Source organism: Cylas formicarius, unplaced genomic scaffold, assembly GCF_029955315.1.
Source record: "Cylas formicarius isolate icCylForm1 unplaced genomic scaffold, icCylForm1.1 PGA_scaffold_2__14_contigs__length_35257938, whole genome shotgun sequence".
In the NCBI taxonomy this organism is placed as follows: domain Eukaryota; kingdom Metazoa; phylum Arthropoda; class Insecta; order Coleoptera; family Brentidae; genus Cylas; species Cylas formicarius.
In genome coordinates, this window is record NW_026844319.1 from 20,211,402 (window position 1) to 21,274,198 (window position 1,062,797).

General features: G+C 35.6%; 69 protein-coding genes, 1 long non-coding RNA gene and 2 other non-coding genes across 143 annotated transcripts; 36 read left to right on the plus strand and 36 right to left on the minus strand.

The window, feature by feature from the left end:
- The first annotated feature begins 66,336 nt into the window (after positions 1-66,336).
- LOC132698648 (zinc finger protein 761-like) lies at positions 66,337-71,291 on the plus strand. The gene is made up of 3 exons (XM_060664842.1): positions 66,337-66,414; positions 66,467-66,856; positions 70,671-71,291. The coding sequence occupies exons 1-3, from the start codon at positions 66,337-66,339 to the stop codon at positions 71,289-71,291; spliced, it is 1,089 nt and encodes a 362-aa protein (XP_060520825.1).
- Positions 71,292-97,549: 26,258 nt separating this feature from the next.
- On the minus strand, positions 97,550-100,081 carry LOC132698257 (uncharacterized). The gene is made up of 2 exons (XM_060664226.1): positions 99,968-100,081; positions 97,550-98,567 (listed from the first exon to the last, which is right to left on the minus strand). The coding sequence occupies exons 1-2, from the start codon at positions 99,983-99,985 to the stop codon at positions 97,629-97,631; spliced, it is 957 nt and encodes a 318-aa protein (XP_060520209.1). The 5' UTR covers positions 99,986-100,081; the 3' UTR covers positions 97,550-97,628.
- Positions 100,082-102,042: 1,961 nt separating this feature from the next.
- LOC132698407 (uncharacterized) lies at positions 102,043-107,418 on the plus strand. The gene is made up of 3 exons (XM_060664446.1): positions 102,043-102,071; positions 103,797-104,196; positions 106,722-107,418. The coding sequence occupies exons 1-3, from the start codon at positions 102,069-102,071 to the stop codon at positions 107,102-107,104; spliced, it is 786 nt and encodes a 261-aa protein (XP_060520429.1). The 5' UTR covers positions 102,043-102,068; the 3' UTR covers positions 107,105-107,418.
- A 1,710-nt stretch (positions 107,419-109,128) lies between these two features.
- Positions 109,129-117,387, plus strand: LOC132698567 (uncharacterized). Of its 2 annotated transcripts, none has more exons than XM_060664743.1 (3): positions 109,129-109,245; positions 115,666-116,385; positions 116,440-117,386. In XM_060664743.1, exons 1-3 carry the CDS (start codon positions 109,240-109,242, stop codon positions 116,683-116,685), a joined length of 972 nt encoding a protein of 323 aa, XP_060520726.1. In that variant the 5' UTR covers positions 109,129-109,239; the 3' UTR covers positions 116,686-117,386. The 2 variants fall into 2 exon arrangements, with proteins under 2 accessions (XP_060520726.1, XP_060520724.1); XM_060664741.1 differs by having other exon boundaries at positions 109,226-109,245; positions 115,651-116,385; positions 116,440-117,387.
- Positions 117,388-118,992: 1,605 nt separating this feature from the next.
- LOC132698807 (regulator of nonsense transcripts 2) lies at positions 118,993-124,283 on the plus strand. 2 transcript variants are annotated; one of them, XM_060665102.1, is made up of 7 exons: positions 118,993-120,056; positions 120,223-120,445; positions 120,497-120,716; positions 121,041-121,869; positions 122,645-122,762; positions 122,818-123,045; positions 123,106-124,279. In XM_060665102.1, exons 1-7 carry the CDS (start codon positions 119,049-119,051, stop codon positions 123,855-123,857), a joined length of 3,378 nt encoding a protein of 1,125 aa, XP_060521085.1. In that variant the 5' UTR covers positions 118,993-119,048; the 3' UTR covers positions 123,858-124,279. The 2 variants fall into 2 exon arrangements, with proteins under 2 accessions (XP_060521085.1, XP_060521084.1); XM_060665101.1 differs by having other exon boundaries at positions 122,818-124,283.
- Positions 124,284-124,548: 265 nt separating this feature from the next.
- Positions 124,549-139,186, plus strand: LOC132698808 (jouberin-like). 3 transcript variants are annotated; one of them, XM_060665104.1, is made up of 6 exons: positions 124,555-126,202; positions 127,533-127,682; positions 127,735-127,994; positions 128,050-128,211; positions 130,177-130,518; positions 138,577-139,186. In XM_060665104.1, the coding sequence occupies exons 1-6, from the start codon at positions 124,718-124,720 to the stop codon at positions 138,596-138,598; spliced, it is 2,421 nt and encodes an 806-aa protein (XP_060521087.1). In that variant the 5' UTR covers positions 124,555-124,717; the 3' UTR covers positions 138,599-139,186. The 3 variants fall into 3 exon arrangements, with proteins under 3 accessions (XP_060521089.1, XP_060521087.1, XP_060521086.1); XM_060665103.1 differs by lacking the exon at positions 138,577-139,186 and adding an exon at positions 134,807-136,809; XM_060665106.1 differs by lacking the exons at positions 128,050-128,211; positions 138,577-139,186 and adding an exon at positions 134,807-136,810 and having other exon boundaries at positions 124,549-126,202.
- LOC132698805 (titin homolog) lies at positions 130,531-141,246 on the minus strand. Of its 2 annotated transcripts, none has more exons than XM_060665100.1 (12): positions 141,071-141,246; positions 140,020-141,021; positions 139,805-139,968; positions 139,292-139,754; positions 137,771-137,937; positions 137,424-137,708; positions 137,079-137,367; positions 136,817-136,989; positions 132,962-133,659; positions 132,695-132,905; positions 131,557-131,700; positions 130,531-131,495 (listed from the first exon to the last, which is right to left on the minus strand). In XM_060665100.1, the coding sequence occupies exons 2-12, from the start codon at positions 140,963-140,965 to the stop codon at positions 131,358-131,360; spliced, it is 3,678 nt and encodes a 1,225-aa protein (XP_060521083.1). In that variant the 5' UTR covers positions 140,966-141,021; positions 141,071-141,246; the 3' UTR covers positions 130,531-131,357. The 2 variants fall into 2 exon arrangements, with proteins under 2 accessions (XP_060521083.1, XP_060521082.1); XM_060665099.1 differs by having other exon boundaries at positions 137,424-137,720.
- Positions 141,247-141,406: 160 nt separating this feature from the next.
- Positions 141,407-142,305, plus strand: LOC132698334 (EKC/KEOPS complex subunit TP53RK). Its single transcript, XM_060664335.1, has one exon. It carries the CDS (start codon positions 141,507-141,509, stop codon positions 142,182-142,184), a length of 678 nt encoding a protein of 225 aa, XP_060520318.1. The 5' UTR covers positions 141,407-141,506; the 3' UTR covers positions 142,185-142,305.
- Positions 142,306-142,377: 72 nt separating this feature from the next.
- Positions 142,378-143,830, plus strand: LOC132698771 (magnesium-dependent phosphatase 1-like). The gene is made up of 4 exons (XM_060665013.1): positions 142,378-142,540; positions 142,590-142,644; positions 143,373-143,594; positions 143,645-143,830. Exons 1-4 carry the CDS (start codon positions 142,501-142,503, stop codon positions 143,814-143,816), a joined length of 489 nt encoding a protein of 162 aa, XP_060520996.1. The 5' UTR covers positions 142,378-142,500; the 3' UTR covers positions 143,817-143,830.
- A 312-nt stretch (positions 143,831-144,142) lies between these two features.
- Positions 144,143-187,337, minus strand: LOC132698770 (F-actin-monooxygenase Mical). Of its 2 annotated transcripts, XM_060665011.1 has the most exons (25): positions 187,200-187,337; positions 170,725-170,930; positions 170,431-170,668; positions 169,660-169,903; positions 168,557-168,915; positions 166,094-166,351; positions 164,714-165,059; positions 163,530-163,751; positions 163,343-163,470; positions 159,007-159,213; positions 157,854-158,096; positions 157,339-157,672; positions 157,127-157,284; positions 156,948-157,075; positions 156,671-156,894; positions 156,451-156,616; positions 155,444-155,622; positions 153,816-153,934; positions 147,326-150,214; positions 147,113-147,142; positions 146,210-146,330; positions 145,993-146,149; positions 145,636-145,919; positions 145,461-145,575; positions 144,143-144,281 (listed from the first exon to the last, which is right to left on the minus strand). In XM_060665011.1, exons 2-25 carry the CDS (start codon positions 170,868-170,870, stop codon positions 144,194-144,196), a joined length of 7,383 nt encoding a protein of 2,460 aa, XP_060520994.1. In that variant the 5' UTR covers positions 170,871-170,930; positions 187,200-187,337; the 3' UTR covers positions 144,143-144,193. The 2 variants fall into 2 exon arrangements, with proteins under 2 accessions (XP_060520994.1, XP_060520995.1); XM_060665012.1 differs by lacking the exon at positions 157,854-158,096.
- LOC132698157 (uncharacterized) lies at positions 183,171-185,418 on the plus strand. Its single transcript, XM_060664078.1, has 2 exons — positions 183,171-183,520; positions 185,084-185,418. Exons 1-2 carry the CDS (start codon positions 183,224-183,226, stop codon positions 185,330-185,332), a joined length of 546 nt encoding a protein of 181 aa, XP_060520061.1. The 5' UTR covers positions 183,171-183,223; the 3' UTR covers positions 185,333-185,418.
- A 461-nt stretch (positions 187,338-187,798) lies between the features above and the next one.
- Positions 187,799-191,041, plus strand: LOC132697803 (ER membrane protein complex subunit 1). The gene has a single exon (XM_060663459.1). The coding sequence runs from the start codon at positions 187,841-187,843 to the stop codon at positions 190,499-190,501; it is 2,661 nt and encodes an 886-aa protein (XP_060519442.1). The 5' UTR covers positions 187,799-187,840; the 3' UTR covers positions 190,502-191,041.
- Positions 191,042-191,148: 107 nt separating this feature from the next.
- LOC132697805 (3-hydroxyacyl-CoA dehydrogenase type-2) lies at positions 191,149-192,384 on the minus strand. Its single transcript, XM_060663461.1, has one exon. It carries the CDS (start codon positions 192,008-192,010, stop codon positions 191,240-191,242), a length of 771 nt encoding a protein of 256 aa, XP_060519444.1. The 5' UTR covers positions 192,011-192,384; the 3' UTR covers positions 191,149-191,239.
- A 589-nt stretch (positions 192,385-192,973) lies between these two features.
- Positions 192,974-198,898, minus strand: LOC132697804 (PAN2-PAN3 deadenylation complex subunit Pan3). The gene is made up of 7 exons (XM_060663460.1): positions 198,594-198,898; positions 198,275-198,489; positions 198,115-198,223; positions 198,033-198,059; positions 197,258-197,984; positions 194,479-194,769; positions 192,974-194,425 (listed from the first exon to the last, which is right to left on the minus strand). The coding sequence occupies exons 1-7, from the start codon at positions 198,646-198,648 to the stop codon at positions 193,990-193,992; spliced, it is 1,860 nt and encodes a 619-aa protein (XP_060519443.1). The 5' UTR covers positions 198,649-198,898; the 3' UTR covers positions 192,974-193,989.
- A 271-nt stretch (positions 198,899-199,169) lies between these two features.
- Positions 199,170-207,975, plus strand: LOC132697863 (DENN domain-containing protein 1A-like). 2 transcript variants are annotated; one of them, XM_060663575.1, is made up of 14 exons: positions 199,170-199,354; positions 199,434-199,589; positions 199,646-199,783; positions 199,833-199,968; positions 200,023-200,076; positions 200,177-200,434; positions 200,488-200,589; positions 202,259-202,486; positions 202,657-202,833; positions 202,891-202,923; positions 202,983-203,221; positions 204,745-204,904; positions 205,039-205,422; positions 207,188-207,972. In XM_060663575.1, exons 1-14 carry the CDS (start codon positions 199,338-199,340, stop codon positions 207,515-207,517), a joined length of 2,412 nt encoding a protein of 803 aa, XP_060519558.1. In that variant the 5' UTR covers positions 199,170-199,337; the 3' UTR covers positions 207,518-207,972. The 2 variants fall into 2 exon arrangements, with proteins under 2 accessions (XP_060519558.1, XP_060519559.1); XM_060663576.1 differs by lacking the exon at positions 205,039-205,422 and having other exon boundaries at positions 207,188-207,975.
- Positions 207,976-208,816: 841 nt separating this feature from the next.
- Positions 208,817-214,017, minus strand: LOC132697862 (valine--tRNA ligase). The gene is made up of 12 exons (XM_060663574.1): positions 213,668-214,017; positions 213,445-213,618; positions 213,274-213,395; positions 212,992-213,156; positions 212,741-212,942; positions 212,474-212,686; positions 212,214-212,414; positions 211,799-212,152; positions 211,445-211,740; positions 210,277-210,814; positions 209,383-209,707; positions 208,817-209,330 (listed from the first exon to the last, which is right to left on the minus strand). Exons 1-12 carry the CDS (start codon positions 213,821-213,823, stop codon positions 208,945-208,947), a joined length of 3,132 nt encoding a protein of 1,043 aa, XP_060519557.1. The 5' UTR covers positions 213,824-214,017; the 3' UTR covers positions 208,817-208,944.
- Positions 214,018-216,041: 2,024 nt separating this feature from the next.
- Positions 216,042-224,390, plus strand: LOC132698336 (F-box/WD repeat-containing protein 7). Its single transcript, XM_060664337.1, has 9 exons — positions 216,042-216,180; positions 216,572-216,974; positions 217,026-217,136; positions 217,327-217,586; positions 218,664-219,120; positions 220,617-220,712; positions 220,772-221,083; positions 223,265-223,475; positions 223,531-224,390. Exons 2-9 carry the CDS (start codon positions 216,633-216,635, stop codon positions 223,821-223,823), a joined length of 2,082 nt encoding a protein of 693 aa, XP_060520320.1. The 5' UTR covers positions 216,042-216,180; positions 216,572-216,632; the 3' UTR covers positions 223,824-224,390.
- A 3,633-nt stretch (positions 224,391-228,023) lies between these two features.
- On the plus strand, positions 228,024-273,858 carry LOC132698481 (glucose transporter type 1). Of its 14 annotated transcripts, none has more exons than XM_060664564.1 (16): positions 228,024-228,385; positions 232,244-232,360; positions 240,278-240,320; positions 241,814-241,981; positions 242,953-243,181; positions 247,724-248,027; positions 250,305-250,561; positions 250,625-250,749; positions 252,136-252,602; positions 253,462-253,674; positions 257,150-257,374; positions 260,943-261,082; positions 263,637-263,666; positions 266,659-266,756; positions 266,888-266,968; positions 267,986-273,858. In XM_060664564.1, the coding sequence occupies exons 4-16, from the start codon at positions 241,864-241,866 to the stop codon at positions 268,081-268,083; spliced, it is 2,385 nt and encodes a 794-aa protein (XP_060520547.1). In that variant the 5' UTR covers positions 228,024-228,385; positions 232,244-232,360; positions 240,278-240,320; positions 241,814-241,863; the 3' UTR covers positions 268,084-273,858. The 14 variants fall into 14 exon arrangements, with proteins under 14 accessions (XP_060520547.1, XP_060520558.1, XP_060520549.1 ...); XM_060664566.1 differs by lacking the exon at positions 228,024-228,385 and adding an exon at positions 231,966-232,155; XM_060664565.1 differs by lacking the exons at positions 228,024-228,385; positions 232,244-232,360 and adding an exon at positions 238,439-238,709.
- LOC132698483 (uncharacterized) lies at positions 229,300-232,935 on the minus strand. 6 transcript variants are annotated; one of them, XM_060664582.1, is made up of 7 exons: positions 232,652-232,715; positions 232,447-232,560; positions 230,497-231,525; positions 230,290-230,447; positions 229,990-230,235; positions 229,588-229,933; positions 229,300-229,531 (listed from the first exon to the last, which is right to left on the minus strand). In XM_060664582.1, exons 3-7 carry the CDS (start codon positions 230,978-230,980, stop codon positions 229,320-229,322), a joined length of 1,446 nt encoding a protein of 481 aa, XP_060520565.1. In that variant the 5' UTR covers positions 230,981-231,525; positions 232,447-232,560; positions 232,652-232,715; the 3' UTR covers positions 229,300-229,319. The 6 variants fall into 6 exon arrangements, with proteins under 6 accessions (XP_060520565.1, XP_060520562.1, XP_060520559.1 ...); XM_060664579.1 differs by lacking the exon at positions 232,652-232,715 and adding an exon at positions 232,859-232,935 and having other exon boundaries at positions 229,990-230,447; XM_060664576.1 differs by having other exon boundaries at positions 229,990-230,447.
- LOC132698484 (larval cuticle protein A2B-like) lies at positions 258,111-259,748 on the minus strand. Of its 2 annotated transcripts, none has more exons than XM_060664584.1 (3): positions 259,715-259,748; positions 259,102-259,260; positions 258,111-258,353 (listed from the first exon to the last, which is right to left on the minus strand). In XM_060664584.1, the coding sequence occupies exons 1-3, from the start codon at positions 259,730-259,732 to the stop codon at positions 258,135-258,137; spliced, it is 396 nt and encodes a 131-aa protein (XP_060520567.1). In that variant the 5' UTR covers positions 259,733-259,748; the 3' UTR covers positions 258,111-258,134. The 2 variants fall into 2 exon arrangements, with proteins under 2 accessions (XP_060520567.1, XP_060520566.1); XM_060664583.1 differs by having other exon boundaries at positions 258,111-258,356.
- A 283-nt stretch (positions 273,859-274,141) lies between the features above and the next one.
- LOC132697719 (ubiquitin-conjugating enzyme E2 W) lies at positions 274,142-275,115 on the plus strand. Its single transcript, XM_060663307.1, has 4 exons — positions 274,142-274,348; positions 274,431-274,522; positions 274,588-274,922; positions 274,975-275,115. Exons 1-4 carry the CDS (start codon positions 274,325-274,327, stop codon positions 274,986-274,988), a joined length of 465 nt encoding a protein of 154 aa, XP_060519290.1. The 5' UTR covers positions 274,142-274,324; the 3' UTR covers positions 274,989-275,115.
- Positions 275,015-287,605, plus strand: LOC132697716 (brefeldin A-inhibited guanine nucleotide-exchange protein 1). 2 transcript variants are annotated; one of them, XM_060663304.1, is made up of 8 exons: positions 275,015-275,123; positions 275,662-275,877; positions 276,567-277,356; positions 278,505-279,387; positions 279,672-279,967; positions 281,866-284,367; positions 286,772-287,084; positions 287,141-287,605. In XM_060663304.1, exons 2-8 carry the CDS (start codon positions 275,754-275,756, stop codon positions 287,270-287,272), a joined length of 5,040 nt encoding a protein of 1,679 aa, XP_060519287.1. In that variant the 5' UTR covers positions 275,015-275,123; positions 275,662-275,753; the 3' UTR covers positions 287,273-287,605. The 2 variants fall into 2 exon arrangements, with proteins under 2 accessions (XP_060519287.1, XP_060519286.1); XM_060663303.1 differs by lacking the exon at positions 275,015-275,123 and adding an exon at positions 275,480-275,554.
- On the minus strand, positions 284,416-290,985 carry LOC132697717 (centriolar coiled-coil protein of 110 kDa). Of its 2 annotated transcripts, XM_060663306.1 has the most exons (5): positions 290,658-290,985; positions 289,460-290,605; positions 288,968-289,153; positions 288,015-288,290; positions 284,416-284,435 (listed from the first exon to the last, which is right to left on the minus strand). In XM_060663306.1, exons 1-4 carry the CDS (start codon positions 290,718-290,720, stop codon positions 288,054-288,056), a joined length of 1,632 nt encoding a protein of 543 aa, XP_060519289.1. In that variant the 5' UTR covers positions 290,721-290,985; the 3' UTR covers positions 284,416-284,435; positions 288,015-288,053. The 2 variants fall into 2 exon arrangements, with proteins under 2 accessions (XP_060519289.1, XP_060519288.1); XM_060663305.1 differs by lacking the exon at positions 284,416-284,435 and having other exon boundaries at positions 287,747-288,290.
- Positions 290,986-291,482: 497 nt separating this feature from the next.
- On the plus strand, positions 291,483-295,197 carry LOC132698649 (membrane protein BRI3-like; the record flags this gene model as incomplete). Its single annotated transcript, XM_060664843.1, has 5 exons — positions 291,483-291,586; positions 291,676-291,719; positions 291,778-291,822; positions 291,982-292,014; positions 294,777-295,197. Coding segments are annotated over 5 exons (438 nt in total), but the record flags the coding sequence as incomplete, so codon positions are not given.
- A 121-nt stretch (positions 295,198-295,318) lies between these two features.
- Positions 295,319-306,162, plus strand: LOC132697845 (bromodomain-containing protein DDB_G0270170-like). Of its 4 annotated transcripts, none has more exons than XM_060663537.1 (12): positions 295,319-297,429; positions 297,485-297,538; positions 297,625-297,681; positions 297,796-297,840; positions 298,243-298,287; positions 304,253-304,297; positions 304,351-304,395; positions 304,451-304,498; positions 304,613-304,651; positions 305,273-305,326; positions 305,854-305,907; positions 305,978-306,162. In XM_060663537.1, the coding sequence occupies exons 1-12, from the start codon at positions 297,402-297,404 to the stop codon at positions 306,154-306,156; spliced, it is 693 nt and encodes a 230-aa protein (XP_060519520.1). In that variant the 5' UTR covers positions 295,319-297,401; the 3' UTR covers positions 306,157-306,162. The 4 variants fall into 4 exon arrangements, with proteins under 4 accessions (XP_060519520.1, XP_060519522.1, XP_060519521.1 ...); XM_060663539.1 differs by having other exon boundaries at positions 304,259-304,297; XM_060663538.1 differs by having other exon boundaries at positions 298,246-298,287.
- A 420-nt stretch (positions 306,163-306,582) lies between these two features.
- Positions 306,583-338,916, minus strand: LOC132697844 (uncharacterized). Its single transcript, XM_060663535.1, has 5 exons — positions 338,638-338,916; positions 316,134-316,334; positions 312,341-312,525; positions 310,871-311,134; positions 306,583-306,867 (listed from the first exon to the last, which is right to left on the minus strand). Exons 2-5 carry the CDS (start codon positions 316,293-316,295, stop codon positions 306,594-306,596), a joined length of 885 nt encoding a protein of 294 aa, XP_060519518.1. The 5' UTR covers positions 316,296-316,334; positions 338,638-338,916; the 3' UTR covers positions 306,583-306,593.
- Positions 338,917-338,958: 42 nt separating this feature from the next.
- On the plus strand, positions 338,959-340,084 carry LOC132697846 (uncharacterized). Of its 2 annotated transcripts, XR_009618307.1 has the most exons (4): positions 338,959-339,100; positions 339,220-339,507; positions 339,573-339,710; positions 339,766-340,084. It is a non-coding gene; the product is annotated as an uncharacterized LOC132697846 (long non-coding RNA). The 2 variants fall into 2 exon arrangements; XR_009618308.1 differs by having other exon boundaries at positions 339,220-339,710.
- Positions 340,085-340,318: 234 nt separating this feature from the next.
- Positions 340,319-340,481, minus strand: LOC132698860 (U1 spliceosomal RNA). Its single transcript, XR_009618433.1, has one exon. It is a non-coding gene; the product is annotated as a U1 spliceosomal RNA (small nuclear RNA).
- Positions 340,482-342,665: 2,184 nt separating this feature from the next.
- Positions 342,666-388,357, minus strand: LOC132698650 (uncharacterized). The gene is made up of 18 exons (XM_060664844.1): positions 388,275-388,357; positions 365,234-365,383; positions 363,172-363,444; positions 362,633-362,993; positions 362,125-362,303; positions 361,898-362,073; positions 360,779-361,041; positions 352,433-352,483; positions 352,308-352,388; positions 351,458-351,588; positions 351,261-351,296; positions 348,452-348,526; positions 347,165-347,315; positions 346,991-347,112; positions 344,881-345,244; positions 343,694-343,872; positions 343,449-343,630; positions 342,666-343,292 (listed from the first exon to the last, which is right to left on the minus strand). Exons 1-18 carry the CDS (start codon positions 388,340-388,342, stop codon positions 343,039-343,041), a joined length of 3,096 nt encoding a protein of 1,031 aa, XP_060520827.1. The 5' UTR covers positions 388,343-388,357; the 3' UTR covers positions 342,666-343,038.
- On the plus strand, positions 351,967-352,038 carry Trnaa-ugc (transfer RNA alanine (anticodon UGC)). The gene has a single exon. It is a non-coding gene; the product is annotated as a tRNA-Ala (tRNA).
- Positions 388,358-394,039: 5,682 nt separating the features above from the next.
- On the plus strand, positions 394,040-431,509 carry LOC132698123 (proton-coupled amino acid transporter-like protein pathetic). 6 transcript variants are annotated; one of them, XM_060664018.1, is made up of 6 exons: positions 407,098-407,463; positions 422,694-422,755; positions 423,853-424,002; positions 425,160-425,306; positions 427,793-428,611; positions 429,611-431,509. In XM_060664018.1, exons 5-6 carry the CDS (start codon positions 427,797-427,799, stop codon positions 430,026-430,028), a joined length of 1,233 nt encoding a protein of 410 aa, XP_060520001.1. In that variant the 5' UTR covers positions 407,098-407,463; positions 422,694-422,755; positions 423,853-424,002; positions 425,160-425,306; positions 427,793-427,796; the 3' UTR covers positions 430,029-431,509. The 6 variants fall into 6 exon arrangements, with proteins under 6 accessions (XP_060520000.1, XP_060519998.1, XP_060520001.1 ...); XM_060664019.1 differs by having other exon boundaries at positions 423,862-424,002; XM_060664020.1 differs by lacking the exon at positions 407,098-407,463 and adding an exon at positions 418,110-418,366 and having other exon boundaries at positions 423,862-424,002.
- Positions 431,500-442,749, minus strand: LOC132698121 (sensory neuron membrane protein 2-like). Of its 7 annotated transcripts, none has more exons than XM_060664010.1 (10): positions 442,519-442,749; positions 441,232-441,430; positions 440,162-440,322; positions 439,659-439,800; positions 438,882-439,163; positions 437,728-437,972; positions 434,359-434,558; positions 434,186-434,304; positions 433,785-433,913; positions 431,500-433,524 (listed from the first exon to the last, which is right to left on the minus strand). In XM_060664010.1, the coding sequence occupies exons 2-10, from the start codon at positions 441,358-441,360 to the stop codon at positions 433,342-433,344; spliced, it is 1,590 nt and encodes a 529-aa protein (XP_060519993.1). In that variant the 5' UTR covers positions 441,361-441,430; positions 442,519-442,749; the 3' UTR covers positions 431,500-433,341. The 7 variants fall into 7 exon arrangements, with proteins under 7 accessions (XP_060519993.1, XP_060519994.1, XP_060519992.1 ...); XM_060664011.1 differs by having other exon boundaries at positions 441,232-441,597; XM_060664009.1 differs by having other exon boundaries at positions 442,435-442,749.
- On the minus strand, positions 434,999-435,830 carry LOC132698127 (uncharacterized). Its single transcript, XM_060664026.1, has one exon. It carries the CDS (start codon positions 435,806-435,808, stop codon positions 435,110-435,112), a length of 699 nt encoding a protein of 232 aa, XP_060520009.1. The 5' UTR covers positions 435,809-435,830; the 3' UTR covers positions 434,999-435,109.
- LOC132698128 (uncharacterized) lies at positions 436,152-436,966 on the plus strand. Its single transcript, XM_060664027.1, has one exon. It carries the CDS (start codon positions 436,171-436,173, stop codon positions 436,807-436,809), a length of 639 nt encoding a protein of 212 aa, XP_060520010.1. The 5' UTR covers positions 436,152-436,170; the 3' UTR covers positions 436,810-436,966.
- Positions 442,750-444,249: 1,500 nt separating the features above from the next.
- On the minus strand, positions 444,250-473,949 carry LOC132698122 (sensory neuron membrane protein 2-like). Its single transcript, XM_060664013.1, has 11 exons — positions 473,887-473,949; positions 469,726-469,931; positions 469,517-469,674; positions 468,472-468,619; positions 467,751-468,017; positions 466,487-466,701; positions 461,524-461,717; positions 448,196-448,314; positions 446,133-446,258; positions 444,362-444,507; positions 444,250-444,291 (listed from the first exon to the last, which is right to left on the minus strand). The coding sequence occupies exons 2-11, from the start codon at positions 469,861-469,863 to the stop codon at positions 444,261-444,263; spliced, it is 1,542 nt and encodes a 513-aa protein (XP_060519996.1). The 5' UTR covers positions 469,864-469,931; positions 473,887-473,949; the 3' UTR covers positions 444,250-444,260.
- On the minus strand, positions 448,523-454,221 carry LOC132698126 (uncharacterized). The gene is made up of 2 exons (XM_060664025.1): positions 453,970-454,221; positions 448,523-449,590 (listed from the first exon to the last, which is right to left on the minus strand). Exons 1-2 carry the CDS (start codon positions 454,188-454,190, stop codon positions 448,642-448,644), a joined length of 1,170 nt encoding a protein of 389 aa, XP_060520008.1. The 5' UTR covers positions 454,191-454,221; the 3' UTR covers positions 448,523-448,641.
- On the minus strand, positions 473,594-480,289 carry LOC132698120 (protein HBS1). The gene is made up of 8 exons (XM_060664004.1): positions 480,119-480,289; positions 479,705-480,058; positions 479,550-479,615; positions 477,926-478,147; positions 475,899-476,439; positions 474,686-474,926; positions 474,049-474,354; positions 473,594-473,995 (listed from the first exon to the last, which is right to left on the minus strand). Exons 1-8 carry the CDS (start codon positions 480,159-480,161, stop codon positions 473,738-473,740), a joined length of 2,031 nt encoding a protein of 676 aa, XP_060519987.1. The 5' UTR covers positions 480,162-480,289; the 3' UTR covers positions 473,594-473,737.
- A 97-nt stretch (positions 480,290-480,386) lies between these two features.
- LOC132698125 (tRNA dimethylallyltransferase) lies at positions 480,387-556,388 on the plus strand. 9 transcript variants are annotated; one of them, XR_009618337.1, is made up of 12 exons: positions 480,387-480,519; positions 480,632-480,765; positions 487,074-487,232; positions 487,335-487,714; positions 487,767-487,905; positions 487,959-488,285; positions 489,596-489,893; positions 515,491-515,577; positions 516,277-516,422; positions 545,493-545,726; positions 545,905-546,052; positions 555,347-556,388. XR_009618337.1 is itself a non-coding variant. In XM_060664024.1 (7 exons), exons 2-7 carry the CDS (start codon positions 480,742-480,744, stop codon positions 489,884-489,886), a joined length of 1,320 nt encoding a protein of 439 aa, XP_060520007.1. In that variant the 5' UTR covers positions 480,387-480,519; positions 480,632-480,741; the 3' UTR covers positions 489,887-490,056. The 9 variants fall into 9 exon arrangements, 1 of the variants encoding a protein (XP_060520007.1); XR_009618339.1 differs by lacking the exon at positions 516,277-516,422 and having other exon boundaries at positions 555,347-556,387; XR_009618341.1 differs by lacking the exons at positions 515,491-515,577; positions 516,277-516,422 and having other exon boundaries at positions 555,347-556,387.
- On the minus strand, positions 480,813-486,555 carry LOC132698119 (pyruvate dehydrogenase phosphatase regulatory subunit, mitochondrial). Of its 3 annotated transcripts, XM_060664003.1 has the most exons (14): positions 486,383-486,554; positions 485,962-486,330; positions 485,742-485,905; positions 485,454-485,690; positions 485,284-485,394; positions 484,002-484,171; positions 483,755-483,941; positions 483,543-483,704; positions 483,336-483,490; positions 483,135-483,283; positions 481,928-482,399; positions 481,675-481,875; positions 481,228-481,334; positions 480,814-481,175 (listed from the first exon to the last, which is right to left on the minus strand). In XM_060664003.1, the coding sequence occupies exons 1-14, from the start codon at positions 486,427-486,429 to the stop codon at positions 481,040-481,042; spliced, it is 2,667 nt and encodes an 888-aa protein (XP_060519986.1). In that variant the 5' UTR covers positions 486,430-486,554; the 3' UTR covers positions 480,814-481,039. The 3 variants fall into 3 exon arrangements, with proteins under 3 accessions (XP_060519985.1, XP_060519986.1, XP_060519984.1); XM_060664002.1 differs by having other exon boundaries at positions 480,813-481,175; positions 483,336-483,487; positions 485,962-486,555; XM_060664001.1 differs by having other exon boundaries at positions 485,962-486,554.
- Positions 500,918-568,308, minus strand: LOC132698124 (N-myc proto-oncogene protein). Of its 2 annotated transcripts, none has more exons than XM_060664022.1 (3): positions 567,850-568,308; positions 562,693-563,696; positions 500,918-504,385 (listed from the first exon to the last, which is right to left on the minus strand). In XM_060664022.1, the coding sequence occupies exons 2-3, from the start codon at positions 563,549-563,551 to the stop codon at positions 503,775-503,777; spliced, it is 1,470 nt and encodes a 489-aa protein (XP_060520005.1). In that variant the 5' UTR covers positions 563,552-563,696; positions 567,850-568,308; the 3' UTR covers positions 500,918-503,774. The 2 variants fall into 2 exon arrangements, with proteins under 2 accessions (XP_060520005.1, XP_060520004.1); XM_060664021.1 differs by having other exon boundaries at positions 562,693-563,699.
- A 48,437-nt stretch (positions 568,309-616,745) lies between these two features.
- LOC132698651 (paramyosin-like) lies at positions 616,746-627,562 on the minus strand. The gene is made up of 5 exons (XM_060664845.1): positions 627,488-627,562; positions 624,346-624,998; positions 621,764-622,046; positions 619,511-620,173; positions 616,746-616,953 (listed from the first exon to the last, which is right to left on the minus strand). Exons 1-5 carry the CDS (start codon positions 627,560-627,562, stop codon positions 616,912-616,914), a joined length of 1,716 nt encoding a protein of 571 aa, XP_060520828.1. The 3' UTR covers positions 616,746-616,911.
- Positions 627,563-628,311: 749 nt separating this feature from the next.
- On the minus strand, positions 628,312-631,178 carry LOC132698031 (G patch domain-containing protein 1 homolog). The gene is made up of 3 exons (XM_060663867.1): positions 630,971-631,178; positions 629,576-630,902; positions 628,312-629,278 (listed from the first exon to the last, which is right to left on the minus strand). The coding sequence occupies exons 1-3, from the start codon at positions 631,038-631,040 to the stop codon at positions 628,537-628,539; spliced, it is 2,139 nt and encodes a 712-aa protein (XP_060519850.1). The 5' UTR covers positions 631,041-631,178; the 3' UTR covers positions 628,312-628,536.
- Positions 631,179-631,385: 207 nt separating this feature from the next.
- On the minus strand, positions 631,386-632,366 carry LOC132698035 (thioredoxin, mitochondrial-like). Its single transcript, XM_060663870.1, has 3 exons — positions 632,005-632,366; positions 631,827-631,950; positions 631,386-631,769 (listed from the first exon to the last, which is right to left on the minus strand). The coding sequence occupies exons 1-3, from the start codon at positions 632,175-632,177 to the stop codon at positions 631,653-631,655; spliced, it is 414 nt and encodes a 137-aa protein (XP_060519853.1). The 5' UTR covers positions 632,178-632,366; the 3' UTR covers positions 631,386-631,652.
- A 100-nt stretch (positions 632,367-632,466) lies between these two features.
- Positions 632,467-635,186, plus strand: LOC132698034 (arf-GAP with dual PH domain-containing protein 1-like). Its single transcript, XM_060663869.1, has 5 exons — positions 632,467-632,722; positions 632,941-633,166; positions 633,442-633,718; positions 633,771-634,272; positions 634,336-635,186. Exons 1-5 carry the CDS (start codon positions 632,641-632,643, stop codon positions 634,398-634,400), a joined length of 1,152 nt encoding a protein of 383 aa, XP_060519852.1. The 5' UTR covers positions 632,467-632,640; the 3' UTR covers positions 634,401-635,186.
- A 5-nt stretch (positions 635,187-635,191) lies between these two features.
- Positions 635,192-636,920, minus strand: LOC132698032 (WW domain-binding protein 11). Its single transcript, XM_060663868.1, has 3 exons — positions 636,652-636,920; positions 635,537-636,602; positions 635,192-635,482 (listed from the first exon to the last, which is right to left on the minus strand). Exons 1-3 carry the CDS (start codon positions 636,713-636,715, stop codon positions 635,230-635,232), a joined length of 1,383 nt encoding a protein of 460 aa, XP_060519851.1. The 5' UTR covers positions 636,716-636,920; the 3' UTR covers positions 635,192-635,229.
- A 602-nt stretch (positions 636,921-637,522) lies between these two features.
- Positions 637,523-638,575, plus strand: LOC132698250 (alpha/beta-tubulin-N-acetyltransferase 9). Of its 2 annotated transcripts, none has more exons than XM_060664214.1 (4): positions 637,523-637,885; positions 637,940-638,049; positions 638,099-638,151; positions 638,212-638,354. In XM_060664214.1, the coding sequence occupies exons 1-4, from the start codon at positions 637,809-637,811 to the stop codon at positions 638,218-638,220; spliced, it is 249 nt and encodes an 82-aa protein (XP_060520197.1). In that variant the 5' UTR covers positions 637,523-637,808; the 3' UTR covers positions 638,221-638,354. The 2 variants fall into 2 exon arrangements, with proteins under 2 accessions (XP_060520197.1, XP_060520196.1); XM_060664213.1 differs by having other exon boundaries at positions 637,530-637,885; positions 638,099-638,155; positions 638,212-638,575.
- Positions 638,576-638,878: 303 nt separating this feature from the next.
- LOC132697772 (activating transcription factor of chaperone) lies at positions 638,879-669,156 on the plus strand. Of its 2 annotated transcripts, XM_060663399.1 has the most exons (3): positions 638,879-639,038; positions 640,161-640,475; positions 667,946-669,156. In XM_060663399.1, exons 2-3 carry the CDS (start codon positions 640,265-640,267, stop codon positions 668,767-668,769), a joined length of 1,035 nt encoding a protein of 344 aa, XP_060519382.1. In that variant the 5' UTR covers positions 638,879-639,038; positions 640,161-640,264; the 3' UTR covers positions 668,770-669,156. The 2 variants fall into 2 exon arrangements, with proteins under 2 accessions (XP_060519382.1, XP_060519383.1); XM_060663400.1 differs by lacking the exons at positions 638,879-639,038; positions 640,161-640,475 and adding an exon at positions 643,942-644,378.
- LOC132698439 (uncharacterized) lies at positions 649,394-650,287 on the minus strand. Its single transcript, XM_060664487.1, has 2 exons — positions 650,135-650,287; positions 649,394-650,083 (listed from the first exon to the last, which is right to left on the minus strand). Exons 1-2 carry the CDS (start codon positions 650,185-650,187, stop codon positions 649,471-649,473), a joined length of 666 nt encoding a protein of 221 aa, XP_060520470.1. The 5' UTR covers positions 650,188-650,287; the 3' UTR covers positions 649,394-649,470.
- Positions 669,157-669,798: 642 nt separating the features above from the next.
- On the minus strand, positions 669,799-682,054 carry LOC132697771 (mitogen-activated protein kinase kinase kinase kinase 5). Of its 5 annotated transcripts, none has more exons than XM_060663394.1 (17): positions 681,836-682,054; positions 681,721-681,778; positions 681,513-681,668; positions 681,223-681,455; positions 680,986-681,167; positions 680,798-680,879; positions 680,638-680,745; positions 680,070-680,187; positions 679,874-680,012; positions 679,048-679,098; positions 678,768-678,806; positions 678,514-678,552; positions 677,216-677,427; positions 675,215-675,855; positions 672,124-672,493; positions 671,164-671,290; positions 669,799-671,110 (listed from the first exon to the last, which is right to left on the minus strand). In XM_060663394.1, the coding sequence occupies exons 1-17, from the start codon at positions 681,938-681,940 to the stop codon at positions 671,011-671,013; spliced, it is 2,760 nt and encodes a 919-aa protein (XP_060519377.1). In that variant the 5' UTR covers positions 681,941-682,054; the 3' UTR covers positions 669,799-671,010. The 5 variants fall into 5 exon arrangements, with proteins under 5 accessions (XP_060519377.1, XP_060519376.1, XP_060519379.1 ...); XM_060663393.1 differs by having other exon boundaries at positions 679,874-680,021; XM_060663396.1 differs by lacking the exon at positions 679,048-679,098 and having other exon boundaries at positions 679,874-680,021.
- A 308-nt stretch (positions 682,055-682,362) lies between these two features.
- On the plus strand, positions 682,363-683,036 carry LOC132698303 (PAXIP1-associated glutamate-rich protein 1). The gene is made up of 2 exons (XM_060664294.1): positions 682,363-682,669; positions 682,720-683,036. The coding sequence occupies exons 1-2, from the start codon at positions 682,461-682,463 to the stop codon at positions 682,889-682,891; spliced, it is 381 nt and encodes a 126-aa protein (XP_060520277.1). The 5' UTR covers positions 682,363-682,460; the 3' UTR covers positions 682,892-683,036.
- Positions 683,037-683,100: 64 nt separating this feature from the next.
- LOC132698299 (cyclin-C) lies at positions 683,101-684,205 on the minus strand. 2 transcript variants are annotated; one of them, XM_060664291.1, is made up of 6 exons: positions 684,185-684,205; positions 684,028-684,102; positions 683,873-683,979; positions 683,611-683,817; positions 683,303-683,555; positions 683,107-683,246 (listed from the first exon to the last, which is right to left on the minus strand). In XM_060664291.1, exons 2-6 carry the CDS (start codon positions 684,057-684,059, stop codon positions 683,207-683,209), a joined length of 639 nt encoding a protein of 212 aa, XP_060520274.1. In that variant the 5' UTR covers positions 684,060-684,102; positions 684,185-684,205; the 3' UTR covers positions 683,107-683,206. The 2 variants fall into 2 exon arrangements, with proteins under 2 accessions (XP_060520273.1, XP_060520274.1); XM_060664290.1 differs by having other exon boundaries at positions 683,101-683,555; positions 684,185-684,204.
- A 93-nt stretch (positions 684,206-684,298) lies between these two features.
- Positions 684,299-685,336, plus strand: LOC132698302 (uncharacterized). Its single transcript, XM_060664293.1, has 3 exons — positions 684,299-684,774; positions 684,880-685,079; positions 685,137-685,336. The coding sequence occupies exons 1-3, from the start codon at positions 684,587-684,589 to the stop codon at positions 685,304-685,306; spliced, it is 558 nt and encodes a 185-aa protein (XP_060520276.1). The 5' UTR covers positions 684,299-684,586; the 3' UTR covers positions 685,307-685,336.
- A 121-nt stretch (positions 685,337-685,457) lies between these two features.
- LOC132698300 (pyrimidodiazepine synthase-like) lies at positions 685,458-686,657 on the plus strand. Its single transcript, XM_060664292.1, has 4 exons — positions 685,458-685,632; positions 685,708-685,878; positions 685,932-686,236; positions 686,287-686,657. The coding sequence occupies exons 1-4, from the start codon at positions 685,608-685,610 to the stop codon at positions 686,521-686,523; spliced, it is 738 nt and encodes a 245-aa protein (XP_060520275.1). The 5' UTR covers positions 685,458-685,607; the 3' UTR covers positions 686,524-686,657.
- A 1,925-nt stretch (positions 686,658-688,582) lies between these two features.
- LOC132698337 (uncharacterized) lies at positions 688,583-698,373 on the plus strand. The gene is made up of 3 exons (XM_060664338.1): positions 688,583-688,648; positions 692,997-694,061; positions 697,844-698,373. The coding sequence occupies exons 1-3, from the start codon at positions 688,631-688,633 to the stop codon at positions 698,075-698,077; spliced, it is 1,317 nt and encodes a 438-aa protein (XP_060520321.1). The 5' UTR covers positions 688,583-688,630; the 3' UTR covers positions 698,078-698,373.
- Positions 698,374-699,841: 1,468 nt separating this feature from the next.
- On the minus strand, positions 699,842-712,487 carry LOC132698154 (uncharacterized). 2 transcript variants are annotated; one of them, XM_060664067.1, is made up of 5 exons: positions 712,370-712,487; positions 706,138-706,224; positions 703,458-703,552; positions 703,244-703,403; positions 699,842-701,923 (listed from the first exon to the last, which is right to left on the minus strand). In XM_060664067.1, the coding sequence occupies exons 1-5, from the start codon at positions 712,391-712,393 to the stop codon at positions 700,181-700,183; spliced, it is 2,109 nt and encodes a 702-aa protein (XP_060520050.1). In that variant the 5' UTR covers positions 712,394-712,487; the 3' UTR covers positions 699,842-700,180. The 2 variants fall into 2 exon arrangements, with proteins under 2 accessions (XP_060520050.1, XP_060520051.1); XM_060664068.1 differs by lacking the exon at positions 712,370-712,487 and adding an exon at positions 711,392-711,425.
- A 10,834-nt stretch (positions 712,488-723,321) lies between these two features.
- LOC132698385 (pro-resilin-like) lies at positions 723,322-727,068 on the plus strand. The gene is made up of 4 exons (XM_060664406.1): positions 723,322-723,479; positions 725,354-725,533; positions 726,443-726,689; positions 726,745-727,068. Exons 1-4 carry the CDS (start codon positions 723,471-723,473, stop codon positions 726,804-726,806), a joined length of 498 nt encoding a protein of 165 aa, XP_060520389.1. The 5' UTR covers positions 723,322-723,470; the 3' UTR covers positions 726,807-727,068.
- Positions 727,069-732,536: 5,468 nt separating this feature from the next.
- Positions 732,537-747,845, minus strand: LOC132697996 (uncharacterized). The gene is made up of 6 exons (XM_060663811.1): positions 747,704-747,845; positions 734,418-734,802; positions 734,140-734,367; positions 733,345-733,451; positions 733,088-733,291; positions 732,537-733,034 (listed from the first exon to the last, which is right to left on the minus strand). Exons 1-6 carry the CDS (start codon positions 747,713-747,715, stop codon positions 732,861-732,863), a joined length of 1,110 nt encoding a protein of 369 aa, XP_060519794.1. The 5' UTR covers positions 747,716-747,845; the 3' UTR covers positions 732,537-732,860.
- Positions 747,846-770,889: 23,044 nt separating this feature from the next.
- On the minus strand, positions 770,890-771,824 carry LOC132698509 (ankyrin repeat domain-containing protein 49-like). The gene is made up of 4 exons (XM_060664627.1): positions 771,663-771,824; positions 771,290-771,595; positions 771,041-771,236; positions 770,890-770,981 (listed from the first exon to the last, which is right to left on the minus strand). The coding sequence occupies exons 1-4, from the start codon at positions 771,736-771,738 to the stop codon at positions 770,969-770,971; spliced, it is 591 nt and encodes a 196-aa protein (XP_060520610.1). The 5' UTR covers positions 771,739-771,824; the 3' UTR covers positions 770,890-770,968.
- Positions 771,825-773,278: 1,454 nt separating this feature from the next.
- Positions 773,279-774,684, minus strand: LOC132698510 (cold shock domain-containing protein CG9705). Its single transcript, XM_060664628.1, has 3 exons — positions 774,333-774,684; positions 774,105-774,227; positions 773,279-774,045 (listed from the first exon to the last, which is right to left on the minus strand). The coding sequence occupies exons 1-3, from the start codon at positions 774,437-774,439 to the stop codon at positions 773,892-773,894; spliced, it is 384 nt and encodes a 127-aa protein (XP_060520611.1). The 5' UTR covers positions 774,440-774,684; the 3' UTR covers positions 773,279-773,891.
- A 194-nt stretch (positions 774,685-774,878) lies between these two features.
- Positions 774,879-776,349, plus strand: LOC132698249 (E3 ubiquitin-protein ligase RNF25). Its single transcript, XM_060664212.1, has 6 exons — positions 774,879-775,012; positions 775,072-775,140; positions 775,195-775,435; positions 775,486-775,701; positions 775,756-776,004; positions 776,060-776,349. Exons 1-6 carry the CDS (start codon positions 774,996-774,998, stop codon positions 776,162-776,164), a joined length of 897 nt encoding a protein of 298 aa, XP_060520195.1. The 5' UTR covers positions 774,879-774,995; the 3' UTR covers positions 776,165-776,349.
- A 1,224-nt stretch (positions 776,350-777,573) lies between these two features.
- LOC132698416 (cystathionine beta-synthase-like) lies at positions 777,574-790,664 on the minus strand. Of its 2 annotated transcripts, XM_060664456.1 has the most exons (11): positions 790,480-790,664; positions 784,844-785,294; positions 784,688-784,794; positions 781,770-781,937; positions 781,532-781,713; positions 780,017-780,103; positions 779,670-779,955; positions 778,257-778,434; positions 778,069-778,203; positions 777,822-778,009; positions 777,574-777,766 (listed from the first exon to the last, which is right to left on the minus strand). In XM_060664456.1, the coding sequence occupies exons 2-11, from the start codon at positions 785,008-785,010 to the stop codon at positions 777,672-777,674; spliced, it is 1,593 nt and encodes a 530-aa protein (XP_060520439.1). In that variant the 5' UTR covers positions 785,011-785,294; positions 790,480-790,664; the 3' UTR covers positions 777,574-777,671. The 2 variants fall into 2 exon arrangements, with proteins under 2 accessions (XP_060520439.1, XP_060520440.1); XM_060664457.1 differs by lacking the exon at positions 790,480-790,664 and having other exon boundaries at positions 784,844-785,339.
- A 165-nt stretch (positions 790,665-790,829) lies between these two features.
- LOC132698355 (lectin-like) lies at positions 790,830-833,049 on the plus strand. The gene is made up of 5 exons (XM_060664363.1): positions 790,830-791,023; positions 806,361-806,621; positions 819,226-819,329; positions 824,734-824,842; positions 830,457-833,049. Exons 1-5 carry the CDS (start codon positions 790,924-790,926, stop codon positions 830,702-830,704), a joined length of 822 nt encoding a protein of 273 aa, XP_060520346.1. The 5' UTR covers positions 790,830-790,923; the 3' UTR covers positions 830,705-833,049.
- A 2,295-nt stretch (positions 833,050-835,344) lies between these two features.
- On the plus strand, positions 835,345-863,135 carry LOC132698116 (protein FAM135A). The gene is made up of 14 exons (XM_060663998.1): positions 835,345-835,614; positions 840,591-840,693; positions 840,749-840,934; positions 847,747-848,004; positions 848,063-848,092; positions 849,738-850,014; positions 850,074-850,333; positions 855,039-855,193; positions 857,140-858,031; positions 859,641-859,876; positions 860,571-861,159; positions 862,326-862,537; positions 862,590-862,749; positions 862,809-863,135. Exons 2-14 carry the CDS (start codon positions 840,617-840,619, stop codon positions 863,080-863,082), a joined length of 3,606 nt encoding a protein of 1,201 aa, XP_060519981.1. The 5' UTR covers positions 835,345-835,614; positions 840,591-840,616; the 3' UTR covers positions 863,083-863,135.
- Positions 863,136-863,445: 310 nt separating this feature from the next.
- LOC132698057 (regulation of nuclear pre-mRNA domain-containing protein 1B) lies at positions 863,446-865,298 on the plus strand. Its single transcript, XM_060663906.1, has 5 exons — positions 863,446-863,694; positions 863,748-863,981; positions 864,034-864,309; positions 864,365-864,540; positions 864,597-865,298. Exons 1-5 carry the CDS (start codon positions 863,541-863,543, stop codon positions 864,744-864,746), a joined length of 990 nt encoding a protein of 329 aa, XP_060519889.1. The 5' UTR covers positions 863,446-863,540; the 3' UTR covers positions 864,747-865,298.
- Positions 865,299-870,841: 5,543 nt separating this feature from the next.
- On the minus strand, positions 870,842-901,857 carry LOC132698053 (intraflagellar transport protein 172 homolog). The gene is made up of 18 exons (XM_060663899.1): positions 901,526-901,857; positions 901,012-901,468; positions 900,691-900,959; positions 897,815-898,001; positions 897,538-897,761; positions 894,404-894,876; positions 892,396-892,547; positions 889,891-890,269; positions 885,792-886,214; positions 885,576-885,738; positions 882,792-883,210; positions 881,035-881,254; positions 878,943-879,550; positions 875,953-876,167; positions 875,593-875,897; positions 871,502-871,703; positions 871,179-871,423; positions 870,842-871,128 (listed from the first exon to the last, which is right to left on the minus strand). Exons 1-18 carry the CDS (start codon positions 901,562-901,564, stop codon positions 870,892-870,894), a joined length of 5,217 nt encoding a protein of 1,738 aa, XP_060519882.1. The 5' UTR covers positions 901,565-901,857; the 3' UTR covers positions 870,842-870,891.
- A 2,445-nt stretch (positions 901,858-904,302) lies between these two features.
- Positions 904,303-904,807, minus strand: LOC132698443 (transmembrane protein 258). Its single transcript, XM_060664493.1, has 2 exons — positions 904,682-904,807; positions 904,303-904,621 (listed from the first exon to the last, which is right to left on the minus strand). The coding sequence occupies exons 1-2, from the start codon at positions 904,703-904,705 to the stop codon at positions 904,388-904,390; spliced, it is 258 nt and encodes an 85-aa protein (XP_060520476.1). The 5' UTR covers positions 904,706-904,807; the 3' UTR covers positions 904,303-904,387.
- Positions 904,808-904,999: 192 nt separating this feature from the next.
- Positions 905,000-911,450, plus strand: LOC132698148 (poly(A) polymerase type 3). Of its 4 annotated transcripts, XM_060664059.1 has the most exons (11): positions 905,000-905,093; positions 905,152-905,275; positions 905,403-905,755; positions 905,815-905,937; positions 905,991-906,246; positions 906,297-906,508; positions 906,703-907,000; positions 907,056-907,315; positions 907,371-907,538; positions 909,879-910,048; positions 910,783-911,450. In XM_060664059.1, exons 3-10 carry the CDS (start codon positions 905,420-905,422, stop codon positions 910,017-910,019), a joined length of 1,794 nt encoding a protein of 597 aa, XP_060520042.1. In that variant the 5' UTR covers positions 905,000-905,093; positions 905,152-905,275; positions 905,403-905,419; the 3' UTR covers positions 910,020-910,048; positions 910,783-911,450. The 4 variants fall into 4 exon arrangements, with proteins under 4 accessions (XP_060520042.1, XP_060520041.1, XP_060520043.1 ...); XM_060664058.1 differs by having other exon boundaries at positions 905,047-905,275; XM_060664060.1 differs by having other exon boundaries at positions 905,047-905,275; positions 910,864-911,450.
- Positions 911,451-912,663: 1,213 nt separating this feature from the next.
- LOC132698149 (uncharacterized) lies at positions 912,664-916,945 on the plus strand. Its single transcript, XM_060664062.1, has 5 exons — positions 912,664-912,790; positions 912,842-913,299; positions 913,358-913,552; positions 915,920-916,348; positions 916,398-916,945. Exons 1-5 carry the CDS (start codon positions 912,736-912,738, stop codon positions 916,638-916,640), a joined length of 1,380 nt encoding a protein of 459 aa, XP_060520045.1. The 5' UTR covers positions 912,664-912,735; the 3' UTR covers positions 916,641-916,945.
- Positions 916,946-917,433: 488 nt separating this feature from the next.
- Positions 917,434-947,160, minus strand: LOC132698824 (ryanodine receptor). 2 transcript variants are annotated; one of them, XM_060665151.1, is made up of 59 exons: positions 946,820-947,160; positions 946,451-946,526; positions 945,140-945,244; positions 944,983-945,081; positions 944,546-944,560; positions 943,048-943,125; positions 942,176-942,294; positions 942,052-942,121; positions 941,798-941,997; positions 941,221-941,745; positions 941,044-941,168; positions 940,795-940,986; positions 940,574-940,743; positions 940,333-940,523; positions 939,982-940,274; positions 939,778-939,919; positions 939,152-939,571; positions 938,697-938,937; positions 938,277-938,639; positions 937,374-937,473; positions 935,368-935,566; positions 935,085-935,309; positions 934,892-935,031; positions 934,408-934,578; positions 934,222-934,354; positions 933,869-934,046; positions 933,528-933,817; positions 932,905-933,079; positions 932,654-932,851; positions 932,170-932,528; positions 931,974-932,111; positions 931,768-931,920; positions 931,067-931,461; positions 929,634-929,982; positions 929,223-929,580; positions 928,681-929,175; positions 928,429-928,629; positions 928,091-928,369; positions 926,292-928,031; positions 926,105-926,240; positions 925,614-926,049; positions 925,267-925,540; positions 924,908-925,210; positions 924,470-924,853; positions 924,144-924,256; positions 923,504-923,846; positions 923,352-923,378; positions 922,965-923,286; positions 922,827-922,916; positions 922,152-922,773; positions 921,578-922,096; positions 921,385-921,524; positions 920,944-921,331; positions 919,980-920,229; positions 919,549-919,919; positions 919,334-919,495; positions 918,713-919,052; positions 918,332-918,654; positions 917,434-917,839 (listed from the first exon to the last, which is right to left on the minus strand). In XM_060665151.1, the coding sequence occupies exons 2-59, from the start codon at positions 946,505-946,507 to the stop codon at positions 917,680-917,682; spliced, it is 15,384 nt and encodes a 5,127-aa protein (XP_060521134.1). In that variant the 5' UTR covers positions 946,508-946,526; positions 946,820-947,160; the 3' UTR covers positions 917,434-917,679. The 2 variants fall into 2 exon arrangements, with proteins under 2 accessions (XP_060521134.1, XP_060521135.1); XM_060665152.1 differs by lacking the exons at positions 923,352-923,378; positions 944,546-944,560 and having other exon boundaries at positions 931,049-931,461; positions 946,820-947,159.
- Positions 947,161-950,541: 3,381 nt separating this feature from the next.
- On the minus strand, positions 950,542-955,476 carry LOC132698375 (uncharacterized). Its single transcript, XM_060664392.1, has 4 exons — positions 955,148-955,476; positions 951,484-951,632; positions 951,313-951,427; positions 950,542-951,111 (listed from the first exon to the last, which is right to left on the minus strand). Exons 1-4 carry the CDS (start codon positions 955,428-955,430, stop codon positions 950,633-950,635), a joined length of 1,026 nt encoding a protein of 341 aa, XP_060520375.1. The 5' UTR covers positions 955,431-955,476; the 3' UTR covers positions 950,542-950,632.
- A 1,436-nt stretch (positions 955,477-956,912) lies between these two features.
- LOC132698275 (caspase-6-like) lies at positions 956,913-959,990 on the minus strand. Its single transcript, XM_060664258.1, has 5 exons — positions 959,816-959,990; positions 959,497-959,763; positions 958,531-958,709; positions 958,333-958,477; positions 956,913-957,304 (listed from the first exon to the last, which is right to left on the minus strand). Exons 1-5 carry the CDS (start codon positions 959,925-959,927, stop codon positions 956,967-956,969), a joined length of 1,041 nt encoding a protein of 346 aa, XP_060520241.1. The 5' UTR covers positions 959,928-959,990; the 3' UTR covers positions 956,913-956,966.
- Positions 959,991-961,336: 1,346 nt separating this feature from the next.
- LOC132697769 (serine/threonine-protein phosphatase 2B catalytic subunit 2-like) lies at positions 961,337-1,058,966 on the plus strand. Of its 5 annotated transcripts, XM_060663388.1 has the most exons (14): positions 961,337-961,518; positions 979,870-980,073; positions 1,014,461-1,014,585; positions 1,015,395-1,015,506; positions 1,026,362-1,026,507; positions 1,048,647-1,048,786; positions 1,048,853-1,048,930; positions 1,049,565-1,049,658; positions 1,051,150-1,051,357; positions 1,053,101-1,053,133; positions 1,055,414-1,055,489; positions 1,055,869-1,055,966; positions 1,056,024-1,056,246; positions 1,056,700-1,058,966. In XM_060663388.1, exons 1-13 carry the CDS (start codon positions 961,470-961,472, stop codon positions 1,056,206-1,056,208), a joined length of 1,548 nt encoding a protein of 515 aa, XP_060519371.1. In that variant the 5' UTR covers positions 961,337-961,469; the 3' UTR covers positions 1,056,209-1,056,246; positions 1,056,700-1,058,966. The 5 variants fall into 5 exon arrangements, 4 of the variants coding, with proteins under 4 accessions (XP_060519371.1, XP_060519372.1, XP_060519374.1 ...); XM_060663389.1 differs by lacking the exon at positions 1,053,101-1,053,133 and having other exon boundaries at positions 1,055,405-1,055,489; XM_060663391.1 differs by lacking the exon at positions 1,053,101-1,053,133 and having other exon boundaries at positions 1,055,411-1,055,489.
- The last annotated feature ends 3,831 nt before the right edge of the window (positions 1,058,967-1,062,797 follow it).

Here is a 1,062,797-nt window from a genome sequence, read left to right on the forward strand (position 1 = left end):
AGGTATATCGTTTCTTAAATATCCAACTTTATTTTTTTGAGAAAATAAAGTACTCATCGAATTAATATAAATAAAATATAGAAATATGTTGTTATACAAATGTAACTCTGTATATTATTGCGCTTATCATTTAAATTAAAAAATAATAGAAAAATTTTAAATTTTTCCGTTCACAGAACGTCTTCCATATTTGGGTTGATGCGTGTATTTTTATTTTTTACTCCTGAAAAAACATACTGATATCTTTTGACCAATGAATTTCTTTTAAACCATATTTTGAATTTATAAGTATATCAATTTGTATTCGTTTTTTTCGAAGGTAAGGAAAGTTACCTTTTTAAAAATTTTATTTTGTATAAAAAATTAAAGAATATACTGCCTGATTATCAACTCATAATGTGTTAATAAGTAATCAGCAAGCGAAGCACTTTGCTTTACTTTTCAGTGACGCCTTTGCTATTTCAGTTTGGATCGAGTTACGAGGGCAGCGCCAAAATTTCCCGGCCTGAATATGAAAGAAACAAAGTAGAGTAACAATTTTTTATTATTTTTCAATATAATCCCCTTTAACTTGAATATACTTATTACATCTCTTTATTAACAACTCAATCCCTTTAAAAAAATATTCTTTTGGTTTGTCTGCAAAATGAGCTAAAACAGCCTCTTCTAACTCAACTTTGTCGTTAAACCGCCGTCCACGTAAGACCTTTTTCCAATATCCAAACAAATAATAGTCGCTGAGGGCCATATTTGGACTATAGGGAGGATGATCTATCTGTTGGAACCCACACTCTAAAATGGCAGCTTATGCAACACCAGCATTATAGTGCAAAAGACGCACGCCTTTGGTCAGTTTTCCTCGACGTTTTACACGTATGCAGTCTCGCAGTTTATGTAATGATGTTGCGTAATATTTACCATTGACAGTGGTATTAGTTTCTTTAAAATTTTTCAAAAGAATTCCTTCGCAATCTCAAAAGACCGTGGCCATCACTTTTTTTGTTGACTGGCAGACTCTGAATTTTCTTGGAGGAGCTCCACCCTTACGACGCCACTCCATTGATTCTTTTTTCGATAGAGGGTCATAATAGAGAACCATAGTTTTATCTCCCGTCACAATAGTTTCTATCACAGGCTTCGGTTCCGACCCACAGAGTTCCAAAAAAGACCGCGCACACTCGACACGGCGTTGTTTTTGAATAGCCGAAAATTTTTTATTAACCCATATTGCACTAACTTTATGCATACCTAAATGATCATGCAGGATTCGACGAACACTTGTATCAGAAAGCTTAGTAATATCTGAGATTTCCTTGACCTTTAATCGTCGATCATTCAATGCCACCTCTTCCACAATGGCAACAATATCTTCCGTTATCACTTCCACTGGTCGACCAGTTCTTGAATCATCTTCAAGGGAGTCCTGCCCCATTCGAAAATGTTTTGTCCATTCTTTCATTCTTAATTCTTATACAATACAAAGGAGAACTTTGGCCGTACACACACACACACACACACACACACACACACACACACACACACACACACACACCATCCAGCCTTTCTGTAATAATTTTAGGTGCTAACCCTTCTTTTGTCAAAAAGTTTATGATTTTTGGATTTGTCTTGTTTAAAATGCTGTTATTAAAATACTATTTGACTCAAGACTTCAATTTTTTTTCGCAGCCTACAGAAACCAGAGTTTTATCGTGATACTGGAGCTGCATCTATGTTAGGCCGGGAAATTTTAGCGCTAACCTCGTAATTGATGAAAACTTCACAACGCACCATGTACATGTCGAAATATTAAAAAAAAACACTCTAGCATATTTCTCTCACTAACATTATTTTTTACACTTTCAATGGATAATCGCATTTTGGCACATCTACATAGATGATTGCGCATCCCATGCATTTAGCGCCTTTTGTAAACGGACTCGGTTGTGTATCCTCATGCTCAGGAAGCGTTTCGGATCTTAATGTTTACCTGGCGAAGTTGCAGCAGCCTTAAATAAAAATTTCACATCAATGTTGAGACGGAAGCAAGAAAACCTCCGCTGTGTGTTATGTGGAGTCGGTAATTACACCGACAATTCATATACAGTCTTTGAACTTTCAGTTTTTCAACACGAATTAGTTAAGTATTAGTACAATTTTAGGAGTGAATCTTGGAATCGAGATAGCAATGATAAAAATACTTGAGACAAAGTCTTCAAACCTCCAAACATAGTCGATTTCCAGTTTTGTGCATAACTTATAATAATATTCATAACATTACTTACAATAATGATCATAACAATGGCATTACCAAAGGCTCAAAATAAACTTGATTCTTTAATTTACATTTATTTTATTTCTTATTTTTAAAAACATACTGACACATAATTTGGAAATAAACTTATATTCAACGATCCTCAAAAAGTATTCGGCAGTGTACCTCTGAAGTAGAAATTTAGGGGGAGGTTTATCAGAAAAGTTTACAGTGACAAGGGATCTAAAATGTAGTTAGTTGGTGTATGGCACCCACATTATTCAAAATATGAAGTTGTGAAAGTATGAAGAGCGAAGAGGATTCGCATTATATGCTTCGGACACTTCACGAAGAATACTCAAAGTGAGGGGGTTACAAATAAATGCAAACAAGACAAAAAACATGGTTGTAGGTGGAGACCTCTAGATGTTTCATGGAACTTTCAGAAAACTTAACAGAAAACAATTGGTGTGAACTTTTAAACCGCATGCCCGAATACAGGTGGTCAAAAGAGATGCGGAAAAGAAATAATATGACCAGTGATCAAGATTAACAATTATGGAGACTGGAAAAATCCTAAATATACGATATAATTACTGCGCCGAAATCAAATTATAGTGCAATTATCTTTCGTACTTTATTTAATTCGCCATATTAACTGTAATACACTAATAACTGTAAAAGTAATACAAAAACGTTTTATCAATATCCTGGGCTCTACCATACAACGACGCCCTGTATACAATCGAGTGATATTGCGGTTCCAATTTAATTCCGCCAGACTCTATTAGCTATGCGCTGATTATGCCGAAATTGGTTGCGTATCTATTGCAAATCGGTAAACCTCCGAACCGTAATTCGTCGATAATCTTTGGTGCGTTGTTTATCCTGTTCTGTGTACATGTTCACGCACACTCATATCGAAGGGCCGCTGCTAAATCAACCTTGTAAAAGTAGTCCGTGTCTTTGTCAGCGCTCGACCTTGGCTTCTTGAAATGACGAGAAAAATGATGTTATAAACAAGGGAAGTTTAAGCTGAAGAGTCATCGACTTAACCGAAAACTTGAAAGGAAAAAGTCGCGACGAGAAAATTATAAGGGGATTTCCGCTTTATTATTTGCCCTGCCGTCAGTGGTTGGATAGAATTTACAGTTATCGAATCTTTTCGGTACTTTAACCGCGAGTTTGCGAGCGATCGGATGTTTTCTGTAGGTTTTAGTGTTTTAATGTTTTATTTTATTTCATATTTATTTTAATAGTTTTCTAATTTCTTTTTCCGGTGCTGCTATGATCATTTGCTAGGATAATAGCGATCATGTTTACCACACAGGGTAACAAAATAAAAAAAAAGTTGGTGCCGGAAATACAACTTACTTCAGACGTGCAGATTCCAAAAATGGCACCAGATTTTTTCAATCAGCTCTAGTTTTGGAGATACAAGTTGATTGATATTAGTTCTGATAAAGAAATAAACATATAATTAAGGGACGTAATAGAAGTTTCCTAAATTCTAATTAGAAAAACGTATACCTGGAATTGTCACATGGCACAACCGTCAATCTATATTTCTATATATTCAATATTTATTATTATATATGAAATAAGTCGAATTTAGAGTTAATTTTATGGCTTCCACGAATTCGTCTAGTGGAATGTCTGTGTGAAGTTTGATCATCTCCCATTTTTTATTTATTATGTCTATAGCTAAATCGATAGGAATGTTTGTGTAGAGGGACACTACATCTAGAGATGCTAAAATGTGGTCATGCGGTAGAGTGATTCTGTCAATTTTTTCTTTAAACTGCCACGAATCTTTAATATAGTATTCATTATCATTCACTAAGTTTTTTAAGAATTTTGATAATTTTTCGAAAGAGGACTGAGTGCAAGAGACTAATATATATATATATATATATATATATATATATATATATATATATATATATATATATATATATATATATATATGATGACACTATATTCCGGGATATCATCCGTTCGCTCGTTGAACTCCGACTGGAATCCTGCATCCGACTGGAATCCTGCAAATCTTGCATCCGACTGGAATCCTGCAGACGTTTCGCCAAAATCTCACTTGGCATCTTCAATGCTCGCGCTCCGAAAACACTTCGAACATATAGTGTCATCATATATATATATATATATATATATATATATATATATATATATATATATATATATATATATATATATATATATATATATATATATATATATATATATATATATATATATATATGCCTACCACAGGAATTTGTAATATAATATCACACACTTGACTACCATATATTCTTTCGTAATGCTTAATCTATGGGAGAAAGAAAGTGTAGAGTATCCCAATTGTTTTGACTCGTGTTTAGTGGTTAGACAAATAGATGGCGCTGGTGTGCAGCTCACCGTTGGAAGCCCGGATAGTCCGTTATAAAGTGTAACAAAAAGACGTATGAACGCGCTTGGTTACTCTCATGGTTATTCGCTCTTGGAACCGACCAGCTTCCAAGAATTTTTTATTAGTTTTTTTCCTGCGGCACAGAAAGAGTTATCGTTATTATTGTAACCGAACCTTCGCTTTCGACGCAGTAGTTCACGATTCAAAAGTGCAACAAAATAAATTATATAAAATACAGTCTCGTTAGGAAAATTCTAAAGTTCCGTTCTATTTTTTCTAAAGTATATGCAGTCGGCACTTCCGACGCAAATTGCAATTCCTTTGCGAAACTGCGAAGTCGCGATTCACAGAAGATTGCTTTGACGTCCATCAGGAACGGCTTCCAAGAAAGTTAAATTATTTCTGCGTTTTTATTTCGTTTCTTTCGCGTGAAAATTTCGATTGCCGTCGGTGCACTCTCAGTTTGTTGCTGCACGCCTGGCCGAAATAATCAGTTGCTCGATACTTGTAAGGGGTGTTTTAGACGCGAGTGAATCAAACTCAGCCTATCGATAGATCATAATATATATGTACGAACTTTTATGTAATATATTTTGATAAATTAGTGGAGCTTCCAATTCCTGTTCATTTTTCTCGTAAACTTATTCACATTTTCGCTTTTACTTTACTTGCGAGATTACTACGATTATTTAAATGTGGACTTGCATTTTTGTTTTTTTCTAAACAAATGTTCTACTGTGCTTTTTTAAAAACTGATGATAAAAGGATACAAACGAAACGTGGAACTTCACATTTAATGCTGCCATCTGCTAGAGGAGAAAAAGTTGCTATATTACTTTTAAGACATCTCTCTAAATAAAGTCGGAATAGAAATAAAAAGTACGACAAATCCACGTCTTGCTAAATTAATTTTAAAATTGCCATGTCAAAACAATAAAAAGGGAGCCGTAATGAGTTGACAACAATAATATTTCCATTTTTGTAATCTCAATTTAAGTGTATAATTTCAAAAATTTGTTTACTAATTTAAAAAAACGGATGGTATGATACCGTCCTAAGACTGCTTATAAAAAAACATTTTGTGGCGTTTCATGTTTTTTGTTTTTAAAATCAAACCATATTTATTAGGAAGCATTAAATTGCATTACTTTTTGCAATAATTTATCGTCATCTAATGCTTAGAAATTAGTTAGGCATATAGATGACGGTGGCGCTGGTGAATGCGGTTCCGAAATTTTCACGTTTTTAAGTTTTTGAGATTATGTTGTTGCAGAAGCCCCTTTGTTTATCTACTCAATCGGCAACTGTCTTTTTTATTTGTTTTCTGTATGGTCATAACGTGTATAAAAAAAATTATTCGGTCTTTAGCGGGAGCATAATCCTGCGAAACATATTAATAATAAATTCAGTGGAAAATAACCGGAAATGACCTAAAAACATCCGCCACGAAGAATCGCCTTCATTAAATTTATCAGCGCCGGCTTTTGTCATTTAGCCGAGTTGCCGTTATTAACTTTAAACCCGCATATAAACTGCAAAAACGGCCGTAAATAATTTGCAGTATTACTTTTTGTGCGCCCGCGTTCAATCACTGCCAGCTTAAACTCGGATCGAAATATAAAATGGAGAGGTTTAAAACTGAGAAATTGTCTCACGAGACGCTCCGCTATAATTTAATATTCTCCGAGTGCGACACGGAGTCGTTTTCAGACGCGATTTTTTTCATATCAACGTGTTACGTTTAGAGACAGGTTTTTCGGGCTCTAAGAAAAGCCAGATTTCCTGCAACCTTAATCTTCAGGTGTTTTAATAGCTCAACTTTTGGAGCTGCTACTGAGGCAATTTGTCAGCCTGATACTTATGAGGGTTGTTTCCAAAAATCTGCGAATTTATCTACAAATTTAATTATTTTGTGATCTTACCATATATAATCTCCATTTAAATGAATAAACTTGTCCCAAAAATATATATTTTTTTAATCCCGTAAAGGTTCTTTTCAAATGTGTGGACAGATGATAATATCAATGTTAGCAAGATCCAAGAAATAAGGTCGGCGCGGACGCAATTTCCATCGGAAATCCTTCAAAACGTCCTTCGTTTTTTCTACAGTGTGGGATCTTGCATTATCCTGGTCCACTAACGTACACTTATGCAACTTTCCAGGCCGTTTTTTTGACAAGTGCCTTTAGCAGTGATCCACATAATAAAGTCGAATAATATTTTGCATTAGTAGTAGTTCCTGTCATCAGATAATACATAATACAGAATTGTGCCATTGTTTTGGTTTGTCTTTTGGTCTCCGGATTGAAATAAGGAATCCCCAATTCATCAGTCGTCCACGGGCTAGCGGCTCTTGAAGTTAACGAGTATCAGAACTATTGAGTTTCTGTTTTGGTCCAATATCCTTGGCACCCAAGGCGCCTAAACCTTGCTAACGTCCAAACAATTTTGCAAGACGCCATAAACTTATCGTGCACATATTCCAGGACGCACGCTAACTTGGTAAACAGTCGTTCGCTTGTCCTCTTTTAGTAGGTCGTCGACTGCAACAATATTTCTTTCATTTACCGACGTGTTTCACCGGTTTTAACATGATCCATCCACCACTAAACAGTAGTTTGAATTCTGCAGACCCACTCAATACTCTTCGCAGACCCTGAATAATTTATTCTTTCCACAAAACAAACTATAACATTTAGCTGCGTTTTCCGTGGGTACAAAAATAGTGTTATCAATACACGTCAATATCAGTCGAACACTTAAATACAACCGAACAATATTAAACGAGACAGTTGCAGCCTCCCTTTGAGGGTAGTGTCAAACTCGCACTTGAAGTGTTTATTATTATCGAAGATAACTTGGACGGGATTCCTCAAATATTCTGCCAATAGAATGGATAGAAATAAATAAAAACTATTGCCTTGCAGATCAAGGCCATGACAGTTAATTTTCATATGGTCTTAAAAGAAAAGGCAACGGTAGCAATTTTCAGCAGGAAATGGGGTATTTTCATCAAATCATTCAGCTGTAAGTAGTTTCCGTTGAGATCCAAACTTAACATCCAAAGCAACACAATAAAGGAAACACAAACTCTAATAATTTCCTCTTTTGTCGTCATTTCGGTGGGGTATTTGTTACTTCTGCTATTGATTACGAGCAGCTTATAAGAGTGACATCGAAAATGAGGAAGCTCGAGCAAAATAATAAACTTTCCCGGATGCGTAAGGACAGATGCGAAATATTTCTGGGTTGCTGTAATGCGGGAAGAAAGCTTTTGAAATGAAATATTCTTAAGTTTTGAATTAACTACAAAATTTATTTCATCCAAAAAATAAAGCCACCAAGTATTAACTATTTACAGACTACTATTCAGTACAGACACTACTAATAATTTATATTATTTGTAGCAGTTGATTGTTCATATTTCTTTCAGAGCTGCACGGTTTCATTTTTCCACTGACTCCCCCTAAGAGCGGTGCTTGCCTTCTCGGCATAAGGATCAAATGTTCCAGTCATCTTCCGATATACTCAAAATTATTAGTTTTGTTTGCAGTGGCAGCTAACTGTATAGAATGCAACAGAAAGCATTGACAGATACATTTTGAATTTCTGCAGTGTGTTAAATAAACCCCATTTCAAAAGTACAACTAATTTTTAGATAACCTGCATATTATAAAAGTAACTTTAAAAATAACAATAGACCTCCACGAATATAGCTCCAATAAATCTGTACAAGTGGCACCCTAATCTCAGGCAAATTCCTTCCCCAGTTCTAACCTGACGTTAATAGTCTTTTGAAGGGAGAGGCAGATGATTTCAATCTCGAATTTTTTTCCGGTTTTTAATCGAGTCCATTATCCCAAAGTAAACGATTTTTTCCCGCCAGAGGTAATTTTAAATTCGCGACGAGTTTAATTATGAGGTGGATGTGAATGCTTAATCCAGGGACGCTCGGCGGCCTCGGCCAGAATTTTCCCTAGTCAGATAATAAATATAACGTTTCCGGAAACGAATTTAATTCCGCACCTTTGTGACCCGAACGAAATGTCAAAATTGATGACGGGGATAGTGGCATCAGGACAAATTTTTATTGACACAAAACCAATTCAATTACGTCAATTGGAAAGAATTTAAACAAATAACACTGCCCTGTCAAAAATAAACTTTCAAATGAGAACAGGCAATGAAGAAGTGTCTAAAAACCGACAATTAACATAAAAAAAGATTAGTGTTTTCTATTAGACATGCTGCATCCAAAACAAAACCCGCTGCAGGTCGCTAACCAGAAAATTGGCCCTGTTGCCAAATTGTGAGGAAAATACGAAAATTAAGGTTAATCTGAATTTTTTAATGATTTATTTTTGTGTGAATCTAAAAATTAGATAATTTTAACTGATTTTGCCATTTGTCTGTTTAACGCTTTTGGAATTTTTACTTTCACAATCACAAAAAAAACAGTTTACATCGTCATTTGTACAAGATCTCTAGACTTAATTTTTAATATTTTGTATGTTAATACGTAAAGATACATTAAGCAAAAAAAAAAAAGAAATACTTTCGTATTTTAAAACCAATGCAAAGGTGATAATGGCGCTTATTTTAAAAAACCCTTTGTTCAACTGCATAAACTGAATGCCCTTTTTCCAAAAACTAAAAATAAAATCAAGTATAGCCAAATTCAGTGATTTTGATTATTAGAAAATAAACTAAAACCAAAAAATTCGTAATTTAAATAATACAAATTGTTACATAATAATAATAATAATAATAATAATAATAAATATAATAATAATAATAATAATTCCAATTGTAGCAAATTTTATGGATGGGAATTTGAAGCAAAATATTGCACCTCGTACGTGCGAAGTAGAACGAATGCCTCGCGCTTGTATGGGGAGCGTGAAACGATAATTGCTGTAGAAGAAATGTATGCTTAAGAGTTAACGAGATTTTTGAGAAACGATAATGTCACGACGCAGAGTCAAATCTCCACACCTAGACCTCTCAGAGGAGTAATTTAATAGTTTAAAAGTGCATATATTAAGGAAATGTTTACAATTTATCAAAAAAAATCTCAAGGTTCTAGAAGCAATGGCCATCAACTATCAATATGAGGGATAAACATGACCCTCTCATTACAGACAACTCCAAGGTCTCTTACTCTAGAAAATCTGTTCAAGGTGGCTCCGTTTACAGAGTAATTAAAGTCAACTGGATTTGATAAACATTAAAACATTATATTTAGTAATGTTGAGATTGGAGATTCACGATTAGCGTCAATACGGTATAATATCTTGAGATCATGAGCGTGGTGCTGGTATAACTTTGTTTAGTATCATGTAGAAGAATTATTTTTATTCGTAGGATTCATGAGGGTAAAAAAATTTGTAAATAAAATGACTTCTAGCCCATCATTTTTGTTTTAATATTACATATTATAATTATACCACTTGGTGACCATTTTAGGAACTCGAAAATAATTTTCTCTTGGCCGATTTTCTTCTTTTTTTTATAATTCTACGGCCGTCCGTTATATACAATTTTAAATAAATTCAGTGGCTGTAATTCTGGGAATAGGATTTTAGCAAATCGTTGGGGAGTTCGTTTACATCAACATACATGGCAGAGAATAGTAATATAACATGACGACAGCACACGGGAATATAATGGAGCAATAAAAATATGTATTACTTCGCGATTTTTGACTAGAGTGTAAGTGAAGGCTGACAACGAAAACGCTATCCAGGACGTCAGGAAAGTCGCGACGCGTTATGAAACTTTTAACGGAGATTGAAATCGTATCCACACTACGGGGCGCTCTTCTGACTTAGACTTTTGACGTGTAAAAAAGAAAAGTATAGAGCTCTATTTAATTATTATATTTTAAATTATCATCTTCCTCCGTCATTTTTTTTTTCAATTATACTTCGTCCCACAAGCAATCTTAAAGACGTCATTTTAATGTCCGTATTATGTCGTAAATCCAACGGTCATAAAAGCATATTCTAGAGGCGTCGTTCCTGTAAAGTTAGACCATTAAATTTTAAGATTTTTCTTTTTTTCATTTCAATTAATTTTAAATCAACTTTATTAAGGCAACATTAAAATTAAGATAATTAATCTCCCTAAAGGTCAACAAGAAAAATAGCGAATGCTAACAAAATTTCTACTAATTTTTAACCATAAGAATGGAAGAAGAAGAAGAAGTTGAAAATTATAATTGAGTACTAAAGCCTATTAAAAGAAAAAGAGAAAAAATGCATCAAAACTTAATATATTTACTTATCCCATTTGGTGTAATAACAACATAAATTGTTGTATTACTTTATAATTTCATTATTGATAAAAAATAATATTCACAAAATTAAAAAAATAGTATTTAAAATATAACAATTAACAAATACATTAAGCTACTACTTCTTATCCTTTTTTATACTTTCTCCTTCCTGTTCAAAACTTTTCCTAATAAACAGACAACACAACAGACTTACAGTTTTTTTCCTACCTTGATTTTCATTTCAACTTATTTAAATTTAAGAAATATTTTGTATTTGTATTTCAATTTATTAAATTCATCAAGCAATGAGTTACCTAATTTAATAGCGTTAAATGTGAAAATTCTATGAACCAAATCAGTGCGATGTTTGGGAATAGTGGACTGCAGTTTACGTCTCGAATTAATGGAATGTAATGCAGGCCTGCTCACTTTAAATGTAAATTTAATTGCCTCATTATTATTGAGAAATTAAATTATGCACAAAAGCGCGCACATGAAGTATGCGTCTATTTTCCGCTTCGAACCAGCCAAGCTTTTCGTGAGAAATGTGATCAGTTCTCATTAACCCAAATATAATTATATTATTCCTAGCTATTTATATTATCAAGAAAACTAAACTCCAATAGCTTGAATAGGTCTTAATTGTAAGTAATTATACAAAAATCTTAGATTTCGTTATAAAACTTTAACTAACCTGCCATGATGTTGAATCTCAGATCAGCTTTCTGGCAGAATCAACGAAAGTCAAAGCGGGTGTCTAAAAATTAAACCAAAAAAGAATTCATTGCTTATCAAACAATAAATTTTTTGGTACATATGGTAATTAGCAACAACTAAAGATTTGCTAAAATAATTACCATCCACGTATAAAAAATAACAACTAAAAATTAAAAATTTAGGGTTGGTATTAAAATTTAGAGTGCAAATAAACCGGGGTGAGCGTGGGAAACGTTTTAAAATGATTGGAATCGCGTAGTAAATCGAACGTATTTATTATTTAGCAAACCCTGTGGACCACAGCAGCATTAGTCCGATCCTTATCGGTGAATTGGGTTCCCGCTAAAATCAAATTCAGATACGGGCACAATATAACCAAATCGGAAATTGCCTGTTGGGACTCGCCATGGCGACGACTTACAGTGTTCCGCTTTTACGTTTCACGTTCAGTTGAATGTCGGACAAACTTAATCATGTCGCCAAGCGATCACGAGGGTCGTTTTGCAGTATTAATGACAATGAGCGTATGTTAAATTTTTTGTTTTTTCGAATATGGGAATCCAATGTGCAGACTCGGTAGAGTTTTTTATACTTCGCCTCATTAAAAAACAAGTTAGTCATGAAAACTTACGCTGCCCTTCCAAACAAAATGGTTAAAAAAAAACTTATGTCGTCTTAAGCGTAAGCGTAACTCTTCGGTGAAGTGTTTCTTCTATGGATTTACTAATAAATTAAGTATTCATTTATTACCTTAATACTCTATTTACCATAATACCCGGTGTATCAAAAAAAACTTCATTAATTAGAATATACAAAAATAACATAACATTGAAACTCCTTGAGATGCTTAAATGAAATTTAGGCGACAAATACTTTTGATTAAGTAATAAAAGTTGTTGCTGACAAAATTTTAATATTTTGTACAGCAACGGCGCTTACTTTTCCAATTACTATTCTATTTACTTTAGATATTATCCGAACGTTTTTCAAAAACCCAGTTATTAAGTGCTCTGTAAAAATTTTAAGTAATAAAAGTGAGCACACTGTAGCGAAGGACTATTTTGTTAACTATTATTAATTTTTAATAACGTAATGAGGAAAGCCATATTTTCACGAATTTTTAAACATATATTTTAAAAAGTGTGCTTTTAAAATTTTTGAAAAAACTGGATTGCTTTGAAGCATGCCACACCATTTTTCGGTAGAAAATTATTGGATAAATCACTGAAATTTTTAACAATTTTTGTTGATTTATTAAAAGCCTGAAAACATTTGCTCTTTTAGAAAATTGTAACAGATCAGTGTTAATGTTCAATGTTCGCGTTTTATTTCCAACCCTCTATATTGGGGTATCCGTTTACAATTTTTACGGCACACGTTTTGCTCGCGATCATAAATTACGAGACGCAATTTAAGACCCCTTAATAATAACCGGGAATTTATGATTTTAGCAGCGGCGTTGCACTCACTTTTACCTTTTACGTTTTTCTCACCTCTTGCGCGTTCGAAAAAGTATTGATTTAGTTCTAACCCCACACCTGACACCGTAGGCTGTACTCACTGGGCAAATGATTCATCAACTTCCGGGCATCAACTGATGCTTGTTAAATGGTAAATTTCATTAGGGTAATTTAGGGTACAAAGTCGCTATAATTAATGTAAAATTTAGGGTAAATGATTACATTAAATCACTGGTCATTAGTGGTGTTCGAGTGGCAATATTACGAGTTCCTAAGAAATTTAGTGGCGAATTTATGATTAATAAGTAGTTTAAAGCACGTCGAATTCCGAACATTGGTAGATAAATATCTGGAACTTAGGATTTGTAGAAATATTAACGAAACCCTGTACTAAAAATGATGATGATGATATACCGTTAAAGCCCATAAGTAAATTAATAATGCAATTTCTATGTTTTTTAAAATATTGGTTTATTTTCACTATCACACTTCAGGATGACTTAAATTTGGGCTAGGGTATTATGCTAATTTGTTGTCAAGATTCGTTTAGATTGCTTGTTTGTTTTTTTTTTGTAGATTAAGTGTTTTAAAAAATAACATTTTATCAAATCCTGAATGAGTTGCAGATTTTTTATTTTTTCTTTGAAAGTCCTATTGAAAGAAATCATGTGAGTTTTGTTTCGATTCCACTAATTTTGTGCACTAAGTGCAATTGTTATATGATTATTGAAACTATTTTTCCTCTTGTTAATGTTATTTTGATTACTATTCTCTTAAACAGAATATTTAAAAAAATTCTTTACTTACGAGTCCTTAGTAATTTAATACGAGCAACATCATTGCAATGGTAATGGCAGTGGTGGTAAAAGTAACTTGGTGTGTTCTACTGAAGTCCTACTACAGAATACAGATAGTGAGGAGTCAGCAGGATCATCCGGAAGCCACTTGACAACTATCTCGCAGGGAGAAAGGAACCGACACAAAGAAAAGAATTGATTGTTGGCAAAATAACCATGAATCAACTAGGCGCTTGGTGGTAGTCACCTAGTCAAACAGTTCTCCATTTTCCGCAGTTCACGAACCCAGCCTTTTGTTTAATTCATTTTTTGCAAAATCCCAATCGAGGGTCCACTCTACGCCAGTGGTGCATTTAATAATATCATATCGGATTTACGTTGAAAAATAAGCCGGCTTTGTCAATGTTTATGACCTTGATAATATTGATGGAGCCACCCTTTTCCCGTTGGCGGTTTACGGTCGAGTTTTATGGCATTATTTATGTACACGTCTTCGCTTAGATAATTGATGCAATCTCGTTGAATCCACTCTCGCGGGACTTTTTTTTATTTATATTTCCTCTCTCTCTTTTTCTCTTCCTATCTCGTCAATTTATTTGATTGCGTCAGATTAAAAGGTTTGGGTTACATTCAAACCAGCGTTGAATGCTGAGCCAGTAAGTAGGTACGACAGAAGAAGGGCTTGGCCGTTTCTTCATTCAAGAAAGGTCACCTCCCGTCTATAATCAAAATGGAATATGCCGCACAGAAGCAGAACGTTGCTGGCTGTAAGCTGGTACCACTTATTTCATCTTCCTAATGAAATATCATCAAGATTTTTTTCCTTTTATATTGTTATTATTATTCATTTGTGTACGATCTTTTCAGCCTTTGATATATTTTCTCCTTAAAAAATAAATTGTAGGAAAGAAATAAGCGAGAAACTCTTGGTAGCACTAAAAGAAAAGCAGCAAACATTGCAATTCACTTTTTTTCGCAATTGAGATGGATTAAATAGTGTCCAAATATGGTAATTGATAATAAGTATTCTGGGTGCAGCAAAAATTAGTGACAGGACCAGTATTTTATACGGATATTCCTATCGTGTGCTCTAGAGCCTGTGATTCACTCGGCCAATTATGTGGTTTCAATTCGACATCGCCCTGTATATAGAAGCGAATCCTCATCAATTTGGGTTTTATATTGACGATTTTCCGTCTTTTCTGGGGCATTAATATAGCGATAGGCACTCCACCAGCGTTGCCAATGGAAGGAAAATTCATTGTCTTCTAAAGCTTCTAAATATCGGTGCAATATAAACATGTTTTAATTAAAATTCTCCTAAAATAAACTTGATTACCAAGAGAAACGTCTGTTAATTAAAAACTATATACACAATCTATTAAATGAAGGGCACCTGAATCCTTAAATGTCAGAAAGTCAAATAAACTCCATTTTTCAAATATTGCTTTATAGAATTGCTACGTGTAAAAAAACTATATATCAAGTATGTAATTTGTAGAAAGTACACTTTTTCTGTCCTTCTTCTTTATCTAGTGACCTCGATCCTAGAATGAAACGGGTAGTAATGGGTATACTTTTAATTTTTCAAAGAAACTTCCACAGGCTACTGCAATACTTTTTACAAAACTTCTGGATTCCTCATGCGTCGGAACTTGCAAGCATAGGTGGTAATACTTTCATATATGGCTCCCAAGCTTTTTAGCTCTGAATTACCTCACGGCTTTTTGAACTTTACATGTGAAACCTTCAAAAAAACAGATATAAAGATTATATCATGCATACTAGATGAGATTTGGACTTTCTTGATTAACTGATTGATTTATTATGTCAGTTCTATTATATTACCCACATTTAGCTATTGCTTCCTTAAAATATTTTGGGTTTGTTATTTGATTATAGGTTTAATTGTTAAATATTGATTCTTTCGACGTTGCGCTGTGATTAATGGAATATTTTCAACGTTTTTACTTTATGGGTCATTAAGTTTGGTTTTCTAAATTATGAGTGCTTAGGTAAACAAAAGCTGCGTATTCTTCTTCAAGTTAAAACTAATGGCATTTTTTTCTATTCTATTCTGTTCTGCTAGCGACACACAAGTGTAAGCTCTAAAAAGTCCAACAGGATGTTTGGCGAAACGTCAGTTAGTTCGAGTCAACAAAAATCGACGCAGGAGGAATCCAGAAGTTTTATAAACAGTATTTAAGTATCCTGTGGAAGTTTCTTTGAAAAAAGGGATAATTAGTAGTAGTGATTGAAATAGGTATGTGTGTTAGTACCAACATAAACTCAGTTAAAGATTTTATGCCATGACAATATATATCTGTTATCATGTGTTTTCTGGTAATATTAGGTAATGTAAGTTTGTTTTATTATTTTTAATAATCTTGTGGTACTCAGGTTATTTTCACCTTTCGTTTTGAGCAAAATATTTAATAATTATTTATTTAAAAATAAATAAATATATATATTATACATTTTCAAATTAAATTTTTATTGTCATAGTTCCTCACTCTGACAGCAGTTGTGATAGATAGGGTGGAGTCGTAGAAAGAACACACAAATGGTATCATTGCGCTTCGCAATACAGTGAACAGCGGTAAACTCCGATACAATGAACAGCGACGCACGTCATGAAATACATAATTAGAGGATTCCCCCTGCGCCTAGGGAATTTTGCGCGTTTCACGTTGTCGATTTTATTTGCGTCTATTTTTCATACAAGGTTCAATGCGGAGTAGTACGTTTGTTCAGGTCATATAAAAAAGTATGTAACAATAATATCTAACACAATTTTCATTTTTAGATAAAGGCATTTTTAATGAGTCGCATATTACCCGTTAATACGTTATTATTAACATCTGCTTGAAGGTGGTAGACACTGATTCAGTAGATATACTAAAAGGATGTCGACCTTCCATTATCTTTATTTTTGACTTACACAACGTTTCGGACAGTTGTATTCCTACCCGTTATCAAGTGTAAACTAAACTTAATTCTAAGGCTACAAGGTTTATATACTAGGCGACGGCGCACATCTATGACGGAGTCGAGTGTAGGGAAGCGTGAAGTTGTTCAACTAGAACGCCTTATTAAAAGTTGCCAAATTGTTGGTATATCCACGCTTGGATTGTTGAAGATGTTTTCATTGTTTATAATGGAAATTGCTTCTTTAAATTTTCGCTTTCTCCAATGCTGCTCTCTGTGAACAACCCGCGCTCTGGACCATTGGATGTTGTGTTGTTTGGTCTACATTCATTGTATATTTCTTATGTTCTTCAACTCTTATATTTTTAGAAGTCGTTTGGTTTCGCCAATATATGCCTCTCCGCATTCACAGGGTATCTGGTAGATACACCCTTCCTCTTGAGTCGACGTTTTAGGCTTTGTTTTTGTGAGTACACTTCTTAATGTTGATCCAGATTTAAATACTTGATATTGTTTAGCTATTCGCCTAATCTTTTCTGATATTCCTTTCACGTATGGGATTGTCAAGAGAGAAAAAGTATCTACCTCACATGGTTCCGGTGCTGTTTCCCGATTACAGTTTGTTATTATTTAGTTTATAGATTTTTGGGAGTAACCGTTCTGAAGCAAATCCTTTTTAATATTATTCAATTCGACATCGAGAGATGCTTGGTCGCTACATATTGTGATTGCTCTTTTGCACAGTGTTTTAATTATTCCTAGTTTGATTGCTTCAGAATGGTTAGACTCAAAATTTGGATACTGTCCTGTTGGGTAGGTTTCCTATATACAGACGTGTTAATAGAACCTTTATTTCTACTTACTAGGACGTCTAGAAACTGTAGACAGCCGTTCTTTTCTTTCTCAATAGTAAATTTAATTGATGTTCGCAAAGATTAAGATGATTGAGAAAAGAATCTAGCTGTCTATCGGTTCCACTCCAGATAATGAAGGTATCGCCAACATATCAAAGCCAGATCTTAGGTATAATGGTTGCAGTGTTTATGGCATGAGTCTCCAACCACTGCATGTATATGTTCGCTATCACTGGAGAGAGAGGCCATCATCTTGTGCGTACAACTTATCTTTGACTCGAAAATAAGAATTATGCAGAGAGCACCTCAGAAGCTCCAACACTCTCTCAAGTGGCAGCAAAGTTTTCTCTGATAGGGTTGTATCATTCCTTAGTCTAGCCTCGACAATAGTTGACGATTCCTCCAAGGGTACGTCGGTATATAGACTTTAAACGTCAAAGCTAATAAACTTGTCTGAAGGATCTAGTTTCACGTTTTATAGAATATCTACCAAGTGCATTATTATTGTTGGATAATGCGCCAAGTCATCCACCTGAAGCTGATTTAAAAGTCCTGACGGTCTTATTACTGTAATTTTTGTGCCACCAAATGTGACACCTTTAATACATCACTAAGTCAGTTATTGTCAAAAGGCTCAGTAAGTGCAATGTTGCAAACATACACTACTTTAAGGGATTTTGGTTAGTTGTAAAATGTTAAAACCAATTGTTATACATAAATGTTGGCGAAATATTTTAACAATCAACTTGGATAATGAAAAGGATAATCCCCTTAAGTGTTTTAAGAGTATGATTACTCAATGATGAAGCACACAATGCTAACCACAGTATTATAGACCTCTTATAAAATAATAATCTAAATGTGAGTAAAATACAAACCTCTATAATTCGAACTTGAAGGAACTGTGAAAAAAGTTCGAGTTATAGAGGTTAAGTTAAAGAGAAAATGCATACTTACTTAAAATATGATATTATTTTTATTTAAAAAAAAATCTAAACAACCGAACAGAAATAATTATTAAACTTAAAGTACAGGACAAAAAAAATAGCGAGTTAATAAATTCTGCCAGCCAGGCTGTACGTGCTTGTAAATGTTCATTTTCCAGCCTGTCATATCATGTGATTGACATTTTTTTTTCTTGGATACCAGTCTTTACTTTTTTAAAATCTCCGAATTTGTATTGTATGTTTACGTTGATTTTGTATATAACCAGCAAACTTAAATCAGTTGGAGAATGAATTAACAATTGATTCTGATTCGGAAAAAGATGACGATGACAATACTATGTCAAATACAAGCCAAGCTATGCGATCTTGATGACCTTATCTAATGGGCTGAAGAAAATGGTGATGTAGTAGAATATAACAGTTTGATTGTGTTGCATGATTTAAGACAGAAAATTGTAAATTAAATTAAATTAAAATTAAAAATTTTATTTACGCATTTAGCATTTACATTATCATTACAATATAGTTTAACCTAAGAAAAATAGTAACACCAACACTTACAAACAACAGTTACATTTGCTGAACTACCAAGTTTTGATTAAAAACAGTCTTCTTTACTTTGCAATTAAAACTAAATGCTCAATATGGTCGTTATTTGTGAGTAAAATATTTGTCAGCTTGGACATTCGATTCATAGGCGAGTTAATGCAATAGTTGGTCCTATGAAACTCAATGTTAAAAAGAGCCTTATTTCTTGCATTAATAGGAGAAATATGAAAACCAACAGATGCCAGAAGATCTGGTGAATCCATCAAGTTACTAAGGATTTTGTACAATGTAGCGATGTCAAAAAATATGCGCCTACTCTCCAGAGATGTCAGATTCAAAAGCTTCATAATCTCCTCGCAGTTTATTTCCTCAAATGACATTCCCAATTTAAAACTTATCCCTCTAAGGAACTTACGCTGCACACGCTCTATTATTTCCTTGTGAATTGCATAGTATGGTTGCCAGACACAGCTAGCATACCCCAATATTGAACACACAAGCGCACAGCACAGCTCCCTATACGTAAAGATCTTCTCAAAACCCTTCAAAGTCCGAAAAACCAACCCGAGCAATCGAATAGCTCTGTTAGTCATAAAATCAATGTGATATGTAAATGTGAACTCCGAATCGAGCCAAACCCCAGGATCTTCAACTAGGTTCTGTCTCTCGAGCGACCCAGAGTTCAAATGATAAGTGAAAGTTACTGGATTTTTGGATCTGCTAAAGCTTACAATTTTGCACTTGTTTGTATTAAGAGTTAAATTGTTCTGTCTGCACCACAAAGAAAACCTATCAAGATCCTTCTGTAGAAATCAACCTAAAGAAACAGTTTAAACAGCCTTAAGTAGCGCCATTTTTCACGCATGTTCCATAAAAATATTACATAAACCTATTTTAAATATTTTTTCGTTTAATATTTTTTTCATAAACCTTGGCATGCATTTAAATATAATAGCACTTTTTGTTGTTTTTTACTTTTAACAGAATATATATGTATTATCTCTGTGGTCGTGTCTTTAATCTCAAACCCCGACAATGTGAACACCCCCGAAATTAATTTCACTAAATTGCGACTTCACTGTAGATATATAAAAGTATTTTATTATAATTTTTTATTTTGAATTCGGTAAACGGTTTGCTCTAGAACGGTGTATTTGTTGAGTGAATGGACGCATATATAAATAATAAAATTCAATAAATATAGATCTTCTAATATCTTTTATTTCACTGTCCATTTCCTAACAGCGTTAATAAATAAACTAATATTGTCTTGGCAACGCCGCACCCCGCGTCGTCAATTTATCACGGAGATCGGGCGTCGAAAATTTTAATGCAAACTTCCTAACCAGTTTAATTTAGTTTAGTCGTAACGAAAATGGATAGCAGTTTATGTCGGGCGCTTTTGATTAAAACGAGACGGCGCGGCGTTGCATTTCGCGACCGAAAAATTTGCCTCGCCCTCCTCTGGCGTAAGGTGTTTGCACTAACAATTACAAACCGTACGAAATACCGACAAATAAACAAGGCGGTCGCGATTTCGGCAGCGGGGCGGCAAGTTCGTGAATAAACCTGATGGTGTACAGTCGAAAGTTCCCCGAAACGGCATTGTGGCGTATAGAACTAGACGTAATCGCGCTAGCGCAGCCTCTCGCATGCTCGTCTATTGACGCGCCTTCAAAGTTTAACGAGATCTCGGAAATGAAAATTGTCGGGGATTGGTTAAACAACTATGCCGTTTGAGGCCCGGTTTATCAGTGCACGCCGTGTTAGTTCCGATTAGCTGACGGTTAAATATCGAAATTCGACTTTAGCTTTAACCGTCAGCTATTCTCAACTAATCAAGTGCCGTTAAATTGTAACTTTGGAAAGGGTGGGTAAATTTCGTTTTTTTATAGGAGGTTTCGGTAAATATAAGCTATGGAAAGTATGATTGGCTTATTTTGTAATTTTATTTTAAAGAGTAAAAATCTAGAAAAAAACACTAAGTAAGGTCTTTTGGGTGATTTACAAAAAGCTGGTTCCTTCCTCCCTTTAACAATACCAATTATTACCAAAATGGTGCAAACAATACCGCGAAATTTTCACGACGGTGGCGAAGGGAAGTGACCGCCAGTTAATTTGTTTAAATATGTGTTAATAGTAACAACAAGTGCGGTAAACGGCATTTGACTCACGAGTTTATTTGACACGAGCGGAGCGAATGTTTAATAAACGTGTAGAAAAACAACCAATACTTCAATAAGATTTAGCGGGAAGCGTCACTTTACCACGTCAGTTTCGTTTCCCACTGATCCGAGTCACTTCGGAGCAATCGGATGTTTTCGGAGATTTTACCGCACGGCATGAATTGTGACGTTTTTCAATTTTGACGGTCATGTCAGTAAATGTATTCCTGTTGTTTTGTGAAAATGTACCCGAAAACTAATGGTCGTAGAAAAAGTATTGAATGCAACACGTTCGGTAAACTTTCGTTAATTAAACACTCGTGAGTCAAATGCTGTTTACCGCACTTGTTGCATAATATACTATTTTGGTACAGTTATTAAGATCCTCCGAGGTACATTCTCGTTTAGATTTTTACGATAAGTATTCATGTCGATATCTTTGTGGTTTTTCAACTTCAAAATATTTACAGATATTTGAGAAACTTCTTTAAGTAGATGTTGAATTTCTTTAGTTTTTTTTTAACATAAACATAACAAAGTTTTCATTTTTTATGTCAAACTCATATTATAATATGAAAAGTTACATTTTTAGAAATAAAGTGAGTTTATTGTAGTTGCCTGACATTTTATAGTTAACGAGACTTAATTGTTAGTCTTGGAAAGTAAATATTTGGTTTATGAAAAATTTGCATAGTTGTGCAATACGTCATTCAAAATAGCAATTTTGTTAGAGATTTAATATAAAAAAAATGAATTTCCACTTTTTAAATTAAAAGGTGTTTTCGCAAAGGAAGACATCATAAAAAGCCTGAGCAATGTGTAGATCTTTTTAAAAAACAAAAACGACATTAATTCAAAATTAGGGTCCTCTTAAAAATAGAAATTGAGACTGTGCCATCTACTTTTCAAAACTTCGTATGGATGCAGAGGTCTACAACAATATCCACCCTGCCCAACTCATACACCACATTTCTAATTCTACTTTCAACAATTTTATCAATTTCCATTACCATAATTCCCTATTGATGTATTTTCTTTCCTTCATCTCTCATCCATTTAACACTAATTGACGAAATGGTTCTCTGTTATTAGAGTTTTAAAATTTTAGGCAGTTTTAAATCAAAAACTTCAACATTTGCTACTAGCCTGCCTGAAATTCGTTGCGAGAAGAAAGGCAATTTTCGAAAATTACGTTAATTGAAAAGCAAATTTTGCGTGTCATTTCGTTCCAATTAAAATTATAATCGTCGTTGCGGAGACCAAATTTAATTTTCGATGGCAGGGTTATATTTTTAATTGTTTCAACTGGAAAATAAGCCCCGGCGGATATTTAAATTAAAAGGGCGTAGCTAGTATTGGATTGCTTGCATCTTCAATATGTCGGCAACGAGGCAAATACTTCGAAGTTGCTGACGCGTGCGAACAAAGATTTTGAATTACCCGGTACGTCGCGAAAATACACGAATCGTGGGAAAATCGAATATTCCCTTTGCCGTTGTCGGGCACATAGTTCCCGTGTAATTGGGAAATTGGCAATTATTTAATCAAAACGAATTACCCAGGTTTATAATTAAGAATAAATAGCCAGCGGTGCAATTACGTTAACTGTTTTTCAAGCAGATTAAATTTAACTGTGTGCCGGTAAACGTTGAGGTATAAACGGGAGTTTTTCCTATCAATCCGATATACATACTGGGTGTTCGAGTTATAAAGTGTGCGTTTTAAAAACTGCAGTTTGTGGTATCCATTTTGTTAATTTGTGTTTTTGTGTAGGAAGTTATACACCTGAGCCGGTTTCTCACTTGGCAACTTTTCATAAAATTGTTCCAATTTTTGTTTCGGGCATGCGCATAAACATTGCATCGCTTGATGCAACGCTTTGCTCAATTGGAGTGCTAATTTTATTGCGTGGCGGACGCAATTCCTTAATAGAGTTCTCCAAATGATATACCGTTTATACGACATAAAGGGGTATTTAACTTCGGTAAATTTTCATGAAAGTTTAATCTCTTGGCTTTCTCTTTGTAACCCCCAATAAATAGAGTCACAATTCCACAATGACATCCCAGAACTGTACTTCGGTACTTCGTGCATACAACTCCTGAAAGCTGACAGATTTGTGTAGAGTTTCATCAGTGAGATTATTCGATTATTATTAGTCCATGCGGTGAAAAATCCTTACTTTGAATGTTCATTATAAATATAAATATAAATGAAGGAGTAAATTTAGCTATATACAATGTTAGATTATTTATAAAAATAAGTTATTCTGCATCAAAATAATCACAATCTGCATCTGCATCACCATAATTCTGGCACAAGTTGACTTCTGTAAGCATTTTCTTCTTCAATGACATGTTCAACATATTTTTTCCATCTTTCTAATGTGTTTCTAATGTAGGAGATCAACCCATCTAATGGGCAAAGTCAAGTTGAAATCGAGCTACCTCAAGTAGGAACTGGAAAGAATGGTCCCTTGCGATTTACAACAGGAGAGAATAAAACTCATTCCCAAGTCAAAGCCATAAATGGTTGTAAAAACGGTATATCGTGTTAAGAACTCTAATTTACCGGTTTTCAATATTTAGAAATGTTTTTGCGATTATTTTTCTTATTATTTTCATCACTCCACGCGTAATGTATGTGAAATGTAAATCCAAAACTAGGTCTTAAAAAATGATTGTTATATTCAAAGTTGAATAGCCTGCTTCGATGTGTTTTAATTGCATGAATGACCGTCGCTGTATTAAATTTTCCAAAGTTGCCAAGTGAGAAACGGGCTTTATATTTTTAGCTAAAGATTTTATCTTTTTCACAGCCTTTTGTCTCGGTGTGTATTAAACGATCAAGTTAAATTTTACCTATGGGGACATAAAAACAACGAGAGAGAAAATTTGTGGCCATACTACAATCTTCTTTGGCGTTACATACAAACCCATCAAATTGCACTGAATATCGACATACGCATTATGGGTAAATGTGTACATCAGAGAACATTAATATACTCGGTATGATTTGCGATGGCGTAGTGGGTCATAAAAGGAAGAAGGTGCCTCAATATTTTACCTGGTTCCACTAAGAATGGCAAAACCCACCCTTTTACCTGGCAGTCTTCTTTGTCTGTACACTCGACAGATATAGTACTAATTTCCGGATAATTACAGTAGTTTCCACTACAAAACGGGGTCGTATTTTTGAAAAATTCTGTCGAAACTCGAAAAGCAGTCTTTAGTTATTATGGATAATGCACGATCCCATTCTAGACTTAGTGAAAGTGTACCAAATGGATCGATAAGAAAAGAAAAAATTATAAATTGGCTGCGCAGTAAACGGGTTAATTAACTAGAAAATGGTATAAAATGGGAGTTATTCAAAATTGTCAAAAATTACAAAATAGACTTACCGTATGCTATAGACGATATAATTACTGAATGAGTATATTTGCTGGCATGGAATTGGTGTGGGCTCAGTGCAAAATATTTTTTAATAAAAATATTATAAGTGAGGGCAGGCACGATGATGCTGCAGTAGTATCTGTTTGGAAGGCAGCTCTCCAGACAGTTACCAATGAAAATGAGTATAACACATACAGAAAATATAATGAAAGAATACTGGGAAAAGAGAATACATTCCATATATATTGGTACCACTACTTATTGTACACGAAGGATCATTTTCTGGTAATAGCAGTTCCAATTTTGGCACTGATGATGATCTTTCATCGTAAATACAAATTAAATATCGTTTACTTGTATATTTACTCTTTGCAAATTATATTTTTTACAGTATGATTTTTCGACTTTTTGGAATTGTTTCAATTTTTATTGCATGGACAGAGTTTTCAGACAATGTTTTCTTCAATATTCTCTTATCCTTAAGGAACACCCTGATCTATTATTACATAGAAAATACAAGAAACCATCTCTGAGTATAGTCGTACTAGTTAAATTAATAAATGCCAACTACAATTGATTCTGTCTCTCTTACTCCCAAGTAAAATAATCGTGATCGTTAGTGACGATTTCAACAATCAATTGTTAACCCCGTTGCGTGAGTGTTTTATTCCATTGTCAGGAAAAGCCTTGCAAATGTTGAAGTTGAAGTATGAGGTAGTCGAGGATAATTTCAACTCTTCACATCTGCTTTATTTTTCTTACGAATTCTATGCAATTACTTTTTTCAAATAAAACTTCGGGAATATAGTGACCGCAATGTAGAAATCGCAGGCAAATGAGATTGAAAAATTAAAAAAGATTGATCCAGCGGTCACCCGAGACAGTGTTGTGAAAAAAAGGTCGCAGTCGGAGAAAAATCTGCACAAATCTTCAGATTGCACATGCACTTGAAACCGGCGAACACCAATTCAATTCGTTTGTACAAATTTACATGCACAAATCGACTTTCTCAAATCGAACGAGTGTATAAACCCGACATTACTTAAAATCCAAATTAATAAAAATGTTAATTCTATCCGTGGCTTCTCTCAGCGGTGAGAGAGATACAGCCAGTGTTAAGCGAATTCTACATAGGGCGGTCAGCCATGGTCACGGTGACTGGGGCGCACTCTAAGTTTCTCCTCTATATCCATATATTCCGTCACCTTGCATGGGAAAAGTCGTATCTCAAAAGTATTATTAAGAAGCTTTTATGACTGTAGTATGTTTTTTTTAATATACCTTTAAAATAGACAGAAAACAGGAAAAATTAAAAAGAAATTCAGATACGTTCAGTTCGTATGCTGTTTTATGATGCAAAAATTTATTTGTAGTTCAAAAAATTAATTGAAACATTCAAAAAAATGTTACCTTACGGATTATAGAAAAATACATACCAAATAATTTTTTCATTCAAAAACTTAACATAAACATTCGAAACACTCTAAGCTAAGTAATAAAGTTAAAGATAAAACTATTTCTATATTGACAAAATTGACATTTTACTCATATGGAAGTTCTTTGTAGAAGAAAATGTGGCAAACACAGTGATAAGCTTTCAAAGTCCAGTTTTCATATTTAAGAGCTGAAATTTTACGTCTTTCCTTCTTAAGCTTTTGAACCGCTAATTTTAATGCATTGTTCTGTGTTCTTTTTAAGTAATACTTATGTGGAGTTCATCATAATGTTATGTCGAGTTCACTTTGTTTTTGTTCTCGTCTAAGAAATCTGTAAATTCTAGGTTGTTTACAATGTATGGTTATTTTCTTCTTGACAATTTCAATGTAGATCTGTCTGCTTTTTTTTCTTTCTTGCTTTGTGTGCTTTATATCTTTCTTCCAATCCCAATTTCTTTGTAGCGTCGTCCTTGTTATAGGTAATGCTAAGGCTGGATACATCCTTTTTGTGTGTTTCTCAGTTTTATTTCACGACTGAAAGTAAACACTATACATTAGAGGAATTGTTAAATCTGGGCTAAGATTTTCTCTAGAACAGTTCTTGCGACAGTAACGAGATTCAATCTATTTATATGGTTTCGCATTGTTTGTCTCACAATTATATCTTTAATTTTCATGGATTCTTACAGTCCTTACTGTCCTTTTCAACTATTCCGGTTGACTGGAGCTTTTTCATTGCGCTACACAATTTTATTACTAGTAGAGAGTGTTTTTATGGAGACAGTCATGGGCGCAATGCACGATTTTTACATGCAAAGGATGATTATAAATGACAATAACAGAAAGTAGGTAATTATGTTAATAATGCATTCTATGAAATTAGTAAACATTGCTGTAATTTAATGCTAACAGTTGATTATATTTTCACCAAATTTGGTTTATTTAATCCTGGTCCAGACAGAAACGGGATATTTAACCTAAATATTTTTTATAAAGAGTCATAACTCAATGATTTCTATTAAAATATGTAACTCAGCAACAATTAACTAAATATAGCTAGCAAACAGGCATAATTGAGATCCGCTTTTTGTTTGCTTTTACAAATTACTGTATGGAGTTTCGCACAATTTTATTTCCAGTCTAAGTCATTTTAGGATTGTGATAAAGATTTGCCCTTTTCACTTCTTTTAAGTCTTTGAGATAGGCTCGTATGTAAGGCGACGATTTGACACTTATCAACAGTAACCTCCCCCATAATTATTATCTAATTCCGTTACTGACTGAAAAGCATATAAAGAAGTAGGAAATTTATTCATTCAGCCCGTTCGGAGTGAAAAAGGCCTATATCGAAAGTGTGGTTCAGACGAAGCCACCAAAATTTGTCTCTAAAACTCTTACTGAAAAGAATATATATCACAAATCAGAAACTAATTACAAAATGCCAAAATCATCCCACATCAAATAAATAACTTTATTAATCAATCGCATACCTGTAAATACATTTTTGTTGTATGAGGTCTAGGACGCCGATACTGTGGAAGTAATTAACACATATTTACATATTTTTAATTATTGTATAGTTAATTCTGTTTTTCTCAAACAAGCGGAAGAGTGCTATAGCTTTGCTCCTTCCGCAGATAGCTTAATTGTCATATCGGGCATTGTAATTACACAGTCTAATTCTCTCACATTTGTTATCACGCAGTCTAACGAAAGATTGCAAAAGATTTAAGAAACCACAGTATACCAACATTATTTCAACGATTTTTTTTCTTATGGGGGTCCCAAACTGTTTTACTCTGAGTTCCGTAACGGCTTTTAATGTGAAACCTGCACAGGGAAATTTAAATATTATCTGATAGTTAAGAGCTGAGATATGGGCCTTCTTGGTTACTGATTAATGATTTACCAATTATGTTATATAGTTTTGGAGGCGATATTAATTATTTAAATACTTTCATTTGATAATCGATTTGCTATATTGTTTTTTAGCTTTTTAATAATAGCTAAAATTCCTTCAGTCGCAGGCTCAATGGTTATATTATCTTCTGGTTCCATTGAAATGTCCTCCAATGCCAGCGCCTCTATTCCGATACTTACGTTATCCTTAAAAAAATATTTTCACCTTTCTGGTATAATTTCTTCTTCGCCGATTAAGGCACCATCCTTACTCCTGATATAGGGTGGCAAGCTTTAAAATAATTTAATTAGATTTTTTATATCTCTGTAAAGAATTTTAGTTTCTAATTTATTTCGTTGTTCATGTGAGCTCTCTTCTTTTTCATTAAAATTGTTTTTACTTTTCTTCTTTGGTTAGTTTGTTTTGCTCAGACGCATTCCGTAACATATGCATTCTAACCTTTTGCTTAAGATGTATCTGTTTATCGCACTCTCTGTCCCAATACGTCTTGTTCTGAAACATTCTTTTTTAGGATATATTTCTTTTCGTAGCTTCTATTACGCCTTCTTTTATATTATTCCATATTTCTTCAATTGTACTGTCCATGTTTCATGCTTGTTGCATCGTTGTTCTACGTCCGTCCTGAGATCATGCACTATTCGATCAAATGACAAATGCGCCTCAGCTTATACAGGGTGTCCCAAATATGTGGTGCCGTTTTGGTGAATTCAGTTAACAAAATCTCAAGATTCTCAAATGGGACACCCTATATTTTTATTCAGATATCAATTCCAGGACAAAAATAAGGTAAGTTTGTAATTTATCTTATATTAAAATTTTACTTACTTTTTGAGATATTCATGGTTTAAGATAACACCCGTATAAATTTATTTATTTTTTAAATAGCAAAGACATGATACTACTTCTTTTAACGGTAAAATACTATAAAATATACGTATAATTATTAATACGTCTAAATTTTGAAAAAAATTACCCTATACTACACACATTAACAGATCTGATAAAACTTCACAATTCATATATAGCTTCATTGATAATACTTAATAACAAAAATAAATAATTAGAGTTTATTGGCTGAATAACCAAGGTAAAAAAGAACAATAACTTATTTAAAATACAAATAAAATATATATTAACAAAAAACTTGACGACTATGAACTTTTTGAATAAAAATATGAAAAACAACAAAAACAAACAGATATAACATAGTTTTAGTCCAAGAGCCAGTGGGCGGTTACCTGCATGTATTTGACCAGACCTGGGTTTTTGTACGTTGAGGCCCCTATACCTACTATACATGATGTGGGGACCCACTAAGCCCAAAGCGGTGGACCCAAGTACTGCGCAGGTAAGACAGGTATTGATTTTTGTCGAATTTTAAATATGTTTGACCACGGCTGCCGTTTTGAAATCTTAAAATATATTGTTATTATTAGCGAAAAATAATAATGGCAGACCATTAGCATGCGGTTAACATTTTGGCAGACAGTTTTTAAATGCTCAAAAAATTAAAATTCTGAAAGTATTTGACCAGATCTGCCATTGAGATATATTATTCGTTATAGTCTTAAAAACTTATATTAATAACGGCAGACGTTTTTATTGAGGACACTCCTCAGTAGATAACAAAACTGCATATAGCTATTTTTTTTCTTTCTCCTATGTACTATTCTAGTCGTTCCAGCTTATAGCATTTTCTTTTATAGCTACTACCACTTAAATAATTTAAGGTTTGTACCTGAGATGGCTCTGTTATAATCCCAGCCTAACGGTGTTTGTCAGATGTTCCAGTATGTTTGTGAATCTCGATACAGATGCCTCGTGTTTAGTGAATTTAATAAAATACATAGTGTTGCTTTATGATATTTTTCTTTTATTAAACTTTTATTCGTTAAATATCTCTGACATTATGTCGGGTGAAGTGTGTTTTTTGTGCCACAGCAAAGACTGAGAAATTATTGACATTTTCAAGAGAAACGATGGAAAAATGACGAGAAATTTTGAGGTTAAGAAAACATTATAAATTAAAATACAATGAAATAATTCTATCGGACGAAATTTTTGATTCTGTATATCACAGTAGTTGTTACAAAGCGTTTACGGCTTAAAAAAAAATTGCAACCGATCTCAACAAAGAAGGTGTATTACAACCCACTACGTCATCGTCTGCAACTGAGCAATCATCAACATTAGCTGATAGCTCAATAACTGATGATACAATAGTACTTGATCATTTTGTTAAAGACGTAAACGTCTCTGCGACAGATGAAGTCGTACAAAAAGATATTGGCGCTGAATTAGATCAGTCGTTGGAGGAAGAACCCTCTGAAGATTCAGCAGAATCATCGACTCCAGCAGAGATAAAAGTGTGTTTTTTTGTAATAAAAAGAAAAAACAGTATCGCTCTAAGTATGAGCCATTACGTGTTTCAGAAAAAGATCAATTCAAAAACAGTATGTTATTGAACTTCAAGCCACTTGTGAAAAGTCCTGTCCGTACTTCATGGCATATTTCGCGGAAAATACGTGAAACCGTTTATAACGAAATCTCCAAGTTAATCGAAGACAATGTCATAAATCGAGGACGTTGTTATTTTCTAACATATTTACATAAAGGGTATCTCAATATGTTTAAAGAATTAAGTGAAGCCTCAACTGCAACATCAATATTCTCCGCACACTATTTAGAAGAAAAGATTGGCAAGAAATTTAATGATCAAATTCAAATTATAATATCGAACAAAAAAAAAGTTGTTGCTCCTAAGAGCGTTTCGACTATTGATGGCTCGTTATTTGCGCACTTAAAAGACCAAGATACCTTCCAAGCAGCCGCTGCCATTTTGAGACAAGACAGCGATCGTAATACATAAACATCTGACCTCAATAAAAATGTCTGCCGTTATTAATATAAGTTTTTAAGATTATAACGAATAATATATCTCAATGGCAAATCTGGTCAAATACGTTCAGAATTTTAATTTTTTGAGCATTTTTAAAACTGTTTGCCATAATGTTAACCGCATGCTAATGGTCTGCTATTATTATTTTTCGCTAATAATGACAATATATTTTAAGATTTCAAAACGGCTGCCGTGTTCAAATATATTTAAAATTCGCCAAAAATCAATACCTGTCTCACCTGCGCAGTACCTGGGTCCACCGCTTTGGGCTTAGTGGGTCCCCACATCACGTATAGTAGGTATAGGGGCCTCAATGTACAAAAACCCAGATCTGGTCAAATACATGCAAGTAGCCGCCCACTGGCTCTTAGACTATTTGTTTATACCTTAATGCGTCAAAAAAAAAAGATTGTGATGTCACATTTTTAAATATTTTGATATTTTCTTGTTGTTTTGATGGAACGAATATTTTATTATTATTATTTATTTATTTATTATTTTATTTTTACCTAGATAATTAACTATTAAATGTTTCTTTATATATGCAGCCTGAAGTTTTCTTAAATCTGTATTGTTAGCAATAGGTTTTATTCATACATCTTTAAAAGAAGTAGTATCATTTTTTCGCTATTTAAAAAATAAATACATTTCTTAAACATTGAATATTTAAAAAAGTAAGTAAAATTTTAACATAACATAAATTACAAACTTAACACCCTTAAGGCGCATCTGTGAAATTCATTGAGTAGTGCATCATCTCCTTAGACTGTTGTCAAATTTGCGTTGCAATACCGGTATCTGTAGGTTCACAATACAATTTTATATGGGGCAATCAAAATATGAAAAAAAAAAAACCTCAATTTCTGCCTAAACTACACAAAGTTCTGATAGGAACTTCCAAAGATGGACAGGGTGTTTCATTTAAAATAACAAAAATTATGTCGCGGGGGTACTTTTGAGACACACTGTATCAACAACATTATAATATTTTAAATATTCAGGAGGGTTCAAGAAACTTTTGCACGAAACTTTGTTTCGTATTTCCTATGGGTTTCCAGATCGTATAGCGAACCGTTTTATTTGGTACACGGTGTATGTGCTCATTATTTTTGTGTCTTTTTCTATGGCTAGTGTGATTAGCCTTATCCCGTTAACCTTTGGTAGATGCCTTCATTTCGAACTTTCGCATTAGTATCTCCGATCATTATCAGTATGTTTTTGCTCAGGGTGCTACCAACTTTGTTCTCCAGTAATTCATAGAATACATCTTTCTGCTCCTCGTCTTCCTTTCCCTCAGTTGTATGTATTGTATGTATTGCAAATTAGGTTGCCATATGACGTCAGTGCTACGTCAAAGTGCTTATCGTCTAGTCTATTCAATATTCTATTATTAATATTTGAAGATAATATTTTAAAATTCAACCGATGTCGAAGCTATTCCCAAGTCCGTCGATTGAGCTCTGGCAAATTTTTTATAAACTCAACTACCATCTTTTATGCACAAACTTCTTAACGGCGCAAATAACTTCCAACAGTTGTAAACTCGGGGCGTCAAATCGACTGAGGGTTTCATCCGCGAAAGCGGCAAGGCGGCAGATCCGCCATCAAAATTAATAAATCCTTCCGAGCCTGGCGCTCACCGTGCGGAAAATAAAAATTTCAGTATAAAACGCAGACGCACATCAACATTATTAACCCGAAACAATAAAAACAACGAAAGGACGTCGTAACGGCCGCGATTATGTCGCCTCTTCATTGATGCATGGAATAATTAGCAATCCAACTTTGGTCGTCGGTTCCGCGCGAATGTAAACTGCCAATTAAGAAAGTTTTTCGTCCCAAAATTTGTTTAATTTGATAAATCCGTCTGCTGCCGATCTCTCATCGCTCCTAATGGATTCTGTAAATTTAAATGGACGAAAACCGCACCCAGATTTTCGCAAATGGAGGTTCAGTTAAACGGAAACAGATTTATTTTCTAATGGCCTTTGAAATAATCGTCGGGGGCGCGGTGAGGTTAATTCCCGGTCAATAGTTTCGAGAGGAACCCAACGGAAATTTTAATTTCCCCCTCCATTAAATAAGAATGAAAATATTACAATTTATATATCATTCTGGTTAATGATTTTTAATTATTCACATCCATTTTGTGCCGTAATTCTTTAAATAAATGAAACTGTTAGACTTTTCATTTAAAGCTTTTGTCAGAATCGTACTTTTGGATTTATTTTCTAAAAATTTTCTGTAATGGTAATATTATTATCATCATTTTCCAAAATAGAACCTTTGAATTTGATACTTTTAGCATTTCGATAATACCAACAAGAATCGATGATTATGTAAAACACTTCAAGACTACGCATTTTTTTTTAACGATTGTTTATAAAAGATTTATTTTATTTAGTACAACAAAACAGGAAAAATCAAATTGAACTCGTGAAATTAAACAGTTCGCTTGAAGCTTACCGAAACTAAAAAATAACTGCGAACACAGATCGGCAATCATAACAATCATCATAATGTAGCGTCTATTATTTATAGCAATTAATTATTAGCATTTCCGTGTTGTGTGGTTCCACTTTTCGCTTGACTTCCGCGGAAGAAGCGTGTCCTCTCTTATAGAGCGCAATGGGTGTCGAATATTCCAGTCGTCTACTGGACATGCACGCCTTGATTCCCTCAAGACCGGCCCCAGGCCATCCGGCTCGGTCGTTCTAGCATTTTTGAGACAACTTCAAAGTGGCGACAGCGCGCTGCAACGTTAACTAAAACACTTAAATTTATCGCCAATCTAAAAAAGAGTGTTTTCTGGGCGTAGCTGATTTTCGCGTTCGCACCGTTTTTCCTAGCGTGAAAAATCGAAAATTGGCTTCGTTAAGAGACTCTGATAAAAGATCATCGTCAGAGAGAAATATGATTTTAAGCGAAACACGCTACACAAATTGGGCGATCCGCTAACATTTGATAGCATTGCGATTTTATTGCGCCTGGGGAATTATTTCGATTGAAAAGGTCAACTTGAGAATTATTTTTGAAAGCACCGAGACACGTCAAAAGGCACTTTCGACTACATAGCCATTCATTCCATTTTTATCGAGATTTTTAATAAAAAGAAATGTTTGTCGGGGAACGGAAGTATACTTTCGGTCGACTCCAGTCGCACGATTCGTTTGTACAGGAACGGTTTTAATTATTTTTTTGTGGAAAAATTCGAACCCAGTTCGGCAAAAAAATGTCTATGAACTGCAAAATTCAAAGTTCATTGACATGTTTCGTAAAAATGTATCGGCAGAATAGACATTTTCGATATTATCAATTACATTTTTACTGTCTTCTATCTGAGAGTTGTAAGGTCAATGTACACCTAATAATTAAATCAATTGTGAAAATAATAATGTAAATGTGATAATCATAGGAACGAAAAGATCGAAGGTCGCCGAAAAAAAAAATTGGTTGGTTATATTCAAATAGGTCAAAAATTAAATAGAAAAATAAAAACGTAAATGAAATATAAACCTGAAAAAAATTACTTAAGATAAATTAAATTGGAGTGATCATACAGGAAAGATTACAGATAAAGTCTGTTCATAGATATAAGAAAGTGACTAACTGATAGGAATTAAGGAAAGACCCGGACAAGCTGTTAAAATGAAATATGGCCGAACAGGTCCGTACTTTGCTTACAATTTAATTATTTGGGGTTTTGTTAGGAAAGATACTAAACAATATTTATTTATTTATGTATGTATTTATGTTTAACTCTAAAATAAAATTACAAATTATTTTTATTACCTACTTAAATTACCTAAAATTATTCACATAATATATCAATATCACTATCGCTATCATTGCCTGTTCTAATTATTATTTGTTCTATATTATTTGCAATATGGATATACGATTGTTCTGCTTTTTCTATATGTTTAACAGAATTTTCCCAACTTTGTGGAGGGATGTTAAAAACTTGGGTTTCTATAAGTTTCAGGACATTGGAGTTAATACGGGGAAAAACATTGTTACGACGAATGGCAGATTTCAGTTGGTGCCAAACATGTTCAATGGGAATAAATATACAGTGGTAAGGTGGAAGCCTTGAAACTGTATGCCCTAGATTTTTTGCATAATTATCACAGACGTATTCCGTTTGTAGGTTCAAGCTGTGTAGAACCTCAATTAATTGCTTTTTGGTATAATCTTCGTGAAAAATAAATGTCGTTATTATACATGTAGTTTTGGATTGTTGCTTTTGTGTCACATGTGGAAGGGGTTTTAGTCAACTGTCTACTGTGATAACTTGCATTGTCCATTACAATTACGCTACTAGGAGGAGTGTTTGGAACTAGTTTGTTTTTAAACCAACTTTCATATAAATCAGCGGTGGTGTCTTCATGGTAATCCAGAGAAGAATCTTTAATATTTTTCGCAGACAGAAACAGTCCATTTGGAATCCAACCATCTTTAGAGCCAGCATGCAAAATAGTTATTCTTTTACCTCTTTTTGATGGCGCGTTTGTTTTACACTTATCAGTTGAGTCAACCCAAGCCTTCTCCGGGGTATTATAAGTGTTGAACCAGGTTTCGTCCAAGTAAATAATTGGCCTTTGTCGTTCTCTGTAAATCCTATTTTTTTCTAGATATTCCAGTCGCCATTTCCGAATTACTAAAAGATTCCATTAAAACTTGCCTTTTGTCAATTTTTTTTAATCTAAAACCCATGTATTGAATACACTTCCATAAGGCAGTTCTACCACATTTAACACCGGTTTCATCTTTTTCAAGCCTCCTAATTAAGATATCTAATGTAAGTACGCTTTGTTCCTCGTATAACTGGCAAATTTTACGACGTATTATATCTTGATCACTTTCATCTACAGTCGAGAAAATGTCAGCATCGCTTCTTTTTTTCCTCACTGAAATGGGATTATTCACAATTTTGCATACAGTTGATGTTGGAATTTTCGTCAATATGGCCGTTTCTTCTAAAGATGCTTGCTGGCACCACGTTCAATGAGAGTCAAATAAATATTGTTTATAACTTCCTTAGTTCCAATAGAATAGTGTTTTATACATTTGCATAATTCGCACACGATTCAACAACACACGAAATAAGAATGATTACTAATAAACTTAAACTAAGTAGTATACCAAATCAAAGAATATTAAACACAGGTAGGTATAAAACTATTTTCTATTACGGACCACGATTTTACCTGAATTTAAATTCCGAAACTTTAGGTAATAATGTTGTCGCATTGTATGTTAATGACCACCCTTGGATAATCCCATTCAAAAGCAATTTGTCACTTTCTTATATCTATGAAGAGACCATAACATTTTACCTATAATGATAAACTTAACAAAACAAATGAAACAAAGTTACTGACTTACAGTTATGTTTTTCTGTCTCTTTTAGATATTTAATGCATATACAAGGAATGTACACTAAAACAAATGATATTAATTAATTATCCTCCAGATTTGTCCTTTGTCGGTTGTTGATAAATCCAACCAGCCCTGAAGAAACCAACAGGATAACCGACGAGACGTCAGCAAGTTTGATTTATCAACAACCGACCGATATAGGAAGAATCTAGAAAAAATATAAATAATAAATTGTATTGAAATGGAAATATTACAATACAAACTATTACATAATATATTCTATAATAATGATAAACTTACTGATACAGAAACTTTCTATATAGAATTACATATGCATCAAATGTGAAACAAGAGTAATAAATAATTTAGAATTTAGATTTAGGTGTATTGAAAGAGGTCAGTAAAGCACTGAAATCTTTAATAATACTATTTTAAAACAAAAGTCAAAAGGGTTATTATTTTTGTTAACAAACTAAAAAGTTATTGTTTCTACTTCCTGCTCTAAAATACCCAAAATGTCATAGTCAATGTGCAACTGTCTGTTTTCGGTAGATTTAAAACACGCTATTCTTGCTATTCTCTTGCTGTTTTCGAAAATGCAACACGTTTATATAGTTCTTCGTTTATCGTATATTTTGTAAGATTTACGAGTCCCTATTTGGAAAATTTATTAAAAAAATTTAATTATTGAGTTGAAGAAATAAAGTTTTGGTAAAAAAAAATGACCTCGGACAACGAAGAATTTAAGAATATACTTTATCGCCCAACTTGTAAATTAAAATTCGAGGAACACTTTTTAACAACTCTAAACGAATGAGTTCGAACTTTAATTTCCGTGTCTGAAAAAGCACAATAACGTTGCCCGGCCCCAAGTGTACAATAATACCTTAGGGTTTTGTAAAGTCACGGAAACTTTTCGAAGACAAAGCTTCGACATGAAAAAAAAAAGTTTTTCCAAGTCTCTGCGTGTAAATACCCGGGACTGCCACCGGATCGATGTTTTTTCTGTCTGCCTTCAACGTGCAAAAAAATGAAAGGTACGTTTTCCGAATGGAAAAAAACGCAAAACGATTGTAACAAACAATTTTTTTTTTCAGATTTAAAACAAAATCCAGTTATTTTTGCAGGTTTTTATTAACGAAAACGCGAAATTCAGTTGCAAATTTTTCCGCGATTGTCTATACACGCCACGGACCATCCAATCAAATCGATTTGGTACAGCGTTTCATGTTCCGATAGAATTACCCACCGCAGAATTTACGCTTTATTGGAAGCGAAATAAATTTTCGCGGAATGTGCCTACGTTCTGTCTGGCGGGGGTTTTTTGAATATCCCCCCGTGCATTTATATAATATAATTCAAGCGTACATATCGAAAGTTGGTCGGTAAAAACCGCACGCCAAAGAGTACAAGGCGGACCAAAATGAATTCGGTTATATGGAACATTAAATGTTATGGAGTATAAGTATATAAAAACGCCCTTGGTTTCACCCACAGTTCGTCCTCAGGATAACGTTTTGATAACGAATGTGACAAGTTACAATATTATTTTATACATCTGAATGACTGTGAATTAAAAATAAGCAGCGAACTCTCTCTACATTTTGAGATAAAAAAACACGAGCAGTAATGCGGATTGTTGTTTATCTGTTGCTTGTTCTCGTCGATTAATCACCTTATTTACCGATATGATTCCGAGAGGAAGTAAATATACTTAGAGATTCAAAATGTTTAAAATTATTTTAAAGTTTTAAAAAAATGGAAATTTTCTTTTTAAATTTTAATGACAATCAATAGGTAGGTAACGAATACCAAAATCATGCTGTTGTTTTTCTTTGAATTTTTGTCTAATATGCATAAAATATATATTATCGTGTCACTTATTTTTGTCTCTTTTAATCTATTTTGGAATGCATTCTTTACTTTTCTTTACCTATTTTATAAAAATTTCTTAGGACTTTGTTTACGCATTTGGTCTAAGAACTTTTCGTTGTTTTCGTTTGTCTTCCCGAATTTTGCCATCTTCATATACTATATAAACTAAGTTGTTGGAACTACTTTTATAACGACATTATTTATTTATTTATTATTTATTTATAAAACAAAATGTTATGTTACACTAGAATTGAGCATTTAAAAAGTTAAACCTAGCATGAAATTATTTGTATAGGTATTCTACATAAACAAGATTGTCGCCTTCAAAAGTAGTGAAAATACAACAGAAAACTTAGTTCAAAGCAAAATATAAACATTTCAAATGATTTCACAAAGTATCCGTTAACATATTTAACGACAAAAACCCAAGCAGATAGAGAAACTGATAAATGCTATAAAATAATCCCTAATTACACTTATCACATTAGTGTTAACGTTTATGAAAAAGAAACGAACACCCAATTACTGCCCGTCTTCCTAAACAAAATTTGCACCAAAGGTCGCTCGTCAATTGAGCGTTTACCTAATTGAATCGGATCCTCAGCTTAGCGTAAGAACATTTTGAATATTGACATCAGGTTCTTTCCAACCTCAAATCAAATGTTAAACACTCTTATTTTAATTCCGACATGTCCAATAATTATTATATCATCATTGAACTTTCCAATGAATTGAGAAATTCATTACTTTCAGATTTTTGTTAAATGCAGGCAACACCAGAAACACCCAAAATCTACAGTATCATTTGATCCAATGTTACTATAAATTTCCTCTGTTTCTTACATTGTCTGTACTTTTCAATAAAGACAGCAATAAAATGTTTTATTAAATTTTTGAACACCTCATTATTATGTAGATAGTCTTAGTGTAAAGATCGAATCGAATTTGAATTGAAATAAACAATAAATCTCGCAAATACTTAACAAGCAGAAAATCGCAAGACCAAGACTACTACAACTTCTCTACTAACATCCAAGCAAGGTAAAATTTTAAGAATTCACAAGGTTTTTTTTTTCTGTTTATAAAAGAAAACAAGGTCTCTCAACATATGTATGCAATAAAAATATTTCTCAAGAATCACATTTTTAAAAGTAACACAATTAATTTCGTTTATTTTTTGTTATAGTGACTATATGGAAAAATAAAAGAAAAAGCTATGTTAACCATTCATGTAAGTTTTACAAAAAAACAAATGGTCAGTTAGCAGATAATATCACAAGCGGATTGACAGTAAATTATAGAATTTTACCAAAGTTATAAATACAGCTTCAGTATCCTCTTAAACTTGCCGTGTGGTAAAGATTGAATATTATTTGGTAGGGCATTAAAAAAAATACATTTATCTCATTATTCTGAGTTGACGTCAGGATGGAAAAGATAGAGCGAACGAAGATTTTGTATTTAAAAAAAAGCATGGAACTGAACTGAAGTTGGGGAAACAAAAATATATACAAGGGCAAAACGTTGGCAATTTTTGAGTGTTGGATACTAATATTATTTTTTAAGTTTGGTATTGATTAACAATTTTCTGCTCGTTACTACAATCACTTTGATTGCTAGTTAATTGCCTTGTGAATGAGATATTGGCTTCAAGAAATAATGTTTATTCTTCGTCATTCATCGAAAGTCTGAAAAGCGAAAAGGAATAAAGCCGCCTAATTATTTAATTTGACGGGCGGGCTAGATTGAGTTTATTCGGGACAAAGGTATCCCATAGAACCTTTTTTATCGTATACCCTCCGCGTCATTTGCCAAATCTCTAGCTTTCTTTTCGGCGGATTATTGGACCGTTTCTAGTTGGGCGAATCCCATTTGGTGGTGCCTAATTTTCCACCCCCTCACTCATTTATCCTCGTTAAGGTTAGATTCGGTTTCGCGCCCCGGCCATCTTTAACAAACATTTGCAACGGCGCCATTCGACACGATCGAATGCGAAAAAACGCTAAAACAACCTTAACCCAATTTCAATAAGCTTTCGTGGATAAATTGAATTCTCTTTTCTTTAATGGATCCATTAAGGCAAGCCTTTAATGTACCTGAGCTTAAGAATGCTTAACTCCTAGGGCAAATCTCCATTAACTGTCAGCTCCTCAGAGAGATTGAGATAATTACTGGCTTCGGTACATCATAGGCGCGCGACATGGATAGGATTGTTCGTTGGTTCGATTTTTTGCTCAATGGCTTCATTAATGTCAATGTCAGGAACATCTCGGGTAAACTTTGTAACCACTTTAAAAAATATGTATTTTCTGCTGTACTGCCGTAAATACTTGAGCAGCATAAAGCAGTATAGAAGAGAGTAGAAAAAAAAAATTGAACTTGATAATTAGGATGTGGTATGGATTACCAAGGTTATAGTAACCAAAATGTAGGAAGACCAAAATATAACCAGTGATCGTCAATTTTTCATGGAAGGCATGTCAATGGGTCCATGAAGAAGCAAAGGAGTATTAAGTGCCATATGGCAGAGTACCACTACATGAATCAGAGCTACCACTAACCAAATCGCAAGTTTAGGCTGTCTTTTCTTTGATTAACGCCGAAACTATAAGAAAGAACACGTATACCTCTCAAATTAAAGATAACATGTAAACACAAATACCATTAAATCTATATTTTTTAAAACTATCTAAAGAAATAGTAATGTAATAAAATTGCAAGAAATTTTCTTCACAATTTTTTTTCAGAGCATCGATTATAAAAAACTTATCTATTTCTGTATCAGTTTACATATTATGTAAACATGTTATATGTCTACGAAACACGACAATTCATTTAGAAAATCAGACGCACAGCGCATTACATTCGGCGTCCAAATAGGAAATGTCAAAAATCCCAAAGCATGTGATGTCATACATAAAAAACTTGTGGGATATGATCAGTGTACAAAACTATAACGATTCAATCAAACTCCAAAGGCGATGTCTCAAGAATTATTATTTGTAACATGTAACAGGTGTATCGCCCACACGGGCATCATCAGACATACAGGGACGTCAACTCAAAGGCACAGCGATGAGCGGCTGAGCGGCTGAGCGATTTTATCAGGTATCCTGAATATATAGTTTTTTGATATATTCTTCGCTAAATCATCCAAAAAACTGCCCAGATTATAGGAAACTGATAATAATAATAAAGGTCTTCATTTCCAATAATCAACAAGTCAATAATAAACAAAAACAAATAAATAAATTTAGAAAAAGTCGAGGTTCAGTTCAGTGATGTATCCTGTTGTTCCACCTAACCTGAAAACTTAAAGCCTTAAAAATGCAGAAGGCACATGTGAGAGATATGAAAAAGTATCATCTTTAATATTACTGGGAGGAACACTAACCGTTAGACAATATTGTTTATTTGAAATTTAACAATTTTTGTCTATTATTAACAAGCGAACACTATTTTTCAAAAAGATATAGAAAAGTGGCTTATTAGTAGATATTTAATTTACTTAATAATTTTTTAAGAAATTTGGTTATTACATAAGAAATTGACTGTTTGAAAAGCTCGGTCGAGTGAAATAGTGGTGTCTCCTTATACCTAATATTGATACTGTGCAGGTCACTTCTAAATTTTGGTTTTTCATATCAGTAAGGAGGAAAAGAGAAAATAAGCAAACAGGGTGCATATATCTTCGATTTTGCATGTTTGACCATCCCACCGTTTCCAGAGGGTGAATTATATGCTGAAATTTTTTTACGCATACGATAAATTTCAATGTAATTCAAACATGTATGAAAGATAACATCTCAGAAATTGAGTTGTGATAACACTACTGAGTCACACAACAAATACTTTTCTTTTTTTATTTAAATAATCCTTGTTTAGGTAAATAATCTTTAAATTGAAGTAAGCTTTTTGAAGGCATTTAGATAAATGATTTGAAAACCGACCTAATAAACCTAAATTTTTTACAGTGTCATTATAATGAATTACTTTGTCATTTATAACAATTGAATGTGAGTAGAAATGAACTTTTATGTTTCGTAAGTTCAAATAATGTAAAAACGGACTTGTCAGAATTTAGTTGCAGACAGTGCTTCTGGCCTGTGCCGATTCCTCTTTATAAAATCACAAATAAATTTGTGTGTCATTTGCATAATATTGACTTAGGACACGAAAGACCTGACCTGAGAAAAAATTGAAATATATATAGAGAAAAGGATCGGCCCTGTGGAATGCCTTTATTTAGATATAAAAAAAAGATAATTTGAAGTTGTATGTCACTGCTTGAACCCTATTGCTGAGCTAACTAGAAAGTAGATTTACTGCCTTTACAGAAAAATCTTTCTAATGTAAAACTGTGGTTAGTAAAAAGTGATTGAGCGTATCAAAAGCTTTTGAAGAATCCAAGAGAGTCAGAACAGTAAGTTTACCTTCATCTAGCGCTTTAAAAAATCATCGGTAATTTTCAATAGGACAGTTGTGCAACTGTGTTCAGCATTAAAACCTGATTGATTTACCGGTAGAAAAGAGTTGTTATACAAATACTTTTGAAGCCGTGAGTTAATAACATTTTCAAAGATTTTAGAGAATGTTGGGAGACAGGCCAAAACTTTTTTCCATTTCGAGATGTGTTTTAATTTATGAACCTTTTTAAATTACTTTTGTAGGTTGTTTTTTTAGACGATATTTCTCTTGATCCGATGTCCTGATTTTTAAAAATTAAAGTCTAGCGGCTGCGTAAGTGTCGTTGGAGGTTAATAAAAAATTAATTTGCATGCGTCTGGTCATGTTGGTTTACACCCACGCGGGTATCTGTAAACCTTTGAAAGCAATTTACGGTAAATGTTGCGTCGTGGGCCATTCGAGTCTCCACATCAATCAAGTAGTAACGGGTCTGCACTAATATGACGTGCTCGGCTCCAATACCTCCGTGATAATTACAGTACGGGGTAATTTGCTATTCCTACTATTCTGCAGGGGGTGGTCAACGGGAGGTCCGTCAAACCCTCGCGTATATGATACATACCAATTTTTTCTAATTGATAATTGACAATGGAGAATATTTGGGGCGGTGTTTCCTTTGTGACGTCGTAGTTGTTTAATATGTTTGAAATATACAATAAAATGGTAGTAGATTAAGAACGTCACCGCTATGTTAGAAATAGTTATTTTTAGAAAAAATCCCGCAAGTTTTGAAAAACGCTTCATTGTTTTAGGATTTGTCTTACATTCGGTCTACCATTTCACAAAAAATTCATTTTAAAATATGGACTGAAATAGAAAGAAGATATTATTGTGTGTTATGTTTGGTTCAAAATACTATCTATACTAAATATATCTTGAAAATAAGGAAATTTATACGCGTTACATTTTTACTTGGACTTGGCAACATGGACTCAGTTCTTCTGTAAGAGAAACAATTTAAAAACGATTTAAATTTATGAAAATAAATTGTTAGTATTGTTTTTATCTTTACGTAAAGTATACGAAAACTTATTTCATTTTAAAATTTTCAAGCTTTGTTTCATTCTGATGTGCAACGCAAAATTCAAGTAAATTAATTTTTATAAAAGTTAAAGCCCCTACGTGTTTCGTATAAGGCTGTAAGGTTATTTGTTATTAAAATATTTTTTTTTTATTTTATTTAATTTCGAATATATCGAGCCTAATTAAATCAGATATATCAGAAGGGGAAAAGAATTTGAACTCATTGCCAGCAGGGTCTATTTTTACGGCAGTACCAGTTTGTCCAATTATGGCCAAAATCGACTAAAATTCGAATATCCATGGTACGATTTAAATTTTCTTGAGAAAATATGTTCAAAAATTTGTAATTTTGAATTGGACGCTCTATCCAATTTATTTGAAACTATCGGGTACTACTGGTATTTGAAAACACCTACAGGTACTCCCATTAATATGAGAAAGCATAATATAATTGCGGATTTTTTCAGTCGTTCCTATAATTTTATAAAAGTTATAGCTTTTTTGCGAATTTTTGGAGAAATAATAATAATAATAATATTAATAATAACAGATCTTTATTTATATATCTATAAACAATAATAAATATTACAGTATAAGATAGGAGGGTGGCAAGAACTAGCAAAGCTACTACCCTAACCACCCTGAATGAAGAGATTTCATGAAATAATCTACAATAACTTGATTGTATCGCTATGAAAGAGAGGCTATAAAAATACATGTATACACCTTTAAACAAAAAAAACTCAAATATATTTTTGTAGTTACTCACTTGGAACAGAGGTGCTGCAATGAACTACAGAAATAAGCAAAATAAAAGAGAAAAAATAGTATTAATTGGACAGTAGTTTAGTTTTAAGACGCTTTTTAAAGTCGGAAGCAGTCAAGCAGCACTCGATATCATCTGGAATGGAGTTGAAACATTTAGTGACGTTATAACTCAAAGAACATTGATAAGAGGGCAGTACAGTACCGCGTATACCGAGAATTATGACGAGCGGTGGGCTAATGAATATCTGATCCCTTGACAAGTTTTTCAGAAATATACTTTGACTGTTCGGACAACTGTTTTGTAGCCTTTGTAGTCTTATCTGATCTTTGTTGAAGAGAGCAGGCTAGTATACTACATTACAGTATGATGATGAAAGAATAAATGGGTCGCGCAACCTTAGTTTGATGTATGTATTTACAATATCTTTGAATATATAGAGAGTTCTCAGTTTCCCATAATTTCTATGAAGTAAATAAGACGTGCGATTCGAACTATTAAAAAACACACGCAAATTCTTGCAAGAATCGGTAATATTAATGTTCACAGCCTTAAAACAAATATTCTTGAACGATGTAGCGTTTTTTTCAAAAAATAATACCTTCGTTGTCTTTTCATTTGTGAGAAGAGAAACAACTCGCAAATCAGAATTAATTTGGCTGTTGGCCAGCAGTGAGTTTGTCAAACAAACTGAAAATATAACTGCATATCACCAACAAACTAATGCGATTTCAAATATTTGAAATGGTCAGCAAGATCCGCAATGTAGACAAAAAACAATAAATGGCTCAATATACTCGCCTGTGGAAAAAAAATGAATCTCATAAAGATATTCTCTGATTTCGTTCATTCAAATAGCTTTAAATGAGGCAAATGGTCAATTTCCTAAGACAGAAGTAATGGAGTTTAGCTCAAAGAACCTCGTGATTAAGGGTGTCAAATGTCTTGCTGTAGTCCAGAAGTAGAGGGAAAGTTCCCATCGTCGCTACTCTTAAAAATATAATCGTTCCCCTGTCTTTCATAATACATTTGGTCAATTTCGTGCACTCGCAGTGAAATACAGAGCTTAAAAACAGTTTCCAGAATATTCTCATGTGCATTTTTGACTCACGTCGTATACAAATCTGATAATAATGAGACTGTAGATCGGCGTAGTTCTCGGCGACAAACCCTGAATATTTACACGCCATATTTTTTAGAACTGCAAATAATGAACCGGGCCTCGATTCCATAAGACGTCGGATTTTTATATCAGGCACGTCGAATTTTGTCCGGAGGCGAGGAAAACACGATTCCATCTACGCGAAAACAAAATAAATTAATCGGAAATTTGAGAGAGGGCGCGTCCAAAAAAAGAGCCCCTCTCCTCTTACAACGACGAACAAAAAAAATTATAAAGCTTTATTGATTGACAAACGGATTTTAATTATTTTCGCCCAGATGAAGTTTTAATAGGTTCGCATTAAACTTTAAGCGTGCGTTTACAAGTTTAGCGGCAGATTTTTCAATTACTGATAAACCTCCTATTAAAAGATAATCGCAAATTTTTGTTGTTTATCAACACACTACGTCACATATTTTGAAAAAATGAGTATCAAAAATCGTCCAATTTTGTTTTTTATTTTGAAAAAAAGTGTTTTTTTCTGCTTGAAATTTGCGATAAAATCCAGTGCCTGGTTAATATACCTAATTTTTAAAGAAAAAATAAATGATAATCTTGCTTCTTCGAAGGTCTGCGACAAAAGCAATAAATAAAAAACTACCTAAATAATTAATAACAACAACAGCTTATACAAATGGTGACCTTACTAGGGTAAAAATTGACGCCCCTCAGGTGGCTGTAATAGCCCCTAATGACGTCCACTAACATACATTTTGCGCAATTTTCTTACTAAATACATTACCTCCTTTGCTAACACCCTATTGCTAATATACAAAAATTTTACAAGAAATTAGTTTTAAAAACCCAAATGGCAATTACGTCCCCTCATGACCATTTCAAAATTCGAGAATATTTTACAGCATTTTGTCTTCATCAATTTACTTAACGATTCTTTTGTCAAAGAAGATTTAAAAATTTGCCGTGATTGCAATAGTTTGCGAGACTGGAGCTGCATAAAAATTATCAGATTCTAAAAATGCAAGTCTCGAGAAAAAATCTCGAGCATAAGTAACAAATTTAATCCGAAGCCCTTTGAGCCGTCATTTGATTTGTGAATTTACCCTCGATTTATTTCTTTAAAAAGTACCCTTACTAAATCCGAAACTACAAAATACACGCGGAGACTTTGACTTAAAATTCCCTTTACTGCAAATCTAATCGACAGACCTCTTTGAGGATAATAGACGATATTTTCCAGGCATGAGATCGAAACGTGCATATTCGCAAAAATGCAAATTGCTTTTTAAAATTCACAAATTTAAATTGATAAAATTTAAATCACGTCTTTTTCCCTAGTCTATGTTAGCTATTCTATTTAGCTGTTTTATTAGTTTAACCCTCAAACCAAAAATCAGATAATAGGAAGTAAAGAGCTAAGACACGAAAATTATGTAATTATGTAAATATCAATTATTTGTTTTAATCTATAGCAAATTATTTTTATATTCTTGCAATTAGGAAGTAGTCTTCATTGGTGTTAGTAACGTTGAAATCAAATTTTAAATACTAAACAACCCACTTCTTTACGTCAAGAGATATTTTTTCTATTTTTGACAGTTGTGTAAAAAACATATTAAATATAATTTCCGGCTTAGAAGTGATATCAAGTTCACCTTGGAGTGTAATAGGAGAGGTCTTCTTTTATTCCTTAAAAACATTTGTTTGATATTTTTTGTTATTTTGGATCGCCTGGATAACTTGATTCGGATAAACCGAAAATCTATTGGTATTGCAGAAAAACTATTTTTAGTTTCTTAGCTCAAAACCGTACGTTGCAAACAAAAAAGTTAATGTGCCAAATTAGCCCCAAATTGGAATATTAAGCAGGATATTTACTTGCAAGCCCAAAACCAATAGCGTGCCATTTTTTCTTGAAAAATGTTATATATAGATCTAGACGAGAATTCTTCACTACCTTTAGTATGGGGCAATGACTTGACGAGCGAAATACATAAGTCAAGTTGTGCAAATACACTGTCTAAAAGATCCATCCAATTTATTGTGACTTGCTACATCGTTTAATGCTTTATGACAATCGAAAACTAACTTGTAGCGGCGCAATACTTTGGTGTAATGCTGTCACTAGGCAGCCCTTTATATCAATGTAAAGCTGCCATATCTACCAATTATACAGGTCTACAGTGATTTTGATGTTTGAAAGCTTAGTTGTATATTTTGGGGGCCCCTTTCCCAACAAACGCCATATTTTTGCTCTATCACGTCGTTTTTTTTAAGGCGCTCTATACCTATGACGTGATTAAATGTGATTAGGCAACACTGGATAATAAGAGATTTCCCTGCAAAGCAACAGTGTTGGCGCAGAAGCGTCAATATAGCGTTCTAACCTGCTTATGCGCAGTTTGGTTGTATTGGGCGTCGTGCTACTGTGTTCGCGGCTGTTGTCTTCATTGTTGCGTATTGAACAATCTAAATAACAAGCAAAGCACATAAGCAAAGGCAAACTATAACTTCTTTTGTGAAAAATGTATGCGACGCTTATGTTGGTGTAAAAATTGGCGACCAAGACAAGTCCTGGGCTCTTCATACTGTTTGTTTCGTTTGCGTTGAAGCATTAAGAAACTGGCAAAAAATAGGAATGCTTAAGCTTTGGTATTCCTGTTGTATGACGAGAGCCTAGGAATCACAGTGATGATTGTTATTTCTGTGCGTGTAATGTTCAAGGATTAAACAGAAAAAATGAGAAACAAATTGTTTATTCCAATCTTGACTCTGCTATTCGACCGGTTCCTCATGGACCATATGTACCGATACCTACCGCCCCAAAAGAATCTAATCTAATTCCGACCCAGATGACACCAGATTTCAAACCAGATATCAGAAAGCTCGAAGTGTTTAACCAAAGCGAATTCAATGAATTAATTAGATGCATCCGAATTGTTAGCGTACAGACTTTGTAGCAAGCGTTTACTGGCACCTGGCGTCACATCAAGCTTTTACCGGGTTCACGAAAACGTGTTATGTCAATATTTTACTCAGGAAGCACCGCTAGTGTATTGCAGCAATATTCCTGACTTAGTGCATCTAGGATTCCACTTTTTTACTGAAATATCGTTTTTTTTCATTAATATTTGTAAAAAAATCTTAAGTGATACAAATCAATGCATATTTTTTTTTAAATCAGCCTACCAAAATCATATAAAATCTTTGAATACTGATTTAAACAAAATATCTGTCAAAAGTTTAATTTTCTAGACCTGTGTTATTGGTGACAGGCCTTGTGCAGGACCTCCAGCGTTGGACTATGACTTGTTCATAGCTGCCGTAACGCACAGACTCGCTAGCTAGCCTTTTTAAGCTACTTAGCTGCCTTATCGCATGGTTCTTGTCCACCAAACAACGGCTCTATTAATGCAGCGTCGTGACTATATAATTGGATTGATTCAAATTTTCGGTTCCAAGACGAACTTATCTTTCGCTTCTCTTTCTTGTATATTCCAGCTCCGTAAAATCTCCATGAAAGCGATTTAATTTAAGTAACTTTAATTGAGTCATAAGTCGCGTACAAAGTCGCTCGAATTTATTTGCGAAAATCGGAAATTTAATATAAATTTTTGTGCGTCTCCCGCTTAGGGGGGATTTTTAATCGGCGATGCCGAATTTTCGCAGTTGCTGACATAATTTTCCGGCATTTAAGTTTTACCGTTTTAATATCCACCCGATTGCCTCGGAAAAGTCACGGTAAACGGGGCCGTATGCAAACTTTGCATTCGATGCAAAATATATTACCTTAAAAGGGTTACGTTTACCTGGGAATCTTTGCCTTTATATCAGAAATTGTCGACAACTTCGACGGTAGTTTTCTACTTTGTCAGGCCGCGCTTCTGCTTTTCAAATTTTATTTCGGGTTATTGCCTGCGTACCTTAGAGCTTTTTCCACGGAAGATTTGCTAGTTTGGCAGAAAAACAGATATTTAATTTTATTAATTATCAGATTTCTCAAACTTGCTTCTGCGCTAAATAAAGGTATATATATAAGTAAATGTTTTTATTTTTAGGACTTTAAGGGATTTCGCGTTCTCGTTTTTGCGTGTTTTGAAAACGTCAAATTTCACGAGTTCAAGTTGTCTTGTTAAAATACTACGTTAATTAAATTAAATACAAATGCGGTAAGAACAGAATTGCAGGATGAATCTTTGCTTTTCTGTAAAAAAAAGTGAATTCACATACTTTTCATGAAATTCACGCTATTCTTACATTTCAGAAAATAAGTGTGATTGGCAAATAAGAAATTCACATTCTTTAACAAAGTTTTATTTTGGTTAGTTTTGAGAATTTACACATTTTTTTAAATAATAATGAAAAAATCAAATTCATTTTATAAAAGTGAATAAAACCTAAGATGTATGTCTTTTACAATATTTGTAGAATTAGTTCAAAATTCAAGCCGAATTTTGTTGCTATAATAGGGAATAAAACTATATAATGATAGCGCAATAATAAACGCACAATACGAATAACAAAAATTAATTAATCAGCTGTGCTATGAAAGCTCTTATCTTATTACCATAACAAATTATATCTATGCAAATTAATAATGTTATTATATGTTCGAATTTCGTAGCCATTCAATTCAATTCATTTACAGTAATCATAGTAATTGTATTAACGAGTGTAAATTATTACTTAATGCCAAACTTATCGTTTTATCGCCCTTGTAGGTATTTTTATTTTCTTAAACTGCTATGTTAGCTGAAATTCCAAGTTTTTTTTATTAAACGGGCCCAGCGGATTAAATTTGTTCGCCTTTTTATAGAGGGATCTGCGATCCTAAGATAGAAACGACCAATCTTAACTACTTACAATCTTAATAATAGTTATTATAATGCAAGAACTTTGCATATCAAAACTCGTTTTCAACGAATAAGTCCTTTCATGTCAAAACTCCGATTCCACCAATAAACTAGCAAAAACCAACATGGCCGCCGACAATTCAACAGTTTTCACTTTGTATGTGCCATTTTATTTCAGTATTTTATACTATTATATATTACGGTTATTAAATTATTATCTAATAGCAATATGGTGCAAAATCAAAAACGATGTGAAAATTTAAAATGCGAAACTGTGGATCGTATTGGTCCGCTTTTAAGTCGACACAATCACTTCTCATATTTGCCAGGTGACGTGACGCATTAAGTTTATTCTGTATTACGCATTACCTCACTCTGCAGTGTGTGTAAAATGTGTTATCGGGTATCAAAAAAATTCTTCTCGCCGTCCAATTTTCAACCAAATAAAAAAAAATGTATGGTCTGTTCATAGATATAAGAAAGTGACTAACTGATACGAATTAAGGAAAGACCCGGGCAAGCTGAAAGAATGAAATATAGCCGAACAGGTCCGTACTTTGCTTAGAGTTATTGGGGGTTTTGTTAGGAAAGATACTAAACAATATTTACTTATTTATGTATGTTTTTATGTTTAAATCTAAAATAAAATTACAAATTATTTTTATTACCTACTTAAATTACCTAAAATTATTCACATAATATATCGATATCACTATCGCTATCACCGCCTGTTCTAATTATTATTTGTTCTATATTATTTGCAATATGGATATACGATTGTTCTGCTTTCTCTATATGTTTAACAGAATTTGTCCAGGAGGGATGTTAAAAACTTCGGGTTCTATAAGTTTGAGGACATTGGAGTTAACGCGGGGAAAAACGACGACGACGACGAATGGCAGATTTCAGTTGATGCCAAACATGTTCAATGGGAATAAATATACAGTGGTAAGGTGGAAGCCTTAAAACTGTATGCCCTAGATTTTTTGCATAATTATCACAGACGTATTCCGTTTGTAGGTTCAAGCTTTGTAGAACCTCAATTAATTGCTTTTTGGTATAATCTTAGTGAAAATAAATGGCGTTATTATATGTGTCACATGAGGAAGGGGTTTTAGTCAACTGTCTACTGTGATAACTTGCATTGTCCATTACAATTACGCTACTAGGAGGAATGTTTGGAACTAGTTTGTTTTTAAACCAACTTTCAAATAAATCAGCGGTGGTGTCCTTATGGTAATCCAGAGAAGAATCTTTAATATTTTTCGCAGACATAAAAAGTCCATTTGGAATCCAACTATTACCTCTTTTTGATGGCGCGTTTGTTTTAAACTTATCAGTTGAGTCAACCCAACTCTTTTCCGGGAATCATAAGCGTCGAACCAGGTTTCATCCAAGTAAATAATTGACCTTTGTTGTTCTCTGTAAATCCTATTTTTTTCTAGATGTTCCAGTCACCATTTCCGAATTCTAAAAGATTCCATTAAAACTTGCCTTTTGTCAATTTTTTTAAATTTAAAACCCATGTGTTGAATACACTTCCACAAGGTAGTTCTGCCACATTTAACACCGGTTTCATCCTTTTCAAGCCTCCTAATTAAGATATCTAATGTAGGCACGTTATGTTCCTCGTTAACTGGTAACTTTTACGCCGTATTATATCTTGATCACTTTCGTCTACACTCGAGAAAATGTCAGCATCGCATCTTTTTTTCCTCGCTGAAATGGGATTATTCACAATTTTCCATACAGTTGATGTCGGAATTTTCGTCAATGTGGCTGTTTCTTCTAAAGATGCTCACTTGCTGGCACCACGTTCAATGAGAGTCAAATAAATATTGTTTATAACTTCCTTACTCTCAATAGAATAGTGTTTTCTAAATTTGGGCGGGAGCTTCTCCTGAGATACACTAGACTCGCACATATTTTGCTTAATTCGCACACGATTCAACACACGCTATATTAAACAAGAAATAAGAATAATTACGAATAAACTTAAACTAAGTAGTACACCAAACCAAAGAATATTAAACACAGGTAGGTATAAACTTATTTTCTATTAGGGACCACAATTTTACCTGAATTTAAATGCCGGAACTTTATTTAATAATCTTGTTGCATTGTATGTTAATGACCACCCTTGGATAGTCCCATTCAAAAGCAATTAATCACTTTCTTATATCCATGAACATTTTCAACCAAATAAAAAAAATGTTCTTACATAGAGATAAAAGCAATAAAAGTTTAAGAGGGGGATTAGCAAATGCGTTATACTCGTATACAAAACCATAGTAAATCTTGTCCTCGCCATCGAAGCCCATTGCGCGCCTGCATCCTTTACAATGTTTGTGGCTCAAGGCTTAACATTGCCCGACCCACATGGTGGAATTACATTCGGTATGCGTTTCATAATCGGTAATGGGGTGTTAATTTTGCCGGTATCCACCGTTACGGGCTTAAGCTCTCCCCATACAATCGGAAGTGATTAATTTCGGATATAAATTCGGCCCTGAGCGCAAGTAATAGAGACGAGCATTGTCAGGTTGATTCTCTCGTGAGTAAACGTAAAACCAAGGCAACATAAACCCGCTCGACCGGAAGACAAAGCTCAAAACACCATATCATTGTGTACAGGCCAGATCATATAGGCATTATATACCACCCGGGCCGGAAAGGCTGTAAAATTGATGCACTACGGGTGGCTATGGCATTTTGCTACAGGAGGGATCTTCCGCGCAAGTCCCTAAATTTTATACTTACCGCTATACTTTTGCAAAGATAAAATTTGAAATAATCTTTAAAAACTCCCGAAAAAGGACCACAAAATTGATATATTTATAAATTCAAAATATTTAACAGTATGTATAAATATGTTTAAAATACGCAGTTATTTATATATTATATATATATATATATATATATATATATATATATATATATATATATATATATATATATATATATATATATATATATATATATATATATATATATATATATATATATATATATATATATATATATATATATATATATATATATATATATAATATTTTTTTGCTAGAAAGAACTATTGTTTTTTTTTAAACATATAGGTCACCTAATGTGAGACACCAATAGAAAAAATTATGAAAAAATAATTGTCAATAGCTTAGGAACCCATATTGATCGATGCCGAGAACAAAACTTAAAGATGTTCGAAATGCACCCACCCAGTTTGTATTTTCGAGAATGTCTTTGACGATTAATAGGACGCCAGAATTTTGCAGCAAAATAATTAGCCGAGTTACAGGCAATTTGTTAGGACGGGGATAATTAAATTTGAAATTATGCTTCGGCCGTAAAATTCTCAGAGAAGGAAAGTTCGATCGAAACTTCGGCGACTTGCTTGTTCTTGAGCAACAAGATTTTTTTGTACAAGGAGTCTGGTCGTAAGTTGACGCCCGATTTGTAGGGTGTGTCACAAGTTATGTAAAAAAGTGGTAGGGGTTGTGTTGAACGGATGGCAATTCATATTAATATTAGGAAATAGAGATAACAGAAGATGACAAATGAAATACTTTAATAGGATTATTTAGCTTAGTTACGTGTAAAAATGTGTTTAAATGTTTAGTAATAAAAGTTATATATTTTTTATTTTTATTAAATACAAATAATTGACCTAACAGTATTGTCTTCCAAAAAACGAAAATTCATGCCTTGAAAAGTCGTGATTAGAAACCTAAAAATCAGCCTTTTTTTCAAAAAATAACGCAAGCGCATACTTCTGAAGAATATTCAAAAGTGCCTAATAGACTATAAACACAGCATAATGTATATGACTCTTAAATTTATTTATTTACTGTATTATAACGATATTTGAATTTCAATATATGTAACATACTTTAAAAATTAGGATTATAATTATTTTTATAGTTATTACTTTTTTTCCACCTTTGCCCACACCCTGTGCATTACGTGCTACAAAAGCGAATATCGCCGAGAATAATTCGATCGCATTCGGCAAACACGGACCGCGTTTTTAATATAAACGAATTTATAAATCTTGCTGTCTAATATTTGCGCGAGATAATACTAATAGGAGCCTCTAATATACCGCGGCGTGTTATTATCATCATTATTAAATGTTGCGCTTTATCTATATGAGAAACTGATAAAAAAAACGATAGCATCGTAAAAAGATGAATCCAGGTTAACATGTCAAATCTATTCGAAACGTTTTACTGAAGCTCCGCCACAAATATTTTATCTAGTAAAGCTTTAGTAGGTATACTGGGTGCCCCAGTAAGTGCATATAAGGTCCGTATTAAGAAAACAAAATTGCTTTCGAAAAATCGTAGCTAGGCGGGGAAGTTCGTAGCGCGAAGTAGCTTCATATTTTGAAAAGAAGAAGAGAGACCCATTGTTTTTCTATCGTGCTCCTGCGGACCACTATAGAACATTAGCAAAATCGATGTAATTTAATTGTGCATACCCCCTGTATGAACCGTCTTGCATGTCTCGCTGAACGTCCAAGTTACGGCAAACTTTGATAAATATTAAAATTTCTTACAAATAATAGCGATTTTCAATGATATTTTTTCAAATATCTCGCGCACCCTGTATGCTGGAAATTTGTCTATACACGGTTTACGATACTGTTCAAATTAAATTTACGCATCTTTAACAGTTTTTCATTTATCCCCAATAATTTACCGACAAAAACGGAAATTTTTAGGATAATTTAGATTTTTTTGCCCATAAACGACACAATAATAGACAAATAGCGGTTATAGCCCTGGATCTCCCACGTTTCCTGATATATAATTTTTTCCAAAAGACTAAGAGGTTTTCAAGAAAATAATTGTTTTCTGTACGTGGTAATAGTAAATGAGGTCATCGCGCCTAGATTGCGGCCAGAAATGATGATTTTTATTTGGATTTTTTTAAATTTCGCGTATGTGATAGACGAAAACCGTAAATACAAAAATTGTAGACCTTGATGCGACCTATAATACCGTTTAAACCAATTAGCCATATATTCTACAAATATTGATTTACGGTAAATAATTTACTCTGGAAAAATACAAATTTCAGGGTCTTTTATATTTTTGTCTATAATTGAGAAACCCTGTAAATTATCGAAAAAATGCTTCAAATTAAAATTATAATACCGCATATTCCGTTTATTTTGGTTAAAGAATTGTGTCGATCGGGTTAACAGTTTTTGAAGAAATATTTTTTTTCTGTACGCCAAAATAACCAAAATTACTTCTTGAAATTTGATTGCACCCAATTTCTACCGTTTAAATGAGGACCTTTACTTCGATTCGAGACTTAACACAATTCTTATATAGCACGGAATATCGTTAACACCCTGTACAATAGGTGAAAATCTTAAATACAAAAGTTTTAGCTGTCTATACGGGCTATATAACAATGTTAAAGAAAATGACATCTTTCAGTTAAAGCCAATTTTCAATAATATAAACATTTTTCGGTTTTCTGAATTTTCGGCGCACCCTGTCTATTTTTGAAAAATTGTAAAGAATAAAAGTTCATGAAGCCGTATCTTTTGCGTCTTCTGGTTCAAGATTTTTTTCAGTTGCATAAATGGTTTTAGAGAAATGATTTTTTTGTTGGACCCTTGCAAACGCGATTTTTTTTAAAATACTTCCCGACACCTCACCCCCCTCCAGGAAAAACCAAAAGACGAGAACGGAGAACGCACAGAAAAAACATTTTTTTTTCGACGCTGATCATTTCTGTACCAATGGCTATTCGATTCGATAATTCGATCAAAATGTTTTAAATAACATCTTGCAATTGTAGGCTGTTATATATCCTTATTTAATAATAATAATATATTTTTATAATAGATTATTACGTGTTTAATAATACGATACATAGTGACCCACTCCATTTAGTTTTCAGAACGACGCAATGGCACAATATAAATAAATATGAATAAATAAATATAAATTTCATTGAATATATAAAATTATAATCAACTGGTCAATTGGCACAAACACATTTGGCCGGTCCATTCCACGCTAAGAGGGGAGAGGGTACTAAAAAAAACGTTTATTACGTAAATAGGAAAAGAGAAAATCCTGGAAATTATTTTTGAGTTTCGGAAATGGCCACCAAGAGGCGCAAATGCCATCTTGGGTGTTAAAAATTAGTTAAAGTCAGTGCGCCTAAGAAAGACAGAGTTCCTTCCAGTTAGATTTTGACAAAGTTTGATATGCTTTTGGTTTCATTTACTTTAAAGGAGATTTTGAAACCGACCACTTAGATCACCGGATTCGAGGCCTTTAGATTTTCACCTCTAGATCAGTAAATTTTGAATGATGTAACAATATTTCTATCACAGCAGCGTCCTTCCATAATTTTTAACTGTTGATAAAAAAAGCATTTTAGCAAAATAAAATCTGGCGGCCTAAATAAAACATTACAATTTTATTAGGTAAAATAGGGATAACAAGACAGGCGCCCCCAGATGTACTCCCCCAAAATTCAATTTTTTTTTGGAGTTTGGAGCTCTAACTAACTAACCAAATACAAATATTATACTTTGATAGTTTTCAAATTTTCATTTAGTGAAGTAAGATAATATTATGAGTTACAAGAAAACTTGACGCATAGAATACTTCCACTACCATTTTTTTTCTTTTTTTTATCGGAAGTAAAATTTTCGAAATAAACTACAGTTTTAATATTATAATAATAATACTTATTTGATACAATGCATAAAATTCATAATAATAAATGCAGCAGAATTTGTGTTTCATTTTACATATCATGAGAAGGCAGTAAAAGCTTTTTAATGAATTTTTTATACTCTCTACTGCAAATTACCCAGTTATACATCAATCAAGCTTGCCATAATTGTCACCCTAAGCCTTTTTAATCACGGTGGCGAGCTACTTCGAACGTTTCCGGCACATGAATGACGGGTTTGGGAACGATCGTATGGTTTCGGTAAATTTTAATCACAGGTGGTATTTTGACATCTATCACTCCTGACTCCTTGACTCACGTTACACGCCACTCAGTGCTTCTTTGTAGAAAGTCACTGTTTTATTAAGCACTCGCTCCACTAAATGAAACTGACTACTAAAGTGGCGTTTATCAAACTTATTGCATAATGTACTATATTCGTCTATTATTGTCCATTTCAAAACTTCAAATAGGCAGAGAATATTGCCCAAATAATTGCGAGAGCGTTTTAGAGTACCACATTTTAAAAATCTCGTTACAGAACAGGTTGCATTTTCACAACAAAAAGAAACAAACGACTCTTTATAGACGAAGAGAACAAAAGTTGGTTTGTCGCAGTACCAAATTGATTATGAACGCGTCACGGTCAGGGCGCAGCTAATTAAAAGCCTAATGGTTTGAAAGTTCCCATCTCCGATTTTAATCGGTTTAAAACTTGGAACGCGTCTTAGCTTTACTTTTTGACGCAAATCATCGGCGACGCCGTCACATAATTCATCTTTAACCGGCTTAACGTCGGCCATTTTATAACGCGGCAAAACACTATACATTGGGAATCATCAAGTTTGGGCATGTATCAACATTAGGTCATTCGAAAATATCAAGAGTTAAAACAGGTTTATGAAACAAAGAACAACCTGATACTAAAGCCACAAACGAAAAATAAATATGGACGAATTTTGAGCACATATCGAAGAGTTGCTTGTGATATATTGAAATGAAAAAAAAAACAAAGATGGTTCTGGATTTATTTTTAGAATTCGGTGAAGCATTTGAGGCAATCGCAAGAGAACGACTTTCACAAAAGTTTTGATTATTTCCACGTTATTTATTATTAAGCATTAGAAAACCAGGGCAAAAGAAAAATAAACAACGTATCTGCAATTATTTTCAGTGTTATTATGAAATTCTCAAAGGAAAATTGCGCCTGTATCTGTGAAAATATGGAGAACATCATTAAAAAAACTCGTTTGAAATGACATTCCCAATCCGCAAAACGAAAGCCAAAGAATTTTAAGTAAGTTTGTAGAAACCCTAGTGAAAAATTTTTTGGAAGCAATACAATAATAATCATATAATAAAATAAAATATAAAAAATTTTTCATTTTTTCTCATCAAATCATAAGTTATTCTAAATAGTTAATTGTTAAAAATCATAATGGGTTTACTATAATATTGTACTGGAAGGGCATCAAAGGGTTCGTTTATTAAATATTGTATAATATAATATTAGAGGTGACGCACATTTAATGTGCATAGATTTGACTAATTACACAGGTCTACAGTGATTTCGATGTTTAAAAGCTGTTTGTTTATTTGTATATTTTTGGACTCTGCTATTCGACCAATTCCTCATGGACCAGATGTACTGATACATACAGTCTCAAAAGAACTAGAAAACGTCAGATGAATCTAATTCCAACCCGGATAACCCAGATTTCACACCAGATTTCAGATAGCCCGAACTGTTTAATCAGAGTGAATTAAATGATTTAAAGAATGCATCCGAATTGTTAGCGTCGAGAATTCGTGACAAGCATTTACTGGCACCTGGCGTCACATCAAGCTTTTTCCGGGATCGCGAAAAGGAGTTATGTCAATATTTTACTCATTCTAGTGTATCGCAACAATATTCCTAACCCAGTTTCAAAATTAGGAAATGTAGTTTAAAGGGCGTTTTATTGCACACTGGTAACGAACTGGCCTTGGTTCCCGTTGCACATGAGGGACATTTAAAGAAACGTATGAACATATGAACGTAGTCTTATGACTTCTTTTGAAGAAAATAAACTACTAAGAACATCAGTGGATGCTTTGTGGTGACCTTAAAGTGATGTGCGTGCTCCTAGGACAACAGGGGGATTATACATAATTTCCATGTTTTTTTGTGAGTGGGATAGTCGGGCAAGAGATTGGACTCAAATAGAATGGCCCTACAGAACAAGCCTTACACCTGGTAGCAAAAATGTATTAAGAGATAGTTTAGTTGACTCCAAAAAAGTTTTACTGCCTCTTATTCATATCAAATTTGACTTGATGAAGCAGTTTTTTAAAGCCCTAGACAAAAAAATATTTGTGCGAGAAATTTCCGGCCATATCTGATGCCAAGAAAAAAGAAGGTATTTTTGTTTTGACACAGATAAGAACATTATGCAAAACGCGTGATTCAAATTTTTGAAATCAGCCTTCCAAAATTATATAAAATCAGTTTTCAAAATAAAAACTGTCTGTCAAAAAGTTTAGTAGACCTTGTTATTTTTGTATACCTGTGTCATCATTTCGTATTAGTTTAATATACAGTGCGACTCTCTAACTTGAAATAAATTCAGAAAATCAATTTTTTTTGGAACAATGCCCAGACACGTCGATTAGTATTTGAAATCCCCCTTTTTTGACGTAAAAAAAATCATATATATGAAACGTGATAGGCTATTTTTTAAATGGAAATACTACGTTTTTTATAATTATTTTTAAAGGGTTATAAAAAAACGCTACTGATGCCTAACACATTTTAAATTTGTATTCCTTGTCATTTAAAAGATATTTTACAAAGCTGATTCGAATTCAAAAAATTAATTGAACTTAATCATTGTTTTTACATTGACTGTATATTATGTGAATTTACTATGGATTATTTTGTTGTTTCCTTAAATCCTCATCCTAATATTTCTGATCGAAGCGACGATTCATCGTACAAATAAAATGGGTAAGGGAACTTCCGCAATAAGTTACAAAACTTCGGAGACTCCGGAACATTCGTTTTCTCGCGCGAGATGCATTTTTAGAATTTATGTATCGGCGAAAATTTAAAGGCGGATTCGTGACAAATCCCCGCGTCAACCGTTGGTCACCGATCTCGTATTTGCCATAGTAATATTTACATAGAAATACAAACAAATCGAATTTTGGGCGTAGTATTATTTCGCAAAATTAAACGACCTTCAACAGATCGGGCAACTCGAGAGGATTGCGACGTTTTATACCATTCCTATAGGAAAAGGCAACTTGACGTCGAAACTTGGTAAAGAAGTTAATTCCGGGAAAGTCCTGGATGATTAATTACATGTTGCCAGTAGGAGATAATAATTGACAAGCGGATTCTGTCAGAAATATCTCTTCCAAAAAATTAGATTTATCGATATACTTTTGCTAGGAAAAATAATTTCTTATAACGCATATATTTCGAAATTGCGTATTCCTGTTTAAAAAATTAAATGTTATTTCTCGTATTACTACAACAAAACAAAGAAAAATTCATAAACATCAGTGGTTTCCGCAACATAGTCAATATCGATTTTGTGAAATGAATTTTGATTTTAATGAGGCGGATAGTAATGGGGATTGTTTTTTTCGTCATACACCTTTCAGGTTATTATATACATAGAATATTAAATATGATTAGTATAAATTACTTCAATGGTTTTCTTAATCATGTGCTAAAATATATTATTTGTCGATATTATTTAAAAATAAATATCTATTTTGGCATTATATAATTTAAAAGGAAATTAATAATTTTAATTTTTCTTTCTTTCAAGAAATAAAAAATATTTGGCACATATTTGGAGAAGACACATTAAGATATCTACAATGTGCTAAACTTTCTGCAAAATGACGGTATTTCAACGTTTATATTAGGTAAAAAAAATAAAAATTAAGTTTTATTTCAAAGGCAGTAAAGGGTAGGTCTATGGAAACTTGAACAAAATTCGGGCAGTTTACTTTCCTAGAATTCGAAAATGAATATATAGGGTATCTGGGTCCTTCCAGGACTATATGAAAAAATTGGGCTTTCCATTTAATTAAAGCATGGGACTATCAAAATTTCTTCAAGGGTCCTAATTGCATAAAAATCTAGAAAATTATTTTTTATTTCGACATAGCTGTAGGGCAACCTAAACAAATTCTACTTTATTTCTTGAGAAGAACCTAAAACTGCAATGATATACAGGGGGTGACATATAAACTAAGTGTGAACAATGTCAATGTGAATACACTAGTGTTTATATAGAAGAGGCAACACTGCATACTATAATATTTTACAGCGATAGAGCACCTTCCTCTTGCATCACCCTGTAGAATTTAAAGTAAATCCGTTGGTTAGTTTTGATTAGTTAGTGTGCCACCCTGAATCAAACTAAAATTACCTAAACCATGTGGTCTAGCGTTTCTAATGCATCATTGGACACAGTTTTGTTTTTTTTTTTCACATTTTCGTTGGCTCATCGCATCCCAAAACAATATTAATTTTTGTTTCGTTAGTGAATATCATATTTTCTAAAGCTACGTAACAAACGTTTTGGCAAAATCCAATTGTCTCTTGCGACTTCCTCGATTAAACTTTTTTGGGTCATCAGACGCGAATTTACTTGGTATGAACCAAGTAAGTAAGTTAGGTTATTGTTGCATGTATTTAACCAATATTTGTAGGAAAGCCGTAAGATTTTCCTCTGTCCCATAATAATTTTGTATTGTCACGATTTCTCTCACTTATTTTTAATAAAACTTGACGCTATTATCATCTAGATTCCCATGAGCTGTAACAAACGGAAAACTGAAACTGAAAACTGAAAAAGTGACAGGCTAAATAAGCTCGATTCTCGATAAATCGTACGAGATTATTTCATATAGTTCGCTAATAAACTTTCAGGGGGCGGTACTTTATTTTTGGTTATGAACCGAAACTCGTAGTAAAAACTCCTCGCTGTTAAATCGCTGGATGTTGTTGATCGTGGTACACATTCGGGAATTTATGTTAAGCGATCCTCCGGGCTGTTTTAAAAGAACGGATTCTTGTTTGTCATATTGAGAGTGTTATTCCAATCTCGGGTGCATTTTTACGTTTTCGCGGAACAAATGAAAACGGTTTCGTTGTTTATTGGATTTTTCTCACATCTCGACGGAATCACAAGAATATCAGTTCCAACGATTTATAAGCCCGCGTTTGAGGACTCTTCTCGTGTTACGCGCGTCAGCTTTTTTAACAGCTCGTTCGATCAATGCTCCAAAAATGTACTACCGTAATACATGATACAGGGTGTTCACAATACTCCAACGAAACTTTTAATATTCCTTAAGAGAAGCAGAAAGTTCGTACATATGATATTGTGGCGCTTAATTAATTTAATTAATTAAGAAACTAAAATTACATTTTTTGATTGTATTTTTTTACGCAAATCGTTGTGTCATTTTATTTTTTAGAATTATTTCTGCATCTATTTTTGTTAGATAAAAATTGCTATTAAATATACCTGGATTTTTAATTTGTTTCCGGTATAAAGTATGCAAAATTTTCGAGCACAATATGACTATTTACTTTTGAAATGCTGCATAAAATTTAATATTTAAATTTATTTAATATTTAAAGCAAAGGTTTGAACCGATTTTTTTTAACAAATTTTTAATTGGCATGTATTATAAAAAATGTTTTTTTCATTTCTGGTTAAATTCCAATACCTAGAAATTATTTATAATATTTTGTTAAGACAACAATCTGAATTCCCTATGTAGATTGAGCGGTCTGTCTTTGATCGTGGGTAATACAACAAGTTCATGAAAACAGACACCCTGCGCTGATTTTCGCTAGCAAATTCTAAATTATTTAATAACTAATACTGAAAAAAAGTTAGCGGCTGCAAAGATCAAAGACATATTTCTACAGAAAAATATTTAAAATGAGAGTTTAGAGACGCTGTATTTCGAATGCCATTAAAAAGTGATGACTTTTCTCTTTTTTCCGACAACGCTCAAAGTTAATTAGTGTTATTCTTAAATAATTAACATTAATTTTGAGCACGAGCGGTTAGAAGTTGCACAACAGTGAATTCGATCTAATGCAACCAATATCGATTTTGTGTGGTAAATTTTATTTATAGGGAGACTGGTAGTAATGGGTATTCTTTTCTTTGTCCTACATGCTAACACAAATGGGGAGATAAATGTTATAAGAGATTATTTTATACTATTACTCAATTTTTTTCGCTTTTCAGTGTAAATCTTTTGCTAGAGGGTACCATGTGAAATCATTTCAATCCCTTATCGTTCCAATTGCTTGTGGTTTTGATTATTTTTGACGGTAACAATCCCATGTATGTAAACGCGTAAATTGTGCATTTGATGTTACCATTTGTATCACATGATAATATATTTTTGTGCGTTATTTAGAAATCAAAAATACATCGGTATTTTCGTATTCTTATTAAATTTTCCTATAACATTCGAAAAGAGTTAAAACATTAAACATTTCTTGTTTTTTAAATCTACTAATAATATCATGCTAGTGTTGATCAACAGGCCTTTAAAACAAAGGAAAGTATATTTTTTGGGGTAAGTATGGATATCATATATGACATGATTGCTTTCGAAATAAATAATAACTTAGCAAGTTATTGTATAAATAAAATGCAATCTACATAAATAAATTATTTCCAGCAAATTGTTAATTTTATTTTAACATTTGCATGACGTGATAATACATTTTTGCGCGTATTATTTGAAAATCAAAAATACATAAAACATTAAAACTTTTCTGTTTTCATATTTTATATCTACAAATAATTTCAATGTAGTGTTGATCAACAGTCCCTTAAAATAGTAAATTTGCATATTTGCATAGTAAGGTTGCATATATCTGACAAAAAAAGCATATTTTTTGGGGTAAGTATGAATATTGCGCGTGTGGCATATTACACGATTTATGAGTTATGATGTAAATAAGATACAAAAGTATCATTATATAAATAAAGTATTTCCATGTAAACGCAGCAAATTGTTATTTTATCATATGTATGAAGTGATAATATATTTTTAAACGTATTATTTAGAAATCAATAATAAATAAAATATTAAAAATTTCTTGTTTTTATATTTTATATTTACTAATAATTTCGTGCTAGGGTTGATCAACAATCTTTTACGTATTGCATAGATCCGACAAATAGAAGCATATTTTTTGAGGTAAGTATGCATATTGCACGTGTGGGATATTACATGATTGTTTTCTAAATAAAAATACAAATTATTATGTATGACATGATAATATATTTTTAGGCGTATTATTCGGAAATCAAAAATACATCAGAAAGGATTTAAAACATTAAAAATTTCTTTTTTATATATTTTTATACTTTTTTATAATACCATAAAATTTACTTTTAACAAATATTGAAAAAATAATTGTTTGGACATAAAAAAATAATATTAGATAACAGACAACAACATACATTATACATAAATGAGCAAGACAAAGACAACAATCCCCATGACTATTTCCAAGTATTTTCTAGTGTAAAATTTGCCTCATGCCGGCCACATTTCAGTTTAGATCGAGTTCGCTGGCCGTTAAAAACCGCAATTAAAAAATAAGATAAAAACGTAACTTAAAAAAAAATAACGCACCTCTTTGCGAGTGGCGAACTGGAAATCCCGGAAAACCTACCGTGGACGAAAAAAAAAAAAAAAGAAAAACATCGAACACCAAATTACGTGTACCTTGTCGTCGGGACGCCGACACCGAGAGACAAATTCGCACGGGGTCGCGTGCGACGTGATACGCGAGAGAGATGAGGACGTCGCGACGCGCTCCGGCGTCGTCCTGGGTTCGCGCTCGAATGAATCTCCTCTTGGTCGGGGGACCCGGAGAGACCCACGGCGCCGACAAACAGGTGGAAATTGTCGCGCATCTGGACTCTGGCACCGCCGCCGCCCGTCCGCCCGCAGCAGCAGTTACCCTTCGTGATGTTTTGCCAACGATGCCGTTACAGCCTCCCGGATTTTGACCGCCCGCGTGGAGGCATTTCACTCGACCGTTTAGGGATCGATCTTCCACCTACGGATACACAAAACACAGTAATTAAATTTTGCTACACGCGAAACGGGAGCGCGCCGGATGTCAAAAACAACGAACCAGAGTAACTTCAAGAGTTTCGGTTAATTTCGGATAGATAAAAACGCACAGTTGTATAATGTATAACGGAGTTTCCCACCGACATGTTTAGGGACCACCTAGCGCTAATTAAGTTTAGGAAAGACTTTCGTTTAGAGTTCTCCAACGATATGCCGTTTCTACGACATAACCCGGTATTTAACTTTGGTAAATTTTTATGAAGGTCGCCTAACTCGCTTGAGTTTCTCTTTGTGACCCCCAATAAATAGATTCGCACTTCCACAATGACGTTCATCGGTGAGATTCCTGGATTATTACGTAAGGAGTAAATTTAGCAATAAAACAATGTTAGAATATTTATAAATAAGGTTATTGAACATCAAAATAATCACTATCGTCACTGGACTCGTCCCCCAAATTAATTCTGGCCCTAGTTAAAAAACAATTATAAAAAATCCTTGGAATCTACCAAAAGAGCTGCGTATGATAGTTTTCTATGAAATTCAAAAAACAGAGTTAAGGATAGCTGGCGATTAGTTAATTTCGAACTAAACAGAAATAATCGACACAGGCACTGTGTGGTGGCAACTTTATTACCAGGTCACTTTAATAAGTATTTTAGTGGAATTGCAAATAATATATATATATATATATATATATATATATATATATATATATATATATATATATATATATATATATATATATATATATATATATATATATATATATATATATATATATATATATATATATATATATATATATATATATATATATGATGACACTATATTCCGGAATATTATCCGTTCGCTCGTTGAACTCCGACTGGAATCCTGCAGACGTTCCGCCAAAATCTCACTTGGCATCTTCAATGCTCGCGCTCCGAAAACACTTCGAACACAATCTCTTAATGGATAGAAATGTAGAGGAAGTAGCAAATATGGAATACCGATGGGACAGAATAAAAAAATCAGCATGGTATGCTACATCGATATAGCTATTATCGCGGAAACGGAGGACGATCTACAGAGACAACTACACAAATTCTGTCAGGTAAAGCATGACCTTTGCTAAAGAGCCCATAAGATGTAAGCTAGTAGTTCAGGACAAAATCATTGAGCAAGTTTCACGACTGACATATATGGGTATGGATCTGCCTAGTTATCACAACCCTGTGAACAACCTAAGAAGTCAGATCAACAAAGCTACTGCCATAGCGGGTTGCTTAAGGCAGATGATATGGGCGAACCAACACATGCGAAAGGTTAGGATCTATAAGACCTGTATCAGGCCAATCATGACATACGGAATAGAAACCAGAGAAGAAACCAACAAAACGAAAAGCATGCTTCGAGTAGCCGAAATGAAAATGCTCAGAGCTATAGCGAGAAAAACAAGAAGAGACCGAATTAGAAACGCTGAAATCAGGCAACAATGTGGGGTGCAAGACATCCTGGCATGGGGGAGACAAACAATAAGATATTGGTACGCTCACGTGAGAAGAATGGAAGAGAGAAGACTGCCACGCATTGCACTTGAAGGAAAGCCAATATGGAAAAGAGCACCCGAAGACCAGGACAGCTGGCAGTCCACCTTCCAGGAACTAATACAGAGAAACCTACAAAACTACAGACCACGAGATTTTAAATAAGAATAAGAAGAAGAAGAAGAAGACTTTTATTTCTGCAGATTTTTTATTGTCTTTTAAATATATTTGATAAGTGATTTCATGTTCAATTTCCGCAATGAATAAAGCGTTTTGGTGGGCTTATAAAAACTACTTTCCGCACTTGCTACAGTTAGTGTACAGTCAAAAATTGTTGAATATACACTTGCAATTGTTTTACGGCAACACCTACGATTGGGGCAAAATTTAACGAAAAAGCCTGCAGAACTACCCACTTTAATTACACCCTTTTATTTAATTTATTAAATATTTATAAAATACATATATAGCCTTAGATTTATTTGGAATAAGCCAAGCCAAGTAACCTTTATTAACGTTTTGCCTAATACTATTGGTTTTTTTAAAAGCAGCACGAATACATTCACAGAGTGGAGTGGCCGTTAGAACTGAGAAATTCGTGGTCAACGTACAACTTGGCAACAATGGACATGGCATTTACCCCTTTTTCGGGACTGTGGTTAACGACGCTGACGCTTTAGAGTGCACACCCAATCAGTGCATAATACAATATAGAGTTTAATAAATCAATTGACGCCAAGAGAAATCGTAAAAAAATAATTCAGCAAATATTTTTACAATATACAACATCCTAATTAAGCGTTACAACCGAACGTAAACAAAATTAGACGAAACGACCGCACCAAATCATAAAAGGCGTTATAAAAATTTATTTTCGCCACGAATGCAGTCGTTAACACGCCATTTGGGCGACGAGTCCTCCAAAAAACACGTGCAGAACTGACGCGACACATATGCTTTCGAACTCCGGAAGAAACGTATGAGTAAACTCCTCCATTATTTCGACAGCATGTTTATGCATATCGATGAGCTTTTACCGACGCGCTAGCAGCTTTGGCATCCTTGGAGCAAGTAAAATATTGTCGTTGTCTAAGATTATAAGGTTCGTTCCAAGCGCAGTGAGGAATATATCCAAATCCTAAGCTTCGAGCTACTAAGCTCAAATACACGAAATGGGAAAATAAGTACATTTGTTTAATATATATATAATGTTAAATTTGTAATGTTGGTTATGTTTAATAAATTGTATTCTGTGTATATTGTATGTATCAAATCGGATATTTTCTTTGATTATACATTACCTACATATACATACAATAAAAATAAAGCTATATACAGTATTACTCGTAACCTTATGCGGTCTAGCGCGACAACTATGACCGCAACCGGACAGCCCATAATCAGACTGACAATCGCGAAACCTATCCATAACCCAACATTGCCAAATGATCAGTAAATATGTCATGTCAAAATTTACAAAACTAACCAGCAATACAGTTTATGTATATTGTTATTAATCGGGTTTTATTTTAGGATATTATTACTTATTACTAGATTGGATGACAAACAAGAGGTGCTGGTTCCATAGCTGCGCATTCTACAAATTACCGAATGTAATTTTCTAATGTATCCGAATCAAATGTTACTTAAAATTGTCTGCAATTTTTGGCTTTACGCTTATAACACATTGAACCATAAAGACTATAACAAATGAACAGTGATTGTTTATTCAATAGCAACAAAAGTATGAAATAAGCGTATGACAGAATTAATTAATTAAATCTATTATCGCCAATAATTTACCCACAAAAACGAAGGAAACTTTTTAACGAATTTTAGATTTTTTGCAACACACCCTGTATATAATTCAAACAATGTTCGAATTAGAGGTTAGGCCCTGGATCTCCCACATATACTGGTGTATGAATTTTTCAATGGAGAAAATACTTGTTTTCAGGAACCGTGCAGTACGTCGTAATAGGAAATGACGTCATCGCGTGGTGATTTTTGTTCGATTTTTTTCAAATATCTCGAACAGTGTATGTGGTGATAGACGAAAACTGTAAATACGAAAATTGTAGCCCTTAATGCGGCCTATAACATTCTTTAAACCAATTAGCCATATTTTTTACAAATTTTGATTTAAGGCTGATACTTTTCTCCCGAAAATAGTATATTATTTATTTATTTTTATTAAAAACTCGCTCCGCTGCGCGCGACTCGTGTCAAATAAACTCGTGAGTCAAATGCCGTTTTACCGCACTTGTTGCATACTATACTTTTTCTACGACCGTTAGTTTTTGGATATATTTCCGCAAAACAACACAAATACATTCACTGACATGACCGTCAGAAATGACAAACGTGAAAATTCAAAGCTTGGGAAATATCTCCAAAAACATCCAATTGCTCCCAAATCCGTGTGGTAAAATCCCGGAAATGTCCGAAGTGGCTCGGATTTATGGGAAACGAAACTGACGTGGCAAAGTGACGCTTCCCGCACGCTAGGTGGGTGGGTATTTAGGTATTTTACAGACGAGAGTAGAAAAATACAATTTTCAGGGTCTTTTAGATTCTTTTCCATAATTGACAAACCCTGTATATAAGTTATAGTGATGAATGTTCCGCGTCTGGTGGTTAGAGAATTTTGCCGATGGAATTCACAGTTTTGGAGAAAACAATTTTTTTCTGGAAACCAAAATAACCAAAAAAAATCAATTTTTTTTTTAAAAACACTTTGCGTTATTTGAATGTACCCAACTTGTGTAAAACAAATTAGCATCTGAATCACAGTCTTCTAGTTATGCTACACCCTGTACATTTTCAAAAATTGTCAAGAATAAATATTTGAGGATCTTTTGGCATACATTTTTTTTTCAAAAATAGTGATAAAGCCAAGCTTCCTGGCAATGATGTGAACGTAGAAACCACCAATAGATCCATAGCCGACGTTGGCCATATCACGCCAATCGGCAACAATTACAATCAAAGCCTGGTTAGCAAAGGAAACTCAAACATAATGGCGGAGATTACCCTTCAAAGATACAGTGACCCGCGAAGAAACGCATAACCGACAGTCTACTAGCATTAAGCAGACCAAATCTAAAAATTCTCTTAGAGATGTACACCAGACACTGCAGCTTCTAACAGCGTATGCACAAGATTAACCTCAAAAACAATGAGGAATACCGGTTGTGCATGATGAATGAGGAAACGGCAGAGCCCATATTGTGCAGTTGCTCGGTAGTCCTCAAAACTGGGGGCCGAAAACCTCAAACTTAAAGTTGGAACAAAATATTTCCGGACAGTATAGTGGACTTTCTACGAAGACTGAATCTAATGGGAGTGAATACTTGCGTCGCAATGGATCACCGGAGCATAGCAAAAGGCTGGGACATCGACCACACACAATAAATCCTAGTTAATAACAGCAGGGCATGCATGAATATTTTTATCGAAACTTCTGACAATGTTACGTAAGGAACGCAGTCGAATCTAGAATTGGAAGTTTCTGCAGTCGATGTAGTGAAGAAAATTACTATCAAACATTTAAGTGGAAATGTTATTCGATACGAGTGAGGAATTACTAATTACAGAAACTGAGACATCAACAATAATTTCGCTCATATGTTCAAATGGCAATGCAAAACGTGTCAGTTTAAGTTCCCGCTCCTGAAACAGCTCTTGGATCATATGAAAACGTGCGGTGTCGTTGAAAAACACCCGGAGCCTCCGCCGACCGGAAAAAGCAATTAAAAAAACAAGTCACAAACGCGACCCCAAATCGGACAAATCTTTCTGGGTTTGCGACGAATGTCCTCAGGTGTTCGCGTCGTCGGAGCTCCTCGAGGAGCACAAAACTACCCACCAACGACAAAAATCCTTGCAACCCAATAAAAAGCTTAAAGCTGACTTCAGATACGATAAAAATCTAAACTTGTATTTGTGCCTCAAGTGTTTAATTTACGTGAACGACAAGTCCGAGCTCACCGATCACCTGGACAACCACCCGGAGTTCGCTTGCGGGCAGTGTCTGGAGAAGTTTCCAAGCGTGGTCGCTTTGGGGATGCATTCGGCCGAGCACGATGCGAATAACCGCATTACCTGTCCCCTTTGTACGTTCAGTTGCGACAGCAAAAATTCCTTGCTCGGCCATATTCATTTAACGCATTCCAACGGACACGAGTGCGTCGTGTGCTTCAAAACTTTTCCGAGCTCCGGCCACTTGCTCGTTCACCAAGTGCACAAACACAAAGCGCAAACGAAAGAGAGCATCCTGATGGGAGAGCACTTGACGCGTCCGTCGACCAGCGAAAGCAAGATATACTTATGCGATAGCTGCGGCAAAGAGTTCTCATCGAAGTATCGCCTGGAGTGTCATATTAGGGCCACGCACGAGGGTGTCAAGCCTGCCGCTGGTCATTTACCGGGAAAGATACGATGAAGAAACACGAACAAATTCACACGGGTGAGAAGCCGTACTCCTGCGAGTACTGCAGGAATAGGTTCCGCCTGAACGGACCTTTCAAAGTACACCTGAGGATTCACACGGGCGAGAGGCCGTACGTATGTCACTTCTGCAACAAGGGTTTTTATCACGAACCAGTGTCTCAAGCAGCATCGTAACACATGTACACACAGTATATTTGTTTTCTAATGATGAATTAAATAGTCTCGAATGTACGCTGAGCTGTGGGGGTCACTCAAACTCTTTGAGGAGACTTTTTCACCTGTTCGCCACTCTGTAATGCATTGTAAGTTTGAACGGATACTAATTTGTATTTCGGTTTTGTGGCCATAAATACTCATTTCATTGAAATAGAGCGACTCTGTTACTAACAATGGAAATTTTCTGGTCCCTCATGGACCGAATTTAATGTTTCTTCATAATTTTATTTCATGAAGTTCTATACTGTTCTGCTTCGTGTTTACATTGCTAATAGATTTCAGGTATAATGTTTTTACCTTTGTTTTCGTGGTTTGGGTCATTTAATCTCAGGATGAGATTAACAAAACAGGTTAAGTAGGTTAAAGGTTATCGTATTGCCTTTGTTGCTTGAAAACGCGGACTACAAACTACTACAAAAGGGCCAATATCTTCGGTAAAGGTTATTATTAAAAGCTAAGAATTGAATAAAAGAAACAAACGTAGTGGTGTTCAGTCCATGATGAGGACCTATCAAGACCGAAGTTATGCCTATCTTGTATACAGGGTGTTCGTACTCGTTGACTCGTCAGCCTCTTTCTTCTCTTGCAGCGGTTCTTGGTCCCCTTTTATTCATATTATCAGGTTTGATCCTCTTTTACCAAGTCTTCTGTGTATGTGTTGATGAATGCCTTAGCAGATGGACCGTTTCTATTGGGATAAACCTAGATATAAAGCCGTCTTGCTTGATCTGCACTTCCATTTGCTCTTCCGTAGCCAAAATGCGTATCGCGATATTCAGTATTTGAATATGCCTGATGGACCATCACAGTAGCAATGACTTTTTCAAATTTCCTGTAGTACTGTAGTACACTTATCGACTCAAAACGAGAGTAACAATTTTTGAGGATTTGTGATTCTGCTTAAGGCAATCTGGTCTATTTTGCAATAACAGTCTAAATAAATAAAATACAGGGACAATAAAAAAATGTTCTAGGCAAAGTGCCCTCTACTGACAGATTTCTGAAACGTTTTCATTTTGTAACGATCACTTTTTGACAATTTTGACAAAATTTAAATGGGAAAATATTACAATTTGTTACATGATTTACTATATTTATTATATTTAATGTTACTGTTAACGTTATTTTATCGTAAAGTAAACAACCTCAATAAACAATAAATTATCCCTTAAGAATCCGTGCGTAATTCCTTTAAGCATCCTACCAAATGCAAGCTAAAGTCAACAAGATACACAGTGAATCAGGTCGTAGTACACTTTGGATCAACAAATTGAATGCATTGACGTTTCTTCTGTTGCAAAGTAGGACCAACGCTACTGGTTGTGCTAGTGGAAATAGATTTGCCATTTTTGGCAATTTTTTTGGAATACCGGGCGCCAGGTATACCAGCAACCGTTATAATGAGTATTTTTTAATTTTAGCCCTCGACCATGAGATTGATTTATTAAACTACATTATTTCGTTGCAATAACACCCTGTATAACTACGGTCCGACGAAATTCAGATGTTTCCAATTGTCTCGTTTGTCCTTGCCAACCAGAACAAAACGACGAAAGGGGAAATTAGAGGCCGATCGATTGTCTGCGGGTTTCACTCTAGGACCGTAAATACCGAAGATGCCGACATCCACGTGGGGGAAATGCAGTTTCATCCCAGTCCCCGTGTTTCGATAAGTGCCATTAGATCTCCGCCTCTTGGCCGATATTGTTTTTCGATATCCGGTCGCCGCCGTTTAACTTCGTTAAAAACATCTCCACAAAACACATCTATACATCGCGAGCGTTCGGATAACAAGAAAACCCAATTCCCGAAATCGACGCTAACTGACTTTGAAAAACACAATCGCGGATATTACGAGATTGGACCAGACTTCAACCTTACTAAAAATTGGATCTGTATGGATAACGTTGCTCGCTCACATAAAATTTCATTAGGCGAACGAAGGCAAGATACCGTACCGGGAAACAATTTTGGACAATAAATCTTATCAAAATGATAGCATTAACGGCCGCAAACGAGTTTCTTGCTATAGATAGCGACTCGCGAAAAATAAACCGCCTGAACCTAAACTGAAAAATAGATTCTTGAGGTATACACCCGACCGAACAGAATAAAAACAATATAAAATAAGTTTATTCATATTCATGAATATCCATAAACTCCATACCTAACATCATGGAGAAAAAATAAAGAGAGACGCAGTTTGTGGCAACATCTGACAAAACGTTTGTTTAGTTTAGTTTAGAAACTTATTATTAGAAACTTATTAATTCATTGATGATGCAGATTGGGCGAGTTAGCATTTAACCTGACCACCATTGCAACCCAAAAGATATATTTATGACACACTCAACTTTTACCTTCTTTCTGCATATGGCTGAAGTTTGCAAATATTTCAGTGGACCAGTTCGTTACTTATCATAATTAAAAAAATGTATTCCATTGGACATTCTGCGTACGTAATCAAAAAACCCATATCGAATGTTGCTATCAAGAAAATATCCCTTTTTTTAATTGAATGTTAATTTAATTAATCAATCTCGAAGAAATCTAACGTTGTCCTGGAGATTCAACCAAACCACTAAAGAGCTACTTAGGAGAGCTGCAACTACCTTGAAACCGTCGAGAATATATAAAACTACCCCCAATTATAAAATATCCAAAAGTTCGTTATATTTATTTCGCAATCTCAAAAAAATCAGACGATGTGTCAGATGGATTAGGCTCGAAACCTCGAAACGGTCGGGAAGCTATAAAACTACACTCAATAATGAAATAACAAAATATTCGTTTTATTTATTTCGGAATCTCAAAAAAACCTGACGTTGTCCCAGATATTTAATTAAGGGTCCCGTAGGAGAGCTTCAAAATGATGCATTACTCAACCACCTTGAAACAGTCGGGAAGAAATAAAACCACCCCTAATTATGAAATACCCAAATTTCGTCATATTTATTCTCCAAAAAATCAGACGTTGTCCCAGATATTGAATTAGACCATTGAAAAGCCACTTGGGAGAGCTTCAAAATGATGTATTACGTAACCATCTCGAAACGGTTGGGAAGATATACCCCCAATAATGATATACCCCAAAATTTTGAAGCTCTCTTAAGGGGCTCTTTAATGGTTCCCTTACAATATTTCCATGCTTACGTACCCAGCACGTCAACAGGAATATGTTTTTTTTTTAATTATGATAAGTAACGAACTGGTCCACTGTCATACTTGCAAATCCGAATCCAAATCCAAATCTAACTTCAGCCACATCTGCTTAGACTTAATTACTTCGATTGTGGCTCCTTCGAGTAGTTCGTTGCTTATGGTTTGGTTCAGGTTAAGCCAGGACCATCAGCTGACCTATCAGCCTTCCTTTTGAAGCTTATCAGGTCTGTTGTAAATTTAGATCATAGGCCTCTGAGGAATTCCACTGCCGAGATAATTTCTCCATCCAATTTTTGAGGGCAGATTTTGCAATGGGCTTGGCCATCCTATGAAAGCCTTATGACAATCCAAAACTAACTGGCATGTTATTTGGGTCGATTGCATAGATTTTATTGTCGCTCGGCTGTTGGCATGGATCCGAATTGTTTTATTATGAAAATTGTTGGGTCTTCATTTCTCTTACCCATTATTCTAGTGCTGGATTCATATATTCCAACTTCTACTACTTCTTGAGTTTTTAAGCAGTCGGTGTACCAAATTATTTCTGCCTTTCCAGGTAGGCCACTTTTCCAATCTTGGATGGGATTTCAGTCTTGTAATGTTTGACAAAGCAGCATTTGAACAAACTTTGTTTGTTGTGAAATAGTATATTATACAAGTGCGGTAAACGGCATTTGACTCACGAGTTTATTTGACACGAGCGGAGCGCAGCGGAGCGATTGTTTAATAAACGAGTGACTTTAAAAGTTTACCGAACGTGTTGCATATTACACTTTTTCTACGACCGTTAGTTTTTGCGTACATTTTCGCACACGAATACATTCACTGACATGACAGTCAGAATTGACAAACGTCAATATTGAAGGCGTGGGAAATATCTCCGAAAACATCCGAATGCTCCCAAACCAGTGCGGTAAAATCCCGGAAATGACAGGAGTGGCTCAGATCCCTGGAAAACGAAACTCACGTGGTAAAGTGAAAATCTTTTCCTTCTACACTTTTAAAATAAAATACTAAAGATCGAATACGCTATCTGGATTTTGTAAATAAATGATGAAAATTTAATTGAAAAAAGACATTATTAAAACCTGAATGTAAAAAGGCCTCGCAATTTAATTAATAATTTAATTAATTTTAGTATTTTTAAGTCTCCAATTTTAAATATTTCTTTCCGACCTGACTTCTGTCTTTGAATCATTCTTTCGCTCATACTGAAAATGTGTTTCTCTCATTAAATCGAGATTCTCTTGTTCCTAAGTGTTCCCAGTTGAAAATACTAGGCCTAGTAAAGCAGCAGTATTCACTTGTTTTTCTAATAAGAAGTTACAGAAGCTAAGTCTTACTGGTGGGTCAAAAGGTAACAAATTCTAGACCGAATTGTCCTAGAATCAATGTTGACATTAAGGGATGCATTTTTTTAAACTAAAGAACAATGCGATTGCCAGAATGACCTCAAATATTTTCCAAAATCGACAGCATGGATATAGGTCTATAGTTGTACACCTCATTTCTTGGGCCTCATTTTTGAATTGATGCTTTTGCTTTACCAAGGTAGACGGTGTAAACGAAAGCATCAAGATATTGAAAACGCAAAAAAGGACAAAAGAGGAAAGAAAAGGAAAAATTAGGATTTCAAAAAATTTCATTTTATGTCGGCAAAAAAAACATCTTCGGGAGGTATAAAGTATAAAGGTTAATACCCGCTTGAATTTATGGCGTTACGAATGCAACCCGGAAGGCAAAGTAATGTTATTTAGGATTAACCGGAACGAGCCTACGGGTTTCGCTTTTGACCAGCGTGAAAAAACAATAAAACCATGATGGGAAAGCGAGCGACAAACACTTTCCGTACGGCAGCTTTAATTAGGCGTCTTCCTTTTTTTGATTACAAAGGGGTCGTTAGTTAGGAGGCGTGATTAAAAAAAAAATCGATTCGAAAGAGTACGTTAATTAACTCGGGTGTTTTTGTGCCCGACGCCTTTTAAAGTCGATTAACTTTCCATTAAGGGCGTCCGTCGACGCTCGTGAAACGGAAGTCGTGTGTTTTAGTTTCTAGTGATTTTAGCCCGATCGCAGTGAATGTTTAATATTGTCTTTGCGATTTTTGTTCGTGAAAATTAGTAATTATCGAGATGTTGATTTTGAAATATATGAAATTAAACAGGGTGCTAAAAACTTTATGTGCAAGAATTTATTTTTTCACTATCCTTTCTGCGGCTAACAGAACGGAGAAAACACTTAAAGAATTTCGAAAACATTTTTAAAATTAACATTCATTTGAAAATTTTGAATTTGTTTAACTCACTTCATGCTTCTTCAACAAAAATGTTTTATGTTGGTGTATCGATTATTCTGTTTCAATTTCAATCTCAATTTATTGCAAAAAAAAGATGTAGTATTGGTTAGTTCAAATCAGCAATATAAAACTATTACTATACTTGAATTAAATCCACTTATTAGTTTTAAATTTCTGGAATTTTGAAAAAATTTAGAATGCAAAGCGAAGAAAATAAAGCACCTATTTTAAGTCGATAATACTATTTCAAATTCGCTCTACTCATAAATAAATGTAATATAAATTTGTAATATAAATTTTTAAAGAAATATATTTGTTTATTGTTTAAGACCTTTTTCCAAATGGCGTTTTTATCAAAACTAAACTAATTCAGCTCAATGAAAAATTTCCAGGTTTTCAGAGGCCTTAGAGTTGAAGTGCAGTTTGCCGCTAATTTTTGTGAGTTTTCGACCGGAGTATTTACATCAAAGTTTTAATTGACGTAGGACCCAGTTATGCGAATTGGTGATTGATATGTTCGGGGTGAAGTTGTTGATTAAATAGTCTAACGATTTGTCTCAATTTGACCCGTCAGTGATTATTTCGAATTATTTATCCAACTGTCACAACGTTGTCGCGTGCGCCAAACTGGAAAGTTTTGATTGCGTACGGCACGAACGCTTAATTAATCAATTCAATGCACAGGATGTCTCGAAATAAAACGTCAATATTTTAGTCACGTATTCCTCTCCGAAAAATAGAGATTATATTATATCATGCAAAACGTGAGATTAAGACCACTTTAGTCGCGAGTTTGAGTTGGTATAAGCGGCGCGAGTGTCTAAGTTTATTGAGCATTCATCATAATTTTTTTATGCATTTTTCAAGATGAATTAGAGTAAGGAATAGAATGCTGGACTCTTAATGTCAATCACCTTAATTTATACTCCTAGTGTCTTCAAAAGGCATCTTCCTGGTGGGGTGAAGGATTGCTACCTCACTAAAAACTCTGTCTTCTTCTTCTGGCAGGTGCTTTTTAAACCAACTAAACTTATAACAAAGATATAGTACATATAAATACTACAATAACTGAAGTTTATCTTATGTAGAGAACGGTATAGAAGAATGAGAGGATACAAAGAAAAAGAAAGAAAAGGAGAAAAAAAACAGGACTACAGGAGAACAAAAAAGAAGATTTTTCTTCATTTAAGCAAAATGCTTCGCTAATTAGTGAACCATCGTTAAAATGCCGTTCTAGTTATCAACGTGTCAAAAATTTGCATTATGCGTCTTTTGAGTGAACAAATAGATTGGGTAAAATTTACATTTATTTTTTTAAAAATCTTTTTTTACTATAGTATAGTCTTCGAATATCTATGTTGTGATCATCCGTGCAATATGTTAGTTTTTCATGAAGATAGGGACTACATTTTAACTTAATTATTTTATAATATAGTCATACTGAATGCAAAGCATGTCGCTGAACCATGGAAAGCCATCCCAACTCTTCAAGCTTGTAGGAAACTCTTTTCCTCATCCGAATTCCGAATTTTGGACTTTTTGTATCCTTTTAATGTCAGCAGAATCCAGAAATGATCCATATATTGTATCAACGAAATTAAAATGTGGAAGTATTAACGTTTCACACAGAAGTGACTTAGTTTGTGGAGATAATTCAAGTCGGTGCGAATATTATTATATTATTATTACCTTAACGCTGAAAATGCTCTCTTTATACATAAAGTTATGTGTTCTTTAAATTTTAAATTCACGTCAATACCTAAGTTTTTTGAATGATTTTTTAAATGAGATTGTATTATTCCCCAATCTAAGTTTTATACGTTCCGTTAACTCTTCTCGAATGTTATCATTACAGAATAACCGGGCTACATTTCAAGGCGGTGTCAATCACAATTTTTTAAGAGATTGTCCAAGTCAGAGTTTAGAAGGTAGTTAACAGCATTAACCTACGCCGGGGAAAACGACGTGAATCATACAATGCTGAACGGAATTGCAGCTGTTTCACATTAGCACTAGCACTATAGCAATTAGCACGCGTAGGTAATACGTTCTTCTTTCTGTATATCTACGTTTCCTCTATTATTGCAAGTTTTTTCCTGGACCTGCAGGTCCACACGTATCAGCCCGGCAATGAGTGGGACTGCCCCAGCCGACGCGGTCCATAAAGCACAGCAGTGCTGGCTACCACTTCATGATTGACTAAATTGAACTGACGGTTGAACAGCTTATACTAGTGTATATTCTAATATAGACTTTTTACCACACTGCACTCTCAATTGGCGATATTATAACGCTTTAGTTTGATAAATTTATTAAAAAAGAATTAAATGGAAACGTGGTATTTTGTTTCATCATAGAAAATATTTAACACTTATTTCCAAAACTGAGAGAACGATTTATTTTCTGATTGTGGTACTTCAGTAGCAGCAAATTCTTGAAGAAAAAAATCCGTTTTCCGAGTCTAATTTACGAAGCCCCGCAAACAAACTAAAATAGGGGGCAGGTAATCGCTTATAGACCACGGCGAAGCAATTATTCGAGATACATCTTGGCCGAACCGCTGTCACTCTGTTTTCCCTTTAATGAAGTATCACTTTCAGAACTTGTCGCGGAAGTAAGCATTATAGTTGCCGTAAATTAAGCTGCCTGCCGGTTGCCTAACTAAAACTTCGCTCGGAAGTTTTCGGGAACGAGGGAACTCCGACTGATTATCCTAATGGGGACGGATCAAGGCAAAGTGAACCGATTTGCGTTTTACTTTTTAGCGTTCCTTTGTGCGAGGATAATTGCCTCCCGTCGGTTCTGTCTTGGGTTTGTTATTTTGTTATTTTCGGGGTTGGCGTAAGTGGATTCGCTTCGGTAGTGCTTTCGTCGGTTTAAGGGAGCCAATCAATTCCCCTGACCGTCTCCCGAGTTCTGGGGGTATTTAATATTTCCGGGGTAATATAATAGTTCGTTACACCGTTGATAAAATTTTCGTAGAGGGGGGTTAATTGACGAAAGAAGGGATGCAGGGACACCCATTCTTCGTCGCGTTCCTGTAGGGAATTACGCAACAAACTTTGTTATGAAAACTTGTGGAAATGGATTAAGCTTTGCTCGATACGAGAGAAACGGAGTGTATTTAACGAGCTTCCAAAAACGAAGGGCTTAAAGTAAGTGAACAAGTTAATTTAGTAGAAAGATGTATGTTCCTAGCAATGTTCAAAATCTATCATTATATAATATAAAATTCCTATGTATTGGATAGAATGCGGATTTGACAGTCACCAAAAATAGTATATTATGCAACAAGTGCGGTAAACGGTATTTGACTCACTAACATTTTACATTTCATAATATTTCAGCATACAGAAGTCAGCGTACTGACTAAAGGATTTATTTATTTATTTAACCCGTCGAAGAGATCGTTTCCAGCGTCGAAGCAAGTCTTTGCACCATAGACGAACAAGATGCGGGGTTAATACGGCAAGATGTCGCCAGAGTTTTAAGACAGTCAAAACCACCACAACCAAACTTAAGCAGAGAAGAAATGCATGCACTGAGAAATCTAAACAAAAACGAAAATATCATAATACTGCCAGCAGACAAAGGAAATGCCACTGTCGTCATGAATGCATCGGATTATAATGCAAAATTGTAGGATGTTTTAAACGACCCAATATACAAACTAGTCACCAGAGATCTCACGGCATATTTGGAAAAAACAACTAAATCGAAAATTCTCGGTTCATCAATAAACGGATACAAAGAAGAAACTTAAAATCGAGTCGTTGTCCAAAATTCTACGGGCTCCCAAAAATACACTAGGACGAGGTTCCCCTGCGTATAATCGTGAGCGCCTTTAACTCATCAGTATACAAGCTGGAAAACATCTAGCCAGTGCACTATAGCCCATAGTGGAAAAGGCAGATTCCTATGTCAAGAATTCAGAACATTTCACTCAGATTTTAGGTTCTCTCAGGATAGATAAAGACTACATTATAGCAAGCTTCGATGTCAAATCTCTATACCCGAGCATTCCAGGAGAGAAGGCACTCCTGCTTATAGAAGAAAACGAAGATCTTCCGCCGTACATAATGGATCTGTCAAGACACTGCCTGAAAAATGCTTACTTCATGCATAACGAGAAAATATACCGACAAGTAGATGGAGCAGCAATGGGATCATCTCTCTCACCTGTGATTGCCAACCCCTTCATGATATACTTCGAAAAGAAAGCAATAGAGAATGGAAATCTGAAGCCAAAACTATGGTCAAGATACGTAGATGACGTATTTTTTTTATGGCCTTTTGGCGAGGAGGAGCTTTTGAAATTCCTAGAACATCTGAATTCCAGTCATCCAAGGATTCAATTCACAATAGAACTTGAAGAGGATAACAGTCTGCTTTTCTAGATGTGTACATCACAAGAACTGAAGAGGGACACCTGGAACACACTGTCTATAGAAAACCAACACACACCAACAAATATCTGAACGCTAAATCTCATCACCACCCATCACAGATACAGGCAGTGGCAAATACATTAATTGCTCGGTCCTTCAGACTCACGAACGAGAAGAACAGAAATGACGAACTGAAGAAAATTAGTATCTGTCTTCGACAAAACGGATACCAAAACCGCAGCATCAGCAAGGCAATCAACGAAGATCGATTGCTGTCCTGCCATACATCAAGAATCGACAGAACAGACAGAATCGGTCGAATATTGCGGAGGCACGAGATATCAACGGCATACACGCCTGATCATACCATTGGAGCAATACTAAGAAACCCAAAGCAAAAAATTACTCTGGAAAACCAATGAGTATAGAGTGGCTGAGTCGAAATTGCTGACGTTTTGCCAATCATCCTGAAGAAGAAGAAGCCAACAGCAAAAACCGACGCAGGAGGAATCCAGAAGTTTTGTAAAAAGTAGGAATTTGCTATTTATTATAACTGGGAAATAAAAGCTGTTTTCTAACAAAATCTAATTATTTTGTCCTATTTAAGTGTAACGTCGTAGTAAAGTAATGACTGATTTAAAATCTCTGTTTTCGGTTTAAGTTTTTGTAACTGTTTTTATATTTTCAAATATATTATTAGTCCGATGTTTACAATTTTGATACAAACTAAGGGTCGTATTCTGGATTTTTGGTAATAATTTTCCTCTGTTTTGAGGAAGCCACGCTTCCTCTCCAAACGAATCAAATTTCAATTCCATTTACGCCCCACGCGTGCTTTGAAACGTATTCACTACTAGTTTCTTTGTTTCGCAACACAATTAACTAGGCAGCATAGTATTAATTATACATTTACCTTTAATTATTCTAAGCTTCGTGGGTAACGAATTGGCATGAATTGCGGTACATAAAAGCAAAATATAAACTCTACGTATGTTAAAATGAACCAAAAATTATGGAAACGTTCTGGCGCAATATTTATTTCTACTTTCGAAAACAAAGTTATATTATAATTGTATTGTAATTAGAAAATAACACCCTTCATTGGTGACGTTCTGGGAAAGTAAATAAATAACAGATGTCTATCAGTTGCTTTAATGTTTACATGTTTATGTTACAATTCTATCAGATATAAATATTAATTTTCATTTATGTACTATGATCTAGCTAATAATCTAGCTAATTTTATTATATTTACAACTGTTTTTTATAGAATAATTTTCGCTTACTGAAAAGCAAAGTTTTTCAGATTGACGGCAAATTGTTGATCAAAATAAGCAGTTACTTTATAATCAAATTAACATAAATCAGTCATGCCTATAATCTCTAAGGATATTAGTAGATATAAAATTGTTTTCCGCTCTTTCCACGAATCTGCTATTTTAATTTAATAACTATTTCTGCATAAAACGAAAATTAATGCTACCCAATTTGTTCTTAGTACCAGAATAATATCCGTAATTTTAAAACCATCCACCCATTAAAATTTTTTGGGTATTAAACCAATTTTCAATATTAAGTTTCGCACAACAACAATCAAAATTTTAATTTATGAAAGTATTTCCAAAATTGTGGACTAATATCACTCCCGGTTAGCTGTAATATTACTATAGTATTGTACGCAAATGCAATTAAATGTAAGGACAGTCTTATACAAGATAATAACAGAAGAAATAATCAGTATTACTGAGTGAGTGACTGAACTTTTTTTATTAGTTATTGCTTTCTTGCATTCTTTTTCTTTTTCTTAGCGATTGACCTTTTTTCGTAGTTACCGTAATATCAACATGAATTTAGAAATCTCGTCGGACATTTATTTCTGCCAATTTAATTGAAAAATTCAACAACTCAACTCCCGTGGAGAAATAAATATGAATAATTCCTAAAACGTATTTATAATTACGTCCATTTTCTACAAATCGCTTTTGCGCCATTTTCATTACTTAAAAGCGTGATAGTAGATCTTGCTTATAAAAACTGCCAAACTAACCATAAAGCAACAAAAAACTTAGCCACAGCACCATAAAACAATATTTCTCTTAAAGTGAAGCGTTGGTCCCAGTTCATTGTTCTTTTAAAAGTGTCAATTTTACTAAAACGCCAGCATTGAACAATTTAAATTAAATTAATTTTAAACCAACCAATATTCGGAAATTAAATAAAGAATTACTTTAATGACATTTTACATTTTCCCAACCAGGAATAAATATATAAATTCTACAATGGGACTAAACAATTGTGTCACCCAACATTATCCTAAGATCTTCACTAAGAAAAGCATGGAGCTTTTGTAATACGGTTACTTGTATGCCGAGTCACAATTCATCAATAGACCCAAATGTTTTGCTGAAATCTACTAAGAATCTCATTATTGAAATTTATTTGTAGTAAATCAATAGTGACCGTCCGAAAAGAAGGTCCTAGGATTTCGAAACATTAATCTGACGTTCTCACAGGCGCTGTTAGACAAGAATTAATCTGGGAGCAACACTTGATAGAACTGTTCGGAGACGAAAGATCTCAGAGAAGAGGAACAACCTTACAATTCTCACTGCAGAAATGAAATCGCAAAAATTAAAAGCAATAAATCACCAGGTGAAGATTCTACGCTGGCAGAACAATTTAAACACCTTAGCGACGACGTTATAAATAGACTGACTCACATACTCAATGCAATTTACGAAAGCGGACATATACCCGAGGACTGGCTAACATCCACATAAATACGTCTGCCTAAAAAGCACAAAGCGAGGCAGTGCGAGGATCACAGAACAATCTGCCTGATGAGCCACGCGGCAAAGATTCTGTTGTGAATCATTTTTAACCGAATCCGCTCCAAATAACACGATTACCTAGCCCGATCTCAGTACGGGTTCAGAAGAGAAATAGGAACTAGAGAGGCCACCCTTTGTCTAACCTTAATGGCCGAAAGACATTTGGAAATGAAACGGGAACTCTATGTCTGTTTTGTGGATTATAAGAAAGCCTTTGATCGCAAACAACATCAAAAAGTAATAGAAATTCTGCAAGAGGTCGGGTTGGATAGTCACGATATAATTATGATATGCAACATAGTCTGGAACCAAAAGGGATGCGTTCGAACAGTAGACGGTAACACTTCCTATATAAAGATCGAAAGAGATGTCCGCCAACGGCATGGTGATCAATAACCTCAGATACGCAGGCGATACCGTAGTCATAGGAATCGAAAGAACAGCTGCAAACGATGTCCCACCCTTGAAAATGTAGAGAGCTGCATGTACTTGGACAGAGAAATCAATAATCATCTCGACTATTCGAGAGAAATCAAGAGACGCATTGAAATAGCTAGGGCGGGTTTCGTGAAGATGCGTAGTGTGCTCTGTAAACCACGTCTGTCCATTGGAGTAAGACTAAGAACACTCAAGGATATGCGACATTAAAGCGGAAGGATCTCAGAAGGCAGGAAGCGTTTGAAATGTGGGAATATAGACGAATGCTACGCATATGCTGCACTACTAGAAGGACCAATCTAGAAGTACTAGCTAGAATGGATACCCTCCCCCAGATAACGAACACAACAAAAATCAGAAAAATATCTCGGTCATATAATGCGACACATAGAATATGAAGAGCTGTAACTAATACTGCAATTAATGATTGAGGGAAGACGGCGTATAGGAAGAAAAAATAAAAATCGTAGTTGAGAAACATACGAGACTAGACAGACACATCTATCAAGCCCAATATAGATATGAATTTGCTGTGACAGCCACCCTCAACAGAGACGTTGTCAGTTGAGAAGTAGGGGGTGTTTTTTTTCGATGTATAGAACTTTAAATTGCAATAAAACAACGATGGATTATTCGATTGACATGAATTTTATTTATCCGAAAGATAATCTTGTGGCATTACATTTTATATGTGATTTCTGGCATATGACCGAAACGGCTGGGGCGGATTTAGTCCAATCTGGACGTCCAATTTTCGATGACTTTTTCTTCCAACATTTGTGGCCGTACATCGGCAATAACACGGCGAATGTTGTCTTCCAAATGGTCAAGCGTTTGTGGCTTATCCGCATAGACCAATGACGTTACATAGCCCCACAAAAAGTAGTCTAGCGGTGTTAAATCACAAAATCATGGAGGCCAATTCACAGGTCCAAAACGTGAAATTAGATGGTCACCAAACGTGTCTCAATAAATCGATTGTGGCACGAGCTGTGTGACATGTTGCGCCGTCTTGTTGAAACCACATCTCCTGGATATCATGGTTATTCAATTCAGGAATGAAAGAGTTAGAAATCATAGCTCTATACCGATCACCATTAACTGTAACGTTCTGGCCATCATCGTTTTTGAAGAAGTACGGACCAATGATTCCACCAGCTCATAAAGCGCACCAAACAGTCAGTTTTTCTGGATGTAACGGTGTTTCGACATACACTTGACGATTAGTTTCGCTCCAAATGCGGCAGTTTTGTTTGTTGACGTAGCCATTCAACGAGAAGTGCGCTTCATCGCTAAACAAAATTTGTTTATGAAAATCGGGAACAACGACAATCTCGTTTTGAGTCCATTCGACGAATCTACGCCTTACTTGATGATCGTTTGGCTTCAATTGTTGCACTAGTTGGATTTTGTAAGCACGTAAACCAAGATCCTTAAGTGGATGGACACAGATCCACTTCCTGTGCTCGATGTCGGATGGACTCATTCGGGTCTTCCTCAATGCTACGCTCTACAGCAGCAATAGCTTCTTCTGTATGCACCGTACGGCGTTTCTGGGGATGCTAGTTATCAATAAGAGTAAACGTGGTGCGAAAACGTTCCATGGTTAATCGAATTAACTGCTGTGATTGACGATTTTGTCGACGATAAAATGGACGTAGAGCGCGATACGTATTCCGCACAGAACCATTATTTTCGAAACATTGCACTATTTGCAAGCGTTGTTCAGGCGTGAGTCTATTCATGACGAATTGCCAAACCAAAGTGAGCTGTTAAATCGATCGCCATCTTGAACAGTAATGCCAACTTAAAGTTCTATACATCGACACCTTATACAAAAGGAAATGGTCCTATTATTGAACACTGAGGCACCCCAATAAGTAAGAATTAATAAGAAGTTCCTAATGATGGAGCCGATATTACAATCCAGACAGCTCAGCGTAAATGAAAGTTGATTATAAATATTCAGTTTTATTTGTTCTTAAACGAGTTAGAAAAGTTCTTGTTTTCTTGCGTTTATGTTAGCGGTTTACTTAGCGAACGAAAAGCACATTCTTGTAAAGGAGAGAAATAAGCAGTAATATCGGAAAAAACGGCAAAATGGGTTTTTGCCTTTTTTTCGCGTGGTATTTCCACGTCCTTGTTTATTTTACCGTAATTACTTTCGGAAACGATTTATCTTGCGTTAGAGAATTTTATTGTGTGCAAAGGCGACATCGCACACGGCCTGGGATGAAAATGGATCGCTAGGTGCGACCATATTGTTTTAATTGTCGTAAATTTTCCCGTCCTTTCAACCAAAAAAAATAATAATAATAAAACGTAACATTTTTGTAAGGGTAAATCTGTTTGCCCCCATTGTTTATTTTTCAGAGAAATCCGCGCAATGGGGAAAACGGCGTTCACAAAATTAAACAAAGCAAACGGGATTGCGATTTTAAAATCTACTTTGGAAATGTGGGGCTTTTCATATTTACCGGATAATCCGGTCTAAGGAGATAATGGATTTTTTCACGAATAAATCAGCAAAAGCCGAGTCCGCAAAAAGCCACGTTGCAGCTCTCTAAAAACAAAAACAAATCGAACAACCTACTCGATCGAGGCTATTGACGCTGCTACCTATTAGGTATCAACAATGAAACGCTAGAGGATACAGAGCATTTTAGAAATGCACTTTATTAAATAACTGGTTTTAAAAAAGTAACTGCAATATACAAAACGTTCAAATATTACGCTGCCAATCTTTATGGCTGGTGTCATTCTATCCAAGAAGTTCATATAATATTATTGAAATTGAACCTTGGAACTTATGAAAGCAAGTGGCTTTAGTTTGGCTGTAACACGTTACGAAATATTCTCGTCACTCAGTTTCCTACAGCGAATTTTTTGATTGTTAAACAATTAATTTATTTTTCTACTCCCGTCTGTAAAATACCTAATTACCCATCGATCTAGCGTGCGGGAAGCGTCGCTTTACCACGCCAGTTTCCTTTCCCACGCCACTTCGGACATTTCCGAGATTTTACCGCACGGATTTGGAAGCAATCGGATGTTTTCGGAGATATTTCCCACGCTTTGAATTTTGACGTTTGTCAATTCTGACGGTCATGTCAGTGAATGTCTTCGTGTTGTTTTACGAAAATGTACCTAAAAATTAACTGTCGTAAAAAAAGTATAGTATTCGACACGTTTGGTAAACTTTTTAAGTCGTTTGTTTATCAAACGCTCGCTCCGGTGCGCTCCGCTCGTGCCAAATAAACTCGTGAGTCAAATGCCGTTTACCGCACTTGTTGCATAATATGCTATTACCATGTTTTTAAAAAATGATTTTGCGGCTTTTAGTCTCAACAAAAATCGCGACAAGAAAATAAACCGAGAAGTCAAACAAATGGTATTTTTTGTTGCGAGAAAAAAGAAAAAATTAGTATTGCTATTTTTTCTTGTTGTACATATTTCTTTAAGTTAAATTATTATCTCAATATCAATTGTTGAAATCTGGACATGTACTTAAGAAACACCATGTACGGTAAGGTAAATCAAATATACACGCTAGGTAAGCTAAGTGAGAATCTAAAAATGTAATTGATGCTATTCAAGTAAACGATATTGACATATATATTATATTTAATACTATTTACAAAACTTCTAGATTTCTCATCGGGGATTGTTATTGAATCGAATTTGATGATACTTCGCCAATCATCCTGTTGGCTTCTTCACAACTTAACTGAAACTGGCTCGCATTCTATTAAATACCTGCTTATATATTGTTCGGGGGTAACAACCTAGAGGAGGGGCATGAAGATTGTCTCGGATGATTTATTCCGATATTAGTGACACTTACAGACCGGAGTCGCGATTAAGATTGTTTGGTTGCTTATAGATTTCTATAGATTCTCGGATTTTTCGTTAGCAGAAGAATTGAATACAGACAATAATTTCAGTTTAATCGAATAAAATTTTATGTGGAATTTTGTGATTGTGTTCTCATGCTGGCGAGTTTATTTGACTTAAAGCTCTTTGAACCTAGTTGTCCCGTTCTGTCTCTCCAATGTATTCTTTACCGCATATGCATCGAATGCTGTAAAATACTGGTATCTGAAACGGAATTTTGACTTTGACGGATCGAAGATGTTGAAAGAGTTTTAGCCAAATCTGGTTTTGACTATATATTTCTTAGGAACTATTGGTCAGTGATATTTTGAGTGTAAGTGTGGTGTTGCTTTAGGAGTCACTGTCTTTGGATGATTGTGATGAAGTATATTTTGTGATGGAACACTAATATGTGTTTTAATTCAAGGTTCATTGACTCGGGTTGAGATAGTTTTACGGCTCTGTAAACGAGAGAGTTGATAACCAATGATTTTTGGATCGGCAGGTGTAGACGAAAGTGGGCGCAGGTATATATTCTGACGTACGTAAAATGATTCAATGTTAGGTCTCATTTTGTATTGATAGGAACATCTAAGAATGGAAGATTGATGTTAGTTTCTAATTCAATGGGTCAAAACGTATGTTAGGCTGTATAGAGCTTAAGTCGCTAAGAAAGTCTAGTAGGGATTCTTTACCATGAGACCAAATAAGAAAAGTATTAGCAATATAGCGTTTCCATAATTTTGGTTTTTGATGGAAGGTGTCGAGAGCTATCTTCTCAAAGGCTTCCTAAATTCGCGATGACTGCTGATAATGGAGAACCCATAATTGTTCCGACGTTTGTTGTTGTTATAAGAAAAATATGTTCCAGACAAGCAGATGAAAAATGTTTCGGATTTTAATATATCTGAAGAAGTTTTGTAAATAGTATTACAGTAGCCTGTGGAAGTTTCTTTGAAAAATTAAACCACATGTACTTGTTGGACTTGGTAACGTTATACGTAGTCCAAAATTTTTTAGTTGGAAAGAGCAGTTTCGAAAACCTAAGAAAGGAAATTTAAAAAAAAATCCATTTTCTGTTTTCCGCAAACCTACGAATAAGGGAGAATGTTAACCTCAGTGAACTACACTGCTTTATACAAAAGTGGCAGATAGTAACGGAAATTCTTGTCTTTCTCATGCTCATTTAAATAAATTGAAAAATCGGCTGTTCTCGTTGCTACAAATACGCTCAGCAAATTGATATAATTAAGGGTTCAAAATATTTTTGCAGGATTATTATTTCATATAATAATTATTAGTAGGTCTTTTACATACACAAGATTGTCATCGTCAAAAATAATCAATGTATGATGACAACCACTTAGTTCAAAGCACTAATATATAACAATTTATTACTACATTTATCCGGCAATTTGGATAAATGTGTATGACATTACTACCCGTCTACCTTTAAATAAAATTTTCCTCATAAACCTACGTTTAAGTGAAATTCGCATTTTTCATCTACAATTTTTTTTTTCAAAAATCAAGGCATTCATTGGTATTCGTATTGGTACATAACGTAACTCGTCGTGGCTGAGAAAGAGAAGGGAACAAGCGATAACACAAACTGGCGAGACGGCACGGGTCAGTCCTAAACTAGCCGCCAACAGCATGATGGACGCCATTTAAGGGTCAAGACGTACTTTTAAACTACGAATTTGAAAGCATTTACGAAAAACGAATATTGATAATTTAGGACACGTTATGATTTGCCGGCCTATCGTAAACAGAAAGCCCTTCACCCTTAATAAACCGAGCAATAAATCAATAACAATCCTGTTTCCAAAGGTCTATCACTACAGTGAGGTAATTTTATTTTAGTAGTATCGATAAATTAGAAATTTTAAAATCAATTAATTTGCCATTAGTGGTCTTACATTCGTTAGGTTTAGACTGTGGGTTGGAGAAAATTTCTACTACCGAATGGAGGAAAGTAACGAACCAAAAAGTGTCATTTGAATATGTGAATCCTTTTACTACTTTAGGAAGCTAAATTTTATATAGTACAATTGCACATCTGACGACGTTTACTGTAACTTCCGTGAAACTCTAACTAAGCAAGTAAAAAAAACTGCTAATAATCTATATTTTTTAATGTAAAATTTGTCTACAGGTCTTCAGTGGGCGTGGAAGCTGCCAATGGGAGGACAGTGGAATTAACTGGCATTCAGTGTGTACCTTACGTCGATTCCTTGATAATAATTCACTAGAAAGGAAGGCACGATATGACAGAGGCATAATGGGGATGGTGATACAAAGTGAACTCACAGGAAAGTATGCCAGATGTATAAGAGTAATCAGACTCCGTCACTTGAATCTTTGCAGCAGAAATTAAAATAAAATGGTCGATTTACTGGCAATAGTGAAACATTGCGGCTATTTCTGCACAAAATCGGATTTAGACTTAAAATTGTTGATAACGGTTGGTGACATGGTGACAAGACTGGTATCGACACCTATGACACTATAAAAAAAGGTAGCAAAATTCTTCGTCCTATTACATTTTAAATGTACCTCCATGTAGAGGATCCATTTTACGCCCACGCTTTGCTACTTTCAACAAAAAAACATTAAAAAGTGCTCATTAGACTACCATGAGTGGACAACTAAACTTTTTGGAACTTTTTGGAAATTGGGTGAAAAATTCTCTTCTTCCAAATATCCCACCAGTTGGCGTAATCGTTTATCGCAGCACTTTAGCCAAAAAAGTACCAACGATCAGCAGCTAAAAAGAGGTATTGCAAGAGTTCCTTAATCAAAATGAAGATACTGACACAAAAACACTAGTTGAAGTTTTAAGAACCAAATCGTAGGATAAATTATTTCGTGGACGCGGTCATATAATATAAGTAATATAAACTCCAAAATGCCCGCCTATGTAATTGATGCAATTAAAACTCAGTGTGAATTAATACCAGAGAGCAGTTAGAGAAAATGTGTTAATTAAGTAAATACGGTAAATAAACCTATTCACTAATTCGATCCCTAGACAACATAAGAAAACCCTACATTTATATAAACTCTTTTTTTTGTTTCATTGTAAAAGTACTACAATTTAATAATACACCGTGTATATTCTTCATCAACAGAACTTTGCATCCGAATCTGACAAAATTAATCGACTAAAAATTTACGCCCAGGTGTAATAAAGCGACGCAGCGGTATATTTAACCACACTTTAACGTGTAATTGCTGAAGTTTGCTCGATACCAACCGGGCCGTAATACACTGGTACAACACGTGTATTATTAAACTTCCCCGTTTAAATTTGGGGCTCGTCTCGTATATATACCCGCTCGTTGCCGAGTTAAACCCACCGACTTTTGATAAACGTACAACCCTTTGTGCCCTTAAAATTTCCAATTTTGCTTTCGGCGGCTTTTTGTTGGGTTGCCGGTCTGCCATTGTCTGCAAAATGGTTGAACTGTTTCGTTTGTGTTTGGCCGTGACTTTTTTTATACCGTAGAATGCGGCAAAGAGATTTTTTAAATCGATTTGGAACGGGAACCGTTAAAACTCTTTATGGTTTTATTCAAAACAAATTTTAACGGGTTCTGTAATCTAAAACGGCGATTCTTCTGTGTCGGTCAGGATTGCGCGCGATACGCGCTATCCAACCCGAACAACTGACAGTTAGTTAGTTAGTTTGTTTTCTGTTCCGTCCCAATTTGAAACGCGTTTGTGATTTGTCGATTTTTTTTGCTTACCGATAGTTTGGCGGATGAGCATTGTAAATTAGTGGGCGGAGTCACGTTTATTATTCGTGTGTTCATATCGCTCACTGGGTACATCCACAAAACAATAGTTCCGAGAAAATCGGTGATTTAGGAAAATAAAAAGAGAAATATTGACATGACTCATATCAATTCTCCTATTTATAACAACATTTATAGTGATATGTCTTTATAAATTATATATTGATTTGTATTATTCTCTCCTTAAAAGAAAAAATATTTTTTGAGGTTGTTTTTTAAATTTTTTTAAATTTTGCGCCGTTATTGATTTGATTTGATTTGATAAAACAGTTTTATTATAACATTTTATTATAAACATATAATACAACAGGCACATAGTAACTTTAAAAAAACGCAAACTGGAAATTAATAAAACACTAAAAAATGTGCCTTTATAAACTTTGGCACGGAAACAATAACTACAAAAAACACCGAAAATCTGTAACTAAAAAACAACCGACCTATAGTTTTTGATACATGTCGATAAGTCAGTTAAGTAGTCTTTTAACATGTAAACAATAAAAAATAACGGACCTATTGTTTTTGGTAAAGAGCTACTGTTCAAATTATAAGAAACAAAAATTATGGCACTTAAACAAAAGCTAAGCTATTCTACAGTAAAAGCAACAACCAACAGACCTGATTTATGCAAAATAAAAAGTACTGTTTTCAAAGTAACTAAAAAACCGTGACATTTCAGTCTTTGGCACCGTTCAGGCTATTACAAAAGTGACTGTGACATTTTTTAATAGCATTTCTTTTTAGCAAATCCGCTAAGTCATTAAACTTTTTCTTTGGAATTGGTGCAAAAGATGTAAAAGTCGCGCCTGCTCGCATTTTTCTTTGCGCAATGTTTATGCTTCTGTAATCAGTTTCACTAAAAGATCTTTTATAGAAAAATGTGTCAGGAGCATCGTTTTCTACTTAGAAAACACCAGTTATTTATTTTGACAATATCGCCCGAACTGTCCCAATGAAAGTTAAAAGAAGTTTAAGCTTATTTAGTTTTGTTCATGTCGATTACTTGTGACTTGAATGGAATCAAAAGTGGCTGAAATTTGAAGCTATCGAGTTATGGAAACAAACTTATTTGTCGATGATGTACAAAAAATTTAAATAGTCTGAGGGTTATGAGCAAAAACTGAAAATTGAGTCTCCCTTACAAAGAAAATTGGCCGTGACTAAAGCACTATGATTTCATTGCCTGTTTCTTTCATCATCATCGGGGGCTCCAACTTTTGTTTAAAATATAAATGCCATATAATTGCAGTTTTGCACATTTTTTTTTCTCGAAAACCATTTTTTCTACTCCCTTCTGTAAAATACTTAATTACCCACCAATCTAGCGTGCGGGAAGCGTCACTTTACCACGTCAGTTTCGTTTCACATGAATCCGAGCCACTTCGGACATTTCCGGGATTTTACCGCACGAATTTGGGAGCAAACGGATATTTCGGAGATATTTCCGACGCTTTGAAATTTGACGTTTGTCAATTCTGACGGTCATGTCAGTGAATGTATTGGTGGTTTTTTGCGAAAATGTACCCAAAAACTAACGGTCGTGGAAAAAGTATAGTATGCAACCCGTTCGGTAAACTTGTTAACTCACTCGTTTATTAAAAACTCGCTCCGCTCGTGTCAAATAAACTCGTGAGTCAAATGTATACGTATATGTTGCATAATATACTATTTCTGAGGGTCGTCCCGAATGTTAAGAACGTGGCAATTTGCTATGGGCAGTGATGTAGGCCATATGGAGGGCAAAATTTTTTTTACCTACGATTGGAAATCGCTATAGCTGGAAAAAAACATTGAGTGAATATTTGAGAGCTACTTTCTACAGCGTGTCCGCAAAAACAATTTATTGATTATGCTAAAGTTACCTAGTGGTCCTCAAGGTTCATCAATGTTTTCATTGGAAAATTCTGTTGAAGATAACAAAATCATTAGTAGATCAGCCAAGATGAAAACCACAATTATACTCATATTACGTCCATGGCAATGTATATACTTCAATTCAGACATTGTGAAATTAGCTTAAAACAGAAATAAATATACAGAAACCATAAAACACAAGCTGTCACGAGGAATTTTGAATTAAGATCATAGATCATTGATATTCTACCAACGGTATGAATCATTTTTTCCAACACAGAAAGTCACAAACTTTGAATTTAAGAACGCAAAGTTTATTGACATAGATTTCATTGAATATTTTTGAAAATGTATTTGCCTCATCTGTAGATTTTAACACATGCAGAGATTCTTCAATTCTTCAATTACAGCCATAGTAAAGAAGCTGGTTTGACATTAAAATGACATCGATATTAGTAGATAAAAACACTAAAAGTGTGGCAGTACCTGAAAAGCTCTTCAACGACGACAACTATCCAACGTAAAGAACTAATTTCATGAAATCAATAGTCTGGACTACTTTAAACGAAAATTAAGCAACCTGTTTTACCTTTCAAAATGGAAATAACAAACAAATAAAATACGCATAGAAAATGTCTCCTAAATTATCACGATGGGTTGGAAAAAATTATCCTAAGAGAGCCCGAGAAGGGCGAACAATGCAAAATGTCTCGTCAGTGGGATATTGTCCGCTTCATTCGTCACGGACGTTGAAGGATCATTTAATAGAGCGTCGTAATCCGGTGATAAATGCGGTTAGAAGATGACCTTCCCCGGGAAACACTCGCTCAACAACATCGGGACACGACCGGAGAATATTTGGACCAGATCCGAGAATCAGTTTTCCAGGTAATTGTAGACAAAATAAAAACTATAGAAAAAAAATGACACAATGATAAAACATATTTATTTTCCAAAAAATTAAGGAGTTCCCTTAAATTTAGCTATTAGAGGCAGTAAATATCGCAAAATTGATGAGCCTCAGGCAGCTACACATTTTCTTTCTGAAAAGCGAACTCCACACACTTGACTCATTTCCTTGAAACTGTTAATGTAATCTAAGTATACTTTGGCAAAATGTTGCGCAAAAACTGCCATATCTACCCTGTTGACTTAAGTTTTTAGCCAAGTCGATTGTTGAACTCTGCAAGATCATATTGGTTGATTTAGAATCTCAACATTTTTCTATGGCGGCTTCAAAAGTTCCAGTTTTATTAGCATTAGCAACTATCCATAGAAAACACTCACTTGAAAAAATGTCAGTAGCCTATCATCTTTTTCTTCAATAAATAGAGGACAGACGCCACTAATGAAAATAAAAAATATATATCTAGAAACATCTCTTATAAAATATTAAAAAATATGTATTTATTATAAAAATTATCTTCTCCACACAATATTGAGGAGCACCCTGTATATCTAGTAGCTAGGAGAATATGATATGATATGAATGGACATTTGACGGATTCAAACCTATAATAAATATTTTTATTATTTATTTTGATAATTTAGTTATAATATGTCAATGCTAATAGTATAATATACAACAAGTGCGGAAAGCGGCATTTGACTCACGAGTTTATTTGACACGAACGGAGCGAGTTTTTAATAAACGAGTGAGTTAACAAGTTTACCGAACGAGTTGCATACTATACTTTTTCTACGACCGTTAGTTTTTGGTTACATTTTCACAAAACACGAATATATTCACTGACATGATCGCCATTCGGGGAGGGAAATATCCCCGAAAACATCCGATTGCTTCCAAACCCATGCGGTAAAATCCCAGAAACGTCCAAAGTGGCTCGGATGGGAAATGAAACGACGTGGTAAAGTGGCGCTTCCCGCACGCTATATCAGTGTGTAATAAGGCATTTTACAGACGGGAGTAGAAAAAAATAATTTAAAATATATTTCGTAAGTTTATTAGTTCAGTTTTTGAGTTAGAATTTCGATTTTCTTTCGTAGATCAATGATTCAATCCTAAGTGTTAATTTTATATTTTTGTTCTATGTGCATCTCAAAGCGTTCTTAAAGTAGACACAAATAAATTCAAAAATTCAAATGAATTCAAAAATCATCTTAATTTCTTCTTTCCCGAATCCTACGCAGGCAAATTAGACCCCACCCGCAAGCATCTTTTGTTGTTTTATAAATTTCTATTAAACGCTTCCATTAAATAATGTTCCCGACTGCGTGATAACCTTGTCCCAGTGTCTTCTTCATTATGGCGAAAATCTAACGCAAACACAACCGAAATGAAATTAATTTCGCCGAAATCTTACAGTAATCCTCTTTAAGTTTCGCGATGTGAAAATCTAAAATACGTCCCCATGGGCAAATATTTATCCTTTGACGGAGTGTTAATGCGTTCCGGGGGTGGTTTAATATGGCTTCCCTCAAAGCACCGAATCGCTTTGAAAATTTCCCAAATTATTCCTAAATAAACTCGGATCATTAAACCGCGTTTGTTAATAATATAGTTATTGTTTATTGTTCGGCGACAACACGAACAGGAGATAAAGGTCGGCCATGTTTATGCAACAGCCCCAGACAAATACGTCATAATTATGTGCTCTCTATATAAAAAGATTTTGATATTTCCATAGTTTAAACGGGTTAGTTTTGGTTAGTCTATTTTACATCAAACATAACCAACATAATTTAAAAAACGGAAATTCAGTTTCGTTGAAGTTGCCAATGGGGCGTTTATTCGACATCGACATTGATCTGGCTCTACACTACTAAACAAGGACATTCAACATTTTTTTGGAATAAACATCAACAATATAGATAGGGTTGCGCTAATTTGATTTGATTCGATCATAAAAGTTATTGCTCAAAAAATTTAAATTAAGCGTTTGAAAAATAATTGAAAAAGAAAACAATATTTGGGGCCCCTTCTGAAGGATATAGTTTGGGACACAAATTTATTAACAGAATTAAGGTTATTTTTTAATATTCAATTTACCACAGAAATTACCGGAAGATTTTTGGAATCATCCAGTATATTTGCGTAATTTTTTTTCTGATAAAGATTAAGAGAGCTCATTATGCACACATCAAACCTTCTAGGCCAACAAAAGCGGATTATCAAAATAAATAAATAGAAAGTTTGTTTTTTACGGTAGGTATTATGTTCGATAAGCATTTAAATAAATATTTCTAATTTTCAGAGTTCGATCTTGATTGGAGCATAAGTCCTTTTTCTAAACAGCATGTGAGTATTCTAGTTTTAGTTTAAATATTTTGAATTTTTTCCACGGATCAACCATCTTTGGGAAGGGTTCCCGATCCTAGTGACTCCCAACTATGTTGATGCAAATAGCGATAAACAAAATAAAAAAGCTACGGAGATGTACATTTTTAAAACCTTTATAACAAAACTAACTGAACTAAATTGACAGTACCGCGAAAAGCCGCATTTCTCCGTTAAACGAAGCCGCCTTGATCAGCGTACGGCTGCGCTTGCGCCATGGAACCTCCGCCCCCAAACGCCCAAGGCCAACTCAGTCGGCCGAGAAGGTCGGATCCGAAATTTTGCCTAAAACAGCCTCCACAGCTGGCGAAGGTGGAATAGTCGTTGTAGAATTCATTTGGACAGTGAGAACAATCAACGGGAATCTTGCGGCAGTGGTCCCTGCCAAAGCACCACGTCTGGTAAGAACTATCCATTCGCTGACACCCTGTCTGACAGGGGTTGCTGGGTTGAAACATCACAGGACTGCGACAAGAGGAACCGCATTGGGTGGTATGCCACTGACACCCTTGTGGTACGCACGGTTGTACCACGTGACAGCAACCTGTCGTAGGTCGAGGATAATACTGTACCGGATAAGGGTATGGTACGCGTACGGGTACGAAATTGGTGGTATTTTGACAGGTCGGAACAGGTACTGGAACCGGTGGAGTTGGAGACGGTGACGGTACAACCCCCGATGATTCAGACTGGATGTGGACTTGATTGGAAGTTTGCACAGTGATGTTAATCGGAACGGATATGTTATTATGGTTGCTGATTACGTTTTCTATCCGTACTTCCACCGGCACGGTGAAGTTGTTATTATTTACGTTTGTGGAGTTGATAGACGTTGAGGATTCGGGAACGACGTAAGGCGAGGGAGCCGGTGTTATTATTATACGGTCTGGGGTAGGCGACGATGGCACCGTAACGGTAGAGGAACACTGCTGGCAGCACCTGGCTCTACAACTACTGCAACAGTTATTTCCAGTAGCGCAACCTATGTTGCAGCTGTTGGTACACGAGGATCTACAGCTCTCACAGCTGGCACTGCTGCAGCATGAACTGTCCTCGCAGGCACTGACCACATTTACCAAAAATACTGCGAGTAGCACTGTCGATAGCGCCATCTGAAATTTAACTTGGAATAGGTGCGTCGCTAGCGAAAGAAAATGAAACTACTTGGAACCGCCCAATTCTTTCTGACCTTACTTCAAGGGATGTTTTTAAATAAATTATATCATGTTGAAGCAATTTATTATGCTATTCTATAAGAATTTTACAGAAATGACGAATTTGACATTCCGGAGATTGTCAACGTTTAAAAATAAGATATAATATAAATAATATGCAGAATCAGAACAAGACGCAGATCTTGCGAACCCACAATTATGTGACAATTTCACCTTAAAATTAACTAGGCCGTGGCTTGAAGTTAAGCTACCTAATTAATTAATTAATTATAAGTTTAGCTTGGCCCAACATCTAAAAATATTTTATTATTTATTTTAATTTTAAGATTGGACATTTCTTAGACAGTGACCGGCAAAGCGTTACAATATATTTGGGAAAAACAGGGAAAACATATTTTGGGGCAATCAATTGTGCATGTCTCACAACCTGAAAATTGATTTTGGCAAGAAAGTTCAACAAACGGATATAAAATCCTGAAAAATCAAGTTAATTTATTTTTGTGTTTAGTTGTTGTAGTTTTGTCAAGATATCGCACAAAATCCAAAAAGTGTTTAGACATTCATTTTAACATTAACATATGGCTGAAAAAATATAAAACGTATTTTTTGTAAATATTTTCTTACCCAATTTTGTTTTGTTCGATTCGGTTTAGTTATACCAAATGGCCTATTGCAATAGTAAACCTAATGTAAAGCAATTTAATGAATTATTGCTTCTAGTTGTTGTACAAGTGAAATTTGTGCAAATATAGCTAATTAAAATGATATTTTTCTACTTCCCACTCTAAAATACAGAAAGTTTCACTTTAAATGGTCAGCTTCTTTAAACACTGTCCCGAGCCATTAAACTCTGGCTTCGCTGAGCTCCGCTTGTACTATAAACTCGTAACTAAAGTATGCACTTTGTGCACTATTAAAAAAACTGTTATTACCCAAATGGCGATTAATTTGTTGATACTGACTTTTAAGATTACAAGTAATTATTCTAACGAATAAGAAATAAGTCAACATAGAGATATTAAAAATAGTAGATTAGAGAGTATTAGTTATGTTCAAAGAAAGTCAATTTTACTTCAGGGGAGCTATCGGAAAGGAAAAGAATCTAAATTTTTAATTCAGTAAAAATTATTTCCTAAAAAATAACAATATTTCAATTGGGTACTGTGTATTTGTGTATGTATATCTGACGATTTCATATCCATTTATTCAACCTTCCCGCCATACCAGTAATCTCAAGGTATATATCAAAATCGATTTTCCGATTATCACACACCACAAAAAAATTTTTCATAATTTAATGTGAAGTGTGCGATACTAATAAAAAAAACTAGTCTCACCCGGGTCCAGCTGGTCATTGTAAAGACGATTTCAGTTCAGACTTTTACTTGTGCAGCTAGTCGACAGGTCACACGCGTCAAACAATCGTAATTTCAAGTTCGTTTCAGTTTTATCGTGGTTTCCAAATGACGGAACCCCTTTTTTTGGATTGGATTTGCCTATTCGGCTACGAAATAACGCGTATACACAGTGTATCGCAAATAACGACTGCAACATCTTTCTCGGCATCCTTAGAGCCGCCAGGAACTTTGGTTTAAACAGGTATAAGGGTACCGCAGGGAACTGTATGTTTTAATGATGCCTAGTCTAGCAGTCTGCAAGAATCAGTGAAGATAGATTTAAACGTAGAAATTTCAGTAGCAAACTCCGTGAAGTCTCAACTGATAATTACTATTGGTCGTCGATGGGATTTGCAAATACAAAGACGACTTCCACATGATATAACCAGTACAAAACCAATAACAAAAATTAGCTGAATACTAGATAGTGCTAGACAACCATACAACGTATGTTCTAAACGATATAATTTTGAACATACATCATGGTGAAATTTTAAAAATCTTTTTTTAACTATTTTAGGTATCTTCGTGAAATTTAGTAAATGGATTCTGTGAAGAGGCTACGCATATTTTTGTAGATAAAAATGGTATGCAGCTAACATTCTTTCATAGTCTACTTATTTCTAACATAAAAGCCACCCCCTGAGTTTTTCATGCCTGATGTCCCTTTATTCAAATTAATTAAATTAATATTTCGCTAAACTGCCTAATAATGTTTGCAGATACAAATACTCATTCGGTTAATTTAATTTTTTGCACTTAACAGTTAATCTCTGGCGATATAGTGAATTGCACAAATGCAGGAATTGCAATGGGACATAAGATCACCTTACTTCGGCATAGATTTTTTTGGGCTACCGCGTGCATGTATTTTGTTGCATCCGCAACAAAACGCAGCAAAACCTTAAAAAAATAGGCTTTTATCGCGGTCTTGAACCTCGCTGACCCACGTTCGCGTCCTTTTTCGAGTTCAAAACAATAATTATTATTAACTGCTCTTTATTTCGAGCAAACGACCCGCTTCATAAAATTACCAAGAAACGATTTGTTTGGAAATATTGTAGGCCTAAAAACGAACAACAATTATTGATAGGTTTGTTTTATATAACTTAAGAAAATCGTTAAATAATTAGCCTGCGCACTAAACTTTCACCAACCAAATTTTCAAAATTTCCACTAGCATATTGCTTGTTAAGGAAGCCAGTTTTCCACCTACGCTGCTGCGTGAGAACATTTTGCGTATGCTATATACAGCGTTTTCCTACGAGGATAGTTCTAGAGCTCATTTTAGGAACAAAACTTGTCTTAACTTAACTGGTGGGTGGCAAAAATTATCTATATTATCCAAAAAAATATTCTTTCTGGATATCATTGTCAAATTTGATAAAAGAAATGCAACAGTATATATCGTTTTGACAGATTTTTTTTAAATTATAAACACATTATAAAGTCAGGATGGTTCTGACGGCCAACCACTTGGTTTAAGTCAACAAAGAGTGATTTGACAATAAGGTTTTAAAACTGAAATTTATTTTTTCAAAAATTATTATTCAGTGTTGCAAAATTTTATTATTTTTCATCCTTCAAAAATGTCCAATACAAATCGCGGACGAACGCCACTGGTAAAAGAAAGTTGTGCGCATGAAAATTCGTCTTGATGCACAGAATGTGTTTGCCAAATTCCACAAAGATACCTAGAAATGTTGTTTAGATGACATAAACAAAAATATGTTTTCCAGAAAACTTGCTCTGCGTATTCTCCCCAAATTAAGCTTTAAATTAATATTTTAAAATAAACTTGGCGACATTGATTGGAGAGCAGAACACTTTTTTTAAATTGTGTCATTAGTTATTTTAGGCCGCTTCGATTTTAGTACTACGCGTACATTGGTGGCTGAGATTTCTTGGAATAAGCGACTGTCCATAAAAAAGAGATTATACAAAAATATCTCGCCAATATTTGCTATAAATAATGTCCCTTTATTTTTCATTTTTATTATTGTTATTTAAGCTGTGGTGTCGCGAGTGTGGCCCGAGAATTATGGTAGGTGGATAAAGAAATAATAAAACATTTTCTGAAATTTTTGATCAGTTGTAAGTACGTACAGGATCGCCCGTTTAAGAGAGGCCTTAAAGACCTTATCTCGAAACCTGCGGGCGTTACAAAAAAAAATAAATATAAAAGTTGTTTCCATTAAAACGATCTTTTTTTTAATTTCCTAATCGTCACTTTTTTATATACAGGGTGGTAAAACAAAGTTACATTTTTTTAAATAGAACACCCTACATTTTATTCCATTTTGGAGAGTCATTTTAAAGACAAGTTCAACGATATATATGAGTATGAGTATGAAACTATTCAACAACTAATTCAATATGTATGCCGTTTTAAAGAATACAAGTAGTATATGCTATTTGTAAATGATATATGGCATCTGAGAAGTAATTCGTTTCATTCAGGTAGTGTATTGTCGCGCGAACTCGTTTTTGCACTTCCAAAACTGTTTGCGGTATCTTTGTAAACCAAATCGAGGTCAAATCTGGACTTCTCGCTGGCGAGGAGATGGTAATCTCAAGTTAAAATCTGCTTCTTGTAGTTTTTGCACTGGTGTGAATTTAAATGGCTTATAACTGTTTTTAAACATGTTTGAAGTGTGGTTCGTCTTAGGTCTACATTTAAAGCGGCAAGGCGAGTGGAGGTCTCTGGAGTACTTTCAAAATGCAGAAGAATTCTAGCTCCATATTATCATCCAAAAAAGGTTGACTCCTACTTTTAAACACCAAAATAATGTCATTTGTTCGAAATTGCTGGTATATCATGGCAAATATTTTTTTCCTGGCAATCGCCTATGGGGGAAATTGGCTCTATATTGTATGAAAGCAATAGCCGGATTTTGGTTATTGGCGATGTAACATTCTAATAGGTCAACTTTTTCCTGCTTCGTTTACATAAAACAAAATTATAATACACTGATACCTGTCAAAAAATCAGTAATATTACCACAACAGAGAACTACAAACGGGCAGGTTTCTATATATTTTTATAGACATGTGGTCTTTATTATTAAGAATATGAACATTTTTTAAAAGTTTTTTTTTCCATTTAAGCAGCTTATTTACAAGATTCTTAAATTATGAATGTAAAATGTATTAATTAAGCCAAAACGAAATTGCTATTAAAGTGGCTATTCGAAAATCCAATATACAGGGTGTCTCATATTGAGAAAAGTATCATTTTGCGAAACGTGGCAACACCGCGTATTTTAAGAGAATATTTTAAATTTGATCATTGCCTAAAGAAAAGCATTATTTTCGTAAAAATAATAAATCGAAACAAGTTGAAAAAGTTAATAAGCAAACCAACAATGATGGTTTAAACATAACCCGAATTCGGCATAAGTTCGAAGCGGTGCATCACAGACTATCCAAAAATACAATAAAATGTCGCGTGTTCCATTAAAAAAATGTAAATTTGTTTTACCACCGTGTAACGATTAGGAACTTAAAAAAAAGTTATTTTAATTGAAACAACTTTTGTATTTAATTTTTTTTAACCTCTGCATGTTTCGAGATAAGGTATACGTCTCTCTTAAACGAGCCACCCTGTACATATTAACATACATTTTTTTATTTTAATTTTCCATAGTTCCCACCATGGTATTGTTTGATATTACAAATAAAATTTTCAGCTGCTTGTTATCAGCATGCAAATATTATTTTCTATTTCTCAAGTACAACTTTACTAAAAAATGTTTGCAAAAATTTGCAGAATCCCGCGGTTTTGGTACTCGTGGCGGCTCTCATGTCGGAAGCGGCTGTCGCTTGTCGGGGATCATCGTGCTGTCAAAACCGCGGCAGCTGTAGCCCCTGCGACTCTTGCGAAAATCCCTGCGGCTCGTGCCCTACCACTCCCGCGCCGGCACCTAAAGAATCCCCACCCATAATTGTTAACTCCACCAACGTTAACAACAACAACTTCACGTTACCGACCGTTGTCCACATCGAAAATATCGTCAGGACTCAAAATACCTTAACCATACCGATCAACGTAACCGTAGAGAACACCAACTTGGTTAACGTGAACTCAGAATCTCCAACTCCTAACTGCAACTCAACCACTAGCATTCCAATACCGTATCCGGTACCGATCTTCTTACCAGTACGCACAGGTAAGAAAGTTAACAGTGTAACCGATGTACTATCAGGATACCGATTGTATCTGTGAAGGTCATCCTACTGACTGCGCGATACCTTAATATCTCCAATTATTGCAAAACAAAATCAAAATGTGACATTGTTTACATTTTCCGCTATAAACTTCCCACTAAGATTGAAATATTTTTCTCTCTTTTTAGAAATTAACCAATTTCTTATTCTTCACAAAGGTCGCGCAGTCTTGCAGCCATTTCAAGAACTTGAAAATATTTCAAGTAAAGCTGCTACAACTTATTTTAGATGTTGGTGCATGTGAAAACACGAAAAAATACTCGCTTTAAATCAATATGAATTTACAAATCTAATAGCCTCAACTTCACTACCGTCAAAAACTTACAAATCTGACCATCCGCAGGTCAATGATTTGATAAATAATAAATTTGCTTTTTGCTTTTCTCTTTGTAAATTCGTATTTTTCACATCCGTTTTTATTTGATATTTTTGCTCTATCTGCATCGAAATATAAAGTTTCATTTCTGCTTTGTTTAGATATGGGGCAAAATAGCATTTAAACTTAAATTATCAATTGTTAATAAAAGTTCCCTTGTTGTGGGATCCCTGATTCCCATTATCTATCTATTTATATATCTTCAGATTGGTTAGGCTTAACGTTATTGTTCCACGTTTCTATTAGGTGCCTGTATTCCGTATGAAGGTGGTTTTCTTTGCCTTTCAGAAAAAATGTTGCCCTTTCAAACACAGTTTTTTTTTGGGTGGATATAATTCTCTATTTCCGGTAACGTAATATAATAAGTATCCAAATACAGTGAATTGATTTTGAATGTTGAAAAATGTTTAATCCAAATGTGTTTTCCTATCGATTGAGTAAGATTTGTATGATTTGTTCATAGATATAAGAAAACGACCAATTGCTTTTGAATGGGATTATCCAAGGATGGTCATTAACATACAATGCAACAAAATTATTAAAATAAGTTTCGGAATTTAAATTCAGGTAAAATTGTGGTCCGTGTTAAAAAATAATTTTATACCTACCTGTGTTTAATATTCTTTGGTTTGGTATACTACTTAGTTTAAGTTTATTAGTAATCATTCTTATTTCGTGTGTAATACAGCGTGTGTTCAATCGTGTGCGAATTATGCAAAATATACGCGAGTCTAGTGTATCTCAAGAGGTGCTCCCGCCCAAATGTGGAAAACACTATTCTATTGCGACTAAGGAAGTTATAAACAACGTTTATTTCACTCTCATTGAACGTGGTGCCAGCAACCAAGCATCTTTAGAAGAAACGGCCATATTGACGAAAATTCCAACATCAACTCCATGGAAAATTGTGAACAATCCCGTTTCAGCTAGGAAAAAAAGAAGCGATGATGACATTTTCTCGAGTATAGATGAAAGTGAGTAAAATTTACCAGTTATACGAGGAACAAAGAGTGCCTAAATTAGATATCTTAATTAGGAGGCTTGAAAAAGATGAAACCGGTGTTAAATGTGGCAGAACTACCTTATGGAAGTGTATTCAACACATGGATTTTAGATTCAAAAAAATTGACAAAAGGCAAGTTTTAATGGATTCTTTTAGAATTCGGATATGGCGACGGGAATATCTAGAAAAAAATAGGATTTACACAGAACAACAAATTCCAATTATTTACTTGGATGAAACCTGGTTCGACACTTATGATACCCTGGAAAAGGGTTGGGTTGACTCAACTAATAAGTGTAAAACAAACGCGCCATCAAAATGAGGTAAAAGAATAACTATTTTGCATGCTGGCTCTAAAGATGGTTGGTTGGATTCCAAATGGACTTTCTCTGTCTGCGATATATATTAAAGATTCTTCTCTGGATTACCATGAAGACACCATCGCTGATTTATTTGAAAGTTGGTTTGAAAACAAACTAGCAATTAATTGAGGTTCTACAAAACTTGAAAAAAAAATCTAGGCATATAGTTTAAAAGCTTCCACCTTACCACTGTATATTTAATCCCATTGAACATGTTTGGCGCCAACTGAAATCTGCCATTCGTCGTAATAATGTTTTCCCCGTGTCAACTCCAATGCCCTCAAACTTATAGAAACTGAAGTTTTTAACATCCCTCCACAAAGTTGGGAAAATTCTGTTAAACATATAGAAAAACTAGAACAATTGTATATCCATATTGCAAATAATATAGAACAAATAATAATAAGAACAGGCGATGATAGCGATAGTAATACTGATATATTATATGAATAATTTTATTTTAAGTAATTTAAGTAGGTAATAAAAATAATTTGTAGTTTTGGTTATAAATAAATAAATATTGTTTAGTATCTTTCCTAACAAAACCCCAAATAATTAAATTCTAAGCAAAGTACGGACCTGTACGGCCATATTTCATTCTTACAGCTTGCCCGGATCTTCCCTTACTTCGTATCAGTTAGTCACTTTCTTATATCTATGAACAGACTTTACCCCATCATAAGGCTTTGCCATTTCATCAACTACGGTATTCTTTTTATGTTTAAGGATGCTGCAATGTGATACATCCTTGCGTACCATACGGATGTCCCTGGTTAGGTCAGACCCAGTGCGGAAGTACCTGCAGGAGTCGCTTCATGTTCCAACCTATCGATCCGTGTCAAGGAGCGTGTTCTAGGCTGGAACGCTCGTACCAATCGTGGTGTCTAGGTCCGAATTTTTGTCGTCAGTTACCCGTAGACTGTTCCACTTGCCCAGAAAATTTCTACAGCGACTATTCCACGTTCGCCAGATGCGGAGGCTGCTTCAGGCCCGATTTGCTCGGAAGCAACATGGTTCCAAGCGCTACCGAGGTCGCTGTTTGGCCGAATCTGATCCAGTTACTAGGTGGAGCCTCGGATAAGAACGCCAAAGTTCAATCGACGGAATAGCCTGTTTTCCACTTCTCTTAGATATGACGAACGGCGGTTCCGAATCGAAGCTATTTATTAATATTGCACTTGTATGTGCAGTCACGAACGAAGCAGCGCTTTCTTCTTTTTTTAATTAATTAGGGTCTCCCGAAATTTGTCACGTAAAACGTAACGAAATGAATCGTATGTAATCCGTCTACGGCGTTTTGCAACTTGCAATCAAATGAAACTTTTCGACGATAAAAATATCGATCCTAAGTTTTAAAAAATACGATGGTCGGCTCGACTTTGACGATATATGCATTAACATATTGTACTGATCTTGTGAATAAACTACCTATATGCATATGTATTGGTTATTACTTCAGTAAAATTTATTGGCAGAGAAAGCGATTTTCATCATCCATGTTTTTTCTATTTTTTTTTGATAAAGATAATTCACATTATTCACCATTTTTACGATCTTATTACAAACACAACGAAAATTTACTTGTTCGAAGTTTTGGATGATTTAAGTTGTTGACTATTTATTTGTTTTTCTTTTATTGATTATTTAAATACCTTAATATCTGAAACTTGCTTCTTTCTTCTAATTACAATTTTTTCTTGGTATTTTTTGACTAAAATTCAAATAAAACACTTAATACAGTATTAAACTTCAAGTTTCAACGAGGAAGATTAAGAATGCTTTCATTGAAAACGAAAATAGATAGAAAAATAAAATATTACTATTGCAAAAACTAGACTTCTCCTATAAATTCTTCTTCACTAAACTTTTGATAGAAAGCCATCTTTGGTTCCAAATCTCTTTGTTAAAGAGTTTGAACCCTCTGTACGTGATATGAACATAACTGTTGTTGTTTTGCTACAGCTGCAATTTTCCTGGTACTTGTCTCCGGACCTCCAGCTAAACATGCTAAGCTGAGGAAATCTACGATTAGGATACGCTTGTGTATAAAAACGACAAGATTCAACAGAATTTCCGTTGGCACACGCGTACATAAAATGCATATCTGCCATTTCCGCATTATTGAATTAAAACTCCTATTATTGAACAATTTCATGATTAGGTAATGAATTTGTGATTCAATTGGTTGTATTTTGTATTCAAACTAACTGAGCAATGTCAAATAAACCTATAATAAGAAACACCTTAAGAAGTAACACAAATTCAATAGTTTTTTTATCTCATTAAGAGTTAGATTTGTTTTTATTTGTAAACGGTAAGTATTTCGCAAAATTTCAAGAGACAAAAGTCTCCAAATAAAATACAAAATTAAACAAATGTTGTTGCATTAATTTTTCCCTAAATAAGAAGAATAGGAGGGGTCAAATTCAATGCCCTCCACATATAAAAAAAAATAAAAAAATATGCAGAAAGTGTGTTATTATAATAATAATACGTCCGTCATATTTTATTATTTTATTTATTTTCGTTTTTCAGATAAAAAAATAAAAACATTTTTTTGCCTCCGTATTTGTAGCGCGATGTGTCCTTTATGGTTGGCGTTTATATAATAAAATTTAATTTTAACAAGAAATTACCCCCTTATTTGTTTTTGATAAATGTTCTATATATAAAAATACTTTATTAATACTATCTTTACCTACTAGTCTGGCAAAGTAAAAAAAAAATCGTCGACAAAAGAAAACGAGTAGGCTCTCGCGAAACTTTTTGAGTTTGTGTTTTGTTTCTGTTTGGTTCAATAAGTGGGAAACCGGTATTAAACTGTTATGAAGTGTAAAAGGTGGAATTTGATTTCCTCCAAAATAAAGTGCATCAAACATTCCAATAATGTACGAAAAGCTGTTTTGTCTAAAATTTTGCTTAGTCCAACATGGTCCACAGCAATTCTACTACCCATCAAAATAAATGTGCGGTTTTGGCTTGTGCACAGGGAGCGAAATATTTGGAGAAATTGTTGGGGAAAAATTGTGCCGAAACTGATTGCAAAATTAAACTATTTGGGTCGTAAACAAAACGAAAAACAATAGGTAAATTTTATACGAGTGCGTATTTTACATTGTACTTTAAACCAATACAACGTGCTTGGATTCTCTTGTGAATACAAATGACTCCAGCGAAGTAGTTTATAAATTTCACGCGACGATACTCGTCCATTCAGTATGCCACAAAACTACTTATAACTATAATGAAGGTAAGAGTGTTTTTTAATGTTGTATTTATTTGAAAATTAAACTGGCTGCCGTGATACATCATCAATCGGGTTGGTGCACACTTGCCGAATTCAAAACTAACCTGTTAACTTGGGAACACCCTTTCTATAATTTTTAATCTTTTCATCTTATTCATATCGATTGCTATTAACACACGTAAGCAAATTACGGTATATAGGATCATTTAAAAAACACTCCAAATTTAAATCTAATTCTGCTTTTTAGATTAAATTCTTGTCATTTCAGATGTTACATTTTCCTGAATCAATTTATTTTTGATAAAACTTTATTCGTTTTTCGCCTTTATCATTGTCTTTCACGTTATGACAGGAATATTTCTTCAATAGCGGCAGCTTTCAAATTGTTTTTAATAAAGTACTATTAGTAGCAATATTATCAAAACCATACAAGCAGGTAAAGTCTGTTCATAGATATAACAAAGTGACTAACTGATACGAATTAAGGAAAGACCCGTGCAAGAATGAAATATGGCCGAACAGGTCCGTACTTTGCTTAGAATTTAATTATTTAGGGTTTTGTTAGGATAGATTCTAAACAATATTTATTTATTTATGTATGTATTTATGTTTAAATCTAAAATAAAATTACAAATTATTTTTATTACCTACTTAAATTGCTTAAAATTATTCACATAATATATCAGTATCACTATCGCTACCATTGCCTGTTCAAATTATTATTTGTAATAATTCTATAAGTTTAAAGACATTGGAGTTAACACGGAGAAAAATATTGTTACGACGAATGGCAGATTTCTGTTGGTGCCAAACATGTTCAATGGGATTAAATATACAGTGGTAAGGTGGAAGCCTTAACACTGTATGCCCTAGATATTTTGCGTAACTATCACAGACGTATTCCTTTTGTAGGTTCAAGCTTTGTAGAACCTCAATTAATTGCTTTTTGGTATAATCTTCGTGAACATAAATGTCGTTTTTATACATGTAGTTTTGGATTATGGCTTTTGTGTCACATGAGGAAGGGGTTTTAGTCAACTGTCTACTGTGATAACTTGCATTGTCCATTACACTGACGCTATTAGGAGGAATGTCTGGAACTAATTTGTTTTTAAACGAACTTTAAAATAAATCAGCGGTGGTATCTTCATGGTAATCCAGAGAAGAATCTTTAATATTTTTCGCAGACAGAGATATTCCATTTGGAATCCAACCATCTTTAGAGCCAGCATGCAAAATAGTTATTCTTTTACCTCTTTTTGATGGCGCGTTTGTTTTACACTTATCAGTTGAGTCAACCCAACCCTTTTCAGGGGTATCATAAGTGTCGGACCAGGTTTCATCCAAGTAAGTAATTGGCCTTTGTTGTTCTCTGTGAATCCTAATTTTTTCTAGATATTCCAGTCGCCATTTCCGAATTCTAAAAGATTCCATTAAAACTTGCCTTTTGTCAATTTTTTTAAATGTAAAACCCATGTGCTGAATACACTTCCATAAGGTAGTTCTGCCACATTTAACACCGGTTTCAAGCCTCCTAATTAAGATATCTAATATAGGCACGCTTTGTTCCTCGTATAACTGATAAATTTTACGCCGTATTATATCTTGATCACTTTCATCTACACTCGAGAAAATGTCAGCATCGCTTCTTTTATTTTTTATTCACAATTTTCCATACAGTTGATGTTGGAATTTTCGTCAATGTGGCCGTTTCTTCTAAAGATGCTTGCTTGCTGGCACCACGTTCAATGAGAGAGTCAAGTAAACATTGTTTATAACTTCCTTAGTCTTAATAGAATAGTGTTTTCTACATTTGGGTGGGAGCATCTCCTGAGATACACTAGACTCGCACATATTTTGCATAATTCGCACACGATTCAACACACGCTGTATTACATACGAAATAAAAATGACTACTAATAAACTTAAACTAAGTAGTATACGAAACCAAAGAATATTAAACACAGGTAGGTATAAAATTATTTTCTATTACGCACCACAATTTTACCTGAATTTAAATTCCCAAACTTTAGGTAATAAGCTGGTTGCATTGTATGTTAATGACCACCCTTGGATAATCCCATTCAAAAGCAATTGGTCACTTTCTTATATCTATGAACAGACCATACAAATGTTAACTTCATTTTTAATCATTAGTATTTTGAAAATGGTACAACAATTTATATCTGTTTATATCTGAATTTGCGTGCTGATAAAAAAAATTAATGTCACAGAGTTACTTTTTGTTCTGAAAGTAGTTGCTTAGTTTTGTTTAGACATTCTGTGATAACCTTGACCTAACTGTACTGAATTTAGCAAGGTTAAAATTGACGGTGTTACAAGACAGTGCAGGTTTCAACCTAGCCGTTAGGATAGTGAAAACTGAGTCACAGGAGGCTATTATATTTTCGTAGAGAAGGAAATGATCTTCGCGTGGCTTTAAATTTCAAATATGAACCTGCACTTTGCGCCATTTTCTTTCTAAACATCGATCTCCAAACACTTCACTCGGTTTTTCGTTGAACATTTAACGAGATCTGTGCATATTTTCATAAATTACTGCCGAAAAAAGTTGGTTTATAGTGGAGGTGTTATTGTTTGAAAATGATATATTATAAAACCGCAAAATACAGTAAAATTGGTGCACCTAAGCGGCTATGAAATTTTCGTACAAACGAGAATAATCTTCCGCGCGTGCCTTAAAATTTCATAGAAAAACAGGCACTTTGCGCCATTTTCTCCTAAGCAGCAATCTCCACACAGTTACTCATTTTTTCCTGAAAATTTATTTTCATCTGGGCAAATTTTACGAAAATATTGCCAAAAAAATGCTCCATCCGAGGTTAAAACTGTCAACGGCCATGTTAATTGTTGAAAGCCGAAAGATCATATTGGTTCAAAGCGTCTTAGAGGAGTGTATGAAATGTTTTAAGTTTCTTTTCCCGCTTAGCGTATACCGCGTATATACGTAATAAATAACTGCAAATGTTAAGCAGAAAATGTCGATAATAGAGTAGAAAAAAGGGACAATAGAGATTTGAACATTTTACTGCATGTGGAGGAAAGCAAAATGGTTATTACGAGGATCCTTCAACCAGCTGGAAATAAACATCAAAACAGTTTTGCGCCCATTAAAAAAACACAAATATTTTTCCTATAGATAAGAAAAGTACCAAGAGCTTCGGGAAAGCGATGAAAAAGGAAAAGTAGCATTTTGTTTTGAACTAACGGAAAAAGCAAATAATGGTATGGATTTTTCAAAAAAATATTTGTTTTACTGATGGATGTACATTCACACTAAACAGCGTACTGTCGGTATTGGAGCCAACAATCCTCAAGAAATAAATGTTATGGTGGGAATTTGCGGACATCATATTATTAGCTATTTTTTATGGACTATAACCTTATGGCAGAAACCTATTTGGATTTATTACAAAATCAAATTAAACCTGCACTAGAAGGAGTTGTTCGAGAAGATCAGGAGCTCTGGTACCAGATGTATGGTTAGGAAGTATTTGGGAAGCCCTTTTAACGGGAATATTATTGGCCCAAGGTGCCGAATCCATTGGCCACCCAGGTCTCTGAACGACTTCTTAATGTGAGGTCAAAATGTTAAATTTCAAAATCTTAACCAGTTACAAAACGCTATTTCCTTAGACTGTGACAGGATTTCACAACACCAACTAAGCAATGTTAGAAATGAATTTTATGATGTGATTTTACCGTTAATGGAGGGTTGTTTGGGCATTTATTTAAAAAATGTTTATATATAAGAAACGACGTGATTTGAAATTTATAGTTGTTCCTTGTTCCTGTTGCTTAAAACGTTCTTTAAATGAAACTCATTCCAAGAATGGTTTGAGGTTTGATCCTAAGAAAGACATAATAATGACACTTAGTTTATATTGAATGTGTAAAACCAAATGTGCATATCTTTATCGTAAACCAACCTTTATTTGATATGTCATTGTCCGGTTTGACGTCGTCAAGTTTTGGATATAACGTCACGGAACATATTTGCTGGTGTTTGTTGTATTGACCTGTATTGAACTGAAGATTGGCTTATTAAAATTCCATAATCATACCGGGCCCTTCAAAAAGTTATATTACAACTTTGCTGTACAATGTACAAGGGAGCCAATATTTGGGCACCTAAAAATTTCCGTTAGGCAATGCATCACACGGTACATGTATTATGTGCTTTGGTGTAAGGCTCACGACAAGCGACAACCAAAGTACTATTTGATTGGTTCAATTTTTAGAAGTCTCAACATCGCCTACTCCATATCTTTCTTATATTAAAATTGTCGTTAAATCGTGTCATATTTGTTATAATTAACTTTAAAACCTTCGTGCCTTATACAAATTAAGTCAGAATGCTTTATTTAGGAATTTGCAACGTTTTCTTTTGTGTCATCCACTGTTCGGCAGGATATCAAATATTTAAAATCCTTTACCAATCAAACAAAAAAAATGTTTTCCACCAATAATATTAAGCTCAAATCGAGCGTTTCGACGTAAATACCAACGACACTCGTCGTGGTACAATAAACGAGCAGAATATCGACGAAAGCATAAACATGTAAATTTAATGAGCCTGGTCGGGAGATTTTATGTTAGGTGATGTGTAATGGCGCGATCACGAAGCGAAATAACAACAATAAGAACCCGGAATGTGTTTGTTTTGCTGGATAATTATTTCGACATAAGTGAAGAGCGTAGCACATACGAGGACCGCTCAAATTATTATTATATTATTATTAAGATCGTTCATTGATACGCTGCAGGTGGCATTGATATTTTCGCAGAGAAGAATGATTTTCCGCAGATACATTTCATTTACTAACCTGCACTTTGTGCCATTTTCTTTCTAAAACTTGACGACCTGTCAGCGACCATGTTGATTGTTGAATGCCGCAGGGTTGTTGGTTAAAAAGGATATTTTAAATCTCGCGCATGCACCTGTTGAATAGACTTTCCCAAAAATGTCTTCGTAGTTGTTTCATAAGTTTATTATCGGCATAGACAGGGCCTCTATATTTCTAGTGCCTATATGCATAAACTATATCCAGCTCTACCAAACAGATTCTCTCCATATTCAATATGTGCATGCACGAGTGAAAAACCAAAGAGACCGACAAGTCCGATAATAGCGCATTTTACTACAATAGGTAAACATTTTGACCTATCAGAAGGCATCAGATGCTTTCAGACTTTTGAAATTTAGAAATTGGACGTCATATTTAATTGTCTAGCTGTTTAGCGTGTTTAATAACGAGCGACGATCAACAGAGCGTCAATTCTCATAGATAAGCTACACCTATGGTGACATCGCACAGCTTGAAGATTTCCAACGGTAGAACGTGACTGAACCACACATTGCATTGCATTGCATTGCATCGATTATATCACCAGTTGATGTCGGCTGTCGGCTTATACTGATTTTATGAATGAATTGTCGTGTTTCCAATTTTACGGTATTTACATTCCCTGTTTTAAGCGTCGTCTTTCATGTTGAAACTTAAGTTTATAATGCGTGGGTATATAGGAATTGTCCCATTACGTTTACGAAAATGTTGTGGCGCCTGGGCTGCCCAGTGAAAACATAAAAAATATATGAATCACTCTTTCTTCATACTGCGTGACGGGAACTGAATACAAATCCCCTTTTTTAAATGTTACTTCAATATAAAACCTTTTTTAGAATATAATATAATTTTTGTATTTCGCTACACTGCCTAAATTATTTCTTAAGTATCTAATGCAGCAAGTAGTACAAGTTTAAATTTGACGTGGTCTCCAGATTCACCATTTTATTAAAACACTTAATGCCGACAATTCATGGGTTTTGGTTACTTGAGATTTGTTGAACTACGTTTGATTTACCTATTGTAATAATTGTGTTATTTTGTTTTGTGAAAGAATGTAAATCGATGATGGTAATTTCAGTAAAGCTTAAAGATACAAAACAATTTCTGCATGAGATTTTTTAGTGCTAACTAAAAAACTTTCCTAGATAGTTTTGTTTTTTACACAAAATTGTAAAATTTGTGATTTGGTTGCATTTAATATCCATTATCACCACACCATTCGCTCATAATTGAAACGCACTCGATTGCGGCTTATATGACTTCTGATTTGGACTTTTTTGTTACAATTATATTTGAATCGTTAATGTAATTTGCTGGTGGCCCTGTTGCTCCCAATTTGGTAGTTAAATCACTTAAATATTAAATATTACATATACATCAACGCAGGTGCTTCTGACACCCTCTATCACCGTAATTATTATAACCATTTATGAAGAGTTCTTCAAAATCTGACATTCTGGAGCTGTGGAACTCCCTTGTTTCTTGATCAGCAAATTCGATCCAGAAGTCAACGATTGAAAAATTCTTTAAAACCTAGGGCGGTCGTTTACAGATCATCTTAAGCGTTCTTCTGGCGTGCAGTTTGGCGGCAGCCGAAATACCACCCCCTCAGTCACCGAGAGCTTTCAATCCGAGCCCACAACTGTTTCGGTTTTCGCAACCCCAACAACTCAGTAGTTCATTGGCGGTAGATCTCCCTCCCAAAGTTACGATCGAGCAACTCATCCGCCTCACCGAGCAACTGCAAGGTTCAAAATTAAAGCTACCGAGCACCTCTTACGGAACACCTCCGCGAACAAGCTACGGGGTACCCAGCAAGCAAATATCGACGTATCCTTCCCAATATAGACCACCAGCAACCGAACTCGTTCCAAACAAGCAAATATTGCCGGTCCACAACATACCTGGCACGCTCAACAGCCAACAACCCCAATCTCAGTATGGACCACCTCAAAATAGGCCTTCGAATCAGTACGGATTGCCAAACAACAAAAATTTGGAAACTTTTGATAAAGTACAAAACAACCCTGGACAAGGGAACCTTTTGAATGGATTTACCACCCAACACTTACCCATTCAAGGACCCGCCGATTTTTATTCCGACTTTGGGGGTTTGGGCCAGTTACAGTCGAACCCGCAACAAATCGCGAGCCAACCTGGTCAAAATTATATTCCACCTACGACAGCTAGAACTCCGTATTTCGCTACCCAGGCTCCGTTGCCCATTTCCACCGTCGCATCATCCGTTCCCGATGGTGGAAACGACAACCAGGTGAGTATAAATCAGCTTCAAAAATTCAACGACAAAAACGTTATTTTTTAATAGGCTACGGAATCTACAGATGCAGACGGTATCGATGATCCAAACGTATCGGTAGCTACAGCGGTCGCAGGAGGTAGCGGATTGTTTTACGTTCAGCAGCCTGACGGTCGGCTGCAGAGGGTGGTCTTCCAGAAGACAAAAGATATTAACAGCAAACCAGAGGAATATACGGCCAATTATTACTTTCAAAATATCCACGCGTTACCGAATACCGTCTACAGTCCACTTATAACTTTGGGACGAAAATAATGTACACCATTAGTTTGTAGTTAATAAAAAGTTCACTTATTTTTGTTCGAGCAATCAATCGATGTGACTTAGCGATGCTGTAAAACTTTTTGATTAATAAAAGCGAATGGATTCAGGGAACGAAAGAGAAAGAACATTAACAAATGAACTGGTTTGTATGGTGTGTAGGTACTAACGAACCGTATCTAATCATTCGTTCACCTGCGCAAGCGTTTACTAGGCAGTACATCAAAAGAGAATTTCGAGCTATTTGTTCAGTCTGTTTCAGTCTGTGCGTATGTAAGGTGGTACGGAATGTTATTCGTTGAATTTTTAATTTAGATTTAGCTCCTAGAAGAACTGGTGTTTCGAAACAGTAAACACATTGGAATCTCAGAGACTAAAAGAATTATAGAGTTGATCAACTTTTTCGTCGATTTTACCGACTCTTTATTTCATTGTAGTTTCCGACATTTCAATGATAGTATATACACAATACGACTCAGTAACTAGTCACAAAATTACGAAAATGACGTTATATATGACGTCAGCAAGACGTTAATTTAACCTACTAATATCTTTACATCAATTAGTGTCGTCAATTTTTATCATTCAAGTCTCGGCTTTTTTACGTCAACTTGAATTGTCAACTTTTGTCATTTAAGTGACGTCAATTTAAAGTCATTGGTCATTGGTCATTACTGCCGAAATATATATCGATTTTTAAATTGCTTTTTTCTTTTTGGTAGTAAGTAGTAAGCAAAGTGAGTAAAGTAAATGAAATTACATAGAACGTCTTTTGCAGTTGCAGAAAATTGAGAATTGTTAATGCATAAATCATTTTATAAAATGGTGGGCATAATAAAATTGCAGCTATCGGAAACCGCGTCAAAAATATAAGGTATTAAACACAGAGCAGAAAAACATTCGGTATAGACCATAAGAACCCTATATTGGGTGATTGACTATAAAGGAGAGTATCTAATAATGCCATAATATACAGGATGTGCAATTAAAAAAAAAATAGGTTTGATTTTCCCCACATTTATTATTCACCCTGTACATTTGAACATAATTATAAATTATTTCTTTTAATCTCATCTAGTAAAAAAATGAGATATATTACTTTGACACACTATTTCGACACCCTCTAGATATATTCTTTTACGTCATGAGGTGCATATCTGGAATTAATCAAGTCATTTTATGACGACATTCCAAGGTCATTTTTAAGATGTTAATAAGACTTTTTTTACGGGTCTTTCGGGCCACTGACGACTAGCGACCACTTATAACTCGAAAATGACATTACTTTGACGAGCCTCTGCTACCAGGACACTTATCTTCAATAATGGTAAAACAAAATTTTGGTATTATGTTGACATAAGTTGTTCAATAATTTAAAAATTGTATGAATCTCTTATAGCTAGGTTGTGTAAAGCAAGCATTACCTTTCCTTTTGCTGGTAGTGCTTCTTTAAATGAAGTATCTTGCTTTGGTATTTTCAGGCCAATTAGATTTAATAGAAATTCAAAGTCTTCAAACTCCATTCTGCAAAAATTTTGAAAAAGTTCACATTTCATTTCTGCGGTTAAATCATTTATTAGATGCGTTTCTCGCTATCGGCTTGTATTTCTGAAAAGGAAAGTCATGAACTAACGCCCTCTTATTTGCCTCAGAATTTTTTTTTTGCTGCCTCAACCTCAAAAGATGCACTTGCAATGATTCTTGCGAATTTGTGCGCCTACGAAATTTACTAAAGCAGGCGCTGACGTTATCAACTCAGTGAAACACAACAAATTGTTGTTGTTCCTGTCACGTCTCGTGGCCAAATTGCTAGGATCATTAAGCCAGTTAATAAACCTATTTAGCTAAGAGATCATATAGTGGCCCTACTACGGCAAAAAGTGACGCGTCGCAAGCGCCATTGATTTCGTAGAAAAGGTAATAATTTTCGACGCATGCCTCTATATTTCACCCACTAACCAGCACTTTGCGCCATTTTCTTTCTAAGCAGCGATATCCACGCACTTTTTTTCATAATGGTTTCATAAGTTCCTGCATTGTTAGTATAGACACTACCTCTATATCGCTAGTATTTATATAAATGAAGCAATAGAATTTTTGCAGCTTCTTTTTAATATTAATTCAAACAATAAACATTTTCGAGTGGTCTATGTTATTATAGATCGGTCTCTGGCTTATCGAGCTGATTTAAGCAGATTTAAGCTGATTTAAGCAACCACCCTTTTTTTGAATAGAAAATCCAACCTCCCATTCACTTTGAAGACTGTTTTGGCCCATTGAAATAAAAAGAAGAACCTAACCTCAAGTACCAAAACGAAACGTTCCTCTTGTCATTTAAATTAAGATAATTCAAAACGATGAGTCTGGCTGACAACATGGAACCAGAAAACGAGAACAGCGAGCAAGCTCCGAATGCAGAAGATATGGAGTTACTGGACTCGTTCAAACGGGAAATGGAAGAGAAATTTCAGCTGAAACAAGCACTAAGGGCAGCCAACCAAAATGCTGCGGCCACCAGACCAAATGATTCCCATTTCACGAAACTAGACTCAAGTTTAAAGAAAAACACTGCTTTTGTTAAAAAAATCAAGAATTTCTCTTCTTCGCAGGTTGAAATATACCTAAAGGACATGACGGGTTTGAACTTATCAAAATATATTTCGGAAATAGCTGCAGCTATAGTTGATTCCAAGCTGAAGATGAACGATGTGCCTGCCGCTGTTAGAATGTGTTCAGTGTTGCACCAAACTTATTCTGAATTCTCACAGCATTTGTTTGAAAATTGGCAGAAAGCCCTGCCTGTTAAAGCTGGGGAAAAAATACAAAATCCAAGCAAATTAAGAGTGGATCTCAGGTTTTATGCCGAACTTCTGCTTGCTGGAATATTTAGCAATAAAAACGCCTTTTCACTTTTGGGTTCAGTACTTACAACTTTGATAAATATGGATAAGGAAGACCATTTTAACATATCTATAATCTTAAGTTTTTGCAAGCACTGTGGAGATGATTATGCCGGCTTAGTACCAAGAAAAATAAGGCAACTGTCTTCAAAGTATGACCTCCCTGTTCCGACAAGCAGCTTTTTACTCCCAGAGAAACAGCAGAATGTAAAAGGTCTTCTTAAGGACTATTATGCCTCTTTAAGTAAACACCTGTTAAAGGATCATCAAGAAATGCAAAATTTTGAAAGACAGAACATGAAAATACTACAAAATAAAGGCGAACTGAGCCAAGAACGGAAAGAAAAATTAGAATTGATGCAGTCCTCTTATGAAAAGCTGCTAGGAAACACTCAAAGTTTTGCTGAAATTTTAGATGAAGATATGCCTGTCCTGAAAGTTCAGTCATTGCCAAAAAGTAATGATGTAAGTAATATTGGCAGTAATGAGGGATAAGGGGTCACTTTTTTAGAGAAATCATATTAAGTAATATACAGAAGGTACTAACACTATACAGTATCTGTTATTAATTTGACTGTTAAAGTCAATAACAAAGCAATGTTGTAGATTGATATGCGATAAACATTTTTAGAGCATGGTTGTAACAGGATCAGGAGCAGATTTTGAAGATAGCTGTACAAGTATAGACAATATTTGGTGTGATATTGAAACACAGAAGTTTTATTGTGACCTACCTGAACTATCTGTGTTCCTTCCCACTTCGTACCTTAAAAATCAACCTCCACCACCCACCGAGGTTGTAACTGAAGAAGTTCTTGATTCTGAATTGCCCAATGAAGATGTGGACGATGATAGTAAGTTACAAGGTTTACAAAAGGTTTGGTAAATGTTTATGTGTATGGTAGGCAGATCAGATGATCAACCTGTGCCGGAAGAAGAGCAAGATGATGCAGCTACCACTAACGCGAGCAATAAAATTGTGTTGGAAGCATTCCTGAACAATCTGCCCAATTGTGTAAACAGGGAAATGATAGATAATGCTGCCATTGATTTTTTGGTGACATTGAATAATAAGCACAATAGAAGGAAACTTTTTAAAGCACTCTTTGGAGTGAATAGAACAAGGTATGTTTATGGTATTATGATTGTCTTCAACATAAAAATGTAGCTTCAACTAAAGAGGAATGAACTTTATGTTGCTTTTAAAAATGAACGAGGGAATATTAAAATTGATTCACTGTTAAATAAAATTTACACTCAAAAAGTAAAAATGGTGACCAAAGATTAATTTGTGGGATACTTTATAACCTAAAATTATCAGTCTCAAGGCCAGCGAACAAAAATACAATAAAATGATTTTTTCCCCCGTCAGCCTGTTAAAGCATATGTAGGATTATATTAAACATATGTAAACATTATTAAAAATGATCTCTAATCCAAAAATGTTAGGTTAGATCTACTGCCTTTTTACGCGCGTTTCGTCGCCATCTTGTACCCTGCTTTGCCCGAAGTCGGCAACGAGCTATGCCAAATGTTGCGTCAAGATTTCAAGTACCACGTGCGGAAAAAAGATCAAATCAACATTGAATCGAAAATCAAAGTGGTAAGATTCATCGGCGAACTGGTGAAATTCAAGCTCTACTCTAAAATAGAGGCTCTCTACTGCCTGAAAATCCTCCTCAACGATTTCTCGCATCACCACATCGAAATGGTGTGTAATTTGCTAGAGGTGTGTGGTCGGTTTTTGTACTGCAGCCCCGAATCACATCCGAGGACCAAAGTGTACCTGGAACAAATGATGCGCAAGAAGGCCGTCATGGCGCTAGATTCGCGATATGTCACTCAAATCGAAAACGCTTACTATTACGTTAACCCACCAGAAGCAGTGGCCATAGTTAAAAAGGAGCGTCCCGCGATGCATCAGTTTATCCGGAAACTACTCTACCAGGACTTGCAGAAAAACAACACGGATAAAATAATGAGGCTGATGCGCAAATTAGACTGGACGAGCGAGGAAGTCTCGGCGTATACCATCAAATGCTTGACTGGCTCGTACAATACCAAGTACTTTAACATCCGGTGCTTAGCCAACCTTTTAGCCGGCCTGGTAACGTATCAGGAAGAGGTCGGCCCCAAAGTCGTCGATGGTGTGCTCGAGGACATCAGACTTGGAATGGAAGTAAACTTGCCCAAGTTCAATCAGAGGCGGGTCGCTCAAATCAAGTATCTCGGCGAGTTGTACAACTACAGAATGGTTGAAAGCTCTGACGTCTTTAAGGTGAACAAGCTTTAGTTGCCTACGTTCATTTAGTAACTATTTAAAAACCAAACTAACATATATAAACAAAGCGCTAAAAATAGTAATAATAATAATAATATAAAAAAATGTGTCTAGTTTTCTGGGACACTTTTCCTGAATCGCTATGTCAATGTTTCTGCTGTATAATCTTCTCTCCTCTCTCTAACAAACACTCTCTCTCTCTTTCTCTCTCTCTCTTTCTCTCTCTCTCTTTCTCTCTCTCTCTTTCTCTCTCTCTCTTTCTCTCTCTCGCTTTGCGTATCTAAATCTCATAATCAACTTTCTTTCCTTCTTTGTTTCCTAACTAAAGTGTTTGGTATCTTAAGTTATTTTTGCAACTTTGTTTTACCAAGCTTTGTCCCAATACTTAACTTTTCCTTTCATTCCATTTTTGTGTTGATGTCATTTCCATTCCTTAGCCTTAGTGACTCTTAACTTTTCTTTCTCTTTCTTTCTCTATAGTGCCTTTTGCCGTTTGTCTCTCAAATTCTAACTCTTCTAAATACTTTTCATGCACCCGTTCAACTAGATAATCAACATAATATAATTCTTCTTTGGAACACTACTCATTATTTGGATCGCATTTTTCACTATCTGTTTCAGTCGGGAGTGTCGATGTTGTTAAGGGATTATATACTATAACACGTTTTCTGTAGATATCTTACTGAATTTTGCTAGTTCTAACAACTGGATAAAGATTATATCCAACAAATATCAGTTTTTTGTCTAAGAAGTTGTGCTCTATAATTTCCAGGTTTTGTATTCGTTGATATCCTTTGGGGTGTCGATGGATCCTAACGAGCCGTCGCCTTTAGATCCGGTCAACCATCTCTTCAGGATACGACTGGCTTGCGTGCTGTTGGAAACTTGTGGTAATTTCCGCCTTTGATACCTTGCAGCCAATGATTCCTCTATTTCTCATTTCAGGCACCTACTTCAGCAGTGGCAGCAGCAAACGTAAACTCGACTACTACCTGGTCTTCTTGCAGATGTACTACTGGCACAAAAAGGAAGCATTAAAGGAGGTGTTCCCGCCGACGCTGGAGCACATCTTCAAAGAGACACTGTCGACGCTCCGGCCGAAACTTAAACTGTGTCAAAGTTATGAGGAAGCCCAAGTGGAGGTTAATAACATTAGGATCACCCTGGGAGTGGGTAGGGTGATACATCATCTTCCAGTAGATAACATAAGATTGGTAATCTATCATTTTGCAGAAAGCTTGTTGAATGAAACCACAGGCAAAGGTGAGGATGGCGCACTGGACGTCATTGCGGAAACTGACAACGAAGACGTAGCCGACGAGGACGTGTCTGAAGGGGCCGCAGGCCCAGTTACCGACGATACCGCGACTGAAGACGAAACAGTGGAAAATACACAGGGATCTGATGAAGAAGGCGACTTGGAAACGAGCGAGGCGGAAGCGGAGCCCGTTTCTGAATCGCTGGCAATCCCAAAGGGGCCCCGCAAAGTGGAATGTCCTGAAGATGACGAGTTTCTGAGCGCGCTCGACAAAATGGTATCGGAAAACATACAGGAAAGGATGCGCGAACCGGTTAAAACTGGAAACGTGGATATATCGGTGCCGGTGGTTTTGAAGAGCAACGTCAAGAAAAGTTATGAGCAACTACAAGAGAGGACAGAAGATAGCGGCGTCGCAAAGATCGGTTTTGTTTTGATGGTACGCAAGGGAAACAAGCAGCAGTATAAACAGTTCGAGGCGGACGCCGACTCGGAGCTGGCTCAGAACCTTAAAGATCAGGAGCAGGCTCAGAAAGAGGAAAAGGAACGCGTCAAACGGCTTACGCTGAACATTACGGAACGGTTCGAGGAGGAGGATTATCAGGAGTCAATGTCCCAACAGAACAGACCTGTCACACAGAACTTGAACCGCGAAAGGAAGAAGTATCAGCATCCAAGAGGCGCCCCAGACGCAGATCTAATATTTGGCCCCAAGAAAGTGCGATAGCATGCGGAGACAACGGGTTGGCCAAATGGAACTGTCTATTCGCGTTTAAGGATGGAGAATTGAGGCAGGACGATTTTTTTTGAGGAAATCTGCACGTCCAGTTAGGGAGAATTTTCTGAAACGTTAAAATGTATTTGAAGCAAATAAAGTTGTTTTTGAGGAGCGTTTTATTTTCTTTGGTGTCGGCGGTCAAGTTTTCACACCCAGTACTGCAAATGGATGGTTCTGTTAAATGGGTAATACAACTGATTGACTTTTGAAAGAAAACCACATGTGCTTGTTGTAACTAACGGCAATTTCTATCACTTGGAAATGTCAGCACTTTTATAACATAGCATAAGGACACTTATTGACACGTATTCCATGTAACCCATCTAGGATAGCAAAAATTATATTTTGGTATCGGGCAAAACAAAAACATTTAACGAGATCTAGGCATGTTTTGAGAAAATACTGCTTAAACCTATTAGCGCTCTGTCAGCGGCCATGTTGGTTGTTGAAAGTCATTATTTAAAAACTTGAATAAACCTCTTTTTTTATAATTGCTTCATAAATTTCTGTATTATCGGCATAGGCAGGGTCCTCGTTCAACCGACTAGTTCACGATTCGTAAGTATTTGTTAATGTTAACTGTTGATTTCTATATTTTGTTTTTTTATTATTGACTTATTCGGTCTCGTTTTATGTCATTTATTAGATGAGAAAGATCAATTATCTTCAACTTTCGCGAAGGTTCGAGAGGCCTACACAGATAATCTTAGAAAAAAGAGTAGTTCTCGCATCCTTCACGCTTCACCACATCCATTCGGTGACCATGGCAACAACTACAAACATTTCGCTACCGAATCGAGGATCCTATTATGAGTTCCAGCGTTTCAATTCAAAGTTTGAGTTTGGCAAAAAGTATCAAACAGGAAGCAAAAGAAAAGTTAGGAGCGGTCTTGAGCGCCGTTTTGAAGAAAAAATCACTCGCATCGAAATCGTCGGTAGAAAATGCATCTACTTCCACGAGTAGCAGGAACCTGCTGGATAACCACGAGAGGGATGCGGATTACGGCGACGACGAGAAAGTCAACAAGCAGTATATGTTGGATAAGTTCTTGCAAGATACGTCGTGCGTGGGAAACAATGAAATTGACGCCAAACGTCCCGTTCCTAAACCCAGAAAAAACTTGCCCGTAGTGGCCGGTCGTGAGTCCCAATCTAGTGCAAAACAAGAAGCAGTGGGAGATGTGATTCTTCACAACAGCCCAAGCGCTTCAAAGATAACAATAGTCGCCTGCGAACAGGATGAAGTTGAAAAAGAAACCGCAAGTAGTAGTGGTGATGAGAGTAGCTGCAGTCGCCACACATTCGTGGTTAGCAAAGAGGACAAAAAAATTGAAGCGCGTAAGGAAGTCAGCGAAGTAATTGAAGCGACCGTAGTGGAAAAACCCAACCCGACTGTACGTAAAAGCAAAATACCAGCGAAAAATACCAAAACGGCAAAAACCGAATATTTGACAGAGATTTTTATACACAAGACCGATAAGCTGGTGCCGAATCCAATAGTGATTCATCCCGTGGTGAAAATTCACGTGGTCGACATCAAGGCTGGTTGTTATTTCAAGAAAAGCGAGAAGGGTAGGTCTGTAGTGTTTTATTACGAAAACGAATCCAATGATTACATCATGCCGATTATGAGCCGACACTACAACTTGCAAGAAAACAGATCGTTCTTCCCCAAATGGGAGGAGGCGATTTTGTTAAATGAAGATTTCGATTATCTCGTCAATGAGAACGTTGTGCTCTTCTTCGAGGTGTTGGACTTTATTTCCTTCAATGTGCACCAATTTAAAGCGTCTGACAAAGGATGGTTCAAGATTGCGTTCGCTTTCTTGAAGGTGGTGGGGAAAAACAATAACAACGTCAACCGTAAAGTAAGGCTGCAACTGTACCATCATCCGACTGTGTCTATCCAATACTCGGAACCCAATAGATGTCCCGTTTGGGACTACTGGAAGAACCACAAGCTGAAAAAGTATCCATCCACCTTATATGTGACTATCAAACAAGTCATCTCCCCTAGTAAAGTTGTGGATGCGTTTAGGTCTAGAACGCCACTCCAAAAGGAAGCGATACCGAATATCGAAAGAGAAAACGATGACTGCGAAAAGGAAAACGCAGAAGATTTCAAAATTCTGTGGCCCAAGTTTCGGAGGAACGCGAAGAAGCTTCCCGACGAGTGCGTCGAGCGGCTTGAGACATTCGACGAGGGCTGCTTCGTTTTGAAGTTTAGCCACCAGGGCGCATATCTAGCCTGCGCGCTCAAAGCCGGCGAAGATTTTTTGGTCGTCATTTATAAGGTATACGTCCGTTGCCACCAACATTTTTAGTAGCCATTTAACATTTCAAGCCACACGGCTTCGTATCTAAATTTGGGTTACACGAACTAACCAAAACTAAGATTCTGTCAAAAATGTGTAAAAAACAGCTTGTTGCTTGTTCTGAAAAATTTACATTTAGTTCCCAGAACGCTTTACCACTTCAATGAAGAGATCAATTACACTATGGTTTATAAATCCAATGAGTCCATATATTAAATCCAATAATACTTAGTTCTTATCACTATGCAATCTAGATCCAAGAACATAGAACATATTGGTACCAGAATTATTATATTCCCATTAAGTGCATTCTTCTTAACCTTGTGCATTCTTCGTTTGAGGTCAAAGATAAAATAAATTTTATTGATCTCTGAAAAAATTACAACTATAAAAGAAAGTGACTTAAACAAGTCAAGAAAAAAATACTCAACTCACTAGACAGACTATACGAATACAGCATAAAAAATACTCTTCCCCCCACTTACAGGAATTCGACAGTAGACTAAAATAATTTTTTTAGAATTAGCCTTTGCAAATTATAAAGCGCCGTGAATAATATCTCCGAAAACATTGGATCGCTGCCAAACCCGTGAATAATATCTCGGAAGTGGCCGAAGTGGCTTAGAGCGGAAGGTAACGAAACTGACGTCGTAAAATGATATTTTCCGTAAATTCGCTCGGTGCATAATTAGGTATTTTAGGGTATATATTTTTCTACTCCGTACTCTAAAATATCCTAAAAACACATTGGAGACTACAAGGGTTGTTTCGTCGGCGTACATGAAAAAATTTCTCGTATAATGAATTGTTTATTTCTACAGAGAAGCTTCTCCCTGAAAGTAGAGAATTTTTTGGAAATAAAGGCAATATTTAAAGTGAAAGTCGAACTTGATCGAAAAAATAACAATCGTTCATTCACTTTTGTCACCCACATTGTGTATGTGTTCTATAAGTTCAAAGGTGGCTGATTCAGTTGATAAACCTGATAGTGTCTCTTATCTTGGTATTAACATCCGAGTGGAGTTTTAGTAGCTTCAATTAATTGCAGTCAGGCACTTTCGTTTCCATTCACTTAAGAAATGTCGAATGTTTCATAATCGCAAATTTGATTGCAATTAAATGGCCTCATTCGCTCAGTTATCTTCCTGTCTTCCTTTCAGAGGTGGTGAGAGCACCTTTGTTTCTAATCACTCAGAACTGTTAAATATAGACTTTCATGAGCGGAAGTTCTGTTCAATCTCTGACCTCACTTGTTATCTTTCTGTCTTGTCTACTAATCGCCTAATTAATGTCGGGTCTTCTTTCGTAGGTGGAGAATTTCAAAGTGAAAACAAAATTTAAAAACCACCAATGTCTCATATACGCTTTAGTTTGGTCGATAGATGACAAAATGCTTCTGACGGCATCCGCGGACCACACGGTGGCGGTATGGGACGTGGAAAAACGTATCTTTCTACAGGTAAGACTCGAAAATTTTTCAAAAATTTCCATGCAAAATGTCTGCTTGTAAGATATTGCCCCATCCGAGTTTCGTCTACTCGTGCGATATGAACAGCAACAACACAGTGGCGACAGGGTGTTACGACCGGACAGTTAGGTTGTGGAATTTTGAGGGAGCTGAGTTCAGGCTGCACCAAGAACTGGAAGAACATAAGGGATACATAACTTCCGTCTGTTTCTCTAAAAAATCCGACGAACTGCTGTATTCCGCAGACTCTAACGGCGACATTTTGGAATTTCGAATGGAAGAAAAAGACTGGCGTTTGATTAGGTAAAGCACGAAGTGATGTTCGCTAGTCACTTACCGATTCTCCGATCATTGTTAGAAAACTGGAGATTGTGGACCTTAAAGACACGATAATCAACCAAATTGTTCTGTTCCCCAATGAGAAACGAATGCTGGTGCATTCTAGAGATTCGGCCATGCGGGTCGTTTCGATCGCTCATTCCTGTGTCGTCCATTGGCTTTACGGAGCGCTCAACACTCGGTAGATACGTCGTAGTAGGTCAAATGTACAGGATAGGCATTTTAAAACGCGAATATATTTTCGCAGAATTAGGCGCCAGGAAAACTTGTTCCATTGAAAAAGTCAATACCGACAGATGACAGAATAAACGAGATGTTATTGAAATGGCCTCATTTACGAAACTTTGTGATGTGCCAAAAATTTTCCGCCCTTAAAAAACCTCGCTTTTTTAGTTGGTGTACGGTTATGGTTTTTATTAATATACTGCCCCTGAAGGTGTCTTAATTTGATACCCATTAATGGAATTGACTATTGATTATATATCCGGTGATGCATTGCCGAACGGAAGATAGGAAATCCCATGTAGTTTTTTTAGGTGCCCAAATATTGGCTCCCCTGTATATTTTATAGCAAAGTTGTAATATCACTTTTTGAAAATTGCAAAAGGTCAATACAACAAACAGCAGCGAATATTTTCCATGACGCTATTTTCAAGACTTGACGACTTCCAGCTGCACAATGAAATATCAAATAAATGTTGGTTTCAGTAGAGATATGCACATTTGGTTTCACACATTCAAAATAAACTAAGAATGTATTATTTTTTTTAATTATTAATTTATTTAATTTAATATTAATATTTAATTATTTATTATTATTTTTTAATTTTTTAATTGAAACAAACAACCCTCTATTAACAGTTAAACAATAGTCTAAGTGATCATAAAATTCATTTCTAACATTGCTTAGTTGAATATTGTGAATTTTTTTCACATTCTAAGGAAATAACGTTTCGTAAGGGGTTAAGATTTTCAAATTGAACATTTTTATAGATAACACTTTTCAAGATACTCCACAGAAAAAAGTTGTTCAGCGAGAGGTCGGGTGTAATTTTATTCCAGTTGAAAATATTTCCCAAATACTCCATAACCATACGGAAATTATGGGACCAACAATCAGATCTCCAGATCTTCGCGAATAACTTCTTCTAGTGCAGATTCATTATGATTTTGTAATAAGTCCAAATAATATGCAGTAAAATGTTCAAATGCAGTTATTTATTATGGTGCCTTTAGACTCGAATTGGATAATATGTTCAATTGTTGAAATCACGAAAATAAACTGAAAACACACATCGAAGTCTGTTTCCTGCAATATCACTTAATTATGGTTACTTGCAAAATGTATTTTACTGGTTGATCCAATATGTGGCCTATTTACAAAGAATATACTTATGGTGAAATCTTTTTTTTCTAAAAGCTAGCGGCCAATAAGACGTCTATAATGTTCAGCGCGCGTATAATTACAGATTAGTAAATTTTTTTCTTAATATATATTTCACACCAAAATCAGAGTTTTAAGCATATGTTAACAAAAAAATTAAGTTTATATCCTGGTTCAGTTTTAAGCCTAAGCAACCAGTGAATGTCTTCGTCTTCCAGCAGTGGCGTGTTTCTATTTTGAGTTTTGTTTCCTGCTTGTTTATTTGGTTATACTCTGTTGGTTGATTGTTATTATTTTGTAATTGACTATTCTTATATCTCCAGGGAATTTGTACAACAAATTATGAATTATGCACCGGGCAGTGGCAGTGCGTGCGGGCCCGCAGGCACTCGATCGCTATCCAATCGGTCACGTTATAGTGTCCCATTCTGAAATTACATTCACTCTGTGTTTCTGGAGTAGGTATTTCTTATGGCGTCCACTGATCTAACGTTTTACCACAAAATTTGCTTTTAGTAACTATTTTTCTTTAGGCTGCAACCGTTATACCAAGTATTTTTGCTATTTGTGCTGTGATCTCACTCATTAAATAATATGATGTCATTTCAATAACACTCTGTATATGAAAATAAAATAAATTAAATTTTTGATCTAATTCACTTTATTTTCTTGAAGTATTTAGTTTCCGATAAAAGTTATAGCCCGATAGTAAATTTCCTATCCTGAACTTTGAGGGAATCCATTTTACTGATTAAATCGTAGGGTGCAGACCTTTTGCGACCTATCGCCGTGCGGCGTCTACGCGGTGTGCGGCAGTGAGAACGGCCTCGTTATTATGTGGAATACGAAAACCGGGAACGACGAGAAAACTTTGGGAGCCTTCCCACAAAAAGTCGTTCACTGCGTTCAGTTTCACCCCAAACTAAACATGCTAGCCGTTGCTCATTACGGGTCCGACGAGCCTGTCTTGGTTTACTCATCGATGAGCGATTTACCGACGGAAGATCTCAAAGAAAGTGAAGAGAGAAAGGATGTCGCGGACGATGGCGATGCCAAGTGGGATTTCAAACGGATACTTAGGAAAATGGACGAACTGTTGGTGGAGTAAGTTAAGCTTTTGCGTGTTTCAACAATTTTTTAATAAAATATTTTGCATATTAGTGTTTCCATAAGAAAAGGCCTTCCATTTTATTAAACATTTATAATTATACGAAACAATAAAATTACAAACTAAATAAGGTCCAAATTAGTACTCTGATATGCAAACAATACCTACAAAATTCAATTCAATAACATGTACAGGTGATCACTTCGACGCACAATAAGCGGGAGTACCATCACCAGTAGTAGTTCATTTGTACCATCACGACACTAGGTCCACGAGGTATCATTGGTGCCCCACGAATGATTCATGATTATTCATTCATGATTTTTTGAAACTTTTAAAAAAACAATTATTAATAAGTAAACCACTTCTGAGGCAAATCATACAACACCATAACACTTTGTGGACCTGTCAATATAACGCATAAATTTCTTAAATTTCGGGCGAGTACACAAAGTAACCCGCTGGACCGAAACGAACAAAGAACAAAATTACTACGTGTAAAACAGATCGTGGTAGTATGTACATGCGATTCGATAATAATGGCGGTCAGCTTTCAGAAATCTTTGACGTTTTGGAAAATTGCACCGATCTTTGGATCTTCATTACATTCCTAACAGTCAAGTGAAATATAACTCTCCTTAGCCTAACTCTAACTATAGTGCGTCGCTCGCGACGTACCCCTAAGTCTACATTATGAAAATATAAAAAAATATTTTTCAAACCCACAATTTTGATTCAAATCCGTTTTACTCTATCCCCATTTCACTCGAAATTACACTATGGAAACTATTACTTGTTTTAATTTTCTGTTGTATATCGTCGCTTCCCAGGCGCGCTACTCGATTTTGCTAAAGTTTCTCTGGCACTCGTTACTGGACCAGTGCTCGATCAGCTGCTTAGTCATCGCGTCCACAGCGGCCTCCGAGCTTTTCAAGATGCCGCCACGCAGCTGCTTTTTGGTCGCCTCGAGGCTCTGTAACACCATAAAAATCATTGAAATGTACACATTGTTCAGCCATTTTTTGCAATCTTACCTGCTTCGACCCTTTGGCAATTGACTGCATCGCGTGTTTGACGGTCTCTTGATACTTTTCGGGCCAACATAGCTTCGAAATCAACCCTCTACGGAAAACCTCATCCGCTTTTAATTTTTGATTGGTGTACAACAATTCGGCTGCCTATAAATAAGGTTTGAGTAACACCGCGACACATTTATCAACTGAGAATGCATAACAAACAGTCCAATCTCTTTCAACAATCATAAGATCTATATGAATAAAGAAAAAATGTAAAGGTATGATGGAATTAAACATGCCAGAAGGTGAAATCTCGTTCAAAATACCTAAGATTTGCGTAATAAAAGAAGAAAAGGGAAACATGAAATACTTCAAGGTACATGTGCAATTGAATACAAATTATATTTGCGCATCAACTTCCTTCCTAGCTTCACCCTTTGAGGTTATGTCAGCAAATAGTAATATAAGAGTTACTAATTAAGACTTGCAGTGCTATCCATACCAAAAGGTCCAATCGCTTTCAACAAACATACAATTTATATAAAAAAAAAGAAAGTAAATAATTAATTAAAAGAAGCTTACGCTCCTGTTTTAGAAGCGACCCGGTAAAGTGTTGTACAGACATAAAATCTTAAGAAAATCCTGGAGATGAAAAAATGCGAAAAAAACACAACCCTTTTATCTAGAAATGAATTTCTGAAGAGCTGCAATTGAAACTATGAAACTTATTGACATTATGAATGGCAATAACTAGAGTGTGGAAAAGTTGTTTGATGATTCTTAATGGTCTAACGTTGCACAGATAAATCAAGCTAAAGCAAAACAGCTAAATGCAAGTCAGGAACCAGAGGTGTCTCAATAACAATTTCGGAAGAATGCTTGTTATACTCAGATGAATATTGAATATACACATTATTAATGTTTTATAATTAGTATTCAGGAATAAAAACAGCGAAAATACATCCAAACCGCCGCAAAACACAAAGAATAATAACGTAAGTCAAACTAAATAGAAAGTGTCGTTTTACTGTAGCCTCTAGCGTGTACTGCGACCATATACTAAATGTTTGTTATAAAAGGAATACATCCAAAATAACAAATGGCATGAAATACCGTATAATTTTAAAGGGTCAAATTTTAACAAAACAAAACTTACCAAACCATGATTGGCGACATAGGGAACGGTCAAGAGGAATCCGGCCTCGGCGACGCAGCCCAAAGAGCTGTACGGGGTGCTGAACATGGCCGAATCACTGGACACGACGAGATCGAACAGCGCTAACATCGTCACGGAGAGTCCCGCGCACTCGCCCTGCACTCCTGCGACCAGCACTTTCGGAAAGTGAAGCAGGCACTTGACGAACTCGCTACAACGAAAAACAAAACCGAACGTTCACGGACATCTCTTCGTTCGATGCATTACCTGACTTTTTCCGCCAAATCGGAGGCCAAAGCTTTCCGTTCCGAATCCTTCTCGGCAACCAACGTTCTGTAATCGAGCCCCAAGCCGAACACGTCGACTTGGCTCGATCGCAGCAGCACCCCGTTGCAGTCCTTCTCTTTGGAGATGCGATTCAGCGCTACGGTCAGCTCTGCCAATACCTCCACGGTGAAGTAACCGAATGTGTCCTCCAATTGCAAATCGATAGTTACGTGTTTGCCGGTCTTTTTCGCCGTTAACCACTGAAAATTGCCCAGCCTGCTGTCCGCTTTTGTCGTCTTCTGACCGGACGTCGATTGTTCCTCCTTCGCTTGTCCCTGCGGCTGCGGTTCCTCCTCTTTGACTTCCGCCGGTTTCTTTACCCTTGACTTCCGTTTCGGCTGCTTTTCTTTCGCGCCGTCTTCGTCCCAGTCGTCTTGCACGTTATCGGAACTCGACAGGGAACTGCTCGACCTTCTTCTGATCAGGTACGACGTCTCATTGGGAAAAGGGAACGCGGGTGACGCGGGCGGCGTATGAACCGAACTTCGATTCGAATCTTTCGACTTTTGGCGGCCGAGTACGGCGGCGGCGACCGGCACTTTGACCGCCGAATTCGGCGACACGCCATCTTTCTTTCTGAGCGATTTCGGCTGTTCCGAACCGCTGGTGTTCACCAGGTCGGATTTGATCTCGTTCGCCTAGAAACGAGCCCTAATACAGAAAATTGTTTTCCATTATTAACGGAAAAATAATTAAATCGCCCCACCGGAACTTGCAGGGCTGCCTTGCGGGATCACTGAAAGACCACAGAACTAGCGATGATTTTCAAAGAAACTTTCGAAGGTTGTGGAACTTGTAGGTACTGGGTAATTTTGAAAGATAGAAAATAAATGTAAAAAATTTGAAGATTTTTGCTCTGTTATCTTATGCAAATGTCAGAAAAAACAAACGACGATCGCAAGTTGTCAGAATGACAGCAACATCATTTTTTTTAACCCCTTAATGCACATTTTTTTAATCAATTTAGGTACAAAAAAATACATTATTTTTTTTAGCAAATTATTATTTATGCTTATTTTAAATTGTGTACGGTAAATTTTAAAACAAGGTACTACGCAGAGTCCCACGTCACATTCACTGCACCAATAACTTGTTATTTTTCTGATTTTTTGTCCGTGCTGTCTTTTCTTGAAAAACACTGCACAATTTCTATAAGGTACAGTCTTTTTTTCAGTTGGAGGAATAAAGTTAGGAAAATGTCATTCTTTTAGTCGGAATGGTCTCATATGTCTTTGTCGCCCTGCCTTGTTAACGTTTGTACTGAAGTGATATTTTTCTCTCATTTTGTACAAAATAAAAGAGTTAAAAATAGCAAAATCAAATAAATGCATCAATATTTTTTTTATATTATCCCCCGTTTTTTAGTTAGTTGGTAGTCATGTAAGCGTTGATCTACTCTATCGACGCCTCCCATGGTGTTATTGTAGTCCTCAACTAATTTAGGTTTCTTTATGGGTTGCTATCTAGGCAGCCTTGGCTATTTTTAAACAATATGGCTATTGTCCAGAAATCAAATGATAATTATTTTTAAACTGAAATAACTCAAAAAATGAAATGTCAATAAAATGATAATATATAGGGCATTCCATTAAAAAAAAAAGATGTTGCATAAGATAATAGAGCAAGAATCTTTTGTATTTACACTTTTTCTCCTATCTTTCAAAATTAACCCTGTAGATGGGTGTCAAAATATAATGAATAACCCTGTACATACTGGAGAGAGCTTATCAAAACTTTCAAAATGCTAAGCCGAAATTTAAGAGGTCTCATCAAAAAACTTTCCAGAATTCCTCTGAGCTTGGAAAAACCAAAGAATCGAGAACGTTATCCATACACACAGTAAGCTAGGGGAGAGACAACCAATAATAGGATTTCTACACCCCTTCAAGCAGCCTTGGACAGGGGCCGTAATACCATTCAACGGTAGGAGCTCTTTCCTTATAGGAGTTACCTTTAATGTATCACTCAACTGGAATGCTCATCTAGAGAGGACAACCAGCAAAGCGTATAGATCGTTCTGGACATGGCGAAAGGTTTATCGCAAGATGCCATCCCATTTACGACGAATACTAATGAAACACTTATATCATTTGCGAATGATACAGTCCTAATGATGGAAGCCGACACTAGGAGTAATGTTGAATTGCAAATTAAGGTAGATCTTTGCGTAATAACGAACTGGTTTGACGAACACTTAATTACCATAAATTTGAACAAAAAAAAACTGGGTACCCTTTTCTAATAACGCCTTAACATTAGCAAGTAACAATATTGAGGTTTAACTGACAGAGATCTAAATTTTGGCAAGTAGAAATAAAAAACATTGACAAATATCTTGGCATACTATTGGACAGCCAACTGAAATGGGATATTCATATTCAAAGACTATTCTTTCATTAAAAGAAAATCTTTCCTTATACCTTGCAAGAGTGCTAAAAGTTATATTTCAACTTGACCGACAGTATCACTCCTATGCGGAAAAACTCATTATGCACTTTACTAGAGAAAAAATCAAAGAAAACTTAACACAACTATTTGCAAAGAAAAGGATAGGACAGAGAACATTTCTATATGTTGGAAATAAATTATATAACAAAATTCCTGCTGAAATAAAAAATATAACATCTAAAGGGTTCGGCCATAAATTGTCTAACTGGTTAGTGAAAAATTGTCCCACAGTCATTCACTAAGTTTAAAGCTTTGGCTAAAAGCAATTTCAATTAATGCAATCCATTATTTTGGTTTCTCTTCTCTTCTTTTGGTCGGTTTATTTTTGTAGGCTAGGATTATACATTTTACTTTGTCTGGTTTATTTGTAAAATAAAATTAAGCTTGAGTTGAGGAACTCGTCTGCTACCTGTTATGAATTCTATCAAAAATGTTATTCTGATGTCTTATATTCTTGTTTATCCCAAATTCAAATTTAAATTTAATACAATAATAATAATTTATTTGCTTTAAGTATTTATATAATGAGTATCTAAATCCAATAACCAATTTTACAAGGAAAAAGGAGACCAATTTAAAAAAGATTCTAGTTCAGCTCCCAAGGTAAACTATATATAATGCCTATTAATGTTTGACAATGCCAATTACACTAAACTTCTAAAATCCTCTACAAAAAGCACACTGTACGAAAAGGAAGGAAAAAAGACAGAAAAAGAGTCAAACTCCTACGAGGTCCACTTAAAAAGAACTGTATATAAAAAACAAAAAAAGTAACTCATATAATATTAACTTAAAAGAAACTGTTTATATTGATATTTAAATGCGCCCACTGATAATGTTTTTAAATTGTGTGGAATATGTTTAAACGAAATATAAATGTTATAAGTGAAACAGAGAAACAGAATTTTATTTGTTTTTTATTTTACTTGTCCCTCCTAGACAAAAGATGTCAATGAGGGAAAATACCTTTTAGATTGGAATATGCCATTTGGATACATTTGTTGACTTGAGATTTAAATCTTAACTCAGAATCAAAAATTAGCCCAAGATTCCTGCTCACTAATTTTCATTTTAATGTTTTGACACAATCTATCATTATCTATCTGTTCCCAATAACAAAAAAAAATTGATTTCATTATTAACACTATTATTAAACTAAAGCATCCTGTACTCAGTAGAATCTAGCGTTATCTTGAGGTAAAAGCTTGTATCTTATGGGCAATAAACAATGTATTATTATTATTATTATCTCTGGGGTATATCCACTTGCTGTGCACTTTATTATACCATCTGTTGGAAAAAAAGATTATGCGCGTAGCATAAAAACCATTTAAGTGCAAATATTACCTTCTTGACCAGGTCCTTGAATGTTTTCTCGACCGATATTACCGACTTTGCCTTCCGCCTATCGTCTGTGTCGTCGGTATTTTTCAAATCGTACAGCATTTTGATGGCCCCTTCATCACCTAGCAGTTTGTCCACCTCAGACCTTGATTTTTTGGGCTTCACCGTCGCCTTGGCTGCAAATCATAAAGCATAAAAATTCAAATCGTGGCGCTTTTCGCAATTCAAATTCTTCAAGTGTTTGTTTTGCATTTTTCATACACACCTCCAGGAGATTTTATGACCTGGGCGGGTGATAACGACCGCTTCTTGGTAGCTAGCTTCTCCTTTTCTACTTCTCTTTTTTCTGGTTTCTCCTTAGGAGATACTTTTTCCAGCTTTTTTTCAACCAACCTGGACAGTGCAGCCGATCTATCCGCCGATCTGTCTGCCTTCTCGTAAGTCCTCACGGGCTTGGACACGGGTATAAATTTCGTTGGTGGCGGAGACTCCGTCTTTACAGTAGTCGGTTTCGATGGTCGTGCCGGAGCCGCCTCGTCCGGATCCCAAATCACCTGCAGACGCAAAGGACAATAAAAAGCTAATCCACAAAAGCCAATAAACGCGCTACCTTTTTCTTGATGACTCTGGAACTTTTGGTGACGTAGACGGTATCAGAAACAGGTGTCTCTACTTTTGGCTTCAATGCCAGAGGGGAAGTGTTGAGCGGGACGACCTTCTTTTCTGGGCTAGCCTCCGCTGGTTCACTGGTTTTCCGTTTCCGCGAGTAAGTCTTCAGGGCCATATTAACCTTGATTTGCGGCTCCACGTCCAGCAGCAGGGGCGCCGCGGGTTTTTCGTCGGCCAAATTTATCGATTTACCGGGCGAGGGCGGCTCCTCTTCGACCGGAAGCTCCTTGAGATATAACTTTAATAGAATTAGGTCATTCACCTGGAAGAAACAAACTCGGCGTTTACCTTTAAATGACGATTGGTCATGAACTTTTTCCGGGGACTCATACGGGGCAATTCTTGCAGTTGACGCAACGCGATTTCCCGTTCCAAATTTTTTAAATTTGTTTCGTCGGTGGCCGGAGTCACTTTCAACACGGGTTTCGGTAAAACTATACTGTCGTCTCCGTCTCCTAAAAAAATTTCGCGCTCACGGAAAACAGGTATCTGGGGTAATTGAAATGCGTAATTTGGTAAACTAGAAAAATTTGGGGGCAAAAACTCTAAAAATTCCGAGTATTTGCGTGAATTCTATTTCATTTACTTCTGGCGTAATTTGACCAGACAGACCCAAATCGAGAGCAGTCTTTCTTCCTAAAAAACTCCCGACTATCTTTAAATGTACAAATGAATTTTGTTCTGATTTCATTGAGTTGACATATCAACAACATATCATCTTAGATGGTTTTAAAGTTAAAACATGGCAGTGTTCGATAGACTAAATCAATCTGGACAGAGTATAAAAGAAAAATGAAATGAAATGAAAACAACCCATTATTTAACAATAAAAATTATCTCATATTCAGCGTCAAAGCAAAGAAAAATTGACGTCATCCCCAAGACATACTTTCGTTGATCACCTGCGCACTGTTGTTAGCGGCGTAATGCATAAATAGTGTTGGGGCTGATCAATTGACCACTTCATAATTGGCTAGTCAAAAAATGTTTTAAATAACATCTTGTAGTTGTAGAGCGTAATCTATCATAATATGTATTTTATAATATATTATTATTCGTTTGTGATGTCTAATTTTCCTTTAACCCTCTTTAAGGAATATTGGAATACAATACTGAATGCGATACTTAGAGATTCGGAGGATCCCAATAATGATATCGCCAAAATTTGGTTTCCCAAACGATGCGACGGCGACGTAACGCCCAATATAAATAAATATAAATTTCATGGTATTATTATTTTGGTCAATTGACACAACAAAATTTGACCGTGTGTGTGTGCTGTGCAACTGACTAGACGTTGGCAAATCAGATTTATATAGGCCTATGTTTTAAATAAATATTAAATTGAGAGAACCCACGATACAACTCTTGAAACAATTATTTTTGTAATGGTATGCCTTATAACCTTTCCAAATTAAAAGAACTTTGTGTAAGATTTTCTATCTCTCTATAATTTTCCTCCAACTCACGGTATCAAATCGAATCTTAACAAGTTCGTTAATAAACAAATAAGATCTGGATATGAGTTATATTTTTGTTCAACATTGACAAAAACTCATATCCACAGTGTTCTTGTAACAAATCAAAAATCGTCTAAACAAATTTATATTTTGAGAAACCTTTTGTTTTTGCTTTAGAATTTAGAATTAAAAGCGATTGTAATATGAACCTCTTTTGCGGTATTTTGATCTATTGCAGTACACTGCTTGCACTTACGATAATTAACATGTTCAAAATGATGAAATCAACACTTATTTTCAAATAAATTCAATATACATATATACATACATACATTCAATATACTCTTACCCTCTAAAATCGCCAATAAGTCCAAGTTATCCTGGTCAGTTTTTTCACTTTCCACTCTTTTCAGAGCTTCCTTGGGTTTTGGTGTGGTATTAACCTGTGTTGGTGTTGACCCTGTTGCCTTGGCACTGGTGTCTGGAACTTCATCATTACCAGCGAAGCCAGTCAATTTTCTGGCTAATTTTGAAGACAATCTCTTGGCAAATGTTTGCTGACTTTTGTACTGCTCCTGCCTTTTACGGCCCCTCTCTACAATCTCCTTCTCAATTTCTTCTTTGGATACAATTTGACTGGTGAGATTTCGATAAGGAACTTTGACCCCAAGTCTTGGTTTGGGTGATTTGCCATTGAGCACATTCTCAACTGGTTTTGATATATCATGACCCAACACATGCATAGGTATGTCTTGTTTCGGCTTGCGACCCCTTCTACGCTTGGGCTGCAGAACGTCATTTGATTTTGATTCCTGAAAAACATCACTTTGTCACTTTGCCAAGAGATAAAACAACTAAGTACTGTATCAGTTGGGCCTGTAGAGTTTTGAGAAGACTCTCCATCTTGAGAACTTGAATCTTCATACATTACATATAAAGTTTCCTCAGGATTGTCTTCATTCTCTTCTTCAATAGAGTCAAAAGTGTCCGTGTGGGTTGGCAACACCTCTTCACCTTGGATGAGGACTAAAACTTTCCTGACTGTGGGAAAAAACAAGATTGGTAACAAAACATTACCTTCTGTCACTGCTTGTTGCTGCTCTTCTTGACATGGCTGTATTTCCATTGCACTTGGTTCCGATTTTACAGGTTCATCAATTTCTTCCACATATTCAATGTTGTTTTCACTCTCAGCTGGCCTGTCTACCATTTCCTCTTCAGCAATTGGTACACTTGTGACAACAACTTCATCAGTTTCTTCAACAGAACTTCCTTCTGCTGAATGGTCAGGATGGTCCAGAGGCGATTCAGTTTTCTCAACATGAAGCACAGTTTGCCCAACATGGGCTGATACATCTTCGACAACTTCTGCTTCTCCATCAATTTCACTAATTTCAAAGGATTCATCCACTACCTGGACATCTTCACAGATATCATCAGGAGTTGTCACAGTAATGCTAACATCTGTGGATTCTAACACAACTCCTTCTTCCACAGCTTCACCTTCACTGATTTCCTCTATCTGCAAACTACTGGAGGCCTCATCTGGTTGAGGTGGCTCCAAAATATTTTGCTCAACTTCAACATTATCTTGATTGGAAAAGACCTCTTGTTCCCTACTTTGACTTACTGTAGAAGTCTCAGTGACATAATTAGATTCTGAACTTTGAAGCACAAAATCTACATTTTCCTGAGAATGATGGTCAACTATGGTTTGTTGATATTGCTCATTAGTATCTTGAATTTCCTGTATAGTTTCAGTATATTCTTGCTGAACTATCAAATGTTCTGGATTTGGCTGGTATTGTAAAACTTGGGCTTCTGTAACAGTTGGTATTATTTCAGCATTCTCTATCCACTGAGTGTTAAGTTCCATGGGCTCAGGCTGCTGCTGAGTAACAAAAGAACCTTCCGTGGTGTATATATAGGGCGTATCCACACCTTTCTCATTTAAATTGGTGTCAGCATAAGCTTGTATCTGAGGCTCCACACATGAAAGCCTATTGCCCTCCTGTGTATCCATTTTTCTTATTTGGTAATAACTAAAAATTCTTATTCACAAATTAAGCGTTCCTGAAACTAAAATTGAAATGTAAACACCATTACATTTTTTAAATAGATATATTACCTCCCCGTCCGGGAACTATTAAAATCTTTAGGACATCTATTCGAATATTCATCGCACTCTCTACAAAAATCAGATAACTCTATGATTAAATCAACTTCTTAAAACTGTAAAAACTCATATAACTTCATACTGACTCTCAATTATAGTTGTAGTACGCTGTTAATACGTCACCCGCCGCCATAAATCAATGGCGCCATAATAAAACTCAAAAATAACTGAATCAATGTTACCAAAACCACAAATTAAAGCTAAGAAACTAACCAATGTAATGTAATGTAATATATGGCCGAATCATCCCTGCAGTTTTTCCCAAATGTTAATATATAAAATGAACATAGCCTTTATCGGCCTTGCTGTGATAAACATCAAGTTCCAGTATATATTGTCACTATTATCTATGAAAATTAAATTATCTTGGTGGACTGAAAATTAATCAATGGAGGGTTTTCAATTAATAAAACAAGGTGCTGAAGCCAAGCTCTATCAGGGCATGTATTTAGGAAAAAATGCTATCGCGAAAGAACGATTCGTAAAAAAATACAGACATTCTCATTTGGATACTGCCCTAACTAAAGAACGCATGAAGGCAGAAACGCGAGCGATAGTCCGTTGCAAGGCTGCAGGAATTCGCACACCCACAATTTATCTAGTTGACTTTGATAGGCGAACAATATTCATGGAGTACTTCATTCATAATGTTACATTAAAAGACTTTATTGAAATGGCATTAATGGATCAGTTATTAGAAGTTTGTTATAATGTAGGTACTATTATAGGCCAAATGCACGAAAGTAATATTATTCATGGAGACCTAACATCATCAAACATACTGCTTTATAATAAATTTAATAATGATACCTTCTCCAATATAAAAGACTTAAATTTGGTATTTATTGATTTTGGTTTGGCGCATATGGATCCTAGTACTGAAGACAAAGGTGTTGATTTGTACGTGTTGGAACGAGCTCTACTTAGCACACATAAGGTGGCAGACATTATATTTTCCAAAATAATTGAAGGATACAAAAAAAGTTATAACAAGGGTTTTAAGGAGGTGCTCTCTAAATTTGAAGAAGTGAGAGCTCGTGGAAGGAAAAGGACAATGGTGGGCTGATTTGTTGGAAGATTGCCGATATTTTCGGTAGATTTCTACTAAGTTTCGAATTGTTTTCTATTAAAATAAACATTTTTGCAAGTATTTGTTTTGATATTTAAGATGGTTTAAATGATGGAACATTTTGACATCAGAGATGGATGGAATTTGATTATAGCGCACTTTTTATTCAATATTCTGTACCTTAAATCATTTCACGGTCTGTGATTATGATGTAACAAAAAATTTCAAAAATTATAGGAATGAATGAATGTTTTACCGAGAGCCCGAGAGCTGTCTGTGAGGCTAGTTGTGGTTGTTATCGCTTACATGAGATATGACTTCTTCGACACTTAAAATAATAGTGTTTGACCTGGGTAAAAAAAAGCAATTGCCGTGACATTTCCATTACATTTTCCATTTTAGATTACACACTGTGGCCGTTTTGGGTAGACACGCATGTCAACCCTCCGTTCAGAAAGTAGGTAAATGCAAAAGGAATAAACCAGATAGGCTCAATAATTTTTATGGAACTCCGGAGTTTAGCTAAACTTTGTCTACGGGGAAAGAGCACCTCTTAAATAATGACAAAAATGCAGATTCATAAATTGTCCTTATCTTTGCAATAAAGATTCAACCCGTTTTCTTATCGCAAAAAATTCTCGTTCCAAGAATGTGAAATTGGTATGTTATGTATAGCCCTATTGAGTTATAAAATCTATGCAAAGTTACCTGCCTAAATTCTCTTTAAAAAGCCAATGATAGATAAATACATGCATTTGAATATTGAAGCAAGAGATAGTAATGCAAATCGAGTGGCATATTATTACACTATTTCTCATATCCCTCTTAGAGGGTCGCTTTATGATGAAATGTTGAAAACAGCTTTGTATGATTTAAATGTGAGTATTAGCCAGTTGTAAGTTTTAACTAAGGGTGAAAAAAAATATGTTTTTCAGTTTCACCCTATAACAACTCTTATGCGAGAGTGCCAGCAAATATTTTTGCTGGAAAAGATTATCCCCTGTGAACACATTTACATCACGAATAAAAGTTTGTAAATTTCAATTACATTCTAATTTAACATTTGATCATACTGGGATGTGAGAAACAGCTGCTAACTCAACACTGCTCGTAATAAAAATGCTACTTCGAGGATGCCCTTTTCCAGTGGTGTACAGAAAACTTTCAATTTCTGTATCTTCACAGACAAAATGGCAAAATCTTCGACTCATACGGCTCCCAAGTGCAGTGTTATCCCGAGGTGCCTAGTGTGCTCCAAGATCTGAAGGAACAAGGCTACGAGTTGGGAATCGCCTCCCGCACGGGTGAAATCAAAGGAGCCAGACAGCTCATTGAATTGTTTGGCTGGGACCGATATTTTAAATATAAAGAGATTTTTCCTGGTTGTAAAGTAACACATTTTCGAAAGTAAGGCTGCCGACGGGACGTGGTTCGATTTAACCGGAACGTGGTTTCAGCATACAAAAAGCTTCAGGAAAGAGTTTTAGCGAGATGCTCTTTTTCGACGACGAACACCGCAACATTAGCGACCTTAGTAATTTGGGAGTGACCTCAATCCTAGTTCATAATGGAGTTAATAAAAAGGTAGTCGACGACGGAATACGGCAATTCGCTACAGAGCGAAACTAATTTTTAATGAAAAAAAAACCGACTAAACGGTAAAAAAGCAATATATTCACACAGAAATGATATTACACGTATGCGTTTACAAAATAATATATCTTCTGTACACTGTCTATACAATTCCTTAGTTCAAAAATACAATTCACATCACAATCGTTACAATTCCCAATAAAACTGCAAGCTCCAGCTGTAAAAATCATCATTAACGGAGGACTAGTACTAGTAATTACATAGTAATACATCACTGGAGGTGTAAAAAAATAGGCACGTCACAATGTATATACAGCGATCTTTTAATATCACTTGCTTGGTTGCGGTCAATGTTGGTCTCTAGGCCCGGCTAATCGTGAATGAAATCTTTAAAAAGTATATTAAGTAAATATTTATTTATCTGAAGTCTTCGCAATAGGAGTCAGCATTAACCCCTTGGTGAGCATTTGCTCCTCCAAGTCTTTGTCCTCGGTGGAATATCTGGAAAAATCAAATTGTAGAAACAACTACGTAATTTCCCAATGCAAAGTTAATTTACAACAAATGTAAACGGTAAAGACAGCGGTTCAATTTTCGTTTGATTAACAGACACGACTTTTAAAAGAAGCTTGATCAGAAACTTAGTTCAAATTCTACCCTACTACTATTATTTGATGTCGATTTTCTATTATGTTTTTTGTAGTTACTTTTTAACGCCGTGTTTAATGATAAAATATCAAGGTAATATCAAGCCCGCAACTTTCAACTATGCTTTCGAATAAATAATAATATATATATTTTATATTCTCTACAAATTTGGATCTTACTTTGAATAAAAAATGAACTCAACTAATAAAAACGTTGTGCTTTGTGATTCTTTGATGTTACCACATGCTATCAAATATATGACCAGTTTCTTTAATAAATGAAGAATATATAAAATCTAAAACTCATGCTTGAGATCTACTTTTGAAATCCGTAGTACAACTTGCAATAGCTCAACGTGGAACAGGAGAATACTGCATTTATTAAGCCTTATTTATAAAATAATTAAAACTGCATTTGTATTTCCTTATGAACAATAAATAATAATAATAAAGTAACTAAAACAAAAAACTGGCTTTTCATACTTAAACGAAACGAAACTGCTTAGAATTGCGAAAATTAATAAACAATCATTAAGCATTCGTTTTGCTGCCTGATTTTGATCATTCAATTCTTACACTTAAGAAAAAAATTAAAACACCTGCTCTTAGAGTCTCAATAAATTCTGTGCGCAGCATTCTTGTTTCTCTCTTGTCTGTACCTTACAAGGTTATTAATAAACATTATGGACTTGTACCAGTTATAACAGGCTTACGTTTTTCTTTTAAAACAATGAGTCGTCTAGTTAACACCCCAACTGCGCTATGTTTTTATATAATATAGATGTGCGTAATTTGGCGGCGCTTGTTAGACCTAGATTCGACGGTCCTACACAACCTCAAACTCTTCATAAGTAGGGATGACCTAGATTTTTAAACAGCTCTCAATATGACTTAATTTGGGGTTGAAAACCATTTCATCAATTGATGAACGATGAGAAGAAGCGCTGAAACGCGCGTGGTATTTACCAAATTGAAAAGACATTATCGGTTTTTTTAATGTTATAAGAGCATGCGACACGGGTTAGAACCTAACCTCACTCTGTCCTCTTCGAGAACCGCGATCAGCGAGTCGCGTTTCGCGACAATATCCAACATTTCGTTTATGATACCCTGTTCCGTTTGGGTGTCTTGCTCTGTCTTGCTTGTGCCTGCAACCAAACCTGGTTACCCTGAAACCCTTTGTGATCTGCCGTCCCGGTACCACTCACCGGCCTCGAGCCTTTCCCGCAGCTCGGCCTGCAATCGAGCGTGACGATCCTCCAGTTCCAGTTCCTGCGCCCGTATCATCAGCTCTTTCTCGTAACGTCTCAGTTCCGTTCGGTCCTTCATCAGATCGAACCACTCTTGTAACAATTCAGATTCGTCCTTCATGCACTCATTTGCACCTTCGCCTCTCAAAGCCTTCTCCACTAAAACCCCTCGTTGTTCCAACTCTCTGGTCTTTACCTCAGTCTCTTCCAGTTTCCGTTGAATCTCTTGAGCCATCCGATGTCTAAATTGTTAGTACAGTTAGTGAAGTTATTAGATCACGTACTGGTGCTAGAGAGACACGTGTAGAAGAATACCTTTTGAGCTGTGCTTGTCTCGATTGCCGACGGTGTTTGCCGCCCTTGCGGCCTGTCAAACTGGACGTCGACGTTTCCAGAATGCCCGATTTGTCCAGGGTGTCGCATGAACTCTGATCCAGCCTGCGCCATTCCGGTTCAGCGTCGGAGCTTTCATCTTGGGACAAAACCAATTGAGTGTCACTTTAACAACGACCTACAGTTGCGTGTTCCTTACCAGTTCCTTTGACGGTGTAATTACTGGGTAAAGGTGGCACCGGTGGTGGTGTTGACTCCCTCTTGGGGGCGATTTTCTCGGAAACGCTGTTCCTCCTCTGAGGATCCTCGCTTGCAATTTCCTACGTAGATTAAGTTTGTCAAACAGAGTCACATTCTATGCATCCAGTACCCACACAAGGTATAGAAAGGCCAACACAAAATTTAGTTGATCCAATGATAACCCACATTCACCAGTTAGTTGAGACAATGTGTATATAATCTACTATTTTCAATGAAGAAAGATTTTACTGCGACCTCAGCAATATCGAGAGAAGTTCAATCACTAGACATGCCTAGTCTAACGAATACCAATGGAATTTGATACTTTTTTGAACTTTTGCCAAAATCAGTTTTTATCAAGCACATAATAAAATTCGCAGTTTTAATTTTATTCCAGGTAGTCCTTGGCCGTCTAGAAACTTAAAGAAAAAAAGTAAAAAACATTTCCAGACAGATATTTACAATAGCAAAATTGCTCCAACTAAAACCCCCAACTCTTTAGTATATTTTTTTAAAACTAAATATTCTTTTGCTACTTGTTCTACTTATTCTAGCTTCTGTAACCACGTGCTTAGATAGGAAGACAGGCACAAACAAAAAACATTTACAGTCATGTTCACCGGTCTGTATCAACAGTGACATGGTGGTTTTCGACGTATTGTTCCCACTCTATCCGGTGCTCAGATAATTTAACTAAATTTAACAGACACAAACACAAACACAGATCATGCTAAAAGTTAAATAGCAGATGATTGTTCTGTATTTGAAATGTTCTTCAGACGAATCACCTTTTATTTAACAGGAGTATATCAGGCCAAAACGTAAACAAAAACACAACGAGCGGCTAAAAATTATGTCTTACGCGTAATATCATGTCCAACTCCGTGCAAGACTGAAAAATATTGATTAAAAATTAAAATTTAACTGATTCAATAAATGCTTAAAAAATGCATCATTTTTTCTTCTTTCGAATCGATATCCCTCGGTTCTTTATTTCAAAACAAATTCTCTCTAAACTGAAGAAGGGGATCGGCCCAAATGAAAAAAAAAAGTAATGCGACGCCGTCACTCTTACCTTCGAAACCGATTTTGTTTTCGGCGATAATCTCGCGAAGAGTCCCTTATTCCCGTTGCCGGTGGGACTCTTTTTGGTGAATATGTTGGCAATGAGTTTGGTGATGCTCTTCCGCCTCTCCCTGTCTTTGCATTTTTTTCTTAATTGGGGCGCTGCATCCAACAGATTGGGATCCGACTTGCAAATCTTCTTTTCACCGTCTTTTTGCTCGCCGCACCTAACGGCCTTGGGAAACTCCGACACGGACTTTGTCCTAGTCGGGTATTCGTCGTAATCGGCTTTCGTGTACTCCGCAGCTTTGCCCTCTTCGTCGCGGCTTTTGGACCGCCTAAAAGAGCCGTTGCGTTTCTTGCTTAGGGTGTCCTTCGCGTACAACAAGGAATTCCGCCGCTCCGTGTTGATTACCAGCGACTCTATGCTTTCCTGTATCAGAGGAATAACGTTTTCGTCTTTATTTTTCCGGCTGAACTTGTCCCGCAACTTGTTAAGCTTGTCTTCGGGACTCAGTCCGAGATCCTCGTTCGACAACAGCTTGGCCCGAGCTTTAGCGCTCTCTTTTAATTTTTCGGCCGTTCTGCTAGGATCCGACGGCCTGTTGTATCTGGGCGGGGCCTTCGGCGCTTCGGCAAACAAGTTCTTGCGTATATCCGGCAGGCTACCTTTTTCGACACTCATGTCTTGGACCCGCTTAACATCCGTGAACGTAGAGAACACACTCAGCGGCCTGGTGTTGTTCAGCGTTTTATTAACTGTTTGAGAATTTTGTAAAGGGATGGAATTTGACAGCAAGTCTGGAGTGGATTTCAAACTTTTCTCCAAATTGCTCCTGTTGATCTGGGAAACGATATCCGTCTTTTGCTCTTGCGATCTGGACGGGCTCATGTTGTTTACTCCTAAGCGGTTTCTTTTCTTTCGTTCCAGACTCTTGTTTTCTGCCTTCATTTTATTCATCACCATCTCCTGGATCAACCTCTGGTTGTCGTCGCGCTCCTTCTTAATGTTCTCTTTCTTGTACAACAAGTCAGGTGTTTGGACGGCCGATTTCAGGTCCAAAGTTATTTCCTTCGATGGTACCGGTCTGTTCTCCTCCTCTTGTATCAAGTCTGGTTTGACTGCGGCGATCGACGGCAACTCGGTGCGACTCTTCCGCCGCGATTTTCTGATGTCGATGGAATCCCTCGCGTTACCGAACTCGATCTTCGACTGCAGCCTCTGGCAGTGCTCGTTAAACTCCAAGTTCTCTTTCATCTTCTGCTCCTTCAGCAGGGCCTGTTCGGCCTTGACCATAGCCAATTTCTCCTCGAGCCTCTGCTTCTGGAAGTTCTCGAGCTTCAAAGGCTGCGGTTTATCCTTGTTCGCCGATATTTCTGTCAGATTTTTAACCGTCGAATCACTGCAAGTATTCTCTTCCGTCGTGTTGCCGGTCTCGATGATTAAAAGACTGTCGTCTTCTGGTTCCGTGCGCGGTTGCCGTTTCATCTTTTCCAAATCGGTCGGTTTCAAGTCGATTACCTCGCCGCCATACCGCTGGTCTGTCATTTGGGTCAAGTAAACGTTCTTGGCTTCCAAAATCTCACACACGTTCGGCGCCAGACTATCTTCCGCCAGCTCGTCCTCGTCCTTGAAAAGAACGTAGCCATTCTGACTGTCGACCACGGCGTCATCACTGCTCGTCTCTGTGCCGTAGTCCATAAATTCAATACTATCTAGGTTCGCGTCCAGGACGCCCGTCGACGTCACGCCGCCGGGTTTCGTAGTCTCCTGCAGTTTGTTCTTACCTATGCCGTGACTGAAATCAAACTCCATGTCGTCGGAGACGTTCCCGTCCCGAGCCCAGTCGGACAGTTCGGTTTCCGTCAGTGCGGTCGGGGAACTCTTGCCGCTCGCGTTCTTCAAGCTTCTGTTTTCCTCGGGCGAGTCTTCCTTGTCGGATTTTTTCACATGGAGCGCCTGGTGAATCTCGGGCAGGGCGCCCTCGAGATCGGGAAGGGATTTGGGCCCATTCAACGATTTCTTATCGCTTCCGACAGACTTGCCGTGCTCCTGGCTCGGTTCCTCTTTTCGGACAACTTCTGAGAGGGAATCGAGCAGGGTTTCTTCTTTATGGTCGGCATGGTGAACTTCCACGCGAGGGATGTTGTCGAACTGGAATGGCGCTTTAGCTTCCTCGTTATCGCTGCTGGACACAGACAAGCTATCCGAAGAGTGTTCCTCTCGATCAGTTTTCTCCACGGTGGTGGTGATCGTGATGTCTGGTGGCGGTAGTGATTCTTCTTTTTTGTTGGCGAAAAACACCGAAGATTGGGGCGAGGCGAGGGGCGAGTGTCTCTCGTCCAACTTGCTGCAAAACATCTGCATGCTCGCGCTCACTTCGGTCGCTGGTTTGAGCAACTTCTGGCAGTCGGAAATGGTGGTTTGGAACGACTTGAACTTGGTATCGAGCGTGGACGCGCTTCCGGATTTCTGGATGCTGCCGGCGCCGTTCTCCCCTAATAAGTACTTCTTTTTCAGTTCCAAGGAAACTTTGGCGGCGATACCTCCCGTGCTTTGAGTCCGATTTAACGCGTAACCTTCGGTCCGGGGTAACAGGGCAGGTTTTTTGAAGACGGACGTCGACGGCACCAGAGGAGTCAATTTGAGTTCGATGTTGGGCTTGGATTTCTCTTTGGTGGGTCTTTGGAGGTATCCGCTGGTCACTTGGATTTTTTTGGGGTAGTTGCGCGCACCGGAACCTCTCGTTTTTGTTACATAGAAGTCGTTGAATACGATGGAAGGTATCTCCCTTGTCGGAGTGGGGTCGTCCTGCGCGAATTCCGAATCGGTCGAAATTTCCGTAGCAGAATTGCGTATTTCGCTGGACGAGTCCGAGCTAGATTCGTCGGTCACGATCTGGAACGAGAGAGAAAGAGGGTACAAGTCAACTATTGGAGCGCTCGTCGTTTGGAGGCGGGGCGTATTTGCGAAAAGCTTTGCGTTGGGGGTTAGGATATCAAGCTGTGTATAGGTTACGAAATAACGACGTATAAAAAACAGCAACGAAAATAACGAAACATGGAGTTAGACGTAGCAGCGTTGGCACTGACTGTGGTCCGCCTCTTATTGTTATAGTACAAAAACGCCCGACAGAAGACATTTTACTTCTGGACTGATAATTTAAAACTGAAATCTTTAAGCTTTAGCGCACATAAATGATTTAAAAAAATCATTTGGTGAAATACAGTTCAATTTTTGCAAGTAGTTTTGAATCGCAGCGCGGCCGTGACTGTGTACTTGTCCTTCGATAACAATTCCACTAGATTCGGAAAGGTTCGTCTCCGCGCTTGACGTCACTTATAATATCGTCAATGCGCAAGATATGCTTTGATCGTTGTTTCGAATCGGCCGAAGTAAAATGAAAGCAGGTGCGTCGCTTATTATTTGGAGAAGAAAAATGTAAAAAAAAAGAGTAAAATTGCTTTGTTGATCTTGTTTACTTTTTCTAGTAGATGTAATTGATTACTTTATCACCCACCGTTCGCGGGTAGAAAGTCCACTAGAGTTGGTGTTCCTAAAAAAACTCAAACTTAAAACAATTTATTAAAATGCTCCCAGAAGAATAAATCATTTACTTTTTAATCCCAAATTCAGAGGCGGAAAATCCACTGTTGCGTAGATTTTCACAACGTTAAGTGTAATCGCATTGGCGACATTTTAAATTTTTATAGTATAGTGTATAGTAAATTTTATATAGTACTAAAGTTAAATAAGTAATGGAGAATCAACTCATGATTGAATTTAACAGGTTCCGAAACTGGAACACTTTGTGGGACTTAAAATTGAAAACATATTAGGATTCACCCAACAGTTCAACCAAATCCCTATGGCGCATGCGTTTTGGGGTAGGACATTAATAAAAAAAAGAACAACGCGGATGAGTGAGTTAGCAACACTCACGTGAGCAATGGATTAACTGCACCGATCAACAACATAAAAAAAAACAAAAATTCACCGCACACTCCGTGTCATAATTACCTTTGGTCGTATATACCATTGCTTTAACGTGATTGTTGAATGGGGGGGAGGAAGCCAAACTCATTTCCCGTTAACTACAACATTCTCGTCCCGAAGGAATCATTTTGCAAAACGCAACGTGAACAAAATACAACAACGATAAACTCTGTGAATGTGGCTCAACGTGGCATATAAACTATATGACAGAAGCGAAAACGATCAATCCGAAGCCGGTTGCAGAATATTTCTACTCGCGCGCGTACAAAAATCGACTAGAAACGTAAAAAAGGGGACTCTATTGTAAACGACAGTCTTTGTCCTTGTCCTTCCTGCCGTACTTGGCGGGAAACTTGGACGAATACTCTGGCCTGCCACCGCTAACACTTACAGCTTGCGGTTTAGGCAACTCAAACGACGTCACTACCTCTTTTCTGACTGCCACGTTCTCGCTCGATGTGCTCCTCGTCTCCAACGGCTTGCATTGCTCCTGCGAAATCTTCCTTCGTGGCTTTGGCGACATGGTAGCGCACCTTTTCCTCTGCGGTACTACCGGCAAAGTGATCTGCTCCATCGATTTTTGTCTCGCCGGTCTCGCGGGTGGCGACAACGTTTGAGACTCGTCCTTTGAGTGCTTACGCCTTCTGGGCACCGGTGGCGAGCACGGCACCGACTTTGCCGTCTTGTTGACCGTCGCGTACATCTGCTCTATCTCATTGGCACCTTTATCATCTGCGACGGTTACTGGCTGCCTGTCCATCGATTTTTTAGAATCAGTGCGGCCTTTTCCGCTACTGCCCTGAATGACTACGTCGTGTTCCGTTAGAGACGCGTCCGTGGATTCTACCGCTTTGGAAAAGTCGTGGGGTAAGCTCTCGCTGACGCTGCTCTCGTCGTTCAACGCGGAGAGGGTATCCTCGAAACCCTTGAGTTCCAGGGCAAAGTCCAGCTTGGCGTTTTCAATGTCGATATTTTCCTGATCTTCCGTCTCTCGCGGAATAAATTCCGGATTGATTCTCGAGGATACCGTTATGTTGACCAACCAGTCGCTTTTGCTCTTGACGATGCCGCCGTTGCTCGGACGTACGTCGACTCCGATACTGCCTATGGTGTCGTCCACGAATTTTTCCAGGTCTTTCAGGGCGTCCGCCTCGTCGTACCTGGTGGACAACACTTTGGTCGGTTGGCGCGTTTTGTATTTTGACTGCTTGAACTCTTTAGGTGCGCGTTCAAATTGTTGAATGGTGCTTTTTATGGGTTTCGGCTTCGCAAGCGGCGGTTTCTTTTCCAAATCCGGCGTAGACGATCTAAAGTTGCCCAACGACAATCTCTTGGTCGCCGGTTTCTCGAGTTTCGGCTTGTCGTCGCGCTCCATCGATTCGAACTTTTTCAGCACCGATTTAATGTTGACTTTGCTCACAGAGTCCAAGTCGACGGAGGTGCGCTGTTTCAGCTGGCCGCGGTTGAACCGGATCTCTGTTTTCGATCGACTTAGTCCGAAGCGGGGAACGCCCTCTTCCGTCGACAACTTCTTACCCTTTAAATAGTTCTCGAACTGCTCGAGGTTGCGCTGCGGCAGTTTTCCGATAATTTTGTCCGTTTCCGAGTCCGCCTTCAGCAATTTTTCGAGATTTTTGTATTTTACGTCGCTGACGGATCGGTACACCTTCCTCTCGGGCGTGTCGTGATCCAGCTCCTCCATCCACTTCAACAGATCGTCAATTTTCTCCTCGGACTCTTTGCACGCGACCACCTCCTCCGCGACGTCCGTTTCCTTTTCCAGTGCCGCGAACAGATCCTCGATGCTGCTCGACACCGGCTCGTCTTCGTGTTCCTTCTCATCAACGCCCAGATCGATCGGCTTCTGCAGCTCGCTTTCTTTCGACAAAAGATCTTCGATGTAATGGTCGATGTCGTTCAGGTCCTCGTCTTCCGGTTCAAAATTGAACGTTTTCTTTTCGAGTTCGCTCTGCGTTTCCGGCAGGCTGCTCTGTTTGATAAGCGCGGGTCGCTTCTGCGCAGCGACCGTGCCGGTTCGTTTAATTTTCGGACTCGCGTTGCCGAAATACTTCGTCGCGTCCAATTTTTTAGTGTTGACGGCCACCTTGGGCTTGCCCACCTCTTTAGGTAAATTGATTTTGCTCGGCGTGCGTTTGATCACTAGCAGAGGCTCTTCCGTTTTAAATTTCGGCACGAACTCGGTGCCGAAACTTTTTCGTTTCTCTTTCGACGGCACGACAAAGTTACGTTTCGGCGCCGCGGTCACGTGGCCCGCCGTCGCGCTCCTCGCCAGTGGGGCGGGGCTCGGTCGCGCCTCCGGCGCTAACGTCAGTTTTCCCACGACGACGTCGCCGGTTTTGTTCATGTTCAAGTCCAAATCGGACTCCGCGCTATTGAACTCTAAAGAATTGGCAGAAACGTTACTTGAGGATTTATTTTTCGTCAAACTAAGGTTATGGTGCGAGATAATGTCGGGAATATGAGTGTCGGAATAGTGCTTCACCTCGGTATCCGTGCCGGTGTCGGTCTGCGGCACCGGCGGGTCGACGCAAACCTCCTTCTTGCGCAGCTCCCTCGCGCGGATCTCTTCCTCGCCCTCCGTCGCCGTCTCTGAGTCTGAGTCTGCAACAGCAATGAAGTGTCGGATTTAGTTGCTGCTTAATCATAACAAAAATAAATATACTTTTGCTTGAAATAAAAATCATGCTATATGGGATTTAGAAGCACGTGTGTCGATGTGTTGGTCTCGAAAATTTCCAAATTCTAGTGGTTTAAAGTAAGTGATTTGTCGTTGGATTTTTCATACTACTAATGTAAGGTGACTCAAGAAATTAGAGAATGTATTGGTTTTCAAGTAAGTGACCGCTGTTAAGGTTATCTACGAAACTGAGCTGTAGCCGGAATATCATTAAATGAGCTCCGTTACGTCCTCCAGGCGGAAAGAAAAAATGAAACTTAAACAAAAAATTGCATTTCAAGATGAAATATTAAAGAGAAAAAATATTCTTGTGTTTGGACTTTCTGAGGAAGAAAGTGTACCATCGAGAAAAGTTTTGGTTAGCTGGATGTTTTCAATAATAGGCTAGAAGTTAGCATAAACATTGGCGATCTGGATAATTTTTTTAGAAATGGTGAAAAGAAACATGGGAAATGCAGACTAATTTTAGTAAAGTTTATTATGTACTTTAAAATGCCAGAAATTTGAAAAATTCTGGCATAAGTGTGACACAAGAAAAGAAAGCGGTAAATAAAATTCTATATGAATTTTTAAACAGTTCAGTGACAATATGCGAAAGAACAAACTATTGGTGAATAAAAAGGAATTTACATTTGAGATACTAAAAACATTAAACAAGGCAGAGTTCTTGGAACCAATCGTTAACAGATAATCCCTTTTTTTTATTCAAGCCCATCCCCTACTCCAACGACAAAGTACTCGAAGGAATATTCTTTTGAAGACAATGTGGACGACGAATTTATAGCGTTTGAGGACGAATCTGGAATAGATACCCTAAAGCAGCAAGTTGTAGAGGTGTCAGAGCAGGGTGGACTATCGACTAGGGACAGAAAAATAAGAGAAAGACAGGGGAACAGAGATCAACCTTTGGCATTGAACCCCTCAATTGGGAGAGTTACTAGACTGACTTCTGCCAACAATCCCCAATAGAGGAAAGTTCCTTCACAAAAAGATTAATTCCCTTCCCTCCTGGCACCTTTTATTGCTCGTTTATTTATTTATTTTTTTGTTGTCATGAAGCTCGGTTGCTTAAATATTCGATCAAAAATTTTAAAAAGAGACTCAAGAATCAGTTGTTATCTGAGAGTAACATTCCGTATTTATATAACAATGTTGTTTTTCTTTAGGATTATCGATAGGGTTTAGTATAAATTATTATTGCTTAGGTTAGGTTAAGCTTAAAAATGTCCATTAGGGCGACACTTCACCTTTTCACCATGTCATGCAATTGTTATAGTTACTATCGTTTCTTTTTTTTCCTTTGTAATTTATGGTGAATAGAGACGTTAATAAATAATAATACATAATAAATGTTAGCCTTAGGGCGAAGTCCTAGCTAATACTATTCATACTCAGTCAAATATTTAGGCAAATAAAATTAGGTTAAAACTCACCGTCGCTGGTGTTTTCGTAGTAACTCGAGTGATCCGAGCTACTGTAGCCGTCTGAATAAGAACCGCGCCCTTTCCTGTAGCTGTTCTTCAGTCGCTCCGCCCACTTCATCGTGCCCTCTTTAGTAGCGGGTTCCTCCAACGCGTCGTCGTACGCGTCCTCGTCATCGCTGTCGGTGTCGCTGTAACAACGCGGTGAAAATTAAGGTCCAATCTACCGGGTATCACACTAAGAATAACTTTCGGCTGCATCTGCGAAAAAAAAATATTAACGTCCGTCCGCTAGGCGGCGCAACGGTTTGACAGTTGACCCTACAGTGCACGAAGTTAAAATTTAAATGTCATGTTAAATTCAAAAGATCAGATTGATCACTATATTCTTTTGCGTAAACTTAATGTTAAGCGGTTTTCCAATATATTGATAACATAGCATAACAGTGGAGTTCCGCAAGGCTCTTGTTTGGATCCATTACTGTTTTTTTTGTTTACATTAATAAATATAATTATTTATTAATTCATTTATTTTAATATTGAGAACAATATTAATATTTGGATGTCAGAGCATGTAAGCTTTGGAAAAACGTTACATTTGAAATAATTACTGCTACCTATATCAAATATGTCTATATCATCTCTTTCTTTGAAAAAAGATAGATATAAAGACGAGGTTTTCTTTGTAAATTTCCCATTAAATTTTGTTCGACTTGACACTCCTTAGCGTCTAGCGTAGAATACAGAGTAAACATCGATCTTTTAAACATGACCTAGCTCTTGTTAAAGTAAAAAAAAAAACACAAATTTTCTGAAGATTATGATGCCATTATTTGCAATATCTCTTCCCTAGACCATTTTCTTCTTCCTCACAGGGCTCACGTCGTCTGGCGTCCGTTCTAGGAACTTGTAAATATTTTCTAACAATTTATCCTGACCTCTTTGCAGGTAATACTTCCCACGATACAGCCGAGAGTTATTGTTAGTGGAATACCCAATACACCGAGACGATTTACAACCTCAAGCTCGACGATGAGTCGTCACTATCGTCCAGTTCGGCGCACGATGCGCCAAAATTTTTATCCGTCCATTCGTCTTCGTCCATTTGACTTAACGGCTCCTCATGGTCCGACGATATGTTGCCCGTCGACAAGTTGGAAAACTCGATTCGCTCGGGAGTTTTGACTGAAACAAACCCACTAAATCCCTCTATCGATACGAATCGCCACGCCTACTGACCTCTGTCCAGCAAATCTACACCGGACACACCCGACAGCTGTTTGTCGTTGGCGCGTTTCTCTTCGGGAAGGCCTCGTTGGGACGGCTTCCTCGCGACGCGAATGGGTTGCGGCAGTTCCCCCTGCATGCCGTAATGGTGGATGCAAAAGAACCTATGACCGTATTGCCCGTCCCTGTCGAACGTGTAGGAACCGAGGCGCAGCTGCGTGTGGCAGTACTGGCACCTAGACGACCCAGTTGATGACGTAACTCGCGACGAAATCGTGAAAATACTCACTTGAAGCATCCGTGGTGGAAGAACCTTCCTTCGGCGGATAGACGTTCCATCAGGTATACGCGTTTGCTGCAAAAGTGGCAAAACTCTGACGCCTTCTGCGGCGGCAAATTAAATGGGGCCTTCGGGGACTAAATCATCGGACTTAAAGCAAACCAACCGAAAATAAACACGCAACTTACTGGTTTTTCTACCGCAGGTTTGGTTTCGTCGACAGGCACCCTGCTCACCAGCTTTTGAGTGATGGAGGCCACCTTGTTTTGCCCGAGTTCCCTAGTGGTGCCCTCTTTGAGTTTGAGATCAAGCTGCTTTATGTTCTTGTCGATGTCGGCATATTTGGCTGGAAGAAACGCGCATTGTGAAACTCTTCAGCTCTCTCCCATTAGGAGCTCACCTTCGTTACTGTCCTGCCTGTCCAAGTGCTTCTTCTCCATCTTAGTCTGCCTGGCTCGGAACTCCTCGCGGCTCCACTTGGGCACCCTCTCCTTGTCTTTGTTTGCGGACGACGGTTTGCCGATTTTGTTTTCCAAGATCTTCTTTTCGATTTCCTTTATGTTCCAGTCGGACGTTTCGATTTTTCCGATGGCTCTCAACAGGTCTTTGGGTTTCTTCTCAGTCGGCTGCGGGTTCGTCCACTTGTCCTCCAAACTTCGGATCTTCGACGCGATATCTTCGTCGGCGTTGGTGTTAGTTTGAGGTTTTAACCCGGTAACACGGTTTTCATGGTCCTGCGGGAAGTGTGCAAAAAGTAAGAAATCAACAAAGAGGCGAGCGAGTAATTGAACAGGGATATCAATTCGACAGTATCACCGTGGAGTAATCCCGAAACAGGAAATGCAGAGACGGAGGAATGTTAGTAGCCACCCTGGAAGCAACGTTAAACGTCAACACGAACGCCACACCCCTTACGGGAACGTATGTGAACTGTTTCTCCAGGTCTTTGACGCGGTCCTCGAACTTGGGCGCGGTTTGCCGGTACAAGAATATAGAGTAGTCCTCGAACGGTTGCGAGTGGTCCGGTTTCGCGTTCGCCTGCAGCATCTGCATACTTTTTAGGAACTGCTCGGTCTGTCTCCGCCTTTGCTGCTTACGCTTGCTCTGCCTGTCGGCACGGTTCGACGCTATTTCCTCCAACACCTTCTGCCTCTCAACCTTGGTTCGGGATAAATTTTATAGGTTTACTTGCCAGGAATATTATTATAGTTGTGGGGTTAAGTGCAAAGTACCTACTCCTTAGGGTAAAATTGTTGTTTGGGCGCGGTTCATTTGAACTACTCTGACGCCCGGTCAAGGTTACCTCTGTCGGTGGAAAATAAAAACAATGGTGGGTTTGTTACCGTTTTATTACCCTTTTTTTTTCAAAAAATACCCCACTCTTCAAATACGGACGCAGGCGTTTTAACGTACTCTTCGGGATTTACAAAAAAGTCGAAAAGTATTATAAAAAACCCCACCACGAGGGCTTCCTTAAATCCGTCGAGGAATCGGGAAATTATCTGGAACAGGAAAGGGGACGGGAAAATTAAGTTAAACCACACGGTACAGTGGCGTCCCAATTATGTCCGCCTCGCCGTAGAAAATTAGCAAGTAGCAACAAAAAAATAAATTAAGTTTTGTTGGAAGGGCCCGTAAAAACACTGAAACCTTTTCGGCTTTTACGGCTTCCTGTATAATACGTCAACAAAGGAGCTAAGAATGGTTCAGTGTTTTTACTGACCCTTTCCATCAAACCAAAATCTTTGTGAAAAAAACAAATTGGGTTGAGAAACATCACGCTAAAAAATAAATGTTAGAAAAGTGTAGTACTATATATTATTTACAATAAAAAAAACGGTATACAAGTTAACTGATACACACAACATGCACTAATGTAATGTTAAAATAACAGAACGGAAATAATACAAATGTTAAAATGTTAAAACCAAACTACTCAATAAAGCAAAAAGTAGCAGATACAACAGATGAAAAGTGTCGACAAGAGATCGGCAACGTGGCAAGGCAACAGTCCGACTAACCAGTGCGCCGCCCAAAAAACCGACAACACCGTGAGCGATTTACTTACAATGCTGGGACCGACACGTTCGAGGGTCCGACGCTTTCTTTGCTTTTTTTCCAAACTGCCCACTTTGGTGGTCATAACGTCCGCGTGGCGCTTATGCCGGCTGGACGGCCTGGACGTTACCGGTGCTACCGTCGGCAGAGACGGTTGGTACGTTCTGATCGACTTGAAACTAAAATCTGACCGCTTGTGGCTCTCAGGCGGCAGCTCCTACAGAATTTACCCCGAATCAAGTTTGTTGCGCTACGACGTTTTAAACAGTCTGTGATCCTCCGGCAAAGGCTAAATCACTGTTGTATTTTAGTGTATAAGGGTGCTGAATTTCAGACGAAATCAAGTTATTTTAAAATATTTTAGGGTATTTCAATAAATTCCAAGGTATTTGTGAACATTTTACGGTATTTTCGAGGAATTTCGTAGAAATACGGTTTTCAAAAGCATTTTAGAATATTTTTAGGATATTTCGAAAATGGGGGGAATTCTAGAGTATTTTGGGAAATTTTGAGGGTTCAATCGGGAGCAGAATGAAAATATGTGACAAAATTCTGGGAAATTTCTTTTTTAACTTTCAACTTTGGTATACAACCTCAGTGGTAGTAAAAATATGCTAATTTAAGAATAAGCTATCAAAACGCTGTTCTGGTAGAAATTATTTTAGTACTATAGGCGTATGAAACTGGGGTTTAGTTTTTTTATCATGAACTGGGAGCAAGCCTCCGGTAAACAGAGGATTATTAAGTAACACACCCATGGTCGTTTAAAACACGTTGATGAGCTTCTTCAGTCATTCGTTTGCATTTTGTACCAGCTCCCAAAAAAATAAAGCAATGACAAAATATATATATTTTTGTTGCTTGAAATTTAAAATTTTAAAAGAAATTGAGTATTTTTCGGGAAATTTTGGGGTAAAAACGCCCCAGGAATTTTGGGGAATTTTCCAGTGTAGATAGTGATTTTTTCTGCAATTTACCCTTAGTCGTTGGAATTACGCGGAACAACCTAAACGCGCCCCACCAATCACTTGTAATACTTGTAATACTAATCAGTAACAAATTTTTCGGACTTTGTTGTAGGGGTAATAGGGATGGGAAAAAAGCCTGGCAAAAGTTCGGCAAGCGAAGGATTGTAACCAAGTAGTGGCAACCTACAGATTCGGTGTTCTCGACGATAACGGAAAACGACGTGGGAGCCAACACATTGCGCGCAAACTCAGATGTCTGCCGCACGGGAATTTGGCGTTTTATAACGTTTCGCGCGAGACTGGAGATGCTATCGTCAGAGGCAACCGGATTTTCACACTTTACCACGTCCGTCCTCTCCTCGATTTTAATGTCGTCATACTCTCCCTTTCTATTAACTCTTCGAGTGACCGAGGTTAAATCGGTTCCCAGGTCGCACATCAATACCTGAAGTAAAATTAACAACAGATCGATTGTATTTTTCAATAAGTTGCCACCAAAAATGGCTTACTCTGTTACTATGTCTATAACTGTGTTGATCGTGTAACAAAATTTTAAAAGATCAGAAATATTCTTTGTTGTTGCCATTGAATCATTCAACTACCTTTTCAATTCCCCCAAATTTAAATAGGTAGGGCTATGTACCGGGTGTCCCCATAGGCAATACATTGGGAATTATGTTAGACTTTATAAATTCGTATATTAAGCAGTTTTGTTAATTTTAATTTATCAAAATTGCACTATTTTGCTTAACTTCACCCAAAATCATCTTACGCAGGTCAAAGTATTGCTTTTTTTTAAACTCCTTTTCGTACTCATTGTAAGCCACTGTTTTTGCGACACAGATAGTCTCTTTGCCACTTTAATTGAAATTCACACTAATAAAGACACTTTATCATCTTCATCTAAAAACCACGATTATAACGTTAGACCTGACCGGCTCACTATACCTCAGCATAAACTTTGCAAATCAACGACTAATTCATTGAATTTAAATTCACATAACAAACCCCAAACCGAGGTAAAAGAAGTAAGAATTAATAATTTAAAAAAAAATCATAAAAATTGCTTTTGTGTGAATACATGTTGAATACATTTATAATAACCCAATTCATGTGTAAATGCTCTTATTGTTTGTATATCTGTTGGTGAATTTTGCTTTCTATAGAATGCCCATTTCATTTTTTGCTTGATCTGCTATGATTTACAGTTGTGCTAAAAAATACTGCTACACGATACGGGAAACGTCACTAACCGTATCGATTTCCACATCGTTTTTAGCATCCGCCCCTTTAAAATCATGCTGACTGATCCAGTCTGACACTCTGCAGTACATGGAAGATTCGTCGACCGACGCCATGTTCCAATGAATTTTGGTATCCGCTATCCGTTTCCCGCAAACTTTCTTCGACTTTTTGACACTGACACCGGGACATTTGATCAGTTGCCATTTTATTGCCGGGCGGCTATTATTGACGGACCTCCGTTGCGCCGCATACCTCAGCCGATGGACAGAACTACGCAGATTCGTCGCTCGTAACTTTGAGCTGCCCATGGTGGCTGACCCGTTGGAGCTGTCGTTCCGTAGAAAACTTTTATCGTTCATATAAATCTGTCGAATTCTTTTGCCGCTCGAAAATCCGCCGCAAATCCTCGGAGTGATTTTAACGACGTTCAAGGACGATTTAAATTCGACGCTACTGAACTTGACATCCTGGTCGCTCGACTTTTCGACGAGGCTTATTTTAACAGACGCGTCGCGGGAACAAACCGCCGTCGCTGGGGCAATTCCGGCCTCGAAAATGTGTCGGGACCCGTCATCTTTATGCGTTCGATCAAGTAGTTCAAATTTATCGGCATATTCGGGCGGTTGATTGTTGACTTCCGCACATAATCCGGACTCTTTTGGTTTAGGTTGATTGACGGTCTGTGAAATTACGGCCAACGGACTCGTTGCTTTCACCAACCTCTTTTTTTTATGCAAGATAATTTTTCTTTTTAGGTGTTTTATTGATATCTTGCGACAATCTTGAGATTGAGCTACAATTCATAATTCTTAGTTAATTAACGATGAACAGATCTGGACTTTGAAAGTGAAAGGGTGTTTTTGCAATTTTATATTACTAAGACTGATGCAATGGACGTTTTCAGGAGCCAAACAGTGTTATTCCAAGTATATGTAAACAAACCAAAGCATGAGTGGCACTTATTTCAAAAAATGCAAAGGCATAGTAAGTCTTTCGAAAAACTATAATTTCAGTATCAAAAGCAGATGTTTGTAAATTTTTACAATTAATATAAAACTAATGAAAGGTAATACATGAAGCTATAAAATTGTGGATGTGTGGAGACATTAAAGGATGTAAAGAAATCGGGTTATCTGTAGAATGACACAAGTTGTGATAATTATAACAATTTGAATATGAATTGTATATTTAGTAAAGTTATATTAGTATCCTAGCAGCTTAAATACCAGATATAGGAAACAAGAATTTAATCATTGTACAAACTACTATGAAAAACAAAGAGAACAAAGTACAGTATTAAAAACCTACTACTTATTCTTACTTACTGTTTATTACTATTACTCTTATCCCCAAATTGCCTGACTTTGGAATTACTGTTTTTTTTTACTTTACTCCTATTATTTGCCTCAAAAAAAGTTCGAAGTGATCTAGTGAAAGTTTGTAATTTCAATTCCTTGAAAAAACTTGATTTGGTAAACACCAAACCATATCATAAACATGTTATGTTAAAATAAAATTAAAAAAGGATTGTCATTGATATTCTTGCTTTTCCAAGTCCAATAAAAAACTGAGAAACGCTGTTTGAGGAACAACTTTGAAATAAGAATTTTCAGTAATGTACATATTTCCATATATTAAAAAAAAAAGAAATCCAACTTGAATTTTTTATAGTTCCATTAATATAATGTATTATCAATTGGCAGTTAAGATTCTTTGTTTAATATTTCAAAGTCACTACTTATTCCTTCATTGCTCCTCGCAGCAATGTTATATGGTTATCATAGCAAGCATTCATATTTAGGAAACACCCCACATCCCTGTTGTCCCTTGCCTAAATTCCTATATGTCCATCACAACGAAGGCAATTTTATGAGTGACTCATGTGGCCCCTTTTAGTTGGTTTACCATTTTTATGATAGTCTCCACAATTTTCGGCATATGTAACATCCAAAAAATCAATTCTTCCGCTTTTCGTCTTGGACGGTACAATTTCTTGACTATAATCCTTCCGCAAGGATGGTCTGGGATCGGGATCCGGGAAAACGGATACAGGAAATTTCCGTCTACGACGCTGCACGGTAGGGAAATATGGGAAAACATTGCACACCCGCAACCAAAACGGACACTACCTACCAGTTTGGGATGCTTGATGTGAGGTATCTCGCCCCTGAACGTATCGTACACCTGCGTCAAGTACGAAGCGAGAGCCAGGTAGTCTTCAGTGTTGGTGATTTCTTCCCCAGTCATTATCGGCGGTATACCTTCGCAGAGATAACGCACAAGCGTTACAAAAATTCCCGCCGTGTGCGCGGCAACTCACCCAGGTCCTTTTCCAATATATCCATGGCCAATTGATTCCTCTGCGCAGGCTCGCTGTCCTTTAACGCGCCATAGTCTAGGAGATCGGGTCGGTAGTGGTGTATCAACGCGCACAGCACTTTGCCGTCCTTGAACACCGACTCCAAGTCAGTCACGCCCACCCCTTCCAGCTCTCGCAGCTGCTCCGTCAGCCAATTGAGCAATATGTCCCGGTCCACGTTTCCTGCAACGCGATGTGTTTGACGGCGCGCTCTCATTTGTCGAACATGTTTTTAGCAGTTAAATTCTGCTCTGAGTATGTCGTGGATATATTACTCAGTGAGCATCTATAGTATGACATCCAATTTATAAAGTTAACATTGACGCAATAGAGAAAGTACAGCGTAAGTTGCTGGCATTTAAAGACTGATTTTCATATATATCGCAGCGAGAACCGTTCTTATGAACCAATTAATTGCGTGCAACCGGTCTGCATCAAATTGGAATTTGTTCTAATTTTAGGTAAGAAGCTGCGGCGATTTGGTAATTTTTTTAGTAGGTTCATTCGACTAAAAATTTATGTTAGCATTTCAACTTAATGAAATTTGGTTAGAAAATTTGTTTTTTTAGAATTACGTAAAGGTAAGTTAATTTCTTCGCATTTTATGAGCTTCATTTCAAAAAAGTCTTCAGTCTACAACCGTGTTCTTTATTTGTGAAGAACTTCCGCTTGTAAGTAGTCATGCAGCAAATCACAGCAACTAGAAAAAGCAGCAAATCGCACCTTCAAATTGCAGCAACTTGTGGGGTTTTAGAATGGAGGATAGTTATCCGGAATGCGCAATTGAGGATGAACAATTGCTTAGTAAGTTTAATGTTTGGTCGCTGGAACACAGAATATTCACATCCACTATACAATATCCTCCATAGCAAGATGGACTAGATCAATCTGTTCCAGCAGCTTATTAATCCCATGATTTAAAATTCCAAAATCCCCAAGAGTAATTTATGTAAAAAATCGACAATTTTATATACTAAGTACAAATTATAACAAAGTTATTCAGAAATGTGATATATTGAACATATGGGTAAGTCAGATGAAAAACGTTTTTGTTTCTCTTGTTGCTTCTAGCCAGTAATTAAGTCTTTATTATCATTTCTCCTTGTTGAACAATAAATCTATTTATTTTAATTTAAATCAATTACCGCGACGTCGTTTTTTGGGCAACTCGCTCCTCGCATCCAAGGAACTCCTCTTCATCTTGTCAATGTTCTGAGGATTATCTGTGTCGTAGAGACAGACGGTTTGGTGGGGCAGCACTACGGTCTTGTTGAGGTTCGGGTAACGCGTGGCGGGATCCAGCGTGTACGATTTCCAATCTTTGTTCAGGTTGTCAGGGGTGGTCTGCGCCAGCAGCCGGTAAATCGATTCCCGCTCGGCCAACACGTCCAATGGGGTGATCGTACCCATCGACCAGCTACGAATGGCCCAGGCGGCGTCAAGGGACGAGAGGAAGCCGCGAGCGCAACCCGAACCCGTTGGCCAAAAGGGCTGCAACACAACAGAGCAGATTATTACAAGGTGCAAACGTTAGAATTTACCTTTATGGGACTCTTATGGTGAATATTTAATACTCGAGCTTACTTTTTATAAAATAAAAAGAAAAAAGCAGAAATATTTGCCGATTTTAGATAAAGAGTGATGTTGAAAGAAACTCTGTGGTTCAATTTTCCAATAATTTATCGAAAAGGTGAAAACTGACGGGGTTTTTTATACGTATGATCAGTGGCGTAATCAGTTTTCTTCTAAAAATGACAAATTTTGATATATGTGTAATACATAATATTTCAATTTCAATTTTCTAGTTTACGCATAAACAAGCAGCAAAGATACAAGATCGCTAAGAAATGCTTCATTTCATGAAAAACTAGCCTTCGATCATCAAAACTGCAACACGCTAGCTGTATTAATAAGTGACTCCGTAAAATCATAAAAAATGGGACACACAATAGAGGTGTAAAAGAAGACAGTGACAAAATTTTAAAAATGTATTAGACAAACTACTGTTCCTTCTCACCATCTCACAGGAATCCAGGCGGTCAAAGAATTCAGCAATAGAGTAAAAACAATTATCTATAGTTAACTTTTGACTTTTGAAACTATTTTGATCCGGTTGGTTGTTCGTATGACCAGGCAGCAGATTTTAAAGGTTTATAAATTTCACGTTTAGGCTTAGATAGGCAAATTTTGTCCTAGGATGCATTTTTATTAATTAAATTTCTATTATTTTGTTTGACTTATTTAAAATTAATATAGTTCCTTCTGTATTTATAACGAACCTGAATTTTGTTGGACAATACACAATGTGGGCAAAAGCGTTTAATCATTTTTTTAAATAATTAATTTTCGAGTCTTTTTTTTGATTTTGCAAAAAGCTTTTGCTGAAGTAAGTAGAAAAATGCATAAGAACAATTTTTTATAACTTCTTTCAAGAACTCTGACACACGCGGGGGACAGAGACCTAGGAGGCGCTGCGTTTTATAAAAGCGGAATGCCGTGCTCGCTTGGAGTTACACATCGCTTACCTCTAGTAAACTGTCCCCCACCAATATCATAAGCAGTCTGTGACCGTTCCTTTCCAACACTTTGGACGCGTATTCGGCCGCGTACATCGACGTAAAATCGAACATGGCCACGTCCGGTTGTCCGTAGTGGTTCACGGCGAATTCCAGGTCGGGCATCTGGTAATTAGTACTGAAATCGGCCGCCTCGCGCGCATAATTTTGCAACGCGTCACGGTCTACGTTGTCGGGGGCCAGCAGCTTCTCGGTATCGGCCAAATCCTAAGAAGAGACACTAAAAATTAGAGCCGAAACGTGAAGCACGGAGCGCAATTTTAATTTCTGTCTTTATCCAGAAAACACGTTCGACGCTATGAAAACGTGAGTAATTTTTTTAATTAGGCTAGTCCATTTTTGCCTTCCCGAGGAGAAGATTGAATTAGCTGTATCATTGAAGCATAAAAATCTACGCTAAACAACTAATAGTCATTTTAATTTTACAATGTCTTTGGACTGTAAAATATTATCACTTGCATAATTCCTTTTTTTATAACCCATGTTGTAAGCTATCAAAATGTGAGCAACTGATTTAATGATACCAGGCCATTTGTGACTTCCCAAAGATGGGAATAAGTTGTGTATTTTTAACCATTAAGAAAAAAAACTAATATAAAGTCTGTTCATAGATATAAGAAAGTGACTAACTGATACGAATTAAGGAAAGACCAGGGCAAGCTGTAAGAATGAAATATGGCAGAACAGGTCAGTACTTTGCTTGGAATTTAATTATTTGTGGTTTTGTTAGGAAAGATACTAAACAATATTTATTTATTTATTTATTTACGCCTGTTCTAATTATTATTTGTTCTATATTATTTGCAATATGCATTGATCTGCTTTTTCTATATGTTTAACAGAATTTGCCCAACTTTGTGGAGGGATGTTAAAAACCTCGGTTTCTATAAGTCTGAGGACATTGGAGTTAACACGAGGAAAACATTATTACGACGAATGGCAGATTTCAGTTGGTGCCAAACATGTTCAATGGGATTAAATATGCAGTGGTAAGGTGGAAGCCTTAAAACTGTATGCCCTAGATTTTTTGCATAATTATCACAGACGTATTCCTTTTGTAGATTCAAGCTTTGTAGAATCTTGATTAACTGCTTCATGAAAATAAATGTCGTTATTATACATGTAGTTTTGGATTGTTGCTTTTGTGTCACATGAGGAAGGGGTTTTAGTCAACTGTCTACTGCATAACTTGCATTATCCATTACAATCACGCCATTAGGAGGAATCTTTGGAACTAGTTTGTTTTTAAACCAACTTTCACATAAATCAGCGGTGGTGTCTTCAAGGTAGTCCAGAGAAGAATCTTTAATATTTTTCGCAGACAAAGTCCATTTGGAATCCAACCATCTTTAGAGCCAGCATGCAAAATAGTTTACCTCCTTTTGATGGCGCGTTTGTTTTACACTTATCAGTTGAATCAACCCAACCCTTTTCCGGGGTATCATAGTTGTCGAACCAGGTTTCATCCAAGTAAATAATTGGCCTTTGTTGTTCTCTGTAAATCCTAATTTTTTCTAAATATTCCAGTCGCTATTTCCGAATTCTAAAAGATTCCGTTAAAACTTGCCTTTTGTCAACTTTTTGAAATATAAAACCCATGTGTTGAATAAACTTCCATAAGGTAGTTCTGCCACATTTAACACCGGTTTCATCTTTTTCAAGCCTCCTAATTAAGATACCTAATGTAGGCACGCTTTATTCCTCGTCTAACTGGTAAATTTTACGCCATATTATATCTTGATCACTTTCACCTACACTCGAGAAAATGCCAGCATCGCTTCTTTTTTTCCTCGCTGAAATGGGATTATTCACAATTTTCCATACAGTTGATGTTGGAATTTTCGTCAATGTGGCCGTTTCTTCTAAAGATGCTTGCTTGCTGGCACCACTTGCAATGAGACTTATATAAACATTGTTTATAACCTCCTTAGTCTCAATAGAATAGCGTTTTCTACATTCGGGCGGGAGCATCTCCTGAGATACACTAGACTCGCATATATTTTGCATAATTCGCACACGATTCAACACACGCTGTATTACACACGAAATAAGAATGATTACTAATAAACTTAAACTAAGTAGTATACCAAACCAAAGAATATTAAACACAGGCAGGTATAAAATTATTTTCTATTGCGAACCACAATTTTACCTGAATTTAAATTCCGAAATTTTAAGTAATAATCTTGTTGTATTGTATGTTAGTGACCACCCTTGGATAATCCCATTCAAAAGCAATTGGTCATTTTCTTATATCTATGAACAGACCATACCATTGTGACAGCTCTTGAAGGATTTCAAGAACACATTAAATCCAAAAATTCATTTTTTTTTAATTTTCACATGGTTATATATCGTGGTGTATATACAACACAATTTAGCGCAAATGAAAATTTGAGAAAGCCTAGATACCTGCTTTATGACTCCTTTCTCGAGCAGACTGGACTTTTTTGCGGTCATCACGAAGTAATGCGTGTCGTCCTTGTAGTAAACTATATTTTCCAGATCGATCCTGGTGACCTCATACAGGTCCTTAAAGAATTTCTGGTTGAAAATGAAGGCAACCCCACTGATCTCTTCGACCCGCGCCTCCGCCTCTGTTTTCTTATTGATAAAATTGGCGGTTATAGCTATGGCCAGTTTGCCTCGAAACTCTTTCCGTTTGAAACCCTGCAGCGTGTTACGTTTGCCGTCTGCGCCGATTATGACGTCAAACTCATACTGCGACACAGGGTGGTTTTCCGGTTTGAATTCCGCCCTCCATCCGGTCTCTAAAAGATAAACCAAATAAAACAAGCTTTGTTACCATTTCTAACAGTAGAGAACGGTGGTTGCCTGTTACAGCAGTGGACGCGTTAATTCCTCATTCTCTAAGTTTTTGAATTTTGAATTCAATACCAATCCCTAAACTTCCGTAACAATTCGGTTTTTTGAACCCATGTTAAGAATGGAGACAAATTATTATCTCAATCATATTCAATACTCAATTCCTAAACTTATGAACCGTGCCAAATAAAATAGCTGAAGACGAATTTTTAATTGTATTTTGTTTTAAGGAACTAGATACCATTTTCTGTAGAAGCTGTCAAAGCCCTGTACTAAGGTGTTAAGGGTTACATCTGGAATTTGTGTGGCCTCGTTATCACATAGTAATTAATAATTTCTTCTTCGAAAAAGATTCAGCAAAAATTCGTGCTTGCTTATGCATTTCAAACAGAAGTGCTAATGCAAACTCATAGAAACGTGTCTCCAATATCTCTCTCTATCTCTCTTTCTCTGAAGTTGAATACTCTAAGATTATTAGTAATCGTGTGAGATTTTTAATATTCCCGCCAAAATATGAAAGGCATTCGGGTTACCTCGAATTAAATAACGTCACTACTAGTCGACAGGACCGTTGTGAAAATCATATTCTCAGTGAAGATATCTGAATCCGATATGCGCTAATCAAAAAATCCATTCCCGCATCCTTCGGGGATCTAAATCAGAACCTAAGTTATTTATTTGGAACTCACTTTCGGTAGCATTGGGTTCGACGAGTTTTTCGAAACTGACTTCAGTGTGCACCTCAACGCCGAGGAGGAGCGCGATCTTAAGCAGAATGCACTGCAGCTGCCTAATACTGATGTGGTCTATTGAGCCGGCGCAGAATTTGCCGAAGAACTTTTTCGCTCCCAACATCCGCAAGTCTTCTATAACGAACGGCCACAGATGGAGCACGTTGTTGCGCGACAGCCTGTCCCTTTTTTCGATCACGACCTGAGCAAAATCACGTTAAAATACGAGATTTTTTAGCAATTACAAATACATATTAATAATACAAATGCAGCTGCTCGAAAAAGTTGAGCTTCGTGAATCGTTGAGATAAACAGTAGTATTTCAAAATACCTATTAATAAATATTAGTATCGACTGTACCAAAGACTAAGTAGATCTAGACTAAAAGCGTGTCACCGAGTAAACCGGGAGACAGATTATTAAGTTATTTGAGGAAATTTGGTCGCATAGATTTTTGACTCTGTTCTATCGGTGGGTGCAACCACGTAAAAAGTTTTTATTCGTACAAATTCGTGCTTGGTAAATCTGGATACGTCTGATTAATCCATGTGATAAGCGGCGACATTGAAAATACTTTTAATCGATAGACGATAGAGAAGACCAAATAATTGCAAAGCAATGTTAAAGCAGACAATATGTGACCATTCTCTAAAACATATTTTTATTAATTTTAATTTGGCAATTTGGCAACATTATTTTATATAAACATAACAAAACCGATATACTCACCACTTTGGCGCCGAGCAACTGGAGTTCTATGGCAGTCCTTAGGCCGCACGGCCCCGCCCCGATGACAAGTACCTTGGTGCCCGTGCAAAATTTACCCTTGCCATAGCACTTATGAGCCGCCCTAGCGTCGAACCGCTTCCATAGTGCCTTGGCGCGCCACGACGTCAAATTGGCCCTCAGTTTGGGGTAGAAATGAGTGAACACGTTTGGTTTAAGATGCAAGAATTCGCACATGCTCCTGAAAAATGCGAACGCATTGTGACATCAGCGGTACCATGTGCTGCGACTTGGTACCTGTGGTATCCGAGGATGTTTTTGAGAGTGGTAGCGTTGAGAAATGGTTCGAAGTACTCGCTGGCGTGCGCCGCCTCCAGACCGGAGACGGGCCTACCTCGAAAATGGGGCGGCTGGTTGCCGCCCCCTGCGCCGAGGCGATCCATTGCACAGTTCTATCGGCCTATCGCGGGTGGTTAGACATCGGACATGGGTCGGTTACGATCCTGAAACAAAAACGACAACATTGCATAACGATTTATGGAGGAAGGTAATTAGTGATAACTTCGTATAGAAGAGTTCTCACGTCATAAATTACCAAACAATATTGTCAGACAATTTGATGCTTCGCTTAGCGGCCATAAGTGCCTGAATATCTAGGACACATAAGCAGTAACGCTATGTTCCAAGGATACCCCAAAAAGCCGTTATATCTAAAGTAGACCGCTAAAATGCTTAAATGTCGGTACGCTACAAAACTGTCGACGACTGCCATAAAAAATATAAATCGAAAAACCATTTGTCCCTCACTCTAGATTATGTTTCACAATGTGGAGAGAATAGATATCGGTATCGCAGCCAATGTTATAAGCAAAATTTTATTTAGAGTGAGAAGGGTGGTAATGGATTTTTTTTCATACACGCTACTACTAATGGTAGACAACTGTAGTAAGAGATTGTTTATGGTATTTCTTAATTCTTCTACATATATTTAAATAAAATATATACAAAGTTTGTTGGTTCCATATTTGATATTGCTGGAAAAATACATACTTTTTTCTGAACAATACATTTTTTATATCATTAGAACGACCTAAATACTTTGTATTTCTATATTGCTACGTTTTTGATTCGATTAAAATCGTTCGGGTTCGAGAAATTAAACCACGTACTCCGCGTAAACCTAAACAGAACTGAAAATTTATTCCGTAAAAAATAAGCAAGTCAGTATCTATTTTCACACTGCTATAAGCTATGCACACTACTCATTATTTATATTTCATATATTTATATCAGTTTTATTCATATTTCCGCGATGTATAGTTTTGCTATTCGACTGACTGGTCAGGGAGCGACACTAAGCTTTTATATAATGGAGGTTGAAGATTCCAGCTGACTTATCTAGAGGTGACTTCTGTGATCACGCTCCGATTTCCGCGTATTGTACGACCAAAAATATTGTGCATTTATGGCTTTGACGTTTTAAGTATTTTACAGTACCTTAACCGCAGACCTTCGAAGGACCATGGTAAAACCCATCCCATTAAATAGGTCTTGCTTGAGATGGACCGTAACGAATATTTGTAGAAACTTGAAGTTTTATTTGAAACGTAAATGGAATGTTTTAAATTTGATTAAGCATTGATGCGGCGGGGTATTTTCGAATACGGAGAAGCGTTTATTTTGACATCAGGTAATATGTACCTATCGTTCTTAAGAGTTTAATCTAAAGTGCAAAATGTTCGTATATATTACGGAGGTATTTGAATGTGATCCTTCCAGTAAGCACGTATTTATGTATCTGATTCTCGAGCTTTGACCTTGCGAGGCTGTTTTCACTGGATAGTTCAAAGGGTAAGGGTAAGTAAATGTACTCTATTTATCTTACAGGTAAGTTTGAAAATAATCATTTTTAATTTGTGTGCCTGTCGATTTCGTATTTTTGTGTCTTCTACATAGTTCTTCGATTTGTAAACAACAGCCTTTTTAAGACTATAGATTATATTCGCGGTTCGATGGCACAACAAACCGGAAATGAAATCTTGCCATTACCCCCGTATCATTGTATATATAATCCGATTGAGATGATTTGGTCTGAGTTGAAAGCGCATGTAAGAAGAAATAAAACTGCACCAAAATTTAGTGCTGATTCCATAAACGTAATTCGGCAAGAGGTAGCTAAGATATCAGTACAAAGCTCCAAATCTGAAAAAAGACTACAGTAGCGATAATGACGATTTTTTAAGTAACTGATACTTGATTGTTATTATATTTAATATTTTGTATATTAATAATGGTACTATGTAGAAATGTAATGAAATTGAACGCAATAAATTTTTACTTGGTACTAATTTTTTTATGTTCATGTTTCAAGAATTGCTTGGCGAAAAAATTTAATTTTTTTCGAAGGATTTTAAGAAATTAGATTAACTATAAAGTTTGACAATTTTTTAATAATTTTTAAATTTATTAATAATGTAATACAAATATTTCAGAAATATATTGTTCGATGATCAAATAATTAGTAAGAAATGTCAATGAACAAAATAATCAAACAGTGAGAACACCAAATTCTCCCATTTATAAAAATGAGCTGTTTTAATCTATGCTCCTCTGTTCTATCGCACCGTTGCCACTTAGATTCGGAAAGAAACTAACGAATTGTATTCAATTGTGTCAAAATCTTAACCACGCGGCCCACCAAAAAGAAAAAAGAAAACGGCGACATGGCGAAAACCTTTTTAATTACCGGGATGGTTATTAAAAGCACAATCGATTGTTATAGCAAGGCAAACGAACTCTGTCCGGCTCGCGGCCGTATATTACAAATGTATTGGGCTACACGGCTTCGGTCAACTAACGCCAATTTCTAGTTTTTGTCTCCATTGTTGTAGTCGTGTGCATGTTGTGTCATGTATTTATGACGTATTAACCATATGCACAAAGTCGTCTTTTAACAAATACCGGTTAAAAAATTTTGATCAAAAAAAGTGCAAATACCAATTCTGTTTGACGAATTAATAAATTTCAAAACATAATATACTTTTTCTATGGCCATGAGTTTTTGCATTTACACTAACGTTTTACAGACATCTGACGTGGCCATAAGACCTGACAATCTTCAAAATATCATCGGGGACTGAAATTTATCGAAACCATCCAATCGCTCCCAAAGCAGCGACTAAAGTACGGGAAATGTCCAAAGTGACCTGCGACCCTGGGTAAGGAAGCTGACGTTTCAAAGTGACACTTTCCGCTCGCTTGATTAATTTTTGGGTACATTTTCGCAAAACACGAATACATTCACTGACATGACTGTCAGAATTGACAAACGTCAAAATTCCGGAAATGTCCGAAGTTCGAAGAATTCGTGGGAAACGAAACTGACGTCGTAAAGCGACGCTTCCCGCACGTTAGATCGGTGCGTAATTACGTATTTTACAGACGGGAGTAGAAAAAATGAATAACATTGCCAAGAATAGCGGTGCAAACTGTCCTTATTTTCTTGGCCGAGTGAAAAAAATAACGAAAAACAAACAACCAAAACACTGCTTCAGAAGCGGTCGATATTTACAAAGAAAAAGCAGACAGACAAAGCCGCTAGCGCAATTGTTAATTATAGTTAATTAAAACAACATTTTCGGGAAAGTATTAACCGATGACTCATCCTGGCGTGGTATTCGAGTCGAACGTAATGTAATCCACAACGTAGGTAATTTTAATTCATTATTCAGCGGCGATAGTGAATAAAGAAAGGATTCGCGGAATATTTGCTTAATTACGAAAGTTAATTGTTTACTGCGAAAGAATTAGTTGTTTTAATTACTTGCCTTCTAATCCACTTAAGTATAGTTGATTTTTTTTCGAGTTCCGCACAGAATTTCCGAACGGGGTTTTTGCATGAGCATGCTCACATACAGGGTAACTCACGAGTGTCTCGTTAAAAGTTCTACAAAATTAAGATATATTTATTTTCTTGGTACTTTTGAAAAATCGAATTTTTCAAAAGTATCAACGCTCGTATAAAAATTTTATATCTCGGTGACGGTTGGTCCTATGGGATTGCCATTGGTACAGAAACGATCAGCGTCGAAAAAAAATATTTTTTTTGTCTGTTTATCCGTTCTCCGTTCCTGTCTTTTGGTTTGGTTTTAAATAACTGTTGAAAATTAAAAATCGCGTGTGCAAGGGTCGACACTAAAGACCATTTTTCAAAAACCGTTTACAAGTCCGCAAAAATTCTTGCTCCAGAAGACGCAGAGGATACAGCTCCATAAACTTTTATTTTTGACAATTAGCCAAAAATATACAGGGTGCGCCGCAAATTCAAAAAAATTGAAAATTGGCTTTAATAAAATTTGTTTTAGATGTCAGTTTCTTTTACAGGAGGATATAGCCCATATAGACAGCTAAAACTTTTGTATTTAAGGTTTTTAGGTATTATACAGGGTGTTCGCGATATTACGTGCAATATTAAAAAAAGTAATAAGTGCCCCATATTTGCAACTACCGACTTCAGACTTAGGAGAGAAGTAGAAGTCCGGACCTGCATTTATACTGTTTAAATTGCGAGCAATAAAATAACGCGAAGTATTTTTATTTAATTTTTTTTTTAGTTATCTCGACTTCCAGAAAAATATCTTTTCCTCCAAAACCATTCATACGATTGGAAAAATTTTACAACCGTAATACGTGAGAGATCCGACGCTATAACTTTTGTTTCACGCAATGTGTTTTAGTTATGAACAAAAACCCTAAACTCTGAAAATTGTTCTTTTAGGGAGTAAATTATTAACAGTAAATCAAATTTTGTACAAAACATAGCTAATCCGCAGTGTTATAGGCCGTATCGAGGGCTACAATTTTTGTATTTACGATTTTCGCCTGTCGCTTACGCTGCTCGAGATATTTGAAAAAATCCATTTGAGTGAAAATCGCGATATTTCGCACTCAATCTAGACGCGATGACGTTATTTACTATTAAGGTGTACTGCATGCTTTAGGCATGGCATGGCATTGTTTCAGAAAAGAGGTATTTTCTCGGGCGATAGCTTTTACTTGTGGCATTTTTTGGATTATGTACAGGGTGTGTCGATTATTTGCAAAAAAACAAAGAAATCCTAAAAACTGCCGTTTGCATGGATAAATTATTAGCCCTAAATGAAAAACTATTAAACATGGGATAATTTGGTTTAAACAATGTCGAGTGAGAGTTTCAAGTTTCGTGTATCATACAGAGTGCGCCTGAAATTTGAAAAAATATAATTGGGAATCGGTATTATTTGTAAAAAAAAATAATTTACCAAAGTTTGCAGTAACTTTGAAGTTCGTCCAGATGTGAAAGACACTTCATCCAGGGTGTATGTACAATATAATTACATCGATTTTGCGAATAGTGGTCCGCAGGAGCACGAGAGAAAGATAATGCGTCCCTCAAGACAAAAACCCCGAATCAGCTTCTTTTTGAAATAAAAATCTGGTCCGTACTACACGCTATGAAGTTGCCCCGCCCAGCTACGATTTTTCGAAAGCAATCTTGTTGATTAATTAATAAATTCATTTACAATTTAATATATTTTATAATTTCTGAAACAAACACTTAGGTACCACTCAGATGATCAAAACACTAACCATTAAACTTGAAGGTCAAAATTCGTTCCGAACGAAAAATCCATGCATAGATTCTAGAATTTGTTGAATACGTTCCAACGTATTAAGCTTCCTCCCAACAAATACATTTTTTAATACGGAATGGTAATTTTTTACATACTAAACAGCAAATTTATTAATGCGCATGAGCTAGTATTCAGAATGCGCTTTGCTCCCTTAAAATTGGCTGCGGATTCTCTAAAATCTTGTGCTCGAGATATGCAACCCACTATACGCTTGCACATTTACTTTGCTCACTGGCTGATTGAATAACTATATATTTTACTTAATTTTAAACGATTTGTATGAAGATCGAGGAAAACGATAGTTTTTTAGATATACTTCCATTTTTATTATTTGAATTATCAAGCAAATAAAATTATTTTATCACAAATAATGGTGACGGGACCGCTACGGACTTATAACTTTCTAGGTTACAAGTCCTCGAATGGAACTGACATCTGGCGTCACGAGACGCCATCTCGAACTTAAATTGACGTGAACGCAAATTGGCAAAAAGCGGCCTGACATTGACGTCGGATCCGTCAATCGAAAAGAGAAAAGGAAATAACGCGGAAAGTGACACGTTAAATCGCTAAATGCGTCGACGGCGATAGAAATCGTCCCACAAAATAGTCCATACGAGGCACGGAGAAACGACATTTCGCTGATGTCGCGTCACATATATGCACAAAACGTTTTAAATTTAGAAATCCGAATGTAAAACGTGGAAACACAAACGTCGCGTGGACATAGCGGCAACAATGTAGAAAATAATATTCGATAGTTTCCCACGAAAATCCGTTTTTAAATATGTCGCGTGCCAAAAAAACTTTTCGTTTTCCTTCCTGAATCGCAGTCTATTTCTGACACGCTGATTCGGGTTCGATTTGTTTATAAACGAGCTGAAATGGATGCCGGTGTTTGTTTAGGACTGCGATATGAACAACCCGATAACAAAAGAAGCCATATTATCGTGAAAATTATGGCATATCATTTGCAGTTTGCTAGAATACTCGATAGCCTAGCGTATTAAATGTACAAAATATCGGGATTTTAATTTTTAAGGGAGGGAGAAATTCTCAACAAATAGCGAGCAGTAACAACATCTACGTTTATTATTTTATTGTTTTTTTAAGTTTTCCCAATACCGGAACACCCCCCACCCCGCCGGTATATGACCCACGCCATTTATATAAACGTGGACAATCATTGTTATTAGATTAAAGATCAAAATTGGTCTTTAATTTGCGTGAGTCACCCTTTCACATATTCATTGTACAGATAAGAATACAAAGTGATGTATTTCGAATACTAATAATTGTATACAGACTTGTAGTAAAAATGGTAGCAGTTTTCCTGTCAAGGAGAGTAACTTATTTTTGTAGAAATTCAAAACATTGCGCAATAATATCGACGGCTCCATTATCTGTAAAAGGTTCTAGGGTTTTACTTGTGTCTACAAAAATCTAGATAGCTGGTTTTTCCCACACGTGCACATTTTACACTTTTATGATTTTTATCATTGAATCTCGAACAAAGACAGATAAAGAAGAAAAAAAATCATAGCATTGCATTTAACTTTTTTTAAAAATTCTGCAATGTTCTGTTAGTGTATCAAAGAACACACACTAGCAACGTCACTAAGAATTAGACATACCTACCTTGCAGTTCTTTCCACCACTTCATTTTATTGGATACCTACATCTAAAAGTATTGAACATTTTTTTTTTCGTAAATTTTTACTGGGTAGATTTCAGAAAAGTCACTTGAAGAGTTTAAGATGATGGTTACTTGGCCTGACGTCTAGGAAATCTGAAAATAATTTCCACAGTCTTCTTTTGGTTAATTTTTGCTGCAAGTCTCCCCAGCGGATACGTTCCGAGATACGGTTACACTTTGCATTCTTATCTTGTCATCACCCTGAACATTGCTAAACAACAGATATTAGAAAAATGCCGAATTCGGTGATCCGAATACTGTTAAAGTCTTGATTTAGTTAGTGTTTTTGATGTTACGGGCATGTAAACAATGTTCAATGTCACAGTGATATTGAACATTGACAATATTTTGAATTTAACCACACTGCCAAACTAATCAAAACTAACCAATATAAATCGTAATTATAAATATTATTAGGGAATTTAAAAAATGTATTAGAAAATTACGTTAAACTATGTCAAAAGAATCAAGAAGGAATACTTTTTGAATAAGTAAAACAAATGTTTTAAAGACCTTAATAACAGTTATCTACCAAAGTATAGTACCACCAATAAAAAAACTATTATTAAAACAAAACAAGTTAAATCAGTTCATAGAAAACTCCGATGAAGGATGAACATTAGGAAAACCCGATCTACATTCCAGGAAGAAAATCACTCACCAGGGCTCAAGAATCATAGACACGAAAATAAAACGTCACAAAACGCGTGCACTCGGGCATGCACTAGGTATGCCTCTGGGCATACCCGATCGAATTTAACACGGTTCGATGCGAAATCCGAAACGTTTTCTGTGTCGCGTTGAAAAGCCCATTTACCTACTTCGGATGCGTTCATTATTATCAAACGACGACGATGCCCAGCCCATCGTGATTGAAATACAGGGCGTTCGCGAACTACGTGACCGCGTCGGAAGTAACATGAGGGTCATGGCGATCGGTGGTAGTGGCCGAGATCTGGAATACCCAAAATGAAACCGGATATAAAACGAATATCCGGCGTTTGCGAATACAATACTCACGTAACGACGTTATTTGATAGTTTTGGTTAGCTTAAATGATTTGATTTTCATTTCGCCTGCCATAAATAATATTTGATTCCGTACAAACAATAATAAAACAAAATACGAGACCAAATTAACAGCAGCATAGTCTAGCAGAATAGCGCGGCAAAGTTAAAATAGCAAGATCGGCCTAAGATAAATCTGTGGGTCTGCATGATCTTCCACAGGTATAAAAACCGCCTTTAACCGCCGCAAAATGCAATCCTGACAGAAAGTTATAACTATATATATACAATTTTAGAAACTATAATTTAAACTATGTAATTTTGATACTTAAAAGCGTGATTTTTCATCAAGTCAAAAGTTTTAATGTCGGTTTTAAGATTTACGATATTTTTACTTCATATAGTTGTCTCTACAACACTCATTATTGGCTGACATACTTCATTCTCACGTATCAAAAGTTTTTTTTTTAATTTTAAACAAGATTACCTTTCCTATGACAAATTATTTAAAAAATATAATTTTTGCCAAAAAAAAAATCAAAAACAGGCTGGACGCAAAATAAAACGAACCGCTCGTTAGCGACGCTCCTGTAAGAAAAATTATAACCAAATCATAGGTACTTGTGGTCAAAATTTAATTTACGCCTCTTAGTATAAATATATAATAACTCCGTATAGATAATATAATTTTAGGAAACATATATTTTTTTATATTTAATCGCACATTTAAGTTTTGCACGAATTTAAGATTGCTACGTATTATACGTATAGTCAGCGTTACGTAGCCGGCCAAATAAATCGTTCGTGTCAAAATATTGACCGTGCATCATCGCACCGAAAAAACTATGATAAGGAGCATAAAAATGGCAACGTTTAACAATGGTTATAAATGTCGCAGCGTAAACACTTGGAGCGGTATTTAATAGCCAATTCCCGTTATCGTTTCTGAGTGATCCGGACGGGTAACCGATAAGCAATGAAAATCGATAAGTATCAACCGATTTCGTAATCATGCGATACGGCATTAGACCAATGACCGATTGAGCAAGATTTTTTCAGCGCGAAATATATTTTGATTGGATGTAACACCGCATTTCGAAGTAAAAGAAAGAAGAAGTAAAGAAGTAAAAAAAAAAGGCGTCAAATATTTGGGGAACCATATAGCCATATAACCCACATAGCTGCAGTTAATACTTAAAATTGAAGAGTCTCAGACGGCAATGACATTAGCATAAAGGAAATAATCTTTTTCTACTCCCGTCTGTAAAATACCTAATTACGCACCGATCTAGCTTGGGGGAAGCGTCACTTTACCATGTGAGTTTCGTTTCCCACGAATCAGAGCCACTTCGGACATTTCCGGGATATTACCGCATGGGTTTCGGAACAGTCGGATGTTTTGCATGTTTCAATATATTGGTTTCAAAAGTCGTCATGTATTTCACCGAAGTTAAAACGATGTGATTGGTTACTGATCCCCTTTACTGATTCGTAGCAGAACGAAGCGCAAAAATCAAAAATTTTGGTCACAGCTTGTAGTAATATCAGATTTTGGTCATACCATAAGGGGTCAAAAGCATAGCTTCAATTAAAAGTATTACCTTTATTTAAAGTTCAATTAGCTCCTGTAATTATTTTTTATTCCATGACTGTTAAACAACAACGTTTATAGAATATATAAAGAGTGATTTGAGTGTTCATTTCTTGCAAACCGTTGGTAATTAAAAAAATTGAAAGTTACACATGCAACGAATGTGACGTATGAGATTAGATGCGTAAAATTAATTTCATGTATACAGGATGTACCATAAATGTGTAAAAAAGTTATGTTTTTTCTATATACTTTTCACATTTGTATAATATAACTAAATTTCCAAGGTCTTTTCAAAATGTTGTATTTTTACCTTAAAACATCGAACCTTGAATAAAGAGACATATTTGATTAAAAAGTCGCCTTTATCATCCCCTGTAACTATGAAAAACAGCATCTGCGGCTACACAAAAAGGCGGCGCTCTTTAAAGTGACGAGTATAATAATCCTAGAAATTTTAATTTCTCAGTGTTTGCATCGTTGCATTTCGTAAGATTTTCAAGCCAGAAACCAGCTATACGAGGTGCGCTTAAAAAGTAATGTGACTTTAAGTTTTATCAAAATTAATGTTGTTCCCTTCAAAGTAAACATTCCCTCTCCCCCAGATATAATACACTTGTGTCAACGTTTTTTCCAATCCTCGAAGCTGTTCTGGTAAGCCCTTTCTGTTATATCCTTGAGTTCTTCCAGCGATTTTGTGTTTATCTCTTCCTTCCTTTTTTGCGTTTCTTGAGTTTTGGGAAAATGAACAAGTCGCAGTGGGTAATATCTGGTGAAGATGGTGGCTGAGGCATGAGTGTGGTTTTCTTTTTGAGTAAAAAGTTAGACACAAGCAACGATGAGTAAGCAGGTGCAGTATCGTGATGCAAAATCCATGAATTCCGGACGTTTTCTTCGCATTGCTTCTTGCAAACGGCGCGTAATTTCAATGTAATACTCTTTATGGACCATACGACTTTGTGGTAAGATCTCTTGATGTACTACGCCATGGTAATAAAAAAAAACAGTAAGAAAAACCTTGACATTTGATCGAACTTGACGTGCTTTTTTCGGATTTGGCAATTCTAGGTCCTTCCATTTGGACGACTGGACTTTGGTTTCGACTCATGATTCGTCACCTTTTTGAGCATATCAGGATCATCATTGGCGTCGTTTAACAGTTGTTGAGCGATGCTCCTTCGACGGTCCTTTTGTTCAAATTTTGCTGCTACACGTTTCATGCATTTCAAACTTCGGAAATAATTGCATGGCACAAGCCAATAGAGATGCCGACGTCTTCAGCGACTTCTCCAATAGTGAGTCGACGATTTTTCAACACTATTTGTTTCACTTCTTCAACGCTTTCATGGGGCCTTCAGAGCGAGGTTCGTCATCGGCGTCTTCTCGGCCGTCTTGGAACAGCTTGTACCACTTATAAAGTCCCTCTGGGTCAGTACTGCACTGTGTTTCAGGCGGATATTTTCGCTTTATTGATGGCGGCCAGAGAGGTGCTTCGGCTCAACCACGGAAGCAGGAGAGTCTTCTTCTGCTCGGATAGTAGGGCTGCATTTATGGCGCTGAAGTCAGTGCGTACGCGCTCCTTGTTGATAAAGGAGTGCAAAGGGGTACTGAGGAGGGTGGCTGAGAAGAGGAAGGTCACGTTGGTCTGGGTCCCGGGTCAAACCGGTATCCGGTACAATGAGGCAGCGGACGCCTTAGCCAGAGAGGGCTCCTCGCATAGGCATATAGGGCCAGAGCCCCGCTTGGGGATCGCCCCGTGTGTGAGGCGGGGAGCTCTCGAAGCCTGGGCGAGAGACCGGGCCACGGGGGGTTGGAGAGTTGCTCCGGGAATGAGGCAGGAGCTGCTTAGACTGACCAGAAGGGAGTGTAGAGCACTAACAGGGGCCTACACAGGACATTGCAGGCTTAGGAGGCATCTTTGCTTGCTAGGCATTGGAGACGACCCGGAGTGTAGGTGGTGCATGGAAGGGGAGGAGACCCCGTATCATCTGCTCACCGAGTGCCCTGCCTTGACATGGGCAAGATTGGGAGTCTTCGGAACGGCCCTGATCGATCCGGACTCAGTGCACGGTAGTGGGCTAAAGGAGTTGCTGACCTTCTATAGGAGGGGCGGCATTCTGGACGCCCTCTAGAGCGGCCTGGGGGCACAACGGGCCCATCTGGTGGCCTAAGTGATTGGACGCCCGCGAGGGCGCCCCCTTTAATACCAATACCAATATCAATACCAATACCACTTATAAACATTTTTGCAGCAGTGTATTCCGTTTTTTACACAGAATATAATGCAAATTCTTTGTTCTATTTTTTTTAGAGTAGAACATCGCCATATAACGCTTCTGGTTCACAATAAAAACCGTGCAAATTTGATAGGGACATGTTGTTCCAACCTAACAAAAAAAATCGAAGATCGAATGAACGTAGCCCGCCCAATTACAAGAGTCGTCTTACTTTTTGAACACACCTCGTACATATTATAATTAGAGCAAACACCGGGCCCACGCATAGCTGGTCGCCAGTCCAGACGATAGATCCACGCCTTCCGCCGTACGTCTTGACAGTGCCACGCCCGCTGTCTCGCGCAGATACGAGCGAACGACGTGGGCGGCACCTACAGAATTTCGAGTGTAGTGATTGGTCCAAACAAATTCGTATTTCGCAGAGCGCCCCATAACTTTAGTTAGTTCCTTGTTTGTTTATTTTCACATCATCTGACATCAACGTCTCAAAGCATATTTACCGACGCTCCTTATCTCCCGAATCGGTCACATTTGTTTGAACTGAAGCGACTATAAGACGGCGTGCCGGATGCCGCGCAGCGAAGTTTACGAAAATGAAAGAGTTTTGCGCGATCGTCGTTCTCGCTGCCGTTTTGACGCCGCTGCGCGGACAAATTCACTACGTTCCCGCCCAAGTGCTCATCCCGACGATAAACGGGACGTATGTTCTGGCAAATTCGTCGGCGACAGGGACCGGTTACAGACCCCCAGCCAGCTACGTAGACAATCAGAGGTATAATAACAGCTTGAACACCAGGAACAACACCTCGGGAGGTGTCTACAACGGTACTCAGGATGGACATTTGTTCGTTGGGGATGTCCAGCTCTACGATAGATTGCTTTTCAGTCAGGTACCTAACGTACAAAAATATTACGAATCGGGATACAGTCTGGGAATCCGAATACCAAAACATGTGAAAATGAGGTACTCTATATGAGGTGCAAGTTGCAATATATTCGCACTGTAGATTTCCGTCAAAAAAGTGTCACGTCTTGCTGAAAAACAGGGAATCATCAAAATTTCATAGACGAAGTTTATTCATTATTATATAATGATATATATAATTCAATCCTTAAAATAAACTAAAAGTACTAATATCCAAACAGAAAACTTACCTTAAGAAATATATCACAAAAGCCCACAAACGCACAATGTCTTTTGCGGGAAGCTATTAGTGCCTCCAGTACGTATAAATAATTACATTATTAGAATGTTATGCTTCTTATTTAAATTATTTTTTCTACTCCCTACTCTAAAACACCCAATTATGCACGGATCAAGTTTCACTTTAAAACTTTCGTCATGGACCATTTTAAGATACTTCCGGCACTTTAGTCACGAGTTTGGAAGCGATCTAATGTTAGGTTTTAGACGCGAGTGATATTTTGACGTTTGTCCATTCTGAAAATTAAGCCACACGTCACTCAATGAAAGTGGTTGTGACATATTTCAAATAATTAATTTTTGTAATGGATATGGTTGCAAATTGCATTTAAGGCAAACGAACGTTTTTTTGAAATATTTATGCGTATTCCATATTACATGATCTGATTTTGTTTTATAAATAAATAATAACTCATTGATTTATTATATAAATATAAAACGTATTTATATAATAAATACATATAATTATATAAAACGTTTCGATGTGTAATAACGATAATTGTTAATTTGATTGTATCATTTGTATGTATATTTGTGCGTATTATTAAAAAAACGAGAGTTTCCCTTTTTTCGGAAAATAAAAATGTACATATTTACTCAAATTTATTTTAATTTTTTTTTAAACAACATTGGTAGTCAAATTAACGTTGTGGAATTGACGGGCCAATTTTTTTTTGACCAATCAATTGAAATAATTTTAAAAACACAAGGAAATTCATAATATTTTATTTATATTTATTTATATTGTGCGTTGCGTCGCCGTCGCGTCGTTCTAAGAACTAAATGGAGTGGAACATTTTATTGGGATTCCCCGAATCGTATTCGGGTATTCCTTGAAGAGGGTTATAAGTAAATTTGATATCACAAACGCATAATAATTTATTGTAAAATACATATTATTATTAAATAATAATAGGTAGGATAACACATCAAATTTGTCAATTAAGAAGTGGTCAATTGACGGTTAATTGACCAGCATCAACACTAACTGAAATATTTAGAATTTATAAGTACACCAACTTACATGCAATTATTATAAATGTTGTTTTTTAGAAATATCTATTTATAAATAATAAATAAATGATAACATAAATGATTTCAGTAAGAATTATATTGGTAAATAAAGTAATCAAACATCGAGAACACCCGATTCTCCCATAAATAAATGATCAACTGAAAGACAATAATTCAATTGGAATAGCGAATACATATCGGCATGTGATTTTTACCAATAAATATTTCCCATCAGGTGTTCCGCAAAGAGGGCCGATGGTGGGGCAACAGGGAGAAAACCATAGAATACCCGCAGGCATCTCCCGCGGGATACACGCGCCAGGAAAGAATTTCCTCGATTCGGATCTACAATCAGTTTTTGGATGGGAATTCCGCACGCGCCTCGATAATCAAGGGCGGCGTCGGCTTCCAGTACGTCAAAATCAGGTTGGAGTCTAAATGGGGCAAGGGGTTCCAGTATTTGGTCCAAATTTACGGACATTGAGTTGGAAACGTTAATGTGACTCGGGTTTAGAAATAAATAAAATAGCCCTGAACCAAAAAGAAACAGAAAAATTTCATTACCAAAAAGTGTTTTTTTTTAATGCAAATTTCCTAAAAACGCTCTATAAAACTGTAATAGATATCGATGTGCGGTTTTTGTCTTCAATTAAAATGGCAGCGACATTTGTTCCAATACTTATTCGTCTCAAAACTATACTACATTTCTAATTACGATAAACAACTTTTTTTTAATAATGAAAAGCAAAGTTACTGAACCTTTGAAGGTAACGTCGACAACACCAGAGTAAAACAGCATGCAAAAATTAAAAATATGGGGTTCCAAATAACGTCAAATGAAGTTATAACTCGTTTATAGCCAATGAAATTTCAACAGAGATGCAAAAGGACCCTTATCGTCTACAACGTCACTCTAAGGCGGTCGGTTATTAGGAAAGCGCAATTTGCTTTTGTACGCTAGGCGTCTTTTTTTTTTTCACAAAAATAGGTCCCGGCCTGCAAACGTTGGACCAAAGCCAGCAAAACGCTCAAAAATAATGATTTTTGCGCAAGCTTTTCGGTTTTTATAAACCCGGAATACGCATATTCGTGAATCACGTTTGGAAAAGGTGGCATCGACCTATTTGAATTTAAAACGTCGTTCGCTGGTCATTATTCGGTCGCGTCCGTTCTAATCGTCAGGCACAGTTTACTAACGGACGATTTCGATTTTGCACCCGTAAATTGAACAATCAATTCGGTGTCTGCTTCTACTTAAACGGCAAAGTTAATTAAACTAAGCGAAAACACACGTCACTGAACGTAAATGGTAACTGTTGTTCTTTACTTATTACTTATGAATAATTTATAACGTAGAGTGCAGGAAAAAAACGTTGCTATACGAGACACGCGGAAAATGCGACAAAATACAAATACCTTATTAATTAACGCGAGCAATTCCTAAAAAGGAAAAACACGTGTATTTGTATACCAATCTCTGATGTACAAATAAAAGTAAACACCTATTTTACGCTACTCCCCCCCCCCCCTTCAGGATTAAAAAACAAAAGACTTTCGTCAGCTAACCAAAAACGTAATCATCATCGGATTTCATCCCCACTCTCATTGCAAGGTCGATGCAGTGCACTAGCATTTTTTTTGCATGCTCGTTTGCGATAGAAAGGGAGGATAAAACCATTAATAATCGGCGAAAGCGAGCACACGGAGGGGGCGGTCATCCGTTATTAATCTTTCTCCCGCTTGGCAGACGTTTGCCGTAAAACGCCGGGGTGGTTGGCTCTTGTTTGACCACAAAAATAAATTCATAAAAAAATGGACAATGTGGTTTCGTTGCTCCCTTACGCGCTTGAGATTGATACCAAACTTACAACTCCTACCATTCAATCAAGCTTTCACAGTGAAAAAAAACGTCCTACTTTAATTTGATTACATTTTTTAATGACTGTCTAATAGCGTCAGTTACTTGTGTTGCGCTCGAAACGATCAAAATTTTTCTTATTAACAACGAAATCAATTGTGTAATTCTTGGTATAACAAAACAAATACCTGTTCATGAAATATCTTATTCGATTTTCAATTCGGGATCCACTAAATAACAATAATATAGCGCGATAAGGCAGACGTGGAATCTATATACGGCTGCAGCGTTGCAAGTCTACCCCGCCTACGGACCCGCTGTAGTCAGTTGCATTTTAAAAATGAGTTAAAATTAACTTGGCAAATCGTCTATTTATATTAAGAACCAGTTGATATGATACTGGAAGATGTGCATCGGACGGAGGTGTGCGTTGATAATTATACGCCACAATACTCTTAACTCAGTACTTAAGGTTGCTGTTTCAGGAACTAACCTTGGGAATTAATTGAGGGCTGATGCGGGGACGGGACACCTTGAGTGGCACGTATTTTTCCTAAATTTTGGCGGACCCACGAAACAAATCCTATTAATCCCGCAAAAAAACGCGCCACTACACACTCCTACAAAAGTCAAATCGCTACTGCTTGAATTTGACGTTTGTTTTCGATTTTTTGGATATTGCGCAACGTTGCCACGTTATTGAAAACTCTTGTGCCATCTGAATTTGGTCTTATTAAAATACAAATATATTGTAAACTAAAAAGAAACTCTTTTTTGCTAAAAAAAAGTTAATAGATATTACCCTCCTATATCCACCGTTTTCAAAACTGCAACTTTAAGTCGAAGATTAGTGTACCTTTCTTTCAATAAAGTAAGCTGATTTTATTCTAAACAAAGTTTAACCACCTATTTAAGCCCAAATAAAAAACTTTTCCGAATTTCGAAATTTATTAACGTTATATCTGTTTTCATTTTTGTGTTGGAATATATTTTCTTTTCGAATTGTGAGTAAATCTGGCAATGGAGTGTTAACATAATTTTAAAAAATTGTCATGTCAAAAGCCATCTTTTCAAATTGAGGTTACATTTTAATTGTGAGGTTATGTTTGACGAGTTAAATTTTTGTTTGTAATAATGGCCAATTTCCGATCAATATATAAAGTACAAGTATTCTTGACGATATTAATTCATCTAACAGTCGCCTTGTACGAAGACCAAGTGGGAAAGTTCGATTGGAAGCGGTCGTTCGTAGGTAAAGTGAAATACGTTAGTTTTGAAGCTAAGAAGATAATCGTTGCCACAGAGGAAAACGTCCTAGCGAGTTTAAATTTAAAAAACGGCAATATTCAGTGGAGACAACTGCTCGAAGATCCCAAAGAGTGCCAAATTGAGCTGTTACATGTCACCAGGGATGTAATTACTGTTTCTGGAACAAAAAACGCGTGGCTTGTAAGGTACTGGGACCTAAACACAGGCACTCTATTGAATGAGTGGTCCATAAATGTAGATAAAATTGTTTCATCGTCCTTTGCAATGGTTAATGATAGTCTTTTGCACATTGTCCCTGTTACTTCGTCTTATTTGGAGGTTACTAAATATGAGCTGAGAGGAATAGAGCCTGGCACCATAGGAAGTTTTAAAAAAATCGCAGCCCCTTGGATTGCGGAAAATACTGAATGTGTTACTGCTAGTTCATTTTATGTATGTTTATGGGGAAACCAAATTTATTATGTCAATTTGCTTGCAAAAGATGCTAGGTTTACTTCAAATTCAATAAATGACTTATTGGGAAACAATGTCAGACACCCAGTCCTTATCGAATACACAGATGAACAACCATCAGTCTTGTTGTCAAGCAATAATGTTGCAAAACTGCTCATTATTACAGATGAAACTCTCGAATTGAAGCCATTTGACTTAATGCCAAATGCTGTAAGTATTAGTAATGACGAAAATGTTATATATCAGCTGGAAGCAAATGACAATAAGTATAAACTTATTAGGGTCAAGTCCAAGAATAGAGAGACTGGCAGTGATCAGTTTTCGGTTGATTTGGAGTACCCTCTAGGTCTAGGTGCGCCAATCATATTAGGGGGTCAAAAAAAAGGGTCATTTGCAGATTTACTATTGAGTACTACAGACAATGCTCTTTTGCTTGTTCAACTTCCTGAAGGCAAGATTTCATGGACGAGGGAAGAAGCCTTGAGCAATATAGTAGCGACTGAGTTTTTTGAGTTACCAGTATCTGAATTGGATGCCTCGATAGAACACGAATTTGATTCCGCTAGCGATATTCTGACAATGTTCTGGCATCGGATTGCAACTCAATTTAATCAATTTTACAACTTGCTGTTTGGCAATAAACTGCTCACCAACAACAATTTAGTTCGAGATGAGTTTGGTTTGCACAAAATCATTGTTGTCGCTACAAGAGTTGGAAAACTATTTGCGCTTGACACATTGACCGGTTCCATAGCATGGAGTTATCGTTTACCCAACATAATCCCGTTCATTGACTTTGATAAAGACAAAATGGTTTTGTTTGTTCAAAGGACTGCCCAGCATGCCCCTTTGCCAGCTCAATGCACCTTGTTGGCCCGAGATTCTATTACTGGAAATGGGGTGTACTTTGAATTTGACCCTATTACTGGTTATTCATCTCAAAATATCCAGCATTTGAATTACCCCATTGCTCAAGCTCTTCTCTTGCCTCACGCAGATAGGAACTTAATTAAACCCCTAGTAATAGTGTCAGATAAAAACGAGGTTCACCTGTATCCAAATAAATCAATGGATTTTGTGAAAGATTTCATTTCTACTACATTTTTGTATACAACTGATAGCAGGTTGAGTATTCTGCAAGGATACTCCATAAAATACAGTAAGGAAGATCATTTGAAATTAATACCGACATGGAACTTGGATTTAGCGCCTTCAACATTAGTCGCGTTAAGTGCCAAACCAGCAAATGAACGAGTTCATTCGCAAGGTAAAGTGTTGTATGACCGGTCGGTGTATTACAAGTACGTAAATCCTAATCTATTAGCAGTGGCAACCGTGAGTGACGATTTAGTGCACCGCAGCGTACTTACTGTTTATCTCATAGATGGCGTTACGGGTTTGGTGCTATATTCAACTTCTCACAAAAAAGCCAAAGGTCCAGTATATCTGGTTCACTCGGAAAATTGGCTAGTGTACTCATTTTTCAACGAAAGATTTCGACGCACAGAACTTGCGGCCATAGAACTATATGAAGGTCATCTTCAGAGCAACAGCAGCATATTCAGTTCATTTGCAATTAGCCAGTTACCCGACGTTCAATCACAGTCCTACATATTACCGGCCCAACCTGTTAATATGGCTGTGACGTTAACAGAGAGGGGTATTACAAATAAGTTTCTTCTAGTTGCTCTATCCACAGGCGCTGTGGTAGAAATACCATGGCTGCTCGTTCAACCCAGGTTCGGGGACATGCCTTGTGGTCCGGAGGAAAGTTGTATACCTTATATGCCGCAAATTCCCTTACCATCGGAAGCTACACTGAATTATAATCAATCTTTAGCTAGAATACGAGGCATCGAAGTTGCTCCAGCCAGGTTGGAGAGCACTAGTCATATCTTGGTGCATGGGCTTGATATGTTTTATACAAGGGTAGCCCCGTCAAAAACTTTTGATGTGCTGAAAGATGATTTCGATCATCGGCTCATAGTATTAGTATTATCTGGACTAATTGTAGCGTCGCTTATTACCAAACACCTCGCGTCGCGCAAAGCGTTGAAACAGGCGTGGAAATAGTGTTTTTTAAATTATTTAGGTAATTGTTATTGTTTTTGTTTGTATATGTAGGGATGTACATTGAAAACATTTATTTATGACTTATTGCCATTATAAAATCGCACTTAGTGAATTCGTCACCTGTCCGCGCGGGTGGACTCGTCATTCTAAAACCAATTTTATAATCTGTAGTGGAGGTGACTGAATTTCTATTTTTTTTGTTTTTTTTTTGTATAGGGTAAGCCGAAGAATTCGGTGATGTACAAATAAATAAATTTAGGCTGCAACAGTCTCATTTGAGTTTTTACTTTTGTTTTCAATTAGTTTTGCTTAAGCTGAATTTCGTGCTGCTTATGGGTAATGCCGGCATTCGCAGTTCGTTTTTTTTTTTGTTCAGTTGTTTTGGCCATTCTAAAATTAGTAAACCGAATGTAACCTTTGTCGAACTTGCTCTTCAATTTGTAAATTTATGTATGAATGAGATGGAGCGATTTATAAATTTTGAGTAATATGAACAATGTAAAAGTGCCATAATAAATATAAACTAACCAAAATTTTCACACTGAAGTGAATTGTTAATTGTCAATTTCGCGCGGACTCCCATGCCAAGGCTCCACTTCACATTGTAAAGGTAAGTAAATAAGAGTAAAACTTGTAAAATTTGGTTCTTAATATAATTACATTACAAACTACAAAAAAATGATTAACAAAGTATAAAATAAAAATGCAAAAAACAAATATTGGAACGCATTTCGGAACCTAAGGTTGCATCCTTAAAGCCCCATCCAATCTGATTGTCTCGCCATTGAGCATGGGGTTTTGAATTACACTTTCGACCATCTGCGCGAATTCCGTGGGATCTCCCAGCCTCGACGGGAATGGCACGGAATTCTCCAAGAATGCTATTACCTTTTCAGGCAGAGCAGCCAACAAAGGTGTTCTAAATAATCCCGGAGCAATAGTCACTACCCGAATTCCTTGTGAAGCCAAATCTCTGGCTAAAGGTAAGGTCATGCTAACCACCGCGCCCTTACTCGCAGCGTAAGCCACCTGTCCCATTTGACCATCATAAGCTGCTATGCTCGCGGTATTAATAACAACACCCCTCTCGCCATTTTTGTCCGGCTCATTTTCTCCAATTAATCCTACGGATAACCGAATCACATTGAACGTCCCGATGGTGTTCACTTGCACTACTTTGGCGAAGTCATCCAATAAATGTGGCTGCTTCTTTTTAAAATTGTACAATTTGAACGCGCAGCCTATACCGGCGCAGTTTACAAGGTAGTTTAACTTTCCGAATTTTTCTTTGGCTAAGGTTAAAGCATTAGTCACGTCAGATTCGTTTACTATATTTACCGGGGCGAAAAGGACTTGGTCATCCGAGAAACTTTTTGCCACTTCGCTGCCTTTGGACGCGGGCAAATCGCACAGGATAACGCGCGAACCTTGCTGAACAAATCGTTCGACTGCAGCTTTACCTAAGCCCGAGCCGCCGCCCGTCACCAACGCCACAGCCCCTTTCAACATCTTAGCTTAAACTGTAACGGGTTCTTATGGAATTAAACTTTTTGATTTGATTTTTCACCCGTTGTTTACTATCGCTTTAAGATAAGAAAATGACATATAACCTTTTAAAGCTCCCACAAACGCATGATCGCTACATAATCAGTTTGTTTTTGAGGTTAATCATAGAAAATATTTTGAGGTTAACGTCGCGATGTGATTTTTGCGCATTCACCGATGTATCAAGAAAATCAATTTCTAAAGGAACAATCACTCATTGATACAATATGTTTAAAATAAAATGATATGTGATTTATCGCAAAGTTTCGTTAACTGTTACAACTTGTTAACTTTATCGTATCATTTTTCGTGACAGTCTAGCCTGGTTTATCTGTCGTGTGGAGGCAAGTAATTGATTTTAACAAGGAAGAAAGCATATAGCTACTATACATATAGAGGCCCTGTCTATGCTGACAGTACAGAAAGTACAGAAGCAAGTATGTAATTTTTTTTTGAAAAGGTCCATTCAACATGTGCACGCGCGCGATCTAAAATTTCGTTTTTAACCAATGACAGCTCTAATGACCAATTCTGACATAGGACCCATAAGACCTTGCGGCTTTCAACAAACAACATCGTCGCTGTTTGAATGCGGCATTTTCCGGCAGTATTTTCTCAAAATATGCCGAAAATTTTAAGGCAAAAAAGGAGTTAAGATCTGGACAAGCAGTGCAGTATTGCAACATCCAAGTCGGTGTCTGTATAATTCTGTAATTAATTTGGCGTTTTTGTTCTTCAAGCCCTGTAGATACGATGCAATTTCTACATGTGTTTTTTTCATATAAACTGTTTTTTTTTAAACAGCGCAAAGCGTTAGTTTTCATAAACTCATAGGTTTAACCTCCATCAAAATAACTTTAAGATGCTAGATATCGCACATGCAACATCTAAGTGAAAAAATGTCCAAGAAGCACTTCCTACAGACAGTAATTGTAATTATGCTTGTTCTAGTAAAAATTGAACTTGTAGCTTAATTTATTTTATTTACTGTAGTTCTTGTGCACTAAAACATATTACTCAAACATCCTTTGTAGCTATGTAAGTGCGCCTAAAAATCTACGGAATGTTGTTTAGTAAATTCACATGTAAACATTTATGCAAGACTATTTTCCAGCTTGTTAAGTGTCAAATATATTGGTATCACTCTTTCTTTAATATCCTATTAGGTTCTTATATTTGCCACATTTGCTGTAATTTCGTGAAAGAACAAAGTATTGAAATCACAAATTATACTAGTCTGTGAATACGGGTAGGATATATTAACACCAAAAATTAAAACACACAGGGCACAGACTGTTCTGCGATAATAGTAATTACTTAGCTCGGAGTTGCAATTATGTTCATATTTCAGAGATTGATGTTGTCTTCTTATAAAAATTAGTCAATTTTCCAGAAAAATTAACAGTGTAGCAACTCAGTCAGTTGGGGGGGTGACGCATGCGCAAAAAATCCATACCTTCTCTACGAAAATAGCATAGCCTCCTGCGGCACATCAATTTTTACCGTAGTAGGGTCACTATATTATCTTTGCTATATGGGAGAAAATAAAACCACTTTTTTTTTATTTAATATTTATGAAGAAAAATATAACTTATGCAAAAAATATCTATTTTTCAATCAAAACAATGGAATTTTTCTTATGTTTTCATTAATATTTTCATCGTCATAAATAAAAAAAGGTCATAAATTAAAAAAAAAACAAACAGCGAGCACTGCGTCGAAATATTACTGAAAACACAACCTATCGGCAAAATCACTATTTTTTTTTTCGTCACGAGAAATTACAACTTCCGTCGCCATGTTTTAAAACCGAAAAATTGAAAGTTCAAAAGGCAAAATAAAACCAAACATTGCCGCGACAATTGTGACCTGTGCGGCGTCAAAACTGTACCCTGACTTCGGAAAACTATGATTTCTCGGAAATATTACCGTACGCTTCGACTCTACAGCTTTTCTTCCAGGGTGGTCAGATCGCCGTGGAGCATGGATGCACTGGACACCTCCTGAAATGATTGTTCCAGGCAGTGTTTCAATTCGGCGTAGGACACCACCAGGATGCTCTGTTCGTCGCGGGACATCAAACAGATTTTCTCGGCCACGCCCACGTCCAACTTATTGAGACACTGGATAATGTGCGCCATATCGAGCCACGGTTGTCCGTCCTCGGACACTTGGTGGAACACGTAATCCCGAAACAGCTTCAGCATGTACCTGTCACCGGTCTCGGACCACGTGCTCTCCATGTTGAACTCGGGTCGTTCGTTGATGGTCGCCAATTTCGTCATCAGTCTGAAAAGGCGACCGTTTTGTACCTCCCTGCACAGTTCCGAGTCAAGAACGTCGACGTGATTATGCAGGTTGTCGAGCTGAGTGTAAAACCTATAATTGACGTACTGCAGAGGAGGCGGACCATCTTAGCGTGGCAGCTTTACCTGGCGCCGATCATTGGCATCAGGTCCGTGACGCTCCTTCGTTGACTCGTTAGAAGGTACATGATCAAGTTCCGCAGATCAAGCGTGTAACTGCGACTGACGATATCGAGGGCGGTGGATATGTTTTCGCGTTGTACTGCCATTGTGGACTTGCACGCCAGCGCCAGTACCAACTTGCCGAGAGCAGTCAGGTCTTCCTGCTGGTAATGGTGCACCAGGGCGAGATGGTTGATCGACGAGTTACTGTCGTGAAGCAGGACGTCCATCACGCCCAGACAACTCAGTCTTAACCTTGCGGGGGATAAAGGATGCGAATTTCTACACACGGTATGGTAAAATCGTGCTCTGTGAGAGCATTTTGATACCCAGTTTAGAATATGGGTGGTCGAAAATAATAAAATTAAACTGCGCTTCTCTGCCTACGTGTAACTATGATTTCGTTAAATTCTATATTTTTAAATAAGCAAGAAAACCTTTTAATTTTGGTATTTGATGTTCCATAAATAACTAGAAATCTGTCTCTGTTCGGATTGAAATAGGCAACTTGAAAAAAATTTTAAATTTAAAAATATTGATTATAAAATTAAGTTTATACTATTAAAAGAACCACAGTTCAAAAAAAAAATGTAGTAGTTCTATGTAGGCTGGGGAGGTCTCTACAGTTTTTCGTTTGACCCGTTGGATCGGCTTCAAAAGCGGATTCTTAAAATTATTAGAATAAAGGAACAAGATGCTGAGTATCAAACAAGCTTTTGTGGTGAATTCCATAGTGTATCAATATAGTGAATTAAAAAATGAAAATATACAAAATCAAATGAACACTCGTAATAAAAGTATTATTTTACCCCCACACCAACTGGCTATTGGACAAAGAAGCTATGTGTATTATGCAGTAAAATATTTTAATTCATTATCTAATGAACTGAAAAATCTCAATGTTGACAAAAAAGTACTTAAAAAAAAGTTATAGAAAACATTAGAAGTGTTACAATCGAATAAATAAAATGTAAAATAAAATTCTAAATATCTAAAAGTTTTTTTTCAATTTGTAAAATAATAAAAAGTAAAACATATTTGTGTATAATTGGCGAGGTGCAACTCACAACCAATATTAAGTAGTTATTAAGTTATAGAAAGTAGTTGTAGTTGTAAGTTATGTTAGAGTCAACCTTTGTACGGGCAGTATTTCCCTGCTATAGGTCCTTTACTATAAAAATATTTTTTATGTAAAAGGAATTTTTGGCAATAAATATTATTATTATTATATAACAAACATAAGCAATTAAAAATTGTAAAACTTAAATCCTCTTTGAAACGCGGTGTCATTGGCTGTGATGTCAATTCGCTCGCAAGACTATGCGCCAACCGAAAGATAGCATAAAGAAACCATTAGCGAAAGACAACCCGTTCGTCTTGGTGGTTTTAATTTTAATTTTAGTCTTGATCCTGTCGCGTGCTTTTGTGATATTGTGATTAGTTTCAAAAAGAAAGTTTTGATAATGACCGAAGCCGATTTTTTAAAAGGTCAATCTGTTTGTGGTGACATCTTACATAGAAAACACCGAAAGTTTTTCTTCTGTTGAGGTTCGCGGTGTTAAAGCTAAAAGGTATGTTCATAGAAACTTTAGCCACTAGTTTTAAATCAATGTAATACTTTAATCAGCTTAAAATTTTCTAATTTTTGAAATTCAAATGGTGTATCAAATAAAATGGAAATTATTCAACAAAAAAAAAAAAACAAAAAGGATTTTTTTAAATAGTAGAAACCTAAATACTGATTTTAAAGCATATTGGCAAGTCTGAAGAGTTAAAAACGTTTGCAGGGTCAAGGCTAAAGTGATACCTGAGTATAATGTTAACAAAAAAAAAACGGGTTTTATTTTCTTATAGACGAATAAGAAGTTTATCTGGCCTTTTACGGATTGAACTCAAACACCATGTCATGATTTATAACATTGATTTTGTGTTGTTTCCATTATTATCATGTAAAGCATACTAAACACAAATACAAACTGGCGTAGATTAATTACAAACACACCTTTACACGAGTCAAAAATAAATGTAAATAATATAACCTGAGAATAACACCATAACACGTCGTCGCATCAATTGAAAAGCAGCGGTATGACCTCACAATCATTCCCGCGGGTTTAATGTCGTTTAAAAGGAATAGCTAGATGTCACAACTGGAGTTATTTATTGCAACTTAAATATTGGGTTTTGAGTTTTGATATTTGCTATGCGTTATTTCTGTACATTAACAAATGTATTAAAGAAATAAAAAAAAATGGTCCCCATTAGACTTATAGCCCCCATACACATGCAGGCAAAATTCAAGGCGCGTTCAGTTCCAAGAGCGGCTCGAAGCGAATCAGATTGGGTCTGATTTTTAGAGCAAGTTCGAAGACCAACTTCATTTTTCGCACAGCAGCAGGCCCCACCAACTGGTGAACCTCGAGGTTTACCTGAATAGTGTGTGGCCGCAATTCGGTTCGCACTTGCTCGCGGTCTTACCTGGACACACTTGCGCGCGGACTTGTCTGCATGTGTATAGCCCCCATTAGACTAGGAGAGCTCCCAACAAAAAAAAAACGCTTAAAGTTTGTTTCCAATTTCGCTGCCAATTTTTTGTTTAAGATGCCTCATGACCTTGGTTGATTATTCTGTGATTTTTGAGTAAATGACATACTTATACTTATAAGACACACAGACTCACAAATGTTGTGAGTACATGGACCAAACTGCTGACATTTTTACGGATGGATGAGTTATGGCATACCTATTTTTCGAAGTAATAATAATCTTCGTTGGATCAAGGCTCCTGCAGGCCAACGCCGACGAATGGATCAGCCTGAGAGCAGACGTCAACTGGATAATATAATTCCAGATAAGCGGTTCGGGCAGTTTGTTGGTCTGCTGATGCCGCAAGATGTTGTTTTTCTGGTAGCTATAGGGGCGGGGCGTGGATACGTCGTTCGTGAATGGATCAGGCTGGTCTGGGGAGAAATGCTTCGTCAAAAGGGTCTCCGAGCCGGGATGGTAATAGTAGACAAAGATTAAGGAGGTGTCGCCAAACGCTTTTGTAGTGAACACCTCCTTCAGCTGTACGATACTGGAATGGCTGAGCTTTTTCCACATTTCCACCAAAGCCATGCATTTGGTGTTTTGCAAACGGAATCCGTGTATCCGCCTTAAGCAGTAATGGACGCCAGTTTTAGTGTGGGTTGCTTTGTACATTGATGTCTGGTAACCTAAGTGAGCTTTGTGCAGCGCCTGATTAGTGATAGGCTCCAATGGAAAGAGCTCGTGATAACTGTCCACTTCGGCGGGCAAATCCTGGTACTGCTGAGGATCAGGCTGAAGCAGAGTGAGCATATTGCGGTTAAGTATGTCGTTCCGGAGCTCTTCGCTAATAAAAAACGAGGGTTCCGGCTTGGTAGCAAATGTTGCATAATCATTACTGGTAGTACTACTGGCGCCAGTAGTCTCGGATGTCAAACAGCCATCTAAAACAGATTTTGGGCTATTTTCGTAGACACTCAGGAGAAGTTTACCTTCTCTAGAGGCCCTTGTCCTAGATGCTGAAAAGCAAAAACAAATTAAAAGCAATTTAAAATTATAAACAAGATTTCTCACAGAGGTTACTCTCTGGGGTGGTGGGGTAATGATAAAAATAAGTTGTCCCTCCCACATTCTCCTGGTACGCGGGGACCGTCACGGCGCCGTTCGAAGACACCAACTTATCCTGGAATTGAATGGGATTATGCCGAACTAGTTAGACTTCATTCTGTGTTACCTGCAATATTGGCGATGTGGTAATAGAATGACTGGGCGAGTGAGAATCGGGAGTCACACGTGAGGAGATACTTAGGTCCGAATCGTCATGCTTTTTCGGCAAAGGATGAAACGGCGACGAGCTTGATACCGAGCTGAACGAGTTCAAAAAGTTAGGAGACGCCGAAGCGCTGGCGCTAGAATTCAGCACCCGGGGGATGAACTCATTCGCGATTGCTGCAATCCGACAAGTAATGAGAACACAAGCGGTTCCGCGATAGCTTGTGATAGTTCCAGAAATTGACCAAAAGCTCGATTTTTTATTGCCCATCAGCTCATACCTAATTGCGGTAAAGCTGTGTGAGTGGGCCGACCGCTGCTCGACATCCAATCCATTATGGGACACAATGGAAATCGAGAACTACTGCAAATAAAATTAGTGGGGCTCCGCTACATATGTTACTAAAACTGTTGAGTTCACGTCGAGCGATTTTTTCCGAAACATTCGAGCAGCGAAATTCGCATCCGTGCTCTACATCCCCAATTTCTTTATGAAATCACGACCACCGTATGACAGCGATTGTGACAGAACAGCCGTAAACATAAAAAATCCGTATAAAAAATCGAAACTGCTTGCAGCTGCGGCGTTGCCACTGCGACAAAATTAATGACAATGGCACAGTTAAACTCAAAGACGTCCAAGGTGACGTGCATAGGATATTGTCTCTGGCCATAGCCAGTTGTCGAATTTAAATCATTCGCAAAGGAATTTGTCCCGACTAAATTGTGGTAAAATTTGTTCCTGGTGGTTTCAGAACCTCTCCGGATTGGATAGTTACGATTACATTAGGGCCATGAAAACTAAAAGAAGAATCACTGACATTTAGCCCTCATTTATTTATTATTTATCCATTGTGCTATGGGTGTCTGTCATAAATACGCGCACCTAATAGAAATATATTTTTTGCACCAAAAAGGTAGTGCTTTCCGATAGTTGCGTTGATTGAATTAAAAAAATGAGGCCGAGGGTGACCTAAGCCATGATACGGTTTTAAATCGTCTTAAGGTTTAAAATATTGGGCGTCATGAGCTCACGTATCAGGTAGGTGTGGGATTTTCTGATCCACTATGAACGGAAGTGATTTAGATTTTTAATTATGCACTAATTCTGCTTGTTGAAGGGAAAATGTACAGCATTTGTTCGAATGCTTCTGCGAAATTGTACCGCCTAGCGCAGGAAAGCAAGCCTGGATAATTCAGCAGTATCCAGATAAATATAAGGACCAGGAAGTGCTTAAATCTGTACCCAAATTTGCCTATCCCTACAAATTTGAAAAGTATTCTGGTTTTGTCAAGCCGCAATAATCTTTATTTTTAATGAATATCGTTTCAGCACTGTCATCCAACACTATTCTTTTGTATTGACTGATCTGGAATCCAAATGGACATTTGGGTTCTGCAGACACGACCCCAAAACAGAGACTGCAATCGTCGTCCTGAGTTACCTACCCTGGCATCAAACCTTTTACAAGTACTGTTAATATTCAAGGTTTAGAAAAGAAAATTATTGTTTTGTTTAGATTTTTAGACACCACAGCAGTATTAATGCATAGCTCACGCACTGAGGATCTGAGTCAGTTTTTGTCAGCTGTGTATGGTACAAAAATTGCGGAACCTGGCAAAAAAATTTTTGTTACGTTTAACAGGGGCCAAAGTGTAAGCATCCCCTCTTTAATTGCACTTTTAGTTAAAGTTTTCTCTGTTTTTTAGACTTTTGTAGCTGATATTCCTAGACCATTCCAATTGCCAAGCATACCTGAAAATGTATGTATCGCAAATCAGTACCAATTAAATATTAATATCCTGTTGAATATCTCATTGCACTTCCGGCAAACAAGTTTCGAATAATCCATTATAATTGCAGCGTAACCTGACCGAATACTACAATGCAGTAGACACAAACAATATGATGACGGTTTTTGCTTCCATGTTATATGAGCGGCGCATAATATTTACTTCAAAACAACTCAAGAGACTGAGCGCTTGTGTGCAATCTGCCAACGACATTATCTACCCAATGATCTGGCAGCACATCTTCATTCCAGTGCTACCAGAGAGCCTTATTGATTACTTACTGGCCCCCATGCCTTTCCTGATTGGAGTTCCCGAGGAGGTGTTAAAAGTAATAATTTCATGAGTCGGTTCATGCACCAATTTTGATGTTGTTTCTTTCAGAGGGTGCAAAAAAATGAAATTGGAGATGTAGTTGTGTTAGATGCCGATACAAACACTGTTAACACTCCCTTTGATGATTTAAGTAACCTACCGCAAGATGTTGTAAGTGGAAAAACCCAATATTATAAAATGTCTATTATGCAACATGAAATGAAATGACAATATATAATTTGTTGCATAAATGTCATGTTCAATGAAGATCTGCTTACAAATCCTATAAATTCAAACCTCAAAAATAATTTGTTTCAGTATTAGGTTTAACAAATTTCAGCTCCAAAAAAACTTTTAACCAACTGATTCCTGTTACTAAACAACAAATTTGAACACCACTATTTCAAGTTAAATCAATTCAAATTACAAAAGAAAGTGACTCACCAGTGCAACTATTTTTTCTTTCATCGCGGCAAAAGGTTTTTGCTTTAAATAAAATCACTAAACTCGCCTGAGAATTCGCTAATTTCAAAAAACGACATCATTAATCAACATTAATCAACAGGTAACCTTCCATTATTTAGTCATTTTGCGGTGTGTAATATCTCTAGTTTAATGTTTGGTCTTGTATTTCTTTACCACAGTAGCAAAAAAAACTTTTCTACTCCCGTCTGTAAAATACCTAATTACGCACCGATCTAGCGTGCGGAAAGCGTCGCTTTACCACGTCAGTTTCGTTTCCCACGAATCCGAACCCCTTCGGACATTTCCGGGATTTTACCGCACGGGTTTGGGAGCAATCGGATGTTTTCGGAGATATTTCCCACGCTTTGAATTTTGACGTTTGTCAATTCTGACAGTCATGTCAGTGAATGTATTCGTGTTTTGCGAAAATATACCCAAAAACTAACGGTCTTAGGAAAAGTATAGTATGCATCAGGTTCGATAAACTTTTTAAGTCACTCGTTTATCAAACACTCGCTCCGCTCGTGTCAAATAAACTCGTGAGTCAAATGCTGTTTACCGCACTTGTTGCATAATATACTATTTGATCAAAATAATAGTACATCCGATGGATTTATAAAATTTTTTATTTCTTGGGTCCCCACAAACTTTTATTTGGCACCAAAATTGTATTTTGTGGAACAAGTTTGATAAACGCCATTTGAGTTGGCACAAGTAACCGAAGAAGCTTGTCAACTTGTTGCATACTATACTCTTTTCTTTGATCCTTAATTTTTAGGTACAATGACGTCAGACCTGACAAACGTAAAGAATACCATGGTTATAATATATCGAAAACATCATACTCAAATCTGTGACTAAAGTACTGGAGTTGTCCGAAGTGACTGGCGACTCTGGCAAAGTTGATGTCCCGATTATGCACTCTTACCCCATACTTTGTAAACTATAATGGGTATTGAAACAAGTATTTCTAAGCCGGTGTGTTTCGCGGCTCGCCTGTATTTTAATTTTACTTCATGATGATTCGCACTTTGCAACTGTACTTATTCACGGACACACTGTTATTATCCATAAACTTAGCATAATCCAAGTCAGAATAACCCAAATAAACGGTATTATTGGTTAGTTTTCTACGGTAACATGTATCAGAAAAATAATATGTTTTGCACCTACTTTAACGATATTAATATTAAATAGTTTAGCAAACCTGCTCCCACTATTTGGTAACCTTGATTGGTATTGGGTCAGATAAAGTTAGAAATAACAGTTTTTTTTTCTGATTTTCCGTCAGGGAGGGGTCCATATTCACTTATTAGTTTATATAATGTCATTTCGAAAACACCCTTTATATTTATATTTTTTAAAAAATTTTCAGGTGCAATCGTTAAGGAAACAGTTGAGAAACAAATCCGCGGTTCTGGGGGACGGAGTGTCTCGAGCCTTCCTCAGGGCTCTGGTGCAGCTAATAGGCGGTTACAGGGACGCATTAAAGTTTCAACCGGGTCAAAGGGTGATTTTTGACGAAGAAAAATTTATCGAAACGCGGCCTTTATCGCTGCAACCGTTTCTGAAGGAGATGCTGCACTTGCAAATATTTCAGCAGGCGAGTTCGTTTCTTATTTTTGTTCCAAGCGTAAGCAATGGAGCAAATGAACCCTCGTGAACTGTTTTTCTTTTGTTTTGTGACTGTTTACCCACACGTTTAATTCTAAGGCCAATATTTGATTTGTTCTTTGTTTTTGTAAAAACGTGTCTTGTATTGTCCGCTCACAGTTTATTGAAGAGCGTCTGACGATGCTCAACACCGGCCGCGGCTTCTCAGACGAGTTTGAGTTCGAGTTGGAAAACTATTCGGCCAAGTCGGGTTCTAAACTGAAACAGCAATACAAAGAGTGGACGTCGACGATGAAAAAAGAGGGTTCCGCCTTTTTTAAAACCGTAAAGGAAAAGGTAGAGACGTTTTTTAGTAATTTGTCTCGCTTTGAACCTCGTTTTATTTTCTTTTAGGCCAATCCTGCGATGAAGTCGGCTGTGAAAACGGTAAGTTCTATTTTCTACTCGTATCTAGTTATGCTTGGTTAGAACAGATCTTTTTATAGGTGAAAGACGGCGGGAAAGGTATGAAAAGCGCCTACAAAGGTCTAAGGTCGAAGTTAAAAGAAGTGCCGCCGACGGGGAGCAGTCCGCACCCTCTTCAGAACGGCATGGGCGACCCAAAGCCTCGTTCAGCGCCTAACTCGCCCACCGGCAAGCGAAGACCGCTGACCGGCTTCAGCGTGCCCGTGGCCAGTTACAGAAAAGACGCCTCGCTTGCGTTCAAAAACGCTAACCTGCAAAGGTAATTGATTCAGCCTTGTTTTCTATGCCTATTTATTTATTTAGCAATTATTGAATTCATGTTTATATTATTTATTATTTTTATAAGTCATAAAATATCACCTAAACAAACTGTGAGTACATTAAGAAATAATAGTCACAATCTTCTTAATGTAATAAAAAATAATTTATCAGTAGTCAGTAGCATGAAATTCTTGATGTTAACTAATTAAATAATATTTGCCAACAGTTGCTCTAAGGTTAGAAGATCAATTTGAACCTTTTGTAGAATATTTGTGAAAACAGTACCTAAAAAAACTTTGTTCTGAATCCTTTTGACACAAGCAATGTTGACTCTAGACTATTGAGCGCCATTGCAGAATCGTTCCAAGAAGACGATACAATGTTTTTAAATTATACCTTTCAATATTCAATACTTTTGTGTCACAGCAGAAATACAGTTTTCACTGATGAGTCTACTATTTTATTTTTCACCCTGTTATCTTTATCTGTTTTTTTTTTTTTGTAAGGGCATTAGTGATAAAGTGTTTTCTTTGAAGAAGAGTGACTTTTTGTCTTTGTTATTTGGTTTAATGCTTCGTAATAATTAACATGCACCATATTAAATGGCCTAACGGGTTATTTTTTTTTCATAGCTTTGATGGTTTTCCTTAAATATGACTGATTTTGTTGACATAACCGTTTGACTTTAAATACCCAACCGCATTAAAGTAGGAAATCATTTTTAAATTTTAAATTTTTAGTATCCCTGGACTGGCAGCTTTTTTTATTGTGTTTATAACTTCTTATCTCTACCGTCTTTCAGGGAGATGGTAAATTGAATATTTTTAATCGATCGTAAATATTCATTCGAAGAAAAATTAGAATTAATAGCAAAAGGTAACGACCTAACCAGATATTACCTTTGAATGAGCTGGTGTAAGGAGAGGAAAAAGTTATACATGAAAATTTAATAAAGACATTTACTCAAGAAATTAATGGATTTGTGGATTTGACGAAAAAATGCTCTATATTGTTTTTCCTGGTCTTTTTTGGTGACGATAAAGCTTGGACATCAGATGAAAATTCTAAAAGCTACATTCATAATTGTACGGGAATTTACGTTGTTAGGGTCAATCAATATTAGGACTCAATTATATTCAATAAGCCGAGGGTAAATATACAGAAACCCAATAAAAATGTGTCAAAGAAAGGTTTTATCAAAAATTGTTAATTGTACTAAATTTTGCGGGGCTTTTGAATTGGCTCTCCGCGGACATGATGAGAACAAAACTTCTGAGAATCGCGCTATATTTCCTGGTCTTATTAATTTTTCGGCTGAATTATATGAGTGAGCGCCTAAAATTTTTTTCGATATTTAAGGCACTTCCAAAGAAATTCAGAAAGATCTTTTAAAGTTTGTTATGAACAAATAATCGAGGAAATTAATAATTCTCCGTTTTTGGTTAAAGTGAGTGTGGTTTTGCAAGAATAGCAACCCCAAGATTATGGCCTCGTATGGTTCAACTTAACTTTGTTAACCAGGTCTTACAGTCCCCTGAGTCCGGGATCGCAACCCGCGTCCCCAGACGTACTCGACACACCTAGGAGCGGCAGTCCCATCGAAATACCGCGCATCGACTTAATGGACGAGATGCAGGACTTGCTGAAGTTTCGGTTGGATACGCCTCCCGTCGACCGATCCGTAAGTTGATTATTCCTCTCGGGGTTGGTTTTTGTGTGTTCGGGCGGCGCTTACGGTGGTAGAACACTCCCCAATCGCGCCCACGATTCCGCTAACCCACGCTTGGCATTCGTATGTTGCCGCTTTTTTTGCAGCTTAAACCGGTCCGCAGCTTGGAAAATTTTAAGAACGCACCGAACCCGTTGACGAGTCCCGAACGGTGGCCACAGCCAGCGGCGGTGCCGCGGCCCTCGCTACCCCACTTCCTTTCCTCCCCTAACCGTTACTTCCCCTCGACGAAAGAGACCCAGAACCTGCTCCAGTCGCCTCTCGAGGAGGCGTTTCTTTCCCCGCCCCTCGTTCCGCCGAGACAAACGAAACCGAGTCGGGAGGGACCGTTCTTCTGCGGCGCTTCAACGTTCGTCGTTGGCGGCGGACAGAACGAAAACGGCGACCCTGTGTTTTTCGTCGCTGACCAGAATAACGTCGATATCGTTAAATTGTCGCCGCCAAAACAGTGTGCGCCTGGCAGGCGGAAGGTATACGCTTTTTTCTTGAGGTTACATGCAGCCTTTTCTTAATTCACTTCGATGAAAATTGATTTGAGACTTTGTGTATGTTGGTCACGTAGTAATAACAATTCTACATAAAGGGGTTCCGCTTGCCATTTCACATATTTACAAATTTACAAAAGTTACAAGCACAAGGAACAAAAATACACCGCTTGAGAATCTTTAATTTTGTTACCTCCGGAAGACGGAAGTTCTACAAATGACCACGATACTCTACTTGATTTCGATTAGAAGGCCAAATATCCAACATGAAAAATTAATGCCGTAATTAACCAAATTGGGCCGATATTTTTGTTGTAGGCGGATAAACAGGTAAAAATAATTACTATAAGTTCTCGTTATAGCCCATTGGATATAAAGTATTGCAATTTTTGTAATAAACGTTTGTCATAAATTCCAATTTAGTTCACCGCCAGTCGGTAGGGTATTTTGGTTACAAAGGGCAGAGGATGCAGAAGCAACAAAAGTAAAGTTGTCCAAACAATATACCGTTTTTACGACATAATCCAGTATTTAAATTTTTATGAAGGTCTCTCCGCAGGCCTACCTAGCTTGGGTTTCTCGTTGTGACCCTCCAATAAATAGATTCGATGCCGTTCGGTAGTTCGTTCTGGTTTTGTAATAAAAACCAAATCTTCGTATGAACGCACGCAAAGTCTCCTCTCCATATTTAAAATTACAATTTTGGCAGCAACCAGCAAATGTGTTCCAGTCTTTGATCCATTTGATTTTGACGAATGTTAATCATCAACGATTATTACAACTCGACCACAATAATGTAATAAAATGTATATTGTACCTCAATAAAAATGGTCTTGAAAAACAATTGAATACCAGTAAGTTATTAATTACTAATTACAAACACAAGACGGAATAGAAATAACTGCAATGCTTCAACGGCTACGAAAAGTATGCTGTCAATGAAATGAAAATGAAAGAGTTGTTTCATAAAATTGGCAGCATACTCCGATTTCACCAACCTCCACAAATGAACCAAAACTGCGAAAACATCCATTGTAAATCAATTATCTACATAAGATTTTGTATTGCTTTTCCAGACGTTATGTTAAATCCTTAAATTGGAAATCAGTTTAAGCTTTCTAATGTGTTTTTATATAGGAGATCAACCTATCTAATGGACAAATTCAATTTGAAATCGAGCTACCTCAAGTAGTGACTGTTTTAGGAGGATTTATAAAAAGGACAATAATATAATTCATGTAAGAGTTTAATCAAAGAAAATTTCCCTACTCTTAAAATACAACAGTCCGCACGGCGTAGTTATTGTCTGCTAACATCTTAAATACGGCCCTGGCTTGTTGTGCACGTGCCGAAAAGAATGGTCCCTTCCGCTTTACAACAGACGGGTCTTAAACTCATTCCGCAGTCAAACCCATAAAAGGTTGTAAAAAAACGGTATATCGTTCGGAGAACTCTACAACAATTACAAAGGTGTAATGTTGTTATCTAAGTATCACCTCGGGATGACGGACTTGTTAGAGAAAAAAGAAATTTATAATTTTTCATTTTTAATATTACCAGTTTCACTAAGTTTCAATACAAACAATATTTAAAAGAGTTTCTTTAAAATTATCTACCCTTCTTGCTCTTTAGTCGTGCGGTATTTTCAAGATTTTCGTTTTTAACGTTTCGAAATGTCCATTTCTTTAGAAACGTTTAGAACGACCGTTCATTAATTTGCATAAATTCCTTTTTTTGACGTTGACCTTAGGGGACCGACGATAGCGAGGACCTCATCCGGTTGGATTCTGCGTCGGACTTGGACGATTTCGATCCGTTGAAATCCTCGTCGTCGACATCATCGTATTCAACGCCGACGCACGGACAACCGCCACTAAGCGTGTCGAACCCGCTGTATAATTCCTCATACGAAGACCACGCCCTTCCGACCGCAGTCGCCGGCCTAAGAAGTGACTGTCGGCCGTTCAACAGGAACGATCAGGACCTGTTGCAGGAGTACGGCCTCGATTTTAACTTTTCCGATATGCAGGCTGGGTCGAAGAAGGTGAATACCCAAAGTCAGTGGACCAAGTTCGAATAGTGGCGGAAACCGAGTCCTTTGATTTTTTTGTTACGATAGAGTTTTATTTATACACGTTTTTTTAATTATTATTTTGTTATGAAAATTGTATCGTAATTTTTTTCGTACGCATCTTTCAAGTCGGCCACTCTTGGATAAATGAATAAGATCACTCAGAACCCGTGACGTAACTATTTTTAATATTAACGTTTTTAGAAGAATTTTTTATAGATAACAATCCCAGTTAAGCACAAGGTGTAAACAGAGAGGGCGTGATGGACAACAAAAAAGATCAAAGAGACGTATAAATTTATAAGTAAACGTGTTACTCGATTGTCGGATGTATAGCCTTAGCTGTGATATGAATATTATGAAATTTTTAATATGCATTTGTTTTGTTTTACAATATTTAATAAATCGATTGATATTAAGGTCGTTTTCTGTTTTTGTTCGAACCCCGACTACCACGATTAGGTCAAATGTCCCATACGATTCACAAATTGCATTATTATTGCCAAAAAATACCCAAATTAAAATCGGGAAACGGTTTAAAGCTAAAACACTTCGCTATTGCCCTGCAGGAAGTATTGCATGCAGCATAAATCTGTTGTGAAATGTTTAATGTTTAAAACATAACGTGAAATTTTGTTGTAAAGGGAAAACCAGTTAAATATAAAGTATTGTGAATTTTTTAATAATACAGTTGCCTCGCGTCAGTAGTGTATATTCCTGTAATTTCGTTATCTCAAGATCTCCGGAGGATGGAGCTGTTAGGAGTAACGAAAATACACCAGTTGAATTCGACGAGTAGGTCAAATAAATTACGATATCAACTAAATTGAAGCCACAACAAAGATTAATAAGTGTTGTTTTTATTTTAAATAAATTCCATTTCAGTTACCGCGCATTAGTAGCGTTTTTTGGCTACGGAGGACGCAGCACCCACAAAAACGCACTACTTGAGAATTTTGCTATCTCACGATCCCCTCTGGAGGGAGGAGGTTCTACAAGCAACCAAAATGTACTCAAATTGGAGGAGTAGATGTCCCACATAAAAAATGAATGACATTAACTAAATTGGAGCGAAATTAAATAAAATATCGTTAAATTTTGTTTTAGCGGGATAAACAGGTAAAAATGACGGTAACTGAGAAAGATTAATAAAGGAGAATCTTTTAAGCTTTGGTTCACCGCGGTAGGGTATTTTGACGAAGGAGGACAGAGGATGCGGAAGCAACAAAATACACTACTTACAACTTGACATTCTAGAAGTAACCAAAAACACAGTCTTCGAAGTCGACGAGTAGTTCAAACGTAACATAAGAAATAAACTGCTATATTGCCTTAACTGTTACAAGATGTAACAAAACTAAGCCAATGTAAATAAATTAAAATTGTAAAAATTTCTTTAAGTGGGCCGAGAACATTTGACTAAGTTCGCGCGTCAGCTACTTCATGAGCGTCAGTGTGCGCAGCGCAGATTCCAATCTTGAGAGCTCAATGTTCGTCTGCTTAAGCTTCTCGTCGTTCGCCTGCTGCACTTCGGTCGGCACTTTGCTAGCGTAATCGGCCACGTTAATTGCCTGTTCGAGCTTCTTTCTAGTCGCGTCCAAAAACTCAAGCTTCTTCTGAACTTTGCAAATCTCTTTGGTTGGATCGATCAGACCCTTCAGCAGCAAATGTACCTCGCACTTATCGGAAACGGTAATTATCGTGCATCCGTCGGGAGACGGCTCGTTTACGCTCGTTTTAGAGCAGTAAGCGAGCGTCTGAAGCGCCGCGGCATATTTCCAAACCATTTCCCTCGTAGCATCATCATTCGAATGCAAATACGCTGAAAAGTTTAAGGTTCCGCGTCACTTTCAACGGAAAAAATGATCCTTTACCTTCAGTTTTCGTTTTATTCGGCAAATTATAATCACTCCTTGTCGATCTAATCGCCCTCGCTACTTTTTGAACGAAATCCACCTCCTTTTCAATCTTCTCGTTCCTGAATCGTACCTCGATGTCGGGAAAAGATTCGACACAGATACTGGGTACTTTAGCCACCAATTCCGCGGGTCTGGGTAACCTCTGGTATAATTCCTCCGTTATGAAGGGCATCAGGGGAGACAGCAGCCGCAGACCGATGTGCAGGGCGCGGTACAGGGTCACCATGGACGCGTTTTTCGATTTTTCGTTGTCGCCCGCGAACACTGGTTTCAAATATTCCTAAAATTTTTTTTAATAAAAATTGGGTGCATAGAATAATTGCTTCTCGTGGATAAGTTATGTAATAACTTTTTTGAGACATACTTTCGGTGAAACTGAAAAGAACAATAGATTTTTTTTACAGTTACAGAACAAGTTATTTTTCATAATGTACACGGAAAGCGGAGTGTGATCATAGATGTTGCCTCTACAGAAAACTTGACCCTCATCGCGAGACGATGCTGCGTACTATACAGGTCAAGCGCAACTCCCTTGCAAGTCAGTCGGGAAACTGTACAGCAAAGAAATATAATAAATGAATGAATAGTGAATGTGTGTTGGTAAATAGTTGGACGAAATAAATTTCCAGTTTCGATAGGTTGTACGCGGAGTGACTCTCGTAGAATCAAATTGTCGGAAATTTGGGGTAGCATTTTTTTTTGCATCATTCAAATAGTTTTGGGAAAATCATTCTTTAATTTTATAGGTAAAAAAATAAAGAGGCTATATAAAGTTCTAAATTCTTCCACCACTATTTGAGCCAAACTTGTTTTTTGTCACACAAAAGTTTTATAGAGCACCAAACTTACCAAATAAACATCACACAAATCGTACAACCACAAGTTGTACACGGCGGTGGTGACCGAAACAAAGTCGTAACTCTCGAATCCGGTTATCACCTCTTTAACAGCCGAGCCGGCCCTGCTTAGCATCCATAGATCCATCGGGCTTTCGTCGCCAATAAGATCCTGACCGCGCGGTCCTTCAAAACTATCTGAGAAATAACTAAGAGCGAACTTTGTGGCGTTCCAAATCTTGTTGCAGAAAAACCGGTATCCCTGGATCCGCAAGATGTCCAGATTGATGTCTCGACCGGAACACATGGCGCACAGAGCGAATCTGAGGGCGTCGGTGCCACATTCCGGTATTCCCTCGGGATAGTCGCGTTTCTGTCCCGCGGTAGCTTTCTCTATCTCTTTTGGGTCCAGGTTTCCGTCGGCCAACTGCTTGTGGAGGTTCTCCAGGGAAATTCCAGATATCACATCCATGGGATCTATCACGTTGCCCAGCGATTTCGACATTTTGCGGCCGTGCGCGTCGCGAACAATCGGATGCAGATATATGTCCCTGAAAGAGAATCATCTTCGTTTTCAATGTCGTAATTTCACTCCGCCCCTGACGCAGTTTGTCAAAAAACAACAATATGTCTAGAGAAACAATTTTATTTACTCCGGAAAAAGGCCATTTCCACGAATTTTCGTTTTTTTTTTTTGGAGCTTGTTGCCCCAATTGTCGCGCGTCTTCTTGTTCAAAAATTTTTTTGTTCAGACAAACCAATTTCAAGCAAAAAAATTTTTGAAGGTACTTCGAGACTCTCGATCCCCGATAGTTTCAATAAATTTCATCTAGGGATGTAACTAACTCTCTATCAAATTTCAACTCCGCTGCTCAAGATTTTGAAGCTTACCATATGCATACTGATTTTTCAACTAGGGACATTTTTTCCAGAACGCGGACCAGTCTTTTTACAGACCACAGAAAAAAAAAAATTTCTACCTATTCTAAACTAATTTCTACTGTCATTTCGTGCTGTCCTGCAATTGGATGGTAGTATAATACTCTAAATAAAGAAACAAATAAATTATTGATATTAGTTGAAGTAAATATTTTAATTTTTTAACTTTCTTAACTTTTCAATTGGAAGTAATTTTAAAGTATTTTTTCTCAAGTTACAAATAAAGTTAATAATAATCTCACTTGAAGGGTAATTTTCCAAGCAACTTTTGCCCCATGAACACCATTCTGGCGACCCAAAAGAACAAAATATCGTGGCCTGTTTCGAGAAGGGAAGTGGGATAAAAGACGTTCAGCTCTTCGGTTTGATCGGGCCAGCCGAAAATCGAAAACGGGAACAAGGCGGACGAAAACCAAGTGTCCAGCACATCGTCGTCTTGTCTTACACTGATTTCTTCAGTTTTCAAGTTGAACTTCTTCCCCGCTTTGGCGATGGCTTCAGATTCGGAATGCGCCGAAACCCAATTGTCCTCTTCTACCTAAAATCAAGCAATGAACATGGATGGTGAGACACACTGCCAGATCTAATGAACTTACGTTCGAAATTGGAGCACCGGTACTTTTTAAACTAACAAAATAAGCAGGAATCCTGTGGCCCCACCACAACTGACGCGATATACACCAATCTCGTATGCCGTCCATCCAATGGTGCCAAGTTTTCACATGCTGTTCTGGTATGATCCTCAGTTCTTTATCCTCCACCGCTTTGCTTGCTTTCTGAGCCATTTCCGAACAATCGACATACCACTGAGGTTTGAGCATTGGTTCGATAATATCTTTGCTTCTGTTACAAATGGGTACTACCATAGGGTTGTCTTTGGTTTCCACATACAACCCGAGCTGTTTCAGGTCCTCCAGAATTTGCTTTCGGGCATTAAACCGCTTCATTCCCTGATTTGCAAATAAATTACTGCCGCTGTGGACGTAAATAAAAAAGGCACAAAGAACTTACCACGAATTTTGAGCAATTCCCGACTACATTGCCTTCGTCATCGAAAATGGTGATGAAATCAAGGTTGTGTCGTTTACCGACTTCATAATCATTGGGATCGTGGGCGGGGGTTATTTTTACCACGCCTGTACCAAAATCGAGTTCGACAAAGTCATCCACGATTATGGGAAGTTTACGGTCGCAAAACGGATGAATAACAAACTAAGACATATACATTTAATTATTAAAAATCATTCAAAAACCTACTCTATAGCGGTTACTTTTCCGTGCAAATGTTTATACCGATCGTCTTTGGGGTGAACTGCGACAGCAGTATCGCCAAGCATTGTTTCCACGCGGGTCGTCGCCACTACTAATTTTTCATTGGACCCCTCCACTTGGTATGCAAAATGTACCAAGACCCCAAACTCCACTTTCTCATTGTACCCGGGAACCGACAGCAAAGTTCTTCCAGGCAGTTCCACTTTATCAACCTAACATTTCTCTCATGTGATTCAATTACTACACAAAACAATATATTTTTTAACCTCAATGTCTGATATGGCCGACTTCAATGAGCAGGACCAATTAACCAGACGGTTTGATCTATAAATGGTTCCATTCTCATGTAACCTGATAAATGCCTCCATAACAGCCCTAGACATTTTAGGATCCATGGTAAAGGCAGCTCTATCCCAATCGTAGGAGGAGCCCATCATTTTCAGCTGATGATATATGCGAACACCCTTTCTACAAACAGAGATCAGAAAAAAATTGAAACTCAAACTTAAGTACTAACTCTTCCTTCCACTGCCACACTTTTTTAACAAATTGTTCCCGTCCTATGTCATGCCGAGTTTTTTTTTCTTCACGCCATAATTTCTTTTCTACAACTACTTGGGTCGCTATACCAGCATGGTCACATCCTGGGTTCCACAATGTCATATAACCGCTCATACGTCGCCTAATTATTAAAATTATTATTTATTTTTTAGTTGCTAATTATGCTCATCAAGTTTGAGCAAAAAACTAAAATATGTGAATTGGCCAGCTGGCGCAAGTCTACATCAAATGCACTTACCACCTAACAATTGCATCTTGAATAGCATTAGTTAGAGCATGACCCAAATGCAAAGATCCTGTTACATTTGGTGGTGGAATCACTATTACAAACTTTTTTGAAACATCTGAAATTGATTTCTTCTAAAAAGAAAACCATAATTCACTACATCACTATAAAATTTACACGTACATTATATTCCGGTTTAAAAAATCCCTGTTTTTCCCACCAAGAGTACCAAGCCTGTTCCACATATTTGGGGCTGTAAGAGTCTGGTAAAGAACAACTCACAACTTTCTTTTCACCTTCTGGGGTATCTTGTTCATATACAGCAGCTCCCTTTACTTCCTTTTTTTTCTCTTTCTTCTGTAAAAACAACGTCCATATATCGAACATCTGCTAGAACTATGCCTACCTCAACATCTTTTTTAGGAGCCGCGATTTGTTGTTTTTCCAATTTCTGCTTCAATTTGTCTAGTTTTGCCTGCTTTTTGGCTTCTTTTTCTAACTGCTTCGCAGTTTTTGGAGGTGCGACATCTCCGTTTTGAATATTCCCTGTTTCGTGTTCCATTATCTCTTTAACTTAAACTTTTTAAATGTGGCACACAAATATTGACGTTACAATAGGTTGCATCATTTGAATGTTAACCTCAAAAATTATCCTCTGTATTCTTCTTAAAGTTATGGGTTATTACTTCCTAAGTAGTACCACAATGGTGGCACTGACCACTAGCACAGTAGTGCTAGTGGTAAGTGCGTTTGGCAGTCAGATGCTAGCAATATGGGCTAATTGTTATGAAGAAGATGAGTAAGCTAAAAAAGTAAAGACGAAAAAGAACATGAGAAGATGGGAAAAGCATTGCAGTATCTCATATTCAGAGGATTGACGCATTGATAATAATTGATATGTTATAATCTCAGCTTTGTTCTTATTTTTAAAAAAAGAAGAGTATTCTCCGAAGTTAAGATTTTTATTCTTTTTTGAGTTGTTAAAGAAGAGAAGAGAGAGCAATACTCTCTAATGACTATTATTTGCGTATTTGAAAATATGTGTATGGGAAAATGAATACAACTCGGCAACAATGTACAACAGTCAAACATTTAACACCTTCCTAAAAACCGTGAAATGCAAAAAATGCAAAAATTGAAGTTACAAAAAAATGAACGCTAAATATTCACTATTTCCTTTTTTAAACAGCTCCGGTTGTATTAGAGGATCATTGACGGTTAATATTGTTGTGTGCAATTAAAATCAAGTCGAGACTAAGAAAGTTACACCCAGATTATGCTGACGAAACGTATATCCGCAGGGTTTTTCATAAAAGTTAGGCAATAAAAAAACATATTATGGATTTTCCCGCAAAAGTTTATTAACATTGCTTAATTTTATTGCAGCATTAAATAAATACTTTAAAAATCAAATAACTTACCACAGGTGTGCTATTTTAAAAAAATACCTACTTTGGCCAGTTGGTCCGTACCGACTAGTAAAGTCCTAATTTAAAATTTTTGCTAGTTATGGTTTATGTACAACAGATCGACGAAGTTCTCGATGAAATGCGCTGAATATTAAGTACTATAAATTAATTAGCACAGACTTAGCTAGATAGCTTTTAAATTTTTTTAATATTTTAAACAAAAAGCAATTTAAAATCAGATATCCTATAGAATAGAATAATTCTATAACATTAACCGGGGATAAAGTATTATATAGTTCAGTTATTAGCAATAATAATTATTAAATAAACAGTTCAAAAATTACAAATATTCATTTCAGTACTTAAATTTAAATGAAGTTTTCTTAAGTAACTTCAATACTCTCTAATGAGTATTATTTGCCACATTGGTTTGTAGTATTACTGGTCGAAAAATTGTGGGACACTCCGTGTTACAGTGGATAAACCATAGAAAACAGGAAATCAACAAGTGTCACTGAATTAAATCACGGAATACATATACTAATCAACAGTGTGCCAAAACTCAAAAGATTAATTAAAATTAAATATCAATATCAATATATTTATTAAGCCGCAGTAATCCTGCAATTTACGTAGATGAAGAAATTTTAATTGTGGTCACCAGTTGATTTCTACCTGCACAGTGTTGCCACACTACTATATTTATTCGATGTAAATATGAAATTGTCAAAATCGCAAACTTGAGGTTATATAAAATTGCCCATTTCATTTCAAATTCTTCTTCTTCAAAATCTTCAATCCAAATAAATTCGCATTTATTTCAAAATATACCGTAATAAAATTTACATCCTCTTTTTCACTTTGACCTTAACAAATGAATATTATGTGTCAAAAATAAGATCGAATTTTAATAAGTGTTAGCGGGATATTTTTACCCTAGCAAAAATTGAAGGGATTAAAAAACAGCTTTTTTTTTAGTGGTGATGTTTTATTTAATTATTGTAACAAGGTAACAGCAATGGCAATTTTATATTCCAAAACAATGTGTTTATAAAAAGTATAGCAAATTATCAGCAGAAATTCTATTATGACAGATTCAAAAATCAAATTCTTAAAAAAAAAATCGTAAATTCTAAATACTAAAATTTAATTTTTTTTATTTGTCAAAATCATAGAAAGCACGTTTTAATTCCAAAAATCAAAAATAAACTGAAGGAATACAAAAAATTACACCACAAAGAAATGAAAATACGTTGCTGTCAGCTTTATGTCTAATTCTTAGTTTCGTCAACTAACAATTTTAATATCCCTGACTCCCATCTATTACAAACTGCAGTATTACCAATCTTTGATTTTATGTTCGCTCCGTGCAGCAGTGTTTACAACGTCCGACCTTGGAATACTGAAATCTGCTGATTATTATTCTTTTTCTTCATTTTGTGTGCAAATCATAATGGTGCCAATAATTAATTCTTATATCGAAGTCATGATTTTCTAGGGAAAGGCGTAGGTAAATACATTGCGTTTTGGGTTGTTTTAATGTACTGGTAGGATTTCTTTCCTTTTAATTGGATTTTTTTACGTTTTATGTCGTCGCGTTCTGAAGGTTTTTATAAGGGCTTGGTTTTTGTAAAAAAAACTTTGTTTAAGCTAATTAACGCTCTGCAATTCGCTTTTCCGCACTGAAAAGCTTCTACTTCTGATAAAAATTTTATAACATGAAGGTTTATTTTTGGGGTTAACAATGCTGCATGCCAATAGGTATGTGGGCAGTATTTCTAACTAAAGACTTTATGGGGCCATTTCCGAATATTTTTAATTTTAAATTTTCGATCACACGTTGCTCTGTATTGAGACAAAAAGCATATTATGTCGTTCAATATAGGCATGCTTTGTTCCAGATTCAAGCAAAGCAAATTATGCTTGAAGTAGACGGGGATCCGCGAATCGCATTTAATTAGAATGGCAGAATCATGTCCTTTAAAAGGCAACCAGTTTGATGATTTGTGTTCCATCAGTCGTGATTTGGAACTTTCAAAGCAAGACTGTACCAGCCCAAGTCCCACAGAGACCGTATGTATCGTCGATGCTCTCTATTCAGAAAATACAGCAGGAACGTCGCAAAACCAGCTTGATCAACCGCTAGAACTGTTCAACAAAATTGTAATCCGTGATGAAAATTTGGACAAGAACATATTTCTAAATGAACTTGGCCTAGTGGAAGAGTGTGAAGATGACAACAGCATAGGCAAGGAAGAAGCTTGGGGAGATTGTGTTGAGGAAATACAAGATGACGTCGAGAATGTAAGGGTAAGCTGGGTTACTGTACTGTAAATCCTATTGGTATAATTTTAGGATGAGGACGAGAGCAGTTACGAGGATCTAATTCCAAACGTCAGCCATTCAACCACTCCCAAAAGCTCTTTGATAAAGCGAAATGATCCTGATTATATAGAAAGAAGTCTGGTAAGTCTTGCATTCACAATAGACCAAAGTGTTATTGTTGGGTGTTACATGATGACAAGTTATTTTTTGCGGACACAGTATCAGGCTTGCGGATGACGCATTGTCTAATCTTCTCGCTGAGTTTTCCTTTTGATCATATAAGTTAGACGTGATTGCGTTTTTTGGAGTAACCCCCTCCAAATTGTTACAGAGAAAGAGAAAGCTGGACATCCAGAATGGTTTTCCTAGCAAGAAGGCGACCTCAGAACGCAAGGCGGACGAAGGGTTTGCCACTAATACTCAAAGTGCCTCTGGAACGCCCCGCGGCGGTGCGGTAACACCCGGCGGCCGTTCCCGGTCCACAATACCGACCAAAGACAATCCCCCACCTGAAATGTCCAACTGGTTGGCCCAGTTCAGCGTGTGGTCCAACGCTGAAAGAATCATGGCTATAACTGAGCTTATTGCGAGGTAAATAAGACTTCCAATAGCTGTTAGATTAGTAAACCTGAACTTTTTCCCATTTGCTTTCTCAAAGGTGATCTCCATACAACTCGAAAATTGAATGGGGAAATCTTTAACTTGATACTAGCCATGTGGGTTGACACGGTGAGTCCAAAAGATGGATATACCTGTAAATTGACAGTTTCTCTATATGAATTATCCCTTTTTAATTTTCGCTCTCGATTTTTATTTAAAAAATAATATATTTTATTTATGTTAGACAGATTTTCACATATATCGTTGAAATTTGGTATCTAGTAGATAAAAACATCATATTTGCACAAAAAAGAGGTGCCCTGTACTCATTTCTTTCTCCCCAAATTCAACTACCTGTCCTCTAATTTTTTCATTGTACATCCATGGTATTGAAGTTTGTCTTCATTAATAAACTTGCATAATTTTTTGCCTCTCTTGTTTATTTTTACTAACAATTGCAGTTTTTGAGGTGTTTTCATCATGAAAATGAAATAATAAAGAAATACTCATACATATATGCATACTGTAATTAATAATATTAATAAATGCAACATTCGTAGCGATCCTATTGGACCAAAAAATGAAAACGAAACAAGGTTTTTTTTTGTAGATATTTTAAGTTCTCTTTGTTCTGGGTTTAGAATTTAATGAACCAATTTTAATACTTCAGGATTTTTTAATGGGTTAATTAATAATGGCAATGTTAAAATTTAGTAATCAATCAGTGTACAATATTTCCAAAAAGGATATTTTCTATTGAAAATAAAATAGAAAATACCGCTAAGAAATTTGGAGGGTATGCAGCAGTATGTATTTAATGCCGGTTTGACAGTCCTAAAAGTGTAACCAACAGGACAATTATACAGAGATTTATAAATAAAAATGTTTCAGACCCGAAGCGAAAATGAAAAGTACCATAACAAAAGTTCCATTATTTCAACACAAAGAATCTGTCATTAACGGGTCGGCCACCTTTTTGTCTCACCCTGTATATCAAGTACCTATATAAGAATTGCTTTGAAGGCCCACTGTGACTTTTCATGTTTGGCCATTTATTTTTGTTGCCAGATGTGAGCCAACCCAAGTGCGTCACATGATGCAGGTGATCGAGCCGCAGTTCCAAAGAGATTTCATATCGTTGTTACCGAAGGAGCTGGCGCTGAAGGTGTTGTCGTTCTTGGAACCAAAAGATCTGCTGCGGGCTGCTCAGACGTGCCAGAGTTGGCGGGTCCTTGCGGAAGACAACCTTCTGTGGAAGGAAAAATGCAAAAGGGCGGGCATGGAGGAGATACCGAAACGGCGGTCCAGTCCCAGGTCGCCCCGGACGCACCTGTCGCCGTGGAAGGCCGCTTACATGAGGCAGCATGCGATAGAGACCAACTGGCGTTCCAAACCCATACGGACGGCCAAGACGCTAAAGGGACACGACGATCATGTCATCACTTGCCTACAGTTTTCCGACAACAAAATAGTGAGCGGCTCCGATGATAATACCTTGAAGGTGTGGTCTGCAGTAACCGGAAAGGTCAGCAGCAGTTTTTTTTTTCAAGTTTATATCAGATGCAGAGACTTGTCGCCAACAATTTCAAATTTTAAAATTGTTTATATGGGCCCCTTTGCATGTTGTTTGTCCTTTGAGCGCCATTAAGCAGTCATTAGCGTAGAGCACCATCCTATTAACATTTTTCCCTGAAATTCCAATCTGCAGCAAATAGATAATTTTTTATGTGAATTTTGAATAATCAATCAATTTTTCTAATTTCCAGCTTTACCACATATATACAGGGTGTTTGAAAGTTGTAGGCAAGTCGTTAGAACTACTGGTATGGACTTCTATTGCCATGTTTCCATTAATGTGCATCTCCAACCATTATTAAGAGAGTCCATTGCTTGGAAAAATAGAAAATATTTTAAAAAAACATGCTTTCCTATTATCTCCTGTATTTATCCATGGGCAACCTTTATAACAATAACAATAATTTAAAATTTGTAATTAACCGCTTCGAGGTTTTCAGCCATTGCTTGAATTTGTTATCCTCTACCCCATGCTTATTGATTCCCGTATTTAATTTATTTATTATTAATTTACTGTAATCATCTACAAAAATACCTTAACCTATCCCTGTCCCGCCATAAAAAAGTAATACATTTACATTTTAAATCATCGATTTAATTCGTTGGTTGTCTAAAACTATTATTTGTTGAATAAGTGCAAACCTTCCCTATACAACAGGAAAAAATGAGAATAAAAAACTTTTTAATGATCTGGGTGAATACGAAATTTCACTGTGTATTAAAGAAGGTAGGATTATTAAAAATAATTTAGTCGGATTTTTGAAATAATTTTTTTTTAATATGTATCTTTACTTGATTAATGTATTAAATTTCCAGTTTTGGTTGACCAAAACTATTTAATAGTAACCAAAATATATTTTTAACTAAGCAGAGTATCAAATTGATTACGTAAATTTGAAACGTAAAATTTTAAATTCAAATTGCATATAAATTAACTTGTTTTTGTAAATGATTATTATAAACGAGTGTTACGGAAAAGCCTGAATTGATAAGAATAATAATGAAACCTTACCCAGAGTGATAGATAGTGATAGCAAAAATGATGAAGTAGTTAGATGATTCATTTTTAAAAAATCAGAAAAATTGGGATAAAATGCAAGGGGACAAGAGTTTGTTAAGTATGGTCAATCAATTATTTACGTGCTTTACTAAACTCTTTATAAAACATTTGACTTCCTTAAGTTCCATTTTTGATAGGGTGCGAATGGATAGAAATAGGATGTTTAAAACTGAGTCAGTGAGTTGGCAACATCGCAATAAAATTCAAAAATAATAATTACTGTGTCGTATAAAACTTTCTGGGAGTACTCAATATACATTTTTGTATTGTCATGCTTTGTCATGATTCAAAGTACTTTTAAAATGTCGGCTTTATGCAACACTCGTTAAAACATATGAACAAGTATAGCCGAGCAACACCAAAAATATACCTTTTTGTTAACGCAGTGTCTGAGGACATTGGTCGGTCACACGGGCGGCGTATGGTCGTCCCAAATGTCGGGCAACATCATCATTAGCGGCAGCACCGATCGCACCCTGAAGGTTTGGGATGCGGACACGGGTGTGTGTCGTCACACCCTGTATGGGCATACGTCCTGAAGGTTTGGGATGCGGACACGGGTGTGTGTCGTCACACCCTGTATGGGCATACGTCGACGGTCCGCTGCATGCACCTGCACGGTAACAAAGTGGTGAGCGGTTCCAGGGATGCGACGCTCCGGGTATGGAACATAGAGAACGGCGAATTTTTACATGTGCTCGTCGGACACATGGCTGCCGTCAGGTGCGTACAGTATGACGGTAAACTGGTCGTTTCGGGCGCCTACGACTGCATGGTCAAAGTTTGGAAACCTGAGACTGAAGAGTGCTTGCATACGCTTCAGGGCCACACCAATCGCGTGTACTCCCTCCAGGTATGTTATGTTGGTTTTGGTTAATGACGCGATGATGTGATGCACACAAGATCCAGATTTAAAGAGTGGATGGATAATATCAAAGTTCGCTGAATAATAAACGCATAAATATAGTTTGGATGATAAAATAAAATATTAACGTTTGACGGAAACGAATTGTTGACAGGATTACTTGGTTCGCTTTGTGTTCAATAAAATACAGGGTGCGGCAAAATGATAGTTACTATTTGGGATGTTAATAAAAATCAAACTCCATAAAGCAAACATTTTTTATTAATTATTTTTGAAATGTACATTTTATGCCATTTAGGAACGTTATTTTAGCATATCAAAATATCGATCTCCATTGACTGTTACCGTTATTCCATCTTCTTCGAAAAAGTGACGACCCCACACGCCGAACCCCGAGATTGCAGATCAGACGGTGACTTTTGGACTGTGAAGAGGTCGCTCATGAAGTACCATTTGCTAACCAATTACGAAAATTTTGCTTATTTACGGTACCCGAGAGGTGAAAGTGAGCTTCATCGCTAGACATGAATACGGCGCCTCTGGAAATGTTTTGAAGAATATCCCGGCATAAAATTGTACGGGTTTCAAAATCTCTTGCGCTTAATTCCTGCACTACAATCATTTTGTACGGATGCATTTGGAGTGAGTTGTGTAAAATTCTTCGAACACTTCTATCGGGAATTCCCAAAGCAGCTGCATGCTGACGAGTTGAACGCCTTGGAGACTGTTTGCATTCACAGGTCGGCCAGTAGATTTTCGGTTAAGCGCAGAACCTGTTTCCCTGAAGTGTAAAACCCACCGACGAATTGTTCTTCCATACTGATTACGAAAGGCGCGCTGCGTCGCTATTACAGATTCCCCATTTATAATAAACTAACGCGAGTGCTTACACAGTGTTGCCGGTTTTACAAACCGAACAACCACTATTTGAAATCCTAAATACCTTTTTGCCGCACCCTGTATGAACCATTTTCCTCTTGTAAACTGTAGCAGGTTCGGGTTGGTAGTCGCGATTGTAGCTTGGGGTTAAGCAACCTTCATATTATTCTGTAAACTTTGGTAATATGTACAAAGTGTCAGCATAGATCGTTTTTATAAAAATTTTAATATAAAGAGCCTTAAGTGCTTAACTTTAAAATACAGCTCGTCAAAATTTTACTATTAAACAGCGCAGCTATTTAAAATTACGTAACAGGGGAATTTTTTATGTGAGAAATGCAAATTCATTCGCATTTTGGATATCACTAGCCGAGGGGGCACATTTTTCAAATTTATTGCTTGAATGTGAATAATAAAAAAAAATATATCTTCCATCCTTTTTTATGTCAAACGTATTACATTGAAACAATAGAGAGCAAGATAATAAAAACGAATTCTTAAAACCAAGCAAAAAATTGGAAATTTTGTATCCAAGCAAACACTCCCGAGAAATTAAAAATAATAACATAACTTAATCTAAACAGGCTCGAATGTGCATCGGATTAGGCCTTACGTTATATAATGCGGATATTGTTGGCATTACCCTATGATTACTTAGTAAAAGGTTTGAGGTGATTGTCGAGTCCCGGTTCCTTAAGGAATTGGAGAATTCCGATCGCCAAGTGAGACGAACCGCACGATGAGGGTTACAAAATAACCATGAAACATACATCTTGGAGTTGTTATCGAAAACCTTGTAATTATCTAGTGAGTTTTTTTAACGAAGGTTAGGTTTGTCAAGACAATCTCAGACAATTTCCTAAAATTTTCAATACTCTAACCTTTTTGCCCTGATGGAGACATATTAATAACAGAAACAGTCCAAAAATAGTCGCAAATTCAAAATTATTTGCATATTGGCTGAAAAATTTAGAAGAAGAAACGTTAATATCTTAAAAGTTTAGTTGTCCAAACTATAGGAAGGAAATGTGTAAGCCCACCAACGTCGCTCAAACAACCGCCACAGCTTATATCATCGAAGAGTGCGAAAAAGTAAGGACAGAGATAGACTATGATTCGCCACGGGCGGAGAGTGTTCTTTTTTCTTTTTGTTAGGGTTTCGTTCCTTTAGGCGATTTGCTAAATATAAGGTATGATTTAAGTTGTCAACAATAATTTTAAGACGGCGTTACATAATGTGCGATCAAATTAGGCAGAGCAATTTAGCGGGTGGTTTGTGTTTCCTTTAAGTTCGACGGCGTGCACGTGGTCAGCGGTTCGCTGGACACGAGCATCCGAGTGTGGGACGTCGAGACCGGCGCCTGCAAACATACGCTTATGGGTCACCAGTCCCTCACCTCGGGCATGGAACTACGCAACAACATCCTGGTGTCGGGCAACGCCGATTCCACGGTCAAGGTGTGGGACATTGTGACCGGCCAGTGCCTCCAGACTCTTTCAGGTAGCTTTCGATTAGTTCATTCAAAAATCAGGTGGTTTTCATTAGCCGTTTTTAGGACCGTACAAGCACCAGTCAGCCGTAACTTGCCTCCAGTTCAACAACCGGTTTGTGATAACGTCATCGGATGACGGGACGGTAAAACTGTGGGACGTCCGTACGGGCGAGTTCATTAGGAACCTAGTGGCGTTGGCCAGTGGCGGTTCGGGCGGGGTCGTGTGGCGTATACGGGCAAACGAGACTAAACTGGTGTGCGCGGTGGGCAGCCGTAACGGCACAGAAGAAACCAAACTGTTAGTGCTGGACTTTGACGTGGACCAGTCGAATTGCGGCACCATCGCCTGTAGGTAATCGAAGTAAACGAAACTAAAGACTTAAACAATTTTTTATGTGTACAAGTGCGGGTGAATGTGTTTTTTTCTTTCTCTACTTTTCGTCATATAAACGCTGCAGTGGCGGGTATAAACTAGATCGAGTAAGGAATCAAGACATTTTTAGTAACGACAGAGGAATGTTCACGTTCCGCGGTTTTCACCATCTTGGTCTGGCGTAGCCCCTAAACTGCGCGATGTTAAAGTTTTCGTTGACAAAATTGTTTTAGCGAATTTTTCGTACGTTAAATTCTTTTTCGACCTCTCCCTCTTAAATAGTGCAATAAAGCAGGAGGTTTGTCCAGTGGGTGTATATATATATTTTTTTCATTTTTATCGTGGGAGCCCAAAGTTTCAGACCACACTTTTACGGTGTAAAGAGAAGCATAGTGCCATTTATGATTATATGAACGTTTTGTTCGTTAGGTTGGTGTATTAGGCGGAGTAACGCGACCCATATTTTCTTCATTTATTTATTTTTTTTTTTTGTAATTTAAAAAGTCAAATGTATTTTGATGTAAAAACTTACCGAATATACTCATCTTGTTTTATTTTACCTGCTCGTTTTATTTCGGAGGGGTGCGTAATTTGAATGGAGTTGGGTTTTGCGTGGGTAAAAAAATTCCATGTTTGCTTTTTTGCTTTTGCTCAACTTGGAACAGCTGGGAAGTCCAAAATGAAAAAAAATACTTTAACGCTATAATAAAGATAAAGTAACTGCCCTGTCACTATTACAGTACCTAAACAAGTACTAAAGACTTACAATACTACCACGCAAGTTGACTAGACTGTTCCTACTCCTATTCTATCTGCGCTGCATCCTTGTCCTTTATGGCCTAAGAGCTCTAAGAGTGTTTAACGAAAACTGGGTTAGACTAATATGACATAAATTCTTCGGTTGGACATAGTGCGCACGCCCGTCTTTGGATTAAAAACAATTCGTGTTTGCCTCCAGGAGAGTGGTATGCATGCCAGGCCCCGCGAAGGAAGGGTAGTTTGGTACAGCAGTCCCATTATGATATCTCCTGCCACCTAAAGCACTGGGAGAATGGAGGAGTCTACTACTACAGATTTTTCCCTTTTCTCTTTTTAATGAGGCTTTTGAACCTTCTTTGGGAATCTTTGCAGAGCTTCCAATCCCTCGGTTCGTTGGAGTTAAAAGTGCAGTTTAACTTGCTTCGAGTTTTCCGGCGTAACTCTTCCGGTTCACCATTCCACCATGGTATTGGGTTCTCCCGCTTGACAAAGTTAAGAAGACACTGCTCTCGATTGTTAGGCTTAAAGTCAGCAAGTTTTCTTGACCAGCTGCAATACTAAATAGTATTTCTTTCTAACGAGGATATGGCTCCTGAACTTTGCGAATGAGCCGAATATTTCCCTTATGCTCTCTTAGTGAGCGATTCTGGCTTGTGTTCGTTAAGATATTCAATATTACCCAAAATTCCTAGCTTAGAATATGAAAATGAGCTTGGGCAAGATGTATTTTTAGTAGCGACTGATTTGACGAGACCCAAGTTTCGCTTTACCCACCGCTTGTGAAAACCAGAAAACAGTTCTGACAAAAACGAAGTTGGTTAAGGCTTTCGCGGCCCGTTGATAAGCTATTATCTTCATTCGGGTTTAAAGGCCGTCGTCGATTGGAATTACTTCCTAACGTTTCGCTAGCACGAGTGGCGAGCTTCTTCAGAGGTCCTTCCATCTCCGATGTTGGACGTAGACACTACATCGGAGATGGAAGGACCTCTGAAGAAGCTCGCCACTCGTGCTAGCGAAACGTTAGGAAGTAATTCCAATCGACGACGGCCTTTAAACCCGAATGAAGATAATAGCTTAAAAACGAAGTTGCTCAGTGCACTTCTCAGATACTAGTTGTGCCATTTTTGATTCAACTTTCACACATTTTATGAGAACAGTCGCTTGAGAAGATAATTGTGTACCTTAGTAAAACCATAAAGTTAATAGAGCTAGCTAATCGGGTACATCACTCTCATCGTGAATCGTACTGAACACTGACAAATTCGGAATTCGTCACGCTTAAATACAATTGGATACAAATTTCTCTGTTAGGTGTCAATCCTAACATCAAAGAGTACAATTCTGATAATCTTGACCACAGACGTCTAATTAAAAGAGACCCTATAAACCATTCATAAAATTCTCTTTGTTGTGATGCCAATGTAGGAATTATGCCATAGAACGAGTGGGATGAGGAGTGTTGCCTAAAAACAATGGCAGCTATGGTAACCACGCAAGGTGGGAGAAAAAATGTATAGCATCACGTTAAAATAAAAATAATACCATTATTAGTATATTATGCAACAACTGCGGTGATAGTATATTATGCAACAAGTGAGGTAATAGTATATTATATAACAAGTGCGGTAAACGCCATTTGACTCAGGAGTTTTTAATAAACGAGTGAGTTAAAAAGTTTTTCTACTCCCGTCCGTAAAATACCTAATTACCCACCGATCTAGCGTGCGGGAAGCATCACTTGACCACGTTAATTTCGTTTTCTATGAATCGCAGCCACTTCGGACATTTCCGGGATTTTACCGCACGGATTTTGGAGCAATCGGATGTTTTCGAAGATATTTCCCACGCTTTGAATTTTGACGTTTGTCAATTCTGACGGTCATGTTAGTGAATGTATTCGTGTTTTTTTGCGAAAATGGACCCAAAAACTAACGGTCGTAGAAAAAATATAGTATGCAACACGTTCGGTAAACTTTTTAACTCACTCGTTTATTAAAACTCGCTCCGCTACGCTCCGCTCGTGTAAAAAACATCGAGAGTCAAATGCCGTTTAACGCACTTGTTGCATAATATACTATTACCGAACGTGTTGCATGCTATACTTTTTCTACGACCGTTAGTTTTTGGGTACATTTTCGCAAAACAACACGAATACATTCACTGTCAGAATTGACAAACGTCAAAATTCAAAGCGTGGGAAATATCTCCGAAAACATCCGGTTGCTCCCAAATCCGTGCGGTAAAATCCCTGAAATGTCCGAAGTGGCTCGGATTCATGCGAAATGAAACTGACGTGGTAAAGTGACGCTTCCCGCATGCTAGATCGGTGGGCAATTAGGTATTTTATAGACGGCAGTAGAAAAACGGCATTTGACTCACGAATTTATTTGACACGAACGGAGCGAGTGTTTAATAAACGAGTGACTTATAAAATTTACCGAACGTCTTGCATACTATACTTTTTCTATGACCGTTAGTTTTTGGAAACATTTTCGCAAAGCGACACGAATACATTCACTGACATGACCGTCAGAATTGACAAACGTCAAAATTCAAGGCGTGGGAAATATCTCCAAAAACATCCGATTACTCCCAAATCCGTGCGGTAAAATCCCGGAAATGTCCGAAGTGACTCGGATCCGTGGGAAACGAAGCAGACGTGCTACAGTGGACCCTAAATTTTACACACTAATCAGCACTTTGCGCAATCTTCTTTCTAAACATCGACCTCCACATGCTTAACTCGCTGACGTAAAAATGCCACTTCCAACTGAAAACTTTCAAATTGATTAGCGTGGGTTATTGAACACTACTAGGTCTTATTGGTTCAAAACAAGATTTGAAATGACAGATTGATGAAAAATAGATTTGAAATGAATGAATAGCCTTTATCACTTTTTTTCACAGTGCCTTCAAAACTTCCTATTTTGCATTTTACATATTACATATTATACGCTAACTATGATTGAACAATAATATTCTAGGGGCAGTTTGGCAGCCTGCTGTTTGTTGGTAGGTTTCTGATACCACAAACGATGTTGATCGATGGGGATACACGGAAACTGCCCATTTTAAGCGCGCTGGAACAGCGCCTTCTAGTTGCTACTAACTGAACTATGTGCCTCGTGCGAAAGGCCCCGAATTTGACCGCATCGCGCCGCGACGATGGCGGGAACCCGGATAACCGGATTGCCAAAGTCCCGGCGACCCGTCGTCTCCGTATTGATTCCGGGCCACGTTGCCAAACGGCCTCTCACGCAATACGCTTTGCCCGGCCATTAGAAACCAGGACAACAACAGTAACATCATTTGCGTTGCTCTACTGCCGCTCAATGTTATGAAACTTTCGGTGTTTTCACCCCAGAACATCTTATAAAAATTCGCACCATCTTAGGCTGCGACAACCAGGTAAAGCATGGTGCGAAAGCAACCCTCGTTGATGTGGCAACGTTGTTCGTGCGCGCTCCCGCGAGCCACAGCCCGTGGGATTGACAAGTAACCAGCCTACCGCTTGCTGCCTGCTTGGGCCCCGCTGCTCGTCGTGCTGCATGTGCGTCCATCACTTGGGGCGTCGCCACATCCGAGATCCTCCAAGTGCCAGTAAGGGGGTAGAGAATCGGTGTGACAAAGTGTGATGTGGTGCGCGAGAGAAATGACGATTGCCGTGTAACAATTATATCGCGGTGTGCCAGTTGTCGCAGTGTCACGGGCATTTAGAAATCCCTTTAATTATCCGCGTCGTACCTTCCGCGATACCGCGTCGGTTGCTTCGATATTTTTTTGCAGGTACGTAAATGATTGTACAGCCGAATACGCCGAATCGGAAATAAATTGTCTGATCCGAGTTCGTATTGCGGTCATTAAACAAAGCGACGAATTGTTTTCTCTTCAGGTATCACATAGTCAACGTAGTCTCTTTCCCATTTTTTTGTATAGTCGTTGCGCTGAGCCGAAAAATATCTTATTAGTTGGGATCGTTTTGGTTTTTGGTGAAGTAATACCTGACCTTATTTCCAGTGCCTCGCAGATTTAATTGCGTCAGGGTAGGAAGAAATTGTCGGATTTTTTTGTTGAGTTGTAACCGGAAGTTGATCGAAATTGTGCATGTGCATGTTTAGAATCACCAGTGAATTTATGGTAATTTAAAGCAATTTCATAAAAAAATACTCATTAGAGCCACTACTGCTTTGACCCAGAAATTTTTGACTACGGCAGTTGTTACATGAAAAAGCTGACTTTGGTCAAAATTTGGTTCAAAAGGTGCTGTTTCGCACTATTTCTTTGTGGTAATAATTTATTCGAATTGCAAACTAACCAAAAGCATACCTTGAAATTAGCTATAGAAAGTTTGAAACCGTTTTTATTACCAAAAATGAAGAGAAAAGTGATTACGAAAAAGGGAATGTTCCAGTAGGAAAATTCACTTTTTGTGGTGAATTTTACTGAAAGTACCCTTTTAGGGCTAGTGTTTGATCCAGAAAGTGAGATGTTAGCAGGATTGATGTTTGATTAAAAAAATGCTCACCGAGTTTTTTTCTTAACAATAAACCTGTTCATTGTTCTATTACTGTGAGTGATTAATTATATACCAGTTTCGTTGTATACAAGAAGCCGTTTATAATTAAAACTAATTACAGTATAAAAAATTTTTTTAATAAAAAAAATATACAACATTAATGGAATAAAATTGTAATCCTCTGTGTTAAAAAAATCAGAAAACTCATCCCTTTGTTCCGGTAGGGTTCATTAGGGCGTCCGCTTGTTTCTTATATTCGTTGAACATGTCCCTTATATTAACCATGGTCTCAGACCCAAACTTGCGCCCTCTATATTGTTGGGTATCTCCCGATTGCATATCTCTTCCATCTTCTCCATGTATGCTAGATATGGAATCCATTTCCATATTTTCCTTATTTGTTTCGCCATTCCAAGCTGAAAACAGAACCGATTAAACCCTATAGCCACATTAGCAAATACTAAAATCCTACCGACTGCACCATCTCTTGGCGCCATCGCCGTGGCGTTGCTGTTGACTTCTACCAGCAAATCATTGACCACTTCCTGAAGCTGGGTCATTTCGCTTCTGATTTCACCGATTTGCCGATTTCTGATGGTCAAAATAGCCGCGTACTTCTCCTTTTCCAAAGAGCACAGACGCAGCTGGTGCTTAACTTTCGTTATCTCTTGTTCCAAACACGTTTTAGACTGTTTCAGCCCTTCCAAGAGAGAAGTAGTTGATTTGACACCCTCTAACTCAGATCTAAGGGATGTTGCTTCAACCTGAAGCGTTCTTAACTCCTCGTCCCTCTTTGAGACTTTTTGCAGAAGGTTCCGCTAGGTTCCATTAATTTTTTTTAAATGAACTCAAAGTGAACTGCAATTTAACTTACGTTTAGATCCTCCAAGTCCTCAACCCTTTGTTTAAAAAATTCCAAGCTCGCACGTTCATTTTGCAGTTGAGTTTCCAAGTAAATCTTATCATTTTTCAGTTGGCAGCCAATTTGCTCCAAATGACGGCAGCTCGCTTCGAGTTTTATAGTGTTTTCTCTCATCAGTGTTCTATACAATTCCTCTTCTTCATGGTCGTACCAATCGGTTTGGACACTTTTTTCTATCATGGGTTTCGAAAGCTTCTCCTTTAAAATTGATGTCCAGTTTTGTAATGTTATTATATAGCCACCCCAACTTACTGGTATGTCACTTTCAAGTGTGTACAAACTGGCACTCTTTCTAACATTAGGAAGCAACTCAATGGTCTGTTGTAGATGTATTGTCGAGGCCACTTCAGGTGGCACTCTTTTCAAAGCACCTTGTATAGCTGTCACTATTTCTTGAACATTTCTTTCATCTAAAACTTATTTGGTTAGCCTGAATCGCACGTGGGTGGGCGAGCTTACTAGGTAGCAAAGCTTGCAAATGAATTTGAAGCTCTTTGGCCAAAAAGTGTAAAGTCCTCAAAGGATCAAAATTACTAAAAACAGACTGGTTGCCGCCTGTTTTTTGATTTTTTAACAGGTGCGCCCAAGGTTCACGTCCGCTCACCGTCGACTTTGAACGTTGTTTTGGCATATTTGAATGTTTAACCGTTACTTCCACAAGTGGCGAATCGTTGGACGCACTATATTGAATTACATCAATAGGACTGCCTGGAGAGGGAATATTTTGTTGCTTGGCAGTAGCGTTGCCTCTAATCAGATGGTTGTTAGAATATTCTGATTTCGCGCTTCCAGAAACATAACGCTCTCTATGTCTATGCTGGGAAGGTGTCGCTGTGGAAGGTACCGACAAATTTGGTTTGCCTCTTTTCGAATGCTTTGTAGCGTGCAATTCTGGTGTCAGGTTTGGCAAATTCATATTAGACCCTTTGGGTCTTTGAGTCATCGTTAACACAAAATTTATACTAAAAACAATTCCGTTTTTTTTTGAAATATAAGGTTAGGTTGTACAATACGGTCTCTACGTGATTTTGGCCCACTTTGTAACAGCTGTTCGACAATGATTGTTTAGAAAAATTGAAAAACGTGCCCTATGACGGCATCAATGTCATTTTATAATGACATAATCAATGTAATATTGTGAAGTCAAGACAGAGAATGATAGTGGAAATTCCTCTACTTTACATTTTTTTGGCTAGTTTGTAAGGTTGAGATGATCGAAAACAAATACATTTTTTTCTGCTTGGACACCACATCCTATTTCGTCGAAACACGTGTTTTTTAAACTTCTAAACTTCTCTTTAAGTCGATTGGCGTATGAAGTCGAAACGAACAGCAACAGCAGTTAGAGGCTGACGTACTACGTGACAACGTCGTTGCCATAGTGACCTCGTTTTAGATGACGTCAAAACGGCCCGGCGCGGCGTTTTTCCAGGCGACGTTGGGCGTCGGTGTGCTCGTTGACATCGTCGACGCGCCTTATAAATTTACCTAAGATGGAAATAAGTTTGTTGACTAAGCTTGTTCGAGAGGTCTTCGCGATAATTACGCACCGCTATATTTAGGACGGTTGCTCTTAAATTGCACACAAATTGCTTTTTCCAATGCATATGTTAATTTATAATTAATATATATACAATATATTAAGCTAAAACTTTGTATAATTAATTAAATATGAATTAAAGTTTATTATTTGAATTAAGTCGGAGCCCATTTTATTTCATTAGAAAAAAAGTGCCGCGCACGTATTCTGCTCCGAGAATTTTGATGTGTCAATCTGGGAAATGCAAAAGTGTCTTCTTAGGAAAACAAAAAGCGTAAGACAGGAATGCCGTAACACATTTCCACGACGCGACTCTATTCAAAGGTTGCTCGTTATTTAAAAGCAAAACATAGGCGCGATTCAATTCTTCTATCATTTTGTGGTATTCTCTCTTCCACTTCGCAAACGTCAACATATAGCTCTGAAATACGCATTGTGTCGAAGTTCACGAACCGCGCTAAAATAAATGAATACTTTTATACTTCGCTGTTGCAAAGGGAGTTGAAAAAAACACAATACAAGTCCTGCTGCACGTTGGACGAGATTACACTGGCAAAGTACAACGAAAATATATTTAGGTTAGGTACAAGTAGTCGCAAAATTTCCAAGAATCTGTACCGATCATAAATTTTTTCATTCGTTAATTATTACTTTCATTTGTTTCAGTATTACTCGGGCAGACGACTCTTCCAAATGCATACATAATTCATAGAAAGAGCGGCGATGAACGGCGAGTTATTACGGATTTAGATTTTTCCACTACACGTTTATTGTTAGTTTCAGGTGAGTTTGGCGCCGCAGCTACTAACGACCGCCCTGTATATCGGCGTGTGCGTAATTATTCCGTAAATAATTTTAAAATGGCGTACTTAATTATTTTTGCGATGAACGTTTTATAGTCCATACATCTTCGATGATAATACTTCGCGGCAACGTTAATCATTTGTTATTGTTGATTTTAACTTAATTGCAGTCGTAGCGTCCTAAAAATAAGTAAATATAGGACAAAGAAAATAAAATTTACATTGTTTTTCTTGAACTCGACAACTACGCTGATTGGAATTTTTCGAATACCTTTCGATAAGCAATGCGTTGGTCTGATTAAGCTATACCGGAGCTAAAATTAACAACGTTCTTGTGTAGGTACATATCGTGATTTGTTACGGTAAGAAATACAACTGCCGGATATTTTTCGTCTTTTTTTATAGAGCAAAATTGGCGGTGATGAATGTGATGAAATTAAAACTTTTATAAACACTAATCGAATAGACGATCACTTACGTGTGTTATCTAAATCTTTGAATGGAATTCAATTAGAATCTCGATTTAGATTTCATTGTTTTAAGAGAGTTCCAAGTCGTTTTTCGTGTTCGACACTCAACCGACTGCGTTTATTAAAATCCAAAATTAAACATTACAGGTTTATTTGTCAATGGAGCCGATGTATCATTTTATATTTATAATACGACCAAAAATATAGTGCACGTTTTAAATATCTTACAGTACCTTAACCGCAGATCTTCGCAGGACCGTGGTAAAACCCATCCCAGCAGATGTTTATTCTGCATTAGTAGGTCTTGCCTGAGATGAACCGTAACCAATATTTGTAGAAACTTGAAATTTTTATTTGAAACGTAAATCGACCATTTTAAATTTAATTAAGCATTGATGCTGCGGGATATTTTCGAATAAGTAGAACCGTTTATTTTAACATCAGGTTATATGTATCTTTCTTAAGAGTTTAATCTCAATTGCAATATGTTCGTATATATTACGGAGGTATTTGACTGTGATCCTTTCAGTAAGTGCGTATTTATGTATCTGATTCTCGAGCTTTGACCCTGCCAGGCTGTTTTCATTGGATAGTTCAAAGGGTAAGGGTAAATACCTGTACACAGGTAAGTATGAATATAATCATTTTTGTCCTGTGTGCCTGTCGATTAACAACATTCTTCCACTTTTATTTTTGTGTCTTCTACATAGTTCTTCGATTTGTAAATAACAACAGTCTTTTTTAAGACTATAGATTATATTTACCGTGGATAAAGATAAGTTATAAGAATGCAGATAAATATTTATTAGAATCTTACAATTAAACATTTTTTTAAGGTTCCTGTTTTTTAATTTATTTATATTTAAAATGTGTAGACCGTGGAATGAAGCAGAAGTTCCCCAGTTAGAAGAAGACATGAAAAACAACGCAGAATTTGAAGATGAAGTGAAGATGGTAGTCGAACCTAATGACAATTTAGAAGACGAACTTCGAAAATTATCGCCAAATACTGGTATTGTGTTGGGTAATGCCTCTTATCATTCAGCCCAAATTAGAAAAATTCCAAATACTTCTTCAAATAAAGAAGAAATTAAAGAAATTTGAAGAGATCTACACGAAAAAACAACTTCTGGAATTATTAAAAATAAAACATTTTAATAAAGACTACAAAATCGATTCGATACCACAACATAAGGGACATGAAATCTTGAGACTACCACCGTATCATTGTTTATTTAACCCGATTGACAATGGACCAAAAATTAGTGATAGTATCATAAACGTAATTCGGTAAGATATCGGTATAAAGCTGGTATAACTGTGAAAAACGAGTAATAAAAGAAGAAAATATTTATTGCGAACGATTAGTGACGAAGTTGATCATTGAACTAGCTGACGACAGTAGCGATAGTGACGATTTTTTAAGTGACTGATACATTATTATTAGTATATTTAATATTTTGTATATTAATAAATTGTTACTTTGTACTAATTTTTTTATGTACAGGTTTCAAGAATTGCTCAGTGAAAAAGATTGAAAACATACTTATATCCCGCTTGTTAGTGTAGGTAGGTAGATAAATTCGTAGGACGGTCCTGGAATAGTTACGGGAAGGGTCTGCTCGGCGGGGTGTTCTATAAGGGAATGCGGTTTTGGAGTAATAAACAGTGGGCAAAGAGATTCACGGGGTCAGTTGTAACAGGACTATATTTCTGGTCTAAGTATACGTATATACAGAACGACTGATTCATGTACGCATAATAATATATTGATAGTTGCTTCATACTCGTAAGTTCCTGTATTATCGGCGTAGGCAGGGTCTCTATATCTCTATTAGCTATATGGGTTGAGGACTAAAAAACAGCTGTTCTAACTTTTCACACAATGATAGTCAAAACGATTTCCGAATTTTTGCCCAGCAAGTTGTTGGCACAAGTGCAGTGGCATTTGTTTTTTTTAATTTTCCGTTTCTATAACGCAACCTGAGTCTAATCGTTTGTGTGTTATGTTCGATTTTACAATATTATTAATCGAGTTTTTATTTTTAGTTTTGGTTGAGCAGCTTTAAAATTTTACTGTAAATCTTCGCCAAAGGATTTTTAGAATAATGTTTGATAACGTTGATAATGTTGATTTCTTACTATGATATTTTATTTGAAGAAATACTTGTAGCGAGAGTGTAAAAATTATTTAGCAGAGTCCTCCAGTTTGAAACGAGTGCCCAAAAACATACATTTTTGTGGCTTGCTGGGCGCCAAACAGCAAGTTTGTGTGAAGTTGTAGCCATTATATAACTAAATAGCCCTTATAAGAAATATATGCATATACGCTGTGATTACACGAATAGGGAACTTGAACAAAATTTTAATTTGAAAATTATTGATTATAAAAGTAAGTTTATGCTATTAAAAGAATCACAGTTCACAAAAAAAATCGTAGTTGAAGTCGATTTTTTAAAAGATCAATCTGATAATTTACATACAAAACACCGAAAGTTTTTCTTTTTCTAAGGTTAGCGGTGTTGTAGCCACTAGTTTTAAACCAATATAATATTGTAATCAGCAAATTATTGAACAAAAAAAAACAAAAAGGATTTTTTTTTAAACCAGTGATTTTAAAGTATATTGGCAGTATATTGGCATTGATAACTTTCGTGCAAGTTCGAAGAGTTAAAAATGTGTGTGCACCGCTAAGACTAAAGTGACACCTGAACATAATCTTAATAAAACAACGACGGCTTTTATTTTCTAGTAGACGAATAAAAAGTTTATCTGGTGTTTGACGGGCCCGATTTGTAATATTGTTTTTCTGTTGCATCTATTATTATCAGGTAAAGCATCCTAAGTACAAATTCAAACTGGCGTAGATAAAAACACTCCTTTAGACGAGCCAAAAATAAACGTAAATATTATAAGTCTCTTGAGAATAACACGTATCGAACGAAAAGCAGCGGTATGACGTCATGATCATTCCCGCACGTTTAGTGTCGTTTGAGAAGGAATAGCCGTGTGTCACAACTTGGATTATTTATTGTAACTTAAATGTTGGCTTTTGAGTGTTGATATTTGCGTTATTTCTATATATAAACAAATGTATTAAAACAATTGCAAAAATTCTAATAATAAGTAAGTTTCTGCTCGATCATTTAGAAATTGTGCAGTAAAACTACTTGTGGTCTGTCTGGGACTAATCCGTGATTTCTTTGTGGGAACAAACCTATTAGAAACGTTTATTAAAGTCAATACCTACTATAGATTTGTCCCAACCTAATGATTTAGAACCGTTCCATCGGCATCGTAGTTTTAAAATCGGTTGAATTAGTTTTATGCGCTATCGCGAATTTTGCATCGCTTCCAAACTATTTATTGTTTCGATAATCTGTTGGAACTCTTTCAGATACAGTATCACTGTTTCGTGATGAAAACAAAGCAACCTCCACACTAACGTCATTCAGTTAAATAGAATCATTTTGGAATTGATAGCGATCACGGTTGGAACGCTTTTATTTATTTAGATAAAGATAGCTTTATTTCCATAACACTTGATTTACAAGTGTGGGATATTGTCAGCATAATACTAATATAAAAGTATAAAATTATGTTAGTATAATTAGTAAATTAATAATAGTAACACTGATAGGTAAATAAGAAATATATAAAGAATAACAAACAACGAATACGTATTTAAAGGTATCACAAGAAAGAAAATCCTTAATATTGTAATAGGCGGCGAGGCTTAGCAATTTGTCTTTAATAGTGCATTTGAATTTTGTTTGACTAGTTATCTCCTTCAGTTCGATAGGCAATTTATTATAAATTTTTACAGTCAAAACAAAGGGACTATTTGCTGTAAGAGACAGTCGATGTCTAGGTATTTTTATTTTAAGATTCGGTCTTAGACTGTACTGAATATCTGAGTTTCTTGAGGGCATATAAAGATTAGAGTTACTTTTTACATACGTGGCACAATTTAGTATGTACATACTAGGAAGTGTCAATAAAGAGTGTTGTGGAAATAGGTCCCGACATGAAAAATTCCGTGGCTTAAAAAAAAAGTATAGTCCGTAAAATGCGTTTCTGCATCCTGAAGACTTGCTCCGCACGTGGGGAACCTCAACAAACCAAGGCGTAGTTGAGACAGGAATAGACATACGAAAAATAGTACATTTTTAACAAGGGGAAAGAAACCTGATGGCGGAGCCTCCATATGACAAAGCAGTAAACAGAAAGTTTTTTTGAGAATGTGGTCCACTTGTTCGAACCAGGAGAGTCTCGAGTCTACATAAACTCCGAGGAATTTTACAACACTTTTCTGTTGTTTTGTGCTTTTCATTAAAGCGTGCTAATAAACTCTTATTTAAATCCCGTGTTGAAAAGGCAGTCTTCTCAGTTTTACTTTCATTCAATATCAATTTGTTAATTTGTGCCTAATGTTTCATTTGCTCAACAGTTGTCTGCAGAAAGGGTAGAAACTGCATCATCCGCAAAAAGGGAAAAGTAAGAATGGGGGAAAGATGAAAATATATCATTTATAAACACTATAAACAATAAACTGACCTGGAATCAGATACGTATTCAAATCCTAAGGTATTTTGACCAACTGCGTACGACCCCCAAGAAAAGATCTTAACCAACTTAAGCCGTTACCTCTAATACCATACGAACAAAGCTTGTCCACTAAAATATCAACATCGACCAAGTCAAATGCTCTTTGTAGATCGAACAAAACAAATGCTGTCTGCTGCCTTTCTCCTAACAAAGAAGATCCAGCAGACCATCAGGTCAGCGAAGGACAAGAGGGGCTCACTTTCAGCTGCAGGAGTCTACCGCATTCCGTGTTCATGCGGAAAGGTCTACATCGGGACTACCAAGAGATCAATGGGAACGAGACTTAAGGAGCATAAAGCAAGCTGCAGGCTAGGACATACAGAGAAGTCTGCAGTAGCTGAACACGCACTGGGCAGCGGGGAACACAGGATACACTTTGAGAGCTGTAAGTTACTAGCATCGGTCAACGGCTATCACAACAGACTAGTCAGGGAAGCCATTGAGATACAAAAACACCCACACAATTTCAACCGAAAGGAGGAGACCCTTAGACTCAACCAAATCTGGAACCGGATCCTTAGGAACGCCCGAGCAGTACCGATCGATATCCCGAGACCAACCGAAGCGGAACAAGCCCCGCCCACCACCAATCGGCATAAATACAACCTGCGCAGGAGAAATCGTCAGTCTACGTCCAACATCGGAGATGGAAGGACCTCTGAAGAAGCTCGCCACTCGTGCTAGCGAAACGTTAGGAAGTAATTCCAATCGACGACGGCCTTTAAACCCGAATCAAGATAATAGCTTATCAACGGGCCGCGAAAGCCTTAACCAATTTATCAGTTTAGGAACTGTTGTCGGATTTGTTGGAACAGACCAAGAACTAGACCGCTCAAATCTACCATCTGAACGGCCCTCGTATCTTTCGCGCGGTCGACAGCCTACTTTCTATTCCGGCGGAGCCGCAAATAATTATCAGAGGCGCACTTGATTTCGAAACCTTGAAAAACGTGCACGACAAATAAACTTTTTAAAAGGAATGTATCGAAATAATAGCCGAACGTGTATCGATAATGATGCGAAGAAATTTACCATAGGTGAATTCAGATAACGAAGCGATTGAGATGTTAATCTCTGTATCATTTGGATTCGAGCTTGCGGATCGCGAGGATGTCGACGATAGTGACGGATTTCGGTCGGTGATTGTTTCGGAATAGAATTTAGACGGGACGTTGTTCGTGTTGTGTTCTCGCGCGGGTGTGAACGGAACTATAGAACCATCCTAGCGGAATATAGACGCAATAACCAGAGGTTAGTGATGTTACCGAAATTTGCGGGTCCGACATCTGGGCATCGTTGCGTGTTAAAACTCGAAAATTCCTCGCCCGTATTCTATATACCGAGCTGTATATACAGTCGCCACCCTGAAATTTTGTCTGACGTTTTATAATAATTTTTTTATCTGGTTTTCATGATTTCCTTATCAGTTATGTTTTTCTTTAATTATTTTATAAAGTAACATTTTTGCGACTAGGCTCTATTATCCGGGAGTGAATCAAACTGGTGTTTTTTGTCTTAACTTTAATACACCCTGTAGGAAAATGGAGATAATTTTATTTACATTAGTGTCTTTTGTAATCTGTGATGCATTCTTTTCTTTTTTGTTTTATTCCATGATGCCATTTCTCTGACAGTCTTGACCTCTTCAGCTGTTCACTTTGTTCTCGCAGTAGAAATCAGATAAGTGTAACAGTATAACAGTGCAAGAATGGTATAATATTTAGGTTTATTTTTATGGGGGTACATAATAGTTGGCGCTTTTTAATTCACTAGTCAAAATGTTTTAAATAACATCTTGTAATTGTAGAGTGTTATCTATCGTTATTTAATAATACTTGTGATGTCCAATTTATCTGTAACCCCGTTCAATACAATAATACGATACTTGGCGATTCGGGGAATCCCAATAAAAATATCGATTCCATTTAGTTCTCAGAATGACGCAACAGCGACGTAACGCGCATTATAAATAGATATAAATAAATAAATATAAATTTCATTGTATTTTTAAAATTATTTCGGTTAATTGACTAGTCAACGACCGGGTTCTCTTAACACTGTATGAGCACCAATAAGCTCAAGTGTCTCGAATTAGACCGAAAATTTATTGTACATTCCCGTGTTTTTTCATTTTTATTTTACCTTTAGTTAATTTTCTTTAGACGGTTGGCTTTACAGCCTGATAATAAATTACTCTTCAAGTTTCATAAATTTTTTAAAAATCTTATACATTCTACTCAAATTATTTATACTTCCACTTACAATTATTTTGGTAGTGCAATCCAAAAATATTGTAATTTCTAATAGGTAGCTAAATAAAACAATACAACTTGGATACTTTCAATAATTTTGGGACAATCAGTTATTAACATAATAGGACTTCAATATTCCTTGGCTTATGGCGCGAATATCCCTGCCTTTACTGATAATATAGGAACTTTTGAAGCGACAATGAAAAAAAAATGTTGAGCAATTATATTGTCTAATAGCTATATGCTTTTAATCCTGACGAGATAAGCTTTACGGCGGTTGATGAATTGCGGAGGTAGTATATAGAGTGGTCACTTTTAACCATTTTTATTCCTTTATTTTACATCATTTTTTGTTCTTGGGGTTGTATTTGAATATGTATTTTTTGTTAGCGAAAATGTATTAAATACAAATTGAATTTGTACAGTTAAGCTTAACTTACTTATGTCGAGCCTTAATTGTAGGAGGTGACTTATTATAAATGACGTCGATTTTGTCGAACTTTGACTTTAAAAACGCTTTTAAACTAACTAAAAAATACTCATAAATTGTTTATTTCTTTCTTGTAGGTCCCAATATCGATATCGGAAGATGGCGTTAACAACATTTAAGGCAAGTATTTACTTATTAACTTATTCATTAGTCTTGCGTCGAAATCTAAACTAGGCAATCTGTCCTTTTATTAATACCAATTGTACTTTTGGTAAGAAGGACTGCGATGAATGTCGCGATGAAATATGCAAGTAGCAGTATGCAAACTAAGGGTCGAAACGGTATTTTTTCAAATGGAACGCCCTGTATGTTATTTAAAATTATATGAGAGTGGTATACCGATGGTATAATTTCCGATAATTCTAAGAAATAAAATTATCTAGATATATTTTTTTAGTTAACCATGGCACGTAAAATTGTATAACAGTTCTACCACTGTTGTTTTCACGTGGTGATTCACGGGGGTGTAGAAAAGTCAATTCAATTCAATTCATTTGCAACAAAATAATGATAGAAAGTTTGTGCAAATTAACGTTTTGGAATACTTCTTAGCATATCCCAATGATTTAGGCATCAAACTTTGAAATATGTCAAACACTTGAAACGAGAATTGAGGAACTATTGTTAAACAACACAGCGTTCCAATAAACTAAGTATACCACTATTCTAAGTCATTAAAAGGAAATTTAACTTTTGAAATTTTAACTAATGCACAGAGTGTCACATTTAAACAAATATTGTTTATCTATATACATCTTTGCAATTGTTAACTTGAAGTTTTAGTGATATCACATGGTGATGAAAAATAAAAATGAAAAATAATTAATATTTCGAATAGGAAGAAAATAATGTGGGGAAAGCAGTGAATAAAAATGTATTAAATTTTACGGAATGTCATTTACAGTGTTGCCATGTGTTATTGTTAGAATTGGCATCCATACATCAGCCGGTGTTTAAAAACTACACACGGCATGCTACAATATCAATAACAAGCGCTGATGCTAGATCCGCGTCACCATCCATATCCGTGCCCAACCGGTGAGGTCCGCTTTAATTTTGTGGTTAGTGACGTTTAGTAAATTGCGAACGTTATTTCGCAGCAAATCGCAGCAACTTTTTGCAACCTGAAAATCGATCGTTTCGATTTAGACGCAACTATTTCAAGCGAGTAAACCACGGACAATACAAATTGGTTAGTCTGTCGAACGGTGTTGCCAGCGCGACAACTCTTGCGCTGTTTCCGGCGGATTTAATGTTACCGAAATACCTACTTTTATAAAACGTGTTTCGTCAAGCGTATGATGCATTGAAATCGCGGGAAATTATATTTCCTCGTGATATCATTTTATTTGATGACGCATATGAAGGTCGAACTTGTTTTCGTGGCCAGCCGGGATCATACCGTATTCACTTTCCGCGAAAACTGATGCGGCGACGTTAATTTCGTGTTTGACCATAGAAAGTAGAGGTAGGTTAATTGCATTAAGAAGAACCCTCTTTTTACCAATCGAAGGAGTGATAAATCGAATTCGGTGTTAGAGAGTTGCGTAGTGCAGTGTCCTAAATGGCAAACAAAAAAAAAACGCGTATTGACGGCGTCGCTTTGGTCGCAGTTCCTCAGATCGACATTCGCCGATCGACTCTGGGGCGATGCTCGATTCCGATGAGACAGGGCAACACTCGCAAGTCGTCATCATCGGATCAGCAGCAGCTCGTCTCTTATCCTCCGCCATTCGCCAGTGATTCCGTCGACACTCTCAATACAGGCTCTCTACATACAGGTAAGACGTGTCGATGACATCATGACAGATTTCGCAGAAAGGTTTTACACCACCGGAAAGAGTGCTTTATTGCTGTTTTGAAAAAATGTTTGCGAAATATTTTGAATTATGCAGGATGCAATTAAATGGTACACCTCCCAATATTCCCATTAAAATTGGCAAGTTCGCATTAAATTTCAAATCAAATTGTCAAGACCTACTGGTAATCACCGGGTGCGTAGTTTACAGTAGTTTCAAAAAACTTTAGTTATCTACATCTCGACAACAATACTCGTAAGTGCAAACACTACCAGCATGACTGGCACTGGCCGAGACTCCAAAGACAAGTCGACTCGGGAGTCAAGTCAGGGTCAGAGACAAGCCGACTATGCAGGGTTAGCGTTGAATGCTCGAAGGCAAGCCAGTTTTAAAAGATGGGAGTCCTAAGAGACGCCGTCAGCCAAGTCATACCAGAGGATATCCGCCACTCTAGGTTGTTAATCAGAAGAAGGCTTGACTGCTTGAATGAATGTGGCATCTTTAAATACTCGAATTTTTGCTGACTAGGCGGTTGTTCGGCAAAGCCTAGTTAATCGCGATCCAATATGTAGATAAGGATATTTTACCGCACCCTAGGCTAATCCTTCTACGTTACAAGGATATTGGAATCCAAGAGAGGCACGGGAAATTTTACTCTGTTGTATGTTTTTAATTTAATTGAATTCATTTAAATTAATTTAATTTTTAATAATGGAATCATTTACAAAAAAAAATAAAAAGGGTAAGGCCACAGTGCGGCACTTTGGGAATCTTCTAGTTAAGTCACATGCTAGTCGACTGTATTCAGCTTAAAACGCATAGTAAAAAGTTTTGATTTAATGTAGAACGTGCTCTTTCCGGTGTGAAAAAGTGAAATCTGCGGGTCGTCTCATTTTCGTAACGCCCTGTACAGGAGAGGTCGCGTAGGCAGTTTTGAAACGCGCGATTTTCAGTTTCGACCGAATTAGTCGAGGTGGAGGAGCATGACACCGCCGGCGACGTTTCGGATGGCGAGTCCTCAACCTGGGACACCCTCAAGCTGACCTCCCGGGGCGGCCGGGGCACGCACACACCCCCGAAGCGAACGTCGGCAAGGGGCGGCGGCAGGGGTGCCCCACGTGATGAGACGCCGAAAGAAATACAAGAAGACGATGAAGCAACTCTCAGAGAGCTGCTTATTAGGTACCCCCGAAGCCCGCTGACGAACGGGGGTGCAATTTTTGCCCTTGTCGCGTGGATGGTTGCGCCCCCTGTCGGAGAGTTATATCTATATACTTATTCGATGCGAGATTTTTGCGCGAATTTCACCGCTTTCGTAGAAATTTCTTTAGTCCATGACTCTGTTCTTAATTTCGATTTTGTTCGTTTAACACGTTTGACTGCAACAAGAAACACGTGTGCTCCACCAACTTTTAAATATACCCAGGCGGTGTGAAGCATTGTTGCATCTCATACCATACCGTGGAATATATACAACGGTGTCGGCGCATGTTAACTGGGGCAAATTACAGTAACAAACGAGAAAAACTCGCCCTGTTTTGCCCGAATTTTCGCCCAATTTCAGAGGATAATCATCAATCAATCAATCAAGGTCTGACTGAACTCCTCTCTGTAGGAAAGGATAGACACTTTTTGCGGGGGGTGGGGGTGATCCGAAATATCTGCGAAACCTTTGCTTTTATGTAGTCAACATTCTCAGATGGATTTCGTACTATACCTCGTTTGGTATTTAGCATCAGCACATCTCATTTGTTTTTCTATCATATCAGTGTTACCTTCCTATTCAATTACCTTCATTTTTTAGTTTTACTTCTGTTATTTCTTTTGGATTATGCCTCCGGTACTGTGTGTCTTTTTTTTCCTGTTGTACTTTAAGATACCTCCCGCGACAGCACTGGACTTTACATTTTTATTCTAGTTAGTCGTTTCAAATTTCAACAATCTGGAAAAATGTTACACACACTGTGTTCCAAATACCCTGTATATTTATATTATACGCAAATCTTCCATTCAAAACAAATCGGATGACAAACTTGTTTTTTTTTTATTTTTTATGCACTGCATGAACGACAGACATCCTCTAGCTGGAGGGAACAAGAATCTCCGATGCACAAACTTACATCCGATAGTATCACTTTTTGCACTTTCTCCAAAAGTGTCCAGTTTCATCTTTTTATCACTGGTTTCGTTAACAGTCAAGTGTAAGTTCGCTAGTAATATATCAGCTATGCTGCGCGACATAAGACCAATAAACACTTAGCCTCGGTATGTTCTTTAGTCGCATCCGTATAAGTAAAGGAGATGTTGTTTAGATTGGTCCGCTTATTTATTCTTGTAATAAATAAGAACTAAAAGTTCAGATTTTCACGAAGATATATATTATGACATGACAATTGTTTCGACAACACCGTGTCTTTATCAAACATTGATAAAGACACGGTGTTGTCGAAACAATTGTCATGTCATAATATATAATTTCGTGAAAATCTGAACTTTTAGTTCTTATTTATTTTGATAAATGGATTTTCATCAAGTAAAAGCCACCTCAGTTCAATATTCTTGTCGTGTCCACCTTTACTAAATTTTTGATGTTTATTTATCGATTAATTTCGAAATTGAATCTTCGAAGCAGGAAAGAAATCGTCGCATCGAGCATGTCAAAATATTAATTTTTGAAAGCTGCATCTTGAATATTACAGGGAGGTCTCTGAACTCTTCTAAAATTGCGGCCTCGTCTATAATAGAACTGTTGACTGCATTTTTTGTCGGTGAGGACCTATCAGCTCCTGTGTCTCTTGTTGATAAATCAAATCTGCTGACGTTTCACCAATCATCCTGTTGGCTTCTTTAGAGCTTAACTGTAACATTTAGATTTATCCTCCAGGAGGAATCCAGAAGATTTGTAAATAGTAAGATATACCCTCCTCGTCAAAAAATGCGGTCTATTGGCTTCTCCGCAGAAGTTTTTACCCTGAATACTATCCTCACCTTCTAAATACTAAACACTAAAAAAATAGAAACCACGTGCTTCGCCTCTAAAAAAAAACAAAAAATAGTGTTTATCAAATTTAATGGTTGCAGTCATCGTGTAATTTTTGTAACGTTTTTGTTTTTAATTTTTAAGTTGGCCTTTGTTTTGTACTTATAAATTTTGTTTTTGTTTCCAAATAAACGTTTTTTTTTTTCATTTGATTCGTTTTCGTTCGTTGCCGATCTATTTTCGAAACTTTGGTCCAATCAAACTGCCGTCTGTTTGTCAGTTGTTTCGATACCCACACCCCTATGACGTGTATGGTCGAAACATCTCTTAAAGTGCCGATCACAAAGGATTTTTACAAGTCAAACCATTCCATTGTCTTTGTTTATTAGTAATTGCATCCGTCACCAGTAGGTCATCTTGTTAATAGTCATTTGCTTGCGCGCCGCCCGTTCCTGAAACAGGGCTGTTGTTGGTACGCTGTGCCTAAAACGGCGAGAAAAACAATTACAGTCTGTGATGAGTGTGAAGCAAAAATCTTGCGGTGCCTCAATTATGAGTAAAGGAACGGATATAGTAAATGTAAATTGGCACGTTTGGTTTTTGTAATGATTTGTGTCATTTTAAATAACAAAAAAATAAAGATACGAATTTTTGCATATCATGCCGCATGATCGACTAAAATCAACGTTGCCAGGTTAAAAAAGTAATTAAATCAGCTGACGCTTTAAAAATTGCAAGATTTTCCAAAAAAAATTAACCTCTAAAAACTAAAAAAGTTTTTTATAGTGAAAAAAAAATCCAGCCCTGGCACATGGTATTATGTGCTTATCAATAATATCTGTAGTTCTGGGATCATTGTGCAAAAGAAATATTGACTGTGGAAATTCCTCTAACCATCTTTGAAGCCTATTCTATGGCATTTGCGTTTTTGTTTTGTTTAAAGTAATCTCGAATGGTAAATTTATTCGGGAAAGTTATTTTATCCAAAGAAAAACCCTTGTTTGCAACATGTTATTATATTAATAAAGCCCCGTAGCTAAATTGCAGACTGTTTGTTTAAAAAAGTTACCAGATGTAGAAGTTTTCTAAAAAATCTGGTTAATTTTAACCAGACCCGGCAAAAGTGATGAAAATATATGTGCCAGGATTTTCGTTATTTTCAGGCAGTAAATTCAATCTAAAGTGGAATGACAAAGGTGATAGAAAAGTGAGGCGAGTTGTATAATAAAAAAGACGGGTAGTAATGGAGATTCTTCTTTTTCTCTTGCGCAATGGGCGTTCTCGTTGTTTAATTACTTTATTTTCCGATGTAGTTCTTACAGAAATCGTTTATTTGATGATCAAACAATATTTTCTTTAAATGTTTAAAAAAATTATAATCATCTAATTTGATTGATCCACTTAGAAATTAAAAGTAAATAAGTCAATTCTAGAATTTAGAAAAATGTTAGAAAGTTCAGGTGTGTATTTTTTCAGGAGCATTGTTTAAAAAACACTTTAAAATACTAAATATGTGCGTTTAACTATTTTTCCTTTTAAACTAAATGGTGTGAGAATGTCAAAATACCAATTTTCGTAATTACATGACATTACTTAATATTTATCATTCATTCATATTTATATATTTTATTTATACAAAAACTCAAACAGTTATTAGAAACAAACCACCATGTGGCGGATGTAATATGCTACTGCAACCTTTTAGTACACAAGAATTTACCATTTTGGAAAACGTTTAAGTATCCTACATATACAAGATTGTCAAAAATAGTCAAAATATATCACAACCACTTAGTTTAGAGTAGGATAAACGATTGAAATAATTTCACGAAGTACCTGTAAAACAATCTAACCAATAATCTATTCCAATGTATTATTATAGTTACTTGCCATTAGTATTAACTAAAATGAAGTTTGCCTCACATTTCAGGGGGCTGGTTTTAGTTGGTTTATCCCGCCCTGTCAATCTTAGTACGGTTAGTACGGTTCTGTTTTACACCGCAAGGTTTTTTATTTATACGAAATAAAGGCATTGGAATGCGGCAGGAGAAAAAAAGCGAGACACTTTCTTTGTGACTGGCGGCCTTTGTTAGTGCACACAAAAAAAAATTGAAACTAAATTAGTAGCACGCACCTTGACAGGCTGTGTTTCCAAACTATAGGAGGAAGACTGTCGAACAGTGCCGTCGATGCGGTGATGCCACACCGGAGCACCGCGTGTCCGCGCACGTTTTGAATACAGGGGGCCAAATAGAAGTCGCTAACAGGAAATCATACGTTACGTGCGGAAGGTTGAAGGATACCAGCGGATAGGTGTCCACTGTAGTTTGGAACACAGCCATGGTATCCTTGCCGCCTCCCAGGTATACGACTAGTCGGGCGCGTAGCTATACCGGACATGCTTCTCCGGTTTTGCGGTCCAGCTACGCTTCCGTGCTCATGCGCTTGCGCCAAGTAGAGATTTTTGCACGTAGACTCCGGTAGCGTTGATTGAGTGTTAGGTGTTCGTATATCGTTTTGAACGCGGAAGAAGCATGCCGATTTCACTACCAAATTACCCCAGCACGCCCGGCAGAACTAGAATGAGATTGTAGGCATCCTACGAGAAGTCTAGACGCCACTATGTAGCTCTGTGGTTCGGCCCCAAACTCAGTCTAGCAACCTCGAATGCATGATCCGACTCCCGCATGATTTTGTGTCGTCACGAATCGGCAACGTTTCATTAACCGTCCGCTCCTGCGCAGCTTGCAGAAGCAGGTGAGCGTGATGAGCATGAATCTGAGCGCCAAGCTGGACGAGTTGCAACGCGGCGACCGCCACTTGGAGACGACGGTGGCTCTCTGCGAGATACGTACGCAGCTCCAGGAGCTCACCAAGTCTGTGGAGTCGTGTCAGTCGGAGGTGTCGGAGGTCAAACGCGACATGGTTGCGATCAAGCACGAGCTAGACACCGTGCAACAGGTCAAAGAGGAGATCGAGGAGTTGAGGGAGTACGTCGATCGCCTGGAGGAACACACGCACCGTCGAAAGTTGCGTTTGCTCGAACAGGTGAGCGGGCGATGCGTTAAACACCGTACCCACCGTGATAACATCAAGCAGATATACAGTTTCGTTGGTAAAACGGAAGACTAAAGAATCGTAACGAGCGCGTCGGTGGTGGGGTTACGATCTAAGTTTTGCTTCAAGCGTAGGGGATCGTCATCATTGAACAAACCCCGCAAAAATAACCAAAGTTTTGGTTTACTTATCTAAGTGATTAAAAATTTATTATTATAATATGATCATAATAATATGGTATCTGACATATCTATGATATATGTGATAGTACAGGGACTTTTAAGGCCAGCATCAAAAAATGGTGAGAAGGGGCAGTCACACGCTCCCTTGTATTTTTTCATTAAAATATTGTAATGTTTATATTTCCAAGTTGCAAGAAATTTCACAGATCAAACTAACAGTTTTACTGCAAAATAATTGAGATGACTTTTGAAAATGTAATTATGTACTATAATAATAAGAACCACCTAGTTTCACTGTTTTCAAAACTATGTTATGATATTAAATAGTTGGAAGGAAAAAATTAAGTAGAAAAAATTCAACTGGCCCTTGCCATGAGGAAATCCAATTTCAATCTGATTTTGATTTTTGACTTATTGACTTTTTTTGAATTCGTGCAGAACTACACGTAGAAACCACGTCGTGTCTACCACAGCATATACAAAAACATTCAGCAAGCTTACACAGCTGTTGTTTTTGTATATGCTGTGGTGTTTACAGGCCTTTAAAACTCAATTAACATCCATCAATACAGCCTTGCGACGTCCAACAATGAACATGGTCGCTGACAGTTGGTCAAAATATGCCAGTAGTTTGTGAAATTTATGAGCATGCGCAACAAATCATTCCTTTCTTTACGAAAATGTAATAACGGTCTTTGCGGCCCCTATAATAGCTTATAGCTTTATGAGTATTAATAAAATATTAGCCACACAATTTTATGAATGGCGGTTGGGTGCAACTCCTGAGTTTCCGAGGAAGCATGTTATCTTCCAGTGGGTTATTTTAGTCTGGTTCGGATCTTTTATTTTTATTTTTATTTATTTTTTTTGGGTTGAAGAATGGCAAGTAGGCGCTTGCTCGAATTGAGGGCCGTGACTCGTTGAATTTACGTTATTATTATTGTTATTATTTTTTTATTTATTTATACGAAAACTTCGTTGACTTTTCTTTTGTGGGCGCCAGGTAGTTTGCTAAGGCCCGATGATACTACAAATTAAGCTACCTCCAGAATAAAACTACCAAACTCTAAAGATTGTCACTTACGTTTATTAATCAACAGTTACTACCCGCAAGATCGTTTCGACAACTACAAGTTTATTTGCTGGAAAAATGTAATTGAAAGGCGGTAGTATGGCAACAAAAAAAAACAATAACACTAAATAGTAGGCACCAGCGCTGGGCAACCAGTAAATAAATAAATAAATACAAGAAGGAGCAGAATATCACAAATTATTATCACTAGTGGATACAACCATAGTTATCGCGCTAGCCCAGTGTTGGCTAAATGAAGAGCAGTAACCCGGTAATCCGGTAGTAATAGCAAAACCACTACGTGGTACTTATCCGAAATCCTTCCGGCGTGGACGGGCGGTTTTAGTATGGATGCCGCGAATAGCGGACTTGCGTCGACGTGGAGGGACGACTAACCCAGTAACTCGGCCGACGGCAGGAATCAAACTTATTCCCCGAACTGGTGTACCCTAGTTGTGCTCAACCACTACTCCCTTACACTCAACCTAGGCGTCTAAGAGGAAGCAATAATCAGGAGGATCACGCACGGGCCTCCAGCTGGGCCCTATAATACAACAAGATGGTGCCTTACCTCCACAGCAGTTTCCCGAACGGATAGAGACGCCGCGAACCAGCAAGACAATGGCTAAACTAATGGCCAATTCTAGACGTTATTTACGCAACTAAAATTTCCGGACCAATTTAGATAACGTCTTTTAACCTCGAGAGGCACTAAGCCGGAATATACAAACGAAACATCGATTTGCCCACTAAATTATCAGCGAGGGTCTGTCTTGCTTGTGGAGTTGCTACTGAACCCTAAAACGATCAGCAGGAGATGCGCGCAGAAATATCGCGATCCTTTACACTCGTTGGCACTCTTCCGCGTGCGTATTTTGTCGAACGATATTTTATACCTACAGGTAGTCGACCCATTATACCCTATTAATAGTAAAGCTAATCCTATTCGAAGTATATATAAAAAAAATCGTAACAAGCAATAATTACGACTAAGTTCATTTCTATATATTGTAGGGTTTGACGGCTTTCCTCTCCTACGCCATATTCGCCGCAGTGCTGGGCATGTTCCAGTTCGGTTTCAACACTGGGGTGATAAACGCGCCTCAGAGCAACATCGAGTGGTTCATGAAGAATGTGTACAAGTCCCGATACGGCGACGACCTGGGCGACGAATGGGCCAAAACGTTGTACTCGGTGGTGGTATCGATTTTCGCTATTGGCGGTATGGTCGGTGGTTTCAGCGGCGGAATGGTCGCCGACAAATTCGGAAGGTGACCCATTCTATAGGCAGAGGTAGCGCACAACGCCACTGAATAATTGACTCGTTATTCCAGGAAAGGCGGTCTACTCCTCAACAACGTCCTCGGGATAACCGGGGGTAGTTTAATGTGGTGCGCCAAAGTGGCCAACTCATACGAAATGCTCTTCTTCGGGAGGTTTATCATTGGAGTCAATTGCGGTGAGCGCTACCAATATCCTTGCAGTCGGTTTTAAAAAAAAATCATTGCAAGTTCGCGATGATTCCTTCATCCAGAAACTGGAAAAAATTCCGAAATTCCACTCTCGCAGTCAAATAATGCAGGGCGGCACAAAAGTGTGGCAAAATGTTTTGCATAAACGTTTAAAAATATTTTCGATAAGAGAATTCCATAATAGTAATGCGCATTCCAGAGAAAATCATGCCTCCAACTCCCTGGCCAGGAGGGCTGCCTGACTAAACTTCACAGGTCGGTTTGGAAACAATAGGATGAAAAATAAAACTGTTGGCTAGCTAGGACGCTATTCAGCTATTCAAATTAAACAGTAGTCAAACAATACTTGTCTAAGAAAAAGCTACGCATGACCACGAGTATTCTTACAGGTCATTGCTTACCTAACAAACATCAATTCAGATTGGGTTTGCAGGGTGTGTGAATGGTAAAACGAGAACACATTCTGCGCGATTGTCCTAACCTCTCGAGTTTGTCGTATTTGTTAAATAGATGTAACTTCACTATTTGAAGGCGTATCTTTACTTCATTCCGAATAATATCGATCTTTAACGGCTTATTATCAACAAATTAAAGCAAGGATTAATCAAATTTCCTTTTTTGGTTTACCAAACCACTTCAGTAGTAACAAAAACGTATTTTAAGTAACCTATTATATAACGATAACATATAAATATAATTATTTTATATCCGGGGCTCACTAACTATAGCGATGGTGATAGAGTTATAAATGAAGTAGTTATATAGAGGGTGTTTTATTTAAAATATCATAAAAAAGTTAGCTTAAGGTTTCTTCAAGTTGGCTAAATATTGAAAATGCTTCGTGAAATAATGAAATAATAATTACTTAGACGCTTATTTGACTATATTAGGGTCCATTTTTAATAATATAAGGGTAGTAGGTTCACGTAGGTTCATAGGAAAACACTAAATATTTTTTATTTTTTGCCCATGGCAAAGTCTCATTAAAATTTGAAAACAATCACTATGTTATATAAGCATTCCTTGGAGGAATTGTATCATGCCTAAAATATACATATAGGATATTCCAATCAATTATTATTTCTGTATTGCAACGCCTTGTGAAACAACCTGTATAATTGAAAACAAATTTTTAAATGTTTATCTTTTGATTTTATGCAACATTTGTTAAAAAAAATCAAAACAGTGGTAAAAAAACTTGGTTGTGTACAAGGGTCAGTACCGGGGCCACTTCCTTTTCTAATATACGTTACCGTTACACACAACTGGAAAGTTAGCCTTATCGCGCTTACCAAGTTTTGTGTATGTGTTTGTGTGTCCGTATGTAGCGTTATTAAGGGCAATACATCTAAGCTCGTCTCGTGTATTTATAGGGCTGAACACATCCCTCGTTCCCATGTATATATCCGAAATATCCCCCCTGAACCTTCGCGGCGGATTGGGTACCGTGAACCAGCTCGCCGTCACTTTGGGTCTGTTACTGTCGCAAGTCCTCGGCATCGAGCAAATCCTGGGCACGAACGACGGCTGGCCACTGCTCCTCGGTCTGGCGGTCGTTCCCGCCTTGCTGCAGTTGGTACTGCTGCCCGTGTGCCCGGAGAGTCCCCGTTACCTACTGATCACTAAACAGTGGGAGGAAGAGGCGAGGAGAGCACTGAGCCGCCTAAGAGCCAGCAATCGGGTGGAGGAGGATATCGACGAGATGCGCGCTGAGCAGCATGCGCAGCAAGCGGAGGCCTCGATCAGCATGGTTGAGCTGATTTGCTCGCCCACGCTGCGCACGCCTCTGATCATCGGCATCGTGATGCAGCTCTCGCAGCAGTTGTCCGGGATCAACGCGGTAAGTTAGAGAGACACGAATGTTGTAGTCCGAAAATGCCACCTTCAGAACATACCGCTTTGTATAAGGAGCCTCAAAATTCAATTTCTTAAAAAAAAGATACCTCAATAGAACAAATATATGGACATTCATCCTACTTTGCTTCGTTTAATTCTTATTAATATTTATTTAAAAGTTTTCATGCTCTCGAACAAATAATTACTGACAATGAACGGTAAAGTCTATAATTGGTACCATTCCAGAGAGACAAGGCAAAAATATAAATAGCGCTACGAATTTCAACCCTCCACGTTTAAAAATAAGCGAGATATAAAATTTCAAAATTCATTATAAAATTTTGAGTTTTTTTATATTAGTTTTCAAGGTAATTTATCAACAACCCCCTAAAATTTGTTTTTGGAAATATCAACAAATTATTGACAATTAAGCCATATTTCATGCCCTACAAAATTTCCAATTAAAGAAATAACCATATCTTGAAGATACCTCCCTTGGCCCCTGCCTCCACGGTCAATTTTATGGTAGTCATTTTGCTCAAAAATTTACATTTTTATTTATTTTTTTAAATACCCACGTTGATCAGGAAGCCAATTAGGTCTGTAGATACCTAAGACTGTCTCTCTGCATTTCGGTATGTTTTCTGCCATTTTGAACTTTCCCTGACGACGAACCTAAAAATCGTTTTTTTAAATATTATAATTATTTAATATTATATTATTTCTGAAACTGTTTGAATCAAATTTAGAACATCAATTGATTGGGTGGTAAAATTTATTGGCGACTATATAATTTTTAAAAAACAGTGTAGTACGTAAATGAGTTTGAAAATGGGAGGCCTCATTCCATTAAACATTTTCAGGTGTTTTACTACTCAACCGACCTGTTTGAGTCGTCGGGCCTGACCCCGGAGAGTGCCAAGTTCGCGACGATCGGTATCGGGGTGATTATGACCGTGATGACGTTGTTCTCCATCCCGCTGATGGACCGGATGGGTCGGAGGACGCTCCACCTCTACGGATTGGGGGGGATGTTTATATTTTCGATATTTATCACCATTTCGTTTCTGATAAAGGTTCGTTGGTATTTTCCCGAGGCAACCAATCCCCTGTGTAGATAATACGGTATAGTGTATCTCAAAGTACATCTTGTTGCCCTTTGAAGGATCCTACCCCCATAATCTTTTAACGATGTTATTACTTATTGCTATTGGGCAAACCCAGCAATAAACAATCATTTCTAATTATACTAACCAAAACAGATTTAATTTAGTAGTTAATCAGCCTTATTAAACAAGAAGCTATAAGAGAAAGAGATAAGGGATATTATTTATAGTGAAGAACGAAATAATAGAAGGGAAGGTTGATTTATTAATCTCATCGTATAAGTAATGGGGAACAAGAAGTAATATATTGCATTTGTCAAAGCGAAATTCTTGCTTCCTTGGATCAACTAAAAAAAAATCTATTAGACGAAGATATATATTCAATTGTGTCCGTTCCCTAGCATTGTTTGGAAATGAGACTTGAATGCTTAAAAATACCGCGAATATTGGTCCGGAGTTTTATTGGTGTCGGCAGCCAACACAGTGTACTTTTGAGACAAACTATACACTAAAAATTTGGTGGGGGAAAGTCCACATGTGGTGATGGACAGTGAACCCAGTACGTTTTTTTTTAATATATTTATTTCAAATTACCGCCAATACAATACCATATAGCTACTAGATGTATGGCGGCCCTGACTATGCTGATAATACACTAATTTTTGAAGCGACGAAAAAAATGGTTGAAAAGAACCATTCAATATACGCACGCGCGATCATTTTAAATCTCGTTTTCAACTAATAGCATCTTTCATTTCAAACAACCAATACTTAGCGCCGTTTAAGAACCAACATAGACGTTGACAGTTCATCAATTCGGCAGGCTAAGGTTAAAAGGTTAAGAGTAAAGTTTGTAGAAATCGTGGTTTAGAAAGAAAATGGTACAAATTGTAGGTTAGTGTGTGAAATTTAGAGGCACGCGCGGAAAATCTAGTGTCATCTCTACGAAAATTTCATTAGCACATCAATTTTTACCATCCTCAATCCGCTATATTTTCTAATAGCTATGTGGTCAGTACGAACAGTTGGAACAAAAAAAAACAAAAGTTTAATTTCAAGCTTTTCTTCGATGTTGTATATATATATATATATATATATATATATATATATATATATATATATATATATATATATATATATATATATATATATATATATATATATATATATTTTAAACTGGAATTGTGCTTGCTATAAAATATTAAATCGTGCAAACGTCTTTACAAGAAAAAATGAATGAACTTTCACAAATTATATTTTCGCTTTGTAAAAATCCCAACAAAATTACTAAATTAAAAAATTTAAAACAATTTGTAATAGGAGTTGCTTGCAAATATTGTTTGGATCATTTTTGTTAAATAGTAGTTATTAAAGGGGTCTAATTTTTCGTTTAAAAACAACAACTACAACAAATTCTTAAATATTTGTGGCAATTTTCCCAGCAGCATTATTTTATAAACATGTAAATATTCTGTTGCTATATTTCGTTTTTCCATTGGAAACTGACAAATCTAATATTTTAGAATGACTTTATTTATACAAAAAACGTATCTTGAGAAACTATTAGGCGCATTTAAGGGAAATTATGAATGATGAGAAACCAATAATCAAATGTATTAATAAATTAGTGTCAGGTGTGGGATAAAACTGTAAGGCATGTCTTTATTTTAAGTTGCCTTCACATCGCAGCCTGCTTTTATGATTTTTCCTTGAAGTTGGCAATTAATTCATCTACTCGCATGTCCCTGTCGCCATTATATATATATATATATATATATATATATATATATATATATATATATATATATATATATATATATATATATATATATATATATATATATATATATATATATATATATATATATGTATATATATATATCAGCTTCACACTCATATCGCCCGCTTCTTAGCTGCACCCCTTGTTAGTGATCGACTTTCTTGACATGGTGGAGGAGAGACGCTGTATATATCCGTACGCCAAGTCCAAAGACATTTAACCACACATGGGACCACTTAATCTTTGCAACAAAAGAATCAAGAGAACAGAAAAAATATGCTTATTTTAACAAAATTAATTTTAAGTAAATGTAAAAAACAAATAACAGATAATATTTTACCGATCACGCACCCCGAGTATAGTTAAATATATAAATACGAAGGTTTGGGTCTCCTCCGTGGTTCAGTATCTCTGGCAATGATTCATTCACATATCTGCACGCATTTGATTCTCCGTCGTCGCTGCTCACTAAAAAGCTAACATATTGACCCCGCAGTATTCTTCATTGGAGGTTGTGGTGCTAATAACTTCGAAGGCGTTCGGAAATTGATGGTGATACCGAAAGGTTTAAGACACCCTTCAGTGAGACCTCTGGCGGAAAAATATTACTCCACTTGGGAAGTAAAAAGTGGCCTGTGTTTCCATGCGAGGTTGATGTTTGCGTTGTATGGTTTATGTTAGGAGAAAAATAGTTCGCGATTTAGTGACTTGGATTCATGATTTCATGCGAATCTTCAACATTAAAGAAAAGCTTACAACAAACGATTACAACAAATATTACCAATAACAAACCTACTTAGCTAGGAGCAATATACTTTCAACTTCCCCACAAGTCAACTGCAAGCGATGCGATATGCAAATCGGTATTCTAAAATATTTAGTTGGCCTTTAATTTCATGGAGAGTGCTTTTAATTGTGTTAATTTGAAGGCACAATGCAAAACTGTCCTTTGCATTATCTGTGCAGTAGACACAATTATTTTTTTTAACGAACCATACACCGCAAAAATGACTAACGGAGCCACGAATAATGCTTAATTGGTTGCTTCTGTAGGTGAAAAAAACGATGTTTAATGTCAGCAGCACCATCGTCGGAGAATAAATTCTCGAATATAATATTCACACTAAGCACATGGTAGCTATTTCGACACCATCGACATTATATCCAAGAGACCTGACAAGCCCTTAATATATTTGGGAAATATCCGAAGTGGCTCGCAGCCGTGGAAAACAAAATTGGCGGGGTAAAGTGACAGTTTCCGCACTCTAGATCGGTGTGTAATTGGGTATTTTACAGACGTCAAACGTCAAATGCTTTGACATTTTTGAGTTTCAATTGTTGAATTTTAAATATCAAATAAACAACTTTTTAAAATCATTTCGCACTATTTCATGTGTAAATTAACACACCATATCTTCATTTTTATGGGTAAGTCACACATTGAGCAGCATAAACTGATGAACGTTTTCACATTTCCAAGCGTTCTATTGCCACTACATAGGAACAAAATGAATGAGTTTCCTCGTGCCTCATTTGGATATAATGTTTTATGTCGACACACATACACACACACACATAAACACAAGCGCATGTTACACTTCCATAGTATTTACGTCACTCCTCTCCGGGGTCGGGAAAGGGACACGATCGCTACGCCCCTGATAGGAGTTTTTCGGGTATGTGCAGGAAATGATCGATTGGATGTCGTACTTGTCGGTCGTGTCGACGCTCTTCTTCGTGATGTTCTTCGCGATGGGCCCCGGCTCCATACCCTGGATGATCACTGCCGAATTATTCTCCCAAGGACCCAGACCCGCGGCCATGTCTATCGCCGTCCTCATCAACTGGCTAGCCAACTTCCTCGTCGGTATCGTTTTCCCTAGCATGAAGGTGAGTAAGCTTCGCTCTCTGTTTCCGTTTACCGTGGCCTTAGTAATTTGTACACGACGACTTTTACCGGGATGCATTTCGATATACTATGTGAAAACGAAATATTTAGATTGAAACTGCGGGAACATGAGATAGAAAATTCTGAAATATTGAAATATTTTCTTAAATTCACACAAAAAAATATAATTAAAAAATGTACATGCATTGCGCACTACTAATATTCCCTGAGTCTCTGAAATAGAGCTGGTTGATAACCGGGGACGCGATAAAAACCATATTGTATTAAATGGCTACGCTACCAGATTTAAGTAGCTTAAGAATAATATGATATGGACGTTTATTTTCAGCAAATTCAGACAAAATACGAATTTTATCTGTCCAGAATTCTTCAAACTATTGTCGATATGGGATCACATTTGCGCAATCCATAGCAGTCATAACGTATATTATTCATTATAGCTGTAGCTTAATTTGTTGCTGTAATATTTACTTTTTTCTACCAAAAAACGAAGCTTACGATATTTCAAAAAATGAAACGAATAAAAAATAAATATCTCGAATTAAATTCGGTTGACGGGTGTGAAACAAGTTTCAACGTCTTTCCAAGAATACACACGACGAAACATGATTTCTAGCCCTCCTTATATGGTCTATTTTTTCATTTTTAGGGATGATACGCATACAGTCCGAATGTTTGCATTTTTATATCTATTTTATTTATCAACAAAAAAACTAGCACTAAATACATAGTTTGAAAAAATCAGTCTTGTTCACCCAGACCGTTGGGTATTATAGTGACGACGGCTTGGAAACCCGTGTGCTTATCGGCCGTGTACTTCACCACTCGTTTGGACCCGTCCGGCTGGACGACTATATATTCCCCCTCCACTTTATCACCGTTACGCGTTTCCCACTGACTTTTGATGTCGTGAGTGTGAAGTTCGTTCACCGAGTAATCGTAGTGATACCTAGCCTTGTCCTGCTAAGTGAAAGAACTCAATCGATATGATAGTAGACTTACAATAATGGTGGATGGTGGAATAAATCAAACAAAAGAGGGGTGATTGAATATTATAAATTTTGTGTAGAAAGACTTCCTCTTTTGTTTCATTATGTCACTCAAAAACAACTCAAGAAATCTCTTAGGCTTTAAACTGAATGTTGATTATAAAAATAACAACTCGCGAAAAAACTAAACCATTTTTTTTCTTTTCAAAATTTTGCTTTGCCGTTAACTAATTTTCCTTTTTTTTTTCAAAATTTTAACAATCGGTATTTGGCGCCTATATAATAACGTGTTTGCAATGAATGTAATCCGAAGATTGTAGCCCCGATAAGATTTGCATATAATTATTATTTTTTGGTTGCACGGAGAAAGTGTTCATTACTTTTTACAAAACTTGTGGATTACTCCTGCGTTGATTTTTGCTGAGTCGAACCTGCTAACGTTTCGCCAATCATCCTTCTTCAGAGCTTGACTGAAACTGTTTCAGTTCGTAGCAGGAATAAAGATGTTTTGTAAAAAGTATTACAGTAGCCTGTGAAAGTTTCTTGGAAAAAAAAAGTGTTCATTGTTCTAAACTCCTAGCAACAACGCGTAAGAAATATAATTACTTCAATTAATTGGGAAGGCTAAACGATGAAATTTAATTTAGAAATTTAACTTCGCGCGATGCGTTGGGCCACGAGAAGTAAAAAGAAAAAGGTTAAGTTGGCGCCTCGCTTACGGAATAATCCATGACTTTTTCTTCGTTGTGGTCTTCGAACGCTGCGTCATCGTTGTGATCACCAAAATCATAATGGGCGTTCTGGAAATCGCCACGGTCATAATCTTGACCACTCTCTGGTCGACCCCGCGTTGCAGCGATGACCGTGGACGCAAATATCTTTTAAAAAAGGCTTAATTATCTTTTAATTTTGCCAGGGAAATTCTACTTTAATTTTTAGCAATAAAAATTTAATAACTTTTATAAACTTAGCAATTTACTTCCATATATTTCCATAATCGTCCATATATCTCCATAACTTCCATAATATCTCGAAAACTGATATTTGTTTTTTTCTTTTTTAGTTTAATGCGTAGACTTTAGCCATGTATCGAGTACCACGAGATGTAATTACCCCCTACTTTTTTCTACAGCTTCAAACATGTGGATTTAATTTTTTAGTATAGTGCCGGTTCATAAAAGTTATAAAAATAAAAAACGTCTCCGCATAGTCCGAAATACTTCTCCAAATAAGTTTTGAATTTTGAAGATTTGTGTCCCGTAGAAATGTTGGATCTAACATCATCAGAAAAAAAAAACCCAAGCGCTCGAAAAATAGCATTTGCCCACTTACTATGATCGCGATCTCCATCGTACCGTTGCGAGGGACGCACAACTCGACTACCGACAGAAGTCAATCGGTCAGTTTTATATCGGCGCGGCCTGGGAGGCCTCCCCCAATATTTCTGATCTCCAGTCGAGATTTGCATTTTTATATAGTCCGCCGGCGGATGTACTCGCATTCGTCTCTCGATTGGAAATATTAAAATACATGGGGTTATTGAAACGACGTCGTATAATGTAATAAGTGAACGTGGACCCCACCCTGATGCCGAATCGATATTTTGTTTCATCCGGTCCTTACGACTATGGGCGCAACCTTACATCTGACGATCAGACTGTCAGTCGCTATACCTATCAAAAACAGTTCAACTTTGCCAACATTGCGGCAAATACTGTCCTACTATTTTGATCGAAATTTCATATAATGTAATAATTCTACTTTTTTAATAAAACATATACCAAAATATTGGGAGTCATTTTTCTCGGGAATACCCGGCATCAACTGTTATAACGAGTATTTCTGTAGTTTATACATTATCTATAAGATCCACTTATTAAATTATATGATGTCATTTCAATAACACCCCGTATATAAGCGCGCGAAGATAATTACTTTGAATTATCGTCATCGAGGGAACAATTAAATCTTTGGGGTCATTTTTCTGGAATAAAAGGCAGTAATCGTTATAACGAATATTTTTGTAGTTTATACCTCAACTATAAGATCCACGTCTTAAATTATATGATGTTATTTCAGTAATACCCTGTATACAAAATAAATAAGAACTAAAAGTTCAGATTTTCACGACATTATATGTTTTCACAAGACAATTGTTTCGACAACAGCGTGTCTTTATCAATCAACATTTGATAAAAACACGGTGTTGTCGAAACAATTGTCTTGTGAAAATATATAATTTCTTGAAAATCTGAACTTTTAGTTCTTATTTATTTTGTTAAATGGATTTTCATCAAGTAAAACCCACCTCAGTTCAACCCTGTATACAAGCGCGTAGCGATAATTGCATTGAATTATCATTACTTGAGGCCGTCTAGCGTATAATTAAATTTTTATAATAAAACATATCGGCCAGATGGCTTACGGAAAAAAAAAGTACAATCATCGGAAGTGAGAATGTGGCGGAACTAATTATCGGGAGAGATATACTCGTGATTCCTTTTACGGGTTGTCAACTGTGCCATGTTAGGAAATGAACTGTTGCTTTGTCCGTTTGCAGAACTTCCTCGAAAACTACACGTTCCTGCCGTTTAGCTTCTTCCTGGCGCTGTTCTGGATATTCACGTACAAGAAGGTACCCGAAACCAAAAACAAGACCTTCGAAGAGATCCTCGCGCTGTTCCGACACGGAGACGTCGGGTAAGTTTTACGCCTTTTGCCGCTCATTTTCAAATTTTACCCTTATTGGTTAAGGAATTATTATAATTTTTGCTAGGTTATTTTCAGTTTCTTTGCTCTCCTTTCTTTATCTTTTTTTTGAAAAAAAGTAAATTTATAGCAATGAAATCGTAAATCATATAGTTCTAAGAAGCAGAGGAGCACTTGGCATAATTCACAACCAAGGGGGATTTCATTGTGGTAATTTAGTGTACACCGTGTGCAAATAAAACGATCCACTATACGATCTGGAAGCCCATAGAAAAAGTTTCGTACAAAGGTTTCTTTGACTCTCCTGAAGATTTAAAGTATTATAATTTTGTTGATACAGGGTGCCCCAAAAGTGTCCGCCCCTACATCAATTTTGTTATTTTAGATGAAACGCCCTATATATTACGGCATTTCTGGAATCCCTGCTTAAAATAAAGGTTACTTTCTTAAGAAATTCCTATTCGAATATTGCAATATGTATAGTTTAGTCAGGAATTGAGGTTATAAAATTGTGTTGTTACGCTACTGATCCAGGTATTGCAACCAAAATTTAACCACAGACTAAGGAGATGATGAATTACTGAATCAGTTTGACGTTCGCGTCTCCGCTTATACAGGGTGTCCCAAATAGGTGGTGTCGTTTTGGCGAATTCATTTAACAAAACCTCGAGATTTTTTGAAATGGAACACATTATATTTTTATTCAGATATCAATTCTAGAACAAGAAATAAGGTATGTTTGTAATTTATCTTATATTTAAATTTTATTTACTTTTTGGGATATTCAAGGTTTAAGATAACATCCGTATAAATTCCCGTTGAATTTAAAGCTGCCCACATTAGGTCACTCGTTAGCAATATTAGGTATTTTTTTGAATAGCAAAGGCAAAGGTATAATGCTCCAGCTAAGAATAGAGGGTGCCCATTAATACGTGGAAATTTTGAAAAAAATCGACTCTATACTACACACTTTACAGGTTTAAGAAATCTTTAAAATTCATATTTAAAGAAACATTTAATAGTTAATTATCTAGCTTCAATGAAAATGAAAAATGAAAAATGAAAAAACAAGGTAAGAAATTTGAATAAATAAATCTATAAAACAAAAAGTGAACTAAAAAGAGTTCGTTAATTCGATACATAAAGTTTAGTTAAAAATGTTCCTCTTAAAATGCTCCTTTAATCTGGCATCAAAACAACAAAAAAATATCAAAATATTTAAAAATGTAGTTGGCTATGATCTCACAATCTTTTTTTTTTGACGCATCAAGGTATAAACAAACTTTGACATTTCCGTTTGTTTTGTTAGTATCATGTCTTTGGTATTAAAAAATACATAATATTGCCAACAAGTGACCATCTTTAAATTCAACAAGAAATTATACGGGCCTTATCTTAAACCTCGAATATCACAAAAAGTATGTAAAATTCAAATATAAGATAAATTACAAACTTACCTTATTTTTTGTCCTAGAATTGATGTCTGAATAAAAATGTGTTCCATTTGAAAATCTTGAGATATTCTTTCGCCAAAACGGCACCACCTATTTGGGACGCCCTATATAATCTGAGGCGCAGCTGTCAAGAAACCTTTATTTTAACCAAGGATTCCAAAAATGCCGAAATATATAGGGTGTTTCCTTTAAAATAAAATTGTAATATTTTAAATTTTCAGGAGAATCCAGGAAACTTTTGTACGAAACTTTTTTTTTTGATATCCCTATGGGTTTCCAGATCGTATAATTTTTTTGGCACACGGCGTACATAGTCGTGGTAATTAGTAAAAAACTAACCAAATATTAATTTAGAATGCTGAATATGTCCCATGCTGTATAAAAAAAATGTTTTTAATTTTTGCATATTTTAATATTGCAACACAGAAATGATGTCAGTTTTATTACAATTGCACTTATTTTTAACGTGCTTAATCTTTGATATTGTTTTTTCTCTTGTTGATGTTATTTTTGTAATTTTCTTAATAAATAAAAATATTTAAATACATTTCTTTACTTACTGTCGTTATTTAATTAATAAAAGCAAGACTGAAATCCTTCTCGATCACAACTTTGAAAGAAACATTATTTTCCGAGATATTTTTAATGTTCAAGCAACTAATGAAGTTTCAGGCAGGCCTCCTTTTAATTAAAAATGAATGGGCCCATTGAATCTTCATTTTCTTGTTGCCAGACCAAGATATATTCAGAGGAATAAGAGTCGAAATATACAAATTAAGAACAAAAAATAATAATATTCAATTAAAAGCATCATTATGGAATTTGTCATGTAACAAGCCACTTTGCATTGTTGTTATATGCTCTTAAAACAAGTTTAACTCATTAAACAGGGTCACTCGTATAAAACAGCGTTTTCCGTAAATCCTAACCTCAGTTTTTCCACGTCTTAAAACATATCAGAGACTTTTTATCCTCCTTCGATATATCAACAGAGAATATGAGTGAGGAATGTTATATGTATTTTGCAAAAGATATTTTATATATCGCACAGTGCAGGTTTTATTTTTAAGTGTATATCCGCAACTTTTCAGTTACAGTTTTCGAGACAGTCGATTGTACGGGTAAGTTCCGGTCAGTTTTTTACGCACGCGCATGCAGATTCACCCCCGTTACCGCTTGTTTGGCGCGGCAAATGTCATTAATCGCTTTTTATATGAAAACGTGTGATTCAGTCGCACCTGTGAAGGCATTTCTTAGTTCTTTGGTTTAAACTATACCGTTTTTACGATAAGTTTAAAGTGACTTCGATATATCGTAATGCCCAAATGTTTAAGACTTCGTGAATAATAACATGTTGTGCTTGCTATAACTTAATATTTTGCCGATAAGAAACTGACGGCTACATTGTTTATCACGGTTTGCCTGTAGCATGCATTTTTCGCAAATCTTACGGGACCAACGGTCGCCTGTGGACTCTACCCAAAATGCATTCGGCGCAACCAAAATGTCGAATTCGGAAGGTTAGACGACGCCCTGTTGGTTCCACTTCTTGCTCCTTCCGAACCATTCTTATTATTCGATTATTAAGGTTCTTTTTCCTTTCTTGCTTCGAATTTTTTTTATTAAGGACTTTGTGTACAGGGTATCCCATAACTTATCCGTCATACAGGTGATACTGTAAATCGCAATTAAACAATTTGTTCAATAAATGTGGTGGCAGATGTAGGTTGTTAATTTTAAAACCCAGTTTCGTTGAACTATTTGATAATTCTTGAAAAATTTTGTAGCCTTGAGATTTTTCTAGCTGAGTAGAGTTCTGCATACCTGCAGCGCTCCTATTAAAATTTAATTTCGCCGACACAGAGCATATCTGTTAATAAACGTTTATTATTCATGAATATACGTTTTTATAAAAAAATTTGAATCTTTTTTAACTTAAGCGGTAAAACATAAAAAAATAAAAAAAAAACCTTTTCCCCAGTTTCCTTTCAGAGATAGAGCAAACGACATTAGACAAAAAAGATATAAATTTGTCTCAGCCTCAAAATGATACTCACATTGACTATGGTTAATAATGGAAATGTTTGTAGGGTTTTAAAAATCGAGATAGCAATACGCCACTGGTGGTCATTTGAGAAATTCTAATATGATTTGCAGTATTAGTTTGAAGTCGATTTATAAACCACCTTGAGTATTGGAAAGTTCTTCAGTATTCAGTGGAAACGTAGCCGAAATTTAATGTTCTCATAACATGTTATTTCCAAAACAAATTTTCCTCATAAATGTTTTAGACGTCGGTACACAATACGTGTATGCGTTGTTTATAAGTACTTGAAATCAGTATTGATAGAGGATCAGAAAAAGAATGACAGCAACATTCATGGCACACAAAGTACGTTGTAACACGCATAGAGAATACATTTTTTCTGGTATCGAATTAAAACAGTCTCAGCTTTACAGGGTAGAAAAAAATCATCATTGTCGGGTGTGAAAACGCCCCCAGATGTTAATCTGACACCCCGCTTATAAACAAATATTTCTATTTTGATTTATAGTATCTTGCTTTGGATATAAGTTCCGAGACATCCTGTATAGTCAGTTTCTTTTTTAAATTCACAGCCGCGTACCTATCGCTGGGCCGCCAACAAAAACATGTGAATTTAGATGAGAAGTTCAGTTGTTTTGAGCTCGTGGGCCGGGTCCACTTTACGTTCCCGCGATCCAGGCAGCGCGAGACTCGGTTGTTTTGTATCCGGTGTAGCAAATGCATGCTTTACACGGGGCGGCCATCTTGGCGATACGTCCTAACCGCGATTCGATTTTGACAACCGAAAAAAAAATTCCCCATTTTTTTCGCGATTCGGTAAAATTGCGTATTACGTCCTCTACATGTAACGGAAAAGGCAACGCGATCTGCCACGCGTTTCGCTTCGATCGCAAGATGTCGCCCGTGTAGACCATCGCTGACCGTTGCTCCAGGACAGTCTTCGGGCCAGCCATCATCAGTAAACAAAAAAAAATTACATAAAAATAAAATTGACGCTCATGGGCGACGCGCGTGTATTCGCGTGTGTGTGCCGCAGGGGCGCGGTCGGCGCTCCGGACGAGAGGGCGGCGTCGGTGTCGGGACGCGGGCAAGAGCAGCAAATGACGACGGCGCCCCTCAACTCTCTCAGCTGGACCTGGCCCAAGGACTCGCAACCCTGATGGTGGGTGGAAACTTACGTTGCGACCAATTTTTTTACTAGGGTCGCCGCGAAACACCCGCATCCAAATATACAGGGCGTCCCGACATAATTCGTATTTGAAAATAGGAAAATGTGGTTTACGCGATAACTTTTTGACACATTAGCTTATCGATAAGTAAGTTATCAAATCGACTGAAATTCCGTCCGCACCATCTTTCATTTCACAAAACGCTATAGCGAAAACCGCATGTTTCTATCTTTAAAGATAAGCGAGATACCCCGCCAGAACTACCTAAAATGGAATACCCCGTACAGGGTGACCACCATTCAAAAAACGCTTACTACGCCAGCTCTGTTCGAAAGCTGTTCAACGGCGTCTAAACATGAGAATCGCACTGATCGCTATAGATATTATCGAGCTTTTTAAAATATTATTTTGCTTTGCGTCACGTTTTTTGTTTTGCATTTTTTTGTTCGCAGCGCAACCACGAATTCGGAGACCACAAAGTCGAGCAATCGCGGCACGCCAGACTCATCGACCACCAATTTGTAATATTCCGTTCGCTTGTAAAAACACGCATACCTCTGATCGTTACGTCAACCAGATTCTTTTCGATTAAGAGACGACGTGTGATGATTTATTCGTCTAGGAAAGAGTGCCGTTGTATTTTTTAAACGTTCAACTGCATTTATTCGACGATATACCAAGTTTTATTGTTCGTATTTTCTTGCCTATTTTTGTCTGTTTTCTCTAATTTCTGTTCTGTGACCGAAAATATGCGCGAACTGGTCTGTACCATACCGTTAACCGTGAATTTTAAATAAATATTTTTAGTTTATTTTCGTTTTGTTTTATTTTCCCGATTTCGTTGCATGATGAAAAAAAAACACGTCGCCCAAATAGCGAGTAAACTGTGTGTTTCAGGAGTATGTTAAATTGCGTGAACGCCCTTGAGCAACACCTGCCCGTTACGGAACAGTCGGGACTTGTCGTGACCGAGGAAAAAACCCAGCAGGAATCATGTAAGTATCCGCTTGAAGTATACACGCAAAACTGACGCCGTAGGATAAAGAAGTTCTTCTTCTTTACTCGTCCGGCCTTTTGTCTCATGCAAATGCCAGCAACCCCACTGACAAATATTGTTTTAATACAGTTTATAATCCGTTTGAGAGACGCACACATAAAACAACATACAATCCCAGAAGACACTCGTCTTATTACGGCTCAATATCAGGTATATCAAAGACAAAAAAGCACCAACATGCACCGTTGTAAAAACAGCACCCAAAACGGCAACACCGCGAATAAATTAACCGAAAAATGTCTGTTTTCCACAATCGTTTGCAAAATTGTTTAAAACTGTGGTCGCATTGATCAAGTGCGGTAAAAAGAATGATAAAATAGCTTTTCCTAAAAAATAATTTATTTTGTTGTTAAATGGTGTAAGGAAACATGTATATAGTTTCATCATACTCGCAGTTCGCAAACCAACGCTTGCGTAATTGGCTCACAAATTAAGTACTCCGGTTCAACCTCACCTTTGATTAAAGGGACCGCTTTGCACAGTATGTGTAATTTTAATCCATTTTGCTAACGACTGCGGGAGGAGAAAGTATTACATTTGATAAGTGATGTTAAATCACGGATGTTATTAGTCCCCCGCCCTGCCGTCTCTTCCTTAGATTCCGTAATAAAAAATTTAAATAAATTCTATTGCGAAAAATAAACCAACATGGCTGCTTTGTGAAGAACAATCCCTGATCCCTAAGGTAATTCTACAAACCAGACTCCTAGGCCGAGATTTTGAAAACAAATAATGTCGACATATAGTAGGAATAATAAAATGTAAGCAGTGAGTCACTCGAACCACGCGAAAGAAGTTTCTTGCGTTATACGAGGATATCATAATCTCATTTTGACGTTGATGTTTTGACAAGAAGTTCCCGAAAAGTAACCATCCGTCTCACCGTCTTCGATATAACATAAATCAAGCGATATACGGCAATTAGTAGATAAGCAAAGCTGGATCCAGGTCACAAAACCATGCGCGGTGGTCATCTGCGAGTGTTTTCTCAACATTTGCATTACAAATAGTACGAGGGCGAGGGGCTTAACAACTTCCGTGGTCGCCTAGTATATTCCACATTTCCGTAGGCAAAGGCTTTTATCGAGACGCTTCCGCAGCTTTTCGAGTATTTCCATATTGCGCCGCTTCAAAACTTAACGTTTTTTTTTTTTCAAAATTTTGCAGCGGGTTCGGAGCGGTCTTCCCGCGCGGGGGACACGACGACGTCGTCGCAGCCCCCGCCGCCCCTGCCACCGCCACGGTTCCCGAACAGCGCCGTTTGACAATGGGAAAGTCTCAACATCGCCTCGTTCAGCTTGTTACCCCTTCCGACACCCCTGTTAGCCATCGAAGACCACCTAGTGGAGATCATCTTGGAACGGAGCAAGGCGTGCGCCACCTATCTCCGTCACAGTTTTAAAAGACCGCAGAGACACTGATAACGGGATACGCGGCGTGGCCGCACCCTTCGGTCCGAGTGCGTTTAGATAGACCTTTCGACCCGAGGTTTCGTATGGCCTTAATATGCTCAGTTTACTTTATAAAAAAATACGATGTTAATACGCCACTAGTGCCGTAGTTACCGTTTGAAGAGTTAACGCACTGACTTTACACACGTTAAGACGCTAATTAAACAAAAGTGGCCCGAAGTATGCCTAAAAACGACGGATTATCAATAAACTGCATCGTCCGCTCGTATTCCGGACGTATTTATTACGGTTCGCTTACTTTTTTTATTCCTATAAGCTCTTGCATGCATGCACCCGAAACTGTCGCCGTAGTAGCTATTTTGGTTTTTTCTTAAATGAGAGGCGGAAGACCCAATAAGATTCAGTATTTCCCATCTCACTATGTTACCGTTTACGAAGCACTCAGCTACCTATACTTACGCTACGTCTTTTCGTTGTTCTACCACACTAACTTGTGTTTGAACGCGTGTCATTATAAACAGTAAATCTAAAAGAAAATACTTTTTTAAGAAAAGTCGCAAGTTTTACGCGCCTCTAGTTTTGCAATGTCACTATCAAGTTATCTTGCGTATTGTATATGTTATCTTAGGTTAGGTACCTAATAGACTGACAAGTACATATTTATTTTCGTTTACAAGGCAGCAATTCATTTTTATTTGGTCTTTAATTTCCTGTTGGGAAGGAATAAACTCTAGTCCGTATATACAATTTGATAACCAGTTTTACCGGAAATTCTACACAAAGTTGCTGACAATTTGTATACAATACTTGAAAATAAAAATTATGTTGGCAAATTGCAACATAAAAAATAAAATTTACATTTCCATAACTTTTTAAACTGGTATTAAAATATACATATGAATGATCGTCCACATTTTTGGATAGAGAGCTGATTGTTTGGTAAGCTTTCAAATTTTCTAATCGAATCTAGGGTGTTTCCTAGCAGCCTCTCTGTATGCGTGGATCTACGGTGCATGTATACCCGAAAATTTATTAATTCGTTTCGCTAATCCAGCTTGCCCTTCAGTCCGTTTAATTTACGAACTATGGACATTTGAAAAGATAAACGCAAAATATAATATTTGTTCGTTGCTTCCTTTTTTTCACGTATAAAATTACCACGAACCAACTCACAAATGTTCCATGGGCATTATTTTTCTTTTCGTATCTAAGCTTTGGACAGAACGGTGTCTAAAGTTTCGTTCGTAAATTAAACTGGCCTTGGACCATGTCTGTTCGTATGCCGTGGTTTATATTCTAAAAATGACACTGCCAACCCGATTTACCATGCGGACAGACATGCGCGAAGATTCCGTATAAATATATGTATTTAGTAATTAAAAAAAACCTTTGGAAGAACGTTTCTTCGAACGAACACTCGTAACAAATGTTCGCTTTGATTCAGAAGCCAAACACGGACTGTTAAACGGATTTTGTTAGATACTAGGTATAACGATTATGATTGTTAATTTTTAAAACGCTCAATTTTGATATATTTTAAATCACGCACGATCACGAATTCGCCTGGTGTAGGAATTGAGCAAAGAATCGCGGATCCTTAAAATTTGACGCGTCCATGTTTAAAATCAAATGACGTGTGGTTTTGTTTTCGGACGTTTTGATGTAGTTCTGCCAGGCCCGTCGTAAGTGAAACATGGAAGTTACCCCGCGAGACATCTTTAATTAATATGGACTCGTTTAGGTAGTGTTTTTTTCAGTTTTTATGAAAAATCGCTATTCGACTTATTGTATTTATTATTATATACACTGAGGACGGAGGTATGTAAATAACATGCGAAAAAAAATCGGATTGGGATTTGCGAAGTTGCCTATAACGAGAAAGCGACAATATCATTGTTAAAAATTCACTGCCATGCGTTGGATAACACACTTGTATTCCGTCTTCAAAGCTTCTACGCTTTTTTCCGGCATAAATTAAGGTCGTCCGTTTATAACTATTCCAAATTATTTCTTTTTTCCTTGTGATGATCACAACAGGGGTCTGGAAAATTAGGGTATTTTTGGACAGTTAGACGTAAACTACCGGTAAATATTTGAGGTTATAATCTTGGTTGTTCTTTACGACTCCAAACTAAACTAAAACCACCACGGGAACAATTAACTTTGATGCATTATTTTTGCTGTCTAAGAATTTTTATAAAGATCCCACTGTTAAAATAAACTTTCCAATTAAATTGAAGCACTTACCTGATTGACATTTATAAGTCCGCAAAGAACGGTTTATCGTCGGAAAGGGTCTTTTAATAACCGGTAGTTCGCATTTAATCTCTTAATTAATTAGGGTGACCAAATGTACTCCTTCTAGAAGTATACGGTGCGTGTTCTTTGTAAATTCAAGCTCAAAAACTGGCTACGTCGTCTTATTTACCATAAGTTAAAATTACAATATTGATTTTAATTTCTATTTCAAGTTTTATGTTATGGTTTTAGTTTAACGCGTTCTCACTTCTGGAGAATATCAAAAAGAAGCCTGATAATTTAACCTGTTGTGTTGTGATCGTTATCATTATTTCATCGAAATTTTAAAACCTGGTTGTAAGCTGTAAGCAAAACTTCGAGTTTAGGGAAACATTGCATATGGCGTACGTTTGTTCCTGCCCGGTTCCATTAAAGTTAATTTTGGTTAGTTCGGTTAAAATATTGATTAGTATATTGGTTAATTGAATTGCGAAATGCTTTGAAATTGATTTCACTGTATATGTTAACATATTCCGATGATGATATGGATTAGGCCAGTCTCTTTCATTACGAAGGTATCCTTCAGGAATTTTGGATTATAGTGTTTGTATATTTGCAAGATATTTAGCAGTCGTGGCCATTAGAAGGAAAAGTAACCAAAACTTTGCCAATAGCAGTAAAAAAACCTACAAAACTTTATCATTGCGCGTTTTATGCTTAGACCTTTATTGGATTTATGGTTTCAGTTTATCCAATCTTTGTGGTATAAAATTAACAACCATATATTATAGTCGTAATTATACCCATTTGTAATGTCATGCTGGTTGGGAAAAACGTATGTTGGGCAAAAATATCATGTTACCTTGAGAATATTAATTTCATTTTTAAAGTTAGTAATACATTTAAAATTCTATCTCATCTCATTATACGTCTTGTTATCCTTCTCTCGGCGTTATTCAAAACTCTTTGAAAAATTGTCATGGATATTTCACATAAACTTCAATAAATGTATATAAAAAATGAATAACATTTCGACATTCATTTTTTTCACCGCTATTTGGATTATATTAAAAAAGATAAACAAAAATGACGTCATTACAAATGGGAATAATACCGTCTTTAATTACATACATATTTACGTTTCGTTTTAGATTTTTGTTGTGCTATGGACAGAAGTTGTGTTCAAGCAAACCAAGTTTTGCAACAGGAGTTGTTGTCCAACACTATTTCCTAAAAAAAGTTGTATAGTTTCTAGAGTTCTACTTTATATAAGACATTTGGTCACCCTATATTAATTCCAAATATGAAAAACGATGTCGGTTGGCTTTAAAAATATGGCTGTACATATAAGCTATATATTTACTAATAATAATTATCTACTGATGTGCATGGCATTTTCGCAAACGCCCGCGGATCCACGATTATTCTAAAATGTAATGGGTACAACTATTTGTTTCGATTAGGTAATGAAAGCTCAAAGTATTTTGGGTGATGTCTCTATATAAAGTTAACCTAAGTATAGTTAACGGTTATTATTACTCCCACGTATTTTGTAATGATACAAAATGTAAATAACACAATATGTTGCTTATAATGACGATTTTCAAGTTTCGTTCGTTATGTAGTTTCCGTTGACAAAGTGTTTAGAGGCATATTTATCCCCTTTTGCATATTTGTCCGCGTCGGTGCACCAAAAAAGCATATGCATAATAAACAAATCTTCAAATTAAAAAAGGCTTTCTGACGCACCAAGACGTTTAATTTTACACCAACGTGCTAACAAATGGCGCCATTGAAACCGTTTTCTGTTCAACCAGATTCGTCAAACACTTTTCTGCTTGCGCTTCAGCGACAATAAATAGTTGGTTTACTGACGTACTCAACGATGAAAAATACAATGGTCTGTGGCGGTCGCCAACGAGCAAAACTTGAAGCTTCTGTGAGAGGGATTCGAAATTATTTACGGTGTGATTGTATGTGATCCGATAAATATGCCTTATGATTGACTGTTTTTATAATTAAATCTTTATTGTTAAGTTACGACATGAATTATTAATACTGTGTTTAAAAAAAAAAAAACTTAACCGTAAGTGAATCAACATAGGAGCAGTAGAGCGGTATACATATTATATGTTTACGACAATTACTAAAGAAAACTAAACAGTATCGAATAAATTAAATGAGAAACTACTAGCACCAATTGAGGTTGGGCCCTGTTGGTGTGGCGTTTCATAGAAAAAGTTATCGTTAGTGTTCGTTTCTCGGATTGTTTTAACGTTCCGTTATGTAATTTCACCCTAGATTCGCTACGGTCGGCACACGTGTAAGATATATAGCGTAATACGTTATTTTGTGTTTTAGACTTCGAAATAAATAATAAAATTCGTAGTTCAATATTAGTGGAAAACTAACCACATAAAGGAATAACCCCATCGAATTTTAGTTGTATACCATATATGTATGACACGTTTTCACAATTGAAGCACTTTTATTATCCTCATGTTGAAATCCCCGTGCACTCAAATACCTAGAACCATTATTATCGGCTCGAAGGGCGTTAATAATAAGTACTAAGTTGTTTTTTTTTGTTTGGACTTCTTATAATTAGGCGTCACAAATCGATAATAGTATGTATCAGCAAAAACTTTATAGTCAATTAGATATGTCGTAGACAGTAAAGATTATAGCTGTAATTTTGCGAACTGTACGATTATAGTAATAATGGGCCTAAAGATGGCGCCACGTACTAAACAGGGCGAACTTCAAAGCAAACGGAGCAAAAATGATTATTCTAAATGTACATATTGTTAAATAATTTAAACTACAAAGTAAGCGTACTAAATAATTCTAAGTTGATTTCGTTCGAAAATCGTTTATTTGTGTAAAAATATTATGAATCGCGAATATGTATGTTTATAATTTTGGGATAAAAATTTATGTGACATTCTCTGTAGATATATTGTTTCGGGTTATTCAAAATTATTGAGAGTACGGGGTTACGTTCCTCTCTAGCAAATGAAAATTTGGCATGTATTTTGCGTCAAATGGTCAATAATTTCTTATGTTTAAGGTCCTGTTTGCACTCTGATTATTGCGTCACCACAATTGCATAAACGAATATATAGTGACAGTCAATTCTTAACTTCTACCGGCTTTCAATTTTTCGTTTAAATTTCCGCGTTTTTTTTAATTCTAATATAGGGTTTTCTAAAGCGCCAACAGGACTGGTGTAGGTACTTTTTATTTGGTAAAAGTGATGAAAACACGAGCGACTCGAGATGTAAGAACCTGTTTGAAAGTTTTATTGATTAGTTAGGTTTAGAACTATGTTAATTAATGACTATGAAAAATTACGAAACATGTAAAGTTTCCTGAATGCAATAAAATTCTATCTCTATGCGAATTGACATTATTTAACCCATTACGTGCGTGTGTACCTGAAAATTAAATTCAGATACAAAAACGGTTGCCGACGAATATTTGTTTAATTCTATTAATTTTTGTTATTTCGCTCGTTGAGTTGAGAGGCTAGAGTACGTACAATATGAGCATATCAGAAATTAACCTTAACCAACCAAATATTTGCCAACAAATAGAACCGGCAACATCGGAACACTGTCAAACATTTAATGCCTTCACGCTATGTCGTTTCTTGTCATATGTAACCAAAAATACAAACGCAAACGTCACTTTTTGACAAGGGTTTCGCCAAAACGAATTTCAGGGCTATTTGCCTTGAAATCTCACGTTCGAAGCCTTTGTTGTACGCCGACATGAAGTCGAACGGCTTTTAGAACAGTTTCGGCGAATATATACCTAGATATTATGATTTCAAAAGAGAGAAAATAAAATAGTTATGACAGAAATGTCGCCATCAGAGGTAAGGATTGTTTACTTGTTTTTTCTGCTTGCATTTTAGACACAAAAACTTGATATTTTTTCGCAATAAATCGATGTTTTAGAGACGTTTGCAAAAAGAGTTAATGTCTCTTATAAAAGATCCACCGCCGGGGGTTTCGGTAGATGCTGATCAAGCTGGACAAAATTTGTTGCAGTGAGTACAACAAGAATGTGTCGTTGATTTATAATACAAAATTGCCATATTTACTTTGGTATTAGATGGATTATTCGTATGGAGGGAGCCACAGGTACTTTATATGAGGGCGAGAGTTTCCAGTTGCAATTTAAGTTCAGTTACAAGTACCCATTTGATTCGCCTGAAGTTATTTTTGTGGGTAACAACATTCCCGTGCACCCTCATGTGTACAGTAACGGCCACATATGCCTATCAATTTTGACTGACGATTGGTCCCCTGCGCTTAGTGTTCAGTCAGTATGCCTTTCAATTATATCTATGCTCAGTAGCTGCAAAGAGAAGCAAAGGCCGCCAGATAATGCCTTTTATGTTAAAACTTGTAATAAAAATCCAAAGAAAACCAAATGGTGGTATCATGGTAAGACAGTATTGGGCCTACCAAGTGTAAAAAGTAACTTTGTTTTTTGCAGATGATTCAGTCTAGTTCATTCGGAGATCAAAATTTAAAGTACTTTCATTTATTTTTGCTCTTAGTTCTTTATGTTATTATATTTTATAAAATTAATATTATATTGGATTGGATAATTAAATCAGTTATAATGATGTCTGTAGCTTCCTAGTAAGTAAGAAAAATGTTTACTTTTTAATTACGGGATTTTATTTCCAATCCACCATCTCCTTGGGAATAGAATTTGATTTGAATTATTATTTTTGAGTTCATATTGTTAAACCTGATTACCGGACTGACTTCTGTGGTCTTCCTTTTTACCACTATGTAAATTGCTTATAAATAATAGTCTTTAAGTGGAACGTCACTCATTATCCTTCATTCCTTGCCTTTCCACAATTATTACCTTGTGTTTTGATCATATTGGCCGATTAATCCTTGCGGTGTTTTACTAGAAATGGTAGGAAGAGACAGATTTCATATCAATTTACATGTTTTTAATAGTCTGTGTAACAGATGACAGATTTCAGATACGTCGCGTCAAAATGATGTCAAATGTCAATAATTCGATGATGGCAGTAATATACTTTTGATGTTTAAATGTAGGATTTTCTAAAGACAAATTTAAATTAACTGCATTTTACTCGTGAACACTACAATCCAGCACCCTAAACGGCTCCCCGCACCTAAAGGCGCTTATTCATTGTAGAAATTGCGATTGCCGACTGTTGCAAAATCTACACGTCACAAAAATGAAATCCAATTCGAAAAATTCGTCTGGTTAAGGTGCATAACCGAAAGATGCAATCGAATACGAAAACGAAGGAGATGTTCATTTTAAGGGCTTTGGAGAAAATTTTAAACGACAAGGAAATTAAGCGATCTAATCACTCTCAGCTCAAAAGGGCATGTGAAGCTGCCTTGGGTGGGTAACTTGCTTTATTTAATTTTCTGAATTTGTTAACAATAGTTACTGATAATCTTCGGAATGTGCTCCAAAAGCACTACAAACCTGTATTTTTTCATTGATCACAACTTAATTTTTCCTAGTTCAGTATAATTTTTGCATTAAAATATGACTGCAATATTAGTAATTTTTATGGGCATTAATTAAACTAAAACTCTGCAGAATGGGATTAATTTTCTATTGTCTTTTTTGGTAGCATTTATCTTATCAATTTTTTGGAATCCTGTATGGATTACGCAGATCTAAAAAATTTACAAAGTAGTTGTAAAATAAAGTTTGCAATGTGTTTTTCTCCAAGATAATGAAGAAAATATTTGCAAATTTAAGAAGAAATAGTTGGTTTGTTAGTAATGGTGAGGTGTTTTTTCCACATTTTTGAATGTAACTTATCCAAGTGTAATGTTTTAGATGGTATTTCAATTATTAACTTCTTAAAATTCCAGTTACTTACTCTTTTAGTGGTGCCATTTGTCACAAATTATTAGATAAAATTGAACATTTTATCAAATCCCTTGTGTGTAGCAGATTCTTAATTAAACAGTTCTGTTACAGACAAGGTCATTTTGGTATTTTTTTGCATTTAAGCTTATGCAATCATTATTAATCCCCTTTTTCTCTGATCCATTTACAAAATTTTTTTGTTCCAGAGGAGCTCCGAAAGGAAACTCAGCTCCAAACTATCTCTAGTGAGGATGAAAAAGAAAAAATATCAGACGCTTTGCCTTTACCAAAAAGCGGCGATGCCAATTCTTTGACAACCGAAAAATACTTTCTACCATTTGAATTAGCGTGCCAAAGCAAATCTGCCAGAATTGTAACAACTGCCCTTGACTGTTTGCAGAAGCTCATAGCTTATGGACACTTGACAGCTAACATTGTCGACTCTACCACACCGGGCAAGTTACTGATTGACAGAATTGTGGAGACTATTTGCGCCTGTTTTACGGGTACCCAAACCGACGAAGGTGTGCAGTTGCAGATAATCAAAGCACTTCTCACTGTGGTGACAAGCCAGCATGTGGAGGTGCATGAAGGTACTATACTGCTCGCCGTTCGGACATGCTACAATATTTTTTTGGCTAGTAAAAATTTGATTAACCAAACCACAGCTCGAGCAACCTTGACCCAAATGCTTAATGTCATATTCACTCGTATGGAGAACCAAGCATTGGAGGCTGAAATTAATTTGGAATTGCATACTGCTTCTACACCTAATGATGTCAAAGTTATCACAATTCCTACTGACGGAGAGGTTAACTATTCAGACGAGGAAACAAAACAAAAAGCAGTAGGAACTGAAAATGAATGTGGGGTTGATGATATTTTGGACGCCATTCTCGACGGAGTCATGGCCGATGTGGAGGCGAGGCTTAGTATGTCAGGGTCTTTGAATTCCATTGAAGACCCCGAAACTAAAAGTCTGTCTTCTATCACGAGGTAGGCAGCATGCATTACTGATGTATTGATCACTTTAAAGTGACTGCAGTTTTCACGCCACATGATTGTTTCTTTTGATCTAGCTATTAGTTTTTAAAAACAATATTCTAGCTATCAGTTTTTAAAAACAATACCTTTAATATGTATTTACACTTATAGCATAGAACATAGTTAGCTATTATGGTATAAGATCCAAAGGAGATTTGAGCAATAATAGGAAACTCCATTTTTATTTTGCATCTGTGATAGCATTTAGTTAGAAATAAAAATAATATTCTACAAGTAATATTTTCTAAATGTAAAAAATAATTGTGCTTCAGCATTCTGAAAACTTCTTTGAGGGATCTTCAAAGTGAGCCAAATTTGGTAACTTATGACGATTTCCATCAGGACTACTTTGCGTTGTTTTTTCAAGGTTTTATTACCGAATAGTTCAACAGTTTGCAAAAGAATGACGACGAAAGCACATAATAAAATAATTATAAGAATAATGACAATCATCATTCTTTTTATTTTGTACAGCACAGGGGTATTTATGCAGATAATGAAAAACAAAAAAAAAACAAAAGCAAGTAACATAAAAAAGGAACGAGGTATAATTGTCAAAGATTTTTGTATTGATTACGAAAATAAGACCTTGACAAATAGTTATACAATCTATTGATTGTTTTACGGCGTTCCTCCCTTATTGATAGAGCTTCCACGGCCCAAGGCTGCTGTTTTACTAAATGAAACGCACCAACAGATATAATCAATCATCAATTATGTCAAGAAATCTCAACGCATTCGCCTCACTGGTTGATGATGCATCTCGGGTAAACCTTTTAGGAGTTATCGAAATTTATTTTGAAAATGTTCAAACGCTCCCCACTACTGCTTTCCCTTCAGTGATAGAGCAAAGAAAATGAAACAGAAACATCTAAATTTAGATTTAAATTATATCCCCCGATGGTAATTTCAGTAACTCGCAAAAACGTTGCCCTTACTAGGACACAGTACTTAACGACATGCAGTAATTTTTTTGTCAAGATTAGTATGGATAAACGTCCTGAATGCCGTCATAAACGGAGACGTCGACTCGCAATTACCCAATTTCTTAATCAAAATCGTAATATCGAGACAGCTGGCCAGTAGTATTTTTATTGTAGGGTACCGTCGCAAGAAAGTATGGACGCTCACAGCGAAAACGACACGGCTGTGACAGCAAAATTCACCCACGTCCTCCAGAAGGATGCTTTCCTAGTGTTCCGCGCCTTATGCAAACTGTCAATGAAACCTCTTCCCGAAGGCACTCCAGATCCCAAGTGGCACGAGTTGCGTTCCAAAATCCTCTCCCTTCAGTTACTGCTTTCGATACTTCAGAACGCGGGTCCCGTGTTTCGTTCGAACGACATGTTCATCACGGCAATCAAGCAGTACCTCTGTGTCGCGCTGTCTAAAAATGGCGTCAGCTCGATACCGAAAGTGTTTGAGTTGTCTCTGGCGATATTCTTAGCGCTGCTGACAAATTTCAAACTTCACCTGAAGATGCAGGTCGAGGTATTCTTCAAAGAGATATTTCTCAATATTTTGGAGACTTCCAACTCTTCGTTCGAACACAAATGGATGGTGATGCAGGCTTTGACCAAGATATGCGGCGACGCCCAGTCTGTCGTCGACATTTACGTTAATTACGACTGCGATTTGACCGCGGCAAACCTCTTCGAACGTCTGGTTAGTGATTTGTTCAAGGTAGCGCAACGTAAGCACTCGCAGGAGATGGGCGTGTCGCCCAACCAGGAAAAAACCATGAGGCTTAAAGGGTTGGAGTGTTTGGTGTCTATTTTGAAGTGCATGGTGGAGTGGAGCAAGGATTTGTATGTCAACCCGAATCTGCAGAGCACTGTGGGCGAACAGGAACTTAAAGAGAAGGACAGTGTTTCATTGAAGAGTCACGGAGGAAGCACCAATAGTCTTAACTCGAGCGATAGCGGGAATAAGGAGGTTCTTGATTCGCCCGAACAATTGGAAGTTCTTAAGCAACAAAAGGAGGTTAGTTTGATATGTGTGTTAATGTAGCAAATAGTCTCCTTAGGAAATATTAATTATTGATATGTCGCGCTCGTCCCTTGAAGTAACCGGATTAGGTGTTCTGTTATTCTTTCCTCTTGAATCCTTTAGTTAACATTTTTTTAAGGCAACCTCTTTACTTGCGCAAAGTAACGTAACAACAACACTGTGTAATATTTTTCTTCTTTTTATTTATAACAAATTGCATATATAAAAATTCTGAAGGCTTTGATTAGAGAAGACAACACTTGGGTTGCACTCCGCAGGTTTGGGAAACGGGTATCGACATGTTTAACCGCAAACCCAAAAAGGGCCTGACCTACCTCCAGGACCACGGGTTGCTGGGCGGAACCGTGGAAGAGGTGGCCAAATTCCTACATGCCGACGAGCGCCTAGATAAAACCAACATCGGTGACTTTTTGGGCGACAACGACGACTTCAGCAAGGAAATCATGTACACGTATGTTGACCAATTGGACTTTGTCAACATGGATTTTGTGGCCGCCTTGAGAACGTTCCTCGATGGCTTTAGGCTGCCGGGGGAAGCACAGAAAATCGACAGGTGAGAGGTACTCTTGTTTATTGTCCAAGTTAAATAATTTTCTATATACACCTTAGAGGCTTGCCCCTAGCTAGAGTTGCGCTTTTTCCTTTCTTCAGTTTTTAGCAATGTCTTCTCAGAATACCGCTCTCGATATGGTTTTTTTTTGTTACTCTTTTTGCATAGTAAACATTCTACACACCTGGCATAACTGTTTAACAACTTTATGGGATTTAGACGTGAACGATTTCTGCCAAATATATGTCTGAGTGTTTCCTTCTGTATTCTAGGTTTTTGTTGCTACAAGGTTTACCATCGTTGAGGTATAGTGGTTGTTCTTAATAAGATTACACACTTCTCTCCAAAGGAGAGTTCACCTCCCCTTTTTTAATATTTTTTTTACTTCCTAAACTGAGTTGATAAATTTCTTCAGTCACTTGTTTATTAAGCAATCGCTCCCCTCGTTCCAAATGAAACTCGTGACAAAAATGTGCGTTTGTTGCGTAAATATTCTATTATCTGTGACAGCTTTTGCAATAGTGAATGTGGAAAATTTTCAGATAAGTTGAAATTTTTAAGACAGTGTTAGAGGTCAAGTAACTCCTTATCTACATTTTTCAGATTGCTTACTTTAACTTTTTGTTTTGGCTTAGAGACAGGTTTATTAAAAATACTACTCGTATATATCAAAGCATAATGCGAGATATCTGATCCAAAATGAAATGTACCACACATAAAACTTTTCTAGAATATTTGGAATTAGAATATGGTCAATAAGAGCAGAAGTTTTGTTATTAATATGTGGCAGAAAATACTTGTAAGTTCAATGCAATCACCGTAACTATCAGAGTAATAAGTAGCAACCATTAAACTGATATAAAAGTCACCTCCTCACACAATATTAACACAAGAAAAGTCGGACCGTCTAGTTTTAAAAAGTTCTAAGATATTTTTGAACTTGGAATATACGGGTTGATACTTGCAAAGTAAGGCGTTAATGATCTTATATTTAAAAAAATATAAAAAAAATATAATCATACTAAAAAAAATGCTTGGTAGAAATCATTTCCGCATCCGGTAACTAAATTTTTTGACTCGTCCAGACCATATTGTTGCCAAACTTTTCCTTAGCAAGTGAAAGTAACTCATGCCTAGATTTCGTAAAGTCTTCCAACAAAAACACTTTAGCCCCTTTTTAAATCATTTTTACTGAAGTAAATATTGTTCCGCTCTTTGATCGTCTCAAATGAAGCTACAATTGGTCTTGGGTATTTTTTATCTTGAACTCTGCAGACACGAAAACAGGTTGCCATAGAAACGTTTCCTATGTCCATTTTGTTAGCAAATAATTCTCTCACTGACTTTTGCGTATCTTCATCTTTGTTCCGTCAATCCAAAAATTCTAATAAGCTGTTTCAGTTTCTCAAGTTGTTCCAAGTTGTCCAACCTCCTTTGTAACTCACTATTTTCTTTCTGAAGTAATATTATCTTCCTTCAGCTGATCTGCTCATTGTTGCATTTTATCAAGAATTTTTTCGGCAAAAAAATCTTAGTTTGAGATAAATTCGTTTAATACCTCATTTGCCACATCCTTAGCGATGTTTTTTAACTCAAGTTTTTGTGCCTCAGTAAAAACCATCATCAATAGGCACTCGATGTAGGTTTTAAAAAGAATTACTTACTTATTAGGTTAACTATTTGAGGCGTAACTTCTAAAACTTGTGTCTAGATCGCTTGCAATTGGCTTTGGTAACAGCAAATTTTCACACAGGGAAACACTTCACACCACTAAAAACGGAGCATTTTAATTAAAAGCTACCGAGGACCACTTTTTTGCTCTTGTAGTTGGTTTTTGCAACCACAAGGAAGGGATATCACTTCTGCTGTCTGTTTTTTACGCCACATATTTTATTTTCCAGACTGATGGAGAAATTTGCGAGCCGTTACTGTGAGTGCAACCCGAACAACGCGTTATTCTCGAGCGCGGACAGCGCGTACGTCTTGGCGTTCTCCATAATAATGCTGACCACGGACCTCCATTCGCCCCAGGTGAAAAACAAAATGACCAAAGAGCAGTACATTCGATTGAATCGCGGCAACACCGAGTGCAAGGAGGTGCCCGAAGAGTACCTGTCCCAGATTTACGACGAGATCGCCGGCCACGAGATTAAAATGAAGAACACGGTGAACAAGCCGGGCAAACAGCAGCAAATCAACAACGAGAAACGCAGGAAGACGCTGTTCAATATGGAAATGGAAGCGATGTCGACCGCGGCGAAAAACCTGATGGAGTCGGTGTCGCACGTCCAGGCGCCGTTCACCACCGCGAAGCATCTCGAACACGTGAGGCCGATGTTCAAGATGGCGTGGACGTCGTTCTTGGCCGCGTTCAGCGTCGGTTTGCAGGACTGCGACGACCCGGAAGTCGCGACCCTTTGCCTGGAAGGGATCAGATGCGCGATCAGGATCGCTTGCATATTCCACATGACGCTCGAACGGGACGCGTATGTCCAGGCGTTGGCGAGGTTCACCTTGTTGACCGCCAATTCGCCCATCATGGACATGAAGTCCAAAAATATCGAAACGATCAAAACGCTGATCACCGTCGCGCACACCGACGGCAACTACTTGGGCACCTCGTGGCTGGATATACTCAAGTGCATTTCGCAACTGGAACTGGCACAGCTGATCGGTACGGGTGTGCGACCGGAATTTCTCTCCGGTCCCGGACACAAACCGCCCGATCCCAGTAACAAAGAACAGATCATCCAGACCAATTCGCAGAGCGTTGTCGTCGCGGTCGATCGTATTTTCACCGGGTCCGTCCGCTTGGACGGCGACGCCATCGTCGACTTCGTCAAAGCGCTGTGTCAGATTTCGTCAGATGAATTGGCGCATCCCGGCCACCCGCGCATGTTCTCCCTGCAGAAGATCGTCGAAATCTCGTACTACAACATGGGCAGGATCAGGCTGCAGTGGTCGCGCATTTGGCAAGTGCTCGGCGAACATTTTAACGCGGTCGGGTGCAGCAGGAACGAGGAGGTGTCCTTCTTCGCGGTCGACAGTCTGCGCCAGCTCTCCATGAAGTTCATCGAGAAGGGCGAGTTCTCGAATTTCCGCTTCCAGAAGGATTTCCTGCGACCGTTCGAGCACATAATGAAGAAAAACGTGTCGCCGACGATACGGGACATGGTCGTGCGGTGCGTCGCGCAAATGGTCAACTCGCAAGCTAGCAACGTCAAGTCGGGCTGGAAGAATATATTTTCGGTCTTCCATTTGGCCGCGGGCGATCAGGAGGAGGCGATAGTCGAGCTGGCGTTTCAGACCACCGGGAAAATCATCACCGAACTGTACGATCGGCAGTTTCCGGCGATGATCGACTCGTTCCAAGACGCCGTGAGGTGTTTGTCGGAGTTCGCGTGCAACGCCCGTTTTCCCGACACCTCTATGGAAGCGATCAGGTTGATTAGGTCGTGCGCGCACAGCGTCAGCACCGCCCCGAACTTGTTCGTCGAGCACGGCGGCATGGAGACGGACGTCGCGATCACGGAAGAAGACCGGGTGTGGGTAAGGGGCTGGTTCCCTTTGCTGTTCTCGCTCACCTGCGTCGTCAATCGGTGCAAGCTCGACGTGAGGACCAGGGCGTTGACCGTGTTGTTCGAAATTATCAAGACGTACGGCGACACCTATCGGCCGCACTGGTGGAAGGATCTGTTCAAGGTCCTGTTCCGTATCTTCGACAATATGAAGCTGCCCGAAAAGCACGCGGAGAAGGCCGAATGGATGACGACGACGTGCAACCACGCGTTGTACGCGATCATCGACGTGTTCACGCAGTACTTTGACGTGCTCGGACCGTTGCTGCTCGAAGAGTTGTACGCGCAGCTGCACTGGTGCGTGCAGCAGGACAACGAGCAGCTCGCGAAATCGGGTACCAACTGTCTAGAGAACCTGGTGAATTCAAACGGGCACAAGTTTACAGAAGCGACGTGGGAGAAAACGTGTCAGTGCATGGTGGACATATTCAATTCGACGTTTCCGGCGGCGCTGCTCACGTGGAAGCCCGAATCGATGAAGACGACGGCGGTGATCGAGAACAACGGCGACGTGAACACGAAACTGAAAGGGATCTTGAAGAGGCCGAGCGGTGATAGCGCGCAGGTGAACGCAGACGCCGCCCTGTTCGCGAGTCTCGAGATCAAGAGCGTCGTTCAGCTGGAACTGATTCAGACGATCGATAATATAGTTTTTTACCCGGCGACGTCGCGGAAAGAGGACGCGGAAACGTTGGCGCTGGCCGCGGCCGACATGACGGGAAACGGCAACCTGACAGAATTTCAACGCGAGGAGCAGGGCATGTACAGGTTGCTCAGTTCGCCGCACTTGCTGCTGCTGACGGAATGTTTGCTGCAATCTCACAGGTGAGCGGACGTGCGAATAAGATGGGTTGCGTTGATCTGACATCGGTAATGGACCGGTTACTGTCGCACTTCAAAATAAACAAGACTGCTTTCGAAAAAACGTCGGTGGGCGGGACAACATCGTAGCGCGTAGCGCGGACCAGGTTTTTATTTCAAAAATAAGCCGCTTTGGGTTTTTTTGTCCTAGAGGGACGCATTGTTTTTCTATCGTACTCCTGCGAACCACTATGAAACTTCAAAGTTACGGGAACTTATGGTAAATATTAAAATTTGTACTGGCAATTGCGATTTAAACGTATATATTTTTTAAATATCTCGCGCACCCTGTATTATAGACGAAAACTGAAACTCTCTCGACACAGTTTACGATACTGTTCAAATCAAATTTACTCACAAAAACGGCAGTTTCGAGGATCTTACATTTTTTTTGCCCATAAACGACACACCCTTTATATAATTCAAACAACGTTCGAAATAGAGGTTAAAGCCCTGAATCTCCCACGTTTCCTGGTATATGAATTTTTCCAATAGAGTAAATGGTTTTCGAGAAAATACTTGTTTTCTGAAACCATGCAGTATGTCATAATAGTCGATGACGTCATCACGTGAAGATTGAGGGCAAAAAATGCTGATTTTTATTTGGTTTTTGTCAAATATCTCGAACAGTGTACTGTTTAAACTATTTAGCCACATTTTTTACGAATTTGGAGTTACGGCTAATAATTTAAACTGGAAAGGGGATTTTTCTTTGTCTTTTAGATTTTTGACCATAATTGAAAAACCCCGTATATAATCGAAAAAATGCTTGAAATAAAAGTTATATTACTGGATCCTCCGCGTCTGTTTAAAGAATTTTGCTGATCGGGTTAATAGAAAATATTTTTTTTCTAAAAACCAAAGTAACGCCCACATTAATGGTTTAAATGTGGGACTTCTATTTCTCTGCGGAATCTGAAGTCCACAGCTGCAAATTTAGGGCACCTACAACATTTTTTAATATTACACGGTATATCGCGAACACCTTGTACCATAGGTAAAAACCTTAAAACAAATTGACTTCTGAATCGCTCTCTTCTAGTTATGGTAAATTTTAATTAAAAGAGGAACCTCTCAGTTTTTTGCTAATACTGGCCACATCCTGTACATTTTTAAAAAATTTCAGAAATAAAAGTTTGTAGCATTGGGCCTGGCGTATCTTTTGATACACGATTTTTTTCGATCTCGTCAACCGCTTTCGAAAAATGATTTTTTTTTAGATCCATGCAAACGCGGTTTTTAAATTTTGAAAAAATACTTCCTGACCCCCCATAAGTCGATAGCTTCGAATTTCGGACACTTAACGTGTTTCATAGCGATGTTCAAAAAAAGAGCCGAAAGTTGAAAAAAAAATGGCCGCCGATATACGATTGCCGCCATTTTTACAACTCGCGGACGGTTTAAAAGGAGCAAAATTTGAATCATCTCTATCAAACCGTTCGTAAGTTATCGACGTAAAAGTCAAAAATAGAGAACGGAAACCGAACAACAAACAAAAAATTTTTTTTTGACGCTGATTCGTTCTGTACCGATGGCGATCCCGTTGGAGCTACTCTTACCGAGATCTCGAGTTTAATGAGGAGCGCGAATACTTTCTCGCAAGTAACAACTATTGAAATTTGGTCCCGAAAATATACTGGGGTTAACCGTTGCAGCCTCATAGGTGTGGTAAGTAAATCACTTCGCATTTTATAGTTTATGATGTCACTAAATTATTCCTTTACTGCTTCACCGCGAAATCATTTGAAATGCAATTTTCACTAGTACCTAAACTCTAACTCTCGAAAAAACTTTAAATTCGTGTGTGAACAAGTGGGGCGATCGGCCTTGTTTGCATGTATGCAAGCGCAATTCGTGGAAAAGAATTTCGAGCAGACCAATTTTAGGGTATTTACATGGCAATGAAGGAAGCACAGCTAAAGTACGGATTATGCTGGTTACTGTATTGAACTGAACTTGAACCTGTGATGAAAGATACACATATACATATAGATACAATGTCAAGTTCCCAACAGTGTCTTTAGCAGCTTTGTTTAAATTATTTTTTGATGTTTGATTAGTGGAGAGCGCGTTATATCAGTTGTGGTCTATCTATGATTGTCGTGTCAGTTGATTTTGCGGCGAGAAAGACATCAAATAGGTTTGGTACACAATGTGAAACGGAAACACCAAAAAATAGTCTACTCTTTTAATAAGGCTTAATTAATGAGTATAAAATTCATTAGCGTTATACTCCCAACAGTACAAAAGATACTCGTTTTTTTTTAAACTCTCTCTTATCGGGATGTAAAACATTTCCCTTTCCTTCCGTCGATACCAGATGCGTCCGCCATTACGATCAAACGCGCTTTTTCTTATGGACTTACAGGCTGGCCAAGTCGTTCAATTTGGATCACGAGCAGCGACACCTGCTATGGAAAGCGGGATACCGCGGCTCGGTGAAACCCAACCTCCTTAAACAGGAGACCCAAAGCTTGGCTTGTCTGCTGCGCATCCTGTTTAAAGTGTATTGCGACGAGGGACGGCGTGAACACTGGGGCGCCGTCGAAAACGTCTTGATCGGAGTGTGCCAGGAGGCGTTCGACTACTTTCTGCGACTACGCAGCGAGGCGCACCGCGAGGCCTGGACGTCGTTGCTGCTGCTGGTCCTAACCAAATTGCTTAAGATGCCCGACAGCAGGGTACGGCGTCGTGAACGAAATTCGATATTATGGCGACGTCATCGCTTTGATTTTAGTTTGCGGTGCACGTGTCAAAGTATTACCTCCACTTCTGCGACATCGTGTGCTTAGATCTCAAGGCAGAGTTGAGGTCCATCCTGCGCAGGGTTTTTCTCAGGATAGGACCGGTGTTTCACATAACCACCTAGCCGATTGGTGGGTGGTCGATCAGTTTTGAATGGCAGTAGGGATGGAGATGAGCAAAGAAAATAATTTGTTTCGAGATACAACATGTGGAGTCGACTCGGCTGAAGATAGCTGCGAAATTGGATATACTAAATCGTTTAGGGATTAGTTCCTTCTAGAAAGTAAAAGGTTGAATTTGCCAGAAGATGTAAGTGGCGACATCGATAAGCAAGGATGCTGCGTACCTATACCGTGTTTAACAAATTTTGTTTAAATATTAGCTATTTATATTCTACATAGCACGCAAATTTTAATACGTTGAATTTTTTAGTCGAAATTCCCTGTAAATAAAGGTATGTTCTCAGAGCGAGAGGGAGAGTGTGAAAGAAAGATCATTCCGCGTTAGGTGATAATAAGAATAAGTTGTGCCTTCATAGCCCCCTGTACATTTATTGTTTGAAAGGATCGATGGCGATGTATAAATAACAAAAAAAAAAAATATATTGGTAATTTATTTTGTCGTTTTAGGTTTGTTATTGTTTTATTCTAATATCAAAATGTTTTACAAAAAAAATAAATATACAGTTGCTTAGTAATATTACACGCGAGTCGTTTTATTTCAAATTTCGTAAATAATTTTATTTATAAATTTTTTAAGGTAAAAAAATTCAGTCGGAGTACAGCCAAAAGTAGTGCGACAATGTTTTTTAAAATGCTTTGCATCGAAAATATTCTTAACCATCTCTAACTGATTTCAAAACTCACCCAAGAGAAATAGCACCTGATTTGTAGCCTTATTGGACTCTATACTTTAGTAGCGCTTTGCGACATCGAAATGGTGTGTTTCGACGCAGGCAGATCGATCGAGCCTTGTGAACCCAATGAACGTGTAGTACTTTTAGCTGACGAAGGTCTCTTGGCGGACAAAGTTCTTTTTAGCCTATCGATTTTACGCTGCCTGTCGTTGGCGATTATCTGCATCTGATCACGTATAGAGAGATCGAAAAATATGTCGTGGAAGGCGTAACATGCAGCGGAAATCTAAAAGTAATCATTAATCTGAATCGTTTTGACATAGCTCGATTCTCTGCCCAACCCATCAATGAAACTAGTCATTAATTCAATTTTTAGTCCTCCGCTTTTATTAAGGATTTGAAAAAACCGAAGAATTTGTAGAAAATTACTGCATACAACAGAATTTGAGTCGTACAAGTATTAGTTTGTAAAACTTCAAAGTAAAAACACAGACAACGCTACCATCGATGTTAATAAAAGGCATATATAAAAAGCTAACAAGATTGCAAGTTAATATGTATATGTAGGTCGCAGATAGTATGCACATTAAGAAAAGTGAAATTATCCATTTTATTAAAGTGGTTCTCCGGTAAATCATTCCATTGTATAGTAAGTTATTAATTCTAAATACTCGTCTCTCCGTATTTATCTTAGAACACTTGCAAGCAAAAAGCTCTTTTTTTTATCAAACATTTTTGAGGTTTGAGTTAGGTTGCCGAAATTGTTCTTCTAAATTTGGGTATCAACTAGAACGATTTAGACACGTTTGGTAATACAGCAACCGATAAATATAGACAACATAATTGTAGATGTCGCCTAGCTCTATTTATACCCTAAAAATATTCGTTGGAAGGGCGGTTACACCATATATAATTTAAGTCGTATTCAAGTTAAAGGATATAAATAACTAATCTTAAATGTACCTGTTGTATCAACCTTCTGTGTAATTCGACGTCTTTCGCGTCGATATGGTCAGACCGATGCAATTCTAAGGCACACATCAGCACATCTCTTATTGTTTCAATTAGCTTTTGAACCCTTTCGGTGCGAAGCAACCTCCGCGTCAGGTAACCCTTGACGTGGGCCCCAATTATACTGGCGGCCCATGCCTGAAATTTGACATGCAAAACATTTTGTCCAAATATATACCTATATATTGGAACCCATTCATGATTTATTTTAAATTAATTAATTCCTTTCCTATTTCTATTCCCTGGCAAGGACTAACCAAAATAATAGGAGTGCTGTGATATATTATCAGTCGACATGGAGTAGAGAGTATTTAAGAAAAATAAAGGTTGGAGCTCTGTTTAGATGCAAAGGACTTTGCAGGAGTCTTAAACCACCAAAGGAAAAAAATGTCATTTTGGAAATACAAGATGTTCTATTGGGTTTTGCATTGTTCTGGGCCTTACCTCTCGGTTTTGAGTCGCGGGAAATAGTTCTCTGCTGATCTCAAGATGTTTCAAATTATCTTTCCAAGTGGATTTTCTGCTCGGTGAAGATGTATTTAACACTTCACATCTATTTTCCAAGTCAATCAGTTTTAGGGGCGGAGTATTTGGGGCAGTTAAAGTGTCAGACTCGCTAAGACTGTAGTGAATCGACTGACTAGGTGACATTGAAAAAGTGCTGCTGCGTCTTATCCTACTTCTTGGTTTTGTTTTCTCGGTAGCTGACAGAGGTGACATATTTGATTCGTCAGGAGAATAATTACAGTCATATCGATCAAGTCGTTGTTGTTGTTCTGATTGTTGTTTTCGGACTAACTCCATAATTTGATCTGCATAATTTTCTGGTATTTCTTTTAGTACCTTCATAAACTCACAGTCGGCATCAAGAACGTCAAACGGATCTTTCATAAAGAATGTTGCTCGCTTTTGTTCCTTGGTCGTATTAGCCTCTTCAGGTTTATTTGTGTTAACCATAATTTGCTGAACTGATATATCAGTTTGAAATACTTCTATTGTGGGAGATTTAATTTCCTCCAGTTTGCTGTTGTCATTTTGATAGACAGTATTTATACTGCTGTAGCCACCACTTTCAGACGAGCTTCTAAGGCGGTCCGTAGAACCTTGGCTACAGTCCGAAATTTTGCGCAAATGAGCTAGAAGCAATGGGCTAGGAGCCTCTAAAGTATAAGAATTGCTTCTGATAAGACGTGGTTTATTAAGCAGTTCTGGTTCAACTTTTGACTCATTTTTACACATTACATTACTTACTAAACTGGTTTCAGGATTCTCACAATTATCACAGTTACTTTTCAATTCGGATCTGTCAACAATCACTTTCACGGTATCACCAACATATTCGGTCACTTCGACAATATCTTTGTTTAAATGGACGAGCTTTTTAGCTCCCTTATCGAAATTTGGAATTTCGAGTGCCTCAATGTGGCTATCTCCAAAACTACCGTCTAAATTAGGACTCTCTATTAAACATCGAGTTGTAAGGAGATCATTCAAGTGTTTGCGTAAAGCCCTGCAGTTTTTTAAACGTTGCTCCAGTTTGATGGCTTGCTGTTTGTGCATGTTGATTTCCTTTCGCCTTTCTGAAGTGATCTGACAAAAGAGGTTGGTTCGTTCCCGCTTCCATAATAATAATAATACTTACAAGCGGTGGTAATATTGGCTTTCCATTTAGCTTTATACAAGACACGTACGGATGCTTAATCATTATAATTAATTCGTTAAAGTAAAAATCTGTTATAGACAAAAAGTTTGTTTATATTCATGCCACTAGTTGAGAGATGACGTTTCGTCACTTTGCACCGGCTTTTTTCAACAAGGATCAACAAAAAATAAAAGAGTACCTAACACGATGTAACTTTACATAATTATTAATTACCGTAACACGTGAAACCTAAAATTTGCAAACAACAAAATATGGCATATCCTGCGTCCTTTGTTTAATTTATTATTAGGTCACAGAATAGATGAAGAACTTGTCATTTGTCTTTTCTGTGATTAGGTTTCAGTCTAACCACTCGTGAAAAAGAAACGCATAGATCGAAAATGGATGTTACTCTTTCGCAACTTGCGAGGGCTTGATTTGTACAGTAAATGACTTTGCGAGGTTTCAGTGACGTCAGATTAGTATTGCTGAAAACACACAAAAAATCTCCTCAGGAAGCCTGTACCAGAATAAAGCGTCCGCTCGCATCGTTTACTCCCGATCGTAAAACTGTGATTAGCCGCTCTTACAAGGAGATGCGATAAATCGAACAATACGCGTCCATCGCAGACGTCATCAGCGACCATTTACTCCTATGCTTAGAGCGAAAAATAGCATGTTATGGATACACCATAAGATACTAAATGGGAAAAGTTAAGGTTTTTGCGCATACTGCTCCATTTTGAAAAAAATTAACCGTGAGCATTTGCTGCATCTGACCATGAAAATTGTTGTCGGTTGCAGTTTCGCTGATACGGATGTTTAACACAAAGCCGAAGTAAGATTGCGTTACATGCGTCTGCGGGCGTTCGCTTAGCAACAATCGTAGAACACAGTTGGTGGCGAAATATTAATTGGGAGAAGTTAAGGTAGTAATAATTTTACAAATACATTCATAAAGTTGAAACAATATCTATCTTTTAATGGTTTTGCTCCGTATATCACTTGCGATCTGAAGAGAGGACTTTGCATTTTTGTTGGTGCGAAACAAAAGAAGTGGAGGTAGGTGACGCATCGTAAATGGAGAAAACGAATTTACCCCCTCCTTATTCCCCAACAGCACCTAGTCCTGGGTTCGTCCATAACGTGCCGCCAGCTATTGCTTGTAATTATACTTTTCTCGTAATTAAATAATTAAATAGCGTTAAATAAACCCGTTTATCAACAAAATATACTGTGGGCTTAAAAAAAGATTTTATGTATAATTAAATTGTTTCAATATTATTGTATGGCAAATTTAGTTAGGTATAATTATTCTTTTTAGATTCAGAGCAGCACCACCCGCCTGGACCTCCACGTAAGTTTTATCTTCTTACACGTTTATTGGACTTTAATTGTGGGTATAATTTGTGCAAATCCTATACAAACAATGTCACATGTAATACTTACCGGATACCAACGCGAATGATAACGCGATAATTTGCATTTAATTTTGCTTTAAAAATAGTTCCGGAAGCTATGACTATTTATAATAATCATTATTGTGATAATATAATTTTTTTTAGAGAATACCAACACCAACACTCGTAGAATTTCGTTCAAATTTTTTTGTTGATATTTTGGCCGTCGTCAAAATTTTTCTGTGGAGAATGCCAAGGATATTGTGGCGCCATATATATATATATATATATATATATATATATATATATATATATATATATATATATATATATATGGCGCCATTTTGCCATAGAGAATATCGTCGCCGCCCTATATATATATATATATATATATATATATATATATATATATATATATATATATATATATATATATATATATATATATATATATATACACTACATAGAGACATAATTGCCTTGTCTATGCCGATAATACAGGAACTTACGAAGCAACTATGAAATTTTGTTCGAGAATCTGGCTTATAACCTTGCGGTATTCAACAACCAACATTTCTTCTGACAGATCGTTAATAAGTTTGAATGAGGCATTTTTAAGGCAGGATTTTCTCAAAATATGCCTGTATTTCGTTAAATGTGGTGGGAAAACGAGTGAAGTGGTGGTGGTTGATGAGTGAAATGCGTGAGTGGCTATATCAGGGCCACTATATTATATTAATAGCTATATGCTTTGGCCAGTGCGTGGAAAACTTGCAACAGACAATTAATGATGGTGTTGGGTACTCACCCCTATCCTTGTGTAGGGATGGTAAATACCTCCTCAGGCGCGGATGACATTTTTGTACATGTTCTTTTTCAACAGTAATCTCCACACACTTAACTCGTGTTGTCGCTGAATTTTTAATTGGAATTCAGTACTGCCAAAAAATGGCAGATCCAAACTTATGTTGCCTGGTAGTTATGAGCATAGGCAATATAATATCAACATAATAGCATAGATAATATAATATCCCGCCCGCCATAAAACATTTCAAAATGTCAATATGACAGCAGAACACCATTTTAAATATTTTTTTTAAATGGTAAGGGGGGTCATTGATAGGTCTTTTGATGTGCTATTTGCATAGCAATTTGGAATATATTTGCTTGGTCAGTTTTTGCAAGATAAAAAATGATTTTTAAACACTTTAATTAATTTATTCAGTTGTGATGAAACTATTTTTTTAATTTTTGCTACGGTTAAGTAATAGAACATTTGCAAGCATTCGTTTTCCCTATATACAAGGGTACAAAAAAATAAAAGTAGAGTACCGTCATATACGCGGGCACTGTATAATATATAATGCCGAAGAATGTAAATATGTCAATATGTAAATTAAAATGTTTTAAATCCAACATGTGATCTTATACACCAGGTCCGGGTTTAACCAAGGCAGTTGATTTAAGGCAGCGAAGGTCAGCGGTATACAATTTAAGCAAAACTCTACCAAGAACGCGTTAACCTCAATAACCACTGAACCAGCACGCCTTTGTTACCGTTAAATCCCTGCGATATTAAAATTGATTGGATACCGTCGATTCCAAACTACAGAAAATATACGAGGTTAATCACGGTTTATCATACAGGTGCGTACATATGTTGCCAAACGTCTCGAACTCTGGAGCTATTTTCGAATTGTCCCGATTCGGGAATTATTAGGCGTATTCGGATTTGTTTACTTGGACTATCTTTGAACTGTTTGTCCTCCGACTGCGCAGAACTAGGTGCGCCTTGGCTTCATCCTACAACTGTTTTCGAACTGTCAACGATTTGGTAAAACTCCATATGCCCTTTTAGGATCTCTTCGTCGACTTTGTGTCATAATCTAAATTATATGAATTTTTTGATTATTTTGATGTTCAATTAGTTCAACCTAACTTTTCAATACATTTATTATCAATGTTTGTGCTATACAATAGTTAAGTGTGAGTTTTCAAAGATTCAGTTAAAATAACGTCTAAAAGAGCGTCTATAAAATCTTCATTTTTTTATGATGACGTAGAACTTGAACTTGATGACTCAGTCATATTACTTAAATCCATTATATTTCTCACAATAGGACTATGAAAACAATCAAACAAAAAGGAACACAAAGAAAAATCCTATAGCATGAACAGGATATGTCCGGCAAAAATAATCCTAGAATAGTACTTTTGCTATGACAGTCCCAAGACCGTTCGCACAGAGTTTGGAATTTAACCCGAACGTCACTGACCAATAGAAAGAGTACCAAAAAACAGCTCCACCCGGCATACACCTTTTTAGGCTAAGCTAACCAAAACTAACGCCCAACGGCCAGAAAAATTGTTGGTTGCCTACCTTCAAACGTTTAGGTCTTTTTGACCATTATATCATAATTTTAAATATTTTCTTTCCAGTAATAGGGACTAGTTTTTTTTTTGCTTTGTTCACGTATGTTTCAATGATATAACAAAGCGGCGCAACACTTAATTTATTCGCTTATTTAAAAACTACGAGGAAATTAAAAAGTACCGTTTCAGTTCTCGTTGGTAAGCCTGGTTCGTACTTAGTTTTGTTTATGTCAGTTTTTTAATTTTGTTATTAAGTTTGTTTCATTTAATTTAATGCCGTAAATAAATAGCTATATCAAGTACCGAGTAAGTTGTGAGTATATTATAAAATCAACCCCTTTTACAGAAATGGCGCCGACCCAAACAACTACAGTGGTTCACGTTTCCGCCCCTGCAACTGGTCCAGGATCTTGTCCAGTGTGTAAAAACAAGAGCTGGACCGGAACCTATCCTTGTTGCGCCTGGTTACTCTGCTTTTTCTGTTTTCCATGCGGGATAATTTGTTGCTGCTGCATGCGCAAGAAGAAATGCAGCAAATGCGGGTTTACCGTGGGTTAATACTGGCAAAGCTTTCAACTTAACTTTCAAAATACTGTTCGATGTATTTTATTATTAGACGTACGAAGGCTTCAACTATTTCGTTTCAATTGCTATCTATGCTATATGGCTCCAGGTTTACAATACGGACTTCGGAGTGTGAAAAATATCTCCTTAATATGTACGTATGTAGGTTGAACATTAAATACCAAATATTATTATTCTGTTTACATGCAATTTTTGTTCTAAATATATTCCATTTGCTCCTGATCAGTCTTAAAAATATTCGAATGGTTATTGGTCTCATAACTAAAGTATTTATTTGTTTTTTACATTTTTTGGTTTGGTTTTAGTTACACCAAATTTCTTGGAATGTAATTCTTTTTAGTATTATACAGGGTTAAATCGTCAAACGTGTAAGACCGGTTTTCAGGTAAAAAAATACTTTTTTTTCATAAACATATGTTATAACTTGATTTGTTTTCGCGATACAGGGCGTCAAAGTTTTTATACAAAATTGTTTTTTATTAATTTTTCAAACAATCTTTTTTTTGATTTTGATAAAATTTGACATTCATTTACGGTACGCCAATACTTTTCAGATTAGGCAATTAAAAATTCATTTTTTTGTCTCTTGAAGTTCTTTCCTAACCTGATTTGTTTTTGAGAAGAAGAATAAAAACAAATAAATCGTCGGCTGCCCTGTTCATGTAAGACGAAAAAATAAAAATCAGGTCAAACATATATCTGTACCATAATTTTCCAGAAAGATGGAAGAGTTGTGGTCAAGATGGCCTCTTGCCTTGTCTTGCGCGCTGTCTGAATTTAACTCCTTTATCACGAGCTCGTTAATGATGAAGGTACTATACGGAAAATGATTGTTAAAGTACATCAAGAGATTACACCAGCGGAGTGTCCGCTGCACGACACAATCAATCCGTCAAGAGGAATGTTTTTCAATGTTAAATGTTGATGTTGCGATATCACAAAATTATTTTAACGTAGTGTTTCATTTCAGAAAAGATTGAATATTTTTTGCTTGGATTTTTAGTTATTGTTTTAATTGGTGTAGCAACATGTACTGTTTTTATTTAGTTTTTTCAAAAACAAAACGTGTTACGAAAAACTGACAATGCAAAAAAAGTGTATTTTAAATAGTTTTAATTCAAAACAATATTAAACATACGAAGGAACAGTAGCACACAATAAATTTTCCTATAAATATCAATTTGATTACACTCTGTGATGCCACTGCGATTAACAATTTTATTCTAAAAAAAAAAAACGATTTGTATTTATATCTTGAAAACGAATCAAGTTAGTTTTGATTAGTCAAGTTAGTAAAACCGATCTTAGACGTTTGACGGTTTAGGGTCACTCTTTGTATATCTTGATCGACAATCCATTTAGTTCCATCAATAATCATTTTGCAAACTGTTTTTAAGAACTTCAAATTGAATTTACACTGGGTCCAATTTTAATATCGATCGTAAAGCGATCCTAGAATGCGGTGTTAATCATATTTACTGGAACTGATAGGTAAGTAGGTACTTACAATTATGATTCTTTGCATACTATAAAATTGAAACAGTATCGTAATTAACACAATTTGCAGTAAATTATTGATTTAAATAATTTTTATTAAGAAATTTTTTATACACCTGCTTTGAAAAGTACCTATGTCAAATAAAAAAATGTTAAAAGCAGACCACATTGCATATCATCGATAAAATTACTACAACGCATGCATTCAGTTCATAACCCTAACCTAACTAATTGCAAAAAAAATGGTACGCCAGAGGAACTACTTATCTTGTTTTGTTTTTGAAATATTGTTTTGGATATTTTTTAAAAGTTGGTTAGGTTTGGTTTCTATAGTTTCCTCAAAGTACCAAAAAAGTTATAAACCACCATATCGTTTTGCGATAGTCTCGTGTATTGCGACGCTTATTCAGCGGTGCATATTAGCAATAAGAAATGAACAGAAACGAAACTCAGATTACTATTTATTTCAAAAAAATGAAAAAACAGGAGCCCTGTTAAAAAATTAAAACCCCGTCACTGAATACTGGCTAAAAACACCTTGGAAACAGCTCAATAACCTACTCGTATCTCGATGATAAGCAAAGCGATCGTCTTTCCAAAGTAAAAAAAAAGTCCGTTTTAATACCCAACGATATAGATGGGATCATATTCCATCATTTTCCGATGTGCTACGTCTATGTGTCTTGTATGGGATAGAATGCTCGTTGAAATTGCTGGCCGATATCGTCGAAAGGGGGATATCTTGAACATCTTCCAGACAATTGTTCTACGTTGTCGAATTTTGCTTAAACGTTATAATACCGGCATCTAATCAGGCGAGATAAGCAGATAATAATGTTATTCTGAACTGGAAGGTTTTGTATAGAACGCACTTGGATTACTGAACAAAATGGCACGAGGCGATGCGGGTCAACAAGGTAAGTTTCAACCGTGTCGTAGGATTTGTCCCAAATGGGAAATTTACATTTTCAGGAACGCAATCTTATCCGATTAAACAAGTAGCGGTGGATCCGCCGACCAGTTCAGGTGAGTTTTAGTCCTGCAGGTGTTTGTGGGCGCTAAAAATAATGTGTTATAGTCTGCGCTATGTGTTTATTATTATTAATTTACAGCAAAACAACATACAAGTTCAAGTCGGGCAAGTTCGAGCACCCAAACAAACATAACAGGTAACTCCAGATATACTTCAGTATTTCATAAAATACACTGACCAAAATTGTAAATTTTTAAAATATTGAATTAAATTGATTTATGTAGGTGTTTTTTTTTTTAATTTATTTCAGATGGATCGACCCCAGTTTATCAACCGTCGCGGTCAGACATCGGAAGTAAGGATTGATTTTTTTCTAATTGTTAGTCCTAGTTTACATGAAAATGACGCAAGAGGGCGGTAATTTACTTTTCGCTCTTTTGTTAATTACAATTATCATTAAAATGGCATTTTCGAGCCTTGGTACTATGCAATAAAACATGTTTACCCAAGTTTATTAGATTTGGTACGTATTCTACCTTGAAAGTGTAAGATAAACTAAATCGGTTGGTTAGTTTTGGTTTTTGTTTCTAGTAAGTATTGGTAGACTGCATAACCAAACGAAAACTAACCAAATCTAAGCGGAAATACTATTAGGTCAAGTCTGGTAGACGGAATACTAAACCGGTACTGGTTTTTTATGTAAAACTCATATGTTTTTGTGTTTATATTATTTTCTTTATTAATTTTTTCTTTCCCGGAGATGAACCGCCGCCCGCCTACGAACCGCCAGAACTGGAACAACGTAAGTGCAAAACTCAATTTGTTTTACTAAACGCAGGGAAAAATTGACATTTATTTTAAATTGTTTCATACTATTTATTATGTCCGGCGGTTAAATTCCACCCTGTATATTTTTCGGGTTAAGAATATTCTTCTTTTCAGCGATGTACCGCAAGTAGATATTTGATTTCAAAATCGCGGCGCAGGTGTCATCCGTTAACTTTAATATTTTTTTTTATACACACATAATTATTTTTTTTACAAAATTGCGTTTTAAAATCTTTCTTGTTTCTTTTTGTAATGATAAATAAGGAGTGAAATATTTAATTTGGATTGAACACTATATTATTATACTTGCTGCCAAATTATTTCAAAACAGATTTTTAATAGTGTTGGAGTGTCGAAGAGAAATAATTTTTTTTTCTGCACTCCGTATTCTACAATACGCTATTGTACAGCAATCACGCCTGACTTTCGCTAACATTATAACAAAATTATTCAAAATTTCCAAATTCAAAAAAATGCGGCTTCGCTAGCGGTTTTAAAGGTTAAGCCGAAAATTATTAATAACAACAGGGTTATCCCTAGACCAACAAATATTTGACTGGAAGATGTTTTTAAGCCTTTGGCAACAACTTAATGATTTTTAATTTTTGGGATCAATTATCACACATCAGAAGAATTGTGTCCATGATTTCGTAAGAGAGAAAAAATTTATATTCAAAAATGCAATAATATATTAATATATTAATCAGATCTCACCAAAAAAAAAAAATGGGCAGAACGTTAGTTATATACCAAGTATCTGGTTATAATTTGATACACCACCATAAACTACATCAAATAGTTCTAGGGATTGCTCTTAATATATTTTTTTTGAATGAAATTTTTGATGAAAGCTCCTAAATTTTCTGAAAATAGTATTATATCATCTTACATTTTTCCGTAGAAATTTTAAAAGGGTTAAATTAAAGGGACCGTCTGCCGTTATAGGCATTAAGATTAATTTTGAATGAAATTTCAAATAATACCTCTGTGTCGGTATACATGTCAAAATATACAAATAAAGGTTGAACTGAGGTGGCTTTTAGTCGATGAAAATCCAATTAACAAAATAAATATGAACTAAAAGTTCAGATTTTCACGAAATTATATGTATTTACATGTTTTATTTTGTAGACATTTTGTTAAAAAACCAAATGTTTTGGGAACATATTCGACGACGTAGAAGGAATTTGAAATACCAAATAGCCAAGAAACCAATTTCAGCTTCTTTCAAAAATTGAACTGAGGTGGCTTTTACATGATGAAAATCCATTTATCAAAATAAATAAGAACTAAAAGTTCAGATTTTTACAAAATTATATATATTCACAAGTGTTGTCACGGTGTTGTCGAAACAAGTGTCATGTAAATATCTATAATTTCTTGAAAATCTGAACTTTTAGTTCTTATTTATTTTGTCAAATAAAGGTTCTTTAATTTGTTAATTTTATTCTCTTTATTTTATATTTTATGGCGATTTTCTGTTTTAAAGTAAAAACAGTTCAAAATAGTAACACTTCCAAAGAAAGGATGAATCTAGATCACCATAACATACAGCGTATACTGTAGTCGGTAGATCGTAATATGGCAACGACACAATAAATATATTTTCAAAATTGGCCACAACCAATAAGTTATCACGTGGGCGCAATAAGACCAGTAGTTTGTTTATAGAATTAATTTATAATAATTTACTTAAGCTTGCAATATCTTCACCCCAGAGAAAACCTCTAACTGAATCCTCAATGGTTCCCTGTAATTGAAGTAGGATTTAACGTAGTCATGGACTGGTCGTACATAGAACCTTCAAATGATATAATATTGATGAAAATTGGCAACTAGTGAGCTGATCATTTCTATTTTATTCAATCCATAGGAGAAAGTATCATAGCGACGACATATTTGCTAAAAGAAAATTGTACCTTCGAATTTTTGTTCCGTTTTGACTGAAGCCCATGGTAAGTTTTAATACATACTTAACTTTTTTTCTGTCAATAAATCTTTGAATGCATAATTGAGTCACAAGTACCCATATGTATTAATTTAAATCGCGAAGTTTTCTTTGTGCAACTTTCTCAAAAAACTAACATCAGAAGACAAGAGATCCATAATTTACATTGGTGAAACATGATTCGATACACACGACACCGTATTCAAAGGATGGGTTGATTCCACTCAAAACTGTCAATAAAGGAGAATGCATCAGCATAATATACGCTGGGTCAGAAGACGGATTTGTCCGAACTGCTTGCTGTTCAAGTGCCGAATTTTTTCAAAATTCATTTCAAAACAATCTATAATATCTATAAAAATCAACTGCTGTCTCTTTAAAACTCGAGAACGGGGCAGAACGGGTTTATCTTATCTTGGTTTTGAAAGGTTCGTGGAGGTCTAGGGAAGGTTTAAAACGTGAGAAAAATTATAATAATTGCCGGGGAAACCCTAAAAACAGCGCTTTTCTTTTTCCTATATAAACTTTTTTTCCTAAATAAAATGTAGTGTCAATTGGAACTTTATTGCTATTCATTAAAGTTCTTATTAAATTATAATCACTCACTGTTGTCTAAGAAATGTAAGTGTATTCCTAACTTCAAAGAGTCAATTTTCAATTTATTACCGCTGCAAGTTAAATCCAATCATATCTATCAAAATAGTCTTTGCGCGCGCGTTCCGAACACTCAACAAAAGTCGAATGTCGCGAATGCGTCCAAATTGTATGGTCACAAAAAGTAATAGATTATTAGTAGTACTGATTTTCAATTTGATTCGCTTCTCTAAATTTAATTTTAGCTAACTTCAGTTGTTAATCTATCAGATTATTGTGTTTTGTGGATTAATAAATATTAATTTTTGTCACAAATTAAATATCTGAACGCAACCATAATATTTGACATTAGCTTTGACAACCAACTAATATGTCAATCCATCCTGTCGCACTTCAGAACACGTAAAAAAGTATTACGATATTATGTTGCGATATCTCTGAGTGCGCGGTGGTCCTTTGTGATAGTGACATTCCAAATAATGTGCTCTTTTTTACATTTTGTGATAGTGACACTTTACTGCTGAGTGAGCGAAAAATTTTCTCACCTTGATTAATTACAATTCACGATGCCGAGGAGAAGATGGCATGACTTAGGTTGTCGCAATCAATCAAATGTGCGAAGAGCTACCTCACGTGCTAACCGCACTGATGGCCCGAGAGAGACAGATCAAGTAAATAGTCGTATTGCTATGTCAGAATTGCGTCATTTAGTGAGCGACAATGAAGTAGATAGGCTTAGAATGCAACAAGTTTGTGCACATCAAACACAACAACAGCAACCACGATATAATTAAATTGAGCGAATTCGCAGACGCAGTGCTCCTGTAATTCTTGAACGATCTGTATTTCATTAAAATCCGGCAATTGATGAATATACGGGATCGTGTCGTGGTGGAGTCAAAGTAAGATTGCCACAATTGGTCCCACCACCAGATCCTTTACGATCTTTAGTTTCTGGGATTGGAAATGTTCCTAAGAAATTCTTGGCTAACATTTAGAAATATAACATTTGTTTCCAGATTACGTTATTTGCCAATACACATATTATACAGGACAATTTCATGCCCACTTTCAACGTGTTATAATAATAATATAATAATAAAACTTCGTGCTTCATTAAAAAATGCTTTTTTAGTGAATATGGATTCGTTTTGTTTATTTTAAGATTATTTAATACAAAAGTTTAGGTCTTTTATCTATCGATTGAGGCAGTACGAAGTCTGCCGGGTCAGCTAGTGTTTTAAAAAAATATTCCGATTAACAGTGTTATGGTCAAGCTACCACAGCCGTCTGCTATGCACAGCACCGAACTCATCAAGTTCAAAAACTGAAATCCAGCAATATTTTTTAGAAAATAGTATATTTTGACTTCATTTACAAAAGCGCAAGTCCTACGTTCATATGCAACGGTATGTGTCTGATAATTTGGCTGGGTATATAGCGTTCGTGGAACCAAGTAAAATCAAAAGTCCCAGTATTATAAATTTGATAAAAAATTTAATTAAATGTAATTAAAATTAAATTTCTCGCTCTTACGATCCACACTCGTATAAAAGAAAGAGATTATCGCCCAATTAAAAATCGGTTTAAAATACTTAGTTTGGAAGATAAACGGACTGTGGCAGACTTGTGTATGTTTTACAAAATAACTCACTCACAAATTAATTCTCCACATCTTTTGTCGAAACTTAACTTTAGAATTCCCGCTCGAGATTTAAGATACGCTAATCTCTTTGAAATCCCATATAGTAGAACTATGGCAGACTTGTGTATGCTTTACAAAATAACTCACTCACAAATTGATTCTCCCCATCTTTTGTCGAATCTTAACTTTAGAATTCCCGCTCGAGATTTAAGATACGCTAATCTCTTTGAAATCCCATATAGTAGAACTATGGCAGACTTGTGTATGTTTTACAAAATAACTCACTCACAAATTAATTCTTCACATCTTTTGTCGAAACTTAACTTTAGAATTCCCGTTCGAGATTTAAGATGCCCTAATCTCTTTGAAATCCCATATAGTAGAACTGTGGCAGACTTGTGTATGTTTTACAAAATAACTCACTCACAAATTAATTCTCCACATCTTTTGTCGAAACTTAACTTTAGAATTCCCGCTCGAGATTTAAGATACGCTAATCCCTTTGAAATCCCATATAGTAGAACTGTGGCAGACTTGTGTATGTTTTACAAAATAACTCACTCACAAATTAATTCTCCACATCTTTTGTCGAAACTTAACTTTAGAATTCCCGCTCGAGATTTAAGATACGCTAATCTCTTTGAAATCCCATATAGTAGGACTGTGGCAGACTTGTGTATGTTTTACAAAATAACTCACTCACAAATTAATTCTCCACATCTTTTGTCGAAACTTTAGAATTCCCGCTCGAGATTTAAGATACGCTAATCTCTTTGAAATCCCATCTAATAGAACCAACATAGGGCAGCATTCCCCTTTGCTAAGAATGCAAAGTTCGTATAATACACTTAACTCGAATTTTAACCTCGACATCTCTTCAATGTCTCAGATGCAGTTTAAACGATATATCAAATACTCCATTATTAGGACTTATAGTGTAACTTACCAGTGTATGAGTGTTAAATATCTTCCTCTTTTTGTATAATGTTCTAGATACGACTTATGTTTGTTTTGTATAAATCCACCGATTTGAACTAACATTGTGGTTGCTATTTTTTGGTACTAAGTACTGTAAGCGACCTAAACTTGCAATAAATAAATAAATAAACATACTAAGTGACCGCTCGAAAAATTCCATACGGCACAATATAAAAATCGAGGACTCTTACATTTCTATACAAAACAACATAAATAATAATATAATGATTAGAATTAGATTTAGACATTTAGAATAAAAATGTATTTATGTATGTACGTATGTATAGCTATGAATTTATTGTATATATTTAATGTCATGTGTAACTTAATAAGATTATACACACCAAAATAAACAAAAAAATATATATTATTAAACCCTTTGAGAGTCCATCCCTAATGTTCTGTCCTTTAATACTTACCGGACAATAGTTTTATTGCCGTCGGCAGGTAACTTCCATAATTGCGGGCAAAAATCAGCACGATGAAGTTTGAGACAGACTATACCAAGGAATTAGTGGCAGTGTGACTTTAAGTATAAAAATGTAGTGGTTTTAAAGGTTTGTTTACGATAACAAACCTAAAATTATTAATAAGAATAGAGTTATCTGTAGGCCAACAAATGCTTGACGTCTTGACCACAATTTAGCTTTTTACAGTATTAGAGAGTGACAGTGCATGTCAAAATTTGCGAAACAATGAACATTTGTCGTTATTATAAAATACAAATATTAAAATAAATACTAAAATGTAAATGTTAATTTAGCCTTTTTAAAGTTGCAGGGCGAGTCCCACCATACGAGCCGCCACAATTCCAACAACGTGAGCAAAAGGTAAAATACACGTTTTTAAAATACATATTCGGTGCGTTTCAGAGACTTCGTTGGCCGAAATGACATCAACCGGATATCTGACGGAAGGCGAGTACTTTACGCGTTACCATTTTTGCGAGTTCTATCAGATTTTTGCTTTTAGTTACTGTCACCACCCCCACAGAGCGGGAACAGTCGATAGAGTTAACGAGTAAGTATACACCCAGGTGGACCAGGAGGACAAAAATCGCATTTAATTAAAATTTATGTTGCTTATTGATCAGCAGTTTTTTATATTTTTAAAATTTGATAAATAATTTTTCAGCAATATCGTCTGCAACGGGAGATGTTCCATCCTCGCAGCGTAAGTTCTTATTATATTTACGCAAGGAATGGCGGTGTTTTAAGCTTAAAGAATTATTTAAGTATTTTTCGCAATAACGGCTGCTTTATATAGCACAAACCATTATTTCTGACACGGTGAGAAGGTGCTGATGCAGATTTTGTACAAAATCTGAATTATTTATAATCGAGCTTTATTTTAAGCTTTATATACAACTATTTTCGTCTTCGTGGTAATCCGGTCAAATTTGAGAACCATATCAAATAGTAAAAATTCTGACAGAGGTGGATTTTGTGTAGATCAGTACAAATAAAAAAGATAAACAAGGTCAACAGTTCAAATTTTCTTTTTATTGAGTTTTTCTCGAACAGGGTTTTATCAAAAAATATCGTAGAGATAAAAATTATGTATCTAGGGGCACCATTCCAAAGATATCGCGATTCTATATATACCCCACGTATATCGCTATTTCTATATTTCTATTTTGACCGAACTATAGTGTTAACGAGTTTAATTTAAACGGTGTTCAATAAACCAACCGAAATTGGACTTTATTACTGATCGTTTCGAAGACACCGAAACATGATCGTTGCCAATCTTAAAAGTAATAGAAACCTGTTTCATTTGTCTACGGTTTTTTAGCAGCTAGACCTCAACCAGATTTAGTAGCGTATCAGCAGCTGGCCGTACTACCGGGTGAGTTAAAAAAGCAATACTATTGCCTACCTACTTCACATGATGTTGTTGGCCTTTTTTCCTAGGTAAAAGAGCTGAGTCAAAACTTTCAAAAAGTGGTCTTTAACTATACAAAAACAATACGGAATATGCACAGGACAAAATGGGTCACTCTAAACTCCACCTCGAACATTGCCTATCTCTCTCTCGCTCTCTGATGCTACTCTTCATAGTAGAAATAGTTACAGGGTATCGGTCTTATATACCTAGCGAGGTGTTTAATTGTCGTTAATGGGTCAAGTGGAGTCAAAAAATAATCATATGATGTTGTCTTGCTAAAAAAAAATTGAAGAGTGTAACAAATAATTACTTCTATTAATTTCGGTGAAAGCGAATGATAACTGTTGACCTAAAGATATACCAATAATACCAATGTGTTAGACATAGAGTGGCCTTTCTTGTCTCGTTCATGTTCAATGGAAAGAACGCCAAGTGCAATCAGAACCGCAAAAACTTACCGACATTTTCAAATTTGATGTTTTTCCCAGCACCCGAACCTCAACCCGACCCTGTGACTTACCACCAAATACCAGTTCGACCAGGTACAGTATAAACAGAGAAATAATACTTTTGCCAAACCCTAACGACTTATACTTTCTTTTTAACGTTTAGGTAATAGTATTGGCCCTTGCCCAGTATGTCAGGGTACGAATTGGGTGGCGTTTTATCCTCTGTCGGCGTGGCTGTTCGCCATTTTCCTGTTCCCGCTCGGTATCCTGTTTTGCCTGTTCATGCAACGTAGGGAATGTTTAAAATGCGGCTTGCAAATGCCGGACCACACTTGTCTTTAACGAGTCGTTTATTAATGTTATAGTTTAGAACATATTCTGTTGTGATTATTTACATGGTTAAGAGGAAGATTAACATTCGTGTTAAACCTAAAGAAACTGCCAGTGTGACGCACCGGGCCAGATTTAAATTTTGCTCTCAGTTTGATATAGAAGGTTGCTGTTTTTGTACGTAAATAAAGCCCGATGTCACTAGAGTTTTTTTTGTTAGATGTTTTAAGGCATAGACTAAATAGGCATAGAGTAACAATGAAAATGAAAGTTCCCTATAGGAAGAAGAAGAAAAAAAAGTACACTGAGGTTGGACAGGACATTCGGTTGTTGCCAGAGATTAATATACATTCATTTCAAATTTCAAAATTATTCAAATTTGGCAACGCAGTAGGAGGTTATGTTTATTTAGTCTATGCTTTAAGTTAGGTAATGTACACGTGAATCCGTCAGTAACGGCTCTTTTGATCCTTGTCCGAATACTTCCCCGACAATTTACCAATCGAGTAGCCGTCGCTGTAATGGTCGTCGCCGTATTTTTCTTCGGTTTTGTAATGAATTTCCGGGGAAGCCCCGATCGTTTTCGACCAATGATGCGTCCAATACAATTCGTCGGGGTTGACTTCACTTGGAGACTTGACGTCCCGACATATCACGACGCAGTAGATTAAGCTTCCGATGAGGGTTAAGAAGCCGAATATCAAGAAAATTATTCCCAGCACCCTACGAAACGAAATATAAAAGTAAATAAATGCGAATGGTTTGTGTTTCGTTTTCGATGGTTTGATACTAACCAAAATTAAAACGGTTTAAACATACTTTAAAATGAACAGTTAATGAAAATAAACACATACAAAAGTCACAGGTGTAAAGGTAATAGAAAATAGAGGTAAATATGTTTTTAAAAAATTATTGGGTAGTAAATGAAACATAAAAATATTTCTTTTTTGTGCCATATTACAAATTGACAGGCAAGGATTTTGTCACCGAAAAGTGTTTTTTTTCGACTAAGACTCTATAAAATAAAAAAATGCCTATTTTACAATTTGATAAATATTTGTTGCCGTTGTTGATATTGAAATTGTGAAGTTCAGTGAATAGTATTGCCAAATAGATGTACGTCATTGACATTTTTGCAATTAAGGTTTTGCAATAAGGTACTAAAAGTACAGCTTTTTTAATCTCGAGTTGATTTGCGTATGTTGCCTCGTTTTCGACCGAAAAAGGTAGTTTTATGAATATTTACTTTATGGACCGTTTGATCACAATCAATTTTGTTCTAAAAAATTAACACTAAAGAAAATGATAAAAATAACCACCATTTTTTCAATTAATGACGATTATCCAGCCTAGCGTTGGCGCATGTTTTTTGAAACACCCTGTCTACAGGTGTGTGTTCGGAATTTCTCCATTGTGTTTGTGTATTTTATGAGTTGGTAATATGTCTTTTTACACTTTAGTGTATATCTTATTGTATAGTTAAAGATTTAAAACGTTTAAAACACAAAATTATTACCAAATATTTTTATATATTTTGTAAGTGAAGTATTATAGCACTAAAGCAATAAAATAAATCATAATCATAACAACCTAAAATGAAAAAGTTTCTCACATTAAATAAAAACCAGAAGTTATACACCGAGCGGTAAAAAAGTTGTGTTCATTAATGTGGGCAAGCATTTTGAATTAATTTCAAAGATACCGTTTAAGTTATGTGACACAAAAACTGAAACACCCTGTATAACAAAATTCTTCATTTTGAAGTTGGAAACGATTCCCCGAACAATGAAAAAATGAACCCAAAAATGTAATAATAAGTATGGTAGGCGCTCAGACGGAATCTGACTCAGTTATCGTAAACCTTCATTTGGCTTCAAAAGCAAGTAATGAAATAACGCGGAAGTAAACTGGCATTGAATGTTGCGAATACGTGCGGAATAAGGTCCGAATCGGCGGGCTTTAGGCATCCAGAGGTCATCACGTAGACAATAATTATCCACACTTTTTCTATCGACAACCGAGCGCCCGTGCAACGAAAGTTTTAGTATTATTATATGGCGCAACTTTCTCCGTTTTTTTTACACCATTCCCGTCGTCTCTTTTAAACGAACAATAGCAATTAGTGGAATTTCTATCTCGAATTGAACGCCCCGCGCAGAATTCAAAACACTGAATAACCGTAATTTTGTAGATCAGTATTACAAAAATATAAAATTAACTATTATCATTTAAATTTACATAAATTATGAAGAAGCGTTCTTAAAAATCCGTGCGAGGATAAAATATTGCGCCGGAGTTTAGATGCGGATAATTATTTTTTTTTGTTGAACAGAAAGAAGTATATGCTCAATTAAAACTCCCCAATTAAACATTAATCAACAAATTACAAATCAAACATTTTAAGGAATTTAAAGGGCAACTGCAAAATTGAACATTAAAAGAATACGTTTTCAATTAAAATAATAAAACAACTACAGATCTAATGGATGATGAGATGTTAATAACAAGTGCAAAACTAACTTAAACTATCCACAATTGGTTGGTTTAGCCGATATGAATCTTATCACTAAATTTCAAAATCACAAAGAATAAAGATCTGTTCTTGTTGTCTATTTATTGCACAATTATCTTCTTGCCTTTTACATCGCTTATTTTGGCAATGTTTTACTTCCTCCCTTATTTGCGCCTGTGATAGAAAATCACTTTTTCCGTAACTAAGAAAAAAAGTTCAACACTACCTACGGCAGTGGTCTCATTAATAAAGTTTATGATGTTGCCAGTAGGTACTAACCATATAGCTATAAGATAATATAGTGACCCTACTACCCCCACCCCCCAACTGACTGAGTTGCTACATTGCAGTAATTTTTCTGAAGAATTGAATAATTTTTATAAGAACGCAACATCAATCTCTGAAATCGGAACATAATTGCCAACGCCGAGCTAAGTAATTAACATTGTGGCAGAACAGTCTGTGCCCGGTACCATTATTGCTTTCATTTTTGGTGTCAATATCTCTGTACCCTACTCACAAACTTGTATAATTTATGATTTCAATACTAAAAGCAGATAAAGGAAATGCTACGATAGTCATGGACACAAATGAATATCAGGAATAGATTCGACATAATTTCAGATATTTTAAAGGCCGAGAATCTGAAGAAAACCTTCTCATTTCAATTGAAAAATCCTCCTTTGAGAAAAAACCTCTCGACACCTTTCATCTAAAACCAAAATTATGGAAACGCTGGTAGATTTTCTTAGACATCTAAACTCTACACACTCTAACATACTTTTTACCATTGAGTTGGAAACTAATAATAGCCTTCCATTCCTTAGATATTCTTATCAATAGAAAATCAGACCTAACATTGGCATTGTGTTTACAGGAAATATACGCACACAGACCGATACCTTAATGCATGGTCACATCACCATCCGGTCCAAGAATCATTGGTTATCAACACTCTTGTTTACAGAGCCGCAAAACTATCTCAGCCTGAGTCACTGAACCCAGAATTAAAACACCTTACTTCTGCTCTTCTCTCTAATAATTTCCATATTAAAGATAAAAAGCGTTCCATCAAAAAATACATTTCACCACAACTTTCCAATAATAATGAGGCCGAAAGCAATCCTACACTTGCCACTTCCTTACTTACATTCAAAACATCACTGACCACATATCAGAAGTTCTAAAGAAGTATAACGTCAAAACCAGATTTACCACTTGAGACCGGACGAAAAATATCAACTAGACTCAAACAACACGAAAGAGCCTTACGACTAAGGCAAATAAACTCATCAGCTGCTGCCGAACACACTCATGAAATCGGACATAAAATTTTATTCGATAAATAATCAGTTCTTCTACCAACGAAAAATCTGAGAGTATATAGAAATCTATAAACAACCTAACAATCTTAACCGCGACTTAGGTCTGTCACCAATATGGGAATCAGTCATCCGAGATGATTGGCAAAACGTCACCAAGTTCGACTCAGCAAAAACCGACGCAGAAGGAATCCAGAAATTTTGTAAAATAGGATTTTGACATATTTCGAAAAGATACTGCCGTAAAAATGTCGCATCCAAACATCGACGATCTGTCAGTGGCTATTTTGTTTGTTAAAAGCTGCTTATGGGTCCTATGTCAGAATTTGTCGTTGGAACTGCCATAGTACATAGTTGCTTCATGAGTTCCTGTACTGTCAGCATAGGTGGGTTATAAAAATAACTATATAATGATTTTCTTTAATATGGATATAATGTCGCTGCGTTATAATATCGTTTTTTTTACTCTTTTTTTTGTTTGTTCAAAAACGCTACGCATACACCGACATTTGATTTGGTAGCAACCAAACAAGCAATTTCTATTATCCGAATTTGAATTGATGAACAGAAAAATTGACAAATGTTTATACAGGTTTCCTTTAAAATTTTTCAAAATGCAAAATATTCTGCTGCTAGAGGTTCTAGATTTAAATCATGCTTTAAATATGTGGAGATATAATTCAGGAATATATTAACCCTAATGGACTATACCTATTTGTTTTTTAAATTAAAAGGTCTGTCCGGAACTTCATTGGGGTAAAAATATCTTAAAAAATAATGGTTTCTACTTCTTAAAACTATATTAATTATATTTTTAGTAATATAGGCGAGGGTGAAATTTCAAAAGAAGTGCCTGGAAATGCGGAATAATTCATCAAAAACCTTATCTTACCACACGAATAGCGGCTCAAAAAACTGAATCACGATCACAAAACCCAAAGTGACCAGAATGATTCCCAGGTTGAGCAGCAACATCAAACAGCACATTCCCTTGATGTTGGGGCAGAAGGGGTTCGGGGCGGCCATCGCTTCGACAGTCACGCCCCCCTTACGCGAAGTCCTTCCGGTTTTTACTGTGCTGCTTCTACTGGCCACTGATGGAGCCGCCCCTGACCTGTACGAATATCTGCTCGGCGCCCTCGGCCGCGAACTCCGACTGGAATAGTGAAGTTTGTTGCTTTTTGTGGGCAAATTCGATAGATAAGCGATTTTTACATAAAAAAAATAGCTCTTCTTCGCATGGACAATAAGTTTTTGATTCAATCTTGGTTTTTTAAAGTTTTAAAATTTTTGTTATTTGCCAAATTAATTTGCATCTTTTAGTTTAAGACCATAATATATAAATAATATAACATATAATAGCTACTTAATTTAGTGGTCGGAAACGAGTTTGATCTTAACTACAAGAACGTAGGTGGAGCAAAATTTTAAAACAACGGTGCAATTACATCAACTAAATATAAACAATATTGTCAGTAAAAGGAACACAAAAATAAACTTGAAACATTTAACAAAATGAACGAAAAAGAAATAGGTAAAGTAAAATAAAATAAAACATTTGAAAAACTTTGAAAAGTGTACACAAGTTATAAATACCAGTTCCATGTTCTAAGATTTTACTGTTTTTGGCAATATTTATAACCTTATTGTGTTTTTAGACAATGCGTATTTTATTTTATTTTTTGTTACCTTTGAAAGCAGTCATATTTTGGATTTGGGTCAAATTTATAATTCCCTTATAATTTGCAAGTAACAAAACAAAAATGCAAAAAAAAAATACAAACAGTTAAAAATATGTACTTATACAATTTTATAATAAAATTATAAGTAGATAGCTTAGATAAGTTTTAAACTCCTTTTACATGCATTTTGTACTAAAACCTACTCATTGTTATTACTAAAATAATTAGAATTAGGTTTATCTATCTGAATGCCAAAGTTCAACTTTGTTGTAATTCGTCGAGAGTTACCACATTGAATTATTTTCGTCTCCTTTTACTTAGAAATTTCTTGGGACTGGGATATATTCCGTGGTATGACCAGTATAAAACGTACGGTGCTCGTACAAGTGTTGCCCGATTACGCAAAGAAACGCCTAAAAACTGCGTAACGTAATATGTAACACTTTCTATTCACCTTGCGAGGAAACAACAAAAACACGTTATACCAATCCATCGACTCGAAATGCCTCTAAATAACGCGTGCAGACGTGAGAACTGGATTTCTTTTAAAATCGAAACCGCCATTGTTAATAAATAGTTTTGCAACGGCGCGTAATTAAATTTAATTCCGTTTCTTCAATCGGACCGACAACAATAATTGTTATCGATACAATTGCGGATTAAAAAAAAAATTGGCATACCTAACTTCGGACGGAGCTTTGTAGGCACCGCTAGTGACGTAGATATCCGAACCGTTATCGTCATATCGACTGCTCCGGCTAAGGGCTGACGGAGCTCTCGGGGATGATTTGTAACCGTTTTGACGGGGGCTACTCCCAGTAGCGTACGGTGTTTTACCATTTCGTTCGTTTACTATCGTATATGGCTGCGAACAAATTGGTTTAAAAGGAAATAAAAAAAAACAACTGTATAACACAGACTACACAAATATGTTATAGACCGCGATGACACACAGAATAAAAGAACAATGTTGCTCTCACTCTCTAATCTAACATTTCCGTTGTTGTAGCATTGTGTGTGATCTAGATTGCACAATATTTTATATAGCTTTTTCAAGACTATAAATACTTAGAATTCATGTTAAAAATAACTGCCATGGTTTGCTAGGGCTTTCGTACCGTGTTACAAATATGGAAAACAATTTTTTGTCTTTCAGACTTATCTAATGATACCTTGTTTTACAATTTTATTTCATTATTGGACTGGCATCGCTATAGAGACGCCATTAGAGTATTCGCGCTTATCAATATATCGCCATACATTTCCCAATACTTATTTCGGTTTAAAAAAAGACGCTATAATTCTGGCTACAAAGATTTGTATGATATTGTAAAACAAATTTAAATAACCTTGACAATCTAATCTAATATGTGCGCGTTATCGGTCGTATTGTGATAATACTATCGTTATTGTGTGTTTGCTTTTATATGGGGATGAGTACTCTGATTTTATGGCGTTTAAAACTTAATACATCTCATTTAGAGCTTGAAATCCAATCGGGTGTCCTATTGAGGGCTCAACAATAAAGATTTTTTAATTTCACACCTTTTAAGCAGACACTTCGAGACTAATCGGTTACGCGATCAGACCTACGTCCGAGATATCGTATTTTCTCACAAAATACATCGATTACTTTTTTTTACCGATAGGTTATTTAAATAGTGGAGAAAAAAAATTATAGCAAACGGAAAACTAAATGCTGGTATTTAAGGGGAGATTAATATCCTAAAAGTAGGTAAGTAGGCGAGTGAACTTTGGCGTTAGGCATTTCCAAGATGATTCTATGCGATTTGGAATAGAAAAAGACGCGCATGAGAACTAACCATGGGAAATCGCCGAAACGAAAATTTCCTTAATTTAGCTTTTAACCAGCACAAAACGGTAGTATGTGCATGAAAAATATATTTAGAGTGATATTATCAAACCTTAAAGTTAGCTATACAAGGTACTTCCAAATCGTTCCGCTAATTTCTTGGGTAAATAGAATATTAAAAAATTACCTTTTGGTTAATAAATATATGTAGAAAAGGAAATAAAATATATTTGCATTATTTCTGAAACATTTTCAGATACCTAAAAGAAATTTTCCATAAAAATGGTATTAGTTTGGGAGCATTTGAGGTTGCTGCAAATAATACCGAACGAATTAATAAACTATTTTAAGAATGCGCAAGAACGAACTACCTCAGTCAAAAATGATTGTTTCAGAAAAAACTATGACGTAAAAATAATTTTATTTTGAACATAAACTTTGATAGCAGTAACTTCAATGAGCCAATCTAAGGTATTTTGGTTCAAATAAAATAAAACATTTTTTTGGGTGCCCTTTTAGAGAGTATCTTCAGAGGGAATAACTGACGTTATTTTTATATATTCTGGTTTCCACGTTTGTTCAGAAGTGACAATAAGATTCGTAATTTTAGATCCCTCCTTCAACCAATAGGAACTTGCGGTCAACAGTTCGTCGATTGTTTTAACAGTTACATTTTCAAAAACCGTTCTCGTCTAAGCAAATGTAAATGAGAATGCCAAAGCAAATGTTGTTAATTTTGACCCATTACCCATAAATACAAATTGGAAAGGTTCTGTCAACATTTAAATTGTTAATAGGCGAATGCCTACAAGCACTATGATGGTACAAATTAGATTTTCTTAGTCACAAACAAGTAATATTATATATATCCACTTCCGTGATTCATTTGTTTATTTATTTGCCTATTGTAGTGCAGTAAATTAGCTGCAAAATTTTCGTGATTAAACTATTATTATTATCCCGAATATAAATTGACATCATCGGATATTTTTATTCTGAGAATCAGACCACGGGATTGAAATATTTAGGTGCAAATTTGTCTAATAAAGACCGCTGAGAAAAACAATGTATATACTCATATAAAGTAATTATGTCTTAATTAGCCCCTCTTGTTTTAGAATTATACTCTAATAAAAGTAGTAAAACGATAATGTAGGTTTTGTCCGATTAATGATTTTACCTTTTCAATAACCTACTGGATGGAAATAATAACATACTTTGTATAAATTACCTATGCTATTTAAGATCAACCGTAACAAGGTAGTAATTTCTTAACATCTCATCTCATTCCCAATATATATAAATATTGCTTAATTGATTTTATTACACCTGTCAATGTTGAATTACACAACAATAATGAATGAATTTATTCTTTCGTTTATTATTTTTATTATTTTACTTATACCGGGTGACACAATAAAATGGGAACATTATAATTTTTTAACGGCTTGAGATAACGATCTAAAATTTGGAATTGTTAATATAGGCTAAATGTCCACTTTTTTTGACAATATGTAGTCAATGGTTGAACTTTCGGGCTGAGCGGAAATGACAGTAAGTAGTATATTTTTTGCAGGAAACCATTGTACGTAGGATAGGATGGATTTTCTCTTTTTTTTTGGTTTTTTATTTTTTTTTTAAATACTATTTACCGGTTCTCCAGATCATGTGAAAAATTGTAAATGAAACTTTTCTTTATTTGTCTAAAGGCAAATAGCATTTAATGTAATGAACTATTAATTTTTTAGGATAACCTAGTTTGTTCCAATAGTGGGAACAAAAATATTTAAAATCGGTATTTTTAATCGTTGAATCTCAGAAAAACTCTCCCTTGAATTTGATTTTTTTTAAATACTTATCTATTTTTTCTTTCCACTGCATGACTTTGTCGAGAGTTTCTTCTGCATTTTTAATCTTACCGACTTGACAATTAATAATGAATAGAACCAAAGCCAGCTAAGTAATATTTTGTTTTTATAAAAATATATTTACTTATCTGGTTTTTTTATTCCTGTGAGCTTATTTTTTAACGGATTTTGAAAATTTTGGTGTGAAAATGTTGCAAAATAAAGTACCGATTTTAAAAAGTTTTTGTTTCCACCAGGGTGCTGTTTGAAAAAACTAGGTTGTCCTAAAATATGAATCGAAAAGATTCATTTACAATTTTTACCATAATCAGGTGACCCGGTAAATAGTATTTATGATGGTCACAGCCTCCTACACACAATTTTCAAAAATTAAATAAATGATCTCCTGAATCCGAAAATGCAAAAAAAAAATAGATTGTGCCATTTAAAAGTCGAAAGTTCCTGTCGTTTCCGCTCAAACCTGAAGTACACATTGTCAAAAAATTGAACATTCAGCCTATATTAACCATTCTAAATTACAATTCGCTGTCTCGAGCCGTTTGAAAGTTATAGAGTGTTTTCACTTTCTTGTGTCACCCGGTTTATTAAAAACGGAAGAAATAAATATACATATTTTGATTTTTAATAAATTTTATGCCTTTGCTAAATAGGGATACTCAATATTACAAAAATTATATAAGAGGTAATCAGTGGAAAGGTTGGGGAACACTGAGCTAGACTTTACCTATTGGGAAGACACTTCTGAATAAATGCGGTGTAAATGTGCGGATCAGGATCCGCGGAAGCACTTACCACGGAGGTATATTCCGATAGGGTTCTTTCCGACAACGCTCTGTGGCTGTCCTCTCCGTCGGAGTAAGCCGAGCTCCTGGTCACGTGGACCGGTGTCGGGGACTCCGCGTGTCTCAACGGCGAGGCGACGTAGTGATTTTTTCCTACCCGCCTTGCCATCATCAAAGAATAACGCTTATACTACGTTCGCGCTGGTTTCATCTGCAACCAAATGTAAATTAGTCAGTCTCGACTGTTTCAGTAATTTTTTTCATATAAGCGGAAAGATGCGCCTGTTTCGTACGAGGAGGCAACAGATGACGTTTTACAGTTCCAGGAATGAGGCGGTTGTACAATTTTAAAATGCCGTTTTAATGGCGACATGCGCGCGTGTTAGTTGCCATAGCGGAAATTGCAATCAGCGTGTCATTTTTTTTAATGTACGGCTGCCAAAGTAAAATTATGAGAGTAAATGAGCCAACGACGCGTAACTTCAGCTTACCGCTGTCGAACTTGTAGCAGGAAACGCTCGCAAATTACAAAGCGTGCTTTCATGGCGAAGGAAAGAAAAGAGGAACAAGAAACTAAACAGTTTTCTATATTACCGGCTCTCGTTACCTTTTTCTGACTTCGAGTATATTTATAGTCGATTTATAAGAAATCCTAAGTTTTGTAATAGTTTCTATGATTTTATAAAAAAAATACTTTAAGTTATATAATTTCATCTGAAACGTTTTCTTTATTTCATCTACAACCTGCAGCTCCTAAAGTGGCAATAACTAGGGAACAGCTAACCTAAGGGACATTTAAGTTTCAGTTGGTTGTACCGATTGACGGTGACATTAGCATTCGAATGACATTTTTAAAAATTAAACTGGCAGCTAAGAAAGTTAAAACGAAAAACAGAGTATTGCACTTGTTGTTTGACACCTTGGAATTAAAAGATACATTTAATCATATATTAAATAAAAATTTGCAACTCAAGTTTTGTGACCTACCTTATTAAAGAGTCGTGTGTTTTGCTGGTTAGAGTTGTTAATTATATCAGCCATAGAAACATAATAAGATTACTGCGACGTAGAAACAAAACTATTATTTTTTATATTTTGTGGAACATTTATCTTCAACACAAAATCATAAGCTAGTAAAATAGAAAAACAGAAATCCGGAGAATGCTGTCGTGGGGTTTAATACCAAAATAAGAAACAGTTTACATTAGAAAAGATTCTAGCAAAAAGCTAAGAAGATTGCAACTCAATTGCAATATAATAAATCTTGAACCACTTGAACTATTCGCGGATCTCAAAAAATTCAAGGGTATGGTTTGTTCATAGATATAAGAAAGTGACCAATTGATTTTGAATGGGATTATCCAAGGGTGGTCATTAACATACAATGCAACAAGATTATTACCTAAAGTTTCCGAATTTAAATTCAGGTAAAATTGTGGTCCGCAATAGAAAATAATTTTATACCTACTTGTGTTTAATATTCTTTGGTTTGGAATACTACTTAATTTAAGTTTATTAGTAATCATTCTTATTTCGTGTGTAATACAGCGTGTGTTGAATCGTGTGCGAATTATGCAAAATATGTGGAAGTTTAGTGTATCTCAGCCCAAATCTAGAAAACACTATTCTATTGAGCATCTTTAGAAGAAACGGCCACATTGACAAAAATTCCAACATCAACTGTATGGAAAATTGTGAATAATCCCATTTCAGCGAGGAAAAAAGGAAGGAAAGTGATCAAGATAAAATACGGCGTAAAATTTACCAGTTATACGAGGAACAAAGCGTCCCTACATTAGATATCTTAATTAGGAGGCTTGAAAAAGATGAAACCGGTGTTAAATGTGGCAGAACTACCTTATGGAAGTGTATTCAATACATGGGTTTTAGATTTGAAAAAATTGACAAAAGGCAAGTTTTAATGGAATCTTTTTGAATTCGGAAATGAAGACTGGAATATCTAGAAAAAATTAGGATTTACAGAAAACAGCGAAGGCCAATTATTTACTTGAATGAAACCTGGTTCGACACTTATGATACCCCGGAAAAGGGTTGGGTTGGCTCAACTGATAAGTGTAAAACAAACGCGCCATCAAAAAGAGGTAAAAGAATAACTATTTTGCATGCTGGCTTTAAAGATGGTTGGATTTCAAATGGACTTTCTCTGTCTGCGAAAAATATTAAAGATTCTTCTCTGGATTATCATGAAGACACCACCGCTGATTTATTTGAATGTTGGATTAAAAACAAACTAGTTCCAAACATTATTACTAATAGCGTCATTGTAATGGACAATGCAAGTTATCATAGTAGACAGTTGACTAAAACCCCTTCCTCATGTGACACAAAACAACAATCCAAAACTACATGTATAATAACGACATTTATTTTCACGAAGATTATACCAAAAAGCAATTAATTGAGGTTCGACAAAGCTTGAACCTACAAAAGGAATACGTCTGTGATAATTATGCAAAAAATCTAGGGCATACAGTTTAAAGGCTGTACCACTGTATATTTAATCCCATTGAACATATTTGGCACCAACTGAACTCTGAAAATTCGTCGTAACAATGTTTTTCCCCGTGTTAACTCCAATGTCCTCAAACTTATAGAAACCGAAGTTTTTAACATCCCTCCACAAAGTTGGGCAAATTCCGTTAAACATATAGAAAAACTAGAACAATCGTATAACCACATTGGATATAATATAGAACAAATAATAATTAGAACAGGCGATGATAGCGATAGTGATACTGATATATTATGTGAATAATTTTAAGTAATTTAAGTATGTAATAAAAATAATTTGTAATTTTATTTTAGATTTAAACATAAATACATACATAAATAAATAAATATTGTTTAGTATCTTTCCTAACAAAACCCCAAATAATTAAATTCTAAGGAAAGTACGGACCTGTTCGGCCATATTTCATTCTTACAGCTTGCCCGGGTCTTTCCTTACTTCGTATCAGTTAGTCACTTTCTTATATCTAAGAACAGACTTTACCGTCAAGCAAAAACTATTTTCTTACACATTCGGATTTTTTCAGCTGCGATCTAGGTAGTTCGAGTGAGGCACCTACCTAGAGTGACTTACAGACGGCATTAATAAATAGCAAATTAAAATGTCCACATACCTAAATTTACGTTTTACGCTTTTACACCCGCATAGCAGAGGGAACACCTCGTCAAAGGTTCATAAAAATTCGTCATTGTGCTTACGTTATTTATTACTCCACGTTCTCGACATCGAACCACCTTCTACCGGTGTTACGGTTACTCGTTCCCGCAGAGATAAGTTTTATATGCGTACGAGATCTGAAATGTTTTCCTGCTTCTCACGGCGAAACAAAAATCAGTATAAGTTTGGCGCCCGCGTAACTGTATTTAAGAGAGATTTTTATTTTACCACGAGAACGACCGACAGACCTCTCGCAATTTATTCCAAAATTTTAGAGAATTACAGGAATGAAGCCCTGATTATTATAATTATTATTTATTACGTGATGTAGACCTAGCATTATTTGTCATAATGTTCCCTATTATAATGTGTCATAAACTAATTTAAATGCGGTGAATAAAAGATGACAAATAAAAAATAGAGAAAGCTAACAAGTCTTCTCGATGAACCAAGATTTGATAAAATACAAGTTCAGTCACCCGTTATTGTAAAAAAAAAAACATAAAAAAAGTGTAATTAGGCAAGGTCTAGCTTGCAACTACTCATAACTAACCACTCAGTATATTTTACCACAAGATAATATAACAAAAAAAAGATAACAAACAACAAGTAGAATAAAATATGAAGCAGAGGCATCATGATGAAATTATCAATCATCAAAGATCAATCAAAAATCAACTGATATAAAGAATAGAATCAGTTAACAGAGAAGATTCATCTGCCGAGAATGATTTAATATGATTGTATCAACGCAACGCATGCGGAAGATGCGCTGCCGTAGCTTTATTTAGTTTGTTCAAAACGGCGACATCGGCTTGACTAGGGAAATAGCCTTCAATATAGCTTTTGTCTTCTATATGTTTATTTAATTCGGCAAGCTCCTTGTCAGATTTTAGATTGCCAAAAGCCATTTTTTACAAAATTAATTAAACCATCTGTTCCTAGATATTATCCTCGGCAAGAAGTACCCAAGAACGCATCAACAAATTGAAGGAAGAATAACTAAATAAACTAAAACTACATCGGAAAATCTTATCAAATGTTACTGAAGAACACAGATCGGAATAAACAACGTTTTCAAAATATATTGGTTTGAAATAATCGATGTGTTGTCATGTATATACAAAAACTAACCAAAACTAACCAAGACAACTCCGGGTACCAATTATCGTTCAGAAATCGAAATGATTTATCTCGAAAATCACAGATTTATAATTTATTATAACTAATAATAATCACTCTGTGTAATATCGTACACTTATTAAATAACAATAACAAATAACAACTGCTTGAAAATTTGCAAACTTCAATGTTATTTTATTCTTGAATACATTTATTTAAAATTATGAAACAGACCATAATAAAAATGTCGTGAAAGAAAACAAATAAATAAACAATTATTTCTAGGTAGTTGGAAGACACTGTGGCCCAGGTTGACCGGCGGCGCCAATGAAATAAACTTTTCCAGGTTACGAACGTGTTCCAAACTATAACGGTCGCAGCTTCTAACGAAGTCAAATATATTATTTATTAATAAATTCGCTAGATAAAACGACGAAGGTTAATTAAATGTGCCTGGCAACTTTTATTGCGGGAATGCCTCATAATAATCGCGATCGTTTGGAAAACGTTATAAGCTCGAACGGAGCGAATTAAAGAAATATATACGTTCGCTCTAAGGAATTTGTTTCGCTGGACTTCCCGTTATCGATACGGTCTTTGTTGGTAAGGAAAACGTTCGTCGGCGGATGAAAATCGGCAAAAAATGTGAAAACATGGTGAAAATACTTCCGCGTTTCGATGTGAAACGTTCAAGAACGAAATTGACGTGCAGACATCAACAGTCGATCAGACGACGAACCCGCGTGTTGCTATTGCGTGTTGCGAATTTACCTTCACAGCATTTAACTATTGTATATTATGTTAACTTTTTTATTTTTTTGGTGCCTGTTTTTAGGAACTCCTTGTAAATATAGTAAAAATGCTACGCTATATGTATTTTTCCACGCATTTGAGTCTTTTGTTTGCCAAAACAGTTTATTAATCCGATATTTTGAGCTGGAACCCTTTTTTCCCGCAGCTGCTGCTTATGAATAATGAAAACTTCTTAATATAACTTACGATATGAACCAAAATTATCAAATTTCAATGGTTCAATAAAAAAAACTGTTCATGCCACAACAACGTAGATTTTTACAATCAATTAGCATTATTATTATTAGTATTATTAATCCAATAACACAATCTAAATAACGATTTATTGGTAAAAAGAGAGAAGATTTTAACATATTCTCCACAATTTAGGTACAACGCCAATTGTCTGGTTGATGAAGTAGAGTGTGCAGAAAGAAGTAAATCAGCCGCAACTACACTACACTACACAAAATATATTACCATTACGGATTTAAGAAGCATATAATAAATTTTTGCTTCAGATCCTTCCAAATAATGTGACAGCCAGGTTGACAACTATATTAAATTTACAGAGACAGAGTGAACCAAAGAGTGATTTAAAAAAAAAACAAACAAATTATTTTAATAATAATACATTAGAGAAAAAGTTTATTTACAACTTTTAAAAAATATTTTATGGGGAACGGTAACTACGTTATAACTTCCTAATCTCCAACAAGTATTGATCCTTGTTCATATACAAGACGTTTGATCACAAGAAAGAGCTATAATATTTACAGAAAACCAATTCTAAATTCAATTATAATATAATAATAAATGCAAAAAGCAAACAACCAACGGTACTCTTGGAATTTTTGCATCAAAACAAAGGAATTTTTTCTAACAACTTTGTTGCTTGTAAAAGTGATTATTGTTAGCATAGAATTCCGATACGCCGCCACTGGAACGTACGAAATTTATTCCACCGCGATTACATCTGGCGATTGTCGATCACACAAAAAGGAATATGTATTTATTTATTGTTCGATAAATGGACTAACTGTACATGAAATACGCCAGATACGAATCAATTTTCGTTTCGAATATTTGGTGCCATCGATGCCACTATGAATTAATACATTTCTACAGAAAAATTCTCCGCTTTTTGCCGACGCTATAAGATGTAGTAAATTAAAAATATGCGTGCGCCATTTACTGTAATCAACATTCATTTATGTGCCACACGTATATCTCACCCGGGCCCATTTACGTTTGTACCGGGTGTTATTGAAATGATCACATATTTAGTGTAGAGAACTGATTCTGCGGTCTCAGTACTTCACCCACTAACATTCCAAAGGCTCAAAATTAATTTTTCTCACGTACTTTGTCCATTTTCACCCATGTAGAGTATTCTTAATTGTTGTATATATGGGTCAGGTCAGTTTGAAAATTGCCGAAAACTTTTTTTATGTATCAAAATTACCCACTCCCGTAACGACATTATTAGAGCACTTTTTTAATCCAAGGCAATGGAGCACTCCGATTTTTTCAAGTTTTTTTTTATACAGTCATTGTGGTTGGCTATGGTTTCTGAAAAATGACAATTAAAGACTTCTTCTTTCTTCTCTTTATGGTTTTAGGTTTTGTCACAAATAATTTTAGTGACCAAACTTACTTACGCTTTACATTCATTTAATAAATTAAAATGTATCAAAATTACTGAAGGTACGATTCGTTGTCAAACGACAATACAAAACATCTGAAATTAATCTCGTCACTTTGTTTTACTGCAAGTGGCCAATTTTATCTTTTGGTCAAATATTATAATTTTTCGGTTATTACATTGAAATAATTCTCAATTTTGTCAATACATATCAAAATACATAAGTGAGTTTCTTAAAATAAAATAAAATATATTAATTGACGTCAGCTTTTTTAAACTTCCAATTCAACTTCCACTGTACTGACCTACATAAACGTAAACAAAACATGCCCAATATCTTCGCCCTCTCATGAACGATCGAAACCGACTCGACACGGGAATTTTTTTAAGACTATAATTGCCATATAAAATAAATAATTGTGCTCATTGGTAGATAAAAGAAGAATTATTGTTATTAAGTGTCCTAATATTTTTTTAGGAATCGGAAATGCTCATAAAAAGAAGTCATTGCCATATATCTCCGTCGGTAGTGAAGATATCGGTATGTAGTTGTTACCATTATATATTTATCAAAAATCAAGTCTATAACATGAAAGCTACGGCCATCCTGTACATATAAAATCGTTCGTATATACTTGTCAAAAACAAGTTTCTTCGTTTTAGAGACAATTAACAACGTAATTCGCAAAGTAATCAATCTGCATAACAAAACAAAATAAAGTCCGCCCGCCTCTCGATTATACTTCGATGGCCCGAAGTCATCCTTGACCAAAATAATGAAGCGTGAAATTTTTCAGTAGACATCGGAGATAAAACGTGGTTGCTTTTTTACGGTTGACTTGGAATTTACCGAAGACTTCAATAACGTTTCTACACAGCGAACTCCAACTAACAAACTGGAATGATTTTGTGAGGGAAATTTTATTTAAAGTGAGACGGGTAGTAACGGGGATTGTTTCCTTTTTCATACAGTATTGGCGTATTGGCAAATAAAAAATATTTTGAAACATTACCAAGACTTTTCCAATATTAAATATTCTCTTAAATGGTAGCCTGTTATTTTTTAATTTTTTCGAATTTTGAAGTCAACGTTGCATGATTGCCTGATTCAAGGACGTTAGAAAAGTTATATTTTTAATACGAACAGGCGGGAACTAATCAAAACTATCAACTACCATATTTTATAGAAATGCGCATTTCTTCAGTTCATAAATGGGTACTTTTCTTACTACAAATATGGTCTTGTTGGTGTGTTTGATATGCAATTTAAAATAAATCATACTAATTTAGGCACTCGTTTACTGCTATTCGCACATTGCCGCATAGTTTTGCTCCCAATGATTACTTTGATATGTTACTTATTTAGGTAGAATGTCGGACAAATTGTCATAAGCTTTTTCCGGAGTGTATCATACAGTTAGAAGAGAAGAAAATGCAGTAATGAGTTATGTTAGAGTCACAAACGTTCAACTAAAACAAACCGCTTAGGTCATTCATAAAATTGATACTGTCGTGATGGAGTGCAGGAGGGAAAATGAATTTAAATATGAAATTAACATCGTGTGAGATTATAATGTAACAATATAAAAAATTTCATAATTACTAAATTAATGCAAACCAGATCAGATGCATTTGAGCGTTCTTTGCAAATCTACAATAGATAATTTACAATACATACAATGATATGGCACTTCGGAATTCAAGCCCCCAAGTTCATAGCAAACTTCACAGTATCGAGACATTTTTGCTTTCTTGCTTTTGCCTTTGTAACAGCAACATCCAAAAACATTTTTCACTTTCAAAAAGTCACCTTTCTCACAAGAAAATAAGCAAAATTAGATACATTTTCGTAAGCGTTTATTCGTTGAAACGTTGTGACATCAGACATTTCTCACAACCATAGCGCTATTGTTAAAAAACGAACTATTTGTTTTTTTTTATGGATAATGTTTAATGAAATATTAGCAAGACAACGTATATTGAAATAAATTTCTAATTTTCCCATGCTTTTGAATACATAAAAATATTATTTTGTATATAGTGTATCGGTAAAAACTCTGGCGATGTCCAAAATTCAGCCTGTCAACATATTTGCATCACGTTAAAATGGAAACAATGCTATCTTCCTTAGTTTATTTTAGAAATTTAAAACGCATCGCTTGTCACATATCATCCGCAATAGTGTTTGCAAAGTTAAAGAATAGAATTCGTGAAGCCTGTCAAACAATTACAGCTCATCCATTAAGAAACTAAATTTGAGTACTAAAAAAGCAATTAAAGAAAAAAATGTTATTTTTAAAATATTTTTTTAAATGTCATTTTCTTATCTCATAAACATTCGAATAATTCAAAAAAATAATTAAGCATTTGGAGAAAAACAGTATTCTTCCTGAAACTCAGTCTGGCTTCAGGAAGGGGCACAGTTGTGCAACTGCTCTTCTAAACGTTTTATTTATTTATTCCGGACAATTGACGAAGCCAAATGTACCATCTTGGTCATGTTGGATTACTCTAAGGCGTTTGATACCTTGAATCACCATACTTTGCTAACTATTCTAAAATACATAGGGCTTGATGAGGGTGCTGTCGAATTTATAGGGAACTACTTACAAGATCGTACACAAAAAGTGGTTCTAAATGGACAGCAATCAGACTGCCGTGCTACAATATCTGAGGTGCCTCCATTCTGGGGCCAATTCTATTCTAGATATATACGTCCGCGTTTCCTAGTTTTATACAGCATTGCAAAACCCAAATATATGCAAATGATACACAAGTTTATTACTCATTTTCGGGAGACAAAATTTTGGAAAGCTGTTAAATCATAAATGATCATGATCTAGAAATCATCAACAGGGTGTCCATAGAACATTAACACCATCTAAATACAAAAAAGGCCCGTGGATGTTGATTGATTATCTCAACTAGTTGAAATAAAAATATCAAATGTGTGCATTCCTCTGAAAACGGAGGCAAAAAACCTAGGGCTTATGCTCGACAATAAGCTAAGATTTAATGGTCACGTTACACAATGTATTAAAAAATCCATTGAGCACTTAAAATGCTTATATGTGTGATTCGATAGTTTTATGTTCTTTTAATCATTGCGATGTCGTGTATGGCCCATGATTCAGAACTGATTCAAAAAATCCAGTCACAAACTGAAGGAAGTCCGATGGCTTAATATGAAAAATCGATGATATCTCCATAAATGTAAACTTTATCACAAAATTATAAGATTGAAGTCTCCACGCTATCTTTTCAAAAAAATCAGCTTTCGCACGGACGTTCACAATTTAAATTTGAGATTTTAAGTCCTGCTCACCCCCACCCCCCAAACGCACCACTGGAATTTTTGAAAGATCCTTTACATATGACATGGCTAAAACATATAATGCATTGGATCTCTTAAATTGCTCAACAATACCTTTCCACACACCTACGTCAAGTATTATTATCATTAAATATTTAAGTGATGTTTACTGTAAACTATTTCCAAAGTGTAAGTCCCTCTATTTGCACAGATCGTACTAGGTATTTATTTTTTTCATGTGTATATTTACTGCCTAGCGGTGCTACCTTCTTCTTAAGATAGGTTTAAAAACGGAGGCCCAAAATATCTGATTTTGTTCATCTGAACTGTGTCCTTTTCATTGTATATTAATACGTGAATAAATTATTATTATTATTATTTTAGAAAAAAACGGGGGATTATTTTAAAAGACGCGCATTTTTTTGTTTGCATGTACACCTATTATATTATGATCTAATTTTGTCTTATAAACAAATAATAAGTCATAATCTTTTTGTATAAGTATATATAATATATATATATATATATATATATATATATATATATATATATATATATATATATATATATATATATATATATATATATATATATATATATATATATATATATATATATATATATATATTTCTAGTTTGTGAGTTCTTGGATCCTTTTGATTTTATATATTCTTAAGAAATGGTTCTTGGGTTTTTTTGGTCCTTTTTTAGTGAAATTAAAATAAGTTTCCGTTACCTGTGAACATTTTATTTTTTGTGACGTTTCGGCCTTCAAGACCTTCTTCAGACATTTAATTTTAACCTTAAGCCGAAAATCAAGGGTTCACTATATAGTTGTTTGGTAATTTACAGTTTTACAACATTCACAACAGACATATCGAATATGTAAATCGACAAGCCACATTAGAACAAAACTTTAGTAAATTAAAATCAAAAATCCCTGACGAGAAAAAAAGCCACGTGGTGTATCAAATACCGTGCCAAAATTGTAACGGTGTCTACATCGGACAAACTAGTCAATACTTAAAAAGTCGCTTAAACGGCCATAAATATGACAAAAAAAATAACACTGCTCTTTCGAGCCCTTCCAGAGAGAATCAGCACTCGTTTGACTTTCAAAGTGTGAAAATTTTACGCTCAGAAAGCCACACAAAAAGACGGGAATTTTATGAAATGATTGAGATCCAAAAAAATCGAAACGCCATAAATTCTAAGACTGACACAAAAAATCTCAGCAAAATTTATCACAACTTAATTAAATAAAGAGACAAATTAACCCGTGAATCTCACACAAACCAAAAAAAAAATAATTAAAAAAAAACGCTTTAGAAAAAAAAAAAACTCCGTTGCCCTACCGTGAAGAAACGTACATCCGTGCTTCGCATTATTGTTTTGGTTCGTCGATTCACATATTCGATATGTCTGTTGTGAATGTTGTAAAACTGTAAATTACCAAACAACTATATAAAAATAAAAAAAAAAACATCAATGTGGCTGTCGATTTACATATTCGATATGTCTGTTGTGAATGTTGTAAAACTGTAAATTACCAAACAACTATATAGTGAACCGTTGATTTTTGGCTTAAGGTTAAAATTAAATGTCTGAAGAAGGTCTTGAAGGCCGAAACGTCACAAAAAATAAAATGTTCACAAGTAACGGAAACTTATTTTAATTTCACTAAAAAAGGACCAAAAAAACCCAAGAACCATTTCTTAAGAATATATACATATATATATATATATATATATATATATATATATATATATATATATATATATATATATATATATATATATATATATATATATATATATATATATATATATATATATATATAAATTAGCATTTTGTTATTATTATGAATATGAATTTCACATTTCTCTCTAAATCCCTGCACACAAAATTCGTTTTTTTTTTCCTGAAATTATAATAATATCTTGACCTATTTTAACAAAGTACTGCAAAAAAATGACATCCAAATTGAAAACTATCGAATTGGTGAATTTCATTGCTTGATATTTTTTGATGTTGGCTTCAAAAGTGCCAAGATTTCCTGTAGGAAAGTACCATAGTCATATAGTCATAGTCATATAGTTATATAGTCATATGTAACAGCTATAGGAGTGTGTGGCATTCACCAACTGGAGCGGTTTAAAATGAGAAATGTCAACTCACCATAAAAAAATCATAAGGCTGCAAAATTATTGGCATAGCCAATCGAAACGAAACCATAACTAATCAAACAAAATTTATTTTGAAAAAGTTACCACATAGAAATATAGAATGAAAAAGTGCTTTATTAAAAATGATTAAAAAGGGGCAATGGGAAAAATTATATTAGAAAAGCAAGTATACTATCAAAAATTAAAAATGCGGTTATAAAATAAACGAAAATAAATTAAAGCAAATGAGCAAACTTCACACATATAAGACAAAGAAAAGCTAGGTTATTAAAAAAAATCTTGCAACTAAAAAAAATGTGTTGAAAATATCTGTTCGCTTTATCGTTAATTCGTGATTCCTTTTAACATTAAAAAAATGCATGCGCGTTCGCCTGCGTTTGTGCGAAGGATTATTATTGAACATAACCTTGAATTCTTAAATAACGCGTTGCAATGTAGCGACTTTTTAAAGGTTACGAACAATGTGTGTAAATACGGCTTTGCCGATTCAATTCGCAGGTGACTCAACTGACTCGCAGCCTTGTCGTTTTGTTTTTGGCTCGCGTTTCGCTCGATTCTACAATAGAATTTAAAAAAATGGCATCGATTTCATGTGCCGCTTATCTCCGATCGGAATCAAACAACGGCACGCGGAGGAAAGCCTGATCACTGCGCCGTTAAGAACTTCAAAAGGAAATCAACCTTGACTGGGATACATCTGGCAGGTGGTATTGGCTGAGATTCTGCGGCCATGTGTTCCTTTTGGAACAGACATAAGAAGGAAGGTCTTGAAAGAAGGCGGAGAAATGCGTTCAATTAACAAAAAATAAAAATAAAGATATACATGACCCCCCTTGAACATAAGTATTAGTAATTGGTTGAATTAAATATAAAAAGTCTTCATGCAATTTTTGTGAATATTAATTAAAAACAAAAACCATCGACAATGTTGCATATGCATTTAATATAGAAAAAATTAAGTGCATTTAGTAATTAGTAATTAATTTTATTAAAATATACCCAATTTAAATCTTGTTCACCAAATTGCAATTATTGTTTCTCTTACTTGTGGCAAATGTGTGCTGTGTTTTTTGGCAAACAAAATTAATATAAATATAAATTCAGGCTACTAATATCTGTCATTGATCTGATCTCTTTTTTTATATTTAATTTCCTGGAATGGCCTATACGTGAAATATGTACGTTGGTCTCCGACTCGTTATTGTTGTTTATTGATTTAATGTTACCTTTATGTTACGCTTTGAGATTTCGACTACCGAGGATCGAGTGGTAAACTTATCCTGGCAAAATCAGTCTGAAGAAGGGTTAAATCGTAACTGGAAACAATCTGAAGATTGATTAAAACAACGACCAGGAAGTCGTTGTTTTAATTCAAAAACCATGCTCGCAATGCTTGTCACATTTGGTTTTATTGTAAGACATGCTTTTATACTTTCTACCGGGCCTCGCGAGCGAAACAAAAGAAAAAGCGGAAAGAGAAAGTGTTTGCTTTTAAGTTCGAATCGGGTTTACTTGTGAAGAAAAACTTTGCATAGGCAACGCGTGCCAACATTGTTGCGCAAGCGCAGTCTTGAGCGTCGACGTGTTTCCGAAGCCTGTGAATCCAGAGAAATGTCGGAGATTATCCGGCACGCGTGTCTTTTCGGTTAATGTCTCGCTGGCTTTAGGAAAATTTTGTTGGCGTAATTATACTAAGACAGCAGGGATTTCTTGGAATCCTCAGATGTAGATATAAAGGTAATTACGTGACGAGTTTCATAACGAGCACTGGCGTATGGAAGACTAAAAGCAAGATAATCGCCATGTGGGTAAGAAATTCGTCTCGTAAATGGGCCTTTTAAAATAAATGCTAGAGGCTCTGTGTCCTAACTGAGGTTTAAAATGTAGGTTTTATTACTCCCCACTCTGCCCAATTATCCAACTTCAACTTCAGCTTCAGTAAACACTGTCGAGAATCACTTCGGGCGTTTCAGGTATTTTAGTCAGATTGAGTGCGATCGGATATTTTCGATAGAATTTAAACGCTTGTCAAAATACTATCACTCAGTATGTTCGTGCTGTTTTGGAAAAATATACCCAAAAATAACTGTTATAAAAATCAGCAACTAGCCACGCGCTATTAACTGATTGTGGTTTTAGATAGATTCTACTAAATGTGTTTTCACAAATGTTGCGTGATTGCTATTATGGTTATTTACGAAATAAAATAATAATAGAGACAATTGGATAAATTTGAATTAATATTAATTAATTTCTGTTCGTATACCAATAGAGAGAGAAAATTTGACACAAGTTGAAAGGCTTAAGAATACGTCATATGTTATTCCCAAACCACTTAAAGAGATATAACGAAACAGTAATTTGATAGTTATAACCACCGCAAATATATTTTCAGTATTTCTATTTCAACAACTGTATGTTGTCAACTTCCTTAAACATTAAACTATTGGAAATTTATAAATAAACAGTATGTTTACTGAATTATTAAATGTCACTATTTAAGAAGGTTTTTTTTTCAAGAAGAAAACTTCATATGAATATGGCTAAACGTGTTAACTTTTGAACAACAGGATAATAAATTTTTATAAAATAGCGGGTATAGCGCCACACCGTCGGCCCACCCTGTATATTTTTCTCAATCTTCAAGACCTGTTGTGGGTTTTAAAATCGTTTCGGTCGGGTTTTCCTCGTAGAAACGATAGGCGTGAACAACCGCCGGGGATATTAACAAGATATGCAGTAAACCGAATAAGTAATCGACATACCATTAAGCGTATAATGTTGGTTTCGCATTAACCGCGAATGGGGACTATTTATTTATGTCAAATCTGGAGCATACCGAGTCGATATTCCAATTACCACTAATAAACAAACGCATTAAATCGATATAGATATAGATTTACCACGTCGCCATGCAAAGTGTCGTGTTTAGATTGGCAACACCCTATACACTTTTAAAATTTGTCCACTTTTATTTTTAAACAACTTTTAACGAATCCTGTATCTTGAAAACCGTAGCCACTACTATCGATCAAAACGATTAAAATATTAACAATAATGTTACGGTACCGTTTGGAACAGCCGAGGCGGCACACATACGTCACTATTCGAATCGATCAACTTATAAATACGTTTGCCATTTAAAGTGTCCATTGTTTTTTTATTTATCGCCCGAGGATGTTCCGAACGTGGTGAGAATTTTTATCTTGCGACCCGCGTCGTTTCCTTTTCCCTTCAGAGACGTAGTCAACGACAACTAGTCGATAAATTGTGAATTGCATCATCTGATAATTAATAAAAATAATAATAATAATAACGACAATAATAATAATAATAGGTTGCTTAAAGATCAAAAAATGATAAAAGAGCGATGAGAAAATCTTACTGAATTTTAAGCTAATAGAAACTGAATGATGTTTGATATTGTGTCATTCTAGACAACGACGGTGATATTTGTTGTCCAAACGTAAACCGTCAACTGTGGCAGAACCAAGATGGTTGGTTCTATATAAGTTTACAATTAGTAAAAGGTCATTTTAATGCAATTGTAAATAGGTTGTGCAAACATTAGGTAGACCTGCATTGCCACACCTAAATTTCCAGAACTGTTGGAAATATCGTGTACCTACAATAATACCTTAATTTGTTTGTTCGTTTTTTAAGGCTCTGCGTTGACGTTTTTTTCGGTCTAATTCCAAGTAATGTTTCTTAGAAGCACATATCAAGAGTCTTAGATCATCGTTTAGTTTATTTTTCGTATCTGAAATTTGGTCTAGCTTAAAGAACAAATATACCTCTGAATCATCAGCATAGAGGGGTAACTGTGAATATTTACGGTAGGTACATGTACATAATGTACAAAGGTACATTAATAAAATAAAGTGATTTGTCATTTACTGAAAAAAAAATCAATCAAATCAATAAATCAATAAAACTATGATTACCATGTTAACATATACAGGGTGTCCCGAAATTAGACGTCAATATTTTAACCATGTATTCTGTGAACCAAAGTAAGAATAACAGTTCATATAAACTAGGGTCCAAAAAGTCTTAGTTTTTACATACATGAAGACGTGATGGCGATTTTTTGTAAATATTTTCGAAACACGTAAATAATTTTAAATAAAATTTGGTACAGTTACTAAACTTTTTAGGCTTTATTTAACGAACTAAAACTTAGTATTGGATTGTCTTCAGGGGTGGGTAACGCAGGGGAGGCGTGGGAAAAAATGTGCCCCAGATTTATTGTTTGTCGAATTTTCGTAATTTGGACTGAAGAATTTGAAAATCTGAAGATTTCTACCCAAACCCTGTCACACCTTGCTAGAACACACCATTTTCGAGAAAAATGCTTTTGAAAACTTAATTACAATGTTTTCTTTTTAATTTTAATGTTTACAAACGAGGTGTAGATAATCATTAGAAGAATTAGCTTTACAATTGATAGTTTGATTTGTATTTCGTTAATAAAAGGATTTATAAGAACAATCCAAGTAAAAACTATTTTTTGCCAACAAAGAATAAAATTTAAAGTTGTCGAATAATTGATATTTAATTTTTATTTACCCAGCAACACAAACAAATGAAACGCGTCACTAACTTCCACGGCTTACTAATGATTATCTGCACCTCGATTGTAAATTAAAAAAAATTGTAATTAAATGTTCAAAAGCATTTTTTTTGAAGACGGTGTGTTCCAGGGAAATGCGACAAGGGTACCTTGTTTACGTATAAAATTTCACAACCAAAAAAATTGGGACAAATTTTTCCCACGCCTCCTCTGTTTTATCCACCCCTAAAGGTAATACTAACTTGTAGTTCGTTAAATAGAGCCTAAAAAGTTTAATAACTGTAGGAAAAATCGCCATCACCTCTTCAAATTTAATACCTTGTATGTTAAAAACTAAGACGTTTTGGACCCTAGTTAATATGAACTTTTATCCTTATTTTCGATCACAGAATCCGTGGTTAAAATATTGACGTCTAATTTAGGGACACCCTGTATAATCAAAACAGTGACTTTCGTTCAATGATAAGGGAGAATTATTACAGCTTGTTTTCATTGAAGTGGCAGTAAACAGTAAAAGTAGAGGGTAGATGGTAGAAGGAATGGGGTCTAGTCCGGATAACTCAAAGGACATTTGTGCATTATGCGTTCAAATAAGCAAAATTAGAAGCATGAAATTAAAATTAAATTAAATATTGTAGAAGGCTAAGTGTCCAGAAGTAGTGCAAGTGCAAGTATATTGCTGTAGTTCTAAAATGTCCCTTTGGGGTGTGTTTAAAAAATATTATATTTACATCAGAAGCTGTTCCTTTCTTTAATAATATCCATCAATATGTTGTGATGAATTCATAAAAACACAACCATTCCAAATTCTACTTCTCAACTAAAATAACATTTTTTCCGTCACAGGTCTCATTGAATTGTAAAGTGGCCAATAGGAGTTTGGGTTTTATTCAAACACCTGTTACTATTTATTACATGTATACGAGGGCCGCGTTTTATATTTCGTGATTTTCTTAAAGTAGTCCTGCCATCTGGCGACTAACGTTTTTATAGAAGTTTGACATTTTCAGGTTAGATTTACTCAGTTAGGTTTTAGCGAAAAAGTGTTGCTTGTGTTTTTTGTGATAAATTTAATAAATTGTGACGGTTAAAAATGGAATTTAATGGGGAGCATTTTCGTGCATTAATTTTTTACAACTTTAGACGTTGGCTAAGTCAATAACAATGCATCGATGAACTTAATTCGACTTTGGGAGTTAAAGCACCAACTGTTTATCGCTGGTTTTTGGACTTCAGTCGTGGTCGTAGTTGTCTTAAGGATGAATTTCGTGAAGGTCGTACAAAATCGATGTTTGTCCAAGAAAACATTGATGCAGCTCGGAAACTGATTTTGCAGGATCATCATATGACTTACCATGAGATTGAGGTATATGCTGGTCCCACTAGCATACATGCAATTTTGCATGGACATTTGGCCGCTAAAAAAATTTGTCCGTGTTGGATTCCACGCAATTTGACATCAGCTCAAAAAAGGCTCGTGTTGATTGGTCGAAAGAAATGGTACAAAAATACGATCTATGTGTATGATGCCGGGACTGAAAGTAAGCAGCAGTCGACTGAGTGGATCTTTCAGAACGAGACAAAGCCTACAAAAGTTGTTGGCGTGCGCAGCACCTCGAAACAAATGGTAGCCTGTTTTTTCAGGAAACCTGGAAACGTTGCAACTGTTTCTTTGGTGAAACGTAACAGAGTCAATTCTGAATGGTACACAACCATTTGTTTGCCGAAAGTCTTCTAAGAAATTAGATAAACCAGCCGCCGAGGACGAATGACTCTCCAGGACGACAATGCTCAGTGCAAACAAAGAACTTTTTGAGCATTAAAAATGTTGATTTGATGAGTCATCCGCTATATAGTCCTGATTTAGCACCTAATGACTTCTTTTTCTTGGCATACATTATGAATAAATCACGTTTGCAACGTGGACACCAGAAGAAGTGATTGCCTGATTGATTGATTGAAGTGTATTGATCATCGGGGTGAATATTTTGAGAAACAACAAAGTCATATTTGTTGGTAGCTTATAGTTTTTTATTGCAAATCCCGAAACATAAAAGGTAGCCCTCGTATGATCAAGGTTTACAACAATAACCAACAATTTCCAGATTAATAATTTTCTCTTGCAGCGCGACCGAGTAGATCTAAACGGGCAGTAAAATATTATGTGTACGTAAAATATTTCCCTTTCACCTTGGGATTTAGGACGGCAGGTTGCGTTTTTTTTTTCGTCTCACCGTTTGTGGGAATACCGATCGAATACTGCCATTCGGCACAGGTATCCAATTAGACGTTTGCAGCTTCCTGCATGTCGTCGAGCAAATTTATTTGTGTGGTTTATTGCTGTAGATATTGAAGCGTTCATGCTGCACGCGATAGGGACTAAATCGGGTCGTCCGGGAGGCCCCACCGCGTGGATAAATAACTTCGAAAGATAGCTAACATTGTAGACCGCGGAGGAAATACCTTGGCGAAAATAGCGATTTAAGCGATAACGTTAGATTTACGATCTCTTTCGCGAATTCCGGGGGTAAACGTGAGTGTTGAGATCAATGCAGGCAAGACGCATCCGAAGACGTTATGTCCGCCATATCTTAATAATGTGGACTTGTTAGAAACGTTTTGCTTTGCCCTTTATTTAAAGCGTGCGCGCGTGATAGGAAATAACGTTTTCTGTTCCGTTTCCGTTAATAAATTGTTAAGCGCAGGCAGCGTTCCGCAGCCAACACGGTTTTTTTACGGTAATATTTTCTCAAAACATTAACGTGAGTCGTATCCTAAAAATGACGGAATTGGCGGAAAAATATGCTTCCGCTTTAAATTAACCCACATAGCCAGCAAAATAGATTCCGCTTCCGCTTTCTCTCTAAGAAACAAATGCCAGTCCAATATAAAATGCAAGTTTTGAGGTAAACATATTGAGAATATTTTTAAAACATGAAGTAGGTTATATATAATGGGTGTTTTTTTTTCGATGTATAGAACTTTAAGTTGGCATTACTGTTCAAGATGGCGACCGATTTAATAGCTGTCAAGTGATTTATTCTCAGTTTGGTTTGGCAATTCATCATGAATAGACTCACGCCTGAACAACGCTTGCAAATAGTGCAATTTTATTTCGAAAATAATGGTTCTGTGCGGAATACGTATCGCGCACTACGTCCATTTTATCGTCGACAAAATCGTCCATCGGAGCAGTTAATTCGATTAACCGTGGAACGTTTTCGCAACACGTTTACTCTTATTGATAACTCGCATCCCCAGAAACGCCGAACGGTGCGTAAAGAAGAAGCTATTGTTGCTGTAGAGCGTAGCATTGAGGAAGATCCGAATGAGTCCATCCGCCATCGAGCACATGAATTGGATCTGTGTCCATCCACTTTATTGAAGATTTAGCGGAAGGATCTTGGTTTACGTGCTTACAAAATCCAACTCGTGCAAGAATTGAAGTCAAACGATCATCAAGTAAGGCCGTTGTTCCCGATTTTCATAAGCTAATTTTGTTTAGCGATTAAGCGCACTTCTGGTTGAATGGCTACGTCAACAAACAAAACTGCCGCATTTGGAGCGAAGCTAATCCTCAAGTGTATGCCGAAACCCCGTTACATTTAGAAAAACTGACTGTTTGGTGCGCTTTATAGACTGCTGGAATCATTGGTCCGTACTTCTTCAAAAACGATGATGACCAGAACGTTACAGTCAATGGTGATCGGTATAGAGCTGTGATTACTAACTCTTTCATTCCTGAATTGAATAACCATGATATCCAGGAGATGTGGTTTCAACAAGACGGCGCAACATGTCACACAGCCCGTGCCACAATCGATTTAGTGAAAGACACGTTTGGTGACCGCCTAATTTCACGTTTTGGCCCTTTGAATTGACCTACAAGATCTTGTGATGTAACACCGCTAGACTACTTTCTGTGGGGCTATGTAAAGTCATTGGTCCATGCGGATAAGCCACAAACGCTTGACCATTTGGAAGACAACATTCAGTCATCGAAAACTGGAAGTTCAGATTGGACTACATCCGCGCCAGCCGTGGCTTTCATATGCCAAAAATCATATTTAAAATGTAATGCCACAAGATTATCTGTCAATCGAATAATCCATCGTTTTATTGCAACTTAAAGTTCTATACATCGAAAAAAAACACTCCTTACTTACCCGCTTATATCCCCAAACACTTGGAGGTTCCTGAATTAATTGGATTAAGTTATCCACATCCATCATTCCACTAATCAACAGGGCGCATACAAAGTTAACAAAATTCCGCTATCCGCTGCCAGAAATTCCGCCTTTATTTCGCCATGTGTGGGAAATACTGGGAAAATATCATAGCCGCCGGAGGCGCATTATTTTTCTTCGTACCGAGGCCACTATAATATCTAATAGCTATATGGCAGTTTGATTAAAGGAACTTTATTTGGGTGGTTAGTCATTAAAAATATGTCACATAATAATATTTTTCTACTCCCGTCTGTAAAAAGCCTAATTATATACCGACCTAACATGCGGGAAGCGCCACTTTACCACTTCAGTTTCGTTTCCAACGGATCCGAGCCACTTCGGACATTTCCGGAATTTTACCGCACGGGTTGGGGAGCAATCGGATGTTTTCGGAGATATTTCCCACGCCTCGAATTGTGACGTTTGTCAATTTTTACGGTCATGTCAGTGAATATATTCGTGTTGTTTTGCGAAAATGTACCCAAAAACTAACAGTCGTAGAAAAAGTATAGTATGCAACACGTTCTGTAAAATTTATTCGTTTATTAAACACTCGCTCCGATGCGCTCCGCTCGTGTCAAATAAATTCGTCAAATGCCGTTTACCACACTTGTTGCATAATTTACTATTCTCGTACATTTATTCACTTGAACTGTTCCTCAACACTATTTACTTAAATGAAGAAAACAAAGTAAACCCAACCAAAAACAATGCAGACAGTAATGTAAATCGTAATTGTGTGTTAGCGGAATTAAATTCCAAAATATCTGCCTCATTTTTTACATTTTTCGCTAAATCGAATACTCGATACAGACGTGAGTTAACTTTTTAAGATGGGTTTTAATTAAATAAAAAATGTTGTTCCTGTGTAAGAAGTCTGTATTAAGATTTCATCTATATTCTATAATCAGTGTTATGATTTACAATATTTCACATAATTTGCCATTTACAATAATATACTAAATTTATCAAAAAAAAAAGTGCATTAACCGAAGGGGAGTATATATATATATATATATATATATATATATATATATATATATATATATATATATATATATATATATATATATATATATATATATATATATATATATATATATATATATATATATATATATATATATATATATATATATAAGCAATTCGATCTAATAAATAAAATTCATTAATAATAAAATAATGACCTCGACATCATTTGTACAGGGTGATTAATAGTTGCTGGACAGGTATTGCATCTTGGGAATCAAAGGGGGGGGGTATTATTATAGTGTGATAAAAATATCTAATTATCTATTTATAAAAAGTTCCCCGTAAAGGTGAGAGAAAAATACTCCGCTACGGGAGTCTATGGCGCAGCGCGCCGAAATAATCCGGGTGACGCGACCTTCTCTTCATTATGGTAATCGTCCCGAATCTCGGAAATTACTTGCGACTGTGTTGGCTTTAAAAATAAAAATGATCTTACCGACGGAACTGTCAGATGCCGAGTTTAAAAATTTTCGCTACGATGTGAAACATTCCAGCGGGCTAAAGTCCGACGACGTCACAAACAAAAGCGTATCGTTCACGTAACGACAACCCTCTGCCGATCGCCGGTCTCCGGAACCCCGCACGCGCATTCTTCGGTCCACACTATCTCGCAACACCCATATTTTGACACTAAAACCACTCTCGCTTTCTTCGTCTATAACCCTGGACTTAAAAAGTTTTGCGTGGGCACATCAGCGCTCCGACCAAACGTTACCTTACAAAGGTAGCTTTAGCACGAATCTGAGGTTAAACGACACAACAACAAAGTTGGCGGCCGGGCGTGGGGAGACCATTCTCGGTTACGTCACCCGAAGGCTGTCAAGTGGATCTAGGAGGCTATGAAGTAACTGCGAGAGTCTGCTCAGTCTGCAGTCGACGCGTCTTCCGAAATACCACAAGTACGTATTTGCGATACACCCAGTTTCCATATATCCCAGGTACTGAGGTTAATTGCAGTAATTGGTCATTTTCCCACGCCTTCAATTTTGAAACAATCGAAAATAAATTCATTTTTTAGCAGGTTCTATAAAATTGTCTGGAAAACAACGTCTTAAAATCATAATTTGCGGTCTACTGTAACATCTTCGTTCAAAAAAAGACAAGAAGGCTTTAGACTTTCTGTGTCATTTGAGTTTGTGCCAAAGCAAGAAGAGATATCAGTGAAGGGGCTTTATTCAGTGTTTGCTGGGTACTTGAGATATATGAAAACCGCCTATCATGGTATACGGTATATCATTAGACCCCAGAATCAATAGGCCCCAAGTTATTGACTTCCGGGAGTACTTGAGATAAACCGCCTGTTACGGTATGGTATATCATGATCTAGAAAAAAAGCTTTAGCTTTCACCCAACCATTCTGATCTGTAAAAGGCAAAATTGGTTGTTCCAAAGCCGAAGGGGCCACTTTAAGAGAAATAATGAATCAGCGCGGGCGTGGCGATCGCAAACTCAGATGCTTTCACAAAATCAACATCTCTTGCTTTATGTATAATTATAATAAAGTTTTAGGTAAGTTTGAAACGAGGGTTTTTAAAAACATTAAGCAATTTAATGTTTCTAGCAGCTTTTCATCACAAATCAAGAAACATGGTAAAAAACTTAACCCCGACCATTTGAAGTAACTTTTTTTAATTGAATGGGAATCCATTTAACAAGTTAAGTTAGAACAAACGATGTTCAGACTTTCACACCTAGCCACAACGGCGCCATCTCTTGTCGGACAACGGGACTGACATTTCTCGATGGGAGGTGAAGAGTTCTGACCGCCCAGTATGGTATTTGATTCAAAAAATGAAGTTAAATGCTCATTTCTCTATACAAAATGTACTTAACCTTCGATTATATGTTACCCAAAAAAAACTGATGATTTTCACAATAAATTGAAAGATGCTTGACATGAAAAAATGGGGGTTTGAACTTTGAGAAAGAGACGAGCACTTTTCGGCATTATTGAAATGAAGTTTGATTATTAATTATTAATCACTACGTATTAGACATTTTAAATATTCCTAATTAAGTGGAATTAAACCATGTTTTAAAAACGAATAGCGATATGGCCACCGTGTGTTTCAAAAGATCAGTCTCCGCAGAATAAAATTTTTTTTTTTTAAATAAAGACCGGGACAGCGCGTACGCAGTCCCGACTACCAAAAATTACGCGCCCGAGTTATCCGCATTAGGGATAATCGCGGGGGTCAGCCCGACCTTAGTGCAATGGAAGGGCCTCGCCCTGGGGGAACCGCCTTAGTGATCACGGTAACCCCTGCGCCAGGTAAGTATGAATTGATTCTCATTGCGTGCCATCTTAAAGTCAGCTAGCCGTAACGTGTCGGTAAGAACATATGCAACAGTTGGCTGCCGCTGCAACTAACGACATCTGACGTCTTGCTCGGGACTAGAACAGAAGACATTTTGCCCGTTGGATGGAAATACGAATAACAATATCAAATTTTAAATTGGTATCCATTACCACGTCTACATTTAGAACCTCGTATTTAAACTTTAAAACTTATAACTAACTAGAATATATATAAGAATAATATAACTAGAAGATAAGGACAACTGAGTACCTACTACTATAATTAGTAAAAGTAGGGCAACATTGCCGTGTAAAGAGAAAATCGGACTAATCTAAACACTGCACCTTAAGGCACTCCACAGAATTATGACAATGTAATTGTTGCGTGCCTTCAAACAAAAATTTAAATGGGTATGAAATGCATCTCAAAGAGAAAACAAGCATAATCAAAGTCTGAAAAATAAAATCAATAACCTTAAGTAAAACTGCAGCAGACCCATGTCTCTATAAAGTAAGATTGTACATCAGGAATTCACTTACCTGCATTTATATGAAAGAAGTTGTTTGTTGTTAAATACTGAGCCGCAAATGGCTAAAATTTTGTTGGATGCTAACTTTAGGCCGCGTGTTAATTTCCTGAATTCTGCAGAGAAAGATTTTCAAATTCAAATTCAAATCGATATGGATTCAATTCGAGACAGGGTATGATCTAATTGAAAATAATTCTTTTGATGTATTTGCTTCCCTTGTGAAATGTTCTTGTAATAAATAGTACTTTTTTTTAAGAGCTCTCCGCATAATCTTTGAATTTATCTGTAGTCATTAATCAAGAAGATTCCGTTGTCTTTAATGACTTCTCAATTTTAAATTAATTTTTTTTTTATTATATTATTAAATCGATTATACCAATATTAAATGAATTAATCTCTATTGCATACCATATTATAAGATATCGTAAATATACAACTTCAGAAGAGCATCAATATTTTCGCCTCAATAGTTTTGGTTAGTTTGTACACTAAAAATATTTCTCCAACCAATAGACCTTCCCTTCTGGTATCAGCTTCTCCTTTGGAGGTTGCTGATCATCATGGCTACCTTCACTTTTGATAATGCTAATCTAAATAATTCAATTGACGATAGACAAAACCATTCTCGAAAATTGCGCAACCAAGAGATTCTTCGGCGCCCTACACTTCGTCTACCTACAATTTTGCCTTCCATAATGAGTTTCAGCAGCTCATATCTTGTACCGCGTGATATATGTCCCAGGAACTCTAGTTTTCGTTTTTTAATCACATTTAGATGGTGGAGAATTTTTTGGGATTGGGACAAAAGTAGACAGAAGCCAATCATGGGGAATATTACCAGTCTTACCAGTCTTAGACCTTAAATGAGACAAAAGAAGATCTACACACTTGAAATTACGACAAACTAAGGCAAATTTTGACTATTTATACAATTGAACCATATTTTCGTAAAAAATAAATCATGATCTGAAAGATCACATTCTACAAAAAAAAAATCTATAGTTGTGCATTCATTTTTTAATATGTTAAAAGACAACCCAAAACACGGCGGGTGTGTCAAAAGCTCAATTTCGCTCGGCATCTCAGGTTAAGAGGGCTATGAAACTTTTGTAAGCAGTTTCATAAAAAAAGTTGGCCAGTGCTCACTGTCGTCAAAATCGCAACTTTTTTAAAAATAAACGAGAACCTCTGGATCAAGTTGTGGTAATCATATCATCAGTCATTCTATGCTTTGGCTCTATTGCGGATGATCTTTGATAAACATCTTTTAAGTAAGTTCATAACAAATCTGTGGAGGTCATAACGGGAGGGGCATCTAATCGGGTCTCAATTTCCAATCCAACTATATGTCCAAGTATTCTGTGTGTTCATTATGCAGTGGAGGGTCATCTTGTTACCACATCATTAAATACTAAACTGTATATATGCTCAAAAAAATGTAGTAATTACATTTTGGAAAATATCTAAATATCGTTCTGAAACCAACAATAATTATCACAAACACTTAGTGTTAAAAATATACCAACGCCTTTTTTAGGTAGTTGATTTTGGTATTAAAAAAAAGAAAAAAAAAAAGAGGTGCCAATTTATAAAAATAGGGGAATTGGGAAGAGCAAGAAAAAACGATTTATAAAAAACTTTTATTATAAAAATCGAATCTCTCATTCAATTCATTTCTATGTACAATATACCGGATGGAAATCCAAACGGAAAATGTGTGCGTTCTTATAGGCTAAATTGCATAACAGACAAATTCTCATTAGAAACAAAACAATTCCAAATTAATATAGAAGTATAATTTGCACCCTTTGAACTGCGGCGTTTTGAAGCACCTATAGATACAAAGCTATTTGTCGATTTCTTTACAGACAATCAAAAAAATCTGGGAAGCAATATGCACACCTAACTTCAAATCTCATCACATTCTTAACTTCATCTTGTAATGAAATAAAACAAATAAAATAGAGTGCGACAAGAAATTCTACGTCGACTACTTAAATACTATATTCTAATATTCTCCGGAGGCTAGTTTGGCTACGATCGCGTAGATGGCGCTGTAACTACCGGCCGAGAGTCCGACGACGCCAACCAAGATGAGCAACACATCTTTCCATAATATCCATCGTCCAGGACCCAGTTTGTCAGGCCAGTAGGCGCACATCTCTATGATGGCCGGAAAGGCGATTCCCAGCGCAGACAGGCAGAAAGATCCCACCAGCGAGATGAAGAGGCCCAGCAATGGCACAGTCATCGCTAGAACAACTACAAAATCATTTTTATTATGCTTTTGGAAAAACAGCAGAACAAGTCATACAAAACCTTTGGATATTAAGTTACTAAAGAAAACATCTACAGTATTCGCGCTGAAGTCTTAGTAAGTAGAATGAAACACACATTCATGATCAATTTTTTACTTACATGTGATGACAACGCAGATAATTCTTAGCAGATATTCGTAGAACATTTTTTTCTTGTCGCTAGCGCCGTCCAGTCTCTTGGAAATGTACGTGGTCCACATTATTTGCACGGGAACGTATCCCTGGAGCCCGTAGGATATGTAAATGGCGATCGAATACGATATCACGATCGTCTGGGCCAACCTAGATCCGGTACAAGATTAGTTTGGAGGGTCAACTTCGTATTCATCCCGATTTCGCGCTTACGCTTCCTTCAAAGGAAAATTGATGGTGATACTCGATTCGATCAGCTCGCCGTACTTCCAGTAGCCCATCATTCCCATTCCGACGTAAATGACCGTGACCGCTCCCATGCCGATGTTGAGCACCCCGCAAGCTCCGCGGAATTTTTTCGGCGTCGCCATGTTGTTTTCCAGAGCGATCACCTACGACGTAATCAAAGCGTATGCCCCAGATTGAAGAAGTATATTACCGGTATTTCATTTAATGTTATAATAGGGATATCGTCAGTTTCGCATTAAATCTATCAACGATTAAAATTGATCGACTTGCGACGGAGTCAAAACAGGAATGATCTGGTCACATTTGAAAGAATGCCGCCGATATGGATTTAGTAAGACAAATTGTATTTAGAGTGAGACCGGTTAATTTGATTTTATCATTTAGGATAATGTATATACAAATAATAAAAATTAACAAAAAAATTGCTATTGATTTTGTTGCTATATGAATGTAAAAAGAAAATCTAAAATTTTTCCCTTTTTCAAGAAATTAAAAGAAATAGGTTACGATGGTTAGTTGGATAAATATTGAAATTTTTTTGGAGTAATCCTCGTGACAAAATACATACTGATATTTTTGATATTTTTGTTATGGTTTTTTTTCGAAGATTTTTAAAGGGGATAGATTATTGCAAATTATATTTTTAACAAATATTTAAAGAAAGTATTGTTTCAGAAAAAATTATATCGGTAAACATAGTAATCGGACAACGAAAACATCCCATTTTTTCTACTCTCTTATACCCAAGTATACTCCGATCTAGCATGCAGAAAGTGTCATTTTACCGCGTCCATTTCATCCGGTAGCAATCAGATGTTGAATATGTTCGTGTTGTTTGGCAACAATGTACCCAAAAATTAATACCTAGTATTAGAAAAAGTATAGTATGCAACATGTTTGGTAAACTTTTTAAGTCACTTGTGATTCAAATGCCGTTTACCATACTTGCTGCAAAATATACACGAAAAATACAAGAATCCTCCTTACTAGAGGTCAATTTCAGCGCATCAGCTTTGTACATGCCTATAACGACAAACTAACCTCAGTATTATATAATGGGGACCTGCCGACAATTTGCTTTTGGCGATTGTTGTTTTGTGTGCTGGTCAATTTCGTGTTTAGTTACTAAATATTATACGGCGAATACCCACCACTCCCACCGCTTGCAACGAGAACAGCGTTGTCCCGAAATATAACGGGTAATCGGTTATAGAACCGACAGCAGGTCTATCGCTGAAACTCTCCAGATCCTGGAAAATGTAGTAGCATACCACTGCGAAGGTGATCAACGTGATGACGTTGGCCAGAATGGAGAAGGGCGCCAGCAGCTTTAAATTCCTTATGCATATAATCAACACGAAGGGTATAAATATCACCAGCATGTAATAGATCAAGCTGACTGAGTTGGGGGCGGTGTACAGATCGCCGACTTTTTTTATGTTGACGCCCACGAAGACGACGTAGACGCAGCAGATGCCCATTTGGTAGAATATAAGGAAGAAATTGGTGAGGGCCCTAAAAAATAGGTGTGTTGGGGTGTTCTGTGCATTTTACAAAAGACATTTACGATCAACAAAATCTCACAATGTGTACCAATTAGTGGAAAATGGTCTTTGCACTCACGTCAATCATAAGAATCTTATTGAAAGGACCGCTACATCTGATGAAATATCGAAGGGATTAGAACTGGTTATTCCTTTTTTTGATAATTGATCTACCATGAATCAACGTAGTTTGATACACGAGACAAATGAACATTTTCATCTTTCGTCACAGACAGAATGCGGTAAAACGGTGAAAATCCTAAAAGTCTTTCTAAAACACACAAAACGGCTCATCGCTCATTTGAGACAGGCATCTGCGCATTTGTACGCAGATGATATTCAGTTTTACTTTTAATATGCAAAGTACTATTTATTGTTCGTACGTTTCCGAAGAAGGAATCAATACCAGAATCCTTTACACATCGATCTCAACAGAGTTCGCGAATATTAAATTGTTTCCAGAAATCTTTAATTCTTGATTGATATTGATCTGAGGTTATGCGATAGTCTAGTATTATCTCTGTTTAATTTTCGATCAGAAAGTATGATCGCGAATGAGGAAAATAGGGAACTTGAACATTTTTTTTATTTCTTTAATACATTTGTTTATGTATAGAAATAACGTATACCAAATATCAAAACTAAACCGCGCGGGAATGATTGTGACGTCATACCGCTGCTTTTCGATAGATACGGCGACATGTTATAGTGTTATTTTGAGGTAATAGCGGTGAATTATATTATTTACGTTTATTTTTGGTTCGTGTAAAGTATGTTTGTATTTAATCTACGACAGTTTGTATTTGTGCTTAGTGTGCTTTACATGATAATAATGGGAGCGCCACGAAAAACAATATAACAAATCGGCCATAGCGTTTGAGTACAAACCGCAAAACGCCAGATATACTTTTTATTTTTTATAAAAGCCGTCGTTTTTTGTTAACATTATGCTCAGGTGTCACTTTAGCCTTAAACGTGCAAACATTTTTAACTCTTCAAACTAGCAACCATTGCAGTCTCCATAGGAATGACTTCCTGATCTATATAAAATAAAGAACACCTTAAGCTATCAATGCTAATATACTTTTAGTTTATTTAGTTTAGTTTAAAAAAAATCGTTTTTTTTGTTGTTTAATAATTTACATTATATTTGATATACCATTTGAATTTTAAAAACTACAAAATTTTATAATATAAATATTATTTTAGTTTAAACCTAGTGGTTAAATTTTCTATTAACATACGTTTTAGCATTAACACCGCGAACCTGAGCAAAAGAAGCACTTTCGGTGTTTTGTATGTAAGATGTCACCATAAACATATCCACTAAAAGTAAATCATTAGATTGAACTTTTAAAAAATCGGCTTCAGTTATTTTCACAGCTTTCTTTTTGATACTAAACACAAGATAACAAAAGCAAACGACAGGATCATGACTAAAATTAAAATTAAAACCACCAAGACGAACGCGTTGTCGTCCGTTATTTTTTTTTGTGAACTGTCGTTCTTTTAATAGTATAAACTTACTTTTATATTTTTCGTATTAAAATTTTGTTCCACTTCCCTATTGGATGGTTCAACATGGTGACACTATTTATAAAAATGAATATCCATTTGAAAAAAAAAATTAGATATGATGCTCATAATTTTGAAATGACGCCCGCGAAATCATTATTAATAACAAACTTCTCAGATCTACTGTAATTTAGTTACTTACGGCGCGTATGGGGCGAATCCTCTGAGCCACTGGGGCCCGATCTCGCACGCCACCTTCATCGACTCCGGGTAAGTGAGAAGAGCGACCTTGAGCCTTTTGCACATGACGTATTGAGCGCGTACCTGAAATCGGCGAGTTTCAACTGGCCACCAAAATGATTAAGGTTTTGCTCACGAGGACGTGAAGGCAGTAGGTGCACAAGGCGCCGATCAGAAACGTGGAAATGATCCCGTTGATCATTCCGGATAGTTTGAAAGCCTCCGGCATGGCGAGAATACCCGTGCCCAAACATCCTTTGAGCAAGTGGATCAGGGTTTCCGCATTGCTAGAAATGAGTTGTTAACAAATAAACACCTGTTCAGTAGGCGTCTATTTTTGATCGAACATTCGAAAAGTTCGCAGCAAGCATTTTACGTAAGCGGCTTTATTTTTGAATCGGCGATCGATTATGCAGTTTGAGATAGGTCGAGGTCAATTTCGGGGAGGATACGGTGCCAACAAATTATAGTCCAAGAAGCATTGGGTCTTTGTTACTTATGGTCAGCATGGTGTTTGGTATGATTTGGTGTAATGTTAAAAAGTAGTTAAAAAAGATTTACAGAAAAATTTTAATGATGTTAAAAGCGGTGTCTTGTATCCAGAGCGTTGCACGATAAAATGCTGATAAAGCTTTTCTGAGTTCTTTTTTCTTATGTTTATTTAAAGAAAAAGCAGGAGCCGATAGCTAACCATCAATAAATGATGGATTTTACCAATGCGTATGCTCGTAAATTCAGGATATATGGATTTCGTGAATAAGCCGCGGGCTTTTGCTAATTTGATTATTTGTATATGAATTTGTCAAATAAAAACGGTTTAGAAGAATAATTAATATTCCCATATTAATTAATTATAGATTAACTACCCGGTCTTGCCTTATAATTATCTAACCAATGCTAACATTGCCTTCAAGCTTCCAGTTAAAAGAGGATTGAACAATAATCGATCATATTTTGGCATTTATATAAAAATTACAACAGGCAAATCGGAAAATTTTCTACAATTTAGTATATTTTGTAATTTATGAAATGTTATGAAACTGATTAAAACTATTATTCTTATCGCCTCATTATTTTAGTCAAATAAAATGTGTTCCCACTCTACAAACACCCTATATCTCAGCCAATCAAAATAAAAACCGACAAGTTTGTTTGCTCTGAACGAAAAGTCCCTGCACGGTTCCAGAATCTGTTGAATGAGTTGAAATTTAATACGATTCTTCCGCGAATATAGAAGTTTCATTAAAGAGTAGTAATTTTCTATAACGCTAATGCGCATGCGGTAGTATTTCGAATACATTGGGACGCCGCTACTAGTAAACAGCTAATATTTTCCAAAAATATCTAATCATCTAGTTGGCCAAAAATTGAAATATCTAAACAAAAAAAACTCCTAAGTATGGTTGAATGGAGCTGTACTCACGTAGTTGGGTTTTCGATTTCCCGATGTAGATGCGGATCGTAATCATCTCCGGTCTGATTTTTGTCGCCGTTGGGCCTGAAATTTGCAAAACGTTCAAAAGCCGAATAATGTTATTGCGATACGCAAGCGCGTAACCCACCACCGCTACGTTTTTGCGAAACGTTTCTTTGTGTCAAAACTGTACCTTTCGGGCGGTGCAGCAGCTACCATTGCGTCAAAAAAACCGTTCAAACTACAGCAAATCTTTCAAGTGCGAATGGTATAATCGTACGTGTCTTTTTGACCCGGATTGCGCGGAACATCCGCTAACTAGTAACTAGTTTCATTTCTTTAGCAACCTGTTCCAGTGTTGACCAAAGCAATTTTAACCGTGAAAATAGATAATTGCCAACAATATCGCGGAACTTATATACGTCTAGAAGCAGCTACAAGGGACCAAAAATTAAATTGACAGTGACAGTGCGACAATACAATACAATAATAACCTCACGTTTTGGTACTTCTGAAAGTTCACGTTGTGTGAGCAAACGTGTGTGTGTGTGTGTGTGTGTGTGTGTGTCGCAAAAGATTCTCCGCCCCCTTACCTCGAAAGATATTCGATTTCCGAAAAAAGGTTTAATACAGAAGACAGGAGAGTAAATTATTGTTGATATGGATCTCTCATAAAAATTAAATGTCATTTTCCGAAAGATATATTGTGCGAGGCATTATTACTATCTCATTTCAATTATGCAAACTTTATCTATGGTCCATGCTTTCGCCAGTTAAAACAATATAGCATTAAAAAGGTGCACAATAGTTGTGGCTATATATTTAATTTAAGAATCACAATGGGCGAACATGTTATAGCCAAGGACATATGGAAGTGTTCACACCTTGCACATTGTTTAGAATAAAGCTTTTTTCTTACTTTAGAAAGTCTTAAAAATAAATTTCAGCTGTACTGCGGTATGTCTACATTATAGGGCAAAGCAATAAATTAAATACCTAAGCACAGAAGGGCTGCATATAAAAAAAATCTCACTTATAACAGCATTCAACGATATAATTCTCGTGCTATGAATTACTAAATCACAATGTCGAAAAATTCAACGGTCTTTTTAAAAATCATTTATTTGAGATGCAGATGGTTATGACTTATTGTGCTAGTAGTTTTAAGGAGGAACTATTAGATATTTTCTTTTATTAGTTAGATAAGTTACATAACTTTTTGAAGCACATAATTTAAGTTTATTTGCGCATATACAGGGTGGTTCAGTTTTTTTTGCACAGCATTAGCAGTTGATAAAACTATTAAAATTAGCACATAGTTAGCAAGATAAAGGGCGTTAAAAGTGCGCATAAAAATTTCCGTTTTTGCGCATTATATCTTAATGGTTCAACATAAAGGTACAAACTTAGATATTTTGGTTTTTTGAGGGAGGAGAATTTAAATTCGTTGTTAGTTTTTATATTGCTCATGGAAGGAGCTGCCGACTCGGACACCTCCACATTAATGAATAGAAATTTTTTACCCCTCGAAATGCGGTTTCCGTTCTTAAAATTTCTGCTGCCGGAAACTCTTCTTAATAAAAATTAAGTGGTTTTGCGAGAAGATCGAACTTGAACAAGTGTTGTTGAGTGTTCGAAGTGTTTTCGGAGCGCGAGCATTGAAGATGCCAAGTGAGATTTTGGCGAAACGTCTGCAGGATTCCAGTCGGAGTTCAACAAGCGAACGGTTGATATCTCGGAATATAGTATCATCACATTTTTCCATCCGTGAATCAATACGTGAATATATATATATATATATATATATATATATATATATATATATATATATATATATATATATATATATATATATATGTATATATATGTACATATATATATATTTTCAAGTATTGATTCACGGATGGAAAAATGTGATGAAGTGTTTTCGGAGCGCGAGCATTGAAGATGCGAAGTGAGATTTTGGCGAAACGTCTGCAGGATTTCTTGTACACATTGCTGTTTGCAATGGTTTTTTTTTTTTTGCAAAAAAACATAATTTTGTCATACTGCGATTGTTATTTTATACGGTGATTCGTTTAATTGCTAAAAAAATAGTGTCAGTCGAAGAAAAACTATACGTGTAAGTCATATACTAAAAAAGTAATTTTAAAAATAAAAACACTTATTGCTTTCTTTCGAGATGAGGGGAGATTTTGTGCGACACCCTGTACAAAGCATATTAATTATATGGCTATGGTTCCGTCTAGCTGTTTCGATTATTACAAGTGCTTTATGAAAAATCTCCTGTTAGGGTTTTTTGAAGGCTCTAAATATAAAAATATCTGGTTTCCAAAAAACCTTTTCTCATAATTTTACTTTTTAGATTTATGCCGCAGTTGCATTCAATTCATTGTTATACCGGATGTCAAATTTGAAATTTCCGTCAGAAGGTACAACGTTGTATATTTTTTTTATAGTATTATATATTATTGCCTTTTCAACGATATATCGCTACTTGAATATTTCCATTGAAAATCATAATCAAGTTACTTGATTATCTGGTTAACATCCAAGAAAACAAAAGGATATCATTTGTTTTCTGCGGCATATGCAAACATCGCATTTTACTGATTTTCCCATTTTGGATTTCAATTTTGAATGCAAATGTCAAGTTGTTGAAATACATATTTTTCGACATAACCAAGTGACGCCTGGGTCGATAATCTCGCACTCTAGTCATCTCTTAATATGAAACAGTTATGCGGAACGTTCACGACTAAGACAAATTTCCACCACCACACGCTATGCATTAATTAAAAAACTAAATAACTTTTACCGCTTGTCCAACAGCTCCGAAACTTCAGTTGCGTTTCTGAAAAACGAGTCTAGCGTGAGCGTGAGTGTGAAACAGACAACATTTTGGGTTGCAGTCGGATATAAATTTATATTTTATGCTTGATCTATTTTTTTTTCAAAATCGTCTTAAATCTTAACTTAAATTCAAACAGATGAAAAATATTAGACTAATCTTACTTGTTCGCCCCCACGGGTTCCAAATTCAAAATTTCCTGAGTCATTGCAGCTATCTGGTGGAGCCAATCGACATTAAAAACATAACCAGGACGGAAGCAATTCTTGAGGCGGCATGCAGATCCTCTCAGAAGCTATCTGCAATATATACATTCAATTTGTTATCATTTAAATGTCCCGTTCGTTTGACCTATAATGTGTCCAAAACGTTCGCATTTGGTAAAACGACTCTCGAATTTGGAACGCGGAAAATACTGGCCAGGAGACCCTCGATTTTGGCAGCGTTCCAGCAAAAATATCAGAGTACTTCATATTATTAAATATTAATTAATCAGTCTAATGGATTCGGGAAGAGATCGGAGATTTTGATAAATTATATTGTTGAATGTTCGGGTGCTGCCCACACCCCCTCTCCTATATTTATTCATTTGCTAATTTTTATAATTTACTAATAATAGACTAAATATAATATTGCCCAAATAATATGGTTCGAACGTAAATTGTCGTTCGTGGGGGATGTAGCTCAGTGGTAGAGCGTTCGCTTTGCATGTGAAAGGCCCCGGGTTCGATCCCCGGTATCTCCAATTTTTTTAATTTATTTTATTCAACACAGCGAAGAATAATTTAAAATGTTATACAGTTGGTAAACATTAGTATTAATTACCAAATATCAATTAATGTTAATTGAATAATGAGTAGTTATGTAACGTGTTCTACAAGGGGCGTATAACTGGGTTGTTAGGTGCTTCCTGTCTTCCAATGCACATTTTTTGCCGTTCGTCGATAGTCGCAGCAAAATTGCAAACTATAATATCGATTGCTTATTTAAAATACGTCAGCTATTACCACTAACCATCGACCCTTCGCTTTTCCTCTGGTGCCTAAACGAGCACAATTGGACAAACACTTCTATTTCATAATTCGCCAGCAACGACTATGATACCAATTTAAAACCCGCACTTCACGTCCTAACCTCACTCTATAACATCCGCACCGAGAGGCGCTATTCGCGCTGCCTTTCCAGCCGAACTGAAATTGAAATGAGCGAGAGTCCCTAAAACGTTGCCAGGCAGTGTCGATACGAACACGCCGAGATTTTGCCGTTTGGCAATACAAGGGTCGATCGGAAACATTCATATTATATTATATATTATATACAACACTAATAAGGGACACACATAAAAATAAGGATAATTTTACGTATTTGTTTTATTCACAGTCTAATGAATTTATACAAAAGAATTTAAAAAATGGTATTTTAACATACAAGTGTATATTTACAAAACGCATATAATGCATGCAAAACCACTCCATGCATATTTTCAAATTTGCACTAAAATGAAACGTTACTTTGCAAAAATTTATGTGGTTCATGTGGCTATGATATTTTCGTAGAAAACAGCGATATCCACACTTAACTCGTTTTTGTCTGAAGATTTAATACGATCTGGACATATTTTAAGAAAATACTGTGGTAAAATGTCGCATCCAAACTTAATGACGCTAAAAACGAGGTTTTAAATCTCGCAATGCGCATGTTATGTTCAGTAAGGCAGACAATATGTTTTTGTAAAGTTCTATTATTATTAAATAAGTTCTATTATTTAGTTTTAATTCCGTAGTTTTTATTGTTTCAATTGTATCGATTGTGATGAGAATCAGATGTTCTTTTTAATAGCAGTTTGTGTGATATAGCAAAAAACCATCAACAAGTAACGCGTTTTCAATTGTTAGAAAATATTATAACACGCACAAACACGTATATAAAATAAAACGGACTTTTAACACTCTTACATTTTAAAATTTTCTATGAAAAATGTTGAATGTAGAGTATCAGGCAAGATGTAATCTTGCACATACTTTTGTGGCATATTGGTGAATAATGATCTAGTACGTAATTGTACATTTTTTTTATCAATTTTCATTTTAATCGTGAGTTTGTTTTCTTCAGTTTCTTGAGTGCATAATTAAAAATTACGATTCAATTAAGTTTTGTACTTCAAGTCTATATTTCTTTATCTTTTGCCATAGACACGACGTACATGCATTTTTCATAAATTCTGTTAAAAATGCAGGGGATCAATTTTTTTGAGAAAAATATGTTTGAGTATTTTGGTAAATTTTTGGATTTTCACAGATTTTTTTAAGCACTTTTTGACACTTTATAAATGTAGTTTTTAGTGTTCAGTCGCTTTAATTAGTTTAGTGTGTATAACAAGGTGGATTTCAGCAGTGTACTCTAAATTAAATTTTTATGAGAAATTACGCATAACATTAAAAAGAAACGGAGAGGGCTTATAATGATATAATAATATATGAGTATATTATGAAACCATATGAAACAAACAACCTCGTTTTCAACCTAGTTCCGAAACTTTAATTTGCAGACACTTTTTTGACATCTGATGTGTGACAGATCTCTACACACCTTTGATGTTGGTTTGTTATGGTAATCCAAAAACGAATAAACGAATAAAATCCTGTCAAACTAGCACGTGTTCAAAAACAACCACGATATCGTACTTTGTACCGTGCAGCAGTAAAATATTTGGCATTAATTGCATATTTGTTCCAAAATTGTGGTAAATACCAGTAATCTGGCCTGGACTTTGATCCCGAGTAGCCTTTTGCCAAATAACAACATCTCGTCGTTTAGAAACCGATTTATTTTCGTTTCTATTTGATTAAATAAGCGGCCATAACTATTCCCGGCAAGGCAATTGTTTATATACCGTTATGTGTGTCAATTTGTCTCCTTAATTTCCTGTATTGCACCATTTACGCGCGCCGTTTACGTCGGACAATAGGCTCAGTTATTTAAAGCGAATGTACCGGGCGACTCACACAAATTTTTATTTATTTTCTAGGTATATTATTATATATTTTATTCATATTATTATTTATATTATTTTAAATGATACACGAAGATGTAAATAGATCAAGCATGCAAAGCACAACGGTGCTGATACCTGTGGAAGACATATCTGATTGCTGGGAACTACAATGTGATAGTCTGCGAAAAATAACATTCATTTTAGTTATAGCCTGAAAAATGTAGTTCTTGTAAATCGTTCAGTAAATCTGTGCTTTTTTTATACAACCCACTTGTCAGATCAAAATTAGATGGATATAAATACATACAATCATAGTTTATTGGTTAGGTAGATATAAATGGACATAATTATAGATGAATAACTGATTTTTCAAAGAAACTTCCACAGGCTACTGCAATACTTTTTACAAAACTTCTGGATTCCTACAGCGTCGGTTTTTGCTGAGTCGAACTTGCTGAAGTTTCGCCAATCATCCATTCTGCAGAGTTTGACTGAAACTGGCTCATATTTTATTCTGTACCAGCTTATATATTGTTTGAGGGGGCGTAGCTAAAGGAGTGGCATAAACACCGTCTCGGATGACGATTCCCATACTGGTGGAGTCGCGGTTAAGATTGTTATAGACTCTCCGATTTTTCGTTGGTAGAAGAACTGATTGCATGCAATAATTTTAGTTTTATCGAATAAAATTTTATATCCGGTTTCATGAGTGTGTTCGGCAACAGCTGATGAGTTTATTTGTTTTAGTCGTAAGGCTCTTTCGTGTTCGTTGAGTGTAGTTGATACTTTTCGTCCCGACTCTCCAATGTATTCCTTGCCGAATATGCATGGAATGCTGTCAACTTCTGGCATCTCAAATGGAATTTTGTCTTTGACGGACCGAAGATGTTGAGAAATTTTTGGACAAGTGGTAAATCTGGTTTTAACGTTATACTTCTTTAGAACTGTTGATATGTGGTCAGTGATGTTTTGAATGTAAGGAAGGACCACACTGGCAAGTGTAGGATTGCTTTCGGTCTCATTGTTATTGGAAGGTTGTGGTGAAGTGTATTTTTTGATGGAACGCTTAATATCTTTAATGTGGAAATTATTAGAGAGAAGAGCAAAGGTAAGGTGTTTTAATTCTGGGTTCAGTGACTCGGGCTGAGATAGTTTTATGGCTCTGTAAACAAGAGAATTGATAACCGATAATTTTTGGGCCGGATGGTGATGTGACCATGCATTAAGATATCGGTCTGTGTGCGTAGGTTTCCTGTAAACACAATGACCGAATGTTAGGTCTGATATTCTATTTATAAGAATATCTAATAATGGAAGTTATTAGTTTTCAACTCAATGGTAAAACGTATGTTAGGGTGTATAGAGTTTAAATGTCTAAGAAAATCTAGTAGGCTTTCTTAACCATGAGGCCAAATAACAAAAGTATCATCGACGTAGCGTTTCCATAATTTTGGTTTTATATGAAAGGTGCTCTCGACATCTTTAATCTAAAATCTAAAATCTGATCTAAAAAATATTAGCAAAGAAATAGAAAATTCAGACGATGGTTAACGCCCGCAAATATGTCAAATTCATGTCGAAATTCAGGTTTTTCGTCATTAATTTAGGAGGCTTGTGCTTTTTATCACTGTAACATCAGTAGTAGCAAATTTGTCGTCAAAGGCTTTTGTTGCAACAAACATGCAACAAAATCTTGAAAATTCCACCAATACAAGGCAAGATCGTCTATACAGCGACTCCAATAACCAATAGACGAAGTGCTAGGCCTGCCTGTAGACAGCACTGACCCAGTACGGCGCCAGTTAAGTTTTTGGCCTATGCAGGACCTCGCATCACGTTTGGCTTCTTCCATTGTATACGGACCAAAACATACTTCTTCGTCGGAAGACAAATCCCACATTTTCAATATAATTTTGAATTTTCCAGCAGTTTCAAAAATTATCGGTCGATATTTCCTCTTCTTCTTTACAGCACATTAAACAAGTTTACTAGAATCATTTGCTCATGGCCCTGATTTCAAATTAGAAATTTTGTTATAATAATAATAATAATAATGCGTTAGCACCTTCATATTCATCTCAATCATCAATCTCTCTCCCGGAGTGGATAAACAGAACATAAGAGCTCGTATGTTTTAGTATGTCAAGACGATGAACTGGACAACATACTTTCAAGTACAATTAAAAAAGCACTGTATAAGAATGGAAAGAAAATTGTATTCTGCAATTTAAACTTAGTTTAGTATCTGAGACTAGTATCCTTGGCAATAAGACACAAAAATTACAGTAAATTACATACCTTCAGCATTGTTATAACCCACAAGAATTTTTTCCGTGTAGTAGGCAATTTTATTAGTTTGTGCTGCCTATACTGTGCTACTATATAAGACGCATATCAGTTCGGGCTATCGCTGCTCAGGAAGTGCAGCTTGAAAAGTAAATACCTACATAGAATATATATGACTATGAGGCATAAAATATAGTTGACAATATGCATGGTAGATAAGTAAGAAAAAAAACTAAGTGGCGTCCATAGGGAGAACATCGTCATTGTTATACTTTTTAAACTGGTGGTAATGGCAGAAAACACATCTGAAGAGTGTTAACTATCAAAAAAGGTCCCATAACCATGGGATCGATTATAATAACTGTTCGCCAAGAAGCAACAGGTATTAGTCCAATGAATGCGTTGGCAAAGATGGTGTATTGTAGGCACATGTAATTCGATGAAACATGCGGTTGATTTTGTTCGCTTTGTATCAAATGAATCGATTTTATTCGTGAACTCGAATGAGTTTGTGTTGGCCAACAACCAGATAAATAATCAACCGAAATTTGGTTCGGAGTTTAGTGCGGTACTTTTTACTCACTTTGTTGACAAAGCCGTCTGCGTCGCATCGCGTCGTGCCAAAGTTAAAGGAATGTCGCGTGTTGCACACGTCAGAAGCGCATAACAAAAAAATTACTCGCTAATAAACAAAACTTTCGTAATAGGCGCAATGGTCAACGCGACATAAAGGGATCAAAGTATTATATTTATAAAATAAACGTTTCTCATTGGTCGACACGGGTGGCGTTTCCGTTACGTCAGCAGAAAATTACGCGCCGATCGACCGAATAAATAGCAAAATTGTTTTGGCGCCTGAAGCCACACCCCCGACAACAAAAATAGACAGGACATTTACATCCGCTTGTTTACTTTGTCTGAAACAATCGTAGATTATATTTATAGCGCAGAGGCAGAGAAGGTACCGAAAATTGTTAACTAGTTTTCATCAGTGAGCGCAATTTTTACATATACTGTCACTTAGTAAACATTTGAAATGAGGACATCTTTTTTTTGTCTTTTTACGTTTGGGATGTTAGATGTTTCAGTAAATCTCTTTCCGATTTTAGTTATGGCGCTTAATTAATAAAATTATTTTGCAATCGTCCAAACTTCTTGTAATTTATTGGTTCATGGTTCAATGTTCTATAATCGGACTACATTGTCCAAGAAAAATAAACAAATTCTTCTTTTATGTCGGAATGCTTAATATTTAAGTATAGGAACATGATATGCTATTTGAAAATGATATAAGTTGTTTTTCAGAGTAATTGATATAATATAGGGCGTCCAACTGCCATAATCGCACATTTTGAACTCCCCTGTATAATACAGAGTGAACCTGTATACATAAAACTATCGCATAAGACCTTTATGAATTACAGGCAAAATTTGAGCTTAATTGGATATATTTTCAACAAAAAAAAATCTCGTAAACCGCTAGATTGATGGCGGAACGGAACGTCCAATAATATACAGGATGTTCTACTATAAATATCAAAGTTGATGCTGCTTTTTCGAAAAAGCGGGAACGTCACACTGTTAGATTGGTAGATCGTCCTCGCCTCGTCCATCATAAATTAGCATGTCATCCACCGTGAATCACATTGTATATCATTCTATAAAATTGGATATTACGATTACCTTTAGGATTTTAAAACTTGCATTTTTTTCTTTTGTTATACTGGGGTCTCTAAACTAAATTGAAAATAATTTGAATGTTCAAGGTTCAATTGAACAATGGAAACAGAAATATCTCGACAAGGTGGTACGTTGGCAGATTTTAAGACTATCGTTTTTGCTTAGAAATATTCAGTATATTCTTTATCAAAAAAGAACTAAAAAATTACAGTGAAAAGGTGCCCGTCCAAGAGACCATTTTACAGAGCCGTTTCTTCTGAGAGAGGCATTTTCAGCCAAGTGTCAATTTAACGCCAATGTTGGCAGTGGTCAAGATGTGAAGGATCTTATAGGACTCGGAGAGCGCAATGAGCGTGGAGAACGGTTGATTGATTTTGCGATGGAGGAACAGTTTATCAATCAAGTCATCAATACCTTTTTCATACTTCCCCCAAGAAGGCTGTATAGCTGGGAATCACCTCAGGATACATACTGAGACACCAGATAGATTATGTTATGGTTAGTGATGACTGAAGAGATATTAGATGATGGAAGCAAGATGTAACGCTAAAAACCGGGATATAGCAACATACGAAAGGATAGACAAAGGAATTGAAAATGCTCTTAGAAATACAACTGTTACAACAAGAGCATCAATCCACAAAAAGGTCAAAGAGGCGGCAGGCCTATATAAGCCTAAACAAATTGGATGCCTGATGGATACCCGAGGATACTTAATAAGAGAAGTAGAACAAGGAAAGGACGCTTGAATGAAATATGTGGAGGAAACACAAGTAACACAGAATATATAACTGGGCCTTTGATTACAACGGACGAGGCAGGAACTGCTATAAGAGGGAACAAACATGGTAAAACAACAGGGCCTGATAACCTTTACTCAGAATTTTTAAAGTTAATGAACGACAGCGGAATAAAATGGCTAACAAACATATTTAATAGTATTTATAATATTGGGAAAATTTCCCAGAGCTGGTTAAAATCGACATTTGTGTTACCGAAGAAACCAAATGCAAAATAGTGTGATGAGTATAGAACTAAAAGCCTACTTAAGACTTTCCAAAAAACCATCGGCAAACGAGTATATGAAAAATGCGAATAACAAATAACAAGTACTCAATTTGTGTTTCGTAATGCTCTGGGTAAACAACAGGCACTTTTTGCTATCCAGGTCTTGTTCCAGAGGTGCAGGAACGTCAATGTATATGTATGCTTTGTAGACTACCAGAAGGCGTTCTATAGAGTTAGATATGCCGAACTTATATCGCTGCTCAAAGAGATTGGCATAGATGATAAAGATCTGCGAATCATCAAAAATATTTACTATAAACAAGGTGCTAACCTAAGAGTAGACAACCAGTTGACAGAAGCAATTTCAATAGAGCGTGGAGCGAGCAATGCTGTTTAATGTTTACTCCGAACATATCTTCAAACAAGCTTTGGAGCTTTGATGACACGTATAACTGAAGTTAACCAACAGCACAGACATAAACACAAAGAAGACAAAATATATGGTCATTAGCAAACATCCATTCTTAAATACTCAGCTGATGACCAACCAACAGCCAATTGAAAGAGTCGAAAGCTACACATATCTTGGAAATAAGACAACGTATACCAAAAGATGAGCACCGTCTTTAAAAGCCATAACTTGCCGCTGAAAACCAAAACCATCTTCGTACTACAGTGCTATACTTCTTCAGTTCTATTATGCGGAGCGGAGGCTTGGAGCTCTCGACGGTTGCTATGAAAAAACTGGAAGCGTTCGAGATGTGGTGTTACAGACGCATCCCTAGAATCCCTTGTGTCGACCGAGTCACAAAAACTGAAGTCATAAAAAGTGAATTGGAATACCTAGACCATACTATGAGGAACGAACAACAATATAGCCTCCTCCAATTAATTCTACGCGGGAAAGTGTATGGCAAGAGGGGACCAGGACGAAGACGAATCTCGTGGCTTCAAAACCAAAGAAAATGGTTTAAAATGACCACGACTGGACACATAACATTCGGAACGAATAGGCACCGCAAAAAGAAGTCCATTAACTAAGCTGAAATGGAAATGGAATTAAATTGAGACATGGTAAATGAGACCGGATTTCTACTCGGTAAAAAGTTTATTTGGTGGGTAGTTGGAATTTTTACAAACGTTAACACGATACAAAATAATTTACCTAAAATCATCATATAAGTTAAAACATAACAATAAAACGATGTCAACAACGGCTAAATAATCTAACAACTATTATTAACGATAATTCTTAGGAACCTGCGCGATAAGTCAAATAAGTCATTAAAAAAAAAAACAACAAAGGCTTCCAGCTGAGATTATTGTTTATTTGCCGCCTCGTATTTTTTATCGTCTCTCAGATAATAGCAAAATAAATATATTTCGGGTCGCTCCCGTCCCTTAACTTATTGTCGACGTCTTGCTCTTTTCCCTCTCACAGCGATCAATCACAATAAACGAAGGAAGATTCTAAATCTATTATCACACTTTTGCGTCGGGTTAATTTTGAAAATCACGTGGTGGAGTTGGTGGCCGGATCGAATTTCTCAATGATTTTCTCTAGACTGGTCCCGGTACCGACCACTAGGCCGAAGAAACCGAATAAAACTATAACTATGTTCTTCGCGTGTACCAGGACCATCTTGGTGCCGTGCAGACTGTACCATCTCACGCAAGAGTCCATTATGGCGGGAAACGCGACCCCTAGTGCGGACAAACAGAGGGCTCCCACCAACGATATGAATAAGTCGATGTATGGGACCGCCACAGCCAAACAAACTGAAACAAATCCGCCTATCAGATTCAGTAATGGATGAAAAAAATGAATGAGTAAAATCCCAAATTTTGTTCAACGTATCTTTCTCGCTTTATCGTACGTATTTTGCTATACTAACAGTTTTTTTTGGTTACTGTCTACTCGATCAATTTGCCAAGCTGACTACATTTTCTGTGTCATGACATTTCACTAGAAATATATCGCGGTAGTCTAACTGTATTTTGCATTTTGAAAAAAGTAATGGCGATTGTGTCACGGGTGAGTTTTTTGTGCTTTTCCATAAACAGTAAAAGCCAAGAAGAATTCTGAAGTTATATAATAGAAGTAGCTTACCTCGGCTGTTGTTGTTGAGATAAAAGATAAAAGTCTTTACATTAAGTTTAAAGTGATGTGTTCATATATCTGTAATACATTTATTATAACTAAATGAATTTTTTTCAAAAAAATTAAAACATGTTAAATAAAATATCACGTTTTCAGTAATACCTTTTGTACATCCGTAATTTTTGGTTTGACAACACTTGAATCAATTCCGGGACGTGTCATCTTCTTCCGACGTTTTTTAATTGGTTTTCTTAGAGGTTTACTATTATTTACGCTCCTTGGTTGGCCAAATATTGAATTTTAAAGCAAAAAAAACACAAACATATAAAATTACAGGAAAAACAGTTAAACGACATTAGAAATTACTGTCGATGACATCACTTTAAACTTGTCTCAAAACCACTATACATATGTGCCTATAACATTTAATCGGCTAAAAAAAATCTGCTTTGAAGGATTGCGAGGGTTCGATTGTCTATTAAATTTAAACAAAGTTGCGTCTTTCAACATCAACGTCCATCCACCTCTACTTACACGTCAGTACGACAAGGCAGGTCCTGACGAAGTACTCCCAAAAGTTTTGGTGATTGTTTTTCTCTAGCTTTTTCACCAGGTACTGCGTCCAGACTATGTCGATGGCCACGTACATGGCCAAAGAGTGCGTGACGAAGATGGCGAAGGCCAACATAATCTTGCAGACGTCGGCAGCTCTGATAATTGAAAATTAGTGCTTTTTCTATCGACGAATTGCACATTCTTACATTTCGCCGGGTCCAACGGTGTACGAAATAGATCCTCCGACCTCTGCCCCGTAGGCGATGTACCCGAAGAAACCCGTGATGATGTAAAGGATCGTCACGGACGCCATTCCTATGTTCAAAACGCCAAAGGTGCTACCAAAAGATTCGGGCGATTTCATCTCGTTCTTTAACGGCATGATCTACAACAGTATCGGCTTATAGTTTCTCTATAAACTAAACGTGGACTTTGAATTTGAATGCTGAACATTTACCGCTCCTATTTTGGACGCAAAAGCAAAGCAAAAGCACTGATGTCGCTTCTTCATAAACGACGTTACTTCATAAACCTTGGAAAAATGTGTTTTGAAAACGTTATGTGTCCTTCCAAATCGAAAATGGCAAATGAGAAGTGTCTTATCAAATGTTAACCATTAAATTTGTAGACGGCGCTAGTAAACAAGGAGCGGTAAACTGATCTATTTAGTTCGCGGATTTGGTTATGTATTCCGGCGAATTCGCCAAAACTTACCACTCCGATCGCTTCCAAAGCGAACAGCACGGTCCCGAAATATAATGGATAATCTCTAAACTCGCCAAACGGGTCCCTGTTTTCGAACGTGATCTCCTGTTGGAAAATGTAGTAAAAAATGATCCCGAAGGACACTACGGTCACGCCGTTAGCCACGGTCGTCAGCGGCGCCAAAAATTTCAGATTCTTTATGTAGTTGATGAATATTAGAGGGAGAAGCATTATCAGCATGACTATCCTTTCGTCGACGGGAGTCGGAAGGTATTCGTTGCACACCTTCTGGATGTTTTCACCCACGAACACAGTATACACGCAGCAAGTTCCCAGCTGGTAGATCAGCAGGAAAGTGTTACATACGGCACTGCAAAAAATGAAAATTATTGCCCCTATTTATGGCTATAGACCAAATTTAGTTGGTTCTTCAATTAAATTTGAAGCTGAGTTAGCACAGCTATTAAGAATTTATCACTATAATGACGTTCATAAACCAGATTGCCGAAAATGCCAACCTGCTTAATATTCAAGATATAAACACTTACGGAGCATATGGGGCGAGTTTTTGAAAGAACGGTGGTCCTTCCGCCAAAGCGGCTTCGGCCGTCTTGTCGTACGTCATATTCGGTACTTTCTTCCGCTTGCACAGTTCGTACTCCGACCTCACGAGCATGTGCATGCTGTAGGTGCAAAGCAAACCTATGCAAGCGGTCGCTACGGAACCAAGCAGGTAGCCCGCGTGGTAGAAAGCCAACGGCATCGCCAAGATTCCGGTACCGAAACTTCCTTTAAGAAGGTGAATCAAAGTTTCCAAAAATCTGGAACCGAAATACAGTCTTTGATGCGTCAAGAATTTTTCCCATCCCATTTCATATTATAATTCAGCCTAAACAAAATGCATTTACAATTTACAAAAATAAAAATCTTTAATTCTCTCATTCGCTACCTGAATCGATACTTTAACAAAAAAAAGTTAGTTACAAAGTCAAGCTTTCCGGTTTGTTTGTCTTATTTTATTTACACCGTTGCTTGGCAACCACTCATCAATATTTTGCTTGTACTAAATAGTATATTTAGTCACGAAATTGATTCGTCAATTTACGATATACGAAAAATAGTGTTTGGATACATTGCAGAATAGTAGGATGCTTGAGAGTCAAGTCCCAAGTCACTGGCTTGTCATATTACACTTGTGACGTGACCGTTTGAATTGGCAAACGTCAAAGTACCAACGGAAATGTCCGAAGTAACTCGCGACTAGATGTAACGAAGCTGACGCCCCAAAGTGACACTTTCACAAGCTCAATAGGTGCACAATTGGATATATTAGAGAAGGGAGGAGAAAAAGCATATTCTAATTTATTATAAAATAAGTTGTAATGTCTTCACCTTCTTTGGTTATGAAATGAAAAATAAACGACTTTAGATGATTATCGTGTATTGTCTAATTGCAACAAATTGTAACATTTTATCTTTTTATCTTTAAACACAAATTATTATAACAATGGACATTTACCAAAATTGAAAGATTGCATCATATTCGCGATAAACTAATTTACAAAAAAATTTTAAGAACCGGTGAATTGCAAACTTGACGGCATTTTGTGCGTATCAACCGGTTAAAGGCTGATATAGATATAGATCAAAACTGATGAAATGACATTAAATGACGGAATGGAAATTTTTTGAAGCGCTCAGGTTTCTATTGCGATGGACGTTACATTTTTCTTACTTACGCCTTACACCCACGCAGCGAAAATGATTTATATTATTAGAAATTCCGATTTACATTCACGCGTAATGAATTCGCTACAATTTCACTAGTCGACTTTACATGTCGTGTAGTAGATGTTATGCTATTAAATTATATAGGACTTGCCTTACATTCTTTCATTTGTTTCCGTTCGCCAAAGACAATTTAGGGGGACGATTCAAAATAAAGAGTAGTTTATTATATAAACGTTGGGTAAAAAAATTACTATAGAGATAACGCTCTGCAAATATAACTGAAAAATACAGTATGGTTAAACAAATATACTTCTATTAATTTCAAATTGTATGTAAAAGATAATATAAAAAGCCGCACCTTGTAATCAGATATTATTTTCATGGCTGTCGTGGTCGAGTAATGTCATTGAATTAGAATGAAATAAAATGAAATTTCTGTGCCTACTTTTACGCTAGTTCTGACATGTGTGGAGCGTCAATCGCTTTTGTTTATTATTTATTGTTTAAATCATAAGTCAGATCATCCTGCTGGCTTCTTCAGAGCTTAACTGAAGCTACGCAGGTAGCTAGTAACCTAGTACAAGGATCTAATAATATGGAGGTAAAAGTCTAAAGGTTGATTGACGTTGGTTAAGTGAATTGTTGATTAAGAATCTACAAAATTCAAAGGCGTGAAATCTCTCATTGAAAATTTGTCGTAGACGTTGTTGATAATTTTGTACTATTCCAACATAACGTTGGTAGAGTGTCTAGGTAAATAAGGTTTCGGCAGTTTTTTTCAAATGTCAAAGCACCTGCAGTCAACAATCTATATAGAAATTAGATCCTTGGCAGCGGTCCAAATAATCGACTCCTAAACATATTAAGAGCAAAACTTACGTGGTGGGATGTTCAAGGTCAGCGTGGTTGTGTTCGTAGGGATCATATTCGGAAGCTTCTTTCCGCTTCAGCTCGTTCAATTCGATTGCGTAAGTGTGGGCGTTGTCCTTGGGCGTCAGCAACTCCCTTGAATTTATAGCAGCGGAAAAACTGGAAATGTAAACAGAAATCACTGAAAAGCACTTTCGTGAGAGATATTTTTTGGATTCAGTTCAAGTCAAACCATAACGAAAAGTTATTGGCAATTTTACTGTTATCACTACGGTTACTTCTGTTTCTACTATAACAGGTTCTTGTACCATTTCGTTGGAAAAAGCAGTTTAACGAAACTTAGTTTGAACTTCAATCTAAGTTTGTTTATATACTAAATTTATATTAATTTTTCGGCTTGTCGGTTTATACAGACCAAATATTGAATAAAAAGTTGTTCGTTGTGCTAAAATGACCTTTTTCTCAATTTCTCGTTTTGGAAGTTACTCACAGATAAACTCTAGTATATATTTAATTTGCCATTGCAACATCCACAACTTCACATATGAGTCAAACATTTTGATTATTCAACTAATGTGAAGTTTAAGGCTGCAGAAAACTTCGGCAAGATGATGGTAAAAGTAAAAAACCCAAAAATACTAATATAATATTAAACTTATTGTGCAAAGTGCAAGATCCTGTAAGTCATCTTGAAGCTTGGCCAAGTTTTTATACAATTTGTATGTTTGCATTTGTTCCTATTTCAAATTTGTCTCTATTTATGGCATTGACTTTGGTGAAAGTCGTAGACAAATTTGTTTTATTTTGGTCAGCTCTGAGTTAACGAAAAATAATATCAGGCCCCGTAACGGATAACTATAAATTCAGAAAAACATGTCCAGTTTGATGGATTGTAAACAACTCGGTACCAGTTTCTTTTTTAGCCGAATTTAGCAACCACGCGCGAATTCGTCTCCCACCCGGTTAGCAGCCCCTCGCAAATTTCTTATATCAACATTCTTTTTGCAAACGAACATGCCATTACAGAATCGATTAACATAAAAATGCGGATAATGGTTTTGTACGTAATTTTCTACGAAATCGGTACGTATGCGGGTACAATTTGCAGTTCATGTTGGACTGTTTGAGATAAATAGATAACTAACCTAATTTTTCGCTTTAAAAGTAATTTAAAATGGATCATTCAAATCGTAGTTTAGCGATTTTCTGTGGTGCGTCAGCAACCAAATCGATTGCCAATTTCAAATTGTATGTATATAAGTGACTGCTACACATACACACACACACACACAACGAAAACCTGACTATATATATACAATAACAAATTTCTTGTCCTTGGGGAGAAGGAAATTTCTATGGCGTTTAATTTCCACAAAAACATAATAGTGGGAACTTCTAGGGGCTTCGTATATTCCGGCCATTATACGGGCGAATATGCTTGATCCATTTCGGTGTTGGAAAAGTTATGAAAAATAGCGCTTTTTAATAGGTCTACATATAGTTTAAAAAACAAATAAAATTTCCACAATACTTTAATTTATTTAGAAGGAATGTGAGAAATAGCCAAAATACAAAAACATCGTGAATAGAAAATAGTTACAATAACAAATTGGTTTCAGCATGAGATTGCGAGACTTCTAACTCTTATTACAGCCTGAGGTAGCGATTACTCAATCCTAATTACAAGGAGATAAATTATTTCCAAGAGATTTGTCGGATTAACAACAATTAATATTTATAAGGTTGCGCGGTAGGGGTTTTTTGATAAATCATTTATGTTATAGGTCTTGAAAAAGGAAATAGCAACGACAATGGCAATTTTTGTAAAACTGCAACGCCTTTGTTACGTTCTAAATTATAGAAAAACGTTTTGCACAAAATTATACCAGCTATGCTGTTTATTCAAATCTCTATATGCAAAATAATTCTTTTCAATACAGGGTGTTTGACTATAAAGTATCACATTTTAACAGTTTATAACTTGAAAACAAGAAAAAATAATGAATTTATTAAATTTGTGTCAAGTTTAAGTTGTCATTTTTTGAAAATCATTTTTGCTTATAAGAATAATTGCTTCATTTGATATTATTAGAAATGTTTCCGGTTGATTTCTAAACGAATTTAATAATGTTTTATACAGGATATAGATAATTTATTATTGTTTACCTTTAAAACTTTTTTAACTGTAGCAGTGCATTAATTAGTGTATTAATACGTTTCTTTTGTATTTACCTGATTAAACATTGTCATTTTCGAGTTGTTAAAATGTGACACTTATTGATGAACACGCAGTATATACTGTAGAATACAAAACTGAACAACATTGGCAGAACTACATTTATTTTTAAATACTGCAAGATTAATGAATAACACATTAATGGCCACGTGCCTTAAAATATATTTTTAAATATTCTAATTGGCACAGTTTGCTTAGGAATTTTAATTCAGCTTTTACGGACCAATAGAAGAGAACCTTTTCTGATAAAAATGTACTTATTCGATTATGACTTATTAAAATGATTATGAGGCACTTGAAAAGCAACGTTTTGCGTGCAAGGCGGACTGAAAAAAAAAACGTAATTTTTTAATGTCTGAATTAACGACATAATACGAAAACGTACAAATAATTTTTGAGGCGCGAACCCATCTAAAAATAAATAAAAAATCTTTTACGATCTGGTTTCGCATCGTGGCAACTACTCAGAGTTCGAAAAGAGTTTGTAAGCCAAACGTTGCGTAAGGCGCTGTCGAAATATTAACAAAAATAACGGCGTAAATTTTTCTAAAATAAAGAATACCTCTACCTACCCAACAGCTTATCAGGTCCATTTAAAAGAATGCATTCCTGGAAAACTTTATTAATTCTGATCGACGGCAATAAACTACGGTAATTTCATATCATTGCATTATCCATTATCTACCTACTTTAAATTATTGGCTCGTTTTTTTGACTTTGCAACGTCGACTAATTCAAATTTTTGAAGCGGCAACGGTTTTTTAATCGGTCGTATAATTCCAGCACCAATAAAGGAATAAATTTTGCTCGTTCTGACGAAATTTTATGCATATCTGTTTTATAAAAGAGCGTGTATTAAAATTTGGATGGTAAAAAGAAGCGACACCTGGCAATCCATATAAAAAAAATAGCTTTTTTCATTTCGCTAATGTTTACGGGATTTTTAATAATCATAGCACAAAAACTTCATTATAATGAGCTTTTTTCGCGGTATTTCCCATCACTATATGGTGTAAAAAAAGCAACAAATATATGGTAAATTCAGCGAAAAAAAAAGCAAACAAGTACCTGTTAAAACTGTCATTTCTACTTTCGGGAGCTAACCCTCCCTTTTTCTGGTCGCCACTCATCCCGCTACCGGTCGGGGGTTCACTGCTGACGTTTAATATCAATGTTCACGTCGTGCGCGTATTATCGGAACACTCTGTGTATAGGGAACCGTATCGGCTATGTCTCTGCGCTAACCTTCCGCATACACTTTCAGAGACAGACTGCTGGTAAACCGGGCGGGCTTGTGATTTTCAGACAAGTTGGAAAAAATTTACAAACAACTTGGCGAAATGTTTTCAAATCTGGGACGACAACGCGACAGCTCGACTGGATCAGACGAATGCATATTTTATATACTCGATCCACCTTTTTGTTTATCTTCATCGGACCAAGGTGACGAGGCGACGGAGTAATTGATATCGTCGACGATCTCGGTAGAGCCATGTCGTCATTGTTATCGAGTGCATGCAGGCACTTCGTTTACGCAAATTTAAAACTTCAACTGTTCTGAATCCTGATTGCGAACAAAGGATAATAATTGAGAATGGTGTAAATTGATTAACTGATTCGGTTGGGTAGGTTTCTTGGTCGCTTCTCATTCAGGCAAAATTAATTTTGGCCAAAATTTTTAGTTCCCCTTTTTGAACACCAAAATATTAATCTGGCTATAAACAAAAACAAATACAAACAAGAAAACAAATAAAAATAAAAACAATTATTTTGTTTTTTGTTATAGTTTACCTAGTCATTTATAATGTGTATTTAATTTTTGTTCGGTAAATATTTCTTTAATGAAAAGTTCCAAAAAGTTGATACTATTAATAGCTGCATGAATTAAGTATGCTTAAAAGCTTTAATAAATATTATACGCATTTTTTATTAAATAAAAATACTAAAATATTGCCATTTGCTCTTTGACTCAAATCTATGCTTTAATAGAAACGTGAATAACTAAATTAACAGAGCTACAATGACTAGTGCTAGGTCTTACTATTTTTTTACTTTTCTTTTAGAGGAACTCTCAGACTGTTTATGGATTTTTAGATTGGACACATTCTCAGGACAGTTTCTCGAATATTTTCTAAAATTTGAACCTTCCATCAGAATGGTTTTAGATAATAATTGCGGAGTTATGGCGTCATAAGTACTTCTATACTGAAAAACTGAAAAAATTGATAAGATTAGTTAAACTCGGTTCAGAAATAGGAGGTTTAAGTATTTTTTAATTTTTTACATTTATCAACATTTTTGGCTAATATTTATTTGTAGGTATCTTCTAGTAGCGACTTTAAACAGTATTCAACAGTAAGCTATGCTATTCCGGTGAGGTTCCTATAATCTATTTTTACGATAATTTACATGGATAACATAAAACTTGATATACAAATAGAATTATTAGATATATGGTTAATTTAATTGTATTAAGTGTGTTGAGAAAAATGCCTTTAATTAAATATTGCTCACTTTATTTGACTTCCACATAGTTTTGTATAAATATTTATAAATTTTGTGAAATGTAAAAAAAAGCATTTTTTTCAGTTACAAAAAAAAATAATGCACATTATTATCACTAAGCTATATTGCTTCAAAATTCTATAAAATTTAATATAGTGTATTATGCAACAAGTGCGGTAAACGGCATTTGAATCACGAGTTTATATGGCATGAGCAGAGCGAGTGACTTAAAAAGTTGCGTGTTGCGTACTATACTTTTTCTGCGACCGTTATTTTTTGGGTACATTTTTCCAAAACAATACGAATACACCAACTCGTTTATCGTTTATTAAACACTCGCTCGGCTGGGCTCCGCTCGTAAACTCGTGAGTCAAATGCCGTTTACCGCACTTGTCTTAAAACTTACTACTTTTCAATAAATAAAAATCGCTCCAAAGAAACATTCAGATTTTTTCTTTTTATAGTACCAATATTCTTCAATTTTTCAAAATAGGACTCCGAAGACCAAACAGCAAAATATGATTTTGTTGACGTAGTATCTTTCTTATTAAAGAAAGACATATTTAATAATAAAAAAATACTACTTTCCAGTCCATTAGGAGCAGTAATTAACGATTTAGGTACTTAGCCATCAAATGAGTTACCGTCGAGATAAGTATTGCCAGGCTATTGTCTTCACCACTATTTTCAAATACGTAATAAAGTAATCAACTTATACATAGCGGAGTTCTTATGTAACTGCAACAACAATATCCACCCGAGCCGTAAAAAATGTCGACATAACAATCAGGTTTTAAACAATTCAATATATAAGGCAATTATTGCTCAATGATCCGTATAGATCTAGCTTGGCCGCAACCTTCGTTTTTTAGCATATTGTAGCGGTAAAATAGACGCATTTTAAAGAAAAATTAAAACAGAAAAATTCTTAAATGGATTTAACAGACCGGGACTCACCTACGGTCTGCCATAACATTTTGATTTAGTTGCCTTCGGGAACCATGTGACAAACAATTTTTATAGAGCTATAAACGCTTAGCATATAACGAAATACAGCATTTACACGTTTCAAACTAGAATAGATAATACGCGTAACTGTTTTTTTGAAGTGACCAATTATTGTTTTTAAAATGGTCGGGCGATAACATTTGCCACATTCACCCGATGGAAAAATTAACGTGACTGCCAAATGCAATCGATAATGTTAAAGAAAATTAAATTAAACCGTTTTTCTGTCCACTATTAGGCATGTTGTTGCATTTAAAATTTTTGGAAAAACGTGCATTGTTTATTAACTTGAAAGGCAGCGATCCCTAGCGAATAATGTTAAATTCATTAAATTTATCGGCTATATATTTTATACTATGTTTCTTAATGCGAGAGAGTAATAAAATGTAAATTTGCAACAACTTTGAAATTATACCGTAAAGTTTAGATAAATTTCATTGAGAGTATCCAATATAAATTCCGTATTTTAATTTTTAAGGCCAACACACTTCGAATCGCTCCTAAATTAGGATAATACTAATTTGTATACAATAGAAAGTTTGGGGAACGAAAGTAATGTGACATCGGAGTTACTACAAGTAGATTATTATACATGATAATAATTATATTATAAATTATAAATTTGAACTAACTGTAGCCATTGGAGTCCAGAAAAATAATAAGCGACTCTACATTGTTTTCTAGCATGCTTTCAGATTCACATATTCTTTTTTCTTGTCATATTTATTTCAATTATATGTTCGACGCAAAATCCACTATCTTTATTCTCTGTTACAAGAGGGATTCAACGTCCCCAATTTTTGAAAGTGGTGTTACTCCTTCCAACAAGCCTCATGCCAATTCTATTTCGTTTTGATGTAGTAGCTCCTTTTTCAACATATCTTTCTCAAATTACTTCTTATTTAAAGTAAACCAATGCATAATACCTTTTTTTCGAGAAGGCGTATAAGACCTAGAATATGTTGGAAGTAGCCTTCAATAACATCATCATTCGTGTCTTCACGATAGTCTTCAGTCCGTAATTGAAATGCTTGTTAGCTTCCACCAACAAATCCATTTGTGAGTAACTATTAATCTTATACCGTTTTCCGACAGAGCTTTTATTCCAGTCAACCATCCTTCCATGAAAGCTTTTTTTCCCGAGCTTTTTAAATTTTGATCCTGCCATGTTCACCAACGGAACTCCGAAACTGCTCTCAAATATCGCCATCGCATCGCCAGCAGACAATTTCGTGTTTCTCTATTAAAAGTGATTTTTGGTTTTGAGTTTTGTCGAACCGAAAATTAATTTCATTCAAAATTTTCAATTTTTTAATTATGTTTTCATTTCAAACATTATTTTGTACCTGGTAAAGTAAAATGAGTCTATTATTGATGTGATGTGTGTCTTTTCAACCCAATTTATCCCAGTAACTTTTCTTCCTATACTTGGTTGGTACTGCATTTATCCCCGTTCACAAGTTGTTATAATGCGACCAAAAATATAGTGCATTTATTGCTTTGACGTTTTAAGTATTTTACAGCACCTTAACCTTCGTAGGACCGTGGTAAAACCCATCCCAACAGATGTTTGTTCAGCATTAAGTAGATTTCGCCTGAGATGGATCGGAACGGATATTTTTAGAAACTTCGTTCGTATCGTTCTTAAGAGAATTTGACTATGATCCTTCCAGTAAGTACTTATTTATGTATCAGATTCTCGAGCTTGGATCCTGCGAGGCTGCTTTCACTGGATAGTTCAAAGGGAGTACCTGTACTCTATTTATCTTATTTATCTTACAGGTAAGTTTGAAAATAATCATTTTTGTCTTGTATGCCTGTCGAACAACATTCTTCTTCTTGGATTTTTGTGTCGTCTACATCTTTCTTCGATTTGTAAACAACAACAGTCTTCTTTAAGACTATAGATTATATTCACCTGTAGATAAAGGTACGACATAAGAAGCCAGATAAACATTTATTAGAATCTCACAATTAAACATTTTTTGAAGGTTACTGTTTTTTAACACTATTAAATGTGAAAACCGTGGAATGAATCAGATGTTCGCCTGTTAGAAGAAGACATGGAAAACAATGCAGAATTCAAAGACGAAGTGGAGATGGTAGTCGAACCTAATGATAATTTAGAAGACTAACTGCCACGGCAAAAAAAAATGGATCAATTATTCTTCGGATGCTAAATAAATTGTTTTGAATGTTTACAATTGCACAAGAAATTCTGAAAGGGAAGTAGGAGCAGCAATTAAAACAAGTGAGATAGCAAGAGGAAAGTGACAGAAGATGCTGGTACTTCGCGAGTTTTTAAAGAGCAGATCTAATTAAGCGTATAATCTACGATGCTTATAAAGGGGATAGTGTTTTAACTCTAGAAGAACTGCATACTTAATTAAGAAAGGGTCGTTACGTACTTTTTTGAAGAAAATGAATTTCGGCAAGAAGTAGCTAAACTAGCAGTACAAAGCTGGTCTATAAATTCATAGCACGGTCCTGGAATGGTTACGGGTAAGGGTCTGCTCGGCAAAGTGTTCTATAAGGGGCTGCGGTTTTGGAGTAATAAACAGTAGGCAAAGTTAATCACTTTGTCAGTTGTGAAAGCTCTATATTTCTGGTCGAAGTATATAACGTTGACTGCCCAACTCAATTCCGTATGTTGAGTTTTGGTGGTGAAGAGCTTTGAACATATAGAAAATAATATTTTTCTAATTTTTGGAATAGCGCAGTTCAGAGACAACAGCCATTTTCAAGGGCGAACTTTGCCAACAACTGCCTGAAAGTAACTGTAATTGCAATTTTAAACACTAAGCTATAACTACCTGTCGGCCTATTTTCTACTTTTGAGACCCTTGACAATCATGATACTTACAATACAACACCTATACAGGTCACAAAGTTTTACAGTTCAATAATAATATACAGGGTGTTCGGAAATTGAGTTGGGAAACTGGGAGGAAAGATTCAACGTGGCAAAATAATGGTACTAAGTTATGTATCAAAAATTCGAAATCGTAATATTTTCCGAGTTATAGTTTGTCAAAATGCATTTTTTTTTCAAATGTTATTTTCAAGCGGTAGGTTTAATTCTCAACAGAATAAGTTGGTATTTTACACACAGCTCTGATTTGGTAAAATTCATAGTTACAAGATAAAATTGTTTCAGAAATCTGTCACTAGAGGGTACTTTACCTAGAACTTTTTTTTTATTTTCCTTGTATTTATTTAGACGTATAATGCAAAAAAGAATAGATTATCTTAAGCAGAATGAAAAATACTCAAAAATTGTTACTCTTGTTTTGAGTCGATGAGTGTTATCGTTTAGCCACAAATCGACTTTTTTATTCTCGGCCCCAATACCCCGCACTTCCAATTTATAGAAAGAAGATACTGGATGTCGCGATATGCATTTCTGTTACGGAAAAGCAAGTGAAAATGCAGGCCAGCATTGTTAACCTTCAGGTGACGTGCACTAAATTTTTGAAAAAAAGTGAAAAAATGGCATAAGTTAATGCAGTAACATGTTTAATTTAAGTAACATAACATTTTCCAAAATAAAAAATTATTAGTAATAATCGGGAATTAAACAGTATACAACTCTAATAATGCCCACCGTTCATTTCTAAACATTTCCTTATACATTTTACAAAAATGCGGTGAACCACGAAAAAATACGACTAAGACTTGTACTAAATCAAGGCTGTGTGTAAAATACCACCATATTCGGTTGAGTCCACTGCGCTAAAAATAAAATTTAAAAAAATGAATGTAAATCGGAAAATATTACGATTTCGCATTTTTGTTACATGACCTACTACCATCACTTTTTCGCATTAAGAAACAGAGTATAAATTAAAACAGACCACCAGACCAGCACACAGTACTTTATTTTGGCTGTAAGCAATTTTTTTCAAACATCTCGTGTTTTGTCTCGCGGCCTCTTCGGTAAAAATTTTCTTTCCGTAGGCTATGCGGCTGATACTCTCAGAGATATGGCCGAGACACTGAATAAGTCGAAAATGTCATTTGCCTTATTGTTTCCATTTCATGGTTAGCGGGAATTTTGCTTGCGTAAACTTGGTGTTTACCCAAACGTCTTGAGAATTTTAAGGATGGATTCTACGGTTTACCGCTGACGCTTGCTTGTAACCCCGTTGAATTATTAATGGGTCATAATATAACATACCAAATTTAATCGATGTTTCGAGAAAACCTTATTACGATAACATATTGACAAATTATCTTCTCAAACTCTTGATCGATAAGATATTATCGACGCATAGCCAAATGTAACCGTCATTTTGTCGATCAAAAAAATCCTTGTTCTGCGATAATTATTACCGATGGGAAACACCATTATATACAGGGTGGTCATCACTGAAATGTTTCAACAGGAAAAGTATATTTGCGAACTAGATAGAGCAAAAACGACTTGCATGTCGTGGTTTGATTTTTGAAAAATGTTAAATATTTTTTAAATTTCCTATAATTTTTTATTTATAAAAATTCCCGAACCGTATAAAGTAGTATATTATGCAATAAGTGTGGTAAACGGTAAAACAACACGAGTACTGACACTGTTACTGATATGAAGATCAGAATTGACAAACGTCAAACTTCAAGCAGTGTGGTAATATCTCCGAAAACATCCGATTGTTTCCAAATCCGTGGGGCAATATCCCGAAAATATCCGAAGTGGTTCGGATCCGTGGGAAAAGAAACTGACGCTGTAAAATTACACTTTTCGCACGCTAGATCGGTATATAATTAGGTATTTCACAGAAGGGAGTAGAAAAACAATGCTTTTCTAGCGTGTGGAAAGTGTCATTTCACTACATCAGTTTCGTTTGCCACGGATCCGAGCCCCTCCGAACATTCCCGTTTGTAAAATACCTAATTACACACCGATCTAACTTGCGGAAACGTCACTTTACCACTTCAGTTTCGTTTCCTACGGATCTGAGCCACTTCGTACATTTCCGGGATTTTACCGCACTGGTTTGGGAGCAATCGGATGTTTTCGGAGATATTTTAAACGCTTTCAATTTTGACGTTTGTCAATTCTGACGGTCATGGCGGTGAATGTATTCATGTAGTCTTGCGAAAATGTACCCAAAAACTAACGGTCGTAAAAAAACACGTTCAGTAAACTATTTAAATCACTCGTTTATTAAAATTAAGTTTGGATTTAAAATAAGGATTTGGTCTTTAACCAGCATTGACAATTATATGCACGGCCTACCTAAACATAAAAAAATGCCTTACATCTTCACCATTTTGCATCTCAGGTATCAACAACTATATATGACTGGAAAAGGGCTCGTTTTTTAAGGATATACCCAACTACGATTGCAATAGAATATAATAAACTTTTATCAATTTTTGGAATAATGTTAATTAATTGCATTTGGCCCAGAAAAGTGTCAAAATTGCAAAACAAACGCACTATATCTCCGTCAGCAGCAAAGATGTGGGGTTATGGCAATTAAATATTTTTTAAAAGTCGTTGATTTTTGCTGTATCTAGTACAGAAATAGATTTTTTCTGTTCAGTGTGCTCCATTTCGGTTTTTTACCCCTTGCGCCTCAGTTGTCTGACAACTTATCGAATAGATAAAAACGAACAAAAGGAACTGTTTCGAAATATCGCATTTAATTTTTCCATAGTTTTGCAAAAGTGTTGAAAAACAGTAAACCGATTGCAGCAGAATTAAGGCTTGCGAAACCGATGAATTAAATACATTAAATTTAAAAAATAATAGTGACCGCGAAGAATACGGATTCCGCTTTGCAACTGCAGCAACAGCGGTGCGGCGAAGGAGGTAGGTAGTCGAGCGCGTTGGTTCCAGTGATACAACTTATATATTATTTTATAAATTTGGATATTACAATTTTTGAACTGTTCATCGTCGCTATGAATTGTGCAAACGCGTGTCAAATTTTCCACAAGAGTTTTGCGAAAGATAACAAAATAACAGTCTTAAGAAGAATAACCGGTAGTTATTTACATAAGATGGTCGGTAAACCTGTTAGGCTATAAGTATGTTGATGCCGCCTAACTAAAAATGTAAACATAAACAATGGCATGCGGAAAAATTATTAACGCGTTTAACGAAATCATCCTTGCAACGATTTAGTAATAAATTTTCACAAGCAATAAGTTTAAGCTCCCGCGTTCGCTCATACAATAGGCAACAGAATTATTATTACAACGCAAACACTAAACAGTAATGAAAATTTAAAAAAATGAAATCGTGTTTCTAGTTCAAGTGCACTCTCGACAAGTGGACAAGAATTACAATTGCGTCGGCCATAAAGGCCGTGTTTATACCATTACGTAATTAGATTAAAATGAAGTAATGCAAATTCGCTTGATTATTTAATGCACCTCTGAATTGTTTACCGCCGTCGAATCGGTGGACACGTTTTATTTCTGGAGGGCTAAAAGTTTAAAATATTCGTATTGTATCAAATTTTATTCAAAAGGCTTTACTCAATACTCTCCAAATTTTTACAACTTGTATTTTTTCTCTTTGTCAAATTTTAAGAATAATGAATTGAAATTTATTACACCTACACTTTTGGCTATGATACCCAACTTAACACTCTCAAACTTTGCCAATTTTTAAGATATATTTTTTTTCCAAAATTTCTACATTTTCTGTACCGCGCGTTAATTTTATCTTGATAACATTTTAATTAAAATAAATGAGAACTAAAATTTCAGATTCAGACACCGTGTCTTTAGCGAATATTAATTGGCTGTAACTTTTTTGTTTTTAAAGATATCAAGGTAAACAAAAAATAGAATGAAGGGTTAGTAGTTTTTTTCCAAGTAACGTATAAAACAAAATACTATCAACTTATTGATATATAAGCCTACATCATATTTTTTTTAAATGGAACACACTCTATATTATATATGTGTTTAATAGAATATCTTATTCCGATTACAATTTATTTTATATTTTGGTAAACTCGTTTTTGAGAAATCAGCAAAAATAGGAAATTTTTACATAATTTCAAATAAAAATATGTTTATGTTTGTCATATTAGTAAACAACATTGATGGTTGAAATATTGTCCAAGTCATTATTTAGTATCCGTGAAAGGAGTGATATGCTTTCTGAACAATAACAGTGCAACTGCAGCTCGTCGTCAGTTTATTAGACTTTATCCAGAACAGCGAGCTCCTTCAAAACAGATATTTCCAAGGCAAACATATTAAGATTCTATGAAGCACATCCAGTTTCCTCTATTACCAGAGTATAGGAAAAGACAGGTATTCCTCGGGTATCGATCCACTCAGTTTTGAAAGAATATAAATATAATGCATTTAAATTTCGTAAAACTCAAAAACTAAGTTCAGAACAATGTCAAAGGATAATGTAGTTTGTTTTATTTATTTACGTACTGACAAAAGTTCGTTCATTACAAGAAAGGGTTGTAATAGACAAAATACGCGATATTGATATTTAAATAATCCTAGACAAATATACGAAATAAAAACCCAGGGGTACCAATCAATTAATGTATGATGTGTTGTCATAGATGCTCATATTTTGGGTCCGATATTTATAGAATAGAAGTTATAGAAGTTAACTGGAGATCACTAGTTGCAACTCTTAGAACACAAAATAGAACAATATATAGAAGATGCTGATTATATGCCAGCAAGACGCCTCGCAATGCTGTGCAAGTTAAAAATTTTCTTAACTTGGAATATCCCAGGGGTTGGATAGGGAACGGCGGAACTATGGATCAGCCAGCCAACAGCCCCGACTTAACTCGAATGGATTCTTTCTTTTGGGGACACATAAAAAATTAGTTAAGAGACAATCCGGAAACGTTACTAAATGCAAGGCATCATACAATTCGAGTGTATGAGAAATGTGTTCAGGAAAATGTTGGTCACATACAGCACTATTTAGAGTAGTTAAACAATTTTTTAGTTTAGTGTGCCTTGTCATCATTAGTGTTTTGGTCTTACTTCCATTTATAAATAATTATTGTTGTTGCAGTCAGTCACGGCACTCGAATTGAAATTATTGAAATTATATAAAAATTTAGTATTGTCAAAAAAGAGTATAATAAAATATTAAGTGTGTTAAATGAATTGAATCGGAATAAGGTATTCTAAAAAACACACGTATAATATACAGGGTGTTACATTTAACAAAAATATGATGTACGCGCATATGTCAGAAAGTTGATAGTGTTTTGTTTTATACATCACTTGGAAAGAAACTTGGCTACTAACCCTACTTTTTTTTTACATTAATATCTCTAGAAACAAAAAAGTTACAGTCAAATAAAATGTTATCAAGATAAATTGAATGCACGGTACATTGTAGAATATTTATTTTTCAAATTACTAACGTTTACTTTAGCCAGTGGTCCGTACCTTATTTTTAAAGTTTTTTGAAAAGTGAAATTAAAACTTAGAAAATGTCGCTTTCTCTAAAATAAATTAATTTGCAGTAATTTTGTCGCGTGTGTGTTTTTCATGTTTTCCTAAAATTTTTAAAATAAATAATTGAATTGAAATAACATCTTTGGGTGATACCCGATATAAAGTGCATTTAAAACTTTTGATATTTTTGCTAATTTTTAAGATTTTTTTTTTAATAATTTGCAAATTTCTGATTGATTGCAGAATATTTATTTTCCGAATTACTCATCTTTTATTTTAACAGTGCCTTGTATATTATTGTCACAATGACCATGGGAAATTAATAGCAAACGGCCTGGGTAATAAAGTTTAGATTCATAAATATTTAACACAGTTTTAAAAAAATCAAATTGAAACCCAATAAATGTCACATTTTCAAGATAAATTTTTAAATAATATTATTTTGTTTCGAAATTTAGTATACAGCTTTTCTCAATTCCTCAGACAATTGTTTTCGTTACTTTTTCATATGTACGGTTATATTCTAACTTTAATTTCAAGTCGAATTTTTGGAATTTGACACGACGACATTGATCACGTAAAGTATTTTTGTATTTTTGCATTTTTAATACATTCTGTGCCACCAGGCTGTCACAATTTTATACCTTAATTGCTTAGACACGCTTTTAAAAATAGTGCACACAATTTTTGTTTCCCTGTTTCGAAAGTCCAGGGATTTTTTTATTAAATTACCAGCACTTACCGCCAGACTTAGTCTTATTCGGAAAATACACGAAAATAAATTGGCTAGCGGTTGCTTAAAATCCCCCAGACCAAACGGAACGTATATTTTTTTAATTGGCCAATTGAAACACGAACATTACGCAAGGAATCATTCGATACAATATTAGCGTAATGTATTCAAATGCGGTTTTACCAATAATGCATCACTTATGCGTAAATAATTAGATTTCCATTTCGTCGAATTCCAGGAAAAAAGATGTCTTGGTATGTTTTGTGCTAGGCGCTGCCGAAGACAAACCTCGAACAATAAGGTCAGAATCAACCTGAAGATGGATGGCCGGAAGTGTGCAATTTGGGAGAAACCAAGTGTCAACTTGAGTATCAAGGCAATATCCCTAAACAACATGTATCTATATACTTTGTAAAGCAGCTTAAATATTATGATCAATGAGCTGTAGGGCCTCTTCAGCACATATATTTTTTTCAAAAATTCTTTTTAAAAAGTTAAAACATTAACATTTGCCTTTTTAACGTTTCATTCCAATACTATCAATAATATTTTTTAAAAAGAGTCTAATAATAAGTACCCAATATATTTGCTAACTAAACTAAAAGAACCAGTTAATAAAGTTTTCGGTTTAATTGCAGTTATAAAGGATTACATATGGGAAAAATTTACATATATTCTTCGATCTGCAAGAATTATTTTTGACAGAGGAATTGAAGAATGGAATAATATATAATGTTTAGAATAAGCAAGTTGGCATCCACTTCCTCTCGCAGGCGAGAAGAAACAAGCAATTTGATCCTAAATCGTTTATCGTACTTTGATGCTGCTTGTGCTGTTGTTGTTCAGTTCAGTTTTAAAGTAGTACGAAGGATAAATCTCTAGGATCAAATAAATGGACCGGCATATAAATCCTGACGCTCAATTTGAATGAGCCGCCATTTTTAATATGCGCACGAAACAAATAACTAATAACACTTTAACGCGACCGCGTAGCCTTCGTTTCAATAAATTAAATTTCATCCGTCATTTCCCACAGACTTTTCTGTAGGCGTTGACGTAACGCACATAAGTCAAACTTTCGTAACGTATACAAATGGACGAATGAAATCCTATTGCTGTGAGCTCGAGTTTAGATTTAATTAAATAATATTAGTTTTGAACTGAAACGATTGTAATTCAGTTTTTTCTGAATGAAACAGAACTGATATTTTCGTACAAAGCATGCCCCTTTATTCCACACACTAATCCGCACTTAGCGCCATTTTTTTTCTAAGGATCGCTCGGTCTTTGAAAAAATTAGAATATCTTTATTGGCTAAGGAAGTATCGGCTATAAATTCAACCCTTAATAACGATCTCCACTCGCTTTACTCGTTTTTACATGAAAATTTTATATTATTTGAGCTTGCTTTGAGACAAAACTGAAACGTTGCCGCAACGTCTTATTGGTTATAATAATAAAAATATTAATAAAAACCTTTATCGACATACAAAAAGAAATATATACCACAGGAGGCACAGGTGGCAAGATCAAACAGCGCTACGCCACAAGAGTAAACAAAATTAATAACTAACAATATAAATACCTCCCAATAAATGAAACTAAATTCACAATCAATGTAGGTTTAAAATAACTCAATTTTTAAAAAACTCACAGGCACTGGAAAAAGGTAAGGAATATATTCAAAGACAATTAAAAGAACACAAGGACGTAGTTCATCCTCTTCTTGATCTCTCGCAACCTTTGCACTTTCCTTTTGAATGTGGAAGTTGATTAGGAAGAAATAATATCCGGTGGAAGCTTGGGAATATAAAACTGGTTACCGTGACAAGTTGCCCTGTTACGTATATCACTATTCTTTACCAATCAGAAAGATATCGACGTCTTTCGTACCTATTAATTTTGTACACTAACGTAGACCGTTGCACAAAATATCTGTCAAACAGATTAAACCACGTAGAATCATTGAATTGAAAATCAAGTTATACGATTAAACTATAGCAATGCAAATTGCAAAATGCCTCACTTATGCCATCGAAGAAAAAAGCTTCAACATTGATCAAGACTGATAAGTATTGTATTTTAGTAAGTATTGTATATTAGGAGGCGATTAGAAAAGTCAAACGTGTAAATCCAGAACAGTAAAGATTCTAAAATGCTACTCTGAAGAACTCCCCTCCAAATTCGTAGAAAGCCAGAGATCACAACGCGAGCGATCGCGACAGCAGTGTCGCTTAAACAGAAGAACTTCCTGTATATACTTCCTGTGTTTTACAGCGTCTTACGCCTTCCGATTCCGAGTCTCCTGGTTGTAAGTTAAGTTCGGACATTACCATCCAAGTTGGCGATTCTATGGAAAAATACTAAGGAATATAATAGAGGAAGCTGGGTTTAGAGCCGATTGATCCTGCCTCGATCATATTTTTGGCTTGGTGCAGCTGAATGAAAAGAAAGTTGCTACAGACAGAGAAGTCCATTTATTGTTTGTAGACGTCACAAAGGCATATGACAGAAGCTTTAGCAAATCTTGGAAAAATCGGGCCTAAATAACACCGCAAACAACTATATGACAAAGCAACATCGCGAATTAAAATAAGAAACGTATTCTCAGATACCTGTGAGGTCTCGATAGGCAATGAAGTTCTGAGAAAACGAAGAACTTTGCCTTTAAAATGAGAATATTATGACTTAAGGTACGAAAGACCTTCCTATAATCCAGCAAAACGAAACAAGTATATTTTGATACATCCTGAACTCTAGGAATGTCATCAGTGACATTAAGCAGTGCTGTAGTTGTGGCCTGGGCCTAAACCCAGATTGGGTGTCACGCAAAATATTTGAATCAGCAACATGGTTACTAAATCAGCGGTATATAATCCTCGCCAATAATTTATTTATTTAAATTTAAGATTTCAGATGGTGGAGTTATCTTACGAATAGACGTTTTATATGCCTCATTCTACAAATTGGGAAATTTGCGGTGATGGTTAATAATACAAATCATCGATAGCGTAAGGTGAGGAGTATAAGTAAAGAAAGTATTTTTACATTGATGCCGTCCACACCTTTTGCATTTGACGTAATTCTGGATATTATTCTTTCCACTTGCTTCTCAGTTACAGTCGCAGTTACACTAGCAGGTGGTTGAACATTTGCTTTAAAAACTGATGAAAAATGGACGGATCAAAAGCATCGGCTGAATTGCAGCAAAGCCTCATGTTAAAAGCTTTTGGGTCTCAGTTTGAATGACAAATTATAGTGGTCACAACATACCGATGAACTCTCTAGAACTATATCTAGTTAAATATTTTAGATACGAAGACTTCGATCCTACATAAACCATGACACCCTTAAAATTTGTTATTTTGCACTCCTCCATTCAAAAAGTTCTTATGCAATGGGGACACAGTATGGCAGCACAGACCATTTTTTGATTGCAAAAGAGAGCAGTTAGGGTTATGTGTGGTGTGCATTATCGTGCCCACTGCAGGCCCATCTTTCTAAGACACAGAATTATGCCCTTGCCGTACACGTTTATTTATTTTACTGGAATAGAAATTCATCATAAAAAATCAGATTTGCCATCCACCAGTAAAAACCACTCTTATAATTTAAGATTTGATCACTATCCCGCTACACAAGTTGACGAAATCTGTTTCTAATTCCTTGAATTACGCTCTGTATAATAAACTGCCTACATCTATCAAAATGCTCTCCAAAAAAAAATTAAAACAACAATGAAAGAATACCTGTCTGGTCATTGTTTTTATTCCGTTCAAGAATACCTTGATAGCAATTTTTGTATTCGACGAAAAAGGAATTAAACGTACTTTATGAAATGTATATTACCTCCTTTAGTGTTTTTATTCTTGTCTTTGTTGTATTTAAAATGTATTGTTATTCATATTTGTTGTTATATTGTAAAGTAGTATTTATATTTAATTGTTTTACTTTTTATACTTAAACTGTATTTTTAACATTGTACAATATTATTATTCTGACCTGCTATAATGTACTTTGTACAAAGATAGTTAACAATAAATCTATCTATCTATCTATAATATTCAAATAGTTCAAGCTCTATCGAATTCTATGAGATCTGAACGAAATTTACAAGGGTCCATATACTCAGGTAAAATAAGAGAATTGTACTTATATACATTCATTTTTTGACCAGCGCTGCTTACTGTTCCTAAATCTAAATTATTCGAATTTACACGAACAACTTTAGTATTGAGTACGATATCCGTAATTTGTTACCGTAACGCGATAGATCATTTCATATTCTTATCAGGTAAACACATAAACAACATCAATGAAAAACAATGTGGACTCTGGTAAGTGGTAAATCAGTCCTTGGAAATGATAACATAGAACAATAAAACAAGCAAGTAATCAAAGCCGGTCCAATTAATGAGACAAAAAAAATTGTATGGTGGTTGATGCTTTTTTAAAAAAAATTTGTAATTTTTTGCTTTAACACTGATGAACAAAAGTATAATGTAAACAATGATTATTATATGTATTCCCATTATTTTTAGCATAAATAATTTTTATTAATTAAGAAAAAATTGTTTTTGACTATTTTTTGTGAATATTAAACAATACTTTCAAATATGTTCCAATGTTAAAACGGGGGATAACTTTGGTTAGTTTACTATTTATATTAATACTAGTTAATAATAGGTTATACACCGTGATGATAATTTCCAAAATAATTAGATTTTTGAAAAAAAATTGGTATCTAAATTTGTCCTTAACATAGCTCTTACTTAGCTGTAGAGGGCGTTACCTATATGATTTTTTTAATTAATAATTTTTAATTGACATATTGTCAATTGATGTAATGTACCGTTGCTGTGTATCACGATATACCGCGGAAGAAATCAACAGGCAGGAAATCATCGATCAAAATAGGATCAAAAAGTGTTGGTGTATATAAAACGCGCAGTATATAAACAAAACAGGAGTAAGGAGTGTGTGAAATTTACGGCTGGAAATTATTTTAATGTTTGTTTATACCGATTGTAGTATCCATTTACCAAGCCGGTCTGTCACGGAAAAGTTCAGATTAACTACTCAAAATTTTCCGTTATTAATCGAACGCTTATATCTTATATATGGCGCTAAAAGTCGGACAAAATTGTTCCAATAAAATCCAGGAAATTTTTCCGGTTTGGTTTGATTCAGATTTGCTTGATGTTCAAGCGGATTACATCATAATAAAATACATCGTAAAATTTGCAATAACGAGCTGCACTCAATGTAATTAACGTTTTAGAGGTCGTCGGTATAAAAATGTATATTATGTTCGAAGCGGAAATGTCTTTCAACGCCTGAAAATTGCTATTATAAACCTCACCCTTATATGTTTCGCGCCAACGACCGACCAAAAAATTTCCAAGGTCTGTGTACTTTATAGACAATAGTAACCCGTGAGTGCTTAAACAATTACTCGAAGATATCCCGTAGTAAATACTTGAAATTTGTAAATATTATTCCGATTGTTGCTATGGGCATAATTTTTTTATCATTCTAACGCAACCTAGCGGAATGCAACAACACTCGAGGCGCCAAAGATACCAAGATTCAGTAATACTACATGTTATGCTTAGAACTTGGAGCTTCTTTGACTAAATTTCGCAGTTCATATGAAGACTTGTTACTTTCGAAAAATCGATGAAATCGATTCTTTTCCTCACTAATCTCGAGATCTCGGTAACGGTAGGTCCTACGGGATTTTTTTTTGTCTATCCAACCTCCGTTTCTCCGTTCTCTTTTTAACTGTCCATGGGATGCATCTTTTTTTTTCGATTTTCGCCAGTTTTCTGGGCATTGCTATGAAACACGACAAGTGTCCGAAATTTAAAGCTATCGACTTCAATTTTGGCAGCTTCCAAGAAAAAAATCATTTCATCATTTCAAAAATTCTTGAATGTGAAGACACATAAGATTTGGCTCCATAAAATTTTATTTCTGAAAGCTTTTCATAAATGTACAGCGTGCGCGCAAATTCAAAAAAACGGAAAAATGGATCTCCCTATTATCGAAAATTTGCTATAACCGAAAGACTATGATAAAAGTCCGTTTTACATGGCGACATAGCCCGCATAAATAGCTAAAACTTTCTTATTTAAGGTTTATTTAAGGTTAAAAGTCCACATTTCATCTGTTGAAAAAGAACTTACTCAAATCTCGCAAAGCAGTTTTTTTTTTAATTTTTGAAAAATTTTTTTTGGTATATTTTAACTTCCAGAAAAACATTATTTTCTCGAAAACTATTAACTCGATCACCAAAATTTATGAACCAGGAAATGTAACAATTCGTGAAAAATATGGTCAATTCGTTTAAACAGTGTTATCCAAATGAAAATCACCATTTCTCGCCTTCAATCTAGACGCGATGACGTCATTTATTATTACCATGTACTTCATGATTTCAGAAAACAAGTATTTTCTTGAAAACCACTTACTCCATTAAAAAAAATGATATACCAGGAAACGTTGGAGATCCAGAGCTATAACCCCTATTTCGAACATTGTTTGAATCATATACAGTCTGTTGTTTATGGGCAAAAATATTAAAAACATCCTAAAAATTTCCGTTTTTGTTGGTAAATTATAGGGTAAAAATGAAAAACTGCTAAAAATCCGTTAATTTGATTTGAATGGTGTCGTAAACTGTGTTGAGAGAGAGTATCAGGTTTCGTCAATTATACAAGGCTCGCGCGATATTTGAAAAAATCAATCAATCGACAACGATATTATTTGTACAAATTTGAATATTTAACAAAGTTTCCTGTAACTTTAATGTTCGGAGAGGTTTGAAAGGCACTTTATACAGGATATATGCACAATAAAATTACATAGATTTTGCGAAAGTTTCATAGTGGTCAGCAGGAGCACGATAGAAAAACAATGTGTCCCTTTACCACGAGAAACCGCGAAGCTCTTTCTTTTTAAAATAAAAAGCCGCTTCGAGCTACGCGCTATGAACTTGCCCCGCCCAGCTACGATTTTTCGAAAGCAATCTTGTTATTGAATAGAAACCTAATATCTGTCTAAATTAAATAAATTGTTCTATGGCTATGTTCTCTTTTCTGTTCTGTGATATGCGATTTCGGACATTTGACAGCGGCAATTTTATAAAGTATTGCAATTCCGCAGATGTTGAGCTTTAATTTTTTTTAAGTTTACAAGCCGGTATATTAAACCGCAAGAAGAAAAAGCATTTAGGTTGATTCGTATAATTTTCAGATACATACAATTATTGTGTTTAACAAGATGTGTACTTCTGCTGCAAACCGCTAAACAAGCAGGAAAAAATGTTCGTTTTTATTATACGAATCAATCAGTTTAAAACATCACATGACAATTCAGAAAAAATATTCAACCTTTCAGTATTCTTGTAGCAAACAACTTGCTTGGTTTCAACTTTTATTTAAAAAATAGATCAATTACTTTTTATAATCATTAATTTATTTGAATTTTGCGTCAGAAACAGATGAACAATGAATTGTAAAAATCTCAAAATAAAATAATTTTTTGTACGTTTTTACAAGTTTTAAGTAATGCAAATACTGGGCGACATGTGCCCGACAGATTCATTCAAGCAGAACAACTATTTGAATATTTTCTTTTAAATTCCACTATTCTGTAAATTATTGGTTAGTGCTTAATTATCAACATTTTTAACACTTTATTTAAATAGATTTCGATCATGGTCAAACTGCAACCGGTTTCGATGAAAATCGGTAAAACTCTTTTCAACTTTTTCGCTATTAAAACCAATTTAAAAAGTTACAAAACTCTTTTTTTTTAGTTTGTTATATTTTAGTCGACGTCTTGAATGTGTTGTAACTGATTACAGATTTACAAGTCATGCAGGGCTTTTGTGCAATGTAAGAACTAGTGTCAGATAATCTATCTTTCATTTGTCAACTTTTTGGGACTCGTTGGCTTAAACTTATGATGAACCTCATATCGAACTATTGTTATTAATAAAAAATAATGACTTACTGATTCTTTTTTCAAAAATATACCTAATTTCCAGATCGTGCCCCTTATCGAACGAAAAATTTCTTGGGGTCGAATGAGAAATGTGATTCAAGGTCGGGTAGCAATTACTACAAGATTGTCGCTAAAGGTAAACGGCCACAACTTACTTATTGGATTTGGGCAGGAACATCTGTCTCTCGGGCTCTCCGGTAATTTCCCTATCAGCACCCATCATTAGGTCAGCACTTGAACAACAATCGACAGACTAACTGATTTACATTTGGTCGAGATGAAAACTGGCGAGAGAGCCGTAAATCTCCTTAAAGTTGTAAATTAGCCGTGAGACAAGGCAAATGGCAAATTGTTGCGCAAGTGTTAATTTTGTTTTAACAAGAGCGATCGAGGAAATTTACCCGAAAACTGTTGTTCGGGGAGTTAAAAATAGACGCGTTTGTCCCATGCGACCAGGAAGTAACATTCCCTATGATGCAAATGTTGCCCGTTGATGGTTATAGAAAAATTTGATAATAGTTTTTGGAAAGCTTCTTTAAACGGGAATTTCGTTATTTTATGGTTAACTTTGTGGCAGAGAGCTCCGATCTAACGAGAGGCGACATGAAGCGTTTGAAAGTGAGGGTTATAGACATTGAGAAATTTGTTTGCCAGCTATAAACCGGTCTATATTATATAAGGAAATTCATTTTTTTAATAAATTGCGAAACATTTTATATTTAGAATATTGTCGACAGTTTACTTAATTTTTTAATTTTTAAATTTTTTTAACACTTAAGTGTTATAAGTGTTATCAAAATACCCATGCCTAGTCTGAAAATGATTCCCGCCATAAGCAGACCAAGTTCCCGGCATAACTAAAATAATATTGTAGAAAAATAAAAATAAAATAAAAGATCACAATAAAAATGTGAGAAAAAATCTCTCTGTCTAATAAACCTGCCTCAACAACGTAAGATAACCTCTGGGACTACTACACAAACGTTCGGGTAGGAGTTTATTGACGTTTGCGCACAGAAAAATCGGTTGGCCACTGTCGCCTCTGGTTAAATTGAAACTCTTTGTTTTGTGGTTACCAACAATAATGAGCCATTGGGAAATACAAAGTTTTTAGTCGCGTTGAAACCATTATTTAGCGAAATGTGAGAAATTTTAGGTTCGTTTTTAAACTATAATTTTAAATTCTGTTGCAGTTGTTCAACGAGGTAGATTAATTTTCAAATTCAAATAATTGAATTTATGCTTTTTGAGGTCAATATTGATCTAGTAAGAAACTAGATTTTGAAAGATGTGGTGGTGGGTCTGAGCTACCAAGGTTGCCAAGAGACCTTCTGGAGTGCCTCTGGTCGTATTTAAACCAGCACGTCGTTTTGTGCAGTCGCAGTCACAGAGCAGCCTTTTTGGAATATCTCAACCAATAATAATAATAATAATAATAATACATTCATTGCTGTCCCAAGAATACATTTCAAATTACTTGTATAGTACGTAGCCAACAAAAGGCTTTCTTTTAAACAAAATTTTCATAAATCTGGAAGAACCAGATACTGTACAAGCCTGGTTTGTATCTATATAACCTACATAACAAAAATTCCTTAAATATAGGTTCAAGTCGCAGATAGTTCTCTAGGATACGATACACACAGCATAAATTGGAAATTGGATTCCTTGTATCTGTCACAGAAATAAAGGGCGGGAATGAATGGAAGAGGGGTATAAAAAACGCATCTGAATTATATCGCATCTGATAATTGAGATCCAAGTAGATATCTTTTGTACATTTGCTTAAATGTTTTTATTGACGCTGTTGTGTCAAAGAAGCTTATTAACTTTACCATATGCGTACGAAAAGACCATTTTGAATATTTCCTTTTGAAGTCGCGGCATCCTGAATCTGTAGTTTTGTCATAGATTTGATGTATGTACCTCCGTCCGAAGCGTAATTTTATCGAAAAGATACTCAGGGTATGGTCTGTTCATAGATATAAGAAAGTGACCAATTGCTTTTGAATGGGATTATCCAAGGGTGGTCATTAATATACAATACAACAAGATTATTACCTAAAGTTTCGGAATTTAAATTCAGGTAAAACTGTGGTCCGTAATAGAAATTAATTTTATACCTACCTCTGTTTAATATTCTTTGGTTTGGTATACTACTTAGTTTAAGTTTATTAGTAATCACTCTTATTTCGTGTATAATACAGAGTGTGTTCAATCGTGTGCGAATCATGTATCTCAGGGGATGCTCCCGCCCAAATGTAGAAAACACTATTCTATTGAGTCTAAGGAAGTTATAAACAATGTTTATTTGACTCTGATTGAACATGGTGCCAGCAAGCAAACATCTTTAGAAGAAACGGTCACATTAACGAAAATTCCAACATCAACTGTATGCAAAATTATGAATAATCCCATTTCAGCGAGGAAAAAAAGAAGCGATGCTGACATTCTCTCGACTGTAGATGAAAGTGATCAAGATATAATACGGTGTAAAATTTACCAGTTATACGAGGAACAAAGCGTGCCTACATTAGATATCTTAATGTGGAGGCTTGAAAAAGATGAAACCGGTGTTAAATGTGGCAGAAGTACCTTATAGGTTTTAGATTCGGAAATAACGACTGCAATATCTAGAAAAAAATAGGATTTACAGAGAACAACAAAATTAAATTATTTACTTGGATGAAACCTGGTTCGACACTTATGATACCCCGGAAAAGGGTTGGGTTGACTCAACTGATAAGTGTAAAACAAACGCGCCATCAAAAAGAATAACTATTTTGCATGTTGACTCTAAAGCTGGTTGGATTCCAAATGGACTTTCTCTGTCTGCGAAAAATATTAAAGGTTCTTCTCTGGATTACCATGAAGACACCACCGCTGATTTATTTGAACATTCCTCCTAGTAGCGTCATTATAAGGAACATGCAAGTTATCACAGTGGACAGTTGACTAAAACCCCTTCTTCAGGTGACACAAAAGCAACAATCCAAAACTACATGTATAATAATGACATTTATTTTCACGAAGGTTATACCAAAAAGCAATTAATTTAGGTTCTACAAAGCTTGAACCTACAAAAGGAATACGTCTGTGATAATTATGCAAAAAATCTAGGGCATACAGTTTTAAGGCTTCCTCCACCTTACCACCGAAATCTGCCATTCGTCGTAACAATGCTTTTCCCCGTGTTAACTCCAATGTCCTCAAACTTATAGAAACCGAAGTTTTTAACATCCCTCCACAAAGTTGGGCAAATTCTGTTAAACATATAGAAAAAGCAGAACGATCGAATATCCATATTGCAAATAATATAGAACAAATAATAATTAGAACAGGCGATGATAGCGATAGTGATACTGATATATTATGTGAATAATTTTAAGTAATTTAAGTAGGTAGCAAAAATAATTTGTAATTTTATTTTACATTTAAACATAAATACATACATAAATAAATAAATATTGTTTAGTATCTTTCCTAACAAAACCCCAAATAATTAAATTCTAAGCAAAGTCGGGACCTGTTCGGCCATATTTCATTCTTACAGCTTGGCCGGGTCTTTCCTTAATTCGTATCAGTTAGTCACTTTCTTATATCTATGAACAGACTTTACCTGTACTTAACTATTTTAAGATAAAATATGAAGCAGCCAGGTATGGAGAGATGTGACATCGTCGACGAATACCATATAAAAGCCGCAGAGAGGAATTTTGTAATTTTGAAACTTTGTTTTATTTGTGTTCTTATGTTATGTTGTTATGTTCTTTAGCATGCAATAAATTATTATATACAATTATTAAATTTGTTTTTCTTCTATCGCACACATGTACATAGAATAATCACGGCAGGTTTTTTCGGAGTTCGCCTGCTATGTATTTGGCAATCATGAGATTACTGTACCACATTGCAGACAAAGTAAGAAATACCAATAATTTCGGACTTTGCCTAGGCGAAGGTATGATTGCATAACGTATTTGCTGGTAACATTTCCTCAATGTCTTAAATCTTGTCAGCATCGTTTTATCATATATTATTTGTTTCCTTTTGATTATTATTATTATTATGATTTGAGAGTCGATCACGCTGTATATAGAGTTCCAACTGAAGGCAAACCGTTTTCGGGAGACCTTTCCTTTCTGTAAAATGTGCGTCGTGGAAAGTATTTGAACCCGAAGGTTGACGACATATATGAAGAAACTTTCGTCAGTTTGATCTCACGGCTGTTCACTACAAACCAGTTTAATCGATGCAGTGGCTACATTTTTTTTTTAAATAATGGAGCGTTAATAATAATCTAATCAAGCGGCAAATCAATTTGGAACGACAATATAAGCGTGAAATCGATTTGATCGATGAGATTTTTAACTAAAATTAACTAAAACTAAGTCCAACGGCAGCAACCATTTTAACATTGAAGAAGGAGACAATAATTATTTCAATAGCCTCATCGATGAATTACCTACATTTAAAAAACATTGTTTTTCCCCGGTCGGTATTATCCACTAAATTTCCGCGTTTTCAAGCAATCTATTCAATAAACTAATTCTACTAAATGTATGCCTTCTTCTATACCGGGTGACTCGATTTCTACCAAATATCAAAATAAATAAAACACAAAGTAGATTTCTCAAAGAAAGTTCCACAGGCTACTGTAATATTTTTTACAAAACTTCTGGATTCCTCCTGCGTCGATTTTTGCTTAGTCGAACAGTTTCAGTCAAGCTCCGAAGAAGCCAACAGGATGATTGGCGAAACGTCAGCAAGTTCGACTCAGCAAAAACCGACGCACGAGGAATCCAGAAGTTTTGTAAAAAATAAGTAGAATTTGTTTCCCTGGTATGTACAATAAAACGTACAGAGTGGCTTTTCATTCATTTATTCAATTGTAGAAACAATTTTTATGCATGTTAAAGTGTGTAAATGTCTAAAAACAAATTTTGACGTATGTCATGTGACGGGAAACTGAATAAACGTATATTAAAGACTGTTTAAAATTTTATTTTAACCTTGCTGTGCAGAATCAATTGGAAAATATTTTTCTGGTAAACATATTTTTCAAATATGTTTAATTTCATTTTGATACCGATTGTTTCAATCTCTCTTTCGTTTCACTGAAAAATACTGGGTCTAGTAAATTAATATCCATATTCATAGATGTTTTTGTATTTTTTGCCCTTTCTCTTTTATAGTACTATTTATTATTTTGATATTTGAAATTTTACGCTATTTGTCTACTTGTGGCGTCCATAATTGCAACTATTTATTTTGTTTTATTTCATCCACCATGCTCAAAATGTTTACAATGTATAATTTTTTTGTGTATATATCCGTAACTAACTTTAGTGCCTTGAGAATGGCTCCATAAAGGGGCATAAAAGCGGGAAATATTTTGGTGGTTTTATTGCCCCTTCCAACAAACCTAAGGAAAACATCACGCTACATTATCTACACTTTACTACCATACTTTTTTTTACATTCCATACTTTACGGAAACAAAATACCACGCTCCACGTTTGTTATTCACTTATTGCCGCACTGTGAGAACGCTGGACTATTTTTGGATTCAAAATAATGATTTTTCGTTGCAAATTATATGCCTCTATAGGCACGGATAATAAACGAAAAGCTTATATGATTAGTTCAAGTTATTCGCGGCTACTGCGTGATATTTTTAAATATTTGCCCAACCCATTACAACTTTCGTATACAAAAGAATCGCAAATAATTTCATAGCCTTTTAACACGTCAAAATTGTCTTTTGGTTTCACGCTATATAATAAAAGAATGCGTCGACGCGCTTTTAGGTGATTTGAACGAATTCAGCAATTACCGCTCTGCGGTTTTCCGCCGTTGCATGTATAAATAAAATTACAAAAGGTGGGACCATGATAAAGTCGATGCCGAGTTAGAAGTTTATCCTTGTGTCGCGGAAAACTCTGACCCAATAAAGTCGGTGAATCTGTCCCGTGAACTATTAGTTAAGCGTTTCATTTTGTCGCGGAGATTGAACTTTAGATTACACAAAAGGGTGATTAAATTGCAAGTTTGTAATTCGATCGCCAATAATTAACGCGGTAAAGTGTGTCAAGGCTTCCTCGTGGGCCAATTCACCCAAGAACTTGTGAGGGTAAGTTAAATTCAATTATCGAAAGTTATGTTATCGCGGTCTTCAATTAACAAAACCTGTTTTCTTTTATTTTGTTACCGAAATTTTAAATTATAATTAGGGCGAATCACTAACGGGTATTTTACAGAGCGTAATTTTTCGGGCGTACGGCACCATCTCGTGGAGAATGGTTAAATCAGTTTCGCGGCATTTTACTTTGACAACTGTCTAGGAGATGGCGCGCTATCTTAAAAGTAAATTAAAATCAAATATATATTTTTGCCGCTAATAATTTGACCAATCAACAAGCACTTCCTAGAAAATTGATTAATATACAGGGTGGCCATTTTTTCAAAAGAAATTGGATGGTTTGAACCATTAAAGATACAACATCAATAAAAAAAAAATCAATTTGTGTATTTAGATTCTCCCCAAAATTAAATTTTTGAAAGTTTGAAATAATGATTTTTTTGTACAAATTATTCTAGCTTGTTGGAATTTAACTACTGATGAAGGTATATTATTAATAGCGTGTTATTAATATGCATAGTTTTATCTAATCTCAAACCATTTCGAGAGATTTAACTCAAAATTCAGAAAACTATTTCTTAATTCACCTCTGATAATTTACTGTTTATAGCTTGTATCTAAATACACAACTTTTATTTTATTTAACCCACCCTGTGTTTTTAATGACAGTCGACCATAATTTACATGCATTTCATTAAAAAAAACATTTCCGACTTATAACCGCCCATATGAAATATGATTGTCGACCAGTTATAACTAGTTTATTGCACGCATTTTTATATTTCCTTTATAAACGTTGGGCGTACAAAACTGAACTCTTTATTACTCAGAGACGTTATCGTAAAATGAATGAGAAATAGGTTAGTGTTATATCAGAACTTCTGGAGGTATTGCGAATTGAAATTTCATGGAATCTCTTGATTAGATAAGAAAATTTCTTTTGAAATTCCGTCTCTTAATAACAGACCCTGCATTAAATATCCTAAGCGTAAAACAAATACAATTAGTAATTTTATTGTATCGCATTCCATTTTAATAATTCATGCTGGTGTAACAACGCGTTTTGGATGATTTTACACACAACCAGGCCGTAACAAAAAAAAAATAATATTCGGTAGATTAAGAATAAAATCACCCGATTTATATGCACGACCCCTATATGTATCGCTATGTTTAATGTGCTAATGTAGTGGTGTTTACGTTTTTAAAGTGATGTATCATAACTACAAAGGGTCGTTCTTAGATCGGCAACACATTACATCATATAAGTGGCTTATTATCGACAAGCTGATAATTAACGCAGCAAATACAAAGTTTAAATACTCATGACACATACATAAATGCTGAAAATATTACTTTTCCGCTATTGATAGGGAGAAACCATCTTTAATTTTTTCACTTATTATATTAATGTACGATAACAATTAGGAGTTAAAACGCCTTAATGCAAATTTTTAGCTAAGAAATCGTGTGAAGAACAATATTCGGATTTAGCATAGAACTCGTTTTGGTTAGCGAATGATTTTTTATTCCCGATATAACTTTAGTCAAATTTGTTTTACTGAATGGGATACGAAATAATTTCCTATACGTTTGCATCATTCGTCTATAAAAAAAACTGTTCAATTATTATTAATGACATTCGAGTATGCGCCTACCTCGACCCAATCCAATGACGCAATTGTCTACGCCTGGACACAATCGATTGAACGAGATCTTTGATTGATATTAAATACTTAGGGGAAATGTATATCGAAAACGAAGCGATCCGGTTAAAACCGGTTAGCGTCTCACTTCCACTTAATACCAACGTCTTGATTGAAACGCCAACGGTAATATTTATTCTTGCTCCGCAGACTTCGCTAAAGGTTGTTCCACACGACGCGGGGTAGTCGGGCAGTCTCTCGTCTTGCTGGTGTGGGGGTGTGTGCGATTTGCTGGTTATGATGTACAAGTTTACTTTTTTGTCTTTGACTATTTTAAGTAAAGTCACTTAAGTGAATTACTAGGTTGTATTGATTGATATTAGAAAAAAAATGTTTCGTAAGTGAAGTTAATACTTTAATTTTATTTTCCTTGCTCTGTGCATATCATTTGAATGCGTTAAATTTTAAATTTGATGTTTTATTTCATAATTTTGTCGAAACATTATTTAATAAAAAGATAATATTTTCAAAATGTAAAGTTAAACTTCAAATTCAAAATCAAAAAAAGTAAGGAAAATTATTTAAATTTTGCAAAAAAATATGATTAACACTACAGAGTTCCCCGACAAAGTATGTGAAACTTTACAGCTAAGTGGGCGCTATTCAAAAATAGATCATAAGTACACCAACTGCGTAGTTTCTCGATACCCAATGCATGGGCGGGCTTCTGCTATTTGGTTAGCGCATGACATGCTTTTCAATGGCATTAAACTCTTAATTTGCCGCCAATGCAACATGAGACTGACCATAAGGTCAACTACATTTTTTCCAATTTTGTAAACTGTTGATTACTAATTTTTGTTTACCATCGTCCCTTAGGCATACGTACGTCCATGTGATGTGTGTCAGGTGGGACGAAAAGTGACGGTGTTACTTTTTATGTAACATAAAACTTTTATTGTTGTTATTATACCGCCGTATGTGCGAAATTTTCACGCGATTTTTATTACGCGGTATTAAAAAAAAACTGCACACACCGCAGGTGTTTTTTTTTCTGTTGTTTGCCTGCAATACATTTTCCTAGAGTAATGATAAACGGAATCGTCGGTTACTTCAGATCTGAATGAAAATTGCGAAATTATTGAACTTTTACCGTTTACTGCGGGTCGGTATTGAAGTGAACAGGCAAAAGTGTGAAGAGGAGGTGCCGTGGGCGATAAAATAATTAATATTCGCGTTCTGCTTCTCTCGTGGAATGTAATCTTGGGATAGTTCCGTTGATAGTCACAGATACTTAACATAAGTTTGACTCCTAAAAGTGCACAAATATATTGCCCACAAAAATTAAATTACCTTATATTTTCTGCATAAATCTAAGCAAACAAACAAACAAACAAGTAGCATTAATAACAATACTTTCTCAAAATAAATAAGAACTAAAAGTTCAGATTTTCACGAAATTATATATGACAATTGATTACACGCATTTGATAAAGACACTTGATAAAGACATTTGATAAAGACACGGTGTTGTCGAAACAATTGTCATGTTATAATATATAATTTCGTGAAAATCTGAACTTTTAGTTCTTATTTATTATGATAAATGGATTCACATCAAGTAAAAGCCACCTCAGTTCAACGATACATTCTGACTTAACCTGGATATATAACCCAAGTATATGAGCGGTGAGACCGAAATAGTTTTGTAGGACGAACTGCACATTCACGCAGCTTCAGTTCGATCACCGACACAGTTGAAAACATGCAGTCGCTGGTATCAATAAATATGCATGTGTTTTTGCTGCAATTTGGAATTTTAGTATGTTCACAACAATAATAATAACGTTTACACTAGTTTATCGAATTAACATGCACTTGTGGCGGATTCACACAAACACCATTAACATTAACACTAATTTAAAATTTAGGTAAACAGTTAAATCCAAGTGGACATGCAACTCCACTAACTTTTTACTTTTCATTAATTTCTTAGGCGAAATCAAATATGCGCGTCTACGTCACGAATGTCAGTTTCGTCATTTGTTTCAAAATCAGCTTTTTGAATTTACAACTTCAAAATAGATCATGTACAACTGAAAATAATTTTTGGGGCGAAAATGAAGGAGAAGAAAAACTTGTCAAGTGCGGCATTAATTTTTAATGAATTCACTAATTGCTACCTTGAACTGTTGTATTTTTTCAGCATTATTTTTTGGTTAAAGTGGTACATTCCAACGCGCATTAAACGCGGCTGATTAGAGGATTACCAACCTAAGCTAAGAAACTTGTGCTAGAAAAAATGTGTAAAAAATTATCCACATTTTTAGGAAACCAATACAGTCTTTATCGTTCGACGCTATACTCTAATTTGTGGCATAAGTTTAAACGTATTCATTGTTTACACTGATGAAAAAACTGACGTTTGCGGGATCCTTAAACAAGATCTCATTTCTCATATTCACTTCGAGTGCCTGATTGATACCGAAGCGGAAGCGTTATTCAACAAACAAGCGACTCGTATTCTAATAATAATCGAAAGTACCAAGATACGGTCCTGCAGGTAGAGCGAAAGGCCACCGTCGTGTTTCCCCGGTCTCGCCTTCCGTTTGCTGTATTTCGTAATCGTCGTCTACGGCTAGGCCAATCGTCTTCTTCTTGGTAGCACCTTTTCCCGAATCAGCGGCCCGTGCGGCCGACCTTGAACGCTTTCAATGTGAACACGCGTTGGCCCAATGGCTGCGAATTCGCGCCTCAACGTACCTATCTATTAAAGTTTCACAAAAAGCGATCATGACTACTCGAAAACCAAAGCCGACAAGACAAGACTATTGAATGATTTTCCAGAGATGTGGATGGCCGCCATTTTGTTTAGGAATTATTCGACGAACCCTGCTGAAAAATCCTTTAGAAGATTAAGATTTAGACTATGTTATACTTTTTACAAAACTTCTGGATTCCTCCTGCATGGGTTTTTGATGAGTCAAAATTGCTGACGTTTCGACTCGGCAAAAAAGGACGCAGGAGGAATCCAGAAGTTTTGTAAAAAGTATTACAGTAGCCTGTGGAAGTTCCTTTGGAAAATTTAGACTATGTTTTAAAGCCGATCTGACGACTTTTTTTCTTATACACCGTTGAATCTTCACTACTCTCGCGCTAAACTCAATGTCAGTAATTTTCAGTTTTATTCTTCCTAAGCTAAAAGTAGAAAACAAAACGCACGCGGTGGTAATTGGTTTATTTTTTGTGTTGTTCAAGCCGAATATGTTTTGATTAATTTTTCAAAGAAACTTCCACTATTTACAAAACTTCTGGATTCCTCCTGCTTGTTGAGTCGAACTTGCTAACGTTTGGCTTCTTCAGAACTTAACTCAAAACTGAACTGAAACTGAATATTTTGAATATTTTAGAGATAATAGATAAGATAAATAGAGATAATTAATATCGAGTTTGGTTTTCCAATGCCCTGAAAGGTATTTTTTCGGGTTCAAACTGTTTTTTTTTTTTACTACCCTGCAGCACAGGCAATTCGGTCAGCTTCAAGGTGTTTCGTTAGTGTAATCTTGTTTTCTTAATTCTTCTTTCACTTTTGCTGGAGTTGGCCAAATTTCCAATGTTGTCATATCTGGTTCAGAGTTTACTTGGTCCTCGAACAGTACACGTGGAGAATACTAATAGTCGAGATTAGGATTAAACCTAAATTTTATTGGATTAGTTAATCTTTCAAATGGTGAAACTGCCATAAATATATACTTTGTATGCTGTCGTATATAAGGGGGAACAGTTGAAATAGCACTGGAATTTTTACTGTTTTTTTTTATAATTTGATTTGTTTGCATTTAGCTTTTTACCATTGGCTTCCAACTAATATATAAATATATAATAAATAAAAAGCATTCGGATATCATGACTTTTATTTCAACTAAGACTTGGCGACGTTCAACAATCAACATGGCCGCTGACAGTTTTCAGTTTGATCGTACTTTGTCATTAAAATATATTTTCAAGGAAAACAAGTTAGGTGTGTGAAGATTTCAGTCCGGAGACGAAAAAGGGGACAAAGTGCGCGTTGGTGTTCGAAATATAGGGGCAGTAAAAATCGCGTCTTCCGACACATATCGTATCTAAAGCCGCATCAAAACTGCAGACATTAGCCTAAACTATCATTTTTTTATCCAAACAGTTACCTTTTCATGTCAATATCGGTCAAATACTGGTTAAAAGCAGCATCTTCGACTTTTTTGTAACGAAAACGTTAATAAACCTGCAGATATCGACGTAAAACCGCTTGAGCCAAATAGTTGCCGATTTCGATTAGTTTCCAGTCAAAATCTGCTGCTTTTTCGCCTCTTATCGTACCGAAAGCTACCCAAAAAATGCAGATTAAAAACCTTATTTCTGGGACAAATAATTGCTTTTCCCTTTTGATTTCGAGCAAATCATGGTCAAAAACAACATTTTCCTAACTTATCGGACTGCATTAAAGCTGAAGATAAATCATTAAAAACCCACTTTCTTGGATTGATAGTAGGTTTTTCTTATTTATTTCAAACAGATCCTAGTCTAAATCGGCTCCTCAGGCAAATATCGTATCTAAAAGCGCATCGAAACTGCACATATCGACGTAAAACGGCCCTTACTGGGTCAAAAAGTTGCCGATTTCGATTAGATTTCAGTTAAAATGCTATTTTTGACTAGGATCTGCTCGAAATCAGGAGGGAAACCGATTATTTATCCCAAAAATAGGGTTTTTAGGTTCATATCTTCATTTTTAAAGTAGATCTCGGTACAATAAGAGACAAAAACTGACTGAAATCTAATCGAAATCGGCAACTATTATACATTCTACCGGAACTCTGCGCCAAAAACCGAACCAAAATAGAACATCCTCCGCGATCCTTAAACGATTCAAATTAGTCATAACCACGGACCGTTGAGAAATACAATTTATATCAATTTGAGTCAATAATCACTCGCTCGTTGCGTGTGCAGTACGTACGTCATAAAAAAATTTGGCAGTCGCCCCCTTGAATTGGCTTGCCGGTTGACAATTTTCTCCGATTATAGCGTTATCCTTTTTGCCGTTTCAATTTACGCGCGTGACCCATCGCCATGCGAAAATATAATTATCGTGTTCGTTCTAAAAGAATCAATTTATTATCGATATTTGCTTACAGCAACCAACAACAAAAGGCGAAACCGCTCGATTACCGAATATTCCAACCAAGATTTTTTTTATTCTTGTTGCCCATCAACAGTAAAGCCATTAGAACAAATCAAAACTTCAAGAAAATATTCGGACTTGGCAAAATTAGTTTTAATAAATGCGGAAATATCAAATCCAAATTAATATTCTAGAATCTGTGATCTCCTATGATCTTCATGAGCAGATTTTTAGTTAATGCCTGTTAAACATTATATGGCAACTTATTGAAAATTTTGATATACGAATAGGTGGGGCCTTTTCCTGTAGACTATAATCTGAACCTATAGTATATAGGAATATTTAACACAAGGTATTTTGTTGGGATAAGCAACAAATTTAGTGAATTTTTCTCCATTTTAGCACAGAAAAAGAAGACCTTTATACGTATACACTCAGAAGTGCAAAGGAACCATATTTTTTAAAAGTTTCTCATGATGAATAAAATTTCCGTAAATTTAAAATGGTTCTTACTGCGTGCCCTTTTTTGCGTAAGTTTGTTAATGCAACTTGAATTTCACGCCGAAAGGACTTTACAACATTTCGTTTTTCTTACGCCATCTTCAATTTCAAACTTCCACGCTTGCCGCATCTTGGTTGTGTGCAGCAAGGTCTTTAGATTCCAATATTTAACAAATTAAACCGAGAATTACTGATTTTTCGCGATACTTCGTTTTCAAAATAAATAGGAACTATAGGTTCAGATTTTCACGAAATTATATATTTTGACATGACCATTGTTTCGACAACACTGTGTCTTTATCAAATGTAATTTTTACAAACTACCTGCTGCTATATAAATAAAGGAGACGTATTTAAATATAATTGATCGTTAAGCAATACATTTCAATGTCTCATTTTGACTTCCAATAAATTTAATTTTCTTTTTGTATCTGTATCTATGTAAAATATCAAAATTGTCGTGAAAAATGTGTTTTTCTGTGTTTAAGTGTGTCGCATAATTAGAATCTAGACTATTGTTTTTAAACGCTCTTTTATGTTCGTTAATGCGTTTGTTGAAGGATCTACCTGTTTGTCCAATATAAATTTTAGGACAATATCCGCATTTCAACCTATAGACACCTGATTTTTGGGATTTTGGACATTTCGTTTTATTGGTTTTTAAATATTTTTTAGTTTTTATTTATTTTGATAAATGGATTTTCATCAAGTAAAAACCACCTCAGTTCAATACTTCGTTTTCCATTTTTCAACTAAGAAACACATTAAAACTATTCGACTAGAAAAAAAAATGCAAAAACTATATTCGATACTTCCAACGAAGAACTCCGAGGTGTGATGGGTTAAAATGCGGCCCTGTGTCTTTTAGGTATTTTTAACAATGCGTGCACATAAAAGCGAGTGGAAATTTCCACAGCCTCTTTGGCAGACAAGCTGTTATTCGCTGGCCAGTGGCGTACGGGTTCGCCACTCAAGGCGGTGCGGGTACTAATTTGCCAAAAAAATGTTCCCCATATAAACGAAAACAATATAAGGCTACACAAATGGCAATGATGAAAATCGAGGTCCGTTAGGATTTTACTTATCATTGTTACCTTCGAAGATTTTTCAAACTAGGAATAACAGCTGCGAGCGTATACTTGCACCCAAATAAGCTCAATTCACCAGTTTTTTCACGGCCATTTTCGTCTTGCGAGCTACCTTGAGCGGATGTTCAATAATTTACCGTTAAATTGTGTGCAAATTACTTTTTTGGTAGGCGCGATTACAATTGAATTTTCAATTATTTGACCTAGCTATATTGCGCAATGTTGAGTTAAATAATAACTGGCGTTAAGTAAGTTTAAGTTTTTAAGTTAAGTTGAAAGCACGTTGTCACTAGCCGTTATAAGATCGGCAACACGTTATACAAAAAAAATACCGCTTTTAAATTTACATTGCGATTTTCCAGAATATCTCTGAATATAGTTTTTATTTCTTTATATTATTATGGCGGCTGATTACAGCTTCAGCAAAAGAACCGTTTTTTACTAAGTGGGTTCCAACCTTAAATCACAAACAGATTTGTAATTAATAATTTATCAAAAAATTTCAATATGCAATTCGTTGGAACAACTTTTCACACTCGGAATAAATGTTTCATACGATAATCGATTATTAATCATCTATGATCTTTTTCTGCGTGTTTATTCTTGTTTTAAATTAAATTAAATTTGTTTCGATTTCAAACACATTGACATTGAAGTACTAAGATATCTGTGGTACCCGATTCCCTTAGTATTCAACTCTTAAAAATACTCAATACTTTTCATTTACATATAAATAAAGTGAACGCGAATCTCAAATTCCAAAAAACGTGAAAATACGAACAGTGAACTCGATCTAAACTGGAATGGTAATGCTTGTGATTTTGTGACTAAAATTTGAGTTAGTGTGAGCCGCATAGCAATGTAAATCGTATTTTTTGTCATACCCGTTAATACAAATAGCAGGTACTTTCTGCCTGTTAGAGTTTTTTGAGGATTTCAGTGGCTTATTATTCTTTGAACTAATATATATTGACTAATTTCACGCTAGTGGTAATAAACATTTTTTTAAATGGTAAACTCTTGTGTTGCATGTTGCATTAGGTATTACATGATTAAATTTTAATTTATAAATAAATAAGAAGAACGAGTTCTTATTTAAAGAAAACATATAAATATGATTATACTCGTATACCTAAATAGAGTATTTTTAAGTAAGTAATAAAAAAAATTAACACATTCAAAGAACATAAAATAAATTCATCGGTAAAAATGTGTGTAAAAATAACAAATAAAACATTAAAAAAGACTTTGATATTTAAAATATTCATGAATTTCCGGAGATTTTTCTAGAATTTATAATACAAATCGTATTTTTCACAAAGATTCAATACTTTAATGTAACTGACTGATTTCGGTTATTCCGAAAAATGAAAATTATGCATTTCCAAAACAACACGAATACATTCACTGACATGACCGTCATAATTGGTAAACGTCACAATTCAAGGCGTGGGAAGTATCTCCGAAATCATCCGATTGCTCCCAAACCAGTGCGGTAAAATCCCGGAAATGTACGAAGTGGCTCAGCTCCGTAGGAAACGAAACTGAAGTGGTAAAGTGACGTTTCCGCAAGTTAGATCGGTGTGTAATTAGGTATTTTACAAACAGGAGTAAAAAATAGTATATTATGCAACAAGTGCGGTAAACGGCATTTGACTCACGAGTTTATTATATTTTAATAAACGAGTGAGTTACAAAGTTTACCGAACGTTTTGCATACTCTACTTTTTCTACAACCGCTAGTTTTTGGGTACATTTTCGCAAAACAACACGAATACGTATTTCTACGCCTTGAATTTTGACGTTTGTCAATTCCGACGGTCATGTCGGTGAATTTATTCGTGTTGTTTTATATGTATGCAACACGTTCAGTAAACTTTTCAAGTCACTCGCGAGTCAAATGCCGTTGGCCGCACTTGTTCCATAATATACTATTTTTATACTTATAACTAATTTTGTTGAACTTTCGTTTAGCCGAAATCATTTACATAAACAAGAATTGTACTTTTTTCTTCTAATAGTTTTGACTATATTAACACTTTTTTTTGGGGGAAATGTATCATTTCTAATTTCTGGGCTTTAGAACAGTCGAAATTAGTTGCATCAAAACTGATGTTTGCACTGAATTTCCGGTCAGTTTTGGTTAGTTTCATTGTCAATGTAACTGATTTCGGTTATTCTAAACTCCGAAAAATGAAATTGGTGTTGGTCTATTGTAAAATTTGGCCTCACTTCCAGTTTGGATCCAGTCCACTGCAGATACGTAACAAACGGAGCTGCACCCAGTAAAAAAAATTAAAAATAGTTCTGACAAATCACAAACACGCTTCAAATTAGGATGGAACAGAAAACAACAGTCTAACTCCTCTAACCATAACTATTATCTGTCAGTGAGAGTTATAATTCCGAGCATAAAGGAAACGGTTTCTGGTCAGCAGCTTATTACCAGAATGGCAGGTTGTTTTGGAATTAAATGAATCCACTATTGTCCGTAATTCCGCAATAGAATGCACGTTTCAAAAGAAGATTAGAATTTGGAATGAAGCAGAAAGAATTTTTGCACCGTTCGCGATTTGTTTTAAAATTCGAGTGACGTTGCGTGCAGTTGGACGTTATTTTTAACTTATAGGAAAAAAATTGTAAACATAAATATCAATCACAAACCTACGCTTGCGAGTATTTTAAATGAAACGCGACGCAAACGTGTCAAAAGTTAAAAATATTGACCGTACATGGTACGAACCTTCCATTTTCATTCAAGTATCATCATGAATTAACAACCAGGTGGCAGAAATCCGGTTCCAATAAACTCCGGTTTCGGGTTACACAACACTACGGCGACGAAAGGTGCACACCAGGTAGCAAAACGGCTCGATCAATAACAAACAAGTCCGAACTTGTCGGCCGGTTCGATAAAATTAAGTCATTTAAGGGAGACTCCTCGAGTGCACTTTTATTCGTCGTCAAAATGGATTTGTTCGACGTTAAAACAGTTTTAAAAAAATTAATGGAGGCAATCGAACATGATTGGGCAACACATAAACACTCGGCAGGAATTTACTTTACTTAAATTATAGCGCGAAAGGGAGAAAGGAGGGAAAGGGAAACAAAAAACATAAACATAATATTTTAAAATCTTCACATTCACAAAACATTTTCCATGATATCTTAGACGGAAAGGAATCCGAAAGGCTTGTAACTTTCTTACATGAATATTTGGAGTTTAAAGGCTTCAGTTTAATGATAACTCACACTTACAGAAAAACCTGTTCCAATCTGGAAATATAATGTGCTATGCTAAGTTTGAAACTCTTAGAAATACATATGTAGTTAAAAAAGTAATAAAAATCATAACGAGGGTTATAGAGGGCACTGCCATGGCAGACTGAAACTCTTGATATAAGTTCTTACTAAGGGAAGACAGAGAGGCCAGTTAAAGCATGAATTGGGTTAACATCACTGGTATACTCTGTATACTGGTATAGTTTGCTATAGGTTGCCTTCTTCCTGTGTTTAGAAAAAGTAGTTTGCGTAACAAGTTAGAAAAGTGGGCCGTGTTACGTACAACATATTTTACAATATTTTGTTTAAAACCGGCTTATTGTCGAGCCATCGACAAAATATTAAATTTTTATGCGAAATCTTTATCAACAATTAAATTGTGGTGTTTATACATAAGCTATTTTCGTGGAGCTGAACCCGAATCTACCGAATGCATGACGGATTTTACCGTCTGTCCGTTATCAAACTATTTGGCAGCAAGGTTTTACTAATTGGAATATATAGGTACGAATTTGCTGGTTAGATACGCAATGAATATTAAATATTAATTAGAATGAATTAATTAATTATAATGTTTGCTCTTCATTGGATACAAATAAATATTTTTTGCAATTTCGTCTTGGCAGCCTTTGGAAATAGTAGGTCCACTTTTTCTGTATTTTTCATCACTCTGTCTTTCTAACGTTTCCAACGCAACTCCCTACGACGAGAAATTGTTTATTTTGAAGATTCCGTTGCAAGAGAAAGCAAAAATTTTTTCAGATTTAAATCCAAGCAAAAGCGCCCGGACTGTTTGGGGTAGCGTATTATCGTCTCGAATTCTCCTCCCGATTTTGCGTGTTTTATTGTCTGGTTTATTTTCCGACTTTGACCTAGGAAACGTTAGGGTCACAAAGATTTTTCTGAACGCACGGGGTAAAACTTCAAAACTTCAAAAAGCTTCACAAAACACTCTTCGTTCGGCGGAAGAGGTTTCGCATGGTCTAACGAATTCATAGTTCTACATGAATGTTCGTGACGTGTTAAAAGTGCGAATGTTTTGTGTCGGTGTGATTGATTTTTTGGAGTTTGCGCTCGAGTGGACGCTACAGACGTTCGTTGGTGCTGATGGTGTTCTAATTCTAATATACATTCGACAACGCACTACCGAAGCTCTCGGTGATACGCAACCGTTAAACGTTCATCACATTGCACAAACGCCTTGCAAAATAAAAATCCAAGCCTAATATTAGACCGTCGGCAGGAATTTAAAATAATCACCGCGGCCAGTGGACATTTAATTTTAGTCTTTTGGCAATACGTGAGAAAACTACCCGACACTTGTGCGCGCGATGATCCGTATCCAATCTGTAGATAATAATTATTATTGGCCGTAATTGAAAACGACACCCGAGGTTTTTGGCTTTCGCCATGGCTTTTTGAATATATAGTGATCAAATGTCAATTAGCAGCAGCGTCGCGGTCGGATCTATCGTCGCTATTTCCAGCAAGATGGAGCTGAAAGAAATACCCCGAAAAAAGGTATGTTGGTTGTAAATCGAATGTGCGGCGTGAAAAACGCGTTAAAAGCGATGCGCTTTTGTCGTTCGTTGTCTCGTTGATTGTCTCGAGCGAAATTTTTGCTTATAAACCATTTAAACTGACACGAATCGAGAGAAATGTTTGAGTTTACTTAAAACGACGTCATGTAGATGATATTTACCCCGTTGAAGTGGGTAAGGGTCCATTCGGCAACGCATCGTTTACAAATTCATTTAAGAAAATATACATTTAACGAAGTGTAAGTTGTCAGGATACTTTTTTCTGTGCTTCATTTAAAACAAAAATACCATATAAAAACAATATTTTAAAAAAGTGTCACTTCAAAACGTCAGTTTTATTAAATGTTTAGTTACTGTTAGTTTGACTTTTGCCACTCCACATCAGTATTCATGCTGTTTTGCAAAAATGTATCAAAAAAAGGAAGAGCATAGTATGCAACACATTGATAAACTTCTTCAGTGACTCGTTTATTAAGCACTCTTTCCGGTGCGCTCTGCTCGTGACTAAAATGGCATTTATTATACTTATTGCAAAATATACTAATACTAAGTGAGGTTTAACACTTTTTTTAGTTAATTCTCCTTTGAGGTTTTAATTAATGCAGCACGGATCTTATAAAAATACTCATCAAACCAGTGGCACAACTAGGAGAATGGGAAAACAGTTGATTAAAAAAATGTGCACCAAAATATTGAGTTAAGAAGTCAATAGATCGTTGTAACAGGAGTCCTAAATACTTTTGAGCCAAGGACATTTTTACAAATTTTGCAAAAAGTTGGCCAAAATGGAAAAATTGCCAAATATAAAATACAACCGTTTAAACTAATAGCAATACTTTTTAAATGACACTAACTCACTTCAAAGGAGCTAGATGAATATCTAATAAATGCTTTAGACAAGCAAGTAATTGTATCTTAAAGCATAGCATAAATATTAAATAATTATGTTTTTCTTCCATGAAAATCTTTTTTTTCTCCTCTATATTTATTTTTTTATAGAAACTGACATTTTTGCGATTTTGACGTATACATAAATGTATAAATAATAAGCGTTATTATGATTAAAATTAAATGACTAGATTGTATGTGAGTATGCTATATACATACACAAGCAAATGGATCGGTAAAAAAATGTTATATTTTCTACAGTTTTTAATACTTCAATTTGATTTCCGTGCAATATCCAATGAAAATATCGCATCGAACACGTATATTAACTAATTAACCTAGCATTATCGACTTAAACACGCCGCAAGTGTGGAGGTCTATTTGTTTAACTCCGACATGTAAGGCTTATAGTTTATATTTTTTATATTCTTTAAGAGTTTATTTTTAAAAATATCTGGCAATACAAAACACAAATTTTCGACCCACGACAATGTTTTTCCATGCGGGCTGTTTCTAATTTTCGACTTTTTCCTATAAATACCGCGGCTATTTTCGATTTAACAAACAAAACCACCAAAACAGATAAGTTTTTCAAATGTGTAGGTAACATTTTTGCGAAAATTTCAGCTTTTCCCTTAGACTTTCTTGTCTTTTTCCCTATTTTTTAACAGATTCACATCCAGAATAATAATAAACAATTCTCCTGAATCTATTTCGCAAGGTTTTGAAAGGGCAGCGTTTTTGACTTGACATTTTAATATTTAAAAGATGAACATTAAAATATTTTTCAGTGTACAGGATGTGCCATAAAACCGTGGCAATAGATACATATATAACAACAGCACAAAATAACATAAATCCTATTGTAATTAATTTCAAGGATGACTAGGCTGACTAAAATTAGATACTTAGAATAAAATACTAATTATGTATAGATAATTATTTTATTAAAACTTTGTATGTCATTTTCGTTGATGCAATAACTAAACAATAAATAAAAGTCCGTCCCTAATGTTTTGCCCCTCACTTCGATAAAGTAGGCAAAATTCAATAGGATGTACTGATTTTTGTGTTAAAAAAATCTAAAAAATAATTACAAAAAAATTCTAAATTCAGTACACCTACTTAATTGTATTTATTGTACCGAATACTTTAGGATTTAGAAATAAAACATGCACAAAATCAGCGAATAAATAAAAAGGACCTGCAAAATTCATTCATTCATTCATTCTTCAGAATTTCGAATAGCGTTAAATGGTTGACAGTGTTATCAACGATATTAACACGTCGACATACTTCGTCGTGGTTTCAATTTCAAACGATATTTTTTATCGTTTTTTATCGCCCCTTATCGCACAGCTCATAAAATTCTAGTCGACAATGTTCAGGTTATTGCGCAAAGTCCGCATAAAAAGCTGTCGACGCGGCATTTGTTATTTTTTTTAATAACTAATTGAATAAAGTTAAATTCCGCTTCGCGATTTTAATACGCCGCAAACTACCTCCAACCAAAACAATCACACGGAACGCGATAATCGGACCCAATTTCTTGTATTACAAACAAAGCACTTTAACCAATCCGCCACGTCCTGTTTGTGTGCGACGCGCCACCACCTTAACGTCCCTACTTAATCAAAATAAATTAGAAAATCGCCACACATCGCGCATTTTAAATTGTTGCCCACACAGAAAAAACAACTCTACTGTTATTAATGAAAACCAATGATTAACTGCAGTGTCATTACCACAATGCTTCTTTTTAATTATTACAGTGTCGCAATTTGACCATAGCTGTTTAATACTTTGTTCAATATTACGGAATTGATGAGTTTGTGCTGGGTTTATAAAAAAAAACACTTTTTATCAGGACATTTAAAAAAAGGATCACATATTCGTGTTCTTAAATTAACCAATGCACAACAGCACAATTATGTAAAATAAGAATATTAAAAAAAAAGTGTAAATGTATTATTAAATTAAGTGCTGAATAAAGCAATAACATTGTTTAACCGTCGACTACTTAAAAAAATGATTTTTCATAAACCCAGCCCAAAACCCATCATTATTTAATATGGAAAAAATGGTTAAATTTACATTACATACGCATTGTCCTAATGCACCAGTATAGTAAGAACAGTATATATTATATAATATATAAATGTATAAGTATTACTTAGTATTGTTTAGTTTATAAACTTTTGCAACGCTAACAAATGGACCTTTTTTTCCGAAATACTAGAACAGAGATTGGCTTCGAAATAATATAATTGTTGCACATTTTAATTGCGTTATAGGTCAGATAGGGTTCAAATTTACAGAACTACGCTGGCTAAAATGTTTTTCGTCCTCATAACGAAACGAAACGCTCCTTTAAGTTGGTGAAGAATATTTTCTAACTTTAAATGAGTAAGACACAAGTAATGCGACTAAAAAATGGAACTGGTTTCATTTTGGGCCATTCGATATTTTCTTCTGATATATGACTAAAGTTCCTCAAACCATAAACACAAAAAACTTAGAATTTGGGTCAGTGACTAGAGAGTAATAAATACCAAATTTTTCAAGAATTATGGTAATACCGTCAGGTATGATTTTTTCACTCGCTTCGCTTGTGTTAAAACAAGCTCGTGACTAAAATGTAGTTCATCAAATTTCTTAAAATTTCATTTTTACAATTAATAAGGGAAAATTAATAAATAATCCCCACCGAGGATAATTGCCCTAAAAGCAATCCGCTTCATGTGCCTTAACGTCTACGTTTAGTCTAGCCAGGCGCCAGCAGTCGTATGACGTCAGCACCGAAACGGAAAAATGGGACAGATATTGCGAATTCGGCGCCCTTCACAAGGTCGGCGTTTTGAGTGCCAATCTGGCTGGTTTTAGATTTGCTAAGATAAGGGTGTCGTCCGTCACGCTGTTCTTATTCTTGGAGTCACGTTGGCGTATGATCGAATTATTGTTGTTTTTATTTGTTTCTCTTTACCATGGCACGTTGCAATTTCGTTTGCAAATGGCATGTGGGGTTTGAAGGTTATTGACCTTGTTTTGTTTTTCGTGGGATTCGGCAGTAAGAAAGAAGGCTATTCTTCTTTGGGATGTTTGGTGTCTATATTTTTCAATATTCAACATTCTGATTTAATTAATCTATGAATTAAAATTAATTAATTAATTAAACAGCTTCAATATAGAGGCGAAATTTGGCAAAGAAGGATAGACTTTTTCTTTTACCTACGACTATTGCGTATTAACTTTTCTGACTATAACAGTTGAAATAGGTCAGTGCTTAATTAATATGGTTTGACGGGTTAATGTTGTGTTGTATAGTCGGTCTCAATCTTCATCGTGCTGACTTTTGTCCGCAATTATGGAAGTTACGTGCCGACCGCATTAAAACTCGGGTCTGGTAGGTATTAAAGGAGAGAATATTAGGAACGGACTCTCAAAGGTTTTGGTAATTTTTTTTTGTTTATTTAGGTGGGTATAATCTTATTAAATTACACAAAGAACAAACAACTACATCAAATATATACAATAAATTCTTAGCTAGCAATATCTATACATAATTATATTTTTGTTCTAGATGTCCAAACCTAATTCTGTTTCACTATCAGAGTCGTCATCGAGATTAATTATTCCGATTTATGTTGTTTGTATAGAACTGTAAGAGTCCCCAATTTTTATAATGAGCTCTACTGAATTTTTCCAAAAATTGCGTTTTTTTTGACTGAATTCAAAATAAATTTCTAAATTTCTAACAAATATTCCGGGATTTCAGTTTTTGAACTTGATGAGACTGGTGTGTATTTTACGGTACTCAAATCCCTCGGAGGGTGGCTTATGTGTATACTGGTTTTCAGTTTATCCAAGGTAGGAACAACTTCGCTTCGATAAAGACAACATATTTTCCTTCTTATTAGGTCCTGATCACTATTGTCTATACGGTGAGTTAGAAAATCACTTCCTTTTTTTCATTTCTCAAATGTTAATTATATCCCTTATTAGCGTTTTTATAAGTAGGCAGGTTTTTTTAAACTTCTTGTTGAATAAGTCCCCTACTGATTAAAGTTTCATACAAATTTTTTACAACCTGTTTTGCATCAAGCGCCAAATGATTTCCACTGTTATATTCTCGTAAAATAACTTTCGAAACGCGCAGTAAAAACGATTATTTAACACTGTCACAAACGCCTTATCGCTCAAGTAAGAATTTTTTTTGTTAATGGCTTTACCCAATAACAAAAGGTAATAACATCGTTATTAACAAGACGATGAAGATGGAACCAGACTATACGTACGCCGGTAAATTTGATCAGAAACAGACTTCAAGTATAATTCATCTAGTAACGATACAAGTTAACTTCAACTTTTTTAATACGGTTGAACTAATTTATAAAGAAATTGCACCTTTTCGTGGTATAAATTTTCAGAAAAATAAGTTTCATAACACAGGTTCCCAAACCCGGATGTGAGACACAAGGTTTCGTGGATGTCCTGAAAATAACGAAATGCTCACCTAACTCCTCTGCTATATATACGACCAAAGCTGTTTTTCCTTTCCTCGTTTTAGTTAGTTGCTACTTGGTTACATTTTTTATATCGATTGGAAGAGAAAAATCCATTTACACATTGTCTATACGATTTTCGACGTTAACCAAAAGAATGTAGAATGTTTTCAACTTCTGAAGTAAATTCATGAACTCCGATATGTAGACGAAACATTACCATCCACGATAAGCAACTTTTGCATAGTGGGAGCTATTGACAAACTGAATGGTACTTGTCAGATGCGAATTGAATTAAAAGATTCCGTTCGTTTTATCGACCATTAAAACACAATACATACATGCTCAACTTCAGACGAGATTAGACTTTGTATTTGCGCGTCTAAACATACCTACTGCTGTAGCAAGGTAAGTCATTATTGTTTGAAACATTTGAACGAATACTCTTTGCAAACCGAATAATTATTATAAATTAACTATGACAAAGTCCACAAGGTTGACAAGTAGTAATGTATAAAAACAGATGGTAATGAAGTGCATTTATGTAAGTTACATTATTTTTGGAACCATTTCATTACAAATTTCTGGGACGCATTGTCCTTCTTCTCTTGTGCTGTTAATTTTTTTAAAATTATGAAAACCGAAATCAGGTTTTTGATATAATATGATCTAATAATAACCACTTTTTTTTCAGTATTTTAGCAGTTTAGGTGCAATTTAGTTAATAATGCGTGTGTTGAATAAAAGCAATTTTAGGATGGCGGACGTCAAATGTCTAATACATTGTAACAATCATTATCACGTAAATTTGATTAACACTTAAAGTTCTTAAGGCTTTACAATATCGACACGTTGAGGAGCGCGTATTTTTAACATTTTAGTCCCATTCCAAACATTAGCAATTGTTATCTATTATCCGTGCTATTACATATTCATTGTTGTCCACACTGACTTCAAGTTAGTTGTTTTAACTGCACCGGGTGAGGTCGGCGTGAGTAAAATTTTCAGTTTTTTTTTAGAAAAATTTTGATGGCAAGCGCATTCTGCTGCGAATAATTCGCACTTTATTGCTGGAGAAATAACGATCGAAACGGATGCGCGCATGCACGGTCATTATTAATATTGATGAATATCGAAATGTGCCATTAATTTTCCTCATCATATAAATTTTTTTATTGCCCGTTTGGGAACGCGCGATACGCTTTAAACGTACTCTTTTCTGTTCTGCATTCTTTTCATAAGCTGTCAGCGTACCAAGCAAGAAGTATGTGGGCTTATAAAAGACAGCAACTATAAAAACTATACTAAATATTTAAGATGATCAAATTCTGATATTTATAAAAATTAATTATGTAATGATTCAGTAGCCATATCAAGTCGCTCCAACAAAAAATGATGAAAGGACGAACAATTGAATTGAATTGAATGAAATAAAATATCGACATTTGTATAACAGACTAAAACAATTTCAGCTGGGTGGTTCCCTATTGGTTTTTATCACTCTCATATAATTTATGTATGGATACTACCATACATTCTCATATCATCGTGAAACACCCTGTATATTTTGGCCCTAGACGTACATATTCACAGAATATTAACATCAATTTTGAACCACCAGACGTTAACTTTGCCCGCGAGTGTACAAAACAAAATGTTGGCGGTCAGCCAAACGACCGACGCCATTACAGGCGTCGGTTTCCATTCGCGACATCGTTCCGTTACGTCATAGTTCGCCCACGCGACCCGTGGGTTTGCCAAATTTACGCGTATATGTAATCACGACGCGGCTACTTGTGGCAAACGATATATACAGGGTGAAGAGATAAAATGCTGATAATGCCTAACTATTTTAGAAAATTACAGCGTAAAGGTACGTTTTCAAGAACGCGAAAGGAATGCACATCAATTTTTAATCCATGCCTGTGATAATAATTGTGGGGGCAACTTATTGCAAAGATTTAGTGTTTTAGGATGATCACTAGATGTTATTTTAATTTAAAGCATTCGATTTTCAAAGGTCATTCGTTTATTATACTAATTTTAAACATAATAAAAATTGAAAAATATATATGCAAACGCCATGGCAATCAACATCCATGATAGGAATTTTAAGCTATTATCTTGCACTTAATACTTTTATAAGCGAAACGATTGCAATAATTATTATATTATAACATTATCAAAATAAACAATTACCCTGGCCCTAGATAATCATTTTTGTATGCAGTTTCCAAATGATTAAAATATTACAGATTACGATTCCACTGATATGTTACGACTTGGTGGTTTATCTTAGTTTTAAAATATATTTCATAAAAAAAATCCGTGGCGTTTTGATTTTTTTAATAATATTTATGTTATATATAATGTTTTATGTTTCGCGAAATGTCCACACATTTCACGTATAATAACCTAAGTCTACAATATTTTTTAAATATTTTAAAATTTGTATAAGATATTGGATTCCTTGTCGAAAACATTCAATAGATTTTTTTATGATTTTGACTTACAGAGAGTTCAAAAAATGAAATGAAAAGAAAACTTGCTAAAAATTAGTTGCTACTAGTTTACTTTATGTTATTTTGACATGTACCATGTTAGTTTTGGTCAGTTTTGTCTATCTCTTAATAGCTGACGCAAAGCTTTCCGAAATATCAAAATAATGTGTTTTACTGAGTGGTAGTAACAATCATTATAGTTTGTTTGTTTTTGGTCCATCGCCACAATAAAGAGGGTTGAAAAATGTCGTTCTAGAAAATTCCAAATGTAGTATTCGGTCATTTCCATTGCTTGTAACATTTTACGCAAATTTAACATCACGACATTGTGAAGAAAATTATCCATGTGACTCATTTCGGAACCTATAAAGCGCAGCCGAAGGTGAAATAATATTTCATTTTTCGCACTTAAATTTATGTTCGTCCAGTTAAGGAAAAATCTATACCAATATCGGCGCACTATTTACAGCCTACCTAAACATATAAATAGTTGTAAAACACCGCGCGGGAAGTTAGATGCCTGGCAATGTTCCGAAATTATTTACGATCCGTGTGTAACATTGTATATACTGCGAGTCAATATATTTCGCTCGAAACTAACCGGAACTGGTTCGAAAATGAAACTAAATCACACCTATTGGCAAGTGGTTCGTGCAGTTGGCGACTCATACGAATGTTAAACGAATTATTAGTTTTAAACCGATTGAAAACCCTTTGTCATAGCATTATCGAAGGGAATAACAAAACATTATATTATGCAACAAGTTTGATAACAACCCTTTAGTCGCGAATTAGTTTTGTCACGAGTGGAGCGAAGCGTGTTTTTAATAAACGATTGACTGAACAAGTTTATCAATGTGTTGGCAAACTACACTTTTCATACCACCATTGGTTTTTGGGTACAATGTTGCAAAACAGCACGAATATATACAATCACTGAGCGACTTGTGACGTGACTGCCAGAATTGGAATTCGTCCAAATATCATCCGTGGCTCCCGAAAACATTCGAACACTCATTCCCAAACCCGAGTCTAAAGTACCGGAAATGTCCGAAGAGGCTTGTGACTGTGGGTAACGAAGCTGACGTCTTAAAGTGCGTCTTTCCACACGCTTGATCCGTGCATAATTGGGTATTTTAGAGTTAGGAGTAGACAAATACTGTTAAACATTGTCGCGTATTATTTGATAATAATAATAATAATGACTTTATTTAAACAATAATAACAAAGTTATTACAAAGAAGTAAATGCATTCATGGCGCCAGTGCCTTTGGCTACTCTATTGAACCAAACAGAGAAAAACATACTTCAACTATCCTATAATTATTTTATATTAATTGATCCTATACAAATTTTATCTAGAGATTACTATACCCATAATTTTGGAAATAAGTTAAAGAAAATAGTATATTATGCAACAAGTGCGGTAAACGACATTTGATTCTAAAAAGCTTAAAAATTTAATCCTCTTTCAATTACAGTCTTTTTCTTTAAATAAACTACTTAACGATGAATTTTAAAAGTTAAATAAACAACATACTCTCTCTATCTCTCTCTCTCCCCGCTCGTGTCAAATAAACTTGTGAGCCAAATGACGTTTACTGCACTTGTTGCATAATATACTATTAATTTGTTAAATTGACGTGGCGGTCGTAGAAAAAATATTGTATGCAACACATTTGGTAATAGTATATTATATACTTTACAGAAGGGAGTGGAAAATGGTATATTATGCAACAAGTGCGCTAAACGGCATTTGAGTTTGCCGAACGTGTTGCATACTATACTTTTTCTACGACCGTTAGTTTTTGGGTACATTTTCGCAAAACAACACGAATACACTCACTGACATGACTGTCAGAATTGACATACGTCAAAATTCAAAGCATGTGAAACATCTCCGAAAACATTCGATTGCTCCCAAACCCGTGCGGTAAAATCCCGGAAATGTCCGAAGTGGCTCGGATCCGTGGGAAACGACGTGGTAGATCGGTGTGTAATTAGGCATTTTATAGACGGGAGTGGAAAAACTCTTTATCAAATGCAGTTTACCGCACTTGTTGCATAATATACTATTAGCCGCATTAATCGTTTGACATAAAATTCAAAATATATCAGTAACCGTCTAGGGTGTAGTAGATGAAATATGCCTTTAATATACAAAGTTTTCATTTTAAAATAAGGAAGTTGTTACTTGTCCACGAAATGCAAACACCCCGCTTATATTGTAACATAATATTTTTAAAATATAAGTGAATCTAAACAACCTTTGTCTTTACGTTTTTTTCATACCGTTTAGAGATTGTAAGAAAAGGTATCACCCATAATGTTACGGGCCAGCCCGTGCATGCTTGTACTGCACTCACGCGAGGTCAAGTCTGCGCTGAAACAAATGAAGTCGACGCGGTTATTAAAAATTGCGCGAAAAGTGATTTGCATATGTTCGCATATCGACCGGTAATAAGGCAGACATTGTTGTCGACGAGATAAATCGGTCGTTATCCTAGGCGACTTCCTATACTAATCCTTAAAAGCGATCTGTCAATCCTGTCAAATCTGCGCAAGCGGAAACGCGCGGTTTCGATCGTTTCGCAACGTCGTCGTCGTCGCCGCGGTGGCGCTAATTCGATTTGCGAAAAAAATATGACGAGTCGAGGACCAACAGTAAATATTGACAATTGGAAAATATAAATAGGGGAAGTCGAGCGGTGCGAGCGCGTTCATTTCGGTATATGCGATCGTCGGTCTCTCTCTTCGGCTTTCCCCTCCCCCTTCGTCGCACAGTTTTCGCTTCGACGACGTTTCGCCGCCGAACTTCGCGTTTCATTTCCAGTCCGACGTTTTGACAGTACAGGACTGTGTTTACTGTAGTCTGTGATTTTGTGATATACGTTTCTAATTTTATCTTCTATATATATATTTTTTTTCAATTTAACCGCGAAAGATGGGTAAACACAACGAAGCGTCGGCACCCCTGCACGGGGCTTGCAAGGTAAGTGTAATTTTTGGCGGTTTTCCGGACGAATTCGGAGTTGACGCGTTGCCAACCGGACAGGCTTGCAATACACGCTTAGGGAATGTACAGCCGCGTCAAAAGTTTTCTCGGAAACGAGAGTGATTCGTCGTCGTTTTCGCTCCTCGATTGTTTTTTTTTATTCGTACGTCCATTGAATCTAGATTAAGAGGGCGGAAAAAGAATCGCAACTTTGACGCGTTATGATGTAATATTCGTGACGTCAACGTCATCCAAAACTGCAACCCCTCGGAAGCACAGCTTTTACCTACCGCTCATCAACAACTTATGATTACGTGGGTTCGCGTTCCTAGCCTTGAGGTGCACCCGCGTAGCCGTTGCCGAGAAACGGTGTCGAGTGGAAAAGTACCGGGCAAACCAGACTTGTTACCCCGCCATGGGCGTGCGCAAGATAATTTTTCGGCGGCAACTCTTTAGGTCCGGCATAAAATTATTTTTTAAAATTTGTGTACCTTCACAAGCATTCGCCGGCAGTCTATTGACTATTCCGTGCGCTTAAAATTGATCCAAAAGCCTCCAGATAATTTTGAGAGCACATTTTTACTACATGTATGTCCGCGGCTCACTTTGATTGTTTTTTAAACGTCCAAATTCCAAACTTCATAATTGTAGCTCCTTACTAGATTTTACACTGTAATATGTAACACGTCCGAATGATACAGGATTTTAGTATTGTCTTTATGAAAATAAAACAATGTACTGGTTTCTAGAGATCAAACGCACGTTATTGTAGAAAAAACATGCGTTTGAAATAATGTTGGATAGAAACGCAAAAAACTGTTTCAAAACATTCCGCTAATTTCTATGGCAAATAGAAAAAATAACGTTAGTTTGCTTAATAAACATGTGTCCGAAAATGGCGATGGCTCTGGAGAAGAGACCCCAAAAATCGTTTTTTGTTGAGTCGTAATTGCTAACAAAACTTGAATATTTTGTGCAGAAGCACCGCGAAACTTATTATTAATATTCATGCGCTAGAAATTTTGAAAGTATAATCATTATTTGCAAAACAATTATAAAATAAAGAATTTTGTAATAAAATTTTATCAATCGCCAAAATCTTATACTAACGTCATTTTTAGACATTGCAATTTACCCTAGAAACTAGCGAAATGTTATTTGAAACACTCAGTAAATTATATGTATGACTTTATGTATGTTGTTCCGAAACTAAAGTAATCAAAAATAAAGCGTGACATACGCGACTGCAGAAGCAGATAATCCAGCAAATAAGTATAGATATCACATGCCGATCGTAATCTATTGCCACAGATTCGTGAGCCATATTTATGAAAACCAATCGGCCTTGAATCATTTTTGTTTTGATTAATGGCGCCGTCGTTTGTACGGCAAACTTTGCTAACGTCTAATTCAAATAGACGGACTTGGTATAACAGTGCACTGACCCTAACATAGAGTGAGCCTGAATTCGCATTATTTTATTCCCAACTGCTGCCAGATTCTGTTTATTAGTTACGTTTGAAAAGTAACGTCGTACAATAAGTTAAAAAAAAATTTTTTGGTGCCAATTCCACAACCACAACAAACTAACCAAATAACCTTAGGTAGATCACATAGTAATTCTAATTTGTATTAATTGGTGCGCTTGCTGTCACATGAAAAGGATCACCGCCGACTACGTTTTTATCGGCAGATAATTTTTGCTTTATTACATTGACTTAAACATAAAATAAAAACATAAACTAATACGAATATACAGTACATATACATGTGATTAAATAACTTAAAGTTAATGACAACTTACATAAAATTGTTTTCTTGACTTCAAAGGTTTATTAATTTTCCGTGTAACACAAAAATAAAATAAATTAATATTTATAAAAATTAAGACTTTTACTGGTTTAATAAGAGAGTTGAAATCAAGCTAGTTATTTTCTATGAGAAAACTGAAAGGTCTTGGTCATTTGGTATACCAATTTCAAATATTTGAACCGAAACTAATAAATGTCTAATGTTTATGGTGTGACAGACTTCTGCGATGACACTAGGTAAAACAACACAAAATAAAACATATTTGAAAAACTGACAAAAGTGAATGTAATACGTAAATGCTATTTACGCCTACAGTTTTTAGTAATTTTTTACCCTTATTCCTTATATACACTTACTTTTTTTACGCTAAGTCAAGTTTATATTTAGTTTTTATTTATGCTTTAATATTTTATGATTGTTTATACCCAGAAAATAGTTGCTAATATTGAAATAAAATAGAAAATTATTTTAAAAAGGAAAAACATGCAAACAAAATATATACTTATATAGTTTTATAACAAAAGCTCAATTTTTCATTTAAATAGGTTCTAAGTTGTAAGCAGGCAGGTAAATTTTAAACTGTTTCATAAGCATTTTGTATAAAAATTAGAGCGTGCATAAAGTTCGTATAGGAGCCAACCTAAAAATTTTCTCAGAAATCCAAAAAGTAAATAATATTGGAATAAGGAAGCAACCAAAACTAGCAATTTACTGCTTTTCTACTTGTAGATTTTTGCAAAACAGCACGAATGATGACGAGCTAGCTGATTGACTTCAGGCTAGCCAATTATCTCCTTCAAAAAATGCATTCCAAAACTTGAACAACCCAAGAGAAATTTGTTAAAAGTATTTTTAATTTACAATATATTGGAATCAAAGCGATGCGATTGTATAATATCATCAATTTTCTTTCTATCGGAAGTCTGCTGAGTGCCGAAAATTTTGTCACGCTTTTTGACATACTGTCAGAGGTCAAAAAATAACGTTCAACATTATTCATTACCTACTAGGTTAAAGTCCACAGAACCGTAACACACATAACCACGACCTTGAACGGTGGAAATGCGATAAATGTATATTTTGTTCGGGCAATCGCATCAACAAAATAGTTTCCAACGTTTTTTCTTGTGCCATTTTATTTTCAATATAACCACACGACGTCTTCGAAAGTGTCGATATTTTTTTTAAATGTTTTGACAGGTTCATATTACCGCCATCTCACGGCAAACTTAACAAAAATAATTCCAAATGAAAAAGCATCACGGAACATGCCATCGGTAGTTATGTTGTAAACGTTAACGTTTTTTATGTACTGATATGGGCAACACGATTCTGATAACAAACCCGACCAATAACATTCAGAAACGGAAACCACCGGTTTTAGTGTGATAAATTCACATGTTTTTTAAGGTTTTGATTTCGATAAAAATTCAAAACACCTCCATTTGAACAGTTAACACTGTATGTAGTGTTGGACTAGTCAGTTGACCACTTCTTAATTGACTAGTCAAAAAAAAACATCTAGCAATTGTAGAGTGTTATCTATCATTATTTAATAATATGTATTTTGTAATAAATTATTATGTGATGTTAAATTTACGGCGACGTAACGCACAATATGAATAAATATAAATTTCATGGTATTTTAAAAAAATTTCGGTCAATTTTAGCAAAAAAAAATAGTCTGCTCATTTCCACAACCCTAATTGTATGTTATTGGACCATTAGGCATAACACAAGACCACATCACATCGAAGGAAACAGTTTGATGGTACATTGCTCATACAATACATACATAGTCTATCGAAAACGTACAGCTCGGAACAGTCCAGAAAATTTTTGCTGCTCATTGCATTTTCACTTATTATTTACCGTAAACCATCTATTATTCCCATTTACAAATTGGAGTTGAAATTTGTCCCTTTTTATTTAATGCCAGGTAGATCCTGGTGGGAAATGTTTTAAAGAATATAGATGAGGGGTTATATTACACCACATTTTTGATACCTGAACATTTATTCATTATCTACCTGGAATATTTTTCTAATTTATATGGCTTTTGAATTAATTCTTCATCTACATTAGTCGTCGATCCTTAAATTTGATTATACTCCATGCTATTTACAAACAGACTATAGATAATATCAATAAACAGAGTAATACATATTTAAATTACTTTGTAACGACTCAGGACCTAAAGTTGTCAGGCAAACTACGTCCTTCAGTCCTCCAAAACTGTTAACTGGATAGGTAGCGAACGTGAACCACCCTATACGGTTAAACAGTTAGCTGCTTTCAATTAGTTGCGTCAGTACCCACAGAGTGACTAACAACTTTCCTCGCGTTTTGCGAAAATGGCCAAGCGAAGTCAATATGCCCATATTAGAAAATAATACCAAGGTGTGTCGAGAGGTCGTTTACCTGTGCACTAAAGGAGAGCATCGGGATACTTTCCAACACCAATGCGCGCTGTTTATCGCAGATTAAGATAGGTTTTTTTTGTTTGTTGCAGGCCCAATTGATCGCCCAAGTAGACCAGAAAAGGGGCGGAGTAAACGCAGTCCTGATGGCCAAGTAAGTAACAAAGTTCCTCCTAGTTTCGGACGCCAAAAACAACCAAAAATCATTCATCGAACATCACAATGCTTCTTTTTTTTCTTTCGAAAAAAGGTATTCGAGTAAAAAATAATTATTGAGTAAAACATTTTTAATGGTGATTGGAATTTTTTTTAATTATTGTTGATATTTATTATATTGAAAACCATGTATATCTGCAGGCGTATATAGCTAGGGTGCTTTCTTTTCTCACGCTGTCCTCTAAGCACTCACCTTTGCGGAATGCGAGTGCGCATGCGCGGTAAAAAAAGAAGCCTTGTTCTTGTATGTGTTGTCCGCTGTTGTTGCTGAGCTTTTCGCCTTGCTCACAAACTGCCTCATCGACGCTGTACGTTGTACGTTATCCTCTCTTTCCATATGTTACGGAGATTGAATGAATGAAATTTTTCATTAGACCATTTTACCTACTCACTATGAACAAACTCTATGAACACGGTTATAGCATTAAAAGAGTCGTGGTTATCCACTTCTGAGAAAATAATTGTTCTCCAGTAAAAGTTTGTAGGAAATTTTTAATTTTGTTTTGTAAATTTTAGCTTGTGCTCAGTAATAATGACCAAGTTTTTATCTCTTGCATGAATGAAAGAATTGGTGTGTTTGGTACTTTACGATATTACGTTTGCTGGAAACGTTAAATTTCTTGAGCTTTTAAAGAGTGTTAGCCACATTATAAGACTTTGGAACATGCAATTCTATGCAGGACAATTCGTATTGACAAATTTATTGCCTAGTTTTTTAATGTGGGGTTTAAAGCTTAGCTCTTCACCAAGAGAGACACATAAAAACTTTGTTCCTGTGGGACAATTCGGACTTTTTTTTTTTAAACAACAATTCATTGTTTGTTTTGTTTGGATTTATTGAGATTCTGTATAGGCTCGTGTTTATTGGACATCGTATACGTAATCAACCATATATATAGCGAGTAATACTAATCATTGTCTACGCAACATAGTTAGATACTATACCGAGATTGACGAGACGGCGATGTTTCTCATATAGGATGCCATTGCGTTTATACATGGTTGCATAGTGTTGTTTTGATTATATTTTGTAAGTTTTGTAAGAGTATTGGCACAAGTCAAGTTTTCGGAGCCCCTCAATACCAAGTACGGCCCTTCGTGGTGTGTGCTGATTGACGCGGCATAGCAAACTAAAAGTTATGCTGTGTGGGAGCTGCGGGAATTGCATACTTTGGACTGTCAACGGTACAATTGCACAAATTTTATATTTACCTTTTTCTACATGTGTCACATATACGCAAAAACGTCTATCCTTCCGGTCGAATCCGAGAATAATTCTGAACGGCTCGCGCGCGGAACCCTTTTCCCCCTTCCTCACCATATTCCCATAAACCACGGCATGTTGTATTATATGATGTTCAAGAGTACATCGGTGTTATTTAAGTCTTAACTTTATAGATTTTTTAACAAAAATAATTTTTAAAAAAAGAGGTCATTTGTGTTTGTCCACATTGACCCTTTATTTTAAGAACTTGTATTTTGCTTAGCACAAATATGGCTTACCATTTTTTAATTCCTGGCGCAAATGTGACAGTTCACGAGAAATCGTTTCTAAGTGAGTAGTGGATTTGCGTTTAGTCGCTGTTGATTATTGAATTGTCGCGGCTTTTGAGAAAGAATCTATAACGAAAGTATTTTATATACGGAGCAACTTATGCAAAAAAATGCCAGTTGCACATTGTCTCTAATTAGAACTAACAAGGCCATTAAATTAGCCGTGACATGTCACTTATTATCCCTTTACTACATTGTTTTTCTATGATGGCACATTCGAAAGAAAAAAAATAATCCATCGTTCAAAATGGTGTCAGCACCATAACCAAAACCCAGAAAGCAGCTGAAGGTTTAAAAAAACACTACGCCGTCAAAAACCAAGCACTACTATCTCTATAATCTCAAAAAAAAATGACGGTTTTTGGTCACGAAAGTGTACCTCGGTCCAGTCTTCTGTGACCTCGCTGATTCTCATTTCAGTAGTTGTATTCGGATATATTCACTAAATCATTGCAATAAGTGCAACAAGGAAAAATACATTGTAGACAAAAACGAATTATACGCTGAGATCACAAACGTACCTAACCATCAAACTGACATCATACCGTGGTAACCCTGTACCATCATCGTTCCTATACACCTACACATACACGAAACATACGCAAGTATCTAAATGTTCAGTTCAGTTCACGCATAGATACTAGTGATCGCTAACCACACCCTCCACCTCCCCATCTAATCGCGTTAAACCTAAGGTCCGGTTTACGTTCCGCGCTTCAGAATGTTGACACGATGTAAACCGGACCTAGACACGGCAAAGACGGCGACTAATCTCTGTTCAATTACAGTTATAAAGCGGAAAAGGTTGGCGAGCCCGTACAAGCGGCGTCCGCCAATGGATCAACGGTCCCCCTGTTTGACTATTCCAAGGGACGTGATCCCGAAGCGGGCGACTATGACCCGATACAACATAGGAAACTGGAACATCCAACATCGTAAGTATAAACTATAGGGATAGAATGATCAATAACAAGATCGATTTTCCCGAGATTATCAGCTGATAAATTGTAACTAGCCCAAACGGTACACTTGATACAAGCTTCAGGTCAGGATTGCGAATAATGGTCAACGTTTGTTTTTAAAATTTTTGGTAAAGTCTGTTCATAGATATAAGAAAGTGACTAACTGATACGAATTAAGAAAAGACCCGGGCAAGCTGTAAGAATGAAATATGGTCGAACAGGTCCGTACTTTGCTTAGAATTTAATTATTTGGGGTTTTGTTAGGAAAGATACTGAACAATATTTATTTATTTATGTGTGTATTTACGTTTAAATCTAAAATAAAATTACAAATTGTTTTTTGTACCTACGTAAATTACTTAAAGTTATTCACATAATATATCAGTATCACTATCGCTATCATCGCCTGTTCTAATTGTTATTTGTTCTATATTATTTGCAATATGGATATACGATTGTTCTGCTTTTTCTATATGTTTAACAGAATTTGCCCAACTTTGTGGAGAGATGTTAAAAACTTCGGTTTCTATAATTTGAGGACACTGGAGTTAACACGGGGAAAACATTGTTACGACGAATGGCAGATTTCAGTTGGTGCCAAACATGTTCAATGGGTTTAAATATACAGTGGTAAGGTGGAAGCCTTGCCCTAGATTTTTTGCATAATTATCACAGACGTATTCCTTTTGTAGGTTCAAGCTTTGTAGAACCTCAATTAATTGCTTTTTGGTATAATCTTCATACATGTAGTTTTGGATTGTTGCTTTGCTTTTGTGTCACATGATGAAGGGGTTTTAGTCAACTGTCTACTGTGATAACTTGCACTGTCCATTGCAATGATGCTATTAGGAGGAATGTTTGGAACTAGTTTGTTTTTAAACCAACTTTCAAATAAATCAGCGGTGGTGTCTTCATGGTAATTCAGAGAAGAATCTTTAATATTTTTCGCAGACAGAGAAAGTCCATTTGGAATCCAACCATCTTTAGAGCCAGCGTGCAAAATAGTTATTCTTTTACCTCTTTTACTCTTATCAGTTGAGTCAACCCAACCCATTTCCGGGGTATCATAAGTGTCGAACCAGGTTTCATCCAAGTAGCCAAGCCTTTGTTGTTCTCTCCTTTTTTTTAGATATTCCCGTCGCCATTTCCGAATTCTAAAAGATTACATTAAAAATTGTCTTTTGTCAATTTTTTTTTTACCTAAAACCCATGTGTTGAATACACTTCCATAAGGTAGTTCTGCCACATTTAACATCGATTTCATCTTTTTCAAGCCTTCTAATTAAGATATTTAATGTAGGCACGCTTTGTTCCTCGTAAATTTTACTCCGTATTATATCTGGATTACTTTCATCTACACACGAGAAAATATCAGCATCGTTCTTTTTTTTCCTCGCTGAAATCGGATTATTCACAATTTTCCATACAATTAATGTTGGAATTTTCGTCAATGTGGCCGTTTGTTCCAAAGATGCTTGCTTGCGTGCACCACGTTCAATGAGAGTCAAATAAACATTGTTTATAACTTCCTTAGTCTCAATAGAATAGTGTTTTCTACATTTGGGCGGGAGCATCTCCTGAGGTACACTAGACTCGCACATATTTTGCATAATTCGCACACGATTCAATACACGCTGTATTACACACGAAAGAAGAATCATTACTAATAAACTTAAACTAAGTAGTATACCAAAACAAAGAATATTAAACACAGGTAGGTATAAAATTATTTTCTATTACGAACCACAATTTTACCTGAATTTAAATTCAGAAACTTTAGGTAATAATCTTGTTGTATGGTAATGATCACTCTTGGATAAATGGTCACTTTCTTATATCTATAAACAGATCATACTTGGTTTTCGAGTCTGGTCTGTCAAACTAAATAGTTTTGATGACGCAACGTTGTCGCAACTAACTGCAACGTATGGCTAAGTCAATATCTCAAATGTTATTATATTTTATTACGTTTTTAGATTCCCTGCTTTCTTCTAATTATTTATCTTTTTACTTCTCTGAAGTATGACACCATTGAAATTTTGTTTGAGTTGCTATTTGAACTGATACAAAGCTTAAATTTTGACTGCTGTTTACGAAGACAATTTAATTCGAATATTAACGGCGTATTTTAGGAGGATTAGACAGTAACATTTCACAAAAAAGGCATCTCTTCCAATTTAAATAAAATACAAAACTTCCGCAGGCTACTGTAATACTTTTCACAAAACTTCTGGATTCCTCCTGCGTCGGTTTTTGCTGCGTCGAACTTGCTAACGTGTCGCCAATCATCCTGTTGGCTAGTTAAACTCTGAAGAAGCCAACAGGATGATTGGCGAAACGTTATCAAGTTTGACTCAACAAAAACCGACGCAGAAGGAATCCAGAAGTTTTGTGAAAAGTAGGTTAAGATTTAAGTTTCTATACACCGTTAACAGCACACTTCCGTGTTAATTTTTCAGGGACATGGACACCCTTATTCATTTGCTTAAGGGTAGTTTGGGCAGCGGAATCTTGGCCATGCCGCTGGCGTTCGCCCACGCGGGACTTTACCTTGGCCTCTTCTCAACCTTCGCCATAGGCGTAATCTGCACCTACTGCGTCCACATATTGGTGAAGAGCGCACAAGAACTATGCAGAAGGACCCGCGTTCCGTCCCTGGGATTTGCCGAGGTGGCCGAAGCCGCTTTCTTAGCCGGCCCAGCTGGTTTCAAACCATGGGCGAAATTTGCCAAAGCTATGATTAACCTATTTCTCGTGATAGATCTACTAGGCTGCTGCTGCGTATACATAGTGTTCGTCGCCAAGAACACTAAGCAAGTGGTCGACTTTTATGCACCCCCCGAATATGTTTTCGACATAAGACTGTACATGGCCGCGATGTTGCCGCTTCTTCTGCTGATTAACATGATCAGAAATCTCAAGTATCTTTCGCCCTTGTCTATGGTGGCCAACATCCTCGTCGCCACTTGTATATCCATCACTTTCTATTACGTATTCTCTGATTTGCCCAGTTTCGATTCGCGACCGGCCGCCGAACATATCACCAAACTGCCCGTGTTTTTCGGCACCGCCATTTTCGCGTTGGAAGGCATTGGCGTAGTCATGCCGCTTGAGAACAACATGAAAAATCCCCATCACTTTATCGGGTGTCCGGGAGTCCTTAACATCGGTATGTTCTTTGTCGTGTGTCTATACGCCGCCACTGGATTTTTTGGCTTTCTGAAATACGGCGACGCTACCGAAGGCAGCATCACGTTGAACCTTCCCCAGGACCAAGTGTAAGTAACTGAATTTGTCACGATTATAAGATTAATAAAATAAGTTGTTCACCCTCCGCATGAAATTTTAAAATTCCTAATGCTTTCATCACATTTCTATTCTTTTGCAAACACAATCTTACAAATGAAACGAAATTTCCAGAAATATAATTGCGCAAAATATGTTGAAAAAAACGCAAAATATCTTAAACGTTACGATTCCTCGCTGTAGATGTGGTGTTGCTTGATGTCGCGCTAGAACAATTACATTGTGGTTAGGTTCTTTTCAAAAATAAATTCTGAAATTTTTTGCTACAAAATTACAAAATATAAATAGTTTTTTAGAAAAATAGATCTTTTTTATGATATATCTAGTTATTTTGTAATTAATATATTTTTAATATAACTGTTGATCGATGCGAGTGCTTTTTTTCTAAAAGTTCGGCATCATAAATTTAGTTTTGAACCTCTTTAAACTACGATATTATTTTCGTTATTGTTGTTATATATTATTATAAGTTGGACGTTATTTCAAACGTTCATGATCGTATAAAGTGACCGTAATCGTGTAAATTCTACTGCTGTAACTTTGATATTGTTCTGTTCGTCAAAATTTTTTTACTTAAGCATTTTGAAATCTGTAAAGTTTGCGAAAGAAAAGTATCACAAATACTTTTACTGGCCAATACACAGAGACCAAAATTTCATCAAAATAAAGTAGTATCTCCCAACAATAGTGACTAATATCAATCATACACCATACACAATCTGGTTGTATTTTCTATGTTGAATATTCTTTAAGTTAGAGCGGTTTAAAATTCACTTCTTGACCAATAAATTATGTGAAAAATTGTCCATGTAAAACTCGCTGCGCAGTATAAGATTCAAGGTTACCTACTAACCCAAAATGAAAAACAATGAATGTGACATTTATTTATTACATTATCTGGTTCTATCAACATTCACGAAAATTCCCGCCTTTCCGTGTAATATTAACAAAACGTGTGTTTTATTTTCCAGGTTGGCCCAGTCAGTAAAATTGATGATCGCTGTCGCGATCTTCTTCACTTACGCGCTCCAATTCTTCGTGCCCATGGATATAATTTGGAAAGCGCTGAAAAACAATTTCAGCGCTAGCAAACAAAACCTCGCTAATTACTCCATCAGAATTTCCCTAGTTTTCCTGACCGTTGTGGTGGCCATCGTGGTGCCCGACCTAGGCGGATTCATCTCGCTCGTCGGAGCCGTCTGTCTGTCGATGCTGGGACTTATTTTCCCTGCCATCATCGACTTGGTGACCTTTTACGAAGACCCCGGTCTGGGCAGCTTTAACTGGCGGTTGTACAAGAACCTGGCGTTAGTGCTTTTCGGCCTTGTCGGTTTTCTCACGGGCACATACGTCAGCATTATAGAGATCATAGAAAGTTTGTCGTCGTAGTGGCTGGGGGAGCCTATATATAAAACGACACTGAGGCGTCAACAATCCATCCTCTGATCAGGGAGTCGTTACCGACAAGGGGGTTTCCAGCCGGCTGAAACCCGGTTTAATCTCGCACTGCACAAAATTTAAATAGTTGACCACTATAGTGGTGGATTCCCTGTTTAGAATTAGTTAGCGAATTCGCTCTGCGCTCCCAGAATATGCTATACGTGAAACCCGAATCAAACTGAACGATTTGAGTTGAGTTTGAAGTTGATATAGACACGACGCGACATATACGCAAATTTTAAAATTACATTTCCGTGACGATCTTTTGCTCCTGGTAATTTGACAATCAAAATATATCGATTTTGTTCTTTTTATTTATCTATCCGCTTGTCCTTTTTGTTTCATTTAAGCACTCGAGGATCAAGAAAGGAAAGAATGCAGCTTCTGGGTGCACAGTTTGAATTTAGAATACGCCGACGCCTTGGTGTTACAATATTTAACTGTAGATTAGACTGTAGTTCCATCTGTGATTTTTGTATACAGGTAGAACAATATTTAAACATCTTCGCGATTCAGAATGAACTAGGTATCTACTGGGAAACATATTGACAAAAGGAGACTATAATCTCTGGGCAATAGGAAGATTTTTTAGAATGACAATAATTAGCGGTCAAAATTAAAAGAATTAATTTCTGTAATTCAGTATTTTTCATTACCTTACAGGTAGTTATCGTTGCGAGTGTAGTGAGAACGTCATTGGCCATTCATTTATTATTTATGTTTTATACGTTTTGTGATTTTTCTAGCGTCTAAGTGAGCTCGACGGTTAGAGTATCCCGTTCCTTGATCGGGACGAGGCGAACGAAAAGCTTTTATGGTTCCAAAGGAACCGTTGAGACTTTGTGCCTTATTTTTGGTCTCCCTTCCGGGAGTGGGAGACCGGTTTACATCCTTTTCCCTCACCTACGTTCCTTGCACAATCACACACAGACAAGAACTACGCATACCATGTGACTCAGGTCGTTGCCATCAAAATGCATTTTGAAATCCTATTCGGAAAATAACGGAAATCCCCCCTGAAAAATTTAATGTGTAACTACCAAAACACGTGGGGCCGTGGGGAAATGACAATATTGCAACACGAATTTAAAACAACGGAAAATTCTTTAATTTCAGTTTTGGAAAGGACCTGAGTCACGATAAGTATGTAGCTTATAATATTTATTTAAGCCGTCGAACATTAAAGGAAATCTCAATATTTTTTATTAAGTTTTGAAGTTTTATATTGCTTGTTGGGTGACTTTATTTATTAACTATAACTAGTAAGTGAGCTGCCCTCTGTGTGTGAGTCTAAATCTGGAAGCCCTCAACGTGAGGGGTTCAACCAAGTTCCAAAAGTTTTATACTGGTTAAGTACCTAAATTATAGTGCCTATATGTTAATCATATATGTACCTATTATTTGAAAAATAAATACGTCGTTTTCAATAACATTGCAGTTTAATTCCAATTAAATCATTCGGACCGGGTTTTGAATAATTTATTTCATAGTATTTGGTTACAAAAAATGGACTTTTAATTTTGTGGATATTACTGGGTTTGACCTGAGTTTATACACACAAAAGTAAAAATCGGTTTTAGAAATAAACAGGAAATTGTTATCTCTTTCTACGGCCAATTATTTTGAACCAATCTCATACACTCCTTACATACGCATTCTAAAATATTGTCACTTGAAAAGTGATGCAATATTTAGTGAATAATATTAAACACGGTCGATTCATTGAGATAATTTTTAGCTTGAAGATAAGCGCTTTGAAAACAGACTCGCCAATGTATAAACTTATTGTCTACATCCATTTGATATAGCTATTAGATAACATAGTGGGCCCTCGTAGGCTAAAAATTGATTCGCCTCGGGCAGCTTTTTTTTTGGTAGACATGCTTCTAAATGTGAACACTAACCTGCATTTCGCGCCATTTTCTGTCTAAACACAGGTCTCTAACTTAACTCGTTTTCCCAGCATATTTTGAGAAAATACTGAAGTAAAAATGCTATCCCTAAACTGAAACCTGTCGAATTGACGAACTGTCAGCGGCCACGTTGGTTGTTTGGTTAGGTTTTATTGGTTGAAAACAAGATTTCAAATGACCACGCATGCGCATATTAAATGTCCTATCTTAATATCCTGGGAATTAGGCAATTTAGTAAAGAATAATTCCTTTTAATAATGAGTAATAAAGAAAAGAACTATTTAACATGTTTTAAGAACACTAAATATGACCCACCACCACAACCCACTAGCATAGGGGGGAGGGCAACTTTGAGCATGAAAACCACTATTTTTTTATTAATACAGATTCGAATTCTATGCCACAAAACGCCAGGTTTTGCCCGAAGTTTTATTCTCCGTAGAAGGCGTTGTAATCGCAAAAAACCATTTTTCATGTTTGCTAAGATATACATGGGTCAATATTATCCCTTTTAGCATATGCTTTCTACTTCCCTATTTTAAAATAACCAATTCTGCACCAATCATTTATAAATAAGAATCTGAACGTTTTCCATACTATACTTTTGCTACGCGACCATTACTTTTTTTTGGCAAATGATTCACGTGTGATGTGATCATCAGAACTGAAATCGAAGTACCATCAGTGATTTAAATCTACTGAAAACATTTGATCTCTTCTAATCGGTGACTAAAATGTCGGAAACTAGCGTTTTAACGTGACTTTGCGCACGCCTGATTAGTGAATATAATTGGGAGTCGGAGTAGGAGTCGGAAAAACATGTTCAAACAAAAGTCCGATGACACTGAAGTCAGATTCATAACATTGACCTGGTAGTAGTTCTTAACAGAGGATAAATTGTTTTTTATGATTACAGCGTCATCTACCGAGAATCCAAAAAACTTCGGACTAAACCTGACGCTTTTGTGGCATATTTTTATTTTTGCGTATAAACCCAGTTAACAATTAAAAATGAAGAGGTTCTAAACTTCGGCAAATTCAATTGAATTTGTATTATCAACCGAAACTGTCAATTTTGGGGTACTTGTCAAACAACAAAAAGTCTGAATTTATTATATACTTGGAATTTGCAGCAAAATTCAACATACAACCGTCACCTTCCCTTATAACCATAACTTTCGAAATTGCTAAAATAATTTTGGAAACATGTAGATCACATAGAAAAATAGGTATATGAAGCTCAGTCTTAATAAAAGTTACGAAGGATATACGCTGTTGTGGGACATAATATCGCTAAAAAGTCGATAGGCGATCGATGTTCTTGAGTACAAAAATATATTTTAAATGGATTATTTGGTTTTATGCGAAGGGCGTGTCCTTATGAATAATTTTCGCGCCAAGAAGAAGGTCGATATCGTCAGAAGGGCAGACGACACTGCTATGCTGCCGAACTTCACACCAGTGGCCAAATTCACCTTGTCGAAGTACTGCCTTTTTAATTTGTCAACGTACTCTTCGGGCAAATCAAACCCCTTTAAAAATTGCACAAGAAAAATAACGTTGACACGACTGCACTATTATTATGGTTATACCAAACATAGATAAATTGAATATAGAGACTGCAAAGCATGGTAAAATTATCACTCCTCTGACGGTTATGAGATTTTTGACCAGCATCAGATAATTTGATCGCCAAACGAAAAGGGTCAAAGCTTCAGAACAGTGGTTTCAACAGTGATGTTGCCAGCGACGATTTACCTCTACACTCAATTCATCTATGGGTTATACGTACTTCTTCTATCCAAAGCAGTGGGAATACAGCTTCGGTCATGTTCTCAGGGGTTTGTGGAATAAGCGGTTCGCGTCTCAAAATGGAGTTTAGCTGAATCCTTTTTCTACCTTGTAGAGGGGTGCCCGTGTTCTGAAACGTTAAATCATCATATATCACATTCTGCTGAAACTCCGCCTTCAATATAATAATCAAAATTATCCTTATCCTTTAAAAAAATCTCAAGCTTAAAATTAAAATGTATTCATCAAAAAACTGAGACACACAGGTCGAGGCGAAATTCTAGTAGAACATTAACAGAGTGTTTTTTTTTTAAGTTTTCCCTTGTTAAAATCTCCAATACACAACTAATATACACTAAACGCGAAAAAGAAACGATGACGTCACCATATCACACGTCTTACCGGTTCGATGAGTAAAAAAATTTTATGCTTTTCCGGATCTGGCAATAAGTTTTTAACGCCGTTCAGATACTTCTCGTCGGCGTATAAAAAGTGCGGAAACGAAACCAAGACAGGAGCACCTGTAAACAAAATATGCTACGATTTCGTAGTGGTGTTTGAGTAAACGTCATTACCCAAACACTGCTTAAAATCAAACAGGCCGTCTAAGTAACAATCCTCGTCGTGGTTTATGTTTGTTACGCTCTTGGAGCAGAAGCAGTCGTTTTCCGGATTCGACGTTTCCGGTCTAAAAGTCGTGTTCGTGGCTTCGTAACGGTACGCGTTGATTCCCAGATACGATTCTTCGGAAGAGACGAATTTTATGTTTACAATTCTGGAAAACCAATTTTAAATGACCATATTGTTTTAATTTTAAGGTTTCTCTGTTAACTTGTACATTTTTAACTATTTAACTATGCTTTTAGGAACAAAAGCGATTAAGAATAAGGGTAGATACATTATTTTAATTTCCGTTCTCTGAGACTGGAGTTGTCTTCGAAACAAATTTAGTTTTAACCTTGCCTGTAATAACGACGTTTAACTTTTATTGCCCCTAGTCTTTTTTGTTATAATTGACGAGTATGACAATCTAATTTCTTTACGGAACCAAGAAACTACAATTATAAAAATTAAATAGACATATGAATTTGTCAACACTTTTTATTATTTAAATTATCAGTCAATGAATTGGCAAGTTTGAGGAAACTTGCGGAAATGTATTAAAATACAATCTATGCCCAAAGTAACAAACACTATGAAGATATTCGTTTATTATTTATTTATTATTAAACCAGAAAACAAATATTAAAGTATTTGGAAACAACAAAAAAATAAATAATATATAAACATTTACGTTACAAAAGAAAATGAAACCGCAACCTAAAGCTACCAAAGTTTTTCCAGTTCTTTAACAAGCGTCTTGGGCTGCACAGAAGATTTGTATCGTTCCACAACCTCGCCCTTCTTGTTAATAAGAAACTTGGTAAAATTCCAGTCAATGTCTTCACCCTTTGGACCGTCCTTTTGCAATTTTAAGAATTTCCACAAAGGATGCGCCGTTTTACCATTAACGGTAATTTTTTCGAACAAGTCAAAGGTAACTTTTCGCTTTTTAGCAAAATCACAAATTTTTTCAGAATCGCCAGGTTCCTGAGAACCGAACTGATTACAAGGAAATGCAAGGATCCTGAGGCCTTTATCTTTGCTATACTTATTATATAACTCAACCAGCTGTTCATAATTTGATTTGGTGTAACCACATTTTGATGCTACATTTACTATAATACACACATGTCCCTCATATTTAGACAAAGGTACTTCCTCGCCGCTATTAGTTTTTGCTTTGAATTCGTAAATTGTTTCGGATTTGGAACTTAAATCATTGTCGACTTCGGTATCAACCTCCCTCTTCTTGGGTGTTACAGCTTTGATTTCTTCTTTCGCCTTTCGCTTTTTTGCACTTACTTTTTTGGGTTTATTATTGATTGGCGCTTGTGTTGACGGTTTACGTTCCCTCAGCGTCATTTTTGAAACGCTTTCTCCGGAACTTTTGGTTTCTTGAGCTGCATTCTTTTTTGGCGGCATTTTGCTAACCTCACAAGCGTCTTAGTCACAGATTATATTATTAAATGGTAAAGACACAGAATACTTTCATCTTTAACCTTCCTAACACGTTGTTCCAATACTTAACAACACAATCGATTCATCTTTCTTTTGCACAGTTATTAGAAAATGCGTGGCAATAGTGCTTCAATTTTTTTTAGGAATTTGGTAAAAGTAAAAGTTCAAACTTTTACTTTTGGAATATGTACTTAAGCACGATTGGGCAAATAGAAGAAAGTTTGAGGATGAAATTATATTTCTGTGTGATTTGTGTTTTGTGTTTGCTTTTCGTCCATGGTCTGTTATTTGTTTATAACCTCAAAATCTAATAATAAAAAGTGAATATGCGCTGTTTGTTAATACTTCTCATCAGTACAAACAAATGTTTCCAAGTTCCAAGACGAATTACGAGTTTGTCAAAACTCATTCGTTCTTTAGCAACGCCCGCTGCAGCGGTGTCAACGTCAGGACCCATCATGACCAATCCGGATAATTACAAAGAGGCGAAATCGATTTACGATTTTTCAGCGAAAGATATAAAAGGTAACGGAGTGTCTTTGGAAAAATACAAAGGCCACGTTTGCATTATCGTTAACGTGGCCTCACAGTGCGGCTATACAAAAACCAACTATGAAGAACTGGTGGAGTTATTTAACATGTATGGCGAATCAAAAGGTTTGAGGATATTAGCATTTCCTTGCAATCAGTTTGGCGGTCAGGAGCCAGGCAGCAACGAGGAAATATGCGAGTTTGTTTCCAAAAGAAATGTGAATTTTGACATGTTTGATAAAGTCAATGTAAATGGAAGTGACGCTCATCCATTGTTCAAATATTTGAAATATAAGCAGGGCGGCACCCTTGGAGACTTTATTAAATGGAACTTTACCAAATTTATTGTGGATAAGAATGGGCAACCCGCAGAAAGGCATGGCCCAAACACCAATCCAAAAGATCTTGTCACTTCTTTAGAAAAGTACTGGTAATAAACTTTGGCACATGCTTTAGTACAACATTATGTACTTTCCTTTGTGTTAGGTGATATGTATGTTAAAGTGATGTTTTATGCAGCAATCACACATTATTATAGTTGCATAGTTTATTTGAGAATGGAGACCTTACAATAAATTTTGCTCAAATTAATATTTACTAGTTTTATTCTGTTTTGTAGTAGCGCTCCTGAGGAGATTCCGAGTCAGTAATATTTTATTTATACACCAATACAATCTCACGAGCCAAAGTTGAAAATATAGTGAGAGTGTGAGTGTGAGAGCCTCAAACAGGCTTGTTATTTGTTAGTAGACTCTTGACATGCTGCAATAACATTGAGATTCTATCCTATTCTATTCAGAAGGTGATTAGTTTGAATCACCCAAATTGATTTTGTTGTTTTAAATAATTAAATTAATTAAATAATTAAATAGCAGACTGTCATAATAGGCCAACTTTTAGAAATGATCTCTTATTAATTAGTGATGCTTATATGGTCCACGAAATGTAGTTGTTTTTATGAATGGTCCATGTTACTCATCTGGTGGAGGAAAAGCGAAGCTGGACTTAACAGATATGTATTAACGAAAAATGCATGCATTAATTAAGCGCTTGTTCCTGTAATGTTCCGCGCACGAGATCTACAATAAAAATTTTTACCTATTCATTTTACATGCTAAATTAATGAAAAGAAGCAACAAAGTTATTGATTTTATTTATACGTATTCCAGGAAGCTATCGCCTCGTTAATAAATAAGTGCTTCCACTAATTCCTTAATGCGTTGTTTTGATCGCTCTTCGTTAAAGCGAAAGCTGTGGTTCGTTTCTCCTAACCTCAGAATACATCTCACTGTGAGTTTAGAACCCTAATTTCGAATGCATTTTGTTTATATGTAGTAATAAACGGTCCCTACCTGCAAATATCCGAATTGAAATTATCCAGCGTATCGCCCTCTTTCCTATTGGGGGAAAATATCGTGGAATCTGTGCCCCTCACCCTGTTGCAAGTTTCGTTGTTTGTCGACATCGAATTTCCCCAGGTCGGCAGGTGCGAGTCGCCGTTATAAAGCAATATATTCCCAAGTAAGGACAAATCGTCCCGTCCTCTGCTGATTGTATAAATTCCATCGGTTCTAGGTTTCTGATAGGAACCTGTTTTCTGGAAAGAGAGCGATACCAATCATTGGATAATTTCGCACGACTAATATAACTAAAGTAAAAGTGAAAATTTGCCCCCTTGTACAACATTTCTGGGTTGCGCACGAACGTGCGTTATAATTTGAGGTATATGGAAGCAGTATTTGAAAGTCTATTTTGGCACATCACAAAGTCAATATTTTCCTCCATGTATCACACAAAAAACTAGAGAATTGGAGAATGTTGATTATATTAATTTTTGTGTTTTTTAGAACCATTGAAATGCTTTTTTTTTTTAAAAAAGCTTTCTGTCTAGGAGGTCAAAGTGATGTAGATTACTAGACTTCCTTATTTGTAGAGAATCTAATAATATATTTTTCTAATAAATCATTCCATTTTCAGGAATTATTGGAGTTTTCTTGACTTTTTCTAAACAATAAGGCAAAAAGGTTCTACAGCTTCTCTTTTAACAGCTTTAGCGCTTCCATTTTTTCTAGTATATACATATTTACATTTTCTTTCATCAATTAGAGTGTGTTTATTTATTTTTTTATCCATCCATATCTCTAAAATAGCTAACACCCACAAAGCATGTTTTTGGAATTTTTAACATCGCATTAAAATTACAAAGAATACAGTGTCAATTTCTCTCTATACAGCAGGTTCCAATTTAAAAAATATATTTTTGCATTGCCACGCTATTACGGAACACCCTGTATAATTGAAAATGTCTTTCGATTTTATGCAGCACTCGTTAAAAAATGTTTTCGATATTGTACTAAATAAGGGAGAAATTAAACTTTGTCACGCCATCGCACCACACAGAATATAGTTGTAATCCCTTATTTCGCTATTTCGCTGTTATAAAAGCATACAAATTGACTGATTACCTTTTTAATTATTCCGACCGCGATTAGTAGTGGCGACTTACATAATTAAAAAATGAAAAGCGAATATAGCTCCTGGTGCCATTGTTTTCTTCGATGTACTCTAGGGGTCGTATATTCTCCACTAGTTTAATTATACGCTCCCGGACAATACTGCACGCGACTCCTACCGATTCGTCGTTTTCCGCGAAAATAATGCCGTCGAAAAGCAGGTCCCGCACCGTTTTGTTGATGAAAATCTGGTCGGTTTCTGTTCTTTTGTACAGCTTCTCCACACAGCCTGACCACGCTAGTCTTTCTACGGTGTTCGTCAATTGAAGAGATGACTATACAGCAACGAGAGTAATAAAGTACACGTATACACGAGTATAAAGTGGGTTTTACATGGATCACTTTTCACTCAATTTCTAGTCCAAGAAGTTGGCACATATTGTTCAAGGACTTTAAAATTTAAAAAAAGAAGAGGAAAAAGTGGCCAATTATCCTGAAATTATTGTTTATAAGTTGGTGGGGTGTAAAGCAGCCCAAAAATTTGACGACGTTTTTGAGTTAGTAGTAGTCGAAAGTCTTTACAAGATGTTGTACAACTGAAACTGAATTAGTTAAGCTCTGAAGAAGCCAACAGGATGATTGGCGCAACGTTAGATAGTTCGAGTCAACAAAAACCGACGCAGGAGGAACCCAGACGTTTTATAAAAAATATTACAATAGCCTATGGAAGTTTCTTTGAAAAATTAAGAATTTGTACAACAACAAAAAGGCAATTATATTTGAATATATAAATCAACGAATAATTCCGCAACGGACTCTACTTTGCTTACCAAAATTACTGGATTCAATATCGTTACGACGTCGGTTTCTCTCGCGTCTGTAGAATTGTCGAATTCAAACGAAAGTTCCCTTTCATAAGTCACAGTGTCATCTGAATCGTTGGTCGTAATATTTTTCTTTTTAATATGTAGACTGCAAGTATCGAGTCAGTTTTACAGCTATATATGTATAATGCTTTTACCGTAAATTTAAAGTGACGTCATCATTAATAATTTTTGTTGTTATCACAAGTTGCCATGCCAGAGAGAAGGGCCACGTTGCGTGACATAATATCTGTCCTTACTTTTATAGTATTTTAAATTTTCTAATAAAGCAGCATCTTTATTTCAATGATTTAAAGAAACAAAAACTGAATACTGCAGATATAATATATAAACTAAAAAAAAAATGTGTATAGTACGTTCCGAATCTAGTAACGAAAACTTGTACTTACGGAAACGTAGTAAACATTGTCCATATGACGTCACTTTAAACATGATAGAAGCTAACTTACAAATAGTTGTAAGGCTTGGATTCTTCCAGCACGGGGGTTTGGTTTAGGTTAATGATGTCGTACGGGTTTTGTACGGTCCAAAATCTTATCGTGTAGTTCAGTGCAAACGGCAAGTCTACGAATCTATCCCATTGTTCGGTACCCTTCTCTAATTCCAATTGCTGCAAGTGGGAGCAATGCGAAATTTCCAAAAAAAAGATTCCGCGTATATTTTGATTTCGTAGATACTAAGCTAATGGTAAAACTGACAACTTAATATATCCATTGATTATTGTTGATATGTTTATCGAAGATAATACAGTTTATATTATTTTGTGCATGGTGGTGAGTGGATACGCGAATAATCTATATTCGATGCCATTCAAACTAATGTGTAAAAAATTTGATAGTAATGTTGATTCTCTCGTCAAGGCGTTTATTGACGCCGTTTTAACGCATTTTTAAATGTTTGTTTTGTTTAGGAATTATTGGGCTTATTAACAGGCTTTCCAAAATGAATAAGTATTTAAACAAAAAATAAACAATACTTCAACAGATGTAATAAAACAATTTTTATTGAAAAAAATACTAAATCGCAGTCGGCAACTTTCGAAAATTTGGTAAAAAAAACTTTTAATACCAAAAGAGAGCGAACCCTACTCTTTCGTTTATCATGAGAAAATGGCATCGAGCCTATATTAAGCGGCCCAAATACAAGGCTTTCAAGAAGTTTTACTTACTGCCTACTGAACTTAGTGAGATGCATTAAAATTTAAATAAACACATATTGTCACGCAAGAAACGATTATTACGTAACCTAAATGCTTCTTGAGTCTTTGAAAGATTCAAAATTCAAATCATTTATTGTTTATTATATTATATTATAGGTCATATATAAAAGCAGTATCATTAGAATCATCACTGCGATAATTTCAGCACTTTTGGGATCACCTCCAATAACGTTAACTCAGTTTGTGAAAAAAATGTTACGCATTACGTATTTAAGCGTGCTTGTAGTAGTCCGGGACTACTCATTATGTGATAAACGCGATTTTGTGAAGTAAATAACCGGTACCCTGATGTGCACTTACCTGATGCAGCTGATTGCTAATAATTCTGGGTAAACCCCAAAATCCGAACAAAAGCACCCCACCGAGCAACACCAAGAATGCACTATTAATAATCCATAATACCTTAAGTGTCCAAAACTTTCTGAACATATTGTCTATTATGTTCGGACCAGTGCCGGGTATATGAATGACACCTGGATATTTTATCGTCTTGTTGAAGCTGATCGACAAGATAAATTATTATCAGGGAACACTTGCGGCGTCGTTTCTTATTTTGTTTTAACGTAAATTTTCATATGTTCTACCTTCGAGAATGGCAATTATTTTTCTGCCGTTTGTATTTTTGGTGTATAATGACAAAACATGGGTATGACGAAATTTTCTTTCCTATTATGGTGTATATGTATGCAAAGTATGACGTTTCCGTAATAATTCGATGAATTTTAACTGTAGAATCCTGAGCTCATCACATTAAAATTTAGTCCAAACCACTTTCCTCGCAGGGAAGTCAATTAATCACTGGCTCGCACGCGTCTTATAGTACTCAGAAATATTTATTTGATATATTTTAGATATTTAAATGACTTTCCTTTTGCCAAGCGATTTGAGTTGAGCCTTACTATTGCGAGCTCAGGATTTTACATTCACTTTTGGAATAACTTGTACTTAGGGCCATATACATCAAATTTTTAGGCCTTTAGTTATTGAGCCTATTTTGCACTTAACTACCTTCCTTTGCAAACAATTTCTCTGTGAGGGATACAAAAACTATTTCATTGGTAAAATTGAGACGAGTTTGTTAACTTCAAGCTGTTGACAGCTGATTTGGTTTTCGTAATATTCGATTGTTTCATTACATATTACAAAAATTCAAATAATTTTAGAAAATTTACCCATGTCTACGCCAATGTTCAAGTTAACAAAAAAAAAACGTTTGGTAGATTGCAGTTGTTGAGATTATAAGTTGTTTTTGAATCATTCAAATTTTATAGATCTTAGCGTTCCAAATATCTAAATCAAATCAATAATTATTCAATATCCATCACCTTTTATCTTGAAAACTACGCATTTGTTAATAGAACTTTTAGTTTTAATTCAGTGTTCTTTTAGAATTACCATATTTTTTCGAATTATATTTTATTAGATAGTGAAAACGCCAGGAAAGTGTTACGCTTGTTTAGGGCATTTGATTTTATTAATTAATATTCCTTGCGACGTACACACTTCAAAACAAAAAACACTCGATTCACTCCTCGAACTTTCGCCCTGAACTACAGTAAGCCGATAACGGATCCACTTTTTTGTTACTTTTTTCAATCGGAAGGGTATATCAGAAAGCTCCACTCTGGCTCTCAAAGATACGCAATAACTGTCCACGAAACTTTGCTTTTAAATTATTTTGCCACAACCTATTTGGCTCTTTTGCTGTAAAATAAGCGAACCTGTCGATAAGGATTTTGTCGTACTAATGAGTTTGGCAATACTATCGCAACAAAATTTAAACACGCCATTAGAATGCATCGATAGTTTAACGATTATGTTTACTTTAATTGTCAACCGGTACTATCGCGCCTAACTGAACTGCGGACGCTCGAAACGGAGAAACAAAACTTACGAGTCGTTTTGCTTTTCATATGCACAGAGTCGGTAAAATTGGATGTTTCTATGAGATAACTCAATGACGAAAACATATATGCAGCTACTAGGCATATAGGTGTGCTGATAATCCGTGCTGATAATGCGTGCGTAATTTCAAATCACAGGTTTAACCAATAACTGCTGGCGGCGTTCAGTGATCAACATGGCCGCTGACAGTTCGTCAGTTCGGTAGTTTTCTTATCTCAAATATTTAAGCTATATGAAAAACGAATTAAGTGTATGGAGATGGCCGTTTAGGAAGAAGATGATAGAGAGTGCAGGTTAGTGAAATTTCTGTACGAAAATATCGCCTGAGGCGCATCAATTTTTTTCACATTTTAATAAATTAATAGTTATTCATAAAATTAGGGCGCGAAACGCAATTGGTACGACCTCCACCTGTCTTTAACAAGCAACAGTGTCCATATTTATGGGTTAGCCAATGCCAAAACCATCAAATCTCACATAAATTACAAAAAGCGATTGCGAATTTAGATTGGTTTCCCCTTCCCTTTTATATCCTGTGAATTCACTACTCTAGACTTTATCATTGAAAAAGGAACATCATCTTCTGGGTCATAGTCGTCATAATTTGAAGTTCACCGGACTGGTCCTCAATGTGCTCTTCGAATCAGGAATTGTACTAATTACGACACGTGCTTCTCTGAAGGAAACTTGCTTTATTATGTTGGTTATGTTTTTATAGAATTGCATAGAAGAAATGCCGTCCTGTACCAAAATACAATGTCAATGTCCTATTCTGGTGGCACTTGATGGTGGCAATTGGAATGAGTCATGACAGAGAGTGTAAGCATGCAGAGTAGCTTACGAATACCAATTACTTGCGCATACATTGTTCTTTATTTTTCTCTTTGAATTGATACAATACCTACGGAAACAACAATCAAAGAGGAACGCATAATAATCTGCAAACGGATATCTGAAGCAGCGTCAAGCGGGCATACGTGAAAGAGGATCTGCTTAATATCTGCGTAATATACGTAACTTGTGCAAAAAAGTAGCAAATAAAATTTCGTTCGAGTGTTAATGTTGGTTAAAATTTGACCAAAAAAACGTTTTGTTTTTACTAGTTTCGGTAGTAAATAATTTAGTTAGTTTTTTTTCCGCGCTTCTCAAAAAGATTCAGTTGAGATGCATAGTCAGAAGCGGGATTAAACTTCTATTGATACACCTACGCTTGTTTACTTAAGTGGGTTACGTAATACGACGGACTCAAAGGTTTTGCGCGTTTGCTTAAATCGGATTAGCAACGTAAATACGGAAAATCTTAAAATCAGCGTAAATTTCTAACTGATTATCCCGCTGCGTAATCTGCGTGATCTCGGGATTTAAACAAAATGCGCAACATCAAAATCTTAACGAAATAAAACTCTGTAGATACTCGACAACGATTATATTTTCAATTTAACCGATGGAAACGACCTGGAAAACAAATTCATAACGTAGACCACTGAACAGATGCAAGAGGAGGCGTGGGAAACAAATAACTTACTTAAAATAAAAAAACATGAACAGAGAAATAAATACGAGGGACATCCCAACAGCGACGACGATCCATCTGACTATTTTCAGAATGAAAACGCTTTTTATGGCCGAGTACTTGATTGCGTCCAGGTAGCTTTGTGGAAGAGTTAGCGACTAAAAAGCATAAACGAGCATCCTATAATATACTCCAGGGGTTAAACCATAAAGGAAACTAATAAAAAGAGAGTGGTGGATTAAACGAAAATAATCTAGGACAGTGCAAAGAACGTTGGGTATATATTGATAAGAACGAATTCGAACCATTGTATTTATTATTGTTTTGTTTTATGTTGCTTTATGATGTTATTGTAGGTATACTTAAATAAAAATAGTTATTTTGAGTTGAGTTCTGCTTTGTATATTTTATTTTTGAAATAAAAGTGATATTAATTATGATACGTTACTGTTTTGCTTTTCTTTATAATTATAAGATAACTAATCAAATAAAAGTATTCACTCTAATTTCTAGGGAATTTACAACTTTATTTTTTATTACTTTTCGATATCAAAATAAGTAGTTGTAGTAAACATTCCTGTTTTAATCAGCACGCACGACTTCTACAATAAGGCAGCAAACCGAGAGATCGGTGAATCATCACGGAAAGGAAGCATAAAAATTCCGGTTACTTTTAAGCTATCCGTTTCATTATGTGATTTAGTTTTTTTTTATTATAATTTACAATATAAAAGTGGTTCAAGATGGGCTAGCAAGTTAAAAAAACAAAGTGTTTGAACATCATTTCCAACCGCGTTAAATTGAAAGCGTTACAACCTGCGCACTTCGTTTGATGAAATTTTTATTTTTATTTTTGAATTTCTTATTCAATCCTAATAATATATCTGCAACAGGGCAGTACGGTCTGTGTACCTCCTTATTCGACACAAAAATATTTGCTTTTTATAAAACAAAAAATGGATTTATATTTTCAAAATTCCGCTCAAAATTTGTCAGTTGCAGAAATATATTGTCTTGCTTATATTTTGCTTCTACAAAGGCAAAATCATTTTTCAAATGTTCCTAGTTAACATAATTTTATATTTATAGTTTAAAACCCGCTGAAGATTTTATAAATTTGGCTATTGACCGAGAGAGGCCATTTTAAAATACCTATATGAATAAAAAAAATTTTTAGCTACTTCTTCATTTATTTTTTAAACATTTTTTACTTTGTTTATTGAAAGAATAAATTCCACAAATAATAGGACAGTTAGGTTTAGTACTTATTATTTATTATGAAGCTACTTTGTTTAAAGATTCCATGCAAAAATAAACTATTTTATGGACGTCCTTACGACCGTGTTGGATGTTACTGCAATTCACTTCCAATAATTAATAATAATTTTAAAAAAACATACGTTCGAGGAGAGCTATCAATCTCGGAAGTATTTCCAACCGCGCACGCGCATTCGCCAATGAGGTATGCAACCAGATATCGCTTCTTTAATGTGATGGCCCATTCTTTAGCGTGGTCTAACGATGTGCGATGCGAAATTATTGAAAAAATAAGTTTACATGTAGTAGCCAAATAAGAATAGTATATTTGACATAATTTATATACCTATAATCCACGATCTATTATATATTATATCTTAAAAATGTTGTATTATACCAAAATTCAAATCCGAAATTACTCTATTTTGTTAATTTAAAAAAAGAAACGGCATTGTATATTATTAAAGAAAAATGCGAAGTTAAATAAAAAATAAATGCTAATGCCAAATAAAATGCAAATACTTGCCTCTTCTATCCAAAACACCGGCATCAACGAATGGGTGACATTTTCTAAAGCGGTTATGCCATCGATACTTCTTATAAACATGTTGAATTGTACTCGTTTCATTACCTTTAAGGGCGCCCCGGTGATCTAAAAACAGCCACAGTAAATGTCCCATATACCTTCTATCCCTATCTATCTCGAAAGATTGATTTACGAAAAAAGTCTTATCACAAAATGTTTTTGTCTTCAAAATTATATTATATGAGTTGCATGTAAACAGTTTTGTGAGGCCAGGGAGGAACTCTTAAAAATGAAATGGAATACCTCATATTTTATGTTGGATGTCGATTCCTTATTAAAAATGAGACGGACTTTGATTTTTTTCACGTCTCAACTAAAGAAAGACTATATAATATTATAATTATTTTTATATACCAATTATTTCAGTTGAAAGTTAATTATTTTAATAATAAACACACTGTATATCACCAGCAATTTCGAATTTACTATTCTACATTTTTTAAAGATACTTGAATATACGACGTGACCCTCAAAATTTTGGTCATGTATTCAATCGAAGAGAAATAGCTCCAGAATCACAAACTTTTATAGAATCCCAAACCATAGTAGATGCGTTTACTCATAAGAATTTTGCAGGTGTGATGTCTCTTTCAACGCACCATCACATTACTATTGTTGGAGCTATTAAAAGGCAAGGTACTAACGCCAGTAAAAAACCGAAAGCTAAAGCAACAGCCGGTACTGATGGCGTCCCTAGCTTCTTTGTTAAGGATTCTATCAGTGTTCTCGCTTGTCTATCTGCTCACATATTCAATACCACTATCATTACGTTTCCTGAGTTGTGGAAGATTGTCAAAGTTATTCCTGTTTTTAAAAAAGATGACGCGAGAGTAATTGAAAATTGTCGGCCCATATCAATATATAATAAATAATAGATAATATTTACGAATATGTTAGCGTTGAGCAACACCGTTTTGTTTCAAATTAGTCGCGCACAAGCGATCTGGCAACGTTGACTCAATTGATGATTTAGGTCATTACCTTATCATCATCATTATATTTTATTATCAAAGCATCACAATGTTGGTATATCGTTGTCGCTACAAAACTTGCTGAAATCCTATCTATTAGATCGTAACATCTTAGCTCCCTAGTATTTCATCTCACGTCAGAGGAACCACAAAGGTCAAATTTAAGACTTTTTCTTTTTGACATCTTTATTGATGATCTAATTGTTATGTTAAATTATAATAAATTAGTATATGCTGACGATTTAAAAATCTATCGCACGATTAATTCTAACGAAGATGCTTCAGGATAACATTAATGTTATATCAGAATGGTGTCTGGTTAATCAATTAGATTTAAATGTTTCTAAGTGTAATGTGCTTACTCTAGAAAATTGTGTAAAAAATGTTATTGATCGATTAAGTGAGTGAGATAGCTTGGAGTTGATCCAGAGACGCTTCCTTAAATACTCAGTTTTCAAGGAAGATAATATATATCCTCACAGAGGATTTGACCATCGTGTACTATTACGGAGGTTCGGGGAATCATCTCTGGAGGTTAGGAGGAACATTAATTCTTTAAAAATGCTGTATACTTGCATACTACGGTGAACTCTGAGCAGCTTTTAAGCAAAGTAAAATTTTACGTTCCCACAATTGAGGCCTAGGACAAATGTTTTATATCAGTAGCCCATTTTGTTTATGTTTGGTAACTTCGATATTGCTTCAGACATGTGACATCGTGAGATTGTTGACGGTTTTTTGGTTCATGGGCAGAGCTTATAACGTATAACGTGTGCGAGTAATTAGCTTTCTTGTATTTCGTACTGTATTTTCATTATTTTGGATGTAAACCTGTTGACATAGATTTGCTTATTATTATACTAATCAGTTTTCACACCACACATTTTTTAAACCATTTCTTACATGTTTACGAGATGAAGCAAACGTAAATATTGGAATATTGTTATGGAACGCTTTTTATGAAATTTAACCCAAAATTTTAAACAATAAAAAAATAAAGAACACACATACGCCGAAATCACACAAACTTACCGGCTCCAGTAGAACGAACGTTTCGTGTAAACCCTCTTCAGGTCGCATACCTTCGACGCCGCGGAGGTACCTCTCGTCGCCGTAGAGCAAATGGGGAAAAGAGACCAAAACTGGTCCGCCTTCAACATGTTAACAAACTTCGATTAATTATGACTGGCAAGTTAAATCAAGTGAAAAAGAGAAGATGCTACAAGGTGGCCCATGGCAAACATCCAGACAGTCATGCTTTCCGATCAGCCATCCTGTAGAATTAACTCCACCCAGAGGTTAAAACTAGTCTCAAGTTTGAAGCTAGCTTCGAGTTTGGGAGTGATGGTTTGTGAACGATAAACGCTTCGTAAAATACAAGGCACTTTATTGACAAAAATCATGCGCCTTAAGCTAGCCTAAACCTAAACTTATCCAACGTTCAGTCTCATATCGTACAGAATGCATTCGCAATTCATCTAAACTGTTCTGTAGAGGCGATAGCCAAACTGAGTTCTACGAAAAATATAATCTGAACCTAACATGATATCTGGTTCATCGTCTTCGAAGCGCAAGGCACTAAACGACTGGGTTTCGGACCCCAACTGATGCAGTTGACTCGTCGTGATGGAGCCAAATGGTCGCCAAGGTCTCTGGTTGAACGGTCTGGCTCCGCTAAGCAATGGCAACCCCGGTCTGTTAAGCAACGGTCTCCTGGTGGTCTGTTGTCCCAATCCGGGTCTGAACGTGGTTGCTAACTCGGATCCCGGCCTCTGTGTCGTTCTTCTCGTTGGTCTAGGCGGGGCAGGCGGTAAAGTTTGAAACCACGAAGGGAAATACGTCGGAAATGTGAGCTGCTTGCCCGAAGGTATCCCTGGTGATGAAGTGGTCGTAGAAAATAGCTTTTTGGTGACCGCTGACTCGGTGGTATTATTTCGAGGTGTAATAAACTGATGCTCGTTGATGATCGCTTTGGTTGTAATGGTAAAATTAGTTTTTGGTTTGGAGGTAATGTTCAGCGTAAAGGTATCCGAAGGTATGCCCTTTGCGATTGACGGTACCGCCGTTGTTGATTTCTTCTCTTCAACTCGATACGTTGTGGTGGGTAATGACATAATCTCTGCATTTGGTACCCTTGGCGACGGCAGCGGCGGAAATTCATACCCGTCATCAAATTCGTCCACGAAACTTGAAATTTGGTTTTGGATGGCGTTGACGCCATCGCCGTCTCCGTCAGGGCATCCCTTCAGGAATTGCGAGTTGTCGCCACTGCAATACAGGGGGTAGACCGCCCAGGCGTTGAACCCATCACCGGATAGTCTTTTGTGTTCATTGAATATTCTACGTATGCATTCTACGTCGTCGGCAATGTCGTCGTCTCTGAAGGCGGAGCAACGCTTATTGCAGCCGAAACCCGGAGGTGAACACCTGTCGAAACGTCTTTTAGGAGGGTTTCTGGTGGGAACGGGTGTAAATTTTGTCTCTTGGTGAACGTAAGTCTGATCTTAAATCGCAATGCGTGATATAGTACTGCGCACTCATTCATAAACGGCGTGAGTGCAGCAAATTTTACAATAGAACACTATTTCTTTTAATTAAATGGATGAATCGGGTGTCCTGGTTTTTTGATTTACCGAAATATTCTTACTGAAATTATTTACCATCAAACAATATATTTTCTTATTAAACATGTACATAAAATTAATTTGATAGTAATCTAAATTTAAAAAATTAAATCTTTTTAAGTACTTTTTTTTCAGTATTTCAAAAGTAATTACTTAAATAACTTACAAATTTTACAAGCAATTTAATTTACTTTTGATTTCTATCAATAATAAGTAAAAATTTTTTATATATTTTTTAGTTGTTTTAGTTATATATATGGGAATAATTATATTTTTATTTATTATAACTCCAAAAATTATGTTTTATTTATAAAGCAACATCAAATCATCTACTGAATCCTTAGTACTACCTTAAGATTCATTTTTGATATTATAAAGTATCAGAATATAAAAAAAAAGAGTTTTATGTAAAAATATATATTTTTCTATTACTGTATAATTAAAAATATTTTGAAAATGTTTTTAAGTATATGTTTTATGCATATGTTTAATTTTATGTAGAAAAAATTGTACTTAATAAAAGTGATATTTTGCTTATAGTATACATATACATACAATTACTTACATTTAAAAAATATTTATTAATTGACACCTGCATGACATTACATGACATGTGTTCTACAAACGCAAAGATTGTCACCGTTGAAAATAGCCAAAATATATGATAACCACTTAATTCAAAGAAAGGCAGAAAAATTGAGAAATAACTTAAACACACACACAATCACCTACCTGGCATTAGTATTAATGAGTATAACAAAGAAAACAATCCAAAATAAATAAGAACTAAAAGTTCAGATTTTCACGAAATTATATATTATGACATGACAATTGTTTCGACAACACCGTGTCTTTATCAAATGTGAAAACAATCCACATTGCTAGCAGTCTCATTCTAAAGTTTTTTGTTAAGTAGATATTCGATATTAAATTTAAAAGTGAATAATGTAAAAAGGCCTCTAAAAACCTGTAATTGGTAAACACTTTAAATTGCAAATATAATATTTTTAATTCGAGTTCTATAAACGGACCATTTTATTGTTTCAAAAAATAATGCGTTTAATCGATGGGCCGAAAATTAGTGGCGTATACTTGAATAAATATTGTCTTTTGTTCTATATTATCATAAGTGTGAAGGGCTTCAAACTCCGAAATTTGAAACTGACATGTGATTGACATTAGTCTCCAAACAAAACTCTCGTAAATCTCCTGGCAATTAAATGTCTGCGCTTCTAGGGCGTAGCAGAGGAAAGAATATGTTTTCTTTCAAGCACTATTCTCTATGAGCCAGTAAAACACTGTTCTAAGGAAATTCACGTTATTTATTTTGATAATATGCAGTAGTCCTGATTTTACGAAGACAATATCTCTCAGTATCAAACCTTCTTTTGTAAGGATATGTGGCGGTTATTGTATAAATATTTTATAATCATAAACATAGATTTGAGCGATAAGCTTAATGTTTGGAAGTATTGATATCCGATACACATTAAGTGGTACAAAAATAGACTGTAGACTTGTATACTGTATTTCGATTTCCGAAGTTTTTCACTTTTTTTAATTGCTTGGCATAGTTTTCTTTTTAAGTCCCGTTGGTCAACATTGCTATTGTTGCGAATGTGTTCGCGAACAACTGTTAGATCAACAGTTAGATTTTCTTCTCAACGGCATTTTGCATATTTATCGATTTTAATTTCGGCTAGTTAATTAAACAAACCCAAAATGATTTCTTAGCATTAACATAAACTCGTGATTATATGTAATTGATTTGACCTTACGGGTAGAGTGAATTCGTATTATTTTCCATATACGCATTAGTCTTAAAGAAACATTTTGGAATGTGTACGTATCTATCAATGTACAGGGCGTCGTTTTTTCGAATAGATTTATGGTCGAGTTTTTCACACTACCGTCCCAATTTGTCAAGTAATGTATGAAATGTAAATGCAATGTAATATCAGTCGTTTTTTTTGGTAATTAGTTCAAGAAAGAATTTAATATTCTTTATTTTAATATTCATTAATTTTTTATACTTTTTGCTGTGAGGAATTAGGAACGAAAAAAAAAAACCCTATACGAAGTTTGCCCGCAATGAGAAAAATTTAAAGGAAATGGTCGTTTAAAACAATATATCTCATATAATCTAAAATTTAGCTTAATGCCAGTGGTGATTATAGGTGTTTTTGAAGGATACTTTGCAGCAAGTTGGAAAAACGCTACTTTTATTACGAGTTCAATTTGGTACTAGTGGTTGAAGAAGTTTATCAATTTGTTGCGTACATGCAGCCCGAGCTAAAATGTACCGAAAATTTTCGATTGCTTTGGTGACCAAAGTACCGCAAATGTCCCAAATGACTCGCTACCGTGGGTAACCAAGCAATCTTAACGTGGCACTTTTCGCAAGCATACCAAATATCGGACAGCATTAAATAACACCCTGTTATCTAACAGCCATGTAAAAACCGCATGAAACTTGAATCGAGGGTGCCGGTTTACTTCACCACAGGAGCGCTCCTTAAACTGGCTGGGTAATAAGCTCAGTATACGACGAGAGACAGGAAAAAACTAATAAAAAGGGAGTAACGAATTAAGTGAGAATGGCCGTAGCACTTTTATACGGTTTCTGCAACGCAACTCAGGGCGTCCCAAATTTGAACAAATGGAGTTATGACTTATGTATGTTTTTCCGTTTTTACCAGCTAGGACAACTGAAAGAAAATAGAATATTTTGTATTTATTGATCAGAATTAATTTGTTATTGAAACAGAAAACCCGAAAACTACCCAATTTTAAAACAAAATACCCACTTTATTTATTATTTCCTTTTATTTTATGTGCATATGTGTGTACCTGTTTAAAAATTAACCAAAACTCCAAAACAAAGGTAAGTTGTACATAATAAAATGCCTAAAGGATTTAAGATTTATTTTTCTATTACGAGGATTTCATTTCCAATCCTTCAAATGCAATAACATTTTAGCTCATTATGTATGTAGAGTACACATTGTATACATACAGAGTGAGTCAAATTGGACGCTTTCAAAGGAAAACTCCACTTTCTAAAGAAGATAGACAATAATGCAGATTTCTGTAGCTCTATTTTCATAACGAATTTAATAGTAAACGCTGGAGATGGATGGATATTCCGTTTTAGAATTATAGGGTGTGTTTCAAAACCAACTTTGTACGCGGAATTTAATTAACATTCGGAGTTGCAAAATAGAAAAATATATTTGAATATGACTGGAGTTGGACATTTAACCATATACCGCCTTGTGCACGAGGATAAACACGGCATCACCAAAGAAATGTACAGAAAAGCATTTGAAATAAAAAAAAGAATGCGGAAAACTGATACTTTTCAAATAAATTTTAAAGAATCATAGGAAAATTCGGTACTCGGTTACACGGTTCGTCAAGTTTATCTAACGTTAATAGTCTTGGTGATGTCTTTAAGTTTCCTGTTAACGTTGTAGATTTATTTTCAACGACCCTTAAAACCAATATTTCTTATAATTTATATTGTATAATATTTATATTCTTAATCGGGTTGTGACAACCAAATTCGCAATTTGCCTTCTTGTTCAAAATGGTAACACTGTTGTATTTTAAATGAGACGAGAGTAAAATATCTAGTATGCTATATATTTGGAAAGCTAACTTCAAGTTCTTTTAAAAGATCCAAAAATATACCGGGCGTTCAATATAAAAAATCAATTTTTTAGTTGACACTAACAAAACCATTAGTTTTAAAAATTATATATTATATAATTCTGAAACGGTACCACATATTCATGTGCGTTTCTTACCATTAAGTGTATTAAGAAAATCGAGTTCCAGACACCTACATTAGTTTTCGTCTCCTTTTCTCCTTTAGAGGAGGGGTTTCCCATGAAAAGTGTCCAATTTTCGGACCCTATACAAGTACATAATATTTGTTTTGATATTTGCTTAACCGCATTACTTTATTTTTCAGTTATGGTATGGTTCCGCCCTTTGACTACATGAAAAACAAACCTCTAATAGAAGTTTCGCTCCTCGATTTGAAAATATTAGTTTTTTGCATTTTCATTTCGCCTTTTGTTGTGTGCAGTTTTTTTTTTGCTTCTCACGGATCCAATATTTACCAACTCCCTTTTTTATTAGTTTTCTCTATGGTATACGGTCGAAATTGCAACTAACCAATACTGTTGGGAGATCTGAAACAGTCCGTGATCTCCGGTTCCGTTGTTTGTTGCGCTTGTGTCGAATAGGGATTCGTATTTGGCGATGCACACCCACGTGGGGATCTGTTGATCCGGAAGATCGAAGTTCTTCAGCTCGCGCGCCAGCTCGCACTTGTCGTATATCTTCGCGGCGCAGGCCGAGACCACCGCGAACGCGCAAATCGAAGAAAGAAACATGGTGGACTGGCGACCCGTGGCACTCGTCGTTTGGTTTTATACAACAGTCGAGTGGAAATAAGGTTAAAGACCATCGAAGCCATCCAGCAACTGCGTTTCGCGCATCGAGATACCATTTTTTATTTCGTTTCTGTCGTCCTCGTATTGACCAGCCGCGGGTTTATATGGGGTTCCTCAAGGTAGCTTGTTAGGCCCTCTTTTATTTATTGCATTGATATTTTCCCACTTTTTGCTGGGAGTTACCTGTCTCTTTTCACTGACGATGCCGTTTCTGTATCTGATTTTGTATTCCGTGATAAAGTAGTCTTTTAGTTAACTAGGCAATAAGTGGCTTCGTCAGGGTAATCTTTAAATGAAATTTCTAGATGGTTATTTTGATTTTCACCTAACTTGGATAAATAAAATAGATCATAATAAGGAAGTAAGGCAAATTTTACAATAGAAAAAGACTGATTGGCTAAGAGAAGACAACTCCGACAGAAAAACGGGCAGGTCGAGAAGCCCCAAGGTGGCAGCCCCACCACTCGTCTTACTCAACTACAGATCGGTTACCTGTATTGAGGAATCTACTAATAACTCACAAGCTTCATACAAATGCCTCGGATGATAGGACTGGATTATCTGCTGAACGACCCCGGCAAGTTAAAGGTAAACGAGTAGGTATAATTGATAAGCTAATATTAGGAACTTGGAATATGAGAGGCTTAGGAAATAAAGAACAAGAACTAAACAGAGTACTTAAAGAACGCAAAGCAAACATAATAGTCATAACTGAAACAAAAAAGAAATTAAAAGGAACTAAAGAATTAGACGATTACACAATGATTTACAGTGGAGTGGAACAAAATAAACGAGCCTGCTGTGGAGTCGGTATATTAATCGACCATAAATGGAAAACAAAAATCACTAGCTATACTTTTATAAATGAAAGAATCGTATCAGTGAGACTAAAATACGAAAGAGGTCATCTGACTATTATTGGTGTTTATGCTCCAGAAGAAGGGAAAAAAGAAGATACTGAATACTTTTACGAAACTTTACAAAGTCTAGTGAACAGATGTAATAAGAACGACGCTATCATTATAGCAGGAGACCTAAATGCAAGGGTAGGCAATATACCTATCACAGGAATTTTGGGTCCCTTCGGAGAGCCATGTCTAAATACAAATGGACAAGAACTGATACAGTTTGCTTCTTACAATCAGTTACGTATTACAAACTAATTTTTCAGACATAAGGAAATCCATAAATACACCTGGAGTGCTAGAGGCCAAAAATCGATAATCGACTATATCATTGTAAATGATAAAATTACCTCACTGATAGAAGATGTTAGGGTATACCGAGGCAGCGATGTCCATTCAGACCACTACTTGCTAATATCCACAATTAATATGCCTGCAAAATGGAAAAACACAAGTAAGAAACCCACAAACGAACTGGTATTCAAAGTATATCTGTTGAACGAGAACAGTGTTAGAGACCTTTATATAAGACGCCTGAACCAATATTTATCACAAACACTTAAAAGCGATAACTCCGACAAAGAATGGGAAAACATAAAGAGATGCATAGAAAGAGCAGCTTTTGAAAGTCTAGGAAAGAAGAAGAAGTTCAGAAATAAACATGGGCTAAGAATATGGAACAAAGAAATCGAAGAAGCCATTAAGAAAAATAAAGTTTCATATTTGAAATATCTACAAACAAAAACAGATGAGAGTAAAGGGCAATATAACCTAGCTCGTAACACTGTCAACAGATTAAGGAAACAAATACAACAACAGTCTTGGGATAAATTCATCAGCAACGTGGAAAACGATATGCATGGACAACAAGCATTTGCTTATAAGGTAATTAGACAACTCAATAAAACTACAAAAGATCAGGCAAGCTTAAATATAATTGACGAACAAGAATGGACTAAACATTACGAATCTCTATGGTATAACCCAGATGCAGTAACATCAGAAGAAACAGAAAACGACGATATTTATGTGGGCGATAGAATAGACATCGAAGAACTTCATGAGGTAATGAAAAAGATGAAAAATAGAAAGGCGGCGGGTCCAGACAACATCAACATGGAACTCTTGAAATATGGAGGACCGATATTAAACCTAAGATTATTGCACCTGTTTAATGAATGCTGGCGAGAGTGCCAAATACCTAAAGAATGGCAAGACACCCAAGTCATATCAATATTCAAAAAAGGGAAGAGAAACGATTGCAACAACTACCGAGGTATAAGTCTAATGAACTCTATATATAAAATATACTCTAAAATTATCAACAACAGAATAAAAGCAATCTCAGACGCCATTCTATTAGAAGATCAAAATGGGTTTAGGAAAGGAAGATCTTGCACTGACAATGTCTTTACTGTGAGACAAATCATAGAAAAACACCGCGAATACAATATTCAAACACACATCGCCTTCATAGATTTTGAAAAGGCATTTGACAGGGTGGACAGGAATCTTTTGTGGAAAATTATGCGCCTCCGAGGATACCCCATACATCTGGTGCGAACAATAAAAACCTTGTACGAAAACACCCAAATAACTCTAAAATTAAACAGTGGCGAATCCAAACCCATAAAGACAAACCAAGGCTTAAAACAAGGATGCAGTCTGTCACCTTCTCTTTTTAATATCTACATTGACCATATCTTGAGAGAATGGAAAAGACAAACAAAGAAGGGAATTAAGATCGACCAGAACGACTATATGAATTCCCTTCTATTCGCAGACGACCTCATACTGATACAAAACAATGAAAATGATCTCCAAAGCTCTATACATAAACTGAATCTACTGTGTAAGGAATACAATATGACAATTTCGAAGGAAAAGACGAAAGTTATGGCCTTTGAAGGTATGTACTCTGTAAGAACAAAGATTGTTCTAGACAATCAACCATTGGAACAGGTGTCTCAGTTCCAGTACCTTGGTTGCGAAGTAGGATATGACAGAGATAATGATATCTCTCAAAAACTACGTAAATTTGAATATATATGTGGAACAATCCAAAGAACATTAAAGAATAAAACAAGGAAAGACACCAGAATAAAATTCTACAAAACTATGGCAACTCCAGTACTCCTATACGGTTGCGAAAGCTGGGTACCAACAAAAGCAGAATATAGCAGAATACAAGCGGCCGAAATGAAATTTTTAAGAGGGGTGAAAGGTTGCACACGACTAGATAGATTTAGAAATGAAGATATCAGAAACGAATTACAAATATTTGCAATGACAGATAAAATAAAAGAATATAGACGCAACTGGAAACAACATGTAAATAGAATGCCTGATGACAGAATCCCGAAAATAATAACAAACTACCAGCCAATAGGCAGAAGAAGTGTAGGTCGACCCCGCCGACGCTGGAGGGATGTATGAAGCCGGAACAGACTATAAGTCTAAACCGTGAAGAGTAGAAGAAGAAGAAGAAGAAAAAGACGGTTAGTAATCATCTTCCCCTTCTTCGTTTATATAAATGAGAAGGAACCCCACCTCGCTGTTTAATTACCTAATTTACAATGTATTATTCTAAACTCTTAAGAAACCCGTAAAATAGTACACGAGCCGAGTACAGTGGAGAGAGTGTTTAATTAACGAGTTAAAAAACTTACGTAGGTTTGCCCAATTTTTTTCAGTTCTACAAAAGAGAAAAAAATTGAAAATTTTGTCATGACTAATTAAAAAATTTAAGAAAAGTCTTTTATTTTTAAATTTATGTCAATTCGTTGTGGATAGAAAATTTTGGAAACAACCTCTCAGTACATTTATTTGTCGATATTATTAATGTGTGATATAGAGAAAATAATACCCATTATTACTCGTTTGCCTCGAAATAAAATAAGCCGTACATCAGTTTAGATCGAGTTCACTGGTTAATAGGATCTAATCAATTTTTGTAGAAAACGCAACAAAACTTAATAATATATATGATGTGTATGATTGATTGATGATCCAGGCGAAACTATTAGATAGGAAGTCGTCTATATGGCTTATCATTTTAATCTTTTAATCTTAGAAAAAATAAAAGAACATAAAGGAATAGCAATAGACAATCGTTGTTTTTAACAGTGTAGTTGTGGGATCTCCATCAGGAAATTCCAAATATTATATAAAAAAAATATAGGGCTAATAGGATTATCGCTGTTCTAGGAAATGCATTCCGTCGACACATCTTATACGGCCAACGTATTTTAGCAATTTTAACAAATTAAACTTTTCATGTAACTGATCCTTGACATTTATCAATCGTTGATTATTATAATTTGCCAATTTCCATATTAATAACTGTTGCTATTTGTTATTAATCGGCTTGTTTTAACGCCTCATTTAGCGGATTATTTCGGCCGTGTAAGATTCGCCGCAATATTTTCAGGAAAAAATGCGGAAGCGCTTAAACATGCTTCGTTCCTGGGGGGACGATATTTCGTATTTGTCATTCTTATTTAATTTAGATAGGACAATCGTTTTCATTGGAAGCAATTGTAAGGGCTACGTGCTACTTTTTTTAAACGATTTTTTCACGAAATTTCGTAAGAAAAGTGTACATTTTAGGTTTTTTAATAATATAAGTAAAAACTTATTAGAAAAAAAAAAAGAAAATGTATAAGAAAGTGCGAATTTTGGATTTTTTGTAAGATTAATGTAAATTCACTTTTACAATGGAATGGAAACAAATTTTAGCATAGCATATACATTTCCACACTCATCACAAAGTTATTATAATTGTAAAGAAATGAATGTATTAGGGCATTATTTATTTAGGAGGTAATTCCCCGACTTATATTTAATTGACAAATAAAATTTTTTAGATGTGAGTTCTGTCGCAATAATGAGTTATGAAGCGGAATGTAAGTTTTTTTCCGAAGATATTTAGGCGTGATAGTCTCAAGAAATTTGTAGAAGAAACAACCTAAATGCAATTTCAGTCTGTCCTGCATGTTAATCTACCCCAAAATACTGAACTTACAGAATACATTTGAATTCCCTATCTAGCTTGGGACTGAACATCAACATATACAATATCAGCGTAACTACAGTGTGGAAGAACCAGATTCACAAATAAATGATCTTTAAACTATTTTGGAGATTTAGCTCTTAAATCTAAGGTTATTCCGAAGTTTTTGTTTATAGCCTGAGACTTTAGGGATAGAAGCACTGACCAATCTAAACTGAATAATTTCCCTAGCCTAATTAAATTAACGAAATTTTGCAAAAAGCGTGTGATTTATAAGTTAAATGTAAATGCGCAAACGTTTCACGAAATTTTGTAAGAAAAGTGTGAATTTAATTTTTTTTGGTAAGATAAGTATAAAACACCAAAGTGTTGCTTTTTGTAAATTAGCCATTTTTTTACAGCAAAGCTAACATTTATCAATTGTATACCAAATTTCGTAAGAATTGTAATTTTTTTTTTTAATGTGATTTTGATGAAACGTTTGTAAGTTTATATATTTTTTACAGAAAAGTTGACAAAAAATGTACAATACTTAAAGAAAAGACGTAATTCTAAGAAATAAAGGACTTGGCTCTTCTACACATTCATAGAAATATGTAAAAGTTGATTTAATGAAATGGTACGTTTTTTCTCCACCTCCTTACTATACTCATTCGTTTTTCAGAAGCCCTCAAATCTTCAGTTTATTGACTCATTACGAGTTCACGGTCCCGTAAGACTCGTTAATTTGTTTGACATTTCGTTTAAAAGCTCCGGGCGAATATTGTCGAAACAACTGCCTGCAGTGACCGTCCACGGCAATCTTGTTATGCAAATCGGTCAATCGGTCAAATCTGCAATTTGTCCTTATTTTCCTACTCATTTGACTATTTTCGTCAAAATCTCACTCGACTTTGTATATGTTTCATAATATTTTATATTATATATATTTATATTTTTTATAATTTATACAATATTTCATAATTAAATAATATAATAATTTATTTATTTACATAATTATTATTATTACATTATTATTACAATAAAAGTGTACAAAACATCAAAAACTATTTTATCGCGATATACGAGATGTGTTCAAAAAGTAAGGTGACTTTTAAGTTTTATCAAAAAGTATTTATTTATGTTGTCCCCTTCAAAGTAATCCCCCCCCCAAATTCAGTGACAACTTGTGCTAACGTTTTTTCGAATCCTCGAAGCACTTCTAACCTATTTCCTTTCATGGGTTTTCTGAATTTTGGGAACAGGAAAAAATCGCAGAAGGTCATATCCGGTGAATATGGTGGCTGAGACATGATTGTGGATTTTGACCAAAAAGTTAGACACAAGCAACGATGAGTGAGCAGGTGCATTATCGTGATGCAATATCCATAAATTGTTTTCCCACAATTTCGGACGTTTTCTTGATATTGATTCTCGCAAACGGCGCATAACTTCAAGATAATACTCTTTATTGACCATACAACCTTGTGGTAAGATCTGAACTCCGCCACGATAATCAAAGAAAACAGTAAGCAAAACCTTGACATTTGGGTTCTTCCATTGGGACTTTGGTTTCGATGTTATAACCATATACCCATGATTCATCAACAGGTTTAAAACCTTTTTGAGCATATCAGGGTCATCATTAACAGCTCTTGAGCGATACCCTTTCGATGATCCTTTTGTTCAAAATCAACAGTTTCGGAACAAATTTTGCTACAACACGTTTCATGTCCAAAACTTGGGAAAAAATTGCATGGCACAGGCCAAATGAGATGCGATGCTAACGTCTTCAACCACTTCTCTAATAGTGATACGACGATTTTTCACCACCTTTTGTTTCACTTCTTCATTACTTTCATCAGTTATTGGCGTCCAGAGCGAGGTTCGTCATCAGCGTCTTCTCGGCCATCTTGGAACAACTTGTGCCACTCTTATAAACAGTATTTTGCTCACAGTGGATTTACCATATGCCGTGGTCAACATTTCAAGTATTTTGCAGCATTGTCTTGCTTCTGTCTCACAAAAAAACTGAACATGCAAACTGGCTGAAACTGTGAACATATGTTTGGGATATGTGTATATAAAAATATCGAAGATCGAATGTACGTAGCCCGCTCAATTACAAAAGTCACCTTACTTTTTGAACACACCTCGTATATTAATTTACTGTTTAATTAATCATCCGTCGCTATCCCGTACCATTTAAAATAAAAAGAAAGTTACATAATTTTTCTGCATCCCTTAGTGTATTACACATTTGATTCTTTGGGTGCAACGTGCATACAAGCATCCGATTTTCTACTGATTGCCAAATTATACAGTTTGAACTGCGAATGCATTCGATACCAGAATTTTCATGTTTTCATTGACTCACCGGTACATGTGGTTAAATCGCCGACACCGTCAAACAAGCACCCGTATGTCCCATCTAAATTCATCGTCCTGTTTATGCAGAAACAATCGCCACCTCCATCTTTCGAATAGCTGAATGTGGTGCCCATGGCCGCGAACTTGTACGCTGCGACGTCATCCACGACTTCCTCGCTCTTGAACGTCATCGATATTGTTCTGGAAAGGCGGGTTGTCACTTCTTCAGTTATAAGAAGTCAATTTAAAGGAGTTAAGTAAAAGTAGCTAGTTTAATTCGATCGTTTTTGGAGACGTTTGTCTCGCCATCTACGTCGTAAGGAGCGAATCATCATCAAGTGCCGCTGGAAATTGCTTTTTCGAGTACAGGGTGGACACTTTATTAGGGGCCTATAGCTTTTCTGAGGTACTACTGATTTTAGAAAAGAAAAAGTTTATACAAAACTTTTATGGTTTAAATTAAATGTTAAAATTATCTATTTTTTAAATATACAGGGTATCCGATAAGTGCTGCACCGACATTAGTTTTAAAATTTTAAATGGTGTTCCACTAGATATTCGAATTTTGTGTAGTTTAGACAGAAATTGAGATTATATATTTTTTTATGAAAGATTATGTTCTTAGTTAATATGGTCCTTCACACCTGGCAGTAATGACTACTTTTTTAGAAGACTTCCTTCTAACGATCTGCGATGACTACGATTGAAAAGTATAGATTATATTATACTTTTTCTCAAAGCAGTTAGTATGTATATGTCCTCTACCTAAATCTAATCGTTTTCGAAATTTTAGGAATAAACTCGCTGGCGAAAAATACTGACACCTAATTATTTTAAAGAATTTTATAAGGGCATATCTTGATGGGACAATTTATTAAGATTTCGCATATTTCAATAAAGTTTTCATTAATAGCTAAAACCTCCTATTTTTTAAAGGGCATAATAATATTATGGAAGTTACTTTTTGCCCTAGTGTGCTGTGGTAATTAAATAAGTGTTTTAAATGACGTTATAATTAAGAGTCAGAATTTGACAGATGTAATTTTAATCAAGCAATAATATTATTACTTAAGTTAAAAAATCTTATACGGTGCAAGAAAAAACTGGCTTTGGATGGTAGCCCTCTGTCAAGTCCAAGAAAAGACCGCCACAAGTTCTAACAGAGGAGAAGCAGTTGGATATACTACGGAGAATATACCAGAATCCTCCACTCGTCAAGCCGCGTTGGAGTTGGATCTTAAAAGAACTAGCCTAAGAAATTGTTTAAAATTATATAAGTTATTAAGTTTTTAAGTTTTTACCCGTGCAATATATAGAGGAACGGGACTATGGAACAAGATTACACTACTGCCATATTTTAATGGACATGCATTTTGCTAATAACGCCTTGCTTCATATAATTTGAATAATTGAATAAGAAAAGGGTGTTGGAAGTAAAACAACAAGGTAGACGACCTGTAAAAATGTGGTGCGGAATCGGTATATAGGGCCAATTTTATTTAATGAAAACTTATACTCTAGATTTAAATATTAATAGTAATTAAAAATTATTAATAGTAAATGAAATACCGTGAACGTGCTCAATATGGCAACAAGATGGTGCTCAGTGCCACCGGGGACACAATATCACTGAATTTTTAAATCAAAATTACAATCTTTGGATAGGACAAAATAGAAACATCTGGTAGCCACCTCAAACTCCAGATCTTACCCCACTTACCTTTTTGTATGGCGGACAATTAAAGATATGGTATATAAATAAAGATGCACTACGGTAATTTTGTTTCTAATGCTATAAACTATAAACCATATAGAGGTTGTTTATACAACGTGCATTATTCAAAATGGTGAACATGTTGAAAAACTACTGTAGATTTTCTATTTTGTTTTACCTTAGTTTTTACTTTAATTGTTACAATTACTGTTGTTTGTTGCTTTTACTTGTTACTGTTACTCGTTTTAATTTTTAAACTTCTATCATAATCTTCTATCATATTCTTTTACACCTATAAATCTCTGCATTACCTTACCTACAAAAAAGACCCATCACCTATTGCAAAAATCCTTAAAATTCATTAAAAAATAAGAATGATATGCTTTTTTAAATTCTTTAGGATAATTAGGTGTCAGTAGTTCGAAAACCAATTAAGTATAGGACATATATATACCAAATTATAGGTATTTTGACCTGCTTTGAGAAAAAATATCAAAAACATTTTAAAAATAATGAATACTGCAAGTTAAATTCGAAAAAAAATTTAAGACATCCTATACATATTGAAAATACCTAGTCATCGCTGATCGTTAGAAGAAAGTCTTCTAAAAATGTGTTTAAAATTTGATCAAGTAGTTATTACCGCCAACCGTGGAAAACCATATTTACTAAGAACATAATTTTACATAAAAAAATATATAATCTCAATTTCTGACTAAACTACACAAAATTCGAATAAGTAGTTTCCATAAAAGTTAACTTTATTTTTGGCTACCATTCTAAAAATATCAAAATATATAGGGTGTTCCATTTAAAATTTTAAAACTAATGTCGGCCCAGCACGTATCGGACACCCTGTATATATAAAAAATAAATAATTTCAAATTTTAATTTATACCATAACACTTTTGTAGACTAGTTTTTTTCTTAAATCTGTAGTTCCTGAGAAAAGGTACAGGCCCCTAATTAAGTGCCCACCCTGTACTTTTATTGACATATATAAAAAAATGTAATATGATGGAAACTAGTAAGTTTCTCTTAAAATAGTATGCTTAAAATATATTGTGACTAGGAAACTGAATGGGCCGGGCCCGGCCGCATTTACAGTAACAGCACGTGGGCTAGAAAATATTTTTTTCCGAAGCCGAGTCTAGTAACAACACTCGCGCTAACAGCGGTTACCAGTAATAACACGCGGGCTAGAACATGTTACTAAAATGTTGGCTATATTAATAGCACTCATGCACGAGCGATAATCAAAACAGCACTTTTTCTATGGATAAGTATAGATCAACAAAACTAAAACACATACCAATACACATAGAAGCAGTGTTATATTTGAACAAAAAAACAGAACAGTAGAAAGAATACATTCTTATCAAGGTAGCATAAAAATACTTACAAAAATGTAACTGAAATTGATTTTTTAAGATAGAAGAATTACGTTTTTGTTACTTAACGTAAAAAAAACAAATGAAGTATATTTTAAACATTATTGCGACCTATGTCTATCCTATAAAAAAAGGTGTTAATTACTTTTTAAATTTATTTCCTCCAAGACCCTTATTTTCTCTAACACATTTGGCAAGCGAATGCGGATTTTTTGTTTTGCTATTTGAAAGCCTTTTAGTACTTCGCCCTGCTGTCTGAGCTCTTCTTCCACACGTCAATGACTTTCTTCTTGAAATGGTAGTTGGCTGCACGGGTATTTTTTTGCCATGACGCAAATTAGTTTGTCTCCTTACGCTACGAACACCACTATATTTAAAACAGTGGTATAAACCGCTACTCAAATTATTGTCACTATTAGCATACTTGTTTTTATTAACCAGACACTGCTTTGCAGGTGGATAAAAAGCAATAGGATCTTGTTCAATTTTATCTAAAATGTAGGTGCAAAAACTTTGCCATTCATTTTTAAGGACTGCAATTTCCTGTGGGGAGGGCATATTTTTAATAAATTCTGAATTTATGTCGATGTTGTTGGAACCTTCATTGCTTTCCATTTTGCTTTTGTTATACGAATTCTCTACAGTAAATGGATCCATCTCCATCTCCTGCTCACTGACAGTACGCTCTAATGGTAACTAATCCGTTATTGTAAGGTTAGGAAACAAATTTGTTATAAAGTACTTACCTCAACATCGGCTTTGTCTTTTAATTGAAGCCTTAGAATCTTATCACTAATTATTTTAGTCTTAAACGACTTAGGAAGTTTTTCCCCATCCATATTTATATTTTTACACAATAGTATGCATATAAAACTCAAAAACAAACACCACAAAACACACTTAACCAAAGAAAGAAGGAAGTTTCTAGAAGGCGTGCTGTTGCGCATTTTTCTCTCTAGCACATATGCTCTTACTGATAACAAACTTAAACGAAGTTTCTAGCCCGCGTGCTGTTACTGTAAATGCGGCCCGGCCCTGGCCGCATCTGAGTTCCACGAACTTTACCATACAGAGGAATCGAAACGTGATTACAGATACGGCCTTAGGAGAAGACTGCTGTAATGTTTGACTTCTATCGGGAGAAGGCGCTGCGTTCTATAAAACCGAAGCTCTCTCCGGTCGGTCAGTCGAAAAGGTAAACGGTACAAGGGGGAAATATCAATTAATTCTAGGCGTTATATTAATTATTAGTAGTGTTGTATACTAAATATACTTTGTTATTTTGGAAGAAATGGATTTTTAGTTGCCTTGTTTAATTTCAAAGTCGCGTAGGCCAAAGATTTTTTTCGATATAAAAATGCAATAATATTTAGCTTATTTATCAGTAAGGGACTGATTTGTACATCAAAAGAAATAAGTAAGCGAGAACACTCTATTTTAGTAAAAAATTAATTCACATTACGGTAAAGACCTAAAGAAAATATTTGTGGGTAGTTTCCATCCTCAGTTGAAACAACTGGTTTAATACCGATAAAATGAAATATTTTGACAAAAAAAAATAAAAGCATTTTTACGAGAACACATAAATTACGAGCTTAAGTGGGTTTAGTTGTTTCAATAAAACATGTTGATTTGTCATGTTTTTTTTTTTCGCGTCCTCTCAGATATCCCAGATTCTTTCCACACATTCTCGAATGCCATTCTCCATATGCTATTTCGATTGCTTTTAACCAATAAGACCTGTCATTTGAAATCTCGCTTTTAACTAGTAAGACCCTACCAATATTGGCGAAAGATGATAGCTCCAATTTAAGTGCCGGTTAGTGTGCCAAGTTTATTTTGGTTTTACTTTTGATAGATCATACCTGCAAATATCTTCGGAGAAAACGTCGAAATTGAAGTCCTTTTGGACATCGTTAGGGAAAACGGACGTAAGCCCCTGGATCTGGTTGCAAGCTGAGGCTTCGCCTAACCAAGTCGTCATTTGAGTTTGATTGTTGACCTTCGTAAGTTTCCCGGTTTTGGTTTCGTGGTGTTGGCCCGATTTTACCGTAAAATAACCATGGTGGCTATCGTTTCTCTAGAACACAAGAACAACAGAAAAATGTTTTTAACTCCGAATATGCTTGGAAGAGCGTGACTAAAATTTTAAGTGCATAAATCACATGTGAGTCTATATAGTGATATATATACACATAGTGGACATAACAATAAACATGACAATCACTACAGGGAGATAAAGTAGACGAACTCCTAGGGGTCCTATCTGCGGACAGCAGTACACCCAAGTACTGCTTTGTTAAAAATTACAGAACTCAAACCCCAACCAAATGAGCCACTAATAATGGCAAAGATAATCTTGTACAGAGAGATCTCAAAAATTCAAGAAGGATTAACTAACCCAGGATGAAAACAAAAATTTATATTCCAATGTTGAATCTAGGAACCTAAGCAGAGATTACCGTACCGTACCGTACTATACAAGATAATTAAAGACGAAAAAGTTTCGTAATAAGACATTGCGACCTACACCGGGAATGAAGAGGCAATAAAAGTTATGCAATCCAACAAAGTAACAACCAAGTTTTGGAATAAAGAATAAAGTGGTGCTGTCGGGCATACCAGAAAGGCAACAAACGAAAGCACGGACCAAGTAGCCATCGAAGGCTGATCAAGGCACATGGTTCGACCAGAACCCTTTTGTGGGTTAGCTAAACCGATTGCAAAATCATCCATCAAAAAATAGATAGAAAGAAAATGCCGTCGTAGAGCGACAGAACAAGAAATTCCTTAGAGGTCCATTGGCCAAATTCACTGCAGATCTACTAAGTTACAAAAGAAAGGCAGTAATGTTAGGCCGGCTTAAGAAGCATTTGAGCCTAATGGGAGTGGAAGAAAACACTGATTGCAGATTCTGCCAAGAGAGGAAACAGCGACACACGCACTGTGGCAGTGTAAACGAGTATGGAGAGTACATAACGGAGTGAAGCAATTGATAAATCTCCCAAATCTTGAGTCTTGTGAGTCTATATGGCACTTTATTCACTATGTGGGGTTGAATGTTGTCAACAATTGCGAAAAAAGTTTTTTCTACTTGCTAATTTGAAAACGTCTATAGTCGGTACTCACATAATAAAGACTGGCGAAAACGATTACCTCGCCTTCAAGTCGCATTTGTTTGGTCGACTTGAGTTTGTTTTTAATTTGCTTGCAGACCATCTTGGCAGCAAAATTTTCACTGTCCCCGTCGCGGCAGAATCGCAGCCCGGCCCACAAAAAATCTTTGACCTTCACCCTGACGAAAAGGTCGTTCAGTTCGCCAAAAATTGACGGCAGCGCGGGATCCAACATTGACATCGCGCTGGGCATCAGGTGTTCGGTCGTTAGTAAGATGCTCTAGGAATTTGTTTTAACAAAAATATTGATATGGAACTATTTTTTCTATTAAATGATATTTTCGACGAGGTAAAAGAAAAGGCTATTTTCATGTTTATTTAAATGTTTCCGATTTCTTTTGATTTATCATCCACAGAAAGGGTTAGCTTCAGAAGTCCTATTAAGGACTTCTGATATTGGCCACTAATCAGCCTAGCCTTGAATTGAGTTGGCTTAGCCAGAATCACTCTCGATCAAGTGTTTTCTCCTGCCACATGACAACTCTGGACTAAGCACTTTTAATCCTGAGTTAAGCCATAACAGTAAACTAACCAATTTGCATTAACGATGTCCAATGCACCTTTGTGAAGTGACAATTGTCAAAAAAGTCCCACGATATACTAATTAAGATGAGAGAATAGGCTATGCTGCACGGCGAGTATATAGTATTAGGGCTGAAAGGTTTGTTTCTTACATTGTACGGAATATTTAAAAGCGTTACGGTATCAGTTTCGAAAAGAGGCTTTGTCGCGTCTTCGTCAAATTGATATCGTTCATATTCGAAGTACGAAATCTCATCGCTCTTTTGATCCCACGTGATGTTGGATTTCCATCTGTTTAACCTGAAATTAGGCATCTCACGGTTTTCATTCAGCAGCGCCTCAACATTGCTAAAAGCCTATCAATAATTTTATTGTTTTTGTATTTTTATATATTCTGCATAATAATCCTTTAAGTTTAATGGCTTATTACCGTAAGAATACCATAGAAAAAACTAGTAAAAGAGAGGGTGTTAGATTCCTTATTAAATATCGGAATGGTATTCAGCGCCACCATGAGCTACAGGACCAACTAATTTTCTGGTGTCAAGTGGCGGGAAAATTTAAACCATTAAATAATGTATAAACAATTAAATCATGTAAATTAATGTAGTTTTATTTCTAATATAAAATATATAATACAATAAAAAAAAATATATCAAATCTAACAGCAACTATTTATAGGACGGAGCTGCGCCATAACTAAAAAATAAAGTAAAAACAAAGTTTTCCATTTCATTTCCGATGTAATCTAAACAAATAGCACAATCAAAATACTACATTTAGGAATTTTATTTAATTATACAATAACCTCACTTTCACTTACCTTTTTTTTAGATTTGGTTTATTTTTCCTACTTATAACACATAGCAAACAGGTACACAGATAACAACACACAGTATACAAGAAAGGAATTTCGTTTTTTGTCTCCTTCCCGGCTGTTACAGATAAAGACCGAAACGCACTCGTAACTCAATTTGTTCATACTTGGAACGTCTGAGTTGCGCAGCAGGCGAGGTATAATGGTACACCGATTATACACATTTAAACCGTCACTCTCTTTTTATTAGTTTTATCTATGGTTGATAAAATATTGCTTAGAATAGTATAACCATTATTAATACCGATAACCTTTTTTAATTTAATTCAATTTAATTTAGAATTATTTTTAAGACGTATTTCTGGTATTTGTAATTTTACTTGTAGGTGTAAGGCCCCTTTTCTTTCACCACTGGCTTAGCGCCCGACATAACTTCGTCTGGATTTTGTACGTCGAATAAATAAACGTTGAATGTTACAGGGAACGGCATTTTGAGAAAAACGTCCCACTGTTCGGTGTTCATCCTCAGTACTTTTTTCTAAAAAAAAACCTTAGGAATCGAAACGAAAACGACCGGCGAGACGCTTACTTCCCATATTTTATCCTCGATTAGGTCCGGTATAATTTTGAAACCGAGCAGTGCTCCCGAAACCAGCAGGACCGCTCCCATGACGGCCACATGGAACAGCAATTTATAATTTGGTGGTTTGATTTTCGCCCACAACATTTTTGCGCGGCACGACTTTTGCTCGGTTTCGAATGGTCAATGGTGCGGAGGAAATTGTTAGGGTAATGCTGACCGATCCACGTGTAAAAAAAAATTAAATTATTAAGTAAATTATGGCATGTCGTGTTGTGACGCTATACGATTAGGGGTTTATCGGTATCAACGATCAAACCACTGTATTTGCTCTTAATGACCTTAAGTGGAGCTGGATGGTTTAATAAATTTACCGGTGAATATTTGATGCGTTATAATGATCTAGAAAATAAGTTATAAGGGGTATGAAATTCGCGGTTTCATCGAAACTGTAATAAATGACCTTTTGCACTCAAAATTATTTAGTAATATATTATGCAACAAGTGCGGTAAACGTCATTCGAATCATTAGTTTATTTAGCACGAGCGGAGCGAGTTTACCAAACGTGTTGCATCTTATACTGTTTCTATGATCGTTAATTTTGGAGCATTTTAGCAAAACAACACGCATATTCACTGACACGGCGGTCAGAATTGACAAACGTCAAAATTCAAGCCCCGCGGTAAAATCTCCGAAAACATCCGATTGCTCCCAAACCCGTGCGCTAATATCCCGGAAATGTCCGAAGTGGCTCGGATTCGTGGGAAACCAAACTGACGTGGTAAAGTGACGCTTCCCCGCACGCTAGATCGCTGCGTAATTAGGTATTTTACAGACGGGAGTGGAAAAAATCATTTACATGCCTACGAAGCAACCGTTCGTAAAAACTCGTCTCTGACGAACGAATGATCGCCGGAATAAGCGATCCACATATAGCTACGGGCGGATGAACAAGTGGAACAAAGGGCACTCTTTTGTCCTGAGGTTGAGAAATCGGCCTCAAAGGCGGAGGAATTAGTAGCAGTAATCAACGGCATAAGGAAGCAGAAGACAATGAAAAACTACTGCATTAAAGATCTGTATGCATATTATTAGTAACAATCATCATGGCAAAGGTCGAAACTAAAAATTCCGGAGTAATAAGTTTCCCAATCTGACCTCCGGGGGGAACAGTTGAGGGCAATGTTATGAAACTAAAAGTGAACAAAAAACCTGAATATATCAGCGATGTACAACGGCAGGCATTTGACAAATGTCCAACAAAATACGGCATGTTCTATTACTCAGGAAATGACGGCGCAACCCATAGATATGGCGTTGGCATTATAGTGAAAAGAGAAATAAACAAATCACTGGAAAGCTTCGCACCATATTCCGACCGCATTATTGTGATACAGGTTAAAGAAAAAATTAACATTATTCAAGTGTATGCACCGACCACAGATAGGACGGAGACGCATTTAAATCCAATTTGTCATTAAGTAATAAATTCGAATATCTCATTTTGTTATTCTTCAGAGCTTCCAACAAATTTATTTTTTTGGTTTTTGAAAGATTATGTAAAACATCAAAATTATCGTCAAAGTAGTGCATTTCTGAACTTAAATGAATGGCATAGTTAGAATCCGAACTATTTGTCCGATATAAATTTAAGAAATGCATTAACGAACATAAATGGGCGTATAAAAATAAAAGTTGCGATTCTAACTATACCATTTAAATTTTTAAATTTAAATTCAGAAATGCACGACTTTGACGAAATGTTGATATTTATCATCAAAAACATTTTGAAATTTGGTGCTATTGGAGAATGTGGAGAATATCATGGACGGAGAGAGTGACAAAAAAGGATGTGCTGTCAAGAATGAGGAAAGAATAAAAACTATAAAAAGAAGGAAATTGGAATATCTCGGTCATATAATGAACGGCAAAAAATACCAGCTGTTTAGGCTTATCATCCACGGAAAGATCAAGAGAACGAGAAGTGTAGGACGTAGGAAAACTTCTGGGTTAACAAATCTGAGAGGTCGGTATAGATGTAGCTGGACAGAATTGTTCAGTGCCGTTGCCCAATAAACAACATTTTTCAGTATAGATATGGCATTTATCATTGTTTATTTTGGCGATATGTAAAGGAAAAAACGAGTTGAGTATGTGGAAATACCAGTTTAAAACGAAAATGTTGCAAAAAGCAGGCTATTGTATGAAATATAACATCAGGCTCAGAAGACCTTGCATTATAAGATAATATAGTGGCCCTGCCACTGTAAAAATGGATGCGCCGCAGGTGGCTGATTTTTTCGAAGAGCAGGATCTTTTGAGCATGCGCCACCCCCCAAGTGTGACGCTGCCGTAATTTTTCTGAAAAATTGATTAATTTTTATAAGAACGCAACTAATTGTTGTTCTCATTTTTGGTGTCAATGTTTCCGTACTGTACTCATAATCTTGTACAATTTGTGCTTTCAATACTTGGTTCTTCCACGAAATTACAGCAAATGTGGCAAATATGAGGGACCTAACAGGATCTTAGAGAAACAGTGATGCCTATATATTTGACATTTAATAAACTGGAAAACAGACTTGCACAAATATTTACATGTGAATTTATTAAACAGAATTCCCTACATTTTTAGGCACACTTAAACAGCTACGAAGGATGTTTGGGTAATATGTTTTAGTGTACAAGAATTACAGTAAATATTAGAAATGAATTAAGTTACAAGTGGAATTTTTACTAGAAGAAGCATAAGAAATAACCCTTGTCAATTATTGTCTATAGGAGGCGTTTCTTGAACATTTTTTCACTTTGATGTTTCATATACTCAAAGTTGTTTCAATGGAGGTTAAGTCTATGAATTTATGAAACGCTTTACAAAAAAATAGCTTACATAAAAAATACAAGGCTTGAAGAACAAAACCACCAAATTATTAATTAATAGTTATAATTAATTAACTTCTTTTTTGACTGAAAATTTTTAATACGATTTCGACATATTTTGCCGTAAAAATGCCACACCGATGATCTGTCAGCGGCCATGTTGTTTGTTGAAAGCCGCAAGGTCTTATGGGTCCTACGTCAGAATTTGTTATTAGAGCTACCATTGGTTAAAACTGTAATTTTAAATTTCGCTCATGCGCACGATGAATGGACCTTCTCAAAAAAAAAAATTACATAGTTGCCTTATGAGTTCCTGTACTGTCAGCATGGGCTGGGCCTCTATATGTCGATCATATTGCGTAAAAACTTTGAGCTATTCGAGGAAACGTTAGATTCTTTGTTATTTTCGTAGCTGGGTGCCGAATTTGGTTGTTTGTAGTGGGTGGCGTGATTGTTGTAATCTGAGTGCTTTTTTGTTTATAAATATGAATTAAACAGAAATGGTCTGTCTCATTTTGTGCTGTGCAAAACGTGATTGGTATAAGCAAACCATTGGTTTTTGAGATACTGTATAAGTGAAGTCGTGTCTTTGGATATAACGTCTTTGTTGCAGCCCTAGCAGTTATGTTATATGCTCTATGCCATTCGTACCCAAGAACGGTAAGATGAAGATAGTTCCGCGTGCCGAGTCAATGACGTCACTCGACCCGTTCGAAACAAGTTTCATGCTTTATTTGACTAGTTTAGAGTTTTCACAGTTATTTTAACTTTAAGTGTCAAAAAATCGATAATTCGCTTAAACGTCGTTGTCCAGAGTTGTTGATAGAATAAAATAGAACTTTTAAACAAAACATGACTGACATCATGAAGTTTCGTTATATCTTGGTCCCCTCAACCAATTTTTTCTTCTATTCATTCAGCAACCTAACATTTGTAGGAGAGTCGTTCGAAAATACTATGGAATGGCATGGTCAAGCATGCCCATTTGGCGGTTTCAATTTAAAGCACTCATTTTTTGTTTTCTCATTAAAATTATTCCAAATTTTCATCGTTTTCATTGGGATCCATGCATGGATGATAAATATGACAACCGTTCCACGTACCTAACATAAAATTTATTTCGCAATAGTTATTAATAATTTAAAGAATCACTTTAGTAATCAGTCCGGCGGCAATCGTAACACCTCCTACGCGCAACATGACCCTCCCTAATTCTTTACACTCGCTGTACACCTCCAAAGCTATCGGTTTCGATACGGTAATCTCCACGATAGCACTGGTGTTGTTACCTAAAAACCTCGGATGCCTCTTCTGGACCTCGCCGGTGCTCTTGTTCAGCTGCGACGTTAACTTGCTGATGACGGCCGGTTCCACGAGACTCTGATGATGCAATACCACCTATGAAACGGTCATTTTTCGCGCAATAGATCCCACGTTAAAATCAAACTTACGGAAAAGCCGCGGGTAATTGGAACGGTGACGTTGAAAACGACAATGCGGGCTTCGAATTTGTTCGAGACCGGAACGGGGTGATTAGGATCGCACAACACGTTGCCCACCGATACGTTTTGCATTTCGATATTGGAAAGAGTGACGGTGGCTTGGTCACCCGCGAAGACGGTAAGTTGCGACACCTCTTCGATAGAAATGGACTTGACGATGGCCAGTTCTCGATTGGGACACACCAGAACTTTATCGCCCGCGCTTAACACTCCGGTCTCTACCCGACCGGCTACGCAAAAACCAGATCCAGTACTCTAAAAGCGTTATAACATAAGGCACATTAATCTTATCCTACAATTACATTTCACAAAAATCAACAAGTCCTTTCTACCGGACAACCACTGACAAAGAATCGGTATATTGTGACGTCACAATGCAGAATAGGTATGCGCCATTTTCGACTACGAACACATGGTTCAAAAAACTCATTATTCTGACTTTAATTTGACAACGCGGTTTCAGTTGAAATACATAAACGAAGTTCCAGCGACATGGTTGCATTTGCGGCAAATTTTCTGCATTGGAGAGATTCGGCAGGTTGCAAGTGTTGAAAAAAAGCGTTTTTATACCATTTACACCATTTACCTTAAAAATATCATTTATCGAGAGCCTAAATGGTTTCGAGACGGGCCGTTGAGGAGATCGGAAATTGTCTATTACGTCGATCAAAGCTGGACCTTTATACCATACGAGCAACTCATTTTCGGTTGGTGCTTTTACCAAATTTTGGCCGGTTAAGCCGCTGCATGGAACGAATGTGACATCGTTTTCCTTATAGCCCGCCTGCTTTAAGAAAGATCGCAATTTTTGCACGATTTCGTCGAATCTAAAATGATGAATGTTTAGCGATGATCTCTTTTCACTCGCGGTCATTCAAACAGTTTTACTTTTGAGATATGTAGGGTTCTATTATATTGGTTACTTTCATATTAATACAGATTATTACAAAAGTCCTAAATGTATGAAACTTGTTTTTTTTTAATGGATTCTCTATACATTATAGCATTCTAGGCCCAATGCTTGTTTCAATAAGCCTAAATGTTTATGGGTTTTCTTAATAATTTGAATTTTGTCAAAATGTTGCAAAAGTTGTAGTAAAGTAAACAGTAAACCACAGTTCATTTGCCAATTATAAAAAAACCTTTCATTGGTCAGGTGTCTTCTGCTGTCTTGCGCTATGATACTCCATTTAAATTAATCAAGTTAAAACCACTTAAATTTCTTATTAGAATAGAAAATTTCGTCTTCCTTGCTGTAGTTGGAAAGTAGAATCCGTACACAGTGCCTTTTATTGTCGGCCGATCCATTTGTGCAGTTAGACATGATGTGTGGTTAGAAAAATTGTGTATTTCGTGCGTCGGTTTTATGAACTTTTTATGTGATCTCTGCGTAGCAGTGTTGATGCCTGAATTATTTACTTTTTTGTTTTTTCGGTACTTTCAGAGGATTACAGAAACCCTAAATGCCCAAGGGGCAATGCTCCGGTTACTTTTTTAAAACTGTGGATTTTATTCAACGTCATGAAAGTTTTCCTAGTCACAAAGGATCGAATTTACTGAAATTTGCCAATAAGAATTTAAAAATTCTTAGAGCAAACAACTAAATTCAAAGCTTTATTCAAACTATAATACAACACTCAAAATGCTCAGTTTCGTAGTTATTAGATATGCGCACATATCTCAAATGTAAAACTTATTGACAACCATTCCGTAACGTATAGTTTGAATATACCTTCTGGACTCCCGAAACGGGTGCGAACAGCGGTTTTAAGTGCCGCTATATCGTGCAACAAACTTACCGTTCCTTCGACCACGAGACCGTGTCCAACTTATTAATGACGACGGCGAGCTGAGTAACTCCCAACGATCTGACCAACAATGCGTGTTCCCTAGTTTGGCCCCCTAAGTCAAAACCGGATTCAAATTCGCCTCTAGTCGCATCTATTACCAACAGCGCCACATCGGCCTGACCCGCACCGGAAATCATATTGGGAATAAAGTCCTTGTGGCCGGGAGCGTCCAGCAAGGTCACGCCCTTGTGTTTCGTTTCAAACCGATAACGACCCACGTCCATCGTTATGCCCCTATTTCGCTCCTCGCCAGTTTCGTCCAGCACCCAGGCGTACATGAAACTCTGCTTGCCGAGCTTTTTGCTCTCCTGTTCATACTTGTGCATAACTTTTTTGTTGACCTGGCCCAAGTCGCACAACATTCGACCCATTAGGGTACTCTTGCCGGCATCCACGTGTCCAATCACGACCATATAAAGGTGATCTTTGTCCGTGCCGCGTTCCCTTTTGTACTGTTCCAATGGATCGATTTTGGGCTCCTTGCGACTCACTACGAGCAATAGTTTCGCTTATTAGAAACATTTTTTCTACTACTACTACTACTACTACTACTACTAAAGCGGTCCTTAAGTTACATTAGTTGATACCTAACAACACACCTAAGTAAAGTCTGAGATTTTAAATTAAAGGGCAAGAGCACTAATTCCACCTTTTTTAAGACTTTTAAGGTTCTGCAACCACATAGAATTGTTTAATAATCACCGACCCCGACGAAATGCGAGTCATATTGGCTTGGTAAATGCAGACTTTAATCTGGCTTATCTTAGAGAACGTGTCAATCAATTTGAGTACAAAAAGGAATTTAGAGGAAACATTTTGGTAAAGGAATTATTATATCGCGATTTGCTTAGCTTGTTGAAAACTTCTTTTAACGCTAATATGTCTCTGTATTAAGATCCCTGACAGCGCCTTCGGTATTTTTTCTTTGAACTTTCGTTCCTAAGAGTTACTTTCGTTCTCCTGAAATTATTTTACTTCTAAGAGGCCGATTCTGTTGAGGGACGACTAGAATGAAATGAAAGTTAAGTTAATGAAAAGACCATTCAATTAACAATGTTGGCACTATGTTTCTCTAGTTAGCAAGGGAAAGCCGATGTTCCCTAGCCCGTTATAAAATTTAATTGTTAAACAACATGAAGGGCGAGTTCGTGAGTATGGTCGTAATACATGAAAGCCTTTATTATAATTCTAATCTTTTTGGAACGTGGAAAACATTCCATTATTGTTTTACATTGATTTCCTGCTCTAGCTACATTAACCAGCACTCCTATTCACTTATAGCCTCAAAATTTTGATGCACCGTTATGGATTATTGTTGAATTAAGCCTACACTTAAATGATTTTTTTCAAAGATTTCTGACAATACGCGAAACTTCTATAATTAAGGCAACTCTAAGCAACGTACATTTAGTGTAATATATATTCCATATACAAGGCGCCGCAAAAATGTGACAAAGTAATATATTCCTTATATATTCGCATATAATGATTCCTCTAAGAAATGTTTATATGGCAGCACAATTGTTGAAAAAAATAGAAAATATTTCAACAAATATTCTTTCCTATTCCCTCTTATATCTATCCTTTCGCACTCTTTATATTGTCAGAAATAGTTAAATGTATTACTAAGAGCTCAGTAAAGCAAGTAGTTTCCTACAGAGGGTTTCCAGTGTTTTGTAAATTTTACGACCTTTAATCTATTTTTGAAATCTACTTTATCGTTTTTCAGCTAATGCCGCTTTACCACTTTTTTTTAAGGTTTCCCTATAACTATTATTTGAAGTTTCTCGATAATATTCAGTTTTATTAATCATTTACAAAAATACCTCGTCCTTAATGTAACTCATTTGATTATTTCAAGGTCCACTTTTCGAAATTGTGCTAAATAGGGCAGATATTGTACTTAGTCACATTATTGCGTCACTCTGTAGGCATAATAAGTATTATATAAATCACATCACAAGATGGCAAGTTACCTTTCGACTCGTCCAAAACACCTTCTACCAGGGGCCAAACGGGGGTGTCCCTACCAGAAGCGGGAGATTGAGACCTGGGGGTGACGCTTACTTTTTCTTTTGAGGGTACATCAAAACCCTTGACGATATTTACGGCGCTTTTGGATGCCGCGTCCACGATCTTGACTTTGGGGGGCACCGTAGATTCGACTATCGTCGGCGGTGGAGCGAAAGCCACGACTGCTTTTTAGTGCAAATAAATTTTGTCCTATTATAGATTTGATTCATGTTTGCGTTCAAATTAAAAACTATTTATAAAATTTGTATAACGTTACAAAGTTCGACTAGGTTGGCCATCAACGGCATTGTAACCAAAATCCAATCGAATCCAAACGAGACATATTATTGAAATTAATAATACATAAATTTATAACAGGGAACGGTTACTCTGAAAAGATTGAAAGGCCAGTTTGACTTAAAGGGGCGACAAATTGCATAAAGGACACTGCAATGACCATATGTTTACTTTCCTTTATTTTTCTCTCAACTTAATATAAAAACATTTTTTTTGGCATCAATAGATGTATTTTAAAAATATACTTGGATTGAATGATTTTTCCTGATTTTATGTCATTATTGCCTTTTTGATTTGGTTTAAATTTTGTTTTTTGCATTAAAAGTCAGAATAACATCATCAAATGCTAAACTCTATTACGCTGAAATAAAAATAACGCAATAATGAAACTGTTTCGAATGGGACAGGTGACGTCACTGCAGCGGTACCCATTTAAAACAAATCCCCGCGATGTTACAGTTGCTTTATAATTTTTAATATGGGGTCATTTTTGGTCATGTAATAGCAGCAAACACTTTTTTTAAATGATTGAATAGGAGATCACTAAGAAATATATTTTTTAATTTAGTAAAAAACTTAAAATCGATTACATTTAACTAAAAAGGTTATTCATGCAATTCTACCGTTTGAGGTGACATTTTATGAAATCATCAGGGGAATCGGTATCGAACCGGAACCTCTTTACTTTGCTCGAATAACTGGGTTCACATTCAAACAATAATATACATGTTTTGTTTACATTTTTATAATTTCTACAAAGCACCTGTCCGAATTGGGATCGCTTTTTCAACAAGTGGGCAGTCGGGTTTAAAGCTTTTGAAATGTCCAATATGCAAGGTAAAACTTTGGGTTTACCAAGGTTGGGTTGTGGCATCATTTCGCAATCGATAAAAGGAATTTCAAAGTCATTTTGTTCATTGATGGGTTTTAGAACACCAGTAGAACTGGTTGTTTTAGTCAGGGCAATTGATAAATCTATATTAAAATCGTTAGTTTTGTCTTTTTCAGTACTGTCTGATATTTTTATTAAATTTAAATCATTAGAAATATTCTCAATATTAGAAGGAGCCAATGAAATTTTCAAGTGACTGGAAACTAATTCTGACAGATTATTAAATTCTTTCTTTGGTTCATCTGAACTACGTTTTTCCAATGACTGTTTTTGGAAAAAGATATCAGGTACCACAAAATTGTTCTTTGTCAATTTCTCATTAGATTTTTCGAATGAAAGTTTTGGAATAATAAATGTTGATACCAATCCAGAATTTACTCCATTAAAAGTACTGATACCATTTGATTGAGAATTTCCAAAGACATTTGGAATAATAAATTTTGGAGATTTGTGCATTGCGACATCTTACCTTACAACAAAACAACCAATGAAGGACCATGAAAAAGAAATTAAAGTTAGACATATTGCAGATTATTAGTAATGAACACCTCACCTTTGTCAGGTCCTTCAGTAGTAACAGCGTGGTACTTTTGACCTTCCAAAATCTCATTCAACACAAGTTCTGTGTTAAACTTATACTTAAGAATGAGATGTATTAGTTCATTTCGCGATATATTTACTGAGCAAAGTGTCGATTCGATTAATTCTATGCTAGACTCTAGTTTTGATTTATCTACATCCGATAATTCTTCAACTTCATCGGCTTCTTTAATGTTGTCCTCGGTTTGTTCAAATTTTGTTGAATCTCGACTCATTTCCCGATTGTACATAAATTGTGTATTGCTGGGCGAAATGTAGTAGTCATCGTCAACAGAATGACCATATACATCATCATATCCATCATATTCTAAAATGTGTATCATATCTAAATCTGCCCTATTAAACAAGACACATTTTCATTGAGTACCGTCGGAAAAATCCATGTTTCGGATGTCTCTGTGACGAGCCATTTTGCTATATTTATGAAAAAAAACCTCTATACTTTTACGTATTTGTTTTGCTTTTTAATTTGTTTTCATACTGAAATTTAATGTTCGTCCACAGACCACGGATACACTTTCTTACGTGGCGGACCACAGTAATTCTTAAATGCGACAAGTAATACAGGATCTGGTAGCTGGGCCAATAATAAAGTAGAAAAGATTTAACATATCACAGACCACTAAATTTGAAGTATTCTGTGGAAAAATCTTTTTTATTTCCCTTAAAAGTTTAACCCCAGAAGTGTGTGTATACGTATTTTGTTTTCTTAGTACCAGTAGCAGGGCCTTTTCAAAAAGAAGTGGTCACGAAAAAAAGTTTTACCAGGTAAACAATTTTGACGATAGAACCATTTTAGCCCCTTCACATGTACAACATATTCTATCGTCAAAATAGTGGGAAGCCTCTGGATAAACCAATTATAATTGTTTATCTCTAGGCCGTGTCCACCGATGTTCCGATTTGAAGATTGCCAAAAGTCTGTTTCAGACCTTCAGCAGAAATGTAATGTATTAATTTGAAACTACTTCTATTAAAAGGACAGACAAAATGAACGGCCTTGCAGTCCAGCAGGTAAGATGAGGTCCTTGGTTAGCAGGAGTGTAAGTTATAGAGGGATCATAATAAAATAATTTAGCTCAGTAATTTTTACTCTTGGTCTATTGTTTGAAACTGTTTAATCCGCCTTTCAATGTTTTGTAAGAATACACTCACACAAGTTTATTGATTCAAATAAGAGCAGACGTAAGCTTATCACAATTGATAATTTTACACTTTCCTGTTGTCAAACTAAATCTAAGAAATCACAATTGCATAATAGCTGCTTTTGTCAGGATTAGGTAACGGATTAGATGGCTTTCACTACTTCATTCGAATTTCCCTTTTCATCTGTTTTTCCTCGGGTAGCCCGATAAACGTCGCGCTCGACATCAGGATATTTCGTTGGTAGAATGGGAGAATGCAAATTGGCTTTAGCATGATATCTAAACAAGTTTGGTGTAAATCCTAAGCGCGATATTATTTCGCAACCCTTACTTAATTCCGGCGATGTCGACCTCAAAATCTCCGCTAGTAATAAAATCGTGGGTTACTTTTTGCCGTTCACCGTTTTTGTCTATATTTTCGACGAATCCCAAACAAACCTAAAGCAAAGTGTCATCATAAAATGAAACATAGCTACAGGTCATAAGCATAAGCAAAGAGTAAAATTCGTGTAGGACGTTTAGGCTGTCTATACACCAAGGGAGAGTTTTTTGATTTGTTTTTTTTTTTTTACTGGCTTAAATAATAAAACGCGCAAGCAGTGAGTTCCGAAATCAGTTGATGCCTCTAACCGAAAATAATACGCCATGACGCCACGCGACTTGGCACAGTTCGAGGATTATTCCAAAATATTCAAAAGAATACTCATTTCATACCAAAATGATATTATCGATGCAAACAAGAAAAATCGGAAAATTACTTATCTCAAACACACTTTACCTGCTTTTTGAACGTAAATCCATAACCGGTGGTGGTACACATGCCAACCTGTTCGCCATTTCTGTAGATCGGCTCTCCGCCCCAAGGCCACAGGTCAGTTTCGCAATCGTGGTCGTCCAAAATCAGTTGAATGTACGTTCTCTTAACGCCCTCCTCCCTTTGTTTAAGCAAGGCGTCACGGCCGATGAAATTAATTTCTTTCTAAAATTAGGTCACTGATTTCCTGCTAACCGTATCAGTTTGAGGGGCTTACGTCGAATTTAACGCGCCATACCCTACCGCACTCTAGTGGAGTCGTCGTAGTGTCCAAATCCTGCCCCCAAAACGCGTAAAATTTCTCAACTCTTAGCGCCCTGGTGGCGTAGTATCCCGCGTGTTTTATACCGTATTTCTCCCCAGCGCTTATTATGTTGGAATACACGTGCAAGGCAAACTCGTTGGGAATATAAAGCACGTAACCCAACTCGCCGGTGTGTGTCAAATTCATGGTCCTTATACCGTTAGCAAGACCGATATCCAACATTTTAAACGTAAAGAAGGGGAAATTTCTGGGCTTTAGGTCGGTATCTGTTAGTTCTGATAGCAAAGTCCGGGTAAAGGGACCCATAATACACAATGCGGTAAACATACTAGTGACATCGGACATCGCGACAGTCGGCGGCAGGTGTTTCTGTAACCAAACTTTGCACCTAGTTTGCTGGATTGTGGGAGCAATCATCATATAACTGAAATTTATAATTTCAATTAAATTTTCCATCGACATTTCAAATCTTCAATTCAGTTGCTGCCCAATGAAATAGAAGTGGTATAGATAGATTTTTTAGGCTGGGGCGTTACTCTATGTCTGTCTAACTGTGCGAACCCCTTTTGTAAATTATTAGTAAAACAATCATTTGAATGTTTTGCCGAAAACATTAAAGAGGTGAAACTGATAGAAATAACTCAAAAAGATCCTTAATTAAGTCTTTTGTGTAGATAGATAAAAAATCTACCAACCTTACGAAACAGAAGGAAAAAAGGCCAACTCTCAGAAACCTTTACAAACAATAATAATGAGAACTTACTGTGTCTTTCTATAGACCAAAACTATCACACAATATGGAACCCCTAGTTCATCCAACATTCTAGGAAGAACTACAAGGAAATGCACCCTAATAAAGATACAGAAGTCTCTTGTGATAAAAGATTAGAAATCTTCGATCTAGGAACCCTAAAAGACAGAGAAACTTCGCGGAAATCAATCAAATCTTCAAAAACAATTATACAAAGTTTTACCTTACCAACTACAAACAAACGCTCTGAAAAAATAATCAGAAAAATCTACTGTTATCACCGACAGAGTCGACGCGTGAAAGAACACGGGAAAAACAAAGTGAGCAAGAACTAAAAAATCAGAGAGACTCATCAGTAAAAGTCGCTTTCCAGCTATAAGTAAAAGCAGTAAAGTAGTAGTAACTTACTGATTCTCAGCTAGTCTAGCAAGAGAGCAATCATTTTCATATCCACCCCTATGATTTTGCATACCCGTGTGTATAATGCTACCAACTGGTACATCTACGTCATTTGAACAAATGTACTGTAGGGAATCGACTACTTCGGTGCCTTTAGACTACAACCGCGAAGGTTATTCTATCTCACTGTTGCTAAGTTTCAAATCTTACCCAAAGATCTACTTTTGTGAATGATGAATAATCGCTGATTCCGACACCCTCTCTACATGCAGCGTACTCCTTGGCTACAAAATCAAACCAAGGAGGCTTACCGAATGTATTTGTGTGCGCTATTCTGTAAGGCATGAAGTCCAACTCCTCGTCTTCTAAAACAATCGATTATGTACTAAACTGGATTAAACTCAAAGGCCGGGGCACCTTTCTCAATAGGGTCAAACCACGAAGGTCGTTCATAACCCATAACTTGCCCAAACACTGCGCCCGCTTCCAGGAGCTTAGGATAAACGGGCGACATACGTAGGTTCCTACCCGATTGGAATTCGAAAAATGGGTAATTTATCCCGTAATGAAGGCCGGGCACTGCGACAACCGCTATTCACGAATCGCTAAGAATGACCTTGATAATTTACCTTCTTTCACGCGGTCCCTTAAAAACTTCCTGTTGTTGTGCAGTCCCAAAAATCTGGACACTTCCAGCTCGTACATATCGTAGTCAGTCTCGCCGTTGACGATTAGTTCAGCGGTCGCTTTTCCCACCCCGCCAGCAGCAGAAATACCGATAGTTTTCATGCCCGCAGCGATCAAATAATTCCTGATCTGAAACCAACCACGATCTATTTCCATAAAATATAATTTATTTATTGTGAACGACTTCACCTCCGGCGCTTCGCCCACAATCCACTTGCAATCCGGACTAAACGCTTCAGGACCATTACATAATCTGTCCAACACGGCTGTTCCCAAACTGGGAATCCTATGCAGAAGTTGTTCAAGGAGCACATGAAAATGGTCCCAATCTTCTGGTAATTCTCTTTCTTTGCTGTTTGCTTAAAGGCAATATTAAATGTTTTTCATTGGTCGAATTTCTTCGATTGACATATTCATATTACCCTGCATCTATATCTATAAATTTGTATATTTATTCAAAGTTATATGTAAAGTAAGTTGCTACACTTGCTTAATTTGCTGATCTTGTGTATCTTAGGTAAAAAAGTTATGCATGTTATGTCAGCTAAGGAATTTTTGAATCAGACGAAAAATAATAGTTTTAAAAAGTACCGGATTCCGTCCTTATATGTTGAAAGTTGCTAATCCTAAGAAAACGAAGTAACGAAATAGAGCGATCCTGTATATCTTAGTAAACAATAATGCGTAAGTAAGATGTTATCAATTTGAAATTCAAAATTCCGACAGAGCATCTTGGTGAAGAATTTGGGTAAACCAGTAGAAATAAAGCCCTAAAATTCCGCATCAATCCCATAAGTGCTAAAAGTGTAATTTAAGATACAAAAACAAAATTTTCGTTTTTTTTTTTGGATTTTTCTCCGACCTAAATTGTGGACAATAAAATTGTTTACAAATATCGTAGTTATACATTTTACCGCGGAATTATTATTGTGTAACGTAGAATATTTGACGCGTTCTTTTTAACGTGGTTTCTGCAGTAGGCCTAGTCCAAGATCTGATGGCAAAGTTTTACGGCAAATACATTGTGACTATTGATACAGATATTGAGATTATTATGAGTGTTGCCAAGTTGACAATAACTAGACACATGTTGATCAAGGGATTGACTAAGAGACTCAGTTTCTTTTGAGTGCCTTTGAATTACAGTTCATACCTATAACAGACACAAATAAGCATTTTGAGAGATTTGTGCATATAATGTAGAATGTAACTCCAATTTTTAGAAGGGACAAATGGGCATTCTTAAGAAAAGGAAGAAACAAAAATTTTAACCTTTCAAGTTCAATAACTTTTTTAGCACACGTGCTAGGAACTTTTGGGCCCTTTGTTTCTACTGACGTACCCAAGGACTGCACCAAAATCCAGCTCTGTCAGAATTTTTGTTATTTGACATGTCTATTTTGTTATTATTTTTGAATTTTCGAAAGAATTATACTACTGGCTAATAACAAATATTCCAAATTGAAATTACCAGGAATTTTTCCATCTTCGAAAGCGGGTTTGGCGACTGGTTCGAAACCGCCAGCCAATAGTCGTCCATTGTTTTCTCTAAAATAAATGTGACCATCCTGGTCGCGTACAACTAAAATCACAACAAATGCAAAGTCACCTTGACGACGTTTTTTTTTAATGGTTTTTAACCTGGCGTGTGAGGATCTAATCCAGGAATAGGTTTTGTATGCAAATAATAATGCTCGACGGCATGAAGCGGAACCTTAATATTAGGCTCCGACATTTGGCCAATTCCCCTGGCCCAAAACCCACCGCAGTTAACAAAATATTCACAATTAATTGACCCTAAGTTGGTTTCCACACTAGATACTTTACCCTGGGTTTGAACAACCTTTTTAACTGTAGAATTTTCTATAACTTTTACACCTAGAAATTGGAAGTTATGGCAAATCAGCCCAATTTATTAAATAAACTGACCCATATTTTTTGCTTCATTCACCAAAGTCAAACAGGTTTGGTAAGCATCTCCTACGCCATCCCCAGGGATCCACAACCCACCGTAAAGATCATCGACTTTCAATAAAGGACACTTTTGCTTACATTGGTCAGGAGTCAGTAATTCACATTCAATTTTCCACGCGCTACAATAAAACAAATCTAGCAGTCAATATTTGTTGCAGCATAAAGGAATTCGTACACTGATTGAGCTTTCATTCGGCGAAAAACCACAAATCTATCTCTCGTGCGAGCTACGTTTAAACTGCCACACTGTTTCCAACCTGTAGGTAGCCCTCGCCCCTCCAACTCTTTGTATAGGGCCACACTTGATTTTGTGAGTTGAACTTGAGTCATGGTGGGTTTAAAAACCCCAACCAAGCCTGAAGCATGCCAAGTAGTTCCACCACCAACCCTATTTTGCTCTATAAGTATGGTCTCTGAGCCCCAACCTAGTTTGCCAAGATGATAGGCGACAGAAGCACCCATAACGCCTCCCCCGCATATAACCACTTTCGCATGTTCCGAAGAAGCATTAATAGATGTATTAAAATTTGAACTAGATAACAGTCTGTAATTACGTAAATCATAGTCAAAATGGCCCAGCGAATGCTGAGTATCACCTTTTAAGCGGTTTAAAATATATTTGGCATTGTTTACTTGGAAGCATTTTGTAGCGTTTTGTTTCATATCTAGTTTTTAAACTTATTTAATTTAACATATTTTCACATTTTCCTCTTAAAAATACTTTTTAATCAAAATATGTGAGGTTATGGCCACATTACAATGATTTTATTTTCAGTGCGCAAGAGAGGGGACCTGACTGAAATCGCCTATTCAATAACGAACTCCTAGAGTACATTATATATCTAAAAATGAAAACAGACATAGAAAATATAGCAAATTCCGAATTAAATCATTGTAAATGATTTATTACAAAAAAAAGTGTAATTGGGCAAACGTACCAGAATCATTGCGCCAAAACAACGATTACATGCATTTCTTCTTCAATTCGTCAAAATATTATAATCATTTGGGGATATATAACTGGCCTTCTAACATTTGGATATTTAGTAAAAGGCGAAGAAGTTTGCTTATCTTTCTCATTTCTCGATTTTCTTTGTCTTGGATATCAGCTGAATTTCAAAAATATTTTTGAAAACCTGTAAGTACATATTTGTTAACTTTTGGCTTTGGTGAGTGTAGTGTTGTTTTACTATATTGGAAAAAAATGTTTTCTATAAATATTTGCGTACTTATTTGTTGCGGTACCAAACATAAGTCAATAAATTCGAACATGTGCTTTGTTCTCAGGTTAAATATCTATATTACGCAACAAAGAGATTGATTACAATGGGAAGTAGATTACCTTTGGTTGTGATTTTGGGGTCCACCGGATCGGGGAAGACCAAATTGTCATTGGAATTGGCAAAAAAATTTGGAGGGGAAGTAATTGGGGCTGATTCTATGCAGGTAATATTCTTATCAGAGGGGTTACAGAGTATTCAACATTAACTTAAATTGCGCACAAAAAGTATATGTATTAGTAGACTAAGAATATTTTTTTTATGGAAGATATACAAAGGTTTGGACATAATAACTGCAAAGGCTACCAAAGATGAACAGCTTATTGCACCACACCACATGATTGATGTTTTGGAGCCCCACGAAACTTGTACAGTGGTTGAGTATCGCAACAATGTACTCAAATTAATTGATGAGCTTTTAAATGAAAATAAATTGCCTGTTGTGGTTGGAGGGACTAATTATTACATTGAAGCACTACTTTGGAAAATTCTAGTGGAGAGCGAGAATGCTAAGAAACATGATCAACCTGGAGTTTTACCCAACAATGACCATGAAATGCCTAGCGAAGAGTTGCACAAAAAGCTGAAATCTTTGGACCCCAGTATGGCCAAGAGATTGCATCCAAACAACAAACGAAAAATTATTAGGTAGCCTAACAAAATATAAGAAATTGTAAAATAACTAATGTCTCGGTTTTAGGGCTCTTGAAGTTTATTACCAAAAGGGAAAAAAATTAAGCGAACTCTATGATGAACAAAAGTCGTCATTTGGGGGTTCCAAATCTGGCGGTGGTTTGAGATATTCCAATGCTATAGTGTTATGGGTGAATTGTGATCAGGTTTGGTATTGACTTTTTTTGGTTGAATGTATTAATATAGCAGCCCTTTTTAGGAGACTTTGGATAAAAGGTTGGATGATCGGGTTGATGCCATGTTGAAGAATGGACTTTTAGACGAGTTACTCAGTTTCCATAAGATTTTTAATGAGCACAGGCTTAAGACGGGCGAGGAAATGGACTATACAAAAGGAATATTCCAGTCAATTGGATTCAAAGAGTTTCATACCTACTTGATGTTGAAGGAAGATGAACGACAGACTCCTGAGGGTCAAAAGCAACTGGAACAAGGGGTTCAGCAGCTTAAGATGGTGACAAGGCGTTATGCAAAGAAGCAAAAAAGATGGGTCAGAAACCGTTTTTTGGGAAGAAAAGATAGACAGGTTAGAACATGTTTAACTCTCAAAAAGATAAAATTGCTATTGGGATATTTAGTAGTAGTGAATATATTTATTTACAGAAATTAATAATTGTTTTGTTGGTTTTGAAAAGAGTGCAGTTTATTGGGAAAAAATGTCCAAAAATTATTAAAACTTATCTAGTTTGATCCCTGAGATTAAAGTTCTAATATTTCTTTGAAAATTACAAAGAATTTCGAAATATTATGAAAGTATTAAACTATTATAAAAAAAAAGGTTTATTCCTTATCAGAAGGATTTTACTTTATTCCATTCTCATAGTAAATGTCTTTATTTAGCATAGATGCAAATAGGTGGGGCCACAACTTTTATTTTGTAAACCAAAAAATATACGATTAGGATAATGACACGATATATACAAGTGTATTTTTTATTTTGTTTTCGAGCAATGGCCGATTTTGGTTTTTACAAGGTTTTTAAGAGTTTAGGATGTGTTTCTTAAATATCAGCCGAATTGGGCTCTGCAGTTGAAAGTGGACTCCATTTAAACTGGGGATTAATGTCTTTCTTGAGTTATTTATACAACGTGCATAAAAAAAAACCTAAATTTCGAGGATACATGGAATATTATAAGAATTACATTTTTTATTATTTCTTCAATATCTTCAGTTCAACGTACCTAAACGAAATTAAGATCACAAATGCTTTAGATTAAGTCATAAAACTAAATGCTTACAAAATTTAAGTTCAAAATTTACAATATAGTTGCTTCTGAAACAAAAATTATTCTTTGAGATAATTTGCTCCCACATATCAAAATTACTTTTTGTACTTAAGGAAGTGCACTTTTTTATGTAAAACTGTTAAAAATATTTTTTAGAAAGAATATGTCCATAAAAATAGATTTGGTTCCGCGGTCCAAAAATATTTCAATACGCTCCTTCCTACCATTCTTGTAAAAGTCTTGTTTTCAATTATTTCATATCATTCATTATATACAATGTTTGGAGTTTAGTTTTGTAGAGCAAACCAAACTAAATCGCAGTCAAATAAAAGTCCTATATAAGAATGGTTTACTAATATTTATTTTTCATTGAGTCAAAAGTGACTCATGTAATCCTGTCAACAATTAGTTTGATAATAACGAATTCTAAATACATATTCGAAATATTTCCCTTTTTATATAAAAAAAAAAGAATTTCGGTTTCGGTCGATATTCATTAATACGTAATATCCCGTGTACCTGTCTATAAAAACAGACCAAAGCCAATCGGACAACAGATTTACGGAGAATCAGGCAACTTTATATGTGATTCCGTAAACTTTTGTTTCAGGTGCCGCCGGTTTACGAGCTTGACTCGACGGACGTGTCAAAATGGAACGAAAACGTCACGGTGCCGGCTTTCGAAATCGTGGAAAGTTATATCGCGGGTGTAAAGTGCGTTCGCGAGCCTCTTCCGGTGCGCGAGTTGGGCTCGACGCCCAATAGCGAGGACGAGACCCATTTCTGCGAGGCGTGCGAGCGGGTGTTCATCGGCGAGCACCAGTGGCGGGGGCATCTCAGATCCCAGAAGCACAGGAGGAGGTTGAACGCGTTGGGAAAGGGGAAGGGGGTTGCCGCGTGACCCACGTGTATGTATTATCCCGTTTGTAAATATTTGGTGGAGCGGTGCATGTTACCCCCCGCAGATCCTGATTAAACGGTGTTGGAACGAAATTAAGGTTTTTTACGCTGATACACTCCTTTGGATATTGGTAAACTCGCGAGGGTGAGGTGTGCATCATAAAAAGTTTGGAAAACGTTTTTGGAATGGTTGAATTACTAAACATGTTTATACAGGTTCATTCAAGCTGTGGTGAATTGTGGCCAAAATAAAAGATTTTCGAAAAGTTTTTCTGCTAGAATATGTGAAGTTCTATTATTTTTTACTTTTTAAAATTACTTTCATACTATTCAGGTTGTTTTAAAGGGGTTAAAATTTTCGAAATGCGACCCTCTTTATAAGCATTTTTAGACTGTATGACCAAAATAAGTGTGTTTCAATAACCTTTTGTGATACGTAAATCTTAAGGTTTTTAAATAATTAGAGTGTTGTGGGAAGACAAAAAGTATTTAAGTTATGTCAGTGAAATTTACAGTAGAGTATAACTTCCCATGTTCTACAGGATCGCCAAAAATGTATCCTAATCGAATAACAAGTTTAAGTGGCTATAATTGCAATCAGAACACCATATCTTTTAACTTATCAGGGAATGTCCTTTTGAATTACAAATAAACAATTTTTTTTGTCACTCACTTTGTACGGTGTGGTTCAGCGCTGCTTACAGCACAACGCAAGGAATTTCCATATTGAATTTGCATATCAAAACGTATCTCTGGTGGAACAACGCGTTTTTCTCGTTTCTGCAATCCTATAAGACTTCTTGTGATAGCAGTACGAAATTCTATCAATTTCGGCGATTTCCCTTCACTTCTCATAGAGAATGGAATGAAGGAGTTCACAACCGTGACAAGATATACAGAGCCTTCAGTGTTTGCTTTTTCTATTCTTAAATGGATATCAACATATCGGATTTGTCGATATATCCCATTGGTATTGATAGGCCACCAGATGGGACCGTTGTGACCCCAGACCGCACTCGAGGGCGTCCAGAATGCCGCCCCTGCTATAGAAAGTGAGGAACTCCTTTAGTCCAATACGGTGCACTGAGTCCGGATCGATCAGGGATTTCGAAGACTCCAAATCTTACCCATGTCAAAGCAGGGCACTTGGTGAGCAGATGATATCCATATGGTTGTTATAATGCCTTACGAGTATTGGACAGGTTACATCATTCTTCGTTCCATTCTGTAGTATTGACTTTACCGGTATATATCTGAAAATCAAAAAGATAACCAGATTTATTTGTAAGTACTTTCTACGCGCGTTTTCTACGCTTTTGCGGCATGTACTGGCTTAGCGACCCTTGAATTTAATGATGGATTCATGTAGCGACTGATGCTCATCTGAATCGTATTAGGTTTGATAGGTTTTCCGGAGTTTGATAGGTTTTCCGGAGTGTGTCAAGGAAAGGACAAACTTTATATAGTTTGACTTACTCATCTTTACCTTCCTTTGGTCGTTTTTTCATTATTATTCAAAAGCCATGCAAACCTATTTCTTGGCATAATATTCGCTGTATGAAAATCCCGAATTTCTTCGCTACGTTAAGTTCGGAAGGGAAGAGATGGATAAATACATCAATCGTGTTTCAACATCTGTGGGAATATTTTTGAGACCAGAATATTTTGTGAATTTTGGAAACTTGTTGATGCTATTGCTAAATAATGGAAGATTCTGGTCTACATTTTCATCGTCCATTTCCGAGTCGGGGTCTATGTTCGATTGAGGAGCAGATGCTATTTCCTCAATCTAACGATAAAGTTCTTTATTGGTCATGCTTTCAATATTGCAACGCTTGTTTTCTGAAAAAATATTTCCTACTAATCCTAGAGGTTAGACAGCAAAACCGCTCCTAACAAATCTCATAAAATCGAAGGTAATGACAATAAATAGATTTTATGGAGATTGTGCAATACGTATGCAAGTATTATATATTGAGAAAAGTACTTACCAGCCATTGCACAAGCGATTTGCCACTATTTTGCAACGAAAGCCACAAAAGTCTTCTAACAATAAAAACAAAATTGTTAACAGGTCGATCAGGTATAAATCAGATATAAATTCTAAATAAAAATTTTATCGAATTTGGAATTGTCAGATAATTAATTTAAACTGTCAGTTTTGTCTCATTTCGCCACGGGGTTATTACTTCTTATAATTGCTGTATGGTTGTACTTAAAATAAGTATTAATATGATTTAGGAGAAGCCATCATACTTCTCGAGTTTACGCCCAAAGGTTTCCTGAAAGTAATCACCCCAATATAGACGTTTTTCAGAGAATATTAAACCGGTTTAAGGAAAGTGGAAGTGTTTGTTTTAAAAATTTGTGGTAGTTGGTTTAGTTGTGGAAAATCCAAATATTAGTAAAAATCAGATATCTGGAAAGACAAACATTAGTCAGACAAGTTTTTCAATAATTTCTAAATGACGCTTATAAAATAAAGCTTTGTTAAGAACTTTATGGAAATGATTTTGAATTGAATATTTCACATTGGTGTCGGAAAATGAGAATTTTTTTGATCCATTTCTATATACTATACTAGATGTAATAAAACGTTTATGTAAATATCACCAAAAATTATATTTTGGCGAAACTATGATGAGGTAGCTATGGGGACACCCTAACACCATCCAATACGTGAAGTTATAGTCGCTTTGTTTAAATTATTACAACTTTTTCGCCACCCTGTGTAAAATCTTTATAATTGAGGTATACAATATGGTCCATACTGTAGATTTCGTTTATATACATTAAGTACTTCTTGTGTATTTGATAAATTAAAATTAGGTTAGACTTTGACAAAATTCAGTAATTAAAATACCTTAAGGGTTTAGTTAAACGTTATTGGAAGGTGCTGTATATGAAATGGATTTTATTTTTTAATACAACTTTGATACTTTTAACTCTTTTGGAAGAACCTATATAGTATGCAAGTAATTTTAGAAAGCTACCGTATAGTACTTTACACATCCTAAAGGTAAAACTTTTTGAAAACCTTATATTTGGTTCCACAATATTCGTGACCACAAAAGCGACCGGTTAACCTAGCTATGTTCGTAACACGCCCCTTTGTCTTTAGCGCTCCTGCATGAATACGAATCACCTATGTTCTATTTAATTCCCACAGGATAAGCTTCGTTTCTTAAATATCCTCTCCTGTTTTTTATTTTATGATCATATTTAGCTGTAACGCAGAATAGCCATTTATAGCAAATGTCTCGCAATAACAAAGTAGTGCGACCACAGATCGCCAACATTTTGCTATATTTATTAGTATCGTTACGTTTTTAAATTGACAAAAATCGTTTGGTTCGACGAACGCGACTGAAATCAAATAAGTCACGCCGCGTAAAACTTACCACAACGGAAAATTTATTTCGTTCAAAATAACAAACTTACTATTTATGCACACACACAACTAATATTATAATATTAATTATTATTAACGTTTATTTATATCCCTTACTTATTTATCTTTCTGCGCTGTAAGGTTTACCTTTTAGACTGACTAACCAACAAGCGACGACTAGTTTTTATAAAATGCAGCGCCTCGTCACGAATTATTAATTTTATTTAAACGAAATTTGCCAAATTTTGCCCAAACTATAATTTGGTGTAAAATCAAACGGAGTAATCAGAAATAATTTTTTAAAAAAACTTACGCAGTACCCATTTACAGAGCCGTATCTTCCGTATTTTTTGACACATGTTTGTTTTAACCAAACTGCTTGGAGTTTTTTTTAACATTACAACCTCAAACGCAATCTAAGTTTCTAAGCTTGCATTGTAGGGGGCGTGACCTACATGTGAAACTTGTACCTCAAACAACCGATGTTTATATGTTCTTTTGTTAACTTTTTGAAGTATCGCCTTGTGAAATATCAGACAACTATTAAAAAACACCCTGTATTAATGTTTATCAAAGTCACGGTTACCTGTCAAGAACATTTAATAAACAAGAAATATCAAGCAACACCACCAAGTCGATTTCCAAATTTATTTATACTCGAAAATATTTGAAAATTTTTGAAAATGAATTTGTCATTCGCCGTATAATTTTAAATAATGAGGGCCACATGCCTGGAGCCATGGATCCGACCTTGAGTGGCAGAGTGTCGTGAAATTTAAGTATCTGATAAAATTCTGAATTTGAAATGGCAGTCGACTTGAAAAAAGAGGGAGGACTCTTTTGGGACCTATGGTACGCCACTGAAAAGTGGAAGTCTGGTGTTGCTTCTCGGTTGTCTAATAGCTAATGTCAATATATTTTGCGTAATGATCGCAAGATTAGGTATTTATTACGATTACGAACGTATTAGAAATTAATCATCAAATTAAGTAATTGATTAATTCGTTTCCGGGCAACTAGGGGAAAGTAAACACCCAGCTAACTTATCTCGGTGTTTCTAACGCGGATTAATAATGTATCGTTCAGTAAATTGCATAAAGGCTTGTATTCCCTTGTAGAATGAAAATTTACTGAGATTTATAAACTAATTTAGCATTTTAATATGCTCAAGATTTTTAGGGTTATGTTTTTGGTCGGCCGTTGACGTCACAATTCTCTTTTACTTCTGCCGCCATTGCCTCTGGACAATATCAGAGCTAAAATTAATTCTTTGTAGTTTTATGCGACCTCTGGAAACAACAAAATCTCAATATTTTGTGGGTTGGAAGGCCCATTTTCGTTCCATTCCTTTTACATAAAAAGTTAGACTTTTCCTAATACCAAAGTTTAATTGGAATTTGGTCTAGGAGATTTTCCAGGGCAAGGAGAGACGAAAGTTACAGCCTGCTATTATTAAGGCTTCGCTTATCTAAAACAAGCAGCATTTTTCATTTTTTTGCATTCAAATTGCACCCGGACTAACCCAGACAACACATAACCTGCAAATTCTCAAATATCAGATGGTCAACTGGAAAATGTCAATTTGACAGAAAATTAAACTCCTTCGGACTGGAATGTTAAGTGGAGCTTTGTCAACTAGTTTGTGTCAACTTGAACGATACATTTTATCAAAAGTGTAAAACCGGCTTTAGATAAATTATATTATTATTTTATTGTCAGATTAATGCAAATCACAATAATCTATAAAGGTATTAAGAAAAATGTGTCGTTGTCCCCGCCGTAAAACACTGTGTTAGATATGGTAGGAATTCGTTAAAGTTACAATTATATAGTACATATAAAAATTTGGTCGGATTCGATACGACGTCGTAAAAACTGGTCCTTTTAAGATAAAACAATTTGCATTTTTGTACCACGTATAGCGTAATCTGGCGGGAAAATCTCAATTCGTTTTATCATTGGACCTTCGAGCTTATTGATAAGGAGGCGCGTTGCGAAATTCGTCTGCGCAATAGTAACGAGAGGTCCCCGCTTGGACGTGTTTCGAGTGCAATTCGGTATTTCGCAAACATGCGGATTTTGGCATTTTCGATAAGCGACCACGCATACTCGGCGTACCAATATTTTTTTTTATATTAGCCGCTTTTCTTTTCTGTGCAAGGCTATTCGCCGCAGGCGAAAAATTTATTATTTGGTTATGTTCTATCATGTTCATTCCCTACGCAACTTCCCTTTTTTTTGGGTTAGTTTGGGTTAGCATTATTTTTTTGAGGGAATTGGAGGTGAAATCGTTTACGGACACCCTGCGTGGCAAGCAGAAGGTAGTGTTGGCCTCGCTGGCGAGTTATGCACTAAACCACCCGCAACCTTTAGCGTCGGCTGCTAGGGCCCTTAGATGTACACATATGTCTCTTTGCTGTTACTTAATTTGTTTTTCTCTCTAACTTGTAAATATGAGCTTCAAATTTCGCTATAATGCCTTCCAACTTTTACTTTTGTTGCTTAAACAGCCAAACCTATAATTCAAATGTGTATTTTTTCTAATTTTTTGAGGGTGTCGTAGTAGGTGTTTGGTCTAACTTTTTTTTTATTCAATTAATCAGAAACGTGGTTACCGTAACTGACGCTTTATTAAAAAACTACTTATTATATTGGTTTAGTTTACTTTCATTTCAACGAAATTCTCTAACTCGTTTTCAATTCCAATAATTACAGAGTTGCAGTAGTTACAATGAAAACCGTAAATGGCTTGTAATAATTAAAAAATGAGAACATCCACGAAAACGTATATGTGGCAAATATGTTTCCATTGCAGCTTCATAATCGAATTAAAAAAGATGCATTTAAAATTTATAGTAAAAGCTTTATTTTTTCGATACCATCATCAGAGTCACAACTCAAATATAGACCTGATATTTTTTTTACATAATTTATGTCGTCATTCCTATGGTGGTTCAATTTAAATTTAATTTTCGCTATGTTTTAATCAACAAAAATATCACTAGAAAGTTAGCAGCAAGCAAGAAAGTTCGTAAAGTCTGATTTGGGAGATTTTATTTCCCATAAAAAGAGGAAACTCAAAAGGCTTGAGAATTTGTGTTGTACGTAAAACTGCATAGCCAATGGCTCTTTTTTATATAACCAAAGAAAAAAGGCCCACAATCGACTTCAAAGTTCATAGAAATAAAGAATTAGATTTTTGGAACTTTTTCAAGTCCGAAAAGTGAGACGAAAAGTCTTCGTTGATATGTTTTTTTACTTAAAAGATTAGAAAAATATTATTTTCAAGTGAATTACGTAAATCGTTAAAATCCTTAAGGTTTTTCGAGAATAAGACCATTTCGTTTTTAGGGAGCCGCGCCTATTTTGAAGTCATTTTTTCTTAATATATATATAATTCCACAGTACTCCAAGAAGTAGTATGTTATTAGCTCATTTAAATTCATTATTCTCATAGCACTTCTAAAAAAAGAAAATTTAATTATTTTGCGTTTTCTTTTTTGTTGGGGATGGTAATTTTTTTTAATTAAATTTAGTCATATGCCAGTGCTCAAATTTTGAAATTTAATTGGGTCAACGCGTAGCTTGGGTTTCGCGCTGCCGATAAAACCAAAATACTACATAATTTTTGTAAAAATGTCGAGAGCGGGGACCTTGAATGAGTAAATATAGCAATTTAGCGAAAACGCGATAAAACCTAATCGCGTAAAAGTTTTTTTTTTTCGACTACATTGTAAGCCGGGTTTGTGGCGCCTCCGATATATTTAAAATCTGCGTTCGCCGCGACGCATTTTTTTGCTGTTCGATTTGAAGCGTGCGGCAGTTATTTTAATGGGGCGCCCCTTTCAAATGACAAGCGAAAATCGTATTTTCGCGGCCTTGGCCACCTAGCGGTCGCAATGACAATAATTAAAATAACTGCGACTATTTATAGACCTTTTTTTATGTCCACGCGGCCTGTTGGTGGCGTGCATATGGGGGTCCATCAGATGTGTGAATGTGTCCGATGTACACTTTTTTTGTCATTAGTTTTATGAAAAAGTTATTCTCCATAAAAAGTTTCGCGCGGTCTGATTCCAAAAATATCTATTTAGTACGTCTTTCAACCGATTAAACAACAGTCAGGGAAATAGTTGAAACCCTTTCAGTCTCTCTGAATGGAAAAAAAAATAGTAATGAAGATGACCACGTAAGCGGTGTTGAAACATTTACTGAATAATAGATTTTTGGTTAACTCACTTAACTCGTTTTTCCCTGAATATTTAATAAGGATCTTGACTTATTTCGGCAAAATGCTGCAAAAAAATTTCACAGCCATACTAAATATTGTCGAATTGACGAACTGTCTGTCAACAGTTATGATTTTTTAAATGACTTGTTGACGCATAGCGAAAAAACCCTTACGTACTTAGCAACTTTTTTTAAAAATGTTTTTATTAAATAAAAATTACAAAATACCATTTGCTTTCTGACTAAAATCAGTTATTTGTTACCTTTGGCCTCGAGACTTTACGTTGACTGGGGCTAAGCTTTAACTAATTTTTTTGTAATAATTTTTAAGGGATGTTCGATATTTTTTGAATATTTTATCAAAAAGCGGATAACAATTCGTAAATCTAAGACTTAATCTATTAAAATGTTAAATGCTAAATGAAGAGGATTATTTATGTGACATAAAAAATTTAACCTAATGGTTGTCATATCGCTGTTTCGGAAAAACTTGACAGTATATTTTTGACAAAAACCTGCACTAATGAATTCAAAAAAAGTATATTCAGATTTAGATTTATCACGAGACAAGGCGGATAACCAATTAGCATTATTACGACAGATGAAATCATAAATATAAATCGATAGGGATTTTTTCAAGCGACGATTCTAATAGATGTTAATTTTTTACCTCCCTCCTAAAAAGTTGACTGATTTAGTAGTTATGTCGATGTTCATCCGGACGGAGTTCTGTAAACTTTTCCGTACATCTATAGCAAAATTGAAAGTAAAAACGTTTTATAGACTTTTTACTCCCTACTGTAAAATAACCAATTATGCACCGGAATTTGTTACTTTCAGACGTCAAATTCACTGTCTTGAGTCACTTAGGGTGTTTCCGGTAGACGGTATTTTGACGTTTGTCAGTTCTGAAGCTCCCGTCACTGTGTGTATGCTGTTTTGCTGGCGCCGAAGATGGCACAAATTTGTTGTTTACTATGCAGCAAGGAAAATAGTGATTCATATAATAAGTTATTTTCAAGTAAATAAACCTATGTTTTTAAGCAAGCCCCTACTGCTGTTAGCTAGCATTTCAAAAAACATGCGCCAACGCTCAGCTGGAGATTCGTCGTCCAAAAAGAAAAAGTTTAATGTAAACGTTCTGAAAATGATTTCTGTCCAAGAAGAAATGTTAATTATAAAAAAAACTGTTTTACCATATTCTAAATAATTTTTACCCGATTTTTCGAAATTTGGCTAAGTCATTTATAATGATAATGCGTTTACTAGATCAAAATTGCAACATCGGTGCCCTCCCGGGAAGTATCTTAACAAATAGTTTTGTCTAAGGGTAGTACGCCACTGTTTTTATTTTGCAATTTTTTTTATTTATTACACACAGTACTCGTAAAAATTGGCAAAACGTATTTTGATAAACATTTATTTTTTGGACCATTTGATAAACTAGTTCTAGAAAAACCTTACTTAACTTTAACTATGTTTTCATAACATTTTGCTGACTTTGTGTATGGTATGGATAAAATTTTGCTTATATCACTCGTCCAAATTTTTTTTATTGAAACTTTGATCGCTATTTGTTATAGCTATTAGAACATATAGTGGCGCTACTACAAGCCCTTTACATTTCGTCCCCTAACCTGCATTTTCATCCATTTTCTTTCTCAACAGCGATTTCCACACACTGAAGTCGTTTTCCCAGAACAGACTAGCAAGTCCCGGAACCGAAAAGGTGTTCGGGACCTTATCATAGTTCCCGTATTAGTCCCGAAAGTCCAAAAATTGACCCCGAAACTTAAGAGATATTTTAATTAAAGAGATATTTTAATTAAAAATTTTACCATAAAAACACTCGGCACATTGGAGCTTTACAAATTCGCAGCAAAAATTTTAGTCTTTTTTTTTTTGTTACCTAGTTTTTGATTATAACTTGCCTAAAGTACTTTGACGAGCATAAGCCATTTAACCATCGTGCCCAAACTGGACACAATATGGTACCAACAAAATTTTAGCTCTGGAACACTAGTAAGTTCGCAAATTTTGTTCAGCACAATGAATAATACAAGTATAAAACTTTACGAGTAATCGGTGGTTCCTCTAAACCGATTTAGGAGTCCAGTATACGCGTTACAAGTTACGTCATTGTTTTGTTTTGTCACAGGGCCGACACAATTTGACGTTGCCAGCTTGTTATAAGCGAAATTTCTGGTCTTTTACGGTCCTTGTACTGTAAACGCTAATCTAGGCATATTTTGAGAAAATACTGCCGGACAAATGCCGCATCAAAACTTATTGACGACCTGTCAGCGGCCATGTTGGTCGTTGAATGTCGCAAGGTCATTGGTTATAACGAGATTTCAAATCTTGCGCATGTTGAATTGGCCTTCAAAAATTTTTTTCTACTCCCGTCTATAAAATTCCTAATTACACACTGATCTAATGTGCGGACAGCGTCACTTTACCACGTCAGATTCGTTTCCCACCGATCCGTGCCACTTCGGACATTTCCGGGATTTTACCGCACCGATTTGAGAGCAATCGGATGTTTTCGGAGATATTTCCCGCGCCTTGAATTTTGATGTTAGTCAATTCTGACGAAAATGTAACCAAAAACGAACGGTCGTAGAAAAAGTATAGTATTCAACACGTTTGGTAAACTCGGTCAAATGCCGTTTACCGCACTTGTTGGATAATATACTATTTCCTGTATTATCGACGTAGGTGGGACCTCTATATCTCTAGTATCTATATGATATTTATGTATCATTTAACAGGCAGCTTAGTCTTCTCCTCCTACTGATCCTAATTACATAAGTTGATGTTAAAATCCTAGAACGTTGTAGAACTACGTTCCCAGATGTACTTTGCAATCGTTGGGTTGAGTGAGGGGAATATCCAAACAATACAATTAAAGCAAACAGTAATTTATTAAAGTGTGATACCACTAAGTTCGAATCGTAGTTAAAGATACAACGCCAATGTTTACATCGCCATCACTAGGTGACCCCTTTCAGAGTCCGTCACTCGTTTCATTCATAAATTACGTCGTGATAATAGGTGACAATAACGCGCCAAGCAAATTCGTAAAGTGTTTCTTATCGTTGTATTTTATCGCCTTACAGCAATTAAACAATTTTATTGAATTTTTACGGACAATTCTGCGCACTTTCTCGAGGTGTTAATGTATCCCCCATCAAAGTGCAACATACAAAGTTTTGTTTTTTTTTTTTACTGCTTGTCTTGGTCGAGACTGTGAGGAATTAAATATATTTTGGTTAGTTTCACTTACCGTTTTCTTTTCTCAGTCGCGATTATACAAGGACTCTGATTAAGTTCCCCAAAGATTTTTTAAGGAAATAACGTATCATAATCATCTTCTACAATTTAAAAAAGCAAATACGCACGCTTCTATTTCAAGTACATGTTTTTCCTTGCTTGTTATCAATCAATCAAACCTAAGAATTGAATTAAATTTTTTTTTTGTTTCCGGGAAGAAAGATTATGTTGTTACGTACGTATGTCTTATTCGTTATTTCATTTCATCTTTAATCCTCTTTTCCGGTGTTTCTACGTTGGTTTTGATTTTTGTTTCTTGAAAACAGTTTTTCTTCACATTGTGTAGGTTATAAATCGACTCTTTTACGGGGTGTCCAGATTATTCGCAAAAGATGTTATTTTACCATTTTGACTTATTTCTCTGAAATAATTATACAAAATTAGGCATCCGCTTTATAATTTTTTTAGGATTAGGAGCGAGAAGGAGAAATAAAAAATATCAACAGTTCAAAGCATAAGGTTTTTAATTATTTTAAATCTTACGAGGAACAAAAAAAACCAATCTAAATGACAATAAACTACGAATGATAGTTTGAATAAGTACAAAATAACGATTTATTTTTATTTGTCATATATATATTTATATATAGTAATATGACTACGCTATAAGATATTACGCGAGTCGCCATATTCGCATGCTACGTATACGTTGCATTATTAGTAGCAAGCACTCTAGCAGATGGTCGCCAAGCTTACAGAGAATTGCCCTGTTGTGCATAATTCCAACGCAACAAGTGTGGGCCAAGAGCGGGTTATATGTATATAATCTATTCGGACCGTCCATTCGTAATAAACTATATAAGGGTTTGGTTAACAGCGAGGTCATTCGGCAGGTACAAATCGAGAATCGTTTTTATTTATTGAGCGAAACGGGCAAAAAAAATGTCTAAAGTGTAACGTTTCTTATACCAACCTATCACATTAGTTTCTGTTTTTTTTTTAGTTTCGTGTTTTTTTTCCTTTTTTTATTTTTTTTTTCTGTTTATATAAGTATATTTTCTGGGTTTTTTTCGTAGGTATTGTATCAAAAGTATAAAATACTGTAAAAACATTATGAACACAACAATTCTCTCTATCTCTCACGACTTACGTTTTATAACACTTCTTAATTGTTAAAAAATAGAAAATGTCCATTACCTTAACGAACTCACGCATCGACACATTGAGCAAAGGAGTTTTGCATCGTTTTGGCACCTTAAAAAACAACTCCCCGCGTCTAGGGGGGCGCCAATGTGTGGATCGTATTAACATAATTGCAAGCGCCATCTCGCGTCTTTCGCTTAAATCTGTCTTATATACAACATTTTTACACTCGTATATGGCATATATTAGCAAAAACGAAAAAACACAAACTGCGGAATTATCCGACAAAACGTTATATATACACGTGAGTCAAAAACTTTGCATTGATATACAAAAAAAAAAACAATATTTGGTACTCCTATTTTAATAAACGCAATTTTTCTAAACAAGTTTTATGTACACTCAGAACCGAATTAAATCGGTACATTTTTTTTATTTAAACAAAAGTAAACCTAAAAAATTCACACTTTAAACGATTACAGGTTTGAATTCCGACTAATAAAAAAAAAGAAACAACGCATACAAATTATTCTAAGGAAATGAACATACCACAAAAAAATTATCGCTTCGATTTGGTTGCAAGAAAAAAAAACAATTGAAAACGAGAAGAAAAAGCAAAATTCATGTGTAATCCATCCGATATTATCACATTCGCCTATGTCATTTCATCACATATAATTCTTTTCTTAAAATAACCAAAGTTTAAAATAAAAACGTTTCTATATAACACATTGTGTACCAATAAAAGGGCCTTAATTCCTAAGTGAAAAAAAACTAACACAAGAAAAAAACGAAAAAATTCTTTCCCCAACAAATTCGGTTACATTTTTTAATATAAATCACAGTTAACAGAACAATGTATTAATTGGATATCTAAATATTTATTTGATTTTAGTACCCGCGAGTGGGTGAAGTGTAAAAAAATCCTTTGAAGGCAGCAAACGAGACGTGTGGGTTACGTTTATCAGTGCCCTCAAATCATTATCGTCGAGTATTTTGTCGGAATGCTCAAAACGGGGACAATTTTGTGTACTGATGCGCGCTGTAAAATTTTTAGGGTTTTTGTAAATGTCAAATTTTGACATGTCGATGATCTTTTTCTAAATGGGCGCGCCCTTTGTTAAAAAGTTTCATATTTTTTTATGTAATATAATATCAACATACAAAAGGTAAAAGTTTCAGTGAGTTGTGCAATTTATGATCGGTCACCTTTGCTTTACACCGTCCTATACCTTTCTAATGTAACGTGTAGTGGAAATTTGAAATAAAACTTATATTGATTATTGTATTTAAAAATTCCATTAATATTTCACATTTACTAAAAAAATGCATTTTTACCAAAACGTCCATAAGTAAACACGAAATTTTCTACACATTTTGCGCAACTGAATTAAATTAACCAGAGTAAGTAAAACTTTTAGAATGGTATTACGGAAAATGAATTACGTTTCCATTTCTTTTTGTCTTTTTGTACTTTGCACGCGTGAAGTAGCGAATTCCATATCACGGCAAGCAATATCTAAACGTAAATTTAAAAAAAATCCTTAACCACTCAAAATTAAGATCGCAAATTTGTTTTAGTTAATGTCTTCCCCGCAAAACTCACGACGATGTTTTCGATACTTCCATCACCATTCCAACAAAATATCAAATAATACGGTGCGGCCTCTTTATTCCGACTTACACTTAGCGATATCAAAATGGTAATAACCGGTTAGTGAGGTTGCACCGTAGTAATAATAATTGATCTTCAAAAATTCGGAAGGCGTTTAGACCTTCCCCAACGTGCTTCGCTATACAAAACCAACCAACCCGAAAATTATCGAAAACGTATTTAAAAAACGAACCAACTTTATCGTTTGGCGGCCAAATTCCGCCTCAGCTGAGACACCCGCGACCTGAGCCACTCCTGCCGCCTCTTCAGCTCGTCGATCTGTCGCGTGCAACTCTGAGACGTTCGCGTCAGACCGTCGCAGTACTGAGCGGCCTCCTTCAAAATCACCACCTTGGCGGCGCGATCTTTCTTGCACACCTCCGGCACCAACACCCTGAGGTCTTCAAACGCGTTGCGCAAATCGATCCTGCGTTGACGTTCCATGTTGTTGTGCAAATTCCGTTTCTCGGACGGCTCCTGCTCGCTGTCGCTGTTGCTGTAGCTTTTCCGTTTGTAGGCGCCGCCGCCATTCTTGGTGCCGTAACGACCTCGTTTAATACCGCGGGTACCGCCCCCGCCGTCCGACGCTTTCCTTTTCGCTACTGGTTCCGACGCGTATGGTTTCCTCACCGGCAGGATGGTTTTGATGCTGCCGCCATTGTTATTTATTTTCTTTTTCGAAATGGCCGTCGCGACCCTCCTTTGCAATTGCTGACGGTCCTTGTTGGACGGATTCGTCGGCAACGAGAACACCATGCGGCTGTTGGACAGCAGCTTGTCCGGTACCGAGACCACGTCGATTTCCTCCTCTGCAAGAAAACGGGAAGAATGACGTAAAAGATAATAAAAAACATTAAAGATTAAATTAGACAATAATGTGCGATCCCGCGCCTTCGCTATTATCCGGTGAATAATTGCCCTGTGATGTAATAATCGTCTCGCCTTCAAACGTCAATATAAATACCCGCGACGCGTATTCCGGATTTTATTAGCCCGCGAATAAATCGACGATAAAAATAGTTTACGCCGCAACAGTTGGCAACGTGGACTGAAACGTCAGTATTTCGAAAGCCGGTTTCAATTGTCGTTTTATTTACCACCCGAATCGATCTTCCGGTGTCTGTTTGATTCTTTCTGATATTTTACATTATCTAAAAATAACCCCATAACCTGATCACAAGTTACTAGCAGAAATAAATAATAAATGACACAGAAATCGTTGTTCATTAAAATTTTGCAAACAGTTAATTTGTTAACTCCAATGTTGAATACCTCTAACCATTTAGCCACTAGATATTACAATTGTGGTCGGTAACGAATACCCCAAAAAGCTCTAGATTAAACTCGTGAAAATAATGAGAATGAGAATGAGTCAAATATATCGCTCATTGAGACATAGGGTAACTGATTGTTGCGCCCATCTCCTTCCACGGTATTCTGTTTTGTGCCTTCTGCTTCCTGTTTCCCGCCGTTTTCCTCATCTCATCTCCCATCCTTTTGGGATTTCTCTTATTTTCTCCATTGTATCAATCTTTTGGTCCATGACCGGCCCATCTCCATTTGCCTTACCTAATTTTTTGTGAGATATCTGTTATATTAGTTCGTTGTCTCACTAGCCTGTTTGGTACCATGTCACTTCATGTAATTCCCAGCAATCCTCGTTCCATTGTTCTTTGTTTTACTCTTAACTTAGTCAACGTAAGCGTTTCCGAGTCATATGTGATCATTGGCAAAATGCATTGGTTTTAGAACTTTCTGTTTTTGATGACATAGCCCATTGTTTCCGAAGAATCAGTCTACAATTGACAAAAAAAGATCATCAAAACCAAACGAAACGCGAGTAAACCGATTTTGTCAATGGAACCGGTTTTTAGTCACCGATTTTGCAGTATTAGAATGCAAATGTCTTTTTTAGTTAAAAGTGATAAATTTTTTTATAATCTTCACAAGAATTTAATTATAGGGTATAACTAATAAGCTATCAGCTAATGCGTATTCGTTATCTCGAAAAACTTCCAAATCCGAGTTTTCATACTGCCTGAGCCATAGAGAAATGACAATTTCGAGATTATTGCGACTAATAAGCGACGTTCTACTAAGTTATATTTGGCTCAATATCATTATTTTCATTACAGACCACCTTGTATAAAGTTTACCTATGCTGATAATGTCAAGCACATTTGAAGCCAATATCAAAAAATCAAAACTAGTAGTTCTCGTTAATTATTCAGTGAAAAAACACTTTTACGTCCCCCACCACGTAACCTAATATTATCTTCAATATTTGTTTGAATCACTTTCGCGAAAAAAATACTTCAAATCTCGACGTCGCAGATACACGTCTCAAACGACATTCTCCACGCTGTCCTTGTCATGCTTATAGATGAAATTTTTCATTCAGTGATGAGAGATGAATCAATCGTTCTCGTGCAAATAACTTTCCAGGTTCAAGCCCTGTTAGATTGATTAAAATTTTAGATTGAAATCGGAAGGGTGTAAGCTGCAGATGTGTTTTTTTACGTAAAATCGAAGCAAACGGATGTTAATTTTTTTTAATGAAACACTGTATTTTGTAACATCTCCATCTTTTTAAAAAAGTTTTTGAATTATTGACGCGTAAAATATAAAATTTTAATTTTTCTTTAAAAAGGCTATACAGGAGAAATAAAAATAGAAACTGATAATAACATTAATATGGTCAATTCCAGATTACTTCTCATATAAATCCGATAGAATTCGGACACAAATTTAAATTTTACATTTTAAACCTCAATGGTGCCAGAAACTAAATGTTCAGGAGGTCTTCCCGTACACTTTTTAAAAATTCATATACAAGCAAAGAAAAACGTCTTCCTGAAAACCCGTTTCCACATTCCAAATTTAATGGCCACTTCTTGTATTTCGCACAGTACCACCCGATCTCCCGATTCGGGTTTAAAAATTTAATTAGCCCGAAAAACAGAACCGATAGGAATGCCGCCGTTGTCGACGGACGACGACCGTCTTCGTGGAAGATGGACCTACGGAGAGGTCGCTCCTCTTTCGTTCGATCGCCTTTCACATTCCGCGCTCTCAATCGGCCGACCCCGTAACGGAGTTTCGACTGGATTTTCGCCCGCAGCCCGACAGTCCTCTGGCAACGTTGCAATTTTTTGTATTCACAAACCGCGCACGTCGGAATTCATGCGATCAAAAAATAGACGAGGAAATATTAGCCGTTTGACAGTAGAAGAGCTATTTGATTGATATCTGACAATTAAAAAAAACTTTTTATTTCGCAGATTTATGTCACTTTCCGTTTGGACACTTTGTTTTCAATATACATTCATTATTATAAAAGGATAATATATCTTTAACGGATTGTTTTTTTTTTTTCATTTCTGCAAACAAGTATCTATTTTCTTCGAAATATTGTTTTGCGGTGTTTTTGTCCTTGCATTTGCACGCTAGTTACAAAGCCGGTAAATCACAACGCAACTCGTTCCTTACATTTGACATTTGTTATTTACTGTTTTATGAAATCGCCGAAGTAAGGTTTTCTTTAAAACGCAAATTTGTGATTGTTTTGAAACAAATATCAGTCCGGTCAGAGCAACTGTGCAATTACGTCAAATCATGACATCTTTATCTACAGTATTTTTTCAGTTTTCTTTTAGTTTCTTCTTTCACTTAAATGTTTTTCAAGTAATATCAAGTAAATATCAGCAATCTCATTAAGAGTAATAAAAATAAAATAAAAATCATTTGAGACACTATCTGCAGGTAGAAACCGTTAATTATCAATACTTTATCAAGCCAGCCTGTATCAAATTTCGCTTAAACAAATGAGTTATACTTGTTTATTTTCGACTCCACTTTTAAGTCAGTGGTTTTGAAGTAAAAGCAAAATGAATTCGAAAAATCATAGCAGATTTATGGAAAGAGAAAAAACACTTTAGAGATATTGGTAAAATAATTAAAAAAATTACATTCAACTGTACAGTATGTAATAAATCAATACAAATTCCCCGGATCTTATAAAGTGAGGCCACGCTCTGGTCGTCCCAGGAAGTTAACTGCACGAGAAGAGTCTTCTAAAACGAGCGCTCCAAAACTTGCAGAAAAAACGATTAGAAACTTCTTGCAAGTTATAACGGCCGCGTTGCCAGAAAGAAACCATTGATTTCGGAAAAAAAAATCGAAAAAAACGTTTGGAATTTGCCCGAGAATATATTAACAAAACCAAGGAGTTTTGGATAAACGTTATCTTTAGTCAGATGGTCGAGATAAAGACTTAATGCCTTTATTAAGGCAAATGGTAATTGTACAAAATATTAGACTAAGAAACTTTTCAATTTATCATAAGAAATAATAGTGTACAGCGACTTATTTGACATACTTCTAGACTTCTAAAACTGCCTTATTTTTTATCGTTTAAATAAAATGTTTCAAATGATTTTTATTACTCTTAATGAGATTGCAGATATTTACTTGAAATACATTTCTCATTAAATGTAAGTGAAAGAAGAAACTAAAAGACAAAAATGAAAAAATACTATGTGCATGGAGACTTTTTTGACCGACTGTAGTTCATTGCTGGATGTCATAAATTGACACACGAATTTTGTTTCAGTTTTGAAATCCGCATCTAAAAATGGTTGCAATATAGCTAAGGTCATTTCTGATAACGTAACGTTATTGCACAATTTGCTCTGGCTGGAGCATATTATTGTTACCCTTGCTCTGACTGGAGCATATTATTGTTACCCTCCAATTTAGTCTTTTCACCGATCAAAAATTCGTTTCTTCAGCTACTGAATTATTAGCGGCAAAAGTTGATTGAACTTTGCTTCCCATTGAATATTGATGCGGGGTTTCCCCGTTTCCGTGCCCGTTAAATAAGTAATCACGGCTGAAAAAAAACAACGACTTCGCTTTCCCTTGCCTTGCGTGAGTTCAACACCGGTTTTAATTTTAAAGTTGCTTTTTTTGTATGGTGATTTGCGATAATTGGGAAATGCGGTCGCTCTTATTTTCGTTTCAAATTGCGGCTCTTCGTGTTATTTCTGCGCTCAAATTTTTCAAATTTAGTACTGCCTTGACATTGTGTGATGTCATTTTCGGTACTTCGATCACGGTTTGGGAGGGATCGGATGTTTTCAGTAGATTTTAGCCACCAAGAATTTGTTGAATTGTATTTTTTTTCTGACTGTCTTAGAAAAAGTGTAGTATGTAACACGTTGATAAACTGCTTCAGTCGCCCGTTATTAATAACTTGTGACTAAGACGGTTATAGGTCATGCGATGGCACCTAAAAATGTTTCCCATATGTAGGGAACAATAAAGATAGGTACACCGTGTGCCAAATAAAACAATCCACGTACAAAAGTTTCTTAGACTCTCCTGAAGGTTTAAAATATTATAACTTTGTTGATACAAGGTGTCCCAAAAGTCCCCCCCCCCCCCGACAACAACTTTGTTCTTTTAAATAGAACACCCTGTATTTTTCGACATTTTTGAAAACCTTGGTAAAAATACTTTTCACTTTCTTGCATGGTTTAGGCAGAACTTGAGGCTGTTTTTTTTTTTCATATTTTGCTTGCCCCATATAAAATTGTATCGTTACACTACTGATCCAGGAATTGCAAAGAAAATTTAACCACAGACTAAGAAGATGATGCACTACCCAATCAGTTTGACTCTCAGGTTATACAGCGTGTCCCAAATCGGTGGTGCCTTTTTGCGGAATTTAATTAACAAAATCTCAAGATTTTCATATTTTTATTGAGATATCAATTCTAGGACAAACAATTAGGTAAGTTTGTAATTTATCTTATATTTAAATTCTACTTACTTCTTGACATATTCGAGGTTAAAGATAGCACCCTTATAAATTGTTGTTGAATTTAAAATAACAAAATTGATAGCGGGGGGTGGGGGCACTTTTGGGACACCCTGTATCAATCAATAAAATTATAATATTTTAAATCTTCAGGAGAGTCCAAGAAACTTTTATGGATTTCTAGATGGCATAGTGGATCGTTTTATTTGGCACACGGTCTATATAGCTCCGTTTCAAGCTCCTGTCTATTTTCAATTTACCAATTTTGAATTTGATTTTTTTATATTTTATTACTTTAAGTCTCGTTGTGGGAGACTGCATTCTAAAAATGATTAGTGTACAGGTTTTACTGGTTATAATGACCATGAGTGTATGATTTATAGATTTTCCCATATCAAAGAGTTAAAATTAGTGTTAAATTACTCTCGCATATCGATATTTTGGTAGAAAATTAAAAAAAACTTCTTGTGCTTTTCACGCATCGACACTTAATTTTTGGTTGAAATTTGGGTAATGTTTGTTTGTCCGTTTAGGTGTAAGTTTAAACGTTGGAATAAATAGTTCAGATGGGAAATCAAGAACAAAAAAATGTAACACAAGGTACGCACGGTTTGTAACCACGTTTCCGTCGAATTTGGGAAAAGTAGACGGACCGTGAGGCAAATAAAAAAAGTACGCGGGGGGTGGGGGGGATTTACGCAACGCTCCGGAATCTAGGTTGTTCTAATCCAACGATTTTATAAATTTATCGTGCCGTTAGAAATTCTATTTTAGTATTGTCTGAATTGTGTACATAGGTAACGCGTTTTATTATGGCAAGATTGATGAGGCGCAATTTAACGTTATCGACAGGCGTTACGAAATTTGTTAAATAGCGTCCATGAAACGAATCACGAAAATAGATAAACGGAAAGTTTTTCAAGAATCGGGTTTTTCTTAGAAGCGATCGGCCAGATAGCGCGAGATTTTGGCAAAGTCGGTGGTAACCGACTTTCTACCTGCGAACGGATATGGCCCCAAAAGAAAAGGGAACCTTCTCGGAATTGCAGCGAAAGAAACGGGTCCGTATATAATATACGAGGGGCGTTCAAATATTATAGTAGGAATACGGGATATCCCATTAAATTTACCATCATTAGAGTAACAGTAATACTGTAAATCAGAATGGAATTTGTTCAGTAAATGTGGTGTCAAATGTTTATCGTTGAAAAGATGCATGATGTTGAGGAATTAAGGAAAGATTTTCAAATCATTGAGAAAAGCGATGAATAAACCCTGAAAACGAAAATTTTTGTTTGCTACGATGGAATATTGAAAAAAAAATATTTTGCCAACGGCTTTAGATATAGTGATACTAACCAATGTACATTTTTTATGCAGGAACAACGGCTCGTTCGCAGTATAAAATCAAAAGAGCGTCAGCTTTACGGGGTAAAAAAAATATTCATCATTATAAATTAGAAATTTGGCTCAAAGTGATAGAATTTGGATTTCTCACTTTCGCTAGTACACTATTTGATATCTTGCCTTAAACGACCGAATGCGGGATTTTTGTTTGCTCTTTGCAATTAAAGTATGAATGTGATTTTTATGGTTTTTAATAAACGGCGTTAAAACCATTCTACGCAAACAAAAGATGGCTACCGAAAATGCTGACTAACCAAATCACAGGAGGTGAAGAAGCCCTACATGCAACCGCCCTCGTATAGCCCGAAAACCAGGAACGGTTATGTTTTAAAAGTGCTCTTTCCCTGGTAGAAACATGAAGATTATTTTATTTCCATAAGTCTAGTACGACGGTCCGTTTCAAACAAATAAAGCTATGTCCTTTTGTTTATTTAGGTCGCCGTATTATTCTCAAAATTTTCGCCTAAACAAAGTAACAACACAAAACGTCTTATCATCCCGTGAAAGTTCGCTTTTGTTCGCGAGCAGATGTCTTCCACGCGCAACAAAAGATTATATACCTGATCTTTGAAAATTCAATTTGCCTCGAAAGTATACTACCCGGACCTTTCCCTCTTTCCCGGGTCTAGGCAATAATGTAGGTAATGAGGTATTGTAGGCGTTACCGCTCAAACGTAACCTTTTTTTTTATTATTAAGCCGATGCAAATGTGAGACCATTGTGCGCGATGCCCGAGGATTTGCGACGGCGAGAGAAAAGAGTGTACTGTTAGGAAACGATAGAAAGTAAATGACAATAGAATGGAAAGGTTGACACATCTGTTTACGCCTCCGCGTTTCCTGTTTACGTTTTTGAGTCGGTGCCGACCACGTGTGGCAGTAGGCGGGCATTACCCGTTTATGCAACGATCCTGCTCATACAGAGACACACACACACACCTGTCGATTTATAAAAATATAATGGAGTTTGACGAACCATAATCGCGTCAAATTCTGGAGACTGATGAAAATAAGAGATTAACACAAAATCGATAATATAACACCGATATGTAACAATGTGTATTAGATTTTACTACCTGTTGAAAGCTATATGTATTTCGCAGTGACCATGTTTAATATCTTAATGGCAAACAACAAACAATCCGGAGTTCTTCATCACCGGGTTCACCCAGAACCCATATGAATGCATATGAAATTCTATCCATCTGTTATTTTTTACATGCTTGCGGTTTAAAGCTATAATTTGGTCAGCGCGCAATGTTATTTTTTGTCCAGTTGAAATGATCATGAAACTTCTTAGCAGTGCAGATTTATCCAGACCTTATATGCAAATGAATTTCTTACGGTGTATGATCTGATCTGTAGTTTTTTACATTCTTTCGGTTTATAGCTATAATTTCGTCATGCTTCATACATGTTTCATTAATATGTCTATTAAACAATACTTGTAAAAATTGATGCACCATAGAGAAGGGAATGATTTTCCTTCCACGCATGCCTCTACATTTCACCCACTAACGTGCAATTTGCGTCATTTTTTTTAAAACAGCGATCGTTCAAGCTTATTGACGATATGTCAGCGCGTATGTTGGTTGCTGAATGCCGCAGAAATTCAAAAACATTTTTCTATAGTTGCCTCATCGGTTCCTGTATTATTGTATTATCGGCATTAGTCAGAGCCTCTATATCTCTAGTAAGGATATATTAGTGTAGTGGGATATTTGGATGTTATCTTTTTGTTCAATTGAATGATGGTTTTATCCAGATCAGTTTGAAGGACGCATCCTTTTTGGAAATAGAGAAATTCTGACGACTACCGAAAAACTATTGTAAATGGTGTCAGTGTAATTAAAAAAAAAAAGTGACATAATGGGTAAAATTTAGGAGGGGGCAAAAAGACCTTATTACTTAGTTGACAGCTTTAAAAATGCCACCAATATTTGCAAGACATGTTCGTAATTAAATATAAATGATTATAGGAAACTTATATTTGCGTGGCTGTTCATTAATTTAAGCGGATTTCAGTTTGCGTTTTTTTTTTAAATAAAAGTTAATTAGCCAGAAAAACTAATTTTCTAGATGAAATTGATGCCTAGCGTTTCTGGACAACTATTTCGGCTCGGTGAATTTTTTTACGCGTCATTATTAATACCGGCTTCTCACGCACACCGTCTGTCGCGCGACTGTACGTTATTTTTTCAGCGTCTGCGAGAGTACAATAGTCGATTCCCTGGCCCGAAACTTTTCGAGGGGAATCGAAAGGGCATCTCCCCCGGAAAGGGTCCATCGAACCTGGCGGTCCCGCAACCCCGCCGGACCGGTCGTTCTCCTCACGCGGTTGATATATCAGGTGCTGGATACGCAGACATTTTTGAAAGCGCGTTTCGTGGCGATTCGAAAAAAAAAACCAAGTCGCTCTCAATCTAGTTCCGATAGAAATTGACTCCCACAGCCGCCAGGACTGGTTTTACTAACGGGGTCCGCATTTTGATCTAATCTGCGACCGGCATGATATGCCCGTGCAACTGGAACACAAAAGGAACTAAACGGCACGAGAGAATATCTCTTAAGAATGCGAGAAACCGCGCCGGTTCGGTCGTAATTATTAATTTACGACAATGGAGATTGTCAAAATAGCGACCGACGCATACGCGTCTCAAGGTCGGGCCACACCGATTACATTATTTTCTCGATTTTCCCGTACCCGGCGAATTTCTCTGGCGGCCGTTCGTTTATTTAACGCGTCGCTGGTGTCGGTTAACAGGGGCGGATTTTGGGATTTTTTTTTTCGTTATTTAACTATCTAGCGCGAAGATGAAGGACACGCATTAAAGCTACGACAGTTTAATATTGTTGAGGATCCCCCATGATCTTTAAATTACATTAAATGCCAGAAGTCACGAAAGATCCCAGAGATCGCGTGCAGTGCATTGAAGATCTAGATACGTAAATAGATGGTATAGTTGAAGAGTTCTGTTTCTAAGGCATTATTTTCGAATGAGGATAAAACAAAGTATTCTCGCGGTCTAAAAACAAAGGATGTTGCTAAGACGATTATTATACAGGTCAACAGTTCTTTTCCGAAACTGACCTTTCTGACGGACGATGAATACAAGCTAAAAGTGATTCAATAATCCTAACGTAGAAAATCGCTAACACTGTCCGCCCATCTCCCCTCAATGCGGATCTGCCGGTCTAGCGTCCTTCGGACTTTTACCCCGGCGAGACCGACTACGCGCCAAGCCCTCTCTCGCTCTACGTTCATTGTTTTCCTTTTCTGTCTCCGAATTTTGGCGGGGTTTTCAAGGTCGCAGACGATGGCGCCCCTAAAACCCGGAAAATCGATCGCGTCGCGCCGGTTCGGGAGGGGGTGGCTAGTTTATTTGGTGAGAGGTTTACACTGTTGATTTTCCCGCGACGCTTCTCTAAAGAGACGAATCGAAGAAAGAAAATTTAGACGTCTGGTGTTTTTGGCCTACTGATGCGATCCCGAACATCTATTTCGACTCCTTCCATAATTATAAAGCTTTATTATCTTAAGTTAATTTCTTTGGGAGCCCATGACTTGATAGTGGGATTTATGGTGTAGCTGGTTGCTTCTGGCTTGGTTACACCAGGTCGTTTCGCAATTGTCTTAGTAAAAACTATATTCGGCATTTTCTTTCACTTTTGTTAGTTTTGGTTAGTCTTCGCCCGGCAGTAGACGCTACCATTTGTCAAAGTTATTTTGACCCCACCCGCCAACATTTTTTATTCTTTCCTCCAGGAAGGTTCGCAGATGAACTTCTTAATTTGTCGATAAACATCTGGGTTTCGGACCATCACAGAGATGATTCGACAAGACTCCCTTCATAATTATAGAGCTTTATTATCTGGGTTCGAGAATCACTTCCTGGTTTAATGCTGTTTTTTGCTTGGTTACACCTCCTGTCTTCTATTCTCATTAGATGACGTCGTTGGCAGCGGTACACGTACTAATATTCAAAATAAATTTGTTTTAAACCATTATTATCATTGTGTCAGTGTCGGTGCTAAATCTAGTTATCTACGGAGCTCTCATTTTATCTTTCACACTTCTCACACTAGTTGAACTGCATAACTGCATTCGCACAAGGTCGCGTGTGAGGTGCCGCACCTCGAACACTGGGTAAATCGGGCTCATTCCGGCGCAAATTTTCATGATCGAAAGAAGATTTTTACGCACCTGTACGTTTCCGTGCCGTGACCGGAGTTAATTCTGTTTTCATGCGGGTCAATGGCTCTGGAATTTCATCCCCTAGTCCGCTCGTCGGCAACGGCAAGGTTCATTAAATGAACCATCAGGAACTCGAATCAAATCCGTATATTTACGACTCTAATTATAGCCCCACGAAAAATTCTAAACCCACACGTACGCGGATTATTTAAAAAACGATGTATTTAAAAAAAAGAAACTGGGTTAGCATCGGTTAAAAAGTGTTCACGCTGCCAAAAAAATTTTACGCATTATTTATCTCGATCTATTTTGTTATAGCTGGCATAAGCTGACGCCCATCTCTCAACTCGCCCATATCAAATTGTCATTCCGGGATATAATTTAGTGTGCCCCGCGACCTTGGTCTCGTAGATACTGAAAATGCGCGGCTCCACACATAAAACATCAGCAGTTTTCTTATAAAAAGTATGTACAAACTATTTTTTGTTACAGTTGAAGGCCAGTTATTCCCACCGGAGGGCGTCTCACCCAAAAGAGGATACTCTGGACTTACACTCTCGTGCAAATTTATATCCTGAGGTAATTAGAAAAATTAGAATTTCTATTAATTTTATGGGTTTTATTTTTTGTTGATGACAGGTAGGTGGCGTTTCAATTGTAATTTCCACGTAACCATTTTGATGGCGTTACCAAGCTGACCAGGACAACAACGCGTTAACTTCAATTTAGATGAGCTGATTTTTGTAAATCTTGTAAAAGAGATGCGTTAATTAAATAGTTTCGTTATTGCGCTTTTAAATAATTGACAGAAGGAAGATAATCCGTAACGGAGTAAAATCAGGAAGATGCGTACGTTTGGTCCCTTTTGCTTATCAGTTCGACTTCCTGAGTTTTCGATAGACTTCCGTGTAATCTTATGCAAGCAGGAATATTATGCAGATCTTGAAAATAAACAGGCCTTGTTTGATTTGGGTCTTTAAAGTAGACAACCCTTGATTCCTCTGGTTTAGCAGTGACACTTATCGCATATTCTGTCAACTTCTTACAACTCCTTGCATATCCAGTCTTTAAAGTACAAAGAAGTGGTTGACTATTTCGGTTTAGTCCCGAAAGTTCTTAGTTATTTGATGAACGCCTTGGTGCCAGACCATTATAAAAAGATCGTTGCTCAGATAGTCTCATGTAACAGAAAAACCTTTGACAGGTCTTTAAAATAGACATGTCTAGTGTGGTCGTTTTTTGTAGCTTTTTATTAATGGTCATGTCTTTCGGTTTTAGAGCATAACAGCTTCATCGCCTGAACGTTGTAGCAACTGTGTGGTCGTCTGATGCCACCAACATCCTCCAGTTTCTTCCCCACCGCTGACGTTGAGCTTGGTTATGGCGTACTTGAATTTGCGTTTCGCCTTGGCGTAATTGTCTCGGTAATTTTATAGATTTCCGAACCGGAGGTTGTTCAACTCACGGCGTTAAATAACCGCCGCACACACAGCAATCAGTAACTGCGTAATAAAAACAAAACAAACATCGCCAAACCCGGGCATAGGTATTGTTAAAACGAAGGTAAAAGTCATTAGCGAACGTGGAAACTAAAATATTCCTTCGTTTTCTAACGAAGCACTTTCCCTTTTTGATACTACGATATTAGACGTCTGCCGCTGGTCAACGGCTGCGTCCAAGGAAAAACCGTCACCTTGAATTTTTATAGGCGTGCTCTACCCGAATTTGGTATGTAAATTATTTACATAAGGAACCTCATCGAACCGTCGGTCATTTGTATGTAAATTAAACAGCTGAAAATACATAATGAATGAAGATTACGGAATACCTATACCCGATAAGTTCTTCGGCCATATATGTATAACTGGGGTCTTATCGTGCGAGCGAGGTTATCAAATATTTGAAGTACAAGCCGAGATTCATTCATTAAAACATGTAAAACGTCAACCCGCGTCAAAGGTCGAAGAAATGTTATCTGTGTTTGCTCGGAACCCCAAAGATTAAAAAGGGTCCCCGCTGCCAGGCGGTGCCGCAAAAATTATGTTTTGCGATAAATAACGTCACGAAGTATCAAATAACAATACCAACATTCTCATCGTTGCGAACGAGTTTTATCGACTTCTAAGGCACACATACTACTTCCTGTCTGGATTTGTCCCATTCCGCCAAGGTCGACAGACAAAAATGTCAGCCAACCAAGTAAATAACACGCATAACTTTCTAGCTTCTCGCTGAATATTTATCGCCTATTGGTTTACTGTATTCGTTTTATGAATGCCGGCACAAATTTACGCACTTTTATTGGCGATTTTACAATTCAATCGGAATCTCTGGCGGAAAAAATGTTAATCTGCTTCGGAAGTCAAATTTGGAATGATTGCATTGGTTTTGTATCAGTTTCATGTTTACGTTGTATGATTTATCGTGAATTTGCTTAAAAAATAGTTCCTCTGGGATTTATCCGAATCTTCGACATTAAACGAAAAGCTTGCCACTTCAACAACGCAAGATAGATAGATCAAGCAATATTAAATATATCCTAATAGTTTTTGATGTAAACACTTTATTCTTTACATCTAAGTAACAAAACTAACGCTTTCTAAAATATGTAAATGACTTTTAAATTCATAGGACATGCTCTTAATTTTGCTTGTTGAAAGCAAAACGAGAAAAATCTTCTTTGAATTATTAATCTTTGCAGTACACCCTGATTTATGTTCTGTATTTAGGTTTAGTTTAAATACGATGAATGAATTTATTCGTTAGAGGTAGACTGGGCCTATAAATTCGCGAATTGGCCGATCATCTTTCCTACACAACCTTAAAACGCGTAGACCTGGCGCAAAAAAAAACTTAGTCATAGTCGATAATGAATGGATTATATGCTAACGCAACCCTGCGAAATACAAGAAAAAGGACATGGGAATCGCCGGGATGATTTGTTCGCTTATTGTTGTGTGTCAATGCCCTTTTGTGATGATTAGGCAAAATCGCTCACCCCTCGTAATGATCCGCTTTTAAAAGCTTTTCCGCCGAACTATTTTTCATGGAAATATATAGGTCGACCCGGCGGTGGTTCGTTGGCCGTCCCCGATTAGCATTTTTATTTCCAATTCGACGGGAGGGGGGCAAAAATGCACTCCGAAACTTGTTCGCCTTTTGTGCTTGCGTGGTCCAAGATTATTCACATGAACCTATTTTATTATCATCACCATTCAAATACGCACAAAGACTATATCCGCCTGCCTGGGATTTTGTTTCGAGAACGTGCGGCCGATATGCTATCATTAGAGGGATTCATCTAGGATCGGCCTCCTTTGGACTAGATCGTAGCTAGCTAGTGAGTTATACAAACAAGAATGAAAAAGCACTCTTATTGTTTTACGTGTTTTGTGGGTACATGTTTGCGAAACGTCAGCAATACAGTCAATACCCGACGCAGGAGGAAACCAAAATAAGTGCATATTCAAGTTCTACAACTTGCGGAGCTTTCTATGAACAGTTAAAAGTAAGCCAAATCTCTCGACCATACGTTTCTTCTTCCGATATCGCGGCCAGTTTAAGCTTGTTTATTTGCTTCTGCAGCTCTCCAGGTGTTGATAGCGTACACTGCAAACTGACGAAATACAACCATGAGCTCTAATCCTATTGACAACTTTTGGTTAGTTCCCTTCTTGGTAAAAAGTTTTTCATAGCACTTGTGTCCCAGTTGCTCAGTTCAAGCGATTTATCTGTTTAGCACTGCTAATTTCAAGCATTCATCCGTTTAGCACCATCATCAGGGATCGTGCGTCTTTATTCCATCTTTCCTAGCTGTAAAAGTTCTTTAAAAGAATTGTTCGAGTAAAAGGTTATCCGTGTCGTGATATAAGTTGTTTTTATTCTGAGATTCGATATCGACGTAGTCTGCAATATCTCATCCAATGGGCGCGCACCTGATGCTCGTAAATAGAAGCAGACGCAAGACGCATTGGTATTGAATTACGTAATGCTGGTTTTAAAAGAGACAAGCAACTCACGCACGCACGCATACGTTTCGTAATGTTATCCACCGTCGGACTTCAAGGGGTTTCGCAAGCCGCCCTTCGCAGATTCGCACGGAGCTGCCAGTAACGCGACACCATCAAGCCGTAAACAAACCCATCGTCATAACACCTCCGCAAACAGATCCGCGAAAGGTCTCGACATACGACACCGCGCGATCATATGTTCCGCACATTTTGTGGACAAGAAAAAAGGGCAACAACATCCTCGACGCATTAATCCGTATATATTTTGCCGACGCAAGGGGGGAAAGATATCTTCGGGTGGGCCGAGGTAATTGCGCCAAAGTGTTCTCTCGCGTGGCGGATACGAGGTTAAACTCTTGTTGAGGGTTCTTCAACTCAACGACGCGATAACGTTTGAAACGAGAAAAGTTTGCGAAGCGACGACAAACGAAACCCCCGACATAAACATCGTATATATTTGTCTCGATAAGATACGAACGTCGACGAAAAATGTATGCTGCTTAAAATCCGATAGGAAAAGAAAACAAACCCGATGAATCAGAAAAGACCTCGATCTCTTAATCTAAAAGGGGATGCTTTTGACGCTGTGCGAAGGCCGAGTCATGCAAGAAGTTAATTTTCTTTATTTCAACGTCAAAAAATTGTCAGAGTGGACTAGTTTAAAATCTATTGAGTAACGGAGTTTAGAAATTGCTTCCTGACTTAATCTACCTGTCCGAACTTGAGTATCCTTAGCTTTACGAAATGCTAGACATATATCAACCCCACAACAAACCAAGACCCAAAAAAGCAATGATGAGGAAGTGGAAAATGAAATCCATGCTAATTTGTTTTTTCGATATTCACGGAATTGTCCACCAAGTTTCTAGCTAAAGGTCAAACGGTCAATCGACACTTTTATCTGGACGTTCTTTTGTTAACAAAGTTTCGCTGTAACGCTCAATTATTTGGCCGATACTTGAACTAAAATTTCTCAGCGAGAACCAAGTCTCTTCTCGACCGATGTCGCATGAACGATCTGGAATCGAAGTGCAAAGTTTATGTGAACGTTCCCGGTTTAACAATGGGTTTAAAAACGATCGGGTGGTTTTACTGCCACCGCAAAAGCATTTCAGCGATATACGGCACAGACCGACGGATGAACGAATGAAAAGGCGAGAGGTCTCGAAAAAAAAACGCAGACTAAATTATTATTATTCGCTGACAATGCGGTTTACTCGTAAGAAGAGAAAAAAAAGCGTGGGAAGCACATACGTGTGTTCTTTTACCGTAAGCCCTGCGGTATGCGTTTCGCTTCCGCGGCGATGATGGCTTTTAATTCGGATTTATTTGGCGGATTCCGCTAGTCGATATTTTACTTGAAAAAATAGTTTCGTCCGATAATTTACGCGTACCGCGAGGGGCGGTGAAACGATCTATACGAATCAACCTCGTTTGAGGCTTATTAACATCGAGACGATGTCTATTTTAATTGACGGCGTGCGTGTGTATTTTTTTAATGGTCATCGACTCAAAAATCAGAAACCATTCCCACACATTTTCGACGTTAATCCGTGACCACATTATGCCCGGAGGTAACGAAGTGTCAGAAAGGAAGCGGGCACTACGCGACAGAAATTACAGCATTTTTATTATACATACACGAATTCGTCTAGAAGTGAGGTTGTGTTGAAGAGTGTTGCGAACCACCTGTCGGTAGCTTACAACTTAAATGATAAAAGGGTTTTTGGGACAAATAAATGGTTTTCGCTCAGTAGATTCTACATTAAAACTGCAGATAACTACTTAAAAACACTTTCTTGGATTAGTAGTAGGTTTTTCTTCCATTTTTCAAGCAGATTGCTGTCAAAATCGGCTCCTCCAACACATATCGAACCTAAAACCGTATCAAAACTGCAGATATCAGCTCAAACCATCATTATTTGATCCAAACAGTTACCTTTTGTTGTCAATATGTTTGAAATACTAGTCAAAATTGGCGTGTTCCAGCATTATAGTAATGAAAACCTTTATAAACCATTAGATATCGGTGTAAAACCCCCTTTCTGAGACAAACAGTTGCAAATTTCGATAAGATCCAAGTCAGAATCTGCTGATATCCACTTTAACACCACAGATAATTACTTAAAACCCCACTTTTTTGGATTGATAGTAGGTTTTTCTCCCATTTTTCAAACAGATTCCAGTCAAAAACGGCTCCTCCGACACATATCGAACTTAAAACCGCATCAGAACTGCAGATATCAGCTCAAACTATCGTTTTTTGATCCAAATAGTTACCTTTTGTTGTCAATATGTTTCAAATACTAGTCAAAATTGGCGTCTTGGGGGAAGAACGTCAAGAATTTATAAAATAATTGAATTCAGGAATGTGGTGTTTGATGTCGCGTATTATTATCTGTAGTTCAGACATAAAATTCAAATATGAATCTGAAAGACTAAATAAAACTGTCAAAATATCGACTAGAGACAAGTATCCCTTCAATGATTGAGAGACAAGCCATGGCAAAGACCGGCAAAGGAATTCCTCAAAAGCTCACATCGGCCAAGTGTACGACAGGACTGATAAGCCATAAAAGGAAGGCCATGAGAATGATGTTCATGCACCAAATATTCCAATTATTACAGTTTGTTGCAAATGTTTTCAATTGTACTCGAAACTCAAATCTACACTTCATTAAATTTGTAAACTTGCTATATTATTAATAAACTAATATTCAATGGGGTAGGATAGCAGGACTAAGAGACGCAATTCTGGAAATTGAAAACAGGATTAGCCACAAACGTCGTAGGATCACTTGGATGACAAATAATCAAGTTATCGCGAACGACGGCTTCAAAGACTTAGTGGTCTTTGGAGTGCAAAAAGAATTGTCATTAACCAATAGACATGGAATTATTAGAAGACTCCGCCGAAGACATGGAAAAAAAACTTTTAACATCAATTTATTTGAAAATGTTATTCACATTTTTTCCAAATATTTCCCAGAACACTAATAAAACATTAACTGGGTGTGGGGCATTTCCTATGTCGCACAATATACATTAAGAAGGAACGCTTAATATACAGACCGGATGTCCCCGAAAAAAGTTCAGAAATAATGCGCATGCGGGTACCGCAATATCCTTTTACCGCTTTTTAATTTACGAACCGAACCACTTCTTTTAAATGCGAAGAATTCGCGAGGGGCTGTTAGACGGAAGACAGGATGCCTCACGCGAGATTATTACGCCGCCGGCGTTGTCAGATTTCGCCGAAAATTTCGTGGCACAACTTTTTACCAATGACTGCGAATTATCGTAACGAATGTGGGGAAAACAAACGACATTCGGCAACGTCGCGCCCGACAAGTACCGACTTGTATGGCCTCGGTGGCCGCTTGCTTGGCTGCCTGCGTTTTGCAGCTGCCGCTATGCGGTTGCAGGGTTCTCTGCCGTCTCTCTTTTCTTCGATTCCGTCTGCCCGCGTTTATTTTCTTCTTTTATTATTCGGTGCAGCCGACGTCACATCGGCGCATGCCCCGCACCAACGATCGCCGATAATTAATTATCGACATCTCCGTATAAGCGACAAATCGTCTGATGTCGCTGCCTGGAGGAGGAAAAAATGTGGGTTATGGCGGGCCCGTTCAAAGAACATGAATCAAACAAGGCCAAGTCTGAAGTAATTTTACGTTCTGTTACGCTTGAGTTGGTTGTACAAGCTTAAAGATCTTCGACAGAGTTATCGCAGTAACTATCACCCAAAATGGCGCTGTAATGATTATAGGTTTATTCTCACGGCTGTAAGGAACAAGTTTCAAATCAATAATCATGCGCGATTGGATAAAACCCGATTGGTGTCAAATCAGCATTTTCGAGCTGTCTTCTGATAGTCAGGCCTGTCAGGCATCCGCAGACGAGATAAATAACGGTTTTTTAAACTATGTTGTGGAGGTAATAAGAAAATGACTGAATTTGGAAGAATCTGAAATATCTGAATTCGGATACGGTAGCAGTAGCAGTAGCAGCAAACTAGTAATTTTCAGTTAGTGATTGCAATCAACAACGCGCTGGATCCCATAGAAAATCAGCACAATCAAAGAAAAACTTACTCCCCGTACAGGCGGTTTGAAATATCACCAATCAGAATCATTTTACACCGACGTTTAAAATGTAAAATTTAGGAATCGCGCACTGGCAGGTTAAAAATTTAACTTGATAAGCTTTGCCGATGAGACAAACATTCCAGAATTCGAAAAAATATTTATATGAAGTGTAAAGTGTGTTGATTGTGAGTTAATTAAGCGTGTGAATCCCACAATGATTTTAAACAAAAAAACAATATCAACATGTCTTATAATAGTATATTATGCAACAAGTGGGGTAAACGGCATTTGACTCACGAGTTTATTTGACCCGAGCGGAGCCAGTTTTTAAAAAACGAGTGAGTTAAAAAGTATACCGAACGTCTTTTTGCACTGCAAGAAAATATCAAACAGGCTGAACAAAACGACATCTGACGACAATACCAACTTTGCCTCAAAAATAATCTTTTGAAAAGGCAGTGGCGTACCATTTTTTTCTTCAAAAATAAAAAATAGTACCTTATGCATCCAGTTTGGTAAAACTTCGTGTGAGGCACGAGTTTATTTATTTATATTAGTTTCTGGGTAATTTTCATGTTTGTCAGAATTGCAGTGCAGTAATACCTCCGAAAACATCCGATTGCTCCCAAACCTGTACAGTTAATATCCCTGAAATCTATGCAGTGGCTCGCATCCGTGAGACAAGAAGCTCACGTGGTAAAATGACACTTTCCGAATGTTAGATCGGTGTATAATTAGGTACCTTACAGAAGGGAGCAAAAAAAATCTTTTACATCAAAAAATGTTCTGCAATGATAAAAAATTTAAAAAAAATTCTTGTGTAACGCATTACAATGAAGGGCTATCTAATCGTTTCTGACAAATCATCCTTTAATTTACATAAGTATTATTACTCACTTATTAGTCACTTATAGTGCCATTTAATTATTAAAAATATTATATTAATTATATTGATTAGCTGATTATATTTAATTTGTATTTAGTTTACATTTATATTACGAGGGGGTATTTTTCAAGAAGAAAATATAACCGCGCAACTGCCCAGGAGGAGCGAACTGATTTTTATATGTATCCATAACGTTTCGATGGCAGACCACGTTTCAAATACACCAGAAAACGAATAAGTATCCGTTAACGCGTCTAATTGACCCACCATTCGAGAGCGCAATTAACGACCAATAAAACACAGGTGCTTTATTAGTAAGTTAATTGCTACGGGCGTTAAATGGACAACTACTTACTACTGGAGAGCGACCGCGGCCAGACCGGTATTTTTTTGGGTGGTTACAACACAATGATCCGTCGGTATTTCAAAATGGCTAATTGAAGTGATCGTATAGGTCGTCTTCTTCGGGACGAGTGAAAGGGACCTGTCCCGAACGACGCTGCTTTCCAGCGGATACCGCACCAAATTTCTATACATCGACGAGCCATATAAACCGTTAAATAAATAATAATGGCGTTCGTAACTCCAAAAGGACGATATGCAACAGCTAGCCGCATATTTTACTTGTAAAACCAAATGTAGAATAGAAGATGCCTTGCAGCATTCGAAACCCAAAATAATTTAAAATTAAGAAAATTGAAGACCTGAATTTCATCTAAAATTGAGTGTTTTGCCTCGGGTTGTGCAATTAATCGAGACAACAAATATGACAGTGTTTGCGAAGAAAAAAATTGTCTGTTGCAGCCGTTCCATTTGTCACCAGACCAGAGAATTCTCGATAGTAAACCTCGAAAATCAACCGCGTGCGTATTTATTCTTAGTTTTCAACTGCAACAAGAACTAACAAGTAATTAACCGCCACTAGAAGAAAAAAAAACATAAAAATAAACTTCTCTTATCTGGCAATTCTAGCGAAGTTTTGCGTCCAACGCATATAGAGCGTCCAAAGGGCATGCAGACGACGTCGTTCTATTTTCCATCCGTAAATCAAACAACGGACCGACACGTCGCGGAGTTTATTTTAGTATTTAGACGTACAAATTTAAACGGGTTTTTTAGGCCCCTTTAACGCGAGTTTCTAGGAAGACCTTCCCAGAAGTCATTAGCAGTGGAACGCGCGCGGTGGTCCAAATTAGAAAATAGATGCGCCAATTTTGTAAAAACGAACCGTTTCTACTATCCCAGTTTCCCAAAATCTATTCGAGCGACGAGTCGTGCGGTCTTGCCGAAACCGAATCGGTTCGGACAAACTGCACGGACCAGCATGATTTCGTGTAACTAACCAACCACGGGGTAGAAAAGTTCAGTTTTTAAATTTTTACATTTACCAATAGTAACTATGCTCAAAAAAGTTTATAATCCCTAATGTACATATAAACAAAATAATTGTTCTTGATAAAAAATATAAGTAAAACCATTTTTTCCCAATTGGAATTGGTTACTGATTGTCGCTTAAAATGGACATAACATGGTATCTTATGACTAGAAATTTTGAATTTGAATTTTAGCTTCGAGGAAATTAAAAACGTGTTTTTACTTCCCTAGACTAAACTAGTAGACTAAACAGATTCGTTCCATACGGCCAGTCAATATTAACATCATCATACATTGTACGGTTCTGTGAACAACAGGGCAAAATACTAGTTTTATTGGAATATAATCGAAATAGAAACTCTAAATAAGATTCACTTATAAATCTAAAAATCGTAAAAAGATGGAAAGCCGTTTGGTTAAACAAAAATGTTTATACATTGACATTTCTTGTGATAAATGTTGTAGTCAATATGCAAACTAAAAGTATTAACAACGGAATTATATTTGTCTCTTTGTCTAATCGTTCGACAAGTCCAAATCTCGTTTCTTCTTTTCTCTCGGCAACACTCTTTAAAGACTTTTTTCAGTTATTTTGCATTTGGAAGGAGTATATCGACAATTAAGTGAATTTGAACGAGATGATGAGACATCCTTCCCGGAAATTGAAAACAGGATTGAACAGAATGCTACAACAGTGATGGGACGTTGGTCAAAGTGATCTGTGTACATCGCAATTTCTATGGCACACAGTAGTTTTCCATTATCGAACAAAAAAAAAACGAAATTGGGATTCGCTTCCTGATTGGCCGCATGCCAAGACGATGATGGCGCGCGGTCTGGCATTGGCCCGAGACCGTGACGTAAACACCGTTTCTGTCGATCGGTATAATCCTCCCAAAGACGTGGGCACTTTCTTTTTTCGAATATTTCACAACGATCTATTTTTTTATAATGCCAAGACTAGATATGTTATGTAGGCTATATGTAAAGGAGTTCGTTAACATTGTCAGTGATTGATTTAAAATCTAGATTAAACGGATTTAAAATATCAGACGGTTGGCAGGTGATATTGAAATACAACGTTGGGAGTAGGTGTGCCGACATTTTCGATACCGATTCCAATTAAAATTGTTTAAATAACGTTTTTTTTTCTTTCGCCGTACGCACGCAAATTAACCGCTTGCAAAACCTATTGCGTGAGGTCGGCCGATAAGTAGAAAATTGATCGGTCTGACATTTCGACTACCACCGGATAGGTTACGTTTTTATCTACAATTCCCGTCCATTGTTGTGGTGCTTGTTGGTAAAAAACCGAGGGTTTCGGACCGTATTTCTCTGCGTTCCTTGAACCAAATACAATCGAATTGAAACCAATCCCTTTCGCGTTTAACTGTAACGGGGGAGAAATAGAAGAGAAATTTTTACTGATCTTATGAACGATAAATAAATGCTCATTATATAACCTGTGCTAATTATAAATGCAGGCTTGGATGATTGGCTAATAACAGAACATACCTTTAATTATTATGAAATTCCAAATAAAAAAAAAATAACAAAAATTTAAGAATAACATTATTATTATTATATTATATTATTACGTATGTATTTAGTATATGTACTAACCAGTGTAATATGTAGTGTACTCTTACGCATTTATTAATTTTCGATCGCCTAGACCTTTACAACAGTTTTGAAGTGAACATTTAATGGTACCCTTTTAAATAGAAAAAAAGAAGGAAAAAAAAGGTCTTGATAACGGTGCAACAAAATCTTGCAGTTATTTTTCTTAAATACAGAGAAAATCTGATGGTTCCAGTTCATAGCTCGGCTTTTTTAAAAAGTTTATGATAAAAAACTATGAAGTACTACTGCTAGGTAATATCCGAGCAATAAATGACTGTGATAAATAAAAAAAAAACAAACTTAAAACTCAAATGCTTTAATAGCTTGAAATTCGATTCTTAATTTGTTATTTTGGACGCTGTATGCATCATCTTTTTAGACAATAAAGGAAAATACATAAATAAATAACTTTTTAAACGTTAAGCATTAGATAAAAACCTAGAATATGCGTGTGATGGACGGCTTTCGAAACAAAAAAAAAGTGAGACCCCAGTTCCCTATACCGGAACAAAAGGCGAGAATTGGAATTGGGTCAGTGGTGTCATCCGCGCGTGAGAGAGAGACAAGGAAAATCTCGTCCCGTTGAGAGACCCCCCAATCATTATCTTCCATTGTGCGCGAATCCGGACGTCCACGTGATTACGCCGCCATAACAAAAAGCGTATTATTACCCGCGTTGTCGACAATGTTGTCAACAATTAAGTTCTTTTTACGAATCCTTGGCCCACAATGAATCAAAAAGCCGTACCGGTTCTCGCGACCTTTGACGTTTCGGATTAAACAGATCGGGTCGCGGCGGCGGCGACGACGACGGCGGCGGCAATTGCGCTATAAAAAAAAATCGCGGATAGGAGGCTCTCTCGCCTAAATTCGAGAACCTGGGGGCCCCCGTATCAACCTTGAATAGTTCGATGCCGTCTCCCGAGGATTTTAACACCGGCTTCGATTAGTATTCAAGGCGAGTACATCTGGCCTTTTTCGTTGCGCGCAAAAAAAAAGTGCGAGTTTGAACTTGAACTAGAGATAGGTGGTTATTTAGATTTTGTCACCGACGCGACACGCACAAAGAACCCGCGTCACCGAAAAGGGCTGCTGTCTTACGTTTAGTGGATAGGAAATTACAAAACCGACGGGGACCGAAAGCAGCAAATTTGTTTTCCTTTTTTCTACACCTTACTCTAAAACACTCTGTTGTGCACTGAACAAGTGTGCACCATGTTTGATAAACTACATATTATTCACGATTGTTTATGTTTAATAAACGAATGTGAATGAATGCATGAATAAGTTTGACCAGAATTGGGAAATACTAGCAAGTATTGAGCCCCTCAGCCTCCGCTCTCGTACAAAGTTCTTTATTCTTCAACGGGGTAACTACAGTATTAGATTCTCAAGCTTCAGGGTCAAGGGTTTCAACCCCCCAGTTTCGAGTACCTGAATCTTTGTACTGCCGGATATCTGCAGAGTACCTGGCGTTTCTTTATCTTCGCAGCATAACCGGCACTCGCCATCCTTGGTGCCATCCTGTGCATATGAAATTTCAGTCTAAGTGTCTGGTCTACATCGTTAAAAGAATCTGTTAATAGCGTCTTCAGTCGTGCGTTTCTTGATGGGACATTATATCTGCCTTCGAATGGGCCAACCCTGGTAATCACTGCAAGTATGCGCTAGTTTAAATTGATATTTTTCGTTAACTGGCCTGGTAGAGTTCTCCGAACGATATACAGTTTTTACGACATAAATCGGTATTTAACTATGGCAAACTTTTATGAAGGTCTAACAGCAGGCCTACCCCGCTGGGCTTTCTATTGCCCTCAATAAATAGATTCGCAATTCCACAATGACGTGCGATGAAAGCTGACGGATTTATGTAGAGTTTCGATTATTAGTCCATGCAGTCAAAAATATTTACTATAAATATAAAATGGCACAGTGAATGCAACAGTAAGTTGGTAATTACTAATTAATACTAATTACCACTAGCGCTAAATATTACTAATACTAAACACAAGACGGAATCGAAATAACTTCAAAGGTTCGACGGGTACGAAAATACTGTTTCATAAAACTGACAGCATACTCTGATTTCACCAACCTCTACAAATCAACCAACAGCAAACTGGGAAAAATTCCATTATAAATCAGTTATAAGGTTTTGTATTGCTTTCCTAGGAAAATATTTTAAAGTCACTATGTTAAACACTTAAAGTGGAAATCACTTTAAGTTTTGTAATGTGCTTTTATTATTGGAGAGGTTGATCTATCGATCTATCTATTGGGCAAATTCAGCTTTAAATCGAGCAACCTCAATTAGGAAGATTTATAAAAAGCACAGTAATATGAATTAATATAACAGTTTAATCAAAAAAAATTGCTCTACTCTTAAAATACAACGCACTGTTATTTACAACAAGCGGGTCTTAAACTCATTCCGAAATCAAAACCATAAAAGGTTGTAAAAACGGCATATCGTTTGGAGAACTATATCCCTGTCAGTATTACCTTAATACCTTCATGGAACAAGGGACGCAAACGAAACTGTCTGCTTCTCCTACGTACGTATAAACAAACTAATGCAATTTATTCGGTTGCTGATGAAAAGTTCACAAAAAACATGATACCAAATTTGGTGGTTAATTTTGATTAGGTATGTTTTGGTGTGTGTCTTTGTTCTGGTTGGTTTTTCGTTTTTGCACATCTTTTATTGAAAAGTTAATAATAGTTGATCCAATCCGAATCGATTAGATTAGTTAGAAAGATTAGTTTTGGCGGTAAAAAACTATCCAGTTCAAGGGGAAAAATAATGATTGTCAACAAGCGTCGCCATATAATTTAATCGAAATAAATCGGGCGTATCTGTTATGACGTAAGTCAGTTTCCTCGAGGATTTCCGGACGCGACGTCGCGTCGGTCGGCCAAATTTTCATCTCGAAACTCATTCGCGTTCTCTCGGTCTCCGCTACCGCCGTCATCGCCGCCGCCGCCGCCGCCGCCACCTCACCGTTCTGCCGGCCAGACTAGAACGATTAGGCTGTTGACCTGGAATGCGCGAAGGTCAACTTGCCGGTCCGCGGACGGACCGTTCTCCACGGCGATGTTGCCGTACGTTCGCTAGACCGTGCGAGATATTACGTAAGCACCCGGGTATCCCTCCCCGGTATAACGCGCGAATATCGAATTAAAACGGAAACCGTCTCGCGCCGATACGAGAATTTAATTTTAGTCTTCCATCAGGAAAAACGCGAAAACTCGGCAACGTAGGGACGACGCGGGCACATGAATGGAGAACAGAGAACCAGACGCGGTGCCCGCGGTAAAATAATTTGTTAAGCCGACTGCTGGTCAAATTTGCCGTATCTTTATGCGGCGACAATTGATTCGGCCTCCGGAGACACAGTTTAAAAAAAAAACAACGAAAATTTCGTTCCTAAAACAGCATTTCGAGAAATATTTGAAATCAAAAGCAATAAATCGATTCATACTTCTTAATTAATGCGGAGTATATTAAGTTGTGCCTCTCTTGTTTGGATATTTTTCAATTAGGGCTAACGATGTTGAGATGTCCTTTCGAAAATTTAGGCGGCGGGACTTTAAGGAGCAGCGTGATCGCGAAGGCGAGGATTTAGCGCCCTTAGTAACCCCGATCCGACACAACCATCTGATATTTTCGGAAGGCAGCTCTTAGCTAAATAGAATCAGGAATAGTTTTCGTTGAGTCACGTTTTTGTGTGTGATGTCGCGATGATCGTAGAAGTGACAAAGATCCCCATGACAGTTGGCAACTTGGCAACACAAATATGAATGGTCAATCCCAACGCGTTGCAAGATCCAAATTTCGAGAAAATCAAGGACAGACCACATACCTCTATTAGTTATTAGGAACTTTCTCTGGAAAGCTAATGTAACCAAGCAAGATCAGCAGACTGGCATATAGATAGGGATGCTAACGATACTTCGAAGGTATCAATACTATTGTAGCAGTATCAATAGGGAAGATTATCCAACCACTCCCATCTATCGGATATTAAAGTGATCATTTATTACATATTTTTTTTTGTTTGGGATCTAAACAACGAAGTCAATCGTTGCTTAGAGGTATTAATTATTGCTTAAATTAATGTATAAATTATTAATATCGATACCTTATGGTATCGATATTTTATAAGGAAACATCGGTCGCAATTGACACCAGAAAACAAATATCGATTTCGTATAGGTATCGATAGTTTTCACTATTTTAACATCCGCGTACTGATGGGTAGAAGACTGTGAAAGCTACATGTCACGGGGTAAGTTGATCCTGGGAGAACCTACCACAGGCAGATACCGATCATGCGATTCCAAAATTTACCAATGGGTAAGAAGTTTGTAGCAAACAGGTAATTTTATGTCGATACTGTTTTTAAAGACTTTCGAATGCAAACGACGACAGAATAAGAGAAACAGAAGGGGGAGAGAGAGGATATATTTAAACCACCTGTTACCAATGCCGTAAGGGCGATTGCTTCGATATTTACTCGACCCGGTAATTTGCACGCTCCCATTATCCCATCCCCGTGCCTACGCGCGTCGACAGAAATTGATGTCAAACGTCAATCGTCGCGGCGACGACGTAAGTGGAGCGGCCACGCTCCTCGACGTAGGCGAAATCCATTGATCCCGTCGAACGAGAGACGCCCATACGATGCCCGATAATTCAGTCGCGTTGACAGATTTCTTAAAATCGACCGGACAATGCCTGCTAGACGAAACCTCGTAGGCGGGACTACACGTTTTGATAATTAGTGCTTAATACCTAAGTGATGGTTCGTCCGTAGAAACGTCGGGGCACAAATCGATCGAGAAATTTAATTTGGACGAAAGCCGAATTGCACAATCCGCTGCTTTTGGTAAATATTCAGCGGACCTCGGCTTTCGTTTCGTTATGGCGTTAGACCGTTCGAATCTATAAATCAAAAATCATGCGTAGAGATTCCTTCCGCGGCGGATTGTTTCACTGGCGCTTCCCGCATATTCGCGGCGCGCTACTGACTTTGTGTGTGTTTGGGTTTGAAACCGAGGCCAAACGCGAAAAAAATGCGACGGGTACGTTTACCTCGCTATTTCGGCGACGACGGTTGTTGCGGCGAAAAAAAGCTAACCAAATTGTCGAAGACAAACCTTGTATCGAAATTCCCCGTTTAGCGTTTTGTTATCTGGCGATTAGGCGACTGTTTCCCTCCGGTTTGGGTTTCCGGTGCGGTTCCAGGCCGAATTTCCCAGGCTCGGGTCCCAAGCAAACATTAAATCATCATACGTCGATCTTTAATAAACGTTTTTACTTTTAACTCGTCAACAACTGGTCAAAATTTAAACATATGATTGAGAAAAAATTAAGAAAATGAACTTTTTTGGCATAATTTTCTTACCACTCTAGATATTTTTATGAAATATTATACACATCTACTAATCACACCTAAGAGAAACATAATATAGGATACTGCTTTTTCTGAAAATTAAAAATATGTTTCCAATCTTCATTCATGTCACATTTTTCCTATCGTTGAAATACTGAAGAGTAAATTGTGGAAGTCGTTTTCTTCGGCACCTCAAACGTCGACGAAACTAAACAACCACAAATGCAACAAAAGAGAAGTCACAGTAATTGGTCACGGCAATTACGCCGTTCGTCTTGTAAGTTCACTTAAAAAAGGCGGATATCGCTTGCTTTTTGGCACTAATTAGACATTTTGGTTGCTCTCATGTGCCTACTTAAGATTCCGTAAATCGTCTGATAAGTGTAATTATTACGTTCGGGATGTATTTAGCTTCACATCCAACACGATTGTGTACACGGGAACATAAATAGGAACATGCCTTTAGCAAAAAAAAAAAAGATTTCGCAAAAAACTGATTCGTTCGAATGTTTTTTGTACTGGTAACTAAACTAAAGGCTCAAAAATGTGGGAAAATTAAACATTGCATAAGATTTTTATCTGAAATTGAAAAAAAAACACTCTGGTTTTGACTCACTAAGGATGAAATTTTTGTAGCGACCACTTTTTAAAGGCACATTACACCTTCTTTTGACTTGTATTTTGGGGCTGACTAGTATCCTACGCATTTAATTAAATATTAAAAAAAAAACAATCTTTCTCGTTTCAAGTCTTTAAATCAAATTCACGCTAATTTTACTTTAAGACTTTTAATAGTTTGTAACGTACGTTTGAAAAAAATATCGTATATCTGCTACGAAAATAAATATTTTTTATATTGAAAAGATATAAGATATTTTTTAACGACCGCTCATAATGGCTGACATAACGGCAAACAATTTATAGACTTGCTCACGCCGCGTTGTACCGGACGCCCTTCTAATATAAACCAAAAATATTCGAATTCCTATATCTGAATAACGCTGAATTATGTATAATAATCAAACGCCCGGTAAAAGCAACGGTATTTTTTACGCCAGCGTAATACTACACATTTTGCAAATCCCTCAATGACCACGTAGACGCGAGCGCACGCGCCTGCATTAGCGACCAGTCAATGCGAAAGAATGCAATTCGCGCAGAACGTAATTCGTCATTCAATTATTCATCGGCCACGGAACGACAGGTCCAATTAATTCGCTCGTTAGACGTATTAACGCGCGGACAAAACATTCAATTTGATCTCCGCTTGAAAAAAAACTTTGGTGCACCGTTCACGGGCGACCTACTGCGGAAAATGTCACTAGGTCCGAGGTCGCGATTCTCTTTAGAAAAATCAATCGTATTTTTGTCGCGAAGATAATCGGAGGTTATGACTCGCGATTTAAATAAATATATATATATATATATATATATATATATATATATATATATATATATATATATATATATATATATATATATATATATATATATATATATATATATATATATATATATATATATATATATATATATATATATTATATATAACGTAGACGGAAAATGGCACAGGTCTTCAAAATTAAACTTTTAGAGAGATGTTTTTATTTTGAAAACTGATTGATTGTATATAATTTTGGTCGTCTGATTTCAAAAATTCTAGGTATTTATTTGTAAAACTTAAGGTTTTTTTGCAAATGTTAAAGGAAAACAAATCGATATTTCCAAAATAATTCATTTTTTTATTCGGTAAAAAAGTAGAATCTTAGTTAAAAAAAAAACTGTAGTTAGATTTCTTGGAAATGCACCGAATGTGCAACAGGAATCGAGGCCAGTTCATCACCATTGTGCAATAAAAATGCCTTTTAAACTACGCTTACTTTAGTCAATAAACAGGCACCATTTTTCTTTTACATACGACACATTTCCCAATTTTGAAAAATCAGGAATATTGCAACAATACACTAGGCGGTCCTTCCTGAGTGACGCCTGGTGCCTGTAAATGCTTGTCACGAAGTCTGGGCGCAAACAATTCTGATGCATCCTTTGAAAGGTGCAAATCTCTAATTAAATCACTTAATTTGCTCTAGTTAAACACTTCGGTCTCTCTAAAATCTGCTAGAATTAGAACTAGAACACTAGAAATACGCAACAACGAAGACAACAGTCGCGAACACAGTGACAACGCTGCATTGAAGCTTCTGCGCCAACTCTGATGCTATGCAGAGAAATCTAATACTAAAATCTTAAAATCAATTCACTTAAAAATCATCCCTAACATCCCTAAATTTTTAAGATATAGAGCGCTATAAAAAAAAGGACGTGACAGAGCAAAAATGTGGCGTTTTTTGGAAAACGGCCCCTAAAAATATACAAATAAGCAAACATCAAAAAACTTGTTTAATCTATAAGGAGGGACGCTCTGTACTCAAATACCAATGAAAAAAATTTGAATACTTTACGTCAAACTCGTATCTAACAAAGCACAAAGGAAAATGAACGAATGATTTCAAAAACAAAGAGCCAAAAGGCAGGTCCATGGGATATGCCACGTAAAATTTCGACTTTACGGCTGTCTTTTGTACCTACGACGTAAAGGGTGTTTGTTCAAGTCACCTAATTTTTAATGAAAAAATAAAAATTATAGAACTAGATAATTTGTAATGTAAACTGAGGGGCAATATGTTGTGCCATGGGCAGTTAATTACGAAATTTTATTTCGATTTTAATTATCCACTTGCCATACTAAATAAAATAGTTTCATCTAGTAAATTAACTAGATGTTTGATATATTTTTTAAGTGTTTCACCTCTGTGACTATCTAATTTCGCACAAAAAATAAAATTTGTTTTTTCAAAAAATTATTTTTTTGCGATCGTGTATGCCTTTTCAAATTGAGCAGCAGAAGAAAACTGACTAGGACGATGGATTCTACGATTGAGATGAGTTTTCACCTTTTCGATAAGTTTACGCATAATTGAACTACAAAGGGTGCCTAAAAATGCAAATGTCACCTTTCGTTTAATGAAAAAGTGGTCTTCGGTCGCAAAAGTCTCAACACGCTTGCTTTAGTAATAAAAAAAAACGTAAAAATGGGACGCACTTTATATACTACTCAAGACTATGACAATAAATGATATGATGATAATAATCTAACATTAACGGTGACATACAACATCAACGGCCCGAGGTGCGATCCCTGTGGCATACCAGACGCGATTTCGATTTCGCACGACAAACGTTCTTCGTCGTCACGATAAAATTACCGCAAACGCGATACCGCATGCGCGCTCGGCGATGCGAACGTATATCGCGTGACTCACGACCGGGAAGCAAAAATGTATTTTCGGGAATATTCCTCGTCGCCAGATACGTAAAATAAAACGATCAAGCTGAAACGAAACGCCGTTCTCGTTCCAAAAAAAAAAAACGGACGGATCCTTCTCTCTATTCTAGAGACGAGGTCCGCGCTGCGAGATAAAATTGGGTTATGCTATTTTTGATTATGTGGCGCGCGTGAGTTACGTTTTCCTATTAAGAAAAGGTAATTTCTCGAACGATTAGGTATTGCGGTCGACGGACGACAAATTGTCCAATTAAAATTGAACGGCGCTGACGTCGAGAGTCTCGATTTAAATTAATTCAGTTTTACTTATCAAATTTCGTGTCACGGGACGCGGGCAAAACAAATCGATGGAGACATTAAAAGAAAAAAACTTTCTTTCAAATACTTTTTACAAAACTCCTAGATTCCTCCTGCATCGGTTTTTGCTGAGTCGAAACAGTTTCAGTCAAGCTCTGAAGAAGCCAACAGGATGATTGGCGAAACGTCAGCAAGTTCGACTCAGCTAAAACCGACGCAGGAGGAATCCAGAAGTTTTGTAAAAAGTATCTAAGCATTCAATTATTAAATTACATTAATAAATTATAAATACGAAAGTCGCCAACACCCGGAATTTCCCGTAAACAAAAGAATGTCATTTTTTGCGTTAACTTAAGATCTCTTTTTTAATGGAAATCTTTACTATGGAAAAATCACTGTCGTGGTTTATTTGTGTTTATGACACCATATAATAATTATCGGCTATCGAATCTGAAATTCAGACTTTTCTGCAAGGCAATTTGTTTCAGTCCTTCCGATTATGTTGATTATGTAAATAATTTGCCCAGCCGTTAAGTTTCAAGGAAAAAATAACAATAGTTTAGTTAGCGAACACATGTCCGAAAATGTCTCCTTCACAAGATACGAATACGATTTTAGATACGTCAATCTAATTTATATTAACTAAAACCTTTGATTGGGTCATAATTCACAATACTTTCACTTCATAGCTGAAACACTTCTGTTCCCTAAGATAGAACGTGAAACAGCTCCAAATCCAGTACCTTTTTTTACTTTATCTAGAGTATTTCAAAGGAATCATTTTTAAATTAGCGGGCAATAATTAACAACCCCTACCAGCCCTCAGCGTCGCACATGAACAAATCAAAATTTTGTCAGTAGTAACGTTATAACCCAATTGATTAATTTGTGGTCTAAATTTTTTGACAGAGTATTTTCGTGAGCCAAACTAACATTATTTTTTAATACTCTATTTTCCCTAGAAATTTGAGGAACCTTTTTTTGAAACATTGAACATCACAGCGCTTCCTAATAAAAAATTTCGCGTCTGAGTGATCGATCACACAATCAAAGCGTGAAAGCACTTAAAAATTCGCGGGATATTCAAGTATGTTACCGCAAGTGTTTTCCTGCATATTATCCAATGACGACAGATAATTTTCGCACGCGGTGGCGTTTTAAAAATTTCTTTCAATAACATTCGCACTTGACATTTAACAAGAAACGGAAGGTCGTTTGGAAAATTTTATATTAATACGTTCCAAAGCATAAAAAAATATATTATAGGCATATTTATCGCAAATTGCAAGGCCGTTCGCGGTCTGAGAATGAAAACTGCCACGCGCGATGCAAATTTCCCTCACCCAATGCGCCGTTGTCAATACAGAGCGAACCAGAATGTGATAAACCCGAGAAAGACGACGGAAACCAAAAAATGGAGGTCTCCCGAGTTGCTTCGAAGAACGCGTTCCATTTTTTCTTTCCTCCGAAACCCCTACAGACAAGACCGATAAGAATTATAAAAATATATATTTAGCACATCTGTATATAAAACTGGTATGATGAAAAAAAGCTTAATTTAAACGCCCCGCATATTGGGAAATATATGATTATATTTAATATCATGCTGAAGCGAAAAACCTGGCACACTCTGTACATCAAAAACCAACCGTACTAGGGCGCGATTATGTACCCTTTGGCAATAATGTCCGCTCGTTAAGCGGTTTAACAAGCTGCCGATAGATGGAGATAACGATCGACTACAGTCTGAATCGTTAATAAGTACCATATCACTCACGCATAGCGTCCAGACACATACATTAATCGCGAAAAATAAAAATTGGCTCCCAGTTACGGCGAGGATTGTCAGATTATCAGCGTTTCATAAAATGAACAAAATTTTAAAACCGAAAACGTACTATATAGTTATTTATTATGTGATAATTATTATGAAAATAAACATTATTTCACCATTTCTTTTTTACGGACATTTTAAATATATTCTAATCGAATAGGACTCCTATGGACCGCTAGAAGTAAGACGAGATTTAAAATTAAAGATGTAAAGTTGTTGATCGACCAACCCATTATGGAAGTGACTCCAGAGAATTGCATTATGTTAACATTTATTTATTAATTTATTGATGATATAATTATTCCGATAATAGTTTCAGCAAATTCTAACAAAAACTCCTAATATTCATTAAAAAAAAAAGAAACAAAAAAGGACAGCTGGATTATGTTATCAAAAAAGAAGAAAAAATGGATGTTATCTTGCTAAAGTAAACCTTTTGAGAAAAATATATCAAGTCAGTTTGTCAAATGGAGGAATAAATATAACGAATTTTCGGATATTTCATTATTGGGGATAGTTTTATATCTTGTGAAGCTTAAGCGGCTCTGTAATGGTTTGTATTGGTTAGTATTTGGAACAACTTCAGATTTTTTTGAGATTGCGGAATAAATATAACGAATTTTGAAATATTTCATTATTGAGGGTAGTCTTATATCTTTCGGACGTTTTTAAGGTGGTTGACCAATATATCTTTTTGAAGCTCTCCTATGTGGCTCATCAATGGGACATTTGTTGCGATTACGAAATAAATCTGTCGAATTTTTGGAATTTTCATTATTGGGGGTAGTTTCCTATCTTCCTGACCGTTTCAAGTCAGAACAACGCATAATTTTGAGGCTTAAGTGTTTAATGGTTTGATTTAGTATTTGGGACTACTTCAAATTTTTTTGAGATTGCGAAATAAATATTAGGAATATTCGGATATTTCATTATTAGGGATAGTTTTATAACTTCACGAAGGTTTTAAGCTGGTAGAGCAATACATCATTTTGAAACCTTAATGGTTTGATTTCGTATTTGGGACAACTTATTATTTGTAAATTCTACAGGGTGCTCGGTCATGTTTTGACATAGACCCAGTAATTTCATTGTGGGTTTTACATTTCACAGACGAGTCGGGCGGTTCGGAATAAACCCCACAACTTTTATTTTACCATAATAAAGCATGTAGGTGGGTGTCGAAATACGACTGGACAACCTTATACAGTTTTAATATCCACAATTATTAAATTTCATGATTTTTACCACGCATGCACACGCCTTTCTTACATTTATTTATGGTCCTTACTATTAAATGGAAAAGAACAAAAACTTCCGAGTCAAACCATTGAATTTAAATAAATTATATTACGAGTCGCCCGCTGAACTTTTCGCGTTCCGCGATATTTAGAAGTGGATCGATAAACACCTCGCACACCTAACTCGTTATTTATGATTTGCAAATAAATAGACATTATTATTCTTATTATTGTTCTGTTTTCCGAAAAGGTGCGGTGGCGGATATAAAACGCGAAAACTTAAAACCCCCCGCGCCACCCGTTACCAATAAAAATTCCGGAGACGTGAATAATAGATTTTCGCGCCCGCGCTTGGTCGAAAAAAAAAGACGTTAACAAGATTAAATATGCGGCGACGATTAAAGGACGTTACAAGCCGTTCGCAATTACTCTGAATCACCCGGTTATAAATAACAATTTCCAAGGAAGCGACGGCCTCACGGCGACGAAGAAAGACGGGACGGGAGATTGGATATTCTCACGCCACGACGCGATGTCAAACAATCGATACGCCAAGAACTTATCTAAGTTGATTGGCTTCGGATGAGCGTTGCGGACGCCGAAACTGGGTTAAATTGCCTCCACGGTTGACAATTTTTTCCTTCCCGCCGATCGCGCGTCTTTAATAACCGCGCCGAGGCTTAAGACTCCCTCGATTTCACTCAAAACTATAATTTTTGAAGATTTGGATTACGCCACTGTCTTGAAGAAAGACCAAATTATATAAGAAATTATAAGTCAAAAATCTTATACAACCTAAAAATATTAAGGAATTTTGGGTAGGGTTGTTGAATTGACAGGGCAATTTTTTTTTGCGTCAATTGACCCAAATAATTTTAGAAATACAATGAAATTTATCTTTATACTGTGCGTTAAGTCGCCGTGGCGTCGTTCTAAATGGAGTCGATATTTTTATTGTATTAAGTATCATATTCGGGTATAGTTCTCCAAACAACTACCGTTTTTACGACTTAATCCGGTATTTAATTTTGGTAAATTTTTACGAAGGCCTAAGCGCAGACCTACCTTGCATGGGTTTCTCTTTGTAACCTTCAATAGATTCGCGATTAATAACGTTCCAGAACCGTACTTCGGTACTTCGTGCATACAACAAATACTGAAAACTGACGGATTTGTGTAGAGTTTCATCGGTGAGATTTCTCGAACGAACCACAACTTCGTAATACTTGGGATATGGACAATAATAATTCGTCAAGGACCCGTCTTTCGTCCTTTTAAAGAAAAAGAGTAAGCAGCACGGCTTTCCACGTGACCCATGTATTTTACGTCTTTTTCGTCAAACCGTCTAATACCGAATGCCCGTGGTCAACCGTCACTACTTTTTGTCGGTACGCATAAAAACTAGTCCCGGACTCCAGGAACCATCGCACCACCGATTTCCACTCACGTCCGTTAAAAGAAATCATGTAAAAATAGCCTTCTACGATTGCATGCAGAAAACCAAATTAAAGGATATGATAATTTAACTGCATAAGAATGAAGTAAATCAATTATCTACATAAAATTGTGTATTGCTTTCCTAGGAAAATATTTTAGAGTCATTATTTTAAACTCTTAAATTGGAAATGTAGATCAACCTAGCTAATGGGCAAATTCCGCTTGAAATCGAGCTACTTCAAGTAAGGACTATTTTAGGAAGATTTACAAAAAGCACAGCGCAGTTTTTGTCGGCTAACACCTTGTGGTATACGTGCTGAAAAGAGCGGTCTCTTCTGCTTTACTACAGGTGGGTTTTACACTCATTCCGTCAAACCATAAAAGGTTTTAAAAACGGTATATCGTTACGAGAACTCTATTCCTTGAAGAGGGTTATAGGTCAATTGAAACGCATAATAATTTATTATATAAAATACAGGTTATTATCAAATAATAATAGATAACACTCTACAATTGCAACATTTTGATCGAATTTGACTAGTCAATTAAGAAGTGATCAATTGACCAACCTCAACATTAGTTTTGGGATGGGTTTCCCCAAAAAATCAATGTTGTACAAAAACTAAAACTGAGAGCACCGAAACAATCTTCTCGGTAATGTTGGACAACTAATCTATATAAAATGAAATAGTACCTAATTAAAAACTATCCTCCTAATATTTTGGTCAATAACACAACGCAAACTACCCTAAAATATAATAAAATTCCAATACGAAAATTGCTCTGCATTGTACAAAATAGGTTACCAAAAAATACCGTGTCTGCAAACAAAACTGATAGAACAGAAAAGAAATTGAGTTAATATACTTAAAACGTAAATCTAATTTAACGGGCCTAGCGGAACATGTTCCGGAAACCTTTCGTGAATTTAATTTTGATTAAGGTTTTTCGCTGAATTTAATTTTTGTTGCCTTCAATTTCTCTTTGTCGCATTAATTATTACTATTATTATTATTTCTTTACATATTTGATTAATTAAGATCGCAAACGAATAGCAAAAAAACATCAGTTTTTTTTAATATGCATGCCAATCCTTTAGTTTTCGCTAGCACGGTTTTCTCCGATTGTTAATGCCATGTTTACATTATTTGTATTAACGGAGGCGAGACCAAATCAAAAGGAAGCCGCTTTGGGATGGTGCCTGGAGTCGGCGACAAATTTTTGCGTACCGACGAAAGATTAAAAGTAGGTCACGACGCTTGACCAAGGGCATTAGGGATTAGACGGTTAGACGAAAAGATACGTAAAAGACGTGGGCAGAAAGAGTAAGCGGTACTTACTCTTTTTCTTTAAAAAATTAAAATTGTTATTTATTGTCCATATACCAAGCAACGACGTAGGTGCAGTTCAAATAAGAGAAAATATAGTTTTGTTTAATTTGCCACAGCGTCGGAGTGTATTTACTCATCCCCTCAGACTAATGATCAACGAACCTACTTACATTTACATTATTTTATTGTTTTGGTTAACTTTTCTATTTAATATAACGTTAAACATTTGTTCACTTAAGAACACCGTTTTGATGTCAATTTAAAACTGACAATTAAACTATGGAGTAAAAGAATAAAGGTTTTCTAAATAAAGATGGTCGCGCGGATCATTATAAAGTGGTTCATCATTAAAAACATCTCGGCAAAAGTTAACGTGTTAAGTGAACGTAACGTCAGAAACTAATAGAAAAACAACAAACAAAACACAATAACGTAACATAAATTACGTGGTAACTCGTTAATAACCAATGAATGTTAAAAGGGGTGATCGATGCATTCTTGGGCGGCATCAGTCGAAAGCACACATATATATATATATGGGTCGCGGGTGACGTAACGCCGACCCGATGGCTCCGCCGACTTCGGATGAATGGACGTGAGTTCGAAACGTGTACCCACATAATACGGTTCGGTCGTCACCGATGCCGCAGATTCCCTGCTGACCTTTGACGTTCTGCTGTTTTAAAAACGCCATATTCGGCAACCAAACAATTTACTGATCTCGCTCCCTAGAGTGGTGAATGAATCTATTATCGTATGTGTTTGTTTTTGATTCCATTAGGCATACTAGATGTTTGCCATATGTAGATAATATGAAAAGATACTTTATTTCAGAAACTGTAATAACTATTAAAAATACTAAAAGAAGAAAGTTGCTCGTACTTTGTACTTGTACTTATACTTTCAAAATATTTAAAAATTACGTTAGCAGGGAGATATAATGAACATTTTGTTTTAAAATAAATAAATAAATACAGTGTGATAAAAAACTAACATTTAGTGAAGAAAACTTTTCTTTTTAAACAGAAAGACTCCATTTATATCGTATTCCCTATTTCAGAATGTTGTATGAAAAAAGTATAGAAATGGAAACGGATTGGAATGGAAATAGGAACTTAACGATTTTTGTAATTTAAACATTTAATATTTTTGACCACTCGGTATTTAGTAATATCAACACAAACCACTGAAGTAAATCCCCGTCTATAAAGAAATCAACTTAAAAACATAAAAACATCCTGTATACGTAACAATAGAATATTGTAAAACTATAAGTTTTTTTTTAATATTTTTTACAACTTTTGAGGTAAGGTGTCATTCCATAAACAGGTCAATCGTCTTCTGTTTGAAGAAATAATGCGACAAACATCTAAAACCATCACCTATTGAGTTTCTGCATCGTCAACCCTAACATTGATGGTCGTCCCATATGGCGTCAATAACGAAAAATTCGTGCACGCGGTCTTCAATTAATTTCCAATTTTGAGGTTTGGGCGCCGCCATCAAACGCCCCGACCATATGGTCGAAACCGCTGTCATTGGACGTTGCAGTTTTCGGATAACGGTATCGACGTGGAACGCCACATAAGCCCTTTGACCTTTAAGATGCTTTATTGGCAGAGTTGGCAAGTAATGCACGCGCTGATAATAGTCAAAATGTTGCACGGATGATAAATTAACGAAAAAATTCAGGAAAAAAACTTCGGATTTCGATGCTCGTTTTGCATAATGCGTAAAATCCATTTACATTGTTTATCGAATACTGCGCGCATTTTATCGTCGACAAATGCAATACTTCGCGGCGTAGATATTAATCTGCTTTTAACACAACATGAGTTTATTTGAAACTTATGTTCACAAACAAATAACAATAACGCGACAACACCAAGATTTAGTAGACCAACCAAACTATACTTAATACGACATTTTGACAACTTTCAACTAACCTATAAAATAAAAATAGATAACTAAACTAAATAACTTTTTTGACGTTTGCCAATTCTGTCATGTCGGTCATGTCAGTGAATGTATTCGTGTTGTTTTGCGAAAATGTACCCAAAAACAAACGGTCGTAGAAAAAGTATAGTATGCATCACGTTCTCGTTTATTAAACACTCGCTCCGCTCGTCTAAAATAAACTCGTGACTCAAATGCCGTTTACCGCAATTGTTGCATAATATATTATTATCACTCTGCATTAGTAGATCCTGTCTGCCTTGCTATTTTTTCTATTTCATTTGTTATATTTAATTTTTTAGACAGATTTTATTGTATCACATTGCATTTAATCATTTCCTTATTTGATTTTATCTGTCATTAATACGATTAGTTGTTGGTTCTTTTCTATTTTTCAATAATTACATAAAACAAAAGAGTTAAAATTTCACCGACAGGAAACACACCTTTGGTGCTTCTATCAACAAATGTCGTAAAGTAGTGTACGCATTAATTTTTCCGCGTACAATTTTTTTGTGAACGCGAATCAATTAACCAAAAGTCGTTTTTATTTTCTTAACGTCACAAAAGACTCGATATAATCGATATATCCAAATATTTTGTATGTAATGGTTCTCAAGACCGCTGTTTTTCAACGAAGCAAAAATACAAAAAATATCCAGACGCAATATTTGCAGCTACTAAAACCCAGTAACTGTTGTGCATTTTTCTTTCATTTTATTTAATAAAGAAGTGGTTGCAAGAAAACGCACAATTTAAAAAAAAGTCGTAAATATCTCCGGTTATATAATGGAGTACCCTCCCCCCCAGCCACCGACAACGCATTTCTATGAATTTTGACAAAGTAGGATTCCAAGGAACCGGTTGTACGCTCGCGAATTATTTGCACAAATTTTGTGAATTACAAGGAACGCCGATATACCGATTGCTCAATTTATTTTGTGCACATATTTGTTGCCGTTTTCCGAGTACCAGCGCGGTTGTGGTTTTTTTCTCCCAAGACGACGTTCTACGAAATTCTCACCGATTATGCCACCTCTCTAACGTTATCACTTTTAAAAAACATTTATATCGCGCCTTATCAATTAACAACTGGCGTCGCACAAAATATAGGTCGAACTGATAACCGTTATCGGTCCGAGCCATCAAGGAGGCCGCAAGAGCAACCGCGTTTTTGAAAATTTCGGCATCACTTACTAGCCTTAACAAATAAAAATTATTAAGGCACACTAACACTAAAGCAGCCAACGACAACATGTAATTTTTAACAATTATGTGAAAGTTCAGAAATGTTCAGAATTTTACAATTTGATGCAAGGAGTGTGCATCTAATTTTTGGATGACCAGTAAGTCGCAATGAGGAAACAACATCTTCATGTGGAGTTCAAATATTATCCAATTCTATATCTAAATTTCAAGATGATTTAGTTAGTACGAGTATAACATATTTTAAATTTTCACGTTAACCAATTTTCAGTATCGGTATTGCCACCTGCCAAGTATCACGACATTAGAAACATTAACTTCCAATTTATGTAATTTTAACAAACATACATGTCAATATAAAAAGTAATTCGTGGCAGTTTTCGTTTATGCGAAACCTTTCAAACAATGGTTTTGATCCTGAACGCTATGAATTTTCTGAAAACTTGTTTAATTTTGTTATACGATGTTCCAGGATCGCGAGTGGCACGTTCCAGAAAAGCTCAGCCACGTGCCCAACGCTGCGCAAATGTCACGGGAATGGCGATAAAGCGACGCGAGCGGTTGCCAAGCGACGGCGTAAACATCGCCCATTCGGAGGCCTTCGCTACGTACTGTAAAGTCTGTTCATAGATATAAGAAAGTGACTAACTGATACGAAATAAGGAAAGACCCGGGCAAGCTGTAAGAATGAAATATGGCCGAACAGGTCCGTACTTTGCTTAGAATTTAATTATTTGGGGTTTTGTTAGGAAAGATACTAAACAATATTTATTTATTTATGTTTAAATCTAAAATAAAATTACAAATTATTCTAATTATTATTTGTTCTATATTAATTGCCATATGGATATACGATTATTCTGCTTTTTCTATATGTTTAACAGAATTTGCCCAACTTTGTGGAGGGATCTTAAAAACTACGGTTTCTATAAATTTGAGGACATTGGAGTTAACACGGGGAAAAACATTGTTACGACGAATGGCAGATTTCAGTTGGTGCCAAACATGTTCAATGGGATTAAATATACAGTGGTAAGCCTTAAAACTGTATGCCCTAGATTTTTTGCATAATTATCACAGAAGTATTCCTTTTGTAGGTTCAAGCTTTGTAGAACCTCAGTTAATTGCTTTTTGGTATAATCTTCGTGAAAATAAATGTCGTTATTATATATGTAGTTTTGGATTGTTGCTTTTGTATCATATGAGGAAGGGGTTTTAGTCAACTGTCTACTGTGATCAAGCATTGTCCATTACAATGACGCTATTAGGAGGAATGTTTGGAAATATTTTGTTTTTAAACCAACTTTCAAATAAATCAGCGGTGGTGTCTTCATGGTAATCCAGAGAAGAATCTTAATATTTTTGGCAGGCAGAGAAAGTCCATTTGGAATCCTCAACCATTTTCCGAGGTATCATAAGTGTCGAACCAGGTTTCATCCAAGTAAATAATTGGCCTTTGTTGTAAATCCTAATTTTTTCTAGATATTATAGGCGCCATTTCCGAATTCTAAAAGATTCCATTAAAACTTGCCTTTTGTCAATTTATTTAAGTCTAAAACCCATGTGTTGAATACACACTTCCATAAGGTAGTTCTGCCACATTTAACACCGGTTTCATCTTTTTCAAGCCTCCTAATTAAGATATCTAATATAGGCACGTTTTGTTCCTCGTATAACTGGTAAATTTTACGCTGTATTATATCTTGATCCCTTTCATCTACACTCGAGAAAATGTCAGCATCGCTTCTTTTTTTCCTCGCTGAAATGGAATTATTCACAATTTTCCATACAGTTGATGTTGGAATTTTCGTCAATGTCGCCGTTTCTTCTAAAGATGCTTGCTTGCTGGCACCACGTTCAATGAGAGTCAAATAAACATTGTTTATAACTTCCTTAGTCTCAACAGAATAGTGTTTTTTCTACATTTGGGCGGCAGCATCTCCTGAGATACACTAGACTCGCACATATTTTGCATAATTCGTACACGATTCCATACTGGTTGTATTATATACGAAATGAGAATGATTACTAGTAAACTTAAACTAAGTAGTATACCAAACCAAAGAATATTAAACACAGGTAGGTATAAACTTATTTTCTATTACGGACCACAATTGTACCTGAATTTAAATTCCGAAATTTTAGGTAATAATCTTTCCTTTCTTTTAGATTTGTGTAGATAGCAATTGACTTTGGCCTAAACGGTCTGCTACCACAAGGGTGTGAATGCTGCAATCTCTGCAAGTTTTCGCGGCGTTGTCAAATTGTACCTTTTGACTTGATTGGTTGTGGGGGGGGGGGGGGTGTAAATGTTGCTGCCACGCTTAAAACGCGAAACCGACCAGGAATGCATAATTAATAACGGGTGCGTGTGCGTGTGTGGGGATTAAGAAGCGATTTCAAAGGGTCGCCGACCTCAAATGAATTTTTCGCAAGAGGCGACCGACTACCATCGCGATCTATAATAAAAATACGAAACCTCGAAAAATCGACTCCGGGATCGAAGAAGGCGCTTGTAATAATTCCGAAAGATCGGCGGTATCCGTGTGTTCATTGCACCTTGTTTCACGGTCAAAAGAATGGCGACGTCGGCGAACCGCATCGGTCAGCATCTGGGAAATGGTGTGGCGTAACAACGCGCGAAGGTTGAAATAATCCGATTTCAAGTGCAACAAACTCGCCCGGTTTCTCATTTTTTGTAATTAATAAGTATCCGCGCTGTGTCAACGCGATCGAGTATGAAATTTATATTTATAAGTTAAATATCATTCTAACTCTTCTCTTCTACTCCACCGCCCTTTCTCTCGCTTTCGAAAACTTCTGGACGAATGGACAGCGGGCGACAGGAAACGGAAAAAAAAACGCAGCAGTGTTGTCAAATTTCAGTCAATTGACCAATCCCAACACTAGCCAAGACCCATTCAAGATCTGAATAGCCTGCGAACTATTAGACGCTCACGAATTTGACTAACATTACTTTTAAAAAATATCGAGTCTGCTTATTGGGTTGCGCTTTGGAAAACCGCAAATGTACGAACTGATATGTGTATTTGTCTGTTAGGTGTTTCAAAATTCGAAAACATGGTTCACCTAAGTGACTAGTCTACACAACAAATGCAACTGGTGACGACAAAATTTTAACATTTTTGTATAGTACGGTGTCAATTATTTTATCCCAAAACGTTATTTAGGATTTTGGCAAGTAATTATGACCGAATCAATAAATTACTTCAAATAAATGTCATACTCGAGATAATTAAACTATTTGCAACTTAAACTTAAAAAAAGCAGCAATATTTATGATCCAATCAACGGCATTTGATCTAAATTTCGTTTAGAACGCCATTCGTAGTCGTTTCTAAGACCTCGAGGATGCCTCAAAAACTTTAGAATGAGCATGACATATTCGTCAGATTATAAATGAGGAACACAAGGTGAATTCCACCTTTAGGTATCTTAAACCATTTTCAGTCAGTAACAAAATGATTTCTTTGCTTCCTTATAATATTTTTTGAAAGCACGCACTTTTATTAAAACACCCTGTATCCAACAAGATCCACATCATAACACAGTGTTTACGTGGAGGAGAAAGTATATATGTACGAAACGACGTAGCTTTCCGTCTCTGTGACGAATTAATTACCCGGCCCGCGATAAATTTAACGAGAAAAAGACGGCCGTTAATCCGTCGCTGGTGCAGGAGCGACCGACAACGAAATTGCCGCCGAAATGCGATCCGATCCGCCCCGCGCGGCGTTGGACCCCGTCCAAAGCAGTTCGCAATTTCATCAGAAGAAGAAATTTATACGGTAGACACGCCCGACCGAATCGGGTCGACCCATTACTGGATCCTACCGACTGCGCCAGTTAGGCATGGTTGCGACGCGACGCCGACGTTACAGAAAAATATTTTTATCAGTAGAATAGCTATGACAGTTCAAAAATAATTTTAGTCATTTTTACATTCAAATTTATAAAGTTATATAATGTTTAAATAAACTTTATATACATTCAACATTGTTTATTTACACTAAAAACTATGTTTCTATTTCGAAATTTTCAATGGATAAGAGTGAAAATATAAATAGGCGAGCAAGCTGATAATATGCACTAGCATTTTTGAAGTATTTGTTTACGAAAAGGTAAAAATTCCAGTAAATGAGGCAGATAAAATTATTGCGATTGTAATTTTTAAAAAAATAGTGCGTGATATGTGTAAATATTTTGAGGAGATACAAACAACATTTGTAATAACGGATATCTAGAAAGATTCAGAAAAATTAAATTTGAAAAAATCAAAATCAAATGTTTTTTGAAAAACTGAAATATCGTACGAAATGTTCGTCTATAACATTTACAAGAAAAACAACCTCAATTCGAAATAATTATAAAGTTTTCGATGTCACATTAAATAGTGAAAATAAGGTAAAAGCCTTGGACGTTTCTCTCATTTAAACCTAAAATTTAACTTACACAAAAGTTTAGAAGAAAACAATATACTGTTAAAGATTATAGTTTAAACAACATTAAATGAATCAAATAATTAATTTTATACACTTAAAAGTACCAAATATTAATCAGAAAATTTCAGTTAAACAAAATTTATTGACTGTAGATCTAAACAACTCATTTATGGTTGTGATAAACAATAATTTTAGCGAAATCCAAATGGTTATTTTTCTACCAACCTGTATTAGTAAGGCTAAAGCAATGACAAAAGCATTTTGCAATACATAGAAAACCATTTAACTAAACTAATAAAGGATTCCTTATGGGTAAAATTTACAGATATTTTTCCACATAAAAAATAATGTTTAATAGTGTCGCAAAATCGGTAAAATTTACCTTACACGAAATACGTCTAAAATTTTAAATTGAAAAAAGCGACAATATTAAAATATTTAAAATAACTTCAGTATAAATTGCGTAGTATAAATAAAAATTGAATTGAAACTAAACCAACTTGAATTCCATTTATTTTTTAACTAAACATTAGGTTGCGGACTAATGGATCATGGTCCGTTACCAGGTACAAACTGTACTGCAGGGTGTATTTATTGAAATTATTTTGCAGGCTTCAAATATGGACGTGTTTTTATTTATGCGAGATATACAGGTCTGACAGAAATTAATCAAAACCATTTAAAAGAACTTTGAAGAAGTAGCAACTACGTCCAGTCATATTAAGATCGGAAACTCAACATAATTAAACAAAAAATAGTGGAATTAAAATTGAATCATTTTAAACAATGTTGCGGAATTGGTGGGCGGTACGCGGCTTTGCTTCTGCGGCGGTCATCCGAACGAACGGATCGCACGAATACCGTTCGCGACACGCCCAATATCAAAAAAATTAAAACCGACCGAATTGACTTTTTCGATAACCACGGCGATTACGGCCCCGCGCGCGATTGCGATCTCGAAAGATCAGGGCAACTTTCGCCGCTCAGTCCGGTTCTGTTTGGTATTTTACAGTTCGTCCGTCGGCAGGGTTGTCGCATTTCAAAATGGCCCCCAAACCGAACGCATACCTTTCCAAAAAAGAAAAAGATTTTGGAGTTTTTCAAAGAAACCAACGAATTAATAATCACAAAAACAATTACGATATTTATTTCCATTTGAAATTTAAAGTTTTTGATTTTTTCGAAATAGCAAAAGATAGAAATGGCAACACCGGTCGCAGCAGAGCGGACCGGTCGACAAAAAAGGCACCGACCGGTTCCCAGACAACACTGTTGTTAAATCATAAAGGTCGGGGCCCAGCGATTTCGTGGGGATAATCTGTGTATTACGATTTGGGGGGACCCATCTGTGTAATTAATTACGGTGCGGGAGGAGTTGATTAATTAATTTCCAGGGATCGTGCGTTACATTACATACATTACGGGGTGTTCTAACAAAAAAAAAACACCCTCTAGGCGCTACTAGGGTTTGCACGTTCCGGGACTGAAGAGGTTGTCGGGACTATTCTAGTTCCCGGTACGGACCACGAAAAACCCGACCATAAGCTATATAACCATCTCGCACAAGCGGTAAGCTGGTCACAATATGACACCAATAATATTTTAACTCTCAAACACTGCTTAAATTCGCAAATTTTGTGCAGCAAATGAATAGAAAACTTTTTGAGTAATGGGTGATTTAGATGTACAGTATACACGTTACGAAAAGTTATGTCGTTGTATGGTGCGACGTTGACAGCTTGTTATTATTAATTCGAAATCTCAGAACTTTTAAGCTCCATGGATTCTTGGCTAAATCCGGGAACTAATACTAAATAAAAACTTTGTCACGTCTTTTTTGAGCACCCCGTATATACAGTAGTCGGTGACTCAGGGCAACCATATTAGTCGCGACGGTGCATAACGTACGTATACAGTACAGTACAACCTCGCGACCTGATAAATGAGTATGCTAATTTACGCAACGTAATTACTTATAATTATCCACAATAATACAACAGATATGTGCCTATAATCTTAGTTATTTTTTATGAATGTTATCTTGTTACCATTTAATATGTACGAATTACTTAACATACTATAGGCCGACATTTAGAACGAAACAGATTATACGGACCGTTAACAATGTGCGGGGTCAGATTTTACCGAACGATTCCATGCGTGATATTTAAACGACGATGTGTAAATTAATTAAATTAAAAAAATTAAATTAAATATTTGACAAAATTTTGGTGTTTTCTGGGAGGCCGCTGAAATTAATAACTTTCATATGTCTAGGACCTAGTTAGCTATTCACGACACTACAGAACACCGTTAAACAAAAGTAAATTGTATTTTGTCTGAACTTTAAAATTTCTAATTAGTATTAGCTCCGGCATACACAAGAAATTCTCAAGAAAAAAACTTAACCTTTATTGTGTTTTTATTATGTTTCTACCTTATGCCTGTGTATTAATAAAGCTAGCGCGTTTCGGTTTTCGCAACCCAAGACTGCGTCTTTATGAAATGAAAAGTGAATTTTTGACTCTAGGGTGCTTTTGAAAATGTTACAATTTAGATCGTTTCTTGTTCGGTGTGAGAAGAAAACTGGGCGCTGGAGCTTACGTAAAAAACTCTTTCTAGACTAGTAGTTTTCATATTTTCGACAAATTAACGCATAACCGAAATGCGACACTTTCAAATCACCCTGCATTTTAATAGTATATTATGCAACAAGTGCGGTAAACGGCATTTGACTCACGAGTTTATTTGACAAGAGCGGAGCGAGTTTTTAATAAACGAGTGAGTTAAAAAGTTTACCTAACGTGTTGCATACAATACTTTTTCTACGACCGCTAGTTTTTGGGTACATTTTCCCAAACACAACACGACAAACGTCAAAATTCAAAGCGTGGGAAATATCTCCGAAAACATCCGATTGCTCTCAAATCCGTGCGGTAAAATCCCGGAAATGTCCGAATTGGCTCGGATTCATGGGAAACGAAACTGACGTGGTAAAGTGACGTACGCTAGATCGGTGGGTAATTAGGTATTTTACAGACGGGAGTAGAAAAAATTTCTAACTCCCTTTTACAAAACGCTCCGTTTAACTAAAAAAACTCAAAATGCACCAATCTTTTAAAAAAAATCCTAATATACCGAACTAATGAGAGTTTCGCTTCCCTTTACCCCACGACAAGACGTTGGCGGCAAAAAACTGAAACGTCAACTGTCAGATCCGGTTCGTTACCGCCCGAAATACCAATTGCGGAGACGCCGCCGAACCGCGGCAGCGTCCAAAAAAAAAGTCCGACATTCCTGCGAACCCCTCGAGCGGGCAGGCATCAGCGGGCACAGTATACAAATCGAACGCCCAATAACACAGGTCCTACAGTGATTTTGATGTTTGAAATCTGTTTACTTAAAAAAAAAAACGCCATATTTTTCTGTATCAGGTCGCTCTATATCTTAAAAATGTTATTTAATTAATATACATACCCATTGATGAATTGATTTTTATAAAATTAAATGTTATTTGGCAACATTGGATAATTTTAGATTTCTCTGCAAAGCAACAGAGTTGGCGCAGAAGCGTCAATACAGTAACTCGCTTATGCGCAGTTTGGTTGTGTTGGGCGCGAGAGACATTGTGTGGACAATCCAAATAACTTTTGTTATATCTGTGGTACATATGTCGTAGTAAAGCAAAGGCAACCTATAACTTATTTTGTAAAAAATGTATACCACGCTTACAAGTCCTGGGTTTCTCATACTGTTTGTTCCGTTTGCGTCGAAGGATTATGCAACTGGCAAAAAGGTAGGAAGAAATGTTTTAGCTTTGGTGTTCCTGTGGTGTGGCGAGAGCCTAGGAATCACCGTGATGATTGTTATTTTTGTTAGTGTAATGTAATGTAAAAAAAGAAACAAATTGTGTATCCCAATCTTGACTTTGCTATTCGAGCAGTTTCTCATGGACCAGCTGTAGCAGTACCGAAAACGTCATATCGTCAGAATCGGAGGAATCTTAATTTCGACCCATATGACTCAGATTTCACAGCAGATTTCGGAGAGCCCGAAGTGTGCCAGAGCGACTTGCACCTTCCAAAGGACGCATCCGAATTGCTTGCGTCCAGACTTTGAGACAAGCATCTACTGTTCCATCAATATTTTACTCTCAGGAAGGACCGCTAGTGTATTGCAACAATTTTCCTGACTTAGTTTCAAAATTAGGAAATGTGCGGTACATAAAAGAAGAATGTCGAGAAAAACGCCTGGGTTTCGTTTAAAAAAAATAATTGACAAGTTTCTTAGGACGAAAACTACGAAAGTATTGTTCAAAATATGTCACACTTCCATCGTCTAGGTTGCAATATGAATTTGAGAGTGCATTTCCGGTTTTTACACTTAAACTATTTTCCTGAAAATCTTGGAGCAGTTAGCCAGGACATTAAAGAAATGTAACGGCGATACCAAGCCAGATGGAGCATAACGATTAAGGCGGATGCTGCTGGATGTTAAAACGGGATATCCCCTTAAAAACACACAGCCGAATGTCCAGACAACGCGGTTTTCTGGATAAAGTTTTTTTCGCTTTTTTAAACTAGGATTTCGCTTTTTTACTGAATAAAAAAATACATTATTTTAGAAATATCCTTATTCTTTCTTTAATATTTGCCAAAAAAAACCTTGCGTGATACAAATAAACGAATAGAAATTTTGAAATCAGCCTACCAAAATTAAATAAAAACAGTTTCCAGTTTCTGTCAAAAAAATTAATTTTGTAGACCTGTGTAATCGAACTAGAGGCGCTTCAATTTTACCGGCTGACCCGCCGCGCCATCATCCGCGAAAACCGTATACTGATTTATGCCGCAGCCCAGAGTGCACCCGTACCTGATTAAATGCACCGGAGGCGGCGCTACAATGTTGCGGCCCGTGTGACGTATCCGCCAACGAAATATGCAACGTTCCTACATATATATGTGCATAAGAGACATCGTATGAGTGTGCAGACGTACGAAACGTGATAGTAAAATAATCGCATAGGCGGCGAGCGCGCGCGCATCCGCGCGGGAATTCAGCCGCCGCCGCGATGATGCCGCCTTGTCTGAAAATTTACTGGCGAGGTTTGCCTCGTAATTTGGGCCAGGCACATGATTTTTGTCGTCTTTGACTAAAACCTCGTATCCATTGGCCAGAAAATTTGGCCAACTTCACAAGTTACTTGCAATGCATCAGCAGCCCTAGAGAAATTTTTTTTTGGAACTAGGAACTTTAATTTTAATTTTCTCAATTAGAATTAAATTTATTTTGCATTTTTGCAAGAAAGGCCGTGTTTAGAATTTGGAAGAACCTCTTTTGTTAATTGAAAATATTGAACTGTACCCAAAAGTATGAAATGTACATTGAAAAGATTTTAAAAAAAGATAGAAAAAACAAGGGCGCATTCTAAAAATAGTGGACAAGGCGAAAAATGAATTTCAAATTTTTTGGTTCCTTAAAATTCATATTATAAAGAAAACTTAATGTAATATAACATTTGAAAGATGAAATCCTTTAATTTTATAATTTTTTTATTAAGTGAAATTAAAAAATAATAATTGCTGTGGGCATTCTAAAAATTCAGAAAACAGCTTGTCTTGTATACGTAAAGCAGATAACTCAATTTTCTTTATTTTTGTTTAAATACATGTGGCAGTCATAGCAGCCACTTGCTGAGACGAATTTTTTGTAAGTCTGCGTACACGTTTCTGAGCAAAGGCGAACATGCTAGTAATATGCGGCAATGTTTTGAATTTAGAATACAGTATAGACACGCCGGCAAGCATATTATAAAAAATCTAACGCAAGTGCTCAAATGTTAAACAGAAAACTTTCATTTCAGGTTTTCGGACGCTCCTGACCAGGATGGGATGATGAGGCAACGTCGCGGCGCCTGTTATTGGCGTGACTACGTCCATAATAAAAAGCACAGTCATCGAAAAATGGGAAAATTTCGCCGACAAAACGATTGTAGGAATACAAGAGATGCATAGATAAATGATGATTTCCAAGAAACGAGAAAACAAATAGGGTGCTGCGTTTCAGAATTAACAAAAAAAATCGAAAATATCATGGAAAGGAATACCAAATAGGTTGCTTAGAACAAGTTGCAAAAAAATGACGATTATGAATGTATATTGGATAGGGTTAATCGCAACAAAGTTGCTGAGGTCAGATTACTGGCACATATCGCAACCAATGACGAGGTTGGAGCCTGTTTAAAGATTATAACCGATTTAAATATCAGTTTCTCGTATCCATTAAAGTAGAAATGCTATAATTTCGGCTTTTTCGGAAGTGTCACAGAAACTTTTGTATTTTCAATTTGGTCAACTCGGCTTAGAACCCTAGAGATGTCATCGAAAAAAAAAAAGAGAGTATTATTCAAAACGATAAGGTGCAAAAAAATCGTAATCAGATTTTCAAGTTTGCTAATAGAATTTAATCGACGATCCTCTTATTATGCCCACAAAATACATGTGGATTATTCCGAAAAATCCGCTTAAATTTGTAACATGTAAACGCATTACATACTGGGCGATTCAGAAAACATTCCCCTAATTTATAAGGTAAATAAAATATTAACACATGACGTTACCTTAGTTAATAAGTATGAGTGGGAAAATGACACACGGCTCTGGAACGAACTTTTTAAGAAATTTTTTAGAAAAAGTTTTTTGGACCCCTTTTACATGTACCCCATCACATGCATGCATATTCGGACACACGTAACACGAAAAAGCACCATATTTTACGCAAAGTTCAAAATACGTTAAAAAAGAGCATTCTAATGGAAAGAAATCCAATTGGAGAGGGTAAATAAAAACTCTAGCAATTACAAAAATATATTTTTTTATCTTTATTTAAACTTATTATCATAATAGACGTAATAGGTTGCGTCTAAAAAGTAGAATCTTATAGTCCTATAAAATTAAAAAAATGATCAAAATACCGTAAATATTTTTTTCTACTCCCGTCTGTAAAATACTTGAATATAAACCGATCTAGCGTGCGGGAAGTGGCACTTTACCACATTCCCGCGGATCCAAACCCCTTCGGACATTTCCGGGATTATACCGCACGGGTTCGGGAGCAATCGGATGTTTTCGGCGATATTTCCCACGCTTTGAATTTTGACGTTTGTCATGTTGTTGACATGTCAGTGAATGTATTGGTGCTGTTTTGCGAAAATGTACCTAAAAACTAACGGTCATAGAAAAAGTATAGTATGCAACACGTTTGGTCAACTTTTGATTCACGAGTTCATTTGACATGAGCGGAGCGAGTGTTTAAAAAACGAGTGACTTAAAAAGTTTAACGAACGTGTTGCATACTATACTTTTTCTACGACCGTTAGTTTTTGGCTACATTTTCGCAAAACAACACCAATACATTCACTGACATGTCAACAACATGACAAACGTTAAAAATTCAAAGCGTGGGAAATATCTCCGAAAAATCCCGGAAATGTCCGAAGTGGCTCGAATTCGTGGAAAACGAAACTGAAGTGGTAAAGTGACGCTTCCCGCACGCTAGATCGTTTACCGCACTTGCACATACTATTTGATAACTTCAATTTCCACAATTTATTTCAGTAGAGTGAAATTTTCTTTTTACTGTTGGAATTCTACCATCAACCAACAACTTCTTTTTAGATGTATTTATATATTAGAAGTTTAATGGAACAAAAAATATATATCGTATCGTCTAAAATGGCGTCGGATAATATTTCGGAATTGAGGAGTAACATTGTTACTTACATACACCACAATTCTAAGAGAACGGATAAAATTGCGGTGTATGATTGACTTTAGACGTCTCGCGCGCTTTTCGTGAAAATGGTCAGCCGTTAGTTGCTTCCCGCCGCGCCCGTCGATCGGCGCCAAAATCGCGTCAGCGGCGTAGAATTCCAGGTAAAAACGGTTCGACGATTGCATCGGAACCAGGTATAAGGTTGAATCGATTACCGATGTAATTTGTTTACTAACGAGGCGGTTGCGTCAACGGCGATTGCGCGGAAAACGAATGTCCAAATAAAAGTGCGAAGATTAATTGCGGAAAATCCGTCGACAAGCGTTTTCAATGGTAATCGGCGATTGTTTTTTTTTTTTTTTCATTCGCGTTAATCCGAAACCAACGGCGCCACTACGGAAACCACCATTAGATATTTTTTTTATAAAAATAACATTGACTTTTTGCACCTGTTCTGAAATTTCGTCACGTTATTCGCTATTAACGGGTTGTGATGTAATTGTTTGTGACGTTATTTCAAGCCCGACATTTTAGTTTTTCCACGCTCCATTACACAGTTTTGATGAGATTAAAAGGTTGGGCTAACATCGTTTTAATTTATTTCCCTAAAAAAGTGTTTGTTGCAATGGAAAATTTAATATAGTATTTCAACACTTGATAAATTTCCTAAAAAAACAATATACCTAACCTAACATGTTTATAAATTATATCTCACCAAGTCTGATTTAAAAAAGGATTTAACCCTAGATTCTACATTCGTTTTCGAAAATTTTGCGTTTCGAAAAATTGAAAACTAGTAAAATAAACACCTTTAAAGGTGACATATGCAGCAACGAAACAAATAATTTTAACATTTATAACCCAAAACCAAAATTAATGTGTTAGAACCGGCAACACCGCCTACGCCTTAAACTTCATTAATGGGAACCTTATTCCGCCGTATAAAAGTAGCGTTGAACTTCATCTAAAGTTGCATAGTATTGTATTATATTTCAGCATAGCGTATACTGTGTAAAAAATATGAAGTATTGAATTTTTATATCTTGGAAAGCACTCATAAAATCTGACCACTGAATTATTTTCTTTGTATTGCTCAAATTCGCATTTTTGTTCTGTATTCATGTCACATCTGCTGTTAGGGAGATATTCTTTTGGATAATGAACCCAAAATGGCGAGATGAACAAAACAGGCCATGTACATTGTAGCGACACATGTAAAGTTTTTTATACGGAAAAAAGTTCAAGTCCGAAAAAAAAACTTTAAAATATAAATACATATTTATGTAATGTTATTTCCAACCAGTTTATTGCTTATTCTTTTCGAGTTTAATTCTCAAAATATTTTATTTCATAGATAATGGATAAGTAAAACATTTCTAAACCAAGCGTTTTTGCAGCCCTCATAAAAAAAAAATATCGCGTACTACCTGAGAGTGAACAAGCATCGCAAACATAAAACCGAGTATAAAAACTTCGTGCCCCAATATACAGGTCGATTCATAATCACACGACCTCAACATGGGTTAAATACCGAGTTCCAAGGTGTAAATATTAGATTAAATAACGCTTGAAAAAATCATTTAACTTAACTGCATAGTTGACAGAGAACAAAAACAAAACAAATATAAACTCAACATTTCCGAGACATTTTATTGATTTTAAACTGCAATTAATTGTTATCATTATGAGTGCGATAATAATTAATAATTACTATTGGCGTTATTTGGAAACACAATTTCTAAAAACCGTGGGCGTTTTCGCGAAACAATTGCCCTGTGTGTATCGCGTCGTCTTTAACGACCGCCGTTATAGTTTGTTGGAAATACTTGACACCTATACCGCCCCCGCCAAACCCATTTTTTCGCGATTTCTATTTTGCCCCGAGCTTTACCGGGAAACCGGTCAATTGGAAAAATATGTAATAATAACTATTGTAAACCGAACGCCTTAACTTGCCGCAAGGTCGGCGCCAATATAGACAGACGGAAATAAAACCGTATGCCATAGTCCGGTCTTAAACGTAAAACAGTTTCACTCGCGTGCATGCAGGGTTCATTATTCTTGAATTTTAGGGAATAGAAATGTTGTGGGCAAATATTCGGAAGTGGGAGTGTTTCCCTCAAATATCAAAATACTCTTGAAAAATTTCTATTAAAAAAAAACAGGAAAATTTTTACTCCCCAGGGAGAAAAATATTTTATTAGCCATGAATGGATAAAAATGAGAAATAAAGGCAAGACTTTAACCCGCAAATTATTTTTTTGTCTTTGTGACTACTCAAGATCTTTTCACTACCAAATATCTTGCCAAAAACACCGGAGGACCTTAGCCAACCCGTACTGGCATGATGCCGATGATTTTGAGGATGCTCTAGGGGAGCTGTGCTTGTTTCAGAAAATTTATTCAGCCGCAACACTTCCCAACATATTTGAGGCAGTCGATACTATCAAAATTTATATTATGGACGCTTCATTGTTTGAAGTGGTGTTGAGAAATTTGGCAACGTAGAATTGGCACTGCTTGTATCGCTTCTATTCCATTTGGTTTCAAAGGGTGTCAGAGGCATACAGAGATACCGAAATTTTTGCCTAAGATTTCGGAAGAATTCAGTAGACTTCGGTCAATATTTCGTAAAGGTTTCTGGAAAAAGTGACACTAAAAAAAGGAAGAAACAACGACGATACCCAAGGAATTCTGATTTTTTTTCCAGAGAATTCGGAAGCATGTTCAATTTCGAAATTATTTACAGACATTACCAACGGATTTCATGGAACTTTGGACGAAATTCGATTACGAGGTTCCGGAAGGAATTCGGTTTCCGGCGATTATGGAAAAATTTTGAAAAAAAAAAAGGTCGCGGCGAACGTAATAACCGACGGGAGATAAAATTATCGCGCCAATAAAAACTCGTGTGAAAAGTTCCACGCACTTGACACACATTCCGGTTACGCAACTGCCGAACAAATGCTATCGCGACGACTGATGGACGCCGATAAGATTAACGCCTCGTATATACGGCAATCTAATTAATATATTCCCCTATGGGGAACCTCGCGAATCAATTTTTTTTTTATAGAAGACGACCCAAAAAGAAACCGCCGCCCTTGCCCGACCGTACAATTTATAGAACAAAAGTGACGCGGCCAGAGTTCAGTCACCCCCTTATATTCACGGCCGAATCGATATAACCCCATAAAATAAATTTCGATAGTCCTCGCGAAACGTCGACATCGAAAAGTGCGTGGTAAATACACCGAAATATGACCCTTAATACTCGCATTACACAGGCACGATGTATAATACATTTCCGGTATCCAACTAAGTTGCTCAATTACAATCAACGGAAAATGTCACAAACTAAGGAAAAAAGAATGAAAAAAAAAAGTACAAAATATTAAAACCATGCAATATGTGCATTAAATGTTATCGGATTGTATAAGAAATGGGGACGTAGAATATGCTGTTGACGTTTGGGCTCTGTTATTTCTGAGAAGCTAATTATTACCATACCAAACTATACTTAATACGACATTTTGACAACTTTCAACTAACCTATAAAATAAAAATAGATAACTAAACTAAATAACTTTTTTGACGTTTGCCAATTCTGTCATGTCGGTCATGTCAGTGAATGTATTCGTGTTGTTTTACGAAAATGTACCAAAAAACTAACGGTCGTAGAAAAAGTACAGTATGCAACACGTTCGGTAAACTTTTTAACTCGCTCCGTTCGTCTCAAATATACTGGTCAGTCAAATGCCGTTTACCGCACTTGTTGCATAACATACTATTTTCCTACGATTGTGATGGTGGCGTGCGTTTTGACGATGTGAAAAGAATCGGAATGAAACCCCAAAATTTCCGTTTTTAAACTTTTTTCTATCTCTTATAATAATAAACTTTCTAATTTTTTGACCTTTCGACGCTATTAACAGTTAGTCCTAAAATTATTATTATTGACACATTGTATTATTTACATTGGGCGTGTCTTCCAATCGTCTATTGTTTACCAAAGCTATCAGAGAAATGAAGAGTTGTATAAATTTTGTTTTCTTAAGCCCCCAAAAGTCGACAATTTTCACGGTTATTATCTGATTACCTTACGTTGCGTTATCTGCTTAACCAAATAATTTATTTCCACGCACAAACACCGTCAACCTTCGACGACTTTTAAAAACGTAATAGTTTAAATAAATATACGACAATGAACGCGATCGATCCGAATTCGAGCGAAATATCGAATTCATTTTGAAGCAGTTTGTAAATGCCGGAAAAATCTACTTTCTCCGGCTCGGCCGCCTTGTACCACTTATTATCGAAGTGTTTTAAATACCCGAACGGCACGCCCATGCGCCTATTTCTCTACGCTTTCAAAACCGCGAAAATGACAACGGACGTTATGTAACTGGCGCGGACGGGCGCCGCTGGTTAACCGAAGCTAGAAAACCGCAACCCTGCATAAGGGCCTGAAAAATTTGGAGGGTTGTGGTAATTTGAATTACATTGAAGAACAGAACCTAAAGCATTGTATATCACACTCCCACAGTTTCCAGTAACTCATTTCAATTTTAATATTTTTCTAATCGTTTTCAAATCACCGAGAACGAAACAAAAATAAAATTTGTATATTTTCACATATCTACTTACCTGCTAATTCGAGAAAAAAAATCCCATAAATACATTTCAATTTCTAGGCACCGCGAAATTATTTCCGATTCCTTTAACTTGTAATTTTCATAGCTCGGCTGATACAAGAAGATTTTCAACTTGCGAATGAATTACTTCTACCTTTAGCGGAAGGTAAAGACGTTTAGATTTGAAATCCGACACACTTTATTTTTGTACATTTTCGGATTCTGCAATTGTTCTAGCCCTGATAGGGCCATTGTTCCATATTTTTTTATTTTATATGTTTAATTGGTTTTGAAAATTGCAATTAAACGGCTTAAATATTTTTATAAGACCTCCTGGTGACAAATAAGCTTTAAAATCATCAATAAAACGTGTTTACGCCATCGTTGATTATGATTGCAATTGTCTAAACAAAATTTTCCCAAAATGCAAGATATGCGTTTAACATTTGAAACGTAGTAACTACTAATTTTTGTATTTTCAAAAATAAAAAAAAAAGGTTTTTCGAAACCGGAAAATGACATAACGTAAAAGAAAAAAACAGAATCATCGCTTAGTTCTTTATGTATTGTACTTAACACTAATATACCTTTGGGGATTTTTATCGAAAATAACAAAAAAAAACCTTGATCCTTATCGTCCAAACAACTAAGGAAAAGCAACTTGGTGCCTACTGCAAGATCCGAAAAGAAAATGCATTGGTTGCCGCCACTTTTAATTATTTCAGTCAGTTTGGGTTTTTTTTTGTCTTGCGACGAACGCACCTGAATCGCGAAACCAACGAAGAAAAATAAAAACACTCACCGGAATCGGAAGGCGTGTCGAGACCGCAATTCATGTGGACCATCATCGACGCGTTCTTGTCCTTGTAGTAGCTGTGGTCGTTCTCGGTAGCGATCTGCAACCTCTTCTGGTACGTCTTCCGCTGCGCTTCCTCGTCTTCGACATCCGCCACGTCCCAAGGCTCTTCCTGCACCCCGACCGGTTCCTGTTTAATCTCCAACGGTTCTTCCTTGATGTCCAACGCGGCATTTTTGCCGTCGACGTCCGTGTCTTCGAAATAATCGCACAGGTCGCTATCTTCGTCGATGTCGTACTCAGATATGGCCTGATTCAGGATCTGCAGCAGTTTGGAGGGTTTGCCTTTGCCTTCTTCGTCGTCGGATTCCGGCGGCGTTTGCAGGGCGTGCTGTAGGGCGCTGTTGGAAGAAGCAGTCGTCGTCGATGCGGCTGTCGCCCTCACGCTCGGTTTCAAAAGGCTCTGCTGCTGCTGCTGTTGCTGTTGCGCCTTCATTTTCGTGGCGTTCATTGTGCGGGTGTTGATCACCGGCGGTTTCGGCACGATAAAGTTCAAGGATTGCATTCGGAAGTCGTCCGGCGGATGTTCGTCGCTAGCGCAATGCCCCGCCCACATGCAGTCGTGATGAAGCATGTATTCTTCGACGACGCCCATGTTGTCGTCGCGGGCGTCGTCCAATTCTTGAAAGATGCCGTCGATGTTCGTCAGTTCGGGAAAATCGAGCTCGAACTTTTTCCAAATGTCGTCGGGCAACAAAACCGAATTGGGATGTACGATGAAATCGTTGTCAACGTCTCCCGCGCTGGACATCATAGGAAACGGATCGATGGCGTCTAAATTGTATGGTTCCGATTTAACGATCATCCTGTTTGCTTATATATATATAGACCTCTCCGATTTTCTTATTATATTGTTTCTTCTTACGCACCTACAGTTTACTCTATTTCTAATATCACAAGTTTGCCCTGAATAGGAGGCTCCGTTCACGGCTGCGCGAGCGATTTGGCAGCTGCTGAAACGAAGGAGAAAAACAAAACGGGAATTAATATGGACGAGTTCTTAAAAGGCGTGACGACATCGAACTCCGCACGGGTGGTAATGGAAAATGTTTTTTTGTCTTACACGTTAATAGAGCCAGTTTATAAAACTTCTTACTTTTTCTACCTGTTTGATGGTGATAATCTTGTGTATGATAATTTTACGCAGATCTTGCCTTATGCAATTTATGGGTCAAAAGCGTCAAACAAATATGGCCGAAAAATAAAGTTTTACATTTTATCTTAAAAACGAAAGGAGATAGAACCATAAAACTTTATGGAAATAATACTATCGTAAAACACAGCAATTTTTTTCACTTGACCATGAAAAAAATAAATTTTGATGACCAGAAAATTTTATGTCTCCTCATAAAAAACTTATAGTTTCCAAATAAAAAATAAACACGTAATACGCAAAAGAAATTCCAATAAACATACATATGATAACTATTTCAATCAAAAATAACCTTAATTTGGTTGCAAAAACTTTTCAGGAAATGAAAAATGTTGGTTACATATAATTAGTTGTGTATTTTAAGTCTTTTTGAAATAGTACTCTCGAAAAAATATGTAGCGCTCTTTTCTGACAAATAGATTTTTTCAAAACGGTAGAAACAGTTTAACTACTTTAAAATTCTATTAATTGAGAAGATCTCATTTTCAAATTTGTATAAATGAGCAAAAAACCTAGCCGTCTCTTTCCATATGCCTCACTTTTCTATCAAGCCGTTCCGGTTTAGATGGGTTCACAGGGTGATGCAGATGTTCCCATTGATGGGTGATTCAGGAAAAAATGATCGGCAAAAAATCATAAATAGAAATTTAACACGAAATATCTATACGTTCCAGTCGCCCCGTGGCATCTATTGACAAATGATTAAGGAAAACTCGATTACATTACAGATTTTGTTAATTATTTTTTTTAACTTTAAAATATTTAAAGAGTTGGGTAACAATGTCTTTACAATACATTCAAGAATCTTTCAAAGAAACTTCCACAGGCTACAGTAATACTTTTTACAAAACTTCTGGTTCCTCCTGCGTCAGTTTTTGCTGAGTCGAAATTGCTGATGTTTCGCCAACCATCCTGTTGGCTTCTTCAGAGCTTGACAGGAAGGTTGGCGAAACACCAGCAATTTCGGCTCAGCAAAAACCGACGCAGAAGGAATCCAAAGTTTTGTAAAAAGCATTCAAGAATCAATTTAAGCCTTCGAATTAGTCGACGCAGTCGGTAGGATATTCCTGATAAACAGTAATGTCATTATTATTATCATTACTGGATAATGGAAAAATAACGAATATTGATACGAGGTGAAATGGACTACAGCCACACAGCTGTCAGAACCATGATCCTAAATTTGGTAATACATACCACAAAACACATGAAATACAAACTACAATGAGCACTGCGGGCCTGTGAATTGATGCGGGCAGATCCGTGAACAAATCAAATAAATAACACAAGGGGATGCGACAACTTTATAATAAAAATATGGCTAGTGCATCTTGCGCGATTTAGAAGAAATAAGAAAAAAGACATTTAAAGAATTGTTTTTTATGTAAATCCGCATAAATAAAAATTCTAGCTAAAATTAATTACCCAATTACATATTTCCAATTACGTTAGTTTATCTCCAACTGGAAAGTCTGGCACCAAACATCAAGAGATAAAAAAGAAAATGCACACAAGCAATTTAATACGAAAAACAGTGGTTACAGTGCTCCCGGTTCCCGAAAATTGTATATGTAGTATCAAATAAAACAACTTTCAGTTTTTTTTTGTCAAAAATGGTGCCTCTCGAGTCATTGAAATTTGTAATTATTACCTGGTTCTCAATCTAATTATTAATTATAGAATTAACTATTGGGGATTAAGTAACACTTTGTATATACGCAAGTCGGAAAAGACAGCTATTGAAAATTATAGAAAAGCCCCAATTCCTTAAAAGGTATCGATTAATTCTCGCACATTAACAAGCATCTAGTACCTACTCTTATATACGTGCTATGACTCATGCGGTTGCTTAAGTCGCAAATTTTTATATACCGAGCGTTCGTTCGCCGCGTCCACCGACCAACGGTGATTTGGCACCGCAATGGGGGGTCATGGGAATTTTTTTTGCCCGCGCCAAATCGAGACATCGCCATCGGGGCACGCGTTCTCGTATGCAAATATACAATGTCACTTTTCGATGGTTTTCATCAATTTAAGTAATTATTGCTACAATTTTCGAATTCATCGAGACCGCTTTATTTCCAATGCAGGACTTACGGTTTATGGCAGATGATAAGGCAAAAAAAATATTGAAGATAACGAATAAAACAGTAAAAACATGCAAATCGTCGGGTGTCGACCACATAAAGTCGCATATTTCTTTTTTGTTTCTTTTGTCTTATTTTTTGTAATTTATATATTATTATATAAGAGACCATCTTGCTTTTACTTGAATTATTTTAATTGAAATTATTATAGCGTCCATCACTATCGGTTATTCAATTTTTTTAATGGACTAACACTCGATCATTTGCTTTCTAACCAACACATTTACGAGGCGCCGGTATGCACTTCCTTATAATATACAAGTAAATATTTGCGGCTGTAATTACTGCGTTATTCAATTGATTAACCGGAATCGTTCTGATTCACCACGGATAAATAGTAAACAGTTAAATATTGATGCGAATAAATAGAGGGATAATAAGTGTGTGATTAAGCTTCCAAACCATCTTTTAGTTTTGCCTGCAAAGTCAAGGTCAGTCACACAGCACGGTCCCTTGTATGTAGATACGGTCCGACAATTTTTCGAACATCGTTAATGTAAATGCACTTGTTAAGGGCAGACGAGCAATAATTACACGGTTCTCTAAATCCATCGAGCTTATACCAATTAAAATTAAGCAGTTATGTTTTTTTTTCTTTTCCCCACAAATTATTCTGCCATACGTCCATATTAATTGATAGTCGCCACGATTTCCGTATAGTTGTCCCACAATTATTTGAACGACACCTCGAGAGCTGCTTGGCAGAGCAAAATATTTTTAGACGCAGTATCGTTTTCCTTTAAAAATATTTTTTCTATTCTCGACGGTCTCCTCTCAGAGACGAATACAAACTAATATACGACTATGTTTAAATCAATACGAAAATAAACATTTAAATATAGCCAGTCATCTAGCAGCGGGCGTGTAAGGAATATGCACTTAACAAGGCATAAATATGTTTAACTAGATCGCACTCGCACTTGATCAACACAAAATTTTCCCATATTTAAAGGTTATTATTAATATTCTATTTAAGAAACATAATCTTGATGCTGCAAGATATAAGCAATGATTGCATTTAATTAAAAATCAAAGTACCAAAAAACATCCCTTAATTGGAAGGAAACCTTTTAAGATTTTTATTTTTATAAAAATACCAGCAACAATAATTTAAATTAAGCCTGGTCGATTTCGTCTTCACTAATAAACCCTGAATAACCTAATCACGATATAGCAAGTAATTATCACTTAAGAATAGTTACGCAATATTGAATAAATTGAAATTAACATGACTTGAAAACGCTGTGTGTGTAAATTAACGACGACGTCCTGTCCTGCAAACCACTGTGTATTGTCAAACCGACCGCACGCACAGAAAAAAAAAGCGGTATCGATCGCGAACTTGTTGCACAACATTGAGATATTTTCACTTGCCGCCAACCATTCGAAAGCTTCCGGTAAAACACAATAATCGCGAAAACGGTGCGTCGAAAAACGCGGCCAAGAAAAAACAAGCCTTTTTTTCTTTGAAAATTCCTACGCCCGAAAAGGCATAGGCGACAATAACGCCGGTGCACTAAAAATCCAAAAGCCGGTATACGGGGCGACGACTGTTCAGAATGAAAAAGTTAAATTAAATTTAAACCAAAACGGGGCATATGACAAGAATAATTAAACGTTTCACGGGGAGCTGCGATAATTACGAAGCGGTTTATATTTACTTTCACGGGTTGGCGATCGGAATTTGCGGAATGGAGATCGTTGGAAAACGCGAAGTAGCCGTATTTGGCTCGCGCCGATATTCATTTTGCCGGCATTTGCGAAGAAACGCTCGTAGTACTTTCAAAAATCGTCAAAACTTACCGTAAAATCCTGAGGTTAAAGTTAAAGCACTAATAAAACTCCAAATTCAGTTCGAGTTCAATTGAAAAGTTTTTTCCTCACGCACGTAATATGTAACACGAACGAAATGTCTGACGACAGCGTAAAGAATATGTTATTGTGATTAACAACACTTTCCTTAATTTTCACGATCAACTTTGTATACATGCTTAACTAAAAGAAGATTCCAGCTAGGAGACGTCAACGTCTTCGGTTTACAACGGCCCAATGCAGACTGCTTGTGAAAGACTGCCACGAACATGCCGGTAAGAGGTGCCGGTCAACTGTCAACGTGCGCGTGTGCGGCGATGCCGGCTATTCCCACCGACGACGTCTACGCTCAAATTTATTCAAACTTTCAACGAAATGAAACACGATTGCCCGGCAACAATGGTCGATATCGAAATTTGACAACGATACAACATTATACATGTTATTTTTTCAAAGTGTCGATTCGTACTATCAACGAAAAACCGACCGAAAGCCGGGGACTGCTTTACGAGGCGGAGTATATTCGGCGTTGGGCGGGTCTCTACGCGACGTTTCTAAAACTGGCGGCAAAGTTTAAGGCGGGAGGCTAAAGGAGGGGTTCGCGCTGGGGAAACGGAGATCGCAGATTAGCGAACTTTGAGTCGGATCCGACGTTAATTTTGGTTAAAATTTTGACTACGACCTGAAACTAGCGTAGGATGATCGACTTATAAAATATGCGCATATTGCTGCTTTTCTGTGGTCGATACTTCGAACACACAGAAGAAAAAGCGACTTCCCTTATGTTTGGGAATCTTATAGCGTAGGGAATCTTGATTTCTTTTGGAATCACTACTAAAAGCAGTGTTCATTCTACCCAATTTCTCAAAAACATTGGTATTTTAAAGGGTACATTTTTCTGCTGGTTGAAACCTGATGGTGGTGACTTGGCATCGCTAGCCTTCAAAGTCGACTTTTTACGTTTTTTTTTTTGAAAAACCTTAAGCCACGCACCAAAAAACGGATGTAATTACTTTACCCTTTATCTATTTCCGCTCAAGGTTTATTAGGCTCCGGCAAGCCTTCAAACGTTTGAATAATTATTGACATTTAATGTGACGGTTCATTAAAGAGAAAATTTATGAATGCTTACATTTTTGCTTCATACCCATTTATCAGTACGCAATAAAAAATAATGCCTTATAATGTATTAAAATGTGCATTTTACGCGGGACTAACATATAAACGAAAACGTATAAGTGAACGTTGCTTGTAATTTAAAGAAGTGGTCTAAATCAAACTGCCAATAAAGCTAACGGTATATTTTTCACGCAGTATTCAATGCGAATCACGAGATGGCAAAACGTTCATCTGACCCACATTGCAATTATTTGGTATATCTCATATATAATAAAAAGATAACATCGTTTATTTTCAAGACAACTCCTAATACTCAAATTTTTCGTTTATCAACCAGCGATAACCTATTTAAGAGTTTCAAAAATCACGCTTCTTAATATTTACGAGAAAATAGCACCGAATATCGTTTTCCTCTCACCCTCACCATCTACCCTAAACGATCGTAAAACTTTACCTGGACGATGGGATTTTCCTATCTATATTGAAGGTTTTATTTTCAATTAAGAATTTCGTCCTTACCCAGAAATTGCCACCCTTGATATCCGTCAAAGGGACCGTACCCCTGGGCGGGTAGGGTCGTAAATTTTATGACTGTGTGTTTAATAGAATCGAAGTACGAAATGCCTCGAAATTAAGTGACAAGGCCCAGCGAGCGAACAATTATGGCCTGAGTGCGGAAAAGAACAATGGTAATAACCAAGTAAGCAGAAGGCACAGGCGCTGTAACTTACTGTCTCACTTTGAAAGAGACCCGCCCTCGTCGCTATTGCAACTCGTAACTGTATTTAATTTTTCAATCAAATCAGTCTAGGGTTGTTGTTATTGCTTACTATTTCTTTTTTGGTACCCGGCCAATGTGATATTTTATTTCATAAGACCATGAAGCTTAGGCTGATTCTTTTTTTGACACATGAACACGTTACGAGCCGAACTCGTAAAGTACAAAATCGCGAATAAATAAGACGTCTTTCAGGCTTTAAGGCCACCGCGCGTTTAAAAATACTTATTCATAAAGCAGTCAAGTCAGATTTCGAAAATTAGGAAGCTTGGCTCGTTTTTTTTTTTCGAGGACTCGTTTGAACGTAGGAAGGCGATTAAACAAATGGTCATGTTAAAAGAACACCCGCTACTGCTACTAAACCAGAGACCGTGAGCTTTAATTGACAGTTCGGCGTGGAAAATTTGCGAAAATTGAGTTGCTTGCCCGAGGGCAATCGCAGTTCTTCAAAAGCCCTTTCCATTGTCGTAAAATGCGGCGCGTCCAAAAAAATTTTAATAACCGCTTAAGAAATTTCGATTAGCGGTTCAAAAATTTTTTAGTTCGTCATTGGGTTTAAATCAAAGAAGTTCGCATTCGCTATGTATTCACTAGACATGTTCTGATGTTTTGCATACTAGTCTAGCCTTGTGTTCTATACTATACTAATTTAGCCATATTACCTTTTATCCTATCATCTACAGCTTGTGCGGCAATAAGTCAAAAGTAACCAAAATCTTCCTCAGGTCCACCAACACTGCGAAAACTATTTGCTTACTGTTTAAAACTTTTTTCCATGGTGAGATCTGCAGGACAAGTATTTTTCTTATTATATTATCATTGTGTGTGATATGTGGACCAAATCGGATTTACAAATTTGGTATCTATGAGATATAACATCAGCGAAATAGAAGGAAGACTGTACACTTCCGGAAAAAGAAGTACAATCATGTTGCTCTCATAATTTTCAAAAAATGGAAATATTACTTAATTACAGAACAGAAAACACAATGTTATAGTATTTCCTATCTCCAAAGACGCTCGAATTCGATATCTCAAAAACAGATTGAGCTATAAAGAAATGAAAATTGCTCAACATAATTATTGTCATGAGTTTAATGTAGGATTGCTTTTCGGAGCATTTATTACTGACCACCCTGCATATGAAAATAATATTATGAATAAAAAATCATGTGAAAATTATAGCGTCGCAAATGAGAAAAAAGATCATATAGCAAGTCGTGGCAGCTACATTTAATTTTTAACTTAATTCTTGGTAAAAATCATATTAACATAACATATAATTTAGGACCGCTGCGCAGCAGGATATTGTGCTTCAACACTCTGATGAAGTATTGAAAAATTACTGCATTGTGAATATTGCTTTATGTACAGAAATATTATTTCTCACTGTGAAATAATCATTATAAAATACATTCATATATTAAAAAAACCACATACCTGGAGATTAAAAAATGTGTCACGGAAAACTTGAATAAATTATACCTATAAACTGACATGACAGTCTAAATTCACAGCTCTCTAGACGGTGATTCCTGAAGATAGACTGACCCCATTCGGACATGAAATTTAACGATATAGCGATTGTTCATTAATGCGCTAAAAAAAATATTTTAAAATACATGTAGTGCGCTATCCAAATGTCATGAATTTAGAATATTTGCCTTTTATAATTTGCTCACAGTTCCACGAGATTTCGACTATCTGATTAGGTGATACCAATTAACAATTCCGATTAATATGCACCAACTCTTTTGGCGATTTTAAGACAGAAAGTTCATACAAATGAAGTACCCTGTTAATCTGAATTTGAAGGCAATTCTCTCGATAGTTTTATCTCAGGCAATCAATTTCCAAGGACACAAAGAACTCCTACTATGTTTTGGTTAGTTTTGGGGCCTTCCATTGGATGTATAATAGGTAAGTGTAGGTATGCACATTCTTAGGACACAGAAAAAAAAGGATCGTTTTTATAATTATTTCTTATTTGAATATTTATTTATTTATTTAATTTTTTATTGTTCTAGGCTCCATACCATTTATTTTTCTTCAACCCGCAACTTTCTAAACTTTTAACAAGAAGTAATTACTTAATAGAAACAGGCATTGAGTAATATAAATATATAAGCCGCTGCAAATTTGGTCAAGCGTCAATTATATTGGAGACAAGAGTTTTTGCACGAGGACCGGAATACTTTGACATTATTCTATATAATAGCGAACAAGTTTGAAAGAAAAAACGAGTCATGAATATGCTGATCCGATTGAAATTTGATTTATACGAACTGGTTCACATACATCAATATACATAATAGAAACGGACCCGAGGACAGATCTAAAAATTTGTAATTTTAAATGAAAGAATGTAGAAATATCGTAACACTAGAATTGTAGTTGATATCGAGGGTCTGTCGTTCTTAATATTTGTTTATTCAGTGGCATTTAAAAGTCAATAAACTGTTTATTTATTTTTCCAACTCGGCAAAGCAGCGCTTCCTGACAAAGAAACGCAAAGGTAATCAAAACAATCCGTATTATGAATGAATGAACGGATCCTTTATCGACCGATGCTCGTAGTATTTAGTAACTAAGGTTATGTTTATAATTAATTCACTGACCCATTGGACATTTTGCACTCGAACTAAGCAAATACGTTTCAACTGCACCATTCGTAATGAATTTACATGCTGACCTGCAAGTTAATGTTGAAGTGGACACTTGCGAGCTGCGAGGTTTTTGATTCGACTCTGAAGTTTCTGCTGACTATGGCTCCCCCGCAGTTCATTTGTTGTAGTTTTTTAATATATTCGATTATATACTCGTTTTGGTTGCTTTTTGATTCGATTGATCAATTGTTTTAGCAATTTTTGAAGAAATAAAATGAATAATGGCATTTGATCTATAATTTTGCTAGCAACGATGTTTGATAAACTCCACGAGTTCAACGAACGTTTGAAGGAGTTAATCAAGGGGTTGTATACTATAACTTCTCTGCGATTATTAGCTTTTGGTTAGTTAGAGCGGCACAAATGCATTCACAGAGATACTTGTGACATGCTCGTAAGAATTGACAACGTCAAAATGCCATCCGAGGTTAAAATATACCGAAAATGGAAACAATTATACTAGAGACAAGAATTTTTGTACATGGACCGGAGTACTTTGAGATTATACAATAGCGAACAAGATTAAAAAAAGCTAGTCATCATTGCTGATCCGATTGATCCTAACACTTCAAATCCATGACTTAAGTACCGGAAAAGTTGTAAGTGGTTCGCGACCAACGAAACTGACATCTTAAAGTGAGACTTTCAGCACGCGTGATTAGTGTATAATTATGTATTTGACAGTAGTTGTTTCATTTATAAGGTATTGTTTATAATAATATGGCGTTTTATTTTTAGGTTCATTATACCACTGACAAAATTTTAACGTTTAAAACTCGTAAATCTTGTTAAAGGTGTTTTGTAATGTAATGTAATCTTATAGATTGAGCCTTACCTTTTGCCAGATTATTGTTATTATATACATCAATGTAGCTACATTATTGTGACCATCAGTTAAATTAATTTAAATTATTGCAGTGTTTTGCTGCCCTTTTATTGTTGTTTTAATCAAAAATATGGATTAAAAAAAACTTTTTTAACAATTTTTCAGACAATGAATTTCAATTTTGATAAAAAAATATGGAGTAAGCCCGTTGGTAGGACAGCTCCGGGATGTTAGATGATTCCGATTTTAGGGTTTGTGGACTGTGTTTTTCCGAACGCACGAACTGACGTCCTTAAAAAAAAATGTCTATAATAAACGCACCGAAAGTTCATTGAAACTTAGCACACCTGTGGCTAATTTTGTTGCCACGAAAAATGTTGGCAGGCATTTTCATTAGCTATATAACGCGGCCCGTTTACCGGAAAATGACCCTGCCGTTTGGCAAATTTTAAAATCCAGTCCGAATTCTCACGCCGTTGATACCACCCGTTGCGTGTTAGCTAATTCTGCTGCAGGGGCAGAAACGATTTTCGAACTAATCAACATCGTCGGTCGTCGGAAAATTGAGAAATTGTTCTGGATTGACCAGATGTACGATTCGATATATAATGCGGGGCAGATACACGCCTGGCAATTAAAAAATTAAAACTCTGTCTAGACAAATCAACTTTGGGAAAGGTTATGGTTGCTTCTTTTTTTTTTAATATTTTGACGTTGTATCGCCGGCTGTTTGAACGTTTCTCACGGACCTTCGAGACGTTTTGCACCGCGCTATCGTTGTATGTAAATAATATTTTAATTTTCGTCTCTGACATTATTTGTATTGTTAATTGAATGCCGTTCACTCAAGCTGGTTACTGGCAAAAGCTTATTTGGTATTAAAACACAGTACGCGCGTCTATTAGGTGCCATTATTGCAGGAGGATGTGAAAAGACTTTCTCTTCTTATACCGACATTCTGATCATAAATGATTGGGGGTGCGCTCAACTATTACTCACACGTCTGATTTCTCCGATAAGCTTAACAGTATTGTCGTTTCGTAGTGATATAGTAATTAAATTTATTTCTTCTACTCCCCACTATAAAATATCCGATTATGCACGAATCAATCGTGCACACATTGTCAAATTAAGAAGTGAGCTTCGTTAGCCGAGTCAGTTCGAAGGTTTTCAGGAGCGACATAGAATATTATTATTGAGTAACGAGTTTATTTGGCACGAGCGGAGCGAATGTTTAATAAACGAGTGACTTAAACAGTTTACCGAACGTGTTGCATATTATACTTTTTCTATGACCGTTAGTTTTTGGGAATATTTTCGCAAAACAACACGACATAACCGTCAGAATTGATAAACGTCAAAATTCAAGGCGTGGGAAATATCTCCGAAAACATCCGATTGCTATTATCGCGGAAATGTCCGAAATGGTATCAGTGGGTATTTTACAGAATGGAGTAGAAAAAAATATTCTCTGTAGAATTTAAACACGGAGTGAAAATTATGTCATGCAACAAATTCTTCACGCTTGTTGAGTCACTATTAAACACTCGCTTCGTTCTTGCCAAAACAAAACCGTGATTAAAGTGTCGTATATCATGTTGTTACACTAAATCGTTACTCTAATTATAAAGAAAAAAAGGGATCTGCGAAAGCATTTAAGAAGACATATTTTTAGAACTATATTAATAGAACTTTCCTTATGTTACTTTCGAAACCTTCGTTCTCACTATACGATGTGTCACAGTTAACTTTCCAAAATTCTCTTTCAATCAACCTGATAATTGTTAAATTGCAATACGGGCCTAAAAATACATACATACATAAAAATATCTCACAAAATAAGCTTCAAATTAAAATTTTACTAGAAACAAAACAGTTAAGTAAGTCAACAAACCTATACCTCCAAAAAATTAACTTCAAATCCATAAACGGAAAAACCTCCCATTATGTATTATTACTTCAGCGAGCCTTTTACTAAAAATAAAACAGAAACTATGCTTAGAATAGTCTAATACGAACCAAATAGTAAAATATATCGAAAATACTAATAATTTTCTTTTTCAAAAGTGAACTTTGACATCTTGTATAATGAAATTAAAGCGTTCCATTTTTTTAACCAAAAGAATATATATGTTTGAATAGGGATGATTTTTTTTAATACAAACTGCTAAGCATATTTTTTAAGAACAAATACTTTTACAATTGTTTAAAAGATTTCATTGAAATAACTGAAAACACAAATATAAGTGAAACAATAGAATAGATTGGAAGAAGAACAGAAAGAAATCGAAAAGAAAAAAAAATACATGGAACTACCGAACATTTTTCTGGTAACACTGACGTCAATGTATGAGTTATTTTAGCTAATGAATTAAAATTAAGTTTGAGAATATTTTTATGTAGGCATAAAAACACAAGTTAAAGCAGGTTACACATTTTATAAATATTAAAGGAATAGATACGCATAAGCCGAAAAGAAAAAAAACAAACATTTTTGTAAATACCCATATGTTTAGATAAATGTCGCTTGAAAAATATGATATTTTCAGCAATGAAACCCGTGAAAACGATTCAAAAAACCATGTTTTATAAAGATCAAAGAAACGGCGAGTTTTAAATACGTAAATAATAATACTATGTTAGTGCTGCTACCTATAACTACATAAAAAATATTAATCAAGTAACAAATAAACAATGAAAAATATTAGATTCTTGTACAACTTTCTTTTTTTTTACCGCGCATATCACAATTTAAATACACAGAATAGGTCAAGTTCAATTTCTATTTAACGTCGCGACGCCATAAAAAATTGACATCGACAGTGTCGGCACAATGGTATGCAAAGTAAACATCCTCCGGGCCAAAAAAAAGACGAATGCTTTTAACGGCCGCAATATTTTCGTCCTTTTTGCAATGATGGGCGAACAGATGGTTCGGTGCGAGACAATTTCGAGAACATTTTGGCCCATTTTTCTCCGCATTCACGCGATTCAAAGGTTTACCTTTTTTTCTTCGTTCAACTTCGCGTGCTCATTGTTTATTTATCGATTCTATATGTGAAGGTGAAATAGTGCTATTAGAGATTTCTTTTAGAAAAAAGTTGGTGAACGACTCTTATCAGGGATCACTTAACACCTACGTGTATCTAGTTTTAATGTTATGAAATACAAGGCGTGCGAAAAATAAATTCAATAATTCATTTACTTATGAAGGGTGTGATTCTAGGGCGATTTTATGATTCATTTACTACGTAAAGCCAATCGACACTACTTAACAAAATAAAATGTATGCAATCATTATTTAACTTGTACAAGTATTTTAATAACAATAATTGTAATAATAATATGACTTCATTGTATTACAAAATACAATGAATAAATAAACCGAAGTTGAAGTTATACTTCTTACGGTTTCTACTCCTATCTTTATAGGTTCTGAACAATTCTATGGAGCTACATCTATACCAATCTCTCAGATTTTTTTAACCAGGAAGTTCTCCTACATCCTACACTTCTCTTTCCCTTGATTTTTCCTTGGATGATAAGCCTCAACAGCTCGTACTTTAGCCCGTCATTATGTGACCGAGATATTCCAATTTTCTTTATTTTATAGTTTTTATTCTTTCCCCAATCTTGACAGCACGTCCTCGTTTGTCACTCACTCCGTCCATGATATTCTACACATTCTCCTGTAGCACCACATTTCAAAATGTTTTTGATATTGTTTTGTTTTAGAGTCCATGCCTCCATACTATACAACAACACGGAGGAAACAGCATTCTAACTCTCAAATTTAAGTTGATGGCTAGACAGTATAGAAACCTTTTCATTTTAATAAAATCCTGTATTGCTATTTCTATTCTATCTTTAATTTCTCCATTTTGTTCGATATATTTAGTAATCAAGGCCCCCAGATATTTGTATGATTTGACTCTTTCAATTTTTGTATTAGAGGTTATCAAGTCCGCAGTAATAGTTGGTTTTTTTGATATTACCATTCATTTCGTCTTTTTAAGATTCAGTTTCTACTAAACGTATTGCCAATAACAACGTGTTCTCAGCATATCGTATGTTGTTAATAATTTCTCCGTTAACTTCACTTTTTAATATTTCCGGAATTTCATTTGGTATGATTTCAATTTCTGGTCTTTCACCCTTAAACAGTTCTTCTATGTATTCTATCCATTTCTTCTGTTTGACCTTTAAGTCAATAATGAGTTTCCCCTCTTTGTCTTTTAGTGTTAAAGCTTGTCTTGATCTTTTAATACTTGTCACTTCTTTAATGTTTCTATGCATATTGAAGGTGTCATATCTTTTTTCGTATTCTTCTATTTCCTTTCGTACAACCATCCCTTATTAGACTCCTTAATTTTACTTTTGATCTTTTGATTCAGTTCTTCGTATTTTACTTCATTCTTCGTTTTACAGTCTCGTCTTTCCTTCATCAAGTTCATAAATTCGTTCGTCTCCATTCCTTATTCTCAACTTTATTAGGGTGCTCTCCCCTGCTCATTGTGGCGCAACTTCTATGTTCTTACACTTATTCGGGACATCCTCAGTGTTCATATTTTCTTCTCTGATGTTTGCGAGATTTTCATTTACTTTTTCTTGCGTCTTTCTTACTACGTTTGCTTGTTTCAATTATTTTACGTCTACCTGTATATTAATTATTTGTTAATTGTTAGTTAAGTCCGTACAATAGACGCAAGCAATACCAAAGAAGAGAAAAAAAAGTCCACGTCAGACCATATACCTATTATTATTCACGTTAATTTATTTATATAAAAAAAAGTATATAATGAAAGAAGATTGCCCAATAATTTACGAACAGCCTTTTTTAATTTTGTAGGAGACAAATTTTAAACGCAATCCTGTTATAATTTAAATAATCCTAGTACGAAAACAGCATTGCATTCGAAGCTTATCTAAAATTATTGAAAAAATTCCTTTATAATTAAAAAATAGAAAAAATAATTTTACATTTTATTTCTTGAACACTCTGTAGGTACTGTATAATACTAAAAATCACTACGAATATGTTTTAAGTGATCCCTGATGAGAATCCGTTATCAGTTTTATTCTAAAAAATCCCTGATACTCGTTTTTGAAATATAATCCAATAGAAATGAAGTTTTTCGTATTTACAGCAAAAAATATATATTTTCTGTGCTCTGAATTCACAAATTCGACTATGTAACCGAAAAATAAGTTCAAAGTCGATCGGAAAATAAGGATCTTACTAATCTGGCGCTTAACGTGGGGTACGGCCTTAGGTGCTGTGAGAAACTTATGAGATATGCCGTATAATGGCTTGGCTTTCATGGCTTGAAATTCAGTAAATAGTTTTTCACACCTCCCTCTCCCGTTCCCGATTCTCGTAAACACGCCCCACTCGTACGCCTAATTAATTGCACGTGGATAGCACGGACAGAGTAATGCCGTTTTCCGGATTAATTATACGAAATTTTCCGATTGCGACGAAATTTAAGACGTCCGGTATACGCGCAATGTCGTTGACATAGTTTCCAAGAATATTCGTGGAATGCGCTATTCTGGACAGACAATGTATTTCGCTTGCGTAAGTGGCGTAAGTCGATATCGATTTCCTGCAAAAAGTAGAAATAAAAAACTAACCAAATTTAAATCACGGAGATGACGAATTATAATTTTAATCAGGAAATTGAAACAGACAGTTCTGTCACTTGGCCACTGACGATTTTGATATTTGTCAGTTCTATGGTCAATGCACATGTCATTCAGTGAATGTTGTTGTATGATAGATGAAACTTGAAACTCTCTCTCGACACAGTTTACGATACTGTTCAAATAAAATTATCCCATATTTAACGGTTTTTCATTTATCGCCAATTTTTTGCCTATAAACGGACACACCCTGCATTTAATTCAAACAATGTTCCAAATAGGAGTAATAGCTCTGGATCTCTCTTGGTATACGAATTTTTACAATAGAGCAAATGGTGTTGGAAAAAATGCTTGTCTTTTGAAACCATGCAGTACGTCGTTATAGTAAATGACGTCATCGCATAGAGATTGAGGTAGAGAAATGGTGATTTTCATTTGGATTTTTTCAAATATCTCGAACAGTGTATGTGATTGACGAAAACCATAAATACAAAAATTGTAGCCCTTGATGCATGATACCATTTAAACCAATTGGCCATATTTGTTGGGAATTTTGATTTACGGGTAATAATTTTACTCTGAAAAAGAACAATGTTCAGAATCTTTTAGATTTTTGTGCATAATTGAAAAACTCTGTACATAATCGAAAAAATGCTTGAAGTAGAAGCTATAGTAGCGGATCTTCCGCGTCTCCTGGTAAAATAATTTTGCCGATCAAGGTATTGTTTTTTTAGAAATTTTGTTTTTCCTGGAAGAAAAAATAAGAAATACAAAAATCTCAAAAATTAAAAAAAAATACTAGGCAAGTCTTGATTGTTCCCAGTTTCTACGGTTTAGATGTGGATGTGGACTTTCACTTATCTGCTAAATTTGAAGTCGATAGTTACAAATTTGAGAAATCTATTACATTTTTGAATACAGTACAGAATATCCTGAACACCCTGTACAATATATGAAATCCTAAAATACAAAAGTTTTAGCAGTCCATACATTTTATATGGTCGCGTGAAAAAAATGGCAGCTGAGACACCGCCTTCTAGTAAAGGTGTATTATATTTATAAGGGGAACCCAATTTTCAGTTTTTTTTGCAATTTACCGGCGCACCCTGTACACTTTTAAACAATCATGAAGAATAAAGGACTTTAGCCAGCATCTCGAGCGTCTTCTGGGTCGAGAATTATTTCGATCGCGTATACCGTTTTTGAGAAATGATTTTTTTCTCGATACCCTGCAATTCTAATTTCCAATTGCAGCCAGTTACTATGAGCTTATGTGTCGGGTCCAGTTTAAGAGGAGCAAAATTTCAGCACCTTCACTCAAACGGTTCGGAAGTTACTCGCGTTTTTAAAAAGCGTCGACAGAGAACAGAGAACGGAGAACAGACAAACAATTAAAACATTTATTTTTCGACGCTGATTCCATCAGTATCATCGGCGACGTTGTACAACGCTGCGTTGCCGAGATATAGGTTTCGTTGACAAGCGCGTATACTTTCGAAAAATTCGATTTCATCGATGTTTCGAAAGTAACAAGTTATATATCCTGACTTTACTCCTAGTGCCCATATGTTTATTCCTCCAAATTAAATCTCGTAGGTACCCTGATATTTATGGTGCCTTTGTTGTTTGGGCTTTTACTTCGTGCTTTAAAATCCGAAACGGCCAGACAACAACTAAACGATTTCTGAGAACAAGAGAAATGTGAAAACTAATATCAATAACAGGATATACATTATTTCACCGGAAGAGAAGTGAAGAAATAAGAGAAGTGTGTAAGACTTAAGTTGTAGTAAGATGTGCAAGAAATGAAAAATGATCGGTTAATTAAGATTGCAAAAGAGAAAAAATCGAATACATCTCGACCATATATGGTATGAAACTTGGTCTTTAGCATCGTAACTGCTATTGGGAATCCATTGAAGGAAACACGGAACTTAAAAAGAAAAAGAAGAACAAGATTCAGTGTATGTATTCGTGCTGTTTTGCAAAAATGTAGCCAAAAACTAATGTTTGTAGAAAAAGCATAGTTTGCAAGACGTTGATAAACAGCTTCAATAGCCCGTTTATTAAACACTTGCTCTGCTCGTGCAGAATAAAACCTGTGACTAAAGTGGTTTGTATATAGCTAAAAACTTTTTCTTTAAAAATTCCAAAAAGTATGTTGGAAATTACTAGACCCAAGATATTTGTTCAAAATTTTGATCTGTTTAATGTTATGACCCGTGACAGTGGAAATTCAGGGTTTAAAAAAGTGCGTGTAGAAGTTATGGGAATTCGGAGAGTATATTTTATTAGTTCATCATGTTCTTCATTAATAAAATGATTTGAATTTCTTCTGAAGTTAAAATCGCATAATTTGGGAGTTTATATATCCTGAGAAATGATAAGTGATTGATGACGATCGTGGAATGTTCTTGGCGGTTTTGTAGTGTACGGTATCGCAATCGAAGCAGTCTTTTAGAGGGTTTTTTTTTGAAAACCCGATGATATGTAAGTACTGTTTTGGCTCGGATGCCGAAAGTTGGTTGACCGGCTGTATATTTTTGTAGGCAATCGTAGCGTCGCCTGACTAACGGGCGAATTTCCAAACTTGTCCTAGTTAATCAATTCATATGATCCAGACTGATATGTTTTAAAGACGACACACACTCCAAGGTATTTTTTAATGGCACGTCACTTTCGAATAATATAAATTAAAAAACAATGTATGGCAATTTTTTTCATTGGGATAGCGTGAACTCGATCTAAACTAGAATAGATCGGTTAAGAGCGAGACAATTGGAGTTGTTTTTTTTTGCCCTACAGGAGTTTGTTTCGGCATAAGCGGAATGATTATTCGATAAACGAATAAATGACGAAGTATATGAACATAGTATACTTTTTCTACGGCTAGTAGATTTTTGGACGTATGACGTGCCATCATCACTGACACACGTCAAAAGATAGTTGAAGGTCACCCGAAAATTTCTGATCCCCGCCAAAGTATACCGAAAATAGCAGAAATGGTTTGCGACAGCGACTTAAGCGCCACTTTGCGCACGACTGATGAGTACTTAAGTGGGCATTTTACGGTAAGGAGTGTAAATTTATGCGTATTGGTTAGAAATTGAAATTAAATCAATAATTTGGAACCATATACATATATATATATATATATATATATATATATATATATATATATATATATATATATATATATATATATATATATATATATATATATATATATATATATAATGTTTTCATTTAGGGCTTATATCGATGAATAAAGTAATCCAACCTAACCAGGACACCCTTTTCTCCCATTTGTATAAATTATATAAACGAGAAAGAAAAAGACGACTGTCCCTATTACTAGCCGTCATTTTGTAAAATGTTGAGAAATGGTGATGTGAAGACGAAATAAATAGGAAGGGACGTAATAAGAAATGAAAACGCATCACGTGATTATATCGAGGCAACCCTCACCGTTGCGGTTAGCGGAATTTTCACACGAGCAAGCCCGGGCAATTGCGCGTGCATTTTTTTTTCCTCTCTCTTTTTCACGACCGGCTAATAACACCGCTAAAGACTGTTAATTTGGCAGAAGCGGGCCTCTGGCAAATTAGCAAGATTACTTTTCTATTCCCGTCCGTTCACCTTTTAAATATTCACACTTTTAAGGCACCAAGGTCAGCAATGATCATATCTCAAACGGCGTAGCTTTTTGTAAGCAAATTTATTATATATATATATATATATATATATATATATATATATATATATATATATATATATATATATATATATATATATATATATATATATATATATATATATATATATATATATATATATATATATATATATATATATATATATATAACGGTTTGCAAAATAATCCTTATAAATGTATTATTAACTCATTGTATTCCTCATTTAGCTTTATTTCTTAAAATAATAATAACAAAAATATAAATACATTCTTAGGCCAGCAGCAAACTTTTTTAATGGTACTTCTTCAAAGTTTTATTTTTTTGGAAAAGATTCGAGCAAAATACAAAGTGTTCTATATTTTTGGAAGACAAAGGTTCAAAAAATATTTTTCTGTTGATAATTATTAAATTAAGTACCTGTAAGAATTAAGGCCAAGCTTATAATTAAGCGACATACTTATTCGGACGAATCTAATCACATGATTTGTAGTTCAAATTTTTACGCGTGATAACGCTAGGATCCGATACTCGTATTAATTCGCGTAGCCGATTCAAAGTAAACAGTTTTTTCTTTAAAAAAACATTTTTTTTAACCAGTGACCAAAGTACCAGAAACACCAGACTATATTTTTGTTTAGTTTAAAGTTTTAAGAATAAAATTTATCGTTTTTGCCATTTTTAATGCTTATCCGTTTTGTCCCGGAAAAATATGGTCAAGATGTTTTAAACAGTTACAAGCATTATTTTTATTATAACATTTTCATTATTTTCATGACAAATGTAATGTAATAAGGGCGTGCCACGTGGAAAACAATTTGTTACGTGCAAGATCCTTTGCAAAGGTTTTCCCAAAAATGTTTATAGTTGAATAACTTTTGCGTCTGTTGTCTGGACACCCCAGTATGATCTCTATAAGGGCAGATTTGGAGATGAAACAAAGCAAATTTTTAAAATGTCTCGATAATAAAAGTTCTGATTTTTATAGCAACCACACTAACCTGTTCTTATTTACCATTATAAAATAATGAATAAATAAGTTTCAACGCTTCCCAGCGGAACTTTAGAAAATCACAACTTTGCCAACTGCTTTTATAGCACAAATGCATCAAAAGATTCTCCTATAAAGCGTTTAATTTTATTCTATAATCAAAATGTAAGCAGAGTTGATTTGTTCTGTTATTCATATGAAGAAAATTAAATATAGAAGGGAAGGTAGAAGCATAGAAGGGGTTATTGTGGACTAAACTGTAACTTAAGGGTGTCAATCTGAGCTTTCCCTGTTCAAATAAATAAAAAAAATTTTTTTGCTAAGAAAAACTACATTTTCCATTGCAAAAAAGTTACAGCGATTTTTTAAATGCTAATGTTTTGTTAGAAAATTGAGCATCAGAAAACTTCATTATTTGTCAGTCTTTTTTGGAAAAGGCAGTGAAAGTAGAAGTGAAAATTATAATATGTATAAAATATAATAATTCTATACGGGATCTCATGGTGGTTCATTTTATTACTAAAAAGTCGGAAAATTGTATACGGCGGCGACTTCAAAAGCGGTGAGCAGTTAGCAACAATAATTAGCACGAGAACATTTTCTGGCAGAATAATGACGAATCGAAAGCTACGAATTTGTTTTACCGCGTTTTTCGACGACTGACGGGCGCATCACGCAACGTTAAGAAAAAAAAGACACGGGCCCCGGTATTTTAGCCTTATAATACATTTCGTCGAAAGTTTTAAATTACTAAATTGGCCGGTTCGTTTTAGTAAAGGAACCACAACAAGGCCTCCGGTATCCAGGCGAATAATGTCTCCGATTCTCGGAAACGAGTCTGACCTAAGGTCTGGTCTATACAGCTTGCCAAATGGTTTTTTGCGCGATATTATTATAACCGAGGCTATCGTCCTATGATGAAATATACGAAGCGATTCAGTTAATGTGGTACTTTTTTTTCAAGTTCATTTCTTCTTCGATTTGTAAAATGTTTGTTACGCAACTTTAAACTTTTTATGAAATGTAAAAAAAGAATGATGTTTGTAAAAGGTTTGTGAATTCCCCCTTTTTTTATATAGAAAAGCTAAAAGCAACGAAATTTCGTTAAATCAAATTAACCAACATTTCACAAAATGATCTGAATTATATGTTAATTTCGTAAAAAGTTTATCGAACTTGCAGCTTTTTACAGAAAAAAATATTTACATTTTTTTACAGATTTTCAAACTTTTATGAAATTTCGTAAAGAAGTAGTGATTTTTGTAAGAAGTTTGTGGACTCACACTTGTTTTATATAAAACCTTTACAATTGTCTCATAAAATTTTGTAAAATAAAGTGTAAAATCAAAATCTTTTTAAAATTTGCAACAAAAAATACGACTTTCCTAAGAAGGTTGTAAATTAACATTTTTTTTACTAGAAAAACCAAAAAGTCCGCGAAATGTAAAAAAACTAACAAATTAACAAACCTTTGAAAAAATACTTCAAAATAACTGCAAATTTCGTAGAAAGTTTGTGAATCATCTTTTTAGACAAAAAATAAGATTAACGAAATTTTCACAAAACTTTGTAAAAAAACTGTAAGAAATCTGATAATTAGTAGCTGAGATCAAAATGTATACAGGACGTTTCAAATTCGACCTTCGCCATTTTTTTTACAAAATTTTAAACTTTTTATGAAATTTCATAAAGAAATTATGATTTTGTAAGAAGTTTGTGAACTCACACTTGTTTTACACAACAGCGTTACAAAACGTACAAATTTTGTAAAAAAAGTGTATAATCAGAATATTTTTAAATTATGTTACAAGAAATGCAACTTTATTAAAAAGGTTGTAAGTTATCATTTTTTTATAGAAAAACTAAGAAGCCCGCGAAATGTTGTAAAAAAATTATTTAATTAGCAAACCTTTCACAAAATACTCCAAAATAAGTGTAAATTTCGTAAAAAGTTTTTGAATCACCTTTTTCGAGAAAAAATAAGATTTACAGTTTTACGAAATTTTCAGTAATTTTTTACAATTTAGAGCATTTCAAATTTGACTTTCGCCATTTTAATATGGGACATACTCGAAAAAACTGAAAGTTCGCGTATTCGATATTTTTTTTTATTTAAAAATACATAATAAGTCTACAAATAACATTTCCGAATTTTAAAATTTTTACGTACACTGAGATTTTTTAAAAATAGTAATAATATCTTTATTATCCCATATATTTAGAATACAATTAATCTATTATGGATTTGGTCAAGTAGGTCAAAATTAGGCACACAATATAGATCACATTAAAAATTTATATGATAAAAATATGTGACAGAGCACAAAAATATTTATCGGTACAGAAAAAATGTAAGGATACGAAACGACCCTTTTCGAATAACAACATTTTATTTATTATTTTTGACGCATTCTTTTCCTTGGCTACACGGCCAAACCGCATTGTTGCCAACTTCCTAATCCTAATATTGAAGAAAATATAAAGCAATGTTCGCGACACACGCTAAAGGCAGTAAAATGCTTATATTATCGTACAAAAAGTCATGGGCGTATGATATTGAGACAAGACATGTCAGATAGCACCCCATACAAGAGCTAAATTAACAACAAACTCAAATTTTATTCAGGAAATTATGTAAAAAAACAAAGCATTTTAGATCACAGTTAACTTTAAAAATACTTGAGAGATCACACTGCGATATATCGGGTCCGGTCGCAAATAAAATGTTAACACCTGATTTTCCCTAAATCTTTCTAGAAAATGCTTTAGGCACAAATAATAAAAATCCGCTTCCCGCTGGAATCATAGTCTCTTCCTTCTCTCTCCACCCACAACGACATTGAAAACGTGAATACTAATTAATTTTCGATGCGAATTAACAAGTAAAAAGACGATTTTAAATTGTAATATTATGTTGATCTAATGCCGTTTATAAAAATTACAAAATTATCTACGTGGCTGTGCGTATCCTTCATAAATATTCCTATTAGTTTCGATTTTAATTATTACGCAACGTTACGGCTGCGTTTTCCATGGAGTAGGTCATATTTTAATCATATGATCGCGTCTATTTCGGGCATAACGGCAAGTTCATTTCTCGATTTTTACCGCAGCTTATCGTCGCTTTCTTGACTTTGGCCTTATCGGTCGCCGACCTGAAGAAGCTAATGAAAACTAAACTGTAAAGATTATATAGTGATGTTACTCTTTTCACGCAGTAAAAATTGATGAATATCCGTACCCGATTTTTTTTTCAAAGTCGCTAAATACTCAGGACTGTTGTCCATTATCTGCAAAACCAAAAAACGTATTTGGATTTTCTAAATGGAGGTATTAATGAAATTTTACTATAGAAAATAGGAAAAAAATCTTTGCCGGCTTTACCACTTTTAGTGGGTTTTTAAAATCTTAAAAAAAAAATTAAAACTACCTTAAAAAATCGCATAGTGGACGCGATTTTTCAAAATTATTCCAACATCTATCGTTATTGGGTTTTGGATAATTATTTTCGAAAAATATTCGTGTTCGTTTGAATCGGTAAAGATCAATATGTTAATTAAATTTTAAGCCGTCGTCATGATCGAGATTTTTTTTCGAACAAACAGAAATTATCGTATATCATGTGACAAGTTTGATAAACGACACTTTAGTCACTACTTTATTTTGACACAAGCAGAGTGAAGCCTAGCGGGTGTTTAGTAAATGAGCGTCTGAAAATATTTAACGTGTTGCATACTATTTTCTACCACCGTCACATTTTTGCAATACAGCACTAATATATTCACTGAGCGAAGCGACAAATGCGTCAAAACAGTGATTAACATCTAGCTGAAACTTGAAACATTCGATCACTCCCAACCCCGTGACTAAAGTGCAATGAAAGTGACACTTTTTGCACGCTTGATCCGTGCATAATTGTCTATTTTATAGTCTCTGAAGGAGGAGAAATGTTAGACTTGACGTGACTAAAAGAGCGTTAATCGAACTCGTTGCATAATATACTATATAATGCCGTGAGTTATGATCGCAGCGCTGCTTACGACGTGGATATAAAAAATTATCATTTGACTTTTGAACAAAGAAAAGCCCATAATATGATATTGAAAGAAAAGAAAGATTAGAAGATCGTGGGATGTCTATTTTCAACAATCTGTCACAAAGCCGCGATAAGATGTGTAAATCGAAATTACATCACGACACTTTTTAAGCGGTCCTGATAACGGAGATAAGCGGCGCCGGTTCAAGTGTCAGACCCGAAATTTTAACTGATAAAAATCATTGTACCTAACTAGTTCTGAAAGAACGATACTTACGGCTAAAAAGATAACAAAAAAATACACCGCACATTAACGCTTCCGTTCACAGTTATCCCAGGCGCGAAGCACAATCTTAAAAAGTAAAAAAAGAGTAAAAACTAATAAATGCAAGCAATTTAGAACTAACAAACACATTCTTTGTTTTCAATAGTAGAAATGAATTGGCATAAAAATATTTGATATCAATTTTAACAACAATCGGGATATTAATAAGAAAGTATTGTAGAAATCTCTAAATAGGCAATCTGTATCGAATTAAATTATGCAACACACCTTACAGTAATATGCAATATTTGAGAAAAATACAACTTTTGGTTCTTTGAAAATGGATTGGTTTCTAAATTTCGGATACCCTATAAGGGTTAAATCAATTCTGAATATCAAATCAGAAAGCATGATTCTTCCGTTTCAGAGACAAAAAGAAAGAAGGAAAGCGTTATTCAAAAAATATTGCCTACCGGTAACCGGATATGGTCTGTTCATAGATATAAGAAAATGCTTTTGAATGGGATTATCCAAGGGTGGTCATTAGCATACAATGCAACAAGATTATTACCTAAAGTTTCGGAATTTCAATTCAGGTAAAATTGTGGTCCGTAATAGAAAATTATTTTATATCTACCTGTGTTTAATATTCTTTGGTTTGGTATACTACTTAGTTTCAGTTTATTAGTAATCATTCTTATTTCGTGTGTAATATAGCGTGTGTCGAATCGTGTGCGAATTATGCAAAATATGTGCGAGCCCAGTGTATCTCAGGAGATGCTCCTGCCCAAATGTAGAAAACACTATTCTATTGAGACTAAGGAAGTTATAAACAATGTTTATTTGACTCTCATTGAATGTGGTGCCATCTTTAGAAGAAACGGCCACATTGACGAAAATTCCAACATCAACTGTATGGAAAATTGTGAATAATCCCATTTCAGCGAGGAAAAAATGAGGCGATGCTGACATTTTCTCGAGTGTAGATGAAAATGATCCAGATATAATACGGCGTAAAATTTACCAGTTATACGAGGAACAAAGCGTGCCTACATTAGATATCTTAATTAGGAGGCTTGAAAAGGATGAAACCGGTTTTAAATGTGGCAGAACTACCCTATGGAAGTGTATGTTTTAGATTTAAAAAAATTGACAAAAGGCAAGTTTTAATGGAATCTTTTAGAATTCGGAAATGGCGACTGGAATATCTAGAAAAAAATAGGATTTACAGAGAACAACAAAAGCCAATTATTTACTTAGATGAAACCTGGTTCGACACTTATGATACCCCGCCATCAAAAAGAGGTAAAAGAATAACTATTTTGCATGCTGGCTCTAAAGATGGTTGGATTGCAAATGGACTTTCTCTGTCTGCGAGAAATATTAAAGATTCTTCTCTGGATTACCATGAAGACACCACCGCTGATTTATTTGAAAGTAATAGACAGTTGACTAAAACCCCTTCCTCGTGTGACACAAAAGCAACAATCCAAAACTACATGTATAATAACGACATTTATTTTCACGAAGATTATACCAAAAAGCAATTAATTGAGGTTCTACAAAGCTTGAACCTACAAAAGGAATACGTCTGTGATAATTATGCAAAAAATCTAGGGCATACAGTTTTAAGGCTGTACCACTGTATATTTAATCCCATTGAACATGTTTGACACCAATTGAAACCTGCCAATCGTCGTAACAATGTTTTTCCCCGTGTTAACTCCAATGTCCTCAAATTTATAGAAACCGTAGTTTTTAAGATCCCTCCACAAAGTTGGGCAAATTCTGTTAAACATATAGAAAAAGCAGAATAATCGTATATCCATATGGCAATTAATATAGAACAAATAATAATTAGAACAGGCGATGATAGCGATAGTAATACTGATATATTATGTGAATAATTTTAAGTAATTTAAGTAGGTAATAAAAATAACTTGTAATTTTATTTTAGATTTAAACATAAATACATACAAAAATAAATAAATATTGTTTAGTATCTTTCCTAACAAAACCCCAAATAATTCAATTCTGAGCAAAGTATGGACCATATTTCATTCTTACAGCTTGCCCGGGTCTTTCCTTAATTCGTATCAGTTAGTCACTTTCTTATATCTATGAACAGGCTTTACCCCATTCAAGATAAGGAAGTTGCATGCAACCATATTGAAACATACGAAAACCTCAAGAAATAAACCACAGGCTTTAGTTTAAAGAGGCAAAATTTCTAACTCAAATCAGAATTTCTGAAAAATACTGGGAACAAGTCTAAATTTTTGACAAAATAATTCAGAACTTTTGGAAATTAAGTAAGTTACGTTTGAGTTTAATAAATCAAATTTTTTGGTTTTCAAAAATTATGACTAGCTTTGTCAGACTTTATGAGAAAGGCAAAAAATATTGCTTATTTTTCAAAAATTCTGACTTGTCTTTCAGAAATTCTAACTTATTAATTTTAAACTGTTAAAATGTTATTTAACTAAAACCTATATTTAATTTATGCTGATTTTTCAGCGCTTTGGTACAAACAACTTTGTGTTTAAAATATTTCAATATAATAAACCAATATGGAGATATAAAACAATCACGAAGTAGTCAGCTAGTCTGGAAATGCGCAATAGTGTTCGGCATTTGTTTAGTTTACACTTGATAATGCATAGCGATCGTCCAAAAGTTTTGTTAATAAGTCAAATAATGACAACGGAATATCGAAGGTCTTTTAGTTTTAACATGTGTAACTTTCTTGTTGAGGGTTGAGAACGATCGTCACTCCATCCATCCATACTACTTGAACTATAAAATTATTTCTTTTACAAGAAAACACTCATAGACTGAGATGGAAACGAGAACACAGAACCTTATTTAAAAAAACGCTCTTGTCAAGCTCAATCAACGAAGAACACACTACTATTCCCACCACGTTCAGTAATACTCTAAGCAAAATTGCACCGACATTATCCTCTGCAGAGTCGAGCAGCTTAAACCTAACGTCCTGTAAAAATGAAAGCCCTTTTATTGGAATCCACCGTTACGAGGTTTTTATTTTGATCTCGGAGCCGCATTCGTCCTTTCGTCAGTGGCGGTACCTAAGGATCGGCTCAAGAAAAGCCAACCAGAAAGAAGAGACATTAGATTTTAGATTATACTAGATTGTTTCTCTATTTCTTCTCCCACGCTGTGAACTTTTCTTTGCTTTAAGTCAATCCAAATGTAAAAATCTACCACATTACAATCGAAACTTCGCAAAAATGTGAGGACAGAGGGATCAGCAGTTTACCTAACGTGACTAAAATATGCATATTACTCATAAACTCATAAACATGAAAACTTACACCTAAAAAATTCATGCTTACCTTGACAAAAAATTGTTTTTTGTTCACTCTTCTAATATTAATTCTTTAAGACAGCGAAAGAGATTTCGAATTATTAAAAATTCGTTGTGGGGTCCACCGGCGGAATCGCATAAATCTGGGCGTCGCAAAAACATATGGGAGCGTTCACCGCCCCTAATGAAATGGTAATGATTTGCGACAATATGAAATGGCCTCTTAAGGCCATCGAAATATGGGGGTTGTTGGATAATAAAGCTATTGCCGGGGTGTTTTTCCATAACAGAGGAAAAGGTCGGGACGACAGAGATGCATGGGCGGCACATGCAACTTTTTTTTGCCAGTGTATACGTAGGTTTGCAGTTTTGTGGGTTACATTTATGTTTATGACCGTCTGGGGCAACGATATAAAGGTTGAACCGACCAAATAAGTGATTAATAAATAAAATTACAGACTCATTCATAATAACGCGACCTTGACATTCGCGTCATTGTATTCACGGAATTGACGCCCGCGAATAACTTTTGATTAGACAATTTTGCGCGCGAAATCTTTTAGAATTTGGTGAATAAGATCGCGCGAGATAATACAGAGTTTTCAAATCCCATAATATAAAGTTGTTTGAATTCAGCAATTTTCCTTCATCACCAAATGGACGAAATGTTTACAAATTTGGCAAATATTCGTTCCGACATAAAAAATTGGGTTTCTGAAACGATAATAGGAGCATAGGAAAATAAGAATTTATTTGAAAGAAAAAAGCTGGACCTTTGGTATATCCTTTATTTAGCGCATTAAAAAAAAAGTAGACACACCCTCTGCTTTTAACCAATCGTAATTGATATTGCAACACTGTCAAAGATTCTTGAAAGGACAATGGAAGAACAAATCGAGAGGTTTTAGAAGTGCATAATACTTTAATACCAAAACAATCCATTCTAACAAAAGGTTATAGATTTGAAACAGCACTGCGTCATGTTACAGATGAAATAAAACAACCATACTGATATTAGCAAAGCCTTTGATACTCTTAACCACACAATAGTCTCGTCCCTTCAAAATCTTCGGCGTTATGTGAAATTGTTCTGTGTAAAACTTGGTATTAATCCTTCGTTAAAACTAACCAAAACTAAGATCAGTCATAGGCAGTGCCTTCTACAAGATAAGATCGTAAGTTACTTTGTAATACGTTGGTTTTATCCCATTTCGGTGTTTGTAGTAGTGTTCATATACCCTGTTTAGATGTCCTAGAGCGAAGTCGTAAGCAATTATTTCAAAATTGTGGGAGGGCGGTGTCGCTCTACCTAATTAGATCGCGTAAATTGAATATGTTTTATCAATGGAAACTCCACATGAAGACTTCCTTTTTTAAAATTTTGAAATATAAAACGCCTCAGTATCTTTACCGAAAGTTTCAGCTTCGAAACTAGATCCGCGTCGAACCGGTGATCTCACAAAACCACAACATAGTAAAGCAATGCATAAAAGGTTCCTTTCTAATAATGTGGGTCAAAATATAAATAATATATGCAACTTTAATATCGACCAGTCTCCGTCAGTTTTCAAAAGTAATTATAGAAATGAGCTACTACTGTTAGAACAGCCATGAATCAGTTCCATCTCCCTATTCGATAAAATACCTCCATCTTTTAATTTAAGTAAATATTAAGCCCTCTCAATCTCTTTGGATTTTAGTAATTATTATTAAATTTTAATGGCCTACATTTTTAATATGCAGTTAAAGCTATTTGAAGTATTTGCTCTGTTAACTTGTCATTACAATTTGAAAGTGTCTACTCAAATCAAGGCCTGAACAGTATTCAGTTTACCGAATGTCTGCATTTTTATAAGGCCTATTGTTAGCCACATATTTTTCATTTTTATGTGTAAACATTTTTTGTAAGCGCAGGCTTATAGGAATTAAGGTATTAATAATAACAATAATTTTCCAAAGAAACTTTCACAGGCTACTGCAATACTTTTATAAAACTTCTGGATTCCTCCTGCGTCGGTTTTTGTTCAGTCGAACTCAGAGCTTGACTGAAACTGTTTCAGTTGAGCTCTGGAGAAGCCAACAGGATGATTGGCGAAACTTTAGCTAGTTCAACTCAACAAAAACCGACGCGTGAGGAATCCAGAAGTTTTGATAAAAAGTAATAATAACAATAATAAATTATAAAAAATTAAAGATTTAAAAATGGTGCGGAGTAATAAAACACCGTTAAATACTCAGAACGACAACAATAAATGACTCACCAATAATTTATGCGAAACCAATAGTTTGCCATTTCAATTTTCTTGTTTTTGGCAAATTCAGGTAGTGCCAGCAGGTTTTAGATAACTTTACGTAGTTTGTCCATTGTTGTCCGTTTTAACTTAATGGCCATAAATATAAGAAAGGCGAAAACGAAATTTTACTTTAACAAGAAAATGGTATTAGATTAAATTTCATGTTTGCTCATAATAAGAATTATAGTTCCGTGACTATATTATAGGTTATATCAAGAAATGATAAATACAAGCTACCACCTCTATTAGAAATAGCCTCTGTAACAAAAATTATAAATTCGTATTTTAAAACGAATATAAACAGAAACTTAAAAACAAACAATCAAATGTCTGGTCGAATTTATAGTTTTGTTTATATTTAAAAGTTTAACCCTTTAATGGGGAAAAGGGAAACATGTTTTTCCCAGAAAAATATTTTAACTATTTCAAATCACAATAAAAAAGGAGGTTGTCCTACAACGCGTTTCGTTTAAATTGGTTTAAAATGTTGAATTTGATCAATGTCACTCTGAACGTATTAAAAAAAATGCAATCTTATTCCTGATCGATTTATTACTTAGCACAAGTCGATTTTTAAAAACGGGACCTGCAATATAGTGCAAAAAATGATTTCGTTCAAATAAATACGACGAACGTCAATTGGGCAGATTTTATAATAATTGCCAAAAAATCGCGAGGTTTCGATTTAATAGGGACTCGTTTCCGCACGCTCAATGCATCATAAATAAAGGGCAGGTGACGTCGCTGAAGTTCCAAAGTCGAGGTGTTTGTTGAAAGAACGATGCGGTCCACTTGAGACGTTTCTGGCAAATTATATTTCCATTGTCTAGTAGCACAAGCCGGTCGCATAATTCAGGACAAGAAGCAACCTGCCCAGCTCGTCAGGTAATAAATAACAACCCCTGCCTTTCAGGGTTAGCCGAAGGGATAGAGAGGCACCGTGAATGGTGTGCTTTTCTAAGAATACTTTAAAAATATTTTCGATAATGGAACTTTAACCTCCACTGACGAAAATAATATTGGGCTGTTTCTTTTACGACATCAACCAAACCAGTCTTATTGAGGGTTCATGACAATTTTATTGCTGATGATTTTAAAAATGCAATAGTCACTTATTTACTTATTATATGTTACCCATTAAATTTTACTAATCTAATTGTTGGTTGCCACTATGTACTTGAAAGTGCGTTATAGTAAGCATTAGAAACTGAGAAACGTATCGTATCCTCTTTATTGATATAAAAATCTGGTTCTGCTATTAAATATGTTTGTGGTTAAGGAAAATCTACTCACAATAAACGGGCAATAACTTTTTTCTACTCCCGTCTGTAAAATACCTAATTACCCACCGATCTAGCGTGCGGGAAGCGTCACTTTACCACGTCAGTTTCGGACATTTCCGAGATTTTATCGCACGGATTTGGAAGCAATCGGATGTTTTCGGAGATATTTCCAACACTTTGAATTTTGACGTGTGTCAATTCTGACGACCATGTCAATGAATGCATTCTTGTTGTTTTGCGAAAATGTACCCAAAAACTAACGGTCGTAGAAAAAGTATAGTATGCAACACGTTCGGTAAACTTTTTTTTCTACTTCCGTCTGTAAAATACCTAATTACCCACCGATCTATCGTGAGGGAAGCGTCGCTTTACCACGTCAGTTTCGTTTCCTACGAATTCGAGCCATTTCGGAGATTTTCGGCATTTTACCGCATGGATTTAGGAGCAATCGGATGTTTTCGGGGATATTTCCCACGCTTTGAATTTTGACGTTTGTCAATTCTGACGTTCATGTCAGTGAATGTATTCGTGTTGTTTTACGAAAATGTACCCAAAAACTAACGGTCGCAGAAAAAGTGTAGTATGCAACACGTTCGGTAAACTTTTTAACTCACGAGTTTATTTGACACGAGCGGAGCGAGTGTTTAATAAACGATGCCGTTTACCGCACTTGTTGCATAATATACTATTATTCACTCGTTTATTAAAAACTCGCTCCGCTCGTGTCAAATAAACTCGTGAGTCAAATGCCGTTTACCGCACTTGTTACATAGTATTCTATTGTTATGCAGAATCTTATGTGTAAGTATCAAATATGCTACAAATGCTTTTTGTAATATGTCTCAAAGTGGGTTTTGACCACTTGACAAGTCGGTATTGTGGGTACATCAGGGACGGACTGTTTTACAAATAAAGATTAAATATTACATTATAATATGTTTTTACTGAAAATCTAATTCTGTTTCACTCTCAAAGTCACTGGTATCCGGAATATTGTATAAAACAAAATTTTGAAACCAACTTTCAAAAAGTTCTGCAATTGTATCTTCAGATTACTCCAAGCTATAGTATTAGTCATGCGTGATACTGTTTCGTGTGTAACGCAAGCACAATTTAAAATCTCCTTTTATAATTAACTCTATTAATAATTATATTGGTTTCAGCTTCTTCTATCGTCCTTTTAGTATATAAAGCCAATATATTCTCTTCCTTATCATGTCTTGGTTAGTATTGTCCAGATGGTGAGATTGAAAATCACTACATTTTTCTTTTGTTCGTTAATTCACTGTTGATAATATCTCTTAACGAGGACATTGACGTTTTTGTAAGTTGGCAAGTTTTAATTTTAAAATTAAAATTCTAATTTTAAATTTTAGTATAAGAAGCCTCGAAATGCACGGTAAAACGGGTTATTCAACACTGCCCAGCAGACACGTGGTCGATATTAACTGACTCGCCCCTGTCTAAGGGTAATGAATAAATTATTGTTTGTTGGGTTTACAAAAAGTTTTTTTACATTAAGGTTTATTGATTGGTTTATTAACTATCTGCTGATATTTTCTAAATTTGTTACCTGTGTCACGACTCTTTGTTCGGTCTGCCAAAAATTATACATTTTCAATTGTTACCACACCATGCTGGATAATGACAGTTTAAATCAATAAGCGAGTGATTTACAGCGCCAGTAATACTCAAACAAAGAAGAAGAGGACGAATCGAGACACAGTCGAAATATACTACAAATTCCTAAAAAGTGAATAAAATATGTATCACATTTCCGAGACGGTGAACTGAATATTGTTGGAAATTACCCTATAATTTAAGCAGTGCTCTTACCGAATTAATAATTTGTAGTAGCTTTGTATAAGTACTCGATAAATAAATAAAAAGTTTTTCGATTCGAGTGCCGAGGGTGTGCAGTAAAAAATTCGACTTCTCGACTTCGAACCTGCGAAAAATCAAGCATTCCGAGCCAGCGATTTCCTCCTAGTCATCACCTGGCAGGAGGTAACGTGTTAATGAACTCTTCAATTCTCCTGCTAATGCAGGAAATCCATTCCTGCTGAGTGCGGTGATTATTTAAAATGTCAAAAAGCTGCCTTAATTGATTTTTTTGTGCGCGAGCGGTCGGGAAAAAAAGAACGTACGTTTGGACCACCGCATTGTGAAAAAAAAACTTCGACTGCGCTGTCGTTATTTACGAATACACACTATACGCACGTCAGATCCGGATTGGGACGTTTTTCTTAACTTAAGTAATAAAATTATGATATTTGTTGTCGGTTGAAAGTAAAAACAAAACGATCTGTTCTGATTACAGAACAAAACGAGAATTGAAAAAGAGTGAGAGAGAAAAAGAACATTTAGAAATAATATTTTATATCTCTTATTATAAATTAAATCTAAAGTAAAAAATACACATACAAAACACACAAAAACTGTAAGGGTAATATTATGTATATACAAATTGTAGAAAATTTTATATATACGTAGTTTAAACCCTAACCCCATTCTGAAATTTTTAGGAAATTAAATCACTTAATTTCTATGCGACATAAGGAAGCGCCGAATATACAATGTATACATGTATTAAAACATGGCTTATCATCGGCCTGTTAATATTAGATTGTAAGGTGATGGCCTTCTATAACAACATTGGTCGTTTTCCGTTTTGAATGGAAAGTTTTGGGGATCATCAACGACGACCTCAGTCGTAGAACGCTTCGTTTCTGAGATAAGTACGTGGTGATAAAAAAATTAAATCTCATATATATTTCAAATTATATCATATTTCGACAGGTTGCAGTTAATCGAAAAGAAGCTGTTGGCAACCGGCTTTTCAATTTTCTTTTAACACCAGATTCCAAAAGTCCTTTTGACGCTACGAGAAAAATTAAGGAAATATTTAAAATTGAAAAAATTGGTCTGTCCGTGAAAATTAGAAATTAATAAATAAGTTATTCAATTTTTTTTTACCCTATACCCAAAGCTGGTCGTTTAAACATACTACTTATTTCTGTTTAAAAACATACTTGTCGAATTATCATGCTGTTTGCGGAATATTCACTTTTGAACATTCCATATCATCCATATACCAATTCACAAAGTGTGCTATGAACGCGTTTGCATATTTTCTTTATCCAATCATTTTAATATATTTACCCGTTTTAAAATAATTGAAATAATTCGAAAATTAGCTTTTACTTATCTTCTTAATTTGATTTATAATATCATCAGATAAAGACGGGATATAAAATTTCTGCTTAAAATATAAAAAATACAAAAAAAAATAAAACTCCACCGTTTACTTTCGCTGCTTAGTGACTTAATTAAATAATAATTAAAATGCGGCTCTGAATGGGTCCCTCCCACAAAAATGCCGCCGCTTATGTGGAGCAAATGTTTAAGGAGATTCTCTAATTACGACTATCAATCACTGTCTCTTTAATTTGCTTAACAGATATTTCAAATCGTCCGCAGTGGAGCGATAACCAATTCATGGCGCGAAAATTTTCGATTGATTTCAAACAAGTTATCTATATCGGAGATTTTTCAAAACTTCCGCCCACGTAAGTAAGGGAAAAACACGTGATGAGGCAATAAATGCATAACAATCGCCGGTTGTTATTCACTATAGAAAGTCGATTCGGCGGACCAACCCTCTCGCAAAGCCGCAAATATTTAAATTAATATTCCGATGTATACTCTCGCCGTACGTGAGTGTGCAAAATTTGCAAAGTTAATATCGTTTGCCTCGGGCTGACTCATTGTGGTGCAGCTGCCGACGTAATAGCAATTGGTAAGATGAATAAGTGCCAATATTATAGTGATTTTGAGTTAACTTTAAAATGACGTAATGCGCACAAAATTTGCCACGTCGCCTAAGTGCGATCGGCAACACATTATACACGGAACTATTTTCTAAGCATCGGGGCTTTTTTTCTTCTTTCTTCGTTTTCTTTTGATATATATAACACAGAAAAAGTTAGACGCTCAACTAAACTTAAAATAATTGTCAATTCAATGAGCCTTGTCGTCGAACGTGAGTCTACATTGCCCGCGAATTTTGGTTTCACTAGCACAACGTCTGACGTCTTGTGATTAAAATAAAAGGCTTTTTGCTGTGAATGCGTATCGATGGATGTGATAAATAAGAAACTAGAACATAATCATATCAAAAGACAAGCTCGAAAAATTACGTGTTTCGTCCCACAAAAAAAATGTATTAATAGAAAAGTGCCAACTCAAGGCAAAATCTCATTTAACTGTTTTCGATTTTCATCCAAGAGCTCGCATGCACAAACTTTTCAGTTTTCTCAAGCGGTCTTCAATTTTATGAATTATTAATTTTCACTCTCTAAGTTCGAGTCTTGCAGGGGAAACATATGGCAAGTAGAAGGAGTTTCATCGTATGGATTGTAGTTTAACAACAAGAACTTTATCTGGAGATGAAATTGCAACATAATCTTGCTCAGTGTAAATATGAAACGTAACACTAGTTGCTTCAAACAACACAGATGCGGAAAGGTTAGAGAAAAACCAAGAAAAACTTATTTAAATATTTTTCGGAAAACAATTATCTAACATGTACTGAAACACATTTCTTAAAAAAGCTTTTCTCGTTTATGAATATAAAATTTCTTTTTTGTTACTGCAATAGCTTTTATCGTTTTTTTTTAAAGATCAATATACGAATTTATATTTATTTTTATATACTTTATAATTATATACGACAGTTAACTATTCCTATTTACAAATCTTTTGGATTCCTCCTGCGTCGGATTCATCCTGTTGGCTTCTTTAGAGCTTAACTCTTGCAGTAATAATCCAGAAGATTTGTAAATAGTACTACAGTAGCCTGTGGAAGTTTCTTTGAAAAATTCAGTGCACTATTCCATATGAATTCATCCATATCCACCTTTACCAGGGTTTGCTTGAAGGTGGTAGACACTGATTCAGTAGAAATACTAAAAGGATGTCGAACTTCCATTGTCTTTATTTTTAACTTACACAACGTTTCGGACGGTTGTATCACTGTTATCTAGTGTAAACTAAACTTAGTTCTAAGGCTACAAGGTTTATATACTAGGCGACGGCGCTCATCCATGACGGAGTCGGGTGTAGTCAAGCGTGAAGTTGTACAACTAGAACGCCAGCATTGGTGCGCCTTATTAGAGGTTGCCAAATTGTTGGTATATCCACGCTTGGATTGCTGAAGATGTTTTCAATGGTTCTAATGAAAAGTGCTTCTTTAAAGCTGCGCTTTCTCGAATGCTGCTCTCTGTGAACAACCCGAGCTCTGGACCATTGGATGTTGTGTTGTTTGGTCCACACATGTTCTGCGATACCTGATTTTTGCGTTTCACCCTTCATTGTATGTTTCTCATGTTCTTCAATTCTTATTTTTACAGGTCGTTTGGTTTCGCCAATATATGACTCTCCGCATTCACAGAGTATCTGGTAGACACACTCTTTCTCTTGAGTCGACGTTTCAGGCTTTGTTTTTGTGAGTACACTTCCTAATGTTGATCCAGCGTTAAATATAGTTTCAACTTGATATTGTTTAGCTATTCGCCAAATTTTTTCTGATATTCCTTTCACGTATGGGATCGTCAAGAGAGAAAGAGTATCTACCTCACATGGTTCCGGTGTTGTTTCCCAGTTTGTTATTATTTTGTTTATAGATTTTTCGAAGTAACCGTTCTGAAGCAAATCCTTTTTAATATTATTCAATTCGGCATCGAGAGATGCTTGGGCGCTACATATTGTGATTGCTCTTTTACACAGTGTTTTAATTATTCCTAGTTTGGTTGCTTCAGAATGGTTAGACTCGAAATTTTGATACCGTCCTGTGTGGGTAGGTTTCCTATATACAGACGTGTTAATAGAACCATTATTTCTACTTACTAGACGACCTAGTACGTTGTGTAAGTTAAAAATAAAGACAATGGAAGTTCGACATCCTTTTAGTATTTCCACCTTTACCAGTTTTCTGATGCAAATCACTAGCCAGTTTATAGCCGCTACACTATACAGAAAATGCAGTCGACCGTATCGACAAATCTTTGTTTAGTTTAGTTTAGTTTAGGCTCCCCGAAAACACGTCTTTAAACACGGAAAATGTACGCAGCTGGGCCTGCAGTACCTCCATCTATGTTCACCTTATATGATGCTATAGAAAGATGTTCCTATATATACGTATACATAGGATAAAGCGAAGAAAATGCGTTGCATAAATTTCAAATAGTTTCATTCGGGATTTTTCGTCAGCCGTGAAAATACTGATGAGACCAATTATTCCTTAATAAAATGTCCCTGTTGTAGTGATATCGTATATTGTAATTTTTCACGTGATATGTAGAGGGCGTTAGTTACGCTATATAGTCTCTAGTTTTGGTGCTAGTACCGTTTTATTATTGTTTTCTATTGAATATTACGACAAAGTGATGTTTTTTTTTAAGTATTTTTAAGTGCATTTATTTCGATGAAGCAAGCAATTTTCGAGATATTTCCTTAAATAAGAATAATTGTGCTCGTTAAAATAAAGACCAAAAAAATGCCGACATTTTGTCCCCAAACGAATCGATAGTCTAGCATTTACGATCGTAAAAATGCTGGCGATGAAGTTTTCAACGTAAATTGATTGAAATTAAGCAGTTTATGGCACGGAATCCGCAGTTTTATTGACCCAATAAAAACTACCAATGAGAAAATAAAATTTGGACACATATATACGGTTAAAAACGATGATGACTAGCGGCCGTAAAATGAAACGAAAAACAAGAATTATAATTACTATGTTAAGTTTTATAATAAATAACTAGAATATTACAATATTACTATTTGATAACTAGAATATTATTATTACATTATATTACCAGTACAAATATGGCGACCTCCCAAACGCGTCTATAAGTTTTTAATATCGACTCTTCCGTACCATACGTTTACCCAAAATATTTTGAAAGGATTAAATCATTCTTGATATTAATGTCACTAGGTCGTCCAACAACCAACCGTAAATCAAAAAGTAAAGTGAAAACACGGCAACAACCACCGACGGATCAAAAAAATCTTTAGCTGGTCGTAAAACGGGGAACGTGCCTGCTGCCATCATCGCAGTAGGATAAAAGTCAATTTAACGACCGGGCAGAGTGTATCGTGGGTTTTGTATGCATGCGGGTTCAGACATAATAATAACGCGCTACAGGGCGATCCAGGTAATAAATACGACCCGGTTCCCACAGATCTAGGATTTCGAATGACCCTCCGAAATACGCGACAAATTTTGACTTTTTGTCGACGTCCTTTGGGGTGAGATTTATCCATTAGTACGACATGCGGGAAGTATTTTGCTCCACCGAATTTGGGCATAATGACTATTTCGATATCGAATTTCGTCTAAAGTTTGTCTTTTTTCTTGTTTTTTAGTATATAAGATCGATTCCAAGTATATATCAACAAAAATATATGTTACAGTTACAGTATATAAGCAGCAGACACGAGCGGAGCGAGTGTTTAATAAACGAGTGACTTAAAAAGTTTATAGCGAACGTGTTACATACTATACTTTTTCTACGACGGTTAGTTTTTGGGTTCATTTTCGCAAAACAACACGAATACATTCACTGACATTACAGTCAGAATTGACAAATGTCAAAATTCAAAGCGTGAGAAATATCTCCGAAAACATCCGATTACTCCCAAACCCGTGCGGTAAAATCCCGGAAATGTCCGAAGTGGCTCGGATTCGTGGGAAACGAAACTGACATGGTAAAGTGACGCTTCCCGCACGCTAGATCGGTGGGAAATTAGGTATTTTAAAGACAGGAATAGAAAATAGTATATTATGCAACAATTGCGGTAAACGGCACTTGACTTACGAGTTTATTTTACACGAGCGAAGCGAGTGTTTAATAAACCAGTGGCTTAAAAAGTTTACCGGACGTGTTGCATACCATACTTTTTCTACGACCGTTCGTTTTTAGGTACAATGTATTTTTCTACTCCCGTCTATAAAATACCTAATTATACACCGATCTAGCGCGCGGGAAGCGTCACTTTACCACGTCAGTTTCGTTTCCCACGAATTCTGACGGTCATGTCAGTGAATGTATTCGTGTTGTTTTGCAAAAATGTACCCAAAAACTGACGGTCATAGAAAAAGTATAGTATCTAACCCGTTCGGTAAACTTTTCAAGTCGTTTATTAAACACTCGCTCCGTTGCGCTCCGCTCGTGTCAAATAAACTCGTGAGTCAAATGCCGCTTACCACACTTGTTGCACAATAATATACTATGTGAGTGAGCTAAAAGTTTACCGAACGTGTTACATACTATACTTATTCTACGACCGTTAGTCTTTGGGTACATTTTCGCAAAGCACGAATACATCCACTGACATGACTGTCAGAATTGATAAACGTCCAAATTCAAAGCGTGGGAAATATCGCCGAAAACATCCGATTGCTCCCAATCCAGTGCGGTAAAATCCCGGAAATGTCCGAAGTGTCTCGGATTCGTGGGAAACGAAACTGAGGTGGTAAAGCGACGCTTCCCGCACGCTAGATCGGTGCGTAATTAGGTATTTTACAGACGGGAGTAGAAAAAATATATTGCACCCAAAAACTAATGGTCGTAGAAAAAGTATGCAACACGTTTGGTAAACTTTTTCACTCACTCGTTCACTCGTGAGTCAAATGTCGTTTACCGCACTTGTTGCATAAAATACTATTTTGTTCAAAATGCAATTGAAGTTGGTTAAATTACTTCGTTACAAATACTCAAAAAAACAAACTTGGCGTTCGCAGCGACATAAGGACAACTTCTCGTGTTTAACAATATCGAGGACTGTAAATATATGCATTTAAGGCACATAGTACTAACTATATGAGAGAAAGAAAGTTTTTCCTTTACATTCGTTGAAAAACCTAGACGGTCGTTTTTCGCGGTGTCGAAGGAAAGTAGCAATTATTCAAATCGCGAATCGGAGGAAAACACCCAAAAGCTATTATTATTGTTACAGAGATTTATTAATCTAGCGTGGTATTATATCACTCGGCAATTATCGGCGTACACGACACGCGACATTAAAACGCAAAGCGCACAAACAAACGAAGAACGCGGAAACTTTCACCCACAATTTTATTTATAGGTATCAGGTCTGGCACGGTTCGATAGTCCCGGGCCAGACGACGGGCAACCGCGTCCACCCTGTTTTCCTTCCAGTAGAAAGCGGTACCCCAGCTGTGGCACCTTTTTTCCTATACAATAAGACAGGTGGCGCGACGGCAGGTGCATCACCGCCGCCTTGATTTTCCTTCGGCTTTGATGATGTGGTCTTTGCTTTCGTGTTGTTTACGAAAATGCGGACCCGACTTGCATTTTGTTTACGATGCGTGCGTAACGTGGGGGTGAACGGCTCGTGGATTATACCGAAATGTCGACGCTGTTGTTCTGGGAACTATCTGCAATGCTTATTCGGTTTTGATGTGTGCGGGAGATAATGGTGGTATGCGAAGAAACCTGAATAGTTTTATTAATTTTTTGGCCCTTATTAACAGCGTTTCACGATGTAAAAGATTTTTTTTATTCCCGAAATATGCTGGGTGTTTAATAACACGCAGGTCTAGAGTAATTTAAATGTTTGAAAGCTGTTTGCTTATTTGTTTATCTTTCGAGGCCCATTTTTCAAAAAACGCTATATTTTTGCACCATCACGTCACTCTTTTATAGCGCTCTATATCTTTAAAATGTTATTTTTAATATACTAATAATTTAATAATTAATATAATAATTTCTCTGCAAAGCAAAAGAGTTGGCGCAGAACCATCAATAGAAAGTTGTATCCTGTTTATGCGCAGTTTGGTTGTATTGGTTATGCCACTGTGTTCCCGGCTGCTGTCTTCGTTGTTGCGTATTAATAGTGTGTGTTCTAGAACGTATAAATATGGAAAGAACCCTTACACCTGGTGGCAAAAATGTATTAAGAGATGGCTTAATTGACTTGTTGAAGCAGTTTGTTAAAGTCCTAGACAAAAATGGTCAGTATATTTCTGATGCTAAGATAAAAGAAGGTATTTTTGTTGGTCAGATAAGAACATTATGCAAAGGCAAGGATTTTCAAAACACAAAGACCGATGTCGAGAAAAACGACCCTCAACGTCAACTCTAAGAACGAAAACTACGAAAGTATTGTTCAAAATATGTTACAACACTTTCATCGTCTATGTTGTAATATGAGTTTGAAAGTGCATTTCCTGTTTTCACACATGAACTGTTTTCCTGAAAATCTTGGACCAGAAGCACAACCAGAACAGGGAGAGAGGTTTCACATAAAAAAGTCTCAGTAAAGTTGTTTTTTTCAATTTTTTTAACTAGGATTTCCACTTTTTTACTGAACAAAAGAATAAATTATTTTTGAAATATATTTTTTTCCCTTTAATATTAGCATGAAAGCCTTACGTGGTACAAATATAGAATATAATTTTTGAAATATGCCTACCAAATTATATAAAATCGGTTTTCCAGATAAAAATATCTGTCAAAAAGTTTAACTTTGTAAACCTTTGTAATCGATGGTGGGACGGAGAACAGAAGTAGTATATTATGCAACAAATTCGCTAAACGCCATTTTTATCAAGTTAATCCACGTGTTACATATTATGCTTTTTCTACAATTATTAATTTTTGGATATATTTTTGTAAAACAGGACCGATACATTCACCGAGTGACGTGAGCGTCAAAATAAAAAAAAAAAACTATGGATCACATGCAACACTTCATTCGTTTATAATTGGGTATTGTAGAGTAAAATGTTTAAAAGGAGCAGAGTTGTCGCCTTTAACAATAACACATGTTATCTTAAATGGCATGCTCTATATTTTATTGCATTTTTATATTACTTCTGATTATTTTTTCTTAATACTGTGCCATATCTAACAAATTAGATTAGCTGAACCTACAAAAGACTGAAATTTTCATTGCAGTTCCCGTAAATTTATTCCAAAATTAACAGGGTTGTTTAAAATTAACGATTTTTGTGTAATATGATATCCTGTATATTATTTAAAATTCTAAAAAATAATTAAATTTCCTTTAAAATTATGGCGAGTTGTAGTATATGGTCTGTTCATAGATATAAGAAAGTGACCAATTGTTTTTGGATGGGATTATTCAAGGATGGTCATTAATATACAATGCAACAAAATTATTAACTAAAGTTTCGAAATTTAAATACAGGTAAAATTGTGGTCCGTAATAGAAAATAATTTTATACCTACCTGCGTTTAATATTCTTTGCTTTGGTATACTACTTAGTTTAAGTTTATTAGTAATCATTGTTATTTCGTGTGTAATACAGCGTGTGTTGAATCGTGTGCGAATTATGCAAAATATGTGCGACTCTAGTGTATGTAGAAAACACTATTCGATTGAGACTAAGGCAGTTATAAACAATGTTTATTTGACTTTCATTGAACGTGGTGCCAGTAAGCAAGCATCTTTAGAGGAAACGGTCACATTGACGAAAATTCCAACATCAACTGTATGGAAAATTGTGAATAATCCTATTTCAGCAAGGAAAAAAAGAAGCGATGCTGACATTTTCTCGAGTGTAGATGAAAGTGATCAAGACATAAGATAAAGAATAACTATTTTGCATGCTGCCTCTAAAGATGGTTGGATTCCAAATGGACTTTCTCTGTCTGCGAAAAATATTAAAGATTCTTCTCTGGATTACCATGAAGACACCATCGCTGATTTATTTGAAAGTTGGTTTAACAAACTAGTTCCAAACAACTAGTTCCAAACAAACAAAGCAAAGTTGGGCAAATTCTGTTAAACATATAGAAAAAGCAAAACAATCGTATATCCATATTGCAAATAATATAGAAGAAATAATAATTAGAACAGGCGATGATAGCGATAGAGATACTGATATATTATGTTAATAACTTTAAGTAATTTAAGTAGGTAATAAAAATAATTTTGTAATTTTATTTTAGATTTAAACATAAATACATACATAAATAAATAAATATTGTTTAGTATCTTTCCTAACAAAACCCCAAGCAATTAAATTCTAAGCAAAGTACGGACCTGTTCGGCCATATTTCATTCTTGCAGCTTGCCCGGGTCTTTCCTTAATTAGTATCAGTTAGTCACTTTCTCATATCTATGAACAGACTTTGCCTGTAAGTAGTAAGGTTTACAAAATTACATTGTGTGACGTATTTGTATTAACCATGGACCGCCAAGTTGTTTAACGACAATAATTCAATTCAATAATCAAACGGTGCCGAATTTTGCTGTTTTAGTTCGGAGGATATGCAGGTAACTACGCCGTAACATCCACAATGGGTGTGTGAAATTTGGAGTTAAGTTTCAAACGACCAAAACATTTTGCATTCGCACAAAATTTCTTTCATATTTTTTTTTGCAAATAGTTATACGTTTAGTTGAACATTCTTGTTACATTTTTATGGCATTATTTAAAATTATTTTGGGATATCATTCCCTATTGATTAAGTAATTTAACATTTTTATTTATTTTTACGTAAATTATAAGTAGAACGTCATAAACGAAAGTTTTAAAATTTTGAAAAAAGTCTGAAAACAATAATTGTTAAAGAACATGGCGTTTCGTGCTTAACTAACAAAAATGTCACGATAACGTGATTCTTAAAAATGATGGCGTTTATTTTCAAACTTACACGACATCATTTAAAAAAATACCTGATGTCCTGTTTGAAAAATAAAGTTTTGAATATTTTTGAGTTATATCAGAATCAATGATTTTAAAAAATCGTTGAAAACCCAAATACCCAAATTTACAAATTTTTGGTTCTTTGTAAAAGCCTCTACTATCCATAAATATCCATAAAAGACCCGTAAATACTTCAAAATTCCTGGTTTTGCTTACTGGATGGAGGCGTTTACGCATTCTAGGCCTCCTTTACCATTGGCCTTAACAGCCGAGGTTATAATTCAAATATTTTTATTTCATTGCGTCGCACTTATATTTATTGACCGATCTACATACAATACGGAAATATCGAGTGTTTACAAATACGCAAAAAGCTATTCCCGTCCACGTGTGTACTTTTTATATGGCAAAATTGGAAATGTCAAGTTTGTTTAAAAAAAAATAATTTAACGTTTTGTAAATTCTATTTGAGTCTCATAAAACTATTTTCTGACCTTTGCACACTAAAACATATATTACTGCAAATGAAATGTTACAGAAATGATGAAAACACCCATTATATTTTCCAAGTGCATATTATAAATAGTGATTAGTTCCGAATTATCTGTCAGTATTTCAATCTATTTCAGCGCCAAGTGGTGTTTAGAGGAAGAGGAATTATAATTAGTGTTATTTAAAACCTTATTATCACACCCAGAGCAGTTTCTCGAAGGCAGATACACGATTTCCGAATAGAGCACTGTGTTGCAAAGGTTATCATCGGTACCGAAATTTACAACCGAGATACCCAGTATCGGGCCGGCTGGTCAGACCTTGACTTTTTAGGGGTTATGGTGACAATGTTTACATTTTGTTTATCTAATTAAGGTTAAGCGGGGCACTAGATTCATCATTATACTACATTTTGGTAACAATTTCGAACAAACAGCATTAGCATACCTTAATTTACAGTTTTCTGGAAAGTTTTAAAGCTAATAATTCTCAAATTGCATTGTGCTGGACGTTATGCAAAATGAATTGTTTTTTTGCAATTTTGAAATATCCCTATATAAATTTCATAACTGAGATATTTCATAATCGAATGTTCTTTCTTCAAATGTGTTCATTTTTTAAACAACCGCGTTATTAAATAATATAGCATCCCAAGGATATATATATATATATATATATATATATATATATATATATATATATATATATATATATATATATATATATATATATATATATATATATATATATATATATATATATATATATATATATATATATATATATATATATATATATATATATATATATATATATATATATATATATATATATATATATATATATATATATATATATATATATATATATATATATATATATATATATATATATATATATATATATATATATATATATATATATATATATATATATATATATATATATATATATATGATGACACACTATATTCCGGGATATCATCCGTTCGCTCGTTGAACTCCGACTGGAATCCTGCAAATCCTGCATCCGACTGGAATCCTGCAGACGTTTCGCCAAAATCTCACTTGGCATCTTCAATGCTCGCGCTCCGAAAACACTTCGAACACTGTTATATATATATATATATATATATATATATATATATATATATATATATATATATATATATATATATATATATATATATATATATGGCCCGGGTATATGTCAGCCTATCGATAAAATCAAAAATGTTTATCTAAATAATCATAGAAATAACCGCGAATACATAATAACATTTTAATCGGGTTTGTTTAATTGTCACATTTACGGGAACCAATATATTATAATAATCTAATCTATATTTGAGAGTCCCTGTTTACGTTTTAAACACTACGAGTTTTCGACAAATTTTATCGTAAAGTTGGATTTCGTACAGGGCGGTCGCTCGCGGTTAACGCAACTCTTCTATATACAATAGGACAATACCACCCAAAACAAATTTAAATATAGCGGCTCCATTTACCCATAACGTTTCCAAAAATACCAGAATCTCATTATCCGTTATAGTTAATTGTCATCGACTTATTTTTCGTTAACATAATTATTTATTGGTTCTTTAAAAAATAAAACCCTCAGATATATTTCGTGAATTAAAAGCACTATCAGAAATAAACAACATTCTCGTCGAAAACTTAAACATTTATTTAGGTCGGGTATTTTTAAGTGTTCGATTTCGAGCCTTTGCATTGTGTTGTTTGAAATGAAACGGCGTATTTGAATTCTAGGCACGACAAATAACGTAGTCTACGAAATATTCCGCGTTAAAGTGGAGGGGCTATTATTTATCGTTATTGAAAAGTATTGGGTTTTCTCGCCGAACCACAGGCGCATCCCCACAATGCATTAGTATTCAAGGCAAGTCGTATCTGAGAAATAAATTTGGCAAAAAATAGCCTATATAGAGGCCACATCAAGAGATCCTGCACATTGAGGAAACATGCGGAGCTTTTATGAGAAAATTCCGTAGCCCTAACGAGCAACTAACCCAAGTTGTTGTTCAAGATGCCCAATCCAATGTTACAGACACTTCAACGGCAACGCACGCTCAGAACATCGAATACAAAAAGCAAAAAAACATAAAATTCATATATTTTTGCAAAATATAGCCTATAGTATATATACAAGAATCCCATGCAATTGTCTAATTGCTAATCCCAAGCTGTTTGTAAACTGTCAGAGCCATATAACATTTTTTTTTCTTAGCGATACTTTGATGCTTGAGCACTCACCTGTTGGCGATTCCTGTAATCTGAAGAATCGTTTAATTCTATTAGCATTAAGTATCGGATTTATTTAAAGACGCTGTAATCAAACCAATGATAACTTTTTCATTTTTTCACAGAAATACCACATTGGATAATTTTTTTAATTACATCAATTACGTGAGACTTCTTTTTTCCTTTAAACACACTATTCCGTCTTGTTTATTCTTCTAATTTTCGCTTGCTTGGACATTATAATTAAAATAAGTTGTAAAACTCCAAGATTTTTTTAATTAAAGAAAAATTTTGTTTTATGCTATCTGTAACGCATAATTTCAAATTACGCAACGTCGAAATTTTAACAATGCCTTTCGAGTGTGAAGTTCCCAGGCAGTATCGTTTATATCCAGAATTTAAGAATCGGGATCGATTCCGACCCTGGACCTCAGCATTCGAATCTTTCGGATATTAACTAATTCAGTTAAGAGAATGCTCCCATCGCTAACTAATACCATCTTTTATATATTACTAACTGATCCGACAGACTTCGAACTGCCTCAATCTATAAATAAAAGACCTAAATTTTTGTATAAAATAATCTTAAAACAAACAAAACGAATCCGTATTTAATAAAAAAGCATTTTTTGAATGAAGCATGAAGTTTTATTGTTTTCAGTGTTTTACTGAAATACTGCTGTTGTTTTTGATGTGCACGAACTCGTTGCATTCTAAGCCTATCTACTTCATTGTCACTCACTAAATAACGCAATACGACTATTTTTTTTATCTCTCTTTCTCTAGTCAGCAGTCCGGTTAGCACGTGAGGTAGCTCTTCGCTCATTTGATTGACTGCGACGTCCTAAGTCATGTTGTCTTCTCCTCGACATGGTGAATTGTAATAATTGTAAGTGAAAAAATTTCTCGCTCACTCAGCAGTAAAGTCTCACTATCACAAAATATAAAAAGAAGCACATTACTTGGAATGTCACTATCATACAGGATCACAAAAGTAAAGAAAGTTCTCGCGCACTCACACAATATTGTAATACTTTATTACGTGTTCTGAAGTCCAACAGCATGGATCGACATATTAGTTGATTGCCAAATCTATATGGTTATGTTCAGAAATTTAAGTTGTGACAAAACTTAATATTTATCAATCTATAAAACAAAATAATCTGACAGATTAACAAATGAAGTGAGCTAAAATTAAGTTTCGCGAAGTCAACCGAATTGAAAATCAGTACAATTAATGATCTATTACATTTTGTGACTCTACAATTTGGTCGCATTCGGGTTATTATCACTTTTGTTGAGTTCGCTCACGCAAAGACTATTTTGATAAATATGATTGGATTTGAACTTTGTGCAGAGGTAATAAATTGAAAATTGACATTTGAAGTTACGAATACACCTACATTTCCTCGACAATAATGAGTGATTATAATTTAATATTAACCATCAGTAATTCACAAGAGCAAAACTAAGCAAACTTTTAAAAACATTAAACAAAGTAGCAGACGCGATAGTAAATGTAAGATTTTTTACCGACCTCTAGACTCTCTCTCTCTCTCTCTCTCTCTCTGTCTATATATATATATATATATATATATATATATATATATATATATATATATATATATATATATATATATATATATATATATATATATATATATATATATATATATATATATATATATATATATATATATATATATATATATATATATATGATTCAAATTTATTTGTACCATAAGACTCGAGCTTTCGTCAAAGTCTTCAATCGAAACTCCTCTGCAATGATAAAGCACAAACCAGATCATAGACGATTGATAACCGAATAACGTTATATGGTATTTTATTGTCCCGTTGTTGTTCGTTGATTCGCAACAAACAAATCTGACGGATACGCGGGTAGTCGGTAAAATGTTCCACAAAGTCGTCTGCGATTTGAGGTTGGAACGAATCTATAGTTTCAATTTTGCGTGGACGTATTTCGGGAACCTCAGATTAGAACCTCAAACCGCTTGCTTGTTATCGATTCCTCACAACCACATTTATGACCATAAAGGAAACTTGTCCCATTAGAAAAGTGTCACTCTCACGATTTGTCACTTGTCGTCGTCACAGCTGGGGTGCATTTAATTTTCCCCGCCCCAGATCTCGTTGCGGGATTTACCGTTAACCCTGATAAAAAATCGGAGGATTAGATCCTGACGAATTTCTACACACCGAGGACGTCAAGAAAGAGTGAAAAGAAAGTTTTTCGTTTCAAACTTGGCGTTGACTTGGCCACAACGCCTTTAACAATTCCAACCAAAAGTGAAACAGTAATGGTAAATTCGAAGCGGAACTATTAGTCACCAATCCCGACTAATATCGGGTAAATAATGAAGACCATTGGCAGGAGGCATTTGGTAACCTCGATTTGTTTTTGAAAGAGTCTGTTGAAATTCTGACAATACAAGCGCTAAAAAAAGGCAACTAAAAATGTTTAATAAGATGTTCTATTTACATATTGGCTCGAAAAAAAAAACTACAATTATACGACGAAAAATATCGAAGAAAGATAAATAGCAAATAAATCGAGAGTATTAAATAAAATGGACATCGATAAACTCTGAGCAAAATCATCAGTTTTGTTGATTGAGAGTTAGAGTAGAGCATGCAGACGAGAACAATTTACTAATATATTGCAATATCACAGAAAAAACAATTGACAGAAACAATTTTAAAAATACAATTAAATTTATATTTGTTTATTTATATTGATTTATATTGTAGGCTATAGGTACGCTTAATAATTTATTATAAAATACATAGCATTATTAAATAATGATCCATATTTTATTATTATTAACTATTCAATTAATATTTAGAAACAAAACACTTGTCAAATGTCAAAATTCCCAAATCATCTGATGACTTTTTTTATCGTTTCTTCATCCGTTAAAAAAAAACATTAAGTCAGTAGACATATATGGGTTTTCGTCGTTGTTCAGCAACATTACAAACTAATCGCTAAGTGCTGACATCACACAATTAAAACGACATCTTAAGTTGCCGAAAGTTACATTGAGGATACGGTTCAGAAATAATGATCATGCCAGGGCAATGCGCAGTCGGTAGGATTCTTACAAGAGACTGTCGGTGTCATTTTCTTTACATGTAACTTAAAATTCGGTGGATAAACCACACATATAAAACACTTGTGAATCACCGACCAACTAAATGTTGATGTTTTTATGATGTCGTAATCACTTACGTTTTTAAAATCACAGTCGGGAAATAGAAGCTGAGAAACTATTTCACTAGTGGTTACATTCCGGTTATCTGTTTGATGTCTATAGTCAAGCGGCCTTAAGACCGATATAACCGAAAGATAGGCGGTTATATAATTTTTAAATATTCTGCTTACAAATAAATAATGCTAATAGTTACACGCGTAACATTAATATTCAAAATAACATTTATAATGTGTACTAAGCACTTCGGATTGATAAGAAAATATAAAAAATTGTCAATAAAGATAAACACTGAGCCATTTCAACAACTTTGTGATGCGTTTCCTTTTTTAGCCATCTGCGGTACCTATACACCTTCAATAAGAACATGTCGAATTCGATATGCCTTCGGACCGTAAATATTTACAGTCGCTGTGGTACGGAAATGATAAATTTCGGTACTTAAAATTCAAGCTTTATGGGTCGGCGAGACGATGTCTTTTACGCACCGGGAAATATTAATTTCATTCATATTATATGACAATGGTAAGCCGTTGCGACACGTGCGCCGCTGTGTTTGTAATCAAACGTTTGGGGCGCCGAATTTCTAAAGAGAGGAAAAACTATTCTATCCTATAATGTCAACAATGTCGGGATAGCGATTACTGTGCTATGTGTCAAAATATCAAATAAACTGCTATCTTTCATTTTGTCAATCATATTCGTAAAAAATACACCCCACTGGTCTTAACAACTTACGCTTAATGTGCCGGATGAGATACGGTTGATGCACTCCCATAGAAAATAAAAAGTTTCTTCAAAGTTTCGTTCGAAAATTCCCATTTTGATTCTTTTTCAAATCTCGTTAGTAAAGAATGTGTTTATCAATGCAATCTCTATTCCTAATTATTTTTACTTCTTACTAAGTAGATGTTGCTTCCTATTTCCAAAAAATGATCATGTACGCTTAGCAACATTATTTATGAAATGAAAGCGGAATTCATTTTCTTTCAGAATCCCTGGTATTAAACAGGTTATTTCAGTTTTTAAAACATTACTTCTTCAGAAAAATTATGATTTTGTAAACATCCCGTACATCGCAGAATTTATTATACAGTGAACTAGTATGGTCTGTTCATAGATATAAGAAAGTGACCAATTGCTTTTGAATGGGATTATCCAAGGGTGGTCATTAACATACAATGCAACAAGATTATTACCTAAAGTTTTGGAATTTAAATTCAGGTAAAATTGTGGTCCGTAATAGAAAATAATTTTGTACCTACCTGTGTTTAATATTCTTTGGTTTGGTATACTACTTAGTTTAAGTTTATTAGTAATCATTCTTATTTCGTGTGTAATACGGCGTGTGTTGAGTCGTGTGCGAATTATGCAAAATATGTGCGAGTCTAGTGATCTCAGGAGATGCTCCAGCCCAAATGTAGAAGTCACTATTCTATTGAGACTAAGGAAGTTATAAACAATGTTTATTTGACTTTCATTGAATGTGGTGCCAGCAAGCAAGCATCTTTAGAAGAAACGGCCACATTGAGAAAAATTCCTGTATGGAAAATTGTGAATAATCCCATTTCAGCGAAGAAAAAAAGAAGCGATGCTGACATTTTCTTGAGTGTAGATGAAAGTGATCAAGATATAATACCCCAGAAAAGGGTTAGGTTGACTCAACTGATAAGTGGAAAACAAACGCGCCATCAAGAACAAGTAAAAGAAAGCATGCAGGCTCTAAAGATGGTTGGATTCCAACTGTCTGCGAAAAATATTAAAGATTCTTCTATGGATTACCATGAAGACACCGCTGATTTATTTTATTTATTTCAAGTAATTTAAGTAGGTAATAAAAATAATTTGTAAACTTATTTTAGATTTAAACATAAATATATACATAAATAAATCAATATTGTTTAGTACTTTTCCTAACAAAACCCCAAATAATTAAATTCTAAGCAAAGTAGGGACTTGTTCGGCCATATTTCATTCTTACAGCTTGCCCGGGTCTTTCCTTAATTCGTATCAGTTAGTCATTTTCTTATATCTATGAACAGTAGGAAGATGGAGAATGGCGGCAATAACTTCAGATTTCTAAATATTCAACTAACCCAGGAATAAGAACTTAAATTGGAGTCTGCTTCCGCCGAAAAATGTAGAACATATCTATTATGATAATATCACGGAAACCGAAATAGGTACAGGGAAATGTTTTACAAAAATGACAACATTCCATTTAAAAGTTCGTACAAGCGGCAACCCTGCAATAATGAAAATACTTTAGAACGGTAGAGCAGAGTCAACAACTCCTATGCGAGCAAATTTTTAGCAAATTGGCTGCGCCCCCCTTTCACAAAAAGTCTATTCTATACCTTTGTTTTTTATTTATACTGTGAAAACGCAATAAAATAATTATTTATATTTTTAGTTTCTAAATTAGAAAAAAAAATGCATGTTAGGTTTTTTTTGCTCATTACATTCCTAAATAAATCTTCAGATGCAGATTGGTCTTGCCATACTAGATCCTTATCTACTCAGAAACTAAAAAAAAAAATTAAAAATTATGCTGTTTTTAGCTGTAATTGAACGACTTCAGAACAAATTTCTAACTGCACTTTGAGCCATTTCCTTTCTAAACAACGACCTCCACACATTTAGGCCACATTCAAACTGGAAACTGTCGAATTGACGAAGAACTGTCACCGGCCATATTGACTGTTTAACGACGCAAGGTTTTAGTGAACGAAAGGAATGTACATGCGAATTATATTATCAGCATAACTATGTATCTAGTAGCTGTAGGTTTTGCTTATTATGATTTATGTTAAATTGAATAAAATAGGTTTCATCGTAAGATATTGTAAGATTATTTATTGTCAGCGCCACTATCAGAAAATAAATTCGCGTCGACCAGATTTCAGTCGAATCGCCCGATAGTAAATATTTTAAAATCCACCCAGACAGGTTTTCTTGATAAATCCATTTCCTGCCGCGTTTAATGTATTCATTATTCGATGTCGTTTATACAAACGCGCACACAGAGTACAGAAATAGTATGTCGATGACTCATAAAGTTTGCGTCGAGTTGACGTATCTCTTGTTTCAAAACGCCAAATCCCAATTCACAAGCAGGAACCCAAATTTTTTTGGGGCTATTGGCCGCGTTACTTTTTTATGAAATCGTGAACTGCGTTTTGATATTTTATTAAGAACTACAACAAATGATTAGGTTTCTAAAAAGACAAATCTATAACAGGTTAGTGACAATTTTTTATTAAACTTCAAAATAAACTAAAACAAAAACAACATGTGATAATTACTAAGTAATGATTCGTCTACTTCTGTAGTATCCTTTTTTGCGCAAATTTGATATAAAAGGCAAGAAAAAAATTCAACACTTTTAATTACAATAATATCTATGACTAGTAAGTGGCGAAAAAGTGGACAGTGCGCAATTATTCTTTGGATTTTCCTGGTTTATTCACACGCGGTCGAACCTGAAAATGAAAACTTAAAGGGCCCCTTGTCAGAAATTTTTAAGTTTTCCGACTTTCCACATTACAATTTAAATAGGATAAAATGGATTTTTTCGCCATTTGCCGCAAACCCCACACCACAATTGTCGGTTATACAGGTAGAATGAATGATCCGGTCGAAGGTTCAACAGTAACAGATAAACATTATAAAATGCTTCCTTACGGCCATGTTTGTTTACCGCCACCACTGGAGCATAAGTTACCGAATAAAGGGTATTTTTGTCATTTGTCGTTTGATTCCGCTGATTAAATTGCAAACTAAAAACTGTAGTTTAGCTTACTTCCCACAGACCTCTTAATCCTATCCCATACCAAACGATAAGCAAAGCGGGGACAACATATATGAGTAAGAGATGGGGCTAATCAGGTGTATTATATTTGACAAGAACCAAATATTTTGACCACGTGATTATGGGCAAAACTCACCAGGACTTCATTTAAAATACATGGGACATTGCTATAATAGTTTCAATTATTTTGGAAATTGGTAATTGGAAAATTTTGAAATTTCAAGTGAAAATTGCTGCTACAAATGAAATAAACAGTGACGCTATTATGGACTGAATAAAGGTTTTACTAGTTGAGATACGCACATTCGTATCTTATTTCGCACAAATTTACACTTTGATAAGTATTTTCGACCACACTTTTTAACGGTAAAGTTGAAGAAAGCAACATATTCGCCAAACTAATAGAAGTGTAGGTTAAAAACACAATAGCTATTATTTTGTTTACCAAAGAGCCAACTATTTATAACAGATTTGGTAAATTTAAACCTTCAAAATATGATAGGCATAAGCCAGCCTAACTGGATTCAAAAATTTGTATAACAGTAATAATTAAAATTCCTGCCTTGAGCAACTATTTATATCCTTATTAACTTTAAAGTGTCTAAAAAGATTTACGTTTTGAACAATTTCTACCCCGATTCGTTGCTGCACATCCCATGATTATGTTAATCATTTTTTCTGAGGTTTATTCCTAGGAGACTTTCTAGTTGTCTGTTTTTCTGAAGGCGATTTACCTTGTGTCCAAATTATCATCAAATCATTATCAACGGGGAAACTTAAAATAATGAGTTATTTATCAATTGTTTAAACAGAATAAACTACAAGGTAAAATTAATATATATATATATATATATATATATATATATATATATATATATATATATATATATATATATATATATATATATATATATATGTGATTACCATGCTAATTGAAAATTTAACAACAACATTAAAACACCAGGGACCAATAAATTAATAAAATAAGTAATTTCTGAATTTCAATTAAAGAGTTACGTTGGGTAAGCCGAACTTTCACACTATTCAGGAGCACTTTATTAATTTTGAAATATGCCAAAACAATTGATTTTTTAAGATAGAAAAAAACAAAACAAAACGTCCGGGTTTACATATAATATAATGAAACCAATATTTTGCCCGTAGTCACCTGATTCTCGCTATCTCTCTTGTGTCACCCAAATAACATTTTCTGGAGCTTAAGGTTTTATTATAAGGTAACCGATATTTATAAGGAATTCATAAGAGAACTTATTTTTCATAAAAGTTCTTATAGCATTAAACGAAAACCATTGGTATCACAAGCTTTGTAAGACGTCCAATAAATACCTAGACCTAGATACCTAGACAAATTTTACAATATTGAATAAAAAAACCTTTCCGTTATGTTATCTATAACACTATCAACAGCAATTGGCGTTGATGACTTCAAATTTTTAAAAAGGTTTTATAGTGTTCTTAAAAACCTTATTATAAGGCTTATATTCTGGGGGTTTTATAGCTTGAGTCTTATAAACCTTAAATACCTAATAAATATTCTACAAAGATGTTTTATTGCTGTAAGATAATATTACTTGAAAGCACTATACTGGTGTAACATGAGCCCTATCATATGGCCATTGTTATGTTTTTTCGAATTGACAAAAATACTTTCATAAAAAAAGAAAGAATATTTCATTTCAAGCAGTATTTCTGAAACTTGAAGACATATTTCTTTACGTTTTAATTGTAAAAAAAAATATACACAATTTTAACTTTCATGTTTTTACCAAAATTACTTTTTAAATGGGGGGAATTTTTAGGGTTTTTGAATTGTTATAATATTTAGTAAGACGTCCAGTGCAAACAACTTGGGACACGAAATAATAATAAATATTGGGTAGATAGGTTCCATATCAGTAACAAAAATGGGGAGTGGAGTGGGGAGTTTTATATGGGACTAAAATTTGGCCAAGTTTATAAGGTTCTTTATGTGCTATAGGGGTTTCATACGACTGGCGAAAATGCTTCGCTAAGAATTGATAGTTCTTAGGTTTTATAAAATAAGAAATCGAAACATAACCGTTGCCATTATAAAACGAAAAATGTTAGTTGGACCCCCATACTTCTCTATATAAGTATTAGATTTATGTTGCCTCCATGATAATTTAATTTGAACGATGCATCTATTGGAATGAAACACTTTTATTTTCAAGTTACCCGCCGCTCACCTTCCTCTGTTTCCTTCGCAGCAGGTCCCTGATCGCCTCGGCTTCGATGCTGCTGTCGCTGTCCCAATTACTGTGCCGCTTCACCGGCTTGGTGACCACCTGCGGACTGACGAATTCCGTGCTCGCTTGCGCTCGCTCCGCCTCGGCCTTTTTCGCGTTCTGCGACTCGTCGATCAGAGCGGAAAAGCGTTTCGCGCATTGCGACGTCTCGTCGAATTTCGTGTTAGCCCGCTTCAGTTCTTCCTTGATCCGCTCCCTTTCGGCGTTCAGGTCGTCTTTCTTCAGCTTCGCTTCGTTCAAACGCGCTTCCAACGCATCGATATCGCGTTCGAGATTTCGTTTCGTCGATTCCGTCGGTTCGATTTCGTTTTCGAGCTGCGTCCTCGAGACATCGAACCGGATCGTCATCTCGGCGATAATCGCGTCTTCGTCGCGAATCAGAGCTTCGATTCTTTCGGTCAGTTCTCGTTGATTTTCACGTTTCTCGACGGCGAGCCTTTCGAGACGCTCGCTCTCGGCTAACGTCGTATCGTATCGCTCGTTCAATTCTATTTCCGTTTCTTCCATCGAACGGAGGGTATTTTGCAGAGCGTGCAATTCGCTTTTTAATTCAGTAAGCACTTGGTTTACTTCGCCGGTTTCGGTTTCGACCCGTCCGATTTCCTGTTCGAGGGACAAACGGTATAAAAAAGTAGCGAAGATGTTCTTTGAATTATTAGAATTCTTCACAAAAACAGATTTTAGGCTTCCTATATTTTGCCAATGTCTATTTGGATAGTTTTATTTTGAAACGTTAGAAGTTATAAGATAGCTCTACCATTCTTTTTAAATTCATTCATCATCATCATTTGACTGCTTTTATATTTTAAGCAGTATCAATTTTAACTTTAATCTTGACGTTAGTTCATGTCTATGAGATAGATACTTTTGAATTTAATTTCGCTAACTCACTTAAAAGTTATATAAGAAAACTCAAAATTTAGATTTAGATTCCTGACTGGATTGTGTACGAAGAATTTTTTTTCTTGCTAATGATATGAAAAATTTTAGTTTTGATTTTCTTTTACTTTTTCTCTCTTTTTAATAGCTTGCGGTTACGTCAGGTAAGTTTTTTTCGTCTGTATTCTATTATTTTACTCTAAGTCTGTTGATTGCAAATATTGTTTGAGTAAGTGCGCAAAGATGTAAAGTAAGTAAGTACCATTTTTAGTTAATTAGCATTGATCCAATAAGAAGAGAAATGAGTAGATTGGAAAAACAGCTCATGATGGATTGTAGCAATACTTTTAAAATACAAAACGAAAAAATTGTTAAGTTATTTGAAGCAAACAGGCTATAGCAGACATTTGATTTCCACGAAGAAACACAAACTTTCTTTTTATTTACATGTGAGTAAAGAAAAATAAGATATTTTAGACACCGTTCGTCTTAGTCTTAAGGTAAACACCTAAATATGCAACAACCTGCTCGAAGTAGAAGTATTACAGAAGTAATACTTCTACTGGGCTGAGCCTGGCCCTAGTCACGACGGTCTCGGCGAGCTATCAGTTTGTGTTCCAAGAACAAAGACGCCGTTTCTCGAAAGAATGTTCCACGCTCACCTAGCGCAGGCGCTACATTTTATAAAAGCGGAGTGCCACGCTCTCTAAAGTCAGTTGAAAAGATACCCCGAACAATTTTCCCAGATAAAGTACACTGTGAAACCTTTTCACACCACATTATTTTGTGTTATAGTATTAGCACTTATGTACAAAATCCTTAAAGTGTGTTCTTAAGTCATTTTTTGTTCAAGTTTCGGAGAGTTTCTGCTACGTTCTTTTACTGTTTTGTTTAGTCTTAAGCAGTTCCTATTATGTTTGTTTGTTATTTTTAAATTAACAAAAATATTTTTTATGAAATTGTCTGTACATATTTAAGAACGAAATTAAATAGAGCGGTGCAATAATCGCCGAGTTAAAACGTTTTAGCAGCGATTTCCACGGAATTTACGTATCTGTTCTTTATGCTATCCACCCTAACATCGAAACCCTAGTTGAATACAAGTTTCGATTACAAAACAAAACAAACACTAATAAAATCTGAAAAACGGAAAATTTCATAACTTTCCCGCAACAAATGAGATACTTAGAAAAAGATTCAAAGATACAGAAACAATAAAAGAAATTGTTAACGAGACGTATAGCGAATGTCTAGAAAACGACCTCTTTAAAGCATAATATAGACATAAAAAATAGAGAACGAAGATTATTTTACCTGGAGCAACTGACTTTTGTCTTGCTCCATAGCGCAGTATTCTGCTTTTCTTTCCCCGACATCTTTGCGAATCTGATTCGCTTCCGCTTCTGCCGATGCGATGGTTCTCTCTGATTCCTCTACGAACAACTTTGACGTGGCAGCTGTATGACTCAATTCTCGTTCTAAACTTTCTTTACGCGCACACAGAGTTTTTAAGCCCTCCGACAATTCTGTACCGCGTTTCGCCAACTCGTCGTTAGTCTTCGAACGCGAAGTCACTTCGTTTTCCAAATCGCAAATTCTAGCGGAAAAAGAAAAAAAATCTGAGGCCCACGAATTGCCGTTATGGAGACTTTATAACAGAACTGCCATGCAACACTTGGAAACAGTTAAACAAAAATCGTGTGAGCCAAAAAAAAAATGTTCACTAATGATTTCCGTATATGATCCTTCATAAAATTAGTAGTCGTAATACCTTTGTTTACCATCCTTCTGCTACCGGGGAAGACCTTGAGATATAGAAATTTCTAAAGTACAAACCAAAGAATTAAGATTTGGTTTCGCTTTCATCAAAAGATGCCTGCGCAGTTTTTCGAGTGAGAGACTCCCGATGGATTTTGCCAGTTTGAAAAAAGATATGCAGCTGCCCTTTTCATTAACGCGACGTTTGCTAAGTTGTAAAACGCCCTCTAACGACTGCTGTAATAGGCGATCTTTTAATCGAGACCTAGCTCGTTTGATTATGATTGCCCGATTGTAAAGTGCCAGAGCCATGCGGGTAAGGTGTATATCTACGAGTTTCACCAGTCAATAGGGTTAGTGTTTTGTAAAGCAAAATCCGAAGCGATCAGCATTTAAAGGAAAATATATTCAAACTTCCATCTAACATTATTTTAGCAGTTACTTCCTAGGCAAAACATATTTTTTTAGAAATTGCAGAAGTTGCGCCATCGAGCGGCCGTTTCAGGAACTTTAAAGTAATTTCCAACAATTTCTCGTTGAGTCCTTGATGAGTGGAACACCCGGTACATTATATTATATCTATTTGTTCGCATTTCGTACACTCTCAAGTAACGAACCGACACAATAGTTGTAATACCCCTTATCATCCCCGTGCTGTCGGGGAAGATCTTGGGAACTCAAAAGTATAATATACTTTTTGCACTGGCTAAAGAAATCAGAGTTAATTTTGACCCTCATCGAGAGAGGGTAGAGCAATTTAGCGCGCAGTTTTGGTTGCAGTAGTACTTACGCAGGACAACAACACAATAGATAGGATCATGCGCAGTAGGCGGAGCTTATGCGTTGTCACCCGTTGAGTAGAATAATCAATGCGAAATGTAAACAGCTGTGTCAGTTATAAACATCATTTTCATTTGTCGTTTTTGTGGCGAATTCGGTCAGTAGAGCTAAAAAAATATTTCTATGAGGGGCTTATTGGCATCCAAACTGAAACCCGCACTCAATCCACCACTGAACGGTGCAAAAGATCTTGAGGAGTTAAATGAGTTAGCTTATGGTGGATTGAAAAACATTGTGGGATTTATATGTCATAAATTAAATGATTTATGAGCAGTATTGAAGAGACAGAGTGTTTGTTGAAATGAATGGCGAAGGTTTGGTCACTGTTACCAATTTTATTAAACCTTTATTGTTAAAAAGTGAGTTTATACTATGTCCCGAGAAGGTAAAACGCATTTTTTTAAAATCTAGGATGTTCTTTAGAATCAAAGAACTTAATAAATATATGAGTGAAACCAAAACCGGAAAAAAAAAGAAATGGACTAATATTTTTTCCTAATTTAAATTGTTAAGTGCTTTAGTCTTTATACGGTTAAATCTTTAAGGTTGACAAACATCTGGATTTTTGTATTTGTCGGGTGGGTTTTTGGGTTTTTTTTTGGTTTTTGCGTTTTTCTGGAGGAACATCTTTTTTTTTTAATAATTATTAATTAACAACAATTAACTTTAACGCATAAGTAGTAGTAGTTAAACCATTTAATGCGCTTCGAAACATGCTTGAATCGTTTGTAAGTGTAGAGATCTCAGCATACGGCACTCAAAGGTTTTTCACCAAAATAATAAGTAATCAAGCAGGCAATTACAATTGTTTGTCTTTTTTTATTTTTAAGTGTATTTTATAGTGTGAATATTGCATTGTTTATGTCTAGTTGCTCATTGCTCAATCTAGCTAGAATTTTATAATCTTAACATTTCCTTTGTTGACTATGCTAGACACAATGAATTATATATTTAAGCAAATACAGCATTTATTATTATTTATATTATTATTAATACTATTTACTTATTTATTCACGGTGTACACTTGAAAACAGATTATAAATTGTTAACAAACAAAGCTCACATTCTATGTAAAAATAATAAAATATAGTCATGAAACAAAAAAATATATATTTTTCAATGATTTTCCATCCATCACATTCACACAATCAGACACACACACACACACACACACACACACACCTTTATGTCGCATTTTTTCGTTTAAACGCCTGGCTACTACTCAACGAGTGACGTCATGCGCAGCTTGAACGCAAGGGTTCTTACGTGTATACAGACAAAGACTTTAAATCACTCACTTTCGTTGCAAGCCACCAACCAGATCGTTTTTCCTCGCAAGGGTCGCTTCACACTCGACGTCGAAATCGCTAATTGATCGTTCCGTTCGACTTTTCTCGTCCCTCAACCCGGACAACTTAACGTCGAGCTCTTCGAGCTCTTTTTCCAACGCGGCCGCATTGACGTCGCCGAAGGCGCTCCCTATAGTGGCGTCTTCGTCCTCCAAACGTTTCAGCTCCGCCTCCAAACTAGCGCGTTTCCTAACCTCACACTTCCTAAGATTCGACTCACGCATCTTTCGGTTGTTCTCGGCCATGATTTTCTTCAGCGAACTGGTCAGTTCTTCGATACGCGTTTCGTACGCGTCGTTTCGGCTACTCTGCATACGCGTCGACTTTTCCAGCTTGCTTCGTTGTTCGTCGACACGAGACGCGACGGCGTTACGGTCGTGGTAGGCGGCTTTGCAGTGGTCGATGATTTTTCTAGCGCTTTCGCGCAGTTGCGAGTTTTTCTCGTTGACGGTTTTCGCAAAATTTTCATGCGCATCGAGCGTGCCGCGTTTCTTCGCGTTTGCGCGGTCGATCGCGTTGAGGTGATCGCGCAGTTGCTGCTCGTACGTCTCCTTTTGCTCGAGACTATCTTTGAGTTTCGACAGTTTGTCCTTGTTCGACAGCTGGAAATGAGTGAATCTGATGCCGAATCCATATCACTCACCCGGTGCGATAGTGGCACATCCACAAAATCATAGTTCCGAGAAAATCAGTGATTTAAGAAAATAAAAACTGAAATATTGAGATAACTCATATTACTTATTGCAAAATTTATATTATAAATTGATTTGTATTATTCCCTTTTTGAAACAAAAAATATTTTTTGAGGTTCTTTTTAAAATGTTTTTAAATTTTGTGCATTTATTGATTTTTTTTGCACCAATGAATTTCACAAATAAAGTGCAATATTTTGATAAAAAAATCTTAATAAAACAGTAGATCAAAATTTCAACATCATTCAGCAGGTTCATTTGTAGTAACTTTAAAAAAAACCCAATCTGGAAATTAATATAAACAGTAAAAAACTTGCCTTTATAAACATTAGCTCGTAAACAATAACTACAAAAAACATGGAAAAGCTATAACTAAAAAACAACCCTCCCATAGTTTTTGATAGAAAGCTTGTTAAACAAGAATTATCAAGGCGCACACACAAAAGCTAAGCTATTCTACATTAAAAAAAAACAACCAACTGCCCTGGTTTTTGGAAAATGAACAAAAAGTACTATTTTCAACGTAACTAAAAAAAAGTGACATTTCAGTCTTTGGCACCTTTCAAGCTATTATAAAAGTGACTGTGACATTTTTTAATAGCATTTCTTTTTAGCAAATCCATTAAGTCATTAAACTTATTCTTTGGAATTGGTATAAAATCTCGATAAGCACGGTCTAGATTCCCATTTTCAAAAGATGTAAAATTTGCGCCCGCTCGCATTTTTCTTTGCGTAATGCTTATGCTCCTGGAGTCAGTTTAAAAGATGTTTTACAGAAATGTGTGTCAGAAGTATCTTTTTCCACTTTGAAAACACACGCGTCGTTTATTTTGACAATATCGCCTGAACTACCCCAATGAAAGTTAAAAGAAGTTGAGAAGTAAGTTTTTTAAAATAAAAAAAAATCATCGTAACTCATCTCTACGACTTTATGCCGGTTTTGCACTTAAGGCCGTTAAGAAACGCGGGAAATTCAATAGTGGCACTAACTCTCTCCAGCGGAACTGAAGTAAAATACTGTATGCCGGTATTGTTCGTTGTTAAAATACAAATGTTCGACTTTTATGATACAATTAACTAAAAATAGATTTTTTTTTATATGCGCCATTATTGTGCCCAGTGAGCGATACCTCGTTCGGTTCAAAACGCATAAAAATTCAAATTAAACAAGGGCTATCTTTTTGGGACCAACATGACCTCTTTCTCACTCTCAGACTCACAACTGCGATTAATTTAAATGTCGACAATAATACATAGAGCCTTCCGTGGTTTCAAAGTTAATGTGTTCCTGAAAGAACTGAGGAGCTTCGTCACCGTGAGGCCACGTTTTTATTATTTATAAGTACATTTCTTTTCCATACTTGTGATGTTAAGTAAAACTTATCAATGCTATTTTTTCGAAATTGTCCCTTAAAATATTTGCTTCGAAGAGTGGGGAACCGGTGACAGCTTCTTATATTTGCTGATAAATTTTCCTGGTGATGAGAGATGATGTTCGGTGTATCGGGAATAGGAAAAGGTAAACACGACAAGTCGGAGAGGTAGAGTTTCTGCAAAAAATCATGCATTGATAGTAGACTTTTCTGAGAACTTCATCTTAGTAGAGTCTGGTGGTATTTATTTAAGAAGATCATATTAGGCTTAGATTTGAGCTATTTTAGTGCCAGAAACTCCGATTTTGATATTCGGATTTCAGGCAGTGCTCTGGAGAAGCAAGCAACCAGATTACCATTCTAACGAATAGAAGGTGACATACATACGTACATTTTGTGCCTCAATCATCTCAAATCCTCAAGTCGCATAATTAATGTCGAAACTATCGTTGCGCAAATCTATAAACATTTAATAAATTTGTTGAAAATATAGAAAAGTAATCAGAATCCAATTAAGAAATAAATAAAAATTGATGTTTATTTAAAATTTGTTGGTGCCGATTTAGTATGCGGTCTACCAAAGCTTATATATTTGGTTAGTTTGTTGTTATTTTATTAGGTAGGCTTTAATGCACCAACAACAGATTTACGAAACTAATCAAATAAGTTTGAGTAGGTAACCTTAGGTAAATCGCACAGTATACCGCCACCACTTGTTTTATTCCGCATGTTAAAAAAAATAATACAATAGCAAATATATCGATATTAAAGGTTCTTTTTTGAGCAAGATCGTTAACTTTATCTCAAGAACACTAGCACGTAATTTAATTTATTTTCATTTGTCCACTAGGTTACAACTGTTATAACTAAAGCTTTTGCCATATGCCCCTCGACAAACATATAAAAATTGATTTGCCTTTTAGTTTCGCATTTCCTTTGGAATTAGTGCCAGATACAGAGGTATACTAAACATGCAACAATTTTGCTATTATTTACGAACTGATCAGAATAACTTAAACAACTTACCAGCGACTCCAACAAATCTTGAGTGTGAACGAATATGGGTGGCGTCGGAACCGCCGCGTCCTTTTCTGCGCTCATAATAAGTCGTTAGGGTCTTATTAACAACTTTTGAATGCCGTATATAGCACAGATGTTCAGGACGAGATGTTATTCTGCCTTTGCCTTGCTTTGCTCAAAGTTAAAACATGGAGGCCGCTCCACGGCACACTTTTGACATTGGTGGCGTAGATTTTTCAAGAAAATTCAAAATTATTGCAATGGCTGTCAATAAAGGAAATACAAAAATAGGAATCCATTGATTATGGTATATAGGAAATTGCAAACAAATTATAACTTTTTTTCGCATTATTTCGTAAAATTAGAGTCAGATGTAACACTAGTAGGTTATAAACAATGTGTTTTATAGTTATTCTAATGCAAGTATTTTTGCGGTTAGTTGTTATAGTATTTAAGTATTTAAAATTTTGAGTCAATATCGTTCAACTAAAAAACTCGAGAATACCTTACCTTATAAGCTAAATTAGTAAAAAGAACGCTCGCTTTAGCTAAGGTACCGCCACCTATGGAGTGAATGTTTAAAATAACTCATTCTGGCCTATTAATGATTATAGAATCCGATAATGCTATAGCATCAACCTAACCTAAAATTACGTTGAATTATTTATTAATTCCAGTTACCTTTATTTTTATTGTTTTGATCTTTCTATTGTTTACGGTATCAATATTGTTTAAATGAGCCAAGTAAAACCCTCTTTCTGTTTTGTTTACCGTATCAATATTGCTTAAATGAGCCAAGTAAAACCCTCCACAGAAAAATCGATGTTTTCAACCTCCTCTCGCCACAACGATGAAGTGTTACTATCTTTCTTTGAACAAAAAGTTTATTAAATGCGAGACTAATTCAACGAGAGGCAACTAAACAAGAGAGTTTAGTTGATCACCGCATTCCATTTATTAATCGCTAATGACACTTTCAGGTAAACAAATTTAATACAAGGGATAGTTTATTTCAATATCACAGAAAACCAGACTTAAATCCATTAAATTTTTTGTTAACCTATTTTATCTTTCTTTCGTTTCTTTTTATGTTTCTTGCGCTTCCTCTCTCTTTTATAGATGTGTTTTCTTGTCTCTGACCCGTCCTTTTCTATCCATTCATCCTCACTGTCACTCGATACCTTTATGCTTTCTTCACCCTTTTCTTGGGGAAATTTTTCTGGAATTCTGGGACCGTACAGACTGGGATCTATTTTTCTTTCCGCATTAACTTCCACAATTTTTTTATCGTCTTCGACCTCTTTCTGGTCATTTGTTGCGAAATTTGGTTTTTTGAAAACATGAAAATTTACATTGGACAAAATCCCTTCCTTAATTGGCTTTAACTTTGGAATCATCTGATCTGACAAAACGACTTGTTTAAACTCTTCATTCTTTTTAATCTTCTCATTTTCATGTTCTCCCTCATTTTCCGATTCACTATCACTGCTCAGAAAGACAGCTTTGAACAAATCCTGGTTTTGATCCACATTTAATTTGTCGGTTATATCTTTAGATACATTTTGCTCTATCTCTGGATATGGCGCCTCTGTTTCCTGGTTCATTCCTGTATCTTTTTCTGTAGCTGTTGGTTGGTTGTTTTCAATAGGGTTCTCTTCACTGTGTTCCAATTTTATTATGTTTTCTGCCTGGTCGGTGGGGTTCGTAGATAACCCTGGTGTAAAAGTTTCATTCTCTTTGTGTTTTTGATATTCAAAAATGAGATTTTTTGTTTTTTTTCTGGTATGTTCCAATTTTCTAAAAATTAAATTATAAAGATGAATGAAAAAGACATTACGTCACCTTTTTAGATATGTGCTAACTTAGACTGCCAAAATTGGTGTTACAAGATAATAATAATAGTAAAAAGAGAGATTACTGTAAAACTGTCAAAAATACAAGTTTGGTATTACCAATTGCAAATTCGTAGTTACAACGTCAAGGCAGCATTAATGAATGAATAATGCCTACATTCTAAAGGTTCCCATTAAATTCAAACACAGAAAGCTGTTGACAGATATAACAGTGACAATAACCTGAATAATAGTAACTTACTCAGTATGAGGCTCTGGAACATTGAACCGTTTGCATAGAGCTGAACAAGGGATGAAGTCGGTTGTAATCCGGGTCAAGGGCCCAAACATTTTCATCCGCGCGGCGTCCCTCATTTGTTCTGTGCCATGGGTGGTACCCATTTTCTTCACAGGTTCCAAAATATCGTAAACATTCTCATTTTCAGATGATGAGATGAATTTGTCGTTTAGATAAATTGAAGAAGCATCAAAACTTTTTTGCGATGTACTTGGAAGTAAATCCTCTTTCCTAATCTTTTGTTTTTCGGATCCTGACATCGATTTTGATGGTGTAAATTCCTCTTGTGTGTCTTCACCTAAATACTTTGCCCTCAGTAGTGGATTAATTTTTACTTTTTCTGGATTCTTGTTTTGATCTTCTAACAAAGGCTCAAACCTTGATTTTTTAATTTTGTGCTTACCAGTAAAGCTATGAGGAATGTGGGGAGGTGCAAAGTAAGTTTTCTGCAACAGGGGACTCTTAGCTTTCAAAAACGTATCAAAAATGGCGCCTTTTTTTAGGACCTGTTTTTGTGATTCGGAAATTTTCTCTTCCCCTAACTCGAAATCATATTTATTCATATCCTCCTTCACATAAATATCATCATCATCTTCTTCAAAAGCTCCTACCCCAAAAGCCTGACCTGTTATTGACATTTTTTTATTGCCTTTACCAGCAACAACAAATTTTAAGCTTTGATCTGGAAATAAATTAACATTATCTAACCCTGAGTAACCCAAGCCAAAAGTGTTATCTTTGGGGTTAATTAGCAATTGTTTGTAAATTTCAGGCACCTGGTACTGTTTGGCATGGATATCATCTGGAATTTCATATGACTTGGGAATTTCACACCCATAAATTTTATTTTGAGAGCTCTCTGCTTCTTGACTTTCCCTTATTTTATCCCTTATGCCCATGTTTTTGAGCAAAATGTAACCCACTGTTTCATTTCCACTTTCCAAAATCTTATGCAGCACTGGTTCACCAGGAATAGGCCCATCTGAAAACTGTTTTTTTCTCTTCTTTGATGTAGAAAATTCCTTGGTCGCCTTAACAACCTGGGGTGCTATACCAAACTCCCCCAGATCTTCTTCATCCATAAAATCTTCCGGTTTCTGCTTATGTAGCAAGGCTTTCTCTTGTCTGGTACTTTTGAATTCCCTTGGAGTCCATCCTTCGAGGGATCCGACAGTATTAAAGAATCCGGCAGAAAAACCTCCTGTAAATGCACCATGAAACCGTCGCCTACCTTGTGCATCAGTAGCAATCTGTTCCTCAACGGAAATGGGTCGCCTTTTAGGGAATGCATCTAAAATTTCAAGGATACAAAATTGTAAATAGCATTTTTCGTTTGAAATATCTCGCATCCCTGAATACCTTCGTCATAAGGATCTAAAGGCTTTCCATAAAAGCAAAAATTTTCATTTTCCTGCTCTGAATCGGACATAATCCTGGTAAATACACTTTTTAAATCTTTAATAACTTAACGCATAGACAAATTACATATTAACCTCATTCTTCTACTTTTTATGCATTCTATTTAACAAATGTTTTTTTTTACTTAAAAACATTTTTACAAATGAAAAATCAAGACAGGCCCATTCTTCGGTAACGAAAACCTGTCATGGCACTATTGTTTGATAATATCTATATTAATGGAATTTCTCTTCAGTACCACTATATCAGATGAAAAATCTCTGATTTCTGTTCCTATAGATGTTTCAGGACAACTAATGATATGCTCTATAATAATCTAAATTCATTCAATTGTAGTACTTAATGTTTGGAATAAAATATGGAGTGCTTACCCAGCAAGAAATTTTACTTTCAACAGTAACAAATTTAATAGAATAAATATAAATACAATTTAATACAAAAACTTACTACACAGGCTTCATATCATTAAACTAAACCTACCATTTAGAAGGTAATTACATGTCCATAAAGCTCCCTAATGGTGCATTTGTGAATTTATTGAACTGAAGCACTTAACTAAAATAATCCATTATACAACAAAATTAATTTATTTGTGGTAGTTTGTTTTAGGTCTAAGATAAAATTATTTTTTTAAGACATTATCAATCCACAAATTCAATTTATCCTCATCTTGCAATCCCACTAGACGTTCTTTAACTTTTCCATTCTGGAAAGCCACCAAAGCTGGAATTGTACTAACCTAAAAAGTTCACAAGGTTTAGTTTAACCATATTTAATTAAAAATCGACTAACCTACCTCATATTTAGCAGCTAGTTCACCCAAATCGTCGATGTCAACTTTGGCTAGCTGGATATCTCCTCTTCGCTGAGCGATAACATTCTCAAGACGAGGCTCTAATGCTTTGCAAGGACCACACCACCTAAAAAGACGATTTTAAAGAAAAAATAAATACCATGCTACTCAGTTAACATACGTTGCGTAAAAATCGACGATTATAGGTTCCTTACTGTTTTCAACTTTTTCAGTAAAATCTTTATCGTCTTGCACCTTAAAAGAGCCGCATATTGGTTGTGCGGTTTTTATAGATCTTATAACGTTTTTAAATACAAACTGTTTAGCAACGACTCTTGTCAATAAATTATTCATTTCGAAAAAGGCACTAATAATTTTTAACTTATAGGACTTTTTCCCAGAATGAAATTGACCAATCTAATGCACAACGACAATGACCTTCAGCAAAGATAAGGGATTGTAGAATTGGGTTGTTATAGTTGGAAAGATGAAACAGAACAATTTTTTGCATTCAAAATGATTTTTGATGGTTGAAGTTGCTTTGAGTTTTGAACTTGAACATGAGACAGTAAATTGTTTCAATGGCAGAGAGTTGGAAAAGGCCATATATTCCGCTACATTTGCCAGTGGACGACTGCTTCTTGTAAATAGGTTCGTCCATGAAAGAAAATTAAGAAGAAAATCATCCTTTTATTTTTTCTTTGATGACGATGTGAAGTTTGTTTTAAAAATGGACGGCTTTATTTTTATTTTGATTGCGTAGAATAATTAATTAAATTTCAAGCCTCAGTAAACAAAACGAGATTTTAAGTGCAAAATGGTGGATAGAAACGAGAAGATATTACACGAATTGTTAAAACTTAACGGAAATGGCCTGTGTGCGGACTGTGGTGCCAAAAGTAAGTGAAAAGCGATTTACGCGTGCGACCCTCATGCTTTTCTCTATTTGTAAATAAACTTTTTTCACTTTATTTTCTGTTTCTTGCTTGTCAAAAAAGATTTGTTTTTAATTATTTATGGATGAGTGTAATTAACCTGCATCACAGTAAGTTTATTTCATTTATTAATTTTTGAAATTGATTATTGTACAGAAAGAATAAGTTAGATAATTTATTAGATCCGGAATGGGCTTCTTACAACATCGGTATATTTATTTGCACACGATGTTCCGGTGTGCATCGTAGTATGGGCGTACACATTAGCAAAGTCAAGCATTTGAAACTTGATCGGTGGGAGGACTCGCAAATCGAGAGGATGAAAGTAGTCGGTAATATAAAAGCAAAACTGAAATATGAAGAAAGAGTGCCTCCTTGTTACCGACGACCAAAAGAAGATGATCCACAGTAAGTAATAGAAGTAATTTATTTTGATCAAGAATGCCTGCATTGCTTGATGTGGTCTCTGAACTTATCAGGGTAAAGTGTCATTTGTTTCTTAATATGTAATGTCTTGGAAATTTACTGTTGGACATAAAGTAGCTGTAAATTAATTGTGACATCTGATCTAAAATTGAAACATATTTTTATTTATTAGTCACCTTGGCTTCAATTAATCTGTTCATGTAGAATATTGTGACATCATTGTGACTACCTAAAAGCGTTGAAATACTCATTTGCAGAATTCTGGTTGAACAGTGGATCAGGGCCAAATACCAAAGGGAAGAGTTTTGCTATCCGGAGAGGCAGACTTACACAAGCGGTTATTATTCTGGATTTTTAATGAAACGGGGGAAAGAAGATAGTAAATACCGTTCACGAAAGTTTGTGTTGTCAGAAGTTGATGATACTCTTAAATATTTTGTTATGGAGCACAAGGATCCAAAAGCAGTGCTGAAGATCTCCGATATTAATGTGGTCTTAGCCCCTGAAAAAGTTTCTTATCCCAATTCAATGCAGGCAAGTTTATTTTCTAGCTTGTTTTCTATAATTTTATAAACTTTGTTATTAGTTTACCTTTTTGAAAGACGGAACGACCCGGCACATCTATGTATATCACGATGAAGGAGAAGTTGTCATGAACTGGTACATGGCAATAAGATGTGCCAAATTGCATAGATTACAAGTGGCTTACCCATCTGCTAGCGAACATGACCTGGTTAATTATCTGACCGAAGATTTTGCTAAGGAAGGCTGGTTGTGGAAAACCGGGCCACGAACCAGCGATGGGTTCAAGAAACGATGGTTTACCCTTGACAGTCGGAAACTGATGTATCATGATGAGCCTTTGGATGCCAATCCCAAAGGAGAAATTTTTATTGGTCAGCAATGTGACGGATACAGTGTTAGAATAGGGGTGACAAGAGGAGTAAAAGATCAAGGGTTCTCTTTTATGCTAACCACACCTGACAGGGTCTATAATCTGTCATCTCAGTCAGAACTGGATAGAGATCACTGGATCGAAGTGTTGGAGAGGGTCATTGAACGGCCCTTTTCCCCTCAAGATTATTCAGGTAATCCAATGCAAATTTGTTTGTTTGTTTGTGGCATCTATCTAAAAGCGTTCCCCCTTTCAGTATCTGCCAAATTGATCAGGAAGAGGACAAACACAAACTCGATAAACATATTCTCGCCAAGGTAGTTCCTACATATCATATCGACTTATTACCTAGTCCTGTATTTATTAGACCTTACAAATATGAGAAACGAATCGGGAATAGTCGCCGCAAATTCATTTCTCAGTTGCAAATACTCGTACAAGTACAGGTACCTATTTTCTTATCACAAGATTATTTCTACAGTAGAATTTTTTGTACATAAGACTTCATATGTAGCGTATGTTGAGTGGTTCATTTAGTATTGGGCACCAGCGGGCTGTAATCGAATGTCAATGATACCGTAAAGCGGAAAGAGTCACAGCAAGATTCAACAATTTCTAATCGTTAACATCACATAGCCAATATGGTTAAGAAAATGCTAAAGTAGTCATTGTTTTAATGAATTTAAATATTTCAAACATTCTGAGACAATCACAAGACAGTAAGGAATGGCGCTAATGTAGCCAGTCCATCCATTCCCTGTATACATCTCTCTCTCTCTCTCTCTCTCTCTCTCTTACACACAGTATTCCTAGGCCTCGCTCCTTGCCCTTAGTAACCAATAAGAAGAGACTACCTCTTCCTCCACAATATATTAGAGATTTAAGTCTTAGGTCAGGATAAGTTAAATTTAAGTTCATACTTGTACATACTTGAGTTCACACCAAATCATTTTGCTTAGAATATATAGTCTAATTACCAAATACATTTTCTCATTATTTATATTCCATATTCTTTAAGGTATAATATTGTATAAGTTATTTTTGCGCGGGAATCAAAGAATCCCAAATTATGTGTATGGTGGACGACTGCCGCAAATAAAACCATTAAGCCATTTTTTGTTTGTTTTTATTTACACCTATGCACAATAAATTATATTAACCTTTCCATCTCCTGCATGAACTGTTTGTAAGCGTCGTCTTTCGTGCTTTGCCCTTCGAACGCCTTTTTATTCATGATCATCTCTTTGTGTTTGAGCTCGCGAGCCAAACTCGTTACTGGTTTTGATTTTTTCTCTTCCCTCTTGACCCTCAGTGTGGATGGTACGAACCTTGTGACGTCCGCGCTAAGATTTCTTATCTGCGGCTTCGCGGATATTGTGGCTCCTTGTTTACTGGATTCATTCCTAAAATCCACCCAAGCATATTACTACATTCGAAGCAGACCTCGAGTAACTTACCGGTTGATAAGCTGTGGAGCTGCGGACAACACGTTGGGTTGTATACTTCCCTGCGGTCCTGTTATCAAAGGAGGCCCTGGTAGACGAATCAGTCTGGGCGCAACTGAAGGAAGTCGCAAAGGTAGCCTAGGCGGCAGTCCAGGTGGAGGCCCAGGTGGCATTAGTGGTCTCCCTGGAGGAGGACCTGGCGGCAACCTCAAGCCAGGGCCGGCAAATATCAGAGGAGGCGGAATCCCTGTGGAATTGGGCGGCAAAGACGGCAACGTCGGTATCGTATCGTTTGTGCCCGGTGGCATTAGCGGTTCAGAAAGGGCAGCCTTACTTCTGTCATCTTCTTTACCCGCATCCAATTTCTTCTGTACCGTTTCCATTTCCTTCATAAAATCGTCGACATTTTGACCCGACAATGCAACCATTTTTTGTTGCAATGATGTAGGTCTATTCGATTTGCCCAAGTCACCATCTTCTATATCTTCATCAACTTCTTCATCCCCTGTGGTTCTGGTACCAAATTCTTCAACTTCTCCTTCGTCATTTATGTCAGGAGGTGGACCAACAGGACATCCTGGCGGTTCTCTAACAGGTTGTCCCAAAGCTTGCAGTTTTAAAGCCGTAGCAATAGAATAAATTGTTGGTTCAGGCTTTCTTTCAGTCGCGGGCAATGGGATATTATTGTGAACATTAGACGCCTGCTGAGGAAGCTGTGGCAAAGGTATTTCGTCAACTGTCACCTGCTGAGCACTTTTGACAGACTCATAAAAGCTAACCAACTGATTACGTTTGTGTTCATATTCTGACTGTCTTTTCCTCAATTCAGACCATTTTTCAGGATCATCTTTGTAGTACATACTGAGCACCCTGTCCAAAGTATCTCTTAACTTTTTTCGCTTGTCTTTCAACACTTTCTCATTTAAAGGAGAAGGCTGATTCACATTGTACTCCATCTGGTCTATCTTTTCCATTTCTTCGAGAATCTGCTGGGGATCTTTGCCTTTTAACACAGCAGCCCTTACCATTTGTCTCTGCTTTTTGTTTTTCTTAAGCTCCTGTTTCCTGGCTTCTTTTCCTGAAAATCACAGCTTAACGGCTGGTATTCCTTATTAACGATTACTTACTTGCTTGGTCTGTTGGGTTCATATATTTACCACTTTTCGTGGTATTAATAGATCTACGTCCCATATTTGAGGAGTGAAACTAACGCATTAGAAATGAAAAATATATTATTTCGAATAAAAACATTCCCTCCCTTCGATTTTTGTGGCAAACAGGCTTAGATAAAAAAAAAAGATGAAGTTTAATTAAATCACAGAACGACAGAAAATGGTCTCATTTTAACTGAAAGAGAGCTAAGAGAAAAACTCCAAGTAAAATTAGTCAAAGATACATTTTGATACCAGACGATCTGGCAACACCGCAGTTTTTTTCTTCTTTTTTGCTGTTAATAGCAAATTTATAAGGATCATTCGGCCAGTCATTTTCCAAGAATAACCATCTAAAAAAAATGGATAGTCCTCGAGAAGTGTGAACACTCCAAAAACAGTAATTTATTAAGCCAATGACTTCTTCTTTATTTTCTTGCTCTGAGATTTGCATTCCCATGGTTGTATATTGAAATAGAGTTGTGTCAACCACGAATGATTCGGTCACTTCAAATGATCCAACGACCGAATCCCGCTTGTAACCATTCGATCACCTTGTTCGATCTTGCTGCCGCCCTGACCGGTTTGAAGTGACCGATACAGGACAACCGATCGACCAACCGTATCAAAACAAATCATAACAAATCGAAACAGGCCACGGAAAAGCAAAGTATTGTTATAATGTGTTGAATGGAATATTGAATGAAATATCTATTTCCACACAGGTACAAACCAATACCAACCCCAACCCCTATTTTGATATCATGCTCAAATAAAAAGGACACAGCTAAATATTATACTAACTAGAACAGAAAACATAACATATAGACACAACAATAATTCTATTGCCGCTTATGTTGGCATCAAAAAGTATTGAAAAGTGAAAGATTGATTGAAATGATTCGGGGTCCTTTTCAAAATCTGTCACTGATTAATTCGCGGTCGTCGTAAAATGAACGATTGACACAACACTAGTCAGTAATACTTCCCAATTAGTGGTGAAAAGAATCAAAAAGCTTTAAAGAGAAAGATTTTCGAAAGAGATACCTGCACTGAACTGATCTTGGTCAAGTTTTGTAAACATACCATTTTTATTCCATAGTTTTGATGGTAAATAGAACAGCCTGTGTGATATGCTGATAAATAAGAATACAGTTATAAAAGGCAAGAATGTGGTTTTGGTACCTTACAGGGAACATCACGTTCCAAAGTTGTACTGATGTGCTTCATTATGCACACTATTTATTGTCTATCCAATTTTTAGATACCATCAATGGATGCAATCTGAGGAATTACAAAAACTCACCGCCTCTGAGCCTTTGAGTTTAGATGCTGAATATGAGATGCAAAGGTCTTGGCTTAGAGATGAGAATAGTAAGTTCTACTAACTGTATTTTGCATTTTGCATAATTGAAACTTTTAGAATGCACGTTTATAGTTCTCTCTAAAGAGAAATATGAAGCAACCAAAGATGAAGTAGGTACGAAATAATCCTTTAACTTCTTAAATCATTGAATCACTAAAAATAAATTGTAGAAGCAATGATTGGAGATACCAATTTATTTTTTGCAAATTCAGAAGACCGCATTTGCGCAGAAGCCGAAATTATGATAGCTGAAGAATGGGCTCGAAGGAAAAAGTGTGGTTGGGAGGCTATGCTGCTAATGTTTATGTACGCCATAAATTATCTCTATGTAAAACAATTTGTGGTTAAAATATCCTATGATAACATTGCTAGTTTTAACATGTTCTTAAAAATGGGCTTTGTAGAATCCAGCCGTAGCGAAGTTTTTCGAGAAATTACATTTAGTAAAATTGTGGAGGATTTGTGGAAAAAGTGGTTATTTACAAACTTAGGAAATTATGAAGTATTTGATTAAACTACTGCCTTCAATCATCTCCAGCGAGTTTATTATTTCCCATGCATAGTATCCACCCATGAGAAAATAGATGTATTTTAATAAAATATCAAGTTTTCAGAAATTCATTGATACGGAATTGGTAAGTTACGTCACAGAAAACAGAAATTCATTAAAAGTCTTTGGGTTTATTAACCAGCATGAAATAAATGATATTGTGTTTTATTTTGCTTAATCACAATTACAAACTTTTGTGGTGACAAAGAAAATTTAAGTGAGTTGAGTTTAAATATTTAATTAAATCGAAGGATAAAGTGGTGTTAGCGGCAACGATGGAATTGATTTTTTTGAAACGACGCCATTTATCCTTCATTCCGGTTTCACTCATGGATTTGTAAAGTATTATTTAATTTTGCTTAAGTGTAACCCACGCGGGCGCAATGGATTTCTAGTTGCAATGTGTTTTGCACACGCAAGTGTGCCAGAAAATATAATCGCAATGCCGTAAGTAACAACTTTTTCACCATTACAATTTTTGTTCGGATTTGGATTCTTTATTGTTACGTCAGCCTACATATTTCAAAGCTCAATTACCCGCCATAATAACTACATGGAAGGGTAGACTTAAAAATTAGAACGAAAAATATTCTTATGTTTATATGGCAACAGTCATTGGAAATTTGATTTGCATAGGGTTTGCCATATGGGAATTTCAACGACAGTTTTTACAATGCCGATGTTTTTTTTTTTTTGCTATTTTTTATTGTTCGGTTGCCTATACTGGAATTTTAATCATTGTATGTTATCGAAAATTAGGACGAACTTTCCTACACCATCGGTGAAAGTTGTATCGCCTTTTAGCGTTTCCCGTTGTTGAACTGAAAAACGTATCAATGATTTTGCATTTTTAACTTCACATTCATGGCTTATGTCGTAGTATCACAATTATTGATAAGCATACCCGTGCCAGTACGAATGAAATTATTCGTTAGATCCCATCATTTTGTCAACATCGGTCAAGATAAATCGATACCGTACTACAAAGGCTTTCCCATTCACTGGGCTGATTTAGTATTGCTAAATAAAGTAAAAGTTTTGGATTAATAAATTATAAAAAATAATAAAAATAAATAGTATTAAAGTACATAGAGTCTTATGGATTCTTCACTTTAGAGTTATCGGAAAATATGTCTCATTTTCGATGTCTCGTTATGAGGAATTCCGTTATTATGAAACAAAGATATCGTGCTCATTGGTGCCCTACTTTTCAGATCAGATTTCTAGAGATATTGTCACAATATATTGTTTTCTACTTTTTTATTGTTAATCATGAAACTTTATAATTTAGTCTGTTTTTATAAATCATACTTGGGGATCGTGAAAACACAAAACGTGGAAATCAAATATTAAATGCGCCATTTTATTTCTAATAATAATTTACAATGTCAAAATATCTTCCATATTAACTAAGATACTATCGTGCTATTTCAAATCTGATTCTACGTAAGTCTCAAAAAAAGTAACGTGTAAATGACATCGTTGTGTCTTGAATAATAATGGAGTTTCTCGTAAATACGTGTATCATTTATTTTTAAAACGTTAATATTTCTCGTTCTACCTTTCAAGGGCCACCATGGCGCCCCTTTTGCTGGTTGTAGTCCCTTCCACGTTATCAGAAAACTTAAACAACAATTCCTCCATATTTGTTCCTTGCAACACCGACATCATCAATGGAGTCCGTGTTGCTGTGGAAAGAGGAGCCTGTTTCGCCCCTCAGCATTGAGGAGGCTTCGCTGCTTGACGACAGTTTTTATCAAACATCTCTAGAGGATGTAAAACCTGAAGACAACCTTCTCATATGGGAGTCCAAGGCGGAAGTTGCCTCTCACATTCTGGAAAATCTGGAAAATCTTATGGACCTAGATGATCTCATCAAAGAAGGTAAGATTCTATGCCATGCTCTATTATGATCTTTTACTATGTCATTATGGCACTGATCATTGAAAAAAAATCCCAGTATACTGCAAATTTACAAATTGTGGGATCCAGATCAATGTGTTTGCTTGGTTTATATCTTGGTAGAGGCAAACATTCACTATAAATAATGAAATGGTGGTACATAGTATATTTTTTAATATGAGAAAGGTGCAATTAAAGCTGAAATAACCATTTTTATTTGTGGTAGATTTTATCGCTTTGTGATCACAAATGTGTAGTTACGAGTTTGACATAGCACGAGCAGAATGAGTGCTTAATAAGTGAGTGATCAAGAAGTTTATCAACATGTTGCATACTTCACTTTTTCTAGGTCCATTAGTTTTTGAGTACATTTTTATAAAAGAGCACATTCACTGAGTGGCGTGTGACGTGACCGTGAGAATTGACCAATTTCAAAATACCATTAGTGGCTTAGATCAACCGAAAACATCCGATCTATATCAAAACCCTTGACTGAAACACCCGAAATGCCCGAAGTGACTCGCAACGGTAGCAAATGAACCCGAATCAGTGCATTTGGGTATTGGATATTTTAAAGTAGGGAGTAAAACAATCATATTTTTGTATGAATAGTTTAGTTCAAATTTTTCTCGTTATGCGGCGTTGTGCGCTACACGAATATGGTTTCCATTTCTTGTTGCAAAATCCGTTGGTCTCTTTTTTTTATGTCGGACTGAAACCGTCCATTGTTTAAAGACGCAGACGCAGCGAGGGCTTATAGGTCACCGATAACTTTTGTTTCTATATATTTATTTGACTTTCGATAAGGATGGACGGAAATGGGGTCTAAAAACGGTTAAGACGGAAACAAATCGGGGTATTTAGTTTTTTGACGGAGAAGGTTCGTATATTATACTCGTTGTCCCATATGCCGTTGGGCGACCTGGTGTTTTCGGTTTATTATCTTTGAGAATATCTGAGCACATTGATTTTTTGTCGATGAGAAGAGGTTCGGCCTTGTAATATATAAAGCTCATCTCGTAATAACCGATTCTGAACTTGTTATATATCTGAGAAAAAAAATGCCCGCGGGAGATAAAATTGTTTTGTAGTTTGTCTGGAAATGGCAGATTTTGAGTTGTGTACGGGACCGACGATTTTTAATAATTCTACGCAACTTTTAGTATACCATTTTTCATACACTTCGATCTTCGTACTGTGTTTGCATTGCACAAGACAAAATAATAATTTTAATAATTATAGTACGATTACTATAAAATAGGGTATTTTAGTGGAAAATAAAAATAAAATGGAAATATTAAACATATGTTTTTTATGATCTCCTGAAAACCTTTCGATTTGTAGCCATTATAGTATCGAAAATACATCTTAAAGGAGCCAACACAATTACTAATTAATATAGTAGCAGCTTCTATAATTATAGTTGTGTACTTTTTGGTAATTTCTAATAAAAAATGTAATACATATCTAAATGACTTGATTTTAAAACTCTGCTGACTTCTACGCTGCATTTAGCCATAAAATTAGATTTCTGGAAAGTGTATGAAAGTTCGACGCGGCCTTGTCGCCAAAATTTCTTGTCGGAAAAAGTTGGAAGAACTAGCTAGTGCATCCTTGTGTTTATCTAAGCTTAAGTATCGTTTACTTCTTACCCTGTTGATCTTTTCAACTACACAATCGTTTTTTCGGTGACCTCTTCATTATTTTTTGTGGTCGGAAATATTAAAATACTGTCAGGCAGCCAAATAATAATAATAATAATAAATGGTCTTTATTAAAATACAACAAAAAAAATAGTACTCATTTTTGTTTTACTAGATACACATCTAAATGACTTGATTTTAAAACTCTGCTGACTTCTACGCTGCATTTAGCCATAAAATTAGATTTCTGGAAAGTGTATGAAAGTTCGACGCGGCCTTGTCGCCAAAATTTCTTGTCGGAAAAAGTTGGAAGAACTAGCTAGTGCATCCTTGTGTTTATCTAAGCTTAAGTATCGTTTACTTCTTACCCTGTTGATCTTTTCAACTACACAATCGTTTTTTTGGTGACCTCTTCATTATTTTTTGTGGTCGGAAATATTAAAATACTGTCAGGCAGCCAAATAATAATAATAATAATAAATGGTCTTTATTAAAATACAACAAAAAAAATATTCCACAATAGAATTGAACAGGTGGCGAAGTTTAGCATCGCTACTCCACGTAACCACCAATACAATGTAGTAGAATGTTCCGAATTTTACAAGAAAAAAAAACTAACATATATAAATAACTCCCTTAATTTGATAATTTTAAACAAATCAAAAGGGGATAAATGTAAAAAAAAGAAAAAAAAATAGACACTGGAAAAGGCAATATTCAAAACCGACTAAAAGAAAAACAATAAGTAAAAAAAATAAATGAATAAAAAAAAGCAGTTCAACCTCTCCTCAATGTCACCGCTCTTTTAGTTCCTTTTTAAATGTAGAAGTTAATGAACAACTAATAATATCCAGTGGAAGCCAATTGTAAGTTTTAATAGTGTTATATGTGAAAGAGCTCTGAAACGCAGCCGTACTACGCTTGGGAACATAGAACAGGTTACGAACAAACGGAAGTCATATGTACACCCACCCGAAGGATGTTGTGTTATGGTCTGTTCATAGATATAAGAAAGTGACCAATTGCTTTTGAACGGATTGTTCAAGGGTGGTCATTAACATACAATGCAACAAGATTATTACCTTAATTAATAATTAATTAATTATTAATTTCCTTAATTAATAACAATAATCTTGTTGCATTTTATGTTAATGACCACCCTTGAATAATCTATTCAAAAGCAATTGGCCACTTTCTTATATCTATGAACAGATCATACCTGTAAAAGGAGTCTCGTTTGTGTGGAAGAGGAGGATTTGTACGACATTTTGACCAAATGCCGGACGTTTTATGGATTACAGCTTTAGAGGCCGAGAAGCCGTTGGCAGTTTAGAAAAAGGGGAGGTGAGAAGTTAGAGCGATAGAGACGAACAACTTTAGAGAGGGAGAGAAATAGAAAGAAGTTTAGAAAGTGGAGTTTAAGTATAAAAAGAGAGAGGTTTAGATAGAAAGAGAGACGTGGATTAGCCATGTAAAATAGACGGATGAAACGACGAATTATCGAGCTTCGTGGTACAGCAAGGTGTGATAAAATAGTATCATTTTAATATCCAGATATCTCTTGGAATCGAAAAAAGGTGTAGTTGTCACATTAAAAGGAAAATAGGCTACATCGACACCGCGCGTTTTCTCGTCGCGCATAACGCACGCGTTTTAAATGCGTCCGCACGGTATACGTTAAAAGAAAAAAAATCAACGCGTTCCGCTGTTATCTGTTGTCGCTCACGTGGTCAGCGCGGCGGTGGTGGGGGTTTTAGCGCGATTCGTGAGGTACGACCCCGCTCTCTTTCTCGCAGTCAGTCAGTTGTCAATTCGGTCAGTGTTCGCGTCAGTTATTTTTAAAATCGATTTCTCGTTTTTCGGACCGCGAGACAACCGTTCAGTGTAACTATTCCCGTGGCCCGATGGTTCGCTTTGCAAATGATAAGCACCGTCGACGCGTATAGCATGAAGTGCAGCTACCATTACACGTGGAACAGAGAGATCGTGTTCAATTCGCAGAAATTGGTTAAAAGACGCTGAATTTCGACGGCAACCGCCCCCGAAACCGCCGTTCTTACGCCGAACCCGTGTCGTCTTCTCTTAAAACCCGTCGTTATACTGCCATAATTTTATATAGTTTTATTAAGGGACTCTCGAAGTAACCGACAGCGAAGACTTTTGTTTAATAATAGTTGAACCTTTTTCGGAATTCGAATAATTTTGGGGAGATCCGAATTTGTGAAGATGGCCGTTTGTTACGGTAGGTTTTCCGCCGCGCCGTTGCGTTTTATTTAATAAAAATCGTAATGATGATGGAAGAGATTGGAAATAATTTGAATCTGATTAGCGATCGCCGACGAAGGTCTTGCGGATTTATAATATATATACGTGCGAAACGGCAGGCGGGTCGAATTTTAACGCTTTGGAGTGGACCGTGTTACCGGGTGATCAGGTTAAGCGATTTCGCGGGTTTTTGAACGAAAAGCATGCTCAGCAGCGGCAAGAAAACTTTTCATTGGAGCTTTCAATCCACAATTTTTGTCTTTGTTTAATTTTTCTGAGGTTTCATGTCAAATTATTATATGTGCGTGTTTTTGCTTTGTTTGCAAATTTACCGAATTGATAGAGTAATATAAATAAATCAGTTTTTTCCTTAAAAGTAATTTGTGAGATATCTGTATGCACTTTTTTAAATAACAGATGTCCAATGGGAATATTCAAAGATTGTGAGTGGCCTTTATTTATTATAAGGTCAAACAGTATCAGTTTTACAGGGTAAAAAATTATAAACAATAACTCAATATTAAATGTGAGAGCGCCCTCTAGGTTAGCTCAAAGTTCAAACTAATATCGACCTCGGACTTCCCTCCGTTGAAATTTTGTTGCATTGTGTATATGGGAAATTTTACATAGTATCAAGTATCTCGGGATTTTGAAGTAATTTTTGCGATTTTCGATTTAGACAAAATATTTTTTTTGAAATTGAGTTTTTCTAGCAACCGTTATGTTTCTCCAAATCTGGAATTTTCGCGTGTCGGCCAGGTCGAAGCATGTCGCTGGATTGTTATCAAAAATTAAATGTTTACTGTAGATGCCTACATGAAATTTTATTAAGATTAAAGGTTGAAAGGTTATTAATTAATTATTAAATATTATTATTTTGTTGCCGCGGTAAACGCTGTTACATTTTCAAATGATTAATGGACCAAACGCAATCGGGTTTTCTTTTAATGTTTTCCAATCATTTTTTTATTTCAGATTATGGATCTTGGATTATGGATTATCAAAACTATTTATTAGAGTCCATTATTTTAGGGTCAAGTTATATAGCATACTGATTTTTGATACATTATTTTAGGTTTAAAAAAATATTACAAACAATTTTAAATGATCCTGGTTTTTGATGCATTACTTTAGGTTTTTAAAATAATGAAAACGTTATTTTAGGTTTGAAAGACATAAAAAAGACATAATTAGTTTTAAGAAACATTACAAACATTATTTTATTAAGAAATTTTAAATGATCCTAATTTTTGATGCATTATTTTAGGTTTAAAAAATATAAAAGTCATTTTAGATTTAAAATACATAAAATATTATTTTATGGTCCAGCTATAAATCATTCTGATTTTTGACACATTATTTTAGATTTAATAAACATTACAAAAATTATTTTATTGACAAATTTTAAATTCTCCTGATTTTTGATACATTATTTTAGGTTTAAAAAATATAAACGTTATTTTATGTTTAAAATACATAAAACCTTATTTTATGGTCCAGCTATAAAGCATCCTGATTTTTGACACATTATTTTAGGTTTTAAAAACATTACAACAAATATTTTATTAATAAATTGTAGGTGATTCTGAAGAAGTTTTGTAAAAAGTATTACAGTAGCCTGTGGAAGTTTCTTTGAAAAATTACAAACATTATTATTTTAAACAATTATAATTGATCCTGGTTTTTGGTTTGTTTGTAGAAAATGTAACTCGCAACTGAATAGACAAAACGGCATTTTGCTATAAACCGTGCCGAACTTGTTGTCGACCGACGCGACGCTTTCGATTAATTTGTTTATTAAACCGGGGGTCAATTCGCGGGGGCATTCTCGCATTGGAATTTAATATGTACGCCGTTTATTTACCACTCGAAGATAGTTAATCGGGCAGCGGCGGGTTTCGATATCTCCTTTTTATCGGGGGAGAAATGCGCTCGTTATGTCCAGTGTCGCGCCGCACTGCGCCCGTTTTGGGTTTCGATCTGCGCGATTTCTATTTTTTTTCTTCTGTCTTTTCGTTCGTCAGGTTGGGCGCCCGCGGCCACCGAATGCCTCGATATATAAGTCGTTGTTGTTACACCAGTTATGTTAATAATTTCCACTTGTTAATAGGACTACAGTGATGACATTAACAGCGGCAGAGAGAAGGGAATTTCTATATAAATAATGATAAACAAAATACTCGTTAAAACGCCATAATGTAAATGAGAATGAAAAGAAAAAAAAAGTAAAAAGTAAAAATACGCCTTGGGTCAGTAATAAAAATTTAGATTATAATGCTAATACTAATTTAGTGGAAGGATCACTAAAAGTATCACCATGCTGATTAACCAAATTTGACCATATTACGTATTAAATTGGTTCGGAGAATCCTTAAGTTTAATATCAGAGTATGTCTTGCCCTTAACCCGGAAATTAATTTGTGCAAGTAACTTTATCGAATGAATGCAACAATATATGTAAAAATATTAGACGGGCGGTGAACCGGCCTATGATTTAGGGCAAAAATTCACCAACACATTCGATAGACACCATCTACCATCTATTCTATAAACAAACAATTTTACAATATAACATACTCAAGAGATCGACTGTGCGTTAAGTATATTGGTGGCCAGACTATGTAAGACATAACGAACGAACAGTACGCCGTCTTTAGAGCAGAGACATCGAAAGAAGGCCAATGAACACCCCAAGAGTATTAAGGTAAGATTTGAATGTGTTGCACAAGGATTGTGTGGCCGGCACCTGTTGTAAACGAGCTGGCACTGAAGGACACTGATAGGACAAATCCATCTATAAATTTTTAAATCGTTAGCAAAGAGTAGGGAGTTGCACTTAATTTTGTCAGACGGGTCGTTGATAGAATACGAAAACACAAGATTAGAACCCAGAGGCACCCCCGGGTCATGCAACAAATTTGACTGGAATCGTTGTAGCTCACTCAGAATGATTTATTTTGCATATAAGACTTGTTGCATCTACTTGAATCGCGTTGTCGGGAGACCGCAATGCATTACGTGAGCTTAACTAAGTTGGAAGGAGTAGATCGTCTTGCTATGTGGCCATGTTGATTAGGCGAAACAAGAGAGCGATAATTTTTAATGTGATTGTGAGACAAGGTTTACCCTAGCCAATTTCCAGCATTTTGGAATCCTGTTAAATATTGGGGCAAACAAATACTTGGGCAGTGTCCCCAACAATAAAACCTGAAAGCCTGTACGTTTATTTGGCATGGTCCACAAGACACCGCAACTCTTAGACCGTATAGTTATCAATATAAATAGACGGGTTGGACATACAAGTTGCTGGAAAAGTACTAAAACTGTACTACACCCCCCGCCATAGTTTAATTTTAATCGGTATTTTTTGGTTAATTTAAATCTATACAAAATCTTAATAACGCCAGTTTTAACCAGATATGCTTGAACGCATATAAAGATCTGTCAACAGCGCCAGCAATATTTTTTTTTCATCGTGCTGCCTCATTCGCAAACAGTTGTAAACTATAGGTGTCCATAGATCCGTTCCTAAAGTTTTCGAGCATAATTTTATGTGGCTACATCTGCGTGTAACTAGTTTAAAACAGGCATAGTTGCGGATCTATAAACGTTATGTTAATATACTTTTGAAAGGCACATCGGGGTTAAGCAGAAGGAAGAAGTGCAGTACTGCTGCAGAATTATTAACTAGCAGCAACATCCTTTGAATTTTGAACTTTTTTTTTGCTTTTTCCCAGCTCCTTCTCCGCTTTTTCTGTCTTTTTCTTTTCTTTTAGAATCAACTACTACTTTGGAATTATTTTTCTGTCCGTTTCAAAGTGCGCAAAAAAAATGCTCATCCTTAGGAATAGCTTGTGTTGATAATGGAAAATAGAAATTTTGAATCCGTAGGCGATAGGCCCTTTGGCCGGTTTATGTTCCGTGACGGTAACCTTAGGCCTTTCAATGAATATCGAAAGTTGTTTACCCCTGCAAGTACATCGATTTTTGCTGTAATGTTACCTATGGTTGACCTAAAGTGTTTTTTTTACGATCCGCATGGTCAGTTTCGCATGTTTGCAAGCCCACCGTTTCACCTTGCTAGCAGGAATACCACCACACCCAAAAGTTTCAACCGGCCGAGTATTCTAAGGCCGATTATTCTAAAAATGCTAATATTATATATAATTAATGTAATGTTGCAATCCCTTGATTTTCAAAATCGATCATTTTATTTATTTGTTCGATTTTTAAAAAGCAGGCTTTTGTTATTTTTTGATCTTAGAGGCTATTTTCCATTTTTATATTGGGTTATATATAATACTTTAATTTCATTTTTTTATTTCGATTTAAAGATAAAACTTGTAAACTTGAAAGTCCTTACGTTTTGACACAATTTCTGGAAAATATTCCAAAAATACATTATCTAACTATGATGTGGCATCTATGTTTCGAACACTCAAAATAGCTCGTACAGAACTAGTGGATATCGCGTTGTCTGTACCGTAAAGTATTTCTAGAAAATCCAGCTCTGCGAAACAATACGTCCAGCAATTTTTATTTTCGTACGAAAAGTTCATTGATTCAACCTTGCCGGTTGATTGCGGTAATTAAATCTCGTTAGAACTATCCTCGTAATCATTTGACCGGGTCGGGTTTTATTAAATTTCTTCAAACGTTTCGATGATTGTGATGATCACGACGACTCAATGACCTCCTAGAATAGTTTGGTTCTTTTGTCAATTGCCGATTGATCTCAAGCGATTACCCAACGCAGTAAAGACGAATTTTCTGTCTGCTTTTTTAGGCTAAATCACGCAAGAAGTCCTATTCTATATATATTCCATTTCCGAATGGTAATGGTGCATATCGGATGTCACTGAACTCTATCTAAACGAGAATGGGATATAAAATGAACTTTTAGAATAGAAAAAGACTGCTAGTACTGGGGATTCTTGTATTTCTCTTGCTCGTATATACAGGGTGCGGCAGCATAACTTCCTTTTTTCAAAACTCAATAAAAACTATTGTGTGCATCGGAAAATCTTTATTTATTTTTTATAATGTAGGTACATGTCTAAAGTTTTTATTTACATTGTTTTGAAGATCAAATCTGTTAGGTGACGTCCCTCATTCTCCATACATTGCGTAAACCGATATCTGGCGTTTGTCATGACTCTTGTTAGCATAGCTGGTGTTATGTTGGCAATTTCTTCTTCGATGTTGGTCTTCAAATCTTGTAGGGTTCTTGGACGGTTCACATAAACCAGGGATTTCAAAAAACCCCATAGAAAAAAATCGCAAGGGGACAGATCGGGAGAGCGTGCCGGCCATTCCAAATCGCCTCTAATTGAGATAAGGCGCTCTGGAAAGTGTTCCCTCAAAACAGCCATCGATGCTCTTGAAGTGTGTGCTGTTGCACCGTCTTGTTGGAACCAAGTGTCCCCCAAATCCAACTCTTCTAGCCGTGGGAAAAAAAAATTCTGTAGCATGTTTACATACCGGTCCGAATTCACTGTCACTGTAACCTCATTTTCCTCAAAAAACCAGGGACCAATAATTCCAGCTGAGGAAATTGCACACCACACTGTGACTTTGGGTGAATGCAAAGGCCTTTGATGCAATTGTCGAGGGTTGGTGTCAGCCCAGTAGCGCATGTTTTGTTTGTTAACCGACCCACATAAATGAAAATGGGCTTCATCGCTAAAAAAAACAATAGCACCCTCGGGAACGACATCAAGAAGAAGCTCACACGCGTTCATCCGAGAATTGAAGTCACGTTCTGTAAGTTCCTGCACTATCGCCATCTTATAGGGATGAAAATGAAGATCATCACGAAGAATTCTTCTCACAGAACGATCGGATAGTCCAAGGGCAGATGCGTGTTTGCGCACAGAACGCCGTGGTGATCGCAACATTGAAGCTCTCACTGCTTTAATGTTCTCAGGTGATCTAACGGGCCGAGGGACTCCAGTTCTTCGTTTTGTCGCACTTGCAGTTTGTCTGAATGTAGTGACCCATGTAACAATTGATTTGCGGTCTGGGACGGGAGCCAACGGGGCTAAATTAAAGCGATTGCGAAATGCACGCTGTGTTGCAACAACCGAACAACCGCTTGAAAAGTAGGCCTTAACGGCAAAGGCACGCTCCTCACTATTCCAACGCATGATGGCGACTGAACCGTGTCGGGACAAAACTTTACAGTACCCCCTCTTGAACGAGACCACTAGCGCCCCACTATGACATCAACTAACTGAATGGCGCGCATTTAAAAAAAGGAAGTTATGCTGCCGCACCCTGTATAACTGGGGTAGTGACTACTTTATGTACCGATATAGTTCGTACCGAAGTCATTTACATATTGTTATTTGACGAACAAGCGATATTTTAGAATGTGTAATACTATAACTTCTACAAATTGCTATACTTGAAATTTTGAATGAATGTTTTAAGAGAATTATTGCAAAAAAGAAATAAAATACACAAGTATTTACCTAAATATGTACGTTTAACCAATATTGTCCCTTGAAAAAGGGAACAAAAATTCTTTTTAAATTTTTGTGATAACCAAACCATAAGCTAAATTAATTTATTTTTTATTTTTGAGGAATGCGTACAAATACACATTATCATGTCATACAACTGATAAAATCAAATTAACAATTTTTCTAATTCATTGCTTTATTTATATAATCGTACTTATCTATAAAAGAAAATTAGATGATATAATATTACTAATCCAAAAAAAAAAACTTTATTTTTCCCATTATTTTAAAGAATTTGCTCCATTAAAAACCGTTTTTTTTTATTTAACACCTTATCTTGTGGAATCTTTTCCCGACATTCGTTTTTTTTTTTGGACGACGATTCTCCAGCACACACTCTGGCAAACAGCGCAGCCTGAAAAATCCTAATAAGGTAGAAAAATTGAGAAATCATGTAAAACGCTCTTATTGCACTGCCAAACAGTATGCCAACGTGTTTGTCGTTCTTTGTCAAACTCGTTGGCATATTAGGATCCGCCTCTAGGTGGAAGACTCTATTGGCTGCCATTCCAATGATTATAAAAATAAATTAAACGAAATTTGAATTTAACGATTATAGAGTTTTTGTTTTTTGTTGGTTTTGAAATATTTTGAATGTCAGTCAATAAGTTATTAATTCGATCATATTTGTGGCTTATTTTTTTATCAGAGCAACGGACGAAAAACACAACAAATGAATTTTAAAAACATTTTCGTTAAAAATAAAAAAAAAGAGTTTGGAGCACACGCCCACTTACATTTGGATATTCCTCTTGGGTATGTCTATGTTTGTGAAGGTTGTTAGGTTTTACCTAGGTGTTTATTTGATTAAGTTATAGGCTGAGACATCCGTATCCATGTTTATAGCGATATATTTTTTGTACAACTGAAAAATACAGATATGAAACGTCCGAAGTTATTCTAAGAAAGTTTGATTACGTTTGCTGCTATAAATTTTAAAAAACGTGGCGATGGTAGATAACGCGCGCTCTCAAATATCGAATGCACTTGTCCAAATATCGTTTTTGTTTTTCCTGTTTTGCAAATGAAAACGGTGTATATAAATTTTGTTTGTCCGTGTCGACCCGCCCCGTTAAATTTTGCCGTTTGTGATTTTTTTATCGCGTTGGAAAGTCCTGCGCGCCGGCCAGGTATCACACCCCAACAAAACTGTTTTTCCACATTACGCAAACAATCGAGTCGAACACGTTCTCCATAATAGATCGATTTAATATTAATTTATTGCTGGGAGATAAAAGTAAACAGCTTTAATGCTTTTATATAAACGCATAATTATACAATAGGGTGTATCTCGAAGTATTTTCGTACCTTTTGACATTATAATACGAAACGCCAGTCACACAAACAGGTGTCCTAATTTATTTTACATTTAATTATAATTTACACATTTTTGCTTTACTTTTACTTTGTAGTTTCTCGACAGTGCGCGTTTCTTCTATGCTCGTTCATATTTTACGGGATAAAAAGTTATGACACAATTATTTATCAATCTAATGAGAGAATATCCGCACTTTTTAAACACCCTGTATTTGATGAAGGAGTTTTCGCATTAAAACAATAAACCCCGATGTCCTGGGATCCACCTGAATTTTGCAAAACTAATCAAAACAACATTTTTTCAAATAAATTTGTAACTTAGCGTGTCGAAGTACAAAGTAAAATATGAGCCAGTTTCAGTCAAGTTCTGAAGAAGCCAACAGGATGATACGCGAAACGTTAGCTAGTTCGACTCAACAAAAACCGAAGCAGGAAAAATCCAGAAGTTTTGTAAAAAGTATTATAGTAGCCTGTGGAAGTTTCTTTGAAAAATTCACAGTATCCTTTATGGTGGACGATATTGTTGTTTAGTTAGGCTCTTTTAAAGCTTCTTGTTTAGTGATTCCTCTACTTATCGATATTTTTCACAATTTTTGCATATGACAAGTGATTTCCACGCGAAATAGCCGAAACGCACTGTAAGACGGGTTATTCAAATATTTTTTGCAGGAGGGTCCGTCAAAAGTCAAGACGGTATACTTTAAGACACAGTAACAGAGTGCGAAACTCCTTACGTGTTATTTTAGGCTCCCCATCTTCTCTAGTGCAAATTTTCTAGAACGAATTTAATTTTGTATTTGCTTACTATTGTTCAAGTCTGCTCTCTATTTTAGTGAAATAAAATGCGTTCCTACTCTGTAAAAACCTTACTTTTCAGCCAATCAAAACAATACTCAATAAAAGATATTTGTGTACAAGATCCTACAGCCCATTCGTAATCATCCATCAAAGTTCTAGATTTTTCGCGGTCGTGGCAACTCTGTAATTATCGTAGAAAAAGTGAAAAATGTTACTGCCGCGTATTGTCCACCGGACAGCGGCAAGGTTATCAGGTGCGACAAAAAATAGCGTTAACGCTATGCAAATACGATTCGGAAAAGTAAACTCGGAAAGGTAATGGGCGTGACACGAAATTTTATTTCCTTCGGAAGGTGTCGTTGGGGCTACTCGGGGCGTCTTATTTTGACGTTCATTTCCGAAATCTACAATCGTCTAGATTAAATTTTGTGTGTCGAAAGGTTGTTGAACTTAATTTTAGCTCGCGTGTCGATGATGCCACATGCTTGTTCCGTGATCATCTTTGTTGAATATACGATTAATACGAAAAATGTTTTTGGTTTCGTCGCACCCGGTCCGATATAGTACCATTATACACTAAACAGTACAGTAGACGTTTTAAATATCAGTTAAAATATGTATACATAAATAGCTCGTTTGTTTTACAAGTCGATGGTACTGGCTCATTACGTTGAAAATATTTCTCTAGTGCACTAAATAGCTGCCTTTTTGCCGTATAAACTAAAAGGAGTAATGGTCCTAAAATAGAATCCTGTGGCGCTGCAGATTATAAAACAATTTGATCGTAATATTTATTATTAGATAATGGAAATCAACCAAAACCAAGAAAGCAACGGGTCCAGAAAACATTACGTGCAAATGACGTGCTAAGACCACATCAGTAATATGGTTGACTTTTTTTAACAATATGTACACTACTGGCGAAGTCTGTTTTTATAGCCTTCCCGAAAAAAACAACGGACAAAGAGGAGCGACGAATATTAATTAGTCTGACGAGGGTTTTCTTCGAATGGAAGGATAAGAAGATATGCCAGGGGGAACTCGATGAGACCCATTTTGATTTTAGAAATGCACTTGGTACCCGGGAGACACTTTTTGCCTTAAAATACTTCTTGAAAAATGTCTCGACCAACGTAAAGATATTTATGTATGTTTAATAGAATATGAAACAGTTTTCGTCAGGGTGCGGCAGGGATCAACTTCGAACATACTAAGAACATTGGGAATCAAGGGTAGAAACCGAAGAGTTATGGAGTGGAGTGAACTAAAGAAAGCATCTTTTGCTGTAATATTCAGAGCCTTCAAGAGTTTTTGGGTTGTGTAAACACTACAGGAATGGGTCTAAAAATGAATGTCAATAGAACAAAATGCTATACCGCAATCAACCAACAAACCATTGAGATAGTTACCCAGTCCAAATATCTTGGATGCTATATCACAGAACAGCTGGACCCAGATAAAGCATAATTGAAACGAAGATAAAATGTTATGTTTTATCCGTCTTGTTATATGGAGGTAGGCTACAACGCCTAGAAGCGTTCAAGATGTATAGAACAATGCTCCGAATACCTTGGGCAGTTATGCAGAGCAACGCAGCAGATGTTAAAATGAGCAAGTAGGGTAATTCGAGGAGAGTTGGCTCAGGTTTTGAAATTTCATGTTAATATATTTGTTAATCAAATTCTAACTGCAGTTTCTTATTAAAACGAATCTTTATCGAATTAGGAATGCGTATAAAATATATAAAATCAATATGAAAATAAAGGTTTCAATTTTTGAAAAAAATATAAAAATAGTTTACAAAGACCATCTCTCCCACAGTGCTGAGGTGAGATGGCGCAACAAAAAAAAAGTTTTTTGGTCAAAATTTCACTTTGTTTTGCACATCAGAAAACCACATTCATCGCAAAAGTTAACAAACCTGGAACAGGAATCATGAAACCACTTGGAGCAACGTAAGCATTGAACCCAGTCATCAGATTTTGTGGTTTGGAAATACTCCTCGCTACAACCAGCGCAAGCCTCGTCAGCGTCATCGACATAATCTGAAGAATCATCGAATATCGGTGCTTCTAAATCGTCGTCTGAAGATGAGGAGCTTTGCGTAGCCTTCTTAGTTTTCATTTTAGTAATTTTTAATTTTTTAATAACTGGTTCCATTTTACTAATGTTTTTTCCTTTCTGTGTTGTCTTATCAGTTTTTTTCTTTTTCTCGGAAATTGTTGCCTCTGTAGTTAAAATTTCTGCCAGCTGCGTGCCCCTTCGTCGAACAGAATTAACTTCAGCAGAAACAACTGGAACAGGCGAGATGATATCAAGTAATTTTCCAGGGGTACGCTTCACAGGAGTAGTTTTATTGGTTCTTTCAGGAGGTTTATTTTGATTTTCTGCTACAGGTGCATCTACAGTCTGCCAACTGCAGCAAGGCTGTTGATTATCATCAGCTAAACCTTCAGGATAACTTTGAGAACCACCATTAAGATTCTGTTCATTTTGTACTGGATCAGGGATAGGATCAACTACGTTATTATTTTCAGTCAAATATGCTTCATCTGGGATTGCAGAAGGATTAAAAGACATTCCAGTAGCCTTAAATGCTGAAGTTCCATTATTTACAGTCGCAGACTTATTCCATCCCTCAGCAAGTAACTTTCCAAACTGTAATCTGGTGAGCTTTCGCCCTGGGTTATTTTTAATGTATAAATTACAAGCTGAATAGTAGTTTAGTTTCCACGATCTGAAAAGGCATCTATCTAGGGGCTGCAAAAACTGTGTCGTATGACTTGGCAAGCAAAATAATATGATGCTCTGTTCAAGACAGTATTCTAGCATCTCCACGTTACTGCAATGTGACGCATGGCTATCAAGCAACAACAAAACTGTCCCTGGTGGCTTTCGGGGAACAAATTGATCTTTAAGCCATTTAAAAAATATGACACTATTAACGTAGGCCGACTTCTCCCACATGTAAACCAAGAATCCAGGTGGCTCCCATCTTCGAACTCTTGCTTTTTATAACGCAGGTAGGGGGAATAAAAACACCTTCCGCGTTACAGCAAGCTATAACTGTGATAGTTTCTCCTTTTTCACCGGAGCTGATACTTGCGATGTTTTTAGATCCTTTCTTAACTATGACATGCCCCGGCCTATTATTTAGCTGCGGACCAGTCTCATCCACATTAAAAATATGTCCAGGTTTTCCCATAAGATTGTTTTCGGTGAGAGTATTTTCTAACAGCTGGAAATAAACCTGTACGTCTTTTTTGTTCATACCCAAGGATCGATTAATGGAGACCCCTTCTGCTTTTCTCACTGACAGCTCTGGATATCTCTGACGAAATTACTTAAGCCACGGAAAACCAGCTAATCTCGATTCCTTATTAAAACGATGTTTAATTCCCAGCTGTTCGGCCAATTTAAAAGCCATGCTTCGCACGTCGAATCGTGTAGGAGAAAATCCGTTTTTTTGAAGTTTTAGGGTGTGTTTAACCAATTTTTTCTTTTCTTCACATAATTTTTCGCTTTTCTTCTTCGTAGAGTAGTGGCCGGTATTCCAAAATTTCTTGAAGCCTCAGTTACTCCCATTTTTTTTTCATTAACGGCTTGAATGGCTTCAGTTAACTGTTGTTCAGTCCGATTAGGCCTGAAGCAACTTCCAGTGCGCTTGTAATTGGTCAGCATACTGGAAAAGAAAAGAAATATTATTGAGTCATCTCACCTCAAAATTAGTGAACCATTTATCCCCGCCGTAGTTGGGGAGATGGCGCACCTAACAAGCTGAACGCATTTTAAAATATTCGCAATTTTAAGGTTATATATCAAAACGTAGATGTTTTTACTTACCTAAAACGATAACTTGCCTAAAATTATTGTTAAAATCAAGGCCAATCAGCACTAAGAAGGAATTCGGAATAATATTTTCGTCTCAACCGAATCACAAAAAAAATAATAGCAAAATACGGGTTTAACCGGTAGATACACACGGTTCGGCGGCTTGTTTAATATGAAGTAAAGTACATCATGGCGTCTCGACTTGTTTGTAACTCTAGCGGTTGCGCTGTAAAATCATTGCGCCATCTACCCTCGAACTACCCTATCGTTCGTGAATTGTTTGACATCGTTAAGTTGAGAAAGGTAGCATGTTATGGCATGTCTTTGAGAAGACAGATACAAAATCCTTCAGCTTATAATAAAATGTAAAATCGTGGGCAGCAGAGGAATTGGAAGATGTTGGGGCTGATTGGACCGGAATACGCATTGCCGAACAACTATCTAGATTAATGGAAAACCGCGAAGAACTCACCAATGCAATTGCGAAGATTAGGGGGACCTGACAGGAGAAGAATGGATGTTTCCAAGTTCAAAGCCCTTGCGCAGATTGAAGGCGCGGATCGTGTTGCGCGGAAATGCCTGCGTCGTGTTGACGCAGAGATAAGGGATCTACGTGCGGCCGATCTGCGCGTTGGTTTTAAAAAGCGCCAACGCGTTCAGCGTCACCGCGCGGCCAGGCGCTTATTAATAATGCATACGCTTGGCAGTCCAATTAATACCATTTATTATTCAGTAGTTCCCGTTTGGAAAAGTAAAGCGCAATTACTATCATGCAAAATTTGTCTATTGTTGTCGTCGATTGAGTTTTTTGTTATAAACAAATTAAATAATTGCGTTGGGCTGCGGGGACGCTTGTGTTTTGTTTTGTACCGCCGCCGCCGCCTTTGGTCTTGGCCACTTAGATAATATAGGGGCCGTAAATAGAGTAAAACTGATCCTACCTTTTAACCAGCACTTTGTGCCATTTTCATTCTAAAAAGAGATCTTCACATACGCGCCATGTTCTACAGGGACATAAAGGCAGACGACTTCCTTGGGGTGCCTACGGACAACACTACACCCAAGTACTGCTTTGTTAAATATTATATTACTCAAATCCCAATCACAGAATACACACGGTACAGAGACGTCTCAAAAACTCACAGAACTGGAATATATGAATCCAAGATGTAAATAAAAATTTCCATTCCAACGGCTAAGTTTGCAACAAACAAAGATTGTCTTGTATATATCGAAGTTGGTTTTGGATTATTATAAGGCATAGTAGGGTGTGGGAAAACTCATTGCAACATCAGCCTTTACAGTGGGAGTGAAAGAAAACACTGAAGGCAGATTCTGCCCAAAAGAGGAAAAACCAGCAAAACGTAACTGAAACTGTCAGAGATAGAACTAGATAAAGCTCTATAGATATGGGGAGAGTCACAATAGAATCCTTTGGGTCGCAATGACGGACAGGCCAATTGCTAACTCTCCCAAACACATGACCCGTTTATTAAGTATAAAACTGTCGCTTTGAATCGGTCGGAAAGGTGATTTGAAATGACATGTAGTGGCCGTAACGGTCTTGACGAAAATAATTCCTACCACAGTGGAAGTTCCGCTTCGTGTTTAAATATTTGGTCGCTTTTATATGAAAACGGCTTTAATTTATACGACGCGCGGTGTTGTTTCGCCGTTTCGTTGAGTCAATATATCGCGCGTTCGGGAGTATTAATTTCTATTGCACATTATATTAATATTATTTAGAAACGCAGTTTTCCAAGGTCGCGCGTTTAGTTTTATCCTTTTGTCAACAAGAGTAAGGTTAGATAGGACTAAAAGGTCTTCTAGCAACAGCGTTTTTTTTGTAGCCGAAGGCAGATACGGCGCGCGTGCGCTCATGATTATCGCGTCGGACGCGCACGCACGCACCGCGTATGTGACAAGTGCGCGGCGGGCGCGGCCTACCGTGGCGTCAGGAAATATCGACGCGAATTTGACGACGAATGCGGGCGATAAGTAAAAGTGGTCCGATCGGTCGACCTTGTTTGACAAAAAAAAAATGATATGTATATCTACGGTTTGGGTATTATCTGGGTCAATCGTTTTTTTTTTTTAATGTTTTGCTCGTAATAATAGAAAATTGTAATCGGACACTTATTATGTGATCACCGGAGTACCCAATTCGGGTTTTATTATAAGGTAACGGATTATAAGGGGTTTTAAAGAAAATTTAGCATTTAGAATTGATTGTGTGCGCGAATGTTCCCGCCTTCCTCTGCGATCGGCATACCGCCATACTCAGACCTCTTAATTCCACTTTCTTCTTCCACTGTCGGGGATATACCTAATATGTACCGTTTCTTCATCTTCCAAGCGCAACTGGCATTTTTCATAATTGGCAAGTGCATATCGTATCTGAGGCTACAGGTCCGATGTACAACCCTAAGAAAATTTTCAGATTTTATCATTGTTAATATGGTGTCGATCGGTCGGGTCAACCCAGGTAATCGTAGCCAGCATGCGCGGTGGTGTCTTCATGGTAATCCAGAGAAGAATCTTTAATATTATTCGCAGACAGAGAAAGTCCATTTGGAATCCAACCATCTTAAGAGCCACCATGCAAAATAGTTATTCTTTTACCTCTGCTACCTTCTTTTCCGGGGTATTATAAGTGTCGTTCTCTGTAAATCCTAATTTTTTCTAGATATTCCAGTCGCCATTTCCGAATTCTAAAAGATTCCATTAAAAGTTGCCTTTTGTCAATTTTTTAAAATCTAAAACCCATGTGTTGAATACATTTGCATAAGGTAGTTCTGCCACATTTAACACCGGTTTCATCTTTTTCAAGTCTCCTAATTAAGATATCTAATATAGGCACGCTTTGTTCCTCGTATAACTGGTAAATTTTACGCCGTATTATATCTTGATCACTTTCATCTACTCTAGAGAAAATGTCACAATCTCTTCTTTTTTCCTCGCTGAAATGGGATTATTCACAATTTTCCATACAGTTCATGTTGGAATTTACGTCAATGTGGCCGTTTAGAAACTTCCTTAGTCTCAATAGAATAGGTTTTCTACATTTGGGCGGGAGCATCTCCTGAGATACACTAGACTCGCACATATTTCGCATAATTCGCACACGATTCAACACACGCTGTATTACACACGAAATAAGAATGATTACTAATAAACTTAATCCAAAGAATATTAAACACACGTAGGTATATAATTATTTTCTATTACGGACCACAATTTTACCTGAATTTAAATTCCGAAACTTTAGGTAATCTTGTTGCATTGTATGTTAATGACCACGCTTGGATAATCCCATTCAAAAGCAATTGGTCACTTTCTTATATCTATGAACAGACCATACCTTATTACGGCGTTGTTTCCTCGCCCAGGTCTGAAACGCGTGTGTGACACCTTAGCTTTTAAAACAGTTTTTTTATACTTTTATAGAGGGAGAGAAAGAAGTGTTTCATGTTTTGTAAGACGTTCAATAAATACCAAAACACTTTAGTTTTTATAATATTGCATCCAAACCGTTTTTCGAAACTTTGTGTTAAAAACCTTTGTTGTCAGCTACTTTAGATTTTAAACAATTTTTTTTATACCATTTTTAAAAACCTTATTATAAACCTTTCACTCTTGGGGTTTTATCGCTTATTCCGTAAAACCGTTATGAATTTTAAAGCACCTAATAAATATTCTACAGTTATTATGAAACCTAAAGAATCTTATAAAACTTATAGTTCAGTAGGCAGTTTTTTAAGGTAACGATTTTGAATAATTGCTTTCTTAAAAATGTTAATCATCAGTCAATGTTAATTGACAAATATAGTAGCAGCTTTTTTAGAAACTGCTAAGGCTATGGGCCTGAAACAGCACCTCAGTCCATGCTCTTGGAACGACCGTCGCAGTTTTCTCAACTTTTTTCGTTTGCACAATTTCCAAAGTCCTATTTAGCTTAATTTCAAACTTTACCTAAATATTAAAAAAAAGGAACACTTCTTTCAAGAACAAGTAAACATACAACTGAAAAGTGAGGTTATGATTGCATAATTGACATTTCACTTTTGACATAGTTTTATACCGGTTACGAAGATTTTAATAAATACTTTTTTAGTAAAAATATACATATGTTCCAAAATGACCTCAGGTTTTAGTGCAAGAAGAATATTGCTAAAAGACACCTCGGTAAGGTTTATTAAAGTTCCCAATTGCGATGATCCACCTTTTAAGCAATAATACTATTAAAAAATGTTCTGCGATTTAATTGTAAAAAAGTTTCGGCCTACATAATTTTAACTTCCAGGTTTTTACCACAATCGGATTTAAGACGGGTAAAATATCAAATTAATCCATGACTTTTTCCAAAATTTCGGCAAATAAAATTAAGTCGCGGTAGAAAACTTTCAGGGTTTTTGAGTTGTTGTTAAAATTGTGTCAGCATAATGCAAGATTTGGTATATTTATTTTTAAAAATATGAATAGATAACAGTATTAACAAAAATGCAAACAGTGGAGATAATTAAATCCACAACAGTTCAAGGATTTATCAATCCCGGCCACAGTATTTGGAGCAAACGTAGCTAAACAAAAATGTGTGCGCAAATTGGGCGATATTCAATTGTTCTATTTGTCTAAGAATATGGAGTATAATCTAAACGTTCAAAAAGTATCATCCAAATTCAAAAATGTACATTAACAGTTAACCCAGAATCGACCGCTAATTTAGCCCAACTCTTTATCTATAAACCGGCTCTGAGTAAATTAATTTTTCCTCTGTCATTAATTGGATGTTTCCAGTAAGCATAGGAATATCGTGTATTTTTGTTCAAAACCCGTTTGGAACTAAAAATTCTCTTTTCTTTTTTGGTGAATTCTTAATCGGATTTAGCTACAATAACCCTCTGTTTTAATATTGCTTGGAGTAATTAGGTCATTTAAAATTATTATTGGATTTCTAAGATGAAGCCTGTAAATTCGCGCTTTTTTTTAGCAAATACCAATATTTTTTTCCAATTTCGAATCGATGAATTACACGCTTTCACCTAGGATATTTGACTGTTACGTAAATTGACGAAAAAAATGTTTTCGCGGCGTCACGTTTGCATCGGCCGCACTTTTTTGAGAAATACAAAAAAAGAACTGAACCCCGTCGAAACGGAGATCTTGCAGTTTACGTATACAGCCAACAAATGTTCGGACACATCCATTATAATTTTTCCTTGCGCGTTAGAATACGGTTTGTTTAAATCCGTTTTAGAATTCTGTGTCAAATTTAATAATAAATCTCGTAAGCGTTTTTGTTTGTTTAAATTCTACTACTGCTCAAATGTGTATGTGTGTGTGTCTGTTGTTCAACAATATGTTAACATTTACAATTTGTTGAGTTTTAGTTTTTTTTAATTTTTCATAATACAGTGTCCGAAAAAACATCTGCGAAGTTTTTACATTTTTAGTATGTTTGTATATTAAATTTTACACAATAAGTACTGGCTGTACCTTATTAACTAACAAAACATGTACGTAATTTATTTTAAAGAACAAAAACAAACCTAAAAAATAAAACATTAATTGTATTCTGAAACAGTAAAAAATGTTGTCATTTGTGTTTGTTTCTTATTTTTAAATGCTGCATCTTGAGATCGATTTCTTAATTACGGCAAGAACACGATTCGATGTTCGGGAACCTTATTTTTATTAAACGCTGATACTGCGTCAGTATCTTTCACGAAACGCGGAGTCGGAGTTCTCTGGAAACTGGAAACAGCTTCAGTCAAGCTCTGAAGAAGCCAACAGGATGGTTGGCGAAACGTTAGCTAGTTCGACTCAACAAAAACCGATGCGGGAGGAATCCAGAAGTTTTATAAAAAGTGTCCTTCAGTGTTAATATACTTCAATGCTTGCGGAATATCAGAATCAGTGTATGACATGTTGCCTGTATCAATGGCGTACAATTTGGGGGAAGGAAAACACATAAATTTGGTTATCATCGGTATACAATTGAGAACTAGAATTGCCCTCGGATCAAGGTTCAGTTCCTTTTACGTCTTGCTGATGGAACAAACTCACTGTGAAACCACTAAAAAGTTCTCTAGTTACCCAAGCTCTGCGTTGACCTTTTTACCAAACAGGAATGTTAACATGTCTAAAAGCACGGGGTGTCATACTTTTACCTACGACCAACAATTTTAATTTAAGCGAACTTTACGCCCTGGAGCAAATTTTTCACCTAAATGTGTTTTTTGTTTGCAAGATCAGTATCATATACTTGATGGGGAGTCGGGTTTTTCTTCCATTGTACCAGCAAACTTTTCCGCAAATGGCAAGGCTGCATCGTAGTCGTTTGAAAGAGATTCTCCACAAACTGGTAACTGGCGGGTACGAAATCTTTTCTTGTATTTATCAATCCATCCTTAACTTGCGTTAAAATGGCCTTTTTTGTTATTTCTCTGTAGAAGAACTTAGCCTTCTCACGTAGAAGTTTCCCAGAAATTGGTTAGTTTTTGTTGGTTGGTTAGATTCGCAAGATTTGATATACTGCCGCGTTTTATGAAGTTAAATACAATTGTTTAAAAAAAAGAAAAATCTGAAATTTTGTAACGATTGACCACACTAAAACTTGCATTCTGTTCTTTTCTAACAGAACCACGTAAATAATAAAGACTTTTTAATTTTAGGATTTGCACTGAGTTTCATTGTTTTTCTGTAGGAACGACCGACATCATTTTCGTGGAGAAATGCAATTATTTTCTCTTTGTTTTTCTTTATATAAGTTACTGTAGCTTTTCCTCTCCCATGCTTTGAAGTAGTGCTTGAATAACTCATACCGGCATCAATATCTTTTATAACTTGAACTTTTTGTTTTAAATCCCGTGTTACGTGCCTTCTTTTCGACATATTTGTCTTTGAAGTTATCTAATAGTGTAAAATTTGTTTTGGCACTACATAACACCCAAGATTCCTATAACTATGCACTTATGTCCTCAGTGTTACTAAATAAAATGATACAGCGTATGCGACGCAGACGACCCTGTGACGCCCTGCGGGTTTTTTCATGTTGTTCCTGTAACGTTCTGACTACACCACATCACGATATTTGCGTTTCTATTACCAAGGTTGCACTGTATTGACAATTTACAAATTGTATTTTCAGTTTGATTTTAATTGTCTTTTGTTGTTTTTGAGTTTAAAATGTTTACCATTCTATTTTCATTTCAATGTTACACAGTCAAATTTGTAGAAATATAAACCACCTTTAAACCACAAGTATCCGATTTTTTGTTCTTTAAATTTTTAACAAAAACGAATAAATGTATTTTCATATTTACAATCTGTGAAATACGTTATTGAATTTTTTTTGTCTTCCTTAACTCATTACGAAACTTTCGACCAAACCTAAGGTTCTATATAATTTCCTGGTTACATTGAAGAAATATAACTGTTTGACAAGGCCGTGCGGTTGTGTTTTCAATATACAGAGAGAAGTCGCAGGAGAGACGAAATTATTGAGTTGCAAGAAGATATCTTTTATAGCGGTTTTTAAGTTTTGGTTGATATTGTTAAATGGATAAGATTTAAATTATTTATTGTATGTGCAATGCTATAAGAAAATGATCTTTAAAACATTTCTTTTCGATGTTGTGGTATTCTCAATATAATTTTTTTTCTTAGATTCAAGTCATGATTTTCCGGAGATTTATACTTAATTAATTTAAAATAAACTAACCTGAACCTATTGCACATGTTAAGCCAACCCGAAACAACCAAGTATGGAGCAATATGATCCTGTCGGCGAACTCCGTAAACAAGCCACAAACATGAATTTTGTGTTTTCTGGATACGATATTGGTCAGGTCAGGTCAGGCACGTTGCGTGCACACCACAGCAATGATTGAACTGTGACAAAACGATGGATTCACAAAGCAGTTTCTTTCTAGCAGTTGGAAGAAAATATCTATGACTGTGTATTAACTTTTAATTCCCATATGCCATTCTGAATTGGTTTGTAATGTGATCCTTGAACTTGGCCTAGAGTCCAAGGTCAATCCTAAGGTTTTCGATATATCCGAGTATGTTATAGAAGTGTCATTAATGTTTATGATCATTTTGTTTTTGACGTTATGTATCTGGGAGCCAAAAACCAACACCTTCGATTTAGTTGGATTTAACTGCAATAGATGATCGGATGCAATTTATAAAAGTTCTTTAAATCAGTGTTGATTTTAGTCTCAGACTGCGTCATTTCATGATATTGAAAAGAAAAGTAAATTTGTGTCGTTAGCATACGAGGTGTGTTCAAAAAGTATCACGAATTTGGAATTTTCGCGGGTTACGTATATTCGAATTTCGAATTTTTTGTGGCGTTATGTTGGTACTCATGTCTCTCTTTTATGCCGACAAGCTCTGCCATTTTGAATGTTCATTTAATTGTTGACAGCTGCTTTGCTTGCACGTGTTTTGGATCGTCTTCGATTTTTACCTATCAAAAAAATGGATCAAAGAACCTGTATCAAATTTTGTGTGAAAAACGAAATTAAGTGCGCGGATGCATTCCGAATGTTGAATGTGGCATACGGAGAAGCTACCTTGGACCGAAGCAACGTTTATCGGTGGTACAAAAAGTTCTCAGAAGGCCGAGAAAATGTGAACGACAAAGAGCGTGCCGGACGCCCGAGCACTTCAACAACAGACGAAAAAATTAATGAAGTGGAGAAAATGGTATTGGCCAATCGTCGAATCACCGTTAGAGAAGTTGCTGATTTTTATCAATGATTTGGTCATGAGACGGGTCGCCGCGAAATTCGTACCAAAATTGCTCAATTGTGACCAAAAACAGCATCTCATGAACATTGCTAATGAGATGTTAAACTCTGTCCGCGACGACCCAAATTTGCTCCAGAGGGTCATAACTGGTGACGAATCGTGGGTTTATAGTTATGACGTGGAAACCAAAGCTCAATCATCTCAATGGAAGCTGCCGCACGAACCAAGACCGAAAAAAGCGCGCCAAGTTCGGTCGAATGTGAAAGTTTTGCTGACAGTTTTTTTCGATTGCAGGGGCGTGGTGCATCATGAGTTCTTGCCACAGGGAAGAACGGTCAATAAGGAATATTACCTGCAAGTTACGCGCAATTTGCGCGAAGCAATCCGCCAGAAACGCCCGGATTTGTGGAAGAACAAAAATTGGCTTTTGCACCACGATAACGCCCCTGCTCACACATCGTTGCTTGTGCGCGACTTTTTGGCCAAAAACAACACACTAATGATGCCGCAGCCACCGTATTCCCCAGATCTGGCCCCCTGTGACTTTTTCTTGTTCCCTAAACTGAAGAGGCCCATGAAAGGACGACGTTACGCTTCTCTTGACGAGATAGACGGCATCGAAGGATGAGCTGAAGAAGATAAAAAAAATGATTTTTTGAAGTGCTTCGAAGATTGGAAAAACCGTTGGCACAAGTGTATAATATCTCATGGGGATTACTTTGAAGGGGACAAAATAGATATTCATGAATAAATAAATAATTTTTGAAAAAACAGAAAATTCGCGATACTTTTTGAACACACCTCGTATAGGTGATAATTAGCAATATTTTAATTTAAAGCCTTTACACAGTTAAACGTATACAGTGTATACAGCAAGGGACCCAATACGCTACCTTATGGTACACCTAACTCAACGGAGAGTGATTCAAAATACAAATTGTCGTAGAACACCAGCTGAATCGGATAAAAACGAATTTAAAAACATGCGTGACCCTTGAAAATTGAAATAAGCAAAATTAGGGTGCCAATTCAGCCTTCGTCCAATGCCTGCTGCAAGTATTAGGTTTCAGATAAATAGAGTTTACTGTTGTCTGTATTTATTTTTTATTTATAATTTTATCTATAATGGACGGATTGTAGCCGTCTAAAAAATTTTTTAGACTTAACTATTACGAAAGAGCAAAACAAATTAAATTTTTCAATATATCATAAACCTTCACACACGGACACAGTCATACGTAAGAGCTCAAATCACCCTTATACACACGAAATGGCTGCATTTAACTCTTTTATACACAGACTTCTTAATACGCCATTCTCAACAAAAAATTACACCAAAGAACTTAATATCATTAAACAAATTGCACTGAACAACGGCTACAATCCGTCCATTATAGATAAAATTATAAATAAAAAACAAATACAGACAACAGTAAACTCTATTTATCCGAAACCTAATACAGAACACGAACAATTTAAAACAATTACATACATAGGAGAACCTAGTGACAAAGTTTCAAAACATTTGTCAAAATGTGTTTTAAAAATAGCTTTCCAAACTAACAACACAATAGGAAAATATTTAAAAAACAGTAAAACGAAATGTCCAAAATTGAAATGTGGATCTTGTCCTAAAATTTATATTGGACAAACAGGTACTTCAAGAAACGCATTAACGAACATAAAAGAGCGTTTAAAAACAATAGTCTAGATTTTAATTATACTACACACTTAAATACAGAAAAACACATTTTTGACGACAATTTTGATATTTTCGTAGTTCGTAAATATTACATTTGATAAAGCCACGTTGTTGTCGAAACAATTATCATGTCAAAATATATAATTTACTGAGAATCTTTAGAACTTTAAGTTCTTATTTATTTTCACAACTATAATCTTTTCTACATCACCTGAACTGTCCCAATGAGACTTAAAAGAAGTTTGAGTTACTAGTTAAAATTAAAAAAAAAAAAACATCTTAACCCATTTCTACGCTTTTTACCAACATTACGTACTCTGCGGTGATCACAGACACACTGGGTTATGTGCCGGTTTTGCGCTCTAGATCGTTAAAAAGGCGGGAAATTCAATAGTGGCACTAACTTTCGCTAACGGAACCGAAGTAAGATAGCTATGTGGCGATATTGTTCGTTGTTAAAATACAAATGTTTCACAGAGTTTCACGGTACAATTAACTAAAAATGGCAATTTTTTGATATATGCCATCATTGCACCCAGTGAGCGATATTAGCTTATAGTTAAATTCGAGGCTCACCGTATGCCATTAGTTAGTTATTCATTCTATTTCCAGAACCTTTCCTTCTCGATGAGAAGATGTTGCCGCTGCTAGATGAGGTGGAACCACCGCGGGGCGCGGTCGCCGTACCCGTCCCGATCAAATCGGATTACTCGAAACCGTTAACAGCGACGCCGTATCTGATGAACGATTTGGGGTCGGTATACGTCGAGCTGAGCGGCAACGCGTTGACTCCGCCCCAGAGCCCGCCGTGCGACAATCCATTGCTGACCACCCTCGAACCCATTTTGGCTCGGCCAATCTGCGCTCACGCGGAATTGTCCAAGCCAGCCATATATTCCGTACCTGAGAAGCAACTAGCGCCCGAAACGCTCCCCTACCCTCTCATGAGCATTCCCATCGAATATGCTCAACCCCAGCAGCAAGACATAGCCCGCGAACTCGCCGTCGTCGACGAGCTAATCCGCACCCGCGTGGAGGACATGCAATGGAGCAGCGGACCGTCATCACCAGACAGCAGCAGCAACAGCAACTTCGACGACTCGTCGTCGTCGGAAGATCCCGAATGGGTGCCGGAACTCGGGGAGGCCGCCACGGCCTCGGCCCAGATGACGAAGTTGCCGAGGAAGCGGTCCAAACCGTATTCTCCGGCCGCGTCCGACGACAAGAAGTCTCGCAAGAAGGAACAGAATAAGAACGCGGCTACCCGTTACAGATTGAAGAAGAAGGCGGAGGTCGAGGAGATCCTGCACGAGGAGAAGCAACTTTTGGGGACCAACACCGAGCTCAACGCTCAGATTAGCGATCTGCAGAGGGAAATTAAGTACCTTAAAGGGTTGATGCGCGATCTCTTGAAAGCCAAGGGCGTTATTAATTAGAAGTGAGAGGTTCTTGCATTCGTTACGTAATTTTTTTTAGATTAAAATTTGCGCCGGAAAATTCGTTAGTAAAAAAAGCGCGGTGCAATATAACCCGGTAGGTGTTTGATAAAAAAAAAAGTTCGCAGGAAAAGTTGTTTGAGGTTCTATCGGGAGTCGAATATCGGACCCCAAGGTCCGCAGTGCCTTGGGAGGCGATAGCGCTCCCTTTTTTTTGTTTCTAATTTAGATTTCGTTGTTAGAGCTTTTATTTTACGCATTTTATTAACATATACTTGTAGGTCTATCATTTTACTAATAAAAACATTATCGTCATAGGTGGGATTTACGTTTTTATCTTTGTATATTAAAATAAATAAAGAATAAGGGATTTGTTCACAATATCAGCGGGTGAGTTTTTTTTACGTGTTAAAGTTTAGCGAAATATTCAGGTGTTATTGAAATAGCGTCATATAATGTAGTGGGTGCATCTGGACACCATCCTGATATCAAATCTATGTTTTGTTCAGTTGAAATGAATGTCCTGAGACTATCTACCGCAAAACAGAGTGCAAGTGCAAAACATATTGCCCGTCAAGCATGATTGTTTTCCTTGACAGTAAGGAGGAAAAATGGTTATTTGCGTAGACGACAAACAAATTTTGTAATTTATGCATTCCAAATATCATCTAGAGAGGGCAAGAGTTTGATCTGATATAAGATAAGGAATAGTTATTCCAATTCACACTTGCACTATCGTTAATCTGACAAATATAGAGTAATATTTTATTCAAAAACGGGTCCAAAGGTTCGAAAGTATCATTTATGAAATACATCCTTAGAGCCATGTTTGCCACTGTTTGCAGCGCCACTATCGGAGAATGAATTGATGAATACGGATAACATAGTAGGCATATAAGTAGTTGTTTTTGCTTACTTCTGCGCCACCGGTATTAACTGAAGAATTCCGGTTTAGTTTCGCCACTTTTCGAGAGATGGCAGCAGTTTACAGCATAGATTGCGAATTGGGACTGAAAATAAAACTCCAAACAACTAAAATAAGTTTATTTTGTTAAACAAGGATATAACACGATTACGATCGAATTGAAAAAAACAATTGTATCGTAAAATGAAATTAATATAAAATATAAATACAGGTTGATGCAGTTTCTCAAGACAAAAAAAATTGGTCGACCTAATAAATTATTTTTTGGTATGCTTGGATAATGTTAACTAGTTTACAGTATGTACAAGTGTCATTTTTTTTTAAATATAAACATAGTCGTAAAATAATTAAAACGATAACACAGCCAAATAAGTGCTGCTGATACCTGGTCACTGTAATAATCGTTTAAATTGACATCAGCTAGAATGTGATTTTAAAGTAATTTCAAATTCAATTGTCAAATATTGAAACGAATGAATTAAACGAAGAACGTGCGTGATATCGTAACATTCCCAATTATTATTACCGATGATGCGTATCGGGAAAAAAAAAAACATTCTTGAACGGGATAAATATTACAAAAATGTACAACGGGAACGATCTCAATCCAAAAATTATTTTCGTTTTCGGACAAGCAAAACGAGCCGATTCAACTAATAAACCAAAATCTTTTTTGAACTGAGACGGAGGCTACACTACTTAAACCTATTTCAGAATGCGATTGGTGTTTAAAATATTGACTTTCTCCCCTAATCGCATAATTTCCCTTTCAATATTTTACACACCTTTCAGTAGCTTTTCGCAATCCAGACAATAGCTTTCTAGAACTGTCTTTAAAAAATCCAGATCGCGACTCGCATTCCTCCGTCTACTGTGACGAACGTTGCGTCAGCTAATCCACCAAAATGAACTAAAATGGTCAAAATAATTGACTTAGGATTCTATCTATAAAGTTTGCTTCTAATCTGCTTCTTTCAGGTAAATTTTCTTCCATTTTATACATCTTTTTTTTTTACTCCTTTTCAAAATGTACCTTGAAAATATATCTATTCTATATTTCTCAAAAATTTTCCGATTTACAATCTCAGTATCTAAATATACCCACACACACACACGTCTAACGGGGAAAAAAATAGAGAATCTCTGACGTATGTATTTGATCGAAAACTATCTTGCCGCTTTCGATTAATCTCTCGCTCTCTCTCGGCTATGAAAAAAAACTAATCTACGAATAAGTTAAGATTTGATTAGTCTAAAGTTTTGTCCAAAGCGAAGCGCGAATCCGTAACGGGAACTAGTCAATCGAGACGGTAGGTTCAATAGCTCGCCTCGTGTCCGGCTAGTATGTAAAGATCGTGCCCCTCTTCGCCCGTCAACGTCCCGCCCCGCAGCAAATGACTTTCCAACATCACCACCCTAAGAAATTTTCGTTAAAATCATTGCGCGCCCGCGAATAAACCTAAACTCACTTGTCGGAACCCAACAGCTTGTAAGTCCTGGATATGTCGGTGATTTCCTGTGTAACTTCGCCGTTTTTTAGAGACCGGCCTTGTACCCCGTGTTTGTGAAACGCCAACACGCTGTCAGGCAGACACACTAGCAAAAAAAAACGTAACCTCAAAGCTATAAGCCGGATTTCCATAAGTATTCTCTATGGTTGAAATAAGAGCTCAACTAAATTTTGGGACGTGCTAAAATAGTATATTATGCAATAAGTGTGGAAAATCATAACGATAAAAACTGTGTCATGAATGTTAATACCAGGTCCTTAGACATCAAAGCTGCTCTCTCTTTAAAACGTCTCACTTTTAAACCTCTAGTTCAGAATATTGAAGCTCAAAAGAGAAGTTTAAGGCTAGTGATCGGTGATCTTGCGCACCCGTCACTACTACCTACTTAGTGCCTCCTGCGCAGATTTAAAAGTTAGTAAACAATTTTTTGTTTTATATTTGTATAGCAAAATAAATAACGTGAATTTTTTCGCGACATATACAGGGTGTTAATAATTTAATAGCCGAATCTGGACACCACCCCGTGCGGTAATGTCCCGGAAAAAAGAAAAAGTTCACGTATAGGTAGGTCCATAAATGTTTGGTTTAAAAAATACTGTGTTAAAGATAAAAAAGGGCAACGTCATTTATAAAGGACTAATTTAACTTCTTACTTTTTTTCATTTCGTTTCTTAAGTTTGAAAATGAAAATTAATTAAAATAACTTTTAAACAGATAAAAATATCAAATCCAAGAGTACTGGCGTTTTTGAAAGGGGAAACGTAGTTTTTTGTTGTTTGCACGGAGTTAAATATCTTCACGTTTTAAAATTATTTAATTTAATTAATATTTAATCATAATAATATAATACGGAGTTAATTATCTTTTTAAAGATTGAACAAATCTGTTGTCACCGTATTGAGAAAAAAAAATACTTACGAATACTGTCGATCTTAAAGTCGAACCTCAAATCGGCGACTTGTTTCTTGCTACTCTTCAGTTTGCCCTGCGGCGTGACGATCCTTATAAAATTATCGTAACAGACTAGAATCGAGTCTTTGTCCAACTGCGTGACGTTAACGATGTCGAGGTTTTCGCGTCGCGGGACCACCGTCGCCGTACCGTCCATGTCCTGCAGCTCGTCAGAGTGGAACCAGCTCGCGCCCGAATTCATATTGATGAGATCCAATTTGAACCTGTTCGGCTGGTAGGCTTGTTTAATGGACACGCAAACCATAGGATACTCAAGTTCCGGCGTGATTATCATCTCGAACACGTTCAGCGGATTTGGCAACACCGATTCCACGTGCTGGAAAAGATGAAATTAACAACGAGAAAAGGACGGGTATTGCTCCTTCCTCTTTCGCCACATTCAAGAACACTGTCTTTAATTGTGCCAGATATGCGAGGGGCTGTTTTATTCCGAAATGTTTCTTGATGTGTTGTTTCTGTTTTTAATATGACTTCTTAACAATGCTCTGAAACGGTTGTGAACAAGTTGATAAGGAACTAATTCTTAATAATTTAAATCTTATACCCGGTTTTTAAGTTTATCTGCTAATTAAGTCAAAACGGTAAGTCGGAGACCCGTAATATGTTATATAATTGAAATATATAGAATATACAGAAAGATAAGAATCAGAAAAACAAGAAAATTGAGAAAAGTATCATTTTGCGAAACGTGGCAATAGCGAAAATATTTTAAATTAATTTATTATTTATTATATATTATTTATTAAATTATAAATATTTAAAATTTGATCATTGGCTAAAGAAAAGCATTATTTTCGTAAAAATAATAGATGGAAAAGTTTAAAAAGTTAATAAGCAACCCAACAATGATGGTTTAAAGATAACTCGAATTCTGAAGATGATCGCTAATAAGTTCGAAACAGTGCATCACAGACCCATATCGTTGAAATTGTCTTTGAAAGGACTATCTAAACATGCAATAAAATGTAGGGTGTTTGATTTAAAAAATGAAACTTTGTTTTACCATATTTAAAAAAGTGACGATTAGGAAAATAAAAAAAAATAAAGGTCATTTTCATAGAAACCCCTGTAGGTTTCGAGATGACGTATAAGCCCTTCTTAAACAGGCCACCCTGTACGCTTTAAAAATAAAAATTGGGGTTTCTATTTAATAATAGGCGATGACTTCCTAAGTTAAAGACCCGCTAATGAAGAAAGCGTGTAGACGTATATTTCTTTGCTGCAAATCTCAAATCATTTTTCAGTTGTTGTATATATAAACGCAAAAATTTGCGCCTTTTTTGATTGTTGTTTTAAGGGCATGAGAATCCATATTTCATAGCGGCTGTAGAATATTTAGTTAGTTGATCTAGATTTATAACAGTTTTACGCAGTAAGCTATAATATGCCACGAGTAAAAGCCGCGAGTAAAACGTCTTTAAAAAACCAGAAGTAACCAATACCAAAGCTGAGATTTCTTATAACCCTCTTATAAATATTCGTTATCTTATTTCATTTCACTTCATTTCATTTATTAGCATAATACAAACAGAAAATGTATACAATCAAACATGTATACAAATATATCATGGAATAACAATTTGACAACACAGAATACACATAAAACAAAGCATAGTACATAAAACATAAAGCTCTCTGTGGGCATCTGGACATACATTAAAGCAGAACGAAGATTATGACAAAAACGTATCACCGAAAGGGGGGAGTCGAAGCAATCATCGGACTAGAGCTGTGTGGGAGATGTTTTGTTTCGGGCTTAAGTTCATTCAAAAAATGGATGCAGTAGTAATTTGAACCTAGCCTACTCGGATTAAGACGGAAAAAATCAGATCTGAGGTTGTCCCTGTTCCGTGAGGGGTGAACTTTATTCACCTGTAAAAAATCTGTTTGATTTTTGTAAGCGTAAACTTGACACTTAAGGATATAAGCGCTTGGCAAAGTAAGAATTTTAAGCTCCGAAAATTTAGATGATCTAACATCCTCTCTGTTTGTGAGGTTTGTGTCATTCCAATTATCCTGCGTTGTAGGCTTAAGGGTTTAAATGAATTCTCAAGAATTTTTGCACTTTGTCTATTATTCGTTGATGTGCCTTGAGAGAAGAATAAAGAAACTGTTTTCCTTTGTTAAGGGTTAAGCTATTTTTTGTAAACTAGTCCTTAGCCCTTGTTAATTCAGAGTTAGCTTCAGCAAGTGATTCAGTAAGATTCTTTTTATTTATTAAAAAAGTAGTGTCGTCAGCAAACATCACCAGCCAACCAAAATGGCTTCAGGAAGGTCGTTGATATATATGAGAAAGAGGGCAGGTCCCATTACTGAGCCCTGCACAACCACATATCTCAGTGCTAATGTACTCGAGGTTTTATAGTTATAAACAACATATTATTATCTCTCTGCTAGAAACGAACCAACTATACTTCGACTCAAGATGTCAAAATTGTAATATTTTAATTTTTTTAACAGGGTCGAGTGGTCCACACTGTCAAACTCTTTAGTAATATCGCAGAATGTTGCACTCGTCAAGTTGCACTCTTCTTGTCCTTTGACTATAGCTTTAACTAGCACTGATTCAATGATTTTGATATACAAGGTACCACACGAATAGATCTAAAGTTGGTTGTAGCAACTTCCCCACCTTTATGTATACAACATTTTTTTGATATTTTTAAAATATTTGGGTACACTCGCTCCTATAATAAAATATATTTGCTTCAAGATTTTCAAGTGACCTTGGCTAATTTTACTTTTTAATTTATCAAAAACATCCCTTGTTTGATTGAAGGTCACTTGTGAGAATTTGTACAAAGGAAGATCTTTGTTTTGATTTAGAAAATTTTGATAGTTGTTGGTTTTAGGTTAGGTTAGGTTAAAATTGTTTGCTTCAATTTCGTTTGTGATTACCTGTTCTTTCATTCTATTTGATATAATAAAACTTTAAGATGCAAAAAATATTAGTTGGGTAGTTGGGGCAAACAGACTTAGAAGTTAAATTCGAGTGAAAACAACCAAGAATGTCAACAAAAGAAAGTGGAGGGATTACCTTGAGCAGCATGAACTTGTTCAGTGGGTCGTACCACTGCATGAGGTATATGCCGGTGACGGTGGCGCCGCAAAGATACTTGTACCCGTTGTAAGGGTTCCGCGCGACGCAACATTTCATCGTGCCCCTGGTGTCGGGCACCCTCGTTGTCAGCGCGAATTTCCTCGGCACCAGTTTCTCGGGAATGCGGTTCATGTGCAGGCTGAACCGGTGCGACTGTTTGCTTTGCAGCGCGAGCAGGTCGTGCCGGTACAGTTGCGGCGTTTTCCCCGACAGCGTCATCAACACGTCCTTGATGACGTACATCCACACGGTACGACGGTTATACAACTGGTCTATGCACGTCTCGTGGAGCTCGTTCAAATTCAGGTTGTAGATGCCTTCTTCCGCGCCGATCAAGATGTGCTGGTCACGTGTCTCCGGATGGATCCACGACGCGGTGCAGTAGATTCTCAACGGGCATCCGTTGAACACCTTGGAGAAACACGCGCCCATGTGAACCTTGGGCGTCGGGGGTAGCCCGTTGCTCGGCGGGCGTGGCGGGGTGTGTCTCCTCCTGTGTTTCCTCGGAGGAACTGGGGGACAGGCCACCAAGTCAGGAGCGCTCACGTCGTGGTTGCTGCTCGGTTTGCTGCCGGTGCCTGAATGCGAAATATTTCTGTTTTTATATAAATTTGAGTTCTTAAACGTTTTTGTTACTAGTTAAGTAGTGCACAAAGTCAGTACATGTTGCCAAGGCAGAAACTAACAAACGTCAAAAATCAGTCCTGGTTTGGAGACCATACGAATTTTGAAAACCCAAGGGAAGACCACCAATGAGATGAATGGATGATTTAAGACTAATCACCGGCCGAAATTGGACACAAACAGCCTATAGCAGAAGAAAATAAAAGAAGGAACTTGAAGAGGCGTATGTTCAAAAGTGAACTTAGCAAACGCTATAAATATAAGAAGAAGAAGAAGAGCTACTACATTTATAAGGTTCCAAGGTTACAAGATCACAAGAATTAATGGAATTAATGGTATGATTTTAAGTCGAAAAGTTAGTATCAGCATATAACTGATATATAAGGTGTAAAACTTTTGCGAATAAAATTTTTTTTTATCCTAAATTTCTTATCGCTCTGGATATTTTATGAAATTTAACGCATACCTAATAATCATTAACGAGCAAATAGTTGAGTGAATACCTTTGAAAAAAATATACAATTTAGAGTCAAACTTTCTTTTGTACGATGCAGCTTTTTTTGCATGTAAAACAATAAAAACCAAGTTTTTTTTAAGTTTATTGGGACAAAAATTTCTGCTTTCACCAGAGATGTCCACCGGGCATGATGTTAAATATTTGAATAGAAAAAAATTACACATATTTTTAAGTATATTAAAAATGTTTGCTTGAAAGTGGTAGACACTGATTCAGTAGAAATACTAAAAGGATGTCGAACGTCCATTGTCTTTATTTTTAAATTACACAACGTTTCGGACAGTTGTATCACTACCCATTATCAAGTGTAAACTCAGACAATGGAAGGTCGACATCCTTTTAGTATTTCTACATTAAAAATGTTTAAATTGAGAAATATATGTCAGTATTAACTATTCTTTATAAAATCACCCAATGGGTGCAGATAAATATGTGAAATTTAGGGGCACGTAATGTTATTTAGCAGTTATATGACTAGAACACGCCTCCTCTACCGGTAGTTTTGAAAAACTCACAGTCGAGAGTAGATGTGGCAAGAACCAAATGTCCAGACCTATCGGAAAGCAATGGAAATAAAAAACCTGTTTTTTGAATTTTCTTCCTTTCATTTCTAGATGGTGGAGAAAATAGGGCAAATCTCCATACCTGGGTCTGTTAAGTCTATATGCTTTGATCAACCAGAACTTGTTTACTGTCCGTCTTCATTTATGAGGAAAGAAAATTTGTTTGTTTGCCCGCAAGGAGAGCTTTCACTGTATTAAGTACAAAAAAAATCCGTTTTAAAATCGCAATGTTACCGTTGACGCTGCTAGCCCTGTCTGAGCGTCCGCTGTCGCTCAACGACCTCTGTCTTTGGCCGTTGATGTTCATCGAATTGACCAACCCGAAAATCTCGTCGACGGAGGAGTGCCTTCGCGGCGATCCGTTCAAACTCAAATCGTTCGCCGGACTGGGGGGGCCTGCGTGGATGTCGCATTTGGTTTCCGAGTCCTGCACGGGTAACGTCGCCCTACGTCGACAAAATAAAGAGCCTTTTTTTTTTGTTATTAATCCCAATGAACAATAATACGGTTGTCTATAAACAGTCGCGGGTTAATATAAATATGATTATTAGTAAGCCAAACACGCGTTTAGTTATCGTCAAAGACGTGGCAAACCAATTGTTGAGGTTGTCCTCCTGCCCAAAGCGATCAACGCAAGCTACTTACTGCCCACACGTATGTGGCCAATTGTAATTTAATATCATAATGTAATGTAATTACCATAATAACAAATGAGGACCAAGCGTATATCGTTATTTATTTCCAGTCAATAATTTTTAAACTGCTCTCTTGCCATGTAAGACTTGATGTTGGAACTTATTGTTTTTTAATTCGTTTAATAATTCACTGCCATTCAGAAATATCCAATGAAAAAAAAAACTCATTAATAACTAAATGTATAAATATATATACTATACTAATATGGATAGACTTATCTTTCAACTCGGTATACACATAAGTCTGAACATATTAGAAGATTTGGATAGTTAGAAAATAAGACAAAATAAAATGTACATTATACAGGATGTTATAGAAATGACATTATATAATTTCATGTGTGAACCTTCTTCTCCTAATCGTTTGTTTAATAAGCTCATATTGCTTGATGAACTAACAAGGCAGATTAATGTTTGACACCAAACAATTCAAATCTCAAAAATTTGCTTACTTCATTATAAGGTACCAATTTTTGACTCCATTAGTTCAATACATTTAAATTATGAAATTTATCCTTTTCATCCTTTTAATCCGAATTCCACCAACCAAATATCCATTTGTTATAACGGTAGGATCCGGAGTCACTAATTAGTTTGCATAATAATATAAATTAACATCATGTATGTAATGCAGATTTTCAGTATTCACATCTAGCTGCTACTATACTAGTTTTTTTTTTAGTTAATCTCGTTCGAAAACACTTAATTTCACGTCGTTTTCCAGATCAAATCACAGGAGAATGAATAACAACAACCAACACATATTTCAAATGCACTACAGTATCTAAATCTAACCCCAAGATTCCCCCACGTGTTCGGATCTAAATCAAAACTTACTGTTGCTCATAATCCGTCGGGCGATACTTGAAGGTGCCCCTAGAAGAATCAAAAAACAAAATGAACTACCTAGGGGCCTGATGCGGCAAAATACTAAATTGCTAATGCGGCGGAAATACCAAATCCCAAAGGTAAAGAAGCAGATTTTCTTAGGTTTAAAAAAAAACTGTGTCAAACGGGACAAAGAAAAAGGAGAAACAAGCGGCGGTGAGGGTTAATAATAAGCGATTCCAAAGTCTGTAGGTAAAATTTACCTCATCATCAACTCTTCGTCAATGTACTGCAAAAGACTCCTAAATAACATAACAAATTTGAGATAAAACAATTTTAAAATAACCAATATCTAAAAATAATAATAAAAAAACAGTATTTAGTCAAAGTTATTTGGTTAATTCTACTCGGCTCGAAATTTACTGAAAATTAATTTGTTAGAAAACGATTAATCTATTTGAAAAAAAGCAGGCGCATCGCAAATAAAACCAAATAAAGGAAACCACAAACTGAAAAAAAAAACACGCAACCAAAACGTCTAACCTCAATGACATTTTCAAAATTTGCGAACCAGTCAGAGATTTTCTATCGGCGCTGCGAATGCAACCAGGCTAACATTAAAATTTCGCCTATCCAGCGGTTAGTTTTGGGGTGTGCTAGAGAAAAGCTCTCATTTTCTCTCTCCAAGTCTATTTCCTGAATTTCCCTTTACATTTCTTAATTTCTCTATCAAAACTTCTCTTCTTTTTTCGAAACTTCTCACTAGAAATTTCTAAACCTCTAAATTTTTCTCTAAATCACTTAATTCCACTTTAAATCTCCAAATTTCTCTGTCTTTTAATTTGCTTCTCTAAATCTCAAAATCTCTAATTTGTGTATAAATTTCTTAATTTTTCTATCAAAACCTCTCTTCTTTTTCTAAATTTCTCTCTCAAAATCTCTACACCTCTAAATTTTTCTCCGAATCTCTTAATTCAACTTTAAATCACAAAATTTCTCCGTTTTAATTTGCTTTCCCAAATCTTTAAATTTATCTCTCAAAATCTCTAAATTTCTTAATTTCTCTTTCAAAATATCTATCCGTAAATTATGTTATTAGCTTCTTTCCCTGGATCTTTTAATTTCTCTCTCCAAATTGTCAAATTCTTCTCTCTAAATTTATCTCGCTAGATCTCTAAATCTCCTTACTTCTCTCTCCAATTTATAAATGTATATATAAAGAGACAGACCTAGAGAAGGAAGAGAGGATTAAAAATGAAAAAAAAAAAAAAGAATAGTGATCAGTGATCCTGGTCTAGTACACCTCAATACTAAGTACTTACGACGCGCGACAATGTTAAATAATTCCAAATTGACAGTGAGCACTTACTTTTCTCTACTTAGGGAATCAAAGGCCGTTCCGATACCCCACTTTTTATTTTGATGCTCAATGCAGTTATGCACGCTGGTAACGTTGTTCATCACGTCCATCAAGTCCCAGGGTCGACGTTTTTCCTCAACCATAGCGTCTGTGATGTCTAGGCGGTAATTTTAGTCGATAGTCTCAACAAAATAGCAAAGCTTACCCCCTTGTAGCATATTGTTGGTTTCATCGATGCTCTGAATATCGACAACCTGCGAACTGTGAACCTTGGGCCGCGAAGTCAAGCGCGATGCAATCCTCTGAGGTACATTCGACACCGCCTAAATTCCAGAACACTTGAATATACAGGGTGTTTCAACACAGATGCGAAAAACTTAAGGTTGAAATTAGTTTAGTTAAGCTCTGAAGAAGCCGACAAGATGATTGGCAAACCTCATGCAATGAGAAGGAAAAAATAAATTTTGATAGACAGAACAATTTTTTCATAAAACTTACAGTTTATAACCAAATAAATAAAATGTTGCTGTCCTAACTATTGTATTATGGACCAAAACAAATAAAAATAGGAAAAATAAGCAAAACACTATTATTGAATTAAAACAGCAGCCCACTAGATTGTTTTATCTAAGAAATTTTTTTATCTATTAAATTTACTTTAAACAAGGAATCACCCCCTTAAGTTTTTCGCATGTTTTGAAACATACTGTCTATATGAGTATTTATATACATTACAGGCGCACCACTATTAAGCAAATTTTCTAGATGCATACCCCATCTTCGTCGGGCTCAACATCGGCAAACATGTGTGAGGGATTGTTAACTTTTTGCAATAATTCTAAGGCCAGTCTTCTACTCATATCTCCTTGAAAAAACGCATGCTGAAACATTTCTGATCAGCCAAAATACCATTCAAGCAACTCAGACATGTACCTGCAACAATTTCTCTGCGGTAGGTCTTTTCTTAGGGTTTTTTGTGAGGGCCACTTTAACAAAACTGTGAAACACAGGACTCCTAAAAGGAGAAGATGATTAAGCAAGACTTATCTTAAGTACCATGTCATCAAATACAGATTGCCAAAATCAATCTAAATGGCATTATCTAGCCCAAATTATTTTACCATTTTTCTTTGTCCTTCAATGTTGGAGGTTTAAACCCGCTTTTTGACATTAAAACTAGCACCCTCATAGGATGCAAATCAAACATGGGTGGCTGGAGTTCTGCCAATTCAATAGCAGTTATTCCTATCGCCCATATATCACAAAGCTGATTGTAGCCGCCCTTTCTCTCAACAGCCGCGACCTATTTTGGGAGAATTACAACAAACCACACTATGGCTATTATGTTTCAAACTTACTTCAGGGGCCATCCAATAAGGGGTACCTATAAATGATTTCCTTTTGTTTATTGTGGCAGTAATTTGTGCTGAAACGCCAAAATCTGCGAGTTTAACGTCCCCAGCTTCAGTCAGCAAAATATTAGCACCTTTGATGTCCCTATGCATCTTTCCCATTCCATGCAGGTAGGAGAGCCCTAGCAACGTTTCCCGACACATATATGCAATTTGATTCTCCAATAATGGACCCGTGACTACAAAGTATGTTGTTAAATGGTAAGGATGACAGGTGGCAATGAAGAACTACTCACTGTGATAAATATCCTGCAAGGAGCCACCACCACAATACTCCATACAAATCCACAATTTATCTCGTCTTAAATAACTACCATAATAGGCAATGATATTGGGGTGACGACAATCTTTCATCATAAGAATTTCTTGCTGTATTATGCCAAAATCATCACCTGATACAAATATCCCTATAACCAATTCCAATACTTTTTATCCTTCACTTACCTGCTTCCAACTTAATCACTTTAATTGCGGCTAATTCATTTGTCGATAACCGCTTAGCCTACGAACATTGCAAACAATAAATCCAATTCTCCAAATTAACTGTTATTATTACTACCTTATACACATCTCCATAAGTTCCACTCCCAATTCTCTGAATTAATTCATAATCGTCTTGTGGATTCCTTCTCGAGATATCCGAACTCAAAACTCCTTGAGCCATTGTATAAAATGTTTAAAATAGTTTACATTTTACATATTAAAACGTTAAAATAAAATAAAATACATGTTTACTTGAATTTGACAGTTAACGTCTGACCAGCAGACATCTTACATTTTTGTTATTGACAGTTGCCAATATTAGAAACGAGACAATAGAATGGTATTCATGCAAATAGGCAATTTCGATGGATCATTCGCTCACTGTCGGCATTTGCAGAAAATCACTAAAATGCAACAAAAAATCTTTGTTATTGTTATGGTTCTGTGAGCTGATATAAAACCCATGATCATAGCACTAAGAATTACTATTTATTTTGTGGATCATCTTCAAGGAAATGTCGATAATGGGCGAGTGCCCTTACCTAATTTACCTAAAATAATATAACGAAGAAGCAAAGTAATTGTTCTGTGATATAACTAAAACGCAAATAAGTTTCTATGGAATATTTATCTTTTTTAACCTTTGGAAATTAGTTGTTCAGAAGAACAAAGATATTCAAAGTAGTCCTAAAGATGCTCAAATGGATGACAATAACTGGTGTGTAGAATGTTCAGACGAAGAATTTAAAGATGCAAAAGATCCATGGGAACCAGAACCTGCAGAGGTTGATAGGCTTTACAGTTTGTTAAACAAGGGAGAACTTCCAGAACTGAAATGGAAATGTCCAGGCTATATTTCGCCATCTCCGGCGACAACAGAGGAGCCCAAAGAAGAAAGTGAAATTAAGAAGCAAGTACAAGCAATAATTCAATGTAAATTATTAAAATGTTAACCTGTAGGGACGAGCAAGATGATTTTGACTTCATGGATGAAATGACATCACCCAAGTTAAAAATTCGCAACAAAGGTGAAGAAACATTAAAGGGTAGCGCTAAGAAAAAGACCACCTCACTTGATGCTGTGATTAATAACATGAGAAGACATCATCTGCTACCCCACAACACAAAATAGTTGTCCTCTATTTAGTAATATACAATAAATATTTTTTTATGAACAGGTCTATTTTCTGTAAAACAAATCAATGTTATGCAACTTCAAATTACAAAATATTCCACCTGTATTACTTAAAACAAATACTTTGGTGCTCTAAAAATTCACAGTTTCTTAATTCAGTTCATATAATATATAGCATTAAGTCCTAACTATGCAACACAGGTGCTTTATCTCTGCAGTGCAGGTTTTGGCTTAGGCATTTTTCCTAACAGTCCCTGAATTTCCTTCTTCTCATCATAGGTTTTCCATAATTCAAACAAATTAATAATATACCTAGCAATTTCTTGAATTTTTTCTATGTCTACGTTCAGTTCTGCAAACCATGATTTGTGATCTTTTTGTAAAATCACACAAGCAATTTGTAAGCACCCAATCGCAATTTGGTATGGGGGATACAGTAAGCAGACATCTGTTCTCAGTGAATCATTAACTATTCTCCAAGCTAAAGTTAAGAGTTGCTCTTCATGGCCAATATCTTGTACCAGCTGCAGCAAGGGTCTATAAGGTTGATAAACTATCAAGCAACAATCCAAATTTTCAAGCAAATAAAATTCACATTCAAGTATATGGTTTGCTCTATATGGAAATTCCTGAGTGTAAGCATACCCAAACTTATTTTTGACTGAAACGAAATTTAAAAATGCATATTTGACAAATAAAGTGGTAATCACACATACTGACTGTCTGGCAAGTAGTGATCAGTCTTGTATTAGAAATGACTCCAAATTCTTCTACTTTTGAAGCCAAAAATATACATGTGGGGGCTAATAACAGCGGATCGATACATTTCAACGAATTCCTGGCATAAAACCTTTTAAAATAAACTGTTGCGGTTGCTATAACTTGCTGCCTCAGCTTTAGTTGCTCTCCTAACGTTTGAATAACTAGAAAATATAAATTATACACTAGATAGGGTACAATTCGGGCAAATAAGAGAACCGCTAGCAAAGAAAATGAAGATCTTCTGATATTCTTCCTCACTTAAAACGGACAAATCGTATTGTCTTTCTCTAATTAGATCCTGTTTATCTAGGATCCACTGCTGACTGAAAATTTCCGATATAATAGGTAAAATTTTCGAACCAACAACTTACTGGTGCGAACTTTGCCAGAAATTTCCGGCCATATTTAAACAAAAGGATAAACGAGCCACTTAACAACTTTATAACCTAAAAACCACAGAATCGGAATACAAATTTTCAAGAAGCACTGAATATGATTTGGTATTAATTTTAAGCCACAGGTGCTTACGTAGGTTTTAGCATTATCCTATGAATTTTCAATTTAATTGTATAATGGATTATTTAGGTTTGAAATACTTTCTACGACTTGTGACAATATGCAAGGCAGACGTTGTTCAGCATACCACTCTTAGAAAAAAACGATTGGTAATAACGTCATACTGCCAGCAGTGAAGGTCATCTGTTTATAAAGTTCCAGCAGATATTGGCCAAGGGAAGGGGTAAATCTTTACAATAATGTACAGGATGTGCTATATATCGACTAAGATAAACAATTTCCTCTAAACTGGTGCGCTAAATTTAGGATTCAAATTTAAAGCGTTTTGAATTTTAAAACGTGTCTCGCTTTACAAAACAAATCGATCGAAATAATTTCGAAAATTGAAATCTTTCGTTAGTCTTGTTCAATGAAATGAATCGAAAACAGTGGAAGACCCGTCGAAACTGTGCAGTTTTTGTTGGTATTTGCGTAATTTACTTACTTGTAAGGGTAAAAAAATACGAACACAAAATGTTGATATTCCTTCCAAATGTGAATTCAAACGAGCCGTGGGAATTTGTGGCCGATTTCAGTAACATGAAGTACTTAAATCCAACGGTGTAAGTAACATGGAGTTGGACTTCCTTGTTTTTCAATTTTTCATAATTTATTGTTATATGAAAAAATGCGTGCTCCTATGCAGGTAATTTTAATTGTCATTTTAGCATCGATTTCGTAATAACAGACGAAGCTGGCAATTACGATCATTGGAAATATACTGCAGAATACACGGAAAAATTATCGCATTGGCCATATTTGCCAAATGTGGCCGTAGCCGACTTTGAAGTCAAAACAAGTCCGAAAAAAGAAAAATATTTTATCAATTCTGTTCACAGGACGTGTCTTTTTTTGGGCCTCTACTGTTGTAAGAATTTAAATACGCAGACCCATTTTTCCAACAGCTATTTCTTTTTATTTTCAGTAAATTCCGAAAGCGAATTCACATTCGCTACCAACAATAGGACTAAAGGGTCGGTGTGTGAAGAGAGCGTTACTTACGAATGTCCCGTAATTTTGTCGTCGTTTTGTAAAAGAGAAGTCCAATATCAGAGGAATGCGATTATGAATAATCTAAGGAAAAAATTTTCATAAAAGGTTATTATTAAAAAACCACAAATATGTTTTTTTCTATTCTTACGCCCTTCTCTAAATCCACATGTGACTAAAATGAGTTTGCGCGCTAGAAATAATTGTGTGTTGCATATGTCAAAATCGACCAGCAACATTTTCGGTTCAAGGTGATTTAGAAAACAGCTATAGATTTTTTTGATGTTTAATGACACAGCATTAGATAAAAATCTGAATTTCATCAAGTAATTTTAAAGTTATTCCTGCCAATCACGTTTAGTGTATACGCCGAAGCGTCTGCGAGTAGTAGGTACGATTAAGTGAAATGTCGGTGAAACATCTCGGCAAGGGTAAGTTTGGTACAATTATTAGAAAATCATGTACTGAAGGTTCTTTACGGAATGTGTCGCAATCTTCAATTTCAGGCTCGGAAGAACCGCCTCGCGTTGAAGGGCTTCTAAGGCTCTACTCCATGGAATTTTGCCCCTACGCTCAAAGAGCGCGGCTTGTGTTAAAAGCGAAAAACATCCCTCATGATATCGTAAATATAAATTTATTGAGTAAACCCGAGTGGTATTTCAAAATCCATTCTGAAGGTATAATTTTTTTTTTTTTTGGGTTTTCTACGGTTTTTATTAAATTCTTTTAGGAAAAGTTCCAGCATTATTGGACGGCGACAAAATAATTGTAGAAAGCTTGGATATATGCGATTATCTGGATGAGAAATACCCTGAGCGACCGCTTTATTCAGCAGAACCGGCCGCTAAGGCTAAAGAGAAGGAGATCATCCAGAAAATTGGTCCAGTGACCGGGGTGTTTGCCAGAGCATTGTTTACCGATGAGAAGAAAGAGGTCAAAGAGTGGACGCAGGAGTTCATTAGTGTCCTTCAGCCACTCGAAGATGAATTAAAATCTCGGGGAACAACATATTTTGGCGGTGAAAAGCCGGGAATGGTAAGGATACATTAGAAAAAGTAAATAATTTTAATTAGTGAGCGTTCTAGGTTGATTATATGGTTTGGCCCTGGGCAGAGAGAGCTGGATCCTTCGTCATTAAGTTTGGGCAGAAACCAGCTCTCAGTGACGATCAGATTCCCTTGCTTCGCAAATGGAGGAAGGCAATGAGGGAGGACCCAGTTAGTTCAGAACTCTATCATGGCCCAGAAAGGTTTTGGAAAGTAGTGCTGTTTAAATTGAATAATGTTGAAAACCCTGATTATGACAAGGTCGCTAGTTCCTAGTTATTCCTGTTCCATTAAAATAAGGAAATATATATCCCAGATGGAAAAATAATTATACATTATAATGATTAAATTTATTCAAAACTTTTGTATACTTAATTAGATATAGACTTCAAGTTGTTCGACTGAATGGCCTGGGACACACTCGTGAAAGTTTTTGTTTATACCTACAAAAATAATGAACTAATGGTAAATTTATTAAAATGATAAATGGTTAATTGGCAGTTTTCACACACTGTGTTGGAATGTATTTAACCAAAAAAGCATACACAGATAATACACCCTGGTGAAAAAAGTCACCAATTACATTGTTATTTGAAGCTAATGTTTTCGTAAGGCCGCTTGAGATGCCGAAATAAAGCTTGCAAGCAATTGCAGCAATACATTCCAAGATCAAAATATTGCCTGCAATAAATAAATCTTGCACGTTGTTTCACATGGCGGAAGTGCCTTGCAAATAAAAGATGATTACCAACATCAAGCATACAATTTTAATGTAACCAGCATTGTTAACCTCCAATCAAGTCTGAATATACTCCCTAATCCGTTAATCAAACTATTTTTCTGCTGCTATTTCCAGAATTTTGTTTTGAAAATGATAGCAATAACGGCATCATAACAATGTTGACACTTAGTCGGTTGGCGGCGCAAAAGTCACTGAATTTGTCTCCAGAGTTGCAACATACAGACAAGAAAAATAAAACCTACCAGGGAACATTGCATGCCAGTCTTGCAGGAATCAGCTTGCTAACGCGCATGCTCCTGTGCAATATTTCTTGCACCGTGCATTGCAAGCTTTATCGTGTAATGTCATGGCATAGCGCAAAACTTTGATTTAGATAAGCTGTCTATGATATATTAAATTAAAATTATTTTTCAGCTTCTATAAAACATTCACAGACCACTTATTATGACATTTCTAATTTGGAGAATTTTTAAGCTTCGTGGTACAGTGTCACGTAACAGTGTGTACCTAGTGATAAAAATTTTAAAAACAGAATGTTACGTTCCAGTTGATTAATAAATGATAGCTATTTTTGGTGAAATATGAAACATGATTTCTCTACTTGCGATTTACTATTTTGATCGAGCCCCATTTTAGGATTCTTCAACTTGCAAACTTAAATTGGTTTTTTTATTAGCCTTAAATTGAAAATTGAAAAAAAAACATATATATATATATATATATATATATATATATATATATATATATATATATATATATATATATATATATATATATATATATATATATATATATATATATATATATATATATATATATATATATATATATATATATATATATATATATATATATATATATATATATATATATATATATATATATATATATATATATATATATATATATATATATATATATATATATATATATATATATATATATATATATATATATATATATATATATATATATATATATATATATATATATATATATATATATATATATATATATATATATATATATATATATATATATATATATAATAGTAAAACTATTAGTCGTAAAGAAGATAACTAGTATTTTCTGTTTTTAGACTTTGAAGTGGATTGTGGTATACATTTTTCTAAAATATACATCATATAGGCACTAAACTCGATTAATTTATTTTAAAAACCAAGTATCTAACGTAAGTAAAGTTTAAAAACATGTTTTAAAACGTACAGTATTTTCTACAATATTTTCTTAGTAACAAACACCTGCCATCTGTCATCGATAAAATCGGTATATATCGACACACAATATGCAAAACTGTTTTAAATTTCGACTTTTACCAATTAAACATTTACACAAATTTGCATCGAAACTTGCCGACTCGTTCAGTTCTCTAAAAACCGCCCGATTTTGTGAAAGCTCTATCTCTTTCGCTTTCGTTTAATCGACGCAGCACGTACCGTTTGTTTCACTCTTGCTCTTCGATGGACATATTTTTTTAGAAAAGTCCGCACACCCAGATGTGTGATGCCGAAGATTTGGCTAATATAGAAATGAAAGTGACTCCGGATTCCTTGCAGTTTCAGTGTTCACGTTCAAGTGCAAGGTTGGCTGCTCGTCGCTGCTATTTTTTATTTATTTGGAATGTCGCGCAGCGCAGTAGTAAGTATTTTTTTTCTTAAGAAAATATGTCAAATAATATTCGGAAAATATTTGTATGTGCCAGTATTTTATTATTATTAATATTAAAATTAAATATCATTTTTAATGCCCCCTTAAAAAAAATCCATACTATAATTTCAGAAAATTATGACTGTGCTTCTTGTTTTTTTTTTAATTAGAAAATCACTGCCCATTCTATTTTTGAAAGGAGCATCCATTTCATTAATTTTAAAGTAAAAAGTTCTTAAAAAAGTAGTTGCCACTTAACTTAAATTATCAGTCAAATATTTATTTCAAATTTGAACAAAACATTTTTTATTAGGTGTAGATATGTATTTGATATGGGGATTAGCTATAGGTACTGCTACGAGGTACTACTAACTTATAACTATGTTTAACTTATAAGTATTACTACAAACTTATAATTGTTAAAAATATAAATTATAGCCGTACGTGAAATTGCATCCAAATGAAGGTGTTGTAAAATTAATCAAGGTATAATTCCCGAGTTACGGTATATAGAAATTTCGACGACACTCTCATAAAATGGTTGTTATTTTTATACCTAGAATTGTCGTCGTGCCAGGAAAACTTCTCCATACTATTTTTTTTCTTTTTCTTAACATTTAGTAACCTGTATAGACCCCTGTACAACAAAATCATAACCAATGTTCCAATTAGATGTATGTGGGGTTGTGGAAATGACCAGGCAAATTATTTTTGTGTCAATTGACCGAAATAATATTAAAAATACCATGAAATTTATATTTATATTGTGCGTTACATCGCAGTCGCGTCGTTCTGGAAACGAAATAAAATCGATATTATTATTGGGATTTCCCGAGTCGCTAAGTATCGTATCCGCAGTTCCCTTGAAGGGAGTTATTGGTAAATTGGACATCACAAACGCATAATAATTTAATATAAAATCCATATTATTATTAAATAATCATAGGTAACACTCTACAATTGCATGATGTTATTTAAAATATTTTTTGACTAGTCAATTAAGAAGTGGTCAATTGCTGGTCACTTGCACTATGCTTATGCAAGCACTACATTGCTCAAGTTTTACGTCGGAAAAATTATATCCAAAAATATACACTCACTATTATTTATTAATCTCAAATAAGGCAACGATTATCTTTGTTTTGTCTCATCAATTGACATATTATATTATATTATGTATTATATTCATTTGAAAATCGGGTATTGGGTTTCAAGAAAAATGCACACTTCCAGCATAAAATAATATACAGAGTGGGTCAAAAAGTATATGCCTATAGCAAATTCCTTTTTTTAAATGCAACACTATTTTTTAAAATCCATTTTCGAATTCTGTGTCAAATTTGCCCATTATTAATTGCTAAAAAATTGTGAAAAATGAGTATGGGTTTGGTTCAGATACCCTGATTCACTAACTTATTTAAAAAAAAAAACATCAGCTTAACAACTCGAACAGCTTCTCCGTTACTTAGCACACGTTTCGTCAATTAAGATAAAATTCTCACCACCTGTCGTTTCGCTTTCTCCTCCGCAGACCTTCCCATTATTATCCCAATCGTAATTCATTTTTCGTTCCGTGAATATTACAAGCCGTGTGCCCCCGAATCATTTATTATCAATTGTTATACCCGTTTAAGTAAAAGTTAAAGACGCGATTAAAGGAGCCTACAGATACGCTGCTTTATACCTCAAGGGGAAATGGAACGTGCTGATAGAAATATTTAAGTTTTTCAACCGGCTCTAATACAGCTTAATACAAATTCGTCAGTTTAGTTAGTTATTTTTTAAGAATATATTTTACTATTTGCAAAATATATTTTATTAGTTATTATACGCTAAATTAAACAAAAAAGCCTCTCCACATACTTAACTCGTTTTTCCCTGAACATTTAAGGGAACTGAGCATATTTTGACAAAATCCTGCCAAAAACTGAACCATTCGAAATGAAAACTGGCGAATTGATGAGCTGTCAGCGGCCATGTTCATTGTTGAACGCCACAATGTTTGATTGATTGAAAGCGAATTTTGAAACGATTCGCGCATTCGTATATGTTATGTGCCGTCTCAGCATTTTTTCACATTCTATCTATATAGTAGAGATATTCATCTTTCCATCATCTTTTAGTTTAACAAAGTATTTTGGTTCCTGTCAGTCCAGTCTTGTGAGTTGAAAATGAAAAACAACTTGCAGTCCGTCTCTATAATTATGTTAAATTAGTTACTAGAACTTTTGTATAGAGATTACTATACCTAGTGGGTAAAAATATATCGATTGGTATTTTAATCCGTGCAGTTTAACAAAAACATTTCAATGAAACACCAAACACTTAGAGGATGAAATATTTTTTTTAATGAAACGTATAGATTTGTGGAAAATATACATTTATCGTGGCTGTTCAATATGGGACACAAGCGAGAAAAGTAAATGATTTCATCATATCCTCCGATTGTTTTTCCTGGATTATCCTAATGATTCAAATAAGAAGTATGGAAAGAAAAACCGTTTATTTATATCATTTAACTCATCCATCACACGTCATATATAGTCTGGAATAAATAAACTTTGACTCATGGTCGGGCGAAACTCGTAGTTTTCTGGGGATTTCCTTTCTACAAAGGTTAGGTTTCTCAACATATCACATATTTCATAAACATCCGCTCATGACAACAACGTCGCGGAAATCCCTTAAAATCGCACAAAAAAAATGAAAAACTAAAACTTAGTCACTGCTCTAAATCATCACCCTTATTACGAATCGGTTTTGCACATGTTTAAGCGGCATGAGTCGGCAAAAGAAAGAGGTATATGGGAATGTTGAACGCATAGAATTAAGACTTCTAGAAGACTTTTATATAAGAGCAGATACACAAGCCGGTGTCTAGAAAGAAACTATGGGGTTCAGATATTTTTGCGCACTGGCGTGTGTATCAAACAAACATGGTTCAAATTAATAGCTACACAAGAAATAGGCATTTTCACAAATAAATCAACGAATGTAAAACTATAGAAGCCAAAACAAGACTGGCCATGGCAAATAACTTACAGTTGCCAGTGGTGTTGCCAATAGTTGCGAATGTAATAAATATAAAAATTCTACTTCAGAAGTGCTAACCAAAATTATAAACTAACTGAAAGCTTTGTATGTAGAAAATACATTTTTAATGTTATTACTGATGTAAGACGGTGATTTAGATAAGCCTATGTTGCTTTAAAAAGGGCGACATTGAAATAAAAAAGCACACGAACTCGACGAAAAATCTTGGGAGACTTTATGCCAATTACTTTCTTCAGAGCTGCACACTTAGTGTTTTCTAATAAAAAAATTAAAAACTGTTTTAAATGCATGATTCATTTCTACTATGCTCACATCCATTCGAGATTACTCTATGGTCTTCCCTTTTCGGGAAATTCAAGTCATTCGATATTCGTTTTCAAATACCAAAAGAAAGTCCTAAGGTAAATCGCTGGAGTGTCGCCGGATAGTTCAGGGAGTTTCAAATACTGTCTTTAGCGTGTATAAATATTAGAAGTTTGTTTATGGGTGTATAAAAACAAAAATAACTTACAAGAAAATGGAGATTTGCACGACTATAATACAAGTAACAAAGACTGTTCCTCTATAAGAAAAAATAGACTAGAATTTTCAAAAAATTATAAAACTAAACTAAAATTTTTTCTCCTACAAAACTGTTTTTATAAATTAAAGGAATATTTTACTTAATGTTTGTTATCACTCTATTGTGCTCTGTCACATATTTTTATTATATAAATGTTTAATGTATTTTTCTGCCTCGTCAGAGATCTATATTGTGTACTTAATTTTGACCTAATTTACGAAATCCATAATACACTGATTGTATTCTAAATATGTGATAATAGTGATATTATTCTTTAATATATTGTTCTTATGTAGTTAAAATGTACATAAAATGGGATTTATCCTTTATCTGACAACAGTGCAAGTATATAACTTCATATTACAGAATTACAGTTTTGCACAGGCGCATATCATCTCAAGCCCTAGTCTTTTCTCTTTTTCTTCATAAGTGGTTTTCTTTCTATAGCGTTCTAGAAGTATTAATTATAAATTGAAAGGTTAGACAAGAGACAATTAGGATTCCACTTGTAGTTAGACGTAGAAAGTTATTTGGTAAAGGCACGGTGTTGCGGAAACAGCTCTCATAAAGCATTAAAAACTGCGAAAATCTGAACATTTTTTGTTCTAATTTAATTTGTGTAAAACAAATCTTTCTATTTAGTAACTTGAATATTGGCTTCTCAATGTAACGCGTGAAACGTAAGTTTAAAATTTTAGTTGCTTCTACTATGCTCTGTTGCAGGTCGCCATTTTGTATCTTTCCTCTTTCGTGTCGTGCGAGCCACACACGCCGAAAGTTCGCGAAGACAATCGGAACGTCCATACAAAAGCGAGGAACATTCGGGGCTCGGATTCCCGCTATGCTCCGCCTGTGTTCGATTTTCAGTCCGCCCCTCAACAGGACCTGCAGAGGGCCCGCTACTTCCAGCAGCAGCTGTCCGACATGGCGAACCTCAAAACCAAACTCGAGAAAAAAAAACGCTCGAAACCGCAGTACCTAGATAATGATCTCGACGGTTCCGATAGCGAAATAGTTGAGCAAAAGGTGACCAAGAAATCACGGTACATATACGTCCAGCCGAGTATCCTCAAGAATAATTTTGGGCTCGATTCCGAGACGGCCGACGAAATTTTAAAAAAGTCTACTCCCGGCAATCAGATATCCGCCCTCGAAGACCTGATCGGGAAAAACCCCCACGTCCAACTCGAAGGGCTCCAAAGACTACTGAAAGAATCCGATGTCGTCTCTGCTGAAGGCAGAGCGAATCTGGACGGTATTCAGAAACAGTTGGAAGCGGCGACGAGTATCCAGACAGAAGCCGCTTTCGAGCAGGCTCAGCGACAAGCTCAGGCGCACGTGGAGGCTCAGAACAAAGCCATTGCTCTCGCTCAGAAGCAGATTGAAGAGGCCGCACTTGCAAGGATCGAGGCTCACAATAGTGGAAGGTCCGTTCTTGATTTGAACGAGATCGCTAGGATACAAGAGGAGGCTATAGCCCAGCTGAAACCTCTTGGTTTACAAGGACACCCTCAGGCGGTCGGAGATGCAAAAAATGCGTTGGCTCAATCGTACTACACTGTCAAGATGTCGGGCGGTTCAAATGACCCTCACCGCGTCAGCCACGCCCCTCAGACCCCGGAAGAAGGTCCGTCGTCTTACTTGGAGGTGGAAACATTTCCCCAGCTGAGCAAACCTTACTCCGCGTCATTACCGCAGTTTGGGAGGGGTGACAGTGCGGTTGGTGGTACTGGTCAGCATTATCCAATCAGTTTGAAGGACGATGGTGACGACGGCTCGTACCATGACGTAAGTATTCGAGAGGTTTCACGGAGTAAAAGGGGAGCGGGTGGTAGAAACGTAACCCGCGTGAATTATTCCTTCGATGGATCGAGAGTGATTGCTACTTATCTGGACGATGCGGAAGCTTTACGAAGAAATCTTCGTCGGCAAGAAGCGGAGGATAGGAAACACGTGATCGTTAAGAATGACGATGCGCTTAAACGGAAGAGCGTCGAGGCGAGGGTGAAAAAAGTGTATTTGAAAATTCTCAGGGCTAATCGTAAAATTAACAAAGCGGTGCGCGTCGCAGGGCGCTTTTAATAAACCTTTCGTGCCGATGAGAGGACGTGAATGAGGACGTTGTCGTACGTATGTTTATTATTACATAATATTATCCTACGCTGGTTTTATTAGACGTCACTATTGTGATGCGCTTAATAGATATTTTAATTGCGGCTGTTGTTATTGAGACGCCGATAATAGAGACCGAAACGTCATTTTCAGACTTTGCAAACAAAAAACAAAATACCTGTTTTATTTGATTTGTGAAAAATATTAATTCTCGTTACTAGAGCGTCGTTAAATTTAAAATATTTTTTCCATTTATTCTTATTGTTTTTGATCCCAACTTAAAGGGGCCATGCCCAACTGACAACAATGTTCGGACAGCATATAAGAAGAAGAATAATGCCCCGGTCAGTTGGCAATATTCTATTCTACGCTTTTCCATTTGAAAGTTTGAATTTGTTTTCAAATAAAAATATAACCAATTATCGTAAGATCGGTTATACCCATGCTGATCAGGCATGCGCAAAGTGACACTTTTGCTACGTTTTCATGAGAATTGAGTTCATTTTGGGAACGGTTTCAATCCAATAGTGTCGAGCGAGATCGTATTGAGATTGAAAAACCCTTTTCACATGAAGACGGGTATCGACAGAAGACATGTGCTTTATTGTGCTTAGTAAAAAAAGACGACGATATAACCGAAGTTAAAATTGCCCAAAGTTGAAGTGGCAGATTCTTTTGCCAACAAATAAACGAAATGTAATAATATTTAATCATCATTAATGTACTATCTGTATATATTACGTACACCGTGTGTCAAATAAAACGATCCACTATACGATCTGAAAACCCATAGGAGATGCGAAAAAAGTATCTTACAAAAGTTTCTTGGACTCTCCTGAAGATTTAAAATATTATAATTTTGTTAATACAGGGTGTCCCAAAAGTAAAATAAAGGTCACTGTCTTGCATATTTTAGGCAGAAATTGAGGTTATGTGTTTTTTTTTTTAAATTTTGATTGTCCCATATAAAATTGTGATGTGACGCTACCGATCCAGGTATTGCAATGAAAATTTAACCACAGACTGAGATATTCGAGGTTTAATATAAGACCCGTATAAATTCTTGTTGAAATTAAAGCTGTCCACATTAGGTCACTTGTTGGCAATATTAGGAATGTTTTAAATAGCTAAGACATGATACTACTTCTTTTAAAGTTATGATACTCCGGATATACGAATAAGACCTATTGCTAACAATACAGGGTGTCCATTAATATGTGGAAATGTTGAAAAAAATCTACTCTGTACAGATACTTTAACAGATTTAATAAAACTGCAGAATTCATATTTGAAGAAACATTCAATAATTAATTATCTAACTTGATTGAAAATGCCTAATAACAAAAATAAATAATTAAAGTTTATAGGACAACTAAACAAGGAAACAAATTTGAATAAATAAAGCTATAACACCAAAAGTTAACCAAAAAGAATTCGTTAAAGGTTAGTTAAAAAAGTTCCTCTTAAAATACTCGTTTCACCTGGTATCAAAACAACAAAGAAATATCAAAATATTTAAAAATGTAATTGGCTATGACATCACAATTTTTTCTTACCCATTAAGGTAACATTAAGTTAACATTTCTGTTTGTTTTTGTTGTTTTCCATAGTTGTCAAGTTTTATGTTATATTTATATTTTAAATAAGTTATAATTTTTTGGCAACAATGTAGCAATATTCTGCTCAGGAACGGCTAAAATTGTATGAATGCTACCTGACCAATGGTAAAAGTGTAGCCTTAGCATTAAGGGAGTATCAAAGAAAGCTTCCGGAGGCTAAAATACCAAGAAAAACAATATTGAATAGAATTATCCGTGACCTGTCATAGACGAATATTCTGAGATTTTCTGGCATGCACAATATAAAAAATTGCTACTATTATTCAACAGAGAACAAGTTTTTAATGAAAAAAAAAATTATTAGCTGGAGCATCGGAATGTTAAAGTGTGGTGCGGTATTATAAGGGATAGAATAATTATTTTTTGAAAACTATTAAATCGGAGAGAAATTTTTAATTTTTCTTCAAAATTCAATAATGCCGGAAGTAAACAACCTCTCTGGCAACAAGCGGCAGAACATTATATTTCAACAAGATAGCGCATCAAGTGATAATTTTTTTAAGAGTAAATTTCCAAAATATAATGGGTAAAAATGGTGACATTGCGTGTCGAAATAACTATACAGTTGATGACCTTAAGAAAAAAATTAGACAAGAGATTCTTGCTTGAGAAATAATAGTGATGTGGTTAGAAATGCGGTCTCTAGCATTATGAGAATATATTGAAAATATATTACAGTATCACCATATTTAAGTTTTTTTTAGTTATTTGTTTCTGTTTTTTTTTGTTTTATAGATTTATTTGTTCAAATTTGTTACCTTGTTTAGTTAGCCTATGGACTATGGACTATTTATTTTTGTTTAGGTATTTTCAATAAAGCTGGATAATTAATTATTAAATATTTCTTTAAATTTGAATTCTGAAGTTTTATTAAATCTGTTAGAGTGTTTAGTATAGAGTCGATTTTTTGCAAAATTTCCACGTATTAATGTACACCATGTATTATTGTATTACTTTATTTGTATATCTGGAGTATTATATTTTTCAAAGAAATTGTATCACGTCTTTGCTATTTAAAAAATACCTAATATTGCCAACAAAGTCCCTAATGTGGGCAGCTTTAAATTGAACAAGAATTTATACGGGTCTTATCTTAAACCTCTAATATCCCAAAAAATAAGTAAAATTTAAATTTAAGAAAAATTACAAACTTACCTTATTTTTTGCCCTAGAATTGTTATCTCAATAAAAATATAGCGAGAGAACACTTTTGGGACACCCTGTATCAACAAAATTATAGCATTTTAAATTTGCTGAGGAGTGCAAGAAACTTTTGTACGAAACTTTTTTTCGTATCTCCTATGGGTTTCCAGATCGTTTTATTTGGCTCACGGTGTTCATAATATATTTATTTCACAGCGCTGTTAATGTGATACCACTGTTTTGTTGGGTTTGTATATTATTTTAATGTAACTTTGAAATGTTTGATTTAGTATATGTTAAAGAGTTTTAGTTCATATGTTTTCACATGTGAACATACGTGAGACTTTGACTTTGTTTATGATTAAAATTTAAAAAAAATGTCCATCTGTTTTCTATGCTTTGCATTAAAATAAATAAAGTTTGGTTAGTTCAAACATACTTAAAAGATTTTTGTAGTAATCTGGAACCTTATTTGCTGTGAATTAAAGTAATTGAAAACCAATGGTCATTTTTTTAAAAAATAATCAAACACCATTTTTTCTATTAGGTTAGAACTAACCAAAAGTTATTTATGTGCTAATATTTGAAATCCCTGAGAATATCTCTGATATGCATTAAGCGTAATTTTTAATAAGAGTAAATACAAATTACTGGAATATTTTCCTAGACTTTCTAGCAACTCATTGCCAATTTCAGCTTCACCAATACGCTGCTAAGTACGCTTTCGGATATCAAATCTTGGATGGAGAACACGGCAACGACTTTGGTCACGAGGAGAAGAGGAATGGAAAAAGTACCAAAGGACAGTACTTCGTAGTCTTGCCCGATGGCAGGAAGCAAAGGGTCGACTATTACGTGGACGAAGGCGGTTATCACGCCAGGGTGTCTTACGAAAATATAGGCAAACATGACGTCAGGCACAGGGCTTAAAGTTTCCTCCCTGTGTTGGCGCGCTTTAATGACGTCAATTAGAACCAAGCATTAAGAACGGGTACCAGTTATCACCTCGGATTTCCTGTATACTATATGTTAGCTATTTATTGTATTGTTTAATATTCTCTATGGTTTTAGGACCTTGCAGTTTATTATAGAAAAAACATTTCGCGGAAATTCGGCAAACTGCAACATTTTTTATTCAACTGGAAGATAGAAGAAGATACTGCTATTTTATGCTTTTATGCCGCTATTTCTGGAGAAGGTTTTTTCTTTAATTTTCGATTCGCGGGCAAGTGCAATATTTTTTTTTTGGTTTGTACATAATTAATTTTTGTTAATAAATAATTTATTTTTTATGTGCATTTTTGTCTAGCATCGTCGGAGACAAACCTCAAGTTTTTCCGCTATTTTTTTTTGTTTGGTGTTATAGCTTAAGACTTTTTGTACAAAAATAAAAAATCGTTTTTTTTTAAACTTTACAACACTCTTTTTTCCAAACTGGAACAGTTTTGGGCCTCTGCTTCAGTTTGTAATTCTATTATCTTAACCTATGTAATTACTTCTTGAATGGAACGCATTCCTATGGACCATATAGTACAGTAGATATAATCTTACTCTTTTAAATGGATTAAAATAGTTCGGGTTTGTTAAACGCGATGGTGAAATGAAATAAGCCACTTCTCGTACAACTTGAGGTAGGTAAAAATTCATTTCGTTCAAAACAACAAATTTACTAACTATTTACACACTATTACTATACGCAATGCTGCTCGGTTTAATATTTTGACTGACTGATCAGCGAGCAGCTCTTCGCTTTTTTCGAATGTCTTTCCAGGAAACGGTGTCTGTGATCGCACCGATTGCCTGTGTACTTTTGAGTTCTTGGAATGCACACAGGCCGGGCCAGGCCCATTCGGTTCCTCCGTCGCGACAGTGTGGTATGGTAATATTGTGGAAACTGATAGCTGATACCTTTGTTATAATAGAAGGCAGGGTGTTTTGAGAACAAATTGCCATATAAAAAACGTTTTGCAGGGGCTTGATATATTTGATATACGTAAGAACGAACTTCTAAGAAACGGAGAGAAAAAGAGTTTTTTCAGCAATTGACTTTACTAAAAAATAATCGAAACAAAACAACAATATCAAGATTATAGTCGTTTGGACATGTATGAAAGAAATTTTTATTTTTTCACACGAAAAAAAAATTACTCCACATAGAATGAGAAAATAATTTCTATTTTTGGATGGAATACATTTTTTATTTCACGGATATTGTCTAAACCTGTTGCGCGATGGCGTTTGTAAATTTTTGGTAGAATGGCCGTTTGAAATATCAGACTTGTTAAAAAACACCCTGTATTATGCAACAAGTTTGACATTTTAGTCACGAATATTTAATAAGTATCAGGAGCGTCAGGTGTTAAAGTGACACTTGGAGCACCCCTGATCGGTGCATTTAGAAAAGGGAGTAAAATATAAAAATAATTATCGACTTTTTCAAAAAAAGATATGTAAAAACAACTCTGTCCAACTCAATTTTTATTATTCGTTGCATTGTTTGTATTAATCTGTCTTGCCAGTGAATAAAGTATAATCATGTTGAACTTGATTTATAATCTAATTGTTTTGATACTCATTCATTAAACCTATTATTTGATTGCATTTACTTTTCAATTTTACCTTAAATATTTTTTACCCAATAAGCTAAAAATGTTTAGCCATGTATTTTGAGTAGCTCAAAATGTTTTGGGGACGCAGCCAAATTGAAAACGCATTAACGTTACTGTTTATTAAACAAATATATAAAACTACAACAACCGTGACTTCGTGGGATAAAAAAAATCACAATATTGCCTCTCAACATGAGAGTTCGACGATCCCAAATAAATACGAGCTAAACCAGAGATGGCATCTAGCCTTACAGTCAGCTAAACGAAATGAAAATTTGAGGTATTCTCGGTAACCAAAGTTATACAATTTTAACCCCCTTATCGCTACAATGGCAATCGTACCTAAGCCTAGGATTAGTTATCCTTAAATCGTTGTCAGTCATTTCTTAAACCATGCAATCTGAGCAATATTTTCTTGCACTGCTCAGATCCTCTCGCTTTTCTCTAACGGCTGTCCTTGTTCGTCGATCTCTAACGATGGTATCAACGGCGGCATGAAACCGTACTCCATCTTGATACTCTTGGCGTCAAAATTTGAACGCGCCTGTCTATAGCTCCTGCCTAGTTGCCGACCGTACTTCGAGCTATATTTAGGCGGGGTCAACCATGCGTATTCGTCAGCATTTTTCAAATTGAATTCGTTCTTATATACAGGCTGCTGATGTACGCAGTCTTGAGGAGGCAAGTAGCCATTATGGTTGACTTTCAATTTTGGCTTGGGCGGTTGGGGTGCGTAAGAAACCGGATGGTTCAAGTAGTACACGATATTTGAGTGCTGCTGGGTCTGTTGGTGGATGTTTTGAATAAGTTCTGAATCATGCGTTTGGTGCCAAGGAAGATTTACGTAATAGACCTGAGGCCATTGCGTCGCGCTTTGTTCTTGGGCGTGGTAATGTCTGTTGATAAAGTTTTTCTTTCCTGTCGGTATTTTTACTTCTAATGGGTAATGTTCCTTGATAATATTTTCCACTTGAGGCTGGTAGTGTGGGTATGGTACTTTAACTGGGTAGGGGCGGTCGATGTATTTGGTAACTGGAACTGGTATATGTACAGACTTCTCCACAACCGAATACGCTTGTGGATTCGTTTTCCTCATTAGAATTGGCATAGGGTCCGTTTTGGTGATCTCAGACTTTTCCGATATCCCCTGCGTTAGCTTTTCTGCCTTGGCGTCTGTAAAATATAAGAGCGTCTTCCCCAGTTCGATGTCTTCGGACGCCTTGACTTCGGCCGAAGTTTTTCCGTCATTTTTACCTTCAACCAGATATTCCACCGGATATTCGTATTTCCCCAAATAGTAGGGCATACTTTTTTGCACCTCGATCGCAACCTTTCCTGCGGTGCGATCTTCCGTTTGCTTAGCATTTTCGGTCAGTGGTTCGGCGTGGTGGAGTTGGATGCCGGCGGTGATGGGTGCCAGAAATTTCGTGCTGTGGGTGACCAAAACATCTTCCGAACTTTTTTCGATTACCGGTTTTTCCTCTGCAGATTCAGCGACTACGATTGGTTGTGCCAACGTCGCGTTGGAATTGGATGCTTTTAGAATCGCAGGTGTTGCGTGTTTTTTCATCAACTTTTGCAACGACTCTTCCTTACCGTTGGCTGCCTCGTTGATGTCTATTACATCAGCGCCGGTTACCATATTCTTGGTGGACTCGATCAGCATATTCTGGTGGTCGTCGTGTTTATCGAACGAACGGTCGATGTTTTTTTCACTTTTCTCGACACTGTTGGTCAGAGAAGAGTCCGATTGTTGGAAATATTCGCCTTGAAGGAGCTCCAATATTTTGGGACTAGCCGGAGCCGATTTTGCCAAGAGCAGAATAAACTGCGGTTGTTTATATTGCGAAAAACAACAAACGGTTTTATTGCTACGCTGCTGTTCGGAACAGCAAATTGGAGTTTGAATTGGCTGGGAAATCTCGGGCTCACTGGATTCGTTCTTCTCTGCCGGATCTGATTCGGGCTGGGTTACAGGATTTTCGTCTATGATGTTTTGTATCGGTTTACCGGCGTCTACTTGTACGACCGCCGGATCTTCCATGGGTTTGTCTTCAAGTTTTAGTCTGGTGGGATCTTCTTGAACGGGCTGGTTCCTGTTCTCGGTGGGTCTGTGCGACTGTTGTCCTTTCGCATTCTCCATCAGTGCTTCTTTATCCGCGATTTTCTGAAAATGAAATGTTATATCCCAGAGTGTTTAATTTTATTTACTTTATATTTTATAGTTATTTATTGCCAGTTGGTATGAAGTCGATCAAAAATGGTTATTTATTTCCTTTTAAGATGATCCGAAAAAAATGTAAGTTCCCCTGTACAAAAACATATGGAAGTATACGCAACAATATTATTTAATAAAAAACAACATTTACAATTGTTACAATTAAATTAGCAATATCATTAATTATTATATTTTAAGTGTCAATTTCTATATTATCTAACTGCAAATCTTCCTAAATATTGACTGAATTACGGCAAAATATTCTACCTCTATAGGTAACATCTCTAGTTTTAATTTGGACTTTCGTATACATCGCTTAAGTTGGATAATTAAATAATTTGGACATTTTAACAGACTCTACTGAAATAACAAAGGGCCTTATAATAATAGATAAATTAAAACATAAATAATGGAAATCAAAATAAGTAAAATAAATTTCAAAAATCCACAAACTGTTTATCTCTAAACCGATTTTAATACATATACGTGTTTCACCGAAGCATGTTTTTGGTATATTGTGTGCGTCATAAATGTTATTTTCCTTCCTTTATCCTATACGTATTTTGCTGTATATGAACATTTCTATTAACATAGAAAGTGCACGCAGATAGTGTCCTCTCAATCAAGCTGTGTTGATTTTGAGTACAAGATGTATTTTTGCTTTTTAAGCTAGCTCCTTTCTTCAAGTGTTTTAGGTATCGTAATACTGAACTAGCGAGATATCGCGTCGAATTTGTGTGACAGAATGTTTCTTTTAAAAATTAACTTTTTGAAGTAAATAGTGAAATAATTTGTACCGTTTGAGGAATCAATGCAACGATAATATGCAAGCAAATTGAAAACAATTTTGCAAACTAATTTGTGTATGTTTTTCAGCCTCCAGCCTATGCTATTTGCTTTGTATGTCCTCCATAAATTGATACAAAAATTTCATGTTTCTATATGCTTCAAATTTTAACAGGCGTTCCTGTTTACGGAATATTCGGAAGGGACTTGAAACTAGAATTGAAATATTTATATTTATTTTAGATTTAGTTGCCCATCTGGATGAGTTGTCTGCGCGGTGCGTCTAGTGTCAAGACAAGTGGCTTAGTCGTTGGGCCATCGAGGTCCCTAGCCACATTCATTCAATTTTGCGGTTGCTTAGTCGGTGAAAACGTGTGATTGCGACGACGTTACGGTGTCAAAGAAATTCGCTAAACGTTTCGATCTACTTTATTAGTTTCGATTGCGCGAGAGAATTTTAGGTCTAAAAATCGGTAAACTCACGCCACTCTTTTTGTATTTGAGCGCCTCTTCGTCGAGAATGAACGACGCGGAACTCTTGCTGTGCGGGCCGGTGTTACTGTACTCGACGATCGGATGGTATCCCCAGTTGTCAGTGAAGTATTTGACATCGTGGTTAGAATCGGGATTTTGCACGTAGTACCTTAACGTTTATACATCTTACAAACCGAAAGTAGAGAATGTTGGTACGACTTACCTGCCCTCAGCAAAAATACCCTCGCGCTTTTCGTCTCTGCCTTGGTTTCCTTTCTTCGTTTCTATCCGGTAGCCGAACTGGTAATTAGGCGGATTCTATATGGAAAATAACTCTTATACTTATACAAGTGTTCGGCAACAGCTGATGAACAATCTGGTTTAGAACTTTTGATCTGTGGCCAGTGGTATTTTGAATGTAAGGAAGGACCACTGTGACAAGTGCTTTATTGCTTATTGGGGAGAAGAGCGTAGGTAAGGTGTTTTAATTCTGGGTTCAGTGACTCGGGCTGAGATAGTTTTACGGCTCTGTAAAGAAGAGAGTTGATAACCGATGATTTTTGGGCCGGATGGTGATGTGACCATGCATTAAGGTGGAGAACCCACTATCACCAGTCGTCGCGAATATATTTATGAAAGCCTTTGAGAAGAAAGCTCTCGACATTTTTCATCTAAAACCAAAATTATGCAAACACTGTGTCGATAATACTTTTGTTATTTGGCCTTATGGTCAAGAACCCTAGTAGATTTTCTTAGACATTTAAACTCGATACACCCTAACATACGTTTTACCATTGAGTTGGAAGCTAATAATAATCTGAAATTCTTAGATATTCTTATCAATAGAAAATCAGACCTAACATTGGGTCATTGTGTTTACAGGAAATATACGTACACAGACCGATACCTTAATGCATGGTCACACATCACCATCCGGCCCAAAAACCGTCGGTTATCAACTTTCTTGTGTACAAAGCGGTAAAACTATCTCAGCCCGAGTCACTGAACCCAGAATTAAAACGTCTTACCTCTGCTCTTGTCTCTTATAATTTCCACATTCCGTTCCATTACACTTCACCACAACCTTCCAATAGCAATGAGGCCGAAAGCAATCCTACACTTGCCACTGTGGTTCTTCCTTACATTCAAAACATCACTAACCACATATCAAAAGTTCTAAAGAAATATACAGTCAAAACCAGATTTACCATTTGTCTAAAACTCGCATCATCTTCGATCTGTCAAAGACAGAATTTCATTTAAGATGCCAGGAGTTTGCAGCATTCCATGCATATGCGGAAAAGAATACATTGGAGAGACTGGACGAAAAATATCAACTAGGCTCAAATAATAATAATAAACTCAGCAGCAGTTGCCGAACACAATCACAAAACCGGACATAAAATTATATTCGATAAAACTAAAATTATTGCATGCAATCAGTTCTTCTACCAACGAAAAATCCGAGAGCCTATAGAAACATATAAACAACCTAACAATATTAACTGCGACTCAGGGCATCCGAGACGGTGTTTATGCCCTTCATTTAGCTTCGCCCCTATCAAACAATATATAAGCAGGTACAGAGTAGAATGCTAGCCAGTTTCAGTCAAGCTCTGAAGAAGCCAACAGGATGATTGGCGAAACGTTAGCAAATTCGACTTAGCAAAAACTGATGCAGGAGGAATCCAGAAGTTTTGTAAAAAGTATTACAGTAGCCTGTGGAAGTTTCTATGAAAAATAACTCTTGTTGCGATGCAACAACTTAACGAAGGTTCCGATTATTTTTCTAAATTCAAAAATCCCTAAAAGGCAGACGAACTACAGGAGGAAATCGGTATGATGTATAGCCTCAGTTTTTGCAGGTATTAAATTGAACAACGTAAACCAGTATATAAGCTCCAAATTAAAATACATTACATAACATTAAAATACGAGAGAGTGAGAAGGCAAGCGGTTCGCCATTTAATGCTGGTTTATGTTGACTGCAGATTATTGCCTGCCAAAGTCTGTTTCAAATGGTGCAGAGAAAGAAAACGGGGGATCCCGTAGATAAAATATTATCTCAATAAAACCCGCTTGTTTGTAAAGAAAAGCGTAAAGCAGTACCGTATGGAGCACAAGAATATTTTTATTCGATAAAGCGTGGATTAATGAGAGATATATACTAGTGCTCTTCAGTCAATCTTTCATCGACTGGAATGAACGAGAAAAGAACAAGCAAAAGTTGTACACGTTAAAAGAGAAGGTGGGTTATTGACATTGTAATTCTCTCGGACGAGTGTCTATCACAAGAAACTGAATGCCGAAGATTTTACTTTTTATATGCCTCCCAAGTAGTAATTGTTTATGAAAATAGATCAACTTCGTCGTGAATAGAACACATTATGGATTGGATTGCGAATATAATAAAGACGGAACTATTAGCTATAGTGAATTTACAAAAATATCTCTTTTAACATATGCGGCCACCATATCACATTACATTATACATATATACATTACATTACGGAACTGGAATCGTCTTATCAAAGAAGAATAAGAGGTGGTTGATTAAAAGGTAGAACCTTTATAATTTAGTAATTAATTTTATTAATGATTTGGTCTCGCAGGTAGAAAGTAGATACCGGAAAGGCGAGCCAAGGCATCAAATCAAGTCTCATTACCTAATTGTTCGACTTCGTATAACAAGTATAGAAAAAATTAAAAATGAGATACCAATTAATTCTGGAGCAAACCCTTTTTTTCGGTAAGTTCGAAAACAATGACCATCGATTTTAACGGCACTCACTTGACCTCGTTGCTTAATAGCGCACAAAACGTTTTGTACAAGTGCAGTTCCGAAGATTAAAGAGGAACGTGCAGTTACAGAGGATAGTTAAATAAAATTCTATGTAACGTACCGGGTCGTATTCCTTGGGCTTTTCCACGTACCCCGGGGGTTTCTTGCATTCCGTATGCAGAAACGTCAGCATAAATATAACCGAAACCTGCAAAAAGATGGATTTTAGTTTCCGATGTCCTGTGGAAGTGTTATCGCTACGGGCAACAAAAAAATTACATTGATCGTTGTTATTTAACATTGCGGATATCGAGAGAAAGTATAAACCTTTACGAAACGCGGACTCAAATCATATTTGAGATTAATGATAATGTCCTTTTGGCTATCGCGGTTGTCTCTTTAACGGGCGATCGATTTTGCGGAATTTGTTGCGAACTGGTTTATCGTAGCTCGCAATCTGGGAACGAACGAAGGATTAATTAATTAAGACATTTCTCATTATCCCATTAAGCTATAATACAAATTACCAACTAACATTAAATCTTTAGACAACAAAATAATCATTTAAAATTGAAACGGAATCGTTAATGCTGTTTTAATCAGATCGAGATTTCGGACTATGTTAGTTTTCAAATGATTTTTTTTGTACATTTTCTCTGCCTAATGTTATTTTTATACCGTATGTCCCAGTAACGATGCATGGAATTATGGACGATCGACGCTACCAATAATTTTTTCAAAAAAAATTATTTTTAAGTAAATTCGCTATTGAGTAAACGTAATTATCACCTTCATTTTTCATTATCTGGAAAACTTTTTGACATTAACATTAGTTAAAGTGAATACTGTTTGAGCTAAATTCAAATATGTTTTTTTTTTTGCTGAAAGAAAAGTGGCCACCTGCTCCGTTCTCATCACATATCCGTACCATAGTAATTGTGTTATCTGTATTCTCTCTGCAGTCGTGTCTACTCGCCATGTTCTTCGTCGTATGTTTTCATTTCGTATATGTTGTGTTCTAGATATCCTTCCTAGATATTTATACTGTTTACATTTTTTTACTCTAATTATATGCAGTTCGGGGTCTTTATTTTTGCTGCCAACCGGTAGGTATTCCGTTTTTGTCATATTCCTATTTAAACCCCATTTTGTATATTCGTCTTCCAATTTTCTTAGCATATAGTCTACATCCTCCTCATCACCTGCTATGAGCACTTGGTCGTCTGCAAAAAATAGTGTTGTTAAGCACTTATCTTCTACCGCGATTCCCATTCTCTCAATTGTTGTTCTCCACCTGCTTAGTGCTTCTTGAATGTCTATCTTAAATAAAGTTGGTGATAAGCTGCACCCTTGCCTCAACCGTTTTGTAGTCGTAAATGGCTTTGATATTGTCCTATTTTAACTACACTTTTTGAGTTTCTGTATATGTTTTTTATTCATTTATTTTATTAATATACATACCTATGAGATGAATATGTTTGTTAAATATTAAACATGATTTTTAGGTTGATTGATTTTTATGAACTTAAATGTGATTTGGCAACAGCAAAGCAAAAGAGTTGGCGCAGAAGCTTCAATACAGTTTTGTATCTTTATGCGCAGTTTGGTTGTATTGATTGTCGTGCTACTGTGTTGGCGGCTGTTGTCTTCGTTGCTGCGTATTTCTAGTGTTCTAGGACGTGTAAATATGGAAAAAAGACATGACCACGCTTATTTTGGTCTAAAAATTGGCGGCAGCCTGGGAATCACAGTGATCATTGTTATTTTTGTTCGTGTAATATTCAAGGATTCAACAGAAAAAATAAGAAACAAATTGTGTATCCTCATCTTGACTGTGCTATTCTACAAGTTCCTCAAGGGCCAGATGTACCGATACCTACCGCCCCAAAAAAACTAGAAAACGTTATATCGTCAGAATCAGAGGAATCTAATTCCGACCCAGATTTCACGCCAGATTGAGAGCCCGAAGTATTTAGCCAAATTGTTAGCGTCCAGACTTCGTGACAAGCATTTACTGGCACCTGGCGTCACATCAAGCTTTTACCGGGATCCCGAAAAAGAGTTATGTCAATTTACTCAGGAAGGACCTCTAGTGTATTGCAACAATGACTTAATTTCAAAATTAAGAAATGTGCCGTATTTATGAAAACTTAGGACTTGTTTTGAAAAAAATAAACTACCAAGAACATCAGTGACTTTGTGGTGACCTGCATGCTTCTAGGACAACAGGGGGGTTATACAAAATTTCCATGCTCAATTTCCGAGTGGGATAGTCGGAAAAGAGATTGGACTCAAATAGAATGGCCCTCTAAAACAAGCCTTACATCTGGTAGCAAAAATTTATTAAGAGATAGTATAAGTATAGTTGACCCCAAAAAAGTTTTACTGACTCCTCTTCATATCAAACTTGGCTTGATGAAGCAGTTTTTTAAAGCCCTAGACAAAAATCGACAGTGTTTCAAATATTTGGGTCTGAAATTTCCAGTCATATCTGATTCCAACATAAAAGAAGGAATTTTTGTTGGGCCTCAGATAAGAACATTATGTAAAGACAAGGATTTTCAAATTTAAAGGACTGTCTATTTCCCTAATACCGTTCTTCTTATTTACTCTGGGATACAGGGTACCATATTATTGTTTTAAACCTTGTATATATCATATGGGAGTAGTACATACAAGCGTATTTACATTTTTATGAAAAGTTGTTTAAGTAGTTTAACTAGATTAACGACGCGATGATAGTTTCTTTGGTTAGTTATTCTGAATTGATTAATTTTACGTTCAACTGCGGCTTAGGGACTTGTTTTGCCATGGACATCGAGCGGTTGACCCAATTCATCCAAACAATCACCTCTTCAAGTTTAAAAAGAGAGTTAAATCCCATTTGTAATTGAGGAATTTTAAATTTTCAAGACTTACTCGGTTTCTAATCCGTTCAGATATCAAGGTACCCAACCCAAACACTCTAGTAATAAATTATTTATTACAAAAAAATGGTTCGTCTCAGTCGCATTCACGCACGTGCCCACCTCGGCAAAGCCAAAGAAAGCAACGATGTGAGTGATTATGAGCGGCGACCCTTTCTAATCGTGAAAAGGAAATTATTCCGATTAATTACATCGTTTGTTTTGGGAATATAATTGCACCAATCATTGTTCCTTCCTACTCGACGCGCCTGTCACTTCTGTTCAGGTGATGGCGTTTCGGGCAATTAGTTTTTATGCTGGCGATGGATAGATTTCCGAAACAAATTGTAAACCGGCTAATTTCGGCGTAATATTAAGGTTAGAAAAACATCGTCGGGGGCTTGCTTCTGTGGGAATTGGCACTCGAGGACGCCACTTCCTTTAAATCTTGTCCGTCAGTTGGTTTTGATAATGCGACAGCGTAATTTCTCTATCGGCATATATTAGAATGGTTTAAAACACGAAATGTAGCGATGATTACTTAATTTGTTGAGACAATGTTATTAACGTCATGCGTATGATGATAGAAGATTGTTGTGGGTATGCGATCACTAAAAGAAACATATATCAAAACCTAACTTACAAGAATGAAGGATAACTATTAAAAATTGTTAGTTTGTCCTATCAAAGGATCTCACAGGCTTCGCCCTTTTGATTTTATGTTTTCTTTCTTTCTACTGGCAAAATTTTCTTCTCTTTATTTCGACGAACGTTTGCTCAATAACAAAAGAACAAATAATTTGAGTGAATAACCAATAATTAGATCAGTCGCTCCATTTCTATACTGATCGTAATGCATTGCTGCCAAACTAGTAGATTTAGCTTTTCCTAGAAGTTAGTGATTAATTCTCATGATTGAAGCGCACCACACACTGCGAGCGAGGTATATTATAGCTCTGGATTAGTTTTGGATTGTTAGTACTTAAGGTTTTACCGATTAGTGATTCTACCTTTTCAATGTAACCTACTGCAGTTTAATTGTATTTTTTATATTGCCATCAATTTCCAGTAAGAAGGATGTTAAACAGACACTGTGAATCTATACAACTCTCATATTCTTGGTTTATGAGCTTAAATTTATCACAAAAATGATATAAATACAAATCTTCTAGGTTCCTCTTGCATCGGTAGTTGATAAGTCAAACCTACATTTCGCCAATTATCCTGTTGGCGTCTTCAGAGCTTAACTGAAACTTACTCGCATTGTACTAGGTACCTGCTTATATATTTTTTGAGAGCAGCAGAGCTAAGGGTGGGGAGTGCGGGCATGAACCTTGAACTGAGTCACGGTTAAGATTGTTAGGTTGCTTATAGATTTCTATGGATTCTCGGATTTGTTTTTGGTGGAAATATTGACTGATTATATGCAAGAATTTTAATTTTATCCAAAAGATTGGATGTCTGGTTTCAATGGCAAGTGGGGGGTTGCTTTCGGACACATTCTCTGCGGAAGGTTGCGGTGAAGATAGTTTTACTGACAACCGATGATGATTTTTGAGTAGGTCTTCTGTAAATAGAGTGACCCAATATTAGGCCTGATTTTTTATTAATAAAAATATATATGAATGGGAGATAATTGTTAGTTTCCAGTTTATTTTAGGTGGAAGGTGTCGAGGGCTTTCTCCTCTTCCATAAATATATTCGCGATGACTGGGGAGAACCCATAGCTGTTCCTGACGTTACAAGAAAAATATATTCCAGGCAAGCATTTTTCAATTATGAGAAGGTTTGAAATAGTATTAACAGATTTAGTAATTGATTGAGCTCTGAAGAAGTCAACAGGATGATTGACGAAACCTCAACAAGTTTGAGTTATCAACAATCGGCCAGGGAGGCGCTGAGAAAAGATAGGACTATGCGTTGACTCAGACAGTGTCCACAGAATGTGACAAACATTGAATATAAAACTAGTTTTTCTTAAAACAATCAGTATATGACTAAATCTTAAATTTAAATGAGATTGTTTTTCATCCACCATTTCTGAAGCTCCAATAAAAAACACTTATATCCAAAAGTCAATAATTCGCGAGAATTTTAAAGTTGACTCAAATTTTAATGAGTTCGGAATCCGCTTTCAAAAAAACAATAACACAAATTTGCCAACTTCTTCTCAACGCGATAATGTCATCCAAAGCAACACGGTCGTTTTCGCGATTATCTTATAAAAAATGGCAAGTTCATCGCCCGTTGTTTCTTCGCTTAATAACGATTGTTTCGCCTTGAAAAGAAAGTAAAGTGAATAAATAAAAATAAAGTTAATGGAGGCCGCCGTAGCGTCGTTTATGTAAATTGGCAATGAAAATTTATTACTTCTATTTTGTTTACGGTGCCTTCTATGTGGGATCGCGGAAAGTTGTTTTCGTTTTCTTCGCGTCGTTTATCATGTTTGACAAAAAATTGTTGACATACCTTCACCTCGTAGGCAATTGATGAGGCACGCAAGTTCCGCTTTGATGGTCTTTAGCTGTTCTGTCCTTTCATTTTAACACGAGTGGTAATTTTTTCCTAGGGCCCCAGATATCTACAGAGTGTCCCATATCCCATATATATTATCCACCATAGAACAACAGGTGTTATAAGTTTGATTTTAATTAATTTTTGAAATACTTCCGTAATTTTAAAACGTGTTAGCTTCTATTTTTAACTGCCCGGCGCATGCGTATGACGTTTTAGGGGTTTCACCACATTTGTAGTATCAAATGTAATCTTTTTATTTTGCCTGCTACTCTATTGCAGATAAGCTATGGGGACGCACTGTATGGCGAACTACTTTTTAACCCTTAATTTTATCTGCGATTTGCGATAAATTTGGAATTGTTCATATGCGATAATTCGAAACAAGAACATGACAGTTTTAAACCACATCAAAGTAGGAACTTGATTGATAAAAAAGGGGAACAACTATTGTCATTCTTAAAACATTTACCAAAGTTTTAAGAAAGTAGGGATCAATATTGCAGCTATTAGATCGATTTTCTTCTTTCTGAGTTGGTGATGTTACTTTTAGCTCTTTTTGAAATTAACTCTAATTTTTCACAATTACGTTAAAGCGAATATTGGTAACATTTTACTTTATAATTCGCATTGACATGATTTTTCGAGATATATAATATTGCAAACTCGATATGGAAAATGTTTTAACAAGTTCAGAAAGGCTAAAAGTTTGGAAAATAACATGCAAATAAATTTTACTTTTTTTTTCTTTTGAATCGATAATTTAATTAAATCTAGAGATTTTAAGGCGACAACAGGACAATAGAATTGGGTACGACCAAATTTAATTTTAAAAAAAGCAAAGTCGGAAAACACCTCCACCGGCGTTTGGCAAAAAAATAAAAAAAGCAGCATTCATTACTGAATAATTATTATAGAATGGACTTAAATCACCTGTGCCGCATTGAGCATCATCATCACAAATTCGTTTTCCACGCGAGAAAATTCACACGGACTTGGATCGGCGCGTATCTGCGTCACGCGTAGGACTCTTCGCGAACTGGTCCGATTTAGAAATGTATCAGCGTTTCATCTCGAAGAGAGACCCGTCCCGAGGAGAAGGCCTTTCACCATTTGTACCGCGCCAAACCCATTATATATATATACATTTCGCTGGGCGGTGTAACTTTTTGGACTTTTTTTTTATTTTCATTTTCATTTTCCAGTAAGTGGTTGGTTATCTATTAATTTTTTCATAGACTTGTTATTTAACTTTCCGCGTTCGTCAAAAATCTTGTTTCCGACTTCAGTTGTAATGACCATATACAGAGATACATGAGATCAAACATTACCTAATAAATGTATTTTTACATACAAAATAAATTATAAAAAACACTTTTGAAAGTATGTACGTCGGCAAGGTCTGGGCTTAAAGAAGGAATAACATTATGCGCACATTACTTTTAGGGGCAGGGTCCGTGGAAAACAAAGACTATATACTTTGAGATGTACCATACACATCTAAGATACAGGTAAAAGTAAAGACTAATTGCAGCATATCGAACTAAACCCAATCAAGTGGATAAGTAAAATAATATTTTATATGTCATCGCAGCACTTTTTAAAAATAATAATATTGAAAATATATAGGGCAATTCAGTATGCTTCTATCTTCTGGATTCCTCCTGCGTTCGTTGCTGATGAATCGAACTTGCTGACGTTTCGTCAATCATCCTACTAACTTCTTCACAGCTTAACTGAATGTTCAGAGCCTAACGCAGAATTCAATAAGTAGCGCCACTATTATAAAACTCTAATAAAATGAACACCGAGCGCCGAACAAAAAAAATATTTCGTACATAACAAAAATGCCACTAATTTAATACATTTTTTGTTAGAAACCTGAACGGGACGCGTTTTAATAAGCACATTTGTTTCAATCTCAATTTCCTCCTCCTTGGCATTGATAACAGCATGCCCGTTCGCAATTTGAATAAGGTTCTAAACAGTAAAAATATGATCACAAAAGACATAAAAAACAAACTTGTTTTTTTGGCTATGATGTTTAAAATCGGAATAATATTTGTTTTTTATCTTTACAATTTTTTTCCCTTCGAAGAGCACCGAATTACTCAGTATCTAACATTATTCTTACTTTTAGTTAATACTTCAATAATAAGTTAATTGATGTTTTGAAAGTTTTGAAATATTTGCTGGTATGTATTTCCGGTTTGTACGTCTTAAATTTACAAAATTTATTTAGCCAATCTTTAGTTTTATTCTGAATGTTTTTTCAAACGCCTGAGTTAATATATTTTTGCTTTTTAATATTTTTACAAGCGATCAAGCAAGATTGGTCTCGTCCCCTCCAAATATGGATTTGCATTTTATCTCGGCATGAATCGCACTGCGAGCGGTGACCATAAAATTGATTCACACACATTGGAAGCCGAAAAATAGTATCGCCAAAAGTGAAAGTGCGTAAGAGATTTATTTGTTTGAACGATCGCGTGGATTTCCTGCGCCCAAGACGAGAATGGTTTGATGTTCTAGATCACTTTTAATTTTTCTTTGCCCCGACACCGGAGAAATGGCGATTATTTCCTTATGAGACTACGATAAAATTACTTTTCGGATTCTTCGCTGAATTTCTACAAGGAAAGTAAAACTTGCAGCCGGTCGTTAATTGATAAATTTTATTTCAACACGCTAGGGTTCGATGAAAAATTTCAAATAACTCTCTATGGTATATGCCTATAGATATACAAAATTCAGTACTAAAATTTTAAGGGCATATTTATCAGCCAAAAATAAGTTTGCTTTTTGCATTATTTTCGAGATACAGGGTGTATATACTTTATAGTTCTTTTCATAATTAGTGAAAAACCTTTTAGAAAAATGAAATGAAATTTTTTGTCCAATTTTTTGGGCCTAGCTTCGTTCAAAAAATTAAAAATCGGCAACAGCATGGTCAAGATTTGTTTAATTACAAATCGGATTAATTTCAAAAATTTACTGAAATTAAAGAACAAATAGAAAAACCAAAAAAAAAATAGAATGACCCCAAATAAGCATGCCAAATTTTATGAAAATAATTGTTAAAGTTTTTTAGCAATAAATAAAAAAATAATTTCTTCCGAAAGTTCAGGAACATGCAGGGCAATTTTTTTAATTTTTATTTTGCAAGCGAATCTAGATACATAAACAATGAAAGAAAGAAACAAAATTCTTTTTTTTTAACTTATAAATATCAATTAGGTCACACTGGGACGCCACTGAAGGGAATAATTTTAATATAATTACACAGAATCACCGGTAAGCCTTCCAAATTTTGTCAAAACTGTAATTAATAAAAAACACGTGCTTATATGAAAAACAGAATTGCAGACTTACAGAAATATGCCCTTAAAATCCTTGTACCGAATTCTGCACCACTTTACATATTTAATAATTTGTGCAGGGATTATTCTAGCCAATATAAAAAAAATATTTTTGTGATATGTGCGAGTCAAACAACTCATATTATACAGATTGCCTCTTGAATTCCAAAAGCCTATGATATTTACAAAAAAAACACAAAACTTCACTTTTTCTAGTCAATTTTAGTGAAGAATTGTAAGAAAAAGGAAAATCCATTATGTAATATAACCGCCAGATCAAAATATATGTATACGAATCGCCTATTGAGATTTCTTAAAGGTTTTCATTTGCATTTTCAAAATGCTGATAGGTAGAAAAATCTGATCAAAAACGGCCAGTGTGTGTCATTCAAACAAAAACAAAACAAACCTATGACGTGTTCATGTTAAATAAGCGGCGGTAACATTGCATTCCTCAAAATTTCCGCCTGAGAATATCAACCCTGATTACGACACACGTCAATTACGTCGATTAATATAAAACGTCGACAGTTTTATGGCGGATATAAAAGAGAAATGTGTAACTCTTAAAAAAGATCTACCTTACGTCGTCACAGACCTAGATGTAGATGCTGGCTTTTACCTCGCCAATTCCGTTTTTTGCGGGTTTTACAGGAAATTGAGCAACGTATATTTTAAACCGGGTTCCGGCGGCGCTCCCCTTAAACGCTCCGCCCAAACAGAATTTTTGTTAAAGGTTTTCTGAAACGTATACCTCGTTTCCTCCTTTTCACCCACTTGTCACGCGGTTTTAAGGCAGTGCGTGTTCGAAATATTGTAATGGAGGCCAATTAAGAAATCTTATATTTGTTTATGTCGACGTGCCACGTGTATGTGCAGCTTGAAATATATACCTAAAATCGTGAGGTAAACGCCGTGGGCCACGTTTCTTACGTAACACGCGGTATATTAAAAATTTAAGTTACGAAATGTAGGGGTGCGACGAGCGGGTTTTGAGTAGTGGATCTGTGTACACTAATCCAACTAAATTATTCTTAATTTCATCGAGAAGTACCAATAGATATTACCTAAATTATCACCAATTTCTGACAATTACATTGTAATCATCTTGCTCATATTAAATAAATACGGAGAGGTAAGTAGTGAAACTTTTTAAATATTCTAATCATAACATCAAAAAGAGAAAAAATAACGCCAAAAATCATATTAAAAATAATTTAAATCGAAATCAAAAATTGCTTCCATTACGACTTGTTAAAAAAAATTATAAATTCTGGAAGATATAAATAACACATATTTTGAGGCACCTGACTTAAAAAAACAAAAGATAATCTAAACAAATGATGGTTCAAATTTGGCAACAAATTAACATAATAATAAACACCAAGTTATTGAAAACCTATATTTGTCAAAACTATTGCATTTCAATATTTCGGTAAGGTGACTTTTGTAATTGCGCGGCCTAAGAACATTCGATCCCTGATATTTTTTTGTTATGTTGGTACACATGTCCCATGTTACTTTTTTTGTGTTTCGTGTGCTCGGCCATTTTGTGCTGTCAAAAAAAAAATGGAACAAAGAATTTGCATAAAACTTTGTGTAAAAATTGGAATACAGTGATGCAAAATACTTGAAATGTGAAAATGTGTATAAGTGGTACAAGCTGTTCCAAGATGGCCGAGAAGACGCCGATGACGAACCTCGCTCTTTACGCCCCAGCACTTCAATAGCGTTCAAATCGTTGAAGAAGTGAAACAAATGGTGTTGAAAAATCGTCGAATCACTATTAGAGAAGTGAAGAAGTATTAATCATGAACCATGTAGCAGCAGCTTAATTTTGTACAAAAGGACCGACGAAGGACCATTGCTCAAGAACTGTTAAACGACGTCAATGATGATCCTGATATGCTCAAAAAGGTCATATCTGGTGACGAATCATGTTTTGATTATTGTTTTCTTTGATTATCGTGGCGTAGAATATCAAGAGTTCTTAGCACAAGGTCGTACCCTGAAGTTATGAGCCGTTTACGAGAAACAGTACGAAGAAAACGACCGGAATTGTGTGAATTTTGCATTACGATAATGCACCGACTCAGTCACCGTTGCTTGTTTCTAACTTTGTGGTCAAAATCAAAACCACAATTATGCCTCAGCCACTGTATTCAGCGGATATGACTCAACAAACCCATGAAAGGAAGGGGTTCTAGAATGATTGAGGAGATAAAGAAAAAAATGTAAAAATCTAATTCGAAATCGTTTAATTTTTTGTTTTGTGTTTTCGTTAAAACTAAGGTTTGATCTCCAGGTTCCATAAAGTTGTCGTTATTGAAACGGTAGCGCCTTCGACCACAAAGGAAGGAAGGCTGATTTCGTCCCATTAATATTAAAATCTTCCATTCTAACGCGTTTTGATTTATTCCGCCTCCGAGTCGTTTAACGTTTAAAATTAACTCCGTTTCGACCGAGTTGGCACGTAAATAAACACAGTTAACGTGGCCGAGGTATTTCAGTTACACACAGTCTAGTGCTATTTATATGGTCGGTTTTGGTTTATTTGCCATTCGTTTGCGCTATTCCCTTTTACGACTTTAACCTTAATCTTCACGCTTGGTGATTTTACGAGGTATTGCTTTAGTTTCGCTTTGTTCTCTCGCACTATTCGCATCTCAATTTCTTTTTCCCTTTGGGATGCCGGTAAAATTGTATTTTTGTGCTTTTCTAAAAAAGGAAAACGAAAAATGCGGATGAATTTACTAGATCTTCGGAAATCGCAATTGTTTTCATTTGCTGCACTTGCCTAAATAAAATTTTGGTTTAATAGTTTACTACGAACAATAGATAACCTTTAAAGGATTTTCTGACGCTGAGGGCAATGTCGCACGCAAGGTCGTCACTCTACCGCTTGAAACGAAGAAAGTTCCCATTTCTGGGAGTGTCTCGAATGTCCCGAATCGATGTAGACAACCTGCATCTCGCCATTTCTTCGCGTTTTGTCTCCGCTTGTTTTTTTTTACCCACGTCGTGACTGTCAATTAGGCGTTACCGACCAGCAAACTTAACATTACATTGTTAAAATAATTGGTTGTCTCGACGTACTTATATAATCGCATTTTCGCAACTACCAAAATCATTTTTTTTGTTTATTCCTTTATTACATGCGTCGTCGACTCGATTCGCTTTTACCCGTCATCAGGAGTCTCCTTGATCGAGGATTCTGTTTATCTTTGGTCGGCGTCGACATAAAAGTACACCGCTTACAAAATGTAAGTTAATTAATTCGCCCGATAGAAACGCATTAGCTCTTAATTAAATTGATAAACAGTGAGCCTATATACTTTCTGTCTTTAAACTGGTTCGGTCCATTTGTTTTCACTTTTAAGATAATCGACGGCCTACTATGGCTACGCGCGGCGGGAAAATATAACGTACGCAAATATAAATGACATGTCCGCGTTCTGTCTGACGTATGTGCTGAAGAACGCAAATCGAACCGAATGATCCGTTACCTATTAATTGAAACTAGCGCCTTCGGCCTCAAAGGCAGAGAGCGGGCTCGCAATCTGTCATCCAAAAGTAAAACCAACTTTCGTTGATCCCAAAAATGATAGGCCTAGTTCGATATAGTGTTTGTTTTTAATCAAGATTTTGAAATTGGTTTGTGATTTATATTCAGTTTAGATTGGTTCCTATAAAAATTACACTCTGTCGACAACGTAAAAGGAAATTGCATTAAGAAATTGCTACGAATGTCTGGGGTATATGCGAAATAACGTTGTAACGCTTCCGAACGTTGCTCGTTGTGCCATCTACAGGATAATTGCAGAATTGGTTACTTTCAACCTTTGACGATGCATCTACAGCGTGCAACTCGTAATACACGCGAGTGTATGCGGACCCAACGCATCGAAATGAATGTTGACAGAATATGAAACATTTCTCTGAAACGTTAGAGACTTTTTTTTGCATGTTTGTGCGGTGTTTTGGAAGAGCAACGAACGGATATAATGCGAATTGTGGGATTTAAAAAATAAAATTAAGGGTACATTTTAAATATTTGGAAAAAAAAAATTGTTTGACAATGAAGATGACCAAAGAAATTTGTATGTGTGACTCAAGTCGCAGATTTTGCAGCGATATATTTTAGCTGGTGGATGGTGTTTTGACGTTTGTCACAGTTGCGTCACATGTCACAGAGTGCATTTTTGCTAAATGCTCTTTTGCTAATGGTAGTGGTAATGGTGTTGTGTGTAACACATTCATAAACTTCTTCAACTGGTGACTAAAATGGCCTCTATCAAACTTGTTGCATAATATGCTATTAACCCAATTTGATTAATTTAGTCATAGTTGTTGAGTTAATTCGTAAGATGGAAAAAATTGATATGTTGTGAATATGTTTGAAATTGGAATTAGATATTTTTCTTTTCAGTCTACTAATGCAGTGGGGGTATTAGTATTGTATATACAGGATGATTTATTAATATAGGGACCGACCTTATGTTCTTCAGCTTGAAAATAAAAAAAAAGAGTTCCTATAAACATGAGTCCCAAAAAAACTTTATTACAGAGATGCAGTATATCAAATATAATTTTTTTTATGCTTGAAAATTACACTTTATTTGAATTGTGACGTTTTAATTGAGTAATATGTATTTTATGAATTCACATGCATATGGAAGTCGCAATCGTTAACTTCTTAGTAGAAAATAGTATATTATGCAACAAGTGCGGTAAACGGCATTTTACTCGCGAGTTTTTAATAAACGAGTGAGTTAAAAAGTTTACCGAACGTGTTGCATACTATACTTTTTCTACGACCCTTAGTTTTTGGGTACATTTTCGCAAAACAACACGAATGCATTCACTGACATGACCGTCAAAATTGACAAACGTCAAAATTCAAAGCGTGGGAAATATCTCCGAAAACATCCGATCCCTCCGAAATCCGTGTGGTAAAATCCCGAAGTGGTTCGGTATCATGGGAAACGAAAGTGACGTGGTAAATTGGCGCTTCCCGCACGCTAGATCGATTGGTAATTAGGTATTTTACAGACGGGTGTAGAAAAACATTTTTTGTCCATTGACACCTAAAATACACGCTTTTGTTGACATTTGTCTTTAAATGTTAAAATTGTTTTTATTATTTATTTTTATTATTTTATTGGTTTATTTGAAAAACGAAAATTTCTGGAAAAAAATGCGTTTACCATGAAAGTTTCTAAATTGAAGGGTGAATCTTATGCTTCGAAGGACCACAGAGAGATGACGTATTGTTTTGTACAAATGTACCATCCTGTATGCTGAAAAGCGTTGTAATGGTCCAAATATTGGGTTTTTAATATGTAACAAGTATACCAAACTTCAGTTAATTCTGTTTCTTATTTCAAGCTGAAGATCATGCCCTTAAGTTGGGGCCGGTTACCATGTATATGGAAGTTTTATTTTTGTTCTTTGTTTTCTTGTATTTTGTCTTTCTCTCTGTTATAGTCGTTAATGTCGTCTGCCTGTTTGGGTAAATATATAATTACGTTAAGATTTACGTAGCTTTAATTGCGTTAATCGATATAGTCGTTAATTAAGGAAATTGTGTTTTTATTTCCGATACGGAAACTAACAATTTTGTAACATGATTTAGGATCATCAACAGGAACTGTGCCAGCTTGAGTTTACTTAGCGATATTGTTTCACGTTCCCACCGGCCATTTTCTTAAATATTTGCCAGTTTAGGTGCTTTGCAAGTATTTAATTAACACCTGCTCGTAACAAACTCGCGCGCAAAGATTTTTATAAAACTCGCTTTTGTTGAATGGTATCGCTGTCGGAAAATCGCTAACATAAACACACAATATGTACGCAGAAGCGAATTACGCAACAGGGGCACTTTTCAGATCGATGCGTCTTCACGCGATTAGTATAATCAGAATCGGAGTTGCGCCAAGTATAAAAATGGTAATCATTGATTTAGTAAAAAATAAGAGAAAACTGATGTTGCGAAAATTTCTGAAACCAGCAAGAAAACGTATACTAAACGCGATAATATTTTGCAACCGATCTCGAGTTGTGGAATGCTGCCAAGAAGTAATCCGATTGTTTCCAAATTTTAAATTCACGTTCGAACTATTTATTTAGATTCGATCAGAATAAGATACTCAATACCTTTTTTCAGAATCATAAAAAGACTTAGTGAAAAGGTCTTACTTTAAACGGAATACTTTCATGATAAAAATTTTCTACTCCCTTCTGTAAAATACCTAATTACGCACCGTTCTATCGTGCGGGAAGCGTCACTTTACCACGTCAGTTTCGTTTCTCACGGATCCGAATAACTTCAGGCGTTTCCGGAATTTTACCGCACGGGTTTGGGAGCAACGGTATTAGAAAAAGTATAATATGCAACAAGTTCGGTAGACTTTTTGAATCACTCGTTTATTAAAAATTCGCTCCGCTCCTGTCAAATAAACTCGTAAGTAAAATGCACCGCTCACCGCACTTGTTGCATAATATGCTATTATCGATTTTTCCAACAGAGAGTCTTTTTGATATATTTGAAGTTGATTGATCAATCAATCGATAAAAATTAATCCCAAATATATAACAATATGCGTTTGTAAAAATATAATATTTTAGGAGTACAAATAATTTCAAACAAATCTTGTCTCAGTTTTTTTATATTCTTTCCTGCTTCTGGAATTTTGGGAATATACTAAACCATATGGGATGGGAACCATGCGTCTAAAATGGTTTCAAGATGGTGGGACGTCCGTTTTTTTTAATATAGCCCCATAGCCCAAATTTCACCGTTTTAAAAATATTTTTTGTTAGAAATTACGTAAGTTTTTTGCATATGGAATCCCTTATAATTTAAAATACGACTTTAGTTAGTTATTTTCATAATTATTTGTACAGGGTGAGGAAAAAATTAAATTCAAATTTAAAAAACCATGAAAAAACAATTTTTTCGTTTTTAATTATTATTGAAACTTAATTTTAGGCACATGCCGAAAATTTATTGTTTTCGAAATATTTTTCGTTGCTACATCATATACTGGTACGTTTAATTAATTGGATTAACCCTGACCGCCTATGTATGATTTTTCCATTTAAAAAACAGTAATATTTATAAAAATGCTTGCTACGATATTGGACTTCATGTAAATAGTTCAGCAAAACTGGGTACACTGCTACATTTCAATAATAAATGCGAATGACCGTAATCTCTGGTTTAAATATGAAGTTTGCATTTTTCTTCTGGGAACGTTTGTATTGCTCTAACATTGTTGGTAATTCTACCGTCATCTAATGCTCTCAGTAATGAGGTAATTATTATCGTTAAAATGAAAAGTAATCAATAGCAGTAATGTGGCTTGGCTTCCTCAATATAATTATCTCGGCTCAACCAATGTCGCCAATGTCACCGACTGTTCCTCGCATAAAATGCTTCCGAAACGTATATTTCTCATTGCAAATAGGTAAGTGTAAAAGATTCCCACAAACAGAGGAATCACGAAAGCAAAATAAAGTTAATGGGTAACCGTTGGGAATTGTATAACAAAACTGATCTATCTCCTCGCAGATAACATCTAACGCTGCAACGTAACCCACCAATTTAAATCATCTCACATTCGCTTGAAATTTACCTTTGGTGATGGTATTTAGGTATAACAGCATTAAAGTTTTGCAGCAGATTGTGTAACCCGCTACCGCAAATCTAAGTACCAACATGTACCTAATTCTGACAAAAAAAGTTCTCTTTAGGTAGCTTCCTCCGTGTCGTAGAGGATGATGTTACCTCTTTATTACAGGGCTTTGGTTTCCCTAAATTAAGTCTATGTTCTAGGATATTCGAAACAATTTACAAGCAAATTTTAAAATCCTGTATTTCTTACAACTTATTAAATACATAATTGTAATATGTCAAAACTCAACCTAATTTCAAATATTTCAAACAGTTGAAAGTTGTAAAGGTCCCTGACTTTTGAAAACTGTCAGTCCTGTGGTGGGTTATCCTTCGTTCTCCATGCATCATGGAAGTTTTGTTACTTCTTTTGTGTTATCGATTCTTCACCATATAGCGTTTTATTTTGTTTCTGGCATTGCGACGAGTTGTGATTTCTATCAAACCCAGCTACAAAATTAATTAAGCATAATGTATACATTGTAGTACCAATTGTACATAATATTGCTATTTAATAACATTTTTCGAAAAATGAAACCAAAACTAATTTGCTAAATACATTAATACATAAATACATAGATAATTAACCAGCTAAAGATAATTGTTTTTATTATTTTCCTCAGCCCATGTTCCCCATTCAATCATTGAGTGTTTTGCATAGATATTTGGCAATTATGCAAAAAACGAATCAAGCCTCGTCGATTTAAAAAACAGGAATGCCTAAAACTGCCCAGAGGGGGATGAACGATGTAGATCTATCACACGTACGTGGGAGCGAAATGTGGTGCAAACTTTCCGTTTCACCATCCAATTTGCAACAATGGATTACCAAATACGGAGCTATATAAACCAAATAATTTTTTGCGTTCCCACAGAGAGCGCTTCTTTGCAGCCTACTGCGTTTTGTGCGGTGCATCGTGTGTTGTCCAATCTAATCTCGCGTATACGATCTGTGCTTATTCTTCGCGAACTATTTACCGCTAATTTTTTGGATATTAAGATGAAACATGTAAGTTAAATCGTTGTAATTAGCGAGTTAAAGATAATTGTTTTTATTTTGTTCACTCGACGTTCCCCATTCAATTTTTGAGTGTTCTAGCGAGGAGTACGAAGTTTTATTGTCATCTATAATTTTCGTTTTGTTTTGAACATTTTTTTTTAAATATGTTTGTGCCTTATACTTACTTGTTTTCTATTTATTTGCATGTTGGACATCTTGCAGCAAGAAAATAATAACTTCTATTAAAAAAAAATATTTTGCCATCTTAAAACAAATTTAAAATATTTCTGAGAAGTTTTGTGAAAATAAACAAACTAAACAGATAGCTGGGTTAATTAAAATAGAAAAATTGCCTTTAAACAATAGTAAAAATACATTTTTACATAACATACATTTTTTTGCAGTTTGTACAACTACATTAACTTCCTTAAAATCGTACAGTAAGGTTATTTTAGAACATAGAATTCGTGAGAAACTGGGAACTATATTTTGTGAGGTTTGGCAGTGTAAAAATATTTATTGTTTAGGGAAAATTAAACAGTGATATACAAAGCACGATAAACACTTTCCTAGCGTCTCTGACAAAAAGACGGAGGAGAATATTCACCTAATCGTAGAATGTCGCTCCGTTTTTGAAATACAGGATGTTGAGAACATAAAATTTGATGGGTTTTCTTATTATTATTAATTTGTGGCAAATGATATTTTAATGATTATTTGGTACACATAACAAGGGGTTTTAATACTTTAATTTGTGTCCTTTTAAAACTTTTTACTTAATTCACTGGCGGATTTATCCACGCTATGATAATGTGACATAGGCAATTAAAATGGCTACTTTGACAATTTGCTTAAAATTAATGTTTGCGTTAGATATGATAAAAATATTCAATTCGGAACAGGCTCGTATTATTTGTGTTTGCAAAATTATAGTACTTATTATCTGGATATCCACCAGTGAATCAATTAAACAGTTTAAAATGGACTCGAAGTAAAGTAATATAATAATAATAAGCCCCTTATTATGTGTATTAAATGTCACTGGAATATCGTTTACCACTAATTATTAATAATAAAAACAAAACTCAATCAATTTTATTTTTTCATTGGCCATTATTTAGAAAACGAACGAACATTTTCGTCTTAACATGCGTTAAGAATTTTCATCCTTCCTTTTGTCATTCCTGTTGATATCGCCTCCCGTTTAGTTAGCGCAAAACTTTTGTTAAGACTTTCACATTTATTTAACTTCAAAATTGTATGTATTTTTTTATTTTAAATTTGAATTTTGCTATTTGTCTGATATCGCTAAATCGCAAATGTTTGCTAATCGCAAAATGTTACTTGTATTTAAAATTTCTGAATGGTTCATAATAAGCTCTAAAAGTCTAAAAAGTCTAATAGTCATATTTGATAAAAAGGTATTTTTTTCTAATTCTTCGTTATTAATTACGACAGAGTAGGTTGACAATAACGGTATTAATTGAAAAATTATGTTCATTTCATTTGCCATAATTTTTAGTCTAAGTAAGATAAGATTCTAAAAAAAAATTGAAAAAAAAAACAGCGGTTACTCCAGTTTCATTGTAGTTATTATTTTTTCTATCAATAATTATGGACATTAACAAATAAAACAGATAAAATTACTTATTTCAGTCATAAAAAATTTTCCGAGGAGTTGAAAAATGCTAGTGCATATTTAAATTAAGCATATTCATACCCATTTCCAGCGGTGTAGCCATCTTAAAAATATTTTAGCCTATTCCTAAATTTTCATATTTTTGCTAGTTACAATTTTCCCATAATAGATCGCGGAATTTTCCAGTAGTATTGTCTACCTTTACTATTAGCCAAATTTGATTCACTATTTTATATTTCTTCAGCAACCAGCGATTTTTTTCATCTGCGCAATTATCATCGCGGTACGAAGCGAAGCCGAAATAACCCCCAGTAGATCGTACGGAGTTCCCCAAGGTGGATCCTTGGGGGGACAATACGGGGCACCGCGTCCCCAACAGGGATACGGCTCGGGTGATCACGGAGACGGTCACGGCAGTACCGAGGTGGGTCTTTGATAGAGTCACTCCGTTAGTTAGGCTACAACAAAACTTATTTTATATTATACAATGGAAACAATCATTGATCAGAAAATCGTATTCATATATGAAGATGACGTCAGAGTAGGGTAAAAACCTGTAACCGATCTCTTTTTGTTTTTGCTTGACAATAATATTAAAATGTGTGAAGTGTATCTGATAAAGTTTGTCAATCATCAATTACAATATTATACTTTTCCTAGTGTTTGCGTACATTTTTGCAAACAGGCACATTCACTTAGTAACGTGCGACGTGACCATGAAAACTGGTAAAAACTGGAAGAAAAAGAAGGTAATAAACATTTGCGAAGATATTTATAAAAAAAAAATGGCCACGTAGCATGAAAATTATTGACGTAAGCAAATATTTGAAATTGACAGCAATCAGGAAGAAAATATTGAATTAAATGGATAAGATAAATGGATTAAATAAGATAAGATAAGAAGAAGAAAGGTGGACTGAGATTGTATTGTATCAAAATGCCATTATTCCGAAATTTTTACATCAACAAATATTTTTTTTTTACTAAACACTAAGCACTCACTAACTTTGTATTAGTAAAAAATATTAAAAATGATTAATAACAGTTTCTCGTAAAAATTTCATATTTTTTAGATGGTCCAGCACTAAGCCGGTTAACAAAAATATATTGGACGTAACACGTCCCCAAAGTTGCAGGTTTTCAGGAATTTGCCAGGATTTGTTACGTAAATTACATTTGGCTTTGTAAAAAACTGTCCATTTTATTTTTAAGCATAGAAGTACATTTTGCTGACTGTTTCAAAAATTATTTTATTTATTATTTATATTCGTTTATTTAATGTGATATAACGCATATCCTCAGCAAACATCATTATAAATATTATTATATGCAGCCCCAAGCTTACGAATTCGGATATAGAGTCAAAGACGACTACTCGGGCAGTAATTTCCACCAGCAGGAGCAGAGCGACGGTAATCAGGTCCGTGGGGAATACAAGGTCCATTTACCAGACGGCAGGACTCAGATCGTGAGTTACTGGGCGGATTGGAAGACCGGTTTCCATGCTGACGTGAGATACGAAGGACAAGCCAAATTTCCTCCAGCTCCTCCTCGAGGTCAATACGGCGCGCCTAGTAACGGTGAGACTGATCGGATGACTGTTAAGGGTTGTCTTAGGGTCCGGTTTGATTGCAGGCCAACCAGGCGGCGGATACAACTACCAGAAACCGAGCTCCCAATATGGCGCGCCGAACTAAGCCGTTGTTCAGCTGTTAGAGCTTAATGAGTTTGATTTAAAAGTTGCAGGATAAATTTCAGCAGGGCCGACAACAGCGCAGCCCCAGAATCATTCTAGCACGCTCTAGCATATGGTTAAGTTTTCGCTGACGTTTTGCTCCTGATATACGCTTTAGATGTACCTGTTTCATTTTAATTAAAAAATTACGTAGCTAAATTATCAAAAAATAAAATATATGAGTTGGTTGGTTAGTTGTAATATTTGTATTTCGTAGCGGAATTTCTACGATCCAGATCATAGAGATAAATTAGTAGTTGGTCTTTTGGGTTTTCGAAGTTATATTCAAAAGGAAATAAAATAAAACTGTGATTTAGAAAAAAAATGTGGTTTATTTAAATAAATATAATACATAATATTTCATTTCACAATGGCCTATGCTGACGTTATCTTTTGCCTTGCAAAGGTCCAAAAATAGACTGAAACAAAGACGGCGCAAAAATGAACACGCCGCTTTCCTAAGCAACGTGAAAAGCGCCATTTCGAGCAGTTAAATCTAATATATCCCAATCAAACTTTCCCTAACAAAAATATCATTTTTTGCTCATATCTGAAAGCGATGTGTTTATTTTTAAGTCTCTGTCTTCGAAACAAAATTATAAGCTTATGAACGCTTGTCGTATACAAAATATAAAAATTGTGGTCATTCGACAGCTGTTTTTAGAGCAGAAATAGTTTGTGAAAAAAATCAACGCAGTGAACTCAATCTAAACTGGTAGAAAAGCTAGGAATATTTTACGAAAACTACGTCTATTAATGCTTGATGACCACGATAATGGAGTGTTCTCCTTAGCAATATGTATTTTCTTAGTTTCAAAAAGATTTAAAATATATGCGTATTTACCTAAATATGTAAGGGGTGTTTTTTTTCGATGTATAGAACTTTAAGTTGCAATAAAACAACGATGGATTATTCGATTGACATGAATTTTATTTATCCGAAAGATAAACGTGTGGCATTACAATTTAAATATGATTTCTGGCATATGTAGTCCAATCTGGACGTCCAATTTTCGAGGACTTTTTCCAACATTTGTGGCCGTATATCGGCAATAACACGGCGAATGTTGTCTTCCAAATGGTCAAGCGTTTGTGGCTTATCCGCATAGACCAATGACTTTACATAGCCCCACAGAAAGTAGTCTAGCGGTGTTAAATCACAAGATCTTGGAGGCCAATTTACAGGTCCAAAACGTGAAATTAGGCGGTCACCAAACGTGTCTTTCAATAAATCGATTGTGGCACGAGCTGTGTGACATGTTGCGCCGTCTTGTTGAAACCACATCTCCTGGACATCATGGTTATTCAATTCAGGAATGAAAGAGTTAGTAATCATAGCTCTATACCGATCACCATTGACTGTAACGTTCTGGCCATCATCGTTTTTGAAGAAGTACGAACCAATGATTCCACCAGCCCATAAAGCGCACTAAACAGTCAGTTTTTCTGGATGTAACGGTGTTTCGACATACAATTGAGGATTAGCTTCGCTCCAAATGCGGCAGTTTTGTTTGTAGACGTAGCCATTCAACCAGAAGTGCGCTTCATCGCTAAACAAAATTCTCTTAGGAAAATCGGGAACAACGGAAATCTCGTTTTGGGCCCATTCGACGAATCTACGCCTTACATGATGATCGTTTGGCTTCAATTCTTGCACGAGTTGGATTTTGTAAGCACGTAAACCAAGATCCTTCCGCAAAATCTTCCATAAAGTGGATGGACACAGATCCAATTCCTGTGCTCGATGGCGGATGGACTCATTCGGGTCTTCCTCAATGCTACGCTCTACAACAGCAACAGCTTCTTCTGTACGCATCGTGCGTCGTCTCTGGGGATGCGAGTTATCAATAAGAGTAAACGTGGTGCAAAAACGTTCCATGCTTGAAATTGCACTATTTGCAAGCGTTGTTCAGGCGTGAGTCTATTCATGATGAATTGCCAAAGTAAACTGAGAATAAATCACTTGGCAGCTCGGTCGCCATCTTAAACAGTAATTCCATACTTAAAGTTCTATATATAGAAAAAAAAACACCCATTATATTTAATTAATTTTTGATATCATGGAACATTTAAATTTAGCATCAACTGATAAAGTATACCAAAATACGAATTAAGTGCACATTTAGATAATCATTTTTATATATTTTATTTACATAATAACTTGAGTTTATTTATTAAGCAAAATCAGATCATGTAATATGGAATAGCTGTAAATTTACTTACCCAATTGCCGGTTATATTAATGCAATAATATGCAACACAAGAATTTTCCAGCACGATGTTGTAAGTAGGTATACATATACAAGATTTTCCACTGTCAAAAACAGTCAAAGCATATCACAGGCACTAACTTCAAAGAAGGGTAAACGATTTCAATGATTTCAGTACTTTCTAGCAATCGATTTACCCCCATAAATATCCCAAATAGGTAAAAGAAAGGGGGAAATTATATTAAGCAATTTCTTATTAGAGCAATCTGCCATCAGTATTAACGTGTACGATAAAGCAACCACCAGTGCAACCCGTCTCACTTATAAAATTACAAATGTTTGAACAGAAATGAATATAATAATGAAATACAATAAAATTACAAAAAAAATATTTCAGATTATCATAGTTATTTAATGATATATGACAGCTGTTTCGGAAACACAATAGATTTTTAATTGTAACTGAATGGTTATAAATTTAAATTGAACAACGGAGACGCATGTAAATTCAATTGGTCATGTTCGTTAATCCGTTTCTAAATGTTGTACCTATTTGTCCGATATAAATTTTGGGACATGATCCACATTTCAGCTTGTAGACTCTGGATTTTTGAGTTTTTCGTAATTTATTTTTATTGTTTTTTAAAAATTGTCCTTCGATGTTTTCAGTTTTAAAAGCAATCTAAAGACCAAATTTTGATAGATGTCTCGAAATTTTCTTGCTAGGTTCTCCTATGTATTTTATTGACTTATAAATTTTGAGTTCGGTGTTTAACATGGGATAGATAGAGTTCAGAGTATTTAAAACTGCTATTTAGTTATGATCTTATCTATCAAAGAGGGGTCGTAACCATCGTTAAAAGCTATTTGTTTTATGTTTTTAAAATTTTCTGTGGAAAGTGGTATATTATGCAGTTTATGGATAAAAGCACAAAAGGCAGTCATTTTGTATGTGTAAGGGTGATTTGAGTTATTATGTATTATTGTCTCCATATCCGAGGGTGTATGGTAAGTGGAGAAATCTAATTGTTCTGTTTGTTAGTTATAGTTAAATCCACAAAGTTTAATGAGTTATCTATTTCCGTCTCTATGGTAAATGATATGGTCATTAAGCGATGAATCTGTAATTACTGTTTTGATATAACTCGGTAGGATCATATTGTATACTTTGATATATGTCTGTTTTAAGAAACTTCTTCTTCTTCTTGTTTTAAGACTATGTCTTGTGTTTTCAAGGAAGCAGCCTAAGTTGTGACTTCGAGGTCCAGCTTTCATACCAGCGCCTTGGTGGTCTTCCGGGAGGTCTGCTTGTATTGGGTCTCTCTTCCTTTGCGATTTTCGCCATTTTCTAGTTCTGGCCCATATCGCTATATCCGGAACGTCAGACATTCTTCTAATTTCATGGCTCCTTATTCTGTCTCTTAGCGTTTTCCCTGTGATTGAGCGTAATGTCTTCATTTCGGTCGTTCTAGGAATCTGTTTAGTAGCTGCAGTCTCCGCCATCGTTTCTATGGCGTATGTCATAACTGGTCTAACACAAGTTTTATATATCCGTGTTTTGCTTTGGATACTTAAGTATTTAGTCCTCCATATCACGGTTCGAAGGAAACCCGATATCCTAGATGCTACTATTGTGTGCAATTTTACTTCTTGTTTCAGGTTCCTGTTGCTAGTGATGTTAACCCCTAGATACTTAAAAGACATAATCTGCGCCACACTTTTATTATAAATTGCCAGTTTGCATCTTCTGGGTTCTCTCGCTATTGTCAAGGATTGTGTCTTCTGTGTCGATATGATCATATTGAATTTTCCTGCAGCTGTTTCGAATTTGTGTAGTAGTTTTTGCAGATTATCCTCATCTTCCGATATCACAACCGCATCATAAGCGTACCAAATTATCTTAAACTCATGCTTTCCCATTCTGTATCCTCTGCCTGCAGTTTTGACTTCTTTTATTATTTCGTCCATTATAATGTTGAAGAGTATTGGACTGAGGCTATCTCCTTGTCTGATCCCTGTTGATACTGGTATTTTACTGGAGTGTTCGTTGTTTACCCCTACATACGTGCTAAATCCGTTGTTCATGTTCCGAATAATGTCTATTGTCCTTTGGTTTACGTCTCGTTCTTTTAGCAGCTCAATGACGTCATGTCACTCTATCAAATCCTTTTGTTAAATCTATGAAGCACATATACGCGGTTTTATTGTACTCTATGGCCTTTTCGGCAATCTGTCTTAAGATGAATATAGCGTCTATGGTCGATTTATTTGGTCTGAATCCCTGCTGTTCTTCGCTCATACCACTACTTGAGACTTCTGCTGTAATAATTTTTGTTAATAATTTTGAAGTCGTGTTTAGGAGGCTGATCCCTCTATAATTATTTGGTTATTTCTTTTCCACTTGTTTGAAAACAGGGATCGTTATGCTTAATTTCCATATTTCCATATTTAAGAAGCTCGTTATTAATATTATCCAGCCCTGATGATTTCCTGTTTTTCAGCTTGCGCATTGTTGCTTCAATTTTGTTTTTTGATATTAATTGTTGTTGGGTGTTTTCTCTTTCCCCAGATATATTTTCCTGTTCCTGTTCTGGAGCTTGGCTTGGTTTTAGAAACTGGTTTTTGTAATTTATTTTAGAGAATTGATAGCAATAACTGTCTCTCTGTCTGTGTATTTACTGTATTATTTTGGGAAGCCTTATTTTTAATTGATTAATTGATAATTTTGTGAATAATTTTTGGTATATCAGTTCCGATTTTATTACCTAAAAATCAAATTCTATGGGATCAAGTTTATGTATATCTATTTTCTTATATTGATGTCTTCGTTCGTTCTTCCTTTAACCATTTTGTCTGACCTATGTCATTCATTTAAATTCAGAAATGCACAAGTTTGACGATGATTTTGATTATTTACATAATCAATCAAAAAGCAAGAAACTAAACTTGTTGGAAGCTATGGATATTAACAAACTGAGATATTGGAATCTATAACTTAATGCCCAATTGGATTTAAATGAGTCTCCGCTTTTAAATTTAAATTTATAACTCTACATTGGTAATTACAAATCTGTTACTACCTGTTTATATAGATGGGTGTCTGAATATTGTCATATTTTGCATTTGATAAAGGCACGGTGTCGCACAAAGAGCTGTCATAAATAATTAAATAATTGTCAAAATCTGACCATTTTTTGTTCTAATTTAATTATGTTAAATGAATTTTCATCAAGTAAAAGTCACCTCGGTCCGATAATATAAAATGTTTCAAATTTAAAATATCAAAGTTAATGCTATTTTCTCAGGAGAAGCTTCAATGTCGCATGTCGCATAAAACAACCACTTTTTCTCAGCCGGAAATTATACTGCATTTAAGAATTTTTATAATAATTATAATAATTAAAAGAAATAATCTTACTAGCAAATCATTTATGATCAATCAAATTCGTCAGTCGCAGCGAATCAAAATAACACAATCGTCTAAAAAAATATTTTATTTTTTTCGCATTTACATAAATAATTTACATGGTGACCCACTGCAAGAATTGAATATATAATTCCGACCTCGCACTAGAACTGGCAATACGATTTCGTGTTATTGGCTAGTGCCAAATATAAAAAATATACGTTACGTTGCCGAAGGTGGCGGCTTTTCGCAAATGTCGTTTCATAGTTCGATCGCAAGTTGGCTACAGGATGCAATGGGAATTATATCTCTTCGTACACACCTAATTTCCTTCGCATCCTGTATATTCGGGTCAGTGTTATCAATGTGTTGTTTTTGTACCGAGTTTCTGAAACATTAATTAATATTTGTAACCTCCATCTGGAGTGTACTCTTGTCCAGGTCTCGAAGGTGGAGATGGTCTACCAGGGTACCCTGGTCCAGTCGGGCTTGGGGGTCTCACAGAGCCGGGAGGTCCCGGAGGGTAACCGGGACTTGGTCCTGGTCTATACGTCGGTTGACCTTCGTATCGTATCTAAAAGCATCCTTGGAACAAGCAATCGAAAAATTTAAGATCAAGCGGTATACCTTGGCGTGGAAACCGCTTGCCCAATTGGCTACGTAGTTGACGACTTGGGTCCTGCCATCTGGTAGTTGCACTCGGTACTCTCCGTTGGTGGTATCACCGTCGTTGATAGCGTTGTGAGAGTAGTCGTTCCCGTACGTGTCTTTCACGGCGTACTTGAAGTCGAAAGGTTCGGCGGGTTTATGAGGTAATAAGAGGTGATCATTCTGGAACAAAGATTGTCCGAGTTAAATCCACATAAAAGGTAAGTTAGACGTACCTCTCCATTCCCCGGAATCGGTTGGCCAGGTGGCCGAGGGGGTCCGTACGTCGGTGGTGGGCCGGTTCTGGGTGGTATTCCGGGTGGTGGGGTTTGAGGCGGTCTACCTATAGAAATTTACTTCTAAGATCAGCAACAACACATATCGAAAGTAAATGAAATATTGAAGAAAACTATGTCGACAGATGGTGAATGCGCTTGGCCTGTATATCTTTTTCTAATTATCTATGCACCGACTAACTTTTTCTTTAAACAGTGTATTTTCTTAATTATTTATAAATAATTAATGGAGTGATTAGTATCTAGGTTTTGACAACTTAAATTAGTAGTTATTTATTGAGACGATTTATTTTCAACATATATTTCGTATTCAGCAAAACCAAAATCCGAAACTGAAGGGTCAGTATCAGCTTCTTTATGAACGGTATTTTTTAGTGTGTCCAAATTTATTTTTTTTAGTAAACATTGTTAAGCTTTTCGAATAATTTTGTATTAAAAACAATAACAAAAATCATGTTCGGTTATACTTCAGACAGGAAACGGAAGTCCTCTTTTATTCATTAGTAATGTACATGATCTATCACCCATTTACGAACTCGCTGAAAAGACGATTCGTCAAAATATTCCATAACGACATGAGCAAGAACCCGGTACAGTTGGGTAGACAATAAAAAAAAGAACAATATTTTTATTTTGCCTTCCTAGAAGCTCGTTCTTGCTGTATTCGATTCAGCAAGAACGTGTTGTTAACGCAATAAGCTCACAATTTGGGCTTAGCCGGTTCTTGCTTCTTACTTGTGGGCGGGGGGCCGTAGCTGGGTCTGGGAGGTTGAGGTGGAGGTTTGTACGGTGGCGGTGTCGGCCTAAAAGGTGGTCTACTTGGCGGTTGAGGAGGTCCGTAGGTCGGCGGCCTGTAAGAAGGTGCAGTTGGTGGTGGTCCGTAGGAAGGTCTAGGCGGAGGTGACGGTGGACGATAAGTCGGTGCTGGGGGTTGGGGTGGCAAATAACTCGGAGGGCGGGTTCCTAAAAATCCGGCAATAATTTGGATAGAAAATAAACATATAACAACTTACCTGGAGGTCTGTATGGAGGCGAAGTAGGTCTCTGAGTCGGAGGAGGTCTATACGATGGTCTCTGAGTGGACGGAGGTCTGTAGCTCGGGGGAGGTGTAGTGGGTTTAAAAGGCACTGAAGGTATCGAAGGTGGGTTAGACGGGCGGTAAGGAGGAGGTACCGTTGCTTGCGGCGGTCTTGTAGGGGGCGTTGGTGGAGGACCGTACGAAGGTCTCGGTGAGGGTGGCGACGGAGGTCTCGGTGGTGGGAAACTTGGAGGGGGAGTGGGGAACGGAACCCTCGGGGGTGGATAATCGTATCCCGTTTTTGGTGGCAGGTATGCGTTCTGGCCGGGTGCTATAGCGGCGTACGCGGCCGCTATCAGGCAACAAAAGGTCGCCGGAACCTGGAAAATGGGAACAAATGCGATCTACAAAATGGAAATGGAATAGGATTAATTATAGTGACTGCCAAAATATTTTAAACACGCAGAAAAAAAGATTACAAATCTTGAACGACCCGGAAAAGTTATGTTTGGCAGAAAATATCAAATATATCAAAAATTTTGGCGAGCTCTTCAAAAAATAAACAACATCCGATTTTCTCCCGATGGCTTTATGCGATACAAATATTTTATGGTCATAATTTTCCTGTAATTCTTTTTTTACTTTATACAAAATGGTGCACTAAACATGTACTTGCTTTTTCTGGGTATCTTGAAAACGATGGCCTTTGCCAATTTTTTTGTGGTCGGCTAAATTGATGATGAAAAATGAGACGTATGAGTTCAAGTTTTTTGCCGTCGCATTGATTATAATTATTAAGATTATAATTAAAAAAAGGAAAAGTTTGCCAGTTTAAATTTTAATAAAAAAAAAGTAAAATAAGACATGTAACTATATTATATGTTATAGCAAAGTTGATTATTACTTAGAATACAAAGGAAACTGTAAATTATGTTCCAAAATGACTGCAAAATATCGAAACACGATAAGAATAGTTTGACCTTATTGTAAATTTTTTCCAGCAAGTGATGCCTCATACAGAAAAACCCTTTACGATTGTATAATTTGTAGAAATTCAACAGAACAGGAAGAGTGACGAAGTTGATGATGGTTACCTGAAATCGAAACTTCGAAGATAAAATCTAAGTATGTAGAGCGTAAAAACATAATAAAACTTTCAGTCTTATTTAACTCAGTAATTTGCAAAAATTTTTGCAAACTACCACGTTTTTCTGAAACCAACAGAACTTTGTAACTATAACCGTGACTGATATGCCAGTACTGCCCCGAATCAAGAAGTGGCACCTGCATACTGCAGCACAATTTCCGCGGAATTCCACGCATGGTTTCCATAGCGGTTTTCTGTTTTTACATGTTTTATGTGTGTCCGGAACCAAACAGGAGTAATAAGCTATTTATATACGCCCGTACAAAATTAAAATTCCATCTTTTATGCGCGGGTGGAGGCGTTAAGGTTATGTATTTGTGCTGCCTCGACCTTTGCAAAATAATTTACTAACCGTGAGTGCAGGTATGAACGTTTAACCTTGTAAGCATCGTTCTTTCCGATAGGTTTCAAACCGTGGAGCATCACGACAAGAGCCACACCTACGAATACACACGAACATTAAAATGCTCACTTTGGGACTTTCGCTCTCATTTACTTAATTTTTAAATATACCGCAATACGGCGTCGATTGAAACCTAGCGAAACTGAGTGCGCTATTTTTTAAAATCAATTGAGATTCTTTCACGTGTTCAAGAAGTGTTTTTCTATTCCCGTCTGTAAAATGCCTAATTACACACTGTTCTAGCGTGCGGGAAGGGTCACTTTACAACGTTAGTTTCGTTTGCCATGAATCCGAGCCACTTCGGTCATTTCCGGGATATTACCGCACGAGTATGGGAGCAATCGGATGTTTTCGGAGATATTTTCCACGCCTTGAATTTTGACGTTTGTCAATTCTGACGGTTATGTCAGTGAATGTATTGGTGTTGTTTTGCGTAAATGTACCCAAAAACTAACGGTCGTAGAAAAACACGTTCGGTAAACTTTTTAATTCACTCGTTTATTAAACACTCGCTCTCGCACTTGTTGCTTAATATACTATTGTTCGATGAAATCAGTTCTCGAACTAAAAGACGCGGGAGATCCGGGTCTATGACCTTTACGTGAGTCGTGTAAGTTAGTTTCGAAAACCTGAAAATGAACTTTTTCTGTGGTAAAAATGCCGTGCCACTCTACACTGTACTTGAGTTTTTTTTTCAGCAGAAAAATAAGCAGTTTGCTCTTTTATTTATACATCTTAAATGGCTTTCTAAATGCCTTTATTTGTGTTTGTATAAGGTGACAATATGTATGAAATCACGTTCTAACACTCACAGTTGATTTTCTCGTCGTATCTGAATATGGGAAGATATCAAAAAAAAAGTTCAACAAGCGCAAATATCAGGTTTAAAAGAGTCAGTTGTATTGGCCAATACGCACAATCTAAAAACTATTTTTATATTTGAACTATTTCAGTGTTTTTATTACAGAATAGTTCTATCGGTGTGAAATTATTGTAAATATTTATGGTCAGAGTTTATTCGAGCCATTTTTTTATTTGCACCGGATTGTTAATATTTGATAACATATTTTGTCACTATTTTACGCAACCGAGTCGAATGTTTAGACTATTGATGATGTAGGTGTATCGATGTTATTGAATCAGAATGAGTCATAATTTTGCATTTGCATATGGCAACGAAAGCAATTCAGCAAACTGAGTGGATTTATTTATTTATTCAGTCATTAACGTCCCACAAAACGATGCAATCCGTCAAAATTATCATAAAGGGATAGATTGCCTTAATGTAGTGCTTTAAGCGAGGAACAAATTAACAAAAAAAAATGTCTTATTCTCTAGACGAAAAGATAATTACGAATTCTGGGTTCGTCACGTTGTTTCTGAAAATTCCTCCGAGGAATGCATAGAAAAGATATTTAACATATAGATTATATAAATAAAAAGTCATGCATTACTTTTACCACTGGGAATTAGTAATATAATATTTATAATTCATATTTTATTATATTTATTTATAATATAATATTTATAATTATAATTATAATATTTGATAATTTTCCAATATTTCAGTTGGTGATTTCTCAAGTATTTCTAAGATAAGCAGTCCAAATGCTTAGTTTTCACAATAGAGGGTATCAAAATTTTATTTTTACTTTTGTTTTCTTCTCCATGATTTCCAAAATAATGCCGATTTCATGGTCGGGGTTTTTGTAATTAATTTATTTTCATAGGTTCATGAATTTTTTATGACATTTTTGGCACAATAAACGAATAAGAAAAAATACAAACACATCACAATTTTGACCTTCAGTTGAATTGTCGCTATTCAATATTAGTGAGAATAGATTTTTTTTAATATAATATAAAATTATAATAATATTGGAACTCAAAACAACAATGATTCGCTTAGTCTATGATGATTGTATATGTCAGTAAATAACTAATTTTGATTAGTAAAATTTAATGATATTTGTAATGGAATGTATTTTATACGACGACAACCGTAGGTTCCAATTAGCAGCCGATCATATCACGTGACTTATTAAGACGGTTTCATAAACAATGAAGAATTGCCCAACCGTCTACCATAAAGAGTTCGCCATTTTCCCGGTTTCCGTTCATTGTATCGTCGCATCCTTAACCTATGAAACAGAAAAATGCCTTATACGTAGCGTTACAAAACATTCATATCCGGTATGAGTTACGAGAATGGGTGGTACCCACACCAAGCATTGAGGGGTTAGCACTGGGCGCTTGGGCAATACTTGCCGTACTTGTATCCATCATGGAAACTTCCTCTAAAAATTTAATGTAAATGCTTAAAGCATTCGAGTAGGAAGTATTGCTATTTTCAGAAAAATATTTGGAATAAATATTGTCGTTCGGCCCCGCCTATGATAATACAGGAACTTATAAAGCAACTATAATTTTTTTTTTTTGAGAAATCTCGATTTTAACCAATAACCTTGCGGTATTCTACAACCAACATGGCCGCTAACAGATCATCAATAAGTTTGGAAGCGGTATTTTCTCAAAATATCTAAGGAACATTAAAACTCCGGGCAAAAAGGAGTTAGTGTTTGGATATCGCTGTTTAGAAAGGAAGGTGCAGCATAACTTAAAAGATTTGAGAATTGGAGCCATAGTAGTGCCAATATATTATCTAATAACTATGTAGGTTAAATTGTTTTCCAAGTTCTAGTTTAATAAAAACGTTCATTTGTTCATAACCGTTATTTATTCTATTATTCATAAATTTATGCGAGCAAAATGAATACATTCATATTTGTAATTTATTTTATGCTGTGGGTTCGGTTGATTGCAGAATGTTAACTAAATGCATGGCGGAATAGTGTCGAAGCCCTGGGCCCGGCCTATCGCTCGCACAAATTAACAATATAATAATTTCATTGAGTTGTAAAGATTCCGCGCGCGACACGTAAACAGATAATGGACATGTATTTGCAATTAATTTGATTTATTTACAAATAAACATCGGGAAGTTGGAGTTGTTACGGCAGATTAATATGTTCCTTCCGTAAAGTAATATTTTACGTATACGCAGTTATCTGTCTATGGCACAGTTGTAATTATTTTCCTCTTCTTTAATGTCGAGTTAAGTAGGTTTTTTTTATCCAACCTATTTCGATACTTCTATAAAATGGTAACCGGCTTTCAACCGCTTCAAATGATAAGCAGGAAAAAAGCGAAGTGGTGATAGAAAGCGCCTTGGAGAATCGTTGGACAATCTTCAAACTTTCGCTACGTAAAAAGAGGATAATGTTTTAAAAATCTTCGTTTTCGCTTAATAATCTGGTACCTCATTTTGTTTAATTGGAAGAATCAAAAAAGGAGCGAATTTAACCTTAAGTCTAAAACACAACTGGTTTAGGCTTAGGTATACCGCAGACCTTTACTGCAACAAATGGTGCAAGGTTGTAGAATTATGCAAGACTGTTTTTGGGTATAACTTTTAAGAATTCGATGTCTAAAACAAACTTTACCACGTGTGCGCCAATTTAGGGGTATTTTTTGTATAGCGTCTAGTAATATAATACTATGCTATAAAATAAATAAGACTAAGTCTTAGTAAAAAACAAATAATTAATAAAACAAAGAACAGGCATTATAGTATAGTTCAACAGTACAAAGAAAATTAGAGCTGTTAATAATAATGTTTATTTCATTTGACTTTTAACAAAAGTATCGGATAATGTCAACAAGTAAAAAAATACATTAGAACACTAAAATACAAAAATTAAAAACAGATACGTACAAACACACAAAGTATATCACACTGAGAGATCGGCATTACTACAAACAAAGTGTTCTTCGAGAGAACAAAAAACGTTCTTATTCAAAATGAGCTTTAATTTTTGCTTAAATAAATGGACAGGCAATATCTGTCGGACGGACAAAGGCAACTTATTATATAGTTTTATTGGTAAAATCATAGGGCTGTTAGCTACTTTGGCTAACTTATGACTTGGCACCTGCAAATTAAGATTAGCTCTAAAATTGTAATCTCCATCAATTCTGGTTATTTAATAATTAGATAGATTACTCTTTATGTAAATTACGCTATTTACTATAGAGAGGGAAGCGTTGAAATATTTAATTTTGAGAACAGACAAAAAATTCACTAGCTCTGGAAGAGTCTCCCCAGCATATAATAGTGTAAAATAAGCAAGATTGAACATATCCGAAATAATACAATAGTAAAAGCGGAAGATCCACACTCGACCCCAGTCGCCAAATGACAAAAGTATGCATAGCCATACATATGTTTAATACGTAGTCAATTTGGCCTGTCCAGAACAAATTACTGTCTATGAACAAACCCAAATACTTGACAATGTTAATCTGATTAATCGATTTATCCTGCATTTTAACCAATAAGCTCTTGTTCAAATCCCTAAGCGAAAACAACATCATCTCAGTATTTGTTTGTTTAATTAAATAAGTTAAGTTAAATAAAAAAGAAATTACAGTGATATGAAAATATGTGTTAATACTCTCGCAAAATGAATGAAATTCGTTTTTTTTCCATCTCCGCCTGTAAAATATATTGGACAGTATTTGTAAAAATTAGAGAAAACCTTTGCCGGGTCCAAGAAAATAATTATTTTTCCAAAATTTTTTGACAAGTCGAAAAACTTCTCACTTCTCCAACTTCGGGAGTAAATTATTAGCCTTAACTAAAAAGCCGGGTGCCCCTATCATACAGGGTGCGCGAGATATATTTGGAAATTAATTCTGGTGCAATTTTTATAATTCTCTAAAGCGTGATATAACTTTTAAGAGAGGCACGTGATTGCGAAAGTAGTATAGTTATTTACTACCTTTCAAGGTATTTTGCGATGGCCAATAACAGCTAAATAAGTAGATAATTGTGTAGGAAATCCTCTAAATTATCTTTTATCTGTCTGCTTAAAATATATCAACGATACGTCAGACGACGAACGTGTCGAGTCGCTTTAAGTAATCGCAATTTTGGTGCAGACTCTCAGCATCAAATAAAAAACAGCGTAATGCGACTTTGATTACCGCGGCAGTATTTCACTAGCTCTGGAAGAGTTTCCCCAGCATATAATAGCCTAAGAAAATCAAGATTGAACATATCCGAAATAATACAATAGCAAAAGCGGAAGATCCACACTCGACCGCAGTCGCCAAATAACAAAAGTATGCATAGCCATACATATGTTTAATACGTAGTCAATTTGGCCTGTCCAGAACAAATTACTGTCTATGAGCAAAACCAAATACTAGCCAACGTTAATCTGATTAATCGATATATCCTGCATTCTAACCAATAAGTTCTTATTCAAATCCCTAAGTGAAAACAACATCATCTCAGTCTTTGTCCCGTTTAAACAAATACCGTTACGCTCACAATATGAGGTCATACCGCTTACTGCCCTAGTGGCCAAGAACGTGAGATCTTCCAGACTCCTAGATGACACTGCCACCGCAGTATCATCTGCATATAAGGAAACATAATTGTTTGGGAAAGAATCAGATATATTATTAATAAATATTATAAATGATAAAGGTTCTAGTATGCTTCTCTGTGGGACACCGCTGGTGAGTTCTTTAGAGCACTCTTTGGTCACGACCCTTCAAAAACGACTCAATCCAGGCGTAACTATTCCCTCGTATACCGCAATTATTTAACTTATTCAGCAACAATTAATATCAAGCACATCAAAATCACAGGAATATCCCCAAATAAAAAAAAGGAAAATGTTGAGGAAGCGTCATAACTAAACCAACCAAAACTAAAAGTTGAAATTAATTATATAAACTATAAGATTAAATATATAACAGATTAACTTCATGTCCACAATACCAACTGTAGAAAAAAATTATACATTAATTCCAGTGAAATTAAATATAATGTTCTGGATTTATACGTGCTGGTGGTTAAAGCCAGTATATCAATGTTGGATTAGCACTTGAAATATTGAATCATTGACGGAATCGAGGTTACTTTACTTAATCTAATTATTACTTTGTCAGAAATGTTTGACTAATAAGAATAAGCGAGTCATAATAGGAAAAAAGGTTAAAGGTTGAAGCAAATTTTTAGGGGTTTGTCTCTAAGAATAAGAACAGAATTAGGATAACACTCTCCCGACCCGAAATATTGTAGCTTGCATTTTACCACGGAGTTGTCAAACCGAACTATAAGCAAAGTAGCTGGGATGCTGAATGATAATGTTGATTTGGCGATAAAATCAATATGCTTATATTACAATGATACCAAGGTGTGTAACTGAATTGCAATTTGAAAGATATAGTTGTCATAGTCATTTCTCTTCTTTCTATATAATACGCTTATTATAGGTAGATGTTAAATCATCCACCAAAAGGAAACAGGTATTGCAAGAATTTTAAAAATTTTCATTAATCGACGAAGGCATCCACTATTTAATGATGAGGTTATGTACGTAGCAAAAAGAGCAAAATTGCCATGTTGCTTCCTCGCGGAGCACCACTAGTAGCAAGATGTACAATAGTACCAGATGGTCACTAAGGTAACTAATAGAAAACTGATCAGGTTCAAGTTAAAACCGAATGGAGAAAGTTGCGTGAAAAGCGAAATGTTTGGGTGCGAAAAGTATAGTTAGGGTTACTTAGGCTTACGGCAAGTTAAGTATAAATTTATCAGGTGTCATCACGTTCCCGTTTTAAAAAATGTGACGCCGTCCGAGTTATATCACCAACAAGTTATCCGCTTCGCTTTTTTTACAGAAATTTTATCCGCCGCCGCAGCCGCCGCAGCCGCCGCAGCGCAACGGCCTGATTTTTTCGAAAAATTCCTCGATTGGAATTCGATTCTGTTTACGTTAGGTAACAATCGTAAATAATCCTCTCGAAATTTGGGTTAGAATCGCCGTAAAATACGTACTTACGGGTTTCATTATTTCCTTTTGGAGATCGCTTTACCGCTTGCAATTTATTTTCTTGCGTAAGCGCATGTAAACGAGCCGGTTTTACAATTTTGATAAGCGCGAATGCTCGCCCGACGCATCTTTTTATACCGAATAAATTGATAAAAGTTTATCCACAATAAAAAAATTAAAAAAATGGTAAATATACAAGAACTGTGTGTGTCCTATTTAACAATATATAAAACGTAATTTAAAAACTAAGAATTATCGTACTTTTTGTAATAATAACTGAATCATTATATAGCTTTAACGCCTACACTTTTTTGTCTGTTATTCGGCGTTTATTGCCTATTACGTTGGGTACTCAGGATCAGATCTGAATCTTTCATAAATTGAGTGAATATTAGGGGTATGCTAAAAGTTTTGCATATTTCTAGTGTGTTAAAAATAGAGCAATCCACTTCTAGAACAAACAGGGCTCTCTCTAATCCCTAGGGTTTTGGAATTGACCGGTCACATTTTTTGGTGTCAATTGGCCAGTCAATTGACCGGTCAATTGACTGGCCATTTGGTCATTTTGTCATAGGTAAATTGGATATCACAAACGCCTAATAATTTAATATAAAATAACTATTATTATTAAATAATGATAGATAACACTCTAAAATTGCGAGATGTTATTTAAAACATTTTTTGGTTAGTCAATTAAAAAGTGGTCAATTGACTACACTAATAATCCCATAAGTTTCTATTCACATTTAGTGATCTTCTTTGAACTCATATACAGAAAAAATAATAGCTTATTACAGCTTGTGTCTGTATGCTTCCAAAACCAATGCTTATATACTTATAAAGTATTGTTTAGGAGTTTAAATAAATAAGTTAAGTTAAATAAAAAAGAAATTACAATGATATCAAAATATGTGTTAGTATTCTCGCAAAATGAATGAAATTCGTTATTTTTCCATCCCCGCCTGTAACATATATTGGAAAGTATTTGTCAAAATTAGAGAAAACATTTGCCGGGTCCAAGAAAATAATTATTTTTCCAAAAATTTTTGACAAGTCGAAAAACTTCTCACTTCTCCAACTTCGGGAGTAAATTATTAGCCTTAACTCAAAATCCGGGTGCCCCCTACCATACAGGGTGCGGAAGATATATTTGGAAATTAATTTCTGGTGCAATTTTTATAATTTTCTAAAGCGTGGTATAACTTTTAGGAGAGGCACGTGATTGCGAAAGTAGTACTGTTATTTACTACCTTTTAAGGTTTTTCGTGATGGCTAATAACAGCTAAATAAGTAGATAATTGTGTAGCAAATCCTCTAAATTATCTTTTATCTGTCTGCTCAAAATATATCAACGATACGTCAGACGACGAACGTGTCGAGTCGCTTTAAGTAATCGCAATTTCGGTGTTAACAGACTCTCAGCATCAAGTAAAAAACAGCGTAATGCGGCTTTGATTACCGCGGCAGTATTTCGAAATGAAGCATAAGGAAGATCCATCAATCTCCAGCGTAATAATTTCACATCAATCTCATTAAAGATTTTTCACACTCGTGTGAGTTTCCGCGACGCTACAGACTCCCGCAATAACACCGGAATAATAATTAATCACCGCGCAACGTATTATTACCTTTTTAAAGAGCAAATAAAGTGGGAGCTCGAAGTTGAGGCGAAAAAAAAAATTTCGCCCGGTCGAGAAGTTTTGAATCGAAAGTAGATATTATAGAAAGTGGTGATTTGCACGCACTCTTCTATAATTGATGGGCAACGTTAAAAGAAGATGGTTCAAGCTCCGGTTCGAACTATGTAACAGTACCTACACGCACTGGATGTACCGTGTGTTTGAAAACAAATTAGAAAAACTCGTTGCTCAAAATAAAGGACATTATATTAACGCTGGATCAAACGTTAACTAAATATAGCGAAAAAATAAAGGAAAAGGCTTTTATTCATAGTTTATGCCATTAGTAGGTAAGTTCGTTTCAGAAAATTTCATTAATAAATTAATTAATTAATATATTTAATAGATTTGGATTAGATTTAATAAATAGTTCCTAAATGAACCTGGATATAATTTTTTTTATCTACTTCCATACAAAAGTTGTTCTTCGAATTTATTTGGGAGAAACAACAACCCCCTCTACTTATTCTAAAAAGGTGAAAAAATATGCGGAAAGGGTGTTCTATTTTCATTTTGCATTAAAAAAATAAAACCTTTGTTTATATGCAACATGGTTTATATTTTACCAAACCGTTTTTCACGATAATAGGAACTGGACGACATATTAAATGAGATCAAAGAGATCATTTGCAGTTTTTTTAGCAGCCAAACATTGTTGTGTTTGTGTTAGTTAACATGTTCTCCATTGTATGAACCTTGTCATCTTGTATCATAAACAACCCTTCATTTTGAACAAGGAGTGGTGTCCTCAAGCTTATCGCATTTGTTTCCAAACACCTTGTACATGCGGACGAGGCGTAAACAGAAATCATCAGCTCGTTAGCGTCAGGCACGGAAAACAATCATCAAAGAACCAGTGGAAGCAAGTTGGAGAAATTGTATACAGTCGCGTTTGCTTATCTATTAATTTATTGCGATTGTGTTGCGTCGGCTCGATAGAAATTGAAATCAAAATTACTAGCGGATAAATCGGCGATAATCGGCATGGTAAATTCTAGAAGCGGTTAAAAAGCAGGATCGTTTATCAAAGTGCAGCTGCGTTGTAAGGAGGCAAATGTTTCCTGGTTGGCTGGAGTTACTATCGGTATGCTCATATTTCGTCGAAGTTATTTTTTAGTACTAAATGTTATTGTCGATATAAATTAATTTTTTGATAAGTCATACTTTAGACATTTTACTCCCGAGGGCTGCTGTGTATAAGGACATAGCAAAAGAATAGGACAAAGGCAAAAATGTTTAACTGTTTCCCTTGGAGGACTCAGTGATGGTAAAATTACTATCAGATTCAAAAGGTAATTTAGTCAGCACATCTTTCTTTCTTGGATTTTAGTTTCTTTAGGAAACTGTATCGAAAGTTTCTTCTGTAATTTATTAACTGTTTAATTTAAAAGGAAAGAAACTCCTAATCTCCGAAGCCGATTTGGAGATGAACTCAGTACGCTTCAAAATTTAGGTACATTTTATTGCTTACTTTAATTACAATTTTAGAAATTGTTTTGAGAAAGTAGATAGTATGGGGGGATAAAACACAAGGAAATATTTAGCAAGCAAGGCTCGAAAAAATATCCTTACTGCCAGTTAGTCTCAGTGAATATTTTAATGTCCTCTATTATATTGATTTATTCCATTACACTCCCCACATGCCGAAAGAATTTTCGGGAAAACAAATATGTACAATTAGAAATTAGGTTAGTTTCTTGTATATATTTCATCACGACTCACGGCCAAACTATTTTAGTTGTATAGAGCCTTAATTTCAAGAATTTAAGGGGGTAGTTAATTTTCTAAAAAGCTTAATAGAAAACATAAATAGAGAAAAAACACATTGCATACGTGTTTTGGTTGGATAAATTTAGTTTGGTAGAGACTACCGAAAAAATATTTTTTTTGAGAACATAAAGGCCATAAACCGAAGTAAATTTTGGGTAATGACTCCGCTGAAAGCCTTGTCTCGATCACTGATGGTTATCGTATTAAAGTCTACTTAAAACATCGCAATTAAGCAATTAAACTAAAAAAGAAACAGCTAAACATTTAAGCCGACCATGAACCATTTAAGCGCAAAGATTACTGTAATTTTTTGTTATACTATTTTCTTCGTGTGAAGCACGTAATGCCAAGCTGTGAGAACAAGAATAATGATGATATCTTAGACATTAGTCGGAGTAGTCTACATTAGATCTTTAATCTTTGGTCAGATATAAGAGCAGTTGCAAACGACTAGGCTCGTCATTGTATAATCCGCAAAATTTCCTAATTACTTGTTCATCCTGGCAAGTAAAATCAATCGACATCTTCCGTTGCATTGAACAAAACAACAAAGCAACTTCGTCTGATTTGACAGCGATGACGTAAAGTTAAGTGTCTATTTTTCAGTCGGAGTATTATCCGTTATTGTTATTCAAATTTGCATTGACAAGTGCTCGAAGTAAAATTTCCAAGGAATCTCGAGTTTAATTAGTAATATTAAATTGAATATACAAAATGATGTGGTAAGCGCAGTGGATATGATTATGACGGGTTTTAAATAAAATTTAAAATTATTAAGGAAAACAACGTGAAAAGCGTAACATCGATGCGCGTGGAATTTCAAATGAATGTAAATGTGTTTGTGCCGCACATTATTAATTAGTTTTAGTGAGTAATAACAGTTTTATGTTATTAATTAAAATACATCTTCGGTAGTAAATAACAAAAGTGTGAGGATGATCTGAAGATTTAAAACTTTATGAAGTATAAAACGGGTAAACCGTTATTTACGTCTTGCGAAACGTAATTAAAAAAATTAAGTAAGTAAAATTTCCCGACAATGAGTCATTGGCTGGATGAAAAATTAAACCCTTTTTTATGGTTTTTATTTTTTTATGGCAGAAAATGTTAAAAACGTTTGATTGAACTTTTAAATAGTTTAAAAAATTTCTGCTAACTGATTGTCAGGATTCGAAACCGTCTAAATATCTTATTTTAGTTTAAGGTAGTTACTATAAGCCACAATACAAAACAATTCAAATAATAAATACAATCGAATATAAGAGATCAATTTGTCAGTTGTTGCTTAATAAAGAAATCGATTTTTGATTTTCTTTTTTGCGGAACCCTGTTTAGTATATTTTGATACTACGGAGAAGATTGCCATATACTGACCTTTATTGTCATATCCCTTTGGCGTGATCCACAATTGGGTCGAAGTGTACTTCCTGGGTGGTACAAATAAGGGATCGTCAAATAATAAATAGAAACACACACTGAAAACCCCCCCTGGAAGTGCGACACTGATCACGGCAAATAGGATGGCACCATTAAAATAACTGGTACTTTTATACCGCACTCCCGAGTGGGAGACGATCTTCAGAGAAGGGGCCATCTTTTACTACGATATGTGGAATAATGTAACAACGATTGTTTTGGATTCTCCGTAGTTTTTTGTTTGTTAAGTTTTCGTCAAATTATTTTAGTTATTTTTAAGGCTGTATTAAGCACGAGGCACTTTAAAAATACTGTACTGATAGTAAATTAAAGAAAGTTTATTTTTTTCGGAAATATGTTCAGACAGGCCGATTTGTATTTTAAATTGCTCTTTTTTAATAATAATGTGTAAAAATCGTTGTGAAAAAATTAGGGTTAGTATTTAAAGAAAGATTCGATCACGTCATCTTTCAAATTTGGGACATTCAGCATAAAACTTTGTTACATAAAAAATATCGCCATTTAAATTACTAATCGGCTTGTCCGAGCAAATTGCCGAAAACAAATTGTCTTTTCTTCCAATACTTATGTGTGTTCATATATACCCATTTGAGCGAACTACTAACTTTGTATTTATTTTGAGTTGTGACAAAAAAATTCAAAAGAAATGTGTTATTAGTTAATCGGAAAATATTAAATGGTTTCTTTTCCTCTATATTCGTTACACTAAAAATGTTTATAAAGCGTTATTAAGTAAAAATACACCTTAAACGTGTGCTTTGAAATGTTTCGTTGTGGGGATAGTAGGGTCTAATAATATAATAAAAGTCATGAGTTATTTGAAAGTGAGATAAGATATATAAGTCGCACCGCTACAGATAAGAGCTAAATTGAAAACCTCCAGCGATCAATTTTTTGTTCAGAAATCGGAATTTTTTGACGAAATTATATCGAAAAACAAAAAAAATGAACAGACTCTATCTCAAAAACTAAGAATTTTACCACACATTTCTAGAAACTTTTTACTCTAAAAATATTAGGGAAATCATCCTGTCAAATACTGGACACTTATTAAACAACAACGTGTATAACTAATTTTCTGCACCAATCATTAGAAGTATTCACAATTAAATTAGAACAAACAATGATATAGATTTTCACAGTTATTTAATGATTTCTGACAGCTGTTTAGGCAACACCGTGGCTTTATTAAATACGGGGTTTGGGTATTTAATAATCATAAATCATTGAACAACTGTGAAAATGTGAAGATTTTTGTTCTAATTTAATTAAAGAAATAGGAGAAACAGAGGAAGTTAAAAATAAAACAAAAAACGTCAAAAAAGTACGCTCTTCACTACTTCGCAAAACTAGAACGAAGCGCACGAAAGCAAAGGAGAAAAAAACGAAAACGCCATTAAAGGAACAAAGCTAAAATAATATGTTACACAATGGGTAGTAGGCGGTGCGACACTTGTGTGCAAAAACAAAAAAATCATGACGGTCCGTAGGCATAATAGATCTCCGACGATCGTTCATTATGCGGGAATGTTATTATGAGATTTGTAAAAATTTATCAGTCATGTATACAAATCCATTATTTAAACAAATCACCGGCTAAAGTTGCATAATTTAAAGTGCTTTTTTGTATAAAATATCTTTCTATTGTTTATCGGTGTATCCTATTCTATTAATAGGAATGGAAATCGTCAGACAGCGTCGGGTCACTACAAAACTTAATATTGATATAAATCCAGTGGCAATATATACACTGCGTTTAAGCACAAGCAATACAGAGTGATTAAAATAACTATGTATATTATGGAGGCGTGAATGACTGGGGACGCTCCGTTTATAAGATCCAACCTGTTACAATTTTATGTTTTACGGTTTTCTTAAAAAATTACTACATTTCAAAATATCGATTTCAAATTTGGAATTTTCATTTCAATATTTTAAATATTTTAACGATATTTAATATTTACAGGGTGAAGCATTATCATTTGTCCCCTAGCGATCAAGTATTTGTTTACTTTTGTAATTTCATTAACGCATGTGTGCCATAAAATTGAAACACGCAGTATTGCTGTTTTATCGGGTGTTTACTTGTAAACGATAATACAAAAAATAAACAGACCATTATTTTGTTTAATTATTAATGCTTTCTCTATCGTTAATTAAGTAAATTTGAACGGAAAATATCCCAGTAATGTCCTTCCGACAAATTGATAACAGGATTGGCTGGAATGTTATAAACAATGATCGCGAAGAATTATATCTTATTCTTCTTAATATTCACGGCTGGCAATGCCATAAGCTGTAGACATAGACAGTTGCGTCTGGCATGGTGTCAAGAATGCGCTCATTGATGTCAGGAGTGGAATCTTGGAATGGGGTGGAACACGAATGCTCTAGAAGAACCTACCACAGACATATCTATCACGTGATTAGCAGGAAGCTACGTTGAGTTACAGAATATCAAAACTTACATGGAAGCCACAGACGAAATTGAATTTTTAACAATTCTCTTTGATGAATTTGTTTAATGATCTCGTTACCTGTTATTTGTATTCAACAATAATCATCACATTTGGCTATAAGAGAGAGCAAAAGGATATGGAAAAGAAATGTGAGTTTTAATTGACTTTTTGAGTTTGGGTGGCGAATGACCCTTAACGATATACGGTAAGTAGTAAGTACGGTAACCTTAGATTCAGATTATGAAGATTTCTTTCTGCAATCAATCGACCTATGGGAGATTAGTTGATACCAACCATTATACGCGAACAATATTTCTGAATCCTTTCGATATTGTTCTGGGTGACACTATTTACGGCACCTAAACTACATCTGCATAATTGAAATGTAATATTGCTCACATGTTGCTGTAAATCAGTATAAATCAGCAGGCCTAGATTTCTTGCGCTATCAGTGCATTCCCAATTTTTATATTAAAACTTTCTTTAACCACGCCGCCCTTGCGCCTACCAATCAAAGCTGTAGAGAGATGTACTTAGATATAGCTCTATAGCTATGTAGGAAGTCACATTAGACTTTTAGTTGTTCCGAATTAGAACTCGGTATTTCTTCTTTCGGTGGCAAAAATAAATAAATCTTTCCCAAAAATTTAATATTTAAAGTTGTAAACCAGTTCAAGATGGCGCTCAAGGGGGTTTACTTCCTTCATATTATCTTACGTTTTCTGCACATGTGGTGACTCAGGGCAACTTGAGTATTCGAACCATGTATTAATGTATTAACCCCTTTTCATAAAAAATAATTTTACATTAAATTAGCATGGAGGAGGACATTGTATTTTCTTTTCTATTAGGGTTACTACCATATTTTTCGAATTTTCATAGTCACAATTGTGTCGCAGAGACGGACAGACCAACTGCTGAAAATTATAATCAACACTGAAGAGTCGATCGTCAAATTATGCCTGGTAGAGAGTTCCACGAATCTATCCAGGTCCTCCACCTTACTTGTGAATCACTGTTAGAAGAAATGAATAAATAAAGCATCATCAGCAGGGTTGTGCAATTCTAAGATAGTTATTAATATTGCTCTTGCAAATGCTAAACAGTAGCAAAGGCAGAGTCCCTTGTAGAACACCACACCATGTCTGTCCATAATCTGATTTGCCTCTGCTAGTGATCGACTAACTGTAAGCGGCTATTTAAATAACTTTGGTTTTGGTATCGAAAGTGCTGTTTTGGCGCTTTGTCAGCTAGTGTTGCTTTTAACAGAGCGGTTGAACAACTTTAACCATTATTGAACCCAGCGAATTTGTGGGTGCATATCTTACTACAAAACTTCCAATAGTATGAAAAGTATACTTCAACTATACTTCAACGTGTTGCAATTTCTGTTTACTATCAATTCTTGCGAATAAAAAGACTCTGTATCTGTATCGGCATCTTTGACCTCTCGCGTTTTCGGTAACAACAAACATCTTCGAACGTTTGGAGCCAGCGTGAAAGTGAAAACGGCTGCAGCGAATCTACCCACCGGGGGCCCGATGTCATAACAAAACGTTAGATTGACGAGTTAATCCACGAAAAACATCTTCACGAGTCACGGTCAGCAGATCCATCATCGTCGGCAGAAGAATGGCCGTGGCGAACACTCGACAGTTGAATCCCAAACGGCTGCATAACCAAGGCTCCCTGATTTTTATCTCGATCGTTCTCTGCGTGTATTTGCGAACGGGCGCGTGCGCACAACAAGATGTTTTCGTTGCGACGCCGTTTGGTTAAGAAAACGGCCTAGTTCGCATGGCGTATTTGCGTGACCCGTGTTCGGTTAAAATAGATTTGTAATATTTTTAGATGATGTAATTACAGGGGGTCACGATAGTTTGAATATATTGTTCGAAAATTATATATATTTGTTTATCTCTCTCTCGAAAACAAAAAACGAGAGACCGAATATCCAAGAGAATTTGAAGAAAATATACACAGGACGGTCCAAGAAACTTCTTCTATTAAAAATTCCTAGGTTTGCTCAAGCAAAGTCTGCATTGCCGGCCTACTTAAGGATAGATAAGAAATTATTCGATATTTCTTACTTTGCATGTAATGTCGTACGGTAATGTTACCATAGATATAAAGCAACACCAACAGCATCTGAAGACATACTGATCAAAAAAGGAGTGCTCCAAATGCTCCAATCTATACAAACGATGATAACGAAACGAATGATATGGTGATATTCTCTGTCTTGCTCTATTGGTGCGAGAGCTGGGTCCTAGTTCCTCAGATAGTACGAATTGTACCTTTACAGACGAATGATTCGAATGTATACAACGGATCACCAGTAACTAGAAACTTAATCATTGTTATTGAACACCATCGAGAAAAGAAAACTTCAATAATTAATGTTCATGTTGCAAGAAATGGGAGATACCAATTACTTCGGTTCATAATTTAGGAAAAGTACAGGGAAGAAGATCAGTAGGAAGACCCCAAAATTCAAGGCTTAAAGACCGCTCGGCTCCAAAAATCCTTTGTGCTGCAGTTTCTAAAACTATAATTGCCATTTGGATCAAAAACATTTATGGGGAGAGGATGTGAATACAAAAAGTTATAAAAAATTACTACAGAAAACAGAAACAAATGATACTGCAATAATATTATAAAAGGAATCTTGTACAATTGATCTTTTCCATTTACAAGAGTTAGTAGTGCATTTTGTTGGTCAGTTTTTGAAACATTTTCCTGTTTCTGGAAGCTTTGGATATGGTTCCATACATATCGACAACTGATTTCACCATGTGTAGTGACGATTTTGTACAAATCATCTGCAGTTTTTTCTATTAATTATTATTAAGACACCTCGATTACCATTGTAACTGTCTAACCTCGAAACTGGCACTGTTATTCCCTGAATTTCATGACCCTTTTTTGCGATAACTGTTTCATCTTATCTACTTGAATTCTCAATCCTTTCTGCGCAAAGTAGACAAACTGATGCTACAAATTTCTCATCGTTATCGTCGTTACTTGTAGCACTGGTGCTTTGAACGCCACTGAAGTGAACACATTTGGCAAACCTAAGATTGTCGTACTACAACACAAGCAAAGTAAAAAAAAAAACGAATAACTTTGGATTTTGCCTAAACTAGTCCGGCAAAGACAAATCTAGGTGCGACTGCATAACGGACTTTGACGTTAACCTATAGACGAAATCTATGGGGCAAACAAAACAAACCAGGAATCCTTAAAGGCCTCTTTTTTCCGTCAATATTATGTATATTAATTAAAATCATCATTAAATTTATTATTAACTTTAAAAATTGAAGTAAATCGTTTGGTCGATCGAATGATAAGTAAGATGGTCTACGAAAAACTACGTTTCACGATGGAGTGATTATCCGTTTACCTCTAATTGTTTAATTGGTATTTAGACATGCGACCGTACCAAACCTTTCGGTTCGAGACCCGTCGAATCTAATAATCCACGCAACCCGTATCGTTACATAATTGGATGCTAATTGCAATTAACGTTGAAATATATTAAGGAAATAATACGTTGGGAAGGCATTTTGTGAATGAGAATTCTGAATATGGAAACGACCTTCACGGTCTTCTAGGTTTATGATTTATTCAAGTATTTTGCGCGGCGTTGGGTTCGACTGAACAGCAAAATTTGACGTTCACCAATAAATTAAGTATGCCTCGGAAAGAAAACTGATGCAAAAAGAGCCCCACCGTGAACTACAGAACGAACTAATTGTCTGGCGTTGGGTGGCGGGAAACTTGAATAATAATAATTTATTGACGTTGACAACCCTACGGTTCTACACAAGTTAGCAAAAATCTACATATATGTATAATTACAAAGGCACCGCGACCTAACACAGAAAACGCTAACCATTATTAAAATTGGTAAAAAAGTAATCAAATGAGTAATAGGCCCTATCGAGCAGAAGTAATTTGACCTTGATAGAGAATTGTCTCTCCGGCAGCTCTCTGACGTTTAGAGGCAATAGATTAAAGAATTTAGGTCCATAATAGTTCTTATAATTTCTAGTCTTTGCAACTCTTGAATAGTTAATCAACATATCATTTCTGTTTCTGGTGAGATGGTGGCAAACATTAATATGAAGGGTATATTGATCCTGGTTGCTCTTAGTATACTTTAATGCCGAATAGAATAAGTACAGTTGATTCAAAATTATATGTTCAATGATAAAAAAATATGAAACGCAACAAAAAGCGAAAAAAAAAAGTAAAAAAATAATCTCATCAAATCGAACAGCGAAACTTCTATTAGAGTTTGTTTTCCATTGTTTAGTTCAACGGAAAACCCCGTATATAAGAAAAATATAGATGAAATTATGCAATTTTTCTTGTTTTTTTTTCTATCGTTCGTAGTTTCTGAATTACGAGGATAGCAAAGCAAATTTCGGGGATCCTGAACACATAATTTGCCTATTGGTAATTTGTAATATGTACTCTACATTACACATATAATGAAGCTAAAAAGTGATTGGATTTGAATTATTGTAAAAAAATCTATTTATATTAAAAGATATCCCTAAAAAATAAAAATATTTTATGGTACAACCAAAAATATAGTGCATTTATTACTTTGACGTTTTAAAATATTTTACAGTACCTTAAACGCAGACCTTCGCAGGACGCAGTAGGTCTTGCCTGAGATGGACCGTAACGAATATTTATAAAAACTGGAAATTTTTATTTGAAACGTAAATGGACCGTTGAAAATTTGATTAAGCATTATTGCTACAGGGTGTCTTCCAATAAGTAGAAGAGTGTATTTTAACATTAGGTGATATGTATCGTCCTTAAGAGTTTAACCTAAATTGCAATATGTTCGTATATATTACGGAGGGATTTAAATGTGATGCTTCCAGTAAGTTTATGTACCTGATTCTCGAGCTTTGACCCTGCCATGCTGTTTTCACTGGATAGTTCAAACGGTAAGGGTAATCATTTTTGTCTTGAGTGTCTGTCGACTAACAAGATAGTTACATCGTTCTTAGATTTGTAAACAACAGCCTTTTTAAGGATTATAGATTCTAGATAAAGGTACGTCATAAGAATACAGATAAATATTTATCAGAATATTACAATTAAACATTTTAAAATGCGGAGACCGTGGAATGAAGCAGATGTTCCCCTGTTAGAAGAAGACATGGAACACAACGCAGAATTTGATGACGAAGTGGAGATAATAGTCGAACCTAATGACAATTTAGAAGACGAACTAACTCAGCAAATAAAAAAAAACGGATCCCTTTGTCCTCGAATGCTAAACAAATTATTTTGAATTGAATAATCAAGAGAAAAGTGAGAATAAATCTACGACACTTATAAAGCAAATAGTGTTTTAACACTAGAAGAACTGCATAAAAAATTACTGATAGACTTACACATTACTTGTGCCAAAGAATTGTTGCGTACTTTTAAAAAAATGGATTTTCAGTTCCAAACAATTAATAAACATTTGGTTTGAACATAAACTTGCCAAAACTGTCGTCAAACACTGTTATTGTGTTGGATAATGCCTCGTATCATTCGGCCAAAAAATACTTCTTCAAATAAAGAAGAAATTACAGAATTTCTGTACGAAAATGATTTATATTTTGAAGAGAGCTATACGAGACGAAAAAACAACTTCCGGAATTATTAAAAATAAAACATTCTAATAAAGACTACAAAATCGATTCAATAGCACAACCAAACGGACATGAAATCTTGTATCATTGTATATTTAACCCGATTGAGATGATTTGGTCTGAGTTGAAAGTGCATATAAGAAGAAATAACACTGCACCAAAATTTAGTGATAGTGCGATAAACGTAATTCGGCAAGAGGTCGCTAAAATATAAGTACAAAGTTGATCTAACTGTGAAAAACAAAAACTAAAAGAAGGAAATATCTATCCACAGCGACTAGGTGACGACAGTAGCGATAGTAACGATTGTTGTGTGTAGAAATGCAATGAAATATAACGTAATAAATTGTTACTTTGTACTAATTGTTTTATGTACATGTTTCAAGAATTGCTCGGCGAAAAAGATGGAAAACATACTTGTATCCCGCTTGTTAGTGTAGGTAGATAAATTCCTACGACGGTCCTGGAATGGCTAGGGGTATGGGTCTGCTCGGCAGGGTGTTCTATAAGGGGCCGCGGTTTTGGAGTAATAAACAGTAGGCAAAAAGCACTATAATATAAGCATTTTATTTGACTATACCAGTGGTCGCCAACCTTTTAAATGTGTTGAGCTACTTTGTTAATTTTGAACTAATTGTGGAATTTTGAAGCTTCTATGATTTCTGCAGTTTGTATTTTTAAAATTAAAATCGTTGTGAGAGCTACCAGCATTGCCTCCGCGAGCCAGCGGCAGCTAGCGATCGACAGGTTGGCGACCCCTGGACTATACAATAAACTTACTTTCAATTTACCATGTTTTGGGGTTTCGGTTCATTTTTTCTTACATAAAAACAGGGAACATGAAAAAATAGAAATAAATAACATTTTGTATTTTGTTTTCTGGTTTTCTGTGTCATGAAAAAAATTCATTCTGATCAATAACTGTCTAACGTTTGGTCTTTTATCAACTACCCCATCGCACTTCCTTTATGCCAATGGGCAATAGACAACTTAACGTATTACGTCGTACGTATTTTTTATATAAATAGAGAATTTTTTCTCCGATGGTGGCGCTGCTGACAGTGAAGAAACGCGATCGTTATAGTGTTACCTTTGAACCTTTGGCCAACTGAATCTACCTGCATAAACAACAAAGCATTATTCGCAGGTCCGTTAAACAGTTTGTGTGGTTTGTGGAAAATGGCGAAACAACATTATTTTATTATCTTACCTATTTAAATTGTAATGTGAAAAGGTGGTGTTTAGGTCCACCGCAGAAGACATTTTTGTATCGTGCTTTCAAACTAGCAAAATCAATTGTTGATTGTCTATTAAATCAAGGTAGACCAGAATTATAGTACACTACCAAGCGGGATATAAATAAATATGTTTTTCTACTCTCGTCTGTAAAATACCTAATTACGCGCCGATCTATAATGCGGGAAGCGTCACTTTACAATGCGGGAAGCGTCACTTTACCGCGTCAGTTTCGTTTCCCACGGATCCGAGACATTTCTGGGATTTTACCGCAAGGGTTTGGGAGCAATAGGATGTTTTCGGAGATATTTCCCACGCCTTCAATATTGACGTTTGTCAATTCTGACGGTCATATCAGTGAATGTATTCGTGTTGTTTTACGAAAATGTTCCCTAAAATCTAATGCACAGAAAAGTGTTGTGCAATATATCAGACAATTTAAATACTACGTGCTATAAGCTCCAATTAAAATCTAGTGGACTAGTCGGTAAGTAAAGTGACATTTATAATATAAGTTTCCCACAGAAATTTTACGTACCGTTCACATGAACTTTAGTGGTTTTTATAGTTTTTATATTAATATCTTGCCAAGACCAATTGTACGATTTTCAAATATCCATGTCTCATCAGTACAAACAAAACAGAATTGAAGGTTACGACCTGCTCTTAAAAGCTCTATCCTTGGATGATTTTTTTCCAATTACAGTCTTTTTTTTTAATAAACTACAAACTTTTAATTTGTTAAATTGTGATCTTTTCGTGACGGTCGTAGAAAAAGTATACTATGCAACACCTTTGGTGTACTCTTCTATGACACTTATTTTTATTGCTGCTCCTACTTCGCCTTCCTAAATTTCTTATAAAATTGTAAACATTCAAAACAATTTGTTTAGCATCCGAAGAGAAATGGATCCGTTTCATTAGGTTCGACTACCATCTCCACTTCGTCTTCAAATTCTGCGTTTTTCCATGTCTTCTTCTAACAGGGGAACATCTGCTTCATTCCACGGTCTCCGCATTTTAAAGTGTCAAAAACTGTTTAATTGTAATATTTTAATAAATATTTACCTGTATTCTTATGACGTACCATTATCTATCGCAAATATAACCTATAGTCTTAAAAAAGACTCTTGCTGTTTACAAATCGAAGAACTATGTAGAAGAATACAAGAAGAAGAATGTTGTTAATCGACAGGCACACAAGATAAAAATGATTATTTTCAAACTTACCTGTAAGATAAATATAGTACAGGTACTTACCCTTACCCTTTGAACTATCCAGTGAAACAGCTTTGGAGGGTACGTATTTACTGGAAGGATCACATTCAAATCCCTCCGTAATATATACGAACATATTGCAATTTAGGTTAAACTCTTAAGGACGATACATATCACCTAATGTTAAAATAAACCCTTCTACTTATTCGAAAATACCCCGCAGCATCAATGCTTAATCAAATTTAAAACGGTCCATTTACGTTTCAAATAAAAATTTCAGGTTTGATAAATTGGTTAAGGCTTTCGCGGCCCGTTGATAAGCTATTATCTTCATTCGGGTTTAAAGGCCGTCGTCGATTGGAATTACTTCCTAACGTTTCACTAGCACGAGTGGCGAGCTTCTTCAGAGGTCCTTCCATCTCCGATGACGTCCAACATCGGAGATGGAAGGACCTCTGAAGAAGCTAGCCACTCGTGCTAGCGAAACGTTAGGAAGTAATTCCAATCGACGACGGCCTTTAAACCCGAATGAAGATAATAGCTTAATTTCAGGTTTGTACAAATATTCGTTACGGTCCATTGCAGGCAAGTCCTACTTAATGCAGAATAAACATGGGAATGGGTTTTACCACGGTCCTGCGAAGGTCTGCGGCTAAGGTACTGTGAAATAATTTAAACGTCAAAGCAATCAATGCACTATATTTCTGGTCGTAGAATACAACCTATAGCTATTAGCTACCACGCTAAAAATTAATAGGCCGCAGGCGGAATTGATATATTCGTAGAGAAGGTAATGATTTTCCGGTAATTTTTTGCTAAACATGGCTGTCCACACACTTAACTCGTTTTTTCAGAAAACTTAACGAGATGTAGAAATATTTTGAGAAAATGCAGCGCGCAAACTTACTGTCAGTGACCAGTGTAGGCAGGGCCTCTATATCTGTAGTAGTTACATGAGAGCCAATCAAATATTGCAGAAGGCAAAGTACCATAAATTGCGTTGTATCGTGCATTCAATTTTTCTTGGTAACATTTTAATTGGCTGTAACTTTTTTGTTTTTAGAGATATCAGGGTAAACAAAATAACAAAATGTAGAGTTAGTAGACAAGATTTTTTCCAAGTGACGTATAAAACAAAACACTATTAAGTTACTGTCATATGAGCCTACATCATATTTTTTTAAATGCAACACCCTGTATGTTATATATGTGTTTAATAGAAATCTTGTTCACACATTTTTATATAATTCAAAGAGTGTCGTGACTGACTGCAACAACAATAATTATTTACACATTAAAGTAGAGCAAAACACTAAAAATGACAAGACCCACTAAAGTAAAAAATTCTTTAACTATTCTAAATACTGCTGTAATTGCATTTAGTAAGGTTTCTGGATTATCTCTTAACTGATTGAAAGCCTGCGAAATCCTTTGCCGAAATTCCACATTATTACAAGTTGTGTCCACGTGATTTTTTATGTGCCCCTAAAAAAATTAGATTAAAGTTAGGTCGGGGCTGTTGGCTGGCCAATCCATAGATCCGCAGTTCCCTATCCCAACTACTGGGATATTCCATTCCATGTTAAGAAAATTATTAACTTGCACAACATTGTGAGAAGGGGTACCGGCTTGCTGCCATATAATCAGCGCTGATATATTTAGGAGTAAATATTCTATATATTGTTTTATTTGGTTCTGTAAGATTTGCAAGTAATGATCTCCAGTTAACTATTGATCTACAAAATATTCCCATCTATGACACCACACCATATATTAATTGGTTGGTACCCCCTGGGTTTTTATTTAGTATATTTGTCTAGGATTATTTAAAGTCCAATATCGCGTATTTTGTCTATTACAACCCTTTCTTTTAGAGAACAAATTTTCATCAGTCCATAAAATATTTTTCAAAAAATTATTATTCTCATTACGTCTATTTAAAAAATCCAAACAAAACTGCATCCTCCTTTAACATTGTTCTGCACTTAGTTTTTGAGTTTGACGAAATTTAAATGCATCATATTTATATTCTTTCAAAAATGAGTGGATTGAACCCCGAGAAATACCTGTCTCTTCATATACTCTAGTAATAGGGGAAACTGGACGGGCTTCATAGAATCCTAATATGTTTGCCTTATTTTATTTATTTAAATCATTGTAATTCAGGCATAGCATTTTAGCATTCAATACGTTACCGTTTTCTGCTCGGAGCTCTGGATAAAGTCTAATATACTGACGACGAGCTGCGGTTGCACTTTTATTATTCAGAACGTATATTTGAAGCATATCCATCAACCATCAACGTTGTTAACTAATATGTCAAACATACACATATTTTTATTTGTCAGTCAGGGCACTCTTTGAAATTTTTGCCTGTTTGTCAAAAACGAGTGGACTAAAATATAAACTGTGTTGCATCATTGTAATCGGAATAAAATATTCTATTCAACACATATATAATATACAGGATGTTCCATTTAAAAAAATATGTCTGAAAATTCATAGATTTAGTTTTATACATCACTTGGAAAAAAACTTGGGTACTAAGATGAAGATGAAAGATGAATCCATAACGGTACTGAATCGCGAACCGAACAAACTATTTTTTAAAGCCATATCAACATCAAAAATGCAACCCAACCATTACTAATTTTACGTACGACTTAGAATATTTTTTTCCGCCAAGTTCTCATTGAATTGTAAAGGCAATATCAACGACAGAGATCGCATCTCTGAACAATGTCCATAAATCGTGTTTACATTTAATTTAAGCAAATTGCTCTGAACTTAACGCAGCTATTTTACATTTACTTCCTTTAGGTAAATTGCGGAATGGTTTCTGTCACGCATTTGATCATCTTCATATTTTATTGCTTTTATTTATCTATCTCAATTTGAAATGTGTGTGTGTGTGTGTGTGTGTGTGTGTGTGTGTGTGTGTTTTTTTAAGAGGGGGGAATCCTTTTTACGGATATGTGAGACTCGACACACGACACTGAGTTATAATAAAAACTCGGCTCTAGTGCCCCTACTCACTAAACCCTAAAACCTCTTATCTTCTATCCTCTTATCCCCCGCGGACCCGCCTTTTAGGCATTATATCGCAGAGGAAGGAATTAGCTGCTGCTCTTCCTTCTGGTACTTAAGCTGCTCTTCCTTCTGGTACTTAAGATTTTATATCTTCTGCTTTCTTCTAGTGGACATTTGTTCTTCTCCTTTCAATAGAACCGGACGCCTTGTACTGATGCTGCTATAAAGCCTGCGTTGTTGTTGTCGACTGCGTTCTGGAAAGGGAGCTTGCCACATGACCAAACGACAGCTTTAGATGTGCTGTCACATTCCCACGGTTGATTACTTAGATGTTTGTACGGCTCAGTTATTAGTGCTATGTCTAGCTCTAATTCTCGTACGGCTTGCATGAACAGGTCATGCGCCGCCTCAGAATGGTTGAAATTGAGCTGCAGTATCTTCATGTTTGTTTCTTTGCCAATTTCTGAAGCGCCTCCTGAAATACCGGGCATCTGTGGGTGCCGGCATGATGAGCCACATGCATATATTATAGTGTGTGTGTGTGTGTGTGTGTGTGTGTGTGTGTGTGTGTGTGTGTGTGTGTGTGTGTGTGTGTGTGTGTGTGTGTGTGTGTGTGTGTGTGTGTGTGTGTGTGTGTGTGTGTGTGTGTGTGTGTGTGTGTGTGTGTGTGTGTGTGTGTGTGTGTGTGTGTGTGTGTGTGTGTGTGTGTGTGTGTGTGTGTGTGTGTGTGTGTGTGTGTGTGTGTGTGTGTGTGTGTGTGTGTGTGTGTGTGTGTGTGTGTGTGTGTGTGTGTGTGTGTGTGTGTGTGTGTGTGTGTGTGTGTGTGTGTGTGTGTGTGTGTGTGTGTGTGTGTGTGTGTGTGTGTGTGTGTGTGTGTGTGTGTGTGTGTGTGTGTGTGTGTGTGTGTGTGTGTGTGTGTGTGTGTGTGTGTGTGTGTGTGTGTGTGTGTGTGTGTGTGTGTGTGTGTGTGTGTGTGTGTGTGTGTGTGTGTGTGTGTGTGTGTGTGTGTGTGTGTGTGTGTGTGTGTGTGTGTGTGTGTGTGTGTGTGTGTTATGATTTGTCAGGACATCTTGGGAATTTTTGGTTTGGTTTGACGTATGTGCACTGAAAATTAATAGGCGGAGCTACATTTGTTTTGCGTATGAATGGCATGAAGAATCGAATACTAACTGCATTGAGTGCTACTTATTTCACGATTCCAAAAGAGAAAAAATTTTGAGTATGCGACTTATATAAAGTTGCTCTAAGGATTACCTTTTTACCTTTTTTTACTTTAAATGCAGGAAAACCCAATTGCTTACTTGGTCAATACATTTAAAATCGGTTATGACACTCCCAGATGTTTCAAATTACAGAAATTTTCCGTCAAGCCTCCTTAATAATATTTAGGTAGCGTCCCAATTTACAATTACAATTTACAATTACAATTTACGACACATACGCTGGTCGGGATATTTCAAAAAATTCATATTGAATTCTTTATTTCGGGGGCTGTCAAGACTCGATGACGTCGTTGATTATTACGGCGGACTGCATGGTTTCAGAAAAACCTTATTTTCTCCAAAAAACCATGCGTGGAAAATCAAGGGCTATAACCTCTACTTCGAACAATGATTGTATCATATACAGGGTGCGTCGTTTATGAGCAAAAAATTTAAAATATTCTAAAAATTTCCGTTTTTGTTTTTGTTTTTTAATATTTACCTATGTTTACTGTAACTTTGAAGTTCGACGAGATGTGAAGGATATTTTATACAGGATGCATGCACAATTAAATTACATCGATTTTGCGAAAGTTCCATGGTGGGCCGCAGGAGCACGATAGAAAAGCAATGCGTCCCTTTACAACACGAAGCCGCGAAGCTCCTTCCTTTTATAATAAAAAGCTGCTCCGCGCTACGCGCTACGAACTTAGCCCGTCTAGTGACGATTTTTTGAAAGCAAGCTTGTTTTTAAACGTGAAGTTTGATATTTATTCACTATTTAATGAAGCTTTAAAATTGATGATGGTTCGGATGTGTCCGTCAAATAAATTGATTTGTTCTTTTCACACAGATGGTGTAGTGGAATCAGAATATATACCGCCAATGCGCATGCTTAGGATGTTTGCATTCGCGAACGGACTGCTGGATTTTACGAATTTGTATACTTTGTCTCTATATCTTGACTTTTGACGACAATGAGCGGTCGGTACTGTAGGACAGAAAATCGGAGGCGGACCTTTATGGTGTTTTAAAAATATAAAGATTGAATATTATATTATGTTCATTTCATTATAATTTCAGTACTAACAGAAAATACGATGACACTAAATGTAAACAAATTATCAATAATTACCTAAATAACTAAGATTTTATCAAGAATGTAATTGTATTTCCCTCTCAGAATCGTCATGAACATTAATTACAATTGGCTCTATGTTTAAATGTAAGAATTTTCAAATTTTAAAATGTGCTGTACTGCCTTTTCCAGTTTTCAAAAGGTATTAATTACATTTTTAAATAAATATTTTGCTTAAAGTGGACTTGAAGTGGCTTAAAGTGACTAGCTTGGTGTCAAAAAATTTCTATGAGGTTGCTATTCAAAAGTTGTCTATTCTTGTAACTGGATTCAAAATAAAGATAATTTTGTAACAAATGTCCTTGATGGTTTTTTTAATTGATGAATTTGGTGCTTTCTTGGTGCAGGCGGTTGTGATAGCATGCGTTATCCATGACACTGTTATCCGGAACATTTTTAAAAAATAATTTTTTAACTAGTTTTCAAGCACTTTTATCTTTACAATAGTCTAATTGGATTATTGATTTGTTTAATAGAGTACATTTACACAATATCTTATGCCTATTACAGTAAGGTCGAATCCACAATCTTTTTTTTTAAATTTAACTGGCTCTGCTATAGTTGTCCGTTTAGAAGCGCCTTTCGCTAAACTTAGTATTATACAATGATGTATTGAATTGCTTACAGTGTATTTCAAATGCTTGGGGTAAAATGGGTTTGAGGCGTGGGCCGGATAACCATTACGTTTGTGTTTATTATTACAATAAACTTTTTATTAATATTCCTGCACCAGTTTACGATGACGTGCTTGCGCAAATTTGATCCGGGCTGCATGTCTCTCGATTTTATTACCACCGGAATTATTAACCCGTCCAATTAACCACAAACGAGCCCCATTAAAAAAATATAAGAAACATGTCGACTTTTTGCGTAACTTTATGCGAGTCGTTAGCCGAAAGTCGTGTTTATGTGCCCCCGCATGACTCAAAATATTTTTTGCGTAACGTTAACGATACCAATTTTCACACGTCAATTTCGTGTTACGGTAATATTAAGTTGAGTTTAAGAGTAAACGGAAACGAAATGGTATTTGGAAGGATCACTCGCCGAGATGGTATCGATAAAACGAACGTTTTCGCATTTGACTCGATTAAATATCAAGGGTAAGTTAGGAAATCATTTAACATAGTTAAATCTGAACGATCAGTTCCAATTTAAGTCCGTTTCTAAATGGTGCGGCGAAATAAAACGGAAGTTAAAAAATAACCCGTAAAACCATATAAATTTGACAATATTTCATGAAGGTAATGAATATGGTGTATCAAAAGTTTTAATAATAACGATTTTAACAAAGAGGCGAGTAAATCATCGACATTCGTTCCAATGAAAGTAAGCTGTAATTATTTAAATTATTGAAGGTAAGAAAGGCAACTTCTGGATTCCTCCTGCGTCGGTTTTTGTTGACTCGAACTTGCTAACGTTTCGCCAATCATCCTGTTGACTTCTTCAGAGCTTGTTGTTCAAGTCAACATAAATCCACGCAGGAGGATTCCAAAAGTTTTATAAAAAGTATTACAGTAACCTGTGGAAGTTCCTTATTGTTGACAAAAAATATGCGATTTGTAACAAAATTCAATCTTTCTGTTTTGAAAAGGAAATATCCGCTATACTCCGAATTTTGATGCACAAGAGGACGATATTCCTTGAATAAAGTAGAAAAAGGATAAAACGACACGGCATGGAGCAGAATATTTTTTACATATTGATCAGACGTTGATTAAGGACAGTTATGTAATACCAAAAATATGGCAAGATAAATATATTACTAGTACTCACCAAGCTTTCATGTTTGAAGGTGGTTTCCTAAAAGAGGGTTTATTGACATCTGAGTCCTCTGGGACGGAAGATTATCGCGTAGACATGAATGGCGATGTTTTCTTTGAAAAATTGGTAAAACATGTTCGATTTGAAGAAAACATAGTAGGGAAACAACTATTAATTATAGTGAAATTACAAAACCATCGTTTTCGGAAATATGCTATAAAACATTACTTTCCTGTAAATTAATTTCAAAATAACTCCCCCTTGTCGCCCCTTGGTCGCCAATAGAAATACGATATTTAAAATGAAAAATGTAAAGTTGCTGTTTAACCAAGCAATAAGTAGTGACGCCAGATAACCTGTTTGATTAAACGGTAGATCCTTTAATAATAATATCAAGAGAAGAAGACAGTTTCTCAAGTGAGGACGAATATGACCTTTACTAATCTACAATTAAGTGTATATTATGCAAATTATACAGGGTGTAAGGTCATATTTTGGCACCTGCAGGCTTTATTATGAGTTATATCACCAATGTGGAATGGAATGTAGAATATCTGTTAACTGTGGCTCAGATTATGAAGGATTACTTAAGTCAATTTCGTTAACAGAAAAACAATTCGATTTGAATTTTGTCGCAGCTTAGTTTCTAAATTGTTATTTATTTACTTGTGATTTCATTAGTTTTACTTAAATTTATAATGTTCTTGTTTCATTCGTTTCCTCAGTCATTTATTATGACGAACTTGCGATTTGCATCAATTTTCGTCTCGTTATTTAATAATAATAATAATAATAATAAACTCGAACAGAGAGACGCAAATTTCCCATTTTTCACCCACAACCGATAGATGTGCCGTAATATAAATGCGACATATTATTTTCCGCAGATTTTTCGAGAGAATGTCTAGCGAACGACATCCTTGAATTACAATGGAAGATTGTTATTAGTCCATAAAAATTCTAATTGTTATAAATGTCCTACACGCGGAGAATAAAATTTGTCAATAAATTTTGGCGTTCCCCAAAGGGTGCATTTCCTTCTCACAAAAACAGGATGGACTAAGTTATACACCTTAAAAACCTAAAAAAATATTTTGGGTAGCTTATGTCTCTAATTGAAAAAAAAAGTTGTTTATTATCTATGAAATGAGAAATTTATGAGAAAATTAGTTTAAAAAAAAGTTTTTTTTTTAAATTTGTATGGGGAAACACATACATTATTAAGTTTTTGAAAGCTTAAGTGGGTTTATTTATTTTTCGATAAAAAAACTAGGTACCATATAAATACTGTCAGTAATTTTTGTTAAACAATTTGAGGATGGATGTTACGACCTTTACCTCATTGGTTTTATGCTAACAAAATGAAAAAAAAAATGCACAATTGCAATCTTTCTGCAACACTTGTAGTGGTGGTCGTTACAAAATCTTCAAGGATCACACTTTCATTTTGAAGAGTTTAAATTAAATGGGAAACAATTGTTTAAGTGATATACATAGTTACCTGCGTTGCGAAAACATTTTCTCACAAGGTGGTGTCAAATATATAAATGTGTAAAATCGTTATTACATATAATTTGTTTTGGCGCTCATACCAGCGTTCCCTGCGACGTGCGATTATCTTACTAACCACCTCCGTCGATTTCGTGGATTTATTTTTTGTGCAAAATCGAATACCGAAAACTGCCAATTGTTTAAAAAATATGAATCTTCGACTTGGAATAAAAAAATATAAGAAAAAACACGTATTTGCTAGAAAAATTGGTTATATAAGGGTAACGAACCCCAAAAAAATCCGCGCATGCGCGAGTCATTTCAAATCGCGCTTTCAACCATTGCCGTTGTTTTGGCACTTGACATTCCGCAAATATGTGCGTCAACATCGAAAACTAACCCAAACTTCAGAAATCGAGGTGAATGGTTCGGAATTGATTAGGATTGAATCTGCGAGCGCTGTTTATTCGTTATTCAACGCTATTACCATCTTCACCGCATTTTTAATGATGACATTTTAAGAACGGCGCAGGTAATTAGATCGCTTATATAAATCTGCACATCGAGACGACTGTATAATAAACTCTGCGGACAACAACGCGAACCCATCTACGGAATGATGGCATTTGTAAGAAAGAAAGCAGTATGCGACATAAATACGTTGTTCATGCGCGTTCCCGATACGTTTTCCGTTGGTAAAAAAAACGAAAGTATTAAAAGGTAATAAAAGCAAAGTCGGCCGAGAATATCCGTGGTTTGTGGCTGAAAAGTGAAGGTCGAAATGTAATTCGTTTGATGCCTGATGCGTGTGTGTGTGCGCATGCAAACCCGCGTTCAATCAACGGTTTTATAATTTAAAATCAATTACCTGAATCGACGTTAATTACCGCCTGTTTGCCTTTCAATGCGGCATCATTTTATTCGCACATCATTCCGCTAAGTGAAATAACATAATACGTATAATATATCGGGTATATTAAACTAATTTATCTAAATTGAATGGTTGCAAGAGATGGCGGGAATTCCGTGTAAGGAATGCCACGTAGTGGAAACAAATGAAAGGACGATTCACATACCTGCCAATATTAAAGAGCAATAACAAAGTTTGTAGGTTGAAAATGCTAATTCTCCTCGTATAATAACAAACAGGGTGAGATAATGTCCTTTAAATGGTTAAACACATTTTAACGATGTTTTTTAATGATAAACCAAGAATAATCAATGTATCATTATTATGTTATGGATGTAGCTCTACTCAGACGTGCCGAAATTTAACAAATTGTGTGCGACTTGTGTATTGCCGTCTTTACCGGCACCAGCTGAGATAGATAAAAGAAGACAGGACATTGCAACAAATTCCCAATTGTTTTGTTTTATATTGTGCATTTTTATACGTTTACCTGTTTGGTTTGTCTCATATTAATGTTGTTGCCTAAAGAGTGTTTATTCCTGTAAGATTTTTTTTCTGTAATTTTAAAACCTTTCAGCTTCATTAATGTGTGTTAGCTTCATATTATATTTGTTGGAAAAGAAGAAATGGCAAACTTTGTTATAATCCAGCTTGAAATTCTGTGGTGGAGCATTGCACGCGGCGGTTTAACCTCCGTTCGCTCCCGACAGAATCCCTTGTATTCGTCCTCAAAACTTTGATATCGGTTTCCACTGTGTGGACTTAGTGTTTTTAGTGTTCAGTGCATGTTTTAAAGTGATAATCGTCGTCGGCCCCGTCGTTTTTCCCTGTTTACGCCGGTATGGAGGCCGGATGGGCCCGGATGGGAAGCCGATTTTTTTGGTATCGGTCAGAATCGTTTTTTGCTAGCTGAGCAAATTATTGGTTATTTTTCTTCTTTGTACGTGGTAGCGTCTTATAAAAACTTAGAAACAATTCAACAAGAACCAACCACTAATAAAGGTTTTCCTCTAAAAGTTTCAGTAAACCGTCGTAATTCAAATTTACTGCTGCCAGGTGATTAGTTAGTCCCATAGCTCGCGGTGGGGCTGGTAAATACCACGACCTCATTTTAAATTTGTCTTCCAGTGAGATTGTAGGTTATGTGTATCAAAAAAAATAGATTATCCATTATCTGACCTTCCCTACACTTCAAAACCCGTCATAATACCCAATTCTTTAGGGTAGCCTACGAAATATGTCAACCTAAATCACAAACCGTTATTTTTTTATCTCACACTGTAGGTGATCTCATGTTACACTGAGAACTATCGCGAGGCAAGACGTGATATGTTAGTGAAATGTTGAAATTCTGAGGTGGGTCCCATCAAGGACGAAACTCTCGGCATTACAACCGCGGATGCACTAGATCACTGGTATTTTTTATTTACCTGCGTGCATTGGTGTGCGTCGCGTGGGTGTATCTGTAATGGCGAAGCGAATATCGAAATATTTCCAAATTCGCTAAGTTCGCTATTTTTTAAAGCCAAATAAATAACACGTTCATGTCCCATATATATTTACCTTTTTTTTTGGTTTTTTTTTTCAGGCGAGCATAGTTTGGTAAAGCAACAACCAAGAACCGACAGTTAGGAGTTATAGAAACACCTGCAGAACACAATAAATCTTTCTAGTTAAATAAGTCGTGATCCACCTGTCGACAAATATACACCGTGAATAAAAAGTTTTTTTGACTGACAACGCAAACTATCACCTAGCGTTATATTCGGCTCATCCCACTTCTGAGATGATTTTTTAAGTACGACCAGTGAACAAACAAAATTGCTGAGTTAGTAATTCCAAGCAAAAATTTTTATATCGGCCTTTACTTATTTTCTACTGACGAAAATGAAGTGTTTTGTTACTTTGGACATTAACAAAGACGCTGTCGCAACAAAATCGGTAGACTAGTGAGGTTTATTTTAATTCAGACTACACTTTGGTCAATCAAACATAATAATTGTTGTGAAATAATTAATCAGTACAATCACCGACATCTGTCTTTAACAGGCACATCTAAACAAAAAGTAACCAATAACCAACTAAACAAAAATAAGTTCAAGCTTTTAGTAAAAAGTTTAGTTAAATATGACGTCACAGAACAGAAGGCGTCTAAGTATTATTCTGTGAAACAATGCGAAATGCATTAGGGTGGGGGTGATGTTATAGATGTTTATTTTTTAAATAAATAATTATTAGATGTCCGTCTTTTCAATCCTAAGTATTAGGAGTCGTAAAAGTAACCCATGTTTCATAAGAAACCAATTGTTTTTGGATCGTTAGGCTGAAATGTCAATTCATTAAAATTTGAGAAATAAAACGGAAAAGTCAGGGACGCCAGAGTTATTTATTGTTAAATTACATTACGGTTCCCGTAATACCGGGATTAAATGCGTAATTTTTATTGTTTGTGGTATAAAAATTTTAAGACTAGACATGATCCATAAATTCGGAAATTTTATTCCCAGAACTTTCCCTTTACGTTTATCTGTCGGTAATCTGAAGGTCGTTTTCTTGGCAAGATTTAAGCGAGACTTGCACGATCAGCATATTTTTTTGTCTAAATCGCCGGATCGCCTTTTGTTTTCGCGAATGACCTCATAAAAACACAAAGCAAATCGCAGATAAAAGATTCAGATGCCCAGTAATAATTTTTAACGTTTTTATCTATTTTTTACAATTATCCTTGTACGCCGTCTTGGATCATTAATCAAATCTCATACTTTAAGCTATATCCAATTGTCTGAATCCATTAAGAGTGACGGAACAATAGGCAGCAACTCAGCCTCGAGCGCCTTTATCTTTTAATGGTATTTGATAACAAAATGGTGAATGCTCCACCACTTTTTTATATATTGCCGCAAGCAGCCAATGGTGAAATATTAGTGAAAAATGCATTAGTAGTTCTTTATACAGTGAAAACTACGAAGAAAAAGAGCAAATAGCATGGCAAAGTACTAACACAAATTAATAGAAACACATTTTTATTTACTATATAACATTTGTCATATAAATAGATACATCAGACATGTTTTAATTTTATATTTAATTACTTTAGTAACCTGCAAATAAATCGCCACCTGTTAGTTGTATTTAGAGATAACAGATTAAATAAACTCACTCTATATTTTTATAATCAAGCAAAGGATCAGCCATATCGAACACGTTGTAATACTTGGATGATCTGCGAGCTATATCACCGGCAGTTTCGTTACTGTTATTTCTGAGCGTTGCATCTATGTAAGGATGCATTAATAGCAACTGTACCATGTCATAGCATGCGCCATGTGCTGCTGCAACGTGCAGCGGTGTTTGACCTGGAAGAAGAACCTTTTTCGATTTTGTAACAATTTCAATGCAAAATACTCACTTCCTTCTGAGAGTGCATTTACATCAGCCCCAGCTTCAATTAACAAAGAAGCACATTTCACAGCATTCCACTGGCAACAGGAATGTAGGGGCTGCCATTGCATTATGGTTTTCGAGGAAACGTTCGCCCCGTTTTCAATCAAGTATTGAGCTACTTTAAAGTGATTTCCATAGCATGCTCTATGTAGGGGCGTATATCCATCTTTATCGTGAACACTTATTAAATTTGGATCTTCATTAATCAGCCCTTTTACAGTCTCCAGATCGCCATTCTCGCAAGCTTCCAATATCTTTCTTTCGTTTACTCCTAGAAGGGAACTAGTTTTCAAAAAGCATTTGTGTTATTAAAACGTAGAAGTATAAGAATTAAGCACCTTGGGGATTTCGGGATTCATCGATTCCCTGAGCGTCATCGTCCCAGGCACTCACTAAAAATGTGTCATCGTTCATTGTCCCTTAACGATACTTGTAAATTTAATTATTACGGAAATATCTTTTTTAGGTTAACAACATCAACAAAAAAAAACACTAAATTACAAATAACTCTTCTACTTTATCTATGCATTTAAAAATCAATTATTGGGCGATGTTGCTAGGATCATTTGCCTTTGCATACACCAGTCGAAGATTTTTTTTTTCGGCTATAGACCAAAATTTTTCGTTATAAGAAGTATGAAAGGAGTGATTAATGTATCGTTATATCGTTAACAAAAATCTCATTTGAAAATTTTTACCCCGCATGTAACTTTTTCCGTGTATTTTATATTCAGTGATCATTTGTTTACGCTACGTTTGTGTTTAATGCCACACCTGTTTCTTAAATATTTTGACGTAAACAAGTAGGTTTTATAGATACAATTTCAATTTTAAGTGTGATTTTGATATTCTGTCGCAGAAACTCGCCTAAATGGTTTGAAATGTCTTCAGGCTACGACAGAACGTACGATAATTCATATTACAATTTTATAAACAACCAAGACAGGCAACATATTGGGAGTGCCCCCAGCGTGCAGCAGAAGTACCAACACGTAGGAGATTTCACTCCATTTTATATTGCCATAACTATTTGCACTATCATTGGGTTTAGCCTCTTTTTACTTAACATCATTTTGGGCTGTTGTTCAAAGTATTCAAATTATTGGAAGGATAGACATACTGGGAACCGCTGGATCATTTCTCTTTGGACAGCAACCCCTCATAATCAACTCCCATTAGATTGCACTGCGGAACTCCAAGAAATCAATTCTGAACAGAAAGTGGTGTATTATAACCCTCACCCCACTGACACTCCAATAGGTGAAGAAACTGAGTTTCTCGAATTTAAAAAAAGGGAAAGTGAAATTTGAATCTCCAAACATGTTTCACGTATATTGGCCAATGACGGCTTTTATCACCCTCATTTTTGTGGTGGGCACAATAGTGGCTTTGCTTAAGTGGGGTCCACGTGTCTGTAAGGTCAGACACACGACATTGCCGGAGAATGGGCCGTGGCAGCACAAAGCTTATGAACAAGAAGTATAAATTCTTGGCTCTCTATTTTAGAATTATAAGTTTTAATATGACACTGCACTTGTGCCTAAAATTGATTTATATTAATAGCGACTTAAGTTTAATTACCGCAATTATAAAACTAAAAATGATATTCCGTCCATTTTTATACTAATAAATTTTGTATCAGTAAAGTTGTTCTTACTTTATAAGGTTCTCATTTTAGAATTATAAGTTTTAATATGACACTGTACTGGTGCCTAAAATTCATTTATATTAATAGCGACTTAAGTTTAATTACTGCAATTATAAACCTAAAAATAACATTCCGTCCATTTTTATACTAATAAATTTTGTATCAGTAAATTTGTTCTTACTTTATTTATAAGGTTCTGTACAGAGTAGAGAAAACTTTATTTTATTTTTTTTTAATTGCCTCGCTTTAACTCCTATTAAGTTCCAGTTGTCACCATTTATATAACCTTAAATAAAATTTCAAAAAAATGTTCTATAACAGTTTTATTTAAAATGATTATACAATAATAGAATGGCTTAGTAGCGGATTTCATTATGTGGAATATCCCATATATTTGAAAGTTTGATTGCTTTATTTGATGTACTTGTTATTTTATGTTCGTTGTTTGCGTTTTTTAAGTGTTATGTGGTAGCAATTTATGCAGTTACATATATGTTATTACACATTTTCAAGCTGCAAAAAGAAAAAAATTACCTACTTCTTAATTTTATTAAAAATATAATACTGGTGCTAAGGAAATTATCTGAAACCAATTTTGAAAAAAATACAACCAGTCTGCAGTAAAGGTAATCTATACATCATCCTTTGGCTACATACTAAATCAGAGCTAACATTAATCTCAATTACTTATGCATAAACAACTTGTGCAATTCAAATATCATTGTTCAACCATAACAATATTTGCCAAAACATGAAAATTATCACAATTACAGAAAGGATGTAAAGCATATAAAGAAACATGTTTCTTAACCTGTAATTTCTTTGAGTCTATAAACTTTTAGAAAAATGAGCGTTATTTTCAAAGAATTAAAAACATTTCTTAAAAAAATCAATTAAAATAGACAAATGCAACTCTAGCCTAATAATAGTGTTGCGCCCATCTTTTATGCAGATGCGGTTTCAAATCTACAATCTGCACATGTACAGCTTGATACTTCTCAAACTTCGGAGGAATTGGACAGAGACGATAACTTACTCGGTCATCTGGTAGCGGGACAAACTCGCCTTCAATACTGCAAATTAAAAAAGTTCTAAAATATTTAGTTTATATTTTCATCAAATTTTGACTTACTCAGAAACATGCACAAAAATATTTTCACCACCATTTTCGGGTATAATAAAGCCGTGACCTTTTTCACGACAGAACGCCTTTATTGTTCCATAATATAAAACGTCCGTAACAATTTTCTCGCATCTAAAAAATTAAAAATGAACGTAAATTTATCGACACTGTAATAACATTTGTATAAAAATAGTTACGGGAACTGTAATCATAATAAGCAGTATTATGAAATCTTACGTTGAAGCTGTTCTGGTGCGCCTAGTTATTAGTGGACTTGGAACGAGATGAGACGGAAAAGGTGAGGAAGGCGGTGACATTTGATTTGTGTTAACTCCTTCCGACATCGTTTTACCTGATATCACTTAATTTATACTAAACTTTCAACACACTTTAGCACAGCTTCTAAACTGTTTAACAAAGACTAAAGTTAATTGACCAACAAAAGAATATACGTTGTTTGAAAATTATTACTTATTAAAAACACAAATAAAGGTTACTCAAAGAAAACAAGTTTCAGACTTTGGTGTCCTAAAATCGCAGCTCCTACACAAGCTTCTCTGTAGAAACTTGAACCAACCTGAACCATAGAACTGTGAAAGATAGTACAAAAGGAACTATCGCCGCAAAGATAATATAGATTATATTTACCACTGAATATGAATTTATTATACTTTTAATTTTGATCCTCTTTGCTGACTTGCTGAACTGCCGGGAATAGCAAAAAAGAAAAAGAAGAATTTCCACCACTTTATTTTGCACAGTTCATTTCTTAAATTCCTGAATTCCAAACTAACCACAGATGTTCTATGACTTTAAGAAGGTTTTTTTTACTTGGATAGATTTATTTTTATGAAAGAGGAAATTTATTGATCCAAGATTCTGGCCGTAGTAGATCTTACTATGTCCAGTAACGAGCGGTATATCACTAAAAACATTGTTTTTTCCATGTATGTTGATTGAATATTTACTATTTCAGAGTGCAAGAAGAACTGGAAGCTCTAGAAGCAATTTTAATGGACGATATTTCAATAACATATGATAACAAGTATACAACTTATTTTGAAAGTGATATTTTAGGATTAGGTTGTTTGTATTTTAGTGGTTGTGCTGAACTAGTCAAGTCTATAATCTTCCCTTCGACGGGTAATGAAGTAGATAAGCAGTATGTATGTGTCACTTTAGAAGTAAGCCTTCCCGAAGGTTATCCAGATATCAAGCCTATTATTCAATTGAGAAACCCGAGAGGGCTAGATGATTCAACAATTGAATACTTGAACAAGGCTTTAAGAGACAAATGTGATGAATATTTGGGACAACCTGTAATTTTTGAACTTATAGAGGTATTTGCTAAAATATGACTAAAATGTGTTTATGTTTATTAGTTTTGCAGTTAATTAGAGAAAACTTAACACAAAGCAATTTGCCCACATGTCAGTGTACTGTGTGCTTGTATGGTTTCTCTGAAGGGGATAGTTTCACCAAAACCCAGTGCTTTCACTATTTCCATTCATATTGTCTAGCCAAACATATAATTGTAACAGAGAAACACTTTAAAGAGGAACAAGAGAAACTTCCAGCCTGGAAAAGGTGCTCAATTGGATATCAGGCATTGTTTTATATAGATCATTAGAGTTCCTTATCCAAAAATGTGTAATTTTAGGCGACATGCCCTGTATGCCGGGAACAAATTACTTGTGATGTTGCGGACCTTAGAAAAGCTCCTCCACCTATAGAACTTGAAAAAGCTCAAAACTTTGAACTCACCCGCGATCTGCGAATCTTCCAGGAAAAAATGAAAGAACTATACAATTATCAAAAAAGTCGCGGAGGAATTATTGACGTGGAAGCCGAAGAAAACAAATTGCTGTTAATAACAAATTCCAATGATAATTCGACTTCAGAAAATACAGTAAGTTTTCTTAATCATTGTTTTATCAGTTTGTTAAAATTCTTGTGCTCTTAAGAATGCGGGACCTAGTCTTTCAAGTTCCGTGAATGATGAAACAGTGGAGAATGAAGTACTTAACCGAAACCAAAGATTTCAATCCAAATATACACATAATAGATGACTAAGGCATTCCAGCATGCATATCCATTTGTTCAGTGACATATTCCAGAATACTCTTCTAAATTATATTTGTTTTTGATATTTATTAAGTATTTAACAACTTGTAAGACATCTGTTGGTTAGGTTTTATTATATAATTGTTGTTTATGTTTTTTTGATTATTTTCTATGTTAAATATATACATAAATGTGGTACATTTGTTTTCATATTTTTCTATTACACAGACCGTTTTATAGGTTATAAATGACGAAATTCGTTATAAAGTTTTAAAAAGGAAATACTTCCACATAAAGCATTAAAATTGTCAATCGCGATTTTTCAACCAATTGCTATTCCATATGTTCTGGACTGTTCTGTGGGCTTAAGGTTAGGTTCAAGCATATAGCTATTAGATAATTAGACAATATGTGGCCAACTAGGTGACCAACTTTAATTCTTCTAAAAATAAAAACAAAATATACATATTGTTTTGAATCTTTTAGAAAAAAAAACTTATACCTTTGTATATAAAAGAACTTTTATAGATATTGAAAACAAATAAAAACTAAATTTTAATGACTAATGACTTTTTAAAGCCACCTATTATTTAAAAGAATACTTATTGCGACCACCTATTGCTTTTAGAGCACAATTGTTTTTTAAAAGGAATCGGTAAAACTCCAAACAACTTAAATTTCCGTTGCACCTTGGATTCATGGCTGATTTCGCATGAAGTTGACTTTTCTCTACTCCAAAAATTATTTATAATTGAAAACACTCTTTCTTCGCATTCGTACCCGATAGGCAAAGTGCAAACTCACCTATGAATGAATTTTTTTAAAACCCGAATCGCTTTTTTGTACAATTATCAAAAACTTGAAACCATCAGACACAAACATTCCAACTTCATTATACAATAAAATAGTTCAGTTAAATTAGAACAAAAAATGTTCAGATTTTCACAGTTATTTAATGATTTATGACAGCTGTTTCGGCAACACCGTGCTTTTATCAAATACTTTGTATGACAAGAGCGGGCACTAGTTGGGAGGTAAAATATTACGAGTAGATTTGGACGTTGTCTGAAAAACCTGAACCTGTACCGGCCAATCCTGTTCAGTTGGTCAGCTTGTACTAGGGTAAAACCATTCATACCCGAGAACACTTTAGCCTTTTGGCCTGAACATTTAATGGGATTTGGACATATTTGGAAAATATAGCTGTAAAAATGCCGCATCTAAATTTATTGACAATCTGTCAACGGGCATGGTAGTTGTTGAATGCCCGAGGTCTTTGGTTAAAAACGGGATTTTAAATGAATGAACCTGCACTAGACTCTATATCTCTTTTAGATATATGGGTACAAGTAAAAAAAACCTTAGAAAATTGAACTCTTCAATCATCTAAGAAAAAAAAACTTCGTTATTGTGTAAAAGTTAAGTTTATTAAAGTTTGATATGATAAACCACATAGAGAAAATTAAAAATATGTAGCATATAAGTACTTATGCGATTTATGTAAGGAATTAATCAATTATCGGAGAGCGTGTTTACTGACACGTAGTCAAACAGGTCGCAGACATGTATTACACCAACAGGGGTTTCAGTCTTCGATCGGCCTATCCCTTAAAAAACAAAGTGTCACACCGACAAAGCTCCTCGAAGCACAGTCCAGTTTACCTTCGCTTTCGGTAACAATAACGTACGATTCCTTCTCCAAAATTCTGGAAGCCAGACCCAGATGCGCGTCGATGTCGATTTTTGGGTATATTCGCCTGGTGGATTCTTCGATTTTATCAGTCGGCTGGAGGTTTTGAGTTAGCAAGTTGTTCATAAGATCTTTCAATGATATCGCACCCAACATGTTTCTGAAAAGGACTTTCTCTCGAGGCTGCGTGGCCAAAAAAAAAAAAAAAAAAAGATGTACCCATCGCGCTTGAGAATGGCAATTTCGTTCACGCGTTTGCTCTTCATGAATTCATAAACCCGTCCACATTCCTCGTCCAAAAACAAAGTTTCCACCTTAGGATATCGCAGTTTGGATATTTTCTCATCCCACCACCTGCAGGTTAAAATTTGATCGACCGGGTGCACAAGTTCTAGCGTTAATTATACCAGTGGTTATTGACATTTATGCACGGCTGAAATCCCCTTGCCTCCATCCAAACGTCGCTTACAAATTTCGTAATGTAGTTGCGTATGCTGTCCGGCAACACCACTACCAGGTTTTGACCTTCGTGAAGTTGTTGAGCCATTTTGACAGCTGCGCAAACCGCTGCGCCGCTGCTAGTTCCTGTAAAGTCATATCGGTTACGGAAAACGGTTCGCCTTCATTTCACGAAGGTCCACATTTACGTCACCACTTACCTTGCCATCTTTAACAAACAAAAATGGTTGATAAATAAAATATCGGTCATTCAAAAGATGTTTTTAAAGCTAGAATATTTATAATATTTGGCAAAAACTACACATAATTGTCAACTTTCCTGAAACGAGGTAGTCAACATTATCCGCAATGTGTCCATAATTAGATGGGTTAAATATACTTATTCTTGATTTTTCAAAGAAACTTCCACCATTTACTATTTCCAATTATTCTGGATTCCTGCTGCATCTGTTTACGAGGGGGCACCCAAAAAAAACCGGAATCATTTTTTATAAACTATATATTGTTTTGAAAATCACAGAACGACCTTATCCCCTTCAAAATACTCTCCATTACAACTAATACATTTGTCCCAGAGGTGCTTCCACTGTTCGAAACATTTTTTATATTCATGTTTGGCGATCGCCGACAGCTCATCTCTCGTTTTTTTCTTGACCTCTTCAATGTTGTCAAATCGCTGTCCTTTCATGTCCCTTTTCATACGTGAAAATAAGAAGTCACACGGAGCGAGATCAGGCGAGTAAGGTGCATGGGGCAGAGGAACCATGCCATTTTTAGCCAAAAACTGCTTAACAGAAATGGCTGTGTGTGCAGGTGCATTATCGTGGCGAAAGAACCAGTCCCCTGTCCGCCACAAATCGGGTCTTTTTTGTCGAATACTGTTGCGCAATCTTCTTAAAACTTCCAGATAAAAAGCTTGATTAACGGTCTCACCTGGTGGAACGAACTCTGCATGAACTACGCCGTTGATGTCGAAAAAGCAAATCCGGTTTTTTATGGTTACCCCCTCGTATATACTGTTTGGTTTGGAGTCGCGGTTAAGATTGGGAATAAGTCATTCGAGACGATGTTTATTTCCCTCCTTTAGCTTCGCTCCTTAGACAGTATATAAACAGGTACAGAGTAGAATGTGAGCCAGTTTTAGTTAAGCTCTGAGGTTTGATTTATCAACATCCGACGCAGAAGAAATCCATAAGAATTGTAAATAATTCTTATTCTTAGTTTTTGTGCAATAATTATAAAAATAGTTAAAAACGGAAATATCCTCCATATTTAAACAGAACAAGTTTTAAAGTTTTTGTCTGTTCTCCTATAACAGATCAATGTTTGGTCACCTTGCCTTGATAGATTAAAAAACTAACCGCAAAGTAGACCTTCTTCTCTAATAAGCCTCCGTGCCATGGTCAAGCTTTCTTGGTCCTCGGTTTTGATCCAGTGGTCTACGACGTTTTGATCCAGAGTCGTAGGCACGAAATCGTAGCCCAAACCTTCTACTTCGAAGAAAGTGACTTCCGTTTCGTTTAAAGATTCGGGCACTGCGAAAACCGACCCGACTGGATCGACACCAACGATCTGGGTATTTGGTGACGCTTCTTTGAATTTCCTCGCGATTCCGGTGACCGTTCCTCCGGTACCGGCACCCAGAACCTTGGGGAATGTTATGGAAGTGTCAGGAAATGTGTTGATCTCTATTCTCCGATTGTCTTACCAGCATGTCGACCTTATGATCGCATTGGTCCATAATTTCCTCGGCTGTGGTGTCGTAGTGCGACAAAGGATTGCCAGGATTTGAAAACTGCAAGCAATACGAAGCGTACTAATGCGTTTCGTACGGGGTGTCTGGTTATAAAACACCCCATGTAAATTAAAGCTTTATCAAAAGTATTATTAAATAATGTTAAACACGAAAGAAAAGAATAATTTGAGTTTTTTTTTACGCCCCTTATAATTTTTTGTAATGTCCGGAATCGTAATAACCCAAACGCCGCGTATAAATGTTGCGCATTGGGATATATTGATTTAAATGATTTTGACCAAAACAGAAAATTGTTTGTTATTTCTCCGTTTAGACTACTAAAATATTACCTGACTATAAACATTTTTTAAACACGTTTTTTAAATGTAGGAAAATTTCCAGGATATAATAAAAACCAAATATGAAGTACTTACTTAGTTCAAATTACAAATTTACAAGTTAAGTATGGTTAAGAGCTTCTCAAAATAATTGATGTTGTAATTCAATTGCACCAGAAAAAATCGTCTACAAAAGCATATATCTTTATCTCAGAGCCACCTTCTTACGATTTTAGGTTTTTGAGTCAATCGTACATAAAATTTGCCGCTATTTCTATTTTAAATGAGTATTGTTTCCTTTTGTATTATATCCCAATAAAAATGGTACTTGGTCATTCTTGATAGAAATAAACGGTTTTAAGTATTAATAATTAACATTATGAGTGGAAACAAATATCAGATACTTCAACTCATAATGCAAGGAAAAATAAGTATATCAATGGGAATGAGAAGACATTCGTGATTAAGAAGTCTGCGCTGATGGTTCAGCACCACCAGTACCTCTGTTCAGAAGAGCAGTCTCGTAAATGCGCATAGCTGAGAATTAGTTTTTGCTGTTAGAAGAGCTGTAAGGTTTCAAGATATCTTTGAAACACCCCATGAAAACTGTAAAGACTAATAAAAGCTTTTCTAATTCTTCAATATAAAACAGTAGAGCTACCATATGAGGTGTTTTTTCTTGCTCAGTGTTAAAAAATATCTTTTTAAATTCAGAAGAAAAAAAACAGTAAAAACACGCTTTTGATTTGCTTGAAACCAAAATTCACATCTAAGACCAAACAAGATTAATCCACTAAATACCGTATTTTAAGATTCAATCTGTATTAACTCCAAATAAAGAAGAGGAGATGATTTTACTTATATGGTTGTGAAGAATATTGTTGTGTTCATGTTGGGTATCATGAGCAAAACATCTTTACCGAGTTACTATTGCTGAATAAGTAATTAACGCACATACTTCCAAACTTACAATTGTTTCCCTGTAAAATTAAAAAAAAAATATTACTAATGATATTTCTTGTTAACGTATTACAATTAACAAAGTGGCATATGAGCTATTCTGGTTTAAAAACGCACTAAAAGGGACATTTAGATTATTCTCTATTTATGGCCAAAATTCTTAGATTTCATATTGGCGGGTATTTTTTACTTGGTCCAGAATGAAAGAGTTGGGTATTTCCCGGTGAAGCCTGTGAGCCACCCCGAAAATGCCATCAGCGGCGTACGAGTCCGCCGTTATCGGAGTTTTAATCAATTTGGCGCCCAACGCGTTGATGACAGATATTTTTTCGTTGGACATTTTCTCGCTCATGACTATTATGCACTTGTAACCTGGGGAAGGCATTGAAATGAGAGCTGAATGGAAGAACATAACTACGAGGTCATACCCTTCACCGCCGAAGCTAGCGCCACCCCAATTCCGGTGTTGCCTGATGATGGTTCAATGATCGTCATCCCGGGTTTTAGAAGTCCTTGAGCTTCGCCGTCCTCGATCATTCGATTGGCAACCCGATCTTTAACGGAGCCTCCGGGATTGAAATATTCACATTTTGCATCTGGAGCATTATATTTTCTAATTCAGTGAACGTTAAAACGTTAGAAAATAGTTTAGTAGTCTGTGCTATAGGTTAAGTTAGCTACAGTTCGTCACAACGGTTCACGGTCACAGATTGAATTGGCCGTATTTTTCTGTATATAGAGCATTTCAAAAATCATAAACACTCGCCTTATTTTCGTTAGTTTTAAGAACTAAATTTATTGTGTATCAAAAGTCCCAATAAATAAATGTTCATAAAAATACCTTTTGTTAATTTTCAAGATTTTTTTTTCGAAAACTAGACAATATAAAAATCAGCTCAAGAGTAAAAAAAGTTGTGCTTTGAGTGGTTTAGTTAAACATTGCAAAAAAGTCAGTAGTGTATATCTCAACACAATTAAATTAGAACAAAAAATATTTAATTATCTGTGGCAGCTGTTTCAGCAACACCGTGCCTTTATCAAAATACTTTTTGGATAAAGGCACGGTGTTGCTGAAACAGCTGTCATAATTCGTTAAATAACTGTGAAAATCTGAACATTTTTTGTTCTAGTTTAATTGTCTTAAAAGGATTTTCATCAAGTAAAAGCCACCTTGATCCAAGATCTCGTTGCGACTAAATACCATTCAGTAAGATGCGTCCCAGGATGGCATTGATTTTACAATTTTAATCTAGCAGAATCACACCCTTATCATTTCAGATTACAATATATAATAATAATATTAGCATTTCCGGAGCTACGTTTTTATGAACTTTTTTCTCCTTTTTTGCTTGGCAATCTACAGCGGAGCATTGGCACATGTTAAACACTCTGTAAATGCACTAGTAAAAATATTGACAGCGGATAACTCGGGTTATTTAATGCATTTTGGGAACTGAATAAAAAAATATATTTTATTGCGTAACCACATTATTTTAATATTATTAAAATTTTAATGACTATTAACCTACAACAAATGATCGGAAATTGCTTCATCAAAGTAAATTGAGCTATTAATGATGTATACAAAACCATAAGCTATTAGCGGCTTACAAATTAAAATTTGGGTTACTTTACTTAAATTTGGTGTCTAATCCTAGATCGGTGATTCCACTTTCTAAGTGAAAAATTTAACGCTCTTCGCTGTGTGCAACTATCACAGGAATGTCACCACGTGCCAACTATTGCGTCAGTCGCAAAGTGGAAGAGGTGTTTTGTCAGATTTCAAGATTAGCCTAGATATTTTGGAGAAAACCGTTTTACCATTATTAAGGTTTTTTCTGAATAAGACATTTATTGTTCCCTATTTCTTCATTAAACACTCGCCACGTCAAACTCGCTAAAAAGTTAACAAAAGTCATGTAGCGAAAAGTTAAAAAGTTATTAAAACAAAAATTTGTACGACTTCTGGAAAGTTAGCTTTACGATGAAAATATATTGAAAGCAAATTAAAAAAAAAACAAGATGGGTATGCGAGCTCCACCATTAAAATTTGTGTTAAATTATTATATTTTCAATTTAGTGCGCAAACGAAAAACGTTTTGAAAATGGCGTTACAGCTTTTATATTTTCTGCATTGATGGAATACTTAAATTAAGTTTTTTTAGTCAGTACATTTCAAATGCGTCATCACCAAATACTTGATGAACTAATTTGGATTCCGGAAACAGGTAACAAAAAGTAACAGGTAACAAAGGCGAAAAGGCGCCCAAAAAGCAGAGAAAAAGAAAATTAACAACAAATTATGCCTGGTCCTTATTAGTGATTATTAAAACAAAATAATTTTAATTTAAAAGTAACTCCCAAATTTTCCAAAAAAAAGAATGTTATTGAATATACATATTTTTTGATATTGCTATCATGAAATTTTCTTAAATTTATCTTTAATAGCAGAAATTTATTTTAAGTATGTTAAATGTTGATGTTTTCCAAATACAATTTTTCACTTGCATTTAATATGAATAATTTTTAAGTAAATATTTTTCATTATCGTTAATGAATGAGCCTGTACAAAACAACGATACGTCACATTGAAATCGTCCGTGTAAATAAAAAAAAATCTATAAAAATACTACGCAACGCGTTATTTATGTAGCTGCGACTGGAAGGTATGAGGGACACTGAATATACCATAATAAAAATGAAGATTGCTTAATTAATTGAAAATTAAATCGATAGCCAATTGAATATTCAGGAAAACGTCGCGTATACGAAACGCAAGGAGCGGCGTTGTGCCGTTAAAATATTTTCAAAAATCGTTCACTATAATCAATCAACCTCAAGAATAGAATAGAATTAATTTATTAGCGTAAACACTTGTAAAGTCACTGTGAAATAAATATTGTCACGTTATATATATTATACAAAAAATAAATGGCAAGTGAGTAAATATCTTTTTTTCTATTTTATGATAAAAAATTGAGACAAAATAGTATTTACTACGCCAATAATGCTTTAGCCTTGGTAGAAAGTAATCTTATCTTCCGTATACATCTTATATTAAATTGGATTCTGTTAAATTTTCCACAGGGCAATTAAAAATATCCAGAGAATGTAGCATAAGTAAATCAAATGAGTAATTAATAAGTAAGAAAAGTTTCTTTTAGGTTTCTCTGTAGCTCTATCGTGAACATCAAGTGTTTTGAAATAAAAAAAAGTTTTTTTTTTCGTTTAATTTTAATTGACCTCAAACCACTAGTTTAATATTAATAAATTTAACGCAATTAGTTTTTTACTAAATTTCTCGCATATTTGATTATATTTCAGCCGCAACTAAATAAGTACTCACAAACGTTGCACTTTATGCCTGCCTTTTTCGGTATGCTGTTCAACTTCACCATCGGGGTATTTCCGATGAGTTCTAAGACGTTTTGCTGAATTTTGGCGTTCCTTTTCCTGCAAAGTGTCTCCGTTGATGTCCGGAACGCAATTCCCTCCATCTTACCAATCTTTAAACGAATGGGGGCTGACCATGCCTTCGACGCCAGCATTCCTACTCCATAAACACTTCCTGGGCGCATCAGGTATAACAAATTTTTCGTTGTTCAATGGAGAAACGTAAATCAACCCATCCGAATCTACAGGGTGACCGTTTGAACCGAGCCCGCTCATTTTTTTCCGTAAGTAGCGTCGGTGTTGACGGCGTTGACGTTAAAAACAAAACTAAGCAAACAACTGGAAGTTTTCTCGCTACGACTGAGAAATACTTTGGTAAACTGCTACTGGCGGTGTAGTCGTGATGATGGGAAATGGGTTTCAGTATAAATACACTGCCCAACTCGGCGATAAAGTCTATATTTAGGTTGGTTATAATTGGATGGTGCTCGTATCCCCGTCTTTTACAGCTTCAGCATTCCAGTACGAGCGATACCGCTTCTTTGAGATCGGATGCGAAGCTAACAAAAATGGAGGATGGAATATACTTTTTGAGAAAATAATTATTAAATTAAAACGTTAACTGCTGTTACAAAAAATCAAATAATTCGTAACAAATATAAGGGATTCTATTGATTTAAAAGTGCAGATATCTGATGGGTGGCTGTAGGGCTTGGTTTCGCGGCACACTAATAATAAATAAACTAATATTAGTTAAATAAAGAACAATTAATAAAACTGAAATAAGCAGATATGGATAGGTAGAGACGACAGAACGTATGGCTCTTGCAGTATACAACTTTTGAAATTGTTAAAAATGTATAGTATTAATTATAACAATTTTTATTATTGTGTGTGTTTCCTTATTTTTTTTATTTTAATGATAAAACTTATATCAAAGATAAGATGTAAGGTATGTAAGGGCTATATACTAAACCTTCATTTAAATGAAAAGTAGAATAATTATACATACAAAGTTTCAACAAAATATGTGAAAAACTGAGATATCTTATTTTTTAAATGAATTAAAGCGTTGTATTATAGAAACTCTCCCTGTCTTTCGAGACTATCGATACTATATGCACTCGTTCAGAAATTTTGCATTGAGGACATATTCAAAATCAATTCTTCTTCTTCTTCTATATTAGGAACTTCTGCCTGTTTTATTTCAATGTATTTTTTCATCATAAGTTGTCGTTCCATCTTTTTCGTGGACGTCCTATACTTCTCAGACTGAGATTTATCTCTTGCTATCCTTACTATCCGTTGTTCAGACATTCTATCTATATGTTGATTCCATTCTTGCTTTCTATTTCTTGTCCAGGTGTTAATATTTTCAATTCCACATGTGTCTCAATTGTTTCTCTATCCAGAGTGTTTTCCCTGCTATTTTCCTTAATGTTTCCATTTCATTAGATATTCGGTCTTGTTTTAGCGGTATATCTCATGATTGCGGGATTTTGTTTCGGTTCTTAAGTATTCTATTGGCTTTTGCAGTCTGCTCTCTTATTTTATCCTATATGTTATTATCATATGATAATATAATTCCTAAATATTTTATGTTCATTACCTGCTCTACAATTTGGTTATCAAGTTCTAACTTATATCTAATTGGTTCTTTAGGGATTAGTAGTGATTTGGTTTTCTTGGCAGATATATTCACGTTACATTTTTTCATTTATATTAAACTGATGTTCTAGTCTCTGCAAATCATCTTCATTCTTAGCTACGAATACAGTATTGTCCGCGTAACACAACACTTGTATTTGTTTATTACCCATTTTATAGCATTTTTTTGTTTTTACTTCTCTACTTATTTCGTCTAATATAATGTTAAATAATAAGGGACTTAATGAGTCTCCTTGTCTAATACCTGTAGTTACATCTATGGGCTCAGTTAGCTCTCAATTTACTCTTGCTTCTATTTTATTTCTTTTATCACGTCTTGTAGCTGCATTCTATCAAATGCTTTTTCTAAGTCTAATTTGTCTAATTACAAATACTGCGTCACTGCAAGGTCTTTCACTTCAGGTCTTTCATTCTTCAAAGAGTTTTACAAGTGGAGTTATTTTGTTCGTAGTAGTTTTTGTTGTCCGATTCAAAGTTGTGGACATTAATTCCTCGTTAGTTATTTGAATCAGTTTTCTCCCCCTGTTAGTTCTCTAATTAGCTTGGGAGCTCCGTACTTCAATAATTCATTCTGTATTCCATCTTTGCCAGCCGATCTTCAGTTTTTCATTTTCTTAAGTGCTTCTTCTACTTTTTCATTATTTATTTCTCGCATTTCATTCGTAACTTTATCCGAGTTTCTGGTGGTAAATTCTCCGTCGTATTGTACAATTGTTTTAATTGGTTTGCCCATGTATCATTCTCCATATTTCCTCTTTTGCAAAGCATAAAAGTCATGCTCCATATCTTTTGAGATTTTTTCCCAATGTTCTGTTTTCTTTTTCCTTACGAGTGTGTTTGTTTCGTTGTGAATTCTTTTATAATCTTCATAGTGTGCTCCTGTTTTTATAGACATATTTGAGATAAGCTCTTGTTTTCTGTTGAGATTTTAGTTTTACTTGGTTACAAAACCAAGGTGCACTTTTTATTCTTTTTGATGTTCTGTCGGTTTTACTTTCACCAAGAGCTCCTTTTGCTGCGTTTTTAATATTTTCTCGAATCTTTCTACAGCTCTTTTCTTTATCTTCTTCTTCTATTACTGAGTTTGCATTTATTTTGATTTCCAGTCTTCGATTTTCCAATTCCAAATTCGATTTTACAAATAGAAAAGTTAAGTAAAGGAATTGGGACAAATTTTAAAAACTCAGTGTAATTAGACTAATCGCGAATATTGAAGCCCTTTGCCATTTGTTTTCATTTCTAAATATATCAGACATTACGGAATTAATTTTTTTGTTAAAATATGTTCATGATGCATTGTTACCATTGACATATTGTCGAATTGAATGAACATGCTGCTACAAATAAATAGTTTGGAATCAAAAGAAACATAAAAAACTTAAGGATATATAGTTATATAGTTAAGTGGAGTGAAAACTTTTTTATACGCTTAAGATGATAATGAATAATAAATTTGGCAGGTGTTTTTCATTGCAAAATAAATCAGAATTTGTTCATGAAAATCAACTTGAAATGAAACTTGCATATTTATCTTGGATAAAAAAGGTATATAAAGTTAAAAACACGAAAGAGCACTTTTAAAAGTGTAAGTAATAAGTATTTGGTATGAATACTTTTATATAGTAAATAACCTTTTCATTTTGTTTTATTGTCTAGAATAGGTCATCAAGAAAATTAGAATAACTTCACAAAAAATGGAATGCGTTATTGAAAAATGGAAATCATACTATTTTGTAATTGAAGCTAGTCGGGTGATTGGCCTCAACAATTGCATTGAGGCCTCCTCCTGGATAGAATGCTCAGTCCTTCATCGTAAGTCATTTCACATAGACGATGAAAATGTCTTCTTGCTATGCTATGCCAATGAATAATTTGTTTGGAACAACTGTAGGTATTGCAATGAAAATGGTGATGATGGAAAATAGATTATTATTAAATATGCGAATAAACAGTTTGTCTAAAAGAACTGTTTTTCAGAGTAATAAAACCTAGCCCTAAATGTGCGACAAATAATCAAATATTTATTTTAGGGAACACAAAGTTTAATATAATTAATACAACGTAAAAATACAATGGCCAAAGTTTAATAAGAACGTTCAAGTGCTCCCAAACCAGTGACCAGAAGTTCAACCGTTGGTAACGGAATTATCTACCACCACAAAATCAACAGTTAAATACACAGGTACAAATTGCACGGTTCTAAATTGAGCAAAAGTATTTTTAAGGCAGTGTACGTGCACTTATCGGCAAGTAATTTAATATACCACCACAAAACAACATCGTTAAATCATTTGACTTATCGATTTAACACTGCTATAATAATTGATACCTCAATAAAGTAAAGTAGCGCATTGTAAATTAGTTAACGTCAAGTCTCGGGAATTGCACGAGATATCGGCAGTGATAAGGTTAGACACGGGACATAATACAAATAAAACGGTTAGGATTTTACATTTGTAAAACGATATGACATCCGGCAATATCGAATGATTTACAGCGGCGGATATACAATTAAAATCGATTTAATTGAAAACATGGCCCTTGAAGCGTTCGCACTTTCATTTAGATAAACGTGGGCTCTCAAATAATAAAACCAATTGGTCTATAATTTTGTTTTTTTCTCGGAAACTATAACTATGTAGTTGTGATACTCTTTAAACAATTGTGTCGATCGAAAACTTATAATATTTAAACGACCACGAATCTGAAGTCAAAGTAATTCTTCAGTGAATTCCGCGACATTGCTGTTATTATGATAATTAAGCAAACGATATTGGTAGTGGTGAAGTGGTGAATTCCAAAAATATTGATAATAAATAATATACAACTTGATATCTACAGAAATGGCGTAAATATTTATAATTCATCAAAAGAATATAAAAAAAAACAAATGACTATGCTATCGATCAGGGATTGAACGGGAGATCCCATGATTCCATACCAAGTAAGTTTTGAATATTGTCGATCCTATAATTTGTTTAATCATAAAACAAGTTATTGAATTGCATTTTACTTAATGGCGGAGAAGACACTAGAAAAGAAAAAATCGAAGAATAATACATTTTACTAACACCGTTATACTTATGATAATTAAATTAAAATATAATATATTTAAACAATTTTTCTTTATATTTGGGGTCCCCAAACGGTCTGCAGGAAAAGGCTTGAGCCCCAGTACTCTTCTATGCAAATTCAGCACTGTTTATTGGACCTCCGTATGTTTTTGAATAGAAAGCAATTATTTTTTCCACTCATTACTCTAACCAAGTATGCACTAGTTAGGCGCAGGTTAAGAAGTCGTGAGACATATCCGGTAGTTTACCCCCAGTTTGGGAGCGAGCGGATGTTTTCGGTAGGTTTTAAATACTGATGATATTTTGATGTTTGTCAGTTCCGACAAAAAGTAATTAAAATTAAATAAATAAATAAAATTTTGTTGTTTATTTTATAACGAAATAAAAAATTATTTTCTCCAGTTACAAAGATTGCCACCTTAATATTTATTACAGAAAATTTTTGAAAAATGTAGATCTAATAATACTTCTGAATCCACATATATTCAGGCAATCAATAGTTTTTTTATCAAAAGCCATATATCCTAATTTGTAAAGTTGTCGTTTATTTAAATAGAAAAAAAACGCACTAAAAAACTCTTTGATTTTTTTCCGTTTATGTTCGAAATTCATCCCCCCCGTCGGTTCCAAATAAATGTTTAAATAAACCCCAGTTGCCGTCACTAAATACTTCCACGCATGGTTTCATACTAAAGCGGTACCAGTGGCTTGCCAACGGGGAATGACATCTGACTGATCTTTGTGCAAATAAAAATTACGTTGAATATCCGCATTAAATTTATATCGATTTTCTTGTAACACGCAGTTTTAACGTTAAAGAATTAAACATTCACGTATTGTATTTGAATGCTAAACTCGTTTCCGGAATGCTGGAAAATGTACTAAAAAATTAATGGATTTTGTTCCAAAATACTTTTTGTACGTTTATAAGGAAAACCGAGGTTTATTTTAGAATCGGCAAAAAAAATATGCGCCTCGATATCCGGATGTCCAGTTTACCAACCGTAACACGGCGAAATTCCCAAAATAAGGCGGCCACTATCGATGATAGGTCAGACGGCGAACCTCGTGCGGCCCACCCGAAAAACTTCGAGCGCCACCGGCTACGAGTTTCTACAGATTCACTAGCGCTTTCTTCCGCGGCCTACTTGAAATACTCAAATGTATGTGTCCGCGTAACGGATGAAAAGCGAGCATCTCGGCGGGCCGCTGAAACAAACGAAAGCGCGTCTATCTGACTCAAGCCGACCGTATATGCCCGTATACTTTCCCTCTTCGCAGATCATAACCTCGACTACGTGATTTTCAGCTCTCGACGCACAAGTACTGCGACGAGTCTGCCGTGTGGTTCGCTGTTTATTTTTTTCCCTTAGCCAATCGGACCGGTTCAATAAAATTCAACGTAAACGCGGTGGTTTCTTTCGGTCGTTCGTCGTTTCTGCGCGAAATGGCTCTTAAATTGTCGGGTTGCATTTTGATCGTTGCTCTGCTTACGGGTCAGTGTTCGTTGGGCAGCAAATACGGACACGCGGGCTTCAAGGAAGCCGGTAAGTGTTTGGGAGCAAAATCTGCTCCGAAATAAACGTTTACTGCTGGTGGGTTTTGAGGAACATAAAATAATATATTTACTATACTTGTTCGATAACCCTTATTTTCTAAATGGCACTGAGTGGCGCGTGGCGTAACCATCGGAACTGACAAATGTCAAAATATCACGGCTAAAATCATGCATAATTTGCTATTTTAGAGTAGGGAAAAGAAAGCAGTAGAGTAGAGTGAACTTTATATCAAGTTTTTCATTCTCAATTCAACAATACTAATAATAGCAATTTCGCAGAGCCGATCCGTAATATATTCAGAATATAATTTTTATTTGCGTTAGTTGTCGGTTCGCCGTCGACCTCCCATAAACTAAAGTATTAAAAAAAAACAGAGTATGGATTCAAGTCTAATAAAAATTACGGGAAGTAGGATGGAAGATTAGTAATTTGAAGCTTATGAGTTTAAGCGCATCATCTAAACATTATCTACAGCCTAACTACTTTGTAATTTATGAAACAAACGAACTTTACGTCATACCTTCAACTAGTATTGTCCATCCAAAAACTCCGCCGATTAAAACAATAATAAATTTGAAGGTTATAATTCGTTCCGAAAGAAATTCCCTGTACCGATTCCAGAATCTGTTGAACACATTTGAAATAATTTTTAAACTTGAGCGGGATTTTCTACACCGCGAATAGCCGATTTACTAAAGAAAACTCTATATTTTGTGTTTATGACGTATGACGTTACCATATTTCTTACGGGCTTCATAGGCTACTAGACCAGTCATCCAGTAAGCTCTTACGTCAAAATGGTTGATGTCTATCAAACGAATAATAAAGTTGATGTTTTGTTGTGTTTTCTGCAAATTAAAATGACAAAAAGAAAAACTGAAACAAATCCGAAACTCTTGTTTCCATTACTCGGTCTACGTTTTGTTCTATCTTTATCGTGATTGATGGAAGTAAAAGCCCAGTAATCAACTGACATGCCTAGAGCAACGTGGGTGTGGCTGCTTTATACTGCTATCATTTTAATAAAAAAATCACACTTTTAATGTGGCATAAATTTCATCGTCGTTAGGTGCCTTACGGTCAATGGATTATTAGACGTTTTGGGAAAACGGAATGTAGAAATTTGCTGGCGATTTGGTCACTTAGGTTTTAGAGTCTGCTCTATCCATCTAACGGATTTTCTCATGTCATGTCGCTTCAATCGAAAATTAAAGACAATTTTCATTTTTTCAATGGGAAACTCTGTATATTCTTCCATTTTCCGCTCCGCTATCCGCCATTTTTGTCTATTATCTTTAGCGGGTTTCGGGATATCAAATTAATTTCTATATAGCGATTTATGGTGAAACCAATTTCGTACGCGCCGGTGTTCGAAAAATTAACGATTTGTTTAATCGGACAATTAACACAAACTTGTTGTAAAACTTTCTATATGCAAAGCTGACGAGATGTATTGGACGCTTTGGGTCATTTAGTTCCAGTTCCAAGTGTCGGTTTTTTTTTTTTTTTTTAACACGATCTATATGCAAAATACAATTAGCTATCTATTAGCGACATTCACATGTTCATAACCGCGGATGACGTATAAAATGTTGCCTTGCCATCGTCGAAAGCATGAAAGCAAACCGAAAGGTAAAACGTAGAGAAACGCGATGAAAAAACAGCTTTAATATAATTACATCTTTTATTAACTCCACTTAATGACAATTATAAAAACAAATAAAAAGCAACAGCATCTCATTTTATGAAAAACATTACTTTGCCCAATAGAACAAATAAAATTACAGTTTAATAATATAAAATGGAAATATAAACAATATAAATTATTGTCAGTACATAAATACTGCAGAGAAACACCATAATCTTGAATCTGCATCTATCTAACATCTTCTTGTCCGGCAATAACATTTTTGCTATAAATGGAAAACGTGTTATTAAAAATGGCAAACCTCCGTGACAGTCATTATGCTTTCTACACGCTCTATTCAAAACATCAATACAGTAATAAGACTAATAAGTAATAAGACTAATCAAAACAAACGAAAAATTTGTCATTTAATTTATTAATGTTGAAATTATTGACATACTGGTGGATGCACCCAAAAGTAAACAGAATACCCCGTTGCCATGAAATGGTTATCACAGCATATAATAAACAAACAAATGATAAAAGAAATTCATGTAACAGGTAATAAACGTTACGAAAAATATAACCAGAACGAAAATTACTTTCTTCTTCGACCAAGCCGAGTTTGGCAACCTTCTCCTGCATAGTTGTTAACCTTTCGACAAGGTTTTTCAAAGGCATGTGCGGAATGGATCTCTGGTGATTTACGACCACCGAGAATCTCCTTGGTTTGGTTAAGCATTTCTCGATAGAATTTCTTCAACGATTCCTCCCGTTGAAAGCAAAATTTCAATACAAGCGTAAAACATACCGCGATAATTATGCTTTACTTCCCGCGCTTTTAATTCGACAAGCCACTTTGCTCACTATTTTGGGTTGAATCTTACTAACCTTTGTTAGCGACTATAGAAAGAATGATTTTATTGTCGTGTTAATTTAATTAGCTCGTCGTGACTAGCACAGAACCGAACTGCAATTTGCGTTCACTTGTAATGCTATTAGTCGTTACCATTGTGATCGCTCCAGTAAAAAAAAATAATAATGCCGTTACGAGCGCTAATAAATCAAATTCTGCTTTGGTGTTGCGCAACTGGCCAATGTCTGTTCTTTGAAGTGTCTTGACGTGGAGCGATGGCTCCGGGCACCGCCAGTCTACTTTAGTAACCTAATTCTATGTGACTCACTCTGTGAGCACGAAAATGATGTCGATAATGTCAATCCGCCTTATAGCTAGGCGTTGAGTGGGAATGTAATGATTAATGTTATTTTGTGGATCATTCAGGAATAAAGGAACTTCATTAGATAAGTTCCTAACTATGGGGACACTTTGGATTTTTGACCTTTCAAAAAGGTATTGTTCATTTCTTCCTCGCTAGGATATTGTTTATACCATATTATTTAATTTTGATATGACAAGCTGTATATTATGAAACAAGTGCGGTAAACGACTCACGAGTTTATTTGGCATGAGCGGAGCGAGTGCTTAATAAACGAGTGAGTTAAAGAGTTTTCTACGACGGTCACGAAAAAGTCACAATCTAACAAGTTAAAAATAATAACAGATTATTGGATTACTAAATTTCGTACCATTGAAACAAAATATTTACTAGTTGCCATTAAACCTCTTCGTTTATCGTTCCGATCGGTTCTGCTATTCTTGTCTCTTTTTAACTGTGTACGTTAGACAGAGAGAGAGAATGTATTATTGGATATGTCATACAAACAACGGAATAAACACAATTTTAAAACGTTATGTTGTTTATTTAACTTTCACAATTGATCATTAAGTAGTTTATTTAAATAAAAAGATTGTAATTTTACGTTAGACAGAGAGAGATGTATTATTGGATATGTCATATAAACAACGGAATGACGTTGTAAAGTGACGCTTCCCGCACGCTAGATCGGTGTGTAGTTAGGTATTTTACGGACGGGAGTGGAAAATAGTATATTATGCAAAAAGTGCGGTAAACGGCATTTGACTCACGAGTTTATTTGACACGAGCGGAGCAAGTTTTTAATAAACGAGTGAGTTAAAAAGTTTACCGAACGTGTTGCATACTATACTTTTTCTACGACTGTTAGTTTTTGGGTACATTTTCGCAAAACACGAATACATTCACTGACATGACTATCAGAATTGACAAACGTCAAAATTCAAGGCGTGGGAAATATCTCCGAAAACATCCGATTGCTCCCAAACCCGTGCGGTAAAATCCCGCAAATGTCCGACCTTAGTCGGATTCATGGGAAACGAAACTGACGTGGTAAAGCGAGGCTTCCCGCACGCTAGATCGGTGTGTAATTAGGTATTTTACAGACGGGAGTAGAAAAAAGTGTTTATTTATCTTTTCAGCTATAAGGTAGATAAGACGTATCAAAAACGGATGTATAATCCTTCTTTAAATACATTAAAGTAAAATTCTTGCGTGAAAAATATCTGATTTGGTAATAACCAGTTCTCAGTTTGAGTTTTTGAATTACAATATGTCAGGTGTAATGTCCAGAGTTTTGACCAGACGATGTGCAGACTGCACTCCAGATTGGAATATACTATGATTCCTAGGAACTTGAGTAATTAGCTAATTTATTTTATTAAATATAATGTTTTTTTTAGATTTAATGGTTTGCGCATTTTTATCGTTTTTTCCCCAACTGATTCTCGTGTTTAGTTAAGTTGGCTATAGTTGTGGTAAGTCGTTTAGGAACAATGGAAATATTAGAGGGCGGAGTTCATAAATCACGTTTATGTTATTTTTGAAAAAATTATACCAATTTTTATTTTAAATTATATACACTACAAAAATTGTTTATGCCAATTAATTAATTGGCCCTCAATGCTCAATAGGAGTTCCAACTATCCAGTTTTTTGTATATATTCTATATAAAATCTATTACGGTGGTGTCAGTAGAGCGATTCTCTCTAAACCCACGCTGATACCGGTTAGAACTTTATTTTTTTCAAGAAAAGATAATATTAAAACGATATGGGTCATGTCTATATAAGCAACTGATGTTTTACGTTTTCCCGTATTTAAAACCTTACGATATGATAAGAAATATCGTTTCTTGTACAAACCGATAAAGTTCAGCGCTACCTACGGCGACATAAGGTTTTCGTCATTAAAATTGAACGCGTAAGCGGTGTTGCCAGTTCCAACGCGTTAAGTAAATATATTTGGTCATAAATGTAAAAACATAATAATTTTCTTTTATTTCAGTAAAATAAAATAGTAGCTTTATAAATGCGTTTATTTTATAGTATTCTTTTGTTTATTCCATACAGATAACATAGTGGCCCTACTACGGTAAAAAGTGATACGGATCATTGAAAATATTTTGAGAAAATGCTGTAAAACTTATTGACGATCTGTCAACGGCCATGTTGCTTGCTGAAAGCCGTAAGAATTAAGAATTTAATTTAAGTTAAGAATATTTTAAATCTCGCACATGCGCATGTTGAATGCACCTTGTCAAAACCTTTTTCATATTTGCTTTATAAATTCCTGTATTATGTAAATAGGTCCAATGCGTGAAAAATATCTGATTTGGTAACAACCAGTTCTCAGTTTGAGTTCGTTGTACCATTTTCAACGATTTTTTGAATTCCAATATGTGAGATGTAATAACAATATAGTTTGAGGGAACTGAACATTTACCGGATTCCTTGATTTCTAAATTAAAAACTTCATTAGAAGGTTGATCATTAGAAATATCTAGTAAAATAATGTTAACCCAAAATTTTTTAAGTGCGAGTTAAATGGCGTTTGTCAACCTTGTTGCATAATACACTACTATCTAACCTGCGCTAAATTTGTATGCGTACTAAATACTTAATTGTATAAACGGATCGACGAAAATCTAAAAGGAATGCAGTTTCCCGGCATGGGTGGGCGGAAGAAGGCAGTCGCGCGCCTGACTTCGAGTGAGACATCTTATATATATATATATATATATATATATATATATATATATATATATATATATATATATATATATATATATATATATATATATATATATATATATATATATATATATATATATATATATATATATATATATATATATATATATATATATATATATATATATATATATATATATATATATATATATATATATATATATATATATATATATATATATATATATATATATATATATATATATATATATATATATATATATATATATATATATATATATATATATGAGTTAACCTAACCCATAAACCTAAACCTAATGCCAAGAAAACAGTGCAACAGAGTGCAACAACTAAAAACATTGTGTTCAAAATAACGTCACAAAAACTACGACATAATCCGTTGATAACCAATAAAGTGACATAAAATTGAAATTGTAGGGGAGGCGCAAAAGTTTTCCCTTATAAGAGACATCTCTTGGATGATACCCCCGAATTTCGATGATTTTAAGTGATAGATGACTCAAAGTGCACGAAATATTTGAGGCCATAGACTTATCGAAGAATTGAATATAAAAAAAATCTCAGCAAGACGGGTGCCTTGTTTGCTCACAGTAGAGAATAAAAACAACCGTATGTTTTAGTTAGTTTTGGTTAGGCAAAGACCGCAAGTCGCCTGGTAAGTTACGACCTCAATCTTTTGGGATGTTGATTACTTGGGAAACGGAATAACGATAACATTAGAATACTATGCTTCATTATTTCAACGGCTGATGAAAGAAATCAAGAAAAAATGTCCTCATCTGAAAAAGAAAAAGTTGCGATTGTCGAAATTATGGAATTAAAGTTCCAATTATTAAAACTTCTATTATCAGACTTGGTCCCCAGTGATCATTTATTATTTCCAGGATGAAAAAATAGCTTGGTGGTTTAGGTCTAACAAATGCTTGTTTTAAAAGAGCTCCCAAAATCCTACTTTTTAGACGATTTAAAAAAATGGAATAACGCTTAAACCAATATAGTTGATGGGAGAATAGGTTGCAATGTTTTAAAAAATGTCTAAAAAAATATTTTTTCTAAGTTTTCGAGTACTTATTGGGCGGCCCGCGTATGTGATAACCCGTTCATAACCAATAAAATGACATCGATTTCCTTTGGCTGATATTTGAAATACCGTGTAAATCTTCTATCGCAATTTGGTGTTATTTAATTATTGGTTTTGCCTTGACAATATTTCAAAATATGCAAAACGCAGATCGTTATTTAAGCTACAGGAAATAAGTCTCCATTAAAAAGCAGATATCTTCCTCCGCTTGCGGCACCGCGCAAGGCTATCGAAGTTTCACGCAGAGATTGGCGCAACCGCGATAGACCCATTCGAATTGCCAATAAAACGTTCGAACCGAGGCATGCCATTGATCTCAAAATCTAAATTCCCCAGGACTAGTCTAGTGCGATAATACTTATTATTTGGAGCGTTGCCACCTGTTTTTTTTAAATGTAATTATTATCAAACTAAGTTGGAAAAATTACGCTCAATCATTTGGCGTAACTCGAAGCAAAACCTATCGCTTTGAATCGACGAAATTGAAAGTGAAATACCAGTCGAGCGGCAGTTTTTCTTCATTTTTCAAGTCAGAAGGTCCCCATTAAATTAAATAACCGCGGCGGCCGTGCGGTGTATACGCTGTCGAAAAAAGGTGCGCGTTTCTCTAATATACTTTAGTTGTCAAACAGTCACGACATGCCATGATTATTATTTTAATTTCTGCCTCCTCCTCTTCCTCCTTCTCCTGATATGACTCATGTTAACCTAGAATATTATGAGAAATTGGATATAACAGGAGTGTTATATCAAGGATCATTTAATATTGTACCCACACAAGTTTATTTTGACAGATAACTAGCTTACGGCAATAAATTATAAATGAATATAAAGACAATAAATAAATATAAATAAAAGATGCTTTGTATTTCAAATAGCTGGAAAGCAATATTAAAATTGTTAAAAGACACAGAACAAAACTATCCATACCGCTGGATCTTACATTTAAAAAAAAAACTCTCTAAACTAAATTTACACTGAAAATTGAAAATTTTCGATGTAAATTTAACAGGCAACAATTATTTCTAAACTAGATAGAGCAAAATCGGCTCACACGCCACGGGCTCGATTTCTGAGTAGTTGCAGGGCGTGTTTTGATTTCTGATCATTTTGAAAATTACGAATAAATTTATTTATGAAAATTTCCGATTCGGATATAGCATGACTTAAAAAGGTGCTCCAGTCAAAATATAAAGGGTGTTCCAATTCTCATTCTCATTATCCAATTTTCATTTACATTTGTGGAGCTCATTTCTTTTTATAAGATAATAGAGAAAAACCAATACAACTTTTATGTAAAAAGTTTTTGCCTAGCTCCTTCAATAAACTTCAAATATAAAAAATAATATAAAAAATATAAAACCAATATATTGAGTACCTGACATTAAGCACCTCGAGAATAGGAATATTTAAAAAAAAGTTCGATAATTTAGGTTTAACAAATAACACAATAAATAACTATAAAATATTTAAAAATAAATTGCAATATTGATGTAAATAAGACTAGTAATAACACGAAATTCAGCCAAATTTGGAAAATGGCACTTGCTTTTTAGGACCAATAAGCCGCATTGTTTTGCAGGGCTTAATTGCATACAAAATTGGAATTTGGTCATCGAATATTAAAGATAGAACCATGCTATAGCAATATTTAGATAAATGGATTCTGCGTAAAATTTCCTAATATGATTAGTTGTTTCCAATTAGTTTGATGCATCGCAATACCCCCCAAAACAGGCCACTCTGTACAAATCAGTTTCATCCTCCTCAATATACTACTATTTGAGAAATGTCAAATGGACATTCAAATATCTCCACTTAAAATGAGACCTACACTTTGATATTTTCGTTTTAAATTTTGGTTTCGAGATATCCTGCACGCGAATATTTGAAATGGGACGAACTGTATCCAATTTTCACGTTAAGAGGCCAATCTATGGAATTAACGATTTTCGAATAATGCATCGACCACTTAAAAACGCATCAAGATTCAATCATCACGTGTCGTGAGATATGCAGGTTTAATGAGGTTCAACACACTCAAACAAAGAAAAATTCTCGAGCAATCTCGAAGGCTATCAACTTGACGCGAGTAAAAAATTCTTCTGTATTATATTTATCAGGGGGGATATCGGTTTACCGCCGTCCTTGTTTGGCTTACGGAGGCAAAGAATTTGATAATAATTCGGAACAAACGTACTCAGCCTTGAAATGAAACATCCTACCATTTGGCTCATGTTCGAAGATCAGGAGATCATAATCTTACTTCTTTAATTGGAAACGCATTCACGCAAAAGCAATAAAGTAAAAGCAATAAATAAAAGGATGTAATTATAGTGTAAATGGCAGATTGAAGCAAAAACGCTCATTTTCAATATGTTGTTGGATAACATTGTACTCAACAGTATATTGCATTGTAGTGTTTAATGTTTACATAAAAAAGTCGCTTTCGGTACAAAATTTCATCCCATTAGCTCTAACCGTTAGGAAGTTATTTGTGTTTAGTAAGTTTCTTCTACAGAGAACAGACAAAAATAATTTTGGGGAGCTGATCATTCCTGTACTAATGGCTATAAAATTAAACGCAACTTACCCAGATGTACAGAAAACAGACTGGGGGGACACTTTCGAAAAATTTCATATTTCACATCCATTTGAAACCACGATTTATTTGTTGCAGTCGTTTAAAAGGTTATTGTTTGGTTATTTCATGCTTGATATTTGTGGATTAATCAACTTGTGCAAAAACGTGAAAATTTGTGCAGGATGTTCCACTGGAAACTTTGTCAGTATGTTATGAGAAAACTATAAGTAGCAAAAATTTCAAAATTTGGAACTAAAATAATGATGGTGGAGGCAATCTGGCTAAAATATTTTCAAAATGATCATTTAGAATATATTGCTTTTTGGATTCCTTGGAAACTTAATGTATATCATACACCTAAATTTCAGCGTTTCTGAGATATTTAGTTTTTTATGTCAAAAAATGACGAACAATATATGCAAATTTTTCTCATTCGGAAAATGGTCTTTTGTACAAATTTGGTCAGTATATTAGATTTTGGACTTGATAATACAGGAGGTTGAAAAAAATAAAAATAAAAATGAAATTGAAGAGGCTCATGAAAACCACCTACTTTTATAATCCTATCTTATTTAGACTTAAAAATTGTTCGGTTGCAAAAGTTATTTTTGACATAAAATGTTAAATATCCCCTAAACGAATAATATATGCTCCAATTAAAATAAGAAAGTTGAGTCCAGCTTCCGGTATACACGCATGTGCCGCTATCAAATAAATATTTTTGCCGGATTGCCCCAATCAACATTACCTTAATTCCAATTTTTTAAGTATTGTTAACATGACATCGCTTAACCTAAAACACTATATCAACAAAACGTTATCTCAAAACCCAAAACAAAAACTAATAATCGTCCAAAAAGACAGTTATCTACTTTTCATATTAAACAGGACGCAGTCATTAAAAGACAATAAGGAATATCGAAAACGAGAATATAGATAGATATGATATTATTATTAAATAGATAGGACATTGTCATAAAGTACTGAAAAATGATGTCAGGCAAGTATACGAAGTAAAAGAAAATATATCTATGCAATATTTCAAATTATGCTTTCAGACAGGTAAATATAAAAGCACCTCCGGCCATCAGAAGTAAAGAAAAAGAAGTAGTTTATATGAATATTATCAATCAAAGTTGCGTTGACGTAAAATTCGACGGATCTAAACAGGCCTTTCTATTCGAATTCACCCAAAAAAACTCAAATTTGAATCTATTGCGTGTTAACTTTGTCGATTTCGCGCCATAGACATCCACATATCAATATTTATAAAGGAACCCGTTACGATTAAATAAATAAACAAATAGTTATGCGCTGAATGTGGTTTAACTGTTTATTATTACGTCGAATTACTACGCATTAAAAGTGTATTTCACATTGTGCAATCGGCCATAAGTTTTTAATAAATACATGTATAATGCGAATTCTTGTTTATGCAAATCGGGTCTCCTATATTTTTTATTATTTTATCTACCTGTCAGGATTTGCTCTTTCATGAAATTTGTGGCGAATTGATTAACTGCATTATTTTTACACCATCGTTAAGTTCGTTGTATATTTCGTCGCCATTGTATTCAAAACAGTAGCGGTAGGCGTAGTTATTCAACATTTTCCTACTTAATATTAGGCCAGTTGTTTATATGAAAATGACGGGAGAGTTTATTTTACTTTCGGGACGGTTTTCAAATATATTTTTAGTCCAAGTCGGCCTTTAAATTGGTTTCCGTAGTATCGAAATGAATAGATATTTTGACATGCTCATAGTATACTACATGGTATGTGGACAATTAAAACGACATGGTGGTTGGAGTTCATCTCAAGTTGCTGGTGGCTACATTCAGAAGTCTGTTCGGATTCAGATTACATAAATACTTTACTTACCATTTAAAGTACGTTTAATATTAATATTCAAAAATAATCTTTATAGTTTATACTAAGAACCAACATTGGATTGTTATTTTTTTAAATTTGTTAATTAAGTTTTTTAATAAAAAATTGGTATAATTCTGAGGTGTTTAAAACAAGAAATTGCGTAAAAATTCCTGAACTCGCAATCTTCCAGGACTGGCCTACTCGTCCACTAAAATGGCATTAAACTACTATATCGTTGCAGAAAGTGTCTATTGAACTTTTAAATATAGAGGTTACTCTGCGACCGCAAACTAGCATTGTGTTTGTCCACGCACGTCATCGTCTCCTCGAGTGACATATCACCTAACCTTGGACACTACTGCAAAGCACACATTGCTCGAGAGTATCGATTACATTCAAATTAGATTAATGGAACGGTATTGTGGAAATCAAGGTCGGCACCCATCTTTCTCGCGTTACGAAAGAAGCATTAATTTACCATTAAAAAAATTACCTCACGATATGACCTTTCGATCCGCTATGGCGCCTTGGACAGCAAACTTAATCGCTCAGAAACAGTCATTTTCAAAAAAGTTGGGATGAGTATTTTCGATCAGAGCTATTTTAAAATCTTAGCTAGTTGAGGTTATGTTGTGATCCATCAACAAGTCATAACCCATAACCATATAAATATAACAAATACGAAATTCTCTTTCTTCGTCATACACGTTAATACTAAGGCAAATTGTCTGCTGGAGGGTACTTGTACTTTGAGATCGGCGGTTCTTAATTAATGCGATCATTTAAGTAGCAATAACCCAATCCAACTTTAGACTGTATTTTTTTATTCATACCCCACTGATCGCGCGCGAGCTTAATTGGTTTGCTTTAAGTTCATTAATTCATAACGAATTAAATTCCCTCAGATGTTACGTAATATCCTTCGTTAAAGCGACAGTCGCTGGTAAACGTTTGCCAACATGCGAAATTATATCCCTTTTTTTTCTACAAGCGAAACTATTTAGATCGCGCATGTTAAGCCAATTCTTCGATGTGTGATCCAGTGGCGGGGACATATGAGAAATCCTTATTTTAAGCCCATACCGCATAGAACATAAGATTAAATTTTATGCCGACTTATGTTCATAAAGCAAATTTTTAGTGCAGTGTTGCCACGCACATGTAAAATATGCTTCCACACTTATTACCTACAAGCATAGTTAAATTATCAGTGCTCTATATTAACAATGTTCTTACTCATTTATTAAACAGCAGCTTCAAATATGGAATTTTCCCAGATCAATTAAAAACAGCTGTGATCAAGCCATTATATAAGAAGGGTGACCCGGAAGAAATGGATAATTATGGTTTTCTCTCTGGTTTTTCAAAAAAATTTGAAGTAACAGTGTGTAGTAGATTGGTAGATTTCTTCATTGACTGTAACTTGTTTAGAGACCATCAGCATGGATATACATCTGGCAAATCCACTGAAACTGTACTTTTTAAGTTTACTAAAACAATTCTAAAACATATTGAACTTGGCATTTTTTTGGATTCAAAAGCCTATGACTGCATCGACAGGGATCTATTCCTTAAAAAATTAGATCCTATTTATCGAATAGAAAACAGTCTATCAAAATTAAGAAAAATGGACGCCCTCACTACTCATAATCTAAAAAAAGCTTATATGGTATCGCACAAGGCGGTATACTAGGACCAATTCTATTCATAATATGTATAAATGACATCTATTCGATTACAGCACTAAATAGTGAAAACATTGTATGTTATGCAGACGACACAAACTTACTGGTGGGAGGTACAACAATGGTAGTAAGTTATTTGGAAAAGCAGATAATTGGTTTAAAGAAAACAAATTAATTTTAAATAAAGATAAATCGCACGCTATTTTGTTTCGAACAAAATCCTATTTGGAATGTGATAAGCATATTAACAAAGTAAAGTAAATATAGATGAATTTGTGGACTGGAATGGGCATATTGATAGCTTAATGAAACGGTTAAATTCTGTTTGTTATGGAATTATACAACAAAAATTTTATATTTTGTCAATTTTCTGTCCATTTTAAAATATGGCATTATTTTTTGGGGAGGGCACAGCGCACTACAAAGATTATTTGTAGCTCAGAGAAGAGTTATAAGGCTAATTAAAAAGATGAAGTGTCGAGGAATTTTTCATATGGAAGATTTAATGACAATATACGGTGTCTATATTTATGAGTCACTCGTTTTCTTTTTTAAGAACCGGAAATATTTCGAACTGCATGTATCATCCCATACGTACAACACTAGAACGCGTAATGTAAATCACCCAATACATAGATTAACTCTAACTGAGAAGAGTCCATACTACATGTGTAAAAGATTTTATAACAAATTGATTTAAACGAAATATTAGGACACTTCTGATAGAATTAGAACCCTACTGAATAAAAGACTATTGTGAGAAAATAATATAAGAATTTTTATATGTTATGGTTAATTGTATAGTATCTCTAGATCTAGGTATTAGACACTATTTCCGTTGTGCTTTTGTATTTTGTAATATACTAACAAAATTTGAAATAAAGATGATGATGATGCTGATAATTATTATTATAAATGCCTATACAATAATTTAAATTAGCTGAGATATTATTTATTTAGGAGATAATTCTTAAACTTAGATTTAAATGACAAATAAGAATTTATCCTGAAGCATTGATTCTGTATCCCAGAATTGAATATAGAATGTTCAATTTAAAATAAAAAAGCGGGCCCTTTTCATTAAAAACTAAACACCCTGTATACATAAAAGAATTAAATGCCTAAAAGGTTTAAGTTAATAGAAGACACATGTGGACCACTCTTTACGCGAAAACGGTTTACTGTTTTATTATTCGAAAAATAGTAAAATCTGATCTGACTTAGCGGTATCAGTAGCAGACCTGTGTTATAATATGCCGATTCACTAAATAATAGCAATAAGGAAGAAACATAAACCATTACTTAAGTTTTAAATCTTACTGACAACTTTAAGTCTGCTAATTTTTCTGAAAGGTCACTGGTATTGTTATTGTAATTATGCAAATCCCTTTCGCAATATCCTGTATTTCCGAAACAAACCATTGACTCACTTAAGTTGCTATTAAGTTTAAGCGAAACTGTATCGTATAATTTAATGGTTAAATCTACTTCTATTGCCGATATAAGTAAGAACAAACAGAGAGAGGAAAGTCTTTATCGCTGCGCAAGTAAAACAAACTCATTCGACATGACGTGCTTATTTTCGAGATAGCGGCAGCATTGCAAAATGTCAGTGTTGGCGCGTTATACTGTTTCGTTTTAATCTCGAGTCTTAACGTTTTGGAAATGATGTAAACCAGTTCCCTTTGCAAAGTTCCACCATAGCAGTTGCTCTTACATCTGTTTATTACCGGTATCAACCACTTGTTGTTCCCAACTCTTTAAAACTAGTTTTACTTCGGAACCCGATACACTCTGACCAATAAAGAAGAAAAAAAATTGTTTTACCAACCGGAATTCTGTACTGAACAGTCCAGATATTATTTATTATTAACAAGTAGGCCATGACTTCGTGACTATCGTGTATCCTTCGTAAAAATCAAGGCCCACTTGGTTTATTAAAACGTTGAAAACTGGCTTGGCGTTCTAAATAGTTTACTCACAGAAACTAATGATACCTATTACGGGCCTTGAAGAAACCGATTTTTTCTAATTTTAACGTAAACAATTTTAGTTACTTAATCAGGTTAACCAATACAACGCTAAATAAAAAATAATGTAAATGGGACAGTTACGCAATTCAGCATTCGATTTTCTTTGAATACTCTTCGAATTTCTGATTAATATCTCCGAAAACCGGTGAATACTTTCGACTGGTGCTTACTTAATTTTTACTTACTTGGTCCAAGAGGTGACTTTTCAAAGTTATGTACAAATTCTAAAAAGTTATGTCAAATTTACTTAAGAAATGCCCCTTTTTTGGGCATAGCAACGCTGCAACTGTCTAGTCGGACGCAAAATAAATTACTTGGGGTGTTGACTTTCTTAACCAGCACAATATCTTTGTTTTTACATTAATTCGATTTATTTGAAAATTTATTTGGGAGTCACCGGAACTGGAAGACTAAAACTGGTTTACGTATTTCCAAAAATCGGTGGGTCAGTTTTATGCCGCGACTGCACAACACTGACATCGTAATGCTTTCAGGTTACCAACTGGACTTGAGAGAAATACAGCGGCAAAATCAAATCACGAAACAGATTTTTCAAAATTTCATCGAGACGAGTTTGTACGGGAAGCGGTCGTCGAGAATACCGAGTCTCTGGGAAATACTGCCGGCACGTAGCAGGACGGCCGACAATATACAGGGGTTGCTAAGCAACGGGACACACGAAAACGACAAAGAGACGCTAGAAAGTGACGAAAGCGAGACAATTTCTTCCTATTACGACACCTACGACGATCGAGGTAATTATTTTTGGAAATCGTGAACTTAGTCATCCAAATCGGACCCCAATTTGCGAAACAGTATCTCAATAATAAAAAAGTTATAGGGTGTCCAATTTTCCAGGTATTAAGGGGATAGATTGCAACCATGTACCCTATTAGAGGACTTCTTCTTTGTTTCCAAGGTTAAGCAACTGTTAGGCTCTTTCCATTTCCTGATTAAACTTCAACACTAGTCGACTAGTCTTCCATGAAAGACTGACGAGCACCAATAAAATTTCCACGTTTTCAGTCTAGAAGTCTCATCAAAATACAAAAATATCCTTTACATGCTTTTTACAAAACTTCTGGGTTCCTCCTGCGTCGGTTTTTGCTTAATCGAAATTGCTGATGTTCCGCCAATCATCCTGTTGGCTTCTTCAGAGCTTGACTGAAACTGGCTCGTATTTTACTCTGTACCTGCTTATATATATAACTACCACATTGGCAAGTGTAGGATTGCTTTCGGCCTCATTGCTTTTGGAAGAGCAGAGGTAAGGTGTTTTAATTCTGTTTTAAGTGACTGAAATTTCATTTGATAAAACTAAAATTCTTGCATGTAATCAGTTCTTCTACCAACGAAAAATCCGGGAGTCTATAGAAATCTATAAACAACCTAACAATCTTAACCGCGACTCAGGTCTCTACCTGTCACCAATATGGGAATCTGTCATCCGATACGGTGTTTATACCACTCATTAGCACCTCCCCCTCCGCCCCTTAAACAATAAATAAGCAGGTACAGAGTAAAATTCGAGCCAGTTTCAGTCAAGCTCTGAAGAAGTCAACAGGATGGCTGGTGAATACGTCAGCAATTTCGACTAAGCAAAAACCGACGCAGGAGGAATCCAGAAGTTTTGCAAAAAGCCTGTGGAAGTTCCTTTGAAAAAAAAATATTCTTTACACTTTTCCAGTATTTACTTTACCAACAAAAAATTTCAAGTAAACAGACTTTTTCTTTATGCCTTTGCCAGGAAATCATCCTTCTATGTTTTACGTAGCAGTTCTCTACTAATTGCACATTTTGTCATCAACAAGGGTTTTTTTAGTATTTTCTGAACTTTTCGATTTAAGGTTCGACTTTTTCTTGTAATCGAAAACTAGAATTATCATGCTCAATGCAATCATATACATTCAAAAGATTTACGTTTATTGATAAGCCAGAGTTATGGACAACTCTTAAATTTGTTGCCCTTCAGCGGAATTCTCCTCGCTATTACTTCGCATCATTTAGGAACAGACTATAGATCAAAAAGAGCAGCGGCACAAATTTCATCAATTTCATCTCTTCGAAAATTGGACATTCTGTAGGTGTTAAGTTAAAACTCATGAAACGTCAATTAACCACGAAAAATATTACACGAATCTAAATTGCGTTCGACGTTTTCTGTTTGGCTTGAACTTTTGCAACGTTTTGTTTGAAATTTGTGCAACGCAGAAATCGTGCTTGTTCAGGTGCGATGATCAAATATGTCGGGTACAAATTCGAATTTGCAAATATTACATAAACACGGAACTTACAAAAACCACATCCAATGTTGCTATACAGAAAATAACCCCCTTTCCGCTCGCATCGTCCCAAAAAATAATTTGATTACTATTTCGCAATATCGAAAAAATCTGACTTTGACCCAGAGATTCAACCAGACCATTGAAAAACCACTTAGGAGAGTTTCAAAATGATGTATTGCTCGACCACCTTGAAACCGTCGGAAATAAATAAAACTACCCTCAATAATGAAATAACCAAATATTCGTTTAATTTATTTCGCAATCTCAAAAAAATGTGACGTTGTGCCAGATATTGAATTAGACCATTAAAGAAGAGGGCTTCAAAAGGATATATTCTTCAACCACCTCGAAAGGGTCGGGAATTTTTAAAACTATCCCCGATGATGAAATAACCGAATAATCGTTTTATTTATTTCGCAATCACAGAAAGATCTGACTTTGTCGAGATATTCAATTAGACCATCAAAGAGCCACCCAGGAGAGCTTCAAAATGATGTATTGTTCAACCAGCTCGAAATGGTCGGGAAGAAATAAAACTACCCTTAATAATGAAATAACCAAAAGTTTGATATATTTTTTTGCAATTGCAAAAAAAATCTGATGTTCCAAATATTTTATTAGACTATTAAAAGGCAACTTAAGAGAGCTTAAAAATGATGTTTTGCTCAACCACCTCGAAACCGTCGGAAATATATAAAACTACCCCCAATTATGGGATGCCCTAAAATTCGTTTTCAAATGGTTGTCATATTGGTTGCATATGGTTGCACACAATTTTAAATTAATTTTCAAAAGGTGTATATGCTTATCTGTTTTTGTTCATGAATTAGTTGAAAAAAATTGTACAACCAGCATAATAACTATTGCTCCTAATCCGGAAACGATTCAAAATTTTTTGGTTTAAATGGGACATCATGTATCTCTAAACGGCATCAAAAGCTCAAATTTGTTCGCAAATGTCGTCTCCGAAAACTTTTAATGAACGGCTAAATAAATATAAATATGAAAAGTATAAATAAAATTAAACAAGTCTCCTGAATATTGCGTGTCTTTGCGGCTAAATTTTGAGTCGAAAACCTCTCTTTTGATAGTGGCGAATTTTATTGGGAGTAGTTTTATGTCTTCCCGACGGAGGCATAATACATCATTATGAAGCTCTCCTAAGTGGTTTTTCAATGGTTCAATTGGCGGTAGTTTTATATATTCCCGACGGTTTCAAGATGGTTGAGCAATACATCATAGTCATCAATGATCTAATTCAATATCTGGGACATCGTCAATTTTTTTTGGGATTGCGAAATAAATAAAACGAATATTGGGGTATTTCATTATTGGAAGTAGTTTTCTATCTTCCCGACCGTTTCGAAGTGGTTGAGTAATACATCATTTTAGAGCTTTCCTAAGTGGATTTTTAATGGTCTAAATCAATATCTGCGACAACGTCAAATTATTTTGAGATTGCGAAATAAATAAACGAATGTTTGGGTATTTCATTATTGGGAGTAGTTTTATATCTTCCTGGTGGTTTCGAGGTGGTTGAGTAATACATCATTTTAAAGCTCTCCTAAGTGGCTTTTAAATGGTCTAATTCAACATTTGGGACAACTCAATTTTTTTTGAAATTGCGAAAAAAATAAAACGAATATTTGGGTATTTCATTATTGGGAGTAATTTTATATCTTCTTGGCCGTTTCGAGGTGGTTGAGTAATACATCATTTTGAAGCTCTCTTAAGTGGCTCTTTACTGCTCTAATTTGATATCTGGGACAACATCTGATATTTTTGAGATTGCTAAAAAAATATAAAGAAGTTTTGAGTATTTCATAATTGTTGGTAGTTTTATAACTTCCCGGCCGTGTCGCGGTAGTTGATCAATACATCATTTTTTTGAGATTCCGAAATAAATAAAACGAATATTTGGTTATTTCATTATTGGGGCAGTTTTATATATTCCCGGCAGTTTCAAGGTGGTTGAGTAATACATCATGTCGAAGCTCTGCTAAGTGACCCTTTAATTGTCTAATTCCATATCTGGGACAACGTCAGATTTTTTTGAGATTGCGAAATAAATGTAACGAACTTTTTGGTATTTCATAATTACGGGTAGTTTTATTTAGTTTGAGATTTCGAAATAGTTATTAAATTATTTTTTGGGGTGATGCAAGCGCAAAAGCGGTTATTTTCTGTATAGCAACATTGGATATGGTTTTTGGGAGTTCTCTTACAATATTTCTGTGCTTACGTTTTTTTCTTTCATGTGATCATGGGGGAATTTTAGAGTGTCCCTCAATTACTTCAAAGAATAAGCGCTAAATACCACTTATTTTACTGTCAATTTCCATTAGCTACTACTGCTATTACCAGTGGAATGATGTTGCTTCTACTAGATACAAAAAACAAGAGAAAAAAAACTAATCTGAGAGTCTGATTGAAGATAAATGCAGTTAAAACAATACTCGCACGACTTTTTTTGCACTAAGACCGAAGAAATTATAATTCTGGAACAAATCTCAATCATCTCAATATAGGTCCAAGAGCAAGACAGAGTAGAACACAAATTCAACAGCCAAATCTCAAAATTTATCTGATTTTATAAAAATGATTAAAAATAAAACTTTTTACATTTAAATTTACCTTAGCCAAATACCTTTTTCTTAATTATCAAACATATCACACTGAAAACTTAAAAAAAGAGGTTTCATTAGGACCTATATACCAGATATTTCTCGCCGTACCTTCAGAATCAGATTTATTGGCCACTCACTTTTCATAAAATTACCAAAATGAAATCGCTCTTTAAGGGATCTGTAACGATGGCTTATATACTAATGTTCAGAGTTAAAGTTAGAAATCTTCGGGTCCAATCCTTACTTTAGTCCAAAATATCCTTGTGGTGGTTGTGGTGGCAAGATTTTTTCGGGCATTTGTGACCACGCATTCGCCTTCCTGATTTATTTTGTATTTCAAGTGAAAATTAAAGAGCATTTTAGCAGGATGATTTAATGAACCGAGATCTAGCTTAATTCTCCTTAAATCTAAGACAACATATATAAATCAACCGTTTAAACAATCTCAACGTCAAGACCGCAAGGTCGGTCGTCAAATTTACGAAAAGTCAATTTGAATCGTGCATCGAGACAAATCCTTATCTGCAAAGTTTAAAAATTGCGTTACCGCGATGAAACGCTTCGTAGATCTGATCTGTCGATAAATCAAAATAAGTTATTCGAAAATAGTACTAAATTTGGCAACAAATTACTGGAAGATTAAATCATAATTCAGATTAGTCGCATACTTGATCTAGGGTTGCAAAATTTTAAAATTTGGAACGCTGGAGGGGCTGACTGAAAAGTAAACAGGCTAAATTTTTTAGGCATGTCTCTGATTTTATTTTTAAAACCCTAAATTGAACAAGAAAATAAACAAAACCTTCATCCAGAATCAATTATTTTTTAAAAAAGAACTATACAAAAATTGTAGCTATCTGGTGTAACTATATACATATTTATATATAGCAAATTGTATGGAAACAGCGGAAGGAATGTTCAAGGGTGCGTTAGCCGGGAGGTTTAGTAAAATAAGCTGGAGCCTCCCTCCTAAATTTGACACATTTTAAATTTTCTTTATCGAATAGATCTGACGATAACACTCTGATAATGAATATGTAGATTCGGCAACATATAACTTCGTAACGTAGCGTAGGTTAGAAGCAGGAAGAATTGTAAGAAGACCCGGGAAATGGTACAAAATAGTGGTGAATGGGGAACCATTTCATATAGAGGATGCTTGCTCCTGCCCGGTTCCAACAGAGTAGTGTCTTTGATTAATATATTCGTTACTTAATCTTTTTTTGTTTTATGCAGATATCTATGAATTTCTATTGTCTTGGTCGTATTCCGAATTTCTCATATTCACGCTGGTACTCAGACCCGGGCCAGGCGAGTGGGTGATTTTTTTATATTTGTAAGCAGATCCAATGATCTTTAGCAGTCGCGGCCATTAGAAGTAATTTGAAAAGGTGTGGCATAAAATAATAAATTAATTAATAATAAAATAAATGAAAGCGTGCCCGTTGAAAATATCTAGAAAGAAAGTAACGCAATGATATCTATAATTAAATGACGGAACAATTGAAAGTACAATTGCTAGTGGTCGCCCCAATTATTGCTAAACGACGGACTAAAATAATACAAATTAACCCGAACGCATTGCAATCGATAATTAGGGAACGTGTGCCCGTATCGCATAATGCTACTTTCACGCAAGTCGATTATTTAAGATTTTTTTGACCCATTTTTACACGCGAAGAGTTCTAGAAAGTGCCGGTGTCTGTTATAACGCGACCACCCGACCATTCGGACATTTTATTTTTATGAAACTGATATCTGCAACTCCATTTGAATCGAGTTACCTCGGGTTCCCTTAAATAACGACGTTAAATTTTACTTGTTTTATTCATCTACAAACAATAGCAGCTAGAGGCCTTGCCTATGCTCATAATACAACTAATTTAAAATCAACATCAAATAATGTTTACATGTTACATTCAATTTGATAATATACAAGGCAGCTTCTTGACTGAGTTTTTAGTTTATCGATTTTAGTTTCTATCCCTATATACTTTAATGACAGAAAAACGGAGAACGTAAATTCATCTACAGTCAGAGTATTGATACGGATCTCCCGCAGGGTTCAGTTCTGGACACCGTTCTCTTTGTAATGTACATAAATCGGTTATTGCAAATTACATTTATTGTGATGTATTGACCAATGCAAAAAGACCCAAACCACAAGATTTCATAAACACAGTGTGATAATATTGATGTTTGCTTAGATGATTGTAACTGCTCGAATAGTGATATACCTGAATTTCTTGGGTTAAGTTTGGACGAGTGTTTGAAAAGCTCATTGTGAACTATATTTTTATTAATCTTCGAAATATTTTCAAAAGGGAGTATTTGCTCAGCTGAAAAAGAATTTATGACTTAAAAGTATATTTTAAATATTTTTCAAAGTTTGGGTCTTAAAAAGGTAGGGGGTGTTCCAAATTTTATCAAAATTTGAATCAGTTAGCAATGTTCAAATGTACGAGAAAGAACAGGAAGCTGTGCATAGCCTAGAGTAGGTTGTCGATAACTTTGAGATCACCTGATTATCGTGGTGTTATATAATAATATTAATTATGAACCACCTTGCGGCGTTCAAGAATTAACTTGGCCACTGACAGTTTCAAGTTGTCTCACTTTTCGACAGCATTGCCCCCTGAGGTAAAGTCTAGCGACTAACTGATACGAATTAAGGAAAGATCCGGGTAAGCTGTACGAATGAAATATGGCCGAACAGGTCCGTACTTTGCTTATTTGCAAGGGGTTTTAGTCAACTGTCTATTGTGATAACTTGTACTGTACATTACAATGACGCTATTAGAAGGAATGTTTGGAACTTGTTTGTTTTTAAAGGAAATTTCAAATAAATCAGCGGTGGTGTCTTCATGGTAATCCAAAGAAGAATCTTTAATATTTTTCGCAGACAGAGAAAGTCCATTTGGAATCCAACAATCTTTAGAGCTACCATGCAAAATAGTTATTCTTTTACCTCTTTTTGATGGCGGGTTTGTTTTACTCTTATCAGTTGAGTCAACCCAACTCTTTTCCGGGATATCATAAGTGTCGAATCAAGTTTCATCTAAGTAAATAATTAGCCTTTATTGTTCTCTGTAAATCCTAATTTTTTCTAGATATTCCAGTAGCCACTTCCGAATTCTAAAAGATTCCATTAAAACTTGCCTTCTGTCAATTTTTTTAAATCTAAAACTCATGTGTTGAATACACTTCCATAAGGTAGTTCTGCCACATTTAACACCGGTTTCATCTTTTTCAAGCCTCTTAATTAAGATATCTAATGTAGGCACGCTTTGTTCCTCGTACAACTGGTAAATTTTACGCCGTATTACATCTTGATCACTTTCATCTACACTCGAAAAAATGTCAGTATCGTTTCTTTTTTTCCTAGCTGAAATGGGATTATTCACAATTTTCCATACAGTGGATGTTGGAATTTTCGTCAATGTGGCCGTTTCTTCTAAAAATGCTTGCTTGCTGGCACCACGTTCAATGAGAGTCAAATAAACATTGTTTATAACTTCCTTAGTTTCAATTGAATAGTGTTTTCTACATTTGGGCGGGAGCATCTCCTGAGATACACTAGACTCGCACATATTTTGAATAATTCGCACACGATTCAACACACGCTGTTTTACACACGAAATAAGAATTATTACTAATAAACTTAAATTAAGTAGTATACCAAACCAAAGAATATTAAACACAGGTAGGTATAAAATTATTTTCTATTACGGACCACAATTTTACCTGAATTTAAATTCCGAAACTTTAGGTAATAAGCTTGTTGCATTGTATGTTAATGACCACCCTTGGATAAACCCATTCACTTTTTTATATCTATGAGCAGACCATACCCCTGCATTAATGGATTTTCGTGTATAGTTTGTCTCAATCTTTATCGTGTTGGCTTTCGACGGACCCTCCCCAATAAAACTTTAACGATGTTATTACCTATTGTTATTGGGTAAAGCCATTAACAAAAAATTTACTCTTACTTGCGTGACCAAGTGGGGGTGGGCCAGGTATATTTCTGTTTTTCTGTTATATTTCTGAAGGATTCTAGCTTGGATTATCATGAGGATACAAGTGCCGAGCTTTTTGAAAAAGCACCAGCCTCATCAAGTTGAAAAACTGAAATGAGTTACAAAAATGGGCAACAGTATGTTTGCGACAAATGGCTCAACAGGCTGGGCATAGTGTTTTACGTCCTCCTCCATATGTGACTAAGTAATGTGACTAAGTAAAGTCAAAGGTCAGAGCAGAAAATGTAAGTCTTACTTTAAGTCTCAGTGTTATAAATTTGATAAAAGAGTGTAATTAATAACGTACCAATTGAGAGCAGGAAAAATTCAGTACAGCACATTATAAAACATGACGACATTGACGAATGTGATAGCGAAACAGAATTAGATTTAGACATTTAGAATAAAAATGTAATTATGTATAGATATTCCTAGCTATGAATTTATTGTATATATTTAAAGTAATTGTTTTTTCTTAGGAAATAGGATTATATCCATCTAAATAACCAAGAAAAATTACTAAAACCTTTAAGAGTTCGTTCCAAATGTTCTGTCCTTTAATACCTACTGGACCCGAGTTTTATTGCCGTCGGCAGGTAACTTCCATAATTGCGCCAGCACGATGAAGATTCAGAGAGCCTTTACAAAGCTGACACATTTCATTAAAGCGACTATTTATAAATATCTAAGACTAAATGGTGAAAAAGTGGATTTACATAGATCTAGTTCAGATAGAACACCGCTCCTCTAGTGCTTGAAAATTCAACATTTTCTAAGAAATCCAGAATATCAAAATGGCTATGAGAATTTTGTTTGTGTCATCTTTTTTCTGTGAAAATAAGTGACCCTCTACGTTTTGTGTTCTTAAATACTTCTAAGCAGACCTTATCCCGTTTATTGCTGTTTGAAGACTCTGTCACGTACGCAATGAGGTAGTTCATTGCAACACAGGTTTGCGGTATAATTTGAACCAGACTATACTATCGAAGAATAAGGTATTCGATAAATTGATTATACGCGGCACTGAAGCGAAGAAGAAGTCCCAATCATCATCGAATGCACTGGCTACCGGCCCAGTAACATTAAGCAGCCGCCAAAATACCAGGTATCTAACAAGAACCACTTTCTCCGCGATGCCGCTGCCCGGCAAGGTCGTTCTTGGTGGTATCTGTTCGGTACCCGCCATGAAAAACAGTACCGTCACCATCACCAAGCGAGCGCGGCGATTTTCAATCGGTGACGATGATGTTTCGGTTTGCGAATTGTCTGTTATCTTCGGTGCTGTTCGTCGGGGTAGTCGGTACGCCGGGGCCTGGTCCGGCCATACGATCTTCGGGACAGTTTAATGGCAAGAGTCCAGGTTAGGTCTATTGCGCAATATAATACAAAGTTTTTCCGAAAGCATAGAAAACAACCCCGAGTGTCGCGTTCTTTAAAAATATATTAAAGCTGCGCCCCGTTTTTCTTCCACTTCGGAGGATAATTTTAATTGCGAAGGGCATAAAGAAGTACATAGAACCAGCATAGAATCTAGTACTTAGATATTTATCCGTTACTTTCGATATCTGTAGTGAAACGTAAGGTATATTTGCAGGGATTTTTACAGCGTCAGTATGAACACCATATGCATTCCTTTATTCCATGAGAATTTTTGAGGTAGTTTATAAACTTTATTGGTCTATTACTTAAATTACTAGTCTGACCTGTCGACGAATCTGACTTTTCATTATTATCATTTTTATTATTATTATTGTTTAGAGTTTCCTTTTTTTTAATTTTATATTTATTATTTCGACAAAGCGGAATTTGGAGTGTGTCATATTTCGATTTTTAGCCTAGTTAACAGCCTTTAGATTATTGTTATAAGTAATTTTAAATTTAAAGTAGAAATGACTACAAAATATCTAAATTCCAGTAGTGGTGGCAGGTGCGGGGTGGCAAAACATAACTGTGTAAGACTCAAAGCTCCATTTGGACTCAGGGGCAAAAAGGCAGCACCATCTAGCGCATTTTTCAAACCACAAACGATTTCGATTTAATAGCAGGCAGAAGTAGGCACTTATTGCCAGCAGTAGATTTGTAAAATGTATTATATGGAAGATAAGTCTTCTGTGGCAAAATTATTGTAATGTAAATGTAAATGTAATACGTAATAGGTTTGTTCGAACCGCAGTCAGACAGCATTTTCTTACAGTCAGGATTATGCGCAACACCGCGAAAGAGATAATGAGAGATAATAATTTGTTTTGCTGTTCCATCGTAATTGGAAAAATATTTGAGGACTGTTGACGAATTTTTTGTTTACCGTTAGGTTTTGTATTAGCGTTTTAGCACTGGGTACTGTTCAAATGGACTTTACGATTTAAAGACAGTATCAGACTTTTTTAAGCCGGTTATATCTATGCCAGTGATTGTTTTCTAATTTATTAACAAAACTAAGGTGTTTGATCAATATTTTTATTGATTTGTGTACAACGGCATCAAAATTTATAGTATTATCATGTGGACTCGCATCTTGGAAAATGCTTTCTATAACTTTTATTCTTATTTTATAATTTTCAATGTCCCAGTTGCACCGCATATTTGTTTTATTTATTCGGGGTTTGTCTTTTCTAATAGGTTGTGTGTCATTTGCTCTAACATAAAGTATACATAGGCACTTTTCCTTTTTTTGAAAGCTTTGCCAATAAGGACATTTTGTTTTCTAAAGTATAGACACTTATCATCAATACATAAATACGTTGAGACATCTTGCATTACTTTCACAACAGGAAAACCCATTTGATCCTGTGTATTCTCGAAATTTTCACTTTCTTGAATATTATATTAAAATGCCTAGATTTTTAACTATCTGTAGTCCAGAGTTTTAAGTTATTTTCAAAAGTATTTCAATTTCAAAACGTTATTTTTGAAAATATTGTTTTGTTATTGGTTATTAATTTGTTATTAATTTATTTAAGTGCCTGATCACTATTTGGTCAATATCTACGTGAATATGAGTGTCCTGAATTATAAATAAACTAACGAAGTTTCATCAATGGCGTCATTGGAACCTAGGATGACTAAAAAATTAAATACAATACAAATGACGCTAGCAAGATATGTAGATATTGTAGAAGATTGATAACCGGCTAACGTACGAAATATTTCTGCCAACTGCGAAAATCATACACCAAGTTTTACACCATCACACATCACAGATTTGTAATAAACAATCTGATGGGCGTGCTCATTGAAAATCATTGGAAAATGTTTCATGTCCTGTTGGGACTTGAGGTTGGAACAAACCTAATAAGAATGGGTCGAAAGCCGCAAAAATTCATAAATCGTCATTGCATAACGGAAATTGTAGACAATCTGAAAGAACATTATACGCGATACATGGCAATTACAAAATTGAAACTTTCTTAAGCTTGTAACCGACGCCTTCGGACGACATTATCGCGAAAAAATTGGGTCGCATGTACGCCTTGAAGAAATAAAAAAGCAGTTTCAAAATAATCCTGTTTCAGAGGAAATCCACCGCCGATATGAAAATAAAACAATGAAATCTCTTATTACATCTTACCAGGTACAACAGTAGACTTGTCGTTTCACGTCTCTGTGATTTTATTTTTCACGGTTCCTTTGGTAGATTGGTCGTTTTTGTTTTTGTTAATTGTTGGTATATTCGGCCCAATTTTTCCACTATAGGTTCATGTTATCGTTTGTTATCGTAATTATCAAAGGTTCTGTGTTACAATGGACACCAGTGTGAGATAATTGTATTGCATTATTATAAATAATAATAAATCATTTTAAACTGCTCTCTTATTATATTATGTAAATAATTATTACAGTAGTAATATAGTAATTGGTACTTAATAATAATATATTATGCAACAAGTGAGGTAAACGTCATTTGACTCACGAGTTTATTTGGCACGAGCGGAGCGAGTGTTTAATAAACGAGTGACTTATAAAGTTTCGCAACCAAAACTCAGGAGGCATGATAGATCAGGGTGTAATTAGGTATTTTTCAGACGGGAATAGAAAAAATTAATTTATTATATTTATAGTTATAATAAATAAATAGGGAAAAGGTTTGCAAGTGAGGGTTAGAGAGCACTGTGTTTCATTTGATCTGCATTTGAAAAAAATGTTTTATTTTTCGCCAATTTCAAAAAATTATTAAGAGTTGGCAACAACACAAGCAAAGAAGTCTGTGATTTGAGTTGTAAACTGCAAAAATGTGATACAAATACTGACACCCCGCGGCGCTCAGCTCAAACCATATAAAACTCGTTACTAAAATCGCCTCGCATAATTTTGATATTTTATTATTTGTTTTAGCAGCAATTTTAATTATGTATTAAGCAAAATCTTTTATTATTTACAACTCTTATCGAATTTAATTATAATTTTATAAACGGTATTAAATTTCTTCAGATTGCCCGAATTGCATAGAAGATGCGCTACCGCAAATGAACAGATGGACGATGCCTCTTTTGAAGCTGGGCGAAAAACGATACTATCTAGGAATATTTTTCAAGGTAAGGCAACCGCTATATTATAATTAAATTCTGGCGGAAAAATATTTATTGTATTGCCGAAAGCTAGATAAATTTAATATTCTAAACAAATCAAATCATATATCTTTATTCCAAAGATCAAATTGCAGTTGGCATAGAAAAAGTCGATCCTTTACAAAAGTATGTTTTTTTTTTTTAATAAAATACTGTAGAAAACATTTTCTTTAAAAAAGTTTTGCAGCACTTTTTTGAAAATTTGGTGCTTGAAACACTAATTTCTCTGCAGGATAAGTTAAATTATTGGCGTACCTGGTAATAAAATTATGAAAGTCACTGTAAAGTGTAACAACTGTACGTTAGACTTAGCATACATTATTATTTCAAAAATAAAAATGGCAGGTACAGTTAAAAGGGATAGACAGGGTTTTAAAAAAGTGAGCGTACCCTGAGACACGGCAATGTTTCTAACTTCATACTCCGGACGGAGAAACAGATAAGGGTGTATATGTGTAGTTGTTAAGCTGTTTAAAAAGATATATAATAATTGTTTGCTTAAATTTTTTAAAATATTAACAATGTTATTTAATTTTAACTTTTGGACAGATACATAGTGTTTTAAGGAAAAAGAGTTTCATAATTAATGTTTTTCACATCCTGTGAGAATTACCGTCGACACTATTAGGTGTCTCTCTGAGTCAACGTATAGCTCCATCTTTTCTACGCATCTTGTTTTTCTATTCTTTATCTCACTTACTAAATGAAATGCGGAATTTGTCATATCAGAAGAATAGTAGAAAATTATTTTAATGAGGTGAATATTGAAAACTTGGGTTGGTCTTTAAGCTGACCTTAATGTCTGGGTAGCTTAAACATGTTGCCCCTTTGGATGATGCAGGAAACATGATCAAGGAAATGGGACTTATATCGCCTGGTTCATGTAATTCTGCTATAAGGAGTAGCGAACGAATCATCCGATATAGACTTTGTATTTGTTTAATGTTTATGATTGATGTTTAATTTATAATTAAATGCTGAGAAAAGATCGGACTATACATTGACTTATTCAGACATCTAATTCTCACAGAATGTGCAAGAATGTGCAAAACATAAAGTATGAAACTCGACTTTCGTTAAACACTCTTTACATTCCTAAAACATAAATTTAAATAATAGCTTTTCTATAAATTTTAGTCGTGCTTTAATTTGAATTCAGTGTATGTGAGTGTATTTGAAAAATGATTGAAAAAATCAAAGTATAAAGCAAAGTATAAAGATATTGTCTTTATTATTCTTTAATTTAGAAACTCTAGTGGTAACTTGGACTACATAATCAAAAACATAATAACGCGAGCTGACGAAGTAACCAAAACTGCAAATACGGCGTCCATGATAAACAGTGAAGTTGGTAGTGGTTTCAAGAAAACAAGTATAACAGCAACAGTGCTGGAAAGTTGGCTGTTTTGTGAGGATGCCGTGAATATCCCTGATTTATGAAAATAAATAAGAACTAAAAGTTCAGATTTTCACGAAATTATATATCTTTACATGACAATTGTTTTGACAACACCGTGTCTGTATCAAATGTAATATTTTAAAAAACAATAAAATGAAATGTCCAAAATCTCAAAAATCAAATGCGGATTTTGTCCTAAAATTTATATTGGAAAAAACAGGTAGATCCTTTAAGAAACGCATTAACGAACACAAGAGAGCATTTCAAAATAATAGTCTAGATTCTAATTATGCTTTACACTTAACAACAGAAAATAGTATATTATGCAAGAAGTGCGGTAAACGGCATTTGACTCACGAGTTTATTTGACGCGAGCGAAGCGCAGTGGAGCGAGTTTTTAATAAACGAGTGAGTTAAAATGTTTACCGAACGTGTTGCATTCTATACTTTTTCTAGGACCGTTAGTCTTTGGGTACATTTTCGCAAAACAACACGAATACATTGACTCACATGACCATCAGAATTGTCAAACGTCAAAATTCAAAGCCTGGGAAATATCTCCCAAAATATCTGATTGCTCCCAAATCCGTGCGGTAAAATCCAAGAAATGTCTGAAGTGGCTCGAAATCATTGGAAACGAAACTGACGTGGTAAAGTGGCGCTTCCCGCACGCTAGATCGATGGGTAATTAGGTATTTTACAGACAGGAGTAGAAAAACACCTTTTGACGACAATTTTGATATTTTACTTACAGCCACAAAAAGCAGAAAATTAAATTTATTGGAAACCATGGAGATTAACAAAATGAGACATTCAACGATCAGTTAGATTTAAATACCTCTCCTTTATTGAACTTAAATTCTCACAACAACATTATTGTCATTTTTCGGTATATATAGTAACAGGTAGTTTGTAAATATTACATTTGATAAAGACGGTGTTGTCGAAAAAATTGTCATTTCGTGAAAATCAGAACTTTTAGCTCTTATTTATTTTGATAAATGGATTTTCATCAAGTAAAAGCCACCTCAGTTCAATCCCTGATTTACTTCAAGTTGATGAAGCTTCCACCGAGAACGTATTTGTAGATTTCTGCTAAATTTTCTAATAGGCTAGTAAAATCAAATCGAAACCCTAAGTGTTTCCGAGAACCCACTGACGATGGTTCAACTTGAAACACCCGGTATAAGAGGGACAAACACAGGCAGACGCACATACATATAGCAATACTTTGTTTATGTGCAATGTTGTCTAGTGATATAACGTTTCAATGGAATGCATGAGGACATCTAGGCGCGTCAAGTTAGCGAGCGCCGTAGCTAATAAGACAATCGAATGCCAATCAATTTTTCGTATTTTCCCGTAACTAAACATAACATACAGCATCAACGCCGTGGTTTTGGGAACGCCCTCTATTTTCGAACGGAAACGAATACCCAGGCATTGATCGATACGTAACACGCGAAAATATACAGGTAAATGTCAATGGCGAATGCCAAGGTTCGTGCAACCCACATATTTTCGAAGCCCGCGATTGTTTTCGATTAACATTGGTGCTAAAGTCTGTTCATAGATATAAGAAAGTGACTAACTGATACGAACGAAGGACAGACCCGGGCAAGCTGTAAGAATGAAATATGGCCGAACAGGTTCGTACTTTGCTTAGAATTTAATTATTTGCGGTTTTGTTAGGAAAGATACTAAACAATATTTGTTTATTTATGTATGTATTCATGTTTAAATCTAAAAATAAAATTACAAATTATTTTTATTACCTACTTAAATTACTTAAAATTATTCACATAATATATCAGTATCACTATCGCTATCATCGTGTGTTCTAATTATTATTTGTTCTATATTATTTGCAATATGGATATACGATTTTTCCGCCATTTCTATATGTTTAACAGGATTTGCCCAACTTTATGGAGGGATGATAAAAACTTCGATTTTTATAAGTTTGAAAACGTTGGAGTTAACACGGGGAAAAACATTGTTACGACGCATGGCAGATTTTAGTTGGTGCCAAACATGTTCAATGGGATTAAATATACAGTGGTCTTAAAACTGTATGGCCTAAATTTTTTTGCATAATTATCACAGACGTATTCTTATTGTAGGTTCAAGCTTTGTAGAACCTGAATTAATTGCATTTGGTATAATCTTCGTGAAAATAAATGTCGTTATTATACATGTAGTTTTGGATTGTTGCTTTTTTGTCACAAGAGGAAGGGGTTTTAGTCAACTGTTTACTGTGGACAATTACGCTATCAAGAGGAATGTTTGGAATTAGTTTGTTTTTATCCTAATTTTTTCTAGATATTCCAGTCGCCATTTCCGAATTCTAAAAGATTCCATTAAAACTTGCCTTTTGTCAATTTTTTGAAATCTAAAACCCATGTGTTGAATACATTTCCATAAGGTAGTTCTGCCACATTTAACACCGGTTTCATCTTTTTCAAGCCTCCTAATTAAGATATCTAATGTAGGGACGCTTAACTGGCAAATTTTACGCCGTATTATATCTTGATAACTTTCATCTACAATCGAGAAAATGTCAGCATCGCTTCTTTTTTTCGTCGCTGAAATGGGATTATGCACAATTTTCTATACAGTTGATGTTGAAATTTTCGTCAATGTGGCCGTTTCTTCTAAAGATGCTTCCTTGTTGGCACCACATTCAATGAGAGTCAAATAAACATTGTTTATAACTTCCTTAGTCTCAATAGAATAGTGTTTTATACATTTGGGCGGAAGCATCTTCTGAGATACACTAGACTCGCACATATTTTGCATAATTCGCACACGATTCAACACACGCTGTATTACACACGAAATAAGAATGATTACTAATAAACTAAGTAGTATACCAAAGCAAAGAATATTAAACGCAGGTAGGTATAAAATTATTTTCTATTACGGACCACAATTTTACCTGAATTTAAATTCCGAAACTTTAATTAATAATCTTGTTATTGTATGTTAATGACCACCCTAGGATAATCCTATTCAAAAGCAATTGGTCACTTTCTTATATCTATGAACAAACCATATCTATTTAATGCGCTAGTCTGCGGGCAACGTCCTCCTTTTTTCTCCCGTCAACTTGAATTTAGCTAATGGGCTAATCCATAGACTAACTATTGAGTCTATGGATGATTCGTTCTAGGCGTTACTAGCCAATCCAGTCCTCGTTAAACGAGTCCAATGATTAAGCAATGTCGCTCGCAACTTTACTTGAAAAAAAGAGGACATATGATTTTGATCAAGTAAAGTAGAGAATAAGAAAATAACGCAGGATTTTGTATTTAAGATTTATTGTGTGTGACTGATATTCCAGAGTCACTATGTTTGAGATACGCACACACTCACTGCTTCTCAAAGTTTTTACAAAATAAGGATCCCTGTTGCTGCAGTTGAGAAGCCCTATTTCGTACAAGGTGGCTTTGAGTTTTTTCGATCGATTTGTGTAGTTAGATACTCGGTGTGTACAACAAATTTTATATTTTGCGGGTTGCTTTGTTAAACCTTAATTATGCGTTATAGGATCCTTAGGCTCTGTATTAATAATTTTATTAATAAATTTACATGTTTTCATACAAATACTTAATTTTTCCACCTACGATCTTTCTAACCCGTTCTTAAATATTGAGCCCACCTGCTAGTCAAAGTTTTTTTTTCAAAGCCTACAATAAGTAAGAGTCGAATAACAATGGTTTACTAATATTTTTTTTTATGGAAATATTGAATCATATAATCCTGCCAACAGATTCTAAAACACTGAAATAGTCAGATACTTAAAACATTGCAATTTATCATGCATAATATTTGTATACGCTTCGTATAACAAATGCAGTAAAAAAGGAAATAAATAAATAGATCGTTTTTTTTTCATAATAGTGTTTTTAATAAAAATTAGATTATATTTTCTTAATTAATCATGAAAAATTTAAAATCATTTTGTTTCAGGCGAATTATTACCGAGCCACCCAGTATTGCAGATTTCACGGAATGCACCTAGCCAGTATAACTTCGCAGGAAGAAAATGACAAACTCGAAAAATACATCAAAGACTTTGGTAAGATTTGGTAACAATATCGGCCCGGGAAACCTTTTAATTGAATTTCTACGCCGACCACTAAAAATAGACAAAAAAAAAACGTTTAAAAATAATTAGAACAACGTAGGCAACTTTCACGCCTAACTGCACAATTTTCCTAGTCGACGGACCACAAAATCCACGCGTATTATATTGATTTAATTAGTGCCTAAGGCAGTATACATTTCCAATGTTTCAGCAAAAATGTCTATACATTTAATAAAACAGGATTTTGCGATCGTCTAAAACCCATTTCATGTCGTGGTAGGCTGAAATTTTTTGAAGAAAATTTAAAATTTCCATTTAAAGTTTGACGCAAAGCGCATTGTGGACTGTCGATCTAAACGGTAATTGCAAAGGCGTAATAAACTAGTAAGGATATGTTTTTAACGAAATTATTTACGCATTATCATTTGGCTGATCAAACAATTTTTATTTAAATATTCGTATAAAATAAAATTCATAATTCTCATCCAACTTCTTTGGTAAACTTATAATAATTGAAAATATTTAAATCTTTCTAACTGTTTCAAAACATTTATTTGTGAGCAAATTGCAGTATTCATTTTGTCAGTGGTATTATTTCAAAAAACACTTGAAATAAATCTGCACATTTAACCAAAATTTTTTATTTCTTGTATAACTCAATAATAAATTTAATTTTTTGGTTTCCAACAATTGTTTAGTTTTGGTTAGTTAGTCTGATTTTTAATGAAAAAATAAATGATAATAATAAATTAATTGAAAACGGGAAATAATGTTAGAACGTAGTAGTGTCAGGTAATGTGACACTAAATAATAATTTCGCATTTTATTCGGCAATAATTGGATAATTGAACATTTATAATAAGCCATAAAGTGCAAATACTTCACCAAATTCAACTCTTGCTTTAGTTTTAATTTCATTTATCCATATTTTAGTTTAAAACAAAGATGTGGTTTTTACTGGGTTGTTGGGCCCTTATTTGAATTGTAGCGTAAAAAAGGCATCATTGTATTTATTTGTAAAACCACTTGGTTCAAAAAAGGATAAACGACTGAAATGATTTCACAAATTTACCAATTTAATAAACGACAGAGAAAACAATACCCATTACTACCCGCCTCGCTCTAAATACAACTTGTCTCACAAAATCCACACATGGAGGAGGAGGAGGCAACTATTTCTTTAAATCATCTTATGAAATTTGACTCGGTCCAAGTAATAAAAGGTGGGGTTCGGCTTGTTCATACGCTCTATTTGCTTTTTGGCTTTTTGACGCAAATAGAGTGACTCCGTTTTCGTTCGGTTATACGGAGTAATGTGAATACGTGTCACTCCACATCCTATGCAGGTTTTTAAGAGAAATCATCTCTCGGAAACTATGGGGGAAGGGGCCAAAAGTTAAGTCTAATAATTAATTGAGTAATTGCAAACCTTTAATTTGTTTTAATTTTCTATATGTATGGTGGTTTAACCACACTCCTAGTATATTAATTCATTTTTGAATTCTATAGAAAATTCTAGACATATTTTGTTTTAACATCCTATACCTAAGTTGAGCCTTTGTTGACACTGACTTTTTATGCGAAAAATAACGTTTGCAAAACGTAAAATATCTGCCAATTTCTTCATTCGGAAGCATTTGTTGTTTCACTTGAGTAAGTTTTGTTGTAGACAAAGAACTCGAATAACGGATTTCATAAGAAATTCTGATGAAAGATTTAAAATGAAACTAACAAAACTGTCAAAAAACTTTTTTTTTAAATCGAAACTAACAATTTTTATAATCTTGTCAAATTTAGCATTAAAAATTAAGGCAATTTTATATAAGGTTATGTTTTTTTTGAAATAATTCCTTTTAAAGATTTGTCTATCACAAATAATATGCTGTTGCCATATAAGCTTAGTTAGTGTAACGTCGCTATGACGGTTTTGAACAAAACAAATGGTAGAGTGCTTCCACTATGGTTTATCATTTTATAGTAGACCATAATATTGCGTTTATGAAGATCCAAAGATTATGTAATGTACGTATGCATTATTTATACAGAATAAGACCAAGGATACGCGATAACGTTGGTAAATATTCTATTAACAAACGATCAATAAAAAATTAATAGCTTACAAAGGATAATAACTATTGTACTTTGAACAATATAAGTACTATAAAGAGTTTCTAAATATATAATGGCATTTCTAACAGATTCGGTCCCATTTAAATATTCGATAGCTTCTCTTATTAATTAAATTGGTATTAAAGGGGGGCGCCCTCGCGGGCTTCTCTTATCCGATATTCAAGTTCCTCCGCAAATGACGGTTTGCGTTTGTAAACTAAATCCTTAAGTGTACTCCACAGAAAAAAATCCAGGGGGACTTAAGTCGGGGCTCCTTGGACGCTAGGCGTAACTACCATTCTCCCCAATTCATTCTCTATAATGTGCATTTAAATAGGTGCTAATTTCTTGACTTCTGTCATAAGAAGCGCCATCCTACTGCCAAATTAAATTTCGTCATCATAGTTCATGCACTTCATTTTCAATAAAGGGATGGATAATATTTAAAAGCTCTAAATAGCGTTGCTAATTTAACTTCTGATAAAAAATACGGAACCTATTATTCTGAACCTTGTTTTCGATTAATCTTGTTGCTCCAGTAATGGGTACTTTTCCGATTAAAAATTTTAGTTGAGGTTGTAAATATGGACTCACCTGTCCAAATAATACTTAAAATCTCTCCATAGGACTGCAAAATTCTAACCTAATCTTCAGGGGTCTCTGCAAAATGCAACAAAATATTAAGTTTCCGTTCATCATTCAAAATATGAGGACGTCTATTTTTTTCTTTCTTCAATGTTATATAATCTCTATTTTTATTGTTCGATATGTAACTTTCTAACATATCAGTCTTTTCTTCTGTGTCAAACATGCTATGCAAGCAAGTGAACACATTAAATTTATTAACTATTAAAATTTGTCCAAAAATTTTTGAATTATTACAGTAATCGACAACAAAATACACTTCCAAGGAGACAGCGTTCTAGCACTGGGTTTCTTTAGGCGCCGCCATAGCCGCCTTACACCAACTGAACTTATATGGCAACAGCATATTATTTGTGATAAATAAATGTTTGAAAGGAAATGTAACAAAAAGTAAAAATATTAGGCATATACAACCTTACATAAAATTGCCTTAATTTTTAATGCTAAATATGATAAGATTATAAAAATAGGTAGTTTCCATAAAAAAAATGGTTTTTGGTAGTTTTTTAATTTCATTTTTAACCGTATTTTTCGCGTACCCTGTATGATTATGTCGAATTTCTTATGAAAACCGTTTTTCGAGTCCTTTGTCTACAACAAAACCTACTCAAGTGAAACAATAAATTGGCAGATATTTATTGCAAACGTCATTTTTCGCATACGGAATTAAAAATATCCAAAACGATTACACTTTGGTATAGGACATTATACACAAAATATGTCTAGAATGTATATTCAAAATTAAAATAAATTAAAGTTTGTAATATCTCAATTAACTTTTATATTTAAGTTTTAACTCCATCCCCTATAGTTTCTGAGATAAGGTAGTGTCGGCCCACCCTATACATAAGGTACTAAATATTTGTTTGGCAGTTTCGGTTACGTTTAGATATTAAATTGATATATTAATATAGGGATTTTTTCTAATATTTGTGTTTTTTAAAATGCTTATTATTAACAAGGGGCATCTTACTTATGCAAGGTCTTCAATTTTTTAATTACATTGACTTCTTCGTTATCGTAGTCGTTCATTAAATGATTATTCATTACTAATAAAAACGGATGATAAAAATATACACAAAAAACTATTTCTGTAGGGGAAGTACAAAAATAATAACAAACCAAAATAGCTGTTTGACATTTATGCTTGATGTTCTGTTCGAAAAGTCCAAGGGCGTTCGGGTATAGAGTTTACACTCCAAGCTTGCTTGCGAAAAACATACTGCTACTCCGCTCCAGCACTGTTTTTATTAGCCGAACCCGCCTAAACAAACAAAACAAACAAACAAAACGTTTATCAAGAGGCTGCATACGGGGTATGGTTTGTTCATAGATATGACAAAGTGATCAATTGTTTTTGAATGGGATTATCCAAGGATGATCATTAACATACAATGCAACAAGATTATTACCTAAAGTTTCTGAATTTAAATTCAGGTAAAAAACGTGGAGCCAGCAAGCAAGCATCTTTAGAAGAAACGGCCACATTTACTAAAATTCCAACATCAACTGTATGGAAAATTGTGAATAATCCCATTTCAGCGAGGAAAAAAAGAAGCGATGCTGACATTTTTTCGAGTGTAGATGAAAGTGATCAAGATACGGCGTAAAATTTACCAGTTATACGAGGAACAAAGCGTGCCTACATTAGATATCTTAATTAGGAGGCTTGAAAAAGATGAAACCGGTGTTAATCGTGGCAGAACTACCTTATGGAAGTGTATTCAACACATGGGTTTTAGATTTAAAAAATTGACAAAAGGCAAGTTTTAATGGAATGTTTTAGAATTCGGAAATGGCCATTGCAATATCCTCAAACAATTTGGATTTACAGAGATTAACAAAGGCCAGTTATTTACTTCGACACTTATGATATCCCCGAAAAGGGTTGGGTTGACTCAACTGATAAGTGTAAAATAAACGCGCCATTAAAAAGAGGTAAAAGAATAAATGCATGCTGGCTCTAAAGACGGTTGGGTTCCAACTAGACTATCTCTGTCTGCGAAAAATATTAAAGATTCTTCTCTGGATTACCATGAAGACACCACCGCTGATTTATTTGAAAGTTGGTTTAAAAACAAACTAGTTCCAAACATTCCACCTAATAGCGTCATTGTAATGGACAATGCAAGTTATCACAGTAGACAGTTGACTAAAACCCCTTCCTCATGTGACACAAGAGCAAAAATCCAAAACTACATGTATAATAACGACATTTATTTTCACGAAGATTATACCAAAAAGGAATTAGTTGAGGTTCTACAAAGCTTGAACCTACAATAGGATGATTATTCAAAAAATCTAGGGCCTACAGTTTTACATCTTACAACTGTATATTTAATCCCATTGAACATGTTTGGCACCAACTGAAATCTGCCATTCGTCGTAACAATGTTTTTCCCCCTGTGAACTCCAATGTCCTCAAACTTATAGCAACTGAAGTTTTTAACATCCCTCCATAAAGTTGGGCAAATTCTGTTAAACATATAGAAAAAGCAGAACAATCGTATATCCATATTGCAAATCACATAGAACAAATAATAATTAGAACAAGGGATAATAGCGATAGTGATACTAATATATTATATGAATAATTTTAAGTAATTTAAGTGGTTAATAAAAATAATTAGTAATTTTATTTTAGATATAAACATAAATAAATAAATATTGTTTAGTATCTTTCCTAACAAAACCTCCAAATAATTAAATTCTAAGCAGCAAAGTACGAACCTGTTCGGCCATATTTCATTCTTACAGCTGGCCCGGGTCTTTCCTTAATTCGTATCAGTTAGTCACTTTTTTATATCTATGAACAGACTTTACCCCATAAAAACCGTAAATCGATCTGCAGGATTCGGAAACGAACATTTCTGGACGTCGGGCACGGATCTGGCCGAGGAGGGCAACTTCTTCTGGCTGTCCACCGGTCGACCGATCACCTTCACCAATTGGAACGCTGGCGAACCGAACAATTTCGAATACGAAAACGGCGAACAAGAGAATTGCCTCGAACTGTGGAACAGGGACGGCAAAGGTTTGAAGTGGAACGACTCTCCTTGCTCGTTCGAAACGTATTTCGTATGCGAGGTGCAGCAGTAGTTTATTCTTTGCTGGCTCAAAGTCAATCTAGTTGTGATAATATTGCGGTAAGGTTTGACCACCCGGTATCGAGTAGCGGCGAGAGTGAGTAAAACAATATGGCGTGGATTTGTGTTATGAAAAACCATGACTCTCGAGTTACTTCCGCCAGACATTAACTCGAGAGGCCAGTTATGCGGTTGTCATTGTAAATATTTTCTGTTATCGTCGTCTTATGTCCTAGACGTTTGTTGGTCGGCAGGATGGGTGCGCATATTAATTATTTGGGACTTTTTGCACCGCTTACTTCGACAACATTTTACTGATGATGGGAAATAACGTTTCTCCTTACTAAGTTCTTCTTCTACTTCTATGGGCTTTGCTGCAAGACAATTTGCCAGTATGAGTGATTCATTAAAGTGAAATGCAAAGAACACGAGGTGTAAATTTTTGTATTGATTTCCTTTTCAAGTTTTTTAAAATATTTGAAAATAAATGCTGAACTTAAATCCCAATATATGAGTGCAATTCAAGAACAATTTTAGGGCCCTAATACTAAAGACTGTTACAATAAGATTGTGTTCAAGAAAAGGGGGTTTGCCCAAAACTGGTGGTTTAAATACCTTTTTGCATCTTAAAACTACATCAATTATATTTTCCGTTGCGATAACCATTTTTTTAACAAAAGAAAACATAGTTAACCTTACTTATTGACATGATTTCAACAAAAACAGCAGCAAAGCGGGCAAAAGCTACAAAAGTTAGGACGAAAACAACGTCACAAAAATTACGTCATAAGTGCTAATAGCCAGTAAGTAACAAAATGGTGAAATTTCCAAAGAGGTGCAAGAAGTCCCTATTATTATTGTTTAATTTATCGATATAGCGGATAACTCGAAACGGGTTCTTATCTACGCAATCTACGCGTGACAGGGATGTGATTCTGCGGTTTCTCCTATAGTATTTTTACGTTATGTTTAGAGCGACGTCATGCAGACAAAATTTACTGCGTTGTCGTAAGTTAAAAGGTCGTTCTTAGACCAGCAATATATTATACCCAAGATTCATATGACAGAATGTAAAACCACTAGGTTGTCAGGAAAATATTTGTATCCTTTACACTTGGAAACACGTACTGATTTGCTCTAAAGAATAATATTCTTAGCTAAATTTCTTGAAATATAAACATTTCATCAAGTACGACCAATGACTTCGCTGTAAACTTATAGTGAGAACACTATAATTGAAACTTGAAATGTTATTTATGTTTATTTTTTATCTTTAATGATGTTACCATACCTTAAATCTGGGTCCAGTAGGGATTTGTATTGTATACAACCTTTAAGTTACTTACTTAGGGCCCAGTAAGTGTAAAACTCGGATATCCTAAGTTTCCTAAATTTATTTCTTTCGACGCAGAACTTTCGTTTTGAAACAAAAATTAATTCCATCAAGTGTCAATTTTCAGCATTTTTCGAATATTGAAGTATTAATGTCGTCGAAAGAGACATTAATACTTCAGAGACAGAGAAATTTGGGATCTGATCTTTATAAATGCAGCTTGTCAGATTGAAAAAAATTAACAAGAATGAGAATTTTCTTAATTTTCTTTGGTTAGTGTTTTAATTTTGCAAGTGAAAACGTGTTTATACAAAATTTTATCCCAATACTGATGGCTTCATTATTTTAACGAGTAAGTCATTGTTTTTTCTTACATCCCTCAATCTTAAAATAACTAGTCGTAGTTATATATTAAAACCATTGTGTTGAAATCGTGTACCTACTTAGATAGTCTAACCTCGACTGTAGCCTAAACTTAATCCAGTCAATTGTACCAACGTACGGTATAAAAATAAAAATCACGCCCTGTGTTGTAATTTACTCGCACCAAACATTGATATTGTTATCCTTAAAAGGGAATCAATCAAACCGTAAATGGCGGCCTGGGATGTCGTAAACTAGAAAATCGAAGTCTCAAGCAAATTAAAAGCCCTTCGTTCTCCCTTATTCAGGTGTTCGCCTTTATATTTACTCGATCCTACGACAACAAATTAATTCGGAAAGTCGTTTTCGGTACACGTTTGACCTTTTTATCCCCGTCCAATTTCTGATTCTTCTCGTCCAGGGCAATTTTGACCTATAAGTTTTAAGGGCGGAGAAACTGTTTAGCGGGGTCTTAGTTAATCCCCGGTTATTTGATACGATCCAGGAATAACAGATTTACACTTTTAATAAAAACGTCGCCCCTTTTATCAACATCCAAGGTTTCGGAAAATTACGCATGGAGGGTTAGAATATTTATAATTTTCAAATAAAGAGCAACACGGTCATTTAATATTTACATGAGCGATATCAAGTTCTAAGCGTTGGGAAATAATTAAACATGGAACTCAAAAATTTACTCTTAAAACCATATAAATTGGGTAATATTGCTATAAATAATATATGCGATATAAGAAAATGTTGAAATAATTTGTTTTTTCTCTATCTGGATCAATTCGATGGAATTTTATGCTAATCAAAATTCTTCTTCATGCATTCTTTTCTTTCTATGCTTCTCACGAAAATAGCATTGTAGTAGCTCGTATTTGTCTGTGTTCGTCATTATGTAAGTCATGTATACAATTTTTTTCGCTTGATCAATATATACACTTTACTAAGTAGTTAGTGAACTGAGTACACTGTCTCTTAAAAACGTCTCCAAAACGTACTGAAAAAACGTATCCTTTATGTCTTCCGCCAAGGAATTGTATTGTATATTGTATAAAGAAATACAAATATTTACGCAATTTAAAGAATTATATGTTTCTTTGACAACCAGAAAAAAAAAGATAAATAACAAAAAAATTGCCAGGCAAAATCTTGAAAGATATAAATTTTGCCTGCGAAAACCGTAACCGCAAAATCCTTTTACTTGAGAGCGAAGAAATTATCTGTTGTTCGGCAAGCTTTCATGGAAGGCGATCGATAGACGACAAATACAACATGCCAACGCAGAAAAATATCCTACTAACCTTAGGTACGAAGCTTCACTGGAAAGCTCATGTCAAAAGAAGAAGAGAAGCTGCTGTGGAAAAAGTCCACTCTGGATGGACTTACGGGATTGAACTATGGTGATGTGTTGGAGTGAGCAACACCCAAATCACCAGAGATTCCAGAATAAAGTGCTTTAATGCACCCTGGTGCTTTCGAAATAGTGACTTCGACGGACACTGTCAGACAAACGGTCATTTAGCTAAGAAACAATGACTCTCAGGTCACATAAATACAGAGGGCATACACCAACCACACGAGAAGACTAAAAAAAAGCAAACCTTATGAGTTAGTGTAAAAGCGAATTGCGAAATTTTAAATCTCAATGTTAGTGTTTATCTGTAGTACAAACTAAAAAACTTTTATTGAGTAAGACTCTTAGTTTAAGATATATGTAGTAATGCTAGTAGTTATATGATACAGTTTTGCTCGCTGACAGCTTACAAAGGCTGCAAGAACTTTTCAACAGTTACATTCACAAGTAAAGGTAAATATGATTATAAATAAATCTCCTGATCAATATGGTGTGCTTTATTGTAAAAATCGAGCAGTTTTACTTACCTTGGATGTAACATCTACGAATCGCGGGACCACTCTAAAGAAATAAAGTGCAGAATAGAAAGGGCAGAGCAGTATTTAATCAAATGAAGCTGAAGCTTTGCTGTCGAGATCTCACCTCAAGAGGCAAATGAAAAAGTGCCAATGAATAAGTCCTCAGAAGCATGGATTGCCAACTAGTTCTTATGCGCACTATAAAATAGCGAAAACTAAAATACTTGGGCTATATAATGAGAAACCTTGCCAAATATCGTCTGCAGGGCAAAGTAGGAGGAAGGTGCGGACCAGCCAACTTTCTGAAGTGGTTTGGCCTAACTTCCATTGAATTGGATAAGACCGAAGAAGAAGAAGAAGTTAATTAGGCTAACACAGAATTGTTTATTGATCGTATTAACGATTTAATTTAAAAAAAAAACTCACACCATATCACTGTGACACTTATATGGGTACAAGTCACAAGATTTGTCGTTGGAAGAAACAGAACAATGGCTGAAGTTCCATTTATTTAGCTGACTCAGAAAAAAAGGTTTTTAATTAACCTTTACTGAATCTACGTACCTTCGGCTACGTACACTTTAAGCTATAATTTGGAAGAGTTTTGTACCAAAATTGCAGATTTAAAGCTACAGTTCAACCAGAACGTGAGGTTTGTATTTTAGATTGCTGGTTTGACATATTCTCGACAATGAATTGATGAAAAATCGAGCAAATAACGTGTGGTTTCGTTTACTTCATACACCAAATAAAAAATCTAAACACCGACTTGTAGATATATTTATTGCCGATCAAAATAGACTTTGCAATTTAGAAAACGAAGCTTTTGCAACCTATTTTGTACCGAATCGTTAACAAATCGTCCGTTTGGTCTCGATGCGAAATAAAATACAGAGACGATCGCTTCATCGAACGCGAGGTGACGCCACGATAGGGTCTTCTAAGCGTCCTGCGCAAAACAAACAACCCGCTTCCCTGGCGTGGCGGACCTGCCGACTTGCGCACGGTGCGGAAACCCGGTAAAAATAGGCCACGACGCTCGCCGTCGTCTTCGAGGACTCGCAAAACGCAGGTCGACGTTGTCGTCGCGACGGAAATCGGGGTTTCGCGGCACTTGTCAGCCTCCGTCAACGCGACCGAAATAAACGGGACAGACGCGTCGGTGGAGGGTCTCTCGAAATTGAATCGATAACGGCGAGAAAAACCATCGACGACGCGCCAAAAATGACTCGCTTCCATCCCGTGCGATATACGTTGGAAAATGAACGGCCGATTGAACTAATCGGTAGCTGGAAAAGGGAACCGCTATCGGATTTAATGCGTTAAATATCCCCCGATGGCTTTTGGTGAGTTCGTTACTGTGATTGTTGGTCACCTATATTTCATTTCGAAATGGTGCGGAATAAAACCTCGTTGTACAGGATGATATTTTCATTGTGGGATAATAGCTTATCCCAGAGTGTATAAAAAATAAGCAAAACACTGATAGAAAGAGAAAGGTTTGGATTGCATTTGGATATATCATACCCTAAAAATATTAGATTCTTATGCTAGGTGTTTCATAAGACGATATTGATCCTAAAGAGTGCGATTCCTTAAATGATTTTAGAAAAAAAAGTTTATAACGACGTAGCAATTGCGGGGGTAAGGGGTAATTTTTACTAACAAATCAATGGCGATTTTAAAAATGCAATTTATTTTGGAAAAACACAGTGGCGTGCCATTTTTTTTAAATAAAAACACCGAATATTATGCTCAAGCAAACAATCAACCAATCATAACCTCGAAAATTCCAGACATTTGTCTCATATTTTGAAGTTTATGTTACGGGAAACGTTTGCAAGTCTAAATATATCTGACGATTTCTACTACTGACAACCTTTTTCTTAAATATTTAAGGTTCATTTCTTTTTAGAACATAATCTGCTTTCGAGATCTGTATTTCATTAAAAGTCATTTCTTTTTCATAATTCTGTCGTATTTAGTATTTAAAGAAAGGGCGACTTTGTAAAGATTTTTCTATTGTAGAAATAACATGAGGCATTTTTCCTTCGCTATTAGTTAACAATGGCGACTAAACATAGCGAGAAAAAAAAAACAATCACCTAGTTCCTAGTCATTTTTTACAATTATTTTAAAAAAAGTAATTTCGTACCTATAGAATGTTTGTATAGATAAAAATAAAAATAAATAATGGAGAAAATAGTAATAGCAAATTAAAAAAAATTATAAGATTAATTAATTTTCAATGTTATTTTCAAGAAATGTCAGTAAATAGTAAGTCTTATTTCGTTAGTGCTCCATGGTTTGCTTTGTTTGCCAATGGACATAAGTATTATTGCTAATATTTCGAAATCTACGACTTTTTGAAATAGGTAACGTTTTACAAAATGCTCCTTTTTTTTAACGATTTTTGATTTCAAATTTTCATTGTTAGTTTTTATCACACTTTTGTCAGTTCTCTGGATTTAGTTCCATAATGGCTCCATCGAAAAGCAAATTTATTTATTACATCTTTCACTTTAAATGTCGGGTTGCTTCTAACGACAAATCCTTTCACTATGGCCCACTTCTATTAATTCTTTCTTTATCATGTTTCCTTTAAATCCAATATTTTTGCTGGTAACGATAATCTCTTGTTTTCTTCAACACGAAGTTGGTGTTTTGTCTATGTGACGATAATGATAACCACTACTGAGTAAGTCGGACGATATTTTACCATTTATCTATAGCAATCTTCGAAAACTATGACTATCACGCTGTCAATAAACCATTACTTTCCCCTATTTACTTTACTTGTCTACCAGGCTTCTATAACAGCTTGATGGACACTAGTAATATTTTGATCTTGCTTAATACTTTTCTTCTCGAGTAAAAGGACTCTTAATACCCTTTCTCAGGCAAAATTCATATCCTTCTAGGTTTTCCGAGAAATACTGCCCTCTAGTTCAAAGTTCTAGTTAGAATTTCCTTGTTAAACCAGAAAAGGTGAGATTTTCTTGGAATCTAATAGTTTTGTCATCATCAAAGGTTTTTGATGGTCTGTCTGGATTTTTTGAAGTTCTACTTGACCTGCGGCTTTTCTTTCCTGTTGTTACTGTTATAAAAATTTTTAATGCTCATAACTCAGAAGTTGGACCACCCTTAAATTTGCTCGTACCTTACAGAATCCCCATTTTACTACCAATTTGTATTTAGGGCCAAGTAATTTTAGGCAAGAAACTGGGTGAGAAAAAACAGGCGATTACCTCTGCTTCTATAAATATCCTTTTAGCCCTCCGCATAATATGACCCAAACATCTATGTATCAAACGTCAACGTTGATGCCGTCAATCCATCAAAAAACACCAAACAGGGCGTATCCGAAGTTTGCGAACGCAGCGGTAGGGCAAAGTAGGGCAGCGATTGTTACCATTACACCTACGTATCCATTTTATGGCCTTTTCGTTTAGTCCCCGGTGAGCTAATAAAACAGAAACGCGCTGTAGGCAGCGCTATGCCGTTTTTAATATCGCAAAAGTAGACCGGGACCTCGTGACAAATAAAAATGTAGCACTTTTTTTACAACCCTAATGCATTTTACAATTAGGTCGCAAAGGCGAAAAGGCATTCAGTACAAAATCTAAACTTATCTCATTGTAGATAAAAAATGCAAATTGAACCTTGTACCGTGCATTCAATTAATATTGATAACATTTTAATTGGCTCCAACTTTTTTGTTTTTAGAGATCCCAAGGTAAACAAAAAATAGCAAAATATAGGGTTAGTAGTCAAGTTTTTTTGCAAGTGACGTATAAAACAAAACACTATCAATTTTATGACATATAACATCATATTTTTCTAAATGGAACACCCTGTATATTATATATGTGTTTAATAGAAATTCTTATTCCGATTACAAAGTGTGTTACATCAGTTTATATGTTAGTCCACTCATTTTTGACAAATCGGCAAAAATAGGAAATTTTTATATACTTTCAAAGAGTGCCCTGACTGAAAAATAACAATTTGTGTATGTTTGACATATTAGTAGACAACGTTGATGGTTGAATTATTGCTCAAGTCATTATTGTTTAAATGGTTTTTCACGAATTTAGCATCCGTGAAAGAAGTGATATGCTTCAAGTATACTTTCTGAATAATAAAAGTGCAACCACAGTTCGTGGTCAGTATTATAGACTTCATCCAGAGCGCAGAGGAACAACAAAACAAATATTTCCAAGCCTGGCAAAGAAAAAAAAAGCAAAGCAAAGCCAAGCAAGAAAAAAGGTATGCCGGAATCATAATGTTTTAAATGAAGAAAATAAATATTCGGATTCTATAAAACACGTCCAGTTTCCTCTATTACTAAAGTATATGAAGAGACCGGTATTTCTCGAGGATCAATCCACTCAGTTGGAATATAAACATTTAAATTTTGTAAAACTCAAAAACTAAGTGTAGAACAATATTAAAGAAGTTTTCTTTGGATTTTTTAAATAGACATAATAAGAACAATAATTTTGTGAAAAACATTTTATGGACTGATGAAAGTTCGTTCACTACAAGAAAGGGTTATAAAAGACAAAATACGCGATATTGGTCTTTAAATAATCCTAGACAATACAATAGATCAAGAGTTAACTGGAGATCATCATTTGCAACTCATAGAGCACCAAATAGAACCATATATAGAAAATTTACCCCTAAATATATCAGCGCTGATTATATGGCAGCAAGACGGTGACCTCCACACAATGTTGTGCAAGTTAAAAAATTTCTTAACATGGAATGTCCAAGCAGTTGGATAGGGAACGGGCCAACCAACAGCCTCGACTTAACTTTAATAGATTTTTTCTTTTGGGTACACATAAAAAATCACATACGCAGAACTCCTTGTAATAATGTCGTGGAACGTCGACAAAGAATTTCAGAGGCAATCAATCAGTTAAGAGCAAAATGGTGGTCACATACAGCAGTATTTAGAATAGTTAAACAATTTTTTACTTTAGTGTGTCTTGTCATTTTTAGTGCTTTTGTTTTACTTCAATTTGTAAATAATTATTGATGTTGCAGTCAGTCATGCCACTCTTTGAAATATATAAAATTTTCCTAGTTTTGCCGATTTGTCAAAAACAAATGCACTAAAATATAAAGTGTGTTACATCATTGTAATCGGAATAAGATATTCTATTAAACAAATATATAATATACAGGGTGTTGAATTTAAAAACATATGTTGTTGGTTTAAATGTCAAAAAAATTTATAATGTTTTGTTTTATACGTAACTTGGAAAAAAAACTTGGCTACTAACTCTACAGTTTGATTTTTTGTTTAGCTTAATATCTATAAAAACAAATAAGTAGCGGAAAATTTAAATGTTATCAAGATAAATTGAACGCACGGTACAAAAAATTACACAAACTAAAATCCATAAAAAAATCACATTTTACGACATATTTATTTTTATTTGGCAATAAGATTTATTTGATATTCACATTTTTTTGCCAGCTAAGATTGCTTGCAGTTTTTGCAAGGGCAACATTAGTTGTAATTTTTAATGGATGGAGGTCACCCTTTTAATGCCTAAACAATTTTCTTGTATCGTCGCCTCAGTTTGATTTATTTATATTTTGTTTACGACTTTGGCAACCTATGAATGTTGTAAATATTAGATATACCATTTTGCATGCGAGGCCAAGGTGCGTACCCGCAAAATTTTCATCAATATTAAAAACAGAGACAAACTATGAAAATATCTAAGTTTTATAAATGTATCATACTCAAAAAAGCAATTTTTAATTTAACATTTTTAATATTTCAATTATTTAAAGTCCTATTGCTCCGAAATCTTAAGTACAACGCAATATTATTATGATATTAAGTAAATGATATTTTTGATTCGTAAATTGCAGGCATTTTTTAAATTCATTGTGAAAACAAGCTCCTACATTTCATACACTAACCTATACTTGGCGTCTCTTGTTTCTAAACCGTGATCTTGCATTAAACGAAAGAATGTCATAGAAATGTCACGTCCAAACTGAAGACTGTCAGCGGCCATGTTGCTTGTTGAACATTTTTAAAGGCCCTTCTAAACATTTTTTATGGTGACCGTAATAGTGCTCGTATTATCAGTATAAACGGGGCCTATATCTAGTAGCTATATGGGGAAAGAGAAAAATGTTTTCCTTTTCCCGTCAAACCGGACGTTATAATTAACCGCACTAACCAACCATGCATGTTGTTCAAATTTCACAAAAAATCTTTTGACGTCTTAGCTAATAGCGTCGTCGACACCCGGTATAGCAATTATTCGTGACAAATGATCCTTATTTCCAGGAATGTAGCTCAGCAGTCGAAATATTATGAGCGAACTGCAGTCGACCATCGAGTTTTCCGTAGAACTGTACAAATTTTACAATGTCGATTTATTTCAGAGAGGGTGAGTGTTCCCCGTCAACGTCGAACAGTCAAAGGGTTTCATTAGTGTGTTGCAGGATGTACCAAGTGCGTTGTTCTCTAAGGGTGTCGTCGAAATTAGGTGTCGAGGTGGAAGTCGCCACGCCGGAAATCACCACAGGCCTGGGCTCGGCGACGGTGTTGGGTAGTTACGGTGCCTGCCGCCCGTTTCAAATTTTATACAGAAACGAGGAAGTGTCCTTAAAAGATGTGGTTTTGTTCAGGTACGAAAATGAAGTGCAAAGGTCTCGTTATAATATGGTATCACGTATCACCTCAAAGGCGAAGAATTGATTTATTTATATTATTATTTATTTATTTATGTTATTATCTGGAACCACCAATAACGTCGACGGAAATTACAAAACGAAAAGATCTAAACTTGAATATTATCGGGTTGATAGAGAAGTGAGGCCAATGGCTTAATTACTTCATATGCCTATGTAATTCTTACTACAATGTTCTTGATATAGGAGGTGTATTCAAAAAGAAAGGTGACTTTTAGGTTTTATCAAAAAGTGTTTTGTTCATCAAAATTAATATCGTCCTCTTCAAATTTATCCTCTTCAGATATAATACATTTGTGCAAACGTTTTTTTCAATCCTCAAACCACTTTTGGTAAGCACTTTCTGATATAGCATTGAGTTCTTCCAGCGATTTTTTCTTTATCTCCTCAATCGTTCCAAACCTCATTCCTTTCATGGGTTTCTCGAGTTTTGGGAACAGCAAAAAGTCGCGTTGTTTCTGGCCAAGAAGTTAGACACAAGCATCGATGAGTGAGCAAAATCCACGAATTGTTTTCCCACAATTCCGGACGTTTTTTTCGTGTTGCTTCTCGTAAACGGAGCATAACTTCAAGTTAATACTCTTTATTGACCATACGACCTTGTGGTAAGAACTCTTGATGTACTATGCCACGGTAATCAAAGAAAACGGTAAGGAAAACCTTGACATTTGATCGAACTTGAAGTACTTTTTTAGGTCTTGGCTTCTTCCATTGGGACGACTGGGCTTTGGTTTCGACATCATATCCATATACCAATGATTCGTCACCAGTTTTGACCTTTTTGAGCATATCAGAATCATCATTGACGTCGTTTAACAGCTCTTGAGCGATGTTCCTTCGACTGCTCTTTTGTTCAAAATTAAGCAGTTTCGGAACAAATTTTGCTGCTACACGTTTCATGCCCAAAAAATCGGAAAAAATTGTATGACAAGAGCAAATAGCCACGTCTTCAGTCACTTCTCAAATAGTGATTTGAAACTTTTTCAACACCATTTGTTTCGCTTCTTCAACGCTTTCATCTGTTATTGACGTGTTGGGGCGTCAAGAGCGAGATTCGTCATCGGTGTCTTCTTGACTATCTTGGAATAGCTTTTACTACATATAAACATTTTTTTCTCAAGGTTTTCAACATTTGAAGTGTTTTGCAGCACTGTATTCAATTTTTTTTCACAAAATTTTATGCAAATTCTTTTTTCCACATTTTTCGACAGCAGAAAATCGCCGAGCAGACAAAACACGTCTAACGCTTCTGTCTCACAAAAAAAAAATAAACGTGCAAACTGACTGAAACTGTGAACATATGTTAGGGTTATGTGCACCAACATAACAAAAAGAATGTATCGAAGATCGAATGTACTTAGTTCGCCGAATTGCAAAAGTCAGCTTACTTTTTGAACACTCCTCGTACTTCAAAATATTTAAGCCTTGTCACGAGTTTTAAAAAAATGTCGTTACTCAGAAAATAGCAGTGTATGTATTTTCTCAGGAGAATTATTTTAAAAAAGACTTAAGGCTGTATTCGTAGACGTTCCTGGGGCCTTAAGGATGCCTTGAAAATTGAAGAATAGAATTCAAATTGCTAATGACCAATAGTTGTAAAAAAATGTTTATTAATTGCAAGTACCTATAAATATAACCGTTAAAAATGCGAAACAACCTATTTACAAATTTTCTGGATTCCTCCTCCATCGGTTGTTTATAAATCAAACCTGCTGATTTATAAATAACCGACGCAGGAGGAATCCTGGAGTTTTGTGCATAATATTACAGTAGTCTGTAGAAGGTTTGATAAGGGCGAAACAACCAAAAGAATGTCAAACGATTAAAATTAATTCATAAACTTTCTAGCAAACAATTTACCCTCAAAACCCGAAACATTGAGAAAAAACAATCTCCTATTGTACTTATGCTTCCTGCCTCCTAAATAAAATTTACTTCACAAAATCGATGTTGGTTGCATTCCGGGAACCACTCCAGTTTAGATCAGGTTCCAAGCTTAGACAAACTCAACTTTTATTTTGATAGCGTTTGTTCACGACATCCAAGTTGTAGTAAATTAAATAAATCTGATTTCTATAGCAAAGCTCTTATGGATTGCAGAAATGCTCAATTTATTTTTCTCTTTTCGAAGATATTTTTATAGGATAGGTGACAGTGTTTGCTGAAAGAAACAGGACGGATCCCTAGTGTAAATAAGGCAATTATCTATCGTCGCAGAGAAAATCTTGGCAGATATCAGATAGAGTCATCTAATTACAATTGAAATATCCACCTAGTTCTAATTACTCTAATTCTAATTTATAGTCGGATATTGTTAAAATTATGGGTATTTTTTTTACTTTTTTTTATTCAAATAACAAAAGAGTGCAATTTCTGTAGTTCTCTAGAACGTCTCAATTTCGTTAAATCTTGAACACCAATTTTATGTATCTTTTAAATATTTAAACAAGAAGATAAGTAGCACTAAATAGGTTTTTCAGAACAAAATACTTTTAAAAACGGTTTAAAACTTACATACCTATCTTCATCTTAAAAGCTCGTTAAATGAAAAAATGTGCTTTATGATAAAACTATATTTTTTCTGTAAATTAAATTGCTAAAAAGCACAGCACTGGTATAAATTTTGTACACTTTTCTTCTTCTCATCGTTTAAAATTCGCTTTTCTTCTCAGTTTTCCAAATTTGTTTTATTTTGTTTTCGTTTTCCTATAATTTTTCGTTCCTCTTTCTAAATATTTAAAGTTTATGTTCTGTTCCTTTGCTCCAAATGTTTTTTGAATTCACTAGATGCTATGAGTTTCAAATTTACACGCATCAAATAATTAGAAGTTTGACAACTTTGAGATCAAACTCAAAAAGCCTCCCTTGCAATGTAAAGCATAAAAACATTAATTTGCATAATACTATAAATTTTTACCATCTGCTTTTATTACTGACGTCACCTTTGCAAGCAACACTATTCATGACACAAGAGTAGCTTGTGTCCACTCATTACTAACTGATTTTTGTATCAAAGAAATCTAATTGTCTGAGAAAGTACCACCTGCTTCTGCCGGGAAAAATAGAAACCTAATTGGATTCGATTTGTTTGACCGCATAGTAGGACTTCTTTTTTTCTTATTTCCGAATAAATACTAAAGTAGTCGACAAGAACTGGGCCTTTGACCCTAATGCTCTTTTTCTTAGTTTTTTCCAAAGCTTCTCCTCTCTCTTCTACCGGTGCTGTGTTGAACCGCCTTTTCAACACGCAAGAGTACTATTTTAAAAACCGTCGGGCATATCGTGTTAAAGAGCTGAACAGAGAGAAATACGCCAAAGTGAGTCTCGTCGCAGAATACCGGAAGTGCCTTCGGAGATCCTGCGTTATTATTTGCGATCGGTATATCCAACATCCGCAATAACCCCGAGATTAATTTACTGTCAGCAGTGGTGTCGTCGGAAAGGTCGGTGTTTGTTCTGGCCCCCAATCGAAGCGGATATGCGTGCGCAAACATTTTGCCATCTCTGGGTGATGGAGTATCGGGTTTCCGTACTTCGTACGAGCCCTAATAATCTTTTCGCAACGCAAACAACTTTCGAACTCTCTCGCGTTTTCGTTTTCTTTATTGCCGCTCGTCGGGCCTTATTAAAATGCCCAGTGGCGTAGATTTTTATTAGACGATTTATACAATAAATTCGATCTACACCGTGCAATTTTATTTCATTTTGTATAGTAGGTAGAAGATTAGACATTAAAATTTGGATATACTTCAAATGGAGTTAGGTACTAAGGGACCAATCATCTAATTAATTAAACTGGCATCTCTTTGTTTCACTTTTCTTAATTTACGAACTTAAAATTTTAATTTTTAGTTTCTCATCGTTTACATCTTTTCTACTTCATTTATACGTGCGTATTTTCTCGCCTCAATTGCTTTTGGCGAATCATTTCATCAATCAAACATTTGAAAGCACAAACTGAGAAGTACAAAGTTTTCGCGACAGCTTTTTCTTAAACTAAAGATGCTACCAAAAAAATTGAAGAACTTAACTTTTTGCACACCGCCTCGGTAGTCTTTCAACTTATTAAAAAGATGAAAGCGAGCTCTTATACAAGGTTTTTCGTCGAAACCAGAGGCGTAACTGATTTTGTCCCAATGTGTTACGTTTTTCAGTGATATATATATTTAACTTTTAAGCAATCCAAATATATATAACAGTAAACATAGCACCACAGACTTACTATCGAAAAATGTGTTTAATTGTACAGAAATGCTATTTGTTAATCAATCAATCAAATTTCAAGGTCCCCTAAGACCATAAATAAATACTTTGAGAGAATACAACTCGGGCTCACAATAAATAAAAAACAAAAAATATAAATATACACAATAAACAGAAACAGAACAATTCCAAGAAGCCGCAATGTCAATTCATAATTAAATAGAAAGCGGATTCTGAACATTAAATGGAAAATGCACAAAACATGAATCAGAGCTGCAAATTTCTAAATATACTAACCCTTTATCTCAGTGCATCATGTCAACTGCGATAGTATACCGGGTGACACAAGAAAGTGGGAACGCTCTATAACTTTTAAACGGTTTGAAGTAGCGATTTGAAATTTGGAAGGGTTCATATAGGCTGAATATCCAATTTTTTGACTTACGAATTTTAAATGACACAACCTATATTTTTTTGCGTTTTTGGATTCAGGAGATCATTCTACGTAGGATAGGGCGGGTTTTTTCTTTTTTTGTTTTTTTTTTATTTTTATTTAATTTTTGAAAATTGTGTCTAGGAGGCTCTGACCATCATAAAACTATTGCAAATGAAACTTTTCCTCAATTGTCTAATGGTCAATAGCATTTAATGTAATGAACTATTAATTTTTTAGGTTAACCTAACTTTTTCAATTAGCACCCTAGTGGGAACAAAAACTTGTTAAAAGCAGTACTTTTTTTGCAACATGTTGACACCAAAATCTTCAAAATCCGTTAAAAAATAAGCTCGGAGGAAGGCAAAAACCAAATAAGTAAATACATTGATTGATTAAATAAAAATTTTAAAAGTCAAAAAAAGGTAAAAACCAACCTGTCCTACGTAGAATGACCTCCTGAATCCAAAAATGTCGTTTCCGCTCAAACCAGAAGTGCAACCATTGACTACATATTGTCAAAAAGTTGGTCATTCGGCCTGTATTAACCATTCCAAATTTCAAATTGCTATCTTAAACCGTTTAACCGTTATAGAGTGTTCCCACCCTCTTGCGCCACCCGGTATAGATCGCTATAATAAAGATTTATGAAATATTTTGTTTTACGTTTAAAATTATTGAACGAAATTTTAAAAAGTTAAAAAGTTAAATTAATTTAAAAAAATGTTGACTACCTATCTTTAAAATAATCTATACCTATCATAAACATACAGGTTTTTAAGATCTATCTCTTTATCAACAAACTTAAGACTTTTTTGGAATTAGTAATTTGTAATCAGTTAAAATTGTTTAACATATAATTAATTTTCATTTTTAATTTCATATATTTTTAACATCAAACATAATTGAATAATGACTCTATCACACTTCTATAAACTATAAATTATTTTTACATATGTTTATTTATTCTCTTTGCTAAGTACTCTATGTGAGGCTCTATAAGTGCTGGTCAATTAAAATACCGAAGTATTTCAGAATACTTGACTGCTTCACCTTTCCATGTCTTACGTTGATGAATTAAATGAATGAATATATATTGTAGATATCTTTTGAAAAACTCAAATCGTGTATAACTAGATAAAAATACAGTTTGTTCTCTTCTCTAGTTACACCACTGGGTTCGCTCTATATGAATGTTTAGACATGACTAGTAAATAAATTAAAAGGATTGAAAATATCCGGCAAAATGCTTTGTCGCCAGTCCACTGCTTGTTTCACAAATAATAAACATTTGAAGAAGAGGCGAAACATCGTTTTTTAAAATATTGTTTCTGAAATATAATTTAGACCACAAATACAATTCTCTGGGTCATAAAAGTTACAGAAATTTTAAGTCGAAAATAATTTCCAATATTGGAACTATATTTATTTCTGAAACAGTAATTATTTCCTGAAGTAACTTATTCATTCGGTCACGAACTTCGAAATAACTTCAAATAACTCAAACATGGTAAACTATGGCAATATATATATATATATATATATATATATATATATATATATATATATATATATATATATATATATATATATATATATATATATATATATATATATATATATATATATATATATAAAGTATTTAAAAAGTCTGTGGCAAAATAAGTGGCGACGCTCCTGAACAAAATATTAAGATTTTCTAAGCAGTAACTTTCAGAACCCAACATACCAACCGACCAAAGGTTGGATGTCTAAATTTTATCTAAGCATGTTAAACTCATTGAAATAAAAAAAACACTGTTTGCTGGGCCCCCTTTTAAAGGGCAGGACAGAGGCATTTTTGGGTACATGGACGGAGACCAGACTAAAGTTAAACAAAGAGACAAGAAATACGATAGAGCTCGGAGTTAGATGTAGTAGGTAAATATGCATCTAATTAATAACTTGATGAAGGAATACTAACCAAAACTTCCATGTATATCGATTTATATATCTTTATTAAAACATTTGGATCAAATTAAAGAACATTTTTGTCAAATTCGGCTTTGGAAGTAGGTATCGACAAAAGAAGTCTAAATTGAACTGATTCTATGTGACGCTTTTCCTACTGAAGATGTCACATGCTCGTCGACGGCCATAACTTGCGGGAATCGCTCGACCGAGCAGAGTTCGCGCTCGTATTGGACTTGTGGTTCAGTGATTCGTCGCCGACTACGATGTCGCTGGTGTCCACTCGCACTCTGCAACTCAACTTTTCCCCCGTCGAGGGTCTACACTACCACCTGCCCGTGGTTTTCGATTACTTTCATTTGTCAGCGGTGTCGATTACTATCCACGCAGCCTTAACCGCCTTGCATCAACCCTCTATGAAGTAAGTTGACGCGCTCCCAGCGGGAAACGAACGTAATTGAATGGGGCTTCCGTTTCAGGAGAGGGATTCTTCGTTATATGCAGAGCTGGTGAGTGCGCTCGGTCTTTTGCATGCGGGGTGTGTCACGCTTAGTAGTTGTAATGACAGAAACCTTTACTTTTTTCTCTGTAAAAAATCTTTATTCAAATGATAATATTTGGATATGGGAAATAAATTCAATATTACGGATTTGATGTTATTTAACTCTGAACAATCTTTTCTATATAAACAAATTTCTCACACTGATCAATGAAATTAATGGAGTCACGAACCTTCAAAATTTTGTTTTATAAATATCACATAAAAGCTTAGCTGCAACTATTTTTTGAAAATACACCATAAGAATATTTTACACAAATCTTAGAACCACACAGCAAGGTGCAAAGTGGTGCATTTACCTCAGATCAGACACTGCTACCAAAAAGTAAATGCAAAATTTTAAGATCGGACATTATTACTGCAGAAAATGATTTCATGAGTATTTTAGAGAGTAGGAAATAGAAAAACATTTTTATTAAAAAATTTAAAAAACTTAAACTTTAAAATGAAAACAAAATGTTTGCTACCACCTGTACTGCAAGATATCAAATTAAATTAAAATTAAAAGACACTTCTGGTCAGAGGAAAACGATAACATAGGTAAAGGTCAATCGAAATAGAATCTTCCCGGTTTTCTTATAGTTCTTGACAAGGAAATCAGAGTTTTAAACCTTTAATTTTGAGCTTCTGAACCGACTGTTCCGTTCTGAGTTTAAAAATATACCTTTTGATTAATTTAATTAATTTGCTTTTTAACTTTGATAACCATACGAGATTTGTATGGTGACGCATTTTCACTTAACAACTATTGATATCAGGGATATTAGGGCATAAATGCAAGGCAATACATCACGTCAAAATGATTAACTTCATTTCTTCGAATTGCCTTCTATAGTTCTATAGAAAATAAATAGAGTGAAACAGTCAATACCATATAAACGATACTTTAGTCACGAGTGTCTGAAAAAATTTGTTAGCGTGTTGCATATTATACTATTTTACGAACATTAAGTTCATTGGATACATTTTTGTGATCGGTAGAACTGACAAACGTTGAAATACTATGAGTATTTAACGTCTGTGCTTCAAAACTCGTGACTAAATTACAGAAAATGTCCCAAACATCTCGCAACTCGATAGTGCTTAACGCAACTGATATTTAAAATTAACAGTTTACGCATGACTAATAAGTGCGTAATTTGAATTTTAGACGAGGTAGTAATAAAGAGATTCTCGAATATTTACGAACTTTCTAGGTAGTTAAAGCGGTTGGATCAAAAAAACCCAACAACTTAATATGGCCTTGTATATTTGACGTTTGATAGATATCATCATTCGTCCATTTGAAAAGGTACAGAGCAAAGGTCTTTCAAACTTGAAAGTTGCACATAGGAATTTCGAGTGAGATACTTAAAATTATGTTTTCGTACTTGAGTATAATTTTCCAATATAAAGCGTACTTACTATTTAACTTTTCGCAGCTCGCATAATTTTTGAGGTGCTATTTTTGAAGATAGGTACTATACAAACTTCTAGGTACTAGAATACTATACTATACTTCCGGTCCCACCTAAAGTTATTTCTGCACATGTCAATGCCAATGGTCTCTCGACCCGACGGCCTTATACCCTGCAATCATACGCGTCCTTTTGCAGTGCTCCGAAATCTTCAAAGTCTTGGAGCAAAATCCGATCATCCCACAATTCTTCGTTAACAGATCCCGTCCCGCCAGTGAGCAGTCAGAAGTTTTCTAATAGAATTAACGCATCATCTCAAATACACCTCGAAGCCTACAGCGTATTGCTCGATTCGAGCAATAATCTCAAAACCACAGTTAAAGAGTATAAAATGTTGCTGATGCAGCGTGAGGAAATCGTGTCTGATAACTACGAGACTCTGATCGTCAAATATAACGATTACGACAGTACCAAAGTAAGTGATCTTCGACCGTATCTTCCATAACCATCCAACCACGCGTTAAAACGCTTCAGTTGCTGAAGAAACACCGTTACAAGCCAACTTCAAACTTATCAGAACTGTGCACCGACAACATTAAACTGTGGAACTATTTTTTGCTGACATTCAGCTGCAAGATAGCGATACAGCAGTTCCTGAGCAGGAAACATCACCATTTGCGAATCCGCCGTTTCGCAGAATTGTTTTTTCTCGTTTATAACCCTAGGAAGTCGGCGATGGGCTGCTATGAAACCAACTACCACAAATACTTGGTCGTTTCCGAATTGGCGAAGCGGTAAGTTTCGCACTGCGAGGTAAATAGCTTGTTTCAGTGTTTGTTTTGTTTGTGTATTTATTTTTATAAAAAGTCGATATCTTCCTAGTAAGGCTGTACGAATAAGCTAACTATAATATTTTTGTTCCAATCGCAGTCAAGAACAATTTCTTGCAGTTAAATTAATTTGCGCAGTAAGACTATTCGATCTAAGTTAATGTATTAATCCAGGAAACAGTTAACTTCCTTTATTTGAAAGTTTTGTTGAGGATGACTTGGATATACTATTAGGTAAGCTAATACAGTGAACTCCGGTTATACTGTACCCTCTAGGAACCAGAGAATGAGTACTCTATAAGCGAAAGTACGCTACAAAACAAGCACAAAAAATATGAAGGTACGTACATATTTTTATTTTATATAAAAATAGAAAACTAATAAACACTAATATAGGTACTAAAAAACAAAAGAAACTGAACTACCTAAACTAAAAATTTATCTATCTATATAAAATTTACAACATACAAGTAAAAATACATACTTCATTCTTTTTGAGTAAAAAAATTCGTCATTTTTGTTTGTCTATTTTTTTTTTCAATACAAATTTCATATTCTCGATGTGCTTCTCAACCTTCCAGGACGCTTGCATAATATCATCAGTTACGTTATCACTAGACTGTAAAAAAATTGTAACGATTTTCGAGGCACAAAGCGCTTCAGAATAACTTGATACTTCGTCCTATTGAACATCATCGTCGCTTTCGTTACTAGAGCTTTGAGGATCATTTGTCTGTAAAACTTCAGTATTAATATGCGTTAATAACTCCGTGGTTATTAAATTATCATCAACAGTTGGGAAACTATAAATTTTAATGTTGGTTAGATCTTCTCGAACCACTGAACCAGACGTAAGTCATCGTATGAATCAAACTCATCTTCCGATTTTATCAGACCTGCATGTCGAAATAGTGGTTGAAGTAACACCATTCCAATATTGTACAAGTAATCCTATGGAGTCTAGTGATGTTGAAAGGTTCCTTATTTTCAAATGACTGGATCAAATGATACAAGAAATATCTGCGGTATTATGTCCAAATCCATTGGAGGTGCTACTTGGAGGCAAAAAAACTAATCTGATATTTGAAAGGATTAGATTTTTTGGATGTGATTCTGATGTTTTAGATTTTCATTCCAATCCTTTAGATGATTATAAAAAAATTACTGAACTCATCGACGCTAGCTGGTTTGACTTATAAATGACAGATAGAATTTTCACATTTTTCATGCATCTCGGTCGTTCATATTTACCAATAACAAGAAGTTTGCATTTTTCGCTTCCTGTCATATTTGCACAAACCCAGTACCTCAACTTCGACTGCTTCCCACCCACACACTTTTGTCCTCTAAATTTAAGGGTACGATCTGGAATCATCTTGTAAAATAGCCCAGTCTTGTCACCATTGAAAATATTCTCAGAGCTGTAATTTTGTGCCATACTGGGCCACTTATCCTCTAACCACTTCAGCAGTTTGTTTATTAGCATCTGCTGCTTCACAAGAAATTTTTCCACGCCACTCTCAATACTTCTGATAAATTCTATCTTTTCTTTTAGTTTAAGGTTAAAGATTTAACCTTAAACTCAAAAAATCGTGCCAGCGCACGTTTCCATAAAACAATATTGTGGAAACTGTCGGCCGGCCACGCACGTTTTAGATAAAATCTCGCAAATAATTACTGAAAAATCCCCTATTGTTTCGGGGAACCACCGTTCGATAATCCGGTTTTAGAGTACACTCGTACTTTATAACCAAAACAATAGTGTACTTTATAACCGTAGTAGAAGTTATATATGGTACGTAATATCCGATGAAAAATCAAGAGTGTTTTGGCCGGATCAGAAAAATATGTACTGTAATACGGAAATACGTTATATCCCATGTACGTTATAAGCGGAGTTTACTGTAATAAAATAATGGTTTCCCGCAGGCATTTACAGTAACAGCACGCGGGCTTTTAAGTTCGGATCCACGAAATTGTTATCAGTAACAGCACTTGTGCTAGAGAGAAAAATGCGCAAACAGCACGCCTTCTAGAGACTTCCTTCTTTCTTTGGTTAAGTGTGTTTTGTGATGTGTGTTTTTGAGTTTTATATACATACTATTGTGTAAAAATATAAATATGGATGGGGAAAAACTTCCTAAGTCGTTTAAGACTAAAATAATTAGTGATAAGATTCTAAGGCTTCAATTAAAAGACAAAGCCGATGTAGAGGTAAGTACATTATAATAAATTTGTTTCCTAACCTTAAAATAACGGATCAGTTGCTGGATAAAGTCTTTTGGTTCTTGGTTGTCTGGTATATTCAGGATTGCCAATGCTTTGAAATAGTTAATCGCCCAAGGGGAATCCCTTAAATTTTGGATTATGTGGGTGTCTCAAAAAAGTATCATAACAAACACTATTTTTTTTTTAATGAGACCCTATATAACATTGCATTTTGATTTGAAATTTGATACAGAGGTAGTATTTAGGAAGGGGAAGCGACCCTTGAATTTTGGATTATACAGGATGTCTCAAAAAGTGCCATTACCTAAAACTCTTTTTTTATGAGACACCCTGTATATCATCGCATTTTGATTTGAAATTTGGTACAGAGGTAGTATTTAGGAAGGGAAAGCGACCCTTGAATTTTGGATTATACAGGGTGTCTCAAAAAAGTACCATTGCCTAAAAACTCGTTTTTTTAATGAGACACCCGGTATATCATCGTATTTTGATTTGAAATTTGGTACAGAGGTAGTATTTAGGAAGAGGAATCGACCCTTGAATTTTGGATTGTACAGGGTGTGTCATAAACACTGCCACTACCTAAAGTTCTATTTGGGACACACCCCGTGCCATTGCATTTCAATTTAAAATTTGGTAAGTACGGATGCAGTATTTAGAAAGTTGAAGCGATCCTTAAATTTTTAAGTACAAAACTTCAGTTATATGATGTAGCGAGTGGCCAATGTGCTAACAGGGAAATGTTTTTACCATTACAGCGTACTGTCAGTGAGCAGGAGATGGAGATGGATCCAATTACTGTAGAGAATTCGTATAACAAAAGCAAAATGGAAAGCAATGAAGGTTCCAACAACATCGACATAAATTTAGAATGTATTAAAAATATGCCCTCCCCACAGGAAATTGCAGTCCTTAAAAATGAATGGCAAAGTTTTTGCACCGACATTTGAGATAAGATTGACCAAGATCCTATTAGTTTTTATCCAGGAGTAAAGCAATGTCTGGTTAATAAAAACAAGTATGCTAATAGTGACAATAATTTGAGTAGCGGTTTATACCACTGTTTTAAATATAGTGGTGTTCGTAGCGTAAGGAGACAAACTAATTTGCGTCACGGCAAAAAAATACCCGTGCAGCCAACTACGATTTCAAGAAGAAAGTCATTGTTGTGCAGCAGGGAGAAGTACTAAAAGGCTTTCAAATAGCAAAACAAAAAATCCGCATTCGCTTGCCAAATATGTTAGAGAAAATAAGGGTCTTGGAGGAAATAAATTTAAAAAGTAATTAACACCTTTTTTTATAACATAGACATAGGTCGCAATAATGTTTAAAATATACTTAATTTTTTTTTTTTACGTTAAGTAACAAAAATGTAATTCTTCTATCTTAAAAAATCAATTTCAGTTACATTTTTGTAAGTATTTTTATGCCACCTTGATAAGAATGTATTCTTTCTACTGTTCTTTTTTTTTTCAAATATAACACTGCTTCTATGTGTATTGGTATGTGTTTTAGTTTTGTTGATCTATACTTATCCATAGAAAAAGTGCGGTTTTGATTATCGCTCGTGCATGAGTGCTATTACTATAGCCAACATTTTAGTAACATTTTCTAGCCCGCGTGTTATTACTGGTAACTGCTGTTAGCGCGAGTGTTGTTACTAGCCACGGCTTCGGAAAAACATATTTTCTAGCCCGCGTGCTGTTACTATTCATGTAAGTACTTCGATGCTAATGTTTTCAAGCAACAGAAATAAATACACGGAAACCATAAAACACAAGCGACGCTAGGAGAAAATTTTCAGATCATCAATGATTGACAGCCGGCTAAGGTATGAATTATTCCTGCCAACCATACAATTTCCATTTCGTAGCAATCTTTGACGCACGTGCTCATTGAAGTAGTTGGTAAAGCGTTTCTGACTTGAGATTGGAACGAACCTAATGGTTTTCTACAATGTCATAATAAGAAACGATTATTTTTAGGTCCACTACCCATTAGTAATTATATGAGCCTGACGTACTATGAAATTAATGTTAAGGAAAACTCCTTAATTACTTAATGGTTGGTATACAACAAGAACAAGAAAACTGGTCAAAATTAGGTTAATTTTTTAAATACAATTTTAAAATAAATCATCTAAAAACTTATAAAATCACATTTCTATAATTAAGAGTGATGAAAAGAAAGACCTAACTAAAATAAACGTTACTTAGAGGTGGGGGCATAATTTAAAGGAAAGCATTCCAGCGTGAGCCACCCGGTATGAAAACGCGCGTAGGCATTTCTTCAAAGGAAATAAAAACCGTTACAATGTTAAATTTGATTTGTGTTGCAGCCGGCGTGTAATAAATTCTAACATAGAGAAACTAAAAATATTCCTTCGCGTTATGGGGCCCAACTGCCGGGCATCAATTACGATTTTAAATTTAAATTCCAGATCCAAATATATGCACCTACTGCCGCCACTGCCCGTACACTGCAGCGCTTTAGACGGAGATAGCGCGACAATGCCGATCATTTTCGAAGACCAATATCAGGATCCCTTCGAATATGAGAAAAGGAATTGCGAGGAATACGCCTCTCCCGGTCAAGGTACTATACACTGCCCGATGAAAACATAGACCAAGAAAATTTTAATTTCTTTTTTTTTCTCGACACCGGGAAAGGAGATATCTGTTGCCGTTTCAGAGTTGTAGGGAGGTTTTCTAAGTGTGCATTATTTTTAAACTTCTGTTCTGGAAAATTTTGTATTTCTAAAAAAGCATTTTCAGAGCACATATTTACGCCGTTTTTATACTAGACACTTTATATATATTTAAAACATTAAAAATAACTTCAAATTATTAACGGAACAAAGAGAAATTTTGAAATTTTAACAATTGGTAGTTGGCAATTTGCGATGTTTTCGACTAAATTTCAAAGAATCAACGATAAACGCGGTATTCGTTTACATTTTTACCACAGGTAGAAACGTTTAAGGGCACTTTTTTGCTAAGTTGTGACATGTTTGTGTTTTTTTTTCATCTCAGTTCTTGTCAGTTCTATTCGTGCTGACTTTGGGAAATTATTTTTAGGGACTCCTAAAACCACTATTTCTCGAGTTGAATAGTTTTTCAACCGTTGTGTTTCAAACTGACGTATTATTATCAAAATGTATTTAAGAATTTTTTTTATCTCACTATATTTTTTGTAGTACGAAATACCATTACGTATCCGTTTCCTGAATTCTGGCCGAGCCGCGCTGTCCCAAGTTTAGTTTTTTAAAGTAGTAAAAGGCAATTTTAAGTTCTATCAATAATTCAAAAATATTCAGGATGTCCCATATAATTTTCTGTTGATAACTATTAAACTATTAAATTGTTTTGCAAAGAAACTTCCACATGCTACTGTAATAATTTTTACAAAACTTCTGGATTCCTCCTGTGTCGGTTTTTGTTGAGTCGAACTAGCTAACGTTTCGCCAATCATCCTGTTGGCTTCTTCAGAGCTTGACTGAAACTGACTCGCATTTTACTCTGTACTTGCTTTTATATTGTTTGAGGGGGGCGGAGCTAAATGAGGGGTATAAACAACATCTCGGATGATTCCCATATTGCTGACAGGTAAAGACCTGAGTCGCGGTTAAGATTGTTAGGTTGCTTATAGATTTATATAGATTCTCAGATTTTTCGTTGCTAGAAGAATTGATTACATCCAAGAATTTTAGTCTTATAGAATAAAATTTTTTGTCCGGTTTCGTGATTGTGTTCGGCAAGGACAAAAAAAATCCATTTGAGATGCCAGGAGTTTACAAGATTCCATGCACATGCGGCAAAGAATACATTGGAGAAACCGGACGAAAAATATCAACTAGGCTCAAAGAACATGAAAGAGCCCTAAGACTAAAACAAATAAACTCATCAGCAGTTTCGGAACACAATCACGAAATCAGACATCAAATTTCATTAGATTAGATTAGATTTGTTTTTATGAAATTCGAGCTTCAGGAACCGAAATTAGTTTTTGTGTATTTTTTTTAGAAATTGGGTTTTCCTTTAAAATTCGAACTCATAGTTTTAATAGACATAAGATGTCTACTTTTGTCGTCGTAAATCTGTAAAAATTTTGTCCTTAATGATAATCGAGTCATTCCTTTTTTGTTTTAAGGAGCATTTAAAAATGGTGATTGGGGGCCCTAGAAACCTTCTAAAATACACAATTATAGTTGTGTGAAATCAATAAATGTTGAACTGAAATCCTTCACAACCGTCGTATATCTTGGTCATAAGCTTTTCCCGACCTATCTGTTCATCCATCTGGAGCCAGCATGCTTTCTCAGAGCATCCGTCTCATTTAAGAACTTCCTTCCCAAGGTTTCCAGTTTTACACCTAATATTCGATATTTCGCTTTCGCTACTATGTCTACGTTTGACTTATGATTCTAGTTTTTGCGTAGTTTATATTGAGGCCTATATTTTTAGCCACTTGTGTTCAGTTCTGTCCAATTTTAACATATTCTCCTATGTTAACAACCAGGATATAATTCGTCAATTTTCCAGAGCGCAGTATCAGCGTGAAGAGGTCGAAAACTGTAGACAACGGTAGGAATTGTTCGTGCGGTTCGGAAAACGTATGGGAACTTCGAAGACCTCAAAAATCGCCTGCCGATTACGGCACCTGGGAGGATTGCTTCAGTAACACAGTGCCGGCTCGTTACAGCAGATCCCTCGACCACCTGCAGTTTTTGTCATCCACTACTTTCCACAGGTCGATGGGCAACATTCCCGACAAACAAAAATTTTCGACCAAACCTTCGGGGAAAAGTAAGACGTTGCTCGAAGTTCCGATCGACTACAGATCCATCTCGGAGGTCGGATATCCGGTTAGACGCGACGACACCTGCGCGTATTCGGCTTCGAGTTTCCCACGGCCCAGCGTCAAGAAAACAATCCACCCCGTCCCGGAAAATTCCGCGTCGGAACGCCGCCGTAAACCGCCGGAAACTTCGCAGAACCTAATCAGGTCGAATACGGTTCAAAATTTTCCGACGAAACGAAACCCGACCCGTATTAACTTAGATCCGGTTACGAATCAAAAAGCGGTCAATCAAAATAAAGCAGTGAATGGGATTCAGCGAATCGTGAACAATCAAATCATGTCGAAATCAAAAACCTGGGAATTGGACTTGGTCAGTTCGTTGGAGAGTGTCCCCCAAACACTGACCGACAGGAAAATATTTTCGGATGGCAACGCGGATTCGAAGCGAAGTTTGAGAAAAGTGAGGAGCGCCTCTTACGTGGGCGGAGAATTTAAAAGCGTGGTTGCTTCTTCATGCTCCGAATCACTGCCTAATTTTAACGGGAACTCGGAAGAGAGACTGGGGTATCCCCAAACGAAGTACCTGAGCTCCTCCTCGTCTGGTAGCGAACAAAGCGGATGGATTACTTCCAGGTATAGTTTCATTTAAATTATATATTCTATAAATCTTGATGATAACAGTCGTCAACAAATTACGCGCCGCAACATTTTCAAACGTTGATGATAACAGGCGTCAACAAAATATATTGGAGATATAAAAAAGATTCTTCCAAGTTATCATGATTGTAATTTACAGTGCTAAGATTTGGAGAATCAGTGCAATAAGTCTAAGCTTACGGTAACAAAAAATATGGACACGCAAAAAATAAATTTTACCAGCTTCATTTGACTTCACGGTAAACTTGTACACAGTGTGGCAAATAAAACAAACCACTATACGACCTGGAAACCCAAAGTTTAGTACAAAAGTTTCTTGGATTCTCCTGAATATTTAAAATGTTAGAATTTTGTTGATACAGGGTGTCCCAAGTGTCCCCTCCGACATCAATTTTGTTATTTTAAATAGAACGACCTGTATATATCGACATTTTTGGAATTCGTGGTTAAAATAAAGGTGCTTTCTTGAGTAATTAACATTCGAATTTTTCATAGTTTATCCAGATTGCAACAAAAATTTAACCAGAGCTTATACAGGATGTCCTAAATAGGTGGTGCCGTTTTGGCAAATTCAATTAACAAAATCTCAAGATTTTAATTTTTTATTTTTATTCAGATATCAATTTCTGGATAATAAGGTAACTTTGTAATTTATCTTATATTTAAAATTCTCTTATTTTTTGAGATATTCGAGGTTTAAGATAACACCCGTATAAATTCTTCTTGAATTTAAAGCTGCCCGCATTAGGTCACTTGTAGGCAATATTAGGTATTTTCTAAATAGCAAAGTCATAATCCTACTTTTTTAGAGATATAATACTCCAGATATACGAATAAAACCTATTGCTAACAATACAGATTTAAGGAAATATTTAATGGTTAATTATCTAGCTTGGTTGAAAACACCAAATAACAAAAATGAGTAATTAAAGTTTATAAGCTAACTAACCAATTAAATATGAATTCTGAAGTTTTATTAAATCTGTTAAAGTGTGTAGTATAAATTCGATTTGTCTGAAAATCTCCACAAATATAATGGACACCCTGTATTGTTAGAAAAAGGTTTTATTCGTATATCTGGAGTATTATATCTTTAAAGGAAGTAGTATCATGTCTTTGCTATTTAAAAAATACCTAATATTGCCAACAAGTGTCCTAATGTGGGCAGCTTTAAATTCAACAAGAATTTATATGGGTGTTTACTTAAACCTCGAATATCTCAAAAAGTAAGTAAAAAAAAAAACAAACGCATCTGTCAAACTGATTGAGTAGTGCATCATCTCCTTAGCCTGTGGTTAAATGTTCGTTGCAATACCTGGATCAGTATGAAAAAAAAAACACATCACCCCAATTTGAGATCGAAGAGTAGGGAGTCGGAGGGCGCAGAAGTTCGGTTTACTTCTACCTCTTGTATAATTATTAACAACTTTCAACCAATTGCAAGGAAAGTTTTATACTATTTGAGTATTTATAGCTATTAAAATAATGTTTAGGTGACAATTTTTGCGTACACCTGGGTCTAAGGCGGTAAATTTGAGGCAAATTCTATAAGAGGACGCGGGAAACAACGTCTGATTTCTTTCAGGAGCAGCTCGATAGCTTCCAGTACTGACGTAACAAATCCTGCCACAAGTGCTATCGTATTAAATTTAGAGAAGATTCAACAGAAACTGTTATGCCTATCTGCTGAAACTAAAAGGTGTAGTGTTAGTAATGAAAATAAGAAAATAGAAGATATATTTAAAAATAAATCGAACAAATTTTCTTTACACTCCTTTAACTCGTCGCATAAAAAGCACCAGAGGCCCGTAGTAGCTAAAGGTGAGTAACCATTATTTTCATACGACTGATATTACCTTTCACATTTTTAATCTCTTCTCTACTACTACCAATTATTCCACATTACACAGGTTAGAGTATGCCAATCACCTGAAAGTGGTTAGTCATAGCATAGATTAATAGCACAACTGAATATAACACAAAGCTCGGACAGTCCATCCCCACCTATACGTTTCTAAAGTCAGGGACGGAATTAACATTTTTCTTAATTTTGCTTTTACGCATGCACAATTAATATTTTGCTTTATTATTTTTTGACAATTGTTTTGTTTTTTTAACGAATATTCAAGATTATGCGAGTATATCCTCAACTATTATAATAGAATTGTACAATTTATATTCTATTAAGAAATACTTAATACTTAATTTTCATTTTTTTTATTTGGGGTTCCTTTATATTTTGAAATATATAAAAATAATTTACAAAGCCCTATTTAGGGGGTAAAAAAGGCAAAAATAATTATACAGAATATTAGTTTGGCTACCTCAAATCCACTAAAGTCAAGTAACATTATAAGCGTAAATTTTAATAACAATGTATAATGGACATTATCCATCGGAGTGCTCGAGCTGTATTAGGTTCAGCTGTGTCATAGAACCGAAATTGTAATAAAGATGGCACTAGTGTCTACTACTTGCAAAGCAGATATCGTACATTCGCGCATGATTATTTCAGGCTGTGATCTAAAACAAACAAACAGCGTTTGCGAAGAAGAAATAGCTTTACCTCCGCCGAAACAGTTTAGGGATTTCAATTCGCCTACAAGTTCGGTGACCACCGACGGTTTACCTAACGTGGAAGACTTGGACGAGGACATAAACGCGGTCGACAATTTGCTTTATCATGTGGTGGACAATGAGACCACCCTCGAAAGGGCTTCGAGTCGATTCGACCTGAACACCGCAAAGCAGAAAGAAACGGAAGAGGTGCACCTTTACAAAGGAAACAGCGAATCTTTGAAAGCGTTCCTCACGGCAAAGCGAGAGTTTAAAAGTCAATTAAATTTTCAAGGAAGACTCTACGCTGACCTAAACACCTTCGCGTCAACGGTGCCGTACTTCCATATAGCGGACGAGTTTAGAATATTCTCTCCCGAAGGAATGCACTTGGTTGTCTGCGTCCATGGACTCGACGGCAACTCGGCCGATTTAAGACTGGTAAAGACGTATTTGGAACTGGGCCTTCCGGGTGTTTATTTGGACTTTTTAATGTCCGAACGGAATCAGGGAGACACCTTTAGTGACTTTGAAACTATGACTGACCGGTAAGAATCCAACAGAATATTTTAAAATTGTAAAAACAAGCAAATTTCCGTTGAATTTTGTTATTATTTGTGAATAGTTTTGGTCCATACTCTGATTTACAAGATATATTCCTTATCCTCTTCAGCAATATCGTCAAGCTTTATTCGTTATTTTGTCGTTTTTTGGCAATTTTATTATCCTACGAGAAAGCAGGCTTCTAAATAAGGAACAGTGTTCATAAGATTTTTATTAGCCTCATTGTCACCTTCAAATTTATCTTGGCCTTTTCTTACGGATTTCACCACTATCAATATATCTTTACTTGTGTCTCAGTAAGAACCCAGTGTAGGTCTTTTTTTTTTGTTTTGGGCTAAGAAAAGAACGTAACTCTATTTAAACTACTACAATAAAATATTTTTAAGTTAAACAGTACACATAATATGTTTCTCTATGAATGCAAAATCAAAATAAAAATTGTCAGTCTTGCCGATCGTCTTGCACTGCAACCTTGACAGGTTCAGTGACAGGTGTTGACCTTTTATCATATTAGTAGTAGTCTACTAATATCTGAAGCATTTCCTGAGCCCCAATTTGGATTTTTCGTTCCATATTAATTGTATAATTAATAAAGTAAATATTTCCATCAAACCTTCATATTTTTGGATCATATCATATCAACAAAGAGCCTATTTTATACATGTCATACCTATTGTCTGAAAAATGTTGCTCACTCACTTGGCAACCCACACCTGTAGAAGTCAGATGGATATTTCTGAACTCTGTGGACCATTTCTAGGAACTGTCGCTGTCCTCATAATTTTTATAGTTTATTGACTTGGTTGAAGCTCTTTCTTTAATTGTTTTTTTTATTTATCTCTTTCCATAGCTTATGCAGGTCTTATTGTTTCTTTAATTACTCTATAGTATAGCGACTTTTCTACTCAGGCGACAATATTGTATACATACATACATACATACATAGGATATTCAAGTCATTTTCGCAATGGTGTTCACTTTTAATTTAAAATTAACCTTTTACCTTTGTTTATTGTATCTTCAACATTTTTAAAACTTAAAAGCATCCAAAATTGAGTAACTTAATTCTATCACATTGTACACAAAAATCCGTGTGTACCCTCTCTGCATTTTGAATTAAACGAGAGTGATGGGTTTGTTTTTTTTATAGGTTAGTTAGCGAAATTCTACATTATTTAGATTCGAGCACCATAAGACCAACCCGCGTCAGCTTCGTGGGCCATTCCTTAGGCAATATCATCATCAGGTCTGCGCTGACTAGACCACAAATGAAGTTCTTACTTCCCAGGTTACACACCTTTTTATCACTGTCCGGACCACATTTAGGAACTTTGTACAATAGTAGCGGATTAGTAAATATGGGTGAGAATAGGAAAACTGCCGTCTCCGAATCGGCAATAATGTATATTTGCAGGAATGTGGTTTATGCAAAAGTGGAAAAAGTCAGGGTCTCTGCTTCAGCTTTGTTTAAAAGACTCGACCGATCCGAGACAATCATTCCTATATCGTCTCAGTCAGAGGAGCACCTTGCATTACTTTAAAAACATTCTTCTCTGCGGATCAGGGCAGGATAGGTATATATTATTCGCAAGCTTTTTATATGTTATCAAAGTGCTATTAATGTCCTTCGCAGATATGTACCCTTACATTCCGCAAGAATCGAACTGTGTAAAGAATCACTTAAAGACTCTTCGGAACAGGGCACGGTTTATCGTAAAATGGTACAAAACATACTACAGCCAGTCATGGCCCAGAAGGACCTCAAGCTGCTGAGATATGACATCCATCACGCCTTACCGAATACAGCGAACGCTCTCATAGGACGTGCGGCACATATTGCGGTTCTCGATTCGGAAATTTTCATCGAAAAGTTCATGGTTGTAGTCGGTCTAAAATACTTCCGATAAATTTTTCTTTGATATCTTTTTAAAAAAATTACGTATTAAAAGATCAAATTTTACCAAGACTATTATTCACCTCCCTACACAGACTAATACCAGAGCTTACATACTTCCCAGACTATTATCAGCTGCTGCAAGCATTTTTGACAATCAACAAAGAATAACATAAATAAACTAAAATTTTTCGAACAAGGAAGCTTGCATTGCGCATGCATCTGTCATTTCCGTTAACTCGGTAAATTGTTCATCAAGAAAGTCGGTCAAGCTAATGTGTGCATGGCGTATAAATAGTCCAAGATTGTGCAAACTTTCACAGAATATCAAATTCGTTTTTAATTTATGAAAATTGGTCAAGCAATCTCCGCAAACCTTGAAGGTGTATGAAAGGAAGAGAAAGGTTATGTTTACTTAGCTACAGTTTTTTGTTTTGGTTATAAGGTAATAAATGCTTAATATTTTTCGCGATGTCTGGAGGTTTTACGGAGTCAGCCTTTATAAAAAAGTTATCCGATTTGAATAGTTCTTCACAAAGCATACAAACGTTGTCTTTATGGCTTATACATCATAGGAAACACTACACCAGTGTCGTGAAAATTTGGTTAAGAGAGCTCATAAAAGGTAGTATAATAAAGGTTTGCTGCTTGGTATTCACATTTTCTTTTATTTTATAGCAAAAGAAAATCGAAAACTGACGTTCATGTACCTCGCGAACGATGTAATCCAAAATAGTCGAAAGAAAGGCCCTGAATATGGTCTAGAATTTGGCACATCTTTGAAAAAAGCTTTTGAACACATGTCGAAATGCGATGAAAAAACGAAGAACGGTCTTGATCGATTGCTAGGGATTTGGCAAGACCGGGGAGTGTATGATTCAGTTCAAATTAGTGAATTTAAGAGATCGCTACGTAAGAATCAATTGCTAAGGGAGTATGTGCCAGTATTCATCCTAGGATATAGTTTTAGGTAAAGATGAGCCACCCGCAAAAAAACTGAAATCGGGCGACTCCAAAAAACGGGACAAAGAAGTTGTTTATGAAGTTGATGGGACATTAGAAACTCATGTGCATCTGAGCCCCCACACACCACCAGGTGATCCGCCAGAGCCTGAAGAATTAATAAAGGCCATTAAGGATTTGGAATTGAATATAGCATCGTCCGATGAGAAAGTTAGGGAAAAAATAGCAAACTTACCAAGAGAAGTTTCCGAAGTATCCTTAATTTCTAAAATTGATGGTAAGGTAATAGAATTCAATTCAAAAAGCAATCTTAATTTTCTGTCAATGTTCAGACAAAGAAGCAGCTGAAAAACTTGCTGTTCAAGTGAAGAGTGCAGTTTTACTTTTAAGCCAGTATAACACGAGATTGCAGACTGAGATGGAGCACCGGAAAAAGGTGGCCGTCATGTTAAAGGACTTTTTGCAAGCCCAGGAGGAGTTGTTAGCGCAAGCCGAACACAATTTGGAGGTACTATATCAATTTACTTACAGCTTTGTGTAAATTTGCTTTTTTTTTTGTTGTAGGAGTATCAGGAGAAGCTTTCCAAGATCTACACGGTTCGGCAAGAGTTGCAGTCCCACATTCAAAATCTACCCGACTTGACCCAATTGCCTAATGTTACAGATGGATTGGCGCCCCTACCTTCTGCAGAACATTTGTTCATGCATCACTAATCAGTTCAATTAGCTTTGTTTGTATATATCTTGGGTATGTCTTAAATTTAGACATTTTAACAGTGAAATGAATTAGAACCTTGTTTTTGTTTTGTATGAATTGCTATTCAACATTGTGTTACATCATGCATATACCTCGGGAGTGCATTATACATTCATTTAATGATAATGTGAATTTTAATTACCGAAGTGGTTGAAAAAGTTTTAGCCTTTTGATGGTCATTCATGGTATACATATTATTGCAATTGTAAGAAACACTTTTTATTTCATCTCTAAGGTTCTGGTGAAAGTTATCCTTTAAATTGCTGAAGATAGTTTAGGGCTTTATTATTTGTTAAATTTTCCTTTAGAGATATCTAAGTTTTAATTAGATATATGGAGTGAAATTGATTTTCTATCAAAAAAATAATCCACTAAAACCTTTCGCATCAATTATAAGTAGTCTCGGTCATCTGGGTGCAACCGATTCTTAAAATTAAGCTCGAATCGCGCACGAGTTTAGTTTGTCAATCAATTGTACATGAAGTAATAGTTGTTTGTGTTAATAAAGTTGTTGTATTACTCTATTGTACCTAATTTCCTAAGCTCTATTATATAGTATATCTATCCGTGATCCGTGAGCACAAGGCCTACTGGAGATGGGCGCAGAAGTAACGCGTAAATTGGCGACCCCGTATGAAACTTAAATTCACATATTTGGTCTAATGCCCATTAATTGGCCGATTGACTTTTGTGGGTCTGTCCAATAGAAATGAAAAATGTATGCAATAGATTTTTGTAAATAAGTTATTACGGGGAGATTCTACCGTGAGTGTTGTATAGGATGGGCACCTTATTAGGGGCCTTTACCCTTTCTCAGGAACCACTGATTTTAGAGAAAAGTTTTATGGTTTAAATAATTTTAAAATTATTTATTTTTTATATATACATGGTGTCCGATAAGTGCCGGAACGACATTAGTTTTGAAATTTTAATTGAACACCCTATATATTTTGATATTTTTCAAATCCTTGCCAAAAATAAAGGTAACTTTTATAGAAATTATTTATTCGAATTTTCTGTAGCTTAGAAGTTCGAATTATATATTTTTTTTTATGCAAAATTATGTTCTTAGTAAATATGTCCTTCCACGGCTGGCAGTAATAACTATTTGATCAAATTTTAAGCTCACATTTAGAAGGCTTCTTTCTAACGATCTTAATTTTTTTTTTTTAATTTCAACTTGTATTCATTTTTTTTTTATGATGATGAATCTGTGAAGGTGTGATGCGGAATATAACGATCAAAGTTTGTAGTTCCAATTTACTTTAATGAAAACTTAAACTCTAGACGATATTTAAATATGCTCAGAAATGAAATACCACCATTAATAGCAAATGGAATACCGGCTTGTAAACCTGCTCAAATAATATGGCAGCAAGATGGCGCTCCGAACCACGGGGAAACGATATCACTAAATTTTTAAATCAAAATTACAATCTTTGGATCGGACAAAATGGAAACATCTGGTGGCCACCCCGAAGTCCATTCTAACCCTACTGGTCTTTTTTTATGGGGGGAAATTAAAGATATGGTAAATAAAGAAAGATGCGCTACGGTTAACGAACTACAAATGTGTATTAGAGAAGCTGCAGTCCAACTAAATAACACCGTTTTTGTTTCTAATGCTTTAAATCATATTGAGGTTGTTTATACAACGTGCATTATTCAAAATGCTGGACATTTTGAAAACCTCCTGTAGATATTCTATTTTGTTTTACCTTAGTTTTTACGTTAATTGTTACAGTTACTGTTTTTACTTGTTACTGTTGCTTATTTTAAATTTTTTAAATTCTATCATAATTACACATATTATTTTACATCGTTGACGATATAAAAAATAATGTTTTAATTTCCTAAACCTATAAATCTCTGTATTACCTACCAAGAGAAGAGATCCATCATCCATTGCAAAAATCCTTAAAATTAATCAAAAAAGAAGAATGATATGCTTTTTTAAATTCTTTATAATAATTAGATGTCCGTATTTCGGAAACTATTAGATTTAGGTATAGATAAGTAGATAGGCTATGACAGTTTAAGAATAAATTTTCTCATTTTGATATGTAAATGCCCATAAGAAAATTTAAGGTACATATTAGCGAAAATTGGTCCGGTCAAGGTCAATCGATCCACCACTCCTCTTAGCACCAACCTACCTATCCTCACCCTCTCCCTCTCCCGCAACTCTCACCACACTCCCTCAACCCTCACCCCTTCCCTCAACTCTCATACCCCTTCCCTCAGCCCTCTCGCAACCACTCAATGTATGTAGTCACGTCCATCAAAGCAAAACCAATAAAACACATTTACAATCAAGGGGGGACAATTTCTTCATCCATAATTGAATAGTGTCCCCACGGCAAAGTTTCTACTGATTTTGATATTGATTTTGATTTATCATCGTAAGGACTTAAGGCGATCTCCTTTTGGGATACTGTGTGCAAGTCCAGTTTGCCTGTTCTTATTAAATTCAGCGATATGTTTTTTTTTCGGAAAAAATTTGCAAACAATCGCCGAAATCTTCAAAAATTATCTTATTTTTGATGACGGATTTTTTACACCCAAGTTTTTGAATTCACGTTCAAATGCTACGCGATTTGTTCCTGCGGCCATCAATTCTTGCTTTGCGGTCTCTTCTTCCTCGGGTGTTTTTTATAACTTCGTGGTGTACATCTTAGCTCCGATAAAATGAGACATAATTCGTCCATTATTCTCATTATTCATCATATCCGAAACTTTTTTATTGACTCTGGGTATATCGTACAGATTATCTTCCGCATAGTCCGAAGTATCAAAATACCGGAAACAATATTTTTTTAAAATCTCGTACCGGTCTATGGATAATATCTCGTACACAAGAGAATTCGTGTCGGTATATAAAACTCGGGCATTAGAAAATATTTCTTGAATGTAGTGGAAGTCATAAATTGTTGTCTTGCTATCTCCATAATTGACATCCCAACGTAGATAGGCTTGTTAAAATTTATTTCAGATTTTTTTAATTCGATAAGAACGAGATTTTTATTAATTATAGTTGCACCTTTAAAATCGAGTCGGGCAATCAGAGCTTCCGCCCGTAGCTACCTTCCCAGTTGGTGACTAGCTTATAGTTGGAATGGTTCCCCATGTTTTCAATTGTTTTCACAAACACAGCATTGATCATCAATTTAAACAATTTCTTTTCAAAATCGTTTTTGGCAGCCTGTCGTAGTGCAATGTTCAGGTCGATATAGACTTAACCATGGCGACTGGTTAAACGAGATTGCTTGATTTACCTTTGTTAACTTAGCTCCCAGTCGAAGTGCCTGTTTCAGATTACAATAGTGAATGACATACTCCTGCTTATCGTAAAAGGTGATCAGTAATTTTTGATTTTCGGATCCTGGAGGACAGCGATGTTCGGGACATCGAGGTAAATAAGCAAATTTGTCGTGCACCTCCTTGGGCAAATCGACCTCCAAGATGTAGCCGACTTCCGATTCGTCGGATATATTTAAAATGTCAAGATTTTCGATTTGCTGTTCATCCAACCAATTAAAACCTCCGTACGGTAGACATTGAGACATTGCCCACTCGTATTGGTTATTAACGTCGAAATATATCAAATATTTATCATCTTTGGAGGGATCGTAGGTATGCATATATTTGTTGTTGACTTCCGCGTATCGTTTGGAGCATTGATTAAGGCCTCCTCGCATACCTTTTTCGGTAAATAAAACCATGTCGACGTCTGTGAGTAGATCGAGTTATACAACATGCAGTTTCACGCGTATCTCGCCAGTGTACGCATGCACGGGATCAAGTTCATAGGTGTTATGTGACGTTTCTCGAAACCTCTCAAAAACTTCTGTCAAAAGCAAGATATCCGTCGTCATATACAGTTCCGAATAATCCTGCAAATTTTGACATCCAAGCTTCTCCCAGACTTCCTGAGCACGTTTGTAATCTTTTGCGGTGAACGGTTTGTCCTCCAATATGTTATAGAATGCAGAAATAGGAGGCAAAGCAGTTTCTTCCAACGTATTCCATCCGTTCATATAATCGTAGGGGAAGACACCTTTTCGTTTCAACATATCTGCTGCTCCTCCGACAATTCACTAAATTCGCGCTCCAGTATCGGACATTCCGTCAAATTAGCCACCAACTTATCCAGGCCGCTCGTCATAAATCGAAAACTGTCGATGAATCGGAATTTCACCAGGTTCTCGTTTAGATGCCACGTAAAGGAAATATACTTTCCCTTGTTTACGGGCAGCAAGTCGATCGATCAATCATATTTTGCTAGGGCTTTTATTATTATGTTTTCGTCATACGAGGAAAGGTTATGAAATACTACAGGAACGGTTTGGCTGTCCCTAAGTTGAAGATTACAATTTTTTTGTGCGGGTCCCCTGTATTTCACAGTCAAATGACAATGATCTCGAACTTTTTGTTGGAAGAAACCATATCCCAAATATAAATATTCGTGAGTCACGCCGCGATGACAGCAGAGCACACACACACCTGGGAGGTGTACTTCGAAAGGTAACTTGTATATCAGCGTGTTAACGAGACCGTTTCCGGACGCAAAGTTCAACAAACCGAAAACGAAATTACGCGGCGCCTATGTATATACGGGGGCTGTTCCGAATAAGCGCTGTAGTAATGAAGGTATTGCAGCAAAAATTCGCGCTTCCCATCGAAAAGCGGACGGTGTTTACAGGGCCTTTTGAAGCAACTATTGAATTATTTTGTGTCTTAATATTTGCCTTTTTTACGAAATTAGCATTTATATATAAAATTATTATGGTTTCCCTTGCAGGATGGTCCCAACGTTTTGTTTTGTCTGTCAAAGCTAAAGTTTGTGCTAGTTTAAATAAACGTAAATGACTTTTGTGCAAGTGTCTTTGGGTTGAAGAATCCGTTTTTAGCTTCATACCGTTCAGTGCTACGTTCGTCCGAAGTTTACTTTATAGGTAACATAAATCGGAAAATACGTATGTATATATATATATATATATATATATATATATATATATATATATATATATATACATATATATATAAATATGATGACACTATATTCCGGGACATCATCCGTTCGCTCGTTGAACTCCGACTGGAATCCTGCGACACTGTGTTCGAAGTGTTTTCGTAGCGCGAGCATTGAAGATGCCAAGTGAGATTTTGGCTAAACGTCTGCAGGATTCCAGTCGGAGTTCAACAAGCGAACGGATGATGTCCCGGAATATAGTGTCATATATATATATATATATATATATATATATATATATATATATATATATATATATATATATATATATATATATATATATATATATATATATATATATATATATATATATATATATATATATATATATATATATATATATATATATATAAAAATATATATAAAATTTCATTTAAACCATAAAACTTGTCTAAACTTTTTTTTTCTACAATCAGTAGTTCCCTAATAAAGTGCCCACCCATAAAGTTTTGATGTCGGTTTCAATTGGGTTCTCTTTACTTCCGTAGTGTTTTTTGAAGGTTTTAAAGTATGTAATCGTTGGTTAAAGGCCGGATGACCCGAGGTGGAAGCCGGGGAGACCTTTTTTGCTATCGGTCAAAGTATTTTTTTTGCAAGCTGAGAACAAGTTAAGAATACGTTAACAATACGTTAACAATTCTGAAGGATGATGGAATAATCCAGATCCTTTTCTTACGAAGGCATCCGTTGGGAATTTTGAATAATATTATTAATTTTTGTAAGCTGGCCAAATTGCGTGCGTTGCAGGGCCAAATAAACTAGTAAAATTTAAAAAAAAGTTATTACAGGCAACAACAACGACATTTACGAACAAATTTGAGCGGTCATGCGTCAATAAGCGGTTTTAGTTATCGTCGGTTGGTTTTAATATTAGATATGGAATGATTCTGTTTATGCAAATCAAATTTAAGAACACGTTCTTTGAAAATAGACTGCCATTTTCATCTAAGCATTGTTTTAAAAACATGCAACTCGTTAATGCTTGATACTATTGCTCTTCTAAAATAATTACTATTACTATACATTTAAGGGAGCTATATTTATTACGTCAAGAGTATCAGTGTTAAAATTTAATTAGCAGGCAATCCGCACCATTTGGTAATAAACGTAATTACACCGGGCACGTTCGAGTCGCTGGCGACCTTCGCGGCCATATTTAGTTTTGCCCACGCCTCTTTTCCCGCCTGATAGTTCGACTTGGAGAAGGACACCGCCTGCTTTCGTATGGGATAGCCTGTAATTAGACAGGCAGGCTCCCCCGGCTGCAAGCAGCTCTCGTAAAGTTGCCTATCATCGAGGGGAAGCACCTATAATGAATCGATGAAGGGAATTATAAGACGCGATCGTAAAACTGAACCTGTTCAACTTTTTGGTCCATACTAACGGCCAGAACCCATTCCTTCACATTGTCATGTTCCTTCGGATCATCCGCGAGGTACATTTTAGACGGCAAAGGTATATTTGAGGGGAAATCTGTTTGAATGAGGTCTGAATGATCGACAAGTTGTCCTTCTCCTTCTTCGATCGCCTCGAACAGGTCCAGGTAGTGGTTCAGAAAAACGAATGCTTCCGAGAGTCGATTTTCCTCCTTCAAATCTTTGCCTAAATGGAAAAAGGTTATCACTCGCTCATCAGGAGCACATTCGGAACTTCTTGAGAAACAAAACAATAAATAATTACCCGCTTCATAGTAGGCTTTGTCGGCGGGTATAACGTCGGTATAACGAAGCAAAGCGACGCTGATTTTCACGCCGATAGACTTCAAAGACCCGGTCTGCCTGCAGGCGCACCTTAACGCGTAATAATGCGCGATGATCAGCAAACTTTTGAAATGTTCCCTGGTCTCCGAACTAACGGACGGGGTCATGTCCAACCCCTCATTCTAAAATTCAAACAATGATTTGAGGAAGTCTCTTCTAGCGAAGGGGATCTATGAAGTGACTATTATCAACATTCAATTAGTTTGGTATTGTAAGTCTTTTGTTATAATGAATTTATGTACGTATATAATAAAATTATATTCGTTTTGCTGACGATAATAGGCCAGAGTAACGCAGATCTACAAAGAAGATGGACAAAATTTTCAATAGTAGTTAATATCCAGAAGACAAAGTTTCGCAATAAGGAAATCGGGAGGGTAAAAGTTAGATGTAATATTTCTTAATCCTTCTCTACGGAATAGAGCCGTGGACAACGAACAAAGATGACTTCTGAAGTGTGAGTATAGACGCACGAATTTGACGAAAAGAGTAACAAAAACAAAAAAGAAACAGAGATAGTGCACACTGTAAAATCAATGAACCACCACGTGCTGCAATTATTAATACTAGCGAAAATACAAAGCAAAATAAATTCATAACTTAAAACAGTGGCATCACTGTACATTGATAGAATTATTTCGAGCACCTGCATCAAAAGCAGAACTCACCAAGATTAAATCTAAGGCTCAAGAGGAGACGGTAGAGAGGTATCGCTATCGTATCGTTATCTTGTCATAAAATACCTTTTTGTAATCCCTACTCTAAAATACCCAATTACGGCGAGCAACTTCGGACATTTTCGGTACTTGATTTGGGAGTGTTCGGATGTTTTCGGCAAATTTTACTACTGGAATTTTAACGTTTTTATACTGTGCAACACGTTGACAAACTTCGTTTATTAAGCACTCACTCCACTCGCGCCAAATTAAACTCGTGAATAAAATGACGTTTATCAAACATATATATACAGGTCACGAAAACTATTTTTCACTTATAGGGTTATCGCTTGTGTGACGAGTTAAACGGATATTTTAAAAGCAACGAGTGACATGTAAATATGTAGGCAATTCTTCGAATCCGTTTCAATCAGGGATAAGTTTTTATTATAATTTAATTCTTACGAAGTGTTGCATTGCTCTTGGTCTAGATTTCTTTCGGGAATTAGATATTTAAATTTTTGACGCATTTCTTTACGGTGCTTCAAAAATATACCCATTTATTGTTCTTTGTTTTCGTATATGTTATCGTTTGGACGAAAATAAAACGAAAAAAAAAAACATGTTTAATAATGTCTAATAAAATCATAGCTGTCCACCCGACATGAAAAATAAAAAAATCAGTTCTAGAAATAAAGTTAAAACAAAAAATATATAAAAAATTCAAAAAGTCCACCTATCATAAAATTGTTATCGAACTTTGGCCAGTGTTTTAGCAGTAATTTTGCTAATAGCATTAGTAATTTTATTACGAAGTAAATAGTGCTAGTAACGTAACCCCAAAGAAAAAATTCATCTGGGTTGGGATTTGGTTGTTCCCTTTCCACTTATTATGCGACGTTGCGTTCAGAAAATCCTGAACTCTCCTAGAATTATGTGTGGGCAACCATTTTATTGGTACCAAATTTCATTAACAGGCATATTAAGAGCTTGAACAGCTGCAATTATTTGATCACGCAAAAGATCTAAATACCAGCACAAACGTTCACCATTCCGGATATTGAATATTGAATCCATGTGCTGGTTCTCTTTTGAATACCGAACAGCTACTGTCACATTACGGCGATCATGTAAAGACAATGAAGATTTTCATTTTGGTTAGCTCTTTCAATCATTTATTCACAGAATAGTTCCTGCATGGTCTGTAATTTATAAGACTTTTACCCATTTTTCTTCAAAAAATTCCGCACTGATCTTGGTTCTATCTCATATTCCCGGGAAATTTAAATACTATTGCAAGGAAAGTTTACATTTGCTAAAACACAAACTTCCAATTATCGACGATTCCTTTAGTCATTTAAGAGACGCTCAGGCTGGGCCCAAACATTTTCTAAAATTAAGTAAACAACCATGCTTTGCAAAATTATTAATTATTCGCCAATTAGCCTATTTTTAAACAAAAATGCAAATATGTTGTAATTAAGATATCATTATTAAAAAAAAAATCTAAAAAACAATAAATATTATCAGTAAGTTTGAGCTATGCGTCATGATTTTTTCAAGAGTGCAGTTAAGTGTTCAATATTCAGCATTTAATCAATGACTACACAGCACACGGGAAAAACGATCTAATTCACTTTGGATAAGTTTTAAGATAAATGATTTATTATTGCTCCGACAACAAATAAAATAACTATTATAAAAAAATAAAAAAAAGAAATGTTATAACTAACTACATAAAAAATACAAAAAACGTCCAAAACAATTTTTTAAGCTTCTTTATAGGTAACAAGAATAATCACTGTGTCCACGCTCGTTTGTTGTTTGGAAGAGATGTATTGAATTGTCAAAATGACAGGCTATCATTAGCGTGTGAGCAGGAGCTTTCTCTGTTCTGCATAGCAGGAAATATGTTACACTTTTTGTCAAAAAATGACGGCAACTTGAAGTGGTGGTGAATGTCTATTTATTTGGCAAAAAACAACCTATTGAATTTAAGTTAGTAAAGAGCCTTCTAAAAAAGTGTGAATGATTTTTTGTATTAAATATGCCTTACTTGGTTGACAATAAAACATTAATTAAATTATATACAATATTAACGTCACAGCTCCGATGATGCAAAAATAATAACCGAGGTTAAAATTTACCAAGGCGGCGTCTTTTATTTATTACTGCAATTGTTTGTTGTTTAATTTGACATTTTAAAAGACACTTTCGTTCAGTAAATCGATTTTTTTTTAAATGAGTTATCGTACCACAATTTCTGAGAGAAACTCAATTATAATTCATCACAGAAATGGATAAAGCCAAGGAGACATAGCCAATATGGTAAATAAATGTCACATCATTGAACGTTACTGTACCGAAAATAGATTAGTCGAGGTTAGCTCCAAATAAGTTCTTTAATGACGTGAGGAAAGATGTAAGAGAGGCATCGAAAAAAAGTGCTCCAAAGAAGAAACAATTAGAGACTAATTCTGCGAAAAAATAATTTACATGGTCGAATAGAAATAAGCCTTTCATTAGCCGAAGATTACCGTTCGCTAGAAAGCATATTGATAAAGATTTGAACTTCTGGAATTCAGTAATATTTGTCAATGAGACCAAAATAAACTTATTTGGATCCGATGGAAAAATATCAGTATGGCGAAAGCCTACGGAAGAAAGAAAATTGAAAAATTTAAAAGCTACGGTCAAGCACGGTGGAGGTGGAATGATGTTACGGGGCTGTATTTGATCTGCAGGAGTAGTTAATATGCATTTCTTTGAAGGAAATAGGAACCAATATGTGTATTTGGATATATTAAGGCAGCAACTGGTTGTGCCCAAAAATTAAGTATTAATGTCAATTGTCGGTTCTATCATGACCATGATCCAAAGGACACGTCATTTCGGGTCCGCAGTTGGTTGGTTTATAACGGTCCAAATGGTATTGGGGTTGACATTAAACAACAAAGTAAATAGTGCCCCAATATCTAACAAGAATGAATTAAAAGTAAAAATTACTGAAGTATGGAACGCAATTTCCCCGGAGTATCAATTGTTGAATCAATACCCAGGAAACTACAAGCCGTTATCGATATTGAGGGAGGCCCGACTAAATATTAGCAGGAGTATTTCAAATTATGCAGTTGTTTTTCCCTATTTTTTGGTTATATTTTGTTTTGCATCATTTAAGCTGTATTGTATTAATTTAATTAATGATTTAATTAATTCTTTATTGTTAACTAAGTAAGGCATATTTAAGCCAAAAAGTAATTCGCACTTTTTTAGAAGGCTCTTTACTAACTTGATATTTTGGACGACTTAGATCGTTCTCCCGTGCGCGGTATATAACTTCAAAGGTAGGTCGTACGATTTCCAGCAGCATCTGAGCCAGTTGTTTCCACACCCCGTACGCTTCCGGTCCGGACAACGAGGGAGCTCCAAACATTTCGGTCGCGATGTGACTGTAAATGTTGAAATTTTGGGGCATCGCGGGAGCCCCGTGTGCCGAATACAAGTCCAAAGCGTCGACGACGAACCCATCCTTGAGCAGCTTGGCAGCGTAGAGGGCGACGTATTTGTGTAGGACCGGGGCGACGTTGTGGGCTTTTGCCTTTTCTATGCACCTCGCCCATTGACCCTGCTCGGCCAGCAAGTCCAACGCGCCTATCAAGTCTGAAACGAGATTTATGTAACTGTGCGTAGCGACGCCTTATCCGTTCGTTCGTACCGACGTCGGCTAGCTGCTCCACGTCGCCTTTCTTGAGAAGTCTATCCTTGTACTTGCTCTCTACGTAACTCTCGTACGCGGGATCGAATTCTTTAGCAACTTTTCGCGCCCTCGTCCAATCCTCCGCCGTCACGAAAGAGTCGATCGCCTCTTTCATCATTTCTGCTCCGATGTAGAGTTGGGCCGCTACCGCGTTCTCGCCAATTTCAATTAACCTGACGAAAAAAACTGGAAATGTTGGCGTAATGATAACTTGCCATATTGTCTGGACCAAATACATTTTCCATACAGAGAATAGGTTTATTAAGGAATATGAAAATTTTCAATACTCTGTTATTTTAGCATTAGTAACAAATCAATTCAAAAAATTGTAGCAGAAATCATTTAAAATAGAGATATCTCAAGATCTCACGCGAATCTCAATGGAAGGTATAGTCTGTTCATAGATATAATAAAGTGACTAACTGATACGAATTAAAGAAAGACCCGGGCAAGCTGTAAGAATGAAATATGAGCCGAACAGGTCCTTACTTTGCTTAGAATTTAATTATTTGGGGTTTTCTTAGGAAATATACAAAACAATATTTATTTATTTATGTATTTATGTTTAAATCTAAAATAAAATTACAAATTATTTTTATTACCTACTTAAATTACTTAAAATTATTCACATAATATATCAGTATCACTATCGCTATCATCGCCTGTTCTAATTATTATTTATTCTATATTATTTGCAATATGGATATACGATTGTTCTGCGTTTTCTATATGTTTAACAAAATTTGCCCAACTTGTGGAGGGACACTAAAATCTTCGGTTTCTATAAGTTTGAGGACATTGGAGTTAACACGGGGAAAAACATTGTTACGAAGAATGGCAGATTTCAGTTGGTACCAAACATGTTCAATGGGATTAAATATACAGTGGTAAGGTGGATGGTACAATGACGCTATTAGGAGGAATGTTTGGAACCAGTTTGTTTTTAAACCAACTTTCAAATAAATCAGCGGTAGTGTCTTCATGGTAATCCAGAGAAGAATCTTTAATATTTTTCACAAACAGAGAAAGTTCATTTGGTATCCAACCATCTTTAGGGCTAGCATGCAAAATAGTTATTCTTTTACCTCTTTTTGATTCCTTATCCGGGATATCATAAGTGTCGAACCAGGTTTCATCCAAGTAAATAATTGGCTTTTTTTTCCTCTCTGAAATGGGATTATTCACAATTTTCCATACAGTTGATGTTGGAATTTTCGTCAATGTGGCCGTTTCTTCTAAAGATGCTTGCTTGCTGGCACCACGTTCAATGAGAGTCAAATAAACATTGTTTATAACTTCTTTAGTCTCAATAGAATAGTGTTTTTTTACATTTGGGCGGAAGCATCTTCTGAGATACACTAGACTCACACATGTTTTGCATAATTCGCATACGATTCAACACACACTGTATTACACACGAAATAAGAATGATTACTAATAAACTTAAACTAAGTAGTATACCAAACAAAAGAATAATAAACACAGGTAGGTATAAAATTATTTTCTATTACGGACCACAATTTTACCTGAATTTAAATTTCGAAACTTTAGGTAATAATCTTGTTGCTTTGTATGTTAATGACCACCCTTGAATAATCCCATTCAAAAGCAATTGGGCACTTTCTTATATCTGTGAACAGACCATACTCAGCCAAGCACATATATATTTGCGACGACAGTCGAAAGGTGGTCCAAGTTTTTATCTCTGTGAAGGTCGGCTGGTGATATCTAGTAATTCTATCAATAGTCTGGACCAAAGCTTTCGAGTGGAATAGCAGACGAATAATAACGACAGCACACGTAGTCGGTATTTAGAAGAGCAGAAAACTCCAATTATTCAGCTAATCAGCTGCGCGCCACTAAAGGGCAGCCGATTAAGTACTAGAAGGTTAAATCATTCAACTCGAGGAACTATCCAAACGCCACATGAAAGAGGTACTGTATGAAACTCGTTCGTCACGGCTCAAATGACGACAATAATTGGTGAGGGAAAGGAAGGAGAATGAAATGTTCGAAAGGTTATAAAAATTTTCTTTCCGGTAAATTTTAGTTTGCACATTGGCTGAAAAATTTAATACAAGAAACGTCACTATTAACGCCACGATAATCTTTTCAAAATCTTAAAAACAACAGAAACTGATTAACTAAAGGACATTCCTGGAAATATATAATTTACACAGAATGTTATTGAAATAACACATATTTCAACATGTGAATATGAATAGAGGTCTTTTTTTGTAACACGTGTCTATTAAATCATCAATCAAATTCAACCAAATCGTTAGCAATATGAGATTTGCTGATGATACTCTATCTGCAGCTAGTGAACTTAAAAGTCTACACGTCGCTGAAGCTCGTCTTATGCACTCTAACATAAAAAATAACATATCCAAAGGAAGAAGTTGAAATAGCACCAATCAAAATTGTGAAAATTAATAACAGTAATTGTCTTTAAGGAACTGGATGGTTACAATTTGCGTTTTAGTGGTGCTTTCTTATGAGACAGAAAGCTGAATAATGTTGGAGCAACCATTTTTTAGTACTGTCTATTTTAAATGTTTCTGCTGTAGATGGGCTGTTTTGATTCCGTTTGTGAAATGTCAATGGTGTATCCCTATTGATTGATAAAAATATTGCTTAACAAGAATGTTTTGTTTTGACCATCTTGCATTCAAGCATCAGTCATATTTTTGAATTACAGTTGTGAACTATTTTACATCAGATGATGAGACAGCGGGAGAAATAAAAAAGACCACAGGAAACGATAGATAGCAGGATGGGTCTTGGATTCCTTGGTTTAGGCAATCGTATGGTCAATCTACTCTGTAGCATTTCCGCAAAAGCGTAAACGATATAAAAATTGAAAATGTGGTAATTACGATGACAAATTAAAAAGCATAAATTAATTATCAAATTTTAGAATCTTGCAATTTGAGATTATGCCTTACCTCGGCGCCAGAACCTTCGTTACGTCCGCCGCTTCCTGGCCAAAAAGAAACTTGTTGGTCATGTCGGCCGCTCGGAGTAGCGCCCTCTTGACGATGGAAGCGTCCGCGATACCCCGGTTGACCTGCAGCAAACAATCGATGGCCTGTCGATGCTGACCGGCCAGAGCCCACTCATTCGCCCTGGACAACAGAGTCTCAATGTTCACGTCCGTGGTCTGATTGTGATGCGAAATGCTGTATTCTGATTGGAGGGACGGATAGAGGTGGGGCAGGTAGTCTTTGCACACCCGCATCGCGTCGATCCACATCTCCTCGCTTTTATACTTTTGGACGATCATCTCGGGCATCTGAGCCCTGAGAAGTAACCCTTCGAACTCGTTGAACTGTTTGTCTCTGAAACACTGAGCGGCCTGAGCTTGCAGGACCTCCGGTACCGCCTGTGGCTCGTGAGTTTCCGCCGTTCTGAGCGCCGCCATCCAGTTCTTCGCGTGGATGTACATCAGCACCGCCTCTTTCGGCTTCTCGGCCAGAACGAATTCTGATTCGGCCTCGGCGAATTTGCCGTCATCTTCCAAAGCCATGGCGTATTTGTAATGCACCTCGTTCGTCTTCGAAAAAAAAAAAAAGATTTCCGAAATTGTACCCCGCGTTCAATTTATCTTGAAAACATTTTAATTGGCTGTAACTTTTTTGTTTTTAGAGATATCAAGGTAAACAAAAAACAGAATGTAGGGTTAGTAGCCCAGTTTTTTGCCAAGTAAAGTATAAAACAAAACACTATCAATTTTTTGACATCATATTTTTTGAATGGAACACCTTGTGTGTGTGTGTTTGTGTGTTGTGTGTTGTGTGTTTAATAGAATATCTTATTCCGATAACAATGATGTAACGCACTTTATATTTTAGTCCAGTCGTTTTTGACAAATCGACAAATGTTTGTTTGACATATTAGTAAAAGACGTTGATGGTTGAATTATTTCCAAGTCATTATTGTTAGAATGGTGTTTCGTTGAACACAGATATTTCCAAGGCTGGCAAAGAAATTTGCAGAAAACGGCAATGTATTAAATGCTAAAAAGGTGTTCCGGAACCATAATGAAAATAAATAAATAAATGAATAAATGAAGAAAATAAGGCAAACATCTTAGGATTCTACTAAATACATCCAGTTTGCTCTATTACCAGAGTATATGAAGAAACAGGTAGTTCTCGGGACTCAATCCATTCAGCATTTAAATTTCATAGAACTCAAAAACTAAGTGCAGAACAATGTCAAAAGAGGATGCAGTTTTGTTTGGGTTTTTTAAATAGGCATAATGAGAATAACAGTTTTTTTAAAAACATTTTATGGACTGATGAAAGTTCGTTCACCACAAGAAGGGTTGTAATAGACAAAATACGTGATATTGGTCTTTAAATAATCCTAGACAAATACATGAAATAAAATCCCAGGGGTACCAATGAATTAATTTATGGTGTGGTGTCATGGGCATATATTGGGTCCTATATTCGTAGATCAAAAGTTAACTGGAGATCATTATTTGCAACTCTTAGAGCACCAAATAGAACAATACATAGAAGATTTACCCCTAAATATATCAATGCTGATTATGTGGCAGCAAGACCGTGGCCCTCCTCGCAATGTAGTGCAAATATGAAATATCCCAGTGATTGGATAGGGAACTATGAATTGACCAGGCAACAGCCCCGACTTAATTTTAATGGATTTGTTCTTTTGAGGACACATAAAAAATCACGTGCACAAGTGTAATAATGTCGTGGAATTTCGGCAAAGGATTTCAGACGCAATCAATCAGTTAAGAGACAATCCAGAAACATCATACAATTAGAGTGTATGAGAAATGTATTCAGAAAAATGGTGATCACATACAGCAGTATTTAGAATAGTTAAAGAATGTTTCACTTAAATGTGTTTCGTCATTTTTAGTGTTTTTGTACTACTTTAATTTGTAAATAATTATTGTTGTTGCCGATTTGTCTTGAAATCTCTAAAAACAAATAAGTTATGCACTTTTGTGTCTGTAATAAGATAGTAATTTCTGTAAGAAAGGCGTGGGCGGGGGCGATTTACCTTGTGGGGCAAATCTTTGCTCAGCTGGAATGCAAAATCGAACTGGTAAGTTTCACAGGCGTAATTGATGCAGGGCTCCAGGATTCCATACTTATTCAGCAATTTGATGGCCGAATCGTTCGGCAATGTGCGGGCCCACAAAAACGCTACCTGATTGGCCGCGGTCGGACCTCCGTTTTGTTTAGCCACCCGGTACGCTTCCTCCCACATACCTAGTGTTCTGCAAATCACGGCGCGTCTAACAACTTCTTGTTTATTTCCTTAGAGTTTTAAGCCAGATTTTGCTATAGAATTCAAGGTAATGATCTTTTGCTTATAAAGACTACATAAAAATCATAAGTCGTAAGTCACCCTAACTTTTAAGTCCACCACCACATGCACAGGTTTCTGTCTTACCGACTTTATTTGATTTTGTGTTTTCGGCCAAATTATTTGTGTTCAATTTTTTTATTAAATAAACAAAAGACTATTGCTGATCTCGTTCTATCGCCAAAGTAGTAGGGGAATTTCTAGGGTAAAACAAATGATTAAAACATAATTTATAAATCATAATTAGTTTGTTTAATGAACAGAAGACATCTCAGAAATAATATGGACTCTGTCCGCGAAATTTATAATAAATAAATAAATAAATAAATGAACAAATAATAAAAGAAAATGATTTTTGGGGTTCGCTCTTTTTTTACAATACTGACGTTATTTTTTAGTTTTCTATTTTCTCTAGTTGAATGTTTTTTTTGCAAAAACTAGTATAATTTGAACTAATATCCTTTTTATTGACTAATATTAGCATTTTACTTGACTAATAGCATCATTATTTTTTCGGAAAACGGACTTTACGTTTCTATAATTTTCATATGAATAACGGTAATTTTTTTCTTCTTTTGCTCTATTTTACTTTTATCCATTGTAAGAGGGTTTGAATTTTATTGGGAGTAGACCAACCGCACCAATCAACTTTTCCGACGTCAGTTTAATTTATTCCGATTCAGTACCACACACACGCACGCTTGTTGTACGACCAAAAATATAGTTCATAGTGCGCTGATTCTCGAGCGTTGACCCTGCGAGGCCATTTTCAGCGGATAGTTCAAAGGGTAAGGGTCCTCCGTTTATCTTAAAGGTAAGTTTGAAAATAATCATTTTTGTCTTGCGTGCCTGTCGGTTAACAACATTCTTCTTCTTGTATTTTTGTGTATTCTACGTAGTTCTTCGATTTGTAAACAACAACAGTCTTTTTTAAGACTATAGATTATATTTGCTGTAGATAAAGGTACGCCATTTTTTGAAGGTTCCTGTTATTTAACACTTTAAATTGTGGTGATCATGGAATGAAGCAGATGTTAGAAGAAGGCATGGAAAACAGCGAAGAATTTGAAGACGAAGTGGAGATGGCAGTCGAACCTAATGACAATTTAGAAGACGAACTACTTCGGCAAATAAAAAAAAGGATCCATTTGTTTTCGGATTCTAAGCAAATTGTTTTAAATGTTTACAATTTTATAAGAAAGTCAGAAGGCGAAGTAGGAGCAGCAATAAAAATAAGTGACATAGAACGCAATGAATTGTTACTTTGTACTAATTTTTTTATGTGCATTGGTCGGGGAAAAAGATTGAAAACCTACTTATATCCGGCTGGTTAGTGTAGGTAGATAAATAGATAGGGTGTTCTATAAGGGGCTGCTAGTAATAAACAATAGCCAAAGTTAATCACGGGGTCGGTTATAAAAGCACTTTAATTCTGGTCCAAGGTATACCTGTACATATTCATCGCGGCTTTCCACTCGCCGCAGGCCAGATAATGAATTTCGGCGGCCCGGTGTTTCCCTTGGCCCTCGAGCTGTTGTCCCAAATGTAGATGGGTGGTTTGCAGCAAATTCGGATGGTAATTCTCGACCAAACGGATCATGTTATCGTACTGCTCCGCCCTCTTGTACATTGCAATGGCCAGGTCGGGCGAGTTGACAGATAGGTACAACTTTTCCGCGTCCCTGTATTTTCCCGCCTCTTCCAGCTGCTCGGCCCGGGCTATATACATGTCCGACACCTCTCCCTGGTCCAGATACTTTGACGCTATCGCGTACGCTTTGTCCCACTGGCCCGCCTCGTTATACACGTTAACCGCCTCTTTGTACATGCCGCACGCGAGATAAAGCTTCTCCGCGGTCGCGTAATCCTGAAAATTAATAATAATATAATATTCTTTATTTACATATCCATAAACAATAGGAAATAAAACAGTATAAGATAGGAGGGTGGCGAGATCTAGCAAAGCTACTCACCTAACCACCCTAACTCAAGATATTTTATGAATTAATTTACAACATTAACTTCTGTGTGTCACTGTGAAAGAGAGGTTACAAAAATACATTTATACACATTTTAACCAAAAAAAAAACCAAATACACTTCAATGGAACGGAACTACAGAAATAAGCAAAATAAAAAAAATGTTAATTGGACAATAGATGAGTTTTAAGACGCTTTCTAAAGTCTGAAGCGGTTGAAACATGAATGGAGTTGAAACATTTAGTGACGTTATAGCTGAAGTAACAGTGATAGAGGGCAGTACGGTACCGCGGGACAGAGTACAGAGAATTATGTCGAGTGCAGCGCCAAAAAGATACTTTGGCTGTTCGGACTGCGTAATTTTAAAGAATAATGTACATAAGTGGAGAAAGAATCTATGGTCTAAAACCTCAGACAACTGTTTTGCAGCCTACGTAGTCTTCTCTGATATTTGTTAAAGAGGACAGGCCAGTATATTACCTTGCGCTAAAATAAAAGAGAAAGAATAAGCGAGTTGCATAACCTTAGATTGATGTCTGTGTTTAAAATGTCTTTAAATATATAGAGAATTCTTAGTCTCCCATAACTTCTCTGAAGTAGGTAAGACACGTGCGACTCGAAACGAAGATTGCTGCTAAACAACACACCCCACCTTAAAACCAATATTCTTGAACGAGCTAGCGTTTTTTCCAAAAAATAATACCTGAGCTTTCGTTTAATTTATGAGAAGAGCATAGACACAAGAAATTTTTGAAAGAACTCGCAAATCAGAATTGATTTGGCTGTGGCCAGCAGTGAGTTTTCAAACTTAAACGATAAATATAATTGCATATCATCAGCATACTGATGTGACTTCAGATATTTGAATGGTCAGCAAAATCCTTGGTGCAGTCAGAAAACAATAAGGGCTTCAATATACTCCCCTGCGGAACCCACCGTGTAATATTAGAAAATGGTGAAAATGAGTTGCATAAGGATACTCTCTGACTTTGTTCACTTAAATAGATTTGGATGAGATAAATGGAAAACTTGCTAAGATCTAAGATCACAGTGGCGCGTTCCAGAAGTAGGGAAGTGATGCAGCTATTGACCTAGCAAATGGGGAATTATATAATTTACCATTTTAATATTAATCCCATCATTACCTCGCGTACAAAGGTCAAACCCCCTCGGGTAATAATGAAACCTTGAAGTAGCATACGTTTGCAAGTGTATATTATTGCTTTTATCAATGTCCACTTTTGGAACACTTTCATTAAAGTAATTATTAAAATCGTTAGCATTACCCAATTTTTCAGGTTGACCGTTAGGAGAACCGTTGATCTAAATATTTAAAATATAAATAATCGTCTCATAAATTTAACGTTGTCATGATCCACGCAGCCGGATATTGTGACATACGTGCAGTTCTGACAGGTGACAGGAATGGACTAGTAACTTTTTTACTAAACAAATCAACCATTTCATCAATATCATCTGATGCGTAAATTTCATCAAAACCGTAATTAGATAGATCATTTAAAAATAAATCATAATTGAAACGTTTATAATCGCGTTTTGTATTTAAATTAATTTATATTTACGGCAGTTTACTGAACATGTTACTAGTTTGTGGTCGAATATTTCACCCATTCGAATAACTTCTGCGTTATCCGCGAAATCAAGAGAAGACGTCACAAGAATGTCAAGAAGGGTGCTAGTGTTTTCAGTGACACGCGTAGGTTCAGTGACAATTTGATGAAGCCCATATTTGTTCGAAAAACCAAAGAAGACACGTTTTCCATTATTATCGGAATTAAAATCAATGTTGAAGTCACGACCAAAGACTACGATAACCAAAGACTACGATATCGTGGCAAGGAATATATACAGACAAAACAGTCTCTAGACCTTCAATACATGTATTAATCCATCCATAGCTGTTCCAATTTCCAAACCACTTGTACAGGATGGAAAAACTTTGTATTTCCATCGATATAAATCGCGACGCCCTACCCCTCACCCCCCTTTCATCTCGATCCCTACGTACCAGCTCATAGGAATAGATAGTGCTTTGCTTGATATACTGTCATTTAACCTCGTTTTGGAGAGCCCAGGGATATCGATCTGCTCCGCCGCCACAGACTGCACGAAATTCGCATAGATTCGTAATAGGCAAGATAAAAAAACGACACTCTGAGCGCCGCTCAGAGAGTGGCTCTCGTATAACTATTCCTTAGCGTCCGAAAGCTAAAGTTGCTAATTTCAACTCACCTTCACACCGACGAAATAACCTGCGATTACTTGACCATATTTGCCGACGGTATCGGGATCTTCCACCACTTTGATAATATGCACGGCCTTTTTGGCGGCGTCCAACGCTTTCAAGGTGGCGCCCGCTTCAATGTAATGGTTAATTGCGGCGTCCATCTGTTTGCTGTAAGTCAAAAATATCCAAAACGACTGTAGCAACGTAGAGACGTGACTCACTTCTCCACGAGAGTATCGCCCCATTCCTCCTCGAGGCGTACCACCTGGTCAGGACTCACTTGGCGAGCAAGCTGGACCGCTTTGTTCCAGACCCGCCCCTTCCTATAACATTCCAAGGCCAGGTCCGGCTTGTCGACTTTCTCGTAGATGTCGCCAGCAGACTCGTACAGTTCCTTCTGCAGCAGGCTTTTCAGTACCGACGCGACGAGGGCGTGGTCTTTTAAGAGGACCGGGTGCTGACCCAACAGCGCCGGTATTTTCGCCAGTTTGTTGGACTTCATATACATGTTGAGTGCTTCCTCGAATTTGCCTTCCTTCTCCATTAACTGTCCCACCTTGAAATACTGCCCGGAACTGAGGAGTAACGACTTGTATTCGTCTTTCAAGTGGCGTAGTTTTTCGTAACCTCTGTGTTCGGCAAGTCTGCATAACACATAGTCATATACGATATCATAAATAAGTGAGCAATCGGTGATAAAGTTTGGCAATAGTTTAATTATTTAATTAATACTAATAGCGGTCATCAAAATAATAAAGGTATAATTATTAAGTGTGAAAAATTGGCCTACTGTCTCTTATCTCGGATAACTATTTGTTTGTTATTCAGATGTTTGTAATATCAGATGTCAGTAAAATAACATAATTCTTGGCGACTTTAATGTGCCCCGCTTCATTTTAAATCATTCAAACATCTAATGACCTCCGATTCACTTCGACCAGTTCTTAAGCAATATAACAATGTGTGCATTAACATGAATCATTTGCTGGATCTAGTATTTTCGAGCATTCCTTGTTCTGTTGAAAGGGACGACTGCTCTATTGTTACGCCTGTATAACTTCACCAGCCACTTAGCTTAGCTTAGCGTAGATATAAACATAAATATTCAAGAATTTAACTTTGGAAAGGAAAACTTTCCTATAATGTATGTTTTGCTGTCGAGACTGGATTGGTCACCTGTTGGTGATGTTTCTGAAATGGATAAGTCCTTGAATTGTTTTTATGATACTTTTAATAACCTAAAAAGAGAAACTTTTTCGTGCTTATAAAAATAAAGGCAGCCCTTTGTTGCTATCTAGATTTAAAACACTTAGGCGTCGAATCAAAACAGTGAAAGCATATGGGAAGTACTTAAGTAATATTGATCATCTCTTAAAATTTTGTAATAAATCGAAGAGAAATTGCTGCCGAATCCCAGGATTGATGTCTTATGGCGGTAAAACTTTTAAGGAGTCCCAAACCGGTCTATATTCTCTGTGATAAGAATTATACAGGCTTGATGTCTCTTTCAGGGCACGATCACATTGCTATTGTTTAGAGTTACCGAAAGGCAGGTTATTAAAGCCAGTAAAAAACTGAAAGATAAATCAACAGTACTGATGGCATGTGAATTAATTTATGATTTAGGTCAGATCAGGGTATATATATATATATATATATATATATATATATATATATATATATATATATATATATATATATATATATATATATATATATATATATATATATATATATATATATATATATATATATATATATATATATATATATATATATATATATATATATATATATATATATATATATATATATATATATATATATATATATATATATATATATATATATATATATATATATATATATATATTCAAAAAGCATTTAATCAAATATATGGTTGTCGTTACAAAACCTATTAGATCGTAGACATCTTATTCAAAACGAGGGGTTTAGCTCCCTAGTATTTCATCCCACGTCGGGAGGTCCACAAGGGTCAAATTTAGGACCTATTCTTTATTGACGATCTAATTGTTAAGTTGAATTGTAATAAATTAGTACATGCTGATGATTTAAAAATCTAGCCCACGATTAATTCTAACGAAGATTGCTTGTTGCTTCAGAATAACATTAATCAGAATGGTTTCTGGTTAACCGATTAGGTTTAAATGATTCTAAGTGTAATGTGCTTACTTACTCTAGAAAGCTGAACATAAATTCATTTAGTAACGTAATAAATTGGACTGCATTGAATCGATTAAGTGAAGCTAAAGACTTGCGGATTATCTTCGATTCCACATTTAGTTTTAGACCTCTTATTGAGCATTTCGTATAAGAAGATGCCGACACTTCAAAAATACTTCAACTATTCGAACTCTCTACTATTCTTACGTGAGATCTAAATTAGAATATGGGTCATTGGTGTGGCGTCGAATATATCAATGTGATATTGATGGCTTGGAGAGTTGATCCAGAGACATTTCCTTAAACACTCTTTCCTTATATCCCCACAGGGGATTTGAACATCAAGTACTATTACGCATTAATTCTTTAAAAATGCTGTATGGACTCTTGCATGCTACGATGAACTCTGAGCAGCTTTTAAGCAAAGTCAAATTTTACATCCCCAGAACTGAAACCAGATTTAGGCCTACATGTGATCTCTCTACACCTAGGACAAATGTTTCATATCAGTACATGTGGGAGTAATCGTACTGCACTGCATCTTGTACTGTATTTTCATTATTTTTCTCTTATTTATATATTAATATAATTGAAATTGAAATAAATTTGCTTATTCTAAACAAAATTTGCAGTACTGAGTGCTAAGACTTTAATTTTATGAAGTTTGGAAGTCGTGTGAAAAGTAATCATATAGTGAAAAAGTTGACAAATGGTGAATCTACAGGAAGCAACCTGCATTTTAGTTTATCACTTCTTTAAAGTAAGTAAGTAAAGTAAGATATAGTTAATACGAAACAAGAATAGGTATATTCAGGGTTGTGGCAAAGTACTCTCCCATGCAGTGTTGAAAAAACATCTTATATATTTTTCATATCATGGTTACTCCAATAAATGTTTATGTGACTCCGTAAAAGGAGCCTTGACGAAAGTGATTATAGGAATTATAACTCAACAATATAAAGTAGTTAGATACAAAATGTACAATTTAAAATATCAAAGAAGAGTTACCACATCCAAAGAGCCGCTCAGATGTAAACTGGAAGTGGACGGGCAAGTAATTCAACAAGAAATGGAGTTTGAATATCTGGGTATTGACATTACCTGTTATGGAAATGTGGAGGACGAAGTGAGGCAACAGGTAGCAAAAGCCAATAAAGTGGCAGGCTGCTAAACGATGTAATTTGCCGAAACAAACATCTGAAAAAACATACAAAAGTACGAGTCTACATAACAACGATCAGACCGATCATGACCTATACGGCAGATACCGCAAAAACTAGACGACTCCTGGAGACTACGGAAATGAAGATTCTCCGCCGCATCTCAGGAAAAACACTGCTAGACAGAGAAAGGAACGAAAACATCAGGCAATCGTGCGGAGTGGACAACGTGAACGACTGGGTGCTCCAAAGAAAAAGACAGTGGAATGACCATATTAACCGTATGCAAGATGGCAGATTAGTAAAAATCGTTAGAGACAAATCACCAGACGGAAGACGGAGCGTGGGACGACCGAGAATAAAATGGAAAGACGATCTCAATCCAGGTTGAGAGGCGACCGATGAAGGAACAGGCCATAGGCCTACTATAGAAGAAAGAAGAAGAAGAAAGAAAAGTTATTTTAAAATTCGTCAGGTTGGCAAAAGTTTTGAAAAACGCTTGTGTGAGATAATTATTTAGGCTCTTTACCTAACTTTTGGTAATACATTTGACTGTCTTAAGTTCTATTCTTGATATTATAAAGATATAGAAGACCATAGAATGTTTTGTGAAATATTTTCTATTTTATTCCCACCAAGTTGGCAATACGGCTTTAAAATTCCAATTCCATGTTCCAATAAATATTTCCTAGAGGAGTCATAATATCCAATTGAAATGATTTTTAAAACTCTTTCGATTTTTATTAAAACAGTATTTTGAATTGAGGAGGGCGTTTTATGATAAATTTGTAACATCGGTCAACAAGGGCTTCGTTTTTGAGATAAGAATTAGTTTTTATTAACTTGTAAGTAATGCCCCCTATAACAAAATACCAAAAATATCGAAATTTTTTCAAAACAATTACATATTTTAATTTAATGTTAATTAAAATATTTAGTTTAATTAATTAATGTTTAACTAGCTTTTAGTTAATACCTGAGCAAGTCGTCCCACTTATGTAGCTTTTTGTACATATCGAGGGCACTTTCGATGTCGCCCTGTTCCAAATAGATACTCTCGGCAGTGTTTAAATCACCTTGCGAAATGGCGAGCCGTGCCCATACTTCGGGAGAATTTTCCGCGTCTTTTTTGTGCTGCCGCGCAAATTCCTCTCCCACTTTAAGCGTTTCCCTCATGAAATGCGACGCCGCCACATCTCCGAGGGCGGAATAACATCTAGCCGCAAGGGTCAGATCGTTTTGTTTTCTGGCGATGGACAACAACGTCTGCCACATCGCTTCCGCCTCGAAGGTTTTTCCCATGCTCTCCAGAAACAGCACGGCCCTGCCGTAGTCGTTGTCGTTCAAGGCCGTGCCTAAATTTTTCGAAAATTTAAAGAAGATTAATTATTTTTGCGTACGTTATTCAAGTAGGTAGTAATTCGTTTAACAAGAAGCAGGACTGATGGCTTCACTTCCAAGAAGGCCCATTTGCCGTTGGCGTTACCATAACGTGTCAAAAATCAGATTAAGGAGGACACCCAATAAGTTTTCTAATTTTGACTATGACTTCGACAATTTTTGCAGATATGGGATTTTTAGTCACTGCTGCAAAGAATCATTCTTGATATGCGTCCCACTTCTCGTTATATAGGGTGCGAGAATAAAGTAGCAAAAAAAAATTATTAGCCAAGAATTTGGAAAAGTAAAGTTCTTTATGATGTTGGATGACTTACTAAGTCAACTCCTCTGAAAGTTGTTGTCATTTTTTTCATACGCTGCGTTGCGTTTTATGTCAGTTTATTTTAATTTTCAAATATACCATACCATCAAGTAATAACCTCTAAATAAATTTTCAAAGAAACTTCCACAATACTATTTACAAATCGTTTGAATTCCTAATGCGTCGATTGCTGACGTTTCGCCAATCATCCTGTTGGCTTCTTCAGAGCTTGACTGAAACTACCTCGCATTTCACTCTGTACCGGCTTATATATTGTTTGAGAGGGGTGGAAATAAACGAAGGCCATGAACATTGTCTCGGTGAAAGGTAAAGACGAAGACAAAGACAATGAATCCGAAAGTAACCAACATCTTCGATCCGTTAAAGACAAAATTCCGTTTGAGATACCAGGAGTTTACAGCACTCCATGCATATGCGGCAAAGAATACATTGGACAAGAACATGAAAGAGTCTTAAGAGTACCACAAATAAACTCATCAGCAGTTGCCGAACACAATTACGAAATCGTACATTATTTAACACTAAAATCCTTGCATGTAATCAACTCTTCTTCAACATCTTAGCCGCAACTCTGGTTTTTAACTTTCAAACAAACAATATATAAACAGGTACAGGCATAATTCTGAAGCAGCCAAAGGGATAATTTGCGAAATATTAGCAAGTTTAAGCAAGCAAAGAATAACTTCTTGGTGCTGTATTCGCGGCCAATAAATAAATTATAGATTTATTTCAGGGTCGTAACAGACGAAATACGTAATATTCAGAAAATTCAAAAACCCAAAGAAAGAATAAAATGAAAATTGAACAGTAACGTTCAATGAAAATGATCAGCTACTAACCTTACTAAAACTTACCAGGGAGTGCAAAAACGAATTTATGATATTATGAAAATTCAATTCAATTCAAAAGCATTCAGTCAAAAGAGCACAGTTTCTATAATTAGTTTACATTTTATTTGGTATTCATGCCTACATTCTAAGATCTTAATTTATTAGTAAGGCCTTGGCCCTCCTCTAACTTGAATAACTCCCTCATTTCATAAACTTGTATGGTGTACCATCTGCCGTTCAATTCCATGTTTAAAAAAAAATACCTGCGGATATACGCGATGTTTCCAAAAACGTTCTCCTAATTTTTAGGCAAAATTAAATATTAAAAAATAACGTTTTTAACAAAAAATCGTTTTCTGATTGGGTCGTAAAAGTTACTGCTGGCAAAATTTAAGTAGGAAATGTTTCCGAAACATTTATCCCCATTGGGAAATAACCTAAAATAATTTATTAACTCGGTCAGCATTAAGTGTTAAAACCTCACCTAACCTCCAATAACTCCAAAGCCTGACTCCAAAAGGGGACCGAGTATCTTTTTTCTGACTGCATCTATTTATCCTAGAAATTAGCAAAGCGAAACCCTCAGTAAAACAAACTTTGTTAAACATGCTATCAAATATCAGTTTGTAGTATAGAAATTAATTTATATATTTTTCAAGTTAAATGAGAATAATATATTGAAACATTATAAATTTTTCTCTGTATATCCTGCAGCCCCGCTACCCAGTCGCCCACGAACAACCTCGAACGTCGATTAGCAAAAGTAAAGGCCCAATTCTGCGTTGGCATCACGGATGCGCTAGCGGTATAACGCATTTAAATGCGAGTTAAAAAAAAACTGGGATTCGGATATTTACTACTGGCGAGTGTCCCTTCTTGCTAAAGCGCGGGGTATTTTACAATTCAATATCGAAAAATCGTATTTTACCGAACTCAACGAGTCCTTCGTCCAGTTCCACGTTGAATATGTTGTTGCCGTTGACGCAGACGGCTTCGGTTTTGCCGTTAGTTCTGACCACGTCCGTCACTTCGCCTCTGACGGTCATTATAGTCGGGTTCTCCGGCAACTCAATGTTATACCTATTAAGTATGCGATACATTTATATTTTATCTTGCGTTCTATTTATCTTGATAGCATTTTAATTGGCTCTAATTTATTTGTTTTTAGAGATATCGAGGTAAACAAAATAACAAAATGTAGGGTTAGTAGTCAAGTTTTTTCCAAGTGACGTATAAAATAAATCCTGACAGGTAAGCCTACATCATATTTTTTTAATTGAATACCCTGTATATTATGCATATATTTAATAGAATATCTTATTGCCATTACAATGATGTAACACAATTTACTTTTTAGTCCACTCGTTTTTGACTAATCGACAAAAATAGGAAATTTTTATACAATTTCAAAGAGTGCCCTGACTGACAAATAAAAATATGTTTATGTTTGACATATTAGTAAACCACGTTGATGGTCGAATTATTGTTAAAATGAGCGTGATATGTTTCACGTATACTTTCTAAATAATAAAAGTGCAACCGCAACTCGTCGTCAGTATATTAGATTTTATCCAGAGCGCCGAGCTTCTTCAAAACAGATATTTCCAAGACTGGCAAAGAAATTTGCAAAAAACGGTAACGTATTAAATGCTAAAATGGCATACCGGAATCATAATGTTTTGCATGAAAAAATAAGGCAAAGTATTAGGATTCTACGAAGCAAATCCGTTTCCTATCCGTATATGAAGAGATAGGTATTTTTGAAAGACTATAAATATCAATTTCATTTAAATTTCTTAAAGCTCAATAACTAAGTATAGAACAGTGTCAAAACAGGGTGCAGTTTTGTTTGCATTTTTTAAATAGACACAATGAGAATAATAATTTTTTGAAAAACATTTTATGGACAGTTGAAAGTTCGTTCACTACAAGAAAGGGTCGTAACAGACGAAATACGTGATATTGGTCTTTAAATAATCCTAGACAAATACACGAAATAAAAACCCAGGGGTGTGGTGTCGTACATGGGCAAATCTTGGGTCCGATATTTATAGATAAAAAGTTACCTGGAGATCATTATTTGTAACTCTTAGAGCACCAAATAGAACAATATATAGAAGATTTAGCCCTAAATATATCAGCGCTGATTATATGGCTGCAAGACGGTGCCCTTCGTCACAATGTTGGGCAAGTTAAAAATTTCTTAACATGCAATATCCCAGGGGTTGGACAGGGAACGGCGACCAAGAGCCCCGACTTAACTTTAATGGATTTTTTCTTTTAGAGACACATAAAACATCACGTGCACAGAACTCTTCGTAATAATGTAGTGGAACTTCGGCAAAGGATTTCAGTTTCAGAGACAATTCGGAAACGTTACTAAATGCAAGACATCATACAATTAGAGTGTATGAGAAATGTGTTCAGGAAAATGGTGATCACATGCAGCAGTATTTAGAATAGTTAAAGAATTTTTTACTTTAGTGTCTCTTGTCATTTTTCTTTTACTTCAATTTGAAAATAATCATTGTTGTTGCAGTCAGTCAGGACACAAATTATTTAAAAATTTATATAAATTATATCTTTGCTGATTTGTCAAAAATGAGAGGACTAAAATATAAAATGTTTTACGTCATTGTAATCGGAATAAGATATTCTATTGTTTTGTATTTACCTTGATATCTCTAAAAACAAAAAAGTTACGGCCAATTAAAATGTTATCAATATTGAAATTTGAAAACCTAAAATGTGTGGCAATACTGTGCATGGAGCCTCAAGGACAGTGTATGTTCTGTGACTAGAAAAGAAAAGTGAGCGGCACCATGAAAATGTAAGATGTGTAACAAGTTCTGTATTTTCTTTTTGTGTATGTGTACTGATATATATTAATGTTAAGAAAACAGTTTTTCGGTTCCGATCCCAATATATAATATTACCAAATAGCCAAAGTGGTGCCGGATTGAGCTACTGCAACGTCGCTGCCTTCGATCCACTGGACGAAACCGACGTCGGTGAATATCGTCTGCTTAAACTGCGTGTAGACGTCGACCAAGAGTAATCGCTGCTTCTTATCCCGAAACAGCATTTTCTCGCCAGTCTCGTTCAATTCTAACCAGTCGATTTTCGAATCGTGACTTATCTGGCACACGACCATTCCCGACACCAGGTCCACGACGCAAACGGTTTTCAAGTCCAACAAGTACGCGAGCTTTTTATTATCCAAGGCTTGGTTCCTCTCGTTCAGACGGACGCTCACCAAGTGAGGATTTGCAAAGTCCGTCCTTACGGAACACAAGACGCTATTTACCCCGTATTCGATCAAGGTCAACTCCCCTGCGTTGAAAACGAGACATACGTTCGTGTTTTCGAAATAAAATTTCTCTTTTCGTTCCGGGTTATTCCAGGGGACCTGCAAAAATTCGACATGAAGTAACCAACCGCATATATCCGTGGTTAATAGTCCACGTTACACCGGAATAAGATCCAAAGGGGCCAAACGACTTATTCGCAACTTTTAGAAGACAAGCTAAGTGCATATTTTGATACTGAAACCAAAAATTGTTTGCTAGCTTGAGCTCTGGCCGCAAAATGAATGAAGAGCGCTTGGACCATTTTCGACACATATGTTTTAATTACTTAATGGGCAAGTTGGTGTCATTTTTGAAGTGCTTCTTATGTTTGGTCCACACTCATGAGAATTCAACAACTATATTTGTTAAGATTTCTTCAGTCGAAATTAAAACCTAAGATGCAAGTCATAGTAGTAGCCTTTTGAAACAGATGTAAATAGTAAACAATACCCTTTCGATGGACCTGCAACTTATATTAAAAAAATAAAGTGATGCTTCCCGCACGATAGATCCGTGTATAATTAGATATTTTACACAAGGGAGTAGAAAAAATTATTTTGACATTTTCTAAACGTCATCATGTCAACGCCTACTACACCAAATTTCGAATTTGGACAAGAAATTTGGTTGTTCGCTGTTGCCATTCGCGAAGTAGAATTTTCAGCAATAAAAAATTAACGCGAATTTACCCGACTAGTGCAAAGTTACTGGAAGACTGGGGACTGACGTCATCATACCTTGAGGTCGAAACTTCGGGGCTAAGCGCAGCGATTAGAATAAAGATAAAAAAGATGGAAACACAATTTTATTTGGTATATTCATATAATTAAAAAATGAAAATGCCTTTTAAGATAACATACTTAACATTTACATTAAAATGTTTCAATTATTATCTCATATATTACTTTGTTATTGTTTCTAAATATATAATAAATATAAATATATAGTGGGAATTAATCAGCATGTCACGTATGACCCAAGGTTTTTTTGGAAACATGTAAATAGTTTGCGAAGGTCACCTGCATGTCCCAGTAATATGAATTTGGGGGACGAGGTTGCCGACTGTGGTGAGGGCATTTATTGTTGGCTTGTTTGCAAATCATTTTGCTTCTACTTATGAAAAGCGTGAGAGTGTGATTCCTAAAGTTTTGACTATAGTTTAGACTTTAACTCCATGAGTGTTTCACTTACTGATGTGTTTGAGAGTATTATGAACATACAGACTGGATTTTCGTATGGCCCGGACGGAATTCCATCAGTCTTGATTAAGAATTGTGTGTGTACTTTGAGTAGGCCACTACAGCATATTTTTAACCTGTCCTTGTCTTCAGGTATTTTTACTGACTTTTGGAAGGTTAGTATTTGGTACCAGTTCCTAAACTGCTTGATAGATTATTTTGTGAGAGACTTTAGTGCCATTGCAGGGAAATTCTGGCCGATTAACGGCATGGATTTGTACAATAACAAATTTACTCACCTGCCAACAATTTTTATTGAACACTTTTGAGGAGTTTCGTCAGGTAGATTGTGTCTACACGGATTTCTCGAAGGCGTTTGACCGGGTGGGTCATGTGCATCTTGTCTCTAAGCTTAGAGCTATGAGCCTGGGGTTTGGCTGGTGCAATGGATTAATTGTTTTCTGTCTGGTCGTACTCAGTTGGTTCGTATTAATAATTATGTCTTAGGTAAAATTGATATTTTTTCAATTCTAAACTAAATTTTGTGACACATTTTGCGGAAGGTCTATGTGAGTACTTGGATTTGTTGTACACAATAGTGGTCAACTTACTCCACATTGTCTGAAACTCCTTTATATCTCTTTGGTTTGCTCTAGACTGGTATGGTATGGTCTCCATATTATGACTGCCATGTAGATAACAGCGAAACCGTTCAGAAAGTATTGGTAAGATCTTTGGCTTCAAAGGCGCATATCAATATCTATAATGGGTAGCAGATCAACTACAGTATTATAGCTAAGGCCTTCAATATTGATACTCTTCAAACCAGAAGATCTCAGAGTGATTTACTTTTTCGCTTTAAGATTCAGTTTGGTTGGTATTATTGTCCAACTCTTTTACATAGCATACAATTTAATATTACAGAGGCTGTGATAATTCAATGTTCCGCATACCTTACCATCGCGCAAATTATGGAGTTTATTCACCCCTTACTAGAATGCTGAAAGTGTGCAACTGTTTAAAGCTTGATCCTTTTGTCAGCAGCCTCCGCTCATTTCGTTCCGATGTGTTCCGTTTGAGTGCTGCCACTTAATTCTATTTATTTCTGGTTTCTAGTTGTTATACTGCTTTCTCCCTTTGCCTTTAATGAATGTAAACGTTTTGTAAATTGGTTAAACCGTAAAATAAATAAAAATAAATAAATAATAAAACGGCGTACCCAACTCAAAACATGTAAAAGTAAGACATTGTCCACATAGTAGCTATGCTCCGTAGTATCGACTAATATCGGATTAGATTCAGTCAGCCCACTGCAATTGAAAAGGTTATTCGCGGTGTCTCAAAATTACATATATCGAAACGTTGGCAAGTCTGGTTTGCAATTAACGAGTTTCGAACTTAAATTATGAATAAAATATTTCATTTAAAATTCGAAAGATTTAAGGCCGCAAATGAATGTAGTATTCGTAATCTTTTGATTTCTAATTTTTAGTTTATAGGAGACATCATGGTGTATCAACAGCTAGCTAATAAATTACTGACCTCGCTTAACAAATTTTTCTGCAAATCGGCCACTATGAGCGTTTCCGGCGTCTTGGCCACCATGTAAGAATCCCTGCCTAAAATTTTAACGTCCTCGATCTCACCGCCATGTTGGGATTTGACGATCACCCCCGCATCGGGGGTATCGAGGGGTTTGACCAGCACTTGACTCGGCCCGACATAGGTGATTTCGAACTTGTTCCTCCACACCGTTCTTTTTAAAACTGACGCAAATATATTTAGAAAAACCGCTACTCAAGAACAAGCATATTCATACCTGATTCAAACGTCAGTACGGCTCCACAAAAACCTCCGCAGGTGACCTTGGAACCGTCCCGCTTCCACGCTAACGCGGTCACCGTGTACAGATTTTTTATTATTTTCGGAGGGGTTTCTTCCCATATCAATTTTCTCGTATTCCAACTGTAGGTACGTATCCTGTCGAAACTGCCCAGCGCCACTGACTGCGGAAAATAAGCAAAGTCCGGTCTAAATAAATTGGTTGATTTTTGTTTCCTTTTTGAAACATTTCCTTTTAAACATTTGTCACAAATAATATTCTGTCAGTGTAAGGTGACCATGAAGGCGTTTGAAGAAAACAAGTGCTAAAATGCTGCCACTATGATTTACCATTTCATAGTTGACCCTAATCTTGCCGATGCGCTTATGAAGATCCAAAGATGCATTATTTATACGTGCATTATGCATTATTTATACAGAATAAGACCAAAGATACGCGATAACGTAGGTTAATATTCCATTAACGAACGATCAATAAAAATTTACAGCTTATATAGTATAATATTTATTGTAATAGTTGTTCAATATGTCCTCCACTTTGAGAACTACAAGTGGTATGAAATATTTCTAAATACATAATGGCAGCTCTAACAGATCCAGCCTTATTTAAATATCGGATACCTTCTCTTATCCGACGGTAAAGTTCCTGAACAGTTCACGGTTTGTGTTTGTAAACTAAATCATTAAGTGTACCCTATAGAAAAAAATCTAGGGGAGTTAAGTGCATTTAAATAGGTGCTAATTTCTTGACTTCTATGATAAGGAGCGTCATCCTGTTGCCAAATTAAATTTCGTCGTTCCCTTTCAACAAGGGGATAATATTTAAATTCTCATAAAATTTTAGTTCAGGTTGTAAATGTGTACTCATTTTTTCCAAATAATATTAGCAAATATATTTTCTGAAAAATGACTCTCCATAAGATTGTTGCAAAAATCTAACTTGATGTTGTAATCTCGTTGCTGTAATTTCTGCACTGGACAGAATTTAGAAGACTTCCAGTTGTTTATTTGAAGGCACGTTCGAAGCGTTGTTCTTTTGGGGTCGGATCTTCAGGGGTCTCTGCAAAATACAACAAAATATTAAGTTGCTCTTCAACATTCAAAATATGACGACGGCTATTGTTTTCTTTCTTCAATGTTCCAGATGTTCTAAACTGTTCGTAAATCCTGTCGAAGATCTTTTTTTCTAGACGCCTCCATAATGGAAATTTTGTTATATCATCTCTAAGAACTTGTTCGATATGTAACTTTCTAACATATCAATCTTGTCCTCTGTGGTAAACATGATACGCAAGCAAACGAATAAATTAAATTTATAAACGATAAATAAATAAATCAATAATGTGCCAAAAAATATTTGAATTATGATTGTAATCAACAATAAAACACGCGTCCAAGGAGGCAACGTTGTAGCACTTGTTTTGTTCAAACGCCTTCATGGCCACCTTACACTAACTGAACTCATATGGCAACAGCATATTATTTGTGATAGACAAATGTAAAAAGTAAAAATATTAGGCATATACAACCTTATATAAAATTGCCTTAATTTTTAATGCCAAATATGACAATATTATAAAAATTAATTTCATTTTTAATCTTAGTGTTCGCGCACCCTGTATTAATATGTATAGAAATTTCTTATGAAACGTCATTTTTCGCATAAAAAATGTCAAAAACGGTTACACTTAGGTATACGACAAAAATGAAATAATATACCAGGAGTTCCATTTAAAATAAGAAAGTTGATATTCGCCCACGAAAAATGAAACACCCTGTATATACAACATTAAAATAAAATCAAGGTTTGTAATACCGAATTAAGTCTGAATTTTTGCTAGATAACGTTTCTGTTGATGACACTGTACTATCCAATTCTCAAGTTTTATTATTGAGGAAGAGAAAATATAATATTTATTCGAAGTATCCGAGCAGATAAAATAAATTAATTAAATTAAAATTTATGTTCCAATTGAATCGAAAACGTAGTTCCTAAACCATTATTTGGAGAGTTATTGGGCCTAGATTGTAAAAAAAAAGTTTCAACACATCCATGTTGGCATTTTTTACATAATTTTTGAAATGGTTCAAAATATACACAGTGTTTAAGGGGGTGAAAAAAGTTTCCCTAAATGTTACAGGGTGTTTTTTTGAATTATTTGAAACGCCGTTTCTAACGATAATGATAAAAATTAATCAGTTTGGCAGGCTAGAGCAACTTAATAAAATAAAAACTTTCATCAGTTTTTGTAAGTTTTTGTATGATAAAGAATAATTTATTTTTTGTAGAATTGTTTGAAAATATTATTAGATGGGGCTGCAATAAAATTGTTTTTAATTTTTTATCTCGAGGCAAGATATGAAACAAATTCAAAAACTAGTAGTTTTAGTCGCTTTATCTCAAGGAAGTACCGAAATTGAAGTCGTTTTATAAAATTGCTCGACCCTAATGCCACTATTTAATTTTTTATAATTAGGGTCAAATCACTTATCACGAAAAACCACGCTGTCCCATTTGAAACAAATGCGTTGTATCTTGGATACAATGCATTTGCGGGCTCACATTTATGGGAACTTATCAGTTAAAATAGCAAATCGCCTATTATTATTAAGTAAAACTACTAATTTTAATAAGATAAAGATAACTTTTTAGCTTTCCATGTTATGCTTGTTTTGGGTATTGTCTGAAATACTCTACTGTTATTTAACTTTGTAAAATCCACGGTGAATTTGGGACATGCTGTACAAAAGTCGAAGGTGCGCATAATACATAATTGGATGTATCCCGAGTAACTAATTTTGTCAAATGAGGTTTAACTAATTGAAAGAAACTAAACACACATACAAAACTACCTGTCCACTAGGACTGCATACGCCAATCATAAATTCATGTTCATCGTTGTCTTTACTGTAATCGAAAACTTTGCTAGTTTTCCCGGTGTTATTGTAAACGCAAACCCTTTTGTCGCAGCCTGCAGCGAATATATGCCCCTGCGGCCAGGCAAGCGCGAAAGGGGGCACCGGATGCAAAGCAGCACGCCCCTGAGTATCGTTCTCTTCGTTATGGTCGATTGTGACAAAGAAACGAATAATGTTGCCGTCGATGTGGCCCGACAAGAAACCTATAGAATACCAACAACCAGTCTCGTCTGATGTACCATTAATACACATTACCGGTTCCTTTAGAATTGGGAGCGAGAGAAACCACGAAACTGTCCGAAGCAAATAAACTATGGGACTTGTTGGTTTTAGTCTGCAATGCCCTCACTTTACCGTCCTGCAAGCCGCAAATGATGGGACCGCAAGTTAACCACGTGATACACGTCACGGGAGAAGACTGCGGGAATTTGTTGCAGATTGCTTTCTTCTCGTTCCATTTTTCGCCTATTTTATAGACGTACACGATGCAGTCGCTTTGGGCAACCGCAATTTTTGTCGAATCTGGGCCGAATGCTATACCAGTAATAACGTAAGACTTCTTGCCTGCCTCGGGGTCATAGGGCTTTGTCGAAAACTTGTCCCGTTTCTCGCCGTTGTCGTCGAATAACAGAATTTGCCTGTCGCAGGTCGCGATAGCTAATTTTTGGTTATTCGGAGACCAGCTCAGCGCTACTATCTTGAAGTCGCATTGCTTATAAAACGACAAACATAATTTAAATATTGTTTTCTCGTTTATGTATGCCTTTACCTGAGCTTCTAATATGGTGCCCAAATACTTTAAATGCATGTTTATTGTTAACGTTCAAAAATATGGGCCGGAACGAATTTGTATCAAATGTGTTGCTATGGTAACCAGAAAGAGGTACGAGTATAACGAATTATCTTTTGACACCCACCTACAGGGTTAATTTTGAAAGATAGAAAAAAAGATTTTTGCTCTATTATCTTTTGCAAATGTAAAAAAAAAAACAAACGACGATCGTAAGCTGTCAAAATGACTGCAACATCATTTTTTAAAAAATGGAATGCCCTATGTCATTAGCTTAAATCGTAAATCTTTTTTTCCTGATTTGAAAAACATATAGTTTATTGACATTTTATTTAACCGTTTTTGAAATATTTCAGTTTAAAAATAATTATTCTATTGTTTAAAAATGATCACGTCTGCCTTGATAGCAACCATATTATCTATGTTTGCAATTGTTTTAACAATGTCCTACTTTTAACAACTAATCTGAACTAAACTAAAGATCTGCAGCGTAAGTTAAATAACTTAAGATATTTTTAATCGCTTATACTGAGGAAGAAAAACGCCAAATAATAAAATTATATTATTCAAACAAAAATATCAATTATTAACGCTTAACATTTTCCACATAACCTCCATTATTTTCTATACATTGGACAATATTTCCTTTCAATTTCCTATTAATACACGAGGTGATAAAATCAGGGTTTTCTCTGTTTAGATCTTGTAAAACGATATTATGTCTTTCTCTTATCACTTATAAACTTTCGGCCGATTATAATAAATGTTATTTTTTTAAGATCCCCACAAAAAAATGTCACAAGCATTCATTTGATAGTTCCTTACCTACCTATCCAAATTCTATATTTGTTATTTAGATAATCGGTAACCGGTTGGACATTATGTGCATGTGCGCCATCTTGATGCCAAATTAAATTGAAATAATTCCTAACTGGTACATTTTCTAACAACAGTTCTATTTCTGTTGCAAGCAAATTTAAATATTGTTGGGCATTCAAGGATCCTTCGTATATAATTGGTCCGACCACCATATTGTTCATCATACCACATCATACATTAACTGATGTCCGTCCCTGGATTTTGACGGTCTGCATTTTTTTGTGGATTATTGGTAGACCAAAAATTTTTATTCTTCCTATTAAATCCACCTGCTGTTGTGGACAAAGCCTCATCCGTAAATATTATCTTGTTTAGAAAATGTCCATCTTCTTAAGATCTTCTATACATTTCACTGCAAAATTCGAGCCTCTGCCTTTTATGTTCATGGGTTACATTTTGCACTAGAATTAACTTACACCGGATGATAATTTTTTAACGTCAGCTATAGAAAATTTAGGATTTTCTAAAACATGTGAAATATAATAATTAAGAAAGTAGAACTCAAAGTCATGATGTCAAGAGTATAATAATTTACTTTGAAAGTAAAGTAATATATTCAGGTCTTCATCAAAATTTTTTTCTATTGCCATGGTCTTCTGTGTGACACTATTTCAGCCCTCAAATTGTTTAATGACATTTTTAACCGTATTTATTTAAGGAACTCTTCTACCGGGATATATTTGTCGATATTCTCCCTTAACCCTTGCAACATTTGTCTGTTGGAATAATATAATTTTATTATTTGGCGTTTTTCTTCCTCAGTATAACCAATTTCAAAATTACTCAACATACGCTGCAGATCTTTAGTTTTGATTAGTTGTCAAACGTAGAACAATGTTAAAACAATTGTAAACATAGATAATATGGTTCCTATCAAGGCAGACCTGACCAATTTTGAACAATATGGCTATTGTCCAAAATTCGAATGATAATCATTTTTAAACTGATATATCTCAAAAATGGCTAAATGGAATGTCAATAAACTATATGTTTTTGAAATCAGGAAAAAAATCTACGATTCAAGCTAATAATACATAGGGCATTCCATAAAAAAAAAGATCTTGCTGTTATTTTGATTGATTGATTGATATAATAGAGCAAAAATCTTCAAAATTTTGTATTTACGCTTTTTTTTCTATCTTTCAAAATTAACCCTATAGGTGGGTGTCAAAATATAATGAATAATCCAGTATACACTTTCAGCAGAGATACAGTATCTCCGGGCAATTTCTGGGATTCAGATAGGATCCGAAAAAATAACACAATTTCCTGCAATGTTTCCTACAGATTTTGGGATGCTTAACAAGCCCCTAAAGGACGCAGTTAGAAATTGATTTTTCTTTTACAACTTTTAAAGCATTTGACAAAAATTCAAATGCAATCTGAAAAGTACTGGGTAGGGAGCTCTTAAAACATATTTAGCTTTTTTAGTTTATCAGGGGTGAATTCAGCGGAACTAACCTAAACACATCATTTTTTAACACTCTGTACAATTAAGACCTAAAAAGGGCATCCTTGATTAATATCGATAAAATTTACTATCTGTTGGCATTTTTTGAAAATATACCCAGATCCCATCGATTCTTCGTCAAAAATTCAAATTAAAAATGTGAAGGTGGCTGGTTAGAAAAAAAATGGCGCATAGTGTAGATTAATGTTTCCACATTAGCGGCATGCGCGGAAGATCATTTAGGAAAATATAATATAGCTTTTTTACAAAACTTCTGGATTCTTCCTGCGTCGATCTTTGCCGAGTCGAACCTGCTAATGCTTCGCCAATCATCCTGTTCATATAGCCGTACGAGGTGCATCCATTTTAAAGTATGTCGAAAGACAGAAGATTAAAATCCGAGAGTATTCATATTAATAACAACCCCTGATAACAAAAGCGTATATTAAAAAATATTTTCAGTGCACTAATTACAAATCACAATAAACCAATAAGTAGAGTACTGAAAGAAATCAAACAAATATTCCCACAGCCAGAAGTAGAAACACTATTCCGAATCCAGAAAACACAGAGGCAACCAAAGCAACCGCTAGTTCCTTTTTAAGACTTCGGGTTTGCTTTGTACTAGTAACCTCATACACGAAAAACCATGCCGTGAAGAAAACTCCTATTCCCAATAGAACTAGGGTCAAATGAGGGAATACGGCCGGGTTTACCGGAGAAGAATATCGTATGAGCTTCTCGGACTGAAATAAAAAAAAGGACATTAAACTAGGCGACCTCAATTACATTAAAGGATATTTTACCATTTCTGGGAAGTCAGTGTTCATTCACAAATTATAAACTTGACTTTTAATAAACCAAAGTAACTTTTCACCAAATCTACTACCTGTACTACACCAGTCAAACGCGTACGCCAACGTCACCATCACCAGAGAAATGCTTTAGGTTGATTTATTAGCAAAGAATAACAAATGGCAGTGTTTAAATATTTTTGCCCATTATACAACTCTAACGTAGTTTTTTAATTATGACTCTATCTCCTGAAATAATACCGAGGAATATTTTAATTTAAAAGAAGTACTTGGCTTTTTTTTTTCTGTCCCACAATGTCGGTTAAGAGTAACGACTCATATTGTTTCATAAACATTTTACTTTGGCAACACGGCATAGAGTAGTGACAAATGGATGCTTTGGACATTTTGTTCCAAAATAAAAGTCAGTGGAAAATCATCAAAATAAACCGAATTTTTGGTGATTTTTGAAATGTTTTTAGTTAACTATAGCGTGCCACCAATTTTTATTAAGGGAGAAAAGTAATTGATGTACTACGAATATCGTTACTTGCTTTATACGCATTTATATTCGCGGCCTTAAGATTTCCTAATATTTTGCTTTGTGTAAGTGAAAAATATTTGAAGTGGCAGCCGTTTGTGTTTGTTATAATATTAAGGGACTACTTTTTAACACGTTTGCTTGTGTTTAATATATGTATTGTGGCAAAATCGTAGAAGAACGAAATTTTAGGTTACATCACTTAAATAATGTGGTCCTCTCAATCAAACTCCACACTAAACAACAAAGAAAACCAAAATCAATCGGAAGACAATTTAGTTACCCTGGGAATGACATCCGCTATTTCTGCCGCTCCTCCTAAGCCAATTGACCTCGCAAAGACTAAAGAGTTGGAAGAAACTTTGATACCCTTTGATGTTTTTGAAACTGAACAAGAACTAAACCATCGTATGCTCATTTTAGGGAAATTATATTCTTTGGTTAAGCAATGGATTAAAGAACTTTCTCTAAAATGTAACATGCCTGAAAGTGTAGCAGAAAATGTTGGGGGAAAGGTGTATACTTTTGGTAGTTACAGACTCGGTGTAAGTTGCATAAAAGGTAATAGAATATCAAAATTAGGTGTGTAATTTTTTTCTGCCAGGTACATAACAAAGGAGCGGATATTGATGCTTTATGTGTGGCACCCAAACATATTTGTCGGAATGATTTTTTCACCTCTTTTTATGAGTTGTTAAAGAAGCAGTCTGAAGTCACAGAACTAAGGGTACAAATCAATCCTGGGTTTTGTAAAACAAAGCATAACCCTCACAATTTTAGTCAGTAGAAGAGGCCTTCGTACCAGTGATTAAAATGAGTTTTGATGGCATTGAAATTGATTTACTTTTTGCTCGGCTATTGCAAAAAGAAATTCCTGACTCCATGGACCTTCGTGATGATAACTTGCTAAAAAACCTTGACCAGAAGTGTGTCCGCAGTCTAAACGGTTGTCGGGTTACAGATGAAATTCTCAGACTTGTTCCCAATATTGAAACTTTCAGATTGGCATTGCGTACCATTAAACTTTGGGCTAAAAGTAAGAGATTTTGGGGTCCGTATTGGATTGTTGTAAATGTGTGCTTTCAGGGCACGGCATTTACAGCAATGTGTTGGGTTATCTGGGAGGCGTTTCATGGGCAATGCTTGTAGCACGTACCTGCCAGTTATATCCCAACGCTGCTGCCGCTACCTTAGTGCATAAGTTCTTTCTCATATTTTCCAAGTGGCAGTGGCCTCAGCCTGTGCTCCTCAAGCAACCGACCAATGCCAGTTTGGGATTTGCGGTTTGGGATCCAAGGGTTTGTAACTCAGTATTCCTTGTTTATAGTATTATTTGTAGCAATGCAGTCTTTGGGTTTTTAGGAAATATTTAATGTAGTGTAAATATGTTGTCTAGTGGACCTAAGAAGGTTCATATTTAGGTAGAACCACAAATTTAATTTTTACAGTTAAAGTTGCTGTTATTTTTCTCCTTTCCCATGTTTTTAACCAGGTAAACATCCAAGATCGTTACCACCTGATGCCAATAATTACCCCGGCGTATCCGCAACAAAATTCGACTTTTAACGTGTCCAACTCCACCAGAAATATCATCATGGAGGAGTTTGAACGGGGTCTAAAAATTACAGATCAAATTATGTTAAACAGAGCAACTTGGGAGCAATTGTTCATCCAGCCGCCGTTTTTCTTGAAGTACAGGCACTTTATCGTCCTGATAATCAGTGCGGAGTCTTCAGCTGACCTTTTAGAATGGAGCGGTCTGGTCGAGAGTAAGATACGGTTGTTGATTTGTAAGTACCATTTAGGGCCAAGGGGCTCCGGAGAATGAGCGTTTCCGTTTTACAGCGACGTTGGAGAGGAAAACTGCAATAACAATGGCCCACATCAATCCGGAAAACTTTATGCTTCCCGAACCGTTGCGGCAACCAAAATTTAAATATTCTATGTGGTTCATCGGGCTCGAGTTTCGCAAAATGGAGGGCCTAAACGTGGACCTCACCCAGGACATTCAACAATTCACCGAGACTGTCAACAAGCACGCCATGCATATACAAATGTTCAAAGAGACAATGAAATTGGAAGCAAGACACGTCAAGAGGAAAATGGTGGGAGGTTTTGAGGATGTTGTTATGAGTAGAAGACATGTTGATTGGCTTTTAGCTTCCCACGTATTTGCCGCATGGTATACTCAAACGCGAGAAGAAGTACCTGATGATGGTCAACGAGTGCAAGGAACAGAAAGAAGGCAGGAAAAGGCCATCGGAATCCAGCGACGGCGAAACGTCGGCCAAAAAGACGCGGCTGTCCAACGAAGTTAATGGCGCCAGCGTGAGTAATTTTATTTGCAAGGGATTCCACAATAAAAAAAAAACACCCTATTGAAACTATCGACCTTGTCCATGGACGAGATGTTACTCTTGTGGATAAGAGCGAAGAAGAGATCAATTACGTAGTGTGTCAAATTTTTCTGTTAGTCGCTACCTAAGTGACAGTTTCACTGCTTTTTCAGTAGTTATTTTTGGGGTAATAATTGACAGTTTAAAATAAAAATAGTAATAAATTACAAAAAAATTAATTGAAAATTTATCGATTCTCTGAGATACTGGGTTAAATATCGGTAACAAGTTATCTACAGAATCATGTAGCGAAACATAGACTTCATTTAATAAACAAATGACATGTTTCGCCTTAAATAACATCAACAGACCCATATCAAGTAGAATAACTGAAATATATGAATATTAGATTTGATGTTTGTATTTGATATTTTTGATCATGTCATTTTAGGCGAAATATGTAAGATGTTTTTTAAATTTAATTTGTTTTGACATATGGTACTTTAGAGTTTATGTGTTTTTTGTGTTACCTTTACCGTGATTGGGGGCATTATTTATCCACGGCGGGCAAAAAATGTAAGTCACTTGAGAAATTACAAATTTCGTGGGAAAAAAAATTATCCCGAACTAATAGGTGGTAAATTATCTATCCTAATCTATTTGATTATCTGAATTTAACATTTAATCGGAAAATCTGATGTTGGTATTCATGATTTTTTCGGAAAACAGAAAATGTTTATTATAAACAAAGTCCAATTAATTTTTATTTGTAACTAAAGAAACGAGTAACAATATTGAACACACCTGAAAATTAAATTAATCCACGAGGCATGCTTTGAATTAAATGACTTACGTTCTGGTCGATATTGTTTCATTCCTGCATAAACAACTCTCAGCTCTTCGGCACTTCTTTTAGCGAGTGTATGTCTTCAAATACGTCGTCTCATCTCATCAGACACATGTTCGATGAGATTCATGTCTGGACTGAGTGCTGGCCAATCAAACCGCCTAATTCCCGCTTCATCCAGATATTGACTTACAATTCTCGCGGTGTGGGGTCTAGCATTACCATGCTTACAAATGGCATCTTCGCCCATAGTGATCATTAAAGGATTCCGGGATTTCCGTAACGTACCTGTGAGCTGTCAGAGAGGCATTCTGTATAAAGACTAACTCTGTGAGTGGTTCCCAACTGATTCCCCCCCAAATCATAACCCCCACCACCACCATGCGGAAGTCTTTTATCAACACAACTTGAACTGATCCAGTGCGGCAAAAAGGGGATTGATCAGAAAACAGTATCTTGTTGCGTTCATAATCATTCCAGTCTAAGTGATTTAACATTTCTAACCACTTAAAGTTGATTTTGAAGCCAAACCTCAGAAGGTGTCCTATTCCGCAAACTTGCATAGTCCAAAAATCGATTATCCCTTTGGTTGGTGATCTTTCTTCGACCAGATCTTGGTCTTCCAGTGATCAAGTCAGTCCCCTCATAGCGTTGGTATACATTTTGGTACATTTGGTTGGTAAACATTTGTAACAATTCTTGCAGTTTCCGGTTTTCCTCAACCATCTTGTATTATTGCTACAATTCTAGTCACAACAATAGGATCTAAAGGCATTATGACCAGTAAAATACACCTCATATCTAAAATACACCAAACAATCATAAGTTTTATGGAGATAAATGAACAATGAACTGGAAAGTACTCAACCCACGAACCTTTAATTGTGCCGAACTTTAATTATTTCATAGAAAAGTCGAAATTATTATGACGACTGAAATAATTCACTGCCTACTAGACCGACGATCCGGTGATAAACATTTTGTTTCAAATTATTTGAAATTTCTTGAGTGACTTAAATTTTTTGCCCGCCAGTGTAGAATGATCGACAAAATTAATTGACAAACAAAAATAAAAGTTATAAACACGAGCATTTTAAAGAAATAATAAAAAACGCAACAAAAGACAATAGCGTGCCTAGATAAAACTAAACTTTTTTTCCTTCTTCCTTTCGTCACTGGGTCACCAGCGAAAACAATTAACCATAACTGCTAAATTTAAAGTTTCTATCATATTAAAATTAACTTCGTTAAATGGAATCTTTCATAGGCTAATAAGTTTGCGGCGGAAATTAGTTATTAACAGAATTCCTACCCACTCTTCAATGGGTGATAGTACGCATCGCGCTGGTTATAAAAAAAACTGGGACTCAGTATTATGACCCGTCGTCCCGAACTGTTTGACGTTCCTATTATTTTGTGTCAGAAATGATAAAGTACATAAGTGAAAAAAAAATGGCTTTCTAATTTTGTATTTGGGGTGTATAGTTCGACGACAGCTCAAACAATTCGTTGAACAATGAAGACTCAAGCAGCAGTTTCGCGGATACGTCAGGGGCGTCGGCCGCCAGCCCCGTCAAATTGCCGCAGGTGCCGACAGCGAACAAGCAGGAAGCCGTATGCTCGTGAACTTCAGCCCCTATCATTTAGGATTTAAGGTACATGCTACCCGAAAAGCTGTGACGCTTTAAAAACTATGTTTTCCCTTTTGGAATCTATTGTTTTTTATTAACGTTTTGGACTAAATCTACTGAATATCCCATTTAACTAATCATAGAAGCTATGACTCTTGTCTTCTTTTGTCTATAACGACTATTCAAACGAACGGCAGTCAATAGGATATGTTAGAAATACATGCGGGGTGTGTGAAAAAATAAAGCCAATATAGACTTTCATAGAGACTTGGCATTGAAACTTATTTAGCATTTTTGCTTTATCAGCCTCAGACTGTTTTTTATTTATTTATTTTTTTGAGAAACAGGGATCATTGTTCTTGGTTTGAATTGTTTTACCAATTATTTTAATTTTCTACCAACACGGACATTTTATTTTTTAGTCTGTATCATACAGTGTGTTGTGTTAACATATGAACCTGTATTAAACCGTATGTAGTAGCTTAAAAGTCATAGATTTTCAGCAACTTCGTCCAAAAATCAATCAATCATGAGAGAACAAAGCTTTCATTGTAAAACAGATTGTATTCCTAACATACAAGAAATTTAAACAAATCAAAATCATCACCTTAAAATTTAATTGTTCTATGCTAAAGGTACTGGAAAAATTAAAATGTGATAGATATCAAAAATGTCTTAATTATTTTGTAAATTGACTAAAAACTAAAAAACACGCAACCCTGAGCATCAATAATGATAATAATAATAATGACCTCTAGATTTAAGACTCCACAAGGGAAAATAAAACTATGGGTTATCGACGAAAAGAAAAAAGCCCAATTGTTTGGTTTCAACTACAGTCTGGACCGAGGACCACCCGTGGCGAGGAGGACACGCCCGTAGGTCGCGTCTCCTCATTGGGGGCGGGGCGTGTGTAAAATGTTATCGCGTAAGTGCAATTTCATTAAATAGGCGTGTAGTTATGTGAGAGAATGCGTGTTATCTATTTATTACGTTGATGGGTCAAGTAATTAAAAAAGCAGTTTTGTGGATTGGAAAATAGTCGTGATGCGGTAATATTTTACAGTACATTATTTGTACATAGTTAGTTGACGTTTATTTGGACACGACTAGGAAGGGGTTTTAAGCAGCGCTTGCTTATGACCTAGAGGTTTCACCCGTTTTATTTTTGATATTATTCTCTTTTGTGTCCGGGACACTACGTCATCGTTTTCCCGAATCTATTGTGTAACGTTTTTTCGCTCTGTATTAATGATTTTTGTATATCCGATTGAAAAGTTGGGGAAAATATCGTTCTTTTTGGCAAAGTGTATTAAGTATTTATATGATATCTTGAGTATTTGCGTTAGGTTATTGCGAAGAAGTTTTCGTCAATGTGTACAGTCGTCCCTGTAAGTGAATTAAGTACAATAAATAAAAATATTTTCCCCCAAAAACGTATTTTATTTGTATAATGCGTAACAAACTCGATGGGAAATTAAAAAAAAGTAATGTTGTGCCGTGTAACTTTTTCGATTGAACAAAACGGTAAGTAATAATAATTTATTCCCATTGACATTACAAAAATGCTTCGAAGTCCTGGCTTGGAAAAATGTTATGCTTTTTTGTGAAGGTGGAGTTGATTGATAGGAAGGAATAGTTTTTAAGTATTTAGATAGAAAATGCAATTGATAAGTAATTAATTTACTTATTTTAACTAAAGGATCTCTCTTCGGGTTGCTGAAAAATACAAAAATAAATTTGTCACCGCCGCAGCAGTCGCTGAAAACATAGCTGTGGTTTTGTGGGGTTAACCCATAGAGAAAAATTCTAAAGACAATCCAAATTTGAATAAACTGAGTTACGACTTATTTGTGCGTTTCAGAGAAGGCAAACCGCTAGGTATTAATTTATCAACTAGCCAAACTAAAGAAAATACACGTTTTTTATTATTGTTTTGTCTTATACTGTTTTTATATACAGTTTATGTTATATATGTTATTTTTCAGTTCAGTTCAGTTCAATTTCGGTACACTAATATTTGAGGATGTAATTTTTGTTAACATTTTTAATTTTGCTCTATGCATTATTTTTTATAATTTTTATTTTTGAAAAAAGTGAGAAAAGTATTCCATTTGTATTACTTTTACTTCTGCTGCTTCATTAGTCCTGTAGCTCACGGTGGCGCTGGCGATTGCGCTTCTGATATTTAACTACGTAATCTGCAATTCCCATTTTTATTAGTTTCTTTTATGGGGTTAACGTGACGTGAGGGGAATTGATGATACAACGTTTTAACAATAAAAACCCGTTACACTTTCACTAACTTTAGGTTGGCATTACCGTTTCAATTGCACCTATTTTTTAAAATTAATTTTTATTTACCTATGCCAAGATCTTATTTTAAATTTCTTCTAATTTTAATTTTATATTATGTAATATTTATTAGTAATTTTATCAAAAACCATTGTTTCGGTATTAAAAGAATCTTTGTGGGAAAGCGGAAAAAATCACCATCACGTCGCACCTTGTAATATCCTACCCGCCAAATTTAGCTCTATCGATTGCGCGGTGGCGCATGCGCGTACAGCATCGGCCATCCGAATAACACGCATTACGCGCGCAAGGACAACGCAGAAGAATATACTGGTCCACTGTTCTATCCAGATCCTGGCCGAATGAGAGAGCCAGCATCCTAATGTAGCATTTTTTCGTTTTAATTTTTTTTGATAATGTTAGTGCTGTATTTAATTGGTGCTTGTTATTATATTTTCCCGCCTACGGTTGGTAAGTTTTCCGAACCTATCGTCGATAGGGTTTGAAAAAACGAGTTTCCAGGTCTCAACGACAAAAACCATACCGCAAAATTATCGGACGATGATTATTATGTGAACTACGACTACGATTTAAGCAATAATTCTGCAGATAAGGAATCCAAATCGGATTCTCTGATCCTTCCCAATCCGGAAGTTATGGATTTGAAGTATGCGGTAGATGTGCTTCCCAATGTAGAGTTGCCAGACGATTCTTTGGCCGACTCGGACTTGAAAGACCACAACTGCATAGACAATATCATGTACGTCTACTACGGGGGAAACGGTCGGAACTCCAAGAGCTACGGCACCGGAATAATAATCATAGGATCAGTGATGAGCTGCGCCGCTCAACTGTTGACTCTGTTTTGCGTCTTGCTCAAGAAATATTACAAGGGCAGGAAGATCAGCATGATGCTCATAGCTGTTCACATTTTTCTTACCATGTTTTTGTCGAATTTCATATTTATGTTGGGAGTTTACGTAAGTGGTAACCATATCGTTATGGACTACGGATAGATAACTTCGGATTTTTTTTTAGTCCACCAAAAATACGGAAAACTGTTTGCTCATAGCGATTTTAATAAATATATTTCACCACCACACGGCGATATGGATATTTTTGTACTGCCTCTATATTTACAAAAAGTTTTGCCGCACCTGGGTCTCGTTGTTGTTTAGAAACATAAACATGTATACGTTGGTGACGCACATGTTACCGCCAATAATTACTTTGGTAAGTTCATCGATGTAACCAATGATCCAAATAATACCGGTGGTCCGGGTTAATAATTTGGACGTTATCTAACGAAGGTGCAGGGTAATTTCAGAAAGAAAAAAAAACTACTTTTTTATCATAATTTCAATATTATTTTAGTTTTTTTTATCAAATTTGGTGCGTTCATAAGCCTACATCAGATTTTTTTTAATAGAACACCCTGTATATTATATATGTGTTTAATGGGATATCTTATTTCAATTACAATGATGTAACACACTTTATATTTTAGTCCACTAGTTTTTTTGACAAATCGGCAAAAACAGGAAATTTTTATATAATTTCAAAGAGTGACAACAAAATGTTTATGTTTGACATATTAGTAAACAACGTTGATGGTTGAATTATTGTTTAAGTCATTAACGTAGCTGGTCGTCAGTAATTAGACTTTATCCAGAGCGCCGAGCTCCTTCAAAACAGATATTTTCAAGGCTGGCAAAGAAATTTGCAGAAAGCGGTAACATATTAAACGCTAAAAAGGTATTCCGGAATTGTAATGTTTTAAATGAAGAAAATAAGTCAAACATTTTAGGATTCGATGAAGCACATCCAGTTTCCTCTATTACTAGAATATATGAGGAGATAGGTATTTCTCGGGGATCAATCCATTCAGTTTTGAAAGAATATAAACATGATGCATTTTTCGTAAAACTCAAAAACTAAGTGTATAACAATGTCAAAGAAAGATGCAATTTTGTTTGGATTACAGAATACACGAAATAAAATCCCAGGGGTACCAATCAATATATGGTGTCGTGTCATAGATGGGCATATTTTGGGTCCGATATTTACAGATCAAAAGTTAACTGGAGATCATTATTTGCAACTTTTAGAGCACTAAATATGACAATATGTAGAAGGTTTACCGCTAAATATATCAGCGCTTATTATATAGCGCCTCCTCACAATTTTGTGCAAGTTAAAAATGTTCTTAACATGGAATATCCTAGGGGTTAGATACGGCGGAACTATGGATTGGCCAGTCAACAGCCCCGACTTAACTTTAATGGATTTATTTATTTTGGGGACACATAAAAAATCCCGTGCACAGAACTCCTTGTAATAATGTAGTGGAACTTCGGCAAAGCATTTCAGAGGTAATCAATCAGTTAAGAGACAATCCGGAAACGTTACAACATCATACAATTAGATTGTATGAGAAATGTGTTAAGGAAAATGGTGGTCACATGCAGCAGTATTTAGGATAGTTAAAGATTTTTTACTTTAGTTCGTCTTGTCGTTTTTATTGTTTGTGTTCTGCTTTAATTTGTAAATAATTATTATCGTTGCAATCAGTCACGGCACTCTGAAATTATATAAAAATTTCCTATTTCCATTTCCAAAAATGAGTGGTAAAATATAAAGTGTGTTACATCATTTTAATTTTAATAAGATATTCTATATATAACATACAGGGCGTTCCATTTTGAAAAATATGATATAGGCTTATATGTCAGAAAATTGATAGTGTTTTGTTTTATATGTCACTTGGAAAAAAACTGGGCTACTAAACTTATATTTTGTTTTTTATTTTTGTTTTCCTTGATATCTCTAAAAACAAACAAGTTACAGTCATTGAACGTACTGTACATGTTGTAAATGTAATAGAGCATGTTTTGATGCAGTTTTTTGGTCACTAGTGGCACAGTACGCCACTAACTTTTCTAAAAATAAGAATTACTTTCGAAATTCTCATTCACCTTGGAGTAAATTTGATCCCTTGTACGCAACGTTTTCGTGCAAAAAATAAACCTAGTTTCCATGCATAACGAAATGGCTAAACTCTGATATGGTATTTTGTATGTGAAATTGGGTTTTCTACTCCCGACGCTAGAGTACCCAATTATACACCGATCAGTTGTACGCAAAGTGTCACTTTAAGACGTCAGCTTCGTTAAAGATTGTTTCTAGTCACTTCGGAATTTTGCGGTACCTTAGCTTTCGGTAGATTTTAGCCGCTGATGGTACTTTGACGTTTGTCAGTTCCGGTGGTCACGTTATTCAGTGAATTTTTTCTGCCCTTATGCAAAAACTTTTGAGATTGGTTTCCTTATATATGTAGCTATAAAATAATCTCTATGTACTTAACTCCAATTCCAAGCTGAAAACTGTCAGCAGTCATATTGATTGTTGATCGGCACAAGGTCTTACTGTTGGAAAACGAGCACGCTGAACAGACATTTAACAACAACACATTTTTGATGTTCACTTTAAAAATGTCTCTATTGTCATCATAGCCATGGCATTTATATGTAGTAGCTAAATGGGTTTCATAACTATAAAACTAACTTCCTTGTAAATGATTAACGTATTTGAAATTTGTAGACCACATATTACGCAATACCAAAAAGCTTCGAAACCAAGAAGTACTGTTTCAAGTCGTTCCATAGGGGAATGATATTAAATTTTCTAGCACCGATTTGCGTTTTACTAATACTGACCACTATTTACGCTATAAGCGCGATGATCAAAATCGAAAACCTGGAATTGTCCAAGTTGGATTGCCATTATCAGGGCGAGTCCCTTCATATTTTCAAGTCCGATGTCGAGGGTCTGAAACAAAAGAGAGACGAGAGTATCGGTTACATAGATGATGAGTTATGCAGTTTGAGGGCGACCAGAAACTGTTTAAAGTCGATCTGTGTCATACAGTTGATATTTACTATGAACTGGTTCGCTACGCCGATCGCTTTGGAGGCCAGCCACAGCAGCACAGAGTTGCCGTTTCTGCAAGCGATCACTGCTGTGTTGCTGGTAAGCAGAAGTCCAAGCATCTTCTGGTTCTTAAACAACTTTCTTGTAGAACTGGTACGTATTTTTCAAAAGGAAATGTCTGCTTCCCACATTGGATTACACCATGGAAGAAGAGTCGGAGAAGAACGACGAAGAAGTACTATCATCTACGACGGAGATTCTAAGTATTTCTTCGTCGGATAATATCCCACTTCTGAATTCCGAAAACGCCACTGAACTGAAAGAGTTCTGCAGTATAACTGACGGCAAGGAATGTGCGAGCGACTATAACATTTCCACCATTAGTACCTAAGTTATACTGCGTGATCGAAATTTTCGCAATATTCTAAAGCATCAATCAATATAATAAATATGTACGTATACTCGACGTCTTAGTATTTTTAAGTCAAGTTTGGCGTTCCAGGCGGAAACCTTTTCAAACCGTATAAACCACAAAATATGCACAAATTAAAAATGTCGTTTTAATAATACTATACATCTTATTAAAGAAAAATTGTGTAAATAATGTATTTAAGAGTTAGGACATCGGCCTATATCAGTATTATTATAATAGTTATTATCTCGCATTGTTAAAGATATACTCCCCCAAAGTTGTTTGTGGTGTTATTCTCTAATATTCTCTAATAAATATTATGGAAATTAAACTTTTCATTACTGCAGTACTTCTTTAACGACCCGAAAAGTATAAGTGGATTAGTTTTGGTTTCTTTTTTCGCGTTTCTTTCGACCACTTCCAATTTATTATTCCAAGCATTGGGAATATAAATACGGAAAACTTAAGCTGGGTTTATACAACACCTTCATAACTCTAATCATAAACGTAGTGATTTATGTTTTGAAGATGATTAACTCGAATATACTCAATGGAAAGAAGCTTGTCATAACTCTAACTGCGCAGAAACGAACGTCTTATCTTATTCATGCGGGGAACTTTAAGAAACGGTAACTCGAACTTTAATTAAAACCAATGTTGCCACACGCAGGATGTTAAAAATTGGTTTCATCAGTCTGCTTGGTAAAAATTAAGAATTATTATTATTTTATTCTTCAAAATTATTCAATCAGAGGCACAAAAAAAAACTGACTATATTTTCGGGAATAGGTTTATTAAGAGAAAAAAACCAACACCTACAATACGCTAACCTAACGTTAGCGTCAGTGTAAGGCATGTGGGACACGTCGAAAATCCGTACTTGTGTGTCAAGCAATATGAGCGAGGGTATATTTACAAAGTACGTCGAAATTTAAAAACTATCGAGAAATTCTGCCGCGCGTCTTATTACGATGTTTTGAGCATCAAACATGTATATACATAAATTGATCTAATTTCGCTAACCGCCTCCGCCGCCCTGTTCTTCTTCGTACTGCTTCCTGAAGCAGTCGCCCATCGGGAAGAAGTCCCAACACCGTTGCTGGTACATGTTCCACACGTAAGTCTCCTGACCCGTATACTCCGTGTCGGGCTTATTGATCAGGTGCATCAAGAAGAACCTAACAAAAACGAATTGATATATATTTTTTTATATATACAAAGTTCTTAAATAAGGAGACTAGTTCACTCTTCCAATCTATGCCTAGAATTCAGCCATATTCTTAATTATCTTTTATGAGTAAGTCGTCCATTGGCGTATTCATGGACTGGACTTTCTTTGCAGCGATTAACCTAACCGACGAGGACCAATACAATTTAATAACGGTTTTCAATAAAAAATTATTCGGGAACGTCATCTATCTTACCCCTTCTCTACCGTTCCATATTTATGTTGCGTTACTCTTGAAGTTGAAGTTTCATACCGAAAAATAATAAACCTGCGTACCCTTTTGGTGCCTACAAAAATGTTTTTCGGTGGAATTAGCGGAAAAGCCGGAAAGTTATTCAAAATTCGATCCCGCTAGAGCTCCCCGAGAATTGACTAATCAGTGGAGTTGGAAATTCTTGCCAACTTCAGGAGAAAAAAACAAAATATTCCGTGTGCGACGTACATATAATTGGCGAGGTTATGTTCCTGTTGCACGTGGGTGTCGAACCCGTGGGGGACCTTATCCAGATACCCCTTGTCCAATCCGCAAATAAAGCAGTTGGAGTCCATATCTTCAATGACCTTTTCGAGCTGATCGCGAAGTTCACCGAACGCGTCGATTATCAAACCCTGAATAATGGCGAGCAGTATGACGATAACGAAGAAGAAGAAAGTAATGTCGAAGACGATTCGGTATACTTCGTAATCGTCGCCGTCTGGTGGTTCAATTTCGTCACCGATACCGCCGCCGGCTCTCACGCCTTTGTAAAGGTGAAACACGAAGCACTGAAATCACCACACGGACGCTTCAGGCGCAGTTCCTACGCACGCGCAAGACACTTACCGTCAGCATGTCGTGACACTTTCGGTCCACTTCTTCGTCCTCTTCCTGTATATAAAACTTCCTGAAGAAGTTAAACGCGATCACCGTGTAAATATACACGATTATCGTGAGCAGCATCACAGTCAACACCAGCTGCTTTCCATTGTGAGTAACCGATTGCAATATCGTGCGTAACGTTTTGAATCCTACCGCGACATCCAGCAGATGAGCGGCGAAGAAGAAATTGTTAAAGTTGCCGAGAATAGAAAACGTAAAGTACCACAACGAGTAGAGGAACGAGTTGTCTGTGATGGTGACGCCCGATTTCCATATTTGATAACGCCAGTCGATATTGATAATGCTAAAAAATGATATACAATTTAATACTTTCGTCTCATCTGCGAAGTTAGAAATGTAGTTAGTTAATAAGGGCAACGAGAAAGAGTTTGTATGAAATGAGACAGTCGCGTGTGGTTATTGACACTGATGGGAATCCTTACAGGACACTGCAATTTACGGAGAAGGTTGCTGACGACAGCGGATTAGATTTTTATAAGAGGTAAAAACTCCGCGCCCTATCGGAGGTCAGAAGATTAAGAGTACGAAATTGGTCGATCAATTTCCCACAGATGAGAAACTTACTAATAGAAAATACTTTTGTGGCCATCATCAGTTTCCTGTTGCTGAAACGACGTCTTTTCCATTCCGAGGAGGTTGCTGATCGAGTCGAAATCGTAAGTTTCGCTGTACTTCTGACGCACCTTCTTCTTGACGAACTTGTCCCAATAGTTAACCGGAAATGACCTACAGAATAACGACGTAATAGACCTTGGTGGCGACGATTGCTCGATATTTACTTTGCCGATATGACGAGCTTGTCCCAATGTGATTTCAAATCGTCATCTTCAGGTTGCTCGGCGATGTACAACCCCTCAAACTCCAGTCGTCTCGCGATCTCCTTCTCCCTTTTGAATATAGCCAAAGGTACCTTCAGATGGTAGTAAGCAATTAGCATCGCCAACGAGACCATCGAGTGCAATAGGGCGGCCAATCTCATCACGTGCGTCATATAGTAAAAGTCTTCGTCCACGTGTACCAGCTCCAACGGGTCCTCTTCTTCCTCGGACTCGCCGCTTCCTGAACCGCTACCGCCAGATCCTGAGCCGTCGACTATATCCGCTCCTTTGCCGCTTCCACTGCCGTCTTTGTCTTCCACCAAGGTCGTCACCTAGAGCGAAGTGGGTTTCTCTGATTTGTTACCATATCAGAAAAACCATTTATGTCTCACCTTGTAGAATAACAGCATGAAGTTGATGCAAAATGCCAAAACTAGCGCTACATATTTGAGGTTGTAAAAGTTTCTGGCCAGGAACGAGACGGCCCGGTGGGTGTACGCGCTAAAGTTGATCTGGGACATCGCGGACGACTCCGTGGACGCAGCTTTAGCCTTGCTTTCCGATTCGATGGCTTGCATGGCGGCCTGCTGGGCCGCTTGAGCCTCGGCCTTTTCCTGCGCTGCCAGTTTCGCTTGTTCGCCACTAAAAGAATGCCAGTTTTGTTTACTGAAATTAATTTCAATGCGCTTCGGTTGAGAGACTCCTTGAATTTACCAATGGTTAAATTTGATTGAGTTAAAGAAAGCTCCTTATTGCAATCCATCTATAACTTCATTCCGTGATCTTATGCAGAAAGAAAGCTTACGTCTAGGTGTGCTAGGTGACCAACAATTACGTTGACACATTTCAATCAAAACTAAAAAATTTATAAAACAAAATTACAAGTGTAGATTTCGCTAGTAAATAAATAAGACCGCGATGAGTAACGCTGCCGAATTCATTTGCCCTGTGCCCTACTTTGATATTGATGCCTGCGATTTGGAAAACTACAAGCACCCTCCGTTTATGTTCACTCTGTGGTGGCTCGGTTTAGTTTGCAATGCCGCTTGCAAGTGTTTGAAGGATCTCTTGTGGGGGGAAACTTCTGAGGACGGAGGCGAGCCGGCATCGAAACCAGTCGCCAGAGAAGCAGCCAAGGAAGAAGGCGACGAGGAAGAAGAAGAAGAAGAGGAAGAGGGTGCGGAAGAAACCGAGGATGAAGGTGGAGAAGCAGGAGGTGCACAGCCGCAAGGCGAAGAAGAAGAAACGAAGCAGGAAGAGCAAGCCGAAGATAGATAAGTAGGTGTAGTTTTTAATTGTAACTATTATCTCGATTAAAAGGTATGAATGGCTATTCGTTTTTTTTTAAGAACTTACCCTAAAAGATCTGACAACGACAGCGGTTGTTCGGCAGTTTCGGCTTCCGTTTGCTCGGCGCCCTCTTCTGGGGTGGTTTCCCCCTCTCCTTCGCCCGAAGACGGCTGGCTTCCCGTTGGCGATTCGTGCGCCGCCATTTTGTACTGCCCGTTGTCTTCCTTGGTTATGTCGAGACCGAAAGCTTGTATTTGGGTGTTTTGGTCTTCCGTCGACGGCAATGGTGGCAGCATCCTCAAATGGCTTACCTTCTCTTCTATAATTTCAACCGCGGGTTCTTCTACGGCAGGACCTCGCATTAGTGTTAAAAGAACGCCGAAGATGTATTGAATGACGACCGCTACGCCGAAACCGGAGTAGTAGAACGCGTAGAAAATCAATTTGAAGAAGGCTGCAGAAGAATATTGTCAATCCCGACATTAAATTGCCAGTAGAAAGTTTTACCAATGATTATCTCGGGGAAAGTCATTTGCTGCATTTCGCTGATTCTATGCTTAATGTTTGAAGGGCTCAACGCCGAAAGAGCAAAGTAGATGCCATCTTTGATAGCTTGATAGGTTCTTCGTATGGGATCCTTTCCAGCTCTGGAAAGCAAATGTCAAAACATCAAACACACCACGAGAGCAAACCCAAGTACCTCTGTTCATCTTCGTCGGTCATATAGCTATAAGTTGTGGCCCTTGTGGGACCGCCGCCGCCGGATTCTTCGACAGCCATCAGCCCGCTCGCGTGCTGCATTTCAAAAATGGCGTCCTCGCAAAAATTAATAAACGCCTCTAGTTTTTCCTTGTCCCCGCCCTCCGTGACAATCGAGTAGAAGAACGCCCTCTTGGACTCTTTAATTTGCGGCTTTTCCCACTGCTCGATGTTCGACTCCTTAATTTCGAAGTACACCCTTTCGATTCTTTTGTTGCCTCCCAATATTTCAATACGGCCTAGGAACGGTTCGAAGTAATTCAGAACGGAACCGGCTGTTTCCAAGAATCTCGCCAATCTGGGCTCGTTCGGCATGTGTTCGGATAAGTTCGTGAGCAGAACGGCCAAGTTGAAACCGATTTCCTTGGCCGGTTCGTGAAACCGATCGATGAAGCCGACATAATCCAGTTTCCCGTCGTGGTTTGTTTCGCAGCAAGCCAAAAGGAACTCGATTTCTTCCCTAAAATCACAGCACCGACAGCTCGATTATTATTAAAAGATTTTGTAAGGCTTACGGGGTATAGCTCTTCTGTTGCTCCATTTTCTCTTTGAAGTCTTTCGGATAGACCCAGCCGTCGTTGTTAATATCGATTTCTTGAAAGCTGGCGGACGAGGTGAGATCCTTCAGTTTCAGAAACATATCGAAATACTTCAAGATAAGTTCCACATTGGAAGCGCTCTCCACCAAAGTGTCCACCATCTGTTTACCGATGGTACCGTTGACAACGTTTCCCTCGAGCATTGACAACATCATCGTAATCATGTCCTTTTGAAGGTTCAACAGCTCTTTCAGCAGGTCCACTTGACTAGAATGCTTGGACAACTTGTCCTGCATGTGAGAAAACAGAAACAAGAAACCGCCGACGGCGTCCCATAGCCTTGAGTGAGCGAGCGCTTGTTGATTGGGAACGCAAGGGCCCTGAATCACTTCGGTAAGTGTGTTAAAGACCTGACTAGCCACTCCGATCGCTTTGAAAAAGTTCGCTTTGCCCGCAGGATCTATGAGTTCCTTGCTGGAGTAGTGCCAGTAGAAATCCATGATGGATTCCTGGAGACGCAGCAGGTAATCAACAGTGCAGATAACTACGTTAACTGTGGTTGTATTGCCCGCTTGAGTACGTAGATAATTTTGCCACTCTGGAAATTCCACATTGAATTTTGCTATACCAATATTATGACATTTTATTTACCCAAGTTGTGACCTTCACAAGTCAATTGTATAAATCGAAACAACGCACAGGTAAATTCAGCATCGTGCATATTCTTTTCCCCAGCCGCCCCTGAAAGTCATACATTATTTATGTGCAAAAAAGTTGATGTTAGGGTACCTTCGGAGCCGACACCAAGGCCTTCCGCTTTGGTATTCCTTTCAAACGCGTCCAGATCCAAGACACCGCAACTATTCATCAACCCAGCAATACTGGTGAAGAACCCTACGTCCTTTTTATCTTTGAGGTGGTTCAACATTCCCATCTGTATGTCGAAGTTGCCGCCCCTCAAAATCGAAATACCAAGCTGGAGGGTTTTCATTACCATCTCCGAGGGTACACCTTTGCAGGCGGAAATGTGGAGGAGTACCATTTCGGCCACACCCCTGTTGGCCAAACGGGCTTGGTTGAAGATCAGTTTCTGCTTCTCCATTTCTTGTTCCTGGATAACCGTTAGTTGTAGTCGATATTCGTTAAGATTAAGGGATATTTATATCACGCTCTCACCATTAATTTTGTCATTGTCATAGTCCTCTTAGAAAGATGCACGAAAAAATTAAATTTTGTTAGTGGGATATTGAGGTCAAACATTTGTTTAAGAGTCGTGTTAGAACCAATAAGAGAGGAAAAAGATAGCGCTCAAGGAAGTGTTCACTTACATGAATAGACGAACCGCTCTCTTCACCTTCAGTTCCTTCATCTCCATCTTCACCCTCCTCCTCTTCTTCTCCGCACGATTTGGCGATGATCTCGGCATAACTCATATACAGGGGATCCTCTTGGAGAGCGCCCGATCGTTCCGTCATGGCTCCCCTACAAAACGTGGTGACTAACTGGGTTAGGGGATCCGGCTTCCCTTCCTCTTCTACCTCATCCTTTTTCTTCAGTTCTGAGTCTTCAAAACTCTGAGTCAGATCTTCAATCATTACCTCTTGGCCGACATTCTCATCTTGCAGCCAGAAATCCCGGTAGGTACGGATAAATATGTTTATCGCCCGGTGTCTGAGCAAGAAAAAAAGTTGTGATTTTTTTTTATTCGGTGACAAGAGTGTTGAGTTGGGAATTTCTGGGGTTATGGCGACACACCTGCTTAGCTTGTACAACGGCGTGCACCGAAGACATGCCAACGCGGCTCTTTTCCTGGCGGCGTTCAAAACTCTTTGCCATCCATTTTTTCCCGTCTTGGGCTTTGATGCCTTTCGGTTTAAACACAAGTTTGGTTAGTAAACGCACCCGGTTAGACTCAACGTTACAGGGGGAAACAGTTGGCAAACAAGCTAACTAACACACGCAACGAACCTTGGCAGACTGTGCAAAGAAGCTTGGCGGAAGCAAGACAACACCGCACGCTTCCTCTGTGTCGACACCATACATCTATATACACCTTTTTGTTGCTGCTGGGGGTGATCGATCTAACAGGTGCAACGTAAAAGAGAACAAATAAATAAAAAACGAAGAGAGATAATGCAAAAATAATCGAATTTCTACGAGAATCTGAATGTACAAAATGAGATATGCTTCTACTGCAGATTTTGAAGGTCTAAAGCTTCGCGTCGAACTAATTCGGATAAAAAATGGCATCGTATCGAAATCACCGGAATAAAACGATCTAGTAAAGCACGTACCATGTGGAGTCCGAACAACACTTTACTCATGGCGACGATCCTTTCTACGGTCTCCTCGAGCTGAAACTTTCCGTTACTGTCCACCGTGTTCACAGTCACCGTCTTTTTGCTTCCCAATTTGCTGTAGAGGTAGTGCTGCCAAGACATTTCGTCTGCAGGGTCGATTTTATCGGGCAAGGTCAGTTCGGTTTTGGCGAAATCTATAATGTCATATTCCGGCATCTTCTTCAAGAAGCGGTCCTTGCAATGCTGGACGAGCTCCTGTTCCCGACCGGCAAATAGATTGAGACCCACCGGGAGAAGACGTTTCAAACAGGCGACCATCAGAGACGCTTGAATTTCTTTATCCTTGTCGCGCTTCTTGTCACGATGCTTTTTCTTTTTCTAAAAGATGATTTCGGATGCCCGGCCTGGTGTGAAAAGTATTAATTTTTATACTTTGCCTACTGAAGGCTGACTACCGTCAGGAACAACCGTTCTCCTGGTGGCAGTAGGCATGATTAATACCATGTTGTCGATCTCGTTGGCGGATATAAAGTTTTGTTCCTCACGTAAAAAGTACTGCGACTTGGACCAGATGTTGAAGATCTCCGCCACGTGATTGTACAAGTCTTCCGCTTCCGCTATATTGTGCCTCAACCAATGATTTCGCTGTAGGTCTACGTATTTGATCAGAAGAGGATAGAACGAATATATGTCTCTCACTAACAGATGCCAGTCTTCTTGTATTTGAGTCTCGATCTACAATGGAAAACATCACGGTACCTCTTATTTAGTTCTGTATTAATCGGGTCTACCTGCGAAGTATCGTCTGTCGAACTTTTAATGAAGCCCCTCAAGCTTTCCTCTTTGTGGAACATCGCTTCGGTTCTCTTCTTCACCCTTTCCGCCAGCGGTAAAAAGGGATCTTTCAACAATTCCTCGCTGCTGTTTATAATAATTTGCTGCGTGTACGCCGCAATTCGTGTCATCCATGGAGCAGATTCGTTGCCGATATTTTTCTTAATCAACTTCAGAACGTTCTTAAGGAGTTGGTTCATGTGCTCAGCCGTAACCATAGAAACGTAAGTACTGCAAGCAGGAATGTCCAAATGTTGTATCCAATCTGAAGCCTATTAAGGCTTAACTGACTGAAAATACGCACCCTCCAGTGGGACTGACATTATCCGGACCCTGCGACCACCAGAATGGGAGATAAGAGCACAACATGGGCATGGTAACGTCTATAATATGAGGCGCGTCTGAATATGTTTTGTCGCTTTCCACAAAGTGGTCGACCTCCGATAGAATCGCCTCCAGGGTAGGCATAGAAGCTTCCATTCTCGCCATTATGTCCTGCGCTTCTAGTGAATGATCGGCGATTCTATTGAGTAAAGAAAATGGATTGTTTTTGTTTAGATGTGGTTCCAAAAAAGCTACGGGGAACGTGGAGCTGAAAGCACCTAGGCAAGAACCCAACGCCGGCTTGTACTTCTCCATTTCCGTTTTCAAGTATTTCCTATCGTGGTGAAGGGTGGGATCGGTACCGAGATGGTACAGCGACTGGAGGATTTTGTACGAAGCTACTTGTATCTCGTCCACTAAAACATGATGAGTTGTGGCAACCGGCAGCTTTAATTGAGAGCTTTAACTTACATAGAAGATCGCTTCCGTATTCGCAGTACGCCAAATGGTCAAACATGGCGGTCAGTACCGGCAAAACGACAGAGTTTATGTAAAATAACGACGTTGACGTCTTCAAATGGGTTCCTCTGAGGTGACTGTATCGACCCTAAAATGTAACCGGATGTTTGGGGAATCACCCAAGCGAAAATGGACTTACGTCTTGCAGATTTATTATGGTGTGCCCCAAATCGTCTGCCGTGTTGTTGAAGAACGTCAACATCGAAGTTCTGATGAATTCCGGACAGTTTTTCACTAGAGATTTAGCATCGATGCCCTTCACCAAGACTTGAAGGCACCGGACGGTAATCCTCACATCAGCCCCGAAGGCAGAGAACCTAGATCTCAAAAGATTGGCCAGTTTGCAGAACAGAGCGGCTACCATTTCTTTCTCCTTAAGGCTGGCCGCTCCAGTATTGTTGGTGGCTGTCGCCACCGCTATGAAATAATTCCTATGGGTGGAAAAGTACTTTTCCATAAGGGGCAGTACGACTTTGGAGAAGAACTTTATGTCCCTCGAAGATTTTATGTACGAGTTTCTCCTGCTGAACGTCTGCGACGGTTTCAGGATTTTCATGTTGATAGTAGCGCGGTCCAGGTATTGAATGAGTTTTTCCAGTAAGCTGTAGGCGAAACGAAGTTCAACCGAAGGACCTGCAGTGGCCTGCTCGTTTTCCTGTTGACCGCCCCGGTTCGGCCTGTGAAGTTTGTAACCTTGATACTGCAAGTACTTCAGAAACTCCTGGGATCTCTCTCTGTCTTTTTTCTTTTCCTTGTCCGTGAGCAGATCGTAAGGAACTAGTTGGGGATGTATTCCACCCCCGCATGTGTTCAATTCTTCTTTCTTCTTTTTAGCCCAAATGTCGTGCGCGTTCTCAGCCAATCGTTCAGCCATGTTCTGCATTTCTCTGGAGAGCGTCAAGTTGGTCATATCGACTGGGTGTGGGTTGTAATCGAACGCACTTGATCCCTCACCGGGACGGTAGGAGGAACTCCTGTTAGTAGATGGTAGGTCGACCTCGATGTGCTCCACAGACCAGCCGAGAGCTAGTAGAGCCTTTAGAGACTCCCTAACCGGTTCTTTGTATCGTTCTCTCTCGTAGTCGTTTAGCATGGAATACGGTTTGAGTCTGGGATGACTTTTGTTACCTTCCCAGCCGGAATATTGATCCCCATGTCTCCAACCGTTTTCTAATTTGCGGGACGCCCATGCGTCGTGGTAATGCTCTGAAAACTGCTGGACGATATTATTCAAATCATTGTTCAACTGCACTGATGATGTATTGATAGGCTGGGGGTCGTATGGTCCGTCTGGTCCCGTAACAGACGCCTTGTTGGTGTACCATTCGTCGTCGTAGTTTTTAGACAAGGAATAGTCGGGCGGCAGCGCACAGCCAATAGCCGTCAGGCATGGAAGGGCTTTGCCAAAGAGTTCCGGATCGTAATCCATCTTGCTCAAAGAATCAAATATGTTTGAGAAGAGCATCATAGTTAACCTTTTTTCCTCGTCGCTAGACGACCCGTAAATCCCCTGACCTGAACTGGAACCATAATATTTCGCGCATCTGTCGTAGTGCAAAGTTAGCAGCCTCAGCGCTACGGTCGTGTATTCTGACAGATTCGAGACGTCAACGGTTAGCTTCCTCAACAACTTTAGCAGCATTGATGGCTGTAATTGACTGGTTAGAGCGACCAGGAAATCCGAGACAGCCTCTCTTTGACCCTTCGTCAGCATTCTATTTTTCGAGAGTCTGTAGACCGTGTGGAGGGTCGCGTCGAGTAGAGAGGCGTAGTTTTCCGCTTCGCTATAGTAATTGCTGTGTTTAATGAGCAAGGGGAGAATGGAGTTGCCTATGTAACGGTTCATGCTAAGGGCCATGTCAGATTCACTACCGTCATTCTGAAAATTTGACACAAGTGGGGATAGAATCCCCCACTCATAGCATAATTCAAACTTACTCTATCCAACATGGTGGCGCAGCGTAGGTCCGGCAAGAAAGCTTCTTCAAGAAGCCTGTAAAACAAATCTTGAGTTTCAATCCCGTACACCCTCTCGAGGAACAGGACGACCGACTGCTTGTGGGGCGGAGTCAAACCGGACGGCATATCCGATTTGGGTCTTTCTTCGCCTGCTGCCGGGTTGTGAAGCGTAAACTTTAAGCTCAGTACGCCTTGCAGGTCTTCCAAGGGCACCAGAGACCTCAGGATGGCTCTGGCCCTCAAAGATTCATTTTTGCCCTTGAATAAGAACCAATGTTTCAATCATCCATACACCCCATTCAAGTAGCAAAAAATACCAATGCAATTACGGCGCCGTCTGGGGCGCATCTTCCTAAAAGATCGACCAGGGTGCAATAGAAGTTCAAAATGGCTGCACCGGTGTCGATGTAGTCCTCATCATCATCACTTTCAGGAAGCGGATGCGTAAATTGTGCCAGGTTTACAGTGCCTTCCGCTTCGTCCATCAATTTCCTGCGATCCGTGAGCCTATCGGACATCTATAAACAAAAATGATGTAAGAAAGTGAAGTGTAAGAGATCGGGTTTTACCTTATTCGCGTCGACTATTGCTTTCAGGAGTCCCTCGCCCTCACCTCTTAACGCGGGTCCCAAACATTCTGGTCTTCGAATCAGCAATCTTATCACCAGGTTTGCGTTTTCTTCTACGCTTTCCCCATTCACCCATACGCAAAATCTCAAAAAGTCTAAATACCTCTCGCCCTCTACCGGATCCCATCCCAAATCTGGATAGCCTTTCTCCACGAGTTCGGTATTCGACTGCAACCCGCAACGAGATAAATAGATGGCGATCTTTTCCAAGTAGTGCTCTCGTAGAGCCAAAGCAAGTTCAGTGTTTTCCATGAGGGAGGAGTAAGCAACGTCCAAGGGAGTCGATCCCCTCAAACTTGGCCGAGATAATAGAATGTTGCTGTTATCCAGTAAAAAATCGAAATGTTCGAACATGGCCTTTTGGTTTTGTCGTCCGGTTCGGCAAAAGTAGCACAGAAATCTGCAACAAGCTACCACCATCTCGTGTGAGGTGTCCTGGAAACTTAGAATTAATACAATCCCTTAATTGTAATAGCTCTAACCTTTTCCTTGGCCACAACTTCGCCTTCTGGGTTCTGCGCTTGAGCACTGACGTCGGATTGCGCTTGAGACCTTCGGCCAAGGGTGTTTATCATGACCGCCATAACATTTTCATGAATCCTCAACACGCGAATTAAATCAGGGTGCTGGAAGAAAGTGTGATTGTTCACCAACTTCCACAATCGTTCTCTCATCAGTTCCTCTTCCTCCTGGGACATCTGCACGGGCAAAAGAGCTCGAATCTGGCTCAAACCTACCCACATCTCCGCCACATCAATCTTGGTTTTTGCGTTTATTATGTAGGTCTTTTCCAAAGCCCTGATGAGTTCGCCCACAGAGTCATATTGCCTTACCAATAAGCTATGACGGTCCACTGGTTAAGAAAATGGGGGATCAACATTTATTTAACTCACCTAAACATCTCTTGAACCAATTTAGATGTCTCGATCTGTGCTTCCTCCGCCCACCTCACTATGGTACTTATCAAAACTTTTCTGAACACTTCCTCAGGCGTTTTCTTTTCTGGTTCTTGCTCCGCTTTAGGTTCTTCCTCTAGTTCTTTCACGGCATTGATGAAATTATAAAGTTTTTTTAATGGACCTGTTTTGGCTGCACCGTCGGAATTTTCATCTTCTTCAGGCGCTTGCAACGCCTGAAGAGAGACGTGAGACATGAGCTGATCGTGAAAATTGTTCATTCGCTCGCATAGATCGTCGCCGAGTGGGCAGTTTTCCTTCTCTTCCTCTTCCAGGTTTTTGAAACCTAAAATAAGTTCTCATCGAAGCATCGTTAACTGATATTGCATGGAGAAAGATAAGAGTAGGGGTTAGTCAAAAGGTAAACATTATGTGTGTGTTCGCTAGTTTGGTTGAAAGGGCCTTTGATAGGATTTGGTGCTCTCTACAAAAGCTCGAAAAAAAGCAGCCTAGAAAAAAAAAACAAATAGGTTTCCAAAGCCAACTGGTCACTAAAGTAAATTAAAATTAGCAAACCACCGATAATTTTTTACTTACAGTCTTTAGTTATGGAAACCCGTTGTCAATAAGAGAAAGAAAGCTGAAATGTTCACCTTGAAACTGCTATATTTTTATAAATAAAATTAGCGAAATACCATTTGCAAAAACTAGTTCTAAAATCCCTTCCAAATGGAAGAATACTACTATACAAACTAATCATATCTACCTCAGCAAGTGTACTAAGAAGCTGGTCAACTTCAGCTCTTCGGTGTTTATTTTGTAGTGGAAGGGAAAGTGTTAACAAATTAATAAATATTAAAACGAACATTTTTATTAGTGATTTGTTAACATGCATCGTTAACTGTTTTTAAAATCTAAATCAGCTGTTATCAGTAGTTATACTAACAAGATTCTGTGACAAATTTGAAGCGTTTCATAATCAGGTCCATATTTCGTTTCGTTTGCATGCAATGGTGTATTCAATTAGTAAACTCAACTGTAATTTGTGAACAAATCGTTTCATATAAACGAAAATGAAATCGTACTAATAGTTTCTGAAAAGCGGAAAACATCCCATCAAAGCAAAATACAGGGTGACAGATGTTGAACGAATACTTTCTATACGTCAGAAATTTTGAAATTCCTGGCGAGTCTATAGGCCGATGTATTTGGTGCACTACGTCTCTTAGCGCGTCATACCAAAGCGAAATGCACACAACCAGCCATTGAAAATGGTATTCGAAACACTTCCAACAATCCAATTAGTGTTATGGTAAACATTTTTATGTCATTCAGAGATTCAACAGATAATTGCAAGCGACATTTTGATTAATACGTCACCGTACGTGGTTGGCCAATTTTTGAATACGTACCTTCCGTTTTGAACTTACACAGAATTGCGTTCATTTGTTCGCGCGGCGGACATCTGAACTCTTTAGTCTTTTTGGCCGCTATTGCTGACGGCAAATCCGACTGTTTAATCTCTATGTACCTACGGAGCTGGTCCGTTTGCAGTTCGCCAACAAAATCGTGGCTAAACGCTATTATAGATTCGACCCTGTGCCTCAGCTGGATGTCGCAGAGGTGATGCAACAGGTAACACATTTGCAGTTTGGCGCCTTCCGCCATTTTCATTTGCAGTAGCCCTTTCCGGTGCTCGTCTTTGCCGTCCTTTTCGAAAGTGGGATCCCACGTTTCCGGGCAAATCATAATTAGCAGTTTCTCAACGTCTTCGTCGGACAGCATTCCGACTAGCAGGAGTCTATCTACCAGTTTCAGCAATGGTCTGAAACCAAATTTTAATGAGATAGTAGCAAAAGCTGAAGGTCACCCATATAACTTTTCAAGGTACATTTAATATATTCAAGTGTCAAATCCTAATTTCATTATTGTCCCGTCTAGCAAGTAGATAAAAGTGTCTGTTAACTTCTCATTTGTTTATTATCCCTCTCCCTCTGTTATTCAATCCATCTCTCATTCCTAAGGTGGTCTCTTGGAGTATTTGGAAAGCTTGATAGTTCTAGTTCGTGCTGAGTTTTGTTACTCCTGTACTTTTCTGTCACTGTATACACATGAATAAAAAATTACTTACAAAAACAAATTCTCGTTAGACCCGCCGACCGGATCTCGATTGTGCACCTGATTGATTTCGACCGATTCCGCCAGAGCCATCATCACGTAGTCTCGAACGATGTCCAGCGGGAAGAATGGTGAATAGAGGCTCTTGATATTCTCTATGTTCTCACTGCAATGAAATGATCTTATGTTTACACTGTCCACGTTCAACAAGACACTAACCTTATGTCGGACGTCTTCATCTGGGGCACCACAGACTCTGTTTTTAATTTCCTCAAACTGTGGCCCATGTCCGAGTCCTCGTATAAGTCTTTGAGGTCCTGACCGATCGGGATGACGTATTCGTTTTTACATACCTCCCTGAAAAAAAAATCAACGGCTACTCAAACGAACTCCTGTCTGTTAATAATACGATTACATTGTGGTGGCCGTTGCTTCCAAATGGAGCGATATGAGCAAGTCGTAGAAGCCTTGCCTCAATGGGCCGCTCATGTATTCCGATCGGATCGCGTATAATAGTTGTTTCTGGTCAACGTGTTTACACAACACGTGCGCAGCTTTGTAATTGCTTTGGTAGCAAAGCGCTGCGTAAAGTGTCAAAGTGTGCGCGTGAAAACTGAGCAGTTTGTCCATTTCGATCAGCTCCAATATATCGATGCAACGGTCTTCTTCGGGCACGTGGAGCGCGAGCATCGAAATGGGATCTTCGCACAGCATCGACCAACCTCTGATGTCGGATAATTTGAGCGCGTGAATTTGGAGGTTTTGATTGGGTACCTGAAAATTGGAAATAAAAATTGGTTATCCGGCTCGAAGGACCGTATTGATCATATAAATGCTCGATTTGGAAGCGGCATTTTAACTAAAATATATGGTTTTGAAATATAAGTATAAAACTTTACCCTAGCCCATTGATGAGGTTTCAAGCACTGCACTTTCAGTCTCGGAGGAAATTGCGGTATAACGTGCTTGGCACTGTTTTGGAGTACGGCAGCCGACAAAGGCAGTGTGGTAGACGTGCGACCTAATTCGATTTGCATGATTTCTTTGCTCGTCGCTTCTACGAATATGGCCGGGAATAGCTTGGTTTCCGGTTCCATCTGGAAAGGTTTTACTCGATTATTGGATTTATCTCGTAGGATCTAACGTCCACCTTGAATCTATGAGGTGTCGGTTTGCCGTCGCAAGTGAATGTTATGACTCCGGTCGCGGTATCCAGAAAACATCCAATAAACATCCCCTGGGAAGCTCCCTTGCCGGAAGCGTCTTGGGTAACCTGGTTGTAAAGTTCGTCTGCACGCACCATGTAGCACGACTGGCGATTAATGCTTGAAAAAATTTGTTTTGAAATGTATACAAATCTAAAGTTGTACAATGTAACAGGAAACTGGCCGATTATTGTTAGGTTGAAGATTTTTCAGTTGTTTAGTTCTTTTTTTATAAAATTTTAAATTTCATTGTATACCATGATGATGCAAAATCTATCTCTGATCCTTCCAGGTATCGGGTCATTTACAACTGAAAATAATCAACAGGCCGATATAAATTCTTGCTAAGGTAGTACCGTATTCGGTGGTCGTTTTATTAATCAAACACTCTAAATACTACGAAATACCATCTTCCTAAGCAGTTACATTATTTGAAAAGGTTTTGGAAATAATTAAAATCTGGCTCGAAGGCCTGTAGTTCGAAAACATAAATGAAATTCGACAGCAATGAATTACTGATTTTCCGTATTGAAATGAAAGTCCAGGTTTGTCGAGCTACGTTTTTTACCTATCAATAACGCGGTTATACTCGTCGCAAACCACCACCGATGCTTTTAACACGTTATCCTGATTGAAGTCCTTGGTGTGGAGATGATACTGGGTGGTCACCCATCCGACGTAACAATGGGTCGGATCCTGACCGGGGAATATACGGACCCCGTAGAAATACTCATTAATCAGTTTGAAACACTCGGCATCAAATATCTCGTTGCCTACAGATTCGACGTCTGACGTTTGGGGGACGGAGAGTTGCTTTTGCTGGCGCTCCGCCGTTTGGGGCACCTGGAGTGTATCCCCCTAAAAAAAGTTTCATCATTATAGTTCTCCATTTTTCGTAATGTAGTTCACCTGAGGCTGTTTGATGGTGGGGTTTCGAGTTAGCATGGCGTTCGAAAGACCCACCGATCTGGCGCTTGGACTTAAACCTGCGTTGCCGCCGATACGCCCGGCTACCTCAGGGGTTCTTGCTTTTTTTATGGTCTTCCGTTCAGCACTCGTCGTTTCACCTCGTTTTTTCGAAAAAAATCTACGAATTTTTTTCTATAAAAACGTCGTTGTGCTCTTTTTTGCTATATTTTTTATGAACCCTTTCTACCAGAAGAAACCCCAAAAAAATGTTTGTCGCTTAAGTGTTTTGAAACACAATTTGGTTCAAACTTGCGTGAGTTTGTTTGGATAGGAATAGTAACGAGGTCTTTTACCTAAAAGGCGACCTCCCGCGTTTCTTCTTATCCTCAGCTTTGTCGAGATTTTGAGGAGCGACGTCGTTATATCTGCTCATATCCATCTCGCTTGTCGAACGGTGGACAGATCGTGATCCATTCATATGTAGATCTGGAATTGATTTTAACGGTTTAATCTCAAAATCGCGGTTTCGTGCTACTTACAATTTTCATCGAAACCGTTCACATTGGGGTTTCTGGAAAGAGACCCTTTTCTGGGAGGCCTCGACGGTTGAGCCTTCGCCGAAGACGTGACCCGCGTCACATGCTGTTGATGTTGCTGCTTCATCGCTTCATCTGATTCCACCGCATCTTCCGAGTAATTTCGGTGCAAACCTGCGAAATTATCAATTTGTTGGTCGGTCTTGTAAAAACTGTGTGCCACCTGGATTTAATTATTTAACAAAAGGGGCGTGGTTGATGTTATAGTGGCTTATAGATGAGTATGGTAGGTTTTATTGGTAGACAATTCAAAAAAGGCATAATTTTTAGAAGAAACTCAAACCCCAATAGTATATTGGTGTTATACACTGTGTCATAAGAAGCCTGGCTATTAATTTAGATGTTTCTTAGATATGCTACTTTCTTTGACACAGTTAAAAATGAGAATGTGCAATAGATTTGGTCAAAAAGCAGTCGCTGCGTTTACCTTTAATGTCGCTCATCGAGAAACCACTTTTCATAATGTTCTCGATATGAGCCGGATTGACGAGTTGGTTTTCTACATCCGCCTTTAGACGGTGCTGTCGGATTTTGATTTCGCTCCATCGTCGCATTTTCTCCTCTTCACTAAAACATTTATGAGTTGGTATCATTGCATAACGCTCCCGAATATTTCTTACGTAATGAATGTCGTGTGGCAAATGACAGGCAAACTGAGCCTCAGGAATTCCCAGTTCGCTTTTTCCATGGTCTCGAAAGTGTTGTGGCTGATTTTAAGACAAGGTGGACTATCAGAACCCGCTAGAATTCTAGTAACGTCGATTTTTGTATCCGGCATGTCGTCCGTGTTCTCGAATATGGGTTGATCTTTGGTGTACCAGTACGTCACAGCTCGGTTCATATTTCTATACATGAACGGTTTTAACGCGCCAGATTTGTAGGTAAGCGGGTGGTGGTACTTACACGCAAAACGGTTCGTATCCTTCCTGCAAGCCGCACATGGTGAAATATTTGAGCTGATTGACGTCTTGGCCGAAAGACAGGCGGGCTTTTTGTCCTACACCTAACGTGAATGCCGGCACGAAATTGTCACCTTGGACATCGGCAAAGGTAGTTTCGCCACCAAGGGCATCCATTAAGAGCTCACCGTTAAGGGAAAAACCTATACGATTAATGTAATCAGTTAAACTAGCTGACCACAATAGTGGAAAGTAAGCTCAAAAAAGTGCATAAAATGACAATTGAAACGCCCATTTTTTAAAAATTATGCCGCGTGTCAGAAAAATGTATTTGACAAGCCGTAACTTATAGAGTATCATAACGAAATTTGGTCTATCTAGTTTGAAAATATTTTTCTCTTCCGGTCACCCTAGTCATTTCACAGAAACCGAATTCATAGTTACTTTGAATTTGTAACGCTGCAGGCATAACTTAAATTGAAGATATTATGGAAATATATTTTTTCTACTCCAGTCTGTAAAATACCTAATTACCCACCGATCTAGCGTGCGGAAAGCATCACTTTACCACGTCAGTTTCGTTTCCCACGAATCCTAGTCACTTCGGACATTTCCGGGATTTTACCGCACGGGCTTAGGAACAATCGGATATTTTCGGAGATTTTACCGCCCGGTTTGAATTTTGACGTTTGTCAATTCTGACGGTCATGTGAAAATGTACCCAAAAACTGAAGGTCGCAGAAAAAGTGTAGTATGCAACACGTTCCCTAAACTTTTTAAGACAATCGTTTATTAAACACGTGCTCCGCTCGTGTCAAATAAATTCGTGAGTCAAATGCCGTTTACCGCACTTGTTGCATAATATGCTAATTCCAGTTACATTTTGGTATTAGACAACAGAATTGTCTCAGAAATTCCATTAAAATATTTGAAACCGGAGTTATTTTGGGTAAAACCGGAAGTGACAGAAGAATTTTGAAAATTGTAAAAACTAAATACTCTAGAAATTACAGTTTGTCCGATAAATCAAAGCATTTAATTATACTTCTTTTTCTAATTTTTGCCGATAAAGAAGGGAGGGGCGAAACTTGCCTAGGAAGAGAATGTATAGTATGTCCAATGGTAATTCGCTGTTTACCTGGAGAGATTGGGCGTTATTGGGTTATTTTTCTAATTAATTTTTTAATTCATTTCATAGATCTTTTCAAAACTTTTAAGGTTCAAAGGTGAAAATTATTTGGCGTATATTCTTCCTTAAAATTAGAATTAAACCAGTTGCTAAAATATCTATCTGAATTAAAGGGTCTAAGTGAATTAGCATACTTCCAATATTTTCAAAAATTATTGTGTGTCAACAAAGTTTGTAAATTCCCAACGGCCTGTCATTTAGACCACACTTCAGTACAACAAGGAATGAGGTTTTGGGGTTTAGTAATGTTTTCGACATGATTAGATTAGTATCTCAAAATCTCTAATATAAAAGTAACCCAATATTTGGACTGGCCAACAGCGAATTTGGAATTGAATTGAAATATTTGTGGAAAATTTAAATTAGCAACAAGCTGTTATTTTGTTTATTTTTTAAAACATTTTTTTAAAGGTAATACTAAAGGTATGAGTCGATGAAAAGCAGTGAGGAATAAGTTTTTTTGTTTTTTAAGTAATTCACAGTTACTTTGATCCTTTATAACGCTGAGAGCACAACTTCTCATTCTCCCGTCTCGGTTCCAAGAACTCGTTCGTACGAAGAGTATCGAGCGAGATCAAAGAAGCTGAAATACATCTTCAATTTTTATTGCGGCCGTTAGGAACTACTTGACCACGAAATTACCCCACTTCACTTTTCACCGTATAGACAAAAAAAATATTTGAGCGATATTTAGTTACTGATTTTCCTCCACACTAAACCAAACCAAAACTAAAGCTAACACAAGCTGAGCGCAGAATCGGTACTACAAGAGAAGCTAGTTAGTTAGCGGCATTCGGCGCAAGCGGGCGAAGCTTGCTTACTTATCGTATGATCGATTAGATCAAGGAATACGCCAACTACGTCTCCGACTTGCCACTGCTTCCCGAACGATTCGGCTGAGTTACTATATACTTTTTCCTCCTAAGAAATACACAATTATTCACATGGAATACTAGGCTTTAGGTTCGGAGGTGAGAAAATCCGCGTTTGGGTTAGTTTTCCTGTTTTATCCGGACGTACAGACATGCTCAGGGACGACACAGCGTTTGAACTTACTAATGGTAGAGTCTATTATATCAATGAAACACCCAATTACATCCCCGGCGTGATAGCGGGACAGGCCAAAGAGTTCGCATACTCCCCCATGCCATTTTCTTAACTAGACGTCCAGAAATAAAGCATTAATTCGACCAGGTACTCATTGAATATACAAGGTGTCTGCGCTACCCGACGACAAGAGCAAAAAAAGTCGTAGTACGTCTTAGCAAGCATAGAAAATCTTTTGGGTTTGCTGTTTCCAGATCCCATGATATTCAAAGTAACTATTGTATCGTATGGTACTTGTAGTCTAGTTCTAGTTCTAGTTTCATTTATAGTTAAGAATAAGCGGTAGTAAAATTGCCATTTTATTATGTATTTGATCGTCCTAAAGGAAGAAACTATTTTAATATATTAGTGGTGTAGGTTTAGTGCGAAAGTTTTAAAAGTTTTATTTTCAGTCAGTACCTTAATATTTAGTTATCAGTTACGAAAAGAGTCAGAAATATGATCGTTTCAATTTCGATATTTGATTTGTAGCTGGCAGATATTCATTCCTGCTGTTTCCTAACAAAGAAAACAGTTCGTTGATAAAGTCTAGGTCTAAAATATTAGGACCGTCATTTATGTTTCTTGTATCTATGTACCTTGAGTTCGTCCCTATCAAACTATTCTTTGATACTTACGTTATACCCGTCAAAGGCCCAAGTGTTTTCATCGGACCCCAACATGGATCCGGGCGCGCAATCGGCCTTGGCCCAACCAACCCTCATTGGCCCGGCAGTAAGAATCTCAAATTCGAAATACCATTTTCCGGAACCGACTGCGTAGTTTTTCTCCGCCCTGTACGTCCTAAAATCCTGATGACGCGCCCTACTCGCTTCCGCTAACAAGGTTTCCTGTTGTTCCCCCGTAGGGGGATCGATGATGTAGCCATAAACGAGCAGAGTTCGTACAGTTTCTGATGCAGTGTCTCGATTCGCCTTTTTAATAGCGTCGTCTACTTTCAGGTACGGCACTAGGTGGGGGCTTCTCAACATTTCGGCATCCTGCACAGGAAAAAATGAAGAAACTGATGGGAAAAATGCAAAAGTAGCTAGGCGTACCTCATTCAAGCCGTAAGTCCACGCTTGCTGAATACGTTCCTTCGCCCACAAATTGTGGGTGTTCTCAGCCAGTTGGTCCACCAGTTCTTCCAGTTTTGGTGTCAGAGTGATAGCGCTCAAATCCAGCGGAGCTGGTTTGTAGCCGTTGGCTTGCATGAACGGCTCGTTCGGCAGTCTTATCGTTTTTATTCGGGATGGGGGCTTGTCCATTGTAATATAATAACCCAGAGCTATGATTGTTCTAAAAGTTAAGAATTGATAGTTAGGGTACAACACATGATTGGGTGAACTTGGAACTGAAGATGATACTATAGTAGAAGTAAAATGATAGAAGCTTGTTCGTGCTGGGAAAGTGAATTCATTAAAAAAAATGTTGAGTGGTTGAAAATCTTTTAGACATATGCCGTATATAAATTTAATTTTCCTATAATTGTCTAAGCCCTATTTTTTATTACTTTAAAGTTTGCACTGCTAGTTGAGCGTCGTATTTCTTCTCTGCTGCTGGCAGTTTATCGTAGGGTACCAGACAAGGATGGACGTGCCTCATGTCGTCTCGATACTCGCCCCATTGCCACCCGGCTTCGATTTTATTCATGGCCCACATTTCGTGGATGTTTTCCGCCAATTTGTCGCGAATGGATTCGATATAGCTGGGCAGCGTCACCATCGAAGTATCGACCGGATTGGGTACGAAAGCGGTATCGTCTTCGATAAACAAAGGTCCAGCGATAACGTTCTTGTTCATGTTACCAAAATAAAAGCAGGGATCTAAGTTCAGCACTTGTTGTGGCAACAAACTCTCCACTAGGGGGGAGAAGTCTTCGGGCGGGGCGAATTTCAGTTTGCCGTGGTCGCCTCCCAACAAAAATCGACAGCTAAAAGAAATAAAGTTCTTATGAGCAATGTAATGCAGTTAAATGCGCAAATAATTTGAAAGTGATACATGTAGTATTGTAAAGCAGGAGGACATTGGCTAAGATTCAGGACAATTCAAAACTTCCCAAAAAAATGGGGCTTAGAACGCGCACTGCTATACTACTCAGCTATATGTTAGCGCGGTTTTAAAAATAACAGACTTTACCTTAGTTTAGAGGAACAACTAATCACGGGGAAGAACATTCCATCTAAATTGAAGTTTCGGAAAGTGCCCCGTATCGGTATTCCATTGAATGTGAAGAATATCTGAGGAATTGTCAGATCCAATGCGCAGCCAATGACGTCATCTAGAAATAACCATTAACGATTATTAGTACCGAATCACATGGTGAAATATTTTCGAACTTACTCTTCCTGATGTAAGGTTCCACTGTTCCACCGACTACTTCAGTGGCTCTGCCCCCAGTCCACAGATAAGCACCATCGAATCCAAACGAGTACAAGTCGTCTCCTACCCCGTTCCCACCCCACTTCTCGCCTCCTCCGGGATAAGGTACGTAACCCTTAGAATTGGCCCACCCTATTCTCAAATGAGGCATCATGTGGGTGGTCTGTTCGAGATGATCGACGGTAACTTCGAAATACCATTTCTGGTAAATGGCGCTGCCATCAACCCTTCCGACGAAGATGTTGGGCCTGACGCTGCAAATTCAAGACAACTTCGATACACTCGAATGGACTTTGCCATTTAGTAAAATACCTTGCCACATGGTCGACCAATTGAGTTTGTAGCAAGAGATTTTTGCCAGGCAACAAAAAGTCGCAAATGTTATTTTGGGAGCTTCGTACCGCGACGCCGTTGCCCACGCATAGCGAGCATAGTACGTCCAACACTTTGGGATCTCTACCGTGTTTTTCGAGAAGAGAAATGATTACTTTAATGTGTTCGTCCTGAAACCTGATCGTGAGTATATACGAGTCAACAAAATCGAACGTCTTACCCTCATCATGTTTAGCGCTTCTGGGGAATCTATAAGAACACAGTGGAGCACGTCCAACATGCCCGTACCTTCGCTGGACGCCTGAGAACCCAGCCGAGAAAACAGCCAATTTAACCGATTAGAATTTGCAAACTGGGCACAATTTGTGTGGTTTCCTTTGATAATCGCAGCTGAAAAATGTTCTTGAATAGAAAAGAACTAATTTTTTTATCTATAGCTACCAAGGAGCTGGTAGAGGTACGCCGATATCATCTCCCAACTCTGATCGCCAGCCAAGGCCGCCAAGAAACCTTGAGACGTGATAACGTTGATTTTGTCTATGGCTTCGAGGATCAAGTTGAGGATGCCCTCTTCTTGGAATAGATCCTGACGATTCCTCAACGCACGCAGGCGGTTTTGTTTCTCTTCGTGTTCTATAAATCCGCGGAACGAATTATCTCCACTATTGGTAAATAGGTATAGATACCTACCCATATCGTCTTCGGGTTGGGCGAAGTAATTAATCAAATCCTCCAAACACATGACCATCTCGTTTAAACGGACCACCTGGAAAAACATCGAATGACGCCTGTTTACTTGGAGCCCCTCCAATCCACTAAAACACAAATATTAATTTCTTATGAAACCAACTCATTTCACCGCCATACTTTATGAACTGAGTGAACAGCGAGCTACATTTGCGTATCACCCTCGCTGTTCGCGACTCTTCTTCCTGACTCCTGCTGAAGTCTAAACCGTCGTCCATTTTACCCTCCTCGTGGAGCACCGCTTGCTTTTCTTCCACCTTGCCCACCCCTTTCTTCTTGGTCTCGTACGCTTTGTAAGATAACCAAAGGCCCGACTCGGAGTGCTGCACAATCACTGTAGAGTCGCCGTATTTAATGATGGGTGATCCTATCACTTCCAGGTCTTTATCCTCCAGGACTACTTTCTGATCATCTTTTTCGTGGCGAAGACAGAACGCAGTTATAGCGGTGGTCGCTTCCTCTCTGCTGACGAGGTAAAGCTCGTTGTTCTCGTTGACGGCCAGGTATCGACCGGTGGTAATATGTCTTATCCTCATCGGGTGGCTCCAATTTATGAAACCACCTGCCCATTTCGTGCGCGCAAGTTCTAATCTCCATAAGGACCGAGCTTGCGACATTACGCTACCGCCTTCGTAAATTACAATGCTAAAATGTTATCAATTAACGTTTAAGTATAGGGAATGATTAAGAGTAGTACTTGTGCGATTCTTCTGTGCTCCACGTGGAAGGTATGGTGAGGCACTCATCACCGCCGTGGAAAAACCTAAGAACGTCACCTCCAAAAACGAAACCGACATATTTCATGCGTGATATGCCGGTGCCGTAGGGTTGCACGGACCAGTGGGTAACGTGAAAGCTAGCGTTGACTATGGACAATTCATTTTCTTTTGTGGTGTGCTGAAACACGCGCAGGTCGTATCTCCGGGTTGTCAGTTTTAGTTCGAATCTTACCAAGTAACGTTCTGTTGCTACTGACACCAAAATTAGATCGTCTCCTACACGAACTTTCTCACCCTCGGATCTGAAATATATTTCGTTAGTGTTTTCGCTGGTTCTTCGTTAAATGGAGGGTTACCTTTGTTTACTAGCTGGGTGCACCGTCCACCAGCAAGCTTCACCTTGACTATGTTCTTGCAAACCGACATCGAAAGCCAGTTTGTCGTTGCTGGAGCTCGTCGATAAACACGCGAGGTACTAATAAAATAGTTGGAAAACTCAAATGAAATGATATCATTTGCGATAATGATTTTTTTTCTGATTTAGTAGGATATTAGTACCTGTTATGGATCAGCTCAAAATAAATGTAATATATGCCAAAAAAATTGCAACAGCTATTGACTTGCTTTTTGAAGTAGTACCGCTTTATATATATATATATATATATATATATATATATATATATATATATATATATATATATATATATATATATATATCAATTATCAATCAATCAATTATTTTGATATTTTTGAAAAAGACCGAATATACCGGTCGAAACGTTACATAAATTTAATATGAACTAGAAACTTTCTTCTTTTGTTTTACGCAACGCACCATACGGTGTACGGTAAAATTCTTGGTTTTTAGGTAAGATTTAACACAAACAAAACAAAAAACTAGTGTTTACTTAAAACGCAATGATTTTTACTTTGACGTTTTGGCCATGTCAATCGCCTTTCTCAAAAAGTTTTTGGACATAATGCACTGCCAACAAAATAACGATCCTTCAATAACTAAAATTTGTTTCAAAATTAGGATATAAAAATAAATTTTCTTGCCTTGAACGTGAATATCTAGGTGCAAAGATGTTCATATCTAAATCTTTAAACAAATTTTAGTTATAAAAAGATCATTATTTTGTTTTCCCAAGATAATATATTCTTTTATTTACTGACTGTTGCAATTTCCGTGTCACACTGTATGTAACATAGAACTTTAACTACTTACCATATCGCTATTTTGGTGCCTAAGCAGTATAGCATTGCCGTACAGCAAAGTCCTGTGGCCGGAACCCGTTCCCTTCCCCTACAATATCGACTCGACTTTTATTTCATTACACAGTCACTGAATTCCAGTATATGGTATTGATATTAAACTAGATATACTACTGCAGCGAGACTCAGTGTTAGGGATCTACTGCAATGTAAATGTTATAAAAGGCCATAACAAAAGTGTCCATAGTGATAAAACATAGCTCTTTGCCTAAACACCCGGTATAAATTTTTACTGAAAGCAAAGAATGTGTGAAAATAATGCGCTGTTATTGGTATTAATTGATAGGTGACATTCGAGTTGGACTTTTGTTTTAGGCGTGTTGTGATTGAGCGACATTGTTTTGCTACCAAAGGGGATGTGATTAGACTAAATACTTGCTGGGCTTCCTACCGTGCAAATACCGAAGAGTGGATTTAAAACACAGCTTAGTTTTGTTTCAAATTCGGATACATTCACGGCTAACCAAAATAGGAGGAAATAATATTATCATCTTTTGGAGGAAACAGAAAATTATTATAGGCCTACAGGAATATGTCGATGCCATCGAAACATGAAGAAATGTTTCCAAATATAATATATATTTTTTAATTTTTCAAAAAAACTTCCACATGCTATACATTATACTTTTCATAAAACTTCTGGATTCCTCCTGCGTCGGTTTTTGTTGAGTCGAACTAGCTAACGTTTCGCCAATCATCCTGTTGGCTTCTTCAGAGCTTTATTGAAACTGGTCAGTCAAGCTCTGAAGAAGCCAATAGGATGATTGGCGAAACGTTAGATAGTTCGACTCAACAAAAACCGACGCAGGAGGAATCCAGAAGTTTTATACAAAATTTAATAATTATTCTAGCTTTACAAACAGCTGTTAAACCACCGCAATTTTAATATTTCGGATATGACAATTACGACAATTAATGACATAAGTATGTTCGTCGTTTTTAAGATACAATATGTCTCGCTAATTTGTATGTATGTAATTTTTCTTTATTATCTCTCTGTATCCCGAAAACCTCCGACTAGCAGATACTGTTTACAAGAACTATGTGACAGCAAGGTTTCTGAAGTCTTTTTAGCTATTTATTGCTATTCGTAAAAAAGGTATTATATTCTATTTTATTAAAAAAATATAGATCACTCTTTTTCATTTGCAGGCAGTTTTGATTAAGCGCATTCCGAAAGCAAAGCAAGCAAGGGCGGTCTGCACTGGAAATGGCAATATTAATGATTATTATTATTGCATGTATTCGGTGAGCATGAATGAATCTTCCGCGAGAATCGAGAGAAACAATGTAAACTGCCCTAATGGTTATAATAACCGTTTTCGCTTTACTCAGCCAATTACATTCAGAAAAAGTTCTGTCAGATTAACAGAAGGTTAAATATAAGAAGCCTACATTGAAACTGGGTTAGTTTATCTGTGAAAATTTTGGTCCCGAACACGGTTACTTACTAAGTTGTCCGAATCCTGAAAAGCAAAAAATTAGCCACATGAAACAGAGGTCAAGATGAGAGCGATTAAAACAAAACTGTAGGTGAGATAAGTAACGAAAACGCAAAACGGGATGGTATAATTCCAAAATGTCTTCCAGAATTATGACCTTTTATAAGAGAGAATCAAGTATTATCGATTATCTTGAAATATTGTTAAAGTGTTACTCTATCGGACTGCTCTGAGGTCTGGGTCAGATCTAGAACGGTGATTTCGACCTCTCAAACAATTGTTTTTGCTGCCAATTCCTTAATTATTGCTTAATATTAGAGTGACGTCATATATCGGAGAACTCATCCGCTTTCAAAACAAACCTCTTCCTTACTAAACCTGGCGCCGACCTCAGATTACGTCATACCTTTAGGTATATACTTGTCCTAAATGGACAATGTACTCACAGTTTCGTTACCGGCAGCTGTGACTAGTTCTTGCAGGGCACGAACAGAGAGTGCCTGTTCTATAACGAAAACACACTGCGAAAGGTCCGGTGGGATATTCTGAAACAGCAATTTATATTTTTCCAAAGGTCTTTAGGGAGGGAGCTTACGCGAGTACCTTGTCGGCGATATTTTCCAGAAAGCAATGCCTGTTTCCGAACCCTTCAGCAGCGAGACAGACGCGTTCCCCAGTCGCCGTACAAGAAAGACATACCATGTCTTCCTAAAAACGAGAAATATTGGCCCTTTAACCTATGGTGACTTTGAGCATTTACTATGTTCTTTAGTTTCAAGTATCAAGTCTTTTTAAAAGCTTCTTTTACTATTATTTTATCTTAGTCTTATATATTCTAAGGTTGTGTGGGGGTGGGGTGGGGGTGTCTTTGCCTTCCCTTGTACCTGGATTATCAGCCTAATAATTTGACATTGAAGTTTCTTGCATGTTAAGATCTAGTCTATTAGATAGGGTAGGTAAAAGAAAAAAAAAAGATCTATAAATATTCATATTTTTTAATTTATTTTAATATTTTTTTCTGCTTCTTACCTTTTGTTAATGTTCATTCCAATTTTTTTTTTTTAATTATTTTGACGCTTCTAGTGTCTTAGCTTTTCAGTTTTATACCACTAGAGGCGGACATCTCAGTCTTCTGGTTTGACCTTAATCGAAAATTTTCTTTTTTGAAATTTCTTGTATTCAAACATCCAGCCTAGTGGAAAGCTGGTGAGCAAAATACTGATTTTGCTAATTTTAATGGCTCTTTTTTTTATTTATTTTTTATTTTTATTTATATAAATTCCTCCAATCTAACAATTTGAATATTTACATACATAAATACAGTGCTAATGTTAATGTAAGCTTCTCTTAATATTCTTTGGACTATTTTTTATGGTTCTTGTGGGATTAAAATTCACGTTTTTAATAAGAAGTTTTTTTCCTTCTCAATGCTAAAGTTTGAACTTGAACTCAAAAAAGCTTCTTTTCTGAAATTTTTTGTACCTAGGAAAAAATATTGATGTATAAATATTTTATTTACAATAATATTCTTTTGCAAATATATTCTTATTTTATATTTGTAATGGTAATCTTGCTTAGTTTCATAATTTTGTCTGAAAACAATTTATTTGATTTATTGTGTTCGAACGCCATTAAGTTAATTATCTTGAGTTCCCAGAAGAGTGGACAAGAAAGAATATCTAAATCAACATTGGCAACCGGTGCTTCTTTTTTGATTTTCCTCGTACCTAAATTTACTGAGCTGCCAAAACATGTATGCTACTACACTGTCTCAACTACCTAATGCTAAAATGAATTTTTAGATTTCTGAGGGTCGTAACAGGTGGCAACGAAACCTTTGACACCGTGAAATTTATCGAATTACATCAAATTCAAAGTCCGGGGCTCTTCGACGACACTGATCTTTAAACTTACCGTTCGTAGGAATGACACGTCATCCTGTTCGGAACCCCCTTCGGCCTCCGCCACCATCTCGGGGGTTTATCGCAGCCTGGAATTACGAAACCATCGTCAAATCGTGAAAAACTGATGATGATAACCTTCGATTTTGCATTAAACCAAGATGCGACATCGCGCGGCCGAAAAGTCACTAGAGTGCGTTGCGGAACTTTGAAAGTATTGATCTACGCGAAGTTTAGCATCGGTGGGAAAACAAAGATGGACAATTTCTTCGTGAAACTTCCAGCGGATTCGAATTATATGCACCCCAGACGCACGAAATCACATCTTCATGAACGTTGGTGATCGATATGTTGGCATGTGAATTAGGCGTGTGAAAATTACCTTTTAAAAGCGGCTTTTCGCATGAAAAATATGTCCACGCGTGCTGCGGCAGAATTTCAAATGCTGCCGCACGGAGAGTCCTATTTTTGTTGATAGCTAAGTTCGGTATTTTTAGAAATCAGCCGAAATAAAATTAGAAATATAGCGGACGCGGTGGCGTACCTGATTTGCGTTTATTTTTTATTTTTTTGACTCCCGGTTTTTTTTTACGTTACCCACTTAGGTCAACTTTTTTCCGCCATATACTGGATCGTAGACGTCACGTTCGGGCTTGTTTCGCAAAAAATGCGAGAGGAAACTCAAGGAAAAAATGCGATTATTTGAAAGACTGCTAAATTTTCATTTTTTTAAATGGTTTTCTTAAAATTTCTGCCGGTTATGTTCGACGCGCGTCGCAGAGGCGTAGACTAAACGGCAAGAGTCCAAATTCGTAGCTATTTTTATCGAATTAGGTAACCCGATGGTAAAAATACCCAGGACGTATGTGCAGTTTCCTGTAGCGAACTGAATCAAGTTTTGAGGATTCGGTACCTCGGTACCTTCGACAAGTACGAAAAGAAAAAAAAATGGAATAAATGAAGATGGAAAGAGCGCCTTTAGAAAAATCATACACTCGTTTTAGTTAAAAAATAGAAAAAAAGTAATGAAAAAGGATTATTTCATTCCATTCAATGGAAAGCTTTGCAAGAAATGAATTTTCGATATGAAAGTACTCATTTTTAATAGAGAATTAGAGAATTTCAATCAAAACGGACTTAGCAAATGTCGCTCCTGGCCTGCCACTAAAAAAAATCCAAATAAACACTAACGTCTTCTTCAACAAGAAATTGTGATCTTCATTATTAAGATTTTCGCTCATTGTATATTTATTATAACTATTTCTTAACATATGTTTTTGAATTGTTAATAGTAGAATCATATATAATCACTTTTACTATAAAATCATGTAAGAGAGGAAATTTTCATTATATATAAATTAAAATCTTGTAAGTGTAAAATGTATATCGAATATGTATAATAGAAATCTGGCGCATTCGTCATTTAATTAAGTTATGTTTGTCTTTGGTAGGTTGTAAATTAGCTGTAGCTCGTAACACTGACTTAAAATCATACAAATGGGGTTATAGCACGCCATAACACCATTTTTAAAATGAGGGACGTTGAAACCCTCTTGTAAGGGGGGATAAAGAGAGCGTAGGTGCTTCCAAACATGTGCTTGAAAAATAAGAAACACTCATGGGAAACTGATAACATGCTAAAAAACATTGTAGAGTCCTGAGTCCTGAGTCCTTCCTTTCGACTCTAACAACTATGGTTCGTCAGACTACTAGCAGCATGATGATTAAAATTTACAAATGAAATTGTAAATATTAGATTTTTTTAGATGATAAAATTTATTAAAATTTATCCACTTGACCTTAGAAGAATTATCCTATATTTTCTAATAAACAATTTGTAGCAACTCAGCTGTTACAATTTCATTCCTAAACTCTTCTTTCCATTCCATGCAAATTCATATTTAAGAATTCGAGGTGTGTAGGTGTTAAAAACTTTAATAATGCCCGTCATTTCAGATTTATATTTTATTATTCTCTCGCATTTAAAAAACTGGGTATAGCTATAATTTTTAACAGGAAAAGCTTACAACAATTTTTACTAACTTTGCGCACGAACGGAGCAACTGTTTAATCAACGAGTGTCTAAAGCAGTTAATAAACGTGGTTGAGCCTGAAATAACAGGATCAACTGAACAGATAGTCTCACAGGCTTCATTAATTGAGCCTCAGAATAGATCATCTTCAATCATCACAGTGCGTTCATCTGAACCTGAAAATAGAGCAATTGCTAACACTCAATCACCAGTGTCTTCCCAAAATATTGCGATGCAAGCAGTAAGTACCCCGCCTAGATCTTCTCCAATAGAAATCAATCAAGACTTACAAGACCAAGCGTCTCTTCTCATGCAGCTGCTATTTGTACGGTCCACAAATAGACAATCTTTATTCTCGCCTGAAGCATTATGGTCCTTCCCCAAAGCTCCTCCTAGGAAATTAGGAACAAGAAACAAGAAAAACAAAAAAATCTGCGATCTACACAGCTACTTCTGAAAAGGAAGCAGTAAGAAAAGAATACAAAGAACGACAGAAACGGTTGGTTGGTTGGTCTAGAATCATACCCATCACGTCGATCTCGAGAGAGCTGGATACAATGGCAAGGAGGATGTACATTATGGTCTCACGAAGCTTGTACGGATGGGAATATATATTACATATGCAATATCTGCAGTAAATCTGATTAAGATCAAGAAAAACATATTTTTGATGATTTTAGTTTTGAATTTCTGGTTTTTGTCATTACTAGTATTTAGTATTGTTGGTTGGTTTAGTGATAGTGATTAGAACCATAGGAAAATATTTTGTTTATTTCTGAGATGTATCTATGTTTATTTCTAAAAAACTCTAAGCAATGAGTCTGATTTAGTTTAAGGAACAAATGATAATATTTTTAATTTTAAGTTGAGTGAGACTTTTTTATTTTTGATACGTAAAGAAGGTTTAAAGATTATTTTTATAAGAAATATATTAATTTTGTTGAATATTAATAATTCATGTTTAGCTCTAAGAACATTCTCAGACTGAAAATTTGCCTAAAGTCTTGTGATACTATCTAGTAAGAATCTTGGGAAATATCTCTGAAAACATCCGATTGCTCCCAAATCCGTCCGGTAAAATCTCGGAAATGTCCGAAACGAAACTGAAGTGGTAAAGTGACGCTTCCCGCACGCTAGGTCCATGGGTAATTAGGTATTTTACAGACGAGAGTACAAAAACTAATTTGCATATGCACCTTGTCTTAAGTTTGGTTTGAAGGTAAATGACAAGGCTTCCATCTAAAATTGTTTAATCGTAGTTTAAAGCCATAGCACCTGTGTTAAGGGCTATTATGTGGAAATTGTTACAACCGTACCCAGTCTACCCTAAATTCTGTCTTTAAAAAAGCTGTGTCTAGTTTCGAATAGGGAATAGAAAAAGCTATTTTTAATTTTTATTACCGGGGATTGTCATTTAACTAATTTTTTTTTTTGAATCCCAATAATCTTTCAATATTCATTACGCCGCTGGAAATGAGTGAAATTTCAGAAAAAAATATTCATCAATGAGTGGAATCAACTAAAAAACGGCGTAGGTAATTTTTACGGAGATTGCAGATGGCAGTAATAAAAACAATTGTAACTTTTTTGTACCCACTTTTCTCAACCGTTTCACGCAAAAAATATATGCTGTTAATGTTGTAGGGGTGAAAAGGAAGTAAGTTCTTTAAATATATGCAGTTAACGTACAATTATGTTGGCTTCTTCAGTTCAAAAAGTAGAGAAATCTAATATTGTTTTTCATTTGGACACTCTATATAGGCTATTATCAACATTTGGACTAAACTAAGTCTTCAATACTTCTGTAAATTATGCGACACCCCGTACAAACGGATTATTTTGGGATAGTTCTAATAAAAAAATAATAAATAAAAATATAGCTATGATGTCCTGTAGGAAGTTAGAAAATCAAAATTTTATGCAAATCTTGGATTTAAGGATACATCGGAAAATGTGCATTAATAAAAGTCTCTTATTATTATACAAAATAAATAAAAATGGGGTAGCTTCCAAAAGGTTGGAGTAAAAATTAAAACACAATCGGATATCTACAATTCTTTATTGCTAGAAATAAATATAAAAGCGCGTACTTTTGCTTTTTTTGAACTCAACTACAACTACGTACATTTATTGTATCACAATCGTTAACGCATTTCGAAAAATTATTTCCACCGTGGCTTCGCAGTTGTAGTCGTAGGCGCCGTTTTCATTTTGAGCGTTTTAGTTCCATCGGTGGTGCTAGAAACCGATTTCAGTTTCGATCGCATCGGAAGCTGTGTTCCGTCCGTTGTTGACATTCGACCGTTACTTTTGGTAATCCGATTCCTAGTAGCATTGCTGGTAGAGCATTGTTTTGTGTCGATCGAGGGTGCTACTTTGGAGTCCTTTGACTTGGACTTCGGACTTAGTACGCTCTTGAATTCTTTTAAACATTGACTGATTTCCTCGTCTTTTTTGTTTAGGCAATGGTGGTGACCTCTGTGAGTGTTGACAGTGAAGTAAAATTTTCGCGTCATAGTGCAAATCAATAGAGGTTTGCTGGCGCTTCCGCCCTGATAGGTAGCTAAACTAACGACATCTTCTTGGTTGCCGAAATCTTGAATATTTTCGGTGAGCTGAGATACAAAATTTGATGGCTGACCTACAACCATAAAGATACTATTAGTCAGAATAAACGTCTAAATTTGTTCCTTCTGCAGATGAAAGATCATGCTGACCCAACAAGATAGATTATTTTTTAAACATTTAAACGTATTAATATTTTAAGCATTTAGAAAGAGTACTACTGATATTTGACTCGACTTGTTCTAAACATTACATACCGGTTTATGTCTTTACTTACCGTAATTCGATGTTTCGTGGATAATTAAAATGTCAGCTTCCGCCGGTGTGTCATATGCAGATTCGAAAGTGATTTTGGACATTTTCGCATCAGCCGTTATTGAAGAACTCATCATCTATTGTCAGAATCAAATTAGGTAAAACATTGTTAGTGTCGTGGATAATGTATTACCTGAAACATAAATATCTTAGGTTTATCTTTTAGAGCCGGACACGTTAATCTGGTGAAGGAACACCACATCTTTGTCATTTGATGATCACTTAGACGAACTTTGGAACAAACCACGATCAACCCATCTTTTCCGGATGCCTCTTCCTGAACTAAAATTAAAAGTCGTTATTGAACCAGAGTTAGCACGTATACTTTACGTAGGTTACAAATAAATGATTGGTACTAAAGTACAATTTGCGAATATGAAATAGTAAGCAAATAGTATAAGTCTAAGAAAGTCTAAGAAATAAAATTAAAAGACGTTTGGTCAGTTTTGGTTATTTAAAAATATAAAATTTATTGAAATCTTAGTTAATAAGAGGACATACATAGGTTCAAAAAAGATTTAGTTTTTTTTTTATTTACTGGTTTATTTGGCCCTGCATCACAGGTAATTTGTCCAGCTTACAAATATTAGTAAATATAATTCAAAATTACTAAAAGATGCCTTCGTAAAGAAACGGCCTGGACTATTCCATCATCCTCCAGGTTGATTAACATATTCATACAGTGGGAAAACTTATAAGTAATTAGTCATCCGATGCCATCTGGCCTAGATATGGTCTGTTCATAGATATAAGAAAGTGACCAATTGCTTCTGAATGGGATTATCCAAGGGTGGTCATTAACATACAATGCAACAAGATTATTATCTAAAGTTTGGGAATTTAAATTCAGGTAAAATTGTTTCCGGTAACAGAAAATACTTTTATACCTACCTGTGTTTAATATTCTTTGGTTTGGTATACTACTTAGTTTAAGCTTATTAGTAATCATTCTTATTTCGTATGTAATACAGCATGTGTTGAATCGTGTGCGAATTATCCAAAATATGTGCGAGTCTAGTGTATCTCAGGAGATGCTCCTGCCCAAATGTAGAAAACACTATTCTATTGAGACTAAGGAAGTTATAAACAATGTTTATTTGACTCTCATTGAACGTGATGCCAGCAAGCAAGCATCTTTAGAAGAAACGGCCATATTGACGAAAATTCCAACATCAACTGTATGGAAAATTGTGAATAATCCATTTCAGCGAGGAAAAAAAGAAGCAATGCTGCCAAGATATAATACGGCGTAAAATTTACCAGTTATACGAGGAACAAAGCTATAACACAAACAACACAACAATAACTATTTGGCATGCTGGCTCTAAAGATGGTTAGATTCCAAATGGACTTTCTCTGTCTGCGAAAAATATTAAAGATTCTTCTCTGGATTACCATGAAGATACCACCGCTGATTTATTATAAAAGTTGCTTTAAAAACAAACTAGTTCCAAACATTCCTCTTGATAGCGTCATTGTAATGGACAATGCAAGTTATCAAGTAGACAGTTGACTAAAACCCTTTCCTCATGTGACACAAAAGCAACAATCTAAAGCTACATGTATAATAACGACATTTATTTTCACGAAGATTATACCAAAAAGCAATTAATTGAGATTCTGCAAAGCTTGAACCTACAAAAGAAATACGTCTTCTAAATAAGGCTTCTTTCTACCTTACCACTGTATATTTAATCCCATTGAACATGTTTTTCCCCGTGTTAACTCCAATGTCCTCAAACTTAGAGAAACCGAAGTTTTTTAACATCTCTGCACAAAGTTGGGCAAATTCTGTTAAACATATAGAAAAAGCAGAACAATCGTGTATCCATATGGCAAATAATATAGAACAAATAATAATTAAAACAGGCGATGATAGCGATCGTGATACTGATATATTATGTTAATAAATTTAAGTAATTTAAGTAGGTAATAAAAATAATGTATAATTTTATTTTAGGTTTAAACATAAATACATACATAAATAAATAAATATTGTTTTAACATCTTTCCTAGCAAAACCCCAAATAATTAAATTCTTAGCAAAGTACGGACCTGTTCGGCCATATTTCATTCTTACAGCTTGCCCGGGTCTTTCCTTAATTCGTATCAATTAGTCACTTTCTTATATCTATGAACATACTTTACCACCGTGAATATAAGACATCAGGAAACCGAGAAATATATCATACAAATCGATAGACATCCACACAAAACAAGCACTAATTCATTAAATTATAGGCACTACACCTCTAACAATGCAATTAAAGATGTACTGAAGAAAATTTTCTAAAACAACAAAATTTTTCCATTGATTTTTAACTTTTTTGGAACCGTTTCTTTGCATCCAAGATTTAGGTTAAGTTGTCAATAAAGAAATGCAGTTGAATTTTATTACTTTTCAGAGCAATACTTGCCGTGGCATTTACAGAAGAACAGAGTTAAACATTTTATTCCAAACGTTTTGAGATATTTTTCTGGAATGATATGTCATTACAATTACACCTGTATATTAGGGATAAAAACGGTAAGAGTAAAATGTTGTGTTTAGCCATCTTGAAGTGAGGGATTTTTTTTTGTTTTAGAATTTATACTAAAAAGAACGAATATATTTTACTGTATTTTCTGGATAGAACAAACAAAAAACTACGAGATTTTCGCGAAATTGCAATAGCAGTTTACTGATAAGATAAAGCCCAACTTACGAAGCCGATATTTAAGCGATAAGTTTGAAATACATTGTTCGGTTATTCCCAGACCTTTTCGTCACTTAGATATAGAAGTATTGCATGCATGCATATCAGATGTTATTAGAAATCCCATAAATAAAAGGGCATTTTATTTCGAGACAATTTATAATAAACGCATCACAAAAAAATTCAAATTCAGGATTACTGATTATTATTAGATGATTCAAAAATTCAATAATTCTGGTTTACTTAAATCGGCAATAAACACACAGAAAACATAAAACGCAAGCGGTTGCGGAAGAAAATTTAATCATCAATGATTCACCACCGACTAAGGTATGAATAATTCCTACGAACTGTGAAAACCATCCACCACGTTTTACCACTGCCGCCACCAAATTTTAGGCCTTCGATCATTTGTACAGACCAATTTTCATAAATCAATTCGCACTAATCTGAAGGATTGACGTGCTCATTGATGTGTTGGTAAAATTACCAAACTGTTCAAACCTGTTTATGATTTGAGGTTGGAACGAATCTACTAGCTTAAAAACATGTTTTTTTCAGAAAAACAAAAAATACTAATAAATAATTTTTTTTAACCACTGTGTATAGGTAGTTTTTGTGTGGCTTATCGCTTAGATATCGCCTTGTACATTACGCTCCGTTTCATCTTATCTCTAACGAGCATACAACAGTAGACATTGTGGCTGCAGTATAAAAAAACCGGGTGAAATTTTGCCAATCATATCATGCTGTATCTGCCTACAAATTCTGAGCTTACGGCACTTACGCAATTTCAGAAAAGCGCTATCCATTTTTTTTAAATAACTTAGCAAGTAGAAAGAAAAAGGAAATCTTCTACTCTCTCACTGAATATTTTACTAGCAATGTCGTCCAAATCGATATGTATTAAACTTGCAAATTTGTGATATAAAATTGCTGTTCAAATAAAATATGTTTATGACCTTTTACGTTCATGTATACTTTATTTATGCATATGCAATTTCAATTATGGACTAATGAATAAAAATATTTAGGTTACTATCTTTTTTTTACTTTGATAATAGGCACGGAGTTTCTGCTTGCATGGAAAAAAATACTTACTTTTTTTAATATTCTCCTGCCAAACATTTTCATCCGTAAGTTTCGTTATATCGTGGTGTACGTTGATTTTGTTCTGGATGTCGAACCCAAGTCCCTCCAACGTTTTCCGAAAATTCACTGCATCTTCATCTTTCGGACTAAAGAACATGTGCACCAAGATATTAGCGTTGGTTTCTCGCTCGTATTCATCAGGGATAAGTTCAGTGGAAGGTTTCACCTCGATCTCCTCATCATCCGCGTAAGAAGTGCGCCTGGAATTCGCAGCTACTGTAGGATTAGGCATGTCTGCCCTTAAAGAAATGTTCGATCGACTGTGCAGTTAGAAACAAATGCAGCAAACGGCAAATTGAAGTATATAAAATCAGATTAGGACGAATATGACTAAAACACGATAAGATAAATTTGAAGATCGATGTACATTTCGCTATATCTAAAAAATACTATTAGTTGCATGCAAACAAAGGAACCGTGTTATTAACCAATATTTTTTTCAAGATAAAGTTGTTTTACTGCTTATACAAGGTTATTCAAGCTACACGGTTTTAAAAAAGTCCCACTTTCGTCATATGTGGGTCTCTATTATCTTTACGTCATAAATTTAGTTTAATATTATACAGGCTTTCCCAAAAGGACATTTTTAGATTTTAGTTTATGATACGTAAATCTTAAGAATCCTCATCATCATCATCTCCACTCACTATTACATTACTGGCTAAGCTTCTGAACATATATAATTTATTTTTCTGTTATCTACAATCGTTTCGTTGGTTAAGTTCTTTTCTTGTACAATGTTTAACTCTTCTCAAAAATTTCATTTTTCGAGTCTGGAATGTGCATTCTTCTTACTTTGTCGTTGTCCATATCTCACTTCCGTATTCAAGAAATTATATTGAGTGTGGTATTTCCGTCTATAAGGATCCTAGTTTTGTGTCTCGATTTCCATTTTCTTAATAATACCTTACGCCTTTATTTGTTCTTATTTTGTTAGTTTCGGTAAGTTTGGTACGAAAATAGCAGGTGTTTATTACTAATTTTGTTTTTTCGTACAGACAGTGTTTATTAGGTAAGGCGGATCTTTGCTTAAATATAATTTTCCATAGGTTTGCTCTATTTAAAGTATCAAACACTGACGAAGGTATTAAGTTATGTATTCAAATTTGAAGTAAAGTTTAACAATAAACCATATTCCCTATCCTGTAAAAGCATATTAGACACATATTCGAGAATTTCTATTGGCTGTTGGTTTTGTCTCATTTTGCTATAGCGATAATATTTTTGCAATTGTTAAAATTTTCATAAATATTTTTGCGGTGTTTGTCCAAATGGTATAATTTACCCAAAGGGAGAGCATGTTGATATGGTTCTATCCTTTTATGTGTAATCCTTAATGATAATCTGATTGGTTTGTTGTAATTATTGTTCCAGTCAGTTGGTTTTTAAACATTTCACAAATTGTAGAAAATCCCAATACGGCTGAATTCGTAATTAAAAAGACAATGGCAGGGTGAGTTAAAAAATATAGCTTTTTGGTTAAGTGCAACAGATTAGAATACATTTCTGGACACTCTCTATATTTAAAATCCAAGCGTAATATTTTTTTTATTAGCCTTTTGACAATAGCTTGGAAGAGGCACCAAATACCTAGAAGCCAAACCAAACTCGTGACTAAAATGACTTTATCAAACTTGTATCATAATATACCTAATATTTAATATTTGTTCTCAAAAAAAAATATTCATTTTAGAATAAGACAATTTCTTGGGAGCATAAATTTATTGAAATAAAACATTTTCGCACAAATGTTTGTTTGGTTACAAAGTTATTTCTTTCCTTTCTTATTGTGTTTCAAAATATCCAATATCTCGGCGGTATCATTGCCGATCCTGTCCAACCGCTTTTTTATCTGCAGCAACATATCTCTGTCTTTGTTTCGATTGAGGTAAAACTTCTTTGACAAGGTCGAGATGAATATGGGCATCTGCTTTTGGATATCCCTGGATACTTTCTTATTGTAGTTGTAGTAATTCCCCGTCACGCACTTGTTGACGCGTATCAGCATCGTCAAGACATCGTCTCTACGTCCGTATGCTGCGAAATTCTTACACAACTCTTGAATAAACCAGGTTCCTGTTAACGGGTTTCTGAACGACACGTTTCCTATAAAAAAATTACTGTTTTGAAAACGCTGTTCACCGTCCTTCCTATTTTCGATGTATCTTCATGAGAAGTTTCGTTATTATGAAAGAACATAAATTGTATAATCAGATTTTTAATAACTAAACTTATAATATAATAATTTCGAACTGACTCAGTGTTTATTTAAGAGTTTAATTGCCCATGTGTAAAGAATAATTTTTCTAACCGGAAAGTTTATATAAGAATGCTTCTAATTATAATTCTACTCAAGAGTTCCCGCTAATAAACAGTCAAACAGAGAAAGAATATTTAAGGAACTTATTTTGCATTTTTATGTGGCCTGTGTCGACTGTCCACGTTGAGAGAGTACAAGAAAACAAAACAAAACACGCCTTTTGTTACGACGATCGGGAACTCAATGTGGTTTTCTTAGTGTAAAGCAACGGAGTTTAAGGCTTATCAAAGTTATTTCCTTAAAAGTGCTAGCAAGGCCTCCAACTTTGTTTATATGGAGACACTTATCTATATATTAAGCACTAGATCATTAATTTGACTCCATCTTCAAAGTGTCTTGATATTTTTGTCGCAGGACTTCGTGTTCGTTGACAACCTGTCACCGCAAAAGAAATGGTCTAAAAGATTATCTATATATTATTTGTACTTTAAACAAGTTCAACAAATTACAACAAAATAATAATTGTATTTAACGGTATAGCACTTTTACTAGAAGGAGATTAAATTGTTTGCTGTTGACGAAAGTATTTGAGAAGAATAAGGCATAAGAAAATCTTTTACCTTCGTGAGACATGGATTAATGAAGGTTATATAATAGCAAAAATGTGGCAAGGCCAAAATATAAGCAGTTCTCGCCAAGCTTTCATGAAAAACCTGAGAATGTGTATTAAGGTGCTTTTGGAAGAGAAGAAGGATATTAAACCAATTAGCACTGTACAAGTATAAACTGTTCAGTAGCTTTGTCATGTTAGTTATTATGCCTTTTCTGACCTTTGCAATTTTAATTTGATATACATATAAAATGAATGATATACCTTCTATGGTAGCATAAACCACTAGCATGTCCGGACTAAGAAACTCCGAAGTAAATTGACTGATATCGACCAATGGCGACGGCGGTGGTTGCGTCGAAAGTGTAGTGGTCCCACTTATCGTGCTATAGCTGTCTCCTTTGCAAGCCTATATCATAAATTTGAGCAAGGAAGACCCTGACAACTGTAAACTTGATTTACCTGTATTACGAACATCTTTGGCTTGCCGTCAAGTTCTTCACATTTTGCCAACTTCTCCCAAAGCTGACTAATTTTGATCGTTGAGTCACTGGCATGAAGTTCTTCACTGGACTTGCCGTGACTCAAAAAGAAGAGTATTAAGCAATTGCAATTGCTCAAGTGCTCCGAGTCGGCAATAACTGCAAATTTTATTATATAGTAATGTGCGAAAATTTGAGTATAAGGTGACGTCGTAATTTATGGGCCAAAAATATTTTTATCTCACGAAAGAAAATGAAGAAAAGAGTCCCGAGCGATAATTTTTGGAAATACATAACTTCAATAATATTGAGACCACGTTTACAACAATGGAATAACTCATATAACTTCATTTTTTTAAGGAATTTAAATTTATACTAGTCACGAGCTGATAAACAAGATATACGATTACAGTAACCATGTGGCCTAAAATTAAATATTTGAACACTCTGAAAAGATTAAGTGTAGAATGAAGAAAACAATGCAAACCTTCTATTTCGACAAAGCTAGATTTGAGTGGAGACCTTGCGGACACCAGTGGAAATAAAGCACTTAGAATCTCCGCGGATCCAATGAATGCTAAAAATGTTATTCAAGTCAAGATTTTCAGAATTTAGGATTTCTTCTCCAAGATGATTCTTATACTTGTTTGCTAGAAATTATCATTCTTAAGATAGCGCGATTCCGAAAAATGCGTACACCTTTTTTCGAGTGACTTAAATGAAATGCTTTTTGTGCCGAATATTCCTTTCATGCAAATACAAGTGTTTATTGCTAGTGCCATTACGGTCGAAATATTGAACAAAACAATGGAAGTGATGAATCAAGAATCAAGAAACCCGGAAAAGAGAAACCGGAAGAAGTAGGATGCAATGGCTGACCAGCTTGAGAAAGCGGTTTTCCGAAACATTCCAAAAATCATTATCCGTTTCCAGAAAAACAACATACCCTCGTCCAACTTTTTAAAGATTCCTTCCGCAGTATAGTCAGTACAGATGTCGCCTTTTTCAATATTAAAACCCAACCTTTGCATGCAAATGATTAGCTCATTTACATCCCGAACGGATCCTCTTCGATAGTCTAACTCCGAATCTTCAAACACTTCTTGGTTGAATATCAATACCTTGCCAGGTTCGATCCCATTCCTTGGGTATTCCAAATCGTCCAATGAAAAATGTGCTCTCTCTGAGAATCTCTTAATGTATACCGTTTGGGCTGAAAATCATCCCGCTGAAAACTGCTTGAAGGTTAAGCAATTATGACTCACCTCCTGTTGCTGCGTGGGTTCGAGTTGTGTCCGATGGAGCTTCTCTCTGAGAAGACCACGGATAGGTAAAACTCCTACTGTCAACTTCGTTGTTGTGATTTCTCAAGTTCATTGTTTCAAAATTTACACCAAAGAACAGAGAAAAAGGAACAAGATCATTCGATCATGATTCACTTGTTGCTACTAGATAATTTTCGGTTCGATGATGAAAATAAATCCTTTGTTTGCGCTTATCTTATCAAACAATTTTTGAGGAACGATATGTTGCGATAGCAATCTAATCCGCGCAAAATAAATTCTCCCGACAGCACCGGTGAATTACAAAAATTGGCGATAACTAATCGTGCCAAATAAATAAATGAAATCAAAAAAATACCCAGCACAATCGAATTTTATTGGATACTACGTTTTATAGGATAAAAATCTATTTGAAGTGTTGGTCACGTTTTGATGGGGAACGATTATAGTCATACAAATAAATTATAGAAACATAAGTACAGCGAAACAGAAATGATGCAGGAAACCTTCTAATTTTGATCTTAATCTTTTGATCGATGATTAGTTTTTGTTATGCTATGCTAAGTTTGCTAAGCCTTTTGTTTCTATTTACTTTTTATTGCTTAGACAACGTTTAGGATTTTAATATTTCCAACTGCAAAAAGTCGTTTGGCTGATTCACAGACTGAAAATAAATCGTTTCACTGAAACTGAACGTTTGTGCAACTTTTCGGACTAATTGGAGAAAGAATTTACAATAGAATCAGATGTTCACTGTATGAAATGTAGTGGGTCGTTCGAGCTCAGACAGAGAAATTAGAGCGCGTTGTAATTTTTCTGAAAAGACAATTTTGATGACAAATGCACCCTTGCCAAATCAGTTGCCATGTATTATATGTATACCTATAAAAATTAAAATAGCATTCATATGTATTACATTTTTTATTTGAACAAATTTCAAATGTCTGGAAAGGATGTCTTTATAGTTACAAGCAGATTTTAATCAACACCTAGAAGACATTGACAACGTCTTGTTTGTCCCTTTCTCGTCGTCTTCTTTCTACATAGGTAAGGTTTCTCAAGAAGCGGACCATTTTCAATACTCTTTTTTATTATATCACAATGTCTCATAGCCACTGACCAGTAACAAAACAATTCAAAAAAACCGTCCCGGAAATCAGTTGAAATGGCAAAAACGTCCAAAAACCAAAATCGAACGGCAGTTGGAGTTCAATAATAAAAGTAAAAACAAGTGTTTCGATTTAATAAGTTCAATACAAGAAAAATTAATGCATCAAAAATATGTAAGGTAAAAAAATATTACATGCTCAATATGAAGAAATGCATGTTAAGGCGCACTCTACCGGCAAGAAATCAAACCGAACTAAATCTGCAACGAAACTTAATAAGATCCCGCCGCGTCGCAGGATCCGTTCCGATTTCCTGCTACCAGATGGCCAATCGTCGTCGGCTCGTCGTCGCGGTTTGTAGCAACGATTCGACGCGGACTTCATGCGCACAGCTGAGAGCTCTGGCTGGGTCGTCGCGCTCGCTGCTCCATCTTGAGTAGAATATAGCTTGTGTACGGTGCGAGTGTATTTAGTGCGATCAAAAATCCGATGTTTATATTTTGAAGTGGACGAAATTATATCAAGAAATGTCTTCGAACAACCAGAAGCTTTCGACCACCCAACGTATGATACAAGGTCAGTGTCGGGCACCTATTAGCTAGTGTACCTGCCGACACCGCAGGATTGATTTTCTAGGCGCCATGACTATCGATTACACGCTTAATGTGACAGTTTTACGCGAAAAAAAAATGCGGTCCTTTCGAATCGGGTGTCTCGTGTGCCTCGGTCATCGGGTCGGTTTTTGTCGCAACCTCTCCCTCCACCGAGGCCGAAACGCCAGAGAGGCCCGCCGACCTGTCAGTCGGTCGCTGCGACTGACATCGTGCCCGATTTTGGTCCGCTTGACCGGTCCAATGTTTATATCGTGCACCATCGGTGCGGGTTACCTTCTTGCTAATGAACAGGTGTTGGCTTCCGCCGTTTCTTTTGCTTTGCGATGCCGTCATGCGACGAGTTAATTCGCTCGGAAATCGTACCTAGAAGGCGCGGGCCATTTAGATTTTTGAATCTCCGCGGAGGTGTGGATATAAATACGTTCTGGCTATTTTTACCCAACAACGAATAATGTCGAGATACGGCCGAAATAATCGTCTCGGTTCTCGAAATAAAACCTCGCTGCCCGAGGTATATGGGCGTCCGATTTGCACGAGAAAAAAAGAGTTTGTTTATGTGTACTTGCACCGGGTTCAAGGTCGTTTTTTTTTTCGATGCGGTGTGGGAGGACGGGGGAGCAAAATTTGTAAAATGTATATACATATAGCCATTGTGTTTAGCGAACGTCCTCTCGAAACGGTCGCACATGCGCGTTGTTTTTTTTTTCGCGTTTGCTGTTTCGCCGACTAGGATCCTACGAAGCGGGGGGCGACCTAACCTCAAATCAATTCCTAATTGTGACCCGCTCGACCACAACAAGCGATACGTCGACGTTATCGTACGTCTTGGCATACAATTTGCAAAAGCTCGCGGGAAAGCGACAATGACGGGGCAACTTGCACTAACGTGAAGTTATATAACTGGATGAGCAAGGCCCAACGAACCCATCCCTGAAGTCGGAATAACTAGGAAACAACTAAATTTCAGTAACGGACTAAGAAGTTTTTTGCACGGTCCACATTTTCACACAAATAAACCAAATTTTAATTTAAGATCTATTGTCATTTGTTGACTTCCCTAGAAAATTTTTGAATAGGCCGATAGCTAACAAAGGTTAAGGCGGGGTTTGTCGAATAATGTATTTTTTACCTTTGCGTATTTCATCGTAAATTTAAAAAAATAGGGTGACACTAAAGTTGCAGAAGTTCTAATGGCAGACAGAATAAGTTTCTTAAAGTAAAACAATTCCAGCAAAATCAAATTCGTTCGAAAATGCATAAGGAAAATACAGAAAGCAGATATAAGAGAACTTTGAAATAAAGACAATGTTCCATGTTTTTCTCTATATTTTCTTTTCAGGCAATCAAAGCAAATGAGATATTAGCTAACATTGTTGAACTAACGCTGATATGGCTCGCAGAATTCACGAAGTACATTTCTGAAAGTGCTAAACCCTTGGCTAACCCATTCCAGGGGTCCTCTTTGTCTGATTCCAATCATTTGTAGTAATCCTCAGGTGCCAATCCAAAATTGGTACACCAGTTTTCACAAATCCAAAAGATTTTACAGATTTCACGCAGGATTGCACGGATTTCCGATGTCTCAATTTCTGCATTCCGTTGTAATAAAAAAATAAACAATAAACTTTTTTTATTAATAGTTAAATAAGCTAATAGAAAAATAAATCGATAAAGTTTCCAAACTTATATAAAATTTTGTTCATAGAAAAAGGCGTGTTTATCACATTTATTAAGCATTTTCATAAATATTAATATAGCTTGATAATAAAAATTATAATTAATCCGTAAATTATTTCCTGATCGGTAGAGTATTTTGAAGTTAAAATGTGTTTTGTAATTTATCAAATAATCTATTTTTGCCTAAACCTATTTGGATCGTAAATTTAAAGAAGGGGTGCCAGTAAAGTTGCTAAAGTACTTTTTCATATATATCCTTTGTGTAATATTTATCCGCCTCTTATTCTTATTTCTCCTTGATGGAAAGTGCGCAAAACTCCAACAAAATTATAGAAATATAGATTTCATGGCTTTCAGAGCTGGTACCGTAAACTTCACCCGTAATTTTTAGGTACTTTCAAGCCAAAAACTGGTTTCTTGCATATCTTTGAGACAATTTTGAAGTTGGATTCAGTTGAGTCAGTGTTAGATTGCCGAAATCAAGCACCTCAATTTAGATATCCAATATAATTTATTCACATATGGGCTTTACAGGAAGAGAAATTGGTATATACAAAAATACGGGTTAATGTCCCTTTAACCTAAATTTACGTGTTACCTAGCTGGAGGTTGCCCATAAAAATGTTGGTGGGAACTGCTAAATTGTCGCCTCGGTGTCGAGATACAGGCTGTTAAGTCAAAAATTTTTAATAATTGTTTGCATTTATTTAACTAGCCATTTCTTATTCACAATAAGCAATATTTAACGCTCACATCTGCTGAAAAGATCTCTGCGGTTTGCGGTCGAACTAAATATCCGTTCATGTGATGTGTGTGTCACTGATGATATTAAGGGCCGACCTGTAGGCACTTGTTATCCGTGGGTTAAACGCACGCACTCTACCGAGTGGGTCAAATTTTCGAAAAAAATGTTTTACGATAATGTGCACACCATTCGTAGAAAACGGTTTTAGTTGGCGTACTGACTTTTTTTTCTGTAAATATATTAATTTCGGTAAATAAATTTTCCCATACGAGGAAAAGTGACTGTTATTCCACCATTCCTTTAAAATCTCTTTCGTTTTTAACCAGCGTTGGGCAAACTTTTATTTTTATTAAAAAAATTGAAAAATCATTGATTGAAGAATATGTATTTGTCGTTTTTTTCGTAGCTATTACAAAATATTTTAAAGCCACTATTTTTCCCGGTGTCGAATTTAGTTGGTGGTTTGGCAAAGAAGTAGAACTAGTGGAAAATAGGGCATTAGGTGAAAGCATTTAATTGGCTGGAAGAAAAAAAAATAGCCTATGGTATCATACTTCGGGAAAACCTCATAGTTCACAATATTTGAATGAAGTTTGTGACCTAATTTCTTCATGTAAATCACAATATGACAGATAACGCAGTAAATATGGTCCTCATGAGAAAAACTTTGGAGGAAAAAACTCAAAAGTTAGAAGTTATGGGTACTCTGCGCGATAACCATTTAGCTAGAGCGAAATTCAGTCAAACAGGAGGCAAGTAATGTGCGATGGAATAGCGTTGCTGATTGTTCAAAGATGTACACCGTATAAAAATTGAGGTTATGTATTTTCTTTCATATTCTGATTGCTCCATATAAAATTGTGTTGTTGCACTACTAATCCAAAAAAATTGAGAAGTAATATCGCGTCCTTGTTATTTAAAAAATATCTAAAATTGTCAACAGGTGACCTAATGTGGGCAGCTTTAAATTCAACAAGAATTTATCCGGGTGTTATCTTAAACCTCGAATATCTCAAAAAGTAAGAAAAATTTACATATAAGATAAATTACAAACTTACCTTGTTTTTTGTCCTAGAATTAATATCTGAATAAAAATATAGGGTGTTCCATTTGAAAATCTTGAGATTTTGCTAATTAAATTCGCCAAAACGGCACCGCCTATTTGGAACATCCTGTATAAGCGGAGTCGCATCTGTCAAGCTAATTGAGTAGTGCATCATCTCCTCAATTTCTGCCTAAACTATGCAAAATTCAAATAGGGATTTTTCAAGAAAGCGACCATTATTTTAACCAAGGACACTTTTGGGACACCCTGTATCAACAAAATTATTATTTTAAATCTTCAGAAGAGTCCAAGAAACTTTTGTACGAAAGGTTTTTTCGTATCTCCTGGGGGTTTCCAGATCGTATAGTGGGCCGTTTTATTTGGAACACAGTGTACGTCACTCAGTGGGATATATTATTAAAAATATGCGAAGAAAGCAAAAACCAAATTGATTCAACCAAAAGGTGTCAAATATTGGGGTTAAACATGCAGCACAGCAATATTTAAGCATTTTAAAACTAGTTGCTCTTGATATTTTGCAGAGAAAAAGCCCTACTGTCTCAGATGCTATAGAGCATGGAAACATGTACAATATATCTTCGAGAATGTTGTAGAATTACCTTTATCAAAATATGCAAAAAATTCTGATCAATATCATTTTGTAAATAATAAAAAACGTAAATCACAAGATCACAAAGATATAAGGGACAGAATGGGAATAGAAAACGGGGGAAAATTAGTTTTTTTTTTCAAACCATATAACGAAAATGCAGAAGCATAAAGTGTATATTATTATGTTTTTTGTCTTATTTTTATTTGTGATAATATTTTTACGTTGTGCTTTTTGTGTTGGTCTCAATAAGAAAAGATTCAAAAAAATAGAAGTTTGATTTAAATTATGATTTTAAATAAAAAAAATCAAAAATCATTAAAATCAGCTCAACCCTGTTTTTAACGGAAGTATTTTATTAAAATTTGAATTAGAGAAGAACATTACTTTAACCTTGACTTGGGTATACAAGGCATTATGTAATATTTGTGCGATATTTCACATGGTGATTTTTATGTTAAAAAAAACTATAAACATGTGGTTTAAAATGCTTCGTTTTCATTGGTGCATAATTTTCTTAATAATGTACCCTGTGAGAGCCAAATTCCCAAAAAATCACCTCTGTATCTGGAAAACGAAGCAAATATCGGACACTCTGTATTGTAAGTTTAGATAAATGAATCAATGAATCAAAGCAGTCCTCTATTTTTACAGGTTTCCTATATGTTGTTAATTGGAAGCTTTAAAATGTGTTTCCTAAATAATAACAAAAAAGTTGGAAGTTGAAAAGCTTGCAAAAGCATTTCTAACATCATTTGGCGATAGCCATATTTCAAATTTAAAACAGTTCTCATATTCTCTAGAGACGTTTAACGTGAATCACCCTGTGCCGGTCTAAAAAAATGACTTCAAGATGCAAAGGAAAAAAAGGCGACGTCATTTCATTGCTTCTCGTTTCGCGCTTAGAATGCGAACCAAATTTGATAACACCGACGTGATGTGATCGATTGCCAAAAATATAAACGGTTGGCGAGACGCCAACCAGCCCGTATTAACTGTCTAAAAGTGCCATCAAATTTGAAGGAAATTAAAAACTGCTTCCGATTTATATTTGTAAAAATAATCGATATAAGATCCTCGCCGATTCGCTAGTTTGAGGTTATGAATTCTCAGGAGGGTTCCGTGTCTACCTCCCATTCCTTTCAAAATATTTCCGAATATTTCTACGTACTATTCAAATATTTCCCGGTATTTCCCTATATATCCCCCCTTATTCCTCTCTATTTCTTCAAATTTTGCCGTACTTCCTTTTATGCAATATTCGTAAGATGAAACTGACCTACAATAAAGCGTTTTTTTTTTAATAATTTTATTTATTTATTTTTAATAATGATATTTTTAATTACATTTTAGTTTATATACCCAACAAGATTTTTATTAAGTTAATAAAAATTTATTGAAATAGTTGTTTAAAAGAAAAAAATAACCAACTATTATTTTAAATTTTGTGCGCGGTTTGTAGAACAATATTTGGTATTGAAATCAATATTGCTCTCTTAGATTTTCGTTTTATTTCTGCCCCATATTTTCGGTACTTTCGGAAGACTACGAGAACAGTTAAATGCTCCAATATTTAACATTTTCTTTTCCTTTTATTTATCCGAAATTTTTCCTGTCTATTATTTCCTTTCTGCGCAGAACTAGGCGCTCCTTGGCATAAGAGTTTTCCAACTGTCAGCGAATTGGTAAAAACTCAACTCCCTTTTAGGATCATTCTTGTGGACTTTGTGACATGACTTAATTATTTGTTTGAATTTCAATTAGTTTAAACCGATTTAATTTGAAGTGAAGGTAAACCAATTGGACAAAATAACTATTTTTATTTGTAAAATGTTTATTAGTTTATTTAAGGGGCAAACGTATCACCAAGTCAACATTTTGAAACGATATATATTTCCTATTCCTATTCTATTTGCGGTGCATCCTTGTCCTGCCAGAGCGCTGCATTCAGATTTTTCTATCCATTATTCCTTCTCTCCTTTGCGTAGAAGAGCTTTAACTCTAACGATACATACGTTTCTGTGTCAGTGGAATAACTAGTATTTAATTCGGTATCCACTGGTCTTCTTCTAATACACACCCTAACGCCCACAAGTCCCACTAGCTTCTTCTTCTTTTAGAGTCTGGGTGGCGATGAAATTCTTGAACCTATTTTACTTTTAACCATCAGCCAGATTTTCTATTGGGTTAAGATCTAGACTACAAGATGGCCATCGTAAACCATCTAGGAATAGCCAGTTTTATTCCTTATATGGTTCGTCGGAAGAAGGACAAATAGAAAAGTTCCAACGACTCCTTCGATTTTCTTCAGTAACACGAGTTCCAACAGAATTTTTTCAGATTCATAAAATAAACATAACGAACAGGTTGACATTGAAAAAAACATATAAGGTTTTAAGCGTAAGGATAATTTACGACTGTGATTATTTGAATAAATTATGCCATAACTTAGTATCCAGCTGTGTGCTTACCTGAAACATTAAAACTTCTTCCTTTATTTATTCCGTCTAATATTAATAACAAACTTCCATTACCAATACACACATTGCTACATATATATTTAATTGAATTGACCCGACATTGAACGGCCATATTTATTTGGATGCCGAATATGTCTTCTAAATATTGTTAAGTATTGTTTGAATTTTGCTTATCGAATCCGCATCATGGGATCGGGCGTAAACGGTGACGAAACATCTCGTCGAATGCACGAGTACATATGAACGCACAGTCGAAGCAGAAGCAACTGGAAAGGAAGGGGAATATCAATTTACATCTTTTTACTTACTTGCAGAGAGGTCAATGAAAGGAGAACCTCTCGCAATATTTGTACCACGGTGTCATATTTTACCCGAGCCAAATGAAAATATAAAGATTAAGTTTTCTACATATTAAAGATTAAAGATTTAAGAATGATGGTATTTTTTACGATTACAATCATGTTGTACGTAGATTATTCACTAATGTCATGCCGGTTTTAACTAATAATCATTTTTAAAAATTGCAAGTTCTTGCGTTAAATATAAAGAAAGTTTCTGTTTGGGTAATTCCATATTGCGTATTTCATGATCTAATTTCTGTATGATATGAATAAATTATTTTCATGTAAATAAAAAGTAAACCGCAAATGCAAATTTGGTTGATCGGGCCCAAAAGACACTCGATAATCTATTTTCTTGTATTTACTATGACGTCGGCATTGTTCCGAAGTTTTGATAGCAGCAAAATTTGTTCCGCAACTGCTTAATTTTGAACAAAATTACCGTCGAAGGAGCATCGCTCAAGAGCTGTTAAACGGCATCAATGATGATCCTGATATGCTCAAAAAAGTCATAAGCCCACCAAAGCCCAGCCGTCCCAATGGAAGAACCCAGAATGGCCAACATTGAAAAAAGCACGTCAAGTTCGATGAAAGGTCAAAGTTTTGCTTACTATTTTCTTTGATTATCATGGATTTTGCATATGATAATGCACCCGCTCACTCATCGTTGCTGGTGTTTAACTTTTCGGCCAAAAACAATACCCGAATCACACCTCAGCTACCATATTCACCGGACATGGCTCCCTACGACTTTTTCCTGTTCCTAAAACTCAAGAAACGCATGAAAGGAAGGTTTGGAACGATTGAGGAGATAAAGAAAAAGTCGCTGGAAGAACTCAAAGCTATACCAGAAAGTGTTTACCAAAAGTACTTCGAGGATTGGAAAAAACGTTGGCACAAGTGTATTATACTTTTTACAAAACTTCTGGATTCCTCCTGCGTCGGTTTTTGCTGAGTCGAAATTGCTGACGTTTCGCCAATCATCCTGTTGACTTCTTCAGAGCTTGACTGAAACTGGCTCGTATTTTACTCTGTACCTGCTTATATATTGTTTGAGGGGGGCGGAGCTAAATGAGGGGCATAAACACCGTCTCGGATGACTGATTCCCAACTTCGTGACAAGTAGAGACCTGAGTCGCGGTTAAGATTGTTAGGTTATTTATAGATTTATAGATAGTTAACCGATACCTTAATGCATAGTCATATCACCATCCGGCCCAAAAATCCCCTATTGTCAACTCTCTTGTTTACAGATCCGTAAAACTATCTCAGCCCGAGTCACTGAAAACAGAATTAAAACACCTTACCTTTGTTTTGAATGGAACAACATTAATTTTGATGAATAAATAAATATTTTTTGACAAAAATTAAAAGTCGCCTTATTTTTTGAACACACCTTGTATATAATAAGTTGGTCTCTATCTCAGTTGGTTCACCAGTCAAAAAGTTTACCTTTTTTCTATTAATTAATTGATTAAAAATCAACCACTAAGTGCCCCTCAGTTGTTACAAATATAACCTGGTTGCAGCAAAGATATCTTAACAAATCACTGCGACATTTGTAGGCTACTTAAATATTAAATAGGTTACAGGTTTTTTTTAAAAAAAATATTTTACATTTTATTTTATGCAAATATTCAAAGAGAATATTAATGAATTACCAAATAATAATATATAAATAATTCCATTAAGAATATATCAACAAATAAAGTTTAATGCAATTTTTTTAGTTAGCTTTCGATAAATGTGGTTTTCCTGATTTATTAAAATTGTAGCTTGTAGTCTATTTTTTCGGATTTATCTGCGTAAGCCTTTCTCGATGCAACTTAATACTTTTCTCACCAAACTTTTTTTTTTGACGAACATTGTTAAAAGTTCAAATTGTATCCGTGCGAACGAGCTTGATTTGTTCGCATTTTGGGAATAATCTGTACGCGTGGCAAAGCTTGTTTGCCTCTGTCAAATATCTTATTTATTATTGGATATGGGATTATTGAAAATGATTTGACACTCAGGAGACATTTTTATCAGAGCCGTATAGAATGGTCGTAGTTGGAGTCTTTTAAAGCGAGCAATCTATTTCTAAACAAGCAAATCGACTTGGCTCGATTTTTCAGAAAAGCCGCGTGGCGATATCTTTACTAGCTATCGAGATACAGGGCGTTTTCAATTTTGAAAATTGCCTATAACTTTTTTGCGTATGATTTTTGATTTGGAACGAAACGCGGTGGCGCACTCAGATTTTTTTCTATAATTCTCCGTTTTCCACAGTTATAGTTGGCTGTAGTCATGAAAAATGCCTGAGATACGAGGCATTTTTTGTTTATGGTAATCTACGATAAGTGCTATAGAAATTATAATTATTTTTGTACCTACAAGAAAATTATATAATAAATAAATTTATATTTCCAAACAAATAACCTGGCAAATAACAATAGCTGCATGTCAAATTATCGTGTGTTCAAATTATACAAAGTTAAGTTAAATCTTAATGCGATCGCGGCAAATTTGCTCGAATGTTTTCGGTTTGCCGTCCAATATTTCCTCGTGACAGGCAATGATGTATCATCTGGTCACGGTACTTTCTATCTCCTGTATTTGTTGGCAATTCTCCACTTTGCTTTCTCGCACAATTTTTGATAATATTCGTCGTTATTCGCCAGTGTGCCCGTTCAATAGTTATTCGTTAATACACTCGAATTTCAATTTCGTGCCGCCCAGTGCGAATTCATTAACTAAACATATATAGATATGTAAGCATATTATTGCTTTATCTCTCGTATGCGGTGTTCCTTTGTTCTCCCATTTAACTAGTGTCAACATCTTAAGTAGAGAATGCTACTGCTTAACGTGTCTGAAACTTCTATAGAAGGTTTTAACTGGATGATAGCTACCTATACAGCGAATCTATAAATAATTATTGTATTCTATATTACTTTAAAATTTTTCATATATTTTTTTAGTAATAAAAGTATGCCAGTATTACCAAATTATTTTTAGGCATTGACTATAGAAAATACGTGGGCTATAAATTGTGATTTAGGCTTAAAATAATTCCATCTATCATAAAAAAAAGAATTTAAAAGCAAAAAAATATTCAGGATTTTTGATGACCTTTTTTTTCTTTTATTGTACATTTTCTTGTTTTTACTTTGATAAATAAAATATTCAAAACAGCTTTCACGCAAGATTTCACGGATTTCACAAAGATTTTACCGGTTTCAGACCTCACGGATACTTGAAAGTTTTCCACAGATTTTCTATTGATTTTCCAGATTTCACCGATTTTGAAAAATAACTTCTAGGTTACGTAGAATTTTTTTTTCCGTCGTAATTAAAGACCTACTCGGTTAAACCAATAATAAAAATACACTTAAAACCTTTTTTCAAAAAGTGTGGAAGGGTATTGTCAGTGTCAGTGTGCAAATGAATAAATATAAATTATAATATTATATTTACATGTACAACAATGCCTCAGGCGCGGTGAACATAAATTATAACAATTTTTTTTATCACCGCGTGCAATCAATCCATCCCGGTTTGAACCAGTTCCGGAAGTGGTTTGAACTCAAATTAGTTAATATGAGCCAAACATTTACAAGGCATCGTACAAAGATCAAAAGATTTCATTACTTAAAAATTACTTTAACCCAAATACGAACCAGTAAGTTTTTTTTGCGGCAAAATGAAAGTGTAACTCGAAGTTTTCTGTACACAAATATTTAACACTGTACAAATCTTCTCTCGTGTAGAGCTTAGTTAAATTTAAATATTTACATTTAGGCATTGTATAGAGTACACACTGCACGTAAATATCGGCAATATCCAATGAACGTCTTAGCTGTGCCGTCAAATATTTGCGAACTATGTTGATCGTAAATTGTATTTCGATTTAAAGCGCGAAATTTTAGGATACTGTGGGCGAACCTTTTAGCGAACTCGTTACCCCGTCCCCGTCAGTCTTGTCATCGATGAAACTCCAAATATGTTGAATAATTTCCATTTAATTAGCGAATTAGCGAACTAGTCTGGCTAACTCGAAACTGTTCATACAATTGTTTGTCTGTTGGTTGTATACTCTGGCGAATTTGAAATTGAAAGCTTTCTATGTTTTTATTTGTTGTTTGTATGTTTTTTAAGAAAGATAGGCTAGATAAATAATTGTATACATATCTAGTTTTGTCCGTAAGTCTGTTGTGTAGTCTTTTTATTAGGAACACGCTGCAAGTTTGCCGCATAGTTATTTTTTTTGTAACTACAATGAAGACTCGGTTTAGACCTTTTTTTTAGAATCACTGACCAGTTAGATAATGGTTTTCTATTCCATCCCATTCTGTGGTGGAGCATTGCACGCGGCGGTTTAACCTCCGTCCGCTCCTAGCAGAATCCGCTGAATTCGTTCGAAAAACCTTTGGTATCGGTCTTCAATTTGTGTGACTCTGTTTCGGCAGTGTTTGGTGTTTGTTTTAAGTGTAAAAGTTCCGCCGGCCCCGTTGTTTTAACCGTTCACGCCGGTATGGAGGCCGGATGGGCCTGGATGGTCCACGGTGGAAGCGGGGGGATGCCGGTTTTTTATCTGTCAAAACTGTTTTTTGCTAGCTGAGCCAATTTTGGTTATTTTTCTTCGTTGTATGTGTTGGTCATTGGCAATGGGCAAATGATCTTAGTAGTCGCGCCCAACAGTGTTTGTGAAACGTATAATTAACTTAACTATTCCATCCCAATTTGAAACGGGTTGGTGATTTGTCACGTGTTTGCGATTTTTGTTTCTTACAAGTAGTTTGGCGCATCTGCTCTGCAAATTAGTAGGTGGAGCGGAGCGGATATTACAAAAGTACTATATTTTTAATTTGAATAAAAATTTTAATTTTTTGTGCAGCTATCTGCATAATTTTATTAGTACTCAAGCTCTACTCTGATTACAATCTCTATGTTAATTTTTTCGTTGGTTTCGATCTTGGGATTTTCTATATGGTAGTATAGTTGTAGTAGTGGTATATCTACATGAGTATAATGGATATAATAAAGTTTCGTAAACGTCTTCATTGGAAAGTTTTGATAAATACGACTGGGGAATATGATTCTTTCACATAAAATCAAAAAACTACAGTTTTCCATCTTATAACTTGGACGAATTTCGTGCTTAAAAACTTCAAATTCAATTAAGGTATAAATAAACACCCAAAAAACATAACGCACAAACCGCGCTAGTAGGAAATTTGAATAAAGACCATCCAGTTTTACACCATCACCTTCAAATATACAAATTTAACGCTCAATTGTTCCAACCAATTTTGATAAATCGAAATCGTAAAGTGTGATTTGAGGTTTGATTGATCCTTATAAAAGGAAATTCAAAACTACGACCGATTTTGTAGAATGATAACATATATAACGATTTTTAAAACGTACGCTTGAAGCAGCCGTTATAAAAGAGCAAAATCATTTCTTGCCTTCCTTTGCCTCCATCTTTAAGTAAAGTTAAGTGAGAAAAAGTCCAAACTGTAATTCCTGGCACCGTTGATTCTGATATAATTAGCGATTGTTTGCTTCAATAATATTTTGCTTGTACGCGGTGTCCAAATAAAATAAATTTGCCTTCTATTTATTTTGGAGTCGATTTTGTACTTGTCGCACATCAAAGCCTTGTAAAAGAAGCACATGTGTAAATGTTTTCGTTTTCGTTTCGTTTGGGGTAAAATTCGTCACATAGATTTTATAGAGCCTCTCACTTCGGAGATAGAAAGGGATTTTAGTTCTTCATAAAATTTTGTCTAATAACTTTTTTGAGATATGCAATTTAATTTCTAGATTTTCTAGATTCCTCTACGTCTTTTAGTTAAAATTGATATACATGATTTTAACAGACGTTACAGAATAATACCGTTTATATGAAAATTCAATACAGTGTATCCCAAACAATATCGATTCGTTTTAAATTTTTCCATGTATTACGAAAGTTATTTGTGAAAACGAAATTGAGCTTACACTGCGCGTAGCTCCGAAATCATAAACTTTTCGATATGGGGTAGCATTTTTTTCCCGATCATTTTAGAGGCACCCTGTATATACCCTGGGCATACGCAGTGTCGCTTTTAGATAAAACATTTCGTAACGGAGCAAAAATTAATAAACAACCACGGTTTGTTTATATAGTAACTTATTGTCTGATATTAAAGTCAAGGCTACTACTCTGTTTATGTTGGACAGTTTCATTGCCCAAGGCTATCGGAGGGATCGTTGATTTCTCTCGCTGATTGTGTAAAAGCGTGTAATTTTGTGCGTGGATAGTTATTACAATTGCATTCCATTTCTAATTGGTGCGAAGTAATAGGTCATGCATGCATAATGTAGTCTTTACATAAATAACATAAATACTACTTATTTTTAATACATTTAATAGTCCGATCTAAACATTACATGCATGGCGAAGAGTTGTACTGTTAGGTTCAAAGCTTTTTAATAACTGAATGACCAAGCCTAACTTTATCCTTTCGTGGGACTCTCTCTAAAAAGTAATATAAAACTAATAGTACTTACCATATGACCATGTGACCACACGATCGTCCTCGAGCGTACCATCATCACCCATGATATACAAACTGAAACCCAAACAATATTCAACACCGTTGCCCAAATTTATCACATAGATATATGTACATCCACTACGTAACAATCGAATCAAAATTCGAACCTTTGTAACTTGAATTTGTGATACGTCACCATTGAATCAGAAATTCAAAACTTCACTTTGTGTACGTCAGATACGTCACACTTGACTCAGGAATTCAAAAGTTAAATTTATGTACTTCAGATACGTCACAATTGAATCAGGAATTCAAAAGTTACATTTGTGTACGTCAGATACGTTACAGTTGAATCAGAAATTCAATACTTAAATTTGTGTACGTTAGATACGTCACAGTTGAATCAGAAATTGAACACTTAAATTTGTGTACTCAGATACGTCACAGTTGAATCGGAAATTCAACACTTACGTTTGTGTACGTCAGATACTTCACAGTTGAATCAGAACTTCAACACTTAAATTTATGCACGTCAGATACGTCACAGGTGAATCAGAAATTCAAAACTTAACTATTATATACATGTGTTCACTGGCTACTACGGCTTCGTACGCACGTCGTGTAATCCTAGTGGAATGAATGTCTTCTTTGACCCCGTATCTGTCATTAGGTAAAACTTCAATCACTTTAAAAAGTGCTCTGTATTTGACGAGTAGCTTTTTGCTTTCATTATGGTTTGCTGGAAAACTAGTAATCTTAGTCAAAACTAAGTCCTCTACAACAAATTCAACTGGCGATCCTCTTTTTTTGTTAAATAGCTCATTTTGTTTGATTCTGTTGTCTTCAAGCTTTTTAGCTGCCTCCCTTCTTAATGAAGAAACGTCTATGGTGTTCACTTCATCATCACTGACATATTTGTTACAATTTGCTCTTAATTTGTAGCCGAAAAACAATTCACTGGGTGTTGTTTGCGTTATACGATGTTTCGTGCTGTTGCTCTTTCGACCTGTCCATTTCCTCTCGCCATGCCAACTGCCGTGGTGGGTTACTGCAGTATAGTGACTAAATTCTTGTGATACAAGTGATTTTCCGGCGTCTGTTTTCAAATGCTTTTTAAAAAACTATTTTTGTAAAAGCATCTATTATTACCAATACATATTTATTTCCACCTTTTGTCTTAACAAATGGTCCAAGATGATCTGCATGGAGTGTGTGATAAGGTCGTGCATATTTGGGTATTGGGTGAAGGTGTTGTGGCTTTTTACCACCCGGTTGTTTGTGGTATAAACAGTGACTGCACGCTGCGATATATTTTTTAATAAATCTGCGCACCTTTGGGAACCTTATGAAATACATACTACTTGTTTTTAATACATTTAATAGTTCGATCTAAACATTACATGCACGGCGAAGATTTGTAATGTTACATTCAAAGCTCTTTAATAAACTGAATGACCCTAGCCTAACTAAACGTGGGCCTCTAAAAGTAATATAAAACTAATAGAACTAATAGAACGCCGACGGTATCGTTCTATGTGAATGATGCGACGGCAAGTCGCTAAGATGATAAAAGGGTGCCGACGGCAGTGAAGACGACAGGGCGACCCCACAATAATTTATGCAAAATTGAATAATTTGTTATTGAAATATGCACCATTTTATCAAATATAGGCAGGACCACTTAGTTTTCGGTCAATTTAGATAGTTTGCAAATAACAATAATTATAGCCGAGAAAGACGTATGTATGGGATGTAAAATGAAATGTGTTACATAAAATTTAATATTTATGGTTAATAAAATTATTTTGACACTCACAGGGCTTTATTGTGGTTTATATCAAGAAATACTTAATACTTTAGGGTTAGGGTTTACTTCAACCGCCTGGATCTTCTGTTAAATTAAATAAATAAATTGATCCTTCAATTGACCGAAATAATTTTAAAAATACCATGAAATTTATATTTATTTATTTACGTTTTTTTATATTGTGCATATGCCGCCATCGCGTCGTTCTGGGAACCAAATGGAGTTGATATTCAGATATTCCTTGAAGAGGATTATGGTTAAATTGGACATAGCAAACGCATAATAATTTATTATAAAATTCATATTATTATTAAATAATGATAGATATCATATCACTCTACTATTGCAAGATGGTAGTTAAAATATTTTTTGACCAGTCAATTAAGAAGTGGTCAATTGACCAGTCCCAACACTAATGCCCAGAGACCCTGTGCATATTATAATAATATACGTAATATATAATTTATTACAGATTTAACAAATGTAATATTTTTCCCATATGAGGAGTTGTCCTATTCTCTCATTATTATTGAAGGGTCTACTATGTTATCAAGATCTCATATTTTTAAATGTGTTACTTCTAACGCCAGCTCATTTCGTCCATATTAGTTAGATATTAGTTAGAAGCATGATACGTTAATACTGACAAACAGCAATGAGAACCTCCAAACTCTAATGATTCAACTGACAGTGAAAAGCGAACAATTATATTATGATGCCCAGAAGACAGCGGCATAGCTCGTCCTTTGAAACCCAAAATTCTGATTGAGAGAGGGGAAAAGTTCTATGCAGGCACGATGTAAGATTACAGCTGAGAATCCAGATTTGAAGATGATACGTCTCCCCGGTTCTCCATGGAATGGAAGCTTGGATATTAACATGGATGTATGGGAAGAGGAAGAAACAAAGAACGACTCCTTCAAATGAAGAAGGAATTGGAAATACATAAGACACTAAAAAAGCCAAAGACCAAATAATTTTCCTACATAATGACACACTCAGAAAAATACGACGTCCTTCATTTGATCATGCAGTGACAAACTAATTGACGGTAGAACAAAAACTTTTCGGCTTAATTACCTGTGAGAATGGTATGGAATGACGAGTGTTCAATTATTCCTTGTAGCAATCGATAAGACAATAATGGTAAATATGATCGCGATCGATAACAGTTATCGCACAAGAAGTTGTGGTTCCACCCGGATGAAGGCAACATTTTGTTTTTTCATGTCTCTTTTAGTAGATAATTGATCATAGTTTTCTCCACTCTGATTGAAAGGACTAATTGCAGTCAGAATGTCTGACATTTGATTATTTTATTTTTTAAGTTAGTGGTTATAAATGGGATGATTTCATTATTTAGGTTCAAAAGGTCGTTTGGTATTTCTTATTAATACATTACAAAACACGCACCTATGGAAAATGTTTTTTCTAGTTTTCTTCCTACATTGCGCAATTATGCACTAATCAGGAGTGCTCAAAGTGTCTCTTTTAAACGTCAATATCGTTAACCACCGTTGCCCGGCACCTTGTTAAACGTCATCAGACACTCGCTTATTAAGTACTCCCTCCGTAACTAACTCGTGATTAAAGTGGTGTCTATTAAACTTGTTGCATAATATACCTTTAATGATTTAAACTTATAACAGAAGGGTACCTTGGATCTGAAAAAATCATGCAACTCTATACCGTGTCGTGTTCGTCTCGTTATTGTGGCAGGAAAATTACGTATCTCGCTGCAGCTGAATTGAAAATGAAATCGTATAATCTAATAAGCGCAGGTTTCACGACAATGGGTTTGCAATCAACTCCGCTTTGGAGCATTTCTAAACAATTTATTTTACGGAAGATGATTTGCAACGCAAACTTTGAAGTTGTGGTACAACTAAAAACCGTACTCCCTTAATTCTACTCCCAAACTCAAGATTCTTGCGCATTTTAAATAGATGATGACTAAAGAGAAATAACTAAAGATTATTTGGCAGCGACCGATTTTCCGTGGATTTTAAGCCACTGATGATATTTTGACATTTGGCAATTCTGACTAACTAATGCCATAAAAAGAGTATCGTTTATTAAGCACTCGCTCTGTTGTCCTCCGCTGGTGCCAAATCAAACTCTTGACTAAAATATAATATTAAGTCAATTTTAATGATTTATTGTATCACCTTTTTATTAAACATTTTTGATGCCGCTGTTTATCCTCTTTTATTATTGTTATGACTATGTACAATGTGTTTCATTTTCAATGCTTCCTTACCGGAAGCTTCTTTATTATTGAAGATACACAGATGCCATTTGCACATCATTTTTTTGAAACTTGAAAAATGGTACATTAGCTCTTGAATAGCACCTCTAGTGTCCGAGATTCGATGGAAGATTAAAAAATTTCTAATTTTGAAAATTGCAATATCTTCTCTATATGTATTATTTTGATTTGGTAAACAAGTTTTCTATTGCAACTTTTTAACAGACATAAAATCGCTCATTTAAAATTTGAATTCAGAGCTTTGTTTTTTCGATGATGATGTATTCAATTCTTTTTTTTTTCGCGATGTTTTAGTTTTCAAAAGTTATTATTTATTTTAAATTCACACATAATATCATATTCTAGTCTAAGTGGTTTTATGGTCATCTACAACACCTTAATAATTTTAAATCACACTTTAGAATTTAGGTGCTTAAATTGACGGTTGTTTTGATGTTTGAAACATAATAACATTAATTTTATTATAACATTATCAGAAAGTATACAACAATAAAAAAGCGACGGGGCCCTATTATCAAGAATCTAAAATCAATCAATCAAAAGTAAAACCCAGAAAACATCTAACATTAAATAGAAAACAACTAAAACGGAGATAAGTTATACAAAAAAATATTAAGTGTGATTTTACCCTTTTTCAAGGCTATCTTTTTTCCTAAAAAAAATAAAATAAAATGCTATAATGCTTTAAGCTTTAATATTTTTGGCAATTTTAAAGAGATTTCATGTACGATGAGTTGCGGGCTCAGTAAGTGGCATTCGTACTAAGAACGGATTGTCTTTTTTTTTCACTATTGGATCGCCTTTGGTTGCAGCCGTACCGTTTCCCCCGAGCCATAAGTTGACAGTAGCCGAAGTGTTCGAGCCCCGGACTCAAAAACCGCAAACGGAGGTGCTGAAACAGCATTTCGTCCTCGAAGGCCGCATCGATGAAGCTGCAGCGCTGCGCATCATTAACGAGGGAGCGCAGCTACTGCGCGCAGAAAAGACGATGATAGACATCGAGGCTCCCGTCACGGGTGAGCTGATTTTTCCGATTTACCCAGTGTAAATGCGCCCTTACGTCGGTGCCGAATATATTCGAGCTAATATTACGAATATTTAAGTGCCGGTGAAGTTAAAATACTATTTGTTTCTGTAATTGCTAAAAAAGGCGAGAGAAGGTAGCGGCGCATTGGTAAACCACGACTACTTTAATTATATCAAATTATAATTAGGTTAACCTTGGCAGCGGCGTGTCTATGATAACTGCTATCTGCTATTAAGTTCATTAATACGGCAGTGAAATTTGTTTAAACCGATTTTCGATCAGCGTATTTCGTACGTCGTACGAAAAGATATTCATTTGCGATACCTTGTTGGCGTTGTAATTGCAAATAGAGAGTGAGCTTTCAAGATTCTCGTGCGGCCGCAAAATTTGCCGCGTTGCCAAACAATTTGATGATTCATTTCATATAAAACCGCGACCAGATATTTCGAATATTGCCAAAACTCAATTCGTTTCTTAATTGAGGCGATAAATAATAATGAACATTTTCACAAGCAACTATGACAAGCATTGAGAAATGTACGCCATTGAAGGCGAATTGTTTAAATAGTATAAAAGAAATTAATATATTAGTCTAATTAAAACTTTAAATTGCTTGCAATAGGAAATCTCCCAATTTCTCTTATACCAGTAATTTTGCGAGGTATCTCCGTTATTTTAAAAAATATAAAGTTATGGTTTTCGTAACAATCAATGAATAAAATTTCTACGGCTCCCCAAATATTCGAGACACGAAATGATTTTTAAAATTTTCAATTTGTTGAACTCCCTCGTATTTCAGTTATTTTTTGAAAACTTCTTTGCGGATTAGCGAATTACAAACCAAACTTTGGTTTGTATTAGTGAAAAACATAAGTTTGTACGTATTTGGATTTATTTTATATCTGTGAAGATATATAACTGGGTATTCTACTTATTTCTGTTATTATCTAAAAAGTTCATATTTTATTAAACATAAAATTTTGTGTTTGTGTTTTCAATTAAATTTTAGAAATTTGTCAGTTATTTGCGTTTTTTTGGCAAAGTGCGATAACAATCTATACCACATATTTTCGTAATGTTAACAAATGACAAATTTTATGGTCTGTAAATATACAGATATTCCAACAAAATTTGTTTATTGCTCATAAACGGTAAATGTGTTTTAAAAAAATCTACGGCACTGCATTCTACGGAAAACCTATAGTTTTTCTTACCGCTCTAAGTTGCAGTATGCATAAGTAGTTTGGTCTCCTGGGTACGGCTGTCATATTAATGACCTGGATTACCAATATTTATTTTGGTTGGTTTGTTATTGTTTGATTGCTCTGACCTATTAGATGGACTAAAGTTTCTGGTTCCTCGTATTAACTCTAGAAATAGTAACACATTCTTTCTGCCCACATCAAGGAAAAATATTTTAAAATTTTTGGACTTTTTTTCGCAATCTATTATCAAAATTAAAACATTATTGCCTCATTAACTATAATTATTGATTTCAGTCTTTTCCTATTCTCTTGTTTTTTTTTTATTAGTTAATGCTTTTGATGGGCTAGACTCTACGCTACGTTTCGTGATATCATTATTAATTGCAATGCCTCTGTAACTATTTAATAATTTGTACGAAAACCTACTTGTTAATTGGGCTTCATACCTGTTAGGTAGACTTCTTTAAATAAATAAATTAGTGAAAATTTTAGGCCGTATTAGGAGATACATGTAGTTAGTGTAGAATTCTAATTGATGAAATAAAAAGTTTGGGACACTACTAGGGTTGCTGACTGAATACTATATAGTATTGTAACATCTTTCAGGTTAGCGTACTATATAGTGTTTAAAAAAAATAGTACTGAAAAATATTATCATCAAACGTCGTTCACAAATAATAAAACTATCTTTTAATAAATACCAATTTTTATTTACATTGTTGCAAAGTATATAAAGTATTTTGTACTGAAAAAAAATTGCTATATTATTTTTTACCTTTAATTCTAAAAATACTATATTTCATCCGAAAAAGTTGGCAACCCTACTCCACACTAGAGTTTTTTATATTGACATTTATTTATTCTATCCCCTCTTGGATTCGCTATTTGTCGGTCTTCGTTTTAAGCGAAAATAAAATAACAGTCCGTTCGCACAAGTTTCCCGGAGGAAAATAAATAACCGATCCGTGATATAACTTAATAACAGTTCCGTGACGGAAACGTTATCACCGAAAGTGGCGGAGTTGCGCTCCAATTAAAAACGGCCCGAGAGTCGAGCGAGAAAAAAAAGTAACGGCCGACACGTTATTAAGATGTCACCTCGCCGTAAGTTTTGAGCGTGACGGTCGAAATTATGACGAAAATTAGACGTTTCTTTTTCGTCGGACCCCCGGGTGATCCATCACGGGGATTTAACGCCTGGACTGGCGCAACTGTGGGGCTTTTGATTAAGCCGGCGTCACACGGCTCCACCAGGCCGTTGTACCTGCCGAAGTATGATCGGAATTATGTCCCAATTCTAATAGATAGATAGATAGATTTATTTAGCCATCATTTTTTACATGAAAAGTCTTTACAACAAATGGCGCGTCAGTAGTACAAAAGAAAAAAAGAAAGATTTTCGCTGACAACTTGTGTTTGTGGATAAATAAATCGTATAAACAGTTTTAGGATAGAAAAATAAAAAAATTCCATGCGTGAAAGCAATATGACAATTCGTGGTTGGCCGAAAGGGTGTATGTTGTGAAAGGTATTAAAAACACCCTTTGAACCAAAACGATAAACATTTATAACCACTGTATCGATCGTAGGGAACACAATACCGCAGAATTCGGCATGCAAATCTACACAATATTTATCAAGATCTAATGCCCCACACTTAATATCAGTTTTTACATATATTGCACAGCCACCTTTGGTGGTGCTTTTTCTACACTAGCAACTCTGCAGGATGAAATTTTCAAGATTTACACTTTTTAGAACGTCTTCATTATTTACATGATGCTCAGACATGCTATGTATGTCAGTTATTAAAATAGGTTATAACCGGACGGACTTAACGCACCTTACATTCGCTAAAAAAATGTATTCTAATTTTTGGGCTAGTGTTCCTGTCTCACGTCCCAACGGCCCGTAATTTTAAGAAGTATTCTTAAGATCACAGAATACATACCCCACAGAAACGAGACAATACGTTGGCACCTTTGAATTCAACGGGTTAATTATTTAGCAGTGGCAACTGTAACTATTTACGATTATTACGCTGAGAGAAATTATCAGTTTCAATTTACCATAGTATCATAGTATATTGAAGGGCTTGGTCAAACAAACTCTCACAAATACAAAGTACGAAAGTTGCACTATTTTGAAGGGCTATACTTAATGATTAAATCTGTATGCTAACGCAAATAAGAATAACATGATGGTGCAGTATATAATTTTAAACTCCCAATAAAATTTGTGGTTGTGGTTAGAAATCTTTCCAAGAAAAATAACAAGGAACCAATTAAATGTACGATATAAGTCAACCTAAAATAATATATCATCACACCAGAATATACGAGTGAAAAGTAGGTTTAATAATAAATACGTTGATTTTAAATAAATTGATTTTTCTGTTTCTTTTTCAAGTTTTTTATTTTCTTTCTATTTGCCTATTTTATGGAATGAAAAATTCATAGCCTAATAAATATTTTCATAGAACAAAGGAAAATTGCTTCTTCTATGATGAAAAATTATATTCTTTTTTACTATTGTACATAAAATTCATTAAACTTTGAGGCAATAAATTATAAACAATTCACTTAGCGTCCTTAATTATGTCTGTGTATTTACATAACAATCATAAGCTTTGAATTATGACAGTAAAGCAGGAACAGGAGTTTATTTTAAATACACCATAATGGTACATTTTTATTTTATAATCATGTATATCAAGATAGTGTAATTTCAATACAACAATGCAGAAACCGCTAATGGAAATGTCAACTTCCATGTGGTATATTTTAAATAAATACTACACCTAATACTTATAATCTTTGATATTTCCTTCTCCCTTTTAGTTTTTGTTAGTTTTGTTGGCCTGGGAAATGTTTTTTTTTGTTGTTATGTCGTTGTTTTTTTGTGAAAAACCACTCAAAACATTTTAAAAGTATGTTAACAGAGTGTTATGAAAAAAAGTTACCAGTTGCAACTTTGCTTATGGTTTTCTGGTCGATGTATTTGTTTTCTAACATTACTGAATATTTTTGCGAAAATTTCTTTTCGTTGTTTACAATATTTTTTTATTTGAATCTTTGTATCCGATAAAATGGCAAGACAGAAAGAAGGGGAACGTATAAAAAAACTACATCAAATTTGGATTTAATTGTTAATTATCTTTTCGTCACAAAAAACGAAGGCAAGATTAATAAAACGTGCTTGGCTCAAAAAGGGTATTCAAACGATAAATACTTGGCAGGACGAACTGCGTGAGTTTTCTCTAGGTAGGTAATTAGTACGGCAAAACGAGGAATCCAATTTGCATTTATGTTCATGTCTTTCAGCGCCCGGGCTTTGCGAATTCGGGAAAGGAATGCAAATTATATCTTACGCGCAGATGAGTGGGATAGCTTCAACGGTTTTAACGTATCGCTGCAAAATTCGCTTCGGAATTTTCATAAAACAGTTACGTAAGAAAAACAATAACAAATAATAATCCAGAACGAAACGACCGTTCCGTTATTTTGTTCGCTAATGAGGCCTTCTTTTGTAGCGACGTCGCGCGCCTAGGGTGCATACACGAGGCAATTAGCGGCCCTTCTATATGGAATGTTACGCAAAGATGTCCTATTATTTGCGAAAGCATGGCGGCAGGTAAAATACTGGCAGAATTTTAGAACGGTATGAGATTTTCGATTAAGCGATAGTCTAACTTCAATTACTGTCTCGTGAAATGTTCTCTTTCCTACATTTATGCATGGATAAAACGTGCAACTACTTCTAAGATATCAGCAGAGAGCTCCAATCTAAGGAGAGGCGACAGTGGCCGACACAGTTTTGTATGCGTATGATCGGGAGTCCCGCATTGAGAGAACAAACGTAAAATTGAAAAAGACTAATGATTTTTAAATAGCATATGATATTAGAAATTTTGTGGAAGAAAGGGGACGCTTGTATTTGAAGTGATAAGAAAATATAATGGCAGAGATAATATACTAAATATATCAATATAATATTTTCATAGCACAATTATTTCAGCACCTTAAAGCTGCTAAAGCTGTGGTTTCATTTAGAGGATTCATTTAGATTGACATGTTTTATATTACGCTTTCTTATAGAATTTAATTTGCGGCATGTTAAATGAATATTAATAACATTTAATCACTTTATAGATAAAATTATTTTTGTGAATAAACCTCATATTTCTTTGTAGGCGGATACTCTACATCGATGTCGAAATGTTGATTTTCTGCATCGTTAGAAATTGAAATAGTAGATTTTACCGGTATAGAGCTTCTTTATTTTTGTTGTTTTGAAGTGGAGTTCGCGTCCCCTTGGATTTTTATCTTCTTTCTAGAAAAAAAACAAATAATCCTGCAAAATTAACAAATTTTATAGATATTTTAATTAATTAAGGTTTCTTCCAGAAAAGCCTTTTCTGTTGGTAATGTAAATCGTATTGCCCTCAGTAGAGGCGGTAATAGTTTAGACCGCATCCGACTAAATCTGTTCAACAATTTTTATTTATTTTTTTAAATCAATATTTTTATTACATTAAACCTGTTTATCAGGTGGCAAATAAATTTCTCTCACTCTATAATCGGCATAAATATCAAAGCAAGGTCCCAAAAAGTGGACCTCATAGCGTTAAAAAACGAAAGTTTCTTTGCATTTTTTTTTTATTTGCTGGTATTTTCCTGTTCTATAGGATTTATAAGTAGGTATATTTTTAATTTTCCAACTGGAGTGCGCCGGGAAATTCATTTCTTGACGCGAAAATATCACCGTTTCCTTGTTAAATCCGTATAAATCGAGATCAAAGTGACGCGAAATGGAAATTGGGTCGTTTGGATTATTTCCCCGTAATTTCACAAAGGGAAATCGTTTTTATCGTTGTCCCAGGCTCGGCTCGAACTTATTAGCTTTTTAGCGATGTTGTATAACTCTCACCGACGTACGTCGTCGCTTATTCTTGCACGAACGTTGTTGGGTAAATAAAATCCTGTCGCCGTAAAAACCCCAACGGAATACGGCAAAGCTCATAAATAAGGCCAGAAAACACTGAATTTTGATTAGATAAAACGGTTTGGGTTGTGGTAGCTTTCGAGGCTCTTTCCGCAAAACCGAAAAAGGAATACATCTTTATGTATCGGCGGAATGAACTTTGACGATTCCGTTTGATTGAACTTATACCAGAAAGCAGCAAAATGGAATGCGCATTTGTGGCGAGATATACAGTGTGTCCACGTTAAGAACTTAACTCCTAACTACCGCCACGTTTACAGGCTTGCGGTTCAAAAAATGCTATGAAGTTTTATTTTTAGAAAAATCTTATTCTCATCACACATCACCTGAAACCCACTTGTACGTTATGTCAATAATATTGCAATTATATTTTACTTAAAATAGGCAATGACGTACGTATAAGTGAGGCTTCCCGACAATTTAATTTATCTTCAACTACTAAAGGAAAGGTACTTTTTATATAACAAAATTTCTCTGAATTCAATATTGTTTACTGATCAAAACTAACCGACCCTACAGGGTCAACAAAATTAAATTTAGCGAATTTTCCATGATGAAATTGCCATGAAGCTACGATGATTTAACACCAGACGAATTGTCCTTAATCAAAATTTGCAATTTTATACTATGTTTAAACTAGATCTAACGAAAAAGTTTAAGTATTAGTTATTTCAATTAATAATAATAATAATAAGCTTCTCTAATGCGTTCACAAAGCTCGTCTCAGATCCTTCATCTCAAATCTGAGGAAACTAGCAACATTGAAATTTATATAAAAAAGGTAAATTCCGGATTCTCCTGGAACAAACCTTGTAGTCCGGAATCTAATTCGAATCTTGCCATAGTATCTCCAACTTTCTTACCAAATTTTTTTTAGCATTTCCAAAAATGTTTTGAAATATTTCTACTACCTCCAAGACATGAATACGGATTAGTAATGGGGAATCATTTAGTTTACCATAGTTCTTGAATGCCATGCTGGTTTAGAATTTGAAAAGTGCCGGGTTTGTCAAAAAATCTGTTAATATTTGAGAAAGTTATATAGTTAATATTGCGTTCTTGATTTTCTTGAAAAAAAAAAAAAATTACTTTGTGACTTTTCCGTACATTAAACAGCATAATACTGAAAACCACTTTTTAGTCGACGTAGTAGGTAATTGACAGCCTGAAACACAGTTTTTCGCAAAGCATTGTAAATTGCAAGAAAAGTAAAAGTCATTCGATGATGCTTCAGATCGGGTGCATAAAAACTTTAATTTGGATTTTGATATACAATACAAATAATAAATATAATAACAAATAATAATAAATTTTATTTGACTGTTTTTCTCGAACACCTTGTACTTTGAAGAATTGGTACAGAAATGCGTCAGTTGATAAGATAATAATCCGTTATCAGTTTTTTTTTGGGAAGAATCTAATAGTTTTTGCAATTTGAAAAAGATCATTTTATTATTAAAGTCGTAAGACCTTAACGTAAACACAATGTACATTATAGAAATGACTGGAAGGTCATAAAACAATTATCATGCAGTGTCCTTAGCAAATTTTGACTAGTCACGTAGATGTCTGAAAAAGAAGCATATTGGAAAATCGTTTAATGTTTTTTCTATGTACGTTTGTTTAGAAACGAATTTTAAAATAGGCAGTCCATCGCTTTACTAACTATTGACATTCTCGATGCAACTGCGAAAGCTTTAGCAGTCTTTCTCTCCCAAAAAGTTACTTTTTTCCATATTTAAAAATTTTTTGAAAATAAAATGAAAATTATAGTTTCTGCATGGTATTTCTGAAAATATCGAAAACAAATTTTTAACAGAATATTATCGGCCTCATTTCTTAACTTTGGTCTAATTTGAGCCACCCCGTATATATCTTAGCATCTATTTTACATTCAAATTTAACACTCTCGGTACGTAATAAAAGTTTAATTTTAATTAAATTCGAATCATACTTAAATGCGAATCGTTTATAGCGCCAAATGTTGACATTCAACGAGGTGAGCGCATGTCGGCGCAAAATGGCTGCAAGGGAGTTGGTTACAATTTTTCCGCTAGAGTAGATTGGTAAAATTCCTCGAAGTTCGGTGATAATCAATATCGATTCTTGTGCCCTTGTCACAGTTTTCGTTTTTATTGCCTTCGGCTGAAGCGGGTAAACAACTCGGGGAGTATTGGACCATGCCGAGGAAATAAAACCTTCGAATAAGCTCGTACCAAGCAAGATTTTTTGCGTCGTGTTTCCGTTGGTCCGTAGAAAAATTTAAATCAATCGAAAACGAACAATTGATTTTGAAGTTTTGTTTTTCAAAGCAAATTGCCGAGAAATAAACCCAATAATAGTATAGTTATTTCTCAATCTTTCATTCTTTGTTCTCGTTGTTTCTAAAATACTCAAATACTTATTCTACTACTTGGTTCACTTCTAGCCCTTGACATGAGGTATGTAGATTTTTCTGGACTGTTTGCGGCTTTAACCAGCATTGCATTGTCGTTAGTTTTTTTCAGGTTCATGTGATATAATTTTCCCGTATTGTTTGAAGTTTCAAGTTGGAAGTTGAACCATATAGCTATTAGATAATACAGCGAAGTCCGGATATAGTGAACTCGAAAGTTGCATCAAGATTAGTTCGCTGTTTGTGTTGTTTACCCTATGAGTGGAGTTTATTACATAATATATAATATTATGTTGGAAAAGTGAAAATTAAATGTCATTCTGTACAAAACAAGTAACAAGTGAACAAGAACAAGTAAACAATATTTAAAAAAAAATAAAAAAAATACATGTATCCACCTACTCTTGATAAACAAATCGGATATTTTGGTTTGTACTATTAGAAAAGTTAATATTACTTATATAGCTTTCAATGTTACAAAAAGAATTCTAAACTTTCTCAGGAACGTCGCGCAACTCCAAAAACGTAGGAATCTATTATTTTTTCCGTCATATTTTTTACTGCAAGAACATTCATCTTCACTCAATTCTGCATTTGTTTCTGAAGAATTATTTTTATGTTACATTTCATGTTACAGATACCTGTTGACACTAACTGGATAATTTCGTCTTCTATCAAAGATTTGGTTGGTTTGTCGTTTATCGTCTATTGAAACGTAACTTTAGAAGTCGAAATGTTCAATCTTATTCCTAACCTCTGTTTCAAGAGAATTGCTTCTATCATCTTTATCAGCAAAATCTTCATGGGCTGCAGTTTTGAACTGATATTGGGTGGCATAAAAACCAGTTTTATTTGGTTCAACGGATTGAGATGTGCTGGACAGTTATCTAGTAGAAAAATAATTTTTCTGTTCTTCTTCTTCAATTCTGTATCCCATTGGAGCAGCTCTTCGGTAAATAAGGCGGATGTCATCCACGCTTTGCTGTTTGACCTGCACTTGACTGGTAGGGTCTTGTTTTTAAAACATCTTGAGTTCACTGATCTGCCGATAACAAACAGCTTTCTGTTTTCTAGACATGTTTACAGTAACCAGAACTATTATTCGAACCTTGGAGAATTTTCTATCTGCACACATTTGTCGTCTTCCGCGCATGCAGCGAACTCCACACACTTAACTCGTTTTTACAAAATATTTAACGTGATTTGGGGATATTTTAACAAAATACTGCCGTGATAATGGTACATCTAAACTGAAACTTGTCGAATTGACGAACTGTCAGCGGCCATGTTGATTGTTGAACGCTGCTAGGTCTTATTAGTTGAAACCGAGATTTCAATTGACAGCGCATGCGCATAATAAGTGGTATATCATTATTTTTTCATCATCGCCTCAAATTAGTAGTTATGTGACAACCAAAATGTACTGACTAACTAAATACCACATATGTAAAGGTTACATAAAAGACGAAACATTAGTAGGCAACTCTCCTTACATTTCGGCTGAAAGCTACTTAACTTGCACCTTCACCAAAACAAATGTTTTGTTAACAGCACTTTGTTTAACGAACGAAAGCAAATAACTTTTTCTATAAGATTCCTCGCTGTTGCGTCGTAAACAATGCACGTAGCTTTTACAGTGACAGTGCGTCGGCGTATTCCTAAAGCGCGGGGCGATGGAGAAAATGGATTCTCTTAGATCCCCTCCTCGACAAAGCTCTATTGCGCTCGATATAAACCCGAAACGTCGTGTCGTGTTAAATTTAACGAAGAACGGTGCTGCCGCGGAGCTTTTCTTTTTCGCTCTTGCGTCATTCATTTATTTGTGAAGGGCCTTTTTCACATTTGTCCGCGGAAATAAAGGAAATGGCGTAACGTCGAGGGCACTTTCGAAGTCAACAATGAAATACAACTTGGCCCGGACGTGACGTCACGGCGAAAAAAACTTTTTTTTTTCTTCGTCAAATTTGCCGACGGCTCTAGCGATCGTGCTTTGATAAGGGTCGGTTTACATATATTTTTTCACCTTTGTTGGTGTGATTAAAGTATACCGAATACTAAATCAGCAGTCCGCCTTTTTCTTGAAGTCTTGAAACCGTTTCAATTTTCATATTTCAGTAAAATAGCATTTATTGGTCTATGAGTCTAATTAATAGAAACTAATATTTTGAATGGATAAAAAAAATCGCTTTTAATGGAAAAAATACCCTTTGAGGCGAGATTACCATCAAAAACGGTTGCAAACATATTAAGTTTGTTTGTTTCAACTCATCCGATAACCATTCCCGAACTGTCCTCAAATAAATAAAAGCGCTAAGACCGTGATCGTTATTATCCTCAAACGATTCTATTTATGTTTCAACCAATTTTGTAATTGCTCTTAGAAAGACTTTTCTTTAATAAATGTCATAAAAATCCTTCATCATCCTTTTTCGTTAGAGCATCGGAGCTAGCTACCCTTTGAAATAAAAGAAAAATAATACTAACACCACTAGGTTAGTTATCAAAAATGTTAACCAATGCAGGATCTAATTTATCTGCTTCTTTTAATCATTGCATTCTTCTTTTCAAATAATTTCTTTTTTCTTACTATTTCGTAAATTTTCCTATGCCTATCTTCAAATCTTCGCTTGTAATAAGTTCGTCGATCAGTTCGGAAAAAATAAAATTTTAGTCCGATTTGGTTTTCGTTTTGAAGTTAATCTTGTTTTTTATTTGTTCATCTGTGATTTTTTGGCTACTAGGCATTTTATTATCCCTGCTTTTTTCTCCCATATTTTGGATTGAATGGCGTCGGATATATACATTTTATAAGCTGTTTCTCTTTTTTCAAACATTTTTTAAAATTTTGCTTGCTTTTAGTCCATGTATACAGTTTTCCTCCTCTAATAGTTGGTCTGATTTTCACAAATCCACCTAACTCTATAAAAGTTGTGTATATGAATATAAGGCAGAAAAAATCTTTGACAGACAAAACTGAAATATTTTAGAAAATTCTTTACTTACGAAGAAGTTTTAACCTCTTTAATTTTGCTGCCGAACGCGTAATTCAATATATCGACAAGAAGTTTTAGCGGAGAGCTGGCAATACCAACCAGGTAAAGTCTGTTCATAGATATAAGAAAGTGACTAACTGATACGAATTAAGGAAAGACCCGGGCGAGCTGTTAGAATTAAATATGGCCGAACAGGTCCTTACTTTGCTTAGAATTTAATTATTTGGGGATTTGTTAGGAAAGATACTATACAATATTTATTTATTTATGTATGTATTTATTTGTTTATTTGTCAACTCAACTCTTCCGGGGTATCATAAGTGTCGAACCAGGTCTCATCCAAGTAAATAATTGCCCTTTCTTGTTGTCCTAGACATTCCAGTCGCCAGTTCCGAATTCTAAAAGATTCCATTAAAACTTGCCTTTTATTATTTTTTTTTTAATCTGAAACCCATGTGTTGAATAGACTTCCATGAGGTAGTTCTGCCACATTTAACACCGGTTCCATCTTTTTCAACCCTCCTAATTAAGATATCTAATCTAGGCAGGCTTTGTTTCTCGAATAACTGGTAAATTTTACGCCGTCTTATATCTTGATCACTTTCATCTACACTCGAGAAAATGTCAGCTTCGCTTCTTTTTTTCTCTCTGAAATGGGATTATTCACAATTTTCCATACAAGTGATGTTGGAATTTTCGTCAATGTGGCCGTTTTTTCTGACACCACGTTCAATGAGAGTCAAATAAACATTGTTTATAACTTCCTTAGTCTCAATAGAATAGTGTTTTCTACATTCGGGCAGGAGCATCTCCTGAGATGCACTAGACTCGCACATATTTTGCATAATTCGCACACGATTCAACACACGCTGTATTACACACGAAATAAGAATGATTACTAATAAACTTAAACTAAGTAGTATACCAAACCAAAGAATATTAAACACAGGTATTTATAAAATTATTTTCTATTACGGACCACAATTTTACCTGAATTTAAATGCCGAAACTTTAGGTAATAATCTTGTTGCATTGTATGTTAATGACCACTCTTGGATAATCCCAGTCAAAAGCAATTGTCAGTTTCTTATGTCTATGAACAGATCTGGTGTTGTATATTTATCAATAATTAGTCAGGAATCATTTCCGTGAACAAAGTTAAATAGGTTCCAAATGGGTTGGTAATAAATTTATAGTTTTTACAGTTGGTAGAAACGTTTCATACGTTTCAGATGTTATTCAAGTTTTCTGTTGCATTTGCTTGCGTTTCATTCGTTTGGTTTAGATTCAGTTACAACAAAGGGAGGTCAAGACTTATGGAGATGTTTGCACATTGCCGTGAACGGTCGCCGATAGGTAATTTGACGGAAATTGTAATCGAAACTTGTGCACTCTTTATTGTTTGTCGATTGGAAAACGATTGCGACTGCGCACCCTCGAAGTTCTACTCTCGGACGCTGAGGGATCGAGTAGTTGAACTTTCGGCAAATTTTACCTGCCCAACTTTCCGAGATCTGAAACTAAAGTAACAGTTGACGCTTTAATGGATCCTCTGTGTCTTCGTATCTCGTAGGAGTGTATTAAACTAACGCCGAGAACTTGGAAACTGTGTGTTTGCAAAGCTGCCAAGTTTGTAACCTTGATGATACATTGTAGTAGCGAGCGAGACGAATCCCCAGCGGAGCCCAGATATGTACAGCGGGGGTAACTTATTCCGTAAAGAACGTTTTTCCCAAACTGATATTTTTTAAGAATGAGAAATTCTTGGTGTGTTGGTCTAGGTCTACTTGGTGTATGTAATTTTGCTGTAATGCTTTGTACAAAACTTCTGGATTCCTCCTGTGTCGGTTTTTGCTTAGTCGAAATTGCTGACGTTTCGCCAATCATCCCGTTGACTTCTTCAAAGCTTGACTAAAACGGACTCACATTTTACTCTGTACCTGCTTATATATTGTTTGAGCGAGGGGCAGAGCTAAATGAAGGGCTATTGGAAGAGCAGAGGTAAGGTGTTTTAATTCTGTTTTCAGTGACTGAAATTTTATTTGATAAAACTAAAATTCTTGCATGTAATCAGTTCTTCTACCAACGAAAAATCCGAGAGTCTATAGAAATCTATCAACAACCTAACAATCTTAACCGCGACTTAGGTCTCTACCAGTCATCCGAGACGGTGTTTATGCCCCTCATTTAGCTCTGCCCCTCCCTCAAACAATGTATAAGCAAGTACAGAGTAATATGTGAGCCAGTTTCAGTCAAGCTCTGAAGAAGCCAATAGGATGATTGACGAAGCGTCAGCAATTTCGACTAAGCAAAAACCGACGCAGGAGGAATCCAGAAGTTTTGTAAAAAGCATTGGTGTATGTAATTCAATGCTTTGGCTATAATGGCCTTCATTATTTGCTAGATGAGTGCTGACAATTAAGTAGTGCTTTTCGCGACTTTTTAAAATTTGTGTTTTTTCATTTAATAGATAATGAACAACATACAATATATTTATTGTTTCTAAAGCTTCGACTTAAGAATATTTATTAGTCTGCTAACAACATTTATAAAATAAAATAATAGATTTTGCCATATAAACTTATAAAATCAACTATTTATTATTTGACGTAAGTCTACCACAGCGTTGTAAATTTTTTCCAGAAAATGGCTCCAAGCCGCTGCTAGCTTTTTCCGACGATTTTTCTTAATTATAAATAAACTACAAAATAGTTGTCACGAAAAAATGTTCAGCATTAAAGCGATGAGCTGAGCTGTAATCGGCGAGATGACATAAAATCAGTGCAAACGGTTGCTATGTTATGTTTTTCGAATTTGCCATTTAGTGGCGAAAAGAAAGATAGTGCCTCTTGTTTAGTGTCTGCCAGTTTACGGTCATGTTTTATAGTGCCGTTTGGGTATGCAGTGTATGTATGTGTTGAAAAAAAAAATAAAAACTCGAAACATACAAAAAAATACTGGTGCGTAAACAAACCATTGGGAAAAAACATTAAATAATGTTTCGGGGCACATAAGATGTAACATATAATTTATACATAAATATACAAAAGAAAGTTTAAATTCGACAGAAAACTAAAAGTATATTGTTTCCCAAATAGAACCTGATTTGATACAAAAGCACCACTGGTAACACTCGGTTTCATTTTTGGTGATATTTTACAAAGAATGAAGTATGTAAATGCACATTACACTTATTACAAATGTAAACTGTGTGGCTGTGGCAGATTCTACATCTCCTTCGGGCTTTATTAGCATGAACAATCATGAGGTGACCTCGAGATTTCTTGGAGTAATTGTTTTTATCAGTTTTTAAAAGTCGCAAAGCAATGTAAGATTTAAAATCAAATCAATCACTTCGTCATCAAAAAACATGAAAATATTTCAAGCGGTGTTTTTCCACAAAGCCTATATTTTAGTTCCTCGCATAATCTAAATTCGTTGGATATAGGTGTGTAACTGTACTCAATCTTTTTCTTCCATTTGACAGAAGAAGCAAGCCTGTCATTTGCAGAAAGCATATGTCTTCTTTTGAATTCCAGGGTTGCATTATCTGATGAGTCCCATTTAGATTCAGTAGTTGATGAATTACACGACTGTTGAAGCACAGCTGTATCATTCGGTGTATGTAACTCGAAAGTTTCAATTATATCAGTTGGTTCCCCAAACTCTTGTAGATTTATGTTATCGTTCATATCTGCGTCGCGGTCTATATTCCACGTCGGGTGGAATATAGACCGCGTCAATATGTTCTGTAAATATTTTTTCACGTTCTTTTTAGTATAAATTTGCAAGGAATGGAATGGAATACATAAGAATACTTTCATTGTTATTATCCTCATCGATCACGATCTCCTCCATAGCCGCCTCTAGTTCCTTTTGAGTCAAATACTCCGCAAGGCACAAACTATTACTAAAGAACACGCTAATTGTTGGATGTTTATTCTACATGCGCTGACTCGTCTAGACTTGCAATAACAAAGTTTTGTTTCACAGATAAACCCAGTGGTGCATTCACGCACCAGTAAATATTTTCAAAAAATAAAGCATAATCCAATGTATGTTTTCTGCTATGTAATCTACATGCTATAGACTTAACAAAAATGGCAATACAAATTAAAAATATTTATTTTTACTATTTTGGAAAATGTGATGTGTGATTTATTTATGTACCGCTTTTGTTAACTTTTGAAGTCATATATAAGATCTTTCCTTTACACATAAATTAGCGATTTCTACGTTGTTATGTCCTTTAGTAGTGATAATAATAAAATTTCTAAATGGATGTGCAAAAATATTGCCTCGATGTGACAAAAAAAATCATAGAATGGATGGTGCATTAACGCACCACTGGGACTGCATTGAAAGACCGGAAAACGGTCATGACGGGCATGCCCAATTACAAATAAAAGAATACCAACTTCACGAGCTGCATGATCAAATGGACGATTTTTGAAAAACTTAAAATCAATGAAGTGGAGAAACTTTCTCTGCCTTTAATGCGATTTAGGGCAAAAGTGTAACTTGAGCTGCAAACAGCAGACCCACATTCGTGGTGGCTTCTAACAAGTGAACAATAAAGGGATCAGCAAATAAAAGAAATTCCCAAGTGGTGCAGTGTGGGACCCTTATTGAACTAATGATGAAATATATATTTCATGAAAAATAATTTTCTCACCTGTACAAGCTTAGTTCTACCAGTAAAATCACTCTGCAACTAGGGGACCATTCAAGGCTAGAGTTGCAAGCTCATGAAGAAAATTATTATGTGGTGCTGTGGAAAATCTGACAGTTAATAAATTCAATTCAGTATTCTCTTTAGGACCAAATCCAAACTGTTGGGTAATAATTTTCGAATTAAAAAGGTCAAATACATTGTTTACAAATTGTTACAATTTTCTCAAAAATTTTAGGAGTAATGCTGATACGACGGTAATTTTTGACTTCTGCTTTTTTTCTGGGATCCTCCTGATAAACAAATGTAAATAAAAATAGATCTTATGAACATGTACACATCCGGTGATCCAGATACTGTTCAGGTATTGATTTGAGTAGATACTTTCAAACTCAAATTCAAAAATTACAAGATACAAAAAAGATTCAGAATGCTTAATATTTTGAATTAAAAGATGGAAGGAAGTATTTTATGGATGGAACTAATTCATCGCTGTTGTAACAGGAGTAACTTATTTCTTTAGTTACTTTTAAGTAACTAAAGGAGACCGATGGATATGGAGATCGATGGAGACCGATCGATATTAAAATTGCGTATGTTATTTTTATTTTGAGTATTATAAGAGAAGGATCCAGTTTGTGTACGAGGGGGTACCCATAAAAAACCGGAATTGAATTGCCGCGCGCAGAGCTTGTATAGTATACCTTTCTGCCGCTAGGTTGTGGATAGTACAACTTATTGCAAGTTCAACGCGACCTTCGTTTTAAATTTAACTTGTTTTGTTCACTTGCAGTGCCATTTTTTGTTAACGCTGTTTTTTTGTTATTTCGTTTTTTTCGATGGCAAGTTTAAAAGAACAACGTGCAGCTGTGAAATTTTGTTTTCTGCTCGGTAAAAGTGCTGCTGAAACTGTTTCAATGTTAAAAACAGCTTATAAAGACGCTGCGATGGGAAAAACTCAAGTGTACCAGTGGCACCGCTGGGACAAATGTATTAGTTGTAATGGAGAGTATTTTGAAAAGGGGATAAAGTCGTTCTGTGATTTTCAAAACAATATATAGCTTATAAAAAATGATTCCGTTTTTTTTTTGGGTAACCCCTCATATATCATTTCGAAACTAAATTTTACGGTGAAGATACCGCGGCGTTTTACATTTGAAATTAAAAAAAAAGTCATCATGTGCAGTTCCGATCGATAAAACCCGACCCAAATATCCTCGCACTCCATAAATTAGCTGTAAACATGATTTTTGAATTTTTTGCACCCGAGGACATATAAACAAACACCACTACAAAAAAACGAACACATTACAAAGTAAATTACGAATATCTTGTGGAAAGTGATGTCTGTGGCTGTATAATAATTTTAAGTTGCTATATGCAGATATTAGTTTTACCGTTACATGTTCCCTGAATGGTAGTTTTATTAATCCCAAACTTTTAAGCTTAATAGCTTAATTCGAATATTGTTTTAAATCGCCAAATTTGAGCGTCATTCCCGAAAATAATCGCCGAAGATTTACATGGATTGAGTTTTAAACGATGGTTAGAGGCTAAATTGTAAAAACTATCCAAATGATTTTTATGCTTAGTGCTTTTCAATTAAAAAAAAAATTATTAACAAAAATGTGAATTCCGTCCCTGACTTCTCTCCGTGGGAGAGAGATAGTAAGTGTCAAGCCAAATGTTAGGTTTAGTTGCGACTTTGGCTTAACTACGTTTATAAAACTTTCATTTAACTCTGCGCCGTTTAAGATGAAAACTTGTCCCTTTCCGAAGGGTAACGACCCCGTTCCTGGCGCGTCAACTTTCGCGTTTAAGGCCCGATATTAATCCCCGACTCGTGAAGAACAAATTCCCGCTAGTGAAAGCACACGCCGACCGGTAGGGCAGCGGGTGCGGGGGAATTCTTTGGAAATTACGTAACGCGAGGAAGATCGTTCCGACCGTGACCGAATGGCACCGCGGGAGAGATAAAGCGGGTTCCTGCCGGCTCGCGCGCTCCCTGTTCGCTGTGCGGGCGGTAATTTTCCATCGATCGGCATTTTCCACATTGCGGACGAACGCGGCAATCGTCGCTTCACACTCGTCCCGCGACAAATCGCGACATGGTCGACTTTATTGCGACGCTATCCGTTATTTATCGTACAATCCGAGCGCATTGACGAACGGACGGACGGGTCTTGAACGGTTAAGATTGAGCGTCGTAGCACACGCCCAACTAAAGGATAGGATTGCCTTTGTTTTGATAAAAATGAATCAATGCTATTGTAAAAGAGTAACTACGACCATAAAATTTTAAAAAATTTAAAAAGTATAACAGATATATGTTGCCATGGCATAAAATCTGGAAATGAGTTTATGTTGGTACTAAGGGCAGAACACATAGTATCTATTTCAATTACTAGTGCTGATTATTTCGATCGTGCAATGGATACCAAGGGCAGAAACACACGAATTATCCTGGCCATAATATACTGAAGGGCAGAGACACGCGACAGTAGCCCCGATTTTCAACCAACAAGGAACAACGTTTAAAATAGTGTTAGCACTTCGACGGGCTAACAAAGAAAAACTTTAAAAAAGCTAAAAGATAACGGGGCGCTAGACTCTTATTGAAGCATTAAATTTAGGGTGGTCAGACTATAATTGTACTCGATGATTCACTACTCGAAAGTTGTTTAAAATTTAGGGGTACGTCCTACTTCTGCCCTGGCCACCCAGTTGGTGAGGGGATGGGTAAAACATAAACAAAATTAGAGAGATTTTGGCGCCACCCGTTTTTCACCGGACGTAGCTGCTCCTGATTATCACAAAACGGGAAAGGAGGAGTATTAGCTATAAAAAATGTCTAAACCTTAAGTTAACAGCAAGAGTCTATTGTTACTAAACAAAGTCTCCAAAAAAAGGAAGAAAAACCAAAGTACAACTTTAGAATTCTATAAAGCATACGCTTCCAAAGTTATAAATAATCGTTTCAGCTTTACACTCAATCCTTACATAAGTCGGCCGCATAACATGTAATACACAAAAGCTCAAAACCAATCAATCCAGCCGCTTTAGAACAGTATAAATTACTCACAAATACCAAGTTTTAGTGCTATTGCTCTGTTTTTCTCTGGTGGATCAGCATGACCGTCTAAAATGTTCTGGAATGGACGGTCCTCAGACTCAAAGGTCGTCAGGGCACGAACTCTACCTTTCATCTTGGGCGACCTTCTTGGAGGTATCTACATAAGGAAATGCCTGTCGCTGGTTGTCCGAACAAACTAGTGATTGTTATTTTGAGAGGCCATTTATAATTTCGGGAAGGAAGCAGAACCACCCGAACTACCCAGTTACATCATGGCGCTCCAGAAGAGACCACGTGATAGGGAACAAAAAGTGAAATTTGAAAATAATAACTGGTATAACGAGCTCACCAGGTTGTTAGTGGCCTGCTAGTTATCGGAGTTGGTTAAATTCGCTTTACCCAATATATTGAAATCCACAAAACGTAATATCAACTTAATTAACCTTAAAATGTGGGTGCTAAATTCCGATGGGTTATATCCGCGTTGCGTTCTAAATCAAAAAGAGCCCAATACGAGCTTGTTATTTTAATATTGAAAATAACAAAAAATAAGACACAAAAAGATTTCATTGGTCCAAGAAAAGCATCCAACCGATTCCATATTCCCTGGCGATGACAGACGGTCACTTCCGGGCGAATTGAACGTTATTGATTGACATTTGGCTTGCGATCGATTAAAATATTTTCATGTATGAAAGATGATTTTTACTGGGGAAAAATGCCAAATCAAGTCCATCAATCCAACGCAGCATGACAACATAGGTAAGTGGTTATCCTTTACTTTACGCGAGAGTGCTTTGACTTTGAAAGTTCTAATCATAATTACGTTTGTTTACATTGTAGCTGAGATTTAGAAGGACGAGAAGTAAAGACGAGACGTGAGCTGGAATATAGAGAGATGAAACTAATTACTATCCCTTTCATATTTCTATATATGCATATTATTTGTTCCGGTTAAAATTATGTTAATTAATACTGCTAGATGGAATCTAGCCTGTAACAATAGTTCAAAGAGAGAACACACTAATATTTAACCAAATTGCTTGGGTATATTTTATAAATGAAAAACGAAACCGATCAATAAATAATTTGGTGCTTTGGTATTGTGGCAAATAAAACCAAAACCATCATGAAATTCCACTACTTTACACCTTTAGGTCTTCGCAATTTCACGTAATGCAAACAATACCCCGTAACCCTCGAATGCACGGTTAACCGAGAAATCCGAAAAGATATTTCCTAGAATGTTTTTACTATGTTTATTGTAAATGATGTCCTTCTACTAATCGATATTCTGACATAGCGAGGGGTGACAAATGCGGTTCTAAGAAAACATCTGGTTGCTTATTACGTTGTGCATATAAAAATTTTATATTTATTATATTTATTTATTGTCATCATGTAAGGGAGTTCAATGATTTAATAATTTCCCGCGATATGAAAAATTATCCGTTATTTTAAGTAAAACAAATATTCTAATCTGTGATGAATCTATAAAAATATTACGTTGGATTTGTTCTTTTTTAAATAAGAAATATGTACAAGATGCACTAAGAATTTTCTTAGTTTAGGTTATTTCTAACATATACGGTGTAACCACTAAAATCCGCATCACATAGGAACATTCTTTGTTAATGAGTTCTAGCAAATTTTGATCCTGGGGATGGTTCAAGCATTACGAATAATAAATATGTCAATTTAAAAATTTCTAGGTACATGTCAAAATTGAGTTGTTTTATATAAAATATTTAAAAATTATGTTATTTTTGAAGATATCGAACAATTTGGAAAATGTTGCTTCTGTTTCAATTCAATTAAAAAAAATCTTTTTCTTTCTTTCTGTAAGTGCATTGGAAGATTTTCTCTGAAATGGATGGAGTGTTTAAGATAAATTCAAAGGAAAACACTTTAATAAGCCTGTTTCCTATTTCTTTAAATAATAATATATACCAAAAATAGGTTGCATGATCTTAGAAAGTTTATCAGATGTTATTCAAAAACTGAAGAGCAAAATTTTTTCAATCAATTTTTTCGAATTTTAAGATTGCTGTTTGTAAATCTTCCTCCTGCGTCGGTTGCTGATGAATCAGACTTGCTGACAGCATCATGTTAGCTTCTTCCAAGGTTAAAAGTTTTCATTCGACTCTTATCTGCTTATATGTTTGATAGGGGCGGAGCCAAAGGAGGGACATGAAAATTGTCTCGAATGACCGATTCACTTATTGGTGACTTGACTGGCTTTTATTGATTTTCGAATTTTTCTTTGTTAGAAGAATTGATTACATACAAGAATGTTATTTTGGTGGAATAAGATTGGATGTCCCGTTTCATTTTTCATTCATTTTCCATTATTATGTTCGCAACTTGCCTACCAGTTTCCCCAATGCATTCTTTGCCACATATGCATGGAATGTTGTCAACTCCTGGTGCGCTAAACGAAATTTTATCTTTTGATATGTGTGGGGTTGTCTTCGAACTAAATTTTCTTAGGGAGGTTGTGGAGAAATTTATTTTTTATTAGGCATTTCAATTTTGCCAGGTAAATGTTTTAAAAACTTCAATAAATTGATTTTGAAAATTGGATTTGATGACATATACCGAAACGTTCCGGGTTGGATTTTTGTTCAAAAATGAAAACCACGTCTTGATGGTTTCCGTGCTAAGAATGATATTCAAAAGCATGCGTTTCAGAAAAACTTATTTATTTCTGAAAATTCCGAATACATAAAAAACTTTCTGTATGTGTGTGCGTGTATTAAATCGCTAGAAAACACCGGCGATCCATAGCACTGACAACATTGTCTCTGCCTGTTATGATATTTGCATCATGTTTAAATAGAAACAATGCCATCTCCCTTAATTGTATAGGGTGTTTCAACACACATGCACCAAAAAAAGAAATGTAGTTCCGAAAATGCTTAATTCCCAAAATACAGGGCGCCAAATATTTGAAAACAAAGGAAAACAAAGTATTTCCGGACCTACCTTTATATGATTTTTTTCTTTGGTTTTTTCATTAACGAATCTCTAGTCAATTTCCAAAAATAATTTGTGTTGTATTTTTCTTTTTTATTACAACTTTAGTTAACAAATGTATTAATTTATCTTTTCGGTTATCGCTTTCTTCAGGACTATTCGGTAAGGGAAGTTTAGGTTAAGTTAAACATGAATCCATCACCCACGTAAAGTCGATAAACTTGATATGGGCGTTTGGATTAATCAGTGGATCTTATCTCAAGTCCCGGAGGTGTACTTTCCACTGCGGTTAATTGAAATACCGAGAACTTCCTGCTTGCACGCGTTTTTGGCGTTTCTAAGTCGCGTGATAGTCGCTGCGCATTTTAATGTGTCCTGAAAAGGCACGCGCACACATTTTCAGCACGGACAAAAACCACACAAAGCAATTGTTTCTGATATTTATTTTAAAATCTACGTCACAGACTTTTTTGTGCTCTGATTTTTTTTATTTGATTAAGCACGATAAACTATGTAGTTTAGTAACGTCCCGTACACAAAAGATAGCATTCGCATCCTGACTAGCACGGGATTGTAATAAAACACCTTTTTTCCTCCGTTTTACGTTCTTCTGCGTTTAAAACAGGAAAATGGTACTCACGTGCGTTACCGAGAGCTACAGGACTAATATTCTGGAGTTAGGTGGCCGGAAAACTATAGAAAAAAGTAATAAAACTGCAATGCTTAATAATTAATATCGCCTTTATTTCAAAAATAAAAAATATAAAACACCACAAAAAGGAAAATAAAATTGCAAAAAACGTCATCAGCAAACAGTGGTTGGTTTCCGTTGGTGGCCATAGGACGTTCAGGTACCATAACTAAAAAATAAAATAATGGTGATGGATTGTGGTAACGAGGTTTTCCATCTCTTCCTTTCCAATATGAAATACCCAAATATATAGCAAAATCAGATACATGTCTTATATATGATACGAGGTGTGTTCGAAAAGTAAGTTGTCTTTTGTAATTGAGCGGGTTACGTCCCCCACAATTTCAACCAGTTTGCATGTTTTTGCACGTTTAGTTGTTTTGTGTGTTCGGCGATTTTCTGCTGTAAAAAAAAATGTAACAAAGAATTTGCATAACATTTTATGTAAAAAATGGAATACAGTGCTGAATGGTGAATATACTTTGAGCAAAAAAAATGTTTACAAGTGGAACAAGCTGATCCAAGGTGGGCGAGAAGACGCCGATGACGAAGCTCGCTCTGGCACGTTAATAGCTGTTGACAAATTGTCGAATCACTATTAGAGAAGTGACTGGAGACGTCGGCATCTCTATTGGCTCGTGCCCATTTTTTCTGAAGTTTTGAGTGTGAAACGTGTAGCAGCAAAATTTGTTAGGAAACTGCTTAATTTTGAACAAAATTACCATCGAAGATAACTTTGAAGGGGACAACATTAATTTTGATAAAGGCACCTTACTTTTTGAACACACCTCGTATGTTCCATATAAACAAACCTAGCGTGTGGCCGCTTTCGTGGCTCAAGACTACTTTTTTATTAAATGAAAAATGACACAAATAGAAATGACATAACTGTCTTGGATTTTTAGATACAAAGTGATTTTGCAAATCTTTAGCCATCCTCCAAGAGGCTATGACATTTCTCTTGGTGTCACCCACATAGCTACTAGAGACATGGAGGCGCTGCCTGTGCGGATAATTTAGAAACTAATGAACCAACTATAAAACAAAATAAAATCTCGTTTTCAACCAATGACCTCGCGGCATTTGCCAAGCAACATGGCCACTGACAGATCGTCAATAGGTTTGGATGCGGCATTTTTACAGCGTTATTTCCTCAAAATATATCCAGATCCATTAAATCTTCAGGCAAAAAGGAGTTAAGTGTATGGATACCGTTGTTTAGAAAGAACGAACTGCTGGTTAGTTTACTGGTTATGGTTATATTTTCTAATAGCTATATGGTGCCTTGAGTGACGAAAGCAGCAACACTCTGGCTTTGTTAATAATAAGTATAGGCCGTAAAACCATGTGCATTTACAAATATACATCATATATGAATATATAAATAATTAAAGGAAAAGAAATCTTAAGGGATCCATAAAAATACACAGCAAAATGAAAACGAATAATATATAAAATGTACATTTTATATAGGTAATATATAATATATATAATAATATGTACATTGGATAGTTTTCCGGTTTTATGTGTACATGACGAATCTATTCTGATCAATAAATACTCACCGTCTTGCCTTTTTTCATGACTCAATTTGTTGAAATTTGCGACGTGAAAGCTGCTCTACAGTGCTCTACCACGTCAGTTTGATTTCCCACGGATCCGAGCCACTTCGGACATTTCCGAGATTTTACCGCACGGTTTGAATGTTAACGTTTATCAATTCTGACGGTCATGTCAGTGAATGTATTCGTATTGTTTTAGAAAAATGTTCCCAAAAAGTAATACACAGAAAAATGTTACTCAATATATCAGACAATTTAAATACTACGTGTTATAAGCTAGAATTAAAATCTAGTGGACTAGTCGAGAAGTAAAGTGACATTTATAATTTAAGTTGCTCACAAAAATTATACATGCCGTTCGCATGAATTTAGTGGTTTTTACAGTATTTATGTTAATATCTTGCCAAGACCGATTGTACGGTTTTAAAATGTCCATGTTTCATCAGTACGAACAAAACAAAATTAAAGACTAGGACGTGCTTTTTCTTGCTTATACGATCTTGGATGATTTTTCGCTTGGTAAACTCTTTATCTCACTTATTTATTAAGCACTCGCTCCGCTACGCTCCGCTCGTGCCAAATGAATTCAAGAGTTAAATGCCGTTTACCGCACTTGTTGTATAATATAATATAATATATTGTTTCCGTGTGTATGCGTGTGGGTTAGGTACAATTGTTTTACATTTATGTTCTTTAATTGTTATAATGTATCTTGTACAAAAATAGTCAAAAAATATATTCTATTCTACAAGCACGGTTTGAAACAACTTCTTACGCAAAACATTATCCGTAGAATAAATTGCAGTACATTGTCTACTCCCGCAATTAAAACTCAGTCGGGTAGCTAGAAACTTCGAAAATAAAAATCTACAGACTGCGCCGAACTTTCGCCTTTAAAAATACAACAATAAAACTAGAGTTGTTTGCGGCAGAGGAAGATCCTTACAACTTAAGACACCCCATTATCATTACACGGCGATATTTTCGTTATCTTTCGAGGCAGAATAAACGCATTAACCGAACATGGCGTTGGCTTCGCCCAAACGCACGGCATCGGGAGCTGGATTTATTCATGGGTGCTGTGGTAATCCTGGTTTATGGCCTCACATTTCGTTGTCATACGTCACCGAGAAGGATCAATCGATTTACACGGGCTCTACTTTTTGGCACTACCGACTCGAACCGGTTTCATTTAACACCTGTTACTCGCTAAATGATTTTAAGGTCGTAGATCTATACAGGGTGACTTTGAAGTTGGGTATTGTATGTAAAGTAAAGACAGATACTATTGAACAACAAATAATCAAAAACCAATTGATTATTGAGTAATTATAAAACTCATATCAACTTATCAACTCTAATTTTAGGCGTCACCAACACTAACACTAATATATTAAAATGTTTTAATTTGGTGTATATTAGTTTATTTACGTGACGTATCTAATATTATATCCTGTCTATCTACATAATATGTGCAGCAAACGATTATAATGACGCGCAATAAGAATTTATTTTTGGCAACGTTACTGCAATCCTCACCATGAAACCATCCATATTAAAATTTAAACACACGCAGCTTTCAAAGAACAGAAAAGCGGATTGCTGCCCTAAAAGGAAAATGATCCCTCCATTTTCAGAGCTCCACAGCCAGGAGCATCCTACTTCGAAATATTTATATGCATCTAAATTCTTAAAAGCCTTCATCTGTTGGTGTAAGCAAAAATATCCATGTATATAAGTGCATGTTATTTAGTAGCCGTGCGCCGAAAAGTCTTAATTTGACTTAATTGAAAACTTTTTAAACCAAACGTCTCAGAAAAATCGATAAACATAACGAAAATTCATTAATCGTCCACTGTTTTTTTTGTCTCTCGTGGTAAAAAAAATATGTTACTCCCGAAAATGAAGCTTTAAATCTGATGGCTAATACTGATTAGTGCGAAGCTAATTAATTCAGTCTATCATCATCCCTGGAATCTACTGTCCTCGTTGTCGGCTGGTTTAGTTAGGGAAGTTGAGGTTATAACCGAGCTATATCGTAAATTATTCCGCACGAAACTGTGAAAATACGCGCATCTCTCCTTGCCATCGAGGTCGGATGTTAAGCATTCATCCAGCAAATTAGGTATCATTGTTATTCATAGACACAGGCTCTCACGCCCTACAGAGCCGACTCGACTAATATCTGTTACATGAATATTTAAAGTTTGCGGTGTCGCTGTCGCAATGAATGGTTTGACAGTTCCTTATGATATTTTACATCGTGGTTGTCTCGAAATTAATGGTGGCAGAATATATTGTTTTGTCAACGAGGTAGGTTTGGAATAACGCCACCTGAAATGTTGTAATTAATGGAATTATTCCGCTAGCTTCATTTAGTGAAAGATGTCTGCTTTCGGTACCATAATCATAAGTTCCCGGGAATTGTTCACTTAATATTATGTATCATTTCGGTTGCCCCGATAAGGGCAACGAAGTGTGGTATTAGGGAAACGATACGACCATCCAGAATTAGAAAAAAGAATTATTAAGTTAATCGACCAAGAGAGAAGGTCGGAATATCTAGAACAAAGATGGTGAAGGTGTATTCAAATCTTGGATTAAAATAGATCTTTCCTTGAGGAAATTGCAATGCGTTGCGTTGTCACCAGCATATCAAATTTCTGAAAAAATGAAGGCAACGACAGATTTTTTTACGTCAGTAGTTGAGCAAACATTGGCCCGACGACCCAACTTTAAGCTCAAGAAAAATGTTGAGAAGAATTTCCACTTTACAGGTGGTTATTAATTTGTAAATATTTAAAATCGGAGTAACATTTCGTTATTGGTTTTTATTATTATTTTTCGCATACCTACAGCACAGATTTTCCCAGCAATTACTTCAAAAATTTGGAATAATAAACTACAAGTCATTTATTTATTAAACTCGATTTTAAACTAACCAAAATAACATCAATAAGAAGAAAATTAATATCAGAGTTCAAGGACATTAAAGGCCGTATAATCGAAATGGAAAAAAAATTATAAATTGTGGTACAGGTTCAGGATATGATACAGCGCATCTTTTAAAACACCTATAATAAAAAAAAACATAAAAAGAAGCATTTTAAACAAAACGTCAAAATTCAACTCATTCTTAACTTTGATATCAACTAACCAAAACTATTGTATGTCAACATCACCTTTCAGGTGACAGATACAGATACAGACATACAAAAATAACCAAATCTCATAAGTTTATTTGTAGGAACAATGGTAGGACAGTTGGAGGACACTCAGAAGAACACAAATTCAACAGCGAAAAGTAATTTTTTGCAATAAGGATTCTCTCAGGACTTTTTGAATCCATTTTCTTAAATAGTTACTATTTTCCCTGAAAATTTCACTAATGAACTCCTCCTCGGTTATTAGGAACTTTCAAGCTGGCTTCATACAAATTCATTCTTAAATTTTTTAGCGGCAGATAATATGACATAATTATATAAAGCTTGTTAATTTTTTGTTTATCGCCCTGTATATTGTTGGTTAAATACATTTTTACAATAGTGTTTTGAAATACCTTAAACATTTTTTCCTTATCGAAGTTTCGATTGATTTGATAAAATCGGTAATTTGGCAACCGGAATGTTCTTCTGTTTCAAAAAGAGAGCGATTAGTCAATAATGAAATACTTAAAAAAACGTTTAAATTGTACAGAAGTTTCCGTTGAACTCTATATGGTATGTTAATTGTTATTCAGTGACGGTTCGTATCTCCATCGAATATTGTGTGGCGAGCTTGTTGGTGCCATTTACGACCAAAGGTGAGAACAATAAATATTCATTAAGCCGACTAGTGGCGACGCTTGGCGACAAAAACCCGTTTTAAATGAAACACATCGAATCGGATCTTATCTTGCCGCTACTACTCGACCGTAATTTCAATTTAGTCCCGGCTATTAAGAGACTGAATAAATGTGCACGCGTTTTCAATTAACGCACCTCTGAAAAATAGGTATCCATACAAAACATTTGTGTATAAAAAAAGCAGAAACACGTAACAAAGGATACGTTGTTTGTAGACTAATTATTACATCATTGATTAATATTTTTATGTGGCATACTCGTACCTACAGATTCAAATCTGGCTTATTTGGTTTATATTCCGAAAAGCTAGGGGATCGGCACCGCGAAAATAGCTAATGTAATTGGTATAGTACGAGCAGAAATCTATCCAACTCATTGTTTACCGTTAGAACCGAGCGGGTAGCAGATTTAGTGAAATGGCAGGATATTTACGTCAATTACCTAGATACTAAAAAAAAAGAAAAATGGTGCTTCTCCGCCTGGATTAAATCTAGCACAAGGTTAGCAGAACATTGTTCTTTCTTGACACACGGTATGACCCGGTAGGATGACGATAGGATTTAAATATTTCATGCAATTGCGTTTCAGCATAGTTTTCCTCAAAATACATGTCTTTTTCCATCACCTAATTCTGAATGGTACTTTTTGTGCCATTGGAACAATTTCTTCTTAAATCAGTCTTTAAATAGTTCCGAGGAAGTGTCATTATGGTAGTCGACAAATTAGTCCTTCATATTTTTTGCCGATACGGCGTTTGGTGTAAATCCTGTTTTGTACCAGCGTTTAAATTTTATTGTCATATATGCTTGTAACTTTTTTATTCATCATTTATTGCATTTTAATTATAAGACATTTTACTGTTTGCCGATTAGTATTTCTATATTATTTTTTGTAAAATGTTTAATAAGATATGTTATATTTTATAGTTTAGCATTATCTAGATATAGCTTCGAATACATACATTCATTGTCTAGTGTCCTGAAGTTCTCAGAAAGTTTTTTTGGCTGATAATTAATTACTTAGCAGCAAGACGCATCCGCACTTGTAAACACCGAGCGAGAAAATTGGTTGGCTGCATTAATCGCGAAACGCGAGGCACGTTTAACTTCCTGGCGCTTGTTAAGTAAATCCTAATTAACTAAGTGGCACAATTTGCCGAGCCTTTTGCGATTTACCACATCCAGGGCACTTTCGACGCTCCATCGGCCACCGACGATTTTAAATTCGCTGTTATTTATACCCCACTCCGAACAAAGCCGCCTAATTGCATAGATTATGATTTGGTCACGCGTCTGCCTTTTACTTTGTTTACCGAATCGTAGACGGCGCTTTGCGAAAAGTACTAACCAGATGAAGATTTTTTATTTTCTCTATGGGCAACGTTTTGGTTAGTTTTTAAATCTAAAAACGGTCGATTTGTTCCGATTTTTCTGTCATTCGAATTTGGTGGAGTCGGCATTTGTTTTTTGTTATTTGCATTGCATAAGTAACTCCTTAATTTATAAAATTTGCCTAATAGTACTAGGTTAGTTTTGTGTCCATAAAGTACGGATGTATTTTCTTGCCAAAGAAAGCAGCAATAATTTTAGCTGACATGCTCAACCGAGTCAAACCCGAGAAGAATACATTCCAGTGGTATCAGTATGGAACGCGGCCAATGTTGGCATTGTTCTAGCGTCTCAAAAAAAAACAACTACTGCAATCGCGCAAAAAGGATCTCTCGCGTTCGAGTTTGTTTAAAACGTTACGGCCTTGAGGGAAAACGCGATAAGTGCACCCTTGCATATTTAATCCCCATAATATGATAATAGTTGTTGCATATTCGTGCACAAAATCGTGTCCAGAACGGCGATGTCGTGATTAAGCGCAATTTCATTTTAAAATTTACAGGAAGTAATCAACATAGATTTAATCGGAACAAGAGAACTTTTAACTGAAACCAGGGCGTCAGTTATGTTCAAACGAAAGCTTTTTAGAGGAAGCTCTCCGGTGCCCACGACCGCAGAGTTTGTTTCAAAACACTGAAACTGAGTGTTGTTGAAAAACGCTACCCCAAGTTTCAGAAAGAAATATGATTTAACCTGACTTATCTCCCTTCCAAAATTGCAGACACACCATGAATAACAATAGCGGTACATACAATTTTTTTCTACTCCCGTCCGCAAAATGCCTAATTAACACACCGATGTAGAGTGCGGGAAGCATCACTTTACTACTTCAGTTTCGTTTCCCACAGATCTGAGGCACTGCGGACATTTCCGGGATTTTACTGCACGAGTTTGGGAGCAATCGGATGTTTTCGGAGATATTTCCCACGCTTTGAATTTTGACGTTTGTCAATTCTGACGGTCATGTCAGTGAATGTATTCGCGGTGTTTTGCGAAGATGTACCGAAAAACTAACGGTCGTAGAAAAAATATAATATGCAACACGTTCGGTAAACTTTTAAAGTCACTCGTTTATTAAACATTTGCTCCGCTCGTCAAATAAACTCATGAGTCAAGTGCCGTTTTTCTACTCCCGTCTGTAAAACACCTAATTACCCACCAATAGCGTGCGGAAAGCGTCACTTTACCAAGTCAGTTTCGTCTGTCAGGAATCAGAACCACTTCGGAGACTTCCGGGGGATTTCACCGCACGGATTTGGGAGCAATCGGATGTTTTCGGAGATATTTCCCACGCTTTGAATTTTGACGTTTGTCGTGTTGTTTGGCGAAAATGTAGCCAAAAACTAACGGTCGTAGAAAAAGTATAGTATGCAACACGTTCAATATACTAACCAAAACTCGCTCCGCTCATGTCAAATAAACTCGTAAGTCAAATGCCGTTTGCCGCACTTGTTGCATAATATACTAATTTTTTACTCCCGTCTGTAAAGTGCCTAATTACACACCGATCTAGCGTGCGGGAAGCGTCACTTTACGACGTCAGATTCGTTTCCCACGGATCCGAGTCACTTCGGACATTTCCGGGAATTTACCGCAAACTTTTTAAGTCACTCGTTTATTAAACACTCGCTTCGCTGCGCTCCGCTCTTGTCAAATAAACTCGCGAGTCAAATGCCGTTTACCGCAATTGTTGCATAATATACTATTTTCTACTCCTGTCCGTAAAATACCTAATTATTCACCAATCTAACGTGCAGGAAGCTCAACTTTACCACTTCAGTTTCGTTTCCCACGGATCTGAGCTCCTTCGAACATTTCCTGGATTGTACCGCACGGGTTTGGAAGTTTTAAGAGATATTTCCCATTTGTCAATTCTGACGGTCATGTCAGTGAATGTATTTATTTTGTTTTGCTAAAATGTACCCAAAACTAACGGTCATAGAAAAAGTATAGTATGCAACACGTTCGGTAAACTTTTTAAGTCACTCGTTTATTAAACACTCGCTCCGTTCATGTCCAATAAACGCACGAGTCAAATGCTTATATTAATTCAGTTTGCTTCTTATGGAAAATAGTTAATGTGAACCAAGTCAAAACTAACCAAAAATTGATGTTGCAAACAATTAACTCGGTCTAAACTGAAATGGGCATGGTAATGCAGCCAATATCGATTTTATGAGGCAAATTTTATTTAGAAGGAGACGGGTAATTGTGACACGTCAATACTAGTAGCAGATAAGTGGAATAAATGGTTGTGGTTTATTTTGACTATTTTTCACGGCAACAGTCTTTTTATATAAATAAAATAAGTATTTTGATATACTTTTAAATAATAAATTAAAATAAGGGTATGTTTAAAAAAAAAATTTTCAAAATACATACAGTAAATTTTTGACTAATAAATCTTTTTGAAACGTTAAAAAATGCTTAAATATTTACAATTTCTACAATTTTTTTTTAAGAACTACTCAAAATTTTATTTTTTCAAATATATAACTTAAATATTTTCTGATCATCCAATAGTAATAAGTAAATGATTTCAACTAATAAGTGCATCGACAAAGAACATTACTATTCTAGTATTGGCTGTTTTAAAGTGTTTTAATGAAAAGAAGATGACATTTTCCGCCAAAAAGTTGAGCGACAATCAAAATTTCTAACGTAAACGGGAATAATTTAAATCAATCCCATTCGATTCCTTACAAATTGAGGCAGAAGAATATCGAAGATCAAAATGGTAGTAAGACGATATCCTTGCCAAAGTTTATTGTCTAGCTTGTAGTAGAATGAAAATGCTGTCTTCTTCGATTAGCTTGCATACATTTTCATCGGGTTATATTTATAGCGAAGTGCAATAGAAAAATAGTTTTTCTCGTTTTAGGAACAGGGACGAAATATAACAATTGATATAGATAATCTTTGTGTGAGTGTTAGGAATGGGCCTAAACGCCTAATACGAGAAATTTCCATTTAGGTGGTAATGAAATTGTTGAGACTCATGTGGTAATGAGTTGTACAAAAAAAGATCTTTCTCATAAATTAAAAAAAAAGTGTTTATTTGTGTTACATATCGATTTCTATGCACTGGGTTTTAAACTTAACGTAGAAAAACTATTCCAAGCTGTTGGCGTCCTGCGTAAAAGATCGAGCGTGTGACCTCATAAACATGACGTATTGATTTCTAAATTTCACACCATGAATTTTATCATTTCCTAAGCGATATATAGGGTTTCCATTATAATTCGTTCATAACGCTTTTATGGATTCTTTACGCTCGGCAACACTTATTTTCCGCCATTTATCCACGGCAATAATTAAATTTAGAAAATGGCGTAAGTTTAAAAGTATTCGGGTCACTTTCCGAACAATATAATGCGGGAACGCCATGAAGTTTTTTATGGCTCAATTGTTGACGTGCAAATTTCCATATGTGCATGACTTTAAACAGTAATTAAAGCGACCGAAAAAAAAATGGTATTAAGTTTCCAATGACGACATGAAAGCGCGATGGCGCGAACACGAACTTCAAAGCTCGACCTCAGTGTTTGGCGATAAAAACGAAACTATACAGCTTGTCCTCTAAAAAATAACGGACTGCTAATATTAGAAACAGCAGATTGTCCGTGTTTACAATTTATGTCTTACATATTTTCATTTTAAAACTTATTTTCAATTTGATATGACAATTTGGCAGTTAAATAATGAAAATGAAGACGAAATCTTAAGTTTTTCGATATCAAATTTCACGCAGATATAGAGTGAGGGACATGTGTCTGGTTTTTTTAAATTATTAAATCTTTTTGAAAACCGTCCCTTCAATCGAAGAAATTTTAAACGCAAATAGGCGGGAAATTCAGGGCTGTAACATCTGAAGAAGCATATGTATGATGCATATCATACGTGCGAAAGTGAGACTTGAGGAAATGTATTTTGTAAAACAAGGTGGCTAACGACGTACCCATGATTGATTGCAATACTAGATAATATTAAATGTATAAAGAACAAATATAATGAATAACTTGTTTTAACCTCAATAACCTTCCAGAAACATTAAGAGCTATTAGCACAGTTAAAAGAATATTTTTTTTGGTTTTGGGCATTAGGCATGAGGCTTTACTTCTGACGTTTTTTCGATAATGTACAGGGTGTGTCCGTTTGTTAGTTTTGGTTTTGGTATATTATTAGCAATACACAGCATACAGGGTGCGCGAGATATTTACATTTGCGATTGCATTTTATATTGGACACGCTGAATAGGAGCAGGCGAAGCATGAAAATGTACGCGGCTCGCCCGTTCTTGGCAATTGGAACGTAAACACGTAAAAATGGATTGGCGTAACGAAAAAACAAGAGAAAACTAATTTGTAAAATAGTTAATGTTAAAGTGTTATTTTACCGCCGCTGCCAAAGTTGTTTGCTCGAATATTATGATGTATTGACCTTTCGCGATGGCGAATTAGTGTTTTAACTTTTGATCGCCTCGTTATCTTGGTGTTCATTGTGCGAAAAAATCAAACGTCTGCGTTAATTTTTAATTTGTGATCCTAATTGCGTATTATTTCTCTGTTCCAGTATGCGGCGATATACACGGTCAGTTTTATGACCTTATGAAATTATTTGAGGTGGGGGGTCCACCTGCTAGTACAAAATACCTTTTTCTTGGTGATTACGTCGATAGAGGATATTTTAGTATAGAGGTAAGTACTTTTAAAAAATTGCTCGTTTCGAAATCTGTCTCACGTGTTTGTGTATTTCGTCCTTACATATTTTGTAATCCGGCTGCGCTTTTCCGAACTCTTGCTGGTTTCATGGAGGGTTTCCCCCACCTCATTTAGTTTGGGGTAGAGTGTGGTATACAATTTAACATTCTAAATCCATTAAATTAGAGTTACCTGATTCAGAAGCCATTAAAAAAGTGCTTCTTCGAAATTCTGACTTAAATACGTTTTATTCATTCTTTCGCAAAATTTCCCATAAATAGTTATATTAAAGGTAAAGGAAGCCATTTTGAACTCGATCAAGGGGAGTAATTTCTGGTAGCATTTATTTATGATTTTCTGCAAACACTCAATATCGATAGTCATATTAAGTGTTCATTGATAGTCAGGGCGTAATCGAGAAGAGAAAGAGGGCTGTTATTTCCAATCCTGCGACTTTCAGGTTTCGAGTAATTTCATTTTTTCTGATTTTTTGTGACGACCAAAGGCCAGGTTCTATTTCTTTGCAAATTCCTTGTCTTTTATTTTGTGTGGCTAGGATGTGTAGGATTGCAACGATTTCTAGTGTACTGATTTAACCTAATCAAAGCTGATACTGTTAAATCACCTTCTTTCTATATCATCTATTTGAGTTCTTTAAAATCTATATTACAAAGTTGAATTATAACTAAATATTTCGGTACTGTTCTGATACTAAAGAATATTATGAATTTTAAATACTTTAATTAATTAAATTCTTTTTCGTATTGCCCAAATATTTATTGGCTCCTTTTTTATTCTGTTGGCAGTGCGTGTTGTACCTGTGGGCGCTTAAATTGTGTTACCCTACCACCCTATTTCTTCTCCGAGGGAACCACGAGTGTCGGCACTTAACGGAGTACTTTACCTTTAAACAAGAATGTAAGTATAACTTAGTGTGAACTGGGAAAAAGTTTTTAATTTTAATTTGAGTTTGACGGATAATAGAAATAAGTTAGTCGGTCGGTCGCCTCCATTCAAAAGAGTTTTGCGGAAGTTATATAAAACGATGGTTGCGAATGAACACAAAATCAACTAGTTAAATATAGGAAAAAGAAAATCGTTGAGGTTTTAAAATGACTAAAGTAATAATTCATTAACAAATCAATATCAAAATATTTTCAAACATACTTCAAATGTTATAGTTTGATTAATTAAATTGGAGAAAATATTTGTTACATTTTAAAACGCATTTTTTTCTGAGTCTTTTATTATAAAATACATATCAAATAATGATAGATAACGCTCTACAATTGCAAGATGGTATTTAAAACATTTTGACCGACCTGGTCAATTAAGAAGTGGTCAATTGACCAGCCCCAACAGTACTTATACCTATGTAAGCAAAATATTTCCACGGAAAGATATTACTACAGAATGTATTGAACCAAATGGGTTCAGTGTTCTAATGTTTTTTTTTACTGACAATTGATATTTTTTTGTGGTATACTTGTCTTCATCACTTTCGTTCAATACTAGGGTGTCCGTTAATTCCATAACATACAGAAAACGCTGTCATGGATGATAATACCAAGATAAGAGGCGACACTTTCACGTCATAAGAAGCATGCAATAATATTAAGACGATTGCAAGTTAATTGCAATATAATAAATCTTGTACCAAAACGTTCCATTGTACCCAAATGGTTATTAATTTCCTAGTAGGTAATACTGATTCGTTCGCCATTATTAAAGCATACATTTTCAAGGCTCACATAGATTGCACCTCGCAGAGCTCATTCGATCAATAAACTATACGTGAGTCGCAGAAGAGTAGTGAACAGCACTGAAATTATTCATTTGTACAGTTCCCATAATTCCAGACAATTCTCAAAAAATACCAGCTTTATATTTGTTTTGGGCTACTGGCAAACAAAAAAACGTTTTCTGACAGATTTTTGTCACAATTTTGAGGTTGTAATAAGCTTTTGCTATCAACTAGGCTGACATGGGTAGGATTTCAGTAGTATAACAAATGAAGGTCTCACGAAATTATTTTTTTTTCGTTCATATATTTAAAAGAGTCCTAATGGGAATTTCGAAATACCAATTTTATTATCATATTTAGACTAAAACGATCTATAGCCCCTCGAAAGAGGACCTGCGGGCGGGTTTGCTTCCAAAGGAAATTAATCTAGAGATTTCTTCGTTTACACGCCGAGGAGTACCGCGTAACCTCCGACCATGTCCTCATTAAACTACATCGAAACTTTCGGCGATGTTTGGCAAACAGAATCTTATACCCGGGTAGAGCGATTGGAGCTAATTTAAGCCCCCCACCCAGGGTGGCGGGGGTAACCGGTCCCCTTCACCCCTATTAACAAGCAAAACAAGTCTTTGCGAGTAAACAAAACCGCCATCGTGTTGCGACAATCCATTATATCCATATTCATAAAACCGAACGGGACGACCGAGTAAAAGCGGGACATTCATGTTCTACATCCGTTAAATGTCTATCTTTCACACACACACTGTCCCCGACGCGACGTATTCAAACCGACTCCCTTTTTGCCGTCGTTTTTTATTAAATATTGACGTTTTATTTGGATTGATGCCGGTCCCCCATCGCCCGTTGATTTACTAGTTGATTTATCGCGGCGTTTCCCTGTTTATTTTCGGTTTCGCTTCAGAAAACTCTATTCCATTATCTATACGCGCGAAAGTTATCTGTTATCTGAATCTGGATGTGCGCGAGACCAAAATAGTTATTTGTGTTATTAGTCACTAGTCACCAACCTGTTCCTAAAATTTAAATAAATAGGGAACAAGTCAATTTTTAGGTTCGGACTAGGAGACTTTCATATGGATATAACCTATTGCCCGTTTGTCAGCAACTTGTGATAGTTTTTCCACTAAGTACTTGCCGACATGCATGCACTGGATTTTAAATTGTTTCAACATTTTTTGTATCTATTATTTAGTCCATTCTTTTTCTTCCCTCCTGATTCAGTCTCAAATAATTCTGCTAAGTTTTAAAGTTGGCCTTGCTTTTTCACTCTTTGTTTAAAATATTTGCAATGGACATTCCATATTCCAGGTACAGTTCAAATTTTTTATATGAATAAACTTTCACTCTAATTTTCTTCAAAGTAGACTTTCCCTATTCAATCCAAATTTTAGGAACAGGTTGGTGATAACGACCGGATGTAACATGTATCAATAATCAATACAATACGTCTTTGTTACCTTTATACGAGCAAGGTTCGTCATAAAGATAATATAAAAAATCATTATATAAAAATGGAGTTATAAGAAATACAATTAATAAAGACAAGTTACATTTAGAGTAAAAAACAGACTATTGAAATATTTCACAAGATCACAAGACTGAGTTAACTACATTGAACTTTAAGTTTTCTTTTTGGCAAACATTTTGAATTCCTGCAAATTACTGATTTATTCAGATCAGGGATTGTTTATAGAAAAAAGTATTTTTAATTTGTTTGTAATGTCCTTTAAATTACAATAGCCTCGTTTTCATAGAGAAAACTTAACTTTCGCACTAGAAAATAAACGCTTTTCCTCAAATTTTTTCTTGAAAAACAAAACACCAACCGCAATAAAATATAACTTTCAAAAGAATTTAACAAAAAGTCTTAGGAAAGAAAGAAACCACTGCTTGTCACATGCAGGTATCGTCGCAACATTCACATTGATTTTTTACTCATCGTCCTTTAGATTTTGACTTACTGAAGAGCCCGTAACAAAGGAGACAAAAATAATTTTCACTCCATCATCGCTTTCTTCGCACACTTTTCTTTGTGCTTTCTGTTTTCCTTTCTTGTCTTATTGTCTTGTTTTCCTTTCTGTTGTCTTCTTTAGCTCCTCCTGTTGCAAAAACACGATCTTTTTCGGGAGCGTCAGTCAAGATTGCACTATTTCTTTTTCTTCAATTTTACTTCGTACTCCTTGATATCATTCATTGGACTGGCAAGAACTGGCTTTTTTTGGTGAATGGCTAAGCAAGCTGGGTGGTTAACTGTTTCTCATTATCTGCACATGGCATCCAGAAATTATATTTTTTGGTGTTACTGCTAAAAAATGCTTTTCTAAGTTTCAGTTGGGATGTTATATATAGTCATATTTGCCTCTGGATGTTATTTCAATACTTATAAAAATTTTTAATGGTCCAAAACTAACGGTGGACAGAAGTAAGGTATCATGCCATGCCGGCAAAAATGGACTTGAAGTGTCACCTCGAATGATATTTTTCTCTTAATTACCCATTTTTATTTAGACCAGCAGTAAATTGTTAGTTCTAACTATGTAGCTAAATTCGCATATATTGAAGAACCAGATTGCTTCAGTAAGGACGTGTCAAATTGAAACAATATGCCCCGAAATTCCATTTTTTAAAATAATCTCATAAAATTATCATATCGTAAGTCTCTATGACATACCAAGAAGTAGCAGAATTTACAGGATGCTATCCAGAGATTTGACACGTGGATTTAGTGCGATAAAACTAATCTATGCGAATTCTAGGAAAGAAACGTTAGTGCTTTTCGCTAGAAATCACGTCCTAGGCAATCTGTCTTTTGATAAATATCTATTCAGAGTGCAAGATGACGGAGATGTGAAACCCAAGGCTATAGAGATGGGCAGTCGGCTCGTTCCCACTCTACAAGAAATAGCCAGCGACTATATTTCCGCCAATTAGTCGACGGCTAAGGTAATCTACATACTTAAGACAGAGCAGGTTGGCTCAGACTCCAATCTCTATCGACTTATTAGTCTCACCTCGTTTCTACTAAAAAGCCTGAAAGGATGGATTAGAGAAGAGGCCATCCATACGCACATCAAGCAGGAAAATCTACAGAACTAGCTTCAAAAAATCTAAAAAATAAAGATATTGAAGGATCATTTAACAATAAACTACCAGAATGTATGCCAGATGAATAGTTCCATATTCTCACTTATATGGAATATCGGTTTTCACCAGGATATTTAGAAATTGTAACGATATTATTTAAATTAGATTTTTTTGCCCATTAAAGACACACCCTGTAAATTATCGAAAAAATGATAAAGTTAGGGGTGGTAGTCCTAGATCTCCCACTTTTAATGGTTTATTTATTAATGGCATAAATGGTTTTCAAGAAAATATTTTTTTTCTGAAACCATGCAGTACATTGCAATATTAAATGAAGAGTGATTTTCATATGGATTTATTCAAATATCTCGAGCAGCGTTTGTGATAGACGAAAACCGTAAATACAAAAATTGTCGCCGTTGATGCGGCCTACAATACTGTTAGCCATATTTTTTACAGATTTTGATTTACAGCTAATAATTTATTCTTGAGAAGTACAATTTTCACATTCTTTTAAATTTTTGTCCATTGAAAAACCCTGTAAAAAGCCTGAAATAAAAATTATTGCCTCGGATTTCCCGTCTTTCCTGGTTCTAAAATATTGCCGATCGGGTGAATAGTTTTTGAGAAAATCATGTTTTTCTGAAAGCCAAAATACTCAAAGAAAAATTTTCAAAAAATTTAAAAAAGTACTTGGTGATATTTGATTACGCCCAATTCCTACGATTTAGATGTTTAAATCATTTCTTATATAGCACGGAATATCCTAAACACCCTGTACAATAGGCGAAAACCTTAAATACAAAAGTTTTATCTGTCTGTATAGGCTATATCGCGGTGTTAGAAAAATTGGCTACTAAATCACAGCCTTTTAGATATAGTCAATTTTTATTAAAAGATGAACTCAATTTTCAGGTTTTTGCGAATACCGGACACACCGTGTATATTTTTGAAAATTACCAAGAACAAAAGGTTTATTGCACTGGATCTTGTGGATCTTTGCGCCTAGTAACTTTTTCGATAGTGTAAACGGTTTTCGAGAAATGACCTTTTCCTTACACCCTTGCAATGGCGGTTTTTTATGTTTTAAAAGTACTTCCCTACCCCGCAGTCTACTCAACTTCAATAGGTTCCGTCAGCATACAATCGCTATTTGCGTGCAAATTTCAAGTCGATAGCTTCAAATTTCGGTTATTTACCGTGTTTCAAAACACAGTCGAAAATCGAAAAAAGTGTACATTGAACATTGAACTGAACTGTACATTGAATTGAAAATATGCCGGAATTAGGGGTTATAGCTCTGGATCTCCCACGTTTCTTGGTCCAAAAATGATTCCAATAGAGCAAATGGTTTTCGAGAAAACAATTTCTTTCTGACATCATGCAGTCCGCCATAATAGTCAATGATGGCATCGCATCTAAATTGGGCATAGGAAAAAGCGATTTTCATATGGATTTTTTCAAATATCTCGTGTGTGATAGACGAAAATCGTAAAAAAAATTGTTACTGTTGATGCGGCCTATAGCACAGTTTGAACCGATTGGCCATATTTTTTACGAATTTTGATTTATGGTTAATAATTTATTCCTGAAAAGTACAATTTTCACGGTTTTTTTGATTTAGAAAAAATGCCCGAAATAAAAGTTATCTTCCGCGTTTCCTGGTTCTAAAATTTTGCCGATCGGTTGAATAGTTTTTGACAAAATCATATGTTTCTGGAAGCCAAAATATTGAAAGAAAAATTTTCAAAATTTTTAAAAAAGTATTTGGTAAAATTTTATTACGCTCAATTGCAACTGTTTAGATGTGGATACGAACTTTTAGTTCCTTGCCATAGCTTCATATTTGAGTCACCTATGACGTTTTTTTAATATTGCACAGAATATCCCGAACAACCTGTTGAATATCTGAAGACCTTAAATACAATAATTTTAGCCGTCCATACGGGCTATATAAAAGAAACTGATCAAAGAATCAGAGCCTTCTAGATATTATCAATTATAATTTTAAAGGGAGCCTAATTTTCAGTCTCTTCAAAATTACTGACGCGTCCTGTACATTTTTAAAAAATCGTCGAGAATAAAGGATTTGGCCCACATCTCGCGCGTCTTTTGGTTCAAGAATTTCTTCGATCGCATAGATCGTTTTTGAGAAATGATTTTTCTCTCGAAACCCTGCAAATGCGATATTAGAATTTTTAAAAATACTTCCCGACCTCCTCCCAGCCTCCCAATTTCAATAGGTCCCGTTACGGAGCTAAACCTTATATTTGTGCCAATTTTGAAATCGATAGCTGCAAATTTCGGACACTTATCGTGTTTCATGGCGCTGTATAAAAAACACGCGAAAATCGCAAAAAAAATCGACGCCAAAGTATGATCTTGGCCATTTCTTATGGAATTATGTGTCCCGTGGGCTGTTCAAAAGGAGCTTAATTTCACCTTCCTTGCTCATACCGTTCGGAAGTTATTTGCATTTTTATGGAGCGTCGACAGAGAACAGAGATCAGAGAACAGAGAACGGACAAACAGACAAAAAAATAAAAACGTTTTTTTTCTACGTTGATTTTATCTACACCAATGACGCGACGCTGCACGAGGCACCGTTTCCAATATATGAGTTTCGTTGCCAAGACCGTATACTTTCGAAAAATTAGATTTCATCGGTTTTTCGAAAGTAACTAGGTTGGCCACTGTTGCCTCTGGTGAGATTGGAGCTCTTTGGCCGCAGTCCACCGTCTGCTAGGGAATTTTCATAACCGTAATGCTCATCGCATGCACCGTCGCCTCGCAGACAAGCATCTCGCTGATTTCGCAGGTCGCTGAGCGGATCTGTGGCGTCGGCGGCGGCGGCGGCGGCGGCCGCTCCCGCTACTACCGCTGCACTTTCCGGAAATAGGTCGGCCCGCTTCCCTCGATACGCAATTGCGTTGACGAATTCGCCGTCAAAGCCGAGATCTTTGCGCAAGGGAACGCGTCCGTAATTAGATGGAAGCGGTTTATCGCTTTTAAATTGCCGCCGCATTCGGACGAATTACGGCGAATTCGAGTCGTTTCGCGCGGCCAAAAATAACTTTTTAATTAGTCGTCGTCGCGTCCCTCCCGGTGCCGGATTGAAACATAAAATTTTAATCGAGGTATCCGCGGCATTAATGAACTCATAAAGATTTTAAATTAAATCTCCTCGAATACGGAAAATGTAAAAGCGGTAATTTTGTCATAGATTCACGAGATTTTGGGGCAAAACTTTCACCCATTACTAAACATTTACGCGATGCGGTGAAAGCTCCCAAAAACGTGTATCCACTGTACGCTTACGGGAAGTGTCCTTTAAAGAAGAGACCTAAGCACTTACAAAGAAATATATTATACAAAGTTCTTCAAAAAATGCTCCCCTAATTTCTTCAGTGAATAGAATATTAAAAAATAACGTTAGTTTGGCTAGTTTATATATAGTATATTTATTGGGGGTGGGGGATGATGCCACTTGTTTAGTTATTTTGCCCCCAAACTCTTTTTTTTGGGGATATTTTTAATTTTTCCGACAAAAATCGTATCTTTTAAAAACTTTTCCATTCAAAGTAATTTTCATACCGAGGACCAAACTATGTCAGGAAATAATAATTGTTTCAAAAACATCTAGGAAATGTAACTATTACAAATTTTGAACTTAAAATTTTGCTAGCATTAGCTTTTATGACCTCAACTTGTCCAAATGTTATTAACGGTTTTAGAAATAATAAAAAACAATTTGTTTTGGCCCTTTTATCTTCTGAAGGAGGCTTTTTCGGATAGAAGTTTTTAAAACACCCGGTATACAGGGGAGCACAATACTGTGAGAAAGTACAGTATCTGCCTTATTTAGCACAATTTATGAAAATTTTTAATTTTATAGAGTGAGCAATATTAAAATATCGATTTTGAAATTGAATCTCTTGTATACTTCATACTCCTGACAACATACATACAGTACCACTTCAAATAGTCCGGTAAAAAATCACGACTATTGCCAAATAAGATCAGTATTTAAAATAAATACCCTAGGAAAAAAAAGAACTATTTTATTTAATTTATTTTAATGATTTTTTAAATAGTTAACTGTTTGGTGGACTCCCGCTGCCCCTTAGACTCCATTAATTACTAACCTGTTGTGAACCGGGCAATTCGGGGAACCTCGTTTCATAAATCGTTCTGTCAGCAGGACCAAACAAATAGTGGGACTTATTTCGGGAATTGATGAAAAGGGTACGACAGACAAACGGGACCATTGCGAGACAGAGTGCGATGTACCAGTTTCTCCAAAGTACCGATCGATCTATATTTGATACCAATTGTTGCGATTCTTTATAAATATATACTACTTTTCCATATGTACGAATCCTAAATAAATTCTACAACAAACCAGACACTGGTTTAATATCCAGTATCGTAGAACAAATATGGGCTAAATTTTCCCGTTCTTAGGATTGAAAACGTTTTCAATTCTTTTAGTCATGCAACGACTTGCCTATGTACCTGTTTGTATAACATTGAAATGATGATTTTTTTTTTACCTTTTTCATACGTATAGACATAGATAATACTATGTATGTACTTATTTTGTGATAAGTTATTATTATAAGTTTCCAAGAATTAAAATAATAAGTTATTTTTATTCTAAGATTATTTTTTTGCGAATATTTGTATGCATATGATTTTAGTAGTCAGCAAACAATTTAATCAATTAACGAGCATTTCCCATGAGCCAGACAGAGACAAGAATTCCCTCAAATAGCCTCACTTTTCTATTACGTCGTTGTTTAGATTGAGTTCACTGCTTGCACATGATCATCTATATGTAGAAATGTTGACTGCGATGAAACCTCATCGGTTCCAACTCGTCATTCTATTGTTTCCCTGCGTTTGTTTCCAGTGTGGGATTAAAAGTGAATTGACCCGGCCCGATTTTATAACTCGGGCAAGGTCTTCACTATGCGTTGGTACCTTGACCCCCATTTCAATGGTAATGTATTCCGGATTTATTCGGGGAACGGTGGCGCATGGTTTGGGTCGCGAGAGCGGGCCCGTAATCAATATAGCCGACAAAGCGTTACGACATTTAAAAATCCATAGCCATTTAGTAACAGCTCTATGGTTGGCGTAAATTTCAATATGAAGTGTCATAGCTATCGTGTCATTTCTTCACTGACACAAAATCGAGTTAAAAACACAAGTAATTGTTGAACACGATGTCCTAAAGATTTAGTCGTTTTCAAGCTAAAAACTTTGACGTTTTGTACAACGTATATAAAATATGTATGTTTATTCACAACCTTGCGCCTCGAGCTTTACACGAAGTGGTTGAGGAAGTGTAAATAATTATTAAACCAATAATTATAACTATTAAACTGCGATGTACTGCAATTCCGATGAGGAAACCAACAGGCGGTCGTACAAGCTTGTGCGAAATATTATTTTAAAACGTCATTAAACACTGTTGCGAACCCTCTCGGGCTTTTGTGGTACTATAGTCACGGATTTTGGGATTTGGACAATTGGCAGTTTTGATAGTTAATAAGCTAATATTGGCAGAAAAAGTATAATTGTTTATTGAGTACTCAGTCCTCTCGTGTATAAAAAAAATTGTGACCAACGTATCGTTCATAATATAAATTGTTGAATGATATATAGTAACTGCATTGAGTTTTCGCTGCTACTGAAAAGAAGAAAATTCTGAAATGCAATAAGCAATGGAAAACCTTTTTCTATAATACTACATCAATAAACAGAAATGATCAGTATTACAACTACAAAATATCTGTAAAAATTCCGTACATATATTTTTTTATCCCACCAGGGGCAAACAAAATTACTATTGAATTACTATGCACTTTTTGCCATTGTCTTTTAATAAAGAGCTCCACACACTGAACTCGCTTTTTCCTGAAATTTATTGGCCAAAAAAAATGTCACAGCCAAACTGAAAACTGGTTGGTTGAAAGCATGGTTTGATACGACACGTGTGTTTGGTTGATTGGTTTTAGAAGTATTATCAGAATAGTGTTATATTATCTAGTACCTATATGGTCATATTTCATAAAATTAATACCATAGTTGGACCCCAAATGCTTTATTACAAAAAGAAAAACGCCAGAATTAGTATTTTTCTCTTCGCTTACTCTATACGCCGCTGATTCAAACATTTCGAATCGCATATTTATTTTAGTGAAGATTATCCTAGTACCTAGTTTATAAACGTCTTTAAAATTTAGGCATTAATTTAAGTGCTCAGACTCTAATTTATGAACCACTTTGATGTAACATAAGTGAAAAGACGTGTAAGCGACCATAGATGCAATATTTTATTTTGAATCGTATCTTATTAATCCAACTCATACCAGAACACAACTTGTTACTTTTTTAAATTGTCTCTTTCGGGTTCGTTGAATGTCACTGTGAAACTAAACGGATCTTAAAATATATTTAGTCTAAAATAAGACTCACTAACTGTTTACATACTATATTTCCTATATCCGTTCACAATATTTTCGCGTTAACTGGCTAGCGACAGGTGCTTTTCTAGACCGCGGCGCCTGCTCGCGATAGAAGTCGAACAATCAAGCCGTCTTCTTGGAGCGCAGACAGAGTCTGGCCAAGCCCATTTTTATATTCTTATAGTTTTTTTAAACTACAACAGCTCTTAAATAACATAAAACTGCTAACGTGTAACGGTTAGAAATTTATTGTTGCCACAGAAAGACAAAAAGGTGCACTCTCCGTTAACGGTTCGATACTAAAACGAGTCGCAAATCCCAACACCAGTTTTCTTTTTGCGCTTGTCGGTATTGAAGAGCGGGGTCGATGATAAGAGATTACGGAGAGTAACGCTTCTTGTCGTTGCTAATGTCCGGTGTTGCAACTAAAAGATTTGGTTTTGCATTCCAGGTAAAATAAAATATTCTGAACGTGTATATGATGCGTGTATGGAGGCGTTCGATTGCTTGCCACTGGCGGCGCTCATGAACCAACAGTTCCTTTGCGTACACGGGGGTTTATCACCGGAAATTCACAATCTAGACGACATACGAAAGGTAAGCTACGATTTCCAACTTCCAACGAGTTGAAAGTTGCACGAGTGAAATTTTGAGTCTAAAGACTTGAATAAAATACGGTCCGACTTCGTTATTAATTAAGTGGGTGAAATTGGTACCGCAAGATCGGCGCCAGATCGGGTTAAATTGCAGTTGTTATTGTACGACCAAAAATATAGTGCATTTATTGCTTTGAGGTTTTAAGCATTTTAGAGGACCTTAACCGCTAACCCATCGCGACAGATATTTATTCTGCATTAAGCAGGTCTTGCCTGAGATGGGACGTAACGAATATTTGTAGAAACTTGAGATTTTTATTTGAAACGTAAATTGACCGGTTTTAATTTGATTAAGCATTGATACTGCGGGATATTTTCGAATAAGTAGAAGCGTTTATTTTAATATCAGGTGATATATATCGCTCTTAATCCAAATTGCAATATGTTCGTATATATTACGGAAGTATTTGAATGAGATACTTCCAGTGAGTACCTGTTTATATAACTGATTCTCGAGCCTTGACCCTGCAAGGCTTTTTTCACTGGAAGGTTCAATATATCATACAGGTAAGTTTGAAAATAATCATTTTTGTCTTGTGTGCCGGTCGATAATAACATTCTTCTTCTTGTATTTTTGTGTCTTCTACGTAGTTCTTCGATTAGTAAACAACAACAGTCTTTTTTAAGACTGTAGGTTATATTCGCGGTAGGTAAAGGTACGTCATAAGGATACAGATACACATTTGTTAGAATCTTACAATTAAGCAATTTCCGGTTTTTTAACGCTTTGTAATGTGGGGACAAGAAAAAACAACAAAAAGCTGGTCTAACTGTGATAGTGATTTTTAAGTGACTGATATTATTATTATCATATTTAGTATTTTGTATATTAATAATGATACTATGTAGAAACGCAATGAAATAGAACGTAATAAATTGTTACTTTGTACTAATTTTTATGTATATGATTCAAGAATTGCTGGGCGAAAAAGAATGAAAACATTCATAAATTCCTTAGACGGTCTTGGAATGGTTAAGGGTAAGGGTCTGCTCGGCAGGATGTTCTATAAGAGGCAGCGGTTTTGGAGTAATAAACAGTAGGAAAAGCTAATAACGGTGTCGATTGTAAAAGCACTATATTTCTGGTGGAAGTATACGCGTAGGGAAGGACAGGGACGGACACCTATTGTACGTTTTCTTTCGAAAGTAATTTATTTATGTGAATACTATTTCCTCACGAATTGGGATTTTTTTCTCACAATTCAACGTTTTGGTGACTAACTGGTTCCACTGACTAAGTTCTTATTTATCTGTTTGGATGGAGCTCGCGGTAATTTTATTTTACTTTAAAAGGTATAGATTTTTCATCATACAAAAAAAAAGTGTGGAGGGATTTCTTAATTTTTTCATATATTGTTTTTAGAAGATATCATCATATGTCTACGATTCTAGAGCTAAATGCGTTCCTGTATAATAGGGCACTAAATTTTGAGCTTTATTGATATTTACTTCCCACCAATGTTTATAAAATAACGAGTTATGATAAATAGAACGCATAGCCTCTAGAATGTTTTTATTTAATTATTTTATTCTGTTTGAATAATGTAATAATAATATAGGTGTGAAATTGGAATTGCTATTTGGCACATGTATATTTTTTTAGTCCCGTTCTGGTCGCCATTTTATGTTTTCCTGTTGAATTTTCGCCATATTACGATGTTAAAAAAACTTTTTGTTTTTAGCCGAAACTAATGTTAATAATTTCCTTTTTCGGAAATTCGGAAAAAGAAATACTGCATTAAAAACAACAACAATAAAGTCCCCGAACTTCCCACTGAAATTTTTCAAAACATTCTCGACATTGCGCTCTTTTGATACCGATACCCATAGCGAATTTTTACAAATTTTGTAAAGAGTCGTTTGTAGTATTTACAGTTTTTACCTCCGCTTAGTAAAAGGACTAGTATTACATTTGGGTATTACTTAATAGTTTTTTTGTGTCGTTTGTAGTATTTACAGTTTTTACCTCTGCTTAATAAAAGGTCTAGCACTAGTATTACATTTGGGTTTTACTTAATAGTTTTGATGCCAAAATATTATCTTAAACGAGCTTTTCTTAGTTCTATAGAGCTGCGTCCAAAATGCAAGTACCCAAATGTTAAAAAATCATCGATTACCCGATATAGTTTGCTACTAAAACAGATCATGGATATCCATCTGGGCTAAATGACCACCTAAATTCCGCAACGTGATAGGCAGATACGCGAAACATTATTACCACTGGAGATTACCGGAACTTTTGCGTCGTGCGCACTGTCGAAACTTTACGTGCTAGCCGAACATTAATTCTAATCAGTTTGGCAACCAGGCCGGACGACATTAGGAAACGCGCTCGGAATCATGTCAAAGCGAGCTGCTAATCATTTTAATTATCTGCCTACTCTGATTTGTGGATGGGCCTTTTTTTTAATTAACTGTTAACAACTTAACCATTACCGTAGACTATAATATAATAATGAAGGAATAAAACCGGAGTTAGATGACAATGTTAGACATGGAGCATTAAAGGTTTAAGACATATTGGAAGGTGCTCTCGCCTGCCAGTTTTTGCTGGAAAAAACTCAATCCTTTGGATAGTGTGTCATTCGCATCGAACCATGTTTCATCCAGATAAATTTTCGTAATATCTATCTTTTAATACCTTGACGGACAAGTGCTATTCCAACTGACAACTCTGTGAAGATATTTATATTGGTTGCATTTTTGCCTAGTTCCTTTTTTAGCTCAGCCAAAGTTTAATAGAAAGAACCCTAAGTTCTGCAACCCCCTTCCCCCGGGCGAGATTTTTAGGTATCAAAATTACAATTTGTTAATCAATTCATTCACAAACCAACACCTTGCAGATGGCAACACACATCAAATTACCAATTTATAACTAACCAAACACATAAGTTTCGCCACTTATTGACAGATGGCAGCAAGATATTTTCTCCGGAAGACAGAAGGCAGAACTCAGGCTTTAATTTTACTCCACTATGGTAAAAACAATATATTTGCCTTTTTATTAGATGCGGTTCAGTATTATTTATTGGATGAGATTAAAAATCACTACGGTTTTTCTTTTATTTTCTTCTTTGCTATTAATAATATCGCTTATCAACGACATTGGTGTGTTTTGTCAACCAACAATATTCTTATACTTTTTTGTTATTCATGGATGGGTATAGTACACAAAATAGATAGGTAATGATACAGATTATAATATCAAACGAACATATTCATCTTCCTATTTCTTCTAATAATAATTTGGTGAACTGCACAATACCTGATCTACCAAATTTACTCTCTAATGCCACATAAAGTTGCTTCCATTCTTCCATGTGTCTAATGCGTGTACCAGAAACTGGATTATCGAAATTATGGTCCTGAAAGAGCGATAGGATTTTATATACAAGGGACTTTCAATACCTGGTAGTTATTCATAGGAATTTGATGAACCAAGCATGTTGTGTACCTCGTTCGCTACTCGTACATCTCTGCGTGGCACGTTCACAATTTTGTGTCAGAGCCCATGTAATCCTCGCAGAGCGCCACACTATTGCAGGTTAAGCGCATTTGCTAAAAGCTTTAGAACGTATGGCGAACGCCGTAACACGAAGCGTCTCCGTATTATAAAGTAGAAACATTTATTTAATGCACCGAAAACATTTGCTTTAAATTATACGAGAAAGTAGCGAGCGAGAAAAAGAGAGATGGGGGAAAATTCAAGCCTGCCTCTTCACCTAAAATAATAACACGTTTGTTATGTTTCCCATTTTTACGCGAAACATAACATTTTAGTGCCCCCTTATTAAAATCCCCATCGTGGAACGTCTTTCTGATAGCCAATCCCGCCGACTATGCCGGCAGAAGCGCGATGCTAAAGTTTTATTGTGGACTCGCATCCCGTATTGCTCCGTTATGGCCGATTTTCGAACCGCTTATGGCGTGGTAAACATGGTGTTTTGATTGCAACGCTACCATTGAGAGGGATTTGTTGTTTGGGTGCCACAAACCGCCTATTCTTTTATTACCAAGTGCTTACTCTCATTAAATAGCTACATTTGTTAATGAGAATATCGAAATCTCTGTACATAGTATCTTAAGCCAACTCTTCCAAGGGAAAAGAAACCAGTTCTTGAACGCTGTTACGGAAAACTAACAAACTGCTCTTATTTTATGAAGAGAATGAGTTATCACAGCAACGGAAATAGTAGAGGTAGGGAAAATTAGAGAGCGACCTTATCTTGGTACTGTTTAATTAAAGTTATACTTAGTTTAAAAAAACTTTATGCTGGAACAACTGCACAAATTAGTTAATTACAGCGTTACTATTATGTTACCTTTTAAGAATCAAATGTATCGCTATCGCTAGTTGATCGCGCAGCAGACACAGAAAAGACCGTTATTTCAGCGTGTCTCATCCAATCTCCAGAGGTAAAGTCCAAAACTATCATCGCTCTAAGCAAGAATCTTAACTCGGCCACAGAACTAACTGAGTACTAATCAAATTTGCAAATCTGCCAATTAACCCGCTTAACAGCAGAAAGGTTTGACAGGAAAGGTTGCTTGTACTAAAAGCAGTTTACAAGTATGGAAAATTTATAAAGAGAACCAAGCTCCAAGATGACATAAGTTACAGCTGTAAAAAATATGTTACACTACCCTAACCTAAACCGAAGATTTCGAGGGAAACATTAAGTCTTTTGAACTGAGGCGGCCTTTGCTTGATGAAAATCCATTTGTCAAAATAAATTAAAACTAAAAACTCCGATTTTCACGAAATTATATATTTTTACATGACAATTGTTTCGGCAACACCGTGTCTTTATCCTTCATTTTTTATTTATTAAAGCTTTTGGATATTGATTTTGACTGAAATTACTGAAAATATACTCTAAAGCTGTACTTGCTATGCGAAATGGACTTTTTAGGTCTTTATTCTTTATAAAGCATATTTTTTTGCCTAGTTGGTGTAAATGTTTAGAACACATTTTTAAACTAAATAGATCCAAATATTATTGGTACGGTTTTCCTTCCGTACTTGTTAAAATATTAGTTAAATCTAATACTTATTTTTAGTCGTATGAAACCTGGTTTTTGCTTAAAAAACATCTAACAAAAAGCTTTTTTTCTACTCCTTTCGATGAAATACCCAATTACGCACTGATCAAGCTTGCAGAAAGTGTCAGTTTAACAAACTCGCAACTAAAGTTGTTGCATGATAAACTATTATCAAGTTTTTATTCACCTCTCTTGATTTAAATAGTCAAAACCTTTCAACGAAAATAAGTAAGTTCCTTTTTGTCACATCGCACGATTTCGTCTTGATTTTTCGCTGTCCGGATAAATAAACCGGCGATTACCATCTCCTCGAGTATTTTTCTTCTTTTTTCCCCGGATCGCAAAATACGCGAATGTAACTGGGTCAGAGTGGAAAGCACTTACTTTTCCCCGGGAAATCCAAACCTTATCTAAAACGTTTGCAAATTAAAGGGGGAAAGTTACGAAGTCCGACGGCGCTTTGGTTTTCAGACGAGTTAAAACCCAATGTGGACCATTTCCGGCCCGAGGTCTGTTTAGTATGCGAAGCATTGGTCCATTGAGTTGTTCCGTATAACCATTACGTAAGAGCCAGGTCGAACGTTATTTGCAAAATTCGCCCGGGAAAGGAAATTGGTATAGTCTGAACCTACACGAAGGACTAAAACGAAGAAAAAGATTCATCGATATCATTTGTATACAGTGAACTCGATCTTCACTGGAATGTCAGCGGCGTGATATAAAACTGAAGCAATTTTTAGAATAGAAAATGTCGGATTACTGAAATCATTCGCATATTACTTACATAGGTATAAAATACTTAAGTCTTTTCTAACGTTTTTAAAATTTGTCCAAAATGGCAGTATGTATAGTCTGTCTCAATCTTCATTGTGCTGGCTTTTGCCCGTAATTATGGAAGTTACCTTCCGACGGCAATAAAACTCGAGTCCGGTAGGTATTAAAGGACAGATTACACTAAGAAAAATATGTATACAATAAATTCATAGCAAATTCTGTTTCACTATCAGAGTCGTTATTAAGATTAATTATAATAGAATTTACATTGTTTTGTATAGAAATGTAAGAAATTTATAACACTAGGACTTAAACTAGGAATAACATTTTCTGCTCTTCGATTTTACTTGGTTCCATACTCTATGGAGTTAAATCTGCAACAACTTATTCAGCTAAATCATCGCATACATACTGTTTTTTAATTGCATATGAATTTAGGACTTCCAGAAGTTGCGTTTTTTTTTGTAACTGAACACACGGCTGCTTGTATCCTTATGATAATCCAACCTGGAATCCTTAATATTCTTTGCAAGCTTCCGTCTTATGACCCAGTTTGTATTATGGTGATGCATTTTCCCTTATGTGAAGTACTGTTGTCTGATAGTTTTGAGTGGAATCAGCATATCCTTTGGATACAGTGTCGTATGTATCGAACCATGTTTCATCAAGGTAAATTATTCATTTGTTGTCTAATTTATATCTTCGAATTTCTTGAAGGTAATTAAATCTTCAAGTGCGTAAACTGTGTGATTCCATTTCTCGGTACTTACATCCAATTTTAGAAATAACTCTATAGGGGATGGGACGGCTTACATTTATATTGTTTTTATCTTCCTCTAGCTTCTTTTTCAGTTTACCCTAGGTAGGAACCACTTTGCTCTGATAAAGGCAGTATATTTTCCTTCTTATTAGGTCCTGATCACTATTGTCTATACCGTGAATTTAAAGATCACTACGTTTATTTCTTTTCTTGAATTCTGCACTATTGATAATATCCCTTATCGACAATATTGGCGTTTTTGTCGGTAGACAGATTTCTTTAAAAGCTTCTTGTTAAATAGGTGCTCTACGGATTAACGTTTCATACACAATTTTTCACAACCTGTTTTGCATCAAGCGAAACGCACAGTAAAATCGATTGTTCAACACTGCCACATATGTAAAAAATAAAAAAATTAAAAAAATAAATCAGAAAGAAAGAAATATACCTGGCAAGTCTCTTCGTTGTCACTCAAGTAAGAATACATTTTTTGTTAATGGATTTACCTATTAACAATAGATTAAAACGTCGTTAAAGTTTTATTGGGGAGGATCCCTCGAAAGCCAACACGATGAAAATTGAGACAGACTATACTTTTGAGCAGTATTATTTCAAGAAAGACTTAAAATATACACGTATTTACTTAAACAGTAGGAGTAAATTTTTGTAGCAACTAAATCAATGTGTAAAGAAAATGCATTTACTTTTTATTTCTAAATAATACGCACAAGTACAATTGTCTTGTCATACAAATGATAAAATTCAATGAAGAATTTTCGTTCACAAATGAAGAATTTTGTAAAATAACCTTTTTTAAAATTATTTTGAAACAATTAAACAGATCAACGCGAAATAAAAACTGGGTGAAAAATCAGATCAAAATCATATTAAATGTTGAAAAAAAAAAGTAAAATTAAAATTTCGACACCTATCTCGAAAACAAAGCATTTTAGACCACACATTTATAGCAACTTTTTACTTTAAAAATACATGAGAAATCACCCAGCGAAATATAATAACTGTAATAAATATAATGTAATTACACTTATGCTTATACAAAAGTGGCAATTTTGTACATTAATGCAAGCACGTGCAACATAAGAATTTACCATTAAAAAAAATGTTTATTAATTAAACTCTAGTGTAAAATTATTAGTAGATTCTTTTCTTTATACACTATTGTCACTGTCAAAAGTAATAACAATATATCATAACTACCTAGTCCAAAGAAGGAATAACAAACGATTTATCCCTAACAATCCCAAGTGGTTAGAAACAATTTTAGTCATCTGCTATGAAGTATTAGCGTGTATGAAAATATCCATTACTACCCGTTTCACTTAAAGTTTTCCTCACAAAATGCATACTGGCTACATTACCAGAATCATTTCAGTACGATAAAGTTCACAAGCGTAATTTAGTTAGAATTCAGTTGCATAGAATAATATATATGATGGTTCAGATAGAACATGGCGTACCCAGAGGTAATTTTTATAAATTCAATTACCGAGACCATTTCTTCATAAACCTACATATCTTTTCGGCGATCGCCGACTTTTGGCCAAACATTTTCGACGAATCGATGCGTCCTTTTGCGACGCCATTACGTGTTGCTGAATAATGCATTTTAAGTTGCATACTTCGTTAAGCGCGGCTGGTGTATCGGCGAAGCCATTTGTCTGCGCGAAGGGGGTCGTTTTCCACGATAACTGAACCGAATCGAATTGAAGTATAGAAAGCCGGCGCCCCAACGTCTAGAGAACTACACACTGGATGTGAAATTAAAACGTTTTTCTTTAATGGACGACGCTTAAGTTTACATTCCTGAGAATAGGACTTTCGTGTTTTTTTTCTAAATTGTATTAACAATTCTAAAACGGTTTTATCGTTTTGTGAATGCAAATCTTAAGGTTACAAAATTGCGAAGGCTACGAGGCGTTCCTAGACATCATGCGTATTATTATATTGACTTATTCTAGTTGTTCTTATTACTTATTCTAGTTTTACGTCATTTTATTGGATCCGCTGAAATTCGTCGAGTTATATTATATCACAGCTCCTTCTCCGGTACTCCATTCCATTGCTGCTTTCCCTTTGATGATTTTGGTTCGAATATCTTCGCCATCAGCTCTATTTTTTATTTTCTTGTTCTCATAAATTCTTTTGACCTCTCTTGCCCACCTACAACCAAGTAGGTGGTTGCTTACCTTTATTTGTAACCCTCACTTTAAGGAGTTTTCATGAAGTTTCCGAAGCCTGATGTAATGTTCATCTTGGCTTCATTTTTTGGTCATCTGCGAAGTGCAATGTATATAGGTATACCCATTTTATGATACTTCGCCCTCATGTATGAGTGCCATACAGCAACTTTGTCTTAGGTCCTTTGAAAACTCTTCTGATAAACCTCCTCCTACTTTTATGGCACTGTTGATGTATACATTTGTTAAATAATTCGTTAGGAATGAGGTTAATATAAACTTTCATAGGGTGAATATTTTAATATTTTTGACGTGGTCTAAAACAACATAAAACAATATGAAGATGAGGTTTCCTCTTTTTGCACGATGCGCCGAATAGTTGTTACATTAAAATAGTCCCGGAATCCGCAAATTTCCCAGCGGTGTGTCTTTGAATGTAATTTGCATAGAAACTCGAGAATAGAAGACTAATATTTTCTTATCCTATTTCCCAGCAGTTAGTAATAGCAGAGAGTGGGTAACAAGTGAGGAACTTAAAAAAACAATAGAAAAGAAACAGTCATATTCGATTGAACAAGAACGAAAAAGACGAGTTTTTTGAAATATCTTGTTAAAGCGTAATTCAAACAAAATCGAAATATATTTTCATGGATAATTTCCGGCTCGGGAGAAAATATCGGATTAAACTTTTTTTCCCTCAAACATTCCGGTAATTCCCCTTTTGCTAAAGTAAGAACCGGTCCCCGGGGAGTGAAAGGGAAGCTTCGGAATTTCCATATAAAAAATTTCTCTCATATTTTTCAGTCTTTGTAGACAAATTATACCGCGCTATATGAGCTAGGCGACGGGCGGGCGGCAATCGAGCTGCTTTGCAGTTGGGGGCGAAGTCAGAATCTGAGAACTGTCTTGCGTCCCCCTCCTCACTCATTGTTCATTGAACCTTTGTTATAAAGTTGTATGTATCGAAAGATAACGGAGTCGACGCGTGCAGGGGTAAGTTTCTATCAGTTCCGACAACAAAGCCGCCATTAGGGTCTCACTAATCGATTTCCGAACGAAATGGTGTGGCAATTAGTCACATAGAAACGTAATTGTTACTTATGTAATTATCTGATTGAGTTTGCGTAATTGATATTCAGCCGAATCGGTTAATGCGGTGTAATTGCTGCTTAGGGTTCGAAAAAGGCGGATGATTGTGAGACCCATTGACGTTTGACTTGGTTTAAGATTCAGGTAAGGTTTTTACACTGTGTAATCAATAACTTTAAGGGCCACTTAACCATTTTATTCGTAACCTACGCTTAATTCAGCGACACCCTGTATACACGGCTACACTATACCGGGTGACACAAGAAAGTGGGAACACTATATAACTTTTAATATAGGCTGAATGTCCAGTTTTTTGACAATATGTAGTCAATGGTTTCCGGTTTGAGCGGAAATGACAATAATTTTCGAATTTTAAATGGCACAACCTATACATTATTCATTACATTAAATGCTATTTGCCATTAGATAAGTAAAGAAAAGTTTCATTTACATTTTCTTCTATGATCAGGTGACCCGGTTAATACTATTTATGATGGTCACAATCACCGAGACACAATTTTCAAAAATTAAATAAAAATTTAAAAAAAAAAAACAAAAAAAAATGTGAAATTTAAAATTCGAAAATTACTGTCGTTTCCGCTCAAGACGGAAGTGAAACTATTGACTACATGTTGTCAGAAAATTGAACGTTCAGCCTATATTTACCTTTCCAAATTTTAAATGGCTGTATCAAGCCGTTGTTTAAAAGTTATAGAATGTTCTTGTGTCACCCGGTATACCGTAAAATTTAAAGTGTGCTGCGATTTGAATTCTTTGGTTAGCGAGTTAAAAACCCATAATTTAGAATTTTTGATATATTTAGACCTTCACTGGGGGACGGAGGTTGTTGCTGTTTTTTTTTATGAAACCTAAATGACACTAATAGGTTATCGAGTAACATGACTAAAAAGACCATTACAAGTATTTAGTATTTAAAAAAAAACACTTGACTTAATTGGAAATAATGGAGCATAAAGGAACTGTTATCGAAAAAAAAGTGGTGGCGCTTCGTGAACGTCTTCGCAAAATTCCTTTCGGTTCGTCATGTACAAGGTACCCGCATTAGATTCCGAAGCAAGGTGGCCCCCCATTTGGACGCATCCTTGGAAACACGTTTAAGCGGGACATTTGATGTGGTGGGGATGACGTTTTGAATAATGTTCGATTTAATATTTAAAACGCGTCCTACGAAAATTCCTGTATGGTACGGGAAAACGCTGCGGCTTTTTCTGGTACCCATGAATTATTGATAAGACGGAGGCGTTATGTTCTGCACTTTGAAGCGGACTTTTCGTATCATAGACTCGCCGCATCTTAATGCAATATTTATTAGGTCCACTTTCGACGTATCTGTAAGTGCCCGGGCTAGCGTCAGTTGGACTGAACCAAAACCCTTAGATTATATATCTCTAAAGATAAGTCAACGCCTATCCGAAATCACGTCGATTTTCTGTAGACGAAAGAGGAATGCAAATATTTAAGACAAAACCTAGGGGTACAAGCAATATTGCTCATTCTCCTACCTAGATATATGCAGACCACCGCGGATTATTTATTTAGTACACATCAAAGTATACACTTGTTTATTACTATTCTAATATATTTAGGCACCTATAAACCTTACCAAAAAAAAAAAACTTCCAAGCACTAAAAACGCTAAAAACCTACCAAAAACCATTAAGTTGTATCCACAAACCACAGGCTAAAGTAGACTTTAAACGTCATACCATCGAAAAAGTGACATCTCGTATTTGACCCAGATATTGTTTTAAGATGACGGTAAAATGAGTTTAATTTAAAAAAACAGTTTTAAATTGCACTGGTTTGTAATTATTTAGGAAACAAAAATGCTTTTCTTTTCTTTGCAACCAATAAACAAAATAATGATGATTTATATCGGTAAAATCAAATTACTAAATGGACGGTCCTAAAAAAACTACTTACACATTCATTACATTTACAATTGTTATTTTACATAGGGAATTAACCAAGAAGTGTTATCAGGTGCATATACTGCAGAGCTAGTAAAAAATTAAGAACTTACAGAAAATAAAAAAATAATTAAATGGTCTAACTGAAATATTTCCTTTTATCAACAATAAGTTCATAATCCTTTGCGTTCGCATCGTTATTATGGTAAAAAAGTGCAATGGAAATGTCACAGAGTTGTTCTGAACGAGCTGTAAGCATTTAATTAATATAAAGAGATTACGTATAATAAAAAGTTAGAATTAAAAGCATAAGGTCCGCCAATACCAGATATTACCATTAAAAATGTTGGTGTAATTAGAAACACGGTAGTTTAGTACACACAAAAAATGCTTTAAATTGTTATATGCTTGGACGGCAATAGGGGTCACCGATCTAGAGTTTTTAAGTTTGAAAATAAAAAGGCATGAAAATCCTAAAAGCCACATTCATAACCATTAACCATTAGATTCTGCTTACGGGGTAAATATACAGAAAAATAATAAAAATGTTAATTTTTCAAAGAAACTTTCGCAGTCTACTGTAATACTTTTTACAAAACCTCTGGATTCCTCCTGCGTCGGTTTTTACTGTGTCGAACTTGCTAACGTTGTTAAAGTTGCTATTCTTGAAACTCTCAACATCATTTCTGATATATGACAATTCGAGAACCTGGAACCAAACCTTCTCACGTTAATTGAAAAATGCTCTCGATACTTTTCATCTAAAACCAAAATTATGCAAACGTATGTCGATGATACTTTTGTTATTTGGCCTCATGGTCAAGAATCCTTAGTAGATTTTGTTAGATATTTAAACTCTATACACTCTAACACACGTTTTACCATTGTGTTGGAAACTAATAATAACCTCCCATTCTTAGATATTCTTATCAATAGAAAATCAGACCTAACATTGGGTCATTGTATTTATAGAAAACCTACGCACACAGACCGAAACCTTAATGCATGGTCACATCACCATCAGGCCCAAAAATTATCGGTTATCAACTCTCTTGTTTACAGAGCCGTAAAGCTATCCCAGCCGGAGTCAATGAACCCAAAATTAAAACATCTTACCTCTGCTCTTCTCTCTAATAATTTCCACATTAAAGATATTAAGCGTTTCATTACAAAATACCCTTCATCACAACCTTCCAATAGCATTGAGGCCACTGTGGTCCTTCCTTACATTCCAAACATCACTGACCACATATCAAAAGTTCTAAAGAAATATAACGTCAAAACCAGATTTACCACTTGTCCAAAACCCTCTCAATATCAACTAGGCTCAAAGAACATGAAAGCGCCTTAAGATACAAGACAAATAAACTCATCAGAAGTTGCCGAACACAATCACGAAACCCGACATAAAATTTTATTCGATAAATCTTAGCAGCGACTCAGGTCTTTACCTGTCACCAATATGGGAATCAGTCATCCGAGACGGTGTTTATGCCCCTCATTTAACGCCGCGCCCCTCAAACAATATATAAGCAGGTACAGAGTAAAATGCGAGCCAGTTTCAGTCAAGCTCTGAAGAAAGCAACTGGATGGTTGGCGAAATGTCAATTAGTTCGACTCAGCAAAAACTGACGCAGCAGGAATCCAGAAGTTTTGTAAAAATCATAATAAAAATGTGCCAATAAATAGGTAAATCTTAACAAAATTTATTAATTGTATTTAATCTTGCGGAGCTTTTGAATTGGCTATTCGGAGACATGGTGACAGCGAAATTTCCAAAAATCCAGGTATATTTCCGGGAATTAATTTTTCTGCTGAATTAGATGTAAATCTAAGTAAGCACATTAAAAAATTCTTGGATATTTACGGGCACTTCCAAAGAAATTCAGAATAATCTGTTACAGTGCATAATGAAGTTTGTCGCCAACAAATAATTGAGCAGATTAATACTTCTCCGTTTTTGGAAAAGGTAAAACTTTTTCCCACAAGCTGCCACTGAACATTATTAAATGTTATTCTTTCTGCAGGAATATGGATACTGAAAGTTGAAAATCTGAATTACGTTTAGTAAATATGTACTTAGGCTTTGATTTTGTTTTAAAGTGATGCTTTCTACTTGTCCGATTTCGGTCTTCAGCTACACAGCACACTGTATTTAACTTAGTTTTAAATTAAATATTACCACAAATAGGAATATAATAATATATAAAAAAAAGAGTCCAATCAGTTTTCACAAGTAGCAGAGAAAATACTAAAAGCTCAGTACTTCACTTGCTCCAAATGGATCCACAACCACAAAATAGGCGTCAATTCAATGGAAACGAGAATATGGGGCCTTTTAATTCATGGTGGTTTAATGTCATCTTTGGCTTCGTACTTACTCTCTTACTTATGCCATTTTTAACTGAGAATGGGCTGCAAAGCTTCGGTTTCCTTAGTTTTCGTTAGTTCTAGTGAATCCGTAATCAACAACAGGATGTATTCCTAAACTACTGGGCAGATAATAATATAATGTTTATTATATTATATTGTTAGATTGTATTATAATTTTTTTTAATCTTTGGACAAAACATAAATATTTTGCATTTCTGAGTACATATATCAATTTTGATGTCAGTTTTTCGCTTTTTTGAAACAAGTTACAACACTATTAATTTTTTATTTAGATTTTGTTCTTTGCAATTTTTTTCTACAATGCTTGTTGCCATTCCAGTTTAGATCGAGTTCACTGTCTAACTCAAAACCGAAGTCTTTTTTTCTTCTTTATTTAGCTGAGTTTTAAACAATGCCGCGTTTAATGCCAGATAGAGCGCGTATGGAAACAATAGAAGTGATAAAAGTTTTACGGCGCATCGTACCGCGAAATAAGGCTCGTAAAAGCCTTTCTTGCGATAGAGAGAAACGGGAAAATTTTATCCAAGAGTTTATATTGGAACGGCAGTTTCGCAGACGCTTTTAATGGGACCTTTATTTAATGTAGAATTTTTCGAAAAGCCGCTGCATCGGCTCGTTTTAACGTAACACAAACTACTCGATGATATTGACGACGCGTTGTTAATAATACGACGCAAATGGCAGTGCTCTATTTTGACCCTGTGCAGATTAGAGCCACAGACTAAACAAACCGAGACTCCCACTGCATTGCTGAATATTTACCGTATTTATTTCGATAAGAATTTATGGGTACTAATTAGGGGTAGCTATAATTGGAATGTAGTTCTTGCTGCTTGTCAATAGTTCGATATTTTACAATGCAAATAATTTAGTAGTATATGGTTTTTGATGAGTCTTCGAAATTCGAAGAAAATGAAAGACCAAGATGAGAGACTACAAAATTTTCTTTAAAAAAAATTGATAATAATTATTTTCAGTAATTGACATATTTTGATTTACCATAGAACAATATCAAGTATTTAGACAATTTGAGAAAATGTACCTTTCTTCCTTTCAAAAGTATTCAATCGATACCTACCACATTTTACGGATTCCACTGGTACATTTTTTAGAAAATATTTAGCATCTTTAATGCTTAAGACATGTGTACAACATTTGATAACACAATGTAACACAATGACGTCACATCTTGAGGTAGTATCAATTACCTCAATTTCTCGAAGATTGTGTGTGAGCAGCTTTGGATGCCGAATTATTATGTCCTTAGCGAAGTTTAAAATACACCCCTCGTTCACTTCCCTGCCAAAGTTTTATCTCCAACTTTGAGGGTGCACTTGAGCGACCTAAGCTGAATGCAAATATATGCGATTACTCAGCTTCGAGCCCGGCAAATGTCAATATTTTTTGTTGGGAAATTTAGGAATCCCGACGCCGTACAAGTGAAGTTATCTTTCGTCCAACGTACTAGATAACACCCCCATATTTCGAGCTTCGATTGAATTTAAGACTTTGGTAACCTATATCTGAAATTCTATCTTTTGTCTGTTTGGTTGTTTTCAATACTCTATAACAAAATTTCGTTCAACCGTTATTTTGCAAGTCAATTATCCAACAAAAGACTAACTAAAAATTATAATAATACACGTTGCTATTTTTAATAAGTGGCCGATATTTTACCGGATGTCATTGTCTTATTTTTAATTTTATTTAATTTCCGAAGTAATGCCGACTTCTGTGCGACAATCGGTGCCTAAGGGTTTCTTGACATGAGTAATTAGAATTTGTTTGTTTAATTTTGTTTATAATTGTGAGGGTGCTACTTGCATATTTTTTCTCACAAGGGCTCATGCCGTTTCGTACGGCCATATATTATGGTTTTCATCAATAATTTTTACGCGATAAAATCGCTATGAGTAACCTTACTAATATTTTGAGTTTAAGTAATGTGTTTTTAAAAAATCTCCTACCTGTAGGCACGCTTTCAATCTTCCAATCCAAAGTATACATAATATAAAAAATACATATTACTACATATACTTAAATCTTTATTTTACAATTTTACCATAGTTTCTAATTTTTTTTTCCGCGGGTATCATCTTGCAAATATTTTCTTTTTCAACTAACGTTATATTTTGCTTTTAAATTTCTGAAGTTCATACGAATTACCGTTCTTAGCTTACAAAAATCTCTAACTAAATGGTAATCCTTTTTCTGTTTTCAATATTTTTTTTGCTAAGTTTTTTACTACCCCTTGCCCTTTTCGAAACGAATCACCATGACGGGATTCAAAATAAAAGTTCAATTTTTTATTTTTTTTCAAAAAATGATCAGAAGGCTTTATAAACCCCCCACATAATAACTGTTGCACCCAAGAGGGAATGCTGTAACGCTGATCTGTGGTAACTTTATAAGTATAATCTCCTAAATTAGCCAAGTAGCCCGCAATGTACTTCAAAGCATCTTCAGTAGTTTCCTTAGCACCCTGATTAAAACCAGATTGATCCTTAGATCCCCTTGAGGAAACTGATGAAAATGATGATCTGCTTTGGGACTCATAACTAATAACACCGCTAATAAGCAGCACGAACACAAAACTTTTAAGTCTTTGGTTAGTTTTGGTTAGTTAGCTTAAAAACACTGTTTTATCCAAGTTATTTTCCAGAAATACAATTAACACAAACATAAGCGCACTACTCAGTAGTTTAAATTATTTTAATTGTTCAAGGAACACAAAATGCAACGGTTTAATACGCCTGCATTGACAGAATACACAAAAACCGTTAGAGGACTTCGTTTACGTCACAAGCGACCACGTCCGATCGACAATTTTGGCGAACGTATGTCTTATGGGATTGGACAATCCATTAGGTTTACGATTCTTGAGACTGACCAAGATTATTACTTTAGGCCACACGCTAACAGAAAACTGTCATTTGTATATGAGCAGAATTAGATTTTGAAACAAAGGATTTTGAATAAGGCGTTTGACAAACCATTAGCAGAAGTTTATACGTAATGGAAAGTCACTATCAGATTAAGAATAACCTCTTTGATGTCTAGCTTTCTTAAATATTCCTATTGTGGGGACCATGCGATTCGTATAACAAAATACAAACGTCTAGCTTTAAATTGCATTGCCATTGGCAAGTTCCTATTTAAAATGCATTTCAACAATATCAGCATTAGTAGAAGTTATCATTTAATATAAAAACAATGTCACTAATATTGATTACCTAGTACTTAACCATTCGGCAAAAGTTTATTGTTTGTATTGTTCTCCTAAATAACAATACAAACAAAATGTATTGTGGAATAAATTAACTTACTAGCCTTCTTGGTATTCCTTTATTAAAATTTCTTTTTCTAATGAGAGGACTTTATCCACGTATAAATGATTGAGAAATTCATTTTTTACAAATAATTTTTGTGCACAAATCGGCATTAATTGGGAAATTATGCTGAAAAATAGAAATTAAAGGAAAATTTTGACACCTTATATCACGACAATCATAGTAGATCATAGCAACTTTTTAACTTAAAAATGCTTGAGAAATTATCCTGTCAAATTTCGGACTGTATCTGTTATTTGAGTTTTTAGAAGTAAAATCGGGTCTTTTAATATCGTATTACCTTTTTGTAAATCCTTTCTACGCCGTAACCTAAACGGACAGCCTAATAAAATCGGTTTGAGGAGTTATATTTTTAAATAGAACCCAACCTTTCGGATAAAAAATCTCGGCGACGGCCTTCTTTGAAAACGTTTTTTGAGTCTGCGATGGTCGTCGTATCAAAAATCAATATTGTGGGAATGAGTATTAATATATATGGCGGGACTGATAAGTGCATGATAAAAAGTTTTTGATTCTTTTTTAAACCATATTATTGTTCAATAAAATGCAAGTGAGGAATAATACTCCCACCTACGTACCAATCACCCAACTACATTCTCCAACAGCGACGTCAGGTTTGACATGTAGGTCATGAAAATTTAATGACCAATCGATGTAAAAGCGGCTGAATAATAAAAAATGGGGGTTAATCTTCCCCCAAAACTTGAGTGATTATACGCGAAAGCGTCTGCATAGCTTTGTGATTGTAGCAAACTTGGTAGCAAAATAGTTGATAGTTTCTTGTAAAACCGAGATGGTGCTTGATATGTTAGAATATAAGTTAAATACAAAGCAACTTGGCTATCGAACATAATATGTTTAATTGTATCTGCTCGTGGTATCCTAGTCGTGGATTTAATACCACTATTTGGTACTTCTTTTATTCCTTTTTTTTTTCATAGTGACTTTTCTCTCGATTCTTTTCCCTTTTTCTTTGTATTACTTTGTTGGGGGTTGTATTAGAGCTTTATTATTATTATCATTATGTGTTTTAAATAATATGATGTCATTTATAATTTCTATAATTAAATGTATCTTTTAATTTTTTTCGGCATGTTGTGGTCGTATTTCCAAATATTTAAAAACTGGGACATGCCATTTAACAACACCTACGCAATGAATTTCCTATTTACTTTAATTCAATCAATTACCGGGTAAAAAATCATCGCAATTATGCGTACGAACATGTTTCCAGTAATTATTTGGACGAGCGTTTCCGTATAGAACAACCGGAATTCCCGCACAGGGTAAATAAATAAATTACAGTTGACTGAACGCGACCAAGTTTTAATTATGAACACAAACGGGGTAGCGAAAGGTAATTTAATAAAACCTCTCCTCCGGTTACATCAAATATTCACCAGGTTCGGTGAAATCGCCACACAGCAGCCCGGCTCACGATTTTCGAGCCCACAACAAAACCGCCGACATATATCGCGCTTAAATAAACTTATATTGGTAAAGGGAAACTCCTTGCGTGGATTGGATCAAATTTATTGAAATATCGGGGTCTATGACAACCTGCAAGGGTTGTACGTTAGCGAAAAAAAAATTGAGGGTCCATGAAATAAAAATGGGAGTCCACGATAGCGGATCTCAACATACACTGAAAGTATCTACTTACCCGCATCACACTAAAGTACGCTGGCTGTCCAAAGGCTTGTGTTTGATAAGATTTTTTTCACTTTTTGAAACTATTTTGGAATTTCTAGATGCTAAATACAAAAATCTAAAAAGCCGTTTAATAAAACGGAAAACAGACATCGCGTATTTAACAGATTTAATTAAAACATGCTCCATCTTAAACTAATGAAGCAATTCCCCAATTTGTCCTAGACAAACTTCTAGGAGGACGACGTTTCAACGTACCTTCAACATTTGAATGCCCTTTATGAGATTTTGAAACTACATTCCAGAATGTTTTGACTATGGTAATACCACTGTGGATAATTAAGCCATATGGTGATATAGAAGAACTGATTGAATTAAGTACAAAAGAGGAACTTGAAGTTCAGTTTAAAAACGGGTATCATCAATTCTAGCTGAAAAAAAATATACCCTTTGCTTATTCCGTATTACAGAATATAGCGGAAAAAATTATAATTTGTGGAAAAGCTCTGTTACCATTCTCCTAACGAAAAAAAGAAACAGACTGGACATAATTAGCCAAGGAGATTTAAGATGAATCCTTACAAAATTGACGGCTAATGTCGATAATTTATTATTAAAGCATCAGGTTCATCCATCCCTCTAAAAACATTTAATTATTGCTTAGTTTATTTTAAGTTACGTGCATTTTATATAACAGATACAAAAATTTATTTTAAGTAGTTTTAATTTAAATTAAATTAATAAATGTGTAAAACCTATGTGTGTTTTTACGTTAAGTTTTTAATACTAAACTTCACTACAGTTAGTAATTTACAAAAAACCGAGAAACATGTCAAGAGGTCTACGACACAAAACAGATTGGGAACCACTGGGCCAATGCAGGGCATTTTCACAATTATCACACAACATCATTCTTCGCGTTAGCTCTTAAATTCAAATCTCTACAGATGAATTTAGCATAGCTCGAGCACTCTACTGATGAAAATAATGGCTGACTCTTCCGAAATTCCAGAAATCGGCATTAAATTTAATACCGATAGGACGCAAAGCCGTATTAATACTTTTTGTTGTAAATTGTGGCCGATTTACAATTTCAAATTGGTTGCACAATTCCCACATTTTTTGTCGAACTACACACTGATCTAGACCCAAGTTTGGCAAGTTTTAACTTGATTTTTAGGTTGGGCAAATTGAGTTTTATCCTTTTGGTTGTTTCCCCATTCTGTGGCAACACAGTGTCTCATCTTAACGACAGTTATTTAGTAGAAAATCGCGCGCAAGCATTGAAGTCGTAGTTTCTCTTGAATTTTTAGAATTTGTGTTTACTATCGAAGTTATTTAACAACTTGCATTAATAAAAATGAAAATTTATCTTTATACCATAAATATCAAAATATACATAGTAGGCGCAGAAAGAAAAAAATAACTAAGTTGATTACACCAAGGAAGAATAAAATGTTTCTTTATGTATTATATTTTTTCTTTCCTAATTAACTTTTTTAATTTGTTACTGTGACATTAATAAATTTCATTTTGATTTGTGATTACAAGATTCAAATTAATTTTTTTCTAATTTTTCTATTCTTAACCACATGGCACTGCGCTTACTTAAATTTAAAATCAGTAGTGTTAATACTGTCATATGGGTTCCATTCTTTAAGCTTTCAAAAATCACAAGCAAAATCTAAATTGGTCCAAAACATTAGCACTAACGGTTTGGCGCCTTGATTTGAACAAAAATACAAACGAATACAAATAATACTGGAAGATTATGACAAAAATTGATTATGTAAACTTTCATATAACTCGATATTCTTGCGACTAGGAGCAGCAGTATCAATGTTTACTTGCTCTACGAGTCGTGACTAAAGTGACGTCTATAGAAATTGCGACATAATGTTTTACCAGACCAGATTAAATTGGTATCTTCAATAAATTATTTGACATTTCAGAATATCAGAAGCAATTCAATAGCAATAAAGCTCTTATTTAGAAAATACAAAATGGTGCGAAAAACCATAATTACGGTTGTTCTGGAAAAACGCCATGTGTTAAGTTAAGAGTAAGTCAAAAGTACATTCTCTGGTAATTTTTTTACTGCCAATTTCGCATACATACTTTAAATATTTATTAAATATTCGAAAAATTAATGTTAGGTGACATTTTTTGACAAATTTGAAATTATTAGAAGACCTCAAGGTTTAGGTACGATAAACCCATCTGCCACCGTAGAATTCACAAATGCAACTTTGATATATTTAGTACTTTTGAGTACTTTTATATTAGAAAGTAACCATAATACAAACTCAATCTATCCCATAAGTAAAACATTTTAGCTACAGCCGTAGAGCGTGTTTAGTAGTTTACAATATATGGAAAATTAGCTATTTTTTTGGTGCTCAAATTTGTCTGCTAAATCTTCTACTTTGGGGTTTTTACTTGGTACATCTAAAGGACAAGCAAGCGCCACTCTATACCATTGGTATTAGATAATATAGTGGCCCTACTACGGTAAAAATTGATGCGCCGCAGGCGGCATTGTTGTTTTCGTAGCGAAGGTAATGATTTTCTGCTCATGCTCTCTACATTTCACCCACTAACCTGTACTTTGCGCCATTTTCTTTCTAAACTATTTATGCATTTTTTTGAGAAAATACTGCCTTAAAATTGCCGCATCCAAACTTATTGAAAACCTGTCAGCAGCCATATTGGTTGTTCAATGCCGCGAGGTCATTGGTTAAAAATAAATAAATCTTGCGCATGCGCATCTTGAGTGAACCCCTGTCAATTTTTTTTCCATAGTTTCTTGGCCAGTATATCGCTAATACCTATATGCTCTAGAGAAATGATTACATGCGCATATGTACTTACCGAGGTTAATTTTGTTGCAGTTAGATCGATTTAAAGAGCCGCCAGCGTTTGGACCCATGTGCGATTTGCTCTGGTCGGATCCTCTAGAAGACTTCGGTAACGAAAACAACGCAGAACACTTTTCACACAATTCCGTACGAGGCTGCTCATATTTTTACAGGCGAGTGCTTTATCTGGTCGCCGTAGGTGGCGTTAAAATGACCACAATCTCTAATGTTGTTTTCAGTTATGCCGCCTGCTGCGACTTCCTTCAAAACAATAATCTTCTGTCAATAATTAGAGCGCACGAAGCACAAGACGCCGGGTAAGTGTTTCAATCAATGGGCCAGCTAATTCTTGTGATACTTATTTCTCCAGGTGTTGTATCGTCTATCAATAGTTTGTTTTATTATTTTGAAAAAGTTTGTGCCTGTAACATAATATCTAAGAGGAACCCGAAGTCGTCATGACTAGAAACCTGCGGCCAGCATAATGATTATGAATAGAGAACTTATTCCTGCGCTATTTGCTGCTGTTCCTGCTTGTTATCAATGAAATACAGGGGAATTGCAGTTCGGGGGATTTAATATTTCATTTGGTAAAATTTTATAACAAAATGTTTTTGTCTTTTTATTGACAGTTGTCAAAGATGTAACGGCATCAATATTGTAATACATTTGAAGGCTCTAATTGCACAGTTCTTCGATTTTTAAGTGGCGACCCGTTAAAATTTAAATATCGAAGAAAGCAGTGGAGCAGCTTCTAAACTTATCGAGAAATCCAAAAATGTTCGATTCATCGATTTTTTAGGCAAATCCAGGAACATCCTTTTTAATTTTATCTAAAAAAAAATATTAAACCTTCAAACGAACAGTAGTGTGTTATAATTTTACCTTTTAATTTTATCAATTGGATCGCTCCCTTTTTTCTGTTGTGGATAACCATGGTGCTTGTTACAGATATAGGATGTACAGGAAGAGTCAAACAACAGGGTTTCCGTCGTTAATAACAATATTCTCGGCACCTAACTATTTGGACGTGTATAATAATAAGGTACGATGTACTCTACTCGCAGAACTACGCGCAGGCGCAGAACCCTGTCTTCCTTTTCACCTTTTCTCGTTTCAACTTGGACGCAGTTCAAGTTGGTGATGTTTATTCGTGTTCTTAGCGTATTATTTTTTTAAAGGTGGAATGGAATAAGTAACAGACTTACAACAAAAATAAGCAATTTTATTTCTTACTGCGCAATAATGATTATTTGATATACTCATTCGAGATGCAACGGGACAACAGAATTTCAATTCACAATTCTGCGTCTACGCGTAGTCGAAATGCAAAATTTACTCTGGTAGTCTAAGACCCAGTGGCATTCAGTATCATAGCATATACGAAAACCAATCAGCAGCCAAACTTTCAACGCGCATTTTTTTAGCGCACACCGCCATCCAATGATACTACCGGTCATTACACATGGAAGCGGTCATAGGCGTGTAGTACGAAAATAGTGATCTCACTCATATGCATCCTTAATTGTGACTTTTAGTTATGTGGGTTGTGGTTTGGAGTATAATATATAGCGTGAATAATATGACTTTGTTTGTCCTAATAGATCTATTATAATAACAAAAGTCCTTTCTTCTTTCTAAAGGATTCCGAGAGCTTTTTCACAACAATTTCTAACATTTGACAAAGCTAATATTTTTTTTTTACAAATTAATAACGTTTATTTAAGCAAGAAAAAAGGCCTTAATTATTTTCAACGAGGCCCTGTGTTGTATAGCCTGAATGCCTTCTGGCGTCATTTCCATATATTTCAGTATTCCGAAGCCAGCTTTTGTTATGTTTTTGTACATACTGTGATAGTGTACAGGGGGATTTCAGAGGTGAATGTGTGTATACTAAATTGCCGCTCCACTTATATCACAATTACTACTCAAAACCACAACAAAAATAACAAATAAGTACTTCTTTAAAAATAAAGAATACGTTTTTTTTATAAAATCTCAATTTAAGACGAAACAAAATAATATTACAGTCCAACAGTCGAAACCCAACTGATTCTAAAGTGTACTAGTAGCAAAACTATTGTTTTTCAATAACACTTTTAAGCTTAAATAATATAGTTACAAAAAAATGGACAGGTCCTTGAGATAAATTAGTAGTATCAACAGCATGACAATCGAAGAGTACTCTGTAAAACACCATTTTATTAAACTAGATTGTTAAAAAAAAGTTTTTTTATTTTTACATCTGTTACTCACATCAGTGGTTCATCACTCATTACATAGTACAGCATATTTCACTATTTCTATAAAATTGAAGTTCCTGATATTTCTCGAAGTACTTTCAGAATCAGAAGTGTTTTGAACCCCAAAATTTGCTCTAATTGCGTAACACTACTGCTGTGATTCTACTAATTTCCTTTAGAATTTCTACTGATTACCACGACCGTGTACACTAAATTACCACAATGGAATGCCCATCTAATGGTATCCTTTGCATAAAATGCCTAGTCCTGCCTAATTGTTTTTCTCAATTTAGGCGGCAGTACTAAAATACGAGAACAACGTGATGAATATTCGCCAGTTCAACTACTCGCAGCATCCGTATTGGCTGCCGAATTTCATGGATGTGTTCACGTGGTCGCTGCCCTTCGTCGGCGAGAAGGTCACAGAAATGCTCGTCAACGTCCTAAACATATGTTCGGACGACGAGTTAGTGTCCGACGGAGACGATGCGCTAGAAGAAGGTGAGTACCGTTCGATAACCGACTTCGTATTCTTATTCCATATTCGTCAACGCGGTTGAATATTTCTCCGCTTTGTTCCGCGAGGCACCACGATCGGACCTCCTTTATGTGGGAGCGACATGAGTTACGAAGTATTCAACCGTCCCATTGGAAAACATCAACACACATCACTCTGACATTCCATTTACGTCGAAACCAAAGGCAGAAGAATCCGTAAACGGATAGAAAACATCGTGCGGATTCTTCTGGAATTTGGATCGACAGTTCCACTCACACAGTCGAGACATTTTTTATACACGCTTATTGGAAATTATTTGAAAACCGTATTTTCTGTTACTCTTTCTCAATGCTACTTGGAAAATTCAGACGGTAAGATTCAGTTTTCGATTTTTTTTACGAATCTGTATACATTATATTATCAGCGCTGCTTTGGAATTCTGTAGTTTGGATTATAGAATGCATAGTTCCGGATGTATTGGTTTTTGTTAGGTTATTAGGTTTCGTTCCCTTAAACGCTGATTTTTTTTTGGTTTTACGATAATATTTTCAGTGTTTGTTTTCGATATGTATTCGTTGAGGACCCGCAATATTGGTGCACTTCTGGCGCGGTGAAGGTTTTAAATCTATAATTCCAAGTCGCTAGTGAATTGGTGTGTTATTACGTTTGCGCCGTCCGAAACCTTCTCCACGCCGAATACAAAAAAAAAACCTCAGATATGCGACATTTTTTGGTTTCTTCGGCTAAATATCGATCCTTTGCCTGACGGTTTGCGAAAAAACAAACCAATATTGCCAAATATAACATTAAAGATATTTGCAAAGTTAACGCCGCGTTTCGAAATTTTTTTCTGTGTATTTGTTTTTGTGTTGTACAATCCCAAGTAGCATCTTGAATTTGTTGGATATGAACCAAATTTTGTTTTTTCTCTAAAAGCACCGCATATGACCTCTGGCACATGAAAGTTCTCACCCAAAATTTCATGCTGAATGGTTCGGGAGCGTAAGTAACTAGTTTCTATCCTAACGAAGTAGAATTGGCTGATCCCAAGGCAAACTGTGCTAAAAAAATGACCCTTAATACAGAAACTGCACCAAACACCATCTGGGCTCTTGTCAATATCTCCCTTGCAACCACTGTTTAGTTTTTTTCAAAGAAACAGCCTGTACTGCTCACAAGAGTCAGGCTTGGAATAAAAAATGGTCCAACCACAGATTAGAAAGTAATCGACTATCCAACTCTCCAAAATCCCGTGCAGGTTTAGAAAAATGTATTTTATATAATAATGATATTTGGGAGACGACCCCTTTATCACTTATATGATGTGAACCTGTCGAGACCTAAGTGATGTGGTGCAAATAACCCTGCTTCCTTCACTTACAAATCATTCCCTTTTTTTGAGTTACTGGAATTTTCTTAATGAACTTGTTGATTTTCCCTAAACAATAAGCCAAAACCGGATCGGAATGATGATTGTATCTGTCAAATTTCTTGCAATGCAGAATTGGAATAGTAACTTCTGTAAGGATACAATTTAAAACCAAATTTGAATGGCAATTCGCCTCAAGGGAGCAGCTGACAAAACGTTTATATAGTGACATGACCGTTGCTCCCGGACCACATAAGCGTTATTTCACACACGAAAAGATTTTGCACCTCGTATTTGCTTTATATTTTTTCTCCTATTCTGACACTTCTATTTTTCACTATTTGTCTATATTCGGCTTGGAATCGCGACCACACAGCGAAACAGGCTAAAATAGTTATAAAAAAACCTGGTAAGTTATCACGGAATATGCAGCTTGAACAGAGGAATTTCAATAACACTGCATTAACGCGATCATTTTTTTCCGAACGTGACGACGACGTAAGGCACTGGAACCGGATCGGCCATTTTCGTGCCAACGGTGCGAGCTGGATTTTTCTCTCGAAGTATCGCTTCCGAACAGTGCATTTAAAACAAAGTCGTATTACTTTTAATTGCAAATTTCATCATTTTTATTTTTTTTACCAAAACCAATTTGTTCTATCTTTTGAAATCTAGAGGCGCCGTTTGAAGCATCTTTTTTGAGTGCACTCTACTGGTAGCTTTTTGTCATGCATGGTGATGTTCATATTTTCTTTTCCATTGTTTTAGAACATTCTTTCAGGGTCGTTTTTATGTAAATTGCCTGTTCTAGGATGAACAGATTTAAATATACTTTGATAATATATGTCTCATACCTAAAAAATAAAAGCTATCGGTATATCTGGCTGGCACTGTTCGTCAAAATGGCATACTCGGGAAACCTCGCAAAACTTCGTCTCGGGTGTCATTTCGCAACAGAAAATCTAAATTTTTCAATCCTTCGTATGTTATACCCTTAGAGAAATTCGACATTCCATTTGGCAGATGTTTGGCTCTTGTTTTCCTTGAATTTGTTCACTGTTTAGATTTTTTTTTGTAGTTGGCATGATGCATATATTCGTATAGCTATTAGGTAGTATACCGTAAGTACCGTAAAATTGGTGTACCTCAGGGGGCTATGGCATTTGCGTATAGAATTGAATCGAATATCTTCCGCGCCGCCCTCAAATTTCCACCACTAACATGCACTTTGCGCCATTTTCTAAGCAGAGATCTCCGATTAAATCATTATTTTGGATTAATAAGATCTGGGCATATTTTGGTAAAGTACTGACGAAAAAATGCCACATAAACACCGAAAATTGTAAAATTGACGAACTGTCAGCAGTTATGTTGGTTGTTGAATGCCGCAAGGTCTTTGAGGTTTGAAATCACTCGCGCATGCGCATATTTTCTCAATGTTGGCTTTATCAGCATATGTAAGGCCTGTATATATCTAGTAGCTATATGCATATATTGTCGACTCTCCATATATACATTGTTTTAGCAATATTCTCGTCAAATACGATGTAAAATTTATTAAAGAACGATATATTTGGCATTATTACCACTTCCCGTAAAAGCAAAATCATAAACACACGTATAATATTATATTTAGTGCAGTCCGAGATTTTTCTTTCGTAAATATCCATTTATCCTTCATTTGGCTTTTTGTTTTTTTTTTTGGCGGATTTTTAACAAGCGTCTTGCTTAACTTTTGTGGTTACGCTTTTTGATATTATACAAATCATTTTGGCTGATTTTTAAGTGACGTTTGTTTTACGTGACAATTAGAAATACGATGAGATGAGTTGTGTTTCGTTTTTTTTTTTAATTTTCTGGTTTTATTTTGTTCTGAACGGTTTTAGTATGAAGATATTTTCCGCTACTTTAACGACAGCTTGGATTAATAACTATTATCTCATACTAAATCACGCCAGTTATAGCAGTTTATTTTCGTTTTAAATCGATTTTATCGCTACATATTTCTATATGCACCGTTTGTTTTATTTTTTTTCTATACTTCTGCGTTCGTCTCGTTTTGCGTGACTGACCATTTGCTGCCGATTCCTTCGTTCCATGGCGCGGTTCGTGGCACCCTTCACTTTCGGTAAGTTTGCCTCATTGTTGTTGAATTAGCAAAACCAACGATCAAAACTTTTACTAAGTTAATTCTCAAAATTCAGGCCGTTATTATCTTGCTGTAGAAATATTTAAATTGGATAGACAGAAGCGTATGTATGTATTCCAGGAGTTAATTTGATTGTTGGGCCTAGAAAAATGACGAAAGTAACAAAGAGAAGAGAAGGGAACGTAAAAATGTATTGTATATATTGTGTTATCCAACGTTTCCGTAACAAAAAAAAAAGATTTTTGTAGTGGCGTCATCCTTTGGCAATAGTCACGTCAACAGTTGTAAATTTGCAAAATAGCTTGTATTGCAAGTATTCCATACACATGCCAAAATTACTTCACGTAACATGATTCGTTGTCGCTGTTATTGTATCACGGCATGCGTTCTTTCCGCTTATATCTCCTGCGCGTGTTGCAAAATGATCACGTTCTGCAGCAGACGACCGACCCCTTTTATTTTCGGTCTTTGTTGACGCCGATAAATAAAACCCCATGTCGCAACAGTAATTTTGCAAATTGACCGTTTTAGGTGCAGCAGCCAATTTAAGGAAGGAGGTTATTCGCAATAAAATACGGGCGATTGGGAAAATGGCCAGGGTATTTTCTGTGTTGAGGTAAGTTTATCTGTTGTTCGTATATAGTACCTACAAAATGATTGGATTATTATTCGACGACGAAACAATTCTATTAACCGATATTGAAATCTGAAATCTATCAATATTCAAATTTCTATCGCGTTCTATCAGAAATACACGGAATCTCAGCGCAAATGTTAGATAGGGTTAAGTTCGTTATTTCTCGGCTGTGTTTCTCGAATAACCACTACAGAAGAATAATGGACATGTTTAATGCTTTCCAAATGGAAAATCCCTCTTCAAATATGACTCGGCTGTTTTATTCCTAACTTGGTCGTTTTGATATGTACAAAATCCATCCGTTTTGATGGCTCCGTGATGCGATTCGTAATATAATCTGGCACGGGAATTCTTCCAGGGAGGAAAGCGAATCTGTACTGCAGTTAAAGGGTCTGACGCCAACAGGGGCGTTGCCTCTCGGAGCGTTGTCGGGCGGAAAGACAAGCCTCAAAAACGGTGAGCGAGCCATATTTTTAAACCGAAAGATCGCATTCTTAACTCCCTGTCCACTAGCTTTGCAAGGATTCTCGCCGAATCACAAGATCACGAGTTTCGCGGAAGCGAAAGGCCTGGACGCCATTAACGAGCGTATGCCCCCGCGGAAAGACGCGCCCCCCACCCCCGCCGAAGAGACTACCCAACAAGTTCAGCAGCAGCAGCAGGACCACAACCATACGCAGTCCAACGCACACTCGTGAGCGAAGCTTGCGTAGGACATCACATTAGCCAACTGCAGGTCAGCTTATTATCAAAATATTTCAATTTAATTGGGTCACATGGTCAGCGATTTCGTTAACTTTAAGTACACAAGTACACGTTTTAAATCTCACAATACGGGCGCATCTAGCAGTAATTATAAAAAGTTCAATAGGATGGGTTGCTCTTCTTTCCGTTTTCTGGTTAGTTGCTGCAAATTACATGTTTCGTTTTTATTTAGACAATATTTCCGATTTCCAATTGGTTGTAATTATAGTGGCCTATTTGAATGTTTGTTTGCCAATAACACAAAATATTTACTGGATAAATAGACTTGCGATGCGAGCAATCCGATTGCTTGGAATTTTTCAGTAGTATCGTCCCCAATGGGACCCAACACTGTCAGCGGTCGTATCGTGATTACATCGAATGCAATATTTTCCGTACAGTTCGCAGTTAGCGCCAGCCTGTTAACGTTTTTTCTTCTTTTCAGAGATTTATGTGATGGTTCGGTCCATCAGTCGCAGTGGCTGTCACACCTACATCTTGCATCTTCAATAAGTATCAAACCTTTGTCGTTTGCGAGGTTCATTCAAAAGGACTTTGAAGGAAAGAAAGTAGCTGGTCTGCTTCTCTCTCTATTGCGTTAATTTGCGCGTCGTCTCGCTCTTACACACTGCTCTTTTTTGACATTTAAACAAATATTATTATCCTTTTTCTCGGCTCGTTTCGTTAACAGGATCCCCAGCTTGATTCTGGACTGAACTACATTCCATAGCTACTGGGTCGGTTATCTTTCTTATATACAAAATTTAGGTGTTCAGTTCTACACGACTGTCTGTGGTATATGTCATAATTGTTGCTTAATCGAACACTTATTAATAATATTACTCGGTTCCGGTGTAAACTTCACGACTCTGAGAATTTGGCACGCATTTTTTTTTCAAACTCTTTGTTAATATTACACCAAAATTGTAACAGTAATTTTCGCCACAAGTTAATCTTTTTTAAGCTGTTCGGTGTTGATAGGCCGTGTTATAAGCAACGTTGCCAATTTTGATTTGTTATTTAGTTCATAAATCGCCCGAGATCTTGTCAGTTTTATTAATTAGTAGCCTAATGGTTATCACGCTATGAATGACACTTATATTTTGGCATTAACTTCATGTTACTAAGTATGACCGAAGCTTCCATTAACATTAATTTAACGCTAACATTAAAATTAAGAAATGAACGGTTCAAATCCCCTTTTGCACAAAATAGCAAATAATCCATAAGTTGAGTTTGAAACATATGGAAATTATTGAAAAGTTAAAGCAAACTTTTTAATGTTAATATTAATGATTTAGTGAAGTTGAATGTCCATCTGTATTACTTTTTACTTAAATTGTATAATAATTAGTGTTAATGGATACCTAACTAACCAAAATATTATCATGGCCCATAGATGCGATCCTTTCTTTGCGTAAAAAAATGTAAGTGAAATTCGGTGGGTCGTGAACTTTACCGCGCCCAACTATATTCGGTCTAGCTGGTGTCGATCGAGTAACAGAAAACGTTGGAAATCATAAAACGGCTAAAATGATGCGCCGTCGATTATCTAAACTACGGCATAGTTGTAGTCGTTTTGTGTATCGCGACGTTAAATGTCGGTCAGCAGTGTGAAGCAGCGAGCTGGAACTGGCTGTACGCACGTATTAAGTGATATAAAGCGTGCCATATAGCTCCTCTGTCGCCACGAGTCGTTGTCGTGTTCATCTTCGCCCAGCCGTACCTACCTACTCGTTTTCATACTGTGTGTTAATTTAAAGATAGCTAAGGAAATTATTTAAGTCATGTGCAGAGTTAAAGAGAAGAAAACGTAATTGTGTAAACTAAATACATTTATCTCTCTATTAATATACATATACATATATATATATATATATACATTTAAAAAAAAGATCGATCTTTGATTAACACAAAACACACATCTTTGCTACGAGTTGTACTTATTATACTTGTTTTTTTTATTGTACAAATTGTGTTATATTACGTGGTTAACATTTAAAGAGATTCCTCTTTGTCTGAGGGAGACGTATTTTGTTTAACCGAATATGTATATAAATGTACAAAATATGTGTTAATAAGTGAATGTTAATCCACCCTTTAAAAAGAAAATAAAGAATCTCCAGCACCGTTGTTTAACCATAGGGATTTGTTAGCAAAATGGATTTACTAAACCTTTTTCTCAGACGTAGAGTGTGAATGGTTATGCGAGAGAGTGTTAAATTATGTTATCTTTGAATCTTACTCTGTAAATTTATTCTATATTATATACAAATTAATATAACGGTATAGTTAATTATTAAGTAATATCTCAACCAACTATCGGATTAACTTGGAAAATATATTAAATGAAATATTTATATCAATGGAAAAATTCATATGGCGTCCCTTAACTTTTATACGAATATTTAAATTATTACTTGTTTACAGTTTTCGACGCGTACCTTTTATGAACCACCAAGCCATCGTTTGTTATAGACTGATTTTTGTGCTTCAAACCCAACGCTTGGTAATTTTTGCGACACCGGGGTCCCCGTGTCTAAGGGTTATTCCAATAATATCACTTTCCGATCATCTAACGTCCCGTCATTTTGCTTTTGTTAACTATTTATTCTGAGATTATTAATCCCGATTTCTTTTAAAATATTTCTTTCGATGACAATCAGTCGTTTCTTACGAACAGTGTAGGTTATGGTGGACTTGCGATAATGATTAAGAAAAACCCTCGGACAAACCACTTAAAACTCAAGGCCCTTAAAACCAAAAGTTAATTGTAGTGATCTAATAAAGTACATTATATTTAAAGCGTTTGTATATATTTAAAAAAAAGTCTTCATATATATATTAGTAGCTCAATACGAAATGATTCCAGTTATTTTAAAAATCAAACGTTTTTCACGTATCCAAAACATTAAATACGTCTGAGCGGCAACCATTTCCTCTAGTCTTGCGAACGCAGGTAAACTTAGGGAGACTCGCTTCTTCGGTGGTGCGCGTCTGCAAAAAGATATTTGGACAGGGTTTTCTTGGGCTGAAGAGCTCATTTTATTAGCCGTCGCCACGTTTTTGGTAACGTTTTCCAAATGGATATACAGGGCGGTAAATTTTAACCGCATTCTTTAAATTAAAAAAATATATTTTTTCTATTCGAAATTCCGCTCAATAGGAAAGTTTAGAGAGAGAGAGATAGAGCACTTGGTGCTGCAAATGCAAAAGAAAATGTAATTTTACAAACTTTCCTAGGAACAGGAAAGATCCGTCAAACGTATTTTCGTTTTAGCTTAAAAATATTTATTTTTTTAATTCAAAGAATTAATTGAAACTGGGCTAATATAATTACGAATTTTTGAAAACAAACAAAATCGGAAAATCGTCCGAATTATTTTTTCACTTGAGTAAAATAAATAGATTTTGTAGAACTAAATTAATGTAAATTAAAGTTTTTAAAACACTTGTACAGAAACGTAACACAACAGTGTACGAAATGAAGATGACATCTTGCTCCAAATATCTAGCAGAAATTTACCAATTTACGAATCGAGTGTCCAGCAGTGTACCTTTAGAGGAAACGTCACTGTCACGAGCGCGTATCGCAATATTATTCGATGAAAAGTCAAAAGTGTCTTAATTGAAAGAGGCCAAGTTTCAATGTTATACAAAAGCCGCGATTTATTTCAATTTGATAGAGAGGGTATTAAAGTTTAGGGAATCATTCAAAAATATTTTCGAATTGCATTTTCAAATTTGTTTCGTGATCGTTTAGAAACATGGACGATTACATAACACGTACCGTATGTTTAGGGCTTCTGTTATAACCGTTCAACGGAAATAAAGCCGGGTTTATACAACATTTCGATAACTCGAACATTAATTTATTCACCAATAGGTACAGATGAAAGTAGAACGGTCGTTTTTTAAACGTTTCATCGTAATTAGTCCATAGTGTTTTGATTTTGTGTACTTTATTTTCAATAATAGGAAAATTAGAATATTAAAAAAAGCACACCGAAACAAACAGATGTTCCTAAGATTTCGGTTTTGCTTAGTTTTTTGTTGTTGAAATATTGATTCAGGTAGCGAATTAAAATATTTCAAACAAATAAAAACCAAACAGAAATCTTAATTGTCAAGCGTATAATTCACAAATCTAGTGCAGTCAGACTATCCCAGCTGTGCATAATTTTAGTCCTGAAAGTTCAACTTCAAATTCGTCTATAAAATTACGCTTACCATTACGATTGTCTGAACAGTTGCGTAGGGAATCCTCGTGATTATATATAACATTGTGATAAAAGTTATAAAAAACATATAAACCCGGCTTGATTCGTGTTTTCAACTCGCCAGTTTTGTCATTTTCTCCGAGGTGTAAAAGTACGGGCTTTGCCTTATATCAAAATATAAATTACTATTCGTTGCTGTTAAACCGTTTGTGGATGTCGAACATTCTCCGTGAAGAACCTATACTTGGGCCTTTCCAGGTGATAAGTAACCGATTATTTGTGATAGCTAACCCTAATTTCGAGTAGCTTTTGTATTAAATATCTGATATTATCGAACGAATTGCCGAATTCGGCGTCCCGCCGTAATTAATATCGGAATGTAATACACGTTTGTTGGGAAAATGAACTTTAAAGTTTGTATAAATATAAAACTATCTATATGCCTTTATACTTCCTACTTATTATTAAATTTATGGTAACGCACTGAAGTATTGGGATGTTAGACTTTTAATACTTTAGTACTATCACTGTGCCACTTTTGATGGCCGTTTTAAGATTAATCTCCGTGCCGGAAATCCGGACAGGCCATTTACCAATGGAAAATCGTAGGCGGCTGGATATGGACGCGGAGGAGGTCGCATTCCGAATTTCCGGTACCGTTTAGAGTTAGCTGAATGTTTTTAAATAATTGAATATACATTATATACATATTATAAAACGCGTTGATATAATTCATATCAATCGAAATGTGCAATTTACAATGGAAAATCTTCTAAAAAATTATGCATGTTACATTTGACAGTTGTTTATATCTGTGATCCCTTGAGTTTTGATAACTTTGCTCTGTCAATGCTTTCGTTTTGCAATTCGTTCAGGCGTTTACGGTACGATATATATATAAGATTTTCTCTTTTTAAATTAAAAATCCGTTCTTTCTAACGTTTTTGTGTTCTTGTCGAGATATATTTACCATTAATAAAAAAAAGGAACTATTTCTTGTGTATGTGTCACAAATATGCTTTTTCTTTTCGATATTTTCAATAAAGGTTAAGTCTGGTTAATCTGACGCTGTAGTTTTCTTTTAAACGGTGCGTCGAGGATTTCGAAAGCTTTCTTCCAGGAGCCGTTAGTGACATTTTCGGACAGGATGTAAATATGGGACACTAACCTGCATTTTGCACTTATCACTTTCTTTTGGCATACATATTTCAAGAAAATACTGCCAAAAAAATTCCACTGAACAAAACTCGGAATTCATGAACTGCCGGCGGCCATTTGAACGTTGCCAGATCGTATTGGTTAAAAACACGAGGTTTGTCACGACTCGCGCACGTCCATATTGAACATTTTTTTACGTTAATTTTTCAAAGAAACTTCCACAGGCTACTGTAATACTTTTTACAAAGCTTCTGGATTCCTCAGTCAAGCTCTGAAGAATCCAACAGGATGATTGGCAAAACGTCAGCAATTTCGACTCAGCAAAAACCGACGCAGGAGGAGAATCCAGAAGCTTTATAAAAAGTATTTTTTTACGTTGCTTTTAAAAGATATATAGCTTAAAACAACAGCTAACATCACTAGGCATTATTATTCGAATAAAATTTATTAAACTGAATCCAGCATCATGATGTTTTGGTCGCATAGACCTTTCGTTTAGTAGATCTGTGTTTGACGATCCGAGATAAATGAGATTTGAGAACAGTTTTCAACCAGAGTGGGTACTTACTAAATTGAAACGGTAATTAACGGTTGACCATTCAAATTGTTTCATATCAACATAGGTAATGTAATGCACATCTTGTAGCTGTATGTGTGGAACCAGTTTTTAAAGCGTGTTCATGGCATTTCCATGACTACATCATCTGTAATGATAGAACATCACCTCTATATCTCTGAACAATCACGAATATAACACGGTGACATTAGTTCTCGTTTGTTTTTTTTTCCAACATTCGTGGTGTGCCCAAATATCTATTGGATAATATAATAGCCCTACTAAGCTGAAATATCGTCACAAAATATTGCGCATGCGCATGTTGAATAAATTTCTCTTTTTTTTCATAATTATTTCATAAGTTCCTGTATTATCAGCATAGGCAGGGCCAGTATATCGTTAATGCTCTAGAGAAATAATTACACGTGCATATGTACTTACTGAGCGTTTTTGGTTAATTCTTTTCTTTTCTAAACTGCGTTTTCCACAGAACATTTAATGAGATCTAGCCATATTTTCCTTCTCTAACCTTTTTTCATAGTTGATTAGTAAGTTCTTGTATTATCGGTATAGGCAGGGCCTCCTATATTTCTGATAGCTATAAGGGTG

Bases quoted from the DNA above. Each gene is read 5' to 3' on its own strand.
- LOC132698157 (XM_060664078.1), top strand. From the start codon at position 183,224: ATGAAAGAGTTTTGCGCGATCGTCGTTCTCGCTGCCGTTTTGACGCCG. The intron at 183,521-185,083 runs GTACCTAACGTA...ATTTCCCATCAG, and splicing joins ATAGATTGCTTTTCAGTCAG to GTGTTCCGCAAAGAGGGCCG.
- LOC132698032 (XM_060663868.1), bottom strand. From the start codon at position 636,715: ATGGGACGTAGATCTATTAATACCACGAAAAGTGGTAAATATATGAAC. The intron at 636,603-636,651 runs GTAAGTAATCGT...TGTGATTTTCAG, and splicing joins GAACCCAACAGACCAAGCAA to GAAAAGAAGCCAGGAAACAG. The intron at 635,483-635,536 runs GTAAGTTACTCG...GGTGGATTTTAG, and splicing joins GCTCCACAGCTTATCAACCG to GAATGAATCCAGTAAACAAG.
- LOC132698484 (XM_060664583.1), bottom strand. The intron at 258,357-259,101 runs GTAAGCGAGGCG...TCTTTCACTTAG, and splicing joins AAAAAGTCATGGATTATTCC to CAGGACAAGGCTAGGTATCA.
- LOC132697862 (XM_060663574.1), bottom strand. From the start codon at position 213,823: ATGGAACACGAAACAGGGAATATTCAAAACGGAGATGTCGCACCTCCA. The intron at 213,157-213,273 runs GTAAGTGCATTT...TTTAATAATTAG, and splicing joins CAAGATGCAATTGTTAGGTG to GCGACGTATGAGCGGTTATA. The intron at 210,815-211,444 runs GTGAGATTATTA...ATTCTCTTTCAG, and splicing joins CTTGGAAAATTACCCTTCAA to GGACATATATCTGCATCCGA.
- LOC132698510 (XM_060664628.1), bottom strand. From the start codon at position 774,439: ATGTCGGAAGGAGTTAACACAAATCAAATGTCACCGCCTTCCTCACCT. The intron at 774,228-774,332 runs GTAAGATTTCAT...TTAATTTTTTAG, and splicing joins CGCACCAGAACAGCTTCAAC to ATGCGAGAAAATTGTTACGG. The intron at 774,046-774,104 runs GTAAGTCAAAAT...TTTAATTTGCAG, and splicing joins ATTTTTGTGCATGTTTCTGA to TATTGAAGGCGAGTTTGTCC.
- LOC132698439 (XM_060664487.1), bottom strand. From the start codon at position 650,187: ATGGCGATAGTGCAGGAACTTACAGAACGTGACTTCAATTCTCGGATG. The intron at 650,084-650,134 runs GTGTGAGCTTCT...TGTTTTTTTTAG, and splicing joins TTCAATTCTCGGATGAACGC to CGATGAAGCCCATTTTCATT.
- LOC132698116 (XM_060663998.1), top strand. From the start codon at position 840,617: ATGAGCGAACTGCAGTCGACCATCGAGTTTTCCGTAGAACTGTACAAA. The intron at 848,093-849,737 runs GTGAGTGCGCTC...GTCCTTTTGCAG, and splicing joins CTTCGTTATATGCAGAGCTG to TGCTCCGAAATCTTCAAAGT. The intron at 862,538-862,589 runs GTGAGAATAGGA...GTATATTTGCAG, and splicing joins TAGCGGATTAGTAAATATGG to GAATGTGGTTTATGCAAAAG.
- LOC132697803 (XM_060663459.1), top strand. From the start codon at position 187,841: ATGGCCAATTTCCGATCAATATATAAAGTACAAGTATTCTTGACGATA.
- LOC132698154 (XM_060664067.1), bottom strand. From the start codon at position 712,393: ATGATGATGCTCAATGCGGCACAG. The intron at 703,553-706,137 runs GTACGTTACATA...TTTTCCATATAG, and splicing joins AGCCCAAGGAATACGACCCG to AATCCGCCTAATTACCAGTT. The intron at 703,404-703,457 runs GTAAGTCGTACC...ATAAACGTTAAG, and splicing joins GGTATTTTTGCTGAGGGCAG to GTACTACGTGCAAAATCCCG.
- LOC132698443 (XM_060664493.1), bottom strand. From the start codon at position 904,705: ATGAACACTGACTTCCCAGAAATG. The intron at 904,622-904,681 runs GTAAAATATCCT...TTTTTATTTCAG, and splicing joins ACACTGACTTCCCAGAAATG to TCCGAGAAGCTCATACGATA.
- LOC132698302 (XM_060664293.1), top strand. From the start codon at position 684,587: ATGAATCGAAAACAGTGGAAGACCCGTCGAAACTGTGCAGTTTTTGTT. The intron at 684,775-684,879 runs GTAAGTAACATG...TTGTCATTTTAG, and splicing joins AAGTACTTAAATCCAACGGT to CATCGATTTCGTAATAACAG. The intron at 685,080-685,136 runs GTAAGAATTTAA...TTTTATTTTCAG, and splicing joins TTTTTTGGGCCTCTACTGTT to TAAATTCCGAAAGCGAATTC.
- LOC132698651 (XM_060664845.1), bottom strand. From the start codon at position 627,562: ATGAGCGCAGAAAAGGACGCGGCGGTTCCGACGCCACCCATATTCGTT. The intron at 622,047-624,345 runs GTGAGTGATTTA...TTTTTCCGCTAG, and splicing joins GTTGGTGGCTTGCAACGAAA to AATTTGCGATTTGGAAAACG. The intron at 616,954-619,510 runs GTGAGCGGCGGG...TTTCATTTTCAG, and splicing joins TGCGAAGGAAACAGAGGAAG to GTTCGACCGCGTGTGAATAA.
- LOC132698407 (XM_060664446.1), top strand. The intron at 104,197-106,721 runs GTAAGAAAGTTA...TTTATGTTTAAG, and splicing joins CTTCTTACCAGTACGCACAG to GATGCTGCAATGTGATACAT.
- LOC132698126 (XM_060664025.1), bottom strand. From the start codon at position 454,190: ATGTTTCTTTCTTCGATTTGCGCGTTCGCGGTGGTCTCGGCCTGCGCC. The intron at 449,591-453,969 runs GTTAGTTGCAAT...ACGTTTCGACAG, and splicing joins CAGATCTCCCAACAGTATTG to GTGTTCACCTCCGGGTTTCG.
- LOC132698385 (XM_060664406.1), top strand. The intron at 725,534-726,442 runs GTGGGTCTTTGA...TATTATATGCAG, and splicing joins ACGGTCACGGCAGTACCGAG to CCCCAAGCTTACGAATTCGG. The intron at 726,690-726,744 runs GTGAGACTGATC...GTTTGATTGCAG, and splicing joins ATACGGCGCGCCTAGTAACG to GCCAACCAGGCGGCGGATAC.
- LOC132698128 (XM_060664027.1), top strand. From the start codon at position 436,171: ATGCGCTGTTTGTTAATACTTCTCATCAGTACAAACAAATGTTTCCAA.
- LOC132698035 (XM_060663870.1), bottom strand. From the start codon at position 632,177: ATGAATAATTTATTGACAAGAGTCGTTGCTAAACAGTTTGTATTTAAA. The intron at 631,951-632,004 runs GTATGTTAACTG...TCGTCTTTTTAG, and splicing joins ATCGTCGATTTTTACGCAAC to GTGGTGTGGTCCTTGCAAAG. The intron at 631,770-631,826 runs GTAGGTTAGTCG...TGAACTTTTTAG, and splicing joins AACTAGCTGCTAAATATGAG to GTTAGTACAATTCCAGCTTT.
- LOC132698250 (XM_060664213.1), top strand. From the start codon at position 637,809: ATGCTGATAAATAAGAATACAGTTATAAAAGGCAAGAATGTGGTTTTG. The intron at 637,886-637,939 runs GTTGTACTGATG...TCCAATTTTTAG, and splicing joins AGGGAACATCACGTTCCAAA to ATACCATCAATGGATGCAAT. The intron at 638,156-638,211 runs GTACGAAATAAT...AATAAATTGTAG, and splicing joins AGCAACCAAAGATGAAGTAG to AAGCAATGATTGGAGATACC.
- LOC132698807 (XM_060665101.1), top strand. From the start codon at position 119,049: ATGAGTCTGGCTGACAACATGGAACCAGAAAACGAGAACAGCGAGCAA. The intron at 121,870-122,644 runs GTGAACAAGCTT...TATAATTTCCAG, and splicing joins AAAGCTCTGACGTCTTTAAG to GTTTTGTATTCGTTGATATC. The intron at 122,763-122,817 runs GTAATTTCCGCC...TTCTCATTTCAG, and splicing joins CGTGCTGTTGGAAACTTGTG to GCACCTACTTCAGCAGTGGC.
- LOC132698648 (XM_060664842.1), top strand. From the start codon at position 66,337: ATGGTATGCTACATCGATATAGCTATTATCGCGGAAACGGAGGACGAT. The intron at 66,415-66,466 runs GTAAAGCATGAC...CTAGTAGTTCAG, and splicing joins AACTACACAAATTCTGTCAG to GACAAAATCATTGAGCAAGT. The intron at 66,857-70,670 runs GTGAGAAGAATG...GAATGTCCTCAG, and splicing joins TAAGATATTGGTACGCTCAC to GTGTTCGCGTCGTCGGAGCT.
- LOC132698650 (XM_060664844.1), bottom strand. From the start codon at position 388,342: ATGATGGGTGCTGATAGGGAAATTACCGGAGAGCCCGAGAGACAGATG. The intron at 345,245-346,990 runs GTAAGTAACTAA...CCTATTTTTTAG, and splicing joins GGATTCGCCCCATACGCGCC to GGCCCTCACCAATTTCTTCC. The intron at 343,873-344,880 runs GTGGGTATTCGC...ATTACGTCGTAG, and splicing joins CGTTGCAAGCGGTGGGAGTG to GTGATCGCTCTGGAAAACAA.
- LOC132697804 (XM_060663460.1), bottom strand. From the start codon at position 198,648: ATGGATTGGATGTCGAGCAGCGGTCGGCCCACTCACACAGCTTTACCG. The intron at 198,060-198,114 runs GTGAGAAATCTT...TTTGCTTTTCAG, and splicing joins CACCCCAGAGAGTAACCTCT to CATCTAGGACAAGGGCCTCT. The intron at 197,985-198,032 runs GTAAACTTCTCC...AATCTGTTTTAG, and splicing joins GACAAGGGCCTCTAGAGAAG to ATGGCTGTTTGACATCCGAG.
- LOC132698483 (XM_060664579.1), bottom strand. From the start codon at position 230,980: ATGACTCAAAGACCCAAAGGGTCTAATATGAATTTGCCAAACCTGACA. The intron at 230,448-230,496 runs GTAAGCTCGCCC...AATAAGTTTTAG, and splicing joins TTTGCAAGCTTTGCTACCTA to ATGAAAGAAATGTTCAAGAA. The intron at 229,532-229,587 runs GTAGGATTTTAG...TTCTGTTTTCAG, and splicing joins GCCAAGAGATGGTGCAGTCG to CTTGGAATGGCGAAACAAAT.
- LOC132698125 (XM_060664024.1), top strand. From the start codon at position 480,742: ATGAACGGCCTTGCAGTCCAGCAG. The intron at 480,766-487,073 runs GTAAGATGAGGT...CTTTGTTCTCAG, and splicing joins ACGGCCTTGCAGTCCAGCAG to GTTAAATATCTATATTACGC. The intron at 487,233-487,334 runs GTAATATTCTTA...TTTTTATGGAAG, and splicing joins TTGGGGCTGATTCTATGCAG to ATATACAAAGGTTTGGACAT.
- LOC132697717 (XM_060663306.1), bottom strand. From the start codon at position 290,720: ATGATTAAGCATCCGTACGTGTCTTGTATAAAGCTAAATGGAAAGCCA. The intron at 290,606-290,657 runs GTAAGTATTATT...CTCTTTTGTCAG, and splicing joins AGCCAATATTACCACCGCTT to ATCACTTCAGAAAGGCGAAA. The intron at 289,154-289,459 runs GTAAGGCCCAGA...GTCAAATTTCAG, and splicing joins CCGCGACTCAAAACCGAGAG to GCATGGGCCGCCAGTATAAT.
- LOC132698770 (XM_060665011.1), bottom strand. From the start codon at position 170,870: ATGGATCGCCTCGGCGCAGGGGGCGGCAACCAGCCGCCCCATTTTCGA. The intron at 165,060-166,093 runs GTAAGCGATGTG...GTTGTGTTGCAG, and splicing joins TGGGGGACAGTTTACTAGAG to CCCTTTTGGCCAACGGGTTC. The intron at 146,331-147,112 runs GTAAGACATAAT...TAATCTACGTAG, and splicing joins AGTTGGACATGATATTACGC to GAAATTGCAAGCGAGGATCC.
- LOC132698416 (XM_060664456.1), bottom strand. From the start codon at position 785,010: ATGAGCGGGCTCGGTTCAAACGGTCACCCTGTAGATTCGGATGGGTTG. The intron at 781,714-781,769 runs GTATGACCTCGT...TGCCTTCCCCAG, and splicing joins GCTAGCTTCGGCGGTGAAGG to GTTACAAGTGCATAATAGTC. The intron at 780,104-781,531 runs GTAAAAAATACC...TATTGCTTGCAG, and splicing joins ACTCTTTCATTCTGGACCAA to TTTTCAAATCCTGGCAATCC.
- LOC132697719 (XM_060663307.1), top strand. From the start codon at position 274,325: ATGACAGAAATGTCGCCATCAGAG. The intron at 274,349-274,430 runs GTAAGGATTGTT...TCGATGTTTTAG, and splicing joins CAGAAATGTCGCCATCAGAG to AGACGTTTGCAAAAAGAGTT. The intron at 274,523-274,587 runs GTGAGTACAACA...CTTTGGTATTAG, and splicing joins GCTGGACAAAATTTGTTGCA to ATGGATTATTCGTATGGAGG.
- LOC132697844 (XM_060663535.1), bottom strand. From the start codon at position 316,295: ATGATGGCAAGGCGGGTAGGAAAAAATCACTACGTCGCCTCGCCGTTG. The intron at 312,526-316,133 runs GTAAGTGCTTCC...ATTTGTTCGCAG, and splicing joins TATCGGAATATACCTCCGTG to CCATATACGATAGTAAACGA. The intron at 306,868-310,870 runs GTAAGATAAGGT...TTCGTTTCGTAG, and splicing joins TTTGAGCCGCTATTCGTGTG to GGTGCTGGGAATAATTTTCT.
- LOC132698124 (XM_060664022.1), bottom strand. From the start codon at position 563,551: ATGATCGTTAAATCGGAACCATACAATTTAGACGCCATCGATCCGTTT. The intron at 504,386-562,692 runs GTGAGTGTTTTT...GTTTTCTTGCAG, and splicing joins CGACACGCCTTCCGATTCCG to AGGAGGAAATCGACGTGGTC.
- LOC132698031 (XM_060663867.1), bottom strand. From the start codon at position 631,040: ATGTCCGATTCAGAGCAGGAAAATGAAAATTTTTGCTTTTATGGAAAG. The intron at 630,903-630,970 runs GTATTCAGGGAT...TTGAAATTTTAG, and splicing joins TTTAGATCCTTATGACGAAG to ATGCATTCCCTAAAAGGCGA. The intron at 629,279-629,575 runs GTAAGTTACTAT...TTTAATTTTTAG, and splicing joins GTTCCAGAGCCTCATACTGA to AAAATTGGAACATACCAGAA.
- LOC132698127 (XM_060664026.1), bottom strand. From the start codon at position 435,808: ATGCCGCCAAAAAAGAATGCAGCTCAAGAAACCAAAAGTTCCGGAGAA.
- LOC132698300 (XM_060664292.1), top strand. From the start codon at position 685,608: ATGTCGGTGAAACATCTCGGCAAGG. The intron at 685,633-685,707 runs GTAAGTTTGGTA...CTTCAATTTCAG, and splicing joins GGTGAAACATCTCGGCAAGG to GCTCGGAAGAACCGCCTCGC. The intron at 686,237-686,286 runs GTAAGGATACAT...TGAGCGTTCTAG, and splicing joins GCGGTGAAAAGCCGGGAATG to GTTGATTATATGGTTTGGCC.
- LOC132698824 (XM_060665151.1), bottom strand. From the start codon at position 946,507: ATGGTGGCGGAGGCCGAAGGGGGTTCCGAACAGGATGACGTGTCATTC. The intron at 935,567-937,373 runs GTAAGCAAGCTT...TTAATCGTATAG, and splicing joins TCTAATCGATCATACGATAA to GTTTTTCCCTTAACGGTGAG. The intron at 917,840-918,331 runs GTACGTCGCACA...CGTTTTTGTTAG, and splicing joins CATAACCTCGCCAATTATAT to GTTCTTCTTGATGCACCTGA.
- LOC132698249 (XM_060664212.1), top strand. The intron at 775,141-775,194 runs GTATACAACTTA...TTTGTATTTTAG, and splicing joins TCAATAACATATGATAACAA to TGGTTGTGCTGAACTAGTCA. The intron at 775,702-775,755 runs GCATTGTTTTAT...GTGTAATTTTAG, and splicing joins GGTGCTCAATTGGATATCAG to GCGACATGCCCTGTATGCCG.
- LOC132697805 (XM_060663461.1), bottom strand. From the start codon at position 192,010: ATGTTGAAAGGGGCTGTGGCGTTGGTGACGGGCGGCGGCTCGGGCTTA.
- LOC132698303 (XM_060664294.1), top strand. From the start codon at position 682,461: ATGGATGACAATAACTGGTGTGTAGAATGTTCAGACGAAGAATTTAAA. The intron at 682,670-682,719 runs GCAAGTACAAGC...GTTAACCTGTAG, and splicing joins GAAGAAAGTGAAATTAAGAA to GGACGAGCAAGATGATTTTG.
- LOC132698567 (XM_060664741.1), top strand. The intron at 116,386-116,439 runs GTGAGTATAAAT...ATTTTTTAATAG, and splicing joins ATGGTGGAAACGACAACCAG to GCTACGGAATCTACAGATGC.
- LOC132697771 (XM_060663393.1), bottom strand. From the start codon at position 681,940: ATGGCTCAAGGAGTTTTGAGTTCGGATATCTCGAGAAGGAATCCACAA. The intron at 681,168-681,222 runs GTAAGTTTGAAA...CTCCCAAAATAG, and splicing joins CTTATTGGATGGCCCCTGAA to GTCGCGGCTGTTGAGAGAAA. The intron at 671,111-671,163 runs GTGAGTTTAGGT...AAAATTTCTTAG, and splicing joins AAGCTGTTGGGTTCCGACAA to GGTGGTGATGTTGGAAAGTC.
- LOC132698149 (XM_060664062.1), top strand. From the start codon at position 912,736: ATGTTAGTGCTGTATTTAATTGGTGCTTGTTATTATATTTTCCCGCCT. The intron at 913,300-913,357 runs GTAAGTGGTAAC...ATTTTTTTTTAG, and splicing joins TATTTATGTTGGGAGTTTAC to TCCACCAAAAATACGGAAAA. The intron at 916,349-916,397 runs GTAAGCAGAAGT...ACTTTCTTGTAG, and splicing joins CGATCACTGCTGTGTTGCTG to AACTGGTACGTATTTTTCAA.
- LOC132698375 (XM_060664392.1), bottom strand. From the start codon at position 955,430: ATGCCTAATCCTACAGTAGCTGCGAATTCCAGGCGCACTTCTTACGCG. The intron at 951,633-955,147 runs GTAAGTATTTTT...TTTTAATTTTAG, and splicing joins GCAGGAGAATATTAAAAAAA to TTCAGGAAGAGGCATCCGGA. The intron at 951,428-951,483 runs GTAATACATTAT...TTCTGACAATAG, and splicing joins CTAAGATATTTATGTTTCAG to ATGATGAGTTCTTCAATAAC.
- LOC132698034 (XM_060663869.1), top strand. From the start codon at position 632,641: ATGGTGGATAGAAACGAGAAGATATTACACGAATTGTTAAAACTTAAC. The intron at 633,719-633,770 runs GCAAGTTTATTT...CTTTGTTATTAG, and splicing joins CTTATCCCAATTCAATGCAG to TTTACCTTTTTGAAAGACGG. The intron at 634,273-634,335 runs GTAATCCAATGC...TCCCCCTTTCAG, and splicing joins TTCCCCTCAAGATTATTCAG to TATCTGCCAAATTGATCAGG.
- LOC132698336 (XM_060664337.1), top strand. From the start codon at position 216,633: ATGGCAGAATCATGTCCTTTAAAAGGCAACCAGTTTGATGATTTGTGT. The intron at 217,137-217,326 runs GTAAGTCTTGCA...AAATTGTTACAG, and splicing joins ATTATATAGAAAGAAGTCTG to AGAAAGAGAAAGCTGGACAT. The intron at 220,713-220,771 runs GTTTGGGATGCG...TACGTCCTGAAG, and splicing joins GCACCGATCGCACCCTGAAG to GTTTGGGATGCGGACACGGG.
- LOC132698275 (XM_060664258.1), bottom strand. From the start codon at position 959,927: ATGAACTTGAGAAATCACAACAACGAAGTTGACAGTAGGAGTTTTACC. The intron at 959,764-959,815 runs GTGAGTCATAAT...GATGATTTTCAG, and splicing joins AACCCACGCAGCAACAGGAG to CCCAAACGGTATACATTAAG. The intron at 958,710-959,496 runs GTATGTTGTTTT...TAAAATTTGCAG, and splicing joins CTTTAAAAAGTTGGACGAGG to TTATTGCCGACTCGGAGCAC.
- LOC132698355 (XM_060664363.1), top strand. From the start codon at position 790,924: ATGGCTCTTAAATTGTCGGGTTGCATTTTGATCGTTGCTCTGCTTACG. The intron at 791,024-806,360 runs GTAAGTGTTTGG...TAATGCTTTCAG, and splicing joins CGCGGGCTTCAAGGAAGCCG to GTTACCAACTGGACTTGAGA. The intron at 824,843-830,456 runs GTAAGATTTGGT...ATCGATCTGCAG, and splicing joins AAAATACATCAAAGACTTTG to GATTCGGAAACGAACATTTC.
- LOC132698481 (XM_060664561.1), top strand. From the start codon at position 241,765: ATGGCAAACAAAAAAAAAACGCGTATTGACGGCGTCGCTTTGGTCGCA. The intron at 250,750-252,135 runs GTGAGCGCTACC...GTGTATTTATAG, and splicing joins TATCATTGGAGTCAATTGCG to GGCTGAACACATCCCTCGTT. The intron at 263,667-266,658 runs GTAAGTTCCGGT...TGTGTGTTTCAG, and splicing joins CGAGACAGTCGATTGTACGG to GAGTATGTTAAATTGCGTGA.
- LOC132698120 (XM_060664004.1), bottom strand. From the start codon at position 480,161: ATGGCTCGTCACAGAGACATCCGAAACATGGATTTTTCCGACG. The intron at 478,148-479,549 runs GTATCAGTACTT...TGCACTAAAAAG, and splicing joins TGGAAATTCTCAATCAAATG to CAGTCGTGGCTTTCGCTCCA. The intron at 474,927-475,898 runs GTAAGTTTGTTG...TCATCATTTTAG, and splicing joins GTCTCGTGGTCGAAGGAACG to ATTCGACGAAATCGTGCAAA.
- LOC132698123 (XM_060664015.1), top strand. From the start codon at position 407,380: ATGTCAATTAGCAGCAGCGTCGCGGTCGGATCTATCGTCGCTATTTCC. The intron at 422,756-425,159 runs GTAAGTAACAAA...GTTCAATTACAG, and splicing joins AACGCAGTCCTGATGGCCAA to TTATAAAGCGGAAAAGGTTG. The intron at 425,307-427,792 runs GTAAGTATAAAC...TTAATTTTTCAG, and splicing joins AAACTGGAACATCCAACATC to GGACATGGACACCCTTATTC.
- LOC132698771 (XM_060665013.1), top strand. From the start codon at position 142,501: ATGACTTCTTCGACACTTAAAATAATAGTGTTTGACCTGG. The intron at 142,541-142,589 runs GTAAAAAAAAGC...TTTCCATTTTAG, and splicing joins AATAATAGTGTTTGACCTGG to ATTACACACTGTGGCCGTTT. The intron at 143,595-143,644 runs GTAAGGCTGCCG...ACGTGGTTTCAG, and splicing joins AAAGTAACACATTTTCGAAA to CATACAAAAAGCTTCAGGAA.
- LOC132698121 (XM_060664010.1), bottom strand. From the start codon at position 441,360: ATGTTCAGAAAGTTTTGGACACTTAAGGTATTATGGATTATTAATAGT. The intron at 434,559-437,727 runs GTAGGGACCGTT...TTGGTTTTCCAG, and splicing joins TTCAATTCGGATATTTGCAG to AATTGTAAACATAAAATTCG. The intron at 433,914-434,185 runs GTAAGACGTGTG...TTAACGTTTCAG, and splicing joins TTTTTTTACTCATCGAACCG to AACACGGGCACCCCTCTACA.
- LOC132698119 (XM_060664001.1), bottom strand. From the start codon at position 486,449: ATGAAACAAAACGCTACAAAATGCTTCCAAGTAAACAATGCCAAATAT. The intron at 481,876-481,927 runs GTAAGCCCCTCA...ACCTAATTTTAG, and splicing joins TATGGCGCGTTAAATTCGAC to AAAGAAATTAATTTCATCGG. The intron at 481,176-481,227 runs GTAAGGGTTGCG...AAACTTGTTTAG, and splicing joins GTCGACATCGCCGGAATTAA to ATATCATGCTAAAGCCAATT.
- LOC132697996 (XM_060663811.1), bottom strand. The intron at 733,452-734,139 runs GTAAGAAGCAAG...AAATTTCTATAG, and splicing joins CTACGGCCCCCCGCCCACAA to GTAGACCGCCTCAAACCCCA. The intron at 733,292-733,344 runs GTACGTCTAACT...TCTTTGTTCCAG, and splicing joins CGATTCCGGGGAATGGAGAG to AATGATCACCTCTTATTACC.
- LOC132698509 (XM_060664627.1), bottom strand. From the start codon at position 771,738: ATGAACGATGACACATTTTTAGTGAGTGCCTGGGACGATGACGCTCAG. The intron at 771,596-771,662 runs GTGCTTAATTCT...GTTCCCTTCTAG, and splicing joins TGAATCCCGAAATCCCCAAG to GAGTAAACGAAAGAAAGATA. The intron at 771,237-771,289 runs GTGAGTATTTTG...TTCTTCTTCCAG, and splicing joins AAATGCACTCTCAGAAGGAA to GTCAAACACCGCTGCACGTT.
- LOC132698808 (XM_060665103.1), top strand. From the start codon at position 124,718: ATGAGTTCCAGCGTTTCAATTCAAAGTTTGAGTTTGGCAAAAAGTATC. The intron at 126,203-127,532 runs GTATACGTCCGT...CTTCTTTCGTAG, and splicing joins TTTTGGTCGTCATTTATAAG to GTGGAGAATTTCAAAGTGAA. The intron at 130,519-134,806 runs GTAAGTTAAGCT...AAAACTTTCCAG, and splicing joins ATGGACGAACTGTTGGTGGA to AATTCCTCTGAGCTTGGAAA.
- LOC132698805 (XM_060665099.1), bottom strand. From the start codon at position 140,965: ATGGATACACAGGAGGGCAATAGGCTTTCATGTGTGGAGCCTCAGATA. The intron at 137,721-137,770 runs GTAAACGCCGAG...ATTCTATTAAAG, and splicing joins TGACCAATCGTCATTTAAAG to TTATATCTCAAGGAGCTTCC. The intron at 131,496-131,556 runs GTAAGATTGCAA...ATGGTGTTACAG, and splicing joins TTGCCAAAGGGTCGAAGCAG to AGCCTCGAGGCGACCAAAAA.
- LOC132698122 (XM_060664013.1), bottom strand. From the start codon at position 469,863: ATGTTGTGGGCGAAAATCAAACCACCAAATTATAAATTGCTGTTCCAT. The intron at 461,718-466,486 runs GTATGATCTATC...CCGCCTTTCCAG, and splicing joins TTCTCCGAAGATATTTGCAG to AACAATATCGATGACGTTCA. The intron at 446,259-448,195 runs GTAAGTTTGTGT...GGCTGTTTTTAG, and splicing joins CGTTCGTTCTACTGGAGCCG to ATCACCGGGGCGCCCTTAAA.
- LOC132698337 (XM_060664338.1), top strand. The intron at 694,062-697,843 runs GTAAGTATTCGA...TGCCAATTTCAG, and splicing joins ACGACGGCTCGTACCATGAC to CTTCACCAATACGCTGCTAA.
- LOC132698148 (XM_060664059.1), top strand. From the start codon at position 905,420: ATGTGGTCCTCTCAATCAAACTCCACACTAAACAACAAAGAAAACCAA. The intron at 906,247-906,296 runs GTAAGAGATTTT...GTGTGCTTTCAG, and splicing joins CATTAAACTTTGGGCTAAAA to GGCACGGCATTTACAGCAAT. The intron at 907,539-909,878 runs GTGAGTAATTTT...TGGGGTGTATAG, and splicing joins ACGAAGTTAATGGCGCCAGC to TTCGACGACAGCTCAAACAA.
- LOC132698057 (XM_060663906.1), top strand. From the start codon at position 863,541: ATGTCTGGAGGTTTTACGGAGTCAGCCTTTATAAAAAAGTTATCCGAT. The intron at 863,695-863,747 runs GTAGTATAATAA...TTTATTTTATAG, and splicing joins GTTAAGAGAGCTCATAAAAG to CAAAAGAAAATCGAAAACTG. The intron at 863,982-864,033 runs GTAAGAATCAAT...CCTAGGATATAG, and splicing joins TGAATTTAAGAGATCGCTAC to TTTTAGGTAAAGATGAGCCA.
- LOC132697772 (XM_060663399.1), top strand. From the start codon at position 640,265: ATGGAGTCCGTGTTGCTGTGGAAAGAGGAGCCTGTTTCGCCCCTCAGC. The intron at 640,476-667,945 runs GTAAGATTCTAT...TTCTATTTCCAG, and splicing joins AGATGATCTCATCAAAGAAG to AACCTTTCCTTCTCGATGAG.
- LOC132697769 (XM_060663388.1), top strand. From the start codon at position 961,470: ATGTCTTCGAACAACCAGAAGCTTTCGACCACCCAACGTATGATACAA. The intron at 980,074-1,014,460 runs GTGAGCTGATTT...TCTCTGTTCCAG, and splicing joins CATCGAGGCTCCCGTCACGG to TATGCGGCGATATACACGGT. The intron at 1,053,134-1,055,413 runs GTAAGTTATCAC...TAGGTGCAGCAG, and splicing joins AATAGTTATAAAAAAACCTG to CCAATTTAAGGAAGGAGGTT.
- LOC132697716 (XM_060663304.1), top strand. From the start codon at position 275,754: ATGCAATCGAATACGAAAACGAAGGAGATGTTCATTTTAAGGGCTTTG. The intron at 275,878-276,566 runs GTGGGTAACTTG...TTTTTGTTCCAG, and splicing joins GGCATGTGAAGCTGCCTTGG to AGGAGCTCCGAAAGGAAACT. The intron at 279,968-281,865 runs GTGAGAGGTACT...TTTATTTTCCAG, and splicing joins GAAGCACAGAAAATCGACAG to ACTGATGGAGAAATTTGCGA.
- LOC132697863 (XM_060663575.1), top strand. The intron at 199,969-200,022 runs GTAAGCATCCCC...TCTGTTTTTTAG, and splicing joins CGTTTAACAGGGGCCAAAGT to ACTTTTGTAGCTGATATTCC. The intron at 202,924-202,982 runs GTAAGTTCTATT...ATCTTTTTATAG, and splicing joins TGAAGTCGGCTGTGAAAACG to GTGAAAGACGGCGGGAAAGG.
- LOC132698053 (XM_060663899.1), bottom strand. From the start codon at position 901,564: ATGCATTTAAAGTATTTGGGCACCATATTAGAAGCTCAG. The intron at 898,002-900,690 runs GTAGTTTTGTAT...TATTTTCCGCAG, and splicing joins TATGCAGTCCTAGTGGACAG to TCAGTGGCGCTGGGCAGTTT. The intron at 879,551-881,034 runs GTAAATCGCCCC...TTTTTTTCGAAG, and splicing joins GCAAAGATTTGCCCCACAAG to ACGAACGAGGTGCATTACAA.
- LOC132698334 (XM_060664335.1), top strand. From the start codon at position 141,507: ATGGAGGGTTTTCAATTAATAAAACAAGGTGCTGAAGCCAAGCTCTAT.
- LOC132698299 (XM_060664290.1), bottom strand. From the start codon at position 684,059: ATGGCCGGAAATTTCTGGCAAAGTTCGCACCA. The intron at 683,818-683,872 runs GTTCTCTTATTT...TATATTTTCTAG, and splicing joins CTTCATTTTCTTTGCTAGCG to TTATTCAAACGTTAGGAGAG. The intron at 683,556-683,610 runs GTATGTGTGATT...ATTTCGTTTCAG, and splicing joins CACTACTTGCCAGACAGTCA to TCAAAAATAAGTTTGGGTAT.
- LOC132697845 (XM_060663537.1), top strand. From the start codon at position 297,402: ATGGCACGAGGCGATGCGGGTCAACAAG. The intron at 297,539-297,624 runs GTGAGTTTTAGT...ATTAATTTACAG, and splicing joins GGATCCGCCGACCAGTTCAG to CAAAACAACATACAAGTTCA. The intron at 304,298-304,350 runs GTGAGCAAAAGG...GGTGCGTTTCAG, and splicing joins GCCGCCACAATTCCAACAAC to AGACTTCGTTGGCCGAAATG.